The sequence below is a fragment of the Molossus molossus genome, unplaced genomic scaffold (assembly GCF_014108415.1).
Source record: "Molossus molossus isolate mMolMol1 unplaced genomic scaffold, mMolMol1.p scaffold_m16_p_17, whole genome shotgun sequence".
Classification (NCBI taxonomy): domain Eukaryota; kingdom Metazoa; phylum Chordata; class Mammalia; order Chiroptera; family Molossidae; genus Molossus; species Molossus molossus.
The window spans coordinates 24,553,241-25,701,898 of record NW_023425352.1 but is presented as its reverse complement, the minus strand read 5'-3'; the positions used below and the strand labels follow the sequence as shown (position 1 = coordinate 25,701,898).

Below are 1,148,658 nucleotides of genomic sequence, written 5' to 3'. Positions count from 1 at the left end.
GGTGGCGGCCGGAGCAGCGGCGCTGCCTTCGCGTTCCCCCCAGGGAGCGACCTGGCGTCTCCCGGCCCGGCCGGAGCGGCCGCGCGAGCCGCGCAGATGGCGAGGTTTCGCGCTGCGGAGCGAGCGCCGAGCCGATCTTTATCCGGCTGGGAACGTGTCCGAGCGCCTCCCGGGGACTGCTCAGTATGGAGAGCGGAGCTTCGCGACGGCCCCAGAGGGCGGGGAGCGGGCGAGCTCAGCTCGGAGATCTGGCGCGGCGGCGGCGGCGACGTCCGCGGGCAGCGTCTCCTCCCCTAGTCCCCCGCCCGCCCGCCGGCTGTGCCCCCACCGCACCCGTCACCTCCTGCCCCAGCCACTCCAGGGCTGAGCCCGGCCCACCCGCTCTGGCCCCTGCGTCCTTCCAGCCTCCCTCACCGCTTTGCTCGCAGGTACTGCTGCCCCCACCCCCACCCCAAGCCCGCTGCGGTGGGCAGGATGGCCTCAGCCTCTCAGCACCCGGGGCCGCGGGGGCTCAGCTTGGGAAGGACGCTCTTGGTCAGCAGTGCCCCAAATACCCGTGTGCCGGGCAGGAAACGAGCCGAGGTCGAAAACACTCTTAATTACCTTATTTGCGCCTCGAATAGGGCCTGCACATAGTAGGCTCTCAGTAGGGGTTTACTGAGTGAATTTTGTGCTTCCATAAGTAAGGTCTTTGGGTTTCTGAAAGTTGGGGCATGGACAGACCTTTGAAAGAGAAAGACCTGGTAATAAACCATCAGAGAGGGAACTAGGACTGTTTTCTCATCTACTGATGGCTTTGTCATCAGCACCCTGGCATCAGGGCACTTCCCTCTCGACTCCCATGTATTGTTTTATGAAGGGCCCCTGCCAGCCAGCTGGTCACAGAGCCTTCAGGGCCTACTGTGGGCCCTGTTTTCAGGTCTCTGTGATTGTCCTCTGGAAAGAAGTAGCTAAGTAAGCGTAGGCAATATTCTGGTTTGTTGGGATGGGGGTGGGGGGCAGCTGGATATACCTCAGGTTCTTAACCCTTTGAAGGTATGGGCCCTTTTGAGAATCTGGCAAAAACTATTAAATCTTTTCTTTAGACAACACACACACCCCTCAAGTATAATTTCAGGGCCGTTAGGGATCCTGAGTCTGTCTTGGGGCTCTCTCTGCTTAATGTAAACCTGTTTCTCTAGGGGTCTAAGGCAGTCGTTTATAATCACCCTCCTTTTGGGGACCACAGAACCCTTTTGAGCCTTTTAAGAATCTGATTAATGTTATGAGTCTGCTTCTCAGAAAAAATAATGCTCAATCATATACTCACATACAATTTCCAGGGGTTTATGGATCCTTTAAAACTTAACCTGAGACCCCAGATTAAGACTCTTCACCTAGCAGCAAACAGACTCAGCACTAAGGGCACACCTGGCTCCCAGCCCTCTCCGTAAGGAGTTCAGTTGCTCTGCACCCTGCTGCATCATGTCACCACCTGCCTGAGGGCATCTGAGTCACGTGATGATGGCCATGATGATGGCCGTGACACCTGAGAGACCATCTCCACACTTGCCTCTGCATCTTGATCCCCACCACTCTCTTAGTGTAAAAATAAGTTGCAGGTTGTCATGTTCTGTCTGATCTATGAGCGTTCCTTACCCAGAAACTCCAACTCAGGGAGACAGCAAGTGACTGGTAATTAACCAGGTTCACGAAATCCCAAGCATCTAAGCACACCTTTCTTGGTTTTTGTTCTCGCCTTTCTTTCTGCGGGTGAAGCTGTGAGCAGCAGCCCCAGCTGTGGAGCCTCACCTCACCTAAACCTGAGATGTAGTAACCAGCGTTAATTATCAGCATTAGCAATCCAGATGTGAACAGGCTCTCTGCACAAAACAGTTCTGTAATGATCTCACACTTTCCGGCAGCTAACCAAGTAAGGGTGCAACAGACCAGAGGTGCTGGGGAAGGACAGAGAAATGCAGGAAATGACGGAGACATTCTCTCCAGGAAGTTCTCCAGGAAATGCAGTCTGGTTTCTGCACTTGAATTTGTGAAGGTTAAGCCAGTGGGCCAGGCTGTCCTGATCCTATAATTTCTAATTTCTCTAATGTCCTCCACGTCCAAGTGCTCAGTTCATGTCTGTGTCCGCTCAAAGCTCTTGCCCTGCCCATGTCATGGTAGACACCTTACCCTCACAATTGCACAGATACATACTGCTTTCTCAGGGCACATGAACACTTTATAGACTGAATTGTGTCCCCCACCCCCAAATGTATATGTTGAAGCCTTAACTTCCAACGTAACCGTATTTGGAAATAGGGCCTTTAAGGAGTCAATTAAGTTTAAATGAGATCAAAAGGGTAAGACCCTAATCCTCAGGATTAGTGTAAGCCTCGTAAGAAAAGAAAGCGGCACTGGGGATCTCCCTCTGTGTGTGCACGCAGAAAAGAAAAGACGTGTGAGGACAGAGGGTGGTGGTCTGTTCCGGCAGCCCAAGCAGGAACACACGCATGTTTTCAACACTCCTTACCCCCATCATCGTGTTCAGTCTCCTTCCAATATTTTGACTTCGGCCTTTTTCACTCTTGTGAAGTCAGACCATTTTGATTCTTGGACATACGCCTGAAATGTTTTTTCATCTTTTGATAACCAAACTAAGTCTCACCTCTCACACTACTTTTCAAAACTTCTAGCCGGAGAGCTTTGCCTTTCCAGCTCTCTTGCAGGTCTGCAGTATCTTAGCTCTGTTACGCACATTGTCCTGTTTTCTCTCCAGTTGTTTCTTACCCAGAACACTTGGCCTTCCTATCAGAATGAAAGCCAGTTTCAGTCTGGAGTTTGTACCTTACATGTGACTACCTCATAGAACCCAGCGTGAAACTGGGCACCGAGGGAACACACAGTGTTTGCTGATTAATTTATTCCAGTTAAACATATTTATTCTTTTTTTTTTTTTATCCTCACCTGAGGACACCTTTCTATTTTTTGTTCAGATAGAGTGGGAGGGAGAGAGAGGGAGAGAGAGAAACATCGACGTGAAAGAGACACATTGAGTGGCTGCCACCCGCACAACCCACCCAGGGCCGGGGACAAACTGCAACTGAGGTACATGCCCTTAGCGGGAACCGAACCCGGGTCTCTCCGGACCGCAGGCCGATGCTCTAACCGCTGAGCCAAACTGGCCAGGGCAAACATATTTATTCTTCAAAAACAATTCTAAAAAGGTTATGTAGCTCTTCATTTTCTAAAAACTCAAGACATTTTGTGTGTGTCATTCAGTCATCCCAGAAGCCTGTTGGAGCAGGGCCCTCAGGAACCAGCTCTCTCCTATCGTCCAGGCTCAGAGGGGCTCCACGAATCGCTGAGTCACAGTCAACCCCTCATCCTTCAAATCAGAAGACACGCTATCCTTGGTTTCCACTTAGCTGTCTTCTCGCTTTCCAGATGGAGAGGAAAGGCCAGGGAATCTCAGATCTCAGAGATGCGTCTGTAACAACAGATCAGCTGCAGAAGAAAATTCGGTACAGCTCCTCCCGGCTTGAAGCCAGAGGTGTTTTAGAATTCGGAAGGTACCATATATTTTGAAACATCCCTTGCGAGGTTTGGGGCAATATCTCATAAGCAGCCACATTAATATTTCTGCAGTAAAATATATGAATGTTCACACTACGTGGGTGTGAGGATAAAATAGCTGCATGTCAGTTTAGGTCTGGTTTTTGTCACTAGGTGAATTTTGGCACTATACTTGCAAAAACATACTAACAAACAAAAATTCACCTCCCGATTTTCAGAGATTTGGGAATTTGAGAATTGCAGATAAGGCATTGTACAGTGGCATTTTAGGCTTGGTTGTCCCAAAAGAAATGTCTGTTTTGCGAGGGTGTGTAAAAGCAGCAATAGTAACAAATGAGAAGTCATGAACTGCGAAATAAGTGAGGAGTTTAAGGGAGTATGAGCACACTGCCCGTTCTCTAACCAAGTTGCATTGGCTTGTAGTCTGTTTTTCCTAAGGAGCACATGTCTATCAGGTGACGTGAGTTTCAGGTGCCCTTGTGTGAATAGCGGTGGGCGTAAGGAATGGACTTCTGACCGGGGCAGGTAGAGGGGAGACGACAGAGGCTCTTGAAGAGAAGTCACAGTCTGAGGTGGGCTTCCATGTGGTCAGAGAGAGTTCAGAAAAGCTTGAATTGGGAGTGGATGCTGCAGGCAAACCTCTCCAGGTAGGGCGAGGGCAGACCTGAGGAAGGGAGACTAAATACCGAAGGACACTGTGGAATCCTAGAGAATTCTGGTTGGAAAAGTCAATAACTCTTGGGGCTGGGAGTCTGGGGACAATGATGCAGGTAATGTCCTCTCATCATGCATTGAGGTTTTCTCATGCTGCAGGGGTGGCTTTGCAGTATGAAGAAGGAGGACAGTAAAAGGAAAGTCACGGTGAACCCCGACTGCATGGCTCTCTATGCCTGCTTAAGATGCTCAGCCAACAGTACCCTCCCTCCATGGTCAGGGGCTCCCTGGAGCCCAAGGTCAACTGCAGGGAAGCTTCATCTTGAATCTTAAGCTAGCCTTGTTGCTGACCTTGGTCCTGCTTGCTTTGTTCCTAAGCCCTAGTACCTGCTCTAATGTTCTCTTCTGACAGCTCTGTCTGCTACCCCAGCTCCAATAACTGCATGACTGTATCATTCTTCGGTTCTGGTACCCTACCCCATGCCCCAGGTGCTCAGGGAATAGGAGTCTGGGGTCCAGATACTCTACTTCCCTCCCCATGGCTGAGTCTTTTACCACCCGCTGCTTCACATTCCTGACATCAACTGCCTTCTTGAGTCTCCGCCAACTGCCTCACGCCAGCTTCCTTTGACGTGCCCCCAACCTGGCCTCACTTCCTACCACAACCAGCTGCCAGGACCTCCCCAGATCTTGGCCCTGCCTTCATGTGTAGGTCTTGATCTAGGTCCCAGCCCCTTCTGGTCTGGCATCTCCAGCTACCAACCCGGCCAGGTTTCTGATGGACATGAGCTCATGGTCATGGTTTAAAGAAGAAGAAGGGAAAACCCTGTAGCAGCTGGGGAGTGGTCACAGCACATGCCAGGGAGCTCCCGGGCTGGGGACACCCTGGCCAGTTTCATCCCAAGGAAAGAGAAAGAAGTGGGTGAAAAGTGAATAGGAGAGGAAGTGAACAGGGAGAAGTAAATAAAGGGAGGGACAGAATCAGGAGAGAGAAAAGGAAGGGAGGATGTTAGGAAAAGGAGTAAAGGGTGTGGAGAGAATGTTTCTAGTCTGAGTTGAATGTCTGAACTGAGCATGGAGATTCTTCTCATCAACAAAGAGTCAGCATTGATATAAAAGAAGATGGAAAGGATCATTGAGCCCGGGTATGTGTGGAGGGTGAGGGGGAGACAGATAGGCAGGCAGGCAGACCGACATAGGGAAAGAGAGAAGACAGGCTATCCAGAGAGTAAGTAGGATAGAAGTGGAGGGGCTGATAGGAACAGCTGGGCAAGAATTGATGGCACCTGGGAAAAGGGATTCGTGTTTGAAATTTGCGAACGGCATTATGACTCCATCCTGATTTTATTAACCAGGGACTGCAGAGCACGCCCTTCTCCCGCCACCTGCCCCTGGACCTCTTGGTTCTTCCCTGATTTGTTCTAAACTCATATATATATATATATATATATATATATATTTTTTTTTTTTTTTTTTACAATTTTTCTCTTTATTAATTTTAGAGAGAGAGGAAGGGAGAGGGAGAGAGAGATAGAAACATCGATGAGAGAGAACATTGATTGGCCGCCTCCTGCATGCCCCCCACTGGGGATTTGGCCCACAACCCGGGCACGTGTCCTGACCAGGAATTGAATTGGCAGCCTCTTGGTGCGTGGTTGATGCTCATCCACTGAGCCACACCGGCCGGACTCCACCCTCATCTTGACACCAAATTCCATGAAAGAAACAGTGGATTTCTCACAGGTTCAGCTTCAGGGTCCGGAGGTATAGTTTTGATCTGCCAGATGCAAGGGTAAAATGAGGATAGTAAAACCCATCTCGGGGCTTTTCTAAGAAACAGGTGAGACAGTGTATGTAGAGCGCTCAGCAGAGTGCTTGGTATGTAGTGAGCGCTCCCTGAATGATACCCGATGTCATTCTTCTCTTTTCTCCCGTCTCTGTTCCCAGCCTGTCACCTCCAGCTGCCTGTCCTTCCTTTTCAAGGCCACTCACTTTCATCTCCTTCTCTTTAATTCTAGACCGTCAGGCCCTGGAAGCTGTGCTCCTAAAGGGCAGATCTGTAGGTGCCCTGCCTTTACCGTCCCCTCCCCCTGATCCATAGTAACCTTCTTTTGTGTAGCATTTAACAGAATAAAAAAAAAAAAATCATAAACGAAGGCTCAGAAAGGTGAAGTGGCTTTTAATGAGGCCCAGCGAGTAAAAGGCAGAGCTGGGACGCAAATGGAAGTCCCTTGGGCAGGGCCCACTGTCCACGGAGTTGAGTAATTGCTTCTCTCATGGTGATAGTCTTGAGGGTAGACACCTGGTCTTATTTCCCACAAACATCTTTAGGGTCTGGCCCACAGGAGGCCCTCAGCCAGTGTCAGTTGATTCGTTTCTTCCAGGCACCCAGAGAAGTACAGGGTCACCCTTGGCTCGGCCCCCCTGCCCGGTCGAAGGGTCTGTGGCTCCCGTGTTGCTCTGCTCAGGCCTCAGCGGCAGGGCCCCGCCCGCCCAGGGCTGTGCACACAGCAGATGAGGGCTGACCAGAGCACAGCCAGCATTCCACACTCTGGCGAGTAGGGAGAAAGCCACGAGGAATTATGGTTGTTTAAGTGTAGCTCAAACTAGTCGAGAATAAAAGCAACTCCATGCTCATAGCAACAGAAAGGAATTGAGATTTCATGAAAAGAAGGCTTTCTTCTCTGTGAGAGTTGTGAGATGTTAGAACGAGATTCCTGCAGAGGTTGTAGAAACTGCTCCCCTGGAGGTCTTTAAGAGCCGGAGCACAATTCGCTTTTCAGTGAGAGGTGGATATGATGGCTGCGTGTGGAGCTGGGGCACGGCAGCGGGAGGAAGGTTTGGGACATCTTGGGAGGCAGGCAAGGGCTCAAAGGCAGGGCCAGGGCTTGGGCCGGGGAGGGGAGGGCAGGCGCCAGGGGCACAGGGGTCAGGGTCAGGCAGCAAGAACAGAGCTCTGAATGGAGAGCCCGCAGGCTGTCGTCTGATCTGCTCAGCTCCTGCCTGCTGGCTGGGCCCGTGAGCGCTGCAGCATGGAGGGAGCTCATTCTGGAGCCTCAGGGGTCCACGGGACCCCAACAGCCAAAGCCAAATAGTCTAAATAAAGCAGGGTGCAGAGGCTGGCCCACCAAAATATTAAGTACAGACAACTGGACCTAAGAGCTCTCTTTCACCGTGTTGCTCAGACAGGGGTATTAGGGAAGGGTTCCAGGTCCACAAATTACCCAGGTAAAAGTGCCACCGCGTCCTGCAGTATCCATTTCCACTAGATGTGCCAGGGATAGGGGGAAAGAAGAGGAGTGGCAGGTAATTTCACAGGTAAGAGATTGAAAACGCGCTTTTCATTTCAATAAATCTGGATATATCATGGAGTCAGATGCAAAACCGTGCGTGCATGTTTTAGACAAAGTGTGAGCCTCCAAAGCTCTTTCAGGCTTCCTGCTGGGTGAGAACCCCACCCCCCGCAGGCCCTGGGGTGAGGGCATGTGATGCCCCTTCCTCCTGCTTTTAGAGTACTTGGGTAGAAAAGTTTACCAGGCCTGTTTTAGTTTGGAATCAAGATGGAGTGATTCCTCCCTGGCAACAAAATTCGTGTGTGGCAAAATAGGGATGGGGATGTGGGTGTCTTTTTTCACATACTGGGCCTCCCCCACCTTGCCTGCCGCCCTTCCCCGTGACTCTGGGATTCTTCCCCGTGCTTGTTCCTTCCTTTACACTCATTGCCGTGTGCCCCCTCCCAAGAGCCTTCAAGGCAGGAGGGACAGGTCCAGGCGAATGGGAAGCCCAGGAAATCCAGCTGGGGCTTTTTCTCCTGCCTGTGATTTTGACATGCTCTGCACACATTTACAGATAAGGACATTAGCAGAGTCACCAGCCTCCCCAGGTCACAGGCAGAGTTGGGCTGGCAGAGTTCTGGCTCAGTGCACAGCCCAGGGGCATCTGGGATGTGATCAGTTCTCAGCATGGCCAAGGATAGATAGGTCACCAGCCAGCATTTATCCAGGACTTGTTAGGTGTGGGCTCTGTGTTAGGCCAGTGGGGGAACAAAGATGAATAAGACCTTTTCTGCCTTCAAGGAGCATACAATACAGCAGAGAATCGATGCCGAACTCATCAGAAAGAGGGAGAAATAGGAGCGGGCTGGGGAGATATGGCCAGGTGATGTCCTTCCTGCGTCCTGTACCCTCCGCCTGGGAACAGGGGCAGGGGCAAGAGATGCCTCCCTGACTTGGTTACTGTGGCCCTCCCCTCTCCATCTCCATGAGGAACTCACTCCTCTCTCTGCTTATTTATGATCCCCTGGGAGCTCATCCTGTCAACCAATCTCCTTTCTCTACAGTTCCCCAGCAGTCACCCAACCAAAGCCACCAAGGCCTGTGTTCACAAGCTGAACCACCTAAACAGTGCTTTACAAATGCTAACAGCACCCACTTAGGCAGTAATGACATGTACTGTTTGGTGTTCACTTGCTTTAACTACTTTAGTCACCCACAAGCCTATGATTCTATTATGTCCATTTCATAGATGAAAAAGCTGAAGCTAAGTGAATAGCAAGTAAGTAGCAAAGCTGGGACTGTCACTCAAACACACTCTAGACAGCCTGTAGCCATTCCATACACAGTACCTTGTTTTGGCCTCACGGTGATACCACGGTACAGGTAGATGGGAAATTGGGGTCTGGATGGATCAAATGCATTGTCAAGCTCGATGAGAAAGTGGTAACTAGAATCCAGGTCTGACTCTTAGCCTGGTGTTATCTTCATTCCATTTTGTTGCTGAAATCAGAAAAAATGCCCTGTATATTTCCAGTAACCCTGTACCCAACCAGTCTGCAGAGTGGGGTCTTTGTACTCTCCTATTGGTTGAAAACAAGGACAAACCATGACCAAACACTGGTGAAACTAGAAAAGCTTGAAAGACTGCCACCTGGTGGCTTCCTCGGTGGTGGCAGCTAAAACTGGGCCCAGGGCCTCAGGAGTCCATGATAGGAAGTTCATAACAGAAGTTGGAACTTACTGACCGTATGCTAGTGCTCCACTAAGCACTTTGAATGGCTTCTCTCATTTATTCCTTACCTTAGCCACGTGAGGTTGGTCCTATTATCATCATCCCCATTTCATAGATGGGGAAGTTGAGACTCAGAGGTTAAGTAACCTGTTCAAGGTCACCCTGCTGTTAACTCTTAAATCTGAGCTTCAAGTTCAGTTTTGAATGACCCCAGGAGCTCTTCTACATCACCATTCCTAACCCTGCCTCCCCACGCCTTACATCATCAGGCCACTGCCTACCTCTCCCATCCCATCCCATCCCACAACTTGTCACTGGCTACTCATGATGCAGGCCTCAGCTCAGAGACATCACCTCCTCAAAGATGCTGTCTATAACCACCCATCCAAGGTGCTCCTATGCAGGCCCAGTTCTTCACTGTCTCATTAATTTACTGCATTGCCTTCTTAGGGCTTAGCGCTCTCTGATATTATCTTATTTATCTGTTTGTGTGCTTGTTTGGGATCTATATTCCCCACTGGGAATGTCAGCTCTGTGGGGGCAGGGGATGCTGCATCCTGGTACCTAGTACAGTGCTTGTGAAGAGTTGCTCCATAAATATTTGCTGGATGAAAGATTGGAGTGCCCTCTAACCAGCATTTATGCATTTAACTCAGAGGACTTCTTATCCCGCCTGTGGTTTCCTGTCATCCTTGCCTCCTTCCTCTTTGACCACTCCCCTGTACATCCCGGACCAGAGGTAAACTGAGGCCAGAGCTAAGACTTGGTTGAATTTGACAGATCGGCATTAAAATAACAGAATGCATTAAAAATAAGATGCTTTGTATTTCTTGTCCTCTGTATTTGACACAGTTGAAGTGTCTAGTTTTTTTTGGTAGCGGTTGTTGTTAATTCGTGTCATTAGTTTGTACCATATACATATTGCTCTTGGTCACTTAAAAAGAGGCTTACTTGTTCATTCAGGCCTGGACCCCGTTCTGTTCTCCAACTTTATTACTTCCGCCACCACGTCCAGAGCCTGGAAAGGTAGATTAGCATCTCGGGATTATAAACTGCCTGTTCTCACTCACCCACATTTGGATGTGCTCCAGGAAACAGACTCTGGCTTGTGCATTTGAATAGCGTCCTGTACTTGTAAGGAGAAGCCCAGACCCAGGCACAATTCCTAGGATCTGCTGAAAATATAAGCAGAGTACAAATGCTTACAGATGGCTTTACAGCCAAAGACATGAGTGACCTCGGAAGGGAAAAACCGCAGTGGCTAATGGTCATTAGCGCTTCACTGATGTAACGGCAGAGAATGAGGAGAGCCTCAGTCCCAATTAAATAAACCGGGAAATCTGGGCCCTGTGACAGCAGCGCCACTGTAGTGCACGGAGGCAGAGCAGCACCGGGGTGAGAATGGACTTGAAGCGGGCCACCAGACCTCTCATCCGGGCCTGCCGCTGTCTCACTGTATGTCACTTCTTAATTTGTAAGAATAAGACAGAGCTGGCTGGTCTTTCAGATTCCCTGCAGCTCTGATGTCCAGGCCTTTACTGGAGGGTGGGGGACAGGAGAAGGGGCTGGCAGAAGGGAAGCTAATGTTGACTGAATTCCTACTTGACATTAGGTATGGTGGCATCAGGCCCTCACAGTAGCCCCACTAACATGGTCTCTATTTGCAGATGAGAAGGGAAAGGAGGTTAAGTGTTATGCCTAAAGTGACATGGCTGGAACATGACGGAGCTTCGTCACAAGGCGTCTGTTACCTATAAACCGGCTCTACCAGTGCTTCAGAATAGCTAATTCCTAGAAGTAGCACTCACCTCCTAAGGAGCCCTGCTTGGGTCTGCACAGTGACCCGGGCAAAGAGGAGTACAGCTGGGGTTGTCAGATTTCTTGGTTTATTTCAACACCACTCTCCGGCTCCTAATTAGGCAGCTCAGGGGTGAGACACTAACGTGGTTGTAAGTAATGAGCAGCAGATCTTGTGTCATAGGTCAACCCTGGATACAGGACACAGAATGATTCTGTAATTACACCAACCAGGGTTTATTGAGGGCCTCCTATGTGCCAGATACTGACAACAACAGCAACAATAGCAAAAACAACAACAACAACAACAACAACAGTAACAACATCAGCAGCAGCAGTAGCAGCAGCAACACTGAGGCTCACTGTGCACTAGGCAGAGTAATGCACTAGGCATCAGCATATCTTCTGTGAGGGGAGGGAGATGACTCTCCCTATTTGCTGGTTGAGGAGATCAGGTCTCAATCTCTGAGAGCTGAAGCAAGTACCCCAAGGCTGAACCACCAGGATCGCCACATTTCTGCTTCTAGATGTTAGAGAAGCTGTTAACTCACCAGGAAAGCCAAGAAGCCATATTTTCTGACTGAACAATTAGGGCATATGGTCTGATACCCTGACTGTGCTGAATGGACTGTTTGAAAAGTCCAGGGGCAGTGGTTGTCAGTATGGCTCTCACATAGTCACTTACCTCTTGGTGCCCACTCTGTTCCATGTCTGCCACACCACTCTCTGGCTGTCCAAAGCCCTGCCACAAAGGCTCATCACTCTGCCCTCCCTCCAAAATTATGGAGGGATACTCCAAAATTATGACTTCTTCTAATATACAATTAAATTGACCATTCTCAGGCTAAACATTCTCCAACATCGGAGAGGAGTATGGAACTGGAATATGATGATTAGTGTAATTCCTACTAAGATGTGAGTGATTAAATGAGCCACCTGTTACATAAAGGTGTTCGTTCTTTTTAAGAGAAGTTGGTTTGTCCGCCAAACAGCTCTCCCTAATAGGATCCTAACTGCCTGGTGCTCCAGGCTCTGTGGGGCAGGTAGAGAAAGACCGCCCTCCCCTAGGGGCTGTTTTCTGAAGGGAGCAATTTATATCTCCTTCTTATCTCTAAACCAAGTTCAGTGACCCAGGGGAGCTGTTGGAAAACCCTAAAGGCACAGCTCCTATTCCATTGGCATCATCTCACCTTTCAAGACCCCTTCTTCAGTGAAAAACCATTTTAATAAGGCTGTAATTTTGTTACAGAATTTTGTAATTAAATATTCTTAAAAATAATGAGGTTGCAGGCCTCTATCTCCCAATTTATCATAGACTTAATGCCCCAAGTTACACAGTATTTAATGAAGAATATATCTGCATTGTAACTCCATGAAGGCCTTAAAGATAGGAAGTGCTCTGAATTTATCATGAAGGTTGCTCTCTGTTCTTGAAATGTTATTCTTTTACCAAGTTGCAAAATAAATGGTGGCTTCTTAGTCAGAAAGAACAGTCTCTCTCTCTCATCCCGGCCTTCATCCCAGGCCCATGGGCCTCTCATCCTCAGGTAAATCCATCCATCAGCTCCCCACAGGTTCAGGATTGGCTTCTTTGAGGGAGCAAACGTGCTCCCCCTGCTGGCTAAGAGCTGTCATTACAGCGGCGTGCTGCAAAATCACAACACTCTGGACTTCCTTCAAACCACAGGATGAGCACCCATAATGTGCTGGATGCAGTGCTAAGGGTTATAAAGACGAGAAGACCCCTGTGCTCAAAGGGCTTAGTGTCTTGCACATAATACATAACCAACCTATCAATCGCAGGATCATAGAGAAGGAGAAATTACTTCTGTCCACAGAGATAAGAAAGGCTCCATGGTGGTAATAGCATTTTACTTGCATCCTGAAAAAGCAGTCAGATTTCAAAAAGGGAAAAGTGAGAGAACGGTCAGTGTAAGGGGTCCTACAATGTTAGGGTGAAAGAGACCCAAAGAATCATGTACTTTAATCTCCTTTTGTAAGTGAGGAGAAAGGAGCTCAGAGAGGCCAAATGCCCTAGATGTAAGAGATGAAACAGAGACTGGAACCCACGTCTCACTCCAACCCCAGGCTCACCAAGAACTCCGGGCTGCGGAGGAGTGGAGGGCGGGAGTGGAAGTGCGAGATATGTCAGGGAAATGGAGAAAGGAGTCTGAGTCGCTACCACGAGAAATTCAACCCCATTTACAGAGGAAGTGAAATGGTCTGGTTAATTTAATTTCCTAATTAGATGAAAATTCAGCAAAAAGGCTGCATTGTTAAAATGTTGATTTTAAAAAACTTCCTGAAATGCTTTATTTCACTTTTCTGCCTTAGCAAGCAAAGTAAGACAACAAATCATTCATTGATCTTTCTGGATCTTGCAGGATCTTGCAATATTTTAGATATAGAAAGTCTACAAGCTTATAGATATAGACCCATCAAGGGATTCTTTACATCTTTAATAGCAAAATACTTGCCTGCCATTTGTCTCTTTATTATCAACCATAGTATTTAGGTTTATTTATCAGTGTGGGGAAGTTGAATACAGAAAAAAATATGATTAAATGAGGGTCCTGGCTCACTTTGCTGTGATTGAGGTTTTGCAGGGTTGTTTAGGGTGGTCCTTGCTGAGCCTCCTGCACTGCGCTGATCTCTCCCTCGCCAGGCTGTGCTGAAAAAGCAGTCAGATTTCAAAAAGAGAAGAGTGGGGTTTCAGTGAGGAGCCTTTCAGAATTCCTGGGCTTGCTTTGGAAAGGTGCAGGTAGGACATTTCACTGATCATACTGGCTGGCTTGTGCCCAAACTCTCCCCACTGAAACCCCCTCAGAAAACTTATGAGCTGTGACCTTGTCTAAAAGGGTTCTCGTGGAATTTCGCTCCAGCCTGGGTGTGGTAACCAGCCTCCCAGGTAGCCCGCAATGCTTCCCACTTCCCAACACTAACACCCTGTGTAGTTCCCTCAGACAGTATACCAGGATGGATCTGTACAACCAATACAATACAACATAAGTGATAATATGTTGCTTCCTAGGTTAGGTTATAAAAAAATGTTGCACTTTTCATCTTGGTGACTCTCTCTCCCAGACCACTAGCTCCGGGGAAGCCAGCTGCTCTGGCATGAGCATCACTAAGAAGAAGCCCACGTGGCAAGGAACCGAGGCTTCCGCTCAACAGCTGTGTGAATGAGCCTGGAAGCAGAAATTCCAGCCCCCATCAAGCCTTCAGATGACTGCCACCCTGGCCTACATCTTGACTGCAATCTTATGAGAGAAGCTGAGCCAGAACTACTTCAGAAACTGTGAGTAAGAAACACTTATTGTTTTGAATGGCTAATATTTAGGCTAATTTGTTGCACAACAGTAGAAAACTAATACACTGTGGGAGAGAACTCCTGAGACAGACCCACAGGCACTGCTCTTTCACAGAACTCTGAATGAGTGGTCTGGGGTGGTCTTGGCATCTTGGAATCTTAAATCCAGAAGGGGCCTGGGAGCTTGGCTAGTCTAGTTCTCATTTTACAGATAAAATAGGAGAGTCCAAAGGGGAAGAGGCTTTGCGTGGAGCCACGCTGAAGCAAAAACGTGGGTCTCCTGATTCGAGGGTTCGCCTCTTCTCCCTGTAGTCCCATTCCCAGCATCCAGTCAGCTTTCCAGTTCACTGGTTTAGGCACCGCACATATACAGAATGCCTACTGTGTGCTAGGTATTGTGTCAGGCCCTGGGGCGTTGCTGCGACTTGGGGCATAGGTGGAATTACTGGTCAAAAGTTATTTTCAGCCCTGGCCGGTTTGGCTCACCGGTTAGAGCGTCGGCCTGCGGTCCTGAGAGACCCGGGTTCGGTTCCCGCTAAGGGCACGTACCTCGGTTGCAGTTTGTCCCCGGCCCTGGTCGGTTGTGCGGGTGGCGGCCACTCGATGTGTCCCTTTCACGTCGATGTTTCTCTCTCTCTTTCTGTTCCTCTCTCTCCCTCCCACTCTACCTGAACAACAACAACAAAAAAAGTTATTTTCAGGTCACATATTATTACAATGGATATGTGTTGAGTGGACGCATGATTGAATGTATAAAAGAATGAAGAAGACTGGATTACAATCAGGAGACCCGCGTGCTAGTTCTTGCTTTGATGAATGTCCTGGGTCTCCTTTGTCCTTCTCTGTATGTGAAGCTGACGAGCAGTACAAAGACTTAGATTAAGATACAGAATATTAGAATTTTAGAACTAGAAAGGACCTTGGCAGGCAAGTATGGAAATTTCAGAGGGATGGTGGGTCCCTCTGAAAATCAGATGAATCTATGTTGCACAACAATAGAAAACTGCATTTGCAAAACAAGACATGCAAATTTGGGGCGATTCCTTAAACATTTGAAGCCCATCCGTGGGATCTTCAGGCCAAGAACCTCTGGTCTGGTCTAACCTCCTGTTATTTAAGGGGAGAAAACTAAGACCCAGAGAAGGTCAGTAACTTGCCTTATATCACACAGCAATTCAGTGAAGTCCATGCTTGACCCAGGTCTCCTGAGATCTGGTCCAGCAATCTTCCCGACAGAGCCCTTACTTACAGGAATTACTCTGTCACCAGGAAACCAGCCCCAGCTCCTGAAATATAGAACTTCAGGAAATCACACACTGGTGTTTATTTTCTGTTAATATCTCTTGGAGACAGACAGAGTGGCTCAAATGACTAACTGTGTCTCCAGCACTAGGCTAAGTGGCATCACTGGATGCTGCCTAACAGTGAGCAATTGGAAAGCACCAGCAATGGGACAATAGACCCTGTGAGTGTCGAGGACGGGGAAAGTGGAGCAAAGTCTGGTGGTGTGGGTGCTTAGCAGCGAAGCCCCAAGGACAGTCAGCTTTGCTCTGCCCAGTGGCTGGTCCCAGGTGGTCAGAGGGATCCTCTGCTATGGAGCAGACAGTCCACGTTTAGACAAACCTGGTTTCTCATTATCACATGAAGAAGCCCAGTGTCAAAGAGCAGGCGCTCTGGTGCCAGCCTGCCTGGGTGCACAGCCACGTTTTGCTATTGTCAGCTGTGCCGTCTCGGCCACTAGCAAACCTCTTAGCCTGCTCTGTAAAATGGGACCATGAGAGCCCCTTACAGGCTTGTTTCAGGATCAAATGAGTTTTTGTAAAGTGCTCAGAGCAGAGCCTGACATATAAGTGCCATATACATGTGTGATAATTAAGGGCATACAATCCATACTTCGTCAGGCATTAGTTTTTGTCTGCTGGGTCCTCAGAATAGAGGCCACTAAACTAGAAAAAAAAAAAAAAAAAAAGGTACATTCTAAAAATCAACTTTATTGTTATTATTATTATTATTTTGTATGTGCCCCTAGCGGGAACCGAACCTGGGACTCGCCAGGGCTAAAAATCAACTTTCTTGAAGTATAAATTATTTACAATAACATGTACCTATTGTAAGTATACATTCAGATGGATGAGTTTTGACACATTTGTATACTAGTGTAACCACCACAGTCAGGATATAGAACTTTTCCATCTTCCCCCCCAAAAGCTTCCTTGTTCCTCATCCTAGTCTCCCCCGCCCCAGCCCCAGGTAATCAGGGTCTGTGCCACTGAGTGGTGACGGCCCATCTCCACGGGTAAGCAGGTGTTGAGCTGCCCAGATATACGGGTACATCTACTTATGTATTACATGTGTCCTGCTGTCGATCTATATCACACTAGGAAAGCCTAATTTTGGTTTTCTTATTATTATTATTTTTTAGATTTAAAAAGAGAGAGAGATATTAAGCAAAGGGATAGAACATGAACAATTAGTGAATCCAACTAAGAGGACTTGAGAGTTTTTTAAAATAAAGTTCTTGAACCTTTTCTGTAAGTTTGGCATTATTTCAAAATAAAAAATCATGACAAATACAATGAACATGGGCAGCAGTGGACAGAGCTACCGCTGAGCAGGTGGAGTAACTGTTCCATCTCAGAAGGCCCCGGGGAGTGTCCTATGCCGGCCAAAGCCCAGCCTCACCCCGTTCGAAGAATCGGAGCTCCGAGGGTGAGGCCTGGGCATCTGCTTGGCACCTAATGGGCCAGGGCTCCTCAGGGCCATAGGGCCATTGGCAGGAGAGGGTCCCCCCAGCTGGCTGAGTCCACACTGGCCTTTGGGGGTAAAATGGGCCAAGCTTGAGTTTGGCTGGCAAAGGGCTGGCTCAAGTTGGTGGGACAGATGTGTTTGTGAAACGCTTTGTATCCATAAAGCACATAAGAGCTTAAAGCATCCATATCCTTTAGGAACGAGGCAGCTTAAAAGTGAATAAATATGATAGAAAGCATCAGCTAATTATAGCTGCTGCTGCTGCTGCTGTTATTGCTACCAGCTAGGGTGATCTGCCATCTCAGGTGCCCGAGACTGTCCCAGTTTCAGGACTGAAACCCTGTGTGCGGGAAACGCCTCGGCTGTGGGCAAATGGGGGTGGTTGGTCACCCTGGAGCCTATTACTAGTGTTTTCATTGCTGTGGTAGTCTGCTCTGGCTGCTCTAAAAAATCACCATAGACTATGGTAGCCGAAAGAGCACATTTATTTTCTCAGTTCTGAAGACTGGAGAGTCCAGTACCAAAGGGAGAGCTCGCTTCCTGCAGACAGCCCTTCTCACCGTGTTCGCATGTGGCCCTTCTTCTGGGGGTTCGGGGGGTGGGGGGCTCTCTGTGTCTCCTTCTCCTCTTCTATTTTAAATCCTCACTCGAGGACATTTTTGCATCTATCCTCAGATAGAGCGGGAGAAAGAGAGGGAAGAAGAGAGAGAGAGAGAGAAACATCAAAGTGAGAGAGACATATCACACATCGAGTGGCTGCCACCCACATGACCCCAACCGAGGTGGGGACAAACTGCAACAGAGGTACGTGCCCTTAGTGGGAACCGAACCTGGGTCTCTCTGGACCGCAGGCCGACGCTCTAACCGCTGAGCCAAACCGGCCAGGGCTCTCCTCCTCGTATATGGACACCTATTCATCAGGTTAGGGCCTCACTCTTATGACCTCATTTAACCTTAATTACTTCTGTGAGGTGAGAACCTCAACATATGTGTTTTGAGAGCACCATCTGCCAGCCAGTCTGACTGCTGCCATCACAGTCATAACCATGTAACCAGTCCCTCCTGCTCTGGGCTGTGGCATCGGCTCTACCTGCCTCCTCCTGGGACGGCTCCCGCACCCGCGCAGGCGGCCCCCTGCCTGTACTCTCTTCCATTGCTCCCCTCCCTTGCTCTGGCTCTTAGCACGTTGCTGCTCCCGAGGAACGAGGAACGTTCTGTGTCTTTGAACATGCCTTCCCTTTGTTGTTTGCCTTCGCAGAGGGAAACCCAGGCACCTGGCTCTCGGAGCCCAGAAAAGGAGTTCCAGAGAACCGTCTCATGCTGGAAAGCCTATCCCCCTTAAACCACTCCCCCAGCCCCCCTTCTCCTGGACTCATCATGACAATGGCCATATCAGCAGTGGGCAGCCCACCAGCTGCATGAGGGCTGCATGGGGGGGCTCTTGAAGGTTAATGAGGCTCAGGCTACCGCTCCTCCTGGAGGTCACCATCACCCCGAGTGCCCCAGAGCCCTGTGCTGGCCTCTTCCTGTCGCCGGGACATCATTAGAAATGTTAATTATTAATTATCACTAAAAGCTCTTTTTGCTGCATTGCTGATCTCTATTGCTCTCACTATCTCTCTTTCCCCCCCTTTTTTTCTGTAACTGGATCCTGGTTCCTGCATCTCCCATTTTTCTTTTAGTCCTTTTCCTCTGAGCACCTCTCACCTGCAGGCTGGGAGTTGGGGTACCCTGGGGCAAGGGTAAGACTGAGAGGCACATCCTTTTGCTGTGTTATTCTGGCCAGAGCACCCACTTCCTTCTTGCAAAGCATCGAGGACTTAAGAATATAGAAACTGGGCAGAACCTGAGCAAGAATTGGGTTCTGATGTTGTGAAGTATTTTTGATGAATCGCAAAATCTCCCATTCCCTTCACCTTCCCTGTACGTTTAGCTCAGACACCAAGGCCCAGTATTGTTGGCAAACTCAGGGCGCTCCCTAAAGAGATGTAAGTCTAAGAAATTCCCGGAAGGATCTCTCTGTCAAAAATGTTCTCTTCGCTCTGTTATGGGGCCACCTTTCTGTCCTTGGGGAGGCAGCATGGTGGAGGGGAGCTCGCTGGGAAAAGGAGGAGACAGCTCACGCCCCAGATTTGTCTCTACATGTTCTGAGTGCTAAGGTCACCTCTTTCAGGCCACATAATTCAGCGAAAAGATGAGGGCTTTGAAATGAAGAGAACTGCGTTTGAATCCTTGCTTGGCCATGCACTTACTGTGTGGCCTTGGACAAGTGAGTTGACCTCTCTGAGCCTCTTCTTTAAACATGACAGTAATCACTCCCTTTCTGGGTTATTGAGGAATTTAATGAGAGCATGACCTCTATCTCTGAGTCCAACATATTGAGGGGCTTAATACATGTTCATGTCTTATTTAAAAAAAAAGAAAAGAAAAGGAGATGAAAACTCCCGCCTTCCTATGTGACAGAGCTGGGTGGGTGGGAGAGGGGGAGGTTGAATTTCTGAGCACCTGCCGCGTGCAGCCACACTTCTACATACTTTATGCACATTAGCTCCTTTACTCCTCATGACAACTCGATGAGCGAGACACTATCATCATCATCACTAGTTATGAAGGACGCAAGTCAGATAAAGGAAAGTTAAATAGCTTGCCTGAGGTCATGTGCTAATAAGTAGAAAAGCTCAGAAGTTTTTAGGATAGTTTAGGAACTAGAACGGTGCTGTCCAGTAATGCAGCTACTTGCCAGATATGGTTATGGAGCTCTTGATATGTGGTTAGTCTGAACTAAGATGTAATTTAATTGTAAATTATAACTCCCATTCCAAAGACAGCATAAAGAGAGAGAGAGAGAATGTAAAATAGTTCATTAATAATTTTTAATATCAATTACATGTTAAAATGGTAGTATTTTGGATATATAGAGTTAAATAAGATATGTTATTAAAATTAACTTTACTTGTTTCTTTCTCTATTTTTAATGTGGCTACTAAAAAATATTAAATGACATGTGCGGCTCACGTTACAGTTCTACTGGACTGTATAGCCCAGAACCGCTGGTCATAATCACGTACTATATGGTCTCCAGCAGGACTTGTACATACTACAGTGCTAGTCTATATGACATCATAGAAGTCACCAGACCTTAAAGACATGTTTGTAGGGTTTTGTCAATATTAGGAGTCCCCTTATTAAGGCGTAGACACCTCTGAGGAAAAGGATGCTCCAAGCCTTCACCAGGGTGGTCAAGGAGCGACCTGGCAGAGACCAAGCCTGTGACCTCGAGTCTTTACCAGCCTCCCTGGGAAACTGGAGCGAAAGAAAAGAGACCTCGTCCAAGACAAATTTTGCTTCTTAGTGCTGCCCCAGGGCAGGGTGAGGCTTACATCTGATTCACGCAACACCCCACCAGCTGCTTAGGGACCCCGGTGGTGGGGGAATGAGGCAGGCTGCCTGCACTCCTCGGGTGACCACTGACCTGCCGTGCCTGCCGGCTCTCTGCGGGTCCTTGTGTGAGTACCTGCAACAACAGGGCGCTTCATGTCCCTGGCCGCCCACTGATGGAATCTTCTACTTTTTAGAAAAGTCTGCTTTTTATCGAGCCTCCCTTTACAGAGCGCTTAAATTCCATCAATTCCTTGTTCTATTTTTTGGAGCTGTGCTTCTCAAAGTTCCAGAAAACGTGGCACACAGCCCAGTGCCCCACAAAGCTCAGCGGAATCAAAATCTCCAGGGACGGGACCCAAGAATTTGCATCCCTCTCTCTCTGCCCTTCTCTACCCCTTCTTCTTGTCTGTCTTTCTCTCTAACACACACACACACACACACACACACACACACACACTCAGTGCTGTAAGAACCAGACCCACAAGCAAGGCTCTCAGCGTGATGTCACAGTGCCCAACAGTGTTATCAGTTGTGACATATGCTGTCAGTAATTTTTCCTAAAAATAAAATGGCTAAGTTTGCAAATTATTTAATTCTTAAATTAAATTGTTCAGGTTTAAGATTACTCCTATAATAGTGTCACTTTTACTCACTTGCCTTCCTGGACACTCTTGATTAGAAGGGAAGAGTGTGGTGTTACTGCCACATAATGGGCACTGGGCATGCCCTTACCCTATCTTATCTCTGCCCAGAATGGTCAGTAATCGACGAAAGGAAAGAATGGGTGAACAATTTTGCTAATATTGAACACTTATTCTGTACCTGGTGGTGTGCTAAGAACTCTATGTGTATTATCTCATCTGATCCTCATACTAATCCTTGGAGGTAGGAACCATTATTAGTTTCATTTTACAAAGAAGGAACTAATAAAAGAGGTTAGATAACTTGCTCAAAGTCACCCAGCTGGCAAACAACCCAGAAAGGCCCTGAAGAGGTAGATAGGTCTGTCTGTCTTAGCAGACTTTAATTGTCCCATGACAATTGAAAATGGCCAGAGAGAGTTGTATAATTCTTGTTTAGGGACCCAAATAAGGGAGCCCTGCCGTGTCTCTAGGAATGGTCCCTAGAATCTTAGAACACAGGGAACAAGGCAAGGCAAAGAAACAGGTTATGGGTACTCCAGTCCCAAACCCCAGTGTGGGTGCCAGTGAGCTGGACCCTCTGGAGAACTCTCGGCCTCAGTAAAGACAACCTAAAACCAAAGCCAACCGTAAGGCCTACTCTTCCAACTTCCATGCCCAAAAGTCCACCTAAATTTTGGCTTTGAATTCAAAGAAAAGCCATACTATACTTGCCAGCAAGAACTAGATGAAAGTACAAGAGACCAAGAGCATTTTTGTGCACTGTGGATTTATTTATTCCTATGCCATTCAGGCTCTACCCAAAGTCAGCATCCTCAGACCTGCTGGTATGTAGAACACTTCCTCGTGGACATCTCCTCAACCTCCAGACTCTTGCTGGAGGCCAAGTCACCACAACTAATGGGATTTTGATTGTTGTGACTATGACAAGTTATTGTAAGATTTTTACTTTCCTGCAAGTATGGGTGGGCAGTCAAAAAATGAGGGTCTGCCATGGGAATGTGTCTGTCCCATGTGTCCCAACAGATAAACATATTTAGGAATGGCTCGTCTGGCGGTGTCCATTGAGGAAGTCTACCCCAGCTTCCACGTGACAACCCAACACATGGTTGAAGCAGCACTCACATGCCCCCTGATTTGTTCCTTCTCTTGGTCCAGAGTTTCCCAGCTCCCTCAAGACTTTTTTTATGGACATGACTTTCAGCTTCTGCACCATCTGGCTGCCATTCTCAGGACGTGCTCCAATTTCTCAATGCCCTTCTTCTCCTGTAATTTCCAAGGTTTAGTGCTGTGCTCCAGACAAGATTGACCAATTCTGAATACGGCAAGGCCAGGTTATGATCCAGACCAGAGACACTCTACCTCCCTTAATGTAGCCAAGATTGTGCTCACTTTATGTATCATATATCAACCACATAACATAGTCGGACCAGGCTGAGCTAGCGGCCAATTTACAGAATAACAAACAAATAGGTCATTTTCGCATGGACTGCTGCCAAACCAGGTCTACCCCATCCGGTACTCGTGCAATTAATTTTTAACCTAAATGCAGAACTTTGCATTTCTCTCTTCTCATTCCACGATGTTGGTTTCAGTCCTGTGTTCCTTCCTGTTGAGGTCATTTCTTATTTCCATTCTGTCATCTGCGGTGGTAACTATGCTTCCCAGCTTTGCGTCTGCTACAGACTTGATTGGAACACCTTGTAGGTTGTCTTCTGAGTCACAGGTAACAATACCAATGAGGTCAACACCAAGGGCAGAGCTCTATGGCCTGCCACTAGCGACCTTTGGGTTGACACAGAAAAACTAATCAACGTTTTTTGACTGTGGTTGTTCATCCAGCTATGACTCCACTTCCTGTCCTCTGACCCAATTCTCATTTCCCCATCACATCCTCAAGGGCACCAGGTAAAGTATTTGTCAAATGCCATGCGGAAACAAGATACATTGGGTCCATATCATTGCCTTGATTTGCTGCCTGAATGAGTAGAATTGCTGCTGACATGTGATGGGCAAGACATTTATCTGTCTGGGGGGTGGAAAAGAAAAATGAGTGTGTTAATGACTGAGGAGATAGGGATTCACTGTGGAAAATCCAGGGAAGCCCAATTAAATGGAAAGGTTAGTATATAGACTTCTCCTACTGGCATGGTTTGTCTTGCTCCCTCAAATGTTCATATTATTATTATTATTAGTCCTCACCCGAGGACATTTTTGCATTTATTTTCAGATAGAGCGGGAGGGAGAGAGATGGGAAGAGAGAGAGAAACATCGACGTGAGAGAGACACATCAAGTGGCTGCCACCCACATGACTGGGGCTGGGGACAAACTGCAACCGAGGTACGTACCCTTAGTAGGAACCAAACCTGGGACTCTCTGGTCTGCAGTCTGATGCTCTAACTACTGAGCCAAACCGGCCAGGGCATACGTTCATATTATTATAACAGTCTCCCATTTATGGTAATTATTGCATGCATTTTTCTCTCCTCCATGAACCTCTAAATTTTTCTTCTTTTTTCTTTGCTTAAGCCAGTTTTATATTTCTTGTTACCAAATACTTTCAAAACTACACACCTTAATCATTGAATATGAACATATGAAAAGCACCCAGCCCTGAGCTTGGCCCAATGTAGGAGCTCAAAAAATATTAGTTCCCGTGGTCTACCCACAGCACCATAGCTCAGGGCCTTACATTCAGTAGGTGCTCAGTAGATGCGTGAATGGAGGCGTCATAACTGAATGGCTCTTTCCTATTTCCCTGGCATTCATGAAGACTCACATAGGAAGGGTGCGGGAGTGATGACACCGAGAGGCCAGGTGCTCAGGTTTATAGGTGAGCTGAGTCAAAGCAGTGCATGTATGAGTCATGCCAACACCACCAACTTGGCAAGAGGCTGATTGTTAAGCCAGAATGCAGCATATGAATTTGCTGTGAGGGGAGAGGCACATGCTTGACCGGAGAATGTTGACCAAATAAGCTTGACTCGGTACTGGGGATGGAGGAGACAGGCGGTCCCAGGGAAGGCAAGAGCAAGACAGAGGCTGAGCTTAAACAGCATCTGAAAGAGAAGCCAGGGCTCCCAGAGAAGTCACGTTCAGTCGGTCATCAGGTCTGAGGACCAGGGAAGGAGCTCCATGTGGGAGATAAGCCAAGGAAGCAGATGCCAACTAAGTGCTAGAAAAATCAAGGAGCAAAAGTGGGCATGCTCTGGGGGATCGGGGCTTTGACAGCAAATGTGTCTGGTACGCCCAGGGCTTGCTGTCGCTGGGGCCAGCTGCAGGGCCTGGGCTGGTTTGGCTGAAAGACCCAGGTCTGGGCAGGCCGTTATGACAATGAAGTATATCTAAATACACATTTTTTCTATAGTGGAGCAATGCCAATATATCTACACTATCCAAATATCCTTATTTTTTTAAATTTGAAAGCATTTATTTATTTATTTATTTATTTGGGGGTACATTTTAAAAAATCTTTATTGTTTAATGTATTGCAGATGTTCCTCATTTTTCCCGCATTGACCCCCTCCTCCCCACTCCCATCCCCCTCCCGCCTTTTCCCACACTATTGTCTGTGTCCATTGGTTATGCATATAAGTTCTTTGGTTTATTTCTTCCCACCCCCCAACCCCTTTCCCTTTGAGGTTTGTCAGTCTAGCAATGTCCAAATATCCTTTTAAACAAAACACTTTTCTTTGTTAACCAAACAGCTCTATTATTACAAAAATTCTTTCTCTATATTCCAAGGATCCCTTACGTGGCTAGGATGGGCTTTGTACTCAGGAAGCCTTGGGTTCAAATCCCAGCCCTGTCCCTTGTATCTGTGTGATCTCGGGTTCATTATGCAACTTTCCAAACCTCAGTTTTCCCGTTTAGAAACTGAGAGTAGTAGCAATGTCTACCTTACGGTACTGTTGGGAAATTAGATTTAACATATCTAAAATGCCTGGCAGGTAGTTGTAGTCAACTGTAGCCATCAGTGTAACTGTGTACCCTTGGGCAAAAAGTCACTTAACTCCTCTGAGTCTCATTTTCATCATGAACATAATGGCTGTAAGAACTGTCAGAATAAGAAATGGAAGATATTTTGTAAAGTATGGAGTACTCAATAAATGTGAACATTTTTGTGACTTGTAGGTTGCTTAGGGAAGCCTCACTCTCCTATGTATCCACTAAACACAAAGATGTGCCTTAGGTTGGGGATCAGGGATGGTCTTCACAGGGGACTGTGATACCTTCGAAATGGTTAGAAAGATGTCGTGAGCATCCATAGGCAACATATGCTCCTGGGGAGGGAAGAGCCCATTGCTTTCATTACACTTTCCAAGGGGTCCACAGTCCCTAAAAGGTAAAAAAAATACTGCCCTGGGGTTGTGAAACAATAGTTTCCCAATATTGTCATTAAATGTGAGTGTGTGGAGTTCCTTAGAGTGTGGAGAGAGAATAGAATCAGAACTGTGACCATGTGGGGCAATTTCAGATATGGGCCCATTTCCCTCGGATCTTCCTCTAGCATCCAAGAATCCAAGGTTCTATCCTGCCCAACCCTGCCTGTATCTAGAAGCACTGCACACGAGCCTGAGCTAGCAATTCATTCTGTCTAAATAGCCCTTCCCATCTGCAAGGGTCTTTCATGCCATTCCCAGAGTAATTCCACACAAACCTGTAAGCTCACTTAGAATTATGACCCCCATTTTGTCAATGGTGAAAAAGGCTAGAGATGCTCAGGACAGTGGCCAACAGAGCTGATGTGCAGAGTGAAATTAGCACTGTAGACAGGCAAGAATTAGGGGATCTGAGTTATAGACCAGGTCTGCCGCTGTATGGCTGGCGGAACAGGCGAATTCAAGGACTCTGGCTGCTACAGAGGCTTGGTGAAGAGTCAGAGGGGCAGTTGGGGGTGAGCCCCTTGTCAGAGGATGTATCTGGTCCTGGACACCTCACTTTTCCCTCACCCCTGAGAATGGTGAAGTTGGGTTATGATCTGATACCAACAACCCTTGTGAGATGATGCCACCGCCCCCCTGCCCCCCCCGCCTTATTTCTCCCTGAAGAAGTGACACTTGGGGTTACTCCCCAGACCCAAGGAACCTTGGGGTGGAGGGTTAGACCAGCTTCACTCTAATATTTGGGATAAGATCTCTCTCTTGCTCTTTCACACTTCCTTTGGCTCAAGGCGACTTTGTATCCCATAGAAACATCATGTTCTCAGACCTGAGTTTGGATGTTGAAGGGAATAAACGGTCTTCTTTGGTGTAAGGCAAAAGTGTCCCTGCAAAGTTCAGCCTACTTGGATATGAATTCAAAGCTCCACCTAATCCCGGCAATAATAATGAACATTTATGTAGTACAGTGCGAAGTATTAAATGCATTTAATTCTCCCAACAACCTAGCAAGTAAATCCTATTGTGATCCCTTTCTGAGAGAGAAGGAAATTGAGGCATGAGACGGGGAAGCAAATGACCTGTTCAAGGTCACAGCTAGTAAGTGATAGTGCTAGGATTCAAATTCAGTACGTCTGGCCCCATCGTCCACGCACTTAACCACTGCGCCATGTTGTCCCTCTAAAGGGAAGCACCGTTCCCCTGGCCCGTCCTCATTTGTGCACATGAGTATGTCAGTGTCTTGCTGGGAGGCGGTGTGCCTGGGCCAAGGTAGAATTTTTGAATTCATCGTTGGAATGTCGGATCTGGCCTCAGTTTCCTCCTTTGCAAAGTGGGGACTATTCATGCTCTACTTACTGACAGAATTATCGTGTGGATCAAATAAGTCCCAGGGCACAGGCTTTGCAAACACTGAGCATTGCTTAATGAAAAGCATTGCCATTAGCATGATTGGTTGAGCAGCTCCAAGTGCCCCAGCTGCCTGGAGGCGCTGTGCCACCTACGATTCTGCTGGAGTTGCTGACTGCAGACCTCTCCACCTGCTTCTCTGAGGCCAGCCCCCAGCCCCCTCTCCTCAGTTTTCCTTTGAAGGAGTTTAGAGGAAATATTTTGTTGTCCAGCCCAGAACTTGACCCAAATCCCAGGAGAAGACATGCCAAGACACTGCCCTGTTTGTGTGTGTGTGTGTGTGTGTGTGTGTGTGTGTGTGTGTTTTATCCTCACCCGAGGACATTTTTTCATTTTTAGTTCAGATAGAGTGGAAAGGAGAGGAAAAGAGAGAGAGAAACATCGACGTGAAAGGGACACATTGAGTGGTTGCCACCCACATGACCCAACCAGGGCCAGGGACAAACTGCCACTGAGGCACGTGCCCCTAGCGGGATCCGAACCCGGGTCTCTCCAGACCGCAGGCTGACACTCTAACCGCTGAGCCAAACCAGCCAGGACTACACTGCCCTGTTTTGCCAGTGCATTCGCTCAGTTGCCTGGCCAGCTTCCAACGCTGGCAATCGGTCATCACCAGCCTCTACTGGCCATGTGCTGCAGTTTTATCACCTCTGCTCTATTTTGTCCTCTACCCCATCCCGCCCCTTAGCACCACCCCCTGTCATAGGTGCTGCTTTGCACTTCTGAGAAGACCAAACTCCAGGTCCCGGGACATGGGATACAGGGAAAAGGAGTGATGAAGAAAGAAGCGCCTTGGCCAGTGTTGCTCAGTGGTTAGAGCATTGTCCCATGCACTGAAGGGTCATGGGTTCAATTCCCATTCAGGACATATACCCAGGTTGCGGGTTCCAAAACCCAGTTGGGATGCGTGTGGAAGGCAACTGATAGATGTTTCTCTCTCTCTCTAGAATCAGTGAAAAACATATCCTCGGGTGAGGATTAAAAGAAAGAAAAATGGGTGGCCTATGTAATGTTTCTAAGATTGTTTCTCCTGCCCACTTCCCACTATTTCCAGAGACAGATTCAACACAGCATCTGCCTGTTTGGCTAATAGCTCTAATGGCAACATGAAGGAAGGCTCCGGCACTGCAGGAGGGCCCGCCCTGTCCCCAGGCGTGTCGCTCACTCTGAAGGGAGAGCAGTTCCTGGGTGGTGACAGGGAATAGCTTTAGAGGAGGAGGGGGCGGGAGAAGAGGAAGCTGAGGAACGGCAGTAGGTCTAGGAGTCAGGCAGGCTAGGATTGGGGAAGGTGAGTGGTGGGATTGCTGGGCTCACTGCTTGCTGGAGTGGGGGTGCAAGCTGCTGAGAGATGTGGGGTGTCTAGGCAGCACAAAGGGGGGCTGGGGGTCTGCCTTGATGGAAGGACAGATCTGGAAGTGGGACTGTACTAGGTGGGTGTCCCACGAGCTCCTCATTTTACAGATGGGGAAACTGAGACCCAAATAGGTGAAATGGCTCGGCCAGAGTTGCATGGGTAGTGGCAGAGAAAAACTAGAACAGGTTTTCAAGTCAGACCTGGGAGTAACTCCCAATTCTGATGCTTATTTACTATGTGGTGTTGGCACCATACTATACCCTCTGAACCTCAGTTTTCCCATCCATAAACTAGGGTGATCATGTGGGTGATGTAATCCAGCTGGTACTCCACCCTTGTCCTTTCTTGCTGCACACACGGATCTTCCAGGCTGGGTGGCCTTGGCACTGGAAGGATCAGAGGCTTGAAATATTTGCAAACTGGGTCGTTTTGGAGGTGGATTTAGTGAGTGTTTGGGTCACAGAGCAGATGCAGTGAACAAGGAACACCAGATGGGTCAGAGAAGCCAAAGGGAAGTGTGGACCTTCCCAGGCACTGGGTGCACCTTGCTCCTCCCCTTTTGGTGTCTCCCTCTGGCCTTTGTCTTGATGACATCCCTCCCTGTGTCTCCTCCCAGGACACTCTTACTTAGCCATAAAAAGAAGTGCACTCATCATCATTTATTTCCCTGATCTTAATTTTAAAATCACACCTCTCTCCTTGTCAATTTATTTAATATTCATTCAGTAAGTATTTACTGAGCACCTGCTATGTGCCAGTCACTGTGCCAGGAGTTGGGGACATAGTAGTGAACTATGTGAGTCTAAATTCCCACCCACCTCCACCCACACTCCTCACTCAATATATTTATTTAGTTTCCTTTTTTTCTTTTTTTAAACTTTTCTTCATTGGCTGGTACTTTTTAAAAAATATGTTTTTATTGATTTCAGAGAGAGGAAGGGAGAGGGAGAGAAAGAAACATGGATGAGAAAGAAACATCCATTGGCTACTTCCGCATGCTCCTTACTGGGGATCGAGCCCACAAGCCTGGCATGTAGTCTGACTGGGAATCAAATCGGCGACCTCCTGGTACATGGGACAATGCTCAACCAACTGAGCCATGCTGGCCAGGCGAACAGTATCTCCTCCCCAGGCACATGCTCCACTGTGCTGTTTTCCAGAATGTGGAGACCATTTCAGTTGAACTGAATGAGCAATGGCAATCGGCTGTCCACATGGCCCTCTCTTCTGTTGTTCTGAAGAGTCACCGAGGGTAGCTTTGTGTGCTCCATGGGTAATGTAGAGCCAGGCATGTAGTAGTGTTGGCAGCAAAACAGCACTGGGTGGTAGACTGGTGGAGTCAGACTGGACCATGGTTCAGCAACCTTGATACTCGCATTGTGGCTAAGAAAGAATTCAGAGCCAAGACTCAAATACAAGCAAGTTTATTTAGAAGGTCACAGAGGTAGAAGAAATGAGCCATAGAAGAAATGGGCTCAGGAAATAAGTTAACAGAGGTAAAAGAAGAGGCCCTTGGAGCTTAGGAGAAAGAGAGGCAAGGAAAAGGTACCTGGGGGCAGGGTGTGCTCCATAGAGAGAGCCACTGTGGGTCCTCTATCCTCAGGGTATTTATCTGGGGAGGATCCCGGTAGAACATGCATCAGCTTTCCCGTTGTGCCCTTTCAGGGTCAAGGTCTCTACTGATTGGTTGGTGCCAGGCAGGAGGTCATTAGTTAATGCAGCTGGTCCCGATGTCAGCCTTGGCATCACTTACCTGGTTTTGCTGCTTCTCTGGGTCTGGAGCTGAAACACAACTGAGGTCTAGATGTTATCCTTTGGGGTTAATGCTTGAGGGAGTGGTTGTGCAAGGGCCCAAATGGGAGTAGCGTAACATGAGGCCCCTTCTGGTCCCTTGTTCCTCCTCCAAGGGGGTTGACTGCGTGACTGGCAATATGCCAGGGGAGAAAGGTCAGGGGAGGGTGTGAGCCGCATGCCCATTGATATGAGAGGTCAGGGGATCTATACCGCACGACCAGTGATATGCTAGGGGAGGAAGGGTTACCCTGGGGGTGAGGTCCTTGTTTTCTCTGTTTTGCCCATTGCTAGGCACCTGGGGCTTTCTGTCTTGGTGACCTCTGTACCTGGCCCATCGTCCTTGCTATGTTCATGTCTAACTGCCTACCACAGTAGGGGCTCAGAAAGATTTTTTGAAGAAATGAGTAGATGGGTAAATGGGTTATCATAGTTTCTTTTCTTTTCTTTTTTTTTTTATCCTCACCCGAGGATATTTTTCCATTTTTTGTACAGATAGAGTAGGAGGGAGAGAGAGGAAGGGAGAGAGAGAGAGAAACATCGACGTGAAAGGACACATCGAGTGGCTGCCACCCGCACGACCAACCAGGGCAGGGGACAAACTGCAACCGAAGTACGTGCCCTTAGCGGGAACCGAACCCGGGTCTCTCCGGACCGCAGGCCGACGCTCTAACCGCTGAGCCAAACTGGCCAGGGCTTATCATAGTTTCTTGGAACTGTCTGGGTGAAGGCAGGTCCAGTGATCTAGTGATCTGCTTTGCTGGAGGTGTCTGGCCATGGCAGAGCTTTTATCCAAGAGCAAGCCTAACCCTTTGAGGGGAGGGGAGGGGGATGGAGCATCAGCTTCTTCCTCCTGGAAACCTAATTGTTAGCCTTCCCTGCAGCTGCTGCGGTTTACAAAGTTTTTAGGAGTGTCTGGGTAGGAGGTTCTGCCTACCCAGAAATGCTATCCTCAGAGCAAACACAGAACAGGGGAAAGCAAGGCTGTCTGTTGCTTGTGCGGAAAGTGCCTATAATCTATTCAGGGAGGCGAACCAGGGCCTTATCCCTCTGAGCAGGAGATTAAAGGCCTGAACTTGTGATTGCTGCGCGGCTGGGGACCTCTGCTGTACACCGACAGGGAGCCCCAGAGCACAGAGAACACAGCTGCCACGGGAGGAAGTCAGCGTGGGGGACTGCCAGTGGTGGGCTGTTGAAAACAAATGGGGCAAAGAAATGATTCTGATGCTATCGATTGGAGCTGATGTTTGCAGAACAGCCGGAAATGACTTACTTGCCTTCGAAACCAATAGGGAAACTGAAATCAGTGAGCCTGGGATAGACCTTGCTGAACCCTGAAAAGGGTTTTCATATCCCTAGTCCTTCTCTTCTCCCTCCCAGAAATACCCACACATCAACACACTCGCCACCACATCACCAAGCCCGGGCCCAGGAGGTAAGATGAGTACTCCCTGCTGCCCCTGCTCATTCCTCTCCACTCTTATCCTCGGATGGCCTCCAGCGTTAATGTCTTTCTCAGCCTCCAACCCAGCTGGCTGCTGCCACTATCACATCTGGCCCCTGATCTGCCCTTGCCACTGTCATCAAGGCTTCTGCTATGTGAGTATCGGGATGTGGATGAGCGCCTTCCCTCCTTGTTCAGCTGAGACAACACTGGAGCTCTGCTGTTTACTTAAAAGGAACTCCACTAGTAAATTACCGAAACAAACCAGGAAAAGAAAGTACAAGAGCCTAGAAATGGATGAGTTTGCAGAGAAGGGACCCCTCAAACAAGATATTTCAGGATTAGTCCAGGTCCCTTCCCTTCCCTTCCCCTTCCCCTTCCCTTCCCTTCCCTTCCCTTCCCTTCCCTTCCCTTCCCTTCCCTTCCCTTCCCTTCCCTTCCCTTCCCTTCCCTTCCCTTCCCTTCCCTTCCCTTCCCTTCCCTTCCCTTCCCTTCCCTTCCCTTCCCTTCCCTTCCCTTCCCTTCCCTTCCCTTCCCTCCCCTTCCCTTCCCTTCCCTCCCCTTCCCTTCCCTCTTCTTTTCTCTTCCCTTTCCTCTTCTCTCTTTTCTTCCTTCTTTTATTCCCCCTACCCACCCCACCCTGTGTTATTCCAAGTAGATGCCAAGATAGGATTAAAGGAGCAGATCAATTGGGGAAACATCTGTGTGAAAGAAAATGGGGAGGGAGCTAAAAAGGGCTGGAAGAAGCAATGCAAGTCTGACCTTGAGTGCAGGAAGGAAGATTGAGCAAAAGCATGCTTGACTGCCCTGCAAGTTCAGCAAGGCTGTCAGGGCACCCTTGAGCAGGGCTGGCTGTCCGAGCGCACTGTCTCCTGGCGTGGGCCTGCCGAGCATCCCTGCTGCTGTCATGGGCTGAAGCAGTCTGTGGGAAGCAGGGCCTTGGTGGGAACTGGGAGATGGGTTTCAGAGCCTGGCACTGGGAGCCTTGGTCAATCCTGTCCCTGCAGTTGGCAGTCTGTCAGGCACATCCTCACGGCTGCCATGACCCTCTGGTTTGGCATGCCGGAAGCCAAGTCACAGACTGATTCTACCCTTCAATGGACTCTGACTCTTTCTCTAGTCTTCCTCTTAATATCTACATGGCTTACTTCACTCCAGCCTTCTCTGCAATGCATTTCCTGGCTACCCCATCTACAATTTCAGCTTTCTGTCTGACACCCCCTGGCCTCCTTCCCTGCTTCATTTCTCCCTGCCTGTTACCACTATCGAACCTTAAGTCTATTTTTCTTACCCATTGTGTTTATTGTCTCTCACTCTACTAGGACATAAGTTTCATGAGGGCAGGGATTTTTGTCTATCTTATTCAGTGTTGTATGCCCAAAGCCAAAACAGTTCCTGGACTTAATGAATATTTATTGAATGAATGCATAAGCGTTTGTTATTCAGAGTAACTTTGAGCTCAGTAGCTGCAGCAGCTGTGTGGACCTCGGGAAAACGGCTTCCGCTCTTAGAGCTGGAGATCTTCACTTCCCTTTCCAGGAGCTGGAGAGGTAGGTGCTGCGGTGCAGGAGTTAACAGCATGGGGTTTGGCATTGAACAGACTCAGGTATTAGTCCCAGTTCTATCACCAGCTGTGCGACCTTGAGCAAGGCACTTAACCTCTCTGAGCCATAGCTCCCTCATGGGTGAAATGAGGACAATATACCACTGTTAGGACGGTTTTAAGGTTGAGAGAGTTCTGATTACCCCAACTAAGTCTTGAAGACTTCTCCTACTTAAAAGTCAGCTGAACGAAATAGATCGAGAGACATGGAAGTAGGAAACAGACTGACAAAACCTCAGAGGGAAGGGGCGGGGGGAGATAAACCAAAGAACTGATATGCATATATGCATAACCAATGGACACAAGTAACAATGTGGTAAAGGAGGGACATCTGTAATACTTTCAACAATAAAAATAAATTTAAAAAAAAGTCAGCTCTCACTAGTGGTTTATCAACCAACTGTCTCTTCTCCTGAGGGAGAACTTCAAAGCTCAGCATGCTTCCTCCTATTGCCACCCTCCTCCTCCCCAAATGGCGGTAAGGTTTTAGGATCCCTAGATTTCCATCACTACTAATAACTACCATTTCCCATGGGCAATTATTTAGCATACCCTATTGCATGTCTTAGACAATTAGAGCTCTGTGATGACAGGGACCACATACCCAGTTCCCTGCTACAACCCGGGAGTCTGGTGCTGGGTAGATGCTCAGTAAATATTTGTTAACTGATCAGAGCCGACTGGAAGGTTAGTATATCATCCACATTTTACTAATGTGGAGACTAAGGCTTGCCCACAGTCACAGAACAAGTAAGTGGTGGAGCCAGGACTTAACCCTAGATCTGTCTCATCTCCAAACTGAAGTTTTCAATTCTATGGCGCAGCTTTACATAATCCTCAGAAGAAGAGCCCGGATGCAGGCATAGACTCATGATGGTTTAAGTACTCAGCCAGCCCCTGGTTATAGAAAGTATCAGGAAATTTCAGTTCAGTGTTGGGGGAGAGCTTGGCCTCACAAACACCTTGCCATTGACTTTTATTGCCAGCACATTACTTTCTAGGTTGAGTGAATCATTCTGGCTTCCTGGCTGGCAAATAGACCTCTCTTCTTCTTCTTTTTTTTTAGCTGCTCCTGAATTGTTGACAATGTTGAGTCATTCCTTGGCGGGACATTGCCAATGTTGTGGCAGTTGGGACAATTGATGTAGGCCAAATAGCTTAGTTAGCTAACCCATCGGTTTTCTTTTACCATGGTGCAGAGTTTAACCCTGTTTTAGGCAGTCCAGAAAGAATGGAGGCAGGTCTTTAATTTCGGCAGAATGCTTTCAAAGTCTTAAGGGTGGGCAAAGGTAGTTGGAAGACGGAGGAGGTATATTCGTACATTTGCAAACAATGAAGTCTTTTTATGTTTCAAGCTGGGCTGTTTGTGCTTGAAATAAGACTCGGGTATGCACACAAATCCACAAACGCTCTGTGATGGAAAACCTGAGTTTTTATTGTACAGATGAAGTTAAAATGCCTGTGAGTAGAGTGTGGCATTACCTAGGGTCAGATCTTTGAGGATCACAGGGAGGAGCTGCTGATGGTGGACGGTATTTGAGAGGCACCTCAAAGGCTGTTCTTTCTGAGTTCCCCCATCCCTGTTCTGCTTTGAGGGTGTGATTTCTCATCATTGGTCACTGGAAGGAGGTGTGATATTGGGCCTTTCATTAAAGAGCAAGGATACAAATATGTGACGAGAAAGTGGTAACACTTTAACATTAACACACTGGTACACAATAACACTTCAGTCATTTTAGGTGTCAAGCTAGCCAGCTAATGGTCTGGATCAGCTGGGAGAGGACAGTTAAGAAGATGTCGTTCGGTTTGTAGAGTGGGTACTTGTTGTTTTTGCCTGCCCAACTTCTTTCTAGACACAGGATTCTGCTCTTCCTGCATGGAACCATCCCTCCCCTAATCTTTGGCCATGTGATTTCAGTGGGCATGTGACCTAGGCTTAGCCAATCAGAGCATTGCATTCTCCTGGCCACTGTATTGGTTCAAGAATGGGCATGTGACTTGAGTCAAGCCAATAGGAGGCCTACCCTAGACTTGTGCTAGAACTATCAGACCAGAGTTATATTCTCAGGGGTTACCAAGCTAGTAGAGTGTACTGTAACAGGCAATGTTACATTTCAAAGAAGCTCAGGACACCTGGTATCCACATACTGCTGACCCCCGAGCTGCTTGCTCATCTATCACCAAACTCCTTGAGTCTGTTCTCAAGTCTCTATCTCTGGATGCAGTGCTTCTGAAGAGAGGCAGGGGAAGGTGACTCCGTGTCTGAGTTAAGTTGAACGCTGAGTGAAACTGAGCCTCTAGTGTTTTGGGGGCTGATGGAACAGGGACTAGAAATCAGTGATTGTCCTGTTTAGAATTCCTAACCACATTCCATAGGAAATTTTGTTCAGTCTCTTTCCTTCTCCATCCCATGACTCCCCTAAATCCTCACTCAAGCACCAATCAGAAGCTGCATTGCAGAAGGTGAGTCAGTATAGTCTTTCTCTATCTTTAGCTCTTGGGGTTCCTGGCTCCTTGGTCCCCTCTCCATGGTGCCACAGTGAGAAAGGGCTATGCGGCAGATTCAGGAGGTGTCATTGTGAGCCAGGAGGCTTGTATTCTAGTTCCAGCTCTTCTAAACCCCCATTCCTTGGTCTTGGGAGAGAGTCTCTCTCTGAGCTTCAGTGGCTTATTGATTCTGAATTCTGGAAACTGATAGGGCAAAACTCTCTCTCTCTGTCTTGGCTGGGAAGGCTGAGAACTTGGCCTCTGTGTCTGGGTCTTGCCTTGAGAGATGCTTATGATCTCTTTGGGTTGACCCCTGCGATTCATGCACAACCTCTCAGCCATGCTTCCAGTACATGCCTGGATGTTTTAGTTGGGAAATCTAAAGTTGGCAATAACTTTAGAGGAAACCAAAATATTGAGTCACCAGAGACCAACAGGGGTTTCAATAAATGAAACTTTAGCATTTAAAAAATTCAAGTTCAATTCCCTCAGAAAAGTTCCTGAAAATAAAGATTATCTACTTAAACACCCAAAGATAGCATTTACGAAAAAGGCACTTTGCAGGGAAATCAATCTTAATGTTGCCTTTCACAATTCAAAGTCCCTATACTCTATTAAGAAGTGGCCCCTTCACCTTGCCTTGGGCCTCTATTCACCAGTACCCTCTCTAGGTGGACCTGCTTCTGCTTGGACTTGTCTTCTTTTCTGTAGTGATGGTTATGGGAAAAGTGGTGGATTAGCTGTTGTATGGCCACCCCGAGCTGAGCACTGACATCAGGAAGGACCCTGATCATTTAGTTCCCACCTTTGAGCAGTTATAGATGAAAAGAGAGGTAGTGAGAGGAATGCAGAACCTCCAGCTCAAATCCCTACTTGGGGATTTTTCTCTCAAGATTCTTATGCAGAGAATAGTCTCGTAGAATCCTTTGCCTACCACTCATGCGCATGTTTCTGAGCTCCTCAAGGAAAAGGAAGTAAAACTTTCTCATTGTTTTGGATTAATTTTTTTTTTTTTTTGTAGCTTACAAGTTGGGAAAATATCAAGTGATAAAGTGAACAATGATATTCTTTTCTTATCTAAGATCAGGGTTTTTTTTTTTTTTTCCATTATAGAAGCATTTATATCCATTTGAAAAATAGTGAGACATGCATAAGTGGCGTGTTATTTATTTGTTCTATGGGTTTTACTGAGTTGCCCTGAAGACTTGGAGTTCCCCTATAATAATTCTGGGACCCCATTAGAACCTATTATCCACAGATTGGAAACTGCTGTTCTAGAACAAACAAACCAAGTATTGATAGAGTATATTGAGTGTTTTCTACATTTCTGTTGCTGTACTAAGTGCTAAGTGCTTTGCATACATTCCATTTGATTCTCATGACAACCTTGTGAAATAGATACTTATATTATCTCTATTTTATAGATGAGAAAACATAGGCTTAGAGGAGTAAAATTATTCACTGACGCCCACATAGATAGTAAGTGGCAGAGTCAGGATTTAGATTCGCATATTTCTGATTTCAAACCCATGTTCTTAATCACAGAACTAGAATATGGCATATACTGCTATATAGCCTTTGTAACTGACTACTTTGAATTTAATTCTTTGTATCTTGTGTAGATTCTGGCTCACAGAAAAAAGCTCAATAATTGCTTTTTAATTAATTGATTAGTGGTGAGGGTTTTTTGATTCCTGTGATTATACTGCTTATCCCCAAATAGTAGCATTTTAACCTTCTTGAGTATAGGCCACCAATGTTCTTGGATGGCCTTGGTTGAAAAATATAATTTTAAGTTTTGAATTCCAAATCCAGAATTAATAGATGTCAGAGAAGGAACTTAACTTGGATCTCTGACTCTCGATCTAATTAGGGAGCTTGACAAAGATTATTTTGTTTGCAAACCATGAGTCATCTACCCTTATAGCCCAGATCATTCGGTTAAGCTTCTTCATCCTCACTACCACCACCACCATCATCATAATCATTGCCATTTGCATGTATTTTCAGAGCTCCTTATTCTTACAGGGCACTTTTCTAGGTTCTGAAGATAGATATGTAGAGGTATAATATAGGTTCTGTCCCTGAGGAGCTTACAACCCAATGGGCAAACAGGGAAATCCTCCATGTCAAGGTGCGTTTAGCTTGGGCCTTCAAAGGAGAGTTGTATGGATGAGAGGGGGAGTAGAGTTAGGACTTGCACTATTCTAGACAGAGGGGACAATATAAACAAAGGCAAAGAACTATGGAAGCACATGTTTAAAGAAATGTAAATAATAAAATGGAGGGGTTAAGTGTTGTAACCCATTGGAATATATTTCATGTGATGTGAGGTAGGGATCTGACTTTATTTTATTTTTTTCCATAAGGGTGATTAATTGTTCTAATACCAAATAATGAATTGTCAATTCTTTTCCCACAAATTATAAATAACATCTCTTTCTCATACCAAATTTCCTTAAATACTTGTGTTTGTTTCTGGACCCTGTTCCTTTTCATTGTCTTCTTGCTCTGTACTGAACCAGTACCACATTATTTAAGTTCATATATCTTTGTAATATGACTTGACATCTGATAAGACAAGGTCCTTTCTTTGTCTTTTCTTGCACATTGAATTCTCGAAGTTGCTAATCAAATTTCCTGAAAAATCATAGGGGACATAAAGGGAATGCCATGAGGCACAGAGGGAGTATAATGGGCCATGAGGCTGGTAAAGTAGTTTGAAGGTCAAATAATGGAGGCTTAGATCACCAAGCCAAGACATGCAGACTCCATAGCACTTCTGGGCATTTCTAAAGAAGCTAGGATAACTTCTGGCATCCTGGCCCCTCCGTTAGGAATCTTATCTGCAGTATCTTGCACATAGATTGCTACAAACTGGTCGGAACACCTATGTCCCCAGAGCCCTCTATCTCAGGCTGAAGAGAGAGCTCAGCCTGTGTTGGAAGATCAAAGAAAGGCTTGTCCATCTCACTTATTCAGAACTCGGAGTGACCTGAATTTGAAATCCTAAAGCAGCTCCTTTCTCTCTGCCTTGGTCTGTCATTGCCTCTGCCCCTCTTCACAAGCAGCCCTCCTTGGCTGCCATCTGTCACAGTTACAGATGATTGAACAAGGATAAGAAGAGAGAGTCAGCTGCCCATTGTGTCTTCTTCCCTTGAAGACTAATGTCAGCTCTGGATCAGAAATCATGGGAAGCAACCCTGGCCCTTGAGTGAAGGGAGGGAGCAAGAGGGCCCTTCGGACAAGCCTCTGAGGACAGGCTGCCCTCTCATCCGTCCCATTCCATTAGCTACAAGACAGAGACGTGTGCAGGAAGGTACCTCTCTTCTGCTTGCCTTTCCAGTTTCTCTTTGTTTTTTATTTATTTCTTCATTCAACAAATATTCATTGAATACTTGCTATGTGTCAGGTGTTGTATAAACAATATGAACAAAATCGACTTGGTTTTTTTGTCCACATGGAGCTTACAGTCGGGTGGGAGAGTCAGCCAGCAATAAGCTAGCAAACATACACATCTGTGTTTTCTTCTCTGCTCTCCTCTCCTTCAAGAACAGTTCTCCCTCAGGAAGCCTGTGCCAGAGATGGATAGAGGTAGATGGGGTGATATACAAATATGGGCACACCAGCCTGGGTGATGGAGTGGGAGAATAATAGCTGAAGTCTATGTGTAAGGGGCAGTCAGAAAGGGTCCTAAAGATCTTACATGGGTTTGCATTTTTCTGACCTTACCAGGTGATTCTTGTCTCCTTTTTGTGAGTCAGATATATGTCCCCTGTCTGAATAACACCCCCCAGAGGATGACATAAACGGTAGGGGAATGGAAGAGTTTTTCTGCTCTATGCAAGGGAGAGGAGAATGGTGAATAATTCTATACCAAAGGTGATGGGGAGGAGGAGAGGATGTCCTGGCAGGGGGATCCGGACTTCCCAGAGGCAATCTGCAAAACATCTTTTCTCAGACGGGTGCCTAGTTCTAGTTACTATGATATTGTGTGTAGGACTGAAATTTTGGGCCAGCTCTGCAGCCAGGTTTATCTGAGAGAAAAGAATACATAAAAAAGAGAAAGAGCAGTGGTGTAGTGTTGACCACAAAGCACAGTGATTTCCTGGAGAAGATGGAGGGTAAAGGAACAATGTAGACCCATGGCAAGGAGTGCTAGACGACTCTTGACCAGGGAAAAGTATAAAGAACGTTGTTTGGAAGGCTTTTAATAATTGGATATATGCCCTGGCCAGTTTGGCTCAGCGGTTGAGCATTGGCCTGCGGACCAGAGAGTCCCGGGTTCAGTTCCCATTAGGGGTACGTACCACAAAAAAATAAATACATACATACATACATAAATAAATAAATAATAATGATAATAATTGAACATATGGAATTTGTTTTAAAAAACAAATAGAAAACTATAAGTGTGGCCTTGGAAAAGTTATGGGCCATCAGTTTTTGCATTTATAAATAGTGGTTGGAAAGGTGGGAATGGGTTGTGAGAGTGATATTTAATGATTTCTAAGGTTTTTCCCCCCACTTTTAGTATAACATGATTTTGTTTTTATCTCTATGGAGCAGACACCAAGTTTTCTAGAAATGTGTAGAGGAAATTTTTTGTACATTACTTTTGGGAGTCTATAGGCTGTTTGAGAACAAAAGATACCTCCCTAGCACAGAAACTTGCATAAAGTTTTGTTGGACAAATGAGGGGAAAAAAACTACATATGAAGTTTCCTTCTACCAAGGATCCTGCTTCTGGGTTGGAGAGACCAATTAACATACTTGAAACAGTTAAAGAAGTCTGGTAGACAATCTATATTTAAGTTCTAAATTCTGATTGGACACCCTGGTCCCTGAGAACTGTGGACAGCTCCATGGTGCTGAAGGCAGAACTATAATGAGGTGAATGCACTTTCCAGTTCAGTGTTCACCTACTCATTCACCCCACAAGCAGTCACTGAGGGTCCATTACACACAGGCGGGATCCAGATAGAGTAGGAGAGAAGTTGTTTTTGAGTATTTTAAAGTTGAATATAACTTCAGAGGAAAAATTTTTAAAAAAAGAACAAACTATTACAACATAGATTTCTAAGAAAAAGAGGAAAGGAAATACAAAAGAAAGACAATTTCAGTTTAGAAAGTTGAATTCAGAAATATTAGGAAACTTTTCATACTGGGTGTCATTCATTGAGAGTTTATTATAAGCCGGGCTCTGTATATACTTGTTTTTTTTTTTTTTTCCTAAGTAGTTCTAGAAAACAGGAGCCCGGAGAAAGTACAGGTTAGAAATCACATGTCTTATAAGTAGACCAGGACAAAAGCCCACATTTGTTTTCCTCCAAAGCCTGGAGTTTTTCTAAATCCTCATGACTCCCCCCACAGGTTCACTGTGGGAGAAAGAAACACTTTAGTCTGCACACAGCTTATGTAAGCTTATAGCGGGGAAGATCAGCTCTTCTGTTCCCCTTCCTCCTCTAAGTAGGGTTTTGGTTTGTTTTTTGGACTTGGGGCAGCACCAGCTGATGATGAGAGGGAGCAGAGAGTCTCCAGAACTATTTGAGGTATAATATGCAGAGATCTTCCAGTAGAATAATAATTTCTCTAACTCAGATAAGCCTCATTTAAAAAAGTAGGTAATTAGCTTATAAGACTAGGAAGTCTAGGTATAGATCCAGCTTCAGATATGCTGAATATTGGAGGGGAGGGGAAAAGAAGGGATGTGTGTCACCTAATGTCATCATGACTCTGCCCCTTCCTTCGGTCCTCATTCTTTGCTTTGTTTTATTCTGGAGGTAGGCTCTCATCACAAGATGGTTGCCAAGAGTCCCAGAATCATGCTGTCTCTAATTTGCAACACCAGCAGAAAAGTACCTTCTTCTCTCCCAATTTCTATGCATTGGTCACAGATAACATTCTGATTGGCCCTGCTTAGGTCATGCACCTACTCTGATTTATCAGCCTGAGTCTCATGGCTTCACCTGGTGGGAGAGCGTGCAGACACGGCCTGTAAATAATGGTTCAAATGGCATCACCTGACGGGAAGTAGGACTTTTCTTAAGAACCAGAAGAAATACGATGGGGAGTCAGACTGGACAAATAAAAATGTTAACTACTCTGGAGCCCTGTAGCAGAAATACACAGCCTGAGGCATTAGGCCAGGGGCCCCCTAGATGGTCTTATCTTCTGAGACGAAAGTGGGGAAGCTGCCAAAAACAGGCCCAGGAAAGGCGAGCAGCCCTGCTCAGAGGAGTCTCCCAGACAAAAAGCAGTTCTGGTTCCTGGTTTTACCTGTAGAGTTTATCTTTTGTAAAGCAGAAAATCAAGCCTATCCATAAAAGCAGCGGCCTCTCTCTTTACGCGGTTCTCTGCAGTCTACCAAAGCCTGTCTTACCATCGCCTCCTCAGAGCCTTATAGCCACTCGGGTTGGTAGTGAGGCAGGTGGTACTTCCCTGTTCGGCAGGTGAGGAAATTGAGGCTCTGAGGTGTTAAGTGACCTGCTCAAGGTCACTCAGTTAACTTGCAGAGCTGTTATTATCAACCAGCCCTCCCGCATACAGAATTAATTGAAGGCCTATGAAAAAAACTCCAACGAGATCAAGATTGGTAAGTGATGGGGAGAAATCTCATTGGCCAGACAAAAAGCTGCAGAGAGAACAGATCTGCCAGTTGGAAAGGCAAAAACAGGAAGCTTGGCCCAATTGCCCAAGAAGAGAACAAAGAAATAGCCAGAATTTATAGGTGTGAGAAGAGAAAAATCAAGGGAAGAAATGAGATGCACCCTGCAAAACACATAAAAGGAAATAGAAAAACATTCTTTAAAATACAATAGGAACAAGAGGAAGATAAGGGGGAATGTTTCTTCCTAATAGATGATGAGGGAAAGCTGATAATAGATGACACCAGAAATGCATAGGTTTTTAATGCGTTGTTTCTCGGGTGGCTGGAGCAAACTGCATACAGACTAGAAGACAAGGAAAAGACAAGGAAAAAAACTGGAGGGTGGAAGGTAAGGAGAGGCACCTGCAAGGAACTGGAGATCTAGGATCACCAGTGACAGGGATGCCTAGACTCTCCAAGCTGGAGGGACTCTAGATGTTCATAGAGTCCTCACTTAACAGACAATGAAACTGAGTATCAACTGAGTATCAGTGATAGAGGGTGAGCTGCCCAAGGTCACTCAGTATTGGAAGAGCCAGACTTATGACTCTCGGTTCATTATGTTTTTCTGGCACCTTTGGGAGATGGAGAGAAGGATAGACAGTGGTGGATAAACCAAGACATAAAATCTAGTATAGGAATTAGGCAAATGTACAGATAATCTTGACTGAAGGCAGGGCGAAGGGCAGGATTTGGGGAGAATCAGGGGCCTAAGGTAAGGAGAAAGCTGCCTTGACATCGGGGTTCAAGTCTGGCAGTTGCTCTGGCCTCCCGTCTTCTGCCAGTCTGGAGTTTTAGGGTCTCCAGTTGTTATACTCCCTGAGATCTGCCGTCTCTGGTTCACTGACGGTTGTCTGGTCCTTGGATGCTGCCTGTCTTGCTTTGTCTCTTAAATCAGTTTTCTTTGGCCGCAGTATTGCTGTCTTTTAAACCACCCAATATTCAGAGGCTTAAAACAATGTGCATTTATTTAGCTTGCTGTGGGTCGATTATTGAGGCTGGGCTCAGCTGGGAGATTTTCCTATAATGGCTGGATTCTTTCACATTTGTGGGGTAGTTGGTTTGCTGTTGGCTGACCTAGGATGGCTGCCACTGGGTGGGTTGGATGGCTGGGATGTATGAGAAGACTCAGCTCTCTCTCACGTATCTAGCATGCTGGCCCACACATATTCTCACGGCGAGGCGGAAGTGCATAGCCAACAACAACCCCCACCATACAAGGAATGGAAACACTCAAGAACCTTGAAGTTTCTGCTTGCGAACTCATTTGCTAACATTTTGTTGGCCAAATCAAGTTGGTCAAGTGCAGAATCAGAGTGGGAAGGACTACAAAATTGCAGGGGAGAGGGTGTGATTCAGGTCAGCAACTGGAGCATGAGCACAGTCGGTCTACCACCAGCCTCTGTTCTCAGGGCCTGCAGCTCTACTGCCTTTCTATACCTCCCACGTTGTAGGCCTGCCGAGTGGGCTGCATTCTGGCTCCCTCAGCCCACTTGCCAGTGGGACAGCAAGCTGAGCCCACACCTTGACCCTGCCCGAGTACACGCTTGGATATCCCCAGCTAGTGTGAGTTTGCCTCTCTGAGGACAGTGATGGAGACGCCGCATGCTCAGAACTGGTCTGCTGCTGCCACGGTCTCAGAAGCAGCACCCTCTGAAAGCTCTTTAACTAGAAACCCCTAAACCTGTGGGCATTTATCAGTTGTTATTCACTTCCAAGTCTTCCCTCCCCTGCCCATGGACACATGTCAAGGGGAAGCCAGGTAGGTCCTCTGCAGCCTTTATCCCGTGTCCGTACCACCCTGGACTCTGTCCTCTGAGAGGGTATTATGGCTGAACTCTGGTCCTCCCCAAATTCATATATCGGAGCACTAATCCCTAGTACCTTATAACATGACTGTTTCTAGAGACCGGATCTTTGAAGAGGTAACTAAGGTAAAACGAAGTCATTCGCATGAGCCCCAATCCAGTGGACTGGTGTCCTTGTCAGGAGAGGCCATGAGGACACAGACATGTAAGAGCACAGAGGAGAGACGTGTGAAGACACAGGGAGAAGGTGGCTGTCTACCAGCCAAGGAGAGAGGCCTCAGAAGAAACCAACCCTGCCGACACCTTAACCTCAGGCATCTGGCTCCAGGACTGTAAGACAAGTTCAGTTGTTTAAGCCACCAAGTCTGTGGCCCTTTGTTACGGCAGCCGAGCAAATGAACAGAGGGAGAAACCAGTGTTGGATGTTTGACTAAAGACATCAGTAGAGTTGGAGATAGTCCTCCCTTCAGCACTGTAGCTCCAGACCCCCAAACAGGAAAGCACTCGTTGGGTACACCAGTCCTGGTTTATGTGAAAGCACCTCCTGGTTTGTATTCTGAAGACTGAGCATGTCCTGACCTCTCCCTACCTGATGAGCCCCTGGTCAGAGTAGAACTCTGCTTCTCCCAGACCAGGCTTCCCCCTCAATTCTGGCTTCTCTACCTTCTTGTGCCTGGCCCTGTACCCCCTTATGTCCTTCTCCTCCTTATTGGCATCAGGCCAATTCAAACAGTTCATTTCCTGGCCATGGATCCTACTGCAGGGAGATCAGGTTCGGAATTTCATGAATTTAGGTTGTCAAAGCCCATTCTCTTCTTTCTATCACCCTCTACAACATCACTATTCAGTTTTTTTTCTGAAAGAAAATAAAAAATGAATGCCCCTCTAATTAGAGAAAGGGGGGATAGCATGCTTCATTACAAGGCAATAAAGAAGGACCTGTGTTACATTCCGAAGCAGAACAGCCAGTCAAAGGGAGCATTTGTTGGACATGGACGCACAGTTTAGATGGCAAGAGAGGGACTGGTGGCGGGCAACAGCCCTGTGGCCTCTGCTCTGGCTGAACGAAAGAGCCCTGGGCCAGGAGCCCGAAGACCCAGCTCTGAACCTGGTTCTGTCGGTCAAAGCCTGTAGCTATTGGGCAGGGTGCCACGTGCCACTTTGCCAGGTGCTGGGAGTACAGAATTGAATATGGCAGACTTAGACCCTGCCCTCCTGGGGCATTCACTCTCTCTCGGCGTGGCAGGGGGCGGTTAGTTCTCGTCTGAGCCTCAGGGTCCCCCTCTCCAAAATGAGAAGCTTAGATGACCATTTTCAGCATTCCTGCCTGCTCTGGCACTCCATAGGGGCTCCACCAGGTACGAGGTGCTGCGGCCTGGGTTATGACAGTGGCAGCTCTAAGAATGGGAAGAGGGGGATGAATCCAGAAACATCTCCAAGAAGGAAGCGTCTCCTTGGCTGTGGGGAAGGAACACCTCTGATGAGGCAAAAGTGCCCGAGAGCTTTAACCTGAGGTGTCATGGACAAGGAACATGGAACCTGGGACAGCAGCAAAGATGAGTGCTGGCCCATATTAGATTATTTCATGGTAATTATACAGGCACATGGGTCAAAACTATGTGTTTTTTTTTCCTCCAAAGAGGGAAGAGTGAACTAGGTAAGTGAAAGGTGTGTGTGGAGGTGGGGGAAGTACTCAGTGGCTACGTTATGTGCATGGATGAAGAAGAGTTTGAAGTCCCAGTAGAAATCCGTACTGCTTTAGGAGACAATCACAATATGACAGTGTGGTGACAGATGGGAATTGCACATCAGGGGCCGTTCTCTGTGTGTGCGGGAGGCCACGGGGCTGAGAGGAAAATTGCCAGCTCGTTGCTCCATCCTTGGGGGACTGTGAACCTGAAGCAATGTCCTTCTTAACAACATAATGTTTCATCTTTTTAGGGAGCCGAGTGCCTGGTAAACCAGTCAGACAATAGTGGCCATGTTTAGTCAACATTCCTGTAGCATGTTCCAGGCAGCAGGCTAGGAGCCAAGGAAGCAGAGGTGAATCAGAGAGGTTCCTGTTTATAAAATTAGAGTAGGGTGGGGTGGGGAGGTGGACACATGACTGGATCTAATGAATGCAGCCTATGACTTGTGCTTAAAACATTATTGTATGTACAGTACTGGTAATTCATTTTGATGTTGAGCTCTGGGAAGACTTCTTGGAGGAGGTGGCATTTGAGCTGAGCCTTATGTGCAATCAATATAGGAAGAGGGAAGGTAAATGCAGGGACTTATGGAAGCATCATCTGTAGACTTTGGCAGGAGAAGAGTGGAGGGTGGCATGGAATCTACTAGACCATTAAATTTTGAGGTGGCCCTGGGGGCAGGGATCTTTTCTAACATGACCTGGATATCTAAGTGCCCTCACAGGATAGGACCAGATACATTGATTTAATTCAAAACTAAGTGGGACCACTGTACAAAGGATGAAAGAAGCTACTTTAGTAAGGGAGTGGGGGAGAGTCAGCTACAGGGAAGCAAGGGAAGAAGCAGTTTTAAGCCGGCAGAAGGATGTAGGTTTCAGACAACGCTGCTCCGTAGGAAGGGTGAGACAGGCCAATGCGGCAGAGGTGTGGAAGGCTCTGGAGCCTGAGGGACCACGCGCTGATGAGCTGCTTGGTCAGTGAAGCAAGGAGAGGAGCTGGGATGGCAGCTGAAAAGATCTGTGGGGTCAGAGGAGGAGCGAGACAGTGAGCAGCCTGGGGGATCCTAGCTCCTACCTACGCTGCCCTGCCTGAGCCCGGGCTGGAGGTGAGGGGGCTGCAGGCTTGCAGAGAGGGGTTGGGGCCAGCTGGAGGCCTCTGAGCAGGCTGGGGAGTGATCAGACCACACAGCACACGCGCAGCTGAGCTCCGGAGGCAGTGCGGCTGAGCTGATGCAGACTGCTTACCTGGCAGGTATCGCAGACAGGGAACAGGTGCGAGCCCAGACCCCCGTTCTGCTTGCACCGCGTCCTCCCGTGTCGTCTGCCCTCTTTCTCCTCTCCTCCTCTCTTCCCTTCCATCCTCTCCATCACCGCCCTGCCTTTCAGCAAAAGTTTATTCAGAATTTATTACATTTAGACTGAACTTTTTTCTGCACAGAGGCTTAGAGATCCTTTCAAGGGGCAAACCCCAGTCACAGTTACACTCCCCAGCTCCCACCCCAGAACCTTCAGAGGCCGGGCAGGATAAATCTTGTTGGCAGCTGTGTTCTTGTGCCCACCCCCCAATTGATGACATGCCAAATGGGGTTTGGGGTAGGGGTCTCACGTTCTTGGTAAAGTCCACTCCCTACACAAGCCTATATGCTCAGCCATAATTACCTTCCTAATGTCAACCTTACCTTCCTTCTCTTAGTGTGCTTTAATTTAATTCCTGGCCTCCTCTCGGGGTTCTGAGAGAAAATGGAGGGTTCATCTGGGAGAATTATTGATAATAATAATAATAATGGCTACCACTTATTGAACAGTTATAATAATGTCAAGCGTTAAGTTAAACAACTAACTTTATGTAATCCTTACAACAATGCACTAAGGTAGATATTATTCCCCCTATGTTTCAAAATAGCCCACTGAGGCTCGGAGAGGTTAAGCAACTTGCCCGAGGTCACACAGCTACTAAGTGGCGGAAAGCGTATTCCATTTCATTCCAGACCCGCCTGATCCTGAACCTGCACTAATAAACGCCACTTTAGATGGACTCCTGTTAGGCTTTATACAAAGCCTCATAGGCTGTTTTTCTCCTGGAATAAAAGGCCAGACAGCCCCTTCCCTTCAGACCCGTCTCCCCTCCCCTGTGAGTCCAGCCACCTTCAGTTTGAGCACCATCCACACCCTTCGTGCATAGCACACCGCAGGGTCATTTCACCACCAGCTCTTCAGAGTGGGGGGGGAGAAAGGTAATTTGGCAGCAAGAAGGACAGCTCAGACTCATAGAACACCAGAGGACAAGGGCAAGGGAGGGAGTCGGCTCCATTTTTCAATGCTGGTGACTTTATTGGCAGGACAAGGTAACCAAGCGTTGCCAGAGCTAGTTCATCAACCTCCTGCACCTCCCTCCCTCTCCAGCTCCCCTCCTGATCCAAGCTGGTTGGTGTCCCAGGGGCAGCTTCTGGCTCCCGTCATGAGTCTGTGTCTGCTACCTCATTTTCCTCCAAAGCTCTGATTTCCTTCCTTGATAATCCAGAGATGATGATAATTATGATACGTATAGCAGTCTAACACTTAAGATGCGATTTTTCACAGGAAGCATCTCATCTCCACCTTAGTAATGAGGCCCTATTCCAAGAAGTAGCTTTCGGGGGAACAGCCTAGATTACGTTCTGAAATGCTGCTCCCCATCTCTCCACCTGGATTCAAGTGTTCATCTCTCTCCTTAGCCAAGTTTGAGCCCCAAGCTCGAGCTCTTGCCCAAATATGTAGACTCTACTATTACCTTGGAGGGAAATGGTGCCAGTTCTATTTAAGATATGGAGGGACTGAGGCCCAGTGGGCTTATTTCTTGAGTGAGGGTACACAGCTATTAAGTAGAGAAGCCAAGATTCAAGTCCGGGGCTCTGTCTACTTCACTGTCTCCATCCCTGCAGGGGCCTCCAGGGGGCGATGTTGGAACTGGGCCATGATGTACAGCCGGATTCTGAGTGTGAGGGTGGGAGTGTGGAAGGCATGAAGGGGGAACAGTGCATGGCCAGTGGTTTTGTACAGTTGGAGGACAGAGAGGTCGAGAGGCTTGGTGGGAACGTGGGGCTCCACTTCAAGGGCCTTCTCTGCCATGTTAATGTCTTTGAACCTCATTAGAGGCATGGCCAATGGGGAGCCATTGAAGCTTAGAGGTGGGAGTGGGAGCATCTAATCTGGACTCTAAGGCAGGTGGTATTTCTGAGGGAAGTATTGGACCCTTCAAGGGCAAAGCTGACATCAGTCTTGGAGAATCCGATGGAAGAAGGAAAGTGGGGTCTAGTGGTTTTTTCCTATGAGACTATCACTGGAGCTGCGGCGTGTCTGCGGCTTCCTGGCCAGCAGTCGGGGGGGTGGGGGGGTGCAGCAGAAGACTCGTATGTGCCACGTGGCCCTCGCAGCTGGCTCTGGGGAACTGGCTTCTTGCCTGGGCCAGGGCAGGGGTTCAGGGCTGTCTCATGGGGCACAGAGAGAAGATGGGTTCATGAGGTTCCCATCAACTAAAAGACCAGGTGTCAGGACTTTGAGAAACAGCCATAGGGGGTGAGAAAAATTACTTTTCAGTCCTCAGGACCTAGGAGGGCAGGTGCTCATAGATTTGGGGGAAGGGTCCAGGGCCCTCAGGACAGTGCTGAGTGGACTCTGTGGAACCGTTTCCAGGAGCCTGGGTCCTGGCCTCCCATAATCTTTCAGGGAACAGGAGGAGGGCCTCCACCGCCACCATGAGAGCCCTTGAAGGAGAAGACTCAACAGATTCCAGGGTTCCAGCCCCTCGGAAGAGGATGCTGAGTATCCCAGGCCAGGACTCTACCTCGGGGATCAGGCTCCCGGGCTTCAGTTAGACAATCCCACAAACCAGGCAGGTTCTCGGCTGGAGATCCTCTCCACAAGTGGCCTCAGGCCTGCCCCCTTTCCCTAAGCCCCGCACTATGCTCTAGCCACACGGGCCTGTGCCCTTCCTTTAGCTCCTGTGTCCTACCCTGTGGAGGATTCACAGTCTCCCCCCGCAACTGTCCCTTTCCCCTCGTTACCCCTTCTTGTTTTTATTTTTATTTTTTAATCCTCACCTGAGGATATTTTTCTATTTATCTTAAGATAGAGTGGGAGGGAGGGCAAAGAGAGAAACATTGATGTGAGAGAGACACATGGATTGGCTGCCTCCTGCATGACCCCCACCAGGGCCGGGGATGAACCGCAACTGAGGTACGTGCCCTTGACCTGAATTGAACCTGAGACTCACTGATCCACAGGCCGAAGCTCTACTGCTGAGCCAAACGGGCCAGCGCACCCCTACTTGGTTTTTGGTCCTTTGAGTCTTGGCTTAGACCTACTTCTTCGTGGGGGACTTGCTTGACTCCCCATACTGGAGCCGGGCCCCTGGCCTGGATCTCATAGCTCCCTGAACATCTTGATCACAGAATCTTCTTGCAGTTTGCAACTGGTAGGGGTGTGTGTGTGTGCGTGTGTGTGTGTATGTGTGCGTGTGCGTGTGTGTGTGTGTGTTCCTATCTGTTTCCTCCACTAGACTGTGGGCTTCCTGAGGGCAGCTGCTGAACCTAGTGTGCTCACTGGTATCCCCTGCACCCGGCCCATGTGGGTACTCTGAGGGTGATGCTCTCTGGGCTCAGGATTTCCAGCCACTGCACTACATGACATGAGAATACCCTGTGCCATCATATCAGCCCTGGATCAGGGAGTCTGGCTGGGCCAGGGGCTCAGGCATCAGTGGGCGGGCAGGACCAAACAGCCCCTGATACAGTGCGAAGGTCCCCCGGGAGCGTTGGGGGCTATTTCAAGGTATTCTAGGCACATTTTACTCATTGAAGACACTGATTCATTTTAAGCACATTCTGCCACAGTTACCCTCAACCAACAAAAACTTTTTTTTTGCAGATTTTCTCCTAGCATATCATCCAATAAGAATGCTGTAAAGTGGTGTAATTTTTATCAAGATTGTTGAGAGGTTTCAAGTTTCCCTAGAGCCTTCTTTCACGTGATGCAAAAACCTATGAGGTAGGCAGGCAAGCATTATCGTCCTCATTTGACAGGAGCGGGGCTCAGAGAGTAATGTGACTTGCCCTAGTCACAGGTTCATAAGAGAGCAAGTCTGCAACCTGGGGTTCCTGGCTCCTGGGGCAGAGCCCTTTCCCTGTGCCACGATGCCTTCGCTGAAAGTGGCTGTCATGGGGTACACTTCTCCCTTACGCTCAGGATCCCAGCTCAATTCCTCAGGGAGCTGTTCTCTTTCAGCAGTAGATCGAGAGGCAGAGAGACGGATATTCCACTTGCAGTCTTTTGCCCACCCACCCAAATGAAATGAACCCCCCAGGGGCACTCCTCGTGTGGCAGGCACAGTGCTGGGGCTGCCACCCTCGGCACTCCTTCCTGCGCATCTTTGTTATTCCTCCAACCATCCCATGAGGTAGGGCTGATGCTGGAAACCCATCTTGTAGATTAGGAGACTGAGGCCCAATGAGTGTAAATGACTGGCCCAAGGTCACACCATTGGCAGCACAGCTGTCGATTTGACTCCAAAGCCCCTGGGCTTTCCATATGCTCACATTGCTTCTCATTACCTTGATCTCTAGGAAGAACCGGAGAGCAAGACAGAATGCAAATGTGGGTAGCGGTTGTCTTTTACTGGAGGCAGGAGTCAGCTGTTCTGAGAGATGTGATGCAGTCCTTCATCCTCTGGACAGGTTTACAGATGAACTGAATGAAGAGGATTCTTCCCCAGTCTGCTACCTAACTCTTCCCGGTACAGGGCGGCTGTACCCAGAGACCAGAAAGTTTATTTAGAAGCTTCAAGCATCTCTGCCCCCAAAAGAGATACTAGCAAGCGATGGGGGCATTTGTCAAAAGTAAAAACCAGGAAAGAAGAACAAAGAGAAGGCATGGGAAGCAGGGAGAGGAAATGAGTCAAGGGGATGGTGGATGACAGGGAAAGACAGAATGACTCAGGAAGAGGGATGGGTGCCCTGGGGGAGGGCTTGGGAACAGGACTGGATTTTGAGCTGCAATTTGTGAAGTTTACAGATAAATCTTGGTCCTTTTAGCAAAGCTTATCTGTAATGGGCTCGGCTGGCTGAGGCCCCGTCTCCTGTAGACATAAATCATTTTCTAATTTATAACATGAATAATTGATTTTGCCTCTGTAGCCTCAACAATAAATCTCCCGATCACACATGCATAAGAAAATAATAATAATGAAAGCGATCAGGATATGCTGCCATCGATTAACTGTGAGAGGGGCCACTTGACTCGCAATTCATGTTTTAAGTATTCCAGGTGGCACTTGCCCACAGCCACTTCTGCCCCTTGCCCCTGGGCTCTGCCTATCACTAGTGTGGAGTGGAGGGGAGGCAAAACTGGGTCTGGCCATGACTGGCCACAGACAGGATCAGTTGAAATGTTTCCTCAATGGTTATCATTCATTCATTTAGCAACTATTTGCTGAGCATCTTTTGCGTAGAAGGTCCTGGGACAGGTGTTTTCCAGGGCAAAGCAAGACCTAGTATTTGGCTTCAAGGAGCCAATGATCCAGTGAAAGGACAAAGCATGGAACACACGATTTGGTTTTCAGGAGGGACTGAAGGGGAAAGAGGCTTTCACTGTTGTGTTGTGGTCATCGCCAAGCCAGGACCCTGGAGTCTTCCCCAGCCCCTCTCCTCATCCCTCCCTCCGCACCAGGTCTTGCAGATTCTGTCTCTGCAAGGCCCCGGAATCCATCCTCTTCACTCCCCGCTACAGCCTCCATCGTCTTTCCCTCGGCATCGCAATGACCTCCTGAATGGCTGTCCTACACCCCTCTTTCCCCCGCCCCTCATCCATTCTCCTGTAGCCAGAGTTTATCTTTGAAATGATAAGTGGTCTTTCCCACAGGCCCTCGGTCAGAACTCCACCACCATCCCTGCCCTTTGCCTCTGCAGCCTTACCTACCAGGATTCCTCTCCACTCTAAGCTTGAGCCATTTTTTACTTTTTAAAGAATTCCAAAGGTGTCCTGTTCCTCCTCCAGCCTCAGAGATCTTCATGTGTGTTCCCTCTGCCTGGAATGCTCCCTCCCCACCCTTGGTGCCTCCTGTTCCCATCCTTTGGCCTCAGCTAAAACCCCGGCCTGGGTGAGATTTCCCTGATAAGCATTCCTCCCACCCCTTGCACTTCTTCACTTCACACATCACACTGGTCATTTCCTGTTCAATAATTTTTCTTTCTGTTGATGATACATTTCAGGAGGCCAACCAAGATGCATATCTTTGCCACTGTTTCCTCAGGACCTCTCATAGTGCCTGGCACATAATAGGTGCTCAATAAATGCTTGTTGAATGAATGAATAAAAGATGTTCCTGCCTCCAGCCTAGTTCCTTTCTGGATCATCCTACATAGAATAATTTTTTTGGTAAATACCATGGCCAGATTATTTTTCGGTTTAAAAGTCTTCACTGTTGCCAGCGCCTGGGCGTGAAGTCCACATATTCTAGCCTGGCCCTGATGGTGGCAACCTGTTCTATTCGGTCCTTCCAACTTCATATAACATGAGTCCTCTCTGTGGGCTCTCTGCTCGTTTCCTGAAAGACTTGGCTCAGATGCCAACTCTATTATAGCACTTACTTTCTTGTTTAAACCCTCTGATGGTTCCCCTGTGCCATGGCATGGAAGGGGAGGCATTGAAGAGTTTTAAGTGGAAGGGTAACATCAAATTTGGGCTTGGGGTTGATTTGTTCCTAAAACTTCATGGGGGATGGATGTGAGCAGGAGGGGACTGGAGGGAGGCAGGCCTTTCATTCTGAACGTGACCCTAGCCTAGCACTTCAGATCCATGGAGCCAGGGGCTTGATAGGGGCCTCACAGTGATTCATCATCAGACTTAGATTTACACCCAGTCAGTGCCAAGCTGCTGCCATTTTCTCCACTCAGTTATGCTGCTGGTCTGGCCCCTGGGACTGTGGTTTCCCAGCTCCTTGGATCCCTGGCCTGAGTCCCAGGGTCTCCCTTACAATGGAAAATTAAAAATAGAAGCCATTTTATAGTATAAGGGAAGAAGCAAAGGACCTAGGCAGGGTTTGAATAGGCAGAAGTGCTACCTGGGGCCCTCTGGGGAGCATGGGGACTGGCCCAGGAGGCTCTGAGCATGAGGGGAAGCAGAGGCCAGGCCTTCTGGCAGGAGACACAGTATCCCTGGTGGCATTTGGGAAGGCTTGGCTTCCCTTTCTTCATCCGCTCACAACCTCTGTCCCTTTGCCTTTCCTGGCTCTGAGCCCGTGCCTTGCCCTGTGCTCCATCCTCATCCCCCGGGAGGGCATGTGTAGCCATCAAACGAACACAGAAACGTTAGAAAGAGCTAAGGAGCCATCGAACCAAAGCAGGACAGTGGAGGAGAGGATGGGGGTTGTGGCGGGGACAAAGGAGGGCAAGGATGAAACATGGCCTGAGTATCTGAAGTGACCGACTACCATCGGAGCAACCCACCGCTCTTTCTGGATGATGATCCCCGGACATTACTGCTCCCACCTAAAGGCCACTGAAAATGCCCTAGATGAGCCCATGTTCCAGGAGGACAAAGTCCTTGGAAGTGTCCAATCCTGACAGCATAATCTAGACAAGTTATCTTGCAGAACCATCGTTTCCTCATATTTACAATGATAATTCCTTAAAATGGTAGGGTTTTAGTTTTTTAAAAACCCGAGGTATAACTTCCACGTAGAAAATCACACAACTGCCCTGGCCAGTTTGGCTCAGCGGTTAGAGCGTCGGCCTGCGGTCCGGAGAGACCCGGGTTCGGTTCCCGCTAAGGGCACGTACTTCGGTTGCAGTTTGTCCCCGGCCCTGGTTGGTCGTGCGGGTGGCAGCCACTCGATGTGTCCCTTCACATCGATGTTTCTCTCTCTCTCTCCTTCCTCTCTCTCCCTCCCACTCTATCTGTACAAAAAATGGAAAAATATCCTCTGGTGAGGATAAAAAAAAAAAAAAGAAAATCACACAACTGTTAAGTGTACAGCTGGTTAATTTTTCATATGTGTACACCCACGTAACCAGCACCCAGATCAAGAAGCGGCACTGCCAGCACTGCCCAGGGCTTCCTCAGACTCCTTCCCAGCCAGTACCCACCACCCACTCCATCTCTGCTCCACTGCTATTTCTGATTTCTGTTATTACAGATTAGGTAGATGTATTTTTGAAATTTATATAAAATCATATAGTATGTGGTCTTTGGTGTTGGGGTTCTTTTCCTCGGAGAGAGGGTTTTGTAATGATCCAATGGAGTAGTTCATATCAGAGCCTGGTGTGCCACCTGGCATACAGTAGGCACTCCAGGAGCATCCAGAGAGGCATGGGGTGGCTTGAATCAGAGAGACTTGGCTTCAAAACCATCTCCATACCTTGACAGTTCTGTGACCTTCTGAACCTCAAGCATCCCATCTGTATAAGGGGGTAAATAATTGCTACCTCATGGGGTTGCCATGGGCATTAAATGAGATAAAGAAGGTATAGGATTTTAAATGTCCATTCTGTGCTCCTTCCCACCATGGTGCTGAGACCAAACCTCAGGCTTTGTTCTAGAGAGCCAGTTACCTTGCTGTATTCCAGTGGTTTTCAAATTGCATTTGCTGGGGCCTCAGGATCCTGCAGTCACAAATCAGAGGCTGGGGGAGAGGGAGAGAACAGGGGAAGGAGGAAGCTTAGCAGATGGGATTTGATTCTTCTACCCCAGGTCAACTGGAGCAGCTCTGCTGTCATCTGTTTGAGAAGTTGGAGGGATGGCATTTGCAAAAAGAGTTCTGTTCTAAAAAGGGCTTGAAACCACTCTTCTATTCTATAACCACAGAGTGTTGCCCAACATGCCAGCCAGATGTTGTATAAAAGGGAGAACAAATGAGAACATACCCATGCTAATTGGTTAGACCTTTCTGAAAACCTCTCCAGAAAAATGTCCTACACTTCAGTGCAAGGACACTATGAGAGACAACCCGGAATGAATAAAGCAGTTCCTTTTTAACAATTTTTGCTCAAGCATCATTTACTTCTGAGGGACATCTACAGTTCTATTTCTTTTATGAACTGTAAATCAACAATAAGATACAATTTTAGAAGAAAATCTTTTATGATTGCATCACTTCAATACGGCAGCAATGAAACCCATTTAAAAATAAAGCCACAGTGCATCTCTGTTGTTTCTGTCTGCCAAGCAAGCATTTGCCCATCATCTGTTACCAGCACCTTATTGCCCCTTTGTGGAGCCACCCCCTTTCCCACTCTCGGTCATGTGGGGTACATTTGGTTCCAAGAATGCACATGACCCAGGTCTATCATGCAGGGAATTCCATCCCCTTGGCCATGGTGACTGTCTAGGGAAGGGCATCACACAAGCCAGGCCGATAAGAGCCCATCCTGGGGTTTGTTGAAACTAGTGGGAAAGTGAAGCACTCTTTTCCATTGGATTTGAATTTTGAGCCACTGGGGGCCACCATGTTTGGAAGGCCTGCTTGAGAACATAAAGAAAGCACAAGAAAAGTGTGAGAAACTGAAAAAATAAAAATAAGAAGGACAGGTCCTGAATATATTTCAGCTCCTAGATCCAGCTATGCCTGAAACAAGACCTGACTGTGCATGTTTCAATCCCTGAGACAATAAATTATTTTCCCACTTAGGGATTTCTTTCACCTGCCACCAAAAAAGTCCCATTTAACATACAAGAAGATCAAAGCTTAATCATGGAAGTGCATCTGCCTTCAAAGCTCTCACCTTGGGAAGCAACACTTATTCCAAACTATTTTTTAAACCTTCTCATTGAGATGACCCTTAGTACCAATTTAACAATAATGTCTGTCCTTACTGTATATCATTGCAAGGGAGGAGAAGAGTATTACGTTTGACCACTTAGTTTGTGTACCAGACTTAATTCTGATTGACCATATTCCAAACTCAAGTCTGCCGCCCGAGGATGGGGACTGACTAGGAAACCAGCTGAGAAGGGGCTGCAGTCACATCCAGGAATCAGCGTTTAGCTTTTCAAGGTGAATGAGAGAAAATTAATTTGCATAGATGTGTTGTACTATGAAATATCAACCTCATTATCTTTGGTCTTACCTCAAAAATAATAAGCAGTGCCTGTTCCCCTGGCCTCTATTGCTCAGTGAACCATATGGACTTCATCTCCCTCCGGTCCTGATGAGAGAACTCACATTCCCATTTCACAAATAAGCAAATCAAGGCCAACTTAAGTTCAGAATAAGGATTTTTATGAAGCCACGTATGTATTAGGATCTCGAATACTAAAAGGAATCACTCAACAAAGAGACCACCAGGAGGCAGGGCCAGGGCATGGATCTTGGGGTCTGGGCAGGGACAGAAGGGGCAAACAGGAAGCGAGATGCGGGACATGGGAGGGGACAATCAAGCAAAGACAGTTACTCACCAGGAGCAGGATGAGACCAGGTAAGATCAGAGGAGACACCTGGTACAGTCTGTGCTCCCTTCGGGGTCCTTGTCAGTGTGCATGATCTGAGGAGAGAGCCAGGGGAAATCCAAGGCTCCTGGCTTCTAAGTTCTGCCCAAGAAGAGGTATCTCACCCTGTGGAGAGGCTTACTGCGTCCAAGGTATTTAATCCTCCCAAGAAGTTGGGCAGACTCTGGAGATAGAAAAAAAAAAAGGTAACAGAGTGGATCTGGAAAGTCTTTAATATACAGTATTAAAAGGAAATGGGAAAATCAATGGACTACACAACAGGGTCACCCCAACTGCCAGCAGTGCTGTCATTAATGGGACGTTGGTGCTCTGGCCACGGCAAGACTGCTTGGCAGGCACCATCATCAGGGCCCTAGCTTGACCTCTTCAGAGCTCAGATGGCTTCATGGACTCTCAGACTTCCTACTAGAATCAGAACACTAGACGATGGTGTTTTTTTTTCTTTTATGGGAATACCCCACTCTCCTCATCCTGGCCAAGTGACTTAATAATAGCTACCATTTATTGATCACTTTCTATGGGCCAGACTCGAGGCTAATAGCTTTCTGAATTGTTGCATTTAATCCTTACAACAACTCTATGAATTAGCTACTCTCACCATTTCACATGTAAGTAAAGTAAGGTCCAGAGAGACACATGTGCCCTTAATCATTTGCTAGGAGAGAGGGTGGGTGGGTTATCACCGATCATAGAATGTGAGAGTTGGGAAGGGCCTCCCAGGACATCTGACCTGACCCCTCAGGACAGAGAGGTGGAGTGATTTACTTGCCCTGGGTCACACAGCTGCTCAGCAGAAGATGTGCAATTACGAAGCAGGCTCCCACCTTTTAGCCTTGTGTTCTTTGTCCCCATTATATCAGCTGATCATTTTCATCCACAAAGCACACACTTGGCTGGCTTTGGACTTTGGAGTCATTCATTGTAATTAAAGGGATGGTCATTTAGGAATTGTTTCAATTCAATGCAAAGTTACAAAAGCCACTGACTGTGTTCTGATGGAGGGGATACTGAAGAGCAAGAAGGTCTGGTTATTGTTCTTAAACATCAACAGCATCTGGCCAGGGACAGAAAAACACACAGAGCTTAAACGTAGAATAATTCTAAGACAATAAATAAGTGTGAGGGTGTGTGATGCCAACCATGCACGCGTTGTATTAGGGAATTAAAAGTAATAGAAGTAGGCTCAGCCGGAGAGAGCTCTGTGGAGGTGAAGAGTTTGGAACTGGGCTGATGAAGGAAGGAAGGATTGAGATTAGGGGAATGAGAGGCAGGGAGCTTGTCCAGTGGCAGACATCGCATAAACAAAGGCCTAGAGGCTGGAAAGAATGTAATAAATACGCTGGACCTACAGGAAAGGAGAATTACTGCTGCTGAAGCAGGGAGACCTGGGCTGGGTGGCAGGGGGCTTAGCCTCCGTGTGGAAGGCCACGGCGAGCCAGTGGACACGGTTCAGCAATGCACTGCAAGATGACAGCAAGTTTAGGAAGATGTAACTGACACGACCATCCTAGGAGACTGGAAGGTTGGAGACTGAATTCTGTCTAGAAAGGTAATGAAGGAAGTCTTCCAGGCATGAAGAGCTGGAGGCAGCAGAGGCCAGTGTGGGGGCCAGGAAGTAATCAGGAGGTGATGTCTAGAAAGGCTGCCGTGAAGGGGTCCCCGGGGCTTGGTGTAAAAGCTGAAGGAGAGAGGGTGTCAAGGGAAACACGAGTTTCAGGCTGAAGAGCCTGGGAGAACCATGGCAAACTGGGTAGTGAGATTGGAATGTGGGGGTGCAGGGTGGGGAGGGATGTCAGGCCACATATAAGAAGGCCTGGGGAAAGGGGAACAATTGGGGAAACAGGCCTTTCTTCTTGAAGAGACTCCTGTGGACTTCTTATGGGAAAAGAAGTTTTCATAAAAGGAATTTCCCCAATGTTGCCTCTCCTCTGGCCTGTCTCCAATGCGCTTGTTTTGTGAGCGGCCTGGAGTGGGGATGGGGGGATGGGTTCAGGAGACTGTCAGCTCAGGCCTGGGAACCCTCTGCCTTAACCAAGCCCTGGGCAGGTCACTGACGTACAGGGAATAATAAGACCCACCTTTCAGCATGGCAGGGGTTAGATGAGAGGCATGTGCAGTGTTCACCCGAATGCTTTACACACATGTGCTCAGTGAGCGTTAGATTACAAAACCAACTTTAACGTATCTACCATTCAAGTTCCCAGAGCACCGAAATGGCTCAGGACTTCTGCAGATTGTTGAAAACAGGCAGAGTTGGAGGAAAGGCTCTTAGATGGGATGAGCAGGAGAGTTTAGGGAAACAGTGTGTTGGCGCTCACCCCTGAGTTTCTCAGAGTGGCCTCCTGCCTCCTGCCTGGGTCTCCTGTGGAAATGGCAAGGCTCGGGCCCTTTGTAGACCTGGAGAGCCAAGTTCAGGGGCTAAGCGTGGAGCTATGTTTTTAATAAACTCCACAGGTGATCTAAAGTTAAACTGAGGTCAGAATCACATTTTATCGGCTCACATGAATCTCCTTGGCAGGATCTCTGGCCCACGTGATCGCCACCAAGGTGATGGGGAACTCACTCCGCCACTGGCCAGCCCACCCCCCTCTGGAGCAAGCAGTCTCCTGTTAGTAAGGCCCCTCCCAGCCTCATGACCCTCTCAGAGAAATGAGAAGGCAAGGAAGGGAAGAAGGGGAAAGTGGAACCTGGCATCAGGGACAAGAGAGAGACTGAGGAAAGGAGAAAGGGCCGGAGCGGGGGGCAGAGGGCAGCGTGCCACTGGGGCGAGGGCGAGGGAGCCGCCAGAGCGGGCTCCCTCCACAGCCGTCAGGCTTGGTTATTAAAGGAAAGAAGAATGAGCCTCTATCTCGGCAGAGCAGGGCAAGAGTCATCAGCAGACGTTATTAAAATCCTTTCCTCATCAGTGAAAGGCACTTATCGCTCTTCATCAGCAAAGCTCTTTTTTTTTTGAAAAGGAAAATCAACTTAACAGGTGGGGACTGTCCTTTCACTCCTCCTGTGAAACAGTCCAAGGCTGTCTCCTGACTGCCCCAAACATGTGGAGCTCACAGAGCACCTCCAGAATGGCAGGAGAGGGGCTTTGGGCCCTAGGCGTCTTGGTGCTATATTCCCAAGGGGACTTCTCCCCTGCTGCGGGGGCCACGTGGGAAGCAGTGACAGTAGCACCTGGTGTCTGGGTACCAGTGATGACTAACTGCGGCAGAGGGGCCCTGGCTCCCTAAACAAGAAATCTTTTAGAAGAACCGCAGCGTGGATGCAGGAGACAGGGCCAGATCTGAGGTGCAGCCTCCTTGCCAGTGTCCCTGCACTGGATCTCACCCCCTTCCGTCGTCCATCCTCTCAGAGGCATCTCTCCTGGACATGTCCCTCCCTTGCTGACAGAGCTCAGGAAGTGCCCACTGCTGTAGGAATCCATCCACACGCCTCAACCCAGGGCCTTAGCTCAAGGCTCTTCCCAGAATGACCCCAAATGACCCTCCAGCCCTCGACCACTTCACCCTGCCAGGCTGCAGGCAGGCAGCCCTCCTCACTACTGTTCCCCACACCCGCACTGCCCTGCATGCCTCTCTGCTTTTGCTCGGTGCAGTTGCTTTGCCTGCGATGCCTTTCTCCCTCTTCTCTGCAAGATGATCTGCTTAATGGCCCAGCTCAAATGTCCCTTCTTCTGGGAAGCCCTCCCTGACCTCCCCAGGCAGAACTAATTATTTCCTCTTCCAGGCTCCCATAGCAGGCCTGCTACTGTTTTTAACCATTACTGCATTATATTCTAGCTGATCATAATCCCTTGTTTTTATATGTCTCTCCTCATTATAGGGAGTTCTAGCAGGAAAGAGGAGGCTGTATCTTGCTTCTCTGTATCCTCCACAGAACTGGGCAGAGTTCTTAATAAAAATACCAACTAGCATATACTGATGGCTCACCCATCCCTCTGAAGGTCTTTCCCATGCATTATTTCATGTAATCCTCCAGGTGATTGAGCTATTTCACAGGTAAGGACACTGAGGCTTGGGGAAGAAAAGTGACCTGTCCAAGGACACATAGCTAGTGTATGGCAGAGCAGGAATTAGGATCCAGGGCTGTCTGAGCTTCATAAAGGTTTGTTACCTGACTGAATGAACCCCACCCACCCTGCCTCCGGTGCCAGCAGCTGCTCAGGTAGACTGAAGAGACCTGTGCTGCGGTCCAACTCCCGAGCCAGGTCCCACTGATCCATCTCCTTCCCCAGCGCTGTGGGCGCAGGCTTCCTCTACCTCCAGGGCATCGCACCCCTTGCTCTGAAATCCGTGTCCATTTCTCCCCAACATGGTGAGACTCTAGAGAAAGGTCACTTTCCCAGAACTAGTCCCCATCACTCAGCCACTCTTATTGTCCCCAGTCCAGCAACCCTTCTGTCGTAGCCACCCAGACCCCTCCTCAACCCCTTTCTCAGTCTCTGCTATGCAGGCAGCATTTCAGCTTCTCTCCTCCCCAGCACCCCAGTCCCCAGCGCTCTTCTGACCTCCAGCTGAGCCCTGGGAAACCGCACAGCACAGTGTCAGATAACTCCGGAGGGGCCAGAGCCCTGAGCATGTGTCACAGCGTCTTCTTTCATGGGGGCATTCAGGAGTAGCTCCTTTCTTCTTATGCTCCTGTTTTCAAGACCAACTACAATTTTACAATGTTGTAAGTTTTCTGAGAACAGCAGCTGAGTTTTTAAAATCTCTACAGGTCCTGCAGTTCCTAGACCACAGCTGTGCCCTAGGTGACGCCCAGTAAATGGTGAATAAATGACTTGATGGAAAACACTAAGAACATTCCATGAATACGTTCTCAAGTGCATCACTCTCCATCTTAATATATCCTATCCCTGCCTCTGCTTGTTTTTCCCTCTGGTTCTAGAAAGGATGATGTTTCTTCTCCTCTGTAAACCTGACCCCTCCATCGTTACTGTGCCCACCTCCTCAGGCTGCAACTCTGCAGCCGTTTGAGCTCAGGCCAAAGCTTTGATGTCCTCCCCTCCATGTGCTTCTAGCACGAATGGACCCTGCTTTAAACGACGGGCAGAATCCATCTCACTTCTACATGCATTTAGCAAAAGGTTACTGAAAACCAGCCATATGCTGGGACCTGCAACTCAGAGGAAATGTGGTTCAGGGCCGCCCAGTGGGGGGCAGTCCCTGGTGGGGCGAATCACATCCTTTTGTTCACTGTTGGTTCCATAGTACCTAGACCAATGCCTGGTACACAGTGAGCACTCAATAAGTATTCACTGGGTGAATAAATGAATGACTGGCCATTGTGTTTACTGTACTCCCTATTCATTCCAGATATGTTTATGTAATATTACTATCCTTCAACCTCTTTTACTCCTGGGACCTCTCTCCACCCTCCTCCTCAACCACCACTCGATTATTTCTCATCTTCTCGCCATCCCCAGGTCTGTAATACCCCTTGAGCACCAAAGCTCCTACTCCTTCATTTCCATTAGCAGGACTCTCCACCTCCCACCCCTCCTCCCATCCTCAGTCTCTCTCCTCTTCCCAGTTTCCTTAGTCTCCTGATCTATTCTGTCTTTGCTCATCTCCCTACAAATCCTGCACCCTCGTGAGCCATTTCAGCAAAGAAGCTGGTCATTTTTCGGTGACCTCCGCCTCCTGACCCACCATCTTAACAGTCTTTGGCTCTGAATGTCTCTACCTTGGTTATTTTGTTCTCTCTGCAAAGGGAGATTGCCCAAGAGCCCTGCGGATCAGCCTCATTACAAATGCATGCTGACTTGCTTCAGTTGTTTGGCAACTCTTTAAAAAATGTGTATTTAAACAATTTTCTAAAGGGGAAAAAAATTTCTTCACCTCCTCACAACAACTGTTTATAGAATTCAGTGACCTTTTATGGACCCCATCATTGTATAAACATCATTTTTCAGGGTAGAAATCAACTTATCCATCCTATTTCATACTCTACCTTGTTCACCTAACATTTTTCTGTATGCGCTTTCTCATGTATTGACAGAAAACTCATATTTATCATTTGAAACGGTTATATAGTATTTCATCACATTAATGGTCCATAGTTTGCTTAACCATTCCCCAATTGTGGAGCATTTGAGTGGTTTCCAGGATTTTTCTATTATGAACAAAGCAGCAATAAACATCTTTTTGTAAATAGCTTATATTTTCTTTTCAGTTATTTTCATGGTATATATTCCCAGAAGAGAGATTATTGGGTCAAAGGCTAGAAATACTTTTATGGCTTTTGTTGCAAGGTGTCACACTGTTCTCCAGAAAGACTGTACTAGTTTGTAGTTCCCCAGTCTTCTTATTCGTGTTCTATAGTCTTTGAATTAATTCCTCCAGAAGTTGATCCAAATCTTCTGGGCCTGCCTGGGGCACCCAGTCACCCTCCCCCTCCAGGGGTGATTTTACTGAGAAAGTTACAGGCATGTGTCCCTGAGTTTCCTCAACTTCCTTCCACGTCAACATGTCTATTTTCACCCTGGCTCCCCCTCCTAGTCTGATCTCTGATGCAGAGGTGTCCAATTTCCTTTCCAAACAAAACTCTCTGCCTACGTATTTGACCTCATTCTCTTCTGCCTCTTCAAAACCATGCTGCATTAGTTATTCCACTCTGTCCACATCATCTATCTCTCCCCTTTCTCCTGCTCTTTCCCCACAGCCTGCAGATACCCTCAAGTTTCTCTTTTCCTAAAAGCAATAAGCAATTTTCCCTTCTACCCCTGAACTGCTCTCTTTTTCCATCACCATCCATCTTCCTGAGAGAATAGTCTAAACATCATCTTCTCATCTTCCAGTTCCTTCTCAGTCTTTTGCTCTTTCATTAATGACCAATACTCAACTAAGTGGCCATTTCAAAATCACTGATAATTTTCTTAATCACCCAAACAAATGGCCTTTTATCAATCATTGTCCTCACTACTTTGTTGGCTATTGTATCCTCACTGAAACTTTCTCCTGCAGTGCAATTTTCTTAAAGCCTACCAATGTTATAGCTCTAGAAGAATCTGTTCTTGGACCTTTTAGTAAACTTTAAGTTATCTTTACCTTCCATTGTATAACAGACAGGAGAGTTGGGTGGAATTGATCTCGCCTCCAGCTCTGGTGGTAAGCTATAGCTGACCTGAGCTCATTAGTATAAACCCATTCCTCCTATCACAGTTATGGTTCAGGGTAAAGCAGACCAGAGCAATCAACATGTGATATTTACATGTGACCTTTGGTGATTCCGTTAGAGAAAAGCTGAAGACTGCACAGCTGAGAGAAGCCAGTTCTTTCTCTCCTCTCGGGTATAAATGATAAAACATATAAATCTCATTGCTGTTGGCCACCATATTACGACCTTGAGAGAATCTAGTATGAAGATGAGGTAAAAACACAGAAGAGAACAGAGTATAGAGGACTGAAGCATAATGGATCCGGATCCCTGATTGAACCATGCCTGAAACCCACTCCACTGGATCTTTCAGTTGCATCAGTAAATTTCTTGGATTATTTAAATCATAAAGTGTAGGTCTTTCTGTTATTTGTAATGGGAACAGATAACCATTATAATCTTGTTCCCTATTCTCCCTTTATTCTCTATATCCATTGCTTTTACCGATTCCAGTAGTTTCCATGATCTATGTAGATGATTCCTCTACACCCCTGGTTGACACCTATCTCCTTACCTCCAACTCCAGCAATGCTACCTCTTGTTGAATGGCTGTATGTGATCTATGGAGCTTTAATCTTAGCACATAATACCAAAATTTTCACCACCACCAAATCAACCTTGCTTCCCTACTTCCCCATATTTGATTATTCAGTTGCCCATGTTTGAAACTTTAGAGTCAACCACATACTTCTTTCCTTTATATTCTACAGCAATCGGCCACCATGGTGTCACACTTTTTTTGGCTCATGCCCCTAGCAGGAACCGAACCTGGGACTCTCTGGTCCGCAGGCCTACGCTCCAACCACTGAGCCAAACCGGCCAGGGCTGACATCACACTTTTGCCTCTGGCTGCATCCTGACCTTTATTACTTCTCTCTCAAATTGATTATCTTCCCAATTGGTCTTTCTGCCTCCTGGACATCCTAGTTTTTGACCATCCTACAAAACACCTTTATCAGAAACATCGTCCTAAAACACCAAAGCTATCAAACTTTTAAAGGATTTCTCAGTATGTTTCGGATTTAACCCAAACTTTTAATCCTAAATGTAAGTCCTCTACCACAGGGTCTTTTCATTGTTTTTCTAGTCTTAGAATGCCATGACTCTTTCATTGGTGCCCAAGCTACAGCTAAACTGGGCTATTTATATTTCTTCCACACCTTGCTTCCAATAAGTTGAATTCCACCTGACCACCTTCCCTTCATATTTCATCTGTTGAAATCCTACTCATCATTTAAGACTCATCTCATAAGACATTCTCAATAATGTATACTCTGACTCTGATTTCCCCGAATAGGTGTTTCCTATTTTGAACCTGTACAACGTGTCACTCATCAGAATAGAAAAGCTGACTTTTATTTTTGTAGTCCATAAGCCCAGAACACAGGACCTTGAAAACAGAAGGTGCTCAATAAATACTCATTAGTCTGAATCAAGGGCAACCTTATGGAGAGAAGATGATACAAGACGATGCCTGAGAGTCTTATTTTTTTAACCTGAATATTCACTAAATCTCTTTTTTCTTTTTTTTTTTTATATTCCAGCTAGGGGTTTATCAAGTTGACAAATATTTATGTAGTGATAATTTTGTACAAGTTAACAGTGGAATCTGAGAGAAGCGAGCTTTGAAATCTTGTACTCTGGGATGACTCAGAGTTGTGGTTCTCAGAGTGTGATCCATATGGATGTTCCTGGAAGCCAAGGGCTTCCCACAATGTTCATTGTAGGTCAGACTTTACTTCCTTCCTACAATATTAATATTTAGGACAGACTTTGAGCTATATTGCCATTAAGACCAGGGGGGAAAAGAATGGACTAAGAGTTCATCCACCTGAGTTCTGCACCTGGATCTTTCACTAACTAGCTCTGTGACCTTGAGAAAAACTCTCTTAACCTTTCTGGGACTCTATTGCTTCTTTACCTGTGAAACAATACAGTTAGGTTGCAATATTTGTCAAAGTGCAGTCCTCAGAACGCTTGTATCAGATTCACCCAAGTGATTAAAAAAATGCAAATTCCCCAGACTCAAACCAGTAATATTGAAAATGAATCCTTGGGGATAGGGCCTAGGGGTCTGCATTTCAGTAAGCTCCCCAGATGATTCCTATTCCCCCTCAAGTTAGAACCTCTAGAATTTTAAATTACAAGATTCCTCTGTTCTAAAATGTGACGGTTACTGGATTAAGTAACAATTTGAATTATTTGCAGTGATAAGTAGAATGGATGAGTGAGTAATCAATCTAGAGTTTACTTGCCCCGACAAGGTGTCTATGAAGAGAAAGGTTAGAGAACCCCAATTCCATGGCCTGCTACCTAAACCACAGCCAAGGACTACACTGCCGCGACCTTCTTGCCTGCTTGCTTACCTCCTTTCTTATCCCTCCCTCCCTTCTCCCTTTTCTTTCTCCTTTTCCCTTCTTTTCACTCTCCCTTCCCTCCCCTTCCCTTCCCTTTTCTTCCCTTCCCTTTTTTTCTTTCTCATCCTCTATCTTCCTTCCTTCCTTCTTCCTTCCTTCCTTCCTTCCTTCCTTCCTTCCTTCCTTCCTTCCTTCCTTCCTTCCTTCCTTTCTTTCTTCCTTCTTCCTCCTTTTCTTTTTCATTCTTTCCAAAATCCCATTGGTACCTGGGCAAATACATCATTAGCAGTACATTCATTTGCGCTTATCTAATATACTTTTTTAAAGACGGAGTCTTTCCGGCTCCCTCCATCAGATGTGAGCATTTCCTGCTCAGAACTCTCACAGCACTTTGAACCTCTCTTAAGTCATTAATCATACTTTGCCACATGATATTTCTAGGTCTACTCTATTGTATGCCCCTGAGGAAAAAGACTATTTTATTCATTTTTATCCCCCCTTCTACAGTGCCTAGCATAGTGCTTTGTACATGTTGATAATGTTTCACATTATGTAGTATATACTGGTTCAATAAGGATTTTCACAGACACTGGTAAATAGCAGAGACTAAATAAGTATATGCTGAATGGATCAATGAACAAATTCCTCTATTTTCCTTATCCTATTCTTGAGCTTGTCTTATCTCCTGTCCCAGAGGCAGGATTGTACAGTGGCAAGTCCCACTGACCTTGAAGTCAGAGGCTAGAATTTGAAATCTTGTTCTAACTTTTAATAGCTGGGTAGTCTTGGACAAGTTGTTTAACCTCTCTGAACCGTGACTTTTTCTATAAAGTATACATACTAATGCCTTATTTTCAGGGTTAGTGATGATTAACTGCAATTACTTGTGAAAACATCTGGCACATAGCAAATAATTTAAAAATACTAGTTAAATAAAATTCTTCCCTTCCCCCAACCCTGTCTTTTCATTAGACTGTCCCTTAGGACAAACACTGGCTTTTCAAATTCTTTCTCTCCAGTTTTGTTTTCTGTGTCTTGGTGAAGTGCATACGTGATGTGCAGAATACATTTTGTGGCCTCTTAAAAATAGTCAATGTCATAAGGTGAAACGCATACCGAGAACATGCACGCTGAAGTCAACAGACTGTATTTCTCAGGATTCTTTGTTGTGAGGCCCGTAAACCCAATTCAAACAAGCTTAAGGGGAAAAAAAATTATTGACTCCCATAATTGGGAAGTTGGTCTGGCTCTAAGCACAGCTGCATCCAGAGGTTAAAATACTGAAGTCAGGATGCTGTCTCCTTTTCTCCAGCTCTGGGCCCTGCCTCTATGGCTTTGTTCTGTCCAGTTGGTGGGAAGGGGGACCACTGGCTCGTGAGCCCAAAGGGAGAGAGGCCCTTTCTATCTTTGTGTCCACAGGCAAATCTCAGAGCAGGATTCTCATGGATACTGCTTGTCAGTGGATCCAAAGGATGTGGCCAGCATGGGTAACACGCCGATCCCTGTGGCCCGTAGGGAGGACACAGTGGTTGATAGCCCCTCAGACCACAGGAATGAGGGAGAAGTGGCTCCTCCAAAAGAAGGGGTGTCTGCAGACAAGCCAACTTGTTCAGCACACAACTAGACAATACACCATTTCCCATAAGATGCCGTATGCATAAAACTGCCTACTTTGTATTATTTAAAGGGCCAGCTTCATTTACTCATTAATTTATTCATTTACTGTCATGGAGAAAACAAAACCATTTTGAGTGTGATTTAAGCTTCAGGCCCGGTGCCAAGGGTTGGGGTAAAGCAGCGACTGTGACGAGGACAAACACGGGTTTCCTCTCGTGGGGCTTCCGGTCCAGTGAGGCTCTGGCGCCTCTGGCTGCGCGGACAACTGCGGTTCCTGAAGATTCTACGCTAAGGCTGATCTTTGGCTTCCAGGAACGATTTCCAGAAGAGTTTGGTCATAGTGCATTAACTGCGAGGAGTATCATTTTATCCGATTATCACCCATTTAACACAATCAGTATGTGGGCTGAACGGGCCTCTCCTGGCAGAGACCATAGATTCAGAGGTGGTGAGATGCGGAAACATGTAAGGCCAGCTCCCTTCAGAAGCTTGTGCTCGGTTCTGGAACACAGCATAGCGGAAGATTGGGCTGAATTTTTGTTTTTGTTTTAGTATTGGTAATTAAAAATGTTTTAAATTGTGATAAAATACAGAAAGCATAAAAGTAACCATTTTAGCCATTTTTAAGTGTGGGGTTCAGTAGTGTTCGGTGCATTCACATTGTGTAACCAATCTCCAGAACTTTTTTATCTTGCAAAACTGAAACCCTGTACCCATCAAACAGCAACTCTCCATTCTCCCCTTCCTCTGCTCCTAGCAACCACTATTCAACCTTCTGTCTCTGTGAGTCTGATTACTCTAGGTCCCTCATATAAGTGGAATATTCAGTATTTGTCCTTTTGTGACTGGCTTATTTCACTGAGCACCATGTCCTCAAGGTTCATCCATGATGTAGCCTGTGTCAACTGTCCTTTGTTAAGGCCTGTGATATTCCATTGCCTGTATCCCCCCCATTATGTTTGTCCATTTACTCATCAGTGGAAACGTGGGTCGCATCCCCATTTTGGCTAATGTGAATAATGCTGCTATGAACATGATGGGGAAGATCAGATTTGATGGTAGGAACCCAAGTGTTCTGGAGCTTAGCAGAATTCCCATAAAGTAGGACCTAAGTAGAACCCTGAACAAACCCTGGGTTCTCAAGGGCTCAGGGCGCCCTCCTCTGGGGTAGGCTGGGGTTAGAGGAAGTGTGTCTCTGTTTCAGGGCAGAAAGGGAAATGTCAAACTTCATCTTTCTCACAATCCTCCCAGCCCTGGTGCTGATTTCACACTTTGTTGACCCATCTTCGAACTCTTGTCAGGTCATTGGAGGTGACTTCTGAACTATGGCATTGTACTGGTTACTTTAGGAGACATCTCTACTCAGTCCTCAAGACCCACCTCCTTTCTCTCCTGCGCTGTCCAACAAACACTCCCAGTAGGGCTCTGTCTCCCTCCTCTGCCACTACCCAGCCCCGATTTCACTTTTTTTTTTTTTTGCCAGAATTGCTTATGTCAGAGTTGGCAATTTATCTGATTATCTGTTGTCTACACCAGCCTGAGGTTCGGAGTCAGCCTTATGCTGACTGCCCAGCGCTGTACCTGGCACTGAAGAGGTAAATGTTCAAGGTGGCTTTTACTTGAAGGTGGAAAAGGAGGGTTACAGTGATTAAATGGGGGTCCTCAGTGGTGCCCAGCATCAGTAGTCTGTTAGATAGAGGCTGAACCAAATAGAAGTAGAGTTTCCAGGGGACTTTGAAATGGCTACTGAAGACGAGGGAATTGCTTGTTGGAACTAGGCGACCCAGGAGCAGGTTCCATGGCGCAGTAGATCAATACTGTTCCTTCTAAGGAAACAAACAGAATCAATGCCAGCTGCCCCAGGTCTCTGAGCAGATCTGAAAGCCTCAGGGCCCGTGGATGGATGTTCCATGCTGATTTTTGCAGACTGCAGCAACGTGTCCCTGTTTGGGAGCCTGGAAGACACTTTATTGTATTTCATACCTGCAATTGTACTTGAGCCACCAAAGGCCCCATAGACAAGCATATAGCAGCAGCAGAACATGCAATTGAAAGGTTGAAAGAGTCCTGAGATACTGGGGCTGGCATTCTTGCTGCCATTTCCTAGCCCTCCACCCACAGCAGACATTGCCCATTGACATCCACACACTTGCTTGCTGAGCAGAGATGCAGCCTCAAAGTGTCCTCACTTGTGTTTCGGCAGCCACTGCCACATGTTCATGGCTGGGACTTCATGTCAAAGCTTCTGCCTCTCCTGAGCTAATCCACTCCACCTGATTCCAGTAGGACTCCTTTTTATGGCTTTCTGGAGGGCTGCGCTAGAGGCTTTGGGAACCTATTTCATTGTCGAATAGCTAGAATTATTAAACCTTTAATTCAATGAAAACACGTTGTGTTTTTATGCAGGAAAGGGCCAGGGCTAGTTGTTAAGAAGGTGCTTCCTTAAGCAGGTCAGAAAGCTGCTCCTTGTGATTTCTGCCATTGGTCCTACACCTGCCTTCTGCTCAGCATGTTGTAAGGTTCTCCTTTTGTCCCATGACAGCTCTTTCACTACCCGAAGATGGCTATTGTACCTCCTGCACCCTCACCCTCCCGCCTTACTCTCTCTCTTTTTCCAGAAGAAATCTAAGTGTTTTCAGCCACTTCTTAATAGTATTTTCTTAATAGTATTTTGCTTGCAGACCCCTCAACTCTCTGGTTAGCCTCCTGTAGTCATGCCCCAATTTGTCTACATTCTTCTTAAGTTGTGTTGCCCAGCATGTGCAGAGCACTTCATTTGTGATCCTACTCATTCAGAATACAAGCCAACGCCAAGGGACGTTCAGGTGGGTCTTGGAAGGTGAGAAAGAGTTCACCAAGTTAACAAGGTGCATCAAGGTGTCTCTAGGCAGGAAGAATCTCTAAAAGTGTGACCATACCTTTTTGAAGTGGAACATGCAAACTCTTGTGTGGACCAAGTTTTATTATTTTCCATAACTTAACAGTTATTCTTAGAATTATAAAAGCTCACAGATCCTTAAAAAGACATAAGCATCCATCTGATTATTAAATCCCTACAGCATTCCTTGCAAAAGATTAGAGGTCTTGAGTATCTTCTCTAACAGGGAGCTTTGTTTTTTGTTTTTGTTTTTGAAGGCAGGCCATTCAGTTCTTTTATTTCTTTGTTCAGAAGTTCCTCCTTTTCAGTTGAAACCTGCCTCATTATAACGTTGATCATTTTGCAGTCATCGTGTGTTTCATTTGCTCAACAATATTCTAGGCATTGTGTGTGCCAATAGGCATGAATTCTCCATCGGAGCAACCAAGGTGGAGGGACAAAGACAAATAAACTGAGATTTTTGTAAGAAAACTACACTGTAGTGGGGGCAGGGCACACACAAAAAGTAAAATAAATGCTATAATAGACAATGGGCTAAATATTGTGGAATTACAGAGAGAAACGTAGTTACTTCTAATGAAGAGAACAGAGATGGCTTGTCTTGTGTCTAGACAACAGCCAGAGTTATCTCTTTATTTTTTTTATCCTCACCCGAGGATATTTTTCCATTTTTTGTACAGATAGAGTGGGAGGGAGAGAGAGGAAGGGAGAGAGAGAGAGAGAGAAACATCGACGTGAAGGGACACATCGAGTGGTTGCCACCCGCACAACTGACCAGGGCCGGGGACAAACTGCAACCGAAGTACGTGCCCTTAGCGGGAACCGAACCCGGGTCTCTCTGGACCGCAGGCCGACGCTCTAACCGCTGAGCCAAACTGGCCAGGGCCAGAGTTATCTCTTTAAAAAACAAATCAGATCTCATTACTCTCCTGCTCAAAGTTCTCTTAGGGTTCCCAGCACACTCAGAAATGGACCCAAGGTCCTTACAGTGACACACAGGATCCTACGTGGGCTGGCACCTGGCCACCTCTCCTCGCCTGTGTGAACTCTTGCAGTTTCCATTCTGATCACACAGACCTCCTTGCTGTCCCTTCAACCTGCCAGGTCCCTGCCTTAGGGCTTCTACACTGTGTGCATTTCTTCAGGCCTCCCGTGGCTTGTTCCCTCATTTCATCCAGTCTCTGCTCAAATGTCAATTTTACAGAGACCTAAAATCTACCTCAGCCTCGACTTGTCACCTGCTCTCCTCTTACCCTGCCTCATTTAATAACATTTATTACTACCTGAAATTATCTTTATATTTATTTATTAATTGACCGTCTCCCAGTAGAATGTAAGCTCTATGAAGGCATGGGTTTTATCTGTTTTGTTCCTGTTGTATCCCCAGTGCCAAGAACAGGGCCCTTGGTACATAATAGATACCAAATAAATATTTGTGGACCGAATAAAAGAGTTAATCTTCTTGACAGCCCATTCTAAAATTATAGCAGATATTCACATTTCTGTACTTGACTATAGTTTATAGAAACCAGCTTGATCTCTGAAAATGAGCTCAAATGTGGTATTTTCTACTTTTCATGACTTATCAAACATTTTGACTGTAGGTCTGAGATCTGCAAATTCTTTCCGCTGTCTGGGAGATTTTCTGCCTAGGTCTAGGGACCCAGACAAATTGCCTGCACAGAGGATTCACATCTAGCATAAGGGTTACATTCTCAAGTCAGCAGTGAAAGCTAAAAGTGGCATATCACCAGAATTTTCCTTGAATATCCTTAGCATGGCAACAAATCTCTGATTCTTAGTTGTGCACCCAAGGCATTGGTTTGTTTGCATTAGGAGCCCCGCAGTATGAAAAACATGGATCTCTGAACATCCACCTCACTCTGAGCTGCTTTTCCTATGGGGGCCTCTGGGAACTGACACTAGTGAGTACTGGAGCCAGACTGTCTAATTTTGAATCCTGGCTCCACCACTTACATACTCAGTAACTACAGGCAGTTCCTCAACCTCTCTATGCATCAGTTTCTTCCTCTGTAAAATGGGATAATAACCTGCCTCAGAGGGTTATATTGAGGACCAAATTTAAAAATTCATGAAGGTCCTTAGACTAGAATTTGGCACATAATAACTATTTCCATTACTATTACCAATTATTTTATTATCTCCCATCTTATGTTCACTCTGGGGCATATGCTCAGTGGGTGGAAAGGCAGGCAAAATGTTCTAGACTACTTAAATTGTAACTGCTTGCCCATTCTCTCTCTCCCAAATGCTAGCGGTTGAATGTGTCTGGTGTGACTGTAAATTGCTTAGGTGCTTTCCTTCTGCTGGAATTCTATTTGTTCTTATATTGATTATCATACAATTTCTAGTTTGAGCAGCTTTGTAAAGATTGAAGGTGAGAAAAAACAGACATGGAGTAGTCTGACCTCCTTGTCTGTGTCTCGCACACATCGCCACACCTTCCACAGGCAGTGGGCTTAGCCTTTTCTTGATGTTCTTCTCCAGACATCGCTGTCGAGCCCCTCTGGTTGCTTTCAGCTTTTCCTGGAGCACTGGCTTTTTCTCTAGCTTCAGCTTTTTGGACGCTATTCTTACAGATTCATGCGCTTCCTTTTCTTTTAGCACTGAGAAAGAAAAAAAGCCGAGAAGAAAGGCAACACTGCAGAAAATTCATGAAATATAGCCGGCCAGTTTTATTTTTAATGCGAAGAACAGAAAAGAAAGAGGAGGCCTGAGGATTTGGCATGAGGAGAAAGGAGCATTTGTTGTTATATACGGCAGAAGCAGCTGTCCTGCCCAAAGTGATGAATTTCCCCAGGCCAGAACTGCAGGAGATGTGCGGGGATCTTGGGAGCAGTCCGCCCAAGATGCCAGCTCACTGCCGGGGTACACAAGCAACTTTCGACCACATCTGGAAAGTTCAGTTATAACAGGTATTTGTTTTTCTTCTAAGCTCTCAGATAGAATTCCTTAGTTCTGGGTTGATATTGAGAACAGCGAGGGAAACCTCATAGAACTCAGCAAGTGCCGGCTATTATCAACCCTGGGCTCAATGCTCCATTCATTCATTCAACAAATATTTACTGAGCTCTTATGTTCCAGGTATGATGAAAAACATTGAAGATAAAAAGATAAAGTAGACACAGTCTCTTCCCTTAAGCTGCTATGCCTGGTGAGAATGAGAGGTGTGCTCTGGCTGGTTTGGCTCAGTGGTCAGAGTGTCAGCCCGTGGACCAGATGGTCCCAGGTTTGGTTCCCGCCAAGGGCATGTACCTCGGTTGCAGTTTGTCCCTGGCCCCAATTGGGGTTGTGTGGGTGGCCACTCCATGTGTCTCTCGCACGTTGATGTTTTTCTCTCTCTCTTCCTCCTTCTCTCCCTCCCTCTCTATCTGAAGATATTTGCAAAAAAAAAAAATCTCCTCAGGTGAGGATAAAAAAGAAAAAAGAAAATGAGAGGCCAAGCAGATAACTCTCATACAGCAGGGTAAGTGCAGGGTCTCAGGCTGGGTGCCTCAGGAGCGGTCCCAGGCAGTGATCCCAGGAAGGGCCAGGACAGGAGTGAGAAGCTGAGACAGAGCAGGAAAAGAAGCCAAAACAGGGTGTGCTAATGAGCAGGTTATTGCTGTGTGCAGCTGGAGCTCAGTCCCACTGGGGACTGCTCAGAGCAAGTGCAGAAGCTGTCTCAATTTCGTCTCATCTGAGGATGAGAATCTGAGAACTGCCCATTAACTCCTACCTCATGGCCTGCCCTGACCTCTGGCCGAGCACACGTGTGGCCATAGGTAGTAGAAAGCCATGGGTGTACAGGGAGTGATGGTGCCAAAAGGATGTAGGCAGAGCACTGGCAGTATCTATTACTTGCACTCATAGGAACAAGCACAGAGCACCACAGGAGTCCCGAAGAGGAGCTCCCAGCTCACCCTGGTTGGGTGCAAGAAGTCTTCCTGGAAGAGGTGACAGCTGAATCGTGTCCTATGGGATCCCCTTATTCCAGAGCTGTTTTAGCAGTGGCACAGGCTGATGTCTGGCCACACTAAAGATTTTGAACTGAGTGTTTGGCTAAGGTTAAATAAACTTCTGCTTATCACCCTGCCCATATGGTTTGGGAGGTTGGGAGCAGGATAAGAACTCAGATGGCTGACATCCTCATAGTGATGTCCTCTATGGAACTGAGGAATGAGCGAGAACGGCAAGCTGTGAGCTTGTGTTTACTTTATGCGAGGAAAAATAAAAAAGTCCAAGGGCTTTTCTGGGTTCATCCAAAACCTACCCCAGTTTTCTGTGTTTTATGGGGTAGGTGCTCCTCAGAACATCCTTCCTTCCAGAGCTGCCATCCCACAGCCCCGCCCCGCCCCCAGATGCTCGCTGCACTCACTCCTTCATCAGCACCACCTTCCAATTAGACCAAGGATGTGGCAATCAGGCTGCCCAGAATTGCTCTCCCCACCTTCAGCTTGCCCTGAGCAGAGTTCAGATTGCACATTTCCCGACACTCGGAGAGACCCATTAATATTTAGCATGTTACATTTCCAAAGCACTTTGCTAACATGAATTGATCTTTCCGGCACCCCCTTGTGAGACAGCTCAGTACTGCTGGCCCTACTAGGGACATCAGGCTTTGGGAAAATAAGCTACTTAGGCAAGAGCCACGGCTGGTGAGTGATAGATCCAGATTAGAACCAGTCGATGACACCAGCTGTCTGAGCCTCCAGACAGAACTCCAGCATGGCCCCAATACCCCCTCCCTGCCCAGGATGTCCTGGAACAAACCCAGCCTTCTGAAGATTTAAATAGAATGGGCTTGTCATCTTTAAGTTTGGACTGCTTACAAACCAGCTACCATTTTGGGGGTTGCTTATTATGTACCTGGAGCTGAGCACTTTACATACAATGTTGTCCCTTAGTTCTCACAACCCTTGCCTATAATCTGTAATGTTGCTACTGTTATTTAATGCAGCAGAAAACTGAGGCACAGAAAGATAAAGTAACGTGCTTACAGTTACACAGCTGGCAATTAGAAGAGCTAGGATTTAAATCCAAGCTATTCAGCCCGGCTGGTGTGGCTCAGTGGTTGAGCATCGACCCATGCACCAAGAGGTCACTGGTTCGATTCCCAGTCAGGGCACATGCCCAGGTTGTGGGCCTGATCCCCAGAGTGGGGCATGCAGGTGGCGGCCAATCAATGTTCTCTCTCATTGATGTTTATCTCTCTCTCCCTCTCACTTCTGCTTTCTAATATCAATAAAGAAAAAATAAAAAAATTAAAAAAAAAATCCAAGCTATTCAGCTTCAGAGATTTTTAACTGTTATAAAGCAGCGTAAGGGCGGGTAGAGGGATCAGGTCAAACATAATTACTCTTTGTGGAGTTCAGGTACTTCATCATATGCTTTGCAAGATTATTTTTGGAGGTCAAGGAACTGGGCGGGGGGGTGCTGTCTGCAAAGGTGTTCTTGAGGAATAAGAGTGTAAACTGAAGTTATTGATTACCTGATTTCCTCTGATTTTACCCTTGGCTTCCCATTCCCATCCCTGCCTACAAGAACAGAGAGAGGCCTAGTTCATCCGATAAGTAAGTGTGGGACCCATATGCTATGAATGGTGCTTAGTTATGACGCTTGCCCTGCTGGGGTAGAGACATACAAAAAATTATGATTTGGGGGAAGCCCTATAACCAAGGATTATTGGGACGAGGAGGAGGCAGAAGTGACTTGTTAATCCAAGGAAATTAAGGATGTTCTGTGGAGGTGACATGAATTGGATCCTGATGGAGGCGGGGGAAGGAGAGAAAGAGTATCCCAAGCAGAAGGAACAGCATGTGCAAAGGAAGGGAAGTGTGAAATAACATGGCAGTTCTGTCTGCCTTGAGTTGGGCTTCATGAAATTCTTGAGTGAAGTGGGCCAATATGGGGCCCTAGATGGGGAACTAGGTCACAAATTCTAGGGTATCCCTGAGAATATGTGACATGTCTAGCCAAATTCTTGATGCTCTTTTGGTGAATAGAAGAGATGATTGTTTAACAAATACTTAGCAACTTTCTACTGTATGTAAGCCACTCTGCTAGGTACTGTTTATAAGGGATCATGAATTTTTAAGAACAATGGGCCATGGAAAAGAGTCTGGGACTGAGGGGTTGTGTGCTGGGAATAAAACTCTGAAGAAAGGTCACTCTGCCTCTACTACTCTCCTAAGGGAAAACATAATTAGTATTGCAATTTTAAAAATCTGTTTGTCCCCTACTCATCTCTGTCCCTTATGAGCAAAACTTTGTATAATGTGCCCTTTTCCTCCTTAGCCCCTTATAGTTTACCAAACCATTTCCCATCTATTATATGACTTAATCCTCCTGATTACCCAGAGAGGTAGGTGCCCTTGGTGGGTGTCCAGTTTTACAGATGAGGAATCCAAGGTTTAGTGAATCAGCCAAGGTTATATGCTATAATAGTAGAAACTTTCCAGGTCCTGGCCTCAGGTTTGTTTCCTTTCATACACCACTTTGCCTTCTAGGTCGGCACTCGGCACAGCTTCATCAGACGCACGCCAGAGGCCTTGGTGGCACCTTGGGGTGAGAGGTGTGGCTGGCTGCACATCGTGAGGCAGGTGTCAGGGATGTCAAAGTCAGGGCACAGATGATGTTGTGCTAGAACCCAAAGTCCAGTTCTAGGTATCTGACTGGTTCAGTCAGAACTGAGCTGTGAGATTCAAAGTGGCAGAAGTTACTACACTGTTTTACAGTTCTCTAAGGCATCAAGTTGTTCTCAGATCATGAAGACTATGGGTATAATGTCACCGAGCCCTTCCCTCCAAACAGGCATGGTGGCAGTAGATAGTTTAGCCATACAAGTCCTGACATCAAGAGATGGAAAGCCAGTGAGGGGGAGTGACTGTGGGGGTGGTAGTGGTGGTGGTGGGGTCTGGCACAACTCACAGCTAAATAAGAACATCAGATGCTGTGGCCTCATAGTCCAGAGACGCAGCCAAAACCACACTTGTGTCCATGCCCTCTTTAAGGTAGCTTCAACTAGAGTTGGGGGAGTTTTCTGGCTCCTAACTTAGTTGTGGGGGCCTGGGGTCATCGCTGCTCATGATTCTCTCCCCAGCTTTTTCTGAATTACATGGGAGCTAACTGTTGATATCCTACCTTCCTATCATCCTAAAAAATCTTATATGTCCTGCAGTTGATGCCTAAGACCCATACAATTCTTGACAGTAGCACTTTATGAAGGAAGGGGCCAAGTACCCAAACGCTCAATAAAACATGGATGCTTCTGCATTTATTGGCTGAAAGTCACAAAAGAAAAGAAAACTCCAGTTAGGAGGGCTCAATCAGGAGCCACATTTCCAAGGGGCGGGCTCGTTGAGTCCCTCCCCCGATAGCACTTTCTCCTTCATCTCCCATGCCATCCGAGTAATTGTGGGGTTTTATCGGGAGGTTATTAAAACTCTGAGGAGACTGTGAAATGTCCCCCAGCAGGGTTTTTCTCTTATATGTGCCATGTTCAAATTGTTTATTTTGAAGCTAGCCTGAGATGACCAAGCCCTAATCATTGAGCAGACAGGTGACATGGAATCCCTAAGAGCCTGAGAACCAGGTACCTGCTGTTAATTATCCTAGGACTCCAAAGGTTCGCACTATTAAAACAGCTGGCGTGAGAGGTGGTATAATTTAGTGGCTGAGAGCTCAGACACTAGAGCCAGACTGTTTTGATTCAAATCTCAAGTTTGTCACTTATTAGCTGCATAGCCCTGGGCTTCAGCTTCCTCCAGTGTAAAATGATGGTAATAACAGATTGTACCTTGTAGAGTTGTGCAAGAATTGACTCAGATCGGGCATGTAAAGTGCTTAGCACAGTTCCTGGCACACATTAAGCACTTGTTAAATGTTAAATGCTAAATGCTATTGCTTATTAAAGGGAGAATCTTTTCCTCCTCTAGGGCATTTCTTTCTCCTCCTTATGTCCTTGACCCCTATGGTCAGGGGTGCACAGGAAAAACAGCTTGCACATGGGCGGTTTTTGTTTCTGAGTTGTTTAAAGCATTGCCTTAAACCAGTATACTACCATTTTTATCCAAGAGCTAAGGTCCCTTTAAGCCAGCTGCTTCTTATTTATTCTGTTTAAGAAAGAAAAGATCCTTTGGTTTCATGTTCCTTTATTGTATTTTGTAAGGGAGTGAGCACATATTGGATACTATGTAAATGTGAACTACTCTAACAATAGTAACTGAGACAGATGAGAAACTCAAGGAAGCAAAGTCACCATTTTGAATTTAGCTTTTTATTGATGGGCTGAGTGATTTGGGAGAGACAATGTGGCTCCAGGGCTAAAGAGCCCACAGGGATTCACAGGGCAAGGATCTGAATCTCAGTCACAGCAGCAGGTCCGGTGTCCCCAGGCAGGCAGCTTCCTTCCCTGCATACTAGGCTTAATGCCACAAAACCACCTCCCAGGGATGTTAAGCCAGGGCTGCCATATGTGGTTGTGCAGACTGTGCACTGCACCAGGATGCCAGCTGAAGAAACAAGTGGGGGCAAAATGCTGCCCATGCTTGTTCATTGATCTGTGCTCCCTGGTGATGGGCTGTGTCCACCCGGAGGAAAGGGCATTTTTTTAATAATTTGCATGAAGGTACTATGTGGGCTAGTGGAGGCCTTGAATGAATGAAGCAAGGTGACAATGATAGGGCACAGAGCTTAGCATATTCAATGGATACATTCACTCAACACAGTTACTGAACACCTATTATGTGCCAGGCTTTATTCTAGGGGCTAAAGATATAGAGATAAATATAAACATTTTTCTGCCCTTGATCCTCTTTACTTCACCAGTCCTTTCTCCCGTACATTTAAGCATCAGCAAGCCTTGTTGGCTCTGCAAAGTATTTGTCAAATCTACCCACTTTGTTTTAGCACCAGCACTTTGTATCATTAATTCTTACCTAGACTACTGCAATAAATGGGCTCCTACTTCTACTCTGGTCCTCCAAACAAAGCAAGAGTGATTGTATTAAAATGTGGATCAGATCACACCACCCCCTTGGTTGCTCTAATTTAATCCAGGGTCCTCACCGTGGCCTTAAGGCTGTGCACACCTGTCTCTCTCTCTATATATATATACACACACACACACACACACACACACACATACACATACACATATACACATATATACACATATATAGAGAGGATATATATATCCTACATGTGTTATATTATATATACACATATATATCCTACATATATTTATCTAAATAAGATATATATCCTACTTATGTATATATCCTATATATAGAATATATTGGCTATATCTTATATATAGGCTATATATTCTATATATGTATGTATATATACAAAAGGAGATTTATTGTGAGGAATTGGCTCATGCAGTCGTAGAGGCTGAGAAGTCCCACAATTTGCAAGCTGGAGGCCTAGGAAAGCCAGTGGTGTAATTTTAGTCTGAGTCTGAAGGCCCGAGAACCAGGGAACCAATGAGGTAAAACCCAGTCCAAGGGCAGGAGAAGACCAACAGACAAATGTCTCAGCTCAAGTAGACAAGCAAGAAGGGACTGAATCCTCGCTTTTCCTGATTTTTATTCTATTCAGCCCTCAGTAGACTGAAGGATGCCCATCTACATCAGAGAGGGGAGTAATCTACAGTTGGTTTTTGAACAATATGGGTTGGAACAGCACGAGTCCACTTACACACGGGTTTTAAAAAGATAAACATAGAGTCAGCCCTCCTTATTCGTAGGTTTTGCATCTGCAGATTCAACCAACCACCATGGATCTGAAACAGGATTTTTGATCTGTGGTTGGGAATCTGCAGGAAGTGGGGCTGACTGTATGCATTATTCTATGCCATTTTATATAAGGGACATAAGCATCCATTGATTCAGAGGAAGACCACTGTAGTTAAGTTCTGGGGGAGTCAAAGCTATACATGAGATTTCCCACTGCACAGGGATTGGTGCCTCTAACCCTTGTGTTGTTCAAGGGTCAATTGTACTTTACTGATTCCACCAATTCAAAAGCTAATCCCATCTGGAAACATCCTCACAGACAGACCCAGAAACAATGTTTAATCTGGGCACCCTGTGGCCCAGTCAAGTTGACATATAAATTTAATGATCACGCCATCCCAACAAATTGACCATTCTGTCCTTCAAAAAACCTAGCTCTTTCTTTGTATAGTCTGATCCCTTTGGCTGGAATATTTCCCCCCTGATTCTCCTCTTGACTATCTCTTTCTCATCCTTTGGTGCTCTGTGGAAAAAGGTCACTGCCTCAGAGAGGACTTCCTGGACCACCTTGTTAAAGCAGTGTCCATCACCTCATTGCCAGGATGTTCTGTCACCAAGCAGCCAGGCTCAATTTGTACATAAAGAATTCTTTGTTTATTTTCTGTCTTATGTGTTAGACTGTAAGCTCCATAACAGTAGGAACCATGATTGTTTGTACTCCACTGTATAACCCTTAGGCATCTTGCTAGTCTCGGGTGCATAGTAATAAATATCAATAAATATCTGCTAAGTAAAATTGTTATAAGGAATTAAGCTAATAGAGGATTCATCACCACAATACAATGACGAGATGTGTGTTATGATAAAGGCAGTGGTGCCCTGGTAAACTGACACTAAAAAAAAAGGCCCTCATTTGTCATTGCTGACTTCCTTGATGGTATAAGTACTCCCCATCACAGCTTATTTCAAGCTACCAATGGTTTAAGAACTGACTTGCAAACTTCTTGAGAGTTTATATTGGCTTTTCAAAGTTGATATGAGCTGGCTCAGGCATATCAATGAAAGGAAGGTCAGCATGGGTGCAATGAGTACCAAGGAAAGAGGCAATAGTTCATCCTGGGGGAGCTCAGCAAAGGCTTCCTGGAGGAAGTAATACTTGATCTGTGTTGAATGATGGGTGTGTTGGTTCAGACCCTATACCTCTAAACTGGCTAACACAGCCCTGCTCTCAGAAGCTTATGCTCAACTGTTTTTGGCTCACCTACCCAGCTCACCTTTGCTGGGCTGGGAGTTATCATCTGACTCAGTCCAGTCCTCAGAATATCCTTCTAGGTGGAGGGTGTTCTATGGGGTTTGCTTTGAATCCAACAGAGGAGAATAACACAGAGTACAGCTAATCAAGGAAGAAAGAGAAGGGGTTTCCAAACAGAGGGACAGCTTGTGCAAAAGTGAGAGAGTGAATGCAGTGCAGCAGTCTGGTGAATCTAGACGTATAAGGGAGGGGGTAGAAGGAGATTAGCTCCTGACTGGCCTTGTTTGATAGGCTGAGGAGCATAAACTGATTCCTAGCCTGGGCTGAGGCAAGTGGCAGCAGGAAAGTGAAAGAGACTGATTACTTTTCCTGTATAATTCTTATCACAGCTGGTAATTGTGGGTTTTTGTTGTTATTGTTGGTTTTGTTTTTGGTATGGAGTCATTTGATGAATATGTCTCTCCCAAGAGACTGTAAATTCCACACAGGCAGGGACTGCTTTGTTTGCTATTATTTTTAGGCAGCAAAAATACATCCTTGTTGAATAACTGAATCACTTGGGGGAACTTAAAAAAATGCTCATGCCTACCGACTTCACAATAAGATGCGTGTGTATGGGGGAGGGAGGGCGTAGTAGGACTTACTTCCATATGTTGCAAAAGCCATCCCAAAGGATTCACCTTTATTGGTCTTCCCAAACTTAATCAAGTGGATCCTTTAAAAGACCTTTACCAAAAAGGTGGCATGATTAAATTTCCCCTTTGCATAAATGGGCCTGATGGTAGTAGGGAGGACTGGACAGAAGTGCCGAGGTGCTGAGGCCAGTGAGGAAGACCATGTAGTAATCAAGGAAGCAATAACGCAGGTCCGAGTTAACTCCCTGGCAATGTGCCTGAAGAGGGAGGAGGTTCAAGAGATACTTGGGAGATAGCTTCTACAAGATTTGGTGGCTATGTGAGCGGGGGTGATAGAGGAAGAGGGAGAAAGGGAGGAATCGAGGTTGAAAGTTGGAGTGAACAGGACGGTGTAGTTCACGTCTGCAAAGTCTGTGGGACTCGGAGGAGGAGGGGTCAGGCTATGAAGTTGGGAACACAAATAACAAACTCAAGAGAGAAGGGGCAGGAGCCTCCCCTCCCCCATTGCAATGCCAAGAACTCTGGAGAACACCAATATATAAGAGGTGGATTAGAAAAAGAATTTTTGGGATTCTAGGAGGAAGAAGGAAAACCTGACTAGTGTCAAAAAATAGGTAATAAAGAGTGTCCAAGGGCGTCAAATGGTGCCTAACGCTTAGGTTAGAGTACCTGAAACTATGTTCGATGAACAAGGACACCGATGGCAACGGGCATTTTCTGTGGCGGCAGAGGCTGCAGCGCAGAGGACGAAGGAGGAAGTGGAGACGGCGAGTTTAGACCACGTTTTTCGGGAAACTTGGCTGTGAAGAGGGATGGTGTAAGTGAATCGGATGTGAAGAGATTTGGGTACCTCCGTGGCTGAGCGGAAGCGGGAAGAGGTGAGCAGACGGGAGCGTAAACACCAACACCTCTTAATTTTGCCAGCTCCTCCCCCCACGTGACCGCGCGGCGGCCCGCGTGGCCCGGGACTACAGCTCCCAGAAGGCCCCTCGGCGCTGGGGGCGGGGTCGAGGCCTGGCGCGCGCCCCAGTGGCGCGAGCGGAAGAGCAAGCGCTTGGAGGAGGCGGCGGAAGCGAAGAGCGACGGCGCCCTCGGTAACGAGCAGCCCTGCGTCCCAGTCTTTCCTTCCTCCCTCCGCACTGGGAGCTGGGGCTCGTAGCGTTCACGTCTCCCCTCACACCTGGGATAGGGGTTCCTTTCTCTTTTGTTTGGTACCGGTATTTCCTCTTCACGTGACACGCGGGGCGGGCCCCCGCCTGGGGCGGAGGTTACTGGGCGCTCCCGCCCTTCGACCCCTGAGGGATTTGGGCTGCGGGGCCACCTGTCGAGGCCCTCTGGCTCTGCCAGGGTCTGCGTGCCCTCCGAGGGCCCTCGCCCCAAACACTCCTTGTGGAGGGACGTTCCTTTGCTGGGTTTCAACAGGTACTGAGTGGGTCCGTGGCGACTCAGGGGTAGGGGCTGTGCGCCGCAGAGGCCACCCCGAGGCGACCCCTGGGCTGCGGGTGACTTCCCGGCCGCGAGCCCGTGGAGGAGCCGCCCCGCTGCCCGGGAGCCCCGGGCGGTGGGCTGGGCGGGAGCCTCGGCGGCCGGAGGCACTTCCTGGTTCGTGCGCGGCCCTCGGGGAGCCCCGACCGGTCTTCACAGCCCTCACCCGGGAAGCCGCCTCTCCCAGCTGAGTGAGGGGAGAGCCCAGGGTTCCGGGGTCCCGGGGGAGGTGCAGCCCGACCGCCCCGCCGCGGCTTCCCCACCGGGGAGGTGGGGCGCCGTCCCGGCCTGTCCGCCTTACCCCTGGGCTTCCGCCGTTTCAGACAAACCCCATCTTTCTGTCCCGAGCCCAGGTCAGTTGAATTTTAAAGTCACACGCCTGTCTTTGTGAACTTGAACACACGCGCGCGATCTTCGCGAAGGGGGAATGAGTTCGTGAACGGGGGCAAGTCTTAGGAACGAGCGTGAGCCGCACAGATGTCCTCGCGCCGGCCCCTGGCGAAGGGGTGATCTCGGTCCCCGGCGGAGTCCGTTGGAACCGGCGTCTGGCTTTGAAGGTCTGCCAGAGTTTGGACACGCCCCTCCCCGCCACAGGCACGCCCGGCTACGCCCGGTTCTGTTAGGACCGTCCTCCAGCACGGTGCCGGTGCAGGGGTCTCAGGCCCGCGCTCTGCATGCCTGCCTCCAGCCGCTCCCGTGGCCCCCCTCTTTCAGATACTGCCGAGCTAAACCCCGATTCCCACCTGTCCCACGAACCTTGCGGGCATAGTAGCCAAGTATCAGGGTTATTTTCACCCAGCCTAGGGACACGTGCCAGGAGTCTGCTTTTCCTCAGAGGCAGAATTCAGAATACAAACAGCCGGTATTCCAGTCTGTTTCTTTTTCTGTCGGTTAAGCTCCCAGACTCTAAGCAGGTAGCTTTTCCTCTTATTTTTCTTCCCCTTGTAGACAGTGGGGATTTTGTAATCAATTTTTTATGGGCTTGGAGGAGGAGGAGTTAGGTAATCTTGTATTTATTCTGAAATCATTGGTTGAAAACTATTTGAATGTGGTTCGAAAAACAAAGACATTGGCAGTGCAGTGAATTAGTTTTCAAAACACTTGTGAAAAGATTGTTGGAATGTTATGTTTCCTTTATAACCTATAGTAAGAATGCAGTTTTCTGTCTGCACACTGTAACTTGTAGCAGAACAGTTATCTATTGTTTATGACTTGGTATTGACTATTAATTGACTAGGACAGAGTTTTATAGAGCATTTTTTATCCTTCCTCTCCATCTTTTTTTTTTTTAAAGCCAGACTGTTTGACTCTAAAAGTTCAACCCTAGTGGGTAAGATCCAGAAGACTTGTGTGACCTCAGTTTCTTTTTTAATGTAAAGCTTTGGTTGACATACAACATAGTGATTTGATATTTGTATACCTTACCAAGTGATCAGCATAAAAAGCCCAGTAACCATCTGTCTCTGTACAAAGTTATTGTGATATTATTGACTACGTTACTTCCCCTGATTTATTTGTAACTATAAGTTTATCTCTTAATGCCTTTCATTTTTTTTGCCTATCCTCCCATCCCTCTGGCAACTATCAGTTTTTTTGTATTTCTGAGTCTGTTCATTTGTTTAGGTTTTTTTAGATTCCACATATAAGTGAAATGATACAGTACACATTTGTCTTTCTTTGACTTATTTCATTTAGCATAATACCCTCTAGGTCTCTCTGTGTTGTTGCAAATATCCACGTCTTTATCCATTTATCTGTTGATGAACACCTAGGTTGCTTCCATATCATGGCTATTGTAAGTAATACTGCAGTGAACAGAGGTGCTTATATCTTTTCGAATTAGAGTTTTGTTTACAGATAAACACCCAGAAGTGGAATTGTTGGATCCTTCTTAGTCTTTTATTATAGCCTTTGTTTTAAAGTCTATTTTGTCTGATATAAGTATTGGTATCCCAGCTATTTTATTTTATTTTTTGGTTCCATTTTCATGAAATAGATTTTCCATTCCTTTACTTACAGTCTGTGTTTTTTTTTTCTTTCTTTTTTTTTTTGTAATCCTCATCCGAGGACATTTTTCCATTTTTGTACAGACAGAGTGGGAGGGAGAGAGAGGAAGAGAGAGAGAGAAACATCGATGTGAAGGGACACATCGAGTGGCTGCCACCCGTACGACCAACCAGGGCCGGGGACAAACTGCAACCGAGGTACATGCCCTTAGCGGGAACCAAACCTGGGTCTCTCCGGACCGCAGGCGGACGCTCTAACCGCTGAGCCAAACCGGCCAGGGCCAGTCTGTGTTTTTTGATCTGAAGTGAGTCTCATATAGGCAGCATATGTAAGGGTCTTGTTTTTTGAAAGGTGAAAACTGGATGCTAATGTTGACATTGGTTTGTGTGTATCAGCAAGGAATGAGAGTTTAGAGATACTAGGAGAAAAGCCTAATAGGGAAATGAGTAATTTATTATTACTAAAACTCTGGTCAAAGCAGAGTCTTCTGGTTAAGAAATGAAATGTTTATTTTAAATTCCTTCAACCTGTTGATTGCAAGATGTAGGCAGACTCAGATGTTTAGGAAAGATTTCCTTTACTCCCTTTTTTGATGTGGTATCCCCGGGCTCTGCTTTGTCAGTTTCATTCTTAGTCATGAATCAGCAAAGTAAATAATTTTTTTTACTACAGATTTGTATACAAAACTGTAACAGTAATCACTTTCATTAAAATTTACTTTGTGTGCTGTAATGTGTTCTTTTATGTTTTATTTAAATTTTTTTTTCTTTATTGATTTTGGAGAGAGATACATTGATGAGAGAGAACATCGATTGGCCACCTCCTGCATGTCCCCCACTGGGGATTTAGCCCACAGCCTGGGCATGTGCCCTGACCAGAATCGAACCGGGACCTCTTGGTGTGTGGGTCCACGCTCAACACTGAGCCACACTGGCTGGGCATCTTTTATGTTTTAAATATTTCTGTTCCTTGACTGTTTTTTCACTTGAAAGAAATTTGTGGAAGATGGATTCATTCTCAGCTATGGCATCTAAGTGTGTATAGTGAAGGCTCAGTTAGTGATGGACTATGCTGAATAGTTCTGAATAAGAACATTTTGTTGATTATCCTGTGTCCCTAAGGCACGCTCTGGAGAGATAGTATGGTATTGTGGAAATAACCTAAAGCTTTGGAGTCAGACAGACCCGGGTATGAACCCAGGCTCTGCTGCTTACTAATTTTGTGACTGGTTCGTATAATCATTCTGAGTTCATTTTCTCATGATTTGTTAAAAGGATAATATCATCCTGAGTGACTGAAAAGATTAGAGGTTGTTTGAACTTCGTACATACTAGCCAGGCTTAGATAGATGGTGGTGTTATTACTACTTTTAATTTTTATTACAATTTTATGATAGTCATAGATTTTGGTGATGCATCTATATTCATTCCCCCAATGCTTTACATGAACAGTGTATTTTTTTTTTTCAGGCGAGGTTAAGGTTATTGATTGTGACCATGCAACGCTGAAACACAGCAAAACTAATTGGCCAATGTGTTTGAATCTGTGACTCTGTCCTCATTAACTCCATAAACTAACTATTCACAAAGTGTCTCACTAGAATGAATAAGACTGCTCTAGTGTTGATTCGGCATTCATATACTCATTAGACATAATAGAGGTAAATGAACTAATGCTGAAAGTAAAAGTATAGATTTTTAATTATAAAACTATAAATATAAGACTAGCTCTCACATTATGTATAAAACTTGTGACCTACAGAATGACTTTGATGACCACTAATCTGAACTATAATTTAGACATTACTTTTAGCTGTTGAACTGCATTTGTTGCAGACTTCCCACTCATAGAAGTGAGAAGAAATTGAACTAGGCTATTTATGTCTTGAAAGAGAACCCTACTTCTATGCCACCCACCACAAAATGTACTCTTAGTAGGGAAAACAGAGTTCTCCACTAATATGCCCAGCAGGATGCATGAAGCCTGGGTAGCTCCAAAGAGCTTATTGAATTACAGAGAAATTGCAGTTGTCACAGCTTTAGATAGAAGAGAAGTTATAGGGTGTTGCTCAACAGCAGTAAGATTGAATTTGGAGAGAATTTTCTCCTCTCAATAAAACATGGACCAGTTGCTCCTGGTCCATGGTGTGCGTTTTTCACTGTCTCTTGCTAGCTTTCTGTACAGTTTTCCATTCTTCATATTCACTCTTCAGTTTTGTAAATATTTGTTGTCTTTCTTGTCGTCGTCTTCTTCTTCTTCTTCTTCTTCTTCTTCTTCTTCTTCTTCTTCTTCAAATGTCAAACATAGCTGGTTTCTGACTAGGGATAAAAATATAGAGGCAGAGACTCACTGTTGGGAACAGCAGGTTCTGGTATCTAGTGAGGTTCCCAAATAACACAGGTTAATCTGTGAATATGATAGTATGGTTTTCTGGAATAGTCAAATGGCTGATAGTTCATAACCGTTTAACTTGGTGCAGAGGCAGAAATATGGGCAAAAGATGTATAGCACTCCTTAATATATAATTTGCCTCTTAGAAAAGAATATGTGTAATGTTAATATTGGCTTGCAGTTGGGCTATTTTCAAGTTCTTTGCCCATGGAACGCCACAAGAGTTTCAAAGAAAGGAAGGAAGCACTTAGATTTAAATCCCGACCTCTTAAATTTATACCAGTAGTCCTGTTTGTGTTTCCTTATCATCTGTAAAATAGACATAATAATACCAACCATGCTTGTTTATAAAGATTAGTGGGAAAAGTTAACATGAATGTCTTGGAAAAGGGGTGGATAACTGTTGGGAGGAGACAGACAGAAGAAAATACAATCGTTAGAGGGAGGGTCAGTTAGAGATAGAGGGGAAGTAAGAAACAGTGAGAGGGACAGACAGAAGCAATTGTAGTTAGAAAGGAGTAATGGGAGATGTAGAGAGAAGGGCTGACTTAGAAATGACAGACAGATGCAGAGAGTGAGACAGAGAATGTGAGAGGGAACAACCAGGAGGGCATGACCAAGAGATGGAGAGTTTATTGAGTTAGTCTTTATCTTTTTGAGGAGAACTTATAAATATTTGTAATTAGCTAGGAAAGGGAAGAAAAACATATTAATAGTAAATCAAGTACGTTTATGTGGTTTTTATTACATTAAACATTTTTTCTTTTTTTTTTATCCTCACCCGAGGACATTTTTCCATTTTTTGTAGGGCCGGGGACAAACTGCAACCGAGGTACGTGCCCTTAGCGGGAACCGAACCCGGGTCTCTCCAGACCGCAGGCCGACGCTCTAACCGCTGAGCCAAACCGGCCAGGGCTAAACATTTTTTCTTAAATACTAAATTTATTTTGCATATTCAGCATGCAAATACCAAGGTAGCTTATGTGTTACAGACCTATTAATTAACTTGACTTGACCCTTCTTTTTTTATCCTCACCCAAGGATATTTTTGCATTTATCTTCAGGTAGAGCGGGAGGGAGAGAAGGGGGAAGAGAGAGAGAGAGAGAAACATGGATGTGAGAGAGACAGATGGAGTGGTTGCCACCCACACAACCCCAACTGGGGCCGGGGTCAAACTATAACCGAGGTACATGCCCTTGGCGGGAACCAAACACAGGACTCTCTAAAATAAATAGTCTTGGTGTGTTTAATAATTTGATTAATAATTCTCTTCAACCATCCCAAATAACTGTTTCAAACTCAGTGTGACCATCTCTTAATACATTCAGGATTTCCAGTGATCTTTTAGACCTCTTGACTCTTCCATTGTGAGATCCAGTGATTTATTAAGTATTGGAATCAAATTGTGGCTTTTGGTTTTTGCCTGCAATATTGTTAATGTAATATTGCTATTTTTTCCATTTTTGGGATAGTGTTTCTTTTTTGTATTGTGCTCCTTGTTTGTTTCCTTGAGTAGTCTGAAACTTTTTTTTTGCCTTTGACACTTGAGTTCAAGGTTGAGGAATTTATTTTTACATCATAATGTCATGTAGTTTTAACTTTATTTATTATTACTTTTAACATAAATTCAACACATGATCATTCTTGAGTATTTAGAAAATATAGTTATATTTTAACCACCTGAAGAATTAGACAAGTTACAGGATGTCTCTGGGCTTCTGTTGTGTCAGCTGCCAGATGAACTTTCCAAGGTACTTGACAGACAATCTGATGGAAGCTAACCCTCTCCTTAGAAAATCACTTATACACAAAAGTTCTAGAGTGGTCAGTCTTTGAGATTCTTTCAGTTCTACTACTGGATGATCTTTCTGTTGAGGAATGTAAAATATAGCAATGTCTTTGTGACATTGTCACATATATTTAGGCTTCATGGAATAGGAGGATCTGGAATGAAGTGATTGAATAACAAATTGACTGGAGAAGATGGAAGAAAATTTCACATAGAGCAATGAGAAGTTAGAAGCAAAGATGAGTACAATATGTCAACTGAGACAAAAAAGGAATGTTAATAGTGTTGTACAATAGAAGGTATGATTTTTACTGATGAATAGTAAAGAGATGTGATTTGTGAAGAGATGTGTGTGGGGTAATGAACAAGAATTAGTGGAAGGCTTTGATGGTTAGGCTGAAGTACTTAGATTTGGTTTTATAGGTGACAGTACTTAAGTTGAAAGTTATGTGTATTTGAGAAAAGTTATCCTGGTAGCTTTGTGCTGTAACCTCAAGTAGGGAGTGGCTAGAGAGTATTTCAATAGGACAGCCATGGAGTAATGTGGAAATAGGATAGTGTTTGTGGGGAAAGAACAGTAAGGATGGGATTAGAAGAGCTGGAAGAGTCAAAATGCCTCAGTTGAGCCTGACATACCAAGTGCACTGTGATGTCATTGGGAAAGGATCTCAGAGATCTAGGGAGAAAGCTAATGAATTAAATTGCTAATATAAGATTTAGGTATTAGATAATTTGGTAGTTTAAAAAAGATGGTGCTTTAAAAATAACTAATAGTGTAAATAAATGCTCTGCCTTTTACAGTAATTTGTTTTTGAGATTGTGCTTTATTTTATCAAATAAATAATATGAAATATCTGTTTTAGAGCCATATAAGAAAACTAATCTTATTACTTGATGGGCATATACTTTGTCCCCTAAAGAGTATTGCCTTGCTTGATCACTCATCTTATTTATCTTGTTTCTAAGTGATATTTGACAGTGTTTAAAAATTAATTACCATGAATATTTAGATGACTGCTGTGGTTGCTGAGGACAATCTGAAAATGTCCTTAGCTGTGATAACATCTTTAGAATAAAGTACTAGTGCTCTGTGGTTAAGAGGGTCGGTTCTGGAAAGCCTAGATTTGAATGACCTCTTTAGTACATCAGTTGTGTGTTTTGAGCAAGTTATCTAATTTGTCCTGTTCTTAGTTTTCTCATTTTTAAAGTAGGGATAGTGATAATACTCTACTTCCTAGGATTGTTGTGAAGATTAGCTCTTAGACTTAGGACAATGTGTGGCAAATATTAAGAGCTCAGTAAATATTAGCTATTAATTACCATCACAACAACTACTATTATTGCTATCACCACCATTTGTCTATTTATTTGTTTTAATTTTTTTTTCTTTATTGATTTTTTTTTTTCTTTCAGAGAGGAAAGGAGAGGGAGAGAGATAGAAACCTCAATGAGAGAGAACATCGATTGGCCACCTCCTACATGCCCCCCAATGGGGATTTGGCCCATAACCTGGGCATGTGCCCTGACTGGGAATCGAACCGGTGACCTCTTGGTGCATGAATTGACACTCAACCACTGAGCCACACCAGCCAGGCTATTTGTTTGTTTTAAAAATCACTTATTCCTGTGTAATTATGTCTCATACAAGTGGAATGATAGGTAGCTGGAGATAAAATTAGAGCTCAAATGAAAGATAAGACATACAGAAGATACGGTGTTTTAGAATGTTTGGCCTAGAACTTAGTGAGGTAAGAGCAGAAAAGACCAATGATGGCATATTGGGGGAATACTCATAGTAAGGGAGTGGATGGCATAGAGGGAGCCCGCAAAAGAGTAACAGGAGATTGTTTAGAGAAAGAAAACAAGGAGTGTGATTAGTATAGAGGTTATATTAATTAGGATTAGATTTGGTTGCAACCAAATAACAGAGACTTAAGTATGATAGAAATGTATTTTTCTCATTGTCAGGAATTCTAGAAGTAGTCCAAGACTGGTATAATTTGTCATGGGGTCATGGATTCTGGTCTACAATATTATTATGGTCTACAATAAATACTAGAGCTCCAGCCATTTTATTTGCATTCCAACTAGCGGAAAGGAAGGAGAGAAGAACATATCTCCCTCCTTTTAAGGATACTTCCTGAAAGTTATATACTATATCACTTTTGCTCATATTCCATTGGTGAAACTTAGTCACCTAACCAGCCACATATCCCTGCTGGAGAGGTTGGGAAACAGACTATTTTGAATGGTCAGTGCCTGGGAATAAAGAATGGGAACAATGAGGATAATCCAAGGGTATCTATGAAAAATATAGAGCAGGTAACAGAGTTGTCTTTAGGACATTTTAATTCATTATTAGTAATCCTTGATAGAGTTTCTATACTTTAGGAAACTATGAGTATAAAACTACTTTTGTCAGATTGCATCAAGAGTACTTTGTTTTTAGGATTATTAGTCTCTTGTAAAGAAAAAAAATATATGTGTGTGCGTGTGTGTGTGTGTGTGTGTGTGTTCATTTAACATTAGTGTTGGCCAAAATTACTTCATATGGCAACATAGTGTAGTAAAATTGATGGTAAATAAGTTTCTGATAACCTTATTTTGTTATTTTAAGCCTATAATTTTACCTAGCCTTCTTATTCACTCTCCAGTTTAGTTGTTTTGGGCCAATATTTTTAATCTGTCTCAGTGCTTTTCTATTACTACTCTTTCTTACTGCTGTTAATTGTACTTCCCAAAATAGATAATTGAGCAAATTTAATTAAATGTGTTATTTCCACTCTCCTCATCATTAATGAATTTGTAAGTAAGGTCAGACCTACAATATTTCTAGTATTACAATTACTCAATTTTCTCTATCCACTTAATTGGTAATTATTTGCTTTAAAATTTTTTTATTTTTAAAGTTTCTGTATTTTGTATGTTTATGAAGGTCTTCCAACAAAAAATGGAGAACTCTTTTCCTAGGATATTTTGTCCCTTTTTAAAAATTAATTTATTTTGCCCTGGCTGGTTTGGCTCAGCGGTGAGAGCGTCGGCTTGCGGTCCAGAGAGACCTGGGTTCGGTTCCCGCTAAGGGCATATACCTTGGTTGCAGTTTGTCCCCGGCCCTGGTTGGGTCATGCAGGTGGCAACCACTCGATGTGTCCTTTTCACATCGATGTTTCTCTCTCTCTCTCTTCCTCCCACTCTATCTGAACAAAATATCAAAAAATGTCCTCGGGTGAGGATAAAAAAAAAAAATTAATTAATTTTTTGTTAATCCTCACTGGAGGATATTTCTTCCATTCATTTTTAGAGAGAGGGGAAGGGAAGGAGTGAGAGGGAAGGAGGGAGGGAGGGAGGATGGAAGGAAGGGGGAGAAAGAGAGAGGGAGGGAGGGAGGGAGGGAGGAAGGAATATTGATGTGAGAGAGACACATCGATTGGTTACCTCTTGCATGCACCCTGACTGGGGCTAGGGATCGAACCTGCAACCAGGTACATGCCCTTGACCGGAAATCAAACCTGAGACCCTTTGGTGCATGGGCCAATGCTCTAACCACTGGACCACACAGGCCAGGGCTCTTGCTCTTGTATCTTTTTATTTATTTTTCAATCTGGTTTTTGGTTCTTTTTCTTCCCTCAGTTTTTAAGAATTAAAAAAAAAAAATGTTAGGGAAATTAGCTCTTTATAAATGATATATGCTACAGTTTGCTAGTTGTCTTTTGTTTCTTTAGGGTGTGTATGTGTGTATTTGTTTAGACTTTTATGTATTTCAGTTTTTCATTGTATCTGAATTTGGCTAATAATTAGAAAACCTTTCCCTTTACCCAGGGTAAAGAGGAATTTACACATTTTTCTCTAGTACTTCTATGATTTTAGTTGTTATGTTTGGATCCCCAATTCATTTGGAGTTTTTTTTTTTTTAAGTGAATGTTGTGTGAACTTTGAGTCTTTTTACAAATGCTAATTTGTGGTCCCAGCATATTTTCTTTAACAAGTACAGTTTACCACAATGTTTTGAGATGCCATCTTTATAATATATTAAGTTTCTATTGAGTTTATTTCTGGACTTTCTGTTCTTTTGCACCAGTCTGTCTATTCCTGCACATTATCACAGTTTTAATTATAGTATATTAAGGACTGGCTTCTAAAATTTTTACTGTTTAATTCGCTACATGTTTGTTTTTTCTGTTGCACTTCAGCTACTTTAACCACTAACACCGGCTGGGCGAAATTTGCCATTTTTATAAAAAACTAGTGTGTTTCATAGATCTTTATGTCAATATCTGTAGAGCTACATTATTTTCTTTAATGTCTTTGCTTTTCATGGTATAGATGTACCATAATTTATTTACTCTGGCTCATATAGGTAGACATTAAAGTTGTTTATACTTTTTTATTCTATATAATTTTCAGTCTACATTCACCAAAACAGGACCTTAATGCTTTTTTAACAATCTTTGTCAGTTTGATGGGCAGGAAAGAATATATTTATTTTTTATTTCTTTGCCAATTGAGGCGTATTTTTTATTCATCTATGCAAACATCCATTCAGCATATTCTTACTGAGCATTCACCATGTCCATCCTGTAAGAACTATAGTAATGACTGAAAGTTGAATCTCTTTTTGTGTTTTTGATCATTTGTGTTATTTGTTTTGTATCTCTCACTTTTTTTTTGTGGCAGTTAATAGATGTTTCTGCCCCCTCAGGCCAGTTCTCAGAAGACTGAGAATGAGAAATGACATTTTTTTATTTTGTATAGTTAGTGAGCTTCTAAAAAGTACTTTTGTTTGTGTGTATTTATTTTCATTGCACAATCTGTGGTAAATCTCTGTGTTAAACTCTTAGTATTTGCGAAATGAAATAATGTAAGTTAAAAACACAGGTTTCAAAGAAATGTTAACTATATTTTTATTAAAATAACTTTTATTATTATTATTATGTTCCAGGTGAGGCTGCTGCATCTATCAGAAGGAAACTTTTGTACCATTTTTCTTCAGACAGAGTCTATTCTACAGTTTTCTTATTCAAAAAATAAATGTCACTTATTTGGTAAGTCAATAAAGTATACTTATGCATATTAAAAAGATTTTCAGTTGATTTTTAGGGAGAGGAAGGAAGAGGGAGAGAGAGAAATACTGATGTAAGACTTAAACATCTATTGGCTGCCTGTTGCACATCCCCTAGTAGGCATTAAACCTATAATGACTGGGAATTGAATTGGCAACCTTTCAGTGCTCGGGATGATGCCCAGCCAACTGAGCCACACAAGCCAGGGCTCATGCATATTTCCTAGAAATACTGTTCATTTACTCTGAATATTTGCTTGCTTATATTTTGTTTCTTCACTGTCATTTTATTTTGTAGCTCATGTGAAACAAGTTTGAAAGTGGCAACAGTTTCCTAAAAGACTTGGGCTCTTTGGAAGATTTTTTTGCTTTTATTCACTGTCTTTTTTTTTTTTTTTTTTAATATGTTTTTATTGATTTTAGAGAGAGAGGTTGAAACACCAATGAGAGAGAAACATCGATCAGCTGCCTTCTGCACACACACTGCTGGGGATCGAGTCCACAACTCGGACATATGCCCTGATTGGGAATCGAACCAGTGATCTCTTGGTGCATGGGACAACGCTCAATCCACTGAGCCACACTGGCCAGGCTTCACTGTCTTTCTTAATTTTGGTGTTTGTTGTAAAGAGAACGGGCTGGTTAAATACTGGAATTAGTTCTCAACTTGAATTACTAAGAGAGCTTTGCTTTCTTCAGTCTCTTTCCACTGGAAAAACAGAATTAACATCCTTCCTTTTAAGCTCTAGCTTTTTTATAGTTCACATAGGGATAGGCAAAGATGCATTGTTATTGTAAGGGTTAAAGAACAGATAATTAAGTCTTTAGTAAAGCATAATGAGGCCCTGGCTGGGTAGCTCAGTTGGTTGGAGTGTCATCCCAATGCTCTTGGGTTACAGTTGAGGCATGTGCAGGAATCAACTGGTGGGAGCATGGATGGGTGGAACGATAAATCAACGTCCCCCCCCCCCCCCTTAAAAAAAAGCCCAAATAAATCTGTCAGAGAACTTGGAAATGAAAATCATCTGGTGGGAGCATGGATGGGTGGAACGATAAATCAACGTCCCCCCCCACTTAAAAAAAAGCCCAAATAAATCTGTCAGAGAACTTGGAAATGAAAAATAGATATCTAGTGAAACTGATTTCAGTTTTTAAATATTACTCTGTAGGTGTTTATTTTTTATTACAATTTTTTTTGAAAGAAGACTTAGTAAGTTGGTAGGACCTGCTATTTTGTGAGAGGGTTTTCTTTTTTTTTATCCTCAACCGAGGACACTTTTCCACTTTTTGTTCAGGTAGAGTGGGAGAAAGAGAGAGAGAAACATTGACGTGAAAGGGACACATCAAGTGGCTGCCACCCGCACAACCAACCAGGGCCAGGGACAAACTGCAACCGAACCCAGGTCTCTCTGGACCGCAGTCCGACGCTCTAACCTCTGAGCCAAATCGGCCAGGGCTATTTTGTGAGAGGGTTTTCTAACCCATATTCTCCGATGATATTTTCAATCTATTACAGCTTCTGACTCACATGTAGCCAGTGGTAACTGGGAAGCTGATGTGTAGGGTAAAGGCTTTACTGGCACCAAGAGGGTCAGTCACAGCAACTGTCAGAAGATAATTGTACTTGTGTGCTGCTGAAGTATGTGGCAAAAAAACTGAATGGAAACTATAATGAAATGATATTGGTGATGTGCAGAATTTTCTTTTAAATAAGATTTTTCACAGCAAGTTCTGAGAGGTAAATGTTGATGTTGAGAGCTCAGTTTAAAGTATTCTCAGATAGAATCAAAGAATGAGGAGCCATGGGCATAGAAAAGGGGAACGAATATTCTCCTTTGATATGTTTTTGGTAGATTCTTTGCTTTTGCTAACATCAGAAAGCTGACTTCTGATGTTCCTAGATGGTGTGTATGTCTGATATGAGTAGAGGCTTGGGATTTCATTGTGCATGACTCCGGAATGTCCCAGATCTCAGAGCAAACCAAAGTGAGTTTTAATCTTGGTTATTTAAAATCTCCTTGTACCTGTCTTATTAGGAGCATTATTTTTTTAAGAGGAAACTAATTTGCAGCTGGCTATAAAGAGTGACATTGTGTCTGGGAAAATGCTGTACTGACACACTGCACTGTCCCACAAGAGTACTTCTCAAGTCCCCGAATGCAGTGCTGACAATCTGTGACAGCCTGTGAATTATTGGGTAGCAGTTGGGGGAAGACAGCAGAGTGAGGTGGTTGCATGAAAGTTACAGAGGAGATGGAGAGGGAAAGAGATGAGAGAAGAGCAAAGCAGCTCAGGTTCTGTGGACAGTTTGAATGGAATCTATACTTGTTAGCTCTGCTGATAGGATAAAATCAACAGTGTGTGTGGGTTTTGGTGGGATGGAAATAGTGTGTTTCACTTTTCCTTTCAAGGTATTTCATTCTGTCATCAAACTGTAAGGTTAGGTGTTCTTTTGATGAGAGTATGGATTGGATAGATTTAAAAATTTTGAAGAGACTAGAAATATCACTTCATGCCAGGAAATGAGACTGTAAAATCATGATACTAGGGATATAGGGCTTATCTTTTCAAGGCATTATTGCAGTGGTAGTTAGGCCATTTACCATATCTAGAGCCAAAACAATTGGGCTTTTATCTCAGACAAATGTATACCCATTTATTTATTTTACATGTATGTGTGTGTGTGTGTGTGTGTGTGTGTTGTATGCATATACTACTAGCTGTTATTGTTTCAGAGACAGTCAGCTATAGCAGTCTTCATCAGATATCAAGGCAAGAATTTCTGGATATTATTTAGATCGTGGAATAGAATTTAATGTTGGGGACAGATTTTGGTTTATTTTTTTCTCTGATTATGAGAATGGTTATGCAAAGTAAATGTATTTGATGGTTCTCCTGGGTATCATGAATATGAGATTAGACTTGGAGCACATTGTTTTGGAGCCCATCTCTCCTCTTGGTCCTGTTTCTGGTTTTTGGTTAAATATGTTACTGCTTGGTTATTAATACCATTGGATTAAGTAAGCATAAGAGAGGTGTCATTGTGAAGATTGTGTGCTGTCTTATCATCTCTATACTGATGATCCATATTAAAAAGATGCCAGGATAAATGAAAGGGCAGATGGAGTAAGGGAAGATATGGAGGAGGTCTAGAATCACTGTAATAGTATCACTTCTCAGGAATTGTCTGTAGGGTCCTGACTCAACTCTCCATTGCCTAGGATATTGAAGTGCCTGAACCTAGTGTTGGAGGCCCTCCAGGCTGAAAACAGTCTTTCTAGCAGAATCTTCCACTACTTCCCAACACTGAACCTTTGACTCTAGACTAGTTTCTATAACTCTCTAAAGCCACACTTTTTGACTTATTGCCTCTTCATATTGTTTAGTCTGTTCCTTTTACTTGGAGTGCCTCTCTTCAATTTTCTGTCTTACGATGTGATTGTAAGGAAGACATCATAAGGTATATAAATGTCAATCACTATGTTGTATACCTTCAACTAATATAATATATGCCAGCTATACTTTAATCAAAAATAAAATAAATTTTAAAAATGAAGGTCTGGTTCCAATTCCATCTACTTTATAACACCTTCAACCATTCTAGTCCATTAGTGATCTCTCTCTCTGGGTTTTTATCATTTACTGCTGTTCTCTTTATTTGGCAGTTATATATTACCTTAAAACAACTTATTTAAAAAAATATTTCTTATCCTCCCAGTTAGATAGAGACAACTTAAGGGGGGGGGGGGGGGAGAGCTACATTATTCACGTGGTTCAAACTGTGTTATTACTTACAGTCCTACTTGATAATCTCCACTGCCCCCGCATAGATCTTAGTAGAGTATGTGACTTAATCTTTGTTTGACTGTGAGAAAATGCAGTTATCTATTGTTAGTTTTACCAGCCTTTAACATTTATCCTCCTCTTTATATTATAGGAACAATAGAGAGATTAGATTGCAGTTTAAGTACCTCTGTCATGTTTGTTCAGTAGATTATTCTTTGAAAGCTGTCTTTAGCACTCTGTACTGGCTCTCTGATTTTTAAAGAACCATTGTTCTGAAAATATTATGTTCTAAGGTAATTATTAGTTATTTTTTTAATTTTAATTGATTTTTTTAGAGAGGGGGAAGGGAGAGAGAGAGAAACATCGATTTGAGAGAGAAACATCGATTGATGGATTGCCTCCTGCACCCCCTACTGGGGGTCAAGTGTGCAACCTGGGTATATGCCCTGACTGGGAATGGAACCGGGACCTCTCAGTCCCTGGGATGATGCTCAGTCCACTGAGCCACACCAGCCAGGCTGTTATTCTTGAAACTCTTATTTATTAATTATATAATATTTCTTTACCTGCTTTAAAGTCTTGTTTTTTTTCATTTCTTAACAGCCACATTTGGCCTTTACACTTGCTAGCAGAACTGCAGGGAGGGAGGAGATAGATACAGAGTTGTAACGATATCTCTAACATAGGGACTCCACCTCCTTTACAATTATTCTCTTTTGTTGCTGTTGCACTTTAGTGGGTTTTTAAAACTGTGCCTGCTTTGCTTTAACTCATGTTTTTAGAAGGCGTGTATTTGTAATTGTTAAGTGCAGGGACTTTAAACCAACACTAAAGCTGTAACTTAAGTTTTACATATCTCATCTGTAAAATTGAAATAATAATAGCTACCTCTTAGTATGTAGTTGGGATCAAATGAGATAATATATCTAAAATACTTAGCACAGATTAAGCCTGTGCTTTCAAAATTTACTTAGTGGTTTTATTAGCTGTAGTCTGTGTATGCAAAAGGGAGAAAAAGATCAAGTTTAATGCATGTCAAGTTTGAGGCACAGCCCCCAAAACCTTAACCATTTCAACTCTTTTTTTGTTACTGAAGAATATCAGTGTAGATCCAGAAGAGGAACTAATTTCAAATAAGTCTAGAAACATGACCAACCTTTGAGTGTGTAGTGAGGGAAAGACATTTAAGGAGGGAGTTTTTTCTCCCCCTCTCTCCATCCTTTTACTCCCCCACCTCACCAAAGGTAAATATACAGAGTAGGAAGCAGACTTTTCTCTCTACCTTTTTATTATATATTATATTGCTATTGTTCAGTTATATTAAAGCTTTGATCTGACTGCCTTTTGAGGTGGCCCATAGTAATAGGTGCTAACATTAAACTTGGTGAACCATGGGTTATCATATGAAAAAGACTAAGCTGCAGTTGGTGTCGATGCATGGCAACTATAGCTAATGGAGTATAAAATAAGTTGGGGACATGAATTGTGTTTTGAGAAAAACTTTTTCATGCCATAGTTTGTTTATGTATTTTAGTACCCCTAATATCCTATTGGAATCATGTGTCCTATATCTTGTATTGTCTTGATACTCAGATTTTTCATGAAATATTTCTTCCAGTTATATAAACTGTATTTGTCCAACTGAATACAGAGAGGCAAAGGCTATAATGTCCAATGCAGGCTAATAGTAGAATACTATAACTATTATATTGCTTAAGATTACGTTAAAAAAAATCTGCAGAAGATATGTGATGTACACGTTTCTTGTGTTTTTACATTCAGATTTGAAATGCACTCTACATTCTGCTTTGAAGCTTCCTCCAGTCTAAGAACTCTGTTACCAATTTCACTGGTCATTGTTCCCATGTTCACATGTGCCTCTGGAGAAAGGGAAGTACATAAAGAAGGATAATGTTTTGAAATGGTTGTGGGTGTTCTGCTAAGGAGCATAGAGATTATTCTTATGGGGAATCGAAGAGATGGAGTCCTCTCTTGACACCTGGTGAGGTTCTTTGCCATATGGCTTTGAGGGTGAGGCAAGGTGAATGAGGAAGTTTCAGAGACAGTAGTGAATTATTATTGTCAGCACTTTTAAGCCTGGAAGGTTATTGGGAATAGGCATGCCATGAAAGCATGAAAGTTCTTGTTAGTTTTCTTGTTTTACTGCAGCAGTCTTTGAACTCTCTTTGGTTGCTTTATATTTATGCAGATTGTAATTAAATTGTAAATACTTATGAAATTAATATATTATTGTGAGAGACCATTCTGCTGACTATCAGGTAGTCTAGTCTAGTAGTTCAGTGCAGGGTCTTTGAAATCTAACCAATACTTAAAAGCTGTGTGATATTGAGTTATTTAAGCTTCAGATTTCTCATCTGTAAAATTGGGATAATAATAGTTACCTCATAGTATTATAGTGTAATCATACAAGATAATATATGTGAAACATTTAGCACAGTCCCTGTCACATTGTAAGCACGCACTAAATGGTAGCTGGTTATTTTTTCCTCTTTCTCTTCCTCTGCTACTAATATTGGTACTACTCTACCACTAATTCACTTTTGCTTGTAGGGCCTAAACCTTAATGAAACAGAAAACATAATTAGACATGGTTCACAGCAGTAGATTTTGAAAAATATGTCATTGTTCTCTTAGGCATTGCTTAATAGATATTTCTTAACCAAGTAGAAAACTCTATAAAAAGACTATTTTTAATGAAAGGAAAGGATCTTTGTGTTCGCTTTAGATAGCCTTGCAAATGAGTATAAAAGATTGATTATTCTAAACCATATTTGGCTAATGCAAATAAAACTGCCTTTTTATGAACTTAGGGAGTTTATAGAAATAAAATAAGAGTTCAAAGACTTGTCAATCCTTATTATTCACCTAACATGAATTATTTTTTTCTGGGAAGTGCCTGTTTTTTTTTTTTCCTGAATCTTAGGAGAACTGTTTTATCTAGTGCTAAGAATAGTCATAGTAGAATTCTTGTCCAGTGTATGAGGCACATTTTTATGGGAATGGGATAGAAAAATCCTGATCATTTATACTAATGAAGATGAGCATTAGTATGGATAATACATTTGTTTTTTATGTGTGTTATGTGATTATTTTTGCAGCACAATTAACTTCCTGATTAAACTTTGCTCAGCTAGTATATCTTGAGCACATAGTGGGTGGAAAACTGATTAAGCAGCTATGATGGTGCTAAAACTACTAAGTTACCACTCAAATAGCTCTAAGTCTAAAATTTCTCAACCAAAATAAAGTTAATACAACATGATTTTCTTAAAAAAATTTTTTTTTATTGATTGTTAGGAAGGGAGAGGGAGAGAGAGATAGAAAGATCAATGAGAGAGAACATTGATTGGCCTCATCCTGCATGCCCCCCCCCCTCAAGTGGGGATTTGGCCCACAACCTGAGCATGTGTCCTGATTGGGAATCAAACCGGTGACCTCTTGGTGCACAGGACGACGCCCAACCAGTTGAGCCACACCAGCTGAGCCATGATTTTCTTTTTATAATAGATTTTTTAAATTGATTTTTAGAGAAAGGGGAAGGGAGAGGCAGGAAAGGAGAGCGAGAGAGAAACATCGATGTGAGAGCAGAGCATGGATCTGCTGCCTCCTGCATGCTTCCTACCTGGGATTGATCCTGCAACCCAGGCATGTGCCCTGACCAGGAGTCCAACCGGCAACCCTTCGGTACACAGGATGATGTCCAGCCAGTTGAGCCACACCAGCCGGAGCACAACATGGTTTTCAAAGGTCTTTTTTCAGCTATACGTTTATAAAAATTTAGTATGGAAATAGTTTGGCCATCAGGGAATGCAGCAGTGTCACATTTTGGCCACCAGGGAGGTGAAGTCCAATCAGTCAACTTGTCCTCTGCATTTGACCAGAATGTGGCATCCTTGGAAAAGATGGCACATTGCTCTTCTCACCATTTAGTTTAAGTTGTGGAGACTCTTACTTTCTGATTTTACTTGTATCAAATATATTTCTGCATTTATCTTTACAGCTGTCTAGCTAGTACTGGGACAGATACATGAAGAAGCAAGAAGAGTAGAGGTTTCTGGTTGTCAGGGTTTCATCTAATTTTGTTCTCTAAGATAGTGATTGGCTCTCAGATTATCCCATGGGCATGTTGGATGGCAAGCACAATAGTATGGATGACCAAATTTTATTTTTTTAATATTTTTTAAATTGATTTTTGGAGAAAGAAGAAGAGAGGGGGAGAGACAGATAGAAACATCAATGAGAGAGAAACATTGATTGGTTACCTCCTGCACACACCCCCACTGGTGATCAACCTGCAACCCAGGCATGTGCCCTGACTGGGAATTGAACCAGTGACCTCTTGGTGCATGGGTTGACGCTCAAAAATATAATAGAAAGAGCCTAGCACTTGTCATTGAAATCTAGGTTCCAGTCTTGCTTTGCTACTTAATATCCATCTAACCATGGTCCTTACAACTTCAGATCCTTAGTTTCCTTATTTGAAAATTTAGGACATGAAGTCTGACTTCAGTAATGTAATTCTAAGAATCTGTAAAAATGCTTTAATGTTTATGTGAAGGGCAGTACTATTCTTGATTTATTATAATTAAGTAGTATGCTGTATAAATAGCACAGGATTTCTTTTTTTCTAGGAACAGGCCTATAGGTGTTGTTAAGGCATAAGTATTAAAGTACACTACTGTTACAGCAAGGATGACAGTTGTCACTCCACTGAGACATTTTTCTGACCCTACAAATGAGTACAAACAAATCCTTTGAGTATTAGGCTCTGGGTGGCAACAAGTCAGTCAAGACAGGGAGGATTTGAAGCTAAGCCAAGCTGATTTGGGTTATAGTTGTCTGTGACGCATTTAAAGGAGAAGTCATTTGGGGATATGTGAGCTTAGAAAAATAGGACATGTGGGTTCTGGGACTCTATATCACAAAGCTGGAGTCAATCCATTTCTCCCAACCACATGAGTGGAAGTAACTTTGATACAGAGTCCAGTTATATGAGTCTTATTTGCTATCTGAGAGCACAGGATAATGTAGAAGGAAGAAAGAGGGCATGGAGTCCAAATAGACAAGCTGAAATGAATGTCTAGAAGGTGACAGAGCAAATGGATGCAGAAGTATGCTAGTGAAAACAGGCAAGGATTAGTTCTTATGATTTGATATGTACACAAGAGAGTAGAAGCCAGCCAGGCAAACTAGATAGAAACAGCATTTTAGGATTATGTGCAAAAGACAAAATTTTAATCTGTTCTGGTTTTAATGGTCCTTGTTGACATTGGTAGGTCCGCTTGGTATATCCAATGCTGTACACATTTGAGGTTAATGATTATATCACTGACAAACTCCGTGTGGTTTGTATGGTTCTAATAGCTTCACACTTTACTGGACACATTTTCACAGATCTTCTCACTACTACTGCAGAGTTCATTTCACAGAACTGGCTAGTAAAAAATTGGCAGGTAAGCTAGCTTTTCAAGTGCTCCTAGGAATGAAGCCCAGCTGTTCCCTTTGGGCTTTGAGCTGTTGGAATTCATTGGGTTAGCAGCTAGAAAGAGTGAAACTAACATTTTCAGCCTAGTTCTTGACAGCAAAGCAGAAGTGTTAGAATTTCTGTTTTAGAGGTTTACACTGCAAGTAACTTAACCTGATTGTGTGTCTTAATATTACTGGGCTTCTGACCACTGAAATATGGCTTGGATCGATGGTGGTTTGGAGAAAGTAGAAAGAGGGCTATCCATCATTCAGAGGCTCCATCTGATAATGCTGCTTTCACCAAGCAGCCATCTGTCCATCTATCCATCAGTAGGATGAAATGAGATTTAGCGGAACAGGCAGCCGTAACTCTGAGACACTTTCTAACCAACAATTGCAGTCCTTGCCCAAGTCTGACCACAAAGCACAGCACTGGGGTTTGGCAGGATGTGGCAGCAAGTGCAGTCTCATTCCCGTCACTGCCAGCCTAGAGGGTGTTCAATATGAGGATGAAGCACAGCCTTATTTTCCATAGCAGCCTTAGTTCCACAAAGTTGACTAAACTTGGGGTGACGATCAAACAGCAATTCTCTTTCAGCTCCACACTCTTTTACAAGTTGAGCAGACCCTTTGGGTGGAGATTTTTTTTTTTTTTGACTTGGCAAAGAAATAGAGTTAACTTGTGATTCATTTTGCTGGAATCCCACCACACAGTTTAGCCTTTAACCTGTATCTTATATTGGCAGAATGCTTTGTAAGTGTTAATGAATCAGGAAGACCACCTTTTTCTTAATTGAGGACGCTGTGAGTACTTCTGCTGTCAATTCCCAGTTTGTCATGGTAATGAGCTATGAGGCTAAATTAAGTTCAAGGATGATTCAGTGATTTTATATTATACAAAATTTGTTTTTCTCTTAAATAGAAATTTTTATGTAGGTTGTTAGGTAGTAAAAATTGAATTTTCTTTCTCTTCTCTCTACTCTTTATTGGTGGTGCCAGTATGAAAGGAAATAAATTGTGGACAGGAAAATTGGTAAAAGATTAGAAACAGGAAGCTGGATTGCCCCTAAAATGGATAATCAGACTCTGAGCACCGAATGTTTACTGTCATCTTCCTGGCTCCCTGCTTTTCCAGGGCACTGAGCCTTCTGTGAGCTTCCTGGTCAGGATAGCACTGTGCTAATGTTGTCCTGGTACTTTCCCTAATCATGGGCAGTTTCCTTGACTCTCCCCCCCCCACCCCCCAGTGGCCACTTCAGACCTCAGTTTCTGCTCTTTGTTCTGCAGCCTTGCTTTTCATTTCAGATTGGGGGAGGGGTCCAGGGAGCCTAATGTACCGGAGATATCTCAGAAATTAGTGCCTTGGATGAATTCCTGGGCCTATTGATCCACAGGCAGTTTATGCATCCTGACATTCATAATCTCAGTAGGCTGCTGATGTTCCTGATTAATGGGCCCAGGGGCTGTCCATCCGTCACTTCACATTAATTACTGAAGAGGTGTTTTTCCAGTGATTTACCTGACAGCGGGCTGTGATAAATACCCCTAAGCAGAGTGGGCAGTGATTAATCACAGGGCCACACCCCTCCCCCACTTACCCTTCACCCTAACCACAGGCCAGCATTGGGACCTGACCAAAGAGTGCCCCCTCCCCAAAGCGATCTATCTTCATAATTGTTTGTGGATGCATATTTATCGGGGCATGGGACCTGGCAGATAGCATTGTAGAATTTGTGCCAAGGATGATGAAAAATAAATCTTCCCAGTAGGAAGAGTAACTAGTATGTTTTTACATGGGGCAGAGAAGTGTATATAAGCTGCCTTTATGTTTCTTTAAAGAAATCTAATAGAAATATTGCCTACTGATATGCACGGTCTCAACACTGTGATAGTTGCTCTGCAAGCTTTAAAGAGAAGAGAAAGCGTAGTTTTTGCCTTTGTGATATTTGTAATCTATTTAGGGAGAATCTGTGAACAAATATGAGATATGAGAGAACATTTCAGGGCACTAGTATAATCACAGGAGGCTTGGTATAAAACTCCAGGGTTCCATTTCTTACTTTTGCCTTAGAAAATGAAATTTAGTTAAACACTGAAATATTTGAGTGTTTTCCATGTGTTAGGCACCATATTCAACTCTGAAAATATAAAGATGAATGTAATCCAGTGGTGATTTCACGGAGCAAAAGTCTAGTGCTCCGGCTTAAGTTTCTCAGGCTATAAAATACTCTTTTCCAGGAAGTTAAATACTTTAAATGAATTTAAAATTAATTTAAAATGTAAAGTAATTTAAAATTAATTTTAAATAAAATTCCACAATAATTTTTTTCCTCCGAATATTTACTGAGTACCTGTTGTGTTTCTGGGGATACAAGGAGCATGTGAGAAACAGTATCTTTCCTTAAGAAACTGTTACAGAGTGTGAGATGACATTTATAAATGAAACATTTAAACAAGAATATAAGGTAGTATATAGTGACAAATGAATACCATGGATAATGAATGCATAAGAAATCACAGAAGGGTGAAATCAATGTCTTCAAAAAAACTGGATTTGAGATAAGCCTTTTGAATGAATAGTTACTAGGATTCTATAAACTGAGATCATTCAAAGTGGGCATTTCAGAAGTTGGCATACCGTGAGGACATCCAGTGCAGAATGGAGGATTTGTGTCTGAGAGTGCTAGACATATGATTAAAACAATAGATTGACACCAAATTGTGGAGACCCTTGAATGCCAGCTAAGTCTAGTTTATATCTTGTAGACACTGGTAAGTCACAAGTTTATGAGCAAGAAATTATGAAAAAAGGTGTGTTTTAGAAAAAATTATTATATGTGGACATGCTTAAAGTCATTTGGACTTGCAGAGTATTTTAGGCTATTCTCAGTGCTCTCTTTTCTAAGGTTATTCAGAATAAAACTATCCAGATTAAAAATACAGCTTTATATTATCTCTCTGAGTGCATTGCAAAGAATTGTGTGGTTTGGTTATATATAGAGTAGATAACAGAGTTGCTAGTTAAAGGAGACTTAAGTTTCACAATCTTGACTAATGCAAAGTTGAATAAATCATGGAAGTTTTAAGTAATGACTTCAGAATTAAATTAGGAAAGACTATAGCCTCAAGTTTTAAGAAAGAAATTGATCTTTAGTCTTACCAATGTAACTTCATTAAGGTTGCACTAATTACTCACTGGCTTTAGATAGGTATATTTTAAAGCCAAGAATCAGAAATTAAAGAGTCAGTGCTCTCAAGTATATTTTAGTAGGATTTCTAGGAAATGTGGATTTTTTCCTTTTATTTAAAGAAAAGATAAAATTTATATACAATAAAATTCACCTTTTTTAGACTACATTCTGTGAGTTTTGACAAAAGCATACACTCATGTAACTTCCATATAATTAAAGTGTAGAACAGTATCATCAATCCAAAAATTCATCTGTGCCCCTTTGTTGTCAACTCCTTACCTGAACCTAAGCTTCTGGCAACTACTGATATATTTCTTGTCCTTAAATTTTGCCTTTTCCACAATTTCATATAAATGCAATTGTATTTCTCTAGTGATAAATGATGTTAGCATTTTTGAATGTGATTTTTTTCCATCTTTATAACTTATTTGATGAAGTCATATTGTCATATTGGTCATATTGTTGCTTGTTTTGGATATCGAGTTTTGAGAGTGTCATTATATATTCTGGTTAAAAGTCTTTTATCAGTTATGTGATTTTCAAATATTTTTTACCATCTGTAGTTTGTCTTTTCATTCTCTTAACATTGTTTTTAAAGAGCAGAAGTTTTTAATTTTGCTGAAGTCATTTATTGATTTAAATTTTTAAAAATTATGTGGATAGCCCTGGCCGGTTTGGCTCAGCGGTTAGAGCATCAGCCTGCGGTCCACAGAGACCCGGGTTCGGTTCCCGCTAAGGGCATGTACATTGGCTGCAGTTTGTCCCCGGCCCTGGTTGGGTCGTGTGGGTGGTGGCCGCTCGATGTGTCCCTTTCACATCGATGTTTCTCTCTCTTCCTCTCTGTCCTTCCTGCTCTGAGTAAAAAATGGAAAAATGTCCTCGGGTGAGGATAAAAAAAAAAAATTTGTGGATAATGCTTTTGGTGTCATATCAAAGGAATCTTTGCTTAACCCAAAGTCATAAAGATTTTCTCCTATATTTTTATTTTAGTAGTGTTATAGTTTTAGGTTTTATATATAGGTCTGTGACTTAGTTTTTATATCTAGTGTGAGATACGGATAAAAGTTATCTTTTTATTGTTGTCACAGATGAGTTTTTTATTGTTTTAGCACCATTAATTATAAAGACTATTGTTTTTCCATTGACTTTTCTTTGTATCTTGTTGAAAATCAATTGATTATATATGTGAATCTGTTTCTGGACTTTTTTCTTTTTAATATTCATCCTTTCTCCAGTAACCACACTGGTTTGATCACTTTATAGTAAGTTTGAAATCAAATAACTGTTCTTATTCAAAATTGTTTTGGCTGTTGTAGTCTTTTACCTCTCTGTACCCATTTTAGAATCAGCTTGATAATTTCTGATTGAAATCTAAAATCACTTTGGGGTGGTCTGGTGGAGAAGATTCTATGAGTGGGTGAGAATTCTCCTTGTTTCTGTGGTTACCAAGGCTTCTGTGTTCTCATGGTAGTCCACATTTGGCCTTTAGCAGTTTTTAAACCATTTAACTGAGTTCTTACTGGCTTGTATGGTGTCTAGCATTTACTACAGGTAAGGAAATGAGCCTGCCTATCTTCTTTCTTTAAATTTTGAGTTAGTTGCTTTTCTGTGATCTGACTTCTCTGATGTGTTAAGAAATTTATGATTTTGCACATTATCTACCTTTTATTTTGTTTTAAGGGTGGAAGTGGTATTCACCTTTCTGTGAAATAAGCAGAATCCTGAAGTCCCAGTTATTTATTTGAGATGTGATTTTGGTATGGGATTTTTGTTGATCAGAATATCATTTAAATCTGTCCCTTTCAGTTTCTATTCCCAAATTGTTTTGTTTGCTTATTCTTTCATTTATACATTCTACAAAACAACAACACAAAACAAGTCTGTGCTATATGCTCAGGCACTGTGATGAAGTGTTGGGGATACAATGATGAGCAAGAAGATATAATCCCTTTTCTAATAAGCATGTAGTGTGCTGGGGGTAACTAGACAATTAAAGAATTATAATAAAATATAAGAGCTGTAACAGAAGTATATGGCAGAGGCACCTAGTCTAATTTCAGAGAAAGAGCTATGGTGGAGACCTAGAAGTTATATAGAAATTAGTTAGATGGAGATGGTTAGGAGGCTGCGGGGGAGTAGACTAGAGGGAAGAGACTATGTAGAGGCTAAAATGGGGGGGAAAAAAAGACCCAAAAAAACCAGCAAATGGAGAGTTCAAGAATCTGAAAGATGTTTGACAGTTGTATGCAAGCACAGAGTTTATTCTTTTATTATTTATTATTATTTTTCTGTATGAACAGCTATCAAACTACTTTTGCCCCACCCTGTATAGCATATAAGTACAAAAGTGACAAAAACTAAGATAAATTAGGAAGAGTCATGTAAGATATGTTTAAAATCTTGATTTTATCACAAGCATTGAAAGGTTTGTAGGGAAATGTGTTTTAGCAGCTAATTGTTTTTAAAGGGTCATTCTGGAAGCAAGGTGAAGATAAATGGAAAGGAAGCAAAACAGAGACACCATTAGATGGGTTTTATAGTAACCTAGGCAGTTGGGTGTGTTGGTTTAACCTGGAGTATTATTAGAGATAGGGAAAACTAGACAGGCCAAAGACATACTAAGGTATGAAGATCAGTGGAATTTGTTGAATATGGAGAGTGAGGGGGAGGGAAGACTTGAAGTATGCCCAGTACAATAAAAATCTTGGTATGTTTCTGCAGAACCTTCAAATTTCCTTCCGAAAGTGGGAGAAAAGATCCTTGGTTTACTTTAATAAATACAACCATTCATGGCCCATGATTCATTGAGGTTTTGGGTGGAAGTAAGTTAGAAGAGGGGAAGAGGAAACAATTATCTAAATAATATGTAAGTCATGGGGAATAAAGTCCTTTTTCCTGATCATTTTTGAGTATTGAGAAAAACAGAAGACAGTTTGATTCCTTCAGTGTTGATGTTTAGCCTGTTGGCATATAAGCAAATAAAATCTGCATACCAGCTTCCTTGCTCTTTTGGAACAAAAATAGCATGTGTTGATCTTTCTCAAAGAGCTTTTCCATGCAGAGAGAAACTTACTATATTTAATCACATAATTTTCTTAGTTTTCCCAGATGTTTTTACTCAACATTTGGTGTGGTAAATAGTATAGAAACCTTTAGAATTTGCATTACAGAGTTCAAATTTTCTAAGACCCCAGAGTCACATAAGGTAGTGACCTCTACCACTAATAGCTATGGCCGGTTTTATACAGAACACAGTAGTGGTTGCCAACAGAGTTTTCATGATATTGGGAGGGCAAAGTCTAATTTCCAGAAAAGGGAAAGTTAGTAATAAAAAGCTTTTATATGATTCAAGGTTTCAAAAGTGGTTAAGGTGGGAAGGTATATGTGGAACCCATGAAGGTAAACTATTTTCTTTTACTTCTTAAAATAATGAATTTAAAAATAAGTATGGTATATTATTATGCTAAAGTTAGGCAGTTGTGATTTATAAAATTTAGAGTTGTTTTGTTGAGGATATACTCACTATGGGATGCAGAGTTGTGAGCAGTGAAGAGCTTGAATATCAGTCAAAGTTGGGTTTCAATTCTGGCTCCTGCACTTACTAAGCTAGATGTGTGACCTTGAGTGTTAGTTACCTAATCTGTAAAATGTTAATAATAATTATACGTACCTCAAGGACTTGTTATGATGTTTAAATGAGATAATATATGTGAACATTTAGCACAGTGCATCATTTATTAACTTCTTTTTTTTTTGTCCTCACCCAAGGACATTTTTCCATTTTTTGGTCAGATAGAGTGGGTGGGAGGGAGGGAAGGGGGGGGGGAGAGAGAGAGAGAGAGAGAAAAGAAAAGAAACATCGACATGAAAGGGACACATCGAGTGGTTGCCACCCACACAACCCAAACAGGGCTGGCGACAAACTGCAACCGAGGTATGTGCCTTTAGCGAGAACCGAACCTGGGTCTCTCTGGACAGGTACAGTTTTTTAAATTCAACATACTATAAGGTTTTCATAATCTCAGCTGCATTTATAGTCTTTGTGCTTTTCAGCATTTCTCGTAATCGGAATATGTCAGTGTATTAACAGTCTGTAAAAATGGGTAATACTTAAAAAATATAGAGCATCATTTCTTTGATGGCGACAGTACATTGTGGTTTCCCAGAATGAACCAGGTACAGAGAGACGGTAGGCCTTTAATCTGTCTCTGGTGTAATTTTGCTCTCATCACTAATTTGCATATAAGGCTTATTTCTGTAAATAGATATGTATTATAATGTGTCACATATACAAGTTAAAGAGTCTAAGTTACTAAGAAAATAGCTAATGAATTGAATTACAAAATAACACCAATAAAGAATTCTTAATTTTTTACCTAGTCACAGTCTCAAATTAAGAAGGTGAAACATCTGGATTAATATTGCTTTGTGTTAGCAACTTTTTTTTTTTTTTTTAGACAGAGTGGGAGGGAGGGAGGGGGAGAGAGAGAGGAACATTGATGTGAGAGAGGCACATTGATTGGTTGCCTCCCACACGACCCTGACCAAGGCCGGAGACCAAACGGCAACCGAGGTACATGCCCTTGACTGGAATTGAACCTGTAACTGCTTGGTCTACAGGCCGATGATCTAACCCCTGAGCCAAACTAGCCAGGACAGCATTTGTTTTTATATTCCCTTATTTACCAGTCATTATTCAATGCCATCCATGTGCCAGGAATGGTGCTGGGCAATGGAATGTAACAGTGATAAGGTATTTCTTGCTTTCAAGGAGCTCAAGGTATAATAGAGTCAGGTAAGGTAACAGTTTGGTATGACAGTGGGGAGCAGAAAATACTTATTCCACATTCACACAAGGAATATTTATTGAAGTCTACCATGTGCAACAGACATTCAGAGATCATTTAGGGCTGTATCTCAGAAGGAACAGTCCTAAATCATCCTTAGCAAGTAGATCTTCAAATGGCAAATGAGAGCCTTGGGTTTAGATTCACTGAAGGACAGGCATAGTCTAATTGTAGACAGGGCTAGACCTCTGAAAACTTTCTGATCAGCTTTGTTTGACCCACTGGTGTTCCTCTGGCTTTTTACTTTTATGGCTCAGTTGTATCTTTTGGAGCAGCTAGGTAGTTAAGGTTTCTGGTCTCTTAGACATCACCTGATTGGTGCATTTATTTTTAACTCTCTTTCCCAGAGGATTAACAAATATCAAAGTGTAGGGCACTAAAACACACTGGTATGTTCATATTGCCATTAGGCAGTTAGGAGCACAAACACCAGAGTCAGATTGTCTAGATTAGAATCAGCCACATTCTAATTCTTTGGCCTTCGGCATTTTATTTAATAATGTATATGCCTCATCTGTAAAATTGGAATGGTAATGTCACTTGGTAGGGTTGAGAGGCTTAAATGAGGATGTTACTATTTTGAATGACACCAAGTAAGTAATTAATATCTGGTTAGGGGCCAAAATAGGTGTCACAAAGTTCATATATTAAAGTTCATACATTTTGCTCAAATGAAAAGGATCTCAGATCATTACTTAGAATTAATTTCTTTCTTTCCTCCTTCCTTCCTTCCTTCCTTCCTTTCTTTCTTCCTTCCTTCCTTCCTTCCTTCCTTCCTTCCTTCCTTCCTTCCTTCCTTCCTTCCTTTCTTTCTATTTTGTATATAATTTGCACAGACTGGAATTTAACAATATTCATTAGATTGAGAGAAGGAAAAACTTAGCAAGAAGTGACATGTTGAAAAGACAGGAATAATAGAAAGCAGGTACTGTGCTAAAAAACAGTAATTTGGAGGTTGTGATGTAGTTGTGTTATGTGTTGGTGAGAGCAGCCTGTCACAATAAGGCCTTGATGTGTCACTTTATATATGGCCAGTTTAGCAGTTTGAATAGAGCTGTTTGTCTCCTCATTCTGTTTCCCATTAATGAATGTTTTCTGCATACCTTTGAGTAAGGTCTGCAGTATATAAGGTCCTCTAATAATATCTAGTTTAAAACCTTTTTTTCCTTTAGTCCAGTTATTTTAAAGAGCAGGCCTAGAGTAATCTCTTCAACTATAGACCTAATGTCACAGATTATTTTCTTTATTCTGTTAATTTAAATTGCAACATATATTTTATAAGCCTAGTTTGAATAGAAGTGAGAATAAACCTCCAAGTAGATGTAGGAATTATTTTGCATTTTCAAGTATGAAATATGTCATTGTATTAACTAGTGCAAGTTCATTTACGGAAGAATGCATTAAGAAAACTATAGGAGAATCAGTTGTGGTTCATTAGCAGATTTTATTGTTTTTAAAATATGAAGTCATTTCTCTGCTGTCCATGTATAATTTTTCATGTTATTATATTACACACAAGTGCCTCTATGTTGTGTGGGATCAAGTATATTTTAAAGTGAAGCTCTTTTGCCAGAGGAAGGACATTTTTCTTGGTTATTTGCAGAATGTGCCTGACATTGGGAGTGGAGGAGCTTGCAAGTGTGGAAATGGAGTATATTTCTAATTTTATTATTTTGATAAAGACTCTTGGTTAGGTGGTATAATCTTTTGATATTTTTTACTGATGTTTTACTTTCCATTTTATTTTGTTCTACAACCAAAATTCCAAATCATTTAAATAGAGAATTTTTTGTATCCCTGCTGTGAAAGTTTCTGATGTTGAATATGCTGTTTTAGTATAGTGTTTTTAAAACAATCAAGTGAAACAACTTAGTGAATAAATTCATTTTAAATTATAAGAGTCTAAATTAATCTGTTAAAAATGAAATAGAGCCCTGGCCAGTTTGGCTCAGCGGTTAGAGCGTCGGCCTGCGGTCCTGAGAGACCCAGGTTCGGTTCCCGCTAAGGGCACGTACTTCGGTTGCAGTTTGTCCCCGGCCCTGGTTGGTCGTGCGGGTGGCAGCCACTCGATGTGTCCCTTCATGTCGATGTCTCTCTCTCTCTCTCTCTTCCTCTCTCTCCCTCCCACTCTATGTACAAAAAATGGAAAAATATCCTCGGGTGAGGATAAAAAAAATAAAAATAAAAATAAAGTCTAAAAAAATAAAAAAATGAAATAGAATAAATTTTTAAAAATAAGAGCAGTGCAAATAGTATTTTGTGGAACTTTTTCAGTCACTTTATGTGTATGAATCTGTATGTACTGTGTCATGATGTGAAATGTTTTTAATGGGGGACCAAAAAAAATTGAATTTACTGCTACATTCACAAGATCACCCAGTACTCCAAAGATATATACTGGCATTGCTAAAGAAGCAGAATTTGTGTTCTTTAGATTGATTGACTTCAAATGACTGAAAAAATCCTAAACTTCTCTAAGGCAAAAATAACTTTTTTTTTTTATCCTCACTCGAGGACACTTTTGCATTTATCTTCAGATAGAGCAGGAGGGAGAAAGGGAAGAAGAGTGAGAGAGAGAAACATTGATGTGAGAGACATATTGACTGGTTACCACCCACACAACCCCAACCGGGGCCGGGGACAAACCGCAGCCAAGGCACGCGCCCCCAGCAGGAACCGAACCCGGATCCCCCCAGTCTGCGGGCCGATGCTCTAACTGCTGAGCAACACTGGCCAGAGCGCAAAAATAACTTTTAAGAAAGATGTTGAATACGTGAGTTTGATTTATGTGTAAATCCTGAGGCTCAAGGTGCCTTAACTGTCCTGAGGAGAATAATTGAGCAATTCAGAATATCATATTCTATTTAATACTCCCCTTGCATTTCTAATAAAGATGACAAAGCAGGAATTGATAGAATTTCTAATCTTACAGTTGCTAATTTTTGTTCTAGTATTTGAAGACTATAGTAAATATACTTTTATTATAGTTAACCTCCCCATCCTTCACTTGCATCATCAGTTTCTCTCCCTTCCTATCTTATCATTTTTCCTTACTTCAACTTTCTAACCCATTCCAGTGAGGTATTTGTCTCCCCAACCCTACTGAAATCATGCTAATGTCACCAACAACCTCTGTCCTATCAAAACCAGTAGAAAAATTCCCAGTTCTTTCTACTTGACCTTAACATTTAATGCAAATGATTGCTCCTGTGTTTCAAAAATACTTTCTTCACTTGGCTTCTGGGAAGCTACTTCTGTTGTCTTCCTTAGTCTCCTTTTCAGGTCACATTTCCTCCGCAGGTCACGGCTCAATCCCCCTGACCTATCTTTGTCACTTCTTAGAAGGTCTTACCCTGTTCCTTGGCTTGAATTTTTATCTCCAATTTTTGCACCGCCCCTGAACTTTAAACTTGTATATCCAATTGCTTTGTTAATAGCTGTACAAGATGTCCTGTAGGCATTCAAATTTAAAATGTCCAAATCACAGTTTTTGATTTCTCTTTTCCAATTTCCTTTTCTATCTTGGTAAATGTAACTGTAATCACTCAGATTGATCAGACGAAAACTCTGAGTTACTTGTCTCTTCCCTCCTTCACATCCCATGTAGTCAGTCCACTAAGGTTTTGTTAGCTGTGCTTTCAGAATATATCATTAATCCAGCCACTACTTGTTATTGCCCTAGACATGCTGCATGTCTGTTAGTTTATAGACTTCTTTACAGATTTCCTTTAACTAGCAACTCTATTATCTACTCCTACTCTTACCCCTTATAGTCAGTGCTTCACATTTTTGCTAGAATGATCTTTAGCAAAGGTAAGGCATATCATGTCATTCTGTTGCTGAAACCTTTCAGTGATTTCCCAGTACATTCAGAATAAAAGCTTTTGCTTTGGCCTGGAAGCCCATACTTGTTCTGGCCCTTAGCTATCTTACTGACTTATGTACCCCTTCTTACTCTGCTGTTACCACACCAGTTTTCCTATTATTCTTTGGACATTTCAAGTTTGTCCTGCCTCAGAACTTTTACACTTGCTTTTATTTTTTCCTGGAATTCTCTTTTCCCTACATAATTTGTGTGACTCCTTGACTCAATTTGAGTTATCAGCTTAGGTGTTAACTCCTCAGAGTGGTCTTCCCCACTTTACCAGATGGTCTTTCTTCTAAAATAGCCACACACCCCATCACTTTGATCTCTGTCCCTGCTTCATTTTAATCCATTGCCTTTATCACTATCAGATATTATATGTTTAAATGTGTTTGTTTATTTTTTTGTCTCCATCATTATAATGGAAGCTTCTTAAGGCCAGAGACTCTTTTGTTCATTGCTGTGTTCACAGTGCCTGGATGGGACTTGGCACATAATAGGTATTCAATAAGTGTTATGAAATGAATGAATGGGATCCCAAATCTTAATTGGATGTTGGGGTGCATCACCTATTGAGAAGTCTTAGTTGCCATGATTTAACATTTATTTAGTGCCAAATGCAGTGCTGTGGTATTGTAGATATAATGACAAAAAGTAACCTTACACTGAAGAACTTACTGTTTAGAACAGAGCTGGATATGCAAACACATACTGCAAAGCAATATGATAATTGCTTTAATGAAGATATATGCAAAGGTACATATATAGGGAGAACTTATAGGTAGGACCATAATATATCAGGGTGAGTCAGTGACAGAGTTATAGAGGAAGTCACCTTTAAGGTGAGAATTGAAGGACAGGTAGACTTTCAGGCAGGTATCTGACTGAGAAATAGTATGCCTTAAACCACAGAGGTGTAAGAAGGCAGCTGGGCATGTTTCTTTGTACTACCAGGAGCTGGGAATTGAAGAAATAATAAAGTCTGAAATTAGGAGTGGCAGGAGATGAGACTGGACAGATAGGCAGTTCTAGGAGTGGCAGTGGAGCTAGATCATGTAGGGTCAAATATGCTGTGTAAGGTACTTTAAAGTTTATACATGATAAAGAGCCACTGAAGAATTTTGAAAAAGGAAATGAGCAAATCTGATTTGTATTTTAGAAAATCACTGGAAGCAGTGTAGAAGTAGAATGAACAGGGCTTGGTAATTGATTGAAATGTCAGGGATAATGACTTCCAGGTTTCTGGCTTGAACAACTGGGTTGTTAGTGATATCATTCACCAAACTATGAAATTACAGAGAAAAGAACAGTGAATCTGTATTAGGGGATGCCTAGAATTTAAAAATATATAATCATCTTAGTGCTCAGAAAGCTATTGTTTTACTTGTGTCATGTAATACATTTTGTATATGATATTTAATGATAACATGCTAAATTTACTTTTCAGATATTTTTATTCCTTTACAGATGGACATATATGCTGCTGGATTGCTAAAGGATGTTGGCATCTCTTAGTTTTGCCAGTTTATAAATAGACTAATGAGAATAAGAATGCTTTTGATAGTATAGTAAAACAAAGGAAGTTGTTTTATTAACATACAAAGAAATGAATCTCAGTCTAGGGCCCTCCACAGTTTTAAACATATATAAAAAGCTCTACTTCAGGGAGGAAAAACGTTATGTTAGAGGAAATGGTCCTAAATTTGTTGAGGGTTACTTTTACCACATAGGAATGTTGTCTAATCTGTCTTGTTTTTTGATTTATAAAGTATAAGTAGACTTGACTTCTTTTGATGCTTTATTATTTTTTTAAGTTAGTTTGAATGCATATGGAACATTAAAATGTTTGTGCAGAGGTAAGTTTATGCAGTCATATTTGTTTAGTTGATTTCTTGGTTTGGCGTATTCCCTTGTTGCTAAAAGAGGAAAAATCTGAAACAGTCGAAGACACAAGAGAAGAAGCAGACTGTGTTTGTTCTTCTGGCACTAAGGATATGGCAAGATCTTAGACTAGGAAATATACACGCACCACACATGTAGGCCACATACATCATTTCTTTTTTCTTTTTTTTTTTATCCTCACCTGAGGATATTTTTCCATTTTTTGTACAGATAGAGTGGGAGGGAGAGGAAGGGAGAGAAACATCGACGTGAAGGGACACATCGAGTGGCTGCCACCCGCACGACCAACCAAGGCCGGGGACAAACTGCAACCGAAGTACGTGCCCTTAGCAGGAACCAAACCCGGGTCTCTCCGGACCGCAGGCCGACGCTTTAACCGCTGAGCCAAACTGGCCAGGGCAACATCATTTCAAATTCTCTGGTAGCCACATTAAAAATACAAAAACAAACAGCTGACATTAATTTTAATGTTTTATGCAAGCCATTAGATTCAAAATAATACCATTTCAACATAATTAATATAAAAATATTAATGAGACATTTTACATTTTGGGGGGGTATACCAAGTCTTTGAAATCTAGGGCTATTTTACATGCACAGCACATCTCAATTTAGCCATTTTTCAAGTGCTCAATTGCTATGTGTGGCTAGTGATACTATATTGGATAATGTAGTTCTATTTTTTTTTTTTTTTTTATCCTCACCGGAGGACATTTTTCCATTTTTTGTTCAGGTAGAGTGGGAGGGAGAGAGAGGAACAGAGGGAGAGAGAGAAACATCGATGCGAAAGGAACACATCGAGTGGCTGCCACCCGCACGACCGACCAGGGTCGGGGACAAACTGCAACCGAGGTACGCGCCCTTAGCGGGAACCGAACCCGGGTCTCTCAGGACCGCAGGCCGACCCTCTAACCGCTGAACCAAACCGGCCAGGGCGGATAATGTAGTTCTAGATCATGCTTGACCAAAAAGTAGAGATTGCTTCAGCATTCTACAACATTTGAAGGTGTTTTTCCAACATTAAGTAATTTATGTGCTGCTTGTTTTATTGTCCTGTCAAGTATATTAAAGAGGTAACATTTTTCTTCATTCATCATTTTCCTATTTATAGTGATTTTGTCCACTAAAGATCTGATTATTAATTTTCATTGCCTTTGCTTTCTCTTATACCAATTTATAGTAATGGCCTCTTATATTAATACAATAGTAGATCTTTATAGTGATTTTATTTTGTAATTACAAAAATTTGTACTACCTTTATGGTAAATTCAAACAATAGTAAGATATATCTATAAATTAATAATTCTTAATTCTTTTCTCTTATTTTTTACTCTCTCAGATGTAACTGCTGTTAAGAGTTTAGATAATAGCCTTTCTTAGGAATATACATTTATGAGAGATTCTTTTTTTATCCTCACCCGAGGACACTTTTTTTCCATTTTTTGTTCAGATAGAGTGGGAGGGAGAGAGAGGAAGAGAGAGAGAGAGAGAGAAAGAGAGAGAAACATTGATGTGAAAGGGACACATCGAGTGGCTGTCACCTGCACGACCAACCAGGGCCGGGGACAAACTGCAATCGAGGTACATGCCCTTAGTGGGAACCGAACCCAGGTCTCTCTGGACCGCAGGCTGACGCTCTAACCGCTGAACCAAACAGGCCAGGGCCATTTATGAGAGATTCTTAAGTGAGAAAATTAGTACTTTGAAAATACCTATTAGAGTGGACCTATTTAAAATGAACACTAAAGTTTTATAGTTATTAATTAAAAGAAGATTTGTTAGGGACAGTTTTATGAAATGAAAACATTTACCATATATTTAATAAAATTTAGGTTGTAATTACAGCTGTGCTAATTCTTAGAATTAAGAAAGAATGATATATCTTCTTGGTATAATTATTCCACTAAAATTATGGGGTAGTCTGATAGCATCCTTCACTTTGTTTGATTTTCTTAGGATTTATCATATAGTCTAGACTAAGGCATCAGTTTTACCAAAACTATTGAGAGCTTTAGTAGTTTCTGAAGAGATTTTTCTTAATCGCTTGACATTTTCTTCCTTGATTTCTATTCTGTCATCATTCTTGTTGGATTTTCCCTTCTTCAGTTGTTTACTGGTTTGATTCTGCCAAATCTTTTATTCCCCAAGGGTTTTGCTGTGAGATGAGCATTTCCTTCAATATTATTTTCATAGACTTCATGAAATCCTGCATTCTTTTGAAGTTTTGTATTTTCACTTTACAATTGAGTTTCATTGTGTTTACTTTGTATTATGGGATGTTGACAACATTAGACTGTTAGAGATTGATGGGCAAAGCCAGGATACATAGTTGAAGTAGATGTTATTGTCAAGTAGTAATGGATTCTGTAGGAATCGAGGCACATTTTGAATATTACTGTATTATAAGGGCTTTTGATTTCCTGTGTAAACTTGTAACTTAAGGAATTCAACTGCCTGTTTAAATAATAGCTAACTTTTATTGAGACTTTTACCATGAATGGCAATTTTGTATACATGCATTATTTTATTTAATCTATTCAGTGTGCCTGTGAAATAAATGTATTATTGTCCTCATCATATGCTTTAAATAAACTAAGGCTTAGAGCCATAACTTTTGCCATAATAAAGTTAAGTAATATGAGGTCAGCTACTCAAGTGTGGGACTGGGATTCTAACCCAGGAACTATAGCCCTTACTGGACTGCATACTCATGTATATTAACATACTTTTTAAAAAACATTTTAAAATTGATTTGAGAGAGAGAGAAAGGGAAACATTGATCTGTTGCCTTCTGCATATGCCCCTGCTGGGGATCAAACCTGCTACCTGGGTATGTAACCTGACTGAGAGAGTCAGACCTGCCACCTTTTTGTGTACAGGACGACACTTCAAAAAACTGAGCCACATCAGCCAGGGCCATACACATGCTTTTGTGCAAAAAAGTGGATTGGATTATTGTTGTATTTTCACTTAGCATCATGTTTTGTATATTGAGCCACTGTAAGAAATTATTCTTGTTTAAATTATTTACAGCTTTTGTTTATTTTATTTTACTAAGTTTGCTGTTCTTGGTAAGTAAAAGGCTTAGATTTTCATATCCATGTGTGAAATAGGACTGGAGGCATTGGGCCTAGGATAGATGAGTTGGAAACTGAGTTTACCTTCTAAAGCCTTAAATCTCAAAGCATTGTACTCTTAATCAAAAGGTAGATTAGAAAAAAACAAATTACTCAGTTACAGAGTGAAGGGGAAAGTTTCCTGAGATTTTGTAACTACTGTTTTACTCTCATGTGAGTTGAGTTTCATATTTATACTCACTGCTTGGTCCAGAAAACCTCAAACTTAAAAATTAACATTAATGCAGAACCGCTCCATAGAGGAACACTTGTAGTCTGGCTATATGGAGTTACCACTGATACTAATAAAGCCTAACTAATGTTGAGCTCCCTGTTCAAAGGTACAAAAAAAAACAACAACAACAAAAAAACGACAGTGCCTTAAGCAAAAGCCAGAGACAGAAGAGATAGCAGAATTAAATTTGCAAGAACTTCAGAAAGTAGAACCATTAAATAATACTTAGTATTATTTTTAAAAATCTAATTATAAAATTAATTGAAAAATAAATGCCACATTATAATAAATATTAAATAATAAAATAGAAATATTGTAAATGATAAAAGATAAGAAAACAAACAAGAACAACAACAAAACTAAGGCCAAGGAGATCATCAGGGTCAGGGTAGGGGACAAATTAAAATTTAAAAACTGATTGGATAGGATAAATGCAGAATAGGCAAATATAAAGAGAAAACTGGTAATGTTGAAGATGAATCTGAAGATAACTACCCTGAATGACTAGAACTAGTAAAAGACTCAGAGCTAAAATATCAAATAGTGTTGCCATAGTAGAAAAATAATACTAAACACACACTTAGACACATAGTAGACACTTGAGAGCACCAAATTAATAAGAGGATATCTTGAGAATCATCAGAGAGGAATGAGAGAGACCTACAAAAAGCAATGACAAATTTACAACAGATTTTCTAACAGTAACAATAGAAATAAAAATTTATTGAAGGATGGGAGCAGTGTGAAGATATTTTTAGATGAACACTAAGTACATATGGAAGGGATTGTAAAATAAAAGCATTGTACAGTTGTCTAGGAGACAGACTAATGATTAACTTTAGATACTTAGACAAACACTCATGTTGAAATGCTAAAAAAGTACTATGATTAACTTCTATATCAAATTTGAAAACTTATGTCAAAAGACAGATTTTCTAGAAACTGACTCAAGAAGAAACTTCATGCCCGGCTGGTGTGGCTCTGTGGATTGAGCATCATCCCATGACTGAGAAGTCCAGGTTCAATTTCTGATAAGGGCACATGCCCGGGTTGTGGGCTCAATCCCCAGTAGGGGGCGTGCAGGAGGCAGCCAGTCGATGTTTCTCACTCACATTGATGTTTCTGTCTTTCTTTCCCTTCCTCTCTCTCTAAATAATAATTTTTTTTTTTTTTTTTACAAAAAAGAAGAAACTTAAATAGACTTAACATTAAAGGCAATAAATCATTTTTAAACATTTTCACCAAAAAATTACCATTCCCAGGCAGTGCTACATATTGAGTTATACCAAACATTTAAGGAGAAGTAAGCCCAGCCTTATACATAAAATTTTAACTTATGTAATATGTCTTACAGTAAACCTTGATAACCCAATCATGTAATTCCCAATACTAGGCAGGAAAATGATAGACTTATTTTGCATGGCAAAATCCTCAGTAAAGTGTTAGCAAACAAGACAGGCAGTTCTCCTGACATTGGATATTCCATATTTTTTCATTGATTTGAAGTGCCATGTTTGTTATAAAATGAATTCCCATGTAAATGTGAGTCCATGTTGAGTGGGGGAAAATATATTAGTATGCTTCATCTGTCATCTTGAACTGAAAATCTAACTGTTGAACCTTGCAATAAGGATTTTTGCATTGGCATTTTAAATTATGCTTTACATAAATATCTTTCTATTACATAGTTTTGCAAGTCATTTGAAGGGGATCTCTGGGTCAGAACTCAATGTATACCTCATTTGAAACATTTCATTCTACAGAATATTTCATAGTTCAAACAAATATAAGTTGAAAATAGATGTGAAATATATTGTCTGCATATTTTGACAAAATATGTTTTCCTCTCATGTTCTCACATATATGTTTATTAACATATATGAATTGATTGTGCCTTGCCTCATTCCCAAAGGAATTTGAAATGTCTTTAAAAAGGGACAGAGAAATAAATATTATCAGACATCTGGGATGGATTAATCATTGTGTTTGAGCACCAAACTTAATTCTGTGTTTTCTGGGAAAGAATAGAAAGGGACACATTATGCTCTGTCTGTTGAAAGGATTATACATTTTGAGAGACATGCTTTTTTCCTTCTTTTTACAATGGAACATTGGATAAGATGATAGTTACTTTCAACCTCCTGTTGCAAAAGTTAGAAAATGTTCTTAAGGTGTATCAGCCAACTATGAAAACTAAGATTTTAACATTGAGTCTTAACTCAGGGAATCTTAGTTTCTGTGCTATAAGATGCATGGTGTACTTTGCTTTCTGAAAAATGCCAAGGATTCACTAGTAAACATGAAGGGACTTGTAGAGTTGGAAAGTCATCATTTTGCAATCATCAATAAATTTTGTATTAGATTAGAATCATTAGTGGATGTAAAATCCAGGGGGAAATTGTGATGAGGAATAGGATATTTACATGCTTTTTAAGTGTCACCCCACAGACTGCTTATTAATTGCAAGGGAGAAAATACACAGTAATTATACAGTAGAGAAATTGGACTATACCTTGACCTGGTGATCAAAGTTAATATCACCACTGAAGGAGAGATGGAAATCATGTGCCTCTAGATGTGATGCCTTGAGAAGGACACATGACCACCTATGTACTATTGTGGCTATGACTGTATAACCTCAATCTAATCAATAGGAAACGTCAGACAAACATTAAATGAGGGATGTTTAATTTTAAAAAGGGGGTAAGGGGAGCTAGTCTTAAAAAATGTCATTGTCATAAAAGAAATTGAAGAGCTACTGAAACTTTCTAGAATATAGGAGGCTAAAGAGACATGCTAACAAAATATATCACTGATTCTATACTGGATCCAGTATTGGGAGAGGAAATTGTGCTATAAAGGAAATTACTGGGTCAACTGACAGAATTGGAATACTTATGTTAAATTTGATAAAAGTATCAATGATAGATTTGCTAACATTTATAACTTGTAATTATGTAAGAGAATATGCCTATTTATTGGAAATATACTCTGAAGTATTTAGGGGTAAAGGACCATAATGTCTATAATTTGTCCTCCACAGATTCAGGAAAAAATGTGTGTGTGTGGAGAGAGAGAGAGAGAGAGAGAGAGAGAGAGAGAGAGGAGGGAACATATATGATAGCAAAACATGATAAAGAAAGTAGGGTAAAATGTTAACATTAGATAAATATGAGTAAAGGTGTACAGGTGCTCATTGTGGTATTTTTACTTTAGTAACTTATCTGTAAATTAGAAATTATTTCCAAATAAAAAGTTAAGACAAATATATGGTTTAGTTATGATGTAACAGAGTGATACCTCATTTTCTAATGAGGTAACAGAGTGATAGAGCTTAGAGAATTTTTTCTGGAAGACTGAATAGTTAACATTCTCATTTAGCAGTTTCTCTCAATTATCAGATGTCTCAAGTGAGCTTTGGTAAGTATTGGATTAAATCAGTTCATGGTTGAATTATCCAGTGAGTACCTTAAGTGCCAGTATTCCCCATTGTTGATTGAAGAGGGATCCATATGTTTTCTATACAAAATGTGGACTAACACGTGTTGACATTCTGTTACAAAAATATAAAAGCCTGATTTGTTTTGTGCTAGTTCACTGACTCAGGAAGATGGGTCAGAGAGATACTTGAAGGACGTTACTGTTATTTTCTCTTAAGAAGAATTTGAAACTGTAGAAGCATTTAGACAGGTGCTCATGTATGATTTCAGTGTTCAAAAGTATAGTTAGAAAAAAATGATCTAGCCTAAAATATTCTAAGGTGTGTGTTAGCAATGAACTGCCCACCGTTGTAAAGGAATCTGAATTTTTATCGTTTTTAGAAAATGAAATTTTAAACAGGATTACATGCTGATGGCTAATCCAGGATATATTAACTGCAAAATACACTCTACATAACTGATTCTCCCCTTCAGATAAGCAAATGGAACTGATAAAACGACTTAGAACACTGTGGAAAAGTTAAAGCAGTTTTAAAAGAGAGAAAGAAATGATCAAGTGCTTTTTTAAAAAAAAATTTTTTTTTTTTGCATTTATCTTCAGATAGATGGGGAGGGAGAGAGAGAGAGAGAGAGAGAGAAACACCAATGTGAGAGAGACACATCAAGTAGTTGCCACCCACATGACCCCAACCAGGGCCGGGGACAAACTGCAACCGAGGTACGTGCCCTTAGTGGGAACCGAACCCAGGACTCTCCAGTCCGTGGACTGATGCTCTTACCGCTGAGTCAAACCGGCCAGGGCTCAAGTGCTTTTTTTAAAAAAAAAATCCTCATCTGAGGATATTTTTCCATTTATCTTCAGATAAAGTGGGAGGGACAGAGGAAAGGAAAGATAAGGAGGAAGGGAGAGAGAGAAGGAGAAACAAACATCGATGTGAAAGAGACACATCCATTGGTTGCCTTCCTCCCGACCCTGACCAGGGCCAAGGACCAACTGTGACCGAGGTACGTGCCCTTGACCAGAATCAAACCCATGACTCTGGTCTGAGGGCCAACACACCAACCGCTGAGCCAAACCGGCCGGGGCTGATTGAATGCTTTTAATAAATATCTAGACGGGAAAATTTTATTCCAAGACATTAAAAAATTTTTTTTTCTCTTTATTGATTTTAGAGAGAGGGGAAGTGAGAGGGGGAGAGAGATAGAAACATCAATGAGAAAGAATATCGATTGGCTGCCTCCCACATGCCCCCAACTGGGGATTGGGCCCACAACTTGGGCATGTGTCCTGGCCAGGAATGGAACTGGTGACCTCCTAGTGCATGGGTCAACGCTCAACCACTGAGCCACACTGGCTGGACTAATCCAAGACATTTTAAGAATTGCATATGACAGCCACCACTTATTCCAATGTTAAAGGCCTTTGATACCTACATTTGCAAAAACAATTTATAAAAACACAGCAAGACTTTAAATTGAATTGACATTATCTTGAAAGTCCACAGGTAGGGATGCTTCTTTTTTGTTTGTTTGTATTATGAAAAGATTGTCATAGCCAGTGGTATGTTGGAGTATCTCCTACTGGACTGAGAAGTGATTGTTAAAATTTTAGGAATTTTGAAAACTGATTGTTAAACACAGCTATTAACATTTAAATTATATAGGTTATTATTAAATAAATGACATATATAAAAATGTAATAAATACTTAAAATTCATTACTTTGTAGTTTTATTTTGCTACATATTACTATGATCAATGACATTGAATTATTTTTGTTTGTTTTACCTTTATGGTTGAAATACTGTATCATAATGTGTTACTGTGCATCTTTTCCCATTTTTGTGTTCAGTGTTACTACAATGGTAGCTTAAAATTATCCACAGTGGGAATATTTACACCACAGAGTTCAGCAAATGCCATAAATCAGGACTCGATTTTTGTTTATTGATTGTGTAGACTTTAAGTGATGGAGAAAATGCTAATGCAAACTTAAAAGTGTCACAACTTTAGCTGTTACATTGTGCTTAGCCCAAAAAATTGAGGATATATTTCGTTAAGAAATGATTTTTGCCCTGCCGGAGTGGCTATTGGTTGAGTGTCACCGTGTGCACCGAAAGGTTGCTGGATCAATTTCTGGCCAGGGCACATACCTGGGTTTCGGATTCAATCTCCAATCGGGCATGTATGGAAGGCAACTGATTGATATTTCTCGCATCAATGTTTCTCGCTCTCCTTTCCTTTCTCTAAGCATGTCCTCAGATGAGGATTAAAAAAAAAAAAAGATTTATCACTTTACAGTGTTGACATCATTGAGGTAACAAAAATATCAACCAGTACTCCAAACTTGACTTGGAAAGCTAAACATTTACCAGCACACTGCTAGTTGTGACATAATTGAATTCAGTGTTTTAGAAGGAAATAGATAATAACAAATTTATTATTCTGTTATTCAGCTTTAGGACATTGTATTATGACAATATGTGAACATTAACTAAGAAAAAAAAAAGAGATTTAAGTCATTAGCTGTAGCACATAATGATTTTAAATTTGAAGCCTTTGATATATGTCTGTTATTGATGAGAAATAGAGTCATAGAATTTAGTTTAAAGAATGTTGAAAATTAATCCAGACCAATCTGTTTTACAGACATAAATTCTTCGTCTAGTGTATCAGTCATACAGACTATTTAAATTATTCTAGATGCATAGTTTATTACCTAAAAATAGTGTTGGAGAACTCTAGAAGTAGAGTTCTTTTTATATTGAGCTAAGCTTTTTTAAAAAAAATTCTAGTTGGTTCTAGTACTGACTTCAGGAGAAATATAGAAACATAGAAGAGAAATTTTGTTCTGTAGAGCAACCTATTAGGAATGAAGGTAGCTGGGATGTTTCTATTTAGACCTCTTTGGGCAAGAAGTATATACCTTTACTTCCTTTAACCATACATTGTATGGTATCTTTTCCAGACTGTAACCTAAGACTTCTACATCACAATCTTTTGGTTGGTTCTTACTGACTTTGTAGATGAAGTAAAAACCTTTAGATTTTTTTGTGTGCAAATTGTATACAAGTCAAGTCTTCTGTGTTAGATTCCTTTTAACCCAAAGCAGATCGTGGTTTTATTCAATGGTATGTCTTTTTTTTTTTTTTTATCCTCACCTAAGGACATTTTTGCATTTATCTTCAGATAGAGTTGGAGGGAGATAGGGAGGAAGAGAGAGAGAGAGACATCGATGTGAGAGAGACACATCGACTGGTTGCCACCCACACGACCCCAACTGGGGCCGGGGACAAACTGCAACCAAAGTATGTGCCCTTAGTGGGAACAGAACCCGGGACTCTCTGGTCCGTGGGCCAACGCTCTAACCACTGAGCCAAACCAGCCAGGGCCCTTGTGTCTTTGTATTACTTTCAGCACAGCATTCCAGATTGTAGAAATGATACTAAATTGTAATTTTACAATTTTTGATATTTACTAATCCTATTTATTTTGTGTCATTTGCAGATTTGGTAAACACTCAGTATCTATTATTTAGTCATATTATTGTTTAAAATGTTGAATTTCAAAGGGTTGTGGGGACATAGTTTAACCTTCTCCAAATTCACTTCTATCCATTATCATTACTTTTTGTTTTGAGTCTTCCTACCAGTTCTGTTAAGTAGCTCACATTTTACCATCTTATATACAAGTTCATCATAATGTATTTTGTCAAATGCTTTGCTAACTGAGATCAAAATACACCGTGTCTAGGGCATATCCTCCAATGGAATACATGTTTGTACTTCTATCTTTGAAAGGTAGGCGTTTAAAAAAAATCCTGGCATGGTTCATTGTAGTTATATTCTTCCACAAATGCAAAGTTAGAAAGAAAATCCACAAAGATTGGTGAACTAGATGATTAAGACATCAAAAGAGAAAAGGGACAAGAAGATCACTCAGGACACTTGGGGATCAGAGTTAAGGTATATACGTAGACTGAAAAGAAAATAGCCTGTGCCATGAGAGCAGAGCTCCTTTACTGAGGAAGTATTCTGAATCAGGTGAAATTTTAGGGATCTGGAATAGTGTGGACAGGATTTGTTAGCCTTTCTTTTCCTCTTCCTATCTCTTTCCTTTGATACATTCCTTTGAAATGTATGTGGTGAAATTTTAACAGTGGGTACTTCAGATTGTGTATGGCTGTTTTTTTTTTTGTTTGTTTTTGCTATGTGTAGCACCTCCTTATTCTCTGGACAGCCTAATAACTACTTTACGTGTTTTTTTTTTTTTTTAAAGAATTACTCACTATGAAACTGTCTAGCACATTTCTTTATATTTTGTAGATTGGTAAAAGGTTTATTTAAGTTTTGTAAAAGTTTTCCTCTTCATAAATTCCATTGAGCAACCGTGGTGCAGATTGTCAGGAAGTTACTAATGTGAGTTGTCTCATCACATTGCTTGGCCTCCACCCTCCTTCATTCTACCCAGACCTGTTTTATTGCTGCTGGAAGGAAGAAAAATTTATAGTAGATCACTTGATTAAATAGTATTAATAGGATAATGGTTTTCTCTCTCCCACTACCTATTTCTTCCTAAAAATTGTAGTTCAAAAGTAGTTCCTGATTAGTTGTCTTATTTTCTAGCCCACATCAAGTTATTTAAGTTACTATTTTTTTAAAAGTTATATTTATATATGTATATTTATGTTGGGCAAATGTGTTTTTAGGGGTCCTCCTTGAGTATACTGTTTAATGTAAATTATGAGCTCCTAGAATATGGAGATGGTTGTGTTTTATGAGTACTTGATAGATGAAAATCACTGTTCTACTAATCTGTTTTAATTCAGCCCCAAAGAAGGCTATTTGTTCATAAAGTAGAGAACACTTGGGAGGTAGAGGTAAAAGATTTGGGAAGTATGAAGAAAGGATATATGGATAAAATTCATGGGCTCATGAATTGCTTTGGAATTTACTTTTATTAGTTACTTACCTGATTGCAGTAATTATTTTATGGCAGATTTTCTTTTAACTTGAGGGTTTCTGTAGGATGGATTAGTAGGCCCTCTCCTTTGAAAAAATCTCTTGGTTTAATACATTGCAATTAGTTTTTTGGTAATTAAACCGTTCTCTTTTTCTTGCAGATTGTGGTGGTGCCATGCAGCAGGAAGCAGTGCGATGCAAAGTTCGAGCCAGAAGGCCTGACATGGCACTTTATGTGCCTAGGGCTCGAAGGGGTGTACTACTCCTCAAGACAGGGGATGAGGAAAAGAGCTGTGGTCCACCTGACTCTGTGGTAAAAGAAGAACAAAAAGAAGATTGTCTCTCCCAAAAGGAGATCTTTAAAGAAAAAGCTAAGGCTCAAAGACTAAGTATTTATCCTGATAAAAAGGAGCATAGTCATAGGGAAGGAAAGAAATCTTCAACAAAATTAAGAAAAGACACATGCCTTCAAGAAAACAGTGAAGATAGGGTTTGTACCAACAGGGGAGCCACAGAATCCAAAGAAATACTATGCCAAGGACATCAGCAAGGAGTCCTAAATTGTGGGATTGAACCTAGTATACCTTTACAAAGACATTTTAAACCACAGAAGGTGGAGAGGTTAGAGGTTGAAGCCATAGATGTGACAGGACATGAGAGGTTGCTTCTATCTCAGTGTGGTTCAGAAATCAGTGAGGCTCCAATTTTAAATAAACCATTCCAAAATATGGAATTCTATGATTTCAATAGGCTCGAACCAAGTGGGGAAACATTTGAAAACAGAAATTTAGAAAGCAGAATTGAAAATAATGCCAAGGTTATAGAGATACAATATCAGTTTCCTGGAATTTTAAATTCTGTTTTGAGACCTGAGAATATGATTACACCAGTAAAACTAAGCTCTGATTCTGAAATTGTGCAACAAGGCATGCTAACTTCAGGTGGAATGTTGAAGCTTGGCAGTGGAGGCATCACCACTATTCCTGTTCCTGGAAGTCCAGATGGTGTCACTGGTCAAACTTTTGTAGACTCTGAAGCTGAGAATGTTGGTGATACAGCCAGCAGAATAGATTTCATGTTGGGTCAGAAAGGTATAGATTCCATTCCTGAGACAGTGGGTCACGTCTCTCATAAAATGACTTCAGTCAACAAATTAGAGGGTACAAATGGCATTTTTGATCCAGCAATGATTAGAGAGTGTGAGGAGAATGACACCACTGCTGATGAGTTATGTGTAAAGTATGAACCTTCTGATACAGCTGCCCTTGCTCATGAAACAGATACAGGTAATGGGTTTAAGAGTGTAGGTGACATTACAAATAAGGCATGTCTGATGGACATCACAGATACTGTGTCTGATCGAATAACTGTAGACAGCCCTTGTGTTGTTGCAGTTAGAATAGCTGATGAGGCCTATAGCAACACTAGTTCCTCAAAATATTTAGAAATGAGTACAGATATAGCCCCTTTTCATGTAGCTAGAAGTGGGAATGACCCTGAAAACTTAAGCAACCTCACTGCTTGCTCAGATACTTATGCTGAGAGTATTTCATCTAGTTTCACAGAGTCAACAGGAAAGTTGATAGAGAGCTCATCAGATTGTGCTTCGTCCTTGCCTATAAAGAAGATTGCTGATAGTAATTGTAACACCTCTTTGGACTCTGAACTCTGTATGTTAAATGGGACAAAAGTACTTTCAGATAGTGCCTTGGGCAGTGATCTAGATTGTACTGGTGATGTAACAGAAGCATTGCGTGAACTGAAAACTGCTGAAGAGTTCAAAACAAAAGAGAAAGATGGCTCAGAGAATATAAAATTTGGTATATCCTTTCCTGGTATAGAATCAGTTTCTATAGAGACATCCATGGAGCCGAAAGTGACTGAAACTTCTCACATGGAGGGAAGTGCTGCTACTGAGGAGAGCTGGGAGTCCATGTTTAATGATGATGGTGACTGTCTGGATCCACGTCTTCTACAAAAGGTATGTTTTGTGGAAATTGCTTGATGCTTGCTTAGATAAGTTGTAGATTCATAGAACTTGGGATTTGGGGGTTAATTCTATAGACTTTGTATACATTCCCTCATTTACATCCAATGTATGTGTTCCTACAATAAACTTACAGGATTGTAGATTCAGAAAAGAATAACTGGTAGATCTTTAAAAAATAAAATATACAGAATTGAGTGATATCTATAATAGCCAAGTCCTGAGTGATCTTAGTGAAAAGATTAAAGATGAGTTTAATGGATACTGGTTATCTGTTGAGGAAGTACAGAGAGAAACTTCTTCAAAGAGGCTTTTCTGTTTTGACAGGATATATTCTACACAGGCATATTTGAGGGAAGAAAAACAGTTTATTATTGTTCATATTTTATTTTTCCAGTAGATGTTCAGATGTTTTGAGACACTGTAGAGTGAAAAAATTAGAGAAGGGAAGAGTAAAATGAAGGTATGATTGTTTTTTAAGGAGTTTATGCTGAGTTAAAATAAGGAATCAGTGATTGTTGAGTCCATATAGAAAGTAGAAGTGAATAATGACATGCTGGCTATTAGAGTTCATAAATAAAAAATGTTAGATATTTGAAGACATCTTAAAAATTAGTTCAGTCTTTTCATTTTCTTAATTTAGACATACAACATTTAAATTCTTTATCATGGATTCACATAACCTTTGCCTGAAGTGGAAAAAAACTATTTTCCTATAAAATCCCCAATTTTATAAATGAGGACATTGAAACTTAGTGGTCAAACCTTTAGTAAAAGCAGAATCAGGATTACAGTCTAATTCTGCTTAATCCAGTGTTCATGTTTTTTTTCCTACCAGACCACTTCCTCACCTATAGCATAGAGTTTTATTTGAGTGATTCCAAAGAGCCTTTTAAATATGTGATGAATTTTTTGTTTCTGACAGTTGAACTAGAAGTACAGAAACATGATCACATGAATATGAAAGATACATGAGACTGAAGCAATCAGCCCATTGGACAGAACTGACTTTCCAATAGCAAGCAATTCCTCCTCACTCTTGGAAGGTGTTTGCGTCCACACCTACCAGCAGGGCACCTCTTTTCCTTTTTAGGGTGGCCTCCAGATGCTTTCAAAACATCAGCCTGGGCAGTGTGGTTTAGTGGGTTGAGCATTGTCCCATGCACCAAGAAGGCAATGGTTCAATTCTACTTCAGGATATATGCCTGGGTTGAGGCTCAATCTCAGTAGGGTATGTGCAGGAGGTAGCTGATTGGTGTTTCTCTCTCACATCAATGTTTCTCCTTCCTTTCTTTAAACAACAATTTAAAAAACCATCATTGGTGCTAGAACATTGATTTTGTGTGGTAGCTTAGGGATATAGCTTTAGTATTGAGGGGGCAGGGCATTCAGGTGGATAACTGTTTTTCAGGTCTTAACATGATTTAGAATAGGTGCAAAAGACTTTAGACAATCTCTCAGTATTTTGAGGAGCATAGTACTATAGTCAGGGAGAACACTAGCATTGAAACCTGGGAATGGCAGAAAATGGAGTATGTAGCGTTTTAAGCTGAATACACAGCCAGTGCCTGGGTATTGTGTTTGGGTATCTTGGGAGGTGCTTGGAGTGATGAGGATAGATGAGAGCAACAAAGGAGGAGATGGATTGAGAATGTTAAAGCAGATCCAACTTTAAACTTTACTCTCCTGTGCTTTGGGTTTTAAAAGATGTAATAATAATGTTATTAAAAGATGTCAAAAATCCAGTAACATTAATAGTCCTTTGATTACTATCACACTTAATTTATTATTTATATTACTCCAAACATACTTTATTAAAGGTTAAACCAGAGTGTCTACCTACCTTGAAAACTTGCCAACCAAAGATTTTTGGCTCTTTTCCCAGCTGGCCTGTTTCTTTGTTGACAATGGCTAGACATATGGAGGTTTGTCTAATACTTCTAATAGGCAGGGAAGTATGTTGTAGAGCAGGGTGTGGCAGCCATTGGTATGGGAAGCAGTTTCCTGTGATGTTTGAACCTCTAAAACTGCCTAAGGAGGGTAGAGAGCATAGCTAGGTCATTATTGAGCTCCCAGAACTGCAACTCTTGATGAGTCTCTGTAGAGCACACTTAATTTCCTAAAGCCATGGTATGAAATACCCAGAGACTTAATTTGGTAATAGATAAAGAAAAGGTTGTTGGCATGACCTCTTTTAACCTTCTGAGATCTTGGTATAAGAACAAAGAAATTATCATTGTCTAGCTAAAACTTCCATAGCCCCTGTGCCTCTACTGATCAGCAAACTTATTGGTAGGAAGATTAGTAGGATATCATTATCTTTTGTTAATAGTTCCAGCTCATGTTAACAGACTTATATAGCATATTTTTATTAAAATGTTTGAATTAACATGTTATTGATTGCCTAAGTGGGGATTTAAAGACCCACCTTCTAGCTGCTGTGTATTCTAATGTAATCACTTGGGACATTCAGAGAAGAATCTGATTGAATTATATACTCTGTTTATTGTTCATTTCATCCATGGATAATGACTAGGTCTCTGGTTCACGTGGAATGAGGGAACATTAAGAACATTAAGAAGATTCCATTGTTCATAGTTTGTGGTTATTTTTTAAACTCAGCAACTCCTAAAATTAAAACTCTCCCTCTGAGTTTTGTTAGGTTTGTTGCATAATATTTTTTCCCTCTGAATCTATATTCAAACCAGCAGCGTTTTAATTTCTTACGCCTTTTCTCAAAACTAAAGAAAGGGATAAACATTTTGGGGCCTACATTGTCATTAAAAGGAAGGATTCTTATCTGAAGCTTCAGAGATTCCTGATGTACTTACTCTGTCCCTGGCAGTGTTTTTACTTCAGTGAGCCCCATGAAATGTGGTCTGTGGGGTGTGTTTAGGGCAGATGGGATAGGAGCAGTGATGTTACTCACAATGTTTATTCATTTAATTAATTTGCTATTTAGTGACCATAGCAAGGAGAGGAAATGGTAGGGTTGGCAAAGAGAACCATATCCTACCCTCATCAGGAAAAAAATAGACAACTAGATACAAAAATTAAAAATATATTTGTGTTAAAAAGCTTGGTTAAAGATAGTAGCATACTTTTTGGGAGAATTAAATCTCACCCTTACTTTGATTTGAATTCATTTATTGTTTTATGAAAGGTTATTGTAGGCATGCTGGCTGGCTTCTAGGCATATTGGGCTTTGGGATGGAGTGGTAGGGAGAAAAAGAGTGACTCATCTGTTGGCCTGACTGTTGAAGTGGGTAGCCAACAGTATAAATATATTTAAATTTAGACTTTTTTGTTGTGATAACTTTGGGGCTAGAGTGTGGGGAGGTATAGTAAGTTTGAAATAAGGCCTAGATTTGTGACAGAGGAAATTTAAGTGGTAATCAGCAGCTTATACAAAAAGTATTGTGGCTGAGATTGTTAAGGAAAAGCCCCAGGGATTGCCCAGGCATACTAGATAATAGGCTTAAAGCACCAAGAAGACTCTATTTCTGATCCTTCAGATGATGGGTCATACTATATTATATTGCCTTCCTGGAACAAGACTGACTTGTTTCTTAAACCACTGGATCTGAGACTGCATTTTGAAGGTCAGAAGTACATATCTATTGCCTGTTGCTGAGAGGGACAGGTAGGCACTAATATTCTATCAAGTAATAAACAAGGAACAATTTTGATGTGAGAGAACAAGTCTGTGTGTGATACAGGGTTTTAGGTATCTAAAGGGAGATTAGGAAAAAGTGGGTCAGGGACTACAGAAATAAGAAGTGGAAGGGCAATAAATTTGTTTGTAATTTTTCTTAGGTCTGATGGATAGCCATTGTCACTGACTATCATAGCAAAACCTGGGTTAAGTTATCAAGGTTAGTTTGGGAAGCATCCACCTGTTGGACTGTTTTATTACTATTTCAGGCTAGTCTAGTTTTGCCTTTCTACTTCATCAATAGTATCTCTCCATCTAGTCTTTCCAATCATACTGGGAGGAAGAGGAAATACAAATATGTCTCCCTGCCTTCTCATTCTTCCTCTTGACTATAAATTTTGTCTACTACAGCATTTTTACTATTTAGTAGATCTATATAGCATCTTCTAAAGATGCAATATCAGTCTACCACGTTAACCTTTCTGTCCTGTCTGAATAGGAGCCTGATCTGTCAATCCAGGATATTTGCTTAGTCCCTGCCTATCCATGTGTCTACATTACCATTCATAGGAGAGAGCTAGAGCTCTGAAATTTATCCTCTGGGATGGGGGTCAGTAAATTATCTGAATCAATTGTTGGGGCACTCTACATGTCTCATCATTGTAGCTTTCTTTTTTCCCAATTTTTATTTATTTATTTTTGTTGTAGATGTGTCTCCTTTTTCCCCTATTGACACCCTCCTTCCCATCCCTCTCCCCCGCCCTGTCCCCAGCTTTGTTGTCTATGTCCATCGGTTATACATACATGCATATAAGTTCTGTGGTTTATCCCTTCCCTCCTCCTCCCTTATGAGGAATGTCAGTCTGTACCCTACTTCTATGTCTCTGGGTCTGTTTTGTTCATGAGTTTGTTTAGTTCATTATATTCCAGATAAGTGAGATCATATGATATTTGTCTTTCTCTGCTTGGCTTGTTTCGCTTAGGATAATACTTTCCAGGTTCCTCCATGTCGTCTCAAAGGATAAGAGATATTTCTTTCTTACAGCTGCATAGTACTCCATTGTGTGCATGTACCACAGCTTTTTTATCCACTCGTCTACTGATTGGCACTTGGGCTGTTTCCAGATCTTAGCTATTGTAAATAGTGCTGCCATGAACATAGGGGTACATATATTCTTTCCGATTGGTGTTTCAGGTTTCTTAGGGTATATTCCTAGAAGTGGGATCACTGGGTCAAATGGCAGTTCAATTTTTAATTTTTTGAAGTAACGCCATAGTGTTTTTCCATAGTAGCTGCACCAGTCTGCATTCCCACCAGCAGTGTACCAGGGTCCCCCCTTCTCCACACCCTCACCAGCACTTGTTGTTTGACAGGTGTGAAGTGATAACCTCATAGTTGTTTTTAAAGTTTTTGGGTTTTTTTTGGTACTTGTCCCTAGTGGGAACCAAATCTGGGACTCTCTGGTCCGCAGGCCAACGCTCCAATTGCTGAGCCAAACCGGCCAGGGCATAGTTGTTTTAATTTGCATCTCTCTGATGAGTGACATTGAACATTTTTTCATATGTCTCTTGGCCATTTGTATGTTCTATTTGGAGAGGTGTCTCTTTAGGTCCTCTGCCCATTTTTTAATTGGATTCTCTGTCTTCCTTTTGTTGAGTTGTGTGAGTACACTATATATTTTGAACATTAACCCCTTATCTGATGTATCATTGGCATTTATGCTCTCCCATATAGTGTGTTCCCTTTCCATTTTGATTTTTGTTTCTTCTGCTGTGCAGAAGCTTTTTAGTTTGATGTAGTTCCTTGTGTCATTTTTTCCTTTGTTTCTCTTGCCTTAGGTGTTGTATCAGTGAAAATTCTGCTGCGTATGATGTCTGAAAGTTTGTTGCCTGCATTTTCTTATAGAATTTTTATGAATTCATGAGTCACATTTAAGTCTTTTATTCATCTTGAGTTTATTTTTGTGTATGGTGTAAGTTGGTGGTCTAGCTTCATTTTTTTGCATGTAGCTGTCCAATTTCTCCAACACCATTTATTAAAGAGGCTATCTTGACTCCACTGTATGCTCTTGCCACCTTTGTCAAATATTAATTGAGCATATTGTCTTGGGTCAGTTTCTGGGTTCTCTGTTCCATTGATCTATGTGCCTGTTCTTATGCCAGTAACAGGCTGTTTTGATTACAGTGGCTTTGTAGTATAACCTGATATCTGGTATTGTGATTTCTCCTATTTTGTTCTTCTTTTTCAAGATTGCTGTGGCTATTTGGGGCCTTTTTTGGTTCCATATAAACTTTTGGAGTATTTGTTCTAGTTCTGTGAAGTATATTGTTGGTATTTGGATGGGAATTGCATTGAATCTATAGATAGCTTTGGGTAGATAGTATGGACATTTTAATTATGTTAATTCTACCAATCCATGAACATGATATATGCTTCCATTTTTTTATATCTTCCTCTATTTCTCTTTTCAATGACCTATAGTTTTCTGTGAAGAGATCCTTTACTTCTTTGATTAAGTTTATTCCTAGGTATCTTAATTTTTTTGCCGCGATGATAAATGGGATTGTTTAAGTTTCTCTTTCTGTGAGTTCATTATTGGTGTACAAGAATGCCGTCGATTTCTTGATGTTAATTTTGTATCCTGCTACTTTGCCAAGTTTATTAAGTATAGTGGATTGTTGGTGGACTCTTTAGGGTTTTCTATGTACAGTATCATATCATCTGAAAATAGTGACAGTTTCACTTCCTCCTTTCCAATTTGGATCCCCTTTATTTTTTCTTCATGTCTAATTGATGTGGCTAAGACTTCCAGTACTGTGTTAAATGAGTGGCAAAAGTGGACATCCCTGTCTTGTTCCCGTTCTTAAGGGAAATGCTTTTAGTTTTTGCCCATTGAGTAATGTTGGCTGTAGGTTTTTTATATATGACCTTTATTATGTTGAGATATGATCCCTCTATTTCCACATTGCTGAGCGTTTTTATCAGAAATGGGTTCTGAATTTTTTCATATGCTTATTCAGCATCTATTGATATGATCATGTTTTTATCTTTCATTTGTTTATGTGGTGTATCGCATTTATTGGTTTGCGAGTATTGTACCATCCTTGCATCTCTGGGATGAATCCCACTTGGTCATGGTGAATAATTTTTTTGATGTATTGCTGGATCCGATTTGCTAATATTTTGTTAAGGATTTTGGCTGTGTTCATCAGGGATATTGGCCTGTAGTTTTCTTTCTTTGTAGTGTCTTTATCCGGTTTTGGAATTAGGATTATGCTGGCCTCATAAAATGAGTTTGGAAGTCTCCTGTCTTCTTGGATTTTTTGGAATAGGTTGAGGAGAATGTGTATTAGATCTTCTTTGAATGTTCAGTAAAACTCTCCCGTGAAGCCATCGGGCCTAGGCTTTTGTTTGCTGGGAGTTTCTTAATTACATCTTCAGTTTCCTTTGTTGTTATTGGTCTGTTCAAGTTTTCTGTCTCTTCCAGGTTCAGTTTTGGGACCTTGTGTGTGTTTCTAGAAATTTGTCCATTTCGCCTAGATTGCCCAGTTTGTTGGTGTATAATTGTTCATAGTATGTTTCGATGATCCTTTGTATTCCTGTGCTGTCAGTTGTTACTTCTCCTCTTTTGTTTCTGATTTTGTTTATTTGGCTCCTCTCTTTTTGTTTTCTGGTGAGTCTGGCTAAAGGTCCATTGATCTTGTTTATCTTTTCAAAGAACCAGCTTTTTGTTTCATTAATTTTTTTGAATTGTTTTTTAGTCTCTATGGCATTTATTTCTGCTCTGACCTTTACTATATATATTTTTTTTCCTTCTACTTGCTCTGGGTTTTTCTTTTTGTTTTCTTTCTAGTTCTTTAAGTTGTAGGGTTAGAGAGTCGATTAGGAATTTTTCTTATTTCTTGGGGTAGGCCAGTAGTGCTATGAACTTCCCTCTCAGGACTGCTTTTGCTGCGTCCAATAGATTTTGTTTTGTTGTGTGTTCATTTTCATTGGTTTTCACGAAGTTTTTAATTTCTTCCTTGATCTTGTTGTAACTCATTCGTTGTTTAATAACATGCTATTTAGCCTCTAAGTGTTCGAATGTTTTTGTTGTAATTGAGTTCTAGTTTCATACCATTGTGATCTGATTTCAGTCTTTTTGAATTTGTAGAGACTTACTTTGTGTCCTAACATGTGGTCTGTCTTTGAGAATGTTCCTTGTGTACTTGAGAAGAATGTATATTCAGCAGCTTTGGGGTGAAATGTTCTGTATATATCAATTAAGTCCAACTGATCTAGGTCTCCATTTAAGGACTCTATGTCCTTGTTAAGCTTTTGTCTGGAAGATCTATCCAGTGGTATCAGTGGGGTGTTAAAGTCACCCACTAAGATCGTATTGCTACTGATCTCTCCCTTGAAGTCCTCCAGAAGTTTTTAAGTGTATTTTGGTGCTCCCATATGGTTACTAGGTTTATATCCTCTGGTTGGATTGTTCCTTTTAATATTATATAGTAACCTTCTTTGTCTCTTATTATGGCCCTCGTTCTGAAGTCTATCTCGTCAGATATGAGTATTGCTACACCAGCTTCTTTTTCATTTTCATTTGCTTGGAAAAATTTTTTTCATCCCTTCACTTTCATTCTGTTGTCAGTCTTTTGTTGTTAGGTGGGGTCTCTTGTAGACAGCATATATATGGGTCATGTTTTCTTATCCATTCGACTACCCTGTGTCTTATTTATTTATTTATTTATTTATTTATTTATTTATTTATTTCCTCACCCGAGGACATTTTTCCATTTTTTGTTTAGGTAGAGTGGGAGGGAGAGAGAGGAACAGAGAGAGAGAGAGAAACATCGATGTGAAAGGAACACATCGAGTGGCTGCCACCCGCACAACTGACCAGGGCCGGGGACAAACTGCAACCGAGGTACGCGCCCTTAGCGGAAACCGATCCCGGGTCTCTCAGGACTGCAGGCCGATGCTCTAACCGCTGAACCAAACCGGCCAGGGCTACCCTGTGTCTTTTGATTGTCCATTTAAGCCATTTACATTTAAGATTATTATTGATAGTTATTAGTTGCCATTTTTCTTTTCTTTTCTTTTATTTGTTCCTCTTTCTCTCTCTTTCTTCTTCTTACAACAGTTCCTTCAGCATTTCTTGCAATGCTGGTTTGGTGGTGGTAAATTCTCTTAGCTTTTTTTTTTCTTTTTATCCATGAAGCTCTTTATTTTTCCTTCAATTTTGAATGATAGCCTTGCTGGATAGAGTAGTCTTGGATTCAGACTCTTGCCTCGCATTACTTTGTACACTTCATGCCACTCCCTTCTGGCCTGCAGTGTGTTTATTGAGAAAACAGCTGTCAGTCTAATGGGAGCTCCCTTGTAGGCAACTTTCTGTGTCTCTGTTGCTTCCTTTAAGATTCTTTCTTTGTATTTAATGTTTGCCATTTTTGTTATGATGTGTCTAGCTGTGGGTCTTTTCATGTTTATCTTGCTTGGGACTCTCTGTTTTTCCTGGACTTGTGTGACTTTTTCCTTCATCAATTTAGGGAAGTTTTCTGTCATAATTTCTTCAGACAGTTTCTCTATTCCTTTCTCTGATTCTTCTCCTTCTGGTACTCCTAAAATGTGAATGTTGTTATGTTTTGTATTGTCCCACAGCTCTCTTAAACTCTCCTTCTGCTTTTTAATTTTTTCCCCCATTTGCTACTCTATTTGGGTGTTTTTTCCTACCTTGTCTTCTAAGTTGCTGATTCAGTCTTCAGCTTCTTCTAATCTACTATTGAACCCTTTAAGGTATTTTTTTTTTTTTTTATCCTCACCTGAGGATATTTTTCCATTTTTTGTACAGATAGAGTGGGAGGGAGAGAGAGGAAGGGAGAGACAGACAGAAACATCGACGTGAAGGGACACATCGAGTGGCTGCCACCCGCATGACCAACCAGGGCCGGGGACAAACTGCAACCGAAGTACGTGCCCTTAGCGGGAACCGAACCCGGGTCTCTCCAGACCGCAGGCCGACGCTCTAACCACTGAGCCAAACTGGCCAGGGCTAAGGTATTTTTTATAATAGCTATGTCATTCTTTATTTCCTCTTGATTTTTATGCATAGCTTCTACCTCTTTTTTTAAGTTGAAGTAGTTCCCAGTGAGCTCTTCATAATTCTTATTAAGTTGCTTGTAGTTCTCACCAAATTGTTTGAGCCCCCTTATAATTCATTGCTTTGAATTCTTTATCTGACAAGCTGCTTTCTTCTAGTTCCTGTAGTTCCATTTTTGGTGATTCCTCCCTATTTTTTATTTGAGTGTCATTTCTTTGTCTCACCATTTTAGCAATCTGGTACTTCTAAGCCCGGTGAGGGATGTTGGAGTGTGTAGGCAGGTCGGTGTGTATCAACTGAGGCTGCTGTGCCTCCCGTCCAATTTTGGTGTTTGGCACCTCTTGCCTACTGTGAGTCCTGGACGATTGACACCTGGCAGCTGGTATTGGTCTGTTGTGCAGGTCTCGGCTCCCCAAGACTTACTGCTGCTTGGGCTGGGGCACTGTTCCTGCTCAGCTTCTGCTGATGCTCCTGGACATGGTTCTCAGCTGCCGATATGTGCTGCTGCTGCCTGGGGTGCATGGTCCCGCTGGTATGTTCTGGGGTGTGTGGGTTTCCACTAGTATGTTATTGGGGTGTGTGGGTTCTATTGGCACGCTACTGGGGTTTGTGGGTCCCTCTGGTACACTGCTGGGGAACGTGGGTCCAGCTGGGGTGCTGCTTGGGTACCCTGCTGCCTGATGGGGCTCAGCTCCTGATCATTCACTGCTGGGGGCAAGTGTTAGCTCCCGGTTGGCACTGCTACTGCTGCCGCTGCCAAGCAGTGTTCTCAGGTTCCAATCCTTTACTGCTGTTGGGGGCTGAGGATCCTCTGCACCTGGGATTTTTCTGCTGCTGAGGGGAGGGGCTCCGCTCCAGCTCTACTACTGCAGTTTTCAGGGGCAGGTCTTAGCTGCCCTAGCCCTGCTGTTTGGGCTAGGGCAGTGCTCTGGTCAGCCTTTGCTGATGCCACTGGGGATGGCTTTCAGCTGCCAATCTGAGCTGCTAATGCCTGTTGGAGTTGGGGGGGGGGGCTCTATTCCTGCCCAGTCACTGTTGCTGTCGGGGGAGATCCCGGGCTCCCAAGCTAGAGCTAGTGCTGCTGTGAGGCTGGGTGAGCCGCCACTGCTATTGGGGTTGGGGCTACGGTTCCCAGCCAGTTTTGGCTACTACAGCAGGCACCTCGATAGTGCTGCTACTGTGTGCTGACCATGTTGACACAGCTGAGTCCACTGGACCAATGGTACAAGGTACCCTGCTGGACTCAGGTCTCTTGGCCCTAGCTGCTCCCTGTTTCCTCCTCCCAGGGAACACCTGGGATCTTCCAAAATGGTGGGACCTCCCGGCTGTGTAGGGGACAGATCGCTGAGGTGCCGCTTACCATGGTAGCCAGCTGCTTTCCATCCACAGCACAGGAACATTTTGCCCTGTGTCTCTGCACTGCTCAAGGTTGATCATCTACACGTGCAACCTAGGTATGTGTCCTTGACCAGAATAGAGCCTATGACTGGTCCGTGGACTGATGCTCTAACTGCTGAGCAAAACCAGCCAGGGCTGTAGTATTATCTTTTTAGGGAACTCTTTTTGCATGTTTTAACTTAGGACATGAGAAGTTTGAAAAGACCGGAAATACTTTAAAAAAAAAAATAGTGTTATTTTGATATCTGCCAAAGATGGGAGTTTAAATTGGTAAAACACTTTAACATTCAGACCAATATGAAACATTCTTGGCTGTTATTCTCAAGTTTCTGTGGTAGACCTTAGAATCAAATTCAGATAATCCATAAACCTTACTGTTTATAGCTTAAGCTTGTTTTCCAACAAAATCTTTATCAAAGTTTATAGTAAATAGTAAAATTTAAAGTTGCTTTTCTTCAGTGGAAAGTGAATTAATAAGCAGTTAAGTAGCCACAAGATAACAGTAGAAGAGAAAAAATATAACCAAAGGGCTTGAGTAACCTAACCTATGTAATTGAGAATTGATTATATGGGTTAATTCTATAAATAATTATGTAAGTAGACATGGTAATATTTGAGGCAACTTATGGTCAAGTCTCTATTGTTCTTGTCCCTGAAACCCCCTTGTGCCCCCATATTTAAATTGGTTATAGCTATGCCCTGACCGGTTTTGCTGAATGGTTAGAGCATCAGCCCGTGGACCAATGAGTCACAGGTTCAATTGTGGTCAAGGACACATCCCTCGGTTGTGGTTCATCTCCAGCCCTGGTTGGGTCATGTGGGAGGCAACCAGTCAATGTGGCTCTATCACATTGATGTTTCTCTCTGTCTTTCTCACCCTCTCTTCCTCCTACTCTATCTGATAATAAGAAGAAAAATATCCTCGGGTGAAGAATTTAAAAAAAAAAATTTGTTATAGCAATAACTAGTTTAGAGTGATTTATTATGTTTAATTGTGTTTAAGTAAAAGTACCCACAAAAATGTTTTTATTATTCCCTTTTAAGAGCTGAACTAGGATTATATCACAGCCCTTGAACTTTAGGGACTAAGAACTAAAACTTTAATTTGTCTAAAAGATAGAACTAAACAAATCTTTCTTTAAAAAAAGCGGAATGTTAGCATTGAGAGGGACCTATAACATAATGTAGTCTAGCCTTTTTATTTTATATGTAAGATAACTAAGGCCTAAAAAAAGTTGTTACTTACTTAGCTAAGGTAGTGCCAGAGTTGGCACTAGAATTCAAATCTCCAGGTTTCATTGAATTAAAAATGCCATTATTGTGTTTATGTATCACTAAGAAAGAAGAAATTGAAACTTACACACAATGCTTACCTTTATGATTTTAATTTTATACATATTAAAAGAATACTTTTAGCCCTGGCCGGTTTGGCTCAGCGGTTAGAGCGTTGGCCTGCGGTCCGGAGAGACCCGGGTTCGGTTCCCGCTAAGGGCACGTACCTTGGTTGCAGTTTGTCCCCGGCCCTGGTTGGGTCGTGTGGGTGGCAACCACTCGCTGTGTCGCTCTCACGTCGATGTTTCTCTCTCTCTCTCTCTCTCTTTCTCTCACTCTATCTGAACAAAATATCGAAAAATGTCCTCGGGTGAGGATAAAAAAAAAAAAAAGAATACTTTTAGACTTAGACTTTTATCATATATCATTCCTTACATAAGGAAAATGTAGTTGAAATAAATTGGTTAAGCTTTTCCTAAAACTTCATATTTACAGTCCAGTTCTTTCTAATAATTTCTTGACTCAGTCATTGACCTTGATGCCTTTCCATCCTGTATCAATTACTGTGTCATCAAGAACTTTGAAGATACAGCATTTTTTGAAAGAATGCATAAAAGAAGCAAAAATCGCCCTGGCCAGTTTGGCTCAGTGGTTGGAGCGACGGCCTGCGGTACAGAGAGACCCGGGTTCGGTTCCCGCTAAGGGCACGTGCCTCGGTTGCAGTTTGTCCCCGGCCCTGGTTGGTCGTGCGGGTGGCAGCCACTCAATGTGTCCCTTCACGTCGATGTTTCTCTCTCTCTCTCTCTCTCCCTCCCGCTCTATCTGAACAAAAAATGGAAGAATGTCCTCGGGTGAGGATAAAAAAAAAAAAAAAAAGAAGCAAAAATCATTGTTACTGGATTCTTAAGCCACCTTTTTACTTACGTGGATTTTTTTTTTCCACACTGCTAACCACCCTTTCTGCAAGTTTTGGTATTTAGATCCTTTCCTTTCCTTTCCTTTCCTTTCCTGTCCTGTCCTGTCCTGTCCTAAGGAGGGCATTTTTCCATTTTTTGTTCAGATAGAGTGGGAGGGGGAGAGAGGAAGAGGGAGAGAGAAGCATCGACGTGAAAGGGACACATCGAGTGGCTGCCACCCACATGACCCAACCAGGGCCGGGGACACACCGCGACAAGGTATGTGGTCTTAGTGGGAACCAAATCCAGGTCTCTCCGGACCGCAGGCCAACGTTCTAACCGCCGAGCCAAACTGGCCAGGGCTTGGTATTGATACTTTCTGCTCATGCATGTGCATCCTACAATATGCACAATTGTGAGTTGTATCCTAATGTGGGAGATGTTCACGTGAAAAAATGTGTATCTTAGAATTGATGAAATATGGTGTATATCCAACTGCTAAGTGTTATGATGTAGTATATAAAGGGTAAGACCACCAAATTTAAGTCAATAGGGAAAGCTTCAAGAGGAGAGAAAGGTTGAAGGATCTTAAAGGAGAGGAAGGATCAGGAGCAAACACAGCATTCAGGCTGTGAGAATAGCTTGTAAAAAAGACAGTATTCCCAGATGAGTTCCTAAATTTGTCATTCTCAGAAGTTTAGATGATCAATTTTGAAATTTTGTTGCTTTCCTTTTATAATTTCTTAAGATTTTCTGCATGATTTATAAAATCAGGGCAATTAAAGTTTATTGGTAAAGTTAAAGAAAAAAGTGTCATTTTTTTTTCAAATTTCAGAATACCTTCCAGAATTATTTTTTAAAATATATGTTACAGCCCTGGCCAGTTTTGCTCAGTGGTTAGAGCATTGGCCCGCGGACCAGAGAGTCCCAGGTTTGGTTCTTGCTAAGGGCATGTACTTTGGTTGCAGTTTGTCCCCAGCCCCGGTTGGGGTCGTGTGGGTGGCAGCTAGTGGATGTGTCTCTCTCACATCGATGTTTCTCTCTCTCTCTCTTTCCCCCTCTCTCCCTCCCACTCTATCTGAAGATAAATGCAAAAATATCCTCGGCTGAGGCTAAAAAAAATAAAATATATGTTACATAAATTAAATCATTATTGATGAGAGCTCTGTAGAATCATTCCTGTTAAGCATACATTTGGACAAATTAACCAGAGTAATAAAATGTGCATTTTATTCGTTCCACAAATATTTACTGAATGCCTAATTTGTACAAGGTATGTGTGCAACAGGGGGATTTAGGGTAAGTATGATATGTCCCTGATTGTTGAATTACAGAATCAGAATGTTAATTAGGAAACTGATATCCCAGCCTTTCTTTCTATACTTAGTCCCTGAATTAGTTTGCTAAGGCTGCCAGAACAAAGTGCTACTCCAGGATGGCTGTGACAGAGTACCACAGACATTTGTTTTCTCATAATTCTTGAAGCTACAAGTTCAAGATCAAGGAGTCAGCAGGGTTGGTTTCTTCTGAGGCCTCTCTTGTTTATTAAGTGGACATGGTAACATTTGAAGCAAATTGTGTATAAGTCTCTATAGTTCTTGTTTCTGTAACCCTCTCATGCCCATCCCCATATTTAAATTGGTTATAACTATATGGCCATTTCCTCTCTGTGTCTATGTCCAAATTTCCTCTTATAAAGACACCACTCAGATTAGAGCCCACTCTGATGACTTTATTTTAACTTAATTACCTCTTTAAAGACGTATGTCCAATTATAGTCACATTCTAAGGTCCTGAGGGTCTTGAATATGAATCTGGGGGGACACAGTTAAGCCCATAATACTCCCCCAGGTTCTCACATTATTCAGTGTAACCACACTGAACTGTTCAGTGACTACCACACTCCTTGCATTCTTTGCACGTTGTTCCTTCTTCCTGTGGTACCTTTCTCTGCCTTTTCTATGTATGATTTCTTTACTTGGGCACTGAAGGAAGAGTAAGCCAAGTTTGTTCTGTTCTATCCACTGGTAGTACCTTCTTTATTTTTTGAACTTTATTAGATGTTAACATTCTTTGTTCGAGTTTTTTTTTCCCTCTAATGTATGTTAAATATACATTAAATGTTTGTTGGATGGGTGGTTAGGTGGTCACGATAAGTTTGGAGGAAGAGACAGGTCTAACTGTAATATATATGGTATTGTGTAATGAGCACTATAGAAGTAGTGCAGATAAGATAAATGATATAGAAATATAGAGGAAGAGTCAGATTATACATGCTTGGTGATATTTAGAGAAGGATACATAGAAGAGGTCATATTTGAGTATGTCTTTAGAGAATGGTGTGATATTTTGAGATGTGCAAACTGCTGATAGGTGTCAGCACTTGCGAAATAATGTGACCAGAGCAGTAGGCAGGAAGAAACAAAATGTGTTTAGCCATAGTGAGTATTATTCTAGGTTGGAATATGACATATTATAAGAGATAACATGAGATAAAGCAGGAAGGTAGTATATTAGTTTACTATTGCTGCTGTAATAAATAGCCAAAACTAGTGTCTTAGAACAACATATATTTATTATTTTATAGTTCTGGAGGCCAGAAGTCCAAAATGAATCTCACTGAACTAAAATTTTGTTGACAGGGCTCTGATCCTTTATTGAGGCTTTAGGGAAGATTCTATTTTCTTTCCTTTTTTAGCTTCTAAAGGCTGACCACATTCCTTGGCTCATGGCTCCCTTTACATCTTCAAAACCAGCAAGGGTCAGTTGAGTCTTTCTCATATCACATCATTTTGACACACTGACTTCTGCCTCTGAGCTTTCCTGCTTTTAAGGATCCTTGTGATTATACTGGGTATACTCAGATAATTCAGGATAATCTTCTGATTTAAAGTCAGATAATTAGGAACCTTAATTCCATCTACTACCTTAATTTTCCTTTGCTATGTAACATTCACAGGATAAGGGAATTAGGATATGGATATCTTTGAGAGGCCATTATTCTATCTACCACAGGTAGGTTGGGGCCAAATTATAGGAGTTTAAAGTATAGCCATTGAAGATTTTTTTAAATTTTTTTTATCCTCACCCGAGGACATTTTCCCATTTTTTTGTTCAGGTAGAGTGGGAGGGAGAGAGAGGAACAGAGAGAGAGAGATAAACATCGATGTGAAAGGAACACATCGAGTGGCTGCCACCCGCACGACTGACCAGGGCCGGGGACAAACTGCAACCGAGGTACGCGCCCTTAGCGGGAACTGAACCCGGGTCTCTCAGGACCGCAGGTCGACACTCTAACCACTGAGCCAAACCAGCCAGGGCGCCATTGAAGATTTTTGATAAAAGAAATGACATTGATCAAAGCAGTGTTTTGGGAGTTTAATCTATAATCTTTTTGTTATATAGGACTGGAAAGAAATCAGCAACCTTGAGTTGTCTTTCCAGTTTTGCCATTCATCCTTCCTCACTTCTTTCTTCTCTGTTCCTTCTTCCCTTCCTTCCTTTCTCCTAGAGTAGTTTACATTTATAAATCCTTAATCATAGAGAAGTAATTGTCTTGACCATTGATACAGCCACTATTTCTGATTCTGTCCTGTAAGGTCATTTCATTGTGTTACAGAAAGAATACTAGACTAGCCGTCAGGAGACTTGTGTTACAATTCAAACTTTGTCAGTAATTTGATTTGTAGCCTTAGGGATATTCTTTAGTCTCTCTGTGATGTAATTCTCCATCTTGATAATTAGGATAATAGTGATAGCCCATTAGACATGCCCATCTGACAGAGATATAAAGATAACTATATTCTAAAATAATGTGGCATATATTTATTTTTTTTGTCTGAAGAGGGTAATTTTAGACCTTTTTGGTTTTCCTTTTGTATCTTGGAGAACCAAGGATCAAACAGAAGCAATAAAAAATAATAACCTCAATGATGTATGCCTTGTTGACCTTAGACTCTACCTGCCCTTTTTTCCCTCTATATATACGAATCAAGACAATTACATCATAGCAAGTCAGATATTTTATAGACTTGTTTTTAAGAATAGACTACTAGGCTATAAGAATTAAAACTGTCACTTTGAGGAAGATAATTTAGGTGAATCTTTTTGTTTTTGTATATGAAAGAATACACAGAGTTCACTTATGCTTTATAAATAGCAAGGTAGACCACTGGTAAAAATCCTAAAATGTTTGTGATTCATAACTTTAAATTACTTGTTTTCTTTGAGTTGTTTGCAAACTTTCCCTTGGTCTATAATACATAGATGGGAATGAATCAAATTCTAAACCTCTCCCTTTATTGTTGCTCTGTCAAATATTTCTTAGCCATAAAAAAGAAAAAAATATATATGTGGGTCTTAATGATATAAAGGTTTCACATTAATGATACAGCAAGTGTTAACCTCGGTACATGTGACAGTAAGTGTTCCAGTTATGTACAATAGGAATATGATGCAAGCTACAAATGTGAGCCCTCTGTATAATTTAAAATTTTCTAGTAGCTACATTAAAAAAGTAAAACACAGGTGAAATTAATAATATATTTTAATCTAATACATCTGAAATAACATTTCAGTATGTAATCATAATATAATAAATTGAGATATTTAAAATTTTTTGTATTAAGTCTTTGAAATCCAGTGCATCTTTTATATATAAAAAATACATCTCAATTCAGACAAACCACATTTCAAGTACTCATGTGCTAGACAGTGTAGGTCTTCTGCAAAGGTATCCATGTAATCAGTGCATCAAATCTTAGTCTTTCCTGAAAGGCTCTATACTGCTAGGTCTAATTCATCTGTGACAGTGGTCCTGCGTGCACCCCCGCCCCCCCAATCTTGCTCTGGTTCTCTTCTAGCTTCATACCATATTTGTCTTTTACCATTTCCCCCTTCTATACCACGTATTCCTCTCTCCTTTACTCTGTCAAGGTGTCCCCTTGCATATTTTGTTGAGATTTTCAAGAGAGAAAACACCATTAACAGTAAGGCTTCCTACCTGCTACCATAAGTCCACAAAAAATGTTTTACCAGTAGACATGTAAGCTGATCCCAACAAGAACTGAACCTTGGGGGAATGAAACTTTGTCATTTTAGGAAAAGATAGGAATCCCTGTTAACAGTAGAGTCTGAGTATTATAGGTAAAACTGGCCAGGAGTATGTAACTTGTAGGCTTTATATCTATTGTTCCATGAAATATAGACTAAAAATTGTGTGTTTTGCTATTATTAATACTTTGTATTTAATCAGTCCCAGAAGCCAAAATGTTTAATAGTTAGTTTAGAAATGTGATATAATTATACAAATTCAATTTTGCTGACTAGGTTAGGGCAAAGGACCTTAATCATATTTTCTTGTCCAATCACCCTGTCTCTCTTTTCTCTTTCTAATCAATTCTTAGGATTTACATTTCTCAAGGTTTTTTTATAGTCATGCATTGTTTACCTCTCACAATGCATTATTTAGCCCTAGTTTGTGAATGTATGGACATGCAGTGCTTTGTTTTGTTTGTTGTAACATAGCTCTGAAAGTCAGTGCCAGAAATCCAAAAATGAGTTGAAGGAAATAATTCCATTACAATAGCATAAAACATATTTAGAATTAAATTGAACAAGACATAAAACTTGAACCTTGAAAACTGCAAAACGTTGGAAGAAAATAAAGAAGACCTAAATAATGGAAAGACATCCCATGTTCATTTCTGTTTAATAAAGTTAAGATCCTTCTCAAATGGATTTGCATATTCAGCACAATCCCAGCTTATTTTGCTTTTGTTTGTTTTTTAGAAATTGGCAAGCTCATCCCCAAATTTATATGGAAATGCAAGGGACCCGGGATAACCAAAGTGATTTTTAAAAAACAATGTAATAAGACTCAAACTTCCTGATTTCAAACCAATTATAATAAAACTACAGTAATCAAGACAGTGTGGCACCAATATAAGGGTACACTTGCAAGTGATTGGACACTCCTCCTATCTCTGGGGCTCTGAGTTATTCTAAACTGATATACTCACCCACTCTAGGCTTTTAAGAATTTGTTAAAAGTTTAGCTAATAACCTTCTTGCTCACTTGTGTGGTGGCTGCTTCCCATGATCTGCCAAAAGGCAAACAGTTCATGTGTTCTGCTTTTCTTTGGAGGAACTTGTCATTCTGTGGACTTGAGTTTTCTTGGTTGTCTTGGATACTCAGCTGTCTGTCAAGTGAACTTAAGAAATGTTATGATTTTATAGATCAGCTAGTCTCATTGTTATGATGGGAGTCATATTCTCTTTGTACTTTCTACATCCTAAGAGTGGAAATAGTTTGGCTTGTAATAGATTCAGCAGTCAGTTAAATTTTGTTTAAAGAGGGTTGAATTCATTGAATACCTACTTAGGTGCCAGGTAGTATGCTAAGACTTACTGCATCATTTCATTTAATCCATACACATGTCTGTGAGGTATAAGTACTAGTATTCCCATTTTTTAAGATGTAAAACTGAAGCTTAGTGGAGAAAAGGAACAAGAGGCACCTCAATAAATAAACATTTTTGTCTATTTTACTTAAGTCACCTTTCCCCATTCCTCCCTCCTGAATAAAATTCTTGAATCCTTTTTATACATTCCAAGGAGATACAGCCTTGGCATTGCAAGTTCTCATTTCCCCGTTGAATGGGAAAAGGGGCACAGTGTAATAAAGGGAAAGCTTGAAGGAATCTACTTGGGCTTTTGATTAACAGAGAAGACACTCAAGTCTCTGGGAGGTTAGTACTAGCAACTAGGTTTTATAACAGGTGGTTGACAAAATAGCTCTCATGACTTTGTTGCCACTTTCCATTTTTCCCTTTCCCTTCTGCTTCTAGTGTAAAATAGTTAATAGCCTTTAGTTTTTTCTTAGGATAGTAGAATTTTTTTTAATTATTATTTTTAATCCTTACCCAAGGATATTTCCATTGATTTATTTTTTTGTAGATAGAGTGGGAGGGGAGAAAGAGAGAGAAACATCTATGTGAGAAAGACACATTGACTGGCTGCCTCCCACATGACCCTGACTGGGCCAGGGATTGAACCCGAAACCAAGGTATGTGCTCTTGACCAGGAATTGAGCCCACGACTCTGGTCTGCATGCCGACGCTCCAAACACTGAGCCAAACCAGCCAGGATGGATAGTAGAATTAAAATTTTTTTTTTTTTAAGAAAAAATAACCAAATTTAATACATGTATATGTATAAGAATGCTGCATACATGAGAGTCAGAGACCCCATATATATGAGAGGTTCCTAGAATATTAAAATTTTTTACTACTATTTCTTTACTGACCTGCTACATAGGATTCCTTTAGGTAGCTTTTATGCTGGGGACCTTAAATATAATTACTTGTACCACTTAAATTTGCCTTAACAAATTCCTTTGTAAGCTACATTCAATGAAAGGTGAACTAACAAAATGTTTTTATTTTTAAATATTTTTTGTTTTTGTTCACTTGCAAAAAAAGAAACTATGAGATGAGTCTGATCAATAAGCTCAAATAATACAAATGTTATTAATTCATCTCTTCAGCTGTTTTCTGAAATTCATTTTCCAAGATGTGCCATTTGTAACTCACCACATTAATCATTCTACATTTTTTCACATACTATTTGATAGATGCAAGTTAAGTTTCATGCATTGCCTGTTTTTGCTAGAAATTCAGTACCTTTTCAAATATTCCACATGTATAATATAAGTTGCATGATAGAACCCTGGTCATTGTTGTATTTATGAACAGCATTAATACAGAGACAGTGTTTAAAGGTTAAGGAATAGGAATATGGAAACAAGGAGAATTATTTTGGGAGGATATTTTATAATGCTCTGGCTTGATGTGACAGTCACTAATATGCTTCTTCTTCCTTAGTTATCAGGGAATATGAAGAATACACAAAGTATCCAGGAACCTAGATTTGATTATTACAACAGTGAAGTTCCTGATATTGACCTCAGTGATTGTGAATTCCCACATGTCATTGAAATTTATGACTTCCCCCAAGAATTTCGTACCGAAGACCTCCTTCGGGTTTTCTGCAGTTATCAGTAAGTATTTGCAAATTGTTGGGGATGTTAGGGAAGGTAGAATGAAGTTTTTAAAAAATGTCTTCTGAAAAATCATCTAGTTTGTTTTCATATTTCCTGTTGTTAACGTTAGCATGAAATTTGTTGATTGTCTTTTCCATGCCCATTAGAAATACTCTGTATTAAAGCACTCTTCTAAGATCTTTAGAAATGCCAAATAGTCTTTCTAGACAAATATAACAGTATTAATAATGATTTCTAAATCTCTCTTCATGATGCATTTAGTTCATTTATATTTATTATAATTATTGATTTACTGCTGACCCTTGAACAAGGTATTAGATAGGTGCGCCGACCAACACACATAGTAAAAAATCCACATATAACTTTTACTCTTCAAAAACGTAATAGCCTACTGTTGACTGGAAGCCTTACTAATAACATAAACATTCGATTAACACATATTTTGTATGTAATATGTATTATGTACTGTATTTTTACAATAAAGTAAACTAGAGAAAAGAAAATGTTACTAAGGAAATCATAAGAAAGAGAGTACATTTACAGTACTGTACTATACTTATTGATAGGGTAGGTTTTAAAAAATTCACATATAAGTGGAACTGCAAGTTTAAAGCCATCCATGTTCAAGGGTCAACTGTATTTGAATGTATGCCTGCCATCTTTTTTTGTGCGTTTACTTTTCCCATCTTTTTCTCCTCTTTCTTGCCTTCTTTTGGATTCATGAGGTATTTTTTTCTCATTCAATTTTTGGGGAAAATGATGCTCTGTTTCTCTTCTTTGGTGGTTACTTTAGAAAATACGAAGTGCATGCTTAACTTATCATTGTCTAAAGTTAATATTTTCACACTCTTCCCAAACACTGCCAAGGCTTTTAGCTCCATTCCCCAATTCCATTCTTCAGTTCTTCCCCATCCCAAGTTATGTGCTATTATGATTGAGCATTTTGATTCTTTTAAATTTTTTTCTATTTGTTGTTATTGTTTTATATATTCAGCATTCAGATCTACGCACGTTCTGTGTTTTTCATTTATACCTTCTTGCATCTCATATCTTTCATCTGAAATCTTTTTCTCTCTATAATGTATGTGGAACATATTATTTAGCATTTACTTCAATGATAGTCTGCTAGTAAGAAATTCAGTTGTTTTTGTTTGTTTGCTTTTTGTTGTTTTTTTTTAATGGCTTTATTTCAATTTCAGTCTTGAAAGACATTTTTTATGGATACAGAATTTTAGGTTGGCAGTTAGTTTTCTCTTAGAAACTTGAAGATGTTATTCTATTATTTCCTGGCTTTCTTTGTGGAAGATGAGAAATCAGCTGAAAGTCTAACAACTGTTACTTCTGAATGTAATTTTTTTTTCTCCTTTAGATGCTGTTTTCTCTTTGTCTTTGGTATTCTGCATTTTCAATATGATGTGGCATTGTATTTATTTTTATATATTCTTTCTGATATTATTTGGGCTTCTTAAATCAGTGAATTAATGGTTTTCATTGCTTTTGGAGAGCACGCAAACATTATCTCTTCAAATATTGCTTCTGTGCCCGTTTCTCTCTCTCTTACCTTCTCTAATACCAATTAAATGCATTTCAGACCTCTCACTTGATTCTCATGTTACCTCTCATATTTTTCAACTCTTCATCTGTTTCATTCTGAATAATTTCTTTAGCTCTAGTTTCCAGTTCATTAATTTTTTTCTTCAGCTGTGTTTAATTTGCTGTTAAATCTGACCATTGAATTTTTAGAATTCATTTTATGTTTTTCATTTTTCAAAGTTCTGTATGTCTTTTTTAAATCTGCATGGTCAGTTTTTAGTTTCTTGTTTTCTCTAAATGTTTTCAAGATTTAAAAAATTTCTTTAAGTGTATATAGTTTGTATTTGATAATTACTTTACCTGAAGTCTTTTTAGTTCTATTTCTGCAAATTCTTGCTCATAGTGCCTTGCTTTTTCGGAAATTTAGTTCTTTTTTGACTTTGAGCTTCCCATTTTCTTTGGAATTTTATTTATGGGAATTGAGGCCTACAATAAAAGAAGAGGATTTCTCCTGAAAGGATTTGTTTTTTTCTATGGAGCACCAAAGGCACTAATAGATCAAGAGTACTGTAAATTAAACTATTGATTAGAGGTTATTCTGACCACTCAGAAATAGTCAAGTGGAGATGATGAAAAATGTTGTTACATATCTAAACTAGTTTAACAACACTTATAAGTGTCCATTCACTTGCATGTCTTTGATGTAATACAAAGGCCTTTTTTTTAAGTTATTGGTCTTTTGGTAGAAGAGTTCTTATATGCCACTATCATAATATTCCAGTTTGATTTCTTCTAAGTGGAGTAAGAGCTTTAACATACCTTCAAAGTCATCTGAATGCATATTGCTTATAGAGTAAAAAGTTTCTTCTGTTTTTTATAGCTGTTTTGCTCAAGCGTAATTGTTAGTAGTTTCTTGGGTTTTTAGTGATGCCACCTTTCTCTGGTCTTCCAAAGCATTCAGCTGTTTTTATAGACACAACAACTCTTATTTCACACTTATATTTCATTGTTTTAATTTTGTTTGATTAAATTATGCAGTAAAATATAAATTAAAACTGATGTAAGTGGGTTTAAAAACGATTGCACTGACTCTGGGTATGTGTACTATTCCTAAATATATAGGAGAAGATAAAAGAGTCAGAAGTATATCTCTGTATCTCTAGCTTGTAAGAAAAAATAAGCTTAAGGAATAAAGAAATCACTTAAAAAGTTATTAAAAGATTTTCAGGGTCTGAAAGGAACACAGTATCAAGAAAGATTATACTTTAATGTTCCAATATTGATAGTAAAAATGGACCAGGTCTGTTGTGTGATACTCAGATTTAAAATTTTAAATTCAATTCATACCTCTTGAATTTGTAAGATTTTATATCAGTTGGTTGGATAGCCTCCAACTTTTTCTTAAAGGGCCAGATAGTAAATGTTTTAGGCAACTCAGCCATTGTTGCACAGATGCAGCCATAGACATTATGTTAATAGATGATCATGGCTGCTGTATTCAATAAAAGTTTATGTATAAAAACAAGTGTCCTGTTTTGTTTTTTTGCATTTATCTTTAGATAGAGCGGGAGGGAGAGAGAAAGAGAGAAACATCGATGTGAGAGAGACACATCAACTGGTTGCCACCCATACGACCCCAACCGGGGCCAGGGACAAACTGCAACCAAGGTTCGTGCCCTTAGCGGGAACCGAACCTGGAACTCTTCGGTTTGTGGGCCAACACTCTAACCGCTAAGCCAAACCAGCCAGGGCAGTGTCCTGTTTTTCTGTAAAGTTCTAGAACAGGCAAAACTAGCTAGCAGCCATATACCTCACTTATATTTGGTTGGGGGTGTAGGAGTATCAGTTCTATAAATGAAAGAAGAGGTGCCTGGATCCTGGAGGACAGTTAATAATCTCTGCCGTAGACCTTACTCTAAATACATAGTGAGAGTCATTTAGTCTAATTCATTACAGTTAAGAGCCAGAACCAAGGATCAGTCTTGTTGATGTCTAGACTTTCCTAAAGAATGGTTAATTCTAATGAAATTATTAACTTTGTTTTGATTTGTTTCTTTAATCTTACCTGTAATACCTTTTTTTCTTATCAAATCCAAAAACATCCTCAAAAGAGAAGCATTTTAAAGGATTTTAAATTCCAAAGTCTAGAACTCCTCCAGAACTCATTTAGATCTTTTTGTAATCTTTTGTAAACTGTCTTATGATATAGATTTTTACTATTGAATTTTTTCACAGTCTCCAACCCCTGTGGTCATTTATGCCATGGTTAAACTTACCCTTACATTTAGGAAATTCTTTAACCATCAAAATTTCTATATTCCACTTCCCTCAGAGGAATTTTTTTCTCAAAGGAATTTTTCTTCACTGGTTGTTAAAGAGGAAAAATATTTTAGCAGTTGTCCTTTTTTTTCCTTATAGTGCTTCATAAAAATAGAAAAGGTCATGATGCAAAGTTTGTAATAATGCCTGTTAGTCAAATACAACAGGCAACTTTGTGTTTTAATCATTAATCACCATCTTCATTAATATTAATAATCTTTCTTATGAATATTGGTATTAATAATAAAAATAATGAGTGCCATTCATTTACTAAATGCCCACTCAGTGTTCAACACTATGTTCTTTGCCTTGTCATGGATGATCTTATTTCCATTTTTACAACAACTTTGTGAGAAAGTACTATGCCCATTTCTACAGATGAGCAGACCTAGCTTCAAGAGAGGTTAAATTAAGGATGGATGGCGGAACCTGAGTCTGTTTATATCTGACCCTTAAACATCGTGCTCTTTCCACAGTACTATATTGAGCCCATGAGCAGTTTTAAGCTCCTAGCTGAAAAGTAACTGTCATGCCATCATCCTGATAGTCTTTAGGCCCACTATATAGCTCTACTCCAAAATAAAGATTTTTTATAAGACCAAATCAGGCTTTCTGATTACAGTTATACTTTCTCTCTATTACTTTTTTTTCTTTTTTTGCTTTGAATGATCTGTCTCCTTCTCTGTCTCTCTCTATCCCTGTTTTGGAGCCTACATATGCATTAAATCCAGGTGATGATCCCTGCCTACCTCCTCCTCTCATATTCTTCTACCCGTCCTCTGCATCCTCTTTCTACTTCTTGTTCTGTGCCCATAAGAACATCTCTTGTAAATAGTGTGTTAAATACTTTACCTCCCCATGGGACTTGTAAGGATTAATTAGTTGATGCCTATAAAATAACTGGGAATGTAAAATACTCCCAGGTAGTTCTTTATGGCATTATTGCTTTTAAAATTCAGTGGCTTCTTCTGTCCTCTAAGCTGTATTTTTGTGTCATGATCCCCATTCCACTTGTACGCTGTTGAGTATTTCTCATCTTGCAATACTTTATGAGACTTTATTTGAAAGATGTTTCATAAAGTAAATTTTATGAAATAAAATAGTGATTTTGTTGCAGGAAGAAAGGATTTGATATTAAGTGGGTGGATGACACACATGCCCTAGGAGTATTCTCCAGTCCGATTACAGGTATTTACCCAATGGATTTCAGTGTTATTTTTCTGTTGTCTATTTTCTTCTGCTACTTGTCCTTAGTTACCTTTTATTTCAGCCATCTGACATTTTATTCAGCCATATAGATAATTGGCAGATACAGGTTTTTGAGGCGTAGTGTTTTGGTACCCATGTGCTTCCCTTTTCACCTTAATCCAATGGTATTTAGAGAAATAGTCAACTCCTTTCAGGGTTATTTGCTGCATAGCTATTTGTTTTGATAGTACATAAACAGATTATAGGTAGAGATTTAAGAAGCCTGTGTGACTAAATCTTATAATGTTTAAGATTTTCCCCCAGACAAATGAATTTGTAGTAGCCTTTTACTACTAAGAGGTTGTATTACCTACTTTCCAGTAAGAGGTTGTATCACCTACTTTCTGAATATACAATTGGGCTATTTCATGTATATCATTGGTCTCGTGATAGATGTGATACAGAGGGATTCAAAGAAATTAGAGATTTTGGATCCTGTCTGAACCACCGAGAAGAGAAGTCTGTACACTTATTCTGTCACCGGCCAGATAGTGAATATTTTAGGGAACATGGTCTCTGTCACTACTTAACTGCTGTTGTAGCAAGAAAGCTATTACAGGCAATATGCAAACAAATGGGCATGGCTCTGTTTCAGTAAAACTTTATTTATAAAATCAGGTGGTCGGCTAGATTTGATCACAGAGCCATAGTTTGTTGATCCCTGATCTAAAATAATTACTGCAGATTTTCCTTACAGATTTTCTAGAGTTTACCATCTCTTTTGCTTGCCATGAAATTTTTTAAAAAAGCATAAAATCTAGGGAATACTTTCTAAGAAATAGCCTTAAATTTCCCTTTGCATCACTCTTCTTCATGTCTTCTACTTCCTTATATTCCTCTTTACAGCTCGTGATGCTCTGGGTAGTAAACATACCATGGTGAAGATCCGGCCCTTGTCACAGGCCACAAGAGCAGCCAAGGCCAAAGCTAGAGCTTATGCTGGTGAGCCTATAATCTCAGGGTTTTTTTCTTGTTAATAGTAGTGTTATTGTCTTTTTTTATCATTTGTATAGCATCCAGAGTTGTAAAGACATATTTTTATTTTTAGTGTAAAAGGAAGTACATATATATATTTCTTTTTATTTCTCACCCGAGGATATTTTTTTATTTATCCTCAGATAGAGTGGGAGAGAGGGAGGGAGAGACAGACAGAGAGAAACATCGATGTGGTAGAGCCACATTGACTGGTTGCCTCCCGCACAACCCAACCAGGGCCAGGGATGAACCACAACTGAGGTACGTGCACTTGACCGGAATCGCACTCGAGAGTCATTGGTCCACATGCTGATGCTCTAACTGCTGAACCAAACCGGCCAGGGCAGAGGTATGTTTTTAAGGAAAAAAAGAATATAGAAAAGGTTGTGTAGGAAATATAGCATCCGAGCAGCCATTTGGAGAGAATGGAGATGCTAACTGCAAGCTATGCAGCAGTCATTTTCTGATGATATCCTTATCTAGTTTTAGCTGTTTGATAGAGTCACTGTAAGAAATTGTGTTAATACAGATAAAGAAGCCAGAATTGTTTGTGCTTTGCCATGTTAATTTCTTCTGATCATCTATCAGGCTCTTATTAATTACTGCTGATGCAGCCCTTGTTAGTCTATTTTGTATGTTAATTACTGAGTTAAATCACTTGAAGCTAGAATGCTTTCTCTTCCTTACTCCCTCCCTTTCTCCCATTCAGAGTTCCTCCAGCCAGCAAAGGAGCGTCCTGAGACTTCAGCAGCCCTAGCTAGAAGGCTAGTCATCAGTGCCCTTGGGGTTCGCAGTAAGCAGAGCAGAACTGAACGGGAAGCAGAGCTCAAGAAACTGCAAGAAGCCCGAGGTGAGTTGAAGTGATGGTATTCTTTTCTAGTACCTTTAGAGCTCATTATATTGCATGTGTTGAAATAAAGAAAAAAGAATGAAGCTCATTTCATTTTAGCATTTCTATTTCCTAGAAGTCTCCCAAGTATATTGAAATTGTTTGCCTGTTCCACACACCAAGGCATCTTAATCCATTTACCTACTGTTGTTTTCTGAGATAGGTTCGGTCTTCTCAGCTCATCGATGGCTTTTTCTATAGTTCTTGCTCCAAACACTGAGAAGAATTTTCCTGTGAAAACAGTAGTCTTCTAGGTAGACAACATTATTTGCTGTGATTTTACTGGGCCATGATTGCCATGGTGTATTCTCAAATGGTTTAGATCTTAGAATATAAATTAAGGAAAAGCCAGCCTCTGACATTGATGATGATAATTGTAGGAGTTACTGTTTTGTAAAGACAGTCCTGAGTGGCTCCATTAGAGTACATCTAGATTAACCTAGCTTCTGATTATTTTTTAGTACCTATGAGTTCTCAAATATTTCAAATGATTCACAAGCAGGATTTTTCTTTCCCTATAGTTTGGAGTTGAGGTTAAAAGCTCTCTCTTCCCGTTATAGGCTGTTGACTTGTCTGTAAAGACTTGGGACTCTGGCTTTGTTCTTAAGTACTTTTTATCAACCTTCAGGCTTTAGACAGTCTCATTGCCTTAGCCCACGATCTGTGAAATCTGTGAAGGCAATTTATTCTGAAAATTCCACTTACTGAAAAGTAACTTCATTTTTCCATTAAACGAATTGAAGTTTCAAACTCTTTGTTTATTGCCAGTCTAACAAAGCCATTAATACTTCCTGTCCACTCTGCTTTAGTGATAGCAGGGAGTTTACAGACGCTCGGCTGCACTGGCCAGATAACTAGTGACAGTGTGTCATGACATGTGTTAGAGTTTCAGAATAGAACCCAACTAATTTTTGAAACCTTAATGATTATAATGAGGCAGTTTTGATTGTTTCAATGCATGGTTTACTCGAAGGCCTCTTATAGACTATAGAAACAGTGGAGGATTCATCTGCTTTTTATAGATGGCAGTAACAGAATTGGATTAAAGGAGAATGTGCCATGTCCTTACTTAACCTTTTATTAATTGGTTATCTTAGAAGAAAGCGATTTCTCTGTGATAACCACAGTTATCTCAGAAGATCAATAGAGGGTAATAACTAGTATCTATAGAAGGAGATAAGACTTTTTTCAGTATATCATGCTTTTCTCTGTATTTCTACAGTTATAGCAGCAACAGTTTTGCACGGATATCATCTGAGTATTCTCTACTTCTCTGTAGGTACATCAGCATGCAGCTCCAGTTGAAGTATTTGTTTTAAGTACCTAGCTATACAAAGGACATTTCAGTGATGCAGATAAAAATGAGACTGTTGGTTAAGTTGGGCACCCTGTTACTTTTTAAATGAAGGCCTTTAGTTGTGAATAGAGACCCATTGTGATAAGTCCCTATTTATTGGTGCTGAGACTGTACAGATTTTAGAGGACTCTTCCTTTATTATGCTTCAGAGCTTCCCCATTCTTTGTATCTGAGAAAATGCATATGGAAAATTCCTGATTTCTGGTTTCTTTATGTATTGAGTAGATATTCTGGTACTTGCTTGCATGGACCCCCAAGGCTTCTTACTTAAAAGTACTGTTTAGGTGTTAAGCAGAACAGATATTTTTGTTCCAGACATTCTTTCACTAGATGGGGAGGAATTAGTATAGTTTAGTGGATAACATTATAGACTCTGGCATCAGACCACCTGAGTCCACATCTTAGCTCTGCTATTTACTGACTGTGATCTTGGGCAAATTAGTTACTCTCTGGAGGCCTCTGTTTTCTCGTCCATAAAATGGAAATCAAGTGCGATAAAACACAAAAGATACTTAGTCATCTTCAAAAATCATAAGTATGTTCTCCCTTCTGTTTCTATAGGCCTATAACTAGTAAGTGACAAATGTTAGTTGCTGCTGTTTTTATTAGTAATAGTGGAAATATATGGTGAGTCCAGTGTAGATTGCAGTGTATATTTTTTGTCTTTTTTTTTTTTTAATTCCTCACCTGAGGATACTTTTCCATTTATCATCAGATAGAGTGGGAGGGAGGGGGAGAGAGAGAGACAGAGATAAACATCGATGTGGCAGAGCCACATCGACTGGTTGCCTCCCACACGACCCTGACCAGGGCCAGGGACGAACTGCAACTGAAGTACATGCCCTTGACCGGAATCGAACCAATAACTCACTGGTCCGCGGGCCAGTGCTCTAACTGCTGAGCCAAACCAGCTAGGACTATTTTTTTTATTTTAAATTTCACATAATAATATACCATCTACATTTGGCATTCACTGAATACCTGTCCTGCACAAAGCATATGATCCCTATTTTGGAGAATTAGATGGTAAGATTTTGTTCTTCTCAAGATTTATAATCTAATGACAGTATCTGCCTTGCATAAGGAAGAAAATATGAACCTGATATTTTAAGCGATTGCATCTCCTCTCACTTCAGTTCAGAAGATTTTAAAAAGCCATGGCAAGGTTTTTGTTGATTAAAAGGATTGGAAGGAAACTCCATGTAATGCAACATGTTAAAATAACTCTGATGGATGGTATTATCTCCAGTTTAGAGCTAGCCCAGAGAAGTAATTGGCCTAAGGTCACCCAGCTGGTAAATTGAGAGGTGGCATTTGAACCTAGGCCTCTCTAATTAAAACCCATGTTCTTTCTATAATACTGTAATCCCTCTCAGAGGATTTTGGGGCAATTAAAAATTTTTTCCCAGAAAAAAAAATACTTAGAAAATTTTAAAATCTGCAGAAAATAATATATGACAGGCTTCATTTTGGTTATCTGTTCCAGTGGTTAGTGGTATTCACTGTCAGAAAATTCTTCCTTAGGTTTAACTTAAATCTGTATGATAGCTTAATCCAGGTTCCTCTTTGTTCTTTCTTAGTAAAAATAGGGAATGTCTGGACACCATTCTACTCTAACAAACTTTAACTATAATGATCAAGGGCAGATAATTTAGGAATGAGTTTTTGCCATTAACTAATTGTGTGACTGTGGGCAGGTCTGTATGTCCCAGTTTCCAACAAAGTGACTTACTTAACCTTGAAGAATTTTTAGAGTACATCATAAATTAACATGTGTGAAAATGTTTAGAAAAGTGCTTTACAAATTCAGGACACTGTTATTTATGTAATTCTTGGGAAAGTTGTATTTATTATAATACTGTGAGGCAGTAATGACAAATACTGCTGCTCCTCACCCATTACCCATGACAGACGATGCTAGACAGTCTGACATATTTTCTCAGTGAGTTTTGACTTGACCATTGCCAGTTGATCAGAATTAGCATGGGAATTGAGATCTTTGTGCCATCCTGATATAGGTACTTCTAATAATTCTATGGAATCTCCCAGCCTCTCTTTTTCCTCCTTTGAAGAGCTCTGCTGTCTGGCACAGTGCCTGGTTTATAAAAAGATACTCAATGTGCTTGCATATTTATTGACTGAATACATGAATGGTATTGGTTACTTTAATTTTTCTTCATAAATGTTATTTTATTCATGAATCTACTCTGAACCCTGTCAAGTTCTCCATGTGTTTGTTTTTTTCTTTATTGATTTTTAGAGGAAGGGAGAAGGAGAGAGAGATAGAAACATTGATGAGAAAGAACATTGATTGGCCGCCTCCTGCATGCCCCCAAATGGGGTTGGGCCCACAACCTGGGCATGTGCCGACTGGAATTCAAACCAGTTAACTCTTGGTGCATGGGTCGATGTTCAACCTCTGGACCACACCAGCTGGACACCTCCATGTGTTTCTTTATAAAACCCAGAGTTCAGCACTTTATCTGAAACCGTTTCAATTAATGAATTTGTGATTCAGAGGTTTAAATACTTTCCTGCTGTAAGTTTCTCCACTCTACTTTGGTCTTTTTAACTTTTTAATGAGAAGTCTATGTTTTAGTCCTTAAAAAGGAGGTTCAGGAAATAAAGCTACTCTGGAAAGAATTGAGAAAAAGGAAGTATCCAATTCATTTTAAGGAAATGATATTATATATATATGGAGGATAAGAACTTTATTTCATAAGCCTTTGAAAATGGAGAAAGTATTTTTTAGTCCAGCAGAGTGCATAACATCAGAGCTACACTGTGATGGGAAATGAAAGCATAGATCATCCTGGTGTGCTTCCCCACTCCCCAATTTTTATTTTTCAATTATAGTTGACACACAATATTATATTAGTTTCAGGTATACAACATAGTGATAAGACATTTATATATCTTATGAAGTGATCACCCCAATAAGTCTAATACCCATCAGACACCATATAACTATTACATTAATATTGACTATATTACTTATCCTGTACTTTGCATTCCTGTGTCACTGGCAATTTGTACATCTTAATCCCTTCTCCTTTTTCACCCGTCCCCTCAACCCCCTTCGCATTTGGCAATCATCAAAATGTTTTCAATACATCCTTGCATTCCTTCTACTTGACTTAATCATGTACTTTAACCCAATGATTCACACTAAATGATAAAGCCACGTTTTAAAGACCAAATTCAGGAATACGTGTAAAATTTTCCCATGTACCACTTATCAAAACACTTGATTCCCACTTGAAATTGGAGATAGATATCATTACTTCTTAGAATAAGCTGCCGTCTGCAATAACATGGATGGACCCTAGAGGGTATTGTGCTGAGTGAAATATGTCAGGAAGACAAATGCTAGATGATTTCACTTATATGTGAAATCTAAAAAACAAATGAGCAATCAGAAAAGAAACAGACTCATAGATACAGAACATTTTGATGGTTGCCAGATAGGAGGTAGGTTGTGGGATGGGTGAAAAAGATGAAGGTATTAAGTACAAATTGGTAGTTATAGAATAGTCACGGGGATCTAAAGTATAGCATAGGGTCCGGCCAGTGTGGCTCAGTGGATGAACATTGATCCATGCACCAAGAGGTCGCTGGTTCGATTCCTGGTCAGGACACATGCCCAGGTTGTGGGCCCAATCCCCAGTGGGGGACATGCAGAAGGCGGCCAGTCAGTGTTCTCTCGCATCAATGTTTCTGTCTCTCTCTCCCTCTCACTTCCTCTCACTCTAAAATTAAAAAAAAAAAAAATTAAAAAACCAGATTTTAAAAAAAAATAAAAATAAAGTATAGCATAGGGTATATAGTCAATAATATTTAAAAAAAAAAAAAAGAATAAGCTACCTTCTTATCTTCAAAGCCTGCTCTAATTTTATTTCATAACTTATTTGCATTCTACTCGTGGAGATAGGTGATTGGTCAGTTCTAAAAGGCCATCTTTTAGGTTACAGGCCTGAAAGAGTAACTAGACAATAATTTGATCTTCTAGTTTGATGAATTAAATCACTAAGAACTTAAAAGTAAAATCATGTCTATAGGATACTTAGTCAACTGTAATAAAAAAAAAAAAGTAATCACAATTGCTACCTTCTGAAATTCTGTTCAGGTATTCCATTATTCTACCTCAGGGCAGTGCTGCATTGCTGACTCATAATCTAGGTCTGTGGCATTTTCTTGGTGTCTTTTCTCCCCTGATGTGAATTTCCCTTCATTTTCAACCACATTTTTTTTCACTTTAATGTGGTCTTTTTCTCCAGGATGCATTATTTACTGTATTTTTGGTGTCACCTGCTGTTTAATAAACTTGTGTCCCTGGCTAGATTATAGATGAAAATGTTAATCCTAGGACTAACTGACCATTTCAGCAACTATTGCTAAATAAATAGTATATAGTTCTTTGTGATGACACTTAGTACATTGATAATCAATTCACTCTCCAGAGTTATATGCCCTCAAAATATAGTCTGGTGATCCAGACTATATTTTCCCAGTATATTAATAATTATATAGATATTTGGTAGGCCTAAATCTAAAACCTTGCTAAAATTAAGAGGTTACTTGTATTCTCCTTGATCTGTCAAACCACAAAAAAAGGTCTGTCAAACCACAAAAAAGGCAATTATATTAATTTGACCAGACTTGTATTTTGTGTTTTCATGTTGATTATTACTCTGTAGGTCGATGCGAGGTAGATTTTTTGATGATTTTCTCTTATTTTCTTAGGTGTAAAAGTAAATTTTGAAAGTTGTCATTTACATCTCTTTTCTTTATATTTTTCAAACATAACATCAAACTGGCCCTTTTAAAATCTACAACACTTTTCTGTTCCCTCAGTTAGAAGTGATTTCAATAAACTCATTTTATATAATAATTCTGCCTATTTATTATACTGAGAAATGAAAGTTTTCAGGGCCAGTTATGCGAGTGCTTTAGGTTAATCATTTCATATTCTTTTATTCTTCCTTAGTTCCTTGCTTTATGACTGCTGTTGAGCTTTCTCTCTACTTAGTTTACTTTCTTTAACGGTTGGAGGTAAAGTTAATAAAAGCTTTTTTTCATGCAATCTGTCGGTTATTATCTGCTTTCCTTTCCATTTAATACAGGGACAGCATGTTTTTTTAACTTTCTGTCAGTACATTTTCTCCCTTTTCTTTGTAGATATTTTCAGATATTAGAATAATGGAAAATATGCTGGTTTAAGAATCATGGACCTGGGTTCCAGCTTTAGTTTTTCACTGATTATATAACCTTACGCAAGTCACTTAACCCCCCTCCAAGCTTTCATTTACTCTTTAAAATGAAGAAAAAATATTTTTGTCTCATTCTAACTTATATTTCTTTCTATATTCAGTTCATGTTCTGTATTTTTTAAATCTTTAGCTCACATTTTCACTATTTCTTTGTGCTTCTCCATTTGTCTCCCTAATCTTACTTTATTTCATATGGTTTACAACCAGAATTTCTGCTTATATTTACATTTGGTAATAAAAATCTACAGTCTTTTATCAGAAAAATTAAGGTAGGAAATGTTCCAGAATTTTGAATTTTTCTAATTTTTCTTAATATTTGTTTCATAACACCAAAATCAAACCCATTAACATTGATATTTCTACAGTAGAGTGTTTGAGTAGTCACCCTGAATGGCACATGTAAAGGCTATAAACAGCTAAATATCCTCAGGTTAGATTTATCACTAAATGAGTTTTGGCCCAAACTTTAAAAACAAAACTTTGTTTTCTGAACTGCTTTGATTTTAGAATTGTGGATTATGGGCCACTCTTCCTATACTGCCTTTCTAATTTAAGTTTCCAAATTTATTAAAAACTTTGAGTTTTAATAATTCACTTTTTTGGTTTCTTTACTTTTTCTTGGAATCCAGAACCAATGTTTGATTGCTTTTATGTAAGGTTGCCTTTGCCTTTAGATAACCCCCCTAACTTTTCCGTTTGTGACAATTAGAACTACAGTGCCTTCCTAAGACATGTACTGTTTCCTAGAGAATCCCAATCCAATTGAAGACTGTCTTAAAGCCCCGTCCCAGGGCACTGAATTAACTAGCCTTCAGTTTGGAATTTGCTGACCCCCCATTTGTTGCCTCCTGTAACTATGCTGCTATATTCTGATCGTGCCACAAGATGGTGCCCAAATAGCAGCGAATTTCTCTTTCTCACATGTACAAGTGCCAGTCAGGTTCCTGACAAAGTTCTTTGCCCTTAAAGTACAGTCAAACACAGTACAAGAATTTCGTAAGAGGTTTCGCTGATTTGGAAAAGATATGAATAGCAAGTGTTAACTCTAAACTCACCTTATTTTCCATAATCCCTCTGGTTTATGACTTGCAAAATATTTACAAACATTGGAAATAATAGTCCTTGGAAGAAAGATCTTAGACTTCTCATCTACATTTAATGGAATCAAGATAAATGACAAACCATGAAATTAGAGCTGGTATTGTGTCACATGGACCACTTCATTCATGTGTGGTCTGTATTTTCTCACATTTTGGTGAAAATGTTAAATGGAAACTAAGCTTTTATTTTAAAAATTAAAGATGGATTGCCCCGATTTGTGCGTTTTTTTATTTGTTTTAGAAATAGTCCTTAGTTTCCCTCCATTATGTATTGTCATTTTTCCATGTTGGAATTGTATATATTCCAGAAGATTTCTGGTTCCTGAAAGTACTCCGAAAATACTGAAATTCAGTTTGCCTTTGAAATATTTTTGTGTAAGATTGTATTAGGAATATGTTACTGAAGCCCAGGGGCTACCACTTCCATTTGAGCAAGAAGTTAGAAGAAGAATATTGAAACATATTCTTGATCACTATTAAAATATTTGTAAAGATCAGTAAACTGGGAATAATGGGCAATTATATGGAAGCACTAACACAGTTGAGAAATACAATTAAAATATATTAACAGCAAGTCTAGAATCTGGGTACTGCTAGATTTCTGACTCCATGTACTTTTCATTTCTATTAGCCCCAAATCTTCCTATAATATAATAATAATAACATTTCCACTTAACAAAGCCCATAGAAAGTTAAAGATATTAATTCTTGGAATCCAGTTGTAGAAGACCAGAAAGCCAGCTCTCTCATGATTAAAGTTTGCCTTGTAATTTGGATTCAGGGAAAGTCACTAGTTACATGAAGTACACTACCACTTTTAACATTGCCCTAATTTACAGAGAGAAAACGGTTGGAAGCCAAGCAACGAGAAGACATCTGGGAAGGCAGAGACCAGTCTGCAGTTTGAACATCACTCAAAGGGATAATTCCGTGAATTCAGAAAATATCTCCATAGTCTTCAGATACGAGGATCCTTCCAGAGCTCTGTGTACATGCAGATGTGCATGTTAATGAACGAAAGAGATAAAGTCATCAAGACAAGGGCTGACTGGTGTAGAAAGAAGACAGACTTCTGTCTGTCTTCATTCCTAAATGCAGTTCTTTGGAATTGCCTTACTATGTTGGACATAGAAAGGAGCCATCAGCTAGGAAGAAAGTTGGAAAATGTGACTTCCAGGAGTCCTCTAAACAGGGCAAGTTGTGTTAGCATGGGACACACTTCCAAGATGTTTTAAGCAAATACAAAACAGAGGATTCAAACCTGTGATGATGGGAGATTTGGGCCTTGCAAAACCAGGGTGTTCTTTAGTACCTCACAAAGCTGAGAACAGCAATATTGAGGGGTTGGGGAGGGAGCAGCTAGTACAGAGACGGAACAGTATCTGTGCACTTGAGATTCACAGAATTCTACACTGCCGGTTCCAGAACTCCCGAGTTGGTGAACTGCAGCAGATGTTGGTATTTGGATTCCAGAGTTTGTACTGAGATGGTTGAGTGCCTGGGGCTTCTCCAGCTGCACAGCAGCCAGGGACATGCCAGCTTCATTCCTCATAGGAAGCCAGTCTTGGGAGCTGTATGCCAGTTCCAGCTTGAGCAGTACTATCATGTTGTAAGAGGGAGACATTAAAGTCCATTTTATGACCTAGGTCACGCTGGTATTTGTCAGTTTTGTCATTCCCCAAAATAAATTGGATAGCAGCTCTCCTTGTCTTTATTTCTATAATGCTGTACGTATGTTCAGTGGGTCTCTTGATTTTATTGTACCCCACTGAGCAGAGGTGATCATCTCTCTGCCCCAGAGTATACTACAAAAGTGCCTGTCCTGGGGTCGGTATGTGGCAGCTCCTCTTCCCTTCTTGCCCTCCTTGTGCATCCCCACGCCAGCCTTTTCCCATTTCTGTCAAATCTGACATCCTGCAAAAAGTATCTGGCACACAGCATGTTCTTGGTATGATCTTCTCAGCCTGTGCCAGAGGCACTTGGCAAGCAGCACCAGACCATCCATTACAATGAAAAGCAGCCAGAATAAAACAAACACCTCTGGGCAGTAAGAGATTTCCTTCTAAAGGACATGGACAAGTCAGAGTTGTCACCTCAGGCTTTATCCATTTCATGTCTGCATTCCCAGTGTTTTTGGAAAGTAGTTCTGCACTGAAGAAATGATAGTGCTAGACCTTAAGATGCTGAAGTAGCAAGAAATAGTGTTTCATTGTGCTTTTAACTAAGGCAATAGCCTCATTTTTATATGATTTAGTGCCTGTGACAATGATGGATTATTAGCATTGCCTAGAACATGGTGGAGTGGGTTTTTTTTCAAACGTTCCTCAAATGACACTGGCCTTGGGTCTTAGTCCTGACATAACTATCCCTGCTGCTATTCTGGTCTTGGAGTGTTCTCGAACTTACTCAGCATTTTTCAGTTATGGTCGGTTCTAAAAGTGTCCTTTGTTCATTTGCAGTGCCTCCAATCCAAGTTCGGGGGGTTAAATAAGTCCTTCTCTTGACCCTCTGTCCCATTACTTAGACCGGTACCCCTCTCTGGCTTGCAGCTGCATAGCTTGTGCTCTCTGTCTTCATGGAACAGACTTCTCTAAGATAGGCAGGTCTGGGGGAAAACTGGCTGCATTTGAAAGGAAGTGCAAGGAACTGGAGCCAGGCTTCCTACTGAAGCTATACCTCTAGGGTGTAACTTTGCTCTGTTAATTCTTTAAGGCTGGGAGGGCCCTTGGGCAGTAAAAAAGAGATGATAGCCCCTATCACTTGCCTTTGAGGGGACTTCCCCTTCCTAACAGCATTTTGGCTTTTAAGATCATTGTTAATGGTAATATACTGCCCCATGTTTATTGCCCAGTCTTTTTGTGGTCCTCATAATTTCTAGAAGTTACTTTTGTTTTCATCCTAATGCTTTGTTCTAGGTGACTAGCAGCTCGTGTGTGTGTGTGTGTGTGTGTGTGTGTGTGTGTGTGTGTGTTTCAGTCAACAATCTGCCACCTTTAACTTTTCAGATTTATCCTTATAACCAGACCCAGAGAAAGGGTTTTTAAAAAATCCTCACCCAAGGATATTTTTCCATTTATCTTCAGGTTGAGTGGGAAGGGGAGAGAGAGAAACATTGACGTGAGAGAGAGACACATCAATTGGTTGCCTACCACATGACCTGACCAGGGCCAAGGGATGAACCGCAACCAAGGTACGTGCTCTTGACCAGAATCGAACCTGCAACTCTTTGGTCCATGGGCCAACGCTCCAACTGCTGAGCCAAACTGGCCAGAGCGAGAAAAGGTTTTTTTTAAGCCAATATTGAAAACTGTGGAGTGCTGCTGCTTCTACCATTAGTAGAGAATGTGCTTGTTATCTTTAGTTGAGACTGATATATACCGACTAGAGGTAAGAAGGCCTGCCATGGCCCAGCACAGACTACATTGAGCTTGTCTAGATGGGAATCAAATTTTTGGCCATATCTATACCATAGCTTTGCACACTTAGCTAACTGGTGAGCACCCTGTAGCTGCCACTGGCTCCTTTGTTAGATATTTGAGAAGTCACAGCACTGCACTCTGCTGTGCAAGTCTGTGGGATTACCTGGAATTTACAGTGAAAAGATAACGTTCCCCTTGAGTTTGGATGTGCTGTGCACAGAGCAAGTCTCTGTAGAATAGAAATAATTTCGGCTTCTGAAGAGTAAGCTGAAGTTCCTAGCACTTTAGTTTCTGAGACTCAAGTAAGCTGAAGTGAAAATCTGACATTTTTGGTTCTGTCTGGAATTTGGTGGTTGGTATTCTGTTAACATTCCTCATCTAGTTACAACTCATGCCAGCCACCAGTCTTCCCATGCCCTTCCCTTTCAACTCGGAGGTGTAACAGGACAACCCTTGTATAGCTTTTTCCAAGAACTAGAACTGGCTGCACCTATCAGACATGTGATGTGGGCAGCGAGACTGAGACCAGAGCCGGTGGCTGACTGCCTGGTCTGCTTTCTGGCCCTCTGGAAACTTGATCCAGCAAGAACCTGTGGGTAACCTCCCTGCCTGAATCTAGTCATCAGTCACCACATGCTCCCCCACTAGCTGCACATTCTTTCACAGACCATTAGCTGCATGTGCGAGTATAATGTTGTTACTGTTTGGGAGATGTTTGCTGGCTCCAACAGGAAATCAGTCCTTCCCTTGTTTACCCAAACTGCTGTGCCAAAATATAACGCTCCCTCTGCCTAACGAAGGAGATGAGGAAGTTGAAAAGAGAAGGTAGAGGAGAAGGAAGAAAGCACTGCCTTTATATTTATAGAGCATACCCCAGAGCATGTCCCTTTTTACTCTCTAAGGATGGATAGCGCTCATGGGTGGGTGGGTGGGTGTGTCGGGGGGCACACTATTATAAATCTGCCCCGTTTGCGATCGTTCCTTATCATTTTGACTTTGCAGCCTCAGTTGCAAAAGTTTACAATCCTTGGACTTTACCTTCTTGCCTCCTATCCTTCATCCCTTAACTTTTCCAACCCCACGTTTCAGCACTGAGCCTGAGGAGGGAATTGGGAAGCAGAATGTAGGCTAATAATCTGATCAGAGAAATGTACCGGGGCTGTTGTGAATAGTATGTGTGCCCTGTGCATCCTAGTCACCAGGTCAGTGGGAGTGAAAGGGAAAGTTAGTGCACTGGGAACTGCAAAGAATCACAGCCAGTCTTGTCTTTGTAACAGTCCATAGTGAACAACTTTTATTGGCATTTGGGTGTCAGACCTATAAGGATCATCACTTAAGTATGTTTAAATGGAGAAAAGATTAAGAAACATGTCCAGGAAGACCATGGGATTTGATACTACCTGAGCAAGAGCATATCATAGCCACATCAAGAAGGGATAGTGGCCTTTCCTAGGTTTAGTCCTTAACTAAGTTAAATGTTCCCTCAGTCTCCTGTCACCCACTCTACCAGACCTGTCTTCTGTTCCTGCAGAGATGAGTGGCTTGTTCGACTGACGATCCTCCCATTTCAAAAATTTATTCAATGCAAAGTTCACTTCAGAAACTTGGTTGAGATCTGAAATTTAGGCCAGTCCTGAGATGCACAGTGATCTTGAGGGGACATTTTGTTGCCTGCCAGGTATATGGCACCGTTTTTCCTTGACAGAAGCCCCGGCAGGGGCTGGGGTCCATATTACCCCGCAGTCTTTCTGCTTAGCCTCTTGTGCTCAGCAGGAAGACCCTATCTGGTCATTTCTGAAAATCTGGCCCCTTCTCAGGCACCCAGTCACTGGTGGTGTTGGCCCATCAGGAGAGAAGGGAAGCGCCTGAGGCCTAAGCTTCCAGGAATGTTAGAAACACCCATATGTACAGTAGGATAAAGGTAAGGGCACTAAAGAGCAGACTCAGAGAGTACGACAGCTGAGTTCTAAGTGAAGACAGACCAAGCAAGGGAATGAATTCACAAACTTCTCTCCAGTTGTGACTTTGACACAAGTTGTGTTGCTTTGATCTTGTAGAGAGCTAATCCCACCTGTGTATCGCTCCTATCTTCTATTCCTCCAAGACATTTGCAAAGCACTCGTTTAGATGGGGGACTGGACCACAGTCCATCCCTAAAAAAGTGATTGCTCCTGAATCAGGAACTCTGGGGCAAAATCCAAGAAAGAATTGGGTCTCCTTATGGAAGAGGAGCTTAGCTGAACAAAGCCTGGAGAGTCATAGTCCATAGACCAAAGGCCCTTAGGGGACAAGCCTAGAGCCATCTCAAGGGAGCAATACCATCCTGGTTTGATGATGTTGCCATCAAAAGGCTTCCTGAGCAGTTCTGCCCCTTGGCACTGGCCCCGTTCCCTCTGAGTCAGGGTTCTGTGAAGGGCATGGCTCCAATAAGCTGAGGTATCTGGTGTGTGGGCAGCAGCTGGGAGTGTACAGTGATGGCTTCAGATGAGGTTGTTCCTGAGACGCTGCTCCTGCTCCAGGGAGAGCTCTGCATTGGCTCGGTATGAATCCCCTATGGGCCAGAGGAAAACAGGTAAATACCCAACACTACCACAGTCTCATCCCTTCCCTGACAACTTCACAAACACACAGAGATTTCTGCTGAGCTCGTCTTTTACATCAGGTCAGTCATGGGCTCAGACCCCAGTTCATTCTATGGAAACAGACCCTGACAGGTGTGTAGTCTCAGGGACATGGGAAAGAAGAGGTTATTGGAAGGAAACAGTTGTGCTGGTTATTGTCCTTTGCCCCCTTCAGATTCAGCCTCTGTCCTGATTTGTCCTCTCCCTGCCATGGAGAACTGACCCCTAGATTGCCTCACCCTGGCTCACATCCTCTGGTTTGTGGTGGATTTGGATCAATGGGAAGCAGTAGCAAGATATTAGAGGGTGGAAGGAGAGAGAAGTTGGGCATTTCTTCCCTTGTTCTGGCAGTGACGGTCTATTAGAACTGCAGACCGGTCCTCTCTCCACAGCTCTAGCCTTCATCTGGCTCCCCTGCACCCCTGCAAGTCTGAAGGTGAATAGTTTTCCACTCTTGCTTATCCCTGGATGTCTCAACACCCCTTGTTTCTTTTGTCTGACTCTCACCTCTATTAATAGCCTGTTTATTAAATAACTTCAGAGTCTCATCCAAGTGTGCTGTGTCTTTGCAAGGACCCTGAGGGATCAGAACGGCATTGTCTGTCTTTTCCTCCTCCCTGTCCTGGATCCCTTGCAGCCTGCTGCCAGCATCATGGAGGATCTGCTGCCTCCACGTGCACAGCCTCAGGTTCCAGCTCCTGACCCTCTCACGTGGCTGTCTCACCGAACGGCAGCGAAAACTACTGAGTCACACAAATTCAAACCTTAAACTATTTCTTCTTTCTCTTCTCATTGTCTTCCATCCTTTGAAACATAAATCTGGTGTTTTTGTCCCTTGACTGTAATTTATCAATGGTTCCCAGAAACCCACAGCATAAAGTCTATTCTCAGCAGGAACCCTCATAACCCTCTGCAGACAACCTTAGTGGGTTTGAAGTACAATAGAGGAAAATTCTGAGGTTGAGATTTCCTCACTTACAGCTAGAAAGTGGTTGCAGTTGAATTTGGAACCCAGTGAAGCCTTTTGAAGCCGAATCCTGTGCTCTCTCCCCTCCTCCCTTCTCTGACTTCTGTCCTTTGAGACCCAGCTCCAATATCACTTCCTTTGGAGTGTTACTTTCTGTCACTGCTTGCTCAGCATTCAGTTCATACCAGTTTGGGGTACTCAGGAGTATTGGGGTTATCCATTTGCTTGTCCGCTTACCCTACTTGACAATGAGCTGTGCGTCTCACTCCAAGTTACGTTCCGAGTGACTGGCTCAGTGTTCAGCACAGAAGTGGGTCTTAATAAATGCATGTTGACTAAATGGACAAGTCTGCCCCACCCCACATATTACAAGTATGGATGTGAACACACACAGCCCATAGCAAATACCAACATTTTTAAACTTGAAGTTGGAGGACTTGCTACCTTTATAGACAATTAGAGCAACCACCTCCTTACCCTGCCCCCACTGGAACATTGCTTCCTCTTTTGTCTGATACTGCCAATCCCACAACTATCCTGAGCCCTGTTCCCCATGGTCCCCTCCTCACAAGCAGCGATCACAGCTGGAGACAGCAGCACAGATCTGAGGGACTTCTACTTGTGCCCGCGAGGGTCAGCTTAGGATGGAGGCAACTAAGAAAGACCATATGAAAGGGAGGGAAAAATAATGAACGGGAAAAGGTAAATCCTGACATGGCTTGATGTAACAGGAAAGACTCTAGGACAATGGGAAACAGTTTACAACCCAAACAGCTGTAAGGACGAAAGATGTAGAAGAAGGACTCGGGTGAGGCTTGATAGTCTGACCAGTTTGTTCTGGAACTGTTCCTGTGAAGATGTCAAATTCAACTCTGTTCCACACCTAGCCTTTCACACACCCCCAAGTCACACACGGGTACACCTAGGTCTTCCAGCTCCCCAGCCCATATAGGGCTAGTCCCATAGTGCCCTGCAGTTACCTGTGTGGCAGTTGTGCAGCCAGACCCGGTGCCCGTCATACTTGCAGCGGCACTGCATCATGTTGTTGGAGAAATCTGACTCTGCCACCTCGTATTTGGGGTTCACAACCACCTGGAGCAAGAGGAGGGGACAACTGAAGATAGGTGATTTGACTTCCGAGTCAGTTATAGTGACTGCAATAATCCTTTGCATTTTGTGTAGCCCGACAAAGCATGTTTATATTCTTTGCTTCATTAATCCTTACAGTCAGCCCAGGAGGTAGGCATTAATGCCCCTGTTTTAGGGAGAGGGGCTGAAAGTCACAGAGAAGCTGACTGCCCACCGAACCGGGATTCAAGTCCAGGTCCTCTGGATCCTGACTCGGGGTTCTTTCCCCTGCCGCACACATAGCTCCTTCGAGTGCCAGGCCTGCTGGAGAGCCTGGCGGATGATACTCTTCCTCCATTTGACCTCAGGGAAGCTTTTGGAACATCTGGAGGAAATGGAGTCCCTGTGGGGAGTCCCCATAAGCCCCCTTACCTGAAAAATATAGTCCCCGGGGCCCACGTCAGTGATATCCACCCACTGGCAATCAATGTCGTGCCGGTAGGTGTCCCAGCAGCCAACGGTCACTCCCTGTTCTCCAAAGTTGGCACATGCGTAGCGCCGCTGCAGCCCTGTGAGGAGACACGGAGTTACTGAGGCACTGGTTCAGATATCTGGGACCACGCGCTCCACTAGGCCTTTCGTGTACTTGGTCATTTATTCCTCACACCCACATTGCCAATCACGTCTTCATGCAATCACATGAGGTTCAGTTAAATGACCTATCTCAGTATCAGCACCAGAATTGCTACTAACCGTGAATCTAGCACTTAACAAACCTCATGTGACAGAGGTTATTTTTTTTTATCCTCACCCGAGGACATTTTTGCATTTATCTTCAGATAGAGCGGGAGGGACAGAGTGGGGAAGAGAGAGAAATATCGATGTGAAAGACTCATCGACTGGTTGCCACCCACATGACCCCAAACGGGACCAGGGACAAACTGCAACTGAGGTACGTGCCCCTAGTGGGAACCGAACCCGGGACTCTCTGGTCCGTGGGCCAACACTCTAACCGCTGAGCCAAACTGGCCAGGCCCAGAGGTTATTTCTTGGGATGCTCGAGTGGAAATCCTTATTGGCCTAGGAAAAATGGTTGGCAGATTCCAGCTCTACTGTTCCAACAGGTTTGTCCATCCACCCTCCAGCCCTCTGAGGAGCCATGTTTGCCATGCCATTTCTAAGGGCTAGGAACTGCAGGTATGCAAATAGGAATCAGACAGTCCATGGCCTCAAAGAATTTAGCAGAGATGACACAGGGCTGCAACTATTACCCAGAATAGAAAAGTGCTAAGCGTTTTAAAACTGGTACAGTGTGTTGGGAATGCAGAGGAAGTAGAGACCTTCCACCTAAGATTTCAGAAGGCACGAAATTGATCTTTTTGCATTGCCTTGAGTACTGACAAACCAGAGTCTCCAGGTGCCAGGGCCTATTGAACAGGGCAGGGGGACCTGACCCCAAAAGGGGTGAGGAACAGAACACGAGGAGGATATGCTGACAGGAAACCACGTACCTGAGGGGCAGTTTGTGTCCTCTAGACAGAAGCTGGCCTTGTGCCCCTCAGCCACCTTGGAGCCATTGAGAGTGAGTAGGTCGTAGTGGGTGAAGACCTCGATGCTGTGGTAGTGCCTGCAGAAGGGGCAGGGCTGTCAGTCTGGCAGCAGCAGGAGAGGGTCCTCTCTGGAGAAGTCGGCAGGGAAGATGGAGGCACTGGGCCCCATCATTACCAAGAGGAGAAGGTTATAATAGCAGGGCAGTGCCCTGCTCCCAAACCTAAGATTAGTGACCTATGGCCTACTTTCTTGGCTTCCCTGCCCAACAGCAAGGTACAGCTGCCCCGTCACTTAGGGTCTTCACCCAGGTGAGCAGTGAAGGCTCTGCCCTGGCAGCCTCCAGAAAGTTGTGCCTGGCTTCAAGGCCTGAACTGGGGGTGGAAGGAAGGGCACTTCTGGGGACCAGCCTAGTTGAGCTGAGCTGCTGAGGAGGGTGCTTACTCTGCTCCCTGTCAGCCTGGGAAATTGCTACCATTGTTTCCAATCCAGTTCTAATGACAAGTCTTCATGCCATAAGGAAGGGTGCTTATTATCTCAGCAAGGCCGAGTCTGCCGGTGCCCAGCGCTCTCAGCTTTCCCCACTCACGGCTGTGTCCTAAAGGAAAAACACCACCTTTCCACTCTGCCGCACGGGCATTGTCTCTCCTCCTGTCTGGGCTCGGGCCTCCTGATAGGAAAGAATGCTCATTGTCTCCCTTAGTACCAGTGTCCGTGCTCCTCTTTGGGGACCTGGCTTTGCCGTTGCAGAAACCAGCAGGCTTCTCCTGCAAAACCAGCGTCCTGAATGGGGATAGATCTATTTTGGGTCTCCAGGTTTCTAGGGGTCCTTACTTTACCTGGCTGTTAAAGACAAGGCCTAAAGTCCAACATAGAAAAATTGTCCACTGTCATTCTAACTATCATTCTTACTCTGCTGGCAGTAACTGCTCTGCTGGAGGTTACTGTGGGAAATGGGCCCCTGAGCACCATCAGCACAGGTATATCCAGGGCCAGCACGAGAGCAACGGAGAGGGCCAGCCGGGGTTCCTGGGACTTCCCATTGCTCCTGGAAGCAAGGTCAGTAAGGCCTCTGGGAAGGAAGGTTCCTACCCGGAGTGCACACCCCTTCCAGGGAAGTATGCCCGGGGTCAGGGAAAAATCAGACTGGTTTGGGCCCTGGACCCTGCTTTTTGTCCCTCAGAGCCATGGTATGGGCGGTTACTAACTGGTGGCACTGGTGCCAAATCCAGCTGTGCCGTCCTGTCTTGGGACGAAAGTCAGCCCGGCCCAGGTTGTAGATCTGGGAGGAGAAGCGCAACAGGCGCCGGTATCCGTAGGGCCAGTCCATGTGGTCAGCGGACTGGGAGAGGCAGTTCTCTTCATGGGCACAGTAGAGCTGGCTGAGCGGACGATCCTCCAAGTAGGCCGTCTCCTGCACTAGCTGGGCGTTCATCACGAGGTCTGGAGCACCTGGACAAGGTGGGGATGCACAGGTTGGAAGGTAGCTGCTGTTGCTCCCTTGACAGGCTTCTCCCCAAACGAAGCTCTTTGGGAGACCCCAGAAGGGTAGGGTGGTTTAGGAGTCAGGAGATGTGAGTTCTAGTAACAAAGGAACGGTCTATTTCCATAACCCAGGGGGCAGTTAGTGTCAGGGTTAAACTTGCTGCCAGGGGAATCAGGCCACCTGGGTCATGTCTTGGCTTAATTTCTGGCTACACCATTAACTAGCTCTGTGAATTGCTTAACCTTTTGTCTCTCATTTCCTCATCTGTAACTTGGGGATAATTAGTGATATTAATGTGATAACACCTGTAAGATGCTTAGATTATTGGCCCATGGTAAGCATGTAATTGATGAAAGCTAGTATTTCTTTTGTAAAATGAGTCTCAGCCTGTAAGTGCCTTTGTGTAACTTAGCTCTGCTGGTATCTAACTTGGTTACTTCAGCTTAGTCACTCTCTCCGGGCCTCAGTCCCTTCAGTGTTGGGGTGGGGGGTGGGGAATGCGCCCGAGCTCTGCCATTCGAGTTCACTGTGCTGCATGCAGTTCCTAGGCCTGTGCCTTCTCCACAATTCCTGTTCTAGCCTGATTGCTGTCATGGGTGTTCATGTCGGGGCACCCTGTCCGTTCCCCTTGGAGGCATCAAGCGCATTTCTGGGGCTTCTCGGCATAAAAATCCAACATGCTGGAGCCTGTATGTCTTGATAAGCTGCTCAGTGCCTCTCCAGCTCCCTTCCTGTCAGTGGCTCTTACCATCCCAGAAGCCACATGGCCCCTCTATCGCTGCTAGCCCGCACGTGTGGCAGTAGAAATGTGGAGATCCACAGCTGTTGCCATGTAACATCAACAGAGAAAAGTTGCCTGTTCTCAGTGCTTGTCGTGCGAACACCGGGTTCCCGTCAGATTTTTGGCAGAGGCATCACGTGGGTGAGCTTGTGTGCCGACTGCGGTGAGACGGGAACACGGTTTACTCCAGAGGATGGGCATGGAGGGCGGGGCGGGGATGTGGCTGGTTTGCTATGTGATGCCCAGGCTATCACTGAAAATGCACTCGAAACTCCTGTGGTATATTTTGGAGAAAGCTAGGGTGCCCACTAACAAACCCTAGTTTCCAAAGGAAAGGAAGAGAACTTTCAGAGAGAATGAGAAGAAGAGAGAGTCAAGGAAAGAAATGAGAAGAACCAGAGGACAAACAGGGATGGCCACAGAGGCAGCAGGTTGGCTGTGCCGAGCTGCTGTGCAGCCTCAAATGCATTCAGGAGCAGAGGTGCCTTTCTGGGCAGAACGGAGGGGGTACATGTTCCCAGGAAGGGGAGTGAGTGGGGAGCAGGCCCCCACTGTGCAGTGTAGGCCCATCCCAATGTCCCATCACACCTGGTGTTCTTTCAAGGTTCGCTGGACAGAAAAAGCCCTAAAGCTCACTGACAAAGATTAAGGATGTCTTGGCATTGAAGACTGGTTGGGAAGAAGGCCAAGAGGCCACTTTGGTTGGTGCCAGCCTGTAGCCTTTGGACTATGGATGTATGTAGTTATCTTGGCACAGACCTCTGGTAAATGGCAGAGTTGGTGCTCCAGCCCAGCCCCACCCTGCTGGCCTGGAGCTGGAACCAGCCCTCAGAGCCCTCCCTGAGGGAGGGAGGTATAGGCTTGCTAGGGGGAGCCTAGGCCTGCCTGCCCCACAGCCCGGGCCCTCCCGTTACTCACTGTCAGTGCAGGAAACTCCTGCTGAGAAGCGCCCGGGGCCGCGAGAGCAGTGCACGGGTCCATGCCTTTGACACTGCTGCAGGGCCAGCTCCGTGCCTGAGCAGCGCACCCCGCTCATCACCACTTCTCCGGCCCCTGCAGTCCCCTGCCAGTACCAGGTGTCCTGAGAAAACCACCAGCATCACTCAGTCAGGGTTGAGAGGTACCGCCTGACTCCCACCTGTGGCATGGACCCTGTCACACTGCCCCCGCCACGCTATGCCAGCCTCAACCTGAAAATCTGTAATCCATGCCACTTTGGACCTCTCTCCTAGTAGCCATTTCTTCCATGTACGGAGGCAAAAATACAGCCCGTGGCTTCCACATCCCTTGTGGCCCTGCTCCCATCCCTCTCCCACAGCAGCCTCAGCTATTTGAGGAGGAGGGTCCTGTTCCCTTCCTGCCCACCCCGGAGGCCTCTCCCATTTCCCAGTTCCAGGGTTGCCCCGGTTCTCCAGGTGAGGTGCGCCCAGCACGGTAGGCCAGCACTGCCGCTGAAGAGGTCGCCATCGCAGCCATGCCCGGAGCCTCTTGGTATCTTTTGACTATCCATTTGTTTCTGCTAGGACTGCCGCTCACCTGGTCCCAGCCAGCACATTTCTCACCTGGGCTACTGCAGCTAGGTTTCCTGAGCGCGTCTCCCTGTGGTCACATTAGTCCCCACCCTAACTGTTCGCCAACGTGCAAGGAAGACATTTTTTAAAAATCTGCACTGCAGGCTTTGAACGGTGTTGCCCCTGCCTCCCTCACCCTGACCCTTCACACCACTGTCCCTTAATACTCCACCCCTGGTCCCTGATTTCCTCTACTGAGTCGAGCTTCCTCTGGCCACAGGCCTTTGCACGGGCTGTTGATTCCTCCCCCACCTCGTCTGCCTGACTTCTGTTTGTCTTTCCTGTAGACACAATCGTGTGCCTGTTGTGTGAACAGGTATTAATGACTGCCTCCGTCCTTGGCTGACTGCTCTGTGAGACAGGAGCTCTGTCTTCACCACAGTGCCCCCAGCACCCAACATTACATTGGCCCAGTTTCAGTCAATAATTAATTGTTGAACACATTAATGAATGAATGGATGGATGGATGGATGGATGGATGAATGAATGAGTGGTTAGCAGCTTTAGCACAGGAAGTTTTGGAGCAAGACAGGAACCTACCTTGATAGCATGGTTGGCAAAACCCAGGCCGAGCTGTCGGCAGGTCACCATGGCTTCGGTGAGCCCCCAGTGGTCACTGCACACGGCCCCCCAGCGTTGGACCCCGTTCACCTCCACCTGCACCTCCACCACACCCTCCTCGGGGGTGCGCCCCCCGGCCAAGCGAACCTGCAATGGTCAGAGGTGTGTGAGGAGCAGGGCAGCCTCAGGAGGGGAGAGCTCAGGATCCGCAGGCCAGCTCACTGTGCGGCCCTGAGATGACGCTCCCCTTCTCTGGCTTTGCCTCCTTTCCGGTAACACGAGGACATTTTCTCAAACTGTCCCTAAGTTCCCTGCCCGCTCAAGAACTCTGACTCCAAGTGCCTGTGCCCGGGGCTCCTGTTTCAGTCCTTGCCCTCCTACCATCAATGATGACTTGCCAGTTGCAAAGGATTTCATGCCAACTGCCCCATTCGCAGTGACAGTGATGCCGTGAGACAGGAAACCCCGTTTTACAGAAGGGAGACCAAGGTCAGAGACGCGAGACTCGCCCACAGTCCACATTAGTGTGACGCTTGGGCTCTGGTCGTCCTTGCAGCCTCTCCAGCGCCACTCCCCGCTGAACAGCCCTGTGGCCCTCTGCCCTGGACCCCCTCTTTCTCAACCTGACAGGGATCCTGAGAGGGTGCAATGGGAGACGGCACCCCCCTGAAGAGTTCCCATGTCCCGAGGGGCTGTGGACCCGGCCAGGGGCGATGCAGGAGAGGAGTGGCCTTCCAGGCTGGAAAGCCAACTGGGTCCAAAGCAGAGGCACTGGCTGCCTCTTGTGAATCCCCCACCCACCCCCGCACTGGCTCCATGTGTGTCCTGGGGCTGTCTGAGGCCTCCCCAGTCCCCAGCCTGAGCCCACGCCCAGACCTGAGCTCACCTGACTCTGGAAGCCCATGTTTGGGACATTGCACCTGACAGCAGCATCGTTCTCGTGTTGACAGCCATTGTGGGACCCTTCCAGGGAGGGGCACTCACTGAGGGTCCGCTCGTGTCCCTTGCAGCGCACCTCTCTCAGATGGATGGGCCCCAGCCCTACGGAGGGAGGGCGAGAAGCGCCGTGTGAAGCTCCATCCCTGCAGCCCCATAGCTGTGCTTCCTTCCCCACACAGGGGGAGAGTTTCTGTCCTGGGCCCTGGGACCCCAGGGCCACCAACGGATGGACCAGTGGCACATCCAGGCCCTCCCACCCACCCCAGGCCTCCTTACTCACCTTGGCCCAGCTGGGCCCCAAAGAGGGCCTCCCGAGCAGAGCCGAAGCCAAGCTGACGACACACGACACTGGCAGAGATGAGGTTCCACCCGTGATCACAGACTGTACCCCACTGGTGGTTCATGAGCACTTCCACTCGGCCCTCGCCCACCTGGGCCCCAGAGCGGAGGCGCACCTTTGGCTCCTGCTGGGCGAAAACCAGCTTCAGGGAGGGCCAAGGAGGAGGGACGGGCTGAGCCACGGTGGGAGGCCGGGCCGGACCCCTTCAAGCCGGGCAGAGACACCGACCACTCTGCCCATAACTAGCACCTTGAATAAGCTGTTTTTCCTCAACCTGTCTTCCTTCAATGACAAAGAGCCCCCAGGATGTGACAGTGAGAACAGTCCCTCCAGCTCTAAGGAAAGAGCCGAGGAGTGAGTCCCTGCACTTCCCAGTCCTGCCACCTGGTCACCGGGCGAGTCGGGCGAGTCCCTGCCTGCCCCCCAGCCTCTGCTTCCTCTGTGTCCTTTGGGGTTGAACTAGATCAATGCCTCCCAAAGGGATCTTGAGGTGATTTGGAGACGTGCAGGGACATGGTATTAGTTCAGCTGACTCACACAGCGGAGAAGCCGTTTCACTGCAATTCTCTTCCCCTCCTCCCGGGAGACCATCTCGGGGTGCCGCCCTGCCCTGTCTGCAGCACCTCACCAGCACTTGCTCGTTGCTTTATATAACAAAGGGCCAGGCTCAGCTTCCATATGGCATATAGCTACAATGTAATTACTGCTTTTATGGTTACCTTCTATTCATAGCAGGTGATGTCAGCTTTCCATTTATGGTGGGTTATAAACGGTCCCTTTTAAATAACCCAGGTTCTACCATTCTGTTCCTGGCTCTCTCCTCCTGTTGCACTGATACCTCCTTGATAGGGACTGCTGCCTTCCTCTTCTGCCTGTCCTGACTCCTCCCCACCACCCTCCCCCCAAGACAGGGTCCTGCTGAAGGGCGCCCCTGCTTCCCTGCTGGGGTGCCTGCCCTGCAGGACCCACCTCCGCCCGGGGCTTCTTGCGTCCAGGCTTGGCCTTCTGAGGGCGGAAACGGGGCCCTGCCACACAGCTGACCACAGCATGCATGCCACCCGGGCAGGCCGGCTGCCGCTTGCCCCGAGCTGGTGCCACCTGCACCTGGCAGTTGGCTATGTGGGGCTCCGTCCCCAGGCAGTTGACCCGGTGGATCCAGAAGGAATTCTTCTCAGCCAGGCTCCTCAGCCTGGAAGACAGGGGAGACTGTGGGTGGGGGAGGGGTTGAGGGAAGGCCAAGGCATTGGGGAGGGGAGAGGGGAGGGAGGGGCCCTTCATGCCACACCCCTTCGCATCCTTCCCCAAGGGTATGCTCCTCACCTAAGATTGGGATCCTTCATCTTAAAATTCCAGATTTTCCTGGGTGGGAGAAAACAGGCGGAGAGTGGAGTGGGTGCAGAAGTCCTCCCATCCCCGGCTCCTCAGTTTGTAAACTCATTCACAGACCTTACTGCGGCGCCGACTTCACGGCACCCCAGAGGGTGGCCACCCCACAGACAGTGTGATCTTGGTTCCCAGGGAGGAAAGCAGGGCCTGGCAAGCCCTCCTGACTAATCCCCAGTGGGTCCTGGGCCCTGGGCTGCCCCTGGGGCATGCAGCTCCCAGCTCGCCCTCTCCCCAGTCCAGATGAAGGGGCACTTTTAGGGAGTGCCCTGAAGAAAGGGACCCAGGGAAGAGGTCCTCTGGGGACAGGTGGGAGCTGAAGGCCTTGCTGGTGGCAGCTGCCCACCCAGAGGCTATAATCAGAGCTGCCTCCTCTTGGGCGGTAAGGGAGTCAGCCAGGCCCAGATGTGCAATTGCTAGGTGGTGGGGGGTCAGGCACCCCCATGTCAGTCACCCCCAAGTTTGGAACCAAGTGGACGGTCTTCAGGACCAGGGTCATCTAAGTCAGAGGCACAGGACAAAGAGGCTAAAAGTGGTCGGGTGGCAGGGTAGATGACTCAGAGGTGCTGTGGGAGCTCTCGAGAAGCTTCTAGTCTCCACTGACAGGGAGCTGGGCAGCTGGGCCTGGCCAGCGTCTGCAGGCTGATGCAATCCTGTGGCTGTCCTGTCACATTTCCGACAGTGTCTCCACTCCCACACACTGCCGCACCCCACGCCTTCCTCACGCCCCGCTCAGCGGAGGCCTGGCCTGAATCGGGGCTGAGGAAATGCACTGGGAAACTGAGATGCTTCCCGCAGGTCGGATGACCGAGGCTCAGAGGCCCTACCGAAGCCCACCGCTAGTTACCGGCACAGCCGAGACCAGAACTCGGCCGTCTTCCTTGTGGCCAGCATTGTAAGTACCTTCAGTAAAGTCTACTTTTTAAATCAGGGACACGATTTCACATTTAGTTGTCTTCACTTTGGGAGTATGCTGTACTATAGCCAATTCTTTTTATTGTTCCGTTTCTGACCATTTCTAGGCATCTCCCAGGGCCTCAAAGTTCACCCCCACCCTCCTCTTACTTATTCTGAGGAATTCATTTCCCAGGAGACCTGGGAACATGCCGCCTTTGGGCCTGTCTCCCTCCCAATTCCAACATCCCTGGATGACCTGCCACAGATACCCAACCTGCCGAACCTTTGCAAGGTCCCACGAGTGTCCCACACGGGCACACACAGCCACGGCCCCACAAGCCCGCCTCCCAGGCCCTGCACCCCGCTGCCCTCCTACCTGTAGTACTGGTCGTCAACAGGTGCCTCGCTGGGGAAGCCCAGCATCCCACACACCACCTTGCTGTCGTTCCTGGTCCAGGCCTGGTCACACACCTGCCGCCAGTGGCCCTCGTATCTCACCTCCACGGCTCCCTCAGTCACCGGGCTCTGCCGCTTGGCTCTGGCAAGGATGGGCTTGAGCCGCACCTCCTCCAGCCGCTGGCCCTGCAGGATGCAGGGCGCATGGTCACCGTGGGCCCAGGATCCCCGCCCTGCTCAGCGCACTGCACTGGGAGAGCTGGGGCTCCAGCACGTAGGGATCACCCCACACAGCCCAGTCGTTGGAGAGGCCAGGAAACTGAGGCCCAGACAGGCGGAGGCACTCGTCCAAGGCCACGTGGTGAGCATGAGGCAGAACCTTGGTTTGTTTAGGTTCCTTTCCTCAACTCCAGAGACAGCCAGGCAGATCCGCGCCCTCCCAGGGGTCAGGATGGGAGCTCTTAGAATTTGGGAGGCTTCCACCAGGCATAGAGGGGCCTTCGTGCTACCCCAGGGAGATCTGAGGATGGGCACAGACCAGCTGCTTGAGACTGCCAACAGGGTCCTTTGGCCCAGGAGATCCCTAGCCCCGGGGTGACTTAAACCACATTGAGCCCCCTATCCTAACCTGTAGCATTTCGTGGGCCAGGGCCAGCTGTCCTCAGGCTGAGGCTGTCTGGCACTGGATGGTAGGAGCCAGGACCTGCCCTGCCTGCTCCTGTTGTTTGGCTTGGGCTGTTTTTAGCTTGGGGTTGTTTTTGCCGGGAAGAGGCAGCAATTGTGGCCGGGTCTTGTGGGTGAGGCAGCCCCTTGCCCCCCTGTTGTCTCCTTTATGGGGAGTAGCTTTAGTGATTCCAGCAGGCCCAGACTCTGGTTCCCTGGCCGGCCTGCCCTCCCCCACCTCAAACTAGGACCCTCTGTCCATGCACCTGCTGTGGGCCATCAGCAGGAGTCAGGGCCCAGGGATGCTTCTCAGCCCACGCTGTGCTCTCTTCCCCTCCCTCCTCTAGGTTCATCACCCAGGAGGCTCTCTGTCCCCTGACCCAATACTTGGCTCAGGCCAGGGCCTGAAGAGGCTCCTCACCTGGGGCCCGAGGGCATTGGAGACTCTCTCAGAAAGATAGCCACGGTGGCGCTGGGGATGGCACACCACCCCGACGTCCTCTGAGTGGCTGCAATCACTGACACCCCAGCCATTAGACTCGCACTGGTCCAGGGAGCTTTCTGTGCCCATACAGCGCACATTGTCCAGCCAAATGGGCCCTGGTGGGGGAGACAGGTGATGCTCAGGGATGAACACACAGTCAGGTCATGGGCTGTGCCTCCTTGATGGGACACCATAGTTATCAACTTTCCTCTTAAACCCTGAGTAGGAAGTGGGATGGAGAGAGGAAAGGATTTGGTTCTCCTAGGACCTTGGTATCTACAGCCCTTCTTACTGCCTCCTTTTGGTATCAGGTCCTATAGAATCTGTTTTTGGGAAATTCCAGGTAGGTCTAATAACTAGACCAACCTGTTCAGCCATTCATCCATCAATATGTTTATCCAATAACGTTTGCTAAGCACACATTGTGTGTCAGTCACTTTGTTCAAGGAAGTTAGTTGAGTGGTTGTGGTACTGGTAATAGTAGTGGCCTCATTGTAAGCAAGAATGGGAGGGTCAGAGCAGGGGTCATTTGTGGCTCTAGCACTCGGGAAATGTTTCACAAAGGAGGTCATTTGAGCTGGGTATTAAAGGACAGGCAGGATGTGTTCTGTCGGAGTCTTGGTGACCCCAGCCCCTGCAAGAAGCCCACTACCATTTCTTTGTCATTTTGGTTGGCAGCACCAGTCACTCACCCTCCCCTGGACCATACTTGGCACTGTGGGCCCAGGTCAGGGCAGCCTCAAAGCCTAGCTGGCGGCAGGCTACTGTGGCCTCCTGGAGAGCGAAGCTGTCATCACACACGGTGCCCCACTGGCCCTGGTGCAGCACCTCCAGGCGGCCCTCCTCCGGCCTGCTTCCTGCGCCCACCAGCCGTAGCTTTGTGGTGCCCAGTGACTGCAGCCTGCTAGGAGGGGCCTGGCCCAGCAGCAGAAACAGCAGGAACAAGGAGAGGGTGGCTGGTGGGGACCACATCAGGGTAACTTCAAGGCAGCTGAGGCCAAGGCACCTGGGGAATGAGTAAACATGACAATGATCACCACTTCTACCCCTGACCTCAGGCCTCTTTTTCTGGCAGAAACAAAGCATGGCAGGGCATCTCTGTGCGCGCGTGCGCTGGCATTAATTGAGAGTGGGCTGAGGGTAGTCAATGTGGTTCAAACCCACCATTTGTTGCTATGTGCCCTTGAGGAAGTTTAAGTGTGACTTTACTGATTCTCAAACTCCTCACCTGCCAAGTGGGGATAATAATTCCTGTCTTGCAGTGTTGTTGTGAGTGTTAAATAAAACACTGTATGTAGTGTGTAGCACACGCCTACCACATGGTCAGTGCTCAATAAACAGCTGTTCTTGTTACAGTCTCATATGTAAGCAGAGGAGGTGACCTACCCTTTGAGTCCTGGGAGGGCCCCCAGTGGTGCCCTCACAACCAGAAATACCTATCCCAGGGTAACTCCCCTCACCTACCTTTCGATGTTCCCAGCACCCTGGCCACCCTCACATAGGAGGCACGTGGACTGCTGGGGCAGAAAGGACCATTTGAAGGGAGTCTAGGCCTCTACCGCTCGTTTGCTATGTAACTTGGGCACGTCTTTTAAACTCTCTAGGCCCGAATCCTGTACTCTGAAAGTGAGGAGGCTGGACCAATATGTATAGTCTAATATCTCCTCGAGCTGGGATAGTCTGGGATATCCTCAAGCCCTAGCCCTAGGTCCAGCCGGGTGTGTGCTTTGTACATTGATTCAGCAAACATATGTGGAATACTTGCTTCAGGCCATTTATTAGGCCAGGTGCTGGGACACAGAAGTGAAGATGTCAGACACTACGCCCTGTGCTCGCGAAGCCCAGAGAAGAGGAATTGGGGAAGACTTTCAGAGAAGGGACCATTACCCTGGGCCTTGATAGATGAATAAGAGTTCTCCCGGGTGGGAAAACTGCATTCTAGGTAAAGAGGACAGAACAGTGAAGGGGGAACGAGGATAAGAGGTGATTTTGTACAAGGGCAAGGGGGAGAGAGGTGGAGGGACAGGCGAGGCTCGATGATCAAGGGCCTCGTTGCCATGAAGAGTTTGCCCTGCGCCCTATAGGAAGTGAGGGACTCTGGGAGGGTTTTAGGCAGTGACCGTCCACCAGAGAGAGGGCTCCTGTCTTCGGGAGGCTATAATCAGATGCTCTTTGGGTCCTTGAAGGGGATGAGGTTGGGGCTGGTCCTCTCTCCCTCTCACATAAGCACTGGGCCCAGGGTGGGGGAGAAGCACGGAGGAGAAAGTGATATCTGACCAGAGGTGTCAGGGTGTCTGCAGCCATCAGTGCCGAAGGCCCCCCACTGCCAGGCTCCGCTCTGGTAGGCGCTGAGGCTGCATGGAGCAGTGGATGGAGACAGGTGGGTTCCTGGCTCCCTGTTCAGTGCTTGCATCCTAAGAAAGCACATTCTCGGAGGGCCCCTGCCACTCCTCTCCCACAGGCTGGTATTTGGCGAGAGTCACGCCTTCCTTCCTGCATCCCACTCCACCGCCTTCCGCTGCCAGTGCCCCTGCTCCGGCCAGCCCAGGACCGGGCAGGGTGGGCTCTGGAAGTGCCCTGGATGAGCTCAGGACGAAGCGCCACTGAAACAGGGACTTTGTGTTGTGCCCCTAGAGCCCAGAATAGAGCCAGGTATGTAGGTGGCACCCAGTAAATATCCGTGGTTGCATGGATTTGAGGTGGCATAGCACAGCACTTAAGCATACAGACTGGGAGTCAGACTTCCTGGACTCACAATCCACCTCTGCCCATTGGTTCCTGGGTGGTCTTGGGCAGATTATTCAATTTCTCAGTGCCACAGTTTCCTCTCTGTAACATGGGATAATAATAGCACCTACCTCACAGGATTCTTGTGAAGGTTAAGTGAATGAATACATCTTAGACCCTTAGAAGAGCAAGCTCTCAATTGACAGTTAACTATTAGTAACAGCAGCTGTAACAGCTACTATAGAACCATAGTCTGGTCCCAACAGCAAGTCCCTGGTACCCTTCTTTGTGACATTCTCCAGCTTTGCCTCTTTGCCCTCTGAGCCCAGGTTGTCCTCTCTCCACTTCCTAAAGCCCTGTGTTGCCTCCTTCCCTTTCTCACCCCTTTCTCCTGTTAGGACCCAGAGGTCACATTGGGTGTGACCTGAGAGAATACCCCACTCTCTGTCACCAGGAGTCAGGATGCTTCTCACTCTACCACCAAATTATTATGTGACTTGAGTCAGATGCTTTCCTCTCTCTGAGAGGGAATGGCACTTGGGGTCCCCCTCTCTAAGACATCTCTGATGGGCCGTGGAGTAGGTTGGGCAGGTCTGCCTGTCTGGCTGTGGCTGATGGCCCACAGCGTCATGGAGGTCTTACTAGAGGCTGTGAACAGCCCTGGGCCAGCAGGCTCCCTCCCCTCCAAGGGGCGTCCTTGGAGGCAGGGGTAGGCTTCTGCTGCAGGACCCTGGGTTCTAGGCCAGGGTAGCTCCCTTCCATGAAAGCTGCCCAGGAGGTGGATGGGCAGTAGCAGGACCTGAGAGTCAGATACAGGGGGCATCCCTCTTCCGAGCGTTCCTGCCCACTTCAGGTCCCTCTACAGCTTTTGCTTACACCAAATTTGTCTCCTCACATTTCCCAATACATCCTTCAGTTCCCAACTGCCAAGCCTTTGCTCTCGCTGTTCCTTCTACTTGGAGTATCCTTTCCCTCTATTTAAGATTGTGAAATTCCTACAACACCCAGCTCAAATGTTACCCCCTCCATTAAGCCCTCCCAGGTCCCTCCTTCCTAGCACTTGGTGTGTTGTTTCCTGTTTCCACAACAAGTCTCCACAGTGTCTCCCCATAACTGGTCCCCCTGTACCGAGCACAGAAAACAGGACCAGGCTGAGGAGCTTCCCTTGGAGAAGGAAACAGCCTCAAAGTGGCAGCTCTTTTCCCACGTGAAGGAGAAGGAGACAGGGTGAGGGGAAGGATGGGGGTGGTTAATAATAATAATTACTATGATATAATATAAAAATATTTATTGAATACTTATCTCCACTTTACAGATGAGACAGTGAGGCTCAGAGGAGCTAAGTAACTCGTCCAGCCAGGATTCAGGCCCAGGCAGCCTGGTTGCAGAGGCCAGGCTCTCCGCCGAGAAAGGTGGAGGTTGGAGGAGGAGGGGAAGAAGGAAGGGTGGCAGGTAAATGAATGAAATTCCACCCTGTTGCTGGTTGATTTATGACCCGCTGTGGTGTGAGGGCACTGGAGTAGGTGCCAGCACTGAGCGCAACCAAAAGGCAGAGCCAGGACCCTGCCAGCTCAAAGCAGAGAGGCACCTGCTCCAGGAGCTGCTAGAGGACTCTGGCCCCTGGCCACAGCAGGGAGGACTGGAAATGCCCAGAGGTGTTCAGGAGGGAGCACTGGGGATGCTGTCCTCGTGGGCACCAGTCTCGGGATCACTCGGAGTGCCTTCTCTGTACCTTGCTGGGAATGCCATGGGCTCCCCCTCTCAGCCTGACACCCTCCCTGGGATCACCCATTATGGCCACCTGAAACAGTGCCAAAACGGTCTCTGAGCTCTACCTGTCCAGGACAGTGGGAGTTGGAGCCCTCAGCCCACCCTTCCCCCTCTGCCTGTCCTCCTTCCCCTCGCCCCCTCCCTGGTCAGCTCTGATCTGGTTAGTTGGAGAGCCTGGCTCTGCCCTGCTCTTTGTCCCTCAAGTCACGGGAGTGACATCTGAACCTGCCTTGCCCTCCTCCCGCCTCCTCCCTGGGTGAGAAGACAGAGAAATGGTTACATTCGCACACTCACAAACAAGACACGCAGGCACCCCGAGGCCAGGGCGGGCCTGGGGCCAAGCTTCCCAACTTGGTAACTTCCACTGGAAGCAAGTTGGTGAGTGACTGGGAGCTATGCTAACTATCCACGGGACCCACACCCTTCCCAGCGTCCAGCCTTCAGGATCCCTCAGAGGCTTGCAGACCCGCAGACAGACGGAAGTGGACCGACAGACAGGACAGCTACAGACAGACCCAGGGCCAGGGACAGGCAGGGACTCACCAGCTGGAGCGACGGTGGGCCGGGTCTGGGCAGGCTCTGCAGCGAAGCAGCGCTAACGGGCCTCCTGGGGCGCCCAGGGCCCTTTTATCCTGCTGGGCGGCGGGCGCCCCCCACCCGGCGGGCGCAGAGGAGGCCCCGCAGGCCCCGCCCCCGGGCGGCCCGGAGGAGGCCGGAGCCCCGCCCCGCGGCCCCTCCGCCCTGCGCCCCCAGCCGGGACGTGGGCCAGGCTGGCGAGGTGCTAGCCCGCAGACGGTGTGTGCTCGGCCCCACCAGCCTGGGAATCTCAGGTGGAGAAGTTGCTGGGGTCAGGACGCAGGGGGAACTATTTTCCATGGAGGAAACTGGTGGGGCAGCAGGAGGGATGGGGGAGGATCTGAGTCCCAGGGAGAGGACAGTGGCCCGGAGCCAGCGGCTGGATCTGCCTGAGTCCCTGCCTGAGGCGCAGTTTCCTCCTCTGCAAAATCGGTGTTAGACCCACCCCGGAGTTGACCTGCGGGTTCCATTCAGTGCCTCCGGGAAAGGTGCCAGGGGGCCCTTCACGTGGAAGTGCCTCCAGTCAGTCCTATGGGGCTTGATATTTAGGGGTGCTGGTAGGGCGCGGGGGTGGGGGGCTCGGTTCAAGTGGTCCAGATGGTGTGGTGCAAGTGTGCTGTCTTTGGGATAACAGGCAGTTCTCTCTGTTGCCTTAGTCCCTCAACATATATTGTGTACTCCGTGGGCGTGAGGTCTCTGTTCTGCCCATTGTACAGCTGAGAACACCGAGCCCCGAGAGACACCAGGAAAACTTACATCCTCTACCGCAACCCCTTACAGTGTGGAAGGAGGCAGTCCCGGCCCTTTGGCAGGCTCGTGGGGGAGGGGGAGTGTGGAGGATGGGCGGAGGCAGTGGAGTAAGACAAAAGTAGAAAAGGGCTGAAAGAGCAGAGTTCCATCGGCTTCGCTGAGCACCCAGGTGCCAGTCCCTTTCCTTCGAATTCTTTCCTACCGTCCTGGACTGGGAGGCCCAGTGCCTCAGTGCCCCCATCTGTAAAATGGGGCAGAGTTCTAACCTCCCAGCTTACTCCCTAGGCTCAGATCAGTACAGTCTGGTTCCCTCCCTCCCCCTCCCTCCCTGCCTGAGTGTCCTTCCAAAGGCTCATTCATTCAGCAATCCTTTATTGATTTTCTCCTACTTGCCAGACAGGGTGCTGGAGTGCTAGACACTGACCCAGTCTGGTAGGGGAGGCAGATGTGTAAACAAACACCATCACAGGCAGAGTGTGATAAGAGCTAGGATGGCAAGGTGGACCTTTATGATCCCTGGGTGACACACTGACTTAGTTGCCAAACTGCCATCCACCCCTGGCCACCCATGTCCCAGATGTACCCCTAGTGCCCCTGCCCTGCCCCAGCTGGCCCCAAAGCATTCCCTGTGATGAATCAACAGGAAAGAATGCTCCCAGCCTTGGGTCAGTAGCAGCAGCAGCATCAGGCCAAACTCCCCCCCCCCCCCCCAGGGACAATGAGGCAGCTGTGGGCTGCGGTGCCAGGTATGCCTTGGCCCCCTCCCCATGCCCAGCCACCTCTCAAGCCCAGCCAGGAACAACACAGAGGGCTCGGAAACGTGGTGGGCCCCGCCTGCTGCCAATCACTGGCCTGGCTTGGCTGCCCAGAGCTAAAAATACCCTGGAAGCCAGGGCTGGCCCAGGCTAGAGCCCTGGGAATGAATGGATGTTGCCCGGAAGTCCTTTAACTGCAAAACTCTGGGTAGAGACTGAAGCTAGGGAGCAGTGGAAGGACGGATCTCCCAGGGGGTCCTTGTGAGCCCCCCTCCTTGAGAAGTGAGGGGCTCCAGGCCCAGGCCCAGCCCCGTGACTTACTAGTGCTGGGATTGTCTCAGCTGAGTAGCCATCTCCTCATCCTTAAATGCTATTGCTGTGGGGGTCAAATGGGACAATTCCATTCTTCTCAATAACCTTTGCCTTGATGGAGACTGCCTGCTTCCTCCTCTGTGCCTGACCGCGCTCACGCCTCAGCAGCACGGCCCTCCGCTGCACTCTCGATACACAGGCCTGCGTCCACCTTGACTGTGGGAGTCCCTCGCACTTCTTGCTTACCTCTAAACCAAGATTGCCTCACAGCGCTTGGCACACATCAAGTGCTCAGTAAGTGCTGGTGGACTGAATAAATGGGCCTGCTTTGTGCTGGTCCTTAAGCCAAAGCTGGAGAGACGAAGACAAGCCAGGTGTGATCCCTGTTCTCAGGGGGTTTGCAGAGCAGTGGGGGAGGCGGACTCACGGTCAACCAGCGGACAGTAGTCATCATGACAGCTCACAGGGTGGAGCAGTTGTTCTGTGTATTATTTCATTTAATCGGCTTAAAATCACTATGGACAATATTTTCATCACCCTGCTTTTAGATGATGAAACTGAGACACAGAGAGATTAAGTCATGTTTCTAAAGGCAACAGCTGTTATCAGCAGAGGGGAGCAAGCAGTGTACTGGGATGAAAGCAAAGGGCTGTGACAGTCCAGAGGAGGAAAGTCCGAGGGCTTCATGGAAGAAGCAGCTTGAAGAATGAATACGATTCACTAGGTAGAGGTGGGAAAGTGGGGTGGTCATGAGTAACGCTTTGGAAGCCATGGGGCACCGTACAGGTATCAGGAGTTATCCCACCTTCCCTCGCCCCTCACCAGGCCTCCCAGGGTAAGGAGCTTCGAGGTTGAACAGTAGTGAGCAAGAATCTCTTTCCCATGGGCTGTTCCTCAGCCCCGCCCAAATCGAGGCCTGTGCTTTCTTCCCAAGTGGGAAGATCAGGATCTCCTCCAGACAGCTGAGACCAAGGATGTTGCCAGAGGCACTGGGGAGAACACAGTTAGAGTACCCAGTGCCATGTGTGCTGGGCAAGACCTCCCCCTCAGCTGCCTTCAGGACTCAGTCCAGCCTCACCATCTTTGAGACTTAGTATGGAGGAAATCATTCAGTTCGGTGATCAGGGAACTGAAGTTTTACTTCTGACTGTCTGAACTCACCTTGCTCAGGCGAGTCATTTTGCCAAATCCAAGACACAGCCTCCCTCATCCATTTGCTTTGCCTTTGCACCCCGGCCCCTCTGACATCCAGGGTCCAAACAGCTCTCCTCTCCTCCCTGCATCTTGGCTATCCCCGACTTTAGTAAATCCTGTACAGATTGATCTTCCTAATGTATTGTCATGCCCTAGCTCAAGAATAATCAATGGCTCACTGTTGCCCATAGATACAGAGACTCCACTGTTGTTCCTCTTATTCCCTCTAGTCCTTAACTCTTGTGACTTCATTTTCCATATTTTACCAATCCTTCAGCTCTCACTCAGGTTCCAACTCCTCTGTGAATTTGCTCATGAAACTTTGTGTGAATACTCTCAAAATGTTTTGCTTTGTAATATGCACTGTCACCTTCTCTCTCATTCCTCTGAAAGCTTCATAAAACTCTCCATTACTCAATTATGTTTGCAGTTGGATGGGCTCACCCCAATATTTGCAGGGCTGGGTCTGAGTTAGAGGATACCTCATACCAAATGCCTAAGTGTCTAAGTTAAAATTCAAAGTAACTCATTGTCAAATTGTTGGAGGTAGCATGGGGTCAGACCAGACCTGGGTTCATCAACCTTGTTACTTCAGTTCTAGCTATGAAAGAATTCAGAGCCAAGACTCAAACTATAAGAGATCATTTACTTGGAAATTCACAAAGGTAGGAGAAATAATTTGTAGAAGAAATGGGCTTAGGAACAAGTTATAGGAGTAAAGGAAGGGCCCTTGGAGATCGGGAGTGAGGAAGGTAATGATAACCCCGGGGGATGGAGAGTGGGAAGGGGAAGGCTTGGGTGTGCTCTCAGGAAGGGGCTCGGTCGGGGCCTCTGCCCCAAGGGTTTCAGAGGTGGAGATTTTAGGGGCGGTCCTAGGGGAAGATTTCAACAGAATATTCAGCAGCTTTTCAGGTGTGTCCTTTCAGGTTGGGGTCTCCACTGATTAATTGGTCAGAGCCAGGGCAGGGGTTCATTATCCAATGCAACTGGTCCTGAGGTCAGCCATGGCATTGCTGGTCTGGTTTTGCTGTTTTTCTGGGCCCGGGGCTGAAATACAACTGGGGCCTCTAGGGAGGAAAGGTCGGGGAGTACAAACCGAAAGACCAGCGATATGCGAGGGATGCTAGGGAAAGAAAGGTCGCCCTGGGGGTGAGGTCTCACTCTATAGTTGTCCTTTGCTAGACACCCAAGGCTTTCTACCCTGGTGACATCCTCCTTGCTCTGCTCATGTCTGTCTGCTTACCCCAAAATAAAACATTGTCTCTCCTCCTGCCTTGACAGATACCCTTTGGAAAGACTTGGAAGTCCAGGTTTGAATCCAGAACTTTCCACTCCTTGGAGTTCTGTGCAGAACATGTTATAGGAGTGTCTGCCCCTGTCCCTGAGCTCCATTGGCCCACCTCTGCTCGATCCCTCGCCACGAGGGGCCTGCTACTGTGACAGGAACACACACACACCAGACCTTCACCGTGGCTGCCCCGTGGCTACCTCCAGCCTAGGTTCCCAGCCTGGAGGCGGCATCTGTACTCGGAGGAAGGTCGGAAGCAGGTTCGAGCAGGAACTGCTGGAGCACAGGTTTGCAAGTTGGCTGGGGGTGCAGCTGGCCCTGTGAACCCAGCTCTGTGGGGAGAGGCATGGCTGGACAAGGGCCACCGTGATGTCCTCTGACCCCTGGAGGACCAGAGCAGGGACCCCCTTGCCCAGGTCTGAGGACAGCTGTGGGGTGGAAGGCAGGAGGCGAAGCAAGAAGGTAGGAATGTGGCTTAAGGTGGCCTCTGGTGTGTGAGGTTGGGGTGCCGAGTCCCTCAAGTTATGCTTGGAGAGCAGTGGGCCGGTTAGCCCCAGTGCCAGGTGGGAACTCCACCATACCTTGGGGTGGGGGTGGGTTTGATTAGAGCTGGGCTGTAGGAACCTTTGTCTTTCTTGGTGCCATCTGAGCTGGTATTCAGCTCTTCACAGATTCCTATTTTTCATTGGGGCAGGGGTCTAGGAAGGGGATGGTTCGGGAGGAGGACAGGGAGGATTCTGATAACCCATAAGCTGCTAAAAGGCAGAAAACCCAACTTAGACTCCCCCACTCCCACCTCGGCTCTGGAATCCCCAGCAGAAAGTTCCCACAGAGGTCTGTGTGTTCAGTTTGATTGGATTCCGGAAGCTCACCACTCATCTCTGCCCGACAGCCTTCTTCCCCTCCCCCAGGAACACCCCGGCTCACTTCCGGCTCTGGTTCTGTCTTCAAGTCCTTGCCTGAGGAAGGTCTTTGTCCTCATCTCCCCCCTGGCCCTCTAGACCCCACCCCACGCCCTGCCCTCCGGGTCTCTCCCAGCGTGTTCCTCTCAGCCACACACCTCTCTCCGCATCTCTGCTCCAGGTCACCCGAGGTCTCCCTTTCCCATTCTCCCTCTGCCCCCCGCTTCCCCCGCAAACCCCAGATTCCCGTCTCTGCAGCCAAACAGCACAATGCCTGGACGCTCTTCTGTTCAGGTAAATTAAAGTCATCAGTTCTGGGGGAAATGAATGGAATGAAGACTCAGCCACAGCCCTGAAGCCCCCAAGGTCCCTTCAGAAACCCACACGCGTCCACGCGACCTTCTCACCCACCAGTAATTGAACCTCTTTTTCCTCAAGCAGCACTAGACAAGTTAAATTAAAAAACATTTCTTACTCCACACTGTTTTCCTGGATCTTTTTTTTTTTTTTTTTCATTTATCTTCAGAGAGAGCGGGAGGGAGGGAGGGACAAAGAGAGAGAGAGAAACATTGATATAAGAGAGACACATCAACTGGTTGCCATCCACATGACCCCAACCGGGGCCGGGGACAAACTGCAACCGAGGTACGTGCCCTTAGCGGGAACTGAACCCGGGACTGTCTGGTCCGCAGGCCGATGCTCTAACCACTGAGCTAAACTGGCCAGGGCTTGCTGGATCTTTTAAAATGACAGATACAGTAGCTGCATTGCTCCTCCCAGTTTCTCGTGGTAGATAAGGTGGGCTAGCCTGGGAACCCCCAGCCTGCACATCTCCCCTAGCCCAGGGTCTTGCCTCTTCTTAGTCTCTTTAGGAAGATTTTTGACTATTTGGGGGCAGAAGCAAGCTGGATGCCAAAGTGTTAGGAGCCACTCCTTGCCCCAGATCTAAGTTTTGAGTCATCTCTGGCATTAACTGAGGCAGTCAGGGGGCAGAGAGGCCCATGGGATGGTAGACAGAGTTTTGTGTCCTCTTGTATTTGAGTCTATTGATCTACAGCTTTGCAAACACCTTAAAGGTTCTTTAAGTGAGGAACTGTTTTTATCTCCCCAGTTGGAATGGAAGATCTTTCAAGGCTGAGACTGACAGACTCTAAAGGGTTAATTTTCCTGTCACCAGCCAAGGTTCAGCTTCCAGGAACCAGGAGGGGGCAGCAGGGAGCTGTCTGGGTGGGGACTTCCCTTGACCTGGCCTGCCAGGGGGAGAGGGTGAGACCTACCAGAATAGAGGTCAATGGGAATCCCTAAAGCAGGAGCTGTGCCAAGACCAGGGCCAGAGAGCTCGAGGTGGGATAGGGGGCCCACTGGCATCAAAGGCCAACCAGGGAGTGAGGATGGGCGGTGTGAGGGACAGAGACCAGCCCCACAGGGAGGCAGGGCTGCCTGAGGACACCAGGCAGGGCACGAGGCAGTCCTGGCCGGCACATGCCAGCCCAGAAGTTCTCCGACTGTGGTCTCAAACCAGCAGCATCAGCAGCATCTGGGAACCTGTCGGAAATGCCAATGATCAGGCCTCACCCCAGACCCACTCAATCAGAACCTCCAGGATGGGGCCCAGCATCTGGGTTTCAGTAAGTCCTCCAGATAATTCTAACTCCTGCTGATACTGGAGAACCATCTCTCTAGCACTCCTTTGGAAAATGTTCGCATCGACAGTCTGGATGCCTTTTTCCTTAGAGTCCCAGCCCTGCCTGGTGGGTCAACCCTCTCAGGGACCCTCCTATATTTAGAGGAGTCTCCTCCACATGTAAAGGGCCTAGTCTTTGGGAATCACACTCCTATATTCTGATTATTCCCAAGTAGATGTTCAGTCTCTTCATGGTAGGGTGGGAAGGCCATGTCTTCTGTCCTACAGAGACTTCTACAAGGACCTCCATGTCACCAAGGAGTAGATCATGGGAGTGGTGATGGAGGCAGTTCTTATTGTTGTCCTCAGGGGCCCCTACCTGCGCTGGGCCAGGAGTGGAAGGTCAGGCCAACATCTGGACTCTGACAGGAACTGCCTCCATGATAGGAATTTCACCACCTACTCAACACCACAAAAAGCCATACCGTTGTGGACATCAGACTGAAGTCTGAAATCTGGGAGACCAGTTGGCCAACAGGTGAGGTCCCCAGCTCTGGGCAGGCAGAAGGGACCTGGAGCCTGTGACAGCTGCCATCTCCTTTGCCAATAGTGGGTCCTGCTTTCATAACTCACAGTGGATCCCGACTTGCAGGAATAATTCTTAGTCCTGAACAATTCTGGATATATCAGTGGCCACAGAAAAGGTTGTTGAGTTGATCACAAAGGAAACTGCCCAGAAAGGACAAGAAAAGCCTAATTTCCTAGCCATTACGTGACAATGACTTTTCTTAGGACAGCTTGACTTTTAACATGATTGAATTATCCAGAAAAAATGTAGATAAATGACATCTCCTTTTAGCTAGTAAGCAAGATGAAAGAGAAGGAATCCCACTAAGATAGCAGTAGAAACTTAATGTCTTAGGGGAGACAATTTCCATTCCTCATTACCAATCAGTGAGCATAAACTTCTGTCCCTCCCCAACAACGCATTTTGAATCATTTCACTGTGGTGAGGTGGTGTGATGGGAACTTGGTGTACTGCCTTACCCCTTGGCGACAATTTGTAAACCAGAGCTAACTGGTGAATGTGTTTCATTCAAGTTGGGGTGTTATCCTGTACTAAAGTTGGGCACGGATCCATCATATCTGTACAGAGAACACATTGCTAGGCACGGTGGAAACACAAACAGGTAAAGACCCAGTTCCTGTCTTCAATGTAAGTCACATGTCATAAATTATATTTATATCATTATATGAATTACATCAGCCAATGAACTCTGTTTGTATATATGAAATCATTTGTTTACTTATTTATCCAACCTATTTACGAGCATCTATTATTTATGTAGCCACTTTGGGAAATCTAGAGAAGTAAATATAACCCACATTCTCAGGCCTGAGGGTACTTCTGGGGTCATACTAATGGCAAAGGCTTTATTTTCCAGTGTCTTGTCTCCATTACTCAGGTAGCACGGCTACCTCCAGTCCCCAGTCACTCTCACTCCGTCGACACCCAGTTTGCAGGGGATGGTCAACATGTGCTCCTAACCCAGGGTGAGCATGGCTAGACTGATGCATGTTCACGATCTTCCACCCCAGCCGTGCACCCCCCGCCACTCACTTCCGTTCCCTGAAATGCAGCTTGAAAATGTTATCAAGTACGCGTGGCTAGTGCTCTCTGCTCCCGGGACTCCAATGTCATGAATGTGACTAATAGGTCTTTTGTTACAGTCCCATGATGTCCTGAGGCTTTATTCATTCTTCTTTAAAAGTCTACTCTGTATTGTTCACATTAGGAAACATCTATTTTTGAATTCCCTGGTTCTTTCCTCTGTCCTCCTCCTTTCTGTTCTTGAGCCCATCCACTGAGAGTTAAAATTTTGGTTGTTGTAGTTTTCTGGTCTAAAATTTCCTTTTGAATCTTCTTTATATCTTTTTTTCTGAGATTTTTCTATTCTTTGCTGAGGCCTTTATTTTTCCATGTATTTCAGCTGTGTTTGCATTTGCTGAAGCACTTTTACAGTGGCCACTTTATCTTTGCTAGATAATTCCAACATCTCTGTCATGTTGGTGCCGGTCTCTCCTGATGCTCTTTTCATTCAGTTTTAGAGCCCCTTGGTTCTCAGCATGAGGAGTGAATTTTTATTGAAACTTGGACATTTTGGGTATTATGTTATGACCCTATGGATTTTGTTTAAATCTTTTGTTAAACTGGCTTTTTCTGACAGTGCTCAGTAGGGGACAAGCGGGGATCGCCTGTTTCTTTTCTGCTCGCTCAGGGTATCAGCCTGGTTCCTCATGCAGCCTCCCTTGACACCTGCGGGCAGGGCCAGGTTAGAGCTGGGTGGGGTGGTGGAGAAGCCTCCGGGACTCCTCCCTGGCTGACAGCACTAGGAGGCCTGTCACTGCTTCTCCCGGGGCTGCTCCGACATCACGGGTGGGGTGATCTTGTTACCACCGGGGGGCGAGAGTGTTGACGTCCCACTGGCCTCCTCTGACACCATCCCAGTGGGGAGGGGAGAGGTTCCTCCTTGCTGTTGGGTAGGGATGGAGATCCAGGCTCCACTGCCACTGTGGGAAGAGTGGGGTGAGGATGGAAAGCGGCTCATTACCACTCAGTGGGGTGCAAGTCCCAGCTCCCTACTCAACCTCTCATGATGCTGCCACCCTGCATGGGGTGGGACTTGGGTATCTTGTGACAGCTTGGTAAGGGTGGGAATCCAGGCTCTCCACTAGGCTTCTGCTGGAGTGTGCGTGTGTGTGCGTGTGCGTGTGTGTGTTCCCAGATTCAGGAGATGGCACCACAGCTATTCTCTGTGGCATTTGCTGGAGCAGAGCAGTTATTGTCTAAAGCTTCCTGTCTTGATAGGCTTCCTGGTCCTTTTTTTTTTATCCTCACCCGAGGACATTTTTCCATTTTTTGCTCAGGTAGAGTGGGAGGGAGAGAGAGGAACAGAGAGAGAGAGAGAGAGAGAAATCGACGTGAAAGGGACACATCGAGTGGCTGCCACCCGCACAACCGACCAGGGCCGGGGACAAACTGCAACCGAGGTTCGCACCCTTAGCGGGAACCGAACCCGGGTCTCTCCGGACCGCAGGCTGACGCTCTAACCGCTGAGCCAAACCGGCCAGGGCGGCTTCCGGGTCCTTTGGCTAGAGAGAGAGGAGGTCTTCGTTGGGCCTTCTGTGATCTGTGCCTATGGGCACTGCCAGGGTGCGGGTTTCCTCAGCACAAGTCTGGGATAGGAGGCTCAAAGAAAATGCAGGGACTTCGCTACTGGGTTTTCCTTGGGCCCCAAAGCCCCCACTGGTCTGCCTTCTCTCCACGGTCAGAGTCTTCTCGTGTTCGTTTTCTAGGCAGTGCCCAGGGCTTCACTGGGGCGTAAGCTCTCACTTAGCGGGAATGAGAGGGAAGGGCTTCGCTGTCCTCGCCCCGAGCCGAGGGCCAACTCCCTTCCTCTTTCATTTTCTGGAGAATGTGTGTGGAATTGGTATTATGTCTTCCTTAAATGTTTGGTAAAAATTTCCACTGAAGCCATCTGAGCCTGAGGTTTTCTTTGTTGGAAGATTTTAACTGTAGCTATCTTTAACGTTATCCAGAATTATTCGGGTTATATACTTCTCATTGAATGAGTGTGGCGGTTTGTGATTTTCAAGAAATTCAGTCTGTCATCTATGTGGTCAGATTTATCGGCATACATGTTTTTTGACATTCCCCCATTTTATTTTCAACGTCTTAGGCTCTGTACTGATTGCTAATGTGGGTAGCTCGTGCCTTCTCTCTCTTCCTCTCCATCAGTCAGACCTGGAGGAGGACAAGCATTACCCGAGGCCTCTCCCTCAACTGCACCCTCGAAGTGTTGTCCACTCACTGGCTGGGTTTCTCAGTGGGGTGGGGGTGGGGGTGCTTCTGCCAGCCCAGAGGGTTCAGGTGATTCCGAGGTCCAGGGCTCTAGTACACAGCCACCCGTAGGCCCCACGCTGGATCTCTGGGCCTGTGCCTTCCCCACCGGGGGCCTCCCTTCGTGTAAGAAACCCGGTGAAACCGCGTCCACAGCCTTTGCAGTCGGCCACCCTGAGATGAATGCTGTGCCCAGCCGCCAGCCGTCTGCCCCGCGGCCACAGACCCGGGGGCCTCTTTCAGCGCCGCCCGGAGGCCTCGGCGGGGCTGGTTGACTGAGCCTATTGCTCTCTTTCTTTAAGATTTCTAGGACAATATAAAAAAAGTCTTCCAATTACATCATTTAAAAAAAAATCATCACCTGAGGGTATTTTTCTATTTATCCTCAGATAAGTGGGGGAGAGAAACATCGATGTGAGAGAGACACATGGACTGGTTGCCTTCCACATGACCCCAACCAGGCCGGGACGAAACCACAACCAAGGTACCTGCCCTTGACTGGGATCGAACCCATGACTCTTTGGTCCATGGGCTGACACTCTAACTACTGAGCCAAACCGACCAGGGCCAATTCCGTCATCTTTACTGTTGTCACTGCCCCACGCATTCGAGTGCGGGGGTCACTGCGTGAGCCGATGCCGCCTTCCATGGGCGTGGTGTCGAAGCGCCTGGCAAGTCTCGTGCGTTACAGCTCGCCAGAGGGTCCCATGCCGCGCTCACCCCGCCAGTGCTGTCCCTGTGCTGTGAGTGACAGGTGACCGGGTTCCGGAACCCCATTCCAAAGGTGTGCTTTCTAGGACCACTTTTAGTGCCAATGGAATTAGCTAGGGTTCCCCTGAGAGCAGTTCCTGGGACAGGGACCAGGGTGCACACTGTTTACATGGGAGGGAATCCCCAGAGACAGAGTAAAGGACCAAGAAGAATGACACAGGCAAAGGAAAAAAGCCCAGTGGAGATGGATGATAAGTTGGTTACCATAGCCAATAATTAGGGCTCTATCTACTGGGGACCCTCTTTGGAGGGATGTACCTCAGAATTCCACCTCCAGAGGATGTGGAATTCAACAACGCTTTCTCCGGATGTGTCCTCTATGCTGGAGGTTGGCTTTGGGGCACTGACCCCCCCAGGGAGTACAGAACGGTGCCTGGGAAGCATCTGCTCTGCTGCCTGCAGTGCGTGTGGGATCTGGGAGCTGTGACAGCCTTCAGTGTGCTTTGATCTGTGGCATGGCCCCCATCATATGCCAGGGTTTCTCCTAACCTGATTCTGACTCTGCTGGCCTCTCAGCCAACCAGCCTGCCTCTAGTGCTGGCTTCCTCTCTTGAGATACAACCTACTTTCTGGGGTGTCGATGTCCTGCCCGGCTCTGATGGAGGGTGCAGGCGAGCAGGGATAGGGAGAGGCTGGATTCCATTCCCAGATACTGGCTGCACTGTGTTGAACAGTGGCCCCAAATAACATGTGTTCAAATCCTAACTCCTGGAATCTACTGAAGTGACCTTATTTGGAAAATAAGTGTCTTTGCAGATGCAGTGGTTAAAAATCTACCGATGAAATCATCCTGGATTAAGCACAGAACCTAAATTCCAATGACTGGTGTCTTTCTAAAAGAAAAGACAGGGAGATTGAGGCCTGCACACACAGGAGAGAAGGCCATGTAACAACAAAGTGGGAGCTTGGACCTTTGCTGCCACGAGTCAAGGAACTCTGGGGCCACCAGAAGCTGGAGGGGGCAGGAAGGGCTCTCCCCGGGAGTGTTTAGAGGGGCACACCCTGCTGACACCTGGCCAATAGACCGCGAGAGAATACATTTCTGTTGTTTCAAGCCCCTATGTTGTAGTTATTTGTTACAGTAGCTGCAGGGAGCTAGCCCCATCAGCTGCCCCGTTTCTGTGTCCCCTCTGGCTGCTAGGAGGTGGCCACTCTGTAGTCTACTGGCCTCATAGACCTCATCCCTGTACGGCTGAACTTGGCCACATCTGTGGTCTTGGTGCCCACACAATATGGTCTTGACCTGCACGGCGCCTGTTCTTAGGCCGGCCCCGAAGTGGCTTAGTCAGCTGGGGTCCTGTACTAACAGAAAACGTGGGATACAGCCTCTCATCTGTCATTCCTTGGCGCTTTCTTAACAGGGAACTTGAGTGACATGGATCAGTTAGCTTGTGTTGCTTGAAAAATAATAGACGCCACCTTTGGCTAATTTAAGCAAAAAGGGAATTCATTGGAAGGATACAGGAAAAGTTGAAAAATCCGGGCTCATAAAAGGCAGCCCAACCACTCCAGGACCTGGTGGTTAGCCAGAACTGAAGGGCGTCGGTTCAAGCTGCTGTTAGTGGAATGACCTCGGGTCATCTCATTCAAGTTTAAATTCAACCAGAGAAGGTCTGATTGGGGCAGATGACACAGCGAGACATCCCTCAGGAGCTGGGGGTGGGAATGAGAAGGGCATATTTTGATAGTCCTACCAAGACGTCACAGAATAAGGGAGGTCAGTTCCTCAAAGGGAAAGTGAAAGGACACTGGGCGGACAGAAACCCCAGCTGCCCAGGCCGAGGGCGAGAGCCTCGTCTGTTCCTCTTCAGGCGCTGACTTCCTGCTCAGTTCCTCTGGAGGAATCGGGAGAAGGCGCAGCTTGTTTTTACAGCTTCAGAGGGTACCTCCAGTCAGCGATGAGCGATAATTAGCCTGTGCTCGTTCTAGTTAAGCGCTTCACTTAATCAATTACAATCGCCTGCGCTGTCTCCAGGTATTGATTGCAGAGTCCCGCGTTGTGGAAATCCTACAGCGCCCTCGGGGGGCGCCACCAGTGACACCGATTCTCCCACGCGTGTGAACACCCTGTGCAGAAGCCGATCTTTCCCTGTGGTTAAGACACTTTTTCATCTTAATCGTTTCTGGAGACAGGACAGAACAGCAGCTCCTTCTATTGCTAATCTGAATCTAAGTGGGAAGGAGCGGCCTAGTTAATGGGGCATGCGGCTGTTCCCAGGCCGGAAGGATGGGGCCGACCGCTCCTGATCCCTCTCGGAAAAGACACGGGAGAGGGCCTAGAGGTTGGCTGTGAACTCGTGAGGATGATCACTGAGGAGAGGTGACCCTGGACAGACGGAGCTCCTCCCCCCCCCCCCCCCCCCCGATCATTGTGGCAGGCAGGTAACAGGGGCTCGGGACTGGCCAGGGACCCACTGAGCAGAAGTGCCTGGAGACGCTGAAGGTCTAGGCAGTGTGGAAAGGGAAGGAGGGCGGGTCAAAGCAGGGAGGCAAGTTGCAGTGGTTTTCAACCTGGCTGCACGGATAGTTGTGGTCATAGAGGAATGTTTCTGGGCATCTGCATTTTTGTCTCCAGGTGGCATCTTATTGTACAGCGAGGGTTGAGAATCACTGAGGTGCAGCAGGGTCCTCATCCTGAGGTCCGTGGTGGAATTCGTAGGGATCTTGATGTCCCCTGAAATTGTATGCAAAATCGTCCCTGCTGTTCTAGGGACACTAATCCATTGCTTTCATCGGACTCTCAAAGTGGACTGTGAACCTCCAAAGGACACAAAACACTGAAATAGGGCCTGAGCCAGGGCCTGAGCCAGGCAGAGGAGGAGGGACTCGCGCTGTGGCGGTTCTGCCGCCTGCGTCTCCCGGAGCACTCCCGTCAAACCCCACAAAGCTGCCTCCTGCCCTTACTCAGCGTCCAGGTGGCCCGGCCACCAGCCCTGTGGGGTAACTTCCCCATCAGCTGCATGACACCGGCTGCAAAGAGGACGAGATTTGCAGGTGGGTGTGAGGCTCAACCCACCTAAACGCAGGGCAGTGGGAACTAATTCCAAAGCCTGGGGGGCAGTGGCTCTCCAAGGGTGGTCCCCGCCAGCAGCCTCAGCAGCATCTGGGAACTTGTAGAATTGCCAACTGTCAGGCCCACCCCAGACCTTCCGAATCAGAAACTCTGGTGGGGCCCGGCCTCCGTGTGTGAACAACCCTGCTCCGAGGGCTCTCCTGCACGGTGAATCTGAGCTCCGCTTCCCTGGGGACGTGAGCGCCTCCTCGTTTGTTGACGGATCGTTCTGGGTTAGCTGAGCTCCTGGGTAAGGCTGATCCGGCAGGTCGAAGGCTGGCAGTACCTCAGCTGACAAAGCTCAGCAGAGGCTCCGAGCTGAAATGCTCCAGATGCTGGCAGCGGGGCTGCCATGTTCATTTGCTGGATTTGAGAACAGAGTCTGGGGGAGGGGCAGGTTTTTATCCTCTTTTAGTCATACAGAGACCTCTGCGTAGACTCTCCTACAGTCAGCTAAGAGGGACCGTGTTGACCTTGGGAGGGGATGCAGGGCTGGAGGTACGACCATCAGCAAGTAGGTCTCAGTTGTGCAGGGAACGTGCAAAGGGATGAAGGAGCGGTGTACAGAATCTGGGTCCTCACTGGTCACAGCGTGTGCACGGGGCAGCCCTGAAGCGGGGCCTCTGGTGCCCAGCCTGCCCTCCAGGGGCTGAGAAGAGGAATCTGCACACAGGAGGCTTTGTGACGCTACCTGGAGTGAAGAATTTCAACAGAAGAGGGGGCCAGCTGAGTGTTTGGGGAGCACAAAGGATGGAGGGAAGGCTGTAGCAGGATAACCCCAGAGGGGTTCTCATGGGGTATGAGCCTGTGTGCGGTTGGAGGAGCAGGGGCTTATCCACAGACATACAATAGTAGGAGGGAAGGCATCCCCAGCAGCCTTCCACGTGGGACTGCGTCCGAGAGCGGAGACTAGCCTGTTGGAGCATAAGATCAGTGGAAGGCCCAGTGGGGTCACCCTGGAAAGGCAGGTCCAGTGCCGGCCTGGAGGGAGCACCAGCGGCCTGCGGAGGGCAGGGCCGCTGCGGGGTCTCGGGTTCAGGAGGGGCTGGCGCCTCACGGGGGGTGGGGAAGAGCAGTCTGGTAGCACACACTGGAGACGCAGAGCGGGAGCCGGGAGGTCGCCGCAGGGATGAAGTGACACGGCCCCTCGTTGAGGTGGTGGCAAGTCAGTGAGAGAAGCTGTGCTCCAGAGAAGGGCCAGGTGATAGTTCAAAGGCTTTTCGTCGAAGTGTGAAGGGTCAGCCGTGCAGCCCACCTGTGAGGCCGACGCGGGCCAGGTGCTCCCTTCCTTGCAGAGGCCTGGAAGAGCCCAGACAGGCTGTGCGTGGACCCAAGGGTTTGTGCAAAGAAACTGGGGTAGTAACCAGAGGAAAAAATGGCAGGGAGGGGGTTGATTTGAATATTCCTCAGTAGGGGAGTGGTTGAAAGACCTGAGGCATAACGCTGTTGGGTAGTAGGACGCGGGAGAGAAAAAGAATGAGGCAGAACGACCCCCCTAACATGGAGTGGTGGCCTGGCATTCTGTAAAGTGAGTAAAGCAAGTTCCATCCCAATGTATTAGAATGATGCTATTTATATAAACAATAAGAACTTCACATTGTATACGAGCATGCAAACACGGTTTTTAAAAGGTCTGGGAAGATGCACAGCCAGTGATTGACGGGGCTTGCCTGCAGGGAGGAAGTGTGCACAGAATGGGTGTGAGGCGTTGGGGGGGCAGTGGTGGCCTGGAATGCATGGCCAGGGTGAGGGGATGAGAGAAAGTAAGACCCACTGCAAGGGTTCTCAAACCTCATGTGCACCAGAAAGACCAAGAAGCTGGTTAAAATGCAGGTTCCCAAGCCTGGCCCTGCCATACTGAAGTTGGATGTCGGGGTGAGGCCCAGACTTCTGCCTTTTCACCAGCTTCCCATGATTCTGATGCCAGTGGCTCCTTGAAGCACGTCTGGGGCAGCTCCATAAAGCTGCCTTCCCTCCCTTAGCTCGGCAGACAGGGACTCAGGCACCAGCCTTGCCAAGGAGCCGGGCAGGGCGACTGCCCTTCAGAGGAGGGAGGGCTGGGGGTGCCGTGTGGGGCAGCCCCTCCTTCAGGGAGAAGCCTTGAGGGGGACACACACCCTCCTTAACCACCACCACTTGTCACCCCGCCCAGAGCTCGTGCTTGAACTTGATGTCTTTCCTGGGACCTTCATTATGGAGGGGCCAAGGTAACCACTCAAGATCCCCTGAGCAGGTTTTAAAAGAGACCTGAGCTACCCGAATTATCCTTCCCAAATTCATTTGGAATCCAAAGCAAGTAGGGAAAACTGGCCTTAATTAAATATTAAATGGATGTCCATTACAGCTAGAATATTGGTTTTAGCTCAAATGTATGGCATGGTTGTATTTTTTATAGCTGCACATACATTGCATATAAGCCATGGGTTCACTTTATGTAGTAAAGTCCAATATATCCACGCTCATTTTATAGGACTTGGAGCATAGCTGGAGGATCGTAGTGGAGACACAAGTATTGCATTTATGACGTTGCTGGTGGTGTCAGTGACACATTTGCTGTGGAGTCACCACCGATCAGACCAGTAACCACCAATTACAATCTTGGGCCTCCGGGAAAATACCGGATGCTTTACAATAATCCATTTGATGATGCAGTTTTTAGGTGCCTGTTGAGGCAAAATGAAGTCTGTACATTTATGAGGTGGGGGCTGGGGTGGTGGACTGTCCCCTCGCCTTGTGTGGCCAAGGCCAAGTCCAGAAGCAAACTTCTGTGACCTGAGCATGCGTGTGGGGCTTCACTGTGGGACTGGGGGTGTGAAGGACAGATGATGTCTCAGGAGGAGCACACAGGTCCCCTCTGCCCTCTCAGGAGCGGCTTTGTCACCACTGCTGAGGAGCTCGAGACTTCCTGGTCCTCTACCGTCAACAAGAGGGAGGCTGAGCCGGCTGGAGTGCAGGGTGAAAACTGGCCCTCTTCCGGAATAGCCCTGGGTTCCAGGAAATCCGCTTTGCACAAACTCCAACTTCTTACAATGAATCAGGTAGGCCCCACTCTGTTTTACTCAACACAAGAGCTGAGAGAGAGTTTAGAGATCTGAGGTCCAACATCCTTCTCTGAAGTTTAAAAAGCAACAATAATAACAACCAAGTAACAAACAAAACCAATCATTCCTGACAACTTGCTGTGGCCAGGCCGCACTGAAGGTTGCACAGGCGTGGCCTCATTTGACCCTCAGAACAGCCTCCGGAGGGAGAATCTCATTGCCCCATTTACGGACAAGGAAAGTGAGGCCAATCAAGTTGGTCACCCAGCCAGAAAGTGGCTCCGCTTTGAACTAGGTCTCCCTGGTTCAAGTCCAAGCTCTCGACCTTTTGCTTTGGGAACTCGTTACTGGTGAGTGGGGGAGTGGAGTCTTTGATTCTGGAGATCTGAACCTGGGGAGGTGAGGAAGGGCAGGACAAGGGGCAGTCCAGAGAGAAAGTTCAGACACAACCACAGGTTTATTCGCCACTTTGGCCGGAATGGATTTCTATCCTCTGGACCAGATCTGTTCCCTGGGACCTAAGTCTGAGAAGAGTTCCCAAACCACCAGACACGTCTCAGTTGCATGGCGACAAAGTAGCTCTTCCTCAATATTTCAGGAGTGGTTCTTTCCCACAGCACGGCTTGGAGGCCGGCCACACGTGGGACCTAAGACTTCATTGTCCTGATGCTCACCACAAAGCTTGACTCCGTCACAGTCGAAACACGCTTATCAAACCTGCAAGAATCAACCCCAATAAACTGAGGTTCAGAGAAGCCAAGAAGCCTGCCCACAGGCACACAGTGGAGTCCAAGCTAAGACCCAGCTCTGCTGAGACCCAGCCCGATTTCTCCCCAGGATGTTCACGTCTGATCGCGTCCACCTGAAGCCTCAGCTTGCGGTGTTTTCATCTTAAACACAACGGCTGTTTTGGGAAAAGCCCCAAATGGCTCACAAACACTCTGGCCGACCATGTAATTCATTCTTGGACTTCACTTTTATTTCAGATCATTGAGTTCCCTTCTCCCTCCTTCTGCGTTGACAGAGGAGGTCAGAGAACCCGACTCCCAGTATTCCACCTGCTACTGGAAAAGTCCTCCGGAATAGAATGAACCCGGATTGGCCAGCTGAGCCAGGAGCCCGGGGCAGGCGGGCACGGGGGACCCAGGGATCCAGGGAAGAGCCCCAGCCCGCGACACCGTGTGTCTGGGCCAGGACACCTTTGTGAGGCGGGAGCTCTGTGGGTGACCCCCGTACCACGGGGCCACATCAGGAGGCGTGTGGCTGCAGAGAGGGTTCTCGGAGAGGCAGCTTGAGGCACAAGTGACCGGCCAGCCGGGCACCTAGCCGGGGATCCCAGACGGACCGGGGCTGCTGGCCTCAGCTGCCAGTACTTTTCCTCGCTTACTCACCAGACTCAAAAACAACCCCACCTACTTGTGGTGAAGTGCCCTGCGTTTTTCACCTCGGGGCTATCATTCCGAGGGAGAATATCAGCCTGACAGGAAAGTTTTGGCCAAGTTCAAAGGGGAGGGCTTGGGGAATGGAAAGTCCTTTGAAACCGCCTTTGGTGACTGCCTGACCCAGATTTTCCCTTTCCAAAAGTATGCTCAGTGGCCCAGGTGTCGTGTGGATGTGGGCGGGACAGAGTGGCGGGGAAAACAAACCGACCGCAGCACAGCTGGAGCCTCGCTCGGAAACCTCAGCCCAGCCTCAGCCCAGACTCCAGGGGGCAGCCTGGCCGTGGGCGCTTCCTGGGGGCTCGCCTGCAGATGGGGGACTGAGCCCCCGCTTCGCCCCTGGCTGGGCCCTCCTCTGGGCCAGCTTCTCCCTTCCCGCTGGGCATGGACATGAGCCCCCGGAGGCGGTCCCGGAAAGGCTGTGGGAGAGGGGGAGACACGTGGAAGGAGGGAGGGGATTACCATGTGAGTGACACTGTGGACACCTGGAGTTTAGTTCTGCTGGGAAATAGCATGGAGTAGGCAACTCAGACAGCCCACCAGGAGCAAAGGAACGGGGCACGTCTACCCCATCAGGCTCTTAATGAGGGTCACTGTGTGCACTCGGGCAGAGCGGGCCGTGGGCTGGCGGTGGGAGGTGGGCCCCCAGCTCTGAGGGGGCAGAGGTTGAGGGGCAGTGGCCTGGCACAGTGTGGCTGCTCCAATGGGCTCCATTTCCGGCCCTGGTCTCTGCAGGCAGGTGCTTCCCAGAACTGACTCTCCCACAATGATGTAGCCGGTAGAAATGGGCCAATGCAGTTTTGTATGTGCCCCAGCCCCCACCCCTCCATCCTCTGATCCCTACACATGGCGGACATCTCCAGGATGAGAAAACAACCCCGACCCTTTCTCCTTCCTGCCCAGCGGGTGGGTTTGAGCCAGCAAGGTCACTGTCTGGCGGGGGTGGAGGCAGGGCCTCCTTTGGGTGGGCTCTGGGGAGAATTTCCTGGACTGGGGGAGGGGGTTGGTCTCTTCCCTCCACATCTGCATCGAGGAGCTAGTTCCTCGCAGTTTGTTCCCCCTTCTTCCCTGAAAAGGAAAGGAGAGAAAATGCTGAGACAGAAAGTGATGAGCCTGCATGTCAGCCGTGTCTTGGTTTCCTGTCTCCAGAGTGGGTTGTTCAGCCCCGAATGACGGGACCAGCTGGGAGCCCGCTGCCACTCTCGGCTCAGGTCCACCCCAAACGCAGCTACGAGAGTCTTTGCAGTTCACGGGTCCCAAAGCAGCATCTCAAAGCAAACTTTAGTTAGATGTCGCACCGCACCCCTGGGCATCCTTAATTCTCCCCCACCTGCCATGGACCTCATGCCTGCTGAACAGACTTCAGAGGTGGTGCCTCAGTCTGGCCCCCTCTTCTACGCCAGGCTTTGTGGTGCCAGGCCGGGAGTCTGCAGCCCGTTTCCTTTGCCAGCTGACCCCTGGTCGGGGAGGCCAGAGGAGGAGGAAGCTGGGACTGGCGCCTTCCAGATGTGCTTCTTGTTCTCTCAAGCTCACTCCAAGGATGGCTCCTCATCATGGCAGCAGAAGCCAGTTCCAGTTCCTAGCTTTTCCTGAACACTCTGGAAGCTGCTTTGCTGTGCACTCTGCCCACTCAGACACACCAGCTAGGCAGCTCCCCCACCCCGAGGCCCCAGTCCCAGCCCCTCCATCTGCAGTCTGCCCTCCAGCTTCTAGACCCTAGCAGCCCCAACGTGTCCTTTGTTCCTGCCCTGGGATTGGCCGCTGCTTTTACATTATTCACTCTGTTTTTCAATGTGTCCCCCACCCCCAATGCCCATTTAACCAATTCTCTAGATTAAATCCCCTCTGTTAAAATAGCTGCTGCGGCTTGTTTTCCCCACCAGACAGGGACAGATACAGACCCCATGGTTGCCAAACAAACTGCACCAGGAAGCTGTAATTCAGCATCTGATTTTCGTCCATCGAAGGCGTGGGTGGCTGCCAGATTACCCAGTCACCACACTGCACTGAGGCCATTGCAGCCCCAAGCATAAAAAACCTTGATTAGCCTGTGTGACCTGATCAGGAGCAGAATTATGGTTTCCTGTCTGTCTTTAGAAGCAGTGAGACTTCTTTGCAGGGTTCCTTAAGATCTCTGGGGGACAGGTCGGGGGGAGGGTGGAGAAGACCACATGGGAGCCTGGATCTGGCCTTGGGTTTCCTTATGCCTGCAGACCCCTCTGCTCCCACATGGCTCTGACATCCCTCCGGGCTCTCAACTTCCGTGGCTCTAGCTCGGGTTGCCACCTCCCTTGGTGCCCAACTCTCTTTCCCAGTAGTGTGAGGGGATCTGAGCATAAAGTGCAGACGGAACTGAGGAGGAGGTTCATGTGCACGCTGCAGCTAGGGTTGAGCTTGCTCTAGATTGTCGCAACATTGTCCACAGTCTTGGAGTTGGAAGAGAACCCAGGGATCCACTGCTTCCGACCATTTTACTAATGGAAAAACCAAGACCCAGAGAGGTTAGGCAACTTGTCCTAAGTCACACAGCTTATAGAGGCAAATCCTTGGCTAAGGCCAAATTCTCTGTCTGAAGAGCTCTGAGCTCTTCACATGAGCCGCGCTAGAGTACTCAGTCCACAAGTCTCTGCAGGTCACTCTGCCTGGTATCCTTAGCATTTTCTATCTAATTTTCTGCTTCCCATGACTTAGTCTTGAGTTTTCTTTGGGTTTCTATGTCCCCTAAAGCTCTTTCTTAGTCCCTGCTTTCCCAGCTGCCCTGGTACTCTGCTCGTCCAATCTGACCACTGCCTCCCAGCCCCAAAGCCTCTCTGACCTCTTAGGGGGGCCTAGGGCTCTCACTTTCTCATTACCGATTAACCCTTAGCAATTAGTCCTGGCTGTTGGTTTATGTAAACAGTGGCTTAGGTGGAGTATATCCCTGTAATCCTAGGCATGTCCCTGCCCCATTGCCCCTCAGGCATTGATTTAGCTGTCTTTCTCTAAAACACTGCTATCCTCAAATTGCAGGCCTGTGGCTACCATTCTTCTGAGTGCTCTTGGGAAGATGGGGAAACACCCTTAGGAGTCCAGACACTCCTTCGGTGGATCGGCGCGAGCACTCCCGGGGCTGTGTCCTGGAGCCCCGCCAGCACAGATGACAGGTCAGCCATCCTTCCCTGAAGAAACCACATCTGGAGTCTGGGCTCCGGCACACGCACTGGAGCCTCGACTTCTGTCTGTGCTGTGACTGTTTCCTCCAGTTCAGGGCTTCCCAGTACGATGTACAAATCACAGGGGAACCTATTACAAGATAAGTTCCCGACCCCACCCCTGAGCTTTCAAAACAGTCCCTAAAAAGCGATGGGTGGGGGGCAGTGATCTAAGGATTTTTAATAGTTCAAACACTCTCTAAATGAGTCTGATGTTCAGCCAAGTTGAGAAGCACTGCCTAGACATGGGAACTGAGGCTACTGTGAGGCTGCTTGGACAAATGGGCGGGGGGGGGGGGGGGGGAAGGATGCAGAGAAGGGGCCAAAGAGCATGGAGAATGAGGTTATGGAGTTAAGCCCTTGGAGGCTGAACATGTATCCTGGAATAGTCTGTGGGGATGGATTCTAGGCTCATCTCGCTGTGTGTGGTCAGTGCTTCTTGGCTAGGAATGTCTCCTTCAGGGTCACACTACCTCTGATACACACGCTGGGAAACCAAGAAGCCCCATCACTCTGACATTCTCCCCAGGATGACCCTGGGACTCGCACACCTTTGAGGGCGTCACTGCAAATGCGGTGTCTGCAGGTTTCCCACCGTGGTCTCCACAGTGAAAGTTACTGAATGGCGTTGGTAGGGTCCACTTTGACTAGGACCATTTGCTTTTTATTTTGCATGAGTCTGATTCTGAGAAAAAACACATTTTAAGACTAGGTACTGAAGTACCATTGCCTCTATCACTTCTAAAGTTCGTTCTATCTATCTATCTATCTATCTATCTATCTATCTATCTATCTATCTATCATCTATCGATCTACCTATCATCTATCTATCTACCTTTCTGTCTGTCTATCTATCATCTATCTATCTATCTATCTATCTATCTATCTATCTATCTACCAATATATCATCTGTGGTACAACAATTCAACCTTTATGCATTAACCAGCATCTGAAAGTGTACTGGAAATCCAAGTGACTCTATTGGATGTGTGTTCACCTGGTCTCCCCTGGGAATAGCTCTCCCAGACCTGCCTTGGGTCTGGCTTATTTGTATCAGGGGTCATTCCAAGAGTGTCGATCATACCTTCTCTCCAATAAATTGGAGTCAGAACTGAGAAAATGGAACCAGTCTGGTCCAGTATCTATTTTAGACACACAACATAAATACTCATGAACTACCGAGGGTGGATTTTGCCAAGTGGATGGAAGAACAGATACAAGTCCCCCAGATGGAGTGAGGAGACACCACCAGGAGAGGAGATGGGAGATGAACTGCTCCCGGTTTCCAACAATGCTGAGCTGCGGCGTACTCAGGCTCTTGGCTTCCATTAGACACCACCATGTCCTTGCAATGCATCCACCACCACCCCCCCTTTTACACAAGCTCTAGCCCCTTTTCTGTTATTTTCAGTCACTGAGTTCTAAAAGGAAAGGGGTCACAAGTTAAGGGATTGATAGTTTGATAAAGCAGTCTAAGCCCAATATGGATGATAATGTAGGCACTTGTTATTGAGCACCTACTATATGCCAGATACAAGGTAAGAGTTTTATATGCACCAACTTTTAAAACCTTCACAACCCTAAAAGGCATATATTATTGTCCCATCTTACAGAAAAGGGAGCTGAGGATCAGGAGAAGATATAACTTTCCTAACTCACATAATGATTGGTAGACTGAGATTTGAACCCATATCTGTGTCATTTGAAATCTAGCCTTTTTCATGTAGTGTAAGACCAAGGAAGATGCAGACGCTGGCAGGCGATTCGTGTTGGGTGTAGCTGGTTATCTGGAGGGCTAAATCCAAAAAAGTGGAGGCAGCAGACCCAGCTCAAGGCTTGAGGGGCCACTAGGTACAGAGTTTGAAGCAGAGCTGTCAGGACCCTGGAGAGCTCCCAAGGAGCCACAAAGTCTCAACTTAACCCTCCTCCTGTGGTAGCTCAGCCAGCCTGGAACCTCTGGATGCTGAAACTTTCTCACTGGGGAAAGTTTCTTCCCTGGGACCCAGGGATCATCCTGGGCCATCCGCTGCACTTTCCTAGTCCACTGTCAGTTTTTCTCTGCATTGGTTTTTGGGGGAGGATGCTAACTTAAGGTGCTCTTCTCTCCATGTCCCAAGAGTTGAAAATAACCTCAACAAGCCCTTGGAAGCCACTTCACCTTTTCATAGAGGAAGTGACAGGCAAATATGATGTTAATCATGCCAAGCCTCCTTCATCCATGTAAAACCAAATTGGCTGCTTTGCATAATAAAAGGTTAGACTTACGAGCCGCATAGGGAACACATAAGGCTCGATCACTCGGGCTCGAAGTCTGTGAGTCCACGTCTTGGCACTTGCCTTTCTGTTTGCTCCATGGGCATGCACCTGCCTCCATGATGCTGTTTATTTTTAATCCACATTTACCCCAAATAGATATTAATAATATTCCTGGAGCTCCCCCGGGAGCACCAGAGCGACACTATTTCTTTGCCCATATGCATTTGGGGTTTTCTTTGACACTGTAAATGGATCTTTTATTGGGTATTTAAGTTGGCTCTTTGTGGGAAGCAGTGGCCAGTTCAAACTTCCTTAATAAGTTCTTCATGACTGCATTTGCGATGACGTTAATGAAAGCATTCTGAATATCAGTGGGCAGATAATGAGCCCAGAGGCAATGACCAGGGCGAGGGCCCAGATGGAGGGAGGTGTGGGGTGAGTGAGGGGGGTAAGAGCTAAGCTGTCTTTCTGGCTCCTAAAGGGAGGGGGAAATGAATTAAAAACCCCCAGAGTCTGACTTTTCTTTTCTCCTCCCATCTTGAGAGATTTTGTTGGAAACCAGCCAGGAGCTTACCATCTCTGTCCCCAGCCCTCCCCTCTCATGCTGTCCCTTTGGGGAAATCAGCTGAGACTTTCCTTTCCCAGCTTAGAGGCAGGCCCTGGAGGGGGGGTCTCAATGCTTTCTGGATGCATTTGGCCTTGTGCCCCTATCTCTTGCTCTCCCTGTAGACCCCCATGCGGGCTTGCATCCCTATACCTGTCATCAGCAACCCTAACTACGCTGCCAGGAGCAGCTCCCAGCCCCCTGGCCTGCCCTTTCTCTGCCAAGCAGATGTTGGCCCTCATCTCTGCCCTGGGGCCGCTGGCCATGTCTCGTGCTAAGGAGGGTGGAGGATGCACTTAGATACTAGCACAGGGGTCCATCAGTCTGCTCCCTGAGTGTGTGGGTCACCATGGGCTGTCCATCCCAGGCTGAGCCAACTGTTCAGAGAATGGAAGGGGAGAATCAAAGGTCTCGAAGGACCCATCTGGGGAGGATCTGAGAGATAAGAGGCAGAGCAGCAGCTTCAGCCCAAACGACCATACACCGTTGGGCAGGTGATGTATCCCGCAACCGGAGAGTCCTGCTCATATCACATACATTGCAGATCTGTAAATGAATTATGATAATTTCCTGGCAATAAGTATCTTGTATTAACAAAAGCAGTACATTACAACATTTTTTCAACAATTGGGGGTCAAGTGGGTTGTGGTTGGGGAACCTTCTGGAGGAAGTGTGGGAGCCATAGACTGGGCTGCTCCTTCGACCAGTTGAACCTCGGCTGGTCATCTGTAGACAGTGGTGTCCGTAAAGGCCATTGACCTTCACCTCCCAGGGGCTTTGGGGGGGCGCGGGCATGAAAATGCCACACACGTGCTTTGAAATCTGGGATTTGGTGCAGTTTAAAAACTCTAACCCCATAATATACACAGAGCTGAAGCTAGGGCCAGATCACTCCCGACCATGCAAACAACAGTTTCATTTCATCCTTCTAGACATTCCAGAGCTGCTGGAATAACAGTCTGCTCTTCAGAAGGGCCATTCAATGGCTGTGGCCCTGCCTGGCCCCTCCAGCTCTTCCCGTAAGAAAACAAATGGGAAGGCGATGCCGGCAGTAAACAGAGTGAGTGGGACCAGGGGCCAACCAGCTGGCTGGAGAGGGGCGCTGGTCCAAGGAGATGTGGAACTGTTGCTCTGGGCGACAGATGACCTGGCTGAGCAGCCCATCCAGCAAGTCCCCCAGGGAGGGCACTGTGAGGCCAGGTGCTGTGGCTTTGCCTACTTGGAACTCAGAGTGCCTCGCCCTTCTGGGCCTTAGTTCCCAGCGATTCAATGGAGGGCTTAGAAGAGGTGATCTCTGAGGTCCTTGCCAACTCCAGTAGGTGTGGTTCTGGGCAGCTCACTTCCTGACATGTCTCTAGGTGCCAGGTAAGGGTTCACATGCGGGTTTGTGTCCATTTTGGCCCTGTCCCTGGAGCTCTCGGGCCACCCTCAAGCAGTTGGGTAGGAAGAAAACGCCTTCCTCTCCCATCTAGGGGCCTGGCAGGCCTCAGCCCGGCTCCGCGGCCCCTGCTCCAGACAGCTGGTCCCCCAGCTGGAGCAGACAAAAGTGCCGGAGCAGCAGAACCGCTCATGCAGTTGATTTCCGAGAGGCATGGAGGTTATGTTTTTTTAATTTTTCCCACTGGAGAAGCTATTCCCTGCAGCCAAATATCTCGGCGCAAGGGAGTACAAAGCTAATCATAGCTCTTAGCCAGAGCAGTAGATATGGGAGGAAGGGACACGGGTCCAGACCCTTTCCTTCCTGAGAATTCAGCACAGGCCGTGTGTTCCACCCCAGGGGAGGGCACAATGTTTTTGGGACAGTTACTTCCTGCCATCTCCCTTCTCCCGCAGCACGTGTGGCAGTGCCTGCGCCAGCGTTCTCTCTCAGGGAGGGACGGAGCGAGAAGCAGCTCTGGTTAGGAGGAAGGCTCCTATCATCACTGAGAAGAATGGGAGCTTGGTTGTCCAGCAAATCACACCTGGCCAGGAATAATAATCGTAATCATGGTCAGAGCCGTAGTAGCTAAAATATAGCCAACACTGAATGCTGGCTATATGCTGGGGACTGTTAAATGTATCATTTCCCTTCATCCTCACAGCAAAAGTGTAAGATAGTTATTATTAGCTCTATGTCCCAGACAAGAAGCCGACACTCACGGAGAGTGAGAAATGTACCTGAAGTCACATCGCTGGTCTGCAACAATGCCAGGATTCAATGTGGGCCTGTCCCACCATGAAGCTCAGCCATGGGGCCATGTGGGGACTAGACCTGCCTCTGGGTTTGTGGATCCCTTCCGAGCTGCGGTGATGAGTTGACTAAACAAAACTGTGGGGAAGGGGTCACAAGGATAGACAGATGTTGGTGGTTCAGAGAGATGTTCAGCACTGGGAGTATGTCCTATAAGAAATAACTGGGAGCCCACCAGTGTGGCTCAGTGGCTGAGCATCAACCCATGCACCAAGAGGTAATTGGTTTGATTCACGGTCAGGGCACATGCCCAACTTGTGGGCTGGGTCCCCGGTGGGGGGCATGCAGGAGGCGGCCAATTGATGTTCTCTCTCATCGATGTTTCTATCTCTCTCTCCCTCTTTCTTCCTCTCTCTCTAAAATCAATAAAGAAAAAAAAAAGAAAGAAAGAACTGGGACTATGGACCTGGCAGGTGTGCCTTAGCTTCCTGGTGTCTGGGAGTTGGGGAAGCCTGGCAGATGGTCTGTGTGTGAGGATCTGGCAGGAGGCAAAGCAGGGGTCTGCCCTGGAGAGGGAGGCCTGTAGAAGGAGGCCCCAGCCTCGCACTTGGGGCTTCCTCTGAAGCCTTAGAAGCTTCTACACACTTGGACCCCCAGGCCTGCCCAATCGGCCTTTCTTGGGAGTTGGATGTGCACAGGTTAAGTGACGAGAGCATGGCAGGCCCCAGTCTCGGGGAAAATGGGCTGCAGAGCAAGTAGTCTAGGCTGGGGCTTGAGCACCAGCACACGACGTGGTCTATTTCTCTCTGTTGCATCATCTCTCAAGCTCTCTCTCTTGTTCCTTTTCACTTCCTCCATGTAGCTGCCCTCTCCCTCCCATCTCTTGGCTCTTTTATCTATGTGGGGACTTCATTCTTTTTTGTTGGAGAGTTGTTTCTATGTGGTAAGGAATATGACCACTTCAGCTCCAGGCTTATCCCATCATTGGTCACTATCCATGGAGGATAAAACGTCTCTCTTACTTTCCTTATATCGAATCCCATAGAAGCACCTTGCTCGGCCCTGCTTGGGTCACATGCCTAGCCTTTCGACCAATCACTGTGCATGGGGAGGGAAATTGATGTCGCTTTGGTTACATGCTGATTTTTTTTCAGCCAGTGCACAGGTCACTGTGATTGGCAGCCTTACCAAAGTCACATGATTAGAGAGGGGGAGGAGTAGTTTGCCAAAATAAGGGACATGGAAGAGGGGTGCCGGGCAGACAAGCATAAAGGAGGTTTACTAAAATATCTTAGGATGGCTTCTATTTCTAAAGTGTCTATGTGTTAGACTTGTGCAAGATATTTTCTATGTGCTATTTCTGATCTTTTAAATGCCAATCAAGGTAGGTATTGTGTACTCTATTTTTTTTTTTATCCTCACCCGAGGATATTTTTCCATTTTTTGTACAGATAGAGTGGGAGGGAGAGAGAGGAAGGGAGAGAGAGAGAGAATCATCAATGTGAAAGGGACACATCGAGTGGCTGCCACCCGCACGACCAACCAGGGCCGGGGACAAACTGCAACCGAAGTACGTGCCCTTAGCGGGAACCGAACCCGGGTCTCTCCGGACCGCAGGCCGACGCTCTAACCGCTGAGCCAAACTGGCCAGGGCTGTGTACTCTATTTTTGAAGTTTAGAGAACTAAATTCAGAGAGATTAAGTAACTTGCCCAAACCACACAGCTAGTAAGTGGCTTGTCCTGGATTCAGACACAGTTGTGTTTGTCCTCAAACTTCTCTACTATTCCTAGTGATAGATAATCTCAAATATCCCACTTAGGAATTGTACCCATCAGGATAGGCTTGGTTAACACATAAAACCAGCCCCCCAATCACAGGGGCACAACACAGCTTTCTTTTTTCTTTCTTACTCAGCCAAAGTGCCCATTACGGGTTGACAGTGGTGCTGTGCTCATCACGGTGGTTGGGGAAGCTGGACAGGTGGGACAGCCACGGCCCCGACGCAAGTCACAGCACCAGAGGGAAAAGGAATTTGGGAAGGTCTAGAACCTTCCTCTCTCAACTCATTGGCCAGAAGTAGGCACACAGCCTCATCCAACCTCAGGGGGCCTGAAAAATGCAAATCTACCCATGGACCCAGAAAGAGAAAAACCAAAACAAAGTTAGAGAAAACACTAATGAATTTTTAAAAATATTTTGTAATTTTTCTGTGGTATGTAATAGAGTATTTTTAAAGGCAATAATGTAATTTTAGATCTGTGTATTATTAAAGATTGTATTATAAAGTTTATTTTAATCACTCTATAATTATCTTCAGAATGTTTAAAGATGAATTTGGGCATTCCCTCCATGGAATAAGTGATACATACTGCTTAATTTACTTTAAATTAACTACTCCAAAAGGTAATTTGATGACAAATTTTAATTTTATATGTTTCATTTGAGGACCAAATATATTTTAAAATGCAGGTTGTAATTATAAGTTGTAGCATAAAAACTGTTTTTAGGTCCTTTTATTTGGAGTTATTAAAGTTTTGTGTTTTAAAAAATCAGCTACTCTTTTTAATGTGAAAGGTTTTCTTTTTCTGGATATTGAGATTAAAGAGGAAGTTCGAGACGGCTGTTTGCAAGTACGTCTCGCAAACATGGGTCATCCCTGTTCTTAGGGAATGTAAAAGCCAAATGTCTGCAGTTGCCACCATGTGTTGTCCCTTTTTAGCATTGGTTTGTGGAGTACTAGGAAAATTTTGAGAATGATTCTGCTTTTTTAAAATGTCCCTCATTAACTTGATATTGTATTTCCATCTCAGAGTTCCTTATGCTGCTTATCTTAAACCAATGGTCCATACTGGGTGTAAATGAAACAGAGTTATGACTAAGCACAAAAGGAATTTAATACCCTGAGATAAGTCCACCAGGCTGGGTCCTGGCGACCGGCTGAGTGCTGAGCCAGTGGCCTGGAGACGAGTCATGGGCAAACCCCTCTGATCGCAGCTTACTCGGGGTGGTTGCGATCTCATGGCTGCCTTCAGAGAGCTCACACCATACCCCTTTAAAAGTATTTTATTATTGATTTAGGAAAGAAATGGGAACATCACATCTTTGCCATTAAGCTTGTGGATTCCCTGCACTGTCTTCACAAGCCCCGAGATCACTTCCAAGCGCTGGGAACGCTTCGCACCAGCTCCTGCCAGACCGTAGGCGTGGGCACGTCCCAGAGGTCAGTCTTCTCTGCAGTTGTAGCAGTGCAGTCCAGGGTGTTTCCCATGGGCACAGAAGCTCGATATTAGTCTTGGAGGGAGCAAAGAAGAAAAGGAGAGAAAGATGACGACCCCTCCTTGAGTATATTCTACTCCCCACTTTACAGGGGTCCACAGCATTGCCCGGGTCTGCAGGCAACCACACAGGCAGGGGGAGTGCGTCGGGGCAGAAGGACGCAGGCGGGGCTGGAAAGAGGGGCAGGCGTCCCCCAGTAACCAATGTGTGAACTCCTGGGCCGTGCCCTCCGCTGCCGGGAAAAGCTGAGATAATGAAGATAAAACAAGTTCAGAGAAGGGCAGCAGAAGCCATCCAGGAGACATGACTTACGGCAGGAGAGTTTAATTGGTTTAGCCTAAAAAGCCCGTTACGCTCTCTGGTGGACACGGTTGTGCTATAAATACCAGCAAGGTGACAACAGGGAGAGAGTGGAATCTGGCTCACTGGGCACAATGTTAAGCCTGAAGGGATGGCAGAACCTGTTGAGGGGTTCATCCCACTTTGGGGGACAGAGGTGTTCTTACACTCAGAAAGAATCCTTGGTTCCAACAAAAGCATGCATGGAGTTCTGTTGCACGACACAGATGCACACTGAGCCTGGCTAGTAGCAGTGCAGGAGGGGCCCAGCGCCCCTCTGCACCCCACCCCACCCAGGTACTCCCCCAGGCACTGCCCTAGGCCCCCAGGGCTTTGTTGGAAAACCTGTATTTTAGGTGCTCCAAAGCCCCTCTTGCTGACATCTCATCCGGTTCTCAACCTGTGGGTCGCAACCCCCTTGGGGGTCAAACGACCCTTTCACAGGGGTCGCCTAAGACATAACAGTAACAAAATTACAGTTATGAAGTAGCAACAAAAATAATTTTATGGTTGGGGGTCACCACAACATGAGGAACTGTATTAAAGGGTTGCGGCATCGGGAAGGTTGAGAACCACTGACAGGGAGTGACCGTGTCCCAGCAGGAGCAGGGGATGGGGACACATAAAGACAGCTGGAAATAGGGCCACAGGGTGGAGGGGAAGAGGGTAAGAGGAGTGAGGACCTGCAGAGAGAGAGACCCTGGGGAGGCTGCAGGGGTTAGCGAGGGGTCCCAATGGACCAAAGGTGAGAGCCCCCGTCCCTGACCACACTCAAACTTCAGTCCGCGCAGGTGTATTTTCAGGCATTGGCCAGCGCATGAGGGTTAATGCAGCCTGTCTCTCACCTTCTTTTATGTGAATTTTGCTATTAACACCTCCCAATTTGCCAAAAGAGGACATGAGGCACCGAGAGGTCAGTTAACTCATCCAGTCTCAGAGCCAGGAAGTGCTTCAGGCCTGACTGACAGTCCAGCACTCGTCTTGGTGTTTGTTCCCAGAGGGCCCGGTTAGCCTTGCTTCTCCTCCCGTCCCCCTCTCCTTCCCCCAGCCAACCCCAGGCCGCGGAGGGCTCCTAGGGCCCCCTGCTGCAGGCCCGGCCAGCACAGCCCTGAGGATGCAGACCCATTACCAGCCCTCTCCTGCCCTCTTATGGCCGCCCCTGAACCAGCCTCTGCCACTCAGCTCCGGGGCCTCCAGGGCCTTTGCGCTCTGGGCTCTTTAGTGACCCTGGCAAGATGTCCAGGGCCCAGACTCTTGAGAGAGAGAGAGAGAGAGAGAGAGAGAGAGAGAGAGAGAGAGAGAGAGCTCAAATCCACCCCCAGATTGGGGAGCTCGGGGCCACATCCCCCAAGGGACCACCTGGGGAACACAGCTCCAGGCGTCAACCCCCTAGTCAGAAACACAGCTTTCTGCTGGCTGGAAATAAAAGAGAACCGCCCAGGGGTGGGGGAGCTCTTCTAAGCTCTGGTTCCCTCTGTCTCCTTCCTTCTCGTTTCCATCCTCATCCTCTGCTCCTTTCAACCCTCCCAACTGGACAGTCCAGGATCTCTGCTCAATTAGCCCGTTTCCTTGCAAATGCTGGTTCCTGCCTCCAGCTTCTCCACTGGGCCTGGGCAACCCTGTTTTCACTGCGCTCCCCAGACTGTGGACATGTGCACCCCTCCCTCCCGCCTCCCTATGAGACACAGTTAATTGGTGTTGAAATCAGCCCAGCCACGCTCACACCTGGTGTGGAACTCAGCAGGGGCCACCGTGCACCTGGCATTTTGTGTTTGGCTTTTCATCATCATTGTCTTCCGTTCCTACCCAATCCCCATAAGAATAATAATAATAATAACAATAATTTACTGCTGCCTGATTTGTCATCATGTAGACTGGGAGTTCTCAGTGGGTTTAGGAGTATCCTAGGGGTGACATCAACTGCTCATTCCATCACAGAAAATCTCCTGTTGTCTTCTTCACAGCCTCATTTTTGCTCTTTTTGTCATTGTGATACATTGGGGCTCCCAGAAGGGTTTTCTTGGGGGGAAAAATTGTGCTTTTAAAACATTTAAAAATCACAGTGGTAGATTAACAAATGTGTGCATAGCCAAATATGTCATTTCAAAGAGTGATTTTGTGACATAGACTTTTAAACTGATTTCCTCAGCACTTTTCTTCCTTGGTTGGCACTGTGGTCGTGTGGAAAGTGCATTTGCCTGGTCTCTGCCATTAGAGCCGGGCTCCTGAGAGCCAGGGGCTGGGTCCCGGTCATCCCAAAGCCTGGCCAGGTGCCTCGCCACAGTAGGTGCTCACTTGGCACTGGTGGAATTGGATAGGAAAGGGGAGGCTGCCCCCTGGGGTCTGGGGTGTGCCTAGGTGAATGGGTGAGAAGTTCACAGTTCAGAGTCAGGGAATAACAGGTTCTCTAAGCAGGACTTTGTTGGCAGGTCAGGGCCAAGACTATCTCCCCCACCCAGGCTCAGGGGTCTCAGTGTGGTGTCCTGGGAGGGGTTTTGTAATGAGCACCAGGGTGAAACAGGCCACTCGGACCCCTCTCTAGGCCTTGGTGGCGTCGGGTGGATGTCCTCCTTCTCCCGGCCCTTTTCCATGTGGCTCACTGTCAGCATCTCAGAAGATCTCGCTCGAGGTAGCTGCTCGGGTCCAGGGGCTGGTGTCTGCTCAGCAGGAAGGCAGGTGCTGAGAAGCGTTCTGGGCTTGGAATCGGGGAACTCAGGTCTGAATTCCGGCTGCACCAACTGAGCTGTGTGACTTTGGGCAAATGACTTCACTCTGACTCACTGTTTTCTCCAAGGCAAACGAAGATGCCACAACTCACCCCACCAGGCCCAGTGACATTGCAGAGCATACTGGGGTCCCCTTCCTTCCTCCTTCCGTTCCATGGCAATTTCCCACCTTATCTTCATTTCCATGACACCCCACCCCGTGAAAACCGATCACTTTCCTTCCTTTGCCTCTCTCCCTCTCCCCAGTGTGGCCTCAGAGTCTTCAGCCTCCCGAATTGTAAACTGGAGACACAATTTCGTAACTCACTGGGCTGTGTGAGGACAAGGTGCTGTGTAGCTGCACTCGGCATGTCTCGTGTTCTCAGTAAAGGTCACATGCGTTCAAGGAAGGAAGGGAACACACCCGGGCTGTAGGGATGCTGGGCTGGATGTCAGCAAAATCTCAAGGAGGAGGTCACAGGTGAGCTTCCCCGTGAAGGATGGTAGAGGGGGTATAGGGACTAAGGAAAGGACAGTCACTCCACACAAGTAAAACCTGGGAGTGTCTGCCTGGCCCCCAGCCGTCACCTGTTGAGTCATGGCAAAGACCCACCCACGTCCACCAAGGATGTTTTTGTCCCCCAGGGGCACGCATCGGGTCTGTATCCTTCCTTGCAGCTGCATGTCCTGCTGGGCAGGCGCAGATGGCCGTCAGAGACGTGTCCAGCAGCTCTGCTCAGAAGGGGGCGACCGCCATGGCCGTATCTTCTGTGGTGGCCCTCAAGTCATGCCTGCAAGAGGGGAGCACTGCCCCCCTCCCCCAGCAAGGACACAGTGATCAGAACACCAAGGGGTTTGAATGATCTGCCCAACACCCTTACTTAGTGATAACAGGGCAAAAAACAGCGAAAGGCAGGGCTCGGGGCCTCACGCTCCTTGCTCAGCACGGTCGTGCCAATAGTCATTTCTTGTTGAGCGGGTCTCTCTCTTGCCGACATTCCATCACTTTCCTGGAGGAGTGAGGTCGGGAGGAAGTTCTGTTTTCTTAAATGTCCTAACTCAGGGGACCCCGCGAGCTGGCCTTTGAACTTTTGAAAGCAAAAGGGAGATTTATTTATAAATACATGGGGACAGCAGGTGTAAACCAGGCAAACTGGGCTGGAGGTAAGGCTGCCTGAGTCCTAAGCTGTAGGTGAAGACTGGAGGTGGGGTGGAGGTGTGGCCACAGCACCACAAAGCTCCCCCCCAGGCACCCCGGGGTGCTTGCTCACAGGCTCAGTGGCAGAGTTGGGACCAACACGGCCTGCTCCGCTCTGCTGTCCGCACTGCCCGGCTCAGGACCCGAGAGGACTCTTCCCCTGGGCGGTCCGTGTGGCTGAGCCGGTGCCCAGGCACATGGCTGGGCTTCTTCTAAGAAACACCACCAACAGCGTCCCTTCGACTGGCAGACACCATGCAGCTCACGGAGTCCTTCCGTGTTGCCTAGTTTCCTTCATCCTTTCAGATAAACGTGTTCAGGAGGCTCATCATTCCCATGTTGTAGGTGGGAACACGGAGGCTCACAGACATGAGGGTGTTCCAGATCACACAGTTACCAAGTGGCTGAGTGGGGACGCCAGGCCAGGCGTGTCCACCCGTCTTTGCTGGCTACGAGCTGCAGATCACAGCACACGCTTAGATGTTTGAATGGGGAACGGGGTTTGGTGATGGGGCTTATGAGCTATTTGCTAAAACCTCAGGCTAAGTACCAGGCATTCTGCGGTTTTGACTAAGTGCAAATGCCTTCCCTCAGATCCAGGGCCCCTGGAGGCTGGGCTAGCCCCGCCAGGAACTCACCCCGGGGCTGGAGATCTGTATGCCTTCATTGTTTGTGGAGTCAACGTTCCCCAGCTCTTCCTTGGCATTGGTAGTAATTGTCAGTGAAGGTTTGCCTTTTTCTCCTCCACAAGGGTCCCTCCCAAACTTTTAGGCTGAACTTGTCCCCATAACTCAGGTAGTGTGACAAGGACAGGAATAAATATGGAGGGAGGGCCTACTGGGTGCTGGATACATCGCGTCCATTCGCTCCTTACGTTTTCAGTGTAAACCTAGGAGGTTATTAAGTTCCTATTTGAGGGAAGGGAGTCTGTGCCTTGCCCGAGGCCACCCACCAGGAACAGGAGGAGCTGGGCCTTGAACCTGTGTGGCTGGTTGCTTTTTTCTTGCCTTAGAGGGTCAGGATTCCCAAGGGGGAGTTCTCAGAGGCCAGTAACCTCCTGGGCAGAGATGTAAGCGGCGTTTAATTGAGACAAAAGTAGAGACTGTTTCAAGTTATTGGGGACACTTGGGAGCATTAAAATCTGTTTGGAGAATTCCAAGGACAAAGACCTTGGAAAGCTGCTGACAAATAACCTTGGAATTAAAGGGGCTTTAGAATGCAATTAAACTCCACAAACTTTTATTACTGCCTTGTTCAGACCAGGTGTGGTGCCAGGTTCTTGCGGGGAGAGGGAGGCAGACCCCTGCCTTTATGGAGCTGTCTGGATGGGGACCGGCACACATCTGGCCTCACCACAGTGGATGACTCCATGCCCTGGGGGTGGAGAATGGGGCCCTCTGGTGATGGTCTTCAAATACAGCCGGGGAGCTTGGTGTTCTGGATTCTTCCGCTGTGGCTCATCATGGCAGCATCTCGCTTGCGCCAGAGGACGGGCTCTGGTTTAACTTTCTTCGTCCAGTTTTCCAAGCTGATTTGACAATGGAGCCCATTCCCCTGCCCCAGTCCTCCTGCCCCTGGTGGACTATGAACATCCTTGGAATATTCCACGGAGCACATTCTGGGGCCCGGTGGCCTGGGGCAGCTTCATGGTGGGGCTGCAAGGCTAATAAACCTATTAGTCCTTTGGGAATAAACTAGAAGGTTCTCGGTTGGGGACTCTCAGTAGTTCTCACTCCTTGCTCTCTTGGGTAGAAGATGTGTGTGTGGATGCTTGGGTTTAGCTTTGGCTGCTTTCTTAAAGAGGTGTCCTTGTAAATCGGGGAATGGCTCAGGCCTTTGGTCGTTTTAGCTAAGGGATCCCTTGGGCCAGCAAACAAGTGTTTGGGGAACATGAGTAAGGTCACAGCTTTCATAACAAATGCAAGAACACAATTTCCAACAGGGGACTGACGCAGCCTGCATTTTAATGGGGAGAACATACTGGAAAACAACAGAGGAGGGGCCAGTTGCCTGCAGCTTGGGGGCTTTGGTCAGCAGGGCTCCGCTTTCATGTGTACTGAGGTCACCCTGTCCCTGGCCAGCCTCCCGCCATTTATTTGGTGGGCAACACTCTCCAGTGGCCTCTTGAGGGAGGTGGCACGGAGCAGAGCTGTTTACCTAGCAGAGCCTGTGCAGAGGAGCGACTGAGATCCCCAGGGCTTTCACAAAATTAAATGCCTTCATGGGTGTGGTGACATTTTTCCTTGGTTGGGAAATAGCCTGGCACCGTGATGAAAAGGACGCTCTCCAGTGTATGCAGGCTTGGCCCTGGCTGGGCCGGTCACGTGATCCGTCGGAGCCTTGGGTTCTTGTGTCACCGGGATCATTCCTACCCTGGAATGTCTAGTTCTTGATGAATCTGAAGGCCCCCCGGGGTCTGCCCCTCTGCCGGGATTGTCAAGAGGAGACAGTGTAGGTGAACATGATCCATAAACTGAGAGGCACTGCGCAGATGGAAGGGGCTGTGGCTAACTTCACAGTACTCGCGCTCTGCCAGGGTCTGTTCTAAAGGAGCTACAGCGTCATTTCACTGAAGCCTCACCACAGCTCTGTCAGATGGGACACTGTGATTCTCCCACTTTCCAGAGGAGGAAACCAAAACCGGTCCTGGGATTCCCATCCAGGTCTGTCTCTGCAGAGCCCCGACCTCAGGTCCCCAGTCTGTGCTAGGAGAGGTGTGCTCTCCCACAGGGAGGGGATTCGAACATTCTGAGGGAGCACACAGGGTTCTGAGGGGTCCACATCCTTTCCTGGGACCTTTTATGTCAGGTGCTCCCAGAGGGAGGAGTGGGGAAGAAGGAGGGCCTTCTGGCTCGGGCCCCTGCAGGTGACAGCACTCCCCTGTCTCCTGGCAGATTGTGCAGGCCCTGCTCTGACTGCTGGCGGGGGTGGGTCACCTGCAGGCCCTGCTCTGACTGCTGGCGGGGGTGGGTCACCTGCAGGCCCTGCTCTGACTGCTGGCGGGGGTGGGTCACCTGCAGGCCCTGCTCTGACTGCTGCCGTGACACTGTGGACACAGCAGCATCTGTGGGGTCTGCTGCCTCACTCCTCCCGAGGGCTGCAATGGAGGGACAGCGGAATATCTCATTTCACAGCTGGGGAAGCGGCACAGAGGAAAGTGAGCAGTGTACAGCTAGTAATCTACAGAGCTGAGACCCCACCCTGCGTCTAGGGCCTGCGCCATTAGCCTCCGTTCTACACGGTGCTGGTGTTCCAGACCCACGGGAAGGGCCGAGGGGACGCCCCGTTCCCAGGCCAGGCCTGCGGAGAACCAGGCAGGCCCTGCACATTCACGTTTTATTAATCCCCATGATTCAGGTCGGTCTCGCTGTCCTGCTTTTACAGCTGAGGAAATGCAAGCTGTTAGAGTTCAGGGACCTGTCCAAGGCCACCCAGCTGGGAAGGAAGTACCAGATCTACCTGGCTCCGAAGTCCCCCTTGGGGCCCTCTGCTCTCTGAGGCTCTGGTTCCTTGAGAGATCCAGGCATGCTGTGTCCTTCTCGGGGGCCCCTGGGGGACCAGGCCTCCCACATCTACCTTATGCTTCTTTCCTCAGCAGCCAAGAAGCAAGGGCAGACAGTAAATAAAAAAAGGAGGTAACCATAAAGGGAAGAGAGTGCTGGTGGGGTGAGCTAAATAACTCACCTGACATGTGTGATGGCTACACCCGCTATCTCAGCAGAGAATTTAGGTTTCTCCTTCCTCTGGCTTCTGGACGTTTCACTGTGCAGACAGACCCCTGACCAGCTCTCCTCCCCCAGAACCATGTGCTCTCGCTGGTACCTCACAGCGACACGGAAGGCACCGGCCGCCGGGTCCTCAGAGCAGAAAGCAGGGCACAGATCTGAGGCCTGGTTGGAAGGGCCCGGCTGCAGAGCACTCGCCCCGGGAAGAGCGGATGGAGGGGCGGGGTGCTCCCGCTGCTGAGCCTGGTGAAGCGGCAGAGGCAGGGAGACGGCGTTTGTTTGCCCACTGCTTCCTTTCTCCACATGTTATTAAGTGCCTACTGTGTGACAGGCACTGTAGTTGGTGCTGGAGTTAAGAACAGAGGCTTTGGAGCTTGTGAGATTGAATTCAAATCCCAGCCCCACCCCTGGGCCAGTCTCTTAGCCTCTCTTTGCATCAGCATCCTCACCTCCAGGATGAAGGCAGTGGAGCACCCGGCTCACCGAGCTGGAATGAGGACTGGATGAGGTGATGCATATGACACACTTGGAACAGTGCGTGGCACATAGTAAGAGCTGGATAAATGGCAGCTATTAGTGCTATTGTTAGATCTGTCCTTGGGAGTTCACAGTCTGGTGAGACACAGACACTAAAGGAAACAGATAACTTCCTAATGACTCGGGCCAGGAACTGATGCCGAGTTATGCCAAGTAGTGGTTTCCTGCCTCCCTGTTCTCTGAAATGCACTGAGCTCATCCTCTGTGCTTTGCTCCAGAGCGGAGCCCGTGGGGCGGGGGCGGTCCGGGCCGGGACTGGCCACTCATCTTTGTTCAGTTTTGCCTTCCGAAAGGAGAGAAGAGCTGGGTAGGGACTGCAAAGCATGGCAAGGGCCCCTTCACGGTTTTGCCCTGCAGACAGACAAAGAGATGGAAATTCAAACGGACAAAATGAATATGTAAGAGCAAGTTCAACGACCTGATGACAAGCAGCACGTGAAATGATGACCTGCTGGCAAGGAGAAGTGTTTTGGAAGCCATGAGGCAGGAAAGGATTAGCGGGGTGAAGCTGGAGCCCCTCACTCTCTGGCCCAGTGGGGTTCCGCTGGGGGTGGGGTCTGGGCAGCTGTCTAGACTGGCAGGGACTTCATTTTTCCAATTTGCTGCACCTGGAAGGCTCACTCAGCGGTGGAACTCTGTCTCCAAGTATCACCTGCTTTATTATATTCACAACCTTAAGGACAATATTTCTCCTATAAATTCTCCACTTTAATCAGACCCATGATCACTGTGCTCTCTGATTCTAACTGTAGACAGCAGACAATTCTAAGTTTCTAAATTTATTATCAACTTGGTACCTAAAAGATCATTCCAGGAGCTAGCTTTTTAAGTTTTTAATTACTTTAAAAAATAATTTATTATTTTGGAATAAATCACAATCTATATGGAGAATCTACTTCCTTCTAGGAGGTCAGGTGTGCTGGGCTTCGGATGAGACGGGACTGAGGTCAAATGCAAACATTAGGGTTGCCGGCCGGTGGGCCCACCCGTTCCCTGGGAGGCTGCTGCAGGGTCTAGACCCTCAGTAATGGTAAGTGAGGCTGTGGGCATGCGCGGGCTGAAGAAGCAGATGGTGGAAGGGGACCCCACGCAAGAGGGACACCTGGGTGAACCAGCATCATACTTAGTGATGAGATTTCCTTGGGGGTGATCTTATTTTGGTGGGTGTGGGTTGAATGGTGCTCCCCCCAAAGATAGGTCTACATCTTAATCCCCGGAACCTATGAATGTGACCTAATTTGGAAAAAAAGAGTCTTTGAAGATGTGATCAAATGAAAGATCTTGAGGTGAAATCATCCTGAACTATCTGGGTGGGAACCGCTCCTGGGTGACATGGATGCCAGGTGGCACTGCCCTGTGATTCCTGCTTCTCCACTCTTCCAGTTATGTCCACCTGGCTTGTCATGGTCTCCAGGAAGAGATTTGCCCAGGGAACTTAAGGATGCATGAGCACGTCAGGTGGCGGGGACAGCGTCTCAGCAGCTGCCAACTCACCCCGGAATCTCTGCCTCAACCCGATGTCTCAGCGGCTCCAGGGCTCCAGGACGGAGCTGGGGCTGCCTGAGTCCCAGGCCCGTCCGACGGCAGCCCCATGTCTGGGCAGCTGGAAAGGGCTTTCTGACCCGCCTGGTCCAGATTCCTGCTCAGCACGGCTCAGTCCTCTCACCCCCGATCCTTGATTTTTTTCTTAAAGCTTTAGTACCTGCTGCTCCCGGACTGCTAGGCAGCCCCAGGAGACAACAGCACGAACAAGCAAGCAGCACATAAATACAAAAGAGAAACTGCACACACAGCCCATCTCAACTGGGCGGCTATTTTTTTCTTCTTCTAGGACAGGTATGTTTGTGGTTGCGTATTATATTGCACACATTAATACAGTCATATTTTCTGCTAGTAAAATTGTTGCTGGCACATATAATGCTATTAAGTATATCGGTATTTCATGGTGTTCCGCAAAAAAGCCCCATAACTTCCAGGTGCTCAGCCACATGGACAAGTTTGAGAACCACTGATCTATAATAAAGGGTAAAATCATTGAACACATAAGTAAGCAGGATGTTTGAAAGAAGCCATTTGTCATTAATCCAGCAGCATTCTGGGAGGTGGAAACTCTCTGGGTACAGGCAAACTGATAAATGTGAGTTATTTAAATTTTTTGAAAGTATTTAATTAGACGTCATGTCTAATAGAATTGATAGGAGACACTCTTGACGACCTCTCTTGGCCTTCTGATACAAACCGGAAAATCAGCCTCATTACTTCCTGGCCACACGTGATTTGTCCGTCCCGGTCAGACTGCAAATGCATGCCGAAGGTTTAGAAGCCACATCACAGGTGTGGTCCCAGGCTCTGGAGGCCGTGCACCGTCGCTCTCAGTCAGATGACTTGAAAAGCACTCTCTGGAGAAGGAAATACCTTGGGGTCAGGGTCATTGTCCCCCTGACCAGAATTGTGTCATACTGAACTATTAAACAACATCCCTGGACATTGACTGTCCTCCTGACAGAAAGCAGTGTTCTGCCTCTGAACTCAGCGACAGAAGAGCCACAGTGGAGTGTGGCATTTATCTTGGTCACTGGACACCCCCAAATCAGAGACAGTTCAGAGAGAGCTTCCAGAAAGCCAAAGACATTGTTGATTTTGGATGAGAAGACAAAAAAATAAAAATAATTAGACCGTACAGATAATAATAAAATTCTTCTAATGATAATATAACAAGCACGCAAGGAACATGCTTTAGATCTGGAAAGGGTGTCTTCAAATCAAAGAACAACAAAATTCCTTTGTAAAATGGAATATATTACAAGAAAGCATACACAGAAAACAGCTAGAGGAAAAAAAGATTTCACAAAATCGTTCTTCGATGGATTTACAACTGGCTCTTAAAGAAAGTCATGAGTTTGGGGCTTGTTTTCATTCAGTGATCATGCATTCAGTCCCTAGCATGTGTCCGGCCCTGGGGAGACAGCCATGCCGAAGGCAGACACTGTCTGCTCTTTGAGGAATGAACTCTGGTGGGGATTCAGGAAGGAAGGTGGCCATCACTACATCAGGAGCAATGATGGGAAAGTCCTGATGGGAGACACAGCGTGTGAGCAAAGGAGGGGTGAGTCCCCCAGGCGGGGCAGGAGGGCCAAGCACAGTCGCCCTGGTCCCTGGTAGAGGTAGAACCCTGGCTGGCTGAGCCTGGGTAGCGTTTCTCACCCTGGGCCAGGCGTTTTGACGAGTGGGCCCGTGCATCATGCAGCCGCTGCAGCCCAGAAGCTCAGACAGTGGCAGCCTGGTGGGGTCCACCCTGTCATAAATACTTGATTTTCTACAGCGGTATTACTGTAAATATTATTTGCTGCCCTGAAAAGCTTCGAGCTCATAGTTTTAATTTCCCGCATTAGGAGTCTAATGAAGAGGATTTCAAAGGGCCTCTCCTGGGCCAGGGTTTACTGGCAGGTTCCAGGCTGGGCGCTCGGTGGGTGGCAGGTGGTTAGGTTCAGAGGAGGTGGCGCCTGGAAGGAGGGGGCAGGGCTGGCATGGCAATTGCTGCAGGTGTAGATGAACAAGGCAGTGCTGGAGGCCCAAGGAGACAGCCACTCATCGTGGGGTCCCAAGGAAAGTGGGGAGACCACACTTCACCCAGGCTCCCAGGAGATGAGACAGCTTCGTGTGAGGAGCATGGGCCCGGAGCAGCTCTGCTTCTGACTCACCGGGTGACCTCCGATGAGTACCAGGTCACCTAATCTGCAAAATGCAGCGAAGAACCACCCACCTTCCTTCTAGGGTGACGGCTTGGGAGAAGGTGTGGTAACCCAGGGCCTGGGACATAGAAAGAGCCCAGGAGAGCTGGCTCCGAGTGCTGGGGCCTTCCCATGACACATGCTGACGCCCCACGGCCTCGGGGTAGAAGCCAGCCTCCTCAGCGTGACCCAGGGGGCCCTCCAGAGCGCCCTCTGTGCGCCCCGACCTGAGCTCCTCACAGCTGACGGAGGCCCAGGCCGGCCAGGCGGCCTGCAGGTGCCCGTCGCTCTCATCATCGCCTGGTCCTCCTTCCCCGGCTGCCCCCCGCCGCCACACTCGTCTCCAGGCGTCTGGGGCCTGGCTAACCCCTCCCCGTTGTCCTGCTTTAGGTGCTCCGGTCTCCTCCCTGACACCCAGGCACACCCGCCCTGTTCCTCGGGCCTGCCTGACCTGTGCCGTGAGGCCCTGCTGGGCCCGCTTCTCCACGCAGCTGCGCACCTGGCGAGGGGGCGGCGTGCTCTCTCCAGCGTGCTCGGCGTGTCTGGTCAGTACACGCTGGACGAAGGAACGGATCTGTGTAGCTGTCTGGTGTCCCCTTCCACCGGATTCCTGGGAGCGTTATGATGCTTCTCATAGACTCAGGGAGGTTAGGTGACTTGTCTGGAGTTACTCAGCAAGTTAGGTGCATGATCGCAACATTGGCTCATCTGTACCCGGGGCCCATTCCGCACTCTGGGCCACCTAAGGTCGGGTCAGGACACCTCTTTCCGACTCTGGCTGATTAAGAGTTGAGGTCTCCATAGAAACATTAGCCCTGGGCTTCCTGGGCCAAGTCATTGTGGCGTAAGGCAGGACAGGAGGGGTCCTTCTTGAAGCTGAAGCCATCCAAAGCCCCCTCCAGTCATTGGATCCTATAACTTGAACCCCTTGAACGTCCCAAAGCATTCTCTTTCAAGGGCTTACAACCCCATTTACGGAAGAGGAAACTGAGGCAGAGTAGTTCTGTCCCCTGCTCAAGGTCACACAGCCAGTAAGTGGCAGAACTTGGCAAGAAATCAAGCTCTTCGCCACTGCTCATTCCCCTGGGTCTCTGAAACAGAAACCACGCCAGGGCCTAAAACAAATCTGGCCCCCAGGATGGCTGGTGCTGATGATGTAAAAGGCCCAGCAGTGCTTAATCTTCCTGCCGCGCGCCCTCATTTTGGTAAATGTTAAGATTTAAGAGCTCATAAAACTGAGCTATAATAGCGTTCTGCCAGGCGCTCTGCAGGGCTCTCTCCTGGGCTGCACCTGGCCTGGCGGTCGCTGTCTCGTCCCAAGTCACCCTGGGAGAGGTCTGTAGCCCATTAAAGCTGCCAGGCTCCTCGAGGCCCCAGGGGACCCAGCAGGTTGTTTATGTCCTTACAGAGGCCAGATTGGCGCGTGGTGTGGCAGCGCGCTCAGTGAGTGACTGAGCTCATACATCGTTTGGGATCCTGGCGGCGGCAGCAGTGCTGGGTGGGCATCCGCGTTCCCTCCAGTCACAGGAGCAAGTGAACATGGATGGATCACCTGCACAGGGACCGTCTTGCTACTCATGCCTGTGGAAGCAACTCTGGCTGCCAGCAGCCCTCATTCTAAGCTGCCTCAGTGGTACTTCCCTTCTGGTAGGAATCCCCTCCCAAAGTCTGGCTCGTGTCACCAGCCAGCCTCCAGCGTCTAGCGTGATCCTGTCCTATTGTAGGTATCCAGTCAGTGTGAATTGGATGGAAGGATGGATGGGTGGATGGAAGGATGGATGGGTGGATGGAAGGATGGATGGGTGGATGGAAGGATGAAAGGAAAAAGGGAAGGAAGAAGGGAAGGAAGGAGGAAGGAAGTGAGGGAGGAAGGCATAGGTAAATTGATTATGAAAATGTTCCCGCCCTGGCCGGTTTGGCTCAGCGGTTAGAGCGTTGGCCTGCGGTCCGGAGAGACCCGGGTTCGGTTCCCGCTAAGGGCGCGTACTTCGGTTGCAGTTAGTCCCCGGCCCTGGTTGGTCGTGCGGGTGGCAGCCACTCGATGTGTCCCTTTCACGTCGATGTTTCTCTCTCTCTCTCTCCCTTCCACTCTATCTGTACAAAAATTGGAACAATGTCCTCGGATGAGGATAAAAAAAATTAAAAAAAGAAAAAAAAAGAAAAAGAAAATGTTCCCAATTCTTCATTCCTTCTTATATCTGCGCCTTGGCCTCCAGCTGACCCTCCAGCTGATCACAGATGCAAGACTGAGCCAGTCAAGTTCAGCCAAGTCTAATTTAGATCTGCCCAGCTTCCCCATAGTCTCATGAGAGATAAATAAATGCTTGTTGCTTCTAAGTCATTTCACCCTGGAGTGGCAAGTTACGCACGATGCCGATCTGGTGTAGAAACCTTGGGAAATGGTGTCTTCAGGTTCAGCACAGCCCCAACTGCTCATCTTCCTTTCCCGTTTCACGCTGCGCCCTCATCTCCCATCACACCCTAGTCAGAGCCTGCCATGTTTGGACGTTATTCTTCTAAGTCTGTGTCTAAGATGCTGGGCATGTGTCTTCGATTCAGTTCAGTCAACAACTCTAATGGAGCACCTGCTGTGGGAAAGGCATCATTCCAGCTACCCCGGAGACGGAGAAAAACAACGTATGGCCCTCGCCTTCCCTGGGCTTTCAGTGGCCCCAGAATAGCAACAGTCACTGTTGTCTGCACAGCGCCTGCCAACGTTCAAAGAGCTTTCACATGCATCACATATCTGCGCTTACAGTTTGGGGGGTGACACGGCAGGTTGGGCTATTAATTAGTGCCTCTGCATACACAGCATCCTGGTCAGTGCTGGCGAAGGAGAAACCAATAATACAGGTCACCTAAGGCCTCCAGCTTCCCTGAGCCTGGGATGGTTGAGTCCCTCCCGCCTTTCCACGTGTCCCTGCTTGTAGAGGGGTGGGGACGCTGAGCCAAAGATCATAGGGAGCAAATGTAAACTTCCACTTTTACATCCAAAAAGGCAATTTTGCAAGAGCGGGTTAGGGGGCCCATGGCTTAGCATCCCAGTGAAGAGGTTCTAGTCGCCAAAGCTACAACTGAAAAGGCAATTCATACTTTATAGTATAGGACAAATCTAAACTTATTAGGGTATCAGGGTACAGGATGTCAGACCGCTGGGCTGGTCAGACCACATCTGGGAGAAGGCGTTTCCCTCTGAGCACACCCTGGTCTGTTCAGAAGCCTGGGACGGAGAAGAGTCAGGAAAATGGGACTGGAATGTTTTCGGGAATTTGGGCTCTTTAGCCGGGGGAAGAGGAGGCTAAGGAAAGATGGGAGGGCAGATTCAAATGTTTGAAAAGCCTGTTGTGTTTTAAAAGGCTGGTATTTTGGGGCAGGGGGAGTTGGGAAGGCAGCTTGTACTTAAACATGTATTGATTTAAAAAAATAAATAAAGGGGAAGGGAAGTTTTCAATGTCGTTCAGGATAACTATTTCCTGGTATACAAAGACATTATTCTCAAATAATTTTCTTTAAAAAAATATAACCTGCAATCAGAGTTTTATTTATTTATTTACTTTATTTAATTTTTACGTGCCCTTAGCGGGGACCAAACCTGGGACTCCCTGGTCTGCAGGTCAATGCTCCAACCGCTGAGCCAAACCAGCCAGGGCAACAATCAGACCTTTAAAAAGTTTCTCTATATGTGTCAAACCTCTGGGAACAGATTGTGCAGTAACCGTTTTGACCAGTTTTTGCCTGAATAAATGCAAAGACTTGCAAGTCAACACAGGCTTCACTGCAGATCGATGAACTGCTGAGCGAGCCCGGAGCAGACGGTTCCCGGGACTCCCAGCAGGAACGGGCCCTGAGTGAAGAGCCCAGGCAAGGCTGGTCTTTAATGCTGTGCAAGAGGTGCCAGGTGAAGAACTGTAAATGGATAAATCTCGATTTGACTTAAGAAAGACTTCAGAAGTAATGGTCTAACATCTTGAGCCACCTACCCATTGAAGGGCCAGGCTCTTCCTGTGGAGATCCGCAGACTCCTTGACTAATGGTTGCTGGGAAAGGGATTTCTGGGCATGGTCCGAGCTTGGGTTCAGTGACTTCGAAGGTTCCTTCCACCTCAGTTCCTGCAAAGGGCCCCACAACGTGGTTTCTAAACGCCCAGGGTTCTGCAATGCTCTTTTTGTAAAGACAATTAAAAGGAAGGTCAACATGGAGCAATGCTTCCATCAGAACCTTGGACTCCGGTGACTGCTGAGAACATGTGAGAAACAGTCTGTGCCGGGAGAATGTACATTCTATAGGGACCTATAGAAATAGTTCATCTCTATAAAGGTCCATACGTACATAAAGACACTGCCTGTAATGTGTACAACGATATGGCAACTACAGAAATGTGATGTGCAGTTTACAATTCTGCAAAGCCCGGCCCCTCTTTTCATTATGATGAGTGGCTCATGTCCTCAGTTAAAGGTGCAAGATAAAAAACGAAGCCACCGTGTTAACCAGAGGGAGCTGGAGAGGAAGCCAGACGGGAGGGACCATAAGAAACACCAAGTCAAAGAACTGTTGAGAACAGCAGGGCTGCAGTGATCATAGGGGTGCAGATATCTTTTCAAATTCGTGTTTTGGATTTCTTACAATAAATACCCAGAAATGGAGTAGCTCAGTTATATGGTAGTTCTACTTAAATTTTTTTGAGGAACCTCCATACTGTTTTCCACAGTGGCTGCATCAATTTACAATCCCACCAACAGTGCGCGGGGGTTCCCTTTTCTCCACGTCCTCACCAACACTTGTTTGTTGATTTATTGATAACTATTCTGACGGGTGTGAGGTGATATCTCATTGTGGTTTTAATGTGCATTTCTCTGATGATTAGTGATGTTGAGCATCTTTGCATGTTCGTTGGCCATTTGCATGTCCTCTTTGGAGAAACGTCTATTCAGGTCCTCTGCCCATTGTTAACCAGATTGGGTTTCTTTTGGTGTGTGTGTGTTAAGTTGTATGAGTTCCTTGTATATTTTGGATAGTAAACCCTTATCAAATGCATCATTGGCATATTTCTTCTCCCATTCAGTGGGTTGTTCGTTTTGTTGATAGTGTTCTTTAAAATATATATATATATAATTTTATATATATATAATTTTATATATATTTCTCTTTATTGCTTTCAGAGAGAAAGGGAGAGAGAGATAGAAACATCAGTGAGAGAGAACATCGATTGGATGCCTCCTGCATGCCCCCCACTGGGGTTGAGCCCACAACCTGGACATGTGTCCTGACCAGGAATTGAACCGGTGACCTCTTGGTGCATGGGTCAACGCTCAAGCACTGAGCCATACCAACCAGACTTGTTGATGGTGTTCTTTGCTATGCAAAACCTTTTCAGTTTGACATAATCTCATTTGCTTATTTTTTTCTTTTGTTTCCCTGCCCGAGGAGACACAACCAAAAATACGTTGCTAAGGGTGCTATCCAAGAGTTCACTGTCTTAGTATTTTTCTAGGAGTTTTATGGTTTCAGGTCTTATATTTAAGTCCTTAATCCATTAATTGCAACATTATTTACAATAGCCAAGATAGGGAAGCAACCTAAGAGTCCATCAGAGATGAATGGATAAAGAAGATGTGATACATATATACAATGGACTATTACTCAGCCATAAAAAAGAATGAAATCTTGCCATAAGCAACAAATGGATGGACCTAGAAATTATTATGCTAAATGAAATAAGTCAAACAGAGAAAGACAAATATATGATTTCACTTAGACGTGGAATCTAAAAAACAAAATATCCAACCTAACAAAACAGAAACAAACTCATAGATACAGAGAACAAATTGATGATTGCCAGGTGGGAGGGGGTGGGGGTAGACTGTAATAATAGTCACGGAATGTAAAGCACAGCATAGGGAACATAGTCAATAATACTGTAATAACTATGTATGGTGTCAGATGGGTACTAGGCTAATTAGGGTGATCACTTTGTAAGGTATATAATTGTCTAATCACCATGTCATACAACTGAAGCTAACATGATATTGTATGTCAACAGCAATGAAAAATTGGAAAAACAAAACAGAATAACAATGCTGCAGCCTAAGGACAAATCAGCTGGGTGAAGGGATGCAAAGCAGCAGCACTCACTGACCTCTGGAACGCTGCTTTGGGACAATGATGTTGTTGATGATAATAGTAATAATAGTTAACATTTATTGAGCACTTGCAATAAGCCAGGGACTATGCGTTAAACATTATTTCATTTAAACCTCACAATAATCCAGTGTGGTAGTGCTCTTGTTATCTTTATTTTACAGGAGAACAATTAAAGCACAGAGAGCTCAAGGAACTTATCCAAAGTCACACAGCCAAGAAGCGACAGAGCCTGCATTTAAACCTAGATCATCTGATAAGAGCTTGTACTTTTAGCTTCTTCCCAGTCACATCCTGTCTGCCTGTCTCGATAGTGCTGGTGGAAGGCCATTTGTCTGTCTCTCAGTCATCTGTAGTCCTGAGGGTGTGATGGGATGGCGTCAAGAAACATTTCAAGATCTCTGAGTGATCCCACCACCTCAATATATTGATTCCTCCTCTGGAATGAGACAGGAGAGAAAGATGAGCTCTGCCTGGTGGCATAAATTAGCTCTGCGCCCTTGTGGTTTCTTCTCACCTTGCCGCCTCCTTGCCATCCAGGCGGCGGGCCCTCCTGCGCAGCGCTGTTTCTTCGGAGCGATTCACGACCCTCACACGGTGAGCGCGGGCGACCGCTTCCACGCTGAGCCTGGACAAATGGCAGAGCAGAGCAGAGGGCAGCGCAATTTACAAGGAATCTTAGCAACCAGGCAACAGGCAATAAACCAGAAAATCGCCCGGGAAACTCAGCGGAGCATGAGCTAAACGAATTGCAGGATTTGTGAACCAATTTACACCCGTCAAAGGAGGGGTGAAGGAGGCACCGGGAGGCTCTGAAAGCCACAGCCAGAGGATGCGGCTGTCACCTCGGCAGACCGGTGGAAGGGCAGCAGGACAGGCAGTAGCTGAGGGAGGGGGGCTGGGCCTCGGCCTCTGGGGACCCGGGATGTTAGTGCCCACTGTGGGGGGACGAAGGTCAGGTACAAGAGGTAAAGGTGTGAGTGAAGTGAGCCTCTCCCTCAGTCCCAGAAAATCGATTCGAGATAGATGAAGCGTCCTCAACCAGAAGCAGCCCACCTTGCTCTCCATTCCAAGAAGTAAGTCTCCTAGGAAGGGAGCATCATCCCTCAGGTGGGACGCCACATCGCGAGGTTGGAGGTAGACTTGTGAGGACGTGGGAAATAGCGAAGGGGGGAAGAGCCCCTTCTTTTCAGGATGACGTAGGCACATGTCTGTTCAGAAACTCAGTCCCATCCTGAGAGACCGCTGGGAGGAGCAAATCCACCTGTCCCGGAGCCTGTGGAGTGCGGAGGGGGCGGATATATATATTTTTTCCTATTTATCATTAGATGGAGTGGAAGGGAGGGAGAGAGAGACAGACAGAGAGAAACATCGATGTGATAGAGCCACATCAACTGGTTGCCTCCCTCATGACCCGACCAGGCCAGGGGATGAACCGAAACTGAGGTATGTGCCCTTGACTGGAATTGAACCCAAGACTCTTTGGTCCACGGGTCGATGCTCTAACCGCCGAGCCAAACCGGCCAGGGCAGGTTTTCATGATATAAATATACCCACCTAGATAAACAAGAGCAACGAAGGAACATGCGCTGCCTGCCACGCGCAGGGCCCAGGGGTGTCCGCTCTGGGGTAGGCTGGCCTCTTCAAGCCCAGTGAACGAATCACACACTAGCAGTGGTGAGTGCACAAGGTGCAGACTTAGGAAGACAAAGGCTCACAGTAAATCTTAATATGGGGATCAGCATGCTGTCTCGACAGTGTAATTCTTGCTGGTACTGCTGGGAAGTGAGGGGTGAGATTGCATTGCAGAAGACGGGCCTCAGTTTCCCCATCTGTAACCAGTTTTCTAGGGCCCTAGGCTCTGCCTTGCTTTGGTGATTTTCAGCAGTGGTGGGGGTTCAGGCATTGCCTTGGAAGAAGAGCAAGTGTGATCCAAATTTCCCACAGGGCCCGGCTGGTGTGGCTCGGTGGTTGAGCGTTGACCCATGCACCAAGAGGTCACTGGTTCGATTCCTGGTCAGGGCACATACCTGGGTTTCAAGCTGGATCTCCAGTGGGGGACATGCAGGAGGTGGCCAATTAATGCTCTCTCTCATCGATGTTTCTGTCTCTCTCTCCCTCTCCCTTCCTCTCTCTAAAAAAATCAATGAAGAAAACAAATTTTCCTCAGGCCCCATGGAGCTTCTCCCTGAAGCTTCGTTGTTCTCTTGCCTCTGAGTTCTCCAACCTCTGTTGGTTACAGAATGGCTCCCCAAGGCCTTGCTGCGCCCAGCAGGCCACAGCACAGGGGTCCTCAGGACCAAACAGGCCTCTGCCACAATTCCCAGCCAGAAGACCACCTACAGTTGAGGGGGGCGGGTTGGAGTTGGGACAGGAAGTGACAAGGATGGCAGCTGCCCAAACTCAGGACAGGCCCCTCACCCGCTTTCTGGCCCTGATTATGACTGAGATTGTTTGTCTGCCAACCTAGATGGTGGGACACAGAGTGATTCACACAGGTTAGGTCAATAACGGGTGAGAGCACGCTGTGAGCTCCGGAATTGGACGCAGGTGAGTCTGAGCTCCCCTCCACGAGACATTGAGACCTGGATAACGGTGAGAGCACGCTGTGAGCTCCGGAGTTGGACGCAGGTGAGTCTGAGCTCCCCTCCACGAGGCTGTGAGACCTGGATAACGGTGAGAGCACGCTGTGAGCTCCGGAGTTGGACGCAGGTGAGTCTGAGCTCCCCTCCACGTGGCTGTGAGACCTGGATAATGGTGAGAGCACGCTGTGAGCTCCGGAGTTGGACGCAGGTGAGTCTGAGCTCCCCTCCACGAGGCTGTGAGACCTGGATAATGGTGAGAGCATGCTGTGAGCTCCGGGGTTGGACGCAGGTGAGTCTGAGCTCCCCTCCACGAGGCTGTGAGACCTGGATAATGGTGAGAGCATGCTGTGAGCTCCGGGGTTGGATGCAGGTGAGTCTGAGCTCCCCTCCACGAGGCTGTGAGACCTGGATAACGGTGAGAGCACGCTGTGAGCTCCGGAGTTGGACGCAGGTGGTCTGAGCTCCCCTCCACGAGGCTGTGAGACAAGTTACTTTCCTCAGAGTGCTTCAGTCTCCTGGCGTGTACAACAAAGGTAATAACAACACCTGACACATTCTGGCGAATATCGGAAATAACACATGTAGGTGCTTAGAACAGGGCCTGGCGCTTTGTTGACACATGCTCAGTAAGAGTTAGCTATTTTTCAGAACCCAGCTTCCAGGGACTAAGATGCACACATTCTATTCCTGCTCATTATTCGGACACCCTAGAGAATCTCGCCCTGAGGGTCTAATTTCCAGGGAACTTGGAATCAACTGGATGGTCTGAAGAATCAAGGCCAATAAAACAGGATCGAGAACAAGCAGCAGATCCTCCCAGAGGATCTATCGTAAAGTGCATCTGTCAGCCTTTGCTGTGTAACAAACAGCCACAGCATCACAGCGGCATAGAACAATCAGCATTCTGTGCTCCTCTGGGGAAACTGCTCCGTAGGGGCCCCAGGCTGAAGGGAGCGGTTCTCGTGGCTACAACAGCAGCACAGCAGCCCGTGGAAGCTCACCAGGCCTCTTAGGGCTCAGGCTGGCAACCGTGCACTGTCATTTTTGCCCGTTCTATGGACCAAAGCAAGTTGCAGAGCCAGAGGCAAGTCAAGGAGTGGGCAGGTGCACTCTGCCCATGTGGAGACCATGGCAAAGGTGAAGAGTGAAGCATCGTGGTCTCTAATTTAATCTACCACTTAAAGAGTGGGTCCTGAGGGGTGGGAGGGACTCAGAGATTGCCCAGGTGACATACACCAAAGTGGGGAGGCGCACACCAAAGGGGATTCATGGTGGCGCTTACGGGGGAAGGAAATGTTAAGTGACAGACTGGCCCTGGCAGAGACAATAGTGTCTCCTCGCAGGGGGCCCAGGGCACCAAGACGCTCCTCTCTATTTTGCTGTCAGCCGCCAAGTGAGCAGGCGTGAGGGTGGAGTGGCTGCCGCCCTCGCGGGGAAATGACCTGCTGTCACATCAGTAAGAGGCTGTATTTGATCAGAGAGGCCTGCGAGGACTTAGTTATCTAGGCAAATGGCTAAATGACACCGATATTTAATGCTTCTAAAAAACCCCATTCTTCTCAGTCAGGCACAATGTGCCCACACTGCTTCTTCTAATAGTTCTATGGGTGCAGTTGCCTGGAAATACCAGGAAGGAATCTGGAATTAATGAAGGGAATTAATTACCAAGGCAGATAGGGCTTTAAAGCGATGGCCTTAGGGGTCCAGATTATTGTTTATTTATTGATGATTTGTGTTCCTAGTAACTTCCAAACAACTTTGAGATGACTGACAATTAAAAACAGAGGCCCAGGATGGCGAGATTAAAGATGAAAGATCCGAAGTCACACGGATGAAGGGAGGAAATGATTAAACCAGAAACCTAGCAGAAGATAGTTACCGCAATTGCACATTAAATTGAGCTAAAGCGAAAGGGGAAATGTGATGAGTTATTGGATAAAAGGAAGTAGGGCTATTTGTCAGGAGAGGCAAACTTTTCCCTGACACTCATGGTGAGCACAAATTTATCACCAGAATCTCGAATAAGGACGGCAAGGCACACAATAGACGCTCTCTTCAAAGACTTCTGCGGAAGATGCAGAAATATTCTTGAGATGGTTGTTTATTATATCGACCCCAGATAAAAGCTGAGGTCTCAGGGACGAACCCTCCTGGATTTAATATGGTCCCAGTTAATGGCTTATAGATTGTGGCAGAGGCAGGCCCAGGCAGGAGTGTTTAGAAGGCCAAGGTTGGAGCCAGAGGTCAAAGGCTTGGGAGAGACGTGTGACTCCTGGAGGCCAGGCGGAGAAAGCATCCCCACCGACACCCCGACACCCCGTCTCGCAGTGAGCGCCAAGCAAGGCAGCCTCCTGAGCGCCCGAAGGTCAGGAAAGGCCCTTGATGGAGATCAAACCTGGCAAGTCAGGCTGCAGAATGGACTGCGTTAGTCACGCACACAAACAACACCTGCGTAAAGAAAACAGACTTAAAGAAGCCCCCCCCCCCAAAACGTTCAGGGTGCTAATCTCGGGCTGTGAGAATTCGGAGCATTCTTTTGTTCACAACTTTCTTTCATTTTCAGATCTTCCAGAATGAGCTTAGGTGACTTTTATAAAGAGACAAAAGAAAGAACAAATTTGTAAATCCTGATTTTTTTCTAAGAGTTTTCTTTTCTTTCTTTTTTATATTAATTTATCTTTGTCAATTAGAGCTGACATTCAATATTATTTTAAATTAGTTTCAGGTGTACAACATAGTGGTTAGACATATAAGTTACAAAGTGACCCCCCCACCCCAATAATTCTGGTACCCATCTGGTCTCATATAGAGTTATTACAATATTATTGACTGTATTCCCTAAGCTGTATTTCAAATATCCGTGATTATTTGAACTTCTTAACCCTTTCACCTTCTTCACCCGGCCCCCTAACCCTCCTCCCCTCTGGCAACCATCAGTCTGTTCTCTGTATTTAGGAGTCTATTTCTGTTTTGCTTGTTTATTTTGTTCTTCAGATTCCACATATAAGTGAAATCATATGGTATTTTTTCTCTGTCCGACTTATTTCACTTAGCATAATGCTCTCTAGGCCAGAGATTTTCAACCCTTTTCACCTCATGACACACAGAAACTAATTACTAAAATTCTGGGCACACCAAAAAAAAAATATTTTTTGCTGATCAGACAAAAAAAATAGGTATAATTTTGATTCAAACCTGAGAGCTATTGTGTTGGTTGTTGTCATTTTTTTTTATTTTTATCTTTTTATCCTCACCCGAGGACATTTTTCCATTTTTTGTTCAGACAGAGCGGGAGGGAGAGAGAGGAAGAGAGAGAGAGAGAAACATCGATGTGAAGGGACACATCGAGTGGCTGCCACCCTCACGACCAACCAGGGCCGGGGACAAACTGCAACCGAGGTACATGCCCTTAGCGGGAACCGAACCCGGGTCTCTCTGTACCGCAGGCCGACGCTCCAACCGCTGAGCCAAACCGGCCAGGGCTGTTGTCATTTTTTTGTACAATGTAAGGGATAAGAGGTCAGTGCCCCTGACTAAATAGTCAGGTATTTCATGTTTTAAAAATTCTCACACCACGCCAGGGTGTCTGCTGTGGCATACCAGCTGAAAATCACAGCTCCAGCTCCATCCATGCTGCAAATGGTAAGATTCCATTCTTGTTTGTGGCTGCATAATAGTCCATTGCATGTATGTATCACATGCTTTTTTATCCACTCTTCTATTGATGGACATTTGGGTTGCTTCCATGTCTTGGCTATTGTAAATAATGTTGCAATGAACATAAAGGTTCATATATCTTCTTGGATGAGTGTTTTGGATTTCTTTTGATAAATACCCAGAAATGGACTTGCTGGGTCATAAGGTAGTTCTATTTTTAGTGTTTTGAGGAACCCTCATACTGTTTTCCATAGAGACTGTACCAATTTGTATTCCTACCAACAGAGCACAGGGGTTCCCTTTCCTCCACGTTCTCACCAACACTTACTGTTGGCTATTTATTGATGATAGCCATTCTGACAGGTGGGAGGTGATATCTCATCGTGGTTTTAATTTGCATTTCTTCGGTGATTTGTGACACTGAGCATATTTTCATGTCTATTGGCCATCTGTGTCACCTCTTTGGAGAAGTGTCTATTCAGGCCCTCTGCCCATTTTTAAATTGGATTGTTGTTTTGGTGTTAAGTTGTATGAGTTCTTTATAAATTTTGGAAGTGAATCCCTTATCAGATGTATCACTGGCGAATATCCTGATTTTTGAGGTCTTTATGTTGTGTTGAGGAATCACCCGCCGACATCCATGTTTTCTTGAACAGACGCTTTCCGACTGGGCGGGAACAGGCACCCTCAGAGCGAGGGCTGCCCCTCACCCCCGTCTCTGCTTCTCCCACATGCTGCCGACCTAACTCCGCCCTTTCGAACTGGGTGTGCAAGTCCCCAGCATGAGATGCACAGTGGGATGAAGGGGATGATGGAGAACTTGGCGGCTGGGGTCCCCGAAAGTAAGACTGTGTTGTTTCATGGGTACGATCTCGGGCAGGAAAACGGCAAAACATGGCAAAAGTCTTAAACATCTGCATACTGTTGCCACACTGATTTTACCTGTGGGGACTTATTCTAAGGAAATAATCATGGCTGCACATGAAGACTGAGCCCTGGAAATATTCCTTCTGGCATCGTCTACAGAACAAAATGAGAAACAACATAAGTATTCACCATTAGAGATTTAGTTAAAGAAACTGGGATCCTAAGGAACACAATGCAGCTATCACAGAGAATCAGGATCCTTAACGGTGAGGGCGGTGCTCTGTGGCTCACCGTTAGATGCGAACACGCGGGGGGCACAAGGTCGGTGCAGGACCACTGTCCTTAGAAGAAAGGGAAATGTAACTCAATAGGGTCACAGATAATTTCCTCCTCCCCCTTATTTTTGGCTTCTTTATATTTACTAAAATTTCTATTATGACTATTTCTTTGGTAAAAAGAAAAAAGGGAAAAGCATTTTTTTCAAAGAAGACTCCCCCCCTCTCTCTTTTCTTCCTTCTTTCTTTCTTTTTTGTTAATCCTCACCAGAGGATATTTTTCTTTAAAAAAAATTTTTTTTTCTTTATTGATTTTAGAGAGAGAGGAAGGGAGAGAGAGATAGAAATATTGATGAGAGAGAACATCAATTGGCCACCTCCTGCATGCCCCCCACTGGGGATTGGGCCCACAACCTGGGTATGTGCCCTGACTGGGAATCGAACCTGTAACCTCTTGGTTGCTCAACCACTGAGCCACACCAGCTGGGCCGGAGGATATTTTTCCATTGATTTATTTAGATAGAGTGAAAGGGAGGGAGAGAGAGAGAGAGAAAGAAACATTGATATGAGAGACATACATTGATTGGTTGTCTCCCGCATGACCTCAACCAGAGTCGGGGATCAAACCTGCAACCCAGGTACGCGTGCCCTTGACCGGGAATTGAACCTGAGACCCTTTGGTCCTTAGGCTGACGATCTAACCTCTGAGCAAAACTAGCCAGAAGAAAGCAGTACTGTCTCAGAATTCTGTTTTCTGGAGGAAAACGAGAGGACCGCCCCTGGCGTGAGGATGCGTGCAGGAGCGTGTCTGGACCACGCTTTCCCGCTGCAGGACAGTGAGCTGGAGCTGGACAGTCAGGGCCTCTCCAGGCCATTTGTCTCCTCGGATTCCTTTTCGTCCCTCTTGGGTTTGATGCAACTTGTGTGAGAGCCTGAAGCCCCAGCGGGTCCATCCTTCTCTCCTCCATCCCCCATCGCAATGGGCGTGACGGTAAAGGCTCGGGTGTGAGCTGGTTGTGAGGCCTGTCCTCAGACAGCAGCTAGTGGTGAGAACAAGCACCCTTGCTGACCCTGACATCAGGCTGGCTTTTATGGTGCGTTCTTTTCAGAATAAACCGGCTTCTGAGAGACAAGGGCCCAAAGCACTTCTGGGTCTTGTGGACACCCTCCTTGAGATTTATTTGGCTTTTTGCTATTAGGTTCAGCCCTTCGAAATCCATCGCCGCCCCGTTTCTTACCGTGTGGCTTCTCTCTGCAGACGGCGAAGACAGATGGACACTTCCCTCTCGGTTTCCCTCGCTCATGAGCCATGCCCGCGAAAGGAAATGTTTTCAAGGGAAAAGGATACATTTGGCCATGTCAAAGTTTTGCCTGGACTTTGTGCTATGAGACGAAGGGGTGTCTGATTGAAATAAAGACAGGCAGAAAAAACATGTCTCTAGGGAGAGGCAAGAAATCACAGGCTACCGCGTCCTGGGCTTGGAGAGTCACAAATGAAGCTGGCACGTGCCTCTCTGTCTGTGGAGAGTTCTTCAGGTATGGCCCGGGGACCCTGGAGGGCCTGCGAAGTTTTCCAGGTGTTTCCCAGAGAGCAGGGAAGCAGGTATTTTTCGAGCGTCTCAAGAAAGCAGGATGCTTTGCATGTGAGAACTCATCAAGCCTCACCACAGCCCTAGGACGTGGCTGCTGTTATTCAGCCTCTGCAGGTGAACAGACCAAGGTTCAGAAGGGTTGACTGACCTGCCTGAAGACACACAGCAGAGGGGCATGAATTTGGACCCAGCCATGTCTGCTTCCTAAGCACGTGCTCCGAATGCCCAACCATGCCGTCTCCTTCAGTGTCAATACTGTGCTTATAATACGACCAAAGTAGATGGAAATTTTTAGGACAATGGCTTGGCTTGGCATCGATCAGCTCCAACTGTTTGTCAGAGGCACTTATTTTTAAAATTTTAAATGTTCTCTATTTCTGGCACAAGTTGGTTGTTTGCTTTTGAGATTGTAAACAAAGGGTTACTTCAGAGTGTCTTACCAAAGCAGCACCGGTTTCTTATTTACTCTCGTGAGTGATTTTTAAATTCGTTTTATTTTGCTTTGGTGTTTTGCACCGGTCAGCACAAGAGGGTATTGTACTTGCCTCACCAGATAGATAAAGGCTAGAAGTTTTTAAGAGGCTCTGTTCCCCGCAGTGAAGAAGCCCTCTCTTCCCTTTGTCAAGGGCTGGGGAACATGGATTGCAAGTCCAGGACTCGATTGTTTTCTGAACAGATTTTTATAATTTATTTTGAAGCACTTTCAAACTTATAGGAATGTCGCGGAAGAACAAAAAGAATTCCTAATACTCCTTAACCCTGGTTCCCCATTTGTGAACTGTTTACTTTCCCTCTCTATGTTCACCTCTTCCCAGGCTCATTGCTTTTCTGAACTATTTGAGAACAAGTCGCAGACATGGTCCCCATCCTCTAAATACTTCAGTGTGTACTTTGCCAACTCAAGGACACTCGCCTACTAACACCCACAAATCCTCCGGATCAAGAAATGACATTGTTACAACAGATCTCACTCAGAATTCGCCAACTGTCCAATGTTTCTTTTTATTTTCTGGTCCAGGGCCAGTCTGAGATCACATGTTGCTTTTGGTTGTCCCATTTTTTTTCCCTTTTAATGTGGAACAGTTCCTCTGTCTTTTCTGTGTCTTTCTTGACCTTGACAGTGTAGAAGGAGCACGAACCTCTCATTGGGTGTTTCCAGTGTTTCCTCATCCTAGGCTCAGGCCACGCCTTTGGGCAGGAACCCCACAGAAATGAGGCCGGGCTCCTCCCTGCCTCCCCCCGGGCCTCACAGTGTCAACCCTCGCACCACGGCGACGGAGCCTGTCGTCTACCTGGTGAAGGTGGTGTCTGCCAGGTTTCTCTACTGTAAACTCGCCATTTTCCCCGTTGTGGCTGAGAGGTATTTTGTGGGAGATATTCTAAGGCTGTGCCAATATTTTATTCCTCATGGAACATCTACTCAGCCTTAGCACCTGTTGATGCTCATATCAACAGCCTTGATGACTGATTTCCATCATTTTTTCTACATTTGTTTGTTGACCTTTTATGGTGAAGAAGAACTACCTCTTCTGATTTACTTGACTATCATCTATCTATCTATCTATCTATCTATTCATCTATCTATCTATCTATCTATCTATCTATCTATCTATCTATCATCTACCTACAAGTTTATGTCAACACTTCTCACTTCAGTCCATCACTTCAGAATTCTTTCTGTCTTCCCCTGCTCCACACTTGTAAATCCCATTTCAACAGTGAAAAACTAGGCTCCGATGAGTCTCAATATATTTACTTCTTCACTCACTCCCTCCTCTGTACCCAAGCTCCTGACAAGGCCTGCAGGCTCTGAGTTTCTGGCCCTGCCACCACCATCTCAACCTGTGGCAACTTCCTGGGTCCTGGGCCATGCACCAGCTCTTTAGCTCAGCTGCCTCTCAGCCCCGGGCCAGACTACCACCTCCAAAGGGAAGGAAAGAGGGAGAGAGGCAGAAGAGGAGGAAGAGAAATTGATCATTTTCTTCAGGGTCTTCCAGTCTTGCTTCCCTCTGTGGTTGACATCATCCGAGGCTACCTTCTTTGGGAATCACTGTCGCTCATAGGCTATGCTAAAGGGACAGACATATTTTCACACCAAAGGATTCCCATCCCACCACTCTTCCAAGTGATTGGATGAGGAAGAATTAAGGCATTGGCTGGCCAATAACTGGTGAGAGTCTTTCTTTCCAGAACCTGAGCTGAAGGTGGCAGAGAGTCTAGGGGTTGAGACTAGTACGTGCTGAATGACACCTCAGCCCCTGCACAGATGTGTAGGCCAGCAGAGGAGGACAGTCCGCAGAGAGAACTGAGGTATGAGCCCAGAAATGGGTCCAGCTTTTGTAGGGTCCAAAGCTTATACCACTTCTAAAATACATTCTTTAGCCCTGGTCAGTTTGGCTCAGCAGTTAGAGCATCAGCCAGTGGACCAGAGAGTCCCAGGTTCACTTCCCATTAAGGGCACGTACCTCGGTTGCAGTTTGTCCCCAGCCCTGGTTGGGGTCGTGTGAGTGGCAACCAGTCATGTGTCTCTCTCACGTCAATGTTTCTCTCTCTTTCTCCCTGTCTCCCTCCTGCTCTATCTGAAGATAAATGCAAAAAAGTCCTCAGGTGAGGATAAAAAAAAATACATTCTTTAAGAAAAAAAAATATGGATATGAGTATATGAACCTGTGGCCTTTAGATGTCCCTTCCTCTTTCCACATCTGTTTCATGTAAATTAGCCCAAGTGGCTTTCTGCTTCTTGCACCAAGAAGCCAGAACTCTGAGCATTAAGGCACCGACAACAAGCAAACACCAGCTGATTTTTCTTCTTTCAATTTTGAAGGCAAACTCAGTCTGACATTTTTATCCGTGAAAAATGTCCCTCTTAACTAGACCACTGAATTGCCAGATAAGATTTGGGGTCTGCAGCAGTAAATAAAGAACAACCAGAAGTTATAGTTTTGGCATTGCTGTCCCCGAGTTTTAGTCTCTTCACGCAGCTGCCGTCTAAATCAAGCGTCTGAGCGTCCTTCAGGATCGCCGTTGATTCAGGATTACTGGGGATGCTTTATATCCGGTTCCAAATAACTTCAGAATTCATAGCAGAAAGAAGTTTTCAGACTGGCTAGCAGAAGATACTTTTGGAAAATTAACCCCTTTTGCAGGAGGCAGTGGGCCCCAGGCGAACAGAAGTAAACTGCCAGTCAAGGAGGCTGCTCAGGTTTAGCGCACTTGTCAACAGGGGGCAGTGTGCTGCAGTGGCGGTCCCTCCGCCCACGCCCCCCTTCCTCCACCCCCACCCCCGTGTGAATCCAAGAGCTGTGACTGATTTGGGGGAACCTTGTAAGAGGGATATTGCAGATTTAGCATTGCTGATGTCAAAGAAAGAAAAACCACCTAGTGCTAGAGTGTGAAGGACTTCTTCATCATCTAGTCAATCCCTGGCTCAGGTTCTAGGTGTACTCACTAGCTAAGCAAGTTTCTCAGCTTCCTTTGAACATTGGGTCCCTCTTCTGTCACATGGGTGTGAAACTGACACCCAAAGCTCTTTGTAAGTGGCAAAGCAAACAGCAACTCAACCACAGCTGACAGCGGTGTTCTGTGTATCGGGCTCTGTTCTGCTTTACTTCTATCATTCATTCAATCCTTCCATCAGCCACAGGACTAACCACGGGGCACAAAACGACCCTTTGTATTCCCATTTTACAGATGAGGAAAATGAGGCCCAGAGAGGTTAGATGATTTGCCCAGCATCATTAACTAGTTCATTGTTATTTTGACTGCATCTGAGGAACCTGGAGCAAGGAAGACAAAGTGACTTGCTCAAGGTCGCAGCGTTAGTCTGATGAAGGGATACCTTTGGTCCCATGGGAAATTAGTTATTTTCCTTCTCAGTGGGGAAAGCTGAGACTTGGAGAACACGGGAGACTTATGAGGCATGGGTGAAACAAGCCCAAGACCCGGGAGAGAGAATGCGGAGCTTCTCAGCCCTCCTCCAGCCAGGATGGCGCACCCAGGCGTGGGCTGAGGGCTCCGAGCTCCTGGCCCTTCCTCCTCTGGTGAGGAGCAGCCCTCCGTCTGTGTGCTCAGAGGTCACCATCAGCGGTGTCACCATGTGGAGAGCCTGTTACCTCTGCAGCCCCAGAGAGAAGGCCATGAGGGACTCTCACAAGGGGCCAAACTAACCCACCAGCCTTTAAAGTTATAGAGCTGAAAGCCAAATGCACTCTTACGTTTCAAGCACGCAGTTGCCTACATTCCCGTTGCCGCGTTCCCACTGCCATCAGGCAGTTTTCTTTTCTTAATCCTCACCTGAGCCCTGGCCAGTTTGGCTCAGCAGTTAGAGCGTCGGCCTGTGGTCTGGAGAGACCCAGGTTCGGTTCCCGCTAAGGGCACGTACCTCGGTTGCAGTTTGTCCCTGGCCCTGGTTGGGTTGTGTGGGTGGCAGCCGCTCGATGTGTCCCTTTCACATCGATGTTTCTCTCTGTCTCTCTCCCTCCCACTCTATCTGAACAAAATGTCCTCAGGTGAGGATTAAAGAAACAAACAAACAATCCTCACCCGAGGATACATTTTTCCATTTATCTTCAGATAGAGTAGGAGGGAGAGAGAAACATCGATGTGAGAGAGACACATCAACTGGTTGCCTCCCCCATGACCCACGACCCTGACCAGGGCCCAGGATCGAACTGCAACCGAGGCACGTGCCCTTGACTGGAATTGAACCTGAGACTCTTTGGTCTGAGGGTCAACACTCTAACCACTGAGTCATACTGGCCAGGGCATCAGGCAGCTTTTTATTTAAGACTTTAACTCATTTTGGGGATAATTTGTTGATCCTTCAAAAAGAAAATCTTACTATAAAGAGCTATTGCTCGAAGGGTGTTCAGGTCTTCAAAGGGACATTTGCTTGGGAACACTCCCAGTACAGTCACATGGCTATTTAGTAGTAGAGGCAGGACTAAATTTTTTTTGGACTTAAGGCTTAGGCTGTGGAGTCATTTTGACATGGGTGCAATCCCAGCGAGCTCCTCACTGGGCATCTGAGCAAACGCCTGTGTCTCCGCACCTCCCAGGGCGTGAGAGAAGGACGTGAGACACGGCAAGTGAAGGTTGGCAGGGGCCGAGCCGGACTGTTTTGTAGGCCACTGTTCTTCTTATGGCTCAAGAATAACACTGTGCAGCTCATTCTTTTGCAGTATTCCCCCCTTCCCTCCAGCTTTTTAGAAGTATAAGGATATATAATAAACTGCACATACGTAAATTGTACAATTTGATGAGCTTTAGCAGATGTATAGATCCATGAAATAATCATCACAATCAAGGTCATGAACATATCCACCACCACCCCCCAAATTCCCCTGTGGCCTTTTATAATCCATCTCTCCTCCCCTGCTCCCTGTTCCTGAGCAAACACTGATCTGCTTCTTTTCACTGTTGATTAGTTTGCATTTTCTAGAATTTTCATAAATAGAATCCTACCACATGCACTTGATTTTTTGTCTGGCTTTTTTTGTACTCAAACGTCGTTATTTTGAGATTCACCCCACGTTTCTATTATTGGCTTGCTTTTGGGGGGACGTCCTTTCTTTTGCACACGTGTGACAAAGTATTTCCAAGGGAGATGCCAGGGGCACTTCCTCAAGGTCCCGGCCGGGTTTCCAGGACCGACCCGCAGCTGCGGGGTTTCTGACACCAGCATTTTACGTGCTCGGGCGCTCCCTGGGTCTTAGGGGCACACGGGCGCAGATGTGCCAAAGGGGCAGGACCTGAAGGGTTCACACCGGGCAGCCTGGCGCGTTACATGTGCCCAGCCGCCCCAGGCGTTCACAGGTCTGACCTGTGGTGTGGGGGGAAACCACTAACCTGAAGGAAAGCCAGTCATTTCTAAAAGTCACCTGGGCAGTGAACCGAAGGCAGAGGAAGGGGCCGCAGACAGTCCCCGTGGGGAGAAACAGTGAGATGTCTGAAGTACCTTGTAAGACATCCTCGGGCCTTCATGAATGTGGTGCCTACAGTTTTTGTGACCACACGTGAAAATAAGTCTGCTCCCTGGGTTTATTTCAGCATTCTAAACACACGAGACCAGAGAGCTACCATGTGCCGTGTGGACCAGGAAATAATTGTGTGGACCAGGAAATAAACAAGGGTGGTGCCGTCACCTGCCCCACATTCGAGGCCAGAAAAACCACACTCGAGAGGGCATGGAAATCAATATCGAAAATGAGACGCTCGAGTTACCGCTAAGAGCTATTTTTGCTTATTCCAAATTGCTCTGTTTTCTAAGCAGCTATTTTCATGGCAAAGCCAGCCTCTTCCCTGGCTATGTATAGGGACAATTCAGCAATTTACAAACAAGTGGGAAGAGAAAAGAAATGGGCAAATAGGCTCACACCCCAGGGATAAATCTGGGGCAACTCAAAAGGTTGGGTGAGTCGGTTATTTTTCCAAATATCCGGCCTCTTCAAATTCCACCTTGGGGTTGGAAACCGTCAAGAAATAAATATACATGCACGTTGGAGGGTCACTTTCTAGTAAGCACTCAGTGTTTAAAAATAGAGGTTTAAGCGGGAACGTCTCCTCGGCGGCTGGCGGTGACCGTTCCCTGTGCTGTCCTTTGCTCCGCATTCCAGGGACTGTGTTTAGATGGCAGGTGGGAGGACGCTCGGGTCTATTTTTAAAGCTCTCTGGTTTTCTGACGGTTGCCAGGGAGAAGGTGGACAAAAGAGAAGCACAGCAAAAGGAAGGTCGCCTCAAACATTGGTTCAGTGAGTCACTCAACAATTATTTACCGGTTCCACCGCCCAAAATTATGTGGGATCTGGCCACTGGGCTCCATCTCCTGAGCTGCCATCATTTCCCCTGGACTAAGAGGACTTCTGTGTCCTCTCCAGGCTCCTCCAGAAGTCTACCCTCCACCCAGAAGCTTAAAAAAAGTGCCATCATAGTCTTCGTGGATAGAAATGCATGATAACAAGTCTGGAAGAATAGCTTAGCAAACTGTTCGTAGTGGGTGTCCCTGGGGAAGCGGGGATGGATACTGGAATGTTTTGACTATGTGCTTTGAATTTTATACCGTGGGCTCTATTTCTTTTATAATTTTTAAAGGATCGCAAACGTTTAACCAGATCCCTACACTCTAGGAGAACCTATCTTGCATTAGATTCCCAGACACTAAAATTCTAGAAATTATGCTTGTTCGTTGTGGACTCAGGGGACGAGAGCTCTCGGGGGTGGGTGTGATTGGGAACTGAACGCAGAGATTGCTAGCAAACAGAGCCTGAAGGCCAGGCCGGCCGCCGGCATGGGCCACGGCCAGCGCAGGTGTTTGGGCTGAGGCTGGGGCCTGCTGCTGGAAGTGGTGGCCAGGACCGAAGTATCACTTATCCCTGCAGTTCTGTGACTCCACGTTTTACCCCAGAAGACACATTTTTTTGAGCCCGACGGCTAAGGGGATGTTCTCCAGGGGCCCTTGTCACTGTCTACTTTCTTCATTTCTACCTCCAATTTCTATCAGACAAATACATTCCCAGCAGCCTTCGTTTCTGGTGCCAGGAAGGCATGGACAATGGTCCTTGTGGATAAAAAGAACATTCAAGATGTATATGGAGCCAAGCTGGGTACTAAAAGTGGACAGAGGAAGTGACTCTGGCAAAGGTGACCAAGGAGAAGCAAACAGCGCAAGCCTCCCGGCCGCTTTGCCTTCAGCCCTTCGCTGGACTCCGCGCGGGGTGCTCACGGCTGCCCCCCAGTGGCTGCTTTCTGATCGCCCGGGGCTTGCCTGGGGCTCCGCGCCCCTTCTCCAGGTAGCTCATTGTTTGGCTTTGGGAACAGAAGTCAAAGTGCTGTCCAAAGGGATGACATATCCTTCGAGAAGTCATGATTCTTATTCTGGAATAAATAGAGATATTAGTCTGATTGGACAAGAGCTTTATGAAGCCTTCCTTGTTCCCTGTAGACTCTTCGACGGTTACAAATCGGTTGAACCATGTTTTTATTTTTTCCACCACCTCAAGGCCATATCATTTTTCTTTTTAATATACAGACCGTGCCTTGCACAGAGTAAGTGCTCAATAAATATTTGTTGAATTGATTTTCCTGTTCAGAGATGTGGCAGAAAGACCCCCTTGCTTTATGCGCATAATTCTTTTGTGCTCTATTGTTGAATTTCTTTCTCACATCAGGGTAAGTCTCAGGCCTGAGCTGAGTATCGCTGGAATCAATAAAACAAATGTGACTCAAGACTGAGGAAGGATTGTGGTGGGGGAGGGAGCCCCGAGGGGTGAGAGGAGAGTAATTCCAGTTCCAGGGACGAACATGAGCCACGGAAGGAGTCCAGGTAAGAGGCCGAGAGCACACCCGAGGAGGACAGCTGACAGAACGGAGAACAGAGGAGGAGGACATGACAGGTTCAAGAGCCAGACAGTGAACAATGAGGGTGACCAAGGCCGACGTCCCGGGTTTGCCTCCTGGTCTGTGACAAGCATCACTTGGGACAACTCATTGAATTCCACCCACCTGGCCCCAGCATCCTTGGTGAAACGAGACAGCTCGCAGTCACTGTGAGGATTAATGCGGGAGCTAATCCATGTGATCACACTGCAAACCATGAAATGTGAGGCGACGAGAGGACGAACTGGCAAGACTCGAAAACATCTCGTGTCCTTGCAGACTTCTTTTAAAAAATGTTATTTATTAAACATTACAAAATGTTTCAATTACTGTTGACATTCAATGTTAGATTAGTTTCTGGCGTACAGCAGAGTGGCTCGACATTTATACACTTACCAAGTGATCTCCCGATAATCCTCGTGGCCCCTTGACACCAGGCACAGTTACTGACGGTTCCCCAGGCTGTGTTCACATTCCCTCGACTATTTCGCAACTGCCGACTTGTAGTCCGTAATCCCTCCACCCTCTTGAAGAATCTTTACGAGTGTTCTGTTGCCTTCCCTTTCCTCATGCAGTTGTAGTCTAGGGGACCCAGGGTCTCTGAGCGTGGTGGGATCTTAGAGCTCATGAGACCCACTGCTGTCGTGTTCTGGACTAGAAAATGGGCTCCGAGCGAGTCCGTCACACGCCATCAGACCCACCAAAGGTTGCCTGAATTGGACTCTCCTGATTTAAACTCGACTGTGTTCCTTACTCCCCTAGTTGACATTTCCCGTCATGTTAAGGGCGATTCATGCTGCTCACTGTGGAGCCATGGGGTCTGACTCCCGAGTGTGGGACAGGGAGTCCTCTCAGCAGCTCCCAGGCCCTGCTGTCTTCCTGACAGTCACTATGACCCCGGATCTCTACGGCTATGGCCAGGCAATTTTGGAAAGAGTGACCTTCTGCAGGGTTAGGATCCCACCGGCCAAGGCAGGACAGGAAAAGATGAAAAGCGTCTGCACCCTCGGGTCCTGCAGCATCCTCATAAGTCTCTCGCGCCCAAGTGAAATTCCCCCCTGTTCTCTCTGGTTCCTCGTGCAGAGCCTGCTTCCTGCCACCCCTCAGTTTTAGCTCAGTCTTTGACCCAGCCCTGCCCCATCTCCGTGGCATGCCACGTGAGCTCCCCCGTTTGGGCCCCGGGCTCGCTCACTGAACAGCACAAACACCAGGGATTTGACGTATATCACAGAGAGGTCACATAGCAGAATGATTCAAGAGCCAATCAGAGAAGAAATAAAACCTGTCCTGTGCAGGTATTTTTTTTTTACTGATTAATGATGAGAAACCCAAAGAAAGATGGGTGCGTTCTGTTTTGGATTGTCCCTCCTGAGAGCAGGAGGGGGAGGGAAGGGCCGAGAGTCTGGGTAAGGCAGCGTGTTCAGCAAGGCAGCCAGAAGCCTCCTCATTTCGCAGACTTCCAAATGCAGCCGCCTCCTCAATCACTGGAAGACATTTCATTCTGCTGTCCCTGTAGCCTCAGCTGTGCCCCTGCAGCTGTGCGCTGTCCGCCTGAGTGGGGCTCCCGATCTGCCCCTGAGTCCTACCTAGTGAAGAGTGGCCGCTTGACCTCCCCAGATGTGTCACCCTGCACTTCCTGCTCGGACACCAGCCTCCTGCTCTGCGGTGATGTCTCTTGATCCCGGCAAACCTCTTCCTGGCTCCCCCCACATTAACGTCCTCCCTACAAAGACTGATGACAATGAGATGCAAGATAGATTTTTCCAAACCACCAAAGGCAACAAATAAATATGTGAATGCACGCATTTGTCAAAAACTGGCAGACAATACTGCTGATGACTGAATTAGCGCTGGCGAGGGACCAGGCTCAGCCGTCAGCACGCCCACTGATCTGTGGCAGCCAGATGCCAGGGAGAGAGGGCTGGGGGAGGGTTCTCACACGCTCACCGGCAGTGTGGCCGCCCAGGCAAACTTCACTTTCCTCGTTTGCAACACGGCCTTCATCCTCACACCCATCCTATTCACCTTACAGGTCCTTGTGAGGACCAAAGAGCGTAAAGCTCTATGAAACTGATGTGAGAAACCACCCTATCAGTGCATACAAGGCGACGAGTCCCATCATTCGCAGAGAGCCTTGCTTAAACTAAGTGCTCACAAGACTTTACACTGCAGTTTGATTGTGAAAGAAAACGTCACTATTTTGTGACGTGTCCTACCTGACATTCTTACTTGCCTGTTATTACCTGTCTCCCCTATTAGACTCAGAGCTCTGTGAGCAGGAATTCTGACCATCCCACGCAGAGCTTGGTCCTGTGCCCGGGGTGGTCTTGGCGTAGGTGATGCTCACGAAGCAGCTTTGGAGCAGATGAATGGCAGCTTCCTGGCTCAGACAAAAACAATGTAGGGAGCAGTTAAATTGGGCTTAATGCTGGTGAATGCAAGCTTATGTAACTAGAACGTGATGCTGGCATGGAAATAAAATGTATCTTAGGAAGTGACCATTCATCTTAGAGGTGGAAATATGGATGGGAACACTGGGCATGACGAACAGGTTAGGGAGCTGGGGATTGAGTAGGGAGAGATTTGTTCTAAATGTCTTCTCAAGGGCTGGCACCATTTCTGTTGCCCCAGGTACAACCACCAGGGACACGGGGTTTGTTTCAGGTAAAGATATTTGAAAATGGGCTGGATCAGGAGGTGGTGAGTTGCTTGTCAGGGGAGGTATTCAAGAAGAGGCTGGATAAATTCGCGGCATGGATGTTGTAGGTGGATGGGTTACTATGATACTAGGCAAGATATAAGATGGCCTGCATTCGGGCCTGCCCGTAGGGCTCTAGGCGAAGTCCAGACTAAATAATGAATATAAAATAATAGAAAAAAGGGGAAGAAAGGGAAGGGGAAAGGGAGAGGAGGGGAAGAAACAGAGACCTCTGCCATTTTGCTTCTCTGAGAATCCTTTTCATCCCTAATCCCAGGCGCCCTTTGGGGAACCTGAGACACCCCCCACCCCATGTCAGAACAGCCAGTGACCCACAGCCAGCCCTGCGGCTCCCACGGAGACACATGGCCTGGACCCAGCCCTCAACTCCGGTCATCTCAGTCCTCAGCCACCCTTTAACCAGACCGTCCCAGGTGTAGCTCTCCTCCTGTTCTCCCTTCATCGAAGCAGACAGCCACTTGGTCCGTGCTGAGCTGGAAATCAGGGCCTTTCATTCCTGACCTCAGCACAGTCGTGTCAGGTGGGAACTGGCAGCCCTCTGCAATGGATGGCGTGTGCGCCCCTCCCCACTCATAGATGGCAGCCCTCGCCCCAGTGTGGCTGTGTTGGGGACGGGCCTCCAGGAGAGTGATTGTGGTTGAAAGAGGTCGTAACGGGGGCCCTGATCTATGCCAGGAAGGGTGTCCCCACCAGAAACGGAATCTGCCAGCACCTTGATCTTGCTCTTCCCACCTTCCAGAACCTTGAGAAATAAATTTCTGTTGTTAAAGTCACCCAGTCTATGATGTCTTGTTGGATTACATGAAGGTATAATCCGTAATATACCTTCTTACAGATTCATATACCTTATTTTGTAAAGTAACTTTAAGAAGGATGTATGATTTAAACCTCTGAGCTGCCACTTTCTAGCTGAGGGGCGTCGGCCACATGATTTTTCCTCTCTGAGCCTCGGTGTCGTCATCAACAGCATGCGGGGCACAACGGTTACCGCAGAGGGCTACTGGGGGTTCCGTGAGAAGTCTCATGTTGGGTAACTGGTACACAGTAAAATTTCACATAGAAAATGTCAGATTTAGAGGAAGATACCCATATCTTCAGGCAAGAACACCTCTTGGTGTGATCACTTGGAAGAAAACAACAGCCATGACATAAACCACCTGTCCCATCGAGGCTGCCTTCTCTGGACACTGGACTTGGGGCTGCCACTTGTCAGTTATCTTTTGGATTGATCATCTCCCAACACCAGCTTCTCCTGGTCTCTAACATTTACTTCCAAGAACTCTGCTGGAACGTTTAAGCTCCCCTGACCTCCTGAGACCTGAAAACACAGGCAACAATTCCATGTGCGAAATTTCCAAGTAATGATCATGGTCCTGGGGCCATAATTCATTCCTTGAGGCCACCCCCTGAAGGATGGCTGGAGGTACCCCACTGAGGAGCCAACCTACCGGCTTGTCCCCTGAGCCCTGGCAGCTTGTTAGATCAGATCACACCCAGGGAGAGATTTATAGCTTATCTCAAAACGGCAATGTCAATGTCAACTCCAGACAAATGGCGGGGGGGGGGGGGGGGGGCGCTTGGTGCCAAATTACAGGCCTCGCTCCTGAAGCGGGGCCGCCCCGAGCGCTCGCCGTGAACCCTTCCCAGTATGCCGTCGCCTTAAAGTGTGCACATCTGGACTGGAAACTAAGAGCTAGAAGTATACGTTTTTCTTGCCGTTGAAGTATGGCTCCCTGGGGACCCAGCAGGTCTGGCCAACCCAGACACTTCCCGCATCCTGACCTCAGACGAGCCCGCATTCTCCCAGATAGCAGACAAAAACCTTCCAAGTCTGCGAGCTGCTGTCAACTAAGAACTCAGGCATCCCTGCTTCGTGCTGAGAGGAGGCTCTTAAACATATCACTGCCGGGGCTGAGCTGAGCAGAGAAGGAAGTAGAAAATGTGATTAACACGTAGCTATAAAACCTTGCAGCCATAAAAAAAAGAAGGGGAAGAAGTTATGCATAAGTAACAGCTGTGTGAACGGCCACATCAAGCCACTTCCAGAAGTTCCATCTCACTAAACAGCAGTCATCTTGCTTGCCAAGTGGAAACCACCTCAAGGCATTTCAAAATTAGTGACATTCTGCCAGCAGCCACACTGACTGCACAGAGACTCTGACCACAGCCACCTTGCTGGAGACTCAGACATCTTTGCACTTGACTTAAAAATATATGATGCCTCCTGCAGGATCAACGATAGGGGCAGGTTGGTCCTCAACCACAGTGTCACGAGCAGGTGTGATATGTTACAGCTCATTTGTCTCAAAGGCAAAGTAACCATGCTGTGGATAGAAAAGAGAGAAAACATATTTGAGATTTCTACGTAATAAATACCATCATCTCACTGGTTATTTTGAAGTGATTTCCTGAGTGAGAGAAAGAAATTGTTGAAGGAAAAACAAAGACCACAACAGTGATGAACCGAACGAGAGCTGGAATGCTCTGCTCGCCCTGGGAGGGAACTTGCCCCAGGTGTGTGTGGGGGGGAGAGGGGGGTTCACCAGGTGCTCTGGGATGGCAAATAGTCTGGGGTTTTATGTTCTAGCAAAGGAAGTTTCACTGTGGTTATGCAATTAAGGATGGACGCTTACAGCCTGGGTAGGATGGGCTAAATCCACAGGTCCCTATGTGTGAATTCACACCCATACTGTGAATCCATGAGTCCATGCTATGAAATACACGATGAATCCTTAAGTAGGTACATGATGAGTTAAAACAAATCCCATTTTTCACTGTTCAGAAGAGTCTTCCTGTAGGCCCAGCACACAGGATTGCTCACAGCCCACGGCCCTTTGTCCGTTATGCCTGGTTAGAACCAGTAGGAAACAGCAGCCAGGCTTGATCTCTCCAAGGCAAATGATGCTGCAGGCGGGAAGTTCCTCTGCAGGGTGGAGTGGCCGAGGCAGGACTGGCAAGTGCCCCAAGAGCAAGCTCTGAGCAGCCTCACTGCTGTGGTGGTGGGGAAGAGAGGGAAGTCTGTAGGACTGTGCACATCTGCTGCCCTGCCTGCGCCCCCGTCCAGGGGCTGCAGCTCTTCCATCCGTCCCCCAGAGATTTTTGGCAATGCCCTTCCAACCCCGATGCTACGTGGCTTGTCCTTCTGTCTCAGCCCCTGGGTCATACCTCTTCTTAGGCTTGCCCCACTTTGTATCCCAGAGAAAATGCTCTTCTTGCTCAGTTTTGTTCTTTTACAAATTCATTCTTTTGCTTAGGTTGATATTCCAGAGTTCTCCCTAAATTATGTTGTCCTTCCATTTCTGCTACAAGCCCCTCTCTACACTAAAAGTTTGTGAGTGTGAACCAGAAGTACATCACATTCTGGTGATGCAATCAGACAAGGTAGATGCAAGGATGGTGGCCTCCTCAGTCCCTGTGTCCAAAGTGTCCAGCCCAGCCTGACACCCGGCAGATTCAGACTGAAAGGGGTCTCCTGACCTAGGCTCCGGGGAGGTACAGCATAGTTGGCTATCAGACGAAGACACGAAGTCCCCAACTGGAGTCCTTTGTCCCTGCTTCTCACCAGTTCTGAGACCCTGGTGAGACCCGTGAGCATCTTGACCTTTGGTCTTCTGGTGAGTGAAAGGGGGTGACTGTGGGCCCTTCTGGGAGGGCGTTCCAGGAGGGAAAGGGGGTGACTGTGGACCCTTCTGGGAGGGCGTTCCAGGAGGGAACGGGGGTGACTGTGGGCCCTTCTGGGAGGGCATTCCAGGAGGGAAAGGGGGTGACTGTGGACCCTTCTGGGAGGGCGTTCCAGGAGGGAAAGGGGGTGACTGTGGGCCCTTCTGGGAGGGTGTTCCAGGAGGGAAAGGGGGTGACTGTGGACCCTTCTGGGAGGGCGTTCCAGGAGGGAAAGGGGGTGACTGTGGGCCCTTCTGGGAGGGCGTTCCAGGAGGGAAAGGGGGTGACTGTGGGCCCTTCTGGGAGGGCGTTCCAGGAGGGAAAGGGGGTGACTGTGGACCCTTCTGGGAGGGCGTTCCAGGAGGGAAAGCTTTATTGACTATAACTGACAGAATTGTAAGATATTGATAGTGTACAATTTGATGATCTGATGTGCGTTGTAAAAAGATTCTGCCCACTGAGTTCATTGACACCTCCATCCCTTGAGTATTTACCTTTATTTTTTCAATTTGGTGAAAATTAAATTTTGAGGTTAAATTTTCTTCACTACCCTATTCCATGATTGCATTTGCTGAGCCTCTGTCCTTTGTCCTTTGCCCGGCCTCACCACGACCCTCGGTCTAAGGCACGCTCCTGCCTTCAGACAGCTTTGCCCTCGTCCTGGCTCTGCAGGGCACTGTCCTGGAGCAAGACTCGGTGGGCTGCCCCACCCCGCCCCTCCCTGCCTCACCCCCACAGCTCCTGGCCCCCGCTGCACCCCAACAGGACGCACACTGTGTGCTCCGACCTTGCAGCCAAGCTCCAAGACAAGGGGAAAACCTGTTCGGGGGGCTCCCGCGGCAGGGAGGGGGGCTCACTGTGCCGCCGTCCCCGGCCCGCAGGCCTGGCCCCGCGGAGAACACGGGCAGACATTAGGTATCGTTGCGGATTGAATGCTTGTGTGCTCCCCAAATTCCTAGGTTGGAACCTAATCCCCAGTGTGCTGGTGTTAGGAGGTGGCCGCTGGGAGGCCACGAGGATGGAGCCCTCATGAATGGGGTCCTCTTCTAAAGGGGACCCCAGAGGTCTCCCTCACACCTTCCACCTTGTGAGGACGCCTGGAAAGACGGCCTTTTAGGAACCCAGCCACGGGCCCTCGCCTGACACCAAAGCTTGATCTTGAGCTTCCAGCCTTCAGAACGGAGGAAGAAATGTTTGCTGCGTAAGTCGCTCAGTCCGTGGTAATTTCGTTAAACCACCAAAGTGGATTAAGACGGGTACGGCTGCTGGTGGCCACAGGTGTGGATTTGGGGGTGGGCCGAACGCGGGAGCACAGGCCCGGAAAGTTCTGTCTCCGAAAGCTGTGCGGCTGGAGCCGTGGGATTCTGCTGCAGCCGGAGGAGGACACGTCTGCGTCTGCTCAGTCAAGAAGGAAACCGTTAATTATAAGAACTTAAAACGCTGGCACGTTTCAGTGTTTAGTGATAAGAGCTAGGGCTGGAGGTCAGGGCGTGGGGTAACCTGGAGCCACGATAGCTCAGGAGGGAGAGCGGAGGGGGGACAGGCGACCCAAGGTCACCGAGGGCGTTCATGTGCGTGGGAGAGCCTGCGGGGCCTCCCCCTGAGCCTGGCACAGTGTTCGAAAGGTTCAGAAAGGAAAAGGGGGCTACTGGTGGCGGCCTGTAAGTCCAGGGGCTGATGCCACCTGCACAGAAGACACCTCTGGAGTGTGGTCAGGGCAGGGTGTGGGGCGGCTGTCAGAGGAGGCCCGATGGGGAGGGGAACGTCGGGGATAACAAGCATGTGGAGGGCTCTGGCCTCCACATTTTCCCGTGTTCCTCTCAGAACACAGAGGAGGCCTGGAGCCCAGGAACTCTGGACAAAGAAGGGCAGGCACCGCCTGCCACAGGAGTGACAAACAGGTGGCCAAGTCCTACCCTTTCGAGGTAGCCGAGGACATGCAGGAAGAGACGCTGCCCTCCGCGTGGCGGGCACAGGGCACAGTGGTTCCAGAAGTGTTTGCAGACCCGCCCACGCCCACAGCTAGACCCCCAGGAGCAGGGGCGCAGTTTACGTCCCTGGGGTTTGCTGGCGACAGCGGGTGAGGGAGGAGCGAACACTCAGACGGCTGGCACCGGCTCTGCCCTCCCCACATTGCCTCTCACCAGCCCTGCGGCCTCGGAGAGTCTCTGGGCCTCAGTCTCCCCTGCCAGGAAATAGTCCCGGGGTTGCTGGGATGGTGGCCTGGTACAGGAACAGGCTTTGGAAATTGTAACTCACTCTCCAATGTCAGGTACTATTGCTACTACGACATACGAAGAAGTGAGGATTCGGGGTCTGGGCATTTCCCAGGAGAGAGAAGGGGTCAGGCTAGGCAGGTGCGTCTCGCTCCAGCTGCCTGGAAGTGCTGGGCAGGAGTTAAGGCCGCACTGAAGGAAGGGACCGAGAATGCACGCAAGGCGAGCTCCGGGAAGAGGGGGCGGGAGACGCAAGGAGGGCCCGCGAAAGTCTGCACAGAGCAAAGAGGAAAAACAGCAGGATGCGTGGCAGGCTGCGGAGAGCTGTGATTAGCCGAGAACGGAAAGAATGAACAACGGGAATTAAAGTTATGCAGACAAGAAAGGGGAAGGAGGAAGCAAGTCCAGCTCTTCCTGCAATTCATCCTTCACCGCGCAAGTGGGGGGCAGAGCTTTGAAGGACAAACCGGGCAAGTCAAAACCAAAGCGCTAATGAGATAATGAGAGGTTAATAAGAGCAATTTCCAGATCTGTCAGAAAACATGGGTGTGACTAAGACGCAAACACGATTTGGGGGTCCCCTCTAAGATGCTACTGACAGAGGGGGAAACGGGGGATTTCAGAATCGGAAACCCTGGAGGGGAAGGACCACTTCCGGACAGACAGGTTAGTTGTAGAATTTCTCCTGGCAATGGTATCTCATGGACCAGAGAGGAGGAGAGCTGGTGGGGAGCGCGCACCGGCCAAGCCCGCAGGGGGGCGTGACCACACTCGCCTCCTGGAGCTCCCTGCTTGCTTCCCCTGCAGCCTGAAGTCCAGTTCCCCTCCCGTGCCTTGTCACATTTGCAAGGACTTCTGTTACCACCGGGGCTGGCGTTGGAGCGGCAGTACGATTATGGTGAGAGCTGATGGAGTGATTCAAGGCACAAGGATGTTTTCTGAAGACTGGGAGGAAACATGGGGCGTGGGAAATGATGGTTGACAGTCCCTGGGCTTCTAAGCAAGTCGCACCTGGCTTCTGACCCCAGTGCTATGACCTGCTAACCATGTTTTCCTAGAAAGGGCCTTAACTACCCAGTGTACTTGCTGAGACTCGGTTTTCTCAGCTATAAAATGGGAATGAGAGCACCTGCCTCAGAGGTGAGAGTGAAGACCCTCAGGTGCGGCGCCAAGTTATCCTCAGTACTGTGGTCAAGAAAGCGTTTCCTTTCCTGTGCAGTAAAGGAAACCCAGGTGCCCAGATGGGCAAATAGAACCTTAGTTTGCAGCTGCTCAGACTGCACCTAACGTCGTCACTTAGACATTGATGCAAGCTCAGAAAATGCACATGATACCCCTTTGTCCCTCTCCATCTTTTCAAGCCCAGGGGTGTCTTTTAAAAAACACAGGGAAGCCTAAACCCTTCACAAGAAATACCAAGTGCTGGGCCAGTGGTGGGTGGGTGGGACCCACTTTGGGCCTGTTGCTGGCCCTGTTTCTGACCCCACTCTGTGTTTGCTCCTCTGCAGCCTGGTGGTTTCTTTTCTTGTTTCAGTGGCTCTGCTTGTCCTGGACTTAACATTCGCTCATCCCTTCTGGTTGACATTTTCCCTTCTGAACTTGTCTTCCTGCCTTTGCAGTCCCAGAAGCCTTGGGTCCCAGGCTGTCTCCTGGATGTCCCAAGTCCTCCATATAACCCGGCCTAGTAGTTGGCACCAGTTTACACTGAGGGGTGAATGAGGCTCAACTCAGGAGTTATTTGCAGCCCAGGAGAACAGCAGGGTTGAGGGATGGAGGGACCCGAGCGGGGTGCAGTGGAGGATGTGCAGTCACCAGGCTTATGGGTGAGCAGTGTGGTTGCTCCTCGCCCAAGAGAACCCCCTCCTCACCCACAGAAAGTCTCTCCATGCTCTCAAGGGAGAGGATGAAGGACCGGATGTGAGACTCAGCTGGGCCCCCAGTCTTTGGTGGCCTTCACCTTATAGCTGAGATCAAAGGCAAAGTCCCTGTGGGTGAGGCTGTGCTGGCCACTGGACCTGGCCAACCCCCCCCCCCCCTTCCACCCTCGCCACCCCGGGGCACGGAGTCCTCACCTGACAAATGTGGCTAAGACCAGCTGGCAGCGAGCTCAGCATTTCCTTCCCTGCTCCGACACCTCCCTCGCACAGTATTTGAGCTGCAAGATCCCATTAGCTCTCTCCTGACCTTGGGGCTTTATGTTTTTCATTGAATTCATTTTAACCAACATTTATTGACTGTGTGCAGAGCTCTGGGCTCAGCATAGAAAAAAAAGGGCGAGCTCAGGGAGCTCATGACAGGAACAAATCTGTAAGCCCAGGCTTCCAGCGCAGGGCAGCACACGGGGTCAGTGAAAGCGCAGCACTCGGGCCGGTGAATGCGCAGCACACGGGCCGGTGAATGCGCAGCACACGGGCCGGTGAATGCTCAGCACTCAGGCCGGTGAATGTGCAGCACACGGGCCGGTGAATGAGTAGAACACGGGCCGGTGAATGCGCGGCACACGGGCCGGTGAATGCGCGGCACACGGCCGGTGAATGCGCAGCACACGGGCAGGTGAATGAGTAGAACACGGGCCGGTGAATGCGCGGCACACGGGCCGGTGAATGCGCGGCACACGGGCCGGTGAATGCGCGGCACACGGCCGGTGAATGCGCGGCACTCGGGCCGGTGAATGCGCGGCACACGGGCCGGTGAATGCGCGGCACACGGGCCGGTGAATGCGCGGCACACGGGCAGGTGAATGCGCAGCACACGGGCCGGTGAATGCGCAGCACACGGGCAGGTGAATGAGTAGCACACGGGCAGGTGAATGCGCGGCACACGGGCCGGTGAATGCGCGGCACACGGGCAGGTGAATGAGTAGCACACGGGCCGGTGAATGCGCAGCACACGGGCAGGTGAATGCGCAGCACACGGGCCGGTGAATGCGCAGCACACGGGCAGGTGAATGAGTAGCACACGGGCAGGTGAATGCGCGGCACACGGGCCGGTGAATGCGCGGCACACGGCCTGTGAATGCGCAGCACGCTGGAGAACAAGGGGGCTGGAGAATCCGTTCCGCAGGGCAGGGGCCAGGGCAGTGGGTGTGCTGCTGGTGAGGGAGAACGCAGAGAGGAGGGAATCGTTGATGTGGGCCTTCTTAGGAAAGTGTCTTCGACAGAGGGGACCTCGTGAGTAGAGGCATGGAGGAGTGGGCGGGGGCAGAGAGAAGCAGGAGAGGCCTTGGGGGCCGGGCCACGAAGGGTATTGGTTCATGCTGAACCTGGAGGCCAGGGTGTCAGGGGCTCCGAGTTCTGTGTGAGTTCCCAGACTGCAAGGAAATTTCCGTGCAAGAAAATACACGCATTCTGTTCTTTTATTTATTTATTGCTAATCTTCACCCGAGGATATTTTTCTATTGAAGTTTTAGATAGAATGGAAGGGAGGGAGGCTAGGAGGGAGAGGGGGGAGAGAGAGAGAGAGAGAGAGAGAAACATCCATGTGAGAGAGATACATGGATTGGCTGCCTCCCACACAACCTGACCAGGGCCAGGATCCAATCTGCAACCCAGGCACGTGCCCTTGACCAGGAATCAAACTCAAGACCCTTTGGTCCTTGAGCTGACCAGGAATCAAACTCAAACTGGTCCTTGAGCTGACACTCTAGCTGCTGAGCCAAACCACCCAGGGCTACTTGCATTTTAAAAGAGGATTGTTTCTATGTCTCCTCAGGATCTCAATGAGATCTGGAGCCATCACTGTTGCTATCGACCATGGGGTACCTATCAGAACATTTTAAAAAAATTAAAAGCATCATTTATTATACAGATTTTCCCAAACATACCAGAAGCGGAGGCAATAATAGCATAGTCTCAATGTTGCACCTCCAGCAACAACCAGCTCATGGCCAGTGCTGTTTTTAACTGCACCATTACCTCTCCTCATGCTCCTGGGTCAATTTGACACTAGTCCCAGACATCTTATTGCTTCCGTTGTAGATATTTCAGTATGTGTCTCTAAAAGATAAGGGCTCCTTCAAAACATTCTTTAACATAGCACAAGACCATTAAATAATCTAAAACGTTTAACAATATGTCTTTAATATCATCAAATGTTCAGTTAGGTGTTCATATCCCTCTTTCCCCCTATTTTTTGTGAACAGTTTGCTTATTTGATTTAGGAGCCATTTAAGCTCGTGCATTGCTTTTTAAAATCGCTTTTAACTCACAGGCTACCATTTCATGTCTTTTTTTTTCCCTTGCAAGTTTTTGTTGTTGAAGAAATCTGCCTTTGCAAACTTTTCCAGTCTGTGTTTCGCGGGCTGCACGCCCACGGTGTCATTAACGTGTGCCCCCTCTCTCTGTGTTTCCCATCAATTGGGACAGCTGGAGATGTCATCAGGTTCAAGTCCGATTCTTTTCTTTCCCCTGAGACTACTTCAAGAAGTTCATAATGCCTGGTCATCGCCTTTCCTGCCTCGGCGTGATTTTCAGCCAGGAGAGAAGTGTTGGGCGGTTCAGAAAGGTCTCTCCGTGGCGTGGAGTCTGAGCAGACGGGGAGACCTGGAGGCGGGAGGGCCGGTTAGCAAGCCCCTGCAGCCGTCCCAGGGAGCTGCTGCCTTCCAGCCTCACAGGTTATCTCCCAGAGACAGGGTGCCTTTGTGTTTGCGTTTGTCCAAGGGCCCCCTGGAGCTGCAGGCTTGTTTTTGTGACCTGGAGGAACTTGAGAGCCACCAAGGGCCAGGAAGCAACTAAATACAGCAAAATAAATGAGCCACTTTTATAGATATGTTTGCTTATTCCGTGCCCGCCTGAAGCTTTGCTGGGTGAATTAGATTTCCCATGTGTTGCCCCTCCCGAGAAACACACACTCCCCAGGGTTAGGAGGCGGGGTGGGGTGGCTGGGGCACGGGCAGAACCCGCCTGTGGTGTGCTGTGTGCTTTAAAGGGGAAAAACAACAGCTGCTATTTTGATGGCAAATGCTTCCACAGTGAGAAAGCCCCAGATTGCAACAGCCGATCTTCCCAAAAGGTACAAGGAACTTAATGTTTGAAAATGGTTTTAAATTTCTTTGAGGCCCCAAAATATTCTAGTTGTTTCTATGCCCATCACTTAGAGTCTGAGTCTTCTAAAAATGCGGAGGTTTGTGGGGGAAGGTAGGGGGAGGGGTGATATACCTCCCTCTGGAATGGGTACACATAAAAGTATCCATTAATGTAATTTTTGAATGTGTAACTAGGCTTATTTTCTGATAGTCTTGAGTCATAAAATCAGACATTCATTTTAGAAAACATTTTGATTCCAAGATATAATAAAATCATATTGGATGCTGTGAAACATTACAGTATGCTTTTGAAGGAAAACAATACATTCTGGATAACTATTAAGGAGCTCAGCTACTTAAAATAGACTATAAGATGCAACTACAAATGTACTTGGATTATGTTTTGAATTTGGGCACCGCACCTTAGAGATCTCGGTAGCAGCGAGGACGGCAGCGGAGCTGAGCGGACCCGCAGGGCCTACCAGCCACCGTGCGCCTGCTCCGAAACCGAGGCTTGATCGAGGCCGTGCAGCGCAACGCTGCTGGCTCCTCGGTGTCCACTTCTGAGTGTCTGAGTGATTTAAGTGACGACCAGGCTGATGTGGCGTGGAGAGAGCAGAGAAGCAGAGGCCCAGCCCTGATTTGCAAGCCCAGGGGACTTTTGGACAGTAGGTAATTAAAGAGGAGGAAAGGAAGGACCCCGGAGGCCAAAGAGCCGAGGTTAGAACTTGATTGCTTCCTTTGCTGGGTGACTTTGGACATGTTGTTTAACCTCTCTGTTGGTTCCTTTATCAACACCTGGCTATAAAAATCCCTTGTTTCTACTACCTGATAAGTGGGAATCAGAAATAATGAGTAGAAAAATTGGCTATATGCCAGGAACAAAGTAGTTGCTCAAGAAATGATAGATCTTATATTACCAGGACACACAAGAAAGTCAACCAATACTAAAGGAATAAGTTAGTTATCACTTATAGATGAGGGGATAGTCTGTAGTCTCCTTTTGTTATTCAGTCAAGGAATATCAAGGAATTCCCCGATGTATGAATGTTGAAAGTCTGCGATGTGGTAACCAGCTTCCAAGATGATGCTGTGATTATCGTGGTCCTTCACGGCCAGAAGGGGATGTGCAGTCTCTTTCTGCAGTGCAGCAGGATTGGCCTGTGCCCAATAACATACAGAAAAATAACAGCAGACCATTTCTGAGATTAGGTCACAATATATATTGTATCCATATGCAAATGAATGAAGTTGGATCCTTATCTCACACAATATGCAAGAATTTAGTCAAAATGGATCAAAGATCTGAATGTAAGTACTAGAACTATAAAACTCTTAGAAGAAACCCGAAGAAACGTCTTTATGACCTCTAAGTAGGCAATGGTTTCTTAGGTATGTCATTCTAAGGTATGACATCAAAAGCACACAGAGCAAATGAAAAAGTAGATAAACTGGACACCATCAAAATGAAGACTTTTGTGATTTGAGATCCAAAGAAAGTGAAAAGAAAACCCAAAGAATGAAAGCAAAATTTTGCCATTTACATTTGATAAGGGTCTTGTATCTAGAATATATAAAGAACTCTTATTACTCAATAATAAAAAGACAAATAATGCAATTAAAAAATGGACAAAGGATCTAGACTTTTTCCAAAAAAGATACACTATTGGTCAATAAGCACCAGAAGAGATGCTCCACGTCCCCGGCGATGGGGAGAATGCAACCCAAACCATGAGATGCCACTTCACACCCACTAGATGGCTACAATAAAAGGGATGGGTCATCACTAGTGTTGGAAGGGATGCGGAGAAATGGGGACCCTTATACATGGCTGCTGGGAATGTAAAATGCTACAGAGACTTTGAGAAATAGTCTGGCAGTTCTCAAAATGTGAAACAGAGACACCATATGGCTGAGCAATTCCACTCATTGGTATATACCCAAAAGAAATAAAAACATGTCGGCACAAAAACTTGTACGTGAATGTTCATAGCAGCATTATTCATAACAACCAGAATGTGAAAACACCCCAAATGTCTATTAATACTAAAAATATTCACATACCATATACCCAAGTACTTACCGGCCAGCTTAAAAAATAGAATATTACTCTAGTATGCCCTTCCCGGGGGAATTCCCTCCCTCCTCCAAAAGGAAATTCTGAATTTTATGTTAATCATCCCCTTACTTTTCTTTCCACCTGCTATTTCCTAAGCTTTCTGTTTGCCCCTTGGCTCATCCTGGCCAACACGTTTGCCTTGGGAGGGTTCTAGACAAGACTAACCCATTTCTCAGGTTTCTGGAGGAGAAGTCCTGACAGGAAAATATAATACTGGTTTCCCTTCTCCCATGACCCTGAGTAACACGGACTGTGGTGCCAGGGCTGTGTCTTAGAATGGGCACGGACCATTAAAGATCAAAGGGACTTGAAATATCATCAAGGCGGAGGCGGTCGAGGGTGGATGCTGCCATCCCTGCCTCACGAAGACATCTCTAATTAATCACAGCTCTTTCAGACTGACCTGTCTCGAGCCCAGGCCACAAATGTCTTTGTTGTTAAATTATAGCCATTCCTCATGGTCTAACTCAAGATTTTCTCCTTCCGAAATCCACACAGAATCATTCACCTCCCACTTATTTCTCCACTAACTGCTCTGAACTTAGCTTTTCTGGATCGGCATGGGTTCCAGGAGGTGACTTGCAAGCTACTTCAGGGCAGGGGTCTTAGCCTGACCCGACCTTAGCTCAGCCTAGGGTTATAGCGGGCACTTCATTCACATCCACGAATCGATCTGCTGAGATCATGTTTAGCCGATCCTTGAGGGTGTGTCTGGCGATTTGAAAGCCAGAGACCAAATACTCCAGGGCCATGCTGTTGGAGAAATGGCCAGTTCACTCACAGTATCCATAGGTCTTATCCTGAAAATATTTACTATGATCTTCTTGGCTTTCTTACTTCCTCAGTGTTCTTGACTTTGCCAGACTGTGACCTTATGGCCCATCTCCCTGCCTCTGGCCTTCTCTTGCCCCGTCGCACCAGCGTGACCGCGTGACTCGGAGGCACACCCCGCACCTCCGGGGCTTCCATTTCTGTTCTGGGCAGCTGCCTCGTTTGGCCTGGCCTCTCCCCTCTGGGCGGGGCCCGTGGAGTGTGTCTGGCAAACTAGACATCAGAGAACTTTCCTTTCCACGCTCCATTTATTTATTCTAGAGCATGAATTTCACCTAATTTCCAGAAAGCTTTCCTTCAAAACTTCCCCTTTTGCCATGACTTTGAGGCATCTGAGAAGCAAATCCACAGGATACAAGACAACTGAATAAAAGTCTAAATATTGTCAGTCACCTTGTTGTTTCAAAAGATTCCAACACGGATAAAGCTGTGGGACCAAAAAGAGACCGACCCTTAAATGCGGCACATTTGTGGGATCAACGACAGTTTGAAGTCAGCTGTTTAATGACTTTCGTCCGTGTCAGCTGAGGCTGGCCACTGTCACCAGGCCCCGTCTGTCCCCTCCCCACGGTCTCTCACCCTCCAGTAGGCTGGCAGAGGCTTGTTCACAGGGGTGCGTTCCAGGAGCCACAAAGCCCCAAGATGCACATCAGCCACTGTCCAATCAGCCCAGGAAAGTCGCACGGCCACGCCCAGAGCCAGTGCGGAAGAACACTGCCCGGGGAGTAAAGACAGGGAGCAGACTGGCTGCCACTGCCCTCAGCCAGCTCTGAGAGGGATGAACACTCAGCACCCACTCGATGCCGGGACCGTGCCAGAGGCTTTCCCTGGGATCTCATTGAATCATCACAGTCCTCTGAAGCGCTGGTGTCCCCATTTAAGGATGAGGAGGCACCACCCTGGCACATGGAGTCGCTCGCCCATGAAGTCAGCAATATGGAGCAGAGAGTCACACCTGTGCAGCCGGAGAGCTGGGTGGGATCTGCCCCTCTGAGAGAAATAGAAGTTAACCCCAGTGGGAATTGGCCGTAGGACCACCCAGAAGCCGCCCTGAATCAAGCACCCACACGAAGCTCCCGAAGGAGGCCCTGCCCCTCGCCTCGGAGGCACAGCCTCTCCGGCAGACCGCAGTCACCAGCAGTGGTTGCACTGGTGCCCACGGTTCTCTCTCTCACCGCTGGAGATGAAGAGAAAAGGGTGGAGAAAAGGGAAGTAATATGTCCTTTGGGGCCAGCATCCCGGAGCTGGTGGCTTCGGCAAAGGGGCGTCTGAGGACCTCTCTTCCCTTGCCCCTGTCTGATACCAGGCTTTGCTCTCTGAGGGCTAAGTGGTCACCAAAACTCTTTTCCACACTTTCAGACAAGTTATTATTATTATTATTTTTAAACCGTTTTGGAAGTGCTAGGTCAAAGACATGACTCTAGATGAGCCACACAGAAGGACTAATTCAGATAGCTCTCGTTTGGTCTAAAATCCCAGAAAACCCATTGACGTGGCCCAAACTGTAGGCTCACTTGGCCGCATGTGACCAGCAACACAATTCACTGGACAGAACAGTGATCCGAAGAGCATTCTGGCTCAGGACAAAGGAGAGGCAGGTTAGGTCACCCGGGGGAACTTCTGTCGTCCTGGCTTTGAAGGCTATTGGGAGCTGCATGGAGTCAAGTCAAAGAACAAAACCTTTCTGAAGTTCAGTGGAAACACTCGGATGAAAGGAGGAGAGTGAAGAGCACAGAGCACGGACTGCCAACAGCAGCCCAAACAGGCAGGGACGGCCCCAGAGTAGCCCTGGGCTTTGCCTCCACATCGCAAAAGCCTGAGTCAGGCCCTGATCTTCAGCCCCCTGTTGACTTCCTGAAGCCTAATTACAGCCCAGGGAGCAACACGTCCCTCTGGGTAACACGGAGGCCTGCACGCAGCCCTGGTGACCCTCAACACAACAGGAAAGGGCTGTTCGGCCCAAACACACCGCCTGACTCGGAGCCAGCCTGACGTAGCCGGAATTTCCGACTTCACCTTAACCCACCCTCGGCATGTTCACAAACTCACTGCTCTCTTTATCCCCAGTGAAAGGGAACGGTTGTCTTGCTTGGTGCCCAGGATGCCAGTGTGTTTACTCTTCTTTGTGGGGAATATTTCTGGGCCTGTCCTCTCTCCTCACAAAGTACCTAGGACAAAGCTCCCCTTACAGATCAAGGAAGAACCGGGGATCCGGTTCTAGTTCCATTTTCTTCCCCCAGGATAAACAGCATTACCCTCAGCTTTATGAATTTCTTCCTTATTCTTATTTATCTTAGACGTGTTTTTGATTGATCTGACATCTCATGATCTGTTGATAAAAGCACCATTCAACGTGTCCCCGTTGCATGTAACTCACTGTCAACTTGCTGTCTGTTCAGTCAAGGCCCTGGCAGAGATTAGATTCAGACTCAGAGTTTTGGCTTTTCATTCCAAGGCTCTTTCCTTTATGTGCTTCTGTGTCCCTGAAGAGGGAGAGGGGGGCGAAGGAGGACGCAGGGAGTAGAAGGGCAACGGAGCCGACCAACCGTTCTCTGGTGACAGGCCACAGAACTGATTCTGGCTGACGTGGGTGGCTAAGGGCAGGTGGCCTTCAGAATCCGGTGGAATGTAGGAGAGAAGGGCTTGGGAAAGGTCAGGAACCAGAGTGTTCTAGGGTCTGGCCGAGAAACTGATCAGTAGCTTCCTTGGAATAAACAGCTGCTCCTGGAATAACATTTGCTGCAGTGATTTTCGTCTCACCCTGCAGTTGTTGGAGACCCAGGAGAAAAGCTGACTGGTTGCACCCTTAAGCCGCGGGACAGATGGGACGACACACAACGGGGGAGAGATGTCTAACTCCCCAAAGGCTGTTAGCAAATAAAGGAGAAATAGACGTGGAGTGTCCACCGAGAAAGTTACTACTATGTTAGAACTTTCTAAGTTTTGGGGACCAAGTTGCTGGCCACCCCAAGCTGGATTAGGGCTGAGGTAGGGCCCTGCAGGTTGAGTCTTACTCATGTCATTGAAATGGACACCATCATTACCATCACCTTCTTCCAGCAAAGAAGGGCTGGGCACCACGTCCTCCAAACCTGGATGCTGGGGCAGCATCCCACCCCCACCCCCAGGAATTACTCCTCATCCAGAAACTTAGCATATTCGATTGTAAGGTTGATGACCAGTCAGCAGCTTCCAATCTTGTAAAGACTGCACATAATCAGTGGTCTTTATAGTCCAACAACGAGTTGGAAGTCTAGCACCATTTACCAGCTATGAGACTGAGAAAATACCCATCTGTTTGTTCTCTGAGCCTCAGTTTGTTCTGCTGTGAAATGGGAGGATAGTCACATGTACTGACTCTGTGTCTGTCTCCATGCTGTTGTAGCAAATGAAATAAAAACTGTCCGAAGTTTGTAAGCGGAGGCACTGTTATCATTTTCATTTTTATCAGGTGAGGCCAGGCTGCTCAGAATAGGTGTATCGAGGCAGGAAACACAGCTGCGACCCACAGTAGCAGAGGGGAGGTGGGAGGAGCGGAGGACGGGAGCCTGGAGAACGGAATCCTTCGGACTTTCAGCTGCTTCTCCACTTCCAGCCATGTGCATAGACGAGGCGCCCCTAGATTCCGTCACACGTCCCCAGGCCAAATGGACTGAGGGTAGAGCTGTAAATTCCACCAGCAATTTTCAAAGCTCTGATTTAAGCTTTATCTTCTTTACTGAGAACCCAACTACTTCCTGGCACACAAGTGCCTGAGGCAGAGCATTAACAAAGCTGGGTGGCCTCCAAGCCTCTCTTCTTTGCCGTTCATGGGTTGGCATCGCACAAACATGGAACCTGATGAAACGCATCCTCTTCCATCCCTGCCTGTATCTTGTTGGCCACCCTTCCTGCAGCTGGGCTCCAAGATGAGTGTTTCAATCGTCGCTCACTAGCAGCTCCACCTCCCACCACTCCAGGGGGACGTGGAGGCCGCTCCTTGCTCACATGCCCACTTCACGCCATCTGCTCGCACTCCAGGGCTCTTGCCACCTGACATCTTGATGTTCAAAACCATCTATATCCTCCGGAATCTCGCTATTTGCGCTATTTATGCCCCCGGAACACGGAACAGAAAGGCCAGTTCTCTCATGTCTTTATTCTCCGTGTTTCGTGCAGGTTGCATGGAGCCGGTTTGTCCCAACGTGGGCTTGGTCTTATATCAGTCTTTTGACTAATTTCTCATTGTCTTTCTCATCCTTGACCCTCAGAGATTATTGCAGACCTTCTCTGCTTAAACCTGATCCCCACTCATACCTTGGTTGCCTGTTTGCTTCCTGGAGGCTCCTGAGGCCATGGACTCTGGTTCCCGGCTGGAGCCCGGCGCCCAGCACAGCGCCTGCCGGGTCGCAGGCGCTCCGCGAAGGCTTGCGGGACGAGGGATGGCCGCGTGGCCCTCCGAGGCTGCGGCCTTGTGCAGTGCCCCTGGGAAAACCCGGCTTCGGCGGCAGCCTGCGGGGAGGCTCTGCGCACCTGGCCTCCGCACTTCGGGAATTGAAATCATCTTCGCTGCAGTCCCTCGGGGGGGCCCCCGAACAGATTTACAATATAACGACATCCAGGGAACTTTTTACTGCAGGACTTTCTGAAAACAACAGAAGAATTGTTTGAGACTGTCTACACCTACGCTGCGGCGTGAGAATTATAGACAGACTGTAAAGTAAACTTAAGCATAATTATACACCGTGAACCACACATCCACGGCGGGATTCTGATACTAATTTCCAGTCACTCCTCGCCGAGGATTGGCGAAAATCCTCAGCCAAGTGTGGCTTAGGAAGCGTCTCCGTCGTCACCTGGTGTGGATTCATCATCCGTCTCCCCCGAAGCCTCTCGCTGTAGCTCCCAGGATGCTCCTGCCCGCACCGGCCACTCCGCGCTCCGGGGTGCTTCCTGGCAGATCTGTGTGCTGCACAGACTTCGGATGTTCTGTTTGCAAGTCTACACCATTCAGATTCTAAACCAGAAAGGTGAGAGTGGGAAGATCTGAATAAAGGTTCACAGAACATCGGAGCCAGGAGAGACGCTCAGCATCACCGCGTCCGGGGATGGCGCAGGTGCCTCAGCTGCACGCCAACCAACGCTGTGTCTCGGCTTTGCTGGAGAAAACGTAGTGACCACTTGGTGATTTGGCTTCAGGCAAGGGATGAGGAAGGCATGGCCCTTGCCACACAGGCGGCTCCTTGCAGAAGGGCAGGGGTGTCGCGCGGATGAAGGGAGGGCAGGACTGATGTTGGAAACAGCACAGGTGTTTCAGGAGACCGGTGGCCGGGGCAGGGTTCCCTTGCTCACTACTGATTGTACTTCAACCTCATCTTCAGTTCCACGAGGCTGTAGCTAAGTGAAAAGTAGTGTCATAAATGCCTGACTGGTATGGGGCAACATTTTAAATTTTGATTTAAAACATAGTAATTAGCCCTGGCCGGTTTGGCTCAGCAGTTAGAGCGTTGGCCTGCAGACCAAAGAGTCGAGGGTTCGATTCCATTCAAGGGCACACACCTTGGTCCCCGGCCCTGGTTGGGGTCGTGCGGGAGGAGACCAATCGATGTGTCCCTCTCACATCAGTGTTTCTCTCTCTCTGTCTGTCTCTCTCTCTCTCTCCTTTCCATTCTATCTGAAGATAAGTGGAAAAATATCCCGGGCTGAGGATTTAAAAAAATAGTAATAAATAAAAATAAAACATTGCAATTTAAAAAAAAAAGTTGGCAACACTGTGATGACACAGAAAGACACATGTAGTATAACAGAGAGTTACAAAATAAGGTATTGCTCATTGATAAAAATAAACCCATGGGACTAAGAGAGATAATAGAACTGGTAAGTTACCCGGTCCTCTGAGTTTTAACACCAGCAGTAAAACACAGACTTCCTAATTTTAAAGTTCCAAACCTAAAACTAAAATGTCCAATTATGGGGACTAAGTAAATGAAGGTTTATATACCTACCGGACTGTTCTGCACCTATTCAATATTATGATTATTATAAATGAAGGGTTTGGAGCAGCACAGGGAAATGCTTGCTATGACTCCATGAGAAACCACAGTTTTGTAAACACAGATGATCACAACTGGGAGAAGAAATTGCTCTGCTGGTAAGAATCCCTCTTTATTCTCCCTGGGGTAAGAAAAGGTTAATGCTATGGTTGCATCTGTCGTTAGCGCCCTCTTGGTGTCTTCATCTACTTTTTAGGCATCAAAATATTAACTGTATGTGTGTTCAAGAGCTGTAATCATGGGTGTTATATCATCATTTCTTGTTTAATGTAGCAATAGGAAGAAAGAAATAAACAAAAGTAAAATAAAATAAAAACATTTGTAATTCTATCCTGGATAGATAACATTTTGGTGCTATCCTTCCAGATATTTTAATAGACATGTAAGTACATTTATTTCATGAAATTAGGATCATACTCTGCACCCAGGGAGTATTTCTAACCGTCGACCTCGCTGGGGCCGCCGTGCTGGCCGCGGGGCAGCCGAGCCCACGCGCTCCTCCAGGTGGCAGTCAGATCACAGGGCCGTTTGTGACTCATCCAAGTCTGTAGGTTTCATCTGTAAGACTTTAAACACAAAGCAGGAAAATGTGCAACCTTCTCAGTTTCTGCAGAGGCAGTGCTTCCTGGGCAATCTGATGAGCTCTTTGCTTTTGTCCTAGAAAAAAATAGCGAAGGGCAGGACAGCTCATCGAACCTCTTGCCCTTTGCCAAATGGGGTGTGGAGAGGAAAATGTCAAGTGGTCCCGCTGGAAGCACTTGGCCAAGAACATTACCCTCGGGGAGAAGGAGAGGGCTGTCCTCCAGGGCTCCCCCACCTACCTGGTGCCCAGATACCGGCACTGACCTCATGCCCCCCTCTCCATGCCCAAGCTGTGTGCCCCACCAGGGAGGAGGCCCCACAGCCCGTCGATGCTTCTGTGGAGCAGACGGGAAGACATGCTGAAGACGCGGAGCAGGGGCTGCCCCCTCTCTTTTGTTCCCAGCCAGCTGCAGGGCAGGCATGAGGGAAGATGCCCAGCCCCAGGGGACCGTGGGCCACTTAGGGGTCTGCATTAGTTTCCTGGGGCTGATGTAACAAGAGAAATGTATTTTCTCACAGTTCTGGAGGCTCAAAGTCCAAAATCAAGGAGTCTGCTCACTTCGAAGACTCTAGGGAAGGACCCTCCGAGCCTCTTCCACAGCTGGTAGCCCCAGGTGGTCCTTGGCTCGTGGCATCATAGCTCAGATCTCCACCTTCGTCTTCACGTGGCGTCTTACCTCTGTGTGTGTGTCTCACGTGGGGTGTTTGTGTGTGTCTCCCTCTCCTCATAGGGACACCAGGTATTGGCTTAGGGCCCACCCTAATGCTCTCATTGTAACGTGATTACATCTTTAAGACCCCACGTCCTTATAAGGTCACATTCAAGGATACTGGGGGTAGGGACTTCAACATATCTTTTTGGGGCCAACTGAATTAATCCTCTTTCACTGTTTCAGAGGTATCTGGAGGGAGTGACTAAATAGGACAGACTAAATACCTAAAAACCCTACAACCTCCCTCCTACACACCCCCGTAACACTCAGAACATCTTCGGGGGGGGGGTCTCCCCAAACCATCACTTTGTCAAAGTCATTTCACTTCCCTGGGCCCTGGGTTTCTCATTTATTAAATGAGCTACAGCGGTGACTCATGGTGTCGGCCTGGCCATCTTGGTGAGAACTGGGTGTCATGCTGATGGCTGTGAACCAACCAAGGAATGAATGGGAACCTTTCCCTTCGTCCCTACAGGTGACTCACACCTTCCGCGGACTTTCCTCTTCTCATGAAAGGCTACTTGCCAGTAACCCACAAAAATTTGGTATTCATAAACTAAACTTAGTGTCCACATGGTTTCGTAAGGACTCAAGTTTGCTATTCCACACCTACTTTTTCATAGGTGGAATTTCTCCAGTGTTTTGAAGGATGATTTTTAGTTAGTTCTTCAGGAGTTGTTATGAGCTGTTGTGGTTTCTGATTGCTGTTATTCATACTTTTTATTTATAAATTGCTATTGATTCTGTGCCCTCATTATCCATTTTAGTCTGATGAGAGATTTTGGGTTGTCCTGAGTGGGTATTTTTAGCTTGTAAATTGCCCACAATCTCCACATTATATATAAATGCATTGCAATTCAGTAAGTAGTCACTCATCCATTCCTATCGCCGAAGGAGACAGAGAGCGGACCCCTTCCAGTCTGCTTTTGCGCCAGGGTGACCAGCTGCACCAGTGTGCTCACAGCTGAGGATTTTGCCAGAACGCGAAATTCCAGTGACCTGGCACAAATGGTCACCACGCTATTTAGGGACATTGGTGGCTTGCTTGCCTGCACCACTCAAAGAAATCCTTGTGCTATTCTAATCACTTTCATCTTAAAAGCAAGGTTAGTATAAGTATAATACAATTAGCAGGGTTATTTTTGAGACCATAGGCCATTCATTTATAATGTAAGATCAAGTGCATAATGTGACGTTCTCCTCTTTTAACATAAATAGAAAGTCGCACAGGTTGCAAGTTCAACCAGGTCAGTGTGACATATTCAGCTGGCTCCTCTGCAGTCCTTCCTTCCTCTAAACCCCTCCCCTAAAGATCAAACTCGGGAGAGATGTGCAACAGACTGGATGTTGGGGATTTGGGGCCCCACCCAAGTGGGTCTAGTCAAAGAGGTTTAGGACTCTCTGGTTCCAGGGTTCAGAAGAATGTTCCTCCCCCTACCAACCCCTGCAGACTATGGTTGCAAGTCCACCTTGCCTTAGCTCAAGGTTGTAAACAAATGCAGAGCGAGAGAGAATCGGCCTGGGAGGCGTCCTGGAGGCCCTCCCTGGGAGTTCTCTAAAGGTAGGTCATTGTCCTCACCTTAGCGAGGCTTTGATGTTGCTGTGGCCTCCTGTGCATAGGGCCACAGGGACTCTCTCACTGTTTTGCAGGAAGGGCTGGGAGAGGCCAGAGAGCTGCCCTCTACTCCATGTGTCCATCATCGGCAGGTCGGAACTTGGGCTAGGGGCATTTTGCTTTTGACCTAATTTAATTTGGTCCTCACAACCCTGTGCAGTATGACAGATCCTACTTTGTGCATCAGGAGTTCGAGCAGAAATCCAAGCTGGCCTTCCTTGGCCCGGCTTTGTTCACACCTGGTCTCCCCACCACAACCCGAAGACGCAGGTCCCAAAGAACCTGGCACTCCACCTGAACAAAGGCCACTTTCAAATCATGAAAGGACAGAAGCCTCAAAAAGCTCAAACAAACAAGAGGCTGACAGTTTAAAAATAAAACCAACACGTACTCAGCCAGGAATGGAGGCTCCTGATGAGCCCATCCTTTGAACTCATTACCCCCAACTTACCCCAAATCCCGCTGACCCCTCCCCATGGCTCAGGTTGCATTTAGGTCTTTGTTTGCTCATGGGGCATTGTGGCCACCCTGAAAAGAACCCTCAAAGGGAGGCAGCCCCCCACACACACACCATTTCCTTTTGAGTCCCCAGTAAGTAGAAACAAACATTTTTCTGCCCTATATTTCCAGAGGAGTTGTTTTTAAGAGTGGGTGGGAACTATGTCGTGACCCGATTCCTGCTCAGCCATAGGGTTTTCTGTCCCCTTGGCAGGGGACGGACACTCAGCATTCCAGACAGGTTAGTGGTGGGGCTGCTATTTATTTTACTGCTAATCCCACTTATGTGAAATTAATTTACTCTACTATTATAACTCTCCTTGCTTCCTGCCCTGACGGGCTCCTATAATTTACACCTCACTGCTCCATTATGCTCTGCTTCCTGGGCTACGGGTTGGGAGCCGGGGCTTGGGTGACTCACTGGAGAAGGTCATTGCTACAGAAGAGAGGTTTTCTCATTATAGACTGAGCAGGGTTACTATAAAACGTTTTTTTTTTTCTTTCCTTCTCTCTCCTCCTAATAGCCAGTGCCGCTTTAGGCCAACCCTTTCCAAGGAAGTTTGTTTACTATTATTAAACTTCTTCTTAACTCCAAATACAGGCTGCTCCAGTTTATACAGCACGCAGATGGGCCTCTGGCTCAGCGGTTCCCAACCGTCCTGATGCTGCGACCATTCAATGCAGTTCCTTCAGTTCCTCGTGTTGTGGTGACCCCCCAAGCATAAAATTATGTTTGTTGCTACTTCATAACTGTAATTTTGCTACTGTGCTATCTCAGGCGACCCCTGTGAAAGGGCCGTTCGCCCTCCAAAGGGGTGGCGACCCCCAGGTTGAGAACCGCTGCTCTGACTCTAGTGGAAGCCAGCCCCGGGCTCTCATCGGCCCCACCCTGGATGAAAGGCAGGTCGGCTGCGCAGGCCCAAAGCAGGTGCTCATGGAAGAGGTATCTCAGCTGCTCTTGGATTAAAAAGCTCCAGGGGCCATTGATTGCAAGGTTTTCCAACCGTCTCTGACAAAAAGCAGAGGCTGGGGCGTGACAGCCTAAAGATCTGGTTTCAGTCTCCTGGAGACAACGTCCCATTCGTCACTCACTCCCATTCCTGAACAACTCATTCGAGTGCCTTGGGAGAAGGTCAAGAGCAGGTGAGGACAGCCAAAAGCTTGCCTTGGACGGTTTCTTCCAACACTGTGCATCGACCCCTTGAGCAAGGTAAGGAACGGGACGTGTAAAATCCCCAGCATCTTCCCCAAGGAAGCCTGCCGTTAGCCAGGCACTAGGGTTCCCGGCAGCGGGACCCTTTTGTCCACTCTTCCCGATTGTCGCTTTCCACAAATCCCCTTCCCACCTCCCTGCCTTTGCCCCGTGGCACCCTGGAGGAATCGGAATGCCCTCTTCATCCTGTTCACTCATCAAGTCTTTTCACCCGTTGAGTCTAGAGTGATCTCATTCTAGCTCAAATCACCTCAGCGGCAAGAATGACCCCCTGATTCTACACAGTCACAGGCAGCTCGTCCCTCCACCCAATTCCACTGGTTGCTCTGTGCAGATTCACGGGCACCCGAGCTGTTAATAATCCTTACATGCATGTTTTTGTTTCCTGTAGACGGCAGATGCCTTGAGGCTGGCACCAGTGCTGCACATTTGTGTGTAGCTCGAACATAAATCGGTCAACAGTTGGTGGGGTTTGTGGTGATACCACCACTTGACCACTAGTTGGATCCAGAGTGTAGCTTCTGAACATGACTTTTGGTGTCAGAGAGACCTCAGTTCCAATCTTGACTGTGTCCTCTCCCCGCTCTGTGACCTCAGGCAAGCCATTTAACTTCATTAGGCTTGTTTCCTCATCTGTGAAAGACACTCTGTAGCTGGCTCCTGGGTTTGCTGTGGATTTAAGTGAAGTAACGCACATGACATGCTCAGTTGGTGCAGTGCTTGGCGCAGAGTCAGGACTCAATAAACAGCAGCTGTTATTATTATTATCTGGTTCTGCTTTGGGCCTGTGCCCAGGGACCTTGGCTGCAGCAAGACTCAACAAGTAGCAAATTAATGGAGACGTTGGTTCTAGGAGAGGCATCTTGAGAGAATGTTGAAGTGAGTTATGGAAATCCAACAAGGAGAATAATCAGAGCTTAACCCAGTCCTGTTTCTCCCAACTTTTCAACAGCCTGCAGACAGACCAGTTTTTAGCGGATTCTCCACATATTACAGAGCTTTCCCCTGAGGCAGAGCGACTGTGTACAACTCTGAAAACCTGTGCTTATCACCTGACCTCGAGCTTAACAAGCTGCCAGAGAGGAAGGGCGCTCCAATTACACTCAGGGAGTCGGAGGAGCTCTTTCAAGGCAGACTGATTGATTGGGCCAGAAATACAGCTCACCAGGCCCCACACACACTCTGCCTTGGCAGCTGCCCTGCCCGCTTCCTCCTCTCTCGCCCTGATACATGGATCTGGGTGAGTGGTGCAGCTGACTGTGGGGTGTGTGTGGGTGCTGCTGTCCGAGGATGGAAGGTCCCAGCTTGGGGGCCCTCTCTCTGAGGAATTTTCAAATCGGAAACTGAAAGAACTCTTGTTTCATTTCTTTATGTGGTGGCTTTATTATTTTTTAAAAATACGTTTTTATTGATTTCAGAGAGAGGAAGGAAGAGGGAGAGAGAGATAGAAACATTGATCTGCTGTCTCCTGCGTTGCTCCTACTGGGGATCGAGCCTGCAACCCGGCACGTGCCCTGACTGGGAATCAAACCCACGACCTCCTGGTGCGTGGGACGATGCTCAGCCACTGAGACACACTGGCCAGGCTATGTGGTGGCTTTAATTTCATTACTTTGCTTCACGTGAGCACAGAATGTTCCAGAGTGCCTCTCATCCTGTCTGAACCTTCTGAATGCAGTAACATGTCACTTTGTAAGGAAGGAAGAAAACTAGTCTTTGTTGTGTGACTCATACCTGGCAAAGCATGACTGTCTCCGTTAGCCAAAAGCAACAGGGACTCAGAAGCATTAAGGGACTTTCTCAAGGTCAAATGGCAGTAAAGCCAGGATCCAAACCCATGTGTATCTGGCCAGTGACCTCGGTCAGTGATGGCCGGCTCCAGGCTTAGCCCTGCCGGGGGACAGATGGCCAGCCATCGTGGGAGAGAGGTCCGGATCACAGCGTCATTTTAAATGGAAATACTTTGAAATCTAGGGCTACAATTTGAATGGAAGTCATGAGATGGGTTTTGTATCCACCATGCGCATGGCTGTTTGTCTCCTCCCCACCCCACCCCCGGTATTATCTGTTGCTGTGTAAAAAATTACCCCAAATTTAGCTGCTTAAAATAACACACATTTATGATCTCATGGTTTCCATGTCAGGAGTCCAGGCGGGTTTAGCAGAGGCTCTAGTGCAGTGCTGGCCAGGGCTGCACTCCCACCTGGAGGCCCAGCCGGGAAGGACCCACTTCCCCCCCACGGGCTGCCGGCAGCATCCAGCTCTTTGACGCTGTGGGACTGAAGTCTCCAGCATTTTGCTGGCTGTTGGCTGGAAGCTGTTCTCAGATCCTCGAGGCTGCCGCAGTTACTGCCGCGTGGGGATTCCCAGTGCGGCAGCTGCTCCCCCCAGCCAGAGGGAGAGATTCCTGCGTGGTGGGCGCTCTCGTCTTCTGTAACAGAGCCACACACAGGCGGTCTCCTTTGTCATAGTCTATTGCTTAGAGCCAGCCACAGGGCCTTCCCACACTCAAGGAGAGGGTGTCACACAGGAGCATGAACAGGAAGCAGGGAGCATGGGGGCACCTTGAGGTCTGTCCATCACATCCTCTGGTCCTTTTCCTCTTTCTTCTCCTTTCTCCCCCTCCCCCTTCATGTCCACATCCTAGTCTAGGTGCAGACCTGGGGCTTTGCTGGTGAACAAGAGCTTTGCAGTCACGACGCTGACACGCGCTGTCCCTTTATGCCCCGCACCAAGCTAGTTTCCTTTGTAACTTTCTATCCAAGTGTAACACACACAGACAGCAACCTCGTAAGTGTGAAGCTGGATATACTTTCCAGTGTCTGAACGTACCTGCAGCCACCACACAGATCAAACCACAGGATAGTACCAGCACGCCCATTTTTCTCAGGCCCTCTTCCAGTCCCTGTCACCCTCAGGGTGACTCTCTAACACCATAAATGACTTTTATCTGTTTTGTACATTTTATCAATGGAATCCTGCAGCCTGTGTCATGTGTGCCTGCCTTCCCTTATTCATCGTATTGTTGTGGCCTGTGGTTCTAGGCTGTTCATTCTCTCTGCTGAGTGGGATCCCCTCGTGTGAGCACGCCACAGTTTACTTACCATCAGCAGGCTCCGGCGGGAGGCCTCACGAACAGCGCTGCTAGGAGCAGTCCGTGTGTCTTGTGGTAAGCACGCGTAAGCACTTCTCGTACACGTCTGGAGTAGACTTTCTGGGCCGCAGGGTGTTTTGGTGAGCTGTGTTTCTACACACGTCCTCACGTCCCCCTGAGGATGGCACCCCCGCCCCTGGCACCGCAGTACGAGCTGGGCCTCCGGGGCCACGGGTGTGAGAGAGCGGACGGGGGACAAGCCGACTGTCCAGTGTTTTCTCACGGTTGACAACACTCTGTTGGGTGGTTCAGACACTGCCCTTGTCCTGTGTGATGCCCCCTGAAGGTGAGTCACTCCCCACCCCTTCTCTGAGGAGATCCAACACCCGGGTCGTGTCCGAAAGGCCCTGATCTATGATCAGTAAATTAATGTACAAATAATTCACAAATCACTTGGACCAGGCCTAGACCACCATTTTAAACAAAGTTGCAGAGTCCTATCCATTTACTCTGGGCTGGTTCTTAAGCTAGAGTAGGTTATATGAAGGTAGTAGGAACATTTTCCAAACTGCCAGCCAGCGGCAGAGGGATTTCACGCTGCTGCTAAGACTTGGGGGCACTTGCTTCCTCCCCATTTGTCTCTGTTCTTCATCTCCGTCTCTCTGTGTCTGTATAGGTATGGTGTGTATGTCATACGTATCTCTCTAATATATATGCATATATATTCATATACTATATATTAAAGAGACAGAAAAATGTATTTTTATCTCTATAAAAATATTGAGATCCCACTGTGTCTTACATTTTATCAGCATTTTTCCACATGATTAAAAAAATAATTTCAAAATGTGAACTTAAAAAATATACTATTTGAGCCCTGGCCAGTTTGGCGCAGCAGTTGGAGTGTCGGCCTGCTGACCAGAGAGACCCGGGTTCGGATACCACTAAGGGCACGTACCTCAGTTGCAGTTTGTCCCCGGCCCTGGTGGGTTGTGTGGGTGGCAACCACTCGATGTGTCCCTTTCACATCGATGTTTCTCTCTCTCTCTCTTCCTCCCTCTCTCCCACCCACTCTATCTGAAGAGACATGCAAAAATGTCCTAGGGTGAGGATAAAAAAAAAAAAACAACTATTTGATAATCCATCCCACGCAGTCCCATGATTAATTTAGCTAATCCTTTACTTTGGGACATTTAAGCTGTTTTCAATATTTTGCCATTGCAAATAACACTGCATGAAAATGCTTGTACCTCTGTCCCTGGAGACAGCTCCAATATTTTCCTTGGGCTAAATGACAAAACGTTGAATAATCCACCAAACTGGCAGGCTTTCGGATGTTGTCTTTTGAGTCTCATTACCAAACACAAATTCACGCCACTGCCAACAGCGCATGAGAGTATCTTTTTCTGCCCACATTGGTAATTTTCTATTGCAAATAATTTTTCTTAATTTTATAGGTAAACATGACAGTTTGGTTTTAATTTTATGTAATTGATTCCTGGTGAGGTTAAATATTTTTTTTAGGTTTGCTGTCCATTTGTGTTTCTCCTTATTTTGCATTTTGTGCTCCTTTTTTTTTTAAATCCTCACCTGAGGATATTTTTCCATTACTCTTCAGCTAGAGTGGGGGGGGGGGGAGAAAGAGAGAGAGGACACATCGACTGGCTGCCTCCCGCACGTCCCTGACCAGGGCCGGGGACTGCACCGCCATCGAGGCCCGTGCCCCTGACTGGAATCGAACCCGCGGCCCCCTGGTCTGTGGGCCGACGCTCTAACTGCTGAGCCAAACCGGCCAGGGCTGTGCTCCTTCTTGTTTCGTTGTCCCCTTCCCCACAGGAGGCCACCTGGTGCCTGGGCAGGTCCTGCCTCTGCCGCTTCTCCTCCTGTAGCGGGAGTCATGTCAATAGCCCGCAGAGCGCGGTGCCCTCAGTGCTTTGCCGACAGAACACCCGTCAGGAAAATGCATGGTCACGGCCCACCGGTGGCTTGGCCGGCCACATTTGTCATCCCTCCAAACGAGGGTGCCCGAATTCCTCCCAGCTGCAGGCCTCCTGTCCCCCCCAGACTCTGGACACCGCCACTCAGGGCCACCAGGGCAGCGGGGGTGGCCGCAGTGCCTAACGACTTCACCAGGTTCACACGCACGCTGGGGTTTCCGAGACGGTGCCTCAGAGGAAGTGACCCCCACTGCTTTGGGGAAACGAACAGCTGTAAATCAGGTGACAACACGGTGCTGACTTATTTATCCTTGTAAGAGTTTTACGTTCTGAAGTCAGCAAGGGGCCCATTGCCTGATCCATGGCCGATTCGGGGAAGCTCCATCCCTTGCTCAGCAGGATGGACTGAGCGGGGGTTGTGGGAGCCAAGGCACCCCATAGGGCAGAGGCCTGATCGTGCATCTCAGTCCGAACCAAATGTGTCTTCCAGAGCCGTGAGACAGACAGGAAGCCACCAAACAGTGGGAAATTCTTCCTCTCTGTGCTCAAACTGCTCTGGCCTCTCCCTGCCCCTTGGAGCTCCGTCCTTCAGAGGGACTGTTCCTCCGCACGGCAGCTGCCCTGGTGGACGGTGGGGGAGGTGGGGAGGGCCCGGGAAAGAGGAGCTGCCGGCCTTTGGCTGCTGCTAATTAGCGATCAAGGCCAAGCTGAACTCAAGGCCCCATAAAAAACTATGGTACATCATTACAAGAGAACAGTAGGCAGCTACTAAAAATAATGTTTTCAAAGAATTTTTGTAACACTGAAAAATGCTCATGACGTGAAGTAAAATGAAAGAAAAATGCAAAACTCACCTAAAGAATATAGAATGTGATGCACATTATGTCAAAGACTAGCTAGGACTATGGTCAAGTGGTAACCACGATGATTTCTGCAGGTAAGATTATGTTTGTGTTTTATGTTCTTTCTTACGATATTTTCTAAATTTCCTAAATTAAGTATCTGTGATTTTTATTTACCGCCCATCCAATTATTAATATTTGGAACGAGCACGTGTACTGTGTTCTGCCCCGGACCTCTCAAGAGTTTACTGTTCTTACCTGTTCCTCAGTCCTGCCCTCTGAGTTAGGAAGGGGCCTCCTTTCTTCTTTGCACAGATACAAACATGGCAGTCACCTCCTCACCACATACCAGCAGCAAGACCACCCACGTGCTGAGAGCCGATCATGTGCCAGGTACTGGACGGAAACCCCACCCAGCATCTAATCTGATCTTTAAAACAACCCTTTGCCGATGAGAAAGCGGAGCTGCGGCTGGCAGAGTTGTGTCACTGCAGGGACTTCGGTATGGAACTTTCTCACCAAGGGTGACAGCCTACGCTGCAGTAACACACGTCTGCGTGGAGAGACTCGGTGCTGGGACAGGCGCGTCTGCGCACGGAAGCAGGGTGGGGTGCTCCGCGTCAGCGACGGGAGCTCTCGGGCGGCCTCCGCTGTGCCCCTTGCACCCCCCGTTAGGCTGACTGGCGGTATTGATGATTTGAGACACCAAGCACTGTGCAGGCTCGGGGCCCCTGTGGATGACTGGTGGGTCCCTGGGGACTTGGGTCTTTTCCTGCAGTTTGTCTGGAGTGTGACAGCAGATTGGGCCTCACCGGGGCCCTACAGCCCGCTGTTGGGGGGGGGGGCACAGTGCATGGGACTGTTTGGAGCTGATGCTGTGAACGCTGAGTATCCCAGACAAGTACATCCCACCTGCTATCACCTGCAATTACAGAATTACAGTTTACTTACTCTACTAATATATGGAAAAGTGCAAACTACCCATACAAACATTGTTTCTAATTTTAATGAAACAAAGGCGGTTCATCACGAGGCCACGGGTACAAGGTTAACCAGTTCCAAATGAAATTCGAATGCTGTTTTCTAAAAAGTTGCTTGAACCTTGAGTGCTGGTCTGCCTCAAGCCACAGCCTGGGAAGAGGACCCAATGGGGGCTTAAAAGCTCAAGGGTGATTCTTCTTCCCGGGTCAGGGTCACATGCTCTTGAGGTCCCCAAAGACCACGCGGGCTGCATTGCGTCCAGCGGCTCCCATGACGCCTCCTCCTGGAAGGGCACCTCCATGCACCAAAGCCGCACCCTCCCCCACCCCCCAGGGAGCGGGCAGGGCCAGGGCTGGCAGAGGAGCCAGTGGCCCAGCGGAGTGGGGGTGCTCGAGGGAGCCATGGGCGTCAGAACCACCCTGACAACGGTGAAGACAGATTCGGGATCCCCTGCAGGTTGCCTGCCTCACAGCTCTGGGGAGGGGCCTGGACACACAGTCCAAGCAAGTGTCCCCTCTCGGGCTGAGAGCCCACGTGCTACATGGAGAGACAGCGCGTGACACCGAGCGGGAGGCCGAGGCCTTGAGGAGGGGGGGGGGGTGCAGGGCCTCCGGGGCTCGGGGCCCACTGGGCGGACAGTGTCGGGATGAACGGGCAGCCTCGGCGAGGTCAGTTAGCTCGGGACAGGTCAGTTAGCTCGGGACAGGTGCAGGGGAGAATTTTTAAATTGAGAAGCTTAACTTCGCCGATCCTTCCTGATCTAAATGAAGAAGGGGGACTTAGGGACATGGGTCTCCCACAGTCCCAAATTAGATTTGGAGAGATGCCTCGGGGGCAGATCCCTGAAGCTCACGAGGAGGTGGTGGAGGAGGTGGTGTGAGCTGGCTGAGCTGCGGGCTGCAGCCAGCATGGCAGAGGCCCCCATGCTTACCCGAGCTCTGTGAGTTTGGAATGTGGGGGCGGCTTGTTCTTGTGGCAGTCCCGTGCACCCTCCCTCTCTCCCTCGCTGTTTATCCTGTCCCACTGTCTGCATGCCTGATGTCCACCCAGCCCTCACCACCCACACAGGTGATGGGACGGAGGGGCGCTCACCAGGATGGGCCCCACTTCCGCAGAGATACAGGCCCGGGACGGGGCAGCGGTAGCTGGAGTGCAGGGGCACCGGGCGGGCGAAGTACAGCTGGTCCAGGGTCATGGCACAGTGGAATATGTTCTGCGGGAGGCAGGGCCACAGTTGTTAACATAGGAGTTTTGGGTCTTGACTGTCCTGCGTGTTTCTTCCCCTCCCCTGTTCTCCGAGGAAGGTTCTCCTTCCAGATTTTTCTCCTGGTTCTGATGCAGAAGGGGGAGAAGAGCGAGAACAGGTACGCGTCCTAGGGCTGGGGTGAAGCTTGCCAGAGGCAGTTGTTTTTCAGGAAGAAAGAAGGTGGGAGTGTCTTCAGTGAGGAGACTGAATGGAAAATTTTAAAGGGAGATTTTAAATGTATTGCTGTGGACTGTGAATTCCCCTCAGCCTGTTTGAAAACAGAAAAATTTGACTTATTTTGGCTGCTGGCACATGTTTTTTTTGACCAAGAAATCCATCTGAGCCTGGGCCCCGGGGCTCCAGGCTGCAGCAGGAGCCCAGTAAGTGGCAGGCAAAAGGCACTGGGACCCGAGCTCGGTTCTGCTCCAGTGGCCTGGGTCGGACCAGCCTAGGGGGAGGTCAGGCTGGCGGGGCAGGTCTGGAAGGAAGATCAGCATCTGTGGGACGTCCCTGGGGATGTCCTTCCAGCCAGCATGTCCCAAACTGAGCTCATCCTCCCTCAAGCCTGCTCTCCCTCCTTCCCTGCCTCCGTGGACGACCCCACTCGCCTCCGCCTCCAGGCTGGGTCCTTCGGTCACCTCCACCCTGCCCCCGTGCACACTGTTACCGAGGCAACACATCTCAGTTTGGCGCAGGCACGTGGAAGCCACGTGAGGCGCGGCTGCGGTGCTGGAACGGGCCTCCCCACTCGTCTGCCTCCAGTCAGAGAGTCTGAGGCACTGACTGGAGTCTGAGACCTGCTGTCTTAAGGAAGGAGCTGCCTCTGGAGAGATCCAAATGGGACAGGCTGGCGCGGACGTCCAGGCGAAGAGCCACATCCCGGCGACGTCCCAGCTGGCGCTGTCTCTGTCTCTGTGTCTCCCAACTCGTCCCCACGCCCTAGACCTGACCCCTCCTCTGTCCCCCTCCACCATGGTCTCTGCCACGGGTCTCCCTTCCGCTGAGGGCACGCCAGCAGGGGGGTGCACAGAGGAGAATGTGACGAGGAACCCCAGACTTGTTCTTACCCCTCCAGGAAGCCCAAAGATCCTCTCCAGATCAGGTGGCATGAGGATGTCCCGGCCCAGCACGGAGGCCTGGAAGCCGGGGGCGTAGGCCTCGATGCAGGCGAACACTGGCCGGCCGGCGGGGCAGCGGTGTGAGGAGGAAGAGGAGACGGTACGGTTCACAACTTGGCAAGGTTACTACAATCCATTAAGCTAGACACTTCCTCATTTTAGCATATGCAAATTATATCTCAATAAGCCAAACAATATACAACAACACACCAGTCCACAGGCAAATTCAGTACAAAGATCTGTGGACCTCAGACTAGTCCGGTCCCCCTCTTCCCCACCTCCCTGCCACAACCCCGAAACATAAAGTTATTGGTCTCCCCTTGACCACGCAAAGCTTTCTTCACCTCGTCGCTTTGCCCAAGCTGTTTCTTTTTTTTTTTTTTTTTAATCCTCACCAGAGGATATTTTTCCATTTTTTGTACGATAGAGTGGGAGGGAGAGAGAGGGAGGGAGAGATAGGGAGAGAGAGAGAAACATCGACGTGAAGGGACACATCGAGTGGCTGCCACCCGCAACGACCAACCAGGGCCGGGGACAAACTGCAACCGAAGTACGTGCCCTTAGCGGGAACCGAACCCGGGTCTCTCTGGACCGCAGGCCGACGCTCTAGCCGCTGAGCCAAACTGGCCAGGGCCCAAGCTGTTTCTTTTGCTTGGACTGCCCTTTGCCGCCTGGCTCGCTCCTACGGACCCCGCGAGGCCCGCTCCGAGGCCCCTCCTTTGGAAAGCCCTCCTGTCTCCTGGCTCCTGGCTTCCTCCTCGGCCGCACAGTACTGGGTGCTGGACGACTGGTTTCCTCACTACTCCGCCCGCTGGGCTGTGGGCAACCTGAGGGCAGGAACTGTGTCTTCCTGACTTTCTTAGCCCAGTGCCCGACCTTTGCCTGACCCTAAGTGGCCTACGTTGACTTAGGGTCCCTGGGCTACTTCTCTGCCCTTGGGACAGAACCTGAAGGTGTCAACACCGAATAGTCACTACCAGTTGACACTGGCAGTCGGAAGGAGAGGGGTCCGTTCAGACCCCATGGCCAGCTGTCAGGGCGGCCCGGCCTCTTTACCTTGGTCTGCGTAGGCGTTTCTCTCCTGCTCATCCCAGACTCTGCCTCCGGCCAGGGTGTAGGGAGTGTACTGCGTGAAGAGGGAGACCACGTGGCAGCCGGGGGGAGCCAGGCTGGGGTCCAGCGAGGAAGGGATGCAGAGCTCAATCATAGGCCTGGACGGGAGGCGAGGTGGTCAGACCTGAAGAGGCAGTCGTCCTGGGGGCGGGGCCTGGGTGCAGTGGCCACTAGGAGAGTCCAGACTACTCCTGAGGCGCTCTCCTGGCCCCAGGCCCCGGTCTCTGGTCCCACCCAGCCCTGGATATGTGGCCTGCCCCTGCCTTCCTCTGCCACACAGCCCGTCGAAGTCAGGGTCTCACAGGCCTCAGGGTCCAGAGACAACACGGAGGAGGAAGGGCCAGGCTAAGACAGCAGGTGCTCGGGCAGCCAGACTGCAGTTGCTCCCGCCCCCCCTGATCACCTCTCCGGGCCAGCACAGCCGAGCTGCTGGGGCAGCCTGGCCCCCGGCAGAGCTAGACACGGCTTCCTGCCCCTCCCTTGTTGACAACACCTGTTCTCCTGGAGCACACGCTTCCTCTGGCCTCCAAACACGACCACCCCGAAGGCCACATGAAGTGCCCTTCTCCGGGCATCCCTCACTTGCAGCGTTTCCTCTGATGTCTACTGGGCATCTCCAAAGTAGCCTTTCCAAACCCAAATGCCTGGTATCCCCTGGAACCTGCTCCTCCCTGCACAGACCATCTTCACATCATCTCCTTGTAGCTTCTTCCTCGTTCACATCCCACTTCCTGTCCAACTGCAAACCCAGGCAGCTTTACCTTCAAATACCCAGCATTTGGCTACTTCTCCTCACTTCCCCTGCTCCTACCCTGGTCCAAGCCGCTATCCTCTCTCCCTTGGATTTTGTAATAGTACCAATTGCCACAGATGCCCCTTTTCTCCACAGTGGCCACAGTGGTCCTTCTAAAGTGTAGGTCAGGCTCTGCGCCAAGTTCCCTGGAGTGAAATCCAGGAGTGGTTAACGCGGCCCAGCAGATGTAGCAGCTGCAGCTCAGGCCCCACCTGCTACCCTTCACTCCCAGGTTCTTTCTCCAGCCCCTCCGGCCTCATCCCTGTGCCTCCAACACCCTTCTGCCCCAGGGCCTTTGCACCTGACTTTCCCTCTGTCTGGATGTTGTTCCTTAGACACCCACACACCTGTATTCTCGCTTCTTTCAGGTCTCTGCTCAAATGGCATGTTATTAGCAAAGCCTTTTCTGACCTCCTAATACAGACTAGCAACCCTTCCCCTCCCCGACCTATTTTTCTCCATATCAGCAAGTGCATGTTTGTTGACTCTCGTCTTCCACCATAATGTGTCAGTGACCCGAGGGCAGAGGCCCTGTTGACTTTGCTTGCTGCTTTGCACCCATGCCCCTGAACTAAGCCTGGCACAGAGTAGGGGCCCCGAAGTGGGTGAGTGGACTTTGCCCTCTACCCTTCTCTCAGGGCACACGTCCTCTTTACCTCACGCTATGAACATTCGTGTGCCTGTCTTATGATAAACTTGGCATCTGTCTCAAGCCCCCACCCAATCCCCGATTCCCCCAGCTTATGCCTATACGGAGCCTGGCGCGGTAGGTCTTCCACAGTCTCGGTGGACAGTCCACAGCACCCCTGCCTGTTCCTGGAAGGCTGGAGACATGGCTGCGGAACAGTGGGAGGGGATATGCTTTTGCAAGTTTGCCTGCAGGCAGCCTGCTGGGCTAGAAGAGAATGTGGAATTGGGCGCGCGTCTCGGGACTGGCCCCGCCAGGCGTGCGCTCCAGTCCTTCCCAGACGCCAGCACTGTTCTCTCCGCAGCCCTTTGCTCCTGCCGGCCAGCGCCGGACCCCTCAACCTCGCCTGCCCTGGCCACAGACTTCGTGCCTGGGCTGCAGTTCTAGCCTTAGAACCTGAGTATGGATTGAGGCAGATCCCACGTCATTGTGAATATTTAACACCAGGAGGAAGGAACAATCCCTACTGTGAGTGGACAGTCACCCCCACCTCCCCAGGACTGGGAGTGAGAACACCCCAGGGGACACAAAGCCACAGAGCCCAGGGACCACCCACTTGTGGGAGGGCCGGCCATCCATGGCGTCCTCGAAGGCCTGCTGCAGCAGGTGGGTGTCTTCACAGTTCAGGTGGATGGAGCACTGGTGATGGGGCAGCGGCTGGCCCCCGGGAGCGTTGGGGGCCGCCGAGAAGTCAGGCAGCCTGTCGACAGCCACTGAGAAACAAAGAGGGGGAGAGGTCAGGGCCCAAAGGCCTATGTCCTCAGCGCCCTGGGGTCCTCCTCCTCTCCCCACCACCCTGCTCACCCAAGTGTCAGACTGGGAAGAGAAAGTATGGAAAAGTGTTTCTTCTTCCAAGTGGGGACAGGCTAGTGGTCAGGGATAGAAATGATGAGGTAGGTCAGTTTCCCCAGATGCTCACACACACTGTCAAAGACACAGCCCTGTGGGGTTTGCCTCTTACCGTTGATCTTGGTAACAGGTGACCGGCAGTCCAGCCGAGAGATTCTCTCCACGAACTCTTCAGGCAGCCGCTCCTGGAAGCAGACGTTTCCATAAAACCTTGGCCCCAAAGCGGCTGCCTTCTTTCTTTGCTCACACCGGTCAGTCTCCAGACCTCGCCTCCAGAAATGCCCTCATCCTTCAGAGCCCAGGCAGACCCTGTTCCGTGAAGCCCTCCCCGTCCCGCACAGCGCCAACCCCTCTCCCCTGGGCCCCGCCATCCTGGCTGTGATGGCCACGCTAACTCCGCTGGAGGTGTGGCCGTGGTCTGCAGGCCGCTCGTCCTCCCGTCTGGAACTCCTGAAGTCCTGTGATCTCAGGCGTCTCTTAACAAGATGCTCTGAACGGATGCTTGTTGGATTTTATTAGTGGAATCGCTCAGAAAAAGTGGTGCTTGTCCCAAGAATAGTCAATCCCCCAAATGGCCGGGAGCTCCGTGCTCACACACGTTACCATGTACTTTAGGGACCAGGGAGGCACTCACTCCTCCCTGGATGTACGCCCCTTTGTATGCCCCCCGCTCTGACTCTGGGGTTGGTCATGAGACGAGACCAAGGTTAGTAAACAGGATGCAGACAGAAGCCTGGACAGCCCTTGCATGGGTGAGCTTGCGTTTTCCTTCTGCGAGATGCTGAGAACACGCTAGAGGATGACGGACACGTGGAACAGAGCTCAGCACCCGGTCATTCGGGCAGACGGCGCCCTGCACGAGAGGCAGCGAGCCCAGCCCAGGTCAGCAGGCCACTAGTTGACTCAGAGCTGACGGCAGGTGTACAAGTGAGCCCGTCAGCTGAACGCTGCCGAGATCAGCTGAATTTTCCAGCTCTCTGCTAAATCAGTATGTCTCGTGATGCAGCATTCACGCGGAAACAGATAACCGACACTGACAGAGGCATTAGAGTTGGTTAGAAGGGAGAGACCAGGGCAGCAGGAAAGTGGCGGGAATAGCTCGGTGTAGGGAGTCAGCCTGGATTCCGGCTCTGGCTCTGTCCTCCGCCACCCGCGTGGCCCAGGGCACCGCACGGACACTTCTCCTCACTGTGAGGCTTCTCCCTGTTTGCTCCCTGCCTGCTGGGTAGGAAGGGGACAGACTGGCCCTGGCTCTCCCACCCTGATGCAGTGCTGGCTCCCTCAATCACCCCTGTTTTCAGCCCGTCTCGGCAGAGACCTTCACCTCCACCCCAGCTCACCTGTGGCAGCAGCTGCAGGAAGGTGACCTGCGGCGACGCGTTGGACAGCACCACCTTGCTCCTCACCTCTGAGCCGTCCTGCAGCACGACTCCTTGGGCGCGTCCCCCGCGGCTCACCTGCACCTTAGCCACGGTCTAGACCCCACAGAACGAGGCCCAGGAACCCCCAGAAAGGAAAACTAGGTAAGATCTCGAAGGATTTCCACTGTCTCTGCTGCTGCCAGACTCACAGCTTCCTCATCCCGAGTCCACCCTGCCGAGCTCCGCAGCTGCGCGGTGGACCCTCAGCCCACCCTCTCCAAGGGGAAGGCTCGGCCCTGGTGGACCACTGCTGGGAACTCAGAGGAGGTGGCAGAAGAGCTGGGATCCGGTTGACAGCTGCTCAGCTGGTAACAGGCTGCCTAACCTGAACCCCTTGACTCCGAGCCCCGCCTTGTCCATCAGTAAAACGAGGGAACTTCCAACCCAAGATCTTGTTCTATCCTAGGATCCTAGCCAATGATCAGAGTAGGGGGTGCAGGGGCCACTCACCTTTTCAGTGAAGATACTTGCTCCGTGTGCAGTGGCTGAGCTTGCGATGGCATCAGAGAGGGCACCCATGCCACCCTGGACGTAGCCCCAGGCCCCTCGCGTGCCCTCCAGGCCGCCCATCACGTGATGCAGCAGCACATACCTAAGGGCAGACCATCAGAACCAGTGGCTGGAGGTGGGATTCACTCTCCCAGAGTTCAAGGTGCAAATATTCCATCCGGTCTTGTACCTGCAGCCTCTCCCTTCCCCACCCAGCCCTGTCCCACTAGGTTCAAGGAGCTCCAGGCTCCTGAGAGTCCTTTGCCCTCCTGCGTCCTCCCCCCGTGCAGACGTGTCCACGCGCAGCTTCGGAACCAGCAACGTGGTGGCGCCACCCAGACCCAGAGCTCCGGCGCTCTCCTGAGCCCCAGCCCACTTGCCCAGCTCCTTGCAGGTATCCCCACTGGAATGGCTCTTGGCAGGTATCTTAACCCCAGTCCTTGCCCCCAGCCCCCAACCTGTTTCTCCTTTCATCTTCCCCAGCCTAGCGAATGGCATCTGGTTTCCAAAGAAACCTGGATGTCAGTCTTGCCTCCGGCTCCTCTCACGGGCTCCGTCCAGCCACGTGCTGCCAACTCTGCCCCTGCGCCCCCGGCTCCTCCCCTGGCCCAGGCAGCCTCTTCTCTGCCTAACCGGCTGCAGTAAGGTCTTCCTGATCGGACCGCCTTCTCTCGCTCCTTCTTCCCTGCAGACTTTCCCGTGCAGAACCTGGAGCCCATCTCGAAACCCAGTTAGCCGTGCTCCTGTCCCTTCTCTCCTGTCGAGCCTTCCCTGCTCGCCGTTGCTCTTCGGGCCATGGCCAGGCTCTGGAAATGGCCCCCGGGCTCCTGCCTGCTCATCAGCCTCATCGCTCACCGTGCTCCCCCACACCCCTCTCCTACCAAACTGAACCTCTTTCAGTCCCTTGAAGGGACCACAGTGTCTCGACTCCCAGCGGTAGCACACGCTGTTCTGGCAGCCCCCTCCCTCCTTCATCTTTGCTGAGAGTCTCAGATGAAATCTCTCCCTCGCGGAGGGCTTCTCTGCCCCTGGAGCAGCCGGCCCCGTGCCTGCCTGCGTCCCCGATCCCAGCACTCCACCAGCTCCGTCTGCCTCCCAGCACTGCAGCTCCGCTTACTACTGTGGCCTCAGCACCTGGACAGGCAAGTGCACCCTCCATATTTATGGAAAGAATTAATGAAGAAACAAATTACTTAAAGGAACATTTTACAACCTGGGCAGTAGCTAAGCCTCCTGGAGCCCCACAGCGAGGAGGAGAGGAGGCCCAGATGGAAGATCCAAACGAGCTGTTTGATCCCAGAGCTTGGCCAAGGTGTGGCAACTGCTGCCAACCCCCCTTTCCCACAGCCCGGAGGAATTTGGGGCTGGCTTCGTGTGTGCTAAAAACCACTTCTAAGGGCTGCTCTCAGCCCTGGGGAGAAAAGCCACACTGACAGCTTCTAGCTGCATCTCCTGGTGCATTGGGCTTAACACCCGGCAGCATCCTCTCCAAATACACATACACACACACAGAAGCGTGCGCGCGTGCATGCTCATCTGCGCACATTCACACACGTACGCTCACACACATGCACACACGCACACATGCGCACACGCACACACTCACACACGCACACCCACACACACATGCACACGTACACTCACACACATGCACACACGCACACATGCGCACACACACACACTCACACACCCACACACACATGCACACACACGCACACACTCGCACACCTCGCTTCCTGCTCCTACAGGGGCTCCCTGAGCCCTGGACTGCCCCCTCTCGGATCGGGCCGTCAGCACACCTGCACGCACAGAGGGACAGGCAGCTTCCTGCTTACGGAGTGTCTGTGAGTGAGCGTGTCCTGGGACCCAGGGACATGACCGGTGGCAGGAGGGGGACAGGCTTCCTGGGAGGGGAGAGGTAGGAAGGGAAATGAGCGAGGGAGAGGAGAGGAGAGTGAGAACTATTCATGTGGGTGCCACAGTGGGAGGTGGGCAGGAGGTTTCTCAGTGAGGACTGAAGAGCAGCGGCTCAGCAGCAGAACTGGGGGGTCAGACAACTTGGGCTGCGAATTAGTTCTGCCACTTAGCAGCTGCGTGACTTTGGGCAAGACAATGTAGTCTCTGAACACGGCTCTTAGATACTAGCGTGAGGGTCAGGAGGGTCGTGTGCAGTGCGTGGCTTCGCGCTGGCCGCGGGGTGAGCGGTCAGTGATCGCTGTTACCGCTCTTTGTGGGCAGCTCGCCTCCCGCACTCACCCACTCCCTGGGGTGTGGGGACTTGTCATGGCTCCAATCACGGCATCTGTTGCTAGAGTGGCTTTTAGAGGCTCGGACTCAAACCACTGATCCAGCACCTGGGACAGCAGAACAGCAGGGAGAAGAGCTTAGGGGTGTTGGGGGGATAGACCCCTCACTGCGAGGCCAGCCTGAGGCTGGGAGCCCCTCACCTTGGTGATGGGAGCCGTGAGGACCTGGTAATACTGGGGCAGCCGGGCTCCCAGGATGCGGCCTGAAACAGAAGACCATGAACAGGCTGAGGGCACCTCGGATCTGCAATATGGCTGCACTTGTTTCTTTGTAAAATGGAGTAATGTATCCGGAGCCTACTGTGTGGGTTAAGTGAGAGATGTAAGAAGCATGCATGCCCATAGGCACTTAATACATTTTAGCTGCTGGAATTATTTTGGAAAAATTTTCCCTTTATCTTATTCCCTTCCGGTGACCTCTGTGAGGCCTGTGCCCCGGGCGGTGGCGGCTCGGCCAGTCCACTCCTCGATGCTGATCCCCAGCATCAGAGCGCGACTGGGCAGTGAGGCCGTGAGGGCGGGGCTCCGGATCTCTAGCTGTTGTAGCCCCCGTGCCTGCTTCATGTCTGGCACACAGTAGGTGCTCAACGAATGTTCGTTGCGTGAATGGTTATTGTATGAAGCTCTCTGGACTGGTCATCTGAGAGGCAATGTCTGCTTTCAGTGTGTATGATAGATTCTGTTGGCTGATCCTTTACCCACATCTACACACTTTGCCATGGGGCGCTGACATGCCCCCCACCCTAGCTGGGATGCTCCTCCCTGCTCCTCGATTCCGGACTCATCCACAGGGTTCGCTTGGTCAGTGGAATGTTTTCAGCTGTGATGCAAACAGTGGCTTGAACCTGGCCTGCACACTGAGGCTGGCGCCCCGAGCTGCTGCCATGCATAGGAGGCCACGCCTAGGCTAGCCTGCAGCTTCCAGGAGGAGGAGAGGCCCCTGGAGCAGAGCTGGACCTCACAATGCGCCCCAGCCACAGACCCATGCACGAGACCCAGATCAGCTGAGCCCAGCCGGGATCAGCTAAACCATGCAGATTTGGGAGAAATGAATGTTTATTGTTATACGCCACTGGAGTTTCACGGTTTTATGCAGCGATTTTGTGATCATAGCTAACTGTTATAGTATTTTGCAACTGGTCTTCACACCCTAGAGGAGCAGTAGGAAAGAACAGCATGCTTAGGGAAACTTCCCTTCTCGGAGCCACGGCAGACATCACCAGTTGATCACAGCGTCTTTTCTTGCTGAGCCCAAACCTAGCATCCTCTTTGTGTGGGACACCTCTTCAAACCCTCTGGCCTCCTCTCAGTCAGCGTGACCGACGCAGCCGACAGCGTCTCCCTCATGCCTGGGAGATGCGCCTCTTCATTGCTGTCTTGGGGCTTCTCTGGCCCCAGGACAGGACACCCACAAAAAGCCACTCGACACCCATGGATGCACAGCCCTACGTGGGAGTTAACACCCCATGGGAGACAGACTCTGACGGGGAGGGCTTCCCTTTCCTCTCTTGGGAATGGCCCTCACGTGCATCTCATCGGGCTTCCAAGGTCCTCGGGGGACCCAGCCCCTCGTCACCGCATGGCGGCCAGCACAGCAGCGCGCCCTGGTGGCGACTCCCCCTCTTCCCAGCCTCCCTCCTCCTTTCCCTGGATCACCCTTCAAAACGGACTGCTTGTTCACAAGCCTGGTGTCGGGCTCTGGCTCCAGGGCACACCCAGCTAGGACGTCCGCGTGACGTGCTCCAGCAGCTGTTAATGCACGGCAGGCCTGGCTGCCTCGGAGGGTCAGCCGCGGAGGAAGTGGGCTCGGCTCCATGAAGGTCACTCATCGTGCCCTGACGCGGAGCTCGGCACTTACCTGCCCGCAGCAGGGGCATGAGGGCGGAGAGCGACCTGAGCCGTCGCAGCAGGGAGCCCTGCCAGAAGGCCTCCGTGTCCACGGGCGCGGCGTCCAGCAGGGGCTCAGCGGCCAGCGCCAAGCTGTTCATGAAGGCCTCGTATTTGGGAAAAGCCTGGAACAGAGCCCCAAGTCAAGGCCCCATTGCCTAAAAGGAGACATCGCCCCGCTCCCTGCCCTCCATGCTGCCCCCATGTGGCCAGCTGCCCCTCGGCCGAGCCTGGGGTTCCTCTGGCCTGATGCGGAGCTGTCTCAGCGAGACTGCGCTGAGTTCTCCCTGTTCTAGGTCTGCGTGCTGACGGCCACCGCAGGGGAGGCAGGGGAGCCTGGGCAGCGGGAGCCCTTGGTGGCAGCAGGAACAAGGGCCAATGCTGGCCAGGATGAGTCATCAGCCACAGAAAACTCTTCAGTACTTAGGATGTGGTCTCTGTGATAAACCAAGAACTACCGAAGAGTTTCTTCTCTCCTGTGTGTCCGTATGTTACTAATGAAAAGTAAGGTCTCTTCCCCTGCATCCCAGCACTGACTGTCCTTTCCCGGTCTGCAAACCTCCCGGGGCCTCTCACCGTAGCTGCAGCGTCACCTGCATCCCGTCACCCAGCTCCATGACAGAATCCACCTCCGCACCCACCCCTCCTTCGCGGGACGGGTGTCGGGCCTGTGCCGGATGCCTGTGCACGGGAGGCCGCATCTTCATTTTGGGCCCAGAGCTTTCGATGTCCGGTTCATCTACGCTCACAAATATACCCATGGCATTTTAATAATTGTCACGTGAAGAAAAGTCTTGTGTTGAAGTACCTCTGAGAAGTCTTAATAATATGAAGGTAAACAGCTTTCTCTGCCGCAGGCCTTGGCTACGACAATGCACAGAGCCAGGGCCAGATTCAGGCTCCTTCCTGTGCACGGGGGATGGGCCCTGCCTCCTGCCCGGTGCTCGGTGGCACTCAAGGCCACAGCCATGGTTCTGTAGGCCCAGGGACTCGACTTCGTACCAAGTCCTCTCTGGTGCATCTGAGATGGGCAGGATTTGGAGAACAGGGTGTAGTCAGTGGTCCCCAATCCGCTGCACAAGAGTCACTTTGAAAAAAAGCAAAGCTCCCCAGGTGATTCTGACTGTCAGCTGGTTCCGAAATTGCTGGTTGAAAAGATACACTGTGTGTCTGTGGTTTTACTCAATGCTGATTAGCACAACCAAAAGCAGCACACATGGATCGTATGCACCTAGGTTTTTCTTATAAACATGTCAGCACCCAGATATGAGTTAATGCTATGCCTTCAGCTTATACCTAGGCCTAGTAAAAAAAAAAAAAAGCTATTCAAGGAATCTTTTTATATCTGTAAAACCAATCACACCGGGCCCATTACATTCAATAACTCATTAGACAAAGCTACCCAACAAGTTCCCTCTAATGCAATCCCGAGGAAAAAGCAAGCACTGCGTCAGGGGGGCATCCTTCCAGCAGGCCCGCCGGCCCTCACGCACAGTTCTTGCCTTGGGCTGCCAGGGGATTGATGCCAAATCGAATGAATATTTATTACAACTCTCTTGTCCTAAAGTCCTGATCCAGTTCATTCTATCCTTAATCGTCTCCATCCACCCTTGATCCTTCTTCTTGGCCTTCGTGAGCTTCAGTATTGACAACCACTCAGAGGCACACGCAGAGTGAGCACAGCCCAGCGGGTTCCCTTCTGAAACTCAGCGGGCAGAGGCCACCTGAACAGTGGCCGCATACTGAGCACACGCAGGTTTGAGGGGCTCCAGTGTCCCCTGGTCTTAACCACTGACCTTCATTCCCTTCGCTTCGAAGCGCCCAAGGTCGAAGCGGCACAGGCTGGCACCCTCCTAGGGCAGGTGGGGTGGCCGGTCCGAACCCCCCGGCCCTCAGGCACCTGCTCTAGGACAACTCCCTCGGCCCCTTTCCTTCCAAGAGCCACCTGCAGGCTGGAGAGGGAGGGAGAGATCACTGGTCACTTTCCCTACCTGGGCATCCTTCTGCGAGAACTGGGCAATCTGCTTCTGGTTTTCTGCCATGTCCATGCCCAAAAGCAGGGACTTGGTGCCTTCTTTCAGCATGGGGGTGAAGGAGTAGGGGTTTCGAAGATGAACCCTCAGCCCATGTTTCTGCAGAACACAGACAGGACACGTAACATTTAAAGGGATTTGTGGCCTCTGCCCTTGACCCTTCTCTGATTGTGTTTATGACCATCCAGATAACACACGACGCCACACCACACCACACCACATCACATCATGTCACATCATATCATGTCATACCACGCCACACCACACCACATCACATCATATCACATCATACCACGCCACACCACGCCACACCACACCACATCACATCACGTCACATCATATCATGTCATACCATGCCACACCATGCCATACCACACCACACCACACACACATCACATCACGCTATGCCATGCCACACCACACCATATCACATCACGTCACATCATATCATGTCATACCACGCCACACCATGCCATACCACACCACACCACGCCATACAATCACATCACATCACGCCACGCCACACACACCACATCACATCACATCATATCACATCACATCACGTCATACCACACCACACCACGCCACACCACACCACGCCACATCACATCACATCATGTCATACCACACCACACCACGCCATACCACGCCACACCATGCCATGTTATATCATGTATACCATGCCACACGGTGCCACCCTGTGCTAGGGACTGTCCTGGGGCTTACAGTGGTTAGCTTACAACAACTCTGCATCATCTTTATTGTACAAATGCAACAATATAGGCTCAGAAAAGTTAAATAACGTGCCCAAGGTCACACTGGGAGGTGGGCTGGGTTTCAGAACCACACCTCTGGGACTCCAGAGCCCGGGCTCATTCCCAGCACTAGTCCACAGGTACCCCCACTCCAGAAATAAATAATTAAAATTTGGGAAGACACAATAAAGCAACAGTTATGTGAAAATCCATACTTACATGGTAGATAAATTATTCACATCAAAAAATTTTATTTACTTCGCAGACTCATTTACTCCAGGGTCACCTTGAATGGAAGTTTCCCTGATGCATTTAAAATATGGTTTGAGCCCTGGCCGGTTTGGCTCAGCAGTTAGAGCGTCGGCCTGCGGTCTAGAGAGACCCAGGTTCGGTTCCCGCTAAGGGCACGTACCTCGGTTGCAGTTTGTCCCCGGTCCTGGTTGATCATGCGGGTGGCAGCCACTCGATGTGCCCCTTTCACATCGATGTTTCTCTCTCTCTCTCTCTTCCTCTCTCTCCCTCCCACACTGTCTGTACAAAGAATGGAAAAATGTCCTCGGGTGAGGATATAAAAAAAAAATATATATATATATATGGTTTGATTTACAAACATTGGAGTAACACACACAACTTTTCAGGGGCACATCTTTTTAAAAAAAAATAAAGTGAATAATCATGTGAAAATTTCTATTCTGTGATTCTTAGTTTTCAGAAGCTACATTATTTTCCCCCACAAGGAGCGTCTACCCCCCCGCCCCCCTGCATAACTAGCGCGGTTGCAAAGTGCCCTCAGCTGGGCCAGGTGCGCACTGGACCAGGGACCACGCCAGTCCTGGGTGGTGATAGGCTCTTTTTTCTCTCTCTCTCTGGCTCAAAGAACAATTTCTTCAGTGCATTTCTGTAGTTATCTAGTTCGGAAAACTCCTGTACATGAATCAGTTCAAGCTGCCAAAGAGCTGTGAACTGTGGCTCAACATCTTACTAATTTCAGACTTTCAATTTAGAGCAAGTCGGTGCTAAAGTGCCCGGCAGCGTCCTGCGCAGATGGCCCAGGGGACCCTTTCCTCTTGGGTGGCAGAGGCACTGAGCAGGGAGGAGCTAAGTGGGCTCCAGGGAGGCGGTGAGCAAAGTGTACAGAAGAGGCAGTGAGGGGTGGAAGGACTTGGGGGGGGGGGGACAGCCAAGCCTGTGCACCCAGGCTCAGCTAAGAGAGGTCAGCACGGCGGTCTGAGAGGTTTCAGATGCCTTCGCAACAGCCCAGGGGCCAGAGGAGGTGAAAGTCCCTCCAGCTTCCTGCTCAGGCTTCCAAGAATGGTAACAGGATCTAAAGTTTAAGCAGCTCACGTCCTGAGACAGCTTTGCAAACTCAGAGACTCGAAGGTTCAGGTAGGTCCCCTGTGAGGGCCAGACAGATGCCAGAGAGCGGGGGACAGGGGAGGGACCCCCATGTGGGGTATCAGTGCTGCGTGGAGGAACACGGGCCTCATGTGCACAAAGCTCATCCGCCAAAGTGAGTTTGAGTTTCATGTGAAATTTCCCAATTTTTAGGACACTGGTGGGCTAGACAAACCCTCAGATGGGAGAGAGGCCTCAGGTGCAGGGATCATCGTGGGCACCTCGCATGGAGGCTTCACCCCTGGTGGGAAGATGAAACTGACCCCCACCCCGGCGGGCCACACAGGGGCTCTACCTTCAGCTCCAGGTCAGTGTAGATCTGTGGCCTCAGCAGGCTGAGAAGGTAGGACGCTCGGGAGAACTTAAACCCTGAAACCAAATCAGATGAAGACAGTCACCAGTGGTCACCGACAGTCACCCCTGCACCTGCCCCTACACCACCTTTCGGGGCTCACCTGGAATGATCTCCTCAGTGACAGCCGCGCCCCCGATCACATGGCGTCTCTCAAAGACGGCTGTGTTCACCCCCAGTCTCTGCAGATAGGCAGCCTGGGGGGACACAGGGCCTCCTTCATCCTGGGGGCTGACCCCGGTCTCAGGGTCCTCGCTACAGGGCCAGCCTGCCACCCCTCGGCTCATGCCATTGTCCTTGCTTCCCGGTGGGCTCTCGCCTTCCCAACCGTCTTCTAAGGTCCGACCTGGCTGTTCCTGCCCCTCTACTTCCCATCTGAAGGTCACCTCCCTCCCACCAGGCAGGCGCCTCTGTGAACTCCGGCCTCTCCCCTCCAGGCGGGCCAGCCTCACCCCTGCTCAAGCCCGAGGGCTGACAGACCCTGCCCACCCCTCTCTCCTCCTGGGCCGCCCAGCACCGGCCCACCTGGCCTCTGTTCCCACGGTTCCCACGGTTCCCACGTGCAAAATGGGCGATGACAATAGCACCCGCCGCTCCTGCTCCGCTGGGCTGTGAGCGGCTCACCGAGCTGGTGCCTGGCACGCAGGACGTGCCCGTGAGCGAAGCTGAGATGTTGCACAGCTTTAATCGGAGGAGCCAGTGAGGGAGGAGTTTCATTAATTTCCCTCTCACACTGGAGATGACTAAACCTTTGTTGGATAGAACTAGTCGGGTTTTCAGTCTGTGCCGGTCCTCTCACCCCCACCAAGGTGACAACAGGGATGGTCGAGTCCAGAACTCAGACTTTAAAAAAAAAAGTTCACTGGGCGACTACTATGAGCCAGACACTGGACTGGATCACCTCGCTTAATCCGCCCAGCACCCGTGCGGCAGGGCGATGATTCTTCCCTTTCACAGACGAGGAAACCGAGGCGCACAGAGCTGATGGGTCGAGGGCCCGGGAATGGGGCCCAGCGGGTCGGGACCCAGGGTCCACACTCCAGCACATCCCAGCGAGAGAGGAGGAGCAGCCAGGCTGGAGGCGGGCCTGGCCCTCGGGGGCCATGGTGCTGCTCTCCTGCTGCAATGACCCTCCGGCCCTGGCCCTCTGACAGCACAGAGCCCGAGGCAGCAAGCCCCTCCCCAGTTCTGTCTAAGCACAAACAAAGCAGGGGCTCTGGGCCCCCCCAAAACACAAAACACTCCTTTCTGGGCCGAGTGGCTGCTTCCCCAGCCCCCTCCTCCTGCCCCTGCAGACAAGATTTCCCGACACGCCCAGTCGTGGAGCTGCCCACTCTCGGACAGTGTCCGATCCCAGCAAACCTGCCTCCTAGACCCTCCCTCACATCACCCAAGCAAAATGCACATCGGGAATCATTCCTCCCAGCGCCCTGTCAAGGAGCAGCCCAGGGCCCCGTGGTGTGTGGTCCCTGCTGCGAGGAGTCACCACCCAGCTGGGTGAACGGCGGGGGCCAGGTGGGCCTTGGCCAGAAACTTCCAGCCCTAAGAGTCACCATTTGTGCTCCCTTCACAGCTCAGGGAGGCTGGGCGTCCACTCTGATGTCACCGTGGCTCAGCGCCTCCGGGACTTGCCTAACCCCCCGCAGGTGGACGTGGTAGAGCTGGGAGACAAACCCAGGTTTATATTGATAGCACAAAACCGATGTTTTAAATTACTGATTGGTGGTCCAGCCGGTGTGGCTCAATGGTTGAGCCCTGACCCATGCACCAAGAGGTCGCCGGTTCGATTCCCAGTCAGGGCACATGCCCAGGTTGTGGGCCCGATCCCCAGTGGGGGGCGTGCAGGAGGCGGCCTCTCATCGACGTTTCGGTCTCTCTCACCCTCTCCCTCCCTCTCTCTCTAAAATCAATAAAGGGAACAAAATTTTAAAAGTACTGATTGGTGGAGTTGCAGGACGTCTGCCTGTGAAGTGTTCAGGTGCAGTGATATGCCGGGGACAGCGCTGGGATCCCAGCCCACGTGTCCCTCCCGGCGCTGCTCAGTGCCCCTGCCATCCCCCAGCTGCCACTGCTTCAGATGCTCCGTGTTCGCCTCGGGGCTTCACACCTCCTGGCGCCGGGCCTCCTGGGAGTGCGGACGCGGGTCTGGCAAGCTCGCCATGGGTGACCCTGGCCCAGCTCGCACAGGCACCTCCGGGGCTGCGTGGCTTCCTCGCTGTCCCCAGGGTGCACGGGCCGTGTGGCTGCTGATACTCCGGGCTGGTGCTTGGCTCCGCCCCAGCCGGGAGCACAGGGTTCTGCACAGGGACGGCCCGTGCTCGGGGGCGCAGGCCCCCAGCTCCAGTTACCTGGTCCCCAGGCTCCACCACGTCTCCGGGCTCTGCCCGGCGCACACTTCCCCTGCTTCCCATCACCTCACCTCTGCGAGTTCCCGCGTCTCCCATGTCAAGGGGCAGCCCATGAAGGAGCGGAGAGGAAAGGGAGCCTCTGGCAGCTCCTTAGCCACTGCGCTGCCCACTCCACTTGGCCCATGGCAGCACGGGGGGGGGGGGGGGGGCAAGCCTGCCTTTCCTTCTCTCCTGCAGATCCCCAGCCCCCCGCCCAAGGGCCAGCGAAGTGGGCAGAGGGAGGTACTCACAGCCACCAGCCCGTTGTGACCTGCAGTGACACAGGGAAGGGAGGGGCGGAAAACAACAGTCAGGGGCAGGCAGACAGTCCCTGAGGAGCGTGGCCACCCATCCCTGTTCCCACACCTGTGAAGATGCTGGAGAGGTGGCAGAAACCTGGGGGGGTCCCCTAAGCAGGTCCCTGGATGTTGGAACAGCACCTAGCTTGATGCCATAGAGCAGCTGTGCTGTGAGGAGTCGGGAAACCCTGGCTTGGCTGAGGGTCCCTGCGGGAGCCAGGGCGCGGAGGGACCCACGCGCATCCGGTGAAAGCCCTCCCAGGAAGCCTCGTACTTTTGAGTTTCCGTCACTTGGGGAGGAGGGGTGACTTCAGGGGGAGCATCACAGGGAAGAGAGGACATAGCCGATGCATTGCCCGTCACTGGCACGGAATCGGCGGCCGCCAGGTAAGTGTCGGTCGTGTGGACCGCTGCTGTCCAGCCTGGGCTGGTTTTGCCAAGTGTGGTTCACAGTAGCACCTCAGAAGGCTGTCGGCACATGAGTTTGTCTTTGTCCGTCCTCAGTGCTCCCCAAATAAAGTAAGCGCAGTTCAAAAGGAAGAGATTACACACAGTTCCCATGTGCGCCAGAGGAGCTGGTACGCGTCGGGGGTGCCCGAGGACTGGGCGCACTCACCCATTCGCACGCCGTTTCTTTCCAAAAACCTGAGGAGAGCGCCTTTGGGTGAGGACCCTGAACTTGGCGTGGGACCCCATGTTCCACACCAAGGCCCTGGTAGCAAGCCTCAGGGTCGCCCGAGGACTCCTGCAAACGCCGACTCTCAGCCCCCGCCCCAGAGTCTAGCCAGCTGTTGCGGGGCCTGGAACGGTGTCTCTCAGGCCCCCAGGTCATTCTGGTGCAGGTGGTCCCTGAGGCTGAGCGGCCCCCTCTTTCCTGACTTTCAGGAGAAGGTGCAGCTGCTGATGGAGAATCCTGGTCGGGTGGAGAGCAGGCCCCGGTCATCGTCAGGGAAGGAGGGGTGCTTAGCCCGGACCACTGGACATGTGTTTGTCCTTGGTGACAAAGGTCGCTCTGCAGCCTCAAAGATGCCAGAAGACGACTGTGTTCTCTGAGCACCAACCTAAACTCTGTGTTGACTCAAATAAAATGCTCAACCAATAATTTCACAAACATCCATAAACAGGGGAGCAGCAATGACCCACATGATGAATTTCTTCACAGCTGAGCTGGTTTCAAATTTTCCACATAGAAACTCCCCGAGTTTCAGAGGTCATTGAACAACCTCTCATCCACTCAAGGAATCTCTAGCTCGGAGATTTCTAACCTCTCCAACCACGATCCGTGGAAGAAATGCCGCTTACACTGTGGCCTGGCACCTCCCCCTCCAACCTCCCCTCCACAAGTGTATCAAAGAAACAAGTTTCATGAATTGATATTAACTCTTATCACATGGTAAGTAGGGGATGACCTATTTGATAATATATATATATATATATATATTTTTAATGCTGGTAGATGTACTATTTTAACACACTTTTGAAAATTCTATTAAAGTTTAAAATATTGCTGGGTGGGACTCATGAATGGGTTGCCACCTACAGTTTGAAAAGCCCTGCTCTCAACTACAGACCACTTCAAGGCCGGCCATCCTGGGCTCGACCTGAGAGGGGCCGTTTAACGGCCAGGAGCCTCGTGCTTCTTCGCAAATAGAACAGAGAGCATGCTGGGGCCTGGCAGCGTCGCAGAGACAGTAACAGATAATACACGTGAAGCCCTGGCCCATAGCAGCCCCGCAATGAATGGTAGCTATTTGTCCTTTAATTAGTGCTGATTATACATCTTGGAAAACTAATAAAGGCTTCTAGGCAACTAGGTTCCAGTTCAGTCCTCACAGATAAACCCACAGATGCACAAACACAGCTCAAAGGACAGAGGTCGAGGACCTGCTATCCCAGGACCCTCCTCACTCCAGTCCCCACCTCCCCCCAGTCCTGACTCAGCCCTCCTGTGGCTTCTGGTGACCCCCTTGCCCTTGAATTGGCTGCAGGCAGGCTCGGCTAGTCTCCAGGCCGCAGGCACACAGGACTCTTCAGAGAAGCTGGTCTGGACGAGGGTTCCTGGATGCGGGCTGCCGCTGCCGCCCCGGTCCGCTCAAAGTGCTGGTTAGACACGCCGACCTTCAGTCACCTTCAGTCCGGAGACTCCTAGCCACCGGGGCCAGGGCCCAGGAGCTGCATTTTAACAGGACACTGGCTTGTTCTTAGGCACACTGAATCGGATGACTAATCAGGAGATCTTCAAGGTGGCTCCCAGGTGCTAGCGGGACTTCAGAGCTGCAGAGATAAGACTTAGTCCTTCTCCCTGCCAGGAAACGGGGTGCGCTGTCATCGGACAAGAAAGTGCGGGGTCCCCTGAGGTGGAGGGCCTGGGCACTTCCTCACGGAGCTGTAGTGGGGCCGGAGCGGGCCTCCCCAGCCCAGGAAGTGTGTGAGTGGTCGTCGAAGCAGCCATTGTTAAAAGTTAAAAATTAAATTATATAAACTTATAATGAATAAATTATATTAAAAACAAAGGTCATTAACAGTTAACACTGTCACTTCCTAATATAATAACATAATAGTTTTACTACTGTCTGTGCTCTTGTGGCGATTTGCCTGTTTTCTGTAGGGCACCACGCTACGTGACGATGGGCAGGTGTGCACCCCCAAGTTCACACTCAGCAACGTCACGTTGGTGCCTGGAAAAGACCTTTCGAGAGTCCTTCCACCGGGGAGGTCAGCCGGCACTGCACGCCGGGCGTGTCATTGTCCTGGTGACAGACGTATGAAAGTGACGAAGAAAATGCTCATTATGCAGATCAGCTCCACGGTGTGCTGTGTCCACAGGTGTAACATCGCGAGGGAATGCTCTTCCAGCATCCAGACAACGCTGCCGGCTGCAGGAAAGTCGGTCCCGTCGCCGAAGGAGGGAGGCTCAGACATAAATCTTCGTTGTTTCACTTATTTCACTTTTGTTTTACTCTTTAAAATAAATGAGGATATCACACAGCACTTTTGGGGGGGGTTTCATTTGGAATTATCATTGGTCAATTGCAACCCTAGGCTGACTACTGAGTTTGGCAAAAACCATAGAAATTCGGTGAGAATCAGTTGGCTCCCTGGAGTTTGGAGGACTGTTACCCTGTCTGTAAAAGTACATGCCTCTCTGCCTTCATCTCAGCATCTCCGACACACCGAGGCGTGTGTGGGCGCACGTTTTCCCCGAGGGGCAGCCGTTAGACACTCGCCGGTGCCTCTGCTCCCGTGCGGTGCGCAAAGGAAGGAACACGGAGACACAATGCGGTGTCGGTGCTGTCTGACGGGCATGTTCCTTCAGCCCTGTCATCTCTCTGTACAAACCCGGTTGGAAATAATGTCCCAAGTTGAAATTCAGGCCCGCGGTGAGTGTGCATGGCAGGCCCCGAGGAGAGGCAGCCGGCCCGCAGCCTCGGCCCGGGAGGACCTGTAGCCGGGGGTCGGGGGCGTGCAGCAAGACCACTGTTGCAGATTTCACCCCCCAGATGTGCAAGGCCCTGGGGCTGTCACCCTCTGCGAACATGCAACATGCACTGGGCTCTCTGGGGCTCATTCCTGTTTTTTCCTAATTCCCCTTGATGAAGCAACTCCAGCTTCCTTTGGGGATGGGTGACCAGAAGTCAGGGCACTTGGGGCGGCTGGACTCCACCAGGCTGTTTCTCAGGGCTTTCTTTCCAACCCTTACGTACCTTATGCTTTTCAAGAATGTGGTGGCAACCACATTAGAATTAGAACGATCTAGTCCTCCCTCATCATTCTAGATGGGCTGACCCGAGCCCAGAGAGGGCAAGAATCTGCCCCAAACCACACAGCAAATCGATGGCGGAGCCAGCCCAGAGCCCTGGCACCTGCTGGCAGCATGGCAGGCTTTCCGCCACAGCCCCTGCTTCCTTGGCCCCAGAAAACAGGGAAGATTGGGAAGGGGTCCCTCCAGGCCTCTGAGCGAGCTGCCCCCCAGCTCGGCTCGGCTCAGCCCGCTTTACCTGCTCCTATCACCACCGCATCGTACTCAGGCTTCAGGCGTCCCTGGGCTGTCCAGCGCGCTTGTCTCCAAGCAGAGCAGGGAGAGGCACTCATGGCCCTGCCGAGCACTCGGCCACTTGCAGCCATTTCTGCTTAGTACTAGAACAGTAATTTGCTTGCAATCAGCTTTTTGTGCCTCCTGGAGCTGGGGGAGGAGCAGGGAGAGAGGAGGAGCTGCAGTCCTGCTGCCACACTTGGCCTCTGGCCAGACCAAACAGCACGCCGAGCTGCACGCGCCCTCCGGGTCCACACAGGGCAGAGCTGCGGGAGGTCGCCTGCATAGCCTGGCAGAAGCCGAGCTGCCTCCAGGCCTCCGCAGAGGCGTCTCCTGGCTGGTAATTCTCCAGGGCTCCCAGCTGCCAGGCACTGCCAGCCACAGCTGTGCAGCCTCTCGCGCAAGCCCTCGTGCGGCGCCCCGAGGCTCAGGAAGGGCGGCAGGAGCCCTGCGTGGGTCCTGCTTCTTACTAAGGAATTAGACATCTGGGAGGTGCTGGGGAGGGGCTAAGTAAAGAGAGACTGGGGTTCGACTCTGCTTCCCACTCCCTGTCCTGCAGGCTGTAGGGTGGCAAACACCAGGGAGCCCGCTGTGAGCAGGGCCTCACCCCCACGGCAGGGAGGGCGGCATCTGTCGCTGGGCCCTAGCAAGAGGCATGCTCTCTCCGAATGCTTGACAGGCTGCTGCAAGGGGCTTGGGCTGGTTCACTCGTCTGTATTCCTGGGGTTCACCTTCTTCTTTCGAAGGCCTGGACATCTATCTTGTGTCTTTGGCATTTCCCCCAAGAATCCATGTGGATTAAAGACCACAGCTGCGAACATCTTCAGCTAGATGCCTTCTCACTACCCTCGGGCCTGTTCTGATCAGAGCCCCTTTGGTCTCTGCCCATTAGCAAGCGGGCTGCTCCCTGGTAGGAAAAAGGCCCCCAGGTGTTGGGAGTGTCCCCATGGCTCTGACAGGTTCCAGAAGCCCGTTAGGAATTCGCTGCTGGGAGGGTGTGGGAAAGCTCGAGGGGCCTGCCGAGGGCCCTCCACCTGCCCGCACAGCTGCTGAAGTCCCACTCGGGACGCTCACCCCGTCTCCAGAACACGGAAAGACGCGGGGGACGGGTTAAACGGTATATCACCACATGCAGCTGCTAAAATTCAAGGGGAAGTACTAGGTGCCAAGAGTGGGGACCCTAAACAGTGGGGGCTTCCAGACTGGTTTCCCCTTTGTGTTCTTCTGTATTTTCCACAATCCCTGTTTTAAGTTTCTATTGAATCACACTGAGGAGGAATGAAGCCCCATCCCTCAGGTGACTGTCGCTCATACCACCTTGTGGCACTGCAGCCTGGGGTGTGGCTCTACTTCCTTTAATGCCACTGTCCCCTCAGGTGTTCCCCAGGGAAAGGAGTCTTGCGGGCATGCATTTGGCTGCTGTCTGCACGGGGACCCACTGCTCTGCTCACAAGACTTCTCCCCAGGCCCAGCGCTCCGGCGGTCCCTGTCCTTGTGTCCCCCTGGGGGTGGGAACTTGTAGGTGAAGGCTGCACCTCTCAGGCAGTGGTTCTCAATCCCCGGGACACCAGGATCGCCTGGGAGCTTCGATAAACCTCAAAGCCTGGGGTCCGAGGCTGGAGTACAAGAACTCGGTGGGGCTAGGACATTATCAGCAACTAACCACCATTTATTGAACACTGTCTGCGGCCAGCAGCCCTCACAAACACCCTGAAAGGGAGGTGCTGTCACTCGACTCGGGAGGCAGGTGCAGTCCGGGAGCTGCCCAGAGCTCAGAACGCGGTGCAGGCCTGGGCTCACCCCGGCCAGGAGCAGCTGTCATCTGCCGAGGGAACAGCGTCCTGGGGCGCGTCGTCACTCCGACACGGGGCAGAGCCGGGGACTTCCTCCCTGTCTGCTGGGTGTATTCCGAGGCCGCTCTAACCTCACAGCCACTGCTGGGGGGACCAAAGGAACCTCCCGGCCTCCCTCCGCCTCCAGAAGGAAGCATCAGAGGTCTGGTCACTGTCTGGAGTGGAGGCTGCGCTAGGTGAGGCTTCTGTATGAAATGCTGGGGGAGGGAACAGAAGAAAACAAACACAAGAAGAAATGAAGAGAAGAAACCACGGGGCTGCCCTGGGGACAGCACTGTCCTCAGGAGGCCGCACGGGGAGGAGGCTCTTGCATGGGGATGGCTGAGCAGGGAGGGGCTGCAGAACCACTGCGTGGGCATGTGCCCGGCTAGAGCAGGGGCACGCGGGACTCCTCCCACAGGCGCCGGGCCAGCTCGCCCGCCTGCTGCACCAGCACGTCGGTGGGGATGACGGACAGGTGGAGGGCCAGCAGCTCCTGACACCTGACGGCCTCAGCCGGGTGGTCCTTGCTGTAGTCGCGCAGGAGCTTCCTGTGGGAGGCCAAGGAAGGACAGGACTCAGGAGCGAGGCCACGCAGTCCCCCGGGCCGGCGCCTCTCTGGCACCTGCAGGCGCTGTCACCTGACCAGTTCCCGCCCCAGCATGTGCGGCCCTCCCTGTGGGTCTCAGTCCTGTGGGCCTGCAGCCGGTAGGGATCATCTGGGCCCCCGCACAGATGTTTGCGAATGCTGCCAGGTGTGCAGAAACCCCGATGTGCGCCCACTCTCCCTCACTGCACCCCGGCCCGGCTGTGAGGAGCTTCTAAGGAGGATTCTAGTTTCTTGGGGGACACCCTGAAGGAGGAGCTGCTCCCCTACAGGCGCACAGTCACTTATCACCCCACATCTGTGCAGCCACGGCCCCAACAGCCTCCGGACTCTGTCACCTGTAGTGGTCTCCTCCCAGCATGCCCACGGGAGGCGAGTCGTCGGAAAGGACAGGCACCTCGGTTATCCGCAGTTTGTACCCCTGGGGAAGGAGGGAGAAGGTCTTGATTGAGAAGGTGGCAGGTGTGGTGGGAAGAACACTGGTGTGGGTCAGACACCCCGGGTTCAGGGCCTGGCTCAGCCCTGCCTGGTGTGTGCTTGGCACTGGGAAAACTGTGGCCCCCTTTTTATTTAGCTTTGTCCTCTGTGAAAGAAGAGTCATAAAAACCCCAGTGAACACAGAGGTGATGTCTATAAGGTCTGAGCATCGTGCCTGGCACATGGTAGCTCTCATTCCCCTCAGAGAATGGGCCCGAGTCACTGTGCTCAGGAGGGCCACTGGGAGGGTGACTTGGGGAGGTGCCCAAAGAGGAAAGCATGATCAAGAGGCCTGTCTCTCCCTGAAAACACTGGGAATCCCCAGGGAAGCTTCTGGGGGGAAGGGAATCGAGGTCCACCTGCACCCGTCATGCGCCAGGCTCGGCCAGAGCTCCTCAGAAAGCTCACAGGACACGGTGGGGCTGCCCTGCAGGGAGGGGCGGGGCTCGGCAGGGCTCAAGTGGCGGCTGAGGATGGCCCAGGTGCAGCCGGGCTTCACCCTGGGTCTCCCCATCCCACAGCTCTACTTGAGCCCATTGCCTCATGGGGCCAACCAAGCACATGAAGCAGGGTCTCGCCCTAGAAGCAAAGGTCAAGGTCATACACACATTGGAAAGTTCTGAGACAGACAGCAAAGATGGGAGCCTATAGGTCCAAAGAGCTGAGACCAGGTTCTGGCTTCATCTCCTAGCCTGTGACCAAACAGCATCAGTGGTACTGACCCCAACCATCGCACAGGTGTGTGGATGTGGGGGCGCGAGAACAGTAGTGAGACTCCAGTGACTGCTGTGGACAGGGATGGGCCATCACCTCTGGGTCACCTCTCACCAAGGGCAGAGAGAGAGTAGGCATGAGGCCGGGGGACAGGAGAGCGGAGGCCAATGGCATGTGGGGGCAGAAGAAAGGACCTTCAGAGAGTTGGAATAATGAGTAACGGTGAGGAAAGCGGTTGGGGGAGAGACCAGCATGGGGACGACACAGCAGACACGTTCCCGGGCCATGTCTGTACACCGCAGGAACAGGGAGGACTAGGAACCAGCCCAGCGGCAAGAGACCCGAGCCACACTGTCAGCTCACCCTGGGGCAGGCTGGGTAACTGCACTGAGCCTCGGTGCATCCACCTGCACAAGGGGAGCAGCAGTGTGCCTCATGAGTGCAGTGGGTGATGCTGCGGTACCACCGAGGAAGCTCCTGGTCCGAGCAGCCTTTCGTACATGGGCTGCACCCTCTTGCGCATGTTACCTGAACGTGTCATGAACAGCAGCTTGCATTTCCAGACAGCTGAGGGGCAGGGTCACAAAGCCAGTGTCCCAACCAGCTCTGCATATCTATAGGCTCCACCAGGGACAAGAAGAGATGAGGAGACAGACTAAACACCACCCACAAGGAAGGAGCCCGAGAGGCACGGGGAAGGGAGCTGCACCCACCATCTCGTCCTGGAACCACAGGAAGTAGGAGCAGTAGAAGTCCCCCTCGCGGAACAGCAGCGTGGTGTAGCCCTTCTTCAGGTACCTGCGTGCCAGCCGGATCAGAGCCCAGACCTGGGAAGGGCAGTGTGCTCAGCACCACCCTGGCTGCGCCAGGCCCCCGCCAGGGTCAGGCAAGTGCTCGGAGGGGAGCATCTTGAAGGCCAGGGGCCTCTCCTGCTCTCTCCCCCTTAGCGCCCAGGCCCAGCCGTGGCTCGGGGCAGGAGCTCAATAATAAATCCATGTTGGATCGATGGGCGAACTACCCTTCCAATTACCATGAGGATAAAATATATGTAAAAACACTTTAAATAACTTTACTATACACACCAGCTATCAATCAGCAAATGCGTCTTTCAGGCCAGAAACCAGCCGAAGACGAGGCGAACACAGCAGGAGAGGAAGGGGTGGCTGCCTGGAAAGCCCTCCCGCTGCCTGGGGCCGGCCACTCACGGGCCCCCTTCTGGGCTGGGAACGTTTGACATGGGTTCTAGCCTGGAAGGTGCTAGGATGCTGCTTGAACACACAGGCACCCTGACCCAGGCAAGTCCTCCGCTCCGGGGTGAGGTCCAAACCAGGCTCAACAAGGGGTCTGACGGAAACACAGGGATGGACTGTGTGACTTAGACCCCCTGCCCTGTTCTCTGCCTCATTCAAGGACTTACTGCTGCTGCCTGGGAGCTGTCCTAGGGAGGCAGCAGGGACACCAGGGCTGGGGACGGCCCGAGGAGCCCTCTCACCACCAAGCTGAGTGGAAGGCGCGATCACTCCCGTGCCGCAGCGCGGTGTCTGATTAAATCCGCAAACAAATACATGGATTCGCTGTGCTTTCAGGAGGCAACCTGACAACATGTATCAATAATCTTAAAAACATTTCTCCCATTGGACTTAGTCATTCCATTTCTGGGAATCCAGAGTGAGAAAACGATCAGAGGTGAGGACAAAGACGGATGCACACAGGTGTGTGCTGCAGAACTATTTACAACAGCAAAGGCCTGGGAATAAGCTCCACGCTCAACATCGGGGTGCTGGCTAAGTAAATCACTTTACACTCACGTGATGCGCTGCTGTGGAGCTGCTAAAAGTCATGTTTATAAAGAATTAATGACACGAGGAAGCACACCTGATGTAAAGTGAAAATGCGGTGAACACAATCGCACAGACAGGAGAGCCCAACCCAGTGAGCGGCACGGAACACAACGGAAGAGAGCGAGCCCGGCTATGTGTGGAAAGAAGGATGGAGAAGGAGAAGACGATGGGGGTGGTGATGATGGCACCAGGAGGTACTCAGCTAATTCTCTCTCTGGACTGTGCCACGTACGGTGTGAAATACCCGACGTGCACCTGTAACCACCGCAACAAGCGGTCACGGCCTCGTTTACAGACCAGGGAACTAGACTTAGACTAAGTAACGCCCCAGCCACATGGGGAGCCAGAGCTGGACTCCAACACAGGCCTCTGCCACCCATCTTCTTTTATGTTTACTGATTTCAGAGAAAGAGAAAGGGAGAGGGAGAGAGAGAGAAACATTGACGAGAGAGAACATCGATTGGCCGCCTCCTGCATACCCCCCACTGGAAATGGGGCCCCCAACCTGGGCATGTGTCCTGACTGGGAATCAAACCGGTGACCTCTTGGCACCTGGGTCGACGCTCAACCACTGAGCCGGCCCGGCCGGGCCCGCCCATCTTACTTTCACCATCGTGACACTGTATTTGGACACAGGAAGTGGGTGTGTCTGTGTGCACACATCTAGTTTAGGAGGTGGCGGCAGCTCTCCCTCCTCCCAACACAGGACACTAGTTTGCCATGAACAAGAGTCCGTTAAAGAGAATAAAGGAATCCCCAGAAAATGCTTCCTTTGTTGAAACCACCTAGTTTTAAGTTCTAATAGTCAAACTGATTAAACTGTTTCTTCTTAGTTCTATTTAATTCAATAAACACTTATTGGGCATTTATTTATGCCAGGCACTGTGGTGGGCCCTGGCCAGTTCTTCCTCTGACTGTGCTGCCCAGTCTCTGCTAATGCAGGACATTAGCAAACACCCAGGAAGGTGCCCCCGGCACTGATCAAGGCCCACGTGGGCCCAGGTGCTGATCGGGGCCCCAGGGTGACAGAGACAAGATGCTGTTCTTGGGTGCTGACGGAGGAGCAGCAGGGTTGGGTGGGTGAGCTCCTGAGTCTCTCGCAGCCCCGAGAGCAGGAGGACCAGTCCTCCCCGGCCGGGGGCCAGGCCCGCAGGCCGTCAGAGGGGCAGTGAAGAGTGCCCAGGCGGCTCAGCAGTTACCTTGGTTCTGATGAAGGCAGCCAGGGGCCCCTTGCCAAGCTCCGATGAGGTCCCTTCACTGCTGCTGAGAGAAGGGGCCACCATCTGGCCGGTTGTGCGGTCCACGTAGATGAAGTGCACCAAGCCCGGGAAGTCTTCCAGGTAGGTGCAGGTCTGAGTCAAGGCGCCTGTAAGCTCTGTCCCCGACCCAGGCCTCTGAAGGCGAAGCAGCTCCCCGGAGGCTGACGTTCCAGCCAGCCCCCAGCAGCCCCTCTCCCAGATCTCTCTGCCCGCCACACCCTTCCCGGTGCCTCCCTTCATCTCTCCACGTCACCACGCGGGGCTGCAAGGTGGGAACGACCCTGGGCGGGCAGTGCTGGTGGCTGTCATCCCTTTCACCCGCACATGGCACACACTAGTTTCAGGGGACTGGAGACCAAACCCTTTAGAGATTTCAATATAGACAGAGCTGCTTTATATAAAGCTCCAGGGAAAATCCGTGTTCAGTGAAACTAGTGGTCCGTAATGCAAGGGTCTCAGAAGTCTGGGACACGGTTTTCGGAAACGGGGTAAACGCCGTGTGCGACTGGCAGGACCTGGCCCAGGACCTCCACCCCTTGGGAAGACCCATTCCCTCTGGGCTGGACTACGCCGACATGCCAATTCCAGGGCTTGTGTGAACTAACTCCGGGACACCGGGCTTCTGAAACATCAGCCCTGGAGCTCCCTACACCCAGGCACCCGGACACTACTTCCTACTGTTGTTCAGAGAAAAGCAGCAGAGGTGGTGGGATATACATTCTCCCAGCCCAAAGCCGCAGTCCTGCAGAGTGGCAGGTGGAGGGACAGACAGACACGAGTGGCGTTTCAGGATATTTCATCAAGGTGGTGTTCCTCCGGCTCTTCACCAACACATAGTCCTTCCAGTCCATCAGCTTTTCTCTGCCAGAAGAGCAGGGAAGTGGGGCATGGGGACATGTGCCCACCCCACCCCGGCACCCGGGCCACACCCGCACTCACTGCATGAGCATCTGGACCCGGTCCTGCAGGTGCTGGGGCAGCTGTGGGCCTCCCAGCCCCGGAGCCGCGCTCAGGAAGCTCAGCCGGTAGAGGGCGCAGAGCTGCCGCTTCACCTTCCGGCACAGCTGGAGCAGCCTGGGCGCCAGGACATGAGAGTATCACTGCGGGAAGGGCCCTAGGAGAACGCACCGTCCCCAGCGGGTCACCCGGGCTCCTACACTGGCAGACACCCCTAGGGCAGCACCTCATCGTGCGGTCACCGAGCCCTGCACGGATGAGACAGCTGACGCAGCGCGCCTCACCCTCAGGACCGGGGGATAGCTTCCCAGTTCTCCCAACATGCACTCCACGCGCCAGGGCGCAGGGCAGGGGCTCTCTCGTCCAACTTCACGGCTTACTTCACCCGTACTGGGGGGTGACGCGTGCCAGGCTGCACTGGGTGAGCGCTGAGGCTGGGCTGGAACCTGGGCTCGCCCCCGGTCCCAGTGCTGGGTCCTCACAGGCCAGCGCCTCAGCCTCCAGCGGCTCTGCTTCCAACCCTCCCTCCCGCATCGTGGGCCGGACCCCGCTCTCCCAGGACCCCAGTCCCATCAGAAGCGCCTTCCTGAACACTCTCTCCCTCTCGGCCTGGAGGGAGCTTGCCTCTGTCTACACGTGCCCCCCACCCCCAGCCCACCACTCACTCCCCGGACGATGCAGGCTCACTCCTGGAGAAGGCCTTGGTCTTGAACTCCTGCCAGGTGCTCTGTGGGAGGACGGGGCACAGGTCGGCGTCCTGGCGGCGTTTCCAGGGGAGACCCTCCCGATGCCAGGCTGAGAGGGCACCTCCTGAAGGCTTCTTTAGGCCCAGCACACATGTGCCCTCACACAGCCAAAGTGGGGTCTCTGGCAGGTCCCCCAGCTCTCTGCACCTGCTGTATACCACGTTCTACTCACCTGGCAGGTGTTCATTTAAAAAGCAGTTTCTGTGTACCAAGTACTGGGCTCACTGCCTGGCTGGCACAGACATGCAAACTAATGTTGCCAGAGTGACAGGCAAGTGACCGTAGGGAGGGTGGACACGGGGCAGGCGCTGGGGAAGAGCTCCAGGCCATCTCCTTGCAGAGGGACTTGGCATCCTAACGCGGTGCCCCCGCGATGCCTGGAGCCCAGGGCGATGCTGAGCAGCCTTCAGCTGCTCTGGGCGGAGAACCCGGGCTGTCTGGATCTGGGCTTCCCTGGCTTCCTCTGCCTCCTCCAGGTGAGCCCATTTCCAGGCCAAGGCGCAGTGCAGCCACCGTGAACCCTGTTCCTCACCCCGACCCAGGCACCGCCGGCCACTCTCCCAGGGTCTACCCTACTTCCTGCCTGGCTCCGCTGCCTGTTTCCTGCTCATCACTGCCCCCCGTCTCGTGGCCTCCTCTCCCCTCCTGCGCTCTAAGCCCCGTGGGTTTGGGAGTGGCATCGGGGAGGCGGATGGCCTTTACTGAGTCCTGAAGTCAGGTTCTGGCCCTCCGCGTCATCCTGGCCAAGTCACGATCTAAGTCCAGTTTCCTCCTCTAAAACAGTGGGAATTGTAATTCGTGTTCTGCCAAACTTACATAAAAATGCTCTGAAAATGTCAAGTGCTGCTGTCAATGTTTGTTACAATTTCCTAGTGGGGAAAGGAGGACCACAAGCCTGTGGTGGGGCCGAGGCAAAGCCGGGGCCGGGGCCCTCCCTGGTGTGGACTGAGCAGGCCCTGCGCAAAGCGCCTGCCTTCCTCCCCGAGGCGGGCACACAGAGGATCCGGGCCTCACCTGAATCTCCTGTCCCCCACGATTCTTGACAAACTTGTCCATCCTCTGGCGCAAGTCCCCAACGAGCGGGTGGGACCGCAGGGAGCTCCGGGCCTCCTGCCCCTCCTTCAGCTTCGCCTCCAGCTGGGAAAACCCATCCAGCAGCTGGCACAGGACCAGGGCCAGTGTAGTGCTGGGGGCCTAAGGGAGGAAGCGAAGGGCAGGGGTATGGGTAGCCCGTGGGGAAGGTGTCCAGGCCGCGGTGTCACGGGCAGGTGGGGGCGCTTGTACCTTGGTCAGGAGCACCATGTTGATGCCCGGCCACAGGGGCAGGCAGTACATGGTGTGGGGCACCATGGGGCAGTAGCTCTCTTTCACATTGGCCTCGAGGAAAATCCTTCTGGGGCAGGAAGGTGCTGGGGAGTCAGAGATCAGCATTTGGAGTGTGTCTTCTCCTATCTGTGGAGGAAGAGGAGCTGTTGTGGGAGGGAGTGGGGGATGCCGCTGGCCTCCTCCCCACGTTGGCTCTCCCCACTCGCCACCCTCACTAGGAATCGTGGGGAGCAAACATTTTAGCTCCAAGAATTCCCAGCTCTTCAATCCTGCACTCTGTTGGAGCTGCCCTGAGAGGTCCAGTCCTAATGTCTGTCTCTCTCTCAGCTTCTTCTGGGCCTTTCTGCCCAGAGTCAGGGCTGGGTGCCAAGCGGGGTGCTGGATGGTAAAGGAGACATGGACAAGGCAGGACAAACAAACTGGGTGGAGCGAGAGGCTCCTCCCCGCGTTCACACAGCTGGAGGCGCTTACAGTTCAGTAACCTTCCGTCATTGCAACCACCTCAGAACTATGACAGCACTCGGGGGAACGGAGGCGCCAAAGGCTGAATGGCGAGACTCCAGCCTTGCGGAGGCTCTAAGAAGGCTTTGTGGGCAGAAGTGGAGAATAACAGGAGTCATCAGCGACGCCACCGAAGCCTCGGGGTGTCACTGCAGTCTTAGGAGAACAGCATGGAGCTGGGTACAGGGCACCAGCAGTGCTGGGGGTTGCAAATCAGCACCAGCATGCACGCAAGGGACCCCTGAACAGTCGGTGACCACACTGCTGAAGAGCCGTGTAAATGCATCAGGAGAAGAGTGTGATGAAGTACATTAGGACTCAAATTTGGTAAAAGAAAAAAAATATATATGCTGTGTATGTGTGTACACACACACACACACACACACACACACACAGTTTTCCTTGTTTTCCAAACTTTGCTTCTATATTTCCCAATTTTTCTACAATAAATATTTTCACATTTTCATTTTAAAAATTAAGCTGGGCCCTGGCCGGTTTGGTTCAGCGGTTAGAGCGTCGGCCTGCAGACCAGGGAGTCCCGGGTTCGAATCCGGTCAAGGGTATGTACCTTGGCTGCGATTTGTCCCTGGCCCTGGTTGGGGTTGTGTGGGTGGCAACTAGTCGGTGTCTGTCTCTCACACTGATGTTTCTTTCTCTCTTTCTCTCTCCCTCCCACTCTGTCTGAAGATAAATGTAAAAATATCCTCAGATGAGGATTAAGTTGGACTTTCACTCCCTAGACTAGGGAGAAGAGGGGCATCCTCAGGGGCTGAGGCCCCCCACCCTCTCGGCGGAGCTGCCCCTGCACTGCCAGCCTGAGGTGGCAGGAGGTGCTCGGAGGAGAAGGCCGAGTCCTCAGCACTCAGGGCAGTGGCTCAGATCAGCAGGTGCCCGGGCACGTTCCCCTCCCCCAGAAGAAACTCACCTGGATGGAGGAAGCATCGGCGGGCAGGGTTTCCCCATCCAGCCAGACGGTGCTACCTGCAGGCCACAGGTAATCACAACATAAATAACTGGAAACTATACATGATGGCCCAATAGCATGTCAGAGGAGGGTGGAGCAGGGATGACCCCACCCCATCTGCTCCCAGAACCTGGCTGGGGACAGCACTGCCCTTCCCGCCCTGTCCCAGGTGGGCAAGTGCAGGCAAACTCTGAGCTACGAGGGCCCGAACTGGGAAGAGAAGCCCCCTACCCCAGAGCCAGGCGCCGGGAGCAAGAGCCTGAGGACACACCTGGCAATGTGGGGTGCGTGTTCCTCAGCCCCCCTAATCCCTCCTGCTTTCTGCCCTCTCTGCTCCTCCAGGCCCCACGGGCCTGTAACAGCGCCTCGGCACTGCCAGGCAGCACACAGTCTACAGTTCCCATCTGTTTAGTCCATCAGCAAACTTTTACTGAGCACCTACTGCGTGCTGGGAGCTGAGTGGGATTCCCTTCCTAGTACAGCTCACAAAAACCTCCGGAACCCACTGCATATTGGAAATGTTATATGTTTGCAATAATAGTGTTCTCTCATAGTTTACTGCAACTAACTGTCATTTATAACCACGTTTCTCTGGGGCAAGTCTGTTCCTGTGTCTCAAACACCTGATTTACAAATGGAGGCGTGCAACCGAAGCCGTTTGTAAGCTGTGAGTTCTGCGTACTGTGGGATGGCATTATTTACAGCTCTGACAAAAACCAACCAGAGAGAAGGGCGAGGAGGAGGATGTGATGAACGAGGGAAGGGAGCAGTAAGAAGAAAAGGGAACATCAGCGATCACCCCAAACGGCGCTTCTCAGTGTGTCTGGGCTCACGGAGAAGCTTGGAGGACAAGCACAAATGAGCTGGGACACAACTTAGGGGGTCCCAGGCTCCTTGCAGTTCATCCAAAGGCCAAAGTTAAGAACTTCTAAGCTGGTGGTTTTAACTGTGCCATGCGACCCCGTAAAAACCCTGATGCCCATGCCACCCCCCCAGGCCGGTTAAGTCAGAATCTCTGGCACAAGCCCAGCGTCAGTGGTTTTTAAAGGTCCCCGGTGAGCCCACAGCGCAGCCAGGGAAGAACCACTGTTCTAGCCTAGATCTGTGCACAGCAGTGGTTCTCACCCCGAGGCTCAGTGGCCTCACAGGGAAATGTCTAGAAGTACTCACATCTGGATTCCAGCCTGGGACTCCAGCTTAAGTGGTCTGGCTGAAGCTGCCCAGGTCATTACTGCATCAGAACAAGAGGTCTAAGGAAGCCACAGGGTATATTCCTTTCACAACGCAGGCCCCGACAATTTGTCCTGAAACCCTGGCCATTTTTCTTGTATCAGATGACGCTGGCATCCCCTTTCCCGAGAATTTCGGAGCTAAACAGGATGCTCGGTCACAGCCCAGATGTGGCTTCTCTGTTTCTCTAAGCGATGGCATCTTTTTTGATTTGTTAATAGCATTTTGAACATTTTGAGTTTATTTTTGTTGTTCACCCACATACACTGAAAAAACATGTAAGGTATAAACTACAGAGACTTATTGTTTACATTTTAAATGGCTGTACTTAAAATCAAATTATTACTACTTTATTTTAATTACTGATTACTTATTAATTACAAAAAAGGGAAGGCAGAGAATACACATACGAGTGACAGATTTTTAAACGAAATCAGCTTGTCATAAAAAGCTTTAGCAATCACTCGAGGGGCCTTCGGTGCTTGAATTCAAGCTGCAGCTAGCAGAGTAGACAGGGCGCTGCTGCAGACACTGTCCTGTGCTCTAGAAATCTGGGCGTCTGTGCCTGGGCCCTGATAAGGCAGGGGGTCCACTGAACCCTAAGACAGACTTCCCAGGGCTGCCACTTGATCTGCCCCCTCCCCTCCTGCCCCCTGCTCCCCCTGCCCCCAGGTCTCACCTGAACCTGAGCTCTGCTCCCCTGGGGAAGGAGCTGGGGTGAAGTACTCCTCAGGGAGGGAGAAGCTGTCTGTCTCCTGGGGGAAGAAGGGGACAGCTTGGGCTGAGGGTGCAGCCTTGGCCTCTGCTCTCCCAGCAGGGACAGAACCCCCCCCCCCCCCCCCCGTGGGCACACGGCACATACAGTCCTTGCAGAACTCCTGGCAGGGCCTGAGGAACCAGGGCTCCAGTCCTGCCGCAGGGCGATGCTCTGGCTGCCGCACGGCCTCCGTGGGGAAGGCTGCCAGGGCGCGGGAGACCAAGGTTAGCACGTGCGACCAGCTCCTCCCCAGGGGCCCTCCACCCCCGCACTTCGCGGCCCAGCCCTGGAGCAGAGGCGCCAGCACACCCGCTCCACCGCGAGGCAGGCCCTGGCGTGTCCACTTTCTAGGAATGTTCCAGTTCTAGGTATAACCTTTCTCCAGAACCACTGAGGTGCTACACACTGATACCCAACCACGCTGAAGATAACGAGGATGGTGATGCTGGCGGCCAGCACTTGCTGGGAGTTCCCACCACCCAGGCACTGCTGGGAGCCATGAAATTGTCTCCTTTTTTCCTCACAATAACTCTGAGAGGTAGATACTATCACTGTCCCACTGCACAGATAAGGCAGTTGAGGCTCAGAAGGGGCAAGTACCTGCCCATCTCACACAGCGAAGCAGGACTATCTGACTCCAAAAACCTACACTTTTTTTTTTTTAATCCTCACCCGAGGACATTTTTCCATCTTTTGCACAGACAGAGTGGGAGGGAGAGAGAGGAAGACAGAGAGAGGGAAACATCGACGTGAAAGGGACACATCGAGTGGCTGCCACCCGCACGACCAACCAGGGCCGGGGACAAACTGCAACAAACTGTACATGCCCCTAGCGGGAACCGAACCCGGGTCTCTCTGGACCGCAGGCGGACGCTCTAACCGCTGAGCCAAACCGGCCAGGGCCAAAAACCTACACTTTAACCACACGTTCACAAACCCTCCCCCTATCTGAAAGAGCAGGAAAGGCGTCATGCCCGACCACAAGCCCAGAACCATGACTCGGGAACCACGGCCTCCCCTGGGCCGGCCGGGCTCCTCCACACTGGTCTTCCGGCTGTCCCCCTGGCAGCCTCCCATGCCCAGAGCGCTGCCGGAGACCTGAGAGTCATCGTCCTCCTCCTCCGCGGCGCTCTTGCTGGGGTAGAGGTGCTGAACCAGGAGAATGAGGGCGAGGAGGTCGGCTGGGCGCAGGGAGCTGGCACTGTGGCTGCAGAGACAGGCAGCTGGTCAGCACATGCCCAGCAGGCAGGTGGCACTGGACAGGGCAGGCAGTTAAGGGAGACAGGCATGGTGCCTGCCCTCAAGGAGTTCATGAATGTGCCAGCTGATTTCACCCTTTTTGGAGAAAGTCGAAGTGTAGATAAAATCAGCTCATCGATTTCTAAACTAAAACATGGCCGTGTTAAAAACAATTCTGGGAAACCACCCGGAACCAGTGATAGCATATCAGGAAGTCCTAAATTCAGACTTGGAGACAGCGCTCCAGGAAGAAGTTATTCGCAGAAGGGAATGAGCTGAGCGGGGCTGAAGAATCGAAGAACCTGAGAAGGCTTCATGGAAGACATGGGCCTTGAAGGGTTTCGTGCAGGGAAGTGGTGCTTGCAGACGGGTGGGAGCGAGGGCCGGGAGGCTCACCTGGAGTAGAAAGCCAGCAGCTTGGAGTGCACGAGGAGGAAGGCGTGCAGGGCCTCCTCGCCCGCCCGTGCGGGGCTGGAGTTCACAGCCTGGACGACGTGCCGCTCCAGCGCTTCTATGCACAGCTTACAGCACTGAGGGTGAATCAGCCGCTCTACAGCCTGGCCATACAAGGGCAGGGGGAAGAAGCCATGTCACCCACCACCCTCTCCTGCCCAGGCCCTGGCTGGTGGGTACATTCATTCAGTCCACATCGAGCACAGACTATGTGCAAGACACCTGGGAACAGGGAGAATCAGACCAGCACAATCCCTGCCTTCTTTGGGCTTACGGTCTGCTCAGCAGACTCTAGTGGGTGATTCAGACAATACATAAGGAAACAGACAAAAGACGTGCTGTGTAGGAAATATACAGTACCACACTAGAGGAAGGAGCAGAGACCTACTTGGGTCAGGTGTACAAAGAAAGGACACCTGAGGAAGTGACCTTTAAACAGACAGAAATTAGTTTGAGAATAAGAAAACCTGTCAGAAAAAGGGGGGTAGGGGAGAATGCTACAAGCAGAGGAAAGAGCATAAGCAAAGGCCCTGAGGTGGGGAGAGAATTTCAAGCAGTGCTGTCCAACTGATATATAAGGCAAGCCCTTTGCACAATGAAAAATTTTCTAGTAACCACATTAAAAAGTAAAAAGAAACAGGTAAAATTAATTTTAATAATTTATTTTACCCAATATATCTAAAACTTTATCATTTCAATATATAATATAAAATCATTAATGGAATGTTGAACATTCTTTTTTTGCACTAAATCTTCAAAATCCAGTGTATACTTTACATAGACAGCATTACTTAATTTAAAGTAATTACATTTCAAATGTTTAATAGCATCGTGAAGCTAATGACTACCACACTGGACAGAATAAAACACAGAGTACTCCTGAAATGGAAAGAAGCCCCAGGTGGCCAGTGCACAATGAGGACAAGAGAGTCATGAGATGAGGCTGGGACAAGACAGGCAGTGGCAGATTATACAGGACCTGGTAGGCCTGGGACAAAGTTTGGATTTTATTTTAATCGTATTATATCACCTACAAAAGGCCTTCCAAATGTCTCAGAAAGAGTTGACTATGACATCCTTTGTACCACCATGGATTCTGATGAGAAACCCAGTATGACAACACCCAGGATACTTTCTTGCACATTTTAGCATATATGTACGGCTGATTTCCCCTCAAAGGCAGGGATTGTCACTTTCTTCATCTCTGTATTCCCAGGGCCTGGCACACCTCTTAGCATATAGTACGTACTATATGGTTATTGGAAGAATGAGTGAGTGGGCTGTGGAAATGAATTCTTTCAGATCTATTTTCCAATTCACTAATTCTCTTTCTAGCTATGTCTCATCTATTATTTAATCCATCCCTTGAGGTTTTCATTTTAACAATTATATTTTCATTTCTAAAATATCTACATGGGTTGTTAGCTTTTATGTTTTTAAATATTTCATAATTATTTTATCTTCTGTACCTAATAATTCCAGTATATCAAGCTCCTTAGGATCTAACTCTATTGGTTATTGACTCCCCTGACCCTCACTCATGGGGGCTATTTTCTTATGCATCTGATAGTTCATTGTGAGCTCATATGTGTCTGCTCTTAATCTCTCATCTAATGCAGTGGCTTTCAGAGTGTAGATCCCAGACCAGCATTACCAGTATCACCTGGGAACTTTTTGAAAATACAAGTTCTAGAGCCTCCCACTCCAGCAACCTGTATCCAATAAGCCTCCAGGCAATTTTGGTGTACTCTGGGCTGCGTGAACCCTGACCTAGAGCATCTGTATTTGCCCACACAGGGGTCAGGGACTGCTGCTAATAACGGTCAGTTAGCTCCTCAGGCCAGGGCTTAACACAGGCAGGCTCAGCTTCCCTCAGGCTTAGTTTTCTGGTTGTAGAGTTGGTATCATCTGTACTCAGGCAACTTTACCTTTAATGCTGCTTATTTTTCACTACTTTCCACTCTAGTTTCAGTTTAGTTTGGGGGAGGGTCAGGGTTGAGGGGGCTATCTTCAGAGATTTGTATAATTTACTGTGAGCCCCAAAACTGCACTAAGAAGTCTTTTTTTACATAGGAGCTAGCTGGTTTATTGTAGAAAGACCCATCAGAGTACCCAACCCATTATGTGGTCAGAAAAAGCAACCCTGTAAATGCATGAGTTTGGGGGTCTGCCTGTGCCCTCACTCATTAGAGGGACCAAAACGTGGTCTTAAAGCTGCTTGGCCCCTCTGACCTGACACTTCCTCGGCCCGAGGACTCTTGCACCCAGTAGTCACCTCCACAGCGAAACACTGCTCCTGCTCCCGCAGGCGGCTGTAGGTCAGCAGCAGGCCCTGGAAGTGCTCCCACACCCGGACGCGCTGCTCCAGGTCTGGGGGCCGCAGCCTGGGGGAAGAGTGAGACAGAACCATGAAAAGCTGGCTGTCCCCAGCTTCGACCAAAGGAGCACAGTCCCAGATCATGTCAGGGCCAGGAGAGCTCACGCGAGCTGACCAAATAACTGGGAGAGCCCATGAAGCACCACGGCGCCGAGTTCGCCTGCCCTAGTTGTGGAGTGGAGTGGGATGGGCAGGAAACCAGGAGCCAGGCACCTGAGAAAATCACTGCACTTCTTAGTCTCTCTTACACACAGACATGGCACGAAGCCAACTAGACGGCCAGGAAGGTGCCAGGATGGAGCCAGGGGCACAGTATGGATGGACAGCTTCACAGAGGCTGGGTACACACTGCCTGGCCTCCAGAGGGTGCTTGGCAAAGGCTCTGAGGGCCCAGCCACGAGGACTCACTCCTTTCGGAGGAGCTGGCTATCCACGGTGACAAGCCCGAAGTGCACCTCGAACAGGAACTGGAGCACACGCAGCTTCTGCCGCAGGTCCCCCTCGTCCTCTGTGTGGTCTCCGTTGATGGCGATGAACAGGCATTCTCTGAACTGTAGGTACAGCGGGCTGACATCAGCTGGCCCCAGGGGCTCCCCACACCTGCCCTGACCCCTGGGGACAGTGAGGGCAGGATCAGTCCCAGAGGATTTTGATAAGACTTGGTTTCTGCCTTCTAAAGGAGTCTACAGTTCAAGATCAGGGAGAGGCATGTGGTCTACCCATGGAGCCAAGGGAGGAGGAACACGGCCCCTGGATCACACTCACCCGGTGAAGGGCATAGAGATAGTTGCCATTTTCTGTTGAGAAGCAGGTGTATGTGTCTGAGAGCTTCTCCAGCATTGTCATGGAGGAGATGATGACCGGGGCTAGGAGGGTGCTGAGCTGGTCCTCCAGGGCAGGAAGCTGCAAGAGGGGAAGAAAATAACACTGCTTGAAGGTGCCAGACACAGGGGACAAAGAAGTGGGTAAGACTCGGCCTTGCCACAAGGGTCTCCATAGTTCCAGATCTTCCTGGGAGGGCTTCATGGTTCTGACAGAGAGGACAGCAGAAGACACTGCCTCTAAACCTTGGCTTATAGTTAGGAAGGCTGGGAAGGGTTGGCCAACTAACTGTGCTGTTTAGGCTCTGAAAGTAGAAGGGAACATTAAGGGAATAGGTCCTATTTCCACAGTGGACTGTCTGGAGCATTTAATGGAGAGCTGGCCAACTCTGAGAACACTACCTGCATGTACCCAAGTCCATGCCCTTTGCGGCAGAGGGCCTGCTGTGGGGAACGTGTCCTAAGGAAAATGGTCAGAGAGCAGGGCAGAGACACATGTACACAGATGTTCAATGCAGAATCGTTCATAGTGACAAGCAACTGGGGGGATAGGTAAATGGCTAACAGTCCATCTAAACAGTGGAAGAATACACAGCCACTTAACACAGGGCAGTGTTTCAATGACATGGAACAGTCCTCTGACACACTGTTGTTTTAAAAAATGGTGTGAATGTTCTGTATTTTAAACTGCATAAAAAGCATTGAAAAAATCTTAAATTCATTACTCTGGACACAGGGATTGTGAGTGATTTCTCCTCCCACTTTTCATATATTTCTGTACTTTCCCTATTTCTATAACACACGTACTTTTATCTTTATAAACTCTTCCCTCATCCATCCCCTCTGCCCTCCCAAATAAAACCAAAAATAGACCGATCAAATTACTTGAAAATCTGCGAACAGGACGGGATAAAGCCAGTGGAATAGTAATAGCTCAAATTCACATACTGGAATGAAAAGAAGGGAGGAAAACGCTGATTTCCAGGGACTTGACTGAAACATGGAGAAAGGAGAGTCCAAACTTGGAGCTGGTGCAATCTACAAGGACTGGGTAAGACGTTGCCTTGAGAAGCAAAATAGGCAACTGGCCTGAGGCCATGAGCGGGACACAGCACCGTGCAGCAGCTGATTTTCTTCCAACATTTCCAACATTCAGGAGCCAAGGTCCGTGCCCAAGGGCTGCAGAATCTGTCCACAATGTTGCAACAGTGGCACCTTCTCACCAGTCAGATCCCAGGGCAGACAGCCCCTCTCCTGACCAACCCAGGCCACCCTGCCCGGGGCACTCCCCATCCCATACCTGGTCGAACTTTCAGACCCTCTCACTCCCTGAGCTCATGGTGTCTACTGGGTCGCCTTTCAGGAGCAGGGTCGCATGCACTGCTTTCCCCAGAGACCGGCACGTGGGAGGTTCTCACTGAAGATCTGTGACTGAACATCCCTCCAGATAGGCAAACGTGTGTTGAATTATTCACATACCGAGACTTTCTGGAACTGTCATGAACTAATTATATTAACAGAAAAGTCACTTTTGGGAAGGAGGGGGGTCAATAGGGGAAAAAAGAGGGACATCTTTAATATGTTCAACAATAAAAAAATAAAATAAAATCAGTCAGATATTAAAAAAAGAAAAGTCACTTAAAAATCTGATTGTGTACACTAACTCATTTTAAAAGTAGTAGCTTTTTCTGCAAGTGCAGTAAGAATTTTTCTTGACGGGGGAGATAAAATTATTTGGTGTAGGCAGAGTGTCAAGGGACATTCTCGTATTAGCTGGTGGAATTATAAAGTGGTACAATATCTTTGAATGGCTTTTGCATCGAAGCTTCTATTTTTAGGAATTGATGTGGGGTAAAATTCAAGCACAAATGTTCCCTACAGCAACAGTACAGAAAACCAGAGCAATATATATGTCCAGTATTGAGGACGTGGTTAAATAAACGGGCACATGCATTCATACACAAACGTTTGTTTCCATGAACATTTATGCTTTTGAGACTATTTAACAAAATGGAATAGTGCTTTAGATATGATAGCAAATGGGGGGAAAAAACAGAAAAAACAGTAAAAGTGGCATGATCCCAACTATATATAAAAATTAAAGACCCCCCCCAAAAAAACATAGTAAAGAGCTCATTGCTATGGGTAGTAAAATTATGGGTCATTTAAAAATGCTTTCTTTGTTTCCAAATTTCTTCAATTCATTCACACACACTGTAGAATCATGAAAAATTATTTTGTATACGTAAAAAAAAAGTATAACTTTAAAGACTCTTTTCTCTAGTCATGTAGAAACTGAAAAATCAGGAGTTCGTTAGTTTGTTCCTTTACCAGGTTTTTATTAAAGAGGAAGAGAAACATCAAATAGCCAGTTGAAAAAATAGCTTAAGAACTGAAATACTTAAAAATTCTTAATTTAAAAATTAGATGTGTTGACTGCTAAAAAAAAATGAAAGAGCCCAACAAATAGATGTGTACTAGTTTCAGTAAAACCAGTTAATGTCCATGATCTGGACATCTCGCTTTATCCCTCAGACTAACGAGCGTGTCGGGGACGCTGAGGGGAGCGACCTGAGGCGCAGCTGGCTCGCTTGGCCTGTTGGTCCCCCCAGCTCAGGAAGGGCCTGAGGGGCAACCAGTCTACATGGCTGCAGAAATGCGAGAACTCCTCACTGCCCCCCCAATAAAGATTTCTTAAATCCAAAATTAACCTGAAAATTTTTCTCAAAATAAACGACACCTTTAAATGTAGAGTGGAGATTATATGAGTAAAATGACAACCATCTCTGAGTTGTTATATTAAAGTGTTAAACTGGGTGTTCACATGCAAAAAAAATAACCTTAATGCATACCTGACACCATATACGAAAAGTCTAAATGGATCATCAGCTCTAATATAAAACCTAAAACTATAAACTTTCTGGAAAAAACATAGGGAGAACTCTTTGTGATCCTGGGTTGGCCAAAGATTTCTTATATATGGCATCAAAAGCATGATCGATAAAAGCAAAAAAAAAAAGTATAAATTGAATTTATCAAAATTAAAAGCTTCTGCTCTTTGAAAGACTCTGTTAAGTGGAGGCAAAGATAAGACACAGACTGGAAGAAAATACCTACAAAACATATTATCTCCTTGGACTTAACATCCAAAATACATGAGAAGCTCCCAAAACTGGATAAAAATAAGAAACAACCCAATAAAACAGCAAAAGATTTGAACAGACAACTCATTAAAGAAGATATAAGGATGGCGATTAAGCACATGAAAAGATGCTCAACATCATTAGTCATTAAAGAAATGAAAATTAAAACACAATGAGAGTCTCTCATGAACAAATCATGACTAGCCCTGGCCTGTTTGGCTCAGCAGATGGAGCGTCAGCCTGTGGACCAGAGTATCCTGGGTTCGGTTCCCTCTAGGGGCACGTACCCAAAAAACAAAAAATCATATGACTAGAAAAGTCGCTTTCTATTAGATACCTACCAGAATGAGTAAATTACAGAGTGACTAGCAAGTATTCACCAGGCTACTGAGGAAATGGAAGTCTCATATACTCCTAGTGGAATATAAATGATACAGCCTCCGTGGAAAAGGTGGGCAGCTTCTTTAAAAGTTTAGCCTACGATGACATGATCCAGCCATGCTACCCTCGGGGTTTCCACAAGTGAAAGCCGAGGTCCATGCAGAGACCTGCACGTGAATGTTCACAGCTGCCTTGTGTGTGAGTAAAAACTGGAAACGCCCCGATGTTGTTCCCATCGACAGGTAGCCAGATGGACAAACTGTGGGTACTGTTAAAACACTACTGCTCAGCAATGAAGGGGGTGAGCTGCAGACACACAGTCCCAGAGGGGTGGATCTCAGTCAGGCTGTGTGAAGGAAGCTAGACCAAACCAAAACCAAAACCAAAACCAGCCCGAGTACCAACGGCACGATTTCATCATATAAAGGTCTAGAGATACAAACTCATTTAAGACAGAGATGTGTAGTTGCCAGGTCGGGGGAAATGAAGGAGGCTCCCTAATTTGGGGGATGGTGGTCCTGTCCATTTTATTGACTGTGATGGAATTGCAGGTATATGGACATATTAACGTATAGCAGATGTACACCTTGAGTATGTTCGGGTTGTAGTGTGTCAATTATACCTTAACACAGCTGATATAAAAAGCAATGTGCTAAGCTTATGCTAAACATTTCAGGTAAAGAAACTGGTGACATCAAGTTTCTCTGCTGTGTGATCAAAATTCTACCTCCTCCTGCCCTCATTTAGCCCAGTCAGCCCTGGGGGCAGTACGGGGCGCGGTCACTGCACTCCATGGCATCGAGAGGCCATCTCTGAGGATTCAGAGTGGGGTGGGGGATTAGAGGGTGACGCACGCTGGACCACACACTGTCCTGTCTCTTCCAGGCCAAGAGGGTGGACAGGTTCTCCTGCCTCCTGGTAGTTCTGTGCTGTGCTGTCTCCTCCCACCCATCTCTCCTGTCCCACACTTACCTCTTTTCCATCATCCTCTGGCCCAAACTTCAGCCTCAGACTCTCTTCAAATTCCTCATCTGTCCAGTAAAAGAGGACCTCCGCACCCTCTGTGGCCACCAGGACGCACTTCATCTGCCAGGGAGAAGCAAGGTCCAGGTCACCTCCCAGCTCCCACACCCTTGGGCTCGGCCTGAGTAATGAAGAGGATGGTAATCCCAGCAAACATCTACTGAGCCTTCACTGTGTGCCAGGCTCCACCGCACGGGCCTCCTGGTGTTATTTCATCACACCCTCACAACAACCTGATAGAACAGGACGCTTCAGTTCCTCCCGTTTTACAGAACACCATGTGGCACAGCTTGAAGTGGCAGAGCTGGGATCCTACCCCAGGCCTGTCTTCTGACCCCTCACCACAGCTTTAGACCTACCACGGGCCTTCTGGAACCGACTGTAAGGAGGGACCCAGCTCTGGGTCTGGACACTAGTCCAGTGCACAGGAGGCAGGACTCTCCTGGCTCATGGCAGAAAGCCTGGTCTGGAATGGAGGGTGGGTGGCTACTGAACCTCCCTCTGGGCAGTTCAGAAGTATGTTCCTTCTTGAATCAAAAACAGCCCAGAAGATGAGCTTCAAAGCCCCCAAGGAGTGGAGTCAGCATTACAGGAATTTCATTCACACCTTCCTCCTTCCTGGGTGGAAACAGAGGCTGCCTGACATTGTTCATGTTCATTCTCACATCTGTTTAGATGCTGCGTCTGTGCCCACATCCACCAGTGTTTCCGGCCCTTCCAAACCTCCTTCCCCACCACCCACACACGTACCCTGTGCCACATGTTTTAAGGGTTAATTATATAAAATGTGTTTTATTATTCCCCAAATGGTAGATTCTGAATTCAGAGCTTCCCGCACTGTGTCTTGGCCCCTGGGGTACAGCAAGATGAAGATCCTCTCAAACTTGGAGAAGCCTGCCCAAGCCTGGTGAGGCCAGAGCGCTCAGGCCAGCTGTGTGCAGCTGAAAGAACCCCAGGGAGGAACTTCAAACCTCCCCGTGTACCTCAGTGTGCCACACAGCCATGGCCACGGTGCACGTGTGCTAAGACGTGATCAGGAAACCCTGCTCTGACTCTTCCACAAGTGGAGGTCCAGTTTCCACAACAGGATTATAGCATTTCGAGGTCTTGGACTCATTTACACTCATTAGGATGCCCTATATGACCAACTTAGTGATACTTACTGAATTCCCCCCCAATCCCCAGTTAGTTTATCAACTCTAACTCAGAGCACCCAGCCTCAAGGTGTTTCCACACAGTGAACACCAGAGAATGCAGCCTATCCCCGTGGAACTGCTGAACACAAGGCAGAGACTGGGAGCACAGCAGGGTGAAGAGGTGCTGGATGAGCGCAGGTGGACCGGGAAGAGGCGCTGGGACTCCCAGGTAAGAAAGAGTGACACCGTTGGGGGCTTGAAGGGCCAGCCTAATATGGGGTTGGGGTACAGTGTGCTATGGAATGGGGGTTGCAGTCAACAGCAAAGAGTCCTTTTAGGCTGGTAAGGGTGTGGGAAACGCCGTGCTGGCCATAGATGGGTAAGGTTAGGTTATGGAGGCATGTCATCCCGGTGTGGGATAATGAGGGCCCACTCCTTGGTGGAGTCCAGGAGAAGTGGAGCTTAGAGACACAGCTGACCTGGCTGCAAAGGAGGAAGGAGAGAGTAGGCAAAGGTGACATCAGGATGAGAGCTGGGGAGAGAGCACTGCAGAGTCCACGGGAGCTCAGTCCCCGGCCTGCCTCTCTGTTCACCTCCTCAGCGCCAGGGTAGCCCCAGGGTAGCCTCTGTCTGCCCTAGGAGGGCAAAGTCATCTACCTTGGCAAGGAGCACAGCGGAGCTTCCAGACAGCCAGGGGTTCAGAAAGGGCTGCAGAGGGCAGACACGGTGACCAGCTCATGGAGAGCAGCAGAGCATCCTGGGTCCTGCAAATGCTTAAAACAGAGAGGTCATGAGGGCAACCAGTTCTGACTGTTCCCTGCTGCTGGGAGTGAGCAAGGTGGTGAAGGACCCAGTGGTCAAAGGTCTTGCTCTGGCCCTGAGGCAGGCTGCTCAGACATTCTCCCCACAGCCAGGTGTCTGAGTGCCCTGTATCCCTCCACCCCACCCTCAAACAACAGAACAGGCACCTAGCCAGCAGTCATTTGGACATAGCTGGTGCCCACAACATCAATTCCCATGTACACTTTCCCTCCAAGAACTCATTTCACTGTGGGTCACTCAGAGCTGGTGTGGTCAGTGAACCCGCCCTAAGCAGCCCCAGGGAGTGCACTACGACACAGCACATTCAGATGGATAGGGAAGCAGTCCCAGAAGAGAGGAGGTGTCCTGGGATGATGTGAATGGCAATAAACCAACACAAAGGAACCTGACACCTGGTTCTCGTTTTGGCTTTGCCAAGGCACTTAAACCTCTGGGCCTCAAACTCCTGCTGCGAAAGGGAGGAAAAACCCCTGTAAATAGTGAGAGTCAGGGAGTCACCAGGCAGGATGGCCTTTAGCAAACTGCTTTCTTCCACAGAGGTTGGGGGATGGCGGTGTCTTGATCCTTATTTCCCAGGTGCCCTTCATCAAATAACAAGATGAACTAAACTGGGACCAGATCATTCACATTTTGATGATACAAGACAGGAATAATAGAAAACTTTAGCCCAATTAGGAAACCAAACATTGTAAGCCAATTAGAGGCAAGAAAGGGCTTTTTAGGGGCTCAGCATTCTTGTGCAACCTAACTCAGCCCTGCCACACCGCCGGCCTGGCTGGCCTGAACGCCACCTCCCCAGAAAAATGGGGATGCCTGTTAGTGAACATTAGGTTCTCTTTTCTTATTCCAACAGGCGATACGCGCACCTCCCCGGTCGCTCCGCTCTCCGCCCTGCGCTCGGGAGGGAGCTCGGGCTCGTGGGAGCCCCAGGCGGCGCCGGCCAGCCGGGAGGCCCGGGCGCCCACGCCCGCCGTCCGCCCGCAGCTCCGTCTCCGGCCTCGCAGCCGGGCTGCAGGCCCCAGGACGGGGAGCCCCGGGGCGGGACGGCGGCTCCCGACGGCCGGCAGCCTTCCCGTTGGCCCGCTGTTTCCGCGGCAGGCTCCCCCGCGCCCCCGAACCTCACAGCCCCCGGAGGGAGGCCCGGCTGGCGCACGCCGCCCCACTTCGTGGCTGCAGAAGCTTGGGCTCCGAGAAGTGAAGCGACCGGAACACGGCCACTGGGCGGGTGGGTGAGGCTGGGGTGGCACCGCGCCCCCACTGCCGGGAGGGCCGCGCGGGCACGAGGAACCCCGGAGGCCCCGTCCCCGATACCCGCCCGGCCGGTCCGCGGCCCCAGCGCGCTTCCGGGTGGGGCACGTGACTCCCCACGTGACCGGCCTGTCTCCCGGGCGGGGCGGGGCCCTGCCGGCCGTCTGCCCCGCAGAGCTCTGACTCCTGCTGGCCGCGGTCACCTTCCTGTTGTCGAGGCAGGCGCCGAGGTCCAAAGGGCTGGGGGCCTCGTCCACGGCCGGCGGGGAACCGCTTCGTCCCGCACTGTGCCGAGCCCCGTTCAGGAGATTTCCTTTGAGGCCGCAGGAACATCCCCGTTCACAGAAGAGGAAACTGCGGCCCCAAGATAAATAACTTGCTGAGGAGGCCCAGTTAGGATGCGAAGCCAAGTCTGTTGGCTCCAGGCTGGGCTCTTTCCCACTGTCTGGCTTCACCTGCGAACGTCAGCTCTGGAGCAAGAGCGGAGGGTTCCCCTGGGCCCTGGGGAGGAGCCAGCCTGCAGGGGGCGCAGTTGCCCCAGTGCCAAGATGGCATTTCTTTGTGTGGTCTCAGCCCATTGGGAGTGTGTGTGTGTGTGGGGGGGGGGGGTGTGATTGCACCTAAGGGGCTTTGTTTTGAACCTGTGTTTAAATTGTGTGTGTATTTGTAGTGGCTGAAGGTGGGGAGAGCTGATTAAGGTCATGGAAGGGACTAAATCCCCACCTGAGTCACCCCTTAGTGCCCTGGAGCCTCCTGGGAGCTTTAAGCACAGCTCAGTAGGGGATGAGTTTCAGGGATTGTCTGCTATACAGCAAATAGAGTAACCCCACTCCCCAAGGCAGGGGCCAAGAACTAATGCCTCCACCAGCTACAGACAAAGCAAGCATCGCTCCTCTCCTTCCCCCATTCACTGCCCATCCCTTCTAGCCCACTTTGGGGCCCAAACCTTCCAACGTCCCCCCCCCCCCCCATCTATAGCTCATAGGCCAACCACAGGCATTTCTCTCCCGTGCATAGTTGAGATCTTCTGGCTGTGCACTCTTTACCTTGTTATTTCCACTCACCATGTTTCTCTCGCATCAAACTCTTCGTAAGCATGAAGTTCAGTGGTTGAATACATTCCATCAAGTGAATATGGTGCGCTATTTACTTATTTGCCCCCCTTACTAGTCTATTTCCTGTCGGCGGTGAGGGCCCCAATTTCGCCACATTTTCACTAAACCTTGTTGCCTATTTTAACTTAGCTGTCTTAGTGGGTGTGAAGTGGTATCTCGTGATTTTGACTTATATTTCTCTAATGACCGATGCTGCTCAGCATCTATTCATGTGCTGAGTCATTTGTATTTCTTTGGAGAAATATCTATTCAAATCCATTGCCCATTTTAAAATTATCTTTTTTATTATTAACTGTATGAGTTTATATATTCTGGATACAAGTCCTTTATTAGATATGTGATTTGCAAAAATTCTTCTCCCATTATGTGTTTTGTCTTTTCACTTATCACTTGCAGCACAAACGTTTTCAATTTTGATGTAATTCAATTTATCTATTTGTAATTATGTCCAGGTTTTTGTGTCAACATAAGTTTTTATTTCACTTGGGTAAATACCTAGGCATGGGGTGGCTGGGCTGTATGCAAAGTGTATGTTTAGGTTTATATTAAGCTGTTGAACTGTTTTACAAAGTGCATGCACCATTTTACACTCCCCTGCCCAGCAATATTGAGAGTTTTAGTTGCTGTGTAGCCTCCTTAGCCTCTGATATTGTCTTTTTCTAACTTTAGCCATTCTAGTAGTTATGTAGTGTTTTTTATGTATGTATATCATTGTGGTTTTAGTTTCCATTTTCCTCATGACAAATGATATTGAACTTCTTTTCATATGTTTATATAGCATGTATATCTCTTCTCTGGTAAAACTCAAATCATTTGCCCATTTAAAACATTGGATTGTCTTGTTTCTTGTTATTTATATGATTTCTTTATACATTTGGATACATATCCTTTAACATATCTGTTTTATACTTTTTTTGTTTTCAGTCTGTGGCTTTGTCTGTTCATTTTCTTTACAGTGACTTTGAAAGAATAGAAATTGTGCCCTGGCCAGTTTGGCTCAGCGGTTAAAGCGTCGACCTGCGGTCCGGAGAGACCCGGGTTCGGTTCCCGCTAAGGGCACGTACTTCGGTTGCAGTTTGTCCCCGGCCCTGGTTGGTCGTGTGGGTGGCAGCCACTCGATGTGTCCCTTCACATCGATGTTTCTCTCTCTCTCTCTCTTCCTCCCTCTCCCTCCCACTCTATCTGAACAAAAAATGGAAAAATGTCCTCATGTGTTGATAAAAAAAAAAAAAAAAAAAAAAAAAAAAAAAAGAAAGAATAGAAATTGTTGTGATTTTTTGTGTACTGTCTAAAAAATCTTTGCGTAAGCCAGGGTCACAAAGAGTTTCTCCTGTGTTTTCTCCTAGACGCTTTATAGTTTTAGGTTTTGCATTTATGTCTGTGATCCATTTCAAGTTGATTTTTGTAGATGAGAAGAGTTCATTATTTTGCATATAGATATTCATATGCAAAATAGATTTGCATATAGATTTTTCTAGCTCTGTTTGTTGAAAAAATACCCTTTCTCCACTGAATTACTTTGACACATTTATCTCAAATCAGTTGACCATATATGTGTATGGATCTATTTCTGGACTCTATTCTGTTCAATAATTTTGGAAGGATTCAGGTCACATTACAGATTTTATTGATTTTTCTCAAACAGCTTTTGGTTTCATTAATTTTTATTTTCCCAGTTTCTGTACTGATATTTACTATTTCCTTTCTTCTGTTTACTTTGGATTTAATTTTCTCTTCTTTTTTATAATTTATTAAGGTAGAACCTGACTTAAGACCTTTTGCCTTTTCTAACAATGAAGTTTATTGCTATAAAATTCCCTCAAGATACTGCTTTATCAGTACCTACAACTTTTGATATGTTATATTTTAATTTTCAATTAGTTCAAAATGCTTTCTAATTTTTCTTTTGATTTTTTTGACCCACAGCTTATTTAGAAATGTGTTATTAATTTCCAAATATTTGGAGGCTTTCCAGGCATCTATAGATTTCCATTTGGTCAGAGAATATGTTTTGTGTGAATTGGATCCTTTTAAATTCACGGATGGCCTAGGATATGGTCTATCTTGGTGATACTCACAGCAGTCTTAGAGGCCAAGTGCTGAGCATCCACATCCATCTGGACCCTAAAGGACTGCATGGAACAGAACCACTGTCCATCTTAGTCCCATTACCACCAACTGACTTTTACATGATCTGTGAGCAAGAATCTTCAATTGTGTTAAGTCGCTGAGATTCTGGGGTTTACCTGTTATTGCAGCTATTAGTTTAACTAAGGTAGACAATGACATCTAACTTGAATAATACAATTTAATGTTCATTTAGAGTACTTGAAGCAAAGCTTGTGGGGGAGAGGGGAGAAGGCGAGGGCAGCACACCACAAAATCAAAGACCCCCAGCATGTGTTAGTTCATCAGGCAGTCAGGCTTAAGGTCAAGGTGTAGCATGGACAACAGTGACCCCCCCTTTCCCTACAGAACACCCTGAGAACAGAAAGTTAGAGTATTCACATTTTATTACTCATAAAACATGACCTCAATATATAAACTACCTCATGAACCCAAACTCTCTGCAATCCTCAGGCTCATATAAACCTTAATATAATCTGCTTTCTGGAAGAAAATATTAACACCTGTTAAAATTCCCTGCACAGAGAAAAAACTTTCCTTGGGAGGTGTTCCTGCACTCATTTTGCCAACTTCCAGATCAATAAAACTAAGGTTTCTTTTTGCTTCTTCCAAAAATATAATTTATTACATAACATTTATAACTTAAAAAAGAATCCTAGAAGATTTTCATGAATAATAATTAGAAGAGTAATGTTAGTAATGTAGGCTGCAAGGACCCCTCCACCCCCCTTCTCTGTTGGGTGCATGGGACAGTGGGATTGATTCATGAGCCAGTCATTTGGAACTTGGTCAGCTCCTCCCAAAGACTCCCAGGGGCTGCTCTGGTGTTTGGTAGGAAGTGGATGGCTAAAGCATTTGAGTTGCTCTCTTTTGGTATTTTGGCTTTCTTGTTTTAAAGTGATACTTACAAATACTACCCATAGGGCAACGATTATGGATTTTTATTTAGTCTGGGAAGGCAAAGATAAACGTCCAAGCCTCTGGGTGGTGGAGGGAGGAGCAGTGCTAGCAGAGGCAACACACTGTGGGTACTAACTGGCTCTGCCACTTACCTCCAGGACCAAGAATGTCAAGACTCATCACCTGTGGTGGGAGTGGCCCTTCACAGTGTTCGACAGAAGAACATAGAGGGAGAGGAGCAGACCAGGAGGGCCACTGGTGGGCCAGGATGAGCCTGGATTCAAAATTCTACAGCCAAGGCTGGTCATAGCCCGACTCACTACTCATCAGAGTTGTTAGTTGGCTTCCCCAAACCTGAGATCAACTGTCCTGGGTGAAGGCACTCCTAGGGTTCTCTGTAGACACACACAGGATGTTAAGAAAGCTAGCTGTGGGCATCGCAGAGATGAGAAAAAGTTGGTCATATCAGTCCAACGAGAGAGAGAGAGAGAGAGAGCGCGCGAGAGAGAGAGAGCGCGCGAGAGAGCGCGCATGCACAAGCGCACAATGCAATGACAGCAGGCTTTGGAATCTGGAATCCAACAGTCCTGCCACCCTGCTTATCTGGATGGCTTTGGATAGATTACTTCTCTGGTCCTCTCCACTGTCTGCCCTGTATTGGGGTAAGAAGGCAGTTACAGGAGCCGTTGTGTTCCTGTTAGTGGAACTGAGAGGCAGTGATTGTAATGTTGTAGTGGTTTGGTCCTTATAATAACTGTTTCTTTTTAAGAACTCCTTACTATCTTATTTTCAATTCTGGTACACCCTAAGAAAAGACGGCAAACATTTCTACAACCAAAACTGAATTCCCTCTCGGCACAGCAGCTTCCCCGTGGCTCCAGGTTGAGGACAGAGTGGCTGACGGAGGAGACGCTGTGGAATTGGAGAGTAAGTGAGTGGAGCAATTGGCAGGGTCTGGGCTGGGGCACTGGTGCTGAGGTTGGGGAGAAAGGGGAGTAGAGGAAACCATGCTTCATAAATGTTTATGCCCATCCATCCCTTGCCTTCTCCAAGCCATATCTCTATTATTTTTGTTGCTCTATTGATATTTCAAAAATTTAAAGTTCTTCCTTATTCCAACGTTTTCATCCACCTGGTTCGCCTTTGCTCCTGCAGAGATTAAACACTGCCCTTTTGTTTTCAGAAATAAAGCTGCTCTCAGTGGATTTCTAAGATGAATCCTGCAGCTGCTCCAACCCAAACCCAGGACCTGGCGTGCACGTGCTGGAGCACAGCTGCAGATGCTGGGCCTGGCCTGCATGACAGACAGCACGGCAAGTCAAGGTCCTGCATGGTCGTCTGGGCTGCCTCACCCCAGGAGCCTCAGAGAGCCGGTGGGGTGGGGGCTTCTCAGGCATATTCCACCAACAACCCCCCCATCCTGTCAGAGGTGCAGGGCATGGGCCCAACTTCCTGGGAGAGGCTGGGGCTGTAGAGGGCAAATGGGCTTCTGCGAATTATTCAGTCCCAGGCCTGTGTCCCACTGTAGCCCAATTCTGGTATTTTCAAGCTTTTCTCCATCTGGAGATAATGCTAACGTCCCACAACTGCAGCTTTTTCAGGGCACTAGAGGAACTGGGATACTTTCTCCAAATAACAATGAGAATTTGTTCTGAGCCTTTGCGATAAGAAAGGAGAAAGGAAATCATTCCTAGAGGCAGAAGCAGCAGAAAATCATCTCAACAAAAGACGCAGACTTCTCATTACACATTATCAGGCTTTCAAATAAGCACTTCGAAAGCCCATTCTTTGGTTTAAAATAAAGTGGTTCTTAAGACTTAGATTATTTCAGCCATGTCTTGCTTTAGGAGGAAATATCTGATCTGGGGGCTGGTGGGTGAGCTCCTTTGTCCCAGGGCCTGGCCAGGCGAGCTGCTCCCGACGATGTGGATGGCGATGCTGAGCTCTGCCACGGGCTGTCTTTTGCGGGAAGTGCGATAGGGGAATCCATTAGAAGGAGGCATCCCCGCTGATTTAGTCATTACCCCCACCCCAAAATGAAAAACCCAGGATAGATGCTCTGTACTAAAATCTCCATGGGATGTGATTTTATAGTGAGTTTCTTGGTTTCCTTTGAACAATGCAAATACTTCTTCTGTGAGACAGTTGCAAAATTAGAATTGCAGGACTCCAGAGATAAATCTCAGCGATCTCCTTCTCCCTTTTTATTAACTAAAAAAGCAAAACCTCTTAGGAGCAGCATTTAATACACAGAGAAAGAAGAGGAAGCAGGAGCTGCCTGCATTCTGCACATGTAGAGGCTTAGTGAAGAATCGGCACTTACAGAAAGTGTGTCTGAGTGCGTTTTGGGGTCCTGGCTGGACTGAATTAGCAGAACCTAGAAAGAGGTGAAGGGGTGAGTCTGTGAACTAGGCAGCCACTGAGCTTGGTGGTTAAATGAAGAGACTCTTGATTATTCTGAGCTCAGCAAACCATTGTCCTGGGTGAACCTGGGAAAGCTCTGGACTGTGCATGACTTACAGGAAAAAAGGGGGCTACTGTATGTAGAAAGTAAACTAGCCCGGGGCCGGGCCTGCAGGGACCTCAGGTTGCTCTGTTTCTTTCAGGGGCCCTGCAGCTCTGTCTGCATCAATGTATAGAAGAGATTTTGATAGCTGCACAAAATTCTAAAAGTTTGGGGCAACAACCTCTTGGTCTCTCATTTCTCTCCTCGCTCTCTTCCTCACTTGGGCCTGTCCTGTCACGTCTTCCCCTCCTTTCTCTCCGCTGCTCTCAGAGCTGAGCTTCAGTGGGAAGTGCCTGCATCCAGAGAAGAGCTGCCTCAGGTCCTGCTCCTCCCTCCAGCTGCTTCCAGGCTGAGCCCCCCAGGGGTCCAGCGCAGCCTGGTCTTCCTTTCTTGCTGTACCTTTTGTGTGCTGTTCCTTCTGTATCTAATAATAAGCCTGTCAAAACTGCAGCTGGTCTTCCTTACACAGAAAATGGGCCTGTCAACTTCCTTCTCCCAATTCCCAATTCTCCAAGCTGAGGATCCCCTACCTCCTCCCCGGTTTCATCTTCCTCCAGTCTCTCACCTCCACTCTCTGCGGAGTCGGCCCTAGCCCTCACTCCTCTCCTTGGCATCTTCCCGGTCTCCCTGGCCTCTGGCCTCGGCAGTCCTGCCCCTCCCCTCCATTCCTGTCCTTTCAGAACAGCAGAAATTGTATCGCTCCCTTAGTGGAACCTGTGACATTCTCAAATATCTCCTCCTTTTGAAAAAGCATCATTCATGTCATTTATCCTGAGAAAGAAAATCGCATCCACAGAAAAGGAAGTCATTTCAGTTGCAGATTGTTTGCAAAGACTGCGTAGCCCAGACAGAGGTCCTTATGATGAACTTCAACCCACTCCGTTGCCCCCTGTCCAACTGGGAGCTTTCCACCAACTGTCCCTCGGTTTCCCGTCAGCCCTGCCTCCAGAGTCCGGCTTCCCCAGATGGCTAACTGAAAGCTATGTCCACCGCTCAAACAAGATGGGCCTGGTCGTCCTTAGTGACCTGATTAGATTTCTGCCTGGTACCTGCACTGAGAGGCACACAGCTACTTGTGAAAGGCAGACAGATTAGAGTCTGTTGTGTCTCACGGTGAGGACCTTTGAGTCACACCTTCTTTTTAATGATTTTGGTCAACTAAACCATTAAGGGCCTATCCTTAATAAATATTCTTTCAAATGTGAAGCAGGTCTAATTATTTGCTTTGCTTATTTGTTGTTGGTTTGGTACATGTGTTGTATGTGTGTGTACATGTGTGGTGGTGGTTTGCAATGTGTGTGTGTATATATGTGGTGGTGGTTTGGGATGTGAGTGTGTGTACATGTGTGGTGGTGGTTTGCGATGTGTGTGTACATGTGTGGTGGTGGTTTGGGGGGTGTGTGCAAGTGTGGTGGTGGTTAGGGTGTGTGTGTATTGTGGTGGTGGTTTGGAGTGTGTGTGTGTACATGTGTGGTGGTGGTTTGGGGGGTGTGTGTACATGTGGTGGTGGTTTGGGGGGTGTGTGTGTACATGTGTGGTGGTGGTTTGGGGTGTGTGTGTGTACATGTGTGGTGGTGGTTTGGGGGTGTGTGTGTACATGTGTGGTGGTGGTTTGGGGGTGTGTGTGTACATGTGTGGTGGTGGTTTGGGGGGTGTGTGTGTACATGTGTGGTGGTGGTTTGGTATGCTTTCTCTTTGTACTAAAACTCTCTCCCTCACAGCCACATGACGGATGATGATTGCTTTTCGTGGTGCCTAATACATTGCTCTCCACTCAGTGAATGTTGTTACCTGACTCCCATTGCAACCCTGGGGGACTCTGTATGCACAGAGGAATAGAACCTTCTTATAAAATCTGGAGTGTGATTACATTTTACTTTAAGCACTGGCTTCCCAGGGGAATAGCCAGTGATTGATGCCACTGTCAGAGACCCAGATGCACACCTCATGCATCAGCCGGGAAATGACACAAACGGCGCACCCAGCCGGCCAGGCCTGGCTCACCCACTTGCTCCCCTCTAGGAGGAGAGCTCATAGGAAACTCAGTACAACAGCAGGGGACAGACAGAGGAAACGAGCTGGGACAGGATGGGACTCCCAAGGTCCAGGCTTTTTCCTTGCTTGTCTTCTGCTGAGGGCGGCAGCCACAGGCTAAGGTCTGCAGTGATACTACCGTGTGACCGGGATCATGGGCAGTTGTTTCATTTGTCTGGGGAGGGTACTTCAGCTTGGTTTCCTGGTACATGTATAAGGATACATACAGCTCTACACACATACCTCCATCCTTACATAGGTACAGGTGATGTCCACATTTTCCTCTGGGGTGGATGTGACCTACCTAGGCTAAGCTCGTGCTATGGTGGGAGAACAAGTCTATGTTGACTCCAGCAGGATGGGGCAGCAGACACTGGTCTGTCACTAAGATGTCTGGAAAATAAGGGCACTACTGGGGCGGAAGGTGGGAAGCAGGCCAGCAGGCCCGCTGGCACGTGGTGAGTGTGAGGCGGCTTATCGGTAGCGGCAGGCCAAAGCGTTGACATTCTTGACCACATAAAAGCCCATGGTGACTGGAGGGATGACCAATGTCCGGCCGGCCCGCAGGGGGCGGGGCTTCAGTTCTGGGAGGGTCCCATCGTCCACCATCACTAAGGGCTGGCCGTTCAGCTGCACCGACCTGTGTGAGGAGAACAGCACGGAACTCGTTAGTGCATTCCAAGGGCGCCGGCACAGCGAGGCCGGCAGCCCGGGCCGCTGCCTGTCCGTCTGGCACGTGGGCAGCCATCCTTGCTGACACTTGCCCTGCCCAGGCTCTCACCTGGGGCTCTGCTTCAATACCAGACTCATACGTCTTAGCAACACTGTGAGGGAGAAATGGTCACCTTTCCCTTTCTACCTGCAGTGGCTAAGTGACTGATCATACAGCTTGTGGGTCTGGGAGGCAGGATTTGAACACAAGTCATGTTCCACAGACACATCATTTATACAAGTGACAAGTCTCTGAGATGCAGAAGCTGAAAAGTGACTCATGCTTTTCCACACATATATTTTAAAATATGTTTTTATTGATTTCAGAGCGAGAGGAAGGGAGGGGGTGAGAGAGAGAGAGGGAAATATGAACGTGAGAAACATTGATCGGCTGCTTCCCATATGCACCGTGACCAGGGAAACCTGGGCATGTGCCCTGACTGGGAATGAAACTAGCGACCTGTCGGTGCTCAGGATGACGCTCCAACCACACCAGCCAGGGCTCTTGATTATATTTCAAAAAAATCATAAGAGCACTTTAGTTAGACCTGTGAACTGAGGCACAGGCTTAAAATGATTCCAGAAATCTTGTTTATCTTGAGAATTTCATTAATTTACTTGATAGTTTAGAGAACTGACAGACTACTTGTGTTCTGAAGAAGGGCAGAGACATAGCTAGCAACCCCCGCATCCTAACGTAAGAATGCGTTTTCATATCTGACGAGCAGCGGCCGTTTCCCGCTCGGCAGCGCAGCGAAGCAGAGGCGATGAAGTGGCACTGTGACAGTTCGCCTCTCCTGCCTGCGTTCATTCCCGCTGTGCAGCAGCTATCCGCACCCCGGGAAGGGGCCACCTGCGCCATGCACTCTCAAGCAAAGGGGACAGATCACCCATCCTGGCCTTTGGTACAGAATCCAGACAACTTCCCAGCTGTTCCTGACTGGGAGTGACCCGTACAGCCATGTACCCAGGTCGGAGCTCAGCTTTACGGCTCAGTAGAAAAGGCCAGAACCAGGCCACCATCTGGAAATAAGGCTGTGAGTTACCCTCAGAAAATCAACATTGCATAGTGATGACTGTTTCTGGGCCTTGCCCAACCTTCACTGTGATAACACTGCAGTGATATCATCTAAACTGTGAATAGAAGAAAATGTTAGAAATTGATACAAAGGTCTTTGTTTAGTGTTCCTTCTGTGCTGTGAATGACAGACAGGTTTAAAAGGAGATAATCAAACCCATACCCAGTGGAGCAGTGAATTCCCAGAGATAAGTGTGTTGTGAATTGCTCCCCATGGAGAATAAGGCAGGGAGGCCGCTCCAGGCCAGGCCCCCCATGAATAAGTTTGGGCCCAGTCCAGGTCTGACAGGCCAAAGGACGCAGCCCCCCTGTTCTCGTTGGTACAACTAAGGAATAAATGATCGACAACGAGACTCCTGTGTAGAGTCAGGTCTGCCCCTGGACGGACGGTAGGGGTGGAGAACCGAGGTCTCAAGCTAGGTGTTGACCTCATTAAATATGCAAGGAGCTTTTGCTCCAAATTTGAGTGATTCTCTCTGGTGAAGACAGTCTACTCATTGGTGTGAGTGGCAGAGTGAAGAGAGGTATTTCTGTTTCAAAAAACAAAACAAAACAAAAACCCAGACAGGTCTTAACAGTATATTTTCATTATTTTGTTTCAGGTGGTGTGACTATCCAAGAGGCAGACCTCTGCACTGTCAAACACAAGTTCAATACCAACTAAGCTTTCCAAAGCATACTCAAATACATGTCACTTCTCTCTGTAACAACCTTCAATGTCCCTCTCACATACAGAACAGGTGCGAGTTCTCCCTTGAGGGGTTAGGTATTGCCCTTTTAGAGTCAGGCGATCCCAGAGTACTGACATGGTTGGCTTCCAGGCAATGCAAAACCAAGTGTGAGAGGCAAGTCTTTTAATTTCTATGCTAATAATGAGTAGTTTCTCTGCAACAGGCCCCGTTCTGATTTCCTTATTGGTTGGTTAAAAAGCTCACTCAGAGTGGGTGGCACCAGGGAGCATGGTCAAGATTCTGGACTGATCTCTAATTCCAGGAGCCCGGCTGCTGACTTGCTAGCTGGCTGTGCGAATCTCTCACCCTCACTTCCTGCAGTCTTTGCATCTGTAAGGATGTCATGTAGGCTGCAGTGTGAATGCAATGAAATAAAAATATGAAAGTATTCTGAAAGCATAACGAGCCACATAAGTGGGAAATAGCGTTTTGTTATTCTTTTCATTGCCGTTATGGGCAGATAAAGTTTCTGGTCCTCACACTTGAGTGCTCCGTGGCGCTGACAAGTTTCATGGCTCCCTGCTCGAAGCTTTCTCCTCCCTCTGCTCCCGTGTGCTCCCTTCCCTCTCTCCCCCATTCTCTCCTCCCCCCCCCCCCGTTTTTCTCCTTCATTTCTTGTTCTTCTTCTACCTGCCTCTCAGACCTTGGGGCTCCAGTCCTTGTCCTTGAACCTCTTTCTCCATAGTGCATACCACCCACACCCAGACTGATTAGTAGCCACGTGTCGCTGCTTCCCAAGCCTGCCTCTCTAGCCTAGATCCCTGTACTTATGTGTCTCCACTAGCTGTCCCACGGGAACGTCAAAGTTGCTGTGTCTAAAGTAAAAGTATTCTACTCAAACCCTGTCCTTTTCTCTGCCTTTTAATCTTTATCTCACCTAAGCCAGAAACCTGGGAGCCATCTGATATTTCTCCCCCAGTTCCGTATGTAGGGTCCCTAAGTCCAATCAATTCTACCTTTTACTATTTTCCACATCTGCTCCTTTCTCTCCACTCACTGCATTACTTTAGTTCAGACCCCGCCTCCCCACTTGCCATGTTGACCTAGTGACCTGCCGCCACTGCTCTCCGGGAACTCCCACCCTGCCGCGGAGCACGCCTGGCCGCCTGGCCCCAGCTGCCTCTCCAGCCTGCCAGGCCAGCACCTCACTCCAGTGCTCACTCTGGAGCCCGGCCTCCGGCGTGTGGGGGATGCCCTGGCAGTTACGGTAAGGATTTCATCAATATATGCATGAACGAAGATCGTTTTACAATGAAAAACTAGTCATTCTTGCATATAGATGGGATATTTCTAAATGAAAATGTCAGTAGATACTGTTGGAATTAAAATACACAAGTTCGTGGAAGAGCATAGTAAATATTTTTCAAAGGTGAATGCCAGTAGACACTGTTGGGTTTAATAAGACACAAATTGATTTAAAACTGTAATAAAATTCCCAATTAGATTTTTTTGAGAGGATGAGGACATCATGTGCTTTTTTTCAAACAAGAGTTTTCAAAAGGACGATGACTATAAATATTTAACATTACAAGGAAGCCCCTGCTTCCCAAGGCCTGCACCCTGCCTCGGCATGAATGACCCAGTCCCGAATGACTTGGCGGACCGCTTCCGGACGGCTGCAAAGGCGCTCTTCCTGTCAGCGTGCTGCTGGGGGCTCCTGGAGCGGCTCAGGCCCCTGGGTGCGGGGCCCCACCCCGGGCTCTCTTGTACCCCAAATTTACCTATAACCACGTCACTGAATGGTAGTGATTTACCTGCTCTATCCCTTACTGGGCTATGAACTTGGTGGGGAAAGGGACCATGTCTTTTGCCTTTAAATCCTTAGTGCCTACAAGATGTGTGGCACAGAGTAGGGACAAAATCTTTTCTGAACAAGTGAATGGATCTCTGAGGCTCTTTTGCATTATTTCTGGTCTTGTTGGGTTCCGTTTTTCCAGCTCTAAAGAGGATCCCTGGAGGCTTGCTGAGTGTCTTTACAGATTTAATTACCACAGTGATTTTCAACCTTTTTCATCTCATGGCACACATAAACTAATTACTAAAATTCTGTGGCACACTAAAAGATGCATTATATTTTTTGCATATCTGACCAAAAATAGGTATAATTGTGATTCATCCACACAGGATGGCTATTGTTGTGTAGGCTGTTGTCATTTTTTTGTTTGACAATCTAAGGGAAAGGAGGTCAGTGTCCCTGACTAGTCAGGCACTGCATGTTTTAAAAATTCTTGGGGCAGCTTTGGCTGGGTTTGCTCAGTGGTTAGAGCATCGGCCCACAGGACCGATAAGTCGCGGGTTTGACTTCGATCAAGGGCAGGTACCTCAGTTGCGATTCGTCTCCGGCCCTGGTTGGAGTCGTGCAGGAGGCAGGCACTCGATGTGTCCCTTTCCCGTCGATTTTTTTTTTTCTTTCTCTCTCTCTCCCTCCCACTCATTCTGAACAAAAATGGAAAATTGTCCTTGGGTGAGAATTAAAACAATAAAAATAAATTCTTGGGGCATACGGGTTGAAAATCGCGACGATGTTAGCTAAGCCCTGATTTATCACTGATTCTCAGTAACTCACTAGTTAACCTTATCCAATCCTGAAACAAGGATATTGGTCATTGCTAGTGTTTTCATCCTTAAAAAAACATCTATAGGACCATCTCTTAGCTAAGCCAACATGACTTAATTCTGCAAGAACTTGAGTCCTCAGAAGTCCTTATCTACAAAGTCCCTTCATTATAAAGATGGCCAGTGTGCTTACCACCTCCATTCTATTTTTCCTTCTTACATTAAAAAAAAAATCCTGTTATCCTGTGACATCATATCACACTAAATAGTAAAATATTTCATTTTTATGCATTGAACAATTTGCAAATTTACAAACATAATCACATTAATGATAAAAATCACTGAGCAATGAGCACTGTCTATGCAAAAGGCATTGCGCTATGATTTACTTGGACTATTGCATTTGGTCCAGCTACCAACTGAGGCAGGTGTTACCATCCCTGCATTACAGATGAGGAAATCAAGACTTGAAGGGGTCTAAAACTCACCTAAGTCACACAGCCAGAAAGTGGAAGGGCTGAGACTGCACTGCCACCTTTCACCACAGTCCTATCTGGCCTTCCTTGGGAGTGCTAAAGAGCCTTGTGAAGCACATGGGCAAATATTATTATTGTTGTTGTTGTTGTTGTAACTTTACTATTGAGATAAGGTCAGAGAGGTTAAGTGGTCTGGGTGAGCATGTGGCTCATGGGTAGCTAAGTTAGGTCTCGAATTCAGGCCTCCTGACACCGCTTTCTACTATTTCATGTTGTTCTCCAATTCCAGATGGCATTCACCAGGATCATGTTTCTTTATTTGAAAACCTTTCTTATCATATTTTCATCATATTCTGAGGACTCCTTACTGCCCATGACTTTCAAACCAAACATTAAATGATCCAGCCTATGTTGAACTAGTTCTCTTAATTCCCTAGCTATTAAGGGCATTTAAATTATCCAAATATTAGGACAACTGGGTTCTATCATGATCTGTTTTTACAAAGTCTGAGTTACTTTGCAATTCCTAAAGTTGTTTTCTTTATTTTGCATGCTATTTGAAACGGGATTCAATGTCTCAATGTGGAGTCAAGCCCTCTGCTCCCCAGGTCTCTAAGGGAGCCTCTTGGCCTGGTCACCCTCCTTCCCCTCCCCAACACCTGTCTACACTCTCTGGTCTTTATGTCTTACCATGGTTCCTGCTAGCAGTGGACACTGAAGCAAGCTCACAACTGTTCTGAGTCTCAGAAGCAACTCTAGAGAGAATGCCTTTTGACAGTTTTGAAGATAATTTGCTGGACTCTGGCCTGGCCCCAGGTGGACTTTGGTAGGAGCAGAAACAAGGGAAGCCTGTGTATTATGGGAAGCAGCCTTGGAACCTAGTGTCTGGTTCAGGCTGGCATATTTGAGTGGGAGGTGAAAGGACCTCGAGGTAACCAGTTCTACCTCAGCCACTTGAGAAAGTGATTTGCCTTCTCTGAGGTTGGGTTTCTCAGCCTGTAAAATAGGTTACATAAATTCTAACATTCTTCTGGCTTGAACGTTTTTCACTCAGGTGGTCCACAGCCTAAAAGCTAGCCTGAGGCAGAGTTTAATGTCAAATTCAGAGTGATTCTGCACAAATATACATCTGATTATGACATTCACCTACCGAATTGTCCAGTGGCTCCCTGCTGGTCTTAGAACATTGTTCAAAGTCCTTACAAGACCCCATAAACAAGTGTTGTACATATTCCTCCAGCTCCTTAGAGGCTCACTATAGCTCCCACCCATTCTAGCTCCCCACCACCCACCACCTCCTTTCCTTCAGTGCTGCAATTTCTTTAATCACAGTCTCTCCAGTCTCAGGGGTTTTGCAAATGTTCCCTCTAACTAAAACTTCTCCATATTCTCTCCCCCCTTTCTAACTTCCTCTTCCTGGCTAACTCCTACTGGTCCTTCAAGTCAACACCCCCCAAAGTGCTCCCACAGTGCCCAGCACTCTAGGGTCTCAGCACTCACCGCAGGTATTGGGATTGCTGCCTGCTTGTTGGTCTCTCCACTAGACGGGAAGACCAGCTTTCTATTTATCCTGCACGCTCTTGTCCGCCAACTCACAAAGTAGACTCTTGAAAAAAACACTGGATATAAATATGTGGGTGGCAGAAAAGACACTGAATTGGAAGCCAGAGACTGGAGTTTTAGTCCAGACTCAGCATGACAGGTGCAGGTTTGATATGTCTCTGGTCTCAGTGTCTGGATTGTTAAATGATGAGGGAGAGGGAGGGAGAGAAAGGAGGAGTGGGGGTTGGGGAGACGGAGAGTAAAGAGAATGAACAAGAGTCTGAGTGTGTGTGACTGGGGGTGGGGTTTGGGGGGAGGGGAGGGTATCAGCTCCCTTTGCCCCTCAACAACCCGCACACCACCAAGTTCCACTATTCCAGTGTGCTTCCCCATGAGCCACTAGAGGTCACTCTTGTTCTACACAACGGTGGTGCCGGAGAGCCCAACGGGGCGGCGGCTCCCCGGAAACCGAGCGCGTGGGTCAGCCTGCCCCGTAGACCGCTCTCCAGTCCTAGGAAGGCCGGGAAGTGAGGCCTGCGCTCCCGGAGGATCAAGCCACAGGGTCAATCCAATTCCAACAAAAACTTTGTTGCGGTGCACTTGGCAGGTGGTCCACTTGGAATGGGGCTAAAATTAAGGAAATGTGCAAGACGGACTGCGATTCCTGCTGGGGGTGCGAGATTCCGGGCCAGTGTGTGGAGGGAGAGGGTTCGCGCAGGTGCGGGGCTGGCGGGGCCCACGCGACTCGGCGCCAGGCTCTCCAGTCCCCATCCCAGCCCCCCCGCCCCGCCCACTCTCAGCCTCGCACCTGTGTCGTTTTACAGCGCCCCCAGGCCCGAGCTGCCCCCTCGAGGCCCTGGCTGAGTTGGAAAGCTGGTATGTACAGCTGCCCTGCCCTTCTCCAGGTCAGGGGCAATTAGAGCCGGTAGGGAGCCCGGCCATGTTTGAGGAGGGACCTCGCTCCCCTTTCCTGCTCTGGGAGGGGCCGTGCATCTGGGGTCACTTAGAGAGCAAGTTCCTTTGAAATAGCCTTGAGTGATCGCTACTCCGCTGAGAGGGCTGCTCAGGAGTGGCCACTGCAGGCTAGTGTCCCAGGTCCCACTGCCCCAGCTGGAGCAAAGGCTGTAGGATGTTCATGCCCCTCTCTGGGGCGCTCCATCTCCTCAGGGATCTTGGGGAGGATTATTTCCTCCCAAGTGTGCCCTGCAGTTTTTCTCCCAAGTGCTTTTTGCTCTGCCTCCAATCTGGTAGCATCTGTCAAAAAGCATACTGGTCCCCTCCAGGCCCCATCGGATGTGGCCTCCTGCACTGGGGACTTATCTGAGAGCCCCAGCTGGAGGAAAGGCACATTCTCTGCCCTCCCTGTTAGCATACATCCTTCTCAGCTTTCTTGTATCCATGTGCTGGAGCCATTTTGCCTGCTAAACAAAATTGTTTTCATTATTTAATTTTCACTACAGCGTGGTTTAGTGCCTTCTCGCCTATGATAGTAGTTGCAAATTAATGCCTGTCGAGTTCTACTCAGTCACCCTTTCTAGGAGTTCTCATGTAGCTGGTTACACTCCAGTCCCCCTCTATTGTTGAAAAGAGGCCAAATGAGAGAGAAACATATGAAGATAAAAGCTTCCTGTTCCCCTTACCCCTCCAAAAGCTCACATCATACATAAAGTTCCTGGCCACTGAAACACGTGTGTGTGTGTGTGTGTGTGTGTGTGTGTGTGTGTGTGTGTATCATTTGTCCTTCATCCTACTCTTTGAGAGCATATTGACACAGTGAGGAGTATTGATCAGGCTTCTGTGTCCCAGAGCTGAGAAAACACTGGGACTCCTTCATGCAAGCAGAGCTGAGGCATTTTAGAGGCGAGCTGTTAGGAATATTGGCATTTCCTATTTGCAGTCAGGTTTGGGGTCATGATTTGATCTGTATTCTATCTAAGTCTGTGTAATAATTGTCTAAGCCATAGTGAGATTCTATCATGTGCTCGAATGGCTTAAAATAACTTAGCATACTTAGTAGACACGATGAGAGCCCAGCTAAGGAACCTGGACTTGCACTGATATTAACTCCCAACAGATGAAGGAATCATCTGGGGGGAGTTCGGAAAGAAAATCTGATTCTGTGACCATCTCAAAGCTCCGTGTCATAGGCTATCACACTCATACTACAGGACACAGTAGGAACCAACTATAAAACTCATGAAGAGTTGAACACGTGGTCAGCTCTGTTCCCTTTGCACTGTAAAGATTTGGAGCCGTGGTCACCGACATTCACAACTAGTGTGTAAGATGCATTACTCATATTCCTACTGTTCTTTGTGTTGTACAGATGTAATTATAACAGATGTGGTCCTTACCCACTAAGATAGAAAGCACAGAAACATGCAAATGTGTGGTCAGGCACACTATAATTTACACATTACACAGGGAGAGAGACAGAAGGAAAATCAACTTCTTGGCCTGGATTTCGAAGCCTTTGGAATTCTGGCACTAATATATTTCTGTGGTCTTTCCTTACCCCACAAAGCATCCTATATTCCAATCATGTGAGACCACGTACCACACCCCCAACAAAATGGCCTTTGAACTTTTGTACTCCCAAACCTTCAGTAAGCTGGCCCTTCCTCCAGCATTTCCTAGACACGGCTCTCACTGCCAGCTCCTGCTCAATGGCCCTCTGCCCCAAAGATCTCCTCGGCTTCCAGGTCAGAATTCATTTCTCCCTTCCTTACACTCCCACTCTCCTATCTTTGCCTTCTTGTGGTCTGTCTTACCTTAAAGTATCCTCTGTGGGGAGGGACCACGTTTCCCTAGTCCTAATTGTGGGAAGCTGGACAAGGCAGTCAGGGGGTGGGGGTGGGGTCAGGAGCATCCCTTTACAGGCAGTCTACAGGTAAGATGAAGAGTCAGGTAAGTCAGGTAAGAGGGCAGGTATGTGTGTGCGTGTGCGCATACACGTGCACAGAAAGATCTTTCTTTATGTATCAGTATGAGATAGAGTCCATAAGCCATGTCCAAAATTAGTTCCATTACTATAAGGTCATGGATACCTATTCAAATATGTTAAATCAAAATAATAAATATCTCAGTTTGATCAGATTTTGACATTGTTCCCTATAATATCAAGTGCACTGGTATACTCCTCAATGGGGAAAAATAAGATGTCCAAGTGGTATAGGTTCTGTTCCAGGGTCCACAGATGTCAAATGCAAAGAGTGTGGTGGCTCTTAATCATTCGTACGAGGATGAGCAGGGACGAGGTATTCTGCTAAGTGACTGCTGGTGTTCGGCAGTTGGTACACAGTTTGGTACTCTAGCCCCTTGTCTGGAAAGAACCACATCCTGTCATGGGCTCTCTATGTTTGGCAGCCAAAGAAATACCAGTTCAGGGCCCAGGCCCTGCTATAGGGATGAGGTGGATTAGGACTTTTCGGTTCCCTGGGCCTTACGTTTGTCCATCAACCAGACCACAGCCTCTGGAGTCTGGAAAAAGGAGAAGTCAGGGGCCACTTCTCTCCAGTCTGACAGAACTGCCTACATGTTCTGCTCTCTGCCCCTCAGTTTAGAGTCAACTTCTGGGAAACATGTTAGCTTTTCCCTAAAGTGTGCATTTACCAATGTTTCCTCTGAGTCACCTGGAGCAGAATGGAAATCTCTGCAACAGGGGTCCTCAAGTGAGAGGAGGTGGGGAGGGGAGAACACAGCCTTGATGGACAGCTATGCAGAGAGAGTCCAGCTGCTGGGAGTGAGCTGGAAGGAAATGTATTCCATAGCTGAAAACAAATGAAAAACTCAGAAAACAACAGTGAAAACCCTGGATTCCTAAGCACCTTGGTTTAAGATGTCAAGTCACTGTAAATATAAAAGCATTTTATAACCCTCTAATCTGCACAGTGATCTGTACATTACTAATCGGGGAGTTAAAACAAAACAAACAAGAAAACCTTCGGGGAGTCGTACACTCAGTCACAGAGAACTCCCGGGGGGCTCATGGCATGTTCACACCTTTGGCAAAATGGCTTAGTGCCTGCATTAAGAACAGAATCTGGGTGAAATCAAAGATGCAAATCAGTGGGGATCTTGTTCCAGCGTTTTCCAGAGGGACAATGGTTCTCCACCTTGGCCACATATTTGAATCACTTGGGGAGCTTTAAAAAATACTAGTGCCTGGGTCCGAGCCCAGAGATTTTGGGTTAATTGGTCTGGAGTAAGGCTCGGGCATTGGGGTTTTTAGAACTCCCCCGGTGATTCAAAGTGCAGGCAGGACTGAGAAGAGAGAGGGGGGTATGTTTGCAGCTGGGGGTGGAGAGGAATCAGACAACTTTCTAACCATTCCACTCTGAATTTTTTTGAATAAGACAAAAAAACTTTTTTATTACTTTTTTAGAGTGCCATGTCAGGAGGTCACATTTTTAAACTTTATTTATTAAAATTTTCTTTCTTTTTCTTTATTGATTTTAGAGAGAGAGGAAGAGAGATAGAGACATTGATGAGAGAGAAAACTGGCCACCTCCTGCATGCCCCCTGATCGAACCGGCGACCTCTTGGTGCATGGGTCGACACTCAACCACTAAGCCACACCAGCTGGGCACATTTTTTAACTTTAAAAGGCATGCTTTTCATTGACTGGTCTGAAATGAGCATTTTTGCTATTTCAATAGAAATGCTTTATTTAATGTTCCTCCTGTATCATGTACACTAGTGAGATGAACCCGCTCCCCACCATGTGCCAGGGAGGTGTGTGTAGCACTTTACAGGATGGATTCAGAACTGAACCAGGTGAAGCATCCACACAGATAACGAACTCGGTGTTTTAGGACTGAAAGGAAGAACTCTGGCCTTTTCTTGAAGTGCAGGTTCCATAGAGCCCTCTAGGCTCTCTCAGGCGGGTCACAGGGCCCCAGACAAACAGGGTTTCCAGCTCTGTGGGCAAGAGCAGTGGAGGGGCCTAGCATGTCATCCGGCACCCTCCCTGTACTTCTTGGATTCACGTCATTATTTACTTCGTGATGCTGTGTACATGCATTGTTGCTACCATCTCTTTCTTAGCCACAACCACCCTCAAACAAGCTCAAGGGTTAAAAGAACCCAAACTCCCCTAAGTTTCAGTGAAGAAGCTCTTACACTGACTAAAGATTTGTAAGGCTCATTTCTACTTCTCTTTCTTTTTTCTACAGACCAACTCAGAGCCTTACATATAAGTATTGTTATAAATAGACTCATATATACTTCAGTTTCTACCTTTATGGTGTCGATTTCAGACGTTCTGAGCTGGAGCACGAACATCCTGCTCCCCCCCCCCCCCCCCCCCCCTGGCAGCCCTGAAGTCTCCCTCGCAGGCACCTCTCCTGCCAGCTGCTGCTCCGGCCTCTGCAGCTCACCTTCCCCCCCGGGCTCCGCCGGCCCTTTCTGAAGGGCTGCAGATGGTGTGGTTGCATCTGCACCAGCAGGGCCTTTTCCTCCAGGTAAGGGGCCTCGATTCTAACCCTCACTCTTTAAAAAAGGATCTTTCTTAAAATGACATTTTAAACCAGCACCTGAAGCCCCACACGAGTGATGAGTGTCTTCACACACACTCAGTCTGAGCAGCACTACTGCTGTTCTTCACCTCTCACAGGTGTGGAAACAAACTCCAAATGCATCGAAGAAACGGATATAAACTAAACAAAACAAAAAAACTAGGAAGAAAATAAAGGTACCTGTTTCTCTTATTTCATAAATATAAACACATAGAAAATATAAGTGGAATGGAAGAAGTCACAAAGCACAAGCTAGATTTAACTACATAAAAAGGGAACACTTCTGTATGTCAAGATAATGCCCTAAAAATAAAATAGTTGGAAAATAGCAAATAAAATACTGGAAGCAATATTTCAACACATATGACAGAAAGCAAAGGGGAAACTGCCTTATATTAGGAAAAAAACCTTACAAATCATTAATAAAACAGACAACACCACAGTAGAAAGGACATATAAAATTCATAAAAGTAATATAACACTAACAGACATAAAAATTTTCAATCTCACTAATATTCAAAGAATACATATTAAATAAGAATAATATTTTTCATTATGAAGTTGGCAAAGATTTTAAAATATTACTATTCTGTGTTGATGAGGTAAATTGTTACAGTGTTCACATTCCCTACTTCTCAGATCTCTATGACTAAGCTTGTCTGAGGTTGAAAATTAAACTGTTAATCATATGAGATAAGGGTCTAAAACTCTGTGAATTCCAAAGCAGGGCAAATAGTGAGCAATCTCTAACCCAGGCTATTGGAAGAATGGCTGAAAGACCTGAGAGTGTTTAGCTAGAATTTGAAGGGGAGACATTTTGAAAAATTGTTATAAAGAAGATATAGAGCCCTGGCCAGTTTGGCTCAGTGGTTGGAGCATTGGCCTGCTGACCAGAGAGTCCTGGGTTCGGTTCCTGCTAGGGGCACGTACCAAAAAAAAAAAAAAAAAAAAAAGAAAGGTATAGATTTACTCTGCTTTATTTTTCTAAAGTAAGGAAAGAAATGGGAAGAAAACACCGTTTGGCCACATATAAGGAGGATCTGTTCTACAACCAGAGCTGTCTAGCCTAGAGTGGGCCAACTCATGAGAGGGGCAGTCTCACCAAACAGAAGCTGCCAGGCTTCCTGTTAGAAATGTTACAGGAGAACCATCTTCATCTCTAAGAGTACTTCCATTTATTCCTCTATAAAGTCATCTTTTAATAAGTGCAGAACTTTACTAGAGTGGTTCATTTTAAAAAGAAACATTTCAATTATCCTACACAAAGAAGCTAATGGAAACCTGCTGGGAGTACATCCGGTTGACCAGAGTTCAACAACTCCAGGTACCAACCAATATCAGCAGTATAGAAATTAAACATTCAGATTTCTTGAGTCTGCTGAGATAATTGGAGTAATGGCCCTTTGGTCCCAGAAAACAAGTCTTCAGATTTTGTTGTTGAGTGTGTGAGTAAGAAGTCTTGGTATAGAATTCTTAACGTTAAGGTTTTTCCCAAAACTCCTTTCGTCAGATCTGTCCATGTTCCCAAATAAATGTGGTGCTTCTGTTACCATCAGAGAGATTGTGGTGGGCCAGGTGGTGGGCAGTTCAGCCCTCAGGACTGGTCACACTAGCCAAGCTCTGAATCTGGAAACAAAGTATTAGAATGTGGTCTGTTCCAACATGGACATGAAGTTGAAATGCAAGTTCCATAGAGCCCTTGGGAGTTACTTGAATATTTTGAGAATCAATCTGGTTGGCTAAGATTAAATGACACCTCTCTAAAGGCATGCAGTTAGATGCCAATGTTTGTTTTTTTTTTTTTTTTTGGATGTAGAATTTAATGGAGGTAAAATTAAAGCAAAAGTTGTATCCCAGAGAGATGGGGGAAAAAGCAGTATGTAGAATGGGGGGGGGGGGGGGGAGGGAGTTATTCATTTCTTCCCAGAATAAGCAATGATTCTTGGATTCTTTGAGATTAAAGATCCTTAAGATTCTTTCAGCTAAAGTCATGGCAGCTGAAGGAGAGCCTCATGCAGATATGAAATTCAAACATTTAATATGGAACCTATTACCCCTAAGGCAGAGTACTCTGCACCTCTCTCATCGCACCATCCACAGGCTGCTTCCTGCTAGTTGTTTTTTTCTAATAACAGAGATGAACGCTTTCAGGGCAGATACCTAAGAATCCTTCCCCTCCTCCTCCAAACATCCCACATTAAATAACTTTTGAAGGCCAGGTGCTGACATGGCCTGTCATTCGGTCGACTAAGAGACATTCTGATCTGAAGTATTCACATTAAACTTTATGTTCAAACTTTTCCCTTAGTTTGTCTCCTTGGGATTCCTGAGTTCTTATAGTTATGGGACCACAATTCATTAAAAAATTTAGTCAGATTAATTGCCACTGCATGCTAAACTGCTGAAGAGGAAAAAGTTATGTCTGGCACAAAGTACGATCTCAATAAAAGTCGATGAATGGCTGACGATACCTACTCTCCCGTTTCCCCCGGAAACCTTTCCTGCCAGCATCTTCCCCTCAGAGATGGGCCTGAGGTGGGCTCTAGCAGGTGTAGGGCAACTGGCAGTGTCTGTGTGTAGGGTCAAAATAGGGTATTTTGAAATAGATTTAGAGATTTGAAATTAAACCAATTTACAATCACTCCTGGTATTTAATAATCCCTCTGTTTGAGAAGAGCATCGAGGAAACAGAAGAGAATCACCCAATTTTGCTAAGAAAAAGTTTTGCTTTTCTTAAAATTCTGTGACTGGGAAACAGAATCTTAGAAGCAGTTCAGAGTAGAACTTTTAAGAAGGACCTGAAATTAGGTCTAGTGAAGAAAATGTAATGGAACTGGGGTGAGTATTGCCTAAAGGAAAGAACATTGCTGAGTAACCTAATACTTTTAAAATATATTCATTATGTAAAGAGCCTAAGATGAAATTAACCCAGACAGGACCATGCCAGAGTTGTTATCCATACTGTATATTTATCATTATGCCATTATAATTTTGTATTACCGGGCTCTTGGGGTAGTGCAGTGTTGAAGAAAGCACACCAAATTCGGGGTCAGGAGAACTGAATACTAGGTATTTTCTAGTTCTATCACGTAATAGTTGTGTGACTCTTGAGTAAGTAACTTAATGCTCTAAGATTCAGTTCTTCATCTCTAAAATGAGAAAGAGGCAGGAATTGTTCTACTTTCTTCATGGTGCTGTTTAGAAGGTTAAATGAGATAATGGCTATTAAAGCTCTTTATTATCTATAAAGTTCCAGCCACAGGCACAGCAGACCCCAGTGTTATATAATTAAGTGTTCTTATAAAATTTAGACAGAATTGAAACTGTGGGCACTCCTTCCCCGATGTCTTTAAACACAGAGCATCTTCTGGCAAGGGAAGGCAAGGGAATGAACTGGGACACCTTGAAATGTCATTCCACTCCAGAGCTCTTAGCATCTGCTGATTCCCTCAGGTCAGTGTGTCAGAATAGGATAGCCAATGTGATCGTTGTTTTCTTCTTTTCTAATTTTTGGATAGTTTTCCATCCAAACGGAATTGAACAAGACACATAGGGAAGAACACTGGGATCTAACCAAACACCTGCTTTTGGTTTGACTTTCCCCCCAAAAGTGAGTCCTCCTGTTTTTTGCTACAAGTTAACTTGTCTGGCCTGACTTCCAGTTGCTTCTCTGTTGAAAAACATTGGAGATATGTGTGTGGCGGGTAGAACTGATTCCCTAGTGGGCAACGTTGATTGATTTGTGATCATGTGAAGGACTGGCAGATTCTCTCTTGGAGATCGCAGAGCTGCCCCCTAAGGTGCTCTCTGACTTGTCCAGAAGGGGGACTGTTACTGTCTCGGGTGTGAATGTCAGCCCTTCTCACAGAGAGGTGAGCAACCAGGGAACATGACAAGGAGGGACCTGCAACTGGAGATTTTTTTGAAGGAAACTAGCCCGATCTACCACCACTCCCTCCTGCAGCAGTTTCTGTGTGTGGCCTTTCAGTGGCTTGAAGAAGCTACTTTGTTGGTGAGCACAGGGACAACAGGCTCCACAAGTGAAGTGGGAGTGGGGAGGGAGATGTAAGAGAGTGCCAGAATTTTGGAGTTTCCGGGAAGCAGTCACCTCTTACCTCTGCCCTCCACGGACTGAGGCATCTCAGAGCCTCTTTCCCTGCCAGGGTGGCGGCTGCCCAGGCCCATCGGCAGGCTCCCTCCTGAGAAAGCCCATCCTGGCCTTGGGCGGACCAGGCCAGCCTTGGGAAAATGAGCTCACTTTGTGCTGAAATCTTTCTCTTTTAAATTGCACTCCTGGTTTTCTTTCATTTTAGAGGATTCTGGGCCAAATCTGTTTTCTTCCCGTTAGCAGTCCTTTGATTATCTGAAGAAAGCCCTCACGGCGTACCTTCTTTTTCTTCTCTGGGTTAAATCTGTCCATTTCCTTCAGCCGCCCCTAAAGAACATGTGTTCCTGAAACAGGGTGCCCTTCTCTTATACACACTGCAGTTTGTAACAGTTTCCCTTTTCCTATCCTGGAGGGTGTAGAGCACCCCCCTTTTGTCTGGTTCCTAGAATGAGAAGTATCTCTTATATAAAGAGTTGAGACTTGAGTGGTGGGTCTGATGATTTGTTCACTCAGTAAGATGAGAAGCAGGAGCCTTCACTGTGGACCTGGATGCTAGGACCCTGATTAGTGGCCCCAAAGTTGCTTCCTGTGCAATGAATGGTATCTGACATCCCTGAACCCTGAGTTCACGGGGAGATATCCTTTCAGACATTTCAAATAGCTCCAGCCCTGATGGCAATTTTAAGAGAAGGCAAATTACCATATGTTCTCCACTGATCAAGTTTGCCATTGTCTCCCTCGTCCTGAAACCCCAGGAGGGAGCACCAGAAAGCCTGACTAGGGGCTTGAATGGTGCACTGGCTTGCTCTGCATCCTCTTCTGGGTTTCTCCGGACAGGACGAATTACGGGGGCCCCTGCTCCCGGAGCTCCCCTCCTGCTCTGAGCTAATATGGCTTCAGGCTTCAGCTTGGGATCAGCAGACAGAGAACACAGAATCTTGCTCCAGAGGCTTATAAACGGGAGAAGGAGACACCAAAGGCTGACATCACTTCCTAGCATTGTCTTTCATCCTTTCCTGCCGAGTCTGCTGCACCGAAACCACACCTTCCTGTGGGACGCCCATCCCAGAACCACCGAGGGCTCTCACTTTTATTAGTAGTCACTGAGCGGAGTGCTGGCAGCTTACAGTCCTTGATGGCAAGGCACAAGGTCGGAGCCACCAAGGTCTAGAATGGGAGAGGTAGTAAATGAGCAGTAGTTTATAGGAAAGAAACAGGTTTAGAAAAGTGAGTGAAAGACCCCAAATTCCACAGTGGAGCAATTTCTGGGTTACAGCTGGAATCCAGGTCTGTTGACTTCCAATCCCAAACTCTCTTTAATAGAATATATGTAAAATCATATGTGGTATCTATATTTACACTTATCTAATATATGTGTATGGGTATGTAAAACTTTCACTTGTAGGCGGCTTCATTTCACTCATATGTTCTAATTTTATTCTCACAATAACCCCATCTGACAGGTAAGGGAGCTGAGGTCTCGTCACACATGCAAATAGTAGCAACTGGATTTGTATCCAGTTGTGTGACACTGTTATTTGATCTCAGCAGGTATTACCAAATCCCTCTTCAGAGTTCCTTCTACATGGTACACATGGTCTTCCTGGCCCTGGGCAGGCTCAAGTCCTAATCTCTTTGGTTCCAGAGGACCCTGAACTGTCACAATCACTGATGAAGAGAGTTGGCTCCTCTGCCAGACATGACTTTTAGGTCGTTACTGAATGGTAGTGGGAGACTTAACAAACTCACGGTCCTCAGAAAATCAGACCAAGGGTGAGAATTTTAGAGCTGCAAGAGATCTTACCAGATATATAGCAACCCTTGAATTTTGCAGATAAGGAAATTGAGGCCTAGGGATTAGGATGAAAGGATTTGCCCAGGTCATGATGTTTTAGTAACCCAGAACTGAGTGCCCTGCCTAGGATGAAGACCAGGAATTCGTACACCAGCCATGAACTCCTGGGCAGTTGAGAGAGAGGGAATAAAACACTCAAGAGAGTTCCTCTGATATAGGTAGGATTGAAAGGAAAGAAAAGTAGAAGCAATATACATGTAGCCAGAAAACAGAGCCAGAATGTGAACCAAGACTGAAAATACAGATCTGGGGTGGGCTAAAAAACGCAGTAAGTGACTTCCCAGATTGTGTTTTGTTCCCATTGCACATACAGTTGGAAGCCAAATGCAAGCCACCAAGGTTGCAGTGCAACAGCGAGCAATTAAAGCGCAAATGGTTGTGGGCAGCTGTGGGAGTGCAGGCCACCTGCTCCAAGTTTACAGCTCCGCTAAACTTGGTAAACACTGAAATGGGTGGGAACACTCCCAGTGCAGCATCGCCTCCCTTCCTGGGAGGCCTCACTCGGGGAGCTGGGGTGACTTTACCCCTGACCAGGCCCTTCTCCCCGTGGCCTAGAGCTGCTCTCTGGTGATAGGGGTCAGTGCTGTCAACAGTCTCCAGTAGAAACTGAGGGAGGACTGCAGAGTCATATATTTATAGAGTTCTAAGAGACCACAAAACCCCCAGATAATTTCTCTCCTGTTGTTTGGATAAAAAGATTGAGATCCAGGGAGGTGATGTGCCCAGAGTTACAAAGTTAGGGGCAGAACTGACTAAAAAAAATTTTTTTTCTATATTGATTTTTAGAGAAAGAAGAAGGGAGAGGGAGAGGGAGCTAGAAACATCGATGAGAGAGAACATCAATTGACTGCCTCCTGCATGCCCCCCACCAGGTATCAGGTCCACGACCTGGGCATGTGCCCTGACTGGGAAGCGAACCAGCGACTTCTTGGTGCATGGGTCGACGCTCAACCACTGAGCCACACCGGTCGGGCCAGAACTAACTTTTGGTGTCTGAACTTCTAGAAGATCCTCTGTTCAGTGCTCTTCCCTCTAAGCCCCATGAGGTGTATAAATAATGACAAACAGGGAGTTATAGCATTAAGCGTGTTACAGCTGGAAGGGGCATGGTTCTCACCTACCAGTGTTTTAGGTTGTCACGTGACTGGGAGCGCTATTGACACTGAGTGGGCAAGGGCCAAAGATGCTAAATAGCTTGAAATGTGATCATCCTGCATAGTGAAGAATTGTCTTGCTCAGATACCGAGAGTGACCTTGTAGAGAAATATTCTGTCCACCATTTTACATTACAGTTGAGGGATCCAAGCCTAGAAACAGGAAGATGCTTGACTAAGGTCCCAAAGGGAGTCAGTATTCCCCTGACTCCATCCCACTGAGCCCCTGAGTTCATTAGCAGCACTCTTGGTGCCTTCAACAAAGAGGCAACTCTAGCTTCCTCCCCACCCAGCTCCCGCTGCCCTTGCCCCTAAGTTATTTCCAGGTGAGCACTTACTTAGACTTCAGGCCCTCCTGTCCATAGGGCTGCAGCAGATACTGGTGCACAAGCTTGTCCCTGAGAGTACCAGCCAGTTTGATTTTCTTTCTTGATCTGTGCAGGTTGATGATAAAAAGTGTAATGGACCCTCGAACATAGTTGTGGCTGAGATTTAGAGAGTGAGAGAAGGAAAAGATGGAAACAAAGTGGTCAGTTAGATGCTTCTAAATAATTTACAAACCACATGAAACAGGACTACCCCAGGAAAAGGCACTTATTTTATGGTTCTTTGCCACCCTAGACCTTCAAGGACAGGAAGGGCTGATTATTGTGGTTTCCTGCAAAGAAGATGCTCACTTCTCGCCACACTCCTTTTGTTTTTGTTAAATGTATTGCAAGGGTTTGAGAAAACAAAATATCTTTTTCTGAGTATGAAAATAAAACATGCTAATTTCCAAAAAGAAAGAAAAGAGAAAACATAGAAAAACACAAAAAATCAAAAGAGCCCTGGGCTGTTTGACTCAGTGGTTAGAGCGTCGGCCTGCAGTCCAGAGACACCCGGGTTTGGTTCCCACTAAGGGCACGTACTGCGGTTGCAGTTTTTCCCCGGCCCTGGTTGGGTCGTGCAGGTGGCAGCCACTCGATGTGTCCCTTTGATGTCGATGTTTCTCTCCCCCCACCTTTCTCTTCCACTCTATCTGAATAAAAAATGGAAAAATGTCCTCGGGTAAGGATAAAAAAAAAAAAAATCAAAAGAAAATTTCCATAATCCAAGTATTTTGAGACATAATAACATTTTAATCAAGATCCTCCCAGTATTTTTTAGTTTATTAATTCAACAAATATTTACTGGGCATGTGACACATACGTATATATATTTCTCAGTTTTTGCATATTGAGAACACATTGTTCGCAATTTTTTCAGTTCATGAACATCTTAAACATGCTTCCATGTTATTATATAATATATTCTACTTATAGAAGAATGCAACATTCTTCAACATAGAAATGTAACATAATTTATTTAACTAGTGTCCTACTTTTGGAGAGTTAGGTTGTTTTCAATTGTGTGCCATTGTAAATTATGTGATGAAGCACTTTAGTACACATAAACTCTTTGCACATTATAATTATTTCTAACTGATGAAGTCTTCGAAGTTGGAAACATTAGGTCAAGGGGAATGCACATTGTATGATTCCTCACCAAAGCTTCTAGTTCATTCCCAGTGGTATCCCTCCCTGTGGAATATTTTCTGTCCCTGCTCTGTGGAATCCTGGAGTGATCACATGATTGGCTTTGGCCAATGAAATGTGGGTGACATGTTAAGACCTCTGGGCGGAAGCTTTAAGAGCCGACCCACGTTTTGCCATGTCCCTTCTCTCTCTGCCAGAAGACTGGTAAGGTTCTTGACAGAGGGTGCCCTATTGACCTGCATCCTGGAATAAGGATGATGAGGATCAGAGCTATAACTGAGCCATGACAGTCAGGTAGTGTGAATGAGAAAGACATTTTCTCATTGAAAGCCATGGATATTAGGAGGTCCTTTGTTATCATAGCATAACCTCACTGATCCTGACTGATACATTTTGATGTTGATATTATCTCTCTAGAAAGTTTGTACCCATTTGCTCTAATTGACTATGTATAAGAACACCAGCTCTTCTCAACCTGAGAGGTAATAATGGGATTTCAATGCTGTATTAATTTGTATTTAAAAAGAATTCTTACTGAGGTGCAGCATTTTTTTCATTTGCCTATTTGGCATTTCATTTCTTCTTTTGTAAACTGACCATGTCCTTGTCCACTTTCTTTTTAATTTTTTTTCTTTATTGATTTTTAGAGAGAGAGGAAGGGAGAGAGAGATAGAAGCATTTATGAGAGAGAACATCAATTGGCCACTTCCTGCATGCCCCCCACTGGGGATTGGGCCCACAACCTGGGCATGTGCCCTGACCGGGAATCAAACTGGTGACCTTGATTCAACCACTGAACCACACCAGATGGGCTCCTTGTCCATTTTCTATTGGTTTATAAAAACTATTTATTTATTAAAGATTGTGATCATTTGCCTGCATGTATGTTATAAAACTTCCCCTAGTTTCCTTTGACCAATTCATAGCATTTGATGTGTAAAAGTTAAAACTTTTATGTAGTCAAATTTGTTGATCTCCTTGATTTCTGCTCTAGCTGTTTTACCTACTGTAGATTATAAAACTATTCACCATTTGGAACCCTTTTAAACCGGTACAGGATGTTCAGAAGCCAGGGAGAACTATATGCCTACATGGCCTTTCAGCATGTATCAACAAAACTATAATGATTTCCTTCTCTCTTGTAGGAAAAAAGATTTTGTTTCTAAGGGGTCCCTTAAGGCCCCATCTGGATGGGTTAATGAGAGGAAATAGAAAAAATGACCTGGTCCTGCCTTCAAAGGAGGAGTTCAGAGAAACTCTACATCAACTTTGTCCAGAGGAAAATGTCATTCCTCGCAGAAACGGCACCCCTCAGACTCTGGGTCACTCGTCTCTGCTTCTAAGGGTGATAATTAAGAGTTGAGTGACCAAGCACAGGTATGATAACTTAGATTGATTTTTAATAATATAGTTTCCAGGGCTCATATCTGGATTTTTTTTTTTTTTTCAATCCATTTGTGATTGGGGCCTGAGAATCTGTATTTTAAAAAATTCTTTCTGTGATATTTGGCAGATGAATTAGGTTTGGGAACCATTTGCCCAGAGCAATCCATTATGGTTATGAGAAGAATTATCAAAGTATATCCCACTGGCTGAGTGTCATAATTTTTCTTGCATGTGTAGGGGGGCACATTATTGTGTCCAAAGCTTTTTTGTATGCCTACATTGATATTCTGGTAAATTATTAAATAAAAATGACTCTTCTATCTGGTTTCTCCTCGTCTGGTCTTTCCTCTCAATCCCCTGAAACATGTGAACTAGCTTTTGGAGTAAATGAGATAGGTAAGAAGGGAATGGCAATTCATTTGAGCAGAGTTGTGTCACCAGAGCTCTGGAGAAAGATGCTGCTAGCCTGTCAGCATTCACCATCATTAAAAGACACAAACTATATTCCACTGGTGGGCTTTAAGCTTAACTTAGCTGTGTGCAGAATTAAGGAAGACACCAGTTAACTATTGCTACCCTGGTTCAGAGTATGAACAAAAGTAGACATGCATGGGTACCACTTTTGCTGGCTATGCGAATCCCTTTTGTTAACAACCATCATACGATCTTCTCAAAGGCCAGCAGTGGAGGAGGAGAGAGAGAGCCTCGTGCTTGCATTTATGAGTTTCTCTTCCTCAGAGCGAGGGCATAATGAGGCCTCAGAGACTGGAGAGCACAAGGGTGGGAGGTGGGGAAGTGGTAGGTGGGAGGGAGACCTGAAACCACAGCATCGCTCCAGGGAAAACAGTCTTTTCAAGCCGCTTGGTAATAGCCTGATTTCCATTTACATAGCTCCCCGGAGGAAGACAAACCAGTATTGAAAACCAGCCCAGTGACCATGTACAGAGGCTCTCACAGAAGTCCCAGAGCCTCCGCAGGTGGGGCCCTGCTGGACGGCTGCCTCACCTCAGTCAGACCTTCCCTGCTTGGCCACTGGGCAAGGGCATTAAACAGAGTCTTCCGGCTGTGAAAACACATTTTGGCTGGGGAGTACAGCACCGACCTGAAAGTAAGGTGTTGAACATCCAGATTCCTGAAGAAAGTACAGTGATACCTCGGTTCTCGAACATAATTCGTTTCAGGAGGACGGTCGAGAACCGAATTGTTCGAGAACCGAAGCAATGAAACCAATAGGAAAGCGTGACTCCACAAAGCGTGACTCTCTCTCTGCGCTCACACTGATGACGCAAGCAAGGCGCGCTGGGCCGAATGAACGCCATTCGGCTCAACTCGGCTCATCTCGGAAGTTCGAGTTCCAAATATTTGTTCGGATTCCGAGACAAAAGTTTCTCGAATCTCCTGGTCGAATACCGATTTGGTCGAAAACCGAGGCATTCGAGAACCGAGGTATCACTGTATATTCTCTGCCTACAGACAACTGATCTTGAAACAGTATCTGTTCCCTAAGAGAACAGGCTGACTGAAGGTGTGGCCTGCAGGCAATTAGTCCAGGTGGTTTTTGGTTCTCTTAATGAAAGTCCCTTTTTGTCTGGTAGAACAGATGTCTTGCTCCATGTCTCACTCCTGGTGACACTGTATCACCAGCAGAGAAGCTACGTAGTTGGAGCTCACCTTCCTGGCTCTTCTTCTGCAGCCTGACATGTTCTGTGTTGCCATGGGAGAAGGAGGAAGTGAGGGAGGGAAGGGAGGCTGGAATTGGAATATCTTGGACATAAGAGGTGGGGAATGTCATATGGGGAAGTGCATCTTGACTTCCAGATAAAACAGTCACTATTCTAGAAACGTCTCCAGTGAAGCCGGGGGACTAGGAAAGAGAAGGGAGGGTGGATGATGCTTTGGAATCACAGCCACTCTCAGGGAAAGTCAAAGTACTTGAAAACTAGGTTGGTCCATTGTCTCCAAATTGAATTCAAAGTTTTTGGGTTCGGTAAAAGTCAGGCCATGTTTTGCCAAACATTTTTCCCCCTAATTTCAAAGCCCCTGTGTATTTTAGGGGAAATTTAATCCACATGTTTCTGATTCATTTACACTTAACTCATCAAAATATTGTTTTGTAAGAGCCATTTGATGTCCAAGAAGCCTCAGGAACCTTTTTTATGAGTCTTTAAAAAAACTTCTTCTGAAAAACAGGAAGTCATGTTCTGCCAATAATAAATAAACTTGAACCCCAAAAGGCTCAATATCCACCAGGTTCCAGTTGGTTCTGAGCTTGGCTGAGGACCTCAGCTCCTCCCCACAAACATATATTGTCTCAGAAGAATGGTTTAGAGAACGGTTTTTCCCCGTGAAACGTATTTGTTCTCTGAACAAGAAGCCCTAAGGTGAGAACTGCCTTGCTGCCAGAGTCCTGATTTGTTCACTCTAGAACTGAAAGCAGAAAGGCACCTACTGGTGTTGGTATGAGCATCTACCTTTTGCTCCTAAATCTATCATAAAAGACAATGCTCTCCTAGGCTAGAATGACCCACAATGCAAAGACTGCCATGAGACAGTGAGGTATTCAAGTAGAGGTTGCATTACTGCCAGGGAGAGTATAAGGGAATGTCTGTGTTGTATAGGACACTGGGCCTGAAGATCTCTAAGGGTTCTTTCCAAATGTAAAACTGTTTGCATTATTAATGATGCTATTTGCATATAAGAGTGATGCCACAGAACGGTAGAATTCAATATAATATTAGTGCAAATTACTGGCAAGATGCTTAGCACATAGCAAGTGTTCAACACACACTGGAGTGCAGGAGTTGTGTTAATAAACACTTTCATTGGGTTCTACTGGTAAGTTTATACTTTCTCATTCAATCCCTGATTTGACCAAAATATATATATATTTTTCAGAGTACTGGTCAAGACTGAATAGTGTGAAGCTAACATGCCCACTCTAGGACATTTTTAAAAAAATACTGATTTTAGAGAGAGAGGGAGAGAGAGATAGAAACATCAATGAGAGAGAACATTAGTTGGTCGCCTCCTGTATGCCCCCCACTGGGGATTGAGCCCATAACCTGGGCATGTGCCCTGACTGGAAATTGGTTACATTTTGATGCATGGGTCGATGCTCAACCACTGAGCCACGCCAGCCAGGCCCACTCTGGGACATTTTTGTGACCTTGGCTTTTTTGGCCACAAATAAATAAATTAAGTGAATCAGTGGTGTTTCCTCATGACTGTGATGGAGAATGAGGGGTACAGACAGGGCATGTGGCTTCCCAGAGAGATGGAGCAGAGACACTTTTCTCTTATCTGGGGTACCTGACACCCACTGACATGGAGGAGACCTGCAGTCTCAGCCAGTGCAGGGTATCCACTGAGGGGTTTGTTTTCTAATAGGAACAAAAGGGCCTTCACCCCAATTACTATCACTAGGGTCATGTGTGAAATGGATTAGCAAAGTATTTTCTTTCTTTCTTTCCTCCTTCCCTCTCTTCCCCTCCCTCCCTCCCTCTCCCTCCTTCTTTCTTTCCTTCCTCCTCCCCCCTCCCTTTCTTCCTTCCAAGGAGAAATGGTACTGGACAAAGCACAGTGGCACCATTTCCACAGAGAGGTTCTGGAGTGACTCCCCACAGAAAGGAGAGGAGAGCTGGTGATGTAGGGCGAACATTGAATCTAGATGATTTGAGTGCCTTGTTGGAGGCCTCATGCCAGTGAATGCAGAATTCTTAACCACTCCACCACCCCTTCTCCTTCTGGCTAATGTGGTGATATCAAAGCGGAAGGGAGCTAGAACTCTAAGTCAGAAGTAATGTCTTAATGCCCTATTTCTGCATTCATTCATTTCATTTATTCATTCATCAAATATTTACTGAGAACTTTTTTATGCCCATCATTATATTACACCCAAGAATACAAAAACAAGTGAGACACTAGCCCTGAGTGCATGGTACACTCAGAACATCAGCAACAACTTCTGTGAGAACATAAAGAACGACAGGATGAATACTGGGATGAGACAAGGAGAGGAGCCCTCTGTGAAGACACTCAAGTCCTGTTAAGCCCATATTATTGACATTTTTTCCCTGCATCCTCAGACCAATAGTATAAAGGCTACAAACTGAGGTGCTTCCCCAAAAGAGACAAAAGGTGCCAAGAATAATTTTTCTGTCTTGAAGCTGGGGGTCCACCTTTTGGGTGGTTACTTCAGGGACAGGGTGGAGACAAGGAATACAATGTTTCCTTGTGCGGTGATCAGATAACGCCAGGCCGAGGCCGTAAAGCAGTCACTCTCTGTCAGGTATTGGATTGAGCTTCCTGTTGAGCAAAAGGGATGTTGAAAACCTCTGGCCTCTGCCCAAACCAGCCTCCTCTCATCCACAATAGGTACTTGTATCTGAAGACAAGACAACTGGCCCCTGGCCTCCTATGCTCAGAGTGGTTCTTTGAAAAATCTCATCATGATAAATTAATTGGCTTGGCTCCTCTCTCATCCAGGAAGGGAAGGAGCGTCTGCTGTAACCTGACCGCTGAGGCTCTCTGTGCTATCCAGGGCCAGTGCTCAGCCTGATGGGCCTGCTGGAATGAAGGTCTGGCTGGGGACACTTGCCCCCCACCTTTGCCCCCAGCTCCCATTTCTCTGCATTAAGAGAAAGGATTCTCTTCTCCAGGGCTGCCTACTCTGCTCCTTAAACGGAAATGATGTAAGGAAGCCCTTTATGGTCTGAGGGGCTTTGCTTCAGGCTCAGTTTTAAGTGTTTACCCTCATAATCCTTGTGTTTTAAAACGCTTATCTGCCAAACTCTATTTCCTGATAATTACTCTTCCTGTTTGTTTGAAAGACAGCTCCAATGACAGCCAGTGCTTCAGGTAAAAAAGAAGAGGATAGCTACACATTACCACACCGAGTTATTGAGGATCCAACTCCTAAAACCGATTTTGTTTAACTTCTTAACCCTTAAAATAGCTGAAAAAGGCTCTAAAGCTGACATGACTACCTTTGGGCACACCTTTCGCCCTGGGGACCCACGGTTTGGGACGCCCTGGGGACCCACGGTTTGGGACGCACTGGTCTGCGCCTGAGTTTTCAGTGGATGGCTCTCGAGCTTGTGTCTTAGAAGAACTCACTTACTGTCTCTAGCTCGCTGGTAGATCATGGGAACAGAGTTACGTCTCTGGCCTTGGTTTAGCCAGAGGCATACATAAAAACCTCTTGGGCATTACATCAACTGGCACAGAGAAAAAACTCAGTAAAAATTTGCTGGCTGAAGAAATAAACAAATGGCATATATTTTTATGACCCTTTTATGAATAAATCCTCGTAAGTGTGAGAAAGGGGTTTATTTGGAGAAAAGCTATTTATCAGAGATCCTTTGAAATCCACAAAGAGCAGGCAGAATGAGTAATTCCAGAGGCAGTTTTCAATAAGTCTTAAGGGGTCCCAAACAGCATGGAATTCCAAGAGGGGCCCAAAGCCCAAAGCCCCTCCCTCGGGTGGCTTTCTGTGCCATTGCTATGAAGACTTACTTGTGGTGGTTTGTGCAGTGAGCATAAATCCTTAGTTTGTCCCGGATCACTCGCCCTGGCCGTGGCTTCCGCTGGAGCCCAGCCACATGCACGGCCAAGACTTTGGGACCAATCAAGCGCTTGTAGAGGAGAGAGAGCCAGTAGTCCTGAGAACAGAGAGAGGGAGAGTCAGGGGAAGATGCAGTTCAGGTGCTCTGAGTACCCATGACAAACACACAGGCCAGAAAGTGCTTCTTAGCAGGAGTAACCCTGACCAATGTGACTAACCCTGTGAGCATGGTCACCCCGACGAAGCGCTCACCCTGGAGCCAGCATTGTCTAAAGTGACCTTTATATTCCTAATGGGGGAATGTAAATGGGGGGAACTTAGAGCTGCATAAATCAAATGAATCGAAGTTTCCTATGAAGTAACAACTAGTTGGGGCCTTAAATTTTCAATATTTTCTTATGACTATACTTTCATACTGGTTTATGATTCTGTTTAATTGTAGAATGAAAGATTTCTAGTCTTTAGGATTGCCACCAATATGTAAATCCAAAATGTCATTCTCCAAGTATTGTCACTGAAACGGCTAGTGCGGTGCTAGGGTGATGAAGCTGTTCTAGGTGGGGGACCAGAGGCCTTGATTCCAGGGCCAGAAACGAAAACAGAAGAATGTTTGCAAACCATGGTGCTAATTCTGGGTCATCCCAAATAATTCTAAAATAAAAAGAATACTTGTAAACTAAAAAGAATGTGATGTTTTTAACTATTCCTGGGTCCATTTGGAACTATTCAATCTGGAACCCACATATGTATTTGAATTTACAAAAACCTATTCACCAATACCTTAATTTGTATTGTATTTGTTATTACCATATTTAGTGTATGTATTTGATAGAAATATAAAGTGCTTATCACCTATTATGGGGTAATGGTGTCAGTGTCTGTAACTCACCATGTAACACAGGGTTTTCTAATTTGTCTAGTACTGCCTGACCCCAACCTAGTGCAATTCTGGAATTCAGTGAACAGCTATTTAAGGTCTTTGAGACATCGACCATGTCTTCTCAGCCTTCATCTCTCTAGGCAGAAGCCTCTTAATAATCTTCTAATCTTTTCTTGTGTAGCTATCTATTATACCATCTACTTAAAAATGTTTGATGAGTTGCATAAATCAGAACAAAGTCTCAAAGACTTGTTGCCACTAGAATAGATCCAAATCTGCCCTGAGTAGTGGACTCCAACCCTTGCTGGATCATTTACTTAATTAACTTTAGGTGGCCTTAGGATGGCTATTAAATGTAGTCTTCTTTTAAAATGGCAAATACATAGATAAAAAATCTCCTTAGTTCAATTGCTCTCATTTGAAAACAATTTGTGCTTTTTATTATTACGCTGTGATGTGTTTATCACAGTCATCCATATTCCAATGAGATGGCCATCTTTTTCTTACTGATGTGTAATGTTATCTTTTACTATTAGTGGTAAGAATCCTTTAGAATGTATGTGGAGCAGAAGTTATGTCCAAGTTTGTAGTTTTCCCTTTGTTACTTTTCATGATTTTTTTTTGATGTGAAGAATTAAAAAAATTTACAGGAAAATATCTCAATCTTTTTCTCTCAATTTCTTTCTTTTCTTTTGTTCTTAGAAAGTCATTCCTCACACAAGGATCAGATAAAGCTTCACTTATATTTTTCTATTTCTTACTATATTATCATTTTAAAATTTAACCTTTTAGTTCATTGAAAAGTATTTTGGTGTATGATACTGGCTTCATTATTTTCTGAGTAATTTACTGCTTGTTGTAGCATCATATAGTGAATAATCTATCCCTAAGTCCAACTTTATCACATACTAAGTTTTATATGCATGTAAATATATAGAAATACAAGTAGTATTGTATATTATATACTATGACAGAATTATTCTATATAATAAATTAATACTTATATATATAGTATACTATATCATGTATGATGCATTTTATTTTAATATATTACATTTATATATGTATTTATACATGTGTTATAATGTAATCTATTATATGTAAATGTATGAATTATATTAAATATATACAGATTAAATATATGAAAATATATGGATATAAATCTGCATCTGAATTTTCTATTCTCTTCCACTGAACTCTAATTTATCAGTTTCACATCATTTTAATGATTAAAATTTACATTTAAATATCTACAGGTTCATTTCTTTATAATTTTTCTTTCTTTGTTCGAACTTTCCTTAATTAGTCATATCCATTTACTTTCCCAAATAACCTCTGAAATCACTTTTTATAGTGTTTGTTGTTCCAGAGAAGTTTGAGACTAGCATAAATTTTATTCTATGTTTGGTTAGCCTGCTCATTTTCCAATTTTTATGTTCTGCCAGGATGCTTATAGGAGTTATGTCTTATCCTTGATATTTGAACTTTTACCAGGAATGTGTCAGTGTGGGTTTCTGCATTAATTTGCTGGTATTTGGGAGTGCTTTTGATAAGAAAGACTAAGGACTTTCTCCAACCTGTGAGAATGTTCTTTAAATAAAGCCTTAATCTTATTTCTTTCTGTTTGCTCCAGTCTCTGTTGCAGGAGTCTGCTAGATCTCCATTCTCAATTCTACGCGAGTATTGTCTCAATTTTTCTGTTTTCTCTCTGCAAAAAGAGGTCTCAAGTTTGTCCAGCACATTGCATATCTATTTTCTCTAGGATCTTTTCTGTCATTACAGTTTTAGTCTCCTTGTAATCTTTTCTTGTCTTATTTAGCTTACCTGATTAGCACTCATTTAATATGTTTTTTCCACTTTGTATGTATCACATATTTTTTCCATATGCAGGAGAACATATGTAACCTACCTGAAAGTTCAGAAGCCTCTGAGAACCCATCATCCACCTTAAAAGCTACAATAATACCCACACTGTTGTATCTAGTTTTGTGATTCTTCCCTTTCCCATTTTTGTGTTTTTCATTCCCTTGGTTAATATTTGAATTTTATCCTAAGCAAAATATTATTTAATTTGTTAGTTTTTAAAAGTGGTATTATGTTATATGTAATTTTCTATGACTTACTTTTTTCACATTATGCTTCTAAGATTCATCCAGGTTGTTACACCTACCTGTAATTCATTCATTTTCAATGTTGTATACTTCACTGTGTGAACACACTACAATGTATTTATCCATTCTTTTGCTGATGGATACTTGGGTTGTGTCCAGATTTTTGCTATTATGAACAATGTGGCTTTCAACATTCTTGTTCCTGTTTCCCAAGACACAGGCGAAGAAGTCTGGAGAAGCATGACTCCTATTATGATTGGAAACCAGCAGCAGCCTCATCACTGTGTGCTTTGTAGAAATGCAGATTTACAGACTTTATTACAGATCTATTGACTCAGATCTCGGAGGTGGGGCCTCCAGACTGCATGGCTCTCCATGTAATGCTGCTGCTCATTAAAGTCAGAGAAGCACCATAGCACCATTCTAGAGCACAGGTATACAAACATTCAACTTTATGGGATAATCCCGCATTGTTTTCCAACGTGATTCCTTCCAATCATTCAACTTATACTTCTTTCAGTGTCTGAGCTCCCTCTGATCCATATCCTTGCCAACACCTGTTATTTTCAGACTTCTTATTTTTGCCAGTATAATGTCTAGCTCTTTTTGTATGTTAAAATGTTCTTCCTCATGTTTAGTTCATAAAGGTATTTTTCACAGTTACATCTTTAATCAGGTTAGAATTGATCTGGGGTATGGTGTGATGTAAGTATCTAATTTCATATTTTCCCATATGAATAGTCAATTATACTAGCATTATTTATTAAATGGTCTCTCCTTTCTTTAGTGATCTGCAATGCCCTCTGTGTCATACATCAAACTTCCATATATTCATGAATTTGTTTCTGGGCTCTCTATTCTGTCCGTTTTCTGTCCTGCACCAATACTGCACTGTTTTAGTTACCATTGTTTTATATCTGTCTTGAAATCTGGTAAGACAAGTCCTCCTAGCTTATCCTTCAGTAATGGCTTTTCTAATCTTAGGCCTCTACTCATAGACATTTCAGAATCACATTATCAAGTATCTAAACAAAATCTACCGGGACTTTGGAATTTCATTGAATTTACAGATCAAATGAAGACAATTTATATTTTTATGATTTTGAGTCTTCTTATCAATAAATATGAAAGGAACTGAAAAAAAACAAAACAAAACAAAACAAAACTCCTTCCACTCAGGGATTCTCTTCCACTTAGGGAGTCTTCTTCCCTCCCCTCCCTCTGATTCTTCCTCCTTCCTTTCTTTCCTTCCTTTGAAACTGAAAGCTCATAGCCATGTAATTTTTTTTTCTATTAAGAATGTATCCTAGATATTTTATAATGAAAGCAAATCTTTTTTATTTTATTTAAATATATATATTTTTAGTTTAGAGAGAGAGAGAGATCTATGTGAAAGAGAAACATTGATTAGTTGCCTCCTGTATGTTCCTCAACTGGGAATCGAATCCACAACCTGGGTATGTGCCCTGAACCTGCCACCTTTTGGTGCATGGGACGATGCTCCAACCAACTGCGCCACATTGGCCAGGGTGGAAGCAAATCTTGAAAGAAGAAAACATGGAAAACTTCTCAATTCAGAGACTAAAATCAGAACACATTTTATTTTTAGAAGTTTCCTATTCAATGTTTAGTAGTAAGCATGGCAATAAGGAGAATCCAGTGTTAAGGCCCAAATTTGCTCTGTTGGCAGATTTCACTGATTTTTTTTTTCTAGATAAATCACTTTCAGAGTGCTTCTACATTCCTTTTGTCCCTGCCTATGCTTTTTGTATTGTATGAAACTATTTGTTATGGATCTCTTCACTTCTACTTCCAAAAGTGTAAACCAATGGACAAAAAGCTTCCATTTCCCTGCCCCTACCCCACTCCACCTCCCAGAATTCAAGGATAGTTTGCCCAGGTAAAGCGAGTTCTAGGCAGTAGCTGTGTGTTTCTTGTATGGTATAGGCAAATGTTTGCTTTTTGGTTTTTTAAAATAGGCATATAAGCAATAGGTTGATAAACATAAAATTTGGGATGACAGTTACCTTAAGTGGAGCAAGAGGAATCATGAAAATGGGATGTGAGAGAACTTACATTTTGATGGGACTTACTGGCAATGTTTTAGGGTTGGGTGGTGAAATCACAGGTGCTGATTGTATTATTTGGTTTAAAACTAACAGGTAGGCAATGGATACTCTTTTGAATGTGCCAAATAATACATTAAAAATATATTAAAGTATAATCATGTCTGCACTTGTTAATCAGAGCTTCCTGTCTGAAGATGACATCATTGATCCACCCATAGGCTAACTAACGTCTCTTTGAATTGTTTTACCCAAAGAGAGATGGGTTTATGGTGACTTGTTCTTAGTTTACTATCTCTTCCCTCAGGGGGATGGAGGATTTTGGTTGGTAAGTCAGTTGATAGTAGGTTAAAAACCAAGGGGAATGTAAAAATTTTACCTTTACTTAGCTCTGTGCACCATTTCAGTCTCCTCTCTCACCTGTGTTCTTCTCTCAGGTCCCTACTGATCCTCCTCCTCCTCCCCTTCTTCAAGCTCCATCCTCTCTCTCACTGACCTTATCTCTTCCTCATGTAAACCCGCTCTTAGCTGACTCAAACTGTATTTCCTTCCTTCCTCCCTCTCTCCTTTCTCACTCTTTCTTTCTTTGATTTTACTGTGAATATGTGCCATTTATATAATTATAGATAAAATTAAACAAATAATTTTATCTTTAAATATCTCTTAAGGAAATGACATGAAAAAGCAGACAAGATTATCTGTATGCATAGAACAGATAGGAAAGAAAAAAAGAGTGCACACACATCTCTAAAAACAACAAAAAAGGACATTGGATGAAAATGATATAGAAGAGTTTTCAGACACTAATGGTCATCAAGAAGGCAGGCAAATAGAATGGCTTTTTATGTCAACAATAAAAAAATCCACAGCAAGAAATACATTGCAATTTTCAAGGGACAAAGAGAGACACAAACAGACATTCTTTAAATGTATCAGACATGAGAAGAGATTGAAGAAAAAGAGTGTCCATTTATCAGTTGGAGGGGGAAAACTAATAACAGATGACACTGAAAAACAGAGGTTTTAAATCTTTTCTTTTTCTTGTGTATTTGTCAAAAAGTCAATTGTCTGAAAGCTAGACAATGCAATATATAGAGTAAGTTGAAACAAAATAAATGAGAAAAGAGAAAGAAACTGACAGAGGGTTGCAGAATTGTCTGGATTAATCACTGAACCATGTGTTCCTCAAGGTCTAAGATTATTTACCCATTCCGGCAGCCCACGCCTAGCGGAGCGCCTGGCCTATAGGAGGTGCTATAGAATTCCTATAGAATTCCTGGCCTATAGAATTCCACTGTGGAGTGTGGACCATGTTTAAGGCTCTGTGTGGACCATGTTTAAATGCATTGATGATACAGTGGTGAATAAAGCACATGTAGTTCTTGCCATCATGAAGTTTGTAATTTAGCAAGGAAAAAAGTCCTTAAGCCAATGAGTTAAGCAATTAATTAATTTTAATAGTACTAATGATAATGGAGGAATCTATGAAACCCAGTCTGGAGTGGGGGACAGTTAGGGAAGGAGTCTCTTATGGAGTGACATTTAAGATTTGAGGAAAAGAGGGGAGGGGACAGAAAGGGTCTTGATCAAGAGAAAGAGCTTATGCAAAAGTTCTGACATGCAAAAGTGTTTGGAATGTCTGAGACTCCGAAAGCAGACCAGTTCAGCTTGGAGCTCAGCAAGTGAATACAAGATGAGGATGGTAGGTCCAGGTTGATGTAGACCTCAGGATTTTAGAGTCTGTCTTCAAGTAAATGGGAAGCCACTGCAAAATTTTAGGAGATAAAGGGATATTATTCAATTTATATTTAGCAAGTTAACTTTCACAGCTGTGCAGAAAATGGATTGAAGAAAACCATTTAGAAGGTTAGAGAAAGATGATGATAGTTTGATCAAGGTGAGGAAATTAAATTAGAGAGAAGATGAGGAATTAGAGAAATATTTAGGAGATGAAATTGATTGGACGTACTGATTGATTGGATATAGAGGATGAGCATTAAGCAGGATTCGTAGCTTTTTAAATGCTTCAATTCTTAATTCCAGAAAATGGGACGGCTCCTGGCAGCACAGCGAGAGCTGTGTCTCCATCTGTCCTCAACGCCACCTCCTCCCAACCCAACCCCAGACCATGAAAGCTCATTGAGATCAAGTTCTGCCAGGGATAAGTAAAGAACATATCTAAAAGAAATCAATCAAACAACAGAATAGTAACAACTAACAAATGTGCACTGGTTAAATCTTTCCTAATGTGCTCCTGAACTTTAGTTCTGAAGTTTTTGTTTTGTCATTTTTAGAACATATTAATTCAGTGCATATTTTTTAAATGTTTTGCCTTTATCCACTTACGTCATTCATTTCTCACATTTGCTATTTCCATTAACCCTTGCTTTACAGAGCCAAGCTCTGGCCCACCTTTAGCTGCATGCCTCTCCATGGGGTAAGAAGTCCACAGAGCCAAGGGCCCATGCCTCTTTGTAGATCATGCTCTGAGTCACCATGATCCCAGAATTCTCTGCTCAGTAGTCCCTTGCTTGTTGCAGGACCTGCGTGGACCTCAGCCCGGAGTCTGACTTCCTGAGAGTGGACCATCGCTCTGGAGTTTGCACCACCAGTCTGGAAAGGTGGCAAGGGAAGCTACATATGGGGTGTGAGCAGGGCTTGGGTTTGCCAACTAGGTTTTCCACACTGCATTACCATAAGATTACCATAAGATCCCTGATGATACACTACAGACTAGGTGTGGGAATGGGGTGATGGGCTGTGGCCCTAGGCTCTGACCAGCCCAGTGAGAGCTATGAATACATTCTTTCATTCTATAAGCATTTTATGAGCACATATTAGTGGTATGCAAGGTATTCTGTTTAGGCTGGGTGATATAAAGATGAACAAGACATCTTCCTGTCCTCAAGGAACTTAGGGGGCCAAGATACATGTAAACAACTCTCTGTAAAATGAGGTTCACTAAAGTAAACAGCACATGAGCAGAAACCACTTGTACTTTGGGAATTCAGAAGAGGAAACAATTAATTATAACTGTAGGAATGCTTCACAGAAACAAAAGTAAAGAAATAATTTGCTTACAGTTGAAAGATATATACTCAAATCCTAGAAAGTTATTTATTATATCCAAATCTCAGTTTCTTCATAGGGGTTTAATGAGATAATACACCTGGGAACATCTATCATAGTGCCAAATATATACAAGTATTTAATAAATATTGTTTATTCTTCTCTTTATTCCTCGAAAGTTTTTTTAGGCTTTATCAAAATAGTTATCTTATAGTATGTACACAGTTATGCTTCAAGTTGCCCCAAAACATAAACTTAACTGGTGTGTGTGTGTGTGCGCGCGCGCATGTTTTGGAAAGTTAATGACGGTGGAAAGGAAGCTCCTTGAAATCAGGGCTTACCTTTGTGCCCCTAGTGCCTGTGAACAAGAATACTGGTATTCAGAAGTGTTCTTTGATTGAATGAATTATCAAATAAATATTCACCTCCTGATGCTGATTTGAGGGCTTCCAGGGCTGAATGAGAGTGAAATGATAACTTGAAAGGTTTGAAGGTCATGATTTTCCTGAGTGCCTGTTTAATTTGTCTGACTTCCAAAGTCACAAAAACCTAGTTAAATCTAGTGGGTACAAATGCTACACCAGTAGCCACTCTTCATCTAGATGTGACCTTAGAGGGCCAAGAAGAACTGAAGTGGCACATCAGCGCGGGTTTCTGCACCAGGTGTGGCGGTGTGCCAGCGCTACCTGCATGGGGAGAACCCTACTGCTCCGGCTCCTCCACAGAGGGAGCTGCAGGGCAGAGCCAGAGTTTCCATGTGACTATAGCACCTTTGGAAATACCAAAAGCTACAATTTTCCCTGCTGCTCTTTGTAGGGAGAATGAAATCCCTTCATTCCCCTTGTTTTACCACCTTACTTAGAACTGTCCAATGGCTTCCCACTGCTTGCAAGCAATGATTTTAATGCAAATCAGGCCCTAACCCCCTTGCCTTTCATGCTCAAGGACATTGATTTTTTTCTCTCCCACCACAGGCAGGGCCTTCCTGTTTCTCTAATTATCTCCCACTCCCATTCCACACACCCACCCCCAACATGTGCACACACACACACACACACACACACAGTTAACTCATCTCAGATGCTAGCTTTAGGGTCACTTTCCCAGGGAAGGCTTCCTGGACCACCCCCACCCCCGGCCTGAGCTAAATCACATTTCTGCATTATATGTTCTCAGAGAACTATTTCTTTCACTTACGACACTTGATTTGGTTTGTATTTGCACATTTATTGGTAGCATTTCTGATTCATATCTCTCTTTCTTTCTAGAGTGAATTTCATGATGATGGGACTGTTTCTCACTGCTGTTCCCAGAGCCTAACACAGCACCTATTTTCCCTTTGCTCAGGCCCCCTGCCCCTGTTTTTCTTACCCATCTGTAGATGGATTTCAGGTGGTCTACTTGAAACAAAATTACAGAATTTTCCTGTACTCAGCCCCATCAATCCCAGACCCAGGTAAGGGTGAAGGGGCGCTGGCTCAGCTGGGGCTCTGGGGAACAGCCACTGAGGATGTTCCAGTTCAGTACAATGAGATGGTGCCCAGAGAACTGAGTGGAATCGCAGCCCAGGAGCCCTCCAGCCTAGAAACACAGGCTGAGGTTCATCACAAAGCAACACCAGAAATCCTGGTGTGTGGAGTCACATTCCAGGCACACTGCAAGTGGAAGCAGTCAGGCCTCGCACAAAGAATGTGTAAAGGCCTGCCTGCATTTGCTCACTGGAACAAGGTAGGTGATGTCATCTGGCTTCAGAATGCCAGGGGCACAACGGAGAAGTTTGTTGTAAAAAATGCCAAACCATATGATCTTTATGAGAGTTGTTTTTGGAAAAAATGCATTTGAACTGTTCTTGTTTCAACAATTTGGATAGTCAGATCATGATGGTCAGAACGTGCCAATGAACGTTTCCTAGTGTTTAGTATCAAAAATGAATTGGCAGATGGTGCAGCCGCTGTGGGGAAGTTTGGCGGTTCCTCACAAAGTTACAGAATTACCATGTGATCCAGCAATTCCACTCGTGGTGTATACCCCAAAGGACTGAAAACAGGAACTCGAACAGCATGATGGCATTATTCACAGTAGCCAAAAGGTGGAAACAATCCAGGTGTCCATCAACAGAAGAATGGGTAAACAAAATGTGATCTATACATACAATAGAATAGTATTCAGCCATAAAAAGAATAAAGTTCTGATACATGCTACAATGTGGATGAACCTTAAAAACATTATGATTAGTTAAGCCAGACAAATATTGTATTGTTTTACTTATATGAATATTTAGTATAGGTAAATTCATAGAGACAGAAAGTAGAATAGAGGCTGGAGATAGTTATTGCTTAATGAGTACAGAGTTTCTATTAAGAATAATGGAAAATTTTAGAAATAGATAGTGAAGATGGTTCACAACATTGTGAATGTACATAATAGCACTGTACACTTAATAATGATTAAAATGGCAAATTTTATATTATATATTTTTTACCACAATTAAAAAAAATGAATCACCAGAAATAACCTTTTTTGAGAGTAACTTGACAATATGCATCAAAAGCCTTAAATTGCTTCATACTCTGTGGCCCAATAATTCCAATTCATAATTTGTTCCAAAGAAATAATCACAGATATGTGCAAAGACATATTTGTAAGATTGTTGTTGTGGCCATTGTTGGTTTTGTGCCCTAGTATCAATTCCTCCTCTTCTGATTATAGCATCTGGATTTCCTATTGGGAAAAGATTCGGCCATGATTATTTACTGTTTTTCAAAATTCCGTGAGCTCCCTTGAGAAGTGTAAGTGATCATGTTGGGCTAATTGAACTTTCTCTTGGTGGGAACTGGACACTGCACAGTGTGGCCAAGCCCACTCACACAGGCCGGAGTGGATTCGTTCTATGGAGTAGCACCTTAAAAAGACTGGCTTCATTGGTGCTGCCACCGGGCTTCCACGTTGCCCTGGATCCTATTCTGTACAAGCTGGGAGCTTCAGCTTTCAGCTACCCGATTTCTTCTCTGCCTAAGTTCCCTAGGTTCCTTCCCTTCTTTTTTTCCTTATGACCAAAAAATTATAATTGGTTCAATGGTTATCCTAGCATGATTTTTAAGGGCGGGGGGGCTTGAATACAACAAATGTTCATTAAATAAATTAATAAACAAATTATGATAGACCAACTGTGAAAATTTTGTAGTCACTAAAGATTGTATTTGATAAATGAAAACACAAGAGAGACTTGCTGGGAAGACAGTTCTGAGAGACCCAAAGTGGCTTCTGACTATGAAGGGAGAGGCTGGAGCAGGAGGCGCTGGCAGTGGCTACTTACGGTGAATAGAAGGGTCTTCCTCTGGTGAAAACCGAGTTTGATGGGTGAGACCCACAAGTTTCAGAGAAAGCAAAGCAGGTTGGGGCTGCTGTAGTGAACAATAGCTTAGCTCTGTGCCTCTGGATCTTAGAAGGGCAGGAAGTGAAATATGGGGTGGGGTGGTCTGGGAGCATGTGAACTCAGAAGGGTGAGAGTGGTGGAGGGATTCTTCAACAGTTTATCTCCATAAAAGAATTTGGGTATTTGGCAGCATGAGAGAAGTAGTGTTGGCAGCTTTTAACACTGACCATGATATTTCAAAGTAAAATTTTTGATGTAGCTCTCCAGTAAGAGTGCCTACACTGTAGGTTATTTGCTCCTGTGGGTGAAGGCAAGATTACATGCAGATCTGAGTAGGAGTGCATTGTTTAAGATGTAACTTTCTAACACTGTATACCCTTAGTTCCTCCACAGAACAGGGATATGATGATTGCCATCACACCTCAGGCAAAAAGACCACAGTCTCAGAAGCTAGAATTTCTGCTGTTTCTAGCCTTTTAGTATAGTCAGATGTGGAAAACAGTTATGTGTGCCACATAAGGACCCGGGGCTGAGGGGAAGGTATAGGAGAAGACTGGGTACAAAGGGGGAAATGCCAGCTTTGTGAGAATGATGATTAGAAGTAAGGTCTGGATAAAATCTTTGTCTTTTTCTGTGAGTTGTTTGCGTGGGTGATAGAGAAAATTATTGACAACTCTTATAAAGAAAACTACAGCCTTGGCGTGGCTGTGAAATAGAAATGTGCATAAGTCACTTACACAAACGTTATTTCTTTCATAACATAATAACAATCACATGTATCAGATCAACTCTGAGGTTTTATTTTGATTACAACACTAACTCCAACATTAAATTAAACTCTATAGTATGAAGTTTAGCACTAGTTATGGGGAACCAGTCTCATTTCAAAATCATATTTCCTTGGTTCAGATTTCAGTGCCTGTGCTCATGAAGCATGTCCCTTTGCTCACAACTTAAAAATTAAATGCAGAGAACATTATTTCTGAAGGACCTGGATGTTAAAACACAGACCATGGTCATCACTAAGTCTATAGATGACACTAATGGAAGGAGGGGTGGGTTAGGAATTCCAAATAGGGATAAACGCAGAGTAGAGGCCTGGAGAGAAAATCCTAATCAGAAAAGTGAATGATGGTGAAGGACTACCTTTCTGTGGTCAGGACTCGATTATGATCAGGGTTCACGGGGGTTGGGGAGATGAAGCTGGTAAAAATTTCTGAGGTCTAGCACTCTGGAAAAAGACCCAGCATCCAGCAATGCTAATATCAATTCAAGTCCCTTGCAAGGATTTTCAGCCAGTCCACCCCAGCTTGGAGAGGGGTGGAGAGTCAAGTCCACTTGGGAGTTTGTGTAGTATTGACGTGACTTAGGATAATACTGTCCTAGGGCTTGTATAAAAGGAGGCAGAATGTAAAAAATGGCTTTTCTCTTATCCTTACTCCTTCCCATATTCCCATACAGTCCACCCACATGGCCCTTCATTTCTACCTCCTACTATATCTCAGTTGTCCCCTCTGCCCCCTTCACTGCCACACCCTCTTCTGAGCCATCACTGTTTCTCATTTGTCTGCAACAACTTTCTGTCTAGGCTCCCTGCCTTCACTCTTTAAATCCATTTTCCACAGCAATTAAAGTCATCCTTCTAAAACTTAAATCAGATCATATCTGTTTTTTTGTTAAATCCCCTCACTGGCTGCCCATCATTCCGACTACAGTCCGAGCTCCTGATGGTGGTCCGCACACTGCCGGATCTGGCTCCTCTAGGCTCTCCGATCCTATTGCACACCACGCTTCTCCCTGCTCGCCGCACCTCGCTGTCCTCTCTGTCCTGCAATTCCTATGGACCCTCTCCCTTTGAATGCCCTGCACCCAAGTTCTTCCTTCAGCTCTCTGAAAGCCATTTCATGCTCATCTTTTAGGTCTCCCTTACCAGATTTCTCCAAACCTTTCGTGCATTCTCACAATCAGTAGTAACTATCTTATTTATCAGGTTCCTTATCATTTATCTCTCTCCTACAAAGACTCTGAGCCACCTGTGAGCAAGAGGCCGTACCTGTTTCCTCAAAACTATAGTCCCAGAACCCAACACAATGTTAACTCAAGGCTGGTGCTCAATAACTATGTATTGAGGAACTAAACTTGTCTCCCATCACAAGGCCACTGCCATACCCAGCATATTTTAAAACAGGACCTCTGAATCCTATGTCATTCCTGAGGAAGGTATCTGTACCCACAGAGTTTAGGAATGTACCTGGACAGTAAAATTAACCACATCTTTCAGCTCCCAAGTTGCTTCACTGAAGCCCTTCACGGGTGGGATAGATAAGGATTGTGCATGGACAGGTGATTTCTGAACCTCTGAATCTTTTATTACAGCAGTAGTAGTTTTGGAAAAATCTTTTTCTTTTTCCTTGTGTGAACTTTCCACCTATATTTTCTATGCCCTGGGAAATGCCTCCAATTTAGTATCACCTACATTCTCATTAAGATGGTTTTAACATCTGCCTTCTAGATCAAGAAGGATGATGAGAGAGACGACGATTAAACGGCTCCTCATCCCTGACAGCCTCGCAGCAGGCATTCCTCTGCTCAGCCCAGAGGCACTCATCACGCTCCCGTGTTTGTGTTCCCCCAGCCAGCTTTAGTTCATTGACTGGCTTCGATTCAACACACTTAGGTTTTGAAAGCTGAGTTTATGAGATATAATTCCAGATACTTACATTCTCTGAGTCATGTCATTTTATCAAAAAAGCATATGATGCAAGTTTTAGAGGGCATTTCCAGAGGCACAGCTGGAATTTTTTAAAAAAAGAGTCAGAAAGCAGGAGGATGAACGGTACTTTGATCAACACTCGTTCCCCAGGCCACATGGTGATTCCATCAGTGGACCTAAGTGTGTGCAGATCAAACCGTGAGAGCCAGTGGAGGACAGACACCCAATTAGTTACAATAACCTTTGACTGGTAAGTGAAAGGAGAGAACTATGGAAACGTGGACACCCAGAAGGAATCTGGGGACCTGAGTTTCCCATCTGATGTGTCGGCCGGAAGTGCAGTCCCTCTGAGTGATGTGTTGTGCATTCATTAGAACTTGGGGAGCCAAGTGATTGGGAAGCAACAGCTCCAGATGAGCTTTACAGTTACTGCAAATGAAAAAGGGAGGCCATATATTTTTAAGAGAAAAAGCCATATAAATCTGACAGCTCCACCCCACTCAACAAACCCCAATCATCTCTAGCCAAACCACTCTATTTTCCTGACAAGACTTGAACAGTGGGAAGACATCGTGAAAAATAAGTGGTAAAAACCGCAAACCTCTTATGGTACACCCTGGGCTCAGTTACAATGTCTGGGTCCATTCAGAGCAAGGTAGGTCACCTTCCATTTATAAGCGCGCACGTGCGCGCGCGCGCACACACACACACACACACACACACACACACACACCCTGCAAACCATTACTCAACCTACACACATGCAACAAAAACCTCACACACACAAGATGAACTATGCAAGTAAATATTTTGTTTCTCTCCTTAAATTGCATTAAACTTTTCTGTCTGTTTTGAAACTTCTGTATTATTGGTCTTAATATTACTGTTATTTATTTTTGCTTTTGTTTTATTGTGTTAAAAGAGACTAATAGGGATGAAGTAGTGTTTTAAAAAAGATTTCCAACTAAATCAGAAATCTATTGATTGAAAATGGTATCTATCAACATTTAATACCCTTGAACCAGTAATTTTATTTGTAGGTATGTTTACTACAGACTTAACAACAATACACAAAGACATCCATAACCACTCCTTTTTGTTCCCAAGCAGCTGAATGTAGCTGTAGAAAAGCACACAACAGGCAGACAGGTTTCACTTTAAATGTGACCCCACACCTCAGACGTGCTCTCAGTGTTACCTGTGATGCAATCCTACGATGTTTCTCTAGTTGTTCCATCCAGTTTGTCTTCCTATTCTCTGAGAGTACGATTTTGTACATGTGCTTTCTGCTCAAGTCCTCTTCTCCATTCACTTCCCTTCCTCTAAGTCAGTGACCCTGCCTTATGCTTCAAGCAATACAAGAAACCATGACTGGGGAGCTCCTATTCTTCCCATCACCCAGTCTCTGCATCGTTGCCTCTGTGGCCTACACTTCCTTCCTGTGCATGCTAGAAATGATGTATCTCCTAGAGAAGGTTAGTCTCTTTGTCTTTCATCCTGTTCCTCTCTTGCATGACTAATCCTCATACTTTCACCTGGTTTTAAATACACTGACAAATCTTCATCCAAACATCTCCTTTGAGGACCAGACTTGTGATCAACCTGTATACTTGATACTCCATTTGAATGTCTCCCCAACATCTCAAAGTTAACAAGTTCAAAATTTATACTTGACATCCTTCCCCAACAAATGTATGCTCCCCAAGTCTTCCTGATGCAGTGAATGGCTCTACCGCTCATCAGCTGTCCAGGCTTTTCTTCTTCAATCTCCATATCAATTCCTGTTATTCATGTCATTTCTACCTTTTAAATCTATCTTGACATTCTCTATCTCTTTAGCCACTAGCCAGGCCAAACCATCCCTCATCCTCTTGCCTATACTACTAAAATAGTGTCTTTCTTGGTCTCACCCTTATCAAATTACAATCTATCCTCCACAGAGTATCTGAGTAGTCTTTTATATATATTTATCTATGCCTATATCTGTATTTATATATCTATATCAATATCATATCTACATCTAATCTATATCTAATCATATTATTCCCCAGAATAAAATTCTCCATTGGCTTCTCATAATACTTCAGATATAACCCAAACTTCTTACCATAACTTACAAGATATGTCATGATTGGTCTCTGCCTACCTCTCCAATATTATTTCGTGCCACTCTCTCTCATCCATCACCTTTTAGCTACATTCACTTCTTTTCGATTCCTTGAAAATGCCAACTTCCTTTCTATCCAGGGCTTTGTAATGCCCTCCCCTTTGCCTCCCCATTCTACCATTTCTGGGTCCGAATTTAAATGTCAACTTCTCAAAAAGTCCTTCCTGCTGTTCAGGTATGTGATTCCAGTTAACTTTACATGAGCACACTTTATTTCCCTCATAGCATTTATCACAGATTGGAATTATATTATAGACTGTAAGCTCCACAAGGCAAAGGATATTATTCAGATATGAATACCGAGCCCTTCTCACAGCATGTCACACATAGAGGTCAATAAATATTGATGAATATTTGAGTAAACCAGTAAATACAAGAATGCTAGTTATAGTGTTGTTATAATAGCAAAAATAAACAACTTACATGCCTATTAATAACTGAAAGTTTACAAGATTAATGGTATAACCTTAGAATATTAATAAGTAGAACAATTTGCACAGATAGAAATCTGTCCAAGATATAATAAGATAAAAAGAGCAAACAGCAGAACATGGTATTTAGAAAGGTTCGTGCCACATGTAACTATATTACTGCATATGCATGCAAAATTTCAAAAACTAACACAAGAAACTGTTATATAAGCTGATACTTCTGTTTAGAGGGAATCCTTTATGTCCTCCCATACAGCTTGAATTTCTTACCATAATTATGTTATTTTTATAATTTAAAAACGTTTAAAAATAAAAATACAAACATATGTTAATTAACAAAAAGTTAGCCAAATATTATGCTCCTGCTCCAAAGGCCAGTAGGCCTTGCTTGCTAGAAGTTAGCAGGATAAAGAATCCATGTGTAAGTAGCCATTTTCATTAATTGATGGAGACCTGTTCTGCTTTGTTCCAAAGAACTAACTCAAGGTGGCTACAAATAACTATTCAATGTGACAGTTAGAAAATGTGAATCTGTAACCAGATCAGGGAGGGCCTTGTATATAGAGCAAATACTTGGCATTTAACTGGACAGGAACTAGTGGTCATAGAAGACTCTGAGCTTTAGAAAGTACAATATGGACAGTTAGAAGAGTAATCTATCTACCAGAGTACATTTAACCTCTTAATAACATTTTATGATTTAAAAACCATGAACCAGGTAACACTCCCATTGCTCCACTGCTAACAGTAATAAGATGAAATTGCCTTTAGTTATAAAGTGCTTAGGTGATTAGAATCACCCCTTAATCCCCTGGCTCAGATCTCCTTGATCCTCACCGACTGCTTGGGCTTTGTCTTATTTGAAAACCTGTAAACCACAGTGGTGCCCACTGGCTCCTCTGGTTCCTCTGGCTACTTCATTCGTATTTATAGACAGACATAATGCAGGGGTGTCTGTATGTGGTAGGGTGAGGTATTGCTCTTGCCTGCTTCAAGGTACTAAGTCTAGTGAGACTTATTTCGGTCCACTTGTGTGCTTCATCCCTCACTTGGAGGCCTTTAAATCCTCCAGTGGTTGTCAAACTTTGGTGTGCATAAAGAATCACCTGGAGGGCTTGTGAGAACCCCGATTCCTGGGCCCCAGCCCTAGAGATTCTGATTCATTAAGACAGGAGTGGGCCAGAGAGTTTGCATTTCTAACAAGTTCCCAGGTGATGCTGATGGTCAGGCACTCTATGTTGAGAACCACTGCTTTGGTGGAATACCCCTGACCCTCCTTTCTCTGTGCACAGGAATCTGAGGCATATGACAGGGATCCTGAGGGATCATATAGGAGAGCACCCATCCCTTTTGTTACTGCTCAGTCAAAGCCTTGATTTCACAGCCTGACAAGTCCCCAGCAGTCTCTGCTTTGAAAGATGCTTCCTAAGTATAATCAGCTGATTTTAGCTTATCATTTTACCTTTCAGAGGGTAGAACTATAATCTTTTCCCTCTCTGGGATTCAAAGAACAGACTGCAGACCCTGGAAAAGCTTCCCTTTATTTGTCTATTTTGACCTTTATTGCTCTGACCTTACTGATTTTCAAGGACAAGGGCTGACCTGGTTCTTTCTCTTTCACAGCTCTGAGTCCATTTTCATTTCTGCAGATGCTCTGGATTCAACTCTAATCCCTTGGTATCTTGATGTCTACTGAGGACCTAGGGCCAGTTGTGGGAACTAGATGATCTCTAGGGTCCCTTCTAATTCCTATATTCAATGAATCTGTAAATCTCTGCTGGTACCCTTTTCCAGGGGATGTTTGGCTCTGACTGCTACAAAGCCGGATGCATTCAGGGGCAGTGCAGGCAACAGAGATTTCAGCCAATGGGCTAGACTGCAAATGAAGCAGCTGTGATGTCAAGAAGCATTGCCGCAATTTGAGGCTCAAATAGTGTAAAGTAGAATTTTATAGAAGAAGTAGGTTTTGAGAGGTATTTATGGGAGTCACAATGGGACATTTTGAAGATATAATAATGCCTTAATACAAAATTTCCTGGCTTTCTGTTGAGTCACTGGAACACGGTGTTTATGTTTCGTAATGTTAATCACATGCAATTCTTCTAAATCTGGGATCTAATGGATGCAAAAATTGGTCCAAATGTCAATTTTAAACATATGTTTTTTATATTGAATAGACCTGTATAGTTCCAAACACCAGTTAACTCTTTGATGAAATTAGGGTCTGATTTTTTAGAGGTGGTTCTGATTGGTATTCAAGATGGGGAGAAATCCTTAGACCATTCCAGCAACAAGGTCAGCAGAGGAATTGGAAAGGTACTTCCTGAAGCAAAGCCCAAGGGCCTTGGCAGTTCAGTGAATATGGCCCACTCTGAGGAATGGAGGGAATTAGGAAGCTGTCCGGCAGACTTTGGTAAAATCTGGAAATTTTATGTTAGACAGGACAATGAAAGTCAATGTGAGAAGCCTTTCATGGGGACTTTAAATGCAGATGGAGAACATACTGATTTTGTTGGTCATTAATAGTTATTCTGAATTTCAAAATGACCATTTTCATATTTTTCTAATGATGTGAAACAGTTTCACTTGGTCCTCAGAGAGCAATTAACCAGATTTTTTGTTGGTGTCCAACAACTGTGCTTGTTGTTTTGTCTGAAGAAAAGGGGGCTGGAAGATGACTTAGATTTTTAGGATGAGAAGAAATTTATAGTTTAAAAAGTAACAGAAATAAGGGTTAGACATAAGGCTTTAAATGCCAGGACATCACAATGAGAGGAACTGGCAACAACCATGACATTGAGGGATGGGTGGCAACTGCTCTGAAGATCTGCCACCTGCCACCTGCTTGTCTCACCAAGAGGCCGAGGGCAGACAGCTTGAATCCTAAAGCTGGACACCAACATGGTCATGTGGTGCTTCAAATAGCACTGCCATGACTCACGACCATTTGGAAATTTAAATTGTATTGCCTTTTGAGCCAATAGAAGTCATGGAAGAAATCCACTTCCACTCATAACCTGGAATTTTTTTTTTCACCCCAAGTGAAATTTCTCGGTTAAATTATCCATTATTCATTAGTCTTGGCTCAAAATAAGTTAGTTGTTTCAGAAACTCCAACCCACTACCAAAGGATAAAGATTAGGGATGGATAAGATATCAAAGAACGTGCCATCAACTCAGAAAGCGATTTCTGAAGAGATATTTCACGGATAATTTTGAGCAAAGACAGTATCAGCATAAGAACTGCAGAGCCTTATGAAGTGACTGTCTCTGAAGAGAAATCCCTTCATTTGGGTATATTTTTCTGGAAAGTTTAATAAAAAATTAGCCTATTATCTCTTCCGCTGATTTTATATGTGAGATAGGTCCTTGCCCCTTCCTCCCACATCAGATGCTAAGAATAGAAATATGATGGTTTCTTTAAAGGGTTCAACTTGGTGAGGTAGCCACCACTGCCTTCCAAACCCACTTTCCCGATGTCACCTCAAAGTCGGTTTCTTAGCTTTTGGATATTAATAGAAATTTTCATTGTCAGGTATTATAAAGTCCAGACTAATCTTATATCAAAACTTCAGTTTTTCATCCAATCCCATTGATATTAGGCTTGACACTGGAATTATAAATGAGTGAAAGGGGATACATTTTTATTTTTTTATTTATTTATTTATTTATCCTCACCTGAGGACATTTTTTTGCATTTATCTTCAGATACAGCTGGAGGGAGGGAAGGGGGAAGAGAGAGAGAGAAACACCGATATGAGAGAGACACATCAACTGGGACAAACAGCAACCGAGGTACGTGCCCTTAGTGGGAACCGAACCTAGGACTTTCTGGTCCATGGGCCGATGCTCTAACCACTGAGCAAAACCGGCCAGGGCGGGGATACATTTTTTTGTTTGCTTGCTTGTTTTTTATTTAATTCTTTTTTCCACCAATTCCTGAAGATGTAGAGGGAAAGACAGAAGGTAGATGGGGTAAAAATGCTTTATTGACTGGTGTTATTGTAATCTGGCTTTGGTGCACCTCTGAGGGAGATGTCCAAATTATGGACCCTTCTCTTGTGGGACACGTGTCAAGTCCTCCCAAGAACTCTCCTTATACTGGTCCTAGAGTGTTCCTGGGGCTGAGGAGCCAGAGATGTTTGTGAAGTCAGCAATTAGAACAGTGGGCTTGCAGCCCCAAACTAATGGATACCTGATTCATTATCTTATTATCTCAATCCTAACTTCCTGGGTGTATTTTTAAATGACCATAAATTTAGGTAAGTCCATGCAGGCTCAGTATCTGAAGAAAACCAAGAAGAGCTAAGCATTGATAACTGCACTGAGTACTTGGTCAGATGCTCCAGCCTGTGCATGTCACTGCCAGTCGCCACCTATCTCCAAACCCTCAGCTGTCATTTTAATAGTTACTAATTAAGCCAAATGTCGTAATTGGAAGGAAAGTAGATGTTGCTTTCAGGAGTTCCTGGCATATTCTGGATGCTACCAGGAGTTATTTTGAAGTTTAATATAAATGCTCATATCAAATGGTTATGGAATTAACATTAGTAAGAACAGCTTAATAGAAAGGAACACACTTATAGCAAATCACAGAATGACAGTCAGGCATACTGTACAACTACTCCATCTGGTCCAAAATGCCAATAATGGTGATTCTTGTATTTTCTCTAAAACATACCTTAAAAAATCATGAGCAAATACTCTCTCTCTATTTTTTTTTTTTTTAGCACTTCTAGGGAGTGAAGATTAATTGATTCACTTATGAGACACAATGAACTTTGCACAGCTCTTTTTAATGTTTCTTACAAATATGTCCCAGTTAGTACATTTATATGGAAATTTTCTTTCTCAAAGGTTGCTAGTTTTCGATGTAAAAATAATTACAAAATATGGAGCTGTTTTTAACACTATATATGCTTTCCTCTAATGCACATTCTCAGTTTAAGTGTATGAAGGTACGGAAAGCTCGATGGTATGATGTATAAAGGTAAATGAGCTAAAATGTACACTGCAATGGGAAGCCACCTATGGTGCCATTAAAACCCTGAGCCAGAAAAGTGGCCTGCTTAGACCCAGCCTTCTTTGTTTCTGCCCTGCACCAATACTGCCCACATATGTGATAGCAGGATACTATTCGAATGGTAATGATATCAGAAGTGGCATTATACTTTTAAATCAGTACCCTTGCCCTGGCCGGTTTGCTCAGCAGTTAGAGCATCGGCCTGTGGTCCAGAGAGTCCTGGGTTCAGTTCCCACTAAGGGCACATACGTCAGTTACAGTTTGTCCCCGCCCCGGTTGGGGTTGTGTGGATGGCAGCCACTCGATGTGTTTCTTTCATGTCAATGCTCCTCTCTCTTTCTCTCCCTCCTACTCTATCTGAACAAAAAATGGAAAAATGTCCTCGGGTGAGGATAAAAAAATAAAAATAAATCAGTACCCTATAGGTGTTGCTATAGTTTTAATAAAAGATGATATAAACATGGTGTTGATTGAAAATATATCTCTTTGGTGCCTTAAATGAAGGCCATTTTATTCTGGCCTAATATGAATTAAGACTCACTTTTATCCTACATAACTTGTTTGGGAAATAGCCAAGAAATAATTCAATATCGCAAAACACACAACACAGAAGGTAGGCCTTTGCCAAGGCTGTGGTTCCTAGGCTCTGAGTTTGAAGCACCAGTAAATTTGCAAAACGATCTGTGGTAGAGAGGAAGAATCTTTTCCTTGTTCCTGCTGGGCTGATACGACTCTCTTCCCTTATCAACCTCCCAGACCCTCTTATATGTAGACAGAAAATGGGCAAAAGATCCCATTTGGTTTAGGTCTAGAACTGATTTGGGAAGTCCCACATGGATAGTATAGCTCTAACCTTTTAGGCGTGTGGCACTTTATACCCATTGACCTTAGCTTTGGAGACTCAGTCAAAATGGATAAAGAAAAGTCCAATTTATTATAAAAGCAAAGGCTCAGTGAGAATTGAAGCCAAGGCAGAGATGAAGGATAGTCTCAGTTTATCATTTTAAAAACTAATTTCATACATAAGTTTTTATTGCATCATTTTGGGTTGCAAGAGAACCCAAACAAAACTGCTAAAGAAGCAGGTCTTCGGAAATCACTGAGGTGATGCTGGAAAGAGAGAGTGCTTCTGATGTGAACAGTGAATACTGATGCCCTTCCGACTGAACTATTAGACAGAGTTAAGTAGAGACTGATCTGGTTACCAGGGAGGGAGAAGAAAGGGGAAGGTCAAGTTAGTGGTGAAACATCAGGAAGTAAGGTCAAGAGCCTAAGAGGTAAGAGTCAGGTTTGCTAAGCCAAGGTCAAGAAAAACAGAGATCAGAGTTAGGTAGAGCAAGAGAAGAATTATTATTCTGAATCAATAGATTAGTGAATTAGGTCATTATGAGGGAGGAGAACTACTAAGGCTTTAAGTGCCTGAAAACATATTCAGTCTCTCATGCATACATCCTCATACACCACAGTGCTTCTTGGGTCCTTACTTGGTACCAGGTACTGTGGTAGGGACTGGGATTGAAGCAATGAACACAATAGAGTTTACCCAGAGATAAGGATGAAAGAAACCATTTTCAAGGAATTTTAAAAAATTCAATTTGGCTGAAGCACAGAGTGCAAGAAGGGTGGCAAGAGATGGGCTGAAGATGTAGGTGGAGACCAAATCATGCACCCTGTGCACCATTTTAATGAATCTGGATTTTATTCCGGAGGAATGAATTAAAGGGTTTAAGCAAGTGTTAACAGGTATCATGTTTTAGAAAATCACTTTGGCTATGGTGTAGAAAATAGATTGAAGAGAGGCATGGCAGAAGGGCAGAGACAAAGTAAGGAGGCAGGGATTGAAGTGTAGAGATAAGTTAAGGTTTCTAACTCAGACATTTTGGTGGATGTTGGTGCCCTTCTTTTAGATATGGCACAGGAGCACATTCAAACTTATGGCACGCAAGTGGAGGGGTATGGGAATTATGATGCTGAGTTTACATTTAGGCATGTCTATGAAGCACCCAGTCAGATATATCCAGTAAGGAGTTCAAAGTCAGGAGAGAAAAATGGGCTAGATGTATGCATTTATGAATGACAGATGATAATTGGAGCTATGTGAGTGGATGAGCTTACATAGGGTATATGTAGAATAAGAAAAGAAGTAAGCCTCAGACAGAACCCTAAAGAATATTGATATTTATAGGATGGGTAGAGGAAGAAAAACTTGCAGAGAGACATTCAGTGTCTCAAATGAAGAATGGTGTCTCACATATAGATAAAAAATCTGTGGTACATATACACAATGGAATACTATGCAGCTGTAAGTAAGAAAGAGCTCTTATTCTTTGAGACAACATGGAGGGACCTGGAAAGTATTATCCTAAGCAAAACAAGCCAAACAGAGAAAGACAAGTATCATATGATCTCACTTATTTGTTGAATATAATGAACATAACAGTCTGAGGAATGGGGTAGTCCCAGAGATGTGGAAGTGGGGTACAGACTGACAATCCCCAGAAGAGGGGGTGGGAGGGAGAGATAAACCACAGAATGTATATGCATGTATGCATGAACAGTGGACATGGACAACAAAGCTGGGGACAGGGCGGGGAGGGAGGGGCAGAGGGGAATCAGTGGGGGGAAAAGGAGAAACATCTGTAACAAAAATAAATAAGTTATGAACCTTCCTGAAATTTGGTTTACCTAATCTTAGTAGTAGATATGGTAATGTATTTATTTATTACTAATTTACAATAGTTTATTGGGGCAGCTGGGAGAGAATAAAGCAGATTATTTATTCTCTAGGACTCTGTAATGTCCCCCGGTATGTCTCATTAAGAAGGCCCAGGTCAATTGTCCTGAACCTTGGCTGTACACTGAAATCATCTGGGGAGATTTAAAAATACTGATAAATGGGTCATAGCCCACCAAAACTCTGGTTTAATTGGTCTAGAATGTTGCCTGAGAATTGGAATTTTTAAAAGCTCCCCAAGTGATGCTAATGTGTAGCTATGGTTGAGAACAACTGACCTTAATCAAGATGGCTTCTGCTCTTACATCAGTGTTTCCTAGAAGAGGACATACATTCATCTCTAGGGAAGTGCTTGGTTTAACTTAAGGGAAGAAGTGAAAAGTTTGAGCAGGCTCTCAAGGAATGCAAATGGAGTGGGCAAGCCCATTTGTGAGGATAGTGAAGACGTTGGTGGGCCACGGCAGGTGGTTTCTTATGTATTGTCAGACACTGGGGCAAATCTTGTCTATAGTTGTCCAGAGACATAGGCTAGCTCTCTAGAGTAGCACCACAAAGAGAACCAGAAAACCGTTCTCCAGAATTACTGATCCATTGCACCGAGAGAGCAATAGATGATTGCTTAATATTAGGCTCAGGATAGTGGTGAAGAGGTTGAAATCTGTTTTGGGCCTTCTTCTTACCAAACCATTTAATCAACAAATCAACTCCACAACATTTAACAGCCTGGTAACTACAAGGTATGATGCTTACCCTTCCTCAGAGGTATGTTAAGGCTGTTTGTGATCCTATTTTAAATATTTTACTCGTATTTTTAGAAGAATGTGGGTTTTATTCTATTTCTACAGCTTTCCCACCGACTTCTTTCTTGACCCCTCTGTATCTCCTTCTCTCTTTGTTCCTGGCTCTCTGCCCCATACCTTCTTCACTCTCTCCTTCCACTTCATTCTCTTTCCTTCTCTGTTTCCCACACAGCTGCCTTTCAGTTTCTTGGCAATCTGCCCAAAACTCTTTGACTCTTTCTTTCTCTTTTAATGTCAATGTTCATTCCTGGTTTACCCACTGTTAAGCACACCTTTCTTAGTTCTGTCTCCCACAATTCTCCCTGTGCCCTTGAACAGTCTTCCTACATCTTTATGAGAAGGCGTTATGGGGAAAAAGCCCTTATATGAAACCTGCTCCACCCCGATGGTTGTACTACCTAGGATAAGCCACTTAAACCCCGAAAGTCTCAGTTTCCTCATCTGAAAATAAAGTTGGTGTGGATCAGTGGTTCTCCACCTTGACTGCACAGGGTAGAATCATCTGGGAAGGTTTTGAAAAAAAATTCCAGTGTCAGGATCCAATTGCAGATGGGTGAAATCAGAATGTGTGCTGAGGGAACTGTTGCCAGGTCCCCTTTCTCTGCCAATGGGGGCTATAAGGAGACGGCACTCTCTTCCAAAATTCTGTCCCATCTTCTTTTGCCTGTATCAAGTCTAACTCTGCTTTTGGAGACTCTTTCCATTTTCATAGTTTCAAGTCCTAGGATTTTAAGACTGAGGTAAAATAAATGAGAATGAGCAAACAGCACTAAGGGTGCAGTTTAAAACAATATGGTATTTCCTCAAAAAATTAAACATGGAATTGCCATTTGACCCAGTGATTCCATTTCTAAGACTATATCCTAAGAAGCCTGAAACACCAATCAGAAAGAATATATGTACTCCTATGTTGTAGTGCTATTTACAATAGCTAGGATCTGGAAACAGCCCAAGTACCCTTCAGAAGGAGAGTGGATAAAAAAGCTGTGGTATATTGACACAATGGAATACTATGCAGCTGTAATAAAGAAAGATATCTTACCCTTTGAGACAACACAGAAGGACTTGGAGAGTATTATGCTGAGCGAAATAAGCCAGTCAGAGAAAGACAAGTACCACATGATCTCACAAGTACCACATGATTTCACTTATTTATGGAATATCATGAACAAAATTAGCTATCGATTAAAATAGATCCAGAGTCATGGAAGTGGGGAACAGACTGAGAAACCTCAAAGGGAATGGGGAGGCAGGTTGGGAAGAGATAAACAAAAGAACCTACATGCAGATATGCACAACCAATGGACACAGAGAGTAGTTTGGGGAAAGCAGGAGTGGGGTGGGAGCAGGTCAGTGGTGAGGGAGAATAAAAGGGATCTGAAAGGATAGGCTGGAGGTCACATTTAATTTAACCATATCAATAATGGCTTGTGTGAGGCAAATGCCACACAGTAAGGAGTATAGATGTGTGCATGAAAAATCTCCATGGGAGAAGGTAAAGTACTAATCTAAGTGCCAACCAGAAATGTTAACATGAATAAAAAAATTAAAATGTTAAATAAAAATCAAGAATTTCATTTTTATAGAATTATCGATATAGAGACCCCAAAAGAACTGCTATGAATTGTCTAATTCAGCAGATTTCAAAATACTTCTCCCTTTTCCAACTACATGTCTATATAAGTTCAGGTTTTCCCCATATAGTTCAACCAAAACAATATATTGCAGCAAATTGAATGCAGAAACAGATGAAAATTCAGCTATTTTCTGTTAAAGGAGACATGAGATTTTTCAAAACTGTACAACAATGCCATTCTTCTCAATTACTCTCTTGTTTCGGAAAATAGAGCTATTTTTCATAAGATATGCTATTTATATTGACATATAATGGAATTTATTGTTATTTTTAATGAATTAATACATAAATATTTTAAAACTGTTCTCAGTTCTAATTTCTATAAGGTAAACATTGATAGATATAACCCACATAGCTTTGGGTTCTTCAGTAATTTTTAAGAGCGTACAGGGGATCTGAGACCATAAGTTTGAGATTCGCTGGTCTAATATGACAAGCTATTGGAGGACAGGGAATGCGTCTGCTTTACTTCACACATCACACTCAGCCGTAAGGGCCTAGCACAGTATTATGTATGAGCTTTATGATAGAGTAGAAAAAAACACACACACACTAAAGAGCCAATCAGGCAATTCATTCATTCTTTGATTCAACAAATGTTTACTGTTATAGGCACTGGGAATACATTGGTGAAGAAAACAGATGAAACTTTCTTGTGGAGCTTTCATTCTAGGTTCTAGTCTTAATCCTGCCCCTAACTCATTGTGTAACTTGGGTAAATCATTTGATCTTTCTAGGTCTTAGTTTTCACACATGTGAAACACAGAACTTGGAAAGAGTGATGTCTGAGGGCCTCCCTGAATTCTGTGATTTTATAACTTTGGGCTTCTCGGTGTGACCCTACTGATTCATCTGAGATGTTGCCCCTCGTTGTCACTTAGCCAATCCTCATCCATTATGTCTCATTTTAAATGCCATTTCTTCAAGGAGATTTTAGGACACTGATCAGACTGGTAACTGCCTGTTCACTATCTGTCTTACCACTGGACTGTGAGCTCTGAGGGCAGGAACTGTCTTCTTTTTCACCATATGTGCGGAACACAGCAGGTGCCCAATAAATATCTGCAGAGATGCCACTCTATTTAAATTTTTACCTTTCTCTCTACTACTTTCTAACCACCTTACTTGCTTTTTAAAAAAGTCCTTGGCATTTATCTCTATGTAAGATTATATCTTTCTCAGTTATGTTTATTATCAATGGTGGAGATGAGGGTCTAATGAAAATTCCATGAGGGCTACAATAGTCATGTCTCCAGTGACTAAAAAGGAACACTGAACACAGGAAGAAGTCAATAATTTTTTGTTGAAGTAATGAACAAATATTGCCTGAATAAGCCAACAACGGTAGATCTCATACATTGAACAACTTTTTTTTAGCACTGGGGTTGGATTTGGATTTATTTGTATGTGTTTTCCCCTGGTTTCTCTTGTGCCTAAAAATGCACATTTGTGTGAATTTTGAACAAGGTCATGAGTGAGGTCTGTGAATGATGCAATATAAACTGACCCATGTGGTAAAGGGCTTGTGACCTTGACCATTGTTGGAGCATGAAGATGTAGTGGTCAAATTCTATTACAGTTGGCTTGCCCATTCTCTAAAGCCATTTAAAAGTGTATCTTAAACACATTTTTGAGGAAATCAAGCACATATGAAGAAAGCAAAAGAAACTTTAGAAGAAAATAGGCTACATCAATGGAGAACAGAGTCCATAGGATCTTGGAGCAATAAACCAAAGACATAAAACATAAACTCTTTCAAAAGCACCGAAATTAACTTAAATAGAAATAACTCTCTGAAAATATAGTTTGCAAGACTGAGGGAAAGTTAAACAGCAAGAAAATTAAATAAGCAAAAGCAACTAAATCATAGCACATTAAGACATAACTCAGTTAAGAAACAGAAAGTCTGAAATGCACAGCCACTTCAGATGCATCTGCCATGATATAATTGGATTCTACATGTGAAAAGGAAATATAAGGATAATTAAATTTAATGTTGTATAGACTTAAGGACTATATTACAAATGATATAAAATGATAGAGGAGAAGCAAGAATAATGTGAAGAAGAGGAATAGCTGTTCTTTTAGGAATAATCTTTATTTAGGACTGAGATGACTCATTAGAGAATTTTTTTTAGCCATTCTTTTATGTAATTTAAAAAAACAGGGTTTTATTATTATAATTTAGTGTCATTGCAGTTGGAAAAACAGTTTTCTACTTTTCAATTATAATTTTAAAAGGTTTTAAATGTTAGGATATCCTCATACTGCTACATCAGAGTTTAATTTTTGAAATTTAATTTTCCAAAGTTAAACTTTTACTCCCCTGAAGTGTGCTATATACATCAAATTCTGAACTATACAAAAGGATTATATTTATTAAAACATTGCAATGGTCTTCATAGATTATTTAAAATCCAAAGTGAGGTTATTGGAACTGACTTGTCTGTGTGAAAAAATTCATTTAAATTCAGAATTATATGAACTAGACATAACTCCAAGTTGGGCAAGAGGTCTTTCTCCCCAATAGTAATTCAATTTAAAGACTTAATATGCACTTATGAGATACAGATATGGACAAAACATAGTCCCTGCCTTCCAAGCTGATGGTCTCATAGGGAACAAAAAAACACCCACAGATAACTACAATATAATGAAAATTATATATTTCATAAGAGGACAAAGTATTAAGGCTGCAGAGAACAAACATCACTCACATCTGATAGCTCGTATAAAATTTAGGTAATAATCTGGATTCTCTGAGGACTTAGTGAAAAAAAATATTGTTGACAATGGGTAGACAAATTCCCTCTCCCCTCTATCTTCCTGTATGATTTCAGAGATTCAGAGATGGATACTTACTACTTTTAACCTTCAGGTAAGGGGGTTCAGAGCTCCTTTCAACACTGATGTAGGCATACTATTGTAGAAATCCCACTGAGAGGCTGGATGTTAGGCCCATTCCTACACCTATAATTCTACAATCAAGTAGTTCAGCATCTGGATCCATCTTGGAAGATTCAAGAAAAATAAGCACAAAAGTAATCTTACTGTGATACTCATATTTCTCTATTTGTGGTAGGTAAGAAGGATATGGGCTTTTCTTTCACCTCTTACTAGATCACTATTGGATTTCTTACAGTAGATTCTCAAATCTCCTATTTCTGTGGAACCCCCAACCTCACCTTCTTTTGCCCACTTGTAGCAGATGACCTCAAATTCTATTTTACTGCAGTTTTAGGTCATCTGACACACGTATCCTAAACTCCCATTCTAGCAATCTAGAAGTCTTTATGATCTCACAATGTACTGGTTTAGAGTGGAGATTGTGGAATCAAGTTACCTGGAAATAAATCTTGCTTATACAACTTACTGGTGTTGAGACCTCAGACAAGCTGTTTAATACTCAGAGCCTTATTTTTTGGTTTGTAAAATGAGAAAAATAATAGTACTTACATTATAAAATTTTTATATGATTAAACATGAACTATTTAGAATAGCTCCTGATACTTAGCAAAAGACCAAAATAACAATACTATGTTGATGATGATGATGATGATCCCTCCTTTGCAGAGAATGAAGTGCCCTACTAATTAAGGATCCCCTTTCCTCCTATTTCCTTCAGAAGTCCACTCCTCTGATTATCTGTATCTTACATCTTGACTTATTTCCATTAAGTCTTTGCCCTCACTACTTCAAAATTCCATTTAAAAAACCCATTTCCTCATTCCTGTGGCTATCCCTCAAGGACGGACAATCTTGAAAAAACATCTGCAACTCCTGTTTCTTTGAAAATCACCTACTCACTAGTGTCCTTCTAATCAATCTGATGTAAGTGTTCTTTCTCATCACCAGTGAGCTTCTATTACCCAAAGTGAGAGGCTTACTTAGATATTACTCTTCTCTGCCCCTGCATTTAACATTTGCAATTCAACACTGACCAACAATATCCTTCTTGAAGCTATCTTCTTTGCTTTCTGTGACCCTCCACAGTTTGAGTTTCCATACCTCAGATAGAGCCTTCTCCTTTCTCTCTCTTGGGTGTGGGGTTTTCTCAAGTTATCCTTAGCTTGCTTCTACTAGATCTCTTCCTCAGCAATATCATCTACTCCCACAGTTCAGCTCTGCATCTGACTCCCAAATCAATATCCCTGACCCCAATATCTGTCCAGATCTATACACTAGTGTTTCCAACTGAGTGCAGGATATTTGCACCTGCATTTCTTGTGGCACTTAATAATTCAACTGGTCCAAGATTATTTATTGATTTATTTACTTATTTATTTAATTTTTAAATCCTTACCTGAGGATATTTTTCCATTTATCTTCAGACAGTGTGGGAGGGATAGAGAAAGAGAGAGAGAGAGAGACATTGATGTGAGAGAGACACATTGATTGGTTGCCTCCTGCACGACCTGGACCAGGGCTGAGGATTGAACAAAAGCTGAGGTACACGCCCTTGGCCAGAATCAAACCCATGACTCTTTGGTCCATGGACCGACACTCTAAATGCTGAGCCAAACCAGCCAGGGCTCAACTGGTCGAAGTTTAGATATTTTCCTTCCAAAGGAAATTTTTTTTTGAATTTTTTATCCCTATTGGTGTTTGTTACAAACCGATTGTCCCCTCAAGTTAAGATGTTGAGCTCTAGCCCTTAATGTGATAGTATTTGAATGTGGGGTCCTCTGGAGGTAATTAGTTTAGATGAGGTCATGAGGGTGGGGGCCCATGGTGGGATTAGTGGCCTTATAAGAAGAAGAAGAGAGAGCAGAGGTCTCTCTCGTTCTATCATGTGAGGGCACAGTGAGAAGACAGCCATCTACAAGCCAGGAAGAGGGCTGTCACCAGGAACCAAATCTGCTGGCACCTTGATATTGGGCCTCCCAGGCTCCAGAATTATGAGAAATAATTTTCTATTGTTTAAGCCACCCAGTCTGTGGGATTTTGTTATAGCAACCTGCAAGAAGACAATGATTTTTCCTGTCTTTTAAAACCTTCCTTCTCTCTCAGTTTCCATCTTCACTTAGTTGACAAGTATTATAGTTTAAAGTCCTGTAGATTTTCAATATCTCATGCCCATCTTCTCTAGTTTTGCTATTTACCAGCTATATGTCCTTGGGCAATTTAATTAACTGCTATATATAATGGTAATGATGATGATGATGATACTTATTCGTAGGGTTTTTATGAGCCTGAAAATAAAACAGAATGCTGCCTGGCACATGATAGTTACATAAGGGACAAATAAATAAGTAAAATGAAGTTAAATAAATGAATAAAAGTGTAAAATAAATGAATGGGAGAAAGTTAAATAAATAAATGAAAGTAATAAATAAATGAATGAGATAAAGTTGGATAAAAGGGTCTACATTTAAGGGGAGACATTCTGGTGGGAGATGATGATTTATGAGTTATGATCCCAGAGGGAATGATTAAAATCATGTGAATGATCAAAGAAAGTATGTATATAAATAACAGAAGGACCTCTGCTTGGTAGGCTTTTTCTCTTTTTTCAACTTGTTGAAATTCTTCAATTACCACATTTCATCAATTCTAGATTCCCCCCCCCCACATTTTAAATGTCTCTTGAACATGGATACCTCTTACAATCAATGCTATGTCAGAGTTTAATTATCACAGTACTTTTTTCCTTAGTGGTACATAAAATAAAGGTGTGTCTTTCAACTGACAGCATCTTAGATTCGGTGAGATGTGAAAAGTGTGATTTCTTTTCTTTGAACCTCCAAGACACCTTACATAAGCTTCCTCTGTAACATTTATCTTAGTCTTCCTATATTAGTGATGTCTGTCAACTACTATATTGCCAAGTCCCCAAGGGTCAAGAAAGTTCTGATTCTCCTTTTTGTTTCCCTAAGAACACACTAAACCATTCTGCCTACAGAAGAACATCAATAAAAATTGCTTGAATTAAATTGTATTCCAAAGCAGGATATTAATTATTTTTAGAATTTCAGATATTTTGCAATTAGCCTCATCACTGTTCCCATCCCATAGTTAATTTGACATGCATAAACACACACTTGTTTTCAGATTACTCACATACACCTGATTCAAAGTATCTATCTCATGAATTCCATGTGACATAACTTCTTGTGATCAATTCCACATGAACTCATGTGGAATTGATTGCATGAACTATTTCAAGAAAACATATTGCTGGCAATCCTGGGAATATTTAAAAGTTATATTGAGAACAGAGAACAATGTTCACATACACATTAATTATTAACTATGGAATTGCAGTAGATGCTTATTCTTTCTGAGTGATCTCAGTTTGTACTGTCTGCTCATTCAACATGTTAATGAAGACTTATTCCTTTTCCTGTTGACATGTAGAACTTTGGGTGGCCCTTATCTGTGTGTTCAGTCTCCTAGGATCCCCAGGGGTCAACTACATGCTCAGACATGCATCCTTATTCAAATAAAGGCTCACTTCTTCCCGAAACCTATAAAGGATACTTGCCTTGGCAATAGCCAGGTAATTTTCTTGGTTTGCCCCAGCTGATCTTTCTACTAACCTTCTTCTCTCCACCACTTCTAGCCTTGCCACCCATTGTTTAAGCCCTAAGTTCACCTCTCACTTTCTGGATCCTCAGATCACATGAAATCATTAGCTTTCCTTCTTTCCCAAGGCTGTAGGTTGCAGAACCCTCTGTAGTGTCACAATAGGAAAGAGAAACTTAATTGTCCTCACCAATGATTCCTATTTTGTTTCTCTCTTTTCTATGGCTCTTCCTGTGCTGGTTGAGGAGCTGCTTTTCATCCCCAATGGGACGCCTTTCCTCCAGGTGTCTGATCAACTCTGTCTGTCTTGTCAATCCTCTAACCCCTGTTTCTTTTTATAGTACAATCTGGCATCAGGATCTTGTTCATTAGTGCTTTCTCCTCCTCAGAACTCACCAAAGACTCAAAGTACTCTTAGTGTTAAGTAAATAGAGATATAGGCATGTATAGTCACGGTAGGAATATGTGATTCCTCAGTTCCATTTACCTTTTCCTAGAAAATAAAATTCAAATTTCTTGGCCCTGCATCCAAGTGCCCACCAAGACTCAGACTCATCCTGTCCTTGAAACTTTTCCCCTCAGAACAGCTCGCTCACTGCCTCCTCTACTCAGGCCTCCAGCCATGTCAGACTATTCACTGTTATCCAAACTCACCATATACCCAGGCATCTCTCAGTCTTTGTTCCTGATGTTTACCTGAACCTGAAATGGGTTTTCCTTCCTTCCTTTTTTCCTCCAATTTCTCTTACTGTGGTAAAAATACACATTACATAAAATTAACTATTTTAATCATCTGTAAGTATACAGTTCGATGGTACTAAGTACATTCAAATTGTTGTACAACCATTACCACTATCCACCTGCAGAACTCTTTATTTTGCAAAATAGAAACTCTATTCCCATTAAACAATAACTGTCTCCCAGTCCGTGGCAACCACCATCTACTTTTTGTCTCTAAGATGCTGACTTCTCAAAAAAGGATTCAAACAGTATTTGTCTTTTTAGGACTGGCTTTCTTCACTTAGCATATGTCAGAATTTCCTTCCTTCTTAAGGCTGAATATTAGTCCATAGTATGCATACACCAGATTTTATTCATCCATTTACTTATTAATGCAACCTGCTTGCCTCTACATTTTAGCTATTATGAATAATGCTGCTATGAACATCAGTGTACAAATATCTTCTTGAGACCCTCTCTCTCCTTTTTTGCCCATTGAAATCCCACACATTCATCCAAACCTAATTCAAGTAGCATCTACTTCATGAAGCCTCTCAATGTCCACCCTGAAATAATTCTCTCTTCCTCTCTTCTTATACAAGTATTTTCTTGTATTGCTACATCTGCATTTACTTTATTGTTTCTTAAATAATTATTTATACTTAAACATGTAATTCCTCATAAAATTTAAGTCCTTTGTGGTCAAGGACACTATCTTCTTATGTCAGTATTCCCTACATCACTTCCACGATGCTTTGTGATGTTTACTGAATGAATGACTACATAAAGTCAGAGAATTCATTTGCAATTATACAAATATCATAAAGGTAAGTGGGCAGCCAAAAGGATAAGTTGAATAAGTAGAAACTCTTCCAATTTTGAATTCTCTCAAGTTAACTAAGAAATTTTATCAATTGTGAAAGAAAGCACACTGGTCTGGGAATTAAGAAACTTGGCTATTTATCTTGGTTCTGCCTTGGATGGGTTCTCTCTCTCTCTCTCCTGCAAATTCTGCACAATACCTGTGCATTATTTGCATAGTTTTCTTTAAATCAACCCAGGCTTACATTATTACCAACTTTAGCCTCATCCTAAAAACGGATATCTGTGAAATTGTGGTTTCAATGTGTTAGCCATAATTCATTTCTAACATGAAATAAAATAAATGTAACTATTACAGTAAAAGATCGATGTGCCATTAAAATAACTGCTTATGCCAGTGGTAGCACATGGGCCATGCTTTGGGAGCTTTCTGCCCAGACTCTCCCCTTCCCCAGACAGCTCCATCTTCTCTGGGGAAGTCCTGTCCTCTCTTGAGCCATTTAGCAAAATGCATTAAATGAATCTTTAACTGGGAATGATTCAGCATTAGCCCCAGGGAATGGAGTGTAACTCAATAAGCCTTCCAGCACCTCTGATGCCTGGGATTCCACCCTCTTTATGCTTCCCTTCTGAGTGGTGCTGTTTGCACATTCTGCCTTTCCTGCAGCCTCTGCTTTCCTGCAGGGCCTTGTCTGTGTTTGCCTGCCCAGATCTCCCCTCTGAGGGCTGTTTATGTTTGCACACTCGGCTTGTCTTGTGGACTTGTCTAACTAAACTCCCCTTTGAGGGCTGTATATTTTGGCATAGTCTGGCTCTCTAAGGGTTTCTTTTGTCCATTAACACCTTTGTCTTGCAGTTATACCAAAGTCTTTGCTGCTCTTGCCTCAAGCAAATAAGTCCACACTATTCTATTCATGATTCTTCTGTGTATTTCTATTTATTTTCTATACTTTTTAAAGTTTGTAATAAAAACAAAAAACTTTCTTTTTAAAAATGTAAAGGGGACATCTGGTTGCAGATGATGTAATAAAAGCATTTTAACTTTATTCCCCTCCTTCAAAACACATTGACAAAAACAAAATGAAAGAAAAGCAACATTAAGAAGACCCATTATCAAAAACATAAGAAAACAACCACAATACAACCTAATTAGCATCATACATCATAATTAGCACCCTTACCAAGTGTTTGGATTGCTTGCTTGAGGTAGAATAAAGAGCCCCATTTTTGAAAGCTACTCCTTAGCACGAAGAAATCTTAGGACATAGGTGGGATACCAAAGAAGTAGCGATTGTTCCATTAGACTCGCAGTGGTTCTCAACTTGTGGGTTGCGACCACTTTGGGGGTCAAACGACCCTTTCACAGGGGTCGCCTAAGACATAACAGTAGCAAAATTACAGTTATGAAGTAGAACAAAAATAATTTTATGGTTGGGGATCACCACAACATGAGGGACTGTATTAAAGGGTCACGGCATTAGGAAGGTTGAGAACCACTGTATTAGAGACTTAGCTGCCTACCACAGAAAAGACAGACTTGAATAAAAAACCATCTTGACATTTCCCCCCACTATTATTGTGTACCACATTCACTGCAGCCAGAAGAGACTGGTGGTAATACAAGGATGGGTTAGCTCATCAGATAGTAACAGAGTCTCTCCCTGGATGCAGAAAGTGGAAGAAGCATACTTCCAGAGCAAAGGAAATACAAACTTAGTGGAAGGATGCATGACCAACACATCCCAATGCAAATAGTAGATCACCCCGATAAACATACTTCTTCAGCAAATAGATGGCCCCAATCAAAGATGAGTAATAATCAGAATAAGAAAAATAAAATTGTTATTATTGGCTGACACTACTATGTGTATGTAGAAAATCCAAAAGATTCTAAATAAATGAATAGATTTACCATATTCACGGAATGGAAGACTCACTGTTGTAAAGATGCTAATTCTCCCTAACTAAAAGTACAGATTTAATGCTATCTATATCAATATTTTAGCAGGTCCTTTTGCAGAAATTAGCAAGATGGTTCTAAAATTCATATGGAAATGCAAAAGGCCAAAAATATCCAATGTAATCTTGAAGAAGAAAAACAAAGCTGGAAGAGACTTATACTACCAAATATGAAGATTCATAAAGCTGCTGTAATTAGGTCACTTAGATTTTGGTGCAAGAATAGACAAACTAACAAATGAAATGTAAAACAGAGTCCACAAACAGACCCTCACATATATGATAACCTGATTTACGACAAAGGCAACATTGCAGAGCATTCAGGAAAAGATCATCTTTTCAATAAGACGTGTTGAGACAATTGGTATCCATATGGAGAAATGTTTATTGACCCTGCCTTCTACCACACAATGAAAACAATTCCAGATGGACTGGAGAGCTAAATATGAAAGGTAAAACAATAGGCTTTTAGAGGAAACATAGGAGAACATTTTTTGACAGTGGAGTATGCAAATTTTTTTTTTTTTTTTAAGAGCTAATATTTTTTTTTCTTCATTGATTTTAGAGAGAGAGGAATACAGAAGGAGACAGAAGTAGAAACATCCATGAGAGAGAACATCAATTGGCCTCCTCCTGCATGCCCCCTACTGGGGGTTTGGCCCACAACCTGGGCATGTGCTCTGACCAGGAATCGAACCAGTGACCTCTTGGTGCATGGGTCAATGCTCAACCACTGAGCCACACCAGCCAGGCTGCAAATATTTCTTAAACAGGACACAAAGAGTGCTGATCATAAAGAGAAAACTGATCAACTGGACAGTTTTAAAGGTAAGAACTTGTGTTTATCAAAAGACACCATTAAAGAAGTGAAAAGGCAGGTGACTGAATGGAAGATGAAATTCATAGTACATGTGTCTATCAAAAGCTTCATATCCAAAATATATAAAGAAAAGTATAGACAACACAATAGAAAAATGAGGAAATAACTTAGTCACCTCATAAAAGAGACTATCTAAATGGCCAATAAACATAAGCCAATGAACAACATCTTTCATCAGGGCAATATAAATCAAAACCACAATGCAATACCAATATATACATCCATGAGAATGGCTAAAATGAGAAAAAGTCAGTGTTGACAATGCTGTGGAGAAACTGGAACTTCCATACACTGTTGGTGGGACTGTCAATCTTTACAAACACATTAGCAGTATCTATTAAAGCTGAACATGTACATATTTTATGATCCTGCTTCTTCACTGCTAAAGAAATGTGCACATACATTCACTAAAACAAGTTCTTCTAGGGAAGCACTATGTGTGATAGTTAAAACACTGAAGCTTAATGTCCTTCAGCAGTAGAATGGACATATAAATTATGGTGTATTCACTCAGTGGGCTGTATACACTAACGAGAATGAGCAATCCACAACTACCTCCAACAATATGGATGTTTCTCACAAGCATAATGCTGAATAAAAAACCCCAGACACACAAAAATTAAACACTATATGATTTCATTTATATAGATTATAAAACTGACAAAAGTATTTTATGATATTAGAAGTTAAGATAGTGGCTACTACTGGGACAGTAAGAACTGGAAGGGAGCATATGGTGGTGCTTCTGAACTGATTTTACGCTGATGCTTGACCAAGGTACTGGCTGCATGATGTGTTCGGCTTATGAAAATTCACCTAGGTTATGTGCACATTTCTGTACATATATTATGTTTCCAAAAACAGTTTTAAAAACCCAATTAGCCCTGGCCGGTTTGGCTCAGCGGTTAGAGCGTCAGCCTGCGGTCCAGAGAGACCCGGGTTCGGTTCCCGCTAAGGGCATGTACCTCGGTTGCAGTTTGTCCTCGGCCCTAGTTGGGTCGTGCGGGTGGCAGCCACTCGATGTGTCTCTTTCATGTCGATGTTTCTCTCTCTGTCTCTCTCTCCCTCTCACTCTAACTGAACAAAACAAACAAACAAAAAAAAAAACAAAAAAAATGTCCTCAGGTGAGGATTAAAAAAAAAAATACTTTAGGCCCTGGCCGGTTTGGCTCAGCGGTTAGAGCATCGGCCTGCGGTCCTGAGAGACCAGGGTTCGGTTCCCGCTAAGGGCACGTACCTCGGTTGCAGTTTGTCCCCGACCCTGGTTGGGTTGTGTGGGTGGCAACCACTCGACGTGTCCCTTTCACGTCGATGTTTCTCTCTCTCTCTCTCCCTCCCACACTCTATCTGAACAAAAAATAGAAAAAATGTCCTCGGGTGAGGATAAAAAACAAAAAACAAAAAACAAAACAAATAGTTTCTAAAATTTCACAAATGGGAGACTTCACCAAAAAACACATACTTCTGGATTTGGGGAAAAACATTTCACGATCTGTCCATGGTGGCTCACATCCAAGAATCCACAGGAGTGGAGAAGAGGCTCCAGCCTTTAGAAGATACACATTACTCCCCACTCACTTCACTCACTGACCCTCCCTGACTAGCCCCTAAAGGAATCTGTTTATTGATGCTTTAGCTCAAGTTGGAGTCCCCAGGATAGAGCTCACTGTGTGCCTTGTGTACTGCCTTCCCCATCCTCCCACTCTTGGTACCCACCACTGATCTCCACTCCCATTGGACTGGACCTCACTCAGCGCACTGCTAGTCATCTCACCCTGAAGCCTTCTCTTAGCTACTGGCACTTACCTGATTATGTCTATCCTCAAACCCCCAAACTCCCCCCTTTCTCTCCCCCTTTCCACATCTCTATTCCATTCATTCATCTCCCCACTGATTGATTCAACCAACATTTACTGAATAACTATTATGTACCAGACTCTGTATCAGAGGCAAGTAAATTAAGGGACAGTTTTGCCCCTGAGAAGCCTAAACTCTGAGAGAAGTAAAGACAACCTGTAAGAGTCACTATCCAGGTAAAGAATCATATGCATTCTGGCAAGTTTGAGACTAATTCTGTCTGGGAAGGAGGGTGTGGGGATTCTGAGAGTCCTTGTGGAAGAAACGGTTTGTGAGTTGGGCTGTGAAGAACTCGCAGTTATTTGGATACACAGAGAGTAAAGAAGGTTAAGTCCAGACAAGGGCCAAATTCTGATTTCATTTGGAAGAGAATAAATACTTCCGTGTGGCTGGATGCAATGAAGAGGAGCAGTGGAAAGTAAGGTAAGAAAATGAAGCTGGGGTCAGACCATGGAGGTTCATGGATGCCTCACTATAAACTTCATATTATAGATAGTAAAGGCTATTGAATGGTTTTGAAAAATGAAATACAGAGCTGGAGTTATAAAGAATCTGTACCATCCATGCTCACATCTCCCACTCTCTCTAAATCCCCTGGCCTCTTCCTTAAGCTCTACCTTTTATTACTGCCAACGGCAACCCCAAATCGCCTTGAAAAATATTCTCCCCCAACCACCACAGCAATCCCAGGTACTAGGAATGATGGTTACAGCCTACTTCTTTCTCTCTAATTCCTTAAAGTATCATGCCACGTGTTACCTGCTTCTCCCAACCAGACTTCATTGAGATAAAGAACAAGTGGAGAAAGGTGCAGAGCCACACAGGACTGGTCTTTGCCCTGAGATGCACCTCCGAATGGTTCTGGGCCCTGCCCCTCCCTCTGTGGTTTACTGATGAACCCTGGGCAGCCTGAGACCAAAGCCTAGTCCTGTTCCCATATAGGCCCCACCTTCCTCTTTGCCTCTCAAGCCTTTTCTTCTCTACTTAGTGTATTTTCTTGTTTTATCTCAAGAGGACTTTGCTTCCCTACTATAACTCGTTCATAATTGAACAGCCAATTACAGTGTATATATAATACATTTGATGCCATTAGAGCCTCATGGACACCTTTCAAGAGAGCCTAGAAAGGCAGTGATTAGGTCTTCTGACTTCAAATGCACTGGTCCTTTCTTCTATATAATGAATATCAAAAATTATTTGTAGTATGAATAGACACATGATTCAATGTACATAGCAATCTCTCTTGAGGGTTAGTTTCTTATTCTTTTTCTATTTTTTTCTTTCGTATCTGAGTGATTTGATGTTATAAAAGACTTGACACGGAACATCTAATTTTAAGGTAATCTTCCCTGTACCAACTATCATATAAATGGTTCCTGGGCCCTGACTTTAAAAATAATAACTGAGAAAGATACATGTTTTCCTCAAAAGGTTACACACAGAGTTACCATATGACCCAGCATTTCCACTCCTAGGTATATATCCAAGAGAAATGAATACATGTGCACACAAAAACATGTACATGTATGTTCATGATAGCCAAAAAATACACACTCAAATGTTTATCAACTTATGGGCGGATAAATAAAATGTGGTATATCCATTTAATGAAATATTATTTGGCAATAAAAAGAAATAAGGTACTAGTACATCTTATAACATCAATGAGCCTTGAAAACATTTTGTTAAGAAACAATTAATAAAAGACCACATATTGTATAATTCAATTAACATGAAATGTCCAGAAGAGGTCATTCAATAGAGGTAGAAAGCAGATTAGTGGTGTTTTAGGCTGAGAAGACTGGGGGCAAACAGGGAGTGACACTAATGATCATGGGGTTTCTTTTTCAGGTGATGAAAATGTTCTAAAACTGATTATGGTGATGGATGGTTGCACAACTCAGGAAGATACTAAAAATCATTGAATTGGTGAAGTGTATGGCATATAAATTATATCTAAATAAAGCTTCTATAACAAAGATGTTCATTAAGCAAAACTTAGAAAATATAGAACTATACAGAGAAGAAACAAATTACCCATTCGTAGACTACTCAGAGGTAACTGCTGCTGACCTTTCTCCTGTGCTTCCTTCTTATGCCTTTCCTACGTTCACGCGTGCACACCACACACACACAGCTAGGGTCATTTTCAAAATCCCAGTGTGTAGCCTGTATGTATGACTTAATGGTGATCATAGGCACTCTACACAGATGCTAAGGTCAGGGGTTCCAGGGTCAGACAGGATTCCTGAGTCAGAATCTTGCTTTTGGGCCTGGCTTGTCATGAGCCCTAGGCAAACTCTTTAAACTCTCTTTCTTTAACTGTGAAATGAAAATAATGATACCTAGCTTCCATGGATATCATTAGGATTAAACATAAAATTCTATAACTACTACTTTTCTTCATCCTTTCCCTCAGCTAGGATTGGTTTGTTCCCTGCAGTGGCGAGGCCGCCTGCTGTCACCTGCAGCCAGCTCAGATACATGAGACGCCAGGTGATGGCACTGTCCCCACTTCATTTAGACTAGAATGTTCTCTTTTTCTGGGAAGCATTTGCCAAAATGGTGGAAAGTATGGATTCTGGATCCAAATAGCCTGGGACAGATCATGACTCTGCCACTAACTAGAGCAAGTTTCTCAAGTCTGTGACTCAGCTTTCTCATCTGTAAATATGTACACAAGTACTAAATTCACAGGGTTTCTTGAGGATGGAATGTGTTATTATGTAGACAGTATCTGGCACATTTTAATTATTACTACAATATTCTCACCCAAGTAGTAGTTCATGTTCTCATTTTGAACCTCCAGTTGCTCAATAATTTGTTAACTCCCAAACCTACAATTTCTTCTCTGCCATCTGAGGCATGTGTACTAGCTCTACATTCATAATGGTTGCTCATCCCCTAGCCCAGAGCACAAAGCATTTTTTTTTTTTTTTTGGCAAATTGAGTAGTTAAGAATGTTGTTTCCATTAATTTTACTACCTACGCATCTCCTGGAGGCAAGGCAAGGCAGTGTAGTTAAACCAAACCAAACAAAGCATTTAGGGGCTTGTAAATGAGTACTTATTTGCAGTTGTTCTAAATCATCCCAGCCAGATGGGCATGTTTTAAATATTTCCAAAGAAAAGATTTCACAAGCTCTCTTAGAAAACCTGCATTAATGCTTCCAACCCACACTGAAAGTCTTCTGAAAATCTAATGTTTGGGGCAACACAACAATTCATTAACCCAAATGGAACATTTTTGAGAATATTAATAATTACCAAAGTGGAAACAAAGTGGGGCAGTTCCGGGCACACTGCCAGGACATATTGTCACTCCACTGATGGCGGCCCTTGTTGTTATGGATGCTGCCCACACCATTCTCCTTGGCACTCAGCGGAGAACAACGGGCTCTCACAGTCTCGTATATTCTTAAGCTTGTACCTTTTTGTCCGTTTGTGGAATGGAGACAAAAAAAGCAGAAGACCAAAACTTGAAAGCAAACTTGAAGAATTTTTTTCCTTGCCCTCTTCCAACTCAATGTTGATATTGATGATGATGATGATAATGACAGACAACTTAACTTATACCAGGCACTCCTGTGAGTGCTTTATGTGTGTTATTTTATTTAATCTTCACAAAAACTTATACTATCATTGTCACCATTATCCCGGTTTGCAGATGAAGAACTGGGTCACAGGGAGAGGGAGCATCTTGGGAAGAGTATATGGCCAGGACCTGCCCCAGTAGGAGCCCAGAGGCTGGGCTTTTAACCAAGACACCCAGCAGCAGGCCTTCTGCCAGACCCTTCTAGGTCAAGACCTTTTACTTCAGCGCCCCACCCTCACTATACCAGTCCAGTGTGTGGATTCAGTTCTCTGTTCTTTGAGGTAGGACACGCAAGGGTCTGAGCTAGAGGATCTCCAATGGAAGGAAGGTGACTTAGTCCCTGTGGTTCCAGAGGGAGGAAGAAAAATTGGAAGAAAAGTGGATGAGAATTATAGAAGGTCATATTCAGCCCGATAGAAGAGATCTTTCCTCTCATTACAATCATCTTACACCAGACTTAGCTGCCCAAGAAAATAGTGGGTTCTACATGACAAAATGTACTCAAACAGGGGTAGATGGTTTGCTTCTTGGGGCAGTCACAAGGGAGTCTGCTGTTCAGAAACACCTATTGGGGAGCTTAGAAAATGCAGAGTCTTAGGCCATGTCCCCAGAATGCTGAACACAGGAATCTTTAACACGTTTCCTTGCTGACTCTGACCCAGGTAGCCCAAGTAACACTGCTGTAAAGGGGTTCCTGTTTGGCGTGGGAGACGAGATGAGGTGGAAGGCAGGGTAAAGGGAGAGACACATCCCTTCTGAGCTGAACCATATGGTTTGCGTGAACTTTACTCTTTTAGTCTCTCTAATATTAATCTTCTTTTTGGATGTTTATTCCTTAGTTTCCTGACAGAGAATGCTTGAGTGACATATGAGGTGAGAGATCTGGGGTGTAATAATACCATGTCATGGAAACACTCATAAAGCCATGACCCTGTGGCATATGAATTCTACGTGGGGTTTGCACAGGTATTAAATGTTCTGTGGTTGGCTGTTGGAAGCCTGCTCTACCCTGACACCAGGATTTCTAAGCTGGCCTGGAGGGAAGCAAGCCTGCAGCTTCCTGGTGTTTGGAGCAGATGGGGAAAGAGTCTGAAATATTCCTTGTCATCACCTCCAGCTGACAGACCACAGGCAAAGGAGGCAACAGGGAGAAGTTAGACCAGTTGATCTGGGAGAAAAGAGAAATCAATGGTGATGCCTTGTGAATGTTTTCTTCTTCGTGTTCCTCTTCAAATGGGTGGTGTGTGTGTGTGTGTGTGTGTGTGTGTGTGTGTGTCTACCAGGTTGTGTAGCACTTATCTCTGGCTAGAGACAGTAATAAATCAGGGGCTACAGAACCACCACTAGCCACCTCCTGCAGGTCCTGTCAAGAAACAGGCCTTCTCGAACACAGCTGAACCAGCAGGATCCCCATTACTGTGGCCCCACTGCAAGGGATGAAAATCACACATCTGGGATCTAGTGTGCCAGATGTGCAAAGGGCTAACACAGAAAAGACAATGCTGGGAAGACCACAGTGCTCTCAAAAACACTAGTGAAGGATTTGAAAGATTTTTATAACTTACTCACCATAGTGCTTTTATCAGGCTTGGGAAGTAGACTTTTTCTTATGCCTTGGTTCTCTGTCCTGGGGCCTCAAGAAGGATGCAGAAGGATGTTGATCTCACTGAGGTAGTGATAGTAAAGATCTAAAAGCTAAATAAGTCCTGGTTGGGTTTGAAACCAACTCAGGCACTTACCAGGTATATGACCCTGAGCAAGTTACTTTAACTCTACCAGCCTCATCACTGGTGGCACCAGGCCCTCCTGAGGTGTCTGACCCAGAGCTGAATGACCTGGTCGACAGGTAGAGCCCTGTGGGTGCTGAGAACAAACCTAAAAAGAGTGAGAAACAGCCCAGCCGGTGTGGCTCAGTGGTTGAGCGTCAATTCGTGCACCAAGAGGTTGCTGGTTCAATTCCTAGTCAGGGCACATGCCCAAGTTTGGACCAAACCCCCAGTGGGAGTCATGCAGAAGGTGACCAATTGATGTTCTCTCTCATCAATGTTCCTATCTCTCTCTCTCCCTTTCCCTTCCTCTCTCTCTAAAAATAAATAAAGAAAAAAAATTTTAAAAAAGAGTGAGAAACAATCTAGAGGGAATCTAAAAACAGTGCTTTTAGAATCAGCTTGCATGATTCTCATATTGTGTGTGTGTGTGTCTTTCCTAAGATGTTAAGACATTTTTAGAACTCATATATTAGGTTTGTCATTCTTGTTAAATATTTGGAAGTGTTTTTAATAAATTTGCAACCAATGTTTAAAAACAAAAAGAGTGATAGCCATACCTACCTCACAGGGCTGTGGTTGAGGTTAAAGTACCTCTGTGAGATACCACAGAGAGGCTCCTAGCTCAGGGTGTGGCACTTAGCAGCTGCATGGCAGAAAGGGGGAGATGAGCATGCTCAACTGCTCCAGGGAGGATGGTTAGAAAAAGGGAAAGAACTTCCTGCTCAGGCAGCCCCAGAAGGTCTGTGCGGACAGAGCAGGGCAGGATTGTTCTGTAAGATTCCTGCATTACTGGGGCTGCTGGGAGAAGTGCTGCCTTCTTCCCTGCTCCACAGCCCTGACCCTGGTTGGCTTCTCTGTCCCTCAGGGCCCAACAGCTCCCTTCCTCTCCCTGGAGGCTCTCCTAGAAATCTTTCCTTTCTGGGATCAAAGGCTTTTCCTCCGCACCCCTGCAGCCTAGCCACATGAGGATGTTTTTCTGTAGAACAACCGTGACATGGACTTAAAGATTAATGAGAGTCATTCAAGGTTTCTACCCTGCTAAAACAAAGAATTCCTGGCAATCAGAGCCTCCATTCCCATTGTGTTTGTGAGCTCAAAACTAAAAATAGGGCTTCTTTTGGGGGTGATGAAAATGTTCTAAAATTAAAGAGTGGAGATGGTTGCACAACTCTGAAGACACTAAAAACCACTGAATTGTATACTTTAAACGGGTGAATGTTATGGTATATGAGTTATATCTCATTAAAGCTGTTACAAATAAAATAGATTAGACTAGTTAGTTTTCCATTGTTCTGCCTTCTCTAGTTTTAATTGAAATATAATTTATAATTTGATTATAAATTTAAATTACAGAATATAAATGCAATTAAACTATAAACAGCCATAACATACCACATAGCATTATGAATCAAGATTAAATACCACCTCTACTTCAAATCTACATTCCTTCTCATTCTCTCTCTTTCTTCCTCAAAATTCAATTAATCTTTCCATATTTGTCCCAAGAAGACCTTCCTGGTCCCCGCAAGTCTCAGCTTGCTAATCATAACCAAACCTATGCTCAGGTACTCCTGTCAACTCTTCATGAAACCAGGATCCAAGGTGCAGAGATGGGGAGGTCAAGAAGGACACTGATAAGACCACCCAGAAGTCTCTCCCCTTCACCTTTTCCCAGAGAGCTCCCCAGTCTCTGACTCAGACCAGGACTGACACCCCAAAGACCTTCCTGCCTTCTGGATCCTCCCATTCCACTGATTCCCAAAGGGTTGCCACAAAAGAAACATCCTCATATACCAGTTCCATTTACTTTCCTCTCCTAATTAAGAAGCCAACATGACCCTACTTGCTTATGGCGTCTGCCGTCTAAATGCCAGCTGTTCTCTCTCACTGCATCTTCGCCACTTGCCAAGGTGCCCACGTGCTGTCTCTCCTCTCCCCAAGCCACCCCTTCCCCCCTCAGCTCTTTCCAAAGCCAGATCTGAACCTTCCTTCTCTTTGAAGACAGACCTCCCCTAAGGAGCCTATTCCCCAGTTACCCGATCTTTCTTTGTTCAGCTTATGGTCCATTCTTTTGCCCTTATGGGTAATATCTACTGGCCTAATTTCTGTCACTTTTACGTCCTCACTGTACATACACTGTATGTACCCAGAAGGCTCTCAAATGAATTCATTTGCTGACTCGACTCTTGTTTTTCAAGAAGAACCTCCTGGTGGCTTCAGAGCTCTTCCTCTGGATTGTGAGAAAGTTTGTTCTGTTTTTAACAATAAAAAGTAAATTAATTAATTAACTATTAATTGTCCACGTGCTAGGCACTGTGGGAACCATTTCTCTCCCTTTTTTGACCCGGTCATGAGAATAGGAAAACCAGTACCTAGAAGTGAACTGGTAGTTGGCTTCATTCTTCTGTCGGCTGAGCCTCTATTTACTGATTCCATGAACTTTTTCATATAAAGCAGAACCATCAGATGGTTACCACAAAAGCACACCTTTGTACAATGTGACAGTGGGACAGATGAGGGGTCCAAGGTGAACAACGATCTAGGATACATCCACTGGAACTCTTCTTTCAAATGACTCCCTGCATCTCCGACTCTAAGTTTGAGGCTTGAAATAATCCTTCATGTCCAATTTTGAAAATACTGTTCCTTCCCAGATTCTGTTTTCAACTGTACAGTGTTAATTATTGCATGTTTAAAGTTCTAGTACTGTACAGTGTAAAATCACAAGTGTATAAATCTAATGAAATATGCTTGTGGTGGCCTCGCTAAGGGCTGTGGGACTGCACAACTTTCTTTATAAAATATAATTCAGGCAAATAAAGGTATTAAGTTATATTAGTGCAGTGGAAGATTTATTATCTAAACTTGGAAAAGTCAGGCAATTTCAGAGTCGGATTCCAGGAGCGATATTTCTAGAAAAGAAAGCAGAAAAGACCTAATGCATGTCAGTGCTGGGTCCATTTGTTGCCTGGTACAATAACCCTGTGGATTAAGCAAGGGGATCACGTTGCACAGACTCCAGCCCTGTATTTTACACAAAGGAGATCCATATTTAATGAATGATTGTTGAATGGGTTTCAAAGAGTAAAATAATTTTACATTTTTAAAAAGCATTTGTCCTAAGGTTACTGACCAGTAAAACTACATTATCTCCATTACAAAAGGAAAAATCGAGGAACAGAAAAATGAAGTAACTAACTCATGTCTCCTAACATGTCCATGGTAGACCTAGGACAGAATTCAAGATTGACCTACTTTAGAGACTGAAGTCCCATTTTGAAGTTGCAATGTTCATCAACTGCTAATTTATTTCACGAGATGAAGAAAAAGTGAGTGGAATCAAGGGCATTCAAGGATGCCTCCAAAACAAAGTTCCATACAAATCTCACGAAAAGTAATTGCTGGGCAAGGGAGGGTGTTTAGGCCCAGACTGACTCATTTCAGGCACTGGCATTTGGGCCAGGCTCATTTCATAGTCGTCTGACTCACGAGGACTCTAATTTATCTACACTGGGCTCCAAGTCCTGGAGTTCTTAACCAGACGAAGAGAATTCTTCTGTTCCCTTTTCAACCTTATCTGGCCTTACTTCTAATTTCAAAACAAAACTGCTTTGCAAATACAGTATCTCCCTTCCACTGACGCAAGACGCTATAATTGATGATATATATTCTTGCCTAGAGATAGCGCCCAGAGGTCAGTGTATTTGTTTCTATGAACATGCTACCATATCTCAATGTGCATCTTCCTGCTTTGGCCACTGCTCTCATTTCTCTCCTTCCGGGTCAGATCCACACTTGCTCGTGTGCACTAGGGATGACTAGAACTTGGTTTCTTCCTTCTGAAGGTATTCTGTTAACTAACTCTTGTACCTGTCATTTGTGTCCTGCCAACTGCAATCTCCCCATCGCTCTACTTTTCTGCTTTCTTGAGAGAGAATTCACCTTCCGTGACTAATGCAATCCGTATGCAGCCTTCATGCTGATTCCACAGATTTTAATTCCTAACATTTCCCTTTAGACTCTTCCTAACATCCTATTTTTAAAAAGAAAACCCGTCTTTGAGTTGTCAGAGGTTCCACACGGCCTCCTGTGTGAACTCGCTATGGGAGCTCAGAAGCCTCAGGTGGTACATGGTCATGCTCAGGCAAGACCTGCACAGATGAACCAAAGCAGAGGGTTCTAAGAATGCATTTCTCCTGACGTGTACTAGGAACCAACTGTGTGCTGAGCACCCTGCTAGGGGTGGTGAGCAGGACAGAGATTAATGAGTAAGGCCTCTGATCTCAAAGAGCCTTCAGGTCCTCAGCGTGATAGTCAAGGCTAAAATACACGGAAGACAGCATGATGCAGTAGGAAGGGCACTGGCTTTAGGACAACGGATCTGCATGACCTTGGGCTAGTTATTCAACCTTATTTTTCTCAATTATAAAAAGATATGACACCTTTCTCATGGGGGTTCTTGTGAGGATGTATCAGTACAAGTGGCTAGGCATTCAACAAATGGTGATTAATTATTTGTTGTTGTTATTTTTAAATCTAACAGGAACATTTACTATTAGGGCCCTAGAGCCAAAAATACAAAATCTGAAGCTCATCTGTATTGTAGAAAAACCTTCAGAGATGGCTTTAGTTAGAGAAGAAAGGAATTGTTCTAGCTCATTGGTGAGCCTGATGCTTGAGGCCAGCATATGGAACATCTTTTTACTCCCAAGAAAAGGGCCAATTTTTTACCATGAGGCAACTGGAGAAGGACTCTTTGGAGACCCCACTCTGGAAAGTATTGCTTATTGCTCAGGCCCACAGATGAAAACAATAACAGTGAGCCTGCTGCTCCCCGTTCTGGAATCACAGTGAAATGGGGTGAGAGCATGTTTCTCGCTGACTCCTGCTCTTAGGATAGATGATGGAAACCACCAGGAACTCTGCACTGTTCAGCCCCTGTCTACCTCTTCCCTTACTTTTTTCCACAAAGGTCACAGATCACATAGGTCATGGCTCAAACCTAAAAAAAACTTTAGCTGCAGTAGAAACTAGGCTTGTTACAGGACATACTACCTGTGTAGATGAGGAGCTGAGGTTGTTTTTTGTTTGTTTGTTTGTTTTTAATATTTTTATTGATTTTTTAAAGAAAGAGATAGAAACATTGATGCGAGAGAGAAACACTGATCAGCTGCCTCCTGCACGCCTCCCTCCCTCCCCAACTGGAGATAGAGCCCAAAACCTGGGAATGTGCCCTGTGACATGAACCAGGACCTCTCAGTCCATGGGACGATGCTCAATTCACAGCCACACCTGTCAGGCTGAGGAGCTGAGGTTAAAAACCACCAGCACTATTAATTCCCCTAATTTAATTAGTTCCTAAAGATGACCCCTAATTTAATTAGTCTCGATGAAGCAAAGCTAATGAGATTACTACTATATTTCTTCTTTCTTACAGCTTTATTGAGATATAGTTCACAATTCATCATTACGAGTATAATTCAGTGGCTTTTAGTACATTCACAGAGTTGTGCATCCATCACCACCCTAAAAAAAAACCCTGAACCCCTCAGTCATCACCCCCTAATACTACTCTCCTCTCCCATCCCCAGCCCAGGAAACCACTAATCTTTCTGTCTCTACAGATTTGCCTATTCTGGACATTCCATATAAATGCAATCATATACTTATGTGGTCCTTTGTTACTGGCTTCTTTCATCTAGCACTACTATACTTCTTGAAGACAGAGGTATCTTCAATTTTTGTGAAAGGGGAATTGCTAAATAAAGCAGAGTGCAAACTGTGGGTTACTGCAGTACTTAAAAAATTAGGTAGATGTACATATATTAATAAAGGTCTCTAACAAATGCACACAAATATAAAATTTGGAAGAATATACAGCAAAATGATAAAAGTGGCAACCTGGAGACCTCCAGGGAGGGGAATAAGACTGTGGGTGGAATACAAAGAAGATTCTCTTTATTTGGAATATATTAATTTTTCAAGGACAATTTATTCACGCATTACTTAAAATTTTAAAATTAATTAAAAAGAAGATATGAGACTTCTGTTTTCCAGTTTTGGATGTATGAAGTTTGGAAGTAGCCACTATATTCTAATAAGTAAAAATCTGAACAGACTTGGAAAATAAACAACTCTTCTTGAATCGATAACAGAGGGAAGGACACAGTACAAACCACTGGCCCCAAGATTGGACAGTCAGACAGGTAAATACAGGTCATCACCATTAACAGGAGCAAAAATGTGGGAGCAGAAACTGCTGTGGGAACCAGGGCCCAGGTAGGGAAAACTGAATTGTAATTTAGAGTAAAAACTCCAGTGGAATCCATTCATGCAGGTCCCCCATAACTTACCTCCAGGAGCTTGATCAGGTTCCCACAGTAGATAATCAGAGAAAAATCCCGTCGTGCTTCTGGCAAGGGGAGGGAGAAGACACCAGAGTATTCTGTTCTGTAACAAGGCCTGCCCTCAGAGGAAACTAGTTAACCACAGTCTAACCTGCTGGGGTTTTATCAGAGCCTAACTGACCTGGGGAGGGAAACACCCAACTCCAGCTCACTCTACCATCCTGTCCCATCCAAGCGGGGGACAAAAAAATTGAGACACAATGAGTTCACAGTGCAGAGGCATAGGATCACGGAAAGACTGAGACATAATCATAAGACTCTAGAACTCCTCACTTTCCCCAACACTGCACCACCACATTATTAAAGGCCCATTTATGGCAGTTCCTTTACCCCGTACATCATGTCCATCTAACAAGAAAATACTACAAAGCATACCAAACCTCAAAAAACACAATTTGAAGAGAGACCAGCCTCAGATATGACAGGGATGGTGGAATTATCAGACTGGGAATTTGAAACATCTATGATGAATGTACTCTAATGGATAAAGTATACAGCATGCAAGAACAGATAGGCAGTATAAGTGGTGAGATGGAAATCCTAAGAAGGACCCAAAAAGAAATGCTAAAGAATAAAACACCACTCTACAGAAATGAAGAATGCTTTTGAAGGGTTTAGTAGTAGACTGGACATGACTGAGGAAAAATATCTCTGAACTAGCAGATCTTCAAAAACCAAAAAGCAAAGCAAACCAAGACTGAAAAAGAGAACATCAGAAATGATCAAGAGAAGAGGGAGCATTCCTTGGAAAGCCCCTAAAGGGAGCTAGACAGAAAGTATTAGGCACCTTGACACCTCTTGAAGAACCTGAGGCCTTTCAGACATCACAGACCAATGCTACTGACCAATGTGCAGGCAGACCCCTTGGATGACATTCAGGCCTGAACTAGTGACCAGGAAGGGATAATCCCCTTTGTGCACTGGAGGCAGAAACAAGGTCCACTTCCACCACAGGACAGTCCCAAGTTGTCCTGAGTTTCCTGCTAATTTAAAAGGAAGTGGAAGACTGGGACTGTGAACACTAAGAGACTGTCAAGATGTGGGAATATAAGGTAGGCAGGAACTACATTTTCCAGGATGGTTACACAAAGACCAGGATCCAATTTCTAGAACCTTGGGAACTACCTCAACCTCAGTAGTCTCCACAGAGACTTTTTTTTCTTCCCTGCTCTTTTCTGGGATAGCAGGCAAGAGAGAGGCCAGGCCGGCTAATTCTGCAGCCAGTCATTGCAGGGGAGGGTCCTTAAGAAAACATGCTGAGCAGCCTGAACAGGAAAAGACATCAGATAGAATCCTGGGTTTAAGCAACTAATTATGGATTATGAGGAGAATTTAGATTAATTTTTATTAGACTCTGATGTTTCTTAAGATCTAAACATAATGGACTTTGCTTATATAATAACCTTAGAAGTCATGTTAGTTATCTACCTACCAATGGAAAGAATACAGGTCACCACACAGCTGTGGTGGCCCACTGTGGATCTTAAGTGGAAGAAAGCCAATTTGAAGAGCCCCAAAAAACAGAGATAAGATAGAACTCATCTATTCTAACATGTCCAAATAGGTAAATTCACTTGCTCAATGGTTAATTTGCAGTAGCAATAGTCATAGAAACACTTAAGATAAAATAGTTAATACTTAAATTTAAGTGCTTACTCCATGACAAGCACTATGCTAAGCATTTCAATTCATTATTTCAATTAATCTTCATGATAGTCTTATGATGTAGATGTTATCATTATCCCCATTTTATGGATAAAAAATAGGATCTCAAAGAGATTAAGAAATTTGCTAAAGGTCAAACAGCTGGTCAAAGGCTAGAACTACACCTCAGATCTGATTCTGGTCTAATATTGCTGCCATATCATGATGCCTATTCTTTACTTTCTTGCCCTAGGCTTCCTACCAACATCTTTAATTGCCTATAGCTTCCAAATTTAAGACAGGCTACTTAATATTTTCTGGTCATCTTAAATTGTATATTTGAGATAAATTCATTAGATAAAGGCAAGAGATTATTTTAGTTAATAATAAAATCACTAGAATTTTACTGTTCCTGTGTGAACCTTCAGTTAGTATGTTCATATATTGACACTCATAATCTAGGTGTTCGTTGTCACTGTTTACCTAAAAATTGAAACTGACTCTTGAGTTTTTAAGTGCAATGAAACCCCTGCCTCACTTTTTAGTGGAAGAAATATATGTGAAAGTCAAAAATGAGTTCAGAATAACTTGAATATTATACTCTAAGCTACAAAGTGGCCCACCTATAATATCACAGATAAAATCTAGAGCAGGTTAAAACAATCAAAGTGTCACAGAAGAGCAGGGAAACAAGAAAAATTCTGGCATATGAGAAGGTGGATTACATTTACCCAAAGGAATAGTGTAGGCTGAGAGGAGGGAGGAGGGGCAAGTCTTTGAAGACCACTCACCCACAGAACGAAGTCAACTGAAGACCACAGAGAAATAAAAAGCAACTCAATTTGGTTTAATAATTTTTTCATGAGAAGCAGAAAATGTTTAACTCATCTGCTTTTTCAATTATGAACAGGAAACATAAAACTATAGTCAATAAATACACCAAAAATTGTAATGAAAACTACTCCAGGCCCATGTTACAGCCAGCGGAGGAGGAAAAGGAGCAGCAGAGGAGGGAGTGAGTGCAGAGAGAGGAGGACCTCAGCGGATCCAAGCCACCTGTCTCGGCCACCCGACTTCCTCCCTCTCACAGAGTGCCCTCCTCAGGACTCACTGGTTTGTTTTCTTGATGCCTACGCTTCTAGAACACTCCCATAACTTCTGATTTCTCTCCCTCCTCCATGTTCTCCCTGTCACCACTTAGGAAAAACTTGGAGAGGATCAATGACCCTTCCCTAAGCAAGCCCTTACTCCTCAGAGTCTTTCCACCAAGCTTTCAATTGCTTATTAGCCCTTCCTTCTTTATTCTTTTTTAAAAATTACCAAAGTAGCCCTGGCCAGTTTGGCTCAGCGGTTAGAGCGTCAGCCTGCGGTCCGGAGAGACCCGGGTTCGGTTCCCGCTAAGGGCATGTACTTCGGTTGCAGTTTGTCCCCGGCCCTGGTTGGTCGTGCGGGTGGCAGCCACTCGATGTGTCCCTTCACGTCGATGTTTCTCTCTCTCTCTCCCTTCCTCTCTCTCCCTCCCGCTCTATCTGTACAAAAAAACTGGAAAAATGTCCTCGGGTGAGGATAAAAAAAAAAAAAGAAAAATTACCAAAGTAGAGGACTTCCGGTCAAGATGGCGGCGTAGGTAAAGGCGGTATCGCGTCCTCCCACAACCACATCAAAGTTACAACTAAACTACAGAACAACCATCATTCAAAACCGCCTGAAATCAAGCTGAATGGAAGTCCTACAACTACGGAATTAAATCAGCAATTAAATCAGCAGCCACATCCAGACTGGTAGGAGGGGTGGCGGCGCAACGGGTTGGTCCCACACCCACGTGTGGCGGATAAAAATCAGGAGGCTCCCTCGGCTGGGAAGGCCCTTCCTGAGCACTGAGGGGTCCCCGTCCCACACCAGGTGCCCCTCTCAGGGTTCCAGTGCCAGGAAGAGAAGTCCCCATAACTTCTGGCTGGAAAAACCAGCGGGAACTGAGGCTCAGGGAGGCTGAGGCGGCTGGAGCCCCAGGCAGCTCCCTAAACGGCCGGTGCAGGGACTTATCGGACTCTCTCCCGCTAAGCTTGGAGGGGAGGCAGCTCGAGGGGAGCCAGAGACATACAGGGAAGAACTGAGCTGTTTGGCACTGGAGCGAGGGCTGGAGAGGGGGCTTTCTCGGGGACAACATGCTGTAAGAGGCCTTTGTTCCTTTTGTGAGCCCTTCCCTGGGGCGGCAGACAGTCCCCATATCTGGGACTCCAGCAACCTGGCTCACACTGGTAGCCCTGCCCTGCTGACTCCCTGAGGCCCCGCCCCACCCCACACAACTTTCAAGCCCACCCAAGCTGTTGCCACTTGCTTAACCATAGGATTGGCCGGTCTTGGATCCTGCTTCAGGTTTTTCCTAAATTCTTTCAAACGAGCAGCATCGGGTCTCAGCGAGCCCCATTACCTCTCATTAAGTAATACACTGAAACAAACACAGGGAGACAGCCAAAATGAGGAGACAAAGAAACAGGTCCCAAATGGAAGAACAGAACAAAACCCCAATAAAAGAACTAAGCGAAAGGGAGATAAGCAACCTAACAGATACTGAGTTCAAAATACTGCTTATAAGGATGCGCAATGAACTTAGTGAGAACCTCAGTGAACTTAGTGAGGGCCTCAAGAGCATAAAAAAGGACCAGTTAGAAATCATGGATACACAGTTAGAATTGAAGGAGGCATTAACTGAAATAAAGAATAATTTACACAGCTTCAATAATAGAGTATGTAAATTCAAGGAGCAAACCATCGATTTGGAATATAAGGAAGCAAAAAATCCCCAATCAGAACAGCAAAAAGAAAAAAGAATCCAAAAAAATGAGGATAGTGTAAGGAGCCTCTGGGACAACTTCAAGTGTGCCAACATTCGCATCTTGGGGGTGCCGGAAGGAGAAGAGAGAGAACAAGAAATCGAAAACCTGTTTGAAACAATAATGGCAGAAAACTTTCCTAACTTGGTGAAGGAAACAGCCATACAAGTCCAGGAAGCATAGAGAGTCCCAAACAAGATGAACCCCAAGAGGCCCACACCAAGACACATCATCATCAAAATGCAAAAGGTTCAAGACAAAGAGAGAATCTTAAAAGCAGCAAGAGAAAGGCAGCTAGTTACCTACAAGGGAGTTCCCATTAGGCTGTCAGCTGATTTCTCAAAAAACTTTGCAGGCCAGAAGGGAGTCGCAAGAAATATTCAGAGTGATGAAAACCAAGAACCTACAACCAAAATTACTCTATCCTGCAAAGCTGTCATTTAGAATCGATGGCCATATAAAGAGTTTCCCAGACAAGAAAAAGTTAAAGGAGTTCATCACCACCAAACCGTTATTATATGAAATGATGAAGGGTCTTTTTGAAGAAAAAGATAAAATGTATGAACAAACAAAATGGCAATGAATACATATCCATCAACAATGGAATCTACAAACAAAATGAACAGGTAGAACAGAAACATTCTCATAGATACAGAGAACATTTTGTTGGTTGCCAGTTGGGAAAGGGGTTGGGGGAATGGATGAAAAAGGTGAAGGGATTAAGAAGCACAAATTCATCGCTAGACTGACAAACCTAAAAGGGAAAGGGGTTGGGGGGTGGGAAGAAATAAACCAAAGAACTTATATGCATAACCAATGGACACTGACAATAGTGTGGGAAAAGGTGGGAGGGGGGCGGGAGTAGGGAGGAGGGGGTCAATGGGGGAAAAATGTGGAACATCTGTAATACATTTTATATCCAACAATAAAGATGTGAAAAAAAAAATTACCAAAGTAATATATATACACATGGTTTAAAATAATACCAAAATGCTTATAATAAAGAGTGCTGCCTCTTCCACCAAGCATACTACTATTTGTTAATGATCAATTTTAGAATTATCCTTGATTTTATGATACGTAAAATGAGGATTTTAGCACTTTAAAAGCCTGGACTCTTTATTCCTTCCTCCCTTCTCCAAATAGGATTAAATTATATTCCTGCTTCCTCTACTGTTCACCTATGTAATTTCGAACAACATATTTAAGCCAGTAATTCTTAAGTTGGCAACCACACACAGTTACTTAGTTGATAACCTGGGAAACCAGCTACTGTCTTTATTATTTCACTGTCTTCATCAATATTATTTTTTCTGTTCCAGGAACTACAACTTGACCAGGGAACTACAACTTGAAAATAAATTGGTTGTTTGTTTCAGAAACTTCCTGAAAACCCATTTAAACAACATAAAATGCTAAAGTTTTCTATAGATAGTATCAAATGACAGTTTACTTTCTATGACTCTGAAACTGTCAACATTAATGACTGAGAACTTAACCAAGGCAGGAATCAGGAGCGCCTGTAGGCACAGCTCTCATGCCTTATATTGGTTGAAAGCCCTACAGGAAGAACTCTATGGTTATAACACCCCATACACTTCCTCTTCCTGTCTATAAAAGAACTCCTTTGTTTTGCCAGACTTGCATGTGGCTCACTATAATTGCATGCACCAGATATTAATCCTTTCTTTTCCCCCAAATAAATCCTTTTTACTGAAGGAATACCTGCCCAGCTTTTCTATATGGTCAACAGGACCCTCACCTCAAAACTCTTGCTTTGTTGTTCCACCAATCTTGAACTATTTGTCATGATACTTACCCAATCCTAATCAAGCCTACACATTGAAAGATATACTTTAAATCCGGATTCAATAAAGCCTCGTATTGCCAACGATACATCAAATAAGGGATTAATTTCCAAAATACAGAGTGTACCCACACAACTCAACAAAAGGAAGACAAAGAACTTAATTAAAAAATGGGCAGAAGACCTAAATAGATGCCTCTCCAAAAAGGACATACAAATGGCCAAGAGATATGTGAAAAAATGCTCAATGTCACTAATCATCAGAGAGATGTAAATTAAGATGACTATGAATTATCACCTCACATCTGCCAGAATGGCCACGATCAACAAATCATCAAACAACAAGTGCTGGCGAGGGTGTGGAGAAAAGGAGACTCTAGCACACTGCTGGTAGGAATGCAGACTGGTGCAGCCACTATGGAAAATACTATGATATTTCCTCAAAAAATTAAAAATAGAACTGCCATTTGACCCAGTGATTCCACTTCTAGGAATATATCCTAAGAAGCCTGAAACACTCATCAGAAAGAATATATGTACCCCTATGTTCATAGCAGCACTATTTACAATAGCTAAGATCTGGAAACAGCCCAAGTATTCATCAGTAGATGAGTGGATAAAAAAGCTGTGGTACATATACACAATGGAGTACTATGCAGCTGTAAGAAAGATCTCTTATCCTTTGAGACAACATGGAGGGACCTGAAGAGTATTATGCTGAGCAAAATAAGCCAATCCAAGACAGACAAATACCACAATTTAACTTATTTGTGGAATATAAACTGATGAACAAAATAGAACCAGAGACATAGAAAGGAGTACGGTTCAGACTGACAAACCTCAGAGGAGGGGACAGGGCAGGGGTGGAGTAAGGGTGGGGGTAGGGGGTAAACCAAAGAACTTATATGCATATATGCATAACCAGTGGACATAGACGACAATGCTGTGGGGGACTGCGGGATCCGGAGGAGGGTGTCTGGGGGGGGGGAGGGTAGGAGAAACATTTGTAACAAAAATAAATAAATTTAAAAAAAATTTTAAAAAGCCTTGTAAATAGCCTGACTTTGTCCTTGCCATTCTGAGATGCTACTAAGACTTTGTAAAGGTATTTTTCTCTTACTACAATAAACAATAAATTCAGTTTTGCTCTATCAACAGGTTAGTTTGGTGGTATTTTGGAGCCAGCAATCAACAGTTTTGGGAGTCCCACTGAGATCCAATTGAGACCTCTTCACCCTCAGGACCCAAGGCTCTCCATTCAAAACCAGTACCCCCCAGAGTTCCTCAGCCTCCTGCTGGGATCTCTCTGACATTGACACTGGAATTTATAAGTCCTACAATGGGCCTGGCTCTAGTTTATTTTTTTATTTTATTTCCTTGAGCTCCTCAAATGCTGTTTATTTTGTGTCCCAGTATTAAGAAACCCATTTTAGGAATCCTTTTTTATCCTCACCACCTGAGGACATTTTTCCATTTTTTGTTCAGAGAGAGAGGGGGGAGGGAGGGAGGGGGGGGAGAGGGGGGGGAAAGAGAGAGAGAGAGAGAGAGAGAGAGAGAGAGAGAGAGAGAGAGAAACATCGACATGAAAGGGACACATCAAGTGGTTGCCACCCGCACGACCCAACCAGGGCCAGGAACAAACTGCAACTGAGGTACGCGCCCTTAGCGAGAACTGAACCCAGGTCTCTCTGGACCGCAGGCCGACGCTCTAACCACTGAGCCAAACCAGCCAGGGCCATTTTAGGAATCCTTTGATGATAGGATCAGATTAGAAAAACTTTTATCTGTGGTGGAGATTGTTCTTATTAGTAAAAACATTACTATTTGTTTCTGACTATCCTTCCCATTTCTTATCGTGCATCTTTAAGATGAAAATTTGAAGGGGACAGGACAAAGACTCAATCTATTCCTCATGCTGGCCCCAAGCTCTAAGAATTTCAGGAGTTTTTGTCAGGGAGGAAAATTTTCCTTGCCTATTAGCAAGGTCCTTCATTTGGCTTCTCTGCTTCAGGAAAAAGGTAGGTGCAGGGGTGGGAAGAAGTATGTTTCTGCTGTTGTCTCAAACTCCTTCACCTTAAAATATTCAATATGACAAGGTGTCATATTTGGGGAGCAGCGTGTCCTGAATCCTGTCAGTTTGTTTTTGAGCAGCATCCTTTGGAAAAACTGTTTCAGGTAAGTTTTCAAAACCGTGTAAGAACTTGTCTTACTCTTGCTGTTTTGTCTGTGAGACTGATTCTGGGAAGGAGCTCCTCTCCAAACCTTCTGTCCCATGGAACTAGAAATCCAAGTTTTCCGATGGAGATGGTGGCCCAGTCATTTGGATGGGGACATAATGACACTGAACCATTTCCAGTCTCTCATGGGTCTGTCTCAGTCTAAATCTCATGATTCAACCCTCTGGGCTCTACTCTTGCTTCTTACATATACTTATACAAAGTGCAAATTCATTAACTTACTTTCTAAGTGGCACAATTTCACCAAAGATAATTTAGAATTATAGAATTTTTACATGAACAAAAAAATGTTCATATGAGAAACACCTTCAAATTTAAAGGAAGTAAATATCAAATGGTCTGCATTCTTTATTGGTATGAAGAGCATCAATCTAAAAGAAATTCAACTTCCAAAATTGTTTCCTTAAGCAATTCTTTGGCTGAGCCAAAAGAAAAATTTGAAACACTTGAAGTTATCTTTTAGATACCCCCACAACTCACAACTTGAAACAAATGGCCCTCACCTATTTCTCCTCCCCCATCCTATGTTCTTCCATTTCCCTTTGCTTCTCTCTCCTTCACCCACTCCCTTTCTCTCCTGGCTGGCCAGAAACCCTCACAGCTCTACTACCTCTTCAAGTTAAACCCCATTACAGAATAGGGCTTTTTATTCCTGGTCTCACCCTGAGCTGAGAGCCACTGAAACAAGGCTTTCCAAAGCCTAGACGATATAGTGGAATTTGCAGAGAAATTTAGAATAGTTTTAGTTGTGCATCATCCAGGGCTCCCAAATCCACATCCTTTAGTTCATATCTTAGTGGGAACCTCAGATGCAAACAATTGGTTGAAGAAGGCAAAATAGGAAGACCCTAAGGATGATTTAAAAGACCCAGAATTGAATCAGAAACTCCTATTCAATCCTATAAGTAAAGAAAGAAGGAGTCCATCTGAGACTTCGAGGGTAAGCTTTTTAAGATCTTTATACAGCACTCTGAATAGATCCTGAAGCAGAGGAGACTAGCTCTCCCCTCACTTTTTGTGAATGGCCTTAGGCTAGAAATAGGGGATTTAATACGCAAGGAAAATTTAAAATGGGTAAGTGTCCTACTGGCAGACCATTAATACATCACTGTATATTTAAAAAGAGTCTGAGAACAAAATAAAATAAGATTTGCCATGGTAGAGCTCTCTATTACTGCAGTAAGTGATAACACTCATCCCTGGCATATTAACAGGCTATTTGAGTGGTATTTTCAGGATACTCTACTTCACTTTGTAAAAGGTCTTTCATTTTCCAATCTTTTCCTCTTCCTCTCCTCTCACCTTCCACCTCCCAATTTCTGTCAGCTGAGCCCTTACTTTTACATTTTCCCAAGGCTGACAATATTGATGGTCTATTCTACAACCATGTTATCTTCCATTATTTGTCTAAAGGTGTATTCTAAATATTGAAAACCACCTGCTGAAGATCATATCAACTTTTAATTTGCTGATATTTGAATAATGATTTTCTTCCCCATCATCACTCTCCTCCCCACCTCAGAGTTTGTAAAAGGTTATATATATATATATATATATATATATATATATATATATATAGTTTTTTATTGATTTTTTTAGGGAGAGAGAGATAGAAATATCAATGTGAGAGACAAACACCAGTCAGCTGCCCCTGCATGCCCCACATTGGGGATTGAGCCCGAAACCCAGACATGTGACCTGTCCTGGAATGGGGACTTCTCAATCCATGGGAAGAAGTCATCAAGGAAACAGTATGGGACGATGCTCAATCCACTGAGCCACACTGGCCAGGCATAAAAGACCTTTTTAAATTCATGAACTCTATGCCTTTATCATATTCTCTGTTTTTCTTAAAATCTCCAACATACTTTGTGTTTCATCAAATTGCCATTTTCCTCTCTTAAAACCTTCCTGCCAGAGTCCTTCATCTTCCTGTTCCAATCTGGACTGTCTGCTCTAAATATCTGCAGCCCAGCTCATGCTTTTTGAATTTTCATGTCTAAAAATTTTTGAATTTGCCCTTACATTTTATTGAAAGTTGGATAAGGTCGGATTTGAGTTAAAAACTAACTTTTCTTAGAACTTGGAAGGTGTTGTTCCATTGTATTTCAGCCTCCATGGTGTTGATGAGAAATCTGATGCCAGCCTAAGCCGTGTTCCCTTTTCTTTGCTGAAAGCTTTTTGTATCTTCTACTGATTCTTGTTTTGTTTTTTGTTTTTTTTAAATTTTACAAGGATGTGTACAGATGTAGATTATTTTTCTTTCATTTTGCTCAGAATTTGCTAAGTCCTTAAAAATATTAAAACTTTGATCCCCCTTCAGTTCTGGAAATATTCAGTTCTAGGATATTTCTTTGTACTGTTTCCTTGATGACTTCTCCATTTGCTTTGTCCTCTTTTTCAGGGAACTTACTAGTAAAACTGGGGTGGGGGGACTCCTAGTTCTCTCTACTTGATAAATCTTAGCTCATACTTTGTCTTTTTGTTTTTCTTTCTGTTCTATATTAGAGGACTCTTCTCTATTTTATTATTATTATTGCTATTATTTTGGAAATAATATTTTTAATTTCTCAGAGGTCCTTATTTTTTAATTATTCCCTTTTTTTGTATATAATAATATAGCCTGTTGTTTTGAATTTTAATATAACACACTAGAGACTGGCTTAGCTGACTTCCATTAACCAACTTGCTGGATTAATGGATGCCTTCCCTTCCATCTGAGAAACACAATACTGGTGCTCATGACTTACACATGCTCATGGCTATTAGTCCACTCCCTGGTTTGCTCACGTTCCTACTTCCATCAGTGTGTTTTTCCCTCCTAATGTGTTCTGCCAATGGTGGTTGATTTTCATATATATATATATATATATATATATATATATATATATATATATATGAAAACTAATGAAATATGAAGACAGTTGTTATTTCCATGAACTAAGTTGAATGTTTTGGAAAGATCTGATACAGGAGAGATGTAGACAAGAAGTAGGGAAAATATCATAAAACTATATAAAGATTCTGGTGTCAGATTTTTTTCAAATATCTTTAGAAAATCTGGCTCTACTTTAAAGAAAATGAAATTGGAAAAAGTCAAAAGGAGTTATATACATTTTGGATTAGCAATTCTTGTATACTTTTTTCAGTTGTATAACTACAGAAATTATAAAAATGATAGACAAATACACTTAGACCTGCCATTTTGCAGAAGTGGCCAAATATCTTGAGACTTTAAAATATTTAAGTCCCAGCCCTGGCTGGTTTGGCTCAGCGGTTAGAGCGTCGGCCTGCGGTCCTGAGAGACCCGGGTTCGGTTCCCGCTAGGGGCGCGTACCTTGGTTGCAGTTTGTCCCTGGCCCTGGTCGGTCATGCGGGTGGCAGCCACTCGATGTGTTCCTTTCACATCGATGTTTCTCTCTCTCTCTCCGTTCCTCTCTCTCCCTCCCACTCTATCTGAGCAAAGAATGGAAAAATGTCCTTGGGTGAGGATAAAAAAAAAAAAAAAAAAAATTAAGCCCCAAAGTTCAAAATATAGCTAGTATAGACTTTTAAAAAGATCCTGATCTCAATCTTAGCACTGAAATAGACAATTCATGTTATTTTGGTTCTATAACATTTTTATTTATATAAATAAGTAATTAATTTTACAGGGCTACAAACAGTCATTTAATAAAATATATACTATATAGTAAATTCAGGTGGTTGAAAAGGTCAACTGAATAAACCATGTGAAATTCACCTAACGAAGCAGTAGTGAAATAAGAACAGAAGCTTGAAGCTTCTGGCCCTTAGAACTAAGTTGCTTCTACTAAAACCCAAATGGAAGAGCACTAGAATTGGAGTAGAAGACCCAGTTCCAGAATCATCTTAGCCATGTGGCTTTAGGCAAGTCAAAATCTTTTCTGAGACTCAGTTTCTTCATTTGTTAAAGGGGGATAAATATCAAATGCTTATATGTCTAACAGGATCTTTAAAAGAGTGAAAAAAACTAATTTTTTAATATCTTGAAATTATTAGATTCTTAGGAAGTTGCAAAGACAGTACCGATTAGTCTCATGTCCCCTTCACCAAGTTTCCAGTAATGGTTATACCTTAACTAACTATAATACAATATAAAAACCAGGAGTTTGACATGGGTATAATGTGTGCATAGCTATATGCCATTTTATCCCATGTGTACATTTGTGCAACCACCACCACAATCAAGATATAGAACTGTTCCACCAAAAAGATCTCCCTCATGCTAACCCCTCATAGTCCTGCCCACCCCCCAAATCCCCACCATTTCAAATACCTGACAACTATAAATCTGTTTTCTATTTTGCCCTGGCCAGGTAGCTCTGTTGGTTGAAGTGTCATTCTGTACATCAAAAGGTTGAGGGTTCAATTCCCAGTCAGGGCACATAACTAGGTTACAGGTTTGATCCCCGGTCAGGGCATATACGGGAGGCAACTGATAAGTGTTTCTCACATTGATGTTTTTCCCTCCCTTCCTAAAATAAATAAAAACATATCCTTGGGTCAGGACTCAATCAATAAATAAATAAATCTGTTCTCTATCTCTACAATTTTGTTATTTCAAGACTGTTTTATAAATAGAATCATATATTATTGACCTTTTGATACTGGCTTTTCTTACTTAGCATACTGCCTTGAAATCCATTAAAGTTGTTGTATGCATAAATAATTCATTTCTTTTTATTGCTGAGTAATATTTCATGGTATTAATGTGACATAATTGACCATGTATTGAGAGACATTTTAGTTAACAGATTGCTAATTATTACTGATGAAGTGTCTATGAATAATAGTGTGTATGTTTTTATGTGGACAGATGTTTTCTTTGGGATACATGCTTAGGAGTAGGATTACTGGTTTATACAGTGTGTATTAAGTTTTCAAGAAACTGCTAACCTTTTCTCCAGAGTGGCTACAGTGTTTCACAGTAGTGTGTGAGATCTTTTCTCTGCAGCCTCATCACCAGTATGGAGCATGTAAAACAGTTAAAAGGTACACAAATCTGAGGTAGGTTGATCTCTCTGATTCACAAAAGGCAGAAGTGCCAACTCTTCTCTCTTCTAAGCTCTTGAAACGTCTACATATTGGGCCATTTTCCTAGGTTGACCAACAGGAAGAATAGAATGACAGGAGACTGTGTGGTGATGTTGAAGCCAGGTGGATAATAGAAAGACATGCCCTGCTGAATTGGGTCAGAAAGTGGGAGGTGGAGAAAAATGTCCAATTCAAATCCTGGGGTGATAGTCTGACAGGCAGGGTCACCTTAAATCATTCACATTAGACTCCATTTGCAGCTCTAAGACTCCCAGCCATGATGGAAACATTATAATTTCAGGAAGGGCAGAATAGCTAGACCAAACTCCCCCCTCAGATGTGAACAGGGAAAGGCACCTAAATTATTTAGGTGGCATTTCCCATTATAGTGTGTCCTACTTAAAGGAGCCAGACACAAACCTACAAACATAATATTTGTCATGGCAGATCCACATTCTAGGTTCGCATACTAGCTCATATGGATTTATAAGTTAATATTATCAGGGTAGTTTAGAAAATAGAATACTAATAAAATCATTACAGAAACTCATGGTTAAGGGCTAGAACCATCTGGAGGCATTTTACTGAAGTATCTGGTGGCTGGTGTTAGCTGTCGGCTGGGACCTCAGATGGGCTATTGGTTGAAACAGTTACTGGAGAGCTCTCCATTGGTCTTTCTGTTCAGGCTTGTCTGTGCTTCCTCACCCTGTGGAGGATGGGGTAAGGAGTAAGCGCCCTCAGAGAACAAGGCACAGTGCCCAGGATTCTAATAGCTAGTCTTGGGAGGCGCAGAGTGCATCTTCCGCTAGTCACAGTGCTGGGCCTAGATTCAAGGAGAGGGAACACAGCACCTTCTGCTCTACTGGAGGAATATCAGGTCACAATGTGAGGAGAGCGTGTGGGATGGCGCATATTGCTGTGGTAGTTTCAAAAACGAGGCACAAGCTTACTCCTAGGGATCTGGCCGAGTGCATTTTCGTCGATCTAGTCTATGTAGGGGCAGCCCTATTTCTGAGAAGCAGCAGGTTTCCTTTCTCAGTTGTCTGATTTTACAGCCATTGGGAACTCAGGGCTGGCGAGGTAGCCTTGGGGTGGGCCTGGCAGCACTTCTTCCAGTGAGGCTGAGCAGACCTCTCCCCCGAAACAGCTTTATTGGGAAAGGCAATACTCAGGTGTGCAGGGTCGGGCCTAGGCTTCCCTAACTGTTCTCAGGGCAAACTATGTATCAAGTTGAGAATATTAGAGTTAATAGGACCCCTTAAACATGACAGATGGAGATGGGGAAAAAATTACAAAGCTCTGCTTATCCAAAATTCACTCTTGTATATAGAGCTGAACAGAAAGAAAAGGAGATTTCAGGGTAAGAATTCACATTTGTGAAGACCGTATTTAAGTGAGGTTGACAACTTGTTTATAAAATCAATTAATGATTTGCAAGCTGTCAATAATCAAGGAATTTCCTGTTAGTTGAATGTTGCAACTATGAAGTACTCAGTAAAATATTGATAATAAATTTTTTAATTACTTCAGTTTAAAATTGAGGAACATTTGAAGAAAAAAGTCAAATGAGTCTTAGAGTCTGACTGTAGAACATCTTCCCTCTGCTTCACCACCACTGCCCACGGCACATATGTACATCACCACCTGGAGAACCCCTTCTTAGCCCATAAAACTCAGTTTGCCGTCCCCTCCTCCTGGACAGAGTCTCTTTCTGCCCACACACAGAGCTAATGACCTCTTCCTCAATGCTCCTGCAGCTCTGTGTACACCCTTACGTTGTAGCACCAACCACATTGAATTTTAATACATTGTTTATGTGTCTGTCTTTGCCACCAGACAGAGAGGTTTTTAAGGGCAGAAATGGTAACATTCATCTTTACCATCCACAAATTACAAATTACACAGTGCCTGGGATAGAAGAGGAACTAAATGAATGGAGAATGAAAACAATGGGAAGTAAAGAGGGCAGAGAGCCAGACAGGCAGGAAGGAAAAAGACTGGATGGATATGTTGAAAGGGGTATTTTCATTCTCCAAACAGACTTTAGATCTCAAATATATGAGGAGATTATATATGGAGTCTCTAGAATTCTTAGTGATTCAGTCAATTGGTATTGTTTTCCTTATATATATAATTCTCATATATTTCATACCACCTTTCTGTTAAAAAGGAGAAAATCTAGACATATGCCATTACAAGTTGTAGTTTCAAATGCTTTTATATAGTATTGTTATAATTATTTGCTTATTACTATCCTTCCTCTTTCATGTTCTACTTTTCTTTTATATTAAGAATTTCTTTCTTTTTTTTTTTTTTTTTTTGGTACGTGCCCCTAGTGGGAAACGAACCCAGGACTCTCTGGTCCACAGGCCAACATTCCAACTGCTGAGCCAAACCAGCCAGGGCTTATATTAAGAGTTTCAACATTTAAAAACAAATGTATGTTGGGCGCCCCTAGAATACAACATCTGGCTATAAGTACTTTGTAAAAGTCAGTCTTTTTTTTTTTTTTTTTTTTTATCCTCACCCGAGGATATTTTTCCATTTTTTGTACAGATAGAGTGGGAGGGAGAGAGAGGAAGGGAGAGAGAGAGAGAAACATCGATGTGAAAGGGACACATCGAGGGGCTGCCACCCGCACGACCAACCAGGGCCGGGGACAAACTGCAACCGAAGTACGTGCCCTTAGCGGGAACCGAACCCGGGTCTCTCCGGACCGCAGGCCGACGCTCTAACCGCTGAGCCAAACTGGCCAGGGCTAAAAGTCAATCTTTTCTTCTTAATAAAGAAAATAAATTTTTACCTTGAGAAACTCATATTAACTTATTACAATTCAATGTGGATTTTAGAACCTCCATGAACCGAGAGGTCTTATAAAAATTAACCTTTTAATTCTAGCAAATGTAGATTTAAATGATACAACTTTTTACTCTTAGGTTAACATTTTATTCACAGTAACTGTAATTGTTAGAATACATAAGCCATCATTTGCAATGGTTATGTAACTTAACATCAGTGGTGTTCCACATGTTGGGTGGTGGGGGAGTCCGCCCTGGGTACAGGCATCGATGGGGGTGCATTATGTGTAGAGATTTAAAAACAAAATAATGAAACCAACCAAAAGTCAGTCTGCTTTTTATTATTAACATGTGCCAACAATTCTAAACATTGCCAGTGATAAACTACTCCTCCCTGAAAACGTCTTTTGTTGGTGTAACTTGAAACAAATTGCAATGGTTACTGTTGAGTTTTAATAATATATATGTAAGCTTCAAATTAGCACATTTTAATAATTTATTTGTTAGTAAACATTGTATTCTACATCGAAGTTAATTCTGAGAATTCGTTATTCAGTGAGTTCCCTACCCACATGGAGTTGACAACAAGTATTTCTTTTGAGAAAAGTTGGAACTGTGCGCTTGTGGGATTGTGCAAGCTCCCTTCCATCTCCTGTGGAACCACACATTCCTAAATCCAAACAGGAGCCTCCAAAGAAACAGTGACTACTCAGTGATCTTAAAGATGAAAACACAGAAATAGGGTTATTTCAATTCTGTTATTTGTGACCACTTGAAGATTCTGTGTTTAAAATTTAAACAGTGAAACAGAGCTGTGAGGTATACTATTACCATTTAATAAATCAAATTGTAGTGTATACTAAAATCTTTTACTGAATTTGAACAATCTCTTTAAATAGAAATATCATAAAAGTGATCAAATTAAATAAAAAATAGAAATATATTTATTTAGAATTTTTTTCAACTGCTTAATACTAAAAAAGGAATCAAGAAAATAATGTTATTACTGATTATCACTACAAACAACTGTCACACTGAAGAATGGGGATGTTAAAAAAGGATCCCCTTCTGGGTGCCAGACGCCCTGAGCATGCCCGTGTCACGTGGCCACCAGGCAAGCCCGGGCAGTGCCCGAACCAGGCAAGCTCAGTTGTGCTCATTCGTCAGCTCCACAGACACTTCCTCTTTCAGGGCCTGTCCCTTCACGGTCCCCATCCCACTGTTCACCAATCCAAGATTCCTTTTCCGAGATTTTGCTCTCAATAATCAGTTAATGGATTCTTTTATAGCTTGACTCTCACTAAAGAGTATTTACGCTGTATGGGAACCTTTTTTAAAAAGCTCTGTTGTGATATAATTCACATATCATACAATTCACCCATTTAAAGTGTGCAATCCATTGATTTTTAGTATGTTCACAGAGCTGTACAACCATCATCACAATCAATTTTAGAACATGTTCATCAGCCCATAATGATTAGTAGTCATTGCTCATTCACTCAGACTCATCCTCTCCTTCCCACCCTCCACTCCCAAACAATCACTAACCTATTTTCTGTCTCTATGGATTTTCTTATTCTGGGTATTTCATATAAATGCAGTCATACAATATATGGTCTTTTGTGACTGGCTTCTTTCACTTAGCCCAATGTTTTCAATTTCATCCATGTTGTAGCATGTACAATAATTTGTTCTTTTTATTGCCAAATAATATTATATTGCATGAGTATATCACATTTTATTTATTCATTCATCACTTGATGGAGATTTGGGTTGTTTCCACTTTTAGCTATTGTGAACAGTACTGCTGTGAACATCCATGTACAAGCTTTTGTGTGGACATGTTTTTAATTCTCTTGGGTAGATGCTTAGGAGTGAAAATGCTGGGGCATATGGTAACTCTATGTTTAACATTTTGCAAAACTATAAAACTGTTTTCCAAAGTGGCTGCATCGTTTTACGTTCCCATCAGCAATGTATAAAGATTCCAATTTCTCCACATCTTACAGAAGCCTTTGAAAGCAGGGAGAGGAAGAGGAAGGTGAAGGAATAATTGCTGAGCACCGTGCTATCCAAGATATATCCACTCCAAAACCTGAGCAATTTTCATTGTGTTGCCCTGAAAGCCAAAAAGTCTTCAGTAGAACGAATCTTCAGCCATATGAGGGCAGAATTAAAGAATTGGGTGGTTGGGTAGTAAGAACTGAAATTATTGATACCTACACAGCTTACTGTCTACAGTAACCCAACTTTACCATTCCACTATCTTCATCAATATAACTTTATTAATCCAAGAAATTCTTGCTCCCAAATGACAGAAGTTGGAAATAATTTAATTGTGCTTTCCAGGCCTGGAAGACTCATCAACCCATCAATAGAAACCAGAAAACAAAAGTTTATACCCCAAGACTCCTTTGAACCGTCCACCTCAAAGTCCTCACCTGGCTTTGGAGACATTCTGGGAAGCTAGCATGCAACACTGGATATTTGTGAAAAGAAGCCAAACACCCCAAGTATATACATAGACAGGGCTCTTAGATTTCTACCAGAAAGGCCAGACCAGTCTTGGAATGAGCGGTAAAGGCTCCTGTATTACTAATGAGAGTGTAAAACATGTCACAAAATACTGTGGTAGTAAAATGAGAAAGGCAAAAACAGAAAAAAAATCTAAATGTTTAATAAGAATACAAGTTCTTTTAGAAGGGTCCAATAATTTAATGACTCAATAACTCAAAAAAACCCTTGCAGTTTGGTCTGTTGCACCAGGTCGTGGTAGTGTGACAAAGCCATGACTAGAATGCCTTCAGTCTCATGGTTTGCCCTGATTTGTGGGTTAGTTGTTACATGGAAAGTTACCATCAGCAAGAAAGGTGCCAGATTATACTGTAAGCACTTCTTTGTTTTAAAAAATTCTTTTAAAGCAGACTCTTTTTACAGGAACAATTACCTGATATTTATTTGATGCTGAATGTTTTCTATTAAAGAGGTTTAATTTCATAAATGACAATTTGTTAACGATCACATGAGGAGAAGCAGCTGCCTCCACCTTGGGATGAAGTCATACCTCTGCCTTGAGCTTTATTTCTTTTTTTGTCCTCACCCTTAAGGCTGGCTCAGTAACAGCACATAGGGATATCGTTATTCATCTCTTTTGTTATATTTCTTTATTCACCTTGCATAAGGTGTTTGAATTAAATCATAAGAAAATATTAATTCTCTTTCCTACCCCTCCACTCTAAAAAATCCTCATTCTTTTCTGTATAAATCATAAATGAGAGAGAGAAAGCGAAAGCAGGCAGTCTGCTTCAGGGAGCATAATGGTCTCTCATGCTTTGCTCTTTATATAAGAAGGTCTGACTGCCACCAAACTCCCTTCCTTCCTTCCTTCCTTCCTTCCTTCCTTCCTTCCTTCCTTCCTTCCTTCCTTCCTTCCTTCCTCCCTCCCTCCCTCCCTCCCTCCCTTTCTTCCTTTCTTTTCTTTCTTTCTCTCTCTCCCTTCCTTCCTTTTTCTTTTTTCTTTTCTTTTCTTTTCTTTTTTCTCTTCTCTTCTTTTCTTTTCCTTTCCTTCTTCCCTTCTTTCTTTCTTTTTCTTTTCTTTTTTGGCTTTCTAAAACATTATTTAACTCATTTATTTAGAAAGAGTATAGCCCAGCTGGTGTGGCTCAGTGGTTGAGCATTGACCCATGCATCAAGAGGTCACAGGGTTTGATTCCCTGTCAGGGCACATGCCCAGGTTGTGGGCCAAATCTTCAGTGGGGAGCGTGTAGGAGGCAGCCAATCAATATTCTCTCTCATTGATGTTTTTCTCTCTCTCTAAAAAAATTAATAAAAAAATTTTAGAAAGAGTATAACTTACTTTTTATATACGTTCTCATACATTTAAAAAATTTTTTTTCTTTATTAATTTTAGAGAGAGAGGAAGGAAGAGGGAGAGAGAGATAGAAACATCGATGAGAGAGAACATTGATTGCATGCCCCCCACTGGGGACTGGGTCCACAACCTGGGCATGTGTCCTGACCGGGAATCGAACTGGCGACCTCTTGGTGCATGAGTCGATGCTCAACCACTCAGCCACACTAGCCAGACACACATTTCTTTTACTATTATTTTACTTGGAATATCTGAAAGTAGAAAATTGGAAAATGTTAGTAATTTTCCTAAAAATACATTTCTTCAAGGAGACGGGCAAAGCTTACTCATGGGAGCATATTTTTCATCCTAGAAATAGCCCCATTGTTTGCCCATATTCCATTCTGAGAAATTTATGATAGGCCTTATTTGCTTAACAGGCATTTGTAGGGGCGGGGAGGGTGGGGAGTTTTTCTCTCTTAGGTTCAGCATCTGGGGTCTGTAAATTAGATTGATGAAAAACATATTAACAGGGGGAAGGCATACTCATTTTATATGATGTTAATATTTTAATTTTTACATGCACAGAGGTCTTCATTGAAAAGAAGACCCAAAGAAGCAGTTGGACTCAGAGGTTTTATACTATTTTGACAAAGGGTGATACATTTGTGAAGAAGTGGCAAGAATAAAGAAAAGGATACTGGGCTTCTAGGAGCAGTAAACTGTGGGAAGGTAAATATATAGGAGAAACTAATGTATCCAATAGAAGATAAGGGTTATTTTAGGAAAGCTTGTTTATGCACACCCATCTCGGTGCTAACTTTGGTTTCCATGGGTAATCGTTGGTTTTACTCCTCCTGGTATGGGAGGAGAGGGGAGACCTTTACAAAGGGTAAAACATATGTCCTGCTTTTAGGCCCGTAGAGGGAGGTTCTTTCTGTGTTTATTTGCTGCCTCTAAATTGCCTTCAGCTTCCCCAAATCCTTATGCCAATCCTTAATTTTGGGGTGGCATATTCTGATTCTCTTCATCTTCGTCTCTTGCCTACTTACACAGAATTAAGTTTTTCTGATTTTTTTTTTATCCTCACCCGAGGACATTTTTCCATTTTTTGTTCAGATAGAGCGGGAGGGAGAGAGAGGGAGAGAGAGAGAGAGAAACATCGATGTGAAGGGACACATCGAGTGGCTGCCACCCGCACGACCAACCAGGGCCGGGGACAAACTGCAACCGAGGTACGTGCCCTTAGCGGGAACCGAACCCGGGTCTCTCTGTACCGCAGGCCGACGCTCCAACCACTGAGCCAAAGCGGCCAGGGCAAGTTTTTTTTATTTTTAATCAAGGTTATGGCACAATGGACAACAAAAAGGACAAGGATGCTATTTAATATTAGTCACATCTCTATTATAAAGTATAAGGGAAAGGATTCATGTATAATAATAACATTGCCAGTTTCATGCCTCAGTATCCACCATGCGTAGCTTAGCTCCCCAAACGGTCCACTGTTTCCGAAAACATCGTATTTTGATACGCTTCTCATGTGATGAGCTGTTCCCTCTCTTCGGAGTGCTTTCGCCTTTCACCAGCCGCTGTTCCCGCCCTGACTTCAGATAGTGAGAGCCTATTCTGTAAGGTGCTGTGCCTCTGCGTTCCAAACATCACTCACTCACGTCGGCCACTAGTCCATATTTGTCATCCATCTCCACTAGTATTTTCCCAATATTTAGAAATGCTTACTTTTTTAATCAAATAAGTATATAAATGGGAAAAATCATATCAAATTATGTAAAATTTTAAAAGCACCATTTTCCATAATTAGAAAGTAACCATAAAAATAAGTACTATGAAAAAGTGCGTTATTAAATTCTAGTAGAATGCTATCAAATGCTCTGAGCCCGAAGCTCGTTGTAAAACGGGCAATTGGAAAGACTGGGGATGTGTAAGGACACAGTCCACCAAATGGAAACTTCCCGCACACTTGGACAGAAAAATGCAACAGCAGTAATCTCCTCCCCACTGTGGGATTCACTGCTACGTATGCTCTGCCCGTTTCTCCTGATCACGTCCACAGCACGCCTAGGCCCTCTTCCCTGTGGGAGTGTGGGCGTGGAGCCGGCCCACACACTGGAAACACTATGCAGGAGAACAAGACTGGGCTTTGGAGTCAGATTGGTCCAGGCTCAAATCTGAGCTCTGCCATTTATAAATTTAGCCTTGGACAGGTCACTGAACCTCGGTGAGCTTCATTTTTTACTTCTCCTTAAGTAAAAAAGATCTTCTTCTGTGGGTGCTATAGACTGAATGTTTGTGTCTCCCCTCAAAATATATATGTTGAAACTTAATCCCAATGTAATGGTATTAGGGAGGTAGCCTTTGGAGGTTGACTGAAGCCCTCAAGCGTGGACTCCCCGGAGAGATCCCTTAATCCTTTCACTGTGTGAGGACACAGAAAAGACAGCCACGATAAACCAGGAAGAGGCCCTCATCAGAAACTGAATTTGCTGGTGCCTTGATTTTAGACCTCCCAGATTCCAGAACTGTGAGAAACAAATTTTTGTTTTCATAAGCCATGCAATCTACAGTATTTTTGTTATAGAGGCCAAATGGACCAACTGGGATATCATGAGGTAATATATATATAAAGTGGCTAGAACATGACAGGTCTTGACAAATAGTAGCTTATATTAGCATTATGTTTATCATCATTATCATTACCATCCTTCAATGTGTAAATCAAATGTCATCCCCTCTGCAAAAATGCCACTCCTCCCCCCCAAATTTCATAGTACTTCTTATGTCATACGTTCATTTTGATAGAATAGTTTATTTCTGTCTCACTTGTTTGGTGAGTTTTTCAAAGGCAGGGCCTCTTTTGAGCCCAGCAAAGCAGACATTGATTGAAAGCCTACTGTGTTCATAGCTTTATATTATTATTTGGGAAAAAAATTGCAAATTTAGTTATCAAAAGAAAGAGTACGTAAGGTAGGATATGTCCACATCATTAGAACAGTTGCTCAGAAAACAGCCTATATTACATGCTGAACAGAGACACTGGTGTGTTTTTCCACTTCATAAATTAAGAGACACTTAAGGCCAGAAACTTTTCCACTATGGCCCTAGCATGTCCTCGCTCCCACAGCTGTTCCTCTCTACTCTTAATAAAATCCAAATTGCTCAAACAATGGCTGCTAACTCACAAATATAATTCCTCCCTCTTCTGAGAACTCTCTTGATCCAACTATTCCCGAAACTAGCTGAACTTCGGCTAACCCCTCCTGCTAATGTCCTGTTAAAAATTTCTGCCCTCCTTCCCCAAGCTAGAACACTTCTTTGGAAACTTCTTTCTCCTGGCATTTTGAATAAAGGATTATGTTGATGTACTCTGGTTGATTTTCTTTAAAGAGGGCAGTCAAGTATACTGAGAATAATATTATGAGATCTAAAGCCAATGTATTTAATTTTTTAAATTATAAAACATTTCACTGAAATAAAAGAATATATACAATAACCAATTGCTCTTTCATTCCCTGTTAATCTTGTTGCCCTTCAACTCTTTATATATTGAATCAAGTACATTCAAGCCTCTTTAGAAGATCAAATACCACTTACAACAGAAGGGTTAGAGCTCAGCTTTGAGTTTCAAATTATCCTCAATGAACCGTGAAGCAAAATCTTAGAAAATAAACTTTATTAAGTCCCCTCTCCCTCCAATTCTTAAAGCTTTTCTTAACATAGCAACGCTTAGAGGTCTGAACATAAAGTTGCACTGGAAACCTTACTGTAGAGAGGGCTGAGGATATAACTGACATAGGGAAGGTTCAGAGGGAATCAGACTAGGCTTAGGAAGTTGCCTGAATCACAGAAAAGAGATACTCTGCCTACTTCTCAGGCCAGGAAGAAGGAGAAATTGAAAGAAGAGTGTACATGTGCCCTACTTTTCACATGGAATTCGGGAGACACCTCACATACCAACCAAGGGCAGCTACAATGGCACAGAAACAGTGGCTTGGTGTGATTCTGCAAAGGGAGGGTCTGAGTCAGTGCTTCTCATCTGCCATGGCCTTTGCTTTGCTGCAGGAGGTTCCCATGTGGTCTGTGAGGCCACAGAAACTGCTGAGGGGACTGGTGTTTTGGAAGAATCCTGGTGACAGTACAGGGACGTCCCAGAATACAGGGAGCTTAACAGGGAGCAACAGTAATGCCCATGCTCAACAATAGGTACCAACATAAAGCCAAAAGACCTGGCAGCACCCACTCCCTCCCAGTAAATACCGAGGTGGTACCCCAAGTAATCAGGGGGGATGACTGAGTGAAGGTCATCAAGTACACAGATCATAGAACATGTTACCCCTCCCCATTACCAGCACATAAGATCAGCATCCCCTTGTACCCAGATGACATCTGGAAGGAAGAAAGGAAAGAGAAAGATAAAAACTTTGAAAGGTCTGCAAAATTACCAGGAAAGAAAGATTGAGTTACTTTTAATTGGCAAGTTAATTTTTGTTGTTGGGTTTTGTTATTCTCAAGCAGGGTTAGGGGCTCAGAAATGATCAGTTAGTGAAATAAAGTTTGTTTTCTAAAGATCTGAGTTGTAGAGTATAAATTCAAACCCTCCTGTTAAAATAACATAATGGTTAAGATGAAGTGCTCTTGGGTTAGACATGAGCTTTGAATCTTGGATTATCACTTTTAGAAGGAGTTAAAATCCTCTTCCTTTTAGTTTCCAGCCAGGAGTGCAGTGTTGTGCCTTACGAGAAAGCTATGCCCTATAGAAGAAATCCAAGCTCTCTTATAAACGGTAGCCTTTCACATTTAGAAGACAACCTTCGCATCACCTACGAGTTTGCCGTTCTTTAGCCTAATTCCTCAGGACTTCAACCCATCCTTATGTCTTTGATTCAGTCCCTTTACCATCCTGACTGCTCTGCCTAGAAGCATTTGTAAGTTGTCTATTTTCCCTTCACATGCATTCCACACTGTTGTACATCACTGTTTGACAAGACTTCACTTTCATCCTCCGCCTTGATCAGAACGGTTCCTTTCATTCCCTTTGGATCCTCATTTTTTATTCAAACTCACCATGGAAATATTACAAAATTTAGTCAGTCTGTCAGGAAAAGGTCTCTGGCAGCTGTGACTCAACTATCTAGATGTTCACAATTTTCTCTGCCTTGTCTCTGTTAAGCTAGTAGATTTAAACAAAGAGATGAGCTGAATTAAAATCCAACTCTTGAGTCAAAGTCCCCTGGTCACTACTTCTCTACAAAGCAATAAGAGGGAAAAAAAATTAGGCAGGTGTGTCTGGATGTACCAACACCAAACCCAAAGGCTGTTCCTTTCTCTTGATACCTTTTCATTCTCTACATTCCCTATTAAGAAGAAGCAACCATCATGGCAATGGAAATCTCTGGTTATACTTCTAGGAGTCGTATCATTTAAAAATTGTACTATTTAAATATCACTCCTTATTCTTTCACTTTGGAATTCTCCTTTCTGCTCAGGACTCAGCAGTCACAATAGCAGCTGAGAAAAGAGTTATATGTCTAGGTTGGTGTCACAGTGTGCCATCTGCTGACAGGCATATAACCTCAGCTTTTTCCCAGTATAGAAACATGCAGCTAATTGAAACCTGTACCCCAGGTTTAGATATACTCAGGATTATATGCCAACTTTATTCTGATATAGCTTTCCTCTCACCTGGGGAAAAAGTAGTTTCTAAATAGAGGACAATGTCATGGCTAGAGAGGGAGCTGAAGAGACAGGCTGCCTGGGTTTGAATTCCAGCTGTTCCGCTTACAAACCAGTGGACAAGTCATTTAATCCCTCTAGCTTTGAAATGAGGGTAATAACAAGGTCTACACCATAGTGTTAAGAGCATTAAATGAGTTAATAAAGTAAAATGCTTAGACCATACAATCCATCCAATCAACAAGGGATTTGAATTATGTAGAGACTTTCAACAAGCCATAGTAATCTTTTTCCCTATAGAGTCATACTGATAAGCCATGAAATCACTTAGATATAGGAAGAATACTGAATTAGGAGTCAAAGAACATGACCTGAGTCTCTGACACTGCCACTTGCTCCAAATTATTTGTCATCTTTGTGCTTCGGTTTCTTCATCTGTGAAAATGAGATAGTAATATTGCCAGGGAGTTACAGGGAAGATTATGGGACAATTTATATGGAGTACCATATAAATGGCAAAACATTGTACAAAAAATGTAAAAGACTGTTATTATCATTGATCATTATTATTTTTCTCAAACTTCAATGATCATCCAAAAACTTTTATAACATCAGGATATCCTACCTCCCAGAGTATAAAAAATTATTTTCTACAACTGTCTTTTATGGCTGTAAAGAAAACCTCTTTTTATTTCCTTGGTACTAGAACATCTGGTTGTCATGCCAACATGCTTGATAACACTGCAAAACATGGTAGTGTTATCCAAAGTCAGAAGTTGCCTATAACAACCATAGTTTGGCTTACTTAGATGGATGTCTGACTTCTTCAAAACAAATTTTCAAATGACAAGAAGGATAAAACACGTGTAGGAAGGCCTCCTGTGGATGGCCCATAATGTACTTATGACTTCAAACAAAGGTTGTGTTCTTCCCTAGTGAAGGTATCCATTTGGGCTTGAGCATCAGTTTCTCTTGTTTTGGAATTCAGCTCCATTATGCCTTTGGACATTGTGCTCAAAGACTGCAGTCTTGGCTGCTCACTTATTTTCTTGAGTTATCTAGAAAATTTAGTTTAATTTTAGCCAAACCTTTCTTCCACTAGGTAAATCTTGATATAACCAAAAGCAAAGGCTTTGTTTACATTCTGTGGGCAATGAGTACCATTTCATATACGATAGTCCCCAGCCCTTTCTCTTGTATCCTCAGGAATAAGAATGACCAGCCAGCCTTCTATCATATGCACCATGCCAACTAGAAATCACCCTCAATGTCTTGTAGTCTTCATAACTTTATTGGGTTCTCTCTCAAACCAAATCTCCCTGTTTCTGATTATTTTGCCCCAGATGTACCTGGAGCATATTTTCAAGCTGAATCTCATTTTCTTATTTCCTGTCCATATTTCTAACTTCCCCAGACCCCCTGGATAATTTATCTATTGCACTAATATTTGCAGTTAAAGAAGTATAGACCTGCTCCTTCTTAGTCTTTGGGTTCAGGAAATATCTCCAATCATTTCTCAATCATTTGTGGTCCACAGAGAGCCAAAACATGCCTTTTCTGGGAAAATTTAATCCATATGTTTATGATTAATTTATGTATAAGTCATTAAATTGGTGTTTCTAAGACATTTCAATTGGCAAGTTACCTCTCTCTTACCCTTCAAATCCCCTCTCAAGCTTTATTTGAGTTGGTATGGAACCACTAAACCAGATGCTTTTCAGAACTGGCAAAACACTTTGAAAAGCAGTCCTGAATATATCTAAGATTCCATTCTATCCATGTTGCAGTTGATACACAACTGCCTGAATGGCAGGTGTGTTACAGTACATAAAGGGATTAAAGAATATATAATCAGTGTCCTTTTAGGCAGCAGCTATAACTGGTCCTCAGAATAGGGTATGGCTTCTAATTTCTTATTCACTCAAAATTCAAGTTCATTTCAATTTAATTCCAGCCAACTTCATAAATTTTCCTCATTCACTTATTATGTGCTAGGCATAAGTCATAATATTTCCTACCTTCAATTTGCTCATTTTCTAAAAGGTGAGACTGACCTGTGTATTTATAAATATGATAGACAGCAGTGTATAGTGAGAACCAAATCTAACATATAATCAAAGTGCTATGAGAGAACCAGAATGAGAGATTTCTATTGGGGACATTAGAGAAAGTGGCACTGGGGATGGGCTTTGAAGCAATGTATGGAGTTGGGGTATGTAGGTCAATGGTTCCAGTGGAACACATGTAGCCTGGGACTGACTGGTTGGAAATAGAACTAGAAAGGCAGAGCAAGTTCAAATTATGGAAGGCCTTGAATGCAATGCTTAGGAGTCAGGGGAATTATGTAGGCAATAGGGATCCAATGAAGGTTTTGAAGAAGGGGAATGACACGACCATGCCTCTGACTGATATTGTGGAAGATTTATTGGAAGTAGAAGAAAATACAGGCAGGGGAACCATAAGGAGGTTGCTCTGATGATTGAGACAAGAGCTAAAGAGACTCTGAGTGATTACGGAGACTAGAATAATGACAGTGGATGGCTTGGCTTCAAGACAAGACAACTGCTGAGATGGACTTTGAAGGTCTTAGAGATGAGCAAGGTATGAAGACAAGGCAGGCTGTGAGTGATCTTTGGGCAAATTACCTAAACTCTCTGGGTCTCCATTTCCTCAACACTAGGTTAAACATATTATCTCCAGTTGTCTTAAGGATTAAAAAATGTGGTATGAAATTACCTAGTTCCTGGCACATAGGAGGCTCTCATTTCATGGTAGCTCAAAAGATAAAGATGAGACTGAGGTGTATGAACTAGGATTTCTAGAACAATTCAATACCCATGCTATTTGGGTCTCTGAACGTTTTGTTATTCTACTCACAGGTCTTTCACATGTATGCTCTTTATAAACATCTGGTTATTGGCTCATTTAAAGGCAACCAATCATTACAGAAATGTATGGTAGTTAAAGTGGTCATTAACAAAAAGGCCATGCTTCCTAAAGGGAATCTGAACTGCTAACGAATACTCAGAAACACCTAAGACCAGCTGTGGGTAATTAGCACATTTGCACCAGTGATTCCCTACCCTGGCTCGAGACAGCCCAATTCAGTAGACAATTTTTTATTGTCTATTAGGTATTGATTGTGTACTTGGTACTAGAGGAGATAGATATGGGGATCAGTATACCAAGTCCCTATACTCAAGGAACTTATAATCTAGGAAAGAAAATATGACCAGTCTGCAAAAGACTAAAAATATTTATAGATAACATCATGCATGCTAAATGCATAACAGCATATAGATTCAATGTTAATAAAGTTTAGAAGCTGGAGAGAAAACATTCTCTTAGGAAAATTTAAGAAAAACTCCAAGAAAGGATCAATCTGTGACATGAACCTTGAAAGATAGCTAGGCTTTTTTGTTGTTGTTGTTGAGAGGAGATATTAGAGAAGGAACTATCGGGGATTGAAGAAATCTAATCATGCACTCACACACTCAGTCCCTCTCACTCAACAAACCCTTACTGAGTACCTACGATGTGTGAGGAAGACAGAGTGTATTAAAATAAAGTCTCAGCACCCAAGATTTCAGTCACTTTCAACTGAAGTGTTACTCCCCCTCATGGGAGAGGAAGAGAAAGGGAGATGAACAGATGAAGTGCAATACAATATGGTCAGTATTTTATAAAGGTGCTGTGGATAGTAACCTTAATTAAATGTTGTATGTATTAGGTTTCTCTAGAGAAATAGAACCAGTAACCAATAGAATACGTGTATTTATATCTATCTCTCTATCCTCTATATCTGTCTCTTTATTCTATCTATCTATCTATCTATCTATCTATCTATCTATCTATCTATCTATCTATCATCTATCTAATTGATTTTAAGTAATTGGCTCACACGATTATGGAAGCCAGCAACTCTAAATGCTGCAGGGTAGGCCAGCATGCTAGAGACCCATGGAAGAGTTACGTTGCAGTTAGAGTCCAAAGGCAGTCAGTCTGTTGGCAGAACTCCTTCTTGCTCAGGGTCAGTCTTGTTTCTATTAAAGCCTTTAGCTGGATGAGGCCCACCAATATTATGGAGGATCATCTGCTTTACTCAGAGTTCTACTGACTTAAATGTTAATCTCATGTAAAAATTACTTCATTTAAATGTCAAAAGTAATGTTTAACTAAGTATCTGGGTACCATGCTCTAGCCAAGCTGACACATAAAATTAACATTATGCTATATGAGACAAATGCAACAAATTTGGCCCCAGACACTGTCAGTCAGATTCATCAGAGTGGTTGACAGAGCAGCACACTGGTACACTCAGGTATAAATATGAGTTTAGCCAAGAACTAGATTGTTGGGAGAGGCAGTTGGCCACCAGTCCCAATTGTTCCTGCATGTTCTTGGTGAGTGTGCCAGACTACAAGGCTTATCTGTTTTCTGATAAAAAGCAGTTTATGTAGTTACTTGCACAGGCAACTAAGTAGGTCAAAGTGACCACAGTGTGACTACCATGTCACTGCTCACTCCTGGGGGAAGGAAGACTAGTTTGTTTGTTGCTTGCTACAATGTTTGCTGCTTGCTCAAAAAGTGCTGGGTGCTTGCTCCTGAATTCCTCAGCTGCAACCCAAACCAATTGTCGGTGTAGCATTCACTTGGGCCCATGGCAATGCCCCAGTGCAACATGGCCTCCAGAAAAACCAATGGAAATATGTTAATGCTCATACTGCTTGCTGTGCATGAGTATATAGTCTTTTGTCTCTGACCCAGGAGTCTTGTGTCTTCGGCCTACATCCATGAAGCAGCAAACACTAACATATTAGCTTGCAAATAGGGTAAAATTTCAGGTTCTTTGCAGCTCTTGATCGCTTTGGTCATGAGGGTTGGATGCTGACAGAGACATGCCTTTCTGGACAAGGAAGGACAAGGGTTTTGCAGGCCAGGTTCAGGGATATACAAATATTTCCCAGCATCAGGCAGTGAGTGTTCTTACCCAAATAGTGGGTGAGGTTAGCTAGTAAGTATCTCCCAATGTACTGCCTGTTAACAAACAAAAGCTGAATTAATATTTAGAGGTTGAACAGTGAAAGGTAGGATTGAACCAGCCAGAAAATGGTACCTTAACTGTTGTTCATGCTCCCCAGGTGAGTGAGGGAAAGGATATTATCGTGACAATGGGGCAGCAAGCTCTGTGACCCCAACCTAAAGTCAGTGTGTCTGAAGTAAATGGCTTCAATAATAATGACCTTGCCACCTGATAATGAACTCTGAGTAACTGCGAACTTTGGAAGTTTATTTAGTTGAGGTAATGAGTAGTTGCCACACCACGCAGAACTGAAAGTAGTAGCTAAAACAATCTTGAATAATAAAAAAACATTTTCTTTTTGGGACACTTACTTCCCAACTTCAAAATTTAAAACAAAGCTACAGTAATCAAGACAGTATGATACTGGCATAAAGATAAACATATAGAGCAATGGAATAGGATTGAGAGTCCAGAAATAAACCCTTATATTTGTGGTCAATTAATTTTCAACAAAGGTGCAAAAACAATTCAATGGGAAAAAATAGTCTTTCCAACAGATGTTGCTGGAATAACTGTATCCACATGCAAAGAACAAAATTGGATCTCTACCTCACACCCTATACAATATTAACTCAGAATGGATCAGAGATTTACATGTAAGAGCTAACTATAAAACTCTTAGAAGAAAACATAGGAGTAAATCTTGTAGCCTTGGATTAGATACCAAAAGCACAAGTGACCAAAAAAGAGATAAATTGGATTTTCTAAAAAATTAAAAATTTTGTGCTTAAAAGACATCAACAAGAGAATGGAAAGACAGAGTAGGGTCTGGTGGTGTTTGAGCTGTCGTGGCCAGAGAGGAGTGACCCGAACGGCTTGAACATCTACATTCCAGTTTTTGTGTCTATCAAGAGTTTTAATTCATCATGGATAACCTGTCATCAGAAGAAACTCAGTTGAGGGCTCACCAGGTTACTGATGAGTCTCTGGAAAGTACAAGAAGAATCCTGGGTTTAGCCATTGAGTCTCAGGATGCAGGAATCAAGACTATCACTATGCTGGATGAACAAGGGGAACAACTAAACCGCATAGAAAAAGGCATGGACCAAATAAATAAAGACATGAGAGAGGCACAGAAGACTTTAACAGAACTCAACAAGTGTTGTGGCCTTTGTGTCTGCCCATGTAATAGGACAAAGAACTTTGAGTCTGGTAAGGCCTATAAGACAACATGGGGAGATGGCGGAGACAACTCTTCTAGCAATGTAGTATCTAAGCAGCCAGGCCGAGTGACAAATGGTTAGCCTCAGCAAGCTACCACAGGAGCAGCCAGTGGTGGATACATTAAACGTATAACAAATGATGCCAGAGAAGATGAAATGGAAGAGAACATGACTCAAGTTGGAAGTATTCTAGGAAATTTCAAAAACATGGCCCTGGACATGGGGAATGAGATTGAGGCTCAAAATCGACACATAGACCGGATCACAGAAAAGGCTGACACCAACAAAGATCGTATTGATGTTGCCAATGCCAGAGCAAAGAAACTAAAGTACTGCTATACTTCTTTACCATTTATTCTCTTACCCAGCTCTTCCTTCAGTCATTGCTTTTTCAGAATTTGAAATTTTGGTTCCATGCTCTTCTACTCAGAAGATAATGTGGAAGAGGGGCTAGGAGTGACAGCCCCCGTTTTTTTTTTCCTTTTTCCTTTGAGGGTAGACTGATGCTTGACCTTCCTTCTAGTATTTTCTTTCTCAGCTTATACTCTTAGCTTGGTTTTTATACATCATATGTTGCATTGTTTTTCACCCTCCTCATTTGCTGTAGCAAGTTCTTCTGCTTTCAAGATTTGGAAGCATTGCCAAACACAGCCATGAAAAAGGAAGTTGGAGGCTGGGTGTGGGAGTACAAGAAGGAGAGATAAGAGGTTGTTACCTCAGTAAAACCTTCAGGCCCAAAGCAAAAAGTTGCATAGCCACAGTAAATACCTAATTGGGTTTAGATTTTAAGTTGCAGTTATTGCCAATTTAGGCTAATACTTGGTTTTGGAGCTTTTATATACAATATTTTTGTTATACATCACAATTTTGCAACCTCTGCTTCAAAAAAGAATAGAATGAGTTTTCTTAACGTGAGTTTAATTTGTGAACTCTTGATGATTCATATATGTACCTAGATTCTGTGATCACATTTCATATTGCACCATACAGGAACACTTTGTACAAGTGAATGGCTTTTTATTTTCATATTAGTATCATGGTTCCAATTCAAGTCTATTAACCTCATAAATTTGTCATTAGTCTTTTAAGAAAAATATGTAAATATGTATGTGTAATATGAGAATTTCTGTCTAAAGCAGGGCTTAACATTTTTTTTTTTTTGAAAGTTTGACAAACTAAATCATGTGATTTCAGATTTACCTCAATGCCAAGAATTATGTTTAGATAGGAAAAAATAAACTTGTTTGATCTCAGGTAGAAAAATTGTTAGATTACTTTGAGTTTTATGTAGATTCAGACTTTTAAAAAGCTAGAATTCTGTTTAACTAAAGGTGATTTGGAAAATTATGCCTTTGGTTTGATTATTGATTATTGTACTATCATTCTTTTAGCCTTGTGTATTGAACTATGTTCAGAATCATGTTTAGCTCCTGACAGTGTTATAAGAATCTGATTGGCATTTGTCACCTTTATTTACAAGCTAGCACCTGCACACATCAAAGCTATTAATGTGGATCGGTTTGACCAATAACCACTGCTTGATCCTTACAATTAAATTTTGTAACTAATGGTATTGCTCTTTGGAAAAAAAAAAAGAGAGAGAGAGAGAATGAAAAGACAACACACTGAATTGGAGAATATGTTTGCAAATCACATATCTAATAAGGGATCTGCATTATAAGTAACTCTTACAACTCAACAATAAAAACACAAAAAGCTCCCCTTTAAACATGGCAAAGAATTTGAATAGATATTTCTCCAAAGATTCACAAATAGCCAATAAACACATGAAAAAAATGCTCAACATCATTAGTCATTAGAAAATGCAAATTGAAACCATAATGAGATACCACTTCACACCCACTAGGATCACTATCACAAAAGACAGACAGTAATAAGTTGATGAGGATGTGAGGAAACTGGAACCTTCATACATTGTTGGTGGAAATATAAAATTGTGAAGTCACTATGCAAAAGTTTGGCAGTTCCTCAAAAAGTGAAACACATGGCCCAGCAATTCCTCTCCAAGGTATATACCCAAGAGAAATGAGAACATATGCCACATAAAAACTTGTGCATGAATGTTTAATAGTGGCATTTTTCATAATAACCAAAAAGTAGAAACAGCTGTAATATCTATCAACTTATGAATAGATAAAGTTGGTATAACCACATGATGGAATATTATTTAGCAATAGAAGGGAATGAAGTATTAATATGTATTACAAGATGGATGAATCTTGAAAACATGCTAAGTGAAAGAAACCAGTCACAAAAGGCCACGTATTTATGATTCCATATTATGAAATATCCAGACTAGAGATATCTACAGAGATGTAAAGTAGGTTAGTGGTTGCCAGGAGCTGAGGGAAAAGGAGAATGGAGAGTAACTGCTTATAGGTATGGGGTTTCCTTCTCAGGTGATATTTTAAAATAAATTGTGGTGATGGTTGCACAACTCTAAGAATATGCTAAAAACAATTGAACTGTACACTTTTAAGGAGTGAATTTTGTGGTAGATAAATTTTATTTCAATAAAGCTGTTATTTTTTAAAAAACTAAATAAATATAAGTGCAAAGCCTTGCTTACTGGCGTGAAGCTATTTTCTCCATCACCACCCTTGATCCTTTCCTTCCCCCCTATTCCAACTTGAGCTGTTTTAAGGAGGAAGATGACTAGATGTGGGACTGAGGTCTTCTCTATGAGGAATAAAGGCCATGTGCATCCATACAAGTATGCTGAGAAACTTCAGGGAGAAATAAAAACTTTTATGGCTGTATTGAATACAGTAGACCAAGTCACCATCCTATTAGTTTTGTTGGGGAGGAAGCCTCCCGAATTCAACAAATAAAGTTTGGGCAAGATTCCCCATGGGAAAATAAATCTAAAGTAACCTTGTGGGTGAGAGCCCTTTGGACCAATTCGACGTCTTCTTGTTGTAGCTTCCAATATACATTCCCTACTGAATGCATACTGGAATTTATGCTTTACAAGATTGTGCCATGAATGTTCATAATGTCCAGAGGGGGTCCTCCTCATAGAGAACAGCCACATGTAGAGAGGAAGTGGGACATGCAGTGGGATGTTTACACAAAGTAGGGATAGTCACCCACCTCTCTGTCTCATCTTCAGTGGTCTGTGGGGGTCTGCCTCGCAGCCCTGATTAAGGCCTCTGAGGCAGCAGGGATAGTAAGAGACATAGTACTCCAATATTACAGCCTTGTATGTCCAAAGGAATGAGAACTGGACACCTAAGGTGGATTCAGTTGTTATTCCTATAGCCTCAGCTGTTCCAGACATTGTAATTGCCACTGAATCCACTGCCCAGACTGATGGCACTTGGTATGCTGTCTTGGACACTGCCAACACCTTTTCTAGTCCACTTATCCCTAAAGGCAAAAATCAAGATCAGTGTGCATTCTTGGCAAAGCCTCCAATATGTTTGCAGTACCTCCCTGGAGGTAAAACTAATGAAGAAACATTAATGATCTTTCAGAGCCACTGGAAGCTCCCTCAAGAAGGGAAACACCTGGTGTGGCTTTCCCCAACAACTGAATTGACTTCTGGATTTGCCATCCATCATCACAGGGCTAAACATTAGGGGATGGTTCGGCTCCTGCAGTGCTCATGGTTCCAGGAGGAAGACGTTTTAAGTGGTCTCACATTCAAGGAGGTAGACATATGCATCTATAAAAACGGTAAAATGATAACTGCTATAAGAGTGGTAGATACTATTTTTGGCTCTGTTAATATATTTAATTTATAAGCAGTGAAACTAACCTGCTGCTGCATGAAATTGGAATTTTGTTCCTTTCTTCCTTTTTGTTTTCATTATTCAGTGAAAATGTAAATGTACAAGAGCCAACCACTGTTAAATCCCAGGCTTTAACCCTTGGATCATTATTTTACCAGTTTTCTGCTCCCTTGTTGCCATTTCTATCTGCATTGGCTGCTAGGGGATACAGCTGACATGAATTTTTGACTTGACAAAGCTGTGGCAGAACCAACTAAAGGCAGAATATAAAGTAGTAATGAAGAATCATAGAACTCAAAAACACTGGCTCTACCTTGCTGTGTTGCCTTGAGTAAGCTGCTGGACCTCTCTGGGCCTCAGTTTTCTGAGAATGGATATATACAGAATGGGTATATCTATCCTACCTGCCTTATCAGAAAACTGTAAAGGCCAGATGAGTTAATGGATGGAAATAAGCTATGGGAAATTATAGTAGGACATAAAGAATTGCCCCACTGGTGTGGCTCAGTGAATTGAGCATCGTCCCATGGACCGAGAGGTCCTGGTTCAATTCCTGGTCAGAACACATGCCCAGGTTGCAGGCTTGATCTTCAGTGGGGGGCATGCAGGAGGCAGCCGATCGACCTCTCTCTCACATCTATGTTTCTATCTCTCTCTCTCTCTAAAAAATCAATAAAAACATATTTAAATTGTTTCCCCTTTATTGATTTAGGAGAGAGGAAGTGAGAGGGAGAGAGAGATAGAAACATCGATGAGAGAGAACAACGATTGGCCGCCTCCTGCACACCCCCCACTGGGGATCGGGTCCACAACCTAGGCATATGTCCTGACCAGGAATTGAACTGGCAACCTCTTGATGCATGAGTCAATGCTCAACCACTGAGCCACACCGCTGGACAATAAGAACATTTTTAAAAAAAAATAAAATCAAAGAAGCCAAAGACGAAAAAATATTATTACACAGGTTTGCAGTGTAAGAAATGAGATGTGGAGGATTTTGAAGATTCTAAAAAAATCTATATGTGCCAAATAGCATCATTGTAACTAAAATATTTTCTGTTACTGATCATTGAGTAGTACCTGCCTGTTGGGATGGCTATTTCCCAGGTGTTCCCATCTTTCCCAAGATGCTTGAATTTCATCCAGCTCAAGGAATAATTTTCATATATTTAGAATAGATAATAATGGTCGCATTACTATGTACTAAGTGTCAGGCACTGTCTTAAGCACTCACAAGAAACTATAAGGAATGGAGTGTTCGCATCCCCATTATACAGATGGCAGGAGATAAGGGACTGTGACAAATGTGACACAGCAGGAGTCCAGAACTGTCTGACCCTAGAGCCCAGCCTCTTAAGCACCTGGTTATACTGGCTCCCTGTGCTCAGTGTGCACACAGAATCTGACAATAAATCCTGCTTTCATATTTCCATTACTGAGCATCCACTGCAGTCCCCAGAATCCCAGTCACTGAGCATCTCTAAAATTTAGTAAAGACTGACTATGAACAGGGCATTATGGGGAATATAAAGACAGGAGAGATGGCTTCTGTTTTTAAGGAGCTTACACTCAGAGGAAATTAGATGTACCTGAACAACTCTAATAACAAAGGAAAGTCATTACTGCTGCAACAGGCTACAAGAGCCTTGAGAAAAAAGGGATTACTCCCTGAATTATTTAAAAGTGGAATCATGCAGTTTAATTTTATTTTAATAGGTTTTATTAATGTAAGCTCAGCTGAGAAGTCTGTCTGAAAATAGTGATATGAAAATCTCGAAGATGAATCAGAAAATGTCAGAGTTGAAGGGGACTTTAGATCCTCAAGTTCACCTCCACATTTGAGATGGGCCGAGTGCCCAGTGTTTCAGGATGAGTGAGCTGGTGGGAGGACCTGGAATCAGATCTGAAATTGCAGATCTTTTCTCTGTCCTAAGGCACTCCTTCCTCCTGCTGCTCAGCAGGCGGTGCCCTGGGGCAATGAGCTTTCTCAGGAATATGTATTCTTTGGGTTACTATTGTTACAAATGTCTACTACTGACATCTTGTTGCACAAGCCTTCACCAACTCTCCCTTCTAGCTCTTCCCCTCTAGCCAGTAGTAATACCCCCTACCTCAAAGGTCTAAAAAGCCCATTTTCTCCTGGAATCCTCCTTCCCTCCTTTCTCTTCACAAATATTTACAGAGCACTTCCTATGCAGGTGATCTTCTGTTCAGCTCTGAGGATACTGATTGAATGAGACAGATCTTAACATGCATCATCTATTAGGTATCTCTCTAATGCTCTATGTTTTGTCACCCCAAAGAGGTTGTAAACATGGAGAGAAGAAATCTGACTTTATTCTTGATATCCCACAGCACCTTAAAGCGATACTTGGTTTTAGTGTATCATGATACCCTAGCATGGGGATATTAAAAAATCATCACTGATATCCTTTTTTTTTTCTTTATTGATGTTAGAGAGAGGGGGAGAGAGAGGGAGAGAGACAGAAACATCGATGAGAGAGAACATCGATTGGCCACCTTCTGCATGCCCCTGCACTGGGGATCAGGCCCACAACCTGGGCATGTGCCCTGACTGGGAATTGAATTGGCGACCTCTCAGTGAATGGGTCGAAGCTCAACCACCGAGCCACGCTGGCTGGGGGCCACTGACATCTTCAAACATACACAGACATAGAATAGTACAACAAACTCCCAAATGTTTGTCACCAGCTTCCACAAGTATTATTCTGCTATTCTCATTTCAAAGCTTGCTGAGAGGTGACAAAGGGTCACATGGAGATGGCCAGGTCAGTGATGGGAAATGCAGTAGGCACTAGGCTCAGTCATGGATCCCAGCCATAGGGGCAGGCAGTAGAATAGCATTTATTCACACAAAGGGCAAGAGGCAGGAAGCAAAGCAGTTTGCCAAGCGCGGGTGGCACTGGTAGAGTATCATACGCAGACAGCCTTAGAAAAAAATCATTCAACCAGTTTGCTGGCTACCTTTGTGGGTGGACCAGGGCTCAGGGTGGTCTAAGAAGCACTGGATGGCTTCCCATGTGACCTATGCAGATGCTACTCCCTTTGATAGAACGCTCTGCTCTTTCACCAGCTCCTCTGATGGCTGCCTCTTCAGTGAAGTATTCCTTGGCCACACTTTCTAGAGGTATCCTCTCCTCATTATTTCAACTTAGCAGCCTGCTAGCTTCCTAAGCAGCATTCTAAATTCTGTAATTATTTGTTAATTTTCTTGTTAACTTTTAGCCTCCTCTACTTTACTGTCAACTCCAATAAGGGCAGGGATCCTGTCTTTCTCTTGTCTTCATCTCTATTTCTCCAGAAACTAGAACACATCTATATATGTCTAGCACACAATAGATACTCAAATATTTTTCAAATAAATTAATGGTAGCCAGCACTAAATATTTTGTTAATATCTTGATAGCTGAAGCAAGGGTTGAGCACAGTGGAGGCAAAATGGTAATTTCTAATCTAATCAGGGCAAGTGAAAATCTCTAACCCAATGGCTCTAAATTCTGGCTGCATAATGGCTCTGAATTCTGGCGAATCTCTTGGGGAGCTTTAAAAAATACCAACACCTGGCTCCTCTACAGATCAAGTGAATCAGACTCCCTGGGGTGGTGGCTTAGCATAAATATTTTTTAAAAGCCCCTGTGGTGACTATAATTTGCAGCCAGGTTTGAGAATCACTGCTTTAATGAAGGAAGGTTATATGGATTTTGACACCAAGATGAAGGTAGTGAATTTTAGAGTAGAAGACAGATCTGTTCAATTCAGCTTGAGAGGGAGTTAAAATGGTGTGTTCTAGTCAATCCTTCCAATAATTAAAACCAAATCAGAGATAAAATAAGTAGAGATTGACCGTTGAAAATTAGAAAATGAGGTACCTAATAACTGATAGATTTTTTTTTTTAATTATACTGTGGTGCATTTAAATAATAATTTTTAAAAAGCAGAATAATTTGCCCTGGCCAGTTTGGCTCAGTGGTTAGACTGAAGGGTTGAGGGTTCAATGACCAGTTAAGAGCACATACCTGGGTTGCAGGTTTGACCTCCAACCCTGCTCAGGGTCATGTGGGAGGCAACTGATTGATGTGTGTCTCTCACATAGATGCTTCTCTCTCTCCAACCCTCCCTCCCTTCTACTCTCTCTAAAAATCAATGGAAAAATATCCTTGGGTGAGAATTGACAGCAACAACAAAAAACCAAAAGCAGAATAACTTTATTTGTTCTATTTCAATTTTAAATTACTTCTGCTTTTATTTTTAAAAAACATAATTGAGTTAGAAAAAACATAAGGTATTCTCTTTGGCTCTCATGTTCACTTCTATCACAGGCCTATTTGTTCATCATGACCATCATAACCGGACATCATTGTGCCCTTAGTATTTGTAAATATAATATTTTTAAAAAATAATCTTAAGTGTGTCAGATTGTGGCACTTATAAAAGATCTTTCCAACCCACCACAGAGCATTCCATTGTTCTCTCCCTACATTTTCTCACCCCCACTCCCCTACCTTTCCTCTTGTTCTTTTCAGATTATTTTCTAGTGTTTCAGGTGAGCTGATGAGGTTAGGGGAAGTGAAGCTCTTCTCACTTCTAGAGCTGGGCTTGCTCCCCATCATCTGCAGGTGGCTCTGAGGGTGGCACACTGTTCTCCTAGAGCCAAATGCAGAGAGGCTATAATCACTGAGCTGTGCTCCCTTAGTGTTGCGGGCTGAGAGCAATAGAAATGGTTGACGCAGAGCGAGATTTTCGATTGTTGCTTCTCAGTGAGTCACATAATGTGCTGTCGGCACTCTGATGGGACCTACCGAGGTTTCCAGGGCTTCCTGGGCCATCTATGAACCCCAGTGAAGGTGCCGGAGCTAGTACGGCAGGGTGGCTATGCCTTCACTGCCTTCACTGGGAAAGGTTGGCAGCATCTTCTCTGGAGGAAAATAAAATGTAATTTTTAGTTTGTCTTTAACCATTTGCAGTCAATTCCTCTCAAGTGCAGGAATCACAGCTTTCTTTTTGTGGTTCTTCTAATTTTCTACTAATAGAATTTTTACAAAAAATATCTACTTTTCATATATTAGTTATAACTGGAACTGATTTCCAGGTATCTGTACAGATAGTCAAATATATATATCATCTAGTCACAGTTATGTTCAACTTACTACTAATAATTATTACTGTGACTATAGAATTTTGTACTTTACAATGTGACTTTATAAATAATAATAGCAGCTAACATGTATTGAGCACTATGTGGTAAAAGCTACATATGCATGGGTTCAGTTAATCCTTTCCAGCTACCCTCTGAGATAGACACTATTATTGTCTCCACTTTGGAGTTAACTGAAGTTTAGCAATCTGCCCAGCGACACAGAGTTTGTAATTGGTAGAGCTGGTTTTGAAACTCAGGTCAGTCTAAAGCACTACATTAAAATTCTCCCGACGCCCAACCCTAGCAGTTAGCCCCATTTTACAGAGCTAGAAATGAAGACCCAAGCAATTGAAACCTTGTGGTGCTGCATTTGGAGCCCGCATTTCTGATTTCAGGTGGAGAGCCCTGTCTACTCCCCAAGGCAGCTTCCTTCAGGGTAAGCTGTCCTAAGTGCTAATGTCTGTCGCTGACATCCGTGGCCCTCCACTCAGGCTGATAAATAAGCAAAGGGTGAGTACTGTAGTAAGAAAATCAGAGGGGCTTCTATTCAAAGCATTAGGAGCAAAAGAGATGCCTGCCTAGTTGGAAATGCAGGTGCAGGCTCTGATCTGAGAAGCCAGGGTTTGGAGGCACAGGAGGAAAGAAGCAAGTCATGCCCACTGGGCATGCAGCCCAGGCACTTCAGACACTACCACGGAGCCAGCCGAGTCCCAGTGATTGATCCTGCAGCCGAGGACGCCTTCTCTCAGCAACTGCAGGTCTCCACAAAGGGCGGCTGTGCATGGAGAAGTTTGTCAGGGCCTCTAATGAGAGGATTGGGTTTCACATCACAGCTACCCCTAAACAGGTACACTCTGCTTCTTTCATCTTCCTGATGGCTCCCACGGGAAAGACAAGAAAGAGAAAGGAAGCTACACCAAAAAACAGGTCACAGACTGGTTTGGCTGGGTTTTGTACCTCCCCTGCCTCACCACCTCCAGCTTGGAAATTCTTTAATTTTTGCTCAGCCTGTGTGGCCACTGGGCAGCAATGGGAAAAGCTTGCCTAAGTAACTTTTCATAATTCACCCGCCATGACTCCCTGGAAAATTAACGCCTAGATAATTTTGCATACGCTACTGCTTCTGTGTGGAAGATCTTTCCCAGACCCCAAACTTTCCTTCCTTTGGTTAACTTGTGCTTCCCCTTCAAGATCCACCTCAGGTGTTATCTCCTCCAGAAAGACTTTCTTGCTGCCTGACACCTGCCTGGCACAGGCTGGCTTCTGTTCCTCTTCTGTCCTGACAAAGTGCTTCTGCCGGTCCCTGCCGACTCAGACTCCTGTCTCCAATCCACAGTTAGCTGCTGGAGGCAAGGGAGTGCCCCCGTGTCCGCACAGCATCTATCCGGCAGGCAGCACAAGTGTACACGGATCAATAAATGATAAATGGATTAGGCTGGGATTATAACTGCCTATTTAAAGCACTTAATCTTTTCAAAACACTTGGTTTAAAAAAAAAGCTTTTATTTTTTTCAGATTATAAAAGCAGTAATGCTGATTGCTGCAATTTTACATATAAAAAAATCCACAAAGAAGAAAATAAAAACTATCTGCAATCCCACTACCCAAAGGAAACCACTTTTAACATTCAGATGTAGTCTCTTCCAGTAATTTTCTCTGTGTACAAATATATACAAAATCAGAATCCTATTGTCATATCTCATTTTCTCAAAGACTGTAGCAGCAGATAGAGGAAATATTTTATCACAATTTAAATGATACGAAAACTGGAACCCAAAGCTACACATCTAGTTATGGCAGAGCTAGGACTAGAGTAACAGATCTTTTCATGATGCCAGGCTCCCACTGCTCCCCATGAGGCCTCATAATTGGATGGTACAAGAAGAAATTGTGAGAGATAAACCAAAGAACTGATATGCATATATGCATAACAAATGGACACAGACAACAGTGTGGTGAAGGTGGGGGGTGGCGTGGGGAGCGGGAAGGAGGGTGTCAATGGGGGAGAAAAGGAAGGATATTTGTGATACTTCCAACAATGAAGATAAATTTTTTTTAAAAAAAGGGAGAAATTGTGCATCAATCCAGCATCAGTGGGACATGGGTTTACAACTGGATGTTCCTCCTCAGGAAAGGGACAGATTTAAGCTGATCTTGTGTCCATGTCATGGCTGTGCAGTACGTAAGGGCACAGCCTGATATTTCAAAGGGAAACAAAAGTGGAGTACGTAGGATCTTAGTTCTATGATAGGCTAACTAGCAAAGCTAGCAGGCATCATTAAGATTCCATTTCTTTCCAATGGCCAGATGACATCTGAACAGTGGTAGCTTGGCTCAGATCCTGTTGCTATGGGAACCACCGCCATAGGTTTAATCCCACCATAGACTAGTGAGCTGTACTACGATCCATGACCACTGACTGTATTCCAGAACAATGTACACAACAAATGTTCAGTAAGTACACACTGGGCTGAATTGACTGTTTATTATTATTCAACAGGAGCAGTCAGCAAAAAAATAATGCTGACAGCAAATATAAATGCTCCACCACTATGCTCAGTATAGAAAAGGCAACCCAATGTGAACTAGCTTTATATTTTATTCTAAATAGAGGACTAAATTGTTATCCCTCAAATACAAACACACACCAGATTGTTAGCTCTGCAGACGAGGGAACCATGTCTTATTTATCTACATATCCTAGCACAGAACCAGACACATTTGAAGTGTCAATGTTTTTTGAATTGAATTATATTTGCTGGGCTGGCGTGGGAGTTAAAAAGATGTTGACTAGTAATTCACCATTCCTTTCCCAGAGAGCTCTGTAAATCAAGCTCTTAAAAAAAAAAAGCAGCAAGCTAAATTCCAAACCTTCTCTCAGGATAATGCCCATGGCTGGTGGGTCTGGACTATGTCCACTGAATGTGCAGATCTCTTCTACACAAACACCACTCACTCCCAAGGGAGCCCACCACTGGCTGGCTGGCTGTGGAGACTCACACGTTCCCTCTTTCCAATAGCACTGGGGTCAGGGGAAGAGGGTGGGAGCTGAATGATGAAGCACTGCTGAACTTAATGTTCTCCTCTTCCCAGGAGAAGGAGAATCTCACAACAGAAGGAGAGTTGGCACTTTTCTGGAGGAAGAACCATAAAGAACACGCATCATTGAAAATGATATTTTCTGAAGACAAGCTGTTTTTTAAAGGGCCGCCCTCATATTCTCTCTTACCCTAGATTGGAATGTTGCTATCGAGATGGACTTATCAGAGTTGAGCTGGAATCCTACAAACTAGGGTCAAAGTTGACTGAGTCGGTAGAAGGATAATATGGGTTGAAGAGCCACCAGGCCATGATCCTCACTTTAAAAAAATTTATTCTAGAACATTAAAACAAAATGGAACTTTCTAGTAGAAACTTTTCCTGAAATGTACTGAGCTATGTTTGAAGAAGCTGGAGTAGAAAACACTGATTTTTCTGGGAGGCAACCAAAACACAATTCAGTAATCCCCTGAGCTCTTAACAAATTCTCTTAAAGATTTAATCACAATACAGAATGCACAAGTTTTTTGTTTGTCCGTTTGTTTTTAGACAGGGTGGAAGGGGGGGGAGGGAGAGAGAGAGAGACATTGATATGAGAGAAACACATCGATTGGTTGACTGATTGCCTCCCACATGACCCCGACTGGGATCAAACCTGCAATCCAGGTATGTGCCCTTGACCGGGAATTGAACCTGCAACCCTTCAGTGCGCAGACCAATGCTTTATCCATTGAGCCACACTGGCCAGGGCTAAATGCACAAGTTTTTACTGGCAGTGTTTGGTTATAAACTGTACAGCTCTCTGAAGTGGCATCCTATACAATTCCTAGGTCTGTCTCTGCTATACATTCCAGGGGCTGCTGGCAAGGTCTGGCAGATTGGTGCCCAGGTCTAGCCCAGTACTTTCTTTCCAGGGGATGTAGGACACATTTTCCCAGCTGCCAAGTTCTCTACTTATGAATGAAGAAAGTTTGAATGAAGAAAGGTGCAGAATTTATTAGCACAAAGAAAGATAAAAAGAAAGCTTGCTACCTTTTTAAGTGCTTTTACATATGGTTTCTTTATTAGAGGTTGGTGTTTCCAGAAATACAGCTGCCCAGCTTATTTGTGCTAAGTCAGTGGGATTTGTTTTAGCTTCCTATGAACTTCTGTGAGCTCTGCTACCACCATGTATCAACCGAGGTCTCTTGTGCCATGCTTTCAAAGGAAGTCACCTGCAGGAACTCTTATTTGGGGAAAACAAAGCCATGAAGACTTGCATCTTTAACCTACACACACCATGCTTTGAAATCCAGGTTTGTCCATTTCTGGAAATCAAGCCTATCTAGTCATCCAAAAACCATCTTTTTCCAGCCTAGATTTTCTCTTTCCCATTCCTTAAAATGCCTGTTTCCATATCCAGACCCAATTCTGAGGCAAACATTGGCCTCAGACCATAGCACAGACACAACAGAGTACTAGCAAGAAACAGTGCAGCATGGTGAAAAGAAAACAGGATTTGGAACTGAGAAACTCTGAGCGTTCCAGCTCTTACTACTTGTCTGACCTTGGATAAGTTATTAATAACTTTAGTTTCTCTTTAGCAAAGTAAGTATAAATAGTCATTCTATCAGACTCTCTTCAGAGTAATTATGCCAAAGTGTAATTATTTTGTTTGAATGAAGAAAGGAATAAAGCAAGAAGGAAACAAAGGAAAAAGGAAGGACAGAGAGAAGGGAGGACAGTGTTGAGAGCATTATTGATGTACCGTATATGAAAGTAGTCTATAAATTAAATATTGTCCACATTATTAAAGAAATTATAACTCACATTTGATGCATTAATTACACCAGCAAGATCTTTTAAAAATGTTACTTCCCCCCATCCAAAGGAGGGAAGTAATATACCGGCCAATAGCTTTTGATACTACTTATAGTAAACATCAAACTTCTTTTAGCTTAAAAAGCCCTATGTGATCTGACTCCAGTGGGGCCTCAAGTCCACACAGTGTCTCCTCCCCGTCAGGTCCCCATCACTTGGCTATTCTTGTGTTCTGTCAAACAAGTCTGCTGTAAAGCCTTTGTGCTGGCCTCCTCTTCCCCTTCCTGAAAGCTCTTCTGCAAAATCCATATGGCTGGCTCCTTCTTGTCACTGGGCTCTTAGCTTAAATGTCACCTTCCCAGAGAAGTCTTCTTCTACATGCCCTGTAAAAGAGCCCTCACTGACTCTGATACAGTACTCTATTCTTTATATATTCACTTATCTACTATTACAAGTCTCTTCCTCATTACCTGATGATCAATAAGTATTTTCACGTTACATTATATTTAAGATATTTACAAGTCTATGAGCTTAAAACAAATATAAAACTCTATGGTTCCAAATGGAAATTTCTCTCTTCACCCCTCCATATCCAGCCCCATACACACTTTGACAGAGGCATCCTGGCCCGGTGAATAAAAGCAACTGTGCCAGTCACTTTTAGTACTGTAATTTAGTTGGAGTGATGTGCAACCAGTAATACAATAATCATTCACAACTCTGACTAGAGGGATTGTTTTGAGTCATAGAAATGGTGCTATTGGGTGCCAAGTTGTTCTCTGTTCCAGGCTTGGAGGCCGCCTGGAAATAGGCAGAGAGAAGCAAATGGCAGGAACACTCACTGGTTTCACTGATTTGTTTACTGTGAACCCTGGGGGAGTAGCAATTCTATAGAAAGAGCACTGGACCGGGGCACAGGGACAGGTTCTAGGGCTGCCTCTACCTGCCTTCTCCACCTCCCACCCCCTACCCTGGACTACAAGTCCCTCTGTTACATGAAGTACAACTAGATCATCTTGAAGGGGGATCCTAGCTCTGACATTCTGTGTGTTAATAAGAGCAGTCTGACCTTGCATAATGACCAAGACATCTGTGAAAAGGATGGCCCATGTAATATTTCTGATAAACGCAGCTTTTCTGGACTAAGTGGGATTTCTTTGACTGGTCAGTCACCCAACAAACTCAGGTCTCTGCTTTTGCTGTTGTTCCTTAGCTTTCCATTTCCTATGCTTTGTTAGTTGGTGCTCTGGGAAAATCCCCTCATTGCCACATAGGGATCCACATCTAACAGTAAATGCACTTCATTCAGCCACTCTCCAAGAGCTGGGTTCCTACTGAATCTGATCTTGGCCAGCACTCTCCCATCTGCTTTCAACATGTTGCATCTGACATTAACTAATGTCTCCTATTAGCATTAAAGAAAACAATCTGGAAAAATTCACTCTCAAGCAGAGTTCAAACAGGCCACAAGTAGATGTGGAATCTCAATTGCACAAGGTTTCTTAAAATTATAGTAGTATATAAATGTATAAATATGTTACATATAAATGTGTGTGTGTGTGTGTGTGTGTACACACACATATAGAGGTGCGGGTGGTGGGGGTAAAGCCAAAAGTCTGTGAAATGGGTCAAGAATGCTGCCCAATTTATGAAATTAACTGGTAACAGAAGAAAAATTCTCCCAGTGTGTAACAAGGAATGATCAAAAGAACTGAAGGACATGGAGAAAGAGCAGGGAATCTTTATCTCACAACTTACTGGTAATGGGTTAAAATTCTGGTCCACGAGGTGATTGTATCCATGGTCAAAAAATGAATGCCGTATCACAACATCAATGCCCTGATGGGCCAGCATTCCTAACGTGTTCAACCATCTAAAAAGCAGGGGGGAGAAAGCTACATCAATACATTTTTAAATAGCATATAACAAGCTCTACAGAGACTGGCTAACACACACACATAGACACTAACCACTCCCACCACCAAATTCACCTCATACTTTAAAGGAGAAAATTATTTTAAGCATTGAATACACAGCTGGAAGAGATTTTAGAGATTATAAAATCTAACCTCTCACTTTATAGGGAAAGAAACAAAGACCTAGGAGAGTAAAATTAATCACCCTTGGTCATAAATAGCTTGTTGCTAATGATTTATCTGTTATTCCTGCAGTATTCAAAATTAAAGTGAACACCCTACCCACTTGTAAGCCTCATTATTACCCCCTGGCCACAGGACACACAATCACAGGAGCTCATACACTATACTTTTCATCACTGAAGCTCTCCGACTTACACCCGAGCACTGAGCGTGCACCTTTCATGTGTCTCTAACTCAAATACTCCTATGACCCATGAAAGAGTGGGCCAGTCATTTGTATTCTCACACATTACCTCCACATTTGATGCAATAATAATTGTCCTTGGCACTATCTCTAACTCTACAGGGATTCAAGCATGCTGCCATAACACACATATCACAGTGGAGGACCTGCACTGCTCGGACACTTTCTGCATACCCACTATGCCAAACACCCACTTTCCAGGGCATGCTGTCCTTCAAAAATGCTGTTCTATTGGTTCTTCCAACATCCATGCTAACTTTGCCTTCATTATTCACAAACTCAGTTCATTCATTCATTCATTTATGGATTCATTTACTTTTCTCTTTCTCTTTGATTCCTACTTCTGAAACTTAGGGAAACTTCTAATTGTAATACTACATGTGTAAGAAATGTGACTGAGAGCTTCAGTCTTCTTAATATAAAAGATAAGACATTTCACAATCTTTCCTGAGCATGTGTGTCTAGCTTCATCTTTCTCCTCTTCTTTCCTCTTCTCTCCCCCTAAACCCCATTCCTCAGGCTCTCATCCACATAAAACTACTCTTATCTTCCCAAATACACCATGTTTCACATGCTTACCTGAGTCTTTATGTATTTTTTAACTTCTGTTCAGTATTCTCTTCCTCTAACCTACCTTATCTGGCAAATTTCTTTCCACCTCTTAATCTCCTAGTCAATTGTCACCTCCTTCTAACTTCTGCTGCCCCAGTCAGCAGTAGTAACTTCCTCCTCTGTACCTCCCAGAACTCTTATTCATACCCTTTGCCAGTCACTCAGTGACAATCACTTTCTTACTTCTCTGCCATACCCCAGCTGGTTATAAATTCATCAAGAACAGACTATGTTTTTGCTTGTACCCAAAACACCCATCACAGTTGCTAGAGACAATATAGGTGCTCAATACTCTTTATTATGTTGAAAATGATCTGGATCAAATTAGAGTCAAGGAACTTTAAGAATAACCATTCAGCATACTAGTGACATATTATGCATAGTTATGATTTCCCAAGTATGAAACCATATGGAGCTCAAAGCCAGTGACTTACAGAATTAAAGTTTTCCCTTATTGGAATAAAGAGCATTGCTAATTTTTATATTATGAATGAATATCACTAATATTTTCAAATATTTTTTACATTGACAATTATAGTTTATTTTTATAAAAACTAACAAATATTTACTGATAGTTATAAACACACACGCAAAAAAACAAAGCAAAACACAAAAACAAAAGTTTTATATGTAAAAGAAAATTTAATAATAATGTAAGAGAACCATTTTTGTTGTTGTTTTGACTGAGACATTGTAACCCAAAAAATGAAATTACTTTTGGAATATCATATGCCTAAGTTACTTGTCTTTATTATTTTTATTAATTTAGCAACCCTGTGAAATCAAGATAGCAGGTTTAGCTTTTCCTTTGAGACATAGTATTAACTGTCTTGTGGTAGAACTATTATATGAATTCTATTACATGCTCATTGAACAACTGTTCTGTGCCACCCAATGTTAGATGCTAAATCAGTGTTCTTTCAATGTGAAAATAGCACAAATAAAATAGGGTCTATATCTAACAAGTATTTATCTATAAAAACACATGTGTCTTATTCTCCATTTTAGCCCTCTCCTTGTAGAATGAATGAAGAAACAGAGTAATGTAGATATGTCATCATGTATATGTGAATCCCTATACCCACCAGCATCTGGATGTCAACACAAGACGGTATTTTGGTATTTTCATATATGAAAAGACTCCAATTGTTCATTCATTATTCATTCAAGAACATTAATTAATCAACTGTAAATACCAGGCCTTGTTCTCAGCATTGAGGATTGATTTTTATAAATGCTATATGACCATATAAGTATTTGTATGGGTATGTAAATATTTGTACATACACATTTATAAGGATGGTATCAAATTGCTACTTGTGACCACTACAGAGACTAGCACAGTTGACAGCAAAGATTATATATATAAAACAAATCAGTGTTAATTAGCAAATCTGATTTTATTTTTTTGCTAGCATATGGGGAGTTATTGAAGGAATTCTAACATGAGAGGTAAGAATATGCATCCTTCTCTCCTAACCCACATACTATATGCACATCCCTGCAGCATTCAAAAATGACTGCAGTCAGAACTTCTGCTTCCCCATGGCTTTTCAGAGTGGGTGATTATTACTGAAGTTATCTGCATCTTCCTCCTGCAATAAGTACTGAGAGGAAAAAATAAATGATGTTCCAAGTCTCCCTTTTATGCTCAAGTAGAGAAAGATGGTACACCAATTGAAATATTTTACCAAGGCTGCTACCAGTATTTTCCATTCCACAAAAGTTTATTGCATATCTACTATGTGCCAGACACGACTAGAAGCTGGAGACACAGTAGTATGCCAAGGGTATATTGTAGTGCCTCAAAGAATCCCAAAGCCCTGATGGGGAAAATTACCCTTGAATACTTGGTAGTGAAGAATTCTGATTCATGATCATGGGTATGTGTACTATTAAGCTCACAGTTATGCCATATATTTTTAAAAGCTTAAAAAAATGCCTGGTTTCCAATTACTTGCTAACTTTCTGGAACTTCCTATAATGCTTTACTTTTTGCTCTAGGAAGCAAAAATGCATTTTGAATAGAACTGAACTCAAAGGGCACAGTGCTGGGTAGTGCCAGTGCAGTTGAGAGCAAATCAGTGATAAAGAGGTAAGAAAGAAGACCAGGAGCAGAATGAGCTAGTTTTCATGTGATCTGTGCCAACTAAGCAGTGGGTTTCTGAAATATGACTAGAACCTAAACAACTATGTTTGTCTGTGTTCTGCAAAATGCAGAGATCTACAGATATTTAGCTGATGCTCACGAAATGATAGGTCTCTCTCCAGCTCCCTCCATGAAGGTCTGTGGTATTTCTTATTTCACATCATCCCTGAAAGGGAAGAATGCTCATGAAAACACTCAGTGCAACTGGGCTGCTTGCTGGGCCCTGCAGCTCTTTTGCAACAGTTGTACAAAAGCCATTACACTGCTGATGCCAAGAGGTCCCCTATATTACTACTGACTACCAATCTGACTTCTTACCCTTGCCCCAGAGCTCACAGGAAAACCCAGGGGGCAGTACATTTTTTAAAGAAGACTCTCAGCAACGCTGTATCAAATGCGTATTCATTCCGTTTCATTTATCTGAACCATGCTCACTGAACAACTGCTCTGTGCCACTCAATGTTAGGTGCTAAGGACACAGATGGAAGACCCAAGATATCACAGTGTATTATTACAATAACTCATTACTTCCATCTGTACTTGCAGGATTCCATCTGTAAAGGCAATCTACTTGACTAGCCTGATTTTTCTCTCCACAAATGTATCAAAGAAGCTTCTTAGCAGGACCTTGCTCGGCCAAAAAGCCAGGACCACAGGACTAGACTAGACCAGGTTAGTCTATGGCAGGCTAGTCAGAGGCCCTTATTCTTCTGGCATAAATTGTTCTCCAGGCAACTGCAGTAGCCTTCAAATTCATTTTCCCATCCCTTGCCTCTCCAAATTCTCAAGTGTACAATCGTCAAAGCCAACATTTTAAAATACAGGTCAGATGGTGTTGTTCTCCTCCTCCAAAATCTTCACTGACTTGCCATTGAGTATAGAACAAAGCTTCATTCCATCTGCCTAGTTTTCCAGGCCTTCCCTGATTTGATGGCAAGCCCCCTCCCTAGGCTCAGCCCTCCTGCATCCCTACAGAAGCCAGGGCTTTTGTCACACTAACCACTTCCCTCCCCTGCTCCTTTGCCCATAATGGTCCTTCAGCTGAGAATGCTCCTGCCCATCACCACCAACAGAAATTAGAATATCTCTCTTTGTCTCATTCAAATGCCACTTTTTTCATGAAGCCCTTCCTGATCCTCCCAGTCAGACAAATTCTTGATTCCTTTGCATGTCTATTACTTTTCTTTTATAAACAGACCTTGGGAAAGGTGATCTGATGTAGCGGCAAAGAGGCTGGACTCTGGAGCATGCTGTTTGGGTTCAAGTCCAATCTTAGGTACTAACTAACAATAACATTTATCTTACTGGCTTGTAATAAAGTAATAGCATGTATTTCATTGGCTGTTAAATTATTAACCATATATAAAGCACTTTAGATAGTGCTTGGCATATAGTAAGCATGATGAAGTTAAAATTATTATCATTATGGCACTTATCTTTATGCCTTTACTTATCTCTTGTCTTCCTTACTCCAATGTTAAGATTCTAGAGGGCAAAAACCCAGTGTTACTCTTACCTATCTCCTACACAGTGAAAACTAGGTAAGAAAATGTATGTTGTCAGCCTGTGTTTTGCACTGGAGATATTAAATGAACTTCTTATTATTTTTATGACTACTGCTGCTACTCTCTTGTTCTGATGCCTGTGCCTGACATTTTTATAGAAGTGCCTAATCACAGTCTGTTGAATGGCTAAACACATTCACAAATAAATGGATGAAGAATTTTCAATGGGAAACGAACTCCCCCTCTCATGCCACAGTTTCACTGTCCTTCTTTCCTCAAAGACCCTGGGAGTGAAATTGCAAGGGTTACTCACAAGAATCCTGCAGCATAGGAATCTGATAGGTTGTTCGTGCCTCCAGCTGAGGTGGTTACCACACCTTCAAGCCAAATCTTCTTTCCTGGAGTGTATGTATTAACCACCTGTTCATACAACACAAGCAGAAAGGGACAGTGAGATTATAAAAAGCTGTTCCCCAATGAGAAGACACACATATTGCCTTAAGGAAATTCCTCTAATCCCTTGCTCCCAGGTAATAACAACCTGTGCTTTTTTTATGTTGATGCACCACTCCCCCACCCATACACACACACATAACACAAGCATTAATGTCAACACATATCCACTCAAAGAAATGATCACTTTTTCCTGAGTAAATTTAATGTGACAAGAGAACAAGTGCATATTCTAGGACACAAACTGACAGCAACACTCTTCACTGGAAACTACAAATCTATATTTCCATATTGACAAGCATTGAGAAGTACATTTTCTTACTACTCTGTTGCAGCACATCCTTGAATGAGAGCACGGTCCATGCATCAGAAGTCATCAGAGAGAGGGCAGAGATCAATGTCTGGGGGAAGTATTTTATAATTACCAGGGCATGTATACATATTACAACCACATTTTGAAATAATTGCAGTATGTGTAAAAAGAAAAATCACTGGCCCACAGGTGAAAGATCCTACAAGGTAGCAGTCTTCCAAGCAAAGGCAAAGCCTCTTGTCTAAAGGTAGCTCTCTAAAGTTTTGAAATGGCCCAGTCTCTGATCCACAAGTTGGAGATTGCCCAAACTATCCCGATCAGAGCTCAGACCCCTTGGCAAACAATCTGGCAATACTTAGGAATAATGTTGCACTCTGCGTAGCCTCCAAAAGCAGAGCCTGAGACAAAGGCTTGTCTATAGGTAGTTCATTTGGGAAGTAATACAAGCAGGAATGAGAAACTGGGGGACTGAAATAGGGAAGAAGGGAAGACCAGTAAGGAAGCATTTTTTTTTTATCCTCACCCGAGGACATTTCTCCATTTTTTTGTTCAGATACAGAGGGAGGAAGAGAGAGGAAGAGAGAGAGAGAGAGAAACATCGACGTGAAAGGGACACATCGAGTGGCTGCCAACCACAGGACCCAACCAGGGCCGGGGACAAACTGTAACCAAGGTACATGCCCTCAGTGGGAACCGAACCCGGGTCCCTCTGGACCGCAGGCTGACGCTCCAACTGCTGAGCCAAACCAGCCAGGGCAGGAAGCATTTTCAAGTCAGTGACCAATGCTGGCAACTTGTACTCAACCCCACAGGGATCTTGGTAAGAGCCTTGTGAACTGTGTCTCAGAACTGTCACCCAAGGGGGAACAAGGGAAATTATTTATCCTTTGGCTCCTACCCTCCAAAGGTCAAGAGTAGCCTTATCTAGGGATGAGTGCTGAGCAGGTTCCCTGCATTCCATATCTTTGCCTTAGAAAAGTCCCAGAGTAGGAAATGAGGGGTGAGGCCCTACTTCACCCACCAGCACCATGCTGGTTGCAGCCTGTGCACCTGCCTAGCTCTGGTCTCTGCGAAGATGGCTAGAGCAGGAGGTGCGACTGAGAGGATGCTGGCTATGTACAAGACGCGCTGGATAAATATAATAGTGCATTTTTTTAGGTCTTATGGCCCACCAATTCCTCTCCTGTACATACAGACCAAATCAGTTTTCCCTTAGGTGTCTATGGAGACAGGTATGAGAATATTCACTATGTTATTGTTTGTGGCAGGTGTCCATTGCTAGAGGAATAGAAGAGTAAAATGTGGTGGAGACATACCATAAAATATCATGTAGCGGTTAGAGCAATAAAGTCAGTGTAAAGCCAGCAACATGAACAAGTTTTGAAGGTTTAGTGGTAAGTTAAAAAAAATAGCAACAAAATGAACTTTATGGCCCAATATTACGTATGTATTCACCCATTCGCACGCAGTAACACTAAACAGTATATAAAGATACATGTCTCTTAAAGACATATATCAAACACATAAGGAAGGCATGTATTTGAGGGAGGTGCATGTGAGTAGGGATTAGAGATGAAGGTGAAAATTAAAACAAAGCAGGTCTTTGCATGAACTGATTATAATAGTTTGCTGTAGTTCAGAAATATGATTTTAATTTATTCTCTGTACCTCAGATCCTATATATATTGTGTTGTGTATATGTCAGAACTTTCTTCTTTCCAAACCCACGTGCAGACATTAGCAAAGATTCCTTTTTAAAAATATCTTCCTAGATAAAGTTCCCTGCCCTTTCCCCCCACCTTCTAGAGAATTTGTATTATTTGAGATCCATTTTAAAATCAGAGATGGCAAAGTGCTTGACCCTTTCAGGAATAAAGTTGTTAAAATATTTCAAAAATTTCAGATGAAAGTAAGATTGCAATAAAAAATGGAAGAAAAACCCTTGAATTAATAGTGGAGGTCACAATGGAATGCTGTTAAAGATTAAATGAGAATCCCCCTTGCACCCAGAGAAAGAAGAGTAACAGACAAGCCTCTCCCCCTTTTCTACACTACTCATAGTGCCTAACCCACGTGAAATTGAAAACAGTGTAACTAAGAAAGCCAGGGAAACACCTTAAATAATCAGAAGACAGAGCCATATGGGGAAATTAAAGGACTATATCAATTATTTCCCTTAAAAATAGCTGTGCTAGAAAAATACCTGTGCTCTTGAAAAACTTTGTACTTCTAACTAGAGCTGAGTAATATAATGGTGTTTTTCTTTTTGTCTTTGGCTTCTAGGATATTCAGAATTTAATTTTTGCTCAAAGACAGATATTGAAATGAGACAGTTAGAGAAAAGGGGTTTGGTTAAACAAAACAAAAAGGTAAACACTACAGTATGATAAACCTTTAAATCATTAGACTAAGTGAAAGAAGCCAGACACAAAAGACCATATATAATATGATTCCATTACATGAAATATCCAGAATAGACAAGTCCATAGAGACAGAAAGCAGCTTAGTGGTTTCCTAGGGCTGGAGAAGGAAAGGGAGAAGAGGAGAGGGGGAGAATGGGGAGTGACTACACATAGGTATGGGCTTTCTTTGGGGGATAATGAACATTTTCTAAATTAAATAGTGGCGATGGTTTCATTATGCTGTGAATATACTGAAAGTCACTGAATTGTAAAGGGTGACTCACATGGTATGTGAATGATATCTCAATAAAGCTCTTTTTTTTTTTATCCTCACCCGAGGCTATTTTTCCATTTTTTGTACAGATAGAGTGGGAGGGAGAGAGAGGAAGGGAGAGAGAGAGAGAAACATCGACGTGAAGGGACACATCGAGTGGCTGCCACCCGCACGACCAACCAGGGCCGGGGACAAACTGCAACCGAGGTACGCGCCCTTACCGGGAACCGAACCCGGGTCTCTCTGTACCGCAGGCCGATGCTCTAACCGCTGAGCCAAACCAGCCAGGGCTAAATTACCTAATAGTTATAAAGCATTTGAAAAAGTGTCTGGTATATGGTAAGCTCTTAAAGTGTTAATCAAAATTACCTAGACCACTCTCCTTGTCCAAAGAAAATATGATTGCCCTGGCCAGTTTGGCTCAGCGGTTAGAGCATCTGCCTGCGGTCCCCACTAAGGGCACGTACTCCGGTTGCAGTTTGTCCCCGGCCCTGGTTGGTCGTGTGGGTGGCAGCCACTCGATGTGTCCCTTCACGTCGATGTTTCTCACTCTCTCTCCCTTCCTCTCTCTCCCTCCCACTCTATCTGTACAAAAAATGGAAAAATGTCCTCGGATGAGGAAAAAAATAATAATAATAATAAAAAATAAAAAACAAAGAAAATATGATTATGTTTGGATTAATCTAACATTAGAACTGGTTGCTTTTCTTTTGGAAACAAAGCGTGTAGTGGTAGGTAATAGACCAGATGTATGCTAAGTAGCAAAGAAAGGCCTGTTTAAAATGTAAAATGCACAGAGATCATGCATATTAACATAATTAGCATTCAGAGTAGTTCATTTATACACTCTCAATACAAGAGCAGTTCCTGTCTTTTTCTAGAGAAGCCACATGAACAAAAAACATACAATGAGGTAGAACTTTGATACAAAATCCTAACAAGTTATATGAAATATTCTGTGGAAAAGAGATTCCTAGAAATTATTCATGTTACAGGTTCTGGGGACAGTTGGTACAGACCAACAAGGATTTTCTGGGCACTTCCTATTTGGAACATTGTAAGAGGCTTGAGGAACTATCTGTCTACCACAAGCAGAGAAGACCCTCATGGTGAGGTGGTGGGGAGGTACTAAGGCTGGGTGCTGGGTGGGACTGGGGAAGAAATCATATGGGCAGACTAGGAGAAAAAAATCAGAAAAAACAGATGGAACCACCTGCAAAAATCCCTTAGAAAGTGAAACTCTGAGAAACTGAGGGCTGTAGTTCAACACTGCGGTTTTCTGCGTAAATATGATTCTCCCTGTGCTGGAAGAAAGTAAATTGCAGGACTGGAAAAAACAAGGGTCGTTCCTGGTGAGAAATGATGTGCCGATAAAGGTTATTTTAAGGAACATACTGTCCAGGGAGGCGGAAGTACAAATGCTGAGATTACTGATGTGAAGGTAGAGGGAAGCTGAGTGGTTGGCTCCCTTTCAGCAGTTCTTCATTCCAAACAGACTTCAGCCATTGGGCCCATACAGACAAGAGAGTTTGGAATACCCACAGAACAGCTCACCAAGTGACTCGTGGCTGATCAAAACCTGTGGGCCTGTTGGAGGCAGGGTGGTGTGAAGGGAAATCCAGCTCTCTTCCCTCATATGTAGGGGTTGCGGGCATCAAGACTATTTCATGTGTCTATGCTGAAGGAGGAGGAGTGAGAGAGAAGAGAGAGGTTAAGAAAACAGCACTGAGTATTTTTTGGTTTTATTTTCTCTACCAATTTGAATTTTTTTAAAAAGGAAAAATAAAAAAATAACTATTTACATGGCACAGTTTCAAATCTGGACTCCCTTTTCCTGTTTCTCCAAATCTGTGACCTACGTCTTTAAAAAAGACTCCTGAGAGCCTGGTCTCAGCCACTGGCTGTGCAAGAGATGGTAGCCTTGTAGCAGCAGACATGTTGTTTATGGTTATCCAAACCCAACACCTTCCTTAATGAGAAAGGAAGCAATAAAGCAGGAACAGTGGACAGGCCAGCTGGGCTAATCCGCCCTGGCAGGAGGCCCACTCTCCAAAAGAAGCTGGAGTCCATTAATTCCAGCATCTCATCTACTCAGAAATCAACCTTCCATAAGACCTCAGGAAGAGCATAGCTCTTTAAGAACTGATCCCCTGTATCATTGGTTCAGAGGTTCAGGAAGCTTCCTTTTTTTTTATCCTCACCCAAGGACATTTTTGCATTTATCTTCAGATAGAGTTGGAGGGAGAGAGGAAGAGAGAGAGAAACATCGATGTGAGAGAGACACATTAAGTGGCTGCCACCCACACGACCCCAACTGGGGCAGGGACAAACTGCAACTGAGGTACATGTCCTCTGTGGAAATCGAAGCCAGGACTCTCTGGACCGCGGGCCAATGCTCTAACCACTGAACCAAACCAGCCAGGGCCAGGAAGCTTCTTAAACCTTACTTATGCACAGAGCTCCTCTTGGGGGTGCCTCTGCCTCTCTGTTCCATATTATGTTGATAAGAGGTCCTAGTTATGGTTCAGAAATGTTCTGATGCTTCTTTCCATCCTCCCTCTTGTGTGTTTTTGACTCTAAGCTACCTACTATGTTAGAAGAGGAGGGGGTCATTCTATCCTGCCCTCTCCTTCTTCACTGCCCCATTCTGAGTGCTAGATCTTCCCTTGGTCTTCCTGCCAAGTCCATCTTCTTCTAGTCAATCCTCCACACTGCTGTGTGTGATCACAGAGAATGGTCTGTGTGATTAGTTAGAAGATATACTAAGAGTACCTTGTTTGTAATGAATTTGAAAGCAGTGATCTGGAGAATAATTTACAAAAAAAAATGAAAATAAAAATAAAATAAAAAAGAATTCTAAGTCATCACAGTAACATTCTATTCATTTACCAGAATTGTGAAATGTTCCTTTAACTGGGAAAAAAAACTACAGAGCCAATAACTGCACACAACCCATGGTCTATTTTATCCATTTGTCCATGGGAATATGTTAGACATTGAGAAATAACAGTAAAAACCACTGACCCATTGGGGATATGATGCCAACTGCTTTAATTATTTGGTATCTAAGCCTGGCCAGTGTGGCTCAGTGGTTGAGCATCGACCCATGCACCAAGAGGTCACAGGTTCGATTTTGGGTCAGGGCACATGCCCAGGTTGTGGGCCAAATCCTCAGTGGGGGGCATGCAGGAGGCAGCCAATCGGTGTTTTCTCTCATTGATGTTTCTATCTCTCCTTCCTCTCTCCCTAAAATCTATAAAGAAAAAAAATATTTATAAATACTTGGTATCTAAGATCCTTCATAAACCCATTAGCTACCTCTTCTTCTCTTCTTCCCCACACCACCTCTGGTTTACAATATAGAATGGACTAACCATTTGCAACTACATAGTCTTCTTTTAGTTCACTGATCACCTTCTCCCCTATCCATTCCTCACCCACATTACCTGATTTTTTTCATGGGTTAATTCACATTACCTCTTGTGTGAAACTTCACTCAAACCTTCAGAAAATTAATTCTCTCCTCTGAACCCCAAAGTTCTTTGAACCTGTCCCTGACCTTGACCTTATTATACTGAGTTATAATTTTCTATTTGTCTATTTGTTTTCTCTCCGATACTATAAGCAGCTTGAGAAAAACCACATCCCCCTTTTTGCATATTCTATAGAATGCTTATTAAATACTTATGAAATAACTTATGGATTAATAAATAACATTTTACTGATGAAAGGCTGAGTTTCAGAGAAGATAGAACTAACAGTGTCAAAACCAAAAGAGCAAACATCAAATCCTTACAGTTGCAGTTCAGGGTTCTGTCCACTTTCCAGTTGAATTTTCCTCTTTGAGGAGACCTAGAGGCTTCCAGTTCACTAAACTGCTTCTGTGTTTAATATGTCCTTCTTAGATTGGACAGGCAGGGCTATTCTGAGCTCAGCCATTCTCATCACATTTTTCTTTATTTCTTCTGTCTAATGTACTTCCTGTCAGTTTCATTAATTTTTTTCTGTATAATTTATTTTTATCATCTCCTTGTTCCGGAGTGCCACATTTGCCAATTTTCTTTTGGTATTAGATCAATTTTTAATTTGTGGCTTCTGTGTCATTTTTAGGATTTAAAATTGCATTCTCTGCTCTTATTATCTCAAACCACAGAAAAGCAATTGAATGTAATTGCAATAAATATAAAATTAAAATAAGACATACACAGAAAAGATAAAGTCACTGGGGAAGCAAGGAAATTATGAGCAAATGCAAGAAGATGAAGAAGAAAGTTTCACAGAGTCCCATAGCTATGACTGGTTTAAAGATAAGTTCTGGTGGCGGAAGAGACTGGACAGCAGCTACTTGCACGTAAATCTATCTTCCTCCCTTTCCCAATCCTTTTCTGTGACTAACCAACCCCTTAGTCTTGCTAGACAGTCTACCCACTGACAAGTGATAGGATCCACCAGCCTCAGAGGTAATTTCCTCTTGCTTAGGACAAACCCTATAATCTCCCCACTTTCATATGGGAACATTGGTAAGTCACCCCAAGTTGCCTCTTCCTTCTGAAGAAGCTTTTTGCCTTAGACAGAAATTTGTTCCCAGGGCCATTTCTCCAATATCCATAGGCAGCACATAGCTCCACATTTTCATGCCTTGCACATAACAAAACCAAAAGCCTATGCACATGAAAACATATAAATGGAGTCCAGTGAATGGGTGCAAATAACTCCCTGAAAAACCTTGCCCTCTTCCACTATCTAATTTTGGGGTAACGTTTGATATTATCTAATGCTCTGGTTCCAACTTCTTTAAATCCTGATTTCTAGGATACCCACCCCAGATTATATCAACTGATTTGGGGATTAAATTGATGTTCTTTCACCAGGAACATTCAGTATTCTTCTTTAAAAGCCCTCCTAATCCTGGGTTATTAGAAATAAAGATTGCATGGATTATAAAATAAATGGTTAATAAGTATGGGAGATGCAGACAATGTATTGGATAGGAGTGTGGGCTCTGGAGTTAGGTGGGCCCAGGTGTGAATTCCAATTTTACTGCTTACCAAGTAGTAAATCACTACTAGAGCAAATCACTGGTTTCTTCAACGGGTTAGTAATATATGATGCACTCAATAAGTGGCATTTGTAACCTAAAAGGTAATACAATTATATTGCTGGAAATTAATGATATATTTTTCACCGTTAATGGTTTTAAAATCAGAATGTTTTTCATAATCAATATCAAAATAAACTTGTTGAATTAGGAAAAAAGATGGTGGTGTAGGTAAACGTGGTATTGCGACCTCCCACAACCACATCAAAGTTACAACTAAACTACCGAACAACCATCATTCAAAGCCGCCTGAAATTAAGCTGAATGGAAGTCCTACAACTATGGAATTAAAGCAGCAGCCACATCGAGACTGGTAGGAGGGGAGAAGGCAGATGGGCTGGTCCCACACCCACGTGTGGTGGATAAAAATCAGGAGGACACTTCAGCTGGGTAGGTCCTCCCTGAGGACTGAGGGGTCCCCGTCCCACATCAGGTGCCCCGCTCAGGGTTCCAGTGCCAGGAAGAGAAGTCTCCATAACTTCTGGCTGGAAAAACCAGCGGGAACTAAGGCTCAGGGAGGCTGAGGCGGCTGGAGCCCCAGGCAGTTCCTGTTAAAGGGCCTGCACACAGACTTATTGAACTCTCTCCCTCTAAGCTTGGAGGGGAGGCAGCTCGAGGGGCACCAGAGACATACAGGGAAGAACTGAGCTGTTTGGCACTGGAGCGAGGGCTGGAGAGGGGGCTTTCTCGGGGACAAATGTGCTGTCAGAGGCCTTTGTTCCTTTGGTGAGCCCTTCCCTGGGGCAGCAGACAGCTGCCATATCTGGGACTTCAGCAACCTGGCTCACAATGGTAGCCCCGCCCTGGTGACTCCCTGAGGCCCCGCCCCACCCAACTTTCAGGCCCACCCAAGCTGTTGCCAGTTGCTTAACCACAGGATTGGCCTGTCTTGGATCCTGCTTCAGGTTTTCCTAAATTCTTTCAAACAAGCAGTATCTGGTCTCAGCTAGCCCCATACCTCTCGTTAAGTAATACATAGAAACAAACGTAGGGAGGCAGCCAAAATGAGGAGACAAAGAAACAGGTCCCAAATGAAAGAACAGAACAAAACCCCAGGAAAAGAACTAAGCAAAATGGAGATAAGCAACCTAACAGGTGCTGAGTTCAAAACACTGCTTATAAGGATGCTCAATGGACTTAGTGAGAACCTCAGCAAACTTAGTGAGGGCCTCCAGAGCATAAAATTGGACCAGTCAGAAATGAAGGATGCACAGTCAGAAATGAAGGAGGCACTAATTGAAATAAGAATAATTTACACAGATTCAGTAGTAGAGTAGGTAAAGCCAAGAAGCAAGCCATCTCTTTGGAATATAAGGAAGCAAAAAACACCCAATCAGAACAGCAAAAAGAAAAAAGAATCCAAAAAAATGAGGATAGTGTAAGGAGCCTCTGGGACAACTTCAAGCGTGCCAACATTCGCATCTTGGGGGTGCCAGAAGGAGAAGAGAGAGAACAAGAAATTGAAAACCTATTTGAAACAATAATGGCAGAAAACTTCCCTAACTTGGTGAAGGAAACAGACATACAAGTCCAGGAAGCACAGAGAGTCCCAAACAAGATGAACCCCAGGAGGCCCACACCAAGACACATCATCATCAAAATGCAAAAGGTTCAAGACAAAGAGAGAATCTTAAAAGCAGCAAGAGAAAAGCAGTTAATTACCTATAAGAGAGTTCCCATAAGACTGTCAGCTGATTTCTCAAAAAACTTTGCAGGCCAGAAGGGAGTGGCAAGAAATATTCAGAGTGATGAAACCAAGAACCTACAACCAAGATTACTCTATCCTGCAAAGCTGTCATTTAGAATCGATGGCCATATAAAGAGTTTCCCAGACAAGGGAAAGCTAAAGGAGTTCATCACCACCAAACCATTATTATATGAAATGTTGAAGGGTCTTCTTGAAGAAAAAGATAAAAAATATTAACAAACAAAATGGCAATGTATATATATCTAGTGACAATTGAATCTACAAAGAAAATGAACAAGCAGAACAGAAACATTCTCATAGATACAGAGAACATTTTGTTGGTTGCCAGATGGGAGGGGGTTTGGGAGAATGGGTGAAAACGGTGAAGGGATTAATAAATACAAATTGGTTGTTAGACTGACAAACCTCAAAGGGAAGGGGGGTTGAGGGGTGGGAAGAAATAAACCAAAGAACTTATATGTATATATGCATAACCAATGAACACAGACAACAGTGTGGGGAAAGGCAAGAGGGGGATGGGAGTGGGGAGGAGGGGGTCAATGGGGGAAAAATGAGGAACATCTGTAATACATTCAACAATAAAGATAAAAAAATAAAAATTAAAATAAGTAAATAAATAAACTTGTCAGCTGTTTACTCTCTCTCCATAGCTGTTATTAAATGGGTGGTATATTTAATAATTATTTGTATTTAAGAATTAAGAAAATATGTTTTATGGAATGACAATGACCTCAACTTTGGAGCTCTTTTGAGGTAAACATACCTTTCCAGCTAGATCCTCCATTTATCATTAGCGTCCAATACATGAAAGAGCAGAGTCAACATTTCCCTTGGGTCGTATTCTCCCATTTGCAGATGCACAGCCAAGTAGAGTCATAGAGGCTGATTTACTGGGAAGCTCATCACACTTCATATTCCAGCTCTGCACTCTCACAGGCCTCTACTAACATCCTAGGCAGGCCTATTAATGTGTTCACTTGGTCAAATATATTTCTAAAATGTGCAAATATTTTTTGTTTGTTTCTTTTTTTTAAAGATGTCCCCACTGTATAAGCTTCTAGCCACATAAAACTCAGAATCACCCAGGATGTCACCCAAGTATTAGAGTGACATAGATACAAAATACACAGTTTGTGTTTAGGGTCCTCTGCCTCTCCTGAGTATTTCCTGTGGTTTTCTTTCCCTTGATCAAAACTTGCTCTTGGAAAAGGGCCTCTATTTGATATTAGCACCATAGTAGGACTTTAAATCTGTGTAGTTTACCCTTTCTTGGGTTATTTACATTTTATATCCTCATTCTGCTATAGAATGAAAGATTATTTTTCTAAAATGAAAAATATCTGCCGTTAGCAAACAGAGTGCAATGTTATTTTGAGCCACAAAAATCTGTCCTTCACCCCTAAACACATACCCAGAGGACGATCTCCTGCATGCCTACATGTAGGCAAATCTCATTTACTGCTGCCTAAATAAATTTCTACCTATTCAACAATATGCTACAAAGTCAGTAGCAAATTAGACTCTTCTGCAATTAAATCCAGACGTGAATGAGACAAGACATTACTTCTGTTATATTTCTTCCATTATTTGACTCTGTTCACTCACCTTCCCCTCCCTGCCTGCTTCTTTCCTCTAACATTTATTGAGCACCTGCCGAGTGAAAAGCAGGAGGGTAGGCACTGGAACACTGAAACAAGATTCACCATTATTGAGTGTATTAAATCAATCAAATACTGATTTTTGTGGTGATACTACTGTTCTTGCCCTAATAATATCTTTTCATTTTTCAGTTTGCTTCATTAGAGAAGGCCATTGCCCTCATTTTTCCTTGCAAGTCTGGTTATTTTATGATCCTGAAGAATAACTATTATTTTTTTAATACATTTTAATTTTTTTTTCTTTATTGATTTCAGAGAGAGCGGAAGGGAGAGAGATACAGAAACATCGATGAGAGAGAACATCGATTGGTTGCCTCCTGCATGCTTCACACTGTGAATTGGGCCCACAACTTGGGCTTCTGCCCTGATCAGGAATCAAACTGGCGACCTCTTAGTGCATGGATCGACGCTCAAGCATTGAGCCACACTGGCCGGTCTATTATTCTTTTAGTGTCTTCCCCCTTGATATAGTAAGAGGCTCAAAAATAGGTAAATCAGAAGATTAGTTGAGAACAAAAGTTTCTCTTTTGATCTATTGATTATTTTAAAAGAATTAAGGCTTTTTCTGCCTTACCTACTTCCATGACCCTGCAACTAATATATATTGAAAAAGGTGGCATAATGTTACTGCATTTACTGAGACTTAAAAAGTTAATCTTTATTAAATATTATAAGCAATCATGATATTAACAAAAGAATGATCATAGTTATATTATGAACCATATAAACGATTTCCTCTACCATACACATCTACAGCCAGGACTCCTCTGATCATACCTTAAGAACTGTATAAATATGAAGTTGTCTATCCTTTAGGTGTTAGCCTAAATGTTGCTTCCTCTAGGAGGACTTCTTATTTTTCTCTTCCCTTAGAAGGTAGATATTTCCCACTATGGGCACCCATAGTACCCGGTATGTCCCTATTATAGGAGATACTGTATCTTATCATTGTTGCTTGCTTCATTAACTATTTTCCCACTAGACCATAAGGTCTATGAGGACAACCACCACATCAGTCTTGCTTACCATTTTGTCCTCAGGGATCTGGAAAATACTAAGAATGTGATAACCAGTTGATAAGTGAAGGAAGAAAGAGAAGAAAATAGGAAGGGAGGAAGGAAGAAGAAACTTTTCAACTATCAGGGAAGCCAATTGTTCAGTTTATTTAGTATTCACAATGCAATTATATGGATAGTACTCTTGGAAATACTTCCCTTATGACTGGGATTTCACCAACTCTTTCCTGTGCTTATTGAATTGCTGAAAATAATATCAAAAAGTGTTATTTCCTCCTCTGATTCCTTTAGGAGATGAAGACACAAATCATTGAGTCCAAGTGACTTAAGCCAAAGTGGTTCTTCTTGGTTCTTATGTCATTGTTTTGGAGTCAGCCCAGCTATCCACACTATACCATCTGTACTGTATCCTAAACATCTCTCACTTTCCCATCTGACTTTTGCCTGTATTGCTAGATTCTCGACTCTTTCCCCTTGACTCATCTCCCAAAGTACAGATGATTATCCTCATTCTAATGGAAGGGAGAGAGAGCGGAGATCATTCAAAGAAGTGAGCTGTCCAAACACTGTCTCTGTTTAGCTTTCAAAAGTATCATGTAGGTTTTCATATTATAAGAATTCACCCACTGCTCAGAAAACTGACAATTCTTATAAGTGGCAGTCCAAATTTGGAAACCACAGCTGTTTTTAGCAATTGAGTTACTGTATTTCAGGTGCCAAAAATATCACCTATCATATTCTCCAGGGTTCAAAGAAAGAGGAAAGAGAAAACAAGCAAAAAACAAATTGAGGATAAAGGTAACATGAAGCTTCTGCAGTTACATAAATTATTAAGAATAACTACAGTAACTGAAACCACAATAATAATAGCATTAAGAATTAGCATTCAATAGCAATGAACAAAACAGGGTTTCACGTGACCTTCCTAATCTTCCTGACAGGGAAGGAAGATAGTGTTATTGGCATCCTTATTTTACAGATAAAGAAACAGAGTCAAAAATTAAGTAATGTCCTGAGGTCATACAACTAAGCCTGAGCTCCAACCCAAGCCACCAGACTCAAATCCTATATCCTATCTCTTATTCAGACAGCCTCACCACTGATTTATCTAACCAATCCCACATTAGGTTTTGGTGGGAAATCTACCCTTTTTCTATCACTGTGGGCCTGGGAGAAGGTGGTGGGGAGGTGTTATTAGGACTTCTCTGAACTTCCTAAAGTTCAGAAAAAAACAAAGATTTCATTTCTAGCTTTTAGATGAAGGCCTTTCTGCTTGGCTTGTTTCACTTAGGATAATACTTTCCAGGTCCCTCCATGTCGTCTCAAAGGATAAGAGATCTTTCTTTCTTACAGCTGCATAGTACCCCATTGTGTATATGTACCACTGCTTTTTTATCCATTTGTCTACTGATGGACATTTGGGCTGTTTCCAGATCTTAGCTATTGTAAATAGTGCTGCTACAAACATGGGGGTATATATATTCAATTAATATATTAATATATACATATATTAATATATAACTATATATGCAATATATAACTATATATATGCAATATATATTACACATGCACCTCCTACTGCAGTAATATTTTAGTTACATTCTAAAACATATGTTTGGAGTACTATGCAGCTGTAAGAAAGAAAGATCTCCTATCCTTTGAGATGACTTGGAGGGACCTGGAAAGTATTATCCTAAGCTAAACAAGCCAAAGAGAGAAAGATAAGCCCTGGCCGGTTTGGCTCAGCGGTTAGAGCGTCGGCCTGCGGTCTGGAGAGACCCGGGTTCGGTTCTCGCTAAGGGTGCGTACTTCGGTTGCAGTTTGTCCCCGGCCCTGGTTGGTCGTGCGGGTGGCAGCCACTCGATGTGTCCCTTCACGTCGATGTTTCTCTCTCTCTCTCCTTCCTCTCTCTCCCTCCCACTCTATCTGTACAAAAAATGGAAAATATCCTCGGGTGAGGATAAAAAACAAAAACAAAAAAAAAACAAAAAACAAAGAGAGAAAGATAAGTATCATATGATCTCACTCATTTGTGGAATATAATGAACATAACAGTGTGAAAAATGGGGTAGTCCCAGAGACATGGAAGTAGGATATAGACTGACAATCCCCAGAACAGGGAGTGGTGGGGGAGAGATAAAACACAGAACTTATATGCATGCATGCATGAACAATGGACATGGACAACAAAGCTGGGGACAGGGCGGGGAGGGAGTGGAGGGGGGAATCAATGGGGGGAAAAGGAGAAACATCTGTAACAAAAATAAATAAATTAATTAATAAAAAAAACCCTGAAATGTTCAATGGTTGACATTGTACTACATTAGGTACTATGTTCTCAACTTGCTCAAAGTAGCATTAAACCTTAAAAGTATGAGTTCCTTGAGGGTAGACACCATGTCTTATTCCATTTTGTATTTCAGCAGCTGCTACTTTGCATGGTACTTGCTAAGTGCTCAGTAAATATTAAATATTTAAATATTAAAAACTAAATGAATGTTAAACACTGATAAATATTTCAAGTTATTTAGTTCTCCTAGGCTTTGCCCAGTAGAAGACAGTGACATATAAGAGTGCTTGTCACCCTGGCCGGTTTTGCTCAGTGGTTAGAGCCTCGTCCCGCGGACCAGAGAGGCCCAGGTTCGGTTCCCACTAAGGGCACGTACCTCGGGTGCAGTTTGTCCCCGACCCTAGTTGGGGTTGTGTGGGTGGCAGCCACTCGATATGTCTCTCTTATGTCGATGTTTCCCTCTCTCTCTCTTCCTCTCTCCCTCCCACTCTATCTGAAAATAAATGCAAGAAAAAAGAGTGCTTGTCAATGCACCTGATCCTCAGGGAGATCAGACTGGATGCAAAAGTCCTGAGGCTTCCCAGCCTCTGTAATCCTGTGATAACGAGGGGACTCAAAAGAATATTTGTAATCTGAGTATGACATTAGTATGAATGCAAAAAAAAAGGGATATAGACTTCCACATTAACAATCAAAAGTACTTATATATGATTGTTTTAAATAGAATTTTATTTCACAGCTAATTCACAGCTAATTTTATACATGAGCCATCCATTCATTTGTTTGTTCACTTATTTATTCATCCCATATTAATGGGGGCATGCCTGTTGCTATTTTTCTGCAAAGATTTCTTTCATCTGCTCAAGAGATATCTGAGTGTTCAAAAGGTCCCCATTCTCTAGAAAAGGACCTGACTAGGCAACAAGAGATGTAAAATCATTTTGTAGAGGCAGATGGTAATTGCAGACATATAAGACCCTCACAATTCAGAATTAACTCATCTAGTGTATTTCAAAATGTGATCTGCACGGGGTATAATCACTTAGCAGATGACTATTAAATATAGAGATATCTGGGATTCACTCCAGACATACTAAATCAGAAATGACACTGGTAACTGTTAGCTCTAACTTCCATATTACTGCCTTAAGCCTCTTAAATCTTTTACTTTCATATTGATGCCCCAAACCTCTTATCGTTTAACCTTGCCTAAGCCTCTCATTCCAGGAAAACAAAACCCATCACTCCAGTCAGGAGGAACGGAATGATGAAACCACCCTAACCCACCCAAAACTGCAAACCGTCGCTAGACAAGAAAAACAAGTTTCAGGAGACCCAACCCCGACCAATCAAGGATGACCATGACTCCTGGGCTGAATGACCACCCACCCCAGCCCTAAAATTAAAAATCCTTAGTCTGGAGAAACCGGCTGCTATCTTCTCCTCAGAGGCAGCCTGGCAGGTCTTCCCCTCACTAAACCTGCTCTCTTCTGGCTACTAGCACCGCCTCCTTCTTACAGTAACTTTACGAAAAAGCTCTGGGATTTTATTCTACTCAAGTTTGAGAACTGTTAACCAAAGGTATCTTGTTATTAGGACCAGCATGCAATTGCTGTATATAATATGGCTTTCCTCACATCTCTACAAAAGTAAGATGTTAGTTGGCTAATTCTAAGACATCTAGAAATAGTGTAAATATGGCTCACAAATGCCAATTCCCCAGATCAAAATTTCACTGAATAAATGTAGTCATTCTTTTCTTAATCTAACCCAAAATAAATCCCCACATTAAAAAATAAATCAATAGCCCTGGCCGGTTTGGCTCAGGGGTTAGAGTGTTGGCTCGTGGACCAGAGAGTCCCGGGCTCAGTTCCCGCTAAGGGCACGTACCTCAGTTGCAGTTTGTCCCCGGCCTCGGTTGGGGTCGTGTGGGTGGCAACCACTCAATGTGTTTCTCTCACATTGATGTTTCTCTCTCTCTTTTTCTCCCTTTCTCCCTCCTGCTCTATCTGAAGATAAATGCAAAAAAATGTCCTCAGGTGAGGATAAAAATAAATAAATAAAGTAAACCTCTCCTTAAGAAACTCACAATCTGGAAGCAAACTATTACAAAATGTTTGTTATTAAAATAGAAAAGCTTTTCAGCCTTGATATTGTGCTGGCATGTTTATAAGCCCATAATTGATGATTGGTAAATTATTGTGCTGTTCCATAATTGTTGATTGGGAAAGTCACTGTGTGCCCTCTAGCTGAACATGTTTAGTCAAAATAACCTCAGTAAATTGGAATACTCCCTGAACCAAGAAATTGTTGGGAGCCGGCTACATGTCTGACAGAATCCACAGAGCCTGGAGGTCTTGAGTCAGAGACTCAACCTCCCCCACAATCTCAAGGAATTGGGCTTGCATTGTGTTTGTGCAGCTCGGGGCTAAGTGTGACCCAATGTACCTTGAAATACCTAAAATACCTGAGTGTTCCTAGGTGTTCCTGGGTGTGCCTGGGTGTTCCTGTTATCTGTAAGGCAAACTAATTCTATACAGCATTGCTGTGGCCCTGGGCATTATATCAAGAAGATCCTATTTTCTGTAATGTATAAAAGGCATGGAATAAAGCATGACTGTCACAGGGGTGTTTGGAATCAGACGCTGGCCAGCTAATAAATGGCTCTTATTTGGACTTCAATTCTCTAGTGGTCTTTCTTTGACTCTGTTGCACCACAACATTTGGAGGCCCCAGGGCTGGTTTCTGAGAACTCGGGACCAGTTGCCGGCCGGCTTTGCTCTCTATTTGGCTTTAATTTGGCTCTGGTGGTCTCTCGGTTCTCTCACGCCACAACAGTATATGTCATTCAAACCCTTCTCCATTTTCAAAACAATAAACAATCATCAACCGTGAGAGGGAGCTCTGGACCATGCAAATCGGGACTACACTAATTTTCTACCCTGGTTCCCACAGTGCTGCCGTCCAGCTGGGGCCTTGTGACTTTTTTCCTTGCCTTACCCACAAAACGACTCCTCTTCTTCCCAGGAGGCATTTACTCACTTTCTGAATTTTCCTAATCTGGTCAGAGAGTGTATCTAACAGGCGAGTTTTCAGGAAGTCCATCACCTTGACCACTCGACCATCAATGTAGCAACTGGAATAAAAATGAAATAAGAATCAGATAACATCTTGAGCAGGAGACTACATATACTTCTCTAGTCAGAGGTCTCTGTTGCCTGAGGAAACAGCCCAGGGTTCACTTGGGTTCTTATATCCTAAAAAGTTTGACCCTGGGTATTTTCAAATAAATAATAAACTTTACTTTTTCTTCCTTTTTTAAATTTTATTAAATTTATTGGGGTGACATTGGTTAATACAATTACATAGGTTTCATGTGTACAATTCTAAAATATATCATTTGTGTATTGCACTGTGTGTTCACCAACCAAAGTCCAGCCTCCTGTCTCCATTTGTGGGCTAATATTGTGATTTTTTTCAACCTTTGTCACATATAACTGCATTATTTGTTCTATAGAAATAGACAGGAATCCATAAAACAAATTGGGTAATGTAGAAAAGCTTACGTTTTCCCCCTTAGGGAAAGTAATTTAATACCTATCTCATATCATCCCTACCCATACCTTAAAGTAATAAAGGTATGCGAGAGCTTTGAAAGAATACTCAAACATTTTTATAGATTTCCATACCTTTAAATAAGAAAACAAACACCAATCACAAAAGTCTGATTTAGGGTAGTGAGTTAGTCTTCAGGGTTTTGCCTCTAGCACACCTCCCTGGGCAAAATACCCTGAAGTCAACCTTCTTTTACCACCTCCAAAGTAAATGAATGGTGAATGAATGAATAAACAAACAAATAATGAGTCAGACAGATTAAAGTCCAGGAGCCCTCTCCTAAAACAGTAAGAAGGTATTCATGGGTGTGATGATATCTGGGTTTTTTAGGTAGCTTTAGTGAAACGTCAAGTTGTGCTAATACCACACTGTAAACATCTAACTCCAACAGTTCCATCCAACTTTGTGAGGACCCTCTTTGTGAATTCTTACTCTGAAGTGTAAGCTGAGACTGGCCCAGGGTTAGGTGACTTTCTTTATCTCAAATCTCCCCACCTCCACCTTTGAAAAATTCCAAGTTAAATCAATGCTTATGACTCCAGGGTACCTTCTCCAACCCACTAAAGTGTCCCTGGCTGATGGCTAATGATAGATTATTTCATTTTTAATAAGACACCAACCTTTCAGTACATATTATAGAACTATGTGAAAATTCTTTTTTAATGTTAAATTCCCATAGCAATATATGATGTAGTAGAATGGCTTAAAATTTTTTTGTTTTTAATTGTAAAGTAGGTGCTCTGGGTGAAGTGAAGGTGGGAGATGAACTTCACCCATTCATTCAGCCTTCCCTCTGGCCTCTCTCACTACCTCAGGCATTTCCACAGAATCCAATGTTGGTATGTTGGAGAGTATGGGTTTTTGAGCTGGAGATATCTGAGTTCAAATTCCAAATCTGGTATTTCCTATGTGATCTTGCACAAGATAACTGGACTCTATCAGCCTTAGTTTACTTATTCCTAAAAGAGAGGTAACATATCTACTTCTCAGTGTTAACTAAGGATTAAGCACATAAACCTAAAGTGTCTACACACAGTAGGAACTCAATAACTCTTAGTTTTTTTCTAATTTCTCTCATTTTCAGCTCACAAAGATGGGGTCATAAACAACATGGGACCGATTAAGTGAGTGTGCATATAGAATTCTAAAAGTAGAATTGTATCAAAGGATACAGGCTTTAGAAAATTTTTGTGGTTACTTACATCAGGAAATAAAACAAAATGATGAGATGACCTTTCTCACCTCATTCCTGTACAAATGCTAAACTCAGATCCAATAAACAATTTTTACGTGAAACACAGAGTGCTATGCATGCCCATGTCCCTTACCTCCTATTAATACTTCACTATTAGCACCTCTGATTTTTTTAAAGAGTTGTGATTAGACAGCATGTGACATGAAAGCTAGGCATATTATTAAAACATAGTGTTAAAATTAAAATAAATAATGTAATGTTAATCTAACACACACTGAAGGACATGAATATTTGTTACTGTTTTACATGATGACTGGGCATATAATAAAAATGCACTGTAATTAGCGTTCTTTTATGTTTCAATCAAATATATTATAGTTTCCTCTTTTCTCTTTGTCAGCTCCCAGTAACTATTTTAAACATCAGAGTTTATCAATTTTGCTGGCAAAACATATAGTTAAATACTTATTGAGATTAAAGAAATGTCAGCTATACTTTTTCAGTACGTATGATTCCCTGTGATTTGATTTGAAAAGAAACTACAATATTTTTGCAGGTCTTCTGTAACAATCAAATCAGAAAAAATGTTGGGCACAGAACCTAGCACATAAAAGGAATTCAATAAGCAAAGCTAGCCTCCAGGTTACTTAAGAGCCCAAGGTGGCAGAAACCTGGACTGTGAAGCCTTGGAATGGGGTAAGCAGGGGAGCATCTGTCTAGGGAAGGGGAGCATGTTCATCCACTATAGGATTTGGAATGAGGGAAGTATGGAGCAGCAAGAACAGACATTCCCAGTAGGTGGGAGGCAGAGGGAGGGATGAGGAGGGCTGTGATTATGTTGCAAAAATATGGAGCTTGAAAAGGCCTTATGGTCATGTGGTTGAAAGCATGTAAGCATGCTACATTATCCCTGAGAACTGATTATGTAGGCCAGGGAACCACTTTCATACACTACTAGTACTATCCACAGACAGCCTGAATCCATGAAAGGCTCTTCTAACATGGGTCTAAAATTTGCCCCCTCTTACTGTCCACTCAACAGCTGTTTTCTTAGACCCCAAAAATAGTTCAATTCCTTCTTCATTTAACATGTAGGGAAAGAATTCTCATAAAAACTTTGGCTTAAGCTTTTTAGAGCCTATTCTTGGCCCCACATTTAACCTAACAAGCTGGATTCAATCATTCTCAGTTGGCCTAAGGCTTTTCTATGGGCTGTGAATTATATTGGAGCAGGGGAGGCTCCGGGAAGGAAACAAGTGTGACAAGGTTATCTTATCTGGATAGTGCAGGTAAGAAGGGATCTGGGTCTAAGTAAGGGAGGTCATGGGAAGAAGTAAAAGTGAGAGCCTGTGGAAGAGGAACTAATAAAACAAAGCTCGGTCTGTGGAGTGTAAGAAAGAGAGGAGGGAATTTGACACAGCTTAGGAGAGAATGTTTTGGAGAACACTGCTGCCAGGGGCATGCAGGCCAGTCACGGCTTTAGGTTCTCTCCAAGAGGACAAGAAAAGTTAACAGCGATGTCAGACACCCTCTAAGATGCTTCTCAGATATGGCCCTGGGCATTGCTTCTACCTTTGGCCCCAATAAGAATCCCTTCCTTCCCCAACCTGATTTGCACAGTGTCTTTTTAATAACCTCAGTCTGAGTCAAATTCACATTTGGATGTCAGAGGAAGCCACATATTATCCTGGGAAGTTTTAGCAACTTTCATTTGCAAACTTAAACCCACATTTATCTGGACTGTGGAAATAGGAAATTGGGTCCCCCATAATTTAGTATCACTTTTAAGAGGGGGTGATGAATCTGATAAATACCTAAGCTCTTTTATTGGGAACGCTTGAACAATTAGCTTGCTGTGCTTAACCCTTTAGAAGCTTCTAACAAAATATTCAACATCAACAGTCTGGTTATTTTTAAACTTCCTGCCTTTCACAGAACTTTGGTTCTCTGATAGTGGCTGCCTGTAGTAATAGGCCCAGAATACCATTTAGATTTGGATATGAATAGGGGGTGTAGCCTGTGGTAATTATTTGGTAAGAGTTGATTGTTAACAATGATGAAGATAGTGATTTCTCACTAAGACTAGGTAAAAGCAAAACTGAATTCCAACTGATTGTCCAGTGACCTGGAGGCAATTCTTTCTCTGCCTTTCTTAATTAATTTAGTAATAGCTACAAATATATCAGACAACTAAATAAATTAAAGAGGAAAGGAAGGCTTGAGGGAAGGAAAGAAAGAAGGGACAGAGAAAGGAAATTAATCAATTAGAAGTACTTTGACATTTTCCATATAAACCCTGGCAGAATGGTTGGTTCTAGAAACATTAAGCCTGATACTTTTAGGTAAATCATACTCCTCCAAGCTCTCTTGAAATATCATTGTCTCTTAGGATCATACCATAGTGTGCTGAGCTGTTCAACTAAGTTGAAGCCAGGAGAGACTGTGCAGAAATAACCTCTCTGTGAACTATTACAAATGCAATGAGGTTGAAACCTTTCTATGTGGAAAAATTGTCTGGCTCAATACCAGCAACCAACACCCCTTCTTTTGCTAGCCTGTAGATTGGCAGGTCATATCAAGCACATATCTGGGGAGGTAGCAAAGATGGTAGAATATACAAAGAAAATGGAACCACTTACCAATTCATTCACCAACTCTCTTGCCCTCCTTAGTTTTAAATTATTTTTCCAGTTTAATACCTTTCCTCTTGTTTAGAGTTCTGCCCTTTATTTTTTTGTTAGAAAAGAAATAAGGCTCATTATAGACAAGTTAGAAAATGCACATAAACAACATTAAAATAAAAAAAAATGAAAAATCATCAATAAGCCCAACACCTAGAGAGACCCACTGTTAACATTTTGCTATATACCCTTTTGGAGTTTTTTACAGTAAATACACATAAATTTTCCCATAATTAGTTATTTTACAAAACTTATTCCAGATCCTATTCTACAAGCATATAAATTTAAAACTCTTGCAGACTGGACTCCCAAGTCTATCTCCCTGGGATGGTATGAAAACATTAGAGACTCCCGCATCAAATCATCTTACTCTCACTTTAATTTCATTTTGTTCATTTAGGGATCCTCTGCCAGAGGCAGGTCTTATCTCCTTTCCGTCTCTGGAAGCCAGGTTTTAACCCTGGTCCTCCTTCCTCATTCTCTGGGTCCCTAAATTCAGTCTTCAGCATTGTACTACAATTAGCCACTTATGCCCATTAACCTCTTAAAAATTTTAATGAGGAGAGTTCCTTGGCTCCAGTAGCAGCTGGTTTTGTTTACCTGGCTCTTTAGTTTAAAAGGAAAAACCTTTGCCCTTTATTATCTGACCCCTTCTTTTATTTCAGGTAATTGCATTAGTGCTGGCTTCTCAATGCTCAGGAATTTCCGGACCTATTTTGCCGCCTGCTGCTTTTAGGGAGGAGGAGCAGTCTGCTCAGAATTCTAACACCCAGCCTGCTGACTGGGCAGGTAATTCCATAAAACTGGGGCCTTCCCCACTGAAGGGGGAAAAGCTTGGATAATCATAAGAACAACCCTGTTGACCTATAAAACCTATTCTGACACCTTGAAGCCAAACACTGGAGAGGTTGACTTGAGTCTCTCTAAAGCTTTATAAATTGTATTTGCCCCTCCTCCAAAGGCCCTCACTCTGGTTTCCTGCTGAGCACATTCTTCACACTTGCCTTTAGGTTTTCTTTCCATTTGAGGCTACATTATTCTTGATCTTCTTAACAAAGGGTCAACCCGTTTACTTTGGGCAAGTTAAGCTTAGATGAAATGAACACTTTTACCAAAAAAAATAAAATAAAAAGAATCTACAGAATACAGATGTTTCTTTGGCTTTCTTAAACCAGTTCCTATAAATGCATACAGGAGTCACCCTTGATTAAAGAATTGTGGTTCAGGAATTTCTAAGAGTTTGTACTCTGAAAAAATGTTATCTTTAAAAAAATGGTGCAAGTAAAGATCAAGGCCGTGGGCAATCCACAGGCACACAATGGGTGCTCAAAAAAGATATTTAATGAGGTCCTGGCTGGGTAGCTCAACTGGTTAAAGCATTGTCCTGATACACCAAGGTAATGAGCTCAACTTCTGGTCAGGGCACTTATAAACATCAACTAATGAATGAATAAGTGGAACAACAAACTAATGTTCTCTCTCTCTCTCGCTCGCTCGCTCTCTTTCAAATCAATTAAAAACAACACCACATTTAATGAAATCATAACTGCATGTATAATCCAACTCACAATGAGCCAAAAGGGTGGCCCTGAGGCTTAAGGGCTGTTCTAAGGGCCTCATTTTCTTGATCTTTTCTCACTCCTAATTCCTTGCACACTTTTGGTCCTGAGCCCAGGTCATTCTCCCGCATGAACCAGCCTGCATATGAAGAGAAACACTGTCCCTTGGCAGAGGCTCAAACAGCTGGCCCTTCCGTGATCCTTGCAGTGCTAAGAGCTCTACGGGAAGCACAGAAGGACAGGGATAGAAAAACCAAATGCAGCTGCAACCTCCAGAGTGGACTCTGAGGAGGGCATCTCAGGAATTTCACAGTAGTAGCAGGTGATGGCACCCAAAGTGTGGGCAGGAGTGATTCGTGTGTTTTGGGGCTGAAACTTAAATAAATTGTGGGGCCCTCTTTAAGAAAAAGGAATCAAAAGTACAAAACACAAAATTAGTACAGAAGTAAATATTTATTTAGAATGACAAAATAAATCACAACAAACTCCCAGAAACTTAAAGAATCAAGGGGGACCTTTTTTCCCTGAGAGCGCTTCAGGCCAGACATGATTATAGAACAATGCTTCCTGATAGGAACCTGCCCCTGGGTTCCTAGATTCAGTTTGTACAATCATGTACAGTACATAATAATAATAATACATGACTATATTACTGATTTATGTATTTATTATACTATACTTTAAATCATTATTTTAGAGTGTACTCTTTCTGCTTATAAAAAAATGTTTGCTGTAAAACAGTATGCCATATTACTCTGGCAGTAGCCTCTCATGTTTACTAAGTCTCTCTCTTTTCTTTTTAAATTGATTTTAGAGAGAAAGGAAGGGGGGGAGAGAAAGAGAGAGAGAGAGAGAGAGAGAGAGATTAATTTGGTATTCTACTTATTTATGCATTCATTGGTTGCTTCTTGTATGTGCCCTGACTGGGGAATGAACCTGCAACCTTGGCATATGGGGACAATGCTCTAACCGAACTACCCGGCCAGGCTTTTACCAAGTCTCTTGATTCCATCATTTTCTCTTGTGGTGTTTTGTACAATAACATGCTGTATAGACTTGTAGCCTAGGAGCAATAGGATATACCATATCCTACGTGTGTATAGCCTACGTGTGTAGTGGGCTATGCCATCTAGGCTTGTGTAAGTACACTCTATGATGTTCATATAATTATGAAATCATCTAATGACACATTTCTCAGAACATATCCCTATTGTTAAGTTGTGCATGACATTACTTCATATCCTTGTTCCCTTCAAGCAAAGTGTTGTTTTCCCTGGCTTTTTTTTAAGGTTTTCTCTTTTTCTTTGGTTTTCTGCAATTTGAACATGATATTTCTAGGTGTAGTTTCATAGTATTTATCCTACTTGGTATCGATAAGCTTCCTAGATCTATGTTTTTTGTTTTGTTTGTCTGTCATTAATTTCAGAAACTTCTCAGCCATTATTACTTCAATACTTGAATTATTTCAAGTCATTATTACTGCACTGTTCTTCTGCTCTATTCTCCCTTTCTTCTGCTTCATGTATTCATACATTATACCCTTTGAAAATGTTGGATGTTCTGTACTGCTTTCTTCATTCTTCATTTCATTAGAAGAATTTCTATTGACTTATTCTCAAACTCACTAATTCCTTAGATATGTCCAGTCTCCTGATGACCCCATCAAAGGCATTCTTCATTTCTATTACAGTGTTTTTGATTTCTAGTATTTGCTTTTGATAATTTTGCAGCATTTCCATTTCTCTTGCTTTATCCATCTTTTCTTATAGTGTGTATTTTTCTATTAGAGCCCTTAACATACTAATCATAGTTATTTTAAACCCCTAATAATTCCAACAGCTGTGTCATATCTGACTAGTTCTGAGGCTTGCTTTGTTTGTTCAGAGTGTGTTTTTTCTTGCCTTTTGGTATACCTTGTAATTTTTTGTTGAAAGCCAACATCCTGAATTGGATAATAGAAATTGAGATTAATAAACCTTTTCTGTGAGGATTTGGGTTAGGAGTTGGGCTATGTTATGTGTTTGTTGCAGTTGTACATACCAGAGGCTTCAAATTCTAATGCCCTTGTTTGTGAGTCATCTCTTGACTTCAGGCTTCCCTAATTACTCCTCCACAGGGAGAGTTTGTGTCTTACAGTTCTTTCAGCTATAATTCACTATTACTATATTAGCACCCTGTTGGTGCTGGGTTGGATATAGAAGAAGGAAAGTGTTCCCTACAGTCTTTTAGAGGGTCTGTATCTCTGGGCCATAAATGTCACCCCTCCTCCCACCCTAGTGGTATAGCTATTTCCCCTTAGGTTAGACAGGAACACTAGAGAGGGTAGAGTGAGAAAAATGCCTTCCCCGAAAGGGATAAGGCTCTGGTTATAACTTGTCCCTTGGAGAGTTGGTCTTTGTTATAGAGAATTCTCTGGTTTTATATTTCATAATAATAACTCTTACTCTCTCCTGGTCAGAGTTACCACGGGATTTTTCTTGGATTCCACAAAAGTTGAGGGTGAGGGGCTAAAAGTGAAGCATTCAGGAGTTCTTCACTCTCAAACTAGTCCACACTCAGTTTCTAGCAATTCATAAAATTACCACTTAAGTGTTCCTGCCAGTTTAAGGCTTCAGTATTTTCTGTTTCAAGTAAGCAAATTTTGGTGGTGACTCGATTTATTTGTCTTTCCAGATTTCGGGGTGTTGGTTTGCCCTGCAATCATAATTCTCTGATATGTACAAAACAAGTTGTTCATTTTCCAACTGTTTATTTTGTTGTTATTGAATGAATAAGAGCAACAATGTCTAAGCTCTTTACATTTTGGGGCTCAAAGCAGGAGTCCATTAAAAGAATTCTTATTATGCATGCCAGCACTGACATGTGCAGCACTTGCATTCTGTTGAGAAATAGCCTTATCTCCACTGTGCATTATCAAATAGTATATTAATGTGATCAGTTAGTAATGTCTACTATGGTAATGAGAGTAAGAAATGAAGGCACATGTACCACATATTTGTCATTTTTGACCAAGATGATTTTTAAAACCCTTTCCAGATCCAACCCTCAAAGTCTCCTCTTTAACAGAGTTAAATGATACCATTGAGTGACCCCTAAACACATGCGAATCTTATATTTCAGTTGGTATTAATGAAATTGCATTTGCATATAATGTTGTTCAACAAATGCACACAGGAATATACACAAAGAGTAAAGCAAAACAAAATGACTTGCCTAAAGGTCTCACATAAGTTTCCTATTTGAGTCTGATTTTCCACACTGTCATTTATAAATGAGATTGAGAAATTACTTCCGTTTTATACTTCCTCAGTCCCTATACCATGCTTTTTCCTTAATGTGGTCTTTGCATCCATGTCTTTGAAAGAATAAGATAGGCAAAAACTGTCTATATTACACATGTTGTGTGTGTGTAAAACAGCATCCATGTCATCACACAGCAGACTTTTTAGAGGACCCACCAGAAACATTTATCTCAAGGCTTATTATCAGAAAAATGATGTTTCTCATAAAAATTCATTTTGTTTTTGACTTATGGACACTAGATTTGTTTTCTACTTGGCTTTGGCTAGTTGGAAACATAGAATCAAAATTGTAACCCATCTCTAACAAGAGAATAAAACAAGCTGAAAAAGATTTTGGAGTGTTAATCTTTCCCACTGCTTGATTGTTCAAACTCTATTTTCCATTCACTCTTACTTCCTCATTTAGTTTTATCATTTTGCTATTGGACAGAAAAGTGGCCAGAAGGAAAGTTGAGAGAAATTGTGGAAAAAAAAAAAAAAAAAGGAACTCAATAATTCACAAACTATATATTTAGCCCTCTATATACTCAAAGCAAAGCAAAGCCCCTTAGTCTTATTTTCTGCTTTCTTTTCTTTAAAATCAATCTTTTATCTTGTTAAATACTTGGGAAGTATCAAGAAGTTATAGTCTCTTATAAAGTTTAAAAACACTCATTTTTGTCAGATCAAATCTTTTATTTGATACAATATAAACTGAGGTTGAATCATGAATCTATTAACCTTTAGTTAGTCATAAATAGATTTCCTCTTCTAAGATTTTTTTTTAGACATTTTTATGTTTTTCTGGGGCTAGCACTGGCCCTCCTAAGTGGCACCAAGAGTTGGTAAGGACTGAATTAATATAATATAATCAGAGCTACCTGATATTTCCAGAAAATATTTCCTCAAAGATCAAAAAATACTTCACAGGTAAATTTAAAGAATCTTTATGGATGAGAACAAGGCAGTTTTGATTTCTTCTTTCATAATGAAGAAGACAGTCCTGGGTTTCACTACAGGACATTTAGGGGGTGAGTGTGTGTGTGTGTGTGTGTGTGTGTGTGTGTGTGTGTTGTGTTGGATGTGAGGGTGCAGTAAAGAAGTGGAGGCAGCCTTGGGGTTATGGAGAGATTGATAAGACTGCACTAAGGTAAAGGTCTATAGCCTTGTCCAGGGGTCTGCAAACATTTAGGCCTATGGTGAGGTGTGCTATGTGGTTTCTGTTGCAACTTCTTAACTCTGCTATTGTAATGCAAAAACAGCCATAGATAATAAATTGATAGGCACAGTTGTATTTCAATAAAACTTTTTTTATGGACACTAAAAATTAAATTTCATAGAATTTTCATATCACAAAGTACTATTCTTTTGACTTTTTTTCAACCATTTACAAATGCAAATAACATTTTGTAAGGTTTGCTTGCCACACAAAAAACCATGATGGGCTGGATTTGGCATGTGGGCCCACAGGTTGCTAATAACTGCCACACTAAACAATTAAAATTCTCCATAGCTAGAAAAGTACAAGCTAAACTCTTGAATTAAGCACTATCTGCAAGATTTCCCACAGTTGATATACAACCACCACTGGTAGGGTTGATGTACCTATCTCTGGTACCTATCTATAATGATTTCACACATTAGTATATGAAGCACCATCATAGAAAGTATGTTAAACATAGATTCCCTGGCCCTGGGTAGAGTCCTTGAATCGACATTTTTAATCAGTACCTCAGGTAATAAGATCTGTGGGTACAGTATATCCAAACTTTGGGAATTGTTGAATTACTGTAACTTATTAGATCCTTGGCTTATAAAAACAAACAAACAAATACCAGGTCTCTAGTAACAAAGAGCAAGTGCTCAAAATAAGTTAAACAGAAAAGATAGTGCTAAAAGTATACTTGGTCTTCAAACATTGATTTCCAACAGTTATACAAACCTCCAGATCCCTCTACTTCACTCTCCTAGTCTAAATAGGTTCCTTTCTCTGTGAACTCTTCTAACCTACTGCGCCCGCAATGATTTATAGTAATATAAAGTCATGACTCCAGAAACAATCCAGGGCCATATCACCCACTCTAATCTAAACTGACTTCATAAAAATGGAATTTGGACTTAAGTAAACACACATGACTGAATGGATTCTGGGAATCCCCCATCCAATCTTAAACATAGATATGCTGCACAAATGAAAAAATGAATATTAGCTAAACTTGAAATGAAGGGCGATCTTTAAGTAGTAGAAATAAATAGGGATTCAAAATCAGAATGGTAGCTGAAAAGAATCAAGAAAATGTGGATCAAGCATAGACCTCAAGGGTGGAAACTGGGCATTATAACTTATACCCCAAATCTCAGAGGGCTATTCCATACATGAAACAGGGCATTTTGTGAAGCACCTCTTCATGTCTTTTGTCCTTGTTAAGATAAATTCCCTGGCTTTTTGTATTGACTAGCAGGAATATTTTATACATTCTGGATGCAAACCTTTTGCTGCATATATAAGGCTAATATCCTCTCTGTCTGTGACTTTCCTTTCCACTCTTGTATGGTATGTATTAATTTAAATTTAATAAACAGATATTGTTAATTAAAATGAAGTCCAATTAATCAATCTTTTTTTCAGGGTTAGTGATTTTTGGGTCCTATTTAAGAAATATTTGCCTACTTCAAGGTCATGAGAATACACTGTTTTCTCCTGAAGCTTTTTTGGTTTTACCTCTCACATTTAGGCCTGTGATCTGTCTTGAATTAACATTTTTGTTTATGGTGTAAGGTACAGATCAAGTAAATATCTTAAAACAGCCAAAGGAAAAAAAACTTTATCTTCAATGGAGTGGCCATATTACTTACATTTGACTTATCAACACAAACTATGGAAGCTAGAAGATAAATTGACATTTTTCAACTGCTAATTTTGTTTTCTAGCAGTATGGCAATGATTTATCTAGGTGTGGTTCTCTTTGTATGTATCCTTATTGCAATTTGCCGAGCTTCTTCTCTAAATGTTTTCCAATTGAGGGAAAATCGCATAACATAAAACAAGCCATTTTCAAGTTCCCAATTCAGTGGCATTTAGTACATTCACAATGTTGTGCAACCATCATTGCTATCTAATTCCAAAAACAATTTCATCCTAAAATGAAATCTCATACCCAGTAAGCAGTCTCCCCATTCACCCTCTCCTAGACCCTGGAAAGCACTAATCTTCTTTGTGTCCATATGGATTTATCTATCCTGGGCATTCCATATAAATAAAAGAATATAACACGGGTCCTTTTTGGCTGGCTTCTTTTACCTAGCATAATGTTTTTGGAAATTCATCCATGTTGTGTCATGTATAGATATACCTCATCTTGTTTATACCTCATTCATGCACATTTGCTTCCACCTTTTGGCTGTTGTCAATAGTGCTGCTATGAACATTCATGTTCAAGTATTTGTTTTTCAGAAAACCCATTTACAATGTAAAGAATACCTGTTTCAGGTCTTTGGGTTGTATAACTAGGAGTGGAATTGCTGAGCCATGTGGCAGTTCTAGGTTTAACTTTATGAGGATTATGAGCTTCATGAATTTGTGGTATTTTCTCGGTCATTTAGTCTTCAAAGTTGCTTCTGTTGCATTCTCTCCTCTCCTTCTGATACTCCAACTCTAAGTACAGTAAACGTTGACTGCATCCCACATGTCCTGTGTAGTCATTTTCACTACTCTCCCCACCCCTCCAGTGCTTCATTTTGGATATTTCCTTAACCTCTCCATGAGTCAATCTTATTTTATACTATATCCAGAGAATTCTTAATCTCAGATATTTTTGTACTTTGAGACTGTCCATTTAATTTTTTTTTTAAATGACTCCAATTCTCTGTTAAAATTCTCTTTTTCACCTCTGATTAATATTTTCCTGAACATACTTATCAGAGTTATTTAAAGTTCCTTGTCTGATAATTCCAATGTCAGAATCACCTGAGCATCTGAGTGTGCACATATGTGTGTGTGTTTATCATCTCTTAGCTTCTGGACACTTAGCATGCTTCATAATTTTCAAGTGGATTTGGACATTGTGAATGAAAAATTGTAAAGGCTATGGATGATTTGCCATTTTCCAAGGATGGTTATGTTTTCTTCTGGAAAGAATATAGAATACCAACAGATCACCTTGATTCTACTAAAGCTTGGTTTAAAGCTGTGGTCAGTTTGGTCTATTTCAGATTTGTGCTTACTCCTGAGACACTGTCCTTACTTCTAGAGCATGCTCATTACTCCTAGGGATGAGCCTTGCAGAGTCTCAACAGAAAACCATGGGAGTTTATTAAAGTTCTTTCATATTACTAGGACTTCAGCTCTAATCTCTGTCTATCACCATGTGGTTGCTACATTTTTGTGCAGCACTCTAGACTCTCAGCTGCTTTTTTCTGCTTAGTTTCTAGAGGTCTCATCACTTATACGTGAAGCTAAAGAGTTGGCCAATGGCTTGCAGGAAATTTGTATTCATATTTTTGGACTCCTTCTTTGTGCTTTGCTGTTCTCTATGATTTTAACCTTTAATACCTAGCCACTTTGGCAGCCCAAATTCTTACTCTGTCACCCTAGCCCAATAAGAATGCTACTTCTGCTTAAACTCTATTCCCTTAGGCTGTAATTTGGAAACTGTCCTTAGGAAAAAAAATCTAGAGATGATGTTTATATGTGATTCACTTCATGAATTTCCCTTCTTTTAAGGATCCTAGCACCTCAAGCCTCCCCGTGTTGGTTCTACTCCAGTGCCTTAGAAAGGTTACTTTATTATTTGATCCGCTTTTAAAGTTGTTTTTGGTGGGAGGGTCAATCCAATAAAACTACTCTATCATGACCAGGCCAGAAGTTCTCTACAAACAAGTTTAATGAATAATATCTAGATTAAATACACTGTTGCAAAGAATAGACAAAGAAAAACTACTCAGATCATTTTATGATGATAGTAGAACCCCAATTATAAAGGCAATAAAAATAGTACAAGAAAAAAATTACAGAATTATCTCATCTATAAATATGGAAACAAAAATCTTAAAATATTAGCAAATGGAACCCAGCAATATATTAAAATATACTCAGTGTAGATAAGATTTAGTCCATAAATAGATTGTTCAATATTAAAAATTCTGTCCATGTAATACACTATCTTAACATTAAATAAGAAAAACCACGTAATCATTTCGATAGATACAGAAAAAAAAAGTTGAATAAAAATTGATACCTTTTATTACTTAAAAAAATAATAAAACAATTCTTTAACAGGCTGTGAAAATAAAATATTCTAAACCTGATAAAGGCTGTCTACCAATAACCCAGAGAAAACATCATACCTTATGGTGAAAAATAAGTCATTCCCCTTCAAGTCAAGAACAAACAAGGATGCCTTCCATCACCCTAAGCATTTAACACTCTACTGAAGATCCTAACTAGTTCAAAAAAAAAAAAAAAAAAATGTAAAGGCACATAACTACTAGAAAGAAAGAAACAAAGTAATTTATCATTATTTGCAAGCAATAGAATGATCTATAGAAAAGCTAAAGAAACTACAGAAAAATGTTGGAACTGGTGAGAAAATGTATCATGGTAGTTGTTTAAAAGATGAACATATAAAATCTATAGTGTTCCTCAATACTAAAAACAACTATTTAGAAACTGTATTAAAAAGATGACATTTAGCAAACCTATAAGATTCTTGGGAATAAATTTGTCCAAATGTACAAGAACTATATGAAAAAATTATAAAATCAGATTTATAATTTATATCCATAAACAAAAATATATTCCAGGTGAAATTACACAAGTATTAAAAAACTTTTTAAACTCTAAGAAAAAAAGGAGAAATGTTTTTCATTACACTATATAGCAGAAAAGATAAATGAAATAAATTTATATGTAATAATATATATATAAATTTTAACAACATGTTGAGTAAAGAAAGCAATTTGCAGAATATGAGTGTTATCATTCCATTTTATATAATTTCCAATTATGTAGTTTATGTAGATGTTTAAAACATACAAAGCAATACAATTGCTACTTTATAGATTCTCAGAGATTTAGAAAAATTATAAAATAAATATAGACTGGAAATATGCAATCTAAAGCTATATAAGTGGTTATCTCTGGGAAGTAATGGGACTGGATGGAAGAACAGATAGACTTCAATTTTATATAAATGATGTTTAGTTTTATATAAAGAATCATAAGCAAAACTTTAAAAACATTAATACTTATTAATTATGAGTTAGATACATGAGTGTTTCCTATAATTCTTTCTGGTTCTTTTCAAATCACCCTTTCACCTCATGAAAGTCTCCTCTGAACAAATTTACATACAAAAAAACTTTTATAAAAGATAAAACAAACAAAACCCAGGCCTAAGTGAAACTGAAATTTTATAGGGAAATTGGTCTGATTCTAGAGGTAAAAAGGAGAACTGACAATAGATGCCAAAAGTGTTAGCATTTTCCTCCCTGGGAGCTAGGTGTGGCTAACTTCATTGAGTACTTGTGCAGCATTAATAGGCTAAGAACAGGAAAGTTATTAGTCTTTGTTCAATTATAATTTTGTTGCAGCATCATTAAAACTAAGCTGTTCCACCTGCTACTAATTTCATTTTTGGCTACTAGGCTGGTTATTTATTTGTTTGTCTGAATGAAAAGAGGAAGTGCTGCTGGTAGGGCAGACCAGCTTGACGTGCACGTGAGGGGGAAATGGTCATGTGTTAATGAACAAGAGAGCTAATCCTGGAGTGGTTCTCACTGCAAATTTATTGACTAAATTTGATGACAGTTTAAATACAGAATTGTACAATTGCCTGGGATTTCTGTTTTCCCTTTTCCAGTTGTGCTGTGTAGTTTTCCTACTTTAGAACTGGAAGGGGCTACATGATCCTAAGGACCTGCTCATTTACAGACTTGGAAACTGAGACCCAGAGAGGTGAAATCATTGGTCCAAGGTCATGCAACTCATTACTGGCCTCCTTCCAATGTCTCTGAAAATAATTCCATATTCTACTTCTAAAATTCCACTCTGAATAAAAAAGGCAGCTTTTAAAAGGCACCTTCATACACCATAACCTCTCTTGGCCACAGAAAAGACCTTGGCAAAGGGCTGGCAAGTGAACCCATTTGAACAGGGGTGGTATTCCTGAATGTGTCTCTGGACCTCAGCCTCCCCATAGTGTCCCTTATACTATCAGGGTGAGGTTCCAGAGCGTGAAGAAGATATGGCCACTTTCTGCTTCCTTTATGAAGGATGGTGGTGCAGCACCCCCCCCCCCCCCCCGCACCCCCTGGAACAAGGCTGCTTCATTGTCATCTCTAGTGGATGCACCTGGAGCAATTTACTTCCCAACAACATATCAGTCTCTTCCACATGTATGGAACCCATTGCATGTGCCAAGCACATTTTCATCTGTAATCTCATTTCAGCTTCAAAACCTCCCTGATACAAGTAAATTATCCCAATTTTCCAGAGGAGAATGGTGAAATGCAAGGAGGGAATATGCTAAATTGGCACCAGAGGCCAGGGCCCATCTCAGGACATCCATCTTGAATCTGGGAGGCTAGCCATCCCTTGGCGCCTCCTTGCCCTGACACAGCCTTCCTCCCAGGTTGTATTAAGTTTGACAGACACAGAATAGCCATAACTGGTGCTCCTCTTGGAATCACAAGCCTGTGTTAGGACTGAGAAGTGGGAGAGGCAGGAGAAAGGAGAGGAGCATGATTCTCTCTTTCAAAGGATGCATAAGGGAAGTCACTGGAAGTAGCATGGGACAAAACTTGGACTAATCAAGTTTCAGAGGATTCTGGTCTAGGATGATAACATAGAGTCCAGTGTTTTCCAACTTCCTGATTCATTAGAACTACCTTAGATTGCTTTTTATTTCTTTTTTGTTTTTGAATAGGTAATAGATTCACATGGTTCAGGAACCAAAAGAAGCAAATGGTATACGGTGGAAAATCTCCCTCCCACCCACTGTTATGTCCTAGTGACTCTATTCTCCTTGGAGGCAAAAAATGCTATCAATGACTTTAAGCACATATAAGCAAAGCATATATTCCCTCTTTAACACAGGTTTTTACATATTATACACATTGTTCTCGACTTTCTTTTCTTTTCACCTAAATAATATACTTAGGAGATTATATCATATTAGTATACAAAGAACTTTCTCTTTCCTTTTTAAGCTGCATAGTATTCCTCTGTGTGCATATACCATGAATTTTATTTAACCAATTCCCTCTTAATAAATAATTAGGTTGTTTTCAATCTTTTGCTATTATTACAAAACTGCAATAAATAATGTACATATGTGTATGTAAGAAAACTGAGTTTTAGTATAAGCTCTAATGTAATGAATGCAGCCACGCACCCTTGGGCAAGTCAGTTAGGATTTTGACTTTTTAGAAATGGAAAGAATCTTAATGAGCTTTTGGTCTAGCACAGTGATTTTCAACCAGTGTGCCATTTCAACCAGTGTGCTACAAGAATTTTTAAAACATGCAATACCTGACTATTTAGTCAGGGGCACTGACCTCTTTTCTCTTAGATTGTCAAATAAAAAAAATGACAATAGCCAACACAACGATAGTCATCTGGTGTAAATGAATCAAAATTATACTTATTCTTTTTGTAAGATTGGCAAAAAATATATTTTTTGGTGTGCCCCAGATGTTTAGTAACTAGTTTATGTGTGCCATGAGATGAAAAAGATTGAAAATTGCTGGTTTAGCATTTTGCAAAGCATGTGCATTGAATACTTGTCCCAAAGGGTGCACACCCTGGAAATTGATAGTACATATAAGACTTTGAGAAGACCAGAGTGAACAAACAGTAATTAATTAAGGGTTTCACACATTAACTTAATAATAGGGTCATTTTTTTTCAGAGACTGTGATGGTACATTTTATGTGTTATGTTGGACAGTATTTTTGGATGAGATTAATATTTAAATCTGTGAACTCTGAGTAAGCAGACTGCCTTCCAAAATGTGGGTGGGCCTCAACCAATCAGTTGAAAGCATGAATAGAACAAAAAGACTGGCCTCCCTGAGAGAGGCAGGCCAAGAGGCAGTCCACCAGATGCCTTTGGACTTCATCTGCATGATCAGCTCTCTAGGGTCTTGAGCCTGCTGGCCCACACTACAGAGTTAGACTTGTCAGTCTCCATAATCACATGAACTAATTCCTTATAATATATCTCTTTTCTGTATATATAAAGATCCTATTTGTTCTGTTTCTCTGGAGAATCCTGATTAAAACAAGAACCAACTGTTCACATGCTATGGAATTAATGTTCCTTAGAACACTTAAAATTTAAAAAGGAAGTAAGATTTAACATGGGTCACAAAGGATGGACAGGTTCAATGGCAGAGGTATGAGGGTTAGACATTCCAAGAATCATGAAAACATAAGACATGTTCCAGATATAATGGAAACCAGTTTGACTAGGACTCTAGTCTTTACCAATATTTCTTTTGTTCTCTCATTCAACAATACAATATTGAGTACCTACTATATACCAGGTGTCATTTTAGTTACTGGGAATACAGCAGTGAATAAGACTGACAATGCCTCTGGAACTTACATTCTAGGACGGGGAGAAAAAATAAAAATAAACTAATAAATGCGTCAGATTGGAGATAAATGCTATGAAGAAAAAGAAAGCAGGATGAAGGAGTTACAAGGCTGGGAGAAATCACTCTTATACAAAAGGTGACCATGAAATGTCACTTTGGTTAGGTAACATTAGAGCAGAGTCCTGAAAGAAATGAGAGTCATGCAGATTTCTGGAGGAAGAATATTCTAGGCAAAGGGAAAAGTAAATGCAAGGATCATATTCAAGGAACAGCCAGCAGGCAGGAGTAGAGCTGGATGGGGGTAGGAGGGTGGTAGAAAGAGACAAATTCAGAGTTAATGTAGGGCCTCATAGGCCAACTTACAGGCTTAGGTTCTTTTTTTTTTTTTTGGTGGTACGTGCCCCTAGCAGGAACAGAACCCAGGACTCTCTGGTCCGCAGGCTGATGCTCAACCACTGAGCCAAACTGGCCAGGGCGAGGCTTAGGTTCTTATTTTAAGTCAGATGAAAAGATACTGAAGCATTTTGAGCAAAGAAATGATAGGATCACTCTAGTTGTTTGTTGAACATAAGTTATAGGAGGGAATAAGAAGACAAGTCAGGAGGATATTGCAATAATCTAGGGAAGAAATGAAAATTGTTTTGAATTTTGATGGCAGTAGTGGAAATGATTAGAAGTGTTTGGAATCTGGGTATATTTTGAAGGTAGAATTAACAGGATTTTCTGATGGGTTGCCTGATAGTAGTGTAGCACAGAGAGTTCTGCACAGGAAAATCCTGGGTTCTGGTCTCTCTTGCTACTATTTGATAAGTGACTTAGAGCAAGCTATGAAGTGCGTGCCTTCATTTGCTCTATAAATTTGGTTTAGTCCATGCCTCAAAAATAGCATCCATTATCTACTCTTTTGTATCACTCACTGTAGTTTCATGTAAAGAAATGTATCTTATCCACTACCCTGTAAATTCCTTGGAGGCTGGGACTTTGTCTATTAGGACTGTCATCCCTACATAACATCCAGTGTTTATCAACTGATTGAAAGTAACCAATCTTAAAATAATAACCCTAGGTGAATTATAATGCTGTATTCAGTTTGCTAATGGATTTTGCAATTCTTCATCCCCTACTACTTTTACTTTTCTTGTAAATTTGTAAATTTAGTGTTTAAGAACCCCAGTTTCAAAGAGCAAGAAAGGGAAGGGAAGGAGGAAGGAAATTCCAATCCAATAGTTGCTATGCTGAGGTAGGTAGGTTAGTTAAGAAAGTTTTAGTAAAGAAGCTGAAAGTCTGACATGGGAGATCAACTTTAAAAAAGAGGTAAGGAAAAATAAATAAATAAAAAAAATAAAAAAGAGGTAAGATTTTTTTAAAGTCAGAGAAGGAAAAGAAACGCATTGCAGCGAGAAGAAATCACTGCAGCTGGGAAAAAGAAGCAGTGCCTCAGCAGGAGCACAGCGTGCCCCGCGGTGAGGGAAGTAGAAGAATAAACAGGAAGGAAACTGGAGTAATAAGTGTCATCCAGATTATGATAAGCCTTACATGTTGTTCTAGAGTGTTGCCATTACCAAGGAAAAAATGGGAACTTGTCTTTAGAATGTAATCACCATGATGGCAAGTCCTATGACTATCTTATTCTTCATTGCATTCCTATTGTCTTTTATATGCCTGGCACATAGTAGGGGTTCAATAAATAGCTACTGAGTGAATCACTGCTTTTAAACAGGAGGATATAATCAGATGCGTGTTTTAGAAAAATAACTGGTGATAGTGATGAGAAGAGACTGGAAAGTGAGATAACAAGAGGCAGAGAGACCTCAGTTAGCTGATCATTGACATTCTAGGTGAGATTAAATAGGTCACGTATATAATGGTCTTTATTATAATCAACAGAAACTTTGTTGAATAGAATTTAAATAACTGAATGCTAATAACAACTATATTTTCTTAAAAAATATTAGCATGCAGGGGTATTCAATAAATATTTGTATAATTAATGTAGAAAGGGTATTAATGAATTCTATATTATCTGATATGCTTTGTTTTCTGAGAAGTCAGTCACTATGCAATGATAATGATATCAAAATTGCTATGACTGATTCGTTCACTTTGGAAAACACTCTGTATCATGCAAACAAAATACTTATTGCATTTTTGCACTAATGGCTGGTTTATATAATTTTTATTTACAAGATGATATCAAAGTCATAAAATTGCAAAAGGCAAAGAGGTTATTTTTTAAAAGGTTATAGTTATGGGGGAATTTATTCACAACAAAACAGAATTTTCAATAAGACTACCAAATGAGTGAGAAAAGGAAGTCCAGATCTAGAAGGAGTAAGAACTGAAGGAAAAAAGAAATTAAAATACGGGGGAAGAGAGGAGATAAGAAAAGACAATGAAAGAAGAAGTATCCTTTGATAGATGATTGGATGAAGATGTGGTACATATATACAATGGAATACTATTCAGCCATAAGAGAAGATGAAATACTGCTATTTGCAACAACATTGATGAATCTTGAGAATATCATGCTAAGTGAAATAAGTCAGAGAGAAAAAGTTAAGAACCATATGATTTCACTCACGTGGGATATAACACTAAAAGCAACAAATGAACAAATAAGAAAAACAAACAAACGAAAACTCATAGACACAGACAACTGTACGGTGGTTATCAGAGGGAGGTGGGGGAGTAGGGGGGTCGTAAAGAGTAAAGAGGGTCAAATATATGGTGATGGAAGATTTGGTGGGCATACAATACAATATACAGATGATATATCATAGGATTATACACTTGAAACCTATATAATCTTAATAACAAATGTCAGCTCAATAAATTTAATAAATTTAAAAGACAGAGGTCAGGATTGAGTGACATTTAGAAAGAACTCAAATGGAACTAAACATTAGTTTTATGTTTAAAAAGGATCTTTGTGTAACTGGGGAACAGATGCTGGTGATGCAAACAGACGGACAGATGGACAGGCCTAGCATGAAAACCTGAGCAAGTTAGTCAAGCTTTCTGAGCCTTGCCTCCCTCACCATAAAAAAGGTATAACAATACCTACCTTCCATGGTTGTTGTGAGGATTACATGAGATGGTGCATATAAAGTACAAGGCTGCCCTGGCCAGTTTGGCTCAGCAGTTAGAGCTTCGGCCCGTGGACCAGAGAATCCCAGGTTCAGTTCCTGCTAAGGGCACAGTTCGTCCCTGTTGGGGTTGTGTAGGTGGCAGCCAGTCGATGTGTCTCTCTCACATTGATGTTTCTTTCTCTCTCTTCCTCCTTCTCTCCCTCCCACTCTGTCTGAAGATGGATGCAAAAATGTCCTCGGATGAGGATTAAAAAATAAATTAATAAAATAAAAAGAAAGTACAAGGCACATAATAAGTACGCACACATACAGCTATTAATTCCATCAGGGAGAGGGCAAAGAGCTAGCTCTATAGTAAAAAGAACTTGGGGGAAGGTTAACCTGAGGTAATAGTCAGAAAGGGGAACTTTAGCATTTGACATTTTGGAAGTACAGCAGAATCACATTGAATCATGCTATTCACTTCTTATTCCTTCATGCCCCTTCACAGTACCAGGTTAGATAAGTATTTGATGATATTCCCAACAAAGTCAAGCATTTTCATGAAAATTATAAAATAGAAAAAAGCCTAAAAGTGGTTATAAGAAATCAGGACTGGCTACATAATTTGTGGGGTTCAGTGAAAGATGAAAATGCAAAACCCCTTGGTAAAAATCATTAAGATATTCAAGATAGTGACAGCAGAGCATTAAACCAAGTACAAGGCCCTTCTGAGCATGGAGCCCTGTGTTACTGCACAGGTCACAGACCATGAAGTCAGCCCTGAAAAGAATAAACCACACTGGCATTCAGGTGGCAAAGTTCATGTCTTAATGCTCTAAAAGTACAAGCATGGGCGCCGCCCTTGGCAATGAGTATCTAGGGGCATGTCAGTTAGCTGTGCAGGTGCTGGGGGTCTTGAGATACGTGACAAAGAGTAGTTAGTCACAGGACCATTTGGTCTTGAAATGCAAGTTAATGGCCAACTGACATTAGAAGGTTAGCACTAACTGCTTTTGAGACCTACATGAAATATTATCATTTCCTGCCTCCTTGATTTTTCACATTTTAAATAAATTGCCACTTAAAGACAGAAAATAACCCATTGATGTTATTTTTTAAAAACTCTTCTAGGACATGTAAAACTTTCATTTTGGACCAAAGACAGTACATTTTCAACCAATTTGAGGGAGCTGGCTATTTCTCCCCAAACCTAGTGTCTCCTAATGTGCATGTTAAAGGCAGGCCCAGCCTTGGAAAACTGGTCACATTTTCAGTTTGTTTTTTAACTCCCTTAACTGTCCTCCTCGTAAATGTTAAAAAATAGAAAATCCCTTTTAGAAAAAGCATTATAAAGGTCATATTAACTAAACGTGTTAATTATTATACCATAAACATAAATTGATTAAATTATTTAACCTTTCTTCAACCTATTTTTCATCATCAACAAAATGGAATAATATTTGACAAAAATCATAGTTTCAGGAACAATGCTGTTAACACATGTGCTATAACATAATTTTTATTAATTAAATAACAATATAACTTTGGCAAGACTGTCGGGAGGGTTTAAAATATTGTATTTAAGGTTATTCTTTTCTGGAGGTCCTGAAAACCATCTCCTTATCTAACACTAAGGTCTTGACACTTGCTGGACTTTATCCTCATGGGCAAGTTGTAACAGAATAGACCTGACTTGTCTCCCCACAGCACTGTTAAGAGTGTTCTGGAATAAAGCACATATTTTACTTCTTGATCAGGGAAGGTATCTGAAAAGCAACCTTGCAACTATCAGTTTCACTTTTGCCTCAGTTGGAACAGGTTCAGATTCGACATTTATTGACTGTTTCCCATTTTCAATGGTCTGTGTTTGGTAATAGGCTGAACCACACAAAATTGCCTTTCTTGTGGGTCAAAAACAGTTGAGTACTGGAAATACTTTAACATATGTTAATTCCCTTTTCTCTTAGAATTATTCTAGGAGGTAAATGATATTACCCTCATTTTATAGATCTAGAAATTAAGAATCAGAAAAATTAAATGGACTTGTCTAAGGCCCTACAACTTGTCAGTAGCAGATTATAGATAAAAACCTAAGATTTCTGAATTCCAATGGTATTTCTTCCATACTACAAAGAAATTTATAAATTTAAAAGACAGTGATTCAACAATTTAATAAAAGTGGGCAGGCATGGGGAAGACTGAGTGGGTTGAAAAGCCCTAAGAAGCTCCAAAGAAATTGATAAGTCAGCCAGTGAAATAAAATGACAATTACCTATAAGAATATGTCAGTTTTCTTCCTCCTGGAGATACTGGAATTATAGCTTCAATAATGTGTATGACTTGGGCAGAGAGCAAAAGAGGCAACAGTTACCATGTGACTTGAGGGTTCATAGGAGGCAGCAAGTGATTATAATCTGAATAAATGGAGGTACAGTTGGAACCAGTGGAGAGAAGAAAGAATGATGAAGCTGGGGTACAGTCAAAAGAATTTTCCTGTCGATCTGCTAAGCTCACACAGAGTGTAGCTCTTGGAAAGCTGAAGTTGAACACAGAAGCAAGTGAGCAGAAAGCAATTGTTAATTGAATAGATTCCAGAAAATGATGTTGTGCTTGAATAATCAGCAGCTTTTTGCAATCTGTTCACTAAATATCTGATATATCAATTATGCATTATTTTCTGTTTATTAAAATTCTTAGTACAATTGTAGTAAAAATGCTTGTCTTTACAGATGTTGCCAGAAGTGCTGGGAAGAATATGCCAATTATCAATATTCCATGAATCCATAAAGAAGGAATTCATAAAAACTGTATGGATCGTGGTATTATATAAACATTTCACTGCCTTTTTTTCCCTATTACACCAAAGCCTTGGAAAATATCAGTCCAGGAAAAATAAAATAAGTGTCTTCAGATAGTCATAAGTGTCTTTGCTGTGTATCATCTCGTTTCTCTCTACAGTGACTTAATGAACACTAATCACATATAAAACATCAAGAGCAGTAATGGAGGGGAACTAAGAAAGACATTTTTTCTCCTGTTACCCACAGTCCCTGTCTCTTGTTACACAAGAATAATTTAATTTACATGAAGATTTTGGGGTTTTTATATAATCTACTTCAAAGACATTTTAAAAGACTTGGGGGCATGGGAGTTAGTGAGGTATAAGGGAAGGAGGAAGCAATGCTCAAACCTAGTTCTTAACATAGGATTCCTAATGAGGTCCATGGATGGGCTCTAGTGGATCAATAAAAACCTTGAACTCTTATGTAAGTGTGTGTGTGTGCGTGTGCGTGCGTGTGTGTGTGTGTGTGTGTGTGTATTTCTGCACATACACATGCATTTTTTGGTAAGAAAATCAATTGTTTTCATCTGAACTGCAAAAGAATTGATTACCTTAAAAAAGTGCCTTAAACATAAAAAAATAGCAGTGAAAATTTGGCTCCTGAGGTAAGTAGATAAGGATCTGGGAAATCTCTTAAGACCGGGAGGTCTTTCCTGGGATTTTGAGTCCCACCAGCCCATAGTCTGCCCACTCATTAGGCTGGTTTTCTCAAGCATTGAAAGGTTGATACTGCTGGTGATGTCACTATTTTTCTCTGTCTGGAACAAAGGCTTTCTGCTCTCCTTATAGCTAAACTCTGCTCTTTATGAAATAAAAGTGTCCCCTATACCACAGGGAAATCACTATCCCTTCACTCAGGGCATACCAAATATTTAAAAAGGAAGGGCATTTTCCAACTCCTTCTTTGCCACCCTTCCCCCCACCCCCCTCAGTCTGTTAGGCTAAAACCAAATTTACAAAACTACTCACACAGAGCAGGACATGCAAATGTTAAAGGGCTCATAATGTTCAACCACATTTTTCATGTGATTCACATTAAAGCATCTTATGTTAAAGTTGAACAAGCATTGAAAAAACACTATACTAATTACCCAAAATGTAAACAAATATTTTAAAATTATAGAAAATTTGAATTATTTGATTTCTACAGGCTGTGTAGAATTTAAGGGTTTGTGGATGGTAGTTCTTTTGTTACCCTTAACTTTGTTTCCTTTTATTTATATGAAATGAAGTGGGAAGAGAGAAAAAAAAGGGGGGAAATAACAGGAAACTGCTATCCACCTCCACACTAAATACCAGCAAAAACCACAGTTATGCTGCCATCTAACAATAATACATTCTATTTGGGAAACTTCCTGACCCCAGAAACAGCCATGTAACTCTAGACAATAATGAAATTACATCCCACACATGCTCAAAACCATCCTCCATAGCTTCTAATGACATACATTTTTTTTCTCTCTCTCTTTCTGCTTTCTTGAACTCTCTGAGGTTTTGTTCCTTGGAAAGGAGCCTAACTATGAGTTTCAGAAAAGGTGGCAGTGGAGGTAATGATGGTGTGTATAGATGTGGTAATAATATAAGTTTGTCAGGACCCCCAGTTTCAGCTGCCATAAATTTGGGAATAAGAGAGCTGGACCATTTCTTATCAGAGAGAAGAAAGCAGCCACTTTCCATAAGAAGAACAAATGCCTGTCAGGGTGAATGACTCACTCAGAGCACTCGGCCCTTCCTCCTGTGACAGTAGCTGGGCTCAATCGCAATTTGTCATCAAGAGACAAGTCATTTCTAAACTTCTTAAGAGGAAATATTTATCTGCTCTTGAAATCGCACAAGTATATTCAATTTTACTTTGCAAATCTTCAAATGGTGAGTCTCTTGCTTAAAATTTTTCCAAGAAAATAAATGAATACTTAATAATAAAAACAATAACTTTTATACTGAGGTCAAGTTTGAAAAGTGTTGCTCACAAAAGGTCACCTGAGATAATAATGTGGAATATATTACCAGAAATTGAAAATTGGAGATGACTTTGAATCTCTGTATGGTTTACCCCTGAAAACCAGAGTTCTGATGGTGGTAATATTATGATGGGTCTACGAGATCCTAGGATCCAGCCACCTGTGAGGTTCCATGTTCTGGAATCCTAGAATCCAAACTCCCAAATGTATATAATCAACATTCCATGTAATCTGAGGAACACAATCAAACAGAGTGCTCACTGCCCAAAGTAAGCCTAAAAGTCAAACATCCACATTGAGATAATACAGCTCTCCAAGGGATCAAATGACACCAGAGACAAATGTATCAAGTTGTTTTGCAACTGATCCAAAGTGTGGTCCAGCTGTTCCAAGTCTGTTTTCCCAACATCAGAGGCTATTCACTTAAGGCAAACCATAAAAATACCTCCTTACTCATAAAAATAGATATTCCCTGACTTGTACACCAGACTGTTCATCTCCTCAGGCAATGGTCTGCCGTTACCCATTCCCTCTTGTGTCTGCTCATCAGAGTAAGATTTGGGGAGAATCCTGCCAACAATTATACTTATATTCCCTAATTCAACAGAAAGGCAGGTTATCTCAGAAGAACAGGGGAGCATATGACTCACCTACCCACAGCCACACACAAATTCAAGTATCATCTTCTAGGCTGCTTCTTTGGACCAGGTGTTTACACTCAGCCTGTCTGGGCAAATGCTTTCAAAGTACATTCAAGTAGAAGCTGAGCTATTTATTTTTCTCTATAAAATAGATTATGAAATATGTCTATTAAAAATAACTGTGAGGGCCCTGACCAGTTTGGCTCAGCGGTTAGAGCGTCGGCCTGCGGTCCAGAGAGACCCGGGTTCGGTTCCCGCTAAGGGCACGTACCTCGGTTGCAGTTTGTCCCCGGTCCTGGTTGGTCGTGCGGGTGGCAGCCACTTGATGTGTCCCTTCACGTTGACGTTTCTCTCTCTCTCTCTCCTTCCTCTCTCTCCCTCCCACTCTATCTGTACAAAAAATGGAAAAATATCCTCGGGTGAGGATAAAAAATAAAATAAAAAAATAACTGTGAGGGAAATAGTGTAGTGGAAAGAGTATGCACTCATCCCTGTGAACAGACCTTCATTAAATCCAGGATCACCATTCATTAGCTGTGAGTACTTATACAAATTACCTGTTCTCTCTGAAGCTTACATCCCTCATCTGAGGAAGATGACGTTAACAATATTTGTTTTGTTAGGGCAGTACTTCTCAGACTTTAATGTACATATGAAACACCTGGGGATCTTGTTAGCCTGCAGATTCTAACTCAGTAACTGGTCTAGGGTGAGGCCCAAGAGTTTGCATCTCTAACCATTCCCAGGCAGTGCTGATGCTGCTGGTCTGGCCCATACTTAGTAGTAGTAAGATAGTCACACCTTTCAGGGATTTAATTTTATATAGAGTAGCTACAACAGTATTCGGTAGATGTAAACCTTTCACACAGTACATTACATTAAACACTGACTATGTATACAGAACTTCAATTCTTCCAAGGATTTGCAGTTAGAGATAGCCAAATAGAATTTAATAACATAAAATACCCCATTCTTTTCTTCAAAATTGAAAAGAAGCATGGAAAGAAAAATCGTTAGACTATCTGAGAATATTGGAAAGTCTTCCCTAGAAATGGCTGCGCTTTTAACTGTAGTAGCCTTTTAGATACTACCAAAAAGAGACTGATAAAGCAACTGACGACCTGGGAACAGTGGTCACATCTCCAATTTAGCTCAAAAAAATTTTTTTTTAAATATAACATCATTTACAGCTTTTTCATGACTCTTGTCAAGGAATAAAAGTATTCAGAGATAACAAATGTATATTTTTTTCATCTTAAAGTAGTATGTATAAAAGTCAAGAATATGTTATGAAGGAAAATAACAAAAGGCACCACTCCACTTACATTCTATATGGATCATCTTGAAAGGTTCTATAACAAACCGAATATTTAGAAATGCGACTTCCATAATAATTATTACCAAAACTCACAAAACTCACTAAAACTCACTAAGTATTAAGTACTATGCTCACTGCTTTACATGCATCATCTCCTTTATCCTCACAATCCTATGTTGTGGGAACTAATATGACACTTAAGGCCCATTTCTGTCTTGGAGCCTTTAATTTAGCTGCTCCCTCTGTCAGTAACACACTTGCTCAAGGTATATGCTTAGCTAAGTCCCTCATCTCCTTTGCTCAAATCTCATCTTTTCAAAGATAATGCCATTTAATACTGCAGTCTGCTCTCTTCTATCCAATATTTCCTTTATTCCAACTTTTGATCTCCAAACATACCATATGATTTTCTTATTATATTTATTCTTTATTGTCTCTATCCACCCTTCTTCTTCCCACCAAATCCCACCACACTCTCCCAGAATATAATCCTCATAAAGGCAAGGATTTTTGTCTGTTTTGTCCACTAATTTATCCCAAGCACCTGGAACAGTGCTTTGTCACAGAGTAGATAGCCCATAAATATTTTTCTAATGAATAAATACCCGTTTTACAGATGCAAAAACTGAGATTCAGTACAACTGAATGACTTGTACAAGATAATAAGCATAACAGCCATAATTCAAAACCAGATAACTTGACTCCAGACTAGTGCAATACTTGTTTAAGAGGATAAAGAAAGTGAGGGTAAGAAATTTCTAAGTCTAAGCTGGCATCCAGACCCTTCGATTTCCTATGAAGTAACAAGATGGATAGATATAATCAACTAGCACATCTCCAGGGTGGGCTCCAGGGTAATTTAGAAAAAGACATTTGAGACCTGGCAAGAAGATAGAAGGCATAATCTTGGGATTTCAAGTCTAGCAAGTCTCTAAAAGCTGCCCCTTTAATATCTATACATTTAGCAGATGCCCTTGATATAATGCATATAATGTGCTTTAGCAACTTCAATTAATGACAGATGTTATTAGCTATGTGCAAGGCCCTGGATCAGTGTTTTTCCAACTTTCCCTCCTTAGGCAGAGGAGAACCCTGGAGATAATGCCAGATGGAGACATCTTTGGGGTTTTGTGTGTGTATACACTGTGAAATGGGAAGGGACTTGCTCACTCTCTCTCACCCAAATCAATAGGAGACAGACAGCTTCCATGATAACTGAAGTAAACTGAGCTACTAATGGAGACTGTGCAGCCTTCCAGAATAATCAGGCGAGAGGAAAGCAACAGGCACCCCTTTGACCAATGGTAAGAAGCCTATCACCTGGTCACAAAAACAAAGGCATTAAGGCTCAATGAGGTGATTAGCAACTTGACTAAAGTCACACAGACAGTAAGTGTTGAAGACTTTAATTCAGTCTGTTAGGAAGCAAAACTCATGCTCTGGATCAATTCTATAAAGAATTTAGAAAAGAGCTTGATCCCAGAAAATGCTCAATTAAAATATGTATAATACATATGTGCATATATAGGTGTGTAGGGATAGTCTTCTCTTTCTTAAAACAAAGAGCTCTTTAAATCTTCTACTTGCTTTTAGATAGTTCTCTTTTTTTTTTCTCCCTTTTTCTCTGATTTTTTTTTCAGCCAAGCTCCATATGTCATTTATGGCTCCTTTCCCTCCTTATCCTTTCCTTTTTAAATCCTCTGCAGCAGATATGTGTCTAGGCATAGCTCTCTCTGGGGCCCGAAAGGATCTTCTTGTTGTTGTGATCCTTACTTCCTCTACCAGGAACACCTATTCTTTTCCACCTTCTCTTTGGGAAGAAGAATAAGCATGGTTTGCAGAAATGATCACTAGAGGGACAAACTCCTTGCTAACTAGAAGCCCATCAAATTCCCCAGGAAGGATCTTGTCTATTTTTTCTTTCTTTCTTTAAATCCTCACCCGAGGATATTTTTCCATTTATCATCAGATAGAGTGGGAGGGAGAGAGAGAGAGAGAAAAACATCAATGCAAGAGAAACACATCATTTGGCTGCTTCCTTCATGACCCTGACCAGGGACCAAACCACAACCAAGGTACATGCCCTTGACTGGAATCAAATTTGAGACTCTTTGGTCTACGGGCCGATGCTCTAACTGCTGAGCAAAACCGGCTACAGCTTTTTTATACCTAGTCTGTCTACAGGAAGGATCTTGTCTCTTTTTTCTACCTAGTCTATCTATAACAGCAATTTTCAACCTTTTTCATCTCATGGCACACATAACCTGACTACTAAAATTCTGTGGCATACCAAAAATACATTTTGTGCAGATCTGACCAAAAAAAAAAAAAGGTATGATTTTGATTCATTCACACCAGATGGTTATTGTTGTGTTGGCTGTTGTGATTTTTATTTTATATTTGACAGTCTAAAGGAAAAGAGGTCAGTGTCCCTGACTACATAATCAGGTATTGCATGTTTTAAAAATTCTTGCAGCACACCAGTGTTCCATGGCACAATGGTTGAAAAATCACTGACGTATAATATCTAGCTCACTGCCTGAACATATTTATTGCTGCTCAATAAATATCCTTTGAGTGAATTAATAAATTAAACATAACAAGGTTATCCCGAAGAACCACTTGGTTTCCCTCTTTGGCTGAAAAGACCACAAGCAAAAAGCCTTGAACCATCTGAAGAGTGCTATGCACATGCTCAGTAATGGAATGTGTGCTCAACATCTGTATATTCCATAGTAAGACACTTTCATAAACAGAGGGATTGGGAAGGATCACAAAAAGACAGAAGGGAAAGGAAGAAAAAAACACAGTTTGTGAGGGCTCAGTATATTGTATGTACATACTGTGCAAAGTGCTTTTTTGCATTACCTCATTTAGTCTTCACAACAGTTTTGTGAGGTAGGCATTAACCCTACTTTTGTAGGTGGGAAAACTGAGCTCTGAAGGATTTACTTTCTCCCCAAGGCCCCAAATCTACTATGGATCAGAGAGATTCCATCCAGACCTGTTGGACTTCAAAGCCCTTTTTCTTTCTCCCAAACCATAATGCAGAGCTCTATAAGTTCTTTGCTTCCAAAATAGAGTTTTAGCACTTTTGTGAATTACCTACATTGTTAAATCACTTTTCCAATTTTTTATAAATAAGGTCCACATTTTGCTTGAACTCTTTTCTCTAAAATTTATTATCTATGTGATGGATTCCTTCGGCTTTTCCTTTTAAGCAGAATATCTCCTTAACAAGTCACTCTAATGTCCCATTACTCCTGGCAACGTTCATGAATTTCCAATAGATGCTCTTCTCAGAGTCATTTGCTTACATATACTTATATTGCAGGCAAATCCATAGTTGCTCCTGAAATGACTTTAAAATGTTCGCTTTGCCCTGGCTGGTGTGGCTCAGTTGGTTGAGCATCATCCCATGCACCTAGAGGTCATTAGTTCTATTCCTGGTGAGGGCACATGCCCGGGTTGCAGGTTTGATCTCCTGTAGGGGACATGCAGGAGGTGGCCAATCAGTGTTTCTCTCTCTCCCTCTCCCTAAAATCTATATAGATAGATAGATAGATAGATAGATAGATAGATAGATAGATCTATATATAGATATTTTAAAATGTTCATTTTATACTTTGAAATGTAGCTAAAATTCTAAATAAAAAAAAATCATCTCTCTAATTGATCTCTTTAAACCTACAGCCGTAGTATACCACCATATTTCTTTTTTCTGTAACAACAGAAGTGAGGAAAGATGTATTTAAGTTAAGATTAAGACCAAAGACAGAAAAGTGCTGACTTTTATATGAGAAAAACTTATTAAAAATTAGATGACTTGAAGCTCTGACTCTGACTACAGGGGCAAGGAATTTTCTAAAAGCCAATTCCCAGATCAGTTTTTCTTAAATCTTTTCTCCCATCCACATGTCAATATCGAAGCTACTGAAGAAAGTTGTATGCCAGGAAATATGGTGATGAACCTATCCTTAGAAATCAGATTCAGGCATCATCTTCTCTAGCTGCGGTTCTCAGGCTTTAGAGTGCATCAGGACTACACAGAGGGAGTTTAGAGCAGCTTGTTGGGTTCTGATTCAGGAGCCTGTGATAGGGCTTGAGAATTTGCATTTCTAACAAGTTCCCAGGGACTGCTGCTGCTGGTCTAGAAGCCATAGGCTGAGTGTGTTCCCTGGAGTGTAAGCACCAGGGGTTACTGATGGTCAGTCAGAAGGCTTCAGGGCAATAGTTATCAATCCTCAGTAAATATCAGAATCACCTACTGAGCTTCTCAAAAATACTGATGTCTGGGCCATATAGCCATAGATTTTTTATTCTGTTGGTCTCTGGTGGGGCCCAGACATTGGGAACATCTGTGTTTGCTTAAGTTGATAAATATTAAAAATGAATTTCATATTTTTTGAAATTATATTTTATTAAAAATAATTCTAGAGGAACAAAAATAGCAAGCAGCAGGATTTGAGATTAAATATAGTAATTTAAAAACGGGTATTTCACTTATTTGTGGAATATAATGAACAAAACAAGCTGATGAACAAAATAGACCCAGAGACATAGAAGTAGGGTACCTCCTGACAAACCTCAGAAGAGGGGAAAGGGAAGACATAAACCACGGAACTTATATGCATGTATGTGTAACCATGGACATAGACAACAATGCTGGGGCTGGGGGGAAGGGGATTGGGAGGAGGGTGTCAATTGGGGAAAAAGGAGAAACATCTGGAACTAAATAAAAACAAAACAAAACAAAAAAAATGGGCATTTACCAAGCTCCCTCCCCAAATCCCACTAAAATAATGATAATGAACCAAAAAAAGGGCATTAACTTATAAGGTCTAAGAGATAGAACCAGAAAACACCACAATAAAAGTGTTGATATTAGAAAACAAAAGGAAGAGTGGTCACTGATTTAACTGACCAGAGTAGGCTGAATTCTACATCCGTGGATTCTTTTTGGGAAGCCTAAAAGTGGGCTGCTTCTTGCTGTGGAAGCCCAGAAAGTCTCAGGAGCTAGAAGGTTAACTCTGTTTTCAATACATCTACTGTGTTCTTAACAAACTTTTTTTCTATTATACCTTCTATAATCTATGAAACTCTATAACCATCCAATAAGTTATTTTGAAATTCTGATGTTTTTCTTATGTCTATATGAAAATTAAAATGTTTTTTGATGTTTTTCTAATGTCTATATGAAAATTAAAACTTTTTTTGGTCTTATTTTGCAATGACATTTTAAAATTATTTTGAAGGTTGTACTTAAAAGAGTAGATCATTGTATTACATTGGCTAGAAATGTGCATGAGGCAGCTGAAAGACTGGCAGAGCCTTCTACAGTTAACACTGTTAAATAACTGCTGGATGAAGACTCAGGGAAGTTAGTAAAAGGAATTACCCCAGTGCCACTTCCTAATAATACAATAACATGTTAAAGATTTAGCTACAAAATGAAGAATAAGTTAATATTTCAGGATATTAATATCTGGATAAATCTACAGACATAGCTTTTTTTCTTGCATCCATCCAACATCAACATCAATTAAGCATTAATAAAGATCTTTTAGGAGAATGGCACAAAAATAACTTGGTGTATTGGCACTAAATACAATGCTTGGAACTATATATAAATAGTGATGCAATATATAAAGTGTTAACTAATTGATTTGACTGTCATGGTTTGTAGTGGAAAACTATGCTGACATTTGGACTGATCAAAAGCAACAGTGGGTAAAACTGCTGGTGGCTTAGCACAAGTTAAGTCAGGAGCATCAAACTATACTGTTGACCACTGTCATATACTTGCAACAAAACAAAAATGTCGGTTTTACTTCATAATTCCCCTAAAAAAGTAATAAAAGTTAATAATTTTATTAAATTTTAACCCCTAAGTATACATTTAAAAAGTAATCTGTATAACTAGATGAGAAATATACTTAAAAGACTTAAAGTATGATGGTTGTCTCAAGGACAAACACTTGTATGATTATTTGAGTTGCAAATTAAATTGTTCATTTTTTTCATGGAACAACATTTTTACTTGAAATAATGACTAACAGACAAGTTGTCATTATTCAGACTTCGGTACTTAAAAGACATTTTTCTCAAGGATAAACAAAGTAAGCCCATCAGTTAAAGGAAAACAACAGACAGACAGACCTGATACAGATTATAAATTTTGAACTATTAATTGGAAGTTAGAATTTCAGAATATTTATATCTGTTTCCATGAGCTTGTGAGCTTCCCAAAACTTAAAAACTTTTCTAATTAGGTCAGTAGTGATAATAAATATGGTTTTCTTTATGTATTATAATGAAATGTGTCAACATTTGGAATATATGCGTAACTCACAACTCAGTAAAACAGTATTTTCCAAATGATCAATGAATGGTGTTACAAAATCATGCATGGGTAAAAGAAACATTCAAAATGCAAGACCGGAACCGAAAAATGGCAGCGGAGTGAGTGGAGCTACACAGACCGTCTCCCAGAACCAAACTGGAATTACAACTATAACACAGACAAATCGACGGGAAAAACCAACAGAAAAGCAGCTTGCGAGGACCATACAACGAGGGACACTGACTCCATCCCGGTAGGCTTGCGAAGGCACGAGCCGGGGCTGGGAGCCCACGGTCGGCAGCTCGGCAGTGGCCTTAGCTGGGAGCGGCGCCCTCGGGTTACACTCCCAGGCGGCTCCACAGCACAGAGCCGGGACAGAGGCTGAAACAGCCACAGCCACTCACGTTGGGCTCCGGCAGAGGGAGGGCAGACTGGACTGGAACTGCGTGGGGACACTCGGGGTTTGGAGGGCGCTCAGAGCTTTGGCTGAGTGCAGCCACTCAGGACGGTGGCCACATTGCTTCTTCCCAGAGCTCTGAGGAGAGGCAGCAGCCCCTCCCTCGGAGATCCAACCCCACCCTGTGGGCCACTGAAGTGTTAATTGAGGCTCACTAACAACCAGCATCTGCCCCACCCTCCTGAAAGCCCCTTGGCTGAGCACCAGAGGGAGTTTTTCAATCAACTGACAACCCAAAACTGATCAATTAACCTAGACTGCTAGCCTCCAGGCAAAAAGCTAGAGGATAACAGTACCTTTCCTGGGCTGGCAATTTTAACCAGGAAAGTAAGACTTGACAGTGGTGTTCAACGTGGGTCCTCCCTCGCTCATCTAAACACAGGAGAGGGAGCCACAAACAGCAGAACACCAACACCCACAGGGAGAACTCGACAGGCTCCAAAGCCCACAGTGATAGCCAAAATGGTGAAACACAGAAACAGAAGCCAAATGAAAGCAAGACACCTCCACCGAAGATGAGATCAATGTGGAGCAATTACGCATGTTAACAGAGCTAGAATTCAGAGCCATGATCTTGAGGAAGCTGAACAGCATGAGAAAGGACATAGAGACACTGAAAATAAGCCAAATGGAAATTAAAAACCAACAAGAAGAGATAAAAAATGACATATCCGAAATGAAAAACACATTGGAAGGTTTAAAAAGCAGAGTAGGGGAAGCTGAGGACCGGATCAGTGAATTAGAAGACAGGGTAGAAAAAATCAACCAATCAGAAAAACAAAAGGAAAAAACTATTAAAAAACAGGAAGACAGCTTAAGAGAACTATGGGACAACTGGAAACGTAATAATATTCGCATCATAGGAGTCCCCGAAGAAGAAGAAAAGGAGCAAGGGATAGAGAATATAATAAAAAAAAAATAGTGAGAGAAAACTTCCCTAATTTGGTGAAGGAAGAAGGCATTCAAGTTCAAGAAGCACAGAGAGTCCCAAGTAAGAAGAACCCAAACAGGCCCACACCAAGACACATAGTAATTAAAATGCCACAAATTAAAGACAAAGAGAGAATCCTAAAAGCAGCAAGAGATAAGCAACAGGTTACCTACAAAGGGAACCCCATAAGGCTCTCAGCTGATTTCTCACAAGAAACACTACAGGCCAGAAGGGAATGGCATGAAGTAATCAATGTCATGAAAAACAAGAATCTGAATCCAAGACTACTCTACCCAGCAAGGCTATCATTCAAAATAGAAGATCAAATAAAGAGCTTCCCAGACAAAAAAAAAGCTAAGGGAATACATTAGTACCAAACCAGCACTGCAAGAAATGTTAAAAGGACTGCTGTAATTAGCAGTAGAAATGGGAAGAAAAATAGAACCACACTAAACAAAAATGGCAATAAATAAGTACATATCAATAATCACCTTAAACGTAAATGGATTGAATGCTCCCATAAAGAGACACAGAGTAGCTGATTAGATAAGAAAGCATGACTCATCTATATGTTGTTTACAAGAGACCCACCTCTCAACAAAAGACTCACATAGGTTGAAAGTGAAGGGATGGAAAAAAATTTTCCAAGCAAATGGAAAGCAAAAAAAAGCTGGGGTAGCAATTCTCATATCTGATAAAATAGATTTCAAAATGAAGACCATAACTAGAGACAAAGATGGCCACAACATAATATTGAAAGGATCTATCCAACAGGAAGTTATAACCTTGATAAACATATATGCACCCAATATAGGAGCACCAAAATATATTAAAATCTTCTGGAGGACTTCCAAGGAGAAATTGACAACAATACAATCATAGCAGGGGACTTCAACACCCCGTTGACAGCACTGGATAGATCCTGTAGGCAAAAAATTAGCAAGGAAACAGAGACTCTAAATGAAGCACTAGACCAAATGGATTTAATAGATATCTACAGAGAATTACACCCCAAAACTAAAGAATACACATTCTTCTCAAGTGCACATGGGACATTCTCAAAGATAGACCACATGATAGGACACAAACTAAATCTCTACAAGTTCAAGAAGATTGAAATCATATCAAGCATCTTCTCAGATCACAATGGCATGAAACTAGAAATCAATTGCAACAAAAACATGCAAAGACGTTTGAACACATGGAGGCTAAATAGCATGTTATTAAACAATGAATGGGTCACCGAGGAGATCAAGGAAGAAATTAAAAACTTCCTGGAAACCAATGAAAATGAACACACAACAACACAAAATCTATGGGATGCAGCAAAAGCAATTCTGAGAGGGAAGTTCATAGCACTACAGGCCTACCTAAAAAAACAAGAAAAATTTCTAATTGACTGTCTAACCTCACAACTTAAAGAATTAGAAAGCAAACAAAAAGAAAACCCCAGAGCAAGTAGAAGGAAGGAAATAGTAAAGATCAGAGCAGAAATAAATGACATAGAGACAAAAAAAACAATTCAAAGGATCAATGAAACAAAGAGCTGGTTTTTCGAAAAGATAAACAAGATTGATGGACCCTTAGCTAGACTCACCAAGAAACAAAGAGAGAGAACCCAAATACACAAAATCAGAAATGAAAGAGAAGTAACAACCAACACCACGGAAATACAAAAGATCGTTAACAACTACTACGAACAACTATATGGCAACAAATTCGACAATCTAAGCGAAATGGACAAATTTCTAGAAACACACAGTCTCCCAAAACTAGTCCCGGAAGAGATAGAAAACTTGAACAGACCAATAACAACCAAGGAAATTGAAGAGGTAATCAAGACTCTCCCAGCAAACAAAAGCCCAGGCCCAGATGGTTTCACGCGGGAGTTTTACCAAACATTCAAAAAAGAACTAACACCCATTCTCCTCAAACTATTTCAAAAAATTCAAGAAGAAGGAAGACTTCCAAACACGTTCTATGAGGCCAGCATAATTCTAATTCCAAAACCAGAAAAAGACACTACGAAGAAAGAAAACTACAGGCCAATATCCCTGATGAACATAGACGCCAAAATCCTGAACAAAACATTAGCAAATCGGATCCAGAAATACATCAAAAAAATTATTCACCATGACCAAGTGGGATTCATTCCAGGGATGCAAGGCTGGTACAATATTCGCAAATCAATAAACGTGATACACTACATAAACAAAATGAAGAATAAAAACCTCATGATCATATCAATAGATGCTGAAAAAGCATTCGACAAAATCCAGCATCCATTTCTGATAAAAACGCTCAGCAATGTGGGAATAGAGGGATCATATCTCGACATAATAAAGGCCATATATGAAAGACCTACAGCCAACATCATACTCAATGGACAGAAACTAAAAACATTTCCATTAAGAACAGGAACAAGACAGAGATGTCCACTTTCGCCACTCTTATTTAACATTGTACTGGAAGTCTTAGCCACAGCAATCACACAGGAAGAAAAAATAAAAGGGATCCAAATTGGAAAAAGCTGTGGTACATATACACAATGGAGTACTATGCAGTGGTAAGAAAGAAAGATCTCTTATCCTTTGAGACGACATGGAGGGACCTGGAAAGCATTATCCTAAGTGAAAGAAGCCAAGCAGAAAAAGACAAATACCACATGATCTCACTTATATACGGAATATAATGAACATAACAGTCTGAGGAATACAGTAGACCCAGACACATGGAAGTAGGGCACAGACTGACATCCCTCAGAAGAGGGGATGGGGGGTGGGGGGGTGGGAAGAGATAAACCACAGAACTTATAATCACGTATGCATGACCAATGGACATGGACAACTAAGCCAGGGACAGGGTGGAGAGGGGGTGGGGTGGGGGGTGCCAATGGGGTAAAAAGGTAAAATATCTGTAACAAAAAAATAAATAAAAATTCATAAAATTAAAAAACAAAACAAAACAAAATGCAAGACCAATAGATTTGAATGCCTCAGAGTATGAAAAGTCCATACTTTTTCATGCCTCTCTATTTTAGTGGAGATCCCAGTATCATTTGACATTTAGGAAAATCTTTAATGTGAAACACAGAAACCAAAATAAAGAAATGGGGAAAGAAGGAAGGAAGGATGTAGAGGAGGACAAAATGTTTAATTCAGAAACTATAAGAAACTGTTGAAGAGAGAGAGAGGGAGAGAGAGAGGGAGGGGATATGAAAGAAACAGAGAGAAGGAAGGAGAGGAGAAAAAAGAACAAAATAACCTAAATAAACAATTAAAATTGATATCCTCAGAGAAACAAGGAAAGATGCTACAAGAAGACCAAAAAAAATGTTGAGGAATAAAAAGAGCTTTTGGAAATTAGAAATATGATAGAAATAAAAATGTCACCAGTAAATTTAGATGATTAAAGAGATTTCTCAGAAAACAGGAGAAAAACAAGGGAGTGGAAATTATATAAAAATTAGAATACTGTCTGAGGAGTTCTGATATCTGACTAGTAGAAGTTCCAGAAAGAGAGAGCACTGAAAATAAAAAGAAGAAAATTATCCAAGAAAAAAATTCTTACCTGAAGGGTAAGAATTTCAGAATGACAGGGTCCATCAGATACCTCCTCAACAGAATAGAAAGAGAACCATATAAAGGATTGCTTGGGACAAGAAGATCTTAAAAATACAAAGATAGAAAAAAACAGGATATGAAATTTAAAAGGCATTGTATTTCTCAATAGTTACAGGAAAGCTAGACCAAAATGGAACCAAAGCATCAAAATCTGAGGGAAATCTTTTTGTATCCAAAATATAAATCAAACTCTAACACAAAGTCTCAACATGTTTACCTCTCATTTATCTTTCCTCAGGAATTTCCTGGACAAAAAATGTTCCACCAAAATGAGGGAGTAAACCTCAAAAAAAGGCATGGATCCAACAAATAAGAGTCAAAGGAATCCCCAAGATGATGGTGAAGGGAGATCCCAGGACAACAGCTGTGCAGGAAGCACAGAGATCAACCACTGCAGATGGGACCAGAGGAGGGCCTGCTCCAGGAGAGAATCTCCAAGGAGAAGAAAAAACTGATGGCTACCCAGGGTGTTAGCACAGAGAGAGATTTACCCCTCTGGTACAGTTAGGAATAGATTAATAGGAAATTAGGCAAGTGAAAGAGAGTTATTAACTCCAGGGAAAGCAAAAAGTTGTGAAAGAAAGAACATGTAATCATAGCACACCACATTCTTTGCTGTGAATCATATCTGTTAGTAATAATAACATGAGCACTAAATTCTAATCTTATCAATACTTCAGATGTAAAACAATGGAGGATGGGCACAGGTAAGTATGCTTCAGTGTGCGAGGAGTTAGTGAGGTAAGAGAGTTAAGTTCTCATTTCATATTTGAATTGGAAAAAATATCAAGAAATAGCAGCATCAGACTGTTATTTAAAAATATGGAAACAAGTATCAGAAGTGGCTAAAATTGTGATGGTACTTCTAGAGAGGAGGAATTGGAGGGAGCAAGGGTGGAGCGGGTTATAATAGATGGTTTCTATTATAAAGCAAAATGCATTACATGCTTATTGCAGAAAAATTGGAAACGACAGAAAGGTAAAAAGAGAATATAAGAGTTCCTATACTCCATACACCTAAAGATTAACACTATGAACCTATTAGTGCCCTTTCTTTGTGTTTATGTACATTTTATATTATTGAGGTATGACATATATTTTATATTTTATTTTATTCATTTGACAAAAGAATTTTCTCATTTATTATATTTTTCATAAATATTTTCATAGCAATATATTATTTCTTTTCTTTTTTTATCTTTTTTTTATTTATTTATTTTTTTGTTACAGATATTTTACCTTTTTACCCATTGGCACCCCCACCCCACCCCACCCTCCACCCTTTCCCCGGCTTAGTTGTCCATGTCCATTGGTCATGCATACATGCATATAAGTTCTGTGGTTTATCTCTTCCCATCCCCCCACCCCCCATCCCCTCTTCTGAGGGATGTCAGTCTGTGCCCTACTTCCATGTGTCTGGGTCTACTGTATTCCTCAGACTGTTATGTTCATTATATTCCGTATATAAGTGAGATCATGTGGTATTTGTCTTTTTCTGCTTGGCATCTTTCACTTAGGATAATACTTTCCAGGTCCCTCCATGTCGTCTCAAAGGATAAGAGATCTTTCTTTCTTACCGCTGCATAGTACTCCATTGTGTATATGTACCACAGCTTTTTTATCCATTCATCTACTGGTGGACACTTGGGCTGTTTCCAGATCTTAGCTATTGTAAATAGTGCTGCTATGAACATGGGGGTACATATATTCTTCCTGATTGGTGTTTCAGGCTTCTTAGGGTATACTCCCAGCAGTGGGATCACTGGGTCAAATGGAAGTTCAATTTTTAATTTTTTGAGGTAGCACCATATTGTTTTCCACAGTGGCTGCACCAGTCTGCATTCCCACCAGCAGTGTATTAGAGTCCCCTTTTCTCCACACCCTCGCCAACACTTGTTGTCTGATGATTTGTTGATGGCGGCCATTCTGACAGGTGTGAGGTGATACCTCACTGTTGTTTTAATTTGCATCTCTCTGATGATTAGTGATGTTGAGCATTTCTTCATATGTCTCTTGGCCATTTGTATGTCCTGTTTGGAGAGGTGTCTATTCAGCTCCTCTGCCCATTTTTTAATTGGGTTCTTTGTCTTCCTTTTGTGGAGTTGTATGAGCACTCTCTATATATTGGAAATTAACCCCTTATCTGATACATCATTGGCAATGATGTTCTCCCATACAGTGGGTTGCCTTTCCATTTTGATAATTGTTTCTCTTGCTGTGCAGAAGCTTTTTAGTTTGATGTAGTCCCATGTGTTCATTTTCTCCTTTATTTCTGTTGCCTTAGGTGATGTATCAGTGAAAATTCTGCTCCGTATGATGTCCGAAATTTTGTTGCCTACATTTTCTTCTAGAATTTTTATGGATTCACGGGTCACATTTAAGTCTTTTATCCATTTTGAGTTTATTTTTGTGTATGGTGTAAGTTGATGGTCTAGTTTCATTTTTCTGCATGTAGCTGTCCAATTTTCCCAACACCATTTATTAAAGAGGCTGTCTTTACTCCACTGTATGCTCTTGCCACCTTTGTCAAATATTAATTGAGCGTATTGCCTTGGGTCCATTTCTGGGTTTTCAGTTCTGTTCCACTGGTCTATATGCCTGTTCTTGTGCCAGTACCAGGCTGTTTTGGTTACAGTCGCTTTGTAGTATAACCTGATATCTGGTATTGTGATCCCACCTACTTTGTTCTTCTTTTTCAAGATTGCTGTGGCTATTCGGGGTCTTTTTTGGTTCCATATGAACTTTTGAAGTATTTGTTCTAGTTCTATGAAATATGTCGTTGGTATTTTGATGGGGATTGCATTGAATCTATAGATTGCTTTGGGTAGTATGGACATTTTAATTATGTTAATTCTTCCAATCCATGAACAGGGTATGTGCTTCCACTTTTTTTATATCTTCCTCTATTTCTTTTTTTCAATGATCTGTAGTTTTCTGCAAATAGGTCCTTTACTTCTTTGGTTAAGTTTACTCCTAGGTATCGTAATTTTTTTGGAGCGATGGTAAATGGGATTGTTTTTTCAGTTTCTCTTTCTGTGAGTTCATCATTGATGTACAAGAATGCCGTCGATTTCTTGACGTTAATTTTGTATCCTGCTACTTTGCCAAATTCATTTATTAAGTCTAGTAGATTTTTGATGGAGTATTTAGGGTTTTCTATGTACAATATCATGTCATCTGCAAATAATGACAGTTTCACTTCCTCCTTTCCAATTTGGATCCCTTTTATTTTTTCTTCATGTCTGATTGCTGTGGCTAAGACTTCCAGTACAATGTTAAATAAGAGTGGCGAAAGTGGACATCCCTGTCTTGTTCCTGTTCTTAATGGAAATGTTTTTAGTTTCTGTCCAGAGTATGATGTTGGCTGTAGGTCTTTCATATATGGCCTTTATTATGTCGAGATATGATCCCTCTATTCCCACATTGCTGAGCGTTTTTATCAGAAATGGATGCTGGATTTTGTCGAATGCTTTTCCAGCATCTATTGATATGATCATGTGGTTTTTATTCTTCATTTTGTTTATGTGGTGTATCACGTTTATTGATTTGCGAATATTGTACCAGCCTTGCATCCCTGGAATGAATCCCACTTGGTCATGGTGAATAATTTTTTTGATGTATTTCTGGATCCGATTTGCTAATATTTTGTTCAGGATTTTGGCGTCTATGTTCATCAGGGATATTGGCCTGTAGTTTTCTTTCTTCGTAGTGTCTTTTTCTGGTTTTGGAATTAGAATTATGCTGGCCTCATAGAACGTGTTTGGAAGTCTTCCTTCTTCTTGAATTTTTTGAAATAGTTTGAGGAGAATGGGTGTTAGTTCTTTTTTGAATGTTTGGTAAAACTCCCCCGTGAAACCATCTGGGCCTGGGCTTTTGTTTGCTGGGAGAGTCTTGATTACCTCTTCAATTTCCTTGGTTGTTATTGGTCTGTTCAAGTTTTCTATCTCTTCCGGGACTAGTTTTGGGAGACTGTGTGTTTCTAGAAATTTGTCCATTTCGCTTAGATTGTCGAATTTGTTGCCATATAGTTGTTCGTAGTAGTTGTTAACGATCTTTTGTATTTCCGTGGTGTTGGTTGTTACTTCTCCTCTTTCATTTCTGATTTTGTGTATTTGGGTTCTCTCTCTTTGTTTCTTGGTGAGTCTAGCTAAGGGTCCATCAATCTTGTTTATCTTTTCGAAAAACCAGCTCTTTGTTTCATTGATCCTTTGAATTGTTTTTTTTTGTCTCTATGTCATTTATTTCTGCTCTGATCTTTACTATTTCCTTCCTTCTACTTGCTCTGGGGTTTTCTTTTTGTTTGCTTTCTAATTCTTTAAGTTGTGAGGTTAGACAGTCAATTAGAAATTTTTCTTGTTTTTTGAGGTAGGCCTGTAGTGCTATGAACTTCCCTCTCAGAACTGCTTTTGCTGCATCCCATAGATTTTGTGTTGTTGTGTGTTCATTTTCATTGGTTTCCAGGAAGTTTTTAATTTCTTCCTTGATCTCCTCGGTGACCCATTCATTGTTTAATAACATGCTATTTAGCCTCCATGTGTTGAAATGTCTTTGCATGTTCTTGTTGCAATTGATTTCTAGTTTCATGCCACTGTGATCTGAGAAGATGCTTGATATGATTTCAATCTTCTTGAACTTGTAGAGATTTAGTTTGTGTCCTATCATGTGGTCTATCTTTGAGAATGTCCCATGTGCACTTGAGAAGAATGTGTATTCTTTAGTTTTGGGGTGTAATTCTCTGTAGATATCTATTAAATCCATTTGGTCTAGTGCTTCATTTAGAGTCTCTGTTTCCTTGCTAATTTTTTGCCTACAGGATCTATCCAGTGCTGTCAACGGGGTGTTGAAGTCCCCTGCTATGATTGTATTGTTGTCAATTTCTCCTTGGAAGTCCTCCAGAAGATTTTTAATATATTTTGGTGCTCCTATATTGGGTGCATATATGTTTATCAAGGTTATATCTTCCTGTTGGATAGATCCTTTCAATATTATGTTGTGGCCGTCTTTGTCTCTAGTTATGGTCTTCATTTTGAAATCTATTTTATCAGATATGAGAATTGCTACCCCAGCTTTTTTTTGCTTTCTATTTGCTTGGAAAATTTTTTTCCATCCCTTCACTTTCAACCTATGTGAGTCTTTTGTTGAGAGGTGGGTCTCTTGTAAACAACATATAGATGAGTCATGCTTTCTTATCTAATCAGCTACTCTGTGTCTCTTTATGGGAGCATTCAATCCATTTACGTTTAAGGTGATTATTGATATGTACTTATTTATTGCCATTTTTGTTTAGTGTGGTTCTATTTTTCTTCCCATTTCTACTGCTAATTACAGCAGTCCTTTTAACATTTCTTGCAGTGCTGGTTTGGTGCTAATGTATTCCCTTAGCTTTTTTTTTGTCTGGGAAGCTCTTTATTTGATCTTCTATTTTGAATGATAGCCTTGCTGGGTAGAGTAGTCTTGGATTCAGATTCTTGTTTTTCATGACTTTGATTACTTCATGCCATTCCCTTCTGGCCTGTAGTGTTTCTTGTGAGAAGTCAGCTGAGAGCCTTATGGGGTTCCCTTTGTAGGTAACTTGTTGCTTATCTCTTGCTGCTTTTAGGATTCTCTCTTTGTCTTTAATTTGTGGCATTTTAATTACTATGTGTCTTGGTGTGGGCCTGTTTGGGTTCTTCTTACTTGGGACTCTCTGTGCTTCTTGAACTTGAATGCCTTCTTCCTTCACCAAATTAGGGAAGTTTTCTCTCACTATTTTTTTTTTTATTATATTCTCTATCCCTTGCTCCTTTTCTTCTTCTTTGGGGACTCCTATGATGCGAATATTATTACGTTTCCAGTTGTCCCATAGTTCTCTTAAGCTGTCTTCCTGTTTTTTAATAGTTTTTTCCTTTTGTTTTTCTGATTGGTTGATTTTTTCTACCCTGTCTTCTAATTCACTGATCCGGTCCTCAGCTTCCCCTACTCTGCTTTTTAAACCTTCCAATGTGTTTTTCATTTCGGATATGTCATTTTTTATCTCTTCTTGTTGGTTTTTAATTTCCATTTGGCTTATTTTCAGTGTCTCTATGTCCTTACTCATGCTGTTCAGCTTCCTCAAGATCATGGCTCTGAATTCTAGCTCTGTTAACATGCCTAATTGCTCCACATTGATCTCATCTTCGGTGGAGGTGTCTTGCTCTTTCATTTGGCTTCTGTTTCTGTGTTTCACCATTTTGGCTATCACTGTGGGCTTTGGAGCCTGTCGAGTTCTCCCTGTGGGTGTTGGTGTTCTGCTGTTTGTGGCTCCCTCTCCTGTGTTTAGATGAGCGAGGGAGGACCCACGTTGAACACCACTGTCAAGAGTTACTTTCCTGGTTAAAGTTGCCAGCCCAGGAAAGGTACTGTTATCCTCTAGCTTTTTGCCTGGAGGCTAGCAGTCTAGGTTAATTGATCAGTTTTGGGTTGTCAGTTGATTGAAAAACTCCCTCTTGTGCTCAGCCAAGGGGCTTTCACGAGGGTGGGGCAGATGCTGGTCGTTAGTGAGCCTCAATTAACACTTCAATGGCCCACAGGGTGGGGTTGGATCTCCGAGGGAGGGGCTGCTGCCTTTCCACAGAGCTCTGGGAAGGAGCAATGTGGCCACCGTCCTGAGTGGCTGCACTCAGCCATAGCTCTGAGCGCCCTCCAAACCCCGAGTGTCCCGACACAGTTCCAGTCCTGTCTGCCCTCCCTCTGCCGGAGCCCAAGGTGAGTGGCTGTGGCTGTTTTAACCTCTGTCCCGGCTCTGCGCTGTGGAGCCGCCTGGGAGTGTAACCCGCGGGCGCCGCTTACAGCTAAGGCCACTGTCGAGCTGCCGACCGCGGGCTCCCAGCCCCGTCTCGCGCCTTCGCAAGCCTACCGGGATGGAGTCAGTGTCCCTTGTTGTATGGTCCTCGCAAGCTGCTTTTCTGTTGGTTTTTCCCGTCGATTTGTCTGTGTTATAGTTGTAATTCCAGTTTGGTTCTGGGAGATGGTCTGTGTAGTCCGTTCACTCCGCCGCCATTTTTCGGTTCCCCGCAATATATTATTTCATAATAAGTAACATTTATTTAGGTGTAACAAGTTAGGCCTATTCCCTAGTATTTTATTGTGAAAAAGTTCAAACAGACACAAGTTGAAAGAGTTATGTGAAAACCATATATCCACCACCATGGTTCTACAATTAATACTTTGCTATACATCCTCTAGCACACATTTATCAATATATCTTTTCCTCTATCCATTCATTAATCTATTTTATGTGTTGAGGCATTTCAAAGCAAGTTGCAGACATTGGTATACTTCATCCTAAACACTTCATTAACTAGAGTCAGTATCTGTTCATGGTTATTTTTCTAAAGTTTTACATACAATGATATGCACAAATATTAAGCGTATCATTTGATGAGCTGTGGCAAATGCATACTCCTGTGTAACCCCAATCCCTGTCAAAATGTAGAGTACGTTATAATCACCCCAGAAAATTCCCTCCTGCACCTTTCCCTCTCAATCCATATCCCTATCCTCTACACCCACAGAGGCAGTCAATGTTCAAAATTTTAAAATCTAGTCCAAAATTTCATATAATTGGAATACTACAAATGTGTTTTATACAAGGCTTTTGCACTTAGCATAATGATTTTGAGATTCATTCATCTGTGGAGTATAACATTAGTTTGTTCTTTTATCTTACTGAGTAGCATTCCTTTGTATAAATATACAAGTTTGTTTAATCTATTCTCTTGCTAATGGCGCCTGCACTGTTTCTAGTTTTTGCCTATTGTTAATAAAACTGCTATGAACATTCCTATAAAAAGATTTTGTGCAGTATAGATATATGTTTTCATTTCTTTGGGGTAATTACTTGGAATTTCTTTGTCATGAAATTGCTTTGTCATGGGATAGGTATATATTTAATTGTATAAGAATTTGTCAATTTTTCCAAAATGAGCCATTTTATGGTAAATTGCATTTTTAAGAAATCTGTCCATCTCAACTGTCAAATTTGTTGAAATAATTTTGTTCATAATATTCCCTTATTATACTTTTAATGTCTATGGAATCTACAGTGACAATACCTATTTCATTCCTGACACTAGAGATCTATGTTCTTTCTCATTCTCTCTCCTTCTCTCTCTCTCAATAGAGGCTTTTGAAATTTGTTCACCTATTCAAAGAAACATCTTTGGTTTTGTAAATTTTCTCTATTGTTGTCTATTTTATGTTTTATGCATTTCTGTTCTCATCTTTGTTATTCTCTTCATTTTACTTAGTTTAGGTTTAATTTACTCTTTTTCTAGGTTATTAAGATAAAAACTAAGGTCATTGATTTCAAATGTTTCTTCTTTTTTTAATATAAGGATATTAGATTGGATAAATTTGCCTCTAAACTCTGATTTTGGTGAGTCCCACAAATTTTGATAAAATGTACCTTCATAATACTTCAAAATATTTCCTATTTTCCCTCATGATTTCTTCTTTGATCCATAGATTATTTTAAAGTATGGTATTTAATTTCCAAATATTTAGGTGTCTTAGAAATACCTTGTTACTAATATAGAACTCAGTTTCTATCATCAAAAACATACTTTGTATTTTTCAATCCTTTCAAATTTATTGATACTTGTTTTACAGTCGAGCATATGATGTCTTGGTGAATGCCCTACCTGCACTTGAAAAGAAGGTGTGTTCAGCTGTAGTCCACAAATGTCGATTAGGTCAAGCCAATTGATAGTGCTATTCAAATCTTCTATATCCTTCATATTTTTATTTTAGTCTAGTTCTATTAATTACTGAAAGAGCTATTTTTTGAATCTCCAGCTGTGACAGATTTGTCTATTTTCCCCTTTGGTTTGTTAGTTTTTTCTTTGTGTATTTTGCATCTGTGTTATTAGGTACTATACTAGTGTTCTATTGCTGCTCTAAACTAATTATAACAGTGGCCTAAAACAATCCAAAATTCTTATTTTACAGTTCTGTAGGTTAGAAATTAAGGTGCGTCTCTCTGGGTTAAAATCAAGGTATTGGGAGGGCTGTCTTCCTTCTGGAGTTGCCAGGAAACAATACATTTCCTTGACTTTTCCAGCTTCTAGAGGCTGCCCACATTCCTTGACCCATGAGCCTCTTCCTCCATCATCAAATCCAGCAGTGCAGGTCAGTTCCTTGTCACATCACATCACTCTAACCTACTCTTTGTTGTTAAATCTCTCTATTCTTCCTTGTTTCTGCCTCCCTCTTCCACTCTTGTGGTTACATTAGGTTGATCTGGATAACTGCAGGATAACTTCCTTATTTTAAGTCAGCAAACTTAATTCCCCTTTGTCATGTAATGGACATATTTACAGGTTCCAGAGATTAGAACACATACATATTGGAGGGAGGGGACCAGTGTTCTGCCTACCACAGGTGTCTACAGTTATGATTATTATGTCTTTCTGATGAATTGACCCTTTTATCATGAACAGTCTCTTTTTGTCTCTTGTGATATTCCTTGCTTTGAAATCTACTTTGCTGATTTTAATGTAGCTTTGCCAACTTGTTATAACTACTTATGTAGTATGTCATTCCCATCATTTTATTTTTAATTTCTCTGTGTTTTTATATTTAAAGTTGGTTTCTTATAGGCAGAGTATAGTTGGGTCTTCTATACCTTTAATTATAGTGTTTAGAACAATTACACTTAATACAATATTGACGTGATTGTGGTTAGGTCTATTATTTTGCTATTTGATTTCTTTTTTCCAATTTATTTTTTGTTCCTCTGTTCTTCCTTGTTTTTTTTGAGGTTAATTCAGTATTTCTTAGTATTCCATTTTATTTCCAATATGGCTTTTTAGCTATACCACTTGTCATCTTTTAAGTGATTGGTTTAGGAATACATTTTGCACCCTTACTTATCATAATCAGAGTAGATATTGTACTACTTCACATAAAAGAATCTTGCAACAGCATAATTTAATTTACTGCATACTCTTCCTCATCTTTTGTAGTATTACTGCCACATTTTTACATCTATATATCTTATATCCCCATAATACAATGTGATATTTTGACATTAGAGTCAGTTACTTTTAAAGAAGTTAAGAGAAAGAAATAGTCTTTTATATCTATTCACAAGTTTACCATTCCCTATATTTTTAATTATTGTTTTGAGATTCAAGTTTCCTTCTGATGTTACTGCCTTTCTGTCTGAAGACTTTCTTTAGTATTTTTTGTAGCACAGGTCTATTGATTTTCATTTATCAAAAATGTCTTTAGTTTCATTTTGTAAAAAGAATTTTGCTATATATAAAATTCTGACTTGCCTTTTTTCTTTTGTACTTTAAAGATATTCTATTATCTTCAGTCTTCCAATGCTTCTGATGTCAAGTTAGCCATCATGTGTCTTTGTTCTCTGTACATAAAGTGTCATTTTTGTCTGAATACTTTTAAGATTTTCTCCTTATCTTTTTTCTCAGCAGTTTGTCTATGATATGCCCAGACATGATTTTCCTTATATTTATCCTTCTTAGGGTTTGCTTAGCGTATTGGTTCTGTAAGTTAATATTTTTCATCAAATTTGGGAGAAGTTGAGTTTTTGTTTCTTAAAAAAATCTGCTCTGTTCTCTCTCTCGTGTCCTCTGGCCTCTAAGTACACAAATGTTAGACCACTTGATACTGGCAATGAGGTTGCTGAAACCGCATCCCCCACCCCCCCAATTTTCCTCTGTTCTTTAATTGTATAATTTTTACTGATCTGTATGCAAGTTCGCTAACCCTTTCTTCCATAGTTTCCAATCTCTTGTTAAGTCCATCCAGTGAAATTTTCATTTCACTTGTTCTTTTTATATCTTTAAGAATTACATTTGGGCCCTGGCCTGTTTGGCTCAGCAGTTAGAGCATCGGCCTGTGGTCCAGAGAGACCTGGGTTCAGTTCCTGCTAGGGGCATGTACCTCGGTTGCAGTTTGTCCCCGGCCCTGGTTGGGTGGTGTGGGTGGCAACCACTTGATGTGTCCCTTTCACATTGATCTCTCTCTCTCTCTCTCTCTCTCTCTCTCTCTCTCTCTCTCCCCCTCCCACTCTATCTGAACAAAAAATTGAAAAATCTCCTCAGGTGAGGATAAAAATAAATAAAATGAATTACATTTGGTTCTATTTTATACATATATTATTTCCATTTCACTGCCAATATTTCCCCATGTAGTCACTCAATATGGACAGGTTCCTTTATTATTTAAATATATTTGCAATAGCTTCTTTAAAATTCTTTTCAGCTAATTCTATTATCTGGGTCATATCAGGGTTTCTACTTATTGCTCATTCTCTTGGCCAGGGGTCATATTTTCCTATTTCCCTTCACATCTAGTAATCTTTTAATTGTATAATGGAAAGTGTCGATGATATGTTGTAGACAGAAGAACGTGGTTTTGTATCTCGCAGGAGGTTGGGTGAATGGCTGATCACCTTGTTCTTGTAGCAGCTTTAGTTTACACTTTGTTAGGATAAGCATGTTGGTTATACATTAGACTTAGAGTAAATCCTTAGTCCTGGGACATAGACTTTACTCCTGAGACATAACTTAGTTTTCACTAAGAAACACAAGGTGTTTATCAAGCCCCTCTAAATTTGTAAGATTCAAATTCCAATCTCTGTCCCTCATGCAACAGCATTTGAAATCTCTGTTCAACTTTTCCAGGCTTTCAGCTGTTGCTTTTTACCAGGCTCCTTTGAGTCTCCATTTAAAATGCACATTTCAGGGATCAGGCAAAGATCTGAAGCAAATTTATATGCATATCTGGCATTTTGCCCCACAGCTCCTTCTTTCCCAGATTTCCATCTTTTCACTCCTTCTTCTGAAACCTCAAACAAATACTGCATGGATTGTTAAGTTACCATAGATTTTACCAGTACCATTCACTTCTTTCAAGGATTGAATAACTTTTAGTTTTTGCTTCCTTTTGGTCACTCTTCTGTGAGTGTGTGTGTGTGTGTGTGTGTGTGTGTGTGTTGTACAGATTTTTCATTGATGTCTGATATAAGCTACTCCACAATTCCTGTAATTGCAACTTCATCTCACTAACTCTTGCTGGTTTTTCTGCAGTTTGGAGGATAGCACAAATCATTAAGTCAGGTATCTTGGTCTTCAAAATCTAAAAGCCTGACCTTTCAAATAAAAATATTCTAACTATATAGATCTGCTTATGTATGGCTTCAGACTCAAGAGTTCTGGTTGTTCAAGCTCCAAGTTCAGCAACTCAATATTGAATCAATTATTTTGCACACCTATATATAGGTATATATTGATAAGTCTATGTTAGTTCTTTCTTTTCCCTAACAATAATTCATTATTTACTTTGCATTATTAAGAAAATTTTCACCTAGAGAAATATGGCATTTGGCTTTAATTTTCACTGAGTCCTCCTAACCAGGATTTTCATTTTGGAATTGTTCCATGACTAATCCAAATCTTTAATGAACACTATAGTTGAAAGGAATAAATGGCAGATTACAGGTGCTTCTTGTTGTCCTCAAGTGAGTCAAGAACATTGGGGGTATTTTTAGAGTACTTTTAAACATATTAGCTTTATTTTAAGAGATGGCCAATATTTTTAGAGTAGCTAATAAACAAAATGTATTTATACAACAATGTATTTCTCTATTACTAAAAAAACAACAACTGTGTTCACTTCATTCCATTTGTGCTAGAAAGAGTGCTTTACTCAGGAAGAAAAGCTTTCTCTGATCCCTCTCTGTCAGCCATGGGAATTGATCAAGACTTACATTCTTACCCATTAATATTTGTATATTTATCTCATTATTTCTCCCTACAAACACTATACATTCTTCAAGCTTCAGCCTTTATCCTACATCATCCAGATAGCCTTTGGTGAGGACACTGAAGAGGATTTTAATTCTCCCATTGGAACATAATACTTTCAATAAAGGATCATTTCTTGTTATCAGAGCAGTAAGTTAAGAGACTAGTTCTTAGAGTGAGACAGACCCAAACTCGAGTCCAAAATCTGCCATTTTCTATGCAATCTTTGGATTTTCTATAATTTTCACGAAGTTGTAGATAAATAGAGAAAAAGAGTCCCTACCTCATCTGGTTGTTTTGAGGATCAGATATAGTAAGGCATACAAAAGTTTTCGACAGTTACTGCCATACTGTTATTACTATTGTTGTTATTTCCCTCCACAGTAATGCCCAATAAACAAGCCTAATTGGGGGGCTGGGTGAAAAAGGTGAAGGGATTAAGAGGTACAAATTGGTAGTTACAAAATAGTCACGAGGATGTAAAGGACAGCATAGGGAATATAGTCAATAATAATGTAGTAATTAAGTATGGTGCCAGGTGGGTACTTGAAATATTAGTGGGGTCACTTTGTAAATTATGACTGTCTAACTATTATGCTCTATACCTGAAACTAATGTAAAATAATACTGAATATCAACTTTAATTGAAAAAGAAAACAGAAAAAGAAAACTGAGTCATATAAAGATTTACAAAGGTCACAGAGAAAATTTGAAAGAACTATGATTCAAAACCAGGTCTTCTGACATAGATGCCCATGTGCTCAATCACTAAACCACGTGAGTGTCTGGCTCTATTATCCTTTCTTTGTTGTAGTTTGAATATGCCACTTTTAACTTAAGCAATTAGTAAAATACAACTAGTTAAAAGAAAAACAATTACCTAAATCAGCGCTTGTTGAATTAAATAAGTGCTATTTTGGTAAAAGAGAAAAACACACAAATTATAAAAACAAGTTAAAAAATAATAATTGTAAGTTATAATAAACACTATGAAAAAAGAGCTAAGAAAGAGAATCAGTGAGGAACCTGTTTTAAATAGGGGAGGCCTCTTGAAAGAGATGGCATGCAAGCTGTGTATTAAGAGATAAGAAGGAGCCAGTCATACAAAAAATGGGGAGAACAGCATTTGAGGCAGAGAAATAGCATGTACAAAGGTCCTGAGGCAGAAATGTATGTGAACCTTCTACAAACCAGAAGACCACCAGTGTGTTGGGATAGAGTGAATAAAGGAAGAGTGGCACCCAATGCAATCAGAGAGGTAGCAGAAGCTGAACACAAAAAGTAGAAAGTTCAGTTTTTAGACTAAGTGCAAAGGGAAGACACGGATGGGTTTTAAGCAAAAGAATAACAAAATCTTCAGACTTACTTAATCCATGACTCACAAAAACAATTTGAAGGAAGATAAGAATTTCTGAAAACATTTGGAACTTGTTTACAGAAACTAAGAGTATATATGTAAAATAAAATATTTTCCATTATAATTGAAGTTATTGATTGCCAACAAACCAAAAATCCTTTTGGGATACTTAAAGATTTCGTCCACTTCTCTTTCTTTCACACATGTCATGAATATATAAGAAATACTGTGACCCACTTAAAACAGAGGAAGATAAGAGTTAATGAGCTAGGGAGTAAGGATTAGAGTAACTGAGAAAGATGGCCATAGTTGACAGCTATGAGGGCACAGAATGGGAACAATCTGAGCTATGAAGACCACATTAGATGAGAGATGACTTGGAAGATGCTGTAATAGATTTCTTACAGAAAGGAAGGGCGGGATCCCAGTATAAAACTGTGAGACATTGTTGGATATTCCAGCATAAATGCCATAAAGAGACTTGAAGAAAATGTAAATTTATATATCAGACAATTATTATCTTTACAAGTCAGTCTCCCCTTAGGGTAACATATCTTTGCCATTGTAAGCTTCTTACAAGTTGGGAGGCGGTATTCTCTCTTGAAGCTGCTTCATTCCCTTCATATTCTTTCTTTTTCATTTGCTTCATATTAGTGACTCTCTTGGCACTAATTAAGACCACTGCCATTAATGTAATAAAGTGTTTCTATTTTCACTTGATATATTGATTAATTAACAATATTTACTCTCTTAAGGAAATTTATTCCTAAAGAAAAGCTTATGGGGAATTGCTGGCATGTTCAGTTCCATTACCTGTTCACTGATGACAGACTGATTTAAAGGAGTACATAACAGTTTAGTTTTCCCAAATGTGTCAGTGTTGTTTTTGTTTTAAATTGTATTACTATGAGATGGTATGTGTCATAAGAACAGCTTTGGAATTAGTTTTAACTTTTTTCTTGGAAGATGAAGAATAGCTTATTAAATGTCAGCTAAAAACTTCATGACAGCTAATATCTTATTTCACAGTAGCTGAAAATAAGTAACAGCAAAAATGGTGAATACCTACTGTTGCCAGGTAACTGCATCCACTGTGCTTCCTGCCACCTTCATGAATCTGTAAGGAAGAAAAAGAACAAAGATATTGTGACTTGAAGTAAACCATATCCACAGGGTTAAAATGAAATAAGCTGAGACATACATAGATCAGGCGGTCATGCTTTCTGAGAGGGTCCACAGCCACAAACATGGCCTATATGACAGCTATTAGAAGTTAAACTATACAGAAGGTGAAGGTAATTATATTTTAAGATCTCCATACATCCTTCACCACCTGGAACTCAAGACCCAGTAGGACATTCTACCTATGTCTGTCTGCCCCAGCTCATGCCCAAGAGCTCCCATATCACTTTCTCTATGATCAAAACTTAACCATCCCTTTTCATATTCTCTAAGGACTCTGAGATCTGCTAGAAAACAAATAAATGATAACATTTCCTCTGAAAAACCTCCGACCTCTCCTTTTGAAGAGAGCATAGGAAGACCCAATTTACTTATACAAGTATAAAGCGCTATCAAATATACCCCATTGATGGACTGTTACAACTAGCTGAATGCAGACACCTGAGCACCACACAGAGACATCTAACCATTTATGGAGTAGCTAAGTGGAGAAGTGAGTGTTATCTGAAAAGCATGTTCAGCTCAAAAGGGAAACCAGCCTGTCTCCCTGCAAAGCACACAGCAAAGTCTTGTACCCTCTGCCTCCTGTGCTACTGCAGGTTCCACCAGAACCATTGTAAGTTTGTGAATAACTCTTTTTTTTTTTATCCTCATTTGAGGACATTTTTCCATTTTTGTGGGATAGATTGGGAGGGAGAGAGAGGAAGAGAGAGAAGACAGAGAGAGAAACATCGACGTGAAAGGGACACATGGAGTGGCTGCCTCCCACATAACCCCAACTGGGGCCGGGGACAAACTGCAACCGAGGTACATGCCCTTAGCGGGAACCAGACCTGGGTCTCTCAGGACCATGGGCCGACGAGTCTCTCTAACCGCTGAGCAAAACTGACCAGGGCAGTTTGTGAATAACTCTTTTACCTACCTGCCTCCTTCTCCCCATCCACATATTCTGAGAACATGTGCTGACATGGCTATTATTATTATTTGAGAAAAACACCACCCAGACACAAGAAATAAAAAGGAACATCTCAGTTCTTTAAGATATTCCTTTTCTTCAGACAGAAACAATCTTCAATTGATACTTCACAGTTAAAGAACTCTTCCACTAGGGAGACAATGTTTTGTCAGGAAGGCCATCTCCCTGTTCTCCCGAGCATAACCTTGCCCAGTGTACACATGGGCAAAGGGGTTGCTGTGCATCGCCCAAACAGAGGTTCTGCTTTGCCATGATGGCAGAACAGGACTGAGTTTCTGTAGGACTAGGCAAGGGGTAGAAAGAGGATACCAGGACTACTGCTTAGCATTAGAGTGCAGTTTATAAAAGATGAAGAGGAATGAAAGGAGGGAGACAGGGACTGCAGTGGGGAGAAGCGAGGGAAAGAGAGAAGGGGAGGAGGAGAAGGACGGGAGCAGGAGCAGAAGGAGGAGCAAGAGAGGTGGAGGAAAGGCTCCTGTATTCTCTTTCCCACCCTGCCCTGTGCTACCTTGCAGTCAATAAGCATGCAATCAGCTGCTTGCTTGAATAGAGAGGAGAAAAATGGAAAAATACAGGGAGAATAAAAGCAGATGATCTAAAATACTATCCCTGCCACATATATATCCTAAACAGTGGAGAACTGTAATAATCTTACAAGTAGGATCACCCAAAAATAAAGAGGGGAAGATGAAATTTTGCATCTTCCCAGGATATTTAAAAAATTAGAAAACCTAGACAAACTTAGATACAAGTATCATTTTTTAAAAATCCTCATCTGAGGACATTTTTCCATTTATCTTCAGATAGAGTTGGAAGGAGAGAGAAACATCGATGTGACTGGTTGTCTCCCACACGACCCCGACCAGGGCTGGGGACTGGACTGCAACCGAGGTATGTACCCTTGACCAGAATCGAACCCACAACCCCTTGGTCCACCGGCTGACACTCTAACCGCTGAGCCAAACTGGTCAGGGCAATACAAGTATTTTTTTAAAAAGAAATAAAATACTTAAAATATATTTATATGAGCTTTACTCCTCCAAAATACTTTCTAAAATCTCTGAAACAGAAATACTATTTTATGTAAAACTGTCTCCATTTACATATAAAAATAACTATAATGAAAATAACACTGACATTTATAGTGCTTTCTCATTGTAAAATGTTTTTCAGCTTCTTATGTGTATAATTTCACATAACCCTGAAAACAACCCTGGTAGGCAGATATTCCTAATTTATAGTGGAGGAGGCTGAGTCTCATAGAGGTTATGTGACTTCCTTCAATCCATACAGCTCGTATGAACTAAATCCAGTTCCTCTGATTCCAAACCTACCCTCTTTCTAGGATCCTATGCTGCCTCCAAGCTGTTTTCACTGAGGCCAAGAAGTATAGTACAACTCGTATATGAAAAAAAATTTGAATTTTTGCCTTGAGAAAATATCACTAGGTTTATGAGGAAAACAAAAAGGCCTGTTGGCTTCCTCTCACAGACTTGAGCATTTCTGTGCCTGTTTGTAAGACAAGGCGCTAAAGCAGGTATGAAGAGGTGACTGACTTAGGGGCTCTGCTATATGACAACCACAATGAAGTCAAGAAGACAGACACTGAGACAATTAGCTATCAGTCTCTGTGTGCACATTACCAGTACAATCTAACTGCTGAGGGAGAGCAGTCAAGGGAGCCCTTCTGTGCTGTTAGAAGAGGGATAAACATTGAGACAAGCTTCATATTGCTTAAGATACTGCATCTGGCATTGAAAGAAGGGTAGGATTTTGCCATGAAGAGTAGGTGAGGCATAGGAACAGCTTGAGCAAAGCATGGAATAGTCAAGAGGAGTGTGTTCTCAGGATTTCAGTGTGGATGAATGTCAGGGGACAGGTAAGAGCGTGGCAGGAAGGGTCAGACTGGCCTGTGATGCTAAAGTCTCTAGCCTTTATCCTGTAACAACTATGTACAAGTTCATGTCCTATTTATCTTTGAATCACTAACACTCAACATATTAATGATAAAATACAGCTGGTTTGTCCTTCATGTGCATCTGTTGGATATATCCTGTGTTAAACAAGAGGGGGAGTATCAGGATCAGATAGGAGTTTGGGGAAGCTCACTCTGCCTATGATAAAGGTGAAAGGTACTGGTATGGATTACCTGGCAGGAGATGGACGTAGAAGTTGGGAGACTTTGAAATGTGAAAATGAAGAGAAGACACAATTGAGAAACACTTGGAGTACTCAAAAGGACTTGGCAAGTGTGTTTAACTGGGGGGAAAGAGAGGACCCTGAAGTTTAAAACATTTTTAAAATTTTTCAATTATAGTTTACATTTAATATGATTTTTAACTAATTTTAGGGAGAGAGAGACAAAGACAGAGAGAGAGGGATCTATTTGTGTCCCATTTATTTATTCATTCATTGGTTGATTATTTTAGGTGCCCTGGCTCAGGGATTGAACCGTCAACCTTGGTGTGTTGGCATGATGCTCTAACCAACTAAGCTACTTTGCCAGGGCCTTAATAAAATGTTTTTTTCCATTTTTTGTTCAGATAGAGTGGAAGGGAGGGAGGGAGGGAGGGAAGGAGAGAGAGAGAGAGAGAGAGAGAGAGAGAGAGAGAGAGAGAAACATCGACGTGAAAGGGACACATCGAGTGCTTGCCACCCACATGACCCAACCAGGGCCAGGGACAAACTGCAACCGAGGTATGTGCCCTTAGCAGGAACCGAACCCGGGTCTCTCCAGACCACAGGCCGACACTCTAACCGCTGAGCCAAACGGGCCAGAGCTCAATAGGATTTTGTATTAATTTCAGGAATACAGCATAGTAGTTATACAATCATATACTTCATAAAATGTTCCCCTGATATTTCTAGTACCTATCTGGTACCATACATAGTTATGATACTATTGACTATATTCTCTATGTTATACTTCACATCTTTTTTTTTTAATGTATATAATTTTATTTTTGTTACAGATGTTTCTCCTTTTTTACCCCATTGACACCCTCCTCCCCATCCTCCCCCCCCCCCGCCCCATCCCTGGCTTTGTTGTCCATGTCCATTGGTTATGCATACATGCATATAAGTTCTGTGGTTTATCTCTTCCCACCCCCCCCCACCCTCTCTTCTGAGGGTTGTCAGTCTGTTACCCTACTTCCGTGTTTCTAGGTCTACTCTATTCCTCTGACTGTTATATTCATTATATTCCATATATAAGTGAGATCATGTGGTATTTGTCTTTTTCTGCTTGGCTTGTTTCACTTAGGATAATACTTTCCAGGTCTCTCCATGTCATCTCAAAGGATAAGAGATCTTTCTTTCTTAGAGCTGTATAGTACTCCATTGTGTATATGTACCACTGCTTTTTTATCCATTCGTCTACTGATGGACACTTGGGCTGTTTCCAGATCTTAACTACTGTAAATAGTGCTGCTACAAACATGGGGGTACATATATTCTTTCTGATTGGTGTTTCAGGTTTCTTAAGGTATATTCCTAGAAGCGGGATCACTGGGTCAAATGGAAGTTCAATTTTTAATTTTTTGAGGTAGCACCATATTGTTTTCCATAGTGGCTGCATCAGTCTGCATTCCCACCAGCACTGCACTAGAGTCCCCCTTTTTTTTTTTTTTTATCCTCACCCGAGGACATTTTTCGATATTTTGTTCAGATAGAGTGAGAGGGAGAGAGAGAGAGAGAGAGAGAAACATCGACGTGAAAGCGACACATCTAGTGGTTGCCACCCACACGACCCAACCAGGGCTGGGGACAAACTGCAACCAAGGCACATGCCCCTAGCGGGAACCGAGCCCGGGTCTCTCCGGACAGCAGGCCGACGCTCTAACCGCAGAGCCAAACCGGCCAGGGCTAGAGTCCCCTTTTCTCCACACCCTCAACAACACTTGTTTGATGATTTGTTGATGGCGGCCATTCTGACAGGTGATACCTCATTGTTGTTTTAATTTGCATCTCTCTGATGATTAGTGATGTTGAGCATTTCTTCATATGTCTCTTAGCCATTTGTATGTCCTGTTTGGAGAGGTGTCTATTCAGCTCCTCTGCCCATTTTTTAATTAGGTTCTTTGTCTTCCTTTTGTTGAGCTGTATGAGTACTCTATATATTTTGGAAATTAACCCCTTATCTGATGTATCATTGGCAATGATGTTCCCCCATACAGTGGGTTGCCTTTCCATTTTGATGGTTGTATCTTTTGCTGTGCAGAAGCTTTTGAGTTTGATGTAGTCCCATGTGTTATTTTTTCCTTTGTTTCTGTTGCCTTAGGTGATGTATCAGTGAAAATTCTGCTGCGTGTGATGTCTGAAATTTTGTTGCCTACATTTTCTTCTAGAATTTTTATGGATTCACAGGTCACATTTAAGTCTTTTATCCATTTTGAGTTTATTTTTGTGTATGGTGTAAGTTGATGGTCTAGTTTCATTTTTTTTTTTTTTTTGCATGTAGCTGTCCAATTTCCCCAACACCATTTATTAAAGAGGCTGTCTTTACTCCACTGTATGCTCTTGCCACCTTTGTCAAATATTAATTGAGCGTATTGCCTTGGGTCCATTTATGGGTTCTCTATTCTGTTCCACTGGTCTATATGCCTGTTCTTGTGCCAGTACCAGGCTATTTTGATTATACTAGTCACTTTGTAGTATAACCTGATATCTGGTATTGGGATCCCACCTACTTTGTTCTTCTTTTTCAAAATTGTTGTGGCTATTCGGGGTCTTTTTTTGGTTCCATATGAACTTTTGAAGTATTTGTTCTAGTTCTGTGAAGTATGCCGTTGGTATTTTGATGGGGATTGCATTGCATCTATAGATTGCTTTGGGTAATATGGACATTTTAATGATGTTAATGCTTCCAATCCATGAACAGGGTATGTGCTTCCACTTTTTTATATCTTCCTCTATTTCTTTTTTCAATGTCCTGTAGTTTTCTGCAAATAGGTCCTTTACTTCTTTGGTTAAGTTTATTCCTAGGTATCTTAATTTTTTGGAGCGATGTTAAATGGGATTGTTTTTTTCAGTTTCTCTTTCTGTGAGTTCATCATTGGTGTATAAGAATGCTGTCGATTTCTTGACGTTAATTTTGTATCCTGCTACTTTGCCAAATTCATTTATTAAGTCTAGTAGATTTTTGATGGAGTCTTTAGGGTTTTCTACGTATAGTATCATGTCATCTGCAAATAATGACAGTTTCACTTCCACCTTTCCAATTTGGATCCCTTTTATTTTTTCTTCCTGTGTGATTGCTGTGGCTAAGACTTCCAGTACAACGTTAAATAAGAGTGGCCAAAGTGGACATCCCTGTATTGTTCCTGTTCTTAAGGGAAATTTTTTTAGTTTCTGTTCATTGAGTATGATGTTGGCTGTAGCTCTTTCATATATGGCCTTTATTATGTCGAGATATGATCCCTCTATTCCCACATTGCTGAGTGTTTTTATCAGAAATGGATGCTGGATTTTGTCGAATGCTTTTCCAGCATCTATTGATATGATCATGTGGTTTCTATTCTTCATTTTGTTTATGTGGTGTATCACGTTTATTGATTTGCGAATATTGTACCAGCCTTGCATCCCTGGCATGAATCCCACTTGGTCATGTTGAATAATTTTTTTGATGTATTGCTGGATCCGATTTGCTAGTATTTTGTTCAGAATTTGGGCGTCTATGTTCATCAGGGATATTGGCCTGTAGTTTTCTTTCTTCGTAGTGTCTTTTTCTGGTTTTGGAATTAGAATTATGCTGGCCTCATAAAACGAGTTTGGAAGTCTTCCTTCTTCTTGAATTTTTTGAAATAGTTTGAGGAGAATGGGTGTTAGTTCTTTTTTGAATGTTCAGTAAAACTCCCCCGTGAAGCCATCTGGGCCTGGGCTTTTGCTTGCTGGGAGAGTCTTGATGACCTCTTCAATTTCCTTAGTTGTTATTGGTCTGTTCAAGTTTTCATCTCTTCCCGATCTAGTTTTGGGAGACTGTGTGTTTCTAGAAATTTGTCCATTTCGCTTAGATTGCCAAATTTGTTGGCATATAATTACTCATAGTAGCTGTTAACGATCTTTTGTATTTCTGTGGTGTCAGTTGTTACTTCTCTTTCATTTCTGTATACTTCACATCTTTGGGACTATTATGAACTACTAATTTGTACTTGTTTTTATTTTTATTTATTTATTTATTTATTTATTTATTTATTTATTTATTTTTATTAATTAATTAATTTTTTTTACAGATGTTTCTCCTTTTCCCCCCACTGATTTCCCCCCTCTCCTTCCCTCCCCGCCCTATCCCCAGCTTTGTTGTTCATGTCCATTGTTCGTGCATACATGCATATAAGTTCTGTGGTTTATCTCTCCCCCACCACCCCCTCTTCTGGGATTGTCAGTCTGTATCCCCCTTCCACATCTCTGGGACTACCCCATTCCTCAGACTGTTATGTTCATTATATTCCACAAATAAGTGAGATCATATGATACTTGTCTTTCTCTGTTTGGCTTGTTTCGCTTAGCATAATACTTTCCAGGTCCCTCCATGTCGTTTCAAAGGATGAGAGATCTTTCTTTCTTACAGCTGCATAGTACTCCATTGTGTATATGTACCACAGCTTTTTTTTAGCCATTTGTCTACTGTGTACTTTGTTTTTAAAAATATTTTTTTTAAATATGTTTTTATTGAATTTTTTTTAGAGAGAAAGGAAAGGAGAGAGCGGGAGAAACACTGATGTGAAAGAGAAACATCTGGCTCCTGCATTACCCCCAGTGGGGATTGAGCCTGCAACCGGAGCATATGCCCTGATAGGGACTCAAACTGGGACTTCTCAGTCCATGGGATGATGCGCAATCCACTGAGCCACACTGGCTGGGCTAATTTTTATTTCTTTTCTTTTAAAGTTTTTTTCTTTATTGATTTTGAGAGAGAAAGGAAGGGAGAGGGTAAAAGAGACAGAAACACTGATGAGAGAGAACATCGACTGCTGCCTCTTACATGACCCCACTGGGGATTGGGCCCACAACCTTGGCATGTGCCCTGACCAGGAATCAAACCGGCGACCTCTTGGTGCATGGGTTGACACTCAACCACTGAGCCATACTGGCCAGGCTAATCTGTATTTCTTAATTTCTCATCTTTTCCACCCAGTCCCCCAATATCTCTCCCCTCTGGCAACTAGACCCTCAGGTTTTAATTGTGGTGATGCTGTTGCTCATATAAGCAACCCAGGAACAGACTTTTGAGGCTGATGTTGGTGAATGTATTCCAGTCCTCCTGACTATATCTTAGAGAACTTGAAGTACATAGTTATGGTGATAAGTTATGTATTCATAGAAAATTAGAAAGAAAAAATAATCAGTGCCTTATTTGGCTAAAATGCTCTGGACAAGCAGTTAAGAATACATCTAATTTGACATTTTAGAAGTTGGAAAATGGTTTTTCATTGTACTATAATCTGAAGAACCTTATATGCATTGGATAGTTTGTTCTTCTATAGTTTGATTATTAAGTGATCAAATGTACCATTATAAAAAGAATGGGAAAATGAGAGATAGGAACATTTAAATTAATGCTAATGTCTTCTCCCCACACCCCTACCCCACACCTCTCAAAGAAAATCTATAAAATCAATAACTAAAAATAAAATTTAATGAACCCATATATAAAATATTATATCGTTTACAGAGCAATATTTTAAAATTGAATGTAGGAAAAGATCTACCATGATCCTGGACAGGAAAATCAATTATTCTTCTTAAACTAATTTATGGGTTTAATAAAATTCTAATAAAAATCCCAGCAGATATTTTTGAAACTTTATAAAATCATTCTAATATTCATCTGAAGAAGCCAAGAAAATTCTGAAAAATTGAAATAATGAAAGGACATTTATTTGATGTGCCATTTATTAAAATATACCATAAAAATTGCAACGATTAAAACATTCCTAGCTCAGAAATTAGTAAGATCTATGGACCAGAAAAATAATTTTAAAAAAAATGTGTACAAGAATTTATTACAAGAAACAAATTTAGTATATGAAAAAGCCAAAGCATTTTTTAATCTGGATTTGTGGCTATTTGAAAAAAAATTTAAAGTCAGATCCTCAGCTAATATTTTGTATAAGAAATCAAAATAGTGAAATACAGTTTCGTGTCATTATATTTTTTAAAATATATCAATCAAAACAATATTTTTAAACAAATGATATTACCATCTTAATTTTAGTAGTATATTGAAGCAGTAGAAAAACTGTTTTCCCTAACTTTGAGGAAACATCATTTTGATATGTGTTCACATGAAAATTGCTAATAAACTGTATTTTTTCTTTTTCCCTCTTAGCAAAAAGATAGACCAACTTCAAATATATGGAAGCATTTCTACACTTATTTCAATGAGGAAAAATCTAATTTTCCAAATAATGTCAAATAAAATATGCATTTCCAAATACTACCAGGATCACCAAACATACCCTTGTTTTTTGAGATGTGTAAAAACTCATCTAAAATGTAGCAAGTGTTTTGTTTTTAGATGTCCCCTACAAATACAAAAACAACCACAAAAATAACACATAAAGAAAACTGATTAGACAAAACTCCAAGGAATGGATATTATAGCCAAAGAGTTTGGGGAATTCCCCCACCCCTTTTCTCCTTCCCTGAGATTTATGGCTCTCTATATCTACCCTGCGTCTATAGTGTTTGTATACTCTGTGTTTTTTTTTTTTTTAATTTAAATTTACTTTCATTGTTGAGAGTATTACAGCTTCCCCCTTTCCCCCACTTTGCCCCCTACACCAGGCTCCCACCCCAGCCCAGGCCTTCAGGGCACTATTGTCTCTGTCCATGGGCTATGCATATATGCATATAAGTACTTGATTAATCTCTTCCCACCCCCTCCCCTTCCATCTGAGATCTGTCAGTCTGTCCCATGCCTCCATGTCTCCAAACCTATCTTGTTAAAGTATGGTTGGCATACAATATTATATTAGTTTCTTGTGTTTTTATATCTATACTGGCACCACGAAAGTCAAGTTCAAAAAGATTATAATTTTCTTTGTTCAGATCTAGCATTGATGGATTCTTCTGCTCTCTGTTCTGTTTCTCAGAAACTGGCCCAAACCACATAAATGAATAACTTCAACACAGCTGCAGAATGCTCAGCAACAGTAATATCAGAGGTGGAATAACATGCACACAGACTAGTGCTGTCGGAGTAAAATACCACTGGGAAAGTGAAATTCCGTTTAGGGTCTGGTGTTATCCAAGGGTTTTCCACCATTCACTTCATTTCTAATCCCTAGATTTAGGCCTATGAATGTACAAGTAAAAGATGACCCAGGATGTGAATAACAACAAGACAAGAGGGGAAGATCTTGGTTTTCTAAGGTTGAATGTCTCCATACTTGAATTATGAAGACAGAAATTCTGAATGATTACCTCAGAGAACAGAAAGTGTCTGCCCTTATGTTGACATTCAATTGTGCAAAGGATAAGAGCCAGAAGGGGCAGGGACCAGTATCAAAAGAAATTGGCCAGTGCCAGGCAGACTTTCAGAATTGGGAAATCTTTCCCATTGGAGCCAATCTGCTGCTATGGAAAAATAAAACATAATATCCACTTTCGTTGTGAGAGTTCCTTTACTCCCCCAAGAGATCCCAAATCTGGGAGAATTTCTTTCCTTTGTTATCCACCTGCACATATGACGTATCTGAAATATTGTTGAGCCTTCTCTCCCAGGGCATATCACAGCTCTCTCTTATAATAAGGCACATCTTTATTCATGGTCTTTGGGGTTTTGATTTCTACTTCTGGACCACAGAGTGCAACCCTAAAAACTAGATTCTAAATTTTTCTCCCAGTAAAGAGGATAAATCCTTCACAAGGAACTGGATGTCTAAATGAGTACAGACTTCAATAAGAGTGGGCAGCCTGATCTTTTCTCCCTTGTCTACAGAGAGAATCTTTGGTTATGTAACTAACATGAGTAAGATATGACAGCCAGTCCACACAAACACCTAGAAAAAATTTGTGAGAAAATCATTCATTTTGAGTTACAGCATTCCAAGCATCTTCTATTTGGTCCTAAGCTAGTTACTTTTCCATGGCTAATTATATATTGAGCTTGACTAGGTACTGCATTGAACAAATAAAATATTGACACCTTTCTCTCTCTCTCTCTTTCTCTCTCTCTCTTTCTCTTTCCTTTTCTTTTCTTTCTTTCTTTCTTTCTTTCTTTCTTTCTTTCTTTCTTTCTTTCTTTCTTTCTTCTTTCTTTCTTTCTCTCTCTCTTTCTTTCTTTCTTTTTGTTTTCTCTCCCTCCTTTCAAGCTTCCCTTCCTTTTCCCTGGCTCTTCCCTTCCTTTTCTCTCCCTACCCCTATTTATACATAATAGTTCGCTGGTAGTAGGCTGATTAGCTTCCCTTCTAGCTTAAAATTCCCTTAACTTTATAGATTTATAGAGCTGTTAATATACAGAGATTAGAGATGGGTAAAAGTCTTCAGTCAGTCTCTCTTGCCAATAAGTTACACCCATCAGGTTTAATTTAAGGAGGTTCTTAAATCAAGAAAGAAAAAATAAGTTAACTACAATTACTGCTTGACACACACTTAGTAAGTAGTTTATATAATACAAAATCCTGTAAGGTTGGTATTACCACTTTCATTTTATAGATGAAGAAACTGCTCAAGATCAACCAGGTAATAAGTTACAGAGCTGAGATTCAAACCCGGCTCTGATTCTAAAGCGCTTGTTTAAACTTGTCTGTTTAAACTATAAACAGACGTGGCAAATTTGTGGTATGTGTGGTCCTGCTCCCTTTTTCTGAGCCCACAGTAGATACTGGTAATAGATCGCAATACTCTCTTATTAATCTCAGAATTGGCCTAAAAATCCTTCTCAAGACAGGATTCCAGGTACTTTTACCCAGAACTGACCCCCAAGATGAAGCCTATTTGCTGCTAAAGGGGTGGTGGTGTTTGGGAGGAAAGAGGCTACATAGGACAGTGTCTGGAACGAAATGGAGGCAAACGTGAGACAAAACTACATAAAGGTCAAAATAGGGCTGCTTGATTTAGAATGAAGACAAATGGCAGCGATGTGGGGGATGATGAGAGAAGACACTAAAACAGACCTGGAAGGCTATGGCTGGAGCTGGAAGGTGCTGGTTAGGGGAATATTTTGACAAACATGTCTTGACGATCTAAAATGCTGCTGAGGAAGTCATAAAGACTTGGATGCAAGCAAAGAAGGCTCTAACTGACCTGATATGATTTGCCCTGGCTGTAGAGCCTGGTTGGAAGGAGGAAAATGCATCAAGATGTTATGATGAATTTCACATGAAAAAGCAAACTTTCCAAAAGCCCAGGCCCTGGAATAAAGCTGTGTCTAAGAGAGTGAACACTGTGGAACTAAGGTGAAGAAGGATTATGTGTTTCTATTATGCTAGACCGTGCGGCTTCATTCAAGGGTGAAGATCCAGGAAAACAGCACCACATGGGCCCAGGAGTCAGACAGACATCTCATTTAAGACCTGGTTCCACAGCTTATTTGTCATGTAATCTTGGGTAAGTTGTTTAACCTCTCTAAACCATTTCAAACAGAACAGCAACTACTTCCCAAAGGTTTTGTGAAGATTAACAAGACAACAAACATGAAGGAACAAGGGTCCTACCCAGTATACAACTGGCGCTCAATAAATGTGAGCTTGGTAAATAATTTAACATCTGTGCATCTCTGTTCCTTGATCTGTAAAGTTAAAATACTAAAACCTGCTCTGCCTCTATTACAGGGCAGTGGTTCTCATACTTTGATGTGCAAAGAATCTCTGGGGTCCCTGTTCAAAATGCCAATATCTAGGTCCTATTTCTACACATTCTGGTTTGATAGGTCTGAGCTGACGTCTAAGAATCATACTGCATTTTAAAGAAGCTCTTTGGGTGCTTTTAATGCAGGAGGATCATTCTTCAAAAATCAATACAAATAATAGTTAATGCAGGAAGCTCATGACCACACCTTTGATGGATTCTGATCTTAGCAGCACCAGCTAGAATAGGTCATTCTTGGAGGAGAACGTAGGATTCTGAGGGAAAGTAGAAGAGGAAAAGGAGAAAAAAATGGAAGAAATTAAATAAGGAAGAATATTTCCCAAGACCATCACTGTTAAATCTTAGTTTATGCTCAAAGACTCCTGTCTCCTTCTAACCTCCATGTGACTTCTCTGACATTAGAGGAAGAAACATCCTTAATCATAATGGCAACAACTGATAACCTTGGGCTTGGGTAAGGAATTAGGCCGGTTTTCTAATCAGGAAAGAAGTCCTTTCCAGGAAAAAACAAGATAAAAGAAAGGAAGCTTAGTAGTAAGTAGTCATTAACACAATTCTCAGCTAGGGAGCAGACCGTTACAGTAGACAGTACTTTTTTGTTAATGAGCACTGAACAACTGCTGGGAGGCCTAGAAGCAGAGATGAAATTCTCTTCTTGTGAACTAGGAGGAATAGACTACTTTCTCTTCCTGTAGTTTGTTCAAATCATATAACTTTCCAGTTGAAATAAAACAGAACTATTATTAGGTATAACATTGTAATAACTACTCTGTGCATCAAATTGTCCCCAGCTGTACATTTTCCCACTACAAACTAGAATGTGGTGTAAGCAGGTTTCTAGGCAGAAGGTAGAGCTGTGATCACCCTCATTATATTGACATGTTATTATAGCTAATCTTTACAGTTCCCCTTCCTCACTCAGTGCTCTGAACTGCTTAGAAGGTTATATCAAGTCATACTCAAAAAAAGCAGTCAGAAGAAAATCTGTCTTTTCAGCTTTGAAATACATTTGTTATTCTTAACAATTTTGGCTGACATTTCTTTATGTGTCAAGTGTACCAGGAAGTGTGCTAAGTTCATTAAATTCATTATCTCATTTAACTTCACAACAAGTCTAAGAAATAGGTAATTTCATTAGTCCCACTTGACAGATGAAGAAATAGAGGTTTTAGAGAGATTAAAGAATTCCTCAAGATGACCTAGCTAGTAGAAAGCCTAGGTTTCATCTAGTTCCAAAGTGCATGCTCTTCACCATCCTACTTTGTTCCCTCCCCAAATCCTGCTATATTGACTCACCACAGTAGACAACAGAAGGCTGTTATTTTAAAATGTCTTTATTGGAAGAAGAGACCCATGTAGGAAAAAATGCCTATGGCCCACAAAAGTCATAGGAGAGCCTCTGTATAGGAACATAATGAAGTTTCCATTTTTATCCATCCATACAACCTCCATTATTATCTATGTTTTGGATATAAGTGGAGTCTATAAATCAGTATTAGGGACTTAGTAGAAGTATTGGTAATTAGACACAAATGAAGATAGACATTCTGAATATAAAGGGCTTTTTTTTTTTTTCCTGTTTCTGGTTTGTAGATGATTGAACATACAGCATACATCATGTGGTCTGCTGTGATGGACAAGATCATTGTTTGCTTTCTAATTCTCTTCTGCTTTTATCCTCTTTGCCCAAATTAGAATGCTTTCCATAGTTTCTGGGCCATCATGGGAACTAAAGGCCCTGTCTAGCTTTCTGTTCTAACACAGGTTCAGGTTGGAATATTCTTACTAGCACCTCTGTAGGATGTTAGGATAACTTCTATTCTTCATTCATTAATTCAACAAATCTGAACACCTACTATACATATTAGGCTTTTTGCCAGCACTACATATTGGTAAATACAACAGACATACTTCCCACCCTCATGGAGTTTATAACCTTTAACTAAAAAATAAATAATATGTAGTTTCAAATTGTGATAAATGCCATAAAGAAGACTGACAGAGTGCGTTGATAGAAAATGAGTAAGCTAGGTTACTCAAAGGAGGACTCATGGGTGAAGAGAAACCTGGCATGTGGCAAGCAGAGAGAATACTTTAGGTAGAAAGAAGAGTATGTGAAGGCCCCTAAATAAAGAGAAGCTTAGCACATACCAGGCCAGTGAGGCCTGAGTAAAGCAAGAAAAGGGAAAGCTGGAGTAAAGAATAAAGAGCTGGGCCAGATCATTGTAGAGCCTTGTCAGACATGGTAAGGAGTTTAAATTTTAGTCTAAGAGCAATGAAAAGTCATTCAAGAGTCTTTAGCAGTGACTGACATCATGTGAATTATGTTTATAAAAGATTTTCTGGCAACTTAGTGGCAAGTAGATTGAAGAGGACCAGAGTGGAAGGAAAAAAATAAGTGACGAGGCTATTGAAGTCGCGCAGGCTCTGCATTCTTTAATGTATAACTTTTGCTGTCGTCTGCTCTGTTGCCATCCGCACTTGAAGCAGGCGCATATTCCAAGTCAGTGTGGTCCAAACATGTTAGTGAAGCACCAGTTCTTCAAGATGGTCTCTGACAATAAGACTCTGGTCAAATAAACTTAAGAAATTCTGCATGCTAACTCCCCTTCTTGGAGATGCATAATGTAAACTAATGTATTAAAGGTTCTGGGAAGTGTTTCGGTAAATTTGTGTATCCCCATTATTTCTCAAATTCACTTGACCACGGAACCTTCCCCCACACACCCCCCACTCCACACATAACGTTAATATCCTGCAGAACTGATGTTCTCCAGAGCACATTTAAGGAAATGCTACCATAAGTCATTCTAATCAAGAGTTAACTCCATGTGCTTGGTTCACTGGGCCTCCTCTTCTCCACCTCTCAATTTATTATTTCAATGATTTAGACAATATTACCTGACTCCACATATATTACGTGAGGACATCAGTCTCGTATGTCTTGTTTCTTCTCTTCATAGCTACCATCTATTTTATGTCAACCATTCATTTACTCTTACATTATAAAGGTCAATAAAGTTTTTATTCTTTTCTGTAACCATAATTTTCTTCCTTGTTTCTGGGTCTGGATCTCCTATGAGCCAGCTCTTGGGCGTCCTGAATTAATCTTCTATATCAGTAATGTTTTATCTCAAATCTTCTGTCTCTGTCTAAGCTCTGTGTATGGGTAATTTCCTTGATTTTATCTTCCAATTCTTTTGTTAGACTTTTTCTTTTAGAAACTTTTTGGAGATATAATTTAATACCATATAATCAACACATTTAAGTGTACAATTCAATAGTTTTTATATTTGCAAAGTTGTGCAACCATCAATATAATCTAATTCTAGAATACTTAATTTCAAAAAGAAACTCCATATCCATGAGCAGTCACTATCCACCAGCCCTAAGCAACTACTAATCTATATTATGTCTCTATAGATTTGCCTATTCTGGACATTTCATATAAAGGGAGTCATGCAATATTTGGCCTTCTTTCATTTAGCATAATGTTTTCAGGGGTCATCCATGTTGTAGCATGTACTGGTATTTCATTTCTTTTTATTGTCAAATAATATTCCATTGTATAAATATACCACATTTTATTTATCCATTCATCAGTTAATGAACATTTCAATTGTTTCTACTTTTTGGCTATTGTGAATAATGCCACTATGAATATGTGTATACAGTTTTTATGTGGATGTTTTTATTTATCTTAGGTATACACCTAGGAGTGGAATTACTTAATCATGTGGTAACTCTACATTTAACTTTTTGAGTAATTGCCTGAGTTTGCAAAAACTGTTGCACCATATTTACATTCCCACAAGCAATGTATGAGGGTTCCAATTTCTCCACAGCCTCTCCAATATTTGTTCTTGTATGTCTTTTGATTATAGCCATTCTGGTAAATGTGAAGTGATATCTCATGATTTTGATTTACGTTTCTGTAACAACTAATGATATTGAGCATCTATTCATGTGCTTATTGACGACATGTATATCTTCTTTGGAGAAATGTCTACTCAATTCCCTTTTGCTCATTTTAAAAATAGAAGGCCTTTTTATTGGTGAGTGGTAAGAGTTCTTTATATATATCCTGAATACAAGTCCCTTATCAGTTATATGACTTGAAAATATTTTCTCCCATTCTGTGTGCCTGTTCCCATTCAATGCACAAAAGTTCTTAATTCTGACAACAAAGTCCAATGAATCAATGTTTTCTTTTTCTATTTATACTTTCAGTATTGTAGCTAAGAAACCTTTACTAGATGTAATTTCAGCAATTATATGTTTAGTTTAAAATTTTTCTTTTTGTTCTACTTGTACCTTTATTTCATAGAATTATGTTTTTACTCTAGAAGTACTTTATCTTACTATATCTTTGTAAGAATACTAATTTCAGGTTTTTAAAGTTCTGACCTTAAATTATAATCTTCTTGGGTCAATTTTTAAATTTATTTATCTTGATTTTTCTCTTCCATGCTACTGGTTTACTTCTTATATCTTGTAATCTTTGGTTATCAATTCATAGTTAAAAATTGGGGACTAAGTAGACTCTTCTATGCAGCATGCACAGATTTTTCTCAGCTATTGAATATGTGGGCTTTTTAGATAAGTCTCTTTTCACTGGATGTCTATTTTGTGGGCAGAACTTGTTGACCGACACATTTCACTTTATTTTATTTTTTCAGAGTGATCTTTTATTTTTTTTCCTTTCTTTTTTTTTAAATTAATTAATTTATTTTTGTTACAAGGGACTCTAGTACACTACTGATGGGAATGCAAACTTGTGCAGCCACTATGGAAAATAATATGGTGTTACCTCAAAAAATTAAAAACTGAACTGCCAAAACCCAGTGATCCCACTTCTAGGAATATACCCTAAGAAGCCCGAAACACCAATCAGAAAGAATATATGTACCCCCATGTTCGTAGTAGCACTATTTACAATTGCTAAGATCTGGAAACAGCCCAAATGTCCATCAGTAGACAAATAGATAAAAAAGTTGTGGTACAGCCCTGGCTGGTTTGCTCAGTGGTTACAGCGTCAGCCTGTGGTCCAGAGAGACACGGGTTTGGTTCCCGCTAGGGGCTCGTACCTCGGTTGCAGTTTGTCCTGGCCTGGTTGGTCGTATCGGTGGCAGCCACTCTATGTGTCCCTTTCACGTCGATGTTTCTCTCTCTGTGTGTGTTTCCTGTCTCTCCTTCCCACTCTACCTGAACAAAAATGTCCTCAGGTGAGGATAAAAAAAAATTTTAAAAAGCTGTGGTACATATACACAATGGAGTACTATGTAGCTGTAAGAAAGATCTCTTATCCTTTGAGATGACATGGAGGGACCTGGAAAGTATTATCCTAAGCGAAACAAACCTAACAGAGAAAGACAAGTATCGTATGATCTCACTTATTTGTGGAATATAATGAACATAACAGTCTGAGGAATGGGGTAGTCCCAGAGACTTGGAAGTAGGGTACAGACTGACAATCCCCAGAAGAGGGGGTGGTGGGGGAGAGATAAACCACAGAACTTATATGCATGTATGCATGAATAATGGACATGGACAACAAAGCTAGGGACAGGGCGGGGAGGGAGGGAGAGGGGGAAATCAGTGGGGGGAAAAGGAGAAACATCTGTCACATTTCACTTTAGAGAGGGAGATGGGGAGCTCACAGACAGCCTTTGGCATGCTTATCCTACAATGCTTTATTCAGTGTTTTATTTACTATGCAGAAGCAACTCCACTTTAGCAATACTAGCTTATCCCCAGGCTATTCCTTCCATTTCTTTGGAGAGGGCTCCTAAACTTTGGTTTGGCATTTGCTTAGAGATAATAGATCGAGCTGTCTGTGCTCTATATGGGCAGGTTAGGGCAATTAAACTGATGGAAGAAGAGTTGAACTGTGGGTATAGTTCCTCTGCAGACAGACTTTCATATAAACCCCTTGGCGTGGTCCCCCTTTCTCAATTCACCCCTCTGGACTTTGATCCTTTCTGCTAGGCAGACTGGCTGTCTTTTCCCAGAGCCCATGTTCTCTGGGTTGCCATTTCCTTACTCTGCTTAATCCGTTGACAGGCTTCCATCTGTTTAACTGTCTTATAAAAATTTGTCAAAAATCTCTCATCTGCTGATGATTCCTCTTTTGTGTTTTTGTTATTACAGATTTGTTCTTTATTAATTTTTAATAGGAGTGGAATGGTAGTTCCAGGAGGAAATGGAGGAGCTTAGGTTCTATCCTGAACTTCAAGCACACCCAATATATTTTAAAGCCATCTTTTGTTGCTCCAGAGACATTATATCCTGAGCATGAATGTGTGTTCATTTGGTGTCACTTCCTTTTAAAAAGCCCTTTTTTTTCCCCTGCACGTGATGGCATTAGAAAGAGAGAACTAACTATTCAAAGGGTAGAAGTCATCCTTTATTAATTCCTCCTATTCCCTTACCCCCATTTTGCTGAGACATCCATCAGCAAGTCATATCTACCTTAACTTTTTGCCATCTCCTCTGCCACTTATCTTAACCCAATCCACCATCATCTCATAGTGAAAGAGACTCCTTACGGAGCTCTTTTGACTTTGAAATCTATTTGGCACACAGAACAGGATAACTAGACTCTAGCACATGTTGCTGCCCTTATAAAATCATAATGGCTTTTCATTGTTCATAGAATAAACTACACAATCTCTTTATCATGCTATACATGGTCCAGTAATAACCCGGTCTTTGCCTGTCTATGCATTCTCATCTCCTACCACTCTTCCATTTACTCAAAATACCGCCTGTCTTTCTATTCCTCAAATACCTTAAACTTGTTTCTGATTCAGGACATTGAAAAACACAACTTAGAACCTCACCTAGAACTTTCTCCCCTCTACTCTTCGAACAGCTCGCTCCTTCATTCTTTTGTGCTAGGCTTAAATAAATTGTTCCTCAGAGAAGTCTTCTCTGATCACATTGTCCAAACAGCACCCCGAAACCCAGGTATCTTGATTATTTCCTTCACAGAGTTACATGCAATTTGTAATAATTTATTTATTTTCTTATGTACTATGGATCTCTCTAGGATTTATTCATCAACATGTACCCAGAACTTAAGCAAGAATCAAACACCAAATAGGCAGTCTATAGATATCTTTGAGAGGGAATTTAGTGTTCATTTCCCTATGATTTAAAAGTCTCTTTAAAGCCTCAAAAGGAGCCTTAGTAAACATGCTTTCAATGAATATCTTCCTTTATCTACACTACTGCATCACCAAAAAATAGATTAGATCCTTACTCTATAGCAGACATAGTAATAAACTCCAAGTAAGTTAAAAGAGCTTAGCATTGAAAATTAAAACATTAAGAATGTCTAGATGAAAAGGAAATAGTAACTTTATCCTAACTGTAAGGAAAGAAACAGAAAAGGTTATCAATAAGAAAACAGACAAGAATAGGCATAATAAAAATAAACATCTGACACAATAAAAACATGTTTCAAAGTAATAAAAAAGCAATAGGTTAAGATAAAATTGTCATTATATAGATGATGCATAGAAACTTACAAAAGAATAACAGAGGAAACTGATATAACCCTAAAGGACAATTCTTCATGCCTTTAGATAAAAATCAATGACTAGGAATAGCTGGTTCCCGAATGAGGAAATGAAAATAATAAAACAAGCATTTTATTAAGTACTTTCCATACTCCAGGTAACACACTAGTCCCTGAAGATATATATACATGAAGATTCTATCTCTGTCCTAGTGGAGTTTGTATCCTAACTGGAAAGACAGTCCTGTTTAGTCCTATAACTACCTAAGTTAAAAAACAACAACTTAAACATTAGCTTAGCTCTATAAAACTAAAACTAAACATTATGATTTATATAAATCACCATAATTTATTTAAATAGCTATTTATACAATGATTTAAAATGTTTCACAATCATATTTATGCATACTGTTTTTGGGTCATATGAATGTAGAGCCAGTTGTTGAATAAGACAGTATTTATTCAACAAGCACTTAACACCTATTGTATTCCTAGGTTCCAAGGCTACAGAATGAATAAAACATAGGCTGGGTCTTGATCCTAGTCCACAATATATTAGGGGAGGAAGATATGTAAATATATAAGTTATCATCACCCTGGCCAGTTTAGCTCAGCAGTTAGAGCGTCAGCCTGTGGACCAGAGAGTCCCGGTTGGGATCATGTGGGTGGCAACCATTCAATGTGTCTCTCTCACATTGATGTTTCTCTCTCTTCTTCCCTCTCTTCCTCCCACTCTATCTGAAGATAAATGCAAAAATGTCCTCAGATGAGGATAAAAAAATAAATAAGTTATCATCAATTTGATAAGAGTTATAGCAGAAAAATAAACAAAGTGCCATATAAGGATAGAGGAGGTGATAAGAAATCCTGCCTAAATATGTCAGAGAAGATCTATAGGAAAGAAGAAAAATTAGGGGAGAGGATGGTATTCCAAAGAAAATGCCACAAGATAAAATGATGCAACAGTAAAGAGTAGATGGCATCTTCCAAAATTTACATATATTTTGATGGCTAAGGGCAAGTTGTGCAAAGGATGTAACTGTACACTACCTGCAAAATGAGGCAGACACGTGACCCTGAAGCCCAGGGGTGCACGTGAAAGGGTATGGATTTCAAGCAAGAGTGATTTGATCACATGTTGCTTTGTAGTTGTTAATCCTTACCTGAGGATATTTTTTTCATTGATTTTTAGAGAGAGTGGAAGGGAGGAAGGATGGAGAGAGAGAGAGAAACATTAATGTGAGAGAGACACATCAATTGGTTGCTTCCTGCATGCGGCCCTACTGGGGCCAGGGATCAAACCTGCAACCCAGGTATGTGCCCTTGACTGGGAATTGAAGCTGTGATCCTTCGGTGCACAGGCTGATGCTCTAATCACTGAGCAACACTGGCCATAGCACATGTTGCATTTTTTGAAACCACTCAGAAATCTATGTGAAGCAATTGCTAGAGTCTGAGACTAGATATGGAGAAATCATTTAGGAGGGAAAATTATAAGACTTAAAATAAAAATGAAAAGAAGATGTGATATGAGTAATACTAAGAAGTCAGAAATAATAGAACTTAATAAGTAACTGATCATGTGAACAAGGAGAGGAATGAATCTAAAATGGCCTCCTGGTCTGCACCTGAGGCAAAATGGTATTGTGTCATTAACCAAACCTGGGATGGGAGAAAGGAGACAACATAAGGATTTGGAAAATGTTCCGTTCTTTTCATAATTAACAGAATTCAAATTTAAGCAACCGTGAGGAATCTTGCATCAGTCAAAATAGAGTAAATTAATAAAAATGACAATACTTATTTCTGTGGGGTATTAGGGGAAAAGATATACTAATGCATTGCTGCCCTGCAACCTGGAGAAATTGTTCTGAAAAAAAAAAACACCTGGCAACAAATATAAGAGCCATAAAAATTATCATATACATACTCTGACCCAGAAATCCAACTTTTTGGAATACAGCCCAAGGATGTAATTCAAAAGAAATAAAAAACCTATTTGTATAAAGATGTTTATAGCTGTGCTATATATTACAGACAAAAACTGGAAACAGTCCAAATGCCCAACAGTGAAGGAAAACTTTGGTACATTAATGCAATGGAATATTTTATTACTATTAAGAACGACAAATATGAGAACTATGTAGAAATAAAGAAAGGGCAATATAAAGCAATGAGTAAAACATGCAGAATTCAAAACAATACATATACAATGATCACAACTATGTAAAATTATATCTAAATAACCAGAAGAATTGGAAAACACTACAGAGCTGGTAATTTAGAGTGCTGACATTTTTGTTATCGTTGGTTGAGATGCTGGGAATGTTTATGTATTTTAAGTTATATTTCACTGTATACTTAGTACATATACATTCAGAAAGATAAATCTCCATTTTTCTCCTGGCATATAAAGGAGTGCTCACTGGGACCATTCCTTGCCCTAAGTGATTTTCCCTAGTCTCTTGAGTCTTGTTAGTTTTTGGATGTATAGGGAAGTGAACCCCATCACTTGCTACCACATCATGTAGTTATTACTCATTTCTTTTATCTGTCACTTACTATTGCATCCAATTTCTTGACTTATTAATAATAAAATAAGCATCTATATGCACACATTTACAGCACGTACACAAACTAGGATGCCCTAACTACACCAATATAGTGGGTAAAGTGTCACCTCAGTATGACTTTTTAATCTCTGACATGAAGAAATACATTCTTCTTACCTTCTGTTACCCTGGTGGAATTACCTCTTTACTTAATGAAGGCCAATCACTCTGGACTCTATGTTTTCTAACCTTAAAAAACTCCTCACTTTGTTTATATCTTCAATCTCTTGTATCATCTAGCTCTTCTCTCCTGGATATGTTTCATCAGCATCCAAACCTGTTCTACTGTCTCCCAGAAGAAAAATACCATCATTTTCCTTGACCCCTCACATCTCCCTTAGTTTTTCTGCTCTCCTTTATAGTAAAAATTCTGTTAAGGATGATTGTCCATATTATTGTTTCCTATCTTTCATCCCCCCCATTCACTTACCAAACTATTGTGTTCTGCCTTCTGTTCTCACCACTCCCCTGAACTGTATGATTCAAAGTCACCAACACCCTGCATGTTGCCAAATCCATTGGTATTTTGCTATCTTCCTATTACTGGACCTCCTGATCTCCTAGCAGCACTCCCTCCTTATTTAAAATTCTTTCTTGGTTCCTGTGACACTTTATCTCTCCTTTTTCTTACTTCTGAAGTCATTCCTCTTTTCTCCCTCTAAATGTGAGAGTTCCTCTGGGCCCTCTCCCCTATCTCCTCTCTTTCCACATTTTCTCTAACTGATCTTCTCTATTCCCATAGCCTTATATCCTATTTGTATTCTAATGACCCCCCCAAATTTGTATTACCAGCAGAAATCTTGATCCCTTGACTCATTTAATGATATACTTGACATCTTCATTTAGATTCAAACATAATAAATATAACATGAAAACTAAGGTCATGATTTTCTTTCTAGACCAGTTACACTTCCAGTCTTCCCATCTCTGTAAATGACAATACCACACACCCAGTTGCTTGGACATTCCTATGTCACATCACCATATGTTTATACAATATATCAAGACTTTTGGATTCCACCTCTAACAATATATTCCATTATTGTCACCTTAGTCCAGGTTCCCATTATTCTTTCTCTTTTTTATTACTATAATTTTTATTTTTTAATTAATTAATTAATTTTTGTTACAGATGTTTCTCCTTTTCCCCCCACTCATACCCCCTTCCCCCACCCTCCCCACCTTTTCCCCAGCTTTGTTGTCCATGTCCATTGTTCATGCACACATGTATATAAGTTCTGTGGTTTATCTCTCCCCCACCACCACCTCTTCTGGGGATTGTCAGTCTGTACCCCATTTCCACGTCTCTGGGACTACCTCATTCCTCAAACTGTTATGTTCATTACATTCCACAAATAAGTGAGATCATATGATACTTGTCTTTCTCTGTTAGGCTTGTTTCGCTTAGGATAATACTTTCCAGGTCCCTCCATGTCATCTCAAAGGATAAGAGATCTTTCTTTCTTACAGCTGCATAGTATTCCATTGTGTATATGTACCACTGCTTTTTTATCCATTCGTCTACTGATGGACATTTGGGCTGTTTCCAGATCTTAGCTATTGAAAATAGTGCTGCTACATTCATATATTCTTTCTGATTGGTGTTTCAGGTTTCTTAGGGTACATTCCTAGAAGTGGGATCACTGGATCAAATGGAAGTTCAATTTTTAATTTTTTGAGGTAACACCATAGTGTTTTCCATAGTGGCTGCACCAGTCTGCATTCCCACCAGCCGTGTGCTAGAGACCCCTTTTCACCAAACCCTCGCCAACACTTGTTTGATGATTTGTTGATGGCGGCCATTCTGACAGGTGTGAGGTGATACCTCATTGTTGTTTTAATTTGCATCTCTATGATGATTAGTGATGTTGAGCATTGCTTCATATGTCTCTTAGCCATTTGTATGTCCTGTTTGGAGAGGTGTCTATTTAGTTCCTCTGCCCATTTTTTAAATGGGTTCTTTGACTTCCATTTGTTGAGCTGTATGAGCACTCTATATATTTTGGAAATTAACCCCTAATCTGATGTATCATTGGCACATATGCTCTCCCATAGAGTGGGTTGCCTTTCCATTTTGGTGGTTGTTTCTTTTGCTGTGCAGAAGGTTTTGAGATTGATGTAGTCCCATGTGTTCATTTTCTCCTTTGTTTCTGTTGCCTTAGGTGATATATCAGTGAAAAGTCTGCTGTGTATGATGTCTGAAATTTTGTTGCCTACATTTTCTTGTAGGACTTTTATGGATTCATGAGTCACATTTAAGCTTTTTATCCATTTTGAGTTTATTCTTGTGTATGGTGTAAGTTGATGGTCTAGTTTTATTTTTTTGTATGTAGCTGTCCAATTTTCCCAACACCATTTATTAAAGAGGCTGTCTTGACTTCACTGTATGCTCTTGCCACTTTTGTCAAATATTAATTGAGCATATTGTCTTGGGTCCATTTCTGGGTTCTCTATTCTGTTCCATTAATCTATGTGCCTGTTCTTGTGCCAGTCCAGTACCAGGCTGTTTTGATTACAGTGGCTTTGTAGTATAACCTGAAATCTGGTCATGCGATCCCTCCAACTTTGTTCTTCTTTTTCAAAATTGCTGTGGCTATTCGGAGTCTTTTTTGGTTCCATATGAACTTTTGAAGTATTTGTTCTAGTTCTCTGTAATATGTCATTGGTATTTTGATGGGGATTGCATTGAATCTATAGATTGCTTTGGGTAGTATGGACATATTCTTTCTCTTACTATAGCATGTTTCTCAGTGCTTCCTCTCCAATCTATTTTTTCATAGAGTAGACAGAGCATACCCCTTGTATAAATAGTCAAATTATTTCTCTCCCCAGCTTAAAAACATTCACTATCTTTCCCATTGTACTCAGAAGAAATTGTAAGTCCTTCATTATGCCCATAAGTCCCTATACTGTATAATATAACACCTAATTAATTCTCTAGCTATACCTTTCTTTAGTCAACTTGCCCTTTCTTCAACCTCAGGGTCTTTGCACATGCTTTTCTTTCTGCCAAGAACACTGATACTGTTTACTTTCACTTTGTCTAGTTAACACCTTCATATCTCTCTTCCTCTTCATTAAGGAAATCCTTCCATGACTTCCTACTCAGTCACATCCCAGCCCTTCAAGTTAGTCATAGTACCATGATTATCAGTTGATTAATTTCTATGTCTCTCCTACCATATTATAAACTCCACGAAGGCAGAGAAACTATCTCTTTTATTTATTTTTACATACCTAGCTCCTATCATGGTATTTGGCACATATCAGTTATTCAAGAAACATTTCTAGAATTAAGGAATAATTTATACAAGGTCTTGCTACTGAGAGGACACTGTCAGCCCCATGAGAATACATTGATCAAATCATTTAAAAAAAAAAAAGATAATCCAAAAGCATAACTACGTAGACATAAATGATAGTTATTGGCTTTGCTTGATTATGTATTCCCTCCCCAATTCCACCACCTTCTGCTGACTGTTGAAGGTCTGGAGAGATGAAAAATTATTCTACCATTTGATGGGAATCCTGATTTAGAGGGGGGAGGGGGAAGGGGGGAGTCTTTCTGTCCTTAAAAACAAAATAATCAGAAAAATATAAATACATTAATTCATTACATTTAATGAACAATGTTATAAGAACTGCTAAATAATCTGACCTACCCATCTAGGAGGGCGATGACATTCTTCCTGGGCCGCCCAATATTAGGGCCATACAAGCTGGCTCTGGAGTAAATCCGGATGGGCTGCAACAGTCTCTTCAGCTGGATGTAATCCTTTCCCAACTGGCTGCCATTTACTGCCCGACCATGCATGGTCCGATAGTTATTTGGCTCTAGATTAAAAGAAGACATGCAAGTCAGAATTAAGAAGAGTAAGGCTCTGCCAACCCTTTCCTGTTCACAGATCTCTCTGCCTCTTTCTTAACAATGTGAATAAAATAACCAAAAAAGGGTGTGAGCTAGCTTAAGAAACCACTCCAACAAAAATGTCAAATACCATCTTACTATTATATTCATTTTCCAACAAACCTTCATGAAAGATCACCTAATCCACAACAGAGAGACTATACTGATTTTCAGGTAATATTTTATAATGAGTGGTATACTGGGTTGAATAGTGCTCCCCTAAATTTATATCCCTCAGAAACTTCAGAATATGCCCTTACTTGGAAATCGGTTCTTAGAAGATGTAGTTAGTTAAGACTAAGTGATATGAGATTAGGGTGTACCTTAAATCCATTAACCAATGTCTTTATAAGAGAAAGGAGAGGGAGATTCAGGTACACAAACACACGGGGAAGAAGGCATTATGTCAATAGAAGCAAAGATTGGAGCGATGCTGCTGTGTCGAGGACTGTTGGCAGCTACCAAGGAGAGAGGAGAGAGGTGTGGAATAGATTCTTCCTCTGAGCCTCCAGAAGGAACGAACCCTGAAAATGCTTTGATTTTAGACTTCTGGTCTCTTGAACTGTGAGATAATAAATTTCTGTTGTTTTATACTACCCAAGCTCATGATAATTTGTTATGATAGGCCTGGGAAATTAATACAAATGGTAGAAAATAAAAGGAAAGCTTCATAAACATGGTCATTGTATCAAAAAGTTAGACAAACTTAATGTTTAATAATAACAAAATAGCTGGGTGAAATAATTTACAGCAAATCCACTTCTTCCAGTTTTTCTTAACTTGGTAGTTCTAAAAGGCAAGGAGAGTCCTAACTACCAGCAGCTTTACTGCTGGAGGGGGCTAACTTGATTTGGAATGAAGTACATGCTCCAAGAAGACGAAAAGGTTATCCTGAGGTTCTGATATTGGTAGGAGCAAGAAACAGACCACAGATCAGAAGACTTGCAAGAAATTTAACAGGGAGATTTTGGGACTAAGACAGCCGTAGTGAGCACTGATAAACTCACATATACTCCTTGCAGTTTCGAAGGCTGTGCATGCTCAGGAGAGACTGGAGAGGGCACTAGCTATCTATGCATTCCCAGATGACTGTGAAACCTAGTACACTAATAAAGGAGACATGAGACAGCATGTCAGAAAGTAAGTCAGCCACACTTATAAACTGACTAAATTTTTAATGTGTTTCTCAACCCACATACAGATCCACTGGCAAAGGGTGGAAACCTTACTGACTCAATTAAGCACAAGCTCTGATCAGTCATTGTCTCACCATTAAACTATGTTGACACAGGGCAACCCCTAGGAAGCTAGCCTTAAAAATAAAATATAATTAAAAAATAAAAAACTTAAGAGACATTAGCAAATACATAATGCAGGAGAGACAGACTTTACAGAATTAGTCTAAACAAACAAAAAGAAAAAACAAAAATAACCTCTGGGATGGAGGATTTGGAATTCAGGGTTGTTCTAACATATTATCTAAAATGTCAAGTTTTCAGCAACAAAAATATTATGACATGCAAAAAAATAGGAAAGTATGACCATGAACAACAAAAAAAAATCAGTAAATAGAAACTTTCCCTTGGGGGGACCCAAATGTTAGACTTAGCAGATAAGTACTTAGAAAAAAAATGTCAACCAAGAATTCTATAAGCAGCAATCAATCCTTCAAAATTTAAAGCAAAATTTAGACCTGCCCAGAAAAACAAAAGACAGAATTTGTTGTGAGAAAATCTACCTGAGAAAAAATAAAAAAGAAAGTCTTTTAGGTTGAGAGGAAATAACACCAAATGGTGACTGAAAACCATGCAAAGAAAGAGAGAACACCAGTAAACGTAATTACATAGGCAAATATTTTAAAAATTAAATAGAGTCATTACTCTTAACTAATTTAAATACGATTTGCAGAAAACAAAAACTAGAAAACTGAACTGTTCGGCATATAACATATCAAGATACAATATTTAGAATAGTAATGGTACAAAAGAAGTGGAAATAGAGCTCTACTGCAGTAAAGTTTGTTTCTTTAACTGGAATTAAATTACTATTACTCTAAAGTATATTGTAACAGTTAAAATGTGTTATAATAAGAAACTACTAACAAAATGCCTAAAACAAAACAAAACAAAACAAATTAAAATGATACCTCAGACAACATCCACTTTGCATAAAAACACGGTAAAGGAGAAAAATAAGATCAAAAGAAGAAAGAAAAAAATGAAAACCAACAAGCTGACAGATGTAAATTCAACTATATCAACAATTACATTAAATGTAAATGAATTCAATTATAAGCAGAAATTATCAGGCTGAAAAAAAAATGATCCAACTAAAGAGACACACTCTATAGTCAAAGGCACAAATAGGTAGAAAGTAAAAGGATAAAGAGAGATATTCCATGCAAACAGTAATCATAAGAAAGTTGAAATGACTATACTACTATCAGACAAAATAGATTCTAAGGCAAAAATATTACTAGAGATGATGTGGAGTAATTTTATAATGATAAGAGTAAATTTATGAGAAAGATATAACAATTATATATACATGCCAACTATAAAACAACAAAAATATGAAATAAAATTGAAAACACTGAAAAGAAAGTAGAAAATTCAACAATAATAGAAGGCAATTTTATTTATTTATTTATTTTTGTTACAGATGTTTCTCCTTTTCCCCCCACTGATTCCCGCCTCTCCCTCCTTCCCCACCCTGCCCCCAGCTTTGTTGTCCATGTCCATTGTTCATGAATACATGCATATAAGTTCTGTGGTTTATCTCTCCCCCCCCCCCACCACCTCTTCTGGGGATTGTCAGCCTGTACCCCACTTCCATGTCTCTGGGACTACCCCTTTCCTCAGACTGTTATGTTCATTATATTCCACAAATAAGTGAGATCAATTGAAACTTGTCTTTCTCTGTTAGGCTTGTTTCGCTTAGGATAATACTTTCCAGGTCCCTCTACGTCATCTCAAAGGAAAAGAGATCTTTCTTTCTTACAGCTGCATAGTACTCCATTGTGTATATGTACCACTGCTTTTTTATCCATTCGTCTACTGATGGACATTTGGGCTGTTTCCAGATCTTAGCTATTGTAAATAGTGGTGCTACAAACATGGTGGTACATTCTTTCTGGCTGGAATTTCAGGCTTCTTAGGGTATATTCCTAGAAGTAAAATCACTGGATCAAATGGCAGTTCAATTTTTAATTTTTTGAGGTAACACCACATTGTCTTCCATAGTAGCTACACCAGTCTGCATTCCCACCAGCAGTGTACTAGAGTCCCCTTTTCTCCACACCCTCACGAACACTTGTTGTTTAATGATTTGTTGATGGGGGCATTCTGACAGCTGTGAAATGATACCTCATTGTTGTTTTAATTTGCATCTCTCTGATGATTAGTGATGTTGAGCATTTCTTCATATGTCTCTTAGCCATTTGTATGTCCTGTTTGGAGAGGTGTCTATTTAGTTCCTCTGCCCATTTTTTAATTGGGTTCTTTGACTTCCTTTTGTTGAGCTGTATGAGCACTCTATATATTTTGGAAATTAACCCCTAATCTGATGTATCATTGGCACATATGCTCTCCCATAGAGTGGGTTGCCTTTCCATTTTGGTGGTTGTTTCTTTTGCTGTGCAGAAGGTTTTGAGATTGATGTAGTCCCATGTGTTCATTTTCTCCTTTGTTTCTGTTGCCTTAGGTGATATATCAGTGAAAAGTCTGCTGTGTATGATGTCTGAAATTTTGTTGCCTATATTTTCCTGTAGGACTTTTATGGATTCATGAGTCACATTTAAGCTTTTTATCCATTTTGAGTTTATTCTTGTGTATGGTGTAAGTTGATGGTCTAGTTTCACTTTTTTTTGCATGTAGCTGTCCAATTTTCCCAACACCATTTATTAAAGAGGATGTCTTGACTCCACTGTATGCTCTTGCCACCTTTGTCAAATATTAATTGAGCATATTGTCTTGGGTCCATTTCTGGGATGTCTATTCTATTCCCTTGATCTATGTGCCTGTTCGTGTGCCAGTACCAGGCTGTTTTGATTACAGTGGCTTTGTAGTATAACCTGAAGTCTAGTAATGTGATCCCTCCAACTTTGTTCTTCTTTTTCAAGATGGTTGTGGCTGTTGGAGGTCTTTTTTGGTTCCATATGAACTTTTGAAGTATTTGTTCTAGTTCTGTGAAATATGTCATTGGTATTTTGATGGGGATTGCACTGAATCTATAGATTGCTTTGGTAATATGAACATTTTAATGATGTTAATTCCTCCAATCCATGAACAAGGCATGTGCTTCCACTTTTTTATATCTTCCTCTATTTCTTTTTTCAATGTCCTGTAGTTTTCTGCAAATAGGTCCTTTATTTCTTTGGTTAAGTTTATTCCTAGGTATCTTAATTTTTTGCTGTGATGGTAAATGGGATTTTTTTTTAGTTTCTGTGAGTTCATCACTGGTGTATAAGAATGCCATCGATTTCTTGACGTTAATTTTGTATCCTGCTACTTTGGCAAATTCATTTATTAAGTCTAGTAAATATTTGATGGAGTCTTTGGGGTTTTCTACGTATAGTATCATGTCATCTGCAAATGATGACAGTTTCAGTTCCTCCTTTCCAATTTAGATCCCTTTTATTTTTTCTTCCTGTGTAATTGCTGTGGCTAAGACTTCCAGTACAATGTTAAATAAGAGTGGCCAAAGTGGGCATCCTTGTCTTGTTCCTGTTCTTAAGAGAAATGCTTTTAGTTTTTGAGTATAATGTTGGCTGTAAGTCTTTCATATATGGTCTTTAGTATGTCGAGATATGATCCCTCTATTCCCATATTGCTGAGTGTTTTTATCAGAAATGGGTGCTGGATTTTGTCGAATGCTTTTTTAGCATCTATTGATATGATCATATGATTTCTATCTCTCATTTTGTTTATGTGGTGTATCACATTTATTGATTTGCGAATATTGTACTAGCTTTGCATCCCTGGGATGAATCCCACTTGGTCATGGTGAATAATTTTTTTGATGTATTGCTGGATGCAATTTGCTAGTATTTTGTTCAGGATTTGAGCGTCTATGTTCATCAGGGATATTGGCCTGTAGTTTTCTTTCTTTGTAGTGTCTTTTTCTGGTTTTGGGATTAGAATTATGCTGGCCTCATAAAACGAGTTTGGAAGTTTTTCTCCACCTTGGATGTTTTGAAATTGTTTGAGGTGAATGGGTATTAGTTCTTCTTTGAATGTTCGGTAAAATTCCCTCATGAAGCCGTATGGCCCTGGGCTTTAGTTTGCTGGGAGAGTCTTGATTAAATCTTTAATTTCCTTTGTTGTTATTGGTCTGTTCAAGTTTTCTATCTCTTCCTGGTTCAGTTTTGGGAGACTATGTTTCTAGAAATTTGTCCATTTCACTTACATTGTCGAATTTGTTCCCGTACAATTGTTCCTAATATTTGTTAACAATTCTTTGTGTTTCTGTGGTGTCAGTTATTATTTCTTCTCTTTCATTTCTGATTTTGTGTATTTCAGTTCTCTCTCTTTGTTTCTTGGTGAGTCTAGTTAAGGGTCCATCAATCTTGTTCATCTTTTCAAAGAACCAGCTCTTTGTTTCATTGATCCTTTAAATTGTTTTTTTGGTCTCCATATAATTTATTTATGCTCTGATCTTTACTATTTCCTTCCTTCTACTTGCTCTGGGAATTTATTTTTGTTTGCTTTCCAGTTCTTTAAGTTTTAAGGTTAGATAGTCTGTTAGAAATTTTTCTTGTTTCTTGAGGTAGGCCTGTAGTGCTATGAACTTCCCTCTCAGAACTGCTTTCACTGCATCCCATAGATTTTGTGTTGTTGTGTGTTTATTTTCATTGGTTTCCAGGAAGTTTTAAATTTCTTCCTTGATCTCCATGGTAACCCATGCTATTAAGCCTACATGTTTTCAAATGTTTTTGCTGCAACTGATTTCCAGTTTCATGCCACTGTGATCTGAGAAGATGTTTGGTGTGATTTCAATCTTTTGAACTTCTAGAGACTTAGTCTCTGCCCTAACATGTGGTCTATCTTTGAGAATGTCCCATGTGCACTTGAGAAGAATGTGAATTCTGAAGTTTTGGGGTGTAATTCTCTGTTGATATCTATTAAATCCATTTTATCTAGTGCTTCATTTACAATCTGTGTTTCCTTGTTAATTTTTGTCTAGAGGATCTATCCAGTGATGTAAGTGGGGTGTTGAAGTCCCCCGCTATAATTGTATTGCTATCGATTTCTCCTTTGAAGTCCTCCAGAAGATTTTTAATATATTTTGGTGTTCCAGTATTGGGTACATATATGTTTACCAAGGTTATATCTTCCTGTTGAATAGATTCTTTCAATGTTATGTAGTGGCCTTTTTTGTCTCTAGTTATGGTCTTCATTTTGAAGTCTACTTTATCAGATATGAGTATCGCTACCCCAGCTGTTTTTTCCTTTCCATTTGCTTGGAAGATTTTTTTCCATCCCTTCACTTTCAACCTATGTGAGTCTTTTGTTGTGAGGTGGGTCTCTTGAAAACAACATATATGTGAGTCATGCTTTCTTATCCAGTCAGCTATTCTGTGTCTTTTTATCAGAGCATTCAAACCATTCACATTTAAGGTGTAATTGATATGTACTTATTTATTGCCATTTTTGTTTAGTGTGGTTCTATTTTTCTTCATATTTCTTCTACAAATCACAGCAGTCCTTTTAGCATATCTTGCAGTGCTGGTTTGGTGTTAATATATTCCCTTAGCCCCCCCCCCCTTTTTTTTTCTGGAAAGCTCTTTATTTGACCTTCTATTTTGAATGATAGCCTTGCTGGATAGAGTAGTCTTGGATTCGATCCTTGTTTTTCATGACCTTGATTACTTCATGCCACTCCCTTCTGGCCTGTAGTGTTTCTGTTGAGAAGTCAGCTGAGAGCCTTATGGGGTTTCCTTTGTAGGTAACCTGTTGCTTATCTCTTGCTGCCTTTAGGATTTTCTCTCTGTCTTTAGTTTTTGACATTTTAATTACTATGTGTCTTTGTGTGGGCTTGTTTGGGTTCCTCTTACTTGGGGCTCTCTGTGCTTCTTGAACTTGAATGCCTTCTTCCTTCACCACGTTAGGAAAGTTTTCTGTCACTATTTCTTCAAATATATTTTCTAACCCTTGCCCATTTTCTTCTTCTTCAGGGACTCCTGTGATACGAATGTTATTACGTTTCCAGTTGTCCCACAGTTCTCTTAAGCAATCTTCCTGTGTTTTAATTGTTTTTTCCTTTCAGTTTTCTGATTGGTTGATTTTTTATACCCTGTCTTCTAATTCACTGACCTGTTCCTCAGCTTCCTCTACTCTGCTGGTTAGTCCTTCCAATGTGATCTTAATTTCTGCTATGTCATTCTTCATGTCCACATGGTTGGTTTTTCAATGTTTCTATATCTTTACTCATGGTGCTGATGTCCTTACTCATGCTGTTGAGCTTCCTCAAGATCATGACTCTGAATTCTACCTCTGATAATTTGCTTAACTGCATTTCATTTATCTCATCTTTGATAGAGTTCTCTTGTTCTTTCATTTGGGATTTGTTTGTTTCACCATTTTGGCTATCTCAGTGGGTTTTGGAGCCTGCCAAATTTTTCCTGTGGGTGTTGGTGTTCGGCTGTTTGTGGCTCCCTCTACTTGGTTTAGATGAGCCTGGAAGGGCCCACTGTCAAGTCTTACTTTCCTGGGTAGATTTGCAAGCCCAGGAAAGGTTCAGTTGTCCTCTAGGTTTTTCATGGTGGCTAGTAGTCTCAGTTACGCAGTGCCTTGGAATGTAGCCCTGGTGTTCTGCATAAGAGGATTTCCAGAGGGTGGAATAGATGCTGGTTATTAATGAGCCTCAATTTGCATTTCTTTGCCTCACCTAGAAAAGGATGAATCTCAGAGGGGTGAAGGGCTGCTGCTTTTCCCCACAGCTCTGGGAGGGAGCACACTGGCTACTGTCCTTTGTGGCGGTAAGTCAGCAAAAACTCTGAGTGCCCTCCAAATCCCGTGTGTCCCCACAGAGTTCCAGCCCAGTCTGCCCTCCCTCTGCTGTAACTCCCAGGTGAGTGGCTGTGGCTATTTTAGTGCTCTATTCTGGCTCTCTGGGCTGTGTAGCGGGCTTGGTCTTTATTCCCCAATGGTGTTGCTCACAGCTAAGACTGCTGCTGTCCATGGGCTCCCAACCCACCACCCTCTCTTGCCGCCGCAGGTCCTACCAGTGTCCCTAGTTATATGATCCTGTCCTGCTGCTTTTCTGTTGCTTTTCTCTGAGGATTTGTCTTTATTTTAGTTGTAATTCCCATTTGGTCCTGAGATCATCTATGTAGCTTCCATTCACTCCACCTCCATTTTCACACCCTCTACGCCTATCTTGTGTGCAGCTGGGTTGCGTAGGCCTCTCTGGTGCCCTAGCACCCGGCAGGTCCCACGGGTAACTGGATCACACAGTCCCTTTGGGGACCGGGCTCTATGCCTATTTTATGAGCTGCTGGGTCGCACAGGCCTCTGTGGTGCTTCAGCAACCCACAGGTTCCGCAGGTAACTGGATGGCACAGTCCCTGCTGGGTCGTGCAGGCCTCTCTGGTGTTCAGCACCCTGTAGGTCCCATGGGTAACTAGATTGCACAGTCCCTGCTGGATTGCATAGCTTCTCTGGTGCTCCAGCACCCCACAAGACCACACGCAGCTGGATCGCACCAGTCCCTCTTGGGCTCTGGCTTCCCACTGCTGTTGTATGCTGCTGGACTGCACAGGACTCTGTGGAGCCCCAGGTCCTGCTGCTGGAGGCTGGGGAGTGCTGCTGCCCCTTGGGGCTCAACTCCTGCTCAGCTTTTGTTGTAGTTTTTGGGGATGGGTCTCAGCTGCTGGTCTGTGCTTCTGTTGCCTGGGGATGGATGTCTGCTCCCCAGCTTGTGTTGCTGGGGGTATATCTTGACTCTGATTGGGCTGTTACTATGGGGGATGGTCCTGGGCTCCTGGCTGTCCACGGCTTCTGCAACTGGCACCTTGGGAGCTCCACTACTGGTCTGTGTTGACGCAGAATGTCCACTGGTCCAATGGTGCCAGGTGCACTTGTGGCTCAGGCTGCTGGGCCCTAGCCGCTCCCACTGCCTCCTCCCAGGGAAGACCCGGGATCATTCAAAATGGTGGGACCTCCCTGTGGTGCAGAGAGAAGCACCTTGAGGAGCCACTTACCTTGGTAGCCGACTGCTCCCGTCCACAGCACGGGAACCTTCTGTTCTGCGTCTCTGAACTGCAGGAGTTTGGTTGTCCACCTTCACGTCCACTCACACTCTCACACACTAGCTCACTCTCTCACACACTCACCCTCCCTCCGGTCCTGCCCACTGCCATCTTCCTGGGTTTATTCTAGAAGGCGATTTTAATACCACATTCTCAATAATGAAGAGAACAACTAGACAGAAAATCAGCAAGGATACAGAAAACTTCAACAGTATTAGCTAACTTGACCTGATTCATATCTATAAAACACCCCACCCAACAACAGCATAGTACACATTATTTTCTTTGTGCATATACATATATAACATTCTTCAGGACAGACTATATGCTAGGTCATAAAATAAGTCTCACATATTTAAAGGGATTAAATTATGTAATGTATACACCCTGTCTGCAACAGAAATAAACTAGAATTCAACAACAAAAATAAATTTGAGAAATATATGCATATTTTTGAATTTAAACAGATAATCTATAAGTCAAAAAAAATCACAAGGGAAATTAGAAATTATTTTTAATGAAATATATAAAAACATATGGGATGACACCAAAAGCACAATCCATGAAATAAATAATTGATAATGTGGATTTCATTAAAATTAAAAACTGCTGCTCTGCAAAAAACAATGTTAAGAGAATAAGAAGACAAGTCACAGACTGAAAGACAGTACTTGAAAAAGACACATCTGATAAATGATTGTTATCCAAAATACACAGAGAACTTTTATTTTTATTTTATTTTATTTTATTTATTTATTTTTTTATCCTCACCCGAGGACATTTTTCAATATTTTGTTCAGATAGAGTGGGAGGGAGGGAGAGAGACAGAGAGAGAAACATCGACGTGAAAGGGACACATCGAGTGGTCGCCACCCACACGACCCAACCAGGGCCGGAGACAAACTGCAACTGAGGTACGTGCCCTTAGCGGGAACCGAACCCGGGTCTCTCCAGACCGCAGGCCGACGCTCTAACCGCTGAGCCAAACTGGCCAGGACTACACAGAGAACTTTTAAACATAACAAACAATCTGATTTCAAAATGGGCTGAATAACTTAACAGACATCTCACCAAAGAAGATAGACAGATAGCAAATAAGTATATGAAAAGATGTTCCACATCATATGTTATCAGAGAAATGAAATTTCAAACCACAGTGAAATATCAGTAACCTATTAAAATGGCCAAAATCTGTAATGGTGACAACACTGAATACTAGCTAGAATGGAGCAACAGGAACACTAACTCATTGCTGGTGGGAATGCAAAATAAACAAACAAACAGAAAAACAAAAACAGACTCATAGAAACAGAGACCAAAGAGATGGTTACCAGAGGGAAGAGGTGATGGGATGGGTGGAAAGGGGAAGGGAGATATAGTCAATAATACTGTGATAAGTTTACACGATGACAGATGATTACTAGAATTAGTGGTGTGATCACATTGTAAGATATAAAATGCCAAAAAACTATGTTGTACACCTGAAACTAATATAATCAATATAAGATTGTATACCAACTATACTTAAATAAAAAATAAATTTTAAAAAAAGAAAGATGTTATAAAGTGTTTCCAAAGACATAGAAAAACTGAAACTCTCATATATCACTGCTGAAATGTAAAATAGTAAAGCTACTTTGGAAAATAGTTTGGCAGTTTGTTAAAAAAGAAACGCAAATTTTACATGTAAACTAGCAACTCCACTCCCTTCTGGTTATCTTCTTAAGAGAAATGAAAGCATATCTTCATACAAAGACCTATATGTGATTGTTTATAGCAGCATTATTTATCATAGACAAAAAGTAGAAACAATCCAAATGTTCATCATCTGGTGGTTGGAAAAGCAAAATGTGATATGTATTATATTCATACACTGGAACATTATTCAGCATTGAAAAAGAAAAACTACTTTTACATTCTACAACATGGATAAACCTGGAAAAATGCTAAGTGAAAGAAGCCAGATATAAAAGACTATGTATTGTATGTTTCCAGTTTTATGAAATGTCAAAAAAGAAACATCTGTAAAGACAGAAAGCAGATTAGTGTCTCCTAGGACTGGGAATGGTTATAGGGACTGACAGAAAACTGGCATGAGGGACCTCTTTGGAGTGATGGACATGTTTTTAAATTGGACTGTGAAGATGGTTGTACTAAGAATCATTGAATTTTAAGATGAACAGAAACAAAAGGGAGGGAGAAAGAAGAGGAATGAGGGAAGGAAGAGATAGAGGGGTCCATTAATTCATTGATAGAAAAGCATAGGGTCAAATTGAATATTTCAATTTGAATTACTAAAGGTCAAAAGTGTTATGAGAGGAAGAGGGGATAATGATAAACTGTTTTCAAATCTTATTTATTATCTATCTCCTCCACTAGGCTATAGGAAGAGATTTTTATTATTTATAGTTTTATCTCTCAAAACTAGTACAGTACCTTTGGCACACACTAGGCAGTCAAATATTTATTGAATGGAAGCTGAATAAAGTAAAGTCAAAAAGTTTTAGTATAATTAAAAAACCATAGGGTAATAAGAAAAGCACTTCCCTTTGAATTAGAAATCCCAAGTTCCTGACATAGATTTATCACTTAATGCTGCTTTTAGCAATTTACTTGAGCTTTTTCAATATATTTCCTCACCAGTATAATATTTACTTATTTAGCATTTTGAGGTCCAAATAGAAGAGTTAAGGAAGTGGTATGTAAACCAAATAATATGCAAATATAGGATGACAATATCATTACTAATTACAAATGTAAACCTTCTAAGAAAGTAACTCTAAGTCAGTGGTTCTCAACCTGTGGGTCACGACCCCTTCGGGGGCCTAATGACCCTTTCACAGGGGTTGCCTAAGACATAACAGTAGCAAAATTACAGTTATGAATTAGCAACAAAAATAATTTTATGGTTGGGGGTCACCATAACATGAGGAACTATATTAAAGGGTCACAGCATTAGGAAGGTTGAAAACCACTAAGTCTTTCATCACCAACTAGTGGCAGGGAATATGTTTTTATTTTTTAAATAAAAAAGATGCCCACAACATATTATCCCTTTCTCTTTTTTAGTAACATTAGTATTGGTATAAAGTTTATATACTATACAATTCACCAAATCAATGTATATAATTCAGTGGTTTTAAGTATATTTACATACACCAATGATGAAGTCACAGAAAGAGAAACTAAAAAAACAATCCCATTTACCATCGCAGCAAAATAATTAAGATACCAAGAAATAAACTTAACCAAAGAAATAAAGGACCTATTCGCAGAAAACTACAGGCTATTGAAAAAAGAAAAAGAGGAAGATATAAAAAAGTAGAAGCACATACCTTGTTCATGGATTGGAAGCATTAACATCATTAAAATGTCCATATTATCAAAGCAATCTATAGATTCAGTGCAATCCCCATCAAAATACCAATGACATATTTCACAGAACTAGAACAAATACTTCAAAAGTTCATATGGAACCAAAAAAGACCTCCAACAGCCACAGCCATCTTGAAAAAGAAGAACAAAGTTGGAGGGATCACATTACCAGACTTCAGGTTATACCACAAAGCCACTGTAATCAAAACAGCCTGGTACTGGCACACGAACAGGCACATAGATCAAGGGAATAGAATAGACATCCCAGAAATGGACCCAAGACAATATGCTCAATTAATATTTGACAAAGGTGGCAAGAGCATACAGTGGAGTCAAGACATCCTCTTTAATAAATGGTGTTGGGAAAATTGGACAGCTACATGCAAAAAAAAGTGAAACTAGACCATCAACTTACACCATACACAAGAATAAACTCAAAATGGATAAAAAGCTTAAATGTGACTCATGAATCCATAAAAGTCCTACAAGAAAATGTAGGCAACAAAATTTCAGACATCATACACAGCAGACTTTTCACTGATATATCACCTAAGGCAACAGAAACAAAGGAGAAAATGAACACATGGGACTACATCAATCTCAAAACCTTCTGCACAGCAAAAGAAACAACCACCAAAATGGAAAGGCAACCCACTCTATGGGAGAGCATATGTGCCAATGATACATCAGATTAGGGGTTAATTTCCAAAATATATAGAGTGCTCATACAGCTCAACAAATGGAAGTCAAAGAACCCATTTAAAAAATGGGCAGAGGAACTAAATAGACACCTCTCCAAACAGGACATACAAATGGCTAAGAGACATATGAAGCAATGCTCAACATCACTAATCATCATAGAGATGCAAATTAAAACAACAATGAGGTATCACCTCACACCTGTCAGAATGGCCACCATCAACAAATCATCAAACAACAAGTGTTGGCGAGGGTTTGGCGAAAAGGGGTCTCTAGCACACGGCTGGTGGGAATGCAGACTGGTGCAGCCACTATGGAAAACACTATGGTGTTACCTCAAAAAATTAAAAATTGAACTTCCATTTGACCCAGTGATCCCACTTCTAGGAATATACCCTAAGAAACCTGAAACACCAATCAGAAAGAATATATGAATGCAGCAGCACTATTTTCAATAGCTAAGATCTGGAAACAGCCCAAATGTCCATCAGTAGATGAATGGATAAAAAAGCAGTGGTACATATACACAATGGAATACTATGCAGCTGTAAGAAAGAAAGATCTCTTATCCTTTGAGATGACATGGAGGGACCTGGAAAGTAGTATTATCCTAAGCGAAACAAGCCTAACAGAGAAAGACAAGTATCATATGATCTCACTTATTTGTGGAATGTAATGAACATAACAGTCTGAGGAATGGGGTAGTCCCAGAGATGTGGAAGTGGGGTACAGACTGACAATCCCCAGAAGAGGGGTGGGTGGGGGAGAGATAAACCACAGAACTTATATGCATGTATGCATGAACAATGGACATGGACAACAAAGCTGGAGACAGAACGGGGAGGGAGTGGAAGGGGTAAATTAGTGGGGAAAAAAGGAGAAACATCTGTATCAAAAATAAATTAATTAATTAAGAAAAAAGAAAGAAAAATATCTGTATCAGGAAAGTCATTCTTTCACAGATTTTGACATCCTAAACTTTTGTAATTTTCATCTCTTGACATTGAGTATATCCTGTTTTTGTGGTCTATAGTGCACACTATTCACTGGTATCAAAGCAGGGGGGTAAAGTAAGTCACTTAAAGTTTAGCTAATCTCTGAGAAACAATCAAAGAAATGTCTACTTTGGTTTTTTCAGTGCTAGATTTGCTCTAAAGATAAAATATTTGTTAACAGGATGTGAGTATATGGGACGATGAGTGATAAGAGGACTGACCAGTTCTAGTGTCCCTCCCTAAATCTAGGTATAATGATTAAACTATTACCTCTGTCCAAAACGATAAGGTTACAAAGAAGAAAAGAGATAAAAGTTTGGAGAGACAAACTCTAGACCAGGAGGATGACCACGCAGATAATTTTTGAGGAGGAAGGGCCTGAATATACAACACAATAGTTTGAGCAGAATACTCAAGATACCTTAAGAAATATAATTCAAGCACAAGAAAATAAATTAGAAGAAGCAGCAAAATGATTCTTCCTCAAACTCTAAAAAGTATGTTGAGTTTGGCATACTATTTATTAGTCATGTCTGAAAAACAGAAATATAGTTTTTAAAATAAAGGAAAGGTGGGAAAAGAATCGAGTCTAGTCTTTTTGACTAGAGACTCAAAAACCATCTAATTCTACATGAATAGAAATGTTCATAAAAAGATTACCAGATATTTTCCACTTTATCAAATTTTAAAATTTATAGATTGGGTTATTCTCCTATTTTTCTATTTATATTTATTTATTTTCTTGTCTGTCACTGTGCCTTCTCTCCTCCTCATAAATGATTCTTTTTTATGTTAAACCCTTAAGAGAAATTTAAAAAGATAATGATGACAATTAAGAGTTGTGCAGCTAAAGTGATTAAATAACATTTTAAAAATGTAATTAGCTCCATCTCCAAACTATTTAGCATAATTTGTGGGAAGGGGGTGGATAGGAAGGGGAGGCTCTCCGTTGTCTGGAATAGATGGGTATATATAGAAAGAGGCATATACTCTATTTCCCCACCCACCCCCACCACCAAAGTATTCCAGTTATACCAATTAGAGATTTATTTAGTTTAGCAAACTCCCACATTCAGAGATGCCAAAAACCCCAGAGCAATTCTGTCCATTAATCACCGGTAAGTAAGTTTTAATTGCTTTGGGTTTACCTACAACTAGCTGAGATTTTTTTACAATTTTATTTTGATAGCACAATCTTTTTAAAATGAACAAAGCCTTTAAGCAGAGCATTTATTCTCCTGTTCACCAGAGGCCCTACCACTCCTTACTGTCTTACACTCACCCATTTTAAGAATTATATGTAAGTGGTCCTTCATCATAGTTCTAATATCCTGTTTGGAAAATGCACTGTTTGAAGAATACAGTGATACCTCGGTTCTCGAACGCCTTGACTTTCGACCAAATCGGTATTCGACCAGGAGATTCGAGAAACTTTTGTCTTGGAATCCGAACAAATATTTGGAACTCGAACTTCCGAGATGAGCCGAGTTGAGCCGAATGGCGTTCATTCGGCCCAGCGCGCCTTGCTCGCGTCATCAGTGTGAGTGCAGAGAGAGAGTCACGCTTTGTGGAGAGAGTCACGCTTTGTGGAGAGAGTCACGCTTTACACTGAATTTAACCCTTAGACATACTGTACACTTTTATTTCTTGTTGAGACTTATGTTTTTCTACATATTATATACAAATTAGGCCAGTAAATAGGCATTTTCTGGGGCTTGGAACGAATTAATCCAGTTTCCATTATTTCCTATTGGGTTTCATTGCTTCGGTTCTCGAACAATTTGGTTCTCGACCGTCCTCCTGGAACGAATTATGTTCGAGAACCGAGGTATCACTGTATTTTGCTCTGCAGAAGAGAATTAAGGTGTGTGAAGTCTGATGTTGCAGCAGGTAAGGTTAGGTGGGTAGTAATGAGTAGACAACATAAAATACCAAAGAATGTCAAGAATTATGAAATAGACTTTACCTACTATGTAAAAGTATTCCTAGTTCAAAGCTGACCACTTTATTCTTGTTTTGTCATGGAATATATGATACCCAGACAGGTTGGGAAGATGAAAAGCCTCAGGCTACCCCAGTACTTCCCCTTACAGCAAAGCATCTTCACTTTAGCTCAGTGGGTCTCCATTTGGTCCCTAACTCTCCCCAGATTTCCCCCACTCCAGGGGAGGAAGAGAGAAAGGAAGAGTAAGAGAGCTGCATTCCAGTTAATGGCTACAGAAAATAGGACACATCCTTATAAGGCCCTTATTTCTTCCTATCTTATTAAGAGGAATTCAAATTCTAGACTGCAATAAAGTCACACGTGCATGTGTACGTATGTGAGCTCCAAACAAACATGGGTTAGCTACAGATATACAAGGCCATGGACAAAAATGCTGTTATCAATTTGTTACAGTAATTTTAAAAAGTCTTGGTTTGTTAGACTCAAAAGTCTTGTTCCAAGGTTTAGCAAAATGTCTTTTAATCAGAGAATCAGAATATTTTCAAATTTATACTATCTATAATTTTAACTAAAACTCATATTAATGGCCTCAATAATATTAGAGAGTCATGGAATCATACATACATATCATTAGGAAGAACCGTGTAAATTTAGGCAATATTTCTTTGAAGTGTGTTCCATGGAATATTGTTCCATAGAATGATAATAGGTCACACACACATACACACACCACACTTCAATGATTAAATAAGAATGAGCCCTGTGAAAAATGAAAATGTGGGTCCCCTTATTAAAAAATTAAGAATGTCAAGACAGCAACAGCAGAGCATTAAACCAAGCATGGGTCTCTTCTAAGCATGGGACCTATGTAACTGTACAGGTTGCACATCCATGAATACAATCCTAGTTAGACTGATTAAGAAATACTGGGTTACAAAATATTATACTGATTTCATTGCAGCAGGACTTCTCAGAGCCTTTTATATGCTAATGTGCATTGTGAACCTTCAAGAGGAGCATATACTGTAGAGAAGTCCCCAAATGTATTTGATCAAGCTCTTTTTAATTATTATAAAGGCCATCTTGCGGGACCAGTGTTCCATAGGACACACACTATAAAATGCAGCTCAGGCTATGCAGACAGGTTGTATGTGGTTTAGCATCAATTTGTTAGTTACAAATCATATATGACATTTTCCCCAGATTTAGAATAAGGTAACTAGAGATAGCTGTTGATGCAAGTGGTGTGGATTCACTAAATCTACTGTGCTTCACTATTTAGTCTTTTAGTATTTGGAAGGTCAACCCATCGGCCAAAAATCCCAAGTGTTTTCTGGGCCAGTATACTAGAGATGGTCTGACTGAGATTATCTCAGGCCAACATATTTTTTGTACCCTTTATCTTGTCAATTAGAGAAAATAACATCCTTACTTACCATTACCCAGTTCCCAAGAAATGTTGTACTTTTTGCTGGCACTGTATTTCAGTAGACTCAAGGCACTAGAACTGTTCCAGGAATTATTGGGATTACGACGCAGTGCATTTAGAGCAAATATCAGGTGGAGTCCAGAGCAATCCGCAAAGTTGTAAAGTTTGTCTAGAGACCTGGCTGGGAAGAAGCAGAGAAAGGCTTGTAACTTTCAAATAATCATTTCAACAAAAGGAAAATATTAGCTACTACAAAAAGCCTTTCTATGAGCTTCCTAATAAGGAGTTACAGAGAGGCTTCTAAAAGTGACTAGTACCTTTTGGTTCAGGGTACATTTCGAGGTGATTTTAGAAAGCGGCATACACAATTGCAGACACCCTGAAAAGAAGAGACACCACCCAAGGATATTGTGAAAGGGTGTGACAAGGAGGCAGGACAGATACTATGCTCAGTGGGCCTTGGGGTCTAATCCAGCTCTGAACTGTGACCTTCTCTGTCCTTGGGCAATTTCCAGAGATTCCCTGGGACTTGGGAATTATGTCAAGTGTTTCTCCAATACAAAAAGTTTGAGAAGGCTGTCCTAGAGTTAAAGGATGCTTAGGAAAATAAAAGTCATTTTAACACAAAATATTCACTGTTGAATTGAGAACTGACTTAAATAACTCTTCCACTTTACAATATCCTCACTAATCAAATCAATGATGTTTTCATTTTCTCCAATATAATGCAAACCCAATATAAATCTATTGGAAAGTCAAGTTACAAATCTAAGCAAAAGAAGCAGAATTGCATGAGATAAAAAAAATTCTGATAACTACTCAGATCACATGAAAATCCACTAACAAACAAGGATTTAGCAGAATTAGATCAGTTAACTAAACAAGAGAAAACTCACAAGGATGATAACTAAATAGGTTGCTCATAAAATAATTTGAAAATGAAAAGGTCAAGAGAGGTCTATTTTGAAGTCTTTTGATATTTATGATTGTGCCACAAATGTTATGAGAAAAATACTATTCAATTAAATATTTTGCTCAAATTGTTATAGTTGCAACAACAGCTTATACTTTGTTAAGTGTACAATGAAATACTTATTTTCATAATTCTTAGTTTCATTTATAAACTAAAATCTTAATCAAACTTTTGCATCAAAAATTAATATAAATTACTGATATTCTTTTTAGGTACATTGATTCCCTTTAAGTGGTCTTTTTGTAAAACAACTGCTGGTCCTCAATAACATCGGTTTGTTCAATGTTGTTTTCTTATAACATTATGAGATGCCATAGAAACTTAACTCTTGTTTATATGAATTATCCCATTTTAAAATTGTTTTTGTTATACGTAGTTTCGCTTAAAGTCACAGAACTTATCAATGACTAAGTGAGGACTTACTGTAATTAACTCCATATAATGAAGATTTCCTGTTTGTTTCACATATATTAGAAAAGCAAACATACAGCAAACACAAAAGCACATTAAACCTGTAATTTCATGGATTCGATGGTTTAAGACAAGGCAAAAGGTGTTCACAAAAAAGTGTCACCCTGGCCAGTTTGGCTCAGCGGTTGGATCCAGGGAGACCCAGGTTCAGTTCCCGCTGGGGGCACGTATCTCAGTTGCAGTTTGTCCCCAGTCCTGGATGGGTCGTGCAGGTGGCAGCCACTCGATGTGTACCTTTCACGTTGATGTCTCTCTCTCTCTCTCTCTCTCTCTCTCTCTCTCTTCCCCTCTTTCCCTCCCATTCTAGCTGAACAAAAAGTGGAAAAATGTCCTCGGGTGAGGATTAAAAAACAACAACAAAAAAATGTCAAAGTAAAGTGTGAAGAAATAACAATATAGATGGTTTCTTATCATGGTAAAATTGAAAACTAGAGTTTTAGAAATTTTGGAAATACTTTTCTAAGGATAAATGAAGTCTAGCCTCCTTCATGAAGTCATTCCTGAACACCCCAACTTCCCTCCAGTGACTTCAGCCTTCTCTAAACTCAGGAACTATACTATTTATTGGCATCTGAGTGCCCAGTGACATCTCCTGTGATATTGTCTTACCTTGGGATTTACCTCTTGATTTAGTCATTTCCCCAGAGTGAATGGCTTATTTCCCAGGTATATTGTTAAGTTTCTTAAGGCTGATTCTGTATCTCATTATATCCTTCATAGCATCTATCAGAGAGCAATTTCCTGCCTTAAAATCATGTGAGTTCTCACAACTTAAATCCTCTTAGTTGCAAATAAGTGGTCTAGTAAGAAAATGAAAATGAAAAAGAGAGATCTAATAGATACAATTGCTAGCTCAAGACATGTACTCTAGAGTTTATTAGAAAATTGGATATATTTGAATAGAGAGCATTTAGTAGAAACTCAACAAATGTAATCTTCGTATCAACATGTGCTTCAAGTTCCATCTTTAAGCTAGCAGATATTTAAAGATGACTTTCTACTCTCTCCACCAGGGGGTGCCAATGCCTATATGTCCTATAGTTGGGTTCTCCGGTGTCTCATATGAATATGATTCTAAGGAGTCTTGTCTAGGGAGCAGCTAAAGATGAAGAGCTGGTGCTTGAGATGTATAAGAGAACAAGTTTGGGAGTTATGTACAAGGTGGGGCAAGTGTAGGTTTATAGTTGGGAGTGCGTGGAACACTTTATTGTTGTATTATTATTTATTAATTACTGTAGTATTTTCCATACGAACAACTGTAAACCGACTTTTGCCCAACCCTGTACAGTATATTGTGCTGACAGTTGATGCCGTAAAAGTTCTTGAGGCTTCTGGAGGACAGAACCTTAATAAATGTCTACAAATAAATGTCAAGAAAAAGGAAAAAGGGAGGGGCAGAGAAGGAGGAGGAGAACCCAGAAATGTAGTCTTAAGGAACCAAGAATAAGAAAGTTTCAAGGAGGTACTGATCAATGACAGTGGGTGTTGGCGAGAAACTGAGAAAAAGGACAAAGAAAAAAACATTATAGTTAATCAAAAGTGAGTTTAGAAACTAGATGTAGAGTGGGGGTGTAAACTTAAACAATGAGTAACAGAGGAAAAGGAATAGACTCTGGTCTATTCAGCTTACTTGTTGAAGCTCTGTAGCAATAACAGGAATAAAAGAAACAAAATAGTTACTAGTGAAACACCAGACATGAGTTTTGTGTTTTTTTTTTAATCCTCACCCGAGGACATTTTTCCATCTTTTGTACAGATAGAGTGGGAGGGAGAGAGAGGAAGAGAGAGAGAGAGAAACATCGATGTGAAGGGACACATCGAGTGGCTGCCACCCGCACGACCAACCAGAGCCGGGGACAAACTGCAACCGAAGTACGTGCCCTTAGCGGGAACCGAACCCGGGTCTCTCCGGACTACAGGCCGACGCTCTAACCGCTGAGCCAAACTGGCCAGGGCCAGACATGAGTTTTAAAAATCAAGATCCAAGACCTTGTTTTGTAAAAACGCCATTTTTTTCAATGAGACTAATCACAGCTTTATATTACAAATAGATAAGATCAGTGAATTCACATTAAGATATGAATGATAGTTATTTTCCTTAGTTTCCTAAGAAGTTGGCACTTTAAAAACAAAATAGACAAACAACAATCCAACAAACAAAAAAACAGGACTCTTCTTAATCTAAGCACCAGGTGCCTAGAATTTCTAATAGAATTAATTCCCTTTCAACAAATATTTACTGAGCACCTACTACATGCTAGGCAATATTATACAATCTAGGGTTATATATAGCAATGAACAAAATAGCCCCATGAAGTTTACATTTAGTGTAACTGTGGTGGGGGCTAGTGGGGGTGGTAAAGCAGGGTAGAGGATAGCAGAACCCATGGTTGTGGTGAGCTCTTTTAAATTAGCCTCACTGATAAGGTAACATTGGAGCAGATCCAGGTACAGGGTACAATAAAGGCAAAGGCCCAAGAGAAGTCTGAGACTAATGAATGTGAAGAACAGCAGCAAGGCCCATGTGGCTCCCAGAACTGAGCAAAAAGGAGAGCAGTAGGAGATGAGGTCAGAGAGGTAGCAGGGCCAGATTGTGTAGGGCCTCACTGGCCACTGTAAGGATTTTGGCTTTAACCCTGAACTTCACAGGAAACCACTGGATGGTTTTGAATATCACCCACTTCACATTGTAAAAGCATCATTCTACCTACTGAGATAAAAAGAGACTGGAGGGGAATAGAAGACAAAGGTAAAAACAAGGAAAGTAGGTAGGAGTCAATAATAATTCAGGCAAAGGATCACAACAGTATGGAGCAAGGTGGTAGCAGTTGTGGTGGAAATGGTTGGGTTTCTGGATGTTTCAAAGGTAGAACTAACAAGATTTGCTGAAGAGTTGCATGTGGGGTGTGGGAAAAAACTCTAAAGTTTTTAGTTTGAGCAAAATAAAGATGAAGCTGACATTGAAGAAGGAAGCGTGAACGATGGGAGAAGGGAGAAGAGAAGAGGGAAAGGCAAAGATCAGAATTTGGTTTGGGACACGTTAAGTTTGAGATGCCATACAAGACATAAAAGTAAAGAATCTGAGTGAGCATAATACATAAATCCAGAGTCAAGGGAGAGCTATCAACTGAGGATATAATTCCAAGTAAAACATTTTGAAAGACCGGAGAGGTACAGAGCTGTAGAGGAGGAAGAACAGAATTGCCGTGGGATTTTCTGGCTTACAGATACCAACGTGGTCAGAGCAGTCTATCTAGCCCTTCTTCCACTCTCTTTTGTGCTGAGCACCTAGAGGTTTTTGATTCTCATCTTCTTTGACTCCCTTTCCAGGATGAGCTTTTCCCTCTTTCATCCTGTTTTTGTATATTTTCTCCAAAATAATGGTTACTCTAACCTACCCCACCCCCATTCTTTTTTTTTTTTTTATCCTCACCCGAGGACATTTTTCCCTTTTTCGTTCAGGTAGAGTGAGAAGGAGAGAGAGGAAGAGAGACAAAGAGAGAAACACCGTCATGTAAAGGACACATTGAGTGGCTGCCACCTGGCACGACCCAGGGCCAGGGACAAACTGCAACCGAGGTACGCACCCTTAGCAGGAACCGAACCCGGGTCTCTCAGGACCATAGGCCAATGCTCTAACCGCTGAGCCAAACTGGCCAGGGCCCCACCCCCATTCTTTAATAGGGACAACTGACATTTTTTCATCTTATATAAAGTGCTATACAAACTAAGTTTATAGACATGACCCCATCCCTCACTTTCCAAACTGATAACCACCTCTAAGTTCCTCTTCTATAGAAATTATGCAGCCATGAAGTGTCACCTGAGCATTAAATAGTGATTTGTTGAGTAATTTGGCTTCTACTTATGCTTCCCCAGAGTTCTATCAAGATAACCAAACAGGCCCATTTCCATTACATTTTAATCCCTTGGGTTGGGGGTGGGGCAGCTGCCTCGGAGAACTGACTCCAAAGTATTAACTGATATCTGCTCAAGTATGAATAATCCCTACATTTTGTTTCTCATGTGATTTTGTAATCTGTTCACATTCTCATGTGCTCACAATTAGAATGAACTGACATTACTCTATTGTACTCAGCATCAGTTTCCCCTTTTGGAGTTATTGGTAGTGTCTTCCAAGAGCTAAGGGTAAGGATCATGTGTCCAAGTCCTTAGCCATTCAGGAAAAAAAGCATTAAAAAAAAAACACAAAAAACAACAACAACACAATAGTCAGAAAGTGGTTTGCCTATTTTATTTTGACAGTTTAAAAATGAATAAAATTGTACTGAGTCCCAAAAACAAATACACCATGTTTTCTGTGTGATACCTACTTATGCTTGGTCAAGAGTTTCTCAAACTCTAGTCTGATCAACTTTGGGCCACATTAGAACTCCCCCAAATCCTCGACAAACACATTATTCCATGGCTCCTTGCTGTCCTGAACTTTTTTTTTTTATCCTCACCTGAGGACATTTTTGCACTTTATCTTGGGATACAGGGTGGGATGGAGAGAAGGAGGAAGAGAGAAACATCGATGTGAAAGAGACACATGGAGTGGTTGCCACCCACACTACCCCAACCAGGGCCGGGGACAAACCGCAACCGAGGTACGTGCCCTTAGCGGGAATTGAACCTGGGCCTCTCTGGTCCGTGGGCTGACGCTTTAACTGCTGAACCAAATCAGCCAGGGCTACTGTCCTAAACTTTTAATCTTTGCCTAGAATATTCTTCCTTCCTCTTTTCTCCATTCTTCATAGCCTAGATCAATCCCCAGTAAGGTTTTCCTGACTCCTTAAGGTAGAGACATTGGGGCTTCCCCTCTTCTGGTCTCTCCCAGCTATTAATCAACTCATGTATCAGTAGCAGCCAACCATGCTATTATTGTTCATTTCTGTCTCCTGCTGTAATGGCAGATTGGAGTAATTGCCAAAGAGAAGGTACCATGTCTGATTTTTTAGCATCCATTTCAGTGTCTGATACACAATAAGCTTTGCTAAATGTGTAACTCATACAGGTGAGTTCTTTAGGCCCATTCAATGCCACTGAGGGACAATCTGCACCCTAAACACTCAGCCTCAATTATCATTAATCATTGTGGCAAATTTCCTCTAAATTATTTCTATTACTCTATGTTGTTACATACATTCAAATAATATCCTCATTGCTTTAAATGTTCAGTTTAGAATGAATAATACAGGGGAGGCATAGATTACTATCCAATAGACTCTGGAATAACAGAGGAATTTCTCGTGGAAGCCAGAAAAGAGATGTAAGAGTGAAATACAGTAAGGTGAACTCTGAACCAACTCTGCCTCTTATACTACAGAGAGAAACCATTAGTTAATGGGAAACCATTTGAATTACTGAGTACAACCAATAAAGCAGGGTACATTTTAATTGTAGCTATTAACAAAGAACAGTTTGAAAACTGCCTAGGAGGAAAACAGCCATTTTGCAAAGAGTTGAAGATATCTCTAAGCTAAGAGTGAATTTTAATATAAAGAGAAATATCTCCAGTTTAGTCAGGACAATGAAACTTTAACTAGGTTATAAAGAAATCAGCATAAATGTCTATAATTTGACTGAAGCTGTTGAAGGATAATGAAACTTGAGAAATGTCTATGGATAAAAATTACAACACTATCGGAAGACTCTGGGCTAGAGACTAATGACTGCATTTAATCAATGTAACTAGATTAAAGGGAAAACTAAATGGCAGTAAGTCTTAGGACCTCTGGATCCCATCAAGTATCTATCTAAATGGCCAGGAAAAGAGTAAAAGAGACACTGACATTAGTAAACAGGCCAGGATTGTTTTTAAGAAATGTGCCCTTAAGAAAATGATTTTAAAAGATGCAAACAGTATTTATAGAGGATAGTTTGGAAATATGAATAAAAATTTTAAATGTTCATTTCCTAAGACCAAGCAATCCTGATTCTAGACATTTTTCCATATATATAATTTTTGAAAAATTTTTTCAAGATATATATACAAATATTATCACTGCAATACTCTTTTTATTATTATTTTTAAAAAAATTTTTTTTAATCCTCACCCGAGGACATTTTTCGATATTTTGTTCAGATAGAGTGGGAGGGAGAGAGAGAGAGAGAGAGAGAGAAACATCGATGTGAAAGGGACACATCGAGTGGTCGCCACCCACACGACCCAAACAGGGCCGGGGACAAACTGCAACCGAGGTACGTGCCCTTAGCGGGAACCGAACCCGGGTCTCTCCAGACCGCAGGCCGACGCTCTATCCGCTGAGCCAAACCGGCCAGGGTTGCAATACTCTTTTTAATAGCAAATAACTAAAAGCAATCCAAAAGCCTATCAAATGGGAACTGGTCAAACAAATGATAAAGAATCTATGTTACAGAAAGAGATTTCAATAAGAAAGGGAGAAGACTAGAACATAGCCTGTGGAATTGAATTAGAATTGGAGATATCAATATAACCCATGGTTTTAAATATATGTACAAGTGGATAGATATAGAAATACAGATGTATATATGGGTGATATACATATCTACAGATATAGATATAATACTGTTTACTGAGCAGGCCTGGAAGTAATGACATCACAGTATCAATGAGCACATCTAGCACCCATATCTTAGTTTCTAAATACCATTCTCTAATAAAAGGAACCAGGGATGCTTGGAGAAATGGCTGATGCCAGAGGTAGGTCAGAGAAAACACAGGGTAAGCCTAGATATCTGGTACCAGAGAGTAAGGAAATGCCCCCCAAAGTGATAGAGGCATAACAAGAAGACACAGGAGCCGACCTGAGGGAGCTCCCAATGGCTAAAGCTAAGATAGTCTTAACAACAAAACAAGTAATGATAGTACTGGATTATAACCCACAGAATAAAATAAATACTCAAAAGTCATCTGGTATATATAATTGCCTAAATAAATCAAAGGGAGAGAAGGAATAGCTGTTCCTCATAGAACACCAATTCATAAATGTAGAAGAACAGACATAGAAAATTGACATTAGGGAACACCTCAATAATAATTGTTGCGGTCAAGACCACTGATGGATGCTAAAATTATTATGTGAGAATATGATGACAAAAAAAAAAAAATGAGATACTTGGATCACCTCAAATTATTTCCTCACAGGATATTCATTAGTTACAAAGACAAAAATAGTATTACAGAGAATAAACCTGGCAGACACTATCTTACCCTTGTTATAAAAATTAACCTTAGTTTTGCTTAGCATGATATTCTCAAGATCCATCCATGTGGGGAGTTAGTAAAGGGTAAAGGGATTCAAATGTATGGTGATACAAGAAGACTTGACTTTGGGTGGTGGGCACACAGTGTAATATATAGATGATGTATCACAGAATTGCACACTTGAAACCTACATAATCTTTTTAACCAATGTTACCCCCAAAAAATTTAATAAAAAATAAAAATGAATTAACCTTAGCAGACATATTGACATAGGGTAGACATATTGACACAGATTGAAGGAGACATGACAACTAAATGCAATCAGTATAGTGTCCCAGATGGGATCCTAGAACAGAAAAAGGATAATAGTGGGGAAATTGGCCAACTTTTTTTTTTTTTATCCTCACCCGAGGACATTTTTTTCGTTTTTTGTTCAGATAGAGTGGGAGGGAAAGAGAGGAAGAGAGAGAGAGAGGGTACACATCAAGGGGCTGCCACCTGCACAACCCAACCAGGGCCAGGGACAAAATGCAACTGAGGTACATGCCCTTAGCAGGAACCGAACCCGGGTCTCTCTGGACCATAGGCTGACGCTCCACCTGCTGAGCCAAATCAGCCAGGGCTGGCCAATTTTTTAAAAGCCCTATTGGTTAGTTAATAGTATTGTATCATTGTTAATTTTCTTATTTCTATAGTTGTACTATAGTTATGTCATATGTTAACTTAGGGGAAGTTGTATATGAAAAACTCTATGAAATAATATATAAATTATAAGTTCATAAAATTTGATGAAGTTTTCCATAAGCTTAAAATTCAATATAAAAGGTTTAAAAAGGAACAAAGTAGATCTGTAAACATTTATATAAGAAGAGTATCAATATATTTTTATTTTTAAAAAAGTAGAAAAAAAACAATGATCAGAATGGTATAATATGAATACATATATGCACACACATACACAATCATATACATATGGTATATAAATAACCATTTTGTTGTAAGGAAGCAAAACTGTTAAGACCGATAATTTGGGAGGAGGGTAAGTGAAGGTAAGAGAAGGGAGTGAGACTTTTATTTTTCAGTTTTCATGAAGTCTGCTTTCTTTACAAACAAGGCTTACCAAGGCAGGGAACTATGGTTCTTTCCTGTACCTTTCTATATCAAAATAAACAGAAGAAAATTTGAAAATATTTAATATGTAATATTTAGTATATAACTTAGGGTTTATTTTGTGGAATTTTTGTTGTTGTTGTTGTTTGTTTGTTTGTTTTTTAAGTCTCCAGTGCCACTGCTTCAATCTTCCATATAAACTACATTGTAGAAAATATATAATCCTCAATATTTCTATGGGTGTGGTTCACATAAATTCTAGAGTGAAAAGGTTTCCTACTTACTGCAAGAAAATAATGTAACCTAGTACTTGCTTGTAGTGAAACAAAGAACAAGTGGATTATTCTCATCTAGGTTTATGAAAGTTTAGATAACAATCATATCATTTTCTGGCTGGTTTGGCTTAGTGGTTAGAGCGTCGGCCTGCGGACAAGAGAGTCCTAGGTTTGGTTCCTCTAAGGGCACGTACCTCGGTTGCAGTTTGTCCCCAGCCCGGGCTGGGGTCACATGGGTGGCAACCACTTGATGTGTCTCTCTCACATTGATGTTTCTCTCTCTCTCTTCTTTCCTCTCTCCCTCCTGCTCTATCTGAAGATAAATGCAAAAATATCTTTGGGTGAGGATTAAAAAAAAAAATCATATCACTTGTAACGGTCATACTTAGTCCTCTACGCTTTTACTTATCCAGTTTTCTTAACCTGAATTGCTGTCCAGTAAGCTATTACTTGATCCTCTTCTATGAAGTTTTCCTTTATTTTAGAACAGGGATTTGCCAACTCTTTCTGTAAAGGGCAACATGGTAAATATTTTAGGTTTTATGGGCTACCTCCCATCTCTTTCACATACTCTTCTTCTTCTTTTAAAACAATCCTTTAGCCCTGGCCGGTTTGGCTCAGCGGTTGGAGCGTTGGCCTGCGGTACAGAGAGATCCGGATTCGGTTCCTGCTAAGGGCACGTACCTCGGTTGCAGTTTGTTCCCGGCCCTGGTTGGTCGTGAGGGTGGCAGCCACTCGATGTGTCCCTTCACATCGATGTTTCTCTCTCTGTCTCTTCCTCTCCCTCCCTCCCGCTCTATCTGAACAAAAATGACCTCAGGTGAGGATAAAAATAAATAAATAAATAAAACAATCCTTTAAAAATGTAAAAAGCACCCAGTTAATGTGGTTCAGCAGTTGAGCGTTGACCCATGCACCAAGAGGTCACCAGTTCAGTTCCTAGTCAGGGCACATGCCCAGTTTGTGGGCCCAGTTCCCAGTGGGGGGCATGCAGGAGGCGGCCAATGGATGTTCTTTCTCATGAATGTTTCTATCTCTCTCTCCCTCTCCCTTTCTCTCTCTCTAAATTCAGTACAGAAAAAAATATATTTTTTTAAATGTAAAAAGCATTATCACATACTGAATGTCCAACCCGAGGACCATGGACAAGTTACAGACATTACTCCATCTCTAGGATGAATAAATGATATATGTCATATACATATTTACTGATACTTTTTTTAGTAATATTAACATTCAAAACAAATTATTTTTAAAAGCATTACTGAATTCATAATAACTTCCTGTCCTTATTAATTTTCTCAGTCAGTGAATACCAAAATTGCAACTGGTCTTATGTGGAATGTCCATTAAATGCTTCAATATTAAGAAGAAGTCCTCATACAAGAAGTCAGAAACTGTAACTTCCACACACTCGCTTAAAGGAATTACTTAAGATTGCAATTCAGTCAAATAAGAAAGGAAGCCATGGGATCCAGAGAATGTAGATCAAACTCAGAGAGTAATGATGGAAAGTCCAAGAATGAGACTCATGCAAAAAACTTAGAGGGGAATAGGCTTACATTAGATGACAGAGTTAAAAAAAATGTGTGAATGTGATGAAGACACTTTTTTTTCAATTTAATTTTATTAATTTATTTTTGTTACACATGCTTCTCCTATTTCCCCCATTGACACCCTCCTCCCAACCTCTCCTGCCCTGTCTCCAGCATTGTTGTCTATATCCATTGGTTATGCGTACATGCATATAAGTTCTGTGGTTTAATCTCTTCCCTCCGTCCCAGCCCCTCTTCTGAGATCTGTCAGTCTGTACCCTACTTCTATGTCTCTGGGTCTATTTTATTAATCAGTTTGTTTTGTTTATTATATTCCAAAATAAGTGAGATCATGTGATATTTGTCTTTCTCTGGTTGGCTTGTTTCGCTTAGGATAATACTCTCCAGGTCCCTGCATGTCATCTCAAAGGATAAGAGCTCTTTATCTCATAAAGCAGCATAGTATTCTATTGTGTATATGTACCACAGCTTTTTTATCCACTCATCTACTGATGTACACTTGGGCTGTTTCCAGATCTTAGTGATTGTAAATAGTGCTGCTATGAACATAGGGGTACATATATTCATTCTGGTTGGTGTGTTAGGCTTCTTAGGATATGTTCCTAGAAGTGGGATCACTGGGTCAAATGGCAGTTTAATTTTTAACTTTTTGAAGTAACACCCTAGTGTTTTCCACACTGGATGCACCAGTCTGCATTCCCACCGGCAGTGCACTAGAGTCCCCTTTTCTCCACACCCTCGCCAGCACTTGTTGTTTGATGATTTGTTGATGGCAGCCATTCTGACAGATGATACCTCATTGTTGTTTTAATTTGCATCTCTCTGATGATTAGTGATATTGAACATTTTTTTCATAACTCCTTTGGCCATTTGTACGTCCTGTTTGGAGAGTTGTCTATTTAGGTCCTCTGCGCATTTTTTAAATTGGGTTCTTTGTCTTCCTTTTTTTGAGTTGTATAAGTACTCTATCTATTTTAGAAATTAACCCCTTATCAGATGTACTGTTGGCAATTATACTCTTCCATATAGTGGGTTCTCATTCCATTTTGATGGTTGTTTCTTTTGTTGTGCAGAAGCTTTTTAGTTTGATGCAGTCACATGTGTTCATTTTTTCCTATGTTTCTCTTGCCTTAGGTGTTGTATAAGTAAAAATTTTGCTGTGTGTAATATCTAAAATGTTGTTGCCTACATTTTCTTTAGGGTTTTTATAGATTCACAAGTCACATTTAAGTATTTCATCCATTTTGAGTTTATTCTTGTGTATGGTGTAAGTTGGTGGTTTAGGGAATATATGTAACCCCATGTTCATAGCAGCACTATTTACAATAGCTAAGATCTGGAAACAGTCCAAATGTCCATCAGTAGATGAATGGATAAAAAAGCAGTGGTACATATACACAATGGAGTACTATGCAGCTGTAAGAAAGAAAGATCTCTTATCCTTTGAGATGACAGGGAGGGACCTGGAAAGTATTAACCTAAGCGAAACAAGCCAAACAGAGAAAGACAAGTTTCATATGATCTCACTTATTTGTGAAATATAATGAACATAATAGTCTGAGTAATGGGGTAGTCCCAGAGACGTAGAAATGGGATACAGACTGACAATCCCCAGAAGAGGTGGTGGTGGGGGAGAGATAAACCACAGAACTTATATGCATGAATGCATGAACAATGGACATGGACAACTAAGCTGGGGAGAGGGTGCGTAGGGAGGGGGAGGGGGAATCAGTGGGTGAAAAAGGAGAAACATCTGTGACAAAATAATTAATTAAAAAAGCGCCCTGGCCCTGGCTGGTTTCGCTCAGCGGTTAGAGCGTCGGCCTGCGGTCCGGAGAGACCCGGGTTCGGTTCCCGCTAAGGGCATGTACCTTGGTTGCAGTTTGTCCTCGGCCTGGTTGGTCGTGCGGGTGGCAGCCACTCGATGTGTCCCTTTCACATCGATGTTTCCCTCTCTCTCTCTTCCTCTCTCTCCCTCCCACTCTGTCTGTACAAAAAATGGAAAAATGTCCTCGGGTGAGGATAAAAAACAAAACAAAACAAAACAAAAAAAGCGCCCTGGCCGGTTTGGCTCAGCGGTTAGAGCGCCCGCCTGCGGTCCGGAGAGACCTGGGTTCGGTTCCCGCTAAGGGCACGTACCTTGGTTGCAGTTTGTCCCCGGCCCTGGTTGGTCGTGTGGGTGGCAGCCACTCTATGTGTCCCTTTCACATCGATGTTTCTCACTCTCTCTCTTCCTCTCTCTCCCTCCCACTCTGTCTGTACAAAAAATGGAAAAATGTCCTCGGGTGAGGATAAAAAAAAATAATAATAATAATTAATTAAAAAATAAATAAATAAATAAAAAGGATCCGAATTGGAAAGGAAGAAGTGAAACTGTCCTTATTTGCAGATGCCATAATAGTGTACATAGAAAACCCTAAAGACTCCATCAAAAATCTACTAGACATAAGAAATGAATTTGGCAAAATGGCACAATACAAAATCAACAGCATTCTTATACACCAACAATGACTCACAGAAAGAGAAACTAAAAAACAATCTCATTTACCATCGTGGCAAAAAAAATTAAAATACCTAGGAATAATCTTACCCAAAAAAGTTGGGTAAACTTCTGTAAAGGACCTCTTCACAGAAAACTACAGGTCATTGAGAAAAGAAATAGAGAAAGATATAAAAAAGTGAAAGCATATACCTTGTTCATGGATTGGAAGAATTAACATAATTAAAATGTCCATACTACACAAAGCAATTTATAAATTCAATGCAATCCCCATCAAAATACTAATGATATATTTCACAGAACTAGAACAAATACTCCAAAAGTTTATATGGAACCAAAAAAGACCCCAAATAGCCACAGCAATCTTGAAAAAGATGAACAAAGTAGGAGGGATCACATTACCAGATATCAGGTTATACTACAAAGCCACTGTTATCAAAACGGCTTCGTACTGGCACAAGAACCAAGCTCAATATAGCTCAATGGAACAGAACAGAGAATCCAGAAATTGACCCAAGACAATATGCTCAATTAATATTTGACAAAGGTGGCAAGAGCATACAGTGGAGTCAAGACAGCCTCTTGAATAAATGGAGTTGGGAAAACTGAAGACACATTTTTAAGGGAAACAAAAGCAATTTAAAAACTTGGAAACAAAAAAGCTGAATAAGAAAGTCAAGTCCAAAACTGAAGTAATCTGAAATGTGACATGGTCTTAAGCAGTTAAAGGACTATAAAGAAAAAACTGTTTAATGCAAGAAGGAAAAAGCAGCCAACCTATGAGTGACCCAGGAGTTGTGACATTAGATACAAAGTGGAAAATATCACTCTCGCCTAGATCTTATCACAACAGTGAGTTTTGTACATCATAATTATGTAAATATTCTTTATTACTTTTCAATGTTTGTATACTTTCTATAGTAAAACATAGAGGATTCAGTTGGAATTGCAGAACAAAATATAAATAATACCACTGGTAAGGTAAAAGTAAATGTGTTACTGAAAAGGGCAGTCTTAAAAGGAGAAATAGATAAAAGGGTAGCAGTACTAATATCTTCATTTTACAAAGTAGAGCATCAAAAATACTGTCAAAAGTTGACAGAACAAGAAGTGGAAATTAAAATGTATTATTTAAAGTTACAATGTTAATGAATAGATATTCTAAAATATATATTTAAATATACTTATTAATAATTATAGATTTAAGCCCTGGCCAGTTTGGCTCAGCGGTTAGAGCGTCAGCCTGCGGTCCAGAGGGACCCGGGATCGGTTCCTGCTAAGGGCATGTACCTCGGTTGCAGTTTGTCCCCGGCCCTGGTTGGTCGTGTGGGTGGCAGCCACTCGATGTGTCCCTTTCACGTCGATGTTTCTCTCTCTCTCTCTGTTCCTCTCTCTCCCTCCCACTCTACCTGAACAAAAAATGGAAAAATGTCCTCAGGTGAGGATAAAAAAAATAAAATAATTATAGATTTAAGTAATTGATAGAAAACCACAGTATACCATGAGCTTATTCCTTGAAAAACTAAAAAAAAAAATCTCTAACAAGACAGATGAGAGATAAAGAGAAGAAAAAAGAAAAAATGGAGAAAATGTATAGAACAATAATTTTAGCAAAGAAAAAAGCAATATAACTATTATTGGAGTATTTTTACATGCTAGAAATACATATAAATAGCATTATGCCACTGAAATTGAGGTAGACATTTTACATGTAAGCAATAGCCAATTAGAAAAATGCAAACAAAAAACAAACAAAAAAATCTGATCATTTATGATAACAACATATTATGAACATGTTGTAATATATAAATATCTGTGGGCTACCAAGGCACATACACAACAAAGATGTGTATTGCCATTATGGAGAAAATTACAAAACCTTATTGAGAGTCATAAAAGAAGGTTTAAAATAACAGAAAATTATGCCTTATTTGGGGATAAGAAGTCTTGATATTTTTTAAAAACACCAATTCTCCCTATATTAATGTATTATTTAATTCCAGTGAAAGTTTCATCAAAGATTTCACAGAACATGACAAAGTGATTTTAAAATTAATATAGAAGAATAAGACAAAGAATTTCATAGAGTAGGGAGCCCTCCTGAGGTTAGCTGATGATTTCTACCCACTTTATTCTATGATGAGATTTGCCAATTCTGGATTAGCAGGAGAATCTAAAAGTCTAACATATGTGTAACTGAGTCCCAGAAGAGAGGAGAAAGAGAATAGGGGGCAAGCAATATTTGAAGAGATAACAGCCAAGATTTTTCCAAACCTGATGGGAAAAAACAATCAATTCAAAGATTTAAGACATCTTCTTGATTAGTGGTGCTGAGCATTTTTCACATATACAGTAGTCCCCTCTTATTCACAGGTTCACTTTCCACACAGTCTCAGTTACCTGTGATCAACTGTGGTCTGAAAACATTAAATGGAAATTCCAGAAGTAAACAATTTGTAAGTTTTAAACTGCAGCCCTCTGAGTAGCGTGATGAAATTTTGTGCTGTCCCTCTCTCTCCCCTACAGGACATAAATTATCCCTTTGTCCAGCATATACACTCTGTATACATTGCCCGCCATTAGTCTTAGTAGGCTTCAAAAGAAAAACACAAAACTTTCTATGTAAATTCATTTACGTAGAAGAAATACCCTCCAAAAATGAGGCTAAGATTTCCAAGACTTCATCTGTGTCAACTAAGATGGAGTGAAAACTACAGCATATCTCTCACGATGATTACAACTAAAATCTCTGAATAAAATACATAGAAAACTACCTAAGCATTCTGAAAAGTAAATATTAGCAAGCAGATTGTTGACTGAATTTAAAATCTGGACAATAATCTGTAATGAAGGTAAGTTTCATGGTCTTATTTTCCTCCTTTACTTCCAGGCTTTGACTGAGAGAAGGCCCAACTGGCTGAAGTGTGCGATGGGTGTCGAAAGCAAACATTCTCAGAAATAAAGCATTGCTTCTAGCCATGGAACCAAGAAAAGAGGCTCCTGCATGACAGATAGTATGTGGAGAAATACCCATGTCTTTTAGCATTTTCCTTCTCTTTTCTCTCCCAGCCCTACCTGTAGGACTAGCTAATGGAGAGTCTTATGGATGTGGCAGTGATGACACGAGTACCTAAAACCCTGAGAAAAGACTCATCTCTCTTGACAAAGGAATTGGGAGATGAGTGCCCATTGACTAAATAATGTGGAGGAATTCTCTGATTTTCTTTTTCTTTTTTTTTTTTGCCTTTTTTCTTACCAGTTTGTTCTTAAGGTGGCCCCAGTCTCACAGGACTGCATAGAAATATAAGAGGATAAAACCCTGAGGAAAATTCATCATTTAGGATAAAAGGACTGAGGAGAGAATCTCTTAGATCCAGTGCGTGCGTGCTTGCATGCGTGTGTGTGTGGAGAGAAGGGGGTTCCCAAAGAGAAGAGAGTTGGAGAAAGAGATACACCTCATTCTAGGTATGAAACTATAAGTCCCAGGATTACCCTGGAGTTGCATGTATGCCAAAGAGACCCAAAGGAGCATAGTCGAGTATTTAGGAATAATATATAATATAAATCATGGCCCAAGTTCAATAGCAGAATGGGAATGACAGGGGAAAGAGTAAATTAATTTGAAGATAGAACAGAAGAAATATACAATATAAAAACAGAGAGAAAAAATGAATTAAAACATGGACATAGTCTCAGGCAATTGTGAGACAATGTCAAAACTTCTAACACTCATATCATTGACATCCCAGACTAGAAAGAAAGAATACAGAAAAAAATATTTGAAGAAACAATAGTTTAAAATCTTTCGATTTGATAAAAAGAATAACCGTAACAGATTTCAAGGTGCTCAGTGAATCCCAAGTAATATAAAGTAAAAAATAAAACAAAGCTACCACATCACTGAAAGATTGGTAAGAATTCTCAAGAGATCATATCATTACCTTAACATCCACAGTTCATCCTTTTCCAGAACCTGTCAGTAATCATAAAAAAAAAATCTTACTTCCATATATGTGTCTTGAAGTCTCTGGACATGGCTTTATTCTGGTGGGGTGGAGGTGCAGGTGGTGGTTATTATGTTTTGGTTAGGGACATTATAGAACTTGGCTTCTCTAGACATAAAGACATTTTCTTGGGAAGAAATTCTTAAGATGCCATACTAAACAGTTTTTGTTTTTTTGTTTTTTGTTTTAGCAAAGTTCCCACTGAGCCAGTGATAAATCTTACTATATGGCAGTAAAAGTATAATATTTCTTTCTTGACTTAAAACCATTTTGGCTCTAGGACAGACCCACTCCCCCATGAATGAGGGTGGTGGTGCTAAATAATGCAGGAAAGAGAAATGATAATACAGAGATCTGAGGCATCTCTCTAAAGATTGTGATTCTAATAAAAAGCTGGTCCAGGGAGGAAGTCACCAAATACTTGTTGGCACAGAATTAGTCACCTGGGTATTGAGTGTAATCAAAGATGAGACATGGTCCTTGCTTTCAAGAAATTTATAGTCTGAGATAATAGTAATTTGGATACAATCAGCAGATTATCAACACAAGATAGAATAATGAGACAGAAACATATACACTAGTCATTTTGGTCATATAAAGAAACCACACTTTTATAGTATATTATTTTTCTTTTGGATGTGAAGGTGAATGGTTATTGCTAAGCTTGAAGAGTGCCTGTCCAAAAAGGGCATGGATAGAGAAATCCCTTTGTTGAAACCACTGAAACAGTGATAGAGCACATGCTTGGTGATTTATATCTCAAAGTGCCCAAGGAGTCCAAGTGGCCTCTCAGGGAGCTCTCAGTTTATAATTTTGTTGTGTTCCAAAGACTTGTTAGTCAGCTGTAAGAAACTTGGTACATACTGTCACACAGAAACAAAGACACAAATGGGGTTCATTATTTTAGACGGGCCAAGAAAGTTTGTACAAATGCATTCTGAATAAAAAATTATAATATGAAATGGTATGGTAGAGTCTGATCTCTAGATATACTATCTCTGTGTGTGTGTATTTGTATATTTTGAATTTGAACTGGAGATGCCAGAATACTCTTTTTCTGGATACAGCCCCTCAGACACTCTTATCTGCTAGTATTGAACATGTAGATTTACTGATCTTAAGCAAAGATTCTGGTGGGTGCATGCGCATATGCATGCTACGAAATTCTGCTATAGTAAGCCTAACTGATTACTACCTCTAGCTGCTGCCTTTCTGCAATTACCACTGTGTTCATGCTAAGGCCACATTTCCCATGAGCTATTCCCAGTCAGTGGCCAAAGGTCCTAAGGCAAGTCCATTCTAGCAAGTTGCAGGACTCCTACATACAAATTTGGCTTGAGGACTCCCCATCAACCAGAAAGCACCTTTTTTTGAACCATGAAGTAATCAGACTTCTCTCACCCTATTATTTATTTCCTCTCTCCACAGACATTAGAATAGTCTGAAGGTTTTCTTTACCTTCGCCAACTCCCCCATCCCCAATCAATCTCTGGCATATTTAATCCTATCTTTGTGTCTGCTTCTTGGCAAATAGTGAGAATGGTTCACGGAAGCAGGCAGTAAAATGCAGACGTGGGACTGGCTCACTCATCACCCACTGGGTAAAAATAATACCATCTTGAGTGTGGTAGGTAACTGCTAAAGATTTTACTGGTGGCGACTTGAGAAAACAGCCAGGTAGAGGGATGCAGCTGGAATAATTTAAAAGATATGGGGGAGGGGGTATTCTACAAAGACAGCAAAGTTGCGGATTATTGCAAAAATATATTGGAGCTCTGAAGAAAAATAATGAGAAATTAAGGCCCTTTAACAAGTAACTAATGGCTAAGTGTGAGAGCCAGAGGACTGCTTTGGTCATTTATAAGGATACTCATGTCCTGTAGCGAAAGATCACCCACGACTAAGCAGAAGACTGAAGATCTGACAGTTACAGGGCTTCGGGGACACTTGAATGCTCAATCAATACAGGTCTATTATGGTACTAGCAAGGCTCTGGTTGGAAAAACATAATAACCTGAAAAATGGGATGGGGACTTCTGGATGGATGCCACAGATGTTGGAGCAGAAGACCCCCTTGATTTCCCAGAGCTTACAATGTGGCACACCCTTCCCTAGTAAGAGGTAGCATTTTCCCTGTGTTGGAAAACACTGCAGAAGCCTCTCCCTGCAAGACAACACGTGCCCTCCTCAGGAGATGCCACACCTCCTCTCCTGGATACCAGGCTGATGTCTAGGACTAAAGTCCAGCATTACCCAAATAAGGCAATCAACAGACTATGTAGTCAAGGAGATGCAAGAATTATCTAGCATGTATCTATAGGAGCCAGATATGTACTCCTGAAATCAGAATTTGAAGATGCCTGATCAAGGAGGCCAGGAGGTAAGATTAGATAATCAAGAATTCATTTTCTTGGGGGTTGCTTTCCTGGGATATGGGATTTAACATCTTAGCAAGGATCAGAGTGGTGAGGCACATTCACTGCTAGGATAACATTGAGAATCCTAGAAAAAGTAATGGCCACGCTGAGCAAAGCAGAAATGCCTCAGTTGCCCTGAAAGATGGTAGAGGAAGGAATAAAAGAGATTGAGGGAAGTGGACATACTAAAATAGATTTATTTACAAGGCCAGAAAACTCACCAGAGGGTTATGGTCCAGGGAAGAACCCAAATGACACCATTCCACCAAGGCCATTAGGAATGTGCTGGTGAGAGGGGCACAGCATCAGTAAGAAGTTCAGTGGTAGCTCCTATCTGCAGCCAGGTTTGGGCTTGTCAGTAACCATGAGGCTAGGGCGACAGGCCAAAGCAATAGAGCCCAGTGGTGATGCTTAAATGTAATAAGCAAGAAGGTTGCCATGACCATAATGGCCAGCAAGATTAGAGGGACAGCGAAGGAGGCTTGACCAGCAGGGAGTTGTGGAGCTGGTTAATGGAGTGTGACATCTCTAGGGCAAATAGATGGGCAGCCACAGGAGTTTTACTCAGTCTCTACAACCACAAAAAGATAAAAATGGATGGTTAGGAGGTTGAGAATGGTTGTTCCAATAAAAAGTCCTAATCTCCTGCTAGTTCTTGGTCCTGAGCCAGTTTTCAGATCCAGAACTCATTGACTGAATCCATGTCCAGGTCTTTAGGAGGAATACTGAAGCATTATATATTATAATAACTTTCATTCCCCAAAGGGACCTACAGTCATTTACTCAGGACTGTACACTGAGGAAAAGGGAACACCCAGATATTTTGAGGAATATTTAGTGCTGGCACTAGAGGGAAATGATACCTGGAGATCCAAAGTGTCAGTATGACCTTCATATTAGAGTGGAGATTATGAAGGTCAGATAATAAATGGAGTCCCAGAATTGTGCCTAATGCAAATTAGATATCTACTATTTATCGATTGATTTGATTTACTATAAGAATGGGTATTGCCCTGGCCGGTTTGGCTCAGAGGTTGGAGCAACGGCCTGTGGACCAGAGGGTCCCGGGTTTAGTTCCCACTAGGGGCACATATCAAAAAATAAAAAAGAATGGGTATGGAAAATAAGAAAAATGGTTCTATCCCTTGGTCATAGCTATAGAAAGTAATCTCCCATGTATAAATTCTAGAGATAAAAATATCAGCAAAAAGTATTGAATATGAGAATTACTGCTCAGAGGTTAGAACTCTGAAAACAAATTTATTAAATAACAGAGGTTTCTAGGAAAGATGAGAATTGCAAGAACAGTTCTTCATTAGGCTACAGTAAGCTAATGAAGCCAGCAAGCAATTATGATTGACTAGGAAATATCTATCTCCTCTTCTTGTGAAGGCCCTTAACTTCTACTTTGCCTGCTCTTCATTTGAAAGCTTACTTATGGTGGTCTGTTTCCAAGATTCTAGCTAGAGGTATATGAACTTGTACCCAGCAGTCAAGAGTATTCTGTATATCAGAATTATTTAATTCAGTGGACAGAGCAAGAATCTATTCTTTTACAGTTTCATTATTTTCCTACTATAATATTATCTCCTTATATATTTTTAGATTTTTATGAGCCTCTAGGCTTCTAGTATTTTAATATTCAGACGCTACGAATTCATTTAGATATGAGTACTACATATGCATCAATGAGTACACCATCAATAGAGAAGCAGAGACCTAATTCTTAGATTAGCTGTCTTTTTCTGAGCCCATCCAGAGGGTAAGGATTTACTCTTGTACAGTCTTCAGTGACAACCATTCCAATTATTTTGGATAAGATACTTTTAAGACATACAGTAATGACCTTCCATGGAATGTGTAATCCCTGCGCTAAGCCCCAATCTGTTTATGAAAATTTCAAATTATATAATCCTTATAAAACTTTCAAAGCTCCTTTGGAAAGAAACATTTTGACAAAAGATATTAAAAGTTTTAAAAGTGCATGTACCCTTGGACTCAAAAACCCCACTTTTAAAATTTTTCTCTGAGGGAATATACAGAACTGGATGCAAAGTGCATAAGAACGTTCATCATAGCTTTATTTAATGGCAGAGAGAGAGAGAAAATTTCCACCAATAGGCGAGTGAACGGATTCAATAAATGCACTACAGAAATATATTTTTGACATGGAAAATATTAACACAGTGCTAAGTGAAAATAGCAAGTTGCAAAACAATAAATATAATACCTTAGTTGTTTAAAAATCACTAAGTAAAATTTTCTGTGCTTTTACAGTTTTCTGCATTGGCTGTAATTTTGACCTTCTTGTCTCATTCTAGTCTTAAGGGAGATCTTTCAGATTAAAATTAACATCAGGAAATCTGGATCATCTTTTGGAATATATATCTATATATCTATCTATATAGATATATAGATATATATGCAAATGCAGACTTTTATATTATTTATTAATTATAGAATTATTTTGCATACAAACAACTACAAACCTCCTTTTGCCTATCCCTGTACATATATACACACACACATATTCTATTCTTATCCTTAATGTCTTCTCTGCCTTTACTGTATTTATTTGGGTATACACATATGTACACAAAAAAATTATAGTGAAAGCACAGAAGACATTAAGGACCAACATTTTAAAAATAATAATTAAACACGAGTACACTCATCAACTTTTACAGTTCTCCTTGACAAGGCTAATATAATATTTAAAAGAAAAATTACTCTCTGCTCCACATATCGAGCAATGTTGATGATTTAAGAAAGCAGAAGTTAGAGAGACACTATCAAACCATTAAACCAACTATTAGACCAGCAATATCAACAACCAAAACAAAATATAGCATTATGTTTAAATGATTGGGTCAGCTCTGTCTCTTGCTTCTTGGTACTTGATTATATTATTAATGTGTGTCAGTGTGTGGGAGAAACCTCCTAAGTCAGCTGCTCAATCAGATCAGAACTCTCAAGAGCTTCCCACTCATCCCAACCCCCCCTCACTGCTAATTGCATCCTCCTTTCTTTTAGCCTTCATGGACCCGCCTGGTGAGGCGTGGGCTTGGTTAGGGGAAAGAAGTAGGGCAGATGCTACAGTTTTAAGTGAAATCAGGTGTTGCCTTCCCTGACGTGAGATCTGGAAAATGTCAGTACCTAAGTAAGAGGCACTGGCAACTGAATACTCAGCCTTCTCAGCCTTCCCAGCCTTCCCTTTTCCCGCAAGAAGTACTATTTAGGCTTTCCGTTTTCCTCTTACATTGCCAAACTCTTTCATCTCCTTTTTAGAGGCCATTGAATAAGAATTTCAATTTTGTAGATATTCACTTGACATGAGTCTAAGTATGTTGGGAATTGGAAGGTTTGTGGTAACAAAATATCATAGTATCAATAAAGCATTGTCTAGCGTTGTTGGTGACTCAGGCTTCCACTTGTGGAGGAAGTATAAAAGATTTCTTGGAGGGGTGGGGAGCAATGAATGACTCTTTTTTTGCGACAGGCAGAAACAGCACACGAGTTCAAACAAGTCAGAGCATTATATGGGTTTCCTTTCCTTTTCTTCTGCTAGGTCAGTCTGAAACTATTTCATCACAAAGTTGCAATCCAGATTGCAGAAACACACATGTGCACACGCACAGCTGATGTATGATCATCTTTATTATGTTTGGTTGACATGCATAATGTACCTCAGCACAATGTTACTTGGGTTAGGGAGCCTCCCCGTTTAGTACCCTTCAATCCCATCTCCATACTACAGTCCCATCTTAAATAAGGTGTGGCTCCTTTGGGAGAGTCAGCCCCACACTTACTTAAAATACCTGAATGAAACATGGATCATTATGAGTATGGGGTCAGTGCCAGTGATTCTCTAGTCTAATTGGGACAAATGCAATCTGTGATGAGGGCCAACAATTTTGAATTTAGTTGATGATTAAAGGCTAAATCAGTAGAACAACCTCAAAACTTAAAATACTGAAAAACTAAACAAGAATTCCAGGGAAAGAGCACTAGATTAGGGGCTATGGTAAATCTTAACTAAGAATGCTCCAGCACCCCATCACTTTTCATCTAATATTCTCTCTAGGCAATATGACCCACCCTTACGGATTTATCCCTAACTATATGCTAATATTTTAGTCCCAAATTTAAATCTCCAGTCCAGGGTTTGTCTCTTGAACTGCAGACTGGTTATATCAATCAGCTCTACCTAAGTGGTACACAAATATTTCAAATGGTACATGTGAAAAATAAACTCATCAGCCACCCAATAAACATTTCTTTTCTTACATTCCCCAAACTGATGAATGACATAGTCATTTTTCAGTAACTCTTAAAATTGTCCTAGGTTCCTCTTTATCACCTACAACAACCAAAGCTAGTGAAGTCCATCTTCAAAATCTTTGCCAGATTTTCCCTTCCTCAGTCCCTACCACCCCTACCCTAATTCAAGCCATCATATCATTCACCCAAATAACTGCTACAGCCTCCCCATTTTGCATCCTTCCATCCTGTTTCGATACTACAGCTCAGAGAGCTTTCTAAAAAGGAGATCTACATATCATCTATGTAGTATTCTTGCCAAACATATTTAAACAGAATCTAACCCTAAGGAAATAATCAGACAAATCCAGATTTAGGTGCATTCTACATAAATCTGGCCTGGACTCTCTTAAAAAGTAAAGAGTAAGAAAACTAAATGTAAACATGATCCTTGTTTGTATCCAGGATTGAGGGGAAGGAGGTGAAAATAGCTACTATGACATGGTTGGTATAGTCAGGAAAAGTTAGGATATGAACTGTGTATTAGATGATATGGAATCAATAAATGCCTAATTTCTTAGGTATTATAATGGTATTCTGGTGATGAAGGAAAAGCTCTTGTACCTACAAGATTCTGTCTAAGGTACTTAGGGGTAAAATATCATGATGTCTGCAACTTACTCTCAAATGATTCAGCCAAAAATTATGTAAGTAAATAGAGAGGTGATAAAAAGAAAGCAATTGTGGCAAAATGCAAACAATTGATGAATCAAGACTTCAAACTTTCCTTTGAGTTTTCCATTTTTCAAAATAAAAAGTTGTGGAGGAAAAAAAAGTGGAAGAGCAGCCAGTCACCACTACTTAACTGTTCTTCCAGAAGACATCTTCCATGTTATAAAAACAATGAGGATTTCTTGGAGATAAAAAAAAAAAAAAGGTAGGGAGAGCACTAAGGTTGAATTACCAAAGCCATTTACTCTCATCCCCAGCAGCTCGGACAGGCTTAATTTCCAAATACAAGTTAACACAAGACTTAAAAGCTATACAAAGAAGTGGCTAGGCAGTTCAACAGACAAATTGAATTTAGCCAGCCATTTTCTTTTACACAAAAGAATATAAAAAAGTTACAAGCATGCTCTTTAAATGCTCATGATAGCTAAATGAGACACTTAGCTTCATTTTAAAGATGAGGAAAACCAAGCTGAATTATGTCCTAGAGTTTTTATAACAGTCAAACCAATAAAGCACAGTATTATGTGATACTAGAAGTTTGCAAAGAGTAAATATGTTAACCTTTTAAAAACAGAATAGTAGAATCTTTGATTTTCTTCTAATAACATTACTAATTTGCTTTGTCTGCTATATTATAGTTATCTTCTACTCTACAACAAAATAAAACAAAAATTTAAAAACCAAATGTCAAGCCCCGATAAAGTCATTGCTGCATTTAGAATAGGAGTCCCCTTCTCCCTATGCCACAGCCATATTAACTACTTATGCTTCCTTGAAGTATAAGTTCTCTCATGCCACCAGGATTTCTTGGTGGTGGTCTAAGTTAAGGGAAATATGATGTGCTCCTTCATGCCACAGGTATGTCTATTGCAAGCATATTAAACACAAGAACAGCCCTGGCCAGTTTGGCTCAGCGGTTAGAGCGTCGGCCTGCGGTCTGGAGAGACCCGGGTTCGGTTCCCACTAAGGGCATGTACTTCGGTTGCAGTTTGTCCCCCGGCCCTGGTTGGTCATGCGGGTGGCAGCCACTCGATGTGTCCCTTCACATCGATGTTTCTGTCTGTCTCTCCCTTCCTCTCTCTCCCTCCCACTCTATCTGTACAAAAAATGGAAAAATATCCTCGGGTGAGGATAAAAACAAACAAACAAACAAATAAACAAAAAAACACAAGAACACCTAAGACCAAATCTAAACATGGAGTCAGACCAGGATTCTGCTTCCATGCTGGCTACTATGGTGAGTCCCTTATTTTGACTGAGCCTCAGTCTGCTTATATATAAAAGGAGGTGGTTAAATCAAATGATCTCCAGTGTCTATCTGTTCTCTGCTCTCATTGTCCATGAATCTACGAAGTTGTTCTAGAGTCTAGAGAAATCACAAGAAAACTTGTGTAATAAATTCTGGTACAGAAGAAATTTTCCTCTTCTTAAGAAATATCATCTCAAAGAAGTTACAAAAGTCAAATAAAGGGTAACATTTCATATCACAGTCAAGTTTAATGACTTCACTGATGATATAACCAAAATCCAAAATGTGTCATCTGTGAGATTTATATCAAATTACATATGAAAGTTTATTTTTTTCCAACAAAGAACTTTTTAAAATTTACTTTTTATTGAATTTAATAGAATGACATTGGTTAATAAAATTACATAGGTTTCAGGTATACAATTCTACAATATATCATCTGTATATTATATTGTGTGTTTACCATCTCAAGTTAAGTCTCCTTCCATCACCATTTATTCCCCCTTTACCCTCTTCTGCTTCCCCCCAGGCTTCTTCCTCTGGCAATCACCATACTGTTGTCTGTGTCCATGAAGCTTTCATTTTTTTTTTTTTATTCTTAATCCCTTCACCCTTTTTACCCAGCCCCTCACCCCATCCCCTCTGACAGCTGGAAAATTTAAATAATATGGTGAAACAGATGTTAAGTGAGACATTAATTTTAAGCTGCAGAATAAGATTTAGCTCTATTTTGTAACGGGGTCAGTGAGTCTATGTAAATGCACTTATAGGAACATAGCCCACGAAGGAGAAAAATTAGTTTCTTAGTGTCTCATTTTCCCTCATCTGTGAGATACAGAAATAATTCATGAAAGGCTCTGAGGAAGATCAGTGCCTAAAATCACTAATACAGGAATACCTGAAAACATTCAATCTCTCCCTCTCTCTTTCTTCCAAAATACTCAGAGCGCCTTGCACACATTAAAACTGACAACTAGCCCTGGCCGGTTTGGCTCAGCGGTTAGAGCGTCGGCCTGCAGTCCGGAGAGACCCGGGTTCGGTTCCCGCTAAGGGCAGTACTTCGGTTGCAGTTTGTCCCCGGCCTGGTTGGTCGTGCGGTGGCAGCCACTCGATATGTCCCTTTCACATCGATGTTTCTCTATATATATCTCTTCCTCTCTCTCCCTCCCACTCTATCTGAAAAAAAATAAAATTAAAAAAAAAAGTGTTAATAAAATTGACAACTAGGTGGGGTAAAATCAACTGTAATAAAACTAGAGGAAGAAGCACTCCCACGTTATTTAACTCACTCGACATGGGCAGTGGAAGTGCAAATGAGGGAAAGTTACTGCTTTCCACAATTCCACTCTTTTATTCAGGGGTAGACTTCATGCAACTGGTAACACAAAAATGCTGTTTACACACACTATGGGCTCTGCTCTAGCCAATCAAGCCCTAATCAGGAATTATCTTGAGACCTGAAAAATTAGTATGTACTGTTGTTTAAAAACTTTTATTTTTTTAAAAAACTGAGTTTTTAGATTCAGAAGTAAACTAGCAAAAATCTTTTAAGAAGATTCTAATATTCACTCATTGTTCACTCAACATTCAACATTTATTGACAACTTAGTCATGGCATATATTGAATGACGTTAAGACAATACAAAATAAATAAGATAAAGTCCCTGATCTTGAAAACCTCAAAAACTAGAAACCAGTCCTAATACTGCCCATGTCTTTAAGGACATTGTCTTCAAGTCTAAACCATTGGAGTTAACTTAGAAGGTTTTTATCAAGACGCTGACATCAAAGGGTAGGGAGTTGCTTGATTTGGAAGCGACTCGCTAGAGAGCCAAACATTGGTTGCAAGCACGGGAGTCTCCATAATATTTTTTTTTCTCTTTCAAGCTGGAATTCTCTGAGAAATTTTTTTAAAAATTACATTTAATTAAAATTGTTTCCTCCATAGTATAGTATAAGGTTTCTCCACCATAAAATTAGTTTTCCTGTCTCTTCATATCCCTTGTGGGGAGTTAGTCACGGGAGATTTGTCTATTCACCCCAGTTATTTATTTATAAAATAATTTATATCAATATAGAAAAAATTGCTTCCTCTATGAGAACAAAAAGGGAAAGGGAGGGAGAGTGAAAGAGGAGGAAGTATGTGCAGGAAGGCAGAATTAGAAAGTAGGTTCAGAGAACTATTTACAAAGTGACATCTTTCTGATAAATTATAGGCAGATAGTTTAAGAATTGAGGGAAACTTGCAAAGTGCTGATATAAAAGATGAAACCATAGCCAAACACAAAAAATAGAAAATCTTTAAGTCTTAGAAATGTTTTAATCTAATTGATAATGATTAATAACTAGCTGGATTTTTATTAGGAAGATATTTCATTTGTACCTGTGGTTTTTTTAAAATATATTTTTCTATTTTTAAAAATATGTTTTTATTGATTTTTAAAGAGAGAGGGAGGGAGAGAGCCAGACATCACTGAGAGAGAAACATCAATCAGCTGCCTCCTGCACATTCCTACTGGGAATCAAGTCCACAACCCAGGCATATGCCCTGACCAGAATTGAACCTCCAGCCTTCCAGTGCATGGGATGATCAACCAACTGAGCTATAACAGCCAGGGATTAAGTGTTTTTTTTCAATCTCACTCTTTGTTATAACTTTTAAGACAGTAAAGTAATAGTAATTAGTGGGAAAATCACAGATGCATAGTTACAATTGGGTTCTTATATCATTAAAATATTTTTAAAGTAAACAATATATATCAACATGATTTTTGCTGTGGCATAGAAGGATGGGGGGCTGGAGAGTGAGGAAGGGCTACATATAGAAATAGAATATATGAAATTATTGCAATACCATAGACAAGAGTTAGACTTTTGATTGGCTAGAGAAGATAAAAGAACACAAGATAACCCCACATTTTCAACAGGAAAGGGGTTATGAATAATAATGTATTTGAAACAAATAGATGTTAAAATAGAGCAAAAATTCCTTCAGGTCTTATTCAAGTGTCACTTTTTCAGTGAAGCTTTGGTGGGAGGAAACAAAATGGTATGATCACCACACCATTTCCTTTTCCTAGGCACACAGGAGGGTATTTCCTGGCTTTCCTTGTAGTTAAGTGTGGGAGCATATGGCTTAGTTTTGGCAAATGGGGGTGTATACAGGAGTGATGTGTGACTTCCAGGCCAAGGTACTAGCAATTAATCTATCTCCAACTCTCTCTGCCCTTAGAAACTACATATCAATGTGGCACCATCACAACATGGAGGAAGCCTGGAAGCCTGAACTGCTGGATGAGAAATGAACCACTTATATGAGACTTAGGAACAAAAACTAAAATTTGGGGGGGGGGGGGCTAAACCACTAATAACTAGATTTATTGCTATAACATAGCACAGTCAATTTTGATAAATACACTTTCCCTTACCACCATATCCAAAATTTTCTCTATCTCATCCCCCCCCAAAAAAAAAACAAATACACATATACACACTTCCTATACTTCTTTTTTGCTCTTCTTTTCCTTTAGTGCTTGTCACTCTATAACTTATCATGCATTTCATCTATTTATCTTGTTTATTATCTGTTTTCTCCAGTATACTACCCTCCATATGGCCAGGGATTTGTGTGTGTTTCGTTCATTGTTATAATCCCAGTGATACAGTGATTGAAACATGGTAGGCACTCAAAAGATATCTGTGGAATGAACGAATAAAAATATAATTTTAGTTCTGTCTGGAAAACATTCAAACCTTCAAGTGAAAAGGTACTATGAGCAGCTGTGAATTCAAGTATAAAAGAAATATAGATACAAGTTTGGGACACATCAACATAGACGGAGGGGTCATAGTTAAAGTCATAGAAATGAGTTCCTTCAGAGGATGAGTTTTGCAAGTTGGGTTCTTCAGAAGCAGAAGCTGAGACTAAGTCTGGATATTTATTAAGAACTAATATCTTTGAAAGAAAGGGAAGGAAGTGAATTGGACAGAGGAAGAAGTAAAACTGTAATGCAGGCTGAAAATGCTTTGGCCAATCTGATGCAAAGCTTTGAAGCAATACTGCCTGACAGAATTGTCCTGCATCAAACCAAAATGGTTGGGCCTTGTACTCCAACTTCATTCAGTCACTGATTTGGGCTTCCATGAGAAGGGCTGAACTTGGGTGACAAAACACCTGAAGGAGCAGACAGCTGGAGGCTTTCTGCTGACTTCAATCCCTACTTCTGAGCAATCTCTTCTTTGATGGGAAATATGAGCAATACACTTCCACATCTACCACAAATGAAGAAAAAGGAGAAGGCTAGTGGCTAGATTTAACCAATACAAATAATGATATCTAACAATATAAGCATGTCCCATGTAATATTTGGGACATACTTAGGCTAAAAAATTATTCATTGTTTATTTTAAATTCAAATTTAAATAGCTGTATTGTATTGTATCAGGCAACTCTACTAAGGGCTAAGTCTTAGAGGAAAGCCAAAGTTGTCAGGAAAGAAGTAAGTGGGACTATCAAGAAGAGATTAGAGGAAGTCATAGAATGATCCAAAAATCAAGATGAATTAATAGCAATGAGAGTCAACGAAGAAGGTGACTTTTCAAATAAAGTGATATAACTGAACTTTGAAAACTAAAAAAGATAAAGACTGAGAATTACTGCAGTGACTCAGAAACTAGGGATAAAAAGTTTCAAAAATGAATGAACTCGAACTAGAAAAAAAATGGCGGTGGAGTGAATGGAAGCTACACAGATGATCTCCCAGGACCAAACAGAAATTACAACTAAAATAAAGACAAATCGTTAGGGAAAAAACAACATAAAAGCAGTGGGACAGGACCATATAACCAGGGACACTGGTAGGATCTGTGGAGGTGCGAGAGGGTGATGGGCTAGGAGCCCACAGACAGCAGCATTCTTAACTGTGAGCAGTGCCCTTGAGGTTAAAATACCAAGCCTCGGTAGAGAGGGCTGGAACAGAGCACTGCCACTCACCTGGGGCTCCGGCAGAGGGAAGGCAGAATGGACTGGAACTCTGTGGGGACACTGAGATTTGGAGGGCACTCAGAGTTTTTTCTGAGTCACAGCCACGAATGATGGTGGCCAGCTTGCTCCTTCCCAGAGGTGTGCAGAAAAGCAGCAGCCCCTCCCTCAGAGATTCAGCCCCTTACAGGTGAGGCAAAGAAATGCAAATTGAGGCTCATTAACAATCAATATCTGTCCCACCCTCTGGAAATTCTCTTAGGCAGAACACCAGGGCTACATTCCAAGGCCCTGAGTAACTGAGACTAAGAGCCTCCAGGTAAAAAGCTAGAGGATAACTGAACCGTTCCTGGGCTTGCAAATCTGCCCAGGAAAGTAAGACTTGACAGTGGTGTTTAACGTGGGCCCTCCCATGCTCAGTAGAGGGAGCCACAAACAGGAGAACACCAACACCCACAGGAAAAAATTGGCAGGCTCCAAAACCCACTGAGATAGCCAAAATGGTGAAACAAAGAAACAAATCCCAAATGAAAGAACAAGAGAACTCTATCGAAGATGAGAGAAATGAAATGCAGTTAAGCAAGTTATCAGAGGTAGAGTTCAAAGCTATAATCTTGAGGAAGCTAAACACCATGAGTAAGGAGATCAACACCATGAGTAAAGATATAGAAACACTGAAAACCAACCAAGTGGAAATGAAGAATGACATAGCAAAAATAAAGAACACATTGGAAGGACTAATGAGCAGAGTAGAGGAATATGAGCACCAGATCAGTGAATTAAAAATTAAGGTAGAAAAAAAATCAACCAATCAGAAAACCAAAAGGAAAAAACAATAAGAAAGAAGACAGCTGGACCAGAAAAATGGCGGCGAAGTGAACAGAAGCTACACAGACCGTCTCCCAGAACCAAACTGGAATTACAACTATAACACAGACAAATTGACGGGAAAAAGCAACAGAAAAGCAGCTTGTGAGGACCATATAACCAGGGACACTGACTCGATCCTGGGAGGATTGCGAAGGCGCCAGACGGGGGCTGGGAGCCCACGGTCGGGAGCTCGGCAGCGGCCTTAGCTGTAAGCTGCGCCCTCAGGTTACACTCCCAAGCGGCTCCACAGGGCAGAGCCGGGACAGAGGCTAAAAAAAGCCACAGCCACTCACCTTAGGCTCTGGCAGAGGGAGGGCAGACTGGACTGAAGCTGTGTTGGGACACTGGGGATTTGGAGGGCGCTCAGAGCTTTTGCTGAGTGCAGCCACGCAGGATGGTGGCCATATTGCTCCTTCCCAGGGCTCTGAGGAGAGGCAGCAGCCCCTCCCTCGGAGATCCAACCCCACCCTGTGGGCCATTGAAGTGCTAATTGAGGATCATTAACAACCAGCATCTGCCCCACCCTCGTGAAACCCCCTGAATTCTGAGCACCTGGGGGAGTTTTTCAATCAACTGACAACCAAAAATTCATCAAGTAACCTCGACTGCTAGCGTCCAAGCAAAAAACTGGAGGATAACAATATCTTTCCTGGGCTAGCAACTTTAACCAGGAAAGTAATACTTGACAGTGGTGTTTAACGTGGGGCCTCCCTCGCTCATTTAAACACAGGAGAGGGAGCCACAAACAGCAGAACACCAACACCCAAGGAAAAACTTGACAGGCTCCAAACCCCACAGTGATAGCCAAAATGGTGAAACACAGAAACAGAAGCCAAATGAAAGAGCAAGACACCTCCACCGAAGATGAGATCAATGTGCAGCAATTAGGCATGTTAACAGAGCTAGAATTCAAAGCCATGATCTTGAGGAAGCTGAACAGAATGAGTAAGGACATAGAGACACTGAAAATAAGCCAACTGGAAATTAAAAACCATCAAGAAGAGATAAAAAATGACATATCAGAAATGAAAAACACATTGGAAGGTTTAAAAAGCAGAGTAGAGGAAGCTGAGGACCGGATCAGTGAATTAGAAGACAGGGTAGAAAAAATCAAGCAATCAGAAAAACAAAAGGAAAAAACTATTAAAAAACAGGAAGACAGCTTAAGAGAACTGTGGGACAACTGGAAACGTAATAATATTCGCATCATAGGAGTCCCCGAAGAAGAAGAAAATGAGCAAGGGATAGAGAATATATTCAAAAAAATAGTGACAGAAAACTTCCCTAATTTGATGAAGGAAGAAGGCATTCAAGTTCAAGAAGCACAGAGAGTCCCAAGTAAGAAGAAGCCAAACTGGCCCACACCAAGACACATAGTAATTAAAATGCCACAAATTAAAGACAAAGAGAGAATCCTAAAAGCAGGAAGAGATAAGCAACAGGTTACCTACAAAGCAAACCCCATAAGGCTCTCAGCTGACTTCTCACAAGAAACACTACAGGCCAGAAGGGAATGGCAGGAAGTAATCATAGTCATGAAAAACAAAAATCTGAATCCAAGACTACTCTACCCAGCAAGGCTATCATTCAAAATAGGTCAAATAAAGAGCTTCCCAGACAAAAAAAAAGGCTAAGGAAATACATTTGCACCAAACCAGCACTGCAAGAAATGTTAAAAGGACTGCTGTAATTAGCAGTAGAAATGGGAAGAAAAATAGAACCACACTAAACAAAAATGGCAATAAATAAGTACATATCAATAATCACCTTAAATGTAAATGGACTGAATGCTCCCATAAAAAGACACAGAGAAGCTGACTGGATAAGAAAGCATGACTCATCTATATGTTGTTTACAAGAGACCCACCTCACAACAAAAGACTCACATAGGTTGAAAGTGAAGGGATGGAAAAAAATTTTTCAAGCAAACGGAAAGCAAAAAAAAAAAAAAAAAAGCTGGGGTAGCAATATTCATATCTGATAAAATAGACTTCAAAATGAAGACCATAACTAGAGACAAAGACGGCCATGACATAATATTGAAAGAATCTATCCAACAGGAAGATATAACCTTGATAAACATATATGCACCCAATACAGGAGCACCAAAATATATTAAAAATCTTCTGGAGGACTTCCAAGGAGAAATCGACAACAATACAATCATAGCAGGGGACTTCAACACCCCGTTGACAGCACTGGATAGATCCTCTAGGCAAAAAATTAGCAAGGAAACAGAGACTCTAAATGAAGCACTAGACCAAATGGATTTAATAGTTATCTACAGAGAATTACACCCCAAAACTACAGAATACACATTCTTCTCAAGTGCACATGGGACATTCTCAAAGATAGACCACATGATAGGACACAAACTAAATCTCTAGAAGTTCAAGAAGACTGAAATCATATCAAGCATCTTCTAAGATCTCAATGGCATGAAACTAGATATCAATTGCAACAAGAACATGCAAAGACATTTCAACACATGGAGGCTAAATAGCATGTTATTAAACAATGAATGGGTCACTGAGGAGATCAAGGAAGCAATTAAAAACTTCCTGGAAACCAATGAAAATGAACACACAACAACACAAAATCTATGGGATGCAGCGAAAGCAGTTCTGAGAGGGAAGTTCATAGCACTACAGGCCTACCTCAAAAAACAAGAAAAATTTCTAATTGACTGTCTAACCTCACAACTTAAAGAATTAGAAAGCAAACAAAAAGAAAACCCCAGAGCAAGTAGAAGGAAGGAAATAGTAAAGATCAGAGCAGAAATAAACGACATAGAGACCAAAAAAACAATTCAAAGGATAAATGAAACAAAGAGCTGGTTTTTCGAAAAGATAAACAAGATTGATGGACCCTTAGCTAGACTCACCAAGAAACAAAGAGAGAGAATCTAAATACACAAAATCAGAAATGAAAGAGGAGAAGTAACAACCAACACCATGGAAACACAAAAGATTGTTAACAACTACTATGAACAATTATATGGCAACAAATTCGACAATCTAAGCGAAATGGACAAATTTCTAGAAACAAAACACACAGTCTCCGAAAACTGGACCGAGAACAGATAGAAAACTTGAACAGACCAATAACAACTAAGGAAATTGAAGAGGTAATCAAGACTCTCCCAGCAAACAAAAGCCCAGGCCCAGATGGCTTCACGGGGGAGTTTTACCAAACATTCAAAAAAGAACTAACACCCATTCTCCTCAAACTATTTCAAAAAATTCAAGAAGAAGGAAGACTTCCAAACACGTTCTATGAGGCCAGCATGATTCTAATTCCAAAACCAGAAAAAGACACTACGAAGAAAGAAAACTACAGGCCAATATCCCTGATGAACAAAGACGCCAAAATCCTGAACAAAACATTAGCAAATCGGATCCAGAAATACATCAAAAAAATTATTCACCATGACCAAGTGGGATTCATTCCAGGGATGCAAGGCTGGTACAATATTCGCAAATCAATAAATGTGATACACCACATAAACAAAATGAAGAATAGAAACCACATGATCATATCAATAGATGCTGAAAAAGCATTTGACAAAATCTAGCATCCATTTCTGATAAAAATGCTCAGCAATGTGGGAATAGAAGGATCATATCTCGACATCATAAAGGCCATATATGAAAGACCTACAGCCAACATCATACTCAATGGACAGAAACTAAAAACATTTCCATTAAGAACAGGAACAAGACAGGGATGTCCACTTTCACCACTCTTATTTAACATTGTACTGGAAGTCTTAGCCACAGCAATCAGACAGGAAGAAAAAATAAAAGGGATCCAAATTGGAAAGGAGGAAGTGAAACTGTCATTATTTGCAGATGACATGATACTATACATAGAAAACCCTAAGGACTCCATCAAAAATCTACTAGACTTAATAAATGAATTTGGCAAAGTAGCAGGATACAAAATTAACGTCAAGAAATCGACGGCATTCTTGTACACCAGTGATGAACTCACAGAAAGAGAAACTGAAAAAACAATCCCATTTACCATCGCGTCAAAAAAATTAAGATACCTAGGAATAAACTTAACCAAAGAAGTAAAGGACCTATTTGCAGAAAACTATAAGTCATTGAAAAAAGAAACAGAGGAAGATATAAAAAAGTAGAAGCACATACCCTGTTCATGGATTGGAAGAATTAACATCATTAAAATGTCCATACTACCCAAAGCAATCTATAGATTCAATGTAATCCCCATCAAAATACCAACGACATATTTCATAGAACTAGAAAAAATACTTCAAAAGTTCATATGGAACCAAAAAAGACCCTGAATGGCCACAGCAATCTTGAAAAAGAAGGACAAAGTAGGTGGGATCACAATACCAGATATCAGGTTATACTACAAAGCAACAGTAACCAAAACAGCCTGGTACTGGCACAAAAACAGGCATCTAGACCAGTGGAACAGAACTGAAAACCCAGAAATGGACCCAAGGCAATACGCTCAACTAATATTTGACAAAGGTGGCAAGAGCATACAGTGGAGTAAAGACAGCCTCTTTAATACATGGTGCTGGGAAAATTGGACAGCTACCTGCAAAAAAATGAAACTAGACCATCAACTTACACCATACACAAAAATAAACTCAAAATGGATAAAAGACTTAAATGTGACTCATGAACCCATAAAAATCTTAGAAGAAACTGTAGGCAACAAAATTTTGGACATCATACACAGCAGACTTTTCACTGATACATCACCTAAGGCAACAGAAACAAAGGAGAAAATGAACACATGGGACTACATCAAACTCAAAACCTTCTGCACAGCAAAAGAAACAACCACCAAAATGGAAAGGCAACCCACTCTATGGGAGAGCATATGTGCCAATGATACATCAGATTAGGGGTTAATTTCCAAAATATATAGAGTGCTCATACAGCTCCACAAAAGGAAGTCAAAGAACCCAATTAAAAAATGGGCAGAGGACCTAAATAGACACCTCTCCAAACAGGACATACAAATGGCTAAGAGACATATGAAGAAATGCTCAACATCACTAATCATCAGAGAGATGCAAATTAAAACAACAATGAGGTATCACCTCACACCTGTCAGAATGGCCGCCATCAACAAATCATCAAACAACAAGTGTTGGCAAGGGTGTGGAGATAAGGGGACTTTAATACACTGCTGCTGGGAATGCAGACTGGTGCAGCCACTATGGAAAACACTATGATGTTACCTCAATAAAATTAAAAATTGAACTGCCATTTGATCCAGTGATTCCACTTCTAGGAATATATCCTAAGAAGCCTGAAACACCAATCAGAAAGAATATATGTACCCCGATGTTCATAGCAGCACTATTTACAATAAGTAAGATCTGGAAACAGCTCAAATGTCCATCAGTAGACGGATGGATAAAAAAGCCGTGGTACATATATACAGTGGAGTATTATGCAGCTGTAAGAAAGAAAGATCTCTTATCCTTTGAGACAACATAGAGGGACCTGGAGAGTATTATCTTAAACGAAACAAGCTAAGCAGAGAACTACAGGTATCACATAATCTCACTTATTTGTGGAATATAATGAACATAAGTATGAAGAACAGGGTAGTCCCAGGGACATGGAAGTAAGGTACAGACTAACAATCCCCAAAAGAGGGGGTGGGGAGGTGAGAGATAAACCACAGAACTTATATGCATGTACACATAACTAATGGACATGGACAACAAAGCTGGGGACAAGGCAAGGAAGGAGGGGGAGAAGGGTGTCAATGGGGGAAAAGGAGAAACATCTGTAACAAAAACTAATTAATTAAAAAAATGAAACTAGACCACCAACTTATACCATACATAAGAGTAAACTCAAAATGGGTTAAAAAAAAAAAAAAAAAAAGAATGGACTCCAGTGTCAAATGCACAGACAGGCAGAGCACAGCTAAAATATTGCTGGTGGGGGTATGGGGAGATGACAGTGAGGTACGTCAAATTAAATGTAGTAGGGCATGCCTTGCCACAAGATGGCACTCATAGTTCCTCTTTTTCTGATTATCAGTAAACATTCTGTAAATTTTTTATTGTCATAGGACAAAGAGAATATGTTATATTCTTATATTACATATAGTAATTTGCTTCATGTTCTATCATTTTCCCACAGTTTATGATTGATTGATTTCTTTTTTTTTTTAATCCTCGCCCGAGGACATTTTTGCATTTTATCTTGAGATATAGATGGGAGGGAGAGAAGGAGGGAGAGAGAGAGAGAGAGAAAGAGAGAGAGAGAGAGAGAGGGAAACATTGATGTGAGAGAGACACATTGAGTGGTCACCACCCACACGACCCCAACTGGGCAGGGGACAAACTGCAACCTCTGCAGGTGCCCTCATCAGGAAGCGAACCCGGGCCTCTCTGGTCTGTGGACCAACGCTCTAACTGCTGAGCAGACCGGCCAGGGCTATGATTGGTTTCTTTCTAGAATATAAAGGCATAATGAATGTTGGAATTGACTGTGGAGTCAGGGCAGGCATTAGAACCTAGAGAAGGGAGCAAATGTACTGTCATTGCAGATACTCAGTACAAAGCCCTAACAAGAAGCCATTGAATTTGGCTATCAGATGATGATTGATGAGCTTCAAGAAAACTAATACTGTTGGAAATGGAAGCCAGACTCCCTGGTGTTGGGGAGTGATAATGTGCTGAGAAAGTAGACAGACTATGTGTTTGGCACATGTGCTGTGACAGACAGGAGTGCTACCAAGTGGACTTTCTCCTTACAAGAAATCCCTTCCCAAATAAGGATTTGTGTGCCTTATTTACAGGTTCAAAATATTTGATCAAAATGTCTATTAAAAGGAAGTTGGCCTCACAAAAAAATATCCCTATAAAACAAATGCAATTGTGTTTCAGAGATATTTCTACTTAATTAAATAACCCCTTTAGTTCCCCAATATTATAGCACTTATTTCTTTTCAAAATACTTTCATACCTATTTCTCATATTATACTGCCTATAGAGTGAATGTTTGAATTGAGGACAATAGAGGTCACAAGATTTTATTCTTCTGCCTAATATTATGCAGAAAGACAGAAACATAGCCATGGACCAAAGTTCTCTGATGCTTAATTCCACACCCTTTCTACTGAATTATTCTTTCTGTCACCTAATTCCTGGTTCAAGTTTTCCACTTACCTGATTTTATTTCTCTGGCATGCATAAAATGATAATGGCTCTTTGAAATTATGCTGTTTTGAATATTTTCCATGTTATCTCAGATATGAAACAGTTAAAAATTACTTGTCTCCAGAATATAATAAGAAAATATGTTCATTATCATCTCTGCTTTTTACAAAACCAAGTATAACCTTGAGATAAATTTAAAAGAACTTATAAATTAATGTACCATGAAGAAGCAAAATCCTGTGCTTATTGTTTCAGGTGTACAGGTACTTCTGCTAGAATATGGTCTCACCACACAATCAAAAACAGTTTTCTTTTCAATCAATAAATCCAATCATTAGTCATTTATTTTTATCTTTCTTTATCAAGGTGAAAATAGTATTGGTGTCTAATTTGTGTAAAAATGTTTTTGATTTCTTTAGACACACACACACAAAAAAAGAGTAAGATTAAGACAATTTTAACTTCATTTCTCCACCCCAAACATAGACAAAAGGGTAGAGGGGCTTCTATAGCTAGTTCGCCAATAACTCCATATAAACCAAACAAAAGAAAACTTCAAACTTGATTTGTGGCTAGGCCTCCATAGGGAACAGTCTTCTCATTGAGTTGGAAAGAATAAAGGGTATTTTTGACCTTATGAGTGTCTGAAAATATCATGTCTTCAAAGTGTGGTTGGCATTTGTATACGTTTTAAAGAGTCTAATGAAGCCCAGCTCCTTACAAATTCCTACAGAAAATGCAGAATGGGAAATGGTTCCTGTTACCCAGGGGTCAGAGTAGTGGTTACTGCTCCAACCAATTGCACAAAGGAAACCTGTTATTTATAGATTGCATTACCAAGAACACCACGAAGACTGGCCCTTACTCAAAGAATTTACTCAAGAAAGACATTTAAAATGAAGTAAATAGAGTCTCAGAGGGAACAGCTTTGAAGAATGGATTTGAAAGGGTCGGAAGAAGATGAAATGAGGAGTGTTGTTACTTAGGGCCTTTATTAAACAAATGCTTGCCTTAGCTCTTCTCCAGCACATCTCAAAATGTGGTAAATAACATGCCCATTCACAGACAAAAATAGAACTAGAATGTGAAATTTTTCATTAGGATGGGCCCTCAGGACAATGGGTTGTTCTCAAAATGTGTGAATGCCCTATTTCCACCAGCATGGAAACCACTCCTCTCTCAAAGACATATCTATTTTCTATGAACAGTCCAGGATACTTTGGATCTCAGATGTTCTCCCCTAATTGTCATACCAGTTAAGTTTGGAAATTCTATTTTCCCCAATATTTAAATCATGTCCTATCCCCTCAGACCCTGGCTCTAGGTAAAAAGAATCAGTCACTGCCATTATAGCAACAGCACTTTAGGGTACTTTCTATTATGAAATCAACCAGCTCATAGAGTTGAATAAATTATTTTAGTTATCTATAATATCCCTACAACTAATTTTTTTCTGCCACTATTTATCTCTAGTCTTCATATACATAAATACATTCATCCATTCAACAAATGTAACTGAGTACCTGCTATATCCCAGGTATTATCTAGACAATGGGTTTATAGCAGTCATCAACATAGGTCCCTGGTTTCATGGACCTATATTCTAACTATGTAAAAAAGGAAGAATGGGAGTAGGGAGGTAACAGAAAATAATAAAAAAGATAAACTCAGATGTGGTAACTCCAAGAAGACAAGAAAACAGGTTCGTAATTGAGACTGTGTGAAGAACCATTTTTGTTTGAGTGGTCAGAAACTGCAGCCCTGAGGTGAGGTGCTGAAGTATCACATCTGAACCAGGGCCCAACGATTACGAGAAGCCAGCCATGCACCTAACTAGAAGGAGAATGTTGTAGGCTCAGAAAATAGAAAGTACAAAAGGTTTTAAGGCAAACCAAACTTAAAATGTTTGAGGAACTAGAGAAGGTCAAAGCTATTGAATCCTAGTGAAAAGAAATAGGACATTAGTTCTGAGAACTCAAAGAGTCAGGTTGGGGCTGCTAAATCATGAAAATGCTATATATGAGGGAATCTCAAGATCTGTGGGGGGAAAAAATTAACTCCTAAATATTTTAGTGTATTTTTGCTAAGATCAAGAATAATTATGTGTCTGGCCGGTGTGGCTCTGTGGTTGAGCATCGAACCATGCACCAAGAGGTCGCAGGTTCGATTCCCAATCAGAACACATGCCCAGGTTGTGGGTCCGATCTCCAGTGGGGGACATGCAGGAGGCAGACAATTGATGTTCTCTCTCATTGATGTTTCTATCTCTCTCTCCCTCTCTCTCGAATATCAATAAAGAAAAAAATTTTTTTTAAAAGACTAATTATGAAAATATAATGATCAAAATCAGAAAATTTTCACTAATATAACCAGATTATAATGATCAAAATTAGAAAATAATATCAAATTATTATAATTATATCAACTAAAATATTATCTAATTAATAAAAGACCTTACTTAAATTTTTTAAAGATTTAAAAAAATGTCTTTTCTAGAAATTTTATTCCAACCCAGCATCACACATGGCATTTAATTTTCATACCTCTTTAGCCTCCTTTAATCTGGAACTGTTCTTCACCCTTTATCTTTCATGACATTAACTTTTTTTTAAGTACTGGTTTTGTAATATATCCTTAAATTGGGGTTTGTCTGATGTTTCCTTGAGATTAGATTCAGGTTATGAAAAGTTTATCCTTTTCAATATGGAATATCAAGAAATATACAATATCAGTTTGTTCCATTATTAATATGCTAGGAACGGTGGAAAGAAAAAAAATGTATGTTTTGATAGAAAGAGATCAATGTATGTTTATGCTTTAGATGGTAGCAAAAATATGATGTTAATTCTAAAAATAGAAGTATAATATGGACAGATTTCTATGATTTAAATGCAAATTCAAGAGACTTTATTTATGTATTCAAAACCATGAGTAGGAACATGGTGGCAGGACCTAAATGAGAGTGAGAATGGGAGAGGGTGAGTGCAAGAGAGACTGTGAGTGGATGTGAGTGTGGATGAGCATCTGTACAGTAGGAAATGTAGGGCAGATGGTCCCAGTGCCGTGGACAGGGGAGCAGCCCACTACCACTGTGTGCTACTTGGAAAGGTGCTTCTCCCCACTCCAGGCTGGAAGGCTCTGCCATTTTGGAAGATTTACTGGGTCCTCTGTGGGAAAAGGCAGCAAGGCATAGCTAGGGCCCAATGCCCTGTGGCCATGAGTGCACCTTGCACCATTGGACCAGTGGCCCCTGCTATGCCAACACGGACCAGCAAGGAGCTGCTGACACCACAGTCTCCACAGCAGCCAAGAGCCACCTGCCTTACTGTTGCAGATGCTGCTGAGAGCCACCAGCACCCCTGGATGACTGGATGGGATCCAAGATCCAGCCCCTGCAGACCCAATGCTCCTGGACACACCAACTTGCCAGTGCTCCAAACTACCAGACCCCGAATATGGTGAGACAAAGAAACAAACCCCAAATGAAAGAAAAAGGGGAATAGCCAGAAAAGGAACTAAATGAAAAGGAGGCAGTTTGTCAGATAAAGGATTCAAAATAATGGTAATAAGGGTGCTCAAACAACTTGGTGAGAATTATAAGCAACTTAATAAGAACTATAAAGAACTAAACAGGAGCTTGAAAAAAGAGGTAGAAGTTATTAACAAAAAAAAAAGTGGAAATGAAGAATGACATAGTTGAAATAAAGAGCATCTTGAAAGGATTCAATAGTAGATTAGAAGAAGTTAAAGACTCAATCAGCAAGATAGATGACAAGGCAGAAAAAAACACACCTAATTAGAGCTGCAAATGGAAATAAAATTAAAGCAGGAGGATTGTTTAAGGGAGTTTGGGACAATAAGAAATGTAACAACATTTGCATCATAGGGGTACCAGAAGGAGAAGAATCAGAGAAATAAATAGAGAACCTGTTTGAAGAAATGATGACAGAAAACTTCCCTAACATGGTGATGAAAAAGTCACAGAAGTACAGGAAACACAGAGAGTTCCACTCAAGATGAACCCCAAACAACCCACACCTAGACACATCATAATTAAAATGGCAAATGTTAAAAACAAAGAATCTTAAAGGCAGCAAGAGAGAGAAAGAAAGTTACCTACAAGGGAGCTACCATTAGATTGTGAGCTGATGTCTCAATAGAAACACTTCAAGCCAGAAGGGAGTGGCATGAAATAGACAAAGTAATGAAAAGCAAGAGACTGAATCCAACACCATCCTTTCCAGCAAGGTTATCAGTTAAAATTGAAGGTGAAATAAAGAGCGTCAAAGACAAAAAAGGCTAAAAGAGTTTATTACCACCAAACCAACATTGCAAGAAATGCTAAAGGGACAATTATAAGAAGAAGAAATATATATAGAGAGAGAAACACAGGCATAAAAAATAAAAGTGGCAACAACTAAGTACCTATCAATAATAACCTTAAATGTAAATGGCTTAAATGCTCTAATCAAAAGACATAGGGTAGATAAATGGATAAAAATGACCCATATATATGCTGTCTACAAGAGATCCACCTCAGAACAAAAGACTCATACAGACTGAAAGTGAAGGAATGGAAAAAATATTCCAAGCAAATGGAACTGGAAAAAAAAAAAAAAAAAAAGCTGGAATAGCAATACTCATATCTGATAAAATAGACTTTAAAAAGGGCCATAGCAAGTGACAAAGAAAGGCATTACATAATACTAAAAGGATCAATCCAACAAGAGGGTATAACCCTTGTTTGCATATGTGCACCCAATACAGGAGCACCTAAGTATATATTAAAAAAACAAAAAACTCTTGGTGGACTTTCAGAGAGAGATTGATAGCAATACAGTAATGGTAGGGAACTTTAACACTCCACTGATATGACGGGATAAAACTTCTAGACAAAAAATTAAATAGATGTAACACTTCGCAAGTAAGTAGACTCTTATGTGGATATTGTTTATATACCTAGTTCTCATGCTTCAGAAAGATGATGCATACATTTAAATTTTATCTTTAAAGAATCCTAATTTTTAAAACTTTTGATTATAGAAAATTTCAAACATATCCATAGTAAATAGATTATAACAAAATGCCATGTACTTATTACCCAGCTTAAATATTTTCAAAATTCTGTCATTCTTTTTCTATTATTGTAGTAAAATACACATGACAAAATTTACAATTTTAACCATTCTTTTTTTTAAATTTATTTATTTTTTATTAATTAATTTTTGTTACAGATGTTTCTCCTTTTCCCCCCACTGATTCCCCCATCCCCCTCCCTCCCTGCCCTTTCCCCAGTTTGTTGTCCATGTCCACTGTTCATGCATACATGCATATAAATTCTGTGGTTTATCCCTTCACCACCAACCCCCTATCTAGGGGATTGTCAGTCTATATCCCACTTCTGCGTCTCTGGGACTACCCCCTTCCTCAGACTGTTATGTTCATTATATTCCACAAATAAGTGAGATCATATGAAACTTGTCTTTCTCTGTTTGGCTTGTTTCACTTAGGATGATACTTTCCAGGTCCCTCCATGTAGTCTAAAAGGATAAGAGGTCTTTCCTTCTTACAGCTGCATAGTACTCCATTGTGTATATATACCACAGCTTTTTTATCCATTCGTCTACTGATGGACACTTGGGCTGTTTCCAGATCTTAGCGATTGTAAATAGTGCTGCTACAAACATGGGGGTACATGTATTCTTTCTGGTTGGTGTTTCAGGCTTCTTAGGATATATTCCTAGAAGTGGGATCACTGGGTCAAATGGAAGTTCAATTTTTAGTTTTTTGAGGTAACACCATATTGTTTTCCATAGTGGCTGCACCAGTCTGCATTCCCACCAGCAGTGTACTAGAGTCCCCTTTTCTCCACACCCTCGCCAACACTTGTTGTTTGATGATTTGTTGATGGCGGCCATTCTGACAGGTGTGAGGTGATACCTCATTGTTGTTTTAATTTGCATCTCTCTGATGATTAGTGATGTTGAGCATTTCTTCATATGTTTCTTAGCCATTTGTATGTCCTGTTTAGAGAGGTGTCTATTCAGTTCCTCTGCCCATTTTTTAATTGGATTCTTTGTCTTCCTTTTGTTGAGTTGTATGAGCACTCTATATGTATTGGAAATTAACCCCTTGTCTGATATATCATTGGCAATTATGCTCTCCCATACAGTGGGTAGCCTTTCCATTTTGATGATTGTATCTTTCGCTGTGCAGAAGCTTTTGAGTTTGATGTAGTCCCATGTGTTCATTTTCTCCTTTGTTTCTATTGCCTTAGGGGATGTGTCAGTAAAAATTCTGCTGCGTATGATGTCTGAAATTTTGTTGCCTACAGTCTCTTCTAGGATTTTTATGGATTCATGAGTTACATTTAAGTCTTTTATCCATTTTGAGTTTATTCTCATGTAGGGTGTAAGTTGATGGTCTAGTTTCATTTTTCTCCAAGTAGCTGCCCAATTTTCCCAGCACCATTTATTAAAGAGGCTGTCCTTACTCCACTGTATGCTCTTGTCACCTTTGTCAAATATTAATTGAGCATATTGCCTTGGGTCCATTTCTGGGTTCTCTGTTCTGTTCCACTGGTCTATATGCCTGTTCTTGTGCCAGTACCAGGCTGTTTTGATTACAGTGGCTTTGTAGTATAACCTGAAATCTGGTATTGTGATCCCTCCAACTTTGTTCTTCCTTTTCAAGATTGCTGTGGCTATTTGAGGCCTTTTTTGGTTCCATATGAACTTTTGAAATAATTGTTCTCATTCTGTGAAGTATGCCGTTGGTATTTTGATGGGGATTGCTTTGAATCTATAGATTGCTTTGGGTAATATGGACATTTTAATGATGTTAATTCTCCCAATCCATGAACAAGGTATGTGCTTCCACTTTTTTATATCTTACTCTCTTTCTTTTTTCAATGACCTGTAGTTTTCTGCAAATAGGTCCTTTATTTCTTTGGTTAAGTTTATTCCTAGGTATCTTATTTTTTTTTGCCGCAATGGTAAATGGGATTTTTTGCTTAGTTACTCTTTCTGTGAGTTCATCATTGGTGTATAAGATAGCCATCGATTTCTTGATGTTAATTTTGTATCCTGCTACTTTGCCAAATTCATTTATTAAGTCTAGTAAACTTTTGATGGAGTCTTTGGGGTCTTCTATGTATAGTATCATGTCATCTGCAAACAATGACAATTTCACTTCCTCCTTTCCAATTTGGATCCGTTTTATTTTTTCTTCCTGTCTGATTGCTGTGGCTAAGACTTCCAGTACTATGTTAAATAGGAGTGGCGAACGTGGGCATCCTTGTCTTGTTCCTGTTCTTAAGGGAAATCCTTTTAGTTTTTGCCCATTGAGTATGATGTTGGCTGTGGGTCTTTCATATATGGCCTTTATTATGTCTAGATATGTTCCCTCTATTCCCACACTGCTGAGCGTTTTTATCAGAAATGGATGCTGGATTTTGTCGAAGGCTTTTTTAGCATCTACTGATATTATCATGTGGTTTTTATTCTTCATTTTATTTATGTGGTGTATCACGTTTATGGATTTGTGAATATTGTACCAGCCTTGCATCCCTGGGATGAATCCCACTTGCTCATGGTGGATAATTTTTTTGGTGTATTGCTGGATCCAATTTGCTAGTATTTTGTTCAGGATTTTGGCATCTATGTTCATCAGGGATATTGGCCTGGAGTTTTCTTTCTTTGTTGTGTCTTTTTCTGGTTTTGGAATTAGAATTATGTTGGCTTCATAAAAGAAGTTTGGAAGTCTTCCTTCCTCTTGAATTTTTTGAAATAGTTTGAGGAGAATGGGTATTAGTTCTTCTTTGAATGTTCGGTAAAACTCCCCCGTGAAGCCATCCGGGCCTGGGCTTTTGTTTGCTGGGAGAGTCTTGATTACATCTTCAATTTCTTCTGTTGTTATTGGTCTGTTAAGTTTTCTATCTCTTCCTGATCTAGTTTTTTTTTTTTATATATAATTTTTTTTTAATCGTCATCCGAGGACATTTTTCCATTTTTTGTACAGACAGAGTGGGAGGGAGAGAGAGGAAGAGAGAGAGAGGGAAACATCGATGTGAAAGGGACACATCGAGTGGCTGCCACCCACACGACCAACCAGGGCCGGGGACAAACTGCAACCGAGGTACATGCCCTTAGCGGGAACCGAAAACGGGTCTCTTCGGGACCGCAGGTGGACGCTCTAACCGCTGAGCCAAACCGGCCAGGGCTCTTCCTGATCTAGTTTTGAGAGACTATGTGTTTTTAGAAAATTGTCCATTTCGCTTAGATTGTCGAATTTGTTGCCATATAATTGTTCATAGTAGTTGTTAACAATCTTTTGTATTTCTGTGGTGTCAGTTGTTATCTCTCCTCTTTCATTCCTGATTCTGTGTATTTGGGTTCTCTCTCTTTGTTTCTTGGTGAGTCTTGCTAAGGGTCCATCAATCTTATTTATCTTTTTGAAAAACCAGCTCTTTGTTTCATTGATCCTTTGAATTGTTTTTTTTTTTTGTTTTTTGGTCTCTATGTCATTTATTTCTGGTCTGATCTTTACTATTTCCTTCCTTCTACTTGCTCTGGGGTTTTCTTTTTGTTTGCTCTCTAGTTCTTTAAGTAGTGAAGTTAGATAGTCTATTAGAGATTTTTCTTCTTTTTTGAGGTAGGCCTGTAGTGCTATGAACTTCCCTCTCAGAACTGCTTTCACTGCATCCCATAGATTTTTGTGTTGTTGTGTCTTCATTTTCATTGGTTTCCAGTAATTTTTTGATTTCTTCCTTGATCTCCTTGGTGACTCATTCATTGTTTAATAACATGCTATTTAGCTTCCATGTGTTCGAATGTCTTTGTATGTTCTTCTTGCAATTGATTTCTAGTTTCATGCCACTGTGATCTGAGAAGATGCTTGATATAATTTCAATCTTCTTGAACTTGTAGAGACTTAGTTTGTGTCCTATCATGTGGTCTATCTTTGAGAATTTCCCATGTGCACTTGAGAAGAATGTGAATTCTGTAGTTTTGAGGTGTAGTTCTCTGTAGATATCTATTAAATCCATTTGGTCTCGTGCTTCATTTAGAGTCTCTGATTCCTTGCTAACTTTTTGTCTAGAGGATCTATCCAGCGATGTCAACAGGGTGTTGAAGTCCCCTGCTATGATTGTATTGCTATCGATTTCTCCTTTGAAGTCCTCCAGCAGATTGTAAATATATTTTGGTGCTCCTATATTGGGTGCATATATGTTAATCAAGGTTATATCTTCCTGTTGGATAGATCCTTTCAATATTATGTAATGGCCTTCTTTGTCTTTAATTATGGCCTTCATACTGAAATCTATTTTATCAGATATGAGTATTGCTACCCCAGCTTTTTTTTCTTTTCCGTTTGCTTGGAAGATTTTTTTTCCATCCCTTCACTTTCAATCTATGTGAGTATTTTGTTATGAGGTGGGTCTCTTGTAAACAACATATAGATGAGTCATGCTTTATTATCCAGTCAGCTACTCTGTGTCTTTTTATGGGAGCATTCAGTCTATTTACATTTAAGGTGATTATTGATATGTACTTATTTATTGCCATTTTTGTTTAGTTTGGTTCTATTTTTCTTCCTATTTCTCCTGGTAATTACAGCAGTCCTTTTAACATTTCTTGTAGCACTGGTTTGGTGTTAGTGTATTCCCTTAACCTTTTTTTGTCTGGGAAGCTCTTTATTTGACCTTCTATTTTGAATGATAGCCTTGCTGGGTAGAGTAGTCTTGGATTCAGATCCTTGTTTTTCATGACCTTGATTACTTCTTGCCATTCCCTTCTTGCCTGTAATGTTTCTTGTGAGAAGTCAGCTGAGAGCCTTATGGGGTTTCCTTTGTAGGTAACCTGTTGCTTATCTCTTGCTGCTTTTAGGATTCTCTCTTTGTCTTTAATTTTTGGCAGTTTGATTACTATGTTTCTTGGTGTAGGCCTGTTTGGGTTCTTCTTGCTTGGGGCTCTCTGTGTTTCTTAAACTTGAATGCCTCCTTCCTTCACCAAATTAGGGAAGTTTTCTGTCACTATTTCTTTGAATATATTCTCTAACCCTTGCTTATTTTCTTCTTCTTCAGGGACTCCTATGATGCGAATATTATTCCGTTTCCAGTTGTCCCACAGTTCTCTTAAGCTGTCTTCCTGTTTTTTAATCGTTTTTTCCTTTTGGTTTTCTGATTGGTTGATTTTTTCTAGCCTGTCTTCTAATTCACTGATCCGGTCCTCAGCTTCCCCTACTCTGCTTTTTAGGCCTTCCAATGTGTTTTTCATTTCTGATATGTCATTCTTCATTTCTTCCTGTTGGTTTTTAATTTCCATCTGGTTGATTTTCAACATTTCTATGTCTTTACTCATGGTGCTCATATCCTTACACATGCTGTTGAGCTTCCTCAACATCATGGCTCTGAATTCTAGTTCTGTTAACTTGCTTAACTGCACCTCATTTATCTCATCTTCTGTAGAGGTCTCTTGTTCTTTCATTTGGCTTTTGTTTCTGTTTCTCATCATTTTGGCTATCACAGTGGGCTTTGGAGTCTGCCAAATTTACCCTTTGGGTGCTGGTGTTCTGCTGTTTGTGGTTCCCTCTCCTGGGTTTGGATGAGCCAGGGAGGACCCACGTTAAATACCACCTTCAAGTCTTAGCTTTTCTGGTTAGTGTTGCTAGCCCAGGGAATGGTAGTCCTCTAGCTTTTTTTTTTTTTTGCCTGGAGGCTATTAGTAGAGGTCACCTGAAGACCCTTGGTTTCTGAGTTGCCTGAAAAACTCCCTCAGGTGCTCAGTGTAAGAGGATTTTCCAAGGTTGGGGCAGCTGCTGATTGTTAATGGGCCTCAAGTAGCATTTCAATGGCCACTAGCTGGGATTAAATCTCTGAGGGAGGGGTCTCTGCCTCACCTCTCCCCAGGGCCCTGGGAAGGAGCAAAATGACCACAGTCCTGTGTGGCTGCACTCAGCGAAAGCTCTTAGCACCCTCCAAGACCCTAGTGTCCCCACACAGTTCCAGTCCAGTCTGCCTTCCCTCTGCTGGAGCTCAAGGTGAATGGCTGCTGCCAATTTAGCCTCTGTCTAGACTCTGTGTCGTGGAGCCGCGAGGGACTTTTAACCCAAGAGCGCTGCTTCCTGTCAAGGGCGGCCAAGGCTGTGGCACCAGCAGAGGGTTTTGCACTCAGCTGACTCCCCAGGACTGAGCCGGGGTAGCGGGATACTGCCGGGGTGGCTGCAGCTTCCAGCAGAGTCCCCTGGTCCCCGCGAGTCTGTGCGGCCCCAGTCGAGGGCTTAGCACGCAGAGCGTCCAGTTGAGTCCCCTGGTTGGAGACAGTCCGTGCCAGCCCTTGCGGCACCAGCTGAGGGCTTAGTAGATAGCAGGGTTCGCAGGACTCAGGCGGGGTCACAGGGGAGGCTTTAGCAGCAACTTCCCGCAGCCGCCACCGCCGAGTTTCCTGGCCTCAGGGAGTGTATGCCCAGCCAAGGGCTTGGGAGGCAGCAGAGTTCGCAGGACCGGGCGGGGTCATAACAGAGGCTTTAGCAGCAAATTCCCGCTGCTGCCGCGGAGTTCCCTGGCCCCAGCGAGTCCATGCGGCACCAGCCGAGGGTTTGGGAGGTAGGAGAGTTCCCACAGGAGAGTTCGCAGGACTGGGGCAGGGTCACAGCGGAGGCTTTAGCAGCAACTTCCACCGCCGCCGCCGCCAAGTTCCCTGGCCCCAGCTAGTCCGTGGGGCCCCAGCGGAGGGTTTGGGAGGCTGGAGAGTTCCCACAGGAGAGTTCACAGGACTGGGGCAGGGTCACAGCAGAGGCTTTAGCAGCAACTTCCATCGCCGCCGCCGCCACCGCCACCGCCGCCGAGTTCCCTGGCCCCAGCTAGTCCGTGGGGCCCCAGCCAAGGGTTTGGGAGGCAGGAGAGTTCCCACAGGAGAGATTGCAGGACTGGGGTGGGGTGGCAGCAGAGGCTTTAGTAGCAACTTCCCTCAGCGGAGTTTCCCGTCCCCGTGCTGGCCGCGGAGGGTTTAGCAGCCACTTCCCGCCGCAGAATCCCCTGGTCCCCGCCCAAGCCGCTGTGGACTGTGGGCTCCAGGCCCCCTCTCACGTCCTCGCAAGCCTACCAGGATTGAGTCGGTGTCCCTGGTTAAGTGGTCCTCCAAGGTGTCTTTCGATTGCCCCTTCCTGATGATTTGCCTTTATCTTCGTTGTGAATCTAGTTTGGTCCTGGGAGATGGTCTGTGTAGCTCCATTCACTCCGCTGCCATTTTTTTCCAATTTTAACCATTCTTAAGTGAACAGTTCAGTGGCTTTAAGTACATTACCATGTTGTGTCTGCCATTAGTACATCATCTCTATCTCCATCTACTCCCCACCTATCCACTCTATGATGATGAGAATCTCACTTTTTAAATCAGACTGCTAATACTTCAATTTCCATCCAAGTTCACATGCAGCATTTTTGCTCTGAATCCTCAGTTCCCCCTTCATGAGAATCACAACACCTCTCTGTCTCTCCAAGTTGCTATGAATATTCGTTAGAGTGCACTATAATACCACATAGCAGTCACTCAATTACTGTTAGCTCACTGCCAGCACCATTCCTATGGTCTGTTTCAAGGGAAGTTGTGCTGATAACACAATGAATCCTATTTCACTGATGTGATGACTCTCAAGTTTTATTTGGAGTAATTGACATTTCTTCATTGTTCCCTTATAACTTATCTAGGTGGGACATATGAATCTAATTAAGTTTGCAATATGATAATGTTTTTTGTAGAAAAAGTAATTAAGAAGTTTTCTATAACTTGGTGGTAGTTTTTAATTATAAAAGTAATAAAATAAGCTCTAGTAACCTAAGTGAGGATTTTATCAACTTATTGCAGAAACGTATTCAAGTGTATTGTTGGTCAAATAAAAAACAATTTTGACTTCTGAGTCACTGTGAAGGACCCAGGAAAGCACTAACTACTCTCTTCTGGGTCACTGCTCTGACTAGGCTCTCTCATCTCTCTGATAGAATCTTCTCAGCCTCATTTTATCCTTCTGCACTAAATGGGAAGATATTCTAAGACCTACTCCTCAGCCTTGAGTTCTTCTACAATCTCCAATAGATGACTCATGTATATGACCTCAGCCTATATCTCTACATGAGCTGCTCTAAAGTCAACATATCCAGCCCATAATTCTCTGATTTCAAGAATCTTCTGAACTCATCATCATCCCCCTAAACTTTTTTTTTTTTTTATTGATTTTAGAGAGTGAGGAAGGGAGAGGAAGAGAGACATAGAAACTCCGACAAGAGAGAACATTGATTGGCTGCCTCCTGCATGCCCCCCACTGGGGTTTCGGCCCACAACCTGAGCATGTGCCCTGAATGGGAATCGAAGTGGTGACCTCTTGGTTCATGGGTTGATGCTCAACCACTGAGCCACACTGGCTGGGCCATCCCCCCAAACATTTTTTCCCTCACCAAAATCCTCTGTTTCTACTGATGGTACCATCATCTTCCTGGTCATCCTGTCTTAAACTAGAGCCTCATCCTTGCATTTCAAAAATCCCTATCGCCTGTACCCAATTCAACTCCAAAGAAGAGTGATTCCTCCTTAGAAATATCTCTTATTTGCTCCATTCTTTTCCCAATTCCACTAATTGGGTGCATTACAACTTCAAAACCTAATTAATGCAATAGTTCATGTGGTCAATCAAATATAATTTCTAGCATATAATGCTTAATCAAGAAACCAGAGTTCTAAACTCTTTTAGGAATTAAGTGAGAGTCATGCCTCAGCATTCCTTCAACTAACACTTAGGAGAGTTTAAAAAGACATAAATCCTTTTCTGAGCCAGAAAAAAACAAAGTTCTCTTTATTGGTAAAGCATGTTATTTTATAACTAGGTCTGAATAATGCAAACATCTGATAATCTTCAGAGAAATCACCCCAACAAAATCTGAGTGCAATCTGGGCCCTCTCAAATACAGCTCACATTTCCCTAATTTTACAGTCTGTATATAAAAACTTATACTCCCATTATTACATTTAGTGAGCCCTTCAAAGGTGCCATAAAGTTCCAGTCTTGATCGCCTCCAATTAGTGCCCTAGCTACAGAGCTCTGAAGTTCCAGTTTACTAGTTAAACATGCAAGCTACAGCTTATCTTAACTGAGAACATTTATCTCTAATGACTGGTTTCCATTCCAAGTCCCCAACAAAACGCTAACTTCCAGATTTTAGCTTTCCTTTTAGTTTTTCTCTTACAATCTAGTACACTCCAGACATTTCCCTCCCCATGTAACTCTTCCATCAGAGAATACTCCAATTGGCAGTCACTCACTTCATTGCTCAAAGTTTTGACAATATGCATGCACAGATACATTTATAAACACATTCACTATAGTTTTATTTGTTTAATAGAATCTTAGCTATAACCTTAGTGTCTATTCATAAGTGTGTAGCACAGTGGGTGAGTGTATAGATGAAATACAACTGCAATGAGTTGTTAATTCTTGAAATCGAGTGATGGGTTCATTATACTATTCTCACTTCTTTTTTCATATGTTTAAATTTTTATCCATAATTTTTAAAGATTAGTATACATACCTACTATGAATATAACATACAGGGTGGGGCAACAGTAGGTTTACAGTTGTTTGTATGAAAAATAACACAGGAATAAACTGTTTCATGTACTCACAACTGTAAATCAACTTTTGCCCACTCTGTATAATGTACCGCCTGAAACAATTAATATCGATCTATCTGTACTCACAGAATGGGGCTCTGATATGCTATTAAGTGAAAAAAAGTTAATAAACATAAATAGTAAGTATAGTACGACTCCATTTGGGAGTTTTGAAATAGCTGTGGATTTATAAATATATATGTTTGCATAGCCACAGATAAAGGGCTGGACAGAGACTCACCAAACTGACAGCTAACCCTGGGAATTAGGAGGAATGAGAGTGGATCATCATTCCTTACTTTATATACTGCAATAGGTTTGAATTTTTACCAGCATATGTAAATTTTTAAAATAAAGAAAATAATATTAGTAATATTAATAACTAAAATCTTTAGTGCTACAGAGACCGGGAGGCTGTATTCTTGGGAGTATTAAAAACTAAGAAATCCTAAAAGGATACATCTATACTTCAAAGCATATTAAAAGTAAAATCCATTTATGTGACCTACTACTCTCTCAAGGCATTGACTTTGATTAAGTGCTTTGCCTATCTTATCTGGGAGTGTCTTCTGTTACTTCCTGGCATGGTTTTAGGTAATTCTTTGATCTTTCCTTGTTATAGGCAGAACAGATGGAAGAAAACCGTAAACGATTTTCTTGCCCTTTAGTCTGGTCCAAATTCATGACTTTCTTCAAAACTGTGATCAGAGTCAATTTGTATTTCCATGGCAACAAGTAGCTTTCTGCTTGACCCAAAGACACTCCTACTAGTCCCTTATTTGTACTACAGTATCTGTACCTCTCCTTGCTTTTGTTCATACAAATTCTTACAACCTTCAGGTACTAGTTTCCCGGCCTTTCACTACCTCCCCACCCATGTCAAGTCCGGTGCCTTCCTCTATCATAGCACTTGTCATATTATACTGAAATTGTTTACATATCTGCCTCCCCTATAAGTCTGTAAGAGTGATGTAACCAGTCAGGGGTGGATCTAGGTTTTGTGAGAACTGAGATTAATACAACTTAGGGAGCCTTCTTTAAGAAAAGAATATAAATTATAAATATAAAATTGTGTATAAATAAAATGTTTATTTATAAAGAGAAAAATATCACAACAGATTACTGAAGCTTTAAAGATTAAGATTCCTCTCTTTTGAGACTTCTTTAGACAATTTACTAGAAAAGTTTACAATAAAAAGGTATATTGATTGCAACCTTCCCCATTACTAGCACCATGAGGGCCTGTGCAAACGGTGAGTCCTGAAACCTAAACTTTCATTTCATCATAAACCTATGTCTGACTCCTTCATTGCTGAATTCTCAGCAATCAGCTTTGTATGGTATACATATTAGGCTTCAAAATATAGCTGTGATGCATGAAAGCAGAAATGGATGGCTTAATCCTCCTTTTACCAAATATCTGTTATAAACCCTTCAATGGCTTCCCATTACTCTTAAAATGAAAGACTACTACATAATCTAGTGTTTGCCTTCCTTTCCAATAGCATTTTGAATTTCTCTCTTCTTTAGTTTATATACCCAACTACATTAGCCTTCTCTCACCACCTCAGGGCCTGCCCATAGGCAGTTCCCTCTGTCTAGACCACTCTTCCTATCCCCTTACTTCAGTTCTAATATTACTTTGTCAAGGAAGACTTCTAGCCTTGGTTAAATCTGTCATCTCTTTCAGTATTCCCTACTTCTTCAAAAACACTTTTCATAATTGTAATTACAGAGTTTTTATAGAAGATAATTTAATATATGTTTTGTTACTGGGATGAAACTTCCTAAAGGTAGAGGGTCTTAGTGTGTTCATTTATTTAATGTTTCCCCAGTTTACCTCAATGCTGTGTACAGAGTAGGTGGCCAATAAATATTTGTAGATTGAATGAAGAAATGAATGAATGAGAATAAATGCCAAAGAGGATGTAACACTCAGTATATGTTAAAGGAAATACAGTATCTAAGATCAAAGCTATCCACTGTCCAAAGGAAGCAATGTATAATAGCAGCTAATATTTATTGCTTACTGTATATTAGGCTTTGTAGTAAATTCTTTACATGTAGTTATCTCATTTGATCATCAGAACAACCTTATAAGCAAGTAGATGTTAGAATCAGTTTGTTATTTTCTACAAAAAGTTCTGCTGGATTTTGATTGGGATTGCATTCACTCTACAGATCTTTCTAAAGATCAGATTGACATTTTAATAGTAAGTATTACAAACCCTGAACACTGCAAATAAATCTCCATTTATTCAGGTATTATTTGACTTATCAGTGTTTTATAGTTTTCAAACATGCAGATCTTACACATATTTTGTTAGAGCTATGACCAATTGTTACACGGTTTGAAATGCTACTGTAAAGAGTACTATTTTTTAAATATCAATTTCCAATTGTTCTTCATTAGGATATACAAATACAATTTTTATGTTTACCTTATATCCTGCAACCTTGCTAAACACACTTGTCAATTCCAGGGCTGTTTTTGTAGATATAAAAAAATTTTCTATCTGCCCAGCTGGTGTGGCTCAGTGAAATGAGTGTCATCCCATGAACTGAAAGATCCTGGTTCAACTCCCATTCAGGGCACATGCCTGGGTTGTGGGCTCGATCCCCCATAGGGGGCATGCAGGAGGCAGCCAGTGGATGTCTCTCTCTCTCACATTGATGTTTGTATATCTCTCTTCCATCCTTGAGAGAGAAAGAGAAGGAAGGAAGGAAGAAAGGAAGGAAGGAAGGAAGGAAGGGAGGGAGGGAGGGAGGGAGGGAGGGAGGGAGGGAGGGAGGGAGGGAGGGAGGGAAGAAGGAAAAATTTTCTATCCAATGATGTCTCTGAGTAGAAACAATTTTACTTATTCCTTTCTAGTCTGGATGCCTTTTTTTCTCTTTCTTGCCTATTGTCCTGCTGAACACTGTGGTTAAAACAGACATCCTTGTGTTCTTTATTCAGGAGAAAACATTTAGTCTTCTAGCATTAAGCATTACAGTGGGTTTTGCAGATGCTCTTTATGAGGTTGAAAAAAATTCCCTTATATTCCTAGCTTGCTGAGAGTTTTCATCATTTATGGGTGTTACATTTTGTCAAATGCTTTTTCTGAATCTGCTGAGATGATCATATGGTTTTTCTGATTTAGTCTGGCAAACATTGCTGTTTGAATGGAGAACGAGGCTTGCATTCTTGGGATAAATGTCACATAGTACTTTTTTCATGTTGTTGGATTCAATTTGCTAGTATTTTATTAAGGATTTCTGACTATGTTCATGAGGGATATTGGCCTATAGTTTTCTTTTCTTATAATGGCTTGGTCTGATTTTGGTATCAGTGTAATATTCACTTCATAAAATGAGTTGAGTCATGTTTCTTCCTCCTCTATTTTCTTGAAGAGTTGGTATTAATTCTTCCTTATATGTTTGGTAGAATTTACCAATGTAGCCATATGGGCCCAGAGGTTTTCTATTTTTTCTTGATCAATTTTGGTAGTTCAAGTCTTTCAAGGAATTTTTCTATTTCATCTACGTTCTTGAATTTGGGGGTACATAGTTTGTGTCTTATTTTTCTTTTTTCTTTTTCTTGGTCAATCTGGCTAGAGGTTTGTCAATTGTATTGCTCTTTTTAAAGAACCAGCTTTTGCTTCATTTATCTACTGTCATTCTGTTTTCAATTTCACTGCTGCCTGTTCTTATCTCTATTATATTTCCTTCCTTCTGCTTGCTTTGGATTTAAATTTTTCTTCCTTATATAGTTTCATAATGTTGAAGCTTAGAAAAATTTACAAATATTTTAGGAACTTCAAAATATCTGGAAAATTTTCCTGTTATTGGTTTCTACTTTAATTCCATTATAGTCAGAGAATATACTTCATTTGATTTCAGTCATTTTAAGGTTATTAAGATTTGACCTGGATTTATGGCCAGAAGATAGTCTAGTTTGGTAAATATTCTTTGTGCACTTGAAAAGAGTATGTATTTTGCTGTTGTTGGTTTGAGTGTTCCATAAATGTCAATCAAGTAAAGCTGGATGATACTGTTGTCAGGTCTTCCATAACCTTATTGATTTCTGTCCACTTATCAATTATTGCGAAAGAAATATTGAAGTCACCAAGTAGAAATGTGAAGTTGTTTATTTCTCCTTTAAATTCTACTTGATTTTGCTTCATATATTTTGAATCTCTTGTTTCATGCATATATATTTAGGATTGTTGTGTTTTTGATGAATCAACCCCTTTATTATTATGTAATATTCCTCTTTACTCCTGACAATATTTGTTTTTCTGAAGTCAACTTTGTCTCATTTCAATAAAGCCATTCCAGCTTTCATTTGATTACTGTGTTTTTTTCTCATAATGCCATCCAGCACTAGCCAAGGAAAATGCTACATGAACATCAGACAATATTCTTATGGGTAACTCTGTTCAATCCTCAATCCACAAAGAATATTATTCAGGGAGGATTTAGTTACCTATAGGAGATTATCTGGCAATAATCCCAACTGACCTGTTATCCTAATTCCTGTGATTTGAAAATGGAGAAGACAGGAATAAAGGACTTCTCCAGGAATTCTCAAACTTTACTGTGCACAGAAATCACCTACGAACGCATAATGAAAATACAGATATCTGAGGCCCATCCTCTGAGATTCCTGTGCTAGTACCCAGGCATCTGCCATTTTAAGAAGCCACCCCAGGTTAGTCTGATGCAGGCAGTGCATAAACCATACTTGAGAACACTAGTCTATTCTGTGTTCTACACAGCAGCACTTTCCAGAAAAACAAAGGTCATGTAAGCCACATATGTAATTTAAAAAAATTTTGGTAGACCCATTAAAAAAAGTACAAAAGAAAAAACAGATGAAAATCATTTTAATAATACATTTTCTTTAGCCTCTACATCCAAAATATTATCATTTTGACACATGGTACTGGCCACATCTTTCAAGCACTCAATAGCAATACATAGCTAGTATATGAAACAGCATAGATTTAAAGCAATATTTCTTGACTTCCGGTCAAGATGGTGGCGTAGGTAAACGTGGTATCGTGTCCTCCCACAACCACATCAAAGTTACAACTAAACTACAGAACAACCATCATTCAGAACTGCCTGAAATCAAGCTGAATGGAAATCCTACAACTACGAAATTAAAGAAGAAGCCGCATGGAGACTGGTAGGAGGGGCGGAGGCGGTGGGGCTGGTCCCACACCCACATGTGGCAGATAAAAATCAGAAGGACACCTCGGCTGGGAAGGTCCTCCTTGAGAACTGAGGGGTCCCCGTCCCACACCAGGCATCCAGCTCAGGGTTCCAGTGCCCAGAAGAGAAGTCCCCATAACTTCTGGCTGGAAAAACCAGTGGGAACTGAGGCTCAAGGAGGCTGAGGCGGCTGGAGCCCCAGGCAGCTCCTCTTAAAGGGCCCGCGCACGGACTTATCGGACTCTCTCCCTCTAAGCTTGGAGGGGAGGCAGCTTGAGTGGCGCCAAAGACATACAGGGAAGAACCGAGCTGTTTGGCACTGGAGTGAGGGCTGGAAAAGGGGCTTTCTCCTGGACAGACGTGCACTCAGAGGCCTTTGTTCCTTTGGTGAACCCTTCCCTGGGGCTGCAGACAGCCGCCATATCTGGGACTCCAGCAACCTGGCTCACACTGGGTGCCCCACCCTGATGATTCCCTGAGGCCCTGCCCCGCCCCACCCAGCTTTCAGGCCCACCCAAGCTGTTGCCAGTTGCTTAACCATAGGATTGGCCTGTCTCGGATCCTGCTTCAGGTTTTCCTAAAGTCTTTCAAACAAGCAGCATCTGGTCTCAGGTAGCCTCATACCTCTCGTTAAGTAATACATAGAAACAAACACAGGGAGACATCCAAAATGAGGAGACAAAGAAACGGATCCCAAATGAAAGAACAGAACAAAACCCCAGGAAAAGAACTAAGCGGAATGGAGATAATAAGCAACCTAACACATGCTGAGTTCAAAACATTGCTTATAAGGTTGCTCAATGGACTTAGTGAGAACCTCAGCAAACTTAATGAGGGCCTCAAGAGCATAAAATCGGATCAGTCAGATATGAAGGAGGCATTAACTGAAATAAAGAATAATTTACACAGATTCAATAGTAGAGTAGGTAAAGCCAAGAAGCAAGCCATCGATTTGGAATATAAGGAAGCAAAAAACACCCAATCAGAACAGCATAAAAAAAAAAGAATCCAAAAAAATGAGGATAGTGTAAGGATCCTCTGGGACAACTTCAAGTGTGCCAACATTCGCATCTTGGGGGTGCCAGAAGGAGAAGAGAGAGAACAAGAAATCGAAACCCTATTTGAAACAATAATGGCAGAAAACTTCCCTAACTTGGTGAAGGAAACAGACATACAAGTCCAGAAAGCACAGAGAGTCCCAAACAAAATGAACTCCAAGAAGCCCACACCAAGACACATCATCATCAAAATGCAAAAGGTTCAAGACAAAGAGAGAATCTTAAAAGCAGCAAGAGAAAAGCAGTTAGTTACCTACAAGGGGGTTCCCAAAAGACTGTCAGCTGATTTCTCAAAAGAAATTTTGCAGGCCAGAAGGGAGTAGCAAGAAATATTCAGAGTGATGAAACACAAGAACCTACAACCAAGATTACGCTGTCCTGCAAAGCTGTCATTTAGAATCGATGGCCATATAAAGAGTTTCCCAGACAAGGAAAAGCTAAAGGAGTTTATCACCACCAAGCCGTTATTATATGAAATGTTGAAGGGTCTTTTTGAAGAAAAAGATAAAAAAGCCCTGGCCGGTTTGGCTCAGCGGTTAGAGCGTCAGCCTGCGGTCCTGAGAGACCCAGGTTCGGTTCCCGCTAAGGGCGCGTACCTTGGTTACAGTTTGTCCCCGGCCCTGGTCGGTTGTGCGGGTGGCAGCCACTCGATGTGTTCCTTTCACATCGATGTTTCTCTCTCTCTCTCTGTTCCTCTCTCTCCCTCCCACTCTACCTGAACAAAAAATGGAAAAATGTCCTCTGGTGAGGATAAAAAAAAAAAAAAAAGAAAAAGATAAAAAATATGAACAAACAAAATGGCAATACATACATATCTATCGACAATTGAATCTACAAATAAACTGAACAGGCAGAACAGAAACATTCTCATAGATATAGAGAACATTTTGTTTGTTGCCAGATGGGAGGGGGTTTGAGGGAATGGGTGAAAAAGGTGAAGGGATTAAGAAGTACAAATTTCCCTGGACAGTTTGGTTCAGCCGTTAGAGTGTCAGCCTGTGGACCGAAAAGTCCTGGGTTCGGTTCCTGCTAAGGGCATGTACCTCGGTTGCAGTTTGTCCCCAGCCCCGGTTGGAGTCGTGTGGGCGGCAGCCACTTGGTGTGTCTCTCTCACATCAATGTTTCTCTCTCTCTCTTCCTCCCTCTCTCCCTCCTGCTCTATCTGAAGATAAATGCAAAAAAAAAAAAAGCCCTTGAGTGAGGATAAACAAACAAACAAACAAACAAAAAAAGTACAAATTGGTTGGTACACTGACAAACCTTAAAGGGAAGGGGGTTTGGGGGGTGGGAAGAAATAAACCAAAGAACTTATATGCATATTTGCATAACCAATGGACATAGACAATAGTGTGGGGAAAGGCAGAAGGGGGATGGGAGTGGGGAGGAGGGGATCAATGGGGGAAAAATGAGGAACATCTGTAATACATTCAACAATAAAGATAAAAAATAAATAAAGCAATATTTCTCAACTTCTTAGGTGATGATGGTCACTTTGACTTTTTTGTCCTCTTTTTTTCTTTAAATGCTTATTAATTATATATATTAATAAGTTTCTCTTATGATCATTTTAATCCAGTAAGTTTGGGTGGGGAACCCTAAGAATGTGTGCCACTTCAGGTGATTCTTATTTTCAGGGAAGTCTGGGACTCATGGCAACAGAACATGGATCACAGCTTATACAGACACTCAAAGTGAATATTCTCTGAGCTGGATGAAGCCAATCACATAATAAAGAGATCCTAGAATATGAAAATACTGGTATTCAATCCTGGTTTTCTCCAGTCTCTCAATTCTGTTTACTTTTCCTTTACTGAAGGATATTTCTATTATGTGCAATGACCTCACTTTCTTTCTCCCAGAAAAGTTTTTTGATCTATCAAGAGATAAGCAACTAATAGCAACTGTCATTCATCACACGACTTGAGCCACTTAAACATAAACCTAGATCTAAGACTCATGACCAGGACATTAAATATTTTCTTTCTACAAATCATGAAAAAGTCCAGAAAGTTCAGACTTTTTTGGTCTCTAAACAAAATCTACTAGATAGAAACAGGGTGTCTTCTTTTGTAGGCAGTGTCCCAAGTCATTAGTTTAAATATGGTCACCTTAATAAGAAGCTTCAATTCTTCAGTTCCAAAGCATTGTGAAGATGAATAAGAGGAATTATTGATCTTAGAATCTCTAAAATCACTTTCTTCTCTATTGAGGTATAAAAGTGGCCCTGCCCCCAAGAGTAAAAAAGAACCAGATCAATTAAAGGACTGGTATGCAAGAGTAAAATATGTTTAAAGACACAGATTCAGGAATTAATCAGTGTGGGACCAGGTCCCAACTCCATTATTGATCGGCTAGAGCCTAGGCTAATTTGCTTTATTTCTTTAAGCCTCATTTTTATCAGATGAAAAATTATTTGTAGGATTGTTAAGAGATGAATTATATAAAAATATAAAAATTATTATTTTATATAGTATGCATTATATACAAAATAATATATTACATGTATTTATATATTAATTATATAAATACTATACATAAAGTATGAATTACACAGTCACATAACTTATTTATAAAATGTAAAATATTTTTACATAAATGATTATTTATTAATTCATTTATTATATATAAGTATGATATAATTGATTAATTAATCAATTAATTAATGTTAATTTTAGTTAGTTACATATTTAGATAAATTTTACATATACACCAGGTGGCTCAGTTGGTTGGAGCATCCTCCCATACACCAAAAGGTGAAGGGTTCAATTCCCAGTCAGGGCACATACCCAGGTTGAGGGTTTGATCCCCAGTTGGGGTTCGTGCAGGAGGCAACCAATTGAAATGGAAACATTGATGTTCTGTCTCTCTTCCTCTCTTCAAAATAAAATTTTAAAAAGGCATAACCTTGATATGCTTAGATCCAGCATAACCTTGATTTAAAAACCTAATAAAGATATTACAAGAAAGAAAAAAATACAAGCACACATTTCCATAAATATATATGTAAAAATCCTAAATAAACTCTTAGCCAACAAAATGTAGCAATATATTAAAAGAATAATACATCAAAACCAAACTGAGTTTTTTCCACAAATGCAAAGTTAGTTTAATATTTTAAAAAATCAACCAATGTAATTCACCATGTAGGAAAAAATTATGTGATTATCTGAATAGATTATAGCACAAACATTAGATAAAAGTTAATACCCATTTACACTAAAAATTCTGAACTATTTAGGATTAAAAGAAACATCCTTACTATAATCATGGGTATCTACAAATATCTACAACTAACTTCATACTTCATAATGATAGAAAAGTGAAAGACTTCTCCCTAACATTAGTAATGAGATAAGGATGCCCATTAGCTCTACTTCTTTTTAACTTTGTACTGGAAGTCCTCATCAACTAATAAGCGAAGAATTACAAATGAAGGTATAAGAAATGGAAAGGAAATAATAAAACTGTCATTATTCATAGATGATATGATAGTGTACATAAAAAATACCAAAAATCTTCAGATGAAATTTTATAGTGAATAAGTAAACTAAGTAAGGTCACTGGATATATGTCAACATATAAAAAATCAATTGTATTTCTACATTTCATCAACAAACATTGAGGAAATAAAATTAGAGACACATGAGACTATTTCCAATAGCATAATGCATATGAAACCAGATTGCTTTGAATAAATTTAAAGATGTACACAGAAATTTATGATATATTGCTTAAAATAATAAATAAATAAATAAATGGCTATATCATCTTCATGGGCTGGTCAACTACTCAATATTAGTTTTCCTCAACCAATTTATAGATTAAATACATTCCAATCAATCACAAGCTTTTTGTAAAAGTTGATTAGCTAATGTTAAAATTCATATGGTAATGTGAAAGCCAAGAACTGCCAAAACAATGACAAAGAACAAAGTGAGAGAATTTATAAGCTATCAAGACTTATAAATCTACAGTAATTAAGAATGTGTGATTTTTTTTAAAAAAAGAATGTGTGTTATTGGTATAATGATAGACAAACAGGCCAATGAAACAGAACAGGGTATCCAGAGTATATCTACACCTATCTGGACACTTGCTTTACACTGCAGACAAGCGGGGAAAGGATAATGTTTTCAAAACATGGTGCTTGGTCAATTGGATATGCAAATAGAAAAAAATTTAATCTACCCCTCCATTTCCACCTCATCCACAATATAATAAATTCAATGGGCATTGTAGGTCTAAATGTGAAGGGTAAAGCAATAAAGATTCTCTAATATAACACAGAAGCATATATTCGTTCAATGGGGTAAGCAATAATTTCTTAAACAGAAAAGCACTACCAGAAAGAAAACACATTGATAAACTGAGCTATAATAAAATTAAGAACTTCTTTTAATCAAAAGACACTAAGCCAGTGAACAGAACATAGAGTGGGTGAGGATATTTATAAAGCATATAATCAACAAAGGGATTATATTCAGAATATATAAAGACAGAACACATATTCAATAAGAAAAACACAGTCAATAGAAAATGGGCCCACTTGAAATGGTATTTCATAAAGAAAGATCACCAATAGTTAAAAACATTTGCAAAGGTGCTTAACTTCATTTGTCATCAGGAAAATACAATGAGATAATATTATGTTCCCATCAGATTGGCTAAAATGGAAAAAAATGTCAATATCAATTGTTGGTGAGAATATAGGAAAATTGAACAGCTAATGGGTGTGTAACTACTTTGGGAAACTGTTGGGCAAAACATAAAGCCCAAATTTATCCAATAACCTACTGATTTCACCTATAGGCATATACCCTAGGCATAAACCCAATATTATTTTTAATAGCCCCAAACTGGAAATACTTAAATGTTCATCAATAATAGACATATTAAATAAACTTCATATATTCAAATAATAGAATACTGTGTAGCAGTGATAATGAATAAACTATAGCTATCTGGAACATGAAGTCACAAAAATAATGTTGAGTGAAAGAAGCCAAATTTAAAAGAGTATATACTCTGTTTCCATACATACAAAGTTAAAAACCAAGGAAAACTAACCTATGCTGTTTAAAATCAGAACAGCAGTTATCTTCAAAAAGAAAATTAAGGTTAGAAAGAATGGCCATGGTGAGGTCAGCTCAGCGCTAATAATGATCTATATCCTGACTGGGTGGTCATTATACAGTTGTGCTCTAATAAAATACATCTGTAAAAATACATCTAGCTATTCACTAATATTGTGTGCACTTTCTACATGTGAGGGGTTTTTTTGTTTTAGTTTTTGAGAGAGAGAGAGGAAAAGAGAGAGAGAGAGATAGAAACATTGATAAAAAAAGAATATCAACTGGCTACCTCCTGCATGCCCCCCACTGGGGATTGAGCCCACAACCTGGGCATGTGCCCTGACTAGGAATTAAACTGGCAACCTCTTGGTGCATGGGTTGATGCTCAACCAATGAGCCACACTGGCTGGGCCATATGTGTGTTTTAATTCAACAAAATTTTATTTAAAATAACTCAAAATATATTCCTTCATTTTTACTTCCTGTGGTACTTGGAAGATTTTGTGTGTGTGCTAATATCTCTTACCATCACAGAGACCTAACTAGGTTAACAAAGTAACACTTTGTTTACTTACCTTTAAAATGAAGAGTTAATCATTACATGACTTCAGATGTCCATCACATTTCTAATCTTTTATGATTCTATAAACTAGGGGAAAGATATAGTCACATTCAGATTCTCATACTAAAATTATTTTATTCCCTTAAGCTATTCAGTTGGCCATCTGAAGACAGAATTAAGTGATGGGTAATGCCTAGAATATCAAAACCACTTCATGAGTCAGCTATATTTTCAAGAAAACCCTTCAGGCACAGTTAGTTGTTGCCATTTTTTTGCTCCTAAAACCCTTTTAATATTTTACTTCTAGTATAGCTCTTAGCAGGCTGCATTGAAATTGTTGGCTTATTTCTCTATCTTCCTTAGTAGCCTGTGTGTTTCTTAAGGGTAGGAATTCTCTCCATACCTCCCTCCCTTTTATTTACTCAATAAACATTATGTAACACTTACTATGTGTCAGGCACTGTGCCACAATATTATATTAGAAATATAATTAGAAAAATGGGTATGATGTCTGTGTTCTTACATCCAAAGGTATAGTACAAGTCCCATACACTACTCAAGTTACCGTACTCAAAATCTCCACTATAATAATTACAACAAAATAGAGATACATGTATCTTACAAAAATGCATCATTCTTTACAGTTCATCAATCTAAGAAGGTTTGATCCAGTGTTTGGATGAATGTGAGGTGGGAAAGGGAAAGAAAGTTTTCCTGAAAGCTTCAGCAATGCTTGAGCTGGGCTTTCCTAAAGAAAACATAGGTACTGACCTGGCCAGTTTGGCTTAGCGGTTAGAGGGTCGGCCCGTGGACCAGGGAGTCCCGGGTTCAGTTTGTGCTAAGGGCATGCACCTTGGTTGCAGTTTGTCCCTGGCCCCAGTTGGGGTCGTGTGGGTGGCAACCACTCGATGTTTCTCTCTCACCTTGATGTTTCTCTCTCTTTCTTCCTCCCTCTCTCCCTCCTGCTCTATCTCTCAAGATAAATGCAAAAATGTCCTCGAATGAGGATTAAAAAAAAAGAAAACATAGGCACTACTATGATGAAAGAAAGGAGAGCATACAGCCACTGGGAAGGTCATAAACAAAGGCTGAAATGGATATGTGCAGAATTATTTGAGAAAAGGCTAGATAATTACTAAAAGGTCAATTACATAGTTCCTTAAGAGTTTCCTTTTCCTCCTGTCATTCAGATTTCTGCTACAATGGCATCTACTCAAGAAAGGCTTTCCTAACCTCCTAAATTAAAATGTAGTCACTGAAGTTAAAACCAGTTCCTTCTTCTTTGTTAACCAAACTTCAATTATATGTACCCTTCCGTTGAGCAGGCAGTGCCTGTGGGGAGACAGACGCCATCCCCTGGGAATGAATTCTATTGTCTAAGTCAGTTATGGTGGTCTCATTACCATTACTGGGGTTGGTTTAAGCATGAGCATGTCACACAAATGTGACCAATAAAATGTGAAGGAAATCTACCTCTGGGAAATTTTTCCTTGCTTTTGAGAAAGGAGAAGAGAGAAGATGAGCATACACATCCCTTCTTTTTATCTTTTTGTCACAGGGCATAGTCATGAATGCATGTGGTGCCAAAACAGCTGCAGCCACTTTATGACTATGTGAGGGGAAAGATGGAAAGCACCTGGGTTCTTGACGATGTCTCTGACCACTAAATTAACCAGATAGAACCACCCTACTTCCAGACTCATTATTTAAATTACTCTTAATTAATTGCAGCTGTTACTTGCAGCTAAACACATTCATTCTTTAGTCATTTCATGACATAATTATAGTTCACTTTTGGGAATAGCATCTAAAATCATTAGTTTTGTCTGATTGGCGTGTTTCGCTTAGGATAATACTCTTCAGGTCCCTCCATGTCGTCTCAAAGGATAAGGGATCTTTCTTTCTTACAGCTGCATAGTACTCCATTGTGTATATATTCAGTACTACAGTTTTTTTATCCACTTATCTGTTGATGGACACTTGGGATATTTCCAGATCTTAGCTATTGTAAATAGTGCTGCTATGAACATGGGGGTGCAGCCCTGGCCAGTTTGGCTCAGTGGTTAGAGCGTCGGCCTGTGGTCCAGAGAGACCCGGGTTCGGTTCCCGCTAAGGGCATGTACCTCGGTTGCAGTTTGTCCCCGGCCCTGGTTGGTCGTGCGGGTGGCAGCCACTCGATGTGTCCCTTTCACATCGATGTTTCCCTCTCTCTCTCTCCCTCTCTCTCCCTCCCACTCTGTCTGTACCAAAAAATGGAAAAATGTCCTCGGATGAGGATAAAAAAAACAAATAAAAAAAAGAAAAATAAATAAAAAAATGAACATGGGGGTGCATATATTTCTTCTGATTGGTGTTTCGGGCTTCTTAGGGTATATTCCTAGAACTGAGATCAATGGATCAAATGGCAGTTCAATTTTTAACTTTTTGAGGTAACACCATATTGTTTTCCATAGTGGTTGCACCAGTCCGCATTCCCACCAGCTTTGTACTAGAGTCCCCTTTTCTCCACACCCTCACCAACACTTATTGTCTAATGATTTGTTGATGGCGGCCATTCTGACAGGTGTGAGGTGATATCTCATAGTTGTTTTAATTTGTATCTCTCTGATGATTAGTGATGTTGAGCATTTTTTCATATGTCTCTTGGCCATTTGTATGTCCTATTTGGAGAGGTGTCTCTTTAGGTCCTCTGCCCATTTTTTTAATTGGATTCTTTGTCTTCCCTTTGTTGAGTTGTATGAGTACTCTATATATTTTGGAAATTAACCCCTTATCTGATGTATCGTTGGCAGTTATGCTCTCCCATATAGTGGGTTCCCTTTCCATTTTGATGGTTGTTTCTTTTGCTAAGTGAAACAAGCCAATCAGAGAAAGACAAATATCACATGATCTAACTTATTTGTGGAATATAACGAACAAAACAAGCTGATGAACAAAATAGACCCAGAGGCATAGACGTAGGGTACAGACTGACAAACTTCAGAAGTCAGAGTCAGGGGGAGGAAATACATAAACCACAGAACTTATATGCATGTATGTATAACCATGGACATAGACAACAATGCTGGGGACGGGGCAGTGGGGGATGGAGATCTGGAGGAGGATGTCAATGGGAGAAAAAGGAGAAACATCTGTAACAAAAATAAATTAATAAAAAAATTCATTAGATTATCATGTATTTGTTTCCCCACTAAAATGTATGTGCCTCAGAATGCAAAGACCTTGTCTCTGTCATTCACCATTGTGTTCCAAATGTTTAGAATAGTGCCAAATACATATAGATGCTCAGTAAATATCTGTGAAATAAGTACATGAGAAAACTCTGAAGGATATTAAGCATCTGTATTGTGTAGGAGCAATAAAAACAAACAGACCTTATATCTAATACTTTTTTTTTTTATCCTCACCCAAGGACATTTTTTGCATTTATCTTCAGACAGAGCAGGAAGGAGAAAAGGGGGAAGAGAGAGAGACAAACATCGATGTGAGAGAGACACATCGACTGGTTGCCACCCACACAACCCCAACCAGGGCCGGGACAAACTGCAACCGAGGTACATACCCTTAGCAGAAACCGGGACTTTCCAGTCCGTGAGCCGACGCTCTAACCGCTGAGCAAAACTGGCCAGGGCTATTTCTAATACTTTTAATACTCATTTTACTACACTTTAAATGTTTTAAATTTAAAATAGCAACTCTGAAAAGAGGGTAAAAAAAAGATCCAACAATGAGATACATGGAAGTATTTTTGTTGCAGATTTTAAAGTTGGCCCACAAGCTCTTTGACATGGATCCACTGAAAGGTGGAATCTATGTCTCCTGTCCTTGAATCTGGACTCTATTTGATCAACAGAATTCTCCAGAAGTGACAACGTGTCAATTTTAAGACCAGGTCTCTTAGGAAATGGGCAACTTCCACTTCCTGTCTCTTAAAATGCTCTCTCTTGGTACCAGCCATGACGCCATGAGAAAGAAAGACAGCCCATGGAAAGATTCATGTGGAGAGGAACTGAGGTCCCTACCCCTCAGCTCCAGCATGCATTGTGCTAGCTCCAACCTACTGGCTATGTGAGTCAGCAGTGTTGGAAGTGGGTCTGCCAGTCCCCAGGATAAGTTGTCCTGCTGGCTGATACCACATGGAGCAGAGATGAGCATTCCCTGCCAAGCATTGGACAAACTGAAAACTTCGAAGAAATAATTATTATTGTAAACCACTAGTTATAGAAATGCTCTATTATTATACAGCAATAGATAACTATAATAGCCTTCAACAGAAAAAAGATGCTTGGAAAAGAGCAGCTTATATTTGGTTACAAAAGTAAAACAATAAAGATAGTTATATGTATATAGTAATTAAAAGACAAGGAAATGAAAGGTTGAATGAATGACATTTTATCATGTGATAAAAGTTAATAGTTAAAATAGTTAAAAGCTGCTTTAAGATTGTTGGGGCAGTGGTGCCACCAAGGAATATATTACCATGTGATGATTAATTTTATGTGTCAATTTTGCTAGGCCATAGTACCCAGGTATTAGGCCAAACATTAGTCTAGATGTTTCTGTGAAGATATTTTTTAGATGAGATTGACATTTAAATCAGTAGATTTTGAGTAAAACAGATAACCCTCTATAATGTGAGTGGTCTCATCTAATCAGTTGAAAGCCTTTAAAGGGAAAAAGACTGACCTTCTTAGAGGAAAAGAGATTCTACCAGTAGCCTGCCTTTGCACTTGAAATGGAACTCTTCCATGGGTCTTTAGCCTACCAGCCTATCCTGCAGATTATGGACTTGTCAACCTCCACAACAGTGAGAGCCAATTCCTTAAAATTCTCTCTCTCTCTCTCTCTCTCTCTCTCTCTCTCTCTCTCTCTCACACCCCTCCATCTCATTGGTTCTTTTTCTCGAAAAACCCTAATACACACTGTTTCCTCTTTGCATAAAGCATAAAGCTTTGTAGTTTTCAAAAATATTGGTATGTATTTTCTTACTGGATGCCCACAATCTTGAAAGGTAAGAAGAGTGAAATTTTCGAGGATGCTGAACCTTGGAAAGAATAAATAATTTAGAACAAAGTCACAAGGCTGCTAAGTGGTAGAGCCTGGACTAGAATTCATAAATATGATTCTTGGTACAGATTATTAATGTTACATCATCCTGCCCTCTTTTCAAACTTTGACACATTCTCATAAAGAAAACTTCATATATTCCCACAATTAAACAACAAAAAACCAGACAACGCAATTCAAGAATGGGCAAAGGACCTGAACAGACATTTTTCCAAAGAGGATATACAAGTGACTAACAAGCACATGAAAAGATGCTCAACATCACTAATCACTATGGAAATGCAAATCAAAGCCACAGTATGATATCACTTCACACCACTAGATGGCTATTATTAAGAAAAAACACCACACAAGATAAGTGTTGGCAAGAATGTGGGTAAGTTGGAATCCTGTGCACTGCTGGTGGGAATGTAAAACAGTATAGACATTATGGAAAACAGCATGGAAGTTCCTAAAAAAATTAAAAATAAGAATTATCATATGATCTAGCATTCTACTTCTGGATATATACCCAAAGGAATTGAAAGCAAAGACAAATGTTTGCATACCCATATTTATAGCAGCATTATTCACAGTAGCCAAAAGGTGGAAGCAATCTAAGTGTCCATTAACAGATTAATGGATAAACAAAACATGGTATATACATACAATGGAATATTATTTAGCCTTAAAAAGTAAGGACATTCTAATGATTGTAACAACATGAGGTAACTTTGAGGACATTATATTAAAATGAAATAAGTCAGTCACAAAGGACAAATACTATGTGATTAAACTCTTATGAGGTACTTAGTCAAATTCATAAAGACGGAAGGAAGAATGGTGGTTGTCAGGGGCTGGGAAGAGGGTATTACTGTTTAACAGGTGCAGAGTTTCAGTTCTGCAAGATGGAAAAAGTTCTGGAGATGGATGGTGGTGATGATTACACAACATTCACAATGCAACTGAACTGTACACTTAAAATAATCAAAATGGTAAATTTTAGATTATGTATATTTACCACAATTAAAACTTAAATTTTTTAAATGACTATCCATCAAAAAAACAAAAACAGAAAAACAAAAATCCCATTCAGCTTTTAATATAAGGGTTTGGATTGCTTTTTCAAAGTGATTTTCAACACCACCTTGAATTGTAAAGTTTTTACGACTCACTCTTCTCCAATATCGCCAGGAATTTTAAGTTACTTGTTTCTGGCTGTTCTCAGTTATTCATTTATTTAATTAGGCAGTTTTCCAACTAGTCAATAAATATCATTATCTACTGTGTGCCAGTTACAGAGGAAACTGCGGTAAATGAGGTAGATGCAGTTCCTGTCCTAATGGAGATTACATTCTGATAAGAGACAGAAAATAATACTTGAAAGGGTCAGTAACGTTTTAAAGGCAAAGGCAAAAGTTTATATAAGGTGGAAACTGTGTTGCTTGCATGACCTTTGCTCAGCCTTTTGTTGAGTATGGATAAGGATTTATCTAGATTATCCGCAAGGCAATGGCTAACCCAGCAGATGCCAGACGAGATACCAGACCAGTCCTACTGCAAAGTGGACAATGGACCAAGCAGAGTATGTCAGCAGGAACTGTCGGAAGCTAAAAGTAAAGTATATAACCGACACCCCAACCCTGATTCAAGGCTGAACCCTTTTCGGCTCAGCCTGCCTGCACCCAGGCACATGCAATAAAGTCATTTTGCTCTACATTGTGTTGTGGATGTGATCTCCCACCGGCTCAGACTTTTTAATATTAATAAGTGTAATGGAGAGGGGGAGGATAGGGAGGGGAATTAAGAGGAGGAGAGGAAGATGAAAAAAAGAAAAAAAATGAGGGTAAGGAATAGGACTTAATGAAGAGACCATTTTTACCTCTCCTCATTCTCAAGATCATGTCTTTCTCTACTTAATGGGCAAATGGGCAAAAGACACCTATGATTCAGAAACAAAAGTCTTCACTGCAAATAGTAGGTTCAATGACAACCCTGAACCTCAAGGATTAGGGAGAAGGATTTACAAAAATTATTCTTGACACTTCCTGAATCTAACTCTATAAGTAATAGAGTTCTTGTAGACACAAGCAAGGCTTGTTAAAAACTTCTAACATTATGAGAATGTTTTTCACTTTAACCAAGTTTAAAAAATAAACAGCCATCTTGTGTGTGGGAAAAAGACTTGATGGTTTAAAATATTCTTTAACTTAACATCCCTTAGTTAAAAGCAAACACACATTTCAGCCCTGGAGAGCATGATTCTCCCCTCAGAATCAATGGGAAATCAGGGCCATGCATTTTCAATAGTGGAAATAAAATTCAATTTGAGTCACAATAGTCCATGCAGATTTTTTCCCAAGTTATTTTTATATTAAGGCATGCTTGAAAAATTTCAACCCAGATTTAGGTTTAAGTTTCCCAGACTTAGTAAGTAATCGCTGCAGTAATGAGTTCTTATGTCTTAATTTGGTTTGCTCCAGATGTTAACATCTAGATTGTTTGTTTTTCATTCTCCACCCCTCTGCACTTCCTTATAAAACAGTACATTTTTAAATGTTCTGATATTTATATGGGAAGTGGGGGAGGGTTGGGAGAAAGCAGGAAGAAGTAGGTGGGCAAGAAGTTTAGTCTCACCTGTTATGCCAATTTGACCAGCTTGTATGCAGCAGAGAAGCTGGGGGAGGATCAGTTTTTATCTTCACAGAAGCTATACTGGTCTTTGTATATTTGCAGGAGGGTGTGGTGCTAAGGAACATACATTCAGGGCTGATGGTATGCTTCCCCCAAGGCAAGGTACTATATTGGTGGTCCTCTTTGAGTGAGAAATAAAATCCCTGTGGCAGAGTTGGCTGTGCTGTACCACAACTCAACTTACTCCCCTCCTCCCATATTTATTGAACCAAGAGAATGAGTCCCATCCTATAAACCAGCACAACTGAAACTTGGCTTATACATCCAAGCTAATAAAGTAATGTACTGATAGAATATATTAATAAGAACCTGCATTTTAGACCCAGCTGGTGAACAGCTGGATGGCAGCTGGGGGATCTGGGATTGTTCTCCAACAGATAAGGGAGACCTTGCTCAAGGGCAGTAGTTCTCAAAATTTAGTGTGCATGGGAATCAGCTAGAGTGCTTTCTAAAAATGCATATTCAATGGTCACAGACCTAAGAATTCTGAGCCAGAAGAACTTGGATAGAGCCCAGATATATGCTTTTCAATAAGTAGCTTCAGGTGATTCTGATGCAGGTGGTGGGAAACCACATTTTGAGAAGTACTGCTCCTCAGAGCTACTAATATCATCATTCAAGATCTTTAGCAGCTGAAAAAGATAAATAGAGCTTTCAACCAATCTTTCCGCTTGGTTTTTGACAGCTGAGTCCAATCCACAGCTGGTAAAGAGGTTGGATAATGACCATGGATAGGTTTGATCCCTCGGGATAGAATGCTTAAAGTGGTTTGGGGACCTCTGTTTCTCCCCCATCAATAAGGGGGTTGGAAGGCAGCCACAGACAGGGCTCGGAATCCAGCTGGCACAAAACTTGGAAGACAATTCTCAGTGAGGTCTGGGTTCAATATCTAACTGCTAAAGAGCTTGGCTGTCCGCCTTCTGGTGTGCAGTCAATCTTCAATCGATATAATGCTTTGATAGCACATGAACAGCATGGGTTAAATCCAGAAACTGTAAAGAACTTAGATAAAAGTCCTAAGACCTAAAGTTTGGTCCCCAAATGGCATGGAGTTTGGACAATATTTGGGAATGAATTTAATCTTCAAATGGTAAGACTTTTGGATGTCAGGAATGAGGTCTGCGTTCAATCTCTTGTCATTAAAAAGCTTGGAAGACCAGCTTGGGGTCTGGTTTCAATCGTCAGATGGTAAAGAGTTCAAATGACAACAATGGTTTCTAGGTTCAAGTGAAAGCTGACAAACAGCTTGAAATAAACTGCAAGATCTGGGTTCAATCTCAAAATGTTAAGGGTTTAGATAATTGTCATGAGGAATGAGTTCAGCTTGGAGGATTCTAAAAGTCTAGGTGAGGTAGCTAAGAATCGGCACCAGATGATTAGAGACAACTTGTGGTCATGATCCATGTGGGAAAGGATTTAGATAGTGTCTACTCTTTTCAGATTATGAGAAGAGAGGGTACCCAGATACCACTGAGCTAGGGTTTCATATTTAGCTAATGTAGAAAGAAGCTTGAATTCCAGCCATGGGGTAAGAAAATGTATATACAAGTACTAGATCATAGGCTGTTTTGAAAGGGAATATTATGAGACTTCTCTATACCCATAACTATGGAGATGCAAGCACCAGGACTGGGAATGTGATTCCTGAAATAATGGAGCTCTTTTGCCAGGACTTTTGCTGACAGAACGACTGTTTTATATGGCTAAGAGAGCAGATGTCTGAAAAGCACTGAAATCTATGATGTGTATTCTTAAATGGGATGACAGCTGGCACCATTGCATAAAATCTTGTTCCTACTTTTACAGTTTCACTAATACTCTTCTTTCTGATTATTCTGATTTATCAACAAACAGCAATTTCTGGAACCTTTTAAAAGCATACTCAAATAGTCAAGAGGCAGACAGCTCTCCAAACACCTAACAATCCATGAGGCTCTTAGAGAAACAAAAATGAAACAAGACTCCTTAGGGAATAAGCAAAAATCAAGCCATGACTACCAACTAGTTTTCTTTCTTGAGAACTTAATTCTTTGACCTGACAGTTCAAGGTGAATTTACAGAAAGATGGCTTCAGCTCTGGTTGGTTTGGCTCAGTGTTTAGAGCACTGGCCCATGGACCAGAGGGTCACAGGTACAATTCCTGGTCAAGGACACTAACTGAGTTGCAGGTTCGATCCCCGGCCCTGGTTGGAGCCATGTAGGAGGCAACCAGTCCATGTGTCTCCCTCACATGGATCTCTCTCTCTCTCTTTCTCTTTCTCTCTCTCTCTCCCTCTCCCTCTCCCTCTCCCTCCCCCTCCCCCATCCCTCCCTTCCACTCTATCTAAAAATCAATGGAAAAACATCTTCAGATGAGCATTAACAACAAAGATGGCTTCAATAGGAAACTGGTTTAGAGCATGGATATATCTGCCAAAACTTCCTCTGCTTCTTGAATCTGAGCATGTTCTGAAGAATACCTTTTAAGGAATAACCATACTTCAGACTTCTGGAACATATTAGGCATTTATTTTAAGATAATGCTATTGAAAAATATTGTTATTAATAGGTAACATTTATTGAGCATTTATTATATGTCAGGTCCTATATGAAATATTTTATATGTACTAACTTATTTAGTTCTTAACATAACCCTATAAAGGAGGTCATGTTATTATCTTCATTTTATAGGTAAGGAAACTGAGACCCAGATGTTAAGCAAGTTACCTAATGTTACAGAGGCACTGCTGTGATTATTATGTATCATTTCTGCCTAGGCTAAAAGGAAGAATACATTTCCCAGTGTCCCTTGCAATTAAGTTGCAACTATGTGATTAAATTCAGCCAACGAGGAATGTGGGTAGAAGTGATAGCTACCACTTTTGGGCCTAAACTTTTAAAGCATCTGGTACAATCCTTAGATTTTTTTATAACCCTGTCACAGTAAGCTCAGAGGCCAGCACTTCAGGTAATATAATAAGATGGACAAGGGCTGCTTGCTTAACATGCCTCAATCAGACTTTAAGCAAGAAATAAACCCTGCCCTGACTGGTTTGGCTCAGCGATTAGAGCGTCGGCCCGATTAGAGCGGAGAGTCCCGGGTTTGGTTCCTGCAAAGGGCATGTACCTCGGTTGCAGTTTGTCCCCGGCTCCGGTTGGGGTTGTGTGGGTGGTGACCAGTCGATATTTCTCTCTCACATTGATGTTTCTCTCTCTCTCTTCCCTCCTCTCTCCCTCACGCTCTATCTGAAGATAAATGCAAAAAATGTCCTTGGGTGAGGATAAAAAAAAAAGAAATAAACCTTAATTGTGTTAAAATACTTCAATAAATCTAAGATGCTACTGATTATATTATCCAATATATATGGAAAAAATGTTATCAATAAACAATAATACCCAATTAATTGTAGGACACACTCTAATTTTTAGACATGTTGATTATGAACAAATGACAGGTCTTAGCTTTCTCATGATCAGGACTCAGGATGCAATTTCCAGAGGCTCCAACTAGTTAAGAAGGAGCAATATAAGCTTTAAAAAGGATAATAATTACATTTCATTGGAACACACAAAATATATTTATGTAATTAATCCATAGTGATATTTTAAAAAACCAACCGGTCACCTTTAAAGGATGATAGAAATTTTAATTATCTTGAAAATGGTAAATAAGGGAAAAAAATTACTTACCCTACCTTTCCTATATTAACTGTACCACTGAGTAACCAGTAGATGTGGGAAGCAGATTTTTATAAAAGTATTCCAACCAATAAATTAAAAATAAAAGATAGAATATCACCATTTTTGCAACATCCAATGATTTAATGCTTTTGCACAACTAAGCTTCTATTACCAGATATCATGTCCCTCTTGATGAAAAATCTCAAAACCACCTATAGATTTGCTCAAAGATTCTTACATTGTAGTCTAAAGACCTTGGAATCCTTTCAGCAGATCTATGAGGTCCTTATATTTCCAACTGAAAATGTGTGTAAGGTCAGGTTTTCTTCATACACTTCAAATAAAACAATATAATGCAACAAATTGAATGCAAAAGCAGATATGATAATCCAGCTGTCTTCTATTAAACCAGACAATAAAGGAATTTATAAAAAACAATGTCATTCTTCTCAGTAGATATATTTTCATTTTGTAAAATCTAGCTATTTATTATTTTAAATGTTATTTATGTTAACATAAGTTTATTAATATTATTTTTTTTAAATTATTACATAAATATTTTGAATTTCTCAGCTTTAATTTCTAATATGAAAAATATTGATAAGCATGACTCAAATAAGCAAAAGGTCTTGGGTGGGCCTCCAAAATTTTTTAAGAAATCCTGAAATTAAAGTGTTTGAGAACTGTTAGTTTCGCCAAAGAGATCGAACTTCAGTCTGATCAAGCCTCTGGATGCAGTTGTCAATTTTCCAGAACTACAGAGGACAGAGAACATGTTGCACTGCAACATAAGTATGTAATCAGCACAACTCAGACTGTGGGAAACTCTACAGGTCAAATGCCCCGGATTCTTCCACAGACAAACTGTAAGGAAAAGAAAAGAATGAAGGAAGAACTTAATAAAAGAGACTTTGAAAACATGATTTTTTTTTTAAACAGCAGGACTAAACTATAGTGTTTAGGGATACACACTCAAGTGATAAAAGTATACAGCCCTGGCCGGTTTTGCTCAGCGGTTAGAGCGTCGGCCTGAGGTCCTGAGAGACCCAGGTTCAGTTCCCACTAAGGGCATGTACCTCGGTTGCAGTTTGTCCCCAGCCCTGGTCGGTTGTGCGGGTGGCAGCCACTCGATGTGTCCCTTTCACATCGATGTTTCTCTCTTTCTCTCTGTTCCTCTCTCTCCCCCCCTCCCCCACTCTACCTGAACAAAAAATGGAAGAATGTCCTCAGGTGAGGATAAAAAAAAAAAAGTATACAGAAATACAAGAAATTGCAGTTACTTGAGAGAGAGGGACAGGATTAATTGGAGTGGGCACACTAAAGAGATTTGGGTAGCTAAAAAAGTTTTCATTCTTGATCTCAGTGGTGGTTTATAATAACTCATCAAGCCCTAAAGAGTCCATCTGAGAATTAATAAGACAGGGTAAGCTTCCGTGCCATCCAATCCTTTCCCATGCAGAAATGAGTGGAAAAGCCTATCTGCTTAACCATTATGCTATATTGATGGATATGCTAAAACTTGAAAAGACCATTTTTCAACTACATATTTAAAATAATAGATACTAGCTATATGATTCTAAAGTTCTTGTGTCTAACTCTCTAATCATGGGTTCTCACACCGTTTCTTTTTTTTTTTTTTTAATCCTCACCCAAGGACATTTTTTTTCCATTTTTTGTTCAGATAGAGTGGGAGGGGGAGAGAGAGGGAGGGAGAGAGAGAGAGAGAGAGAGAGAGAGAGAGAGAAACATCGACGTGAAAGGAACACATCGAGTGATCGCCACCCACACGACCCAACCAGGGCCGGGGACAAACTGCAACCGAGGTACATGCCCTTAGTGGGAACTGAACCCAGGTCTCTCTGGACCACAGGCCCACGCTCTAACCGCTGAGCCAAACCGGCCAGGGCCTCACACCTTTTCTTTAGAATCTAAAACCATCTTTGAAAATGAAGTACAGTCATGCACCACTTAACAGAGATACATTCTGAGAAATGCATCATTAGGTGTTTTTTATCATTGTACAAGCATCATAGGATGTACTTACACAAACCTAGATGGTATAGCCCACTGCACACCTAGGCTATATGATATGGTCTATTGTTCTTAGGCTAAAAACCTGTACAACATGTTACTGTACTGAATACTGTAAGTAAGTGTAACACAATGGTAGGTATTTGTATATCTAAACATAGAAAAGGTACAGTAAGAATACAGTGTAGAAGATTTTTAAAAAATGGTATACCTGTAAAAGGCACTTACCAAGGATGGAGTTTGCTGGACTGGAAGTTGCTCTGGGTGAGTCAGTGAGTGGTGAGTAAATGTGAAAGCCTATGACATTACTGTACATTACTGTAGACTTTACAAACACTACACTCAGGCTAAACTAAATTTATAGACCACCACCATTAAATGAAGCTCAAGAGAAAATGATGCAATCAAGAGACGTGATAAATAGGAGATGTATGAGACGGCTGGAGTTACATAAATACTGTTTTACAACAAAATTTTTTTATAAGTAGAAATAATACACTCTAAAATAATGATAAAATGTATAGTATAGTAAATATATAAACCAATAACAGTCAATTATTATAAATATCAAGTATTGTGTACTATACATAATTGTATATACTTTTATACATCTAGCAGTGCAGATGTTTTTAGACCAGCATCACCACAAACACGTGTGTAATACATTAGCTACGTGTATATAATACATTATGCTACGACACAACAAGGACTGCAATGTCACTAGGCAATAGAAATTTTTCAGCTCCGTTATAATCTTATGAAACCAGAATTGTGTATGTAGTCTGTTATTAACTAAAATGTTGTTATGCAGTGCATAATGTTTCACATGTTTAGTCAATAACCTATGTTATAAAGTAATCTCCTGCCTCCTTCAGAGCCTGAAATGCTTTGCTGTCTTTACCCATTTACAATCTACTTGCCTCCTTGAAGTAGACTGGCACAAAGCAGATTCTCACAACACAAATTCCATAAGATCTGACAACCTTTAAAATGGCTTCTGATAAGAAGTCATGGATTTCTGAGCCAGATGCATAGAAATGCATGCCATTTATTCTGTTCCCCCAACCCTCACTTAGAGCCTACCTACCCTCATTTCATGCACTTTTCTTAAATATGTCCTTGTCTGGTTCATAAGTTTAGAGTATGTTAGAACTGACAAATTAGAAATGGAGAGTGATGGCTATGGGCCAACAATTCAGCAAATGTATATTGTGTACCTATTATGTGCAGTAGATACTGTTAAATAATGAAAGATAAAAATAGCCTCAAAGTGAGAGAGGAGATAAATAAACAACTTAAAATAATAATTTTTGAATGACTGAACCATAATAACATACTTAACATGTAAAAGGAAGGGAGGGAGAGAAGAGGGAAGAAAGGAAGAAAAGAAGGAAGGAGCAAGAAATCAAAGAAATAGAAACTCTACCACAATTTTTTTCAGTATAACATATGTATCAGTCAGAGTTCAACCAGAGAAGCAGAACCAGTAGGAAATTTTATATATGTATATGTGTGTGTGTGTGTGTGTGTGTGTGTGTGTGTATAACACTATTAAAAGGTTTATGCAATTGTGGGGTCTGTCTAGCAAGTCTGGAATGTGTAAGATAGGCATCAGTAAGGGCAGGCTGAAACTCACAGCTACAGACTAAAACTGTGGTCCATAGGAAGAATTTCTTCTTCCCTCAGGAAGTCTCAACCCAGCTTTTTAAGGACTTTCATTTGATTTATTAAATCAGGCCCACCCAGATTATCTAGGATAATCTCTCTTAAATAAAGTCAATTGATTGCGAATTTTAGTCATATCTACAAAATACCTTCACAGCAACACTTCGTTTAGTGTTTGATTAAACAGATGGGGACTTAAGATTGCCAAGTTGAAACATCAAAACACCACCACAGTATAAGACAGCATTATCATTAACACTCATAGTTATATCAAGATATTACTCAGAGTAATATCAAGAAATGTATGCATTATTTTCTGTCAGTATTGATTCAAGAATTACTGTGTTAAGAGTCTTAGAGGCTGGTCAGAATGGGAGCTTACTGGATAAAGAGGTGAAGGTATTAGCCGAAGAACATATATGCATAACCCACAGACTAGAGGGAAGGAGGGCAGGGATTAGGTGGGGCCAGGCTAAGGGGGAGGGGCAATGGGGACATCTGTAATAGTGTCAACAATTTAAAAAAAAAAAAAAAAAAGGAGAGCTTAAATAGTATTTATATAGTACTTTACAAAAGGTAGGGAAATTGTCTATTTCAAAGAACAGGACATACCAAAAAATGATGGGGCAGTAAGTAGTAAGGCTCTTTCAAAGCTATACCTTGCCTCTAGTACTGTTTCCTTTTTTCTATGCATAGGAATAAAAAATATCAAAATCAGGATAGTTGTTCATTATGAGAGAGAAGAAATTGGATCTAGGAAGGTTACAAAGAAACCTTTAAGTATATGTAAGGTTTTGCTTTAAAAAAATCTGAAGCAAATTTGCTAAAATACAAATACAGTGATACCTCGGTTCTCGAACGCCTCGGTTTTCAACCAAATGGAGATTCGAGAAACTTTTGTCTCGGAATCCGAACAAATATTTGGAACTCGAACTTCCGAGATGAGCCGAGTTGAGCCGAATGGCGTTCATTCGGCCCAGCGCGCCTTGCTTGCGTCATCAGTGTGAGTGCAGAGAGAGAGTCACGCTTTGTGGAGTCACGCTTTCCTATTGTGTTTCACTGCTTCGGTTCTCGAACAATTCGGTTCTCGACCGTCCTCCTGGAACGAATTATGTTCGAGAACCAAGGTATCACTGTATATGACAAATCTGAGTAACAGATACATGGATATTGATTGTATTATTCTCTACATTATCTTGTATGATTGAACTATTTCATATATATTTTTAAACACCAGAAAAGTATATTATGTATTTCAGACAAATTCCTATAGAAAATAATTGAAATTATCTCTAAAATTAGAAGTTGAAAGTATTTTTTATCTCTCTAATGTCCCATATTAGTTTGTACCTCTTACCTATGATTTAAAGTCTATTGTAATTGACTTTGAAATCAGAGAGACCTGGGTTTAAATCTTAGTTTCATAACTTACTGGTTCAGTGACCAGAGAAAAATTACTTTATTCCTTTGAGCCTCAGTTTTCTCATCTGTAAAGATAAAAGTGTGCATCTCACCCTTTTATTGTAAATGTTATCTAAATTAAAATATAATTAAGTATGTAGAGCCTGGCACATCCAAGCTGACTGTATTGTATTATTGCTGTCTACCTTGTAATATAATTATAATTTTTACATTTTCATTCTCTCTGTTAGAGAAGGATTCATGCCTAATGCATTTTCTGTTCCTCACAGCATCTAGCACAGGTCTAGGCGTTCAAGTGAGTATTAAACATGTGGGAAGGTGTACATTCCTTACTGCCTCCGAAGCCCCCAGCTGATCTCCCATGAGGCAGAGCTCTCCGAACAATGACAAAGGGGAACATCTGTGGAGCCTATACACAGTCTTCACCCAGCTACAGGAGTTTGGAAATTTATAATCTAGTATATATTTAAAATTCATAAACTATATAGGGAAGTTAATATAAAACTGTAATAGATCAGTTCTAGAAGTAGGCCAGTAAAAAATATGTGACTCACATTTTACTAGAGCATGGCTTTACTAATGTAGGTAATGAGCCATATAAAGTACATTCATTTCATTCATCTAGACATAATTAAAATACAGAAACTTTTAAAATTAAAAGCCAAACCAAAGCCATGCAACATTAAGACTGACAATTTGAATGCAGAAGTTAGGAGAGGTAATTTTCTCATATTATTGATGTCTGGTAACTCAACTCACATAGCACTGCTGTTGCACTTCATATCAGATTCAACCCCTTCCCAAAACCTCACTGGTACTCAATTCTTGAAAGATGAGATGAAGATTGGGAAGGTGGGGGAGGATTATAAATAGGTGAGTAATATTTCTGTAATCATGAATTCAAATTCATCATTTTAAAAATTAAAATACAATTTTTTTTCCTTATTGATTTTAGAGAGGGAGAGAGAGAGATAGAAACATCAATAAGAGAGAACATTGACTGGTTGCCTCCTGCATGCCCCACACTAGGGATTTGGCCCACAACCTGGGCATGTGCCCTGACCAGGAATGGAACTGGCGACCATTTGGTACATGGGTCGATGCTCAACCACTGAGCTACACCAACCAGGACAAATTCACATTTATCCATTAAGTATAATAAAATATCCACAATGTTTAAGATACTAGGTCCTGGAAGGTGCATAGAAGGATGAAATGATCTGGAATCCAGTCCTCCAGTTCTTACAATTTAGTAGAAGAGATAGGATATACACATAAATAATTATAATAAAAGGTATACATTATGGATAAAAGACTTAAATGTAACTCATGAATCCATAAAAATCCTAGAAGAGACTGTAGGCAACAAAATTTCAAACATCATACGCAGCAGAATTTTTACTGACACATCACCTAAGGCAATAGAAACAAAGGAGAAAATGAACACATGGGACTACATCAAACTCAAAAGCTTCTGCACTGCGAAAGATATAATCATCAAAACGGAAAGCCTACCCACTGTATGGGAGAGCATAATTGCCAATGATATATCAGATAATGGGTTAATTTCCAATACATATAGAGTGCTCATACAACTCCACAAAAGGAAGACAAGAAATCCAATTAAAAAATGGGCAGAGGAACTAAATAGACACCTCTCCAAACAAGATATACAAATGGCTAAGAAACATATGAAGAAATGCTCATCATCACTAATCATCAGAGAGATGCAAATTAAAACAACAATGAAGTATCACCTCACACCTGTCAGAATGGCCGCCATCAACAAATCATCAAACAACAAGTGTTGGCGAGGGTGTAGAGAAAAGGGGACTCTAGTGCACTGCTGGTGGGAATGCAGACTGGTGCAGCCGCTATGGAAAACAATATGGTGTTACCTCAAAAAATTAAAAATTGAACTTCCATTTGACCCAGTGATCCCACTTCTAGGAATATACCCTAAGAAGCCTAAAACACCAATTCGAAAGAATATATGTACCCCCATGTTTGTAGCAGCACTATTTACAATCGCTAAGATCTGGAAACAGCCAAGTGTCCATCAATAGACGAATGCATAAAAAAGCAGTGGTACATATACACAACGGAGTACCACGCAGCTGTAAGAAAGAAAGATCTCTTATCCTTTGAGACTACATGGAGGGACCTTGAAAGTATCATCCTAAGTGAAACAAGCCAAACAGAGAAAGACAAGTTTCATATGATCTCACTTATTTGTGGAATAAAATGAACATAAAACAGTCTGAGGAATGGGATAGTCCCAGAGACGCAGAAGTGGGGTACAGACTGACAATCCCCTAAAGAGGGGGGTGGGGGGGGGAGAGATAAACCACAGAACTTATATGCATGTATGCATGAACAGTGGACATGGACAACAAACTGGGGACAGGGCGGGGAGGGGGGGTGGGGGAGAATCAGTGAGGGAAAAAGGAGAAACATCTGTAACAAAAATTAATTAAAAATAAATAAATAAATAAATAAAAAGGTATACATTAAAAGTGACCCAAGTAAAGTATAGTGAAAGTGCTACTGGGTTCAAAATAGAGAGGATTTACTTTTAGTTGGAAGAAGAGGTGATGACGCTAAATTAAAATTTCCAAGAGTGGTATTTTTTTTTTTTTTTTTTTTTGGTGCGTGCCCCTAGCAGGAACGAACCCTGGACTCTCTGGTCCACAGGTTGACACTCCAACCACTGAGCCAAACCGGCCAGGGCTCCAACAGTGGTATTTAAGATTATCTGAAGATAAATGCAAAAATGCCCTCCAGTGAAGATAAAAAAAAATTATAAAATTCTATGTTGGGATATTAAGAAATGGTTGATAATGGAAAGAAGAATTCAATATAGAGCACAACATATTCTCAATTATGAAAAAACTGGAGTGAAACAGTGATACAGCTAATTCAAAAGTTATGTATATTTGGTTTTAGGATTTAGACACTTACATGTTTGAATATGAAGAGGTTTTGGAACTACACCATATAAAGTCTTAATAATTAAATTAAGCCATAACAAAATGACCAATAGAAAAAGAAATGACAAGTATTATAGACTTCCTAATCTATTTCCTGCTAACAGTTATTCCCATCTCCATTCTCACTGCTGAAAGTAAACATAACATCACCTCTTATTAAAAATTAACATTTTACAACAAATGTACAAATAATAAATCTTCCTTTCCTGCTAAATATCTATATTGTGCACTATTCCTTCCCAGGTTGGGAAAAGGGTCTTCAAATGGTTTGGTGCTAAAGTCTCCAAGTGAAGTGTTTACTGCCTGGTGAACAAAGATAATAATATCCTGAGTCTTCTGATGTAATTTTAGATACATATGTTTCTTCTCTTTTTAGAAAATGGTATAACCTCAATTCTAATTCTGGCTAAAGACAGAATCTCTTTCATTCCTAAAATGATAGTTTCATTGGAAGACAGGAATTCTTTGTTGCTTCTAAGGAGTTACCGATAACAGCGGCTCATTTAAATGACGCATTAATTGACCTGGTTCTATTTCTAAGTTATGTGACCCTAAGCAAGTCACTTTCCGTCTCTGGGCCTAACTTCCCTCATCTGTAAACTGAGGAAATGGACTAGAGGATTCCTGAGGACTCTTCTAACTCTGATATTCTCCGGGCTGATAAGTATAAAAAAGGGGAGAGAGGAGCTTCCTTAAAAGACATCAGGGAGGTTAAAGCCTCCAGTAAAAACAAATAAGAATGTGTGAAATGATCCATCTCCATCTGTAAAAATCTGCATTTAGAACTGCTTGCATCTTAGAACTGTAGGCTATGCTTGAGTTTCTAATATTAAGCTATTCATATTCTTATGTGGTTTTGATAATTATTTAAATGATATCAGTATATTCAACAATAATTTCTGTAGACTAGACAGTAGATTAAAGAATTTGAACCTTTGTTAAGTTTTGACTGTACACAAGAAGTTTCAGAGACAGAGAGAAATATTATGAAATGAAAAAATCAGAACCATGGATTAGCTGTAATCACAGATTCAGCACACCAAGACATTAGTTAGCCATGTGACCTTGGGAAAGTCACTTAGTCTCTGAGAACTTCAGCATTTACTTTTAATAATAGCTAGCACATATTATATATATATAAGTATATATATGTATATATATGTATAATATGTTCTAGGCATTATGTAGGTTTACATTACACATGTATTTCTAATATTTCTAATCTTAACAAATCCTGAAAAGTAGGTATTAATATTCCTATGATACTGATGAGAAATCTTAAAGTCAGAGTGTTAACATAATGTGAGAACACCAAGATTCTAACCCTCGCCTTCTGACTGAAAAACCCAACCTCCTTCCAATGCTTTCCTCCATTAGCAAATTACATCCAATCAAGAACACTTCCATTATGTGTAAGGTAAGGCAATTTTTAAATGCCATTAAGATTTTAATTTCCTGGCAGAAGGATGGCCAAGTGTGATACAAATAAAATGGACTAAATCCTGAAGTTGTAGCTGGGAGGGAAAAGGTGGTAAGGGATGGTTAGGAACAAGAGAGCTGCCTGGAAGCTTGGCAAGAATGAGAAAGACTTGAAGAAAGGGAAATAAAAAACAATTTGTCAAAGTTAGGAGCATGGGGTCAGGGCAGAAGATCTCATCATTTTACTGCTCTCACTGCACTCAACCAATGCTACAGTGCTGAAGACTGGGTGAGTAGCCTGAAGGTGACATTCACCATCAGTTTCTCATCGCCTTTTCCTGCTTCTAATGGGTGGTTGGTGGCAATGATGGTACCTCTGGTGGTATTTACCTCCTGTGTAGACCTCTCTTCTGAGCACCAGATCTATATAGCAAATCACAAAGCTTGCGTTAAAAGACCAACATGTGAGTATAAAGAAATGAACACATTTCTTGAGAAGATCAGAGTCTCTAAAGGCCATTCTCAAAGAGACATTCTAAAAGTGTTATGAGCAATGGCAGCACTTTATGTTTTCCATGGTGACCACTTTGAGGAACAATCCTCAATTGGATGCATAAATCCTGTTCTTGGTCCAGTTGTCATGTTTTGTTTCTGCGTGAGCCTCATTACTTTCCAGTCACACCTGGTGTGTGTCTCTGATGTGGCTGCAAGCAGGCTGGACAAGGGACTTCCCGTCTACTCTCCAGTGTGTCCTGGCCAGTGCACAGGTGTGTCGTGGACTAACATAAGATTGGGAACTGGGTCATTTGCAGGCTGAAGGCAGCTGGAGTCTTTAGTGCACAAGCTCCTACTGATTGTCATGGGACTGCTCAGTAAAGGAATCAGAGATTTTAATTACCAGTAGTTGTGTATCCCAACCAATAGGAATGCTTTTCCATTCCAAGTATTTCCCCCTTCAACAGATGCAAAATAAGGGGCCTTGGGCCTGGCATGTGGTGTGGGATTTCTGTTTCCTATCAAGCAAGATAACTTTACACATTTTCTTTACAGCATGGGTTTTTGTAATGGCTGATTCTGTAGAGAAATATATTATTATAAACTTACTAATAGATTTTTGTCTTTATATAGCTTAATGAAAATAAGCTGGGTCAAAATGCCTGTATCATTTTTTGAGAATTTAAAAAAAGAAGCAAGTCAAAGTTGAAGTTTTTGGTGGCTATCTAATCTGAAAGTGCTTTAAAAAGCAAAATGTTCTGGCCCTGGCCGGTTTGGCTCAGCGGTTAGAGCGTCAGCCTGCAGTCTAGAGAAACCCAGGTTCAGTTCCCGCTAGGGCATGTACCTCTGCTGCAGCCTGTCCCCGGCCCTGGTTGGGGTCGTGAGGGAGGGAGCCACTCGATGTGTCTCTTTCACGTCGATGTTTCTCTCTCTCCCTCCCACTCTATTTGAATAAAAAAAATGGAAAAATGTCCTTGGGTGAGGATAAAAAATAAATAAAAATAAATAAAGTTAGACTCTTCAGTAATTAAAAAAAAAAAAGCAAAATGTTCTGTTTAGATCCAACACACATTTATTTGGTTATGAAGAAAATTAAACCTAATGACTTTATTGACCATGGTCATATATAAGTCATTTTAAATTTTCTTTTTATGTTATACTAAGAAATATTAAGACTTTTCACTCCTTTCAAATAAAACATTCTTTGGCATTAGTTAGAAATTTAAAGGTGTGACCATTACTTTATTTTCAGATTTCATGTTTTAGAGTTTTGAAATAGAAAACATTAAACATTTTAAGGGATATTCTTGAAAAACTCTGAAATGGCAGTTGGTATATTACCTAAAAATGATACCTTAAAATTAGCAAAAAATAATTTAAAAAATTTTGAGAGCTCAAGAAGCAGAGACTAGAAAGTAAGAGTAGAGGGTATTACTGTCTACTAACTCCTAGAGACCAAAAATTGTGTTACATTTACCTTTGAACATGCCAATATTTTTAAGGAAAATATAACATTTTATTTATTTATATTGTTGACACTACTACGTATGTTCCCATTTCCCCCTCCTTTGCCCACTTCCATCCAGCCCCTGCTACCCCTACCCTCTGGCCATCTCCATACTGTTGTCTGTGTCTGTGGGTTATGCCTATATGTTCTTTAGCTAATCCTTTCACCTTTCATTCATTCCCTCCCTTCCCTCCTTCCCTCTGACAACTGTCAATCTGACCCACGTATCCATGCCTCTGTTTCTATTTTGTTCATCGGTTTATTTTTTTCATTAAATTCCACATATAAGCGAAATCATATGGTACTGAACATGCCAATTTTAACAGATTCTGGCATCTCTTACATGGCAAATAAATGTAGAAGGGTGTGAGGTACTTGAAAAGTTTGCATTTTAATTTTTTTTAACACATGTTCTACCAACCTAGGAGAGTTTTTGAATTTTAGTTTCTGTAATTTTATTTGTGGAATGATATACTTTTTGTTTTTCAAACATAACAGAGTATCAAATATACTTTTTCATATGACCCTCCACTATATTCTCAAATGCCCAAGAGGCTACCCCAGGTCACAGGGCTACCCCAGGAATCATGGGCCTATGTTTTCATATAAAAGACAAAGATATTAGGGCCCAGAGTGGTTAAGTGATTTTTACACAATAAAGGTCAGACATCTAGTTAGGACCAGATCTGGGACCAGGATCCAAGGCTCCTAGATCTTATAATTATGTTTTGCTACTTCCTACACTTGATTTCATTTCTTCTTCATCATGACCTGGGTTTTGAAATTCATGATTAGATGAAAAGAAAGCTGAAAAATACAGCACAAGGCCGTATGTGAGTATCCTGAGCCTGGAGACATGCCTTGCTACGTATCTTCTGCACACATTTTTTCCTTGTTGTCTAGGAAACCCAGGTATGGGCAGCATCTGTTAGAGATATCTCTGGCATAACCGATACCCAATTCAAACATTTTCATTAAGAAAAAAACTTTCAGTAATATCTGAAAAGTCAAAAAGTTACTAAGCCCTATACAGTTTGGCTCAGCAGTTAGAGCGCTGCCCTGCAGAAACAGGGAGTACCGGGTTCAATTCTGGCCAAGGGCATGTACCTCAGTTGTAGTTCATCCCCAACCCCGGTTGGGGTTGTGCAAGTGCAACCAATAGATGTGTGTCTCTCACATCAATGTTTCTTTCTCTCTCTCCCCCTCCTCCCCTCTCCCCTCCCTCCTTCCTTCCCTCCCACTCTGTCTGAAGATAAATGTAAAAATATCCTCGGGTGAGGATTAAAAAAAAAAAAAGGAGTAGAATCGATCTCCCCTTGTCTTTCAGTCAAAGATGGGTCATACTACCAACCAAAAGGTATTTGGTAACTCTTTAAATTCTAATCGTAACAACAGCTACCATTTACTAAACACTTATTATGTGTTTGGCATTTGCTGATTAAGTCATAATATCTTATTTAATACTTATAACAATCCCAGGAGGCATTTTTATTATCCCCATTGAGGGAACTGAGGCTAAAAGAAGTTACACAGCTAATAAATGTTTGAGCTGAGACTGAACCCAAATTTGCCTAAGCACTAAAGTCTGTGGGTTTTTTTTTTTTTTTGGTTTTTTTTTTAATTCTCACTGGAAGACATTTTTCCATTTTCTGCTCAGACAGAGTGGGAGGGAGAGAGAGAAACATCGACGTGAAAGGTACACATCAAGTGGTAGCCATCCGCACGACCCAACCAGGGCCGGGGACAAACTGCAACTGAGATACGTGCCCTTAGCGGGAACCAAACCTGGGTCTCTCTGGACCACAGGCCAATGCTCTAACCACTAAGCCAAACTGGCCAGGGCTAAAATCTGTGTTTTTAATCACTACTCCAAGCATGGCTATTTGATTTCACTTTATATGCCAATTTGCTTGGATTAGAATTATATTCCCGGATTCTTAGGCAAACTATGATCTTGGTGGGAAAAAGAATTGTGATCATTTGTTGATGTCTGCTATGTGTAAGGGATGAAAAGTAGTAGCAGTGACATACACATCAAGTCTTTGCCAACTCTGTCCTAGGTAATACTTCCTCTGTGAAGTATTACTCTCTCTACATGTGATATGTAATCTATTCTGTAGACCAGTTTATGTCATGCCTAAGTGACCATATTTTGCCAGACTAATATCAGAATACTTGGTTTGTCAACAGAATTTCTTGAATTAGTATTTTATTAGAACATCCAGGCTGTATGGTTACTACACTATTTGTGGGCAACAGGGACCAGCCTTGAGTTTTCCACAAGAATTTGATGGCTTCACTGGGGTGACAGAACAATACAAATCAGCCTACCCATTTTTGAAATGTTAACAAGACTTTATGCACTAGCTAAGTGTTTTCAATGCATATCATTCATAAAATAATTCAGGTGAAAAATAGTCTTTAAAAGATTAAGACTAAGATGAAGCAGACTTGTCCACAGCCAAGGAATTTAATTCAGGATTCGAGAGTAAAAAAGAAAACAGAGTTAGCAGGAGGTGAGCAAAGAGATTAAAAACAAAGAAAGGCCAAAGAGCAGCAAGGTTAGAGAAAAAGAGAATCAGATCAAAGCTGGAAACTCATAAAAGCCAAGCCCTACTATAAAGAAAGGATTATTTACTTACTGCCTATGTTCTGGTAATTTTTATCACTGAACCAAAACAGATGGGCCAGAGTTAGTCTTGTGCATTCACGGAATGGAACATACATTTCAGAGGCCATAGAAATAGTAGAGTGTCCTAAGACAATGCAGGGAAGTGATGCTGTTAGCATTCCTTTAGCTGCAACACAATCTCTCCTGCTAAACTCAAGTAAGAGAAAGTACCAAATGCACTGAAGATTTTCCTCCATCCTCCCCCTTTCTTCTTGTGTTCCCTCCTGTCCTCCTTGCTGCTCTTCCCTCCCTTCTTTACTCTCTCCTTTCCTTCCTCTCACAAGACATTGTTGAGGGTCTGCTATATTCCAAGTACACTGGGTTTACACAAATGAATCAGATCTACCACTCTCTTCCATTTCAAGGCCCACAGTCCAATGGGAAAGATAAAAAATAATTCATTATAATTTTATAACACTTTATAAAAAACATTCTCACACAGGGCAGGGGATTACTATCTCCATTTATAAATGATGAAACTGAAGCCCAAAGAGGTTAAGTGAGTTGTCCAATATCAACCCTCTGATATATAATATGGGCTTCTCTCCCTATTGATTAAGTTTCACCATGGGCTGCATAATTAATATGCATATACATTGACATATGTGTATACACACACATACACATTAACACATATACTCACACACATGTGTGTATAGGGTAATACTAGATATATATGAAAGTACTCTGTACCTTGCAAAGGCTAAGCAAATATAAGTTAGCACCATTATTACACAGAATCAGAGTAAATAAGCAAAATAGTAAGCAAAGACTTGAAATATCTGACAATCACTCTTCTGCTTGCAAAAGGAATAGATTTCAAAGTTCAGGATGAACCATTCAAGAAACCTAGCTGGGCTGAAGAGGCAAAAAATATAAATTAATTAATAATATACCAATGTCAAAAAGTACTGGATTCATCACCAGGAAGTTAAGGAACAGATTTACCAAAGGCTTTGGAATAGAAAGTCAAGGTTTTAATATAGCCATAAGACCTTCTAAAGCAAGAGAAAATATGAGAACTAGAAAAGTGGGAAGACTCATTCCTCTTTCTCAATATATAAATAAATATATAAGAAGTGATAATTAGCTATGAGTTAGCTTTAAAAAGTAAAACTAAGAAAACTGAATTAAAAACATTTGTTCTTATATGATACATGAATTCAAATATGGGATCACTTTTGTAAGAAGAGCTAGTTTTATACAACTAATGAAAGAGAAGTTTCCTGATAGAAAAGGCCTCTCTTTACTATACAAATTATCCCATATGGAGTGGACCACACATTTCATGTCTATTTCACATTGTTCAACAGATGTCCCAAGCCCTTTTATAACTGAGAAATACAGCTTAGAAGTAACCAGGAAAAAATAAAGACAGTTCTTGAAACTTTTGAAGAATTAACTATCTGAAACAAATTGGTGGACTCTAGTGCTTACTGGGATCTAGGCATTATGCTAAATGAGTTAGAGTTATTACTTTAATCCTCCTGACAAGCCTGCAAAGTGAATATTGTTGTTATTTTACAGGTGAGAAATCTCAGAGAGGTCAAATAGACAAAACCAGATAGATGCTGCTTTTCCCTTATCATGTCTGCCAAAAGAGCTGAGAGAAATCAATGTTTAGTTAGCAGATGAACCAGAAAAGAACACTAGAAATGACTCTAAAACTTAGGATTTATTGCGAAGCCATGTCAACTAAATTGGCAATATGACTAAAATTAAACATCTGAAACTAACATAGTCTGTATTTTGAGATTGATCTACACGGTAACAATATGACAAACAACCCATCACACATGTTGAGTAGAAGTAAGTTTAGAAGGGAAGAGCTACCTCAGGAGAGACATCACATGATCTGGACCTTATAAAATCTTTGGAAGTGCAACCCCAAAAGGTTTTGATGACAGAGGCAGGAAGTTATCTAAGACTTAGAGAGCCTGGTATAACAGAGGAAGCGTTGAATTTTAGTGATGCTATGGTTGCTGCTATTTCTCTCTGGAATGCTTCAATGTTCCTTCTCTTCCCACTTGTCCTTAAACTTCTACTGCACACGTTTTTACGTGTGAAAAGGTTTTATATTTGTTTGGCATTCAGGAAGGTAGGTCTCAAGAAAATGTGTCCCATAACCAACTCATGCCTCTTCCCAGACTCTTCTGCTCTTCCTGTTTGAAAAGAGCAGGTTTCTCTGCTATAGAACAACCCTTTCTGTGTAGTTTCTCCCTGGCTTTTCATAAGTTGGGTCTTCTTTCCTAATTCCTTCACATTTTGAGAGATTCTTTCTTTAAAAGGTTCTCTAATCTTACATTCACCTTCCTTAAAACTGAGCTAGTATGCTGGCTTCTTGAGGTCACTAAGACAAAGAATAAACTAGTTTTTAATTTAATAGTACTGCAAATAAACTCACTTCTACCTCCAAGAAAGTTTCTATATAGGATCAGATCAATTATTTCTGGAGTTCTTATCTGTACAACCATGTGTCCTAAATAATTAGAATAATCTAGAATCACCTAGACAAAATCAGGTTGGTAATGCTTTTCCTTTACTTTGTCTTCTAAGAAAGCTTGGAGAAATAGATGCTGTGATTAGGAAGTAAACCAGAAAAGGAGACTAACATGACTCAAATTTTAGGGTTATCATGAACCCACCATGTCCGCAACACTGATGTCCAACTATAGTAGCCTCCACTTTCACTTATATTCAAAGAACTAATCCTCCTTAGATGAAGATTTCATAAAACTTATAACCCAGCATCTATTCTAACAACATACAAACTGAAGAAAGAAATTGGGGAAAGTAAGATGAGCAATAAGCTTTTCTCCCTACCTGCCTCTAGAGACCTGCTGACTTCCTTGAACAAGAGCTGAGAAGTTTCCTATATGCATATAACAATCATTGGATCACTTATTTATTTGTTTACAGTTTCAAGGCCCTCTGCTGGACTATATGTAGTCTGGCTGAGCTCTAAAACAAAAGTTTAAAAATGTAAATGAAATACAAACAGCAAAAGCCACATATCTGAATAATTACAAATGAAAGTCACAGAGACATTTTCATAAATATCCTAATATCCTTGTCATTAATCTTCTTTGAAAAATTCTTATGCAATAGGCAATTTATGGAAGGCCAAACCATTTTATTCTCACAGCTAAATGAGCAAAACTTCCCCTAAAAGTCCTGAGCATTTATAGAGGACATTTAAACACACACACACATACACACACATGCGGGTGATGCTTTCCCTCTTCTGTTTGCCATAAAACAAATAATGCACTGAGGCAATTTCTTCCATTCCTCTCCAGAGAAGAAAGGTGCTTCGGCAAACAAAGCTCCCCAAAATTTGAGTTCTAATCCAAGTTTTCCCAGTCAGTGTTATTGCCTTGATATTGACAGTAGACAGAAAGAAATACAGAGCTTCCTGTCTATCTTTTTCTCGTTCTGTTTTTTTTCTCTCCTTTCTTGTCTTATCTCCTTATCATCTCTTCTCCTTTTCACACATATCATTAAGAAAAATGTTTTAGCATAGTGAGGTGGCGTGATTTACAGTAAAATGGCCAAGAAAAAGTAAAAGTGCTGTCTATCCATTAGCCCTACCCACCAACTATTTCATACATTAGGATTCATTCATATATATATGAATCCTAACAAAAACAGAGCAGTTAGAAAGAAGCAATTTCTTTCCCTGGCCAGTTTTGTTCAGTGGTTAGAGCGTCGGCCCATGAACCAATAGGTTGCAGGTTTGATTCCCGGTCAAGGGCACATACCTCAGTTGCAGTTTGTCCCTGGTCCTGCTGGGGTCGTGTGGAAGGCTATCAGTTGATATAGCTCTATCACACTGATGTTTCTCTGTCTGTCTCTCTCCCTCCCTCCCACTCTATCTAATGATAAATAAAAAAATATCCTCAGGTGAGGGGAAAAAAAGAGAAGCAATTTCTAGAAGAGATGATACGACTCTCTACTTATCAATAACTGCATGACTTTGGGCCACTCATGTATCTGCTCTGAGCTTCAGTTACTTTATCTTTAAAATGGAACTGAAGATCTTAATCATTTCACACATGAGGTATGTTAAATTGTTTTATAAACTGTAAAGGGCTAGACAAGTGAAAGGGAATATTCATATCTTCTTCAAAAATAAGCAAGACTTGTGTATCTCAATAATTTTTTTAAATTATATTAAGAAAAGCAATATGGAATAATATAACAAGAAAAAGTTTCCCCCCTTCCTTTACCCTGAGAATTGAGAGCTTGAGGCAATAATAAGAATCTAAAAGTGAACGTTTTTTGATGTCCTCTGCTCTTTCTCTTAATTTCCCATAGATTGATTTCCTTGTATTGCACATTTCATGCACACTTTGCATCATAATGACTATTTTATGAGTTGATTCTTTTATGAGAAATGCTTTTCTGTGTAATCAAGCAGAGAGAGAACTGTCTCAAGGTTCACTTAAAAAAAATCAATTATGAATTGCTAAGTGTAATGTTCACAGAGAAAAGATTGAAACCTGTTTTTTTTTGTCGTCGTTTTTTTTTTCTTTTAATGTTTTAGGTTTTTTGTTGTTGTTGTTTTTTGATGTCTTCTTATAATACAAGAAGCTTCGCTTCTACCCAAATGATAAGAGAAAGCCAGATAATCTACAAATCATTTCTTGAACCTATTAGGGACAAAGAACTAGCCTGAATTCTAAAAAAAACACAGGCACTTACCCAGGGCAGAACATGGGAGTAGGATATGTCAGACACCATACAGGCTGGTAAGAACTCAACTAAAAAGTTCAACAAATTGCAAAAGGCAGAGTGTGGGCTAGCATAAAAGCATAGAACCCCTGGGAGTCTAAGATACAGACACAAAGGGAGTTTTGCATCCACTTGCATGCCCCTCCTTCAGGATCTCCTTTGGCATGCATTAAAATGATTGGGTGGGGTGGCAGGGAGGGTGGAGCAGGAGACCAAGGAGTGCTATACTTGGTGTTTCAGGCCTGCAAGAAGTGAGGAGAGATGAGGAGAATAAGCCATTCCAGGAGACACAAAGCCTGTCCATGTCCTTCTCTCTCTTCTCTAATGTATAAAACTCTTAGCTGCTAAAGGACTGGGAGCACACCCTATCACTCTCAGGGCACAGCTCAAAACCAATTCCAATTGAGGAATGAGATGAGAGAAAAAAAATTACCCCTGTGGGTGGGACAAGAAACAGTCCTGGGCTCAGACCATCAGAGATTCTCTATCAGCCAGGATGAGGCAGAATCACTGACGGGAAAGCCCCATGTCTGAGACTCTGGGACATACTACCTATCTAAGACTAAGGCTGAACCAGGACAACATAGAATGAACCCCCTGCCCCTTGCCTTTCCCAACTAAGCTAGCAAGCACACAGTCATCCCACATGTAGCTACCCATTGTCTCCAGTAAAAATCAGAAACATTGTAATAGAAACTACTTTAGTATTACTCCCCCCAGGAGAACCCTTGCTACTCATGGAAGCCAAGTATTCAATGACCCAGCAAGTAGTCCAGCATTTCCACCATACATATAGATAATGTATCCTTCCCCTCTCTATCATTTCTTCACATTCAGCCTATCCTCAACTCTTACCTCCAGGCCAATGGCCAGCAAGTCTTGATTACAACATGTTATAATTATTAATCACTCAGACACAACATCTCTCAGGAAATATGAGACAAAGTATGTACAGTCAGCTCCATTTGGGGGACTTTGTACTAATTTATCCTCCTAATCTTGGACCTTCTATTCACCTAATTATGTTGACCAATCCTTCCTATATATTCCAGGATCACTTATTTTACTTATAGTCCCCTTTAAGTACCTTACTTGCCCAGGTAAAGAGAATTTCATATCTTTACTTTGTAGCCAGTATATATATATATATATATATATATATATATATATATACTCACATATATATAATAGAAAAATAAAACATGTTTGTATGTTTGTATAAGCTAGAAAATAGCTCACAACAATGTGAAGGTAATTCAGCCCTCCAACTGTTAGTTGGAGCAGGAACAGTATGATCCTTTTGGAGCAACAAATATTTTTTTTATTGGTTGAGAAAACCGAATACCATAAATTTTAAGTCATTCCCCAAAGTATATTAATACAAGTACAATATTTACAACAGAAAAGGAGGTTTTGAAATACAAAATAGTAAATATACATACACACATACACACACACTAAATCAAGTTCCAAAGACAAAAAAAAAAATCTACAGCATAGATCTCAATGGAGTTGTGACTTACACTAGAAAGAAAAGTATATTAATGACCAGAAGCAAAGATGAGAACTAAATGTATATGACTTTTAGTAAAGATGTATTTATAATGAAGTTACCTGGGGATCTGATCTAAGATAGTTTTATTTAGCATTTGTATGCATTATTTGAAACAGGGAATGGAGAGAGGACACTTTACATTCGTGGAATACAGAATCTCTTCTAGATTATGAAATGTCAACGAAATGAGGAGAAAACGTAATATAATGTGATTTCACAAAACATTGTGAATAGAAAAAATTGTGGAGACTAAGCTACTTTAGTAAAAGATAGTTTATTTAAAAAACAATACTGGCCCAGCTGATGTGACTCAGTGGCTGAGCATCGGCTCATGCACTAAGAGGTCACTGGTTCAATTCCCGGTCAGAGCACATGCCCAGGTTGTGGGCCACATCTCCAATGCAGGGCATGCAGGAGGTGGCCAGTTAATGTTCTCTCTCATTGATGTTTCTATCTCTCACTCACTCTCTCTTTCTCTCTAAAATCAATAAAGAAAAAATTTTTTTTAAAAACAATACTGGTTTTAAAGGAAAATAATAATAGCTATCAAATAATAATCATAACTATTAATAGTTATCAAGAATAATATACATATCTCATTCAGTCCTTAACAATCCTTCACAATATGTATTCTTCCTATTTTACAGACAAGCTGAGGCTCAGAAAGTTTAAGCAGTTTGCCCAATGCTACAACAATAGTTGTTGAATACAGCCTGTAAAAAAACAAAACAAAACCTGACACAATTATTAAGCTGTGTTTCCTTGTCAACTTTAAATACCTAAGATATTTTGCCCAGCCAGTGTGGCTCAGTGGTTGAGCATCAACCCGTGCACCAAGAGATTCCCAGTCAGGACACATGCCCAGATTGTGGGTTGAATCCCCAGTGAGGGGCAGGCAGGAGGCGGTTGATCGATGTTCTCTCTCATCGATGTTTCTCTCGTTCTCTCCCTCTCCTTTCCTCTCTAAAATCAACAAAGGAAAAAATATTTAAAAAATAAATAAATAAATACCTAAGATATTTTTAGGGCAACTAATAGAAAACCAAATTTGATGATAAGAATTCCATTCCTGTACTTGGTACATTGACTTCCATGACTGTAAGGCCACATCTTTCATTAATAAATCAGCAGGAAGTTAGAGAATAGTATGTTTGAAGAAGGAATAGTAGTCTATACAAGAGACTGAAAGCTGGAGATGGAAAGTTGCTAAAAAAAAAAAAACCTCTTTAGAATTGTATGGAAGGATGCCAAACTAATGTTACTAGTAAATGTGAGTTGGTATTACAAGTTATTTGTAAGGGGAATGAATTCCTAAGAAATTTGTTCATTATAATGGATTTGTGAATAAAATCAACCAGCAGAAGGAGCTGCTGAAAGAACATACAGTAGAGGAAATTTAGCCCCTTACCTTACCCACAGGTTATATTACAAAAGTCTGTTTCTAAGTCAGTTATTTAGAATGCAGAATTCTTTCACCAAGGGAACAATGTTCCAAATCTGGGATCAGCACTATAGCCCTCAAGCCAAATCCAGCCCAACACCTGTTTTTGTATGGTCCACAAGCTAAGAATGGTTTCCACATTTTTAAAAGATTGAAAAAAAATTAAAAGTTGACTAATATTTCATGACACATGAAAATTACATGAGACTCAATTTTCAGTGTCCATAGATAAAGTTTTATTGGAATAAAGCCACACTCATTTGTTTATGTATTGCCTATAGCTGCTTTCACATGGAACAGCAGCATTGAGACAGAGACCATAGGACTCACAAAGCCTAAAACACATGTGCTCACACACTATGTGGCCCTCTACAGAAGTTTGTCAGTCTTCATTATAAATGATGATTACATTCCTGGACTGGCTGACAAAAAGTGGTATCATTTAAAATGTGGGTGTACTGTGGTGTTAACAGCATCCCCAAGTCTATGCCTGGAACTCTTTTGAGAACTCCGGTGGCATTCCAACTATGGAAGCAGTGAATATTAAAGCAAATATTTCAGTAATATTTTTTTAACCTTTGCTTATGCTGTCCAATCAATTTGGAATACCCTTCTCCCAACAACAAAAGTTTAAAATAGCTAACATTTATGAGTTAGCAAAATTGAGCATTTATAATGCTTTAAGTGTTTTATATGCATTGTTCTATTTAATTCTCACAACAACTAAGTGAAACAGTTACTATTTTTTTCACTGTGATTTATATTTACTTATGTACACTATTTTTACAAATCATCTGAGATGTCCAGGTTTGTAATTTGTCCAAACTGTTCTACATGTCAGTAGCAGCAAGTAAACTGCTCCTGCTCGATTACATTCTCTGCTCATGGAAATATACACCATGTTTCCTACAGCAAAGCAAAGTTTAAGAAGATTGTCTCCTTGCCACTCTGCTACCCCTTGCCTGTGATTATTACAGTTCACAATCCTTTTTAGCTGTACATAGTTTCTCCTATGTATAGGCGGTACACTCTAATGTGAGTTAAGAAAGGATTACTCCATTTGGTCAACAATTCACCTGGTACAATATCTACATTTTTGAGTGGTATAATTAAATTTTAAAAGAAAATACAATTTCCTTGAGTGATTTTACTTGGTCTAAACCTTTTCATTTAAAATTTATATTTTCTTACTTTGTAATTATAAAGAGAATATAAAATAATACTGAAATATTAACTTTAATGCTTAGAATTAAGAATATCTTTCATTCAAAAACTAATTCTTGGCCAGTTACATGGACAGTTAAACTTTCCTGCCACTACCTCCAAGCAGCTTTTACTTAAATAAATATGAAAAATTAGGTAAAAGCATTTCAATGTATAGTACACAATGGTACATAATATGGGAGTCTTCAGGGAGGCTTATTATGCTAAAAAAGCATTAAACATTGATAGTCATATGACCAAAAAGCAAATTGCTAACACCAATTATAAAGGTGCCCATTTATTTGGCAACATGGCCCCCGTATAGTCTAAAGAAGACTCTTGTGGTGGAAATGAAACTTTATGATTAAAGAAAAAAGCAAACAAACTCCTAGGAACACAATTAAGGGGTAAAATGAAGCTTCCATAATTAGCAGATGAGTATGCTTCATGATGTAGAAAAGACAGTCTACTAAGCAAGTTCTGAAGAAGCGAGAAGCTAATTCAATCAAAGAGTGGTAACAACAGCAATAAAAATACAAATAAGTCCATTATCCATATTACATTTATCACAGAATACAGTCTGAGAGGAAATTATGCCAATGACTGGATTTTCATTTTTTAATTTTTCAAAAGTGTTCAGCTGAAAGTGGCATAAGCTCCAGATTCTTGCTTCCAAAGATGGATTTTCATTCCTGACTGATTGTATCCTGAAGAAATCAAAGGCCTCTGATTATAGTCTATCTCCCTGTTTTCAGGCCTTTTGAGCAATTTATTTGCATAGCAAATGACTCAGATATACAATTTTAAAAAGCAAAACAAAACACACCAAAAATTAGGGAAATATCACAAGTAAAATGATTTTTTAAAGATGCTGTTCAAGATTCAGTAGAATCAAGAGCTTGCTACCATACTGTTTAACAATTACTTATGTTGCTCATTTTCTGAGATTTCATTCCAGTGAGAGTTGCACACTGTAAGCTTGGTTTTGTGGCTGTTGGTAGTCATACTTCCTTGAAATGGAATACATTTCCAGTTGTCTTAAATGAATTTTGCTTACTGTGGGCTCTGACAAAGTTTCTGCTGCAGGTGGCACACTGAATAGCCTCATAATTTTCCTTTTTTTCCTCTTGGCATACATGAAGAGACCAAAGCTAACAAAGATCACTACCAAGTAAACATTGGTGGTTTCATTCCAAGCCTCATGAACATGGTAATCAATAAAACCATCATCACCTATCACTTCGTAACCCCCAGGCATGCGGGCTGCTCACTCCAGAGGTGGAAGGCCACCAGGCTGCTTGGCTAGGGGCTCTTTCTCCCAAAATAGTTGCTATCAATATTCCAACTTACAAATGGGGAAACTGAGACCAAGATAAATTAAATAACTTGCTCCAAATAACACTTCTAGTAAGTGTTAGAGCCAGGATTAAACCCTGGCAATCTAGAACAATCTTGGATATTATACTATTATCCACTAACCACAAAGCTATTTCTTTTTTTTTCATCTTTTGAAAGTCCTTTTAACTTTTAAGACTTAATTCGAATGCCAGCATCTTCACAAAGCCTTGCTCCCAGATTCCCCATACCCACAAGTTCAAAATAATAACATTAATTACCTCATAAGTATTCTACATGTCTATAAAAGCGTTCAGGCCCTGGCTGATTTGGCTCAGCAGTTGGAGCGTCGGCCCAGGGACTGGAGAGTCCCGAGTTTGGTTCCCACTGGGGGTGCAGTTTGTCCCCAGCCCCCTACCCGTTGGGGTCGTGTGGGTGGTGACTACTTGATGTGTCTCTCTCACATCGATGTTTCTCTCTCTTCCTCCTCCTTCCCTCCCACTCTGTCTGAAGATACATGCGAAATGACCTCGGGTAAGGATAAAAAAAAAAGTATTCAGTTCATTTTACTCTGTATTCTAAATGATATACCCCCCTCCACCTCCATAGGCACATATGCAAACAAAATGTAAATGTTATACTCATTGAGGGCAGGGAACATGTAATTCACTATATCATACATAGCAGATGCTTCATAAATGCTTTTTGATTGAGCAGATGAATGCAAAAGCAGCTAGTTTCTGATATGAAACAAAACATTCTAATGAAGAAAATTCTTTAACTGGTAAAGATATTAAAACATTCTGATTATGAAAGGTTGGGAGCTTGATTTCATCTACTGTTTAAAGTGAGACATAATTAAGACCCACATAACCATCTGAAGCAAACCTTAAGTATAGCCAAATATGGACCTTAAAGAAACTCTTTTCTTTATATTCATCTCACTTTGGGATTAAGAAAGTGCTCTTCCAATCTTTTTTATTCACTGAATATTTTATTTAATGAAATCCTACACAGAAGTTCAAATTATAAAATTGATGAAGCTAAAATTCTTATGATTGAAGCAGTAGAGTGTGCAGAGTGGGAAAGGAGGAATCTAGAATCCTATTACCTCCAAGGGACCCCTGGAGCATTACCATAAAACATGTAGGACACAGAGCACAATTTGGTTTTGGAAACCATATTGAAATAAATGTTAATGCATTCATACATTTTCATCCATTATTATTTTATTACTTACTAGAGGATTAGTTATCCCTAGAACAAGACAGGGCCTTGTTCTAGCAATCATTCATACATTTTCATCCATTATTATTTTATTACTTACTAGAGGATTAGTTATCCCTAGAACAAGACAGGGCCTTGTTCTAGCAATCAGCATTTGATATCTGCCTGTTGACATAATGTGATAGATATGAGGTCAAGAAAGAATCTTGAGGCATCCAGGAAAGAAAAGACATAAGACAGCAGCCACATCAGAGGCTTGCTGGACAACCAAAAAATAATGACCCTGGGCACTACCAAAAGGGGGATTCAGAAAAAAAAGTACTCAGAGAGCCACATCTCAACATTGCAGCAGGCTGATCCTGATATCACTAGTGGTAAGGAATGTGGTATTGTTACTTATGACTCCAAGATATCTCATGATTTAAATATCACCAGAGGAGGGGTGAACTTTTGAAATATAGTTTTGACAGGAACAGTGAGTTGTCTACTATATTAAGGTAGAAATTCATGCTTAAACTAAAAAAAAAAAAAAATTCATTTTGAGCTCCTAATTAAATATTGGTTAACAGACATATCAAGAAATTGTTCAAGGAATTTTCAAGATGGCAGTGGAGTAGGTGGATCTTATATTCACCTCCCCTAGGACCAAACTTCAAATACAACTAAATTAAAGAACAATCACCCTGAATAACCAATTAAAGACTAGCTGAAGAGGAATCTTATAACCAATGATTTATAAAAGAAGCCACAGCGAGTTTGCATCTGCACAACAACTTACACGTTGTGGCTGGGGTCGAGCCTCACAGTCAGCCAGCATGAAGGTCAGTCCCATGCATGAAGGAGCCAATGGCAATCAAGGCTCACTTACAACAGGAGGGCCCATAAAACCCACACAGGAACATTCCTAGAGCACCCAGCTCAGGAGATCAAGGAGACTGTATCAATGGGTCCCACAGGATACCTACTACATAAGACCACCCCACAAAGACTGGGAGTCATAGTAAATCTATCTAATATATAGAAATGAACACAGAGACAGCCAAAATGGGGAGACAAAGAAACAGGCCCTAAATGAAAGGACAGAAGGAGTCTCCAGAAAATGAGCTAAGTGAAATGGAGGCAAACAAGTTGCCAGAGTTCAAAGTAATGGTTATAAGGATGCTCACGAAACTCAGTAAGAACTACAATGGCATGAAAAAGGACATAGAAACCAAGAAAAATAACCAGTTGGTGTAGAGATGGGGAGTTGGAGGATGGACTATTTGTAACCTGGTGATATGCATTCTCACAACCTGGCCAGCCTAGGATCAAAGTGTGTGTGTGGACAGACAGGTTTGACTGGAAGGCAGGAAAACCACCTCCATTGCACATGAATGCTTCATTTGCATGTGTATAAGATAAGGTTTGAATGTCAAAGGTTGGAACACCGCCTTGCATGGCTAATTAGTTGTAGGACTCAAGAGTGTCTGGGTTTGTTATTTTTTATCTTTGAAGTCTCTTTCTGCCATAAAAAGCAAGAGGCAAGGCTAGGCTGTATGGTTTGCAGAGACGCCATCTCAAGGAAATAATTTACATAAATCCATATGTAACTTAGGGAACCAATCTGCAAAAAAATTGGGCTGCATCCAGCGATCTGGAGCATTTGCTCCCTTGCTATGCTCCCCCTCACTCCTACCAGCATGTGCTTGTAGTTCATTGTGTTGCGCTGACGCTGGCTGGCCAAGAGTGATGGCAAGTTGGCAATTAAGAATACCATATCTGACATCAAGAATACAATGGAAGCAATAAACAGTAGGTTGGAGGAATCCAGGATCAAATCAGCTATTTGGAAGACAAGGTAGAAAGAAACACCCAATCAGAGCAGCAAAAAGAAATAATAAATAATTTTAGAAAATGAAGATAGTTTAAGAGAACTTTGGGGCAACATGACCAGTAGGGTTTATCCCAGAAATGCAAGGCTGGTTTAACATTTGAAAATCAATCAATAATGTATTATACTAATAAACTAAAAAAAGAAAAAAATTACCTCAATAGACATAGAAAAAGAATGCAACAAAATCCAATATATTTCAGATAAAAATTCTTAACAAACTAGGAATAGAGGGAACTTCCTCAACCTGATATAAACCTATGAAAAACCTAGTTAGCAATACAAATAATGATAAAGGAATGAATGCTTTCCTTTTAAGAACTGGAATAAAACTGAGATATCTGCTCTCATGACTTCTGTACTTCATTGTACTGGAGAATCTAGCCAGATGATTTAAGAAAGGAAAAAAAAATAAAAGAAACATCTAGACTGGAAATAGATAAGTAAAAATATCTTTATTTTCAGATAACATGGTTATTTATGTAAAAATTCAATGAAATCTATAAAAATATTGCTAGAACTAATAAGTCACTTTAGGAAATTTTCAGGATCAAGATCAATATAAAAAAATCTATTGTATTCTATACACACTGACAATGACCAACTGGAAATTGGAATTTTAGAAGTATTATACAAATAATATCAAAATATAAAATATTTAGGGATAATTAGTCTGTGTGAGCTGCCTTAACAGAATGCCACGAACTGGATAGCTTAAACAACAGACTGGAAGTCCAAGATCAAGGTTTGTTTTCTGATTAGGCCTCCCTTCCTGGCTTCAGACAGCTACCTTCTTGCTATGTCCTCACACGGCCTTTCCTCTATAAACATGCACTCCTGCTTTCTCTTCCTTTTCTTATAAGGATACTAGTTCCATTGGATTAGGGCTCCAGTCTTGTGGCCTAATTTAAACTTAATTACCACCTTAAATGCCCTGTCTTCAAATACAGTCACATTGTGGGTTAGGACTTCATCATATGAATTGGGGAAGGAGCACACAATTCTGTCTCTAACAGGATACATTTGACAAAAATCTACGAATGACCTGTGCACTGAAAACTACAATATATTGCTGAGAAAAATTAAGGAAGACCTAAATAATTGGAGAGGTATTTATTGTCAGAGACTCAATACTGTTAAACTATCAGTACTCCACAAAATAACCTATATACTAAACCCTATCCCAATCAAAATCCCAAACAACTTTTTGTAGAAATAGACAAGATGATTCTAAAATTCCTATGGAGCCTGGCTGGTGTGGCTCAGCAGTTGAGCTTCGACCCATGCACCAAGAGGTCACCAGTTCGATTCCTGGTCAGGGCACATGCCCAGGTTGTGGGCCCAATCCCCAGTGAGGAACATGCAGGAGGTGGCTAATGTTCTCTCTTATTAATGTTTCTATAAATTTTTTTTTTATCCTCACCCGAGGACATTTTTTTATTTTTTTGTTCAGATAGATTGGGAGGGAGAGAGAGGAACAGAGAGAGAGAGAGAGAGAAAAACATCGATGTGAAAGGGACACATCGAGTGGTTGCCACCCGCACGACCAACCAGGGCCGGGGACAAACTGCAACCGAAGTACGCGCCCTTAGCGGGAACCGAACCCGGGTCTCTCCGGACCGCAGGCCGATGCTCTAACTGCTGAGCCAAACCGGTCAGGGCCCTCTTATTAATGTTTCTATCTCTCTCTCCCTCTCCCTCTTCTCTCTCTAAAATCAATCAATAAAAAATAAATAAAATGCATATGGAAAGAAAAAGTACCTAAATTAGCTAAAACAATTCTGAAAATAAAGAACAAAGTTGGAGGGCTAATAACATCTGATTTCAAAGATCATTTTAAGGCTATAATAATCAAGTCAGTGTGGTATTAACATAAATACAAATGTAGCAATGGAACAGAATACAGTCCAGAAATAAACCCACACACATATGCAAAACTGATTTTTAAGAAGGCACAATAATGCAAGCAGTGGAGAATGAATAGTCTATTCAGCAAATGGAGGGATTACCAAGGGGCATGAGAAAACTTTTGGGGGTGATGGATATGTTCATGATCTTGATTGTGGTGATGGTTTTATGAGTGTATGTATATGTCAAAAGTTATCAAATCAAACACTTTAAATATACACAGTTTATTGTCTGTCAATTTTGCCTTAATAAAGCTGTTTATTTTTTTTGTTCTGTTGTTTTGTTTAAAAAATTTTAAATCTTTATTGTTGAAAGTATTATAGATGTCACACACACACCCCTTTTAAATAAATAACTTCATCTGGGCAAGAAGAATACATAAATAATTTAAGCAGATAAAACCACTTGCTAATGGGAGTGGTGATGTAGTTTAGTATTTCTATCTTAGAAAGGCTTGTTCACTTTGAGAATATTAATGGACATTTGTTAAGCAGAAATGATTTTGCTATGTGTTTTTCTAATGAAACCAATTAAAGTAATTTGAAAACAAAACAGAAAACAGTTTAATAATGTTTAAATGGGAAACTGTCTTACCTCAAGTCTTCAAAACAAAAATGTGGCATCAAACATTTCTTCCCCATAAATTTACAGATATTGAAGGCAACTGATCCTTCAGGATGAGATTTGATTTTTTTTTTTTCTCTCTAAAAAGATTTGATTTCACATAGTGAATTGTCATTGAGAAGAAAATTTTGGTTTGCTTGAGATTTTTATATATATATATTTCTCATTGGCTTCTATTCTAGAAATTGGGCCCCCAAAAAAGTCATTTCTAGGAGGTATTTCAAAAGGCTAAAGGATATGGCAGACCTCATCCTGTTTTAATTGGAATTCTATATAAATTGCAGTTTGTATATTAAAATTTAATGAACTGGAATTTTAATTTGAAAAGCACAAAAGGAATAAATGTAGAACACATGGTTCATTGTATTTGCTATTTGTGCTTCATTGTAATATTTTGTTAAAAAGCAGAGGGTCAAATTTTATAAAAATAGTTATATAAAGGAGAAGTATGTTCTTTCTAAGTGGCTAAAGCAACACTGCAGACCATTCTTAGTAAAAAAAAACAAACCATAGGGTCACTGCAAAGGTCGACGGTTTCCAATGGAAAACTAGTACTGTAAATTGGATGTCAACAAATAGAGCAGCAGGCATTTAATGTGGATTAACTATATGATTAATAACAATGACAGATGACATATTTGAGAATTTACTATAAACTGGAATCCATGATTAATAGTTTGCACCTATTATATCACCTAATTTGTCAAGAAGGGCATGAAGTAAAATAATAATAATAATAATATTCTCCTCATTTTACTGGTGAATTATCAGAAGCTTAGAGAAGTTAAAGAACTTGGCCAAAGTCATGCAACAAGCAAATGGAAGAGCTAGGATATAAACCCAGGCAGCATTTGTTAGTGTGTTAGTGTGTGTGTGTGTGTGTGTGTGTGTGTGTCGTGTATCAAGCACACTTTGAGTTCTGATTGAGAAAATGTGTAATAATAAAAATGTTCTCCGAACTGAGTAAGCTCACAGCAATACATATATTCAAAAATAAATTTCCACATTTATATGAGAAGAACTGTGTTGATTTAATGCATAATCTAAAAGCCAGAATTTTTTGTGAAGAAGGCTATAAAAGGATGTAATAAAATGAAACTAGGGTGTGGAATATCTGTCACCCTTATGGTGCACTTGCCAAAGGTCACCTCAAATGTCAACTCTTTCTAATATCACATTATTTTTATATATAAATGTATTTATTAATTTTTTTAGAAAGAGAGGGTAAGGGAGAAGGAGAGAGAGAAAGAAACATTGATGCAAGAGCAAAACATCAATTGGCTCTCTTCTACACAGCCCCTTTCGGGGATCAAGCCTACAACCCAGGCATGTGCCCTGACCAGGAATCAAACTGGCAACCTTTCAGTGCATGGTTGATGTGGAACAATGTCCAACCAACTGAGCCACACTGGCCAGGGCCAAATATCACATTCTTTTTTTTTTTTTTACCTCTGTCTTTGATTTCTCCACTGTAAAATGGGAATATCGGCTTCATAGAATTTTATAATGATTAAAAAAAAAAAATCTAACAAAGTGCCTTATACATAGTGTGCATTCAGTAAGTAGAATAGAGTACTGATTCTCTTACAGCACTTAAAGAGAAAAAGAGATAAAGGCTAATACGCTTTATCCTTCCTAATATATAGTTTATTTCTAATGGGTAGAACATAGGGCTCATTCATCTTTGAATCACTTTCAGTCATGGTATAGTGCCATGTATACAATAAGGGTTCCATTTTTTCAATCATTTAGGTAAACATTTCCATTTTTTAAAAGTATCTGAAAATAATGCCTTAACCCCAGGATGTAAATTAATATGCAACAGGACAATTGAGGAAGTGTTTAGGGCCTAAACTACAGCATTCATCTTAGACCAAACAATAACTCCTCTCCAAGACTTCTTTTTCAATTCTTTGTTACCCTTGCCATCCCTGTAAACATCCTAGGAAACATCCCCTACAAACACTGAAAAAGTGACTAGGATGAGACAGCTATAGCCATTGATGATTCCAGCGCCCCTTTCTCTCAGTGCAATATCCTCATTAAAATAGAACTTCATTGTTTCTTCTGGAAGTATAGAAAAATATCAGCCATTACAAATATTTCTCCTCCCATTTTCCCCCTCTTTTCATTCCAAATTCTAATTATATGTATGATAGAGTGTTTGATATATCCCACAGCTATCAGATGCTTTGCTCTATTTTTACTAAAAAAAAATTTTTTTTTCTCTTTGACATTCAGTTTGGGTAATTTCTATTGACATATCTTCAGGTTCACTGATTCTTTTCTTGGCTGTGTGAAGCCCACTGATGAATCCATCAAAGGCACTCTTCATCTCTGTTACCATGTTTGTTTGTTTTCTCATTTCTAGCCTTTTCATTTTATTCTTTTTTTTCCTACTAAAACTCCCCATCTGTTTAATATATGCAATCCACCATTTCCAATCAAGACTTAGATATATTCATTTTACTTATTTTAAATTTCCTGTCTGAAAGTTCAAACATCTTGGTCATCTCTGTGTCTGGTCTGTTGATTGATTTGTCCCTTAACAGAGAGCTATTTTGTCCTTGCTTGTGTGTGTGTGTCACACTGCTTGAGTTCTAGACATTGTATGAAAAACTGTAGAGACTGAGTTAAACAGTATTTATTCTTGGAAATAAGTATGCCTCTTTTTTTTTTTTTTTTTTTGCTAGGAGATTGAGGGGGCAGGGAGATGAGTCAATGTAGTAAGAAACTGAGCTGAGTTTGGGTTTTATTGTTGGTACTCTCAGGGTGAAACCAGCTTCAAATCACTTCAGCTTTATCTTATGCTTAGGGTGGGGCTAATCTGTTGAATCTGTTGGAGAATTTTCTCAATGTTCCTGTTTCATCCATGGCTTTACACTTTCCATGTGCTCCTATGCCTCAGAGAGTCTGGAGAGTCTCTAAACTCAGCTTTCTCTTGCCTCCACCCATGCCCCCAGCAACAGATTAATGCAGTAGTCCCCCCATTATCTGCAGGGGATATATTCATAGACCCCAATGGAAGCCTGGAATTGTGGATAGTACTGAACCTTCGATATACTATGTTTATTCCTATCAGTGGTTCTCAACCTTCCTAATGCTGTGACCCTTTAATACAGTTCCTCATGTTGTGGTGACCCCCAACCATAAAATGACTTTTTTTTTTTTTTTTTGCTACTTCATAACTGTAATTTTGCTAGTGTTATGTCTCAGGCGACCCCTGTGAAAGGGTCATTCGACCCCCAAAAAGGTCACGACCCACAGGTTGAGAACCACTGCATAGATACATGCCTATGATAAAGTTTAATTTATAAATAAGGCACAGTAAGAGATTAACAACAATAATGAATAATACAACAAAACAATTATAATAATATACTGTAATAAAAGTTATGTGAGCCCTGACCAGTGTGGCTCAGTTGGTTGGAGAGTTGACCTGTGCACCAGAAGGTCACCGGTTCAATTCCCAGTCAGGGCACAAACTTAGGTTGCAAGTTTAATCTCTGCTTGGGGTGTATAGGGGAGGAAACCCATTGATGTCTCTCTTGCACAGTGATGTTTCTCTTTCTCTCTCTACTTTCTCTCATTTCTAAAAAAGAAAGTTTTGTGAATGTGGTCTCTCTCTGATAATTGATCTGATAACTGAGAGGATTACCCAGTGTCTAACTTGCAGGTAGCATATACAACTTGAACAAACTGAACAAAGGGATGATTCACATCCTGGGTGGGATGACATAAGGTTTCACCATTCTACTCGGAATAGTACACAATTTAAAATGTATGAATTATTTCTGGAATATTCCATTTAATATTTTCAGGCAGTGATTGACTGTGGGTAACTAAAACTGTGGAAGGTAAAACCATGGGTAAGGAAAGACTACTGTGTTGCTTATTACTTAGTGCTTGCTGTGCTGGTGAGGGGAGGCTGGGAATAATAGCTTTCTTTGTTGTCCTTGCCCAGCTTCAGTCTTTTTTTTTTTTTTTTTTTTAATCCTCACCCGAGGACATTTTTCCATTTTTTGTTCAGGTAGAGTGGGAGGGAGAGAGAGGAATATATATAGAGAGAAACATCGACATGAAAGGAACACATTGAGTGGCTGCCACCCGCACAACCGACCGGGGCCGGGGACAAACTGCAACCAAGGTACGTGCCCTTAGCGGGAACCGAACCCGGGTCTCTCAGGACCGCAGGCCGACGCTCTAACCACTGAGCCAAACCGGCCAGGGCCAGCTTCAGTCTTATGCAAGCCCTGTGTTCCTGATACTCCAAGGCAGGAATTTCTCAGTGAACCTGCCCACCCCCAGTGGTCTGGAATGGGGGATCTCTGAAGGTCTGGATTCAACATAGTTTCTTTCCCTATACCTGACAGTAGAATTTTTCTTTTCTCTTTTGCCAGCTACAATTAGCTGTGACCTGTGGCAACAACATTTGCTACCCTATCCCCGTGACTTCTATTCCTTAGAGAAAAAGAGCCCAACTGGGAATTTTTACCTTTCTTGCAGTGGTAGCCACTCCCCTCTTCAGTATCCACTTCATCACTCTGCCCTGGTGACTCCCTGAGACCTTGCCCCACCAAACTTATAGGCCCATAGTAACCATTTCCAGTGACTTTCCCATACAAATGACCTCTCTTAACTCATGCTTCAAACTTTCCTAAAATCTTTCAAAAAAGCAGCATCTGGCCTCTGCATACCTCATACTTCTTGCTAAGTAGCCGCAGACCCAGCACTAGCAGCAACCAGCTTCAGTTTGCAGCTTGGCCTCTTCCAAGTACCTCCAAGCCCAGCACAAGTAGCAGCCATCTGCAGATTGTTCTGTAGCTCGTGCCAGGTGATCCTGGGGAGAACATAAGCAGTGGCCTGCACTTTCCAGGAAGCCCCAGAGCCAGTACACCTAGTAGACAGCTTCAGACCAGGCTGGATTACAACCCAACCACGTCCATGAATGACACACTTAAAGGGTGGACTCAGGGGGCACCAAAGCCCCACTGAAGCAAGTCCTGCTCTGTGGGGCTGGACTCTGCACAGCAGCTCCCCCATTGTAGTAGCAGCCAATCCTCACAGCTGATAGATCTGGGGGTTAGTCTTTCCCAGTGATGTGACAACAGGAAACAAGGCTCATTTACAACAGGAAGGAGCACACAGGGGGTGGGGGGGAGGTATATCTGGAGCATTCTTTAATATAGGTACCTGGAGAGACTGTGCACTAGGCCCTAAAAGACACCTACTAATTACTTAAAGCCAGTCTACCAAAACCAAGAGATGTAGTAGCTCTACCTAATACACAGAAACAAACACAGGGAAGCAACCAAAATGAGGAGACAAAGAAACAGGTCTCAAATGAAAGAATGGAAGAAATCTCCAGAAAAATAAATGAAATGGAGGCAAGCAAACTACCAGATATAAAGTTTAAAACAATGGTTATAATAATGCTCAAGAAACTTAGTGAAGACTTCAAAAACATACAAAAGGACATTGAAAGCATAAAAAAGAAAAAAAGAACTGGTCAGAAATGAAGAATACACTAACTGAAATAAAGAATACATTACAGAGAATCAACAGTAGAATAGATAAAGCAGAGAATCAAATTGGCAATTTGGAAGATAAGGAAGCAAAAACACCCAATTAGAACAGCAAAAAGAAAAAAAATCCAAAAAAAATTAGGTTACTTTAAGGAGCCTTTAGGTTACTTTAGGTTACTTTGGGACAACTTCAAGCGGAACAACATTTGCATCGTGAGGGTGCCAAAGGAGAAGAAAGAGAGAAAAAAAATTGAAAACCTATTTGAAAAAATAATGAGAGCCTTGGCTGGTTTTGCTCAGTGGTTAGAGCGTCAGCCCACAGACCAAGGGTTGCAGGTTCAATTCCTGGTCAGGGGCACATACCTCAGTTGCAGGTTCAATACCCAGCCCCAGTTAGGGTAGTGCAGTAGGCAACCAATCGATGTGTCTCTCTCACATCAATGTTTCTCTCTCTCTTTTCCTCCCTTCCATTCTATTTAAAAAATCAATGGAAAAGTATCCTCAGGTGAGGATAAAAAATATAAATAAATAATGATGAAAAACTTCCCTAACCTGGCCAAGGAAATAAACATACAAGTCCAGAAAGTGGAGAGTCCCAAACAAGTGGAACCCAGAGAGGCCCACACCAAGACACATCATTATTAAAATGCAAAAGCTTAGCCGAGCCAGTGTGGCTCATCTCATGGACTGAGAGGTCCCAATTTGATTCCCAGTCAGAGCACATGACTGGGTTGTGGGCTCCATCCCCAAAAGAGGGCATGCAGAAGGCAGCTGATCAAAGTTTCTCTCTCATATTGATGTTTCTATCTCTTCCTGTCTCTCTAAAAAAAAGTCAATAAAAAGTATTCTAAAAAATCTAAAATGCAAAAGGTTAAAGACAAAGAGAGAATCTTGAAAGCTGCAAAAGAAAAGCAGTTAGTTACCTACAAGGGAGCTCCCATAAGACTGTCAGCTGATTTCTCAACAGAAACTTTGCAGGCCAGAAGGGATTGGCACAAAATATTCAAAGGAATGAAAAGCAAGAACCCACAACCAAGACTACTCCACCCAGCAAACCTATCATTTAAAACATATAAAGAGCTTCCCAGACAAGAAAAAGCTAAAGAAGATCATACAACCAAACGAGTATTACAAGAAATATTAAAGAGTCTTTTTTAAGAAGAAGAAAAAAAGATAAAAAATATGAATAAAATTGCAACAATTACATATCTACCAACAGTTACTTTACATGCAAACTGATTAAATTTTCCAATAAAAATAATATGGTGACTTGCCCTGGCTGGATAGCTTGGTTAGTTGGTGTGTCAAGCCACATACCAAAAGTTTACAGGTTTGATTACCAGTCAGGGCACATAGTTAGGTTGTGGTGTGATCCCCAGGCAGAGCATTTACAGGAGGAAACCAATCGATGCTTCTGTCTCACATTGATGTTTCTCTTTCTTTCCCTTCCTCTGTCTCTAAAATCAATAAAAACATATCCTTGGGTGAAGATTTAAAATATTATTTAAAGAGCCCTGGCCGGTTTGGCTCAGCGGTTAGAGCGTCAGCCTGCGGTCCACAGAGACCTGGGTTTGGTTCCCGCTAAGGGCATGTACCTTGGCTGCAGTTTGTCCCCGGCCCTGGTTGGGTCGTGTGGGTGGCGGCCACTCGATGTGTCCCTTTCACATCGATGTTTTTCTCTCTTCCTCTCTCTCCTTCCTGCTCTGAGTAAAAAATGGAAAAATATCCTCGGGTGAGGATAAAAAAAAAAATTATTTAAAGAAAGACATATGGTGACTGAATGGATAACCAAACAAAACCCTTACATATGCTGTCTACAAGAGACTCACTTCAGATCAAAAGACCCATACAGACTGAATGTAAAGGGATGTAAAAAGATATTTCATAAAGATGAAAACAACAAAAAAAAGCTAGGATAGCAATACTTATACCAAATAAAATAGACTTTAAAACAAAGGCTATAACAAGAGATCAAGAAGGACCCAGCAACTCTACTTCTTGGTATTTATTTGAAGAAAACCAAAACATTAAATTAAACAGACATATACTTCCATATGTTTATTGCAACATTATTTACAGTAGCCAAGATATTGAAGCAACCTAACTGTCCATCAACTGATAAATGGATGAAGGAGTGGTACATATATACAATGGAATATGACTCAGCCATAAAAAAAAAAAAAAATGAAATCTTGCCATCTGCAACAATATGGATGGACCTAGAGGGTATTAAGCTAAGTGAAATGAGAAAGACAAATGCCACATGATTTTACTTATATGTGGAATATAAAAAATAAAATAAATGAACAAGCAGAACAAAAAGATTCATAAATACAGAGAACATTTTTAAGACTGCCAGATGGGAGAGGGGTTGACAATGGGCAAAAAAGGTGAAGAAATTTAGAAGTACAAATTGGCAATTATAGAATAGTCTATGTAATAGGAGCCTAGTCAATAATATTGTAATAACAATACATGGTGTCAAATGGGTATGAGATTTATCAGGGTGATCACTTCGAACATTATATAAATGTCTAATCAAGGGGTTGTACACCTGAAACATAATATTAAACATCAACTGTAATTTAAAAATAAAAAAGAAATAAAGCTTTAGTTTATGTGAAAAATTTAAAGAAAAAAATAAGTCAGAAAACACAATTTCATACCTGGCAGGCTAAGTGAATTATAAACAGTTTATATTTGCCTATTAGTGGTACCATTTAAGCGGATAAACAGATAAACCAGCCACTGATGTCAGCAAGGTGAGAACTATACTGTTCATGTGCATTAAAATTTGGACAAGATGTTTTGGTAATTACTGCACAGTTATTTTAACAATGGCCATCTTTCAATTTCAAATAATTTTTAATTATAACAATGCTGTCCCATCATGTCTCCTGAGTTACTTTCATTATGTTATGATAAAGTGAGAAGAACAAAAGCATCATTAAAGTAAAAATTTTTCTATAATTACAAGGCTTCACATTTATTTCCATGAGAATGTATATCATTAATTATGTGATTTTGAATATATAGACTTCAGGAAGCTATCCATCTCATAATTTGTTGTAATAAGTACATTTTTGTGACAGACCATGCCACTTAAGCACAGCAAGACAGATTTCAAAGAAAGTGATATTTCTACTCTAACCAACACGTTCAATAGAAACAGAAGGTTCAAATATCATTATACTGGCTGTTCTCTTGACTTTATCCTGAAAATATAAAGTGTAGGATGGTGCTTTTGTTCCCACTCAACATTTTTTGTCTTGTGACATTCTCTGACTTTCATGTGATGCCCTGTGTTATGTAAGAAACTGCAGTGGTGAAAAGGTCAAGAGGCATCAACCCAGGAGGACATTAGCATGTGACCCTGTCAACAAATTTCAGGTTATCACATCCCAGAACATTCTACTGGGCAAGAAATAATTCCATGAGAATTTGGAATTTGCTATCAGACAGATATTTCAGCATATTTTCTTGTTAAAAAGTATTCTTTAGAACTTGAAGCAGGTAGTAGAAACATTGAATGCTAATTTTATTATGAGGTTTTTATTTTAATTTTCAACTTTTTTTTTTTTTTTTTAATCCTCACCCGAGGACATTTTTCCATTTTTTGTTCAGGTAGAGTGGGAGGGAGAGAGAGGAACAGAGAGAAACATCGATGTGAAGGGACACATCGAGTGGCTGCCACCCGCACAACCAACCAGGGCCGGGGACAAACTGCAACCGAGGTACGTGCCCTTAGCGGGAACCAAACCCGGGCCTCTCAGGACCGCAGGCCAACGCTCTAACTGCTGAGCCAAACCGGCAAGGGCTAATTTTCAACTTTAAACTTAAAAGTTTGTCATAAAACCCAATGGAGAATATAAATGAGCAGAGAAGAAGAAAAGAGAAAGACGAACAGATCCCTATGTTTTACCTAGACAGACACTTTGTTTGCTCACTTGAAGCCTAGATGCCTGAGGATAGATGGGTTTAAAAAAATAAAGAATAATAGTGTAAATTTTGGATGCACAGAATCCATTTATTTTTAAATAAATCTCTAAATTCTTCATATTTAATATATAGAATCACAGACTATCAGAGCCAAGTTGAAAGTCTTTAGTGAGTATCTAACCTAAAACCACCCATTTTACACGGGAAGAAAACTGAGCTCCAAAGCAGGACAAGGATGTACGTCAGTAACTTTAATAAACTGAAATTCAATGAATTGTCTTTATACCTCATTGTCATAAATAACTAATGTTCTAAGTTATCTGTTGCACACATCTGGAATATTATAGAATGGGGCACAGCTGACTCAGAGCATGACATAAGATTCTTAATTATTAGCTAGTGCTAAAATTTCTAGCCATTTTAAACATTGGACAACTCTGATTTATTACTGCTGGTAACGTTTTTATTAACTGAGAATGAATATCCACTTTTAGAATAATTTACATTTTCATATAATTACTGAATTTTTTGGCTGGAAGGATTTTTAAAGTTTCAATCCTCTTTCAAGCTAACTTGATTCTCTATATGATACTGGAATCTTCTCTATAACATTCCATGCCCAGTGGTCACATAGGTATCTGTTTGGATACATTCCATCTTTGAAAACTTTTGACTGTTGAAAAGATTTTCTTTAATTGTGTCCAAATTTATATCCCTTTGATCTCTCTACCCACTACCCCTACCAAGGGTACTACATTTTGACAACACATAAAACATATCTTATCTCTTTCTTCCATATGATAGCCTTTCAGAGCTAGGAGGATGGTGAACATATGGCTTCTCCTCTCCAAGCAAAGAAGCTCTGTTTCCTTTAGACATTGCTCATATGACATGTTTGGGAGAAGGGAAGTCACAGTGGTAAAGAGTACAGTCTTTGGCATCACACTCTGAAGGTTCAAATCCCACAACCACAACCACAACCTGCTTACTGTGTTATATTTGGATACTGAATATCCTTTCTGTATCTCAGTTTCCTCCATTTATAAAAGAGAAATAGTAATGGTATTGATCCCATAGTATTGTTGTAAAGAATAAGATAAATCATATGTGGGGCATTGGGTTAGCTTCAATAATTATTATTCCCAACTTTTCATATTCTCCCTGTATTAAAAATATGTACATTCATGCTTTTTGCCATGTATGCAGAGCCACTATGGGTGGAGCATGCTTCCCTGTCCCAGTGATGCTGTAAGTCCTAATGACTTGCTTTAGCCAATGTAATGTTAGTAGAAGTGATATAATCAGAAACTTTAAACATGTTTGCATGGTTTGCTTGCTCTCTTGTGCTGTGATAATCTTCCATAAGAATAAGCCCTCAGGGAGTCACCAGTCCAAGGAAAATAAGAAAACACACAAAGCAAACTTAAACCCATCCTGCATTCTGAAGCCAAGTTTAGCCTAGCACAACCAAGTCCAGCAGAGCCACTAATGACCCACAGACTTTTGAGGAAAAAAGTTTTCTGTTGTAAGTGACTGAAGCTTGAAGGTTGTCTGTTACAGTACTGGTCAACTATTGTCACAATAATGCTGCATAACTACCCCAGAACTCAGGGTACAACAATAAGCATTTAGTTCTAACTCTCTTGCCAGGTTGACGGGAGTTCAGCTGATTTATGCTGGTCGTGGCTGTGATTCACTCCAAAAGCTGAAGATTGGGTCTGGGTCTGCTCCAAATATGTCCTGTCCCCCTCAGACCAAAATCTATCCAAGACATGTTCATCTTACGGTGAAAATAAAGTGTAAGAGGGCAAACCCAACTAAAAAAAAACTAAAAGAATAACAGCTGTGCTTTTGCCTGTCACATCAACTAGCTTACCATTGGGCAAAGGAAATAATATGCCCAAGTCCGAAGTCAAGAGGAGGGGAAATAAACTCTGTGGACCTTGAGTCCAAAGCAATCATACAGCCATGCTCAACTTAATGGGGTGGAAAAGTTTACTTTTATAATGGATTTGGGGAGAGGGAGGAGTGAATATTTAACTAAACGATAATCTAATCTATCACAGTTATTCAGCAAAAACTAATACAAGCTCTTAACAGAATCTTTGGTACATAGAATCTGGTAAACAAATTCTAGCTATCATAATTAAACATTAACACAATAATTAAGGTTCTTTTCTATTTATGTTACTCTCCTATAAATGCAATTTGTTACTATTCCTCTCAAAAATAAGGCATTGATACAGAAAGCAATAGTTATACATGGTCTGATTTGATGAATTATCATACTTCTCATTCTACGTATTTTTTTTTATTTTGAAATGACCTAAGCATTAAAGTTTTTGGTAGTGCATCACTCTCACCTAAAATCATAGTTCTCTTTCATACAGACTGATGGGTAAACATTGCTTCCCATTAAGTGATAGATAATTTAGCTATATGTATAATTAACTCCATCTTGTTGTATTTAATTTAATTACAGCCTATCAGATATTTTGGGGCCCTGGTTTTATCACCTTCATGTCATACATATATTCTTTATCTTTATCCAAGTCATTGAGAAAAATGTTTCACTGACAACATAGAAGGGAAGGGGTCAACTGGACCATATGTACCCAGAGAAGCTGTGGAATCCCTACCCATATAAACAGGGCTGACAGCTTCCAGCAAGAGCAGACCTCCTGAAAACCCTGACAATTCTATTGGTTCATTATTCTTTCTGTGTTCTTCCTGAGCAGTTGCTTGCAGCCTATGCTTGGCCATGGGTCTGTGGGGAGAGGAGGATAGAGGGTCAAATCTGGAGGCAAAGAGAGCTATGTCTGTGGGCAGGAACTAATGGGTCCTACAAGCTGTCCTTGAATAAAGAAGCAACACTATGGGGTAAAGAGAGTAGCCACAGCAGTGGGGTACAAATACTTTGCTTGATTTGCAGACTTTCCATTGACAGTAAAGAAGGCAATCTTAGGAATATCTGAAAAGACAAACTCCAAGAACAGAAAATATTTCTCATAATTTACAAGAGAGGGATTTGTGTTCATATTGATTTTGCTTTGCTGGTTTTTAAACTGTAATACTTTAACATGGGGAAATATTTGACGGTAAAAAAAAGATATATACTGAAAAATGTCTCCCTTTTTCCTCTGGCCAACCCACAGAGGCAACAATTATTACTCAGAATCTGTCATAGTTCTGCAGAGTTATTTCCATGTAATTACAAGCATATTTATATATATTTAATAGTCAAAAGAAAGCAGAACATACAGACTCATTTAATTTTGAATATTCATTTTATACCTGGCAAGAACAGAACATCTGAGTTACACATATGAAGTTCCTGAGGTTCACAAAGGTTAATTGATTTGTCAAAGTCATAAGTCTATTAAGAGGAAAAACCAGTATTTGATCTGAAAGCCAGGCCTGGAGTACGACCTAAAGGAAAAACAGCCGCTATACTATTCAGGGAAGATTTTCCGAATCTGCAATTAGGTTGAGTCATTTAAAGGAGCAAAAAAGAGTTGTTTGGTTGTGACTGTCACCGAAATCCATGCCCTAGAACATTAGCCACCCCATGGCAGCTTAAAAGAGTGACTGATGATTTCTTTTTTTGCACTTTGTGAGTTGGGGATCTGGTATTTCTCAAAATCCTAAAATATTCTAACCGAAACTGTCCTAAGAAAAAGGAAATGTTTCAATTTGAAATCTTTAATTAAAACCACACTCATAATTCTAAGTATTTAAGAAGAAAGTTAAAGAAGAAATTTACTTTTGCACATCACAGAGATTATAATAAACACAGAACTTTGCCAAAAGACATGCCTCCAGCTGCACTGAGGAAACATCAGACTAGAACAGCACTGCAACTTAGCAAGAGAAAGACTGAAGGCAGTCATGTACGGAAAGGCAAACAACCATAATGTAAAACTCATGTTCCCTGCTGGAATAAAATTCTGAAGAAGTGCATCATAGAGAGAGAGAGAGAGAGAGAGAGAGAGAGAGAGATTGCCGTTCCCCAATATTAACTCAAAAACTATCAGCTGTAAGTCTATTTTCTTGAGATCCACCAAGGCTACAGATGTTTGTTCCATAAAACCATTGCCACTTTGGGCAAGCTCAATCAACTTGTGCCTGAAAACAAGTCAAATGGGTTTTTACACTGCAGAACTCATTACTTCAGGGATTTCCGAGAGCTCCACATTCCTGGCTGCCTGATCCAATGAGGGAATGAATGTTTATTTTACCAGAATACACATTATGGTAGAAGAAAAATCCTTCAAAATTCCTGTAATTCCTAAGAAATCTATTGCCTCAAATATGAAATGATATCTGTTAGAGAGAAAAGTATGTTTTTACCAGTCACCAAAATAATGCTTCCTGATTTCTCTACCAAAAATGTTTATGGTGTATGCAGTTTTTATAAAAGTTTATACCAAAAGCTTGGAAGAAGCAGAAGTATGCTCAAGAAAATTTCTTTTGAAGACCAAGACCCAGTGATATCAACACTTATGCGTCTGTAGGGAAGAAAAGTATCTGGTTCTGTCTGACCCTGTTGTGACCTCATTTGAGTGCAGCTCCTAACTGCTTTCCATATCAACAATGCTGGAGTGTAGCCAAGAGGGTTATGTTTTACCAGTCCATAACCACTACCAGGAGTGTATAGATTAGAATTACACTTCCATGAGCCCTAAAGAATAACCCAGGTACATAACCAAAAACTCATTTATTGTGGGTCTGTGCTTTGCATATGCTTTATTGTGACAACAATATAAAGTAGGTAGAATTATTCCGATCACACGGATATGAAAGCCGTGGTTGAAAGAAGTGAAACGGCTTTCCTAAGGTCACTGAACTGTAAGTGTCAGGGCCAGGATGTAAACCTAGATCAGATCAGCTCAGATCAGACTCTAAAGTTTGTACCTTCTCCACTACTATTTTCTGCTTCTGAGAGGTTCTCAGGGACACTGTGGCTTCAGCCTGGGTTGCTGCTTAATAGATACAGTGATACCTCGGTTCTCGAACATAATTCGTTCCAGGAGGACGGTCGAGAACCGAATTGTTCGAGAACCGAAGCAATGAAACCAATAGGAAAGCGTGACTCCACAAAGCGTGACTCTCTCTCTGCGCTCACACTGATGACGCAAGCAAGGCGCGCTGGGCCGAATGAACGCCATTCGGCTCAACTCGGCTCATCTCGGAAGTTCGAGTTCCAAATATTTGTTCGGATTCCGAGACAAAAGTTTCTCGAATCTCCATTTGGTTGAAAACCGAGGCGTTCGAGAACCGAGGTATCACTGTATTCTGAGATCCAGCTGCTTCTGTGAGGTCATCTCAGTTTACTTGGTTGCCAACTAAATTATACATTTGACTTTGGGTTCTGATCACTGAAAGGCAATGTTTTTTTTTTTTGTTTTTTTTTTATCCTCACCCGAGGATATTTTTCCATTTTTTGTACAGATAGAGCAGGAGGGAGAGAGAGGAAGAGAGAGAGAAACATCGACGTGAAGGGACACATCGAGTGGCTGCCACCCGCACGACCAACCAGGGCCGGGGACAAACTGCAACCGAAGTACGTGCCCTTAGCGGGAACCGAACCCGGGTCTCTCCGGACCGCAGGCCGACGCTCTAACCGCTGAGCCAAACTGGCCAGGGCTGAAAGGCAATGTTAACAACAACAAAAAAAGGCAATACTAGATTCCTGAGTTTTACATCAGTGTCACTGAGATTCACAGTTAACCAGTTATTCACTGGATAGCTCATTCCTTCATGACACCCTTTTACATAATACAATACCTATTCTTAGCTATACATTTGAGAGCCGCCTCTCCTAATAAAATGACAGTTGCAAGAACTATTTTTTCAAAATTAAAGACTTAAAATTTAAATTTATAGCATTAAAAACAAGTTTTAAGAGTGTATCATAAAATCATACTGCTAATAAGCATTTATCCTCTATCTTCCTTGTCTTGAATCTCTAACTCAAGTTTCCTGGCTTTCACATGCTATTGATTTTCTACTGTCATCATTGATAGTCCTTCCAATATACTAAAGAAGGAAACTGAGGCCAAGGGAAAAAGAGAAATGACTTGTCGAAGACCACACAAGTATTTAGGAAATGGTATATTTATTCCAAATTTGCTACCATTGATTCGCCTTGGACTTCTGAGCCTGTGGCACATTATTTTAAATAAACATTCTTACTGGTGATAAATTAAAAGCAATTTGGAGCCAAGTTAGTAAAGAAAGTTTGTGACTAAACTGCCTAATTATATTTAGAATAATAAAAAAAAAATTCTTAATTACATTAGAGTGAAATTGATTTTCTTCTGATGAGGTCTTAACATAACTGCCTGAAGCTAATTCTTCTGAACAAAAATGTTTAGCATGATAAAAACATTACTATAGTGTGTGTCTCACCTCTAATAAGAAATACTTCAAAGGAATTAAAACGCATTTGGATATTATAGTTCTAATGTATTTGTTTTCAAAAGATTATTTCATATCATTTTAGTTTGGCATCTAATAAAATAATGAACAAGATTAATAAATAACAATAAGAATAGCCAGACACACCACCAAATATCTGTTATTTTATTTAATATCCCCCAAAGGAATTCCTCTACAACACCTAGTACGTTGGACAAATTCTAGCAGAATTTTGTGTATCTTTCTTTTTCCATTGAATATATTCCAAAATATGTTCAATTTAAGTCACTCCTATTGGAAAGATCAGACATAAAAATATAGAAAATTGTTTATTCTCTTAGAAAATGAAAATGATAAGACAGTTTCTTTTGGGGAGAGCACAAGATTTAACTGAAATAAATATTTTATATGGTGTGGCTTAGTGGTTGAGCATCAACAGGTCGCCAGTTCGATTACCAGTCAGGGCACTTGCCCAGTTTGTGGGCCAAATCCCCAGTGGGGGGCATGCAGGAAATGTCCAATGGATGTTATCTCTTATCAATGTTTCTATCTCTCCCTACCTCTCCCTTCCTCTCTCTCTAAAAGCAATAAAGAAAAAAATTTAAAAAAAGATCATGCCTCCTAAGCAACATAGATCCTACTACTAAGGGTCCTTTGTTGTTGTTGTTTTTATTGAGCCCTGTGATGGATTTAGACATATAATTTTGCAGGTAGGAGCTAGAAATAACCTCTATAATTTTGCATAATAAATAATGAGAAAGAATTTCTCAGAGAAAACCTGGTAGAGAAAGGAGATAAGAAAGCTGAGTAGTATTGTGGAAAATAATGAACAAAATAAGCTGTTGACCAAAAGAGATTCAGAATCATGGAAGTAGGGAACAGATTGACAAACCTCAGAGGATGGGGAGTAGGAAGTAAGGGAAGAGATAAACCAAAGAACTTATATGTATATATGCACAATCAATCCACAGGGACACTAGTCTGGGGAAGGTAGGAGGGGGGTGGGAGCGGGAAGGAGGGGGTTAATGGGGAGAAAAAGGGGACATATGTAATAATTTCAACAATAAATATTAATTTAATTAATTTTTTAAAAAAAGTTGAATAGGACATAAAGAAAAAACAATGAAAGAAAATTCTTGATAGTTGCAAGGCTAAAGAGAGACTGAAGACTAGAAATAACTGAGAGGAATTTTGAAGGTGTTGGCTGTGGAATAAATGATATAAATTATCTCTGCTTCCTCAGGAAATCAGCAACAAAATCTACATTGTTTGCTGGTACTTTAAAGCAAGTGAGTTTAGGAGAGACGATCAGAAGTTCCAATAGGTGCTAAATTCTATATCCATAACTATTCAGAGATGTAAATGGTGAACAGCTGATTTAGGGGTACTGTAGAAAAAGAAGGAAGGTATTAAGAATTTTTTTACAGTAAAAATGCTGGCAGAGCAGGAGTATACATTTTTGCCATGCTGCCTCAAAGTACATCAAAGAAACACCAGAAGGTAAATATAGGACTTAGAAACAGTTTAATTTATTAGGGGAAAAGAAACTAAAATATGTAGAACAGAGGGTAAAAAATATGCTTTGGTATGAACAGAGCTAAGGCCTAGGAGGATTGGGAGATGCTCATTCAGTTCCACAGAGCATATTAAGTGAAACTTATCTATAGTTTTGTTTTTGTGTTTCCATTCAAAGTATCAAAATTATTTTAATCTCTGGGATCACAGTGAATGAAACCTGAAGATGGAGCAAACAACCTGAAAGGTGTTGAAAGTTTAAATAAAAGACCAATTATAGAAAAATAAACATTCTCTTAGTATTCATATTCTCTGCCAAAAAAAGCAAAATCAATTTATGAGTTTCTTGTTAAAACCTCAGGATAAAAAGAATCTGACAAATTTCTTTTGAGGTATCAATATTAAGATATACAAAATAGCCCTGGCCGGTTTGGTTCAGCGGTTAGAACGTCGGCCTGCGGTCCTGAGAGACCCGGGTTCGGTTCCCGCTAAGGGCGCGTACCTCGGTTGCAGTTTGTCCCTGGCCCTGGTCGGTTGTGCGGGTGGCAACCACTCGATGTGTCCCTTTCACATCGATGTTTCTCTCTCTCTCTCTGTTCCTCTCTCTCCCTCCCACTCTACCTGAACAAAAAATGGAAAAATGTCCTCGGGTGAGGATAAAAAAAAAAAAAAGAAATACAAAATAAAGAATTTTGTAAAGACATTTATTGACAAGTTTAGTCCTTCTAAGACTATTTTTGCAATGAGCTCTTATATTTCTCTATCATAAATCTCCTGTTCCATGACTTTCAAAAACTAGACTGAAGAAATATTGTAAATAACTGTATATTCTGTACATAAATTATATATACAGATACATCCAAAACACATAGGTCTAAACCTCATTTGCTTGGACTAAATTAAAGGTTTGACAATCTGATCTAGTAGAATATAGTTAATAAAAATTTATCGATTTCATATATGCCCAACTCCATATATATTTAGAGAACATCTATTATGTATAATGCCTTAGCATGGAGAAATACATAATTTCTAGCCAGAGTGAAAGGTCTACTAGGGGACAGAAGAGATGTATGCTAATGACTCAGATAAAAAGCCTACTAAGAGAAGAGTACCACAGGGAAACTCCTGCAGAGGTAAGAAGGTTGGAAGGAGAAAGAGAAAAGGATTCATTAGGAGGGCTTTTGAGATTCATCCATTCAGCAAAGAGTTGAATGAACATGAGATCCTAACATAATCCAGGTTTAGTGCTAGATACTAGAATGGCCCCATGAGCAGATTTACCAGGAGTGGAGATTAGGGAGAAGGAAAGAGTTAAAAGAATCAGAAAAGCAGAAGAAAAGGTGGATGTATTTAATGAAGAGCCAGCCAGGTATGGCTGCTAGAATACTTCCTTAATTTTGCAGGGAATGGGAAATCAGAAAACAAAACAAACAAGCAAAAAATACACACACACACACACACACACACACACACACACTCTCACACACACATATATATTTACGATGCTAAACAATGAGTTTTCCTGTATCATAAAATCTACAAAATGATTTCTAATAATGCTCTATAGAATACAAACATACAGTATAAGTTAATTTTTTAAGGGCAAAGCTAGGAATCATAATATCAGCTTTAATACTGCATGAATTCCAGGGTTGGATCCCAATTCACCTCAATTTCTTCAAGTCATTAGCCCCCTCTGATTCTGCAGTGGAAAAAAAAAAATATTACCCACTAGCTCTGTTGTTGTGTGAAAGAACTAAATAACATGAGTAAAGAAGTCTAAGACATGAAAAGTGCTAAATTTAATTATTTATTATTAGCATCTGCTCCCCATGCAGATGTTTCTGGTTTAAAAAATGCGAACCATGTGGACAACACAGAATCAGCGAATCTAGTAAATGGGGAGCAAGAAGAATAGACAGAGAGGCATTGTGAAAGCCATGGGGTCAGGAAAGAAAGCATCTGAGGTGTGGCAGGAGTTCAAAAGTAAATTAGAATTAATCCAAGAAATATTCACAGGGATAAGCTTTCAAGAAAAACAACTTGGCACACCAGAAATAAACAAAAATCATTTTAAAGGGAGGAGGGGCAGAAATTATGCAATCTTGAAGACATAAAGGGAGGAGAATGTACCAAAGAAAGAGGAAGAGAACCTGCACGGAGGAGAGATAAAAGACAAGCATTTGCCAAACTTAGTGCAAATGTACCCTCTGGAAAACAGGAAATGTAAGCCTTACTGAAAACAATATGATGCTGGGAAAATATAATTAAAGCAGTTTAAAAAGGAAAGTGTGAACACAAAAAGGCCAGTTGCTAAAATTAATAGAGACAGGCCTTTAAACACATATGTACACAAGCACACAAAAACACATACACATGAAGATAAATTACAAAGAAAGCCCAGCAGTACATGGTAATTAGCCCTAAAAGAAATTTAGTAAATAGATTTCATCTTTCCATGATCTCTACATATATTTTCCATTGAAGACTGTTGGTAGAGTCTGATCACTTACATTCTCATAGTTAAGGAAATTGCTTCTGAATAACTTAGTCAGAGTCTCTATTCAGAAATCACCTTTTCTAAAGTTAGAAAGGACAAAAAATTTTTCTACTTATTTAAAAATGATAATTATAATTGACTATCCCAATTTTTGTACTAGGAAGTTAAAGAAAATTTCTGTGTGCTTCAATGACAGAAGAAACCATAGTGGAATCAGATAGATATCATCTCACCTCTTAACTATCTGAAATGACCTTGAAAAAGTAGTGAAATTCTCTGAGCTTCATTTTTCTCACCTGTAAAATGGGAATAACATCCTCTGTCTGAGGATTATATAAATGAAGGCATATAAAACATAAATCGGGTACATATTTAGTGTCAGTCTCCTTTTCTCCTCCAAAAACTGGCATAAAAACACTGAAACACATAATTCATTTATAAATCAAATGGATTGTTTCTCTATAATCCGTAAAGTCTTAGTAAATCTCCTGTTAACTATAAACATGGCATTTCTTCAACACAAACAAGAAATTGTGGGAAACCAATTAAATGTGATACTTCTTTCAATCTGGAATTGCTTTAAAGTTAAGTGAAAACTAGTCTTTGGGGCCACATCCTCAGAATTAGTAAGCTCATCAGTGATACTAGTGCCATATTAATCGCTTTCCCTTCTGAAACAAGGCTTTTTGTTTTGGATTTCTTTTTTCTCTTGCCCCTTCCCCCAGTAAAAATGAACTGAAAATGAGGTTGATTCAGTCATACAGCTGGATTTGTTCTGGTTCTTAAATATTTTTTTAATCCTCACCCCAGGATATTTTTCCATTGAATTTTAGATAGAATGAGAGGGAAGGAAGGAGAAAGAGCGAAAGAGAGAGAGAGAGAAACATTGATGTGAGAGAGACACATCTATTGGCTGCCTCTCAAAGGGCCCCGGCCAGGGCTGGGGATCAAACCCACATCTGAGGTATGAGCCCTTGACCGGGAATCAAACCCACGGCCCTTCAGTTCATGGGCCAACACTCCAACTACTGAGCCAAACCAGCCAGGGCTGGTTATTAAATTTTTATTCTTGGGCTTGCTCTGCAACATTAATAGTTGGTATTTGTGGGCAACAAGTGAGAACAAGAAAGAGAACACAGAAGGAAGACACAAACACCTGGATAGCAGCAGCAAAGAACACTGTAAAAGGCACTAGCCCAGGGAATCAAGTATCTCAAGTTAGTCTTGGACAAATTACTTCACTCCTCTGAACCTCAATTTGGTAATCAATAAAACAATATTCCAGGAGTTCCCTTCCAACGTCAAAATTCTAGTTAACTATGGGGTATCTCCAGTCTTTATTAAATTAAAAAAACTGAGAGGAGGGTGCAATGGGGGGAGTGGGAGAGGAATGCATAAATTTTTCTAAGGTTCACAGCTTGGGTTGACAGGAAAGGCTGGAGAACTGCTTACAAATTAATATAACTCTTTAGAAGAATAATTTGGTAAAATATATCCAGAATATGAGACTCACATAGTGGTTCAAAGTTGTAGTCTCTAGTTTCAGATTGGCAGGGTTTCAATGCCCATTTAGTTAGGTTGCTTAACACAGTTGTTCATTCTGTAAAATAGAGATAATATCTGACAGCATTATTGTAAAGATTACATTAAATTCTGGTAAAGATCTGCTCCACTTACAACCTGGCACATGGGAAGAATGGAAAACCTATAAACTATTATTTTTAATAATGTTTTGACCTAATAACCTAACTTCTTGGGACTTATCATTAAGAAATAATTGTGAGGGAAAAAACCCAAGAAGAGATAATTTGTGGAATTACTGATTATATAGGAAAAAATACAAAAAATCTAAATGTTCAACAATTGAAAAGTGGTAAAAAACAAACAAACCCATTAACAAAATAGATAATTAAGAAGCCACTGACATTATTATAAGGGATAGATGATATTATGGAAAAATATGTAAGACATAATGCTAAATGAAGAAGCATGACCCTAATTGCTTACACATTATGATTTCAATTAGGCAAAAATGTGCTTACATGTATATAAAAGTAAGAAAAAAACAGAAAAATGAAATGAGTTATCCTTTTTATTTTCTTTAAAAAAATTATAATAGTGTGGTTTTGGGGTTTTTGTTGATATTGTTGTTGTTGTTTTTCCAATTTTTACTAATTTATTGTTGTTACAGACGTTTCTCCTTTTTGCCTCCTAGACACTCTCCTCCCCATCCTGTCCCCCCCACCCCAATATTGTTGTCTATGTCCATTGGTTACGCATACATGCATATAAATTCTTTGGTATTGTTATGTAATGCAATTAAGAATTCAGTAGATAAAAACAAATGAAACAACACTAGCAAACAAACAAAATCTTTCAGGTAAAAAATATTTTAATCAATGACAGGTCTGGCTCACTCGGAGCATCCTAACAGCTAGAACATCTTTAAGCATCTTTAAAGAGTATGCTTGTGACATGGCTATTTTACTGATAGGACTACATTTTAAACAACTCTGGTCACTCCATCAAAGTATTTACTCTATCAACTGAACTTAGAAAGAAACAAACAAAAAAAGAGAACCATATCCTAATTAGCCCAACAGCCAATGGAAACTACTTTGAATAGCAGCTCATCAAAATTTCAAAATAATCCCATAAGCAAGGAAAAGAATAAACTGAATAAATAATGATTCAAACCATATAAATCTGTGCAGTTGAAACCCATAGATGTAGAACATTTATTTCTAACTGATTTGTGGAATATAAGTAATAAAATTAATAGTTTTTACATTCTTACATCAAGAGTGCAGAAAAATAATTTATACTTCTAGCATTTGGTCACAAATCTTTCAGACAAAAAACTAGGGATGTGGAACATAAAGATGAGCAAAAAGTTGAAAATATTCTAAAAATTAAGTGAAAGTGTATTGGCCTGCTCCTATCACTTTGTCCTGATTAAATAAACAAAAGACCAACTATGAAGTTTTCAGAGGCAACCTGAGGAAGTACCAGCTGGCCTGGTGCTCCTCTAAATGAATTTGTCCTCTAAGAGAATTTGTTAGTTTTTAGAACTTATATAATAAAATGAATAGCAAGATAGATGTATGCTGACCCAGTTCACCCAGTTCCCTTTCGCCTCAGCTCCCTCCCACCTCCGTTCCCTCCTGCTTATCGCTAACTGCCTCTGCTTCTGTACTTGCTTGCTTGCTCTTCCCCAAGGCCAACAAGAAATGCCAGCTACAGAAGTTTGTAACAAACCCCTATAAAATAAAAAATCAGCTGAAAGTCGGGGCTGATCTCCGAGAACTAGGGATCAGTCGCCGGCCGGCTTTGCTCTCTATTTGGCTTTAATTCGGCTGTGGTCTCTAGGTTCTCTCACACTACAACAAAAGGAATAGAAAAAAAAAAAAAACTTACATGTTATCAGAAAATGAGAGGCCCCATTTGATGGGGTACATGATATCTCTGTTGCATTATCCAAATCCTTGACTGTCAAAGGTCACGACCTAATATGACAACTAAGGCCCCATCACAATCCCAAAGATCCTAACTGAAATTTGAAATACATTTGAAATAAAATTATTCAATATATTCTGATACTACCAAGTCCATCTTCTACTTACTTCAGTAAGTATTTACTAAGAATTTATCATGTTCAAGGCATGAGAATAAGTATGGGAAATCTACCAGAAATAAATAAATATGAACCTTTCTCTTGCTCTCCCAAATTTGTAAATTTTCAGATATTTCCTGAATAAAAGAACCCTCTACCTTTCTTTGCAGATCAGTATAGGAACAAACAAGATATTCACAACTGAGTTGATTTCAGTCCCAACTTCCAAAAACCACAAACTAATCCATCAACCAGTTAACTGACAATGAAAATAAATTGCCTTAATGCAAGTCTCTTGTTCCCCTTGAATGATTTTAATTATCCTGAAACTAAGAACTGTGGCTAACTTCTGTGACAGTAAGTGAGAAGTACATTGTTGAAAAGCCATTAACACTTTTATTTTGTTGTTAAACCTTTGTAGAGCAGGGAGGAGGAGGTGAGTAGCTAACTTGAGTATTTACCAAATGCCATACACTGGTTTAAGTGCTTTATGTATATTACCTTATTTAATTCCTGCAAACAATACTATGAGGTAGGTATCATTATCACTCTCATTTTTAGAATGAGGCTTAAAAAGATTAAGTAACTGCCAGTCACAAAGCTAGTAAAGATATCCCTTTTTCCTAAAGATGAAAGGGTATGCATCCCATTCAAATATCTGTATTTATCGTCAAATTACAAGTCATGAATTAGAATACCAAATATTAAAAGAAAATGCCTGAATCACATTTCTAATCAGACAGCAAATTAGATACTCTGAACATTAGTTAACTTGTATAAAAATTAAATTCTAAATAAGAAATAAAAATATCTTGTAAAATTACTGAGCTGGCAAGAAAGTAAGAGAAATCAAAGAAGGTAGAAATTTGAGAATTGAGAGATTTGAAATCATACAGTATGTAGCCTTTTCAGACTTTCACTTAACAATATGTATTCAAGATGCATCCATGATGTTTGTGGATTAATAACATTTATTTTTATCACCGAATAACATTCTACTGTATGGAAAGCATCTTGGTTGCTTCCAGTCTTGAGCAATTATGAAAAAGCTATTATAAACATTCATATGCAGGGGTTTTTTTTGTTTGTTTTTTTTTGTGGACAGAAAAGTTCATATCAGTTGGGTAAATACCTATAAGTGTGATTGTTGGATTATATGCTAAGACTATGTTTAGCTTTATAAGACAGCTGTCATACTGTCTTTCAAAGGGAAAGAACATTTTGCATTCCTTTTCAATACCCTAATAACAAATGATGTTGAGTATCTTTTCATATGCTTATTAACACCTGTATATTTTCTTTGATGAGGTATCTGTTCATATATTTTGCTTGTTTGTTTTTTTCTAACCACTTTTAAGAGTTCTTTGCATATTTTGAGTACAAGTCCTTTATCATAATTGTATGCTTTGCAAATCTTTTCTTCCAAACTGTGGCTTGTTTTTCATCCTCTTAATGGTATCTATTGCTGAGCAGATGTTTTTAATTTCAATAAAGTCTAACATCATTTTTTTTTTTCTTTCAAGAATCATGCTTTTGGTGTAATATCTAAAACTCATCACCAAACCAAGTTCCCCTAGATTTTCCTCTTACATTTTCTTCTGGAGTTGTATAGTGTTGCATTTTATATTTAAATATATAATCCATATTGAACAATGAAGTAAAGTGGCATTAAATTATAATCCAAAGTACAAAATAAATATCCAAAAGTCCATACTGATGTAAATAAATGACAGAATATATAATAAATGGAGAAGAAACAAATCTCTCCTTCAGAAGAATTCCAAATAATTTATACAGATATTCCACACTCATGAAGGTAGAGCGTAACTCCTTGTTCTTTAAATGTCGGCTAGGAATAAAACTTCCAAAGAGCACAATATGAACAACATGGGGAAAAGTAACTTTACAGTGTAGAAACCTGACAGGCGATCAAGATCAACAACAGGGATAAGTTATGTTGACAGCATATGTCATTGATATTATGTGGTAAAAACTGGCATTTTACCTCTATGGTCTTCTTGCCAAAAACACGTAACCCCACTCTAATCATGAAAAAAAAAATCAAACAGATCCCAAATTAGGGACATTCTACAAAATACCTGACTGCTGTTAAGATAATAAAAAACAAGGAATGTCTAAGAATATTATAGGAAGGAGCCAAAGGAAACATGACAATTAAATGCAATGTGATATCCTTGATGGGTTTCTGGAACAGAAAAAGAACATTAGGTGAAACCTAAGGAAATCTAAATAAAGCATGGGCTTTAGCTAATAATTTATCAGTATTGGTTCATCAATTCTAACAAATATACCACACTAATGTAAGATATTAATTGTAAGAGAAACTGGGTAGGATGTATATGGGAACTCTCAGTACCATCTTTGCAATTTTCCTATAAATCTAAAACTGTCTGAAATAAAAATTTTGTTGATTTTTTAAATGTGTCCAGGCCATGAAGACAAGGAAAAACTAAGCCTTTACAAACTAAAGGAGACTAATAAAAATTAATAAATAAATAAAATGTTGGATCTTGGATAGTAATCTGGAGCAGAAAAATAACATTAGTGGAAATATTGGTAAAATTTGAATTCTATAAATGTTAATTCCTCGGTTTTGATGATTGTAACTTGTTTATGTAAGATGTTAACATAAGAGGAAGTTGGGTGAGGAGTATTAAAAATTCTTTGTTTATTTTTGCAGCTGTATTTATAAGTCTAAAATTTGTTCAAAATAAAAAGTAAAAGGAAATAATTTGGGCATATTCATATGAGTCTATTTCTGGGTTATCTATTTTGTCCCATTGATCTATGTGTTTATCCCTCTGTCAACAGTACACATTCTTTTTGTTGTTGTTGTTTGCTAATCCTCACTGGACAATATTTCATTAATTTTTTTAGTGGGAGGGAGGGAGGGAGAGAGAGAGAGAAACATCAACATGAGAGAGACACATCTAATGGTTGCCTCCCACATGATCCCAACCAGGGCTGTGGATGGAACCTGCAACCCAGGTATGTGCCCTTGACCGGAACTGAATCCATTACCCTTTGGTCCTCAGGCTGATGCTCTAACCAGTGAGCCAAACTAGCCAGGGCCACACTATACGTTCTTGATTACTATAGTGACAGAATAAAACTTTAAGTTAGGTAGGCTAATTCCCCTCAATTTATTTTTCTTTCAAAATTGATAGCTATTCTCTATCTTTTGCCTTACCATATAAATTTTAGACAAAAAATCTTGTTTCTATCTACAAAATAATCTTGCTGAACTTTTTGTAGCAATTGTGTTAAACCTATATATCATCAGTAATATAATATCTGGGAAATTTTCAGAATATATGGAAATGAAACAACACATTTCTAAATAATTTATGGGTAAAAGAAGAAAAGGATAATTAAAATATATTTTGTACTTAATAAAAAAGGAAAGACAATATTCAGATAAAGCTGTCCTTAAGAGAAATTTATAGCCTTAAATGCTTTTATCAGAAAAAGAAAAAGGTATAAAATCAATGATATAAAGGTTGTATCTTAAGATGCTAAAAAAAAAACAAAAAACAGGCAAATTAAACCATAAGTAGGATATAAATCAAGATAACAGAAGAAATGAATGACATTCTCAAAAAGAGAAAAAAACATAAATATATTAATTAACCCAAAATGTGGTTCATTGAAAATATAAATAAATAAAATTCTTAAATTGGACTGAGCATAAAAAAAAGGAAAGAGACCCCCGGCTGGTTTGGCTAAGTGGTTAGAGGTTTGGCCCATGAACTGGAGAGTCCCAGGTTCAGTTCCCACTAAGAGCATGTACCTCGGTTGCAGTTTGTCCCTGGCCCCTGTTGGGGTCATGTGGGTGGCAACCAGTCAATGTGTCTCTCTCACATCGATCTTTCTCTCTCTCTCATCTTCCCTCTCTCCCTCCCGCTCCATCTGAAGATAAATGTGAAAATGTCCTCGGGTGAGGGTTTAAAAAAAAGATTATACACTTAGAAGCCAAACTGCCTAAATTCTTACTCTGGCTTTGCCACTTATCAGTCATGTGACCTCTGTTCCTCATTGAAAAACATATGAATTCTGTTCCTCAGTCTAAAAAAAAGAGAGAGAGACACAAGTTATATCAGGAATAAGAGAAGAATCATCACTAATATCTTAGATATAACAAAAAGGTAAGAAAGGAATATTATGAATAATTTTATGCCACTCAATTTGACAATTTCAATAAACTAATAACTTCCTTGAAAAAAATTGTCAAAAGTGACTCGAGAAGAAATTGAAAATCTGAACAGCCCTATATCAGTTAAATTAATTTGTAATTTAAAATTTTTCTTCAAGGAAAATTCCAGCAATATATAAAACAGTAATACATCATGACCAAGTGAGGGGTCTCCCAGGACTACCAAGTTGTTTCAACATTTGAAAACCAATCAAATGTAATTAACCATATTAACAAATCAAAAACAAAACCATAAAGTCAACAACTGCAGATTTAACTTAATAAAATTCAATACCCACTCATGATAAACACTCATAGCAAAATAGGAATAGAAGAAAACATTCTCAATTTGATAAAAGTATCTATGAGTAATCTAGAGCAAACATCAATCTTAATGATGAAGTGTAAATGCTTTCCCCCTAGGATTCTGAACAAGAAAAGATTGCTTGTTTCTAGCACTACACTCAACATTGAACTGAAAGTCCAATCTAGCCAGTGCAATGTGCCAAGGAAAGAATGCATTCAGATTGGAAAAGGAATACTCTTTTTTCTTAGATGACATAAGTGTTTACATAGAAAAATCCAATAAATTCTACAAAAGAAAAATAAAAAAAAGCTACTAGGTTGCAAGATAAAAGATAAATATACAACAATCAATAGTCTTTCTATATACTAGCAATGTACTCAGAAATCAAAAATTTTTAAATACCATTTACAATGCCATCAAATATTGAAACACTTAAAAAATATGACTAAAGAAAGATTCTGCACTGAAAATTATAAAACATTACTGAGAGAAGATGGCGGCAGGCAGGAACAGAAGGAGAGTAAGTGCATGAGAGAGTGAGCTAGTGTGTGAGAGTGTGAGTGGACGTGAAGGTGGATGACCAAACTCCTGCAGTGCAGAGACTAGAAGCAGAAGGTTCCTGTGCTGTGGATGGGAGAAGCTGGCTACGGCGGTAAGTGACCTTTCATGGCACTTCTTCCTGTGCTGCGGAGAAGTCCCACCATTTTGGAAAATCCGGATCTACCCTGAAAGGAGGCAGTGGGAGCAGCTAGGGCCCAGCACCTGAGCCCACCAGTGCACCTGGCACCATTGGACCAGTGGACACTCTGTGTGAACACAGACCAGTGCACAGTAGTGGAGTTCCCAAGGTGCCGGTTGTGGAAGCCATGGACAGCACCATCCCCCAAAGTAGCAGCCCGATCAGAGTCGAGATATACCCCCAGCAACACAGGCTGGGGAGCAGACATCCATCCCCAGGCAACAGAAGCACAGACCAGAAGCTGAGACCCATCCCCAAAAACTACACCAAAAGCTGAGCAGGAGTGAGCCCCATAGGGCAGCAGCACTCCCAAGACACCAGCAGCGGGACCTGGGGCTCCACAGAGGCCTGTGTGGTCCAGCAGCTCACAAAAGCAGTGGGAAACCAGAGCCTGAGAGGGAGTGATGGAATCCAGCTGCCCACCCTTGGGACCTGCAGGGTGCTAGGGCACCAGAGAGGCCTCTGTGACTTAGCAGCCCACAAGAGCAGTAGAAAGCCAGAGCCCAAGAAGGACTGGTGCAATCCAGTTGTCTGCCCATGGTTCCTGCAGGGTGAGGGGGCACCAGAGAGGCCTGTGCGACCTAGCAGGGACTGTGCCATCCAGTTACCCTCAGGACCTGCGGGGTGCTAAAGCAACATAGAGGCCTCTGCAACGGAGCAGGGATTGTGCCATCCAGTTACTCGCGGGACCTGTGGACTGTTTAAGCACCAGAGAGGCCTGTGCGACCCAGCAGCTCATAACATAGGCACAGAGCTGGGTCCCCAAAGAGACTGTGCGATCCAGTTACCCATGGGACCTGCAGGGTGCGTGGGCACCAGAGAGGCCTGTGCGACCCAGCTGCACACAAGATAGGCGTAAAGGATGTGAAAATGGAGGCGAATTGAATGGAAGCTACCCAGACAATCTCCCAGGACCAAATGGGAATTACAACTAAAATAAAGACAAACCCTCAGAAAAAAGCAACAGAAAAGCAGCAGGACAGGACCATATAACCAGGGGCACAGGTAGGATCTGCAGAGGTGGGAGAGGGTGACGGGCTGGGAGCCCATGGACAGCAGCAGCATTAGCTGTGAGCAGCGCCCTTGGGGAATAAAGACCAAGCCTGCTCCACAGCACAGGCAGCCAGGATAGAGTGCTAAAATAACCACAGCCACTCACCTGGGGGCTACAGCAGAGGGAGGGCAGACTGGGTTGGAACTCTGTGAGGACACCCGGGATTTGGAGAGCACTCAAAGGTTTCGCTGAGTTGTGGCCACAAAGAACTATGGTCAGTGTGCTCCTTGCCAGAGCTGTAGGAAAAAGCAGCACCCACCCACCCCCACCCCACCCCACCCCACCCCACCCCACCCCTCTGACATTCATCCTTTCCCAGGTGAGGCAAAGAAATGCAAATTGAAGCTCATTAACAACCAGCATCTGTCCCACCCTCTGGAAATCCTCTAATGCAGAAAAGCAGAGCCACATTCCAAGGCACTGAGAAACTACTAGCCTCCAGGAAATAGTTAGAGAATAACTGAACCTTTCCTGGGCTTGCAAATCTACCCAGGAGACTAAGATTTGACAGTGGCGCTTAACGTGGACCAACCCAGGCTCCTCCAAACCGAGTAGAGGGAGCCACAAACAGCTGAACACCAGGACACACAGAGAAAATTTGGCAGGCTCCAAAAACCACTGAGATAGCCAAAATGGTGAAACAAAGAAACAAATCCCAAATGAAAGAACAAGAGAACTCTACTGAAGATGAGATAGATGAAATGCACTTAAGCAAATTATCAGAGGTAGAGTTCAGAGCCATGATCTTGAGAAAGCTCAACAGCATGAGTAAGGACATCAACATCATGAGTAAAAATATAGAAACATTGAAAACCAACCAAGTGGAAATGAAAAATGACAGCAGAAATAAAGAACACATTGGAAGGACTAACCAGCAGAGTACAGAAAGCTGAGGACCAGATCAGTGAATTAGAAGACAGGGTAGAAAAAAATCAACCAATCAGAAAACCAAAAGGAAAAAAAATTTAAAAACAGTAAGATAGCTTAAGAGAACTGTGGGACAACTGGAAATATAATAACATTCGTATCACAGGAATCCACGAAAAGGAAGAAAATGAGCAAGGGTTAGAGGATAATTTGAAGAAATAGTGACAGAAAACTTTCTTAACTTGGTGAAGGAAGAAGGCATTCAAGTACAAGAAGCACAGATAGCCCCAAGTAAGAAGAACCCAAACAGGCCTAAACCAAGACACATAGTAATTAAAATGCCAAATATTAAAGACAAAGAGAGACTCCTAAAGGCAGCAAGAGATAAGCAACAGGTTACCTACAAAGGAAACCTCATAAGGCTTTCAGCTGACTTCCCAACAGAAACACTACAGACCAGAAGGGGGTGGCATGAAGTAATCAAGGTCATGAAAAAACAGGATCTGAATCCAAGACTACTCTATCCAGCAAGGCTATCATTCAAAATATAAGGTCAAATAAAGGAGCTTCCCAGACAAAAAAAAGGCTAAGGGAATATATTAACACCAAACCAGCACTGCAAGATATGCTAAAATGACTGCTGTAATTAGTAGAAGAAATAGGAAGAAAAATATAACCACATTAAACAAAAATGGCAACAAATAAGTACATATCAATTATCACCTTAAATGTGAATGGTTTGAATGCTCTAATAAAAAGACACAGAGTAGCTAACTGGGTAAGAAAGCATGACTCACACACATGTTGTTTACAAGAGACCCACCTCACAAAAAAACTCACATAGGTTAAAAGTGAAGGGATGGTAAAAAATCTTCCAAGCAAACAGAAAGGAATAAAAGCTGGGGTAGCAATACTCATATCTGATAAAGTAGATTTCAAAATGAAGACCGTAACTAGAGACAAAGAAGGCCACTACATAATATTGAAAGAATCTATCCAACAGGAAGATATAACCTTAGTAAACACATATGCACCAAATATAGGAGCACCAAAATATATTAAAAATATTCTGGAAGACTTTCAAGGAGAAATCAATAGCAATACAATCATAGCAGGGGACTTCAACACCCCACTTACATCACTGGATAGATCCTCTAGACAAAAAATTAACAAGGAAACACAGACTCTAAATGAAGCACTAGATCAAATGATTTTCATAGATATCTACAGAGAATTACACCCCAAAACTGCAGAATTCACATTCTTCTCAATGGCGCATGAAACATTCTCAAAGATAGACCACATGTGAGGACACAAACTAAGTCTCTACAAGTTCAAGAAGATTGAAATCATATCAAGCATCTTCACAGATCACAGTGGCATGAAACTAGAAATCAATTGCAACAAGAACATGCAAAGACATTTGAAAACATGGAGGCTAAATAGCATGTTATTGAACAATGAATCGGTTACCATAAATATCAAGGAAGAAATTAAAAACTTCCTGGAAACTAATAAAATTGAACATACAACACCACAAAATCTATGGGATGCAGTGAAAGCAGTTCTGAGAAGGAAGTTCATAGCACTACAAACCCACCTCAAGAAACAAGAAAAATTTCTAATAGACTATTTAACGTCAGAACTTAAAGAATTAGAAAGCAAACAAACAAACAAACAAATAAAAACCCAGAGAAAGTAGAAGAAAGGAAATAGTAAAGATCAGAGCAGAAATGAATGACATGGAGACCAAAAAAACAATTCAAAGGATCAATGAAACAAAGAGCTGGTTCTTTGAAAAGATAAACAAGATTGATGGACCCTTGGCTAGACTCACCAAGAAACAAAGAGGGAGGACCCAAATATACAATATCAGACATGAAAGAGGAGAAGTAATAACTGACACCACAGAAATACAAAGGATTGTTAACAAATATTATGAACAATTATATGGCAATAAATTTGACAACCTAAGCAAAATGGACAAATTTCTAGAAACACATAGTCTCCCAAAACTGAACCAAGAAGGGATAGATAACTTGAACAGACCAATAACAACAAAAGAAATCGAAGACATAATCAAGACTCTCCCAGCAAACAAAAGCCCAGACCCAGACGGCTTCACAGGGGAATTTTACCCAACATTTAAAGAAGAACTAATACCCATTCTCCTCAAACTATTTCAAAAAATTCAAGAAGAAGAAAGACTTCCAAACTCGTTTTATGAGGCCAGCATAATTCTAATTCCAAAATCAGAAAAAGACACTACAAAAAAAGAAGACTATAGGCCAATATCCCTGATGAACATAGATGCCAAAATCCTGGACAAATTACTAGCAATTCGGATCCAGCAATACATCAAAAAAATTATTTACCATGACCAAGTGGTATTCATCCCAGGGATACAAGGCTGGTACAATACTTGCAAATCAATAAATGTGATACACCACATGAACAAAATGAAAGATCAAAATCCTATGATCATATCAATAATGCTGAAAAAGCATTTGAAAAAATCCAGCACCCATTTCTGATAAAAACACTCAGCAATATGGGAATAGAGGGATCATATCTTGACATAATAAAGGCCATATATGAAAGACCCACAGCCAACATCATACTCAAAAAATAAATGCATTTTCCTTAAGAACAGGAACAAGACAAAGATGCCCACTTTGCCACTCTTATTTAACATAGTACTGGAAGTCTTAGCCAAAGCAATCAGACAGGAGAAAAAAATAAAAGGGATCCAAACTGGAAAGGAGGAAGTGAAACTGTCATTATCCACAGATGACATGATACTATACGTAGAAAACCCCAAAGACTCCATCAAAAATTTACTAGACTTAATAAATGAATTTGGCAAAGTAGCAGGATACAAAATTAATGTCAAGAAATCAACGGCATTCTTATACACCAATGATGAACTCACAGAAAGAGAAAGTAAAAAAAAATCCCATTTACCATTGCGGCAAAAAAATTAAGATATCTAAGAATAAACTTAAACAAAGAAATAAAGGACCTATTTGCAGAAAACTATAGGTCATTGAAAAAAGAAATAGAGAAAGATATAAAAAAAAGTGGAAGCACATACCTTGTTCATAAATTGGAAGAATTCACATCATTAAAATGTCCATAGTACCCAAAGCAATCTATAGATTCAATGCAATCCCCATCAAAATACCAATGCATACTTCACAGAACTAGAACAAATACTTCAAAAGTTCATATGGAACCAAAAAAGACCCTAAATAGCAACAGCAATCTTGAAAAAGAAGAACAAAGTTGGAGAGATCACATTACCAGATTTCAGGTTATACTACAAAGCCACTGTAATCAAAACAACCTGGTACTGGTACAAGAACAGGCACATAGATCAATGGAACAGAATAGAGAACCCAGAAATGGATCCAAGACAATATGCTCAATTAACATTTGACAAAGGTGGCAAGAGCATACAATGGAGTGAAGACAGCCACATTAATAAATGGTGTTGGACCCTGGCTGGTTTGGCTCAGTGGTTAGAGCATCGGCCTGCAGTCCAGAGAGACCCAGGTTCGGTTCCCACTAAGGGCACGTACCTCCGCTGCAGTCTGTTCCCAGCCCTGGTCGGTCATGTGGGTGGCAGCCACTCAATGTGTTCCTTTCACATTGATGTTTCTCTCTCTCTCTCTCTCTCTCTCTCTCTCTCTCTCTCTGTTCCTCTCTCTCCCTCCCACTCTGCCTGAACAAAAAATGGAAAAATGTCCTCGGGTGAGGATAAAAAAACATAAATAAATAAAATAAATAAATGGTGTTGGGAAAATTGGACAGCTACATGCAAAGGAATGAAACTGGGCCATCAACTTACATCATACACAAGAATAAACTCAAAGTGGATAAGACATAAATGTGACTCATGAATCCATAAAAGTCCTACAAGAAAATGTAGGCAACAAAATTTCAGACATCATACGCAGCAGAATTTTCACTGATACATCACCTAAGGCAACAGAAACAAAAAAGAAAATGAACACATGGGACTACATCAAAATCAAAAGCTTCTGCACAGCAAAAGGAACAACCTCCAAAATGGAAAGGCAACACACTCTATGGGAGAGCATATGTGCCAACAATATATCACATAAGGGGTTAATTTCCAATATATAGAGAGTGTTCATACAACTCAACAAAAGGAAGACAAATAACCCAATTAAAAATTGGGCAGAGGAACTAAATAGACACCTCTCCAAACAGGACAAATGGCTAAGAGACATATGAAGAAATGTTCAACATCACTAATCATCAGAGAGATGCAAATTAAAACAACAATGAGGTGTCATTTCACACCTGTCAGAATGGCTGCCATCAACAAATCATCAAACAACAAGTGTTGGCAAGGGTGTGGAGAAAAGGGGACTCTAGTACACTGCTGGTGGGAATGCAGACTGGTGCAGCCACTATGATAAACAATATGGTGTTACCTCTAAAAATTAAACTTCCATTTGACCCAGTGATTCCACTTCTAGGAATATAACCTAAGAAGCCTGAGACACCAATTAGAAAGAATATATGTACCCCCATGTTTGTAGCAGCACTATTTACAATAGCTAAGATCTGGAAACAGCCCAAATGTCCATCAGTAAATGAATGGATAAAAGAGCAGTGATACATATACACAATGAAGTACTATGCAGATGTAAGAAAGATCTCTTTTCCTTTGAGATGACATGGAGGGACCTGGAAAGTATTATCCTAAGCAAAACAAGCCAAGCAGACGCCCTGGCCAGTTTGGCTCAGCGGTTAGAGCGCCCACCTGCGGTCTGGAGAGACCCGGGTTCGGTTCCCGCTAAGGGCATGTACCTTGGTTGCAGTTTGTCCCCGGCCCTGGTTGGTCGTGCGGGTGGCAGCCACTCGATGTGTCCCTTTCACATCGATGTTTCTCTCTCTCTCTCTTCCTCTCTCTCCCTCCCACTCTGTCTGTACAAAAAATGGAAAAATGTCCTCAGGTGAGGATAAAAACAAAAACAAGCCAAGCAGAGAAAGACAAGTATTATATGATCTCACTTATTTGTGGAATATAATGAACATAACAGTCTGAGGAATGGGGTAGTCCCAGAGATGTGGAAGTGGGGTACAGACTGACAATCCCCAGAAGAGGGAGGTAGGGGAGATATAAACCACAGAACTTATATATATGAATGCATGAACAATGGACATGGACAACAAAGCTGGGGACAGGGCGGGGAGAGAGGGAGAGGAGGGAATCAATGGGGGGGGGGGAGAAACATCTGTAACAAAAATAAATTAATTATAAAAAATTTAAAAAAATAATAAAAGTGTTCATTGGAAAAAAAGTAATAAATTATAAAAAAGAAATCATAAATAAAATAAAACATTACTGAGAATTATGAAAGACCTAAATAACTAGAGAATATACTATGTTATAAATTAGATGACTTAATATTGTTCAGATGGCAATTCCCTAAATTTGATCGCTGAACTCAATACAATTCCAATAAAAATTTCAATAGATTTTTAAGAAAGATAAAAATTAGTGACTATAAAGGACCTAGAATAGTTAAATGTTTTTTAAAAAGAAGAACAAAGTGGACGACTAATACCATCTGATTTCAGGACTTCTTATAAAACTAAAAAATAATCAGGAGAGCCCTGGCCAGTTTTGCTCAGCGGTTAGAGCATCAGCCTGCAGTCCAGAGAGACCCAGGTTCGGTTCCCGCTAAGGGCACATACCTTGGTTGCAGTTTGTCCCAGACCCTGGTTGAGTTGTGTGGGTGGCAGCCACTTGATGTGTCCCTTTCACGTCGATGTTTCTCCCCCCCCCCCCATCCCTCCCTCCCTCCCTCCCTCTCTCCCACTCTGCCTGAACAAAAAAATGGAAAAATGTCCTCGGGTAAGGATAAAAATAATAATAATAATCAGGAGAGTATGGGATTGCTTTAAAAATTGACAAATGAATAAATGGAACCCAACAGAGAATCCAGAAATAAAATTGAAAAAAATATGGAAAATTGATTTCAACAAATATGTAAAGGCAATTCAGTGGAGACAGAATAGTATTCACAACATATTTTGCTGGAACATATGTCCACGTGCAAAACAACAAACTTTGATCCACATCTCCACTTAAAAAATATCAACTCAAAAATGGATTATACACCTAAATGTAAAACCTAAAATTATAAAACTTGTACAACAAAGCACAGGTGAAAACCTCTGTGCCATAGGTCTTGTCTTTGTAGGTAAAGGGCAAGAGAGTATTTTAGATTTTGTGGGCCATATGGTCATTGCTCTAAATAGTCAACTCTGCTGTTGTAGCTTGCAAATAGTCACAGACAATATGTAAATAAATAGTCATGGCTGTGTCCCCAAAGATCTTATTGCCAAAAACAGGAAATAGGCCAGGTTTGGTCTATGGGCCCTAGATAAAACACCAAAAGCACAATCTAATTTAAGAGTTTGATAAATTAGACTTCATCAAAATTTAAATATTTTTCTTTATTGATTTTTAGAGAGAGAGAGGAAGGGAGAGGGAGAGAGAAATAGAAAATCAATGAGAGAGAACATTGATCGGCCGCCTCCTACATGACTCGCACTAGGGATTGGGCCCACAACCTGGGTTTATGCCCTGACCAGGAATCAAACTGGTGACCTCCTGGTGCATGGACTGACGCTCAACCAGTGAACTACACCAGCCAGGCCAGACTTCATAAAAATTTAAAACATATGTTTATTGAAAGACACCATCAAGATAATAAAATTACAAGTTGCATATAGAGAGAGACATATTTACAAACCATTTGTCTAATAAAGGACTTGTATCTAGAACATGTAAAGAACTCTAAGAACTTTCTAATAAGAAAACAAAGAACCAAATTTTAAAATTTAATGTTTAAATTTTAAAATCTGAACAAAATTTCCCCAAAGAAGATATATGGATGGCAAATAAGAAAATATGTCCAACATCATTAGTAATTAGGAAAATAAAATAGAAACCATAATGAAGTACCAGCAGACACGTGTTAGAATGACTAAAAATAAAAGACTGACTATACCAACTTTTGGTGAAGACATAAAAAAATAGAACCTGTCATACATAGATGGGAGGAATGTAAAATGGTACAATCATTTGGAATATATTCTGTCAGTTTCTTAAAAAATTAAACATAAACTTACCATGTGATCCAGACATTCTACTCCTATGTATTTACCCAAAAGGAATAAAAGCATATGTCCAAATAAAGACAAGTACAAAAATGCTCACAGCAGCTTTATTTATAATAGTCAAAAACTAGAAACAATCCAATGTCCATTAATGGATAAACAGATAAACAGGCTATGGTAGAGCTACAGTGGAACCACTAGCAATAAAAAACACATACAGTGAAGTACTATTACATGTCCATTAAAATAAATACAACTAACACACTGACAATACTAAAGGTTGGTGAAGATGTGGAACAACTAAAACTCTCATACATTACTGATGGGAATATAAAAAGGCACAACCACCTTGGAAAACAGTTTAGCAGTTTCTTACGTTTACGATATAACCCATGAATACCATTTTGAAGTATTTACTAAAGAGAAATAAAAATATATGTCCATACAAAAATGTGGACATAAATATTCTTAGCAGTTCTATTCATAGTGGCCAAAAAGTGGAAACTACTCAAATGTCAATCAACAGGTGAATGAATAAAGAAATTGTGGTATACTCGTACAATGAATACTACTTAGCAATAAAAAGAAATGAGCTACTGATACATGCAACAACATGAATGAATCTCAGAAACACTATGCTGAAGCAAAAAAAAAAAAAAAAGCCAAACCAACATCCAGTATGATTCTATTCATATGAAACTCTAGAAAAGACCCTTCTAATAATCTATGGTGAAACAGAGTAGTGTTTGCTTGAGGCTGGGGATGGAGGAGGTCTTAACTGGGGAGGAGCACAAGGGCACTCTGGAGGCTTTATTAAAATGTTTTATATCTTGATTTTGGTGGTGGTTACATGGTTGTATTATTTGTCAAAAGTGTACAATTTAAATGGGTGTGTTTTATTGTATGTTAATTTTACTTCAATAAAGTTGATTTGGAAAAAAATTTCCTCCAAGTGATTCCGTTATTGGAGAAATCTCTGAACAAATGCAACCTCCAACTGCATACAAATATCTTCTCTACAACAGTCACCTACCCCTACCTGAGTATTTCTCATGTCTGAAGCTTGCTGCTACACAAGGCTGTTTTGTCTATGTCTTAGGCTCTGTCAGAAAGACTGCCCATGCTGAGTCTAAATATATTTTCCTCTACTTGCCATATTTGTTCCAAATTCTGTCCTCAGCAGCTATCCTACTACAATCTTTCTTGACAGCCTTTGAATATTCAAAAATATCTATCTTGGAGACAATATATCAGAGTTATTGTAACATGGGCTCTGGGCTCTGACAGGTCTGGAATTTAATCTGGACATATCATTTATGAGTGATCTTGAGCAAGTTTCTTAACCTCTCTAGGTCTCAGTTTTCTCAGCTGTTAAATATTCATAATAATAGCACTTTGAAGATTATAAGGATTAAGAAGATAATGCATATAAAGCACTTCACATTATGGCTGGTATATGGAATATCTTCAGTTATTACTAGCTTTCTTTATCTTTCTTACCCAGGCTAATCAACACCAGGTACCTCAGTCTCTAAGACTTTAATTCCAGAGAATTTGACATCGAGGTTCCCTGAAAATGCCATAATTTATTAATCCAATCACAACACACACAGTCATCCATTAGTTCTTTCAGCATTAAAGATATTTTAGAATCTCAATTCACAATCACAAATTACTGACTTAAGAGGTATTAATTATATATTAAAAGGTATTATTTTTGTGAGACAAACAATGAGGGGATAATACTTAGAAGAAAGATTTTGAATAAAGTTTTAGCAGAAGTAGTACTTGAATATGATTTTGCAAACTAAGAAGTATATGAGTAAAGGTATATTTGAAGAAAGAAGTGAGAATTTAACTTAAGATCTTGGCTAGACTTTCCAGTGTCTTATTTTTTTCATGAAGTTCCCTGAAAGGAAACTTTTTTACTTGACATATAAAGTCCTGCTTCATTTAAATCTATGTACAATAAGCATGAGTTAAAGCCTAAGATTATTGCCATGTTAGGAGTCTGCCTATGGATCATAGCAACCTCAATGCCTAAAGTCTGGATGATGATGAAAGTAAAAGTATGCTAAGCTGATGTTCTACTCTTCCCTTGATCTTGAACAAGTTACTTCCCCTTTCTGGATATCAGTTTTCCTATCTGTAAAATGGGAGGGAGGAGTTTAATGAGTTTCCAGGTCTTTTCTAACTTAAAACCCTATAGCCTGGGCTACACATATGTATGCATTTGTTAAAACTCAGTGAATACATCCCATTATTTGTGCATTTCATTGTATGTAATTTTTATGTGAAATGAATAAATCCTATATACAAATAATAAGCTTTAATTAATGATATTCATGCTAAAACATTTAGGGATGAAGTATACTGATTTCTGCAATTTATGTTCAAATTTACCAAAATATGATGGATAATTGGGTGGATAGATGGATAAACAGGTGATAAAGCAAGCATACACAAATGTTAACAATAGAATCTACATGGTGAGTATATAAGTGTTCTGTCAACCTGGCAATTGAAATTTTCATAAAAATGTTGAAGAAAATAGCAGTTATGGATTTTTTTAAATATCAAAAAATATATTCCACAGTCTTTTTCTTCTTACAATTAAAATAACATTGATTTTTATATCCCTCTAGCACATGGGGAGGTTCTCTTCCCTAATTTTTTTCAGCATAGTTCCTTAGTCCCTTCCATCTATAACAAAAAGGCTAATAAAAAGATGACAATAACAAATGTTGACAAGGATATGAAGAAATTGGAACTCTCATGCATTTCTGGTGGAAATGTGAAATAGTGTAGCCACTTTGGAAAACAGTCTCACCGCTCTTCAAATGGTTGACCATAGTGTAACCATATGATCTGACAATTCCACTCCTATATATATACCCAAGAGAAATAAAAACATATGCCCATATAAAAACTTGAACATGATGTCCATAATAGCATTATTCACAGTAGCCAAAAAGTGGAAACAACCTAAATGTTCATCAAATGATGAAATGAATGGATAAACAAATATGGTATATCCATGGAATATTATTTAGCCATAAAAAGAACTGAAGTATTGATACATGCTACAACATGGATAAAACTTGAATACATTAGACTGAGTGAATAAAGACAGTCATTCAGATACATATTGTCTAATTCCATTTATACAAAATATCCAGAATTAGTAAATCTAGACAGACAGAAAAGTAGGTTTATAGTTTCCTAAGGATAGAGGCAATGAGGGTTTGGGGGTGATGGCTACTGAGTGCAGATTTTCTTTTGGGGTAGTAAAAATGTCCTAAAATTAATTGTGGTTCTAGATGCACATCTTTGTAATTACACTAAAAGTCATTGAATTGTACAGTTTAAATAGGTGAATGGGATACTATATGACTTATACCTCAAAAAAACTGCTGAAATTTTTTAAATCAAGTAAAAAAATATATCCCATCTTTCTCTAATCTCTTCTCCACCTTATGCCTCTTTAATACAATGATCAAGGAGTGGTTTCACTGACTCTTTCTCTTGTTTCTTGTTTTAGAGGTACTTAAATTTTTCCTGGAAAACTGCTCCTCAATTTTTTGGAGTTTTATTTTACCTGTGTCCTTGGACTACAAGACTTTTCTTGACAAAATTTTAGAGTAATTATGTTATGTCAGACCCTCTATTAAGCACCTAAGTATAAAGTCAAATAAGACCTGGTACCTACCCTCAAAAAGTTTACAGTCTAGTAAGGAGGGCAGATATGTAAATACATAATTAAGATATAAATTAACATATACCATAATTGAAATATGTAAAAGTGCTATTAGTCTTAGAGTCAGAAAACATGGGTTAAATAAAGTGGGCTTAATAGATTTGTTATCTTAAACAAGTTATTTAATTACATCGAGTCCCAGTTTTTAAACTGTAAAATAGAAAAAACAACAACATTTGGTTACTGTAATAATTAAATCCAAACATGATATGAACTAGTTTGTAAATTATCTATCATAGTACAATGTGACATATCAATATTTAGAAACAATTGTTGCTTTATCTACTTTTTTTGTAAATTAGGGAGAATAAAGTTAGTAATGTGCTCTAAGATCTGAGAAAAATAAATACAATATTTGTTCTTGTAACTGAAAATAACAGATGAAATTTTAATAGTTTCTGGAAGAAAAGAAAACAGCTTGAAATGTAATGATTTCAAGACTGACTGAGGAAATGGAGAGTAACATGGAAGACAGGTTAGATCATGGTTGGAAGAGACAAAGTCCAACTGCATAGTAAGCTTGAACAGAAGAACATAGGTGTGGTAGAAAACAGGGTATTGAAGGCAGAGTTTTGAAGGTAAGGGGGAATTTTAGTGAGAGTTATGAGCTTGCCATATTCTTATCAATCATATGCATTTCCTTTTAAAAAGTGAAAGTGAAATTATCTCAGTGAGGACAATATCCTCTCCAAGAATAATTTAAGCAAGAAATTCTACTGTAGTTCAGATCTCCCACAAATGAGGACCTAAGCAGCTACACACACAGGCATAAAAACAGTACGTTTTCTAGTTGATTTAATATTTGCTTATCTGTACAGTAAAGGCTTTGAGTAAAAATTGTGGATTCTCTGTATATGTCCTACCTCTCCCTATCTTAAAAACCATCAAGGAAAGTATAAGCTAAAGAACAAGCCAATCAATAAATCCATAAAAAGTCAAGAAATACAAAAAATAAAATAACAGTAAAAAGTGGTTCTCTGGATTGATTGTCTATATTAAACATAGGCAAACAATTTATTTTTTATTTTTTATTTTTATTTTTTATCCTCACCCGAGGACATTTTTCCATTTTTTGTACAGATAGAGTGGGAGGGAGAGAGAGGAAGAGACAGAGAGAGAGAAACATCGACGTGAAGGGACACATCGAGTGGCTGCCACCGCACGACCAACCAGGGCCGGGGACAAACTGCAACCGAAGTACGTGCCCTTAGCGGGAACCGAACCCGGGTCTCTCCGGACCGCAGGCCGATGCTCTAACCGCTGAGCCAAACCGGCCAGGGCCAGGCAAACAATTTAAATTATACTCTCAAATAATAGTATAATATAGAAGTTAACAGTACTATTTGACATTTACTATTCAGATTTTTACTCTGATATACATATATTTCAATCTTAATGACATACAAGTTTAAGATATTTTTAAAAAATATTTAACATTTAAGACATTATTGCCAGTTCTCTTATCTGGGCACAGTAAAAGAAAGGAAGGAGTAAATAGCAGACCACAAATAACATCAGTCATACATACAGGCTAAATGTTTGCATTATTCCTACATAATACTTACCATGGATACTAACAACAACTTCTAACTGAAGCCCAGAAAGTGAGATGAAACGGGGGAGAAAACAACTAAAACTAAACTTAGGAAAAGGGAGGCATTATTTTATTTTATTTTATTTTATTTTATATTTTATTATTTTATTTTATTATTTTACTTATTTTTTTATCCTCACCAGAGGACATTTTTTCGATATTTTATTCAGATAGAGTGGGAGGGAGAGAGAGAGAGAAACATTGATGTAAAAGGGACATATCGAGTGGTTGCCACCCACACGACCCAACCAGGGCTGGGGACAAACTGCAACCGAGGTACATGCCCTTAGAGGAAATCGAACCCGGGTCTCTCTGGACTACAGGCCGACGCTCTAAATGCTGAGCCAAACTGGCCAGGGCTATTTTATTTTTTAAATTTATTTTTGTTACAGATGTTTCTCGTTTTTCCTCCACTGACACTCTCCCCCTGATAACCCCCCCCCCCAAAGCATTGTTGCCTATGTCCACTGGTTATGCTTATAAGTATATAAATTCTTTGGTTTATCTCTTCCCTCCCCGCTGCCCCCCTCTGTTAAGGACTCAGTCTCAACCCTACTTCTATGTCTCTGGGTCTATTTGTTGTTCATCACCTTATTTTGTTCATTATATTCCACAAATAAGTGAGACCATGTGATACTTGTTTTTCTCCGACTGGCTTATTTCGCTTAGCATAATACTCTCCAGGTCCCTCAATGTCATCTCAAAGGATAAGAGATCTCTCTTTCTTACAGCTGCATGGTATTCCGTTGTGTATATGTACCACAGCTTTTTTTTTTCCTCACCTGAGGACATTTTTCCATTTTTTGTTCAGATAGAATGGGAGGGAGGGAGGGAGGGGGAGAGGGGGGAGAGAGAGAGAGAGAGAGAAACATCGACATGAAAGGAACACATGGAGTGGTTGCCACTTGCATGACCCAACCAGGGCCGGGGACAAACTGCAACCGAGGTACATGCCCTTAGAGGGAACCAAACCCAGGTCTCTCAGGACACCAGACTGACGCTGTAATCGCTGAGCCAAACCGGCCAGGGCTACCACAGCTTTTTTATCCACCCATCTATTGATGGACACTTGAGCTGTTTCCAGATCTTAGAACTGTAAATAGTGCTGCTATGAACATAGGAGTGCATATTTTCTTTTTGATAGGTGTTTCAGGTTTCTTAGGATATATTCCTAGAAGTGGGATCACTGGGTCAAATGGCAGTTCCTTTTTTAATTTTTTTTTTATCCTCACCCGAGGATATTTTTCCATTTTTTTTGTTTTTTGTACAGATAGAGTGGGAGGGAGAGAGAGGAAGGGAAAGAGAGACAGAAACATCGACGTGAAGGGACACGAGTGGCTGCCACCCACACGACCAACCAGGGCCGGGGACAAACTGCAACCGAAGTACATGCCCTTAGCGGGAACCGAACCCGGGTCTCTCCGGACCGCAGGCCGACGCTCTAACTGCTGAGCCAAACCGGCCAGGGCCCTTTTTTAATTTTTTGAGAAAACACCATGACACTTTCCATAGTGGCTGCACCAGTCTGCATTCCCACCAGCAGTGTGCTAGAGTACCCTTTTCTCCACACCCTCACTAGCACTCATTGTTGGACGATTTGTCAATGGTAGCCATTCTGGCTGATGTGAGGTGATACCTCATCATTGTTTTAATTTGCACCTCTCTGATGATTAGTGACATAAAGCATTTTTTTCAAATGTCTCTTGGCCATTTGTATGTCCTATTTGGAGAGGTGTCTATTTAGGTCCTCTGCCCATTTTTTAATTGAATTCCTTGTATTCCTTTTGTTGAGGTGTATGAGCACTCTATATAATTTGGAAATTAACCCCTTATCTGATGTATCATTGGCAATGACGTTCTCCCATACAGTGGGTTCCTTTCCATTTTGATTCTTCCTTCTTTTGCTGTGCAGAAGCTTTTCAGTTTGATGTAGTCCCATGACCCATGTGCACTTGAGAAGAATATATATTCTGCAACTTTGGGGTGAAATGTTCTGTAAATATCAGTTAAGTCCAACTGATCTAGTTTGTCATTTAAGGACTCTGTTTCCTTGTTAACTCTAGTACACTGCTGATGGGTATGCAGACTAGTGTAGCCACTATAGAAAACAATATGGTGTTTCCTCAAAAAATTAAAAATTGAACTGCCATCATACCCAGTGATACCATTTCTAGGAATATGTACTAAGAAGCCTGAAACACCAATCAGAAAGAATATATGTACCCCTATATTCATAGGAGCACTATTTACAATTGCTAAGGTCTGGAAATGGCCCAAGTGTCCATCAATAGATGAGTAGATAAAAAAGTTGTGGTTCACATGTACACAACGGAATACTATGCAGCTATAAGAAAGAAAGATCTCTTATCCTTTGAGATGACATGAAGGGACCTGGAGAGCATTATGCTAAGTGAAAAAAGCCAATCAGAGAAAGACAAATAGCACATGATATCACTTATTTGTGGTATATAATGAACAAAATAAGCTGATGAACAAAATAGACCCAGAGACATAGAAAAAAGTACAGTTCAGACTGACAAACCTCAGAGGAGGGCAGCGGAAGGGGGGTGGGGGAGAGTAGTGAATGAGATAAAGCAAAGAACTTATGTGCATGTATGTGTAACCAAAGAACATAGACAAAAATGCTGGGGGTGGAGGTTGAGGGGATAGGATGGGGAGGAAGGTGTCTAGGGGTGAAAAAGGAGAAACATCTGTAACAAAACTAAATTAATAGAAATTGAGAGAGAGAAAAAAAGATCTATCCATCGGTGTCAGTGGGGTGTTAAAGTCACCCACTATGATTATATTGCTATTGATCTCTTCCTCGGAGTCCTCCAGAAGTTTTTTAATATATTGTGGTCCTCCTATATTTGGGGCATATATGTTTACCAGGGTTATATCCTCTTGTTGGATTGATCCTTTTAATATTTTGTAGTGACCTTCTTTGTCTCTTATTATGGCCCTCATTTTCAAGTTTATCTTATCAGATATGAATATTGCTACACCAGCTTTTTTTTTTTTTTCATTTTCATTTGCCTAGAAAATTTTTTTCCATCCCTTCACTTTTGTCTTTTTTTGTGAGGTGGGTCTCTTGTAGACACCATATACATGGATCGTGCTTTCTTATCCAATCAGTTACCCTATGTCTTTTGATTGGAGCTTTTAAGCCATTTACATTTAAGGTTATTATTCATAGATACTTATTAGTTGCCATTTTTATTTTACGCCTGTGTTCCTCTCTCTATGTATATTTCTTCTTCTTCTTCCAAAAGTACCTTGAACATTTCTTGCAGTGCTTGTTTGATGGTAGTAAATTCCTTTGGCTTTTTTTTTTTTTTTTTGTCTGTGAAGCTCTTTATTTCACCTTCAATTCTGAATGATAGCCTTGCTGGATAGAGTAGTCTTGGATTCAGACCACTGCCTTTCATCACTTTGTATACTTCATGCCACTCCCCTCTGGCCTGCTGTGTTTCTATTGAGAAATCAGCTAACAGTCTAATTAGAGCAGGCATTTTAAAAGACATACTTAAATGTTCAGGCCCCAGTGACTCCTATCCAGCCAGCCTATAGGTATGGAGACAGCAATTAATACTCATTGCATTTTGGTGGCTCTCCCTTCCAGATCAGCATTAGAAACAAGTGGTTATAAAGGCTTTTTTTCAATGAGTTGCTATTAATAGCACCAACATGGTACTATTCAATAAAGGCTGGAAAGGAGTAGGTTAAGAGGTACTGATCCTAGACTGAAAGCTTTTTGTTGTGTTCAGATACACTGTTTAAATTCTGAGGCAAGACCAGAAGGACACAATTGGAAACTGAAAGAATGATACTCAACAAAGAAAATGGAAGACAATGCCCTTCAGGGTTAGGGGAAATAATTGCCCAAAACAAGCGATAGTGAATGCTATACTGCACTTACCAGATCATCCCTCTTCAGGATTAAGATTCACTTCTCCAACTCTGGGAATGCCACCATCTGAAAGCCCTCTCCAGAAATTGCTGCTGGCTGAAAAAGGCTGCTTCTTCCAAAGCTATGTATGTAGCCTGCATCCAATGATTGGCTGATATCAGGGTCTGAAGGTCTGACCCCCTCAACTCCACTCTGAAAGCTATCCCAGCTTCAGAGCTTTGGCTGAATTTCTGGAGCCCTTGTTTGGAATGTATCACAAATCAACTTCTTCTGTCCAGTTCAGCCTACTTTCCTTCCTCTCAAAGTGTTGATCCGGGAAAGCACTACCTCAAAAAAACTCCCTCTATGCTAATGTCTACCTCAGAACTGCTTTCTTAAAAACCAAATCAGCAAGCCAAGAAGATACTGAAACAATGCCATGCAGTTTCATTGTGAAGAAATTATATTAGGAACATCATAGGTCTCTAGATAACCCAGGACACTGAACAGTTGATCAGGTTCTTGCTCAGTTATGCTGTTCAACTCAGTACTTGACAACTGAAAACTACAGAAAACCTGGATAGTCAGAGTCAGGGGTGCCAAAGGAACATCAGAGGAAAAGTGAAAGAACTGGAATTATTTCAGAGACAGGTGAAGGGGAGAAAACCAACTGTATAAGAATAGAGTAAAATTTTAGTATAAAGGTGTAGGTTAATCATTTGTCAATAATTAAAAGTGTTAGAATATGATAACTCAATAATGAAGGTAATTTATTCCTTTAATATTTATAATAATAATTTCAATTTACTCTGTTAAGTATATGTATATCTTATTTAAATATTTTATTTTCACAACAATGCTATGAAAAGTATATTATTATGCCCATTTTACAGATAAAGAAATAAGGCTTTCAAAGATAAAATAACTTGTGTAGAGTTACACAGCCAGGAAATGATGAAGTAAGGACTCAGAGCCAATTCTTTCTGACTCTAAAACTCATGCTCTAAATTACTGCCTCTTTGTGTATGCATGCTGTATTCTGTGTTAGAATCTGAGGTGACAAGACCTGCTTAATTTTCCCTCCAGAAGAAAGAATGACTACCTTACATAGATTTTGACAAATCATAGAATCTTTTGCGACCTTTCCGTATTATCTGTTGTTATCTGTGTCAAATACAGATAATGATGCCATATTTTGCATTCAGAAAAACAAATGATTGCTTAAGACTCCTCTTATCAATAAAATCTAGGATTCTATAATTTTTGTTGAATAGAATAACATTTTTCAGAATGTTATATGCCTTTAGGAAACTAAACCATATTATTCACTTAGAGGAAGCTGCTATGAGTGATTTCGGAAAACTTGGGGGCAGACGTAATGTCCTTATATGCAGTCCATTTAAAAGGCAAGTTTTATACTTCTGGAGAATAGAGATGAGCAAAAGAGTAGGATTGTGAAAATAGAGTAAATTAGGCTTAATCAATGGATGTGAACATTCCCAGAAAGAAAGGTACCTTGAGATAAAAGATGAATATTGGAGGGCTAGTAGAATCAGAATAGGTGTGAGATAATACTGTAGGTCATGCAAGTAAATTGGAGTAATGTGAACAAGATCAATGACAAGCATGGTATATTTGCGGAAGATAAGTCATTGAAAAAGAAAGAATAACTCTAATCCATATGGAATAATTTAACAACACCTTTTTATGAAGGCTGGGGAATAACTCAGATCAGTGCTTCACAAAGATCTTCACTTCAAGGCACAAGTGCAAATTTTCCATTTGCCATGGCACACACCTGGAGGGTTAAGAGACTACTCTATTGCCATTTATAAAAAGCAAAATATTTATGCACTGAAAAATTAGGATATCCACAATATACTGCTAAGTCAGAAAAAAATGGTAGATATACGAACAAAAAATGGCGGCGGAGTGAATGCAAGCTACACAGACCATCTCCCAGGACCAAACTGGATTTACAACGAAAATAAAGACAAATTGTCAGGAAGGCGCAACAGAAAGGCAGCCTGGAGGACCACATAACCAGGGACACTGACTCAATCGTGGTAGGCTTGCGGGGACTCGAGAGGGGGCCGGGAGCCCACGGTCCGCCGTGGCCTGGGCTGGGACCAGCGGACTCCGCTGGGACCAGGGAACTCGGCTGGAAGCTGCTGCGGCCTGGGCCGCAGCCGGCGACCAGGGCTGAGTCCTGCGAACTCGGCTAGGTGCTATGCCCTCAGCTGGTGCCACAAACTCAGCCGCCCTTGGCTGGGAGTAGCGCCCTCTGGTTAAAAGTCCCAGGCGGCTCTACGACATAGAGTCTGGACAGAGGCTAGATTGGCAGCAGCCACTCACCTTGGGCTCTGGCAGAGGGAAGGCAGACTGGACTGGAACTGTGTGGGGACACTTGGGATTTGGAGGGTGCTCAGAGCTTTTGCTGAGTGCAGCCACGCAAGACTGTGGACATCTTACTCCTTCCCAGGGCCCTGGGGAGAGGCAGAGGCCCCACACTCGGAGATTCAACCGCACCTGGTAGCCATTGAAGTGCTAATTGAGGCCCATTAACAACCAGCATCTGTCCCACCCTTGGAAAATCCTCTTACACTGAGCACCTGAGGGAGTTTTTCAGTCAACTCAGAAACCAAGGTGACCTCTACTAATAGCCTCCAGGCAAAATAAGCTAGAGGATAACTGCCATTCCCTGGGCTAGCAACTCTAACCAGGAAAGTTAAGACTTGACAGTGGTGTTTAAAGTGGGTCCTCCCTGCCTCATCCAAACCCAGGAGAAGGAGCCACAAACAGCAGAACACCAACACCCACAGGGAAAATTTGGCAGACTCCAAAGCCCACTGTGATAGCCAAAATGGTGAAACAAAGAAACAAAAGCCAAATGAAAGAACAAAAGACCTCTACCGAAGATGAGATAAATGAGGTGCGGTTAAGCAAGTTAACAGAACTAGAATTCAGAGCCATGATCTTGAGGAAGCTCAACAGCATGTGTAAGGACATAGAGATGCTGAAAAAAAGGCAATTAGAAATTAAAAATCACCAAAAAGAGATAAAAAATGACATATCAGAAATGGAAAACACATTGGGAGGTCTAAAAAGCAGAGTAGAGGAAGCTGAGGACTGGATCAGTGAATTAGAAGATAGGGTAGAAAAAATCAACCAATCAGAAAACCAAAAGGAAAAAACGATTAAAAAACAGGAAGACAGCTTAAGAGAACTGTGGGACAACTGTAAATGTAATAATATTCGCATCATAGGAGTCCCCGAAGAAGAAAATGAGCAAGGGTTAGAGAATATATTCAAAGAAATAGTGACAGAAAAATTCCCTAATTTGGTGACGGAAGAAGGCATTCAAGTTCAAGAAGCACAGAGAGCCCCAAGTAAGAAGAACCCAAACAGGCCCACACCAAGACACATAGTAATTAAAATGCCAAAAATTAAAGACAAAGAGAGAATCCTAAAGGCAGCAAGAAATAAGCAACAGCTTACCTACAAAGGAAACCAAATAAGGCTCTCAGCTGACTTCTCACAAGAAACACTACAGGCCAGAAGGGAATGGCATGAAGTAATCAAGGTCATGCAAAACAAGGATCTGAATCCAAGACTACTCTACCCAGCAAGGCTATCATTCAAAATAGAAGGTCAAATAAAGAGCTTCCCAGACAAAAAAAAAGGGTAAGGGAATATATTAGCACCAAACCAGCACTGCAAGAAATGTTAAAAGGACTGCTGTAATTAGCAGGAGAAATGGGAAGAATAATAGAACCACAATAAACAAAAATGGCAATAAATAAGTACATATCAATAATCACCTTAAATGTAAATGGTTTGAATGCTCACATAAAAAGACACAGAGTAGCTGATTGGATAAGAAAGCATGACTCATCTATATGTTGTTTACAAGAGACCCACCTCACAACAAAAAACTCACACAGGTTGAAAGTGAAGGGATGGAAAAAAATCTTCCAAGCAAACAGAAAGGGGAAAAAAGCTGGGGTAGCAATATTCATATCTGATAAAATAAATTTCAAAATGAAGGCAATATCTAGAGACAAAGAAGGCCACTACATAATATTGAAAGGACCTATCCAACAGGAAGATATAACCTTGATAAACATATATGCACCCAATATAGGAGCACCAAAATATATTTTAAATCTTCTGGAGGACTTTCAAGGAGAAATCAATAGTAATACAATCATAGCAGGGGACTTCAACACCCCGCTGACATCACTGGATAGATCCTCTAGATAAAAAGTTAGCAAGGAAACAGAGACTCTAAATGAAGCACTAGACCAAATGGATTTAATAGATATCTATAGAATTACCCCCCAAAACTACAGAATTCACATTCTTCTCAAGTGCACATGGGACATTCTCAAAGATAGACCACATGTTAGGGCACAAACTAAGTCTCTACAAGTTCAAGAAGATTGAAATCATATCAAGCATCTTCTCAGATCACAATGGTATGAAACTAGAAATCAACTGCAAGAAAAACATACAAAGACATTTGAACACATGGAAGCTAAATAGCATGTTATTAAACAATGAATGAGTCTCCGAGGAGATCAAAGAAGAAATCAAAAACTTCCTGGAAACCAATGAAAATGAAGACACAACAACACAAAATCTATGGGATGCAGCAAAAGCAGTTCTGAGAGGGAAGTTCATAGCACTACAGGCCTACCTCAAAAAACAAGAAAAAGCTCTATTAAACTATCTAACCACACAACTTAAAGAACTAGAGAGCAAACAAAAAGAAAACCCCAGAGCAAGTAGAAGGAAGGAAATAGTAAAGATCAGAGCAGAAATAAATGACATAGAGACCAAAACAACAATTCAAAGGATCAATGAAACAAAGAGCTGGTTTTTTCGTAAAGATAAACAAGATGGATGGACCCTTAGCTAGACTCACCAAGAAACAGAGAGAGAACTCAAATACACAAAATCAGAAATGAAAGAGGAGAGATAACAACTGACACCACAGAAATACAAAAGATCGTTAACAACTACTATGAACAATTATATGGCAACAAATTCGACAATCTAAGTGAAATGGACAAATTTCTAGAAACACATACTCTCCCAAAACTGGACCAGGAAGAGATAGAAAACTTGAACAGACCAATAACAACAGAAGAAATTGAAGATGTAATCAATACTCTTCCAGCAAACAAAAACCCAGGCCCGGATGGCTTCACGGGGGAGTTTTACCGAACATTCAAAGAAGAACTAATACCCATTCTCCTCAAACTATTTCAAAAATTCAAGAAGAAGAAAGATTTCCAAACTCATTTTATGAAGCCAGCATAATTCTAATTCCAAAACAAGAAAAAGACACAACAAAGAAAGAAAACTACAGACCAATATCTCTGATGAACATAGATGCCAAAATCCTGAACAAAATACTAGCAAATCAGACCCAGCAACACATCAAAAAAATTATCCACCATGACCAAGTGGGATTCATCCCAGGGATGCAAGGTTGGTTCGATTTTCACAAATCAATAAGCGTGATACACCACATAAATAAAATGGAGAATAAAAACCACATGATCATATCAATAAATGCCAAAAAAGCCTTTGACAAAATCCAGCATCCATTTCTGATAAAAACGCTCAGCAGTGTGGGAATATAGAGATCATAGCTCGACATAATAAAGGCCATATATGAAAGACCTACAGCCAACATCATACTCAATGGGCAAAAAATAAAAGCATTTCCTGTAAGAACAGGAACAAGGCAAGGATGCATACTTTCGCCACTCATATTTAACGTAGTACTGGAAGTCTTAGCCACAGCAATCAGACAGGAAGAAAAAATAAAAGGGATCCAAATTGGAAAGGAGGAAGTAAAACTGTCATTATTCACAGATGACAAGATACTATACGTAGAAAACCCCAAAGACTCCATCAAAAGTCTACTAGACTTAAATGATTTTGGCAAAGTACCAGGATACAAAATTAACGTCAAAAAATCGATGGAATTCTTATATACCAATGATGAACTCACAGAAAGAGAAACTAAAAGAACAATCCCATTTACCATTGCGGCAAAAAAATTAAGATACCTAGGAATAAACTTAACCAAAGAAATAAAAGACCTATTCGCAGAAAACTACAGGACATTGAAAAAAGAAATAGAGGAAGATATAAAAAAGTGGAAGCACATACCCTGTTCATGGATTGGGAGAATTAACATCATTAAAATGTCCATATTACCCAAAGCAATCTATAGATTCAATGCAATCCCCATCAAAATATCAACGGCATACTTCACAGAATTAGAACAAGTACTTCAAAAGTTCATATGGAACTAAAAAAGACCTCAAATAGCCACAGCAATCTTGAAAAGGGAGAACAAAGTTGGAGGGATCACATTACGGGATTTTAGGTTATACTACAAAGCGACTATAATCAAAACAGCATGGTACTGGCACAAGAACAAGCATATAGACCAGTGGAACAGAACAGAGGACCCTGAAATGGACCCAAGGCAATATGCTCAATTAATATTTGACAAAGGTGGCAAGAGCATACAGTGGAGTAAGGACAGCCTCTTTAATAAATGGTGCTGGGAAAATTGGACAGCTACTTGCAGAAAAATGAAACTAGACCATCAACTTACACCCTACACAAGAATAAACTCTAAATGGATAAAAGATTTAAATGCAACTCATGAATCCATAAAAATTTTAGAAGAAACTGCAGGCAACAAAATTTCAGATATCATATGCAGCAGAATTTTCACTGATACATCACCTAAGGCAACAGAAACAAAGGAGAAAATGAAAACATGGGACTACATCAAACTCAAAAGCTTCTGCACAGCAAAAGGAACAACCTCCAAAATGGAAAGGCAACACACTCTATGGGATAGCATAATTGCCGACAATATATCACATAAGGGGCTAATTTCCAATATATATAGAGTACTCATACAACTCCACAAAAAGAAGAGAAAGAACCCAATTAAAAAATGGGCAGAGGACCTAAATAGACACCTCTCCAAACAGGACATACAAATGGCCAAAAGACATGAAGAAATGCTCATCATCACTAATCATCAGAGAGATGCAAATTAAAACAATAATGAGGTATCATTTCACACCTGTCAGAATGGCCGCCATCAACAAATCATCAAACAATGTGTTGGCAAGGGTGTGGAGAAAAGGGGACTCTAGTACACTGCTGGTGGGAATGCAGACTGGTGCAGCCACTATGGAAAACAATATGGTGTTACCTCAAAAAATTAAAAATTGAACTTCCATTTGACCCAGTGATCCCACTTCTAGGAATATACCCTAAGAAGCCTGAAACACCAATCAGAAAGAATATATGTACCCCGTGTTTGTAGCAGCACTATTTACAATAGCTAAGATCTAGAAACAGCCCAAGTGTCCATCAGTAGGCGAATGGATAAAAGAGCAGTGGTACATATACACAATGGAGTACTACGCAGCTGTAAGAAAGAAAGATGTCTTATCCTTTGAGAGTACATGGAGGGACCTGGAAAGTATCATCCTAAGTGAAACAAGCCAAACAGAAAAAGACAAGTTTCATGTGATCTCACTTATTTGTGGAATATAATGAACATAACAGTCTGAGGAATGGGGTAGTCCCAGAGACGTGGAAGTGGGGTACAGACTGACAATCCCCAGAAGAGGAGGTGGTGGAGGAGAGATAAACCACAGAACTCATATGCATGTATGCATGAACAGTGGACATGGACAACAAACTGGGGACAGGGCAGGGAGGGAGTGGAAGGGGGGAATTAGTGGAAGGGGAAGGAGAAACATCTGTAACAAAAATTAATTAATAAAAAATAAATAAATTTAAAAAAATTGTAGATACATATATTTATATGTATATATTTATGTGTATGCACATTTGTGTGTGTAAAAGGCTTGAAAACTTTTATCTAGACACTTTTAAAGACACACACACACAGAAATATATATATATATACACACATATATATTCTACAGTTGACCCTTGAACAAATGGGTTTGAGAGGCATGGGATCACTTATATGTGGATTCTTTTCAATAAATACTGTAAACATAGTTTCCTTTATGATTTTTGTAATAACATTTTCTTTCTTCTAGCTTACTTTATTGTAAGAATACAGATTATAATACATATAACATAACATACAGAATGCATGTTAATGACTATGTTATCGGTAAGACTTCTGGTCAACAGTAGGCTATTAGTAGTTAAGCTTTGGGGAAGTCAAAAGTTATATGTGAATTTTTATTCTATGGGGGTTGGTGCCTCTAACCCTGGCATTATTCAAGGGTCAACTATATTACTTTAAACATTTCTCATACACATGAATTATTCATATAATTTTAAAAATTAAAAAAAACAAATGTTAGAATATGAAAACAAGAATAATTATCATTTGACTTCCCTTTCTAAACGAGGAAACAGACAGAGGAAGATTAGTCTGGGACTAAAAGCCAAGACTCCACAGTCCAGGGCTAGTGTTCATCCCATTACATCATATACCTCATTGTCTCTGTGAGAGTTTTTTCCATAGATTGATCTGCCAGAGATAATCTAGATCAAGTGTCAGGAAACTTTTTTCTGTAAAAAGAAAATAAGTGAATATTTTTGGCTGTCAGGATCTGTCATCCCCCCCCCCCCCCCGCCCCTAATTCCTTAAAAATGTAAAAATTGGCCCTAGCTGGCTTGGCTCAGAGGTTAGAGCATCAGCCTTCAGACTGAAGGGTTGCAGGTTCGATCTCCGGCCCCTGTTGGGTTTGTGCAGGAGGCAACCAAAAGATGTGTCTCTTTCACATAGATATTTCTCTCTTTCTCTCCCTGCCCCCCCTTCCCTTCCACTCTGTCTAAAATCAATGGAAAAAAATCCTCAGGTAAGGATTAACAAGAACAAAAATATGTAAAAACTGTTCTTAGCTCTCAGAACAATGCAACATTGGGCCACAGACCATATCTGGTCCACAGACTGACCTAGATGAAGTAGAAAAAGAAAAAAAAAAACCACCAGAGGCAAAGTGACCTGTTAGAAGGCTGTTACTGCACTCCATAGCAAAGATGTAGAGACCCCCAACTAGGGTGTGTGAGTGTAATTGAGCGGAGAACTGACAAGACTGGAAAGAAGCTTAAATGATAATTGTGCTCAAACCTCCCCAAGTTTCTGTATCAATACAGACTGTGTTTAAAATGGCCAGCAAGGTAAGTAATTAATTTATACAATTTTAAGGGAGCGCTGGATTTCTGTTTTGACGTACATTCATAGCTGAAGTCTGAGGGCAATGTGGCCAATGTACCCTTAAGGATGTACAATGTTCCACTTTGTTTTTAATACTAGTACATTGTTTGAATATTTGTAGATAAGACAGAGGAGGCTTTAGCAGAAGGAAGGGACAGTGCTCAATATAGGACTGAGGATTGGCCCAGAGGGACCATAATCACTCAATGTCAGAATATTGCTTTATAGTTTGCAAAGTGCTTCTACAATGCATGCCACATTTAAGACTCAGAATGACCCAGAACAGAGACCTTGAACTCAGGTCAGCCGATCATATCCAGTAATATTCACACTAGACCAAATTCAATGCAAAAATACATTTGTGGATTGAAAATTTTGTTCAAGGTCTCAATATATGAATTTCCAATCTTCCTCTAAGACATTGATTAACTAAAAATAATTGAGATTTTGCCTGCTCAGTTTTACCTGGCCACACTCCAGCAAGATTTGACTGCCCCAACTGGTACTAAAATTGTGTGGGTTTAAGAAATTCACTGTTTTTTGTTTTGTTTTGCCTCTTCGTTCTGTTGAAGAAATAAAGCTAGGTCTCTCTTATTTTCCCCTACTAAAATTTCATTTCCCTCAATGAGCATATGGGAAAGATATATATATTAGCTTTTTGTTTCTTGCAATTATTTGTGGATTTGAATTTCCACAAGTCACTCTAAAAAAAAAATTTCTATCTCCACAAGAAAATATATAATACGAAGAATCAGAAAAGAAACAAACCAAAGAGAAGAAAAAAAAGCTTAGCCAAGAAAGAGAGGGAAAGAGGAGAAAGTATCAGACAGTGATAAGAAAAAGTCTACTGGGTACTGAAGAAGTGGTTTGGAAGACAAAGAGGACTTTAAAAAATGTTGCGCTCATCTTTGGATTGTATTTCTTTGACCAAGACAAAATGTGGTTACCAGTGTTCTAGGAGTGGCACATTAATTAGTGCCCATAGCCAGACTGTTGGCTAGGAGCTGCAGGAGACAGTACAAAGACTAAGACTTGGCTCCTGCTCTTTTTTTTTTTTTTTATCCTCACCTGAAGATAAAGCGGGAGGGAGAGAGGGGGTAAGAGAGAGAGAGAAACATCGATATAGAGAGACACATCAACTGGTTGCCACCCACACGACCCCAACCAGGGCAGGGACAAACTGCAACTGAAGTACGTGCCCTTAGTGGAAACTGAACCCAGAACTCTCTGGTCTGTGGGCTGATGCTCTAACCGCTGAGTTAAACCGACCAGGGCATTGGCTCCTGCTCTTAAGTTCACAGGCTTGTGGGGGGGAACAGACACAAACAACTAAGGCACTTTACAAGTGCAATAGAAGTACAGAAGTCATAGTGCCTAGCTCTGCCTGGCAAAGCTGGGAAAGGCTCTACAAGGAAAGTCACATTGGAGCTGGTCTAGGAAGTTCACAAACTAAAGAGTCAGGGAGAATGTGTTCTGGGCAACTCAAATAGTCACAGAAATGTTAAAGAGCAGGAAAACATTCAGATAATGCCAACACATTTGAAGCATAAAAAGCTGAAGTATAGGGAGCCAGGAGGTAGAAAGATAGGGAATAGAGGAGAGAATAGTCAGAAATGAGGGAGGAATCCAGCTAAGATCAGTTGAAACAAATCTAGACGTTTAGACGTCATTGTTTAGGCAATTGAGGGCACAGTGATGTTTGCATATTTTAATATTAACACAGTTTTACTGCAAGAAAAAAAAAGATGGGAGCTAGAAATTAGATGGAGGTGGGGCAGGAAAATTAGAAGGCTGTCACAAATAGAAGAGGCAATGGATGAATTAGTTTTAGAGCCAGATGGACACGGGTTTAAAAATTAACACATTATGCCCTGGCTGGTTTGGCTCGGCAGTTAGAGTGTCGGCCAGCAGACCAAAGGGTCTCAGGTTAGATTCCTGGTCAAGGGCACGTACCTGGGTTTTAGGTTCGATCCTAGCCCCGGTCCAGGTTGTGTGAAAGGCAACCAATTGATGTCTCTCTCTCACATTAATGTCTCTCTCTCTCTCTCCATCCCTCCCTCCCTCCCTTCCACTCTATCCAAGAATCAATGGAAAAATATCCTCGGGTGAGGATTAACAACAGCAACAATGACAGTTACACATTGTTTAACCTTGTGAAATTACATAATCTCTCCAAGCCTCTGTTCTCTTTTCTGTAAAATACAGACAATAATGCCTACCTTTGCAGAACTGTTAAAGTGATATGTGTCTAAATATGATAATGTAGTATCTAGCTATATATTAAGTAATAAATGTTTGTAACAAAAACATTGATAGTGCAATGGCATTGAGGATAAGGAGACAGATTACCATGTACAGGATTTGGGGACTGATTAGATATGGAATTTAAGGAAGATGCTAAAAGAGGAAAAAATCCTGTATTTAGCAAATTTGTTCTCTGTAATAAACATCTCTAATATCAACCCAGTGAACTGCTAACATCTGCCTCAGCTAGACACCATGCCCAGGAGAACATAATTCTCTAGCAATGCCATTTGGTATGAGTTTAAGTTTCTCTTCTTTCTTATATCTCCCTCTACATAATTAGCTAAAGTTAAGATTCTCTATTCAAAGATTTCATATATTCAAAAGAAAAGTATTGAAGAATTAATTATATTACATAATTTATATCCAAAGTAGAGTTATAATCTAATTAGCAACAACATCAGTTGCAAAATGCTAAAAGAACTCCATCTCTTTTTACTCAAACCTTGAGTAGCTTATAGAGGTCCTATAACCAAATTGAGATGACTTAAGTCACTACCCCTAAAGCTTGCAAACTGTACATAATGGAAGTCAATCAACATTTTAAATTATTTATCTTTTTTAATGGTAGGACTGTTGAGATGAGCTGCAGGACAGAAATTATTTGTAATCTATTTTCATGTAACTGTGTATAAATCTCCATAACTTCTTATGGGATCTTTTATTAGTACATAACAGAGGCAACATAGGGCCCAGAAATACTTGGAAAAAGAATTGGCCTCAGAGAAGACAGAATTATTACTGGCTTTTGTTTCCTCCTGAAATATAAAATACCGTCATAAAGACATTTCATTTGTGAGAAAAACTGGTCTAAAATTTTTCCAAATCAGCAGCCCAAATGCACTGACAGAGCCAGGGATGTAAAGCACTGAGTGCCCACCATGGCGTGGAAATGCCTGAATAAGAGCAAATAAAATGAAATTAAAGCTTTCGCTGGGAACATGTAAGATGGATCTTCAAAATTTTTTAAACCGATTTATTGAAAGGAAAGAATTTAAGAACTTAAAAAGAAGGGGATGATTCCTTAATAAAAGCAAGCAAAGTACCATACTGAATGACTGGCGGAGCCTCAAATCCACAAATAATTGAGGGGAATAAAGTAAACAGTTAACTTTTTTTCTTTTCTTATAAGATCAGTGAGGGAAATGAAATTTTAGTAGGTGAAAATGGAGTACTTAAGCGTTATGAGACCTACTGCTATTTCTTCAACAAAAATAAGAGGCAAAACAAAACAAAACAGAAATACTATAATTTCTCAAACCCACACAATTTAGTGTCAGTTGGAGCATTAATCTTCCTGGAGGAACCATAAAATAAAAATTAAGATTGCTCCAATATGTTGCCTAAAGGCCAAATTGCAAACACTTCTTAATCCAGGACAGCCGCATTTAGTAACGTGCTATAACATCAGATGTATGTCTGATCTAGTATCTTCTTACATAGAGAATGAATGTTTATTAAGAAAAGTTACACAGGTCTTATGAAAAAAAAAAAAATCACCCTAATGGAAGCTGAGAAATCTGAACTGTGGCAGCACTAACTAGATACCAGCCCTTTACATTCAAGGGCAAAGGGAGAAGACCTTAGAGGATGGACATCCATCTACTACCAAACTGAAGCCAATCACATTCCAGATGCCCTGCCCACTAAACATTCAAAATAATGGGAGCTATTGTTAGCCTTTACCCCAAGGCCAGGCCCCTACAGCAAAGATCAATTTTAAAAAACATTATAAAACTTTTCAAGATTAAATATATATATATATATATATATAAAAGAGTATACACAGTATAATTTCAACAATATAGAAAATAATATGCACTAAAAAAGATTGGAAGGAAATATGACATCATTCCTTGTTTTTAATCCTTGATGGTAAGATTATTTTTCCCTCTACATACTTCTATATACCTCATTACGCTTTGATACAATTTTTATATTTTTTCTTTATACTCCTCTAAAATTTTCATATTTTCCACAATGAGCAATCACTAGTTTAACAGCAAGAAAACAAATGTTAAAATATTTTTTTAAATGAGAGGCAGGAAAAAGCTTAGTTCTAAGGGAATAATTCTAGAATCTTCTTTAGAATGTAATCATCTACTGTGAAAGTTAGCATCACCAAAAGTCTGTGACTGTGATTTAAAAACAAAATCAACAGACTAACACTTCACATGCCCCAGTCTCTGGTCTTCCTGTGTTTGCTTTTCCTCTGTGCAAACTCGATAAAATGCTAACAATAATCTCATTCCATGAAAAGTGTGTGAGTGAGAAAGGGAAAAAAGAGAGCAATTTGCACTTGGGGAGAGGAAGAGTATTTGGACAGGTCACTAGAAGAAGGAGTGTCTGAAATATTCAGAGAAATATTCACAGGTAAAAATGCATATAAAACTCCAAAGGAGATACAGTTGAGGCTGGCCTTACCAACAGGGAGGAAAGTATGAAAATATTGCTATGGACAGGAGACAGCAGAGTACAAAAAGAATAGCAGAAAACATACAAACTTTGTATGTGTGTGTGTGTTTTTTTTTCCACATAGGATTCACAACATTCCTCAGAAAATTCAATTTAGTTGCCCTGTTCTAGCTTGCTAACCAGAACCAATTTAATTTTAAATCTACACGCAGAGCCAAGGGGGACAAAATATTTTGCAGTTACTTTTAGCTCCCTCTTGGAAGGCAGACTAAGATTTAACCAGTTCTGTTCTGGCTGTAATAGCCACCCAGGTTTATCAGGGACCTAAATGGTGTCCTTTGCTTGAAGATTAAAGAATAGAAAACTCTAACAATTACTTGCTTTGTTTAGTAACTTAATGGGAGTTTTTTGAGAATGTGGCAAACTGCTTTTGATTTATCTACACAGGGATGAAATATTGATGCAAGAGAGCAATTTGTTACATAGACAATGTCTACCCCTTGCTATAAATCTCCCCACTGTCACACTCTATTTGACACCCAGTTAGGTGATTTTTGAAGAACTAGTTTATTACTGCATTTAACAAAGAGCAGAAAACTGATATATGACTCTTGTTGCTTCTCAGCTACCAGGAACAGGTTTCTCAGATATCAGTCTATGCAAACGTTTCTTGGTTTTATGCTCTATTGTGACAGATAGGTAAACAAGCTGATAAAATCAAGTGCTTTAAAAAAGGAAAAGTTATCATATTCACGTATGCCCTAGCTTGTCATGAAAACTTCAAACAGTTTCTGGTTCTGCTTACCATCTGCACAGATTTATTCCAAATAACATAACCAAGATTGTTTCTTGATTTCTTTCAACATAAATAAAATCATTAAGTTTGGGGAGTGTTTATATTCTGGGAGATAATCAGATCATCTATTCTGATTAGCCTCAACACATAGGCCTGGCCTCTGCCTTTACACAGAGCTGACCCCTGCTCCCCTCCTCAGTCAGCCTTCCACATATAAGCTCTACTGTATCTCTAGAGCATCTATCCTTGCCATGCCTCCTACTGAGAGGAAATGAGGCTACTATAGGTCTGACTTGAGTTTCCCTTGGGCTATACTGTGATCTGTCTTTATTAAAGGCAAAATATAGGCCTCACATGGGGACTTGGCAACTATTGTCAGATTGTACCAGGTTTTTTGATTCTTGCTTTTTTGATAATGTAAGTAGATAATGAAGAAGACTTTTTTCCCCCTATTACAAAAGTTTATTTAACAAAAAAGAATGAAAATGTACAGGACCAAATTTTCATATTGTAAAACAGGTGTTGTGGATGGGGGACATGTGGAAGCAGTTGCTTTCTATGGTAAACACAACCATTCTTTACACTCATTCCAAGGCTTCTAATATGATGATGCTGTTTCCTTGTATTATCACTGGTCCAATATTGTTCTGTTGCCCACTTTTTGCCACCTCCACACATTCATCTATCACAGATTCATAAAGGGATCAAATCCCTATAATAGTCCTTGGACCAGTCTGCCACCATTTAATTTCAGTGATAACTTCTTGTCCATAAAATGTTTTCATCTCAGGAGGGTAAGCTTTGCTAATGATGTCTACTCGACGAACTCAAAGATGCTTCCAAATGGAATTCCTCCCTCACACTTGGAAGAAGCCATTTATAAATGTTACACAAATACAGATCCACCCAAGACTATTTTATCATTGTAAGTTTAAATGCAGACACTCTCCCCACCACCTCAATTCACTTATAGCTGGTTGAAAACTGGAGGAATTTGAGAAAGAACCATTAGCATTTTTACTAGAAACAATTCTTATAGGCAAATTAAGAACTAAACTATAAATATTCTAACTATATACATTAGATATTCAATAAATATGATGGTGATTCAAAATTTAATTCATCAGATTCCTGGATTCAGGGGAAAACAACTCAGGAATATAAATTATATAAGCAATCTTCAGGTGAGTAGATGGGAATAATTCTGAAGTCAATTCTGAAATAAAGCACAAATCCTACCTTCACCAGTTAACTTCTCTGAACATCAATTCTTGATGTTTAAAATGACTATAGTATTTTCTACTACCTCATAGAGCTGTTCTGAGAACTAAGTCACCTAGTTTGATCCCTGAATGATTACTCAATAATTGGTATCTACTCTTTATTTTCTTCCCTCTTGGAATGCTTTTACCTACCACTATAAGCTGAAAAATAAATGAATGAGTGAATAAATAAAAGAAATGATAAATGAAGGAACAAATAAATATTTAGTAACACTTGTAAAAAGGGCTCTGGTAGGCATCTAGCAATAAAGTTTAATTTCTTTTTTGTTGGTCTTTCTAATGGCAATATCACAGGGAATTTTAATGAAGAGCCATCACACATCACTAGCCACATTTTACTGAAGATATAACACAATATAATTTTTCTTTTTCTTTTTTTTTTTTTTTTAATCCTCACCCGAGGATATTTTTTTACAGATAGAGTGGGAGGGAGAGAGAGGAAGGGAGAGAGAGAGAGAAACATCGACGTGAAGGGACACATCGAGTGGCTGCCACCCGCACGACCAACCAAGGCCGGGGACAAACTGCAACCGAAACCGAAGTACGTGCCCTTAGCCGGAACCGAACCCGGGTCTCTCCGGACCGCAGGTCGACTCTCTAACCACTGAGCCAAACTGGCCAGGGCCACAATATAATTTTTCTGATCAAGTTATATAAAAATGAAAATGATATGTCAGGGCCATGCCTGCCAGGTAACTCAGAACCTCAGTCCTTATCTATGGCATCACCATATTTATGTAAACATATGTGATACACACATGAATGGTGTTGACCCCATAGTAAGGCAAGTAAGGAAACTGCTCTCAAGTAATGAAAAGTGGTAAGATGTAAACATCATCAACAACTCCAGTTAAAGAATACTGAAACTGCCCTGGCTGGTTTGGCTCAGCGATTGGAGCGTCGGCCTGTGGACCAGAGAGTCTTAGGTTCAGTTCCCGCTAGGGGCACGTACCAAAAAAAAAAAGAATACTAAAACTGAGTTTTCTTAAGTTCCTTAAATTTAAGTTCCTTTCATTTCATTCATTTACATCCCATTTCATGAATATTTGTTCAAGGAGACTCTGTAGTAGACATTGTGAGCAATACAAAGAACATAACTCAATTTTGGTTCAGTTCACCAATATTTATTGAGCACCTCTCATGGGCCAAGCACTGTACTAGGGGCAAAGATTATAAATAAAAATAAGACACAACCTGGTCCATTACAGAGAGGGTACAAATAATTATAATACAAAACATAGAGCTTGCAATTACAGACTGGTAGGAGATTCAGTAGGAATACAAAAGATTAAGTAGCCTAGCCGGTGTGGCTCAGTGGTAGAGCATCGACCCATGCACCAGGAGGTTGTTGGTTCCATTCCTGGTCAGGGCACATGCCCAGGTTGTGGGCCCAATCCCCAGCAAGGGGCATGCAGGAGGTGGCCAAACAATGTCCTTTCTCATCGATGTTTCTCTCTCTCTCCCTTTCCCTTCCTCTCTCTCTCTAAAAATCAATAAAGAAGAAAAAAGATAGTCAGTTCTGAACAGAAATTCAGAAAAGCTTCAAAGAGAATGTGATACCTGACCAGATTTTTAGTAGCAGTGACAAGTGGACACAAAAGAGAACAGTCTAGAAAAAGAAAAAATCATATATACACAGGCAGGCAATGTGCCCAACTATGATTGACTCCATGTCACTGGAATAGAGAGCACATGGAGGAGAACTGAAGGAGAGAGGTTAGCAAGGTGAGCAGAGGATAAGTTATAAATTGCCTCACCTGTCATGCTAGGAAGCTTGGCTTTTTTCCCCTCTAAATGCTAATAAGACATGGAGGCTTTCTAAAAAGGTCACATTTGTATTTTGTACCTATAAAGAAGATGAACCAAACATCAACAAGACAGAGGCAGAGAGAACAAATGGAAAGCTACTAAAATAATCCAAGGAAGTAAGGATGATGGAATTGCACTAAGCTAATAACACAGGGAATGGAAAGAAAGAACAAATTTTAAATATATTCAATAGACAAAATTATTATTTTAGATTAATCAATATTTATGGAAAAGTACAGGAGTGTTCTTCCTACTCACATCAGAACATATATTTGAAGCATTGAGAAAAATTATTAGATACCAAAGTGGCAAAGCTTTAGCAGATTCCAGAAAAAATTAAAATAAAAGGCCAGATAGTTGGATATGATATCTAGAAAGAAAGGGATGAAGAAGTTTTATTAGACAATGCACTTTGATGCCAGGGAATTTATTTTTAGGAGAAAATAGTCTACTTTTTGGTTCATTTGACACTAGCAGTAAATTTTGTACTGTAGTCTAGCAACGCAGTATGTAACTGTGGCAGGCATGGATATGGCCCACTCAGCTCTCCTCTCTTCAAGAAAACCTGCTGCTAGAAGCATAGCTGTCTGACAGCCTCCAGCTGTCGTACCTTTAGATGTAATGCAGCATTCAGTCTGAGGCTGTACTCCCCACGCCACCCTTTACCCTCTGACTCCCATGCTGCTCCCAGACAATGAATGACTAAGCACAGAAGGTGAAGTAGAGCTAGGCCACCCCCCCAATACAAGTTTCTTTAATGGGGAATGTTTGCCTAAAGACTCCCATCAGTCTGGCCAAGACTTTCTTAGAATTGCATTATGGTCTAAAGATCTTCCTGCCCAATATTCTTTCCTTCTGCACTTTTCACAACTGTCAGACCTGCATCACTGTCTGAAGGCTCTCTTTGCCTATGCCTGCTTCTTTTTTCTTTACCCTTCTTGGGTGTTTCTCCAAATAAAACTCATGCAGGTCTAATTCCTGTCTTGGTGCCTGCTTCTTGGAGGACCTAAACTGACACAGTAGTTTAAGTTAAGTTTATGAAGAATAAGAATCACAAGGAAACCTGAGGTCCTCTGCAGAGAATCTCACACCTAAACCCTCTCTGGGACAGAAATGTAACTGGTCCTCAGGATTTTCCAGATTACACAATGACCCAGTGTTTAACAGCCCTCACAGTCAGACATTTTATTCCTAATGACTTACCCACCTCCCTTGGGTCATATGTTTCATTCTAAGTTCCAGAACATCTTTTACTAACATTTCATATAATTGAATTAAATTAGATTAAACTTTCCATAAAAAACAAAAACAAAAAACAGATAACTAAAAATAGTGAAAACTCTACCCATAAAAATTTTGTCTTGAACCAAGGAGTTCTCAACTTAAATAATCATAGTCTCCTCTCTGAGCCCCAGGGGCACCAGCAATTCAGGCATACAACAGAGTCTTCCTCCAGAGTACAGTGTTCATTCACTTCTCAGGAGAATTTGCCTTTCCTGTTGCAAGCAGCTTCATCCAGCTGCCAGGAGAATATTTGGATGACATTGCCTCAAAGTCAACACACAAGAATTCTAGTCAAGGGAGGCAGTCTGGCATGACAGTTAAGTATGCAGACTCTGTACTCCTACATACTTCGGTCTAAATCCTGGCTCCACTAGGTGCTCAAACTGGGTGACCGTAGGCGAGTTTTTTTCCTCTCTGACCCTCAGTTAACTTCATTTGTAAACTGATTATAATAATAGTGCCTACTGGTATGCTTGGTGTGAGAATTAAATGAGCCAAGGCAGATAGAGCGTTTAGCACTGGTACATATTAAGTACTCAGTAACTGGAAATTGCTATTATTTATGTTATTTTCATCAGTGGGAACATCTGCCCTGGGAGCGGACGGAGTTGCTCTCCACATTGGAGAGGCCAGTGACCATATAAAGTGATCTGGCCTCTTTTTTCACTAGAAAGCTGAGAAGCTATGTAAGTGGCCACACATTAAGGCTCAGCCTTCACTCACAGCAGCAAAGGGGAAGCTGGCCTCTCTCTGAATAAAGGGCAGACAGCTGGAGAGTGCCAAAAAAGGGATTACCAAAAGATTACGATGGTCAGGGGAAAGCTGAAATAACTATTTTAACAGACAATTTGTGCTCCAATTACCATCTAAACGTTCATGGTAAATAAGGATCCATAAAAACACATCTGTAAAATCCCAACTTTAGTGACTGGGGCTTTGCATGGTTCATTAGCACATGCTCTTTTGCCCAACTGTGACATCACTTATCAGCACAGCCTTCTCTTTTCAAATTCTATTCTCTAGCAATTGGAGCAGTGTCCTGTGAGGAAATGTTCTAAAATCAGTATAATCACAGACCTCCTCCCATGGGTGCAGGAGAATCTTATAAAGGGAATATTTTCCATGATGTTCTTTCACCTACTCTCATGCTTCTCTTTTAAGGTAAGGATTAGTAACTATAAATTAATAGGTGACAATTTGGGTAGAAAGACTTGTGTGCTAGATACAAGCAATCAGCTGTGAGGAAAGCCCTAAATCTAGGACCTCTCTGGCATTTCCAGAGATTCTGTGAGCTATCTAATATCGTGTAAATTTCCTTTATGCTTTAGCTAGCGTGGGTTATGTATTTTCAACTATAAATCCAAACTGATAGAAAAATTTAGATAATGTCCTATCTAGATTTTGATATACAGACAAGGGTTCAAGTCCCAGCTCTGCCATTTACTGGTCCTGTTACTCTGAACAAGCCATTCAATCTCTCTAGATCCCATTTCCTCATCAGTATATGATGGAACAGTAATACTATCTTTCATACAGAGTAAGTGAGGAGTAATGGAGATAATGTATGTCATGTTTTTAGCACAGGGCTTCATACATAGTTTGTGCTCATAAAAAGTACTGAACTATTATGATTATCAGGAATGACAAGATAGGGTACTCAATCTACTTCCCTGTAACCCATCCTTACTCCCTCGTGAGAAGTAAGGTATCTGAGAGCCTAATAAATTTAAGTTAAGCTACAAAACACCATCAGGCTAAGCAAAAAAGGTATGTTTGCCTTTGCCTTAGAGGCATTCCACTCTAAAACACAGGATGAATGAACACAAAAGGAGAGGAGTCTCACAATCTTTGAGCACAAACATGAAAACAACACGAAATTGACATACTATGAGAAGGGGACAGAGAAGAAAAAAGGGGAAGGAGGGAGAAGAAAGAAAGACTGAGCACATATCTGAATCATATTCTATGAAATAAAAGGAAAACTGTAGGAAACAGAAATGGTTTGTCCAATCCTCAGGGCTCTTAGTGCATCTGCTATGGAAAAAGAGTAAGATTACTTATTCCTGGTGATTGAATATGCCTGTACAACAACAAAGTTACATTGTGATACTATTTGTTATAATATAAATAAAATTCTAGGAAGAAAAGTAGGAGAGTTGTATCTATATAATGCAAAACAAAGCTGAATTTATGAATAGAATTAGTAATTTACTCTATGTCTATGTGCCTAGATAGGCACTGGAAATAGACATTGACTTTATCTTCAGGAAATTCAGATACTAGGGGCAGATAATATATAGCAGCTAATTGTGAATTCTACAGTCAAGCTACTGATTACATTGGCTGGTCCTCAAGCTGAATGGTTTTTCTACTAAATAGGCACATAGTTAATTCCCAATCTCTTTAAATCTTTGTTTAAATGTCACCATCTCAATTAAGCATACTATGACCACTCTAAAATAATACATCCTCCCTGCAAATCTAGAATTCCCAATCCCCTTTACACATCTCTATTTTGTTTTTCTATAGCATTAATTAATTTTAATTTAAAAAAATTGTATTACGATAACTGTAGATTCATATGCAGTTTAGAGAAATAATACAGAGAGATTCCATGTACGCTTTACCCAGTTTCCTCCAATGGTAACATCTTTCAAAACTATAGTAAAATATCACAAGTAGAATATGGGCAATGATACAGTCAAGATATAGAACATTTCCATCATCACAAGGATCCTTCATATTCTCCTTTTATGGCTAGGTCTTCCTCCCTTCTATGCCATTCTCCCCTATTCCAGTTTAAACCCTGGCAACCACTAATCTGTTCTCTGTTTCTGTAATTTTGTAACTTCAAGAATGTTATATAAATGGAATCATTCAATATGTAAACTTTGAGGATTACTTTTCTTTATTCATCATAATTAACTGGAGTTTCATCCAAGTTGTTGTATCAAAAGTCCGTTCATTTTCATTGCTGAGTAGTATTTCATGGTTTGGAGGCACCACTACTTGTTCAACCATTAACCCATTGAAGAACATCTAGGATGTTTCACATTTTAGGCTATTACAAATAAGGTACTATCAACAATCACGTACAGGTTTTTGTGTGAACATGTTTTCATTTCTGAGATAATTTCCAGTGGTGCAACTGCTGGGTCAAAAGGTTACAGTAACATACTATTTTTAAGACACTGCCAAAGTGTTTTCTGGAGTAGCTGTGCCATTTTACATCCTTACCAGTAATGTATGTTTCTTCATATCCTCACCAACATTTATTGTCACTATTTTTAATTTTAGCAATCTCACAGGTGTGTAGTGATACCTCATGGTAGTTTCATTTTGTATATCCCCACTGGCTAAAGGTACTGAGCATCTTGTCATATGCTTATTTACCATCTGTATATCCTCTTCATGTGAAGTACCTGTCATGTCTTTTGTTAGTTTTATGACTGGATTTGGATTGTTTGGGTTTTTATTGTACAGTTTTGAGAATTCTTATTTTATTTTTATTAATTTATTTTTGTTACAGATGTTTCTTTCTCCCCCCTTGATTCCCTCCTCCTGATCCAGTCCCCTACCCCCAGAACTGTCTATATTCGTTGGATACGCATACCTGTGGTTTATCTCTTCCCTACCCCCAACCCCCTCCACTGACATTTGTCAGTCTGTACCCCACTTACATGTCTCTGGATCTATTTTGTTCATCAGCTTGTATTGTTCATTATATTCCACAAATAAGTGAGATCATGTGATATTTGCCTTTCTCTGACTGGATTATTTCGCTTAGCATAATACTCTCCAGGTCCCTTCATGTCATTTCAAAGGATAAGAAATCTGTCTTTCTTACAGCAGCATAGTATTCCATTGTGTATATGTACCAGAGCTTTTTTATCCACTCACCTATTGATGGACACTTGGGCTGTTTCAAAATCTTAGCTATTGTAAATAGTGCTGCTACGAACATAGAAGGATATATTCTTTCTGATTGGTGTTTCAGGCTTCTTAGAATATATTCCTAGAAGTGGGATCACTAGGTCAAAAGGTAGTTCAAATTTTAATTCTTTGAGGAAACACCATACTGTTTTCCATAGTGGCTGCAACAGTCTGCATTCCCACCAGCAATCTACTAGAGTCCTCTTTTCTCAACACCCTCACCATCACTTGCTGTTTGATGATTTGTGATGGTAGCCATTCTTGCAGGTGTGAGGTGATACCTCATCGCTGTTTTAATTTGCATCTCTCTGATAATTAGTGACATTGATCATTATTTCATATGTCTCTTGACCATTTGTATGTCCTGTTTGAAGAAGTATCTATTTAGGTCCTCTACCCAATTTTTATATGGATTCTTTGTCTTCCTTTTGTTGAGTTGTATGAGTACTCCATAAATTCTTGAAATTAATCCCTTATCTGATGTATCGTTGGCATTTTGCTCTCCCTTTCCATTTTGATGCTTGTTTCTTTTGCTGTGCAGAAGCTCTTTAGTTTGATGTAGTCCCGTGTATTAATGTTTTCCTTTGTTTCTCTTGTCTTAGGCATTGTGTCAGTGAAAATTCTGCGGCGTGTGATGTCTGAAATTTTGTTGCCTACATTTTCTTCTAGGATTTTTATGGATTCACGAGTCACATTTAACTCTTTTATCTATTTATTTATCTATTTTGAGTTTATTCTTGTGTATGGTGTAAGTTGGTAGTCTACCTTCATTTTTTTTGCATAGCTGTCCAATTTTCCCAACACCATTTATTAAAGAGGCTGTCTTTACTCCATTGTATGCTCTTGCCATCTTTGTCAAATATTAATTGAGCATAATATCTTGGGTTCATTTCTGGGTTCTCTGTTCTGTTCCACTGGTGTATATGCCTGTTCTTGTGCCAGTACCAGGTTGTTTTTATTATAGTGGCTTTGCAGTATAACCTGATATCTGCGATTGTGATCCCACCTACTTTGACCTTCTTTTTCATGATTGCTGTGGCTATTCTGCATCTTTTTTGATTCCCTATAAACTTTTGGAATATTTGGTCTAGTTCCATGAAATATGTCATTGGAAATATGTCATGGGGATTGCTTTGAATCTATAGATTGCTTTGGGTAATATGGACATTTTAATGATGTTAATTCTTCCAATCCATGAACAAGGTATATGCTTCCACTTTTTATATCTTCCTCTATTTCTTTTTTCAATGTCCTGGAATTTTCTGAGAACAGATCCTTTACTACTTTGATTAAGTTTATTCCTAGGTATCTTAGTTTTTTTTTTCTGCAATGGTAAATGGGATTATTTTCTTAGTTTCTCTTTCTGTGAGCTCATTATTGGTGTATAAGAATACCACTGATTTCTGGATGTTAACTTTGTATCCTGCTACTTTTCCAAATTCATTTATTAGCTCTAGTAGATTTTTTATGGAGTCATCTGCAAAAAATGACAGTTTTACTTCCTTTCCAATTTGGATCCCTTTTATTTTTCCTTCTTCTCTAATTGCTATGGCAAGGACTTCCAGTACTATGTTAAGTAACAGTGGCAAAAGTGGGCATCCCTGTCTTGTTCCTTTCTTGAGGAAAATGTTTTTAGTTTTTGCCCACTAAGTATGATGTTGGCTGTAGGTTTTTCATATATGACCTTTATTATGTCGAGATATGATCCCTCTACTCCCACATTGATGAGCGTTTTTATCAGAAATTGGTGCTGAATTTTGTTGAATGCTTTTTCAGCATCTATTGATAAGATCATGTGGTTTTTATTTTTCATTGTATTTATGTGGTGTATCACATTTATTGATTTCTGAATATTGTACCAGCCTTGCATTCCTGGGATGAATTCCACTTTGTCATGGTGAATAACTTTTTTGATGTATTGCTGTATCTGATCTGCTAATATGTTGTTAAGGATTTTGGCATCTATGTTCATCAGGGATATTGGCATGTAGTTTTCTTTCTTTGTAGTGTCTTTGTTTGGCTTTGGAATTAGAATTATGCTGGCCTCATAAAATGTGTTTGTAAGTCTTCCTTCTTCTTGGACTTTTTGAAATAGTTTGAGGAGAATGTTTGTGTTAGATCTTCTTTGAATGTTTGGTAAAACTCCCCCGTAAAGCCAACCGGGCCTGGGCTTTTGTTTTCTTAGAGTTTCCTGATTCCATCTTCAATTTCCTTAGTTGTTATTGCTCTGTTCAAATTTTCTACCTCTTCCCAATCCAGTTTTGGGAGACTATGTGTTTCTAGAAATTTGTCCATTTCACCTACATTGTCCAATGTGTTGGCATGTAATTGTTTGTAGTATGTTTCAATGATCCTTTGTATTTCCGTGGTATCATTTGTTATTTCTCTTTCTATTCTGATTTTGTTTATTTGGATCCTCTTTTTTTTTTTTTTTTTTTTTTTGGTGAGTCTGGCTCAGGGTCCATCAATCTTGTTTATATTTTCAAAGAACCAGCTGTTTTTTTCACTGATCTTTCTAATTGTTTTTTTAGTTTCTATGTTGTTTATTTCTGCTCAAACCTTTACTATTTCTTTCCTTCCACTTTCTCTGGGTTTTTCTTTTTGTGTTCTTTCTAGTTCTTTAAGTTGTAGGGTTAGACATTCAATTAAAATTTTTTCTTGTTTCTTGAGGTAGGCCTATAGTGCTATGACCTTCCCTCTCAGGACTACTTTCACTGCACCACATAGGTTTTGTGTTGTTGTGTGTTTGTTTTCATTGGTTTCCAGGAAATTTTTAATTTCTTCCTTGATCTCCTTGGTAACCCATTTGTTGTTTAATAACACGCTATTTAGCCTCCATGTGTTTGAATGTTTTTGTTGTAATTAATTTCTAGTTTCATGCCATTGTGATCTGAAAAGATGCTTGATATGACTTCAATCTTCTTGAATTTGTAGTGACTTAATTTGTGTCCTAACATGTAGTCTATCTTTGAGAATGCCCCATGTGCACTTGAGAAAAATATGAATTGTGCTGTTTTGGGGTCTAATTCTCTGTAGATATCTATTAAATACATTTGATCTAGTACATCATTTAGAGTCTCTGTTTCCTTGTTAATTTTTTTCTAGAGGATCTATCCAGTGATGTCAGCGGAATTCTGAAGTTCCCTGCTATGATTGTATTGTTGTTGATTTCTCCTTTGAAGTCCTCCATAAGTTTTTAAATCTATTTTGGTGCTCCTATGTTAGATGCATATATATTTACCAAAATTATATCCTCCTGTTGGATAGACCCTTTCAATATTATGTAGTGTCCTTCTTTGTCTCTAGTTGTGGCCTTCATTTTGAAGTCTATTTTATTGGATATAAGTATTGCTACCCCAGATTATTATTTTTTCCTTTCCATTTGCTTGGAAACTTTTTTTCCATCCCTTTACTTTTAACCTATGTGAGTCTTTTGTTGTGAGGTGGGTCTCTTGTAAACAACATATAAATGAGTCATGCTTTCTTATCCAATCAGCTACTCTGTGTCTTTTGATCTGAGTATTTAATCTACTTATGTTTAAGATTATTATTGATATGTACTTATTCATTGCCAGTTTTGTTTGTTATGGTTATATTCCTCTTCCTATTTCTTCTGCTTATTATAGTAGTCCTTTTAACATTTCTTGCAGTGCTGGTTTGGTGCTAATATATTCCCTTAGCCTTTTTTTTTTTTTGGTCAGGGAAGCTCTTTATTTCACCTTCTATTTTGTATGGTAGCCTTGCTGAATAGAGTAGCCTTGGGTTCAGATCCTTGTTTTTAATTACCTTGATTACTTCATGTCATTCCCTCCAGTGTTTCTGTTGAGAAGTCAGCTGAAAGCCTTATGGGGGTTCCTTTGTAGGTAACCTGCTGCTTATTTCTTGCTGCCTTTAGGATTTTCTCTTTGTCTTTAATTTTTGGCATTTTCATTATTATGTGTCTTGGTGTGGGCCTCTTTTGTTTCTTCTTACTTGGTGCTCTCTGTGCTTCTTGAACTTGTATGCCTTTTTCCTTCACCAAGCTAGGGAACTTTTCTGTCACTATTTCTTCAAATATATTTTCTACCCTTTGCTCATTTTCTTCTTCTGGCACACCTATGATGCAGATGTTGATATGTTTCATATTGTCCCACAGTTCTCTTAGGCTGTCTTCATGTTTTTTAATTGTTTTTTCCTTTTGGTTTTCTTTTTTTTTTAAATTTTTTTTTCTCCACTGACATTAGAGAGAGAGAGGAAGAGAGAGGGGGAGAGAGAGAGAGAACATCGATGAGAGAGAACATCAACTGGCCACCTCCTGCATGCTCACCTCTGGGGATTTGGCCCACAACCTGGGCATGTGCCCCGACCAGGAATCGAACCAGCGACCTCCTGGTTCATGGGTTGATGCTCAACCACTGAGCCACACCAGCCAGGCCCTTTTGGTTTTCTGATTGGGTAATTTTTTCTACCTTGTCTTCTAATTCACTGATCTGGTCTTCCACTTCCTCTACTCTGCTGGTTATTCTTTCCAATGTGTTCTTTATTTCTGCTATGTCATTCTTCATTTCTAATTGGTTGGTTTTTAATACTTCTATATGTTTTTAAAATTTTTTTATTAATTTATTTTTGTTACAAATGTTTTTTCCCTTTCTCTCCAGACCCCTCCTCCCTATCCTGCCCCCTCCCCCCCAGCAATGCTTTTATATCTTTACTAATGCTGTTGAGTTTCCTCATGATTATTACTCTGAACTCTCTTTCTAATATCTTGATCAATTCCATTTCACTTATTTCTTCTCCTGTCAAATTATCTTGTTCTTTCTTTGGGATTTGTTTCTTTGTTTCACCATTTTGGCTGTCTCAGGGGGTTTAGGAGCCTGGCTAATTTCCCTGTGAGTATTGATGTTCCACTGATTGTGGCTCCCTCTGCTGGGTTTGGATGAGTGTGGGAGGGCATGTGTTAAACATCATTGTCAAGTCTTACTTTCCTGGATAGATTTGCAAGCCAAGGAAAGGTTCAGTTATCCTCTAGCTTTTTGCCTGGAGGCTATTAGTTTCAGTTACTTGATGAGCCTGGATTTGTAGGCCTCAGCTAAATGAAAAACCCCTCAACTGTAAGAGATTTCCAGTGGGTGGGGCACTTTCTCAGTATCAGACTTTAGACGTTAATAAGCCTCAATCTGCATTTCTCTGTTCTAGCCTGTTGGTACTGAATTCCTGTGGGAAGGGCCATTGCTCCCCAACCCCCAGCCCTGGGAAGGAGCTCTTTGAATAAGATGGCTACTGTCCTGTGAGGGAATGATTCAGTACAGAACTCCCAGTGTCCTCCCATCCAGCTCTTCACTCTCGCCTGAGCCAGGAGCCCCTGACTCTCTCCACTCAGTTCCAGTCCAGTCCACCCTTCCTCTACTGGAGCCCAAGGTGAATGGCTGTAACTGATTTGGTGCTTTAAAAAAACCCCGCTTTCTCAGCGGGAAGCACACACTGCCAATATAGTCCTCACTGCTGTTTGTGGGCTCCCAGCACGCCCCCAACATGCCTGTGCAGTTCCTACCAGGCTCGATTTGGCATCTTTCTGTCCCTCATTGTACTGGCTCTCTTCCACCTGCTCTTCAGTTGGTTTTTCCTGATTTGTCTTTATTTTAGTTGTAATTCCAGTTTGGTCCTGGTAAACGGTCTGTGTAGCTTCCATTCACTCTGCCACCATCTCTGTTAGAGAGTTCTTTATATGATCATTCCTAAGTATTCACAGGGGATTGATTTCAGAACCCTCTGTGGATACTGAAAAAATCCCAGGATGTTCAAGTCCCTTATATAAAATAGTATTTGGATATAGGCTACAGCAGGGTATGCTTACACACTTCATTCGTGTGGATTCAGCATAGTGCTCAGTAATTGGAAAATTCAAGTTTAGCTTTTTAGAACTTTCTGGAACTTTATTTTTCAAATATTTTTGATCAGCATTTGGTTGAATTTGTAGATGAGAAACCCACAGATACAGAAGGCTGACTATATATCCATTTTGTCAAATATGTGATTTGCAAATATCTTCTCACAGTCTGTAGCCTGTCTTTTTATCATCTTAAGAGGGCCTTTCACAAAGCAAGCTTTTGATTTTGACAAACTCCAACGTATTAATTCTTACTAGTCATGCTTTTGGTGCTGAGTCTAAGAATTCTTGGCCTAGTCGTAGATCCTGAAAATTTTCTGGTATTTTTTAGAAAATTTACAGTTTTAAGTGTTATGTTTTAAGTCTATAATCCATTTTGAGTTAATATTTGTATAAGGTGTGAAATAGAGGATGTCCAATTGCTCCAAAACCATTTATTGAAAAGGTTATATTTCCTTCTTTGAATTGCCCCTGCACCTTTGTCAACATGATTTGGACCTATTTTTATAAAGCTATTTATAGTTTCTCTATTCTGTTCCACTGATCTGTGTGTCTATGCCTCTGCCAATACTGTATATTCTTGATGACTGTAGCTACCTAATAAGTCTTGAAATTGGTAAGCTGATTGTAACCAATTTTTTTCTTTTTCAAAATTAGCTGTTCTTCTTCCTTTGCTCTTTCATTTAACTTTATCTTTCTGTTTCTACAAAACATCTTGCTGAAATTTTGATAGGATTTATGTTAAATCTGTATATTAATTTAAGGGAAATTGTCATTTTACTATGTTGTCTTAAATCAATAAACATAGTGTGTCCCTCCATTTATTTAATTATCTTTTCATATGCTTATAATTTTCAGCATACAAGTCCTGCTCATGTTTTGGTAGATTTACAAATAAGCATTTCACTTTTTTTTGGTAATTATAAATAACATTGCATTTTTTCATTTCAGTGTTCACTGTCCATTGCTAACATATAGAAATACAATAAATGTTTATATGTTGATCTTGTATCTTTCATTCTGCAACTTTGCTAAATTCATTTTTCAGTTCCAGTTTTTGTTTGTTTTTGGTAAACTCCTTTAAGATTTTCTAAATATGCAAGCATGTCATCTGCAAATATAGAATTTTATTTATTTATTTCTGTTCTATGTGGCTTTTATTTCCTTTTCTTGCCATATTGTAGTGGTAGAACATTCAGCATTATCTTGAATAAGAGTGGTGAGAACAGAAATCCTTGCCCTGGTGCCAATCTTAGGGAGGAAGCATTTAGTTTTTCACCATAAAGTATATTGTTAGCTCTATGTTCTATATAGATGCTCTTTATCAGTTAAGGAATTTCTCCTCTATTCCTATTTTTCTGAGTTTTATCATGAACAAAATGGTGAATTTTGTCAAATGTTTTTCTGCATCAATTGATATGATATATCTTATTCTTTAGTCTATTAATATGGTGGATTGAATTGATTGCTTTTTGAATACTGAATCAGCCATACACCCTGGAATGAACCCCACTTGGTCATGGTGTATAATTATTTTTATGCATAACTAAATTCTATTTGTTAATATTTTGTTAAGGATTTTTGCATCTATATTAACAAGCAATGGTGGTCTGTAGTTTTCTTTATTTGTACTGTGTTTTTCAAGTTTTGATATCAGGACAATATTGACTTCATAAAATTGAGAAATGTTTCCTTCTCCTTTATTTTCTGGGGGAATTGATAGAATTGGTGTTAATTTAGTAGAATTCTCCAGTGAAATCATTTGAGCCTGGAAATTATATTATTATGGAGTTTTAAAATTACTAATTCAATTATATTCATAGTTAAAGTATTTAAATGAACTATTTCACATTGAATAAATTATGGTAGTTAATTTTTACATTTTGTTTTAATTAAAGGTATTGAGGTAACATTGGTTTATAACATTATATAAATTTCAAATGTCCATTACAATTTGATATCTACATACTCTATTGAGTGCCAACCATCTGAAATCTAGTTTCCTTCTGTTACCATATATTTGACACGCTTTATCCAATTCATCCTCCCCACACTAACCTTCCTCTCTGGTAATCACCATTCTGTTGTCTATATCTATGAGTTTATGTTTATTTCTTTGATTTTTTTGGAGGAATTGGTCCATTTAATTTAAGTTGTCAACGTAATTACATGTGTGAAGTTGTTTGCAGTATTCCCTTATTATACTTCTGATGTTTGCAAGGGCTGTAGTAATAGCCTATTTCACTTCTGATGGTAATCTGTGTTTTTCTTTTTCCTTTTTTGTCTTGCCAGCCAATCAATTTTATTACTTTTTTCCAAGAATCAGTATTTTGATTTTTGGACTACATGAATGTAGACCCCATTAAAATAATCAGAAAAGGAACAATGGCCTCTGCCAGCACTTTTGTCTGGCAGAAAGCTGTCCCCAACAGCTCTCACCCTGATGCCAGACAATTCCATTTCTCCCCATATGTCCCTGGTTCCTTTCAAGCTGCTTCCCCAGCACTGGAGCTCAGAGGAAATGACTGTGAGTAAGCCCATGTGCAGGCCCTTTAAGAGGAGCTGCCTGTGACTACTGAAGCACTCCATCTCACTCAGCTAAAATCTTCACTGGTTTTTACAGCCAGAAATTATAGGGACTTCTCTTCCTGGCACAGTAACCCTGGACTGGGGAATCTGGTGTGAGGCTGGGACCCTTTATTCCTCAGGGGGGACATCTGCAGCTGAGATATCCATCCCAATTTTAAACTGCCACACATGGGTGTGGGACCAGCCCATTTAGTATCTCTGCCCTTCCTACCAGTCTCAATGTGGCTTATTTTTTACATCTCTAGTTGTAGGACTTCCATTCAGGAGGTTTTGAATGACGATTCTTCTGTAGTTTAGTTGTAATTTTTATATGGTTGTGCGAGGATTTGAGTACCATATTTACCCAAACTGCCATCTTGACCAGAATTCCTCCCAGGTTGAGTATTTCCTAATGTTTATTTTTCAGCTCCCTTATTCTTTCCTCTGTTCCCTCCATTCTGCTCTTTAATTTGATTATTGTATTTTTCAGTTTTAAATTTTTCATTTGATTCTTCATTATACTATTTCTTTGTAGATACTTTCTATTTATATTTGTTTCAAGTATCTTCCTAATTCCTGATTGAAGCATTTCTATTGTAGTTACTTTAAACTTGTTGTCAAATATTTTTACACTTCTCTTTTCTCAATGTTAGCATCTGCAATGGACTAAATATTGCTTGTGTCCCCTTAAAATTCATATATTGAAATCCTAACTCCCATTGCCCAATTTGATAGTAGTAAGAGGTGGGACTTATAGAAGATAATTAGGTCATGAGGGTGGACCCCTCATGAATTGAATAGTGCCCTTATTAAAAAGAAAATTAATATGGCTTAATGCAATCCATTTGTTTATCTTTTTCTTTTATTTCCCTTGCCTGAGGAAATATATCAGAAAAAGTTTTGCTAAGAGAAATGTCAAAGATTTTACTGCCTATGTTTTCTTCCAGGATTTTTTTTTATCCTCACCTGAGGACATTTTTTTTGCATTTATCTTCAGACAGAGCAGGAGGGACAGAGGGAGGCAGAGAGAGAGAAACATCAATGTGAGAGATGCATATTGAGTGGTCACCACCCACACAATCCCAACCTGGACCGGGGACAAACTGCAACTGAAGTACATGCCCTTAGCAGAAACATAACCTGGGACTATCCAGTCTGTGGGTCGACGCTCTAACCACTGAGCAAAACTGGCCAGGGCTTTTCTAGGATTTTTATGGTTTTGAGTCTTATATTTCAGATTTTAACTCATTTTGAGCTTATTCTTGTATGTATACGGAAGTGGTCTAGTTTCATTTTTTTGTATGTATCTCTCCTTTTCCCATCACCATTTATTGAATAAACTGTCTTTATCCCATTGTATGTTCTTGCCTTCTTTGTCAAATATTAGTTGACCATATAGACATGGGTTTATGTCTGGGCTCTCTACTCTGTTCCACTGATCTATATGTCTGTTTTTATGCCAGTACCATGCCATTTTGACTACTATGGCCTTGTAGTATAGTTTGATATCAGGTAGTGTGATACTCCCAATTTTGTTCTTCTTTCTCAATATTGCTGAGGCTATTCAGGGGTTTTTGTGGTTCTATATAAAGTTTTTGAATTATTTGTTCTAGTTCAGCAAAATACACCATTGGTATTTAGACAGGAATTGCATTGAATCTATAGATTTCTCTAGGCAGTGTGACCATTTTAATGATGTCAATTCTTCCTATCCATGAACATGATATCTTCTTTGATTTCTTTTTCAGTGCCTTATAGTTGTCCAAGTACAGATCTTTACATCAAACTAAAAAGTTTTTGCACAGCAAAGAAAACCCTCAACAAAATGAAGAGAAAACCCATGAAATTGGAGGACAAATTCATCAATGATACATCTGATAAGATGTTAATAGTCAAAATTTATAAAGAACTCATACTACTCAACACCAAAAAAAAAAGTCCAATTAAAAAATGAGCAGAGGTGGCCCAACCAGACTGGCCCAGTGGTTGAGTGTGGACTTGTGCACCAAGAGGTTGCTGGTTCAATTCCCAGTTGTGGGCCAAATCCCCAGTGGAGGGCACATGCCCAGGTTGTGGGCCAAATCCCCAGTAGAGGGCATGCAAGAGGCGACCAATCAATGGTCTCTCTCATCAATGTTTCTCTCTCTTTCTCTCTCCCTTTCTCTCTCTCTAAAAATAAAAAAAAAAAAAGGCAGAGGCCCTGTCAGATGTTGCTCAGTGGTTAGAGCATCAGTCCAAAGACCAAAGACTCATGGGTTCAATTCCGGTCAAGGGCACATACCTCGGTTGCAGTTTAGTCCCCGGCCCTGGTCTGGTCTGGGTTGTGTGGGAAGCAACCAATTGATGTATCTCTCTCACCTCTCTCACCTCTCTCACCTCTCTCTCTCTCTCTCTCTCTCTCTCTCTCTCTCTCCCCCCCTCTCCCCCCCTCCCCACCACACACACTCTATCTGAAGATAAATGAAAAAATATTCTCAGGTGAAGATTTAAAAAAAAAAATGGGTAGAGAATCTGAATAGACACTTCCCCAAAGAAAATATGCAGAGGGCAATAAACATATTAAAAGATGCTCAACATCACTAATTGTCAGAAAAATGCAAATTAAAACCACAATGAGATATCACCTCACACCTGTCAGAATGGCATTATCAATAAATCCACAAATGACAAGTGTTGGCGAGGATGTGGAAAAAAGGAAACCCTAGTGCACTGTTGGTGGGAATGCAGACTGGTGCAGCCACTATGAAAAACAGTAAAGAGTTTCCTCAAAAAATTAAAAATGGATCTACCTTATGACCCAGTGATTCTACTTCTGGAGATTTATCTGAAGAAACCCAAATTATTAATTCGAAAGAATATATGTACCCCTATATCCACTGCAGTATTATTTACAATAACCTAGGTATGGAAGCAACTCAATGCCCATCAATAGATGAGTGGATAAAAAAAGCTGTGGTATGTTTACACAGTGGAGTACTACACAGCCATAAAAAATAATGAAATCTTACCATTTGAAACAGCATGAATGGACCTAGAAGGTATAATACCCAGTGAAATAAGTCAGTCAGAGAAAGACAAATACTATATGATTTCACTTATATGTATAACCTAAAGAAGAAAATAAACAAACAAACAAAATTGAAAGAGACTCATAGATACAGAGAGAGAACTGGTGACTGCCAGAGGGGAGGTGGGATTGGGTCATTGAGTGAAAGAGGTAAAGTGACTAAGTAGCGCAAATTGGTAGTTACAAAATAGTAATGGGGAAGTAAGTAAAGCATAAGAAATGTAGTCAATAAGGTGATAACTATGTATGGTTTGGGGTACTGGAAGTATCAAGGGAACACTATGTAAAGTATATGATTCTCTAACAAGCTGTACCTCATAAACCAATAAATAATACATTAAAAAAATAAAAACTATGGTAGCATCTATTGATTATCTTTTTTCATTCAAATTCTGGTTCTTGGTAAAATAAGCAATTCCTATTGAAACCTGGACATTTCCATATTTTGTTATGAGACTTTGGGTCTTCTTTAAACCTTCTGTTTTAACTGGCTTTTTTTTTTTTTTTTTGGACACTGTTCTTGTAGAGGATGTGAGGGCACTGGTTCAGTACTGCAAGGTGGAAGTAAAAGTCCAGGTTACCCATTCAGCCTCCACTGACATGTAAGGGGAGCTCCTTGTCACTGCTGGTGCAAGTTTCAGCTCCACGTAGTCTCCACTGATACCACAGTAAAGGAGGAAAGGAGCAACTCATTAGCAGTCAGTATGGAGGCAAGTCCAGGTTTCCTACTGTACTTATCTGACAGTACTCTGACAAGGGTATTGGGGAGCAGCATCAGAGCTTCATAAGGGTAGAGCATAGGCTCCCCACTCAGGTTTGATAGCATGGTGGAGTGGGGACACATTTTTTTGTGGTGTTTTGCTGGAATAGAGCAATTCTGTGTAAAAGTTTTCTGTCTTGCTAGGTTGCTCCTTTACTGGTCCTTTGGCTATAGAGTACTGGTTTTTTGTTGGGGCTAATAACTATAATTATATTATATTATATTATATTATATTATATTATATTATATTATATTATATTATATTGTATTGTATTGTATTGTATTGTATTGTATTATATTATATTATATTATATTATATTATATTTATAATATCTATGGATTTTAGTCGCACTTATTAAGAGAAATAGGGGAAAGTACATCTACTCTACTGCCTGCAAGTAGAGTTAAGCTATATTAACTTTTAAAATACTATATTTATTCAGTAATAATGTTTATAATTTACTGTCTGGCTTTCTCTGTTAGAAAGCAAGTTTCAAAAAGGCAGGCTTTTTGACTGGCAATAGTATCTTGATAAATGAATTTATGAGGCCATAAAATGACTGCTCTCAGAAAAACCAATCAAAGAATTCTGATTTGTTTTTTGAATTCTGATTGTGTGTGTGTAGTTATTTTATTCTTTCTTTCTTTATTTTTGTTACAGATATTTTTCTTTTTCCCCCCATTGAAACCTCCTCCTAATCCCATGTTCCCCCCACCCCAGCATTATTGTCTATGTCCTTGTTTATGCATATATGCATATAAGTTCTGTGGTTTATCTCTTCTCTCTCCCCACATCCACCTCTTCCAAGGTTTGTCAGTCTGCACCCTACTTCCATGTCTCTGGGTCTATTTTGTTCCTCAGCTTGTTTTGTTCATTATATTCCACAAATAAGTGAGATCATGTGATATTTGTCTTTCTCTGATTGGCTTGTTTTGCTTAGGATAATACTCTCCAGGTCCTTCCATGTCATCTCAAAGGATAAGAGATCTTTCTTTCTTAGGGCTGCATATATTTTTGAATTGGTTCTGAGCCATTGGAAGGTTTGAAGGTAAATAGGAGGAATAAGGAAAAGGTATAAATAAGAACTAAAGGTAGGAAACAAAATTAAAATAAAGTTTTACAGAGAATAGTGAAATATATAGAGTACACAGAGATGAACTGAGAGAAAGAGATTGTATATACAGCTATCCTGATCTAGTGTACCCATGATCAGCAAGCACTGCATGAAGCATGAGAAAATGGAGGCATGCTTCATATTAGCTGTTTAGGTAGTGGAAAAAGTTTGGTTTATTTAAATTGTCACCAACCTGTTTGCCTAAATACCTTCCTCAATGCCTGCCCTTCTAATCAGCCAATATTCCCAGCAGTGACAATAATGGTTATAACAACAAAATATCCACATGTCTTCAAGGCACTATTAAATCTGGGACATGCTTTTTCCACCAAACCTACAAGGTGAAAAAAGTTAAAAAGGAAGTTATTAGGACACACTAAATGAAAGTTATAATACAGCTTTTCCCTTACTCATCCTTATTCTTTCCATGACACTGAAACCCTGGCCCCAAACTTTAAAAAAAAGCCAATCAGACATACAAACAAGCTTATTTATCCAGTTACCAACAAATTCCACATTTCTACCACAAACTTACCCCTCCTTTGAGTCCTCCCTGGACTCTGATGATGCTTCCTAGCAGCCATCAACATTCTGCCATATTACTATTAATAACCATGGTACACTGAGCGTGCCCTTGTAAACACACATAGCCAGAAACATATATCACTGTCATCAAGCCAGGAAAAGGAACAAAGAAATTGGAAACTTCAATGGCAGTGGACACTGAAGATCCTATAATCTTCCATTATCCCGTTCTTTATGACTTATATCAAACTGAGGCTTTCCTTGACCAGGGTTGCAGTACTAGCTCTACCCTTGATATAGCTTTTAAAAAACTCTATACATTAGGTTACTTGTTTATAAAGTGGGAAAAGGTATAAGGAGGCGGACAAGATGATACCCAAGTCTCCTCTGGCTCTACTGATCCAAGATACTACATACCAAAGTTTCCTCATTCCGAACAAGGGAAGGAGAAGCCCAGCTTTGTGAAGAAGTATGCATGCTGACTAGCTACTGAGGACCTAAGGTGGTTGCTAGAAAATTTTCCAGCAACCAAAAATTGAGATACTTCAGATGAGAGGCTTGGTCTAGAAGAAATAACCCAGAATTACTTAATATCCTTTATGAAAAAAATAAGATTATATATTCGTATTTGCAGTCTAGAACAAAGATTGGCAAACTACTGCCAGTAGGAAAAATCAACCTGTTTTAATACAATCCACAAGCTAAAGATGTTTGTTTGTTTTTTTTTTTAAAAGGAAAAAAAAATCAACATAAGAAAATTGTCATTTCATGACACAGAAAATTTTTTTTAAAAAACTCAAATTTCAGTGTCCACAAATAAAGTTTTATTGGCAATGGCTATGTCTTCTTGTTTACTATTGTCTCTGTGTGGTTTCATGCTACAACAATAGAGTTAAGTAGCTGCAACAGGGACTAAATGGCCCATAAAGTCTAAAATATTTACTGTCTGACCTTTTATGTAAAAAAAATGTTCCCAAACTCTGTTCTAAATTAATATATAAGAAACTTTTTAAATGGTTACTATGAGAAGGGGGAAAGATGAGGGCAAGAATAAAAGACTTGTATTGAATGTCTTTTTTTTTTTTTGTAGACTCCATTGCAGTGATTTCTTACTGAACACCTTTTATATTAGGGTCATGTGCCCCTCAACGACAGAACAACAGGGATACATTCTGAGAGATACATCAGTAGGCGATTTTGTCCTGTGAACATCATAGATTGCACTTACACAAACCTAAATGGTATAGCCTACTACTGTATCTGTATACACTACTTTTATATGATTGGCAGCACTATAGATGTATTTGCACCAGCATCACCACAAACACATGAATATTTGTAGTGTGAACCTTGACAGGATTTCCAGGCATCCACTTCAAAGAGGCATCCCTTCAAGGAAAGCTATCTCCAGCAAATACATGGTCAGCCACCAGAGCAGATAACGATCAAGGCTACCTCCCCCAAGAGAGGCTGCTTTATTTTAGAGATCTTTGTTGATTTCAATAACTGATCATTTGGACCACTTGTTTCGTTTTCTGTTTCTGCACTTTAAATTCCTCCTCCTATGTTTTAAATTCACCAATAAAGAGTGAGCCTACAAAACCCTACGCCCCATCCTGGGCCCATGCAAATAAAAACAGAACCCTAGGCCCACCTCACATGCCCCCGACCTCCACCCAAGCTTTGTACACTCCAGGGCCTATAAGTAATACGCTTTTTTTCTTCAAAGGTTCTAATGGTCATTGTTGAAGGATAGTGTCTTGCAATCATAATAAGAACCACAAGGATAAATCCACTTGTAACACTGGTTAGGAAGTGGAGATATCTGTGAGAAGCTCACCAAGGGTCAGGTGATGCCCCCAGGCAATTCTAGTGGATAGCCATAGCATTACTAATGATAGAATAAGACCAGCACAAAACAGTAATGTATGGTGCTATGCTTTTAGGATAGCTACACTATTAGGCAATAGGAATTTTTCAGCTCTATTATAATCTTATGAAACCACTGTCACATATGTGGTCTGATGTTGATCAAAACATCATTATGCAATGCATGGCAGTATTTTGATGTTTGGACTACATGAATGTAGATCCCATTAAAATAATTTTTAAATAAATTTTAATTGTTCCTGGACCACCTTGCTAAAAAGCACTCTTGTACCCTGTGGTAGCCAGCATCCAAGAATGGACCCCAAAGATCCCTACCTCCTGGTATTCACACTCTTGTGTAGTGCCCTCTCTTGCTGTACCAGGAAGGTCTGTGTGACAAATAGCATGCAGCAAATGGTATGTCATTTCTAAGACTGGGTTATAAAAAACAATGGTTTTTCTCTTTCTCTCCATTTCTCGTTTTCTCTCTTTGTCTCTTAGCTCACTTGCTCTGAGTGAAACCAGCTGCCGTGTGGTGAGACACTCTAGCAACACATGGAAAGGTCCATGTGATGAAGAACTGAAGCCTTTAACCAACAGCCAGTGGTGAATGGAGGCCTGTCAACACCATGTAAATGAGTTTATAAATGGATCCTCCCCCATGTTGTGCCTTCAGATGAGACTGCAGCCCGAGCCACTTTCTTGACAGAAACCTCATGAGGGAACCTTGAACCAGAACTACCATCTAAGCAGTTCCCAGATTCCTTCCCCAGAATAACTGAGATGATAAATGTTTGTAGCTTTAGGCACTTAGGTTTGGGGTAGGCTGTTACACAGCCATAGATAACTAATAAAGCCATTACCTTTGGCTTTCTAAGAGCAAATAATAAAAATAAAAAAAATGGGGTAGTGTTGAGGACCAAAATTCTAGACTGGGAATAGTAAGAGGGTGAATGGAAGGCCTCTCAGCTGGTCTATACTGAGAGGCCAAATAAGTACAAGAACAAGAATGCAAATCTGTTTGAAAGACAAAGGGTAGAGGTAGGGAATGAGTTCAGGAGTGACTGACAGAAGCCCATTTATATCAAGTATTCAGGTGGAAATGTATCAAACAAAATAAACTGATGAACAAAACAGGTCCAGAGGCATGGATGCATGGGACAGATTGACAGATCTCAGAGGGGAGGGGGAGGGCGGTGGGGATGAGAAGAGATTAACCAAAGAACATATATGCATATATGCATTGCTCATGAACAGGGACATCAGTGCGGTGAAGCCCTGGGATGCAGCAGGGGCTGGTTGGAGGAGGGCAAAGGGGGAGGGGAAATGGGGAACATCTGTAATACTGTCAACAATTTAAAAAAGGATTTGTTTTGAAGCAGCTGAGGCAGAGAACAGTAGGACATGAAGGAGGCAGGAAATGTTTTGCTGGACTAGGATCTCAGAGACTAGCATTTCATAAATCAATTGTGCTTCTAATTAACTATGGGATCCTGGACAAACCTCTTGATTTCTCTGGGGTTTCAGTTTCCTTATCTAAAAAGAATTTGGATAAGATGTTTATGAACTCTGCCACTGGAGTATTATTCTCTTTGTACAACACTAGAGGCAGTAGCACTGCCTTGGGCAAATTATAATTTATACTGTTTCAGTGATCTTGAGGGACAGAGGTATTGGCAGGGCATCTTCTTAGATTGGAAGGCAATCATATTCATGCTTTCACATGTATCATTTACTCAATAATTGAGTACTTCCTCAGTACTAGGCTTTAGGAGTGAAAATGGATTAAAAAGGTCAATGAGACACAATACCATTCCTCAGGAAACCCATAATACTCAGTCTGCCTAGTCGGACACTATCCCAACCCCTGCTTTTTGGCTTGAGTAGAAAGGCTCCTCTTTCCTTCACCCATTTGTAAAATCCTTAGCTTCAAATTTCTTCATTCCTGGTCCTTTTAAGCTCCAACATCTATTCTTTTTTCTTCTCCACAGTACTATCTTTGGGAAAAAAGGGCATCTGGTAAGCGAAGGACCTTCCTGAGCTCTATTAATTTTAATAACTAGGGAGACCACTATTTTTCTTTTAACTAACATTACACATCTATTAATGGAGCCTAAGATTGCCTAGATTATTGTCACACCACAATGATTGCTCAATCAACTGCAAATTCACTTAGGTACAAATTTATCATTTTAGCTACAAGATGTATGACATTGAAGCCTTTGTAAACTGATTTGCTGAAATTAATATACCCTTTGTGTGTGAAATTCTCCAATACATCAAGTCACTAATCCCACCCAAAAAGGAAGCCAATTTACTTTGGCAGTGTTTCTTAGCAAACATAGTTGGCTCTCACTAACCACAAAGCACAAGCTTTATAATTCTCTACATTGTTTTTACATTATTAGAAACATATAAATTTTTGTTTCTAAAATTCACTCCTTTTCCCTTTAAAAAATGATCTTTCGTTCACATTTGATCTTCTGATAGCTTTCCCTACTTCTAGCAGCCATCAAGTTGCTCACAATTACTATAATTTGCTCTGTTCAGCTTTGTAATCTGAAAGCATTCCTATCCTCTCTCTGGTCAGACTGTCTGTACACAGTCAACATCAGAAAATCAAATAATTTTTAATTTGAAAGAAACACTAGAAATCCTCCAGAAACTGAGGTTCTGGAAAGTAAAGGGGCTTGTCTAAGGTCATAGAGCTGGGCAGATAAAAAAAAAAAATCAAAGATCTTGATATTGAAAGCCTCTCACATTGTAACACAACATCTCTCCCTCATCACAATTTCAAGTGCACATAACTTCCCTTCTCCTTTTATCCTCAGCCAAATGCTCTTTCCATGTTAAAGTCTGTTTACTTACATGAAGTCAATTTTTTGAAACATTGACTCATGTGAAAAGTATTTATTGGACACTTAACCAGTCTTATAATTGCCTATTTGTGAACAACTTTTTGCTAGTACAACCTATCTTTAATCCAGTACACTACTAAGAATCTACAATACAACATTATTAGTAACAGCCAAATACAAATTAAAATATATTATATTAAACTGTAAAATCCAACCAATAAAGGGGAAGTACAACATAAGTTATGACCCATCAACATAATGGAATAGTATATAGCCATTACATTATTCAGATTGTTACCTAGAAAGATAGGAAATATTTATTACATAATATTAAAAGCAAGATACAAAGTACAGGTAAATACAATTACAGCTCTGTAGATGTTTCGGGCCTGGAGGGAATATGCAAAAATAGATAAGTAAATGGGATTTTGGGTAATTTTTTCCCTCCTCAAAATTTTTCTTTAATCTTATATTGATTGTTGTCAATGTCAAAACCCTTTTTAAATAAAATTTAATGGTACCTTCAGAGAGACAATTAGATAATACTAACCTCTTGTTTTATACTTATAATTCATACTCATAGAAAAAAATAATATACTTCAGAAACATTTTATTTCTAAGTCATAATAATCCTTCATAAAAGGTGTGATGCCCCCCCCACTCAACACACACACACAAACATATATTCTAACCACATACTTTTGTTGAGTGTTGCCAAAAATAGTCCTCTGCCTAGTCCCACAACCAGTGTAACCCAAAGTGAGCCAATCAGTTTTTCCTTGGCATTTATTAAATCAGACCTTGGGAAAGAAATTCAGTCCCTCTTTGGTAGCTAAACTGTGTCAGAGATGTAAGGAATAGAAACTCTGGTAACCAAGGTTCCAATCACTTGAAAGAAACCAGTCTGAGAAAATGAAACTATCAGAAAGTAGCAGCGTAGTGATGGAAAGGGATAGTTCTTATGACACTGCAGTCCCTGGTGAGCCTCAATTGCATCCCTTTCTGGAGTTACCTCAAGCAAAAAAAATTCTACTTTTACTGATTGCCTAAATTATTCTGAGATGGCTTTCTGTCACTTGAAATAAAAAGGTCATGCCTAATATAGCATCGTTTCACAAAGAGGAAACCTAAAATTCAGAAAAATTAAATAAGATTACAAAGTCAGTAAACTTTGGTTTTGATGCACTATCTTTTCTGTAAAGACAAGTTGTATTCCATGGAAGAAAAACAAAAGCAGCTAAAGGAAAAAGGCACAAAAAGGGAAAACATAAAACAGGCAGAAGTACAGTAACCAGAGAAAAATACAAGTTTTGAAAAAACTGTATCCACACACACATAATTTATGTCTAGTTGACATTGAGAAAAGATCAAATGTCTCTAATATTGTTAGGAAAACCAAACTTGAAAATGTTTATTAACAGCTAATTCCATCTTAGTTTTTCCTATTTTTCTTTTTTATGTATATTGTATCCAGAAGCAGCTTAACTGGGTCTTCTGCCTCAGGGTCTCTTACAAAGGTCTCTCCACAGAGCATATCACAACAATGTGCTTGCTTATTCCAATAAACAAGAAAGCAAAGGAGAGTGCCAGAGAGTCTTAGCAAGAGTAAAATTTATGATCTTTTGTAACCTAGTCACAAAGCGGCATCCCACATATTTTCTCATATCCTTTTCTTCAGAAGCAAGTCAATGAGTCCAGCCCACCTTCAAGAATTATCCAAGGTCATGACTATTAGGAGGTGGGGATCACTGGAAGCTACAGTGGTCCCTTGCCACTTCGTGCTTCGACTTTCGTGGCTTCACTCTATCGCGGTTTTTTCAAATACTACGATAGAGTGAAGCCACGAAAGTTGAAGCACGAAGTGGCGAGGGACAACTGTATAAATAAAGAATCCTACTTCGCAGAAATTCATTTATCGCAGTAGAGTTTGGAACTGATTAACCGCGATAAAAGAGGGCCACTGTATATCAGAAGCTGCTTGCCACTCTAGTGGTACCTGAAATGATAATGCATCTTACAATAGACAAAGTCTTAGATTCACTGAAATACCTAAGGAGAAACTCAGTATTTGTTGAATGATTAAAATTAATAAAAAAGATAAAATTATACAGTCCTTTTTCACAGAGTCAATTATAATTTTCCTGCTATGTTATATTTCCAAATGTTTCTGACCATCCTGTGACTATACTAACTTCCTTCAAACTGATTTTCTAAAAACACACAACCACAGAAACAATATAATTAACCTGTTTCACATATGATGGCAGAATGTACCCGCACCTTTAGTTTTCAGTGCAGTATTGACATATGTTAACTCAATAAATAAATCAACATTTCCATCTCAAATAACTCATTCAAGAGGATGAGCAATTCAAATGATAAGTCATGAGCTGACACTATGCTCCCTCTTCCAAAAACCACAAAGTACCACTGTGACTTTTAGCCCACTGAGAAGTGGTTAAGACTTTTTCCCCCTTTTACTTGTTCTATTGTTGGCATCACTTATTACACATGCACTGACCTATGTGTAGCTTTCTGTGCCATCTTATATCAGAGGTTGTAATGAAGGAAAGATCACGTGAAGGCTATGAAGCTAGACCTGTATGTACAAGTGACAAGAAGTGGTGGTTAGCCCCTTTTGCATACTACTAATTTAATGAGAGAAGGAAGGGGTGCAAAATGAAGATGGTGAAAGAGCCATTTGATAAGCATTAGGAAACAAACACTACCTCCTTTTCTTTTCATACCAAAGCACACTGCAATACTCTGTCTAGACAACAATGTTACTACAGAAATACCGCAGTCCTGGCTCTATCAAAGAAGAGAAGCAAAGTATTTTCACCCTGATTGGTATCATTAAGGCACGCTGATCATTCTTACAGAGCTATTTTATTTGTTTGTTTTTTCAAAAAAACATACTATCTTTGTAAAGAAATGACAAAGTCAGCATACATGATACGTGGAGCCTTTGGACTAAATGTTCTTCCAAGGAAGTCTCTTTCCTTTGCATGTAAGAAAAGGGTCTGCTTTGGAGAAGCACCAGGGAAGTGACAAAAAAAAATAATACATGAGGTATAATATTTGGCCACATTGTACACAGGGCTAGGAGGACAGATGCAAAAAAAGCCAAATGTAGCTGACTTCAAAGGTTTAAGAAGACAGATAAACTGACTGTGCAGAAAACCTGACAGTAGCTTTACTGGAAAACAGGGATTTTGAAGATGTTTTAAAAGACTTGGTATCTATGAAGGTCTCTTAATCTCATAGGAATTCTGCATGCTGTTTTTCATACTTGTAAGATCCCCAAGGGCAAGAACAGAGCATTATTTCTCTATGTATTTCCAAATATAGTGTCCTTTATAGGAGGTGTTTAGTAAATTATATTATTGTAAATTATATTTATTGTCTACTTCGATAACCAGATTCTCCACTACAAGATTAACATAGATTACCCAACTACCATCTCTACATCCCTCTGAATAATTATTATCATAAAGCTCATCTTACAGATGAGGCAATGCAGACTTAGAGGTAAAGTAACTTGCCGAAGTTCATATAGCTATAATCTGTAGAGCCAAGATTCAAGCCTATGTCGTTGATTCCAAAGCCTTAGCCATTCTTAACCCTACACCAAATGATTGCTGACTTGAACTGCTGTTCTTAGTTACAAAGAGAGATGATTGATCTTCTTGCTTCTGTTTTACAGGACTCTGTTTTTCACAAGGCATGCACAGAAAAGAACAATCTATTGTCAGAGGTAGGTTTCCTTTCACAAGTGAGATACTAAGAAGATCATTTATTTTGCTTTTACCCCAACAACCCCATGTATATGAAAAGAAGGAGGTCAAGAAAGGCTATTGAGGAAGGATTCCTTGCTCAAAAGGGTTAGGGTGTATGTATAGTGGGCAAAATGGGGCAGGATTGGGTGTAAAGGTTGGGGAAAGAATGAAAGACGGGCTATAACAAATGTCACTTTAAACTGGAAAACTTCTCCACCTTCAGGATAAACTTGTCAGTCATTCATAACTCAGTGTGACTTACTTTGATCAATTTGTTTTCCTTTTAGGGACTGAAAGAATTCCTGCCACTGGCACCAAAGAAAATGACCAGCCACTGAGGACAAAAGCTCTGATGAAAAAGTAGTTGTATTCATCATCTCAGAATAACAGATCACAGACTATGTGACTCAAACACACAAACTTAGTTTCTCACAGTTCTGGAAGCTGGAAGTCCAAGATCAGAGTGCCAGGATGGTCAGGTTCTTGTGAGAGCTCTCTTTCTGGCTTGCAGATAGCCTCCTTCTCTCTGTGTCCTCCTATAGTCTTTCCTTGGTATATGTGCATGGAAAGAAAGAGAGATCTCTCTTATTATTATAAGGCTACCAATTCTACAGGATTGGGATCCCACCCTTCTGGTTTCATTTAGCCCTAATTACCTCTTAAAGGCCCTATCAAATACAGATACATTAGGGGGTTAGAACTTCAACATATGACTTTGAGGAGAACACAATTCAGTCCATAACACTAGTGGTAGTAAGCTCTGACACCTAACACAACCTTTCTCTTCTCCCTACTTCTGCCAGACCCTCAAATAAGTCCAAGCACTGTTATAGCTGAAAGCAGGTGCCAAAGGCTCCAGGTGTACTAGGGTAATATTTCTTAAACAAAAGAGCTGGGCTTCCATCTGGTAGCAGGGTTGACCTGGCAGCTCTGAGATGCCCAATAAAAGGCTTCAGTTGGAATATCTTAATGGGAGTTAGAATTCATTTGGTGTCCTCCTTGGGCCTTGGAATCACAGTCTTTCCACATGACTGAAACCTTGCTGACTTATCCCACATGAACATGTCTAATCCAATTCTGATGCCATGACTGTGACCTTTTGGCCTTACCAATGATGGTTTACTTCTCTAATCTTCTGTCTGACACAGCAGGGACCTGGGCAGACAAACCTACATCACTGCACCTAACTGCACTCACACTACCTGGGTCTGGCCCCTTCTACCCCAAACCCAGGTCTGTGTACTGTGGTATCCTCTTTATCCACCTAGCCCTGCTTGATATTGGTGAGCCCACATGCTTAAGAGCAAAAGGACACAGCTCCACACTGAGGGAGTGGAAAGGATGGCCTATTTTGGAGCTCGAGAAATGGGGGAGATGGGTAAGACATCTGAATGATACTTATCTAGATCAAACTAGGGAGTAAAATAACAGGCATCAAGGAGGCAGTATAACATGCCATATGATTCAACAACTGCTCAAGAAAGCCAGCTTTAGCCCTCGCCAGTTTGGCTCAGCGGTTGAGTGTCAGAGAGTCCTGGGTTTGGTTCCCGCTAGGGGCACATATCACAAAAGAGAGAGAGGGAGGGAGGGAGGGAGGGAGGGAGGGAGGGAGGGAGAGAGAGAGAGAGAGAGAGGAAGGAAGGAAGGAAGGAAGGAAGGAAGGAAGGAAGGAAGGAAGGAAGGAAGGAAGGGAGGGAAAGAGAGAGAGAGAAAGAAGAAGAAAGATGAAAGAAAGAAAGAAAGAAAGAAAGAAAGAAAGAAAGAAAGAAAGAAAGAAAGAAAGAAAGAAAGAAAGAAAGAAAGAAAGAAAAAGAAAGGAAGAGAAAACAGGCTTTGGAATCCTCATCTCAGCTCTGCCAGTTGGTCACTATGCAAAATTAAACACTTTACTTCGTTTCTCTAAATCTCAGCTTCTTCATCTCTAAACCAAGAATAAAATTCCCAAATTCACGTTTTGCCAAGATTAAAAAGGTAATGTAACCTGGCCAGTGTGGCTCAGTGGTTGAGCGTCAACTCACCAAGATGTCGCCAGTTCAATTCCAGGTCAGGGCACATGCCTAAGTTGTGGGCCTGCTCCCCAGTGGAGGGCATGCAGTTGGTGGCCAATCGATATTCTCCCTCATCAATGTTTCTATCTCTCTCCCTCTCCCTTCCTCTCTCTCTAAAGGAAAAAAAAAAAAAAAACTTTATAAAAAAGGTAATGTAAGCAAAGTGCTGAGTATAGTATAAAATCTATACTAAACTATAAAATCTATACTCAATAAATAGTAGTTATTATTAGTAAGAAGGAATACAGATTGGGGGGGAGAAAGCACTAAGAGTTTGGAAAGGGCTACAGACAGTAAAGTGGGAAGGCCCTTTTCCATTCATTCCCTTTTCCATTCTGTTGAGAGCCCTAGTGACACCATATGTTACTAAAATCTCCTTGATTAAACACTTGTGATAGCTAGATACCAAAGTTTCCTAAAAAATAATAATACCAGCAACATTAGGGAGAACAAAATGAGCTTTAAGCTTTACCATCACCAGTTCGTTGAAATGACTTTCCTATATTTCTGAAGGTTCTTTATTTCCTATGTTTATACTTTTCTATAATAGAAAGGAAATCTTCAGATTGATTTAAATATAGATATATATCTATAGCTTCTGTAACTTTGACTTAGAAAGTTTATTAATTCATGTGAAGGAATATAATAAAAGAAACTGCTTTCTTCATTTTGAAACGTAAGATGAAGTGAGTGTTGATGGTGCCCACACAGAGCAGACAAGTTATCCTTTTTCTACCTAATTCGCTATTTACTGAGCATCACAAACTGCCAGCTCTATACTTGGAGTAATACCTTCTTGCATTCTCCCTACATTTCCTTCTACTCTCATAAGCCCATTTGCCACTCCCTTCTCTCCCACAAAACCATGAAATTGTTTTATCTTTCAAATCTACCCTCACCCTAATGGATACAGAGGTCCTATTCTCACCTCTATAAGCACATGGCATCATATCTTATTGCCTCTTCCGGGAGATTCCCTATATATACTAATACCATTTCATCCTAGGTACTTCCTCATTTCCCTCCCTTAAAACATTAGAAATATTTCAAAGTTAACAAGTGTCCCTTGGATTCCCTCTACTTGCAAAGTATTCTGAGCATTTTTCATACCACCAGTGGTTGGTTTTTACTCACTTTTAGGGAGATTTAATGTGTTTTTGTTTTGTTTTGTTTTGTTTGTTTTTCATAGAGTCAAGAGATGGCAAGCTGAATACCAGTCAACAATAGGTAGCTGCTGGGATCCTGGGAGCACAACTCTACAAAGTACCAACCTTGTTCCATAAATGAAATAAAAGAAACCTTTTATTCTATTTCAGGCAACAGTAATGAGGTTAATACAACATAAACCCAGCATTTCCACCTTCTTTAGGATGAATATATACTTTATGTTATATTGTAGGGAAACTAATAACTCAAATTTGATCTTGTTAAGTACTTACAGATGACAATAGATGCTTCACTCCCAAAACAAAATTAGAAATGAAGGTTAAATTAAGTATTAAATACTTAGTGGATCAAAGCTAGAAAGATGTAGGGGGGCAGGTATGGGAAGAGATTAACCGAAGAACATACATGCATACATGCACAACCCATGGGCACAGACAATAGTGCAGTGAAGGCCTGGGGTGAGAGAGGGAGAGGTCAGGAGTAGGGCAGAGAGGGTCAACAGGGGAAAAGGGAAGGGCATCTGTAATACTTTCAACAATAAAGATAAAAAATTTTGAAAAGCTAGAAAGACCTATTTAAACACATTACTATATCCAAAGAAAGGTATGATTCACAAGAAGGCTGGTCAGCCATAGAAGCAGAATCACAGAGACAAATGCTGATATGAGTAGGAATTTTAGCCTACAGATTTCATTCACTCGACAAATTGTTTATGGAGTATCTTCTAGACACTGTTTTAGGTCTGAGGATACCATAGTGAACAAAGAAGATAAGGTCCCTTACCCACAGATGTTACATTCTAGATGGGAGAGACAAATAGTAAAGAAAGAAAGAAATGAGAATTTCCAATTGCTAAAAGTACCATGAAGACAAAACAAAGAATAATGGTATAATAAAATGTGGCATGTTCAGGCAATAGAGGGATACTTTAAATTAATTTGGCTAAGTTTGGCTGAATATACAAAAAAAAAAAAAAAAAAAAAAAAGCAGTGATTTAAATAAGATAAAGTTTATTTCTCTCTCATTTAAAAGAAGCCAGGAAGTAGACAACCTATGGCTGCTTTAGAGACTCACAAATTCATCAGGGACTCAGACTTTCTAGATCTCTGCTCCACCAAACCTAGTGAAGGCTCCTTTCCCCATGATTCAGGATAGCTGTTAGAACCCAGTTACCACTTGGTATTCTAGAGAACAGGGCAGAAACAAAGAGAAAGGACACACTTCCTTCCTTTTAGGAATTGTTTCAAAGCACCACATTATACTTCGGTTTACATTTCATTGGCCAGAACTTAGTTACAAGACAACATGCATCTACAGGGAAGCCTGGGTAATATAGTTGTTTGGCTATGTGCCAATATGCCTAACAAAGAAAGAAAGGGAGAAGGGATATTAGGAAGCAAATAGCAATTTTGTCAAAGGTGGTCAGGGGAGGCCTCTCTAGGTAGCTAACATTTGGCCTGAAATCTTGGTGATGAGAAAAAGCCAACTATGAAAAGATTTATAGATAGAACATTTCAATCAGAGGAAAGAACAAGTGCAAATTTGCTGAAGTGGGAATAAACTCTGTGTTCCTTTGGAATAAAAGAAAGGTAGGGCACTGGCAAAAACTGAATGAGAAAAAGAGTACTACAGCATGAGGTCATGAGATTAGCATATTACACCTCATAACAGGCCACAGGAATAAGTTCAGGTTGGTGTATTTTCAGTCCTCTTGAAAGGAATATCCTCTTTGTGATAAGGATGAACAGGTCAACCTTTCCTGGACCATCAAACATCTGATTTATCTAAGTTCCCCTGTCATAAATACGGTTTCCTAATTCTACATGTTCAATCAATAACATGGCTTCTAATTCTTGAGTCTCACTCCTCCTCCCCCCACTTCCTTAGCAGCTTTTCCCAATTGTTGCATTGGGGTGCTTGAGCTTTAAGAAGGTCATGCAGGCATGTCATAGATACAGAGATACAATTCAAGGTAGTTAAATATTAAATTGCATCAAAATAAACATACTAGTCGAGTAATATAAGATTTCATTTTTGGCTTCCAAGAAAAATATTCAGAAAAGCCTCTCTTAACCTTTGTTTGCAATAAAATAAACAGCTCAACAGTTTCCCTTCTGCTTCTCCCAGATTTCATACAGGGATTTGTGGGAAGTGTTCACATCTGCAGAGAGAAGAAAGGGAGCAGCTGGAGGGGCTGTCTCTTCTTCCAGCATGTGCTCTTGGTAAGCTTTGACAATCTGAGTCACAGATCTTCCAGAAAGTTTAGCTGTTCAAAGATTGATCTGGATTTCCAAGAGAAGATCACTTAGGTTGCTAACAAAACAATGCCCTATAAGGCTAGTGTCTCAGAGGTCTTTCATTGCCTCTATATATGTCACCCATTCACATACTCAACACACACACACATTCTTATATACTTATATCCATATACAATTACTAAACCAGGCCAAGCAATTTGCATATAACATATTTTTAACACATTTGTAGAACCTGGCTGGGCATTGTAAAGAACAAGCTAAAGTCAAGGATTAGTAAAACAGATAATGGAGTTTTTAAAAATATGCAAGAAACAAGAGGTCACACAGAGAACTATGAAACAAAAAAAACCATAATGCAATAAGAAAAGTCAAATTTGGACTTAAAAAAATAAATAATGATTATTAGTCGCTATCTATTATTGAGCATTTATTACTTGCTAGGAAATGTGCAAATTACCTTATCCCATTTAATAATAAAAACCTCAAGAGATAGGCACTATTATTACACTTGATTTATAGTTAAAGAAACTGAGTACTAAAGAGATTAAATCTCTTGCCAAATCTGAGAATTAGTAAGTGATGGAGCTGAACTCAAACCAGATCTGTTTCACTCTAAGCCCTGTGCTCTAAGAGCTTATTAAGCTTATGTGATACTCATATACCACAGGGGGTAAGAAGGAAGAAAGAAAAAAGTGTAAACTTAAAATGCATTAATGTTAAAAGTTTATAATATTTCTACTAGATTCTATTCCTATCACACCTCACCTGGAGTATCATTTCAAATTCAAAACCTAATTTAAAGACATAGACTTGCAGAGTTAGGAGATACCAGTTCCCACCACTTCTAGCTATGTGACCTTGGTCAGTTTCATAAGAACCTCAATTTCTCCATCTGAAAGTGGGAAGAACATCTACTTTACAAAGTTGATGTGAAGATTAGAGGTAATGTGTGTAAAATAAAAAATAGTGTTTAAAATACAGTAAGCAGAGAAGACACTAGAAACAAAGCACCCAATATATTTATTATTATCCAAGAGGAGGATGATTAGGATATTGACCATGTTATTGTGAACATTAGCATGAGATGTGAGTTCATACTTTCTAAGGGAGTGGTTTCATTATTACTTTGCATTCTGCCACAAATCATAATTCTCAGCAAGGTTAAAGTTGGGCTCTTCTGAGGCAAACAAGATAGATATTGTAAATCTTGTATTTTTACATTCCCCCGAGAACAGAGAGGGGATTCTCTCCAGTTTCTTGTCAAAATTATCTCTGAAAAAAAATGGCCAGTGCGAAAGAAGTCGCAGTGGCTGCTGATATGCTGCCAAGTCCAACACCCGTATCTCTTCAAAGGTCTAGCTCACAGAGAAATAATCACTTTCTGCCTTGACTGACAGCATTTATCTTGGATTTCAAAGCATCAAAGAACTGTTGGTGCCCAAGATGTTTTGTGAAATGATATTAATATGTTCAATGATCTATATTTGAGAGATTGTATTTCTGAAGCTGATAAATTCCAGCAAACCCCACTAGCAAAGTCCATTTTTAGTATATAAACATCTGCATTTGAAAAACAGGCACCCATTATTCACGTCTGTAGAGGCATTTATAGTATAAAGCAGATTCACAGATAATTGGGGTGGAGGCCTTCATCTAAGACAGAGACAACTAGAAAGAAGGCATTAGAGGACAGGAAAGCTGGCACTGGCTCATCCTATGTCTAGACCAAAATGAGTTCTGGGGGCAGAAAAACAAGCCTGTAAAATAGGAATAAGTCTTCTTCCTCCTCCTCTTTCTACCATGAAAACCAGTAAGCTTCTATGAACAGTTTTTCCATGAGAACATCCTTGCCTCAGATTCTGCCAAGCAAAAGCCTCAGACACCACTTCTATGAAATCTGCCTTTTCTAAGAACTGAGATCATGTCCGTAAAACCGAAAATCTGGACTATTGATTCACCAAAATACTTCCAAAGAAATGAGACTGGTACCATGAGTGGTAAGAGAAATCATCATCTAGCACTAAATCACATAGTGAGAAAGTCATTTCATTTTTTCAATTCTGTTTCTAATTTTCTGATTTGTTAAGAAGCAAGTCTCACTGTCATGCTAATATGTCATTAGCATCTCTTCAACACTTGCTAAGCTTTCTTTTTATAAGGACTCAGTACCAGAGCCAAGGAACAGGCAACACTACCTAGATAGAATTTAATAACGCTATTTTGTTTATACTGTCTTTATTTTTAGTTACTGTCTTTTTATGGTAAGTGGACTGCTTTTCCATTTATAGTACTAAGATAAAGTTTACTTTCTTAATTCATTTATTTGAATTATTAAAGTTAAAAAGAGGGCTCAACTATAAAATGATATGCAGATAAAGGGGAAATTATGAAGGGGGGCTGACAGTGAGTAAATCTGGTTATTATACAATTTGAAATGAGAACATTTAAAACTACCCCTCTACTATCTGAAGGAGAAGCTAATTTCTCCCTCATCTGTAGCCCCACAGCTCTGTACCTCTAATATAGCATGTATTCTTCCTCTTTGAATTGCAGTGAGCTATGCACATTTCTCATTTTTTCCTAAATGGAGTGTTAGCTTCTTAAAATCTTGCTCATCTTTATAGATGCCCTTTATGTTACACAAAGTAAATTCTCTGTGAATGTTTGTTGAACTGGGAACCTGATTCACCTCTATCACACCTGTAGAAGAATACTGGTAGCCACTTTAAGAATCCTCAGGACACTCAGCTGGTGTGGCTCAGTGGTTGAGCATCAATTCATGCACCAAGAGGTTTCCAGTTCAAATCCTGGTCAGGGCATATGCCCAGGTTGTGGGCCTGATCCCCAGTGGGGGGCATGCAAGGGGCATGCAGGAGGTGGCCAGTCGATGTTCTCTCTCATCAATGTTTCTATCTCTCTCTTTCCCTTCCTCTCTAAAATCAGTAAGGGAAAAAAAATTTTTTTAAAAAGAGGAATCCTTAGGACTACACATCATAATATCTCTACAACACACAATTTTCATTCCTTTCATTAAAGATCAATCAATAAACAAGATAGACTCATTAAACTTTCATCATGTTAATGCCCCTTGGGATATGTGTAAAAGACTAACAGACACTTCTATCACTTTTTTGGGATTGTGAAAGTTAAAATATGATCATTGCAGTTTAGACAATACAAAAATAAAAGGGAAAAAGGTATAAAATATAAAAATAAATAAACCACAATTCCCACATCTGCAGATAACTACTATTAACATTTTTAAGTGTTTCCTTCATCTCCTTTTCTTTGTTTTCAGCATTGAGAATTTACTTGTGTTATTAAATTGTGTTCTCAACTTTAATCTCATTCATCCTCGCATTTAATCTTGTGCCATCTTGTTTTGTACTTGGTTTTTATGTATCAACCATGTGAATGACAAGAAACATAAAAACATCAAGAAATACAAAAGTATGACTAGAAATGCCCCCTTAAAGACTTTTTCCCAGTAGAGGCATTCCACAACATAACAGGAAATGTAAAGACTTTCAAAAAAGATGTGTCAAATGTTTCTTTAGGTGGAGAACATCAATGGTGGCAGTTTCCAATTAAGGACATCACAAAACCATAGACTTTGTGGGCTGGAAAAAGGCTTCAGAAATGACTTCATAGACTAGGAACCAACGGTCAAGATAAAGCTAATTATTTAGCAAAGAACACTCATTATGAATATCAGAGTCTACTATCTAGATTCAATGACAGATGGAAATAAAAATATTTCACATTGTAATGTAAGTCAATAGGAAAAACAGGTGAATGTTCACATAACTTGAAAAGAGAATGTCTATTACTAAATGAATAATACCTACATAACTCAATGAATTCACATAAGTTTTCCCCCAGCTCAGTGCCCATCCAGGAGTTTGTGTCCATTATTTTCTTACATTTTGATTTTGCTCTTCCACTGCCTATCCTTTTCTAATTTTGTGTATTTTATTTTCCAGGTACTTACTATTTTCCTTCCTATGAAGGTGTAATATAAGGAATCCTTATTTAAAATTTTCTGTAGAGACCTAATCTCTTTTGAAAAAAATAGCTGTTACATATTAAAAATAGTTTACTGAAAGTGTCATTAGATTGAGCTAGTTGGTATTCCTTGGTATAACTTCCATTTTGTCCTTTTTTCTAGCTAATAATTTTATTATTGTTCTAATAACTTAAAAACCATATTATCTGCAAATATCAAGTATCTAAAACTGCCACAATGTTTACTGCATTTAATTTCTTAAAGTACCCCCCTTCCTTTCCATAGTATTCCCCTAGTCAGATTCTCCTACCCTCTAACACTCTACTATCTGTATTTCAGGTACCTCTTCCCCTTCTTCCCTCTAAATGTTAGTATTCTCCAAGGATCTGTTCCCAGCCCTCTGCTCTTGTCTTTATCAAAACCTCTACTCCTAGAGATATCATCTGCATTCATGACATCTGCTACCCCATTGATTAGTCAACTATTAATTAAATCCCAAGTGTTGACTTATCTCCTAAGTTCCAGCCATATCGTCTTCTTTTTTAAATTTTTATCCTCACTCGAGGACATTTTTGCATTATCTTCAGATAGTGCAGGAGAGAGAGAGGGAAGAGAGAGAGAGAGAAACATCAATGTGAGAGAGACACATCGACTGCTTTCCACCCACACGACCCCAACCAAGGCCAGGGACAAACTGTAACCGAGGTACGTCCCCTTAGTGGGACCCAAACCTGGGACTCTCGGGTCTATGGACCCACGCTCTAACCTCTGAGCCAAACCAGGGACAACCATATCTTCTTAAGATGCCTGCAGAACATCTCCAACTAAATGTCTTGCTAGAATCATATGAATAACCCAGTTTTACTATATTTTCCCTTAATATATAATGGTTTCCCTTTCTCTCTCTCTCTCTCTTTATTTTTATCCTCACCCAGGACATTTTTCCATTGTTTGATCAGCTAGAGCAGGAGGGAGAGAGACAGAGAGAAACATCGACATGAAAGGGACACATGGAGTGGCTGCCACCCGCACAACCCAACCAGGGCCGGGGACAAATTGCAACGGAGGTACATGCCCTTAGCCGGAACTGAACCTGGGTCTCTCTGGACCGCAGGCCGATGCTCTAACCTCTGAGCCAAACCAGCTAGGGCTTCCCTTTCTCTCTTACAGGAGGTAAACACTTCTCCTGGATGACTCAAAACCTTAAAATCACCCTTGGCTTCTCTTTCCTCACCAAGTACCATTGATTGTTCTTTGATCCTTTTCTTAATACTCAGAAATTGCTTTCCATGTTTCCAATTTCCAGAAAAGGCTACTTGATAACTCCTGCCTATTCTACCACAATACCTTCCTTACTAGTCTCTATGTCAACAGACTCTCCTACTTCTCACCTATCCTGCACATGCCTACCAAAATAATCTTCCTAAAATATTTCATCATGTAATTCCCCTATATCTTTAATAGGTATAGTTGTCTAAAAAAATAAAGTTCAAATTTTTTAGATTCCTCTACAATCTGTTTCCAACCCAAGATTCTTATTTTGGGACTATTTGTAAGAAGCAGCACAGAGAAGTGAGAATACTGGATTCCAAGTAAGGAGACAGGGGTTATGTAAGGCCAGTGAGCTCCAGGGAGTCACATGACTGGGAAGTTGCATGATCCGGAAATGGATGGGCAGAGGAGAAATCAAAATCTAACTTGGGAGGCTCCGCCTTACCCGGATGTGGCTAAGGCGACATTCCTGGTCATGTCCCACCACCCTTCCCAGCCAATCAACATACGCCACGTTGGAATCTCCCCAGCAGCTAGTCAGTCACCTGACTCCACACCTAATCACCCCACCCAGGTCCCTAATGTCCCTATAAATCTTCCCCCAGGTGAAAGTAGCAGCGCAACTTCCCTGGCCCTTGCCGCGTGGACCAGTGAACCTCGCCTGGAACGCTTCAATAAAACATTTGCCCGCCTTTGTGGCTCCGTTTCTTTTTCTTCCTTAGTGAGATACCTTACAGGTTAAAACACCAGTTACTGCCCTGGCCAGTTTGGCTCAGCGGTTAGAGCGTCGGCCTGCGGTCCGGAGAGACCCGGGTTCGGTTCCTGCTAAGGGCATGTACTTCGGTTGCAGTTTGTCCCCGGCCCTGGTTGGTCGTGCGGGTGGCAGCCACTCGATGTGTCCCTTTCACATCGATGTTTCCCTCTCTCTCTCTTCCTCTCTCTCCCTCCCACTCTATCTGTACAAAAAATGGAAAAGTATCCTCGGGTGAGGATAAAAAACAAACAAACAAAAAAAAAACACCAGTTACTGCTACTTGCTAAATGTGTAATCTTGGGCAGGTTACTTAACTTCTGTGGATCTGTTTCCTTATGTAGAAAATAAAGATAATTAGTAATGTTTTCATATATTGTGATAAACATAAATTAATTTTTAAAATATTAACATGCTTGACACTTCAACTGGAAGTCATTTGAATTTGAATATAAGGTCTCTTCCACATCTAAAGTTCAATGATTGTCTTTCCTAATCAGTCTGTCCAATCCAATCCAATTCCCGTATTCATTTCTCCCAAAAATATTCTTCCATTTTCTTGTGCCCTTCTTCTACATCTACACAAATACTATCATCCTTCAAGTTCTCCTCAAAATCTACCAACTCTGTGAAGTTTATGACAAAATCTTCAGCTAAAAATGATTGCTGCCTCTTCTAAGCACTCAGGTCTCTTCATTTAACTGTCTTCTATTATGAACTTTTCATGTATTCAGAATGTAACATCCTAGCAGTATTATACTCTCCTTCAGGGCTACTGTGCATTTGTTCCTCTTTGTATCCCTTGTTCATTCAATCATTCATGGGAAGTTTTCTTTGATGGGGACCGAATTACACTGAGTTCTAAAGGATTAGCAGAAATTGGCAGGGGGAAAAATAGGGAGGAAGGGCTTCCAGGCAGAAGGAACAGCTTGTGTGAAGGTCCTGAAGCCAGAAATAGCTTGGCAAATTAAAGTAACTTAAAAAAGAGATGAGGTTGAGCAAACAGAAAGGGATCAGACTGAAGCAAATCAAGGTGGAAGAGCAAGGGAAGCAGTTCCCTCCCCTGAGCATATTCTACCAAAGTTCCACATTTTAAAATAGATACTAATAATATATTGAATTATAGTTGTTAATGCTATAATGAAAAGACTTCAAAGGTAGCAATAAGAAAGCTGTCAAGGTGCCAAAAAGAGAAGATAGCTAAACAGTGGTGTGTTTTTTTAATTATAGTTTTTCTACCAGGCTCTCTTGGTCCACTCCCTCTTTGACCCTCCCCCTTCAATTTGGCTGACACTTAAGTCATTCTAGGGTGAGGTTCAAATCATGCAGGACTCTTCCAGGCCATAGAAAAAAAGTTTGAGTTTTATGCAAGGTAGATTATCTTCTGCCCTGTGAACCATGCTTTACATGAGAGAGCAGTTGGGAGAAGGTGTTAGACTATAAAATGTTTTCTTCTGAGCTTTTAGCTAGCAGTTTCCATGGAAGCTTAATTGAGTTCAAAAAGATTATATGACTACTGAAGCTAGACTAAGCTAAAGGCAACAGAATACCCCTAAAACAGCTTAGCACATACTACTATATTAGCCCCACCCCAGCCACATCTCAAATGTAGTTCTGTATTAGAGTTTATAACACTTCAGAGTGCTATAACACAGACTTTAAGAAGCCATATTTTCTTCTATCCACTTAAACCAGTGGAATTCTTCCTTCCATAGGTTTCCCCTTATTCAACCCTTTAGCTATTGCACTATGAATTGTTTCCAAATTATCTGAAGTTGCAACTTCCCTGTGCTTTGTCTCAACACAAATACAGACTCTTTCTGGGAAAGTCTGAGGAAAGCTCACAAAATATTTGTGTGTTTTATTTAGTTTTTCAAGTGGAAAAAACAATAGACATTTCCCTATTCAAAAAGAAAAAACAAATCTGTTGACTCTAACATACAAATAACTCAAACCAGCTGACCTTTAAAATGTCAAACTTCACATATGGTCAAGCCTCAGACAGACTCTAAGCTAAGTTTGGAAAAAAATAATTTAAATAATAAACTGGTAAAGCAAATAAAGTAAAATATGTGGGTGATGATTCAGCTGAGTAACCACTAGTGACCCCAAAATGCCACTTGTTTCGGATAGATGCCACGTAAGATTTTAACTTGGGAGAGTTCAGAAATAACCCAAGTTATGTTGGGTGTCTTTCCAAATTGACCAGGGGCTAGAAGCAAGAAGAGAGGGAGTGTCTGATCTAATCAAGATTGAAATTCTGAGACTTTAGAAAATACTGGAAACAAGTCTATCACACACATGACTCATTTACTCCTGGCTTGAATAATGATTTTTTTCAGATTAAAGACTAAGACCTTTATAGGGCTGAAAATTAGGGACTTCCCCCTCCCTACACATCTCCCACCATGTAATTCAAAATAAAAACAATACTAAAAAAAAAGTGTAAGAAAGCCCAATAAATTTCTGATTTTCTCCACTGTGGCCATGTTTATGCCTTTTATTTTAAAAGGTATTAATTCTTGTCTAAAAGTCTGATGCACCTAATTTTGCTAGCACTGTAAGCATATGCTTAGTTTGCCTGTATGGATCTCCATAACTACATTATTCTGGTTTCTTAAAATTAACATTCCCTGACTTCTATAAAGTTACTATTGTGGAAAGTCTTATGTAAGAACTCTTCTTCCTTCCTCCTTCCTCCTTCCTCCTCCTCCTCCTTTACCTAAGTCAAAGTCCCTTCACATTACCACATAATTAAATGGTTATATGTCATAAAAAGAGCAATGGAGAGATTATATGACTACACAGTGAGACTCACATAATATACTACTCAAGGCTGAGCATAACATATATGTTTATGCATCATGAACAATGTATCTTGGCATATGAAAAACTATGTAAAGTTTATGTAATTCAAGTCTTAGCAACCCAAGTTTACTATACAAATTCTTCCTTTTCCCACTACTCTTCAGTATCAGAAAGGAAATGCCCAATGTTCATTTCTAGTTCAGGTACTTAATACTTGCATTGGTCTAAAACCCAATACCAACTTTTTTTGCTCAGACTTTCCTGTTCTATAGGAAAAGAAAAATCCCACAAGCCTGAAAGGTGGAAATGGACAAGTCTGTACTTCAACCCTCTCTTCTTTATGTTTCTGATTTTATTTTTTTATGTTGGGTACTTACTTGAGGTAAACTAAAATGTAATATAATGTGGTTTTCTAGAAAGTATCCTACCCTCAATTGAAGACAAAATGTGTTGTGGCTTTAAGCCAGTCATTTCTCCCTACTGCCTTCAGTTCCTAACCACTGACCTGAGTGTTTGCACTAGAGTGACGTTAAAGGATGCCACCCTGACATTTTATAATTATGGAACCTTTTCTGGTTCAGTGAAGGCAAGATTAGGGTTAGATTAGTGGAAAATTAATGATTTGGCAACCCTGCTCAATCAAAATTAGCTAATACAAAAAGCACATTATCTTAAGTAATGTACCCTTTTCCCTTATTATTGCCTCCCTTGACTCCAGGACAGTGTTTAACACAAATAACAAGCCTAAAAGAGTTTCTGATTGTCCCAAGTATCTGAAATCACCTTGTAAATTTCCGGGTGAAAGAGCCTTACTCCATGATCAGAATGTGTAGAGGCAAATAGTCATCAAACACATATCACATTTGTGAAATGAAAGAAGTTCCCTATGTTGCGGAATTTAGGGTGCTTAAAGAAAGAAATGAAGCAAAAAGAAGTAAGAAGCCAAGGTATGCACATGTTAAGTTTTTAAAAAGTCATTTTTATCCAAAATGTTTAAATGGAGCCAATAAAGCATTTGATTATGGACGTAATCAAATTTGTATTTTATAAAAATGCCTCTGATTTAATTAAAACAGTTTGTAATATGGTGCACAGAGCCACCAAAATGGAGAGGCTGTATTTATTTCCCTGATTCACCGCAGTTTCAAACTTAGCAATGGCAACTGTAAGGAACACAGGATTACTAAAAAATAATTAGTCTATTCATTAATCCATTCCTTTTACTCATTTAATTAACAAAAATTTACTTTGCACGTACTACTATGTGCCAGGCACCAGAGTTACAAAGACTAATAATAACAAAATCCATTCTTTCAAACAATATAGAACTGTAGAGGAATTGTAGATTATCTTTATTTTTAATTTCTGTTATTGTTATAGCATTATTTTTGTTGTTTTATTTTGCCTGTCATCCCAAGTGCAGAGGGTAGAATTAATTATACTCAATTCATGATGCATCATCACTGATCTTTGCAAAGTTTCTCTCTTGTTGCATTTATTTTTTATTTCTCTTTATATCACATTCAAGTCCCTTTTTTCTGAAAACAACCACTTAAATGTGTTTAATATATTTTTCATTGCATGTGCTTTTATAAATGTGCATTATTTTGTGAGCATCTATGTTTAATTTATGTCAATGGTACTTTATTATCACTGTATGTTTTTCCACAATGTTTTTTAAATTTTATCTTTATTGTTGAAAGGATTACAGATGTCTCCCTTTTTCCCCCTATGGTCCCCCTCCACCCCACTCCTGCCCCCCTCTTTCACAATGTTTTTATGATCCATCCATGTTGCTATATACAACAAAAAATCAGTTGCTTTTAATTTTTGCATAATACTCCTTGTTGTGTAATAACCACATTTTATCTATGCGATAAACACTCAGATTTCTCCAGTTCCCTCCAAGAGATAAAACTACAATAATACCCTTTATTTGTCTCTTTATGGACCCACATGAGAATTTCTATGGGAGTAAAACACATGAGTGGAATTTCAAAGTCAGAGAGTAAGGATACTCTTTATTTGCTCTGCAGAATAGCTGTACTAGACTACCATTCCACCAGCAGTGCATGAGAGTTCTTATATCCCTCATGCTTGCCAACACTGGCACTGTCAAACTTTCTAAGTTTAACAGTGTAAAAGGCAGAAAGTAGTATCTCATTGTTTTTATAATGCTTATCTTCAAAATTACTAATGATTTTGAATATATTCTTATTAGCTTTTAAGGTTTTCTTCTAAGTAAAATTTCTATTCCTATCCTTCACCTAGTTCTTCTTTTCTTGTTGATTCCAGGAGTTCTATATATACCCAAGAAATTAACACCTTATTGATTATAGACATTACCAACATATTCTCTCCTTCTGTCATCTGTCTTTAATTTTGGGCCTCGAGGCTTCATTGCACAGCCTTAATTTTAATTTATCAGTGTTTGCCTATGGCTGTGCTTTAAAATTTTGTTGAGAGGTCATATATTTCACATATAAGTCCATTGACTTGTGGTGTAAATTTACACTATGTAAGTAATATAACACACATACATAGATATTTCTTTGAAATCTCTATTGGGTTGTTTATCTGATATTATTATCATTATTTATGCAATAAATAAAATAATTTGCTACTGTCTTTCCTTCATCCTCTCTTCTGTTACCTAGCACAAACCACCCCACCAACTCCCATCCCCAAAATCTTAAGATTTCCAGTAGAAGAAAGACAACCATTATAGTTCTATTTTCTTTGTATCAAATCCTACACCAAATCAGCAATTCAGAAAACATTTCAGTTCCCATAATGTAGTCTCACTTGATTCAGTTATCTCTCAATATATTTGTAAGATATGTAACTTTGGGGACAACTCCATGTGTTGTCCTTGTTTAGAGATCAAAACACTTTTGATACAGGTGTTCTTCTTTTAAAAGATGGTATATTATGGGCATGTTCCTTGTTTAGAGATTAATACACTTTTGATACAGGTGATAATCTTTTAAAAGATGATATACTATGCCCAGCCAGTTTGGTCAGTGAATTGAGCATCATCCCGATGGACTGAACAGTTCGATTCCAGGTCAGGGCACATGCCTCGGTTTCAGGCTCCATCCCCAGTAGGGGGCATGCAGGAGGCAGCCAATTGATGTTTTTCTTTCACATTGATGTTTCTATCTCTTCCTTCCTCTCTCTCTAAAAAAATCAATAAAAACATATTTAAAATATAGATAGATAGATAGATAGATAGATAGATAGATAGATTCCCTTTACATGTCATGTAATAGTAACACCATTATGTGGAATGGTGTGTATATTGTTCTAGATTTCACTATATGACCAAAAAATAAAAATCTGTATTTTTTTTCTTATAAGGATTGTGATGACTTTCACTCTACAATTTTGCAATGATTTGTATAAATCAAGTGGGAATGATAAAAACTACACTAATCAACTACAATGTTAAGACTTATTGTACCTTCTTTCATCAATTAGAGGCTATAGTAACCCTTGCCAAGAACATCCTCTGCAAAGTATTAACACAAAATTGACAGTGTTAGCAAGTTTCTGTTTGAGCTATATAACCATGATTACAAGTATGTCAAAATTACTTGAATAAATAAGCAATCTTCTGTCTAAAAGTCACAACTTTGACACAAAGAAAGAAGCTTTTCAGGAAAGAACTGTTACCCTAGTAAACTCATCAAGCTAATTCACTAATTTCAGGTATATTAACATTATAATCTATATTGTATCACAATCACTGCTCAGAGGATTTCCTGCCTACAAACACATTTATCTCTGAATGTAAATTCTCATATAAGTATACTGAAAATGCTATCTTCAAAGTAAAACAACCAGGCATACAAAACATAAAACAGAATCTGCTGTGTAAATAGTAATTCTAAATTAGATAGCCTTGATAGCATATCTTAGTTAACGAAAGGTAAATTTCAAATTTGTTTTACCAAACTTCTAACAAGAAAATAGTAATATTTTTTCACATGATAAACATGCTCGAGTTTTTCATTGGAATATTCCAGAAAAATATTTGGGTTATGTTTTTAACCTTCCTTTCTACTTGTCTATATTGTGCAAATTGTCTATGATGAGCAAAATGGGCAAAAATGAACTAATTTCTCTTTTTTAAAAAATTACATTAATCTTCATCATACCCTATATATCCCTACTACCAACATCACCACACACATACATAATGACAAAGAGCGGTTCAAATACAGGGGAGCTTGAGTGAGCAAAAATAATGATTTGTAATGCCAAATAAAATATCTTTAAGTGGGGTTTTAAGAGACTGCAGCAACTTTATAGAGACGATAATTACCTGGTGATCATAGAAAGAGATTGTGAAAAGTTCAGTTATATGTTAGGCATGGTAATTCAACTTTTAGGCACCAATATATTCAATATAAAGTAACTACAAAACTTACTGCCTTGTTACCTTCTACTGTTAATAAATATCTCTCCAGCTATAACCACTAACTGAAGATTAACTGCAGATGTACTATTTTTGGAAGCAGGAAACTGATACTTAATAAAGATAACATCAAATCTTTATTAGTGGGAAAACATAATGCTATTAGTTTTCTTACACTGGTATTCAATGTAGCAGTTTTGTTTTTCTGGTGTTCAATATAGCAGATAAAATGTTAGACTTATCTTGTTTAAATTAATAATGACTATATGAAGGCTAAACTATGAAAATAAAGTAAGAATGTTATACTAATTTGGTTTTAATTTTATCTTCTTCAACTTAATTTCGTAAGTTTTTCACTTTTGTTTGGGTGACTGCTTTTCATGAAACTTTATTAGATTAAGAGAGAAACTGTAAAAATTGCTAAGATTATAAGGTTAATATATCTGGCAGAATCAGAGTATACTCACTCTGTGGCATGCTTACAAAGTAGAAAAACTACTGTGAGAGCACACTAATTGTTCAAAGAAAAGACACAACAGCCACCTCTTTTTACAAGACTTTTGCTCTTCTTTCTTCTTAGCTATTTCTCTGTATTTCCATCAGAGGAACAAAGTGAAAAAATAATAAGTATTTAAAGAAAAACATAAGCATATGTAATTTATTCAACAAGTCCTCTTTCACATAGAGGTATTTGAGACCCAGCACATGTGTTTCAAGAGCTGGAAGGGTAGGAGAAAGGGTGAGAGGGAGGGAGGGAGGGAGGGAGGGAGTGTAAGGGTAGATAATTCAGCAGAGAATAATTCAAACAACAGCAGAGGTTGGAACTAGGTTAGTTAGGCTTCTGGCACTCAGTTCACCTAAACAAATAGTTGGACCTAGGGGATTCCTTCAGAAATCAAAAGAGTTAATATTCATAAAATGTGAGCTCTTGAAGAAATATTTTTAATTGACCTTAGAGAAAAGTCTAACCAATGCTGGTTTTAGAAATTGAATGGAAATATGAAAAAAATTGTCTCCCTCCCATAACAAGGTAGAAAGTTGCCAAGTCTTGGTCCACTTTTCTTTAAAGCTCTTCACATATCCAACCTTTTTACTGTATTCTACAGATCCACTCCAGCCCCCCTTATCTCACAAGAGATTTGCCTTAACAATCTCTGAGACAGACTTCTTGCCTTTGGTTTCTCAACCAGAGCTCAGTTATGTTAGTCCTCTATTTGCCACAAGATTTTCACTCAATACAATTTACTGTATTTTCCTTAAGGAAAGGGACCATGTTTTATATTTCTCCTGTATCCTCAACAAAGGCAAGTACAATAGCTAATAGTAGTTCATATGCATTAATTAATCAAATGCTTACCATGTGCCAAGCACTGTTCTAAATATTTTATATGTATTAACTCATTTAATCCTTACAACAATCCATTGAGGTAAGCACTTTATAATTCCCATTTTACAGGCAAGATTTACCTAACACCACATGCCTAGTAAATGATGAGGGTATGGTGAGGGCTTTATAGCCAAGCAATCTGGTTCCAGAGCCTGTATTCCACTATCTTACTGGGGAAAATGGGTCTTCCTATTAAATTTCTCAGTAAGAACTTAGCATGGGTGGCTGGGAAGATAATCAGAACTTAGTATACTTTAAAAAGATAATCCTTAAACATGGCTGAGCTGTGTTTTATACATACTGCCATCTCCCTGTTTATAGTTGTCAATATAATCATTTCTCACATCTGAAATAAGAAACTGTTTGTACCCTCATAAAAACAGACTTGACAGTGGTTGCTATCTATGGTGGAGGTTGGAACTAGGCCCCTCAAAATAACCATGTCAAAACTCTGGCCCCGGTGGGGTGGTTCAGCTGGTTGGAGCAACATCCCATACACCAAAAGATTGTAGGTGCAATTTCCAGTCGGGCACATTCCTAGGCTGTAAGTTCTATCCCAATCAGTTTCTCCCCTCCCCTCCCCTCCCCTCCCCTCCCCTCCCCTCCCTCTATATCAATTTTTTAAAACATGTCTGTTAAAAGGGTCTTTGCATATGTAATTAATTTAAGAATTTGAAATAAGGTCATCTTGGAGTATGGGTGGGCCTTAAATCCAATGACAAGTGTCCTCAGAAGAGACACACAGGAACAGAAAAGGAAAAGGCAATGTGACCACAGAGGCAGAGATTGGAGTAATGCAGTCACAAGCCAAGAAATGCATGCAGCTTCAAACAGAAACTTGAAGTGGCAAGGAACAGACCTCCCTGAGATCCTTCAAATGAAGCTGGCCCTGCAACCTGGATTTTGAACTTTTGGCTCCCAGAACTGTGTGGGAATAAATTTCCATTGCTTTATGCCACCATGCTTGTGGAAGTTTGTTACTGGAGCCACAGGAAAACTGCTACACTACCATGTACTATCTATAATAGGCTGTATACTCCATGAACAGGGACTATATTTTGTGTATCTTTGTAGTTGTCACTCTTTCAATCTAGTGTAGTACCTAAGAAGCATGGGTATAATGGCAGTAATATTGAGAAGTAACAATGAAAACAAAAAACAAGAGGGCTGATTTACTACACAAAAATTATGACCCTGGCACTTAATGTATTCATTCAGTAATCATTAACTGGGGACCTACTATGTGCCAGGCATGAGCTGGGCAATCAGGAGTCAACCATGACGAGAACAAATATGATCCTTGCCTACATGTCATTTCAAGTGACTCACTACATTATCTTGTAATTAATACTCTAACAGTAAGAACAGGATTCATCATAAATTCACAGGAGGGGCAGACTTAAAAGTGTTGGAGTCTGGCAAGCAAATCACTTAACTTCTCTGAGACTTCATTATAAAACATAATAAATAACAGAAGCAATATAAACACTGCTTGCCTTAGAGAATTGTTGTGTTCTCATTTAAAATAGGTTCTTTGCAATAAAGATTTTAAAAATAACAATAAAACAGGTTCTTTGTAATAATACATACTTCTTATAAAATGCTTATATGTACCTAGCTTGTGCTATGCATTTTATACAACTTATATTATTTTACTGTCACAACAAATGATTATTTACATATATGAATTACATATTAACTATATATAATACATATGAATATAGATTTTATAAATTCTTATTCACAGACTATATGAAATAATGCACTATTATTTCACGAGTTTTACAGAGAAACAGATTTAGGGACAATAAACATCATGCTAATAAACGGTAGAGCCAGTATTTAAACCAGGCTTATTTCATAGCCTGAAGTTTTAACTACTATATCATACTAGTTATGCAAATGTTAAAAACTGCAAATAATGTTAAATAAACCCTTCAATATGTGCTTGTTAAATAAACATGTACCTTTAACAGGTATAATAGATAAAGGAAAAAAGGCTCTAGTCTCAAAGAAAACACCTTCCATCAGCAGACCCTCAAAAAAAAAAAAAAAAAAAAGGGAGGAGGTGTAGGATAGTACCAACAGGATGGGCAAAAATAACCTGGCAATCTGGTCCTGTTTTGTCACAGCTGTATTTTAACTAACCAGTGACTTATTCTGAGATTTGAAAATAATCACTCTACTTACTTCAACTTCTGTTTGTCAAATAGTAACCTAATAATAAATTCAAAATTTTCCTTTACAGGGCTACTCTGAGAAATACACTGTAATAAAGTATGTGCTAACTTTTAAAATGTTACCTGTTCTTCTAAATTCATTCAAAGTGTCGTGAAAGTCTTGAAAATTGCCATGCATAAAAAACTGTGGTTTGTAATCAATCGAATTACAGTTGATCCTTTTTTCAGTAATACTGTATTAGCAAATTTGTCCACTTGTTAAAATGTCTTTGTAACCTCCAAAGTCAATATTCATGGTGCTCTCATGTCATTTGCAGAAACTTTGACATGCAACTCTAATGTTCCCAACTGAGGTCAAAATAGGTGACTTCTTGTTTCAGCTTTCAAACTGTAAACGAGTGTGTTTTCCTCCCTATTTCATGCCAGATTTTTTGCATTTTGGTGCTTTTTGTTGGTGATTTTGCTATTTAAAGTGGCCCCAAGCACAGTGTTGAAGTGCTCTGTAGTGATCCCTAATGCAAGAATGATTCAATGTGCCTTACGGAGGAAATATAGTTCTAGTGGATTACACAGCTCCTTCTTACTGGCCCTTTGCCCTCAAACTGCCCACTTGTTGGCCCTGAGTCCAATGTTAATGAATCAATAATACAGTTCCTCCAGCCCTGAAGTTTTGCTCAGCGGTTAGAGCAGCGGCCCTCAGACCAGAGAGTCCCAGGTTTGGTTCCTGCTAAAAGCACATACCTCAGTTGCAGTTTGTCCCCAGCCCTGGTTGGGGTCCTGTGGGTGGTGACCACTCAATATGTCTCTCTCACATCAATGTTTCTCTCTCTCTCTTCCTCCCTCTCTCTCTCCAGTGCTATCAAAAGATAAATGCAAAAATGTCCTCAGGTGAAGATAAAAAAAAAAGTAAAATACACAAATAAATAAACAAATAAACAAACAAATTAACAAATAAATAAATAAATAAAGTTCCTCAAGAAAAAGAAGGCCACTCCAAATAGCACTGAAACAACACCTTTGGTATGTGATGAAGTTATGAAAAAGATGAAAAAACAGCTTAATTTCTGGATTCATGAGATAATGACAAACTTTTCTATTCCAGTTAATTATTTTATTTTTATTTTTTTATTAATTTGTTTTTGTTACAGATGTTTCTCGTTTTTCCCCCATTGACCCCCTCCTCCCCACCCCCCCTACCCCATCCCCAGCTTTGTAGTCTATGTCCATTGGTCATGCATACATGCATATAAGTTCTGTGGCTTATCTCTCCCCCACCAAACCCCCTCCTCTGAGACTTGTCAGTCTGTACCCCACCTCTATGTCTCTGGGTCCATTTTGTTCATCAGTTTGTTTAGTTCATTATATTCCACAAATAAGTGAGATCATGTGATATTTGTCTTTCTCTGCTTGGCTTGTTTCACTTAGCAAAATACTCTCCAGGTCCTTCCTTGCCATCTCAAAGGATAAGAGATCTTTCTTTCCTACAGCTGCATAGTACTCAATTGTGTATATGTACCACTGCTTTTTTATCCATTCGTCTACTGATGGACACTTGGGCTGTTTCCAGATCTTAGCTATTGTAAATAGTGCTGCTACAAACATGGGGGTACATATATTCTTTCTGATTGGTGTTTCAGGCTTCATAGGGTATATTCCTAGAAGTGGGATCACTGGGTCAAATGGAAGTTCAATTTTTAACTTTTTGAGGTAACACCATACTGTTTTCCACAGTGGCTGCACCAGTCTGCATTCCCACCAGCAGTGTACTAGAGTACCTTTTCTCCACACCCTCGCCAACACTTGTTGTTTGATGATTTGTTGATGGTGGCCATTCTGAAAGGTGTGAAGTGATGCCTCATAGTTGTTTGAATTTGCATCTCCCTGATGATTAGTAACATTGAGAAATTTTTCATATGTCTCTTGGCCTGTTTGGAGAAGTGTCTATTTAGGGCCTCTGCCCATTTTTTAATTGTGTTCTTTATCTTCCTTTTGTTGAGTTGTATGAGTACTCTACATATTTTGGAAATTAGCCCCTTATCTGATGCATCATTGGCGATTATGGTCTCCCATATAGTGGGATCCCTTTCCATTTTGATGGATGTTTCTTTGCTGTGCAGAAGTTTTTAGTTTGATATAGTCCCATGTTTTAATTTTTTCCTTTGTTTCTCTTGCCTTGGGTGTTCTTTCAGTGAAAATTTTGCTGCATATGATGTCTGAAATTTTTTTACCTGCATTTTCTTCTAAAATTTTTATGGATTCACGAGTTACATTTAAGTCTTTTCTCAATTCTGAGTTTATTCTCATGTATGGTGTAAATTGGTGGTCTAGCTTCATTTTTTTGAAAGTAGCTATCAAATTTTCCCAACACTATATATTGAACAGACTGTCTTGACTCCATTGTATGCTCTTGCCAACTTTGTCAAATATTAACTGAGCATATTGTCTTGAGTCAATTTCTGGGTTCTCTGTTCTGTTCCATTGACCTATCTGCCTGTTCCTGTGCCAGTACCAGGCTGCTTTGATTACAGTGGCTTTGTAGTATAACCTGAAATCTGGTAATGTAATCCCTGCTACTTCATTCTTTTTAAAGACTGCAGTGGCTACTCGGGGTCTTTTTTGGTTCTTTTTTTTTTTTATCCTCACCCGAGGACATTTTTCCATTTTTTGTTCAGATAGAGCGAGAGGGAGAGAGAGGAAGAGAGAGAGAGAGAAACATCGATGTGAAGGGACACATCGAGTGGCCGCCACCCGCACGAGCAACCAGGGCCGGGGACAAACTGCAACCGAGGTACGTGCCCTTAGCGGGAACCGAACCCGGGTCTCTCTGTACCGCAGGCCGACGCTCCAACCGCTGAGACAAACCGGCCAGGGCTCTTTTTTGGTTCTATATGAACTTTTGGACTGTTTGTTCTAGTGCTGTGAAATATGATATTTTGATGGGGATTGTATTGAATCTATAGATTGCTTTGGGTAGTATAGACATTTTAATGATGTTAATTCTTCCAATCCATAAACAAGTTATATGCTTCCACTTTTTTTATATCTTCCTCTATTTTTTTTCAATGACCTGTAGCTTTCTGTGAGGAGGTCCTTTACGTCTTTGGTTAAGTTTATTCCAAGGTATCTTAATTTTTTTTTTTCCTGCAATGGTAAATAGGATTGTGGTTTTAGTTTCCCTTTCTGTGATTTCATCATTGGTGTATAAAAATGCTGTCGATTTCTTCATGTTAATTTTGTATCCTGTTACTTTGCCAAATTCATATATTAAGTCTAGTAGATTTTTAATAGAGTCTTCAGGATTTTCTATGTACAATATCATGTCATCTGCAAATAATGACAGTTTCACCTCCTCCTTTCCAATTTGGATCCCTTTTATTTTTTCTTCAAGTCTGATTGCTGTAGCTAAGACTTCCAGTAAATAAAAGTGGTGAAAGTGGGCATCCCTATCTTGTTCTGTTCTTAAGGAAAATGAAATACTTTTAGTTTTTGCCTATTGAGTATGATATTGGCTGTAGGTTTTTCATATATGACCTTTATTATGTTTAGATATGATCCCTCTATTCCCACATTGTTGAGTGTTTTGATCAAAAATGGGTGCTGAATTTTGTCAAATGCTTTTTCAGCATCTATTGATATGATCATGTGGTTCTTATTTTTCTTTTTGTTTATGTGGTGTATTGCATTTATTGATTTGCAAATATTGTACCATCCTTGCATGCCTGGGATGAAACCCACTTGGTCATGATGAATAATATTTTTCTTTTTTTTTTTAATTAATTAATTTATTTTTGTTACAGATGTTTCTCCTTTTCCCTCCACTGATTCCCCCCTCCTCTTCCCTCCCCGCCCTGTCCCCAGCTTTGTTGTCCATGTTCATTGTTCATGCATACATGCATATAAGTTCTGTGATTTATCTCTCCCCCACCACCCCTCTTCTGGGGATTGTCAGTCTGTACCCCACTTCCACGTCTCTGGGACTACCCCATTCCTCAGACTGTTATGTTCATTATATTCCACAAATAAGTGAGATCATATAATACTTGTTTTTCTCTGTTTGGCTTGTTTCACTTAGGATAATACTTTCCAGGTCCCTCCATGTTGTCTCAAAGGATAAGAGATCTTTTTTTCTTACAGCTAAATAGTACTCCATTGTGTATATGTTCCACTGCTTTTTTATCCATTCGTCTACTGATGGACATTTGGGCTGTTTCCAGATCTTAGCTATTGTGAATAGTGCTGCTACACACATGGGGGTACATATATTCTTTCTGATTGGTGTTTCAGGCTTCTTAGAGTATATTCCTAGAAGTGGGATCAAATGGCAGTTCAATTTTTAATTTTTTGAGGTCACACTATAGTGTTTTCCATAGTGGCTACACCAGTCTGCATTCCCACCAGCAGTGTACCAGAGTCCCCTTTTCTCCACACCCTCGCCAACACTTGTTGTTTCCTCAAACATTTGTTGATGGTGGCCATTCTGACAGGTGTGAGGTGATACCTCATTGTTGTTTTAATTTGCATCTCTCTGATGATTAGTGATGTTGAGCATTTCTTTATATGACTCTTAGCGATTTGTATGTCTTGTTTGGAGAGGTGTCTATTTAGGTCCTCTGCCCATTTTTTAATTGGGTTCTTTGTCTTCCTTTTGTTGAGTTGTATGAGCACTCTATATATATTGGAAATTAACCCCTTATCATGATGAATACTTTTTTTGATGTATTGCTGGATCTGATTTACTAATATTTTGTTAAGGATTTTGGCATCTGTATTCATCAGGGATATTGGCCTGTAATTTTCTTTCTTTGTAGTGCCTCTATTTGGTTTTGGAATTAGGATTATGCTGGCCTCATAAAATGAGTTTGGAAGTGTTCCATCTTCTTGGATTTCTAGAATAGTTTGAGGAAAATGGGTATTAGATCTTCTTTGAATGTTTGGTAAAATTCCCCTGTGAAGCCATTTGGGCCTGGGCTTTTGTTTGCTGGAAGTTTCTTAATTACATCTTCAATTTCCTTTGTTGTTATTGGTCTGTTCAAGTTTTCTCTCTCTTCCTGGTTTAGTTTTGGGAGGCTGTGTGTTTCTAGAAATTTGTCCATTTCTCCTAAATTGTCCAATTTGTTGGCATATAATTGTTCATAGTATGTTTCGATGACCCTTTGTATTTTTGTGGTGTCAGTTGTTTTCTCTTCTTTCATTTCCGATTTTGTTTATTTGGTTTATCTCTTTTTGTTTCTTGATGAGTCTGGTTAAAGATCCATCAATCTTGTTTATCTTTTTAAAGAACCAGCATTTTTTTTCATTGATCTTTTGAATTGGTTTTTTTGTTTTTTGTTTTTTGTGGGTTTTTTTGTATCTGTGTCATTTATTTCTGCTCTGATCTTTACTATTTCCTTCCTACTACTAGTTCTGAATTTTTCTTTTTGTTTACTTTCTAGTTCTTTAAGTTGTAGGATTAGGTAGTCCATTAGGAATTTTTCTTATTTCTTGAGGTAAGCCTGTAGTGCTATGAGCTTCCCTCTCAGGACTGCTTTCACTGCATCCCATAGATTTTGTGTTGTTGTGTGTTCATTTTCATTGGTTTCCAGGAAGTTTTTAAGTTCTTCCTTGATCTCGTTAGTAACCCATTTGTTGTTTAATAACATGCTATTTAGTCTTCAAGTGTTTGAATGTTTTTGTGTTTTTATTGTAATTGAGTTCTAGTTTCATGCCACTGTGATCTGAGAAGATGCTTGATACGATTTCAATCTTCTTGAATTTGCAGAGACTTGCTTTGTGTTCTAACATGGCTATCTTTGAGAATGACCCATGTGCACTTGAGAAGAATGTATAATGTGCAGCTTTGAGATAAAGTGTTCTGTAAACATCAATGAAGTCCAACTGATCTAGTTTGTCTTGTAAGGACTCTATGTCCTTGTTAATGTTTTGTCTAGAAGATCTTTCCAGTTGTGTCAGTGGCATGTTAAAATCACTCACTATGATCGTGTTGCTATTGATCTCTCCTTAAAGTCTTCCAGAAGTTTTTAAATATATTTTGGTGCTCCCGTATTTGGTGGGTATATGTGTACCAGGGTTATCTCTCTTGTTGGATTAAATCTTTTAATATTATGTAGTGACTTTTTCGGTCTTTTATTATGGCCCTTGTTTTGAAGTCTATCTTGTCAGATATGAGTATTGCTACCCCAGCTTTTTTTCCATTTCCATTTGCTTGGAAAAAGTTTTACCATCTCTTCACTTTCATCCTGTGTGTCTTTTGTTGTGAGGTGGGTCTCTTGTAGACAGCATATATATGGCTCCTATTTTCTTATCCAATCAGTTGCCCTATGTCTTTTGATTAAAGCATTTAAGCCGTTTACATTTAAGGTAATTATTGATAGATAGTTATTAGTTGCCACTTTAATTTTATGCCTGTGTTCTTTTCTTTCTCTTTCTTCTTCTTACAACAGTCCCTTCAGCATTTCTTGCAGTGCTGGTTTGGTGGTGGTAAATTCCTTTAGGTTTTTTTTTATCTGTGAAGCTCTTTATTTCTCCTTCAGTTTTGAATGATAGCCTTGCTGGATGGAGTAGTCTTAGATTCAGACTCTTGCCTTGCATTACTTTGTACACTTCATGCCACTCCCCTCTGTCCTGCAGTGTTTCTCTTGAGAAATCAGGTGACAGTCTCATGAGAGATCCCATGCAGTTAACTTTATGTCTCTCTCTTGCTTCCTTTAAGGTTCTTTCTTTGTCTTTAATGTTTGCCGTTTTTATTATGATGTGTTTAGCTATGGGTCTTCTGGGATTCATCTTGCTTGGTACTCTCTGTGTTTCCTGGACTTGTGTGACTTTTTCCTTCAGCAGTTTAAGTAAATTTTCTGTCATTATTTCTTCAAACAGTTTCTCTATTCCTTTCTCTGATTCTGCTCCTTACAGTATCCCTATAATGCGAATGTTGTTACACTTTGTATTGTCCCAGAGCTCCCTGAAACTTTCCTCCTGCTTTTTAATTTTTTTTCAATTTGCTGCTCTATTTAGGTGTTTTTCTCTACCTTGTCTTCTAAGTTGCTGATTCAGTCTTCAAATTCTTCTTATCTAATATTAAACCCTTCTAAGGTATTTTTCATAACAGTTATGTCATTCTTTATTTCCTCTTGATTTTTATGTATAGCTTCTATCTCTTTTTTAAAGCTGTAGTTCCCAGTGAGTTCTTCATAATTTTTATTAAGTTGCTTGTAGTTTACATCAAATTGAGTACCCTTAAAATCATTGTTTTGAATTCTTTATCTGACAAGTTGCTGTCTTCCATTTCCTATAGTTCCTTTTCTGTTGATTCCTCTTCATATTTCCTCTGGGTGTTGTTTCTTTTTCTCTCATTTTATTTTATTTTTTTTAATCTTTATTGTTGAATGTATTACAGATTGTAATGTATTCCTCATTTTCCCCCCATTGACCCCCTCCTCCCTACTCCCGTCTCCCTCCTGCCTTTTCCTACACTGTTCTCTGTGTCCATTGGTTACATATAAATTTTTTGGTTTATTTCTTCCCACCTCCCAGTCCCTTTCCCTTTGAGGTTTGTCAGTCTAGCAACCAATTTGTACTTCTTAATCCCTTCATCTTTTGCACCTATTCCCCCAACACTCCTCCTATCTGGCAACCAACAAAATGTTGTCTGTATCTATGAGAATGTTTCTGTTCTGCCTGTTCATTTTGTTTGTAGATTCAATTATCAATAGATATGTATTCATTGCCATTTTGTTTGTTCATATATTTTATCTTTTTCTTCAAAAAGACCCTTCAACATTTCACATAATAATGGTTTGGTGGTGATGAACTCCTTTAACTTTTTCTTATCTGGGAAACTCTTTATATGGCCATCGATTCTAAATGATAGCTTTGCAGGATACAGTAATCTTGGTTGTAGGTTCTTGCTTTTCATCACTCTGAATATTTCTTGCCACTCCCTTCTGGCCTGCAAAGTTTCTTTTGAGAAATCAGCTGACAGCCTTATGAGAACTCCCTTGTAGGTAATTATCTGCTTTTCTCTTGCTGCTTTTAAGATTCTTTGTCTTGAACCTTTTGCATTTTGATGATGATGTGTCTTGGTGTGGGCTTCTTGGGATTCATCTTGTTTGGGACTCTCTGTGGTTCCTAGACTTGTATGTCTGTTTCCTTCACCAACTTAGGGAAGTTTTCTGCCATTATTGTTTCAAATAGGTTTTTAATTTCTTGTTCTCTCTCTTCTCCTTCTGGCACCCCCAAGATGTGAATGTTGGCACACTCTCCTCACCTTTTTGAATTTTTTTCTTTTTGTTGTTCTAATTGGGTGTTTTTTGCTTCCTTAGATTCCAAACAGATGGTTTGCTTCTTGGCTTTACCTACTCTACTATTGAATCTGTGTAAATTATTCTTTATTTCAGTTAGTGCCTCCTTCATTTCTGACTGTGCCTCCTTTATTTCTGACTGGTCATTTTTTATGTTCTTGAGGTCCTCACTAAGTTCACTGAGGTTCTCACTAAGTTCATTGAGCATCCTCATAAGCAGTATTTTGAACTCAGCATCTGTTAGGTTGCTTATCTCCGTTTCGCTTAGTTCTTTTCTGTTCTTTCTTAGATTTTTTCTGATCTTTAATTTGGGACCTGTTTCTTTGTATCCTCATTTTGGCCACCTCCCTGTGTTTGTTTCTATATATTAATTAATGACAGGTGTGGGGCTAGCTGAGACCAGATGCTGCTTGTTTGAAAGAATTTAGGAAAACCTGAAGCAGGATCCAAGACAGGCCAATCCTATGGTTAAGCAACTGGCAACAGCTTGGGTGGGCCTGAAAGTTGGGTGGGATGGGGCCTCAGAGAATCACCAGGGCGGGGCAATCAGTATACGCCAAGTTGCTGGAGTCCCAGATATGGCGGCTGTCTGCCACCCCAGGGAAGGGCTCACCAAAGGAACAAAGGCCTCTGACTGCATGTCTGTCCCGAAGAAAGCCCCCTCTCTAGCCCTCGCTCCAATGCCAAACAGCTCAGTTCTTCCCTGTATGTCTCTGGTGCCCCTCAAGCTGTCTCCCCTCCAAGCTTAGAGGGAGTGAGTCCGGTAAGTCCGTGCACGGGCCCTTTAAGAGGAGCTGCCTGGGCTCCAGAAGCCTCAGCCTCCCTAAGCTTCAGTTCCCGCTGGTTTTTCCAGCCAGAAGTGATGGGGACTTCTCTTCCTGGCACTAGAACCCTGAGCGGGGCGCCTGGTATGGGAGGAAGACCCCTCAGTCCTCAGGGAGGACCTTCCCAGCCGAGGAATCCTCCTGATTTTTATCTGCCACATGTGGGTGTGGGACCAGCCCGTCACCCCTCTGCCCCTCCTACCAGTCTCAATGTGGCTACTTCTTTAATTTTGTAGTTGTAGGACTTCCATTCAGCTTGATTTCAGGTGGTTTTGAATGATGGTTGTTCAGTAGTTTAGTTGTAACTTTGATGTGGTTGTAGGAGGACGTGATACCACGTTTACCTATGCCACCATCGTTACCGGAACTTGTCTCCCCATTTTAGCCATCTGGTAGCTTTAGACCTGATGAGGGATGTTTGGATGTGCAGGCAGCTCACTGTATATCAAATAAGGCTACTGTGCCTCCCAGATTGTTTTGTTGCATGTCGTCTCTTGCCTGCTGTGGATCCTGGAGGATTCCCTACTGGAGGCTGTTATTGGTGTGTCCTGGTAGGTGCTGCTGCTGGATCACGTGGGCCCCTCTAGTGCTGTTTTCCCAGCTGGTCACTGGTGCTACCTGTAGCTGTATAGCTCAGGCCCTGTTGGAGTCACGTTCCATGCTCATACCATGGGCAGCTGTGTTGCACAGGCCTCACTGGAGCCCTCGCTGCCCGCCGATCTTGTTGGCAGTTGGGTTGTACAGGCCCCATTGGAGCCCCTGCTTCCTGCTGATTCCATGGGGAGCTGGATCGCACAGTTCCTCCTAGAGACCCGGCTCCACACCTATCTTGTGGGCAGCTGGGTCACACAGGCCTCTCTGGTGCCCCAGCTCCCTGCAGGTCCCATGGGCAGCTGGATTGCACAGTCTTTTTGGAGACCCAGCTCCACACCTATTTTGTGGGCAGCTGGGTCACATAGGCCTCTGTGGAGCCCCAGGTCCCGCCACTGGCGGCGGGGGAGTGCTGTTGCCCAGTGGGGCTCAGTTCCTGCTCAACCTTTGCTGTAGTTTTTGGGGATGGGTCTCAGATGCTGATCTGTGCTTCTGTTGCCTGGGAATGGATGTCTGCTCCCCAGCCTCTGTTGCTGGGGGTATATCTCGACTCTGATCTGGCTGCTACTGTGGAGGATGGTGCTGGGTGCCTGAGCCATTTGTGGTTTCTGCAACCGCACCTTGACAGCTCAGCTACTGTGCACTGGTCTATGTTGACACAGAGTGTCCACTGGTCTGATGGCGCCAGGTGCACTTGGGGGGTCAGGTTGCTGGGTCCTAGCCACTCCCACTGCCTCCTCCCAGGGAAGAACCAGGATCTTCCAAAATGGTGGGACCTCCCTGTGGCACAGGGAGAAGCACCCTGAAGAGCCGCTTAATGCAGTAGCCAGATGCTCCCGTCCACAGCACAAGAACCTTCTGCTCCGCGTCTCTGCACTGCATGAGTTTGGTCGTCCACCTTCAAGTCCCCTCACAATCTCTCACACACTAGCTCACTCTCTCACACATTCACCCTCCCTCTGGTCCTGCCTGCCACTATCTTCCCCTAAAGTTCAACAATTTTTTTTTTTAAAGGCAGAGAAGATAGCATTATTTTGAGTCATGAAAATGTTTCACGCTTTCTCAAGTAGAGTTTTATTGTAAAGAAATACTACATACAATTAATTGTTCATATGAAGTACATACAAGGTGGGGCAAAAGTAGGTTTACACTTTTGAGTACATGAAACACAGACTTTATTGTTGTATTATTATTTATTTATAATTGTATCATTTTTCCATATGAACACCTGAAAACCTACTTTTGCCCCACCCTCTGTTAATTAAGGTATCTGTAAACAGAAACACATATAAAACAAAGCTATGTATTGATTGGTTGATGAAAATGGGGCCAGAAACTCACAGGACCTAATCTTGTATTTCCTCCAAGAGCAATGACTCAGTATTCCCCAATTCAGTGTTTTTGGCAACTTTATAAAACATAATTACTACAGTAGTTCATTAAAAAAGAAACAGTGAATAAAAAAGGAATAAATCCTTTCTTATTGATAGGCTCTTTCAAACATCATTCCTGTTTTCCAAATGGATATTTAAGCAATAAAAGCAGAAATGTCTAGAGAAGGAATTTGCAAAGCAAAGAAACTAAAAGGAGAGCCACATTGTATTGGCCTCAGAATAAAGTTATTCTAAACTTGAAGCCACACTATGAAGGGATCTGCAGCTAAAGAGGCAAGAGATCCATTTTTGCAAGCCTTAATTAAATTGTAAATAAAATAAATGTAAAATTCAATGTGAGATAAATATCGCAGACAGCCATTATTATTACAAGTGTCTTCATTTTTCTAGATCTCCATAAGGAATCATCCTAGTATACCTGAAAGGGCTTTTATGTAAGAGATACCTCAAATATGAACTCTGCTACCTTCCAACCTATCTGGCCATGGACAACTCTTAACATTTCTTAGCCTCGTCTCTAAAAGGAAAAAACAGTATGTATCACATGGTTTGCTCTGAAAATTAAATAAGATAATAATAGTCAGCATTTAGCACATCATAAAGATTTAGTAAGGTCAATAAATTATTGCTCATATTGTTTTGTTCCTCTTGTTGCTAAAAAATGATAGAATATTGACAATTCCACATGGCTCAACCTAATATTATGGCACATCCCAACATTTAATGTTAAATAAACAGTTATGACAATATTTTTGTCTAGTAGCTATATATTATGGCTAACAAGTCAAAATGATTTTCCTCTAAGGCTCAATCTCTGCTATGGTTTGGCTGCTAATATGTAGTATTAATGGATATAATAATTAGAACCTTCCCAAATTCTGACCATTTCAGTAGCTATTCCTCATGAAATCTTTAGCCAAATATGGGAATACATTTATGTTTGGTGACAATATTCCAATGTATTCAATATATGAAATATTAAGAGAAAAATCTCAAGCATATCAGTCATCAGACAATTGAAAAAAAGATCTCAAATAGAATCAACTTCACATCTATATAACCTTGTTTTGGATAAAATACAATCAGATTCCCATGTTGCTTAAACTACTCTCTGGTTTCATTCTGAGATAACTATTTCTTCCTTTCAATCTGCCCTTTTATTCCTAAATTATTTGCGTATTTCTTCATCTCTATCCCCAAAATTTACTTCCTGTTTTCCCCTTCCTAGATGGAAGAAGCAGTGTGATATGAGTGGGAAGAGCATAGACTGTGGACCCGGCACTACCATGTACTAGCAAGTCCCTTAATGTTCTCATCTGGGAAATAAGGCATATACCCTCACAGGGTTAATGCAAAAATCATTGAAATAATATTTATGAAAGGTTAGCATAGTGTCCAATTTCTAATGGTTTCAAGAAATGTTCATTCCTCCTATTCCTTTTTACTCTGGCTCCACCCAGATATTCAAACATTTATTAGATAAAAGAGCACTAGACTACTCAAAGGTCAAAAATCTATTTCCAATATTGATATCTCTTACAACTCCTTGTCCAATATCATCATCCACCTGGTGGCTATATCTACCTCTATGCCCTTCTCCCCTTCCTGATCCCGATATATCTAAACTTTGCCCTTGTGGATGCCTTATATCTACAGCTATTTTTATTTCTCACTTACTACTCTTCAAAAAAAAAAGTTATTCTTATCCTTGCATTCATACATTCTTTCCTATTTCCCTAATACCTCCTTAACACTAATACCTGAGTCCTGCATTGAACAACACCCTCCTTACTGGCCTCCTTCCCTCAAACTGTCCACTTGACTGGTCACTAACTTCACACTAATTTTAAATCATTGCTTCCAAATTATCACTGTGAGAAAACACCTCTTCTATTTTTTCTCAAAAATTATGTTTTGTTTCATTTTGATCAATATATGTTTTAAAATATTTTATAAGGAAAAAGACATAGCTTCCATCAGAAACTCAGGTAAAGAGATAAAAGTTCATCTATCATTTTTTTAAAAAAAATGCCTGTTGGTCTGAATAGTGTCATCTAAAGCTTTCTTGGATTATACCCACAAACATGCTTTCTTGTGAGGAATCTGGGGAAGTGAGAAGAAAGATGATATATAAAGCTGCCAAGTTATAAAATGTTTAAGTTAATCACAAAACAACAATATAAACAAATGAAAGAGCTGGGAGTGAGGGACAACCTTAGGAAAAAGTTTTCTCTATGAACTCATTAGATTCCCTAACACTCAACAAGATTCTCATATAGGCAAATGAATTCCTGGCTCAGTTTTTAGGTAAAGTCATATCTGAAAGCAAAGAAAATAAATTTGGTTTCTTCTGTGGGAGACTTTTTGCATGGCATCAATTTTGTTAAAATCTGCTCTGCCATCGCCTGCCCCAAGGCAGGATATCTCTGCATTCTGCATTTCTTTATCTCTGCATTTTGCATTTCTTTAAGTAACCATTTACTCAACAAGCCAGTCTTTGCTGACCTTTTGTTCCTTTTGTAGTATTTCCTGGAATTGCTTCGGGAAAGCTTGGTGCTTGGCAAAAGGTGCTTCTTGCCCTATATATTGTGTGAATTTCCCCTGAATAAACGAGACTTGATCAGAACCCTGTCTTGTCTCCATTTCTTGGGTCTCTTGTCCCTCCTCATCCTCACTCCCCCTCTAGAGTCCTAGTTGCTCGACCTGCAGGACGGGTCATTCTTCTTGATAAGAAGGAATAAAAAAAAATCAAGAATCAGGAGAAAAGAGCTATTAAGCACCTAAAAATAGATGTGGTTTTCTAATATCAGAATTGCCAGTAACCAATAAAACAGAGGACAAGATAAAGTTATGGTAAAGAAAATTCATTATGCATTCTAGATAAGATCATAATCCTAATTAAGCAATCAGCTAGGGCTAGTTCTGCTTATAGTTCTATTCCATTGTAATTTAATCAAAGTATCTATCATTTGGTTATTTACTTCTAATATAATAAATAATGTTATATTTTAATAGTTAATCATTTAAGGAAGAAAAAATCTAAGTCTAGAGTTTGAATTATGTAGTTAATCTTCTGAATTACTTGCTGTAAAGGAACCATAAAGAACAGTTGCCAAAATTCTAGAGTTGGGAACCATTCTGTTGGATGACCTTAAGGTAAGTCTCATTTAAATTCTAATGTGAGACTTGTTTCCACTCAACAAATAGTGTTCATAAAACCAATATTTACTGGCTCCTAAATGCCAGACAATGTGCTAAATAATGGTTCTTGCCATGAAAGCACTGACAGCATCACAGTAGTAGTTTAAACAATATGAAAAATGTGTCTTCCAGCTCAAAAATGAAAATTAATTAAAATATGTTCATATATTCCAAAATAAGGCAAGCTTCTGGAGCTCTAGCAATAGAGTCACTGGAGAGATTGTAAGCTTCCATGGGATGTGCCTAATGTATTCTGTCTTGGTAACAAGAAAGATACACTCCATTCTTCTAAAACCAGCAATCACTTCACATATACAAATAAAATTATCTACATATACAAATAAAATACCTTAGCTTGTTCTTCAGAACTTTTCACAACATACCCCAACATAACTTTACAAATTTTGTCCTACCATTTTTCAACTCAAACCCTGCCCCAGTCATATTAGTCAACTTACTATCTCTGTAATTGATCATATTCCCACCTCTCCTTATTTCCTTAAACCATTTAATAACATGGACTGACTTTTCTAGCCTTCATCTCTGAAATGTCTACTCATTTTTCAAATGTCTACTTCATTCATTCATTCATTCAAAATTTAGTGTCTACAACATGTAGGCTCTGAGAATATACCTCATTCTTACATTCAAAGTTCCTTACATTCAAATGGGAAGTGACAAACACTAAACAGATAAATTAATACATATATAGAGAAAGAGAAATAAAACAGAATAAGGGAGCCAAAGAGTGCTGAGGTCAGACTGGGAATTAACATTCTAGATAGGTGGCCAGGAAAAGCCTCTCTGTCTGTCATTTGAACAGAGCCCTGAAGGAAGTCAGAGATAAGCCACACAAGTATCTGAGGGAAATTTCCAAGCAGAATAGCTAATACAAAAGCTTATATAAGAATAGCTTATATAAGATCACACTCTATATTTTCAAGGAAAAGCAAGGAAGCCAGTGAAGAGTTGTTAGTGGGAGAAAGATCAAAGAGTAGGGAGTCAGTTGGGGCGGGGTGGAGGGTGAATGGCAGACCACAGGGCCTTGTAAAAACTGCTGCTTTAATCTGTAACATGGGACACCAATGGGAGGTTTTAAACAGAAGAGTCAAATGGTCTGATGTCGGTTTAAAAGGATCCATGTTTGTATGCCAATGAAAGTAAAGGATAAAGAAGTGAAAATAATTGTAAGTTTTGAGGAGAGAAGATAAAGTGAGGAAAATAGGAGAGTAAATTGACAAGAAAAATAGTAAGATTGCTAAGCATCACCATCGCCTATTTCAGGTTACTGAAATTCATGAAATTGAAGTGAGACTAGTTTGTTGTTCTCCAGCCACATAAAACTACTGGGGAGCAGTTGGAAGCAGGTTGCACCAAGATAATGCCACTGTCTTCCTAATCTAACCATTCCAGATTTCAACCACCTCTTCTTTTTCACCAGTTCCACAGTATTTCTCTAAAGCCATGAGGCACTGAGTCCTTTCTACTAATGTAAAAAACAACAACAACAAATGCATCTTTATCAATTGCATCTTTCTTTCAACTTCATCGTTTCCCAATTAGATTTTATTTCCTTAAAGACAGAGAAAATCTGTTACTGCATATTCCTAAATACAGGATAAACTCATTATGTAAGGCAAGGTTACTTTTTAAAAATAAATGTTCAACATGACAAAAAAATATTTTTACCGTATAAAATATTTTATTGTTCCCTTGGGCTTTAGAAAACTAGAATAGTCCCTTTGCCCTTTAGCTTTCTGCTTTCTTTAGGACTGATTCTATAATTTAAATAGTTGTTTTTTCATAGTAACTGGGTGGTTTGGTTTTTTTTTAGGCATCTTTAGTAATAACTCTCTAAAAGGGCCAAAATAAGACATTTTAAAATAGAAAATGTTAATATATTCCAGAACACGGGCATGAGATTATGTTGCTGCCAATCATTTACTGAGAGATCTATAGGGAAGCCGAGGCAATGAGGATTTAATTACCAAACCACAGCCCAGCCTCTGTGTTGAATCACTGGAGCACAGTAAGACATAATTCAATTCAATAAATTTTCAATGAGCACCTACTATGTGCAAGACATTGTGCTAGATCTATAGTGGAAATAATAAAGAATAAGAAAGCCTTGCAGTCAAAAAGCTTATTATTCAAGGCCTGTAAGGAGGCCCAATGTGCTCAAGGAAAGGAGTGACATGCCTCTTCCCTACAGGTATTCTCAGTGGTAGCCAGGTGTGGAGTAAATTAAAATGTGATATAGGAGTCAAAAGGTCCTCATATTATACTGTTTTAAAGCATGGTGTTTGAAGTTAGACAGTCTTTGCAGCTGTGTAACCTGGAGCAAATTATTTAATATCTCTGAGCCTTAGTTCACAATGGGAATAATGGTTATGGTGGGAATCAGTACAGTTTAACCAATATCCAGTTTTCTAGTCCTGGGTACATAGGAAGATTGTACATTCTTGTCCCCTCTTTGATTTCTTTGACCTCAAGATTTGCCATCCAGTCATTCACCTGTGAAAATTTAGGTTGTAAGATTGCCTAAACACTGTAATTGCTGCTAAAATAGAAGTTACAAGGAGAACCAATCAGGGAATAACTAACTGCCTGGGAATGTTGGATAAATCTGCACATAAGAGGTGCCTTTCAATCTCAATCTTAAAAGAATGAAGAGGGGCTCCAATATATGAGCCAGAGAGAGAGTTGCAAAAGCAATAACATAAGAATACAATGTCATATACTGGAAAAGACAAGTTGTTCAGACATATAAAATGTCCTAAAGTTTTATAATGCAATTTGTTAAAACTGAACATGAACTCAAACCTTAGTGTCCCTGTTCCTAGATGTCACAGCCTAGCTCCCCTAAATAACTCATGGAACTGCCATTCATTAAACCTTTCAACCTTTCCTCTGAATATATTTCTACTTTTTTATCCTTCACTACCTCATTAGTTAATAACTTCCATAATATATGTAAAAGAATTCTTCCTTTTATTTTACTTAAGCTTCCATCAATTAAAGAAACTTCAGTGGTGGTCCTCTTATGTGACAGTCATGCAACCCATGACTAAAATCATGCTCATTTTGTCCATACTCTGGATACTTTTTTAAATTGGTTATATTCCCTCCCAGCTTCATGTATCAGTTCCAATCTGTATAATTCATTCCTGAACACCTCCATCACCACCATTTCTCCTTTTCTTTCTATACTATTTTAGTTGATATTCTGATTCTATCATTTTGAAGTATGGTGACAAGAAAATTACACATAGTGCTCTAAGTAGAAGGACACCTGTTTTATCCAAGGATAAAATAGTTTTCCAGAAAGTTATCAATAACTTTGCCACAACAATGACATCAGGTATCAGTATTCCATAGCTTTTGGTTTCCACATTCACAGCCACACAAACTGAAGTTAACTGACTGTCTTTCTGTCACAACAGTGCGGAAATTAAGCCTGCAGGTTCTGGAGTCAGATTGCCTGGATTCAAACCCTGAATTCACCATTTTCCAACTGTAACGTGAACAAATTACTTAAACGCTTTAAGCCTTGGTTTTCTTACCTTTAAATGTGGATAATAGTAATCCTACCTCATAGAATTGTTGTGAGAATAAAATGAAATAATGCTTATAAAGCAATAAGCAAAGGCTTTGCTACATACTGAGCATCCAACAAGTATTAGCAATTATTATTGCTATTATTATTATTATTATTTTGCTAATCCTCACCTGAGGATATTTTTCCATTGATTTTTTTTTTTTTTTTTAAGATAGAGTGGGAGGATAAGAGGGAGAGAGAAACATCCATGTGAGAGAGGCACATCGATTGGTTGCCTCCCGCATGACCCTGACTGGGGTCAGATATCAAACCTACAACCCAAGTATGTGCCCTTTACCCTGGAATCGAACTCAAGACCTTCAGTCCATGGGCCAATGCTCTAACTGTTGAGCCAAACGAGCCAGGGCTATTGCTACTATTATTATTAAACCTATTCCTAATATATCCTCTTTCAGGTTTATATTTCAGAGTCTAGACAAACTCAATTCAACCCACCTCTCTGAAGAAGTCCTAGTATGTTCTTCTCTCTAGATTAATTTTAAAAATATTATATCTGAGTCCTCCTTATGATCCATGGGAACTCTAACATCATACTTCCCTCTTAAGATATGTATATATCTGACTATAGACCCATATCCAGAACAAATAAAGAATCCTCAAAATTTCATGATAAAAAAGCAAAAATGCCCCCCTTAGAAAAAAGGCAAGACACTTGGATACTTTACAAAAGAAAATCTATAAATGGCCAATGAACACATGAAAAAATGATTATCATTAGTCACCAGAGAAGTGCAAATTAAAACCATAATGAGATTCACTGCAATGTGTTATCCTGGATTTGATCCTGGAACAATAACAAAAAAGGACATTAGTGGAAAAATTGAGGAAATCCAAATAAAAGCTGTAGATTAGTTAACAGTACTATAACAATGTTAATATCTTAGTTTTAATCAATGTACCAGGATGATGTAAGATGTTAACATTAAGGGAAGCTAAATGAAGGGCTTTTATAGGAACTTTCTAAACCAAATTTACAAAACTTCTATAAAGGCAAAATTTGAAAATAAAAACTTAAGAATAATAAGGTACCACCCAACATCCACTAGAATTGGTAAAATGAAAAAAAAAATAATAATGTTGCAGAGAATGTGGAATATCAGTACTCTCATACCTTGTTGGTGGGGGTATAAAATAGTAGAACCACTGGAAAATATTTGGCAGGTTCTTAGAACATTAAATATATATCTTTCTATCCTATGATTCAGTAATTCCACTCCTAGGTATTTATATGAGGAAAATGAAAATCTATGTCTAAATAAAGACTTGCATGAGAACTCATAGAAACTTTATTCATAATAACCAAAAACTAGAAACAATCCAGATATCCAGGATAATGAATAAACAAACTGTGTTATATTCATATAAGAGAATAGTACTCAGCAACAAAAAAGGGACAAAGTACTGATACAAAGAAAAACATGGGTGAATCTCAAAAACTATATGCTGAGTGAAAGCAGCCAGACAAAAAACAAGTACATGCTGCATAATTCTATGTATATGAAGTTCTGAAACAGTCTAACTCAATCTATGATGATAGAAATCAGGCCAGGGGTTGCTCAGGGACAGGGTGAGCACTGACTGGGAAGGAGCATAAGGAAGCTTTCTGTGGGTGATGAAAATGTACTGGGTGCTGATAGGAATGGGGTTACACAAGAGCATGCATTTGTGAAAACTGATCAGACTGTTGTTCACTTACAATCTTTTGACTTCACTCCATGTAAATTATACCTTAATAAAACAACTTATAAAATAACATAAGTATGCATTATTCATTCCTTTTGTTTCCTATTCCTAAAGTCCCTAGTACAGTCAAAATGAGACCCTTCCTACTCCAAAATCAATGCAATGACCACATTTTAAAGACCTTTGATTAGAAACCTTGTTATGGATTTTTTAAAGTCTAATTGGATTATACTCACGTGTTCCCCTCAAAATTAACTGGCAACTTATCTTCACAATAAGGAGACTAAGGGGGACTACAGTATTTATACCCTTTGTATTTGTATACTTTGGCACATTTTTCACACGTAATTTGAAAATATACAAATAGCCCTCTTATCTGAAGGAATCCTAAGTGATTTACAAACCTTCAAAACAGATTTTTAAACTATCTAATATTTTATAGGAGGAACATTTCATGCACACTAATGTGCAGCGACATCTGGCCTGCAACATGGCAGCTGTTTAACAGCCATGACACCTCACAAAAGTTTAGGACAGGAAGTGAAGAATTCTATAGCCAACCAAGGCAAAGAGGAGGAAGGCTGCAGAAGCAGAAGGTTGCAATGGCCTGGGCTGGAACACAGCCAGCACGATGTGGTTAACACCTCTGTTGTAATGAAAAGCACAAGTGTCATTAGTGGTCAGAGCCTCATCTCACATAAGGCATGTCCCACAGCACAGTGACCTTTTCCTTCCATCAGGAGCACTGGTTTATTTCTAATACAGCAGGAAAAATGCTCCCACTACTCATGCCCAAACCATTCCTTTCTGAGGTCTCCTTCTCAGGTACTGCACTGCACATGAATTTAACTGTGCTGAAATTTTACAAAGTCTTTATCTTGATGTAAGAAGATCAACTCAATCCTTTTTTTTTTTTTTTTTTGTGGTACGTGCCCCTAGCGGGAACTGAACCTGGGACTCTCTGGCCTTCAGGCTGATGATGCTCAGCCGCTGAGCCAAACTGGCCAGGGCTAGTCAATCCTTATTTTGATTTATTTCATCACAGGCAAATAGAACAGAGAAAGCTGTGTTTTGGGTTGAGGAAGTACAGGCAGGCAAGCATATACCATCCCAAACCACTGCTTTTAGGTATTTTTTGATAATTCATGTTTTATTTGTTTAGTTTTGCCAAATTAAACAAGAAAATTTTGAGTGTCATTTCCCTCCTTGTGACAGTCTTCAAGTATCTCCCTAATGGAAAGCTCAGCTAATTTTTGTTGAGCCTAGAGAAGAATTCTAAATATAGAAGAGATGAAAGAAGAGCACAGATCTCTTCACATGCTTTTGGCCAGTACTATCTGCCTGTGAAAGCTCCTTATAAGAAGGCATGAACATGCCTGTAAATAATCATCACACCTTGGCCTCAGCTCCCTGGAAACGTAGATTCTCCTTCACTTAGCTCCAAACTGTTTTGGATGCTAGACCTTGAATCATTTGTTCTATATACAACAACCAAACCAGATCACTTAGTCTTTCCCATCATTTCTCAGGATAACATAAGGATTTGTGTCTTGAATTTCAATGCTTCCCCTTGATAGTCATACATGAACAATTTAAAAGGCCAGATGAAGAAAACTCAATATCCAGAGTTTCATACTACAATAAGAGGTGCACTCATGCAAAAGGTAAGGTCTACCCTTTCACAATGCATATAAGGTTGTAGTGACACCTCCTGGATACCAGAGGATACTAAAAAGACTCCAACCTTGTAATCTCACCCATCACTGTGAAAGGGCAAATTCTTATTCCTATTCCATCCTTCACAAAGGGCAAACAGGTCAGAAATAGAATTCTAATTGAGGCTGGAATTAGATTTATCTGTTATTGCTTGGATCCAAGTAAACGTGGTATGCAGGGATGGGGGATTTTGGGATGATTGAGGTTGGGGGAAAAGGAAAGAGATAGTTACACTTACATTCTCTGCCATCAGGTGAAATAATATATGTCAATATTCACTGGCCCTATGCCATGACCAAAGTACTCTGCCAGGTGTGTGTGTGTGTGTGTGTGTGTGTGTGTGTGTGTGTGTGACAGAGAGAGATTTGGAGAGAGAGAGATATGTGTAGAGGGGAAGGAGAAGAGTGAGAAGGGGGTGAGAGAAGAAGAAAGGAGCAGGGGAGGGGAGGGAAGGAGAGGAGAGGGAGATTACAAAGAGATAACTCATTATCATAGAAAGGCAGTAAACATATAGAGGGAAAAATAAGTTGTGCAAACAATTCTACTATAATTTAGGTTTGTAGACTCAGATGCAACAAACAGTTGTGGGCAATTATTAGATGCCAGATACTATGCCTGGAGAGTTTACACATGTCTATTTATTTAATCTTCCCAATATCCTTGTAAAAGTAATGGTATACTCTCACTTTTACAGATTAGGAAATAAAAGTTGGACAGGCAAAAAGATTTGTCCAAAGCCACCCAGATGGTAAAGTTCTCTCAGTTCAAATATCTTGTTTCTCCTTCTATCCATCATGTTACCTGTTCAGGCTTTCACTGTGTACCCACATTGGAAATGAGATGTGGGCTGGGATTTGAAGGATGTACAGATTTTTCTGTGGAATGGAACAGAGAAGGCATTTTAGGTAAGCAGATTATGACTACCATGATTTTCAAAAGGAAAAGCCAAAATAAAAGGTGAGTTTAGTCCGGATGGTGTGGCTCAGTGGTTGAGCATCAACCCATGCAACAAGAGGTCACCAGTTTGATTCCTGGTCAGGACACATGCCCAGGTTGTGGGCCCAGTCCCCAGTCGGGGGCATGCAGGAGGCGGCCAAATGATGTTCTCTCTCATCGATGTTTCTATCTCTCTCCCTCTCACTTCCTCTCTCTCTAAAATCAATAAAGGGAAAAAAAAATTTTTTTTTTAAAGTAAGACATCTTTTAAAAAAAAAAAAAAGGTGAGTTTAGCGGATGATGAGGAAACTTGCTTTGGAGGAAACAGGATTACATAGGAAAGAAGAAGGAGATGACACTCCAAAGACATTCATGGGTCAAGTGGTAGGAGGACTTTCCTCTCTCTAAAATCAATTAAAAAAAGAAAAAAAGAATTGGCAATCTGGGCTCTAGCCGGGTAACTCAGTTGGTTAGAGGGTCGTCTTGACACATTAAGGTTGTGGGTTCCATTCCTGGTCAGGGCACATGTAAGAATCAACCAATGAATGCATAAGTAAGTAAAACAACAAAAAAAATTTCTATTTCCCTTTCTTTCTCTAATCGAACGAACGAACGAACGTACGAACGAAAGAAAGAAAGACGGAAGGAAGGAACGAATGAACGAAGAAACAAAGACTGTCATCTGGATAGATGGATTAATGGAGAAAGAATAAAGCAGAAGAGCCAGTCATAATGAGGTGGTCATTATAATAGTGTAGATGTATAGTGGTAAATTAAAATAAAATGGACAGGAAGAGAAAAATGAAAACAACCCTGGCACACAGTGAACAGTATCCAGTAAATACAAAAAAAGTAAAGCAGGAGGAAAAGAGGCAGTGCAAGGAGAAAGTCATTAGAACTTGTTAACTCAATGGCTATGGAGAACAAGAGAACAGGTATATCAAATGTCATTTCAATGTTAGGCCCAGGCAATCCTGAGAATGGTGAGATTATTAATAGAAATTTAAGAGAATGGAACAAAATTTAAGAAAGAAAAATGACAGGTTAAAATATAGTGCATTTGACATGACTCAAAACACCACATGAAAATGTTTCCTGGAGATAATTACCCAGGAAAGAGATCAGGCTGTAGATTTAGATTTGACTATCAGCTATAGAGAGGTGGGGCCAAAGTAGGGAACAAAATCACCAAGGAAATATCATAGAATGACAAAAGCTAAAAATTAGACTTAAACACACACACACACACACACACACATACACACACACACACACAAACAAAAATGCAAAATAGTATCAAATGTTGCATGTAAATCAAGGAAACTAAGACTGGAAAAAGACAATTGGATTTGGCAATTAGGAGGTCATGGTGACCCTGAAGAATTCTGGTTCGGGCAAGTAATCAGAGGAAAAGGCAGATTTTAGGTAACTAATGAGAGTGTGGATTCAAAGTGGAGGCTGTGGGATGACTACATATTTGAAAAGACTGGTAGGCAGTGAAAAAAAGAAAGAAACAGGCCTTTACATTATGTGCTAAGCTTAATATACTTGGGAGAACTTGAACTTACCCTGTTTATTATTTTAACTTTTATTTTTACAGTAAAATTCTTAAAATAGAGAACCACTATGCTATAATTTGTATTAGGCCATACTATGGCTCAAATCATGTACCCTGTGTGCACGGCGTTATATAGGATTATCAGCCTAAACACAGCATAGACAGCATGTGAGTATTATCCTTATCCATTTTACTTCTATCTGTGTTATTAAAGGGTTGAATTGTAATTTGATTTTATAACACTAATGTTGCTTCACTGGGACTTTAATAAATATATTTATTATTTGAAATAAATCACTCCATTTCTCTAATCACCCTCTATTGACAACTTTACTAATTTGGTGAGATGATGATATTGGAGTGTGAAAACCATACTGAAGTAAGATTTATGTCTAAATCCAGATGTTTAGACATATTAAACCACTATGGAGCTTGATGATTTATTTTCTCTCAGCACTGGTCAGAACACATGGCTTAGAGAACACTTAAGAGGAGAGGGCTAAAGCACTCATATTTCACTATTGGAACCTTTGGTTCTAATTTGAGTAGATTCGCTAATGAAATAGGCTTCATGGACTTGTACAAAACTCTAGTCAACATTCTTCACTTCACATCAAATTATCCACCTATCTGCTTCCATGGGGCAGACCTAGTGCTATCAACAAGAAATTTCTCAAGTACAAGTCATTAAATAATTCAGACCTTGGTTATATAAATTCTTTTAGTCCAAGTTAGTAAAAGGAATATAGACACAACAGACCCAATCTTTTAATTTTTCCTTCCATGAAAAAACTATGAACAGAAAAGGTATTTTACAACTAGTCAAATACCTGGGCAAAGAAGCAGTCATAGACAAAGAAACATAGCCACCCAAACTCATGAGTGTTAAACAAAGGCTTATTGGTGGCACCATTGTTGATTAAACATCAGGGTCAAGATCATATTCTGAGAGGGAAAAAAATGATATGAAGTTAAATCTGAAAATCCTAGAAATTATACTCTATCAAGTTACAGCTGTAGTGCATTACTAAAAAACACAGAGAATGGAGCCCTGGTCAGGTAGCTCAGCTGCTTAGAGTATTGTCCCAATACACCAAGGTTGCAGGTTTAATCCCCCATCAGGGCACATAGAAGAATCAACCAATGAATGCACAAATAAGGGGAACAACAAATCAATGTTTCTCTCCGCCCCCCCTTCCTCTCTGCCTCTAAAATCAATAAATTTAAAAATAACAAAACATAGAGAATGATCTAAATCAAGAGTCAACAAACATTTTTCTGTAAAAGACCAGAGAGTAAATATTTTAGGCTCTGCAGGCCATAAGGTCTCTGTTACAGTGCAAAAACAGCTATAGAGATATGTAAGCCCTGGCCCGTTTGGCTCAGTGGTTGGAGCGTCAGCCTGCAAACCAGAGAATATGTAAATGATTGGTGTAGCTGTGTTACAATAAAACTTTATTTTAAAAAAAAGTGGCAAAAGGAAGCACTCAAAAACAAACAAAAACAGTGATGGAGCATGTCAAAAGGACATGGGAGCCAACTGAAAGAATTCCCCATGGCCAAAGCTGGAACAATTCAAGCAATGAAATAGAGTAATACTGGATTATAACCAAAAGAATAAAGTAAACATCTATGAATTCATACTGATATTAATAAATGAATGAATAAATAAATGGGGAAGAAGAAATAAATCCCTCATTCAAAAGAATACAAATAATTTATGTTGATACTCCACCCTCAAAGACATGTATCTTTTCCCTCCTTAAGGGTGGGCCATGCATAAGGATTTCCTTCCCAGAAGTACAGTATGGAAAGAGGAGGAAAGAGAATAAGTTTATAGTGGAGAGATCTGACAAATACTACCTCAGCCAGGTGATCAAGGTTGACATCAACAGTCATAAGTCATGTTGACAATATATACCCTTGATATGATGCAATGAGAATGGCACTTTATCTCTGTGGCAAAGTTTCTACAGGGTTTTCTTCCCAAAACCTGTAGGCACAGTCTAATCATGAGAAAAACATTAGCCAAATCCCAGAAGAGAGACATCCTATAAAATACCTGACCAGTACTCCTCAAAACTGTTAAGGTCATTGAAAACATGGAAAGTCTAAGAAACTGTCTAAATCAACAGAAGCCTAGAAATGCTTGACAATCAAGTGTAATGTGGTATCTTGAATGACAGATCCTGAACAGAAAACAGAACACATGTGAAAATTAAGAAAGTCTGAATAAAGTGTGGACATTTTTTAGTTAATTAAAATAAAATAAAAAATAGCTGGCAGACCAGATTTAGCCTCGGCCAGTTTGGGTTAATTGCTATATTCACTGTAGGTCATGGTGGTCTCCCACAGCACTAAACAAAACAGATATATATGACAGAATGAGAGTAGGGTCTTTAGAGACTATCCACTCTAGCCCCTTATTTTACAGCTGAGAAAACAGGAGCAGAGAGGCTGTCTCACTGAAGGCCAACCAGTCTAGAACTGATAAATTTAAAGCTGGGATTCAGGGGTCTAACTTCCTGGCTAATTATCTTTATGCTACAGTATGCTGCTGTCCTCTCCCTTTCCCCTATATACATAATTCCAAGTCAGTACAGAAAAAAAAAGAGCACTTTGGCAACTTGTCTGACATGCCCTCCAAAAAAAGAAAGAAAATCCTACTATGCCTGTTTTCTTTCCAGATAAGATTTTTTCCCTAAATTCCTGCAACTGAAAGCTAGAACCCATGAAGCACCAGAGCCCAGAAAGACTGACTTCTTACTGCTTCCCATCTCCTGATCTTGTTTACATGTGTTTGTCTACAAAAATTTTAATAGAATAAGAGAAAACCAGTGCTTTAATTTCCCAATAAAATCTGTGCTGCAGTATGAGTCATTGTTTTCTCTTTTTTTACACTAGGCAGGGTAAAGCCTTCTGGTTTTAATAACTAATACTGCTGAGTTAAATAAAAAGCACTTAATTTAATTTAATCCAAAGTTTGATCAATGCCAGCTTCCCCTGGAATTTTATCTTTGTTTTAATTTGAGTCTCCATGTTCAGAAGAATGAGAGGCCAAGAGAAAAGGAACAGAAGTCAATTAGCTTATAGGCTTGTTTCTAGGCAAAGGACATGAAAATACAAGATTGACAGGTAAACTCTAAAACTCTAATATTTCTGCCCTGCTGGATGTTTTTCTCCTGGCAGAATTAATGTTTTCTATAGTTCTGAACAATTCACAGCCCATTTGAAAAATGTTTTTTAAATATAATATCCCAAAGCCAATTAGTATCAGATTTCTTAGCTAGAAGTATATTGCCTTAATGTGCTAATGATCAAGAGATACGCTACTGTAAAATTAGATACAGAAAGCCTCTTGAATCAGTCTGCTTGAATACTAACACAGCCAGATTCAATGTTTGGGGGTGGAATGGCTACAGGAACTGAAATAGAAACAGAATGAAGCAATATTAAGAACAGTTTGGCAATATTGTGATTGTCAGAGGGAAGGGGGTGTGTGGGGGGAGGTAGAATAGGGTCAAGGGGGGATAAATGGTTATGGAAGAAGACTTGATTTGGGAGTGGTAAACACACAATACAATATACAGATGATGTACTGTAGAACTATATACCTAAAACCTATATAATTTTATTAACCAATGTCACCCCAATTAATTCAATTAAAAAAGAACAGCTTGGTAAGCTTTTCTTAAATGGTTCCTTTATTGTTGAAATAAATTCAATCCTACATCTGAAAACATACAACATTTTACTAGAACTGTTATTTACTATTAATGACACTACTTCCTTAACTTATACCTGAAAGTTCCTATTGCCCTGTCAAGTGTGAACCAAAATCTTTTTGAGGGTGATGGATAATTATGAAAATCTCCACTTTGGTTCAATTACGTAGTTATTCAGTAAAAAAGCTTTTAGAGATGTTCTGAAGGATCTTGAAAGAAGACCCAGCGTAAGATCCAGCTTTCAATCTTCCCCCACCCCAGGGCAGGGTTACTGGCAGCCACATGACTTTGCCATCACCCTAAAGTACTGATTAAGCAGTGGACCTCAAGGACAAGGCAACCAATCTCATGCAGAATTCCAAACTTCAGTTTCTGTAGCACCTGAATTCTCTGCAGGGGTTTTATGTCCAAGCCTAGTCCAACTACATTTGACAGACTATAGAATGTTAACCATGGGAGGAGACTTGGAGAACATCTAAGCCAGTGATTCACATATTATGGATTTCATGGACCAGCAACATTTCAAATAAATAAATAAATAAATAAATAAATAAATAAATAAATAAATAAATTTTGAGGGCACCAGGACAAGGTTGCTCATTTTCACATAGTCATTTGTTTTAGCAAAATAGAGACATTTAAAAAAGGAACCACCATCAATTATCAGCACCATTTCATAATGCAATAAAAATTTTAGTAATGAAAATATGGGAAGAACATAAACTGAGAACTTAAAAATTAGATAAATTTAGCATCATTAAAAACTCACCACACTGTTCTTATTTTTTCATTTCATCCTAAAATGTTGAAAACTTCATCACAGACTGGCACTCATCTATAGACCATTGTTTGGGAAACAATCAGATAGTCCAACCCTTTTACTTTACTAATGAGAACACTGACTTCCTGAAAGACAAAGACACTTGCTCAAAGAAATCAAATTTATTAATGACAGAGATACACCAAAACTCAGATCTCTAAATTCTGAGTATGATGTTTTTCCTTTGATAGCAGATGATTTCATTTGCTCAACAAACATTTCCTGACCCCTCACTATTTGCATAGAGAAATTTTAAAAGAGAGAGAGGCCTCTCCTTAAGAATTTATGGCCCTGGCCAGTGGCTTGTTTGACTGGAGTGTTGTCCTGTGCACCAACAGATTGTGGGGTCAATTACAGGTCAGGGCACATACTTGGGTTGTGGGTTTGAACCCCGGTCAGGGTGTATATGACAACTGATAGATGTTTCTCTCTCACATTGATGTTTCTCTCTCTCTCTCCTTTCCCCTCTCTAAAAAATCAATAAACATATCCTCAGATGAGGATTAAAAAAAAAAAAAAGAATTTATGCTCAAGGTAGAATAGGAAGGTGGATGGAGGTTTGGAGAAAAGATAAATAACAAGTCTAATTTAGAAAAGAATGTAATATGCAGGGAGCTATAAATTGCTATGACAGTTTTTAAAAAAGGAGGTGCCACTTACAGATGGGGACTTCCTGATGTCTTTATATAGGCCACATTTGAACTTGGTCTTAAAGAAAAAAGGCATTAAGGACATTCATAGTGGAGTGAATAGTGTTAGCAAAATTAATAGGAAAATATGATAGAATATCAAGTATGTGAATTTGGACAAAGTTTAACAGTGGATAAGGAAAGAGAAAGAAAGGTTAGGGCATTTCAGTAGATGTTGAATGTAAGTCTAAGAAGTTACACCCATGCATCTCAAACTTTAGTGTGCATTGATAATCCCCTGAAAAGTTATTAGAACGATGATTTTTGGGACTAGAGATTTTGATTCAATAGGTCTGAATTGGGCTTGGGAATTCATTTCCAATAAGTTCCTACATTATGTTGATACAGCCCATTTGTGTATCACACTGAGAGTAACACTAACATTCAGCAACATTTAGAGCAGAGGAATATGTTCTATTATTGTCTATATACTCACTTTTCTTGAACCGAAAAACTGAATTACCCCAAAACCAATTTTTAATGGCAGACCTTTAGAATCCTCTCTTGTGACCACAGCCGTTCTCCCATTAAGATATAATCCAAAACTCAGTGTGATTTTGGGGGGAATGAGATTCATTACTCTGCTTTAGGAAGACATCAAATGGAACATGTCTACAATTGCAAGTAACAACATAAACATAAAGCAACTATAATTTTAGAAATCCAAAAGACTAGGAAGGAAACTAAATATGCTTATTAACTACTTTGCTAATTTTGCTCAGTGGTTAGAGCATTGGCCCACAAACTGGAGAGTCCTGGGTTCGGTTTCCACTAAGGGCACATACCTCGGTTGCAGTTTGTCCCTGGCCCTGGTTGGGATTGTGTGGGTGGCAACCACTCCATGTGTCTCTCTCACATCAATGTTTCTCTCTCTCTTCCTCCCTCTCTCCCTCCAGCTCTATCTGAAGATGGGTGCAAAAATGTCCTTGGGTGAGGATAAAAAGAAATAAATAAGTAAAATATTTAAGCACAAAATATTATAATAGGTAAATAAGACATACTTGGGAAGAAAAATTACCATGGAATCAGCCTGGTTAGGAATCTTCATCTTCCATTAGAAGCAGGAATAATGTTAACAATATAACCTACAAGCTTGGGAAAAAACAGATTAATGAATCACAGTGTTGTGGAAGAAGGATTAGACTTGACTCCTATGATTCCAGAGATCAGAACTACCACCAACGAGTAGAAATTTTAAGGGATGCAGGTTATTGCTAAAAATAAGAATTTATTTTTAAAGGCATAATTTTCTAAGTCTGTTCAAAGATGACTGGACCACCTCACGGTATGAGGGGCTGCCCAATCATAGAAGTGCTTTAAGCAAAACCTGTTTAACAATTTGACAGGTTTATGGCAAAGAGAAATCAAGCAAGGCTTAGACAGTATATTGGCCTAGATGACCTCCAAGAAGCCATCAAACTCTAAAATCTCAAATTTCTTTCTCATCTCAACCCCTACCAGCCAAGAATCAACAAAAGATTACAGTCGTCCCTCATTTATTGCGGTTAATCAGTTCCAGACTCTAGAGGTTGCACCTGGCGTTGAAGGATTCGTGGGGTGCTTGAATACATAGGCCTACAGTCCATACATACAGTAATTTTAATTTTAATTGTAATACAGGGGTGTATAATTGACTCAGACAGCTGAGCACACACTATCATTTTCATGTTTCGATCAACTTTTTAATGAATATATTTAAAAAACCACAACAGAGTGAAGCCGCGAAAGTTGAAGTGCGGAGTGGTAAGGGATGACTGTAGTGAAATACTTCAGAATAGGAAAAAACAAACAAACCTTCATCGGATAAATGTTAATTACACAATTTCAGAATACTGACTACTCAGCAACCATCAGTCACGCTTGGATGAGCTCCTATTAGTGTTAGGAATCTGAATTCTTAAGGAAAATGTTCTTCCTTCAATAGAATGTTACTTTACATTATATCAGAATCTTTAAATCCATTCTGATATATGCTTTTAATACACATTTTAAAGCACCCACTTCATTGCCAGGCACTATGCATAGGTATTTTCCTGAAATATACACACCCAGATATTACATGGAATGAAGACTCTTAAAGAGTCTTACTCTCTAGCAGAGGAGTTAGTAGTAGTAAGGGGGGGGGGATAAATACCTACTTGAAGAGCTTCCCTATCCAGAAATAGCTTCCCACCACCTGAAAGTTCATGAAACTCCATCAGTAGGAATCCTTTCCCTTGGTTCTTAAAGATTTTTCTTAGAAGTCCCCCAATGCTAACATCTTGCAAAATGGTATGATATCATAACCATGACACTGACACTAATAACATCAAAACACAGAACATTTCCATCACCACGAGGATTCCCTCAGATGTAAAGCAGAGCATAGGAAATATAGTCAATAATATTGTAATAACTATGTATGATTCCAGGTGGGTAATAGACTTATAGGAGTGATCACTTTCTAAGCTATATAAATGTGTAATCACTATGTTGTACACCTGAAACTAATATACTATTTTATGTCAACTGCAATTGAAAAATAAAAAAGTATTAAAAAAAAAAAAAAAAAAAAAGGCAAACACCTCCTGGGAAGAGAAACAACTTAAAACTCTAGCAGCTTAATCACTTCACATCTTTGGACTTCAGTTTCCCTACCTGTAAAATAAGTAGTTTTGACCTAATGATCTCTGTAGATTCTTCCAGCTATGGAAATCTAGGCCTACAGACCAGAGAATGGGAGCAGCTCATGAATGTGTTTTCAAGGCTGCCTAGAAATGAAGGTTGGAGTCATAAGGAGTCTAAAGTACTTATAATTATCAAACCCTCTCCTAACCCTGATGTTATAGGAAAAAATTTAAACATACCTCCAAGTCTCATGGGCAATTCACTCCCTCTGAGCTGTCAGACAACCTTTGGCTAATAAAGATTAAACAAATAAATATTAAAAATGGTTCTATCCAGCATCCTAAGAGGCCAATTTGCTGCTAATGGTGGTGTTTAGGCCCTAAAAGGGTATTAACTTACAGAGTAGTTAAGTCTCCAAACACAGACCAGAGCTTTAAAGGATGTACAGGTGCCAAAATTAAGGTCCAAATTACCAATCTGTTTTAAATGATGGTCTGGGAATGCTCAGTATGACAAGGAAAATGTATGACAAATAATATCTTCAATACAAAGAAAAAGTTGCTTGAATTTATTAGAGGAAATGTGCTGCCTCTTGGGACTTCTTTTTGCCCACTCCCCAAAGAGGTGATTTTTCAAAATTGACTTGAAGACACAGTTAATGCAAAATGACCCTTTAAATACAAAATAAGCTCATTTTTAACTAAAACAGTTTCCATGTCAGCATTTGCCAAAACCTTTGAGAACTTAGAAATCCTTTCCTTAATGCACATTCCATTAGTATCAAATCTAGGTGCTTCCATGATATGCTAAATGTCTGAATTACTCAACATGTGCAAAAGCTTTAGACCAGAGTAAAGCCGGCTGCCTCTCTACTCACCAAGTTTAAAGAATTGCATTGGCAGCCCTGCTGGATGACAGCAGAATGACTTCCTGTTAAGTAACCTCCATCCTCCAAGGTGACAGGAAATGGGCTTAAACACTGGTAATATCACTAATCAATTTGAGGGAGCACATGTTCCCAGCCTGCAATTGTGAAGTTTGGTTGCAATGTGTTAGCTGCTTGCTCAGCCATGTGATTCGGCATAATGACAGATGAAAGGAAAGGTCAGATTTACTAAGTGTTGAAGAGGTGTCATCAAGAGTTGCATATTACTTCAAGATGCCCTCTGCATCAGAGGCATCTCACATACAGGAGGCAATTTCTCCTACAGAATTCTTCATTTTGCCCATAACTTTTATGGAAGCTCTCATTTATTTCAACACATGAAGTTTCTCTTATTCCTGATTGAGACCAAATACTGTAGTCCAAGATAATGGTCTTATCTTTATATGATCCTACCTTGGCTTTTAAGATAACTGCATGTATGCATATACTTTCAAGCTTTGCAAAATCCACTCTTATTAAGTTAAAATAGCCATATTTTCCTCAAAAGTTCTTTCTAGTGCCCCCATTATCTTTATGCTTCAGAGACCGAGATGGTTTCCCTCCTCAAATACAATTGTATTTGTATTTCCTCTCAAAGAAGGACTATTTATTGTTTTACACTAAGGAGGACATGAGGAAGTTTTCCCTTTATTTGTAGAAAAACAAGGAACTTCTCTCAGAATTTATTCATATTATGGACTCATTTCCTCAGTCATAATTATTTTTGAGCACTTATTCTAAGTCAGGGATTGTGCTACCAGTTACAATAAACAGACGTGGTTCCTGACACTCAAATAATAGAACATAAATAAACTAAATGATTATTCCAATGAATGTATAAATCATAAAATAAATATTTATAATCATTAATTTAATTAAATAATTGTTTAATGAATGTATCATTATTAACTGGTGATGAATAAATAGACATCAAAAGGTAAAGTGACTTCCTAAGGTCCCACAGTAAGTCTGTTACGAAATACCGGTCTCCTGGCTCCCAGCCCAGTTCTCTTTCACTCGGTATCCCAGCGCATTTCTGTGTGCTTCCCCTGGACTGAAAGATGATCTGACATTCAATTTCCAAGGCAGTCTCACAACAGCTTCTCTAGAAGAGAGCTTTCCAAGCTTTTTATCTCCTACCACAACTATAAAATGCTTTGTTCTTTACAGAGGCATACCTGGGGGAAGAGCAGGGTAGGTGTATGCTTATGTTTTGGGGGTAGGGCAGGGAACCTAGAGGTAACACCATGATGGAGGTCTCCTAAGCATTTATGAAGAACACACAAGACTACCCTAGTGAAAGTAGAAGACAGCAATGGCCTTATGGCTGTTCTTTAGAGAGCAGGGATAATCTGTTCCTAAAGAAAAAGAGATATATCTGGGAGATATGAAGAGAGGCATTCCAAGTGATATTCTAAGATAATCACAAGCTCCTGTCTTACATACTAGCTGAAAATGGTGACCCAGCTCAGATTAAAGGGCCAGGAACACAGAGGCTATGGATATGACTTGGCCATATAGAACAACCTGCTATGACACAAGAGGAGGCTTCTTGGCTAGAAAAGTGGAGTTAGAGCTCTTTTAAGTATTTTCTCAAAATTCTGGGTAAAAGGATCATGTAGTCCATTTCCCAGAATTATAATTCCAATCACAGCTTAGGTTCCTGTCTCCAGAGGAGAGACTAGTAAGCTGTTCTCAACACTCAACCTACAAACTATGTGCTTAATCAATATATGTTGACTGCACAAACGGTGTGGACAGTGGTATTAATCTGAATCAGTAAACTTTAATTAATAATAAGAATTTATTGAGCACTAGTTTTTGCAACAGGTACTGTGTTAAGGCTATGAATGCATTATCGTACCTAATCCTAATAATCCTGTAAAATACCTAATATTATTTTCATTTCATAGATAAGAAAACAAAGAAAATTTAGAGAAATTAAATAATTTATCTGAGGTGAGATGGCGGTGGGCAGGACCGGAGGGAGGGTGAGTGTGTGAGAGAGTGAGCGAGTGTGTGAGAGAGTGTGAGTGGACTTGAAGGTGGACGACCAAACCAAACCCAAGCAGTGCAGAGCCTCTGAGCAGAAGGTTCCTGTGCTGTGGACTGAGCAGCCAGCTACCACTGGAAGCAGCCCTTCAGGGCACTTCTCCCTGAGCCTCAGGGAGGTCCCACCATTTTGGAAAATCCCGAGTCTTCCCTGGGAGGAGACAGTGGGAGCGGCTAGGGCCCAGAAACCTGAGCCCACCAGTGCACCTGACACCATTGGACCAGTGGACACTCTGTGTCAACACAGACCAGTACACAGTAGTGGAGCTCCCAAGGTGCCGGTCGCAGAAGCCAGACAGCCTGGATCCCAGCATCATCCCCCTTAGTAGCAGCCCAATAAGAGTCAAGATATACCCCAGCAACGGAGGCTGGGGAGCAGACATCCATCCCCAGGCAACAGAAGCACAGACCAGCAGCTGAGACACATCCAGAAAAACTACAACAAAAGCTGAGCAGGAGTTGAGCCCTTCAGGGCAACAGCACTCCCCAAATACCAGCGGTAGGACCTGGGGCTCCAGAGAAGCCTGTGCAGTCCAGCAGCTCACAAGACCAGAGGGAAGCCTGAGCCCAAGAGAGACTGGTGCTATCCAGCTGCCCACCCACAGGAACTGCAGGGTGCAGGGGCACCAGAGAGGCCTGTGCGACCCAGCAGGGACTGTGCTATCCAGTTACCCCCAAAACCTGCAGGGTGCTGAAAAATCAGAGAGGCCTGTGTGACCCAGCAGGGACTGTGCGATCTAGTTACCCGCAGGACCTGTGGGGTGCTGTAGCACCTGAGAGGCCTGTGCTACCCAGTAGCCCATAACATAGGCATAGAGGCAGGTCTCCAAAGGGACTGTGCAATCCAGTTACCCACGGGACTTGCAGGGTGTGGGGACACCAGAAAGTCCTATATAACCCAGCTGCACACAAGACAGGCCCAGAGGATGTGAAAATGGAGGCGGAGTGAATGGAAGCTACACAGACGATCTCCCAGGACCTAACGGAAATTACAACTAAAAAAGACAAATCCTCAGAAAAAAAGCAACAGAAAAGCAGCAGGACAGGGCATATAACCAGGAACACTGGTAGGATCTGCAGAGGCGTGATGGGTGGTGGGCTAGGAGCCCAGGGACACCAGCATTCTTAGCTGTGAGCAGCGCCTTTGAGGAATAAAGACCAAGCCTGCTCCACAGCCCAAGAGCCAGTACAGAGCACTAAAATAGCCACAGCCACTCACCTGGGGGCTAAGGCAGAGGGAAGACAGACTGGGCTGGAACTCTGTGGGGACACCCAGGATTTGGAGGGCACTCAGAGTTTTTGCTGACTGGCGGCCACAAAGGACGGTGGCCAGTGTGGTCCCTCCCAGAGCTGTGGGGAAAAGCAGCAACCCCACCCCTCGGAGATTCAGCCTTTCCCAAGGGGGTGGGGATCAAAATTGAGGCTCATTACTAACCAGCATCTATCCCACCACCTGGAAATCCTCTTATGCAAAACACCAGGGCTACATTCCAAGGCACTGAGTAACTGACACTACTAGCCACCAGGAAAAAGATAGAGGATAACTGAACCTTTCTTGGGCTTGCAATACTACTCAGGAAAAGAAGACTTGACAGTGGTGTTTAAAGTGGGCCCTCCCAGGCTCATCCAAACCGAGTAGAGGGAGCCACAAACAGCAGAACACCAGCACACACAGGGAAAATTTGGCGGGCTCCAAAGCCCACTGAGATAGCCAAAATGGTGAAACAAAGAAACAAATCCAAAATGAAAGAACAAGAGAACTCTACCGCGATGAGATAAATAAAATGCACTTAAGCAAATTATCAGAGGTAGAGTTCAGAGTCATGATATTGAGGAAGCTCAACAGCATGAGTAAGGACATCAGTACTATGAGTAAAGATATAGAAACACTGAAAAACAACCAAGTGAAAATGGAGAATGAAATAGCAGAAATTAAGATCACATTGGAAGGACTAACCAGCAGAGTAGAGGAAGCTGAGGACTGGATCAGTCAATTAGAAGACAGGGTAGAAAAAAATCAACCAATCAAAAAAACAAATGGAAAAATGTTTAAAAAACAGGAAGACAGCTTAAGAAAACTGTGGGACAACTGGAACCTAATAACATTCGCATCATAGGAATCCCTGAAGAGGAAAAAAATGGGCAAGGGTTAGAAAATATATTTGAAGAAATAATGACAAAAAACTTTCCTAACTTGGTGAAGGAAGAAGATATTCAAGTTCAAGAAGCACAGAGAGCCCCATGTAACAAGAACACAAACAGAGCCACACCAAGACACATAATAATTAAAATGCCAAAAATTAAAGACAAAGAGAGAATCCTAAAGGCAGCAAGAGATAACCAACAGGTTATCTACAAAGGAAACCCCATAAGGCTCTCAGCTGACTTCTCAACAGAAACACTACAGGCCAGAAGGGAGTGGCATGAAGTAATCAAGGTCATGAAAAACAAGGATCTGAATCCAAGACTACTCTATCCAGCATAGACGAGGACTTCAACGCCCTGCTGACATCACTGGATAGATCCTCTATACAAAAAATTAACAAGGAAACACAGACTCTAAATGAAGCACTAGATCAAATGGATTTAATAGATATCTACAGAGAATTACACCCCAAAACTGCAGAATTCACATTCTTCTCAAATGCACGTGGTACATTCTCAAACATAGACCACATGTTAGGGCACAAACTAAATCTCTACAAGTTCAATAAGATTGCAATCATTTCAAGCATCTTCTCAGATCACAATGGCATGCAACTACAAATCAATTGCAACAAGAACATGCAAAGACATTTGAGCACATGGAGTCTAAATAGCATGTTATTGAACAATGAATGGGTTACTGAGAAGATCAAGGAAGAAATTTAAAAATTCCTGGAAACCAATGAAAATGAACACACAACAACACAAAATCTATGGGATGCAGTGAAAGCACTTCTGAGAGAGAAGTTCAAAGCACTACAGGCCTACCTCAAAAAGTAAGAAAAATTTCTAATAAACTACCTAACTTCACAACTTAAACAACTAGAAAGCAAACAGAAAGCAAACCCCAGAGCAAGTAGAAGGAAGGAAATAGTAAAGATCAGAGCAGAAATTAAAGACATAGAGACCAAAAAAACAATTCAAAGGACCAATAAAACAAAGAGCTGGTTCTTTGAAAAGATAAACAAGATTGATGGACCCTTAGATAGATTCACCAAGAAACAGAGAGAGAGAACCCAAATACACAAAATCAGAAATGAAAGAGGAGAAATAATAACTGACACCACAAAAATACAAAGGATTGTTAACAGATATTATGAACAATTATACGGCAACAAATTCGACAATCTAAGTGAAATGGACAAATTTCTAGAAACACATAGTCTCCCAAAACTGGACCTGGAAGAGACAGAACACTTGAACAGACCAATAACAACAACAAAAATTGAACAGGTAATCAAGACTCACCCAGCAAACAAAAGCCCAGGCCCAGATGGCTTCACAGGGCAATTTTACTGAACATTAAAAGAAGAACTAATACCCATTCTCCTCAAACTATTTCAAAAAATTCAAGAAGAAGGAAGACTTCCAAACTCATTTTATGAGGCCAGTATAATTCTAATTCCAAAACAGGAAAAAGACACTACAAAGAAAGAAAACTACAGACCAATATCCCTGATGATCATAGATGCCAAAATCCTGAACAAAATACTAGCAAATCGGATCCAGCAATACATCAAAAAATTATTCACCATGATCAAGTGGGATATGGCCCAGGGATGCAAAGCTGGTACAATATTCGCAAATCAATAAATGTGATACACCATATAAGCAAAATGAAGAATAAAAATCATATGATCATATCAATAGATGCTGAAAAAGCATTTGACAAAATCCAGAACCCATTTCTGATAAAAAACGCTCAGCAATGTGGGAATAGAGGGATCATATCTCGACATAATAAAGGCCATGTATGAAAGACCTACAACCAACATCATACTCAATGAGCAAAAACTAAAAGCATTTCCTTTAAGAACAGAAACAAGACAAGGATGCCCACTTTGCGACTCTTATTTAACATAATACTGGAAGTCTTAGCCAAAGCAATCACACAGGAAAAAAAAATAAAAGGGATCCAAATTGGAAAGGAGAAAGTGAAACTGTCATTATTCTCAGATGACATGATACTATACATAGAAAACCCCAAAGACTCCATCAAAAATTTACTAGACTTAATAAATGAATTTGGCAAAGCAGCAGGATACAAAATTAACGTCAAGAAATTGACGGCATTCTTATACACCAATGATGAACTCAGAGAAAGAGAAACTAAGAAAGCAATATCATTTACTATCACGGCAAAAAAAATTAAGATACCTAGGATAAACTTAACCAAAGAAATAAAGGACCTATTTGCAGAAAACTAGAGGTCATTGAATAAAGAAATAGCAGAAGAGAAACGGCAAAAATGGCGGCGGAGTGAATGGAGCTACACAGACCATCTCCCAGGACCAAACTGGATTTACAAGGAAAATAAAGGCAAATCTTCAGGAAGGGGCAACCGAAAGACACCTTGGAGGACCACATAACCAGGGACACCGACTCAATCCTGGTAGGCTTGCGAGGACACAACAGGGGGCCGGGAGCCCATGGTCCGCAGCGGCCAGGGTGGGGACCGGAAGACTCTGCGGGAAGTTGCTGCTACCACCTCGGCTGTGACCCCACCTGAGTCCTACGAACTCTGCTGCCTGCTAAACCCTTGGCTGGTGCCGCACGGACTGGCATGGACTGGCCGCAATGAGGGGACTTGGCGGGACGCTGCTACCAAGGCTGAGTCCTGCGATCTCTGCGTGCTAAGCCCTCGGCTGGTGCTGCACGGACTCACGGGGACCAGGAAACACTGCTGGAAGCTCCTGCCACCTTGGCAGTGTCCCACTACTGCGGCTTAGTCCTGGGATTTCTGCTGAGTGCAATGCCCTAGGCTGGTGCCACAGCCTTGGCCGCCCTTGGCTGTAAGCAGCGCCCTCAGGTTAAAAGTCCCAGGCGGCTCCACAACATAGAGTCTGGACAGAGGCTAAATTGGCAGCAGCCACTCACCTTGGGCTCCGGCAGAGGAAAGGCAGACTGGATTGGAACTGTGTGGGGACAGTCGGGTTTGGAGGGTGCTAAGAGCTTTCGCTAAGTGGACCCACACAGACTGTGGTCATTTTACTCCTTCCCAAGGCCCAGGGGAGAGGAAGAGGCACCTCCTTCAGAGATTCAACCCCACCTGGTGGTCATCGAAATGCTAATTGAGGGCCATTAACAACCAGCAGCTGCCCCACCCTCGGGAAATCCTCTTACACTGAGCACCTGAGGGAGTTTTTCACGCAACTCAGAAACCAGGAGTCTTCAGGTGACCTCTACTAATAGCTTCCAGGCAAAAAAAAGCTAGAGGATAACTACCATTCCCTGGGCAGGCAACACTGACCACAAAAGCAAAGACTTGATGGTGGTGTTTAAAGTGGGTCCTGCCTGGCTCATCCAAACGCAGGAGAGGGAGCCACAAACAGCAGAACACCAACACCCATAGGGAAAATTTGGCAGACTCCAAAACCCACTGTGATAGCCAAAATGGTGAAAAACAGAAACAAAAGCCAAATGAAAGAACAAGGCATCTCTACGGAAGATGAGATAAATGAGGTGTAGTTAAGCAAGTTAACAGAACTAGAATTTAGAGCCATGATGTTGAGGAAGCTCAACAGCATGTGTAAAGATATGAGCACCATGAGGAAACACATACAAATGTTGAAAATCAACCAGTTGGAAATTAAAAATCAACAGGAAGAAATGAAGAATGACATATCAGAAATGAAAAAACATTGAAAGGTCTAAAAAGCAGAGTAGGGGAAGCTGAGGACCGGATCAGTGAATTAGAAGACAGGGTAGAAAAAAATCAACCAATCAGAAAACCAAAAGGAAAAATGATTCAAAAACAGGAAGACAGCTTAAGAGAACTGTGGAACTACTGGAAACGGAATAATATTCGCAACATAGGAGTCCCTGAAGAAGAAGAAAATAAGCAAGGATTAGAGAATATATTCAAAGAAATAGTGACAGAAAACTTCCCTAATTTGGTGAAGGAAGAACGCATTCAAGTTCAAGAAGCACAGAGAGCCCCAAGTAAGAAGAACCCAAACAGGCCCACACCAAGACACATAGTAATCAAGCTGCCAAAAATTAAAGACAAAGAGAGAATCCTAAAAGCAGCAAGAGATAAGCAACAGGTTACCTACAAAGGAAATCCCATAAGGCTCTCAGCTGACTTCTCACAAGAAACACTATAGGCCAGAAGGGAATGGCATGAAGTAATCATAGTCATGAAAAACAAGGATCTGAATGCAAGACTACTCTACCCAGCAAGGCTATCATTCAAAATAGAAGGTCAAATAAAGAGTTTCCCAGACAAAAAAAAAAAAAAAAGGCTAAGGGAATACATTAGCACCAAACCAGCACTGCAAGAAATGTTAAAAGGACTGCTGTAATTACCAGGAAAAATGGGAAGAAAAATAGAACCACACTAAACAAAAATGGCAATAAATAAGTGCATCTCAATAATCACCTTAAATGTAAATGGACTGAATGCTCCCATAAAAAGACACAGAGTAGCTGATTGGATAAGAAAGCATGACTCATCTATATGTTGTTTACAAGAAACCCACTTCACAACAAAAGACTCACATAGATTGAAAAGGAAGGTATAGAAAAAAATCTTCCAAGCAAACAGAAAAGAAAAAAAAAGCTGGGGTAGCAATACTCATATCTGATAAAATAGATTTCAGTATGAAGGCCATAATTAGAGACAAAGAAGGCCATTACATAATATTAAAAGGATCTATCCAACAGGAAGATATAACCTTAATAAACATATATGCACCCAATATAGGAGCACCAAAATATATTTAAAAACTTCTGGAGGACTTCAAAGGAGAAATCAATAGCAATACAATCATAGCAGGGGACTTCAACACCCCGCTGACATCACTGGATAGATCCTCTAGACAAAAAATTAGCAAGGAAACAGAGATTCTAAATGAAGCACTAGACCAAATGGATTTAATAGATATCTACAGAGAACTACACACCAACAATACACAATTCACATTCTTTTCAAGTGCACATGGGACATTCTCAAAGATAGACCACATGTTAGGGCACAAACTAAGTCGCTACGAGTTCAAAAAGATTGATATCGTATCAAGCATCTTCTCAGATCACAATGGCACGAATCTATAAATAAATTGCAAGAAAAACATACAAAGACATTTGAACACATGGAAGCTAACAGCATGTTATTAAACAATGAATGGGTCACCAAGGAGATCAAGGAAGAAATCAAAAACTTCCTGGAAACCAATGAAAATGAAGACACAACAACACAAAATCTATGGGATGCAGCAAAAGCAGTTCTGAGAGGGAAGTTCATAGCACTGCAGGCCTACCTCAAAAACAAGAAAAATCTCTAATAGACTATCTAACCTCACAACTTAAAGAACTAGAGAGCAAACAAAAAGAAAACCCCAGAGCAAGTAGAAGAAAGGAAATAGTAAATATCAGAGCAGAAATAAATGACATAGAGACCAAAAAAAACAATTCAAAGGATCAAAAAAACAAAGAGCTGGTTTTTCGAAAAAATAAACAAGATTGATGGACCCATAGCTAGACTCACCAAGAAACAAAGAGAGAGAACCCAAATACACAAAATCAGGAATAAAAGAGGAGAGATAACAACTGACACCACAGAAATACAAAAGATTGTTAACAACTACTATAAACAATTATATGGCAACAAATTCGACAATCTAAGAGAAATGGACAAATTTTTAGAAACACATAGTCTCCCAAAATTGGATCAGGAAGAGATAGAAAACTTGAACAGACCAATAACAAAAGAAGAAATTGAAGATGTAATCAAGACTCTCCCAGCAAACAAAAGCCCAGGCCAGGATGGCTTCAAGGGGGAGTTTTACCGAACATTCAAAGAAGAAGTAATACCCATTCTCCTCACACTATTTCAAAAAATTCAAGAAGAAGGAAGACTTCCAAACTCATTTTATGAAGCCAGGTAATTCTAATTCCAAAACCAGAGAAAGACACAACAAAGAAAGAAAACTACAGGCCAATATCCCTGATGAACATAGATGCCAAAATCCTGAACAAAATACTAGCAAATTGGATCCAGCAATACACCAAAAAATTATCCACCATGAGCAAGTGGGATTCATCCCAGGGATGCAAGCCTGGTACAATATTCGCAAATCAATAAATGTGATACACCACATAAACAAAATGAAGAATAAAAACCACATGATAATATCAATAGATGCTGAAAAAGCCTTCAACAAAATCCAGCATCCATTTCTGATAAAAATGCTCAGCAGTGTGGGAATAGAGGGATCATATCTACACATAATAAAGGCCATATATGAAAGACCTACAGCCAATATTATACTCAATGGGCAAAAACTAAAATCATTTCCCGTAAGAACACGAACAAGGCAAGGATGCCCACTTTCGCCACTCCTATTTAACATAGCACTGGAAGTCATAGCCACAGCAATCAGACAGGAAGGAAAAATAAAAGGGATCCAAATCGGAAAGGAGGAAGTGAAATTGTCATTATTTGCAGATGACATGATACTATACATAGAAAATCCCAAAGACTCCATCAAATGTTTACTAGACTTAATAAATGAATTTGGCAAAGTAGCGGGATACAAAATTAACGTCAAGAAATCGACGGCATTCTTATACACCAATGATGAACTCACAGAAAGAGAAACTAAGAAAACAATCCCATTTACCATTGTGGCAAACAAAATTAAGATACCTAGGAATAATCTTAACCAAAGAAATAAAGGACCTATTCGCAGAAAACTACAGGTCATTGAAAAAAGAAATAGAGGAAGTTATAAAAAAGTGGAAGCACATACTCTGTTCATGGATTGGGAGAATTAACATAATTAAAATGTCCATATTACCCAAAGCAATCTATAGATTCAACGCAATCCCCTTCAAAATACTAACGGCATACTTCACAGAATTAGAACAATTATTTCAAAAGTTCATATGGAACCAAAAAATGCCTCGAATAGCCACAGCAATCTTGAAAAGGAAGAACGAAGTTGGAGGGATCATAATACCAGATTTCAGGTTATACTATAAAGCCACTGTAGTCGAAACAGCCTGGTACTGGCACAAGAACAGGCATATAGACCAGTGCAACAGAACAGAGAACCCAGAAATGGACCCAAGGCAATATGCTCAAACAATATTTGACAAAGGTGACAAGAGCATACAGTGGAGTAAAGACAGCCTCTTTAATAAATGGTGCTGGGAAAATGGGACAGCTACTTGCAGAAAAATGAAACTAGACCACCAACTTACACCCTACACGAGAATAAACTCAAAATGGATAAAAGACTTAAATGTAACTCATGCATCCATAAAAATCCTAGAAGAGACTGTAGGGAACAAAATTTCAGACGTCATACGCAGCAGAATTTTTACTGACACATCACCTAAGGCAATAGAAACAAAGGAAAAAATGAACACATGGGACTACATCAAACTCAAAAGCTTTTGCACAGCGAAAGATACAATCATCAAAACGGAAAGGCTACCCACTGTATGGGAGAGCATAATTGCCAATGATATATCAGATAACGGGTTAATTGCCAATACATATAGAGTGCTCATACAACTCCACAAAAGAAAGACAAAGAATCCAATTAAAAAATGGGCAGAGGAACTAAATAGACACCTCTTCTAACAGGACATACAAATGGCTAAGAGACATATGAAGAAATGCTCATCATCACTAATCATCAGAGAGATGCAAATTAAAACAACAATGAGGTATCACCTCACACATGTCAGAATGGCCGCCATCAACAAATCATCAAACAACAACTGTTGGCGAGGGTGTGGAGAAAAGGGGACTCTAGTGTACTGCTGATGGGAATGCAGACTGGTGCAGCCACTCTGGAAAACACTATGGTGTTACCTCAAAAAATTAAAAATTGAACTTCCATTTGACCCAGTGATCCCACTTCTAGGAATATACTCTAACAAGCCTAAAACACCAATAAGAAAGAATATATGTACCCCCATGTTTGTAGCAGTACTATTTACAATAGCTAAGATCTGGAAACAGCCCAAGTGTCCATCAGTAGACGAATGGATAAAAAAGCACTGGTACATATACACAATGGAGTACTACACAGCCGTAAGAAAGAAAGATCTCTTATCCTTTGAGACTACATGGAGGGACCTGAAAAGTATCATCCTAAGTGAAACAAGCCAAACAGAGAAAGACAAGTTTCATATGATCTCACTTATTTGTGGAATATAATGAACATAACAGTCTGAGGAATGGGGTAGTCCCAGAGACATGGAAGTGGGCTACAGACTGACAATCCCCTAAAGAGGGGTGGTGGGGGAGAGATAAAACACAGAACTTATATGCATGTATGCATGAACAGTGGACATGGACAACAAACTGTGGAAAGGGCAGGGAGGGAGGGGGAAGGGGAAATCAGTGGGGGGAAAAGGAGAAACATCTGTAACAAAAATTAATTAATAAAGAAAAAAAGTAAGAAAAAAAAAGAAATAGAAGAAGATATAAAAAAGTGGAAGCACATATCTTGTTCATGGATTGGAAGAATTAATATCATTAAAATGTCCATAGTACCCAAAGCAATCTATAGATTCACAGAAAGAACAAATACTTCAAAAGTTCATATGGAACCAAAAAAGACCCCGAATAGCCTCAGCAATCTTGAAAAAGAAGAACAAGATTTGAGGGATCACATTACCAGATTTCAGGTTATACTGCAAAGTCACCGTAATCAAAACAGCCTGGTATTGGCACAAGAACAGGCATAAAGACCAGTGGAACAGAACAGAGAACCCAGAAATGGACTCAAGGAAATATGTTCAATTAATATTTGACAAAGGTGGCAAGAGCATACAGTGGAGTGAAGACAGCCTCTTTAATAAATATTGTTGGGAAAATTGGACAGCTAAAGGAAAGAAATGAAACTAAACCATCAACTTATACCCTACACGAGAATAAACCCAAAATGGATAAAAGACTTAAATGTGACTCATGAATCCATAAAAATCCTAGAAGAAAATGTAGGCAACAAAATTTCGGACATCATACGCAGCAGAATTTTCACTGAATCATCACCTAAGGCAACAAAAACAAAGGAGAAAATGAACACATGGGACTACATCAAACTCAAAAGCTTCTGCACAGCAAAAGATACAATCATCAAAATGGAAAGGGAACCCACTTTATGGGAGAGCATAATTGCCAATGACATATCACATAAGGGGTTAATTTCCAATATATATAGAGTGCTCACACAAATCAACAAAAGGAAGACAAAGATCCCAATTAAGAAATGGGCGGAGAAACTAAATAGACACCTCTTCTAACAGGACATACAAATGGCTAAGAGACATATGAAGAAATGCTCAACATCACTAATCATCAGAGAGATGTAAATTAAAACAACTATGAGGTATCACCTCACACCTATCAGAATGGCCGCCATCAACAAATCATCAAACAACAAGTGTTGGCGAGGGTGTGGAGAAAGGGGACTCTAGTACACTGCTGGTGGGAATGCCGACTGGTGCAGCCACTAAGAAAAGCAATATGGTGTTATCTCAAAAAATTAAAAATTGATCTACCATTTTACCCAGTGATCCCCCTTCTAGGAATATACCCTAAGAAGCCTGAAACACCAATCAGAAAGAATATATGTACCCCCATGTTTGTAGCAGCACTATTTACAATAGCTAAGATCTGGAAACAACCCAAGTTTCAGTAAACAAATGGATAAAAGAGTACTGGTACATATACACAATGGAGTACTATGTAGCTGTAAGAAAGAAAGATCTCTTATCCTTTGAGACAACATGGAGGGACCTGGAAAGTATTATCCTAAGCAAAACAAGCCACGCACAGAAAGACAAATATCACACGATCTCACTTATTTGTGGAACATAATGAACATAACAGTCTGAGGAATGGGGTAGTCCCAGAGATGTGGAAGTGGGGTTCAGACTGACAAGCCCCTGAAGAGGTATTGGGGTGGAGAGATAAACCACAGAATTTATATGCATGTATGTATGAACAATGGACATGGACAACAAAGGTGGGAACAGGGTGGGGAGGGTGGGCAAGGGGGGAATCAGTGGGGGAAACAGGAGAAACATCTGTAACAAAAATTAATTAATTAAAAAAGAAAACTTACCTGAAACTATTAAGGTAATAATATGCAAGAGCTAGAATTTAAATATAGGTCTTTTACACTTCAAAGCCCATACTCCTGATCACCATATATACTGCCTCATTGAGGGTAAAGGCAGAACAAGATGTGGATCACCTCACAACAAGGTCCTACTTTTTTTCTTTCTTTTTTAATCCTCACCTGAGGACATTTTTCCATTGATCTTTTTTCTCTTCTTTTTAGATAGAGTGGAAGGGAAGGAGAGAGAAAGGGAGAGAGAGAGAGAGAGAAAGAAGCATCGATGTGAGAGAGACACATTGATTGGTTGCCTCCCACACAATTCTGACAGAGACTGGAGATCAAACCTGCAGTTGAGGTACCTGCTCTTGACTGGGAATCAAACCCACGACTCTTCAATACGCAAACACTCTAACTGCTGAGCCAAACTGGCCAGGGCCAGGATCCTACTTTCAATTAATTAGGGCACTTTCAGCAGTAAAGAACAAGAAAAAAGTAATTTAACAATACATATATGTAATATATCACAAAAAAGACGATTCTTAAAATAAGGTGTTTTTCGGGCTGATTAATTCAGTGGCTCAGTGATATATTTAATGATATAAATAAATCTTTTCCATTTTTTGCTCTGCTGTTCTTAAAGCATTGACTTTTGTCCTCAAGCATGTGTCCTTTAATAGTAGCAAGATCGCTGCAGCAGCTGCAGACCTTACGTCCTTACACAATTATTTTTCTCAGTACATTTCTTTTAAAAGTGAAGAAACCTGCTCTGGTCTGTTTTGCTCAGTGGTTAAAGCATCGGCCCATGGATCAATGAGTCGTGGGTCGATTCCGGTCAAAGGCATGCACCTCAGTTGAAGTTCGTCCCCAGACATGTGGGAGGCAACCAGTCGGTGTGTCTCTCTCATATCGATGTTTCTCTCTCTCCATCTCTATCTCTTTCACTCTCTCTCTCTCCCCATCCCTCCCATTATATCTGATCCGATGAATAGAAAATATCTTCAGGTGATGATTAAAAATAATAATAAAAGTGAAGAAACTTTTCCTACTAGCCTCCCAGTAGACTTCCACTTTTATTTTATTGGCTATTCTTAAACCAGTAACTGACAAGAACAGAACAACCATGATTGACTTAGAGAAATGATCCTGCCCTGGCCGGTTTGGCTCAGTGGTTAGAGTATAAGCCTGTGGAGTGAAGGGTCTTAGGTTCGATTCCCAGTCAAGGGCACATACCTGGGTTGCAGGTTTGATCCCCAGCCCTGGTCAGGGTTGTGCAGGAGGCAATCAATCAATGTGTCTCTCTCACATCAATGTTTCTTTCTCTCTCTCTCCCTCCTTCTCTCCCTCCCTTCCCCTCTTTCTAAAAATCAATGGAGAAATATTCTCAGGTGAAGATTAAAAAAAAAAAAGAAATGAAGATCCACCTAACTAAGGCTGGGAAGGAATCAATTTCCCCTGAACAAAAGCAAGACCCTTTTAGAAAGAAAGAAGGGCAAGAATGGCTGTCAGGTAAGAAAGTAATAGTAACTGCCACAAACCCAAACTAAAGCATAAATAAAACTAGAAGCTCTATCAACGGAGGCATTTTCTAACCGCTGCCAAATATTAGTTGACAAAGGCTTTCAAATCCAGTTATGTTCAAAGGCAAAGTAGCAAGCAGTTCCAATCTTCTAGACTTTGAGAATGAGAGGAAATTGTAGAAGCAACCAAAAGAATCAGTTTTCCACCCATCTGATATCAAATAAAGAAATCTATGGTTTCTCTCTGAGTCTAGATTCCAGACGCTAGAAAAAAGAAGGAAATATGTAGAGGCCATTCTTCCAATCTCTCTACCCTTGAACAGAAAACAAAGTACTACTTTCTGCATTAAGGACCCACAATGCATCCTGAGCATTAACCTTTGTTGTAGAATTTCTTCTGTACTAAATCTGGGGGAAACCATTCCTTTCTATTCATCCTTAGAGATTATTAACCCAGGATTGCTATTTCATGTCTCTTAACCTTACTTTGGGGATGCTAATCTCTGCTTATATTAATAAACAACTCTGAAATAATATATGAAAGTTCTTTGTGAATTTTAATTTGCTGTACAAATAGAAGGTACTATTCAAAGTTTCAGTTTTAGCCAGGAGAATGACTTACATGTGAAAATCAAACTGTTTGGCTTTCTGAAGAGTCTATGCCAGTTGCTCACTCTCCTACACCTCCATGAGTCAAGTGTACTTCCCTACACCTTGACCCTCAGTTTGACTAGCCACCTGACTTTCTGTGGCCAACAGAACGAGGCTGAAATGAAAGTGGCCTACTGTTGAACCTAGGCCTTAAGAGGCCTTGCATATTACCATCTGTTCTCATGCATTCTGCCATCACCCTAAAAGCATGCTCAGGTTAGTAAGCTCACTGGTGCAAAGAACAGAAATGCCTAAACCAAACCCAGTCTAGATAAGATAATTCCTAGGCAGGCTGACCCTCAGACTATGAACAATAATACATATTTGTTGCTTAAAGTCATTGACTTTTGGGTTGATTTCTTAAATAACAATAGCAAACCAATACAGTGCCCAAGTCTAACCATATTCAGCAAGGAAAACATGACTAAACAAATTGAACAGTCTCCCAAAACAAGTCCCCAAGCAATTTATCCCAATTGCTTTTTACTACCAATAACACTCAAGAGTGATCTCAGTTAGTTTTGTTCTTTAGACCAGTCTGCCAGGAGAAGGTATTCTTTCTCCATCAATTCTCTCAGTACCCTCATCCAAAACTGGTCATCTGTGTTGCATACTCATTTGCTCATTTAAGTAAGCTCCTGAAGAGCATAAGTTTTATCTTATACTGAACATAAACAAGATTAACAGTTATGTAAGACATTGCCTTACATGTAAGAGGTGCTCAATAATGTATGTTTAATTAAATTTTTATTCCATTTAATTACAGTGTCTGATGATCTAGACTAAATGATTTTCAGTATAGAATGTCACTACCTACATCAGACAAAGATGAATTCCTTCCTAATTCTACCCTTGCTTCTACTCCCACCCCCAGTCCTCCAAGTCCAGAGAATACTAAACCTCACTGCTTTCATGATTACATAGGAGTAGAGATCTTTCTTCTCTTATTCTTCCAACACCTGTCCTTTAGTTCAGATCAAACTGCACTACTGGTGGTCCCAATATCCATCCATGGAAATTCCACTGAGTGAGTCTCTCTTTCCCCAAGTCCTTTCTGTCTATATAAAGGTGTTCTCTGTGACTGTCTTCCCCACACTTCCATATGTTTTCTAACTTATTTGCTACTACTAGAGTATATAATCTTTGTCTTTATCCATGACAATTAATATATTAATGGCTAATATGCATTGATCGCTTAGTCCCCATCAGGTAGGATATTAGCTGATTTATATGCACGATCTTTTTTCATCCTCAAGAGAAGCCTCTGAAGCACATTATCATCTCTTTTTTATAGATGGGAAAATATCCACTTAGAATAACATATCCAAGGCTTACATGGAGAGTGATGATTACTATCAAGTCATCCATCTGAACAAGCTCACATTTCCTAGCAGCCTTTTTCTAAGTTTCTATACCTGATATACCATACATCATGATGGACACACAATTACCTGTCCAATAACTCTATGCACCTGATCCTGAAAAGCTCACTCCCTGAACCCCAAGCTGTCTGCTTCATTATTGTTTTTCTCATGCAGTATTAGTAGTCTTCAAACCAATATTTACTTTACAATTGCTTCTTCATCCCAGAGTCATTTTGGGGGTAGGAACAATGGTTTATCTTGAATTGAAAAAGCTCCAGGAGAAGTAACAACTGACACCACAGAAATACTAAGGATTGTTAACAAATACTATTAAGAATTAAACGCCAACAAATTAGACAATCTAAGCAAAATAAACAAATTTATAAAAACTGAACTGGGAACAGATAGAAAACTGAAAAAGACCAATAACAACTAAGAAAATTGAAGATGTAATCAAGACTCTCCCAGCAAGCAAAAGCCCAGGCCCAGATGGCTTCACGGAGGAGTCTTACCAAACATTTAAAGAACTAACACCCATTCTCCTCAAACTATTCTGAAAAATACAAGAAGGAAGACTTCCAAACTCATTTCAAGAGGCCAGCATAATTCTAATTCCAAAACCAAATAAAGACACTACAAAGAAGGACAACTACAGGCCAATATCCTTGATGAACATAGATGCCAAGATCCTGAACAAAATACTAGCAAATCACATCCAGCAATACATCAAAAAAAATTATTCACCATGACCAAGTGGGATTCATCCCAGGGATGAAAGGCTGGTATAATATTTGCAAATCAATAAATGTGATACATCACATAAACAAAATAAAAAATAAAAACGACATAATCATATCAATAGACGCTAAAAAAGCATTCGACAAAATCCAGCACCCATTTCTGATAAAAACACTCAGCAATCTGGGAATAGAAGGATCATATCTCGACATAATAAAGGCCATATATGAAAGACCTACAGCAAACATCATACCCAATGGAAAAAAACTAAAATCATTTCCCTTAAGAACAGAAACAAGACAAGGATGCCCACTTTTGCCACTCTTACTTAACATAGTACTGGAAGTCTTAGCCATAGCAATCAGACATGAAGAAAAAATAAAAATGATTCAAATTAGAAAAGAGGAAGTGAAACTGTCATTATTCGCAGATGACACGTATTATACATAAAAAACCCTAAAGACTCCATCAAAAATCTACTAGACTTAATAAATGAATTTGGCAAAGCAGCAGGATACAAAATTAACATCAAGAAATCAACAGCATTCTTATACACCAATGATGAACTCAGAGAAAGAGAAAATGAAAAAACAATCCCATTTACCATCGCGGCAAAAAAATTAGGTTACCTAGGAATAAACTTAACCAAAGAAGGAAAGGACCTATTTGCAGAAAACTACAGGACATTTGAAAAAATAAATAGAAGAAGATATAAAAAAAGTGGAAGCACATACCTTGTTCATGGATTGGAAGAATTAACATCATTAAAATGCCCATACTACCCAAAGCAATATATAAATTCAATGCAATCACCATCAAAAAACAAGGACATATTTCACAGAACTAGAACAAATACTTCAAAAGTTCATATGGAACCAAAAAAGACCCCGAATATCCACAGCAATCTTGAAAAAGAAGAACAGAGTAGGTGGGATCACAATACCGAATATCAAGTTATACTACAAAGTTACTGTAATCAAAACAGCCTGGTAATGGTACAAGAACAGGCATACAGACCAGTGGAACAGAGAACCCAGAAATGGATCCTAGGCAATTTGCTCAATTAATATTTGGCAAAGGTTGCAAGAGCATACAGCGGAGTCAAGACAGTCTCTTCAATTATTGATGTTGAGAAAATTGGACAACTACTTGCAAAAAAATAAAGCTAGACCACCAACTTACACCATACACAAGAATAAACTCAAAGTGGATAAAAGACTTAAATGTAATTCATGAATCCATAAAAACCCTAGAAGAAAATGTAGGCAACAAAATTTCAGACATCATATGCAGCAGAATTTTCACTGATACATCACCTAAGGCAACAGAAACAAAGGAGAAAATGAACACATGGGACTACATCAAACTCAAAAGCTTCTGCACAGCAAAAGGAACCACCAAAATGGAAAGGCAACACACTCTATGGGGGAGCATAATTGCCAACAATATATCACATAAGGGGTTAGTTTTCAATACATATAGAGTGCTCATACAGCTCCACAAAAGGAAGACAAAGAACCCAATTAAGAAATGGGCAGAGGACCTAAATACATACCTCTCCAAACAGGATATACAAATGGTGAAGAGACATATGAAAAAATGCTCAACGTCACTAATCATCAGAGAGATGCAAATTAAAACAACTATCAGGTATCATTTCACACCTGTCAGAACGGCCACCATCAACAAATCATCAAACAACAAGTGCTGGAGAGGGTGTGGAGAAAAAGGGACTCTAGAACACTGCCAGTGGGAATGCAGATTGGTGCAACCTCTATGGTGTTACCTCAAAAAGTTAAAAATTGAACTGCCATTTGATCCAGAGATCCCACTTTTAGGAATATACCCTAAGAAACCTGAAATACCATCCAGAAAGAAATATATACCCTTATGTTCATAGCAGCACTATTTACAATAGCTAAGATCTGGAAACAATCCAAGTGTCCATCAGTAATGAGAGGATTAAAAAGCTGTGGTACATGTACACAATGGAATACTATGCAGCTATAAGAAAGAAAGATCTCTTATCCTTTGAGATGGCATGGAACGACCTGGAGAGTATTATGCTAAGCGAAACAAGCCAAGCAGAGAAAGACAAATATCACATGATCTCACTTATTTGTGGAATATAATGAACTAATCAAACTGCTGAACAAAATTAACTCAGTGACATAGAGATGGGGTACAGACTGACAAGCCTCAGAGGAGGGAGGCTTGGGGGGGGGAAGATAAACCACAGAACTTACATGCATGTATGCATGACCAATGAACATAGACAACAAAGCTGGGGATGGGGTGAGGGGGAAGGGGAGGAGGGTGTCAATGGGGGATAAATGAGAAACATCTGTAACAAAAACAAATTAAAAAAACTAAATGGAAACTCTAAACTTTAAAAGTAGAATAACTGAAATAAAAATTAATTAAATGAGCTCACCAGCAAACTGGAGATGGCTGAAGAATCAGTGAAGTAGAAGACAGATCATTAGCAACTATATAATATGAAAGACAGAGGGGGAAAAATGGAAGAAAAGTGAGCAAAGCTTCAGAAACCTGTAAGACAATTTCAATCGTATCAATAGACTATAAAGGGAACCTCACAAGGAGAGCAAAGAGACAAGTGAAAGAAAAAATATTGAAGAAACAAGAGCTGATAATATCTCCAAATGATAAAATACATCAGTATAAATATAAAAACAAATAAAAAACCTCAAGAACCTTTAAGTAGGATAAACACAAAGAGATCCTAATCTAGGCACATCATAGTCAAACTTTAAAGACAAAGGCAAAGAGAAGTGTTTGAACATATCAAGAAAAAACCTACCCATCACACATAAAATAACAATACCATTAAAAGCTGACTTCTAAAAAAACAAACAACAAAAAAAAAAACAGTAGAGGACAGAAGGCAATGGAATGGCATATTCAAAGTGCTGGGATGGGAGGTAGGAAGAAACAGATCTATCAACCAAAGATTCTATATCCAGCAAAACAATACTGTAAACTTGTGAAAGTGAAATAAAGATATACTCAGATAAACACTCATAAAAGGTGCTCTTCAAAAGGCACCTTTAAGAAAACACTCTTCCAAAACTATGGACTAGGAGAAGGTATTCTTTACAAATTATTTATCTGATAAAGGACTTGTACCTAGAATATATAAAGAGCTCTCATAACTCAATAAGATGAACAACCAATTTAAAAAATGGGCAGAGGATCACCATATACAAATGGCTAATAAGGACATGAAAAGATACCCAATCATCATTTGTCATTAGGTAATTTGTAAATTACCATAATGAGATACTACCTCACACTCCCTAGAAAACAGACTCACTGGAGATAACCAGATAGCATACTTACTTTAGGCTCCCACTATCCCTTTAAAATATATTTTGTGGAAGAAGCATTTCCTATACCTCTGGATAGAAACTTAGGCAGTTCCATGGCTTTTAATTCTCACTCTCAGGTAGCAAATGTTATGCTCACCTTAAGACTCAATCATAGCCCGGCTGGTGTGGCTCAGTGGTTGAGCGTCAACCCATGCATCAAGAGGTCGCCGGTTCGATTCCCCATTAGGGCACATGCCCAGGTTGTGGGCCCGATCCCTAGTGGGGGGCATGCAGGAGGCGGCCAATCGATGTTCTCTCTCATTGATGTTTCCATCTCTCTCTCCCTCTCCCTTCCTCTCTTTCTAAAATCAATAAAGAAAGAGAAAAAAAAAGACTCAAATATAGCCTCAAATTTCACAACATGTCTAATTCCGAGCTATAATCAAACCTTTATACATCTTTCAAAATGACATCCACTTCCTGCTCAAGAGTTCACACAAGGGTAAGGGAAATGTAAGGGAAGCAAGAAAACTTGTATTTAATTAGTATGTTATCATCTGGTTTCATGTTCTCTGAGCCTGGTAGAAGTTTAAAATTATTCTTTCTCTGGTTGATGCTTTCACAGATTTTTCAAAACACCACACACACACACACACAAATGCTGATAGTTTGTCACCTTCATTTCCCTCAACTTATAGCAGCGATTTTCAACCATTTTCATCTCATGGCACACATAAATTAATTACTAAAATTCTGCAGCACACCAAAAAATACATTATATTTTTGTTGATCTGACAAAAAAATAGGTATGATTTTTATTTATTCACACCAGGCTGCTATTGTATTGGTTGTTGTCATTTTTTTATTTGACAATCTAAGGGAAAAGAGGTCAGTGTCCCTGACTAAACAGTCAAATACTACATGTTTTAAAAATTCGTGTGGCACACCAGTGTACCGTGCACACGGGTTGAAAATTGCTGACTTAGAGGAATGTACTCTGTTCTGACAGTCATTTATTCCTTACAAAGACTCTAGGGACACAGCAGTCCATCTATGCTGAGGCCTGTTTGCTTTTCTATGAACTTCTATTTAAGTGGATTTAAGATATTCCCCATAAAGGCCTTAGTTTGTAAGACCCCACATCTGACCTACTAAAAGTACCAATGGATCCTTTCCCTTCTAAATATTCTGACAAGTGCATACCAATTCCAATGCAGTAGCAAATCTCCTTCATCCCATCACAAAAATAACTAGGCTATCTACGTTTTATTCTCTAGATTTCCAGTGGTCTCCCATACCAGTGGTAGAAAATACACATGAAATGCCTTACATAGCCATTCTCTTGACCTTAGGTGAAGAGGGAAGCACTCTTCCCCTATTCCTGGGAGAGAGGTGTGGAGGAAAAGAGGCACAGTACCACTTTCTCCAAATAAAGCTTCCTAAAAAAATTCCTCCTCAAATATCTAACAATCCACACTTTAATAACTTGTATGGGTGAGAAGTTTTTAAGCTTATGTGACCAGTTTCCAGGTATATCATTCTACATCTTGGACTGGCACTTTGCTTTATTATGTGACATCGATTGAATATTAATACCTTAGTAGAAACTTCCAATTTAACATGATTTTATACTTCCTTACATTGAAATGTGAAAGATATAGTTTAATTTTCATATAATTCCAAGAGTCCACTGGCCAGGGCCTCTACTCAAAACATCACAATATAAAGCATTATAAGAGGCTGGAAACTCTAGTTCTTAGGCTATTTTGATCTTCCTTTAAATATTTTCACTCATCCCCAAAAGGCTAGTTGACCAGAATTCACTTGGTAATTAATCTAGTCATAAGTGAGGCAGAATCCTACAGTTGGTATTTGGAGCTACTATGCTCCATGCCTTTGTTGGTAGCATTCTGTGTTCTCCTTACCATTTCTGATGACAGCCTTCTACAACACCAAGCTCTTTGAGAACTCTTTGCCCTAGTCCCACTTTATTTTCACAGAAAATATTCCATTGTGCTTAATCCTTGATGATCCAAAACAAAAATTTTGAAACTATATAACCTTCTATAATTGTTCATCAACCAAGATTTAATTGTAACAAATTTTCTTCAAATCCTTGAAACAACTGGTTTGAAAATGTTTAACATTTGTTCATAAAATTTGGAATTTCATGGAAATGATTCTCCTGGAAATGCCAACTGCTTATTTATTTTTAAATGGTAACTTCATACATTTCTTATTTGATGACACTCACATTTCTGGGAGGAATTAAGCTGATACGTGCCACAGCATGCTAAGTGAAAAATGGGGAAGGGCTGCTTCCAAACACGTGCAGTCGATTATCATGATGCAGACTCCTCATTTAAAAACGAACAAACAAATAAAACTTTCATTTTTTTCACAAATTTCAAGAACTTACAAACTTTCCAGAGCTCTCTAGAAAGGGCTTTCTCACGTTCTGCACCTGCTAAGACAGCTGCTCCTCTGCACCTATATGCAGTGTGGCTCTACTTATAAATCTTCAAGTAAAAGCTATCTTTTTTTTTTTTTTTTATCCTCACCCGAGGACATTTTTCCATTTTTTGTACAGATAGAGTGGGAGGGAGAGAGAGGAAGAGAGAGAGAGAGAGAGGGAAACATCGATGTGAAAGGGACACATGGAGCGGCTGCCACCTGCACGACCAACCAGGGCCGGGGACAAACTGCAACCAAGGTATATGCCCTTAGCGGAACCGAACCCGGGTCTCTCTGGACCGCAGGCGGATGCTCTAACCGCTGAGCCAAACTGGCCAGGGCAAAATCTATCATTTTTGAAGAAAGAAAGAGAGCAAGTCCTGGGCTTCTCAAATGTCTTTACATGTTGAATATTTGGAAAGGTCAGGACACCAACCAATGTTGGAATATGGGGAACTATTTAACTTTCTACCAAACAATATATAAAATAAGCTCTTTCTTAGCTTGATGATTATTTCAGTTTTGTCTAATAATTTGGTTGTTGCCAAACACTTCAGAATAACCCAAGAGTACATTTTTTAAACTTGAATTAGTAGCATTTTTTTATAATCATGCTTTGAATATTCATAAAAAGGACTAGCCAAGTCTGATATGAGAAATGAATCTCAAATTTATCCTTAATACAATCTGTGAACTAGGATTTAAGTGAGATGGAAAACAGAAGGTAATTAGAGCTTTTTATTCCACTGTGAGGCTGGCAAGCCATATCCCACAGAGAGGGCTCTGACAAGAACATTAAAGGATTTTATGATATATCTTCCTAGAATTACTGAAATTTTTATGGTGAATAGGCAAATGAAGTTAGTTATTGTTCTGGTATTTGTTAAAAGGTTTTCTTTAGGTATCTTCTAAGGGAGCAGCTTTGCATGTTACTCATTTTTTTGGATATCAGATTTCTTTAGGTTAGATTTTTAGTGTATTCTAAATTAGATGATCCATAAGAAATAAGGGCAGCAGTCTGCCCTATGACCTCATTTTTTTCTTTCTCGTTAGAACAGAGTGGAGATGTCTAAGCTCTTTACATGCTAGACCAGAAACCAAAAGTCACAATGTTCTTTTTTAATTCTAATTATTTGCCAAATTCCTCTCGATAAAATAAGAAAGAATAAAACCCCGTTACATCCCCACACACAAGTTTTTATGATGATAATGCCAGATAACATACATTAAAATCCCTAGTATAGTGGCTACTTTATAAAGGCACTTAATCATTTGCTGAGTCTAAAATGTGTTGACAATGAACCACTCCAACTTATAAGCAGGTTGTTTAACAAATGTCCATATATAGGTTGGATGTTTAGAACTTAATAACAATTCCACAGTGAATCAATGATATAGAGAGTAATTAAATTTTTAAGTTTTCCAAAAAGCCTATTCTTATTTAACCCATAGTATAGTAGTAATATTTCTCCAAAAATCCCTACCAAGAGAATTATGACTTTGAGATTACCAGAATTGCGTACTTGAAAACAATAGCAGGAGGAAGAACAGAAAAATGGAAATGGTTGTAAAAATTAACAAATACATCTTAACCAAGTGCCATTATTCCCACTAAGATGAGAGATTTCACAAAGCTACTTATCTGAGCAGCTCACCAGAAAAAGTATCTTTCCCCACTCTACTATAACCAAATAGAAAGAGGAAATGCACATACTCATCAGGATAACCCTGTTTAAAAACCTGGAAATAGGTCGCTTAATGATCTATGGTAATAGGTTGTTCTGAATTTGGCTATTGGCAATCTATCATTGCCAATCATTTCCCAGGCCAGTCATAGACGAGCCATGTAGGAAATTGTGATAAATTCAAGAGAGGAAAGGGCACAGAATAGGAAACCCTCCTTCAATCCTTGGTTTGGGTGGTAAACACAATACAATATACAAATGGTGTACTGCAGAATTGTATACCTGAAACCTATATAATTTTATTAAACAATGTCACACAAATAAATGTAATGATTTTTTTTAAAAGAAGAGGAAGCCCTCAAAACTAAGTATAAATTCTAAGCATGAAGTTATAATCTAAGTATAAAATCTAAATATAGCCCTGGCTGGTTTGGCTCAGCAGTTAGAGCATTGGTCCGAAGACCAGAGAGACTCAGATTCATTACCCACTAAGGGCATATACCTCAGTTGCAGTTTGTCCTCGGCCCCAGTTGGGGTCACATGGGTAGCAACCAGTTGATGTGTCTCTCTCACATTGATGTTTCTCTCTCTTCTTCCCTTTCTCCCTCCTGCTCTATCTAAAGATAAATGCAAAAATGTCCTCAGGTGAGCATAAAAAAAAAAAATCTAAGTATAAAGTGACCACCGAACTGTGAGACTCTAGAAAGTCTATCAGAAAACAACTGGAAAGTGATGAAAATGCTAAGCAAAGATTACAGTTGCTGTTCAATGCAGGCAGAGAGTGTTTTGAATTTGAATTCTGCCAAGTTAGAAATATTTGACAAATATCTGGACTCTCCAGCACAACTGCCAAAAGGATTAAAGCCATAGGGTAAAGACTATGTCTCATAAGATTAAAAGAAAAACTAAAACAGATCTTCTCTATCAAAGAATAAAATGAAGCCTACACACTAGTTTAAGGTGATCAGCCAATAACTAACACACCTGCTTGATTCTTTTTTAAAAGAACTCTTCAGAGGAGAACAAAATCCATATTCTCTACAATGTATCAATTATAATGTCCAGATATAATTTTGTTTTTATTCTCACCTGAGGATTTTTGCATTTATCTTCAGATACAGCAGGAGGGAAAGAGGGAGGAAGAGAGAAAGAGAAACATCAATGTGAGAGAGACACATCAACTGGTTGCCACCCATGCGACCCCAACTGGGGTCGGGGACAAACTGCAACCGAGGTACGTGCCCTTAGAGGGAACCAAAACAGGGTCTCTCTGGTCCATGGGCCAACACTCTACCTGCTGAGCCAAACCAGCCAGGCCCAGATATAATTTTTAAAATTGGTAGATATGGGAACAGAAAAATGTGAACCAGAGTTAAAAGAAAAATAGCCAATAGAAAGAAACCCTCCATTATGCAGATGTAGGAAGTAGCATACAAGGATTTTAAAGCTGCCATTACAAATATGATCAAGGACTAGATTAAAAGATTATTATAATGAATGAAAAGATGGAACATCTAAGCAGGAAAATAGAATCTATAAAAAGAAAACCAAAATGAAAACTCTAGAAATGAGAAGTACAATATCTAAAATTTAAAAACTTAATACATGGGCTTAACAAAAGACTGGAGCCATCCAAAAAAAGATGATACACTTGAAAACAGATCAATAGAAAGTATTAAGTCTAAAGAACAAAAAGAAAAAAGACTGGACAAAATTAACAGTCTCAGGACCCATGGAACAATATCACATTTATTTTTAATATTTTTTATAAAGTATTTTTTAAACATGTTTTTTTTATTTTTTTAGAGAGAGAGGAAAGAAGAGAGAGATAAAAACATCAATGTGAAAGAGAAACATCGATTGGCTGCCTCCAGTACACCTCCTACTGGGGATCGAGACCACAACCCTGGTATGTGCCCTGACCGGGAATCAAACCGGGACCTCTCAGTCCATGGGACAATGCTCAATACACTCAGCCAACTAGCTGGGCAATATCACATTTTGAACATGTGTAATAAGAATCTTAGAAGGAGTATGAAATTGTGGGTAGGAGTAAATTATGAAAATATAATTCCCAAATTGATGAAAAACATTGACTTTTAGATCCAAAAGCTCACCAAATTCAAATCAGAAAAAATAAATAAATAAATAAATAAATAAAATCACATTAGGTATATTTTAGTAAAATAGCACAAAACCATAGGAAATTAAAAAAAACAAAACAAAAAAAACCTGTAGAGCAGCCAGAATAAAATAACACATTACACACAAAGGAATAATAATACAAATTCAAGCTGATTTTTCAACATAAAGAAAAAAGGCCAGAAGAAAGTGAGACATTTTTTAAAACCAAAAAACAAACACAAAAACAATCATAAACAAAAATAGTTTTAATTTAAATTTTTTAAACTATCAACTTAAAATTTAAAAATTAGAGAGAATTAAAGACACTTTCTTACTAAAAAATTGAGAGGGTTTGTTTTCAACAAACACTCACTTAATGCTAAAAGAAGTTTTCTTGCTGAACAGAAACAACATTAGATGGAAATTCATATATATAAGAAGTAATAAAGGGGACTAGAAAATGTAAATAGTGGAAATTTTCAGATTATAATTTATGTCTTCTATTAATTTCCTGAAAAAAAAAAATACAACAAACTGTGAATACTTAATATTACTGAACTTATATACTTAAAAATGATTAAGTTGTCCTGGCTGAAAAAAAAGAGGCCCTGGCTGGTGTGGCTCAGTTGGATGGAGCGTCACTCATACACCAAAAGGTGGCGAGTTCTATTCCCAGTCAAGGCACATACCCAGATTGCAGATTTGATACCCGGTTGGGGAGAGTACAGGAGGCAACCGATGGATGTTCCTCTCTCACATTGATGCTTCTTTCTTTCTCTCTCTCTCTCTCTCTCTCCCCCCTTCCTCTCTCTATAATTGACAAAAAAATGTATCCAAGGGTGAGGATTTTAAAAAAATAATTAAGATAATGAATTTAATAATATGTGCTTTTTATCATAATTAAAAAACTGACTGTTTGCTCTGGCCAGTTTGGCTCAGCAGTAGAGTGTAGGCCCACGGAGTCGCAGGTTTGATTCCGGCCAAATGCACGTACCTCGGTTGTAGTTTGTCCCCAGCCCTGGTCAGGGTCATGGGGGAGGCAACCAGTCGATGTGTCCCTCTCATGTCAATGTTTTTCTCTCTCTCCCTTTCTATCCCTCTCTCCCCCTCTTACTCTGTCTGAAGATAAATAGAAAAATATCCTCGGGTAAGGATTAAAAAAATTTTTTAAAAAACAACTTGACTGTTTAATGAAAAAAAGTATAATTTTATATTGTGGGTACTATAATATATGTAGATATAAAGTATATAACAACAATATCACAAAGCATGAGGGGGGATAAAGGGAATAATAGTGTTATAAAATGTTTACATTTTATTGGAAATAGTACAATATTAACTCTAAGTAGAATGTAATAAATTAAAAATCTAATTGTAATCTCTATTGCAACCACTTAAAAATAATGCAAAGTCTATAGCTAGAAAATCATTATATGCTTAAAATAAAACATTAAAAACCTGATTAGCTCAAAAGAAAAATAGGAAAGGAGAAAAACATAAGGAAAAAAAGACAGTACAAATAGAAAACAAATAGCAAAATGGTAGACCTAGAATTCCACTTCCAACCATGTTGGAGTCACTAGTACTAGATCAGCCCTCCTGATGTAAACAACTATAAAACCAAACAAATTATTTGAGCAACCTTTTTCAGGTAGTGGACAACAGACAGCACATGACTGCAAACCTTGAAAGAAAGGAAACTCATGAGGCAAGCATCATAATCACCCTGCTCTCTGATTAGATACAATTTCCCGACTGCAAGGCAGAAAGTTGAGCAAATCAAGGTGATCCCACTGACCTAAGGAGGCAAAAATCAGAGTTTAGGTTGGTTGAGGCAAATCAATAGAAAAAAAGTAGTTTGCAGAAAAGGAGGCCCCTGGAATCCATGTGGGAGATACTGTGTGAATACCTGACTGAGGGCAAGGTCCTATACATATTCAGAGTGAGACCAGGCAACGTTTACCAGATAGCAGTTGCTACGGAGTTGAAATGGGAATAAATATATTAGAGAACAAGCAATGCTAGAGGAAAAGCAGAGCTCCTGGCCCTTTCAGAGCGGAGAGGCTCGTTAATACTTGATAACATCCCTGGCATTCAGTTGAGACACCAGAGAACCAGACCGTAGGAGTAAGGACCAAGTTTTTGTGTAAAACCTACTCTAGATCCACCCTAACAAAGCCCAAAACCAAGACTTAATAAGAACCACAAAGGAGACAGAGTTTGAAAGTTAAGTCCTGCCAAGATAAAGGGGCTTGAAAAACACTCTGGTCATTTCACAGATCTAAACAAAGCATAAAACAAAGCCTTAAAAAATTTAAGGTGACCAGCCAGTAATTGAGAAGCCTATTAAAATAAGATTCAATAGATAACAGAATCCAGACACTCTATAATATTTTTATTAACAATGCCAGCATTCCATTAAAAAAATCAACACATAAAAAACAAAAATGTTATCCGTAGTCAAAAATAAATAAACAAACAAAAAATTAAAATCAGCCAATAGAAACCAGATCAGAAAAGACCCAGATGTTGGACTTTTGCAGAAAAAGACTTTAAAGCACCTATTATAAATATGTAAAAACATCTTTTTAATTGATAGACAAATGTACAAACACACATATACACATGCACACACATATCAAATAGAAATTCTAGAACTGAAATAAAAAGTTCACTAGATGAGCCCTGGCTGGTTTGGCTCAGTTGATTGGGCATCATCCTGTACACCAAAAGGATGCCGGTTTGATTCTAGGTCAGGGGGCAGGGAGGGCATGCAGGTGGAAACCAATGCTTTTTGCTCTCACATTGATGTTTCTCTCTCTCTCTCCCTCTTCCTTCCTCTCTCTAAAAATCAATAAAAAATATATTTTTAAAAATTTACTAGAATAAATCACAGAAGAAAGAGCAGCAAACGTGACTACAGATTAATAAAATAATCCAATTTGAAGAAGAAAGGAAAGAAAGTAATGGAAAAAATTTAATAGACCCTCATGGATCTTTGGGACAATACAAGATGACCTAACACACATATAACTAAGTCCTGAAGGAGACTGGGACAGATAAAATATCTGAAAAAATAATGGCCAAAAACTGGTGATGAGAAACACCAACTGTAAATCTAAAAACCAAAAGATTAAAAACTTACACAGTATGATCTCTGACAAGAGAATTAAATTAAAATATAAAAAAAAGTGAGCTATCTAGAAAATCTCCTAGTATGTGTAAATTAAATTAAATAACACATTTCTATATAACCTATTGGTCAAGGAAGAAATCACAAAGAAATTAGAAAATACTTCAAACTGAATTATAACAACATATCAAAATTTATGAAATGCAGTCAAAACAGCACTGAAAGGGGAATCTATAGCATTAAATTCTTATATAAGAAAAAAGAGAAATATTTAAAATCAATTATCTAAGTTTTCATCTTAAAAAGCTAGAAAAAAAGAACAAATTAAATTCAAATTAAGTAATGGGAAAGGAATGATAAAGATCAGAGTAGAAATCAGCACACAATAGAGAAAATTAACAATGCCAATAGTTTTTTCTTTTAAATGATTAATAAAACTCATAAACATCTACCAAACACCTATCAAGAATAATTAAGAAAAGAGGAAAACACAAATTAGCAATATCAGAAATAAAATATCAGCATCACTACAGATCCTACAGACCTTAAAAGGAAAATAAGGTAATACTATGAACAACTTCATGCCTATGTAATTGAAAACTTAAATAAAATGGGCAAATTCTGTAAACACACACACACACAACTTAAGATCCTGGTTGGGTAGCTCAGTTTGTTAGAGCATCATCCCAATAAACCAAGGTTGTTGTTTGATCCCCAGTCAGAACACATACAAGCATCAACCAATGAATGCATAAATAAGTGGAACAACAAATCTCTCTCTCTCTCTCAAATTAATTTTTAAAAAATAACTCAAAAAGAAATAGAAAATCTAAAGAGCCCTAAATATATTTTAAAAACCAAATATGTAAGAAAAATTTCCCACAAAGAAAACTATAGGCCCATCTGAGTTCACTGGTAAATTCTGTCAACCTTCAAAGACGACAATGTCAATATTACACATACTCTATCAGAAAAATAGAAAAAAATGTATCCAACTTATTTTATGAGCCAGCTTAACCCTGATACCAAAAATCAGACAAGGACATTACCAAAAAAAAAAAAAAAAAAGTTACAAATCAATAAACAAACTCCTCAACTGTATAATTAAGTGAGGGAAAAGATAGTGTTTTTAACAAATGCTGCTAGATAAGCATTGGGAAAATTAACATTATCCTCTCCCTGACATAATTAATGTGAAGATCATAGGCTTCAGTGTAAAACCTAAAGCTATAAAATGTCTAGAAGAAAACATGAAGAAAAATTCATGACCTTGGGAGTAAACAAGGATTTCATATATGGGACAAGAGAATATTAAACTTAACATTTTTTTGATAAATTGGACTTATCATAATTGAAACTTTCTGCTCTACAAGTTTATTCATTACTAGGAGAAAGCATAAATAAACGGTGGGATAGTCATACAATGGAAAACAACTCAGAACTTTTTTAAATGAACTACTGAAACACAACATGGAGGAGTATTAAAAACATTATGTAAAGCTTAAAAAAACAGACAGCCATAAAAAATAATGAAATCGCCCTGGCCGGTTTGGCTCAGCGGTTAGAGCATCAGCCCGGGGACCAGAGAGACCTGGGTTTGGTTCCCGCTAAGGGCACATACCTAAGTTGCAGTTTGTTCCTGGCCCCGGTGGGGTCATGTGGGTGGCAACCACTTGATGTGTCTCTATCACATTGAGGTTTCTCTCTCTCTCTCTCTCTTCCTCCTTCTCACCCTCCCACTCTATATCTTAAGATAAAATGCAAAAATGTCCTCAGGTGAAGATTAAAAAAAGAAAAAAGAAATCTTGCCATTTGCAACAATAGTGATGGACCTAGAGAGTACAATGTTGAATAAAATAAGATGGACGAAGAAAGACATATATCATATGATTTCACTTATGTGTGGAATATGAAAAACAAAAATAAGCGAACAAACAAAACGAATAGCAACAAACTCATAGATTCAGAGAACAAACTGATGGTTGCCAGAGGGAAGGAGGGTGAGAAGATGGGTGGAAAAGGGGCAGGGGATTAAAAAGTACAAACTTCCATTTATAAAGTAATTCATGGGGATGTAATGTACAGCACAAAAAATATAATCAATAATATTGTTATAATGATGTATAGGGATAGTAATGAGTAGATTTATTATGGTGATCACTTTGTAAGGTATATAAATGTTAAATCACTATGTTGTATACTTGAAACTAATACAATATTTAAAATTTTAAAAAGGACACAGAAGAAAACATATGAAGTTTAAGAACAGGCAAATATTCTATGATGATAGAAGTCAGAACAGTAGTTGCCTTTGGGAGATAGGGACTGACTGTCAAGGGACAGCAGGAGACTTTCTGGATGACAAAAATTTCTAGCTCTTATCGGAGGTGGTAGTTGTATGCTTTTTATTAAAACTAATCAAATTGTATACTTCAGATGTTTACATTTTATGATATATAAATTTTACTTAAATTTTTTAATGTGATAACATGAGAAAAGAAATTTCAGTTCCTGCCAATTTATGAAATTTCCAACTAGATTTCAGAAGGTTCCTAGTACATAGTAAAATTAAACTCAAGTGACAGATGCATCTTACTTGAACTCAATTATTGATTATAACATACCTAATTCATCCATTTAATATTCTACAAATTAGGAAAAGTATAGTTACTATAGAAAGATACAAGGGCAGTAGGTAGCCAATAGCATGGCATTTAATTTGCCATCTGTTTCTTCCCTTCACCTCCCAGAGTGTTCGACTTCCAAGGAAAGCCCACCCGAACCCTCTGGAAACCAAAAGATATCCATAAACTTTCAGGCCTTGCCACCATAAGCTAGATAAAAACTATAATCAAGACAACAGCCAGGATCAATTCAGAAGCAATCACCTCTTTGGTAGACCCACCAAGTCACTTAAGTCAGTGAGACTGACCTTACCTAACCTTAATCCAGGTTTCTAAACAAGCTGATGTGGAGATGAACTTTTTTGCCTAGCTGGCTACAAAAACACATGTATGAATTCTTTCTTGCTCACCCTCATTCTAGCCTTTCCCTCTTCCTGTTTCTTTTCTTTTTCACACATGCACACAGTCACGTCGTCATATGAGACAAGTGAACACTGAATCTTATGGGTAAAAAAACAGATGGTTTGCAATTTTCCTTTGCAAAACCATATTTTATATTGGGTTCTCCTATGGATTTAGAGCCAATGAAGAGATGTTACTACATTAGCTCATGAAGGCGGATGATAAAAACTGGAAAGGAAGACACAGACAAGGCAAAGAGAAGCTATCCAGAAGGCTGCAATTGGAGAAGCATGACAAATGGGCAGCACAGTTTTAGAGGGTTCCGGCAGAAAGGCAGATTGCCTGACTGGGAGAGATTCTCCACAGCTGGAGCATCGCACACACCATCTGGAATTTTTTAAATCTGCTTTCCCCAGGTGATCTGATTCTCAGAGTGTCAGTGGAGATGAGAAAGGAGTAATTGTATAGCTCAGAACAGCTCAAAATGCTCCCCAAATTACTTAATAAAATCTTGTTTGAATCAGTTTCAGCTTATCCAAATTGATCCCCTAGTTTTGTTGTGTTGTTGTTTGTGCGCAAAGAATTGAATGGTAGGAGTTTAACCCCTAATGGTTTTCTGCGCAGTGGAACAAAATAGGATTCCTAGCACGGTGGTCAAAAATGATGCTCAAAGTGTCAGATCTGGTCCAAATTTTCCAATACAGGCCAACAAAGCTTCATTTTCAGTTTCATCCCCTTGACTAGTCTTAGCACGACTTTTAGTTGTTGCCAAACGGAGAGCCTACATACTGAGGTCCCCAGTTTTCTTTCCCATATGGCCCAATCTCCAGATTTAAAACAATAAAGGAAAATATAATTCAAACAAAAATAAGCACAACCACAAACCTTCATAATAATGAAAAACTCTGAAAAAGAAAGAGAGATAGAACTTGCTGGGGAAGCAATAAAAGGTAGCAGGAAAGGAATTCTGCCTTTATCTTCTGTCCTCATTTCTACCCCAACCCAGTTTTTTTCTTTTTCTTTTTTTTTTAGGGAGTCTCCTATCCTACCTTGCTTTATACCAGAAGTATAAAAGCAAACTTTTTCTGTAACAGGCCAGATGGCAACTATTGTAAGTGTTGTGGGCCATGCAGGTTGTTTCAACTTCTGAACTCTGCCATTGTAGCAAAAAACAACCATAGACATTATGTAAATGAATAAATATGGCTTTGTTCCAATTTATGGAAACTGAAATTTGGATTTCATATACTTTTCATATGTCAAAAAATATTCTTTTAATATTTTTTCAACCATTTAGCAATTTGAAAATCATTCTTAGCTTGTAAACCATACAAAAGCAGTCAACATGCCCTGGCCAGTGTGGTTCAGAGGTTCGAGTGTCAGCTCAGGCACCAGAGAGTCTTAGATTTGATTCCCGGTCAAGGTCACATACATGGGTTGCAGGCTCAATCCCCAATCCCAGTCAAGGTGCGTGCACGAAACAACCAATCAATGAGCTCACATTGATGTTTCTCTCTCTTTCTCCCCATCCCTCTCTCCCTTTCACTCTCTCTAAAAATCAATAGAAAAAGTATCCTCAGGTGAAGATTAACAACAACAACAAAAAACAGTCAACAGGTCAGATTTGGCTCATAGGCTCATAGCTTGCCAATCCCTGTTTAATATCAATAAAAATCATTATTCATACCAATAAAGACTACTATTCAAGGTTCAGTTCCAGAACTGTGCAATGGTTACAGCAACAATCTCACATGATTCCTTACTCAGAGTAAATTTTTTAATAACTGAAGTGTTCCATCCTACTGTGAGGATGTGGTAAACTTTTCATTCTCAGATCAACAGATGCCAGATGTCTAAATAAATGTGTATTTAACATCAATTTTCACACTGCTTACTCTGGTTTCTTTTGGACAGCATTTATTTTCCCATTTATTGTCAGACACCATCTTTACCTAAAAGGGACAGATTAAATGGGTAAAATTTTTAAAAGTCTTTTAAGAAGCATACCACTAACAATTACCTTTCATCTCAAAAAAAGGTGTGCAGTTTTGGAACACTTATTTCCCTTAAGAACAAGATCAAGACAAGAATATCCACTTTCACCACTCTTATTTAACATAGTACTGGAACATAGTACTGGAAGTCTTAGCCACAGCAATCAGACAAGAAGAAAAAATAAAAGGGATCCAAATTGGAAAGGAAGAAGTGAAACTGTCATTATTTGCAGATGACCTGATATTGTACTCAGAAAACCCTAAAGACTCCATCGAAAAACTACTATAATTTATAAATTAATTTAGCAACATAGCAGGATACAAAATCAACATCCAGAAATCACAGGCACTTTTATACACCAATAATGAAGACACAGAAAGAAAAACTAAAAAAAAAAAATCCCTTTTACCATTGTGGCAAAAAAATTAAGATGCCTAGGAATAAACTTAACTACAAGACAATGAAAAAAGAAATTAAGAAAGATATAAAGAAGTGGAGCCCTGGCCGGTTTGGCTCAGCGGTTAGAGCGTCGGCCTGCGGTCCGGAGAGACCCGGGTTCGGTTCCCGTAAGGGCGCATACCTCGGTTGCAGTTTGTCCCCGGCCCTGGTCAGTTGTGCGGGTGACAGCCACTCGATGTGTTCCTTTCACATCGATGTTTCTCTCTCTCTCTCTCTGTTCCTCTTTCTCCCTCCCACTCTACCTGAACAAAAAATGGAAAAATGTCCTCGGGTGAGGAAAAAAAAAATAAAAAAGAAGTGGAAACACATACCTTGTTCATGGATTGGAAAAATTAACATCATTAAAATGTCCATACTACCCAAATCTAGATTCAATGCAATCCCCATTAAAATACCAACAACACGTTTCACAGAACTCGAACAAAAACTTCAAAAGTTTATATGGAACCAAAAGAGACCCTGAATAGCCACAGCAATCTTGAAAGAGAAGAACAAAGTAGGAGGGGTTACATGACCAGATATCAGGTTATACTACAAAGCCACTGTAATCAAAACAGCCTGGTAATGGCACAAGAACAGGAATATAGATCAATGGAACAGAACAGAGAACCCAGAAACTGACTCAAGACATTATGCTCAATTAACATTTGACAAAGGTGGCAAGAGCATACAGTGGAGTAAAGACAGCCTCTTTAATAAATGGTGCTGAGAAGGTTGGACAGCTACATGCAAAACAAAATGAAGCTAGACCAACTTACACCATACACAAAAATACTCTCAAAATGGATAAAAGACTTAAATGTGACCCGTGAGTCCATAAAAATCCTAGAAGAAAATGTAGGCGACAAAATTTCAGACATCACATGCAGCAGAATTTTCACTAGTACAACACCTAAGGCAAGAGAAACAAAGAAAAAAATTAATACATGGGACTACATCAAGCTAAATAGCTTCTGCACAGCAAAAGAAACAAGCATCAATATGGAAAGGGAACCCACTGTATATGAGAGCATACTTGTCAACAATACATCAGATAAGGGGTTAATTTCCAAAATATATAGAGTACTCATACAACTCAACAAAAGGAAGACAAACAATCCCATTTAAAAATGGGCAGAGGACCTAAATAGACACCTCTCCAAACAGGACATACAAATGGCTAAGAGACATATGAAAAAATGTTCAACATCACTAATCATCAGACAGATGGAGATTAAAACAATGAAGAGGTATCACCTTATACCTGTCAGAATGGCCGCCATCAAAAAATTATCAAACAAGTGCTGGCAAGGGTGTGGAGAAAAGGGGACTCTAGTACACTGCTGGTGGGAATGCAGACTGATGAAGCCACTACGGAAAACAATATGGTGTTTCCTCAAAAAATTAAAAATCGAACTGCCATTTGACCCAGTGATCCCACTTCTAGGAATATATCCTGAGAAACCTGAAACACCAATCAGAAAGAATATATGTACCCCCTATGTTCATAGCAGCACTATTTACAATTGCTAAGATCTGGAAACAGCCCAAGTGTCCATCAATAGATGAGTGGATAAAAAAGCTGTAGTACATATACACAATGGAATACTATGCAGCTGTAAGAAAGAAAGAAAGGTTTTTTATCCTTTGAAATGACATGGAGGGACCTGGAGAGTATTATGCTAAGCATAATAAGCCTGTCAACGAAAGACAAGTATCACATGATCTCACTTATTTGTGGAATATAATGAACAAAATAATGTCATGAACAAAACAGACCCATAGATATAGAAGTAGGGCTTGGACTGACAATCTTCAGAGGAGGGAGTGAGAGAAAGGGAAGAGATAAACCAAAGAACTTATGCATATAAGCATAACCAATGGACATAAACAACAAGGCTGGGTGGGGAGTGGGAATGGGAGGAGGGTGTCAATGGTGAAAAAAGGAGAAACATCTGTAACAAAAATTAATTAAATAAATAAATGAATAAATAATAACAAAGCCCAAAGTGAGTAGAAGGAAGGATAAAATAAGGATCAGAGCAAAATAAATAAAATAGTTTTTTTTTAAAAAATGCAAAGGTTCAATGAAACCAAGAGCTGCTTCTTTGAAAAGATAAACAAGACTGACAAACCTTTAACCAGACTTATCAAGAAATGAGAGAGGACCCAAATAAATAAAACCAGAAATGGAAGAGGAGAAGTAACAATTGACTCCACAGCAAGACAAAGGATCATAAGACAATATTATGAACAATATACCAACAAACTGAACAATCTAGATGAATTCCTAGAATCATACAGTCTTCCAAAACTGAATCAGGAAGAATCAGAGAATATGAATAGACATTACAACTAGTGAAATGGAAGCAGTAATCAGAAAACTCCCAACAAACAAAATTCCTGGGCCAGATGGCTTCACAGACAAATCTCCGAACATTCAAAGAAGAATTATCCTTCTCAAACTATTCTAAAAAATTCAAGAGGACTAAAGACTCCCAAGCTCATTTCACAAGGCCAGAATTATCCTAATTCCAAAACAGATTAAGACACTACAAAGAAAAACTATTATAGGCCAATATCCCTGATAAACATAGATGCTAAGATCTTCAACAAAATATTAGCAAACCAGATCCAGCAATACATTAAAAAGATCATACACCATGATCAAATGGGATTTATTCTGGAGATACAAGGTTGTTACAATATCAGCAAATCAATAAATTTGATACACAATATAAACAAAATAAAGGATAAAAATCACATGTTCATATCAATAGATGCAGACAAAGCATTTGATAAAATTCAGTACTCATTTATGATAAAAACTCTCAGCAAAGTAGGAATAGAGGAAACATACCTCAACATAATAAAAGCCAAATATGCAAAACCCACAGCCAACACCATACTCAATGGGCAAAAACTACAAGTGTTACCCTTAACTTAAGACTGGGAACAAGATAGGGATGTCCACTTTCACCACTCTTATTCAACATAATACTGGAAGTTCTAGCCACAGCAATCAGACAAGAAGAAATATTTGGCATCCAAATTGGAAAGGAAGAAGTAAAACCATCATTATTTGCAGATGACATACTACTGTATATAGAGAACCCTAAAGATTCTACCAAAAATCTACTAGAACTGATAAATGAATTTAGCAAAGTAGTAGGATTCAAAACAAATACCCAGAAATTAGTTGTAGTTTTACATACCAATAATGAACTATCAGAAAGGAAAACTCAGAATACAATCCCATTCACAATTTCTTTGAAAATAATAAAATACCTAGGAATAAATTTAACCAAGGATATAAAAGACCTGTACTTGGAAAATTATAAGACACTGAAGAAAGTAACTGAGGAAAATTCAAATAAGTGGAAGTATATATACTCTGTTCATGGATAGGAAGAATTAACTCATTAAAATGTCCACACTACCCAAAGCAATCTATACATTCAATGCAATTTGTATCAAGATACCAATGGCATATTTCACAGAGCTAGAACAAATATTCCAAAAATTTATATGGAACCACAAAAAACCCTGAAAGCAACAGCAATCCTGAGAAAAAAAGAACAAAGTTGGAGGAATCACGTTACCTAATATCAAACTATACTACAAAGCCATAGTAATCAAAACAGCATGGTACTGGCATAAAAACCGACATATAGATCAGTGGAACAGAATACAGAGCCCAGAAATAAACCCATGCCTTTATGGACAATTCATATTTGACAAAGGAGGCAAAAACATACAATGGAGTAAAGAAAGTCTATTCAATAAACGGTGTTTATTGCAAAAAGATGAAACTAGACCACCTTCTTATACCATACACAAGAATAAATTCAAATTGGATTAAATACCTAAATGTAAGACTTGAAACCATAAAAATGCTAGAAGAAAACGTAGACAGTAAAATCTCGAACATTTCTCCTAGCAATACTTTTTCTGACATATCTCCTCGGGCAAGGGAAACAAAAGAAAAATCAAAAAAATGGGACTACATCAAACTGAACACTTTTGCACAGCAAAGGAAACCATTAATCAAATGAGAATACAAGCCACTGAATGGGGGAACGTATTCACCAATGATACATCTGATAAGGGGTTTACTTCCAAAATTTATTTTAAAACTTATAAAACTCAACATTAAAAAAACCAACAGTCCAATTTAAAAAAGGGCAAAGGACTTGAATAGATGCTTCTCCAAAGAGGACATACATATGGCCAATAAACATATAGAAAGTTGCTCAACATCACTAATCATAAGAGAAATGCAAATTAAAACCAAATGAGATATCATGTCACACCTGTCAAAATAGTAATTAATAAATCATCACACAAGTATTGATGATGATGTGGAGAAAAGGATACCCTCATGCACTGTTGGTAGGAATGCAAATTGGTGCAGTCACTGTGGAAAGCAGTATGGAGTTACCTCAAAAGAATTAAAAATGGAACTGCCACATGACCTAGCAATTCCACTTCTGGGAATTTATTAAAAGAAACCCAAAACGATAATTTGATAGAATATATGTACCCCTATGTTCATCAGCCAAGATTTGAAAGCAGCCCAAGTGTCCATCAGTAGATGAGTGGATAAAAATAGCTGTGGTACATTTACACAGTGGAATACTACTCAGTCATACCAAAGGAAATCTTACCTTTTGTGACAGCATGGATGGACTTATGCTAAGTGAAATAAGCCAGTCAGAGAAAGACAAGTACCCTATGCTTTCATCCATATGTAAAATCTAATCAACAAAAGAGAAACAGACCCATAGACAGAGAGCAGGCTGACAGATGTTGGTGGGGGGTTTGGGGGGCTAGGTGGTATAGGGGTGGAGAAATTGAGAAAAAAGGGGAAAAAAGTGAAAAAGAACTCATGGATACAGACAACAGTGTGGTGATTGCCAGGGTAGAGGAGGTATTTGGGAGGTGGAGAAGGGTATGGAAGAATAAATGATGATGGAAGGAGACTTCACCTGGAGTAGTGAACATATAATACAGTGTATAGATGATGTATTGTGTACACCTGAAACATGTTTAATTTTGTTAACCAGTGTCACCACAATAAATTCAATTAAAAAGACAATAGGCAAGAAGAGCAGCCTGTAATTTATAACTATAAGTTTTGGCACAGTACTTTTCACTGAAGGGACCATTCTTAGATAAAGGTACCTGAATTTGGCACTACAGATATGGTTCTGCCCTCAAAAAAACTGACAGCCTAGTTGTGGAAGCATAAGAGACACATAGAAGAGTAATTTAATAACCACAAACACTTCACATAATTTAATTTATATGAAAATGTACAGCATTATAGAATCACAGGTAGAATGATAAAAATGAAAACTTAGAGAACTTGTATAAACAAAATCCAAGCTCTAAAAAATGTGTTGAGAAAATAGTTCCTGCCTGCCCTGGCCTGTGTTGTTCAGTGGATTGGAACACTGTCCTCTACACTGAAAGTTTGCAGGTCTGATTCCCAGTCAGCGCACATACTTAGGTTGAAGGTTCGATATCTGGTCAGGGCAAGTGCAGGAGGCAACTAATCTCAATCTCTCTCTCTCTCTCTCTCTCTCTCATCAATGAAAATAGTATCCTTGGGCGAGGACTGAAAAAACAAACAAAAAATAGATCCTGACTAACAAGAACAAAATAGAAAAATGACAGAAAAGGCAATAATGAAATGTAAACACCCTACCCACCTACCCCCAAACTACCTATGGATAAAAAAGAAGGATCATCCAAAGAAAAAGAGAATACTATACATATAGTAAAAATATGAGAAATAAATAAATATCAAGAGACATAATAAAATGATAATACAGGTGGTACAAAAGTAGGTTCACAGTTGTTCATATAGAAAATAATACAACAATTAATAAATAATGATACAAGAATACACTCTGACTTGCATATTCACAATTGTAAACCTACTTTTGCCATACCCTGTATGGACATAAATGTCTTTGTGGCATATGTTGGGGGACAAATTTTTATGTTTAAAGTCAACTGTGAATTTAAAAATTTGAGCTTGTAGTGTTTAAAATTCTACAGAAACTGTAAACATGGGCAACAATAAAGAATTCAAGATAACTAAATGTCTGGTGACAGGTACAAATGACAAATAATCCAAAAACTCAGAGAAGGCTGAGGACTAGGGTACTAGTTTACAGAAGAACATTGTCCTACACAGAGAACCTACAGGGAAAACAACAACAATAACATTAAACACACACACACATACACACAAAAACAGATGTTGAGAGGAAGGAGTGGTGCACCAGAGACAGGGTGATGATAAGAGAGAATTAGAACATAAAAGGAAATCTGTCTGCCCATGGCAGAGGAAGCCCATTAGTTGGAAAATAATCCAAAAAAAGACCCAACAGTCTAACATCTCTTTATAATCTATCTGTGGCAATAATCAATGAACATTAGAATCAGAAAATTCTTTTGAGATGATCTAACCCTATGCATTAATTTTATAGATAAGTCTTCAACTCTTAGGGGTGAACTAATTTACACAAAATCATATAATGAGTTGGTGGCAGGGTCTGGGATTTCAACCCTAGTAACCCTATCTCCCAGATGGTCCGGTGTGTTGTCCATTGCACCACACTGCCTTTACACTAAGTCCTCTCAAGTGATTTTGTCCATTCACATTACTCTCTCAGAAACTTCCAAAAATTACCTTTCAGTATCTGAACTTACACTTTTAGATTTGTAAGTTCAATACTTAGAAGATTTTTTTTTATTATCATATATTTTATTGTGTAATCTTTGTTGTATATTTTTGTTGCCTTCTTAAATGGTAAATTTCATGATGTGAGGATCCATATCCATTATTGGTAGTTCCCAAGCCAGTGCCGAGAACATAGTAGATGGTCAATAACTATTTTTATTTTTATTTTTTATGAATTTTTATTTACCTTTTTACCCCATTGGCACCCCCCACCCCACCCCACCTCCGCCCCGTCCCCGGCTTAGTTGTCCATGTCCATTGGTCATGCATACATGCATATAAGTTCTGTGGTTTATCTCTTCCCCCCCCCACCCCCCCCACCCCCTCTTCTGAGGGATGTCAGTCTGTGCCCTACTTCCATGTTTCTGGGTCTACTGTATTCCTCAGACTGTTATGTTCATTATATTCCGTATATAAGTGAGATCATGTGGTATTTGTCTTTTTCTGCTTGGCTTCTTTCACTTAGGATAATACTTTCCAGGTCCCTCCATGTTGTCTCAAAGGATAAGAGATCTTTCTTTCTTACCGCTGCATAGTACTCCATCGTGTATATATACCACAGGTTTTTGATCCATTCGTCTACTGGTGGACACTTGGGCTGTTTCCAGATCTTAGCTATTGTAAATAGTGCTGCTATGAACATGGGGGTACATATAGTCTTCCTGATTGGTGTTTCAGGCTTCTTAGGGTATATTCCCAGCAGTGGGATCAGTGGGTCAAATGGAAGTTCAATTTTTAATTTTTTGAGGTAGCACCATATTGTTTTCCATAGCGGCTGCACCAGTCTGCATTCCCACCAGCAGTGTATTAGAGTCCCCTTTTCTCCACACCCTCACCAACACTTGTTGGATGATTTGTTGATGGCGGCCATTCTGACAGGTGTGAGGTGATACCTCATTGTTGTTTTAATTTGCATCTCTCTGATGATTAGTGATGTTGAGCATTTCTTCATATGTCTTTTGGCCATTTGTATGTCCTGTTTGGAGAGGTGTCTATTCAGCACCTCTGCCCATTTTTTAATTGGGTTGTCTTCCTTTTGTTGAGTTGTATGAGCACTCTCTATATATTGGAAATTAACCCCTTATCTGATACATCATTGGCAATGATGTTCTCCCATACAGTGGGTTGCCTTTCCATTTTGATGATTGTTTCTTTTGCTGTGCAGAAGCTTTTTAGTTTGATGTAGTCCCATGTGTTCATTTTCTCCTTTATTTCTGTTGCCTTAGGTGATGTATCAGTGAAAATTCTGCTCCGTATGATGTCCGAAATTTTGTTGCCTACATTTTCTTCTAGAATTTTTATGGATTCACGGGTCACATTTAAGTCTTTTATCCATTTTGAGTTTATTTTTGTGTATGGTGTAAGTTGATGGTCTAGTTTCATTTTTTTGCATGTAGCTGTCCAATTTTCCCAACACCATTTATTTAAGAGGCTGTCTTTACTCCACTGTATGCTCTTGCCACCTTTGTCAAATATTAATTGAGCGTATTGCCTTGGGTCCATTTCTGGGTTTTCAGTTCTGTTCCACTGGTCTATATGCCTGTTCTTGTGCCAGTACCAGGCTGTTTTGGTTACAGTCGCTTTGTAGTATAACCTGATATCTGGTATTGGGATCCCACCTACTTTGTTCTTCTTTTTCAAGATTGCTGTGGCTATTCGGGGTCTTTTTTGGTTCCATATGAACTTTTGAAATATTTGTTCTAGTTCTATGAAATATGTCGTTGGTATTTTGATGGGGATTGCATTGAATCTATAGATTTGGGTAGTATGGACATTTTAATTATGTTAATTCTTCCAATCCATGAACAGGGTATGTGCTTCCACTTTTTTATATCTTCCTCTATTTCTTTTTTCAATGATCTGTAGTTTTCTGCAAATAGGTCCTTTACTTCTTTGGTTAAGTTTACTCCTAGGTATCGTAATTTTTTTGGAGCGATGGTAAATGGGATCGTTTTTTCAGTTTCTCTTTCTGTGACTTCATCGTTGATGTACAAGAATGCCGTCGATTTCTTGACGTTAATTTTGTATCCTGCTACTTTGCCAAATTCATTTATTAAGTCTAATAGATTTTTGATGGAGTATTTAGGGTTTTCTATGTACAATATCATGTCATCTGCAAATAATGACAGTTTCACTTCCTCCTTTCCAATTTGGATCCCTTTTATTTTTTCTTCATGTCTGATTGCTGTGGCTAAGACTTCCAGTACAATGTTAAATAAGAGTGGCGAAAGTGGACATCCCTGTCTTGTTCCTGTTCTTAATGGAAATGTTTTTAGTTTCTGTCCATTGAGTATGATGTTGGCTGTAGGTCTTTCATATATGGCCTTTATTATGTCGAGATATGATCCCTCTATTCCCACATTGCTGAGCGTTTTTATCAGAAATGGATGCTGGATTTTGTCGAATGCTTTTTCAGCATCTATTGATATGATCATGTGGTTTTTATTCTTCATTTTGTTTATGTGGTGTATCACGTTTATTGATTTGCGAATATTGTACCAGCCTTGCATTCCTGGAATGAATCCCACTTGGTCATGCTGAATAATTTTTTTGATGTATTTCTGGATCCGATTTGCTAATATTTTGTTCAGGATTTTGGCGTCTATGTTCATCAGGGATATTGGCCTGTAGTTTTCTTTCTTTGTAGTGTCTTTTTCTGGTTTTGGAATTAGAATTATGCTGGCTTCATAGAACGAGTTTGGAAGTCTTCCTTCTTCTTGAATTTTTTGAAAGAGTTTGCGGAGAATGGGTGTTAGTTCTTTTTTGAATGTTCGGTAAAACTCCCCCGTGAAGCCATCTGGGCCTGGGCTTTTGTTTGCTGGGAGAGTCTTGATTACCTCTTCAATTTCCTTAGTTGTTATTGGTCTGTTCAAGTTTTCTCTCTCTTCCAGGAATAGTTTTGGGAGACTGTGTGTTTCTAGAAATTTGTCCATTTCGCTTAGATTGTCGAATTTGTTGCCATATAGTTGTTCATAGTAGTTGTTAACGATCTTTTGTATTTCCATGGTGTTGGTTGTTACTTCTTCTCTTTCATTTCTGATTTTGTGTATTTGGGTTCTCTCTCTTTGTTTCTTGGTGAGTCTAGCTAAGGGAATACTTAGAAGATTAAATGTAGCTGGATTTTGTTGTTTATCAGTATAGAAAATAGTTATTATCATAGGTCCTGGCATCAGACAGATCTACATTTAAATTCTAGTATTGCCATTACTGATTACATAGCCTTGAGCAAGTTATTTTACCTCTCTAACCTCAGATTTTACATTTATAAAATAGAGATACTAATAGTGCCTCCCACAAATGACTATCATGAAAATGAAGTAACATTTTACATGTAAAGTATGTAGTACATATCCTGAAATACAATAAACACTCCATAAATGTTAACTAAAATAAATGCTAGCTATTGTTAAAGAAAACAGTCACCCTCTCCCATATATCATAACATAGTACCAAATGGTAAAGAGCATACTCTACAGGTCCTCTTCTACTACTTACTAGCTGTGTGAGCTGAGGCAAATCACTTAAACTCTCTGTATCTCACATCCTTACCTCTAAATAGGGTTTTTGTAAGAATTAAATGAGATGTTTATCCTAAAAAATTAGAAATGCTTCAAAATAGAAGTGCTTGTTAGAAAAAAATAACTTACAGAAATGTCCATCTGTTCAGAAGTATTTGAGAAAATTTTGGCTTTTCCCCATTGATGGATACAAGATACTGATTGCATATGCTTAAAGAAAACATATGGGGGTAGTGGAAGATGGTGGTGGAATGGGCAGAAACTGCTCCAAGACTTTTATCACTTTACCACCAAAACCCTTATCAGAAAGTTTTCTGCATCAATTAAAACCAGAGTTGGAATTTACTGATTATGAGTTAGAATCATAACCAATATTCCAGGGTGGTGTTTTATTTTATAGTAATAGAATTACATTATGCACAGTGTTCTGTACTTTGCTCTTTTATTTGACAATAATTTACCTTACTGTCTAGATTTCAGATCAGCTAGAAGGTGCATGCCAGTTACTTCCAGTCTCCCTGCTCCTCTCAAACCCCAGGTGACAGAGTGATTAGGGAGAATTTATATGACTTCAATTCGTGCTGAGACATGGAAATAACGTAACTAGTTATTTCCAGTCAGAAAGAAGAGTAAAATGTACCACTCTTCTAACCCACCTTTATTTCCTCATAAATAGTTGGTATCTGGTAGCTGAATTTTCTCATTAAACATTTTGAGAGCATTTTTAAGTAAATTTTTTTCTGTTGCATTTTCTCCAACTCTCCATCCCTCTGATACTCACCAATACAAAGGCCTAAGAGTCCAATATCAGTACCATGGCCTTGAAACAGGGCCAGAATCATAGATCTGGAACCAGGGGATCCACTGAGATTGCAGCCAGTAATCTGTCCATAGGTACAGCCAATGGTCAGAGCCAGAAGTCACAAAGTAAGCAAAGTTAATATCTAAGTTCTGAGCCAAAAGCCATAAAACAAAGTTGGCAAGGAGAGGCAAGGAAGGGAAATGGGTGTCAAATCTAAGCCAAAAGACTTACAAACACTTCATATCACCAGAACCACCAAGAGGCCATTACAAACTATTATTGCTGCTTTAAGTACAGCCTCCTTAAAGACTGTTGACCAATGGCTGGGTCCTGAGGAGTAGTCAGTTTGGAAGGGAACATGTTTTGTTCAGTGGCTCCTTTGTTCTTTGGCTCTCTGGCTAATCCACCTATTTTTCTAGTTTCCTTTGTCATGATGTGCATTTCTAGCAAGGCTGGTTTAGATGTGAGTTCCTTCCTCCTTGGGCCAGTCATTTAAGCTCCAGGAACCTCAGCTAGCCTATCTGTACAATGATGATAGTCATTCTTAGCTTTATGGATTTAAGGATTGTAGGAGAATACATGTAAAATCTTGAAGATTTGACAAAATAAAAATAAATGTTTGTAAGACACACTATAAACAAAGTTAAAAGATAAATGTTAAACTCAGAGAAAATATAACAAATGTTTAACAAAAATCTTAATATCCCTAATTATTCAAAAACTTTTACAAATATGAAAAATACAAATAACACACTCACAGAAAAAAATGGTAAGGCATACATAGGCAATTCACAGAATAAATGCAAGATGTACAGTCTCACTACAGATCAGGAAACTGCAAACTAAACAGGGAGATACTGCTTTTCATCTTGGCAAGAATTAAAGAGATTGATAATACCCATGTTGGCAAGGATGTAGGGGAAAAGTATACTCACATACACAGTTGGAGGGAGTATAAACCTTTTAGGTAGGCAACTTGCCTGTAACATTTAAAATGTGAATAACCTTTATTCCATCAATTCTACCACTCATAAACTATCAATCAGAAATACTATTATAAATTCATAAAAATACATGTGTATGATATACAGTAAAATAACTAAATTAATTATGAATAAATGTGTGACCAGATATAAATGTTATACTTATACCTCTGCTATATTTGTTATATATACACACAAAAATATGCTTATATGTGAATAGGAAAAGGTCTGGAAGTTTACATAATTGTTAATGATATCAATTCCTGGTAAATAGGATTAGAGAACACAGTATTAGAGAATATAAGCTAAATATATATGTAAACAGTATATCCTGTAACTTTCCCTAACCAAATAAATTTCTTTCATTTTTATTTTATTCTTTAAATCATTTTTGAATTATAGTTGATATATAATTATTTTAGTTTTGGGTATAGAACATGATTATTAGGAATTCACATACCTTATAAAGTGATCACCCTATGGAATAACTAGTATTTCATAATGTTTAAAGAGAAAATGTTTTATAGATTATAAAGCAAAATATTGGTGTTATTTTTCTTGCATACTGTATCAACCATAAGAAATTTAAGCTGAGACTTCTGGTCAAGATGGCAGTGTAAATAAACGCGGTATCGCGTCCTCCCACAACCACATCAAAGTTACAACTAAACTACAGAACAAGCATCATTCAAAACCGCCTGAAATCAAGCTGAATGTCTTACAACTACAGAATTAAAGCAGCAGCCACAGCAAGACTGGTAGGAGGGGCGGAGGCGGACAGGCTGGTCCCACACCCATGTGTGGCGGATAAAAATCAGGAGGATACCTTGGCTGGGAAGGTCCTCCCTGAGGACTGAGGGATCCCCGTCCTATACCAGGTGCCCCGCTCAGGGTTCCAGTGCCAGGAAGAGAAGTCCCCATAACTTCTGGCTGGAAAAACCAGCAGGAACCAAGGCTCAAGGAGGCTGAGGCGGTTAGAGCCCCAGGCAGCTCCTCTTAAAAGGCCCACGCACGGACTTATCAAACTCACTCCCTCTAATCCTGGAGGGGAGGCAGCTCGAGGGGCACCAGGGACATACAGGGAAGTCTGAGCTATTTGGCAATGGGGTGAGGGGTGGAGAGGGGGCTTTCTCGAGGACAAACGTGCTATCAGAAGCCTTTGTTCCTTTGGTGAGCCCTTCCCTGGGGCAGCAGACAGCTGCCATATCTGGGACTCCAGCAACTTGGCTCACACTGTTAGCCCTGCCCTGATAATTCCCTGAGGTCCTGCCCCATCCAACTTTCAGGCCCACCCAAGCTGTTGCCAGTTGCTTAACCAAAGGATTGGCCTGTCTTGGATCATGCTACAGGTTTTCCTAAATTCTTTCAAACAAGCAGCATCTGGTCTCAGCTAGCCCCATACCTCATCATTAAGTAATATATAAAAACAAACACAGGGAGGCAGCCAAAATGAGGAGACAAAGAAACAGGTCCCAAATGAAAGAACAGAACAAAACCCCAGGAAAAGAACTAAGCAAAATGGAGATAAGCAACCTAACAGATGCTGAGTTCAAAATACTGCTTATAAGGATGTTCAATGAACTTAGTGAGAACCTCAGTGAACTTAGTGAGGGCCTCAAGAGCATAAAAAAGGAACAGTCAGAAATGAAGGAGGCACTAAATGAACTAAAGAATAATTTACACAGATTCAGTAGTAGAGTAGGTAAAGCCAAGAAGCAAACCATCGATTTGGAATATAAGGAAGCAAAAAGTACCCAATCAGAACAGCAAACAGAAAAAAGAATCCAGAAAAAATGAGGATAGTGTAAGGATCCTCTGGGACAACTTCAAGTGTGCCAACATTCGCATCTTGGGGTGCCAGAAGGAGAAGAGAGAGAACAAGAAATCGAAAACCTATTTGAAACAATAATGGCAGAAAACTTCCCTAACTTTGTGAATGAAACAGACATACAAGTCCAGGAAGCACAGAGAGTCCCATACGAGATGAACCCCAAGAGGCCCACACCAAGACACATCATCATCAAAATGCAAAAGGTTCAAGACAAAGAGAGAATCTTAAAAGCAGCAAGAGAAAAGCAGTTAGTTACCTACAAAGGAGTTCCCATAAGACTATCAGCTGATTTCTCAAAAGAAACTTTGCAGGCCAGAGGGGAGTGGCAAGAAATATTCAGTGATGAAAAGCAAGAACCTACAACCAAGATTACGCTATACTGCAAAGCTGTCATATAGAAGCGATGGCCATATAAAGAGTTTCCCAGACAAGAAAAAGTTAAAGGAGTTCATCACCACCAAACCATTATTATGTGAAATGTTGAAGGGTCTTTTTGAAGAAAAAAGATCAAATATATGAGCAAACAAAATGGCAATGAATACGTATCTATCGACAGTTGAATCTACAAACAAACTGAACAGGCAGAACAGAAACATTCTCATAGTTACAGAGAACATTTTGTTGGTTGCCAGATGGGAGGGGGGTTGGGGAAATGGGTGAAAAGGTGAAGGGATTATGAAGTACAAGCTGGTTGCTAGACTGACAAGCCTCAAAGGGAAGGGGGTTTGGGGGTGGAAAGAAATAAACCAAAGAACTTACATGCATATCCAATGGACACAGACAACAGTGTGGGAAAAGGCAAGAGGGGGCGGGAGTGGGGAGGAGAGGGTCAATGGGGGAAAAATGAGGAACATCTGTAATACATTCAACAATAAAGATTTAAAAAGAAAGAAAGAAAGAAAGAAAGAAAGAAAGAAAGAAAGAAAGAAAGAGAGAAAGAAAGAAAGAAAGAAAGAAAGAAAGAAAGAAAGAAAGAAAGAAAGAAAGAAAGAAAGAAAGAAAGAAAGAAAAAATTTAAGCTGAGTCCAGCCAGTGTGGCTCAGTGGTTGAGCATTGACTCATGTACTAAGAGGTCGCTGGTTCGATTCCCAATCAGGACACATGCCCAGGTTGTGGGCCAGATCCCCAGTGGGAAGCATACAAGAGGCAGCCAATCGATGTTGTCTCTTATCAATGTTTCTCTCTCTCTTCCTCTCACTTCCTCTCTCTCTAAAATCAATAAAGGAAAAAAAATTTTTTAAGAAATTTAAACTGATATACAAAGTGTTGTTATTTTAACCAGAATCTCTTACTTAAATTATTTTTGAGTCAAGAAAAAAAAAAGTTGTGTTAAGCCTTCCATATGCACTAAAATGAGATAATTCTAGGTTTAAAAAATGGAGTGTTTATCTTCCTCTTTTCCATTTGTCACATCATTTTAAATTTGAATATATTCCTCTCAGATACAAGACCATCAGCTCAATTTTATAAGATAAGCAAATTAAACATATATTCTTTTCATTTCATCATTGAAGGTAATATAAAAAGTGATACAAATTTATCAAAAAACAAAAATTCCAATAAACCATGTTAAACTCAGAGGTAAATGGAGCCTTTAAGTGTGCTCTCTGTCCCTTTCTGTGCCCACTTCTCCTTTGGTGCTGCTTCCCAGGGTACCTCAAACTCCCTCCCAACAAAGCCTGCTCTCAGAAAAGGATCTAAAAAACAAACTTACATTGATGAGTAAAAAACATACAAAGGAATAAATTTACAACAGCTGAATTTCAGAAATCCATTTTTTAAATTCCACATGAGTATCCAATAGTACTGTATATCATGTGGACCAAATTGATGCGCCCTCTTCTCAGAGAACTTGGAGAACAGATAAATAACAAGCAATTACACTAAAGTGTGGTAATTGTTATGATAGAGTTAAGACACAGTGTTTTATGAGAGAAGTCTAACAAAGTGCAAAGGATCAGAAAATTCTAGAAGAATGAATCTAAGTCAAGGATTAAAGAGCGAGGGACATCAACCAGACAAAGGTAGGTGAGAAGAAGAAATAAAGGTATGAAAAATGCCTTCCTGACACCCCTAAAATCACATTACCCCAATTCATCCAAAATACATGTCTAACCCTGACAAGCAGTGAAGTTAGGAACAAAATTCAACCCTAACTTCCAGTTCCTTTCATCATTTAGAAAACTATTTCCCCTCACTTCCTCCTTTCTCTTAAGCTTCAAGTAATTAAGGAAAACAACTGAAACAGTAAAATAAGAAGTCACTGAAATCACAAATGCAAGGCAGAAAGTGAATAGGTAAAGGCAGACAGCTGGGAAAATGGTTCTGTAAGACTTTCTCTGGAGAACAAATATTTGGGACAAAACAGAATTCCCAGCAACACAGTTGATGCCCCTAAAGATTGTAGCTTTGGCAGAGCAGTAAATATTCAATTCCAATGTCCAAACAGAACAAATATCTGGATAGTCTCTGCCAAACCAAGGTTAAAAACTACTACTATGTCTTCTGAAGTAAAAAATAGCCAGCAATAAATTTACCCATTTCCAGCTAAGCAATACTTAGAGGGGAATTTATAACTTTAAATGACTCTGCTAGAAAAAGATCTCAAATCAATAACCTAAGCTTTCACCTTAAAAACCTAGAAAATAAAGAATAAACTCAACCCAAAGTAGAGAAGACAGGAAATAATAAAGACTAGACTGCAAATCAATTAAATAGAAAATAAAAAAGTAATAGAAAAGAAAAGAAAAACAAAAATGGTTTTAAAAAAAGGTCAGACTCACTAAGAAAAACAATGAGAAGATAGATTACTAAAATTGGGAATGAAATTCCCAATCTTACATCACCATTGATCCTACAGAAATTTTTATTATCATTATTATTATTATTATTATTATTTTTAATCCTCATCCAAGGACATTTTTCCATATTTTGTTCAGATAGAGTGGGAGGGAGAGAGAGAGAGGGAAACATCAATGTGAAAGGGACACATCGAGTGGCTGCCACCTGCACGACCCAACCAGGGCCGGGGACAAACTGCAACCGAGGCATGCGCCCTTAGTGGAAACCGAACCCGGGTCTCTCTGGACCGCAGGCCAACGCTCTAACCACTGAGCAAAACTGGCCAGGGTGATCCTACAGAAATTAAAAGAATTATAAGGCTGTATTAAGAACAATTTTATGTTAACAAATTAGACTACTCAGATGAAAGTAACAAATTCTTAGAAAGACATAAATGACCAAAATTGACTCAAAAATAAAAAGAAAATTTCATTAGACCTATAATAAGTAAAAACACTAAATTAGTAATTTTAAAAAATCTTTGCTCAAAGAAAAGACCATATCCACATGGCTTTACTGGAGAATTCTACAAAACATTTAGGAAGAAATAATACCGATCCTTCATAAACTCTCCCAGAAAATGGAGGAGGAGGAAATACTTCCCTACTCATTCTATGAGGCCAGCATTCCCCTGGGAGTACTCTCTTAAACTTGGTCTGAACAGAACACAATTAGTTCACAGAACTCAATTAGTTCTGATACCTCTGGATTCCAGATGGATTCTTAGGGACATCTAGGAAGCTGGAAATGTTGTCCAAATACAGGTTGAGAAAGCTCTAGAACCAACCCAGACCTCAAAAGTTCTTTAAATATTTAAGGCCATCTCACAGGTAAATTGAGAAGAGCTACCTAAAAAGCTCATTAGGAAAATTTTGTTTTCCTGTCTCTGCCTAGAAAGGTTAGTAACTGAACTATTGGGCTTGTAGAGCAATACTGGGATCAAGTCATGAGAACTAGGCCTCTCCGTTCTCAAATCTATAGATTGTGGACATCCTTATTGTCTTAGGTGATATCTTATATGTGTGGTTACTACATCTGTGGAAAACAAGTGATTTTTTCCAGTTAAATAAAAAAAACCTTGTATTTAAAAGTATGTTCCAAAAAAGAACTTTTTCTTCCCTCTCTCCTTCCTTTTATGTGCTAACATGTATTATATGCACACTATAGTTATATCTATATAATACTAATACTCAATTTCACAATTTTAAGTTATGCTGAAAAGTGTTTAGCTAGACCAGCATAAAATGGCACAGATAATGATAGCTGTATTGAGCAATTATTTAGCACTCAGAGCTATCATAGATTATCTCATCTACTGCTCACACTGTCCATGTTTGTTCTCATCTAAAGAGGGCTATATAGACACTGTAACTATTCTAAGTGTAGCAGCTTATTATTTGGTAAACTGAAAAAAAAATGTTTATTTGGACAGATAATTTTGGAATATTTTTGGCCATAATAAAGACAGGAAAAATGTGTTAGAGGCAGACACACACAACAGTGTTGTGATGGCCAGAGGAAAAAGGGGTGGGGGCTGAATGGAGGTGGTCAAAGGGAGGGGAGGGAATGGGTACATCTGTAATAGTATCAACAATAAAAATAAAGTTTAAAAAAATAATAATCTACATATCTAGGTACTGAGCAGATTTGAGGAAAGGATAGAGCAAATTCTTTCAGTACTATTATCCAGAGCAATTTAGAGAAAAATAGAAACTTTTTTTTTATAGTTTTTCTATGCAATAAGAATGTAACAATTCCAAAAGCATAACCCACAAAAGAAAAACAAAATGATAAATGAAATTCATCAAAAGAAAGAATTTCTGCTTTTTGAAAAACACTGTTCAGAGAATAAAAAGACAAGCCACAGATTAGGGGAAAATATTTGGAAATCACATATCTGTTAAAAGACTTTTACCTCAAATATATGAAGAACTCTCAAAACTCAATAATAAATAAACAACCCAATTTTTTAAATGGGCAAAATATTTCAACATACAATTCTCCCAACATGATATATTGATTGCAAATAAGCTCATGAAATGATGCTCAACATCACTTCTCATTAGGTAATGAGATTAAACTCACAATGGGATACCACTATCTATTAGAATGACTAAAATTACAAAGACTAATAATACTGTGTATTGACAAGAACGTGGAACAACTAGAACTACTAGAACTTCCACACAATACCAGTGGAAAGTGAAGTCATTACAACCACTAAACATAGAAAACAGTTCGGCAGTTACTTTAAAAGTTAAACATATACTTGCCAGAGAAATAAAAGTATATATCCATACAAAGATTTGTACAAGAACATTTATGGCAGTTTTATTTGTGATTGTCAAAAACAAAAACCTAAATAAAAAAGATGTCCATCAACAGATAAATGGAAAACCAAATTGTGGTAAAATGATACAACAGATTATTATTCAGCAATAAAATGGAATGAACTATTAATATGTGCAATGACATGGATGAATATAAAAATAATTATACTGAGTGAACGAAGGCAATAAAAAACAGTACATATTAAATTATTCCATTTATATAAAAATTTTTAATGCAATCTGAAGTATAACAACAGAAAACAGGTCAGTGGTTGCCTGCAGATCGGGGAGCCAGAGTTGGGCAGAAAGAAAGTATTACAAAGGAGCATGAGGAAACTTTTGAGGAACATAGATGTGTTCATTATCTTGATTGTGGTGAAACGTTCATAGATGTACATAAATGTTAAAATGTATTACATCTTATACCTTAAGTAAGTTTATTAGATATCAATTATATGTCAATAAAGCTGTTGAACTTTTTATTTTGCATTTTAAGACTAAATATATCTTAATTCTTCCAATGACATTTTTCTGCTAAACTGCTGTTTCTTTGAATAAGATACACAGAGACTAGTCATGTGGAACCCAAGTTATATTTGGGTGTCAGCTGTCATCCTCATTTTACAGATAAACAAACTGAAGACCAAAGTGGATAAACAACTTGACCAAACCCACTAGCATTATAGATAACAGAGCCAAGATTTGAATCCAGATCTGTCTGTTTCCAAAGTCCATGTTCTTCATATAGTTATAATCTGTGGGAAAAGTGGAAAAGCAAAATGGTATGGACACAACATTGTAATTATCTAAAAAGAGCAAAAATGAAAATCCTTGTCTTAGGTTGTTAAGATAAAAGATAATTTCTTATTGTAAAACTATTTCATTTGGAGCCCAGGCCAGTTTGGCTCAGCAGTTAGAGAGTTGGCCCACAGGCCGAAGGGTCGCAGGTTCATTTCCAGTCAAGGGCAGTACCTCAGTTGCAGTTCAGTCCCCGGCCCTGGTCGGGGTTGTGCAGGAGGCAACCAATCAAAGTGTCTATCTCAGGTTGATGTTTCTTTCTCTCTGTCTCTCTTTGTCTCCTTCCCTTCCTCTCTCCCTCCCACTCTATCTGAAGATAAATGGAAATCCTAGGATGAGGATTGAAAATAAAATTGTTAGCCTAATAGTCCTTGTGTGATGCAATTTTAATGTACCTAGTTTAAACTATCTTGTCCAAAAATCCAATAATACCAATATAAAATGCTGTTCTTGTTTCTTTTTTTTTTCCTCACCCGAGGACATTTTTCCACCTTTTGTTAAGGTAGAGTGGGAGGGAGGGAGAGGAACAGAGAGAGAGAGAGAGAAACATCGACGTGAAAGGAACACATCGAGTGGCTGCCACCCGCACGACCAACCAGGGCCGGGGACAAACTGCAACCGAGGTACGGGCCCTTAGCGGGAACCGAACCCGGGTCTCTCCGGACCGCAGGCCGACGCTCTAACCGCTGAGCCAAACCAGCCAGGGCCTTTTCTTGTTTCTTAATCATCTAGTAAACAGTATAAACCAGACCTATGGTATGTGGGAAATAATGACTTTGAGGACAAACTCTATGATACATTTCCTTAAAGCCATAGATTCTGCCCTGGCCAGTTTGGCTCAGCGGTTAGAGCGTCGGCCTGCGGTCCTGAGAGACCCGGGTTCGGTTCCCGCTAAGGGCGTGTACCTCGGTTGCAGTTTGTCCCCGGCCCTGGTCGGTTGTGCGGGTGGCAGCCACTCGATGTGTTCCTTTCACATCGATGTTTCTCTCTCTCTCTCTGTTCCTCTCTCTCCCTCCCACTCTACCTGAACAAAAAATGGAAAAATGTCCTCGGGTGAGGATAAAAAAAAAAAAAAAAAGCCATAGATTCTGTCAGGGTGAAAGTATCTTTGGCATTGCCTCTGGAGAGCCAGGAACCAAAGTACTCTTAGGTATGTGAGAAAATAATGTTTAGAGTTCATCACATTGTTTTACTTGGCATTATCCTGACACTGCTCAATCATTTTATAAATCTGAGTGATGCCAAGTCTACATGTTTCTGATTTAGTTCCACTTAGCAAATCAAAGTGCTGTTTTATGAGTGCTGTTTGAGATTTAAGGCAATACTCAAGTGGTATCCTTTGAAATAAGGAGACTGAGTCAGAAGCTATCACTCAAGTGGCAGATGGGTTAAAGATGCTTTATGCAAACCAGCTCTATCAGTTTCCACTAAAGTCCATGCTCTTGCCAAAAGCATTCTCTTAGAATATACAACGAGATTTCTTTTCACATTTATAGGCCAAAATTCTTCTTGCAGCCACATCTTGCTTCAGTTTATTTGGAATAAGTTTCTCTCTCTTTTATATAATGCTGATTGTAGAACATTTGAAGCCATGTTGCTTGAATTCTAGAACAGTCAAGAAATGCAGTAGAATTGACAGTGAATTCAAGTGAGGAGAACATGAGACCAGGGCTAGTTAAACACTTATATTCAAAAGCAAATAGATAAGAAATAAATAGGAAGAAATGGAAATGTGCATAATCACAGATACTTCTTAAAATGAAGATGAGGCTGACATAGAGTAAATGGAGAAAATCTAGATGTCTGGAATTTTTAAATAATGCAATAAATTCACACAGCTAAATGGAAAGGTAAGTGCTAATTCTATTTTCTCTCTTTCTCTGCCTTACCCACTTTCATGTTTCTCTCCAACTATGAATGTTTCTCCTATTCAACAATGAGAAACAGTATGGTGCAATGAGAGTTTCAAATAAAATAAAGGGAAGAGGAGGAGACAGAGAAGGAGAAGGGAGGAAGAAAAAAAGAGGAGGAAGGAGAAGAGGAGGCTAGATGAAAAAGAAAGAACTAGATGGGAAGAAATGGAAATGGACAGGAAAGGAGAGAGGAAAAAAAAGAATATGAAAACATCTGAGCAACTGATAAATTTTAATCACTAAAGCAGTTTTAAAATATGGTCCCACATTTTTTCAGTCTTCCCATTAATAAGTGGGCATTGTGTCCCTTCCCCTTGAATTAGAGAAGTTTTTTGACTGCTTCTACCAATAGAGGATGGCAGAAGAGATATTATGTGATATCCAGGATTTGGTTATTAAAGACAAACAGCTTCTATCTAGTTCTTTCAGAATATTTGTCCTCTAAAAGGTCTCTCTAAGTACTCTACTGCTTGGAACCTGGCTACCACATTTATAGAAACCTAATTCATATCAAGGAGCCATATGTAAGTGCTGTAGTCAACAGGTCTACCTAAGTTCAACCTATTAGTCATCCCATCCCAGGCATCAGAAATGTGAATAAGGAAGTCAGAACTAGTTTCATAGGCATGCAACCTGTACAGTCACACTGGGGCTCACACTCAGAAGGACCTCATTAATCTCAATCATTGCCATCTTAAAATTCTTAATAATTTTATCTTTGAACTTATATAGGTTAAATTCAATGGGACAGTGGAACATGGGTGTGAGCAGAAGGGATGGACCCAATATTCCTGTGCTCCACAGTTTCTTGCTGTTCCATTAGCATAGAATTTTTGTGATGCTCACTACACAGGTCTATAAGGGATCTGCACTTAGTTTAATGTACTGATGCCATCATCTTAAAATTCTTAATGATTGTATCTTTGAAATTTCTTTGTAAGCGAAATCCATGGGACAATTCAGCATGGGCATGAGTAGAGGCAATATGCAGAATATGCATATACCCCCCACCTCTACACCCATGCTATCTCACTTGCATACCTTTCACATGCCCCCTTTATGCTGCTACATTCTTAGCATATAAGCTAAGCTTCAAGTGAAAAAGTTGGAGGGGAGAGAAATTCTTGACTAGAATGTTGTTTCCAGGAGGACAGAGATTTTGCCATCTCTGTTTACTACTAAATGTCTAGTGCTTGGCACATACTAGATTATTTGTTGAATGAGTGAAAAAATGAATTCTTGGGGAGCATAAACACTCTTAATTATGCCATTACTTTCACCCTAATTCCCTCAAAGTTCATATTTTCCCAGATTCTAAACTAAAGACTTATCATGCAAAATAGAAAAATACTTGAAGGTCAAAAACTACATTATGTCATTTGGTAGCAAAAAATGTGTGTGTGTGTGTGTGTGTGTGTGTGTGTACATATATGATTGCTATATGTAGAAACCTATATACAAGAGAAAAGCAAAAAGACAAATTAATCTTGCAGCATGCCTTTAATTAGAGATCTCTACTTTGGGATTCTACAACTAAAACAAGATTTGGGGAATTGAGAAGATGTTTCAACAACAGAATTTTTCAAAATAGCCACTATATAGAAAAATCTAAGGAAACCAGACATATTTCACCCAGAGAAGCTGAGCTTTCAAGAATTTAAAAAACTATTACATTAATAATAGTGAACAGCTGTCCTGTTTCCATTTTAATGGGACAAAAGAAACAGCCTTCAAGTATAGCTCGAGATCCTTAGACTGAAAATCAGAATTCACATCACCTGGATGTGAAACAGGCCAGAAAGGATATGTTGATGAAAAGAATATTTATCTAAGATTATTTTAGTGGATTTATTCCCAAAAGAAAATGTAAACTAGATAACTTCAAGGTCACTATTCTAAAACTTTTTAATCAAAACAACTGTGAAAAATAGGGTATTTCCAACTATCTAAAGTAAATCACATAATAGGTCTAGAAGATTTTTTTAAACCCCTTCTTTCATTTTTTATAACATCTTATATTTAAATAGCATTTGATAATTTATAGTATACTTTCATATATTTCACCTCTTTATTTTTATTATAACATGGTACCCCAGATTTCCTACCTAAGTATGAAGGATAAAAGAGGCAAAATAACAGATCAGAAGTCTCAGTTTTAAATATAGATAGACTCAGACACTCAAAAAGGCCTCATACATGATAAACAATGTGGTTTCACACAGTATGAGAAGAACAAAGAGAGAAGACTACAAAATAGATAGGCCCAGGGCACAGAGAACACTAACCAGCAGGAAAGGTCTTCTCTTCCTGAATCTAGACAACACTTTCTGGGTACACTGTGGGCAATCCAGAGGGCAGTGAAAAGTCCTCCATCCTTCCCAAATATCTTGTCACTTAAGGTTCTTGGAAAGAGGTGTTTGTTGAGAGAAACCCCGAGCTTCCTTTCTTCCAAAAAAAAAAAATGCCTTTGGGGTCAATAATAGAGGAGAAAATGTCTTGAAAAAAATAGCAAATGTCAGAGAATACAATGAGAATTTTGCAAAAGGCTGAAAAATCCTGAGCTTGAAAGCATTGTTCATCTGAAAATCTGACCTAAAGGCCTACACAGCTGTATAGGAATCTGGAAACAGGCTTTTTTTTTTTTTTTTTTTTTTTAAGTAACTGCTCAATCATTTTCAATCTGAAATGAAAGTTATGGCTATTGGAAAAGGGTCACAGCCAGGTCAATAGTCTGAGCTTTGTTTGGCTTGCGCCCTTTTCAGAGAAAACCATAAAACTCAATTCCTCTCCATCCTGAAATAAATACTAGGCAGAGTAATGTTTCCATAATATCAACAGAATGCCACAGAGAAGCATTTGCTTTTCTTGGTAACCAGTGTATTTAAGGGCACTGAAGTCCATATTTTCAATTCCAGAGAACTAAGGACAATGACAATAACTTCCAGCTTTTTCCCTCTAAGGAAAATGCTGGGGGGAAATTAAGATGTAAAGTGGGCTTTTTTTTCTTTGCAACTATGTACTGGCTCCCTTCCCTAACAAACTGCTTGGTGCATATTAGTTCACAGGTAGGTCAAAAGTCCTCACAGAAGAAGGATCCAAATGTTCTCAGGGAATGACTTTTTCCTTATAACCAGGTGGTTATTTTTAAGTTAGATGTTTCTGCAAACAAGCTAACACAGGGCCTCCCTGGGGAACCACTTTTGATGGGCAGGTTGGCTCCACTGGTTAGAAATTGGTTTGAATGAGATCAATGATTTTCATTTTATCCTTCAATGGACAAAATTCTAAAAAGCTGGAAAAAAAAAAAAAAAAAACCTGGTAAGACTAAGGATAGCACTTCTTGTACATGCATATCTCTGGCTGCCAGCAGAGTGATTGAATCTGAAGAAGTTTTAACAGAGAAAAACCTGCAAAAACAAGCCAACGGACCAACAGGCCAGTCAATACTACCTGACACACAGGAGGTACATAAAAGAGTAAAAAATTCAGCAGTGAGAAAGATCAGCTTCATCTATTTTGTAGTTCTGCCTCTCTTGCTCCATATGCTTCATACTTTCGACTCAAAGGATATTCTGACTGCTACCTTTCCTCTCTACCTCTAGCACCTCTCATTCCCACCTACTCCATCACCCTTCATTGGGGCTATAAGCTTGAGGCAAGGTGAGGGAGCAGAGCAAGACAGATGCAGGAAACTGTGAGTGCATCCAGAGTGAGATGCTAGGTGCCTTAGCACTGGCCAGCAGCAACAAAGAAAATCTAACAGGGGGTCTCTCTTACTAGGTAAAGCTGTGACTATTCAATATTGAATCATGGAAGAGGAAGGGAACTTGGAGCTTATTTAAACCAACTAATTTTCAAAATAAGTAATGTGAGGTCCAGAGAAGTAATTTGTCCAAGTTTGTGTGCTGGGGCTAATACTGAGGCTGAAGATTATTTCCTAGCACCACCATTTGTCAGGATGGGACTAGCTGTGTGTCTGTGCTAATAACATTCATCATCTATAAGCAAGAGAAAACTACAATGAGAAGAAAGGAGCTGAAGGCTTCATGTGTCTCCTCACCCAAAGATTTCATGCCACCCTGTTCTTCCTTGAATTCTTTCTATGAAAATCATCATATTGGTTTATAAACCTCTTTATTCAATTTTAAAACTTTCCTGAATTGGGTAGAGAATCATATTTATTAAAAGTATTGAAAGAAAATGAAAAAATAAAAACTACATGTGAGTATAAGTGGCTTAGAGATAATATCTGTGAAACTACTTTTATTAAGAGAAACGACTGAAATTTTATCCTGATATGGACTGAATGGACAAAAACACTAAGAAATGTGAAGTGCTTTCAGAGCAAAATCCAAATTTCTCAGCTTGGCATTCTAAGGTCAAAGGTAGGTCCTAATTATTTTATCTCCATTATTACTACTCAGTGTACTTTATGTTCTAACCAAACCAGACACTTCACTGCTTCCCAATATCCATATCAAGCACTCATCTTATTCTTTTTTCAGCTTTATCACTCCACCTAGAATACTATTCTCGTTATCCTAAGTACACCCCTGTCACCAGTCAAAACTACACTTATTTTCAAAGTGCATCACAGATGATCAGGACTACTTGGGGTCTTTCCAGAACAGCAAGCAAATCTGAACATTTTCTCTCCCACTTTATTCTCTCCAATAATTTTGTTTATATATGTCTATTATATAATTTACCACACTCTGTCTTCTGTGCTTGGTGTAGTATGTCTACTCCCATCAATAGATGCTAAGTACCTAGATACCCTGGACTGAGTTTTCAGCCCAGAGTGCCTGCCTTGACACTATCCTAAAGGAGTCACACAGTAAATACTTCTTTAATTGAATTAAAGTTTGGTGAAAAGGAAGTATTATTATTATTATCAGCATTAAACAACCTAAATACACAAAAGTACTTCCATCTGAAGAGTTTAAATGATGACCTCTACATATATTTGAATTGGATTTCTTATAGAAAATAAATTTTCCTAGTCTCGTATTTCATTCAAAGGACAAATGTGTTTTAGTGACTGTGTCACAAAATGAAGACTCCCTTGTATTTACTACTATGCATAAAAAGAACCCATTTCTCTCCTTCTGAGGACTGACAAGCACTTAACCTCCATCCAACCACCAAACCAGAGGATCATTTTCCCATTTGTTGAGTTCAAAAGATTCCTAGTAATTCTCAAACTCTAGACACCTTCATTGTGGAAAATGCATCCACCAATGGATGAAATGTAGCTAGTTTGGAGAATGTCTGGTTTTCTCTGTATTATTCCAAGTCTAAAATTATAGAATGAAAGTGATTTTGGAATGTTGGGGTTTAGAATTTTAATTCCACTGCATTTAAAAGTATACAACAGGCAAAAAACTAAAACTCCACTAGAGTCATCTCCTGCATGTTTGAAAAATCCTGTGTACTCTTGAAAACACATTTGCAGATCATAAATGTTTGTAAACTTAACCAGTAATGGGAAGAACCCATATTTTGCATCCCTGGGACATCTAAATCCATCAGTGTTGACATTACCAATGAAAAACTTCCCTTTCTTGGTTAGTAGCTTGTCCTTCTCAGCAGATCTGTGATACTTTCTGGCGTCCCACACAGGGAATTATTTAATTTAATTTCCAAGGGCCAGATCCTGCCCTTGGATACGTGTAAGCAATAAGTACTGACGTCAATGGAAATTCTGGGTGTGCATCTGAGGGCAGACTATGGTCCTCTGCATATTCCTAACGTGACTCCTTAAATTCTCTTTAAGACTGATTCAATTTGGCTCCCTTTCTCTTAAATGTGCACACAATACCAGAAGTGATACAGAAAGGCCTTGATCAAATGAAGAGTTTCACAGCTGGGTGGGATCTATCCAGTATGACTTTTTACCTAAGGACAGAACTAGATTTTAAGCCCTTTATGTTCCCTGGTCTGCTATTGCCCTGATGACCAGCCCAGAGCAAGATTTTTCATTTCCAGATATACCTCCTAAAGAGAAAATAAAACTAGATTTCAATTAATGCTGATAATTTAAAAAACAGTTGTTAAGAGTATTAGAATGAAAGCTGCACACAATTCCAAAACAACTTGACTGTTAGCAACCAAATTGTTGTATTTTGTCTTTTTATTTGTTGCTTTTCACTAAATTGAACTATAAACTCTAATAATTCCAAACACTTATGATCTTGCATACAAAAACAGGCAAACTGGTAAAGTGGCCATCTAGAACTACCTGGAAACACAAGACTCATCCTACACTCACTCTTTCTTCAACACCTGATCTCTACCCCACCTTGCAATGAGCACACACAAAAACACACAGATACATTCAGTCACCAACACCTCTCAATTTTACCTCCTGAATAACTTAAGTCTCTCCCTTCTCTTCATCTCCATCATCTATATCCCTGCTCATAATTCCCCAGACAATTGCAATAGTCTCACTGTTCTGATCTCCTGCCCCCTATCTTGAATACTATCCATTTTAAACAAAATGATCCTTTAAACTCTAAATCTAAAAATTATTCTCTCATTAATATAATCCAATGTTTCCATTGGCTTAAAACAATACAAACAGTCCATTATCTAACTGTTCCAAAATTTCAAATTCAGTCAAGTTATCTAGATCCCTATACCAGCCCATCCATAAAGTTCAATAAGATTTAGAGACATGAAATTATGCTCTGATTTCTCTACAATTTTTAAGTCCCAAACAAAAAACACAAATCCTGAGTGATAATAAACATGTTATTTGGTAGAATAGGTGCAAGGCATAATTTAAAAAATTAAAATCAACACAATTTATTTCAGTTTAAAATATTAATACTAGAAAGACGTATCTTTTATCCAAAAGTTTTTTTGATTGTGTAGGCCTTGAATTCATCTGAGGACCAGGAGTTCACATCAAGAACTGATTATCAAAATTTGAACTTCAGCATTTATTATCAAAATACACTTGTAGCCCTGGCCGGTTTGGCTCAGCGGTTAGAGCGTCCGCCTGCGGTCCCGAGAGACCCGGGTTTGGTTCCCGCTAAGGGCACATACCTTGGTTGCAGTTTGTCCCCGGCCCTGGTTGGTCGTGCGAATGGCAGCCACTCGATGTGTCCCTTTCACATCGATGTTTCCCTCTCTCTCTCTCTCTCCCTCCCACTCTGTCTGTACAAAAAATGGAAAAATGTCCTCGGATGAGGATAAAAAAAAAAAAAAATACACTTGTAAATAATTTCTTCTAAAAACTCTTAATGTGGAGATCTCAATCTCAACCCCATTTCTGACAATTCATTTCAATATTTATTAAATGTTCATTCTTCAGGCACTGAATTTTCAAAGAAGAATAAGAAGACATTATCCCTGCCCTCAAAAATTATTTCATCTTGTATGGCAATTCTTAACCAGATTATTAAAACCCAACTCAGAATGCTGTGATGCTTTCTGGTTATATATTTTTTTACATACATTTAGGTCTTTGATCCACTCTGAATTAATTTTTGTACATAAGGACAAACTGTAATCCAGTTTCAATCTCTTGTATGTAGCTTTCCAATTTTCCCAGCACCATTTGCTTAAGAAGCTCCTTTACTCCATTGTGTGTTCTTACTCTTTTGCTGAAAATTATCTGCCCATATACAAGTGGTTTTATATCTGGGCTCTACATTATGTACCATTGATCTCTGTGACTGTTTTTTGCCAATACCATGCTGTTTTGATTGTCATAGCTCTGTAGTATAATTGGAAGGCAGATAGTGTGATAACTCCAGCTTCATTCTTTTTTCTCAGGATTGCTTTGGCTATTCGGTTCTTTCGTGGTTCCACATAAATCTGATCATTTTTGTTGTTGTTGTTTTTTCATTGTTGAAAGTATTACAGGTGTCCCTCCTTTTTCTCCGCATTGACACTACTCCCCACTACCCCCCCCCCCAACTTCCTGGTGCTGTTGTCTATGTCCATTGTTTATCTACATATGCATATAATTCTTTGGTTTATCTCTCCATCCACAACCCCACTCCCTTCCCTCTGAGGTTTGTCAGTCTGTTCCCTACTTCCATGTCTCTAGATCTATTTTGTTCATCACCTTATTTTGTTCTTTAGATTCCACAAATAATGAGACCATGTGATACTTGTCTTTCTCTGATCAGCTTATTTTGCTTAGTATAATACCCTCCAAGTCCCTCCATGCCATCTCAAAGGGTAAGAGATCTTTCTTTCATACAGCTCCACAGTATTCCATCCTGTAAATGTATCACAGCATTTGTATCCACTCATCTACTGATGGACACTTGTGTTGCTTCCAGATCTTAGCTATTGTAAATAGCACTGCTATGAACATAGGGGTGCTATGAACATAGGGGTGCATGATTGGTGTTTCACTCTTCTTGGGGTATATTCCTAGAAGTGGGATCACTGGGTCAAATGACAGTTTCATTTTTAATATTTTGAGGAAATAGCATATTGTTTTCCATAGTGGCTGCACCAGTCTGTAATCCCACCAGCAGTGGACTAGAGTGCCCTTTTCTCCACATCCTCACCAGTACTTGTTGTTTGATGATTTGTTGATGGCAGCCACTCTGGCAGGTGCGAGGTAAATACCTCATAATCATTTTAATGTGCATCTCTCTGAAGATTAGTGGAGTTGAGCATTTTTTCATATGTCTCTTGGCCATTTGTATATCCTGTCTGGAGAAGTGTCTAGTCAGACGCTCTACCCACTTTTAAATTAGATTGTTTGTTTTCCTTTTGTTGAGTTGTATGAGTACTCTATATATTTTGGAAAGTAACCTCTTATCCTATATATCATTGGCAAATATGTTCTCCCATACAGTGGGTTCCCTTCACATTTACAAAGTGGGTTCCCTTTGGTTTCTTTTGCTGTACAGAAGCTTTTTAGTTTGATGTAGTCCCATTTATTAATTCTTTCCTTTGTTTCTCTTGCCCTAAGTGACATATCAGTGAAAATTCTGCTACATGTGATGTCTGAGATTTTGCTGCCTACATGTTCTTCTAGGCTTTTTATGGTTTCAAAAGTCACATTTAAGTGTTTTATCCATTTTGAGTTTATTCTTGTGTATGGTGTAAGTTGGTTGTCTAGTTTCTTTTTTTGTTCATTTGCATGTACCTGTCCAATTTTCCCAAAATCATTTAATGAAGAGACTGTCTTTATTCCATTGTATGCTCTTGCCACCTTTGTCAAATATTGAGCATAATGTCTTGGGTTGATTTATGAGTTCTCTGTTCTGTTCCATTGATCTATATACCTCTTCTTGTGCCAGTAGTAGGCTGTTTAGATTAAAATAGCTTTGTAGTATAACTTGGTATCTGAACTTGTGATCCGTTCAATTTTGTTCTTTTTCAAGATTGTGGTAGCTATTCGGAGTCTTTTTTAGTTCCTTGTAAACTTTTGGAGTATTTGTTCCAGATCTGTGGAATATGTCATTGGTATTTTAACAGTGATTGCATTGAATCTATAGATTGATTTGGGTAGTGTGGACATTCTAATGATGTTGATTCTTCCAATCCATGAACATGGTATATAAGTCCCCTGTCTGATATCTTCCTGTTTCTTTTTTCAATGTCCTATAGTTTTTTGAGAAAGGTCTTTTACCTCCTTGGTTAAGTTTATTCCTAGGTATCTTAATTTTTTTGTTGCAAAGGTAAATGAGATTTTTTTTTTTAAGTTTCTCTTTCTCTCTCTGAGAATTCATTACTGGTATATAAAAATGTCATCTTTTTCTTAATATTAATTTTGTATCCTGCTACTTTGGTGAATTCATTTATTTTTTTTTTATTTATTTATTTTTTTTTATCCTCACCCGAGGACATTTTTCGATATTTTGTTCAGATAGAGAGAGAGAGAGAGAAACATCGACGTGAAAGCGACACATCGAGTGGTTGCCACCCACACGACCCAACCAGGGCCGGGGACAAACTGCAACCAAGGTACGTGCCCTTAGCGGGAACCGAACCCGGGTCTCTCCGGACCGCAGGCCAACGCTCTAACAGCTGAGCCAAACCGGCCAGGGCTGTGAATTCATTTATTAAATCTGTAGTTTTTTTAATGGAGCCTTTAGGGTTTTCTATGTACAATAACATGTCATCTGCTAAAAATGACAGTTTTACTTCCTCCTTTCCAATTTGGATCCCTTTTATTTTTTCTTCTTGTCTACTTGCTGTGGCTAAGACTTCCAATACTCTGTTGAATAAGAGTGGTGAAAGCAGACATTGCTGTCTTGTATCTGTTCTTAATGAAAATGCTTTCAGATTTTGCCCACTGAGTATGTTGTTGGCTGTAAATTTGTCATATATGGCCTTTATTATGTTGAGCTATGATCCTTCTATTCCCACTTTGTTTAGAATTTTTATCAAAAATGGATGCTGGATTTTGTGAAATGTTTTTCCAGCATATTGACATGATCATATAATTTTTATCTTTTGTTTTGTTTATGTGGTTTATCACATTTATTGATCTGTGAATATAGTATCAGCCTTGTATCCCTGGGATAAATCCCACTTATTCATGGTGAATAATTTTTTTTAACATATTGCTGGATCTGATTTGCTAATATTTTGTTCAGGATTTTGACACCTACGTTCATCAAGAATATTGGCCTGTAATTTTCTCTTTTTGTAGTGTCTTTCTCTGGCTTAGGAATTAGGATTATGCTAGCCTCATAAAAAGAGCTTGGAAGTCTTCCTTCCTCTTGAATTTTTTGGGATAGTTTGAGAAGAACAGGTGTTAGTTCTTCTTTGATTGTTTGGAAAAACTGCCCTGTGAAGCCATCTGAACGAGGGCTTTTGTTTGTTGGAAAGTCATTGATTACTGCTTCAGTTTCCTTAGTTGTTATTAGTCTGCTCAGGTTTTCTGACTATTCCTGGTTGAGTTCTGGAAGACCATAAAATTCTAGAAATTTGTCCATTTCACCTTGGTTGTCCAATTTGTTGGCATATAATTGCTCATAGCAATTTCTTACAATCCTTTGTATTTCCATGGTGTCAGTTGTTACTTCACCTTTTTCATTTCTGATTTCAATTATGTGGGTCCTCTGTTTCTTGGTGAGTCTGGCTAAAGGTTGATCAATCTTGTTTATATTTTCAAAAAATTAGCTCTTGGTTTCATTGATCTTTTTTTTTTTTTTTTAGTTTCTATGTCATTTATTTCCACTCTGATCTTTATTATTTCCTTTCTTCTAACTCTGGGTTTTTCTTTTGTTTTCTTTCTAATTCTTTAAGTTGTAGGGTTAGTTGATTAGAAATGTTTCTCATTTCTAAGAGTAGGTCTATAATGCTATGAACTTCCTTCTCGGGACTGCTTTTGCTGTGTCCCATAGATTTTGTGTTGTTGTGTGTTCATTTTCATTAGTTTCCAGTTAGTTTCTTATTTCATCCTTGATCTCATTGGTAACCCATTCAATTTAGTTACATGCTACATAGCCCTCATGTGTTTGAATGCTTCTGAGTGTTTTTATTGTAATTGATTTCTAGTTTCATGCCATTGTGATCCAAGAAGATGACTGAAATAATTTTAATGTTCTTCAATTTTTAGAGACTTAGTTTGTGTCCTAGAATATGTGGTCTACTTTTGAGAATTTCCCATGTGCACTTGAAAAGACTGTACATTCTACAGCTTTGGGGTGAAATGTTCTGTAAATACCAATTAAATCCATCTGATCTAGTGCATCATGTAGGTTTTTTGTTTCCTTGTTAATTTTTTGTCTGGATCTACTCAGTGATTTCAGTGGGGTGTTAAAGTTCCCTACTATGATTGTATTGCTACTCCCTTGAAGTCCATCAAGAGTGTTGTTTGTTTGTTTGTTTGTTTGTTTGTTTGTTTTAATATGTGTATATACTTAAGTGCTCCTGTATTGGGTGCATATACGTTAGCAAGAGTTATATCCTCGCCCTGGCCGGTTTGGCTCAGCGGTTAGAGCGCCCACCTGTGGTCCGGAGAGACCCGGGTTCGGTTCCCGCTAAGGGCATGTACCTTGGTTGCAGTTTGTCCCCGGCCCTGGTTGGTCGTGCGGGTGGCAGCCACTCGATGTGTCCCTTTCACATCGATGTTTCTCTCTCTCTCTCTCCCTCTCTCTCCCTCCCACTCTGTCTGTACAAAAAATGGAAAAATGTCCTCGGGTGAGGATAAAAAAAAAATAAAATAAAAAAATAAAAAATAAATAAATAAATAATAAATAAATAAATAAATAAATAAATAAATAAAAAAGAGTTATATCCTCTTGATAAATTGATCTTTTAGTGTTATGTAATGTCTTTCTTTATCTCTTGTTATGGTCTTTATTTTGAAGTCTATTTTGTCAGAGATGAGTATTGCTACCCCAGTCTTTTTTTTCAGTTTCATTTGCTTGGAATATTTTTTTCCATCCCTTCACTTTCAATCTGTGTGAGTCTTTTGTTCTGAGGTGGGTCTCTTATAGACAGCATCTATATGGGTCATATTTCTTGTTCATTCAGCTATGTCTGTCTTTTGATTGGAGCACTTAGTCCAATTACATTTAAGGTTATTATTGATAAGTACTTATTTACTGCTATTTTCCCTCTATAATTATGTTCATCTCTCTCAATTTCTTCTTCTTAAAGCACTCCTTTTGACATTTCCTGAAATGCTGTTTTGTTGGTTATGTACTCCTTTTGTCTTTTTGTTTGTTTGGGACGCTCTTTATTTCACCTTCAATTTTAAGTTTTAGACTTGCTGGATAGAGTAGTCTTGGGTTTAGGTCCGTGTTTTTCATTACTTTGAATACTTCATGCCACTTCCTTCTGGTCTGATGTGTTTTTGTTCAGAAATCAGCTGACATTCTAATGGGTACTCCCTTGTAGGTAACTTTCTGTATCTCTCTTACTGCCTTTAAGATTCTTTCTTTGTCTTTAGTGTTTGTCATTTTGATTGTGATGTGCCTTAGAGTGGGTCTTTTTGGGGTCATCTTGATTGGAACTCTGTGTTTCCTGAATTTGTGTGATTTTCTCCTTCACCCGGTTGGGGAAGTTTTCTGTCATTATTTCTTTAAGCAGGTTCTCTATTCCTTGCTCACTTTCTTCTCCTTCTGGTATCACTATTATGCACATGTTGTTACATTTCATATTGTCCCAAAGTTCCCTTAAATTATCCTCCAACTTTTTAATAATTTTTTTCTTTTTGCTGCTCTAAATGGGTGCTTTTTTCCTACCCTGTTTTCCAAATCACTGATTCAGTCTTCTGCCTCATTCAGTCTATTTTTTAATCCTTCCAGTATGTTCTTGATGTCAGATATGTTATTCATTTCTGCCTGATTCTTATTTGTTTTCTATTTCTTGTTTCTTGCTGTTGTAGTTCTACTAAGTTTCTTGAAATTCTCACTAAGTTCCTTAAGCATCTTTATAACCATTACTTTGAACTCTACATCTAATAAATTGTTTGCCTCCATTTCGTTGAGCTCTTTATCTGGAGCTTCCACCTTTTCTTTCATTTGAGAATTGTTTCTTTGTCTATTTTTTCTGACTCTTTGTTTTTGTTTCTATGTATTAGATCAAACTGCTATGCTTCCCAGTCTTCATGGGGTGGCCTTATGTAGTAAGTGTTTTGTGGGACCCAGTGGTGCAATCTCTTAGATCTCCTGAGCTGGATCCTCTAGGAATGAACTTTGTGTAACTTATTTGGGCTCTCCTGTTATAATTGGGTCATGAATGTTGTTGTCTCATTTGTGGATGTGATCTCCTCTCAGGCTGCCTGATTGTCAGGCTCACCCCCAACCACATTGTATGAGATGTTGTACAGGTGCTGACAGAACAAAACACAATACAACAAAAACATATAAATGACCCGTACAACCACAATGAAAGGGACCAGAAGAGAGAATTAGGAAAGAGAGAAGAGAACTAGAATAATAGAAGAAGAAAAAATACCAAAAGAGAAGCAGTGGGGGAGTAAAAGTATTAGGAAAGGACAGAGGTGAAAGATGTGAAGTAAGAACAGAGAATAGGAAAATGAAAATAATATAAAAGGAAAGAGGAAGAAAAAATATGAAAAGAAAAAGAGGAGAAAGCAGAAAGGCAGAAAATTAGAGAAAGAAAAAAGAAGCTTAAACAGGAGAGAGAAGAAAAACTATAGCAAAGAAAGGAAAAGAAAACAGACTAAAATAGTATCAAATCAAGAAAAGAGAAAGATAGATGATGCAAAAAGAAAAACAAAGTGGCATTCATCTCAAAAACAAAAAGAGTGAAGTGACGTTGGTCTCAGCAGAGTTTTAGTGCCTCCTGGGAGCTCCTGTTAGATCCTGCTTTACTTAGGTGCTAGCTACAGTCAGAAACTGTCCTCCTTCAGCTCTTAGCAAGCTGTTTAGAGCTTCGGGCTATCCACAGTTTGTGTCTGTCTCCACAGAACTTGGTTGTGCAAGGGAGGAGCCAAGCTGCTCTCTAAGGCCACTTTGTCCATAGCCTGGGGCCCAGGGGTGGGTCAGCAAACTTCCCCAGGTTCCCCAGGCTCTGCCTCTATCCACCTTCACCTGCCCTCCAGCAGTCAATCTTAGTCACTAAAAAGTCTGTTTCTAAAAAGGCTTTATGCAGAGTTGGGGGTATCAAACCTCTGGGTCTCCTGGGAGGAGGAGCTGCTGTTCAGTTGTCAAGGAACATGATGTGTGTGTTTCTGTGCCCCGAGCCTGAGCTCCTCTGAGGGTGATCCAGAATATTTCCCTGCCCTCAGCTGGGCTGAGATCCTCATCTGCAGTCCAGTGGGATCAACTGAAAACTGGGATTTCCAATCAGCTCTCCCTTGCAGGTAAAGTCCCAGTCAGGTTCCCAGGGAAGTGGGGTGGATGGCCCTTCCCCCAAGCCAGTCCCTGATGCTCCCTGAGCCTGTTCAAACCATAGGCTTGGCCCCCTGCTACTGTCTCCTCTGTTAGACATGCAGAGTATAGCAAGCACTGTTCCTGAGGGTGGGGTTTTATCCTTCACCTGAGCTGTGGCTTCTGGGAGGGGCCAGCACCTCTCAGGAGAAATAGCCACTTCAGTGAGTAAGAGGCACAACTGGATTTAGGTTACTCACTGGCCACCTTTCCATGTCCTTCCCCAGTACTTCCCACCCCAGCCTCTCCTCAGGCACCTACAGTCCACACTGCCCTCTCTCCTCTGAAGCCTTGGGTGAGTAGATGTAAACAAAAATTCTGTACTCTAGAATTTTGCTTTTTAATTTAAACAAACAAAAAATCAGAAACACACACACACACACACACACACCCCTTTAGCTTTATCTCTGCCCGGATGTGGTCTTCTCAGTGGCCAGAAGGTTTGTTGCCCTTCATGGCTGGACATTGGGTGGGCTGCTGTTCTGGGCTCTGTTGCTCCAGACTGAGGAGCCCAGCCTGGGGACCGGCCCTCGCTCCTCTCAGGGAAAACTGCCAGCTGCCACCAGCCCACAGCCCAGAGGTTCCTCCTTTCTCTCAGCCTGCCACTGTGGAAGCAGGCCAGACCCTCTCATAATCTTGCCCCTCCCACCAGACTCCTGGTGGTTTATGTCCTTCCCTGCTCTGTCTTCTCTTCAGCTGAACCTCTGTTGGTAATTCCAAGTGATGTTCCCTAATTTAGTTTTATTTCCAGTCTGGCCCTGGGAGGAGGTGTAAGTGTTAGCTCTAACTTCCATATTTCTTCCCCAAGCCTCTTAAATCTTTTATTTTCATATTGATGCCCCAAGCCTCTTATCGTTTAACCTTGCCCTAAGCCTCTCATTCCAGGAAACCAAAACCCATCACTCCAGTCAGGCGGAACGGAATGACAAACCACCCTAACCCACCCAAAACTGCAAAAGGTCTCTCAACAAGAAAAACAAGTTTCAGGAGACCCCAGCCCCTGACCAATCAAGAACTCGGGAGACCCCAGGCCCATCCAATCAAAGACGACCATGTCTCCTCGGCTGAACGACCACCCCCCTAACCCTCAGTTTAAAAATCCTTAGTCTGCACAAGCCGGTTGCTACTCTCTCCTTAGAGGTGGTCCGGCAGGCTAATTCCCAATAAACCTGCACTTCTGGAGACCCTGCACCACCTCGTTCCACCTCATTCTTAAAGTAAGAAGGGTCTGCCTATATGGCCGCCATCTTCCCCTCTCTTGTTCTACTTCTTTAAAAACGACATTGGGATTTTGATGGGAATTGCATTAAATCCATATATTGCTCTGGGTAATATGGTCATTTTAACTATGTTGATTCTTCCAACCCATGAACATGGGATATTCTTCTATTTTGTTGTGTCTTTTTAAATCTCTTTTAATAATACTTTGTAGTTTTCAGTATATAGGTCTTCCATGTTCTTTGTTAAGTTTATTCCTTGGTATTTTATTCTTTTGGCTGCAATTGCAAAAGAAATTGCTTTTTTCACTTCTTTTTCTGAAGTTTCATTGTTAGTATACAGAAAGGCAGTGGATTTTTGTACATTAATTTTGTATCCTGCAACTTTACTGTATTTGTTTATTGTTTCTAATGATTTTGGGGTACAGTCTTTAGGTTTTTCTATGTACAGGATCATGTCATTTGCAAAAAGTGACACTTTTACTTCTTCCTTACCGATTTGGATGCCTTTTGGTTTCTGGTTATTTTAGGATCATTATTCTAACTCGAAAAATCCCCAAGACCATAAATCAGCTGTCCCCTCCAATACCTTACTTCCCAAAAGTCTCTTCTCATAAAATCTCTGAACACATCTCTTTATTATACTCCTCTTGCCCACATCTCTAGCCACCACTGGGCTGTCTCAGGAACAGGAGACATGCTCATGGCTCAGAGTCTTTACCCATGATAACTCATTAGCCTGGCACACTCTTTCCCTATTATCTGTATGACTTGCTCCCCAACTTCTTTATGTCTTCCTCAAATGTTGTTTCCCAGTGAGTTCTTCTCTCAACATCGTACTTAAAATGAAACTTTTCTGCTTTTATTTTTCTCCATAGCACTTTCACCGTCTAGCAAAGTATGCATTTTACTCATATAGTTTATTTTCTAAAATGACCACTGCTATATTCTACAGCAATTAAAACACATACTGAATTCCCAATAAATACATTCTGAATGAATGAGGGAATTTGCTCCAGAAGAATCTGAAGAATTTGGGAATTCTACTTCAATAAGACTTCCAAAAAGCAGTAAGTCATTATCAGAATACTCTCCTTTCACAAATTCAAGTTTAAATATCTATAAATGCTTAATAAAATGTAAGCATACATGCTTAAATGAGAAATACATAAATCAATAAATAGATGAGTAGGAAAAGAAAAAATTTCAAAGAATTCAACATGGTGATCAAATATGTAAAAATATTAATAAATTTTCTGTCATTCTTCTGTGTGTTATTATTATATCTTATTCCATTCCTATTATGATAGTTTTATATAGGTTGCAGCTTGATTTTTTTCAAATTGTGATAAAAAATGTACCTGCATCAAAAACATCTGAGCTGTTGATTGGTAAAAATGGAATTTCCTGTCTGCACTTAAGAGCTATGGGGCTGTAAATCTGCATTTTTCTTCCTAACAAGTTCTCCCGAAAATTTTTATGCTTACTTAAGTTTGAGAACTATTGCTTTAGTCCATCAGTTCTCAAAACCCACTGCAGCCATATCTAAGCCTCCCTTCCACATGATTCTCCATGTCCAGATAATCTTTTAATTCAATCACTTGGATTTTATCTTAACTAGAGAATTTTTTAAAACTATATTCTGTTCTTTTGATGGTAATGAGTCATCAGAGATATTATTTACAGACCAACATTTCTATCAGTGACAAAAGTATTCCTTTTAAACTATTAGTCCTTAGCATCCCATAAAATTAGAAAATAAAATAGAAGTTCTAAAATATACTAACCTTCTTTTATGTACTCAAAGAGACAGAATTACAACTAAATTTATTAAGCTCCCACTATGTAGCACATTCACTATAAATCTGAACCTTGTAAATAACATTGTTATTTGTCCAGAGCCATTTAGCTGGTATGTGCAGAGCAAAAACTGAACCAAGGACTCCAGACTCTAAGTCCACAATTATTTCTAGAATACTAACAACTTCATCAATCTATAAATAAGAGTTCTTTAAAGTCACAGCCACTACTTGCTGTGATTTTGGCCCAATTCTGTTTCCTTAAAAAGTGGAGCTGCTCTGATTTAATTTTTTTTTTTAAAGAAGAAGAAGGGCACAAAGTCTCCTATGCATGTTCCGTTTGGTATTTTGTGCTCCATTCCCTATTGTAGTGTTTCCTGATAGCTCTGCCAGCATATTCTTCTGCCCCAGCTGCACTTAATTTACTTTTTTATGGGGGCATGAATGCCATTACTATGTCCCCTAATTCAAATGTTCTTGATGCTCCACTTCTGCTATATCTTTTTTTTTTTTCCTAGTTCTTTTTAAATAAAGGACATGTTACATTGTTCATTAAATTAAAACATAACTCAATATGGGTTTTTAATTTTCTATGAGCTTTCCTTTGAAAGGTTCTTTAAATTAATGAGAGAAAATATCTGAAGTACTCTTATTTTTGTTACATGCATGAGCTCAAATGCTAAGAATCCTGAAATTTCTAAACAAATCCTTTTAGATGGTATTTTCAAAAGTATTCTTGAAATCATCCCAGTCTCAAAACATGCAGAGGAAGTGGGGAGGGAGAGGGAAGAGAAAGGGCTACTGGTCAATAAGGTTAGGAAAAACCACATTCGATATCCCCCTAAATGAAATTCATAAGTATACCAGGATAATAAAGGCTATAATAAGTTTGTCAGTGGAAAAAAAAAATTCTTTTAACTCAATATTTCGGTTTTAACTCAATATTTCCCAAACCTACTTAACTGTGCAACCTCCACCACCCCACCCCACCCCACCCCAACACCTAGTAACATCCCATAGAATTTACTACATGGTAAACCAAAGATCCAATAAATGTATAATGCCTACTAAATAATAAGTGCTCAATAAATACAGCTATTATTGTTTTTATCATTAGGAAGCAGGTCAATAAATGTCATGACTCATGTAATCCATTACTCTAAATATGGCAAGCTATGGTCCTAATGTGCTCAATCCACAGCACCTCCACTGACCCTTAGAAATAATGTCAGTTTACTATTTCCAGTGGAAAATATTTAGTGTATCTCTTCTGGGTTGACTGTTCAAACTTTTACATTTGGGGACAATCCATAATGTAGAACACAAATATTTTCCACGAATTTTGTTTTCTCTAAATTGTGGAAACCAAAATAAAATGTTTTTCTTTCCCATGGGGGGTGGGGGGGGGGGCGGAAGCATCCTTCTTTTAATTAAAAAGCATTTATATCTCCTCAATCTCTACAAAGCTAATAAGCACAGTCTCGTTTACAATTGTAAGAGGCATTTGGTTATTTTGGTAACATTAAAAAATTCCATGCCTTAATATGTTTTTAGGTTTTTCTGGAAAATAACTGATCCATTCCAATTAGTTCTATAGCTTTCTTTATGCAGCAAACGCTAGCATTTACTTCTCATAATCTAATTATCTCCATTATTAAAATTAAAAAGGTCAAAAAACTTTATATTGCTGGAAGTTTACAAACTTTTTATAGTGATAAGTATGTTACAATAATAATCCTTATAATTTATGTCCTTAAGCACAATCCAGTTAACACCTAGGAACATCCATATAATACTGCCTCATAATTAAGTAGGGTTTTGGTTTTATAATTTGCAAAGTACTTCTATGTACATGATTTCATTTGATCTTGAAAACAATCTTATGAGGTAGATAAACAGAAATCACTATCCTCATTTTACAGATAAAAAAATGGTTAACAGGAGTTAAGTGACATGTTAGTAAGTAGAACTAGGACTGAACTCCAGGTCTTCTACTTTTCAAAACTGCAGAAAGGAAGAGTAACTTTCTCCTTGTGAAGTTGTCAATACTCTGAAATACCCAGAGGTGGGAGTAGAGTTGGAGTCTTCTATGGTTATGACTAACTGTTAGAGGTTCTACTCCTCCCACTCAGCCTGTCTTTCTTAGAGGTCCATAGTTTCCAAATGTAATCCATTTTCAACACTTTGTCATTAATTCTGACACAAGTTACTACGGAATCAAAAAGACACACCTTGCCCTGGCCGGTTTGGCTCACCAGTAAGAGCGCTGACCCATGGACCAATGACTCACAGGTTCCATTCCAGTCAAGGGCATGTACTTTAGTTGTGGTTCGCCCCGGCCCTCTCTGGTCCACTCTTGGGCGAAGCAACCAACCAGTGTGTGTGTCTTCCCCTCCTCCACTCTATCTGAAAATCAATGAAAAAATATCCTTGGATGAGGATTAAAACACACACACATACCTCATGATTCCAAAATGGCGGCAGAGTGAATGGAAGCTACACAAACTGTCTCCAAGGACCACACTGGAATTACAACTAAAATAAAGACAGATCAATGGGAAAAAGCAACAGAAAAGCAGTTTGCGAGTACCATATAACCAGGGACACTGACTCGATCCTGGTAGGATTACAGAGGCACGAGAGGGGGGCCGGGAGCCCACGGACAGCAGTGGTCTTACCTGTGAGCAGTGCCCTCGAGTTAAACTCCCAAGCGGCTCCACAGCGCAGAGCCGGAACAGGCGCTAAAATAGCCACAGCCACTCACCTTGGGCTCTGGCAGAGGAAGAGTAGACTGAACTGGAACTGTGTGGAGACACTTGAGATTTGGAGGGGGCTCAGAGCCTTTGCTGAGTTGCAGTCACGCAGGACGGTGGCCATCTTACTCCTTCCTAGAGCTCTGGGGAAAGGCGTTGGCCCCTCCCTCAGAGATTCAACCCAACCCAGGTGGGTCATTGAAATGCAAAATGAGGTTCACTAACAACTAGTATCTGCCCACCCTCCGGAAATCCCCTTACACTGAGTGCCTGAGGGAGTTTTTCATTCAACTGAGAACCCAAGGCTCTTCAAGTAACACAACAGATAGCCTCCAAGCAAAAAGCTATAAGATAACGGTACCATTCCTGGGCTAGCAACTCTAACCAGGAAAGTAAGACTTGACAGTGGTGTTTAATGTGGGTCCTCCCTCGCTCATCCAAACCCAGGAGAGGAAGCCTCAAACAGCAGAACACCAACACCCACAGGAAAAATTTTGCAGGCTCCAAAGCCCACTGTGATAGCCAAAATGATGAAACACAGAAACAAAAGCCAAGTGAAAGAACAAGAGACCTCTACCGAAGATGAGATAAATGTGGTGCAGTTAAGCAAGTTAACAGAGCTAGAATTCAGAGCTTTGATCTTGAGGAAGCTCAAAAGCATGAGTAAGGACATAGAGATGTTGAAAAATCAACCAATTGGAAATTAAAAACCACCAAGAAGAAATATCACCACCATATCAGAAATCAAGAACACATTGGAAGGTCTGAACAGCAGAGTAGAGGAAGCTGAGGACAGGATCAGTGAACGAGAAGACAGGGTAGAAAAAAATCAACCAATCAGAAAACCAAAAGAAAAAACAATTAATAAACAGGAACACAGCTTAAGAGAACTGTGGGACAACTGGAAACTTAATAATATTTGCATCATAGGAGTCCCCGAAGAAGAAGAAAATGAGCAAGGGTTAGAGAATATATTTCACAAAATAGTGACAGAAAACTTTCCTAACTTGGTGAAGGAAGAAGGCATTCAAGTTCAAGAAGCTCAGAGAGCCCCAAGTAAGAAGAACCCAAACAGGCCCACACCAAGACACATAGTAATCAAACTGCCAAAAATTAAAGACAAAGAGAGAATCCAAAAAGCAGCAATAGATAAACATCAGGTTACCTACAAAGAAACCCCCATAAGGTTCTCAGCTGACTTCTCACAAGAAACATTACAGGCCAAAAGAGAATGGCATGAAGTAATCGAGGTCATGAAAAACAAGGATCTGAATCCAAGACTACTCTACCCAGCAAGCTGTCATTCAAAATAGAAGGTCAAATAAAGAGCTTCCCAGACAAAAAAAGGCTAAGGGAATACATTAGCACCAAACCAGCACTGCAAAAAATGTTAAAAGGACTGCTGTAATTAATAGAAGAAATAGAAAGAAAAAATATAATCAAACTAAACAAAAATGGCAATAAATAAGTACATATCAATAATCACATTAACTGTAAATGGACTGAATGCTCTGATAAAAGGACACAGAATAGGTGATTGGATAAGAAAGCATGACTCATCTATATGTTGTTTACAAGAGACCCACCTCACAATAAAAGACTCACACAGGTTGTAAGTGAAGGCATGGAAAAAAATCTTCCAAGCAAACTGAAAGCAAAAAAAAAAAAAAAAAGCTGCTGTAGCAATACTCACATCTGATAAAATAGATTTCAAAATGAAGGCCATAACTAGACACAAACAGGGCCACTACATAATATTGAAAGGATCTATCCAACAGGATGATATAACCTTGATAAACATATATGCACCCAATATAGTAGCACCAAAATATATTTAAAATCCTCTGGAGGACTTCAAAGGAGAAATCAACAGCAATACAATCATAGCAGGGGACTTCAACACCCCACTGACAACACTGGATAGATCCTCTAGACAAAAAATTAGCAGGGAAACACAGACTCTAAATGAATCACTAGACCAAATGGATTTAATAGACATCTACAGAGAATTACACCCCAAAACTACAGAATTCACATTCTTCTCAATGCACATGGGACATTCTCAAAGAGAGACCACATGATAGGACATACACTAAATCTCTACAAGTTCAAGAAGATTGAAATCATATCAAGCATCTTCACAGATCACAGTGACATGAAACTAGAAATCAACTGCAACAAGAACATGCAAAGACATTTGAACACATGGAGGCTAAATAGCAGGTTATTAAACAATGAATGGGTTACTGAGGAGATCAAGAAAGAAATTAAAAATGTCCAGGAAATCAATGAAAATAAACACACAACAACACAAAATCTATGGGATGCAGCAAAAGCAGTTCTGAGAGGGAAGTTCATAGCACTGCATGCCTACCTCAAGAAACAAGAAAATTTTCTAATTGACTGTCTAACCTTACAACTTAAAGAATTAAAAAGCAAACAAAAAGAGAACTACACAGCAAGTAGAAAGAAGGAAATAGTAAAAATTAGAGCAGAAATAAATGACATAGAGACAAAAAAAAAAAAACACACACACACAATTCAAAAGATCAATGAAACAAAGAGCTGATTTCTTGAAAAGATAAACAAGATTGATGAAGCCTTAGATAGACTCACCAAGAAATAGAGAGAAAGAATCCAAATACACAAAATCAGGAATGAAAGAGAAGTAACAACTGACACCACAGAAATACAAAAGATCGTTAACAGCTATTATGAACAATTATATGGCAACAAATTTGACAATCTAAGAGAAATGGACAAATTTCTAGAAACACACAGTCTCCCAAAACTGGACTGGGAAGAGATAGAAAACTTGAACAGGCCAATAACAACAAAGAAAATTGAAGAGGTAATCAAGACTTTCCCAGCAAACAAAAGCCCAGGCCCAGATGGCTTTATGGGAGAGTTTTACCGAACATTCAAAAAGAACTAACACTCATTCTCCTCAAACTATTTCAAAAAATACAAGAAGAAGGAAGACTTCCAAATTCATTTTATGAGGCCAGCATACTTCTAATGTCAAAACCTGAAAAAGACACTACAAAGAGAAAAAACTACAGGCCAATATCCTTGATGAACATAGATGCCAGAATCCTGAACTAAATACTAGCAAATCGGATCCAGCAATACATCAAAAAAATTATTCACGATGACGAAGTGGGACTCATCCCAGGAATGCAAGGCTGGTACAATATTCACAAATCAATAAATGTGATACATCACATAAACAAAATGAAGAATAAAAGTCACATGATCATATCAATACATGCTGAAAAAGTATTCAACAAAATCCAGCATCCATTTCTGATAAAATTGCTCAACAATGTGGGAATAGAGGGATGATATCTCAACATAATAAAGGCCATATATGAAAGACCTATAGTCAACATCATACTCAATGGACAGAAACTAAAAGCATTTCCCTTAAAAACAGGAACAAGACAGGGATGCCCACTTTCACCACTCTTATTTAACACAGTACTAGAAGTCTTAGCCACAGCAATCAGACATGAAGAAAAAATAAAAGGGATCCAAACTGAAAAGGAGGAAGTGAAACTGTCATTATTTGCAGATGACATGATATTATACATAGAATACTCTAAAGACTCCATCAAAAATCTACTAGATTTAATAAATAAATTTGGCAAAGTAGCAGGATAACAAAATTAATGTCAAGAAATCGATGGCATTCTTATACACCAACAATGACGCTACAGAAAGAGAAACTGAAAAAACAATCCCATTTACCATCGTGGCAAAAAAAAATTAAGATACCTAGAAATAAACTTAACCAAAGCAGTAAAGGACTTATTTGCAGAAAACTACAGGACATTGAAAAAAGAAATAGAGAAAGATATAAAAAAGTGGAAGCACATACCTTGTTCATGGACTGGAAGAATTAGAATCATTAAAATGTCCATATTACCCAAAGCAATCTATAGATTCAGTGCAATCCCCATCAAAATACCAACGATATATTTCACAAAACTAGAACAAATACTTCAAAAGTTCATTTGGAACCAAAAAAGACCCCAAATGGCCACAGCAATCTTGAAAAAGAAGGACAAAGTAGATGGGATCACAATACCAAATATCAGGTTATACTACAAAGCCACTGTAATCAAAACAGCCTGGTACTGGCACAAAAACAGGCATATAGACCAGTGGAAACGAACAGAGAACCCAGAAATGGACCCAAGACACTATGCTCAATTAATATTTGACAAAGGAGGCAACAGCATAGAATGGAGTAAAGACAGCCTCTTTAATAAATGGTGTTGGGAAAATTGGACAGCTACATGCAGAAAAATGAAACTAGACCATCAACTTACACTATACACAAAAATAAACTCAAAATGGATAAAAGACTTAAATGTGACCAGTGAATCCATAAAAATTCCAGAAAAAAATGTAGGCAACAAAATTTTGGACCTCATACGCAGTACAGTTTTCATTGATACATAACCTAAGGCAACAGAAACAAAGGAGAAAATAACACATGGGACTACATCAAACTCAAGTTTCTGCACAGCAAAAGAAACAACCATCAAAATGGAAAAGCAACCCACTATCTGGGAGAACATCATTGCCAATAATACATCAGATAAGGGGTTAATTTCCAAAATATATAGAGTACTCATACAACTCAACAAAAGGAAGACAAAGAACCCAACTAAGAAATGGGCAGAGGAGCTGAACAGACCCCTCTCCAAACAGGACATACAAATGGCCAAGAGAGATATGAAGAAATGCTCAACATCACTAATCATCAGAGAGATACAAATTAAAACAACAATGAGGTATCACCTCACACCTGTCAGAATGGCCGCCATTAACAAATCATCAAACAACAAGTGTTGGTGAGGGTGTGGAGAAAAGGGGACTCTAGTACACTGCTGGTGGAAATGCAGACTGGTGCAGCCGCTGTGGAAAACAATATGCTGTTAACTGAAAAAAATAAAATGTTAACTTCCATTTGACCCAGTGATCCCACTTCTAGGAATATACCCTAAGAAGCCTGAAACACCAATCAGAAAGAATATATGTACCCCCATGTTCATAGCAGCACTATTTACAATCGCTAAGATTTGAAAATAGCCCAAGTTTCAGTAGACGAATGGATAAAAGAGCAGTGGTACATATATACAATGGAGTACTATGCAGCTGTAAGAAAGAAAGATGTCTTATCCTTTGAGACGACATGGAGGGACCTGGAAAGTATTATCCTAAGTGAAACAAACCAAGCAGAAAAAGGCAAATACCACATGATCTCACTTATTTGTGGAATATAATGAATATAACAGTCTGAGGGATAGGGTAGACTCAGAAACATGGAAATAGGGTACAGACTGACAACCCTCAGAAGAGGGGGTGGTGGGGGGAAGGGAAGAGATAAACCACAGAACTTATATGCATGTACGTATAACCAATGGACATGGACAACAAAGCCAGGGACGGGGCGGGGGGGATGGGGAAGAGGGTGTCAATGGGGTTAAAAAGGAGAAACATCTGTAACAAAAATAAAATAAAATAAAATAAAATAAAATAAAATAAAATAAAATAAATACACACACACCTCATTTTAGAGGGGCTATATATTTTGCAAATATGCTGAAATTTAATTCCAATGTTTTTTATCTTTCCTTTCACAAAGCTTGAATCGCTCTTATTGTAATATTCTTAATATAATGCAATAAGTGCTGAATATATGTTTGTTTTTTTTTGGTACAGAGTTTTCCATTTTTAATATCTGGTTAAACAAAATACATCTTTTGTAAACAAACCCAGCACAAGGCCAACAAAAACGGGATTGGAAGCCTAGGGTCGCCCCTTACTGGGCATCAGGGTCAGGCCTGCCCCCTTCCTTAAAGGAAATGGGGCTTTTTGCCCTTGGGCATCAGCATGGGTCCCTGTTCCTAAGCACCAGAATTGGATATGAACAGAGAATCCAGCCCTGAAATGTTTAAGCGTCTTTGCCTATCCCATTGGCTCATGGACTCCAAGTACATGGGGACTCCTTTGAAGTGCCATTTGCACAGGCCGAAGCAGATTGGAGAGGAGTTTCCTCTTCCCAAGAAATGTCTTACTATCTATCACTGACAGTGCCAATGGACCCAAGGTCCTGCTTGTGACAATCAGCAAGGTTGGCTATAACTTCTGGCTGGTGGTGGTTGGAATGTCATTGTGCAGGGGTAAAGAGCTGTCTGTGGTGCCAAGCTGTCTGATGTAGAAAATGGTGCAAAAGAGATTGCAGTCTGTTGCTCAGACAGTGTACTGCAGTAGTCGTTTGGTAGCCTCTTTACTCAGCATAAAAAAATGGCCTTGTTGGATTGAAGATCAATGTGCAGAAAAAGTGCTAGTGTAAACATGCACTCCAGTCAGTGGGGAGGAGAAAGCCTCAGCTTCACCCCATTCAACTTGCTCAAGTTTGACATGCAAGCCCCAGGCTGGCTTTGTTGCTGGAGATAACTCTGTGGCTAGTGGAGCAGCTCTCAGGCCTGCCAAGGAGTTGATCCCTATCTGCCCCCTGCCTTGAGGCAATTACAACCACTGTGGTGACAAGCAGTGTGTCATGCAATGTGGTATGACACGTACTTCCCCCTCCTCTCCTCTCATTTTCCAAAGTTACAGGAGAAAAGTGGCCTACAAATATATATATATATATATATATATATATATATATATATATATATGCTTCTTATGTACCTCTTTTATTCTTAATTTCACCCCAAACAGGGCCAGGGGCTGAACCGCAACCAAGGTACATACATGCCCTTGACCAGAATCAAACCTGCGACTCTTTGGTCCAAGGGTCAACACTCTAACCAGTCAGCCAAACCGGCCAGGGCTGACTCCTAAGTTTCAAGAATTTATTACTCTTCACTAATTTTTCTAAAACATGTTCCACGTCCTTTTCTCTGACATTAATCTGATGATAGTATAGACATCTTTTGAAACACAATATTTAAACTTTCCCTTAAATAGATCTGTTAGTTTTGCAAAGCTAGATTTATCTTTATATACTAATCAGGTTCTATGTTGACACTGATTTTTTTTTTTAATTTTGTCACTGGTTTTCTAGCCCTTTATCATTTCTCAACTAATCTCCCAAAAGAGCCATGTCCTCCTTTAGTTCAACCAATACAATGAATAAATTGTTGCAATTTATTTCACATTTGATATTTGCTTTGTAATTTTAAATACTTTTATTTTGACACTTATTTTTAGATCAATATTTAAGACTTTGTTTGTTTTAGCCTTGGAAATCAAGAACACATATTCAACTTCTTTTTCTCCATGGATCCTGCCATGGTGCCTTATATATAACTGATTTTCAGTTAATAAATGATTAATTGATATTTTCAGTTACTACATGATTAATTGATAACAACACATTGGAACTGGAATTGAACTGCTGGATGAACACTCAACATGTATCTTCCAGAGACTTGCACACTGATCATATTTGGTTTTCTTGGAATGAAGAAGGGGAACAAAATAAACCTTAAGTATCATGTGAACTCATCTTTTCTAAGAGGCATCTCACTAGCCTTCTGCAAATATTAATACCCTACCCATAAGCAAGATAGGACTAATTATAAGGCGACCTCATTAGCAGCTTAAAACTTTTCCTTTTTCAAACAAGACATAAAAATATACATCTAACACCTATAAAATAAAACAAGCTATACTCCTCTCTAGATGAAGGAATTATAAATAGCTAAGGCAGACAATGACACTGCATGTCTCCTCATTAAGAGATACTTCAGAAATATTGAAAAGTTAAAAGAAGACACTGTTATTTTGAGCTATAAGACAGAAACAACTTAGAACAAAGAAATACAGAGACATAAAACTAGGCAGCTGGAAAACAGCCTTGTGCTGAGAGGATCTGAGAGTATGTTAAAAGTTTATTATGTTCAGAGAAATTAACATAAAAGTACTGACCAGGTGTTTTATAACTTCAGACTAATAGGCATAAACTAAAAAGAGAAGGCATTCCGAGAATAATCAATGGTAATTCACAAGAGAAAGAGGAGACACTGTTTAGAGAAAAAAAAATAATCCCCTCATATTTAGAAATCTGTTTCTTCCAATTTCTCTATAGATAATATTTCATGGCCCTGGCCGGTTTGGCTCAGCGGTTAGAGCTTCGGCCTGTGGACCAGAAATGCCCAGGTTCAGTTCCCGCTAAGAGCATGTACCTCGGTTGCAGTTTGTCCCTGGCCCTGGTTGGGGTTGTGCAGGTGGCGACCACTCGATGTGTCTCTCTCACATCGATGTGTCACTCTTTCTTCCTCCCTCTTTCCCTCCTGCTCTATCTCAAGATAAATGCAAAAATGTCCTCGGGTGAGGATAAAAATAAATAAAATAAAATAAAATAAAAAGATAATATTTCATGGATAATTTATATTATCACCTAGGTAGCCAATATAATTCTACGAAAAATACAAGTATATAACAAAGGGATATCATTTTTCTTCATTAACTAGACCTAAGATCTAATCATTACCCAAAAAAGAGACCATATTAGCAACTACCACCCAGACACAAAAAATAAAAATAAAAGCCCTGGCCGGTTTGGCTCAGCGGTTAGAGCATCGAACTGCGGTCCAGAGAGACCCTGGTTTGGTTCCACTAAGGGTTCATACCTCGGTTGCAGTTTGTCCCCGGCCCTGGTTGGTCATGCAGGTGGTAGCCACTCAATGTGTCCCTTTCACGTCGATGTTTCTCTCACTCTCTCTTCCTCTCTCTCCCTCCCACTCTAGCTGAACAAAAAATGGAAAAATGTCCTCAAGTGAGGATAAAAAAAATAAAAATAAAAGACCTAAAGAGAATTAAAAAGTCCCTCTTGAATTTATCCTGTAGCTTTAACCTTCTTAGGCTGAAGTGGTCTCTTTTTTTTTTTTTAAATCCTCACTCGAAGACTTTTTTGCATTTAACTTCAGATAGAGCACAGGAGGGAGAGTGGGAGGAAGAGAGAGAAACTTCGATGTGAGAGAGACACATCAAGTGGTTGCCACCGACATGACCCCAACTGGGGCCGGGAACAAACTGCAACCTAGGTACGTGCCCCTAGCAGGAAACAAACCCAGGCCTCTCTGGTCCGTGGACCGACATTCTAAACCACTAAGCCAAACCAGCCAGGGCTGAAGTGGTTTCTTAAATTGAACGCTCTTCTAAGTGACACCTTTATCACAAGGACTTGGAAGACTCTGCAGGCCATAAAGGGTAAAATAGTATGTTCTGTTTTCAACAAAATTAAACGGTATCCCCTCACACATTTTTCATATTCTTCCTTTAAGATTCAGGTAAAATGAGCACTTTCCTATTCCCAAAGCAGAGTTACTCTGGGTCCCCACATCTGAGAGTAGAGCACTTACTCTCCTTGTGGTGGTGTGCATATGTTTGTCAATCACACCAACAGACAGTAGGCTCATCTGGTTCTAAAACACTGACATATCACCTCCAAGTTGCAAGTGCCTACCTCTGCATGAAATAAGGCAACCCTTCAATAGAATTTTAGGAGTATATAAATATGAATTATTTAATTGTATGATTATTTTTCTATTGGACACTTATTTTATTTCCAGGAGAGAAAGCATTTTGCAGTGTAGTGGGAAGAGCAATAAACTCAAGAATCCAAACCTGGAATTTAGTCCCATTTGCCAACTGTGTGACCTTGAACAAGTAGCCTATATGTGGTGGGGTTGGACTTGATTCTTAACAACACTCCCAGATATAAATAAATTTATATTTAATATGGAAAAGTTATTTATCTGATTTGCTTTTTATGAGTTTCTTGGAATTCTTGCCTAGAGTGCTAAATGCTGAAATGACAACTCCAGCCAGGCAAACAAAAGTTATTCCCAACTGGCAAGAGGTGAAATAGATTATTTTCTAGCTAAAAATGGGGTGGCTCCAAGAATGGAATGATAACGCTAAACAGGAAGCTCTTGTGCTAATAGGGATGGCTCTTTATTGTCCCTTCTTCTAAAAAACAAAAAACAAAATCGGAACAGAAATGGCACCATTCAATACCCCCAAACACTCCAGAATGTGTTTCGGTTGTATAACAAATGTGGGCTCTGTTCTTCTTTTTTATTTGCCTCTTCTGCAAAGATGTTAGATGATATGAAGAATGATATGATATGAAGAAAAATTTCCCATACACTGGGTTGGGTACTGCCAGCACATGAAAAAAAAAAATGTACTCATCACAGATACAACAATTAAGGTGGAAGAAATAAAAGCAGTAAACATCACTGTTGAATATGATATGGTTATGTAAGGTCCCATGAAAATCGGGTTCTGTGAATCTAAACATATAGACCTGGAGAGAGTGATGTAATGGGGATGGGAGGAGTATAAATGTAAAAGAACATTTAAGGCAGACCAATTTGTTCTCTAACCATGATATGTTAGCAAATCAGTTTGTATCATAAGTGAACAGCTCTTAAACATGATAAACAGAATTATCCAACTCAAAGACAAAGGATGTTAGTTTGAGGGTTTCCCCTCCTAAAAAATATAATCTTGAAGCTTTTTTTTTTTTTTAATCCTCACCCGAGGATGTTTTTTCCATTTATCTTCAGATAAAGCGGGAGGGAGGGAAGGAGGTAGGGAGGCAGAAAGAGAGAAAGAAACATTGATGTCACATGGACTGGTTGCCTCCTACATGGCCCCGACCAGGGCCAGGGACCAAACCCCAAACAAGGTATGCGCCCTTGGCCGGAATCGAATCTGTGACTCTTTGGTCCACAGGCTGACAAACCGCTGAGCCAAACTGGCCAGGGTTTGAAACTTGTTAAAAGAGAAAGACAAGCTCCTTAGCGTTAGTTTCCTGTATAGTTTCCTGCTTTAGCACATGTGCTTCTTTTGACTAGGCCCACTTGAAAAGGAGATTTCATTCTCAGCTTCTGGTCTGCTCTCCAGCCTGAAGTCCTCTCTGAAGAGAAGAGAATCACAGTACAAAAGTAGAAACTGCTCATTGGAGTGTGTGCAGAAGCTCCACAATTGACAGTTATACTATATATCCTCCTTACGTTAGGAACAGATAATAAGCATCCTCTTCCCTTCCGTCATAAAGTAAGACTTCAATGTATTAGAAAGGGGAAGATTTATGGAGAAGACTTATCTATATTATGAGGAAATATAGAGTATCATTTTCACTAAATGTAATGAGAAAATAGTAATCCCGGAAAAATATGCTCAGAGTAAATGGAAATTGACCACTGAAAACAGGGCTTTTACCAGATAAAATAACATTTGACTTAAATCCTAATGACAGAAGAAAAATATTTTTATTCTCTCTTCTATTAATGAATTAGGAAACCCAAAAAATTCTATTGAAAGAACCCAAAAATTCATAAAAGTATCATTCAAACCTTCATTGTCAGTCACTTTCACTTTCATAAAACAATTTATTTTCCTTTTTACTGAATTTATTGGGATGACACTGGTTGAAAAATTATATATGTTTCAGTGCAAAATTCCACAACACATCTGTACACTATTGTGTGTTCACCACCCAGGTCAAGTCCCCATCCATCACCATACCCTACTTCCTCTACCTCCAGCCTCCCCCACTTTTCCTGGCCATCATCACACTTGACCATGTCCATGAGATTTTTTTCTCTTTTTTTTTTCCTTCTTTTTTGTTCTTTTCTAATAAATGTATAGAGCATTAGCAACTTCACTTTTAAAATACATACCACAGTGTATGTGGAGAAAAAGGGAAGATAACTTTTTGTTCTTGTTTAACTTATTTTTATTACAGATGTTTCTCCTTTTTCCCCTGCAGACACCCTCCTCCCTATCCCGCCCCCCACCAAGCATTGTTGTCTATGTCCATTGGTTATGCATACATGCATATAAGTTATTTGGTTTATCTCACACTCCCCCACCCCTCTGAGATTTGTCAGTCTGAACTGTACTCCTTTCTATGTCTCTAGGTCTGTTTTGTTCACCTTTTTTTGGTCATTATATTCCACAAATAAGTGAGATCATGTGGTATTTGTCTTTCTCTGATTGGCTTATTTCCCTTAGCATAATACTCTCCCAGTCCCTTCATGTCATCCCAAAGGATAAGAGATCCTTCTTTCTTACAGCTGCATAGTACTGTATTCCATTGTGTATATGTACCACAGCTTTTTTTATCCACTCATCTATTGATGGATACTTGGGCTGTTTCCTGATCTTAGCAATTGAAAATAATGCTGCTATGAACACTGAGGTACATATATTCTTTCTGATTGGTGTTTCAGGCTTCTTAGGATATATTCCTAGAAGTGGGATCACTGGGTCAAATGGCAGTTCAATTTTTAATTTTTTGAGGAAACACCATATTGTTTTCCATATTGGCTGCACTGGTCTGCATTCCACCAGCAGTGTACTAGGGTCCCCTTTTCTCCACACCCTCACCAGCACTTGTTGTTTGATGATTTGTTGATGGCAGCCATTCTGACAGATGTGAGGTGATTACCTCATCATTGTTTTAATTTGCATCTCTCTGAAGATTAGTGACATTGAGCATTTTTTCTTATGTCTCTTGGTCATTTGTATGTCCTGTTTGGAGAGGTGTCTATTTAGGTCCTCTGGCCATGTTTTAATCGGGTTGTCTTCCTTTTGTTGAGTTGTATGACTACTCTATATATTTTGGAAATTAACCACTTATCTGATGTATTGTTAGCAATTATGCTCTCTCATATAGTGGGTTCCCTTCTCATTTTGATGGTTGTTTCTTTTGCTGTGCAGAAGCTTTTGAGTTTGATGTAGTCCCACATATTGATTTTTCCTTTGTTTCTCTTGCCTTAGGTGTTGTATCAGTGAAAATTCTACTACATGTGATGTCTGAAATTTTGTTGCCTACATTTTCTTCTAGGATTTCTATGGATTCACAAGTCACATTTAAGTCTTTTATCTATTTTGGGTTTATTCTTGTGTATAGTGTAAGTTGGTGGTCTAGTTTCATTTTTTTTTTTTTTTTTTGCATAAGTCAAACATAAAATATTGTTTTATATTATTCCAAATTAAAAATTAAGAATTCAGAGTATTTTGGGACATACTTAAGTTATTCTCTTAAGACTGTGTTTTAAAGAGCAGGCATTTTTAATTTTGATAAAGTCTAACTTTTCCATTTTTTTCTTTCATGGAGCATGACTTTGGTATTATATCAAAAAACTCATCACCAAACCTAAGGTCACCTAGATATTCTTTTATGTTATCTTCTAGAAGTTTTATAGTTTAGTGTTCTACCTTAGGTCCAGAGTTCAATTTGAGTTAATTTTTGTGAAAGGTGAAAGATCTTCTTCTAGAGTCTTATTTATTTATTTTTTGTACACAGATGAACAGTTGTTCCAGCACAATATGTTGAAAACCTAACTTTTCTCCATTGAATTACCTTTCCTCCTTTGTCAAAGGTCAGTTGACTATATTTGTCTAGGTCTATTTCTCAGCTATCTATTCAACCCCATTACCTATCTGTCTATTATCTTGATTACTGTAACTTTACAGTAAATCTGAAGTCAGGCAGTGTCAGTATTCTGATTTTGTTCTCCCTCAGTACTGTGTTGGCTATTCTGGATCTTTTGCCTTTCCATATAAACTTTTGTGTATAATTTTGAGTTCATAATTTTGCATCCATTATCTTAAAGACTTATATCCATTATTTTAAAGACATAATAAAACAAATTCTATAAGCTAGCTACATATCACAGAAAAATCAGGACCCACCTCTATGTGACAGTTCAAGCCATAAGTGTGGATTAAAACCTGAAGGGACAAAGCAGAGGGTAAAGCCCTGAAGTATATTCTCATACAAGCAAGAGTGATAAATGAGGAAAAAGAATAAGAACATTTGAGATCTTCCAATGTACTCAACAATTCTAATTCCAAACCACACATCCAGGTACCTACATATAGTATCTTTAATCCTAGTGTAAACTAAATTTTTTTATTTAAAGACATCATAGACTACCAACACATTTGAAGAAAACTGCTCCTGTGACTCTCTTTGCCAGTCCTTAATTTCTAAGATGAGTGCAAATAAGAATTTTAATGTAAGAGTAGCAAACTCAGAGATCATTAACACCACTTCCTTCATGAAGACCCATCTGATTCCCCTAGGCCAAGGCAGACTCCTGTTTCTCTAATATAGCCTTAATCATAGTGAGCTGTAATTGTTTGCTACTGGACTATATTTTCAAGGAGGGCAGGAATCAGATCATGTCTCATCATCTACATATACATAGTCGATAGCACAGTGCTAGCACATGACAGGTGTTTAGGTCTGTGTTGACAAAAGGCAGACACTGTAATTCCAAATTTATGAATTAAGGAAGCTAAATTTGCTCCAGGATGCATGTGAAGTAAATGGCATAGATGATATCTAGGTTTCTCAACTCTGAACATTTCTCCCTAACAATTAATCAACAATCACTGTAACAATAATACATTTTACAACATAAGCCACAAGAAAATAAAATGGTTCTTCAAAATGAACAAAATGTATTTTTTTCCCTGCTGTATAGTACAATTTCACTTCTTACTCCTATCATACTTCCACACTCACCTAGATTATGTGTGAGATTAGAGATCTTTATCTGCATAACTATAAATTTTCTTTATACTAAAAAAAGGAACAGGTAACCTATAACAGCTGAAGCCATTACATTCAAAGGAAAGACAGGCCAAAGACTAAAGAAATTGTAGGATGGCTGCATTTCTCTTCTTCAGAACCCTAACAGAGACTAGAGCTGACCTTAGAAAGAAGCGTAGCATGTTCATGTACCCGTGCCCCTATAATAAACTCTCTACTTACTCCAAAACTAAACTAGACCTTCCTTCCTTCCTTCCTTCCTTCCTTCCTTCCTTCCTTCCTTCCTTCCTTCCTTCCTTCCTTCCTTCCTTCCTTCCTTCCTTCCTTCCTTCCTTCCTTCCTTCCTTCCTTCCTTCCTTCCTTCCTTCCTTCCTTCCTTCCTTCCTTTCCCCTCACCTGAGGACATTTTTCCATTTTTTGTTAAGATAGAGTGGGAGGGAGAGAGAGGAAGAGAGAGAAACATCGACGTGAAAGGGACACATCAAGTGGCTGCCTCCCACATGACCCAACCAGGGATGGGGACAAACTGCAACTGCAGTATGTGCCCCTAGCGGGAACCGAACCCGGGTCTCTCTGGACCACAGGCTGATGCTCTAATCACTGAGCCAAGCTGGCCAGGGCTAACCTAGACCTTTAAACACACATACACACACACACACACACACATGCATGTAAAACAGATGCAGGGAAAACTTTACTGCTGACAACAATTATGAAACTTAAGAACTTGTTTCTTTTTAAATCAAATTAGCTCTTTTCCACTCTGCTTTGTGATTGTATCTGAGACATGAGCTAATTTATGAAAGATTCTATAAAGGACGATCTATTACTAATATAATAATTATAACAATAGCTAACACTGAGTATATGGTCCTGTGTTACGCACTGCATAACTGTTAATCTAATCCTCACAAACCACGTAAGACATTATTCTCCCTGTTGTATAAATGGAAATGAGATTAAATAGTTTGCTCAAGGTCCTCACAACTAGTAAATGTCAAGTGCAGGATCAAAACCCATGTCTGTTTAACCCTAAAGTTCCTGTTCATATCTATTGTCTTATACTTCTTTGAGGAACAAAGGACTTCAAAGGTTGTTGGTCTCCAAATATTTTTACTGTATATCAGTAAGATATCATAAACCACCTATATATCAATAAAAACATTTATGTATATATACATATATACATAATATATTAATATAGTAATATATACACATATTAATATATAACTACATATATGTAATATATAACTACATATATGCAATATATATTACACATGCACCTCTACTGCAGTAATATTTTAGTTACATTCTAAAATATATGTTTGGAGTATTATGCAGCTGTAAGAAAGAAAGATCTCTTATTCTTTGAGACAACATGGAGGGACCTGGAAAGTATTATCCAAAATGAAACAAGCCAAACAGAGAAAAACAAGTATCATATGATCTCACTTATTTGTGGAATGAATGTAACAGTCTGAGGAATGGGGTAGTCCCAGAGACGTGGAAGTGGGGTACAGACTGACAATCCCCAGAAGGGGGCGGGGGGAGATAAACCACATAATTTATATGTATGTATGTATGAACAATGGACATGGACAACAAAGCTGGGAACAGGGCAGGGAGGGATATCAGTGAGGGAAAAAGGAGAAACAACTGTAACAAAAGTAAATTAATTATTTAATTAAAAAATAAATAAATAAAACATGTTAAAATAAAAATTTTAAATTATCAGCTAAAAATTAAATAAGCAATATTTTTAAATTGTGTCATATTTTGATAATGGTTCAAGAACTTTTTTGTTCCTATTTTTAAAATAGTATTAATGTCTGGGCATTATATCAATGTTCCATTAGATACATTATTAAAAATAACATGTAAATTTTCAAAGTTTTCTTGATAATTCAGACAATTTTTGGACAACTTCTTGTCAAAGGATTTTTACCCCGTTACTTGGCTAATGAAGATTTCACACTGAAAGACAAACCACCGGTTTTGTAATTTTCTTGTTCCTTGCTGGCTTTAGAACTATATTTAATCCAGTTTCTTTTCAAAAATCTCTTTAAATCTACTTAACTGAGCACATGTGAACTGCAATATGTTGAGATACACTGAAAATAAACTAATGGGTAACAGGACACTGTCAGTTCCTCCCAACTATGAAAATTCTCACCGTATTCCAAGGATAAATTAAAAATATAAAAAAATAATATTATTCTGACAAGATAACTGCATAATTAATTATTAGCAAAACTCCTTGCACAGCTCTTGGAGTACCCATCTACCTTCTCCACATCCATCTGGATCTTGAAGATCACTGACCTAAATACTCTAAGATCCACTGTTGGCTTCAACCAAACCTACAGAGAGGGCTGTCTGCATTTAATTAACTGTCCAAAATATTGCTATTATTCAGTTATGTTTTGATGTGATACCATCAGCCTAAATGAAGAAACCAATAAGAAACAACTGCTTCTTGTAGAAAGAAAACAGGAGAGAGCTAAAGTTAAAATTAATTCAGAAGACTCCTTCCTACATCATTTTATAGAGTCTGGGTGAAAAGCAAGAAGTAATCATCATCTCTCCAGGTCTCCTAACACAAAGACTCCTGAAAACAGGGAAGTTCATTTGGTGATTCATAAAGACAAAGCATTCATCAACTGGGTAAATAATCAATCAATGATCCCGTGTCTAATTTCGAAAGACGCAGAACGAGCACTTCTTGTAAAATGCATCCTTTGGCCTGGCCGGTGTGTCTCAGTGGTTCAGCGTCTACCCATGCACCAAGAGGTCACCAGTTCGATTCCCATCAGGGCACATGCCCAGATTGTGGGCCAGACCCCCAACTGGGGGCATGCAGAAGGTGGCCAATCAATGTTCTCTCTCATCAATGTTTTTATCTCTCTCCCCCTCCCTTCCTCTCTCTCTCTAAAAATCAATAAAGGAAAAAAAAAGTAAGAAAAGAAATGTTTTTTTAAAAAAATGCATCCTTTGGTGATTCTTTATACTAATTGCCAATTCAATACTTTTAATATACAAAATGTATAGTTTTTGTAATTATATCCTTTTCTCCTATGTTACCTTTTTCCTGATATTTATTGAAATGTAATTTATGTCTGTTGAATCTAATAAGAAACGAAGGTGTAAAAAAAAATTCTTCACTTATATGATGGTTCATAAGAGGACTTACAAGCATCAGAGTATATTCTTCTACTTAAAACCATAAAGCATTTGGAAAAAGAGGGGCATTTCTAGTTGTGTATTATTTAACCTCATGACTATGCATTTGCATATGCCCACTGACTTTTACACAAACACTTCATTGTGTTGGTAACAGCACTAGGCTTATTTTAAACATGTAAAACAGCATCTAATTTATTTTCTGCTCAGCCTCAGAGCTTCATTTTAGAGTACTCAGGAAGAATTATAATACCAAGTGGTAGTCCTGTAGTTAGTATCATGTCTTCAAGGAACTCAAAATGCTTAACCAAAATATTATGAGCAATGTTTCCCCTCATGACACGTTTTCAGACCTTTATTTTCCAGGGGACTGAATGACTCTGTGTTTTATTTACTAATCCTTAAATACATCCTAGATAACTGAAAAATCAAAGGTTCAGAGTGGTAGAAAGATTTATAAAGTTATCACAAGTTGACAGCAGAGCTCAAAATTATTTCTGATTGGTTTAACCTACCAAACTGTGTCAACTGAGGTTTTAAAATCAGGCAGAATTCAGTACCAGAAAAGAAATTTAGCTACCCAAGAGTAATATCTGCATTTGAAAGCACAGTAAGGCTAATCACAATAATAAATCTAACATATATTGAATATTTACTGTGTGCCAGGCACTATGCTTAAGTATTATATACATAACCTCATTTAATTCTCAAACAATTCTCTGAAGTAGGTAAGATAGAGTCACCATTTTACGCCTAAGTTTTAGCATTAAATCTAAAGAGAGGATTAAAATTAAGAACTTGCCCCAGATGAAAGAACTGGTAAGTGGCTATTCTAGAGTCAAACTCAAACTATCTGATTCCAAAATTCACATATTGAACCAATACACTAGGTGGAATTAAAACATGCCCAACCACTTGTGCAATTTTGCACCAAGGGATCATTATGGCCCCTTGTTTATAAAGAGATTAAGCAGATCTCTTATCATTTATGAAGTTTTTCACACTCATTATCTTATTATTCAAATAAAAGAACAGAAAAGTATTCTTCTAGTTTTGACACACTCTGAACAGAACAGTATTCCTGTAGTTTTGACACACTCTGAAATGATGATTCCCAAGAATAATTCTAAAAGAAAAGCAATGCACATATTACCCACCTACTAATGACAGGGATATTGAGGCTTAGAACATACTAACAACTGATTAACAGCTTGAAAGTCTCAGTTAAGACAAGCCTTACCTGACTGCCATATCTAAAGTAGCCCCTACTCCAAGACTGCCAACCTCATCACTGTCATAGTGGCAGCCAGTAGTTTGACTGCTATGAAAAAATACAGATAAAAGTGCCCTGGGATAAATGGCGGACCAGAGCCAACTTATTAAATGGGGGGCAGGGGAAGGAAGCACTACTAGCCTGCTCCCAGAGGCAACAATTAGGGGAAATGGCAGGGAGAAGGGGTGAGATGGGCTGCAGGATACTTAGAACTGAGGCAGGCATGTGGCCCAGGGACTGGATATACAAAACCCCAAATATTACCACAAAGCAGAACCAAACATCACTATAAAATCTAGTTCTGGACTAGGAACACCAAGGGTAGGGCAGAGACAATCCTCAAACTGCTAGCCTGGCAGGGCTGAGCACAGAGGGAGAGAGAGGGGGAGAGAAGAAAAACAAAATGGAAAGACTACTAAATTACACAAAAAACAAAAACAAATTTTAAAAGCCCAATAATATATTTTTGCAATATACATGACAAAAATATTACTATTCCTAATATATAACAAGATCTTATAATTCAATAAGAAACTGACCACTAACCTAATTTAAATGTGGGCTAAAGAAATGGATAATTCACAAGAGAAATAAAAATGACAAAGAATGTGAAACTATTGTTAACCTCACTAATAATGAAATGTAAGTAAAAACAACAATGCCATATCAATTATTATCTATTACACTGATACACATAAAAGGATGGAAAATAATCAGTATTAGCAAAAAAAAAAAAAAAAGATAAATGAGTTCACTCATGCATTGTTGATGTAAGCATAAACTAGTATGACCTTTTTGAAGGTCATACCATTCCTCTGACCATTCCAACAAATGCATCAGCCCTGGCCAGTTTGGCTCAGCACTTAGAGCGTCGGCCTGCGGTCCAGAGAGACCTGGGTTCAGTTCCCGCTAAGGGCACATACTTGGGTGCAGTTTGTCCCCGGCCCTAGTTGGGTCGTGCGGGTGGCAACCACTCGATGTGTCCCTTTCACGTCGATGTTTCTCTCTCTCTCTCTCTCCCCCTCCCACTCTATCTGAACAAAATATAGAAAAATGTCCTCGGGTGAGGATTAAAACAAAAAATGCATCAAAATTTTAAATGTTCATTCCTTTGACATATGACTCATACTTCTAAGTTGTATTGTACAAAGATGCTCATCACACTGTTCACAATCATGAAAAATCAGAGATGTCTATAAATAAAAGACCATTGAAATAATTATATCTATACAATGCAATTCTAATGCACCGATTACAAAGACTTTGATATTTATTATTCTTTGATATAGAAAGATGGCCACAAAATATTAAGAGAAAAAGAAGCTACAAAATAATAAGCATGTATATCATTTATTGTATATTAAATATTGATTTGTATAAAATGTGTGTTTCCTATGTGTTTATGACTTGTGTATATGTGTATTACATAGACAGAAACCTAAAAGAATGACAACCAAAATATTTTTATCTCTATTAGAATTAAATAATCAAGGCATTCTCATCTTGAAATAATATATTTTGACTTTAAAGACATTGATTTTAGTGACTATGTAGATATTTATAAACATAAAATAGTAAAGTCACTTCCATTAAAATCATGTGAAAAGCAGCTATCACCACTATTTTTCAATATTGTTTGGGAGGTTTTTAAAGATTAAAAAGGAAAATAAATGGTAAAAATTTAGAAAAGGGGCAAATCTACCTTTGCCTTTGATCAATAGATTCTCTTAACAGTGGAAATAAGTTTTAAAGAGAAAGAAGTTCACTCTTAATATCACCAAAAGTGTCAATTATTACAGAATAAACTGAGTAAGAAAAGTATAGGAAAAAATTATAAAATATTATCAAATGACATAAAATAATAACTCAACAAGTGAAGAGATATTCCATGTTAAAGGGAAGACTAAATATCAGAAAAATATCAGTCCTTCCTAAGTTAGGATATAAATTTATTACGATTCCATTCATAATTCAGTAATGAATTTTCTTCAACTGGAGAAAATTAAAAATGCATTTCAAAAAGTAATTATATGAGAATAGTCATGGAAAACTTAGAAAGAAAAATGAGGGAGTGGTTAATAAGCCTTACCAGATTTCAAATCAGTATAGCACTGACACAGAAATAAAGACGAAAAATTACAGAAAATAGAGTTCAGAAATAGGTACAAAGATATGTGCGAGTATAATATATAACATATATGATGTTTTAATTTAGTGGCAAAAGAATATTTTATTTTAAAAAGAGTATATGCAAAGCTGGCTAGTTACTTGGAAGAAAACAATGTTATATACTTACGTCACACTATACATAAATATAAATTCCAGTCATAGTTAAAGATTAAAGCTCTTAATTAAAAACAGAGACAAAATATAAATGATATCCAGGGAGAAAAATGGTTTGCAATACAGATGACAAAGGATTAACATTCCTAATTCACGAACAGTACTTACAAACTGATAAGAAACAGATCGACACCCCCCCTTTTTTTTTTAAAGAAAAAGCAAAGTACATGAGTAGGTAATTCACAAAACAGAAAATGCAAATCACCAATAAATATGTGAAAACATACTCACCCTGACTACAGCCAGAAAATGACAACTAGATAGTTCTCACTTGTTATACTGAAAAAGATTGAAAAAAGGACTAACACCCAGTGCTAATGTGAATGCTAGGACATAACTGCTACTGCACACTGCTAGTGGGAATTGGAATTGCTACAACCTTTTCTGAAAATTACATGACAAAATGCATTAAAATTTTAAATGAAAATCATAAAAGAAAAAAATTCTTAGATTGGACTTTATCAGAATTGTTTTCTTTTCAAAAGGAACTGTTGGAAAACTTTTAAAAGTCACAGAGGAAAAAATATTTGCAAATCACATATCTAATGGAGGACTTATAGCCCAAAATATATATGTAAATCTCAAAACTCAATAACAAGAAAACAAAACTCATTAATATTTTTAAAAATGAGTAAAAGGTTTTAACAGACACTTCGCCAAAAAAGATCTACAGATGACAAATAAGCACATGAAAATAGATGCTCAATATCATTAATCATAAGATAAATTGCAAATTGAAACTATGAGATACTACAACATAGTCACTAGAATAGATAAAATTTAAAAGACACACAATACTAATTGTTGGCAAGGATGTGGAAGAACTAGAACTCCTCACACCCTGTTGGTAGGATGTAAGATAGTACAGTCACTTTGGATAATAGTCTGACAGTTTCTTATGAAGTTAAATAGACACCATAAAATCAAGCAATTCCATTCCTAGGTACCTACCTAAGAGAAATGAAAACCTTTGTCAACAAAAAGATATGAGAACAAAAGTTTACACTGTGTTCATTCACAATCAGTAAAAACTAGGAACAAATCAAATGTCCATCAACAAATGAGTAAGTAAACAAATTGTAGGATATTCCTGACATAAAATATTACTCCGCAATAAAAAGGAATGAAATGCTGATATATATGCAACAAGATGAATGAATCTTTAAAAAATTATGCTAAGTAAAAGAAATCATACACACACAACTACTTTTTTACATGAAATTTAGAGTCAAATAACAGACCAGACACAGCTAAAGACTGGAGGTAGGGAAAGGAGATTGATTGCATAAGGAAATAAGATAACTTTTTCAAATTTTATTTTATCTTTATTTTTATTGTTGGCACTATTACAGATGTCCCTATTTCCTCCCCTTTTGCCCACCTCCACCCAGCCCCTGCCCCACTTTCCTCTGGTCATCACCACACTGTTGTCTGTGTCTATGGGTTATGCATATATATTATTTGGTTAATCCTTTCACCTTCTTTCATCCAGTCCACCCTCCCCCATCCCCTCTGATAGCTGTCAGTTTGTTCCATATATCCATGCCTCTTTTTCTATTTTGTTCATCAGTTTATTTTGTTCACTAGATTCCACATGTAAGTGAGATATTGGTATTTGTCTTTCTCTGACTGGCTTATTCCACTTAATATAATAATCTCTAGGTCCATCCATGCTGTCACAAAAGGTAAGGGTTCCTTCTTTTATTTTGCAGCTGCATAGAAAACTTGTTTGGGTGACAGAATCTTGTATATCTTGATGGTGGTGATGATTACATGACTAGGTAGTTTATACATTTGTCAAAATTTACTTTTCTGCATGTAAATTATATCTCAATAAAGTTGAATTTATAAATTTAAAAATACATATTTTTTTACCCAGATATCCACTTTGAGATTCCTATTGTACATAAATAAATGTGTCAACATGTATAAAGTTAATAAACATTAATAAGAAAATGATTAAAGTTATGTTATATTCAATACTATAGAATATAATGTAAATAATTATGAAGATCTGGAAATAGTCCTTTGAGCAATATGGTTTGTGGGAACTGAAAAGAACAGTTCTCGTTCCACTGATCTGTGCCCTTTTTCTTAGTTGAAGTTAGAAGAATGGGCTACAACAGGGTACTATGAGCCTTTTGTGCTCACTTCCTTTGCCACAGTAACACAGTAAAGCTGACCATAGGAATCTCAGTGCACTTTGGAATCTAATGACTGAAAGAAAAGGTAAAAACCGAAAGTACAGCAAATAAAATAACGAGAGACCTCATAAAGGAATACTGAAAAGCATCTTGAGTAACGCCATCCATTTATAATGGCCATGGTTTGGGCTGCCTAGTTATTCCTTGCCCTCCAAGAGTTTACATCCAAAACAAAATTTTAGAAAATGCATTGCCCCTTAAAGGCTGGCTTTCAACTTTTATTTTCTGTTTTTCAATTGATTGTAGTATAGGAATTCACCACAAAAGTTCAATTTACACCTCAAAAGAGGGGTGGGATGAGGTGAAGGAAGACAAATAACTGAATCTAAACCTATAAATGTTATTCAACAGATGTCAAATTATCCCTTAAAGAGAGTCTTCAAGTGAACCCATCCATTATGTACACAGCAGAACATTTTCAACAGATTTATAGAACATTATTATTAGATTAAGAATCATGAAAGAACACACACAAAAAATAAATCATAAGAGCCCTGACCAGTGTGGCTCAGTTGGTTGCAGCACCAAAAGGTTGTGGGTTCAATCCTGGTCAGGGCACAAACCTGGGTTGGGGGTTTGATCCCTGGTCAGCTACCAACAGATGTTTCTCTCACATCAGTGTTTCTCTTCTCCTCTTCTCTTCTCTCTTTCTCTCATTCTCTCCCCCTCCCTCTTCCTCTCTTTCCAAAATCAATGAGCATATCCTCAGGTGAAGATTACAAAAATAAATAAATAAATAATCATGAGAGCACAAAGAAATGGAAGACACGATTCCTGTTCTTCCTTAAAGGCTCCTACCCAATTCTCCCTCTCATCTTTCACTCCTTGAATAACATGTAATGACATCAACACTCTGGGACCAAAGAAGCTACAAGACAAGCATACATTCAAGTGTTGGTGAGTGTGATAAGTGCAGTATATGACTCCTATCATAGATGTTCTACTGGAAGTACTCCTTCACCTTCCTGTAACCTTAGAATTTACTTCAAAACCCTCTATGCTAGGTGAGGCTAATATTATTTCCAATACCACGTAAATCATTCACATAAAAATGTTAAGATGTGTTTAGTACTATGCAAAAATATAATCTACTTTTCTAAAAATATAATACAATAATAAATACTTCAATAAGATATATGCATTAAAGAATTATTATTAGCCCTGACCGGTTTGGTTCAGCAGTTAGAGTGTCGGCCCGCAGACCGGAGAGTCCCGGGTTCGGTTCCCACTAAGGGCAGGTACCTCAGCTGCAGTTTGTCCCCGGCCCCGGTTGAGGTTGTGTGGGTGGCAGCCAGTCAATGTGTCTCTCTCACATCGATGTTTCTCTCTCCCTCTTCCTCCCTCTCTCCCTCCTGCTCTATCTAAAGATAAATGCAAAAATGTCTTTGGGTGAGGATTAAAAAAAAAAATTATTATTAGTTTCTATTAACTGGGCAGTCAATAGGACTCTAGAGTTGTTTCCTTTTATTAAATGACCCTCAAAGCTAGAATATCATTTGCCTTCATCTGAGGGGTGTCTGTTTAAGAGAGATCATGAGTTGAAATGAAGAACATAAAGACGTGCCTCTCACCTCAATGCTAATAGTCACATCAGATAAAGATAAAACATCTAAGAATGAGGGCTTGCTTGTGACGTGGAGGGCAACAACCAATGTTTTTAATATGCTTTTAACCATCTGACATTTCAATCACTTTATCAATTTCTTACCATATTGACTTTCACTTTATTAATTTTTTCCTAGACTGTGATCTTAGTTGTCCAATTTAAAAATAAAGAATATACCATTAACTGGCCAGGAAACAATTATGAAATTCTGTAAATAATTGGGAGCCATGTTTAGGGGAGGGCAGAAGTGTGAAAAAGTGATCTTTTTCTGAGGTTTTGGAGGCCCAGTTTCCTCATCCTGTTCCCACATAAATACTTTACTATAGATATCTCAAACATTATGCCAAAGTTACACAAAATAACTGGAACATCACCAAGTAGAGCTCCCAGAGTAGGTGTTCTGAACATGTTGGTAAAGAAAGTCACTTCATTTGAGAGGTCTCTGCCCCTTCAACCTCACCCTCTTTACCAATATACATTCATCACTGAAAAGGGAAATATTTACAAAAGTTAGTTTAGTTATGTTTAAATATTATGTTTAGCTGTCTGGAGACCATGTTCTCAAAATTTATACAAGAAATCAAGGATTAAACTTCATAACAATTAGAAAACCACGCTGTGTAAAATCAAAGACTTAGTTAAAGGACACTAAAATAGTTTTACCATTGATGCTAAACTGAAATGATTCCATCTCTTCCCAACACCTGGAACCAAAACCTTTTGAACTTTCATGTAAACACACCAGAACACACCGAATGCTCTGTCTGCAGCAAGGTACCACCTCTGCACAAGCATTTGGGTGAAAAAATGTGGAAAATGCCTGAGGAGTCTTTGAAGCAGCTTGGGAGAAGTGAGAGCAGGAAAGAGGCTCTTCACTAGGGTAAGTTTGTTTAGTGGAAAGTAAGCAAGTTGTCAGGGTAAAAGTTGACAATGTTGATTCCAACAGTTTGAACTGCGAATAAACATCCAAATGGATTATGTTACTGAGAATTAGAAAAGATTCCATTGAACTCAATAGAACACTTGTGTTTTCAAAGATAATATGCCTTTGAGCCACACTCTGGATCCACAGTTTAGGGTTAGAATTACCCTAAACCTTTCAATGACACATTAAAGAACATGGGGTCTGACCTCTCTAATATGTGCTTAAAATATCAGAATAAGAATGGAATAAAAATATTTCATTTCCAATAACGGAACTGGAAAACATTAAATACATGTACATTTGTACATATGAGGTAGACAATAAATCTAGAGAGAAATCTATGTTCTTCCCAAACATCTAAACACAGTTTCACTAACCAATTTAGGAAAATATATGCATTGGCAATAAATCACTTTTAAGTTTTCCCTCTTTAATGACCTATCAAAGAGCAAAAAAAAAAAAAAACCAAAAAAAAAAACCAGGACCTATACTTATGAAATCCATAATCCTCTTCTTTGCTCACCAAAGCCACATTTAAATCTGGCTTTCATCTCATGCATGCTGTTGAGTTTTCCACCAGGTACAAAAAAGTTTTAAAAGACTTGTGCTGTTTTAAAAAGCAAAACAATTTGGTTGCCACTCAGCAATTACTGGTGAAATGCCAGAAAGCCTGCAAAAAAAAGTTGAAATTTTCCTAACTTGCACTTTACGAAAAGAAGTGTGAGACGTTCGTAGCCTGTCAGACAGTCCATCTTTTTATTTATTAAATATTCATGAACAAGGGAAAATACACACTTTTGATTTGTTAAATTTTATTTGGATCAATATAATGTAGGTCTGCCTTGAATGCCCTAAAGAAAATGGAGGTAACTTGAACTGCTCCCAAGTTGATCTCAAGCTGATCTCAAGTCCTTCATGATTCTCACACTAGAGTCTGCTATTAGAATTTTTTTTATTGATTGTTTTGTTTGAGAGACAGAAACATCAATTTGTTGTTTCATCTATTTATGCATCCATTGGTTGATTCTTTTATGTGCCCTGACCAGGGACTGAACCTGAAACCTTGGTGTATCGGGACGACACTCTAACGAACTGAGCTACAAGGCCAGGGCCTGTTACTAGAATCTTTTCCCAAGTTTGACAAAGGCATGCAACTCACATGCGCTTTACCAGCAAAGTTTGCAGGCAACCCTGCAAAATAGTTGTTTCTCCTTTGAGCTCTTACATATATTCACTTCCCTCCTAGAACCAAGGATGTAAGAGAGCATGGCTGTCTCATAGCCTCTTTGCTCTTAAAAAGAAAAGAAAATTCCCCAGATATTTTCAAACTCCACCACAAACAGAACATTCTCAGCTCTGCCTGTGGATCATTATCTCTTTTACATTTCATCTTTATATTCACTGGGTTCATAGAAAGGACATACACAGAAAGAAGAAAATAGCCGCTTCTTAGACACCAAATTTAGTAATTCTCTCAAATCTACTGGCACACATCTAAAAAGTCATATTTTTATAAGGCTTCATTAGGTTTTCATTGGTTCTGTGTTTTAAGAACACACATGCTGAATCACCCATAACCTCAAGCCAAAGTACATCTGCAAACTACAAGAAATGTTTTTTATAAGAAGACAAGAGTCATCACAATTTAAAAAGGGATATAGTGAGTAAAGACAGACAGATGTGGGCTCATCTGGATCTCACTTTAGTGTCTCCCAAAAATCAAGCTGCTAACTGATGGAGGCCATCAATCTACGGTGCTCTAAGATTTCAGCCAACTCCGATAGCCTTACCTGTTAATATGAGATTACTGTACGTATTGGAGAATTGCTCCTTTAGAAGAACCAGATGCATCTGAGCTGCCTTCTCCCGTTGGAGCTCCAGCATAACATCAGGGTGCTGGGCAATCTTGCAGCCTTTCTGTTTATCCAAGGCAACATCACTTCGAACTATATCTACAAAAAGAAAAGAAAAAAAAGGCAGGCAGCACAAATGGAAAGAGAATAAAAATTAAAAATAAATGAACAAACAAAAAAATCCATTCACACATCACAGTCCTGTTTTACCCCAAAATGACAATTTATAAACTACCAGCATTTTCATCAGAATGAAGAAATTTGGAAGTAATTAACCTGAGGGTCTTCCAACTTCATGATGCATCCTGTAAGTTTCTCTGATCACTTCTAAATTCTTGGAAGATTTTTTTTATTTCCTCTTTCTCTCTAACTTCATGTAAGATTCTCACTCCTCCATTTTCCTTCTAAACTCACCCTAAGTACTTATTTACTTCCTGGGGCATTTTCTTAACATCTTTTAGCATTATCCATGGGAAAAAATAATACAGCTTTGTCTGAACACTAGTGACTATAAAGGTCATTTTCTCTACCTCATGCCATTGGACCAGGTGATAGCTCCAGCACATGTATTCAGGACCCTTGGCCTATACTCAAATGTATCTTCCAGCCAGCCTACTTAGCTCAAACCAGAGCTGCCATTCTGTGGATTAGCTGCTCAGAATTTCTCCTGCTACTTTTTTCATATACATTCTGACTCAGTAATCACCTTTAAATCTAGAAGTATTTTGTGAGTCACGAAAAAAAGCAAATGTAGGGCTAGAGTCACCTTTCAGATCTTCCTCTTTTCCAGTTATTTTCCCATTAGTAATAGGCTGCCTTTTATACTTTTTATACATTATGATTTCCACACAAAGCAGAAGCATTCTCCAGAAAACAGCCTTCCTCAAAAACAAACATTCATCTAGAATGCATCCCAATCACCAAGGAAGCTTTCAGGCCCTAAAGTTATTTGTTTTATAACTTATAAATTAAAATAGAATTCTTTTGAAAATTATGGAAACAAATGATATTATCAACAGCAATCTGGATGACAACGCTAGAAACTTTAGTTTGTTACAGAGCAAACTAAAGGATTTCAGGAGAGAATGCTAAAAAATAACCACTCTGCCACTGTTAACACCAATGACTTTAGAAGGTAAAAAAAATAAATGTCTGTGTGATGGTACCAGTAGAAAGATGTGGTTCTTTAAGCAGTATTCTATGACATTTAACAAGAAAAAATTGGTCATGTAGCCATAAAGGGTAGAACACTGTTGTGGACAAATAATCTTAAAATCCATGAATATACCCCTATAAGAGAAGCCCAGATATAAATAAAAACCCATGATAATGACGATTAGGATATGTGGTGCACAAAGATCAGCTAGATGTGGGTAGTCCTCATTCATTCTCACATGGAAAAAGAGAAGCTAGATGGAAATAATGCAATATTTATGCCTAATATTTATACCAATTTCTAGAATGTAGGCAATAAACATTCAAGTAACTAATCTCAGATTTTTTTGAGGCTTGAATACAAAATTAGAATAAACTTGATCAAGGATACACTCTAGTTTTTAAGACCAGCAACATAAGGCAAGAGGAATAATAGTTTACATTTATTTAAATTATACTCTATTAAATTTTTAATTAAATTGTATCATTGAATCCTTCCAAAAATCCTATGAAAGTATGTGGCAGATATTGTTGACTAGCTGATACAAACCCTAAATACACCCGCTTATCCTTTGCCTTCCACTACTGCAGAACTTCCCAGCTTTCCTTGAAGCAAGGAGTGGCCATATAACACTGTTGTGGCCAATAAGCAGCAGGCAGACATCCCTAGGAGTACTTCCCTTGCCAAATTAAAAGATAAAACCTCACTAAGAGAAAACCAGGTGTGTGTTTTTTCTTTCAGCTTTTTAGTCCTTCCTATTCTTTATGACTGAAATACAGACACAAGGCCCGGAGGTATAGTAGCCATTTTATTGCAGTAAGTCAAGAAGCAAGAGGGCAAAGGACTCCACACTAAGGAGGGAACATAAGTTCCTAAGTCTTTACTGAGCAACCATAGCTATCATACTTGTTCTAAACTGCCCATCTCTTGATTTCTTGTTATATAAGATAAAGGCTCTATTTGTATAAATCACTAATAGTCAGTTACCTATTTTTGAAATCCTAATATATTTTTTTATTCTTAAGTGATAGGGAATAATATTATTATCCCTACTGTATATATGAGGAATCTGAGGTCCACAAAGCTGAAGTGACTTGCCCAAGTTCACAAAGCATGGTCAGTCCCCAAACCCAGGAGTTTTCAAAGCCAAGTCCAGTGATCTTTCCAAAACTTATTCCTATATATAAGCTCACGAACTTAATAGTAAAGTACATTAGACAATAAAAATGAAGAACTAAAAAGAAAAATTTAATTATACTATTACAGTAGCATACCACAAAAAGTGGATTTTCAATTATCCCGATAACTTCTAGTAGAAGTCTAATTAAAAGAGTAAAACACCTACCAAACTCTTTATTTCCTATCTAATAAATTTATTGCTCAGAAGGTAAAGGAAGCAATAATTATAACTGATATTTTCAAAATCATTTAACCGGAACCTTGAAATAAAGTGACCACCATATTATCTTAATATTAATAATATTAAGAAAAAAAAACCGTGGGCATGGCCAAACATATGTCTTAGACATTAGAAAAATATATATTTTTTGTTTGTTCTTTTGTTTTTTTTTGTTTTTGTTTTGTTTTTATCCTCACCCGAGGACATTTTTCCATTTTTTGTTCAGATAGAGTGGGAGGGGAAGAGAGAGAGAAACATCGACATGAAAGGAACACATGGAGTAGCTGCCACCTGCACGATCCAACCAGGGCTGGGGACAAACTACAACCAAGGTATATGCCCTTAGCGGGAACCAAACCCGGGTCTCTCTGGACCGCAGGCTGACCCTCCAACCGTTAGCCAAACTGGCCAGGGCGAAAAATACATTTTAACAATGTTTGGCCGGGGGGGGGGGGGGGGGGGGGGAATATTCTATATGGATTTTAAAAATTCATCTTTAATCTGTTTGGTATTGTATCAAAGACTAGATAAACACAAAGCAAGAATACTTATCAAAGATGCACATGGTCATATATCTGGAGGAAGAGCTAGCATCATAAATGATAGGCTTAAAATTCATAATTATCTTGGCAATGTAGAAACTTAGGATGAGATACCCAACGTGTAGGTAAAGACATGAACACAAAGTCCTGCATTTATACTGAAAATTAACTATATAAGATAGCATGGGAAGGCCAGACCAGACAGAAGCTCAAATACTTAAGATCTTATTAAGATTTGTAAATTTTAGTTAAATACAAGCTTAATATAAGCCACTGATATGCTGCCAAATATGATATTGCTATCAAAAAGATTAATCCAATCTTACTCTAAATTAATAGAATGAGAACATCCAGAATACAAGAGGTAACACAGCCACACTCCATTCCATGCCAGTCAAGGGCAGCAGAGTGAAGAGTTGAAGTTGAGAAGATCTCAGTTCAAATTCTAATTTGGTGTTTACTTATTAGTTGCAGAAGGTACTGATGAATGCACCTCTATAAGTCTCGATTTTGTAATCTATTGTTATTGTAAAGAGACATAAAAGACTTAGCACTACACATGCCACCTAATAAGAGGTCCGTATAAAGTAACTATTTTTTTTTAATTTTACTTTTGTTACAGATGTTTCTCCTTTTTTACCCCATTGACACCCTCCTCCCCATCCTCCCTGCCCCGTCCCCAGCTTTGTTGTCCATGTCCATTGGTTATGTGTACATGCATATAAGTTCTGTGGTTTATCTCTTTCCCTTCCCCCTCTTCTGAGGGTTGTCAGTCTGTACCCTACTTCCACGTCTCTGGGTCTACCCTGTTCCTCAGACTGTTATGTTCATTATATTCCACTAATAAGTGAGATCATTTGATACTTGTCTTTCTCTGCTTTGCTTGTTTTGCTTAGGATAATAATCTCCAGGTCCCTCAATGTCGTCTCAAAGGATAAGAGATCTTTCTTTCTACAGCTGCATAGTACTCCAGGTAACTATTATTTTCGTAGTAGTATCCTACTTGTGGTATTATATTTATTTCTATCTGTAATAGTCTCAGCAGGATACTAATTGTCTAGATAGCATCCAAAGAAAAGTACCAAGATGGCAAACAATTTTTTTAAATAGCTGAAAAAATTGAGAATGTTAAGCCTGACAGAGAAAATACAAAAGAAAACTTGCATTCATATAGAAGAGATAACCGACTTATTACATGTAAATCTCAAAAGTCAAACATTATGGGAATAACCAAAAAACACACTTTACAGTTCCACATGAGAAAACTGTGACAACAGAAGCTGTCATATAAGGAAAAGAGATGCCTGAGGATGAAGTAAGTTTCCTGTTCCTAGAAATATTCAAGATGAGGCTGGATGACACAGGTGCAATAAAACGAGTTCAGTATAGTCATCAAAGCCTGCCAAGTACAGAGTAAGGTACTTTCTCTGACATTATGTGCAGCAATATAATAGATAAAGGCACAGGCCTTGTATTCAAACAGATACATGATTAAGAAAATGAATAGATTGACCAGCCAGTGTGGCTCAATGGACTGAGCATTCTCCCATGGACAAAGAGGTCCGGGTTTGATTCCCAGTCAGGGCACATGTCCGAATTTCAGGCTCAATCGCCTGTAGGGGGCATGCAGGAAGCAGCCAGTAGATGGTTCTCTCTCTCACATTGATGTTTCTATCTCTCTTTCCCCTCTTTTCTCTCTAAAAAATCAAAATGAAAACATTTTAGCCCTGGCTGGTTTGGTTCCAGACTCATGGATCTCCAAGGCATTCAGTATATTACTTTTACAAAAAATCCTTCATTTTTACTTTGTTTTCATTATATAATGTTTCAAATAGAGAAATGTACAAAGAATACCCACCCACACTCATGTACCCTCACTCAGCTCTATACTTTTATAACATTTTATAACCAGCCTATTGAGTTAACACACATATGCAAGCACACATGCACAAACACAGAGCATATAGGAGTTTGAACTGCACTGAATTTATAAATTAATTTGGAAACAATTTCAAGATATTTAATCTTCCCTTTCATGACATTATGCATTTCTATTTAGGTCTTTTTTAATGGTTTCCAATAAATTTTAATTGTGACTTCTATTAAAATTTGGTACATTTCTTAGATTTATTCAAAGATACTATGGTTTTTTCTGGTATCATTTTAATAATATGTTCTAAATTGTTGTCCATAGTTTATAAAAATGCACCTGATTTTGCTATATATAGCTTAAATTTAGCAATCTTGGCAAACTCTCATTATTTCTAACCATTTGTGACTAGATGTTCATTAATTCCTTATGTATACAATTATAAATCTGCTAATGAAAACACAGTTGTTCCCTGGCCAGTGTTGCTAAGTGGTTAGAGCATTGGCAAGTTCATCTTGGGCCCCACCAGGTTGCATGCGGGAAGCAACCAATCAATGTATCTTTCTCACATTGATGTTTTTCTCTTTCTCTCTCTCTCCCATTCCCTGTTTCCTTTCCACTGTCTCTAAAAAATCAATGGAAAAAAGATCCTCAGGTGAGGATTAACAAAAACAAAAACAAAAGAAATAAATTTGTTGCCCTGGCTAGTGCAGCTCAGTTGGTTGGGCATCATTCCATGCACAAAAAGATTGCTGATTCAATTTCCAATCAGGGCACATGCCCGGGTTATGGGCTCAGTCCCTGGTAGGAGGTATGCAGGAAGCAGACATTCCATGTTGTGTTCTCATACTGATGTTCCTCTCTTCTCCCTTCCTCTCTCTCTAAAAATCAATAAACTATTCTTTTTTAAAAAACACACACACACATAGCTCTGGACGGTTTGGCTCAGCAGTTAAGAGCATTGACCCTCGGATCAAAGGGTCTCAGGTTTGATTCCCAGTCAAGGGCACATACCTGGGTTGCAGGTTCAATCCCTAGATGAGGCAACCAATCAATGTGTCTCTCTCACATGCATGTCTCTCTTCTCTCCTCTCTTCTTTTTCTTTCTCTTCTCTTCTCTTCTCTTCTCTTCTCTTCTCTTCTCTTCTCTTCTCTTCTCTTCTCTTCTCTTCTCTTCTCTTCTCTTCTCTTCTCCTCTCCTCTCCTCTCCTCTCCTCTCTCTCTCTCTCTCTCTCTCTTCCTGCCTCCCTCCTTCCCTCCACTCTATCTAAAAATCAATGAAAAAATATCCACAGGTGAGGATTAACAAAAAAAAAAAGTTTTAATAAAATTAAAAAAGAAACATATTTCTTTCTTCTTAATTCTTATATATTTTATTTACTTATTTGTTGGAAGACATAGGACTCTTGCATTTCTGCTTATCTTACAATCAGAGACATTGGCTGCCTTTGTCCTAGATAATCTTTTCAAAGATGTTTGTATGTTGAACAGTTTTAGAAGATAGAGATAGTACTTCCCTCCAGAGCAAAGGGCAAGCATGCTTAGTATCCAATATAATAGACAGCATTTCCCTCCAGAATAAAGGGCAGGCCTGTTTACTTCTCATTATAAAAGAATCAGATTCCCTACCCTCAGGGTTCCCCTCCTGTGATACAACCCATTGCATATGCAAGTATCATTTAGCATTCTTCCTATTGTCCTGCGAGAACTGAGACTCAGCAAAACAGTTTAAAATGGGCTAATAATCTGGCCACAGATATTGCTGTAAAAAATAAACTGTTTTGTGTCTGACACAGCAGTTTCATATCTTCTGCCAGCATCCATGCAACTCTAGCAGGCTACCTTCCTAGTTTGTAAGTAGGGTAAAACTTCAGACCCTTCACAATTCTTGTTATTATTGTGCCCCCTAGGACCTCCAGAACAAAGGTGAGCTGGAGGCATTGTTGGCTTCTCCCTGACTTTAAAGGGAATGCTTCTAACATTTCACAATAAGCATAATAATTGATTTAGATTCTTAGTGGTTACTCTTTTTCAGGTTATGGGGAATGGTTAAAAAATTCCTAACTCATTTAACTTGGGGAAATTGTTGCCTTAGTATTCTAAAAGAATTGATATAGCTTCCAAAAATTAATCTCTTTAGAATCAAAATAGGGAAGGAATCCTTAGAAGGGAGCTACTGGAAAATCAGGTAAAACAGTTATTCATTATGTCCTGCCCTGCAGGACATTTGACATTCTTGGCCCCCACCAATCAGATAACAGTAGCATTCCTAGTGTCAATGTTTGTAACCCCTCATCCCCAATTTTTAAAAATGTTCTCTAGAGCATGGGTTAGCAGACTTTTTCTATAAACAATCAGACAGTAAGCCTGACCAGTTTGGCTCTGGGGTTAGAGTGTCAGCCCATGAACCAAAGGGTCTTGGGATCAATTCTGGTCAAGGGTACGTACCTGGGTTGCAGGTTCAATCCCTGGCCCTGGTCAGGGTTGTACGAAAGGCAATAAATCAGTGTGTCTCTCTCACATCAATGTTTGTTTATCTCTCTCTCCTTCCCTCCCTCCCACTCTCTCTAAAAATCAATAGAAAAAATATATATATATACTTGGGTGAGAATTAACTAATAATAATAATAATAATAATAATAATGATCAGGTAAATATTTTAGGTTTTGTGGGCCATATACCCCCTGATGCAACTATTCAACTCTGCTGTTGTAATGCAAAAGTAGCCACAAACAACATGTAAATGGGCACAGCTGTGTTCCAATAAAACTTTATAAAAACAGGTGGTGGTAAGATTTGCCCTGAAGACTATATACTTTGCTGACTCCTGCTCTAGAGGGATGAGTAAGGAGTAGAACACCCTCATTCACAGATAAGGAAACTGGAGTCAGAGATAAAGTGATTCACTCAGCATTTTGATTGCTCAGCATTTTGACCGCTCAGCATTTTGATTGCACAGTATTTTGTACTAAACAAAGATTAGAACCCTGGCCTCCCAACTGCTGATGCTCTTCACACATCACCCAGCAGAATATGTGACACCCTGGCAGAATATGCCTCTGCAAGTATTTTTATCCATTTCTATTAAATGTATGCAAATATATATATATAGATATTTGGCAGATGTCCATGAATATTCAAGTCTCTGTCCAGCTCCCTCGAGGTCTGCAGTATTTCTCCAGTTTTTTTTTTTTTTTTTTTTTTATCCTCACCCGAGGACACTTTTTGTTCAGATAGAGCAGGAGGGAGAGAAAGGAAGAGAGAGAGAGAGAAACATCAATGTGAAGGGACACATCGAGTGGCTGCCACCCGCACGACCAACCAGGGCCGGGGACAAACTGCAACCGAGGCATGCGCCCCTAGCGGGAACCGAACCGGGTCTCTCTGTACCGCAGGCCGATGCTCCAACCGCTGAGCCAAACCGGCCAGGGCAGTATTTCTCCAGTTTTACATCATTCCCAGATGAAGACACCATTGTTCCATCTCAAGAATGTTCATGAAAAGAAGCAATACAATTGAACTGGAGGCTGAACCCAGAAGTACAGACTTCCCACAACAACTCAGCATAAATCATTCATCTGCTAAATATTTCTAAGACTGTCCATACAGTATTGACCACAGACCTGATTTTTCATCTGTACACCATGACTCATGCTCCACCAACTTGAAGTCTATTTTTAAGTGAGAGTTCTTGCAGACTGGATCTAATACTAACCTATACAAAGTAGCAGAATGTATCACATCTACTTCTTTTCTTTCATTTGCAATTACTGAAATTTTATCCACAAAGATATTTTGGCACTGACTGATTCTTCATAAAAGTGCTAAATAATTTGCCTCATGGAAGGGCTGTGTAATCATAAATAGCTGTTAGTAGGTATATACAAAACTTGAAGTAAAGGATTAGTTCTTACAACTGGAATCAGACAGGAACAGTTACACAACCAGCCTTGACCAAAACCAAGATATTTGCTAGTTTACTCAGTGTATCTGGGCCACTTTTACCCATAGCTGGTGGGATTCACACACAAAGTAGAAGACCAGACTACATGAATTAAATTTCTTCCAACTCTAAGATTTAGTCTGAAGTCAGAAAAAAAGAGAATGTTACATTCTGGTGAGATCCTCATAGAAGATGAACTCAGCATGAAGAAAAAACAGAATTCAGATATGGAAAGAGAAAACAGAGATGCATAAAGAGCTAAAGGTAGCTCTGCACCAATGGGCTCCTTTCTTCCTCATCACATCCAAACGGTAAACACCACTCAGAAGCTCTAGGGTCATCACATTATCAAGAAGCTTCTAAATAGATAACCTTGTAAGAAATGGTTTAGAATTTACTTCACCAAAGCAGCAATCATGAATGCCAATTAAAGCCAATGGTCTGGCATATCTGGTAATGGAGCAGCAATAATTTTAGATGGCAATTTCTATTGGAATCTGATGTGTTCAAATCTTTTGGAACTAAGTAAATAACAGGCAAGAACAGGAGCGAACAATTACACTTATTTATATGCTTTTTGATGAATAGGAGAAAAAAATTAAGCACTGGATTAGAGTCAATAGCACTTGACTTCACTCTGTGCCTGAAAAAACTAACAGCTTCTTTGAGAGTTGACTTTCCCCATTGTATGTGTAGACTGGCTAAGACTAAAATGGATGTATCATTTAGGTATATTATAAGTCCATATTATATATATGTGTGTGTGTGTATATATATATATATATATATATATACCAATCCCAAAAAAGGAGAATTCTAAAGAAATTAAAACTAAAGTTTAGACATATGAACTTTTCATAAGGATTTGTCAAGCATCATCATTTCCTTGCCTAAATTGGAAGCAAACCAAATTTCCTCATGTGGATGGCTTTGGAGCCTCCTAGTGGCAGCCTCAGGGGACCCACAGAATTAGGAATCCTGGAAAGGCCAAGGCTTTCAATAGAGTGTTAGTTATGTATGCTGGTGATAATTCAAACAAACTTATCAGCTCCTACAATGTGCTCAGCACACTATACTGGACACTAAAGAATGCAGAAATTAATAAATGTTGGTCCCTATCCTCATCGAGTTCACAGCCTACTAAAATAACAATTAAGAACAGAAATAATTCTAAAACAATGTAATAAGCACTTATAATCTGTATAGGAAAAGGGGATGAATTCAGAAGTGTGTAGCTCTGGCTGGTTTGGTTCAGCAGTTGGAGCGTCGGCCCGCAGTTCAGAGAGACCCGGATTAGGTTCCCGCTAAGGGCACATACCTCGGTTACAGTTTGTGCCCCCGCCGTGGTTGGGTCCTGCGGGTGGCAACCACTCAATGATGTTTCTTTCTCTCTCTCTCTCTCTTTCTCTCCCCCCTCCCTCCCTCCCTCCCTCCCACTCTATCCGAACAAGAAATGGAAAAATGTCCTTGGGTGAAGATAAAAAAAAAAAGAAGTGTGTAATAGTGTTGACTTCTTAGCCAAATCTTTATTAAAGGATAAGTAGACGTCTATCTGATGGAGACTCCAAATACACTATATATTTTCATGCTTTTGCTAATTCTGCTTCCTGTTTGAAATATTCCCTTTTCCACATACCATAATTAGAATACTAAGACTACAGTACAGTAGGGTGGAAAGAAAGCTAGAGAAACAACCTTGGAGCAAACGTGTGAGTGAATGCCTTTATGGTTTGAGCATTATCTTCCAGGCTCTGAAGAGATGTAAGAGGCTCTGAATCAGAGAAGTGACCTACCATGAGAATAGTTTTCATAGCAATATGAGAAATATAGTAGAAGAGGTGGGAAGCAGAGAGACCCATTCATCTGTCATTTATAGTCCAGGAGAGAGATAAGATGGGCTGGCAACAAAGCAGTGGCAAGAAAGAGGATTCCAAAATTAGGGATAATTATACCTGATAGCCAAATGAATATGGGAGATTAGACTCAGAAAAGAATAAAAAATAATACAAATTTTTCCTCAAGAGACAAGGTAAAAAGTTATGCCATTAACCATGGTAGGGAACAAAGGAGAAGTCAAGGGGATAAATAATAATGAAAAAATTTAGTAAATTTTATTTGGGGTAAATATTAGATCAGGGATTTGTTTCAGAAACACTATAAAATATCTGCAAACTTAAAAAAAAAATTTTTAATTACATTATAATCATCTCAAAATAACCACAGGAGTTATAACCATTATTAACTATTAACCATTTCTTATTGATATAGAAAAAAGAATAATTACTTTCAATTTTGCAGATAACACCCTGAAATTGATCCAGTATCAGAAAACTAAACTCTCATTAGACAATTTTCTATCAACTAAATATCTTATTCCCCTTACTTTTGACCCCTTTGACTTATTTAGAAGTATGAATCCTTCAAGGAACACCTTGATTTCCATCTTTGCACAAAGCTTTATTTTATCCCTTCAAGGCATTATATGTTAATTTATTAGGTTAACATATCTGAAGTCTCAGAGTACTTAGCATAGATAATATTCTACTACATTGCCCTTTATGATTTGCTAGAATTTTAATGAAATTTAGTTGTGCTTCTTCAGCTATATTTAAGTTTCTTAAGGAGTAAGACATGGACTTACTACACTCAGCCAGAGAGCTAACTAATCACTTATTCCTCGTTCCTTATATTTTACAAATGATAAAATGAAGTCAAATAACTTGGCCAGGGTTCACATAAAACTTGTAGATCTCAGAATGAAACCAGGTACCCAGAATTCTATCTATAATATTTCTATGCTTTCAGACGTCCCATAAGTATTTAGTGAGCTACTTGTGCTGTTATGCTTCCTTTCCTATGGAGTCCTTTTGCATCTTAATAGGATATTCAAATGCCAAAATACCCAAATTAATAATCATTTAATGGTAGAATTATAAGCACCTTGGAATATAGTAAGGAAGATATTTGGGGACAGGGAGACATTCTAGGAAACTTAAAATCATATCACAAATTTTAGCATCCAGTCATGATAAAATAATAGAAATTAGATTAACTCTCCTACCTTAAATAACTTAGGAGAAACAATATACATTAAACAATGGTTTCAGACATAGGAAAACAGAAAGCACAGAACAATGATCTCTGAGGAAGGAAAGACAAACAAGGTGAGCCCTGTGATGCCCTACCTCACTACTTGGAAAAAATTCAGACTATAGTACAGGGAGGGGGGACCCAAATAGAACTCAGCAGTCTTGCTGAGTTGAGGAGGCAGAGTTCAGAGTTAGGAGAGGCCAAGGCAACTAGAAGTTACAGAACAGAGAACAGGAGAAGCAGGAGCTACACCAAGAGCAGGAGATCTAGAGATCTGCAGAGGAGTCACCTGACATTACTGAGTAAATTACCTGTGATATGTGAGAAAACGGCAAAAAAAGAACCACCAGAAGGGGTAAGTGAAACAATCACCACAGTTTACACCGGACAAGAATGTTCATATTCTGAGCAGCCAGACCAAAAAGACCTCATAATACACAAGGCATGGATAAAAAGGGGATGGATGTCTAATAGTACTGTCTCAAAAAGGTATTATCTCAACAGAGAAGCCAAATTTGCCATAGACCAAAGACTGTTTCTGATCACACTAACAAAGCTTTAAAATCAAACTGATTCCAAGGAATTTAACTTCATCTCCAAAAAGACATAAAAATATTTAAAGAAATATCAAAATATCCAGCATCCAATAATGTAAAATTCAAAATGTCTGACATCCAACTAAAACTTACCAGGCATACAGCCCAGGCTGGTTTGCTCAGTGGTTAGAGCGTCAACCCATGGACCAAAGAGTCGTGGGTTCGATTTTGGTCAAGGGCATGTACCTCAGTTGTGATTTAGTACTCGGCCCTGGTTGGGGTCATGCAAGAGGCAACCAATCAATGTTTCTCACATCGATGTTTCTCTCTCTGTCTCTCTCTCTGTCCCCCTCCCTCCCTCCCTTCCTTCCTCCCTCTCTCTCCCACTCTATCTGAAGATAAATGAAAAGGTATTCTCAGATGAGGATTTAAAAAAAAAATCAAGTCATGTCACTCAATTCCTTACAAAAAAATTACCAGGCATACAAAGAAGAAAATATGACCCATAAATGGGAGAAAAAAAAAATCAATAAATATAAACAGACACAGAAATTACATAAATATGGAAGTTGTAACCAAAGATATGAAAAAAAAGTTACAAATATATTCTATGAGTTAAAAAAGATAAAAGAAAGCACAGGAGTGAAAATTAGAAATAAAAAACAAACAAACTGAATTTCTAGAAATAAAAAAATATAATAACTGAAATGAAAGTATACTAGATTGGATTAGCAGTAATTTAGACACTGCACAAAAAGAGATTAATGGAATTAAAGACATAGCAATAGAAACTATCCAAAATGACAAATAAGGAGAGGAAAAAAATATTTTTTAAAAGAGCACCACTGAATATCAGACAATAAAGCATAAACATGAGTAATTAGTGCCAAAAGGAATGAGAGAAGAAAAGGAAAAAGTACTTGAGAAAATAATGGTCAAAACTTCTAAATTACAGTCATATGCCACATAACCACATTCAACAACAGACAGCATATACAGCAATGGTTCCATAAAATTATAATGACGAGCATGGATGAAAAATGGATACTATAATAAACTTGACAAGTCCAGTGACTTTAAGTAACCTCACAGAGTGATCTGATCATAAATTCCTAACTGGGAAGGTCATGGTAGGAAGTCATTCCGCAGGCATATAACTTCTTTAGTAAAAGGTTCATCTTTGCCTTAAGCATGCCCTGTCCATTGTTTCTGTGCATCTAGGTTAACACATCTTTGGAATAACCACCCTCAAGAGAACACATAATATTGCTAACAATACTGTAATCCAAATCTCTGCCTTGCTTTCTCCCATCTCTATGTAATCTTCCTTATTTCCCTCCTTAATTTCAAATGCATAAAAGAAGCTACAAAACTGTTATTCTTCAGAGCATTTGCAATCTTGCTCCCTGGCATATGTCATCAGTTTGTCTCAAATAAACTCATATAAAAATTTTCTACAGGTTTTGGATGTTTCTTAAATAATACCATATAACCTAGGTGTATAGTAGGCTATACCACCTAGCTTCTTGTAAGTGCACTCTATGATGTGTGCAGAAAGACAAAATCACCTAATGATGCATTTCTCAGAATGTGTCCCCATCATTAAGTGGCACATGACTACAGATTAAAACTATAAACCCAGAGAACTCCAAGACAAAAAAAAAAAAAACACAACAGGAAGAACACAACTCTAACCGGTTTGGCTCAACAGTTAGAGCATCAGCCCTCCGACCGAAGGGTCTTGAGTTCAATTGCCAGTCAAGGGCACGGTACCTGGGTTGCGGGTTCGATCCCCAGCCCTGGGGATCATGCCAGAGGCAACCAATCAGTGTCTCTTATCTCTCTCTCTCTCTCTCTCCCCCCCTCTCTCTCCCTCTCCCTTACTCCCTCCCCTCCCTCCCTCCTCCTCCCTTCTTCTTCCTCCTTCCCTCCCTTCCACTCTATCTAAATCAATGGAAAAATATCTTCAGATGAGGATTAACCAAAAGAAAAAAACCATACAACACCAAAGCACATTATAATAAAATTTCTAAAACTCACAGGATGAAGATAAAATCTTGAAAGTAGAGCAAAAAGACATTTTAGGTATGAGGGAACAAATATATTTATATTGTTCATATTTATACACACACACACACACACACACACACCAGAAACCATGTAAGCAAGCAAGAGAAGACAGGTCAAATAGAGAGTACCTAAATGAGATGAAAAAAGAAAAATAAGAGAATTAAAAAAAAAAAAACAGAACAGAGAACCCGAGAGCAGAAGAATAATATTAAATGGTATATTATGTGTATAATTAGAATCCCAGAAGGCAATAAAGGCAAAGAAAAGGAACAAAACAAAAGGGCTAAAGAAATATAGGAGTGGGCAAAGGTAGGTTTATGGTTGTGAGTACACTAAACAGATAATTTATTCTTGTATTATTACTTATTATTTTCCATATGAACAACTGTAAACCTACTTTTGCCAATTCCTGTATTGGCTAAGATTTTTCCAAAATTCGTGACAGACAACAAACTATGACCAGAGATAATAAACTCAGATAACACTAAACAGGATAAATGACAACAACCAAACACACACACTCACACACACCTCTAAGCATATCAAACTCAAAATGTTAAAAACCAAAGACAAAGAGAGAATCTTGAAAGCAGGGAGTGAAAAAAAAGATACTCTGCCTATAGAGGAACAAGAATAAGAATTACAGCAAACTTCTCATCAGAAACCATGGAAGAAAATGGAGTGACATCTTAAATGTGTTAAAAAAAAAAATCTAGTCAACCCAGAATTCTATACTATGCAAAAATATCCTTCAAATATAAAAAATATATATTTTCTCAACAAACAAATTCATTCTCGGCATACCTACTCTTTAAGAAACGCTAAAGAGCCCTGCCCTGGTTGGTTTAGCTCAGCAGTTAGAGCGTCCGTTGGTTGTAGTTTGGTCCCCAGCCCTGGTTGCGATCATGCAAGAGGCAACCAACTGATCTGTCTCTCTCTCATCGATGTTTCTCTTTCTCTCTCTCTCCCCTCCCCCAACCACTCTATCTGAAGATAAACAGAAAAATGTCCTCAGGTGATGATTTACAAAAAATGCTAAAGAAAGTCTTTGGGCAGAAGGAATATGATATAGTCAGAAACCTGGATGTAAAAAAACACAAAAGAGTGTCAGAAAAGGAACAAAGAAAAAACAAAATATTTTTCTTATTTTAATTAATCTAAGAGGTAGGTGAATGATTCAAGCAAAAATAGAAACACTGAATTTTGTGTCTAGCATATGTTAAAATGAAATTGTAATATCAATAGCATAAGAGATGAGAAAAAGAAATACCATACTTACACTATGCATGCAACTGCATAATATTAATTGAAAGAAGATCCTGGTAATTTAAAAATATATTTTAAACACCCTAAAACACAAATAGCACAAATTATTTTTTTAAATGATAAATTGGATATCATGAAAATTAAAACTTTTGAATGCTTAGCACACTGCCTATCATGTAGTAAGCACTCAATAAATGTTACTATTATTACCAGGTGCAGTACACATGTGGAAAATATAAATACAAACATAATCCAGCCCCTGCTGTCACAAGGCACATAAATCATACCAGAAAGTCAGGAAAAGTTGGCTTGCTATGATTTAGCAGCAAATTTAGCACTGAGCTTTGTTTTGTGCCCAAGGCAAAAGTGGAACCCTGAGTGGTGATGCATAGCTGAACTTGTCTAAATGAAGGATACATAGATTTTTCTTTTACTTTTTTACTATTTTTTTTTTTTTACCTTTTGACCCCCTTTACCCTTTGACTCTTAAACACGCGCGCGCACACACACACACACACTCTCTCTCTCTCTCTCTCTCTTTAAGAAAATAAAAGGGAAAACCAGATACAAGGGGAAAATAGTTACAAAACAAATATCTGACAAAGGACTTCTATCCAGAATATATAAAAACTCTTACAACTTAATAAAACAACCCCAATTCAAAAGTAAAGAATTCACCAAAGAAAATACACATGGCAAATAAGCTCATGAAACAATGCTCAATATCATTATTCATTAGAGGAATATAAATGAAAACCATGAAATACCACTACATACTCACTAAAATAGCTCAAATTAAAGAGACTGAACATAAGCTTTGATGAAGATGTGGAATAACTGGAACTCTCATAAACTGGCAGGGGGAATGCAAAATAGTCCAATCATTTTGGGGAACAGTTTGACAATTTCTTAAAAAGTTAAACATACACTTACCACACAATCCTGCAATTAAACTCCCAGATATTTATCTCAAAGAAATGAAAACATGTCCACATAGAGATAATAATTTTCATAGCAGTTTTATTCATAATAGCACCAAACTGGAAAGAACCCAAATTTCCATCAGGTGATAAATGGATAAGAATATTGTAGTATATCCATTCGATTAAAATAACTAACAATAGAAGGGAACAAAATACTGATACATGCAACAACAGCACTGATGAATTTTCAAAGTGTTACATTAAGTAAAAGAAGTCTTTCATAAAAGGCTATCTACTGCATAATTTCATTTAAATAAAGTCTAGAAAGTGTGAAACTATAGTGAGAGAAAATGGATCAGTAGTTCCTGGGGGAGTGTGGAGGGCAAGAAGAAACGTTTTAAAAAATGTTTTAGCCCTGGCCGGTTTGGCTCAGCGGTTGGAGCTTCAGCCTGTGGTCCAAGAGACCCGGGTTCGGTTCCCGCTAAGGGCATGTACCTCGGTAGCAGTTTGTCCCCGGCCCTAGTTGGGTCGTGCGGGTGGCAGCCACTCGATGTGTCCCTTTCACATCGATGTTTCTCTCCCTCCTCCCCATCCCACCCGCTGCCCCCAAACCTCCAGCATTGTTATGTCCACTGGTTATGCATACATGCATATAAGTTCTTTGGTTCATCTCATCCATCCCCCTCGCCCCCCTATGCTAAGGTTTGTCAGTCTGAACCATATTCCTTTCTATGTCTCTGGGTCTATTTCATTCATCAGCCCACCTTGTTCATTATATTCCACAAATAAGTGAGATCATGTGGTAAAAAATGGCAAATTTTACCTAAATAATGCTAATCAGTTTTTTCAAGTTTGGGGAGCAGGTAGAGAAAAAGGAAATTTTTTATAAAACCATTTAAAAGGCTGTCACTTGTTCTATCCACTCACAAGGTAACTTACTCATCTAAGTCTAATTGAGACCTATTAAATACACTTGAAATGCCAGCAAAATAGTATAATGCATAGGAAAAGAGTACAGTTATTATCTCCTAGTGCTTTAGAACTTCACACAAGAGAAAGCTTAATAAAGCCATTGCAATACAAGAAAGTTTGGGAGTAAGGTAGGACTCAAACAGGACTTGGAAAGCAAGGATAAATCTGGGATTTTAAGAAGAGCCTTTGGACACGTGGAATAATTTGTTTAAATATTTTTAGAATATCGAAATGGAAATTCATTTGCAGAGATGAGAAGCCATCCTTGCAAAAAGCCCCTGATTTCCATACGGATTCATATGAACTAGTTTCTGTGCTCATGGCTTCCTAATTCTGAGAACTGGAAATTCCACACTCCCTTCTCTCTGCAAGAGTCCTGTTTCCCCACATGACTTTCCCCCTTTTAACACAAGAGACATCTAATTAACTTTTCTGCCACATGCAGCTGGCACCAAAGCAAACCAAGCTGTGGGGTGGCTGACCCAGAATTACTGATGAATGTTCAAAGTAAACATGTTTTCAGCCAATCTGGAATGGTATATTTCTAAGAGGACAGAGAGCTCTTAAAATTAATTAACTCATCCGGACAAACTGTCCATCCAATGGAAGTTTTTCGGTAATGAATATCAGACCACAGATCTTCCTGCAGCTGAGCTTGTTTATCATTCAAGGAGGCTGCTTCTGCATGTTTCATGGATAACTTCATGATTTTTATTTTTACTGGCTTCTGGTCTCTTATATTTATATAAACAGGCCAAGAAAGCAAAACACACAAGTTTAAATGGAAGATCCCACAGTTCCCCAAAAGACAGACACACCTACCTTTCTCTCCTTTTCTACATGTCAGAGTAGACAACTGAGGGAGAAAAAAGACCCTATGTTTGGGAGAAAAGAAGAGGGCCTCATTAGAAAGCACGAACTTACTTAAGTGGTTTTGTCATTTGTGGAAATTCTAATAAGTGCTTTCTGATGGAAAGATTAAGTGGGGGTCATACACAAAATGACATGAGACCCATATGAAGACTGTAGCTTAACCCTAAATTAAGAAGTGTCCCCCAACCGGTTTGGCTCAGCGGTTAGAGCGTTGGCCTGCAGTCCGGAGAGACCCGGGTTCGGTTTCCACTAAGGGCAGGTACCTTCCTTACAGTTTGACCCTGACCCTGGTTGGGTCGTGCGGGTGGCAGCCACTCGATGTGTCCTTTTCACGTCGATGTTTCTCTCTCTCTCTTCCTCTCTCTCCCTCCCACTCTTTCTGAACAAAAAATGGAAAAATGTCCTCGGTGAGGATAAAAAAAAAGAAGTGCTAAAGTCAGTGTCCTGAAAGAACTCACTTGATTGCATGGTCCATATTAAGCCTGTTCTTTGTTTTCTTTTGTTTTGTTTCTGTTGTTTCATTTGACTATTTTTGTTTATACAGAACATATAATCTTCTGAATGAGTTGACTGTGTCTCTGAATGGAGCAGTGCATCTCACATGGGTCTTTTTGAGATAGAAACTCTTGAAATATCCAGAATGTCTTGACTTCCTCTCAATTAATAAACCACACTGTCTGAAGGGGAGTTCTTACTGTTCTTTCAGTTACGGAGGGTCCAAGAAATGCTCTGGCCAGCTTAGGAAGCAGACAGAGTGCCTACAACCCTCTGAGAACTAGCCTAAATAGATCCTTTGTTAACCCACATGTATCTACCCCACTACCTGCCTCCCTAAGGAGTTTTTCTAACTTTATTCAATACAAAGTCCTTCCTGTCACAGATCACTTTATGGGGCAATCATGTAATGACTCAACTAAAACAAAAGAACTACCATTTGTGAAGTATCTACTATGTACTGGCACTGTGCTAATACCTTACATATCATGTCCTTTAATGTCATGACATATAATATCATGTCATTCTACAATAACAAATGTGGCAATACAGAATAATAACTAAGAGCACATGTTCCAGAGTCAGACCATCTGAGTTAACTTTTTTACTTCACCAATTAGCTTAGTAACCTTAGAGAAGTTACATAATCTCTTTGTTCCTTAGTGTCCATGTCTATAAAATAGAGATAATGAAAATCTATTTCACAGAATTTCTGTGCAGATTAAATGTGCCCAATAAATGTTATCCATTATTTATTTTACAGATATAAAACTAACACCTAACAAGGTTAAGTGACTTGTCCAAGATCACACAGTTAGAGCCCAAATATAGGTTTGTCTGACTCCAAAGTCAATGTCCTTAACTACTGAAAAAAAATTCTCAGACCCAGGGTTTCTCAAAGTATGTTCTGGGAACACTGCTCTCACAAAATACAAACTTTATCCTTCTCTTAGAGATGTACACTGTGCATTAGTCTAATAAAAGCTCCTGGAGAAGTCTGTTTAACTTGACTTAACCTAATGTTTCACAAACATATTTCATAATTAAGCTGTATTTCCTAGATACTCAGGATCATGGGAACATCTCTGCTAAAAAATCCAAGGAGTTAATCCATCACAAATAAAATGTGGGTAATGTTGTCAAGAATTGTGTTCAAATGTCCTGACTCCTACAATCATTACCTACAACTCTAGACTAAGTATACTGTAAGAAAAAGCAAAATTATTACTTGTTTACAAAAAAAAAAAAGCCAATAAATTCAAGTTTTAAAAGTAAACAGGGGCCCAGAAATAATAAATTACTTGACTGAAGTAAAACAGCCAGGAATAGAACCCAAACTTCTCAATCTTACACTAACACCATCTTCTATAAAAGTGAACTCCAAAATGGGCTATGTGTACACCAGGAAATGTGAGGAGAAAACAGTGTGACATCTATTTATATATTTTAGTCTATTATAATTTCCACTTTTGTAGATATACTATACTAGTAAATGCTATATTAGTATAGCATATAAATCCAATAAAACAAGTGTATAATTTATAAACAAACAACTATACAAACAAAATTTGTGGGTATGCTTAAAAGTTTTTACTAACTGAAATATACTGCCAAAAATGTTGGGAACCCACTATTTCACTCTCTAGACCCAGAGGGTAGCATGCTGCTGGAACAGAGGACAGAGTGGAATATTGTGATGTTCCCTGGTAGTGTCTTTCAGATATAGCTTTCCCGTTAAAGACAAACAGCGAGAAGTAAATTCTCATGGACCACCCCCAAAACTGAAATAAATTATTAAATAATTAGAAATATAAAAACCAGCCTTCAGTTCTTAAGCAACTTCAAAAAATGAGCAAATGTATAAGCAAAATAGAAAAACAAAATAAAAATCCATAAAATATAAATTACCATCCTCAATTTTATGTGATGGATAGTGTCATTTTATTGAAATACCAAATCACCACTCATGACTGGTTACTCATGACCTGACTATAGCTAAGACTATGGCACAACTCATGGCTCAGTTCCCTCATATAGAAAATAAGAAAATAAAAATTGTTAGCTCATAAGGTTACTATGATAAGTCAATGAGCTAATACCTGTAATATACATAGTAAACACTCATAAAATGCTGTCACCATGATCAGTATCATCATCCTTGTCACTGTCATCATCATTATCATCATCTTTTCTGTAGTTGAACTACTTCTAAACTTCTGTTCCTAGAGCCCTCTCTGACCAGATTTTGGCTTCATTTGGGCTAATCACATCATTCATGTATTAAGTTTGCCCCTGTTCTTTCCCCACAAATCTAAGATAATTAAAGTAGTATGTCCTAACACCAACACATTCCTAAAGACCAAGAAATACAGATAATAAAATCCTGTGGTAGATGTGTTCATCCAGATTAATTACAATGTAGCTGGATCCACATGTATACATGATAATCATTATAATGAAATATAAAAATTTTAAATTCTAGTAAAATATTCTTGGACAACTGAAGACATTGACTGACATACACAACTTCCAGGAGTCCTCAGATTCCAGTTAGAGAAATACTGTCCTACAGATATGTAAAGAAAGATAATTTGTAATCCCCCTGAGCATGATTTAGTTCCTCATGTTTCCTTGCTAACACCAGACATCATACATGTCTCCAGGTTAACATTAACATTCTATTTCATGTGCATTATGCACATATATGTGTTTCTTACAAGAGGAGTTCTTTAAAAGCAAAAGTGGTGTTATTCACCTCTAAATCACTAGCTTTAGCAAATTGCCTTTCTTATCAACTCCTAGAACACACTACTAATTTTTTGTAATATGTTTTTATTGTTTTTTTTTTTTTTAGAACAAGAGGGAGGGAGAGATAGGTAGAAAGACTGATGTGAGAGAAAAACATCAATCGGCCACCTCCTGCACACCCTTTTAGGGATTGAGCCTGCAAGCGGGCATGTGCCCTGACCTAGAATCAAACCAGGACCTCTCAGTCCATAGGATGACACCCAATCCACTAAGCCACACCAGCTGAGCCATGCTACTAATTTTAATAGGTTATAGAGGGAAAAGTACCAAACAAGGAGCTAGAAGTACTGAGTTCAAGTTCCTACTCTGATCTATATGATAGCTGTTTAAACTTGGACAAGCCACTTAATTTCTAAGTCTGTTTTTTCTTTGTTGAAATAAAGGTAAGAATATCCACCTAACAGGGTTACCTGAAGATTACATGACATCTACATGCCACATGCATAGTAAACAATAATATACCATGTAAATATAATATAGAATTACTAATGTTAAACATAAATCTGGCAAAGGTAAAGGAGATAAAAAGGAAATACACTTTTTTTTAATCCTCACCCCAGGATATTTTTCCATTTATGTTTGGATAGAGTGTGAAAGAGGGAGGAAGAGACAGAGAGAGAGAGAAACATCAATGTGAGAGAGATATATCGATTGGTTGCCTTCTGCACAACCCCAACCAGGGCCGGGTCTCAACGGCAACTGAAGTCCATGCCTTTGACTGGAATCAAACCCAAGACTCTTTGGTCTTCAGCCATGTCTAACCACTGAGCAAAACTGGGCAGGACGAAAGGAGATACTATTTACAACAGACTCCAAACTACCTGGGCATAATGCTACTAAAACAGATGGGGGAAGACAAGAAATAAACCACAGAATTTATATGCATGTATGCGTAACCATGGACATAGACAACAATGCCGGGGTGAAGGGGCGGGATCAGGAAGAAGGTGTCAATGGGGGAAAAAGGAGAAACATCTGTAACAAAAATAAACTGATTTTAAAAAAGAAAGTAATTGTTTATAGAAAAAAAAATGGTTAAGACAGTAAATTTTTTTCCCAAGGTCACAATAATTTACTAGTAGCTAAAGAGATGTTTCTGGACTAAGGAAAAAAACATTCTAATACAACAACAAAGATCTGGCTTCAAATCTTACTAACATAATTTCTCACACAACTCACTTATGTTTCAGAATTTTAGATAGCTCATTATAAAAGATGAGTAGTAATAATATTCTCAAAGGGTTTTATAAATATTTAAATAAAACAAAATATATTAAACATTTAGCAGTGTCTAGCACACAGTAAATGTTCAAAGATATCACATCAGTTTAAATATCCTTACTTTCCTCATAATTAATAAATCTATCCACTAAACAAAGTTTTAGCTACTATGTAGTTCTCCACCACTTCATTTACTTATTTTTTTTTTTTATCCTCACCTGAGGACATTTTTGCATTTATCTTAAGGAAGAGTGAGAGGGAGAGAGAGAGAGAGAAACATCGATGTGAGAGAGACATACTGACTGGCTGGGGGACAAACTGCAACCAAGGTACATGCCCTTAGTGGGAACTGAACCCAAGACTCTCTGGTCGGCGGGATGACGCTCTAACTGCTGAGCCAAACAGGCCAGGGCTCTCTACCACTTTAAAAGCATGAGTATGATCCTGGCTGGTTTGGCTTAGCAGTTAGAGTGACAACCCTAGAACCGAAGGGTCTCGGGTTCAATTCCTAGTCAAGGCTGGATTGCAGGTTTGACCCCTGACCCCAGGGTCATGCGGGAGGCAACCAATCAATGTCTCTCTCTCACATTGGTGTTTCTCTCCCTCTCTCTCTCTCTGTCCCTCCCTCCCACTCTCTCTAAAAGAAAAAAAAAATCAATGGAAAAATATCTTCGGGTGAGGATTAACAACATAATTAATAAAAAATAAATAAAATAAGTAAATAAAAGCATGGGTATGGAAGAAGTAAAATGAACTGCACTTTCATAGACCTTACAATTGAGTTAAGATGCCAAAAAGAGTCACAGTGAACACTTTAAAATCCTATTTTACTCATAAAATAAGCTATAGAGTTTTATAATATGATAACAGAAATTTTTATTGTAATAAAAACACTTAACATGAGATCAAGTCTCTTAAAATTTTAAGTGTACAATACAGTGTTTTTACAGATGTTACATAATGTTGTACACCATGTTATCTCTAAAACTTAGCATAATGTCTTCAAGATTCATCCATGTTGTCAAATAAGGCAGGATTTCTTTCTTTTTTAAGGCTGAAAAATATTCCATTGCATGCATATACCACATTTTCTTCATCCACTCATCCATTAATGGACATTTAGGTTGTTTCCATATCTTAGCTACTGAGAATAATGTGGTAATGAACATGGGTGTGTAAATATCTTAACGATTCTGATTTCAATTCTTTTGGATAAATATCCAGAAGCAATATTGCTGTATTATACGGTATTCCTATTGTTAATTCTTTTTTTTACCTTTAGAGAGAGAGGAAGGGAGAGGGAAAGAGAGATAGAAACATCAATGAGAGAGAACACTGGCCGCTTCCTGCTTGCCTCCAACCTGGGCTTGTTCCCTGACCAGGAATTGAACCAGCTCTATTGTTAACTCTTTGAGGAAGTTTTCCATAGTGGCTGCAGCATTTTACATTCCCATCAACATTGTACAAGATTCTAAATTCCTCACCAACACTTACCTTTTGTTTCTTTGATAATAGCCATCCTAACAGGTATAAGGTGATATCACATTGTGGTTTTGATTTGCATTTCCCTGATGATTAGTAATACTGAACATTTTTTCACATACCTATTGGCCATTTATATGTCTTCTGTGGAGATACATTTATTCAAATCCTTTGCCAAGTCCTTTTTCATTGGGTTATTTGGGGGTTCTCTGCAATTAAGTTGAAGGAGTTCCTTATATTTTGGCTAACAAATCCTTATCAGATATATGATTTGCATACGTTTTCTCTCATTCCATAGACTGCCTCTTTACTAGTCTTTTCTCTGTTGTTCAGAAACTTTTTAGTTTGATATAGTCCCACTTGTCTTTTTTACTTTTGCTGTCATATTCAAGAAATTATTTCCCAGACCAATGTCATAAAGCTTTTTCCCTATGTTTTTCTTCTAGGAGTTTTACACTTGCAGATCTTATGTTTAACTCTAATTTATTTTTATTTGATTTTTTGCATGGTATAAAAAATAAGGGTCCAATTTAATTTTTTGCCTATAAAAAATGAATATCCAGTTTTCCCAATACCATTTGTTGAAGAGGCTATCCTTTCCCATGTGTAGTCTTGGCACCTTTGGTAAAAATCAGTTGACTGTATATAATGGATTTATTTCTGGGCAATTCCGTGCCACTGATCCATGTGAGTTTTAGGTTGGTGCCATATTTTTTTATTACTGTAGCTTTATAATGTATTTTGAAATCAGAAAGTGTGATGTTTCCAGCTTTGTTATTCTATCTCAGAATGGTTTAGCTATTCAAGGTCCCTTGTGGTTCCAAATTAATTTTAGGACTGTTTTTCTATTTCTGTGTAGAAATAGATGACAAATGCCACTGGGATTTTGTTCATCCATGAACAAAAGATGTCTTTATATTTATTTGTCTTTAATTTCTTTCATCAATGTTTTGTAGTTTTCAGTGAACTCATCTTTCACCTCTTTATTTTATTCTTTTTGATGTTAAAATAAATTAAATTGTTTTCTTACTCTCCTTTACCAATAATTCATTGTTAGTGTATAGAAATGCAATTCATTTCTGTATGTTGATTTTGTCCTGAAACTTTACTGAATTCATGTATTAGTTCTTAGATGGTAAATTGTTTGTTATATGGGTTGTTTTTGTTTGGTTTGCCACAGTCTAAAAAAAAAAAAAACTACCTGGACAGATAGTGACTCAAATATTTTCAATATATAACAAAATGATTGGTACCTAGAAAGATGGTATCAAATATTTTGTAAATAAATCCTAGCCCCTATAACCAGATTTCTCTTTAGGAGGTACAATACTATGCTACATATTTTTAGCTTTAAAACTGATGCTCCCTACAGGTCTACCGGAGATGTACTTGGAAAGTGTTTTACCAGATATAATGGAGCTTTGGGATCAAAGTAATCTGAGTTTTGTCCTAGCTCTGCCAATTACTAGCTGTATGATCTTGAACAAGTTATTTGACATCTCTGAGCCTGAGTTTTCTATTCTATGCAATAATAAAAATGGTACCTTTTTTATAAGTTGGTTGTGATAATGAAATAAAATAGTACGCATAATGTGGGTATAAAATAGTAGGCATCACATAATGTCTGACTCATATTAAAAGTTTAATAAAAGTAATTAATAATCAAAATGCTATATGATGATGACAACAATGAAGATGATGATTAACTGGGCCATCCATTCTCACCTTGTCCATATTTATAAGAAAGAATATACAACAGTAGGATAAAGGGGCAGGTTTAAGGATGCAGTATTAGCTGAAGAAAAGATTTTTCTCTTCTGGGTGTTAATATGTATATATATATATATATATATATATGTCATAAAAATATGTCATATATATCTGAGAGAGTCTCAAATACAAAAGTTTTTGCTGCCCATGTACTAATAATTTGAAAATATTTTAAACCTCATCTTCAACTATTGAATTGTCTGGCTTTATTCTGCCTTTTGGAAGAGGAGTCAGTCAAAAACAAAAAAAAAAGGTAGAAAAGGGGATTGTTTCTAATTGAACTGACAGAGCCAAAAACCTGCTCTGCACTGACTAAATTTTTTTAAATTAAGTTTGACTCATGCTGATACTATTAATCCCTCAGTTTATAAGCCTTCTTTTGGTCCCAGTGAATTCTCTTTTTTAAAATCTCCCTTTCATGTTACAACTGGAGTACAAATTAATTGCAAAGAATACTATCCATATCAAATCAATTACCATGTCCTCTCAATTTTTCATTTGTAATGACTCTCTACTATCCTTTTCTTTCCCTCTACTGAGGCACTAATGTAATCTGTCCTCATCTCACTCTTGGATATCTTCACTAGCCTCTCTTTGGTCCCTCTGAAGCTAGGAATCTACCACTGTTCTATTCTGTCCTGTGAGCCATAAGAAAAATCTTTCTAAATTATCACATAAATTTTCTTAGTTAGAATCCTTCCTTGAGTCTCTGTTGTCCAAAGGATAAAATCCAAACCCTTTAACTTAACATTCAAGTTAACTCTCAGAGAGATTGTCTTCTACAGTCTGATCCCAAACCCAATCCTTTTCATCTCTCAAGGAAAGCCTTCTACAATTTGGTTCCCAAATGGCCTTGGTATGTTGGAAATGGGATGGACCCAATGGCACATGATCATTATCTTTAGCTCATCAATTCCCAAACATTAAGCAGTTTGTGAAAGAAAAAAAATTATTAAAAAAAAAGAACATCCCTTCCATTCCAAGTATTCCTGACCATGACTAAAAACCCCAGAAAAGGGATCAAAGCTTAGTATGAATAGAACAAAAACCCAATCTATATTTTTAATTCCCAAGAAAAGCTTATTTCTCAGTCTAGGCTCCCAATTATTTCCAGAGGCCTTCCAGCTTCCAAGAAACCAAGAGAGCCAGACTATGAGCATATTGGTCTCCATAGTGGTAACAGCCTAACAGTGTCATCAAGTTTTCACAATGCTCACTTCCATATTGTCACCACAGCCCTCTCCTATACTAGTAAAGCAAATGAAGCTACTAGGAGAACAAAGCTGGGCCTGGAAGTGGTAGAATAAATCAGCTGTCAAGCTGGGAACAAAATTCAGGAATTCTATTCCTTCCTCATACCCAATTACTAAGAGTTGTCCATTTAGTGAATGTCTGTTTTTAGTTTTTCCCTGCATTTTTTTTCTATCTGAATAAACAAACTAGCATGAAGACAGCAAGATTCTCAAGATGTGAGAGCTCCTTCTTTACGTGAAAACCACAGCTTCTCAAGACCTCTATTTTCCACAAGAGAATATTTTATAACATTAGACTCTTAGGTTCACTATAGATACTGGGGTTCTTTTGGTTAACGGTGACTGCAAAGATCCAGAAACAGCAACTGGAAGGACAACTACCCTCAAGTAAAGTGAATTAAAGGCCTTTGTTTTCAATTTGGATGGATTCCAGACCACCACAACCTAACCCATTCATTATTCTTTCAACAGATATTTATCGAGCACCTACTATGTGCCAGACCCTGTGCATGGCACAGAATATACAGTGCTTTAAGAAATATCACCACACACTCAAATGTAGAAATACCAGGGACAGAGATCTACTCTAAGATGAAGTGTACAGCGAGACCTTAAGCATCATTATTTTATAGTAAGAGATCATTAGTCCTCTCTGGCTTTAAATGTTCTGTGTGTTAAAACAAAAATTCAGCCCTGGCCGGTTTGGCTCAGCGGTTAGAGCGTCGGCCTGCAGTACAGAGAGACCCGGGTTCGGTTCCCGCTAAGGGCACGTACCTCGGTTGCAGTTTGTCCCCGGCCCTGTTTGGTGGTGCGGGTGGCAGCCACTCAATGTGTCCCTTCACATCGATGTTTCTCTCTCTCTCTCTTCCTCTCTCTCCCTCCCGCTCTGTCTGAACAAAAAATGCAAAAATGTCCTCGGGTGAGGATAAAAAAAAAAAAAAAATTCATTGTAAGTAATTACACATTTTTTACCACTTACTATGTACTATAGATGTGTTGAGATTCTAAAATGGATTTTTGTTGAAAAATCAGATTTTAGAATCATCAGCTCTAACTAAACTAAGTCCTAGTTGTAAAGCTGGGACAAGTTACCTCCCTGAACTTCAGTTTCCTCATCTTTAAGTGGCAATATTTGGAAAACCTGCTGGGTAGGGTTGTTGTGGGGGTTAAAGGAGACATACTATAAAGTGCCTTTCGAAGAGTAGGTGCTCAAAAATTGCTCATTTCCTTCCTTCAAAGCAAGTAGGGCCACTGACACCAATTAGGAGGTTACTATTTTAGTAGAAGGCCTGGAATAGAACAGTAACACTTTAGTAAGACTAAAGAGAAAATGAGAAATACCAAAGGCAGTTAAACAGGCAAAAAAGAAAGTTGGCATTGCATCAAAAAGATTTTATTATGCTCATGAACTAAAAGAAATGTTCTTTTAGGGAAAAGGTTGTCTCAAAATAAGAGTGAATTTTTTCTATCTTAAGAAAAATTAGATTTCTAGGCAAAATCCAAAAAGCAGAGGAAAAAAAAGATACCCTTGAGGTAAAATATTTTAGGTCATTACACTTCAGTAAGAAGAAAAAAATTATCTAAAGAAGGAAAAATAGGTCAGGGGAGGTAGCAAAGAGTAAAAGGGGTCAAATATATGGTGACAGGAGGAGATTTGACTTTGGGTGGTGAACACACAATGCAATATACAGAAGATGTACTAGAGACTTGTACACTTGAAACCTACATAATTTTATTAACCAATGTAATCCAATAAATTTAATAAAAAATGGAAATAAAAAAAATTAATGAAGAGGTCAACAGTAATAAATTCCACTACAAATAATTTTTTATAAGAATCATACAACAGCCCTGGCCAGTTTGGCTCAGCAATTAAGAGCATTGGTCCTCAGACCAAGGGATCATGGGTCCGATTCCCAGTCAATGGCATGTACCTGGGTTGCAGGTTCAATCCCCAGCCCTGGTCTGGGTCATGAAGGAGGCAGCCAATTGATGTGTCTCTCTCACATCAGATGTTTCTCTCAATCTCTCAATCTCTCTCTCAATCTCTCTCTCTCTCTCTCTCTCCCCTCCCTCCCTCCCTCCCTTTTTGTCTCCCTCCCTCCCTCCTTCCCTTCCACTCTATCTAAAAATCAATGGAAAAATATCCTTGGGTGAGGATTAACAAAAAAATAAAATAAAGGTAAGTTTTAAAAAAAGAGAAAAGGAAGACAAAGAACCCAATTAAAAAATGGGCAGAGGAGCTAAATAGACACCTCTCCAAACAGGACATACAAAAGGCCAAGAGACATATGAAGAAATGCTCAACATCACTAATCATCAGAGAGATGCAAATTAAAACAACAATGAGGTATCACCTCACACCTGTCAAAATGGCCGCCATCAACAAATCATCAAACAAGTGTTGGTGAGAGTGTGGAGAAAAGGGGACTCTGGTATACTGCTGGTGGAAATGCAGACTGGTGCAGCCACTATGAAAAACAATATGGTGTTACCTCAAAAAATTAAAAATTAAACTGCCATTTGATCCAGTGAACCCACTTCTAGGAATATACCCTAAGAAGCCTGAAACACCAGTCAGAAATATATGTACCCCCATGTTCATAGCAGCACTATTTACAACAGCTAAGATCTGGAAACAGCCCAAGTGTCCATCAGTAGACAAGTGGATAAAAAAGCAGTGGTGTCCATCAGTAGACGAATAGATAAAAAAGCTGTGGTACATATACACAATGGAGTACTACGCAGCTGTAAGAAAGAAAGATCTCTTATCCTTTGAGACTACATGGAGGGACCTTGAAAGTATCATCCTAAGTGAAACAAGCCAAACAGAGAAAGATAAGTTTCATATGATCTCACTTATTTGTGGAATATAATGAACATCAGTCTGAGGAATGGGGTAGTCCCAGAGACGCGGAAGTGGGGTACAGACTGGCAATCCCCTAAAGAGGGGGGTGGTGGGGGAGAGATAAACCACAGAACTTATATGCATGTATGCATGAACAGTGGACATGAACAACAAACTGGGGAAAGGGCAGGGAGGGAAGGGGAGGGGGGAATCAGTGAGGGAAAAAGGAGAAACATCTGTAACAAAAATTAATTAATAAAAAAATAATAATAAAATAAATTTTTTTAAAAAGAGAATCATACAATTAAAATAGAACACTTTAGCCATAGTCTCCATCCCTCTACGGCCCAAGACCAAGGCATTCATGACCACAGGAAAGCATCCTATTTCACTGAGTTTTGGCAAAGGAAAAAAGACTGCTCCCTTTGAGGTATGCCACCCTCACCATACACAACTTTGATTTAAGGGAAATACTTTACACAGTGTCACTGTCAATAGCCAGAGCCAATAAAAAAAGACTTCAAAATTTTTATTTTTATTTTTTTCGCTCTGGGTTCCCTCTTTTAGAAAAAGTAACCTGAAAGAGGCATGAGGAGTCAAGTGCTAGAGTCAAGCTGCCTTCCAGGGGTGGGGTAAGGGGCGTGGGTTGGGTATCAAATCTTGGCTCCACTACTTATTAGTTTTGTGAACTTATCTAAGAGATTTAACCTCTCTGAGCCCTAATTTCCTCATTCCATTTATATGAAATATCCAGAATAGGCAAACCCAGAGAGACAGATTGTATAGTAGTGGTTGCCTAGATCAGGGGTGGGGAATAGTTTGGGGGAGATAACTAAGGGATGCAAGGTTTCCTTTTGGAGTGATGAAAATGTTTTAAAAAAATAATGGTGATGGTGGCACAAATCTGTGAATATACTAAAAGTCACTGAAGTGTATACTTTAAATAGTATGTAAATTGTATGGACTGTAAATTATAGCTCAATAAAGCTGTTTAAAAAGATTGAGACAATGCTTGTAGCACCTTGAAAGTGCTCAATAAATGTAGGCTGATGATATTACTGACATTGTTATTTCCAGAAGAAAATACATTTAATCTCAAATTTTTCATGCATATAATTGATGAGAATCACCTGGACCCTTAATCTCAAAATTGTAAAACCATTCTGTAATACAGAGGAAACTTTAAGAAATCTCAGCAATGCCCTGGCCAGTTTGGCTCAGCGGTTAGAGCGTCTGCCTGCGGTCCGGAGAGACCTGGGTTCAGTTCCCGCTAAGGGCACGTACTTCGGTTGCAGTTTGTCCCCGGCCCTGGTTGGTCATGCGGGTGGCAGCCACTCGATGTGTCCCTTCACATCGATGTTTCTCTCTCTCTCCCCCTTCCTCTCTCTCCCTCCCACTCTATCTGTACAAAAAATGGAAAAATATCCTCGGGTGAGGATAAAAAAAAAAAAAAAGAAAGAAATCTCAGCAATGATCTAATAACCTAAACTCTTATAAATATTTACAACAACAATAATAATAGAAATAATAACAAGAGTAAATTTGTCTGGTGACTCCTATAAAGTCTTCCTGAACCACTGCAGGTAAAGTTTACTGCTTCTTTCTCTGTAATTTGTCTATTCATATTTCTACCATATCATTATATATTTTATGTCATTGTTTCCCCACTAAAGTGTGAGTTCTATCAGAGCAAAGACTATATCCCATTCATTTTTGTAGAGAGAGGGGATATTGCAATGTTAACAAAATACTGTTAGATATCAGGTGCTTAATGTTTATTGAAATATTTAATAGCACCAACCTCATGGGGTTGTGAATAATCTGTGGATTTCTTGTAATTTCTCATCTAGCTGAACTCCTGTTTCAGCCTCCTTGAAGAAAAGGAGGTGGTTTAGAAAACTGACCAACTTAGCTATTACAACCCACATCTCTACCTGACTAACAAGTAAAAACACCTCAACAAGTGAAGTTTACTACTTTTGCCGATCTTAAAGTTCCAAGGGTTCTCAGGAACAGGGAAATAATCTGAAACAGGTTGTTTAGCCCTAGGAAAACACTGAGAAGTCTATATAACCAACCCATGATCCTTGCCGTCATCACTAAAGTAAAATGGATGAGAAGTCCCTCCCTGCTCCCCATCTTGCTCCTTGCTGCCTTTCAGTGAACATTCTCCCCTTCTGGCTACCATAGGTACTAATATTAGTATCAAGTAGCAAAGTCTGCTATTCCCAAGTATGGTCCCCAGACCAGCAACATGGGCAAAACCTCGAAGTTTGTTAGAAATGCAGAATCTCATTTTTAACTAGATCCCCGGGTGATTCACACACACATTAAAGTTCAGGTGGCACTACAGTAGAGTTGGCTATGCCTGGGCTCTAGATGCAGACTATTTAGATTTGAACTCCACAACAGACCAGCAGGGGTACCTTACACAGATTACTTCACCTAGAGGTTCTTACCTTGGTGTGCACTTTAGAAACATTTGGGGGTGGCAGCCAGTCGATGTCTCTCTCTCACATCGATGTTTCTCTCTCTCTCTTCCTCCTTCTCTCCCTCCCACTCTATCTGAAGATGGATGCAAAAATGTCCTCCTATGAGGATAAAAAAAAAGAAACATTTAAGAGTTTTTTTATCTCAATACCTCAGCTCTACCCCCAAGACAGATTTAATTGGCATAGCACCCAATATTTTTTTAAAGCTCCCCCACTGACTAATCCCTTTTATCAAATGGGACAATTAACAGCACCAACCTCATGAGGTTGTGAGAAGAAAATCAGATCACCTTTGAGAAGCTTTTGGCCCAGTACTTGGGATGTATAAGTGCTTAATAATTGGTAGTTATTATTATCATACCTGGAAATGGAGAAATGAATTCTCCTACAATAGGTATAAAAAAGAACAGGCTCACATGTACTAATCTGGTCCCCTCCTACAGGTAGGTATCTGCCAAACTCATGAAGCACAAAAGAAAGGGCACAATCAAAGAACACATTATCCCCAGGATGAGTTTTTCCTAACAGCAAACTGTTGATTGAAGCTTCAAGGAAACTACATTGTGTCAGGTAAGGGGCAAACCTTCTCTGTAAGGTGTCAGAAAAGGCTAGCACCTTCAGCTGGAATGTGTTGCTGGAGGGTTGGGGAGCACTATTTCAGCAGTTCTGTAACACAGGAAATCCCCTTACCACACCTTCCTGATTTACACTGATTTTTGATGCACACCACATGTGTCCTCACCGCTCCTTTCCCCTCCCCCCAAGTTTTCAATCGTTCTGTTCCACATTTAGGTGATGAAAACTTAAAACCTGTGGTTATAACTTCTATGAGAAATTTCATTTTGAAAGCTTGCTAAATTTCAACTTTATTGCCATGAGGAAAACAGAAGAAACAAAAGATCTCAGTCATTCACTAACACAAAAACCCCTAGTGAAGACATTTAATAAGTGTAAGTTTTCTGCAGCAAGTTGTTGAAAATCCTGACCTATGGACTGGGGTGCCATTCATTTGCTTCTACAAATGTTTTATGAAACAATAGCACTTACTTTTCCTAATGGTTTTAGGTTACGTGTTTAGTTTCACCTATGGATTTTAACTTGGCTAAGCCTGGCCTGTATGTAGTTCCTTTTGAATCTACACCTCACTGGATTTAACCTGAGTCTATTCCTCCACGGGGATTCATAATGGTGGGGAAAATAAGTCCACAGCTGGTTTTTCAACAATCACAAGGAAGTAAACATCCAGATGAAACCAGCATACCTATTAGGGTACTGACTGATACAAAAAGATTTATCTCAGTGGGGATTACAAACATTTTTTAAGTGTGTGTGGTTCAGTGACTATGTCACCAAAAGTTCATGTCCTATTTCCTGCTCCTCTGCTTACTCACAATGGACCTCCTCTGTGGTAGATAGGCAGACTCCTGCTCCCTCTCACTGGGTGCACTGTGACAGATAATGAGTGTATGCGTTGAAAAGACTTTCTTAAGTGATAGTGGCCTCCCACCCTGTGCTCTCAGTCTCCTCCATCCCATTCTCTGGGCTGGTTCTAAACTCACCCTGGGAATGGAGCCCAGTCTCAAGGAAGTCTGTGATCAGTTGCTAGCTCTCCAAGAATGGCATTCTGTGGCCTGTGCAAGAGTTTGTCAATGAAGAACAGTTCAAAAAGATACAAGAATCTGGAACTAAACTGGACTCCAGCACATTTACAAACAGAATGGCCTCTCACAAAAACCGATTCTACCTTCCCAGAGAACCTATTTCAGATTGGCCCAAACACCACAGAGCAAGAGTACCATCTGGTTCACTACAGTAGAGTGAAGGCATTATTAGCTGTGATATCTCATTTAAAAGTGTCAGGCTCGAAGGCAGAGGTATTGAATTCTAATTCCAGTTCTGCCACTTAAAAGTCATGTTACTCTGAGCAACTTCTTTTGAGTTTTTCTCATTTATAAAATGGAAATGCCAAAATTTAAAATAAGACTAACAGTATAAGAATACAGTTTCTGCAGGGATCAGAGGAGTATTTATAATCTTTATAAAATGTGTAATCAAAGCACTTATATGCATTTATGCATAACCCATGAACACAGACAATAGGACGGGGAAGGCCTGGGATGAGGCAAGAGCTGGGTAGAGGGGAGCAATAGAGGAAAAATGGGAGACATCTGTAATACTATCAACAATAAGGATAAATTTAAAAAATAAAAACAAATATAAAATGTAATTGCTTTTCTCCTGCAAGCCACTGATTAAGAAGCCATTCAAAACTGACTACCTTGAGCCTTGGCAAGTGCTCAGTGGTTAGAGTGCTGGCCCATGCACCAAAGGGTTGCAGGTTCAATTCCCAGTCAAGGACATGTATCTGGGTTGCAGGTTTGTTCCCTGGCCCTGGTTGGGGCACATAAAGGAGGCAACCAATCAAGGTGTCTCTCTCATATTGATGTTTCTCTCTCTTTCTCTTTCTCTCTCTCTCTCTTTTTCTCTTTCTCCCTCTCTCTCCTTCCTTTCCACTCTCTCTGAAAAATAAAATAAAATAAATAAAAAATCAATGAAAAAAATATCCTCAGGTAAGGATTAACAAAAGTATGTGTGTGTGTGTGTGTATCTTTTTTTTTTTAATGACTACTTTGTGCCTTCTTAGTCTGTTTCTAACAAAACATATGCCAGGTCTTTTTATAAATCCCTTCTTTGGTTGACTAGCATTCAAACTCACAAAGCAGCTTTAACAAGAGTGACATTCAAAGAGAGTCAAGAAATCCTCAGAAGGATTTATTTCAAATCACTCAGTGATATACTAGTTGAACAAAAAGTCAAAATACTTTTAGTGTCACTTTCCATCTGCATCCAAAACTTTACAACCACTTGTTTTACTAAAGGAAACCATACTTTGATGCACAGGGTTAGTTTTGCTGTGGCCATCCATTTTCTTGACATTTGCTCAAAGAATATATTATAACTAAAAGAATTAAAATGCATGGGTAAGAACGTTTAAAAAAAATTTAAGGGGCCCCTGATCGGTTTGGCTCAGCGGTTAGAACGTTGGTCTGCAGTCTGGAGAGACCCGGGTTCGGTTCCTGCTAAGGGCACGTACCTCGGTTGCAGTTTGTCCCCGGCCCTGGTTGGGTCGTGTGGGTGGCAGCCACTCGATGTGTCCCTTTCACGTCAATGTTTCTCTCTCTCTCTCTCTTCCTCTCTCTCCCTCCCACTCTATCTGAACAAAATATCAAAAAATGTCCTTGGGTGAGGATTAAAAAAAAAATGTTAGGGGAAAATAAATAATTTAGATCAAGTTCCAATTTGGAAAAAGAAATATGATACTACAACACTTCTTTTTTAGAAACTATAGATAAACAGCAAACAGAGAGGTACTTGCTAAAAAGTACTGATGAAAGGGGTTAGAGAGAATGGTTAAATTATAGCTCACTCACACATGGATTATTCGTTAGCCTCTGAAAAGTAGACTGTAATTACTGACAAAAAGGTTATCTAGATAAGCAAGTTGCACAACAATGTGATCCAACTTATATATTTTAACACTTACATGCATCTGTATGCATAGAAAAAGGTCTAAAAAGATACATGCCAAACTGTTATGAGCGGGACTGGGGATTACTTAATATATATATTATTGAATTTATATTGATGATCATGATTACACTGGCAATACAACATATAAAAAGCATAAATCTTTAAGCAAAAATGTGAATCAAAAAGTTAAGCATTAACCAGAAATATCATATGAATTTTTTAAAAAGCAGAAACACTGAATGGAATAGAGGTTATTCCTTTTAGGATATTAAGCTACAAAATAAATGGCAAATAATCAGTCAACAGGTATTTAATAAAGAGCTACTATGAAAGCACTCTACCAGATAGATATTGTAGAAAAAACAGAAATGATAGAATCACTACCTTCACAGTTACATAGGAATAGAACCAAGTCTACATGATCATACCCAAAAAGAAACCTGAGAACGTAAGGCGAAATATGAAAATAGCCAAAGAAGTAAATTTTAGACAAATGTCTTAGAAATTCAGGCTCAATAAAAGTTTCACAAATGAATTAATGAAATCTCTTTGATCTGAGATAATGAAGAATTCACAGAGGAGGACAATTTTGAGCTGGACTTTGAAGAATTCAGAAATAGTTAGGAAGTGGGCAGATGAATGATAATGTTGGGGGTCAAAGGTTTAGAAATTAAGAGAATGGTAGAGAGTAGAAGATTTGTGAAAGGAAGCTACACCATTTGATTGTGAATAGACTCAAGTTCCAGTTGGTGGGTGGAGAGCAGAAGCTCGCCAAGGAGGGTGAAGCTGACTCTTGAGAGCCTTGGAAAGCTGGAGGAGAGTGAAGAGGACTTGAGTTAGTGGACAAGGGAGGTCTCTGAAGGTTTCTAACTGGAGGACAGTAGAGCTTCAGAAAGAAGAATCAGGCAGCAGGATGGGAAGAGGCTAAGGACAGGAAACCCACTTCCCCGAGAGAGAGGTGACAGAACAGGTATGAGGTAATAAGTGCCCAAACCAGATGGAAACAGCCACAAGGAAAACAATAATAATTTTCATTTAGCCTTACTCTCAAACTTTTAAATCAGACTCAAGCTAATATAAACCCCAAGAGACAACACCTTTGAAGCTATCTTGGTAGAAGAATGGGGAACACCGCTGCTATGTTATTATGGGGATGGTGAAAATCACCAACTTACAAGTGAGACTGTCCTGGATCCAACCACAGCTCTCCTGTACCAGTACAGTTACTGAAATAACCCCTGAGACTTTGCATAGAATATATAACCTCTTTGCTCCTTGGTTTCTTCGGTTTAAAAAGTGACTATAAAAGTGTTCTCTATTTGAATTTAACAAAACCTCAGTTCAAAGAGAAAGATAAGGGAGGGAAGAATGAAGGAAGGGTTTTTCTTGAGACCTCACCCTTATCAGTTCCCTTTACCCTTCACAAAATTTCATTGGGCTTACAACTTGAAGGAAGAAGGTGGAGTATAGTTCCAGTTTATTAATTAAAAAAATAAAATAATTCTAAAATCACCCAACAATTTAACGGTAACTTTCTAACAGTTTTTTTTTTTTTAATCTTTATTGTTGGATGTAAAATGTATTACAGATATTCCACATTTTTCCCCCATTGACCCCCTCCTCCCCACTCCTGCCCCCCTCCCACCTTATCCCACACTATTGTCTGTGTCCACTGGTTATGCATATAAGTTCTTTGGTTTATTTCTTCCCACCCCCCCAACCCCTTTCCCTCTGAGGTTTGTCTGTCTAGCAATGAATTTGTGCTTCTTGATCCCTTCACCTTTTTCACCCATTCCCCCAACCCCCCTCCCAACTGGCAACCAACAAAATGTTCTCTGTATCTATGAGAATGTTTCTGTTCTACCCGTTCATTTTGTTTATAGATTCCATTGTTGATAGATATGTATTCATTGCCATTTTGTTTGTTCATACATTTTATCTTTTTCTTCAAAAAGACCCTTCATGCCCTGGCCGGTTTGGCTCAGCGGTTAGAGCGTCCGCCTGCGGTCCAGAGAGACCCGGGTTCGGTTCCCGCTAAGGGCATGTACCTCGGTTGCAGTTTGTCCCCGGCCCTGGTTGGTCGTGCGGGTGGCAGCCACTCGATGTGTCCCTTTCACATCAATGTTTCTCTCTCTCTTCCTCTCTCTCCCTCCCACTCTGTCTGTACAAAAAATGGAAAAATGTCCTCGGATGAGGATTAAAAAAGACCCTTCATCATTTCATATAATAATGGTTTGGTAGTGATGAACTCCTTTAACTTTTTCTTGTCTGGAAAAGTTTTTATATGTCCATCGATTCTAAATGACAGCTTTGCAGGATAGAGTAATTTTGGTTGTAGGTTCTTGCTTTTCATCACTATGAATATTTCTTGCCACTCCCTTCTGGCTTGCAAAGTTTCTTTTGAGAAATCAGCTGACAGCCTAATGGGAACTCCCTTGTAGGAAACTAGCTGCATTTCTCTTGCTGCTTTTAAGATTCTCTCTTTGTCTTGAACTTTTTGCATTTTGATGATGATGTGTCTTGGTGTGGGCCTCTTGGGGTTCATCTTGTTTGGGACTCTCTGTGCTTCCTGGACTTGTATGTCTGTTTCCTTCACCAAGTTAGGAAAGTTTTCTGCCATTATTGTTTCAAATAGGTTTTCGATTTCTTGTTCTCGCTCTTCTCCTTCGGGCACCCCCAAGATGAGAATATTGGCATGCTTGACGTTGTCCCAGAGGCTCCTTACACTATCCTCATTTTTTTGGATTCTTTTTTCTTTTTGCTGTTCTGATTGGGTGTTTTTTGCTTCCTTATATTCCAAATCGATGGTTTGCTCCTTGGATTTAAGTACTCTATTATTGAAGCTGTGTAAATTATTCTTTATTTCAGTTAATGCCTCCTTCAATTCTAAGTGTGTATCCATGATTTCTAACTGGTCCTTTTTTATGCTCTTGAGGCCCTCCCTAAGTTCACTGAGGTTCTCACTAAGTTTATTGAGCATCCTTATAAGCAGTATTTTGAACTCAGTATCTGTTAGGTTGCTTATCTCCATTTCGCTTAGTTCTTTTATTGGGCTTTTGTTCTGTTCTTTCATTTGGGACCTGTTTCTTTGTCTCCTCATTTTGGCTGCCTCCCTGTGTTTGTTTCAGTGTATTACTTAATGAGAGGTATGGGGCTAAGCTGAGACCAGATGCTGCTCGTTTGAAAGAATTTAGGAAAAACCTGAAGCAGGATCCAAGACCGGCCAATCCTATTGCTAAGCAAGTGGCAACAGCTGGGGTGGGCCTGAAAGTTGGGTGGGGTGGGGCGGGGCCTCAGGGAGTCAACAGGGCGGGGCTACCAGTGTGAGCCAGGTTGCTGGAGTCCAAGATATGGCTACTGTCCGCCGCCCCCGGGAAGGGCTCACCAAAGGAACAAAGGCCTCTTACAGCACGTTTGTCCTCGAGAAAGCCCCCTCTCCAGCCCTCGCCCCAGTGCCAAACAGCTCAGTTCTTCCCTGTATGTCTCTGGTGCCCCTGGAGCTGCCTCCCCTCCAAGCTTAGAGGGAGAGAGTCTGATAAGTCCGTGCACGGGTCCTTTAGGGAGCTGGCTGGGGCTCCGGCCGCCTCAGCCTCCCTGAGTCTCAGTTCCTGCTGGTTTTTCCAGCCAGAAGTTATGGGGACTTCTCTTCCTGGCACTGGAACCCTGAGCGGGGCACCAGTCTGGATGTGGCTGCTGCTTTAATTTCGTAGTTGTAGGACTTCCATTCAGCTTGATTTCAGGCAGTTTTTAATGATGGTTGTTCTGTAGTTTAGTTGTAACTTTGATGTGGTTGTGGGAGAACGGGATACCGCATTTACCTATGCAGCCATCTTGACCGGAAGTTTCCTAACAGTTTTTTTTTTTTAATATTCTGATTTTTGTGCTTTTTTTTCCTACCATTTGCCTTATATCAATAACACTGTTGATTCATTTCTATTATTCTCTTCAATGCATCTGCTTCCAAAATATACCTCCTTCCCAGATAATAAGTTCTGTCTCACACTGGACCAATTATACTATTCCTTCACTATATCATAAAGTATGACAACCATCTCTTTCAATTGTTCATATGTCTCTCTGTGATTATCATCTCATTGTTTTACATAATATCTATGTTGTGTCCTGACCCACAAATCCTTCAAATATCCTCACAGGAAAGCCTATGGCATTTTTTTTTAATGTTCCACAATGCTTAGTATAGGCCTTTTGAGTGCCTAATAGATAAATGAAATAATGAATGAATCAAAGACTGGATCCCACTTATCTAAGCATGGTGAAGATAGGATTGAATTCTAATCCTGGTTCTAGCAACTATCCATCTGTATGAACCTGAGCAAGTTACATGTCTTTTCTAAGTCTGTTTCTTCATTCACACACACACACACACACACACACACTCTCTCTCATCAGATTGATTTAAGAATTAAAGGAGGTAACATATGGCAAAAAATAGTAATTGTTCAACAGACAATAGCTAGTAGTAGTAGTCATCGTTGTCATCTTCACCCTTGTCAGGTCAAGACCTCTTCTCCTAGGCACCTGTCCTGACTATTCCACCTCTTACTTAAGCCCCCTACTCTGAACTCCTATAGCGCTTACAGCTGTGTACATCCTTTAACCTTTGAAAAGATCCTATCTTGCCCTGGCCGATTTGGCTCAGCGGTTAGAGCGTCAGCCTGCGGTCCAGAGAGACCCGGGTTAAGTTCCCGCTAAGGGCACGTACCTCGGTTGCAGTTTGTCCCCGGCCCTGGTTGGGTCGTGCGGGTGGCAGCCACTCGATGTGTCCCTTTCACATCGATGTTTCTCTCTCTCTCTCCCCCTCCCACTCTATCTGAACAAAAAATGGAAAAATGTCCTTGGGTGAGGATTAAAAAAAAAAAAAACCTATCTTGTTCTCATGACTATTATTTCCTTCATGTCTTGTATGTCTGAGGAAATCTTTAACTCACAAAATTTTACAATTAGATGCTACTTGTAGAGAATGTAGTCAATTCTCTTCATTTTACAGAAAGAAAGTCTTCAAGCGGGTGAACAATTTCCCCAATGGCACATGGTTAGTTAGTAAAAGAATTGAGACTAATACCAAAGTCTCCATGTGAAGCTCATAACAGAGGCTCCACTGAAGACTGCAGGTTTAATGAATGACGTCACTGAGTCCCTGTTTCACACCATATTAGCAGGGTGGTCTTGGGCAAGCTACTTAACCACTCTGTGTTTCCATTTCCCCATTTGTCAAATGAGGAAAACAGTACTTTCCTCACAGGGTTGCTGAGAGGATGAAATGTGTTAATGATTGTAAATTGCTTAAAATAGTACTTGGCACATAATCAGCACTCAATAATGTTAGGTAATATTATTATATTATTGCTATTATTAAACTGCAGAAAAATATCCATTCTTTCATAGTATTTCAGAATAATGCCCCAAATCTGAGCAATTTACCTTTTCCCAGCCTTCCATTCTTTCTTTCCATCTTTCAAGGTGTTTTTGCCTTTCCTGAGTAAGTGAAAATAAGGTACTGTTTTAATCCGCAACTCCTTCAATACAAACATATAGATACGGATATGTACCCCCATCTTATCTAAATATACAGTTTATATTTTTCATTCTTTGCCACACAAAAAACAAAACACATGCATTAAGGTTTTTAAATAACATAAATACTTTGTTTGACTTAATGTGTCTGTTCTATGCAGTGTGGTAATTATCTCTACATGGATTTTATGTGCATGTCAATGCCAGTATGTTTTGATTGTCGATTCCTAGACAAAAATTGTCTGATTAAGTCAATCAAACATAAATTCTGAGGTACTTAGGCTAAATTGAATTAAGTATTCAGAGATGAATTTCAGAAAATGAGTGGGGACTAATTGAGATTGGCTTAGCAGAAGACTTAATGAAAGAAGGGACTTGGGTAGAGCGTGAAGGACAAGCAAAATTTTTAATTCAAGAGGGAAGATGAGTGTTCAAGATGGAGAGTATCACGTGAGCAAAGTGGAGGGATTGGGCAAATATCAGTCTAACTAAAGTAGAGCAGTGATACTAGAGACCCCCGTGAAATTCTGTTGAATATGTAAGACCAGAGCACTTTGATAGTACAGTTCATGTTTTATTCCTCTTAGGAGCCCCAATATCTAGCACTAAGCTTGGATACAATTGATAATCAAAATAGAATTAAGCAAAATTACACTGTTTTTCACTCTACTAAAGTGAAGAAAACTGAACAGAACTGAAGCCAACTCATTCGATCATAAAATCAGAGGATAAAGGAGTTCAACAAGTATCTATACCTTCTACAGCACTAACTACTAGTCCAGAAATGTGTTTTTACTTTGCCTACATCACCATCCATGGACAAGAAATAAGACACACCAAATTCTCTCATGCTCATATATTCATATTCTCTCTCTCCCCACCTCTCCTTTCTCCCCCTCTCCCCTCCCTCCTTCCCTCCCTTCACCCCATCTCATACATACACAGATCAAAGTTCCAATCCATTGCCTCTTAAACTGAGATAACTGAAAACTTGATTAAGGCATGAAGAAACACTGACGTTAAGATTCCTAACATCTAATCCATTTTGATAAAGGAGTCTCAGAAGAGCCTCCTCACTCCAGGAGCCCATGTGACTGGCAGGCCCAGGAAATTTTGAAAGCAACTTCTTTTCTTCATGAGGTACCCATCTCAACAGGAGCACTTGGGAGAACAGGAGAGAGAATTTAAACAAATTTGTCAAGAAAAATGTTATTTGGTATTGAAAACAGTAGCATAATTTGTGTTGTACAGGAACACACGACTGTTTGTGAATTACTTTTGACCTCAATCACCAGGTTATAATTATACAAATGTGGCTGAGACTGAAAGATTTATTTACTGGACTTCATGATTCACTCAAATTAATTAAACCACCTCTACAAGCAATAGATCAGAGTATCCTGATCTCTGTTTCCAGCACTATACAGATGGCCACAATGACTAAATTTTGACTAAATGACATGATGATATATCTTTGTGAGATACATTCAAATTCACAGGGGTATAGAGAGCTGCAGTTAGCATTCAGGACCTGGTTACCAAATCTCAAACATTACAGAAAATGAATAATTTAATATAACATTAAATTGTATCAAATCCTAAAGTTCCTAGAAGACAGATCATGAATACCAAATGATGAAGTTGGAATGGGCTTTCCTTGGGCCTAAACATCTCCAGAAACTGCTTTTGGTTGATGCTACATAAGTGACAAGAGGTCAGTAGTATGTAATGTAACAACAGTACCTGGGCTTCATTCATCTTCCCAGCCTCAGTGTCAAACAGGAGCCTGGAACTAAATGCCTATTCAACGAGCAAATTCATGAGTGAATGAATATATTAAAATAGTAGGCTATTTCTACCCTATAAAAGGAGGACAAGTAACACAAAAATTATCAAGTAAATTCTATATTTTTAAATTTTTATAAACCCTGTAATATAAGAATCAAATGATCAATTTTAAATTATCTTTCAAACATGCTTCATAACTCAAACCTCACCAAATGCAGTTATAACATACTAGTTAGAGTACGTAAATGTGTGTAATGATTTGGAAAAGGAAAATGGAGGAGGGCAAGGGACACTGCTCAGGCTGAAAATGTCCACCCCTTCTCCAATGGAATAGAATTTATAATGGCCTCTGTTTTCCAATAGGGCCAATTCCATTTTACTATGCCTAAAACACAAGATTCTTATAATCTAATCTGGATTTGCCTGACCAACCTTTTCTCTCAAACATGTACTTTCTTAATTTTTGTTCTGTTTATAACCTTTTTTAAAAAATTTATCTTTATTGTTCAAAGTATTACAGATGTCCCTCCTTTTCTCCCCTATTGACACCCTTCTCCCCAATCTCACCCCCACCCCAACCTTCACCATCCTGTTGTGTCTATTGGTTATGCATATATGCATATAAATTCATTTGTTTATCTCTTCCTATGCTTCTCCACCCCCAAATCCCACTTCCCTCTGAAGTTTGTCAGTCTGTTCCCTACTTCCATGTCTCTGGATCTATTGTGTTCATTAGATTCCACAAATAAGTGAGATTATATGATACTTGTCTTTCTCTGACTGGCTTATTTCAACTTAGCATAATACTCTCCAGGTCCCTCCATGCTGTCTCAAAGGGTAAGAGATCTCTCTTTCTTACAGCTGCATAGTATTCCATTTTGTAAATATACCACAGCTTTTTTATTCACTCATCTACTGATGGTAACTCGGGCTATTTCCAGATCTTAGCTATTGTAAATAGCACCACCATGAACATAGGGGTGCATATAGTCTTTCTGATTGGTGTTTCAGGCTTCTTAGGATATATTTCTAGAAGTAGGATCACTGAGTCAAATGGCAGTATCACTTTTAAATTTTTGAAGAAACACCATATTGTTTTCCAAAGTGGCTTCACCCGTCTGCACTCCCACTAGCAGTATGCTAGAGTCCCCTTTTCTCCACACCCTCGCCAGCATTTATTGTTTGATGATTAGTTAATGGTAGCCATTCTGGCAGGTGTGAGGTGGTACCTCATACTCATTTTAATATGCATCTCTCTGATGACTAGTGATGTTGAGCATTTTTTCACATGTCTCTTGGTCATTTGTATGTCCTATTTGGAGAAGTGTCTATTCAGGCCCTCTGCCCATTTTAATTGGATAATTTTCTTTTTTTAATTACATATTTTAGAGCTAACAGAAATACATTAGAACTTCTTAAAACTCAATTTAGACATATTTCTAGCGATATGAGCTTTTAGTATAATTTCTAACATGAACTTTATTTGTACATATTTTTTCATTATAAACATTTCTGAATTAACAAAAAAATGTGCAAATGAGCTTCTATAAAATTGATACAATTCTAGCAACATGAACTAAGGTAATTTTTTTTTATCCTCACCCGAGGACATTTTTCCATTTTTTGTTCAGATAGAGTGGAAGGGAGAGAAAGGAAGAGAGAGAAAGAAACATCGACGTGAAAAGGACACATCGAGTGACTACCACCCACACGACCAACCAGGGCTGGGGACAAACTGCAACCGAGGTATGCACCCCTAGCAGGAAGCAAACCCAGGTCTCTCTGGACTGCAGGCCGACACTCTAACCACTGAGCAAAACCGGCCAGGGCAAACTATGATAATTTTTAACATGTACCTGCTACGAAGCCAAAGTGGTCTCCTTCCTGCCAAATACATACTTAAGTTTTTGGTTCATGCTCTTTACTTTGAGTTAATTGTCCTCTCTTCGTGTCTCTTCCTCCAAAATCTATCCATCTTTGAAAAGCCCAACCTAACTCCAGTCTAAGTCTGGCCAATATTCATCTCTACATTTTCTGTTACACCCTGGCAAACTATTATGTTCTACTTAGCACTTTATTCTATATTGTCTATGTGTTACTTTTCAATTTCATCAGTATAAATATTATCTCACTAAGCTATTAGTTCATTGACAGCAAACACAAAATTATTTTGAAGAGTAAAGTCAGATATTTTGTAGAGTGTCCGTCAATCTGCTTTCATGATTTACAGAGAACTGTGGATTTGGGGAAACAGTATCACAAAGGTGAACTGTCCTTCTCATCACATCATATCAGGAAATATATGTTATCAACATGACTTAGCTGCTGATTTTAATCTTGATTACTTTTCTGAAATAATGTCTATCATTATCTCTACCACAAAGTTAACATTTTCCCCTTTACAGACTCTCTTCTTTAGAAGCAAGTCATTAAATCCAGTCTACACTCAAGAGGAGAGAAGTCTGCCACCATATCCTGAAGGGAGAAGTATCAAATAATTTGAGGACATACGCTAAAAAAACCATCACAATAGTTAATTAATAAATATTCTGAAAGACATGCTTTGAGGCTACACAAATAGTCTGTTTTACCTTAAAGTTTCCTCTAGTTATTTTAATACTGATTAGTAGATCTTGCCTATAGCAGTTTTTACTATTATGTTCTAATGGTGATTTAGGACAGTACCTTTTATTTATTTTATACTCTGCCATTCTTTGTCCAGCATAAAACTAAACACAAAGTAGATAATCAATAAATACTTGTTTTATTTAAGTAAATAAATACTTGTTAAGTGTAATTGAATTTCAAGAAACATTTATGTGAAGTAAAATGAGATAATGAAAGGTGAATAAGTTCAAGGCAAGTATGTTATTTTGGCAGTTGTGCTGTTCTTATGTCATGTGTCTTCATTAATGAAATGGGGATAGAAAGAAAAATAAATTACCTCACCTCTACTAAAATTGAGAAAAGTTCCTGGAGAAAGGAGAATAGTAATAGTTGTATAGTGCCTTAGAGTTAACAAAATATACTCACTTTGATCATTTAGGATTTCAGAAGTTCTCTGAAGAGAAAATCTCCAGGAAGTGGGGATGTAAAACATTTAAACTTGTGAAAGGTACTATTAAATCAGGAATTGAAAAGTTAGACATAAAAACTACATAAGGCTAACAAGAAAAAGCAAAAGTAAAAGCACAGATACAATTTTAAAATATAGTGTGAGTCCAATGCAAGGCTTTAAACCAGGTGGTAAGGTTGATTTAATGCAAAACATGAAACCAAGACAACGTACACTGACAAAAATAAAGAGTACATGGTTAGCCCTGGCTGGTGCTCAGTGTTAGAGCATCAGTCCTCACACCAAAGGTTCTCGAATTCAACTCCCAATCAAGGGCACATACCTGGGTTGCAGGTTCAATCCCCGCCCCAGTTGGCATCATGTGGGAGGCAACCAATCAATGTGTCTCTCTCACATCGATGTTTCTCTCTCTTTCTCGCTCACTCCCCTCCCTCCATCCCTCCCATTCTCTCTAAAAATCAATGGAAAAATATCCTCAGGTGAGGATTAACAAAAAAAAAAAAAGAAAGAGTATGTGGTTAAAAAAATGAAGAATATTATTAAACTAAGCATTAAGAACAGACTTCATGAGAACATTCATTGAAGGTGAAAAATGAATAGAATCTTCATGTTTGTATTCATTCATTTCTTTGTGGTCACCTCCATTTTCCCAGTGCTTTTAACAATGCTCTTAAGCTATTATATATTATCCAAAATTATTTGCTGAACTTCTAGTGTGTCATACATAATGCTAGACATTTTAGGATACACAATAATTATATATGATCCCTTCCTACAAAGAATGTGCATTCTTTTTTTTAATCCTCACCCAAGGATATGTTTTTATTAATTTTTAGAGAGAGAAGAAGGGGAGATAAAGAGAGAGAGAGAAACATCAATATGAGAGAGAAACATCGATCAGATTGATCACCTCCTGCACATACCCTGACTGAGGATCAAACCTGCAACCTAGGCATGTACTTTGACCGGGAATCGAAATCACCACCTTTTTTGTGGTATACAGGACAATGTTCCAACCAATGGAGCCACTTAAAAAAGTAAAACAAACAAATTCATGTGTGAAAAGATAAAAATTAAAACAAGGGAGAGGGGGCCAAAAGAACAGCATAAAGAATAAAAGCTACAACAGTCCAGAGAAAGAAGAGATCACTATAGAATGCCCTGTTCAGGAAAGGCTTTGTGAAAATAAGGGGCACTTGCAATAGGCCTTCAGGAATTGGACATGGTAGGAGGTGATATTTGAACAAAGAAAAACATTACATTCAAAGCAGAGATATACAGGCTGACTAAAGGTATGGGGTTGAGACAGTGCTTTAAGAAGACAGTAAAATCGAGGGTTATCAAAAGGTGTATGAAAACACAAGGTACAGAAGGTAAGCTGAGGCTGAAATGTAAAAGGCTTTATTTGAATGCCAAGTTGAGAAGTTTAAACATTTCTGTAAGCAATCCAAAAATAATCAATTTTTGAGCCAAAGAGTGACATGACACACCTGAAACTAATATAATATTGTTATGTCAACAGTAATCGCAAAATAAAAAAAAATGTTTTTAAAGAATGACATGATGGATGTGATATTTTAGAAATATTAAGCTGGCTTTTGATGTGCATAATAAATGGTATACATCTTGATAAAAATATGGTTATGGCAGTAGAGACAAGTATATAAAGAAAGCATAATGAATATATAACAAAGAAGGGCATACTGGAGAAAAATAAACTTATGAACAAAACATTAACCCAAGATTTCTTTGTTGGGAGCAGGAAAATGATAACATCACAGAACAGAGTTCAGGAAGTTAGGCAAAGTCCAAGGTATGAAGGACAATCCAATTTTTACTTCCTCCATCATCACCATGTTTGTATAAAATTTAAGTTGCCTAAGCATAGAGTGTATTAAAGGAGTAACCAACGAAGCTCCCAAAGTGTTAAACAGAGGTTTTAGAGAAAACACAGTTTTATTAAAGTGCTCAAAAAGTATTTGGAAAACAGAAGCCACATGACTTTGTTATTATACAATATTATGTTTAAGTCAGTGCATCTTTTTTTTAATAAGGTGCTTATGTCTAAGTGCCTATTACAGGGCTATTTACTAAGAAGACCTAATTATTTTAAGATGCTCATGATGATGACAATTATCACTGAATGAAAAGTAGCAACTGAAGTATAATTTTTCAAAATTGCTGAGACTGTACCAAAAACAATTTGCCTTGAATTCTGCAATGCAACAACAAAGGCAACATTGGTGATTTAAGGATATGTGAGCATCAAAGGGCAGAAATAGGGCATTCCCACTCTCTTTAACTCTGCTAAGGCCTCAAATACTGATATAGTTCAGAGCATCTTATTACCAGAAAGACATAAATCAAAAGGAGTTCAGCTAGGAGCAATAAAACAGATTAGTGTCTGGAAGGACTGACTTTAAAGAAAGTTTTAAAAGAATTAAATCCAGGTAGTCTAGATAAAAAACAGCTATGAGAAAACCTTTTTTTTTTTTTAAGCTGACACACCAAGGACAGAAATTATTTTGAAGGTAGATGTCTAAAAAATACGAAAAGGAATAATTTTAAATATTTAGGGAATATTATAAAAGGAAATCTCAGGATAAATTTGCTGGCAAAAACTTATGGGACAGAACTCTCTCCCACAGAAGTAGTGAAAACTACAATCCTATAGATATTTAATACCAGGTTGGACAAAACAATAAAAGGATTCCATATAGAATCCTGTACTGGCTGGTCCCTGAAGTGGTAGGAGGATTGAAGATGATCTCTTAGATCTTTTCCAATTCTGATTTTTTTTTTTAAATTTTATGAAGTTTTATGGGGCACAATATTTTGCCAATTTCCTTTTTACCTATGATGCCCACTTTCTCCTTTTACAAAGGAAAACAAATTGTATCCTTCATTTGAAGACGATCTCATGCTCTCAATGAATCAGTAATATAATCCTAGGTATAAGTTTGGGAGAAAAAGGCCAATCCCTATAACTTATAATGGTCTTTTTCTCTCCCCCCCCCCCCAATCAGTGGTTCCTGGGGCTCTTACAAGTTTTCCTACAAACTAAAGAGGAAGTATTTAAAATGGATTTTTTTAAAAAAGAGCTGTTTCATCAGGAAAGCATTAATATTTTCCCTTCTTGTGTCTGATCACATTGCTGACAGTGACCCTGGGAGCTCTAAGGCCTAGGGTCAAATTACAACAGAGCTGCTGTTCAGGATTATCTTTTACCTTTCAGTATTTTATGTTGACTGACAGCAAAATCTACTTGCAATCTACTTTTTATGGCAATGACATTTACCTTTGAAAATATGTAGCCTTAAATACCTACACACTTTGGCATATGTTATAAGAGGAAATCATATTCACACTTTAAACTCAAGAAGCCTCAGCCTTGCTCTCTTTCTCCACTCTGGCACTTATAAAAAAAATGTTTCTCAGTAACCCTTGAAAAAAATCCCAGTACCTCTCCAGAATTCCCCATTCAGTGAAAGTCCCAGAAAAATACAACAGCATTTCCTCATTTTGCTGATTTATAAGGACAAGATGTAACAAAATCTAGGGAGCTTTAAGAAACTGTCTCTCAAATATATTTAAAAATAAAATTGTAGCTCACTTATGAAAAGGAACAGCAGGACAGAGATAGCCCTCCAAGAATGGACACTAATGCCTCTTCTATCTAACCTAAAGAGCCTCAATGGCTGAAGATCCACCAATTCCCCTCTTGCTTGTATGAAAGAATGTCCCTTTACCTACACATAAAGTTCATAGATATTAACACCAAATCCTCTAGACAATTTTTTTAAATACCATTTTCATTTTTATTACCTAGTAAAAATGAGATATTCAAACCTAAAAAGATTGGCCTCTCACACTGGAATAGGCTTTGGACTTTTTATCTGATCCTGGCAGGAAAGAAGGCAAGCATTTATAATCCCATTGAAAAAAGAAAAAGTGACTCTGAGGTTAAGTGGTCTGAAGAAGATTCCACTTTGGAGATTTTCAAACCTTCCCTATCAAGGGACTGATCTAAAAGGGATTATTCCAGAAAACTTTAGGTTTTGAAAAAATAAAATAAAAGGCTGGATCCTCATCTCAGAAAAGCAAGAAATAAGAAAAACAATAGCCACCTTTTTCTAGAATTTTAGCAATGAAACGTGAACCAGACCCTTTAGTAGTCTATGAACCTTGCCAGTATTTACTCAAGAAACCCACTGCACCTTCTCCGCATTGGACTAGCCTACCAGAAGTTTTGGCTACAGTTCACAGCCTTGGGACTCAGCTGCTCATAGGAAGAAGACCAGCAGCCCGGACCTGAACAACCTGGGAGCCCCCTTTATGTAATCACTTTAGGAGTCCCACACTCCAGTGTGCCCTCTCTCACAGCTACAAGCTTTCCAGGGGAGTTTCTACCAGGCTCTCCTCCAAATCTACACCCCCTCCAACACAGGCACACACAGCACTGCTCACTCCCACTTTCCAAACTTCTCCCAACCCGCAAGAATGGGAAGCAAGTTTCTCACCATCCTCATAGTTTTTGAGATAGTAATCAGGGCCGGGCCCCCCACGGCTTTTCGCCGGGTTCCTCAGGTTCTGGAACTGCAGGAAGTCAGTCCTTTTGCCCCCGAAGCGCAGAAAGGCGGGCGAAAGTCCCCGGGCCAGGGTCACCAGACGCTTGGAGCTGCAGGAATAGAGAGAGAGGAAAGGATCCCGAGGGAAGGCGGGAGACCACGGGCACTCAGCAAGGCCCTCTTTCCACTCGCTGCAGGCAACCTGGCCGAGGCTTCGGGGCTCAGTGTCCACCAACTTCTGGGTCCCCTGGCCCCTCAGTGGCCTCTCCAGTGCACCCGTTGCCCCTGCTCTCCCTGCCCTTGGCCGCCTGGCTCCCTGGGACAACGCCTCCTGCGCCAAGCCCACCGGCTGAGGGCCCCCTCCCTCAGACACCCAGATGCTGCTCACCAAAGGTACTTACTTCCAAAAGGTTAGGCTGTGTTTGTTAACAGTGTGTGGGGAGAGGGGAACTTCTGAGAACATGGGACTGAGACACAATTGCCCAGCTCTGCCACTGCCGGGAAAGCGCTCCTGGAGACGCGCAGCCGTGCAGCGCGCAGACATCGAGGCTCCGATTTTTGCCAAACTTCTAGGCTGAAACCCGGGATCTCCTTCCTTGGCCCCAAGAGTACCGCAACCTCCGTAGACAAGGTGTCTTCTTTCTCTCAGACCAAGCACCTGAGATCAATTTGATTCTAACTTTGTTTTTTAATGCTAAAGTTGTCTTTGCTTTTCCACTACTTTATAGCAACCGCATCCATCTCCCAAATCCCTGGTAGAAGAAGAGATTCCCAGGGTAAATCCTTGCCTTTTTGTGAACACTCTCCACCCCCGCCTTGCACAGTTAAGGCAATGTCTCTTTGACCCCTACAGTAATTCAGCCTGATCTCAGAAAGGTATCTTTCTTCTCTCCTCCCCACCCCAGTTAGGCTCCTTCTTTCTTCCTTCGGGAGCCCCTTTGGAAACGATGGGGAAAGTAAAGTTTGTCGAAATGTAGAACCCGCGCACAGGAGAAAACTGGAGGAACACCAGAATAATAGTATTTATCTCGGTTTAGGTTCAGGGTTTCCATAAATAGGTTTTTTAAAAAGCCAAGCCCTGCTACTTTGGAAAGGGGTGGAAAAAGAGCAATGCAAGTGCTCTTAATGCTAAAGGGGTCAGCTATTGAGTTCCGGGTCTGTTCTTTTTAACGCTTTGCTGGTTCAGGTTCTGAAAATCCAAGTCCAAACGGAGAAACTAGAGTATCATAAAGGGGATGGATAGGAGAGGAAAAAACAAAAACCGGAGATTCTGCTTAGGGACTTTCTGAGAAGTCTTGACCGCCCTGGGCTGTCCGGTGGCATAGGACTCCAGGACTGCGTTCCTGGAAGGCGCGGTCGGGCAGCGCGTGGGCCCTCAACAGGCAGAGAAGACATCCCTGCGAGTCCGACCCTGCGGAAACGGGCATTTCCAGCAACCATCTGTCCGGAAGCCTGCACAGACAATGCAAATGCGCCCCACCAGGGCTTCTTTCCCCCAATGCCGCCTTCCAGAATCTTTTCTGTGGCAAGCATTTGGCACAAACAGAATGGTTTTTTAAAAGAATCCTGAAGAAATCTGCGCAGCTGGATAAGCGCAATGCAAGAGGGGCGTGTATTTAGGCAAACCCCTGTTGCCCCCCACCTGGGGACGAGCTCAGAGACGCACTCTGCTACACTGACGAGCTTTCAATGTGGACTCCTGCGGTGGCGAAGAGCTGCTTCTGCCCTCCCAGCAGAGGCACAGACAGCAACCGAAACAGCCTCGGAGGAGGCTGCGGCAGCCACTCAGTCCTCACGCAACGCTTGCTCCTTGTGGAAGGAGCGCCCTATGTTGCACCTCCCGCTACCTGCAGTGTCCTCTGACCCGGCAGAGGCCCGGGGAGACCCAGAGGGCTGAGGGGCAGGCGCACAGGTGAAGCAAAACTCGAGTTTAGCAAGGAGTGAAAGATACTCACGAAAGACGCACTGCGGAGGCGGCCTCCGGGCGGAGAATTGGGACCGAGAGCGCTCAGGACTCTTCGGGGGAGCCCACAGCAGAGGCTCCAATTTGGAGGGAATTTTTAAAAACTCGACACTTGGATTCAACATTGCAGACGATGTGCTTGTTTCTTTCTTTCCTCTTTTTTCACTGCAACTTTGTCCCTGATGGGAATGGATCGTGGTTGCCTAACTGCTGAACATTAGCCGGCTAGAGGGTGAATCCAATTACATTCCAAGTCCTAGAGTAAGGGGGTCAGTAAGCACAAACCTCCAGGTTTGCAAATCCGCCAGTGCCGGGTGGGTTCAAACTTCCAAAACATCCTCGGAGTATTTCTAGAACCTTTCCGCTCTCTTTATATACACGCAATGACCAAAGCGAGGATTTTTTTTTTTCTTTAAAGAAAAACTAAACTATGCAGTTACCGCAGGAGATTTAAGGAGGAGGGGCTGGGGGGAGGCATTCGGTCTATATAAAAAGCGTCTTACAGAGTCCAGAAGTCTGGAGAGGACAGTGGAGGATATAAAATTAAAAAATTTTAATCTAACTCACTTGCCCACCACTCAAGCCTCTGCTTAAATTCGTTTTGTCTGGTGGTGGGAGAGAACTGACAAAACTATCTTTCCGTGAAAAATTCCATTTTCGTGAGATTCCCACTAGAACACTCACAGACACACACTGGCTCACACACATACATACATACATTCCTCTCCGTCTTTGTTGCTGGAGATCTTTTCTTCACTTTTGTAACTGCCCTGAACCTCATTTCTTTGAGAAGGAGACGGGGAGGCTAATTGTGGATATATGTAAGCACAACATTTTTTCAGTCATAACTGATAAGTTTCTGAAATGCCTTCTGCATTGCAAACATGTGCATCTTAATAGAAAACATTGCTTTTCTCAATCACCAGTTACAGCCTCACTGCAAATATTCCAGGAGGAGGAAAACCTCCTTTCTTCTCTTTGAGAGATCCGCTTGGCTTATTTTCTTCTTCTTCTTCCCCTTTTGGAATGGGAGATAGGAAGGGGTGGGGGGGTGTTACTTAAAAAAAAAAAAAAAAAAAAAAAAATGATCCATGGAAGCCCCTGCCTTACCTTAAGAAATCGAGCCAGCCATCATGAATGATGGACGGATCCAGCTGCAGAGAGAGGAAGTTCTCATTGACTGTCCTGATTGGGTTCTTGGTGCTCACATCAAGTAGAATCAGGGTCTTTTCCTTCAAACCTGGAGCTCTGTCTACAGGCAAGGGTCTCCTGTCTCCAGCTTGGGAGGAAAGGAAGAGATGGAGCAAAAGAGCCAAGAAGAGAGCCACCGGGGCTAGGCACGAGGGGGGGCGGGAGTTGCTGGAGGGCATGGCTTCAGGGAAGGCACAGAGCACCCTCATTAAATCCCTCTGATTTAAACCTCTCTTCCTACAGGGTCTTGCTGGTGACTAATTGTCCTTATCTAAAGTGTGTGTCTGTCTGCTTTCCCCCCCTTTTTTTTCCCTTCCTCCCCCCCCCCTCGCTCTCTCTTTTTTTTTCTTTCTTTTTTTTCTTCTGTGTTTTGGTGCTTGGTGGAGCGAACTCACGCCCCTAGCCAGCCTTCTCAGTGACTCGTGCCAAGAGTACTCGTTCACCAGCACCGCCCCTTTAAGAGATTTCGACTGCAGACATTTTTTAACTTTTTAAAGGTAAGGGGGTGGGTGGGAGCAGAGGCGGGAAGTAGGAGGAAGGGGTGGCGTTGTACCCTCCTGATTTAACCCTCTAGGGTCAGAAAACGGAGAAAGCAATACTGTTTTAAGTTTTGGGTACAGGATGGGATGTCTTGTTTTTACTCCCCTCCCTGCAAGGCTCTGGGGAAGGCGGTCTAGCTCCAATCCCAACAGGAAAGCCCAGCGCCAGCCCTGGGCACAGTGGAGTAAAAGGTCTGCACCAGCCTGTGCCTGTTGGCCCTGACAGCGTCAGGTATTTTGCCAGCTCAGGGCCCTTCCCTTTTGGTTGAGTCAGCAGAGCAAGGGTGTTAGTTAAGTAGCAGAGGGGTCCTGATTGCTGCAGCGACTGATTCCTGCCAAAGCATAGAGTGCAGACAGAGACTCCATGGACATAAACTGGGACCTCTACAACACACTGGGCAGCCACCCAGAAGCATCCTCTGACCTCAATAGAGCAAAGAATGGCCAGAAGTAATACACAGAGTGACCAGGTCAAATAGCTCATCTGTATGTAGAGGTGTAGGGGTCCAGGCTGCTCATGGCTCAGATCTGCCTGCAGCCAAAGCGAAAGTGTCTTGGGGGCTTCAATTTATCCTGACAGGCCAAGTCAAAGCAACCTCGTCTGTGTTAGGTAAAAATTACTGGGCAGTGCTACACCCATCTGAGCCACTGCTTGGCCACTCTACTCCAATGCACAAGCAGAGCTGCCCCTCCAGCTTTTCCTCTAGGTCAACCTTGGACTTACCCCTGCTGTGGGGAAGTGAGCCCTTATAGTGCCAGAACGGAACAGAATGACACAGTTAGGTTTTCAAATTCAACCTAAAGTCAGCCAGAATCTGCCCACAAGATCCCCCGTGGATGCACAAGAACAGCCTAGAACCCACAAAGTGTTACCACCTGCCTTGGCTCATCAAGCTGGGACCCACAGCATCTTTGGGCTCCAACCCTGGGTCTCAAACCAAAGCACAGAGGAAAAGCCAGTCCCACTTTGTGCAATCAGACTATTGGGCCCCACTTTTGGCTGCTTTCTGGAACAAAATGAACCTTTTACTTGGCAGATGAAGATAACTACTTTATGCAGTGTGGGTATGCAGGAGCTGTCCCAGGGCCTCCTAATATCAAACAGGCAAAACTCTAAAATGCAGATCAAAGGTTTTCCCTAAGGGTGGTTTCGGAACCCACAAACACTGAAATGGCAACCTGTCTCCCTTTCCCTCCCCTTAGATAGGATTAAGGAATCTGCAAAGGGCTGAAGTAGATGACCTTCAACTGAAGTTTCCTGAGGAGCTTCTTAAGCAACAAGGAAATCCAGAGATCAGGTTGGGTTAGAGTAGGAAGTGCCATGAAGACCTCTTTCTAGAAGTAGGACAGCAAAAATAAGGCCAAAGGAGAAAGAAAACTCAAGGCATGTTATTTCAATATGATTTCAAAAACCAAAAAGTTATATACCGAAGTATTAGATGAGCGTCTGACAGATGTTGGTCCCTAAGGCCTGATTCCTTCAGTTCCTGAAAATTTCTCACATAGCTAGATCCTTTAAAATATGTGTGTATTTCTGTGTGCAGGTGTGTGGTATGATATAAATTCCAGTAGAAATTACTGTAATTTTAAAATGTGCGCTGACCACCTATGTGAGAGATGGTGACAGCCTGGTGAGCAAAGATTTTAATTTGTATCTTTGTATCTTCAGACCCAGACACTTAGGGTAGGTATCCAATAAACGTCTGTGAAATAAATTAATGGTAAATCAAATCATGTTCAACACACGAAAATCAAATACTGCTCTCAAGAAGAATGTGAAAAATAAATAATTTTATTTGTCACAGTAAACTTTGTCTTAGGTTTCCGGTCAGTAATTTGTCTTCCCAGTTATGAGCATTTTCCTGGTCATCTCCTCCAGGAAATACTTATCTTGCAAATTCAGAAGCCATTAGTTCATTTGCTATATTCAAAATTAAAACCAACTGTATATTTTTAACAAGGAGACAAATTTTCCAAGGGCCTAAACAATCTCTGGTTTACAAGTGACTGTACTTTTAGGAGTCACATTAACTGGGAACACAGAAAGACCACTTGAATAAAATAAAGAAATCACTTCAGCCCTGGCCGGGTTGCTCAGTTGGTTCAAGCACTGTCCCACATACAAAAAGGTTGTGGGTTTGATTCTAGGTCAGAGCAAATACCTGGGTTGTGGGTTCAATCCCTGGTCAGGTGTGTAGGGGAGGTTCTCTCTCTTTCTATCTCTTTCTCTCTCTCTCTCTCTCTCTCTCTCTCTGTCTAAATTCAATTTAAAAACATACCTTTGGGTGAGGATTTAAAAAATAGAAAAGAGCCTAGCCGGTGTTGCTCCCGTGGACTGAGAGGTCCTGGTTTGATTCTCGGTCTGATTCTGGGTCAAGGAGCATGCCTGGGTTTCGGGCTCAGGCCCCAGTGGGGGGCATGCAAGAGGCAGCCAAGATCGATGTTTCTCTCACACATCGATGTTTCTATCTCTCCCTTCCTCTCTAAGAAATCGATAAAAACATATATTTTTTTAAAAAGAAAGAAAAGATCACTTCACCCTCTAGGTAGATATCTATAAGTAATGTACCTTTCAAAAATACCTACTCTTATGACTAAGGATGAACTTGAGTATAATGAGAATCTGCTTAATCATGAATTTTAACCACAATTTTAGCTTCTGTATTGTTTGGTGGCCTAATTACTTTAACCAGTATTTAATGTTTTCCTCAGAACCTGTAAATAGTATAAAAATAAAAACCAACAAAACAAAATGCTTTTTTCTTAATTCCTGATTAAAACCATCTCTCCAGTGTAGCCACTGAAATTCTATAGTCATGTCCAGCCTCAGGAAATCAAGGCAAAGAAAACAATTCAATAGCATTTAAGGAGTTCCAGATAATCCTGACTGACTCTGAGGTGACCTGATTGTTTGGTTCTTTGGTTTAGTTCGGGTATAGATATGCACAGGGCTACTCCTTCCAAATAGCCTCTGCTCCCCATATCATGGTTTTTGTCTTGCTTTCTATCTAACCCTAATCATATGTTGTAAGTAGCTCATTATTAATCTATATATTAGATTGATATTTCTATCATACCATCTGTGTGCTCCTGGGGGGACAAGAATCTGCACCTCTGTTCTGCTTAGATTGTAATTTCCTAGGGGAATAGAATCAGGCCTCTGTATAAAATATTAATTATTAGGAACTAGAAATACTGAAGTCTCCTTAGAAATGTTCTGCCTGGTATTACTGAATGGTCCTTACAAATAAATTTCTTTGATATTTAGGAGTCTAGGTTCCCAGATCTGTAAGATATCTTGAAGATTAACTGGTTCAGTGATTTCTAGATTATGGGATTTCAAAATAAATATTAGTAAGTGAAGAAAAGCTGACATATATTTGTCAACTTTTTATTTTGTCTAGTAAGAACCTTAAAAAAATCAGTTACTTATCACTCTTACTTCCCAAAAGAAAAAGAACATTTTAATAGCCAATAAAAGCTAAACTTATAGGCGAAAATAAAGAGCAAGTGTTCATACTGAATAAATTTAACTTCATGAAAAATCACTATATTTTTATCCTTTCATTTCAGACCAGTGGAAATATGCCAGTGACCAACATGAATACTAGGACGGTGATTGGGACTAATGATACATCCTGTGTGTATGGCCAAATTCTACTTTGTAGCATACAGTGTGGCTGCAATGTGTGTGCATACTTTTAATGATGGTCATCTTGACTACAATAATTTCTTCCCATTTTCCTATGCTTTTTTCTCACTTTTAACCTGTCACAAATTCATTGACTCTATATACCACCTCCTTTTCCTTCTATTAAACATCCATGTCCATGATGACTACTATTTATTGATATGTTATGGTCCACGCATGGTGCTCAGGGCTATACCTATGTTATCTTAAATAACTCTGAGAGGTAGATATAATTCATTATTATACCTAGTTTACATGTAAGAAAATTGAGACTCAGAGATATTAAGCAAATTTTTCATGGTACACAAGTAGTAAGTGGCAGCAAGGATGGAATCCCAGGGACTCCTGACTCCAAAGCCTATGTCTAAGTTCTTAAACACCACACCCCACTATAAGTGACTAAAATAATGCACACCCTCAAATTTGTCAATGTATAATAAAATTTTTTTAAAAACCAACTAGGAGTTGAAAGACCTGAGTTTGCCAGATCCCAGCTTTGTGACCTTGAGTAAATTTTTAAACTGTTCTAAGCCTCAGCTGTCTACTCTATAAAATTAATATAATATCCTAGAGTAGAATAAGAATTGACTAAGGTTATTATGGAGAAAGTACTTTATAAATTCTAAAATACTATGCCTGTTATGCTATTTGCTTCATGTTATTTCTTATTCCCTCTCTACCACACTTGCCACAAATACAACCTGTCAATTAATAATTAAGACAAGAATTAAATTATATACAAATAATTTTGTGATAACCTTGAAACAAAAGGTCTACTCTATCTAATATGATATTAATAAATGCAGTAATAAAATATAATAAAAGTATATACCACATATTTTAACCATATAGGCTCTTCTGTCTATAATTAACATCTGGAAAAAGAAGAAAAGTTAAGTAGGTTTCACATGCCTCCTTCAATTTTCCACCAGGAGCGGGGAGAGAGAGTGGGCAAAGGACAGTGCTGAAGAATATGAAAGACTATGTCTCTGTCCTGCTAAGAGGAGCAAGGAAAGACCACACTTTTTCCATGTGGAGAGTTGAAAGGGAAAGAAATTTATAACTCTACAATTGTTCTACCTCATTATATAAGAAAATTCTAGCTGCAAGGTTTTTGTTCCCATTGTTGCCATCAAGCAGTAAATGCATGTGGGGAAGATCATAACCATATAAATGTAGTTGACTCTCTTCAGTTCAGTTTGAAATTCCTTAGCATGTATAGAGGTAGGTATGACAGTTATTTGGGAAACTGCTAAAGGTGGAAAACTAAGTAACAGTACAATAAATTTAAAATATTCATGTCCTTAGTCACATTTATTGATGAGTCACTTTACCATCCTAGCCCATTTTGCCCTTTGTACATTCAGGTAAGTCCTAAAAAGCATCATATTATACTGCAAATTGCCTGGGCTTTGGAGTTCAATAGACTTTGATTAAAACCTAGTTCACAATCTATTCTCTGCTCATGTGACCTTTGTTGAACAAGTCATTTATTCTTGCTAAGCCCCAATTTTCCCATCTATAAATTAGTCATAACTATACTTCCCTCCACATGTGTTCTGAGAATTAAATTAGGTAATGTCTTTAGTTCCTGGCACATAGTTACTACTCAACTATCATTTTCACTGTTGGATTTCACGATGGAAATAAATGTAATTTGCATAGATAAGATAGAAAAAAATTTATATACCTGAAACCTAAGGTCTTTGAAATAGTATAACAACCTACATCTATGTATATGATTCCATTTTATGCTCACAGCATATAGATCAGCGATTTTCAACTGGTATGATGCCAGAATTTTTTTTAAATGCAAGAATTGATTATTTAGTCAGAGGCACTGACCTCGTTTCCCTTAGATGGTCAAATAAATTTTTTTAAAAATACAATAGCCAACACAACAATAGCCGTCCAGTGTAAATGAATCAAAATTATACCTATATTTTTGTCAGGTCGGCAAAAAATATATTTTTTGGTGTGCTGCAGCATTTTAGTAATTACTTTAAGTGTGCCATGAGATGAAAAAGGTTGAAAATTGCTGCCACAGATAGAACAAACTTTATCCTCTAATTCAGGTAAAGAAATCAAGAGTCAAAAGTTCAAAATGTGCCCTGGCCAGTTTGGCTCAGCAGTTAAAGTGTTGGCCTGCAGACCAAAGAGCCTCACATTTGATTCTCTGCCAAAGGCATGTACATTGGGTTGTGGGTTTGATCCCTGGCCCTGGTGGAGGTTATTTGGGAGGCAACTAATCAATATGTTTCTCTCACATCTATGCTTCTATACCCTCCCCCACCCTTCTATCTAAAAAAGTCAATGAAAAAGTATCCCTGGGTAAGGATTACAAAAACAAAAACAAAAAATGTCCAAAATGCTATTTGTTGAAGAACCTAAAACTAAAGCCAGCTCTGAAAACTAGACAGACTGCTTTTGGTATGTTTGTTATTGAAAATACCTGAGAACTTATACAGATAAAAGTTATATGTATAAATGTTGTTATGTCCCAGAACAAAAATTTAGATTGCCTTTCACATGTTCTACAGTTTCATTAACTATAAATTGTTTAAACCTTCAAATAACTGTAAATTGTTTATATTTTCTACTATACCACTTTCCTAGTCAGACAATTCTAAACCTTAATTAATGTTAAAGATAATTTCTAAGTTAAATATATAAATCATATATATTTATCTCAGTATACTTATTTTAGTCTCAACATTGAGAAATTAGACCTATAATAAAACATTTGCATGGAAAACAAATACATTTGTTAACATCCCCCCTCCTGAAAAATGACTAGCTGTGATTGTAGTTTCTTTTGTTCCCTATGCTAATGGTACACTTTGACCTTTTTAAATACCCTAATATTCCTGGTTCATAATAATGGGAGTTGAACAAATAATGACAATAAAAAGCCTACCACAGATTCTGTCTACTCCTCAATAATAAAAATAATCTGATAGACTCTACTTGTATATACTTAACTGAATATTTTACTTCTGCTTTAATTAACAACTAGATCCCTAATTCTTTGGAGTAGTTTTGTCCCCACATATGCAGATCCAAGTCCTTCCTTAGTTCAGTGGCCATTGTGCTAAACCTTACAAGCCTTAACTCTCATCAGAGTTTTCAATTTACTTTTTCTTTTGGTAATCTAGAGACATTGATATGCTGTGACTTTCAGAAAATATGTTTCATTTTCATCAGATCCTTAAATTTCAAGTTTGTCTTTTGATTGTTCTAAAGCCTAGCCTGCACAGTACTGTGTTTAAATACTTTAAAATTGTTTTTCCTTTTCAGGAAGAAATAAAAATAGTCTGAGAGCCTAGGTCAGTGATTCTCAATCCTGGAGGCACACCCCTGAGGAACTTTTTAAAAATAATCATGCCCACGGCCATCCTGATAATTTATTTGGAGTGGGACTTCTGCATATCCTAGATACCAGGCTCTACACCTCTATTTGGTTTCTAGTTTCAAAGAGCAGATTTAGATGACCAGGGATGCCATGTTATTTGAATCTATTTGATTCCTAGGTTTCAGGCAATGAGAAGCCAGAATTCAAATACTAAGGGATAGCTCAAAAAAATTATTGGAATCTATTCTGTTCCTAAGTTTAGACAATGAAAGTTCAGATAATGAGGGACCATCCTCAAATGGGGAAAATTATGTAAGTAAATACCATATAACCTATTAGCTTTAATGGATCCTCAACTGATTATTTCTTTATTCAAGAAATGTTTTCACATCCATCTGGTGTGGCTCAGTAGATTTAGCGTTGTCCCATGGATTGAGAGGTCCTGGTTTTTGATTCCTGGTCAGAGCACATGCCTGGGTTGCAGGCTTGATCCCCAGTAGGGGGCATGCAGGAGGTAGCCAATCTATGCTTCTCTCACACTGATGTTTCTATTTCTCTCTCTCCCTTACTCTCTCTCTCTAAAAAAATCAATAAAAAATATATTAAAAGGGGGGAAAAATACAAATGTTTTCACTTTACACCATCTGATCGGCAACATTTGAATATCTGATAACACTAACTGTGGATGTGGAGAGATGGTAACCATCCTGCATGCTAATGGGAGTGTAAACTGGTTGGGTCATTCTAGAAAGTGATCTGGTAATATTTAGTGAAATTATGTATGTGTATTCCCCAAGACCCAGAAATCCCACTATGGACATAAACTCCCAAGCAACTCACAAAGGCTCATAAAAGGACTTGAATGAGGATAGTGAGTAAAGCATTAATTTTAATACTGAGGAACTGAAGGTACCTAGCTGTTCGTCACAAGGGAAATGGACTGGTAAAATGAGGTGGGGGGCAGTTAGAAGCAATGAACTAAATATATATACAACAACATATATATACAACAACAATATATATGGCTTTTACATATGTGAGAAACTTGGGGGAAAAAACAGAATGAAAATTATAACATTAATGAAAATGAAACGCACAACAAAACAATATATTTTATAATATGAAAATATCAAAAGACATACATCAAACTTTTAGAGTCAAGACCTATAAAGTAATTGTTGAAAGGGAATAATGAAACAAAAGGCCTTGCAAGAACCAATGTTCATAATACACATTCTCCTGAATTCAAGGCAGTACTTAATCAATTTGGTGGGTAATAAAAGGGAGAAATATCTATTGAGTGCTGACTATGGGCTAGAAAGTGTGTCTGCCTATCCAACCACTCACCTGGGATCCAAAGAATAATCTTGCCCTTAGAAACCTCAGAGTCTATCTGGGAAAATAAACAAGTTAACAAATACAAATCCATCTGATAAGTGCTGCAATAGAGTATGGTGAAAAGTGCCATGAACACTATAAAGGATTAGGATTTAATATTAATTTGTATATATAGGGGTCTATTACTTGATACATATGTAATTTTCCATCTTAATTATAATGGAAATATTTTATACTTTATTAAGTTAGGGGGTTTTTTTTGTTTGTTTGTTTTGTTTTTTATCTCCAGTTTTGCCTAGACTCTACTTGGGAATAGTTTAGGGGTGTCTGCTGAGAAATGTTAGAGTGCCATCTGCTGGTGGAAATGTTTCAAGCCCCCCCAACCCCCCTCCCCCACCCAGTTTATCTCAATCCATTTTCCAAAATAAAAATATAACACATCATAGGATATTTGGGTTTGAAGAAATCTATTTCAGGCCTCTGGTTTTAGAGAGGAGGAAATATCTTCTTACAAGATTGCATCTAATTTAAGGAAAATACACACACACACACACACACACACACCCCTTCTATCACCAATATAAACATCACAGATTCTATAGACTCAAAGCTAAACTACCTAAAATTTCCCAGATAAATAAACATAAAAACTCCTTTAGAGGGTCCCATCGATATTTTAAACATTTATATACAACCAATTTCCCAGTAAAACAATCTTAGGAAGGCAGCTTACTGCAGTACCAACTGAATAAGCTCTGAAGTCAGACCTAAGTTCATCCCAGCTTAAATATTTACTAAAAAACCTTAAGTAAGTTGTTTAACTTCCCTGGATCTCAATTTCTTTATATGTAAAATAACAACAGCAATCTAATTTTCAGGGTTGTTGTAATAATATATGAGGGTACATGTAAAAAAAAGACCCAGCAATATCAGAATAAATTTGATGGCTAAACTAAACCACTAATACTCATTTAAATATGCTTCCTAATCCATCTTTAATAAAGCTAAAAACTGTAAATAGGTCTTCCTCTCATTTATCCTTGATATTAATATTTAATATAAATAATTTGTCAGCTCCGAGATATTTCATACAATTAATTCCCATAAAAATGTAAATGAAAGGCAAAATGTGTGTTAATAGTTCATTTTATATCTGGTCATCTCCTCTAAGGCTATTCAAAGTGTGGTCCACAGATCTGGCAGCATCAGCATAACGTGGGAGCTAGCTAAAAAGGAAGAATCTCGAGCTCACCCCAAAATTTATCAAATTAGAATCTACATTGTTGTAACAAATTTCCCCCAACTGATTAAAATTCAGATTTAAAATCTGAGAAGCACTACTTTAGGGGACAGCAAATAGAACCTTAGATCCATTTTTCAGGTTTCCAGAACTAGTTCTACTCAGTTCCCCTTGCTAAATTTATCTAACTTTTAGCAAGTAAGTACTGAAACTTCTTGCTTTAAATTTTTAGTGAAACTCATCTTTTCATTCCGTATAACAGTATACAGCCCATGGAAAGAAGGGAGAAAGGAAAACATTATTATGTCATTTATGAAATAATGTTCCAAAGACAGAGAATACAGAAATTGGGTAAATACTACAAGGAATACGCAGTTACAGGATTTCTTTTACTGATGGTGAATAAGCAATTGTAAAATATGGAATAGATCAGTCAAAAACATCATGAAAATTAATGCCCACAGATATGTCTATGTATCTTTGTAAGTGTAATGACAGATGATAGTGCAATCAAAAACCTAGCACCAGCCACCACTAGCTAGAGAAACAATCCCCAGTTGCTGGGAAGTATGAAAGTCCAGGTGGTAAAAAAGTATGAACTTCATGAAGACAAAATTAGGCATGGCCTTCCTGAACTTTACAGATTATCTGTAAACTAGTAATGTGCTACTCATATTCTGTGAAGACAAATATAGTTATCATTTACTTAATACCCACTGTGTGCAAGGCATGATGGAATGGAAACAAAGGCAGTATTACAGAGAAAGTACACACACAACACCATAAAGGCAGCAAGCAGGCAAAAACTATTCTTGCCAGAATATGAAAATATGAAAATAAAGCTGATGTCACTATAAGCCCTTCCTTCATCATCTCAGGTCTGAAATCCATCTAACCCACCCAAGTTGACAAAGAATAATACTTAAAATAACCAACTTGCTTGAGCACTTATTAAATACCAGGCACTGTGTAAAGCATTTTAATGCATTACTTCATTGAACCTTTACAATAACTCTACTAGACAGGTTCTATAACTTAATTTTAAAGAAGGAAAGAAACTGAAGTTTAAGTAAGATTAAGTAACTTGCTAGTAAGAAACAGGTTAACCACTGTGATATTCTGAACCAGTCTGTGTAACACATAAGTAGATTCTATATTATATTAGTTAGTAAACACTTAAATCAATGTTAAATTTTTTTTAACATTTTTAACAGCTTTCTTTCCCAGATCTAAGTGACAATCCCTTCTGTATAACAGAGGATATATTTTGCACAAAACAAATTTTATTTTATTTTTCAGCAATACTGACAATTTAGTTTTCTCAGTAGATTTTTAATTTGATACAAAATATTTATTAGTATATAGAGATTAAGTCTATATCCATGATTATTTTCACTTTTACTGAGCATACTATGGTTAGAGAGTAAGGCACAGAAAATTTGGCTCCTGAAACCTTCTCATGAAATCACCTAATGTGTAAATTCTTGTTTATGTTCATTCATATTCATTTATTCCTTCTCTCTCCCCATTTCCCTCTCTCTCCCTCCCTCCCCCTCCCCCACTCACTCATACTTACTGGAAGAGCATCAGACATATTTGAAAATAACAGAAAACTGGCAAGATTTTTATAAGCCAATTTATAGGTGGGTTCAAGGGTCCATGTGAAGTCTGAAGGGCCTGTAACACTCTGGGCCCAGTGAACTCACAAAACCAACCAGCCAAAATTATCTTTCACAAACAAAAATCCAAAATGAAAAGCAAACACAGAGAGAGAGAGAGAGAGAGAGAGAGAGAGAGAACGAACTCTAGTGCTATGAAGCAAGGAAAGCTCTCCTAACCCATCTCGCCTTCCTAAAAGTTCAGGAAAATTAATTTTGCATTAAAATGAGCCCCAAAAAAGAACCAGAATCAACATCATGCAAAAAATATTGTGGCCAGCTGGTGTGGCTCAGTGGACTGAGTGCCATCCCATGGACTGAGAGGTCCCAGTTTGATTCCCAGTCAGGGCACTTGCCAGGCCGTGGGCTTGATCCCCAGTGAGGGGTTGTGCAGGAGGCAGCCAATCAATGTTTCCCTCTCACATTAATGTTTCTCTCTCTCTCTAAAAAAATCAATAAAATATATTTTTTAAAAATATTGTAAGAATAAAATAGAAGTTGAATAATTCTCTAGAAATTAAAAACAAAATCATGCCAGAAAAAGACATTACCATAAAAATTATAACCTAATATTTCAAAACACATTTGGTAAAGGAAATCAGGAAATGATAGACAATATGAAAGAAAAACATAAATCACAATTAGAAAAATTCTAAAGTAGGTGACAGAACTCAGGAAAAAATTAAAAAGAAAAGAAAAAGATTTGTTTCCAAAAAGAAGGTCCAAAGAAAATGACAGCCAAAAGAAATAAAAGAGAATAAACATAAAAGATACTGCCTTAAAAAGACCAGATTTAAAAAAACAAAAACAAAAAAAAAACAGAGAAAAAGATAAAAAGAAAGCAAAATAATACAAAAATGTAAAAAATTTTTTCTGAGAAAATGACAAGGAAAACAGGTTTGAAAAATAAGATCTAGTCAGACCAGAAGGTACTGGAATGAAATATTCAAAGTGATAAAAGGCAATGACCCACAACAAAGATTACTCTACCCAGCAAAGCTATCGTTTAGAATTGACAAACAGATAAAGAGCTTCTAGGGAAAAAAAAAAAAAAAAAAGCTAAAGGACTTCATCACCACTAAACCACTATTACAAGAAACAATAAAGGGACTTCTTTAAGAAGAATGAAAAAAGAAATTAAAAATACGAATAATAAAATGGCAAATAACTACATACCTATCAGCAATTACTTAATTTTTTTGTAATTTTTATTAATTTATTTTTGTTACAGATGTTTCTCCTTGTTCCCCAACTGACTCCCTCCCCCCCATCCCACCCCCACTCCCCATTATTGTTGTCTGTGTCCATTGGTTACACATACACGCAAATAAGTTCTGTGGTTTATCTCTTCTCTCTCCCTTATGCCCCTCCTCTGAGGTTTGTCAGTCTGTACCCCACTTCCATGTCTCTGGGTCTATTTTGTTCATCAGCTTGTATTCATTATATTACACAAATAAGTGAGATCATGGGATATTTGTCTTTCTCTGACTGGCTTATTTCCCTTAGCATTATATCCCCAGGACCCTTCATGTCATCTCAAAGGATAAGAGATCTTTCTTTCTTACAGCTGCATAGTATTCTATTGTGTATATGTACCACAGCTTTTCTTTTTCCCTCACCTGAGGACTTTTTTTGTTTGTTTGTTTGCTTTTATCATCAATTAGAGCAGGAGGGAGAGAGGGAGGAAGAGAGAGAGAACCATCAACGTGAGACAGACACTTTGAGTGGCTGTCACCCACACGACCCCAACCGGGGCCAGGGACAAACTGCAACAGAGGAATGTGCCCTTAGCGGGAACCAAACCCGGGACTCTCTGGTCCATGGGCCGACACTCTAACCACTGAGCAAAACCAGCCAGGGCATGTACCACATCATTTTTTATCCTCTCATTTACTGATGGACACTTGATCTGTTTCCAGATCTTCAGATAGAGCAGGAGGGAGAAAGGAAGAGAGAGAGAGAACCATCGATGTGAGAAAGAAATATCAAGTGGCTACCACCCACACGACCCCAACCGGGGATGAACTGCAACCGAGGTACGTGCCCTTAGCGAGAATCGAACCCAGGACACTAACCACTGAGCAAAACCGGCCAGGGCTATTTCCAGATCTGAGCAACTGTAAATAATGCTGCTATGAACATAGGGGCGCATATATTCTTTTTGATAGGTGTTTCAGGCTTCTTAGGATATATTCGTAGAAGTGAGATCACTGGGACAAATGGCAGTTCAATTTTTAATTTTTACTAGGATCTCCTTTTCTCCACACCCTCACCAGCACTTGTTGTTTGATGATTTGTTGATGGCAGCCATTCTGACAGGTGTGAGGTGATTACCTCATCATTGTTTTAATTTGCATCTCTCTGAAGATTAGTGATGTTGAACATTTTTTCACATGTCTCGGCCATTTGTATGTCCTGTTTGGAAAGGAGTCTATTTAGGTCCTCTGCCCGTTTTAATCAGATTATTTGTCCTCCTTTTGTTGAGTTGTATGAGTACTGTATATATTTTGGAAATTAACCCCTTATCTGATGTATCATTGGCAATTATGCTCTCACATATAATGGGTTTCCTTTCCATTTCCATGGTTGTTTCTTTGGCTGTGCAGAAGTTTTTTAGTTTGATGTAGTCCCATTTATTCCTATTTTCCTTTGTTTCTCTTGTCTTAGGTGTTTTTTGTTTGTTTATTTTTTTGTTGTTTTATTTTTATCTTTATTGTTGAATGTATTACAGATGTTCCTCATTTTTTCCCCATTGACCCCCTCCTCCCCACTCCTGCCCCGCTCCTGCCTTTTCCCACACTGTTGTCTGTGTCCATTGGTTATGCATATATGCATATAAGTTCTTTGGTTTATTTCTTCCCACCCCCCACCCCCCAAACTCCCCTTCCCTTTGAAGTTTGTCAGTCTAGCAACCAATTTGTACTTATTAATCCCTTCACCTTTTTCACCCATTCCTGCAAACCCCCTCCCATCTGGCAACCAACAAAATGTTCTCTGTATCTATGAGAATGCTTCTGTTCTGCCTGTTTATTTTGTTTGTAGATTCCATTGTCGATAGATATGTATTCATTGCATTTTGTTTGTTCATATATTTTATCTTTTTCTTCGAAAAGACCCTTCAACATTTCATATAATAACGGTTTGGTGGTGACAAACTCCTTTAACTTTTTCTTGTCTGGGAAACTCTTTAGGTGGCCATTGATTCTAAATGACAGCTTTGCAGGATAGAGTAATCTTGGTTGTAGGTTCTTGCTTTTCAGCACTCTGAACATTTCTTGCCACTCCCTTCTGGCCTGCAAAGTTTCTTTTGAAAAATCAGCTGACAGTTAACTAACTGCTTTTCTCTTGCTGCTTTTAAGATTCTCTCTTTGTCTTGAACCTTTTGCATTTTGATGATGACGTGTCTTGGTGTGGGCCTCTTGGGGTTCATCGTGTTTGAGACTCTCTGTGTATGTCTGTTTCCTTCACCAAGTTAGAGAAGTTTTCTGCCATTATTGTTTCAAATAGGTTTTCGATTTCTTGTTCTCTCTCTTCTCCTTCTGGCACCCCCAAGATGCGAATGTTGGCACACTTGAAGTTGTCCCAGAGGATCCTTACACTATCCTCATTTTTTTGGATTCTTTTTTCTTTTTGCTGTTCTGATTGGGTATTTTTTGCTTCCTTATATTCCAAATCAATGGTTTGCTTCTTGGCTTTACCTACTCTACTACTGAATCTGTGTAAATTATTCTTATTTCAATTAGTGCCTCCTTCATTTCTGACTGGTCCTTTTTTATGCTCTTGAGGCCCTCACTAAGTTTGCTGAGGTTCTCACTAAGACTATTGAGCATCTTTATAAGCAGTATTTTGAACTCAGCTTCTGTTAGGTTGTTTATCTCCATTTCACTTAGTTCTTTTCCTGGAGATTTTTTCTGTTCTTTCATTTGGGACCTGTTTCTTTGTCTCCTCATTTTGGCTGCCTCCCTGTGTTTGTTTCTATGTATTACTTAACAAGAGATATGGGGCTAAGCTGAGACCAGATGCTGCTCGTTTGAAAGAATTTAGGAAAACCTGAAGCAGGATCCAAGACAGGCCAATCCTATGGTTAAGCAACTGGCATCAGCTTGGGTGGGCCTGAAAGATGGGTGGGGCAGGGCCTCAGGGAATCACCAGGGTGGGGCAACCAGTGTGAGCCAGGTTGCTGGAGTCCCAGATATGGCGGCTGTCTGCCACCCCAGGGAAGGGCTCACCAAAGGAACAAAGGCCTCTGACAGCATGTTTGTCCCAGAGAAAGCCCCCTGTCCAGCCCCAAACAGCTCAGTTCTTCCCTGTATGTCTCTGGTACCCCTCAAGCTGCCTCCCCTCCAAGCTTAGAGGGAGTGAGTCCTTAAGTCCGTGAGTGAGCCCTTTAAGAGGAGCTGCCTGAGGTTCCAGCCACCTCAGCCTTCCTGAGCCTCAGTTCCTGCTGGTTTTTCCACACTGCAACCCTGAGTGGGGCACCTGGTGTGGGACGGGGATCCCCTCAGTCCTCAGGGAGGACCTTTCCAGCCAAGGTATCCTCCTGATTTTTATCCACCACATCTGGGTGTGGGACCAGCCCGTCCGCCTCCGCCTCCGCCCCCGCCCCCGCCCCTCCTACCAGTCTCAATGTGGCTGCTGCTTTAATTCCGTAGTTGTAGGACTTCCATTCAGCTTGATTTCAGGCGGTTTTGAATAATGGTTCTTCTGTAGTTTTGTTGTAACTTTGATGTGGTTCTGGGAGGATGCAATACCGTGTTTACCTACGCCGCCATCTTGACCGGAAGTCCTCTCTTGCCTTAGGTGTTGTATCAGTGAAAATTCTGCTGCATGTGATGTCTGAAATTTTGTTGCCTACATTTTCCTGTAGGATTTGTATGGATTCATGAGTCACATTTAACTCTTTTATCCATTTTGAGAGTATTCTTGTGTATGGTGTAAGATGGTGATCCAGTTTCATTTTTTTGCATGTTGCTGTCCAATTTTCCCAACACCATTTATTAAAGAGGCTGTCTCCTCCATTGTATGCTCTTACCACCTTTGTCAAATATTAATTAAGCATAATGTCTTGGGTCCATTTCTGGGTTTTCTGTTCTGTTCCATTGACCTATATGCCTGTTCTTGTGCCAGTAGCAGGCAGTTTTGATTATAAGGGCTTTGTAGTATAACCTGATATCCGATATTGTAATCCCTCCTACTTTGTTCTTCTTTCTCAAGATTGCTGTGGCTATTCTTTTTTTGTTCCATATAAACTTTTGGAGTGTTTACTCGAGCTCTGTGAAATATGTTGTTGGAATTTTAATGTGGATTGCACTGAATCTATAGATTGCTATGGGTAGTATGGACATTTTAATGATGTTAATTCTTCCAATCCATAAACAAGGTACATGCTTTCAATTTTTTATATCTTCCTCTATTTCTTTTTTCAATGTCCTGTAGTTTTCTGAGAACAGGTCCTTTACTTCTTTGGTTAAGTTTATTCCTAGGTATCTAAGTTTTGTTTGGTTTTGCTACAATGGTAAATGGGTATTTTGTTGTTGTTGTTCTCTTTCTGTGAATTCATTATTGTTGTATAAAAATGCTGTTGAGCCCTGGCCAGTTTGGCTCAGCGGTTAGAGCGTCGGCCTGCGGTCCGGAGAGACCCGGGTTCAGTTCCCGCTAAGGGCACGTACTTCGGTTGCAGTTTGTCCCCGGCCCTGGTTGGTCGTGCGGGTGGCAGCCACTCGGTGTGTCCCTTTCACATCGATGTTTCTCTCTCTCTCTCCCTTCCTCTCTTTCCCTCCCACTCTATCTGTACAAAAAATGGAAAAATATCCTCGGGTGAGGATAACAAAAAAAAAATAAAAAATAAAATAAAAAAAAAAAAAAAAAAAAAAAAAAAAAAAAAATGCTGTTGATTTCTTGATGTTAATTTTGTATCCTGCTACTTTTCCAAAGCCATTTATTAGTTCTAGTAGATTTTTAAATGAAGTCTTTCGTGTTTTCTATGTATAATAACATGTCATCTGCGAAAAATGAGTTTCACTTCTTACTTTCCAGTTTGGATCCTTTTTTTCTTTCTTGTCTAATTGCTGTGGCTAAGACTTCCAGTACTATGTTAAATAAGAGTAGCGAAAGTGGGCATCCCTGTCTTGTTCCTGTTCTTAAGGGAAATACATATATGGCCTTTATTATGTCGAGATATGATCCCTCTATTCCCACATTGCTGAGCGTTTTTATCAGAAATGAGTGCTGGATTTTGTCAAATGTTTTTTCAGCATCTATTGATATGATTACATGGTTTTTATCTTTCATTTTGTTTATGTACTATATCACATTTATTGATTTGCAAATACTGTACCAGCCTTGCATCCTTGGGATAAATCCCACTATGTCACTGTGAATAATTTGTTTTTTGTTTTTTTGATGTATTGCTAGATCCAATTTGCTAATATTTCGTTAAAGATTTTGGCATCCATGTTCATCAAGGATACTGGCCTGTAGTTTTCTTTCTCTGTAGTGTCTTTATCTATTTTTGGAAGTAGAATTATGCTGGCCTCATAAAATGAGTTTGGAAGTCTTCCTTCTTCTTGGATTTTTTTAAATAGTTTGAGGAGAATGGGTGTTAGATCTTCTTTGAATGTTCAATAAAACTCCCCCATGAAGCCATCTGGACCTGGGCTTTTGTTTGCTGGGAGTGTCTTGATTACATCTTCTATTTCCTTAGTTGTTATTGCTCTGTTCAAGTTTTCTATTCCTTCCTGGTTCAGTTTGGGAGGTTGTGTGTTTCTAGAAATTTGTCCATTTTGCCTAGATTGTCCAATTTGTTGGCATATAATTGTCCATAGTATTTTGAAATGATCCTTTGTATGTCTGTGGTGTCAGTTGTTACATCTCCTCTTTCGTTTCTGATTTTGTTTGAGTCCTCTCTTTTTGTTTCTTGGTGAGTCTAAGGGCCCATCAATCTTGTCTATCTATTGAAAGAACCAGCTCTTTGTTTCATTGATCTTTCCATTTGTTTTTGGTTTTGTTTTTTTCAGTTTCTATGTTGTTATTTCTGCTCTGACCTTTACTATTTCTTTTCTTCTACTTGCTCTTGGTTTTTCATTTTATTTACTTTCTAGTTCTTTAAGTTGTAGGATTAGAAATTCAATTAGAAATTTTTCTTGTTTCTTGAGGTAGGCCTGTAGTGCTATGAACTCCTTCTCAGGACTGCTTTCGCTACATCACATAGATTTTGTGTTGCTGTGTGTTCGTTTTCATAGGTTTCCAGGAATTTTTTAATTTCTTCCTTGATCTCCTTGGTAACCAATTCATTGTTTAATAACATGCTATTTAGCCTCCATGTGTTTGAATGTTTTTGCTGTAATTGATTTCTAGTTTCATGCCATTGTGATCTGAGAAGATGCTTGATATGACTTCAATCTTCTTGAACTTGTAGAGGCTTAGTTTGTGTTCAAACATGTGATCTATCTTTGAGAATGTCCCATGTGCACTTGAGAAAAATTTGAATTCTGCCTTTTTGGGTTCTAATTCTCTGTAGATGTCTATTAAATCCATTTGACCTAGTGCATCAATTAGAGTCTCTGTTTCCTTGTTAATTTTTTGTATAGAGGATCTATCCAGTAATGTCAGCAGGGTTTTGAAGTCCCCTTCTATGGTTATACTGCTGTTGATTTCTCCTTTGAAGTCTTCCAGAAGTTTATTAATGTATTTTGGTGTTCCTATGTTAGGTGTATATATGTTTACCACAATTATATCCTCCTGTTGGATAGATCCTTTCAATATTATGTAGTGGCCTTCTTTGTCTCTAGTTATAGCCTTCATTTTGAAGTTTATTTTATCGGATGTCAGTCTTGCTTCCCCAGCTTTTTTTCCTTTCCATTTGCTTGGAAGTTTTTTTCCCTCTCCCTTCATTTTCAACCTATGTGAGTCTTTTGTTGTGAGGTGGGTCTCTTGTAAGCAACATATAGATGAGTCAGGCTTTCTTATCCAATCAGCTACTCTGTCTTTTGATCGGAGAGTTTAATCCATTTACATTTAAGGTTATTATTGATATTCAGTTATTTATTGCCATTTTTGCTTGTTATGGTTATGTTTCTTTTCCTATTTCCTCTGCTTATTACAGCAGTCCTTTTAACATTTATTGCAGTGCTGATTTGGTGCTAATATATTCCCTTAGCCTTTTTTGTCTGGGATGCTCTTTATTTCACATTCTATTTTGAATGATAGCCTTGCTGGATAGAGTAGTCTTGAGTTCAGATCCTTGTTTTTCATTACCTTGATTACTTCATTGCCACTCCCTTCTGGTCTGTAGTGTTTCTGTTGAGATGTCAGCTGATAGCCTTATGCGGGTTCCTTTGTAGGTAACCTGTTGCTCATAACCTGATATTCTTGCTGCCTTTAGGATTCTGTGTCTTTAATTTTTGGTATTTTAATTATTATGTGTATCGGTGTGGGCCTCGTTGGTTTCTTCTTACTTGGGGTTCTCTGTGCTTCTTGTACTTGTATGCCTTTTTCCTTCACCAAGCTAGGGAAGTTTTCTGTCACTATTTATTCATATTCTCTAACCCTTGCTCACTTTCTTCTTCTTCTGGCACACCTATGATGCAGATGTTATGTTTCATGGTGTCCCACAGTTCTCTTAGGCTGTCTTCCTGCTTTTTAATTGCTTTTTCTTTTTGGTTTTCTGACTGGGTTTTCTACCCTGTCTTCTAATTCACTGATCCCATCCTCCACTTCCTGGTTATTCCTCTGGTTATTCCTTCCAATGGTTCTTTATTTCTGCTATGTCATTGTTCATTTCCAATTAGTTGGTTTTCAATGCTTCTATATCTTTATTCATGCTGTTGAGCTTCCTCATGATTATTACTCTGAATTTTCCCTCTGATATCTTGCTCTATTTCATTTCATTTCTTTCTTCTCCTGTGAAATTATCTTATTCTTTCATTTGGGGTTTGTTTCTTTGTTTCACCATTTTGGCTGTCAGTGGGTTTTGGAGCCTGCCAATTTTTCCCTGTGGATGTTGGTGTTCGGCTGATTGTGGCTCCCTCTACTGGGTTTGGATGAGTATAACAGGACCCACCTTAAACCACTGTCAAGTCTTACTTTCCCAGGTAGATTTGCAAGCCAAGGAAAGGTTCAGTTATTCTCTAGTTTTTGCCTAGACGCTATTGGTCTCAGTTACTTGATGACCCTGGATTTGTAGCCCTCAGTTGAATGACAAATACATCAGCTGTAAAAGGATTTCCAGCAGGTGGGGCACTTGCTTGCTATCAGACTTTAGATGTTAATGAACCTCAATATGCATTTCTCTGGCCTGGTCTGGTGGTGTTGAATTCCTGTGGGAGGGGCTGTTGCTTCTCCCCTGGTCTCTGGGAAGGGGCTCTTTGAGTCATATGGCTACTGTCCTATCAGGAAGTGATTCAGTACAAAACTCCCCTGTCCAGTTCTCAGCTCTCTCCTGAGCCTGGAGCCCTGGACTCTTTCCACACAGTTCTAGTCCAGTTCAACCTCCCTCTGCCGGAGCCCAAGGTGAGTGGCAATAGCTGGTTAGGTGCTTTTTAAAAAACCCACTTTATCAGCAGGAAGTGCACACCGCTAATACAGCCCTTGTTGCTGGCCATGGGCTCCCAGCCCAACCCACACACCTGTACAGTTCCTACCAGGCTCGATTTGGCATCTTCTTTCTGTCCCTGGTTGTACTGGCTCTCTTCCAGCTGCTCTTCAGTTGGTTTTTCCCGATGATTTGTCTTTATTTTAGTTGTAATTCCAGTTTTGTCCTGGGAAGATGGTTTGTGTAGCTTCCATTCACTCCACCACCATCTCCATTCCTCAGCAATTACTTTAAATGTAAATGGATTAAATGCTCTGATCAAAAGACCAAAAGACACAGAGTGGATGAATGAATAAGAAAACAAGACTGGGGGCTGGAGCTAGGTGGAGGTAGGCAAAGGGGGGCAGAATGGGGGACATCTGTAACAGTTGTCAACAATAAATAAATTTTTAAAAATTTTAAAGCAAATTAAGACCTATACATGCTGCCTACAAGAGACCCACTTCAGATAGAAAAACACACACAGACTGAAAGTAAAAGGATGAAGAAAGATATTTCATAAAAATAGAAACAAAAACAGAAAGCTGGGGTAGCAATACTTATATCAGACAAATCAGACTATAAAACAAAGGCTATAACAAGAGACAAAAAAGGATCCAGCAATTCCACTTCTGGATATTTATCTGAAGAAACCCAAAATACTAATTCAAAAAGACATATACATTCCTATGTTCACTGCAGCATTATTTACAATAGCCAAGATATGGAAGCACCCTAAATGTCCACTGATAGATGGATAAAGACAAGGTGGTACATATATACAACAGAATATTACTTACCCATCAAAAGGAATGAAATCTTGCCATTTGCAACAACATCGATGGACCCAGGGCATTATGGTAAGTGAAATAAGTCAGACAGAGAAAGACAAATACATATGGTTTCACATATATATGAAATGTGTAAGACAAAATAAATGAACAAACAAAACAAATACAAACTCATAGATACAGAGAACATTTTGAAGAATGCCAAATGGGAAAGGGAGTTGGGGGTGTAAATGGAAAGGAATTAAGATGTGTAAATTGCCAGTTGTAACAGGTCATGGGAATATAAAGTACAGCATAGTTAATAACATTGCAGTAACTATGTATGGTAGACTTATTGGGGAATAATCACTATGTTGTATACCTGAAACTAATATAATATTGTATGTCAACTGTAATTTTAAAATAAAAAATTATTTTTAAAAAATCTAGCAAATATATAATAGGCATTCCTAAAGAAGAAAACCAAAGCAATGGAATAGAATAAATATGAAAAACTATAATGTAATAGAACTTTATTTTAAAAAGTACATACTAAAAGAACACATTGCATCTCAGAATGCCCCACATACCTAGACATAGTTTAGTAAACTACTGGATAAAGAAGAAAAGAAAGTATCCTTTGGCTCAATAAAGTTGGTGAAAAAAAGGTCATAGGCAAAAAGACCAAGTTATTTACAAGGGAAAAATTAGATTTATCATCAGTTTTCAAGAGCTACACTTTATGCTGAGAAACAATAAAAGAGCATATTTAAGATAGTCAAGAACAGAAGAAATTTGCCAAGGATTTTATATCAAGCCAAACTGGTAAGCCACAAAAAGACTGTTAGGGACAAATAAGAACTCAAGGAAAATTATTCTTCTGAGCCCTTCCACAGAAATCTATTAAAAAATAAATGTTAGATCTTGGGTACTGTGCTGCTATGAACATAGGGGTACACAATAGCCAAGATCTGGAAACAGCCCAAGTGCCCATCAGTAGGATAAAAAAGCTGTGGTACATTTACACAAAAAAATACTATGTGGCTGTAAAAAAAGAACTCTTACCTTTGTGACAACTTTGATGGACCTAGAGATTATTATGCTAAACAAAATAAGCCAGACAGAGAAAGGTAAATACCATATGACCTCACCTTTACATGGAATCTAATGAACAAAATAAACTGAGGAACAAAATAGAACCTGGTGCATGGATACATGGAACAGACTGACAGCTATCAGAGGGGAGGATGACTGGGACTGGGTGAAAGAAGGTGAAGAGTTTAGCCAAAGAACATATACACATTGCCAACAGACACAGATAAAAGGAGGGGATGTTGGAGGTGGATAAAGTGTGTGTGTGGGGGAAATGGGGGACATCTGCAATAGTGTCAACAATAAAAAGAAATTTTTTACCAGGGACTACTTTGTTAAGTGTTTCACATCTACTGACTTAATCCTCACTGTTATGTAGTTCTTCATTAAAAAGTACAGTTCTCACCTGGGCCAGTTTGGCTCAGTGGTTAGACTGTCAGCCTAAGGGCCAAAGAGTTGAGGGTTCAATTCCATTCAGGGGCACGTACCTCGGTTGCAGTTCAGTCCCTGGCCCTGGTTGGGGGTCATGCATGAGGTAGCCAGTCGATGTGTCTCTCTCACATCGATGTTTTTGTCTCTCTCCCCCACCTACTCTATCTGAAGATAAATGGAAAATATCCTCGGGTGAGGATAAAAAAAAAAAAAGTACAGTTCTCATGCAGAAGGTAAAAAAAGAATAAACATTAGACAACCCAAACAACTGGTAAGACATCTATGTAAGAACCATATTAACAATATACTTACTTAAAAACTAAGACTAAATGATAATTACAAAGAAGAGAGTAGCAGGCAGTGTCTATATGCTTCAACAGTGTAGATCCAGTAAAACTATCCAAAAATAAAAAAGAATAAAAAAAGTTGAACAAATTTGCTGATTAACTGAGAGTAAAAGGATATTATACTTTAAATCAGATGCTGAGGGGAAGGAATACGGAAGGAAAGAAGTTATCTGGCTAATTTTATTACTGCTCACATTGGAAACCAACAAACAAAAATCAAAACACAAGTGGACTAAGATACTATATAGAAATATTGAACTTTTAAAATTAGCTTGTTTTACTGATTTGACTTAGAACCATGCAACTATTTTACTTAATTATAAAAAATTTAAAACAGCCCTTAAAAACCAAAAATCCAATTAAATACAGCAACCTAAATATGTATCCAAGTGAGGGTCTAACTACATACAGAGGAACTAGTTCAAGTAATTCTAAAGCCCAGTAATTTATACATCTCTAATAGTCATAAATGTTATGGTAGTGATGGTATTATTATTCTTAGACAGTTATGTGTGTAGTGCAGGATAAAGAAAATTAAATTTTAGCCCTGGCCGGTTTGGCTCAGTGGTTAGAGCGTTGGCCTGTGATCTGGAGAGACCCGGGTTCGGTTCCCGCTAAGACTGTGTACCTCTGTTGCAGTTTGTCCCCGGCCCTGGTTAGGTCGTGTGGATGGCAACCACTCAATGTGTCCCTTGCATGTCAATGTTTCTCTCTCTCTCTCTCTCTTCTTCCCACTCTATCTGAACAAAATATCGAAAAATGTCCTTGGGTGAGGATAAAAAAAAAAAAGAAAGAAAGAAAATTAAATTTTAGCCCAGCTGGTGTGGCTCACTGGATTAAGTGTCATCCCATGGACTGAGCGGTCTGGGTTCAATTCCTGGTCAGGGCATATGCCCCGCTTGCAAGCTGGATCCCTAGTAAGGGGTGTGCAGAAGGCAGCCAGTCAATGTTTCTCTCTCACATTGATGTTTCTATCACTCTCTCCCTTCCTCTATCTCTAAAAAAGTCAATAAAAACATATTTTTAAAAGAAAATTAAATTTTATATAATATTCTATTTTATTCTATAATATCCATTCATGAGAACCAGAGTTGTCAGCATAGCAGAAATGAAAGAGAATGAGTATAACACATAATATTTGGAAAAAAAAAAAAGATGAGGTTAAGTAAAAATCCTTTAGTGCTGAATTTGAATTGGAAGTTAAAAAGGTCTGAGCCGGCGGGAGATCACATCCACAACTCAAAGACAAAGTAAAGCAAAACGATTTTATTGCCTGTGCCTGGGTGCAGGCAGACTGAGCCCAAAAAGGGGTCAGCCTCAAATAACAGTTGGGATGTAGGTTAAATACTCTACTGCTAGCTTCCAGCAGTTCCGCTTACATAATCTGCCTGGCCCATTGTCCACTTTGCAGTTGGACTGGTCTGGTATCACATCCTCTATCTGCTGGGTGATTTGCTGTCTTGTAGATAATCTGATAATCCTTACTCAATAGAAGGCTGAGCAAAGGTCATGCAGGCAATATATTTTTCACAGTTTCCACCTTTTGCAAGCTTTTGCCTTTGCCCTTTAAAACGTTATTAATCCTTTCAGAAGTATTACTTAGAATTCTGATGTATTTTATCTTTAAAAATCATATTTCTCAGTTCTATCCACTGAAAGAGCCTGGAAACAATGGGCAACCCAGTAGCAATGAGCACCCTTAATGCACAGATTTCCCTATGAAGAGGAATCATGAATCCTTGGGAAAATAGCACTACAAAAAAAGAGACCATCAGATATGATGTACCTCCTGGTAAAAGGACACGGGATTATCTATAAATAAGTCTTGGGGGCGAGGGAGAACTAAATCTCTAACTCAACTATCAATTTACAAGGAAATCCTGACTTAGAAAAATTCTACAGGGCAAATGATTTAGTTTCTTTAACAAAAAAAACTGCAGGGCTAGGGGGTACTTCAGATTAAATGAGACTATATCATTAAAATAAATTTTATTTATTTTATCATTATTTATTTTATCTAACTATATCATTAAAACTATATCATTAAAATAAATTCAGAGTATTTATGAGGAATTGGAAAATTGGTTATTTGATGATATTAAGGATTTACTATTAATTCTTGTATGTGATATGGTTCTACAGGTAATATAACTATATGGTTACAGTTATGTTTTTTTAAAAGCCCTTTTCTTTTAGAGGTACATAGCAGAATATTTATGAAAATGTCCTCAAACTCCCTCAAGCTCTGAACCTATGTTGGGAAACCCTAGAAAAGCATCTGCTTACAAGTAAGATTAAATAATTGTAACATGGCAAGTAAATAACTGTAACATGGCAATTCAGGTAACCAGATAGGGTCTGAATCATCTGTTCACCTGAATCTGATTTTTAAAAAGGGATTACAACTCTGACCTTCACTAGTACTCTTCCCATTATCAAAGTTCCCTTTAAGCAAAAACTAGAACATCAAAAAAAGAAAAACTAAGGCTGTCATGGGAATGTTTTTTTTAAAAAGTCCTCAGAGTTAATGATGTATCCTGAAGTATTAAGTGAAATTACATGTTGGGATTTGCTTTAATACTCTAGGGAAAAAAAGAAGAGGAAAGATAACTGAAAATTTTTTCAAAATGTTGTAATTATTGAATTAGGTGATAGATACGTAGGGGTTCATTATATAATCCTATTTTGTGGGTCTTTTGGAAATTCTCCATAATAAAAGGGATTTTTAAAGTAAAAAACAAAATTATGGCCTGAGAATTTTCCTTCTCCCTCTGCCTTTGGCCCAAATGTAATGATTGTAAAGTAGGTTAGAGGTAAAAGCTTTACAAATTATAGGCAAGGAAAACAGAATATAAGAAAACAGGGTTCTAAATCTAGGCATTAAAATCTGGAAGAATCAGATCTAAGACATAAAGCCCCACTACAAGAGTAAAACCAGTTTCTAAATGAAACAAAGGGTATAAATCTCTCCTGGAGTCCTGGATACAGACAGGGCACACAAAAAAAATGAAAAATAAATAAATAAAATAAAATGCTCAGATAGAGGAATAGGCGGATGGATGGAAGGAAGGAAGGAAGGAAAGAAGGAAGGAAGGAAGGAAAAGATGGAGTGACAGATAAATGATCCAGTAACTGACAGACACTCTAGACAAATAAATGCTACAGAGAAAGGAGTGGCCATTACCAATGGCAGGGAGCCCTGGCCAGTGCAGCTCAGTTGGTTGGACGTTGTCCCTCGTACCAAAAGGTTGCTTGTTCAATTCCTGAAAGGGCACATGCCTGGGTTGCAGCCAATCAATGTTTCACTTTCACATTAATGTTTCTCTCTTTCTCTCTCTAAAAATAAATTTTAAAATTATTTTTTAAAATATTTTTTAAAATAACGAACAATGGCAGGGACAAAAAGGAAGCCATGATGCTCTGGCCAGTGTGGGTATGTGCACTATCTCTGATGCCAGGGACATGACTTCTAAGATCCAATCTAAAGCAAGCCCTTATAGAATAATCGCAAATAGATCAGTAACATATCTGGAGTTATATAACCTCTCTGATACCATTTGTATAAATAAAGAATAGCTAAATGCCTGACAACAGTATGAGGCTAGAAGTCCAAGAGACAGAAACAGGATTTAAGGACTACACTTACAGCTCCTGAGTTGTAATCTACCAACCAATCAATAGACACAGAAACACAAAGGGGCTGAATTCAGCTCCTGCTTCAGAACCGCCTTGACTAGAGATGACATTTCTGAGGGCAGCTGGATGTTTTCAGAGCTTCTTATTTTGCCTGAGATCGCTTCTTAGGAGACTAAATGTAGGTAATGAAATTCTCTAACAAGGATAGCACTGCAACTGTCTGAAAATTAATTTTTTCTCAATTTCCACAGAGCAAGCTGGAGCAAGTCTTTGTGTAATAAAATATAACACGCAGCTGGAAAATATACTTCACCAAAAAGCATACTTGGTGATCTCACTTAAATAGATACAACCTTTTAAACTAAAATAAAATTCAAGGGGACTCTTTTCCAGTCCACTTCTCATGGGGGGAAAAAAAAAGATTATTTAATATCAGAACACCAAAATACCTAAGAAATGATTTATAGAAAGTTATTGAGTTAGATCTAAAATCCTTTTCCTCAAAAACCCAATACTTTGGAAAACTGAAATACTTTTGCATTCAGCTTCTAATTTTTCTTACTAAGATGAAAACAAGGTGAAATGAAATCTTTAAAGTTTATGTTACTGTTTGCAGTTAATTCTTTGTTATCATTTCCACTCAGTATGTCCCCATTCTCTCTGTAGGTAGTCATGTAGATGGCATAAGCCAGAGGAACTTTTTCTTTACTAAATTTACTGGGGTGACATTGGTTAATAAAGTCATACAGGGTTTTTTTTGTTTGGTTTGGTTTTAATTGTTGAAAGTATTACAGATATCTCCTCTTTCCCCATTGACTCCCTCCTTCCTGTTCCCAGCCCCCTCCTGCCTTCCCCAGTGTCATGTCTGTGTCAATTGGTTGTGCATATATGCATATAAATTCTTTGATTTATCTCTTCCCACCCCTCAATACAGGTTTCAAGTGTACAACTCTGTAAAAACATTTGCGTACTGTATCATGCACTCACCACCCACCGTCAGGTCTCGTTCCACCACCATTTATCTACCCTTTGCCCTCTTCCACCTCCCCTTATTCCCTCGTCCTTCTGGCAATCATAATACTTTGGCCTATGTCTGTTTTTTGGTTTTTGCTTAATTCCTTCACCTTTTTCACCCAGTCCTGCAACCTCCCTCCCCTCTGACAGTTGTCAGTCTGTTCTCTGTGTCTATGAATCTTTTTCTATTTTATTAGTTTATTTTGTTCATTAGATTCCACATATAAGTGAAATCATACGGTATTTGTCTTTCTCTGACTCGATTATTTCACTTAGTATAATACTCTCCAGGTCCATCCATGCTATCACAAAAGGTATGATTTCCTTCTTTTTTTTTTTTTTAATTTAATTTTACTTTTCCATCACCGTTTATCCCCTCCCTCTATGCTCTCTTCCTTCTCTCTCTAAAAATCCATAAAAACATGTTAAAACATAATAACAGTAAAGCTATTTAGGGGAAAAATGTCTATCATATAATACAGTTTAATATGTGTGCACCTCACTTTAAGAAAAGTACATATGGCCCTGGCCAGTTTGGCTCAGTAGTTACAGCGTCGGCCTGTGGACCAGAGACACTCGGGTTCGGTTACCACTAGGGGCACATACCTTGGTTGCAGTTTGTCCCCGGACCCAGTTAGGGTTGTATGGGTGGCAAACAGTCGATGTGTCTCTCTCACATTGATGTTTTTCTCTCTCTTCCTCCCTCTCTCCCTCCTGCTCTATCTAAAGATAAATGCAAAAATGTCCTCGGGTAAGGATAAAAAACAAAAACAAAAACTGTTGCTACATTAGTAATATGTATTTATTATACAATGTTCAGGTAGAGTGGGAGGGAGAGAGAGAGAGTAACATCGATGTGAAAGGGCCACATCGAGTGGCTGCCACCCACATGACCAACCAGGGCCAGGGACAAACTGCAACCAAGGTACGCGCCCTTAGCGGGATTCGAACCCGGGTCTCTCTGGACCGCAGGCCGACGCTCTAACCGCTAAGCCAAACTGGCCAGGGCTGCAGTAACAGTTTTAAGAAATAAAATTTAAACTTTAAGGTCAAAGAAGGGTAATTAGGAACTTCAAAAATGCAGATTTTATTCTGTATTATTACTTTATGAAAGTTCAATTAAAGAATTCTGGAAGAAATAATGCTATTAATGCCAATAATAATAACTAATGTATTACAGTTCATTTAACATTGTTATATTCTTGCATTTATTATATAACTTGTTTTGGTATATTAAAAATGTGTAAAGAAAAAAACAAGATCAGCGAGCACTCCATTTTAAAAGAGAGAGATAGTATCAAAGATTACACCATGAGATTACTTTAAATGCTTAAGAATGCAGGTTCTGGAATCTTAGAGATTTGAATTCAAGTCCCAGTTTTGCCATATACTGCCTGTCTGAGAGTGTGTGAGTTACTTAAACATTCTGACCTATGGTTTCCTCACTTGTAATGTCAATGATAATTACCATTACTATACCTATATCCATTGGATTGTTTCAAGAAATACTAAAATAATGCAAGTAAATGCTTAACCCAATAAGTAGCACATAGATGTAAGGGGGGGGGAAAAAGACTGCCCCTCTGTCCTGGTGTATTTAATATGATTAAATTTTCAAAACTTTGGTTGGTCTGTTCATCATAAATACATCTGCTGCACAAATTAAGTCATAACTATAAATATACTTCATAGAACACATTTTCAGTTAAGAACTTCTTGTGACCATAAGGCAACCAATGTTTCTCAAAATTTAATAGGCATATGAATCACCTGGGGATCTTGTAAAAATATAGATTCTGATTCAATAGGTCTATGGTATACAGTTCTTGTAACTCCCAGGTAATGTTGATGCTGCTTGTCCACCCACTATACTTTGAACAGTGAATAGTAAGACACTGAATTATATTGAACTTAAAAAGTTAGTCACTCAACTATTCAAAATATAGCAGGCAAGCCAGCAATAGTAGGTGCAGGATGATTCTTGAAGTCTGCCTTAATTAGGAACTGCATTCAGCTGCTTGTTACACCGATTTAACAAAGGTTTTCCCACCCCCCTCATTAACATACAGTCTGAAGGTAGGCTATCCAGTGCTGTTATGGTGGTATCACATAGTCATCAGGATCTCAGACTTCCTATTTTTCTACTCTGCAATCCTTAGCATTGGCACACAGCTTTCATTCTCAAGTTTCTCTCATGTTCACAAGACAGATGCTGTAATTCCAGCCACCACATCTACTATCTAGGTAGGAACAGAAAGATGGAGAGAAGAGCAAAAGAGGACTCCCAGTCGAGTCATTCCTGGAAGTCTCATCCAGCAATTTCCACTTATATCTCATGGTTACTCCTAGGTGAAAAGGAGGCTGAAAAATAGTTTTTGCTGCCTCAAAAACCAGGGTTCTGTTTAAAAGAAAGAGGAATGGATGAATATTGAATAGGCAACTGGCATTCACTGCCACAGATGTGAACAAATCTGGGTTTAAATCCTGGCTCTACCACACTAACTATGCAACCTTAGGCAATTTACTTGGACTTTCTAACTTTTTTGTTCATCAGTAAAAATTAATTTTAAAATAACTACTTCATAAGGTTCGTTATGGGTTTAAATGAGTTAAAGTACATAAAAGTAGCTGTCGTACAGTAGATGTTCAATAAATGAAAGGTTCAGATCATTCCTTTACTGAAAATACCAAGTAGGTATTCTGTAATGGGGGAAGAGAGTACCAGTGAAGTGTTTAAAAGAGACTATATTCTGTTATCTCTTATTGCAGATGTCAACATCAAAAATTTTTAATAAAAAAAAAAAGATTATGTTCTAGGCATATTTTTTACCTTTAAAAATGACTGTTTAGATTCTAGACTTCAAAATACCAAATATAACTGATTAAGTCATCAAAATCACATTTATAAAAACCATTATTCTCTCCTACTCATTGAGCTCATACATATTCCTTGAATCTTCATTTATCATCAGAAAAAAAAGAAATCTCATTTCAGAACAAGAGCTGCAATTGTTGTTCTTTCTGATAGATGACAGAACCAATTAAGAAGGACGAAGAAATGGTTTCTTTTCATGAAAAGGTTGCCTTGTTCTTTACTGATACTAAAGAAAGTGACAGCACATAAATGAGCTATCTCAGATAAATGCTACAAGCAATTTCATACAGAAAGGCAGGATGATGCTGGATTTTGGGTTCAAGAACATCCATTCTGATAAGGAACTAGTTAGCACAGAGGTGAAAGAATTTATAGCTCTCAATAAGAATCAAGGCTTTTATGCTTTACCTAAGAGAATACACTTAGTAAAGAGATTCTTAAATTGTAAATAAAATTCAAGCTCTAATATTTTACACTAAAAGACCAGCTTTCCTTTGTCAGATACTACTGTTCAATACCCAAGAAACCAATTTCTGAATGGTAGATTTTGGCAAGTTCTAAATCCAATGCATGGAGGAACTTCTTAAGTAAATTATGAATGTCCATAAGTCAGAAACATTTAATAATCTCCAGCTTTGTCCCATTAAGCTATGCAGGGCTGTTTTCATTATGGGAAATCAAACAAAACCCATGGGAAACAAAATGTTTTCCTCCCCCCTTGGAGACTGGCAAGTCACCAGGGGAGGCAGACTAAATAAATTCTATATTTGCATATCGCTGTCAGGGGCTACACTGAATAAATAAAACAGACGTGACTTTCTTGAATAATCCCATACTCTACATATGAAAATTCACACTGGCACATATTTTAAAGTTGATGTCAGAGGAGACGCAGAAGCCCTCTCAGCATATTCTTTAGAGACTGCTCCTAGTAACCCAAAAGTGAGGCAGAGTGAGGCTGTGTACAGAGCCTGTGACTACAAGTTTAGGAGCATTTGCCCTGGCCGGTTTCGCTCAGTGGTTAGAGTGTCAGCCCGCAGATCAGAGAGTCCCTGGTTCAGTTCCCACTAAGGGCACATACCTCAGTTGCAGTTCGTCCCTGGCCCCAGTTGGGGTTGTGTGGGTGTCAGCCACTCGATGTGTCTCATATCGATGTTTCTCTCGCTCTCTTCCTCCTGCTCTATCTGAAGATAAATGCAAAAATGTCCTCGGATGAGGATAAAAAAAAGAAAAGGTTTAGGAGAACTGGGTTCTTTACTAGCTTTGCCATTAACTGTTGTGTCGCCTTGGATAAGTCTCTTAAGCTTTCTGGATCAGTTCTTTTAAAGTCACGTCTGGCGATTCCAAAATGGTGGTGGCGTGAATGGAAGCTACACAGACCATCTCCCAGGACCAAACTGGAATTACAACTAAAATAAAGACAAATGGTCGGGAAAAAGCAACAGAAAAGCAGCTTGCAAGGACCATATAACCAAGGGCACTGAACTGTGGTAGGATTGTGGAGGCATGAGAGGGGGGCTGAGAACCCATGGACAGCAGTGGTCTTAGCTGTGAGCAGTGCCCTCGGGGTTAAACTCCCAAGTGGTTCCACAGCACACAGCCGGGACCGAGCGCTAAAATAGCCACAGCCACTTACCTTGGGGTCCAGCAGAGGGAGGGCAGACTGAACTGGAACTGTGTGGGAACACTTGGGATTTGGAGGGCACTCAGAGCTTTTACTGAGTTGCGGCCATGAAGGACTGTGGTCACCTTACTCCTCCCCAGGGCTCTAGGGAGAGGTGGGGGCCCCTCCCTCAGAGATTCAGCCCCCCCTGGTGGCTATTAAAATGCAAATTGAGGTCCATTAAAAACCAGCATCTTCCCCACCTTCGAGAAATCCCCTTATGCTGAACACCTGAGGGAGTTTTTCATTCAACTGAGAACCCAAGGCTCTTCAAGTAACCACTACTAATAGCCTCCAGGAAAAGAGCTAGAGGATAACTGAACCATTCCTGGGCTTGCAACTCTACCCAGGAAAGTAGAACTTGACAGTGGTATCTAACATGGGTCCTCCCTCGCTCATCCAAACCCAGTAGAGGGAGCTACAAACAGCAGAACACCAACACCCACAAGGAAAATTTGGCAGGCTCCAAAACCCACTGAGATAACCAAAATGGTAAAACAAAGAAACAAATCCCAAATGAAAGAACAAGAGACCTCTACTGAAATGAGATAAATGAGATGCAGTTAAGCAAGTTAACAGAGCTAGAATTCAGAGCCATGATCTTGAGGAAGCTCAACAGCATGTGTAAGGACATCAGCACCATGAGTAAAGACATAGAAACACTGAAAATCACCCAACTGAAAATTAAAAACCACCAAAAAGAAATGAAGAATGACATAGCAGAAATAAAGAACACATTGGAAGGACTAATCAGCAGAGTAGAGGAAGCTGAGGACCGGATCAGTGAATTAGAAGACAGGGTAGAAAAAAATCAACCAATCAGAAAACCAAAAGAAAAAAAAACATTAAAAAACAGGAAGATAGCTTAAGAGAACTGTGGGACAACTGGAAACGTAATAATGTTTGCATCATAGGAGTCCCTGAAGAGGAAGAAAATGGGCAAGGGTTAGAGAATATATTTGAAGAAATAGTGACAAAAAAATTTCCTAACTTGGTGAAGGAAGAAGGCACTCAAGTTCAAGAAGCACAGAGAGCCTGAAGTAAGAAGAACACAAACAGGCCCACACCAAGACACATAGTAATTAAAATGCCAAAAATTAAAGACAAAGAGAGAATCCTAAAGGCAGCAAGAGATAAGCAACAGGTTACCTACAATGGAAACCCCGTAAGGCTCTCAGATGACTTCTCAACAGAAACACTACAGGCCAGAAGAGTGTGGCAGAAGTAATCAAGGTCATGAAAAACAAGGATCTGAATCCAAGACTACTCTATCCAACAAGGCTATCATTCAAAATAGAAAGTCAAATAAAGAGTTTTCCAGACAGAAAAAGGCTAAAGGAATATATTAACACCAAACCAGCACTGCAAGATATGCTGAAAGGACTGCTGTAATAAGTAGAAGAAATAGGAAGAAAAATATAACCACAGTAAACAGAAATGGCAATAAGTAAGTACGTATCAATTATCACCTTAAATGTGAATGGTCTGAATGCTTCGATAAAAAGACACAGACTAGCTGACTGGATAAGAAAGCATGACTCACATATATGTTGTTTACAAGACACCCACCTCACAACAAAAGACTCACATAGGTTGAAAGTAAAGGGATGAAAAAAAAATCTTCCAAGAAAATGAAAAGGAAAAAAAAGCTGGGGTAGCAATACTCATATCTGATTAAATAGATTTCAAAATGAAGGCCATAACTAGAGACAAAAAAAAAAAAAGGCTACTAGATAAAATTGAAAGGATCTATTCAACAGGAAGATACAACCCTGGTAAACATATATGCACCCAATATAGGAGCACCAACATATATTAAAAATCTTCTGGAAGACGTCAAAGGAGAAATCAACAGCAATACAATCATAGCAGGGGACTTCAACATCCCACTGACATCACTGGATAGATCCTCTAGACAAAAAATTAGCAAGGAAACAGAGTCTCTAAATGAAGCACCAGACCAAATGGATTTAATAGATATCTACAGAGAATTACACCCCAAAACTACAGAATTCACATTCTTCTCAAGTGCACATGGGACATTCTCAAGGATAGACCACATGATAGGACACAAACTAAATCTCTACAAGTTCAAGAAGACTGAAATCATATCAAGCATCTTCTCAGATCACAATGGCATGAAACTAGAAATCAATTGCAACAAGAACATGCAAAGACATTAGAACACATGCAGGCTAAATAGCATGTTATTGAACAATGAATGGGTTACCAAGGAGATCAAGAAAAAAATTAAAAATTTCCTGGAAACCAATGAAAATGAACACACAACAACACAAAATCTATGGGATGCAGCGAAAGATGTTCTGAGAGGGAAGTTCATAGCATTACAGGCCTACCTCAAGAAACAAGAAATATTTCTAATAGACTCTCTAACCTCACAACTTAAAGAACTATAAAGCAAATAAAAAGGAAGCCCCAGAGCAAGTAGAAGAAAGGAAATAGTAAAGATCAGAGCAGAAATAAACGACATAGAGTCCAAAAAAATAAAAAACAATTCAAAGGATCAATGAATCAAAGAGCTGGTTTTTCAAGAAGATAAACAAGATTGATGGACCCTTAGATAGACTCACCGAGAAACAAAGAGAGAGAACCCAAATACACAAAATCAAAAATGAAAGAGAAGTAACAACTGACACCACAGAAATACAAAGGATCTTTAACAAATACTATGAACAATTATATGGCAACAAATTCGACAATCTAAGAGAAATGGACAAATTTCTAGAAACACACAGTCTCCCAAAACTGGACTGGGAAGAGATAGAAAACTTGAACAGACCAATAACAACTAAAGAAATTGAAGAGGTAATCAAGACTCTCCCAGCAAACAAAAGCCCAGGCCCGGATGGCTTCACAGGGGAGCTTTACCGAACATTCAAAGAAGAACTAACACCCATTCTCCTCAAACTATTTCAAAAAATTCAAGAAGGAAGACTTACAAATTCGTTTTATGAGGCCAGCATAATTCTAATTCCAAAACCAGAAAAAGACACTACAAAGAAAGAAAACTACAGGCCAATATCCCTGATGAACATAGATGCCAAAATCCTGAACAAAATACTAGCAAATCGAATCCAGCAATACATCAAAAAAAGTATTCACCATGACCAAGTGGGATTCATCCCAGGGATGCAAGGCTGGTACAATATTCGCAAATCAATAAATGTGATACACCACATAAACAAAATGAAGGATAAAAACCACATGATCATATCAATAGATGCTTAAAAAGCATTCGACAAAATCCAGCACCCATTTCTGATAAAAATGCTTAGCAATGTGGGAATAGAGGGATCATATCTCAACATAATAAAGGCCATATATGAAAGACCTACAGCCAACATCATACTCAATGGACAGAAACTAAAAGCATTTCCCTTAAGAATGGGTACAAAACAGGGATGTCCACTTTTACCACTCTCATTTAACATAGTATTGGCAGTCTTAGCCACAGCAATCAGACATGAAGAAAAAATAAAAGGGATCCAAATTGGAAAGGAGGAAGTGAAACTGTCATTATTTGCAGATGACATGATATTGTACATAGAAAACCCTAAAGACTCCATCAAAAATCTACTAGACTTAATAAATAAATTTGGCAAAGTAGCAGGATACAAAATTAATGTCAAGAAATCGACAGCATTCTTATACACCAATGATGAAGAGAAACTAAAAAAAAAATCCCATTTACCATCGAGGCAAAAAAATTAAGATACCTAGGAATAAACTTAACCAAAGAAGTAAAGGACCTATTTGCAGAAAACTACAGGACATTGAAAAAAGTAATGGAGGAAGATATAAAAAAGTGGAAGCACATACCTTGTTCATGGATTGGGGGAATTAACATCATTAAAATGTCCATAGTACCCAAAGCAATCTATAGATTCAATGCAATTCCCATCAAAATACCAACGACATACTTCACAGAACTAGAACAAATATTCAAAAGTTCATATGGAACCAAAAAAGAACCCGAATGGCCACAGCAATCTTGAAAAAGAAGGACAAAGTAGGTGGGATCACAATACTGGATATCAAGTTATACTACAAAGCGACTGTAATCAAAACAGCCTGGTACTGGCACAAGAATAGGCTTATAGACCAGTGGAACTGAACAGAGAACCCAGAAATGGACCCAAGGCATTATGCTCAATTAATATTTGACAAAGGAGGCAAGAGCTTAGAATGGAGTAAAGACAGCCTCTTTAATAAATGGTGTTGGGAAAATTGGACAGCTACATGCAAAAGAAATGAAACTAGACTGTCAACTTACACCATACACAAGAATAAACTCAAAATGGATAAAAGACTTAAATGTGACTCATGAATCCATAAAAATCCTAGAACAAAATGTAGGCAACAAAACTTCAGACATCATACGCAGCAGAATTTTCACTGATACATCACCTAAGGCAACAGAAACAAAGGAGAAAATGAACATGTGGGACTACATCAAACTAAAAAGCTTCTGCACAGCAAAAGATACAATCATCAAAATGACTGGTTTGGCTCAACGATTAGAGCATCAGCCTGCGGTCCAGAGAGACTCCGGTTCAGTTCCCGCTAAGGGCACATACCTCAGTTGCAGTTTGTCCCCAGCCCTGGTTGGGTTGTGCAGTTGGCAGCCACTTGATGAGTCTTTTTCACATCAATGTTTCTCTCTCTCTCTCCCTCCCACTCTATCTGAACAAAAAATGGAAAAAATGTCCTCGGGCGAGGATAAAAAAAATGGAAATGCAACCCACTATATGGGAGAGCATAACTGCCAATGATATATCAGATAAGGGGTTAATTTCCAAAATAGTGATACCTCGGTTCTCGAACGCCTCGGTTTTCGACCAAATGGAGATTCGAGAAACTTTTGTCTCGGAATTCGAACAAATATTTGGAACTCGAACTTCCGAGATGAGCCGAGTTGAGCCGAATGGCGTTCATTCGGCCCAGCGCGCCTTGCTTGCGTCATCAGTGTGAGCGCAGAGAGAGAGTCACGCTTTGTGGAGTCACGCTTTCCTATTGGTTTCATTGCTTCGGTTCTCGACCGTCCTCCTGGAACGAATTATGTTCGAGAACCGAGGTATCACTGTATATAGAGCGCTCATACAACTCAACAAAAGGAAGACAAAGAACCCAATTAAAAAATGGGCAGAGGAGCTAAATAGACACCTCTCCAAACAGGACATATAAATGGCCAAGAGAGATATGAAGAAATGCTCAACATCACTAGTCATCAGAGAGATGCAAATTAAAACAACAATGAGGTATCACCTCACACCTGTCAGAATAGCCGCCATCAACAAATCATCAAACAACAAGTGTTGGCGAGGGTGTGGAGAAAAGGGGACTCTAGTACACTGCTGGTGGGAATGCAGACTGGTGCAGCCGCTATGGAAAACACTATGGTGTTACCTCAAAAAATTAAAAATTGAATTGCCATTTGATCCAGTGATCCCACTTCTAGGACTATACCCTAAGAAGCCTGAAATACCAATCAGAAAGAATATATGTACCCCCATTTTTATAGCAGCACTATTTACAATAGCTAAGATCTGGAAACAGCCCAAGTGTCCATCAGTAGAAGAATGGATAAAAAAGCTGTGGTACATATAAACAATGGAGTACTGTGCAGCTGTAAGAAAGAAAGATGTCTTATCCTTTGAGACGACATGGAGGGACCTGGTAAGTATTATCCTCAGCGAAACAAGCCAAGCAGAGAAACATCAATATCACATGATCTCACTTATTTGTGGAATATAATGAACATAACAGTTTGAGGAATTGGGTAGGACCCAGAGACGTGGAAGTAGGGTACAGACTGACAACCCTCAGAAGAGGCGGTGGCGGGGGGGAGAAAAAACACAGAACTTATATGCATGTACGCATAACGGATGGACACAGACAACAAAGCCGGGTATGGGATGGGGGGGGGATGGGGAGGAGGGTGTCAATGGGAAAAAAGGAGAAATATCTATAACAAAAATGAATTACTAAAAATTTTTTAAAAATTAAAAAAAAATAAAGTCACTTCCAACTTTAAAATAGCAAGTTTGCAAATATCCCAGATTTATCATAACAGAGGTTATGGGCCTCATGAGGCAAAACCTCAGGTAAGGGAAAGTGAAAGTGAAAGGTCTATTAGATGGACAGTGAATAAACCAGGTCATGTAAGGAAAGAATTCCGTATAGGTAGTAATGGCCCCATCTTTTAAAACACACCTGTATTTATTTAACGTGAACAGTATATGAGAAAAGAAACAAAATGGACATTTGAGATTCATAAGCATTCCCCAAATCTCAACTATTTAGTAATTACTTCAATCTCTCTTTTACACCTTTCATCAGAGCAGTTAAACAATTACGAAATTTCTTTCTTTTCCTAGACTTTGGGGAAACAGTGAAATAGTCACAGTTTGAAGTATAAAAGCGAAGAACCTCTGGCCAATTTCAGGATCAGTTCCCTATCATCACCACCTAACCTCTCTATATGTAACACAGCCCTCACTTTCTGTTATGTTATGGTTAAATGTGGGAATGCCCATCTCATATTGCAAGCTAGGCAGTTGTTAAAATTCCAGCTCTGGATTCAAATCCAAACTCCTACACTTAATAGCTCTGTGACCATGAACAACAAATTCCCTGAACCTGTTTAATGAATGAGATTTCATTCATTCACTCAACAAGTACTGATTAAACACCTATATATGTAAGGTTCAGTTCTAGATGTCAAGAGTAAGAACAGTGAAAAATATAGGGTCCTGGACTTCCGGTCAAGATGGCGGCGTAGGTAAACGCGGTATCGCGTCCTCCCACAACCACATCAAAGTTACAACTAAACTACAGAACAACCATCATTCAAAACCGCCTGAAATCAAGCTGAATGGAAGTCGTACAACGACGAAATTTTTTAAAAAAAGCAGCTACATCCAGACTGGTAGGACTGGCGGCGCGAGGAGCGAGGCGGCGGCGAAACGGGCTGGTCCCACACCCAAGCGTGGTGGATAAAAATCAGGAGGCTCCCGCGGCTAGGAAGGTCCTTCCTGAGGACTGAGGGGTCCCCGTCCCACACCAGGTGCCCGTTCAGGGTTCCAGTGCCAGGAAGAGAAGTCCCCATAACTTCTGGCTGGAAAAACCAGCGGAAACTGAGGCTCAGGGAAGCTGACCTGGCTGGAGCCCCAGGCAGCTCCCTAAAGGGCAGGCGCACGGACTTATCGGACTCTCTCCCTCTAAGCTCGGAGGGGAGGCAGCTCGAGGGGCGCCAGAGACATACAGGGAAGAACTGAGCTGTTTGGCACTGGGGCGAGGGCTGGAGAGGGGGCTTCCTCAGGGACAAACGTGCTGTAAGAGGCCTTTGTTCCTTTGGTGAGCCCTTCCCGGGGCGGCAGACAGAAGCCACATCTGGGACTCCAGCAACCTGGCTCACACTGGTAGCCCCGCCCTGCTGACTCCCTGAGGCCCCGCCCCACCCCACACAACTTTCAAGCCCACCCAAGCTGTTGCCGCTTGCTTAACCATAGGATTGGCCGGTCTTGGATCCTGCTTCAGGTTTTTCCTAAATTCTTTAAAATGAGCAGCATCGGGTCTCAACGAGCCCCATACCTCTCATTAAGTAATACACAGAAACAAACACAGGGAGGCAGCCAAAATGAGGAACAAAGAAACAGGTCCCAAATGAAAGAGCAGAACAAAACCCCAATAAAAGAACTAAGCGAAAGGGAGATAAGCAACCTAACAGATACTGAGTTCAAAATACTGCTTATAAGGATGCTCAATGAACTTAGTGAGAACCTCAGTGAACTTAGGGAGGGCCTCAAGAGCATAAAAAAGGACCAGTTAGAAATCATGGATACACAGTTAGAATTAAAGGAGGCATTAACTGAAATAAAGAATAATTTACACAGCTTCAATAATAGAGTACTTAAATCCAAGGAGCAAACCATCGACTTGGAATATAAGGAAGCAAAAAATCCCCAATCAGAACAGCAAAAAGAAAAAAGAATCCAAAAAAATGAGGATAGTGTAAGGAGCCTCTGGGACAACGTCAAGCATGCCAATATTCGCATCTTGGGGGTGCCCGAAGGAGAAGAGAGAGAACAAGAAATCGAAAACCTGTTTGAAACAATAATGGCAGAAAACTTTCCTAACTTGGTGAAGGAAACAGACATACAAGTCCAGGAAGCACAGAGAGTCCCAAACAAGATGAACCCCAAGAGGCACACACCAAGACACATCATCATCAAAATGCAAAGGGTTCAAGACAAAGAGAGAATATTAAAAGCAGCAAGAGAAAGGCAGCTAGTTACCTACAAGGGAGTACCCATTAGGCTGTCAGCTGATTTCTCAAAAGAAACTTTGCAGGCCAGAAGGGAGTGGCAAGAAATATTCACAGTGATGAAAACAAAGAACCTACAACCAAAATTACTCTATCCTGCAAAGCTATCATTTAGAATCGATGGACATATAAAAACTTTCCCAGACAAGAAAAAGTTAAAGGAGTTTTTCACTACCAAACCGTTATTATATGAAATGATGAAGGGTCTTTTTGAAGAAAAAGATAAAATGTATGAACAAACAAAATGGCAATGAATACATATCTATCAACAATGGAATCTACAAACAAAATGAACAGGAAGAACAGAAACATTCTCATAGATACAGAGAACATTTTGTTGGTTGCCAGTTGGGAAGGGGGTTGGGGGAATGGGTGAAAAAGGTGAAGGGATTAAGAAGCACAAATTCATTGCTAGACTGACAAACCTCAAAGGGAATGGGGTTGGGGGGGTGGGAAGAAATAAACCAAAGAACTTATATGCATAACCAATGGACACAGACAATAGTGTGGGAAGGGGTGGGAGGGGGGCGGGAGTGGGGAGGAGGGGGTCAATGGGGGGAAAATGTGGAGCATCTGTAATACATTTTACATCCAAAAATAAAGATTTGAAAAAAAAATATATATATATATAGGGTCCTTATTGTTCATAGGGCTGACATTATAATGGAAAGACAGGGAATAAACAAATAATCCAGTGATGTAAAGAAAATAAAACAGGACAAAATAATATAGACTAAGCGAAAGAGGACAACATTAGATGGGGTGGTGACAGAAGGTATCTCTTAAAGAGGTGATATTTGAATGAAGACCTAAATGTCAAGAAGTCAGCAATTCAAAATAGGAAGAACTGCAACTCCGGCAGAAATCAGAGTAAATACAGTTACAAGCTTGGTGTGTTGGGAGAACCACAAGAAGGCCACTGTTTTAACGTTCTCAGGTCTCCTCTCTTCTATATCTGTTCCCGTGGAATTTCTACGCTCAGTTTTGAAGCTACGGTCCCTCAAAACGACTTAAGAAGGAACTCTCAGAAACACAGCACGAAAGGAGTCGCTCTTACCACACAGCTGCAATATACGAAGGCTCTCTTCCAGCTATTTTCAACCGATGTGCCGCAAAGATTAAAAACATGCAATACCTGACTATTTAGTCAGGGGCACTGACCTCTTTTCCCTTAGACTGGCAAATAAAAAAGTGACAACAGGCTACGGTGATTGGCAGTGGGAAAGGGGGTGGGGCGAGCAGCAGAGAGTAAAGGGCTGATAAATGGTGAATGGAAGGAGACCTGACTTGGGTGCTGAACACAGTACTATTTGCAGATGATGGTAGGGAGGCCATACATTCTCGAGATACCCCTTCTCTATCAGTCCCTCTCAATGTCCTCAAAGCAGGCGTGCTCACCTGTTGTCCGAGCCGCCACCTGCTGTGCTGGGCCCTCAGTCCAGAGTTTCTTCAGCCCCCGGGCGGGTTGGGCTCCTCTGTCCACCGACCCTGGGGCTCATCCTCATTGCGGCCGAGGGGGAATAATCCGCTCCTGGGCCCCTCTTTTTACGGAAGCAGAGCTTTCCTGTGCTTCCCGGTGCCCAGTTTCCCTTTTATCCTCTGCCCCCGGCCCTCGGAGGGGCCAGGCCCTGGGTGGCCGGGGTGGGCTCCCGACAATGTCCGCGGGGCTCAGGCCGCTCTCCACTAGCGGAGACCGTTCCTGTCAGGGGCTCCGGTGGGCGACCACCCTTCTTCCATAGGTTCCGTCTGGCGCTCTGGGTCCCGGAACGACAAGCGCTGAGTTGGTGGAACACGTGCCGGAGGGTCTCGGCACCGTCGACGACCAGTGAGAACTTCCTGAATTTTCCACGGTCCCAGGCAAGTTCCCCTCTAGGAACGTTCTGGGCCGCGGGGAAGCATCGCGATACCTTCCGAGGTTTGGAAGGATCACCACGTGAGGGTGTGGGAGGCTCCTGGCTGAGGCCTCCCACCTCCCGACGCCCCGAGGGAGCGGACCGCGCAGCCACGCAACCGGAAAACACTGGCACCCCAGCCAAGAGAGGCGACCGAGGGGCACTCCGAAGAGCCCAGCGGCTCCAGCTTCCTCCTGCCCCACGCTGCTCTGCTCCGCTCGGTCTCTCTGAGCCTTTGAGTTCTCTCTAGGTTGTGCTTTGAATCGCCCCACAAGAGATCCCAACAAAATACTATGTCTTTCCTTCCTAACCCCAGTATTGAGTTTCCAAAAACCTTCAGTGTAGGAGAATACCCTATTAAGGAATTTTAAATTTCCTGTTCGTTTATGCAACAAAGATGTTCCTACTGGGGATTAATGATGCATATAAGATCATCACAGCCTCTAAAAAGAAATCACAGAATCCAAATTCTTGTCAAGGAGGTAACCTGGCAATTATAATGAATAACTTATATATCAGGGAAAGAAAAAGAATGTATAGGAATATAGGTCAGGGGCTTCTGAGCCAGATTTGGGAAATCATGTAAAGCCTCTTAGAGAAATTTCCCAGCTGAATCCTGAAGGATAGAGAGGGGTTTTCCACACCCAGAAAGTGGACCGAGAAAATTCCAGGCAGAGGCTATAGCATGGAGAAAAGCCTAAAGTGAAGACAAAGCATAGTTCATGGGAGTTAATGAAAAAAATTCAATGTAGCTGACTGCTACTCAATGCAAGGAAGCAATTAAGAATATTGGCTCTGAAAGCTGAATGGGTTCAAATCCCAGCTCTGCCGGTTACCACCATTGAGAAGCAAAGTGATGGAATACAGAGAGAAGGCAGCCCTTGAAGGACTTTGATAAGCCATATTAAGGGATTTGTGCTTTATTCTAAAAGCAACAGAGACCCATTGAAAGCAAGTGATTGATGTAATCATATTTCTGTTTTATAAGTATTGATCTATTCTCAAACAAAAGCTGAGGGAATTCATCACCACAAGACCTTTCTTATAAGAATTGCTAACAGGAGTTCTTCAAGCTGAAACAAATGATACTAATTAGTAACCAGAAAACACATGAAAATATAAAATTCACTGGTAAGGTAAATATATAGTCAAATTTGCAAAACTGTAATGATGTTGTATAAATCACTTTGAAGTCTAGTGTAAAGGCTAAATGAAAAAAGTGTTAAAAGTAACTATAGCTAAATATTCTTTTAATGGGTACCCAATATAAAAAGAAGTAAATTACTATATCAACAACATAAAATATGCAGGGGGAGACAAGTATATATGTAGAGCTTTTTTATGAAATTGAAGTTAAGCTATTATTAGCTTTAAGTAGTCTGTTTTAGATGTATTATGAAAGCCTCATAGTAACCACAAAGCAAATCATAGATACACCAAAGATAAAGAGGAAAGAATCAAAGCATACTACTATAGAAAATCATTAATTCACAAAAGAAGACAACTAAAGGAAGAAAGGAACAAACAGAAAACAACAAAATTGCAATAGTAAGTAAGTCCTTATATACCAATAATTATTCTAAATATAAATGAATTAAATTATTCGATCAAAAGACAGAGAGACTGGATAAAAAAAAAAAAAAAAAAAACAAGACCCAACTATATGCTGCCTATATGCTGCCTATTTCCTTCACTTTACTTTAAGGAAAATTACAGGTTGAAAGTGTAAAATTGAAAAAATATACATTGTGCAAACAGAAACCAAAAGAGAGGAGAGGTAGCTATACTTATATCAGAAAATCTGAAACAAGAGACAAAGAAGGTCATTATATAATGATAAAAGGATCAATTCACTAAGAGATAAAATAATTGTAAATATATATGCACCTACCATCAGAGTAGCTAAATATATTATGCAATTAATTATTAAAAGATTTAAGGCAGAAACAGACAACAATACAATAACAGCCAAACCCATAGGATGTACAACACCAAGAGTGAACCATAATATAAACTATGGACTTCGGGTAATTACGATGTGTCAATATAGGTTCATTACTGTAAGAAATGTAACACTCTGGTTGGAGGTGTTAATAATGGAGAATTTTATGCATATATGAGTCTAAGGTTATATGGTAACTCTCTGTACCTTCATCTCAGTTTTGCTGTGAACCTAAAACTGCTCTAAACAATAAAGTCAATTTTTAAAAATGAAATTATAACCAAGACCCATCTCTGTGTTGTAAAGAACAGAGAAACAAAGTAAGACTGAGTCAGGGAAAATAGAGTTGAAGAAGCCAAGGCCATCATGAATAAACCAATGAAATTCCTTATAGATATGTTTTCATTCCTGCTAATAAAACGGTTACTTTCAATGTATCACCCCATGCTTGCTAAAAAAAACCTTTCGGTTTTGACAAGACGCTTGGAAATTTGTTTTGCTTGGTTGCAGAAAATCTGCAAACTAAGAAAATGTTGTCCCTGTTGGTTTCTCCATCTAAATATGTCTTTGTGATTTTATAACACAGGGTTGTCACTGACTCCCACATCCTTGGTCCCACAGGTTCTCAGAGACTGAATCACTTGGATTCCCAATACAAAAAGGCCTTAGACACACTTTGTTTAGTCTGTTTGGCCTAGCAGAACAGGTATTTCTCAATCATCTCTCTAAAAAACAGGGTTATATAAGTCTTGTTTTGGCCCATGGTAAGTTCATGCCCAGGTACATGCCCCCAACTCCTCTTATACCAGCCCAATTCCCTGCTTCCTAGTGGTCCAGAAAACAAGGCATTGCTTTACTTCCTCTTAGCTTCCTTTGCCTCTTCCAACACTATTACATAAAGTTCAAATCTTGTTCCATCATGTTTTACCTCCTGTTTTTGTTTCTGTCCACTTTCAAAATTGTCTATTTTTCTCGTTACTCCCAAAAGGAATGACTCAAGATCACACATTCTCACATATGGAGACAAATCTTCATTAACTAGAATTTCTCATAAGGGGAAAGCTAATAGTGCTTAACTATTAAGTAATTAATCCACCACCTGTTCTCCAGGCAGATGAACACCAGCAGTTAGAAGCCCCGAAAACTAGCTTTGGCTCTTCTGTTAACTTCTCAGACCCAGGGCAAGTCACACTGCTGAGATTCAATTCCTGGCCCTACCACTTACTTGCTGTTCAATCTGAGGCAAGTTAAATTTAGCATCTTTGTATTTTTGGTTTCCCCATTTGTAAGGTTTAGACAGTCATAGTCCCATCTAGTAGGGTTGCTGGGAGGATTAAATGAGTTGATGTATGTAAAATACTGAACAGAATCAAGAATATGGTAAGAATTCAATATGTGTTAGCTAGTATTATTTCATGAAAGGCACTGGAACTATAGGACTGAGAGATAGAAAAGGTCCTTGTTCTCCTGGACTTTACATTCTAAAAGGGGAAAAAGATAATACAAATAAGTAAAGTTACAGATTGTGATAGTGCTATAAACAGGATGATGGAGTGGAAATGGAAACTTTAGATAATATGGTTATGTGAGGAAGAAAGATGAGAAGGAATCAATAATGCAAGGAGCTAGAGAAATAAACAGCAAATGCAAAGACCATGAGGCTGGAAGAGTTTGCAGTGTTCTAGAAATAGGGAGAAGGGCCTGGCAGGGTAGCTCAGTTGGTAAGAGTGTCATCCTGATATGCCAAGATTGTGGGTTCAATCCCCACCTTGTCAGGGCACATACAAGAATCAAGTAGTGAATGCATAAATAAATAAATAAATACATAAATAAATAAATACATAAATAAATGGAACAATAAATTGATTTGTCTCCTTCTCTCCTTCTCTCTTTCTCAATTGTTTTCTCTTTCTCTAAAAAAAAAAATTAATTAATTAATTTAAAAAAAAAAAAAAGGGATAAGGCCAGTGTGACTAAAGATTGGTGAGCTCAGGGAAGAGTGGTAGAAGCCAAAATTTAGGCAAAGGCCTAATGATGTGGGCCCTGTAAAAGGCTAAATTTATTCTAAATACCGTGGAAATTTGTTGGGTATTTTTATCAGGGGAATAATATCAGAACTATGTTTTAAGAGGACCCTTGACTAGGTCTCTGTGGAATGCATAGTTCAAAGGCAACCTGCCCAGCTTACAAAATTTTAGCACTGCCCAGGAACTTAAAGGTCATCAAAATTCATCTCCAAAGTCCCCCCCAACTCCAACAATCAGTGGTTCTACGCTGGAATTGAAAGAAGAGAACTTTGATTTCTCAGTAACACAATAAAAGTATATAGTTTCATTACTCCTCTTTCCCTCTGTGCCATTGGTTTTGAATAGTTGAGTTGTATCAAATAAATGCATTTAATTGTTCTTGCTTCTTGCCTCCAAATTCCCAAATGCTAATCAAGAATTTTCCACTAACGAAGTGTCCAAAACTAAAAACAGCATCCCAGGTGCTATCTCACTAGGGCCAAACAAAAAGAGTCATTATCTTCCTGCTTTGTGACAAGAGGCCGGTGTCATATTTTTTTCATAACATCATACAACAGACACATATCTAATTTGCCATTTAGCATCACCCTTGGGTCTCTTATAGTCATTACTACTTTCCAGGTGTTGCCATCCACATTAAAAATTTTCTTTCCAATTACTTTTCCCCAGATACCTCTACTTGAAATTTTTCCAAGTTGAGTGTAGTTCTTTTTGCCATATTGCTTATGTTTTATATAATTTCTTTGGCTTTCCTGGTGTTTGCTGCATATCCTCTTTTAGGATCATCTGCAAATTTCATTAACATGTTTGTTGACAGAATGTAGCTGGAAGGAAATTGTTGAGGAATCCATCTTCTAGGCCTTTATTGGTTAGGAGCTGGTTCTAGAAATAGAGAAGGAACCCCTTTATCAAAAGTAGAAATCACCTCTGCACTTTTCTTATATACACACATATGTGTACGTGTGCATGCATGCACATATATATACTTTAAAATGTTCTCAATTCTCTGAAACACTCTTTTAAAAAGACTCCTTGCCATAATATAGAACAAAACCTCTATATCAAAGGTCTCTAACATAGGGATCACAAACAAATGTGACGCCACTGGGATTCCCATGAAGCCCTGCAATTTTATTCACACATGTTCATATGATTGTGTCCTTGAGTATGTGTGCAGTTTTCTAGGGGAAAATAGCTTTTATTAGAAATTCCCAGAAGTGCATAAATTCAAAAAAGATTAAGAACTACTCTTTTATGTCACTGTTTCTCAGAAAGTGAGTCAACAGTCAACTGTATTGAAATCACAGAAGACACTTGTTAAAAGGCATATTCTTGGATCCTATTCCACACCCACAGAATCAAAATGGAGATAGGAAGGTGCATTTTTTAATTAAATGTAAATTATTTCTGAATACGAAATATACATTAATTATATAAAGGGGAAAGTTTCTCTCCTATCCCTGTTTCTTCTTTTTTTTTTTATTCCTCACCTGAGGATACTTTTCTATTTATCATCAGATAGAGTGGGAGGGAGGGAGAGAGAGAGAAAGACAGAGCGAAACATCAATGTGATAGAGCCACATGGACTGGTTGCCTCCCACATGACCTGACCAGGGCCCAGGATGAACCACAACCTAAGTACATGCCCTTGACTGGAATCGAACCCGCGACTCATTGGTCCACTGGCTGATGCTCTAACCACTAAGAAAAACTGGCCAGGGCTCCCATCCCTGTTTCGCAGCTACCAATTTCTCTTCAGAGAGGCAACCACTGTTACCCATTTCCTGTGCATCCTTTTGAAATCTGTATTTTTTTTTTTCCAAAAAATAATCAAACCTCCAAGGTGATTTTAATGCACAATAAATTTGAGGATCATTGCTTTATAAAGAAAACAATGAGCCCTGGCTGGTTTGGCTTAGTGGTTAGAGCGTTGGCCCACAGACTAATGAGTCTGAAGTTCAATTCTGGCCAAGGGCACGTACCTCGGTTGCAGTTTGTCTGGACCCTGGTCAGGGTCGTTCAGGAGGCAACGATGTGTCGTTGATGTGTCCCTCTCACATTGATGTTTCTCTCTCTCTCGCCCTCTCCCTCCCTCCCTTCCACTCTACCTGAAGATAAAAAGAAAAATGTCCTCGAGTGAGGATTTTTAAAAAAAAGAAAAAAATGAATATTTGCCTACATTAAAGACTCTCTTAATCAGATAAACTTTCCCCTGCCCATCTGAGAACCAGATTATCCTGAAGAACAACACTCAAACCAATCATATATGAATAACTTTGATTTTTTCCAATCTCTCAGTAAAGAAAGCATCTACAATGTTTTGTTTTTTTATCCTCACCTGAGGACATTTTTGTAGAGCAGGAGGGAGAGAGGGTGGGAGAGAGAGAGAGAGAGAGAGAAACATCAATTCGAGAGAGACACATCGACTGGTTGCCACCCATACAACCCCTACCGGGCCGGGGACAAACTGCAACCAAGGTACGTGCCCTTAGCAGTAACCGAACCTGGTCTCTCTGGACCTCAGGCTGACGCTCTAACCGTTGGGCCAAACCAGCCGAGGCATCATCTGCAATATTTTTAATTGTTTGGTTGGAAGTAACCATCTCTGCTTGCAGCATTTCATGCCCCAGTCTAGTACCCCACACTGGATTCAGGTGTTTAATAAACTGATTAGCTAATGATCAAAATGGGATTGACCTTCTGACTGCTCAGATGCTAGAGATTAGTCATTACCAAAGAAAATTCTTGACCTTTTTTTTTTTGGCAGGTGGAACCTTCCTGCCCTAGGTAAGAGCTTCACTTATTAATGGATAGAAACGCCTGTATATCAGAAATGTTGTGCACATAATTAGTGGTTTATTGTAGACATTACAAGTCGAGACTACCTTATCCCTGCTCTACTGGGAAACTCCATCTCCATGCTTCTGTCTGAGTAGGATCCAGGGTTTCAGGCAGAGTAAAGTGTGGGTTAGTGTTTTTGGATATGAAGCATGGTTGAATATATGTTCCATGAAAGAGCAGATGTACTTCAGATGCCGGCCCAACACTTTAGCCCCATTCCAACCAATTTCACACCTGAAAGTCTAACAGATAATAAAGAGATGCTAAAAGTTGTTAGGAATTGACGATATTAAACAATTTTTTCAGATGAGATAGCACTTCATGTTCATCAGCTTGGCCAAATTTGGAAAGTGAATAATACTAATTGCAGGCTAGGATATGGGAAAATGGGAAAACTCAGCCAGTACTGGTAGAGAGTATTTTGGCTATACCACGTGAAATTAAGTGTATGTATACACTGTGACCCAACAGTCCCACAGTGGGTACATCCCAGAGGAATCCCCCACAGGTCCATTAGGGAATGGTCAAGAATTCCACTATGGCTTTGTGGTAGTGGGAAGCTGATGGAAATTTAAGTGTCCATCTCTAACGGAATAGGTTTAAATAAAGTTGTGACTATCTACTGTGGAAGACCACCTAGCTTTTAGAATCATCAAACTAAGCATACATTCAGCAACATCTTTTAAAAATTATAAAATCTTTTATAAACATAATGTTGAGTGAAAATGTAAAAAACAGAAGAAGTTCTATAGCACATTTTATGAAAATTGAAAACACATACATAGTCAGAAACTATCAGTGGGGCAGGGGACAGGCTTTCTTTTGGAGGTGATAAAAATGTTCTGGAAGTAGATGGTGATGATGGTTGCACAACTTTATGAATATACTAAAAACCACTGAATTGTCTAAGTTCAAGGGGTTAATCTCAATAAAAGAAAAACATACAAACCAATACTGTATATTTTACATGGATACTTAGTTATAGAAAGACATATCAAAATATTGGAGTGGCTGCCTGAATGAGGAGGGGATAGGATTAGGGATTGTGATGGCAAGGAGACCTTTACACAGCCCATGAATTGAAGAAGATGATTAACTCAATCCTCTGTGCCTGCGGTAAAACCAACAAACAACAATCACAATAACAACACAAGATAAGGAGAGGAAAGGAAAAAATACTTATAGCTTTAATAAGGGAAAATAATTACACAATAATGAGGAATGAATGGAAATAATGCTACAGTTGTAGAAATGTTAGAAGTGCAACTATGTAGAACCATGTGTGTAAATGGGCAAAAGTATGACAGATAGCTGTAATGTAGCGGCAGTGTTTCTGCCACTGGTTGTATAATTTTGGTCACCGAGGTTCTTAATCTTTCTGTAGTTTATTTTCCTCAATTAAAATAGAAATGATGATAACAATACCTACTTCCAAAGGTGTTTATGAGAATTAAATGAGTTAATTTATTCCTGATGCAAACTTTATATAAGTGTTACCTGGTATTATTATTTTTCTAACTTTTTAAACTGTAGATTCTGAACTCACACTGTGTATCCGATTAGGCCTCACTACCCATTAATGATCTGACTTTCACAAACTGACCCAGTTAGAGCCTCAGTTTTCTCATCTATTGTGAGGATTAAAAGAGATAATGTATTTGGCACATAAGTACTCAATAAATGCTAACAAATTATATTATTAGGAATATTATTAATACATTGTCATGGTTTTAAAAGTAGTACAAAAAGGAATAGAAGGCACAAAATATGACATTTTTTAATGTTCTTAATGTATAAATTCTTCCATTTCTATTAAATTTCATTTTGGGGCATATTCTTCCCAGACCTACCTCTCTAGATGCATGGCACTTTTAACATCTCCTTCATAGGAGTACTTAATTAAATAATTAGCTAAGTAGGCAATTTCTAGTTCATCTCTGTCATCCTCCATGAAAGCAAGGATAGTATCTGTCTATGCCCAAAATCTAGCAGAGGTCCTGGTACTTTGTTGACTAACAAATATTTGTTGAATCAAAGAACAAGTAATGAAAAACAATTTTAACATATACATTTTAAAATGGCATAATCATGAGATTAGAGACAAGTATTGTTTCCTCCATCTATCTGAGAAATGAGGAGTTGTCCATTTTGTAAGCTAGGAAGACAGTCAACATTTAGATTCTGATGAGCTATTTTGGCAGCTCTTCCTTACTAGAATCACACTGCCTGAACCTGTTACAGGAATCCTTCCAGTTATAGTAGAACACTGGAAACCCAGTACTTTTCCAGAGCCTCAGTTTCAGTAAAGGAAAAGTACTCAGTCTGTCTGGATTTTCTACATTAGCCCTTACCCACGGACTCATGAAAGGGTAGGAACCTTAAAACTGTCTTTCATTTCACAAATGAGGAAATGAGCCCAGAAAAGTGGACTGACTTTTCAAAGTCTAATACTTGCTTATAATAGAGCTGGTGTAATTGAAAATAGAATCATTCTTACAGTTTTCTCTCTCTCTCAATGGTAATAATATCATTCATGTAAAACTATCTTCATAAAATAGTTTTTTTTTTACATTAGAGAAAACACCCTTGATATGTTAAGTGGAAAAAGCAGACTAGAATTGTATGTATGATATGTATTTAAATATAAAATATACAAATATATGTGTGTGTGTGTGTATTTCTCAGTTATCTATGTAGAAAATTTTAAAAGTGTGCCATAATATTGATAGTGTTTATTTCAGGTTGATGGGGGTTATAGTCTCTTTTTATTCATGCTTTTCTGCATTAAAATTTATCTTCAATGAGCATGTAATTCTTTATAATGAGAAATTTAGGTTTCCAATTCCTGATACAATATTTTTGAAAGATTTATTTTTATATTGATCAGCACTTCAGGGTGAGGGAGCATCAACCTAGAGTTCAAAGATGTTTTACTGGTCATCTAATCTAATCTGTAAAATGGGGATGATTATACCTACTTCACTGGGCTCTTGTGTGAATGAAATAATAAATATAAAATTCCTTTGTAACTCTAAAGCTTGAGAAAGGTGTTTGGTGGTATTATAATGATGACAAAGTCCTGAGGTCTAATAAAGGTGGGAGAACCCTTAGGTTAACATACCTTTGTTCTGAGAAGCTTTATGTTGAGAGAGGACAGAGATCAAAGTATCAAGAGAAAAGTGAGAGCTCCCCCCACACCAATACTTAAAGGAAACAGTCACATGCCTGTCCCCACTTCTCCCAATCCCCTATATATCCAATAAATGCCTCAATGTTCCCCCTTCAGATTAAAGCATTCATCTATCTCTTAAGCAGCTGTGCCAGAAGCAGCTTGTAGTGGACAGGATCTAGTGTATTTTAAGGCAATGGCAGGTTTGGTTCACATTCCCTGCAGAATGAAAAGGAAGCCCATGTAGGAATGTGACCAGCAGCCTGCTAAGGCCTATCTAGTCCCAAATCAGAAAGGGGCTATTTCCACTCTGGATGATTAGAGTTTGTTATGAAAAAAAGGTAACTTTTAACCATTTGTATTTATCCTCTGCAAGGCTTTCTTTTTTTTTTTTTATCCTTACCTGAAGACATTTTTCCATTTTTTATTCAGATAGAGTGGGAGAGAGAGAGAGAGGGAGAGACAGAGAGACAGAGTGAAAGGGACACATCGAGTGGCTGCCACCAGCACTACCCAATCAGGGCCGGGGACAAACTGCAACTGGGATATTTGCCCTTAGTGGGAACTGAACCCGGGTATCTCCGGACCACAGGCCGACGCTCTAACCGCTGAGCCAAACCGGCCAGGGCTTCTTTTTTTTTTTTTTTAAATCCTCACCCAAGCCCTGGCCAATTTGGCTCAGCGGTTGAGCATCGGCCTGTGGACCAGAGACTCCTGGGTTCGGTTCCCGTTAGGGGCACGTTCCACAAAAAATAAATAAATAAATAAATAAATCCTCACCCGAGGATACTTTTCCGTTCATTTTCAGATAGAGTGGGAGGGAGAGAAACACTGATGTGAGAGAGACAAATTGATTAGCTGCCTCCTGAACGACCCCAACCAGGACCCGGGATCAAACCTCAACTAAAGTATGTGCCCTTGACTGTAATTGAACCGGGGACTCTGGTCTGCAGGCTGATGCTCTAACTGCTGAGCCAAACCAGCCAGGGTTGTAAGGCTTTCTTAATTATATCTTCAGGTTCTCACACAGTCTATGGAAAATAAGATTTCACACAAAGCAATTATTTTTTAAATTAATAAGAGGTACCAAATGTAATATGCCAAATTAATATTACTTTTATATTTTAAAAAGTAATACAGACCTATGGTAAATTTACTCAAGAAAAATGAAAATGTATGTTCACACAAAAACCTACACATGAACATTTATAGCTCCTTTATTCATAATTGCCCCAAATTGGAAATAACTCAAGTGTTCTTTAACTGGTAAACAGATAAACTGTGATACATCCATATAATGGGATAGTATCTAGCCACAACAAGAAATGACCTCTTGATAAACACAACAACATGGATAACTCTCAAAATGCATTATGCTAACTAGGGAAGCCAGATGCAAAAAGCTACATATTGTATTATTTCAATATATGACATTCTGAAAAAGGGAAATTATAAGGGAAAACAACTCAGTCTTTTCTTGATTGTGATGGTTACATGAATGTGCTTTTGTCAAAACTTATAGACTAGTAAATCAAAAAGTGAATTTTATGCCCTGGCCGGTTTGGCTCAGCGGTTGGAGCGTCTGCCTGCGGTACAGAGAGATCCGGGTTCGGTTCCCGCTAAGGGCACGTGCCTCGGTTGCAGTTTGTCCCCGGCCCTGGTTGGTCATGCGGGTGGCAGCCACTCGATGTGTCCCTTCACATCGATGTCTCTCTCTCTCTCTCTCTCTCTCTCTCTCTCTCTCTCTCTCTCTCTCCCTCTCTCTCCCTCCCGCTCTATCTGAACAAAAAATGGAAAAATGTCCTCAGGTGAGGATAAAAAAAAAAAAAGTGAATTTTATTACATAAAAATAAAAAATAAATGTATAAAACTAAATATAAAGTAAAAAAAAATCATGGTAAATTCAAACAATACAAGGAATTCAGTAAAAAGTCTTCCTCTTGGATCTTTGTGGTGATAGAATAAATAGTTCTGCATTTTGATTGCAGTGATGGTTATATAAATCTACACGTGTGATAAAATGACATAGAACTACACAGTATATCAGTATCAATTTCCTGCTTTTGGTTTTATACTATAGTTAAGATATAACCATCGGGGAAACTAGGTAAAGGGTACTGGGATATCTTAGTTATCTTGGCAACTTTCTGTGTGTATGTTGTTCTGCGTGTGTGTGTGTGTACATGTACATGTGTGTATTTTAAGTCTCTCTCAACCAAGCTTCCAGACTCTAGTCTTGCTCCTCACTCCGCAGAGGTGAGACTATTACAAATTTCTTTCATTTACTCTGCCTAGTAAATCTAATATATATGTATATACAAATTTATACATAAATACTTTTAACACAAACAGTACACATTGTTCTGCACCTTGCCATTTTTTCTTTTTTTTTCTAATCCTCACCTGAGGACATTTTTCCATTTCTTGTTCAGATAGAGTGGGAGGGAGAGAGAGAGAAAGAGAGAAGGAGAGAGAAACATCAATGTGAAAGGGACACATCGAGTGGTTGCCACCCACACGACCCCAACCAGGGCCGGGGACAAACTGCAACTGAGGTACGTGCCCTTGGCAGGAACCGAACCCAGGTGTCTCTGGACTGCAGGCCAAGGCTCTAACTGCTGAACCAAACCGGCTAGGGCCATTTTTCTTTTTTCAATTTTTTTTTTCTTTATTGATTTTAGAGAGAGAGGAAGAGAGGAAGAAACAGGGAGAAAGAGAGAGAAACATCCATGAGGGAAAACATCTGATTGGCCTCCTCCTGCAAGCCCCTCACTGGGGATTTGGCCCACAACTCCGGCATGTGCCCTGACCGGGAATCTAAAAGGAGGACCTCTTTGTGCATGAGTCCACGCTCAACCACTGAATCACACCAGCGCTACACCTTGCTATTTTTCAACTCTTACTTTGGATACTTTTCCATATCACAAACACATGGATCAATGGCATTCTTTTTTCCTGCTGCATAGTATTCCACCACACAGTGGTATCATGATTTATTTCAACAGTTTCTTACTGATTGATGGGCATTCCAGTCTTAACAAATAATTGAATTTAATTTAGAAAATATTAAACATGAAAGATCAGCTGAGATTAAACACAAAGTTTTCACAGATTCAAGACCTGCCTCCAGAATATCTTTTGACCAGAAGGGGGAATGCTAGCGGCAGGAGAAAACAAAACGATGGGAAATTTCCCCGGCCAATGGGGGAAGAGCGGCCGGCAGGGAATTACTGCCGGGTATGAATTCGCTTAAGCAGGAGGCCCGGCTCCAAGCCAAGCTTTCCCCAGGATGCAGTTCAGATATACTGAAGTGCGTCAGGGTTATGCACCGTGCAGTGATTCCTGACCATCTCCAGTGTCTTGGGAGGACCTCCTGTCCTAACAAGGTCTGCATCCTCACTGCCTCCAGCCCAGGGGGCGTACACGTGGTGACCTCCCTGGGGCTGGTTCCCTCCTCTGGCTCCTCCTCCCTCCAGCTCTCACTCCGCTTTCTGCAGTATCACGTGCAGCCGCGCCGGGTGCAGGATGGCGGCAGCTGCGGTGGGTGTCAGAGTCCGGGACTGCTGCAGCCGGGGCGCTGTGCTCTTGCTCTTCTTCTCCCTGTCCCCTCGGCCCCCGGCCGCCGCCGCCTGGCTGCTGGGGCTAAGGCCGGAGGACACCGCTGGAGGCCGCGTGTCCCTGGAGGGAGGCACCCTACGGGCGGCAGAAGGCACCAGCTTCCTCTTGCGCGTCTATTTCCAGCCCGGGCCCGCGGCGCCAGCGGCGCCGGTGCCCGCACCCACCCTATCCTTGGGAGAGAACAGCACCGGCGACTGGGCTCCGCGGCTCGTGTTTATAGAGGAGCCGCCAGGCGGGAGCGGCTTGGCGCCCAGCGCTGTCCCCACGCGCCCTCCGGGGCCGCAGCGCTGCCGCGAGCAGAGCGACTGGGCGTCGGATGTGGAGGTTCTGGGGCCCCTGCGTCCTGGAGGCGTGGCCGGCTCGGCTCTAGTTCAGGTGCGAGTGCGAGAGCTGCGCAAGGGTGAGGCAGAGAGGGGCGGCATGGGCAGTGGCGGGAAGCTCTTCTCGCTGTGCGCCTGGGACGGGCGCGCCTGGCACCACCACGGCGCCGCTGGCGGCTTCCTGCTGCGCGTCCGCCCGCGGCTGTACGGGCCAGGCGAGGGCCTGCTGACCCCAGCGTGGCTGCGGGCGCTCGGAGCGCTCCTGCTGCTCGCCCTGTCTGCCCTGTTCAGCGGCTTGCGCCTAAGCCTGCTCTCGCTGGACCCGGTGGAGTTACGGGTGTTGCGGAACAGCGGCTCGGCCACCGAGCAAGAGCAGGCGCGCCGCGTGCAGGCGGTGCGCGGCAGGGGAACCCATCTGCTCTGCACGCTGCTCCTGGGCCAAGCCGGAGCCAACGCGGCCCTGGCCGGTTGGCTGTACACCTCGCTGCCGCCGGGCGTCGGGGATCCGGGGGAAGACTACGGCGAGGCGGGGATTCACTTCCCGTGGCTGCCGGCGCTTGTGTGTACCGGAGCCGTGTTCCTGGGCTCGGAGATCTGCCCCTACTCGGTGTGTTCACGGCACGGGCTGGCCATTGCCTCGCACAGCGTGTGCCTGACCCGGCTTCTGATGGCGGCCGCTTTCCCCTTGTGTTACCCGCTGGGCCGCCTGCTGGACTGGGCGCTGCGCCAGGAGATCAGCACTTTCTACACAAGGGAAAAGCTGCTGGAGACGCTGCGGGCCGCGGACCCCTACAACGACCTGGTAAAGGAAGAGCTCAACATCATCCAGGGTGCCCTGGAGCTGCGTACCAAAGTGGTGGAAGAGGTGCTGACCCCCCTCGGAGATTGCTTCATGCTTCGTTCCGACGCCGTGCTGGACTTCGCCACAGTCTCCGAGATCCTGCGCAGTGGCTACACTCGCATCCCGGTGTATGAGGGCGACCAGCGGCACAACATTGTGGACATTCTGTTTGTCAAGGACTTGGCCTTCGTGGACCCCGACGATTGCACCCCACTCCTCACTGTCACCCGCTTCTACAACCGGCCCCTGCACTGCGTCTTCAATGATACTCGGCTGGACACGGTGCTGGAAGAGTTTAAGAAGGGTGAGCAGTGGTCTATGTCCTTTCTCAACTCCTATCCCCATCAAAAGTATTACCCTTTTATAAACATGTGAGACCTCAGGTGTCCAAAGCAATTCTCCCGTGGTACCAAAAACTCAAGATAGACCCCACTTCATGACTTAATTTCACTTCTTCCTACCTTCCTTACAGCTGACTGAGCTCCAAGCCTCTTCCCCTTAACTTGGCTCACAAGATGCCCCATTTTCTCATTCATTTCATTCTAGTATTTTTCAGGGCCTACCATTTGCCAGGTATTGTGCAGAATAGACTTTGGAGATAGTCCTTGAAGGTCATTGCATATGGCTACTAACCCATTACAGGAGGAACCTTTACAGGTTCCCATAACAAGCCGACTTTGTTTTAAACTCCTCCCAGGGCTGAAAGCTCACTATTTCCAGGGCAAACTCAATCCACTGCTGGACAGCTCCAGCTGCTGACAAAGTCTTTCTTACATAGAGTAGAAATTTGTTTCTCCCAAACTTCTCTTTGGGTCCTAGTTATGACCTTTGAATCACATGGAGTAAGACCCAAACACCTTAGACATTCTTTCCCCCCTATTGAATTTTCCACCATCTACCTCATACATCAAGTGCACAGGTTGGAGATTAAAAATTGACTAAGGAAGTGAGGTCCTTGTACTTCTGGGAACTATGTTCCCATGAGGTAGGATAGAGCTGGACCTAAGGAAATATTCTGGTAAAGGGAACCACTAGAAAACTTGCATATCCACTTGAAAAGAAAACGTGTTTCCTTCAGAGCAGTCACCATCCCCCGTGTGATGTCATGCTTATAACATGTTCACTACATGTCTGGTGTTGTCTTTGGAAACTGTCTTCTGGGCTTGAGAACAATTCACCCAAGAAATATTAGTACTTTGGGGTCAGTCCTCCTGGCATTCCACAGTTTGACTGGTCTCCCTAGTTAACCAGAGTTGACCTAGAAGAATCCTCGGTTGTTTTTTAAAATCAAATCCACTTCAAAAGTCACCTCTGAGAGCATTCAGAAGACTGTCTCACAGTCTCTAAAAGTGATTCCAGAAATGATCTGAACAGTGCCATGGTTAGAAAAAAGTAGGACCTTCCAGAATGACTATTTTGAAGGAGGTACTCATCTATACATATGAGTTGGCACATTTATTACAAACTAAGCTAAACAAAAAATAATAATTCCCTGACTTTAGAATTAATCTTCAAGTGTAGCTTCCCTGTGACTAGCAGGAATCTTATTTGACTGTGTGTGTTTTTTGTCTTTTTTAAATCCTCACCCAAGGATATATTTTCCATTTATCTTCAGATAGAGTAGGAGGGAGGGAGAGATGTAGTGAGAGAAAAACATCGATGTGGAAGAGACACATTAACTGGCTGCCTCCCACACCACCCTGACCAGGGCGGGAACAAACTGTAACTGAGGTACGTGCCTGTGGCCAGAATTGAACCCACAACTCATTGGTCCATGGGCCGATGATCTACCGCTGAGCCAAATAGGCCAGGGCTGACTGTATGTTTTTTATTTTGTTTGTCAAAAATTCAATTTCATTGTCTTATCATCACAGGTAGTCTTTAGCTCTTAGATATCAGAAAGATATCTGGGATCGTCCTTCTGCTGCTACCAAGGAGAAAACAGTAAAAAAGCTGCTTTCAGTCTCAGATTTGGGAAGAGAATAGCCCTAGACTTTGTGTTGGTATCATGAGAAGGGGAGGAAGTGTGTGTGGGGGGGTGTGTGGGTGTGGGTGTGTGTAGCACCTGTTTTAGCCCAATTTAGGCTACTATCTCACCTTCTTCAGTCTGTCTCCCTCCAGTTCTTCCAATACTCTGAGGTTCATCCATCCACACTTAGAATTATCCTACCATTTTGTGTACCCTACAGAAGGGAGTCTTGGATTTGGCAATAAAAGCTGTGAAAATCTGTGTAAGTTTGTTAAGGATGCCATGACAAAATACCACACACTGGGTGACTTAAACAACAGAAATGTATTTTCTCACAGTTCTGGAAGCTGGTAGGGTAAGATCAAGTATCATCAGTTTGGTTTCCTCTGAGGCCTCTCTACTTGGCTTGCAGATGGCCACCTTCTTGCTGTTTTCTTATCCCTGGAGTCTCTCTCTCTTCTCATTTTATAATGACACCAGGCAGATTGTATTAATGTCTACCCTATCAGCCTCAGTTTAACTTAGCCATCTCTTACGTGTGATATTTAGGATAGAGTGCAGTTTAAGTGTCTCATTGTCATGTGCTACGAGAAGACATTTTTTTTTTTAATCCTCACGCAAGGACATTTTTTTTTTTTTTTTTGCATTTATCTTCAGATAGAGCAGGAGGGAGAGAGAGAAACATCGATGTGAGAGACACATCGACTGGCCACCATCCATACAACCCCAGCCAGGGCCAGGGACAAACTGCAACTGAGGTATGCGTCCTTAGCGGGAACCGAACCCGGGATTCTTTGGTCTGTGGGCCAACGCTCTAACCACTGAGCAAACCATCCAGGGCTGAGAAGACATTTTTTTTTTTTTTATCTTCACCCGAGAACATTTTTGCATTTTTTGTACAGATAGAGTGGGAGGGAGAGAGAGGAAGAGAGAGAGAGAGAAACATCGACGTGAAAGGGACACATCAAGTGGCTGCCACCTGCACAACCAACCAGGGCCGGGGACAAACTGCAACCGAGGTACATGCCCTTAGCGGGAACCGAACCCCGGTGTCTCCGGACCACAGGCCGATGCTCTAACCGCTGAGCCAAACCGGCCAGGGCTGAGAAGACATTTTTAATGAAACTCCTGTGAACCCATTGATTCATTCATTTAGTATTTATTGAGCATCTACATAGTGTTAGGCAACAGGGGAGATAGTAAGACTGCCCTCAGAAAGTTACCAGTCTACAAGGGCATACAGTGTTAGAATGAGGACAGCCTTTAGAAGCAGATATTGTGTCTTACTAACCTGTGTATCCCCAGAGCCTGGCACAGTGCTTTGCACAGAATAGGTTACTCAAAAAAAGTCGCTATTGATCTGAAATGAGTCCTGCTGCAGAATTTCTAAATCTGGTCTGTAAAGGCTTGTTAGTGTTTTAGTAGTTAGTTTGTAATTAGGTAGATCACGGAGGGGAAGCAGGCCATTACAGTGAACACCACGCCAAGGAAGGTATGTTCACATCCTTTCAGAGCCTGGCTCTTTCCTCCAAGAATGGTCCACGAACCAGCAGCATGGACCTCACCTGGAAGCTTTTAGAAAGGCAGAATGTCATGCCCCACACTAAATCCACAGAATAAGTCTGCATTTTAACAAGCCTTCAGCTGACTCATGTGTGCATTAAAGTTTGAGAAGCATTGCCTTTGGAGAACCCTTATTAACAGTGATTGATAGATTTACTTAGGACAGAATAAATACAAGGAATAATTATCATGGTGTGTGTTCAGTGGCTCCAAGCTATATAATATATTGGTAATTTCTGAAAGAGTTATGTTTGCACCATAGGTTAGGAGAGGAAAGCCAAGTTGAACTATTCCTTTTTTTTTTTTACCTTTAAAAATAACTTTTTAAGTAAGTCATAAAAGCCCTTCCATTTCCCTCAGTTCTTGGCATCTCAAGTTACTTCACTACCTACACAAACCCCTTAGGAGGTAGGAGAGGAAAATGATAATATTTTAATAGGAACAACAGTTACCATTAATTGAGTGACAACTCTGCCAGGCACCATGCCAAGCCTTTTATGTACTCAGAACAACCCTCCGGGGTAGGTATTATTAACTCCATTTTACAGATGAAGAAACTAAAGTGCAGATCAATTATGTGACTTGCTCAATTTCCCATAGTTAATAACTGACTGAACTGTGATTTGAACTAGATCTACAGGACCCCAAAGCCTATTCTGTGTCCCACTACCCCATTCTTACTTCCCTTCCCATCCCAGAACTCCTGTCACCCACAGGGTTCCAAGCTAGCCTTTCACCTCTGACTTGCTGCCCATGGCTGATTCACCTCTGGTTTCTGCAGGTTAGAAAAGTAGCTTTTATAATGATAATAATTGCTAGCATGCATATTGCATTTTATAAAACATTTCTACCTACCTTTTTTCTCTGATCTTAAAACAACTCAGCAATTATAAGTGAGAACCGTAACACTGCCTACAATCATCACTCAGCTAGTATATTCCAAGGCCCGTATTCAAATCCATTTCATGTGACTCCAAAACTCTTGGCCATATGGGATTTTACCTGTATACTTCTGATGATCCCCAGGTCTTTAGAAAGTGGAGAAAAGGAAAATGGTCTTTCCAGCTAACATGCTAGCTTTACAAAAGGTAACAGTATTTCTCCCCAATGGGCTGTGAGTTCCTTGAAGGCAGAGAATGAATGTTGTTTACTTTGTATTCTCAGGATGAGCACAGTGGTCACCATGGCTAGGAGATGGATACACATTTATTGAATAAATGGTTTTAAATAGCTAGCTTCTATATTTCTATGTTTGAGTGAGGTAAACCCTGAGTTCAGAAAAATTAGTGTTGTTTGTTCAATTGATCATAACCAATCTCTCCTCTTCCTCTACCCAGGTTTTTTACCCCAATTACTGGCACCACGGCCTCTCTAGTCTTCCAGGCTAAAAACCTCTCCTTCACCACCCACCTTTATCCTGCTAATCACTGTCTTAGTCGGCTCCAGCTGCCATAACAAATCATCGTACACTGGGTGGCTTAAACAACCGAAATCTATTTTTTCATGGTTCTATAGACTAAAAGTCCAAGATCAAGGTTCCAGCTGATTTGCTTTCTGATAAAAGCCTCTTCCTAGCTTGCAGAGGGCCACCTCTCACTGGTCCTCACATGACCTTTCCTAAGTGCATGGAGAGAGAGAAACAGGGAGAGGGAGAGGGAGAGGAAGAGGGAGGGAGAGAGAGAACATAAAACACACTGTGATTTCTTCTCCTCTTCTTATAAGGACAGTTAACTGTTGGATTAGGGCCCCACACTTATGTACTTGTTTAACCTTAATTACTTCCTCAGAGACCACAGTGGGGCTTAGGACTTCAACATAAGAAATTGAGGAGGGGAAACACATGAATTTATGGACATTTAGTCCATAACAATCACCAAAGTCTACAAAAAGTTTGCCAATATTTCATCCAAAGTATTTCTTATATCTATACATAATTTAGTCCACTATTTTTTTCACTTAGGTTATTCACTGATTTTATTCAACACATAGTTACTGTGTTGAATAGTTACCCAACAATAGTTACCTGCCATGTAGGCACAGTGGAAAACACCACCAAGATGATCCCTTTCTGCATGGAGCTTTCACTCTAATGCAAGAGACGAAATTAAACAAATGGGATAGTGATTTAGAGCATAAGCTTTGGTACCAAACTTTCCAGGCTGCGTCCTAGCCTTGGACAAGTCACTTAACAGTTTGTCTATTTTGTTAGCTGTAAAATTAGGATAATAATAGCATTCACTCATAGGCTTGCTTGAAATATTAAGACAATATTGTATTATAATGCTTATTAAGTAACTTTTGTATAGTAAATGTTAGCTATGATTATTAAATATAAACACAAATCTATTACTCATTTATGCAAATACCTCCTAAGAAGTTTTGCTTCTTCCAATTTTTGTCTCCCTCAAATTTGTCCTCTCCAGTGCCACTAAAATAAACTCTGGTGATGTCATCCCCTGCTTTAGACTCTTCTGCACATTCTACCGCCTGCAGGATGAAGTCTAAGCTGTGCCCTCATCACCTGCTCCATGTTTACCCTTCTGGTCTCATCACTCACCACTCCCTGCCTCAGCTATATGCTCAAGCAACACTAAATTTGTGACCACACTGTGCTATTTCTTGCCTTTGTCTCTATTCATGCCATACTCTTTGTCAGGAATACGCATTGCCTGACTCATCCCTACTCCACTTCCTCCTTTGGCACTCAGCATACCCGGCTACCTTCCCTGTGAAGCTTCTCCTATAAACCTCAGTTTTGCCCAATTTAATTGTTCTTTATCTCTGTTATTGAACTCACAGGCTCTATTATCTGTTGTTTATTTGGCTGCTAATACATGTATCGAGCAGCTGGGGGGGAAAGAGTGTATTATCTGTCTTTGTAGCTCTAGCATCCTAACAATGGGTATGACACAAAGTAAATTTTCAATAAATGTTGACTGAATGACTTGAACTTTAATATAATGGAAGGAATCTGCAGAACTCTGGTAAATGAATTAATTACCTCCAGCCCCATCATCTATCTGGGACCATGCAGCCAGACAAAGTCAATTTTTTTTTTATTTGTTTATTTTTAAAATTTTTATTTCTGATTATAGAGAGAGGAAGGGAGAGCAAGAGAGAGAGAGAGAGAGAGAGAGAGAGACATCAATTTATTGTTCTACTTATTTATGCATTTATTGGTTGATTCTTCTATGTACCCTTACCGAGTATTGAACCTGCAATCTTGACGTATCACAATGACACTCTAATCAACTGAGCTACCCAGCAAGAGCCCAAAGTCAAATTTTAAATGTTAGAAGAGGAGTGTTGCTTATATTGTTTATTTACTTCTTTAGCTACACCTATTTATTGTAACAATTATCTGGCCCTTTTCATGTTCAAAGCAGTGTACTAAGAGTTGGGTGTATGAGATACAATCCAAAGAGTCTATAGCCTAATGAGAGAATAGTAGTCCACTTTGTAAAGCTAGAAGGCAGGCTGGACTCACCTTCTGCCCACCTACTTCCCCACCTTGAACATCAAACAACATTGCAGTTCACAAGCCACATTTTAGCATACAAATATATGGATAAGATAGACCTGTACATAAAGTATTAAAATGAAAGTGCTATAGTAGAAATATAAAAAATCATTGAGAACATGGAGAAGAGAATATTTATGGTTAGGTTTTTTGCTTTTATAAATTTTTTTACTGAAGTTGATAAATTTCTATACTGCATACTTATTATAGAAAATTGAAAAATATATAACAATAGAAAAAGTATGAAAACAGCCTGAAGATAATCATCCCACTCTCCTGGAATAATAACTCAATATTTTTGTCATGTTAAAAATATATTGCACATAATAGCAGCCTTAATCAAATTCTTAAAAAGAAAATAAAGGGAAAACTCGTGGCCTTTTTTTCCCCACAAATCAAATATCCCATTCTAATCCCAAGAGTGATTTATATATATGATGGTATTATTTTCACTATTGTCTCCGTGGGGTTGAGTTTTAAAATTTGGGAAGACTAATTTACAAAATGGAGCCTTAGAGATTTATTGCACTTAATTTCTAAAGTGTACTGCTCTTTTGTTGGATTGTCTTTAGAAGAAACCATTGCTGTATAGACAACAGAAGGAAAGGGATAAAACTTTGTTTTGAAGTCAGAGACCTCTGCGCACTGCAGCTCTGGTATTTAACACAGTGAAACAACTTAGCTCTGCTGGGTTAGTAACACCATCTTCCTAAACAGAAGGGAGCATAACCCACATGGTGTTGGGTCACTCTCTCTGTAGAGTAGCATAGCCATGTAAAAGTATGTAAAATGGCCTATTGTCATTTTCATATCCATAATGAGTCTTTGCTCATTCATTCATTCAGTATATATTTATTGAATCCCTGCTTTGGCCAGGTTCTGTGGTAGGCCCTGGGAATGCAGCTGTGAACAAGGGAGACATTGAGCAGCCAGCTACTACATGTGGCCTGTTGCTGAATGTCCTTCAAAATAGCCAGTAAGTTCTCAGTAACATTTTTAATGAGGAATAATCTGGTTAAAAAGTCCATTTTTTGCTATGAATCCAAATTCTTGTGTGAGCACTTTTATCAGGAAGAGTAATCTCCCCATTGTTTAATTCTTTTAAAAGCTACCAAAACATTAGTGCTGCATTTCTTGTCTTCCATAAAAGAAAATAAAGTTATAGTCACTCAAAGTTGTATTTCACTGGTATAATTAGATGTAATGTGCTTTAAAATGTGTTAAACGTTACTAAATGATGAGTAATATTTAGAGCAAACAAAGCTTAGTCCATGATGTACAGAGAGAAAGAAAAAAAAGGGAAACTAGAGCCCTGGCCAGATTGGCTCAAGATTTGGAGCGTTGGCCTGCAGACCAGAGAGGCTCAGGTTCGGTTCCCACTAAGGGCATGTATCTTGGTTGCAGTTTGTCCCCGGCCCTGGTTGGGGTTGTGTGGGTGGCAACCACTCGATGTGTCTCTCTCACATCTCTGTTTCTCTCTCTCTCTCTCTCTCTCTCTCTCTCTCTCTCTCTCTCTCTCTCTCTCTCTCTCCCTCCCTCTTTCCCTCAAGATAAATGCAAAAAATGTCCTTGGGTGAGGATAAAAAAAAAAAAAGGAAACTAGAAAGAGTAAAAATAATTAATTACACAAGGTGCGAAAATTGTGAGTTTATATTTCTTTTAAAATTTTCATTATGATTGTTGTAATATTGTTCTGCAATAATTTTTTCTCAGCCTGGCAAAAGAAATACCAGGTAACAATAGAATATAAGCTGGAAGAGGCATTGAAAAATCTGAGAGAAAATCTAATTCATACTTTTTTTTTAGATTTAGTTATCTTTTCCAGGGTATAACAGCCTTTATTGTCAGACTATCTTTTTATCTAATCTAAATCCCACAGGCTGCACTTAAATTCTATTTCCTCTTTTTATCATCCTTTTGTGAGTTCTCTTTTATTTGAAGAATATAGTACCTCACTTCAATTCCATTTTTTAACAACTAAATACATTTGGTTATGTTTCTCGCTCCCTTAAAGCATTTGGGTGTCTCACAGGAGGGGGTGGTTTGTGGATTTTCCTAGTACATACTAGGAAACTGCTTTACCTCTGGGCCCACATTTGGGATCCCTGGACCTTCGATAATAACTCTCAGTTCTCTTTTTATTTTCTGCTGTCTGTTCCACAAATAATTACAAACAATGACAAGTGATTTGAAGAAAAAAGTATAGGGATCCATGAGAGCATAAACTAGGGACCCCACCTGGTCCTGTAGGTAAGGACAGACTCCTGCTCCTCAAGCGATAGTTGAGCTGAGTCCTACAGGATGGTGAGGAGTGTACCACAGGAAGAGCTCTCCAGGAGAAGGGAGCAGAATGCAAAGGCTTGAGGAGAGAGGGCCAGTGTGGGTGCCATGCGGGCTTCCTGGGCCACCTAACATCCACGAGGGAAAACGCCACCTCCGCCAGCCAACTCTCCCTCAACCTGTAGTGACTGTCAGTGTTATCTGGGCAATTGGATGCAGTAACATTCACTGAGTGCCAGGCTACCAGGGCTGTGGGCGAGAGATGTAGATATAAATGTGGAAAAGACCCTGCCCTCCAGGAGCTGAGAGGAGAAAGGGCCCTGATGGAAATGATACAACCAGCCCAGGGGACAGGCAAGGGCATCCTGACAACATCTGTGGGGAAGGAGGAAGGGAGAAATAATTCCCTGGAAGGATCTGGGAAAACTTCTCTGAGGAAGTGAAAAGAGGGACTCTGATAAGCACTTATGATGGGAAAGGGCATTCCACATGAGGCAGGAGCTTGAGCTAGAAAAATACAGGCGGAGAGGGAGCCAAGGCTACATTTGAGTGCTGGCAAAGCAATGACCACAGTGCTGCTTTTCCTGCAGCCAAATGGAGGATGAGGTAGAATGAGGTATTTGTCAAACATAATTTGTTTCCCCCAAATGCTGAAGTATATCTTTTAACCATTTTTGATAGTGATATTTCTAAAATGTTTTATACCCATTTCTGCCTTCCTGAGCAAAGGATCCTTTTCTTGATGACACAGAAGCATGGTCATGAGAATAGTAATTTTGTGCAGTATTATAAAGCAGTTCTCTGTCTATTTTTTTATTCTTCTCTGTCCACTGGCTATCAGCTGCTGGTTCTCTTTGAGCCACCTCGAGCAAACTCCTGCCCCACTCATCATAAAACCACTCTTTCTGAGCCTATTTGAGAGCTTTTATTTAACTGAGAAACCAAGTAAATACACATGTTGGGAATCGTGTGCCTGGTATACAATAAGCTTGAATAAATATTTGTTGAATAAATGATTAATTAGGCTTTGACTAGGTGTTTGGGGTATGGGGTTGGTATACAAACCTGGGATAGTTCCTTCTGGGAACAGAGTCAAAGCCGTGCAAAGTCAGACCTCCAGATAATGGGTTGTTACACTGCTATTTTTATAGTGTTGCTTAGCAAGCCAAACTGCCAGATTCTAGTGACTAACAACTATTTTTTCATGCCCTGGTGATGCTGGTTACCATGGTGCTCTGAGTGACACAGTTGGCTTTTTTATAATTGCCTTTCAGTGGCTTAAGAAATTTTTTTGTGATTAATGCGTTGATTACTTTATTTCTGATGAAGTGGAGCAGGATAATTACTACAAAGGACAGTCTCTCTCGCTCACTCTCTCTCTTTCTCCCTCTTTCTTTCTCTCTCTCTCTTTAAACTAGTAACTAGAAAAAGGGACTTTGGTTTTTCCAAATCAAGGTGATGTCTGTAGGACTGGTAGGATAACACTTTTGTCTTTCTCTTTCTGATTTGATCAAAAATGATCTGATTTGATTGTATAGATTTTTAATATATCTAGTAGCATGTGTTAAGGTAGCTTTTTTCCATCTGATTCCAGTGGAATCCTTCAATATTAAAATATAAGCATTAGGCCCTGGCCGGTTTGGCTCAGCAATTAGCTTGTCGGCCTGCGGTCCAGAGACCCGGGTTCGGTTCCTGCTAAGGGCACGTACCTCGGTTGCAGTTTGCCCCCGGCCCTGGTTGGTCGTGCGGGTGGCAGCCACTCGATGTATCTCTTTCACGTCGATGTTTCTCTCTCTCTCTTCCTCTCTCTCCCTCCCACTCTATCTGAACAAAAAAAAGGAAAAGTGTCCTCGGGTGAGGATAAAAAATAAAAATAAGTAAATAAATAAAATAAAATATAAGCATTAGGAGTTCACAGTCCTTGGTAAACACAAGAGGTTGTAACTGTTGCCACTCTTAAAATTCCGGCATATCATATATCACAGAGAAGCATCCTGTAAAGCCAAATTGGTTTTGCAATCCAGGACTGTTTTGACTTATTAAAGAATAGACTTTTAGAGCTAGAAAAGGCACCCTGGAGATCACCTGGCCCCATCCTTTCATTTGAAGGTAGAGAAAACTGAGGCCCAGAAAAGACAAACTATAAAAATAGCAGTGATAAGCCCTTATAGTTGCAAAGCCTTCACACTGGCAAAGATTTTTCCAAAACAGTAACTCGTATGCTAACCACGCATGTGAAGTCAGTCAAATTTATCCCCATTTTGTATATGAGGCACTTGGGATCTGGAGACACGAGTGGTCCTGCTCAATGTTAGTGACTGAGGCAGAACCAGAAGCCACATCTGTGACTTGCTGCCTCAGACTGTGGAGCCACAGACACAGAGTTATAGGCACCTGGGCTCAGTTCCCAGCTCCTTTGTTTACTAACTGTATGACTGGGGCAGGTCCCTCCACCACTTTGAACGAACGAGGTTTATCTTCCTTCTTCTTAAAATGGGAATAATGTACTACATTGTAAGTTTACTGCGAAGGCTAAAGGTAATGCCTGTACAGCCCTCAGGACACTCCACCGTTTGCTTCCTATCTCACTGATCTATTTAAATGAATAGTATCTAGTTAGACATTTTGTATAACAAGTGCTGATCCAACCCATGTAAAAGTCACCATATGGAATAAACAAAAACTGAGAGCTGTTTACTTTGGATAGGGCCCAGGAAACCAAATTGAGTTCTGGCAATTTCCTTACATTTCTTTCATCCTGTCATCAGTTAGCATTAGGTCTCTTCACCCATCACTCTGCCCTTCCTCAGGCATCCCAGAAAAATGTAAAACATCAGATCAATGAAACCCCTCAAAGCTCAAAGCAGTCCACTGAAATGAAATAGCAGGCTAGACACGGGAAGGGTTGGACCAGAAAGCAGAGGTATGGTGGGGAGGTGGGACTGACTCCCTTCCCTTCCCCGTTCAAAGGTTCAAAGCCCTCCTCCTCCCTTGCTAACTCACTAGTGAGGTGCCAGGTGTTAACTCTGCATACTTCGCTCCAGGCTCAGGGCATTTACAAAATAAGTTGCATTGGTCTTAGGCACATTCATGATAGGAAACCTGAGATTTGGCCTGAAATGTAGAGTTCGCAAGGTGTGTTGGAAAGAGCACAGGCTATGGAGTCAGACAGACTCGGGTGTGTTTCCTGCCTCTTGCTTACTAACTCTGGACCCGGGACAAGTCATTTATTTTTCTGAGTCTCAGTTTTCTTGTTCATGGATTAGGGATAACAATCTCCATTTTTCAAAGGTATGATGAATATATGCACCCAGTTAACACTATGGTAATCACCACTATAGCAAAAACTGGAAAATTGGGGAATGCTGACCTGTGCTCTCAGGTCAGCTTGGTTTAGATATGTAACAGTTTGGAGACCACTGGAGTAGCCGTAGGCTGCTTTCACCTGGAATGAGAACCTTCAAAGGGGTTTTGTCTGCTTACTTCAGGTAGAGCCCCAGGAGCCCACCTCTCTCTCCTCTCAGGGATGAGCCTGGTTGTCCTTACCCCCTCAGCTGTCACAAAAATAACTGACTGTGAACAACTAAGACCAGCCCTATTTGCCTTCAATGTATCTTTCTCATTCTGAGGTTGGTTCATGGCCTGAGAATGTCATTAGCCAAAGCTTAGCCACGTTACTCTGGGTCTTCATGGTGATTTTTAAGCAGGGTTATGCTTAGCTGAAACTGGAGAAAGACAAACTAGCGCCCAGGGCAGCCTCCAAGACCAGTTCTGGGTCTGAGAGGACTGAAGTTAAAGTATCTTGTTTTGTTTAGTGTATCTTGAAGCTTTCCACAAACTCCAGCTAGGGTGGGTTCTATTTAATTCCCTGAATTCAAATATTGGCTCGCCCTGGCCGGTTTGGCTCAGCGGTTAGAGCAAATATTGGTTCTACCAGTTATTAGCTGAGTATCCTTAAACCAGTTATTTGTTGAATGGGGAATAAGCACAGTACATTTTGATAGAGTAGTGGGAAAGAAAGCAAGGTATTTACGGAAAAACTACGGAGGCCTTTAATGATGACAAGAAGACTTCAGAAATGGTCCTCCCTAATAGCTGGCACATGTTACTGCAATGGGGAACAACTTCATAAATGTACTGTTTGGGGACAATCTGGATTTGATGGAAAGGATAGATTAGGGTTGGAAAAGACAAAAGGAGAATTGGTTAAGATATTAGTACAGCCAACCAGGATGTGGTAAGGACATAGAAATTAAGGAGTATACACTTGCAATCGGAAGAGGGTAAAAAATCTCTAAGACTTCATTACTTTATAGATGCTCCTTCTCAGTCTCCTTTACTGGTTCCTCCTTTGTTATATTCTCAGATACATTCTCAGCACTTGGAGCAGGGCCTACCTATATCAGAAGCTCAAATATTTGTTGCATTAATGTTGCATTTCTGTGACCTCTAAATGTTGGGTTTCCTCAGGACTCAGAAATGGATCTCTTTGTCTACGCTCACTCCCTTGGTCATTTCATTCATTCTCCCAAAGATATTATCAACTTGAGACTTATACTTCCACCTCCACTTGGAGGTCTAAAAGGCGTCTCAACCTTAAGCCTGTCCAAAACTGAGCTTCTGCTCTCTTTGCCAAACCGACTTCTCACACAATATTCCCAAACTGTAAATTGCAGCTCCCTTCTTTTTTTTAATCCTCACCCGAGGACATTTTTGCATTTATCTTCAGATAGAGTGGGAGGGAGAGAGAGAGTAAGAGAGAAAGAGAAACATCAATGTAAGAAAGACACATGGAGTAGTTGCCACTCACACAACCCCAACCAGGGCCGGGGACAAACTGCAACCAAGGTACATGCCCTTAGCAGGAACCAAACCCAGGACTCTCTGGACTGCGGGCCAATGCTCTAACCGCTGAGCCAAACCTGCCAGGGCTGCAGTTCCCTTCTTGCAGTTGTTCAGGCCCAGAGTTTGTTCATTCTTGCCTCACATTCAATGCCTCACATGGGCTCTGCTTTCAGCATGTCTACAGGATCTGACTACATCTCACCACCTCACTACCGTCCCAGTTCAAGCGACCACCCATCTCTCAGAGCTTCCTATGAGTTTTCTCTGCTTCCACCTTTGCACACTTTGTGTTCATTCTTATTATAATAGCTAGAGGGAACCTTTTAAAACATAAGATCCTTTTAAAATAAATATACACAAAAAAACCCCACAAAACTCTATAATGGCTTTATCTCACTCAGAGTAAGAGCCAAAATTCTTACAAAGTCCATACAGGCTTGATCATGGCTGCACCTACCCCAACCCTTACCTTCCTGACCTTGGCTCTTACTACTGTCTTTTCTTACACTCTGCAGTCCCCCCCATTGCCATTCCTTAAGCACATCGGTTACAACCAACTCAAGGCTTTTGCATCTTGTTCTCCTGCACAGATATACCCCACATATCCATGGGGCTCCCTACCTCACCACCTTCAGATCTTTACTCAAATATCACCTTCTCAGGGAGTTCATCCCTGGCTTCCATACCTAAAATTGTAACACCTACTCGCTCAGTTCCACATTCCTCATTGCCTTTCCCTGGTTTGCTTTTCCCCTTAGCACTTTGCTATAGATTTTACATATGTATCTGGTTTATTATCTCTCACCCCCATTTACTAGAATGTAAGCTACAGAGGAAAATTACTTTGTCTGTTGTGTTCCTTGCTGCATTTCTAGTGCCTAGGGAAGTGCTTAGCACATAGTAGGCATTCAGTAAATACTGTTGAAAGAATGAATAAAGGACAGATTGGAAGAATGTGGGGATTTCTTCTAAATAGAAGCAAAAGAAAAAAAGGTTAAAAATGACTCCTAGGTTATGACTCTGGGTGACTAGAAAGTTGACGGTGTCATTTACTATAGTGAAGAGGGAGGAAGAGCAGGGATGCTGGGTCTCAAGGATCATGTGTTCCTACTGGAAAAGTGATTTTGATGAGACAAGGGAACAGCTCAGGCAATATGTCTAAAACAGGGTGAGAGTTAAAAATAGACACTGATATTAAGCTATAATTTTAGTTCTCAGGAAAGAGGTAATGGTGATATTTAAAGTGATAGGCTCTGCTGGGATCTGTAACTGAGAGGAGAAAGAAGAACAGAGGATCAAGGACTGGAACAGAGGTTCTTAACTGCAACTGCCCATGAGAGTCTCCTGAAGAAGTTTTAAACATCCCAATTCCTGGACTACACCCCAGTCCAATTAGATCAGAACTTCTAATTGGATGGGACACATAGCAATAGGTTTTAAAGCTCCCCAGTGGTTCCCACATCCAGCCAGGGTTGAGAACCACTTAGAATCTTTGAGATATATTTATCTTTAGGTGAGGATAAAGTAAAGGAATCCACAATGGAAACAGAAAACTATCCGTCATAAATAAGGGTAGGGAGAAAACCGGGGTAGTCCGACTAGTTCTCATACTCTAATGTGCGTACGAATTACTTGGAGATCTTGAGGAGATGCAGGTTCAGACTCAGACTGCTGGTACAGAGGCCAGGCTTCTGCTTCTGTCACAAGCTCCCAAGTGATACCAGTTCCTCTGGTAGCAAGTGTCAAGAACAGTGCCTCTCAAACTTCAGTGAGTACACAAATCACCTGGGAGATCATTAAAGCAGCTATCTGGGTCCCACCTCACCACCCAAGATCCTGATTCTGTAGGTCAGAGTGGACCCAAGAACCTGAATTTTTGAATGAGTGCCCAGGTGATGTTCAATGCTACTCCTCCAAGGAACACACTTTGAGTGGTAGAGGGTCACGAAAACCAAGGTACAAAATAAGAGGCACTCAGTATTTTTTATCTACCAAATGAATGTGCCTGGCCGGTGTGGCTCAGTAGATTGAGCGGCATCTCATAGACTGAGAGGTCCTGGTTTGATTCCCTGTCAGAGCACATGCTTGGAGTTTGGGGCTTGATCCCCAGTAGGGGGCGTGCAGGAGGCAGCCAACTGATGTTTCTCTCACATCAATGTTTCTATCTCTCTCTTCTTTCCTCTCTCTCTGAAAAACTAATAAAGACATATTTTTTTAATTTAAAAAAAAAGATGCTGTAGAGACACCAGGGAGAATAAAAAGCCACTGTATTTTACAAGGTGAAGGTCATAAGTGAAGCAGAAACCATAAAATTGTAATGTGATATCTGATTTCCTTAATTCTCTATTTCTAAGCAATATGTTTTCTTCCAATCTTCTGTATTTTATCTTGGGAACACTTTACCTTACCAAAATGCTGTAGCTATTTTTGAAAAAGAGAGGAAGCAAATCAATTATCTACTCTTTTTTCAAGGCATAAGAGGTATCCTAATAGGGTCCTTGGAAGCTCTTCTCTGTGGACGTGCCTAAACCATCTAGAGACTTTTTCAGAAGGTATTTCAATTTCTTTAAATATCAAAATGCAGTTGTGATGTTTCTGTCACTCTCTTAACTTTCTGTCTCTTTAAAGCAAGGTTTCCAACCTCAGCACTCTTGACATTCCTTGTTATCCTGGGCACTGAAGGATGTTTAGCTGTACCCCCTGACCTCTACTCACCAGATATCAGTAGCATCCCCCACCCCACCTTTTGACAACCCAGATTGTCTCCAGACATTGCCAAATGTCCCTGTGGGACAGAGTCAGCCTCAGTTGAGAGCCTCTGCTTTAAAAGCAGTGTCTGAAAACCTGGTTGCCCTTCTAAGAAATCTGACCTGTAGTTTGGTATGTATGTTGATGTCAGGTGGTGGTGAGATAGACCACCCTTTGGATTCTTGGGGCAACAGAAAAGACTAGTTTGGCTTTCAGTAGTAGGAAATTTTATTAACCTCAGACATACCAAGAGCCTAATGGAGAGTGTAATACCTCAAGCTTTTCTTAGAGGTGATCAGTACAAAAACTACATGGAAAAAAACCCTTTTCCAAGCTCAGTATTAAATGGTCAACAGCCATTCTCTTCCCTATGTCAACAAATACCTTAACCACCACATTATATGAGAGAGAGAGCATTCATCAGCTTGCCTCTACAACTACTCTTCGTTCCAAGAGATTCTTTTCTGTCTTTTCATGAGTATAGCATCTTGTGACTTAAACCAAGTTTACCAAAGGGACCAGGATTTAACTGGACATCTCAGTGTCTGTTTCTCTTCCTCGTTAATATGTCATCAGACAGATAACCAGAGTGCCACAGAGCTTACCCATAAGCCAGTGGTTTTCAATCTTTAACCTGCATCAGAACCAGTTTAAAGTTTATTAAACCGCAGATCACTGGACCGAACCCCCTGAGATTCTGATTTACTAGGTCTGGGGTGGGGCCTGAGAATTTGCATTTTGAACTAAGTTCTCGAGATATGCTTGACAGATTGTGAAGTTCTGTATAAATGTTAATGATTGTCATCATTGTTAGCCTAAATTAACTCACAGGCATCCTGCTTTTCTAGTAAGTTGGAAGGAAACTGAAATTAATGGACTAATAGTCATGAGAAGGCACTTGAAAAATTCTGTTAGTCTGTAGAGCAGCAATTCTCAACCTGTAGGTCGCGACCCCTTTGGGGGTCGAACGACCCTTTCACAAGGGTCGCCTAAGACCATCAGAAAACATATATTTCCAATGGTCTTAGGAACTGAGACACCGCTCCTTTATCTGTCTTCAGGAGGGTCCGCCCACATGCAGATACGCCCACATGCAACATGAGGAACTGTATTAAAGGGTCTGGGCATTAGGAAGGTTGAGAAGCACTGCTGTAGAGGGACAGCTTGACCAGAGAGAGCACAGTTCCCACTTACCCATTTACAGAGCCTCATAGAAGGGCAGAAGAGGGGGGAAGCCAAACTTTAAGCCACATCCTCATCAACGTATATTGCTTATTGGCCAGTTGCATATCTTATTGTATAAGTGTTTATTTGCATCCTTTACCCACTTTTTGATTGAGTTTTATTTTTGTTAGTGTAAATTTTCTTTCTACATTCTGGATATAAGCTCCCTGTCAGATATACGATTTGCAAATATTTCTCCATTCTGTAAGTTGTCTTTCACTTTCTTTTGATGGTGTCCCTTTTTAATTTTGATGAATTTCTGTTTGTATGTACTTTTTCCTTGGGTTGCTCGTGCTTTTGATATCTTATCTTAAAAACCATTTCCTACTCCAAGGTCACAAAGACTTACTCTTATGATTTTCTCTTAAGAGTTTTATAGTTTTCACTCTTACTATTAGGCATTTGGTTCATTTCAAATTAATGTTTGTATATAGTGTGATGTAGGCATCCAAGTTTATTCTTTTGCATGTAGATATCCAGTTATCACCCATTATTTATGGAGTTCTCTCTCTATGCCAGGGGCTATTCTAGATTCTGGGGAAACAGAGATAAGGAGAGCATAGCGGCTGCCTCTCAGAGAGCTTGTCATCATCGTAGGGGAATCGCACTTAAATAGAGAACAGCAACATGATGAAATAATGTATGTATGGTGCTTAGCATTGTGCGTGGCCCCGAGAGTGCGGGGCCCCAACTGCATGTGTAGCTAATGGTGGCTGCTACAATAATCATAATATCTCTTATTATACTTATTATAAATGCCATTAGAGAGGTATGTTCAAAGTGCTGTGGCAAGAGGAAGTGACTAATTTTTCCATGTCTCAAGATTGGCTTCACTTTGGGCCATCTCTATCACTTCTGGGGCCCAGGAAGAGGAGGGATACAGGGAGATAGGTCTCTCAAAGGCCAACCTTTTTGAGAGAGGAAGTACCTCAGGTATGAGTGTGCTGGGAACATCTGGTTTTCTTGTCCGTGTGAGTGTCAGCTCAGAACAGGGTTATGTGACTGCTGATTCCTGTTCCAGTTCTGAAGAATGGCTTCTTCATTTGTTTTTAGATTTCTACAGGCACTTGAGGGGATCCTAAAGGCTGATTATGGATTATAACATGTTTCTAAATAGGTTACATAAGTACATTGTCTTGATATTACATAATTAAGATTTAAAATCTCTGTTCCCTGGTGAGCATAAAGTGTGTCCTCAAATTGACCTTATGAAGTATAAACCAATGGTAGATTTTCACATGGAAGTTATGGCATTTTGTGTGAAACGTTGTAAAATGTTAATTTATGTAATCTCATAATATGAACTGATCTCTTAGTGGCAGGAAGTATGGCTGTATTATATATATATTCTGGGCTCCACAATATAAAAACTACCCAATTATAGGAAATAATTTGAAAAAATCACTTTTTCAAGTTTTTCCATTATGGTGGTTATTTGTTTTGTCATCTGCTAGTACATCTGCTAGTAAAAGTGCGAAAGGGTGCCATGGATGTAAGAACACTGTATTGGCGAGGGGAGAACTTTAAATGGAGCACATTATAATAATCAACATACTCTCAGTTAAGCTACAAAATCCTTCAGTTCAGTTGGATAGGATGCAGTTGTTTCCAAGAAGGATAATTTTAGAACCATTCAGACAGAGTTTAAATTTTAATGTAAACACATTGTATTTTATCAAGAAGTAAAGGTTTTAGTGTCTAGTCTTAATATCATATATTATATCCACTAGGAATTTTTATTCTGGCTTAGTTCAGAATAAAAATTGCTGGCTGCCTATTATATGGTAGGTATCCTATCAATGTCTGTTTCCTAAAGAAGCTTATGGTCTGAGGAAGAAACATAGTCCAGCAGAGGACACACACATTTCTAGTTCTAAGAAGGAGCAAATTGTGTGATAAATGCTCTAATGGAGATATCAAGGGCTTAGAAACACAGGCAAGGAGAGTTTGGTTCGGATTCAGAATGGGAACGATCCGGGAGAGCCTTCTTGAGGAACTGGCACATGAGCTGGAACTTGAGGGGCCAGTGGAGCTGGAAGGGAGAAGGAAACGGTGTGAGTAAAGACGTAGAAAGTGGACATGGAGGAAGTTGAGGAGGTGGACGTAACCTGGAGGACAGATTGATTAGGGGATATAGCAGGGTATGCAGTTAGAAAGATAGGCAAGAGCCACATTTTGCAGTCTTGATAATACAAAACTCATCGATCTGGCTTTGATTATCTGCACAATAGGGAGCCATGGAGGTTTCTGAGCAGGGCAGTGGCATGATCAGATCAGTTTGGGAGTGAGTCAAAGGATAGGTTGAAGGTGGAGAAGGAATTTTAGACCATTATTGAGTGACAAAAGTGTCATGTTTGCAATTAAAAACCCCAATAAGTAGCTTTCTTGTGATTAGAAGTATATGACACAGAAGTTCATGTATTTAAATTGTAGTGATTAATTATGTCTCCAGCTAACTGACTATTCTTTTTATCTGATAGCAATGACCAAGCAAAAGCTTATAAAAAGTAACACTGATAGCCCTGGCTGGTTTGGTTCAGTGATTAGAGCATCAGTTCGAGGACTGAAGAGTCATGGGTTTGATTCCCAGTCAAGGGCACATACTTGGGTTGCAGGTTTGATCCCCAGCCCGCGTGGGGGTCTTTTGAGAGGCAACCAATAGATGTCCCTCTCTCACATCAATGTTTCTCTCTCTCTTCCTTCTACTCTATCTAAAATCAATGGAAAAATATCCTCAGAGTAACAATGATAAAGCATGAACTTCCTTTTCTTTTTTTTTTTTGCAAAAATAACATCCTAATCAGTACCCTAGATTTTCCCTTTTTTGTTATTGTTGTTGTTAATCCTCACCTGAGGATATTTTTTCATTGATTTTTTTCTAGATAGAGTGGAAGGGAGGCAAGGAGAGAGAGAGAGAGAAACATTGATGCAAGAGAAACACATCAATTGATTGCCACCTGCATGACCCTGACGAGGGCTGGGTATTGAACCTGCAACCCAGGTATGTGCCCTTGACCAGGAATAAAACCCAGACCCTCCAGTCCACAGGCTGATGCTCTAACCGCTGAGCAAAACTGTCCAGGGCTCTAGATTTTCTCTTTAAATGTCTCTTAGACAAGGAAAAGAGTCACCCAGATTTTCATTTTAGAAAGAGGACCAGAAAATGTGTTTATCAGCAGATGAAAACAAACCAAAATGAAGTAGGACTGTTATGTAAGATTAGGAGTAAGTCCAGTTACCAGGGCGTGCAATCCAGCTCTGCCGTTTATGAGAGGCTCTGTAACTTTAGACATTTTACATAACCATTCTGTGCCTCAATTCTTTCATAAGTAAAATGGGGATAATAATAGTACTTGTCTCAGGGGTTGTTATGAGGATTAAATGAATCAAAACATGTAAAGTGCTCTAAAAAGTGCCTGGCACATAGTTAAAGCTCAATAAATGTTAACTATTATTATTCAATTGTTGAGCAATAAAAATTAACTGCCTATGATGCATTATAATCTACAAAATGCTTCCACACATCTACTGGGTGATTTGAGCTCCACAGTCACTTTATGGGTACATTTTATTATGCTCACAGATTTTGTGAATCAGGAATTTGGACAACATACAGAGGGAATTGCTTATCACTGCCTTGCAATGTCTATGCCAGCAGCTGGAGATGACTTGAATGGGTTTGGAGGACTTTAGTTGGTAGAGCTGAATCAACTCAGATTGCAGATCCACATGACTTCTGTGTGAACCTGGCAAGCATTTTGATGGGATGGCTGGAAGGCCTGCTTACCTGGAACTGTCACTCAAGCACCTACATGTGGCTTCTTCATCATACTTGTTAGCATGTTTTTGCAGCAGAAGCCGCATGCCTTTTATGACCTATCCTCAGAAGTCTCAGAACAAACACTTCCCTGATCTCTATTGGTTAAAGCAGTCACAACCTGCCCAGACTCAAGGGAAGGGGAGAGAGACCACACCTCTCAATGGGAAGTCTATCAAAGAATTTGAGGCCATGTTTTAAAGTCAACATTGTGATATTTCCCCCTGATTCTAGATGAGAAGATTGAGATTCATAGAGATCAAATGATTTGTCGTGGGTCAGTTGCACAGAGAGTGACTGGGTTAGTTAGGGGGTAGGGGATGGGGGAAGTTTGAAGGAGAAAAAGGCTTTTGACCTACTTCTTCTGACTCCAAGTTTTTGGTCATTCAATTTAACTATTCATCCTCCTTCAGCTTAGATATACAGATGACCCCTGAACAAACACTGGTTTGAACTTTATGGGTCCTCTTACATGCAGATTTTTTTCAACATATATAGTTGGCCCTTCCTATCTATGGCTTCACATCTGCGGATTCAACCAACTGCGGCTCAAAAACAGTATTTTTGCGTTCCCAATACTATCTCAATCCATTGTAGGTTGAATATACAGAAGCAAAGAAGAGAAGACTATGGAGTCAAAAGTTATATGTGCCCTGGCCAGTATCGCTTAGTTGGTTGCAGCATCATCCTATGCACTGAAGGGTCACAGGTTTGATTCCTAGTCAGGGCACATACACAGGTTGTGGGTTCAGTCCCCAGTTGGGGCACATGTAAGAGGCAGTGGGTCTGCCCTGGCCGGTTTGGCTCAGCGGTTAGAGCGTCAGCCTGCAGTCCAGAGAGACCCGGGTTCGGTTTCCGCTAAGGGCGTGTATGTCGGTTGCAGTTTGTCCCCGACCCTGGTTGGTTGTGCGGGTGGCAGCCACTCGATGTGTCCCTTTCACGTCGATGTTTCTCTCTCTCTCTCTCTCTCTCTCTCTCTCTCTCTCTCTCTCTCACTCTATCTGAACAAAAAAAAAATGGAAAAATGTCCTCGGATGAGGATAAAAAAAAAAAAAGAGGCAAGGGTCAATGTTTCTCTCTCGCATCGATGTTCTCGTTCTCTCTCTCTCTCTCTCTCTCTCTCTCTCTCTCTCTCTCTCTCATTTTCCCTTCCTCTCTCTCTAAAGTCAATGAAAAACATCCACGGGTGAGGATTTAAAGAAATGTTATATGCAGATTTTCAACTTCACAGGGGTTAGTGCCCCTAATCCCCACATTGTCCAAAGGTCAATTGTACTTGCTAATATGTGAAAGTTAAAAGAAAAAAAATTTGTGTACAGGGTGGGCAAAAATAGATTTACAGTTGTGGGTACACAAAACACAGAGTTAATAAATCTGTTGTAATAATCATAACTATGCATTTCTTTTTCCATACGAACTACTGTAAACCTACCTTTGCTCACCCCATATATTAGGTAACTTTCCTAAAAGGAAACAGAGATGTAAAAGTATAAGGTTTGCATTTATAGAAGCTTATATACAAACTTCATATTTTAAGGAGGTCCTGGATGGGTTCAGTCCTGAGATTAGATAGAAAGCAGCTTTATGCCATTTTCTCATAAGGAAGGGTCTCTGAAAATATCCCAGATGTCTTACTGTGACTTCATTTGTTCTGTAGGAAAATCTCACTTGGCCATTGTTCAGCGAGTGAATAATGAGGGCGAAGGAGACCCCTTCTATGAGGTGATGGGTATTGTTACACTGGAGGACATCATAGAGGAGATCATCAAGTCAGAGATCCTGGATGAAACCGACCTCTACAGTGAGTGCATGGCCTTGGCATTGTCCAAGGTCATCTTCTTTTCCTCTGTAACTCTCAGAGCTGGCTTAGTGTGATATGCAGTGTGAAAGAGTGTCATGACAAGCCCATGCATTACTGTGTCAACCCCCTAATGCCATGTGCTGGCACGCAAGGTACCCTGGCTTGAATTACCCCTGAGTCCCTGAGAACATGCTAGTGCAGTGATTTTCCACCTTTTTTATCTCATGGCACACATAAACTAATTGCTACAATTCTTTGGCACACAAAAATATATATTTTGTTGATCTGATGAAAAAAAATAAGTGTATTTTTGATTCACTCACACCGGATGGCTATTGTGTTGGCTTTTGTCATTTTTTTATTTGATAATCTAAGGGAAAAGAGGTTAGTGCCCCTTAAATGGTAAGATTTTGCATGTTTTAAAAATTCTTACAGCACACACCAGTTGAAAATCACTGTGCTAGCTAAATGTTTATCAGGAGGGGACCTGCAGGAACCAAGACCATGAAAAGGAGACCTCCTGGCCTTTGGGTGACAGAGGAACTAAAGGAAGCAAAGTATATCTCAGAGGGCAGTGGAGACTGTCCTGAGATTGTGCTCTGAAGCCCAAGCCAAACTTAAAATGTCCCTTATCACACACTGCTCTTCTCCCTTTTGCTCTTTCAGCCCTACCACCTAGTTTCCCCTTCTCCATTCCCCACCCCCTGGCTCCTATCCCTGCTCTGTCCCTGCTCCCTTCTTTCTGGTCTCCTCATCCTCCTACCTCCTCCCCCTCAGGAACAATATGGACTCCTTCATGCAGAAAGTGACTACTTTTGGTTACTGAGCCTTATCAAAGCTTTGCTTGCAAATGTTACAAAGACAGCGCTTCGTCTCTAGAATGGGAGTGTTATCTAAAGCCATGGGAGTCCCTAGGCCAGGAGGCCTTTCCTCCAAATTCCACCTTGTGGGACAGCAATCTCTTCTCTTCCCCACGGGTAACCCAGTCCAGACCCCTGTCCTTAGTTTGCTAGAAGAAGCCATTCAAAAACTACCTCCCAGTAGAAAAAGCATTGATACTATAAGGCAGAGAGTGGTGCAGAAAAAGTGCCTTCCCTTTGGACTAAGAAGAGATCAAACCTAAAAGGTAGGCCAGGTCTGGACAGAATATACCAGGTTTGCTGTGATGCCCTGGCCAGGCCCGTCTTCTTCAAATAGGAATTGACCTCTCCCTCACCAGTCCCTTCTCCCCTCTGCCCACCACTCTTGACTTAGAATTCCCAAGAGTCTCCATAAATATATTGTTGAAGACATTCACACTGAAGTGTTAGTGTCATAGTAGGAATAGTAGTCTTAATGTGTGAGCTCCTCCTCAGGCATTTGTTTTAGCAACCTCAATGCTCCAAACACTCACTATTAAAATAAAAAGAATGAAGAAAGAGGTCAGGGAAATGATTCTCCATGATGAAATGTTTAGTGTCCTTCTGGAGGAGGAGGAAGAGGGATATTTAGACAAACATATCATGCAAATCAGAAAGTTGCTCACTGGCGAGAGCAAAAGAACTGGCCTAGTATTTGCTACTCTTTTGCTGAGCAATTGATTCTCTTTCTAAAAGAGAGGGGTAGGGCTTTCCCACCCCTGTAAATAAGCTTCTGGAATGATTTCTTAAAAGCTCTGAGAAGTACAAGGAGCAGGGAGTACTGTGTTGCTTTTCACTTGACCCTGACCCACAGGAAAGCTGGCTCTGGATCTCACCACTGTTGCAACCTGAGAAAAAGAAGTTCAAGCAGGGCCCGGAGTGCAAGGCAGGCCTGCGGAGAGCTGTGGTGTGGAAGGGCTTTCTCCCTTCTAGAAGGAGACCCAGCCCATGTGGCTGAGACAGGCACCAAGAGGAGGGGGAGAGTCCCAGGCAGCCAGATTCTGGGCCTTGGCTGTCCATATCCGGGGTTCATCCCTTTTCATTTCTGTGGGGTCCACTCAGCTGCACTGAAAGTTCCCACAGCCCTGTTTTTCTCTTGGCCAAGTTTGGAGAAAACCTGAACCTCTTTTCCTGTTCCTCTTAGCACAGGTGAGAGAGGCTGGAAGTTTTTACATTCTACTCAAAACTGAGAAAGCGAAAGAGAAATGACCAAAGAAAACATTTCCTTTATCCCCCCAAAAAATATTCTTCAAGACAAATTAAAAAAAAAAAAAAGAGGGGAGAAAAATAAATTGGGAAAAGAAAATTTTCTCGAACAATAATCACAGGCTCTCTGGAGTTCCTTCAGGTCCTGCCTGGGGACCCTGCCCAGAGAACCTGTCTTGGTAGGTTACAGGGCTGTTTCCATTTCCTCTCCCTTCTCCTTTCCTTTATTTCCCCCTTCCTCTCCCCCCGGAGAGGCCAAGGTTGAAGCAGGAGAATTGTGAGTGGGAAGAGGAGGACCGTGCATCCCCCTCGGTGGCATGCCTCATGTTCTGCTCAGAGTGTGTTTAAATCAGCAGGAAGAGACCAGGTGAGCCCAGCTCTGGGGACAGAAGAGGGGTGGAGCAGAAGCCCCCTCGGACTCCCAAACCCCTTGATGCTGAGAATGCTGGTCCCTGATGTTTGAATGCCTTTTTGTAAGTACTTCACAGATAGTTTATGGTTGGAGTCTCATAATAATTGCATGAGATGAGTAGAAGAGTTATTAATTATTAACCTCATTATATAGATTAAAACAAACGTTCTGATGCTTAGAGAGGTTGCACAGCTCCTAAGTAGGGAACCAGCTCTAGAACCCTGACCTTGGGAGCCCCAGGCCAGCTTTCCCCTTTTCCACCATGCACCACCTAAGTGAAAATAGAGGGCGGGGCCACTGCCTCTCCCCAGAGCCCCGGGAAGGAGGAAGATGACCACCGTTCTGCGTGGCATATGCAGCAGTGCTATGGCAACAAGCTAATGAAAACAGCCAAACTTCAACTCAAAAAGCATGTTTTGGAGCCGCCCTACCAGAAGAGAAGCTTCATGACTTTCGTGACAAACAAATAGGACAGTTGCAGGAGCTGATGCAAGAAGCCACTAATTTAGTATTACTGAGTCCAGGAAACCCAGGTGTTAGTCTGTGCAATAAAGCTTAACAAAGTGTTTAAAAAAAAAAAAAAGACTGAGGAAGTTGTAACATCTTCCACCCTCTGTCCCTTATCAACATCCTTCCACTCCCTGGGAGAGGTATTTTAATGTCACCTACAGTTGATACTTTGCAGAAATTCAGACGGTCTCAGAGGATCTAGCTGTCCTGCACAACTCTGGGAAAACCTCCAAAAACCCACAGTGATTCTGAGATAGCCGCAATTTGTCCCCTGTGCTCCACAGCCGACAATCGGAAAAAGCAAAGGGTCCCACACCGGGAGAGGAAGCGACATGACTTCTCCTTGTTTAAGCTTTCTGACTCGGAGATGAGAGTGAAGGTCTCGCCACAGCTTCTGCTGGCCACACACCGCTTCATGGCCACAGGTATGACTCTGCCGACCCATGTCTCCACCCCAGGCATGTAAAGCAGAATCTGGAGGGAGGGATCCTGGCACCAATCATTTTTAATACATTGTGACCTAATTCCAATGTGAGACTGAGAACCACTGTTCCAGGAGAGGAGATTGCCTTAGGTAAGGGAGGCAGGATGCCACATACTGTCCGTTTCAGCCCTCAACCTGATCTTCTAGGGAAGGAGTGAGCACAACCCAACTCAGTTTGTCTCTCTTCTACTCAAAAAAAAAGCTAAAGAAACCACTACTGTACTTTTCCCTTCATCCACTTGCTTCCTGGTGGGAGACAGAGGCTGACCTCCATCCTTTGGAGTCGGGGTGCCCAGAGGATTTGTGGGGGAGGGAAAGGCATCGTCCTTCCCAGCAACAAAGCCCTGGGGTCCAGTACCCTCCAGAGGCCAAATAGGCCTGTGAGATGTGAGTTCTTAAAATACAGAAGTGGGTTGTGAATCGTGGGATCTTCAGAAAGAAAAAAAAAAGGTGGGGTGGGGGGGAGGTTCCAAAGATAAACTTATGAAGAAGGTAATTTGTCTTTGAACCTCTGACCTTCTCACCCATGCCCAGTTAATGTGCGGACCTTGAACAATCACATCCATTGCAAAGTTCAGTATTTAATTAATCCAGCATATGACTATTGAGTATATAATGAGTACTAGTAGTGTTCCAGGTGTTAAAAAGTAGAAAACTTTATGTTGCAGTTGTTTAAAGTAGAGTTTTCAACATGTTACCTAGTTCTGAGTACAGATTTCTTTTAACTACTGACTGTTTGATTTCATAGAGCAAAGCAGGTTTATCTTTAAAATTATAACATGATATAATGTAACATATTATAATATCTGTTAATATATGAATCTGATACAAGAATGCTTCATATTCTTGAGAACATATCACTTAAATAATTACCATTGGAATTTTTATTTCATTTAACAGATATATGTCATACAAGTAAGTCAGATTAAATTCTCTATTTTCTTTTTTTTTTCTTTATTGATTTTAGAGAGAGAGGAAGGGAGAGGGAGAGAGAGAGGGAAATATTGATGAGAGAGAACATTGATTGGCCGCCTCCTGCATGCCCCCCACTGGGGACCACAACCTGGGCATGTGCCCTGACCAGGAATCAAACCAGCAACCTCTTGGTACATGGGTTGATGCTCAACCACTGAGCCACACCGGCTGGGCAAATTCTCTCTATTTTCATTTGATTATAGCAGTACAGGCTTTTTGTTCACATGCTTACTTATCCATGCCCAACTCTGTTTTATTTAACCACTTTATTGAGGTATTATTGACATACAAAAAACTGTACATATTTAATGTGTACAATTTGATTAGTTTGGAGATAAGTATACACCTGTGAAACCATCACCACATTCTATGCCATAAATATATCCAAAAATTTCCTCCCACCTTCTTTATTTATTATTATTTTTCTGTGTTAACATAAAATCTCTGCAAAATGTTGAATATACAACACAGTATCATTAACTGTAGGCACTGTGCTGTGCAGTCCATCTCTAGAATTTATACCCTTTGACGAATTCCTCCTCTCGTTCCCCCTCCCACTAGCCTAGGCAACCAGCCTTTTGCCCTCCGCTTCTATGAGTTTGACTTTTCTAGATTCATCATATAAGTGATATCATGCAGTTTGTCCTTCTGTGTCTGGCTTATTTCACTTAGCATAATGTTGTCCAGATTCACTCATGTTGTCACAAACAGCAAGATTGTGCATCTTTAAATAAAATCAAGTAGAAAATTAATAACAAAGTTGATATTTCCAAAATGGTGACCTGTTTCTCCTGAGATGCCAGTGCAGAGACACACATCCCCAGGGATTATGGAGAAGGCTTGAGACGCACACCTGGGTTTAAGACCCCTGTCCCTCACCCGAGGGAGTCACAAGAGCCCTTCCAGCTGGGTTCCTGGAGCACAAATGGAGGTGGCTCCAGACACATGCCCTGGTTGTGCCCACCTTGACTCCTCCCAGCTGCCGACTTCCTGCCTCCCACTCTCCCCTAGAAGTGGAGCCCTTTAAGTCTCTGTACCTTTCGGAGAAGATCCTTCTCCGGCTCCTGAAACATCCCAACGTGATCCAGGAGCTGAAGTTTGATGAAAAGAACAAAAAAGCCCCGGAACACTACCTCTACCAGCGCAGCCGCCCTGTGGACTATTTTGTGCTGCTTCTCCAGGTGAGTGGGAAAGTTAGAGGCCCTCTAAGGACAAACAGGGCATCCCTAGGCAGGAGTGGAATGGCCATGCCTCACCAGTGCCAGGTTCCAAGATCTAGCTGGCTGCCTTGGGATCAAGGCCAGGTTGGGTGGGTGTTTGTTAATGACCCACAGAAGGGGCCAAGTGGTGCCGGGAGTGTTGGGATCTTGATGGCCTTTAGTCTGACCACTCAGGGATGTTTGTGGTGGGATGTGGCGGGTACCTCTCCAGCAGAGGGGCTCTGTGTCTGAACTTCCAAACTGCTGACCTAGAGAATCCCTAACACCTTCTTGTCTCTGCTTGGCCATGTCCAGAAGTGGAGCCGTCCCGTGCCTTCACCCAAATTTCAGACACTTATTAAAGCTTTCCCTCTATCCATCTGAAATCTCATCATCACTGACTTCCACCCACTGGTCCTTACTCTGCTCCCTGGATGTGCACAGAGCACATCCACTTTCTCTGGAACATTTCAGCCTTTTCAGTCCCTTGACTCTTCTCCTAAGAGGACCAGGAAGGAAATTAATGACTGAGTGAAAGAGGTGCAGCATCTTCCCGGTACTCACATAAGTACGGCCACCTCTGCCCTGTGTGCCTGGATGGGCTGGGAAAGAAGAGCCGGGCATTGTTTCCAGCACTGGATACTGCCGGCTGCCTGGCCTGGCCCAGCGCTAGCCCTGTCACCATTGCGTCTCTTCCCAACAGTGTCTCGTGAACCCTAAATAACAGTGATTTAGACTTACAGTACCTTACAAGTGGCCTCTGTTTTGTCACTGTCCACCTGCATTCTGCTCTGACACGATGGTGTGCCTCACGCCCATTCTTCATTGTAGCCTGAACAAATGGAGTCGCATTCTTCACTGTTGGAAATCAAGATCTGTTGTGTTTTTAAATTACACAATGAAACTACGCAATCGACTGTCTTATGCTTATAAACTTAACTGTTTTCAAATCAAAGTTGGAGGAAGTAAAATGTAGTGGCAAGAGTATAAATTCAGAAATTGGAAAGATCTGGCTTTGAAATTCCAATATTGCCACTTCCTAACTAACCTTGACCAAGTTATTTAACCTCTCTGAGCCTCAGAATTGATTCCTCTGTGAACTGGAGGTGAAAACAGAATGGGCCGCATAGGTTGTGGGACCAATGGAATGAAAATCCATGCCGTGCATATAACAATGTCAGGCCCATAGATACACACTATATGCTACACACAAGCTGTCATTCCTAGTGGTGATGAATTAAACCAGTTTTGCACAGAATCTGAGTCAGATTTTATTTCATCCAGATTTAGAGATGGTCATATCTCAGACCAAACCAGTGAGGCAGTTCACAGGGTCCTGCACCCGCTGGTGCCTGGACCTGCACCGTGGAAAGGCCATGACAGCGTGCAAGGAGAGCTTGAGATTATTCAGGACTAGATGCTGCTTTATGAACGAAACACTTTATTGCAAAGGGCTACTGAAGTTGGAGGTGCTATTTCTGAAAGGTCAATCTGGACAGAATTCACATTTCCCTGAGATAAGATCTGAAGCCCACTTGTTACCCAGACAGAGGCTTAGGGTAGTAATGATTAGTAGAACTGGAAGTGCACGCATACACCCTTAGTACACTTCCTTCTTTCTCCAGGGGAAAGTGGAGGTGGAGGTTGGTAAGGAAGGCCTTCGCTTCGAGAATGGAGCCTTCACCTACTATGGTGTCCCAGCCATCATGACCACTTCTTGCTCAGGTACTCCAGTTTCCAAGCCATAGCTCATTGGGGGAAGCAGGGATATTGTAGAAAAAAAGCAGCTGGGTTCACCTTTTCACTCCTGTTAGGGACCCTGGACAAGCCCTTTAACTTCCTGGGTTTTAGTGTCCTCCTCCATGAAGTGGGAATAAGACTAGTTTATCATTCAGAGCGTTTGTGGAATTACACAGTAGACAGTAGTGTTATCGAGTGTTAGGGATGGATAGTGGTATTTTTTTAGTATGAAAAGACAAGTTTATTTTTCTTTTGACACTTCCATTTGATTGGTTTTTGGGGTTTTTTTCAGGGTTCATTGGTGCTGGGGGTGGGGCAGAAGAGGGAGAATTCCCATAAGAAGGTGTACTTTCTGAATTGTTTCTGAAACACATTGCATCCTTCTGTCCTTAGATAACGATGTGCGGAAGTTGGGAAGTCTGACTGGATCCTCTGTCTTTCGTATGTATTTCTCAAACCCCTCCCTCGTGCTCCCCATCGTAGTCCTGCCTCCTCCCCCTCTGGGGACCTGGACCGAGCACTCTGAGCCTGGGCTGGGGCTAACACAAACTCTGGCAGCCTCTCTATAATGCTCTGCCAGGAACACTGCTTCTTGCCAGGTACCCACAGACTACAGGGGCTTAGTTTCTGTGTCTGGAATGTTTTCTGCTGCTGCTCTGCTCATGTGCAAATGATGAATGGCAGGGAGGGAGGTTGTGAGGGGAGGCACCATTTATTGTCACCTGCCAGGGAATGCAGGTGATTTGCGTGCTCTAATGGAGGTTCGGCCTTTCCTTCTCTGCTGTGATAATTCGCCCCCTGGCCTTTACTTAAAAACCTAATATGCCGTAGTGTGTCTGTGGGATTAATAAGAAGTGACTGCAAGATCTTGGGATATAGGTCCCAGGCTGGTGCAATATGTTGCTTATCTGCTTCTCTTTCCTCATTTGCCACAACTCAGCTGGTGGAGAGGTGTCTACCAGCTGGTTGTGCATGCTGATGGTGGGGGCTGGCACGGGCTGCTGGCTGGTTTGCTCTGCCTCTTCTGTGCTCTACCTACTTGCTGTTTCCTGCATAGAACTATTGCACTTGTATTTAGAAGGCATGGCATTTACTGTGATATAAGTGTGATCCAGACACAATTATTTCTCTAGAATTTTTTTGATTCACTGGTCTGAGTTTTGCGTTACTTTCAGCTGTTATTGTTCAAAGTGACTATTTTAATGCCAATGGGGTGTTTTTGCTTATCATAAAAACATTTTATGGAGCATCTTATATTGGCTTTCTCAGTGTCCCAAAGCTTGATATCAGTCCCTGGCTCATGAAAGATAGATAACTGTTTTAACATGGAGAAATTAAAGAAATGACTTGCTCCAAATCATCCAGAAAGTTGGTGACTAACAAATGCGTTCTGGTGCCCTGACTAGTTCACAACAGCACAATGCAATGCAGTTTGGAGATCCATCACGTTCCAGAATGCATCTCTATGTGGGAATATTGGAACAATTTATGGTGTAATTTCACATCCCAGCCCGGCATGGGGCTGAAATGAAATTGGAGTAGCTGCCCACATCCAAGGGGTGGCCCAACGTGAGTTGAAGGAGCTCAGTAAAATAAAAAACCCAGTTCATTAGTGTACTTATATAGACCAGCAAATCTCAAGTAAGATCGATGGAGGAAGTATCAGTACTCAGAGCGAGCACTCTGGGTGGGAGAGGACTGGGTAAGCCTTGGTTCTCTAAAGGGGATTTCCACCCATCACACTGCTCAAGGTAAAGTAACTTCCCAGGATTCTAAATCTTACCTAGGCATGTTGGCTCTGTTCTCACTCTTCCAGAAGATCAAAAGAAGTGGGAACTCTGGGGAGAAAGAACTTCATAAGGCTCCCCAGCCCACCTAATTTAGATGACCTTATTTTTTAAAAATTATTTTTAAAGTAATAGGAAGATGTTATCTGGTTTCCGTCTTTTCTTTTTTCCTTCCTGTCTCTAGTTTCTTCCACTAGAATCCTTCCATTTCATCAGTGAGACAAGAGTATACAACCCTGGTCCCTTCTTCAGAGCTGTTTAACCAGAAGGAAGCATTATACTCTTTTCCTCTCCCCACTTCCCAGCATCTTTAGAAATCTTCAGGAGGAAAAAAATTTTAATTAGTCTGTAGAGGTATAGAGACATTTTGCATCCTCCCCCCAAGCCCTCCCCACTTAGTGATGTGTGAAATAACTAGAAAGACTGCCACACCCTTCAGTCGTCCATGGTGGACTTTCAGCCCCGGGTCCAGCCACCCAGATCTTTCACTGGCCAAGAACCTTGGCCTGTGGGTCGAGGGAGAGCTTAAGGCTGAGCCAAAAGTCAGTAAACTCTTTTAGGGTCTCACTCTAGCAAACTACCCCTGCTCTTGAAGCCAGCCTGTAGTCCTATCAGCCTTTGAGGGTGATAAATGGGATGACACGTTTGTCAGAACACTGCCCTGTGACCAATACCTCAGAGTTGAACTTGAGGTAACAGGTAAGTCTCTCTGGCTTACTTGTGCAGGGCAAAGGGAACACAGCCAGCACTGTCTCCTTTATATAGGTTCTGATTGCCAGGGAACCCAGGAGGACCATGTGAGCCTGGCACTGTGGAGGAAGTGGGCCTGAGCTCAGGGTAGCCAGAAAAGTGGCCCACAGGGCTGTGCAGGTGGAGAGAACAAGTCTATTGCTTGGCAGGGTATGATTTACTTTGCAGCCCAGAAGTGCTATGATTCTTCTTGACCCTATGGGGTTTATTATTCCAGTGTATCTCACAACATTAAGAGCCTGTTCAAGTATTCTTTGATATCTCATATCAGCATAAATGATTATCAAGCATAAAGCTCCCGACATACACTCTTCCCTGCATGTATGGTCCTTTCAGTAAAATCATCTGATGTGGCAAATGAGACCACAGAAGCTATGTCAGTGTGCCACCACTTGCAGACTGGCCTCATTTAGCTCCTTGGAAGGGACTCGGATTGACCACCTAACAGAGGTGAAGACATTTTCCCATGTAGAAACACCACTTGATCAGGGTCAAGATTGGGGAAGGACTAGAGTATTGCTACATACCTCACCCCACCCAGGCCCCAAGTGACGGCCAGAGCCATTTCAGACCTTATTGGGAAAGACAGAGAAAGAAAAGGAGACAGGAAGAGAAATGCTCTGGAGCACTTGTACTTGCTAAGAAGTGACTATAAGTTAATTCACCAAGTTGATTCATGTTAAGATTGCTGGAAATGCTGCCTGTTCTTCCTGTTTCCCAAGCCTCTAGCAACATATAGTTCCTCCAGTGCACTGTGGCCACAGAGGAAGCTCCTAGGAGTCCCAGGCAGCATACAGCTTCCTCCAGAATTCCCCAAGCAGGAGCTTGCACCTGCTTTCAGCCCTCTGGTTGGGGAGCTGGGAGAGCCTGGTGGGAATGCAGTGCTGGGTTCCCAGCAAATTTGCTGCCTCAGAGAGAATGCTGTGTGTGCATGCTCCCCACGGGGCACTGCTGGTCTTGTCCTTGGCAGGTCCGATTCCCTCTGAAATTATTATGCATCTTTTTTGGAAGACCTTCAGAAAAGTCTGTTTTCTTTTCCTCTTTCTGGAGAGTGACTTTGTAAGAGGGTGCGATTTCCATGTTTTCAGAGGCACGATTCCCTTTTGCAGAGAAATGTGATGCTACGAAGATCCAGGAACAGACTGTCTCACCACATTTTGTCTCTCTCCTTTTATATTTTTCTTCCCCTTCACAACTCACAAATCCTTGGCCCTTGACTCTTTAGTTCCCGCCTCTGTGTCTCGTACCTTCACCTTCAGCAGAGGGGACTCTCTGGCAGGCTCCCCAGGTAACCATGCATGGGTGTCTTGGGTCCCCATTGATCCAGTGAGGTTTGCAAGAGGCCTTTGGTCTCTGTCACTGTCCCACATAAGAACAGTCTCTCCCAGCAGGCATTCTCATGCCTAAGGCATAGCACACTGTATAACTAACACTCATTTGCACATACAGACCAGGCCTTGCTGGCTGATGGGGTCACTTGTGAATTTAGCTCCCAGGGATGTATCTGCATATGTAAATGGAGAAATAATGGGGCGAGAGATGGTGTGAGTTCTTCCTCATCATTTATCTGACTACAGAATGGAGGAATGAGGAGTGCCACGGGAGAAAAATAGGAATAAATAATGGAATATTATGCTTTATTCCTATTTTTCCTCCACCTTTCTTTCTATGTGGTCTCTTCCTTTAGCTAACCACTAACCCATCCTCATTATCTTCCTAGTAATGTTACCATGTGGTGACCATATTCCATTTGGCTCTGTTCACACAAAGGATGTTCTTTGTAAAATTTCAAAACAACTTTTCATTAGGTTTAAACTCTCATTAATTAAATACAAGTTACCAGTTTCTTTTTAATTGGGTAAAGCAGCTGCTCATAGAGCCACACAGTAACTCGAGGACTGAGTAGAATATAATAAATCTGAACAATCAATTAAGTGTTTGTATTGTTTGCATCTCTAGAGGCTGATCTCTTAGGCTCAGGGAATAAGTAATGACCAAACGAAGAATTTATTTGTTAAATTGCTCTGAAATTGGAACACAATTCCCCACACCCGCTACATCTGTCTCCCTTATCCTAGTGCTGTGGTAATGATTCTGAGGCCCCACCATATTCCCAGCCACCAAAACTCCACTTATGTTTTGCTCTCTGCAGAATAAACTCTCAACATTCAAGAAGGCTGTGTGAGACCTCAAACTCCCAAGTTTGCAACTTCAGAAGTCTTTATGTTGACTTCTACTTTCTCCCAAATCACGTTTTCCCATCAAAAACCATCTGGTTCCCATGTTTATCTGTATAAGTTAACCACATTCTCAGATTTCACCAAATTTTCTCTCTCACTTGATGGTGATTTTCCACCAAGAAATAAAATTTTTCTCGCCTCTGAAAGCCCATTCCTTCATGATGACCACAGGGCAGTATGGTCAACGTGAAATGCCAAGTGGGTGCCCTTACCAGCTAACTGACCTACTTCTTAATGCCAGCAAAATTAGAAATGACCACATCATAGACCTTCGAAATCCTTTACATGTGGGAGATCTTGGTGAATGAAGAATGTGCTGTGAGTTTCAGCAAAAGAGAAGATGCCCATTTTAAAAAGATTTTCAACCAAAAAGATTAAAGCATTAAAAAAAAAAAAAAAAAAAAGATGAAAGCAGGGTATATTTTCCTTTTAAATTAACCCTCAGTTAATCAGACAACCTAGTTCATTATAATTCCCATTTAAACTAAAGGTTAATTCCAGTTCATCAGTGTTTATTGTGAAAACCTTCATGGTATTGCAGTGTCAGACAGAGATGAAGGTGACTCATTCCTGCTGGACAGACCCTGTAGGAGGTACAGAGACTTCCCCTCCAACTTCTGGTGCCATGTGCTCCTGGGAGCTCTTTTAACCATCCCCCCATTCTCCATGACTGGGTTTCCAACCCAACAGGAGACAGGTGAGTGACAAGGGGGTGAGAGCGAGGCCAGTTTATTCCAGTCGTTGGTTTAACTGCAGAGCGGAGCCCACACTGGCATAGTAGGAGGAGATGAGAGGCAGGATGCCTTGCTTCTCCTTTGGCTCTTTCCTCCCTGCCTTCTTTTTTCTGGCCTCTGTTGCCAACCGCCAAGCCTTCCCAGCAGTTGAGTGACATCTTTAGGACCTATATTGTGACCTTTCTACTGTCACAGTTGCTTCTGTTCCATATCCGCAGAAGAAGAAGCCTCAGTCATAGTAGTACTGTGGAAACCAGTCCTGAGCACCTTCTGGCCCCATACTCGATTTGTAAAACAGATATATATTATTTCTTAGCCTCATCTTTCTTACACAGGGAGGGATATAAATCCTGGAAGTTAATAGGGCCTTTAAGTTTAAAAGCAACCATCATTTTATTTGATCCCTACAACCACCTTAGGAGATGGCAGGGATTATTGGGAGATAGTAAGGCAGGAAACAGGCTCTGAGGAATTAAGCCTTTGGGTCAGTGTCTTGGGTGTAGTAAGAAGGTAGAGGGATAAGGACTTGAATCCAAGACTCTTAGGTCCTGCTCTCCCGTAGCCCAGGACTGTGCTGCCCCTCTGAAAATAGGCATTTTTTGCCCCTTGGAAGGTTGCAACTTGTTTTCATTTTGAAAGCAGCCATGCTAATGAATATGGTGCTCACGCTGGATTGAGGCCAGTGGTCCCTGCACCAAATATTGCCACCATTATTTATAGGGAGTTTCCTCCTCTTTGAACCTCAGTTTGAAATAAGGAGAGCAGAGTGGTATGTGGTGTATGGTGTAACTAGCCCCTTTGCAGGTGCCTGCACTTAAAAGTGAAACATCTGATCGACCCGCTGAGAGTATGTGGCCCACTGCAGTTAGCTTTCCCTCTCCCGAGATCCATTCCTTCTTCCTTCTCCCAGCAGCAGAGATGATTTCACAATCCTTCTGAATCCACAAAAGCACAGAGGAACGAGAGAGGTCCACAGCAAGGGTTCTTTTTTAGTGCTTGATTGTCCATCTGTAATGTGCGTTGAGATTGATAAGGATAGAGTTTTCTCCCAGAATATACAAGGAGTCCCTAAAAATAATCTTTTTTGCTTTGTGAAACGTGGTAAGTGGAAATATTCCTTTGGGTTGGCCCTTGCATAGTAAACATTTGGGAACCATTAAAGCTCCATGTAATGTGAGCGGGTTCATCTGGGCTCCTAACTTGGGCTGTGATTTGCAGAGATCACATTGTAGCTTTGACGGAGAGCTTTTGACATTTGGTTGTCTGATGTTAAATATTACCCCAGAATGATGCATTTTTATAACCCTAGTTTGTACTCTTATAAGCAAGCCTATGTAATTCAACTCCCCCGTGCTGTTTGGAGAACACAGATGGCCCATGGCACAGTGACAGTGACCAAAGTGGGCTGTTCTCCCTTGTGCCTCATTGAATGCCCCAAAAGATGTAAACAGGCAGCCACTGAGCCCCACTTCCCCTCAAATCCCCAAACTGAACAGGAGAGTGGGGATTCTTCTGTACTGTGGGTCATTCTTCTGGGATGGAGTTATGATCGCTCTCCTGATACAGGTGTCACAAAGTGAAGCAAGAGTCCCAGAGCTGTGGATAGGTTTTCAGGGCCCCTGCCTGTCAGTGCAGAGTAAAAGATCCCATTCAACCCCAACAGCGGTGGCAAAGCCTCTTCCACCCCATCCCCAGTTTTACCCCAGTGTCTTCTCCACTCAACCTTAGTAACTCCAATTTGCCATTAAGGACAGATCTGTCATGTAGACTGAGCAGGCAAAGACTGCAGAATAAGTTCTACCACACTTCTCCACAGCACTTGGAGGTATAGAGTAGAAATCCCTGACCCCCTACCACCCTGTCTCCTCGGGGCTAGCTTGAGGGTATGATGAGCAAGGGTTGATAAGGGATATGTTGGCTGCTTGGCCTCCCTTCTGGTGAGGGGTCCTGTGGTCAGTTTTGTGAATCACTGTTTGGTCTGTCCCCTCTTAGACCTATTTTCACTACAGTTAGGATTTTCCTCCTCACTTTGCTCCCCCAAGCTGTGCCTCTGTGCTCTTAGGAAATGCCAAGGGGAACTGTACAACTTGAACTAGTTTGCCATGCTGCTGGGACACTCGTCTGTTACTGATTTCTTCTCTTTTTTGTTAAAAGCATTTCCATGTCCCTTGCTCAGAAACCTCTGCGTGTATGGGCACAATTACCAAAGTGCCGAGTCATCGGCGTCCCACCTATTGAGGAATGTCAGGCTCTGGGGCACGAGAACATTGATGTTGCACAACATTCGGATGAGCTGGGACTTTCTTTGTCATGAAATGAGGGCTCCTTTTCCTTTTAAAAAATTACTTTTATAGACCCAAGCTTTGTAAGATAGTTGTATCTTTTGGTGTTAGGAATCCTTTGTGACATTGATAATAAACCTTCAATAGCATTGTTTTTACTTTAAAAAAAAAAAAAAAAAAAAAGCCATGTTTCCCCTCACAGCACAACAGTGATATTGCTTGTCTTTGACATGCAGGTCCCTGTGAGTGACAGCAGGGTAGCGCGCCTGTGTGGGGTGTCAGTGAGGAGAGCTTTGGGGCAAACAGCCATGTCGTAGCTGTTGCCTCTGTTTCCAGCAGGGAGTAGAAGTGATTCAGGCAGAACCTTCTATTGATGGAAGTTGTTTAGTAGATAAGATAGGGCTGTGTTTCCCTGTCTCTTCCTTGAATGTATCTTGAATTGTGACAGAAGGGATGAGGAAGTGGAACAACAGATGGGGGTGTGTGAAGCACATGTCCGACCAGGCAGAGGGAGGGTTATCAAGTAGCAATGGTTGTTTCTCAGGGTAATCGAAGCCACAGGCCCTGCTCACACTCTCTCCCCTTGTTCCAAACTGAACTGAGGACAACACCCACCAGGTCAAGGTTTCCCAGATTCCGCTTACATGCCGCCCTCCTGCAGGACTCCATATTTGCCATAACAACTAGCCCCAGGGAAGCATCCTCAGCTGACTTAGCTAGCCACCACCTGAGAACAGCACAAATGGATTTAACCAAGCCAGAACTCATCAGTTTATTTTCAAGGGACCAGGAATGAAATGCATCTTTTTCTGACCAATACTAATGCCATCTACAATCACCTAAGTGCTTCACTCAGTTCTCTGTGGCACCATCATTGTCCCTCTCAGTCCTTGGTTGCTCTGGAGGAGCATCTGGTTCTCTAACACCCAGTGGAAAAGTAGACCTAACCCTAACGCTTAGGCCTAGAGGGTGCCCTGCCCTGGCCCGACAATTTAGAGGAACCCACTTTGGCTCTCCTAAGTCCTGGCCCTCTCTGTGGAGTGAAGGGTTTGCAGGGCCAAAGAGATGTGCCCACCCAGAGCCTATGTTCTTCCTTCTTAAACCACATTTCAAATACCAAAATCCCAGAATTCCCCATTCAAAAGTGGGTCTGGGGATTGGTCCTCCCCATACAGCCCTATTTTCTGGCACAAAACTCTGAGTTGGACCTGGCTTTCCAGGTTGTCAAGGACAAGGATAGAACCTATTTTAACAGTTTATTAGTGTGATTTAAATATGTATCCATATAGTCTGTGGGCCAGCCTCCACTTGTCCTGGGCCCAGGCAGTGTTGGGGCAGACCTGAGTTATCCCCACTGCAATGCATCAGTGCAGTGAGGATTGGTTATCTATGCTGTGACAGATGGTTTTGAGGGCAAATCTTGGCCTTTCTAAAATAAGGTTTGTGAATGGAGTTTATATAAAAATAACTCACCCTGGTAGAAGTTCTCATGGTCTGGGATAATTAACCATGCTTACAATTGGGCCTCATCTGCACTGTCAATGTAAGAACATCCAAACCTGTAGATAAGTTTTTGTAAGAGTTTATTTGAACCAAACTGACAACATGCCAGGGATCAAGGTCTTACAATGCTCCAGAGAATGACAGTTTTGCTACTTCTTTTATACATTTGGAATTGAGGAGGGAATATAAGGTCGATTATGGGAAGATGGGAGAAAGCAAGGTACAGGACAGTTAACAGGATTATGTGTTCCCTCCAGGGTGGTTATGCCTCTGAGGGGTCTGCAAAAGGGTGATACTCTGGCATTTCAAAGATGTGTTAAACTAGATGCCCAAGAACAATGGACAGGGCTTGCTTAAACTTTTTGTATATATGGTCTGATCACCCTGTGAGATTACTTTTGCTCAGATTTATTACAGAGACCCTTTTTTTATCCACAACACTTAACCCAAAAACCAGAACCAAATAAGTCCATGACACCCTCTGCCCAGTTCCTCTGTGGCTGAGGTCTTGGGGAGCAGGAGGCGCCTGAGCAGAGTGGAACCATGAGTTCCTGTCCTAGGTGTTTGCCCCTCAAAAGAATAAACATCAATGGGGCAGCTGGGCATTTTCCTGGGCTCTGATGGGACAGGTGAGGGTCTGGTTCTACTACCCAAGGTAACCTTGCCTTAAAGTCCTGCAGGACTTCAGTAAACAACACCTCTCTCTTTCTCTTTCTCTCCCACCCCCTTCTGGTCCCCTCTCCTTTCTCCACACCCACCCTTCCTTGCCTTTTCTACCTCCCCTCTCCCTCATCATCTGTAGTAAACCGCTCCCCTTCTCGCTGCAGCGGGTTGAACCGCTCTGAGTCTCCCAATCGTGAGCGCAGTGACTTTGGGGGGAGCAACACCCAGCTGTGCAGTAGCAACAACAACCTCTACACTCCTGACTACTCAGTCCACATCCTCAGCGACGTGCAGTTTGTGAAGGTAATTCCCCTGGGGACTGTCCCCTCGATCATGCTGGCAGAGTTGGCTGGGAAAGTGGGGAGGATGTGGGTCCCATTCCCCTGTGATCCAAGATAGTGTGACAGTGAGGTTAACCCTCGGACAGTCAGAGCCCATGACTCTTCTCCCTACTGCTTCCAGCCCCGAAGCCCTCTCATTGTAGACCTTCCTCAGAAGGAGTTAGGAAACAATGGGAGAAGAGAAAGTCTACTATGCTAACTCTTACTGGTTTGTAGTTCTGGCCACATGGTTTATGGGAAAAGAAATGGAAAGTCACAGTATGAGTACGTGGTTCAAATGTCTACTGAATGCCTGCTCTGTGCTGGGCACTGTCAGACATGGGTGAGTTACTGGAGCGAACAAGACAGCAAGCTCCTGCCTTTCTGCACTTCCCAGGCCAAGAGGGGGAGAAAGATGATAAACAAGTAACCACATAGATACAACCTAGGTAATTTCAGGTAGTGATAATGACTTAAAGGAAATAAACAGGGTGGTGGGATACACTGAGGCTGCTTTAGAAAGGGTTGTCAGATCGGATTGAGAAAGAGACAGTTTTGCTGAGACCTGAGAAGGAAGGTGGGGAGAATGTTCAAGACAGAAACCACAGGCAGGAAAGAGCTTGGTGGTGCGAGGATCTGAGCACAAAGACGGGCTGGTGTGAGATGGGACAGGAGGGTCAGCAGCAATGTCTCCTGGCATCTTCCGGCAAGAGGAAGACATTTGGATTCAATCTGAACCGGGAACTTTTGTTAGGTTTATTTCTCAGGTCTTTCCATTTGTCTTAGTCCATTGGGGCTGCTATAACAAACAAACAAAAAACATAGCCTGGGCTGCATAAACAACAAACACTCATTTTCACAGTTCTGGAGGCTAGAAGTCCAAGTTCTGGGTGCCGGCAGATCCAGCATCTGGTGAGAGCCCCCTCCCTGGTTAGCAGATGAAAAACTCTGACTGGACTGGCTAGTTCCAAGGAAGGGAATTTGACAAGTCAAGCCCTTGTTTTAATACAGTGTTTGTTTTATTTTGGTGTTGGTTTTCTCTTTTGTTTTGTTTTTTAATGTAAATTAAGATGATGCCCTAGACTAAAATTAAAAATCCCCCCACCTGATTTAATGGACTTGTTAGGGACATTATGTAGACTGCTCTTTTACTGACCTCTCCCCTGCCCCCCTTTTTTTTTAACATGAAGAAAGTTTTTGAGGAAGCTAAGATCTGTACTAAAGGAGTGTTTTCACTGGCTGAGGCCCCTGTGACTGGCTGCAGGAAGAGTTTGTAAGGTCTTTTCCTGTCCAGACAGAATGAAGTTCCAGAACTGTTTATGAAATCTAGGAGTAAATGGACTTCACAGTACATTACAAAATTAGATAGAAAAGTATAGCTAGTGATTATCTGGGAAAGAGATTCAAGCTGTGATTAATAGTAGTAAATAACCTATAAAGGTACCAAAGAATCCTTATGCCATTATTATTATTATTATTACTATTATTATTTTGAAATGTGTTCTGTAAATATCATTATTAAGTTAAGAATATTTGGCTGGTGTCGTAATCTGGCTTGCGGAACTGTGACCAAGATGCCTCATCACCATCTGGTGGCAGAATCCCTAAATTGCAGGATCTTGTTTTGAGGGATGGAAGTTATAAAATGATAGGAGACATCACACTGGTTAAAGGTGAACTTCTGGACACATAGGCTGCTGAGTCCACAAATAATATCAGGTGCTTTGCTGGGCTTATCAAGTGTCACTTGGGATATTTTCCTGTCCTTTAACCCAGGAGAACCTATAAGACTCCAAAGAAAGCTTCACCTTAGAAAACCCATGGACACGTTAGAAAATTGGGTTTTGATGATGATCTTGATTCAGCCCTGTGCCAACTTCTTATCAGTCCTCTGGAGACCTATTTACCCCAGAACTACAGAGTAGTTATCGGGGTGTCTATCCTAAAGGATTGTGAGAGGCAACCTCAGTGGGCGTGTGAAAGGCAGCCTGATCCAGCCAGGTAGGTTTGCAGTGTACAGTGCAAGAGTTAAAGTAAAATATCTGGATTGCAAGGGTGCCGTTTTTACTCTGGAGCTTCCCCTCTGACGACTTGGGAGTTCCACGTTCTCAGTTCACCTTCCATCTCCCTGGCTCCAAAGAGTGAATAGCTGTGCCCCAGGCGGAACCCACGCCCTTTGACCCAGTGCGCTGGCGAGGACTCTGAGGGTCTACCAGACCTTAGGCAAGTTCCTCAGCCTCTCCGGACCTTGTTCCCTTACTTGTAATATGGGCAATACAAGATCTCTCATGCCCACCTCATATAGTCACTACAACCAGCAAAGGTGATAACACATACCTCAGTGCTCTGTAAGCCATAACACACTGTATAGACAGAAGGCTCCGTCATCGTACCCCAGCCTCTACGTGCGAAAACCAGCCCTTCTGCTAACACTAGCACCAGAGCGTTCACCAACATCGGAAGGCCGAATGCCTAGGTCCATTTCTTTAGGATATTGACAGCACTTCCAGTAATATGTATGATTTCCAAAAATAAATAAATGATTCAATTATATTTTAAGTTAAAGATTGAAAAGAGATTGTAAGCCGATTTGGTGAGAAAGCTGTCAGGGATGAGTTTGATACCGAAAGTAAATAGTCCATTTATCTGTGAGCTTCCTCATAAAGTAAAAAGGAGAAACAGTGGATCTTCGAGTTCTCATCCAATATAAGGAAGTATATCATTTACCTAGAGAAAGGGACTTCTTTCTGGCAGTAATTTCTTGAAGGATTTATCAAATGTATTTCTATATAACTATGGAAGGCATAAAAAAATACATATTGGTTTCATCTGTGGTTTTGCCAGAGTTTATGTTGTTCATATAGAGGTTTCTTATTTCAGCCTCTGCACAAGCTGGGGGTCCCACTCTGGCCGAGTCCCCACTGACCCTTAGGAAGAGGCTCCTTGGCAATGGTATAAACCTGTGTTTTAAATTTCTACCTGGGCAACAACCCAGCTAACTAAAGATGCCCTCTATCCTAACAGGGTCTCAGGGGAAGATTCAGCTCTACTAGGTGCACTTTAAGAGTCCAGAGCCAATAAAAATGACAGTGGGAACTCTGGTGGCTAACAAGCAAAGGGTCCCCTCATTGTCTTCAACCCCTGGCCTGGTACAACTTGGATAAGGCCCCCAGTTCATGGAACCCTCTATGGCCCGGGTTCCACAGCACTTTGGTGGGGCTGCGTCTGAACTTAGGTAGGCAGGCGGCATCTCCTCCTGAGCTCCCGCCCCTCTCTGCCCCTTCCTTTCAGATCACACGGCAGCAGTACCAGAATGCGCTCACTGCCTGCCACATGGACAGCTCACCCCAGTCCCCCGACATGGAGGCCTTCACTGACGGAGATTCCACCAAGGCCCCCACCACCCGAGGCACACCCCAGACCCCCAAGGATGAGCCTGCTGTCACCCTCCTGAACAACAGGAACAGCCTGCCGTGTAAGTCAGTCGGGCAGATGGGCTGGGCTGCCTTGGGGTGAGGACAGCCCTGCCTTCCTCCTCATGGCTGTCCAGAGCTGCCGTCTTGTCCTCATGGAGCCCTGGGTCTTCTCCAATGCAGAGAGGTGACACACGCACTGTCGTCCCCAGGCAGCCGCTCAGATGGGCTGAGAAGCCCTGGTGAGGCCGTGTACCTGAGGATGGAGGAGATGGCCTTCCCCCAGGAGGATGTGACAGACTTCAAGGAGCACAGCACACAGCAGCTCTCGCTGCCTCCTGCAGCTGTTCCCGCAAGAGCAGGTCCGGGAGGGAAACTGGGCCCAAGGAGCCAGGGGTCATCACCATCAAGCACTGGGTGAGGGGAGCCTGGGACCCCAACCCTGTGTAAAAATGTCCCACCTCTGTGCCATCAGGGAAGGAAACTAACATCTACTGAGCTACAATGCATCGGACCCATCCTACCTCATTGTTCTGGGAAGATAGTGTGTTCGGAGCTAGGCTTGCACCTGGGTCAGAGCCTGGCTCCTTCACTTAGGAGCCATGCAGTTTTGAACAAGTTACTTTAACATAGTAAGTTTCCTTATGTTGATAGATACAAATCATGTAGCTCATAAAGTAGCTTTGAGTGTAGATGAGCTAACATGTACAGAGGGCACATTCCAGTGCTTGGTACCATGTGCTCTAAATATTACATGATTGTTGTTAGACCTGCTTCACAGATTAGGACATTGAAGTCAGCCATCACTCTCGTTGGCAGGGCTCTTCCCTTCCTGAGGCCCAGAGACCAGAAGTAATCTATAGGACTTGTCCTGAAGTCTTAGACTGTATCACCTCCCTTCAAGACACTGGACGCCTCTGTCTCAACAGTAGTGTTGCTCCGAGCTCCTACTGTCCCAGCAGTCCTGAGATCCTTCTGTTCGTGCCTAAGATATACTTCTCTGAGCTTTTAGCAGCCCCCACACCCACTCCCCTGCTTTGCATCATCCTGCCCGACCTTCTAGACCTGCCCCTGGCCATAGTCCAAGGCCCCTCAAGTTCAGAGCAGTGACCTGAAAGTGCTCAGAGATTTTCAAAGTCAGTGCGACAACATGTTTAACTTGTAGCTAATGCAGAAAATCTGGGACATACGTAATCACAGTTCCAGGACCTGAATTTAGAACTGATGTTCTTTTTCTCCCACTCACACTGAATTTAGTAGCTAAAACATGGAGCAAGAAATGGTATCAAAGGAATAAGAATGGAGGAGATGGGATAGTCTTTGGAGATTATCTATTCCATCCCCCTCTGTGACACATGGGGACCCTGAGACCTGGAGAAGGGGAATGACTTGCCCCATCGATTAGAAAAGGGCTCAGCCTCATGGCTGAGGGTGCAGTGCAGAGTCTACCACACCATTTTGCCTCCCGGGTTAGGTTCTTCCTGCTTTGGCAGTAAGAGCCTGGGCCCCTTCTTGACTCTGAGATTCTAGGGCTTTCTGAATTCTCGCTGGGTTCAGTGGGATAGGGCCTAGCATGTGCTTAATTGTTATAGAGCCCTGTGATTTTCCAGGGTCTGTACAAATAGAGGGAGGAGACATCCCCACGTGCCCTCAAATGTGCTTTTTTGTCTGGCAAAAATGCTGAGAGGAGAACATCTTGTTCTCTTCTCTCTCCTGCCAAACTGGGTTAGAATAGGTAATTCCCACTCCTGCTCTCTGTCTCTTGTTCCTTTTGTGGCACTAAAGTGCCCCTTGCTAAAGGCTTCCTGGGCATCCCTCCCTTGTTAGGGTCGCTGCTGCCTTAGCTCTGGTTTTGAACTTTTCACCTGCCAAGAAACGTCAACCAGAATCATCCCACCTAGATCCCTGGGTGTGTAGGTTAGAAACATTTGTGTTCTTTCCTCTCTCCTTTCAGCATCAGATAGTGAATGCTGTAATATCACCCTGGATACAGAGACCAGCCCCTGCAGTAGTGACTTTGAGGAAACCGTGGGCAAGAAGCTGCTGCGAACCTTGAGTGAGTATCTCTTCACCCAGACAAAAGCCACCCACCAACTGGTTAGTAGAGAAAGCATATTAATTAGTACCTTACTCATGGAAGAGGTACCATTGACTCCTTTTGGAAACCCTAGTGAGGTACAATCATGGGAATCCATCCTAGGGCTTGGGCTGGTACCTCACTCTTGATAGTTTGGAGATCTGTCCCATTCAATTGATGGTTATCTAGGACAGAAGTCTGCAAACCGTGGTGATGGGCCAATCCTGACCACCCTGTTCTTATAAATAAAGACTTATTGGAACATAAACCCATCTGTTATCTATGGACACAATGGCAGAGTTTAATAATTGCAAGAGGGACCATAAGGCCTGCAAAACCTATAATATTTACTATCTGGCCTTTTAAAGACAGAATTTATTATGTCCAGGAGACTCAATAGAAAGGAAAGCAATATCTTTCGTGGAAGGAAGTCAAAGGCAAAGGAAAGGTGAAAAAGACTCTTCCTAAAAACAACAGAGCTGGGAACGTACTGTGCCTCCATCCTTGAGGACAATTATGTAATTACCGCACCTGCTCAGTGCGGGAGGGTCTTCAGAGCTACAGAATGTATTCCCGGGAATGTTCCAGCTACACCCACCACCAGTGGCTCATGGGATTCAAAGGTGTGAGACCAATCCTTTCTCAGACGATAGACCCTCAGTTGGGCTAAGATTTCCAGAGGATAGCAAAGGCATGATCCTGAGGCATTACATGAGCTTACAAACTGTTTTTCAGGTGGTCGAAAAAGGAAGAGGTCACCTGATGGAGAGAGAGCCTCTGAAGAGAACTCCAATTTAACACCTCTGATCACATGACAGGGCAGACAGACATCTTTTGCTGGGTGTGTGACATTCCAGAGCTTTGGGGGAGAACCCACCCTCCCACCATCTGCTTCTCCCCAAGGCCTCCCACAGGTGACAGCATTCTGCTTCCCTTACCATCTCTTCACCCCTGTCAGTTTGGCAGACTTCCCCTCATTGCCTCCAGTTTGACTCAGAGCCTTGCAGTGGCCAAAATGGAGGGAGATGCCTCCAGTGGAACATGCTGGAAATGGTCTTGTCCACAGCGCAGTCTGGGACTGGAGAAGACATGACCCCAAGCTGACAATGCCACTCGGGGACCCCTGGAGCCCTTTGTGTTCTTTGAGACCCCCTGATGCCATATTTCATGCATAGCTTAGCTCAGAAGGTGCCACTGACAGACAGGAGGCTGGAGTAGCAAGCATGAAGGTTAGCTCAGAAGATGCACCAAGAATTCCTCCAGAACTTGAGGGCAGTGGGACCCAGCCACGTTGGCACATGAAGTTACAGTACAGAAAACTGTTGGTGACCAGTTTCCTGTTAGGTAAGTGTTCCAGCAGCCTGGGAAGTGTGTCTCAGCTGGATTGGAAAGAATGTGAGATGGAACCTCAAGTCACTGATTTTCCCAGGGACACATCTGCTTTGGCTTCCAATCAGCAGTTTTCGATCCATCAATAAATCTGCTCTGGAAGAGGAGGAACAGGGATCAGAGAGACCCAATTGGGAGCCAGAGATGGAGCTTCAGGTTTTAAGTTTGAATCAAAGCAAAAATATATATATATATGGAAAATTCTAAGCTGTTGAAACAAGTTTAGCCATGACAAACCAAAGAGTGCCCAGGTCAGCCAAGGATGCAAGTTCTCATGGACTTCAGTGTGCATTACACAGGAACACTGAAGAGTCACTCCTATGTCATCCATTCCCCCACTCCTACCCATTACTGCACCCCAGCAGGTCAGCGATGTGTACTTCATTCCAAGAACATATTAGATCTCTGCTTTTTCACCTTTTTGCACCACATGGGCAGGTGCAATTCGAAGCATAACCATCAGATGGCAGAATGACTGCACATATTTACTTGAATAAAGAAGTTCTGATCAGGACTCAAAGCCAACTTTAGGGCAAATGTGGAAATGAAAGTTGTCTTTGGGACACCCATGTCCCTTTCTGATCTGTCGCCCTGATCCAATGCTGCCTGTGAATCTCCAAACCATTCCCTAACTTTTCCCTGGGGTAAACCATCAGGCTTACCTCCCTTTCTTGCACAACCATTACTCCATTGCCCCACATCCATTCAATCAATAAAAACATGATAATTCCTCTGGGTTATTTGCAGCTCAAAAGAAAATGCTTACCCATAGGAACCTTTAACTCAGGGGTTCTTAACTTGGGGTCCATCACCCCAGGGGGTTCATTGTTGGACTTCAGAGGGTCTATGAAACCCCTAACACTATAGGAATCTAGTGCATGTGTTCTTATGCGTGTTTTCCAGAGGGCTAACACTTTCATAAGATTCTCAAAGGTCTCAGATCCACAATAGGTTAAAAACTACTATTTTAACTGAAAGTAGAACTTTCAGCCTAAAGTTTCTGCAATGCAGAGTGAAGTGAACACTGGCAGTTTGAGATATTTTTTATTGTAAGTGGTCTTCGCAAGTGTCCTTGAAATCGATGGGGAAAGCTGGAAGTGGAAGTCCTCAGAAATTCTTGGCACACCCTAGGCTGTTTTACAGCCTACACCCCACAAAACTTCATTCCTTCGCCCCCTCCAAACCAGGGCAGATGTTGCAGGCAGGAGGGCCACAGCATGTGGAAGTAGACTTTGCAGCTGGCGCTGCCTTTTCCAGCAATGCGTTATTGACTTCACATCCCTTGCCTGGCTCTGCCTGAGGCTCAGAAGTGCATGACTTCTCGTAGATAGCTCCCCAGTGACCACCCACCCCCAACACCTACTCTTGCCTGGTAGTAATAGGCCAAGGGTCACACCCACCCACCCCTGTCCCATGCTGGGTGCCTCAGACCCAAACCAGGGAACTGTTTCAAGTACGAACTGTCATCATGCAGTCTTTTTGCCCCACTGGCCCTGGCCCAAGGGGGCCTGCCTGGCTAGTCTTCCTCACATTACCACTTAGGCCACAGGGCTCAGGCCACTGCTGTTGCATTCCATCCAACCCTCTGCAAAATCCCTAAGGAGCCTGTCACCACTCTCCCCTAGTCCCCAAAGCCCCCACCCCGATTTTCTTCAGGTTAAATAAAAAAATATTTTAATTTTAAAATAAAGCATTTATGAAGACTCAATGAACTGTAAATAATTTTTAAATAAAATGAAAATGCTTTTCCTGGAATGTGACTGTTTTCCTTGCCCCTGAATCTCAGAGTTCTAAAGTGGTTTCCTTTGAGATGCAGGTTGGGTGGAGCCCACGTGTGATTATCCCCCGGGGTGGAGAGTCCGTTAGACCCTGGAAAATGTGATCATGTTCAAGGCTCTAATGACTAAGAGGTACTCCGCTGCACTGGGTGGGGCTGTGTTCTAGAATCACCCACCCTGAGTGATGTCAGCCCATGCATCCATGAAGTCCAGGGTCCTGAGTAACACAAGAAGACAACTGGCCTCTGGAGGACAAGCCCAGAACACAAAGAACTGTGTGCAGTGTATTCACTGAAGGGAAGCCTGTTGCAAGAACGTGTTAGTTTTTCTTTAGTAACTAATACATCCCTTTATAGCATTCGTTTTAAGTCGTGGGTTACAACCCATTAGTGGGTCACAAAATCAATTCCACAGAGTCTGAATCAGCACTTCCTTTCTTTTTTTTTTATCCTTACCAGAGGACATTTTTCTATTTTTTGTTCTGCTAGAGTGGGAGGAAGAGAGGAGAGAGGGAGAGAGAGAAACATCGACGTGAAAGGGACACATCAAGTGGCTGCCTCCTGCACGACCCAACTGGGGCCAGGGACAAACTGCAACCAAGGTACATGCCCTTAGCGGGAACTGAACCCGGGTCTCTCTGGACCACAGGCTGACGCTCTACCGCTGAGCCAAACTGGCCAGGGCAGCACTTTTATTTCTTTAGTGAAATGGGACATAACAGAATAGAATGGACTAGAAAATATCAAAATGCACTGTACACAGCAAGAATATATACTGTTTTGTGAAACTTTTGCTTCAATGAAATTGTGTGTGTGTGTGTGTGTGTGTGAGATGTAAATATATTTCTTAACTTGGCTGCCCTAAAGAACTAAAGCTTAGGGCTAGGGACACAACCATGCAGAAAGAGCAGAGAGATAAGACTCTTTGGATAGAGATGATGAGTTTTAATGACAGCCAACACCCACAATTACATGTGGCTCTTCAGACAACTTGATCTTTGGGACTAGACTTTGTACAGAGTGAAGCAACACCCAGAAGTACACAAGCAACACAGGCAAGGCTCCTGCTTCTAGCGAGGGGGCAAGATATCTACATCTCATGATCAAAGTACCGTTTTATTCTTCTTAAATAGAAAGCTTAATTTGCTCTGGTCTCCAAAAGGGCTCTAATCCCAGGCCCGGATTTCTTTTCAAGAGATGTCCTCTTCACATGGGGCCAATTTAAGTAGAGGCCACCTTACCAGAGCAGCCTTTCAGTCTTACAATAGTCTAATCCATGATGTATACAGCTAGGTTTGTGCAAGCAGGGAACAGACACAACAAAGGACCGCTTTTGTGGTGCTTGTTTTGGTGCTGCTTCTTCACTGGACTTTGGTGACTGCTTCATGGATGGCGGTGGCCACATAATCTAAGTTTTTGGTGGTTAAGCCACACATGTTGATCCGACCACTTGGCAGCAGATAGATGTGCTTTTCACTGATCAGATATTCAACCTGCTTGGCTGTTGAAAACCAAAAGAGATATATAATCAGAGTGGTAGGAATCCTTTAAGCCATGGAGTTTCTGTGATTCCATGACAATCAATTTTCCTTCTTTCCCCGTAACACAAAGAAAAACAAAAGGAGCTATTCTGTCCAATTGGTACACAGGGAAATACGCTTAAGTGACTCTGGAAACAATTCTTATTAGATAACTTTCTAATCCCCAGAAAGTTTAATATTGCTCTTCCTCATGAGAATTTTAATCTGGGACTACCTCCCAACCAAACCTTGCACATCTCATTCACCAGGACACCGTGTCAACTGAAACAACCCTCAAACTTAAGAACATTCCATCGATGTGAAAAACTGGTTATAAAGTGCTTCCTTCATCTCTTCCTTAACCTGTATTTGCTTATCTCTGAGTACCTAGCAGCAACTTCCTTTTGACATTTCATTTTCACAGTGCATTGTACAAGGCCCTGTGCATGAGAGGAGCTGGATAAATGCTGTGTGCATGAACCAGCGGGCTGGAACACTGCAGATATCTCTCTGACCTGGCATGTCTTAGCACTCTCATTCAAACATAAGCAGGAGTGCTTTCCCATGTGTTTGCAGAAATTCTTGTGAATGAAGCAGGAAGGGACTGCCTGTACTTCCTTTATGCCAAATCTCTAGAGCTTTTTTGCTTTATTGCAAAGCCACAGGAAGGGAATTTCAGCTGATTTTTATCTAGTTTGTACCCTTAAGACACTATCTTTTGAGGGAATGAGATCATAATAATTGTTATGGACTGAATGTTTGTGTCACTCCAAAATTCTAAGACCCAAGGAGTTGAGGAGATGGGTGGGACACACTGAGAAAACCTAACTTGTTCTGGTCCAAAGTTTTGGCTGACCACTTAAACGACAGCTAATGGAGCCGAGCCCAAGGACACTGACTGAGAGGAGTGCTGTGTGCAATAGTGAGCATTCGGCAGGGAGGGAGGGAGGCACTTACGGTTCAACCCTGTGAAGCTGAACATTCCAATTTGCTCAGTGATGTGGTTCCAGGTTCCAGGGGTCTTGAGGGCTTCTAATCGTGCCCTGAGTTCAGATCTCATGGTCAGAATCCGGTCAGCCATTGTCTTCACGTTACCTGTCCTGAGTGGACAGTATATAATTACCAATAGAGACAGGAGAGACAGTACATGGAAGTTTAAAAACCACAATTTAATCTATAAGCTGAAAATGGGATCACAACCTGCCTATTATGATATGAGGATGCATGGATGGGGGATAAGCAGATGAGAGAAATCAGAGAAGGAGAGTTACTGGGCAGAAGGAAAGGACTCATGGAGTCCAGTGCTAGTCTTGGGTATACTAGCTGTAATACCACCTGTATTTCAACTCAGACTTCATCTAGGTGCTGATCTAGACAGAATGATATATTTTATCAGGCCTAATTAAGTAGAGATTGCAGATTTAGCTACTATGCAAAAATTACTGTTTCAAAATAAGATAAAATATGTGTAAAGTTAAGAATGAGGACCCCCAAATTGTCACACTAACTTGAAGTTGGATATTCTATCCTATCAGGAATTCCTTCCTGTTTCCCAACTTTAAGGGAATGAAGTCCGGGTGGTGGGAGAGTGGGGGAAACTCGCATTCATCCGAGTGCCTCCCCCTATGTTCCCAGTGCTTGTCAGGCACATGTTACGCATGTGACAGTAGGTAGCAACCCTATTTTATATAATATCTGAGCCTCAAAGAGGCTAAAGTAATTCTGTCAAAATAAGAGGACGAGACAGTTAAGTGTAATGGAACAATTACCATTCTGCATTCCCACCCCTCCCCCATCAGGCTGTGAGCCCCTTACCATTCCTTAAAGAGCTCAGGGTCAGAGAGGGTAGTGGCCACAATTCGTGCTCCCTGCGCAGGGGGATTGGACCAAGTAATTCGCACAATCTTCTCCATCTGAGAAAGGACCCGCAGGATGCTATCAGGTTCTTTGGCAACCACGGTCAGATTCCCCACACGCTCATCTAGAGACAGGGACAAGAATCAGCCTTGGTGGCGCTGATGGGGACAGGGGTGGAGGGTGGGGCTGTAACTCAGGCGAGCACTCACTGTAGAGCCCAAAGTTTTTGGAGAAGGACTGGGCACAGAAGAGCTCGAATCCTTGAGACACAAAATAGCGAATGGCCCAGGCATCCTTCTCTAGATCTCCAGATGCGAAGCCCTGGTAGGCTGAGTCAAAGAAGGGAAACAGAAACCGGCGCTGCGAGGAAGGAAAGTGAGTCAGGGCAGGAAATCCTTCTGGGGCCTCTACTTCACACACGGCTTTCCTTCCCCAACTGTTGCCTGAAAGGAATTTCTAACACTGTCCATTTCTCCTACTTCCCTTTTTTCTGCATCCAACCACCACTTCACATCTGTTTCTCTATTCAGCTAAATACCAACCCTCAAGTCTAACAATTTCAGTAAACCTTGTTTTTTTGAAGTATGTTGTCCCAGGGTATGATCCTACCTTGCCAACGGGGCTTATTTTTGAGGCATGGAGATAGTGTCTGTCCTACATTGGCAGATTCTTTCCCATGAATTGTTGGTGTGATAAGCTTAGCCAAATGTCAGCTTGGTATCCCCAGGGCCTCCTCACAACCTCAGGCTATTCTACTGGGTACTTAAGACTAAGGAGACTGCATGCTCTCTATTCTTACAACTCCAGTTCCCCCAAAGGGCTCCCCGCACTGAACTTGCTCCTCTTCCTGGGCTCACTCTCTTTGTGGAAACCACCTCTCTGCCCTCAACTGTCCAAGCCAGTGGCCACAGTGCATCCTCCAGTCCTGCCTCTGCAGCTTATCCCTCACATCCAATCACCCTCCAAGTCCTATCACTCCTGTCTCCTGAGAGCTCTAGAATTGTTTCACATCTGTCACTGTCACCTACTTCACTCAGGTCCCCATCAGCTCCTACCAGGATTATGACAATAGCCTTCTAACTGCTCTCCCAGACTGTCTAATCTTGACTCCCTCTGAGCCGTTCCCTGCTATATAGCCAAGGTGAATTGAAGACAATGCATATCTGATCATGTCACTCAATGACATCAAAGATTTTCAGTGGCTCCTCCTTGTCCTCAGAATGAAGTCCAGTGCCTCAGCACAGGCTCTGGTCCCCATTTACCTCTCGAGCCTCATGATTTACTCTCCCCCAACTCCCTTGGAATCTAGGCCACAAATTACTTCCACTGCCTTAAATGGGCCATGACCTCTGCACCTTAGGCTTTTGGCCATGCTCTTCCCCTTGCAGGGAGCATTCCTGCCCCTCCAGCCCCACTAGTCCTCATCCCTCAAGTCTCAACATGGAAACCACTTCTTCCAGAAAGGCTTCTTCTGCCACTACCAGTCCTCCTGACACACACACACACACACACACACACACACACACTCTCTCTCTCTCTCTTCCCAAAGTCCAGGCAATGTGCCTCCCTGTAACCCCACCAACACAGCTGTCTCACATACTTGGCTGTCTCCCCAAACAGGCTGTGTATGCTCTTTGAGGGCAAGACCATCGCTGCTTTGTTCACTAGTGTATCCTCATGCCAGTCACATAACAGTTTCTCAGTAAGTATTCTTTAAACACGTTAATGAAGAACATATATACACTTTGAGCCAGGAATTCCAATCTAGAAAGTTATCCCAAAGAAATAATATGATGGAGTTTTATTACATAATTGTTCATAAGAGCAAGAAGCCTGAGATCTTAACGTCCATCAGCCGATTTAGTGAATCCCTAATGTGACATAGCCATGCATTGAAAACAATGTTAAAAAACATTTAATGACATGTAAAGGAGCTCAAATGAAAGACAGTATGTAATAAAACAGTCTAGACAAAATGATCCCATCTTTGTATATTTAAAAATATATATATTAAAATATATACATTACATTCTGCACCAAAATACTAATAGTGGCTTTCTTTGGGTAATAAAATTAACAGTTAATATTTCTTTTCTTCTTCAGGCTTTTCCCCATTTACAAATTCTTAAGTAAATAGATATGACTTTTGAATACATTAAATGTTAATACATACTATCTTTTTTTTTAATCCTCGTATCTGAGGATATTTTTTCATTGATTTTCAAATAAGTAGAAGGGCAGGGGAGAAAGACAGAGAGAGAGAAGCATCGATGTGAGAGAGACACATCGATTGCTCACCTCCTGCATGACCCCAACCAGGGCAGGGGATCAAACCTGAAACCCAGGTTACGTCCCCTTGACCAAAAATCAAACCCACGACTCTTTGGTCTGAGAGCTGACGCTCCAACTGTTGAGCCACACCAGCCAGGGAGATACATGTTCTTTTTCAAGAGATACTCTGGAAAGGCAGTTACCTTCATGACGGAGGCGATCTCCTTCCACTGCTCTGGCGTTGGGTCGGTCCCAGTTGGGTTGTGTGCACAGGCATGGAGGACAAAGATGGAAAACTCAGGGGCATTCTGAGGAGAAAGGAGCCACATCAGCTCTGACAACAGCAGAAACATGGGCAGGACATTCAGTGGTACACTGGCCAAGGACAGCACATTCCCTCCTTATGTGCCATTTCAGAAACCATCGTCTGGCTTGGGTAGGATCTCTCAGACTCCCTCACTTATCAACTGATCCATAACTCTTCCCTCCCCCTCCTGACACCATAGAGTTCTGTTTACTTTTTCATCTCATCACCCACCTCCAAATCAGTCAGGAAACCCTGGAGGTCAAGTCCTCTCTTTGCTGCATCCCAATAGTGATAGCTCCGAATGTCTTTAAATCCAGCAGCAGAAAACACAGCATTATGATTCTCTGCAAGCAAAGGGGTAAAACATTAAATGCTTTTATAAACACGAGGAGGTGTAATTGGAAAGGACACAAGTCAACACAAGTCCAGGACACAAGGGCCCTGGAATGTCTACTGGGTGACATCGAAGTGAGGGGTTAAGATTTAGAAGAGCCCTAGCCGGTTTGGCTCAGCAGTTAGAGCACTGGCCCATGGACCAGAGATAGTCCCGGGTTTGGTTCCTGCTAAGGGCACGCACCTCGGTTGCAGTTGTCCCTAGCCCAGGTTGGGGTCCTGTGGGTGGCAACCAGTCAATGTGTCTCTCGCATGTTGATGTTTCTCTCTCTCTTTACCCCTCTCTCCCTCCTGCTCTATAAAAAAATAATAATAATAATAATAAAATTTCTTAAAAGATAAAAACAAGTGATGGCAAGGATGTGGAAAAATTAAAATCCTTAAAAAAAAAAAAAATTTAGAAGAATGGTTGTAACCAAAAATAAATTCAACCAGTCTTATTCATGATAAACTTATATCCTAATGTAGATAGATACAAGGCCTGCCTGTGTCTACATTTTATGCCCCCTCTGGGAAGTTTCGACATACATGAAAACACAAGTCTACCAAGAGTCTTGGGAAAAAGTATTCCTAATGTGAATTTGAGCATCAGGTTACTCATGTCCTGCCTAAATCCACTGCTAAAGTCATTCCCAAATGTCAGTTGATTTGGGGCTGGGTTATATTTTCTGGGTAAGCAATGAGATTCATGAGGATAACCGCCTGTTTTCTCTGCTTCTCCTCTCAATACACCTAAAGAACTCACCCCATGTTGGTGAGGATACGTAGACAGGTGTGCCCGTGTTGTTTGTTCCGTTGTACCATCGTGCTAAGAACTCAGCTCCAATTCGAAGTGCACCTGTTCCCCCCAAACCCTGCACACCTCCTACCTGAAATAGGAGAAGCAGGGTCACTGGTTGATAATAGGGAGGTCAGAAAATATTGGGAAAAATACAGCAATGATGAGCACTTACTTTGTGCCTGCTCCATGCTAAGCCCTTTAAATGTACCATCTCATCAAACCTCACAACTACATGAAGAAGATACTGTTATTTGCCCATGTTTACAAATAGGGAAACTGAAGCAAGAACTGAAGCACCTTGCTCAAAGTTACCAGCTACCAAGCAGTAAGACCAAGTCTTCAACCCAGGAAGTCTGATAGCTGACTCTTAGGGAAGCTTCCCTTCTGAATAGAGAGGTAGAGGACATACCTAGGCCACATTAGTGTATGCCCTGGAAGGCACACCCACAATGCCTTTGGCACCCAACCCAAGATCAAAACTGCCCTCCAGCAGAAGCCTGGAAAATAATGTTTCTAGCTTGCCATCGACATCGATCTGTAATACTCCTTTCTCCTTCTACAATGCAGGCTTAGTATCCTTACAAATATGTTCTAATGAAACAAAGGTGACAAGTGAATACTACTTTCCTCTCCTTGAACTTCATCTCTTCTTAAAATGACCTCACAAAGGCAATAATGAAAGTCCTAAGTTTCACCATTTACAAAATACCTTCCCATTCTTATCTGATTCTCATACAGTCTCACAAAGTAAGTTCTAGATTCACAATGTACACGTTGAAACTGATTCAGAGAAGTGGTTTGCCAACGGACACACAGCTGGTGAGTAGCATAGCTAGACATCAGTCCAGGCCTTCTCACTCTAGTCACTAAGCCATCATGTTGTTCTGCCTCTATATCTTTGATTTTGCTCTTCCACAGTTCAAATAAGGTTTTGGCATAACTCTTTCAATACACAAACATCATAAGTTACATGTTGCTTACTATGTTTATAGGATTAAGGAGAAAGAAAGGAAAACATCACAAGAGAAAGCCTATCATAAACAAAGGACGGGCAGCCCTGGCCAGTTTGGCTCAGTGGTTGGAGCGTCAGCCTGCAGACCAGAGAGTCCCGGGTTTGGTTCCCGCTAGGGGCATATACAAAAAAAAAAAAAGGAAGGGCACATATCAATTTAGTAACAGGGCAAACTCTTGGGAGGGGCCTAGGCTATGGAGAATAGGTCAAAGGGACTGTGGCCCAACCTGTAAGTTGTCTTTAAAAACTAAGTAGAATGTATTCATGTATTATTTTTTTTAATTTAAAATACTTTTTAAAATGTTTTGTGATGTCTGGGATCTGCTGTAGAATAATTCAGCTTTGGCAGGGCAGTGGGAGGTATACATGATTGACCAAATACAGATCATTGTTGAAGCTAGGTGATGGATGAATGGAGGGTTGTTCATTATACTGTTTTATCTTTTGTAGCACATATATTTGAAATTTTCCACAATAAAAAGGTTAAAGAAAAAAAACCCTTCCTAGATAAAGAAAAGCTTCGAAAATCTTTTTTTAATAAAGTGTTTTTTTCTTTTATTGATTTTAAAGAGAGGAATGAGAGGGAGAGACAGAAACATCAATGAGAGAGAACTTCGATTGGCCGCCTCCTGCATGCCTCCCACTCGGGATTTGGCCCACAACCTGGGCATGTGTCTTGACCGGGAATCAAACTGGCGACTTCTTGGTGCATGGGTCGATGCTCAACCACTGAGCCACACCAGGCGGACAAAAATCTTTTATAAAAAACCCAACATAACATTGATGCTACATGATGACAAAGAGTCTGGTCCATGGACCAAAGGGTCTTGGGTTTGATTCCTGATCAAGGGCATAAGTTTTCATTGTAGCTCTCTGGCTGTTGTGTTGAGGAAAAGCATGAAAACCGGCAAGGATGGAAGCAGGGAGACCACAGAAGAGGCTAATTAACTACTCTGGCGAAGACATGATGGTGGTATATAAATATAATGGACTGGGTATTGGTATGGGGACAGTGAGAAGTGGTCAAATTCTGGAGCTAAGCAGAGAAAGAACTGAGTAAGATTTGCTGACAGGCTGGCTTTATAGATATAGGGTAGTAAAAAAGTTGACATAATAGAAATTGGAGTTGAGCATTAAAGCTGCTGATGATAGAGAAATAGGCATGGCTCTAGAGAAAAGAAAAGAAAAAGGGAAAGCAGGATAGATATTGAAAAGATGGAGCTCAAATAGAGAAATCTGGAGGATTCTTGAACCAATCTAATTAACTGATGCTAAGTTTCTTTTGGTAAATGGTCGCTAAGTACCTTTGTGTGTCTCTGAGGTGATGGTGATGGTTGAGGGTTGGAATTTCTTTTCTGACATTTGACGATAAAGATAAAAAAAAAAAAAAGAAATCTAAGGGAAGACTGCTTTTTTCTGGTTCATTCATTCTTTCACTCATGCCTCATCTCCTTCAAGTCTTGGTCCAAATGTCACTTCTATTCTACCATGACCACCCAAGTTAAAACTGTATCCACCCCTCACGCCTTCCCTCAGACTCCTAATATGCCTTCCTCTGCTCTATTTTTATAGCATTTATTATCTTTTAATAAACTATATCATGTTTATTATGTTTATAGTCGTTTTCTCTCCACAAAACTATAAGCCAGAACGGGATTTGGGTGTTTTGGTCACCACTGTGCTCCAGCATCTGGAACGGTGCCCAGTCCTAGTGGTGAGCATTCATCTGTTGACTGAATGAATGAGTAAATTCAAACTTCTGAGAATCTCTGAGGTGCCAGGCTAGGAACTAAATGCTGAAGATTTGCAAGATAAATAAGCAAGTCATCATCCCTACCCTGGGGAAATTATGGTCTGGTGGGAGAGACAGACTTATAAAGTTATACAATTAATTATACTTATAAAATGAATAAGCATAGTAAGTACTGTTATTCCCCAGCTGTGAATAAAGTGCTATGATAACTCAGACTCCAACAACTAGCTCTGCCTGAAAGAACTAAGGATACAGCATGGAAGTGAGACTTGATCGGGCCTTGAAGAACGTGGAGGTGGTGACTGGGGCGTTAAGGAGGTGAGGGGGCATTCACAGCAGAGGAACAGCTGAGGCAAAGGCTCGAAGTCATGACAGGGCCTGGTGGGTCTAGAGAACAGCAGGTGCTCAGAATGACAGGACTCCATGGGGGAAAGGGGAACGGGGCGTGAGTAACGGAAAAACAGGATGAAGGCTAACTGCAGATATGCTGCTCTCTCAGTTCAAAGTCCGGATTCTACCTTGTAGATAATGGGGGAGCTACTGTGTGTGAGGAAGAAGGAGGAGGCATGATTAGCTTTTTTTTACTAAGAAAGATAATTCTAGCTGCACTTGTAGAATGTACTAGAACAGGGAAGAGACTAGAGGCAGGAAGCTAGTACAAAAATCCAAAGGACATGGTGGTGGGCTAAACTGAGACAGAAGCCCTGGGGTGGGGAAGACACCTGGGGAAAGAAGAAAGGCTCAGAACTCAGTATCAACTGGTACCTACAGTGATGTAGATGCCATTCCCCCAAAAAAGAAAGTCTTCAAATATTTACAGACTGCTATTTAAATTTGTTCTATGATCAAAAACAATATGGGATGAACTAGACTAACAGGGGAAGCTACGTTCTACAAGCAACAGCTCCAAATCTTACAGCATTAAGTGATCAAAAATGGGGAGCATTGGGCAAAGGAACAAGCATCTGCCCAACACAGTTAATAAGTTTGTAAGAATGTACAGACTTAGAGGAAGAAGTTCCCCAAGAGAATGTTTTCATTTTCAACAGAATGCCACCTATCAACAGTATCTCAGAAAATAACCCCCAGTTGCCAAAGTTCACATTCAAACTTCATCAGGACATTCCTCTCCTTCTGTAGAAATTCTGGACTGTCAGAGCAATGTCCCAGTGCCACCCATCACCTCTAAACTCTACCATTTCTACCCACAGTCCTCTTCAGTTCCTTGAAGAAGTCAGTCAGTTTCTTGCACCAATCCAGGAAAAACCCTAATTAATTACTTGCCTAATCACTGACCTGAGTCCCAAGACCTTCACTGGTGCCTCCTTGCCTTCTGATACACATAGGAATGTGCCCCTGTATAACCTTCACTTGACCCTGCTGTCTTGTTTATCAGGACATATGGGTAACAAAACATGGGGATAAATCAGGTGACTCCAAAATGTGTTCCCTTCCATGCATAAGGGCTGCACTAGATAGACAATGGCCCAGGGGAGCAATAGGGCTGCTGGCTTAAACTGCATAATATCTAACTGGACTATTGCAAAAACCTGAGCTCTGCCCCTTCCTACTGATCTAGCGAAGTTTATCTTCTTCAAATACTTTTATTGGGTAACCCCTCTGCTCAAACCTTCAGGTGGCTTCCCCTGTCCTGGCTGCCAAAACAGCCTGCCTGATCTATCCAACATGTTCCCAGCTCTAATCAGATAGGTCTCTTTATACATAGGCCTGCTTACCTCCTACCTCTGGCCCTGGACTCCCACTACTTCAAATACCTTCTTCTGTACCTTGTGGTTCTCAACCCTGCTGTACTTTGGAATCATGTGGAGGACTATTAAAAATATGCCTGTGGCCCAGCCAGTGTGGCTCAGTGCTTGAGGTCACCAGTTCAATTCCCGGTCAGAGCACATGCCCAGGTTGTGGGCCCAATCCCCAGTGGGGAGTGTGCGAGAGGTGGCCAATCAATGTTCTCACTCATTGATGTTTCTATCTCTCTCTCTAAAAATCAATAAAGAAAAAAAAAATTTTTTTTTTTAATTTAAAAATATGCCCATGGAGGGAAGGAATTGGAAAGGTAGTGAAAGGGTGGGACAGAGTGGTATCCTCCAAGATTCTGATTTAACTGGTCTGGTATGGGGTCCAGCCTTCAGTATGGTTTTTAAAACTCCCCAGGTGATACTGTACAACCAACATCGAAAACCAATGTTCTAGCCTCATGGCCTAAGGTTCTACTGAAGTCTCATCTTCAGCCATTACCAGCCTCTCTCTTCTCTGAATCCCTACAACACTAAGGATCTCTACCATACCACTTCCTGCCACATAGAGCCTTCCTCACTGGCTGCTTCCAAATGTGTTCCTCTTCCATGTGTCTCTAGTTATACACAGACTATGTACCAGGAAGCACCTGGATGAGAGAAGCTGGATCCAAGGCTAGAAGAATGAAAGGATATATTAGAATTGACAAAAACTTCAGAGAGCACCTAGACTAGTGGCTCTTGAACTTTGGGGGCCACAGACTCCTTAGAAAATCTAATAAAAGCTATGAACTTTCTCCCCCAAAATACACATACACACAGAATTCTGCATAAAATTTTAGGGGATCGGGAAGCCCCTTATATGATCCCCTATGCAAGTGCTCCATATAAGACCATGAACTACAAATTCATCTTTTAGTAACATATATTTGAGATACAGGGGCTAAAGGGATAACTGATTTGTCTATGGTCAAAAACAGTGGCTGAGCCGGATCCAGACTCTGCTCTCTTGATCAATCCATTAAATTCCCTGGGCTTGGCATTTCCTCTGATGGCTTCAAACACAGTAGCTGAAATCAATTGGGCAAAAGTGAATAATCGAAGAAGCTGTGCTTTATACACAATCAGGTTCCTGAGGTCACATTCCTTAAACCCTTATGCACTGACAATTCAATAGACATAACACTTAATATTTTAAAACAAGTTGAATTTCAACTTTTTTTTTACCTTCACAGTTCCTAAAGAGAAAATACACATTCTCATCCAAAACTCACCCGCTTCTCCCGGATTGCTGGGCTGTCATTCCCGAGGGCAAGGCAGGAAGCATGGGTCCGGAACTCTGGTAGGCCCAGGATCGGCAGATACTCGTGGTTTAGGCTACTGTCCTTAGCAATTTTCTGTTCCACCTTCCTCACCACAGGCAAAACCCAGGGCTGAGAGTCATCCGTGCGATAAGCTAGAACATGGGAAAGAGTTGCATAAGGAAATTGTCTGAGGCTTTGTCCAAGTTAAGAGTTTGAACTGTGAACAGGGAAAGGTCTACCACCACCTGATCAAAACAGACCTGTGAAGGAAACTAAAGTTCAGTTACTTACTGACTGCCCGCTTTGGGCCAGGCACTGGGCTAGGTGCTGGGCAAGCAGAAGGATGTGGTTCCTATCCTTATAGAACTTATAGTTTTTAAATATATGACCACTAAAAAATAAAATGCAAAAATAAAACTGGGACATCAGAGCCTGATGGAGTGAGAATGCATGTGAAAGTACTCAGAAAACTAAAATGATATATCTTACAAATGCTATGTCAGTATTACTAGTGCACTGAGGTCTCTATAGCCATTGGCCCAACAATCTGCTTCCTTCTGCATCTCCTTAAGAGATTTCCAGAAATGGGCTAGGTGCTACTTCAGATGAATGCTGCACTTTCAAACATAAACATGAAGAGAGGGATGTGGAAGGAGGCCCACCTCCTCCTCTTGTCCTATAAGAAATCAGAAAAGGGACAATGACAAGCCAACGCCCTGTGACTGAAGATTCCAAGTGGTTACACGATTATCCAACAACCCAGTGAAACACATCTGTGTCCTCTCTCTGTGTTCTGACATCATTCAGTGTTTACCATTTTAACAGTTCCTCCCACTTCATGTGCTTCAGTTTTATTGATCTAAATGCATCTATTTCATAACATTTAATCTTGCTTACAAGCAAATTTCTAAGCACTTCTACACTAAAAATATTTTTTGTCCACTTTGAGTTATCCTGTAACTGATATTTTTTTCTCCGTATTTATACTACCCTATGATTATTTCGGGATTACAGCTTTAGAGGGCCGCTGCTCTGGCTTGCACCCAAGCCAGTGATCTCTCTGAGTAGGATTCCTGACAGGGGCCATGTGCCTCTCTGCTCAAATGTTTAAGTCTCCAACAAGCCTATACTGAGAATTTTAAAGTAGTTCTTATTACATTTTATCTGGTTGATTTCTGCCCAATATTAATCCCTAACTTTTCTTAAAAAAATCACTTTGTTGGGTGGTTGACATTGTTTACTGAACATACACTGATTGTATAAAATAAATAATAAAAATTATGATTAACATGTAATTCCAACACTCTGAGATAAGGAGTATGAAAATTCTAGTGTATAACCTTCTAAGCTTTATTTTTCATGAGTATATCTTATTTTATTTATTTATTTATTTTTGTTAATTCTTACCCGAGGCTATTTTTCCATTAATTTTTAGATAGAGTGGAAGAGAGGGAGGGAGAGAGAAACATCATCAATGTGAGAGAGACACATCGATTGGTTGCCTCCTGCATGGCCCTGGTCGGGGTTGGGGATCAAACCTGCAACCCAAGTTTGTGCCCTTGGCCAGGAATTGAACCCACTACCCTTTGGTCCTTGGGCCAAGACTCTAACCACTGAACCAAACTGGCCAGGGTTCAAGAGTATATTCTTTTATAAAATATAGATCAGGTTGTATATAGAATTTTCAACATGCTTTTTCCCACTTAGTAAATATATATTATGAGTGTTTTTCATTGTCATTAACTATTCTTCTAATAGATGATGATTTACATGCTGTCATCCCATCTTTATCCTCCATCTACCTAGTTCCAAATATTCTCACTCCATAAATAACAAATGTCCTTACTGTCTTTCTGTAGAAGTTTCTTTTTCCAGAAGTTCCCTATGCATATACAAGCAAATACAGCTATGTCCCCCACTTTTACATAAAAGGTAACACATAGCATACCATACAGTTCTGTTCCTTGCTTTTTCCACTTGAAGATCTTTTTATATCTATTCATACAATGTCTTCATTCTTTTTTACAGCACAAAACTGATAAATACCATAACTTGTTCTGCCAATCTCTTGTTGATGAACATTTGAGTCATTTCCAATCTTTGGCTATTATAAAACTTCAGTGAATAACCTTGTACATATGTCATCTTACATGTGTGCAAATATGTCTCTTATATGCAGGGTTGAAAATGGAAGAACGGGCTGAAAAGTATGTATATTTATGGTTTTGACAGACATATCCAAATTGGCCTCCCTCATGATTTTATCAGTTTACATTCCTACCATCAATGTATAAGACGTCTGCTTCCCCACAACCTCATCCACTGAGTGATTTTTTCCCCCAATATTTTTTTGTATCTGAGTGCAAATAGAATCTCAAAGTAGTTTTAATTTGCATTTCTCTTATTATAAATGTAATCGGGCATTTCTCATATATATATGAGCAATTTACAGCACAATTTTAGTGGCTAGACAATATTCCTTTCTATGCATCATTAACTATTTGTGTTGCTTTCTATTATTTGCTATTATAAACATTGTAGTGAATTTCCTTATATCTTTACAGATATTCATGAGTGTTTCTTTAGGAAAAATTTCTAGATGTAAAATTACTAGGTCACAAGTTATGCAATTAAGAAGATTTTATAAGATCATTTTGCTTTTACATCGTCTATCAACTAACTCTACCCTACAGGAATGTGTCACCTGCAAATATGATAAGCATATTAAGCTAGTAATAAAAATGTGGACAGTACTCAAGGTTGACATCGCCACTAATCAACCAACAGTCTCTGGGCAGATGGAACTAACTCAAAATGTTGTTAAGCACTCACATTATACCCCCTGGCTCACCAAACTAATTCCCTCTTAACAAGTTCAAAAAGCTTCCTTTATCAGGTGGGTTTTGGAGATACATATATATTATATTTGTGTCATTTGTAAATCATTATTCTAAATAAAATGAGAGATACAGAAAAAGCCACAGTACTACCACTTTTACCAATAATGTATATTCTGTGCAACTCTAAGAAAAACTGCGACGCAAATGGTGTCAGAAAGGCACTGTGTCTATATTGTGACAAAAGAGAAACTGGCCAATTTATACCTTCCCTTCCTTCTTCACTGCCCAGTTTCCTCAGGTGCCGTTCCAGATGTATTCCCAATGCCTTGTCTAAATGGCCTACTGAGGCAGAACTGCAGATTCCTCTTGGGTGACTGGAGCATTATCAACACTGCTATTCCTGCTCTCTGGGGGATTTTATTCCTCTTTCTGGACCCATGAGTTTCTCATTCATTTTTTTCATTCACTCATTCATTTCACAAGGACTTACTGAATCTGCCATGAACCAGACACTGGCTAGGAGTAGCTACACAGAGATGGGTAAGATAAAATAAGACACTGACCTCCAGGAAACATAGAGCAGAGAGTCCTTAATTCTCCTGTGAGGGATCAGGGAAGATTTTACAGATGATGAAGTGCAAAAGGATTTAAGAGATAAACAAGGAAAGATGAGAATTCCAGCGACCTGTGCAAAGTCCTGAAGGCTTGGAGAGAGAAGGTTTCGGAGGATCTGCATTTTCATGGCTGGAATGTAGGAATACCAAGGTGTGGCTCAAAGAGCCTTGGAGTCTCTTCTAGAAGGAACTTCATTTCACTGGGCAAACCACTGAAAGCATTTAAGCAAGAGAGTGACATGGACAGCTGTACTCGTTCATAGGATCATTTGAGTGACAGGATAGAAAATAAACTGGAGAGGAAGACAGAGGCAGATAGTTAAGTCAGGAGGTTACTGCAATAATCCCAGAGGAAAATAATGAGGTACTGAATTAAGGCAGCGACAGCAGGGATAAAGAAAAGGAGAGATAATCAAGAAAAGATTGCCCTGGTCAGTTTGGTTCAGTGGTTGAGCGTCAGCCTGCGGACTAGAGAGTCCCAGGTTCGGTTCCCGCTAGGGGCACATACCACAAAAAAAAGAAAAGATTTATGAGGTAGAAAAGACAGAAACTAGTGACCAAGTAGATAGATGTGGGATCCAGGAAAGGGTCCTTGATAACTCCAAAGTCTCTCTAGTTTGGATAACGACTGGTGGTGTTGGGATAATGACTAAGACATATAATATAAGGGGGAAAAAAAGAAAAAGTTGAGGGAAAGGTGAAAATGAAGAATTGTGTTTTAAACATGTTGAATTTGAGGTGGTTGTACGCTAGGTCCAGCAAACTTCAGCAAGTAAGGGTCTAGTGTTCAGGGAAGAAGTCCAGAAAGAAAGGTTTCTAACTATAGACTCTGACAGTAGCCAAAGCCATTGTAATAACAAGGACCTACTGAATACTTAGAACATACAAGGGACTGTACTAAACGCTTTACATTTTTTTACTCTCAAATCTTATAATAACTCACAAAATCAATATTGTGATTTCCCTATTTTAGGGATCTAGAAACTGAGACTAGAAAAGTTAAATAATTTGCCCCATATCAAGAGCTAGGCTGGCATACTATTAAGTTCATGAATCCATGTGCTTTTTTTTAAGATCAAGAGGTCTAGAAAAAGCCCAAAGCAAGGAGGTGCCATAGGACTGTGAGTGGCCTTTTTATCAGCATGCTCCCACCTCCATGCTCTTCTAGAAGAGTCACACAGGTTTCAGCTGAGTCCAGCAATCTTGCTTTCCACAAGAAAAGGAACAAGATAGAAAATTAAATAATGAAATTGCTCCTCCTCCTAAGATTTCCACTTCCCTCACCCATCCCCACTCAAGAGCCCATGCAGGTATGCCTCTAAGGCCCTTCTCCAACTAGGTTTCAAGGGAGAGGGCTAGGGGTACTCAGAAATACCTAATGTAGCACATCCCTCCAACAATTTCGTCTGAAGATGCCAGAACCCACATTAAAAACAACAACAAATAATAAAGTGCAGTTTGGAGCAAAAGAAAGCTGAGTTTACATGATAGATGGACTGGAGGCTATGAAGAAACATCTTGCTTCAGGCTGCATCAGGCTGAACCCATGTCTCCCTGGCCTTTAAAGCCATTTGTCTGAAACTTTGAGAAACACTAAAACAGTAAACTCAGAGAGCACCATACTTGACAGTGGAAATGTGATGCTCTGCTCTAACCATAAGGAGATTATTCAAATAGTCATAGCAAGAAGAAACTCTCAGGAGAAATTATCTGCAAGTAGCAACTAGCTAATGAGATTATGGTTGCAATTTATGCTAAACGTGTCCACCGTTACTAGAACTTGGGCTGGATAACCGCCACTGGGTTTTATCTTAATTTGGAGGAAAAAGAGTATCTTTCCCAAAGTCGGCGATTAATTACATTTCTTTCACAAAGAATATATTGTGAGATGTGTATAGAGCTAGGACATAGAAAAGCTGAAAAGAGACCTCTTATTCTACTCTACTTTATTTAGACCCTTATCCAAGTATCTGCTATCCACAAAAAAGACAGGTCACAGTAACCATCAAAAGTAACCTTTATATAACACTTTTCATTTACATATCACATTTCACATATAACTTCATTTACTCCTCAGTCATCTGAAGAGCCCAGTAACATTATTATCCTACCCTACAGTCAGGTAATGTGCTAGTGAATCTTAGAAATAAAGAAAGGGCATTCTGTCCTGGCTCATCATTTAACCAAATGAATCTGTTAAATAACCCACCCAAGATCACATCACTGGACCTGGACCCAGATCTCCTGGCTCTTCCCACTACAGTGCACTGACTGCCTCTGCGAGCACCTGAAGGTACCCAAAACAGGGTAGAGACACAAAAAAGGGTAGTGTCAGACCTGGCCTGGAACCCCAGTTCCACACAACCAGGGGCATATAACCTGAGGCAGACTGCTTCATCAGTCTGAGTTCTAGCTTCCTTACCTCTAAAACAGTAATAGTAACAACCCTCCAGAGTCACAGTAAGCATTAATGAGATTAAATGCATAAATCATTTGCTCATAGTAAAGAGTCAGAGTTCCTGGGTTCCTGGAAAACATGACAACGGCTCAGTCACATTTGAAATGAACTTCTGAGCTGTGGACTATGCGTCTGAGTTCATCGCTTCCGGCCTGGCTGGCAGGGTGCTTTTCTCTGCGTGAGCACTTTATATCTGAACCAATGTCAGCAACTTTCATTTTGCAGCTCTTGAGCTGAAAATTTTTATTCAACATCTTTTATGTGCAAGCAAAACAACAATTAGAGCAATAGTTAAACCTTACATAACTCCTATTTATGTGCCAGAAACTGTTCTGAGCACTTTAAATATATTTAATCCTCATAAAAAAAAAACCTGTATGACAGTTCAAAGGTAACTGAGCCAATGGAATGTGAGGTTTCAAAAAGGTATATTTAGATCAACATCAACATTGTTCTTCACTATATATCTGGCCCTAAGAAATACTTGGAAGTTTTGGATTAGATTTAAATAAAGAGCTTGAATGGTACCCACTCCAATTCAATTCAAGGCAATCTTTTTTTATTTATTTTTTATTTTTTTTATCCTCACCCGAGGATATTTTTCCATTTTTTGTACAGATAGAGTGGGAGGGAGAGAGAGGAAGGGAGAGAGAGAGAGAAACATCGATGTGAAGGGACACATCGAGTGGCTGCCACCCGCACGACCAACCAGGGCCGGGGACAAACTGCAACCGAAGTACGTGCCCTTAGCGGGCACCGAACCCGGGTCTCTCAGGACCGCAGGCCGACGCTCTAACCGCTGAGCCAAACTGGCCAGGGCTCAAGGCAATCTTTCATTGTTTCTCCCACTCTGTTGCCTGCTAAAAATATCACTTTCCCTCTGTGGGTGAAACTATGTAGTACTGATTTTTAAATGCTTTATTATGAAAAATTTCAAACGTATACAAGATTGCAATAATAATATAATGGATGCCCATGTACCCATTTCCCAGCTTCAACAAATTACCAGCCTCAACCCACCATCACTTTTTAAAGACTTTTTCCTCACCCCTCCCCCATAATCTTTAGTGAAGTCTTTTTAAGCCTAATTCCAAACCTCCTTCTTGCCACCTTCTGCTACAAAACAGTTCAACTCCCTATTTTCAAAAGTTTTAGTCCTTTTAGTCTAAGTCTGTTCCCTAACATAGAATATCACCCTATTCATTTTCTTCTTCCTGGCTGGTCTCTGTATGTGGTCCAGAAAGTGTCTGTGGAGTTTCAAACATCCAAACGACGGTAATAGAAATAAAAATTTCACCAGAGAAGATTAGAGTTAAAGGAATTTCAGAAGCACTTAAGTCCAAATCTTTTTCTTGGCAGAAGAAAACTGAGGCCCATGCTCTGAACTGTCCATGGTCCAGGACATACAAGCAAGAAAAAAAGACAAGGAGGATGTGTAGAAAATGGGTTTCTAATGTCCACAGTCTTTCCATTACTTTCCACCATCTCTACTCATTCCTACCACAGCGAAAGGCCAGAACATTTCCCCCAGGTTTCCCCAGGGAGCATTAACCTGTCGCAGAAGCATTTTCCTTCTCTTATTATCTCACTCTATTATCTCTGTTATTTCACGGATTTTAAGCTGTTTGAGGCCAAAACCAAGCCTCAGCCTTCCGGCCCCACATGGCTTGGTAAAGTACCTAACTGATATCTGGTAGTCACTCAAGTAATTACCGACTCAGAACAAAGCTCCCTAGGGCAGATGTTCTCCCTTATCCATTTCCCATCAACAAGACTCCAAGCCTATCAGGCTTCTTATCTTTCTCTCTCCCCTTGCAATCTGGCCACCCCATTACTTATGAAGTTAAGAAGGTGGTATAAAGAACACAGAATGGGAGGGGGGGGGAGTTTGTGTCCTGATCTGTGTGACCTTGGACACACCTCCCTTTTCCAGGGACTCAGATACTCATCGGTAAAATGAGCAGATTGAATGAAGCCTCGAGGATCTTGCCCCCGCTCCGGGCTCCCCCCGGTGCCAAGCTGGCCTCGGCCTCTCCCACAGTTCCCACAGCCCGAGTTAGGTCCGCTCCGCTCCCCAGGCAGCTCACACTCCTGGGCACTGCATCTTTACCTCCCACTCCCAGGTTGACCTTGCGGGGGTCCGGATCCTCCCGGAAGTCGGCACTGAGCTTGAAGACGAGGACCGGCTGGGCCTGAGGAACCTCGGCAAACACTGACGGAGATGCCATTGCGAGACAGCTAGAGCCGGCCGTGAGCTTCCACCGCGAGCCGCGAGCTGCTGGGTCCAGTCCAGTCGCGCCGGCTGGAGGAGACTCTCACCTTCACCAAGCCTGCGGGGCGGGCCCGCGGCCTCCAATGGTCGAGCCGCGTCGGGAGCTTGGCAACGTGGTTATGCAATCGCGAGCTTCTGACGCACAAGGGGCAAAGAGGGAAGGGATGTTATTAGCCAATTCAAGAAGAGAATCTTATCGGAGGAATAATGTAACCAATGAAATGGACTGCGGCTGAGATGGGGGCGTGGCGCATAGTTGATTGGCAGAGCCTGCGTCCAACGCTGAGGTCCTTGTTCCCGGGGCGTCCGGGACTGACGGGAAGAGCCGAGCGGCCAGTGTGTTGTGGAGGCTGCTTCATCGACCTTCGAGCGGTGGTCCACGGGAATTACCGAGGACGGGCCTTCCGGTACCTGTGCAGCAGGTGTTCTCGCCGCCACAGCTGGCGTCGCGCTCGGTCCTGGCCCGGCCCGGCCCGGCCCGGCCCGGTAGCCAAGTCCCCGAGTGCTCACGGGACGCCCGTCTTTGGGCCAGGACGTGCAGCTCGGCAGCCGCGCGGGCGACCTTGACCGTCCGCGGGCTGTTCGCTCCTGAGGGAAATGTGGGAGGGCCGCCCGCCTTGGTCTCAGACGGGGGCCGTCCTACTAAAAGTAAGAGCGAGAGGAATTCCTTTCAGCCGCTCTTAGTCTGAGATTGTTGTTCCCCTTTCCTTACAGAGAGGGCCTGGTCCGCTAGGACCTCCGGGATCCGGGCGCGGCCTCCGTCGCCAGCCGCCCTCCCACGCCAGTGCTCAGCCAGATCTTGCTGTCCTCAGCTGGCGGGGGCCCAGACTGCCTCTGCTCTTCAGTCAGGCTGTTCCTTCCCCCGGAATGTGCCTTCCTCCCCAGGCCTGGTGACCTTCAGGACCCAGAGTAAATGCCTCCTCCATAAAGTCTTCCCTTAACCCTCACTCTGGTCAGAACCCGCCTCTTTCCTTTGCTTCTTGTTAGCAATGTTGCCCTTTAGAAAAGTGCCCCAGTTGAGAAAC

General features: G+C 41.4%; 8 protein-coding genes and 2 pseudogenes across 34 annotated transcripts; 3 read left to right on the top strand and 7 right to left on the bottom strand.

The window, feature by feature from the left end:
• The first annotated feature begins 83,890 nt into the window (after nucleotides 1–83,890).
• R3HCC1L (R3H domain and coiled-coil containing 1 like) lies at nucleotides 83,891–170,113 on the top strand. 8 transcript variants are annotated; one of them, XM_036264772.1, is made up of 9 exons: nucleotides 83,891–83,909; nucleotides 95,428–95,530; nucleotides 97,449–97,533; nucleotides 130,538–132,357; nucleotides 153,551–153,726; nucleotides 158,699–158,769; nucleotides 159,676–159,771; nucleotides 160,514–160,654; nucleotides 169,260–170,062. In XM_036264772.1, exons 4-9 carry the CDS (start codon nucleotides 130,552–130,554, stop codon nucleotides 169,325–169,327), a joined length of 2,358 nt encoding a protein of 785 aa, XP_036120665.1. In that variant the 5' UTR covers nucleotides 83,891–83,909; nucleotides 95,428–95,530; nucleotides 97,449–97,533; nucleotides 130,538–130,551; the 3' UTR covers nucleotides 169,328–170,062. The 8 variants fall into 8 exon arrangements, with proteins under 8 accessions (XP_036120665.1, XP_036120669.1, XP_036120663.1 ...); XM_036264770.1 differs by lacking the exon at nucleotides 83,891–83,909 and adding an exon at nucleotides 83,918–84,237; XM_036264771.1 differs by lacking the exon at nucleotides 83,891–83,909 and adding an exon at nucleotides 87,742–87,967.
• A 4,081-nt stretch (nucleotides 170,114–174,194) lies between these two features.
• Nucleotides 174,195–192,618, bottom strand: LOXL4 (lysyl oxidase like 4). Its single transcript, XM_036265263.1, has 15 exons — nucleotides 192,585–192,618; nucleotides 188,237–188,550; nucleotides 187,482–187,660; nucleotides 186,378–186,583; nucleotides 185,042–185,080; nucleotides 184,691–184,910; nucleotides 183,662–183,845; nucleotides 183,329–183,483; nucleotides 182,422–182,589; nucleotides 181,229–181,391; nucleotides 179,252–179,495; nucleotides 178,007–178,122; nucleotides 176,928–177,064; nucleotides 176,408–176,519; nucleotides 174,195–174,390 (listed from the first exon to the last, which is right to left on the bottom strand). Exons 2-15 carry the CDS (start codon nucleotides 188,514–188,516, stop codon nucleotides 174,320–174,322), a joined length of 2,274 nt encoding a protein of 757 aa, XP_036121156.1. The 5' UTR covers nucleotides 188,517–188,550; nucleotides 192,585–192,618; the 3' UTR covers nucleotides 174,195–174,319.
• Nucleotides 192,619–293,154: 100,536 nt separating this feature from the next.
• On the bottom strand, nucleotides 293,155–316,198 carry PYROXD2 (pyridine nucleotide-disulphide oxidoreductase domain 2). The gene is made up of 16 exons (XM_036265357.1): nucleotides 316,072–316,198; nucleotides 312,026–312,045; nucleotides 309,491–309,584; nucleotides 309,331–309,404; nucleotides 306,844–306,984; nucleotides 304,824–304,977; nucleotides 303,107–303,168; nucleotides 302,916–303,013; nucleotides 300,621–300,762; nucleotides 300,090–300,224; nucleotides 298,862–298,934; nucleotides 298,457–298,613; nucleotides 296,363–296,517; nucleotides 295,256–295,362; nucleotides 294,035–294,155; nucleotides 293,155–293,225 (listed from the first exon to the last, which is right to left on the bottom strand). Exons 1-16 carry the CDS (start codon nucleotides 316,196–316,198, stop codon nucleotides 293,155–293,157), a joined length of 1,731 nt encoding a protein of 576 aa, XP_036121250.1.
• A 1,561-nt stretch (nucleotides 316,199–317,759) lies between these two features.
• HPS1 (HPS1 biogenesis of lysosomal organelles complex 3 subunit 1) lies at nucleotides 317,760–342,182 on the bottom strand. 15 transcript variants are annotated; one of them, XM_036264812.1, is made up of 21 exons: nucleotides 341,831–342,042; nucleotides 341,211–341,293; nucleotides 340,548–340,663; nucleotides 338,704–338,817; nucleotides 334,152–334,289; nucleotides 333,795–333,937; nucleotides 333,285–333,393; nucleotides 330,953–331,113; nucleotides 330,416–330,524; nucleotides 329,423–329,518; nucleotides 329,240–329,315; nucleotides 327,292–327,347; nucleotides 325,824–325,991; nucleotides 325,554–325,733; nucleotides 324,459–324,520; nucleotides 323,776–323,910; nucleotides 323,632–323,697; nucleotides 322,777–322,921; nucleotides 320,450–320,563; nucleotides 318,884–318,966; nucleotides 317,760–318,489 (listed from the first exon to the last, which is right to left on the bottom strand). In XM_036264812.1, the coding sequence occupies exons 4-21, from the start codon at nucleotides 338,815–338,817 to the stop codon at nucleotides 318,327–318,329; spliced, it is 2,118 nt and encodes a 705-aa protein (XP_036120705.1). In that variant the 5' UTR covers nucleotides 340,548–340,663; nucleotides 341,211–341,293; nucleotides 341,831–342,042; the 3' UTR covers nucleotides 317,760–318,326. The 15 variants fall into 15 exon arrangements, with proteins under 15 accessions (XP_036120705.1, XP_036120709.1, XP_036120702.1 ...); XM_036264816.1 differs by lacking the exons at nucleotides 341,211–341,293; nucleotides 341,831–342,042 and adding an exon at nucleotides 342,164–342,182 and having other exon boundaries at nucleotides 340,548–340,654; XM_036264809.1 differs by lacking the exon at nucleotides 341,211–341,293.
• An 8,505-nt stretch (nucleotides 342,183–350,687) lies between these two features.
• HPSE2 (heparanase 2 (inactive)) lies at nucleotides 350,688–1,018,437 on the bottom strand. 3 transcript variants are annotated; one of them, XM_036265132.1, is made up of 12 exons: nucleotides 1,018,075–1,018,437; nucleotides 1,014,954–1,015,111; nucleotides 963,432–963,593; nucleotides 601,082–601,255; nucleotides 583,137–583,308; nucleotides 556,438–556,485; nucleotides 501,146–501,239; nucleotides 483,205–483,311; nucleotides 478,041–478,155; nucleotides 378,784–378,929; nucleotides 370,708–370,854; nucleotides 350,688–351,282 (listed from the first exon to the last, which is right to left on the bottom strand). In XM_036265132.1, the coding sequence occupies exons 1-12, from the start codon at nucleotides 1,018,362–1,018,364 to the stop codon at nucleotides 351,117–351,119; spliced, it is 1,779 nt and encodes a 592-aa protein (XP_036121025.1). In that variant the 5' UTR covers nucleotides 1,018,365–1,018,437; the 3' UTR covers nucleotides 350,688–351,116. The 3 variants fall into 3 exon arrangements, with proteins under 3 accessions (XP_036121025.1, XP_036121026.1, XP_036121027.1); XM_036265133.1 differs by lacking the exon at nucleotides 601,082–601,255 and having other exon boundaries at nucleotides 350,689–351,282; nucleotides 1,018,075–1,018,424; XM_036265134.1 differs by lacking the exons at nucleotides 601,082–601,255; nucleotides 963,432–963,593 and having other exon boundaries at nucleotides 350,871–351,282; nucleotides 1,018,075–1,018,424.
• On the top strand, nucleotides 462,178–463,234 carry LOC118632631 (annotated as a pseudogene).
• Nucleotides 702,866–703,174, bottom strand: LOC118632233 (small integral membrane protein 19-like). Its single transcript, XM_036265136.1, has one exon. The coding sequence runs from the start codon at nucleotides 703,172–703,174 to the stop codon at nucleotides 702,866–702,868; it is 309 nt and encodes a 102-aa protein (XP_036121029.1).
• Nucleotides 771,332–771,550, bottom strand: LOC118632234 (annotated as a pseudogene).
• A 56,655-nt stretch (nucleotides 1,018,438–1,075,092) lies between the features above and the next one.
• Nucleotides 1,075,093–1,124,506, top strand: CNNM1 (cyclin and CBS domain divalent metal cation transport mediator 1). Of its 4 annotated transcripts, XM_036265369.1 has the most exons (12): nucleotides 1,075,093–1,076,674; nucleotides 1,099,994–1,100,137; nucleotides 1,103,449–1,103,589; nucleotides 1,105,635–1,105,804; nucleotides 1,107,448–1,107,547; nucleotides 1,107,956–1,108,003; nucleotides 1,111,325–1,111,387; nucleotides 1,117,661–1,117,824; nucleotides 1,121,133–1,121,316; nucleotides 1,121,467–1,121,616; nucleotides 1,123,209–1,123,310; nucleotides 1,124,067–1,124,153. In XM_036265369.1, exons 1-12 carry the CDS (start codon nucleotides 1,075,117–1,075,119, stop codon nucleotides 1,124,144–1,124,146), a joined length of 2,904 nt encoding a protein of 967 aa, XP_036121262.1. In that variant the 5' UTR covers nucleotides 1,075,093–1,075,116; the 3' UTR covers nucleotides 1,124,147–1,124,153. The 4 variants fall into 4 exon arrangements, with proteins under 4 accessions (XP_036121262.1, XP_036121263.1, XP_036121264.1 ...); XM_036265370.1 differs by lacking the exon at nucleotides 1,111,325–1,111,387 and having other exon boundaries at nucleotides 1,124,067–1,124,506; XM_036265371.1 differs by lacking the exon at nucleotides 1,121,467–1,121,616 and having other exon boundaries at nucleotides 1,124,067–1,124,146.
• A 3,086-nt stretch (nucleotides 1,124,507–1,127,592) lies between these two features.
• GOT1 (glutamic-oxaloacetic transaminase 1) lies at nucleotides 1,127,593–1,147,737 on the bottom strand. Its single transcript, XM_036265764.1, has 9 exons — nucleotides 1,147,472–1,147,737; nucleotides 1,139,420–1,139,601; nucleotides 1,133,591–1,133,714; nucleotides 1,132,684–1,132,796; nucleotides 1,132,349–1,132,453; nucleotides 1,130,084–1,130,234; nucleotides 1,129,833–1,129,998; nucleotides 1,128,975–1,129,117; nucleotides 1,127,593–1,127,998 (listed from the first exon to the last, which is right to left on the bottom strand). Exons 1-9 carry the CDS (start codon nucleotides 1,147,587–1,147,589, stop codon nucleotides 1,127,859–1,127,861), a joined length of 1,242 nt encoding a protein of 413 aa, XP_036121657.1. The 5' UTR covers nucleotides 1,147,590–1,147,737; the 3' UTR covers nucleotides 1,127,593–1,127,858.
• Nucleotides 1,147,738–1,148,658: the final 921 nt, after the last annotated feature.

Coding starts and splice junctions, on each gene's coding strand:
- LOC118632233 (XM_036265136.1), bottom strand. CDS start 703,174: ATGCCTGGGGGTTACGAAGTGATAGGTGATGATGGTTTTATTGATTAC.
- CNNM1 (XM_036265369.1), top strand. CDS start 1,075,117: ATGGCGGCAGCTGCGGTGGGTGTCAGAGTCCGGGACTGCTGCAGCCGG. Junction 1,108,004..1,111,324: donor GACTGGATCCTCTGTCTTTC/GTATGTATTTCT, acceptor TTGACTCTTTAG/TTCCCGCCTCTGTGTCTCGT. Junction 1,111,388..1,117,660: donor CTCTCTGGCAGGCTCCCCAG/GTAACCATGCAT, acceptor CATCATCTGTAG/TAAACCGCTCCCCTTCTCGC.
- HPS1 (XM_036264807.1), bottom strand. CDS start 335,209: ATGTTTCAGTCAAGTCCCTGGAAATCAGCGTTTTCCTCCCTTCTTTTC. Junction 325,734..325,823: donor ACATGGTGCTCCTGACCAAG/GTACAAGCGCCC, acceptor TTCCTCCCTTAG/GCCCCCAGCACTACACTGGC. Junction 318,967..320,449: donor TGTGGTTCCAGGACGAGATG/GTGGGTGCAGCT, acceptor CTCCTTCCCCAG/GGGTACAAACTGCGGATAAC.
- LOXL4 (XM_036265263.1), bottom strand. CDS start 188,516: ATGTGGTCCCCACCAGCCACCCTCTCCTTGTTCCTGCTGTTTCTGCTG. Junction 181,392..182,421: donor TTGCCAACCATGCTATCAAG/GTAGGTTCCTGT, acceptor TGGTTTTCTCAG/GACACCTGGTACTGGCAGGG. Junction 179,496..181,228: donor AGGAGTTTCCTGCACTGACA/GTGAGTAACGGG, acceptor CACCTTGTCCAG/GTGCTCCAGACCTCGTGATG.
- PYROXD2 (XM_036265357.1), bottom strand. CDS start 316,198: ATGGCTGCAAGTGGCCGAGTGCTCGGCAGGGCCATGAGTGCCTCTCCC. Junction 296,518..298,456: donor GATGGCCGGCCCTCCCACAA/GTGGGTGGTCCC, acceptor CCTCCCGTCCAG/GCCTATGATTGAGCTCTGCA. Junction 294,156..295,255: donor TCTTTGGGCTTCCTGGAGGG/GTAAGAACAAGT, acceptor TGCCTCCCGCAG/AACATATTCCACTGTGCCAT.
- HPSE2 (XM_036265132.1), bottom strand. CDS start 1,018,364: ATGAGGGTGCTCTGTGCCTTCCCTGAAGCCATGCCCTCCAGCAACTCC. Junction 378,930..478,040: donor AGAATTTTAACCCATTACCA/GTAAGTTGTGAG, acceptor CTCTGTTCTCAG/GACTACTGGCTCTCTCTCCT. Junction 370,855..378,783: donor CACTGCACAAACCACCACAA/GTAAGTCTTCAT, acceptor TCTAAATCTCAG/CCACAACTATGTTCGAGGGT.
- GOT1 (XM_036265764.1), bottom strand. CDS start 1,147,589: ATGGCATCTCCGTCAGTGTTTGCCGAGGTTCCTCAGGCCCAGCCGGTC. Junction 1,133,715..1,139,419: donor CAGCAATCCGGGAGAAGCGG/GTGAGTTTTGGA, acceptor CTCCTATTTCAG/GTAGGAGGTGTGCAGGGTTT. Junction 1,130,235..1,132,348: donor AGATCGCCTCCGTCATGAAG/GTAACTGCCTTT, acceptor CCTTCCTCGCAG/CGCCGGTTTCTGTTTCCCTT.
- R3HCC1L (XM_036264772.1), top strand. CDS start 130,552: ATGCAGCAGGAAGCAGTGCGATGCAAAGTTCGAGCCAGAAGGCCTGAC. Junction 158,770..159,675: donor ATTCTCCAGTCCGATTACAG/GTATTTACCCAA, acceptor TCCTCTTTACAG/CTCGTGATGCTCTGGGTAGT. Junction 160,655..169,259: donor GAAACTGCAAGAAGCCCGAG/GTGAGTTGAAGT, acceptor CCTAATTTACAG/AGAGAAAACGGTTGGAAGCC.